Source organism: Bombyx mori, chromosome 18, assembly GCF_030269925.1.
Source record: "Bombyx mori chromosome 18, ASM3026992v2".
Classification (NCBI taxonomy): domain Eukaryota; kingdom Metazoa; phylum Arthropoda; class Insecta; order Lepidoptera; family Bombycidae; genus Bombyx; species Bombyx mori.
In genome coordinates, this window is record NC_085124.1 from 9,167,087 (window position 1) to 10,000,000 (window position 832,914).

General features: G+C 36.1%; 26 protein-coding genes, 5 long non-coding RNA genes and 1 other non-coding gene across 56 annotated transcripts in view; 16 read left to right on the forward strand and 16 right to left on the reverse strand.

Moving 5' to 3' along the window:
* Positions 1–22,857: 22,857 nt before the first annotated feature.
* Positions 22,858–26,303, forward strand: LOC101740147 (brachyurin). 2 transcript variants are annotated; one of them, XM_004928239.4, is made up of 5 exons: positions 22,858–23,247; positions 23,439–23,712; positions 23,806–23,904; positions 24,389–24,582; positions 25,637–26,303. In XM_004928239.4, the coding sequence occupies exons 1-5, from the start codon at positions 22,942–22,944 to the stop codon at positions 25,745–25,747; spliced, it is 984 nt and encodes a 327-aa protein (XP_004928296.2). In that variant the 5' UTR covers positions 22,858–22,941; the 3' UTR covers positions 25,748–26,303. The 2 variants fall into 2 exon arrangements, 1 of the variants encoding a protein (XP_004928296.2); XR_009975544.1 differs by having other exon boundaries at positions 22,955–23,247; positions 24,389–24,879; positions 25,180–26,303.
* Positions 26,304–28,412: 2,109 nt separating this feature from the next.
* LOC101735750 (uncharacterized) lies at positions 28,413–37,509 on the forward strand. Its single transcript, XM_021349312.3, is given in 11 exon segments — positions 28,413–28,679; positions 29,155–29,434; positions 29,896–29,994; positions 30,175–30,368; positions 30,919–30,934; positions 30,937–31,109; positions 32,606–32,836; positions 33,332–33,605; positions 34,805–34,903; positions 35,866–36,059; positions 37,357–37,509. Coding segments are annotated over 11 exon segments (1,875 nt in total). The 5' UTR covers positions 28,413–28,469; the 3' UTR covers positions 37,462–37,509.
* Positions 37,510–51,678: 14,169 nt separating this feature from the next.
* Positions 51,679–71,531, forward strand: LOC101740289 (histone acetyltransferase Tip60). Of its 7 annotated transcripts, none has more exons than XM_004928241.5 (13): positions 51,679–51,811; positions 51,884–52,010; positions 52,501–52,653; positions 53,079–53,213; positions 53,926–54,077; positions 54,540–54,743; positions 56,442–56,525; positions 58,116–58,317; positions 59,029–59,151; positions 60,085–60,247; positions 66,410–66,518; positions 67,230–67,333; positions 71,421–71,531. In XM_004928241.5, the coding sequence occupies exons 1-13, from the start codon at positions 51,767–51,769 to the stop codon at positions 71,422–71,424; spliced, it is 1,605 nt and encodes a 534-aa protein (XP_004928298.1). In that variant the 5' UTR covers positions 51,679–51,766; the 3' UTR covers positions 71,425–71,531. The 7 variants fall into 7 exon arrangements, with proteins under 7 accessions (XP_004928298.1, XP_021205022.1, XP_062529681.1 ...); XM_021349347.3 differs by having other exon boundaries at positions 67,242–67,333; XM_062673697.1 differs by lacking the exon at positions 71,421–71,531 and adding an exon at positions 67,644–67,702.
* Positions 71,532–72,414: 883 nt separating this feature from the next.
* LOC101740596 (activating transcription factor 3) lies at positions 72,415–140,265 on the reverse strand. 2 transcript variants are annotated; one of them, XM_004928243.5, is made up of 7 exons: positions 139,441–140,265; positions 85,740–86,212; positions 82,229–82,318; positions 79,123–79,281; positions 78,922–78,987; positions 76,404–76,562; positions 72,415–75,771 (listed from the first exon to the last, which is right to left on the reverse strand). In XM_004928243.5, the coding sequence occupies exons 2-7, from the start codon at positions 85,998–86,000 to the stop codon at positions 75,229–75,231; spliced, it is 1,278 nt and encodes a 425-aa protein (XP_004928300.1). In that variant the 5' UTR covers positions 86,001–86,212; positions 139,441–140,265; the 3' UTR covers positions 72,415–75,228. The 2 variants fall into 2 exon arrangements, with proteins under 2 accessions (XP_004928300.1, XP_012547602.1); XM_012692148.4 differs by lacking the exon at positions 78,922–78,987 and having other exon boundaries at positions 139,441–139,976.
* Positions 93,998–94,750, forward strand: LOC134200573 (uncharacterized). Its single transcript, XR_009975545.1, has 2 exons — positions 93,998–94,271; positions 94,568–94,750. It is a non-coding gene; the product is annotated as an uncharacterized LOC134200573 (long non-coding RNA).
* Positions 140,266–152,254: 11,989 nt separating the features above from the next.
* On the reverse strand, positions 152,255–152,596 carry LOC105841950 (uncharacterized). The gene has a single exon (XM_012692039.1). It carries the CDS (start codon positions 152,594–152,596, stop codon positions 152,255–152,257), a length of 342 nt encoding a protein of 113 aa, XP_012547493.1.
* A 16,718-nt stretch (positions 152,597–169,314) lies between these two features.
* On the forward strand, positions 169,315–199,750 carry LOC101740875 (actin-histidine N-methyltransferase). Of its 2 annotated transcripts, XM_012692197.3 has the most exons (10): positions 169,331–169,797; positions 170,849–171,070; positions 172,007–172,095; positions 172,745–172,884; positions 193,833–193,941; positions 195,097–195,224; positions 197,140–197,339; positions 198,178–198,364; positions 198,898–199,039; positions 199,255–199,750. In XM_012692197.3, exons 1-9 carry the CDS (start codon positions 169,494–169,496, stop codon positions 199,001–199,003), a joined length of 1,485 nt encoding a protein of 494 aa, XP_012547651.1. In that variant the 5' UTR covers positions 169,331–169,493; the 3' UTR covers positions 199,004–199,039; positions 199,255–199,750. The 2 variants fall into 2 exon arrangements, with proteins under 2 accessions (XP_004928302.1, XP_012547651.1); XM_004928245.4 differs by having other exon boundaries at positions 169,315–169,797; positions 198,898–199,750.
* LOC101740736 (uncharacterized) lies at positions 173,471–183,951 on the reverse strand. Its single transcript, XM_004928244.4, has 5 exons — positions 183,250–183,951; positions 176,352–177,095; positions 174,853–176,071; positions 174,209–174,772; positions 173,471–174,134 (listed from the first exon to the last, which is right to left on the reverse strand). Exons 1-5 carry the CDS (start codon positions 183,394–183,396, stop codon positions 173,638–173,640), a joined length of 3,171 nt encoding a protein of 1,056 aa, XP_004928301.2. The 5' UTR covers positions 183,397–183,951; the 3' UTR covers positions 173,471–173,637.
* Positions 199,368–230,047, reverse strand: LOC101736009 (uncharacterized). Its single transcript, XM_012692006.4, has 13 exons — positions 229,867–230,047; positions 217,248–217,284; positions 216,463–216,615; positions 216,185–216,232; positions 210,924–211,065; positions 210,408–210,491; positions 208,109–208,242; positions 207,431–207,567; positions 206,317–206,471; positions 204,098–204,176; positions 203,145–203,307; positions 202,373–202,541; positions 199,368–201,465 (listed from the first exon to the last, which is right to left on the reverse strand). Exons 1-13 carry the CDS (start codon positions 229,881–229,883, stop codon positions 201,290–201,292), a joined length of 1,494 nt encoding a protein of 497 aa, XP_012547460.1. The 5' UTR covers positions 229,884–230,047; the 3' UTR covers positions 199,368–201,289.
* On the forward strand, positions 200,216–203,899 carry LOC134200576 (uncharacterized). The gene is made up of 2 exons (XR_009975548.1): positions 200,216–200,273; positions 203,034–203,899. It is a non-coding gene; the product is annotated as an uncharacterized LOC134200576 (long non-coding RNA).
* Positions 230,048–231,648: 1,601 nt separating the features above from the next.
* LOC101741016 (uncharacterized) lies at positions 231,649–238,584 on the reverse strand. Its single transcript, XM_004928246.5, has 5 exons — positions 238,392–238,584; positions 237,900–238,171; positions 236,749–236,859; positions 232,767–232,927; positions 231,649–232,184 (listed from the first exon to the last, which is right to left on the reverse strand). Coding segments are annotated over exons 1-5 (642 nt in total). The 5' UTR covers positions 238,393–238,584; the 3' UTR covers positions 231,649–232,087.
* A 4,985-nt stretch (positions 238,585–243,569) lies between these two features.
* LOC101736144 (uncharacterized protein DDB_G0286591) lies at positions 243,570–250,911 on the reverse strand. 2 transcript variants are annotated; one of them, XM_038017252.2, is made up of 5 exons: positions 250,511–250,911; positions 249,887–250,059; positions 249,159–249,333; positions 248,471–248,554; positions 243,570–248,172 (listed from the first exon to the last, which is right to left on the reverse strand). In XM_038017252.2, exons 1-5 carry the CDS (start codon positions 250,541–250,543, stop codon positions 245,869–245,871), a joined length of 2,769 nt encoding a protein of 922 aa, XP_037873180.1. In that variant the 5' UTR covers positions 250,544–250,911; the 3' UTR covers positions 243,570–245,868. The 2 variants fall into 2 exon arrangements, with proteins under 2 accessions (XP_037873180.1, XP_037873181.1); XM_038017253.2 differs by having other exon boundaries at positions 250,711–250,898.
* Positions 250,912–256,112: 5,201 nt separating this feature from the next.
* LOC101741163 (myosin heavy chain, cardiac muscle isoform) lies at positions 256,113–261,336 on the forward strand. The gene is made up of 7 exons (XM_004928247.5): positions 256,113–256,513; positions 256,674–257,634; positions 258,278–258,495; positions 258,583–258,727; positions 258,804–259,062; positions 259,134–259,339; positions 259,571–261,336. Exons 2-7 carry the CDS (start codon positions 257,011–257,013, stop codon positions 261,239–261,241), a joined length of 3,123 nt encoding a protein of 1,040 aa, XP_004928304.1. The 5' UTR covers positions 256,113–256,513; positions 256,674–257,010; the 3' UTR covers positions 261,242–261,336.
* LOC101736279 (organic solute transporter alpha-like protein) lies at positions 261,337–279,599 on the reverse strand. Its single transcript, XM_004928370.3, has 7 exons — positions 279,263–279,599; positions 272,077–272,225; positions 265,963–266,111; positions 265,500–265,586; positions 262,900–262,996; positions 262,395–262,641; positions 261,337–261,785 (listed from the first exon to the last, which is right to left on the reverse strand). Exons 1-7 carry the CDS (start codon positions 279,417–279,419, stop codon positions 261,589–261,591), a joined length of 1,083 nt encoding a protein of 360 aa, XP_004928427.1. The 5' UTR covers positions 279,420–279,599; the 3' UTR covers positions 261,337–261,588.
* Positions 279,600–297,440: 17,841 nt separating this feature from the next.
* LOC101741579 (xaa-Pro dipeptidase) lies at positions 297,441–311,817 on the forward strand. Its single transcript, XM_021349440.3, has 12 exons — positions 297,441–298,400; positions 298,607–298,798; positions 299,013–299,060; positions 299,591–299,652; positions 299,784–299,828; positions 301,458–301,533; positions 301,621–301,814; positions 307,134–307,268; positions 308,547–308,661; positions 309,390–309,581; positions 310,368–310,519; positions 311,116–311,817. The coding sequence occupies exons 1-12, from the start codon at positions 297,993–297,995 to the stop codon at positions 311,183–311,185; spliced, it is 1,689 nt and encodes a 562-aa protein (XP_021205115.2). The 5' UTR covers positions 297,441–297,992; the 3' UTR covers positions 311,186–311,817.
* LOC134200577 (uncharacterized) lies at positions 303,943–785,486 on the reverse strand. 2 transcript variants are annotated; one of them, XR_009975550.1, is made up of 4 exons: positions 785,243–785,456; positions 784,815–785,061; positions 783,962–784,325; positions 303,943–304,764 (listed from the first exon to the last, which is right to left on the reverse strand). It is a non-coding gene; the product is annotated as an uncharacterized LOC134200577 (long non-coding RNA). The 2 variants fall into 2 exon arrangements; XR_009975549.1 differs by having other exon boundaries at positions 784,815–785,486.
* LOC101741439 (ankyrin repeat and SOCS box protein 3) lies at positions 311,424–315,474 on the reverse strand. Of its 3 annotated transcripts, XM_012692126.4 has the most exons (3): positions 313,939–315,459; positions 313,643–313,861; positions 311,424–313,480 (listed from the first exon to the last, which is right to left on the reverse strand). In XM_012692126.4, exons 1-3 carry the CDS (start codon positions 315,097–315,099, stop codon positions 313,262–313,264), a joined length of 1,599 nt encoding a protein of 532 aa, XP_012547580.2. In that variant the 5' UTR covers positions 315,100–315,459; the 3' UTR covers positions 311,424–313,261. The 3 variants fall into 3 exon arrangements, with proteins under 3 accessions (XP_012547580.2, XP_062529692.1, XP_062529691.1); XM_062673708.1 differs by lacking the exon at positions 311,424–313,480 and having other exon boundaries at positions 313,562–313,861; positions 314,469–315,474; XM_062673707.1 differs by lacking the exon at positions 311,424–313,480 and having other exon boundaries at positions 313,815–313,861; positions 314,091–315,474.
* LOC101741919 (proline-rich protein 11) lies at positions 316,890–325,985 on the reverse strand. 2 transcript variants are annotated; one of them, XM_004928252.5, is made up of 6 exons: positions 323,483–325,931; positions 322,206–322,297; positions 319,865–320,082; positions 317,891–318,113; positions 317,570–317,712; positions 316,890–317,464 (listed from the first exon to the last, which is right to left on the reverse strand). In XM_004928252.5, the coding sequence occupies exons 1-6, from the start codon at positions 324,252–324,254 to the stop codon at positions 317,248–317,250; spliced, it is 1,665 nt and encodes a 554-aa protein (XP_004928309.1). In that variant the 5' UTR covers positions 324,255–325,931; the 3' UTR covers positions 316,890–317,247. The 2 variants fall into 2 exon arrangements, with proteins under 2 accessions (XP_004928309.1, XP_062529690.1); XM_062673706.1 differs by having other exon boundaries at positions 322,206–325,985.
* Positions 326,752–329,448, forward strand: LOC101742217 (beta-1,4-N-acetylgalactosaminyltransferase bre-4). Of its 3 annotated transcripts, none has more exons than XM_021349397.3 (4): positions 326,752–327,086; positions 327,163–327,435; positions 327,576–327,791; positions 328,246–329,448. In XM_021349397.3, exons 1-4 carry the CDS (start codon positions 326,752–326,754, stop codon positions 328,373–328,375), a joined length of 954 nt encoding a protein of 317 aa, XP_021205072.2. In that variant the 3' UTR covers positions 328,376–329,448. The 3 variants fall into 3 exon arrangements, with proteins under 3 accessions (XP_021205072.2, XP_062529693.1, XP_021205074.2); XM_062673709.1 differs by having other exon boundaries at positions 327,169–327,435; XM_021349399.3 differs by lacking the exon at positions 327,163–327,435.
* LOC101736536 (GATOR complex protein NPRL3) lies at positions 333,345–346,293 on the reverse strand. Of its 2 annotated transcripts, none has more exons than XM_038017229.2 (11): positions 345,929–346,293; positions 343,919–344,131; positions 343,444–343,538; positions 342,475–342,691; positions 341,831–341,985; positions 341,353–341,484; positions 340,415–340,579; positions 339,704–339,881; positions 338,155–338,827; positions 337,187–337,380; positions 333,345–336,132 (listed from the first exon to the last, which is right to left on the reverse strand). In XM_038017229.2, the coding sequence occupies exons 1-11, from the start codon at positions 346,020–346,022 to the stop codon at positions 335,978–335,980; spliced, it is 2,271 nt and encodes a 756-aa protein (XP_037873157.1). In that variant the 5' UTR covers positions 346,023–346,293; the 3' UTR covers positions 333,345–335,977. The 2 variants fall into 2 exon arrangements, with proteins under 2 accessions (XP_037873157.1, XP_037873156.1); XM_038017228.2 differs by having other exon boundaries at positions 345,824–346,293.
* Positions 346,762–358,626, forward strand: LOC101742352 (Golgi resident protein GCP60). The gene is made up of 10 exons (XM_004928255.4): positions 346,762–347,284; positions 347,436–347,649; positions 348,749–348,817; positions 349,531–349,635; positions 350,127–350,411; positions 352,371–352,444; positions 353,302–353,490; positions 355,054–355,164; positions 355,325–355,446; positions 356,414–358,626. The coding sequence occupies exons 1-10, from the start codon at positions 347,140–347,142 to the stop codon at positions 356,528–356,530; spliced, it is 1,431 nt and encodes a 476-aa protein (XP_004928312.1). The 5' UTR covers positions 346,762–347,139; the 3' UTR covers positions 356,531–358,626.
* On the forward strand, positions 360,022–371,072 carry LOC101742503 (ATP-binding cassette sub-family B member 10, mitochondrial). Its single transcript, XM_012692168.4, has 10 exons — positions 360,022–360,480; positions 361,856–362,062; positions 362,260–362,462; positions 363,167–363,301; positions 363,704–363,850; positions 364,543–364,774; positions 365,364–365,641; positions 366,538–366,621; positions 369,266–369,421; positions 369,891–371,072. Exons 1-10 carry the CDS (start codon positions 360,129–360,131, stop codon positions 370,188–370,190), a joined length of 2,094 nt encoding a protein of 697 aa, XP_012547622.2. The 5' UTR covers positions 360,022–360,128; the 3' UTR covers positions 370,191–371,072.
* Positions 371,096–389,045, forward strand: LOC101736671 (uncharacterized). 2 transcript variants are annotated; one of them, XM_062673705.1, is made up of 9 exons: positions 371,096–371,116; positions 375,699–375,909; positions 380,580–380,726; positions 383,573–383,773; positions 384,528–384,636; positions 385,346–385,572; positions 386,509–386,687; positions 387,427–387,582; positions 388,572–389,045. In XM_062673705.1, the coding sequence occupies exons 1-9, from the start codon at positions 371,111–371,113 to the stop codon at positions 388,860–388,862; spliced, it is 1,527 nt and encodes a 508-aa protein (XP_062529689.1). In that variant the 5' UTR covers positions 371,096–371,110; the 3' UTR covers positions 388,863–389,045. The 2 variants fall into 2 exon arrangements, with proteins under 2 accessions (XP_062529689.1, XP_004928429.1); XM_004928372.5 differs by lacking the exon at positions 371,096–371,116 and adding an exon at positions 371,649–372,085.
* On the reverse strand, positions 389,648–391,880 carry LOC101742642 (serine/threonine-protein phosphatase 4 regulatory subunit 2). Its single transcript, XM_004928257.5, has 2 exons — positions 391,750–391,880; positions 389,648–391,660 (listed from the first exon to the last, which is right to left on the reverse strand). The coding sequence occupies exon 2, from the start codon at positions 391,654–391,656 to the stop codon at positions 390,229–390,231; it is 1,428 nt and encodes a 475-aa protein (XP_004928314.1). The 5' UTR covers positions 391,657–391,660; positions 391,750–391,880; the 3' UTR covers positions 389,648–390,228.
* On the forward strand, positions 394,519–396,685 carry LOC101743033 (uncharacterized monothiol glutaredoxin ycf64-like). The gene is made up of 2 exons (XM_004928260.5): positions 394,519–395,282; positions 396,206–396,685. Exons 1-2 carry the CDS (start codon positions 395,030–395,032, stop codon positions 396,391–396,393), a joined length of 441 nt encoding a protein of 146 aa, XP_004928317.1. The 5' UTR covers positions 394,519–395,029; the 3' UTR covers positions 396,394–396,685.
* On the reverse strand, positions 396,675–450,536 carry LOC101742794 (alpha-actinin, sarcomeric). Of its 4 annotated transcripts, XM_021349372.3 has the most exons (21): positions 442,819–443,144; positions 409,866–410,070; positions 408,927–409,057; positions 408,612–408,846; positions 408,421–408,506; positions 407,675–407,752; positions 407,142–407,234; positions 406,747–406,850; positions 406,542–406,668; positions 406,107–406,254; positions 405,533–405,683; positions 403,681–403,866; positions 402,217–402,343; positions 402,041–402,136; positions 401,553–401,741; positions 400,610–400,737; positions 399,923–400,101; positions 399,406–399,528; positions 399,212–399,318; positions 398,418–398,576; positions 396,675–397,580 (listed from the first exon to the last, which is right to left on the reverse strand). In XM_021349372.3, exons 1-20 carry the CDS (start codon positions 442,942–442,944, stop codon positions 398,418–398,420), a joined length of 2,778 nt encoding a protein of 925 aa, XP_021205047.1. In that variant the 5' UTR covers positions 442,945–443,144; the 3' UTR covers positions 396,675–397,580. The 4 variants fall into 4 exon arrangements, with proteins under 4 accessions (XP_021205047.1, XP_062529688.1, XP_004928315.1 ...); XM_062673704.1 differs by lacking the exons at positions 408,421–408,506; positions 442,819–443,144 and adding an exon at positions 450,462–450,536 and having other exon boundaries at positions 407,675–407,760; XM_004928258.5 differs by lacking the exon at positions 407,675–407,752 and having other exon boundaries at positions 442,819–443,346.
* Positions 447,025–564,138, reverse strand: LOC101743267 (uncharacterized). The gene is made up of 17 exons (XM_062673703.1): positions 563,638–564,138; positions 562,885–563,538; positions 553,165–553,253; positions 532,879–533,065; positions 516,499–516,645; positions 487,742–488,000; positions 474,343–474,523; positions 461,494–461,638; positions 460,779–461,036; positions 458,375–458,504; positions 457,791–457,954; positions 456,998–457,229; positions 456,303–456,464; positions 455,709–455,860; positions 454,610–454,722; positions 453,958–454,140; positions 447,025–452,014 (listed from the first exon to the last, which is right to left on the reverse strand). The coding sequence occupies exons 1-17, from the start codon at positions 564,065–564,067 to the stop codon at positions 451,499–451,501; spliced, it is 4,002 nt and encodes a 1,333-aa protein (XP_062529687.1). The 5' UTR covers positions 564,068–564,138; the 3' UTR covers positions 447,025–451,498.
* On the reverse strand, positions 764,912–778,355 carry LOC134200579 (uncharacterized). 3 transcript variants are annotated; one of them, XR_009975552.1, is made up of 3 exons: positions 777,582–778,355; positions 775,642–775,733; positions 764,912–765,141 (listed from the first exon to the last, which is right to left on the reverse strand). It is a non-coding gene; the product is annotated as an uncharacterized LOC134200579 (long non-coding RNA). The 3 variants fall into 3 exon arrangements; XR_009975554.1 differs by having other exon boundaries at positions 764,912–765,180; XR_009975553.1 differs by lacking the exon at positions 775,642–775,733.
* On the forward strand, positions 780,523–782,895 carry LOC134200578 (uncharacterized). Its single transcript, XR_009975551.1, has 2 exons — positions 780,523–780,783; positions 780,965–782,895. It is a non-coding gene; the product is annotated as an uncharacterized LOC134200578 (long non-coding RNA).
* Positions 785,487–786,756: 1,270 nt separating the features above from the next.
* Positions 786,757–802,378, forward strand: LOC101743406 (galactosylgalactosylxylosylprotein 3-beta-glucuronosyltransferase I). Its single transcript, XM_004928263.5, has 5 exons — positions 786,757–787,161; positions 787,930–788,083; positions 790,910–791,041; positions 795,498–795,719; positions 797,468–802,378. Exons 1-5 carry the CDS (start codon positions 786,974–786,976, stop codon positions 797,630–797,632), a joined length of 861 nt encoding a protein of 286 aa, XP_004928320.1. The 5' UTR covers positions 786,757–786,973; the 3' UTR covers positions 797,633–802,378.
* Positions 802,379–814,251: 11,873 nt separating this feature from the next.
* Positions 814,252–814,358, forward strand: LOC119629935 (U6 spliceosomal RNA). The gene has a single exon (XR_005245784.1). It is a non-coding gene; the product is annotated as a U6 spliceosomal RNA (small nuclear RNA).
* Positions 814,359–820,675: 6,317 nt separating this feature from the next.
* LOC101743546 (fasciclin-2) overlaps positions 820,676–832,914 on the reverse strand; it is a 31,390-nt gene continuing 19,151 nt past the window's right edge. For both annotated transcript variants that reach the window (XM_038017319.2, XM_038017321.1), the window contains 8 exons: positions 832,469–832,557; positions 831,691–831,838; positions 830,721–830,934; positions 829,488–829,765; positions 827,467–827,596; positions 825,099–825,264; positions 823,377–823,554; positions 820,676–822,276 (listed from right to left, as the gene is read on the reverse strand). In XM_038017319.2, coding sequence (XP_037873247.1) covers positions 822,147–822,276; positions 823,377–823,554; positions 825,099–825,264; positions 827,467–827,596; positions 829,488–829,765; positions 830,721–830,934; positions 831,691–831,838; positions 832,469–832,557 — 1,333 coding nt within the window. In that variant the 3' untranslated portion in view covers positions 820,676–822,146. The remainder of the gene's footprint in view (positions 822,277–823,376; positions 823,555–825,098; positions 825,265–827,466; positions 827,597–829,487; positions 829,766–830,720; positions 830,935–831,690; positions 831,839–832,468; positions 832,558–832,914) is intronic.

Sequence of the window (832,914 nt, forward strand, 5' to 3'; positions counted from 1 at the left end):
AATACAACTGCGCGGCGTGTTTGCCGCGAAATTGTCCTCTGTTATAATGAATACAGCTTATAAAGGGGACTGAATCGTAACGCCCAAGTTAAGTAAGTACAGATGATTAGGAGTTTTACTATAACCTAAACGATCTTTTAGTTGTATTCACTGTAGTTTGAGGTACGTTAATATTAATAGAAAACATATTTGATTACATACGACGTGATTTTCTTTTTTTATTGCCCTCGTAAAATGAAATAAAATGATTATCGTCCATAGATCAAATGTCTAAAATTGACGAGGTCGCAAACACTATTGCATTACAGTAATCAAAATCTATTTAATTATGTCTACCTATCGTTTTTTTTAAAGTAAAAATCTCTGTATTAAAAACAAACATTATGATAGGATAAACGATAAAGGACTTACCCATGGGAAAGTAGGAGTAGATTCTTGATTATATCTCTTCATCTTCCTAGGACTGATCACAACTATGGTGGTTACAGATGATACGCCTTTTTAGAGTTGTTAGGTCACCAATAAGGAAACACAAAAATTGGATTGGAACAGATTGTTGTCCTTTAAACCGGAAAGCATGATTGCTTAGCGCCCGAAAAAAAAAGAGGATCGTAATTACTTATGCGAGCTTATTATTATTATTACTCATATGCAATTCGCCAAGCCCGGTCCACTATGCGGACTGTAACTTGATTAGATTGGATTCGATCGCTACTAAGCTCACAGGATCACCCATTAGGCGAATCTGAGGATTTTCTGAATTCCTCCAGTCATTTCGGAGCCTATAGGTAACATACATATTACATACATACATATGCACATCGACTTTTATTTATCGTATCGTTTATATATATAAATATTTAAGTTTATGGATATATGTATATAGAATAGAATATACATATATACTAGCTGGCCCGGCAAACGTTGTTTTGCCATATAAATTATTTCCAGGAAAGATAAATAACCTAGGTACCCACTGCAGCGTCATCTGTCGGGCTGATTTATGAATCGAAACCAGCCAGGGTGCCACTCAAACGCATACAAAAAAAATCATTCAAATCGGTCCAGCCGTTTAGTAGGAGTTCAATGACAAACACACGCACAGAAGATATCTATATCTACCTATATATATATAAAAATGAATTGCTGTTCGTTAGTCTCGCTAAAACTCGAGAACGGCTGGACCGATTTGGCTAATTTTGATCTTGAATTATTTGTGGAAGTCCAGAGAAGGTTTAAAAGGTAGATAAATATGAAAATGCTCGGAATTAAATAAAATTAACAATTTTGTTTTTCCTTTGATGTGTCCTCCGTTGGATGGATTCCTTTTGTTTGTTTTAAGTTTATTTTAAACAAAAGTTTAGGTTTTTTATTTATCTATTGAGGCACTAAGTCGAAGTCTGCCGGGTCAGCTAGTATATAATATAAAGAATAATAATTTATTTTAATTTTAAATGTAAATATTAATTTAAATCATCTCTTCATAAATTCAGCTCTATAGTGAACCGCTGTGTTTTCGTCACACATGCATCGTAAATGAAATCCCAGCGTTGACAAGTTGGATACAGTTTGTCTTAGGAAACGACTTCAAGATTAGATTGCAGATTGCATCATAAACGAAGAAGAGGGAGCTAGATTTATCATATCGAAAGCATATATGTACTTGGGGTCGCTGTTTATCTTCATATAGACGTAATAAACATTACATTGTGTTTAAGTATATAATGAAAAATAGTAATTACGTAGCGTCCAGAAATATAGGACCAACATCAACTTTCTCTTATTTCATAAATTTTATCTGTAACTTCTTCAAATTATTATTTTCCTACTATGCTGATGGTCTAGGGGACCATATCAGCGTCACCGGGCTGTAGGTGAGCTCACGGGGCTCAAACCTGACGATGTCGCTAACACAAACCCTAGCAAGAGCCGTGCTTCGCAGAATCTACCACTGGATAGGAAACGCGACCCACTGAGAAGATCCGGCGAGAAACTCAGTGGGATCTACTTCAAAGCTTTTCTACAGTTTCCACATTCCAAATTCATCGTCTCGAATAATGAATCTCTCGTGAGGTTGGAATTTCAAAATTTCTCTTATACTGTATGTGCTAGATAGAAGGCCCTCTTACACATAGGAGTGAAAATAAACACACCCTAACCGAATGCCAAATTATTTTAGCAAAGGTATTGTTCGACCGTAAATCGAAGCAAGACTCCATATTGTAATATTGAATGCCACTAACTAATGAACACTAGTATATTATTTATAACAATCTATAACTGTATTTTATAAATTATATTATGGCCAGAAAAAAAGTTATATAATCATGACAATTACAAATTCCATGACTGCATTACTTCAAATTGGCTTCATATTTTGTCTATTATAGTAATAAATAGAAAAGAAATCGGTGATCAAAAGAAGATTTTTTTTAAACCAATGCCGCCTTCGGGAGGATCACTTCTAAAAACCCATTATAAATACAAAGCATTGGACTATATAACATCTTGTTATCAGGTGTTAGGAAGTTTTGTCTTACTAAAATTTATCTCTTAAATATTTAAATAATTCTAAAATTCATGTATTTAGTAAACCAGTTTTGTCGAAGCTTCAAATGAAAATTCAATCACAAGTTAATAATGATAATTAGTTCAATTACTATAATCGATTATTATTTATTAGTTAATGACAAAAATATATTGTGGACTTTAACAGTATTATTCAATAATTTTATTAATATTACTAAGTAACGTCTGTGAAACTAATAATATTTAAGCTTTAATATTTTCGATAGGGAAAATAAGAATGCTCTTTCGAATCAAGTTTCAAATGCGTCAGTGAAGCATGTTATTCGTTATTTCACGGGGGCTTGTGACGCGTGCACTCCGGATTTCATCTCCATTTATTAATTAACAGCCGAGCAGAAATTTTTCAAAAATTAGAAATATAATAGCGATGCTCCATTAATTTTTGTTTCATCACAAAAAAGGAACTTGGCAATTATTTTTTTCATAACTAGTCTTTAATTATAAATGACAACATGATTTCACCGAATACATTCACTGTTCAGGTCTCGAAATTAAAATGGAACTTACATTTGGCTTAATCAATAAGTAGCATAAGAAATTCTTCCTATACAAACAATATACCTATAAGTATATACAACACAATACAACATATATACAAATGTCACGCCGGGGCGAAGACAAGTAATCAGTTACGCTATTTAAATTAAATCTTCCGCGGTCTTAACCAACTACTTTCTCCATATTATAAATTACATAGTTTATATCTGGTTCTTTATTCCGAAATATATACAAAAGTACTGACTCTGTCTGAAAATCTAAGCCGGAGTTCGTAGCTTATTGAACAATCATCACCTGACTAATCAAACCATATTAATTTTTTTTCATCAACTAGAAGTACATCATGAGAAACTACTAGAAAGTGAAGTTATTAGAAAGTGTGAAAATTTAAAAAGCGTAGGTATGAAAAGTTAGGAAACAATTATTATTGCTAATCAAATAGTTCGAATTTATTACGTACCGTGAAATGTACTTAGAGACTTATCTCAACATCACACCCCTGTAACTTAAGCCTTTTTAGCAGCCCACAAGCTTTACAAAGCCCGAAGATGCGGCTAGGTCAGCAGGCAAGTAATCCGTTGTTACATCTGGGCGGTATGTGCGGTGGTGTCCCGCTCTCGTAAGCGCATTAGCCGAATTAACAATTAGTCATGCCTACGTCTGCCCGCGAAGTTTGCACAAATTTACATAACAATGATGCCCTTCCGCACAAAGTCGGTTGGCCACGGCGATTTTTTTAATTAATTGGTTCGGGAACCGTGGAAAATTTGTGAGGGTATTTTCACCCTTCAAAAATTTATTTGCGGTCAGCAAGTGGGAGCTCAGTGGGGTCTGAACTTAAAAGTTCCTTTTTTCGTAGGCGAAAAATAACATATTTCTAAGAGTCGTATCATTCTAGTGTGACTTTATAAGAATGAAATTTATAGAAAAGTTTTGGTGAAAAAGTTCGATAATTTTAAATAATGCACTTAAACCCCACTTGTGCCAATACCAAATACTGTAAAAAAACAATGGTAGCTTGTTTCTTGTGAATATCAAGATTTAAAAAAAAAAGATAGCGCAATTGACGACATGCTATTTTGAATACAGTTTCGAATAATAGCGTTCGTACTGTGTCGTCATTTTGCATATACTGGTAGACAGTTCATTTGCGATGACACTTAGTGTAGACACAGTGATTCAAACTACACGCATCAATGCATGTACCAGACATAAATCTACGAGTTAAGTTATTTCTCGAAATGGCCTAATGCTACAATTAAATTTAGTGAGAAGCTATAAAAAGTCCCAGTGAAGTGTGAATAGATTCGTTGTCACGTCCCTCTATTGAAATGGATAAAAGCGCAAATCTAAACCGAGATCTGAATGAACAAGAACAATGGCCGGCTTAAATTGTTGCATTGTGCGCGAACAACGTACCAACGCGACAACACATTCGCGAAGAATAGAGTAATTTGCCTTTAACAACATTAATGTCAGACTGACCCTCATACCATCAGTTTTTGTTTGTTAATCTACAGAAAAGGGCGTAACTCATTTTGTCAACATGTAATTTAATTTCAGTTGTACCCCAACAACTCAACGGCCGAACCTACGAACGCCGTAGGCGGCGCAGGACATGGGCGACAATAATCTGTTTAGTTAATTTATTGTCTGTTTATGTACAGATACCACGATAGTTGACAAAACATTGTTATTAAAACATGCCGGTCGGAATGTTCGCCTGTTCGGAATTGCCTCTCGACCTACGACGTTGGCTATTTTATAATGCGCAATAAATTTCCGACTTTACAATATCGCAATACGTGCAGTCCCGTCGTTATTCGGATATTTTAATGTCTCCCCCGCCAAAGCCTCTCGGCCAAAGGTGACGGCCGCGTTCAGAAATGCTTAAAATGCAATTTTACGTGAGCACATTTATTTATGGGCCCCCGAAAAAATGTAAAATGCAAACGTTTTACTGTCGAGCTTTATAAAAATACGAAGAACAAACAATGTGCTACCCCAAGACGAGGGATGGCATATTTGTTCAGTTAAGGGGATGTTTCCGAACGTCTTTAAGCAGTGCGTGGCGCAGGTAACGACTGAGGTTAAATAAATCCGTTTGTTTTTCAGTTGACATCAATATCAGAGACGATGTTATAAAAATTTCATTACCGTAATTGCGTCATACACAATGTAAACACTGAGAATTCAAATCGACGAGTCTGCTCGTAGAACGAACGGAAGATTAAAATGAACGATAAATTTGATTACTGCTCTTTACAAAGAGATTTAATTTTGATAAATCAACGCTCATTGTTGTCGAGATTTATTATATTCAAGGAAGCGATGTCAATTTCTTTGAAAGATCAAAATCGATAAAATGTTACAGACTTGTTCAGATATTTAGAGTGTAAAGATGTACTTGAAATATCTATTTATTTATTTGCCCATTTACCAAACCACAAAAAGACCTTTTTTCTTCCTACCTATGCTGATAGCCTTGAGAGGCTATTTCAGCCTCTCCTTGACGTATAGGTGAGCTCAGGGGGCTCAAACCGGCAGTGTTGTTAACACTGGCCCTAGCAAGAGCAGTGCTTCGCAAAATCTACCACCAGATCGGAAACGCGACCCACTGAGAAGATCCGGCGAGAAACTCAGTGGGCAAAAAGACCGTTTTTAGCGGCAAGTATACTACAAAAAAAAACCAAATATCATCAGATAACAAATAGTATCATATAATTTTACCAGTCATCAAATTAGACTATTCTTACAGAGTACCAGGAAAAATCCGTTCTCGAGGCTACTTTGTCTGAAGTAATAGCGGTATTACCCTCCAAAGCAACGAGGCTTCCTTGAAAAATGTTAAATATTTAGGATGCAAAATTTTATAATAAGAATCGCCGAGATTACACCTTGTTCTCATCTATTTTTAAAACTCCGGCAAGTGGGACATTTTTATTGCCCCCGAGCTCTAGATTAGTTTTGTTCTGTGAATTTGATGCATACACAATGAGCTCGATTATTCAACCCTGCATGGAACTCGTTTAGTGATGTACCTATCCAATATGAATTTAAAATTATCCCATATGACTTTTGCTGCTGCCTTTGTTATGAGATATCTTATGTTTTTACCATAGGTAGGGCCTACGATGTGTGTTCTTGCTATTTTCGTAAAAAAAATCTACATACATATAACTACATATATTGTATGTATCTCGTATTACGTATACGTTACGATTTTTTTTTGGATTCATTAGATGCTTACAATTGCTTACTTGAACTCTTTTTTTTACTGCTCTTATAGGCAGACGAATATACGGCCCACATGATGGTGAGTGGTTACCGTCGCCCATGGACTTCAGCAATGCCAGGGGCAGAGCCAAGCCGCTGTCTACCGGACTTTTTTGACCTTTTGATACCAAGGATTGTTGGTATTAAATATATCAAAATGATAATATGTAATTTAACTTACCATTTAGGAAAAGTGTTACATTTAACAATTTATTTCTCCGTAGCTCCGTACTTATTTTCAATGAGCTGTCGTGCTCTGCATTGACATTTTAATACAATAACAATAAATGCGACATGAGAATCTACAGCATTCTGTATCGAACCGGGAACAAAAGGAGCGAACTTGAACATGTGCAAAAAATATCTGGCGTATGCATTTGGGAATTTTGCGTGACAGAAAATTTAATACGAGGGGAGTCTAACATTAAACCTCGGGGACCCATCACTTTTAATATTTGGCCGTAGTCCTAGAGGGCTCCTAAATTATTTACCAAATGGAAAGGTAATGGTTGAGGAAGAGTGCGAATGAAGGTATGCAAATTTTATAAGCACATATTGTTGTCGGTAAAACACTCGACACACGCTTGGCCCGCACTTAAATCACCGTAATGAAGGATATGGAGACTGTAAAATATGTTCCCACACGACCATAACACCGAATAATGGAAATAATGTTACCGCAGAAAGTGAATTTGGTTGTAGTCGTAACACAGATTTACGGTATTATTATAATAAACATACACAACAAATTTTAATTTGCACGTTTCGCAGTTCACAATCATTTGTAAATAACATCAGGGAAATCATAAATGGCGTCGACGTATTGGGCATGCGAAACTTCCAAGCAAGTGTAATAACAGTAAGGTAATTTAAGCCTACTTCTAATAAAATATATGTTTGTTTATTTATCTCAGTTCTATGGATTACGTAGCGTTTTTTGGGTAAGCTTCTGACCTTTTGGAAGGGAATGTTTTTAATCTTCAATTTACGAGACATAAAGTTCGATTTTCAAGAAATTGCAGTTGATCTATTCAGCACAAATCAAAGCGAAGGCGTGGCCGGAATTCACTAGTCTAAACTGTAAAATATATCTGGATATATCTGTTTATTATATGTATATATTTTCTATAATAATGTATTGTCTATGGTACACCGCAACATACCTGCTATATTTTTATATTTTCCAGAATTTCTGTAAATTCTTCTCTTCTTTTCTGGAAGAGATCGCTTTTAGCGATAAGACCGCCTATTGTACAAATGTATCTACTTTTTGACTGTTTTTTTGAATGTAAATTATGTTGGCGTGCAATAAAGTGTATTCTCTCTCTCTCTCTCTCTCTCTAAACTGTAAAATAATTTGATACAACTGCAATGAAAACGAACAATCAGTTCGTTTCCGCTTCGGTCAGTGATTTATAGGCAAGGAGTGGGGATTAATTCGCACACGTGTCCGCGTTTAGGGCGAAGGGGCGAACGGGGTAAAGCAGTCACGGCCCGTAGCACACACAGAGTCACGCATCGAAGCAGCTCGTTAATGGCGCCCATACTACAATGAGAGACGCTACCACGAATTACATTTTATATTAAAATAATAATTAGAGACGCACATTCGATACGATAATTCAAAAACAGCAATTAGCGTATGCGAAGCATGCAGTTTATCATCATGATTATTTTCCGACTCGACTATATTTATGTTAATCGTAGGAGCGATTACAATTTTCAGGAAATCTTCAGGTAAATCTAGCTAATAATTCTGTTAAATTTGGTGCCGAGTTCAAATTTGAATCACACTATACACAGAGTAACCAATAATATAAATAATTTCAACGAATTGATATACTAAATCAAGTACCTCTAAAACAGAATAGAATTAAAATATGGTTTACTTATTAACATTGTAGAATACTGCGCAAAAAAATTCAAATTTCGAAAATACATTAAAACGAATAATATACTAGTATAATATAATACTACTCATAATATAATAATACATATAATACTTGACAGTGAAACACGTAGTAATACTGCGGTATACCCGATTCGCGACGACGGGGCCGCCTTGTACTAAAACTTCCGTGTTATTACACCGATACTCTTTTGTTTTCCTGCAACCTGCATTACGCTAATATTCCTTTGAGGGACTTTATTGCTGCAACACTATGCAATATGTATAACAGGTGCTGATCTATAGTAATTATTCGTTTTCGGATTATTACTTTCATTAAAATAGCGTGTACTTAAGGCCAAGATGATTTGCAACCTAAATATTCCTTAAGCAGACCACAGCGAATCTATATTTCTTCTTATCAATGATGTCCCTTTATCGTGAAAGTCTTTCTGAGACTATATGTTAGAAATACACTGGACGCCTTACACACTAATGCCCGAATAGCTTCGTCAAAATCGTCAGAATAAGCAACTTTTACTGATTCACTCATAATTTTAATTACACATTATAAAACATAATAACACATTATGATAGATAAATCTTTGAAGTAACTACATATTCAAAGAGTTCCGGTAACGGCAATTTTTTATAGTAAGCAGGCCGAATGCAGGCAACATTGGAGGATGCTGGTGCAAAAACTGGACGAAGGTGATCACGACCCTAAGTAATGAGGAAACGACAAAGAAAAAGAAGAAGAATCACGCTTTATGAAAAGTTCAATTGAGCGTAGACAAGACGTAATGAAACAATAATATCTAATAAAATCACTAACAAGACTAGTGTTCGCCCAGTGGCTCAAGATTGATAATTTATTGCTGCATTTTCTCCGTTGATTGGTTTTATTTAGCCTTTGTCTCGTTAAAGTGAGAAGAATACTGCTTTAATTTTTTACTGACCCCATTCAAGCACCTCAAAATATTCTAAAAAAAAATATCATCATAAACAAGATAATTTTCCATTCCACTTATCCATACTTATACATTATAGTATTTTTTGTTTGTGGCTATTTTTATTGCAATCGCTAACAAATGCCTTTGTAATGAACTAAAATTAACCTTGTCTACGTGCAATTGCAGTTTCAGTGGCGTGGAAGACAATTCATTAGACAGACATTAATTACACAAATTATGGTGGTATGCGTGTACAAGAGTCTGCGGCCGAGTGCGATGCTTAGTGGATGCGTCTATGGCAATAATCGGAAAACATCATTCATTTTGAGATGTGAAACATTTATAGCCGCGCGTAAAACCAATTGGTTGCGACCACGCGTCACCATGCGCAAGCGACTGTTTCTTAATATTAATATTCTTTTTTTCCATTATCGCCTATAAATTACCCGTCTTAAATTATCCTGTACGCATCTGTACATAAATAATATCATTGTTTTACATCTGCCAGCCGTCTGGCGATGGCTCATTTTTTTTCCTTCATCTTAGCTTGACGCGTGATGATTTCACGGTACGGTAAATACTATTGAGGTAAATACGGCAAGTAAGAACGAAATAATCTACAGAGTCATTAAAACAAAAACAAAAATAACAATAAAATTATATTTAAAACAATATTTTTATTATTATTATTTAACACCCTTAAAAGGCAAACGGCCTTGAGAGTGTTCAAATAAACACCATATTCTCCATACACATACCTACATATACACCATATTCTCCATTCAAGTTTTCTTCTAGTAAATATTCCATATCAAATTCGCAGAATTTAATCGGTACAGTAGAGAACGGCGTCAACACATACTCATACATACGTACGTCTTAGACGAAACCAAAGTTACACCATGCGTCTGTGGCTGGCTATAACCGTGCAGTTCCAGACAGGTGTCTGGTCACATTCGTGGTCGGTGAGCGATGCTCGGCTTTACGCTAGCATTCTGTTGGCCTGACATAGCGAATTCTGCATTTGCTTAAATGTGATTCTGTTGCACAACATTGGTTTCGAACACGGAGTGCTTTTCGAACAGAATCTAAGACTTATTTACATAATTATATAAGAATAATGCAGATAACATTACCACAAATGACAAACGCTAAACTTTAAATTACTTAATGAATATGGGGCTCAACAATGCAGTTATTATATATTTTTCACGAATCATTCCATTAGAAAATTTAGAAGTGCTGTTTTTTGAGTTGTTTTTTTAATTACAAAGAATAATTTTAAGACCAATGAAGAGAAAAAATTGTATAACAACGCATAGATACATAAAAATCTACATAAAACCATCACATATCTGAGGTGATCTTACAAGATGATTACTTAAGGAAATAAATAAAAAATTGGGATCAAATCACACACACACACACACACACACACACACACACACACACACTCAAATTTGCCTCCAAAGTTGGATTCCCAGCATCATGGGAACCTTTAAATTGCTTAAAATACTTAAATACAAATTATATTTTTATTATCATAGTACTTTCTGTTCGTTCGATCAATCGTGAATCATATTTACTGAAAAGATGTGTTTGAAGAATCTATTTCAGTGATAAAACTAATGCGTGTACCTACGCTTTATATTTTATCCGAAATATATTGGCCCTTGAAAAGTATTATAATATCTAAGTATGATACAATAATCAACTAACATAAGTTCAAACGGTAGGCAGCGGCTTGGCTCTGCCCCTGGCATTGCTGAAGTCCATGGGCGACGGTAACCACTCACCATCAGGTGGGCCGTATGCTCGTCTGCCTACAAGGGCAATAAAAAAAAAAAAAAAAAATTCTATTTTCATGAAAATTCATAAACAAAAAGCATTACGTATTAAAATAAACAATAAGTAAAGTCTAAAAGCCTCCGTACATAATTCGTTTTGTTGGAAAAGGTGAACGGTGGTATTTATTAAAAGGCATTTCGCAATGTTTGCTAATTCCTCGCCAGAAAAGAACAATCGCAGCGCGTGAGTGCTGTGTGTAGTGCATTACCGCGAAACCTGGCACAAGTTACAGAAAACGGGTATACAAGAAAAAAGAAAATAATTTAATATAATATAACCTTTTTTTTTTTTATAACCGAACCTAACCTAACCTAACAAATGTATTTACAAAAAATCACGAAGAAAAAAACAAGCTTGATTTATTTCGTCGGCTCTTCTCAGAGCTGTGCGTTTTTTCGTAGCTTGTAACGTATTCTGATATACAACGCGTTTCAAATTATGAAAAGATTTTTTTATTAAAAAAAAATATTCATATTTTTTTAAATTTAGCACCTCTTATGACTTGGACAACGGGCAACGAAACACTAGAGATTAGGTAAAAGAGACTAGTACCGACAAGAGGCGGGATTGCTTCTACACCTCTGTACATTAACTTCCTTTATACACTTGCATTTAAGACCGCAGATTATTTTATTTCTATCTGAAGGAAAACCGCGTTTGTACCGAAAAGGAACTCGTCAGTCGGAAACTCTTAGTGTAGCAGCTTAATTCCAGAACTTGCATTTTGTGTAAGGTATTTTGTTTTCCACTTTAATGTTTGTTTTTAATTCCTGCACTATTATCCTGTACTATTGCAGTTCGTGAGCACGCATTAAGTACTTCTTTAACTTTAAGTATTACGCATTAAATCATGAAGATTTTAAATCACATCCCATCTGAATAAATCATTGGGAAAAAGCAACAATAATAACTATGGAACGAAAGATCAAGAGAGAGAAAGAGAGTATTCTTTATTGTACATTAAAAAATAATGCGGTACATTAAATACAAAAAAAATAAAAAAATACAATTGGAGGTCTTGTGGCCGAGAGACAGAGATCCCTGTACATCGGATCCAATATCTTGAGAATACAGCTTCCAAAACTATATTTGTAGCTGAGAATCGAGCTAATATACAGAAAATAATCCGCAGGTAGATCCATAGAGATAACACAGTTCTCATTCGGTTATAGGTAATTACCATGCAAGAAAAACAAATAGGATAATAATTATATTCAAAAAGTATGTAATACGCAATACAGTTTGCGTTTGTATGGCCTACCCCATATACTTCACATATGTAGACACCTATGTTTCTATATTCTATTTATCTCAGCTATAAACAAGCTCGTGTATATCAAAATGGCCGCTTCATTTCCTTTTCTTAACGTTTCAATCTGCGTTGCGAAATGAGTGGGACGTCCCCTTACGAATTTCCCTCAGGATCTTGTCAGATCTGACGTGTCATCGCGTCATGTTTACAATAGGAGATAAGCGTGACTGATCTCGGCTGGACCCTATAGGATGGAGCCGGACAAGTACTGTTGAGTCGATGTATAGTAGTTTCCTTTTTTAATCTGAAAAATGCATACGAGTTCAAGGTACTTTTATTACGCGGTTAAATTCGTGGATATGAATGCCTTCGCCCACTTCGAAGACACTGACGACAGAGTTCTGATACTGAAAACCACAACCAATTAAATATTTTTTTAGTTACTTACTTGGAGAAAAATACTGAAGGAATCAAAGTCTCTTCGTAGACCCAGCAGCTCCAAAGATAATTCTCTGTAAAAAAACAGGACGGTGATCCTATGCAAAACAGGTCTCCAGGACAATTCAAGAGAAGAATCAAACTGAAGTTTCTAGTAGTTCTTAGGAGTAAAAGGGGGAGGAATAGCAAGTTCATGGGAATAAAAGGAGTATAAGACAAACTTTTTCTCTGAACGGAAGTTCACAGTTCACAGAGCTTACACTCCAAGTGACTTGGGTCTCAGTTTCATATATATACTCTCTGATAAATCCCCGTAAAGATTATAATTATTATCATAATATGATATCCCAGACAGAAATATTGTTTTGATAAAATTTCAAATCCTTCTTTAAATTTATTATCGGTTAAATAATGCGTTCAAAACTATTTTATCCAATATTTTGTTTAAGCGTGAACATTTTTATATCTCTTGCATTACAAATATGAAATTGTTGAATATAGACGTAAAATTATTTATTGGATGCAAAATTTGATGAACATAATTTATAATGCAGTCATTGACTAATGTTGAATCTCCAAATCTTTTCATATTTAACATATTAAAAACTTTAAGAATTGTAAACAAATTAAAATCGACTCTGTAGTTTTGTTTACGTTTGAAACGTCTCGTTCGAGTAATATTGACTCTGGTCAGTCAGTCCACTGCAGTCATTACTCATTGAAAATTATACTGAACTAAGTGGTGTTTCGGGTATACTCAGTCATGCGAAACTACCTCAGTGTGGAATAGCAACTTGTATCGATTTGTAGGCCCCTCGAGTCGAACGAAAATTGCTGATGCAGTTTCTTTTGTTAGCATGTTTTTTTTTTCAAAATATTTTTCTCTTCGAAATTTTCACTTGGTATATTTATATATTTATGTAAACTAAAATTCACTTTACTTTCTTCACTACTACTTCTTTAGCTTTCGCGAATCGTACCTATACATAATTAAAACTATTTTTACGACTGTCGGTGAATTGTCCGTGACCACGAAAACTATAATTAATTCAAAACGTTGGAAATAAACGAAGACAATAAAAACGCCAAACTAAACCGTAAAAGCAGTTTTAGCTACATAATTAAATTTTTAATAACATAATTTCCAAAAAAACATTGAAAAATGGCGATAATGTATGTAACAAGAACATTAAAGCATTAAAAAATACTCACATTGAAATACAACAACAAATCAACTTACGCACAGGGTTCTTACCTTCTCTTTGATGCAGAGACCACTATTTTTTCTTGCTTTAGATCGCGGGCTCAAAAACATGAACCTAATATCCATTATGTAATCTAATAGGTATCTATTAGGTATCTAAGTATTTTGTATTAAATTAGGAAATGGTTTTTTTTTGCTTGTACTTTCCTAGTACATTTTCCTTTTTCGTCTTCTTTTTTTTTCATAGATGGGTGGACAAGCTCACAGCCCACTTGGTGTTAAGTGGTTACTGGAGCCCATAGACATCTACAACGTAAATGCGCCACCCACCTTGAGATATAACTTCTAAGGTCTCAGTATAGTTATAACGGCTATCCCACCCTTCAAACCAAAACGCATTACTGCTTCACGGCAGAAATAGACAGGGTGGTGGTACCCGTGCGGACTCACAAGAGATCCTACCACCAGTAAAGGTTACTGTTACTTTAACCACCGGTAAAGGTCTTCTGTGAAGGTTACTTTCTAATTATTTAGCCCGAACTCAGAACTACACTAAATACTTTTTGTTTATCAAGACTTTATTCCAGACCAACTGAATTCCATCCAGCTCAATATATTTTTAGTAGACACGTACTTAATGAAAAATCATGAAATTCACCAAACTAGGCCATCGAATCAACTTTTCTTATAATTTTTTCTGCTTCCCTTGAACCCCTGTCAGCAGATCAACCAAAGTTATTTATCATCATTAATTAGCTGCCCTCGTGATGGACGAAGAGCAAAGTGTTGTCTCTTGCGGCCAGATTAGAGGAAGGGTTCAGACCAAGGGTTGAGGGATGTAAACTTTTACGAGCTTTAACTTAATTACCTCATAAAAGTGACGAAACGTGGTATAAGATAACTCCTGTGAAAACAATGCTATAGAATAGAAAAGGAAGGTCTTCAGCACATTAATACAAAAAAATAATATAAAAAACACAATTTAGAAAAGAAAACTTAATTTTCATCAACTTCAATCGAATGGATATAATTATAAAGTATATAAAACTTGTATACTATATAAGTAGTTAAGTAATTAATTTAAAGAAAAAGAACTTTTCAGTTTTATACCTAATTTTCCAATCTATTGTTTTCATTCCCGATCCTGCCGGCAGAATGGAAAGCAGTCGACGTCGCCGAAAACACGTCATCTCGGATCCTCCCGATCTACTAACGGTGCTTCTAGGTACTTCAAGCACCGGTCACCGTTCTCGTCGAACCCGTCGCTTGTGACGAAGGGCTCGACGAGTAAATTAACTCTCAGACACAGCCCACTGAGTTTCTCGCCGGATCTTCTCAGTGGGTCGCGTTTCCGATCCGGTGGTAGATTCTACTAGTAGTAGAACCTACTAGTTACGGTTACGCTGGAATAGCCGCTCCGGGCTACCAGCTTAGGTAGGAAAAAAAAAACTATAACTACGGTTTTAAAACGATGGCTTCATTACAACACCACTACTAGTATTTCAGTAAACACAAAGACACTTAGTATAACACAACAATTTCATAAATGAATACCTTGAAGTATGCTATTAAATAATGAAATAAAAAGAAAAACAAATTCCAAAAGTGTATTCCAAGATGAATCATTCGAACATAAACTTCGCAAGTACCTACAATACATATTATACCAATCGCTTTTCAGATTTATAGCAATACGATACATTATTTATTACTTATAGCTACTTATTCCATATTTTCCCAGGAGTGATTTACGCGGGTAAGTCGACAAACCTCGGGTTTAACTTCGCTAATGGTTCGGACAACTGCCTACCACAGTATAGAGTAGAGCTTAGTAATTCAACTTTAATAAACAACCAATAAAAATAATAAAAATTCATTGAAAATACTTGATGATCTTCAAATAAGGGAATTACAAAACTCTAATAATTCATTATTTATAAAACTGAATGCGTTTACTTTTTTTTTTAAATTGGATTTTACTGGAGGTTCGGGTAACAGTACAAGGATCACAGCTTTTTATGGAGATTGCGTCATTTTGTACAGTTAGTAGAAAGAGCGCTAAAATGCTTCGTTTTAGAACGAAATTACTAATTTACCTCCTATGTTACTGATACACTACATTTGAGCTATTATAGTCTGTCCATAAGAGCATTATTCCTCTGAGACTTTTGATCTGCGGGAAGAATAGCCAGGGGATTAGACGGCCTCATCCTTTCTCATACGAAACGGCTTATCATCGAAGTCTTTCAATGATTGAGAATTAAATAACGAAAATTCCTTTGTCGGTTTTGCACTTTAATCTATTATCGTGGTAACTTTTTTATGTTCATTCAATGTGGTGTTACGATTTCGGCACCATGTTTTTGAAAATACAATTTGAACTAAGCATAATGTAAACAGCAGAGACTAAATCGACCGGTGCTCATTTTGTGGAACAACCTAAACTAATTTGTAGAAACACCTGAAAATTAAATGATATCCTTCAAAACAGCCGTAAATATTACACGAGATAAATTACATCAGAATCAGAAAGAAAAATCATTTTATAGTTGAAAACTCCTGAGTACAAAGTCTAGTGACAGCAAAAAGCCTCCACGTCAAGTTAAACTTAGGTAATTGGGGGAAGTTAGGAAGATAGTGACCAAGTGATCTAACGTTCCTAAACTAGTGCAATATTCCGGTAACCACGAACCGCCCATCGTCCATCTAAGTCGGGCAAATTGTTTACGTCAACCTAGTTTTAAGGGGGAGCTATTTAATTCGGTGGCCATTCTACCTCCCTTGAAGTTTCCAGTTGGCGTATTCTAAACGGACTATTTTAAATTGTAAGTTTGCAATCGATGTCAAAAAGAGAAAACATCGAAACACTTTTTAATTTAAAAAAAAACAGCAAAAGTAAAGCTATTGCATAGCATTTTTTATCAACTTATTCAATTATAATTAGACAATAATAATTTAATATTAAAACAATAATAAAATAAGACCACGCTCCTTGTTATGAAACTGTTTCTTCTATGTTCACTTACCGGATTTTCTACCATCACTTCAAGCCGTTGGGTTACGAAAATCCTAACCGTCTTGCTTTCTTATAGGCAAATAAATCATTATAAAAAATCTTCATCTCTACCATGATTTAGATGTTTCGTATGTATTTTTTTTTGCTTAGATGGGTAGACGAGCTCACAGCCCACCTGGTGTTAAGTGTTTACTGGAGCCCATAGACATCTACGACGTAAAGGCGCCACCCACCTTGAGATATAAGTTCTAAGGTCTCAGTATACTTAAAACGGCTGCCCCACCCTTCAAGCCGAATTACTGCTTCACGGCAGAATGCAAGAGGTTCTACCACCAGTAAACAATTTAAAGTATTATATATTAAATATATATTAAAAGTATGTTATTAATGTTCATTATTGTAAGGCTATTTTTTATTTATTTACGCATAACACCTTAATCTCCTTTTAAGTGTCAGTAGTAGACATTTTTAATGTAACACAAATAAATAAATATGAAAATGGCTTTTTCATATTTACAGCCCGACTAAAGTAAACCACACAAACATACATTTATGTTAATGCAACTTATGTTAATAATCGTTAACGTTCGTTAATGATCAGATCATTAAAAATTTGCTTCGTCTTTTTTCAATGTTTTCACAAAGTACAGTTTTGCATTCATTTCAGTGAAACAGTTAATCACGTTTAAAATAATGCACAACCTGATTGACTCATTTATCCTCTGCCAATTTAAAGTATTTACCAGTATTTACACAGTGAAGCGACGTCAATTCGGCATTATAGTGTTGTGACGTAAACAATGACGGCGAATATCGTTCGGATTATAGAAAATGGACGTTAAAATTTCGCTCAAATAATATAAATGTGATGAGCTGAATTTTTTATTGAAAATGGGTGTACATTTATTAATACTTTTTACATATTATACATCTATATGTACAAAAATGAATTGCTGTTAGTTAGTCTCGCTAAAACTCGAGAACGGCTGGACCGATTTGGCTAATTTTGGTCTTGAATTATTTGTGGAAGTCTAGAGAAGGTTTAAAAGGTAGATAAATGAATGAAAATGCTCGGAATTAAATAAAAATAACAATTTTGTATTTCCTTTGATGTCCCCCCCCGTCGGACGGATTCCTTTTGTTTATTGACATGACAACGTCTTATAATTCGATGGAGCCGGCTGCGCGCACGAAAAAACATGACTCATGCGGCGTTACCTCACTATGAGGCGTTCCATTTAAGGCTTGAGGTGCAAGAGAGAGCGCGCAACGAGCGACAAAGAGGCACAATCGGCCTCCGCGTTCGGCAGCGTTCGACATCTGTCTCTCTCCTACTTGAGTGAGCGATGCATCTGCGTTTACAGCTGCTATACCGTAATATATTTATTTTTATTTATTTATTTTATTTATTTATTTATGTACACACAGAAAACAAGACACAGTACAGAGTAATAGGAAAATTATGTACAAAGGCACTGCTTATTTCTTTGAGAAATCTCTTCCAGCAGACCTGCGAGAGGATAATGAGAATAATAATAAAATGTGATAAGTGTGTGTAGAACAAATAACACATAACTAAAATAACAAATACAACATGAGAATTATAGCACATACACATAGCAAATATTATAAGTAACACAGTAACACTCGTATATGCGAAGAGTATAGAACCATGATCATTCGGTTGATGATAGATAAAATTGTTTGACCTTGTATTTAAAAACAGAAACAGACTTGCAAACTCGGATGTCAGCCGGCAACGAATTCCACAGTCTGACCGCGTGCACAGTAAAGGAGTGAGAATAGAAATTGGTTTTGTGGGAAGGGAATAACAAAACAGAACGTTGGTTGGACCTGCAGGGAGCATCAGGAGAACGAATGAAAGAGAATCGCTCACGTAAATATAAGGGAGAAGTGGGCTTATGTAGGATATTGAATAGGAGACATAATATTCGAGTATTCCTACGAAGGCGTATAGGGAGCCATTTAAGTTCTTTGCGAAAATGAGAAACATGATCGAATTTTCTGAGATTGTATATAAAACGGATACATAGATTTTGCATCCTCTCAAGCTTGTTTGAGAGCTCCTCAGTGGCATCCAAGTAGCAGGCATCGGCGTAATCAATTATGGGTAGAATGAGAGCTTGGACGAGAGATATTTTTGTATGCTGAGGTAAGAAGCCCTGCAGACATCTCAACGATGTACATGTTTTCGTCAAGTATGAAGTTCAGTGAAAAGTGAATTTGGTGTCAATTGTATATACAAAACATCTATCAAACAAATGAAATTAAAATTTTCTTTTGAAAAATTAAACCATTCCATCAGTATTTTCTTATGAAGTTGTCACGTTCAACTATAGTCAGTAAACCGACTTAGCAGACAACCGATTTTTTATAGAAAAGTTTAGGTCTTTTATTTATCGATTGAAGCACTACAAAGTCTGCTGGGTCCGCTAGTTAATAATAAAAGTCGTACTCTAATAAATTTCCAAGAATAAAACAATAAAATTTGAAGCTTGTAACGGCTAGTCTGATTGATCGTTTAAACTGTCGTGCGATGCGAACCTAAATCCAGATGAAAACTTTAAAATGAGCAGACATTTTAACCGGCCCACCGAGCGTAATTGCTGTAACAAGGGTGCTCTAACGTTATTTAGTCCGGTCGCATTAACGTCCCGCCGCTGTCACGTTGTGAACACTTCGCTTTTAATTATATTTATTTTTCAGTGTAAGTACATATTATATTATATTTATGTATATTTAACAGGTTATAAAGTGATTGTGACGTGCAAAGTAGAAGGAAAGAGACCCCGCGGCCGATGACCTAGCCGTTGGTTTGATCAAATAACCGCCCTAATTGGGCTGCCAGTCGCAACCGCCATTCGAGAAGCTGAGGACCGGACGAGATGGAAACAGCTCACGAGACAGGCCACGGTCAAATTTCAGGGACACGACCTTCAACAATGAAGAAAGCGACGAAGAAGAAGAACAGGTTATCGTCATATGATGAACATAACAAAAATTAATAGACAAATTGATAGTATACTCAGTCGAAGATTATTCACTTTTCAAAGAATAAATTATTGTTAAGAAGATTGTACATCGTCTCCGTTTCAAAGTGTGGAAGAGCCGTTATAATATGATACTTTGGCCCCTTGTCGTATGAGGGACGTGGACTTTTGCATAAATTTATACAATTAATACCAACAGCTCCGAAAAAATAATCCAACTTATTTTGCATCGATATTCCAATTTCTTTTAAAAGTCGAGAACACATTAAATTGATTGACACTAATTTGATAATACGTAAATTGATTTCATTATTTTAAGTGATAATAATAATAATGGAATTGAACAATGAGTCGTTCTGGCCTGTCCGTTCACGGGACGAGACGTTTAAATTACGCTCAAGCGTTTTGCATCGCAGCATATAATTTCCCCGATCGAGTCAGAAATGGCTGCGCAACCAGCTGTCTGGACCGGCACTGACGGTAGAATATTTGTCGACGCCCCTACCCTAGCTGTCAATCACGCAGATCGATTGGCGAGTTACGTGTAAATAATAGTTAGGCCTCGGATTACCGGTATGAGTAATCTTCGGGGCGACGTGGACATCACGCGTACGATTAGTCCCGTCTAAATTTAATTTTGGGGCAATCCTGTGGCTTTTCAAAACATGAAGAATTGACAAATATGAAACGTAATGTGGTTCAGTTAAATGATAATAACAATGCATTTATTAATTAGTTTTAAAAATCAAGACGATTGTTGTGTTTAATTAAACTTTCTGATTTCGAGCACCTGACAGTGGTAGACGATCCCACAGCTCTTAGAAGCCTCTATGTAGAAATGATGATACAAATGTGACCACATTTTTTATTTGTATACATATTTATGGATTTTTACTTCTCACTGATAGGCGAAATATAAAATTAAATTCTTTTGCAAATCTAAATAACCGTTACGTGAGTTGTGATTTTCAACGCTTCTAAGCGCAGATGCTATGTCAATCTATATTGAAGTCCGGTTCGGAGATTGAATTCAACCATTCAAACAGACCAGATATGCACTGACAATGAAGTGCTTTGCAGTCCTAGCGAAGAGCGAATAGGATTGCATCCGCCCTCCGTTAAGACTCCTCGACATCGTGCAATCACTCGTAGTAGACATCTCGGTATCGTATACCGAACACTCAAGTATCGAGCATTTCGAGAGGTCCCGTAATGCGAACTAACGCACGCTCGATCGTTTGCCCGTAGAAGACCGAAATTCGATTAATGTTTGAGGTTCCCGCCACTCACGACGTTTCGAATTCACCGCGATTAATCGAATCGTAATTCCGTACACGGCCTCCACGCTTTCACAGGTCTTTCAAAGATACCTATTTGCATGAGTTAATTTTCTTCGCAACTTTACTCTACATTAAAAATTGTAAATAGAAATCGAACGATATGGAACATAGAAACAACCAACATAAATTATCTTTATCTATATATGTATAGGTATATATAAATGAATTGCTGTTCGTTAGTCTCGCTAAAACTAGAGAACGGCTGAACCGATTTGGCTAATTTTGGTCTTGAATAATTTGTGGAAGTCCAGAGAAGGTTTAAAATGTAGATAAATATGAAAATGCTCGGAATTAAATAAAAATAACAATTTTGTTTTTCCTTTGATGTGTCCCCCGTCGGTCTTATATTTATCGATTGAGGCACTACGAAGTCTGCCGGGTCAGCTAGTTAATTAATAATTATTTAAAAAATCAAAACTTTATCATACGTTACGTATAATCCACTAGCTGTATTTTAAGTAAGATTGAACACAAAATTGTTAATATACTGAGATAGATATTTGTTACCATTAAACAATCATGTTCCCCAGACCAAAAATGAAAGATAATCCAACTGACACGTGCAACCGAATTGAATCTGAATACAATGTCAGCATAACTAAAGAGTTTGACTTTAGACAAAACAGAGCCCAGTTAATGTTGAACTCTTGGCAGCATGCAAAGCTCGTGGCCCATGATTAAAGGAGTGTAACTACTAGGGGATCTCAGATAAATGGTCGGTTAATATCATTGGCTTGTTCCGCGAGAATACTTGAGTGACAGTCCCCTGTGCGAGGCACAGACTGGAATTGTTTTGGAGAGAAGGATGGGTAAACCAAACTCACATCTACGAAGCAAACACAACAACCGTGTACTTTTCTTTGGAACTGTCAATCAAATCCTGTATATTGTTGTTTGTAGTTTGTGGATTTTTGTAGACGTTACTATTAAAACCAACATACGACAATAAAAGTATTTTGACATTAATATGTTATTGTCCTCTAAATTGAACTCAACTCCACTTTTATGAAAACCTGTGCAAAGTTTGATAGCGTGGCAAATCTACCTCTTTTAGTGCAGTACATACTCCAATATTACGGTTTTATTCTATGACAGTATGATGTTTATAGCTTGGGAAAACTAGAATGCAATCTCATGGAAGATTTTCTACTTTTCTATTGTTACGCGCTGGGGTTCGGGAAAAATTAAATTCTACCGAAGTACAAATTTAAAACTGTATTAGCACTTAGAACGCTTAAAACACTTCACAAACACTTTAAGATTCTCAATTCGTTTCTACCGCTTCACTTGGTGATTCGTTCGCTGTGTCGCTTCGAGTAGTTCCGATTACTAACTGACTGCGTGCCATCTCTGCAACGCTTTTATAGTCGAGACGAAATCCCTAGAATCGTCGAGAGTATTCCACACAAGTCGAGTATTGCGTTTCCGCTATCTGACAATAGATGGCGTTGAACATCTTGAGCGTTCTAGATGTTACTAGATCCTTCGTTAATCGTTCGACTAATCGGCGATAGATGGCATTTTTCTTACCGGCGTAACACTATCATATTGTACTTATTAAATATAAAGATGTATATAAGTGATTTACAAACTAAGCAAGGAATATCATCTTGACATTATTTCATCTAATGGATATATGCTATCGCTTCCTTATCTTAACTATATCACAAATTTATCTTATATTACAGATCGTATTTGAAAATATCTACTATAACTCATGGCTTATTTTCGAAATGAAGTTCATCATATTTCTCGGCTTAACAAATTTAGTCTGTGGTATAAATTTAAGTGAAACGTTTAGGAACAGCGCTTTCGGATATCATGCCAGGGTCGGAATTCCTTTAGCTGAAAGAATACAAAGAGATGAAAATAATTATTTCAATTCTAGAATTGTTGGAGGTGTACCAGCCGTCGCTGGACAATATCCTTTTAAAGTAAGTTCAAGATATTTTTCTTCCAATAAATTCTTTCATTAAGCAACATACAGAGGTGTAACGACAGTAATCGACCCACGTACCTCAACCCAGACATGAGAACTATTTGTAATCTTGACCACAACGATAGTTAGAATTTATATAAATGTAAACTAAATTTTTTTACAAAAATATTTTTTTATAAACTTTAGGCCGGACTAATTGGAGATATAATTGGATTTGATGGTGTTAGCGTGTGCGGTGGATCCCTTATCCATCCTTCAAAGGTTGCTACAGCTGCGCACTGCTGGAATGACGGTGAAAACCAAGCATGGCGTTTTACCGTCGTGCTTGGTTCTAGCTTATTGTTCAGCGGCGGAACGAGACTTGCTTCAAGCGTTGTTGTCGCTCATCCAGATTGGAACCCTAATTCGGTTCAGAATGATGTTGCTGTGATATATTTAACCTATGAAGTAGAAACATCAAGTGAGTACCGTTTTATAAATTGAAGGCTTATTTTTAAATAAGACAACAGTTGACTCGTTGAAAATCATCATAAATTTTCAATAAAATTTTCAGGTATCATTACACCTATCGCTTTACCATCCGGTCCTGAACTGTTTGAAAATTTTAAAGGAGAAGCGGCAATTGCCATTGGATTTGGTATCACGAGTAATGGTAGGCTTGAAATAGTAACACTTAATTGAAATCTAAATTTAATGAAATCAATAGTTAGATTTTTTTTATTGCTTAAATGGATGAACGAGCTCACAGCCCACCTGATGTTAAGCGGTTACAGGAGCCCATGGACATCTACAATGTAAATGCGCCACCTACCTTGAGATATAAGTTCTAAGATCTCAGTATAGTTACAACGGCTGCCCCACACTTCAAACCGAAACGCATCATTGCTTCACGGCAGAAATAGGCGGGGCGGTGGTACCTACCCGCGCGGACTCACAAGCGGTCCTACCACCAATAAATCTAAATTTAATTAAATCGATAGTTGGAATTATATCTATAAGTTAGTAAAAGGTTTAAAACCAGACTTTATTCATCTAGCTATCCATTTGCAACTAAGTATAAACACAGTCGCCTATAAAGTAACTAAATTGTGTTTTTTTTTTCAATAGCACCACAGTGAATTAATTGTTCATTACAGATAACGGCATTTCATCTAATCAGTTCTTAAGTCATGTGCGCTTGACTGTAATTTCGAATAATATTTGCAATTTGGTGTTCCCGTTTATTTTGCAAGCATCCAACATCTGTACCAGTGGTTTTGGATTTATTGGTACTTGCGGTGGAGACTCCGGTGGTCCTCTTATTACTTACAGGAATAATGAGCCTATATTAGTAAGTAGCCTTTGTTAAATGCTTATATCTAGGATTAGGAGTACTAGTGTATGCACTAGTACTTGTGTTTGTTGTTTTTTTAGATTTAATCTGTTGTAAATTGAATTGTTCATATTAGTTAAGTGGTTAGTGCACTTTTAACATGTTAAAGAATGATGCATATAAAATAATATATTATTAAAAATAATTCAGACTGATTAGTCAGAGATTAGTCAGGCGAGGCGTTATTTCATTTGTAAGAAATATATAACTTTTTTTTTATTGCTTTTATGGGTGGACGAGCTCACAGCCCAGCTGGTGCTAAGTGGTTACTGGAGCCAATAGACATCCACAACGTAAATGCGCCACCCACCTTGAGATATAAGTTCTAAGGTCTCAAGTATAGTTACAACGGCTGCCCCACCCTTCAAACCGAAACGCATTACTGCTTCACGGCAGAAATGGGCAGGGTGGTGGTACCCACCCGCGCGTACTCACAAGAGGTCATACCACCAGTAATTACGCAAATTATAATTTTGCGGGTTTCACCTTTATTACACGATGTTATTCCTTCACCGTGGAAATCAATCGTGAACATTTGAGTACGTATTTCATTAGAAAAATTGGTATCCGCCTGAGATTCGAACACCGATACATCGCTCAACACGAATGCACCGGACGTCTTATCCGTTAGGCCACGACGACTTCATATAACTTTGATACAACACCTGATTAAACAATTGCAATGGTTAGGTTGTCCAAATTTCCAAAGGAAGGCGTTTCTGTCGTTACCCTTCTTCAAACTTTAACAGAAGAGCTTGTGTTTGCCGTAGTGATTTAAATATTTACTGATATAATATTAGTTGCGTATTCAAACCTTTTAATCAATTGCATATAATAATAAAAATTTAAACTGTGTTTCTTAAAACACTTCAGTTTGTACAAAGTTTGAAGCAATTACATGTTAGTTATTCTAGCTTTTCTAGTTTTTTCAGTGCTCGTACGATAATTTTAAGTAGCTCGTCGCTATTGAGCTGTTTTGTTCAAAATACGTAACAGAGATTTATTTTCACAGATTGGCATTGCATCATTCGGTTCGGCCTTAGGTTGTGAAATCGGCCTCCCGTCTGCTTACTCCAGAGCAACATCATATGTGGACTTCTTCAACCAACACTTAAAACAATAATTTTAAATTTATAGTTTCCTAAAAAAACATACATTTGATATCATTTCACGTAAGATAAATCTAGAAGTAAATCATAAATATATACTAAAAAATAAGCATTTGTTATTTAAAATGTAAATGAAAATTATAGTTGTAGTTTTTTTGTTTTAAATGCATAATAATTAAAAAGAAGGTATAGTAATTACGTATTAAATTAAAATTGATATTTTTGAGGATTGGTGTTGTGTGTTTTTACTTTTTCAACCGAGTTGCAACTTTGTGCAGTTTTTGTTAGTACAATCAGCTAAATTTTTTGAGTATAATGACAATGTTATCCACTTTTTTTGCTTTTTATTGCCCTTTTAGGTAGACTAGCAAACGGCCCACCTGATGGTGAGTGCCAACCGTCGCAATGGACGACAGCAATACCAGGGGCATCGCCAATTTGCTGCCTGCCGTAAAGTACTGTCCACAAACCTCATTTGAAGCAGGACATATCCTAGCGCTGACACTTACAGAAAGTCGGATCAAAACATGTAACTAGTTAATAAAATAAAGTAATATGTGAAAAACAAAACATTTTTTTATTCGTATTCTATACTACTTTTAATCGATTGAGTTGAAATTATTAGCACTTCGGAGATAACTATCTGTATCTTACGATATACTGTTTATAAATTGCCAAGTGGTCTGAACAAAATGGTGAATGTCTTCTAGATACTTTGTGACAGAGAAACGTGGCCGGGATTCTCTAGTTTAAAAATATATATGATATTATGAGCCACTCATTCAAAAATTTAATAAAATCGATCGAGACGCTAACCTAAACACAATCTTTAACGTTTATCACCGTGTATGTTAAGATAATAAACGAAAGATAAAATTGTGAATGACGTTCTGTTGTTAGTTGAATTTTATTTTTTACTAGCGACCCGCCCTCGCTTCGCTTCGGAAACATTAAATTTTATTATTGAAGATAGTTGAGTCCTGCGATGTTACCCGCGGTTATTGTCGTACCGCGGGTGACGCCGCGGGGCGAAGCTAGTCTAAAAAAGTATCCTTTACTCTTTATATCATCAGCTACCTGTCAGTGAAAATCCCGTCAAAATCGGTCAAGCCGTTCCAGAGATTAGCCGGAACAAACAGACAGATAAAAATTGTAAAAAAAATTATTTTGGTGTATGTACCGTACTTAGTCTGGCCATAAAGATACTGTTACAATTAAAAATCCAAAAATTTCTATTGCAAATAACATTTATTACTTTTACAATGTGTTAGTTTAATACATAAATATAAAACAATTTAAAGTATAAAAAGCTTACTCGAAGTGGTCTCCATTGGCTGCAATGCAGTCCTTTAAACGTTGAGGCCAGATATCAATAGAAGCACGCACTCTTTCCTTGGGAAAAATGTTCACTGCCAGTCGTACGGGTTGTTTTAGAGACCCCAAATTATCATGGCGTTTAGAGCAAGCTGTACTCTCTAAAACTGAACCTAAATCATAATCCAACGGATTAAGATCGGGACTAGACGACGGCCAGTCTTCAGCTCTTATGAAGTCCGAAACGTTCGTTTCCAACCAAGACTGCGTAGACCGAGCTTTATGACCTGGCGCCGAGTCTTGCTGGAAGGACTATTCTTTATTATTAAACATGATGTTGTTAAGGGGCTTCACTACCTTCTCAAGAATAGTATCTTGATACACTTGTGCCGATGTTTTGATACCTTTTTCACAAAAGTATGGCTAATAAAAAGCGGTTATTTCAATATTACAAACAGACACTCCAATTTTACTTATATGTATAGATTGTATTCGCAATATTAATATGCCTATTAAACGAAATTACCGAATAGGAACAGAGATTGATAGTTTGTCTCCGAGTTATTTTTACAGGCCAAAAGAGAGAGAGTATTCACGGAATTTACTTTGAGATAAACATGACTTCTATGAGAAATTCTTGCAAAATCTATTTTATGCTAAGAATTATAAGCCTTATTTTGAACTGAAAAAAATAAAAGCTATCTCACTTTTTAATAATATAATGTTGCCATATTAGGTATATGCGATTTTAACCAAATGATTATAATCGTCTGTATGTCTCATCGATATGGTAATATATCGATGGTATGGTTTTATTCGACTACATTTTTCTTTACCAAAACTTAGAAAAAAATAACTGTAGAAATAAATTAACCTAATGTCAACTGATTTTTTATTACATCACCTAATTTCAGGTACATAATAACCATTAACGGCCGTCGGATGTAGTGGTAAGTGACATGGTCACTACACAAGGGGGTCGCGGGCTCGAATCCCGCCAAGGGAAGATATTTGTATGATAAATATAAATGTCTTTTCCAGGGTTATGGATGTATTTAAATATATGTATGTGTATTTGTATAATAAAAATCTTACATTTATTTCCGTTATCTGGTACCTGTAACACAAGTCCTTTACGAACTTATCACGGGACCAGTTAACGTGGCGTGATTGTTAGTAAATATTTATTTATTATTATTATTTATTTATTATTCTTTTCTCACTCAAGAACTTCAAATTAAACGCACACAGTTCATTCATATTTAATTTATTAAAACCCACGTCATTAGATGATAGAGATCAATTAGATAACGTAATTAGGGGTATAATCAATAAATACTCTTTATCTTAAATGCTTAACGTCAATGCGTGTTATCTTACCATATAAAGGTCATTAATTATAGCTGTCTGCACTATACAGTCATGATGAAGACATTCGTTGCGACCTGCCTGCTACTGGTGGCTTACGGCAGTGCTTTTACACTGCCTTTGCATGAAAATCCGGTATACGGTTACCTTACTAAGTATGGTGTACCAGAAGCAGAGAGGATTCGCAAGGCTGAAGAGGCAGGACTGAGTAATACCAGAATTGTAGGTGGCTCTCCTGCTACTCTCGGACAATTTCCTTATCAGGTCAGTTCCATTTAAATTCCATACCTCACTAGTTGAGATCTTAAGTTGCAACTGGTGCCCGTGATTACTTTGCGAATACCGCTTTTCTTGGAGATTTATTTAAACTTGTTTCTCAATTCTGTAACGTTTATACTAAAGTGATGTTTACTGGTGGCAGGACCTCTTGTGAGTCCGCGCGGGTAGGTACCACCACCCTGCCTAATTCTACCGTGAAGCAGTAATGCGTTTCGGTTTGAAGGGTGGGGCAGCCGTTGTAACTATACTGAGATCTTAAAAATCTCAAGGTGGGTGGCGCATTTACGATGTAGATGTCTATGGGCTCCTGTAACCACTTAACACCAGGTGGGCTGTGAGCTCGTTCACCCATCTAGCAATAAAAAAAAATGAAACATGTTGTTTGATGTCCAAATCTCATCTGAACCAATGGGCAAAAAATAGGGGCACCAAAAATTAAAATAAAAGTACACCGTTTAAGGGTGGTCTACTAATCACCATCGTCGTTAATGGACAACCACGCACGGGCGTCTGCGGAGCTTCGCTTGTTACCACTAACAGACTATTGACAGCTGCTCACTGCTGGTTCGATGGCACCAACCAAGGCACGAGCGTAACGGTCGTTCTTGGTTCCGTGACACTCTTCAGCGGTGGCACCAGAGTTGAGACCAGTTCGATTGTAATGCATCCGAATTGGTCTCCTGCTACCATTCGTAATGATGTGGCCGTCATTTACCTACCCAGTCCCGTTACTTTGTCTGGTAAGTTTATTACCTATTCTTCTTTTAATGTATTTTTACGTATAAAAGTCTTGAAAGTGGAGCATCGTCAGAACCACTGCTAACTTATTGTTTTTGGGCACTAGATCAATCAGCTCACAACTCGATTGGTATTGCCATTTAGTGCATTCGGGTTGAGCGATGCACCGGTGTTCGAATCCCAGGCGGGTACCAATTTTTCTAATAAAATACGTACTCAACAAATGTTCAAGATTGACTTCCACGGTGAAGGAATAACATTGTGTAATAAAATCCAAAACCCGCATCGGTCCAGTAGTTTCGGAGCCTATTCAATACAAACAAGCAAACAAATCTTTCCTGTTTATAATATTATATAATTATAAGTATAGATTACCGAAATTGTATTTTCACACTAAACGCCTTTTGTCGAAGTTTAAGTGTTTACTGTGCTACATTTGTAATAAATAAAAAATACATTTTAGATACAATCAATACGATCGCTCTTCCAAGTGGACAGGAATTACAAGAAAACTTTGTTGGATCCTCGGCAGTCGCTTCTGGCTTTGGTCTGACCAGCAGCTGTGAGTATATTTAACTAAAAAACTACAATGGATATACAAAATTTTAATATCACTTTAACAAATTACAAAACCGCAGTAGGATTTAACCAAAATTTAGTTATTTCTTTGACGGTCGTGTCGCACGACAAAAACATTAAGGTGTATTTTAAATTTTGATTCAGTTTATGTCTTGTTTTACAGCTGGATCTATAACGACAAACCAAGTCCTCAGTCACGTGAACCTCGACGTGATAAATAACTTTGTTTGCACATTTGCTTTCCCCTTCGTCTTGCAATCTTCAAACTTATGCACAAGTGGACGCGGTGGTGTCGGCACTTGCCGTGGTGACTCCGGTGGCCCTCTTGTTGTTACAAGAAACAACCGTCCTATCTTGGTGAGATTCGCACTTTCATAAGCGTAAGACGTGCCTAAAATAAAATATAACAATATTTTGAAAACAAAGCCCGAAGAAAAGCATTTAAAATAGGTAACGCGAGTACTGGCGTATTCCTCAAATGCTAAGATAGAATACGTTGTTTATATTTAAGAAATATATTATTTGTATCTTTATTTTGTTTTCGTAAATCGAAATGACTAATTTCTTAGATTAGTGAAAACGCCTCGTTCCCATAAGAATTCATTTATGGAAACAAAATAAAAACAAGGACATGTGGCTGCAATACATATATCATGAGTAATTATGATCGTATGATATAAATTATTGGCACTAGTATCATGACGGAGGCAAGAAACCGGGTAGTACTTTGGACGGATTGAACGCAGCCCAAATTTCCCCTCTCCATAACTTCTAATCGAATTGTAGTTTTATTCTTCTTCATCTAAACTATTAAGGTGCATTTTAATAAAGGCATAAAAATAATTATTGTGCGTATTAAATATGGTACGTATTTGGTCATAAACTTACTATGATTAATGTTTTTCAGATTGGTATTACATCATTTGGCTCTGGTCTCGGTTGCCAAGTGAACTTGCCTGCCGCATATGCCCGAGTTACATCGTTCATGAATTTCTTCAATCAACACCTTTAAATGTTATCGTTGAAATAAATAAAGTACTTAAACACGTTTTTATTTATTTATTGCTATTTATTGCATACCGCAACCTGCACAGATTCGTTATTAATCAATAATCAAGGAAAGAAACTAGAAAAACGTATAAGGATATTTTTTTTCTTACTTTCAAATGAGTTACTTACTCAAAAAAAACTTACAAAATCAAGTAAAGAATACATCTTCATTCAATCATACATCTTCTTCATTCAACACTATCTATTACCATTAAAACAAATTTCTTAACTATGTATTATAATACAAAATAAAACTAAATGTATTTAAAATTTGATTTGAAGATAATTTAGTTTTGAAAATCACAAGCATTTTTGATGAATTTTAGAATGTCCCGTTTCAACTAAGTAAAAATATTAATTACATTCAAATCAAAAGATTTGAATGTAATTAATTAATCCATTACTATCTTAATTCGTCGGGCATGAATAATTATAACAGCAAATAAATCACTGATATAAATTATCAACCTAGCAAATAAATATATTATTATATTCTTACCTGAGTTTAAGTAACTTACATCACTTATGATAAAAATTGTTATGATCATCAATTTTTAATTTTGAGAATTTTTTATTTGATTTTCATTTAGAAATACAGAAATACGGCCGATGAAGCTAAATTATTCTACTTTTTTGAAATGTTCTGGTTAAAAATGTCTCATAGAAGATTTTGGAAAAATCCATTGTGAACACTATCCATTGGACATTCCCCCGAGCCTGATCATCTAACTTCTTGAAGAGCAACCACACAGATGTTTAATCTTCGTAGTTCACCAAGTTTCAGGAGGACCACACTCTACTTTAGTCAGCAAGCCCATCCGGCTTAGCCGGCAGCTATCTAGGCTGACCGAACGTTCTCTCACCCACCACTCGAGGGACGCTCCTTATACACTGTGAAGGCCACTACAGGGCAATCTTTGTACTGGTCTATAGAATTGATATGCCGGAATAGTTATATCGATTTATGCAAATATAGCAGCTATTTTATTAAATATTATTTAAAGTAATTTAGCATGCATACTAACTCGAACGAAGCGGAGAGCAAAAAAAAACACAAAATCTTTGAAGTTGTTATTGTCTGTCTTGATATAATCCGTGAAAAAACATTAATAGAACAGTTTTTAAATAGTGCCTCGGAATTTTTTCAGGCCTACAAAGAAACGTATTTAAGGAAAATATTTCTCATAATAACGTAGTGCAATTATTATGAAATATATTTTGTGATACGTTTTACGAACGTATTTTAAATGACTTCTATAATATAATCGTTTGCTTGGGTCAGGACCTTTATTTCTATTTTTAATATATTATATTTTCCCACTCAAAACCTACAAATTAAAAACACACAGCTCTAGGATATAGAAAAACAATTGATTAAAATTATTTAATTGATAAAATCTATTTGAATCATTCAAATAGATTTTGATGATAGGTATCATATAATAACACGTATTATTATAAGCAGTATAGCTAGTGATTGCCTTTAATCGGGACTGTCCAACGTCAACAGCGTAACTTATCTTCCTTATAAAAGTGTGTAACGCTTTTCTATACTACACACAGTCATGATGAAGACATTCGGTGCGGGCTTCTTGTTTCTACTTGCATACGCTACTGTCGCGGCGCTACCTCTAGACGAAAATCCACTTTATGGATACCTCACTAAATATGGTGTACCAGAAGCAGAGAGGATTCGCACAGCTGAAGAAGCGGGTCTGAGGGATACCAGAATCGTTGGTGGCTCTCCTGCTAGTCTTGGAGAATTCCCTTACCAGGTCAGTGCGATTGAAACGTTATGCTAGATGCTATCATGAGCTACACGTTAAGCGGACAGTCCTTAGTCAAACAACTCTTCAATGAATATATGCGTCCATTTGAATTTGTGCTTTACTTCAATAAAAGGATCTAATTTAATATTCGTTCGTTCAAAAATCGTTTAAAATGTTTATTTATTTATTGCTAAGATGGTTGAACGAGCTCGCCGCCCACCTGGTCTAAATTGATCACCAAAGCCCATAGATATCAACAACGTTAATACCGCTACCCGCCTTGAGACATGAGTTCGATGTCTCAGTCTTCGATGTAACGGTTGCCCCACCCTTCAAACCGAAATGCATTACTGCTTCACGGCAGAAATAGGCAGAGCGGTGGCACCACTCCGTACGAGCTTATAAGATGCCCTAGTACCAAAAATTTCAAAAAAGTTCCATTGTCTAGAGTTTCTTAAGTGTCTGAAATATAAAGTGACAAATAAACAAATACTATTTAAGGCCGGTCTGATCGTCGCCATCGTCAATAATGTAAACGTGGGTGTCTGCGGAGCGACGCTTGTTACCCCTACCAGACTGTTGACAGCTGCTCACTGCTGGTTCGATGGTATCAATCAAGGTTGGCTCATAACGGTTGTTCTTGGATCGGTGACACTCTTTACCGGAGGCACCAGGGTTGACACTAGTTCTGTTATACTGCACCCCGACTGGTTCCCGGTTCTTTACCGCAACGATGTTGCTGTCATCCATCTGACGAGTCCTGTTGGTTTATCGAGTAAGTTTTTTCTTCCTTCTTTTAATACTCTTTAGGTATATTACCAAGATGATCAATCTCGTGGCCGTCACATTTTATTCTTTTTATTGCTCTAGTGCTCATTGCACGTATTGAGGAGCTGACTGTCCAGGTAGTATCAAGTGATTACCGGAGCCCGGATATTAAAAATATTGTGCCCATGTCAACGTCTCACTCATGAGGTCGAAGTCTCAATTTTATAACAATTGTATTACCGATAAAATGAGTCTCTGGTTCGGAGATGAAATAGATAGAATACCACCATCTATTCGTGCTAGTTGGTAATACACTCTGCCAGAAGTAAGAACAACATTAAGCAAAAGGATTATTTTTTCTTTCGTCTTTGCTACTATTTACACTTCCATAGCTTAATCTTCTTTTAAATATGGTGATTTGATTCCACAATGTGATTTAATGTAAATGTGAAATTGATAGTCAAATCAAGCATCTTTGGATAGATTTGTAACATATTTCAGCGTTTCAGTCCCATATTAACTGTGTGCTGTTCTATTTAAACATTTTTTAATAATATTATTGAAGTAATATATACATAATCACTAAAAAAAAATCGGTTGTGTGGAAAGTCGGTTTACTGACGATAGTTGAACGTGACAACGTCATAAGAAAATCCTGATGGGATGGTTTCATTTTTCAAAAGAATATTTTAATTTTATTTGTTTGATAGATATTTTGTATGGACAATTGACACCACATTCATTTTTCACTGAACTTCATACTTGACGAAAACATGTAAATGTATTATTGTATAGCAGCTGTCCACGCGGATGCATCGCTCACTCAAGTAGGAGAGAGACAGATGTCGAACGCTGCCGAACGCGGAGGCCGATTGTGCCTCTTTGTCGCTAGTTGCGCGCTCTCGCTTGCACTTCAAGCCTTAAATAGAACGCCTCAATGAGTCATGTTTTTTCGTGCGTGCAGCCGGCTCCATCAAATTATAAGACGTTGTCACGTCAAAACTGCATTTACAACATTGCACTTGAAGGGTGGGGCAGCCGTTGTAACTATACTGAGATCTTAAAACTTTTATCTCAAGGTGGGTGGCGCATTTTCGTCGTAGATGTCTATGGGCTCCAGTAACCACTTAACACCAGGTGGGCTGTGAGCTAGTTAAACCATCTAGCAATAAAAAAGAAAAAAACTTACCAATAAGTCAATTTTAGATATAATCGGCACAGCCAGTTTGCCAACTGGAGAGGAACTACAAGAAAACTTTGTTGGATATATTGCGGTCGCGTCCGGTTTTGGTGTCACTACCAACGGTGAGTTACATTTCTATCTTTCAAATCACACTCTTCCACTGCTGGACATAGGCCTCTCTCAAGCCTCACTACAACGACCAGCCCTGCGCTACCTGCATCCCGCGGATTCTTTCGACCTTGAACGGGCTATCAGTCCTTCTTGTTAAGCCTCTCCACGCTACATCCTCCAGTACACGGTCGCCAATCGGGTCTCACCTCATTCCTGATTTGACCTTGCAGCGAAATTCAAAGGAAAATTCCGCGAAATCCGAAAAAACTACGACACTCACGAAGATAGAAGGAAAGTGTTATTGTTTCTCGAAGTCAACAGCGAATCACAACCCTCAGACACAGCCCACTGAGTTTCTCGCCGGATCTTCTCAGTGGGTCGCGTTTCCGATCCGGTGGTAGATTCTGCGAAGCACGGCTCTTGCTAGGGTTCGTGTTAGCAACGTCGTCAGGTTTGAGCCCCGTTTTTTTTTTCCTTCCTATGCTGATAGCCTTGAGAGGCTATTTCAGCTTCGCCCTAACGTTTGTAGGTGAGCTCGCGGGGCTCAACCGGAGAGTTGCTAACACTGACCCTAGCAAGAGCAGTGCTTCGCAGAATCTACCACCGGATCGGAAAAGCGACCCACTGAGAAGATCCGGTGAGAAACTCAGTGGGCTCCTGAGCCCCGTGAGCTCACCTACTAGTTAAGGTTCCACTGAAATAGCCTCTCAAGGCTATCAGCTTAGGTAGGAAAAAAAAGAAGCGAATCACATTTATTGTTAAACAAAACCTTATAGGTATTCAATATCAATATTTCAACTGTAGTGTAATTAATTGTTCCACTTTTTGCCTCTTTAGTTAATATCTGTCAAACAATATTAATAATTTATCATCATCAGCCTTTAGTCCACTAAGGGACAAAGGCCTTCTGCAAAGCTCGTCATAATGAGCAGTCCTACGCATTCACGCTTTCAACGTATGTCTTGTTTTATAGCTGGATCTATCATGCCGAACCAATACCTTAGTCGCGTGAACCTGGAAGTGATAGATAACAGCATGTGCTCGTGGGCGTTCCCCGGCATCTTGCAGCCTACAAACTTATGTACGAGCGGAGTTGGTGGTGTCGGCACTTGTCGTGGTGACTCCGGTGGCCCTCTTGTTATTACAAGAAACAACCGTCGTATTTTGGTGAGATTTAATGTTGGATTAACATCATAAAAAAAATTTTTTTTTAAATATTCATGTTAAAGTTTAATGTTAAAGACGATTTCTCGGGCAATAACATAAGCAATAAGATCTAGTTAATAACAGCATCAAATGTCATGTTTGCTTATGTTTAATTATTCTTAAAGGTTTCATCTCTATAGACTTAGAAATAGTGAATATTATTGTCACGTGACCAATGCAAAATATCTAAAGTCAATAAATGATTGATTTCAAAATGACACACTTTGACAAAGGATAGACAGACATCTATAGTTTATTCTTTATTGTTTACTAGTTGAGCCGGCAGACTTCGTAGTGCCTCAATCTATAAATAAAAGACTTAAACTTTTGTATAAAATAAACTTAAAACAAACAAAATGAATCCGTCCGACGAATTCCGAGCGTTTTCATATTTATCTACTTTTTAAACCTTCTCTGGACTTTCACAAATAATTCAAGACCAAAATTAGCCAAATCGGTCCAGCCGTTCTCGAGTTTTAGCGAAACTAACGAACAGCAATTCATTTATATATATATATATATATAGATTGATTATTGTCATGGATAGCGGCTTAACATTAAATTTCATTTCATTTATTGTGCTTCAAATTCTGACGACGCGAGATATCTTGAAACTTCTTAAGTCATTCTGATTTAAATTACTTTAGGCACTTACTCAACACGAAAACATAAATACGAGCGGCCCAGGGCAATTCACGGGGAATACAACCTCTGATATAGATCTCATATATACATATATCGTAGATCTCGTATGTCATAAGATACGTCTAGTAAAAGCAGTCATATAAAATTCGTCAAAGTAAAAAGTCATTTAAAGTTCGCCCAATGTTCGAAATTCGACGAGAATCAATGCCAAATCAAGATTTAGATTAACTTTTGATATTTGATATTATGAAATAAAACCGACTAGTGCCTATTTTTTTTTTTATTTTATTGAAAAACTGAAGCTGTTCAATTACTAAACAAAATAAGAAAGATAAAAACGACTAACAAACCAAAGGAGAAAATGGTACTTAACCGTTTTGTCCTATGACTACTTAAATGTATAGATTATTTCTGTCTTATTCGTAAAGTTTCCGCACACAAAGCGCGAAAAGAGGCGACTAGATGTTGAATTAAAATACATTGTAGAGATGTACATATATCAGTCTGACTTTTTGTTGATAAGTCCTATTACGATTAGCTTTTATAATAAATCAGCAAAAAGTGGGTAGTTAACACTACCATAAATTTAGTATGATTATTGTGTTTTTTTCAGATTGGTATTACATCATTTGGCTCTGGTTTCGGTTGCGAAATAGGCTTCCCTGCTGCCTATGCCCGTGTGACTTCATTCATCGACTTCTTTAATAAGCATATTTAAATTTATAAGTATAATATTTTTAAATAAATAAAACATACATTCATTTTATATTTCTCTATTACCTCTAACAACCTACAGCAATGATGAAACCGTTCAAAAAAATTACTGTCACAGATTCACCGTTTACCGAAAATCCACAAAAATAACACGTTAAACAAGTTATTTTGAATATACTGGAACTCTATAGTAGCGTAGCGTAAGAGTAGTTTTTCGCTTTTTTTTATTTGTCATGCATCTTCTTGTTTTCAAAAGGGTTCCTCCAACACAAAGCAAAGAAGAGTATTCGGCATTATCTATCACCTGACCATTGATGAATATTATATTGAAATAGGCAAAATAAAAACCCTTGTATTAAAAAATGAGATGCCGCAAATGGATTTAGATTGGCTCCACTCTCAGAAGGCATAAAATCAGATAACAAGGACAATCTATAGACTGAAATCCTTAAGGAAGATGTATGGTCGTCTTCAGTAAAGCTGGCGTGAAATCACTCAAGCCATTGGAAAGACCAAGAACTATATGAAGAGTTCAAGTTCAAGACCGAAGGGCATAACACTGTGGACGCCCTTTGCCCCACCTAAGAGACACAGAATCTTTACAAATACATATTACTTCAACAAATACGAATTAGTATTACGGTAGCAGATAAAAATCACTGTTAAAAAATATTATCAAATGTACTACCACATAATCGTACTTTCGTACGTACAACTATCAAACTGTAATTTACCGCATCAATGATAAAAATTAATCTGTATTTACGATAAAAACGGTACTTAATTCTGATAGATGATGACCGTTTTTTTTTGTTGATACCGCCATCTTGTTGTGTCTTTAAAGCGATTAGTTGCCCTCAATTAAGAAAAAATAGTATTATTATTCGCCAATAGATGTCGGGAAGAGTTGATTATTGAAAACACGAATAAAACAACTTTTTCTGAAAATAAATCGTAGCTAGATCGATTTATCGCCCCCGAAATCCCCTGTAAGCTAAATTTTATGAAAATCGTTGGAGCCGTTTCCAAGGTTCAGATTATATATATATATATATACAAGAACTGCTCGCTTAAAGGTATAAGATCTTATATCTTAATCTTATAAGATTTCGGGGGCGATAAATCGATCTAGCTACGATTTATTTTCAGAAAATGTTGTTTTATTCGTGTTTTCAATAATCAACACTAGACACATGTTGAAGAAGAAATTTCTCAGTCATTCTTTCAGGGTTGAGGATAGTGATTCTTCTGTTATCTTCTCACTGTTTCTCTCCATCTATTCTTATGCTCTGCTTGGCTGCTAAAATCACACTCAATTTTCCAATAATCTTACTTTTCAATATTTAATATTTACACATTCAATTGTGCGACCTACACATATGTTATAAGTAAAAAATATCAAAATCGGCACCTATTATATAACATTATATTGACGACCATAGTGCATCGTCACTTATCGTATGTTCTACGTATAATAACGTAGTAATGTCATTGTCAAAATTATATTTATGCTAGGCTATGCTTGAATTAAAATGAAAACACTTGCATCGTCGTTCAGATTTGTATGAATATAACATCTACCTATTTAATTGGTCATCCGTGGTTATCGCACCATCTCTTTCGAGGCGGCGTGTGTACTGGCTGGGACGCCGCCTTGGGTCCTGGAAGCGGAGGCGCTCGCTGCTGACTATCAGTGGCGGGCTGACCTTCGTGCCCGGGGCGTGGCACGTCCCAGCCCCAGTGTGGTCAGAGCGCGGAGGGCCCAATCTCGGCGGTCCGTGCTGGAGTCATGGTCCAGATGGCTGGCCGATCCTTCGGCTGGTCGTAGGACCGTCGAGGCGATTCGCCCGGTTCTTGTGAATTGGGTGAATCGTGACAGAGGACGCCTCACTTTCCGGCTCACGCAGGTGCTCACTGGGAATGGTTGCTTCGGTAAGTTCCTGCACCGGATCGGAGCCGAGCCGACGGCAGAGTGCCACCATTGTGGTTGCGACTTGGACACGGCGGAGCACACGCTCGTCGCCTGCCCCGCATGGGAGGGGTGGCGCCGTGTCCTCGTCGCAAAAATAGGAAACGACTTGTCGTTGCCGAGTGTTGTGGTATCGATGCTCGGCGACGACTCGTCGTGGAAGACGATGCTCGACTTCTGCGAGTGCACCATCTCACAGAAGGAGGCGGCGGGGCGCGTGAGAGACGCGCAAGCCCGCCGCCGTCGAGCGGGGGCCAGGGAGGCGGATTTCGCCCAAGCCCAGGCCCTCTAAGTATTTCGGGTCCCCTTCATATGTTGGTCTGGGGACCGGCGAAGGGGGCCTAAGAAGACGGCGTGCAAGCTGCTCTGCACGCGTTTTACGCAAGAGCATCCGGGTGATGGAAGGCCGGCTATCCTCGACTCATGCTGGTTCTGACCCAGCGGGGTATTCCGTAGGATAACCCATTCTAACCGGCGCCATCTAGGCGGGCTCCGGATAGCCTGCCGACCGAGAGGGCTGGTGGTCGTGGCGCCGACGACCGCTGGTCTGGCGTCCCGACGGGGAGGGTGATGGGAGAGATGTGCTCCGCACTAAACGCTTCACTTTCCCCCCTTTGCCTTTTCATGGGTTCTGTCTCATGCGAGGTTCGGACGCGGGTTGTTGAGCGACAGGAGGTTTTAGTCAGTTCGACTCCGACATGCCCCGCCTTCCATCCCCAGGGGAGGGCGGAAGTCCGGCGATTTCCTCCTGACCAAAAAAAAAACCTATTTAATTAACAACGGGAGACGCATCGTTACAATGATCATTTTAAATCAACATTTTATTGTATTATGAGATAAAATTCGGTATCAATGCTATCAAATAATTTACGAAAATCAATTAATAACAGAATCAGCGTCATGATTTTATAATTGTTTTTAGTTGGATACCAATAATATTTTTAAAAGATAAGCCCGATAAACATTAAAATTTACACTTACGTGAAATAAAAACGCAAATCTACCAATGTATTTCAAAGTAAATGAAGTTAGAAAACTCCATTCCACTTTTTATTCTTGAAAAAATAGTTTTACATTGAAATGCTGTTGATGTAGCTTATAAAGGAAGGTTACTCTAGTAAACGACAGTAAAGCATTGACTTGGCAACTGCGTCTGGCAGTTTGGCATCCGTCAACCTGCAAAGTTCACCACCACATATAATCAAAAACTATTTTCAGAGATCTACATCTACATGCCGATTTCGTTTTAAATATTCCAAAACAAATCTTATTTTCTAAACAAAGAAGTTATGGTATATTATCGTGGACAAACTGATATCTGTTACAAACAAAAAGTTTAGCCCTCATTTGACAGGTTCGACGAGAACGGCGACCCGTACCTGGAATGCCTAAAACCACCGAGAGTGTATCGGGAGGATCCGAAATGACTAAGCACGAAATAGATAACCGACCAAAATAGAAAACCACCCTGGATAACCTCGCATCTCCGTATATAAAACAAGAGATGTACATATGTGAGACCATTTAATGACAAGGATATTGTTACGCGCTGGGGTTCGGGATAAATAAATGCTCCACCAAAGTACAACTAAAAACTGTATTCAACACTTAGAACACTTAAAACACTCAACAAACACTTTAAAACTCTCAATTCGCTTGTTCCGCTTCATTTCAGGTGACCCGTTCGCTGTTTCGCTTCGAGTAGTTCCAATTACTGACTGACTGTGTGCCATCTCTACAACGCTTTTATAGACGATACCTCATCCCTAGAATTATCGACAATATTCCACACATCTCTAGTAGTAGTTTCCTCTATAATAGATGGCGTTGTAATTCTCGAGCATTCTGGGTGCTACTAGATCCTTCTATATTCGTTCGACTATTCGGCGATAGATGGCGTTACTCTTACCGGCGTAACAATATTCTATGACGTCATAATAATATAAGCATATATTGTATACATAAAACTGTTCTTGAACTATCAACGACGATCATCGGGTCATTGATTCGATTTGTTTTTGAGGTACTTAGAAATAATAAATCTTCAAATAATAAAAGACGAAAAAGATCTGTGGTCTATTATATAAATAGAGAAAGACAAAACGGTTTTAAAAACCATCCAATCCTCTGATCGTCAACCGTTTCAATATGTCTAATTTTTTTTTTAAATTAAATTTAGATAAGAAGAGCATTAGTATTTTATGCTTTGACCACAAATAACGTTACTTATAACACAATTAAGGTAGTTCTAAACTAGTATAAAACCTATTTGAAAATCGAACTGAAAACGAATTTCAAGCCATCATTTCACGGCGAAAACTCGTAAACAAAACCCTCGTTTATACGTCAGCCGGGTGCGCCGTCAAGTCCACGAGAACGGCACACGGATTAACGCCACCGAACAGCGACGCCAATTAGAATCAACTATGACTGCACGTCATCACGCCATGGAATCCATAAAATGATGCTCGATAAATATATTTCGATGGAATTAAAAAAAATATTTCGGTTCTCAATATTTTTAATTCGTAGCTAGTGACACGGAAGCGCGCTTTCGACTATGAATATTACTGGTTTTGTGAAAAATATACATTTGTTTAAAAAATTCGCTTGCCACAGATCATATTATAATTATTAATATAGTAGGTATAATGAAAACGTTCTCTGAAGTGCACACAACCACGGCATAAAGTTACAACATAATCAGATCATAAACAACATAAACAAACAAATACCATACTTTAAATTTAAAATAAATAAAAATTTAAGAAAAAAGTTTTTTTTTTCTTTTTTCAAAGTCTATTTTGTAAGCTATTTAAGTTTGTGACCATTAATTCCATATTTCATTAGTTGAAATGCTTTACAATATATGAATAAGTTCTTATTATATAAGACGGCCCTTTCTCACTTGATATGTCTACAATTTGAACAAAATTAACAATGAAAGTATTCAAATATATCTTCAAGTAATTGTCTTTAAAAACACACACGCAAAGCAGCACGCTATGTGCCCAGCCCGTGAGGGTGTTGAGAGCATTTTGTTTTTAAATTAGTCATAACGCGGTATAAATTTAATTAGCGTGCTAATTGCTACGTCGGGCTCTACTCGCCAATTAATGCCAACTTTATCTTTACTGAAAATCGGTTCAGCGTAAGAACAGCGTTTGCGGAAGCGTTGAACCGCCTCCTTATATTATTATTTGAGGTGCTTTCTAATCACAAAATAAAGAAAACCTAGTATTTTGGGCGTGCACGACCAGTTATTGTAGCTTGGAGGAGGGCCAATATCCAGAAATGCACGTCTGTGGACTGAAAGAAGAAATAGAAGTATTTTCGACTTTTCTTAGGAGCAACGCGAAAAGATGACACATTTAATTTTCAAAAAATATACAGGCAATTGAGCAATAATAGCCGAATAAAATATAGAAAAACATTATTTTCTTGCAATTACAAAAATTAAAAACCTCAGTAACTCGCAAAATCTTTTGAACTTCAGAAAAAACATAAAAACAAATAATTAGATTAACAGCCTTCAAAGTTACGCTTTACGACTGATTTTACAATAGAATTATATTAATTCAACGAAACCCTTAAAATTATTTCTACTCTTGGCACACCGTTGATATGATTTTTGACCCAAATTAAGCGGGTGCGAAATTAATTTCACTTAACCGTTGAAGTTTTCGTGACCTTAAGCTTATGACGATAGGTGTTTTTTTTATTGCGTTTCTAAGCAGCCGTGGAGAATACGGCCCACCTGACGGTGAGTGATTACCACCGCTCATGGTCGTCAGCAATGCCAGGGATACAGCCAAAGCATTGCCTACCGTTGAGTACTCTCCACAGAACTCGTTTGAAACAGAGAAAAATTATATTTGCTTGTTTAAAAACTGAAATATTAATTCCAATCCATCATCAATCGGGGCGTATTACCACTTAGTTAACATGTTGGTTTTGACCCGACGGAATATCCCAGGGGTATGAGAGGGCAGAGCTGTCTAGGTGGGCCTACGATAGCTCCCTAGCCGAGAGACCTGGCCGTTGTAGCGCCAAAAATCACGCGCTGGGTGTGCAGTATGGGCAGGGCGGTGGAATTGCGCGTAGGGGAAAGTCCGGCTCTCCTTTCCTTTTGCCCGAAAAAATCAAGTTGATAGGAATGGCCTTATAATTTTAAATACCTACTAACATAATAAATTGAGATTTAAACCTAAGATGCATCAATGATATTCATAGTAAAGTGTAAATAGGCTTTGGGAATTATTTAACACCAAGCTGAATGAAGTCGCTCACTTGTATACGACAAAACATTCAATACAGATTTTTCGCAGGAAACAAATCGACAATTTTTTTTTTTGTGTATGATTCGACTATGGTAATGCAAAATAGATAGAACAGTATCCTTGACCGTTGTTAAATTCCAAAACATTCCTATGTTACTCCGGCAGTGCTGGCTCTGATTGATAGCAAATAACGACATCAATAAACATTTATGGTGTACTAATGATTTTTAGATTACACATAAGTGGGCTAATATAATATATATTATTATAAAAAAATTGTTTTCTTTGTTTATTTTTTTTTGTATATTAAATCCGTTTACGTGATGAGATTTAATCTAAATCCATTTAACGTTTTTCCCTAGATTCATGATTAAGTCAAAACTTATCACTTAATTAATTACACCTTGATAAACTATTATAGTAATCTATTTTAATACGCCTTTAAGAATACGATATGAGGTCTAGGTACCTATTAAGTTTATATATCATTTCCTCGATCGGCCTAAAACGAATATCTGTATTATTTTTTTTAAGTGATTTTATGACCTGGTAACTAAGACCTTTAAGTCATGTCTTATTTTAATTTATATTCTTATTTTTATGAAAAATTATAATATGGAGTGAAATGAAATGAAAATGATTAATTTGAGACGTTAATCAACTGGGATGAAATTAAATGAAATCAGATGATATGGAATGAAATACAATCTTAGTAAAATGGTGGTCATTTACTAAGATTTTTTCAGTGGACTTTTTGGAGGATCCCGAGAAGTTGCGTCCAGCGGTTTTGTTTCATTTTCCCACATTTGTGCACTTTCACAGATATTAAAGAGTTAATAAACCACCGTTATTACACATTTAAACCTGAAGAAACACTAAATAGACAAAATAAAACAAATCACACAACTTCACTCCTCGCGTTCCCGCCAAAAAGTCCCGAATATCTGTACTTAGGACAGTTGCCATAGATAAAAATAATTACAGTGCAGATAAAAGTACTTATTACCTTGGCAATAGCAAAATGCATATACGATGAAATTTTCATTGAAACGATGTAAAGAAGTCCGTGCTCAAAATAACATTAACTTATTCGTGCTCTCTTTAAAGTTTTTTTTTATCATAAGTAAACATTCCTGGTGCTAAACGGCCTAACTAATGACTTACCATTCTTCAGACTTTTAATCATGACTGAAGTATAAGTCGCCCGATATACTCGTGATAAAACAAACAACTGCCTGTGTTCAAATCCCGAGCTGGGCACCAATTTTTCTTAGGAAATACATACTTAATACATGTTGGTGAACGTCTTCCAAAATCAAATACACACTTTCCTTTTGACAATGGAAGTATTTCACGACCGCATGAGTTAGTATGGCTCCACTTATTTCTGTCGCGAGAAGGTATCCTTTCCGGTACAAAAGGTGGGACAGCAGTGATGCAATACAATGGAGACTTCCACCTCATGCCTTAAGTAAGGCTATGGTATTCGAGTTGTAACATCAGTGGACTCTGGTGACCGCTTAACAATAAGTTCTAAAAGGAACTTCGTAAGCTCGTACTCTTATTGAAGCAACAAAAAATAGACCGAAATGCGTAATTAATGTACGACATAAATGTTAGTAACAAACGATGACACAAAGATCGGTCAGGTTTACTAGAGTGGTTTGGATGCGATAGTAATTAAAAAACCCATATTGAACGGCCCCAAGCTATGATACGATATGTGGGACCAGAAACAAACAAATGAGACAAGAATAAGTTCTAAGACACCGAATACAAAATAGTTCCCAGTAAAACTATTCACAACGCACGGCTACTTTGAACAGATGATGGGAAAGTAGAAATAAATAGATTTTAGCTGAAAGAGATCGCAAACGAATAAATATTGTGATGATTATGTATTCGAAAAGCTATATAGAGAAAACCATGATCATTGCTTTTATTAATCTATACTAATATATAAATCTACAGTGGTTTTTACGGATGTTCCGTTATAACTACTGAACCATTGCGTCCGATTGACTTGAAACTTAGTATCCATGTAGAAAATACATTTATATAATGGATAGGCTAATATTTATATGAGTGTTGGACTCCCGACACCAGTTACGGGGGCGTTAATGATGAGAATCTTTGCGGGGGTGAGAAATAATTGTGTTAATTTTAAATGCCCAGCGAAGCGGACGGGTACAGCTAGTAATTTATAAAACTTCCTTCAAGCTGTAACACATTTCAGACTACAATTACTAATACATTAACATACCCCATATAATGCAGTAATAATGACACAGAATCTCGTATCTTAAAGGGGGAAGTACTCAAAAACGTATATCCTTAAACTTAATAATCCGTTGTGCAAGTTTATTAAACGTCACTAACATTCGGTGTGCTCGTGCCGTAATGGAAAATTGAAGAGAAAACACCGAACAGTTTGCACGAGCGCGACCGAGATAGAGCGTTTCCCAAACCCTTGCTTACTGTTTCATAAGGTCTATTTAGTTGCTGATAACTTCTAAGACATATTTCGTGTGTATTCCAAACATTATTTTCTCGTGTGAATAGAAATTCATGAGTTAATTTAATTCTTCGAATTTATGCTAAGCTATTAGTCGGTAAACAGGATAGAAAATAATTACGTACCGATTTTTTTTCTTTTGTAATAATTTTTTTTTTGCCGTATAGGCAGACGAGTATACGGTCCACCTGATGGTGAGTGGTCACTGTCAGTCATGGACGTCAGCAATGCCAGGAGCAGAGCCAAGCCGCTGCCTACCGTTAAATACTTCCCACAAGCCTCGTTTGAAGAAGGACATGTCATAGCGCTTGGGAAACACCGTAGAGGGGAAGCTCATTCCAAAGCCGGATGGTACGTGGTAAAAAAGATCTCTGAAAACGCACTGCGAATGAACGTAGTGGCTCCAGGTAGTATGGATGAACTCTACTCCGATGGCAGGCGGTGTGATGGTAAAAACGAGACGACGGTATCATCTCATCATCAACATCATTTCTTTTTATTGTGTTTTCGATGTTTCGTGATTCTCTTTTTAAACTGCTTTTATATTGAATAAGAGAGGACAGTTATATTATGTAACTTAGATACAAAATTCTATTACATTAATAATAACTCCAAAATAATAATATCTATTGAATAATAAATTTTCTTATCACAGTAAACAAGTACATATACCTTTTGAAAAGAACCGAGTTATTTATTTCGATCATTTTCGTGGTATCTTTTGATATTCTATTATTCTGTCAACGTCCCGACAACTCAATCACAATGGCTATTCCATTATATAAATCGACTACTTGTATGGAATCGCTTGCTCGGTCACAATAAGTTGAACTAAAACGTATGTAGTCTTATTTTGTAACACTTCTATTAGCTTGATCTGTATCTGTGTGAACGGAATCTATATAATATGTAATGTACACCAAACTTCAAGACATCCAATTAACTTCAAACTTTTCTTACTTATCAAGAATGATATAATAAGACTACGGGTATAATACTTTAACCTCTTATGGACGTTTTTTTTTAAGTACAAAAAACATGAACATAATTTATTATTTGTTGCGATAACATAAAGATAGTGAGTATTCATTAAAAAAAATTCACATACATACATAATAATAATATGTACGTAGAAATAAATAAAAATTAAAAAGAGAATGTGCCAATTTTCCTGAAGAGGTGTTTTTTTTTGGTCAGGAGGAAATCGCTGGACTTCCGCCCTCCACTGGGGAATGGAGGGCGGGGCATGTCGGAGTCGAACTGACTAAAGCCTCCTGTCGCTCAACAACCAACGTCCAAATCTCGCATAGGACAGAACTCATGAAAAGGCAAAGGGGGAAAGTGAAGCGCTTAGTGCGGAGCACATCTCTCCCATCACCCTCCCCCTCGGGACGCCGGACCGGCGGTCGTCGGTGCCACGACCACCAGCCCTCTCGGTCGGCAGGCTATCCGGAGCCCGCCTAGATGGCGCCGGCTAGAATGGGTTATCCTACGAAATACCCCGCTAGGTCAAAACCAGCGTGGGTCGAATTATAAAATGTTTTTGGACTTAAAACAATGTGTACTTACTATTATTATTATATCAGACGCTTGCAATGTAACTAATTAAACACATGAATATCTATACATATATGAAAAAAAACGGCTGGACCGATTAGGCTAATTTTTAAAAGGTTTAAAAGGTAAGTAAATATGAAAATTAATGCTCGGAATTAAATAAAAATGACAATTTTGTTTTTCCTTTGATGTGTTCCCCGTCGGACGGATTCCTTTTCTTTGTTTTAAGTTTATTTTATACAAAAGTATAGGTCTTTTATTTATCGATTGAGGCATTACGAAGTCTGCCGGGTCAGCTAGTAATGAAATAAATTTTAACCTCGTACACGTTGGGTCACTAATTTAAAATTCATGGCAGGTGATGCTCGAATTCTGCGAATCCACCATCTCGCAGAAGGAAGCAGCGGAACGGTAAAGAGCTCGTCATCCCCCTCCCGTTCCATGAAATAAAACATCATCCTGGAAAATCTTTGGATGTTTGATATTAAATGACCATTGCTTCAAATCAATAATTCTGTATTACTGGTGATGGGACATATTTTAAGCTGGCACAGAAGACAACCACTACCCTGCCTGTTTCTTCAGCGAAGCAGTCGTGCATTCGGATTTGAAAGGTGAAACATTATTTATAAAATAGAATTCAGACATCTTTAGATGGGTGGCAGAATTACGTTGTGATATATATGGAGCTCCGGTAATCATCTATCATCAAGTGGACTCTGAGCTCGTTCACCCATTTAAACGCTAGATCAAAGCTAGGTGTAGTATACAGTACGAAGTCAAGGTATACTTTTTATTATCGGACGCGAGAGCTTGGAACAATTGAATTTGGAACGTTTTTTCAAACTACCTGAACGGTGTCGTTAGCTTGACTATGCAATAAAACCCTTTCAAGACAGCTTCGACACAAAAACCCAATATCCTAAAAGATTAAAAACTGTAGCAGATTTTTAGAACTAACTTTTAAAATATATTGTTATACTCGTATTGTCTGAACCCAAATAAAAAAACAAAATTGAGGGTATCTTGTTTTGAATTAGGAATAACCTAAACGACATCATGTTTGTTTATCTTTTTGAAACGAACATAGCCTAGACCGATGGACTATGTCCTGCAAACAATGAGGTCTGATTGGGTAGCTCCCGGGCAGCAGGCACAACACGAACGTAGCCCGAGGGCTTGTGAATATCCGTCATCGAAATATGACGGCATATACGAAAATAGAATGTCTGGTGAGCCTTGTTTACTTATACCGGCGGACATATAGAACGGATTTCAATTAAAAGATGTTTGAACGGGGTCGTTCGTGTGTCGTCTATTAGGGTATTAAGTTTTTTACTTTTCTCGTTTTTTTCCTTTTTCCTGTCGTCTTCTTTAGTCTAGAAAAGTTCGTCAAGCGTCAAGTCTCCGCCTTAGTCTATGGCTTATAATCATTGTGGGTCATATGTCCAGTCAAAGAGGATGCACACCACGACAATGTTGTTTAGTTGACATCCATTTTGTTTAATAAGGCGGTTGGTTTTCGTTAAGCATTATAAATCTTTTGGGCATTGATTTTACGGCTGAAAGTAATAGTGCCTGAGACTTATGTTTCAGTCAGAGTGATTGACAATACATGTTGTATTCTGTCTAAATTCGGATTACAATAAGCCAATTACCTATAATTACTAATTAGAATGTTGATAATTTCATTAAGCGTTTCTTAAGATCAGGAACAACGAAGATTAAACGTGAACCTTGGTGTGACCTTTGGGTTAGGGATCTCAACTACTAATTATTTCAAAATGGTTCCATAGAACCCTTCAATTGCGTGATCGAAGATCAGAGTGTCTCGAACGGCTTATAGATGTTGTCATTGGCGACATGGGCACGTGGAGAAAGTCTAGGCTTCTATACTTATTCTACAGCGTCTTTCGTATAAGCTTTTCAAAGAACTAATAGAGCTGATCCTCCTAAAAAGGAGGATCCTCCTAAAAAAATTATTATTCCGTCATACCTTCTGATGCCGAAAAAAAATTCATAATCACGTTGCTTAATGTGTTTTTCCAAAAATTTTCCTTTCATTATTCGAGACGGCATAGATCAAGCCTAAATATGGTGGTACAACGTTATTGCCTAATTTCGTGACTGCAAAATACATACATAGATATTACATTGTAAAGTAGCATTTGGATGGAGCAACAAAGCCATTTTTCTAAAGCTCAACAAGAATCGACAGTATCCTTCTCCACAGACTTCATCCTACAATTCAATGAAATGCTGTCAACTGATAGCATAGGCAGTTAAATGAATATGAATTTACGGGCTATCATTATTTGTCTCTGTAACAGAGAGAAAATAGAGTAGTCTGATACTGAGCTGGTACTTATTTTTCAAGTGTTTGATTCACATGAAATGAAAGTTTTGAGTTCATCGTCTAAAGGATTTATCGCTCGGTACATGTGGTTATGAAGGTATTTGGTCAGGGTGATCATTGAGTTCCAGTAGATCCAAACACAGACTATAAAGAATGTGGACAGTTCTGCTCCTAACATTTTACCCGCAGTCTTCAGTCTACTCGTGATCAAGGCGCTTGCAACAGGACATACCTATCGGGAACTCATTAGGTAAATGTTCATTCTTGGTAAGAACACGTTAAATAATAATGTGTATAAAACAAGGTTAGTTTTTCCTTTGAAGTTAACTGAGTTAGCCTACGATCTCGACAGGGCTACCCAATCCACGGGCTACGGCTCACAGCCCAGCTAAACGTGCTTATTCCCACCTCTCCTGGCTGAACCTTTGCTCGCCCACGTGTCCTGGTGAAACTGGATAGACTTCCAACAGCTATTTCTCAAACATAAAAAAACGATTTTTGTTATTGGTGTCTATGGAGCGAGGAGTTAATGGAGCGAAAAGTCTATCTATAACTTATCCAAAGTTGCTCTCGACAACATCTTCAGAACAAAATAAAATAAAATTTGCTTCTAACACATGTTCATAAGCAACTTCTGCGTTAAAAGAATGACAACGTGTAAAAAATTAAATGGAACCCGCGAAAAGTTTACAAATGTAATTATTTCCTCTAGCGGGGTTCACCACAGACTGCTAGACAAAATTATTAGGGTTTTAATACTGCCTAGTAGAAAGCCTAGACTTTCTCCACGTGCCCATGTCGCCAATGACAACATCTATAAGCCATTCGAGACACTCTGATCTTCGATCACGCGATTGAAGGGTTCCATTACTCTATGGCTTAATTTCTATCTTATTCGTGTGTATTAAGATTTTTTGAGAATCAAATAAGATTTGATTCTCAAAAAATCATGTAATCCAGTTTTAGCGCACGAGGAAATTAACAAAACCTGCTTTTACTCAACAACCCAACGGCGCATCTCTTCTCGGTGCCTCACATCACGGCTCATCAGTTTGACGTTTGTCAAGACGACCAGCGGTTCTCTAATCCCTCCCGCTTGGATAGGGCCGTTAATACTCCCGAGATACTCCGCTAGGTCAAAACCAGCAAAACAGAATCACTTCTTTTACACAATGAGTAGTTCAACCTTTTGAGCCGAATGCGATACAAATGATCCAAAGCAAAGTAAGGAATTAGTGAATTGATATAATTTCATTTCGTTCCATTACACTTTTTACATTGCTATTATATATTTGTGTTCCGGTAACTATTTGAGACAAGGTAAGCTGTGACTCACGAGCACATTCGCCCATATATGCATTACGAAATAGCTAAAAAAACATATCAATGATTGGTATCTGCAGATTTACGTAAGCGCTAAATAATACATAATCGGTAGACGCTTGAACTCTCAATATTTATTACATTTCAATTTTCGTTACCTACTAGACTAATCACTTATGAATAATATTCCCTTTGCCTATTTAATGTCAGATTGACTGCAATCTGATTACTTTGATATTGACAGCAATGACAGCTAAGCATTCAAAGCAAATAGCTATTTTTGTGAAAAAATAATATTATTATTTTAAAATGAACGAAAATGATGATGAATTGACAACATTTTGTGATTCAACGGTGATTTCCGCTTATTTAGAATATATATGTGATATAATACCGTGAGATTAATTTATCATCTTTTTGTTTTAGTCATCGCTTGTTGAGGGATGCCGTCTTCCTGTTCGTATGCAAGGAGGAGACGACTGGCCACTCGCCGAAATTATAAGTATTAAAGAAGTTCAGGGCCAAAGAGGATTTTACGTGCATTATGTTGATTGTGAGTAAATAATGAACGGGTATGTTTGTTATTCATTTTGGAAAAATTGTGTGTAACATTGATAAGAAATTGACTGTGATGCTAGATTAGCAGCTAATTACCTATATCTATAAGCTTTAGTTTTGTTATATATATGGGAAATTTCTAAAATAAAGCTACTTACCTATGTTGAGACATTTTATAAATTTATAACTAATGTGAGCTTGTTATCATATGTGTAATTGATAAACAATCTAGTAGATTGAACTTAAAGGATACTTAAAAATGTTCTACAAAGGCACATGTCTAATTGAGATCTTAATTTAAAAAACCAAAGGGTGGTAAATGGACTAAAATCCAATTTAGTAGCAGAAAAAGCAAAGAACACTTGTGATAGGGTGTCTTGTAAGCTTGCATACGTATGTACTAACAGAATAAAAAGATTTTCTCCTGTTTTTCATGAAGTGCTTAATTTTTTTGAAATTAGACTTAAACATAAAAAATTTTTCAGTTAATAAACGTCTCGATGAATGGGTGGGTGAATCTTGGTTGGACACTCGTAAAGTCCAATTCCCTCGACGGGATGGAACAGCAACAGGTGGTACAACTACTCCAAAGAAAACACTCATTGGATCAGGAGGTGGCGTTATGCCTACTTTTATTAGTATGTGTCTTTGTTTTTAGAGCTTAATTAATTGTTATGGTCATTTCACTTAATTTTAAACAATTCAAAGTTCAACTTCACAGATAAAGAATGGGATTTGGTAATAAATTGCATGATTTATATTACTCTACTATTACTCTCTACTATTACTTGCTATTTTTCCTCCACCCGACAGTTCATGTTGGACTGGATAAAAGCAGTAAAACAAATAGAGTCCAAACTTTAATGTGTTATAATTCTAGCTTTAGTTGATGTTGTCTTGAATGCTATAATTAATATAGTAGAATATATTTGTACTTTTATTTTGTTACTGTATGATTCTTTGTTTTGCCCAGTACAATGTCTCGTGCCAAGTGTAGGTTAGTTTGTGTTACCAAACATCCATGATCAACCAATTGGCAATAAAAACAAAATTTTGTCTGCAGATGACACAGTCTGCAATGAGAATCAGAAGTCTAGTAATGCTAGAACTATAACAAATCAACTGACCCAACCCAAAACACATGAAAAGGCCCATTTTAGCAATGCACTCAATGGTTCCGCACAAAAAAATGCACTTGGTAATGTACCATAATAATTTATTTTGTGTAATATGCTTTTATTTAGGTAGATATGTCATGCTTTTATTCTTAAAACAATAAATTTATTTTTTGTACTTTTAAACAGTAGCAGTAGTAGCTACTGGTATGTATAATGTGAGCATCATTGATGTTATTCCAAATGATTGTTTAGTTACCAACATATTATTCAACATGTCAACAGCTTAGTAGCCATCAAGTTGTAAGCTTAGAAATAATAATAGTTTCTTGTTCCCTTATAAGCACGTTTGAAGCTCAGTTGTGAGAACCAGTAATACCATAGTCCATATATTGAATATGAATATTTTCTGTCATGGTAATATTTGATTAACATATAATGATCATGTTAGTAATTATTACCAATTAATGTGACAACTAAGCAATTTAGTATTTTCTTCGGTTTTCGCCAGTCGTAAATATAATTAAGGCTACTTTTATACCTTAATGTCTTAACTGTGTATGACGAGTCATCCGTGACATAGAAAACAGTAAATTATTCATAACTACAGTAAAAAACGACAGATTATACTTTAAAAATAGCAATTATAATGAAGCAATTGTTTAATTTTGGCGTTTATTTATTGAAAGAAATATTGTAATTCTATTGACGTGAAGCCCTATTAATGTGAAATGCTGCAGTATTGTGTCAAATCACTCTTAATTTAAAATACTACATTCCCGGTTTTCTGCACAGCTGTGGTTGAACCAAGACAGTTGGTGTCCCGACCCGCCAGTCCGACTCTGGTAAATGATTCTTCGTCACTGGTCAATGGAGGAGCTGTCCTCGCAGCAGCCTTACAGAAAAAGATGAACAGAAAACGCAAACCGCCCTCTTTGGATAATGACGTAAAATATCAATATTAATATTTTTTATTTATTTATTGCTTAGATGGGTGGACGAGCTCACAGCCCACCTGGTGTTAAGTGGTTACTGAAGCCAATAGACATCTACAACGTAAATGCGCCACCCACCTTGAAATATAAGTTCTAAGATCTCAGTATAGTTACAATGGCTGCACCACCCTACAAATTATAATTTTGCGGGTTTCACTTTTATTACACGATGTTATTCCTCCATCGTGGAAGTCAATCGTGAACATTTGTTGAGTACGAATTATCATCAGAAAAATTGGTACCCGCCTGCGGGATTCGAACACAGGTGCATCGCTCAACACGAATGCACCGGACGTCTTATAACCTTTAGGCCACGACGACTTCTTTGTCTATGTCTAGTCGTTGTAGGTCTTATGTCCTGTCAAAGAGGTTGCACGCCACGACACTATCAGAGGTAATGTTTGTCTCATATAGGTCAGTTTACATTCGGAGCCGTCACAAGAAGGTGAAGCGGACGCGACGGCCAGCGGCACGGCGACGCCGACGGCGCGCCCGCGACAGTCCGGCAGTCTGGTCGCGCACGGACACGACGATCTCGTCACGCGGATGAAGAACATCGAGATGATAGAACTGGGACGGCACAGGATACGACCTTGGTACTTCGCGCCATACCCCCAGGTGAAATGCATTGTTAATTAATCGCTATCGGCTTTAAATATTTGTTAATTAATCGCTATCGGTTTTAAATATTATGCATTTTATAGAGAAGTCTGTTTTTCACTGTTGACCTCTGTGGGCTTCAAGAAGACCAGGTGTGCCGTAATTGTCTGTTGGACTAGAGCAGCGGCTTTCAACCTTTTTTAGCACTTCACATATTTAAATGCATAGTTTTTTTTTTTTATTGCCCTTGTAGGCAGACGAGCACACGGCCCACATGATGGTGAGTGGTTACCGTCGCCCATGGACTTCAGCAATGCCAGGGGCAGAGCCGAGCCGCTGCCTATCGCTTAATACTCTCCACAAGCCTCGTTTGAAGGACATGTCATAGCGCTCGGAAAAAAAACCGTGGAAGGGAGCTCATTCCATAGCCATAAATAATAGTTGTAGGTATATTTATATATGTTAACGGAAATGTATGTAATCCGTCATTGTATACAATTCTTAGGAAATGTATGTAATTCCTAAAATCGCACGGAAATGTGTGAAATAAATTATATTATACTTACACATTACACATTTCCTAGGAAATCTATACATTTCCTAAATAGCAATCGGAAATGTAAAACATTTAAGATATTGGTGGGTATGCGGGGACAGCGGGACGAGTCTTGCACTACGGTCAGTTGCCAACTTGCAATCCACTGGAACCTTCCAGGGACTTAAGAAGTGCCTTTGCAAGAAAAACTGTGCTACATCAAGATGTCTGTGTTTTAAAAATAAAGTATTATGTACTTCCAAATGCCACTCGAGCTTACCCTGCAAAAATAAATAGCTATATGGACTGACAAAGTATTATCATATAAAGATTTACTTTTATACTTTGACATTTATAATTATTTAATTATCAGACTGATTACTTGCCAAATGAAAATTTGATTTTATAAGAATAAATATAAGTTGATTTTGTGATACGTTAAAAGTTAATAGATAGTTGATTTTAGAAGTTTTAATTAGTAAGATAATATGAACATATTATTATTATTTTACGGTATGACTGTTACCCGATTGTCTCAGTAAGTGTTATATTAAAAAAATATTATTAACAACGCGTTTTATTACAGAAAGCATTTACTTTATACATTTCCTAATACGATATTGGAATTATATACAATTCCGAGGAAATTTATACATTTCCTAGGATATCTATGCATTAAATAGTTTTTCAAACAATATTTTATACATTTCCTAAATAGTATCGGAATTGTACACATTTCCTAGGATTTGTATACAATTCCTTGATTTCATACATTTCCGGTAACATATACATATTTATTAAATTAAATATTAATAATCTACTAAACAAAGTTGTAAAGTTAATATGTAGTAGACAATTATATATCTCCGTCATATATACCGCAGAGATGCAATTCCTTTGGGTAACCTTAGATAAAATTGTCATATTTGTAAATCTTGCGACATACTTGGTACACCACGATCCGATGGTTGAGAACCACTGAACTGGAGCAATAAAAACTCTTTTCGAGCTTAGTCATCTTTAGATATAATAATATATTAAAGCAGCTCAAAATACTTTTATTAGTGCTATCGAATTCTCAATGACTATTTATTTTATCAGCGGTAATAAAACTATGTTAATAAATAGTGGCATTAAATTTAAACTAGACATTTAATAATGAATTAAAATTATACTTTCAGGAAATGGTGAATCTCCCTTGCATATACATCTGTGAGTTCTGTTTGAAATATAGGAAAAGCAAAAAATGCCTCGAAAGACACTTGGTAAGAAACTTGTGTGTCGTTTTAATAACGATTAATCATATTGTATATATTAAAGTGTATTACCGGCATCGGGCTTCTTAAGGAACTTTAAAGCCTTCGTCAAACAGAACGCGTACTAAACGTCGCGCTCTTTTCATGTCACACAAATTGACTAGATGAGTCCAACGCTCCTTGACGCAACGCATTCGCCAAATCATAGTGCCTTTCGATAGCAGTGAGAAAATTTAAAAGTATTAAGAAATCGAGTAATTCAGATGTGGCATTGTATAAGCATGGGTATTTTCTAACTATTTATATATTTTTTTCGGGCATTATCTAGTATTTTAATACACATTCACTCAGACGCCAAAATAAAATTTGTAAAAAATTACAATGCCTGACGTCAAACGTCCTAACGCCGCGACAGAGCGCTGCGTACTTATAGCGCTGGGGCTCTGTTTGACGGTATGTTACCATAGTAGTACAACACATCTCGGCGTCATAGCGCGGCGTCAGTTTAGCGCTCTGACGCGCGCTAATTACGCGTTTAGAGTTCTGTTTGACGAAGCCTTAAACTTTTAATTAAATAAGTCTTCTGAAGTCATCGTGGCCTAGAGGATAAAACGTCCAGTGCATTTTATATCGAACGATGCGACAGTACCGGTGTTCGAATCCCCCAGGCAGATAACAATTTTTCTATTTTTTATTTAAATAAATTAACAAATGTTCACAAATGCATGATGTTGCATGTTGCACGATGAAGGAATAACAGCGTGTAATATAAAAAAAAACAAACGCGCAAATAAATTATTTTCGCAATTACTGATGGAAGGGCGTGTTGTAAGTCCGCACGTAAATAGTTACCATCACCCTTGAAGGGCTTGAAGGGTGGGGTAGTTTATTGTACTATAGAAAGAACTGAGACTTGAAACTCGTGTTTCAAGACGAGCATTTAGCTACATTGTAAAAAAACTGAAAACTTACATTTTACGTACTTGTGAATATTAGTGGTAGTCGAAATTTCGACTATAATTAATTGAAATTGTATATTTAAACATTATTATGGTTCTATTGTCAAACACATTAAACTTCTATAATATAATCACATATTTCGCCAAAACTACACTATAGATAAATATTAAAGGCAAAGAATATTAATCTTTTTATTATTTTATTGCTTAGATGGGTGGACGAGCTCACAGCCCACCTGATGTTAAGTGGTTACTGGAGCCCATGGACATCTACAACGTAAATGCGCCACCCACCTTGAGATATAAGTTCTACGGTTTCAGTATAGTTATATATATATCTATTCTCAAGTTGACCACAGATTTTAAACATTAACAAAAGTTTGACAAATGACAATAAAACAGAGTATATATTTTATACGTATGTGTTGTGTCAAATGCATGGTAGTGTGTGTAACGTTTTTATTTATTGATTTAATGTATTATGCATAATTAAAAAAAAAAGTATTATTCTTCACTCCTACTCTATATTCTCTTATAAATGTGGAAAATTTCATACTCCTCCGTCCGCGCAATTTTCGTAAAAATGGGTATAAGGTTTTTGCTCCACGTATTAATATATAGATGTAATTCTTATTTCCAGATCAAATGCAAACTAAAACATCCGCCGGGCAACGAGATTTACCGCAAGGGAAGCATATCGTTCTTCGAGATAGACGGACGCAAGAACAAATGCTACGCGCAGAACTTGTGTCTCTTAGCTAAATTATTTCTGGACCACAAAACCTTGTACTACGATACAGACCCTTTCTTGTTTTACGTCATGACCGAATTCGATTCCAGAGGTAATTATTTTGTTATACACTTTTAATTAGTGTTTTTCGTTCTCGTCGAACCTGTCGACTAAGGGCTCGGCAAATAAATTAATCCACAGACACAGCCCACTGAGTTTCTCGCCGGATCGTCTCAGTGGGTCGCGTTTCCGATCCGGTGGTAGATTCTGCGAAGCACGGCTCTTGCTAGGGTTCGTGCTAGCAACATCGTCAGGTTTGAGCCTCATGAGCTCACCTACTTGTTAAGTTACGCTGACTTAACCTCTCAAGGCTATCAGCTTGGGTAGGAAAAAGAAAAGTCTTTTTTTATAAAGCTTGAAATCTAGTTGTCGTCATAAAAGGTAACAAAGAGATTCATCGACAAATGGCCGGTATGTCTGGTGTGAACTATACCGACGTATCGAAACTTACTGGTCATAGGGCGCATTGTAAGATTTTGGCTCTGGTGATAATAGCTCAACATCAAACTGCCCGCCAACTTGTCTATCGCAAATTCCTACAATTGAAATCAGAGCCAAACAAACGGTTGGATATTCTTAATTCATGGAAGTAAAGCGATATTATTGATACTATTTTTGCTTTGTAAATAAACTTTAAGAATCCCTCATGCTTTTATTTTCAGGATTAGACGAGTATACTTGTTAACTTAATTGATCGTAGTAATCAGTTACTTTGAAATAGTTCACAATTTTTTGACTCAAATGTTTTTTTTTGTCTTCTCAGGATTCCATATAGTGGGATATTTTTCGAAGGAAAAAGAAAGCACGGAAGACTACAACGTAGCATGTATACTGACACTGCCTCCGTACCAAAGAAAGGGCTATGGAAAATTACTCATAGAATTTAGTGAGTAATAATTTGCATAAAAAAATAATAATTTAATTAATAACGCATATGATATCTCATATACATAGTATAAAGACATCCAAATTAAAATGAAAATATCAACTCTAAATCTCCTAATATCGGTCCGTACGATAATAATTATTTTTTCTCCTACCTACGCCGAAAGATCGGTTTTCCTCCCGCTGTACACGGAAAAAAAAATTATCCTCCCTGGGTACAAGTGCGCATGCACGTTAGTGTCTACGTCTGCTCTCACGCACCTAAAATGCTCCACCATTTTGTGCTCGGGTAATATAATAAATTGCAATATTGTGTTTAGTGTAAAAGTGAAATAAACAAAAGGCAATAAAATTTAATAGCGAAGTATTAAACAAAGATGAGTTCATTAGACAGTTCTTATTCAATTAGTAGTAGTTTATTTAAAAATTAAAAAACAGTTAAATTGTTTTTTTATGAGTATGGGGGGGGCTCTACCCCCCTACCCCCGGCCAGGGCTTCCCCCCTGGACCCCGGCTCAATACTCCACGAACTTTCGACCTGGTAGGAGAAAAAATAGTATGTGCACCGTGCAATGTACTATATTATAATTGTAATCTCTATATATAAAAATGAATTGCTGTTCGTTAATCTTGCTAAAACTCGAGAACGACTGGACCGATTTGGCTAATTTTGGTCTTGAATTATTTGTGGAAGTCCACAGAAGGTTTAAAAGGTAGATAAATATGAAAATTCTCGGAATTAAATAAAGATAACAATTTTGTTTTTCCTGTGATGTGTCCGCCGTGGGACGGATTCCTTTTCGTTTGTTTTAAGTTCATTTCATACAAAAGTTTAGGTCTTGTATTTGTCGACTGAGGCATTAACGAAGTCTGCCGGATCAGTTAGTTATAAATATTTTGTTTACAAAATAATTAGCGAAGTGGTTTCTTTCAGGTTACGAATTGTCAAAGTTCGAAGGTAAAACGGGCTCTCCGGAGAAACCGCTGTCGGACCTAGGACTGTTATCATACAGAAGTTATTGGGCTCAAACCATACTCGATATATTATTGCACATCAAACCTGTAGGCGATAATGAAAAACCGGTAATTACCATAAAGTAAGTTTATAAATTCTCTTCTTCTTTTTCTCCACCTTACCTCACTAGGTGGGGTCGGCCACAGCTAATTTTTCACTTCTATTCTCTTCTATCAGCTGTCATCTCAACACTCACTCCTCTCTCTCTCATATCGTCATTCACACACTTCATCCATGTATTCTTCGGTCGACCTCTTCCTCCTCTACCTTGCACTACCATTTCCATACATCTCCTAGTTAGTTAAAAATGACTACACGTATTATTACTTCAGCAACAGTAAACTAAGATTTTTGGTTTAGTTATACAAGAAGTTAAAAAAAACGATTCGGACACCGGAATCCCCTTGTATAGTAACCCCTAATGATACAATCAAAGTTATCAAAAGTAGACAATACATACGAATTCGTCACGGTGATAATCAGTCGAAATTGTGACGTAATACCGTCAGATTAAAATCGCTAATAACTTCAAGATTAAAAATGCGTTAACAATAGCTGTAGTAGGTGTCATGAATCTATCTACACTAATATATAAATCTAAATTGTTTTTTACGGACGTTCCGTTATAACTACTGAACCATGCGTCCGATTGACTTGAAACTTGGTATCCATGTAGAAAATATATGTACTTAATGGATAGGCTAATATTTATATGAGTGTTCTGTTGAGTATATTTTAGGATTTGTGCACTACTCTGTGGCTATATATGTTAGTCTATAATTTAGTTTAGTTAGTCTATAATGTGTTATTACAAAATGAATCTATGTCACTTCACTTCCCTTCCGCTCTGCTAATAAAATGGTGCCCGTACTTTTGTGTAATAATTTGCCAAGAGAAATCCAATACGCTTCCACTGCGCAACGACCGCCACTTGGAGTTTAGAAGAATTGATTTAACGAAGAAGAAATATAATAGTAACAATAAAAGCGAAAAGTCGAGAGGAAGACAAAAAATACAAGAAAATTACCTGGAACTAAAATGGTGGACGACGCTTCAAGAAAATTACTTCCAGAGTTTACTGGAACTAATTTCAGCACGTGGATATTTCGAATATCATGCATCCTAGAGGAAAAGGAATGCAAAGAAGCAATTGAAGATGGCATAACAGAGGAAATATTGAAGTCAGAAAAATTCAAAAAGAAAGACGCAAAAGCTAGAAGTTTGATAGTCAACTGCCTCTCAGACAAACACTTGGAATACGTCAGAAGCGCTACGAGTGCAAAAGAGATGATCGAAAACTTACGAAAAATATTCAAAAGAAAAAGTACGTTATCTGCGTTATACGTCAGGAAGAAATTATTAACCTTAAAATGTGACCCCAGTGTCGAACTGAGCGACCACTTCAACAATTTTGATATGTTAATAAGACAATTAGAAGAAACTGGAAGCACAGTAAATGAACAAGACAAGGTGTGCCACTTACTACTGACTATGCCTGACAGCTACAATACTACAATTGCCGCCTTAGAAACTACTAATGTGGAACTTACAACAGAGTATGTCAAAAGCAAATTGTTAGATGCAGAACTAAAAAACCAAAATAATTCAATGGAATCACAGGATGCACACAGCTTCCTCAGTTGCTTTAAATGTGGTAAAACTGGTCACAAAGCTATACAGTGCAGAACTGGACACTTAATGAGAGGACAGCATCGAGGCAAAATGGGCAACGTCGGATATTTCAACGGAAGTAACACTAGAGACTTCTATCGAGGCAACGGCAGAGACTTCAATCCAGGTAACGGCAGAGGCTTTAACCGAAGCAATCCCAGAGGCAACGTGAGAGGACAATCGAGGGGATCATCAAGGGACACCATACTCCAACAAGGAAAAAGTGCTATAAGTGAGAGAAATCCATTTTCTTTTGTTGCCAGTGAAAAGGTACTATCTGTTGATGTGTATAATGAGGACATTAAGTTTATTATTGATTCAGGAGCATCTCAAAATTTAGTCATTGATAGTTATGAAAAGTACATGTCAAACATTGAATATTTAGAAACTAAAACTAAGATTTATGTTGCTAATGGTCAATATTTGTTTTCAAGTAAAAAAGGGATTTTAAATGTAAAATATAATAACTTACCTATTAAAATAGAAGCACTACTTGTCAAGGGGCTATCCCACAACTTATTATCTGTTAAAAAATTGTTAGAGAAGGGAAATTCTGTCAGATTTCATAAAAATTCTGTATCAATTGCTAAAGGAAATAACATAATTTATGGTACCATGCTTAATAGTCTGTATGCAATCAATCTTACATTAAACTTAGAAAAATGTTATTCGATAAATAATGATAAAGATCTATGGCACAAAAGGTTAGGACATGCTAATAGAAAACACTTAAAATTATTGAAATTACCTATCTCAGAAAAACCATGTGGAATATGTGTAGAAGGAAAATCAACAAGATTACCATTCTCTACAACACCCAGGCCGAGATCAAAGTATATAGGAGAACTCATACACACAGATATATCAGGACCAATAAATATTCCTACACTTACAAATGAGGTATATTTTCATACAATTATAGATGATTACACACATTTCTGTGAGGTATACTTATTACAAAGAAAAAGTGAGGCAACGGATAGGCTCATAGAATATGTTAATAGAATGGAAAGACAAATAGAATGTAAAGTCAAGAAAATCAGAAGTGATAATGGTGGTGAGTTTAAAAATGAAAAACTAAATAAATTTTGCAAAGATAAGGGAATTGTTCAACAGTTTACTTTGCCTTATAGCCCACAGTCAAACGGAGTTTCAGAACGCATGAACAGAAATATTTATAACAGAGCTCGGACTTTATTAATTGAATCTGGTTTACCAAAAACCTTATGGGGTGAAGCGGTGCGATGTGCTGTCTATCAAACCAACAGATGTCCATCATCTGCTATCAACTTTCAAACCCCAGCAGAGAAAATGTTTGGAAACAAAGACTTAACAAGACTTAGGATATTTGGATCAAAATCATGGGTTCATATCATACCAAAACAAGATAAACTTTTACAAAGAGCTAAAGAAATGAGACTCGTAGGATATCGCCCAAATGGATATCGTCTATGGGACCCTACAAGTAATAAAGTGATAGTGTCAAGAGATGTCAGAATTGATGAAACTCAATTAAACTACAAGGAAACTGAAGAAAAGCATAACATAAAAGGAGAAACATACTATGAAGATGAATTAATACAAAATGAAGATACTGAGAAGGACACAGAAGCTGACCAAGAGACAAGAATACCTAATGAGAATGATGAAAACATGCAACATGATAGAATACCTGATAAAACAAATAAAGAAGTATCAAAGAATAATCAAGATGATGAAGAAGAAAATGAAAAATTGAATAAAAAAGGTAGAATAAATATACAGAAATATATAACAAGATCAGGAAGAGAAATTCGCAAACCAAGAAACTTAGAAGAATATGATCTAAATATAGCATACTGTCTTTTATCGGGAGACCCACAAGAATTTGAAGATGCAATTCATGACAAAGACTGGGAAAAAGCAATAAAGACAGAATTAAATTCACAAGTGAAATTAGAGACATGGGAAGAAGCTACATTACCAATGGGAAGTAAAGCAATAGACACAAAATGGGTATTCAGAACAAAACAAAATGGAACCAAGAGAGCTCGATTAGTAGCGAAAGGTTTTCAGCAACAGAACAATGATAATCATTATGCTCCGGTAGCCAAATTGTCAACTATCAGATTAATGATGAGTTTAGCAGTTCAACTGGATTTGTCATTAAAGCAATTGGACGTACCAACAGCCTTCTTAAATGGAAAATTAAACGACAATGTCTATATAAAATGTCCCAAAGGAATGGAAATTAGTGAAGGAAAAGTTTTAAAACTGAAAAGGGCTTTGTATGGATTAAAAGAAGCACCTAAATGCGGGAACCAAAGATTTCATAATTTTGTCACTCAGAAAGGGTTTGTACAATCACAGCATGATTTATGTTTATATGGAAAAGGAAAAATTTGGATATTACTGTATGTGGATGATATTTTATACCTTGGAAATAGCAATGAGATGATAAAGGAATTAGAAAAGGAATTTAAAGTAAAAAACTTAGGAGAAGTACATCAATATTTAGGATTGGAAGTAACAAGAACAGAAGACAGCTTGGAAATAAGACAAACAGAAATAATTAAAAGACTTCTGGAGAAATATCACATGCAAGATTGCAAATCAAGCAAGACTCCAATGGAAATTAATTTTAATGTAAACATTCCATCACCATCAGATATAATTGAAGTACCCTTCAAGGAATTAATAGGATCTTTGTTGTACATTGCTGTGAATAGTCGACCGGATATTGCTTATGCTGTATCATTCTTAAGCAGATTCTTAGATAAACCCACACAAGAATTATGGACAGCAAGTAAGAGAGTGTTACGTTATCTTAAAGGAACCTCGCATCAGGGACTGATTTATAGGAAGACCGAAGAGTACACAAAACTTATAGCCTACTCAGACGCTGACTGGGCAGCAGATAGAACAGACCGTAAGAGCACAAGTGGCTGTGCTATATATCAAGGCCAGAACTTAATAACTTGGTTCTCTAGAAAGCAAACATGTACCGCCCTGTCAACAGCTGAAGCTGAGTATGTGGCTGGAGCACACTCAATGAGTGAACTTATTCACATCAAAGGAATACTTTCTGACATATTTAGTACTAGTATCATTTCAGCTCATTTATTGATTGACAATCAGAGTACAATAAAATTGATACAAAATCAGATGAATACTAAAGCTTCTATACATATTGAAATAAAATATCACTACATTAAAGATTTAATTTATAAGAAAATAGTGTCAATCTCATATGTGCCTACAAATGAAAATATCTCTGATATATTTACAAAATCTTTAACTATTCAAAAACATAATTATTTTTGTAGCAAGTTGAATTTAGTTTAAATATTGTATTAGAAAAGCTATGCATATGTTATACATATTTAATTGTTTAGCATTATTATTATCTTAAGAGAATTAACTAGATAACTGTTAATTTAGTAAATATTTTAATGTAACTAATATTGAAAGAAAAAGAAAAAAAGGGTATTTATGATAAATAGTGTTAGTAATGCACAGAGTGGACAGTTAACAAAATTTGTAATTCATTAAACTTATATTTTGTTTGAACAATTTAAGCAGTTGTAAACTTCTATAAATTGAGGGGGTGTGTTGAGTATAATTTAGGATTTGTGCACTACTCTGTGGCTATATATGTTAGTCTATAATTTAGTTTAGTTAGTCTATAATGTGTTATTACAAAATGAATCTATGTCACTTCACTTCCCTTCCGCTCTGCTAATAAAATGGTGCCCGTACTTTTGTGTAATAATTTGCCAAGAGAAATCCAATATGTTCGACTCCTTACACCAGTTGCGGCAGCGTTAATGATGAGAATCTTTGTGGGGGTGAGAAATAATAATGTTAATTTTAAATTCCCAGCGAAGCGGACGGGTACAGCTAGTAGTTTATATGTAATGTGTTTGTGCCGCTTTTTTATTGTTTCGGCGATGATGGCGTGATTGTATTGTTTCACAGTTAAAAACATTTAACTGTTGATGGTAATACCAAAATGAAACGCGTATGTCGCGTATTAAGCGAAATGTCGCTTAAACCAAATAGCCTTTCACCCGTCGGTATAATATATAAATAGAACAGTTTTTTTATTGCTTAGATGGGTGGACGAGCTCACTGCCAACCTGATTTTAAGTGGTTAGCGGAACCCTACATCTACAACGTAAACGCCGTCACCCACCTTGAGATATGAGTTCTAAGGTCTCAATATAGTTACAACAACTGCCCCATCCCTCAAACCTAAACGCATTACTGCTTCACGGCAGAAATAGGCAGGGTGGTAGTACCTACCCGTGCAGACTCACAAGAAGTCCTACCACCAGTAATTACGCAAATTATAATTTTGCGGGTTTGTTTTTATTATACGATGTTATTCCTTCACCATGGAAGTCAATCGCGTGAACATTTGTTAAGCACGTATTTCATTAGAAGAATTGGTACCCGCCTGCGGGATTGGAACACCGTTGCATCACTAGATACGTATGCATCATCGGACGTCTTATCATTTAGGCCACGACGTCTTGAAAATTAAACCACAAGAGAAATTTTATTTGCGTCTTACATAAAATGTTTGTTTTAGTGAAATTTGCGAACTGACTAGCATTAAGAAGGAGGACGTGATCAGTACATTGCAGAATTTGAACCTCATCAACTACTACAAGGGACAGTACATTATCTCGGTCAACCAGGTTATCTATACCGTTAATTGATAATTATTTATGACTCACTTAAATGGAAACAACGTTAAAATTTGATTTCAACTTAATGAAGAATCGAGTAGTTTATTTAATAATAATAAAAACACGTGTGGCACTCGGGGACTGCCGCGGTAAAGCTATTGCATAGCATTTTTTATCAACTTATGCAGTTATAATTAGACAATAATAATTTAATATTAAAACAATAATAAAATAAGAACACGCTATATTTATAAACATTAACAAAAGCAAAACATTAATTGTCCCCTTCACACTCATAAGCTAAACCGCGCGAGAGAGAGATGGGCAGACTTTTAATGATGCGCATCCAGTGCGACGTCACGCCGCGCGCTTATTCACAAATACTGCACAAGCGCAACGTGAATGTGTTGAACGCGAGCTACATGGCAGGCGGAGTGGGGAGTGTCAGGTTTTATTTTCGTTACGAAATTTCTTGATTCGGTCGCCGCGCTCAAAGCCCGCGATAAAAGCTATGCAATAGTTTAAAAATCACGTTAATTTTATCGTTATTATAACTCAACTTAATATCGGATATAGATTAGTTATTTAAAAAATATAAATATGTATACACATAATGGGAAAAAATATATTTTTCTTTATATTTCCGAAAGCAACGTTTTCTCCATTTAAGTGTAAAAAGAAAAGTACTCCCATGATCTGATATTTCTTATCAATAATTAGGAAACTCTTCAGCAACACGAGAAAGCAATGGAAAAACGTATGCTAAGAATCGATCCAAAATGTTTACACTGGACTCCAAAAGATTGGTCTAAACGGGCGAAATGGTAAGTTGATTTAAATAAAAAATAATATAACCAACCTTAGTAATTTCGGATCGTAGAAATAAATCTGTGAATGTGTGTTATTGTTTATCATTTGAATTATCTACTTATATATTCTTTATTATTTTATTTAACACACACAGTTATATTTTATATTTTTATATCCTCCAATTATATTTTAATATTTTCATTTAAATCGATGATTGCATAATTTTTGATAATCTTTGTAAATTATGTATCAATTATGGATTTATTATTCGCCATTCCTTTTTGACTATATATTCTGATGTTTATTTTTTTCTTTTTGTCACAGTGTTTGAAGTGATAATAATGGAGACGAGAGCTATCTAACTCAAGCTTCGACACGTATGCAACCCGTTCATTTTGTATCTAACTAATAATAATATTGTTTTTTTAATGGCTCGATACTAACATTGCTTGGGACTCTCATGACACATCTTAACATGTTTGCACGAATTTTTTTTTTTGTTTCACTTTGTCTTGTGTAGATTCGTAGTTCATTATGAGTTAATTTTTTTTTGTTTTTTGTTTTAGTAATAGGCTAGATGACTGATTTTTATAAATGTTTCGTATAAATCCAGCTTGTAACTAAGGAAATGATGTTTAGTAGTATAGTAGTGGTTGTAAGCTTTTTAATTGAATGCTAGACAGAGAGAGCACTATCGAAAGATATGACGTCACATGTGATATGGCGTTACATGTGTTCAACAGTCCGGTAGGTGGAATTCAGACTATCTCTCAACTGAAATAAATCTGTATGATCGGTTTTTTTTTTTTGTTCCTTATCTTAATTGCTTTTATTTAACCCTTAGAGGCATGTTGTTTTAAACAAATAAAACGAACAATAATGTAGGTTTTTTTTTAATCCGTCTAATTTTGTAGATTTCAATAACAATAATAATATACAATATAATAAGCGTAAGTAGTACAATAGCGTAAATAATATCAGTCCAATTTTTGGGTTTTTATTATAGCGTAGGATACAAATGGTTCCATAGTGCCAAGGAAGTTTTTTTTTTAAATGGTGATGCATTTCTTTTTCTCGATCTCCTTGCCGTGAACCGTTAACATACCTGACCCTGCGGACCAAACGGTAAACAGTCGCCGTCGCCGTAAACACGTCACTTCGGGTCATCCAAATCCACTTTTCGGCAGGCTAAGATCGGTGCCTTTAGGCATTTCAAGTACCGGTCACCGATATCGTTGAATCCGTCAAACACGACTAAGAGTTTAACCCACAGACAGCCCACTGAGTTTTACGCCGGACCTTTTCAGTGAGTCGCGATTTCGATCCGGTGGTAGATTCAGCGTATTACTGCCCTTGCTAGGACTAGTGTTAGAAAATTTGCCGGGCTGAGCCCCGTGAGTTCGTCTACCTTTTCTGCTGGTATAACCCCCGATCTTATCAGCATAGATAGGGAAAAAACCCGTTAATAAACAAAAGATCAGTCAACTACCCTATTGCATAGAACGTAAGGTGTAATTTTTAACGATCACAACGCTTAAAACAATCATTGACTTGTATCAAATGTTCGTTAATAATTAACAAAGGGAAGCATAATCTTTAAGTGTTATTTTGTCAAACATACTCTAAACTTATATGGGCTGGTGGATTTACGACGCAAAATACATAAATAAATAGAATATCGTTAAGATTTTTTTGATTTTGAAATCACAAAAATACGGGCGGTCAAATCCTAAAACTTTGTACACATACTTATTAATACTCAACGTTCGAATCGTGATTAATTAAATTGAATAATAAATAAATAAACTTAAGTATGTATTGAAAATAGAAATATAGTGGTGCAATGGGATAATAAAGTTTCTAAGGGAAGGTACATACATATATTAGGTACAACGAAGCGGTCTGAAACGGTTTCCGGGGTCAATAGACGTCAAAACCTCACAACACCGTTGCCGCCATCCACCTTGAGACAGAAGGCGAACTCTCAATTGTACCAATCGTACCCTAACTCTTTAAGTCTAAACGTAAGACGGTAGATAATATTTTTAATGCCATTATGGTTGCAGAACATACGACCCACTTGTTGGTTAATGGTTACTGTTGCTTATGGTCGTCTAAAATGCCAGCGAAACCGCTGTACTCTTTGCAAACGTCTTTTGACTCAGAAAGCACCTAGGAAGGAAGTACATGACAATCGGATGGTACGTGGCAGAAAAGATCTCTGTAAACGTACTGTGAATGACCGCAGCGGTTCTAGGTAGCGTGGATGTGCTCTGCTCCGGTGGCAGGCGGTGCTATGGTAAAAGTGAGATGATGAGATCAACTCAAACAGTTTCTCTGAGCACTCCCCATGGAACATACGGATTAAAACACACAGAACCGAAGTCCCTCCCTAGACCCAGAACTATGATATGTACGAGGGCTGCACTAAAAGTATCGGGAATGGAATATTTCCACTGTTCCTGTCATATTAAAAATTTTTTAATTGAAAACTCCTTGGTTTTAAAAATCGAATACCATTTATTTATTTAAAAAAAGATTCTCAGTTTTGTCACGAGGTTTTGTCAAACTTGTTTAGTCGTTGAGAAAATGGAATTGACTCGAGAAAATTCAAGGGCGATGATTTATTATGACTTTCGAAGTGGTTTAACACAAAAACAGTGTCTTGACCGGATGATTTCTGCATTTGGTGATGAAGCCCCATCCAAAACCACAATTTATCGCTGGTTTGCTGAGTTTCAACGTGGACGTATCAAGCTCAGTGATGATCCCCGTCAAGGTCGTCCAAAAACTGCACCCAAGAAAACGTTGAAGCTGTGCGTAAGCTGATTGAGGAAGATCGACATGTGACATACCGCGAAATTCAGGCAACTTTAGACATTGGCATGAGTCAAATACAAATAATCTTGCATGAACAATTAGGTGTAAAAAAGTTGTTTTCCCGATGGATACCGCATTCGCTCTGTGAAGAGCAAAAAGCGGCTCGCGTTACTTGGTGCGTCAGAACTCTCGAAAGATTCCACGCAGGATCCTCAAATGCCGTATACAACATTGTGTCAGGTGACGAATCCTGGATATACGCGTACGAACCCAAAACAAAAAACCAGTCACGAGTTTGGGTGTTCGAAAATTAGTTAAAGCCAACAAAAATTGTTCGTTCACAAAAAAAATGGTGGCCACGTTTGTCTCCATGTTACGGCCATGTTACGACTATTCCTCTTGAGGGACAATGAACGGTTAATGCAGAATGGTATGCTAGCATTTGTTTGCCACAGGTCGTTTCTGAACTCCGTAAAGAGAACTGCAATCGCTGCATCATCCTCCATCACGACAATGCGAGTTCTCACACCGCGCACAGAACAAAAGAGTTTTTAGCGCAAGAAAACATAGAATTATTAGACCATCCGCCGTACAGCCCCGACCTAAGCCCTAATGATTTCTATACTTTCCCTAAAATAAAGAATAAATTGCGTGGACAGAGATTTTTACCACCTGAAGAAGCTGTGGACGCCTACAAAACGGCCATTTTGGAGACCCCAACTTCCGAATGGAATGGTTGCTTCAATGATTGGTTCCATCGTATGGAAAGAAGTGCCAAATTTCGCGGAGAATACTTCGAAAAGCAATAAATACATTTTTAAATAGTAATGTTGTGTCACTTCGTTAATTCCCGAAATTTTCAGTGCCGCCTAGGTATATACTAGCTGTAGTCCCACAATTTCACTCAAGTGAATGTCGTAACGAAGGCATGTTGCTATCTATAGCTTTGTTCGAGACGTGGTGAAAGTATCGAATTTCGTAAATTATTCATCGACGCGCCTTTTTTATTATTACGAATATAAATTTTATATAATGTTTATGTTGTATTTGTTTAACATCGAATTATTCCAACTCCGCATTGATATAGAGGTTTGACAGAATAACACAGGCTACACGTAACGGCGGACGTAACCTAACTAATTTTCATATAAACAGCATAATCTGTACAGATCCAATCACATTTTATCATGACATTCTAATCTGACTGCTTCCTGGCACATAATGTTTGAAGATTAAACATAATTATGTTTACCATGCGATTAATTAACTGTTTTATTTTAGGTGAAGATACACACTTCAATCATCGGAATGTAACAGAAGATACTGAATTATTCAATTAATTGTATTTGTATCCGATAACTTTCTGTTTAATAAACAGGACCTTAATCTTCATGGATTTTTTTTTAAATAATTTCCAAAACGTCACTATATTTTCGTCAGTAAATATGCCTTTAATAAATATCAATTTCGTGATGGCATTTATGTAGTCCAGTTAATAAAATATATTTATCATAATAAATAAATCGAAAAAAGTTTTTTTTTTAAATAATATATACGTAATTTACGTTGGACATGCAACAAATAAAAAGCAGACATTGCCAACTAAAATGTAGCTTTCAAAATAAAAAACAACTAAAAATGTAGCTTTCAGAATAAAAAGCACGCTCTAGTAGCTAGCCAAACAAAAAAATGGTGGGCGTGCAGCAACTTGGTGCACGTGAATGAAGAGAAACTTGTTTTGCCGTATGTAATATTATGCTTCTCTTCATTTTTCATACTTAAATACAATTTATCTTGTACTAGGGAATGCTGTGTACAACAGAAACTAACTTGACCATTTATTTTTAAAGGGTTTTTCAATAGGGACGCTCGAACTTTGACAGCTCATAGCGGCCATCTTGGTAAAGTGATAGCTGTCACATTTGGCATGAACACATATTTAGTCTTAGTCGTCGGGTTAAGACGTCCGGTGCGTTGGTATCTAGCGATGCACCGGTGTTCGAATCCCACAGGCGGGTACCAATTTTTCTAATGAAATACGTACTTAACAAATGTTCACAATTGACTTCTACGGTGAAGGAATAACATCTTTTAATAAAAATCAAACCCGCAAAATTATAATTTGCGTATTTACTGGTGGTAGTAAACATTTTATCAGTAGCATTTGTCTTCCACCTTCAACCGCTAGTAAGCCTTTAGTAGTCCTACAACGTACCCATAACTATCAACATGTATTTAAACAGGTTCGCGAGATTCGGAAATCAAACATATTCAATATGGAATAATATGATTTATTCTCGATATATAAGCACAATAATTTTGCTTTGACTGTCAAAATATCTATATAATTAGGTAAGTATTCAAGAAGCAGGTACAAATAATGTTTACAACACTTACGTAAACTATCTTCCAACATTTTATGAAATTTAACGTTTATACCAATAACAGACAGCCGAATAAGTTAATACAGAAATCACTTTGTGACATAACATTTCAAAAAAATTTCGTAGTTACCTAAATTTATAAAAATCAAAGCGTAGTTAGTACAGCGTAGTAATAAAAAGACTTAACAACGTAATATAAGTTGAAGATTATAGATACAGAATGGTAAAATCTTAACTATTTAATAACAATCGTTAAATAAATGGTGGATAATACTAAATCTTTACTTCTTACAACCAAATTATAATGTATTTATGAAATTCCTCAAAAAATAGGAAAATTAAAAATACAGGGAACTTGTGATCGACATTCATATGAAACACATATTTCATTCAATAAGTCTTTAACAGTAATGAAATTAGGAAAAATAACACATTGATTTCAAGTTACGAACAATAGTGATGGATTAAAAAACAAAGTAACCATTCTTCATATTCCGAAACTATACCTTCTAAAGTTAATCTTAAACATAAGATTACTACGACGGTACAATCAAACAACAAAAGCTAATAACTTCTAGAAATTTCAATGGACATAGACAAATCAGTCCCTTACAAGTTTGCAACATAGACCGACAAAACAGTACAACTACAGAAGTGTAGAACGATAATACCGACACGATAATCCAATGACAATTTACGAAAAAAATGTCTAATATCTTAAGACACTTCATACTACGTGATGAGACTATATGCCTATTAATCGTTATCGTGTCGATTTTTGAAAGAAAAAGGCTATCTTAGGTTGATGTCTTAATATATGTCTGAATTACAGGCATGGTGATTTATACAAGTCAAAATTTAAATCCGATAACATAATATATCAGCGCCAAATTTTCGGTAGAACTATGTCTTAAAAGCGTCAACAAATGTCCTTATTATGTATGGATTCATGTTACATAAACATGGGAGACTCTGCAATCTTGTTGTACAAGAAATAACAAAGTTATTGTGCTCTGCGTTAATAAATAATGTATTTTTATCACAACAACAAGACCAACAGTACAAAAATAAATGCTAACGCGACTGACCGTACGCTACGATGGTAAGGCCGCATGGACTAGGATCACTGGTTGCAAAGGCACGTTTCAGGGATCGAATCCTGAATTCTCATTTTTTTTTAACTGACTTTTCGTCTTACTCATTTTTGTTCGTTTTATTATCTGCCCGAGGAAGACAACGTACAAACCCTTATTATTACGTCTACGACTTTATATTAGATTGCTATCTTTTGGGTTAAATCGTTAAACAAGTAACACGTAAACGTATTATCTTTCATAACAAAATATAAATTTTACAATGTTTTGCGGGATAATTCGATACTGCACATCGCAAGCTCGAAAAACTATATAAGTATCAACTGTACATATATGTATGAAGGCCATTAAATTCAGTCCTTTCTTTCTTTCACATTCACGATGTATAAGAATAACAATTGTTTCAATAATTCATAATCGAGTTTATTAAAATATGGAATCTTAAAAGTAATAATGGATACCGCCTCTATAAATTAGTAATCAACATTATAATGCTTAAAACAAATATTATATCACGATTTATCCTGAGTTAAAGCACCTTAATCTATAAACTATCTTACATGCAATAACGAATTTATATTCTGGAATTATAAAATATAAAATAATATGAATCTGTAACAAAACTATTACGATTTGGAATCTTAACAGGAGGTATTCAAAATGTTTTTGTACTAAACATTTAAACTATGTATATACAATATTTATGTGATGCTATTTTTATAAATGTATTCCTTGATTTGGGCGTTTCTTTTTTCTTTATTTTCCTTAGACTAGAACTACGTTATGCGTCTAAGATTTCAATAGAAGGCAGTAAATTTAATATTCCATAAATCGGTAGTGATAAAAAAAAAACACCAACTACTCGTACACTAAATTGCACCATACAAAAATAATCAGATCTTTCAAAAACCAAACATTTTAAAACGAATCAAAGCAAAATTATAGAACTTGAAAGAAATTAAAACAAACATGGTAATTGTTAGGTTTTAACATCTAAATAATATATTTTAATGGACCTACCTAAAGAACTGTTTCACAGTTCACATCTGAATGTTATAAGACAGTAAATGTGACTTCTCACAACGCTTTTTAACAATAAACAAATCTCATTTCAATGCTTTAGTGTTGAAATTAGAAGCACCTTGAATTTTACACAAAAACATCTTATTTCTTACGACAAAAAAATCGCAGTTATAACAGGCATCACACTAACTCTACATTGTTGCTCTACACAGTAGACATACGAATGCGTTTCGAAATAAATTCTCCGTCCATTTAACTTTTATGTTTTTGTTATTTACGAGATAAAACGGTTTTATTGACAACAATTTTAATGAACTATGTAATAGAACGTCTATTATGACTTATTTACGGCACATGACACACTGATGAATGGTAAATATAAATTTTACGATCAATTCACGTCACTACCAGATTATGTGATTTTTCGTGCGACACTTTTTAGTATATAAAAGAAGACAAGGCGAATTACAATTAAACGGTGATACTCTATTTCGAATTTTATATCCAAAGCTTAAAATATACGTATACGTGTCGAAAGAAATTTTGGACCCGACAAAAATGAACTGTGATCGACGGATGTGTCCGAAACTAAACGAGACACCCATCGTTCAGGCCGTTGTTGATTTTAGTCTGTGCATCTGCAGCCGATCCGGGATAAGTATGGCACTGTTGATTGCTCGCCAAGTTATAATTCACATCAGGATCGTAGTATTCCTGCTCTGCGTCAATCGGAATGAGGAGGTTCGTGGCTTTGGGCAGGAACCCGTCTGTGGTCACGAAATTGGGATCCGAGGTTGGAGTTAGGCTAAGGACGCTGTCGGGCCTGTTGTATTCTTGTTCAATCAACTGCTGCGCCGGGTAAATAGAGTCCAGCGATGAAATCGTGTCCACCGAAGAATCACCTATCGGCGTAGCGCAAGTGTAACTTGATGCGAGTATGTTCGCGGACTCGGGTCGGATGTATGGCGAGTGTGCTTCAAACGAAGAGGGGAATGTTGATGGAGAATCGTAAGAACGAATCATGTTGTACTGCATTGTAGGCGATTGCCTCGTTGTTGAATTGTTCTTGACACACGATGCGGCGTGCAGCGACAGCATGTCAATCAACTGCCGCTTCTGAACTTCCAAATCCTATAACAATATTTATTAACTGTCACACATCTGCTTGAATTTTATCAAGTGTCCTTATCGGGCTTTCTATAGCAAGCGCAATTAACATTAATGAGTGGTTACTTGACTTTACCGTTATCAGTGACTGCTAGCGTCACGGCTGATAAAATAATTCGATGCACCGAAATGTTTCCACCTAAATTACCTTGAGCGGATACGTGTTTGTAAAAAAATCATTTTGTCCGTTCTTCCTAGAGGAAATTAATGTGTTCGATGTGATTTGTTGTTGTTTTCTTTGCCTTTAGGCAGACGAGCATACAATCCATCTGATCGTAAATAGTCTTTGTCGCTTATGGACATCAGCAACGACAGGGGCACATCCAAGTCGCTGACCAAGCCAGTATTTGGGAGCTCTGACCCAGAAATGAAAGCAGTACTTTACAAACCAGAAGCCTTGTCCAAGCTTTAAGTACTGCTTTGCTTTTAAGTCGTAGAACGTAGAAGTTACAATATAAATACCGGATATTTCATACGACTGATTAGATTTAGATACATTTTATTTGAACATAAAAAAATATTCGACAAACAAAATATATTTGAAGTAGTGAGTAATAAGATGTATTATTAATATAATCTAAATAAAAAAGTAGTACCTTCAGTTGTGCTTTGAGATCAATATTCTGGTTTTCGAGGACCTCGCTCTCCGTGACCAAGTTGACGGTTCTCTCCCGTTTCTTCATTCTGCACTTTGTAGCCGCGATTTTATTCCGTTCTCTTCTACGCCGCCTCCGTTCTTCGTCTTCCGGTGTTAGCTATGAAAAAAAAAACGAGACCATGAGATATTTTTGAAAGAAGATCTATATGACAACTAAAATTGGTTTGGGGAAGATCGCTCTCTAACGACTTTTTATTTATTTTTATTGATTAGATGTGTGAACGAGCTCACAGCCCACCTGGTGTTAAGTGGTTACTGGAGCCCATAGACATCTACAGCGCAAATGCGCCACCCACCTTGAGATATAAGTTCTAAGGTCTCAGTATAGTTACAACGGCTACCCCACCCTTCTAATAGAGATAAACTGTCGATTCTATATAACAATTCCACTATCAAAACGCAATGGAAATGATCTTTAAGACAGTACTGGTTAAATTAAATTTGTAAAACCGAACGTATTCAAATAGACTCCTTGCAGCCTACCCACGTAATCGATATGCATATAATTTCTCAATGCCAAAGCCTTTCAAATTCAGGAAGTGAAGTGCCTGCCATGTCTACATTTGCGATGCCTTCTTCGTCGGCTCGTAAAACTTCAATCGAACCGTTGAATTATGAATGCAACAGTCCACCAGTATTAGCAATCATTCGTGCATAGTTAAAGGTTTTCCTTTAAACCATGGCACCTCATTTTGTGGACAGCAAAATGTACAATCTCACAGGATCGTATCGATAAAATCGATTCCTCATTCGAATCATTTAACACTGTCTTAAGTTAACGATGAATTCAAAAACCAAAATGAAAATCGATATTTAAAAATGTAAGTCATCACAAATGGCTGGTATATTATTAGCTGTTTAGTTTCCAAGATCGACTATTTATGACAAGGATTAAAAAATGTAGGCGTTGAGCTCTATAATATTAATATAAACATAGGATAATAAAACGTGATGCAATAAACGTTTTATTCACGTGCGTTTATGTATGCGGATAGAATATTGTTATAAATTAAATTAAATTTTAATGTGACACAATTGCGAACATGACTCCTAGGAACTAATAGTCATAGAACATCTTCAATGAAACAGAATTCTGCGGTTAATTAATATTACTCTTCGTTGTTTGATACGTGAATTAGTGGTAAAACTAAGAGGAATAGACAAATCGGAAAAAATACATAAGAATGAATTTATGTATTGGCTAAAATAGTTACTTTTAAGTTTTTAATATGTTGGAGACTTGCAAATGAATTACAGCCCGCCGGGTGTTGTATTCTACACAACAAACCATCTTACTGTCTGCGCTGATAAAAACGACTTTCTATTCAATTAACTGAGCTTATCATTATCAAGATTGTTTCTTGTTGCCCAGTTCGAAGATAGCTGACTTTAGAACTAGATTCAGTTAGCATTTCATTTGTGACGATCTAAAAACGCCAGTAGTTGACAATACTCGTATTGATTATGATTGATTTATGAATGGACTGTGACTGACAGCGCAATCCACCGCCTTAACGGGTACGAACCGTAGGTATTCAATGATTTTAAGTTTTTGTCGAGTGCAGACCTCAGCTGTACCGGTTTGAGTGTAGATAAGTAATGTTTCTAACATTTAAGGCACTAAGCACGTGTATCTTTATTTTTTTAATTTTTTAATTCGATACTAGTTTTTTTTGGAACAAGTTCCTTATGGGACTATGCGGAGGGGTACCCTAACCGGGAAAAAACGTCTGTAACGTAAGATTTTGTGTTTGTTACCTCATAACTTTTGACTAGGTGAATCGATTTTGATGATTCTTTTTTTATTAGAAAGCTGACGCTTTCCGTGTGATCTCAGTTTAGTCCAGTTCTGATAATAGTATCCATGAGAAAACCATATAAGCCTTAAATTTGCATTAAGTACGTGCGCGACAAATAGATAAATAACTCAATAACTCAATATCACACCAACCGATTTCGATGATTATTGTTTTGAGTGTATATTAATTTGTTTTGTAATCTCTTTTTTTATCAATAAAAAAATCATAATAAAAAATGTATACCCGAATAATTATTTTCTTTATACCTCGAATAGAACTTAAAATTAATATTTTTTATAATAAGGAACTTCGTTCCTATCCGGTGTCCCACGACACCACACATATTTTTATTTAATAACCATTCTATCTCTATTTACAAACAAACTTTCTCCATTAACACTGCTAAGAAAAATTATAGCCTTCAACTTCACTTTCATTTAAATCCTATATTATTCGTTTATAACTAAGTGTTTTTTTATATATAATTATCCAAATAACAATATTAACTGTTCAACAGTTTCACCTTGGATTAGTCAATATCATAGACTGGCGATTAGATTGCCAAGTCTTGTTTCTACGCGGCGCTTCTTAAAAACACATTTATAAATGATAAAAACAGTGTAAAGTCGGTCGACCGTCACTACGAATCATTCCTACCTTTCCCGTATACATTGAGTCAAGTAGATCACACAGTTCCTGATGGCTATCGGTCGTCCTGTTGTTCTGTAACCAAGGGTTGCTGCTTACAATAAATCCTCGTCCATCCGCCAGAGTTTCAAGGTATTTACAGTCGATCGACCGAAACTGCAAAGTTAGCGTTGGTCCTAATGCAACGGTAACTAAGAGTTTAATTCTTACCCCTTCATTTTTGGCTTGTTGCGTGTGACTGCTATCGTAATCTTCATCGCTTTCTTCCTTTTTGAGTCGTTTCACGCTGACGTCTGTATCGCTACCGGACATTTTGCGTTTCGATTCAATGGACAGTTTCAGGCCAGCCTTGATAAGTTCCGAGCACGTCTGAAAAATGCATGAAATACGTTTTAATGTTACAATTCAATTAGAAATGCCGCGAAAAACAGAACTACAATGAGGTACATATCTGGAACCACGTTTACTCTCCAAAAATAATATTCCGCTAGTATTTTCTGTTTTAATTAACTCAAATATGACATTTGAGTTATATTTTTTTAAGAAAATCTTACATAAGTCTCTGTTATGCTAAATAATAAATCGTCATACTAGTAATCTTCTTAACACCGCTCCGCTATAATAAAATCACGGATATAAATGTAATTTTGAAGGAGCCTCCACTGAATAATAATACATCCGAAGTTAATACCCATCGCTTCATAATAATTACATGTTTAAAGCGTTCAAATAAAACGTTGCAATAAATAAATCATCGACTACATAAAATCGGAGGTCCTCATAAACATTACGTAACATTGTAAACTATACCTGTTCCATTCTTGCATTATAAAAGCATAATGAGTGCGAATGCGTTCTATAAACTTTACAATTATATCCCGGTGAATTAATATGTGTGGGTCGTGCGTGTATTTTTTAATATCGTGATTCACGGTCACTTCACCTCGATGTGATGATTACATCAAGGTCGTATGGAAGATGTACTACATTGCAAGTGTAGCGTTAGCGTTAACCACATGAAATAAATAAACTGACATAATAAACACACAAAAAAATATTACAAACTCATTAAAAATTACGTATGACTGAAGTACAAGTAATAAATAAACTAAAATTTTATAACGAAGATATATCGTGGTAAACAAAATGCCACACTAAATTGTTGACGATTTAAAGACACTAATAAAACCCGTTATGTTTAAATAAGATTCTAAACTGAGTATTTTCATGTGTTTTGTTTTTTATTTATTTTATGTATTCAAGACAATATCAAGAATAAGTAGTTTTTTGTTGATAAACTATGAAAGACTTTAAAAGTAGTAATAGGACTAAGATTTAATGCTAAAGTATGGCGATACGAAAATGCATAATTGCATTTTATTCAACTTTATTATTGAGAATTACTATAATACAATTGTTCAATGGTAGAAAATATGTGTCGTTATTAAAATCACATTCAGACACTTTTTCATTATGAAACATTCAATTACGAATCACTCGAATGAATTATAAAACTACTTGGCGTATAGATTGTAATTACAGATTATTATTTCTGATAATTTGTAATTACTAACTTTGGTAATATTAATTACCTACACACGTCTAGCCTTACAATATCTTTTGCAGAACAGTGACGGTTCAGTTTAGTGTAAGGCATTTTAATTGAAAAGTCAACCTCTCATCATTATCTGGAAGCCATGCTTCATTGTGACAGTAAATGTAACACCCAGATTGCGTTAATGATACATGGCATCAACCCAAATACATGAAACCAATAGTATTTGATATAAATAATTGAACTTCTACTAGGATAATCTTTGTACCTATTGTATATATCAATTTTTCGATTACGTTCTCTCGGAGTTCGTCGATTTATAATGGGAACGTGACGAAGTATTGACTAAGTACCTAAATAGATAATTAAACCAGTAATTACCAAGTCTTGCCCCGTAGAACTCTTTCGCAGAAGATAAAAATTATTTCGTTCATCGATAAAACATTTTAATCTGATCAATATTATACTATAGCCAGTGTGGGTATAGAATTGAATGCCAAAATATTCGTTCTATTCAAAAGGCAGGTAGCTAATAATGCTAATTGAATGCGAGGTCACAGAAGCCTACTCATTAGATAGCTTTGCACGTTGAAAATATGTTTTGATTGCATGCGGCTTGCCAATTGTTGATCCGCAAATAATGCTAATCGTTTTAAAGAATGCAAAGATAGATCGAGGTTTACTCACGCAACTTAGTCTGGTATATTAGGTAAGACTACTAAAAAAAGACCAGCTTAGACTGCTGAAAAGTAATCATAAAAGTGGTTTGTAAAATGTGAATTTCAAATATTAAGTAACAAGAAATTGTTTTGACTTTAAATAAAGATATTTGACTGATATCTGTAAATATTTATAATAATTTTTAATTGTGGGGACCTCTTGTGAGTCCGCACGGGTACCACCATTCTGCCTATTTATGCCGTAGAGCAGTAATACCTTTCGGTTTGAAGGGTGGGGCAGCCGTTGGAACTACACTGAGACCTTAGAACTTATATCTCAAGGTGGGTGGCGTATTTACGCCGTAGATGTCTATGGGCTCCAATAACCACTTCACACCAGGTGGGCTGTGAGGTTGTCCACTCATCTAAGCAATAAAAAAATAAGGAATTATTCATATTATTATCTAAATTGTTTGTTCAATGCCACTGTGCTTAAATAGACCCAACAAAAGTATTTAATGTTTTGAAACTACCCTTAGTTGCATATTCTTTTAAACGCACCCAAAGTTAGTCAAGTCCGCACAATACCACAAACCACGGGCCTTCGTGCCACATAACACTTCACTGTCTATCAGACGAGGTACGAATTCATGTGTTCTATCTATTCTCAGACGTTTTTGAATGAAGATAATTAAATTAGGCGTCTACCATAACACAGAGCGAAATCAGAACGGCCGTGAAGTTGTTTTTTACGAAACGTCATACAGTTTTGAGCGATGTCTTAATTTTTTTGTATCCAAATACATCTATTGTTGCTTTCTGAACAATGTATTAAGAGAGCAGTATGAAAAAAAAAACACTAATAGACTAAGCCTCGAACGTTTTTTGTGAAGGCATTAAGTATATAACTTTTTATAATAAATTCTGACCTCGGGTGATTATCAATATTTTAAGAAAATATTATTATGATGGTAAAAAGGTAATTCTAAATATTATTTCAATGAATAAATAAACGAAGGCTTAATCTTAAAAGTTTATCGATTAATAAATTCATGTGTACCATGAATACTTTCAAAATGAGTTTGTCCTTATATTATTTTACCTTCTGTATGCTGGGCGGAGTGCTTGAAGACGGTGATGTGGCCGACGAGCCATTAGACATCGAAGAGTTGGAGTCATTTCCGCTTCCGTTCTGAAAAGACGTAGGGAAATGAGTTCGATTTGGCCAAACGCAACCGTCTACTTCGATTATATTATTTGTTACATAGCCTTCACATCATCACCATAAGCAATATTATGTTTTATCTTCTTATTTAAGACTAGCTGACCCGGCAGACTTCGTAGTGCCTCAATCGATAAATAAAAGACCTAAACTTTTGCATAAAATATACTTAAAACAAACAAAAGGAATCCGTCCGACGAGGGACACATCAAAGGAAAAACAAAATTGTTATTTTTATTTAATTCCGAACATTTTCATTAATTTATCTACCTTTTAAACCTTCTGTGAACTTCCACAAATAAGTCAAGACCAAAATTAGCCAAATCCGTCCAGCCGTTCTCGAGTTTTAGCGAGACTAACGAACAGTAATTCATTTTTATTTATATAAGAAGAGAGAAGATAAGAAGATGTATGTTAGACGAACTTACAGAGTCACCTGTTGATAAGCAAGTACTGAAGCCACGAACAAATTAAATTTATGTGTGATCATCTCAATCCTCAAAACCGATTTGATTTCTCAGGAAAGAGGCAAGAGGGTGGTACCTGTTTATACATTTTACAAGATCTGCTAATCACCAAGACAACGAAGCTCTAACCGGGCTAAGCTCTTTTGTTAATTCCACTTCACATATACGACAACCGAACTCACATGTCTCCGTATGTACCTTTTTTTAATTGTTTATTGCTTACATGAGTGGACGAGCTCACAGCCCACCTGGTGTTAAGTGGTTACTGGAGCCCATAGACATCTACAACGTAAATGCGCCACACGCCTTGAGATATAAGTTCTAAAGTCTCAATATAGTTACTACGGCTGCCCCACCCTTCAAACCGAAACGCATTACTGCTTCACGGCAGAAATAGGCAGTGCGGCAGGTACCTATCCGCGCGGACTCACAAGTGGTCCTACCACCAGTAAAATGTATGTAGTACCTCATAATATGCCAGTGCACTTTTACGTAGAGATGTCGAATAACTAACTGAGTATTAAAAGCGTTCAACTAAATTACTTCCCGTAACAGTCTGGTGATCACTAGCCGCATTGGGCTTTTCTAATTTATAGCACAATTATACAATTAGCCGTACATGGCCCATTGTTTTCTTTCCGCTCTGGATTGTTTAGTATGCAACAAATATATATATTCTAGTTAACAATAAAGGGCAATGACAAATTAACTTTTGCATGTGTGGGAATTCATTTTTCTCTTTTGATATATTAAATCGAGAAACTTTAACAGCGAATATAAATAAATTCCGTCAAATGCGCGAACATCTATCCTGCAATGTACAATTTTTATTTTTTGTTCAAACTTATTGACAGTAAAATAAAAAATATATTTAAAGTATTTTTTATTATTAAAATGTTAATTTCGAAAAGAAAATGAACTTGCCGAAGGAACTAGGAATCGATTAACTTCTAATTAGCAGATGCCGCACAATATTTCTAAAAGTGATCCAACACCTAAATTCAGCCTTGACGTTTTTCCTGAGAAAACTGGATTAAATCGTGTCTGTCCAGATCACTGTGTACGTGTAGGGCTACCCGCATAGACTGGTTACATAGAAGTGAAAAAAATTAAACAAAAATTAAAATTTACTACAGACCTAAAAGTACCAACCTTTCGCTTTTCATGTATTTCTACAGTAAATCACGAATCTAATCATAGTCAGTCCAGTATGCGTTAAACAAATACTTTAAGTGTGAAGTAATAATCTCATAAAATTAAATAAAACTATCAAAATATGATCACAAGGCAGGTACTTGGAAAATATAATATCTAACGCAAATACATTCTCAAAAGCTCAGTAGCTGACAGTCACGAATTGCGCGGGAGTATTTTAAACTAATATTCGGCAACCCTGTTTTTACTCATCAGCCGTCGATAAGACAGATAGTGTTGTAACTAAATATAGATAACCAGATATCAAGTGTTGCGGCGCCGACGAGTCTAGCTCTCTCGTGTAAATCGACTGCAATAGGTGCATGACCTCATGTTGCTTACCCATCGGCAGTACTAATTTAAAACTCAACAAACAGCTAACGCGTAATGTACAGGAATAATAAAAGAATCGAAGATTTTACTTTAAGATTCAAATCAAGAAATCATAATGATCGACGATATAAATTTATTCAGCTAGTAGTATTCTTTCGAAGAACAGCCAGGTCGTTGGAACGATCACAAAGGTTAAGCCTGATCTGGAAGTTAAGCAGTGCAAATACCCCAATTATTACAATTCACTGGGCGTGTTGTGAGCCCAGACGGGTAGGCACAACCACCCCGCCTATTTCTGTCGTGAAGCAATTAACGCGTTTCGATTCGAACAGTTGAGCAGCCGTTTTACTAAAAACTGGGACTTAGGACTCGTCCATCAAGGCCGCGTTTACGTTGTTGATATCTATGGGCTCCGGATTATAACACCAGGTGAGCCGTGAGCATGTCAGCACAACTAAACAAAAAAAATCAGTTATATTTTTTGCATACATTGTCCCAATTGTTAGTGATGACAGCAAAAGTATTATCCAATGGTTATATGGGGGAAGGGATCACGTGGTCGGGTTATGTGGTTTCAATGTTGGCAACAGCTCAAAATACCTGTAACGCTTATTTACATTCTAGACGAGGTTGGATGTGACCTAAGCGCGGGAAGGATGCACTGCATTGCGATTGCGTACTGTTCTAAGAATCGACAATGAGAAGCGATTGAAGTTATTTATTTACTGACCGATTAAATTATTAGTTAGCGTTTAGATTACCCTAAATCGATCTGTACAAAGAAAGACATACAAACATCATACATACATACAAATAAAATATACATTTTTACGCTACTGAAAGTTTTAAATTAAATGTTAAATTCTTAGTTCTATTTTTATTGTCACCGAAGGACAGGCTATCTTGATCAACTTAAACTAAATTTATTTTTGTCACTCATGAGCATCGACAATGTTACTACTGCATTACATTTTTAATTTGGTATGTGTACAAAAAAATATATTTATAACTTGGACTTAAAAAACGAAAATCTTTCACCACAGATAATTTAGTTATTATTTTGAAAAAATAATTTTAAACCCATACACTTTAATATCAATATAATTTTAATTAAGAAACTTTAGTCGCATTTTTTGTACTCTAATTTTTTAACGCTACTCTTCACTACATAGTATAAAACAAAGTCGCTTTCTCTGTCCCTACTATATCCCTATGTATGCTTAAATCTTTAAAACTACGCAACGGATTTTGATGTGTTTTTTTTAATAGATAGAGGAAAGTTTATATGTATAATAACATCCATTAAATAGTGGAGAAATCAATAATAAATTACAGTTTCCGAAGCGAAGCGAGGGCTGGTCGCTAGTTGCAAATAAATTTAATTACTAATTAATTACCTTGAAACTGGAATTCTTTTCGTAATTATACTGGTCCAGGGGGTTTGTCATGGTGATGACATCGTTTACAATCTCCGGCGTACGAAGCGTAGTATTTGTTCCCTCGGCGGTCAGCATGTTTATCATAGCAGCACTTAGATTCACATTAACACTCAAATTGTACGTTCCACTTTCTCCGTCAGATCCTAAAGCAACCGGCGATGGCGATGTATCCTCACATTTAATTGTCGGTATAGTAGAGCTCATGCTCGTTGCGTTCATTATATCCTTGTAAGGAGCCAGTTTTGTTGTTTTTTTATTTTATTTTATTTTGGTAACTTTTCAAACAAAATTATTGGTACTAACACTTTAGACTAAGTCTAAATATCACGGGTAAACACTATCACTAAATCACTGTCTGGTAAACTGGGTACGAATGGCACTTGAAAGTCTCCTCTAACAGAAGTCTTCACGGGTAACTTTTGTAATTAGACCTGTAACAAAAAAAAAACTATCATGAATCAAAATAATAAAACAGTTGTGGCGGTTTCGTTATTGTAGTAGCTAAAGGCAGTGGACGTCCCGTTGGCATCAGATGGATCTGAGACGCCCTACAGATTTACCGAAGCGACCAAATTTTTAATTATACCCGTCGAAAAATCCCGGCCCCACAGCCAGGATGCTGCTCCAATAAAACGCTTTTTACAGTTCCCAATTGAATGCTGGCCATAAAATTCAAACTACGCGCTTTTTTTGTTTACGGCTTAATTTTAACGCTCTTCCGTGTAACGCGTCTATTGTTCGCGGTTCGTGAACGGGCGCGGTATCGTCGGGAATTAACTCGACCGAATGCAAGGACGTACATGGATTAGTCAATTAACGTGCTCTCCGACATAGATGTAGATACTAGACAACATTATATGGAAATTGAAGTGTGAAGCCGCATAATTAGGCCATGCCTATGACAGCATTATATTCGAATTTCGAATCAAACAGGAGCCCATTGTGTCAGATCCGTGTAAACGGGCGGAGTCGAAAGCTGGTATGCGCCTTGACCTGGCCTCTATCTACGAGTGTATCTCATATCTGTCGCACGTAAACACAATAAAGCACGGAGCCTGTGTAACCTAGATACTGCGGTTTTACTCATTCTAGTCGCGAAGCCCGAGGAAAATGCGCCACGAAGTAATAAATATTTGTCAGAAATGAACAACAGCCAAGGTCAAATATATTGTGTTCTTCGTACGTATTTAATATATTGGGAAAATAATATGCACACAGACAGAGTGGGTAAACCGCAACATGTATTGTTTTCGAATACATAATTTTATCAGTAATAATAATAAGTAAATTACTTATGACGCCGCTTCGTTAGTATTAAGCAGAAACAGTTAATGATTCAAAATTTTGAGGAGCAAAATTCAATCACACTATTTTTTTTTTTTAAATAACGATAATAACTGTGATCCTAGGACACAAGAATACGTTTTCCTTTTTTCAATAACCTTTATAAAGCTTAAAACTATACATACATACATCTCCGACTTTGAATGTCATTAACTCATTAGTAATACACAAATAATTGTGTATGAATGATTATTCTTATTTTTTTAGGCGCACCGCACCCATTTCAAGCATCTTACCGCACATGTGAAATATTTTACGTAACGTTAAATCTCTGACACATCGGTAGACGGTTGCTTGAAGAACAAGTGAAACACATGTGGGCAAACACGCTGCGCCTTATTGACGATTTTCATATAATAAACATCAACATTTAAAGGTTAAAATAATGAAATCAACAAAATTACAAGCGGCAGGCAGTGGCTTGGCTCTGCCCCTGGCATTGCTGAAGTCCATGGGCGACGGTAACCACTCACCCCATCAGGTGGGCCGTATGCTCATCTGCCTACAAGGGCAATAAAAATATATATATATAGCGGTAGGTGCACTTTCTTGCAATAATATCTGTTCGGGATTTGTTTGAATGAAGCTATGACATTGTCGACGTGGGTTTAAATAGCTACGGAATTCCTTATATATTGAATATGCAAATTAAGTTTGGACATAATTATGCAAAGACATTTTAGTTAAGCAAGAACGTAAATGAAAATTATTACTATTTATTAATAGGACTAAAGAGCAGATCGCGTCCTTACAGGACAAGAGTTTAACAATAGTTAAATAGTTTTTATTCAGAGATTAACCTGATAACATTCCGAATAATCTGCTGCAAATTAATCCATGTGTCGATTTTTTTTGCTCTAAGATAAACAGTTTCGTGTATAGTAAAAGTACAGTACAAAAGTACATATTAAATTTTAACCAGCTAGATTTTTCCTGGCATTCTCTGATTTAACTGCAACCGTTTGATATTAGGACGTCCGCAAGTCGACCCAAAACGGGAAAATAAATATACCTACGTAGTATGTTGTATCCGCTGTGCCTTGCGTGGGATCTACCTTAGGTGTTGCCAAATTGAAATTTATAATAGCGTCGAACCAATTTATTTCGTTTTCATAAAAAGGCAAATATCGTAAATACCGAATACCCACGCTCATTTTTTTACTTAAAGGTTTGTCTTGAATATGTTTTTTGGATTTACTAGAGGTCCCGCAGTAGTCGAAATTCGACTATAATTAATTGGAATTGTAAGTTTGTACATTATTATGATTGTATTTTATACTTCTATAATCACAAATTTCCCCAAGACTACACTATAAAAAATATAAACCAAGACAAACAATATTTAATCTCATTTTGACAACAGACGTCAAGAACAAAAGTTTGACAATAAATAGTATGCATGCGTGTGTGCGTCAAATACATGGTATGTAGTGTGTATAATGTTTTTTTTATTGATTTAATGTATCTTTTATGCATTATTTTTAAAAAATATTAGCATTGTGCACTTCTTCTCTATATTCTCTATAAGTGTGGAAAATTTCATACTCCTCCGTCTGCTCAATTTTCGTAAAAAGGGATACAAAGTTTTTGTTTAACGTATTAATATATAGATTATCCAAAAAATATTTCGATGGCTCAACGTTCTATACAACTTCATACAAGTGCATATTTTCTTTTTTGACACAAAAACATGTATGTTAATATAAAAAAGCTGCACCTTTATGATGCTATAAAATATATGTACACACTTTATACTAAGGCAGAAACCCACATCTTAAATTCCTTAAACGCATTCATAAAGGAAATTTAATATGCACATTCATTGTGAAGTCGGAATTATGAATTGAGATGCTTTCTCGAAAGTTTTATTACGGTTTTTCCCTTTTCCTCAAATCATAAATGACGGAAGAGTGAAAGGGAAGGATGAAAAAAATGTTAAGCTGAGCACAAGGGGTCAAGTGACATAGAATTGAAGGGGTATACAAAGGCACACGAAAACCAGTCATTACGCCTTTTTGTTATTGAAGTGATGTGAAATGGGTGACCTAGTTTCGACCGCACCCGCTGTGTAATAACGTTTTATGTGCCTAGTTAATAGCGTTTTTCTAAGTAAATTTGTTCATGATTATCGTAATTTATATAACATTGCTTTAAACTTAACTACAGGCACAAAAAATTAGTATTTTTTTCATTTATTTATTCATAATAGCAATTTGGATTATTCAGGATTTAGCTGCTTACAAAACACACGACAGTCTACTTTTTGGTTTGCTGATCAATTTTAATCTCTGAAACGTATGAATTTAAGGTACATTCTAGGTATAGTGATGAATTCCCTGGAATTAATTAGTAAAAAACGCTCGAATCCGTAATCTTTTGATAATAAATTGTTATTTGGAATACTTAACCGTGCACTTGTGAAACCCACAAAATTGCTACATTGGTCCTAAAAAATAAGTCACATATTTATGACCTTGGTATTTTACAATTTTCAAACTTGAATTTTACGATAATATGTATAACTTGAGGATTCGTTAAAAACTATTTCTTATGTTTCAATTAATCATATTACTAGGTAGCTTCATTAAATTTTCCAAATGCATGTAAATATAGAAAAAATATTAAAAAACATAATATTAAATGTCAAGCCCGCTCACACTGTTTCGCCGGTTATCAAGGCTGACATTGTTTTATAAGAGTCGTCATGGCTTGGAATGTATTTGAACTTCAGTTTTTAAATATGGAACCAATATAGGAATCAATTGAAGGAACGAGGACCGACAAACAAAAAAACTTAAAAAAAAAATTGTAATAAAATTTGAACGTGTTAAGATATTTATAGATTAAAAAAATGTGTGCGTGTACTAGTGTACACACGTAAGAAGTGAAACTTCTTTATGGCCTTATTTTTCGAAAAATGATCTACATGCAACTTTCTAGAAATTGGTTAAATAAAGTTAAATTAGATAAAGTTTAAACAAAAGGATTTTATTATCATAGACATGAATACAAAAAAGTTAAATTAGATAAAGTTTAAACAAAAGGATTTTATTATCATAGACATGAATACAAAAAAGATGGCGCGTAACGGAAAAATGTGACGCGTAACCGAAAAATGTGACGGTAAATTTTTTTCCAACGCCGATAAGGAAGTTTCACTTCAAAAAGATAAAATAATAATATAGAATATATGAATAACGAAAAAAGCAAATTTTGTGAAACGAGGCAGATAATTTTCATATTTGAATTCAATAACAATAAATTATTTCATAATATTGATCGTGTACAAAACGCAACACGATCCGACGCAGAGATACGGAAACGCGGAAACAAAATGATTAATAGTCTATTCAGCGACGATACCAAGGAAGCAATCTATAAAATTATAATGTATATTAATACGTAAAGCAAAAACTTTGTATCCATTTTTACAAAAATTGCGCGGACGGAGGAGTATGAAATTTGCCACACTTATAGAGAATATAAAGAAGAAGTGCAAAACGCTAATATTTTCTTAAAATAAGGCATAAAAGATACATTAAATCAATAAAGAAAACATTACACACACTATCATGTATTTGACACACACACATATACTCTTTGCTTATTGTCAAACTTTTGTTATTGCTTAAAGTCTGTAGTCAAATTGAAAATAGGTTAGTATTGTTTATCTTTAATATTACGAGTATTTGTCTATAGTGTAGTCTTGGCGAAATTTGTAACAATAGGACCATAATGATGTTGAAACTTTTAATTTCAATTAATTATAGTCGAATTTCGACTACTGCGGGACCACTAGTAATGTACAAAAATTTGTGACAGATTAATGTTACGTGTACCTATGAACAGTTTTATAATAACGTAGGGGATACCGTGTACAATACAAGCCTCTCATTGTTATTCACGGAGCCGAGAAGGACGTAATTTTTAACACCGCCATGTTCGGAATTAAAAAAACAATGCAGCCAACGTTTATTTACGAACGGAAACAACAAATTTCAATTCAGATTACGTTGTTACGGAATCTTTTGACGGTCAAATTGTGTTTTTAGCGATTACGATTTTTTATTAGTGCTCTTTATTATTATTATTGTTTATTGTTCGATTCCCATTAAAGTTTTTTTTCATCGTTTATACATTGATCGACGGTAAAGCGCATTCCAAATCTGATTATATCCAGTGCTGTAATTTAAGCTCACAGACAATGTTAATGTCACGATCGTTCTTCAAGCCCACTGAGTTACTCGCCGGATCTTCTCAGTGGGTCGCGTTTCCGATCCGGTGGTAGATTCTGCAAAGCACTGCTCTTGCTAGGGTCAGTGTTAACTTCACTCCGGTTTGAGCCCCGAGAGCTCACCTACCAGTTAAGGTTACGCTGAAATAGCCACTCAAGGTTATCAGCTTAGGTAGGGAAAAAAAGACCTTGATATTCGACCCTACATCATTTGTCAAATGGTGGTAAATCTGGAATAAGGCAATATACGTTTCCAATACACCCTAGACTTTGCACACTGGGACTGATTGATTACTTTATCAATTAATTTTCAATAACCTCAATGTCTCACTCAACAATATAAAATAATCTCGTCTCTTGTAATGTTTTGACCAAACAAGTGCTTAGGAGAACCAAATCAAACTCGTTGAATGCGGTCGTTGTTGATGGCCAAAATGGAATATGAGATTGGAATATACCCAGTTTTGGATAAAGCCTGGGGTAAACTATAAAAATGTATATCACTTTTATATCTTGCTTAGATTTTATTTCAAATGAAAAAAAGGAGATTTACATTATTTAAATTCCTTCCTAATTATTGCTTAATTTTATTTGCTCGAAGCTCCCAATTTTTGTCAACATTTTCCTACTTCTATTATAAATCCCTTCCAACATTCGATTAAATAAATAAAATGAGTCAAGCTAAAACTTGCATTGTTCCGAGGCCTGATCTATAACTTATGCGTAACAATAGATGTAATTTTACTGTCACAGTCATTTTTAAATGCAACTCAGTTCATAATTTCATTGGAAATATAAATTTGTCACTTTATCCAGTGTCACAATTGTTCATTGTAAAATTAGCATTGAATATTTAGTTTTGAATATTACATAGAATTATGTAATATTCAAAAATTTTAATTTTTTTCAATACTTCAAAAGAAAGTTGAAGTATTTTAAGAATACTTCAACTTTCTTTTATTTTCATTTCAGAAGACACTGGCCTATATAATCTTAGACTTCAACCATCGGAATAGATTGGACAGATACATTGTCGTGTCTACATTTTCATTTTGTACATTGAATTGTTAAATAAATGGGATATTTATTTGCTGACGTATTTTTCATTAGAAGTTCCTTATGAATTCGTGAATCGAACTAATAACTTCATTCTGTAAAACCCACAGATTAGTCGAACAGTATCAAGTTCTATCTGAATCTGAAAAGGAAACCAAACATCATTAATTAAAATGTCAGAGCCGACCGCGTTACCGAATTTGTCATGTAGATAATTGCTTTGAGGCTTTTGTTTTGTACAATCAAACTCGCTAATGTTTTTTGAAATGAACAAAAACGTTCTGCATGTAAGTTTAAATTTAGTTTTAATAATACATTTAAAAAACCTATAAAGTAGTTTCTAATGCTTTTTTAAAGTTAAATTTAGATTTAAAACCATTTTGTTCGTCAAATATGCTTCAGTCTAGTTGTGTATTCGTCTGTTCATAGTTTATAATGGAAAAGTCATATTATCCAATTTAACCAGCCGTTTTTGATGCAATTTCAAATTCGAAGCAACCGTACCACATGAAGTCATTACGTTATTTACGACAAGTATTAATATCGACATTTTTATCATATTGATTCAATAAAAATCATGTTTGAAAAAAGGTCATATTAATTAATAAAAAATTGAAAGTGTACCAAATATTTATGAATTCGTTCCAGTCAATCAAATCAATATGCTAATTGATGAAATATTTTTTCTTATTTTAATTGCGAAGCTTAATTGCTACTTCCACTGAATAAGGTAAAATATATTTATTAAATGGTTTCGTTTCCAGTCTTATTTTTAGGTATAAGTATCCATTATCATTTTTGTTTTTAGAACTATTGCATATACTATTATGCATATAAACGATTTCATATATACAACTAATACATATAACCAATAGCATTTGTATTTTTTTCTTTTATTAAGCCTATTGATCGATGAATTTACTACATGAAAAAGCTTAATATTGCAAAACACGTACTATGTTTACAGTAGCTGGCAGTGTAAAAAGTCTCCTTTTACTAATTATTTATGGGTTTTGTACTATCCGAAAAGTTTAATTTTTACTAGCCATTAAATCCCGAAGGACACTGCACTGATTAGTGTTCCTAGTGTATAGAAGCAATGCCAGAGTAGAATAATTCGCTACCTACCGCTAAGCACTATTTTAAATTTTTATTCACAGTAGATATCATTGCCAGAGAGCTACTCTCTTCAAATACTGAAAAGAGTATTTAATTTCAGACCAGGACGATACATGTAAAGTGATACAACAACAACGAAGCAAAAACCAAGAAGGTGCATCATAATTTTGAAAGTTCTGCGCAATACACAAAGACAATCAATCTGTCCCTTAAACGCAGGGGTTCCAACAATTCTGTATGAGAAGTCTTAAACAATATTAATACGATTAGATTTCAATGTGATCGTTTTTGCGAACAAACTTGAACGGGACGCCTGATTCGTTTTTTCTTTTTTTCAAAAGTAATTTTAAAATTTCGTCTCGCGAACACGTTTGTGTCGTGCTCGCCTGTGGCGTTAGCAACAGAAGCGTGCGTCCTTGACACTCGACAGCGGGCAAAAACTATCGTTCGTAAATTCGGCGCGTCTCGGTGGGTGTGTTCGCGTTCGCAGAGTTCACTCACACAAACGTAAAGCTATCCCCGCATCCTTCGATCAACAATAGTAACTAGATTTCGGGTCGGTGCATAAAATCCGTCTCGTCAAATAACAGCGCACTTGAAATGTGAGCTCTTATTTTGTTTAGTTCACTTCAAACAGAGCCAATGTCAACCCGTCTCACAATACCGCAGTGTGTATTCAAAAGTTGCAAAAATAAGGCCCGAAAAAGCAATTTAACGGCCGGAGTATCTTACTTTCGGTAAGTACATGAAGTATAAACTATATTGTAAGCTTTAAACTTATAAATAATATTAAATTTTGAACAAAATTACCGATTTTTAACCACCGCTACAAATGTTGGCCAAGGCTCGGCCAACACATGGACAAACTTTTGCTTAACAGAACAGTAAATGCATGGAGTAGATTTGTGTTGTAATAATTTTTTTAAATTTGTTAGCAGCACTTCAAAATTAGTTGGTTAAAATTGGTTAATGCTGCTTTTGTGTCTGTTTGTTGGACTCTCATTAGATACTTAGCTTTCCATTTTTATTTTAGCTTTCCTAGCAATCACGTGTGCAGAATGGATCTCGATTGTCGCCAGAGAAACAAGAGATGACTTTTATAAGCCAGCTAAGAACTCCGCTTATTGACACTAGACATCTTTGCCTTCCGTGCTCACGGCTACTGAAATGTGGCCGAAACATTGTAATAAAAATACCACGCTTGAAACCGTTTAAACGTTGTTTTATTATGTGCACTGGTCGCGAAAACTTAAAAATATATATTACACAAAAACGTAACGCTAATAAAATAATAAGTAATGTATAGATACTAACAAACATACATTTCCAAAACATAAAAAGTAAACAACTAAACTTTTACTTTAATTCATTAATAAATTATTTTAGTGTTAGGCGCGACTCCCTTACCTCCTGTAGTAAATAGAAATCGGCATTTCAAGAAGCAAAAATAAATAAAGCAAAACGATGTTAGTTCTCAGAGCAATTAAGGGAAAAGTTACTTTATTTGTTGCACCTTAAGATTGATTTAACATTAAAAGTTGTTTAAAATATGTCTTTTTATTGGTAAGTGACAGGAGTAATTTATTGCTTTGCTCGTTTTATGTGACGAATGATCGTAAGTATTAGATAATGTTTTGGAGATTTGTGACTTTATTACTAGGTGCCATAGTTGTTATTAGTTTGAAAGTAAAAGTGTTTCAAAACTTTTTTCTCCGTTTGTTAGTAAACGAATGTAGCTATATAAGTATATATTCACGCGGACAGTTTTTGCTTTAATTTTGTACGTATCCCTTTATCTAGTTACTATTGTTGATCGAAGCCCGCATCAAAGATTAAACTATAGTTAATTAAGAATAAAAACTCACTATTTCTTGTTTTAAAAAGTGATAATAAAATTTATTCTTCGCAGGAATTTTATTACCTTAAGTTTCGAACGCGTAATATTGAAATCAATGCGAATTTGAAAATGTTAATAATCTGTTTACATAAAATCTCTGTATGACTGAAGCCTTGAATATTGTTATGAGACAATATTACACAAGTATTAAATATGGTAAACTGCCAGCATAACGTAAGCTGATTAATGAATGAATGATTTTCTTGTTTCACATGTAATTGAATAAAACAACAGACGCTAGTTCGCCATCAGATAATTCGATCGTTCTTGAACTACACAACTGATCACGAATTCACAATCGTGTTTACATTGAAAAGTAGATAATTTCATTATTGTTTTATGATTCTCAATATATATAATAGCAATTCATTAAAATGTTTTTCTCATACATAGTTTCTGAAACAACTTATAAGTATTGTAAACTTTACCGTGTAATATATCCAAAACTAAAATAGTTCAAATATCAGTCAAACCTCGATAAGCGAGAGTTCAAGGGAGCACAATCTCATTCTCGCTTATAGAGGTTTCTCACTAACCCGAGTTTCTCGCTAGTGCTCTCTTTGAATTTCATTTCGCGATTTTCCGGATTCAAACGCATTCACTATTTTAAGTTTATCACTTAATGGCAGTACTTTCATTTTCCGTTTTGACATGATGCAGATCCGAACTTTCCTTCGCAATTGATTAACGATAAACTGAGTAAGTCTGACAAACAGGACGGTACACAGGCGCACGTGTCCATTCGAAAATAATGCGATAAAATAATAACGTTATTTAATTTCACGAAATAGAATAGGTTCAATATTGACGAGAAAATACAAAAACAATGATAAGAAGTTCCACGAAAGTTAAGAATGAGTCATAAAATAGCAGATGCTAAATTTGTAATTTTTTTTGTCATTTGTTCCTCCTAAATAATATAAATGAATAAAGCTCGACTGTCGCTTATAGAGGTGTAGATAAGTAGCAGTCTCACTTATGGAGGTTAACTTTAGCATGAAATGTCACATCTGTAACTAAGCTTTGCCCTTTTTATATCGGCGCCACATTATATTATTTGCTTATACGTGCGCACGTACGTACAAGGAACAAAGGAAGTTTGGCAAGGCATTGTTCGTACACTCAATTTTCGTCTGCCGTGTAGAGAGACAGCAAATTTGCAATTCAAACATATGGACAATTTGACGCCCACATACTACAAAAATCGTGCTACGATATTTCTGATAGGTACATAATATTATTATTCTATTTACTTTTTTTATTATGAGCTGTAAGATAACGTTTCTAATTGCTTTGTATATACAGATAGTATTAAAATTTACTGAACATGAGAAAAAAAATGTCAATATGAAAAGTATGTTTCTTTTTTTGTAGGTCTTTTGACTACAATCTTACATGAAAGTAAACATTCTGTCTAGTAACAAAAAAAAACAATTAAATCTCGGCCTTGTTTAGAGATGCTACTTTTATTACATCATGAATTTAGTATTGACTCCAATTTTTCCAACTTAATTTCCTCAACTCTTTCCTTTTTTATTCATCAAAAGCACTGGTAGAGCATTGTCTGAGTCTGAACGAGTATATATACTAGATAGTATGTATACTATATTATAATGTCCTACTTATTTGTATCACGGAGCAATTTACTCGGAGGGTGGGATAGCCGTTATTCCAATGTGAATTCTATTAATGCGACCTTGGTGGGCAGCAAGCTCGTTTCTCCAGCCAAAAAATCGCGAAAAACAAATTACTAATTTGCCTTTGACCTTTCCCAGATACTTCGTATTAGCCATTATGGTGGAGCATCAACGTGTGAAAAAAGAAAAATAAACGACCGCATAATAACTATGTGCTTGCTTCACGAGAAACTGAAAACAATACCTATTCAATATGCATATAACGATGCTTTAAGGTAGTACTTGAAAAATACATAACTTTTATTACGTGAGTTTTAAAGCTATAACAAGATACGACTCGACCCATAAATAGGATTTATTATTTTTGCATAATACCTACTACGCGGTTCTGAAAACCTATTAATAAATTTTATGACGTTGTCTTTTTGCATTTTAAGATATGATAATAATTATGAAAATGAACTAACATAGCTATTTGTGTTGCGCGCTATGCAACATAAATGATCAGAAAACAGTTTAGTGTGCTCACAGCTGAAGTGTAGTTTGTGTTTAGACTGATGTGAAAACATAGTTGTACTCTGATAATAAAGAATCAACGTCTCTTTAACTCCGAAACATTTTTGCTACATCATTTAGGTAAATGGGAATCTTCTCTAATTTTTGTTTAATTTTAAAATAGAAAAAAAAAACCATTTACGCCATTCAATCTAACAGCAAAAACAGCAAAAGTATTTTAATTCTGTTCAGAAATAAATATATTAGAAACGTTTTAGTTCTGTTTGTGGAGGTCATTGTGAAGTACAGAAACAAGACTACACATAATGGTTCATGACGTCACACCCATTAAAGTGCGGGTGTGCAAAAGAGATATCCACATGTTTCTCATTACCACATCACTTTACAAATTATTTCGATGTTGTTTTTTTTAATGCTTAAGCGTGTACACCATTCGACGGCTCACCTGATGTTAATTTGATATCTTGAGACAGGTTGTATGACTGTTATCCCAATTTCGGCAGAAATAAGTGATCCATATAGGCTTATATGGCTATTTTTTTGATTTTTATTACACGATATTATTCTTTCATTGTGAATCGTTCGTGAACATGTGTTAAGTGCTTAATCCCTTAGAAAATATTGTACTGACATTTGTAAATTTTTGCTGCACTTGAAACCTGGGAATAGTCGCATAGCTTGATACAAATTTGCCAGATTCTTATCCAATAGTCAAAGACGAATTCGTTTTTGCAAAAAGTCTGTCTCTTTAAATAATATGTGTTTCTAAAATAACGTACCAAAGGGAGAAGAAGGGAACCACCGATACTGTTGCTGGGCGCGATAATTTAAAATTAATTTATATTTTGTCGGGAGGTACAAAGAGATTTTGTTTTGAAATAAAACAGATCGCTGTTCGCTTACGATGTATCAACTCATAATGGGCCTGATAAACCGTCGATACATTTTTAAAAGGGTTTCAGCGCAATCAACTAAAGTTAAACTGTACATGCCAGAAGAGTCTTTTAAATTAATTTTTATTCATATTATATTATAGTATTTAATTTCATTAGTATTATTACGTTTCGTAATCCCGCACCATCACGATTCAGTTTATTTTTGCCGAGAAGTACTCCTGTGTTCTCTGTGCTTAGTGTGGGCTTTTTAACTTTATCGATAGCGTAAAAGTTAACTCAAATTTGTATGGAGTTGGAACGTTTGCCTACGTTTGACGCTAGGGGCGCTGTTCCAACTCCATACAAATTTGAGTTAACGTTTACGCTATCGAGAACGTTACGAAAATCGCACTCAGCACACTGGTTTGAAAAGCTATATCACACACACAAGATTGAATGGTGACACGTAAGTTAAGTCTATGGACTACAATAGCCACTAGGTGGGTCTTGAGCTCGTTTTTACATCTCGACAACCAAAAATAATCGAATTTCTAAACAGTCATTAGTAATGTAACTTATGTCTTAAGAGTGAAAGCTATTTCAAATTGTGTCACTTCTGTGTGAGTGAAAAATGTTAGGACAAATTGTTATCTATCTATCTATCTATCTATCTATCTATCTATCTATATATATAAAAATGAATTGCTGTTCGTTAGTCTCGCTAAAACTCGAGAACGGCTGGACCGATTTGGCTAATTTTGAATTGAATTATTCGTGGAAGTCCAGAGAAGGTTTAAAAGGTAAAAGGTAAAAAAATATGAAAATGCTCGGAATTTAATAAAAATAATAATTTTGTTTTTCCTTTGATGTGTCCCCCGTCGGACGGATTCCTTTTGTTTATTGTAAGTTTATTTTATACAAAAGCTTAGGTCTTTTATTCATCGATTGAGGCACTACGAAGTCTGCCGGGTCAGCTAGTTATACATAAATATTAGATATAAATATAATATTTTTACATACATAAAGTAACAATTTTATTTTTACCATTTAAGCTTAATTAAAACTTGATCTGTACCATCATAAGATCGTAGATATCCATTTGAACACAAGTGGAATAGCTGTCAGAAGCTATCATTGCATAAACCATTAGTATGTGGGATTTAATATACAATTACAAAATATATATACCACACGGATATAAATAGCTTATTTTATATTTATGTACTCTGATATACAGCCATCATTTTCTAGATAAATTGACTCATCGTTTTACATAATATAAAATGCGTAAGATCTTCTTAAATAGTATATACACTACGATATTATAGTCGGCTACCACACTGATGGAAACTGTTATAGTTTTTCTTTTTTTTTATTGCTTAGATGGGTGAACGAGCCCACAGCCCACCTGGTTGTTAAGTGGTTAAGTACATAAGTATGTATATAACCTCTAGTTCACATGACATAGGGAATCCTAAATTGGATCCGGATGACCGTGCGTGATTCGTTCCCAGTTATTATTATTAGTTCCCACTTAAAATATGGGTATATCTTAGTTTTTTTATGTGGTTTTGTATTTTGCTTCTTGTGTTCGTTGAATTTATAACATAATCCAATATGTATTATAATTTAAAGAAAAATATATTGGACTTGTTTTTTTTATTACTAACTAGCTGACCCGACAGACTTCGTAGTGCCTCAATCGATAGATAAAAAACCTAAACTTTTGTATAAAATAAACTTAAAACAAACAAAAGGAATCCCGTCCGACGGGGAACACATCAAAGGAAAAACAAAATTGTTATTATTTTTATTGATTTGCGAGCATTTTCATATTTATCTACCTTTTAAACCTTCTCTGGACTTCCATAAATAATTCAAGACAAAAATTAGCCAAATCGGTCCAGGTGTTCTCGAATTTTAGTGAGACTAACGAACAGCAATTCATTTTTAGTAGTAGCTAGCATACACTGAAACGTTTTAAAGATCCTTAATTAAATTTTGTGTGGTTCCGGCCTAATGTAGCATTTTATACTATTCCATACTGCACACGGGAAAACTGCTCGTATTTTTATTTATTCATCGCAACACGTATTTTGTGATGTGCGCGACCTCGTGATTTACGATAGGAAACCAATAAAACGCAACGCCTAGATAGTCGCAAAGCCAATTACAAAAACCTGATCTTGTAAACACTGGACGTACCAATAAAACTGTTTATCAACGAACAATACATTGTGTTTTTTTTATTATTATTACTTAGATGAGTGAACGAGCTCACAGCCCATAGACATCTACAACGTATATTAATGCCGCCACTCACCTTGAGATATGAGTTCTAAGGTCTCAGTATAGTTACAACGGCTGCCCCAACCTTCAAGCCCAAACGCATTACTGCTTCACGGCAGAAATAGGCAGGACGGTGGTGCATACCCGTGCGGACTCACAAGAGGTCCTACCACCAGTAATAATGTTAATATGTTAATATCAGTAATTATGTTAAATTGGACTGCTCTTTGCTTATATTATCCGTATAACTTTGTTTAAATGGAAATCTAGCGGCTTACTAGAGATCGCGTACGGGAAATAGTAGTGAAAAAATAGCTTTTAAAAAAACCGACAACATATTTCGTACCGTGCATATAACTTTTGTGATATTAATAGCTTATCGCACTATGATGATTTATTTTTCTTATATTCCATTAAAATTTTACGAAGCCACACATTCGGTTTGGCACATTGTAGATCTGTTAATAAAAAATCTTAAACCACTAAATTTATCGCGGGATCTTGTCAGCAGGTTGCGATTTCGATCCGGTGGTAAATTCAGCGAAACATTGCTTTTATTTTTTTATTGCTTAGATGGGTGGACGAGCTCACAGCCCACCTGGTGTTAAGTAGTTACTGGAGCCCATAGACATCCATAACGTAAATGCGCCACCCACCTTGAGAATAAGTTCTAAGGTCTCAAGTATATTTACAACGGCTACCCCACCCTTCAAACCGAAACACATTACTGCTTCACGGCAGAAATAGGCAGAGTGGTGGTACCCACCCGCGCGGACTCAAAAGAGGTCCTACCACCAGTAATTACGCAAATTATAGTTTTGCAGGTTTCATTTTTATTACACGATGTTATTCCTTCACCGTGGAAGTCAATCGTGAACATTTGTTGAGTACGTATTTCATTAGGAAAATTGGTACCCGCCTGAGATTCGAACACCGGTGCATCGCTCAACATAAATGCATCGGACGTCTTATCCGTTAGGCCACGACGACTTCACAAAAACTTCTCTTGCTAGGGTCAGTGTTAGCAATTCTCTCTGGTTAAGCCCGTGAGTTTACCAACCGGTCCGCGCGTAGTTGAGCCCATAGGCTACCATCGATTAGGTAAGCAAAGAATCCAAAGCAAAATCGCTGAAGAGATATAGATATATTTATGATGATCCAACATACTGAACAAATTCAATCAACTGATGAATCCACACAATAACGTGTTATAATTCCTTGAAAAAACACCCAAAGTACTCAATCCAGTTGTTAGAATGATTAATTAGTGTCGCAAGTAAGTGCAAATGTTATTATACATGTTATATATATGTAGGAAAGCAAACACACGTTTTTACTTAAAAGGACGAGGATACAGTCTGTTATTTTCTCCTAAAATTGAGTCTTAGACCTCATGTCTCAAGGTAGGTATCGGCATTCGCGTTGTGATGTCTAGCTTGACGAGGCCATTAACTTGTTTTATCTAATAATATCACTAAAACGAACAATATTTCAACTGGGTATTACTGTTCAAAAATTATACATAACATTTGAAACGATAGCTTAAGCTGCATGAAGTTCGAATAAGCAATTAAATTTTAATAACAAATATTTAATAGATAGAGCGTTAATTATTTGTTTAATTTAGAATTATTATTTTTCATTATTATTATTGCCTATCAGCTGTGGGCGTTGCCTAATTAGAGCGTTTTCCTGTGAGGTATTTCCCAGAAAATTCAGATTTAGTTAAATCGTTTAAATGGTGGGGCATATTGTGAGCTGAAACAGGCAAGTAATTATTTTTGATTGAACAGTGAACACCAATGTATTTTGATTTAAAAGTGCGATACGATACGGGGACTTAGAACTCATGTAACCATATGGGCGGCGGTATTAATACTATGTTTGATGTCTATGGACTCCGATGCCCATTTAGCACCAAGTCGGGCATGTACTTGTCCACCCATCGTGCCATTAAAAATAACCACTCATTAGCAGCAGCGGTATTGACGCCATCATAACGATCAGTTCCTGTAGCAAATTAACGGAAGCGGTGAAAATATATGACTGATGCTTTCAAGTTTTATGCCTCGTATGAGATACTAGCTGTACCCGTCCGCTTCGCTGGGCATTTAAAATTAACATTATTATTTCTCACCCCCACAAAGGTTCTCATACGCCCCGCAACTGGTGTAGGGAGTCCAACACTCATATAAATATTAGCCTATCCATTAAGTACATTTATTTTCTACATGGACACCAAGTTTCAAGTCAATCGGATGCATGGTTCAATAGTTATAACGGAACATCCGTAAAAACCACTGCAGATTTATATATTAGTATAGAAGTATAGATGAGACAATGAGATTTAAAATGTCTCGGATCAAACAAGATCGTTTGGGAAAGTAGGTAAAGCATACAGAACGAACGTTTATAATAATAATATTTACATGTTAAGCTTCACGATTATTCAGAGTGCAATAAACTTAATAAAGTAACGACCTTTACGGAGCCCCGGCCCACGTTAGGGTACCATACATGTCCGCTCCGTTAAGATTATGCATCTCCATATGGATAAACATATTTAGAAACTTGTTTACATTGATCCGAGAGTAAGAAAGTCCGTTTTAGCATGAGAACGTGGGAAATTTTCACATCTAAAAAATTTAGATACACGAATATATCGTTTATTTCTCCGACAACTTAAGAATTAAAAGATAATATACCTAGCATCAGAATAATTTAAGACCATGGCTTGTCTGTTCGGGGATGCTTTTAGGTACCACAAACACCGGTCACCGTCCTCGTCGAACCCGTCGCTTGAAGGGCCCGACGAGTGAATTAACCCATAGACACAGCCAACTGAGTTTCTCGCCGGATTTTCTCAGTGGGTCGCGTTTCCAGTCCGGTGGTAGATTCTGCGAAGCACTGCTCTTGCTAGGGCCAGTGTCATCAACACTCCGGGCTTGAGCCCACACGCCAAGGAAAAGCTGAAATAGCATCTCAAGGCTATCAGCATAGGTACGATGTACCAATCTAAGATGTACAGCGTTACTTATAGGGATAAATATTGGCAAAGAAGTGAAGAAATATATTTTTAGTCTATTTGTATTATTAAGATAGGACAGCTTAGTTATTAAAATAATATTATGTACAGTAAGTAATGTAGCCTGTACAGTGCAGGGGGATAATGTGTTAAGTAACCGCAAAAACTAGTTTTTTTAAATAGTATTGTAATTTATATTAATAATATTGAACAAAGAAACCGCGTTGCTTGCGAGTTATTTGATTTCATGAATCATCTTCTACCAAAAATACTCTGATAATAGAGAAAATAATTTAAGAATATGACTACATTATATTATTTTACATTTAAGCCAACCATAATCTACATTATACCGAAAATGAATGGGTAGGGGAAAATAAAGAACTTCGACCGGGTATCCGTAAATGAATTCCAGCGTTAAAAAAAAAGGGGAAAATAAAGAACTAGAAATAAATGTTGAACTACATTGAAAAACTGTTTAATATAATAATATATTATAGCATTATCCGTCAATTGTGACTTTTATTTCTAGAACAAAATAGTTTCATTGTAAAATCACATAAACTTTAAAATATAAAATTCATTAAAGAAGGGATTTCTTATATAGAAAAAAAGCCATTTCAGTAATTATTTGAAATGTTATCCTTTCTTTAATACTTCTGCAATTGTAAAAAAATTATGCACCTATGTATAATAATATGTATATCGAAATGACAGTTCTCTGTTACTTCGATACAACAATAAAACTCTTAAAGCTTTCGCGAATTCTATAATCTCCCGAGAATTTTGTAGGTGTGAGACCGGTTCCGCGTACCTTGACCACAAAAACTTGTAATTACCGGCCATGGACCTAATATAATAATTTAAACGTCGCATTAATAATCTCTAACTTTTCTTTTCTGAATTAAATATAATTTCATCGACTATTTTCATGAAAATAAATAAACGTAATGATTTCTTATCTGTACCTATCTTCTGAAAACTGAGCTTGTCTGTTTGTAATAATCTGGTACTTCGTATTATCGAACGTCCATTCGTGAAACAACATAAAAATACAAGTCGCATTTAGACTCGTGTTATTACATTTACCGATAATGTAAATATTGTTTTAAGCCTATGATTTATGTATTATACAGCACGTAATGTTTATTTGCCGAACGAATTTCGAAACAACACGAGATACCTATCGGAATTTACTGGTGGTAGGACCTCTTGTGAATCTGCACGGGTAGGTACCACCACCCCGCCTATTTCTACCGTGAAGCAGCAATGCGTTTAGGTTTGAAGGGTGGGGTAGCCGTTGCAACTATACTGAGACCTTAGAACTTATATCTCAAGATGAGTGGCGCATTTACGTTGTGGATGTCTATGGGCTCCAGTAACCACTTAACACTAGGTGGGCTGTGAGCTCGTCCACCCATCTAAGCAATAAAAAATATATATTTGTATATATAATATATATATTTATTGCATAGGCATATGTAGTATGTAAGCTCCATAACATCTTCTGTCATCAAGCTGCCATGCGTTCTGATTTGAAAGACTGGATAATCGTCATTATAAAGAAATTATGGTCAAGAGTCTCAAGAGATGCGGCATTTATTTTGAAGAATATAAAATATTTTCTAACAGCTAAGACACGTTGGAAAGAAAAACTCCCTCTTCCATGAACCTCTGTTCAAGCACTGCACATTATTTATAATAATTTTAACAAATTTTTCAGTTTACGAATTTAGGATGTATGTTGTTTGTGAGTTAATTCTAGGTTTCATACTTCAGTGGTTAATTCGCATACTATTTTATAACTTTAATATTTCAGAATACTAGAGGTCCCACAGTAGTCGAAATTCGACTATAGTTAATTGGAATTGTAAGTTAAGTATGTACACATACTATAATCACAAATTTCGCCAAGGCAACACTATAAAAAAATATTAATAAAGACAAACAATATTTAATCTATTCTCAATTTGACCACAGACGTCAAGAACAAAAGTTTGACAATAAATAGTATGCATCCGTGTGTGCGTCAAATACATGGTATGTAGTGTGTGTAATATTTTCTTCATTGATTTAATGTATCTTTTATGTATTATTTTAAAAAAATATTAGCATTGCGCACTTCTTCTCTATATTCTGTATAAGTGTGGAAAATTTCATACTCCTCCGTCCGTGCAAGTTTCGTAAAAAGGGATACAAACTTTTTGCTTCACGTATTAATATATAGATGTAAATACAAAAGTCGTTTAACCGCAGTTTGATTTACTCATTTCCATAAAAGTAGATTTGCGGTCAGAACGTCGCTCTAGATATTCACGTAGAAGCACTAAACTGTGACCTATATAATAGACATCCTAATCTATGCAACCCACACCCGTACGTGCCCAACAAGCCAATGTCAATCGCACACAGATAAACTAGAGAGATATTATTACAACGGACACGTTTGCCTCAATTCGTACACGACAATTAAAAACGTTACATCGGGAAGGAAAATACTGTTGCATTGTACAATAGGTAGTAAATTAATGCAGTTTTTTTATAGAAGGATAGATGTTATATTGAATGTTTAATTTTTAAGTTGAATAATTGTCGTTTTTGAGCGAAAATTAATAGCTAGCTTTAGTATTCTTTTACATACAAACATATTAGGAAACTATGAAATATTGAAAAATTGATATTGAATGAATGACCAAATCGATTAAATTTGATGCCTCTTGACTATTTGTGGCTGAAACCAACACTTTTGACACAAAAAGGCAATTCACCCACGAATATAAGATACAGTAATTTAATAACTTTTATACATATGTATTCGCTTCCTTTGTTTCTCCTTGTAATAATAGGTATTTACCTGAGAGGCTGCCAATTTACAATACTGGCCATTTGAAACGTAATTTATGTATGGCTGACAATAAATTCTAAATTCAAATGAATTTTATTTCAAAAATATGAAAATCTATTTTCAATATCAGACAAACGTCTACTTTATTCAAAGTTTGGACAACTTCTTGGTAGAAAAAACAGTATATATACGAGAGGCTGTCAAAATTCCGTTGGCTTCTCGAAGAAGGCCACGGAAAAATTATAACTGCGCTGGCACCAATATATCGATACCGACGACCAAGGACTCGACGAGTAAATTAACCCACAGACATAGCCCACTGAGTTTCTCGCCGGATCTTCTCAGTGGGTCGCGTTTCCGATCCGGTGGTAGATTCTGCGAAGCACTGCCCTTGCCAGGGTTACTGTTAGCAACGTCGTCAGATTTCAGCCCAGCGAGCCCACCTACTAATTCGGTTAATCTAGAATAACTCTCCAAGGTTACTAGAATAGATAGGGATACTCATAAAATATCAATACCATGGTACATATTCTAATAGAAATAAAAAATACTTTTAAAAAAAAAATTTTAACACTCTGTATACTAAACGGTAATTTCGTAAGTAAACCTAATATTTTTGTTACCAAGTTATCTGTTTATCAATTGATATAATTAAAATATAATACATTTTAATATAATACCTACAGATAAACCCGAAAATGTTTATTTAATTCATTAAAAATAGGTTACGACGGTTTTGATATCAGTAAAATTATCAGCAAGATTGATTTTAAATTTTAATAAATTGAATTAGTAAATTCATAATGAGATAGAAATCACTAATATTACAGAACATATTTCCCAAATATAACTACTGTTCATAAAGCCTTGTGTAATACAGAGAAACATCAGTTAGGGCCATATTCTTAATACTGTCAAACGATTTCTTTGTTCACGGTAGCTTGTTTAGGCTGTACCATCTATAAATGATCGAGGTCACTAGTGGACGTATACACACATACTAACAGCACTGAAGCCCGCGGATTCGTTCCATAAATTCTAGTTTGATATTCCGAAATATTTATGCCACTTAATATGACTAGTGAAGATTAAAAGTTGTCGGAGTTGTAAGACTCGTATTGACTGATGCGACTTGCCAGGGTTCGAGTCCTGGCGGCGGCTATTAGCTACCACGATGAAAGTATAAAGTCGTGTAATAAAATCAAAATCGCAAAAATTGTAAAGTTGTGTAAATAGTGGTGGTGGCGTGTCCTATAAACTCGCACCAGTAGATAACACCATTCTGCCTATTCTCTGTGTGAAGAATAGGGTAGCTGTTATATTATAAGACAATTGGAACCTTTCATGTCTCAAGGGCGGTGACCGTGTTTACGTTTTTATGTCGATTGGTCTCGCCAACCATTTCATAAATAATAGCGAGTTCACTAATGTTTGCAACAAAAACCAATCCCACTAGATTGACACTAATTTAAGATTTTGTCTGGCAAACAGTTTTAGCTATACTGTATACAAAGTAGGATATTCCCGGCCTGACCTCGACTAAGACACAGTAATTGCACACTGATTAAGGCTAAGCTTTACGAGCGCGACAGTACACGTCGGCACTTTGTATTGAATTAGGTTAAAGCCGTACACCATACGACCAACTACAGATAGCGTAGCTAGTTTGAAGTCATTAGAATTCATAATGATTAACTAAAAGGAATTTGTTTGATAATGTTACAGTAACATTATAGTTTACTGAAATGTAATATTTATTGCATTATATAGAGATGAATATGTACATATTTATTAATATATTTTTAATTTCGATCAGGAATAATGTAGCTAAAGCACCCATTGATTACAAGTTGAAAGGCTAACGAAACACAGAATTTAATGGTTAATTAACTAACATTGAGTATTTTCCTATTAATTTAATTGCAACGATAACTTTGCAGATAATAATTTTTAATTAGATACTCTATCAAACACACGATAACAAAAACCAAAACAAGATAATTAATTTTTAGCGATTCGGATCAGATTTTAATTAAAATCTATTAATATGTAAAATACTTCAAGTCTGAACTTCAATTTTAATTATTGAAAACAAAAAGGCTTTTAAAAAAAACGCGAATTAATCAAGATACCGTTTAAAAACCTTTATGCGAATATTTGTGAGTCTATTGACTATATAAAGTCGCAGATAAGCGTGAGACATATCAAATGTCATGCAAGGATTAAGGATTAGCTCATGGCCTTCATCAATACCAGTAGCGCAGTTTTTTTCCCTACCAACTTCTAGTAACCTCAAACAGTTATACGAACCCTATTCTATCACATAAAACCTGCTTATAAATCGTATACACCCTATTTCTAATATATAGTTGAAGAACCTTAAATAGCAGAGCTACTTAGAATCTGATCTAATAAATAGTTCGAAATTTGCTTCACGCTTTCTATACTTAAAACCATAGATCCCAAATTCGGTTTAAAATATGATTTGTTTTCACTCAAAAGGACACAGCAGTTGTAATAAATTGCCGGGTCAACATATTTTAGCTGTTAATCCATTTAGTCGATAGTCCATTACGAGCGGAAGTTAACAAAAAACCAGTGGAACAAATTGAATATAGTCAATACAATCGAATAAACTGCTCATCTGACAAATTGAATATTAAAATCGGCCTTAATTTCTCTCTCAAATAGAAGTAACGTTTAGTAAAGTTTTGACGTATTTTATGTGCATTAAATTCACCTAATGAAATATATGTAAATGAAGCTCTCTTGGCCCTTCATTAATTACATTTAAATTTCCCGCGCATTAGCTTCGACTATCATAATAGTATTATCTGTGGTGGAAGCTATGTTCATTCCATAATTGGATTTGCTCTCTGGCTTCGGACATTCAAAAATATAACGTGCTTTCTTAAGAGATTAAAAAAACTTGCAGATTTAAAAAAGGGTGAAGCAATATCTTTCAATGTTGTTTCTCTTTGCAGAGCAACAACTTGGTTCTTTGTTTCATTACAAAACACATTACATATATATTTATATTTTTTAAGACTATGAAGAAGAGAATAGCATGAATTATCTGGTTGATTAAACTAAATTAGTTATCATCTTTCAGTGTGACATTGTACTTATGTTTAACGATGTCTGTACGCTGTAGGCACCCAACGCCGAGTCTCGACATGGGGCCCATAAAGATTTATAGCTAACTATATGCGTTAAAGTATTAAGTTTCGCACACAATTCCTTCTAAAAGCAATGTCAATTACTTTCTACTAGTATCACGTTATATACTATGTAGCTCATATTTTTTTGAAGCAAGTAGTTTTCCTAAGCTAAATATAACGATATGATACTATATTTCGTGCACAAACTACATTCTAGTCAGTTTTAAATACCATTATATAGGTGAAAGAGTTGAACAGTAGGGCAATAGACACTAATTAAAGTGGATAAAGTTATCTTAAATCTTCACAAGTTTTGGTCTTATTAAAAACGTGAAAACGTAGCGAAACTTAGGTGTTAATTACTTTAATAACTACACATTAAGTTCTTATATTACTTTATAGTAATATAGGAACTTAAGTACCTACTTGGGGCGCGAATGAATAGAGCGGAAATCGAAGATTATTCTGAGATTCGTATCATTAAGCGATATATGTATAATTTTATAATTAGACTAAAAAACTAAACTTAAAAATCGTTGAAATTAATAACTTTATATAGAATTTAACATTGTGATTGAAAAAAATAAAGAGCGGACGGTTAGCGTGGTATGGACATGTGATGGAGAGGAGATGCACGTGACTAGGAGATGTATGGAAATGGTAGTGCAAGGTAGAGGGGGAAGAGGTCGACCGAAGAAAACATGGGAGTGTGTATGTATGACGATTTGAGAGAGAGAGAGGAGTGAGTGTTGAAATGACGGCTGATAGAAGAGAATGAAATAGAAAAATTCGCTGTGGCAACCCCACCCAGTGGGATAAGGTTGAAGAAGAAGAAGATAGAATTTAACACTAAGAACTGTACTTTTAAAAATAATTAATGTAAGGTTTAATTCATATTATTATTTACATAAATCATTGTTAAATTTGTTGTGTTATTTCTATCTGAAATGTTTTCTCGACTTCACTTTAAAACGCTGGTTCTTTGTTGCAGAACGTTGCAAGTGAGATCTATTTATCGCTATGATACCTATCTGTTTATAACTTTTAGGCAAAGAACATAATCAATATTGTTTGTTTAATTCGATCGTATAAATCGGCTCGTGTGGAAACCGATCACAATTCTATTTGAAGTTTAATACACATAAATAACATGAAAATCAATGAAAACGTTAAATGGTACAACACGTTTCCTTTGCGCGTGCGCAGACAACGGTTTGTTTGTTATAGAGATTTCTCATAAAATCTGTGAAAAATGAACAGAGTTTATTTACTTGGTGTGTCTTACTTGCAATGAGAACTCGGCTTTTATTAGTTGTAATTTTTTGTGAAATAGAGTTTTTTTTTTTTTGTTATTGCATCGCCGGATATATAACAAGTTATCGTGATAATATAACACCCCTTTTTACGTCAACCAGAAACAGGTTAAATCCAACAAAGATTTACTTGTCTCTTAACAAAGAATTAAACATGAGAAAAAATGAAATAACAATTTTATTAACTGGCTGATTTGGGGTTAAGTATAATTATTACTCTAATCTTTGTAATCGTATTTAATACATTTAAACACAAGCTTAGCACCTATGTCTTGTATATATAGTTATATATATATATATATATATTTCCTGAACCTTACATTCATATGTACGTTTTAAAAGAATAAATCTCCTTAGATTATGTTAATGTACTACGCAAGCTAAAGTTATAGTCCACTTCATCGTCGGTAATCGAATTCTGATGAAGTACGAACGCGTAAATCCGTAATATTTATTCACCGTAATGGAAATCCATTAACTACGGTCGCCTACGTTTCCACGTTCTATGGGATGTAGGCCACGTAGCCGTCGAAGAAAATGGGTTAAGAGTTATATAAAATTACTGTGGATCTCCAACGTAAATGGCTACGGAATCTTTATAACGAATTTTTTTATCAAACCGCAATATGAACAATGGCGTATTTTTATATAATTTTCTCAAGACTACTCAAAGGTGGTCAAAGAATACCAGTGTTTATTGACATGAATAATGCAGCTCCTCAATTTGAGATGTGACCTTGGTCTGTTTGAAGTTTCAAACCAAAACGCATGAAGGCTCAACCGAAATAATAATATGTAGAAATGCAGGAAGCTTTTTTTTTTTTTTTTTTAACCTAAGCTGATAGCCCTAGGGGCTATGTCAGCGTAACCCTAACTTTAGTAGGTGAGCTCACGGGGCTCAAACCTGGTGACGTTGCTAACACGAACCCTAGCAAGAGCCGTGCTTCGCAGAATCTACCACCGGATCGGAAACGCGACCCACTGAGAAGATCCGGCGAGAAACTCAGTGGGCTGTGTCTGAGAGTTAATTTACTCGTCGAGCCCTTCGTCGCAAGCGACGGGTTCGACGAGAACGGTGACCGGTGCTTGAAGTACCTAAAAGCACCGTTAGTGGATCGGGAGGATCCGAGATGACGTGTTTTGGGCGACGTCGACTGCTTTCCATTCTGTCCGCAGGATCGGGAATGTAGTTACCGGCGGCCACGATGAGAGGGTTCTCGTATCGTGCGGCTTTATCGAAGTGGCGCATCGACGCCGACTGTAGATACTTACTGATGGACTCTAAGTCCAGGTCGTCATGGAGGTCGACGTTCCTGACGAACCACGGGGCTCCGACGGCTACCCTGTGCATGAAGCTATAACGTTGCCCAGTATTTAACTGTACTTTGAATAAGGAATTGCAAATCAGCCTGTTTGTAGTACAATTACAAATCTCAAAACAGCCGATTACTTTTGGATATCGACTATTATCGATTTTCTCCGTATGGGTCATAATAATGTCAAGTGCGGGTGTGACAACACAGAATAAATAAACTTTCAAAGTAAATGTTTTAAAAATATTGTTGGTTAGATAATGTTGTAAAATTGCTTATTAAATTGAAAATATAATGATAATACTTGTAGTTAATTTCGATGTTTACAAAACACTTCAAACATAAGAGTTTTGTATCAGTGTTTTTATTTATTTATTGAATAATAAATGAAATAAAAAACCAAGGTCAATACCCAGTCACCTTGCATGTAAGCTGATTAATGGGAATCTTAATATATTACTCACGACTGGTGAAAAATACATTTTGATTCAGACATTAATTAATTGATACATAGATAATGAAGGCTCATTTCAATTAGTGTTATAAAAATACCTTGTTGATCGTTGCCCGTCTCTACCGGGTTGACCGAAAGTAGTAAAAGTAAAAGTTAAATTTTAGATAGAAAGAAAACAATAGGAGCATTTAGTTACTGACAATAGAATTTTTAAAGTAATTTGGGCAGATCTCTCGATCTACGCGGTAGTAACCCATTACCTAAAAACACTACACCGCGAACGCTTATTTCCTACCTTTAGACAAAACTATACGGTCTAAATTCCATTGGTACCTAGATATAGTATCTTGTAATTTTTTTGACGAGCATTCAAATTCTCGGTTTACTGGTATCAAGCGGTAAACAAATATACTTGCTACTTTCATCTAATATCTCACCAAAAAGGGCCATGCGACTGTCGATAATCCTGATATATGTAGTTAAGAACATATATGTAGTGATAGGGCTTAAAGCGCTTTGAGATTTGAGATTATACCTTTTATCATAGCAAAACCGAGTAAGGAATGAGCTTCCCTCTTGGGGTTTGCAGAGCGCTATGACTGCCTACCTTTAAATTAAATTTGACAAAGACCTCCGCGACCGAGGACGGCTTGACTGTATCCCTGACGTGACGTCCATGAGCAAAGGATACAACCACTCATCATCAGATCCCCCGTATGCTCACCTACATTTCAACTTAAGAGTTCACATGAATTGTGTTAAATGCCAAAGATAAACAAATGTGTGGAAACGGTCGTCCCAGACTTCATGGCTGAATGTGCTACATTCGGATGCAGGTCAATGAAGAACAGGTATAAAATTATGAATGAAACGTCCATGCTTAATGAAAGTGAATGTAGTTTGCGTAATGTTCCAATGAATCAACGTTCGCTGGTTTTAAGCAAATAGATGAGCTCGAAACTCGCCTGTGCTGAACTGACTTGCCCGGCATTTAAAGGGTCAAGAATAGTTTCTTTTTTTGGGTATTATTTTCCAAATATTAAAGTCCACAAAGTGTCTTAAAGAGTTTCAAAATGGGGTCAGGATATAGGTTCTATTGCATGTGAACCCCTATCTCAAAGTGGCATAGGTATGTAGTTTTAGTTGCTGTTGAAGTGGTTGTGCACTGGATGATCAGGAGCATCGGGTACCATCAGATAGACTGTAAGATTTCCTGCCTTCGCGAGCAACAAAATATTTAATTCGTTTTTCGAACATTTTTTATTTATTTTTTATATTAGCATACTAAGTAAGTAATAGTCATTCTTCTTCTTCTTCATCGTTCCACAGAGTTCGGTCTAGACGACCACCAACCGCTTTCTCAACCATATCTGACTATCTGGCTGATGTTCTGCCCACATAATCATATAACACACTATAAGTTTTTTTTTTTCAAAAACGTACTAACTACTATGAGCTAAGACTGCACTACCTTTTTCAAGCGGTCGTCTTCTGGATCGTTCTACTTCCTAAAAGAAATAAAGCACCCCTCTGAAGTTACGCGATTCTCTTTTAAAAACGACTAGTCATATTGTGACGTGATATTAATTTATTTGAATTTTATCTATGTAACACATGGTAGTGTCTACTGAAGTAACCGTAAACATTAATCACACTATCATTTTACAATATTTTATTTTCTCAATATAATCTAGATTCATTTGTCTACGCACTCCGTAAATTCATTACTCATTCATAAGCTAACATGTGCAAAGGTCTTAGTATTTTTTTTTTAACTTTTAAAAAATATACACGATACTTAACAAAATAATTTTTTTTTTTCGTATTTTCTACTGTTTTCACGAATTGGAGACTTCATTAAAACTGCCTCTACCGTTTATTCTCACGTTTTTATCGCAAACGCGTACAGTTTTCGAGTTGAGTAGTCAATCCGTGACCACGAAAACTGTAAAGTATTTGAAACGTGAAAAACAATACAATGTCAAATAAAATGCGAGATTAAAAAAAAAAGTAAAAGCAGTTTGTTAAATGCTAACTACTTTTGTTGAAATTTTACTATAAACTCGAGTGGAATTCCAGGAAAATTCTATTTAAGAACAAAAGTTTAAAGTGCTCTAACCTCGTTTCGCAAATTTTAATTGTTTCTGTTCAAAATATAAAGCTCTAGTTCTGATTGATCGGTTTTGTAAGTATTATAAAGGCGACCTAAAGCCTCAAGGTCATTATTATTCACAGTCGTAAAGGCACTGCTGAGTGGACTGTCAATCCTTAATTGTACCCGCAAAAACATTTCAAAAGCTTATGTAATTCAATGTACAATTCCTAACAGGTTTCGTTAGCGCTCGCTGTGCTCTCGCTGTAATAACTGCATGTGGGCGGAGCCTAGCCAGCCTAGATCGGCGATTGGCGGATTACAAAAGGTTGTTGCATTTCACTGCGTACTTGATAAGCATGCTAATTTTCGGTCTAATTTTTACGCGTTTTGAAACCTGTATCTATGCTAGGAATTTTATTGCAAACAAATGCTTAAAGAGCGTTTTTAGCACGTACATACGTAAATGGAGTCGGTTCAAACAATAATAGTTTACGAAGTTTTATATATATAATGTTAGCATAAGTACGGGGTTTGGGCTCGACGAGCGAATTAACCCATAGACACAGACAGCCCACTGAATTTCTCGCCGGATCTTCTCAGTGAGTCGCGTTTCCGATCCGATGGTAGATTCTGCGAAGCACTGCTCTTGCTAGGGCCAGTGTTAGCATCACTCCGGTTTGAGCCCCGTGACCTACTAGTTAAGGTTACACTGAAATAACCTCTCAAGGCTATTAAATTTAGGTATGAAAAAAAAAACGGGCTTTTCAGATTTGTTTTACGTTCGAAATTCAGATATTTTTCCACAGTAAAAATCGCGTACATATTTATGCAACGAATAACTAAATCCACAGATAATAAAGTTGATTATCACAAAGATATAAACTATACATTTCCAAATAGTCATAAAACATTAACGAAATAGTTCCCATACGTTAAAGCAATAATAATAAAAGACCGTCCTCTTTGATCACATGTGCCGAAACTATTTCCTACGAGTATTTTAGTTCACACGATATTTTAAAATAATTCAATTAGTTTTTCAAGTATAAGACTAAAAGATAAATGGTTGACACGACAATGTATTACGTATTATCGCAAGAAAAAATACTTACAATAGTAAAACAGAGTAATTAAATACTGTTGGACAATATTCTCAATGACTTTGTTTTGCTTTTATTGCAGTCGATGAACAGATGCATTCAGAGTCTAGCAGATCTCAACTGGTATCTAAATAATACAGTAGACTAGTATATGGTAACATACATGAAACTCACGATCTCACGTTTTGTCAACATTAATATGGCGTTGATTGTACTCTTCAACGGAATGCGTCAATGCTTTTCATTAGAAATAGGTCATCGTTTTCATCAATCTGGGCTATGTACCAGAATGTACCTTTGTGCACGAAAATAATGTATTTTACAGATTAGTAATTTTGAAAGCCTAGGTCTACTACGTTTTTTATGCAAACAACGTCATCACCGTATCACTATACTGGCCACACAAAGCACTACATTACATAGACATACATTTTTCATAACATTACTAACTAAGCTCAAATTCACACTGAAAAAACTCACATCACAGAACAGAATGTACACAGACTGCATAAGCATATATATACCATATACACTACTACACTAACTACAATGTAAAGACGCACTATTTCAAAAGACGTTTTTAAAATATTAATTATCTTTATGAGTATAATTTTATGATCTCACATATATTTACCGCGTCTTGACGATAATATTGGATGGATTTTATATCATCCTGTTATTTTACACGCGCGTTGTAAATTTTCGTAATACGTTCAAAGTTTAGACGCTGGAAAAATACTCGGCTATTCCATAGATTAACATATGATAATTTTTGAGTATATTAGACCATAATATGTATAATACTTAAATATACTCCGTGTGATAGCGCTATATCGAAGCAGTGTTTTATTAAAAAATATATATCTATGTCAGCTTTGATAGAGGTATAGTCATTTACTCATTAGGTGACCTTAAAGTTAGAATTCCCATTCGACCGATAAAGTCTTGGGTCATGTGTGGGTCGGGATTTTTTTTAAATAATATACCGTTTTCACATACAGCTCCTACGTTATTTGCCTATTACAACAAACCAAGATATTGTTTATTGCAGAAGGGAAGTAATTATGCGTTGCAGTTTGAACGATAATTGCTATACGACCTTAACCACTTCAAACTAGATTTTTCCTGTACAACGGTCTCTCCCGTCTTGTCGGCCAGGAAGAAGCTCTAACTGCGGTTTAGTAAAAAGTGAGTGTCAATAGACCAACACGGAGATTATACCAATTCAATTGAAACTTCGGCATTCATTTCATTATACCGGTCAGGGTCCGGTGACCATTGAACCACATGCACAGTAATATAACCGTTAAAAATAATTTAAAAAAACCAATGGCGTGATAAAATATGGCTATAATTAAAGTACTTGTCAGTGTATAAAACAATAAACAATTTGAAGATCACCCGCCAGCAAAGGGACGAAAATACAAAAGACTTGTTTTCGATACTCACCAAGACGAATCAGAGACAAAAGAGTTTAACAAAGGGTTTGAATAGTGAATAGAATCAAAACAAACATCTCTATATGTACATATATTTATATACATGCGTGTCTAAACAACGTTCTTGGAAGTAACATCGGCAAACTATGATAATGTCAAAGGAACATTTTGATGGTAAAATATATTGAATCCTATACACCAAAGCTTCTCAGAGTATTTAGCACTATGACTATCTTCTATTTTAGAATAAAAAATATCCGTTGTCTGTTAAGTCGGTTTACTGACGATAGTTGAACGTGACAACATCATAAGAAAATACTGATGTAATGGTTTATTTTTCAAAAGAAAATTTTAATTTTATTTGTTTGGTAGATATTTTGTATGGACAATTGAAACCACATTCACTTTTCACTGAACTTCATACTTGACGAAAACATGTAAATTGTATGTATTATATAGCAGCTGTCCACACGGATGCATCGCTCACCCAAGTAGGAGAGAGATAGATGTCGAACGCTGCCGAACGTGGAGACCGATTGTGCCTCTTTGTCGCTCGTTTCACGCTCTCTATTGCACTTCAAGCCTTAAATGGAACGCCTCAGAGCGAGGTAACGTCGCATGAGTCATGTTTTATCGTGCGTGCAGCCGGCTCCATCGAATTATAAGACGTTGCCGCGTCAAAAAGTTTACTTCACCTACTTGAAATTTTACTCCGGCTTAATTCTGTACGAAATTTAATTTGGAATGTAGAATTTCGGTAAACTTTTGAACATGCACGCTATGTCGAATTTTCCGTTTAAAATATTCGACGTAGAAAACATAAAGCTATTTCTGCTACGGAAATCTTATCGAGCAAGCACTTGTGATAGAGACCATACGGGGGCGGCATCATCCTGCTGATTTCTTTCGCGAAGCAGTAATGCTTTCCGGTTCCGAAATGGCCGACAGCTGTTATACATTATTATGTAGTATGCAATTGAGATATCGACCTCGTGTCTCAAAGTGGGTGGCAGCATTCAGGTTGTGCTCGTTAGGCCGGCTATCCAACAAAAATAATTATTCGAAAAATGATACGCATTTTTTTTTCTCCTACCTATTCTAGTAACCTCGATGCGTTATTATTCTAGATTCACCAAACTAGTAGATGAGCTCACGAGGCTCAAACCGGGAGTGTTGCTAACAGTGGCCCTACCAAGAGCAGTGCTTTGCAGAATCTACCACCGGATCGGAAACGCGACTCACTGAGCAGATCAGGCGAGAAACTCAATAGGGCTGAGATAACCATGATTTTATTGTGTGGTATACAGATTTATGTCAGTACCTATTACTGAGAACTTTCTTGCGATGCGTCCACATTAGTATCTACCCAGTGACTTCTGATTTTACATGTCATGTTACGAGCCTTACAATTGGTATCACCATCCCGCCTCTTCTGTTACGAAATAATCTGATGCTCCGATTCGAAGGACAACAGTTTAATAACTGTGACTTCGATCTTTTACTCCAAGGTAGATAGTGCTATTCTCATTGTCCATTCACTCCGGTAACATGTGGCGTAGTGGTAAGCGCGTTTGCCCACTAATAAAAATGTCTAAATTTATATTTTTTCAATCACATCTTCACCTTGACTTTATATGCGCTGCATTCATAGAAATTATTTTAAAAAAATATTCAATTTTATATTAAAGCTATTCTAACACAAACTATTAAAAGCCGACCTTGCACAACGTAATCAATAAGTAATCGTGCATGCAACTATAATGGCTAATTGATGACCGCGCGCTAATTACAAAGAAATGCCGCTTCACGTATCCACCACGGTCACGGTTTTATTAATGTGAATTTTACACGGAAGCATTTGCAATGTTGATTCGACGCATTCTTCGTCGGCGGGACGCGACGCGGCGTCTGCTCGTAGTGTTTTGATTTAAACTGTTTTATTCATTCATTTGTTTCGTATGTAATTTTACTAATGTGCCATTCTTGAAAATAGTGCGTAGTAACGTAAGTAAAAAGTGATTACGTAAAGCCTATTAAAACTATTGAAGTATAGACTCACGTGAAAGACAGCTAAACATCCTTAGCTACTGTTTCAGGCCCACGCTTCTCAAAAAACATCCCATTGGACACATGGACATTTTCCAAACAAGATATATATTTTTAAAGCCCTAAAAAATCTATTTGTGAGGCTAACAGAATAATAGACCAATAACAGTAACTATTATACAAAATACTTTATTAGTACTACTAAAGATCTTTATATTTATAGATATACTCTAGCAATTAGACTTTTAGATGAAACAAAAATGATCTAATCAATCGACACAACTCCAGCATCCGTTACTCTAAGTGCTAGATGATTTCCGAAGATCACTTCAACAAACGCTCACATGAAATCCGAGAATCGCAGAAACATAAACAAAATATACAAGCTGTATATGGACACATTCTCTACATACAAAATGCTGACCACAGCATCGTACTGTATTTGAACAGTAGTCAGGGCATTCCCCTTAGAGCTGCCTTATCAAACGAATGTCACGTTTAATTAATGATTCAAACAAAGTTATGCACACTAAATTGAATACGTTAAAATTGTTCTGTTATTTAAAATAATTAGGATTGTTTTTAATACGCTTTTATTAGCTTCAGACGAATGTGTGTTGTGGTGAAATGGTAGTGCAAAGTAGAGGAGAAAGAGGTCGACCGAAGAAGACATGGATGGAGCGTGTGAATGACGATATAACAGAGAGAGGAGTGAGAGAGGAGTGAGTGTTAAGATGACGGCTGATAGAAGAGAATTGAAGTGAAAAATTAGCTGCGCCGATCCCACTTAGTGGGATAAGATGGAGAAAAAGAAGAAGAATGCCTATAATAAAAGAATTCGGAAAACCATTTACCGGTGTACATACATGTGAAAACTAATAAATTCAAACCTATCAGCGCGATCAGATGTAAAATTAGATCCAGAAATAAATAAAAAATAAGTCACAACATTAGCAGCGATATTTTAAATTTATTTGTAGTTTTCGTAGTTGGCAGAGCGCCCATGTGATTTTATGTTTTCAAAGGAAAACAGAAATTACGTTACTTTTAATGGCTGGAAAAATAACCTTGAAAAATCTCATTGAATACATAATACAATAGTATTTAGAAATATTATATAATGAAAACGTTTTAGAAGCAATTCAAACAATATTTTCTATTATGTGCGTAATTATGTTGAATAATATGGTTACATTGTCATTTTAATTTCTAGATGGACAAATGGGCTCACCATCCGACAACTTTGAAGCCGAAGGATGGCTTAAAGGATGTTTTATTCTGATGCACGCAAATCAAATCCTGCTACAATGCCGGTGCTTGCGGTTGGTTTCCGCAAACTATTATTATTATTATTTAAAAAAAAAAATACTAATTTATTGTTAAATTAGTATTTTGCGTTCATTAACAACTTTCACGATGAAGGAAAAACGTTGGGCAATCAATTTCTAAATTTCTAAATTTTCATAATTATAGGCTGCGTATTAGTGGCCCGAACAGGAATATACTAAGATTCCCCACCCTTCAAATCGGAACGCATTATTGCTACGCGGCAGAAATAGGCAGGGTGAGAGTATAAGACTGAGAGACCACCTCTGCCAATATTATAATCAAAACAGTTATCGAATCGATTTGTAAATAGGCTAACGAAAAATCAGACAGCACATATCAAAACAATAATGCATTTATCTATAAAATCAAATAATAATTGTCCAGATATTGACCTAGTTATTCTGGCAAAGAGCCCAAGATTTATAGCAAGACGTTAGGGAAGTATCTGCGATTTTCTCTGTTTTATCAAAGCTCATCTAATTTAATTTATTTAATCAAACCATCGTCTGTATTATAACACGAATTTTTATGTTTTTTTTTGCAATTCTTCATATTTTTATAACCAATAGATCGATTAATAATAGAAAATATCGAAAAGCAAATCTCGGTAGCTGGATACTAAGATGAACTGTGTTGTCTAAGAATTTGAGAATAGTAGCATAAACCTACGTACAGAACAAAGAAATCTATACGCCCTGTATAAAGAATGCTGCCATTTATCTTTTTAGTATTCTTAAGCTGTTATTTTCTTATATCTCCTCAATGACGGTCATGATTCCAGAAAAACGTGCCACACTATCAAAGCACTAAATCATTAATATCATTTTTCGTGTTTACTTCTAACAATACGACATTAACACAATTCCAAAGCGCACACGCTCACGACAAATAAATTATTTTTCAAAATTAAATAATTATAATTGATAATCTTCAAACATACGCTGAGTTGTACTGCGAATTTTGCGTATCAGCATACCTCTAGCCTAAATGTCTGTCATGATCTTAGACTATTAAACTTCTCTGCTTGTTTTACATACAAAATCATTTCGGGTTTCGTGCTGTGCCAAAAGTTGACGCATCGCTGTATTCTGAGGTCTGTATCGCATTTCCAAATCTTTATTGTTAAAATTAGGTGTAGTTGAAATCATTGCAACCGACTTTGATGTCATCTCGATCACGTAACTCCATAAAAGGTTTACCAGTAAGTTTAGTAAGTAGTTTTTTTTGATTCTCCACGTCAAGGACGATCATTGTGTTTCCACTGGTGTTATTTTTTAAATTTACTATATCTTTCATAGTGCTTTTTTCATTTATCTTCGTATTTGTCTTCTAGGCATAAAGTAAACTTCCGTCGTCATAGTTAACATTTTCTTCTGTCACATTTATTATAATCCTGATTTATAGCAGCGCTTGGAACAGTTACGTAAATCACCGTGACAGATTCAATTATCTTCACTATCATCATTCATCTATGATATTTGTTACATTACAGAATGTTTGAAAACGAAATGTTGCAGTACAAATGAGGCCGTCAGCGCAAAAGTGGCCTAAGCTTACCATAGTTAGTATGGTCATAATGAGGCAAATTTACCTTTACAATACATCGTAAGCAAAAAATACGCGCTAAAATGATGTTTACAAAGTCATCTGTTGTCTATGGATTGAAACTAGGGATAGGCCGAATTTGCATCAAAATTTATTATGTTTTAAATAAATAGCAATACATACGCATAAATATGAATTGTGGGTTGGGCCACTTTTGCGCTGACGGCCCCAAATGTACCTTAAATCGCAGCTTCACTAACTGGCGGTGGGCCAGAAAGTAGGCCACCCAAGCAAACAGCCGTTTTACGAATATTAAACGGTTAATAAAGTCGTTTCCAAGTTTTATGAATGGTATTCTTTTTTACGCCTAACTCCCGAAACTTTATGCCTTAAATTGAATCTTCAATAGAAAGTAGAGATTCGGTAACATGCGTGATGTAGTGTAGTGTACGTTGATATTTTTTATTAGTTGTATTCGAATTGTAATCTACATAACTTTAAAGATAATTTTCTATTTAAACTAATGTAAGTCACTACATAGCAATACTATAGCCACAAAACGTTCACGAAATCTCCTCAATGTAAATAAATCAAATGATTATAAACGCCAATTACGTTATGCTTTGTTACGAAAAAAAAAAGATTTTTTTTTAACAGTATTAGTTTGTTAGCCCTGGCCTAAAGCCAACTGGCGCTTTACCTACACTGTGAAAAGCCAAAAAGTCACAGCCAACATCTGAGGTTAATAGCTTTTCCAGGATCAATTAAATATATATTGCAGAACAATCAAATATAATTTTACGATTCGTAAATTATGACATGTCACACAATACCATAAGATTTCGATATTTTTTTTAACTATTTCAGAAGAATTAATTCAAAAACAATGAAACTTTAATGGCAATACCCGAAACTCAGCTGCCGAGCAGATTTCCAATTAATTTTAGAGCTATAAAATAGAAAAATTACAATTTCCTGTACTATCCGCGTGAACTGGCGAACGAATATCGTGTCATGCGAAACGCTAACAATTCACACCCGTTGTACACATTAAATTAAATAATAGCTCAAGGCTGCGTTATTCTTGTTTTAATACGACGGCAATTCCCGTCGCGTTTGTAAACAGATGATTTTTAGTTTGGACATGATAAAATTTTCACGTAAACGGGACTTAAAAGCATCTCATCAGAAAAAAAAAATTTGTGCAAACGCCCGTTTTAGAATTCGGTTTAGATATATATTATGTACATATGATTTTAAATTATCGAAAGAAAATACTACATTTCAATAATCTCAAGTGATAAATGAACACATTATTAATTCAGTTATATAATAATGTCTAAGCATCGTGCAAAAACTTTACGACGATATAAATTCGAAGGGTGAAATAGTGAAAGGAAGTTTATAATTTGATTTTCGCACGCTTGTGATTGTACTATTTAAATGGAGCTGATAATTACACAAACATCGTACAATAAAGTAAATATTATAAAGTGACATGTAAAATTGTTATCATTTTGTTCCCGTTACAGTTTAGCATTCTTCAATTCCAGGAACAGACAGAAGAAGTCTTGCTTTTCTATTGCAAAATAGAAAAACTGGAAGAATCATCTCCAAACTAATTTTATACATAGGTATATTAAATTGTAGTATGTTTATTTATGCATACAAAGTCATATGTAAGCTATATAAGTACCTATATTTAACATTATGTTTATTCTATATTATTGAGATTATTATTTTAAGGGAGATTTTTGTTTTGATTTTGTTCTTTTTTTTTGTTTTATTCTTGTTGTTTGTTATTCTTTTGTTAATGCACCTACCATGCAATATCTCTGCACCACCCTATGGTCGACTGGAAGAGAATGCCCATGGCATTAAGTCCGCCAGTGTATAAGTTTTGTTTTGTGCATAAAGTATAAATAAATAAAGAAATAAAACTTAATTTGGAATACCACAACTGTCAAATTTTTTGGCCACTTGCATTTTAGGAATAGCAAAACAAAAACGTTTGAACAACAAACGCTGACCTTCACTTAATTTCCAAATACAGCTTATTTTTAAGTTTAAGCGAATCACGAACTTATCACTAATTTTACTCACACCAAAGGCACAGCATTAAATACGATATCTGACTTTAAATTTTAAGTTAAAGCCGATTCTAACTTCATCAACGCAATCATATCGCGTTTACACAGCCCCTTAAGACTACTTCAATAGTTTACCGTTTTTATTGAATGAAATATTCGAACCCATTCTTAGGTATTTCACTAATTTTGGTCTTGAATTATTTGTGGAAGTCCAGTGAAGGTTTAAAAGGTAGATAAATATGAAAATGCTCGGAAATAAATAAAAATAACAATTTTGTTTTTCCTTTGATGTGTCCCCCGTCGGACCGATTCCTTTTGTTTGTTTTAAATTTATTTTATACAAAAGTTTAGGTACCTATTTTATTTATCGATTGAGGAATTACGAAGTCTGCCGGGTCAGCTAGTGTTAAATAAAAATATATTTTATTCTAGTTCATCTTTGTTTATTTCACATTTATTCGTTGTTCGTAGCGGGCCGTGACAACTAACTTAAGAATTTAAATGTTTTCGTATAGGAACCGATTTAACATATAAATGGTTCTTCGATAACATTTTATTTCTTCGGTGCAAATAATGTGTTTGTCGAAATGTGAGCATGTTTTGGTTAACCGCCGGTATTTTTTCCTCTTTCCCGCCTTACTCCTATGGAGATGAATTGCATGGGTCAGCTTATATGTATATGATAACGAAACGTATGATTTCCCAACTAATTCCTGTGTCATATGATTCTGACTCTAAATCTAAATCAAACAATAAATAAAATGATTGAGTATTTTAGTGACTTGATTAAAAAATATTTTTTTATTTTATCACCTAAGTTTTACCCTGCAAATCGGATTTACAAAAAATATTATTTTCATAATCATATGATTGAACTTTGTTAACATGAGTATGATAAAATTAAATATATCTTTGTTCTAATTAATGCTACAAAAGAAGTTAAAAATTGCGTGTCCGTTTGTCCTAATTCATTGGTCACTCCCATGAGATAGGAACGGCAATGAAATAGGCGCGTCGATGTTCATAACTCACCCGGTTAATGTCAAAATTTAATTTACCAGAAACAGATACAAATTTAATACGGAGTTAAAACGCTTTTAAAAATGTTGTACTAAAAGTGTTGGCTGACACACTGCTAGGTAAATATTAATAAACAATTTTTGGAACGAAGTTCCTTATGGGACGATGCGGAGGGGTACCCTAACCGAGAAAAAACGTCCGTAACGTAAGATTTTTTATGTAATGCACACAGTGTACGACTTAACTTTGTAATAACGTACAAAAAATAACATTTTTTATAAATCATTGTGAATAAAATAAAGTTGATAAATTTGTAAAATAGTTTTTTTTATCAATAAAAAAATCATAATAAAAAATAGAACTTAAAATTAATATTTATATAATAAGGAACTTCGTTCCTATCCGGTGTCTCACGACACCACACATCTTTTTTTTAGATGAAATTATTGCTTGCAGCCTGGAGGTCTTGCCGACGTCACCTTGGAACATGTGATTTCGACAGCCAAACTACTCTCAATAACCATTAAAAACCATGTTCAATAGAGATTTTATTATATATAATTTAAATAATTGTTTGAATCTAAATCAACGTATCCATAAACTCTATTCTAATCTTGATGAAATATAATTACGCTATAATTATAATATATTCATATTTTACGGTTTTTGGTTTTATTTATTTATGATTTTTTATTATTTTCCACAGAACGATAAAGGATTTATCAACAAAAATCCGACATAAAATCTATCTAAATACCTACACAGAAATACATTTATATCAATAGCAACTACAATGATTTTAATATGCAAAAGATTATTATCTATATAGTTTATTCGAGAACATTCATTCCTTTGAATTAGGGCGGGGCAAAAAAGTAAAAAACTAATATACTTTCATTATATAGGTAACTTTAACTATAATTTAGATAAATTGTTATTGTTTTTAGTAAAAACGCCATATTGTTTTATATTACGTCTAAATAATAAGGATATAATTTAAATTATGTAATAGGTTTTTAACATTGTATTATTGTATATACAATATATATACAAGCATTATATTACATTAATACTTTCCTGCTCTCTTAATTTAAAAATACCCATTAATATGTAAATCTAAAAATATAATTGTCGATCTAAACATTAAATTGCCTTCCAATAATGAATTGAAATAGGAAATTATTGCTTAAGATAAACTGTTGAGTAAGTCATAAAAAATATATCCGATTACCGTAAAATTAATTACATGTTTATGTCGAGTGTAGTATAGTACGATTTTCCTTATTTTGAAATATACATTAAGAATTTTACACACAGCTTACGAGCTGTAGTTTCTTTTGGTGATTAATTCAACTATGGCCGAATTTACATACACAACTTAACCACAACAGAAACATATTACCAACGCGTGCCATATCTAAAACTATGCTGGTAGCAATAATAAAATGCAGCACAAACTTCAAAACAACAACATACCAAGTCGTCAACATAAGAAGTCGTCGTGGTCTAAAGGATAAGACGTCGGGTGTATTCGTATCTAGCAACGATGCAACGGTGTTCGAATCCCGCGGGCGGGTACCAATTTTTCTAATGAAATACGTACTTAACAAATGTTCACGATTGACTTCCACGGTGAAGGAATAACATCGTGTAATAAAAATCAAATCCGCAAAAGTATAATTTGCGTAATTACTGGTGGGAGGACCTCTCGTGAGTCCGCACGGGTAGGTACCACCGCCCCGCCCATTCCTGCCGTGAAGCAGTAATGCGTTTCAGTTTGAAAGGCGGGGTAGCCATTGTAACTATACTGAGACCTTAGAACTTATATCTCAAGGTGGGTGGCGCATTTACGGCTCCAGTAACCACTTAACACCAGGTGGCTGTGAGCTCGTCCACCCTAAGCAATAAAAAAAAACACCGTCCCGCGCTAAGCCTTCGCCAAAATCGAAACCAAACTTTCAAATAGGCTAGATTCGTGTACGCAAAAACCTTCATACGAATTAGTTACGTCTGAAACTAAGCGCACGTCAAATATATCAGATGGTTGTCAGTTTTTTTTTTTTTATATATTATCATTAACACTTAAACGTGATTGGCCACACCTGTGCCATAGGTTGAGGACAGCAATCGAGTATTTTATAATTCCTAATGTATGTGCCTTTCGATGTTTTAGAATAACATAAATCATGACCTTTAAGCGAACAGTCGAGATGATTATGTACCGGCCGTCAATCTTATTTAAACGTTTTAGTCTTTATTCTGTTTTGAATGTGATAAAACAAATGACAGCAGCTGTGATTAAAAAAATTAAGAGTTTTTTTTTTTTAATTGCAGACGATGGCTTCCAAACCTGCGATCACCTGGCACAGTGTTATATTAAGCCAACTAAGGGTGGGTGTAGGTGCATTATTTTAGTGAAAAAAATATTATATACACATACATACCTACAGAAGATACAAACCATACATAAATACGCATAACCTAAAACGTCGTATGTATTATCTATATATTAATACGTGAAGCAGTATCTTTGTATCCCTTTTTACGAAAATTACGCGGACGGAGGAGTATGAAATTTTCCACATTTGTAGAGAATATAGAGAAGGAGTGCAGAATGCTAATATATTTTTTAATAATGCATAAATAATACATTAAACCAATAAAGAAAACATTACACACACCAACATGTATTTGACACACACACACGCATCTATACTCTTTTGTTAAAGTCTGGTCAAGTTGTGAATAGATTAATATTGTTTTTCTTTAATACTATTTGTCTTTATTGTAGCTTTAGCTAATTCTGTGATTTTAGAAGTATAGTCTTTGATAATAGAACCATAATAATGTTCAAATTTATAATTTAAATTATATAAATTATAGTCGAATTTCGAGTACCCGGCGACCACTACTAATACATACTTAAAAGTAATATACCTATAGATAAATAATATATCGATAAACTCATTTTCTACTATGTTCGGGTTTTGCCAAAAGAAAAACAAAGACATTAGCTACCCACCAGGAATCCAACTCGAGTCCTGGACTACAATACTCAGAGGCACTACACAACTAGACCAACGAAGCGAGCCACCTGAACAATTCATTACATGTCACATCTTTATCAACGAGGTTAACGTGTTCGCTGTTTCCTTCAAGAGCATCGCTCAAAGTTATCACGTGCATTCCAAGTACTAGCCAATTATTGTTGACCGGCGACCCGCTACCGATATCATATCGACCTCACGCCCGCTATAAAGAACATGTTATCTTCACTTTCCAATAATTAAAGTGAATAATTTACAATTCGTGGAACGTGGTAAAAAGTCACACTAGATTTATAAATATATACTAATATATAAATCTATAATGGTTTTTACGGATGTTCCGTTATAACTACTGAACCATGTATCCGATTGACTTGAAACTTGGTATCCATGTAGAAAATACATGTACTTAATGGATTGGCTAATATTTATATGAGTGTTGGACTCCCTACACCAGTTGCGGGGTCGTTAATGATGAGAATCTTTGCGGGGGTGAGAAAAAATAATGTTAATTTTAAATGCCCAGCGAAGCGGACGGGTACAGGTAGTCTTCTAATAAATTTATTTGTATCATAAACATATTTTATGCATGTAGTTTGAAAGCTAGAAAAATACAAGAACACGTTTAAATAGCGGCCAGGAAATTAGAGCGTAGTCATAAAATTATTCTTTTGTGATCGGATGCGGATGCAGATTGAAAATTTTAATTAATTTAAAAGGTTAATCGGAAATTATTCTTAAAGTCGATATTGAAATTGACTAACTGAAATATACTATATACACATATATGTCCTATGCGTTTCTATCAAATCGATTTGAAACTTTGTATAATTGTTCCCCTCATGGTTGAGCCTTTCTCGCCCACCTGTCCTGATAAAACTGAAAAGGTATCCGGGCCACCAGTAATCCTTCATAATCTTTCATAAAAAATAAAGATTTTTGGCCATTTAAAATTTCATCAAGTCTATACAATCATTAGTATTTTTAAAGTGCTAATAGTACTATATATGTACGTATATGTATAAGTACTATATATGTAGGTATATGTATAAGTACTATATACGTACGTATATGTATAAGCACTATATATGTGCGTGTATTTGTATGTTAATAGCTCTTAGAAATTTTACGAGGAGTCTAAACAGAGAAGCAAACAATTTCACTTGGCTAGCGTTGTTTTTATGTATTGTACAAATTTGTAGAGTCGACGCGCGGCTCCTTTGATCAGCCGACGGAGCGATAATTACTAAATTAATGGCCTGATACAAAGAACTTTTTATCACAATTAAGAGAGCGTTATCGATCGACCCAGTTGCGCTCTCGACAACGCGCGATGCACTCGTTCACAGCCCCCCGACCTTGGGCTCCGACGAAACTGTTCGTACTTAGATTTAGCGTGAAACGAATTAGCCAGCGGGGTCGCTACGCAAAAATAACATTGTACAAAACTCTTGAATACATTTTATAATTCGCTTTATAGCAACCTTGATTTCGTTTTACGGAATCAGACAATGGAATCAACGAGAGCACACAGATATTACCTAGGAGCGAACATCTAAACAGAACGCAAGGCTAATGGATCGCAGGACATTACAGGCGTCCGTGCGGCGCGCATTCTTACTGCGACCTGTGACCTGATTACGGACGAGTCGTCTCGGAAAATCACATCTAATAAGAAACGTTGCGAACATATTTAACGTCTGGATGTCGAACGTTTCAAAATATCGCATTTTTTTTATTGCTTAGATGGGTGGACGAGCTCACAGCCTGGTTGTTAAGTGGTTACTGGAGCCCATAGATATCTAAAACGTAAATGGGCCACCCACCTTGAGATATAAGTTCTAAGGTCTCAGAATAGTTACAACGGCTGCCCCACCCTTCAAGCCGAAACGCAATACTGCTTCACGGCAGAAATAGGCAAGGTGGTGGTACCCGAGCGGACTCACAAGAGGTTCTAGCACCACCATTCTCACTTGTGAATAAATTATGATGGAGTTAACAAAAGTCACGTCTAGCAGATGTTAAGCCGATTAAAACAATAAATCATTTGTTTTTTTTAGTATGAATTCGGAGGCAATTTTATTTTTGATACGAGAAGTATTTCCTATGTGAATGTCCACGTCACAACTTGATTTATGAACATAAATAATTGTAATACGACGCAGAGAAGATATTTAGAACTGTCATATTACGGGTACAAGTTTTTACACATTTCGCATTGATTTATAAAATAAACAGCGCGACCTAAATTTGAGAGTTGTTCGACCTAATTTCGAAATAATCCGTCAGCTATTGAGAGAGTAAAATTGATTTTATTGTGAACGCTTTAACTGTATACATATTCGGTTGAAATAAATAATGTACAATGTTTTTTGTTTTTAAGTTATGTTTAAAACTAACCTCATGTTACTTGCAAGTTAGATTCCCTATAAGCTTTTTTTTTTCATTGCTTATATGGGTGGACGAGATCACAGCCCACCTGGTTGTTAAATGGTTACTGGAGCCCATAGACATTTACAACGTAAATGCGCCACCCACCTTGAGATATAAGTTCTAAAGTCTCATTATAGTTACAACGGCTACCCCACCCTACAAACCGAAACGCATTACTGCTTTACGGCAGAAGTAGGCGGGGTGGTGGTACCTACCCGTGCGGACTCACATGAGGTCCTGCCACCAGTAAAAAACAGTAAAAAAGCTGGAACAGAACTGTAAGTTATTACTCGTATCTTATCGCTTGGTCGTTATTAAGCCCTCAAAGATTATTTTTATCTCAGGGAAATTTGCATTTGCGAATGGCCGCTCCGAACGTCTTCACATGACCCGCTTTGTGCTCTCAAATATTGGTTCGGCGCAAACAATCTTATCCAAGCGTCCGTTTGCGTCTCAGACGCAATTGCAACACTGGCTATTTATTAGTTAGCTTTTTGATGAATTAAGGTCAGATCTGAAACTTTTATAGCGATCGTTTATTAATTACGACTAGTAATATGATATTTGATTAGGTTTTTGTGCGAGTCCTCGCAGGAATTGTTCAATGTCCGATTGTTGGAGGAAGTGTGTCATTATTACCATCACTTCTCGAGGGACACTTTTTTGCCAATTCCCCTTGTCGTGCCTAAAATAAACTGAGCCTTTATTAGCACCGAAGAACTAACGAACCCACGGTCCACCTCATTTCAAACGTTCACCGTAGCTTGAAACCGTAAGTCAAAGGCGCCTCGCCTATCATTGTCTGGTTAGTTACTGTTTATTTATTTATTTAAACATTATTGTACATAAAGTATCAAGGAACACGAATTATTTTTTTTATGTCTTTTTTTGATATTTTACATTCGTTTTTCCTTCCCACGTATTAATTAATTCTTTGTTTTCATCGCGCATCCAAAACAATGTATCCTTTTTGGGTGATTTAATAAATGTATTTCTTTTTAGTATTTTTTAAGGTTTCCGTCAGTCGTAGACATAATTAAAGTGCCTTCTACGGTTTAATCTTCCGTTTTTATTGTCATCATACTTAATTATTTTCGTCGGAATGACAGCGAAATCTTTAAAGTATTCGAAATGTCCGAAATAATAGTATTATGACGATAAAAACTCGAGATGAAACCGTAAGAGTATTGTAGTTTTAATTAAGTCTTTCGTCTTTTATATTTCTTTTGAATTTAGTGAATATAGGTTATATAGCAAAATCGGCGTCATATATCTTTCTATGCAAATGAATAGTTTAAGAGATTTTTTTAATAGTGTAATAGCCTCTATTTTTGGGTCAGGAGGCGGAAATTTCACACTTCCACCTACACGTCAGAAGGGTACCTAGGGTATGTTGGAGCTATACCAATTAAAACCCAAATTTCAGATGAGTTAGAACCATTTTGATTTCATAAAATCGGACGCGGATTTCACGGACGCGATACGCCGAAAACATATACACGACGTGACAAGTAGCGTGAATTACGCTCAGACCCCGAAAACTGGTAATAGGGTGCATTGTTATCCAGAAAAGATAGTTATCACCTGGCCTAATTCTGCCGTGAAGCAGTCCCAACTTCAAGCTTAAAGGGTGACACTGAATCTTCGACCTGACTTTTCGAGGTGGATGATGGCATTCATGCTGTGATTTTGATTAGTTTTTATTAGAAGATGTCATTCCTTGACAATAAAAGTTTCGGGAATATGTACTAAAGATAAATTTCCTTAGAAAAATTTGTACTTGGAATTCAAACACCGGCACAGTCGCATCGCTTGATACGAATGTATCGAGCATGTTTTAATTTTAAATTACAATAATTTACATTTATTAAAATACATTTGACATGTTCATTGCGTTTATTATAATTTGTTTAAATTTTTTTTTGTCTATTAAAAGAAGTCTCACATATTTAAAGATATAATTAAATTATCACAATGTTCAATGTCATTTAAATCAAATGGAATCTGTCAAATATTAAATTATTCTTGCCAATGTTAGATTTAATCTACAATGCTTTCGGTTGGTTTTAAATCACGTTTTGATGTGATTTAAAAACCAATCAATTTGTATAACGGCCGTGGCCAGTTTTCAAATCATCGGTAACCAGTCAATTTAACTATTGTGAAAACACATAAAATGTATATTTTATCACGCTCACACGTATTATAATCCCACAAGCTTAATGTAGCCTATTTCTAAAGAAGACAAGCATTTCAGTTTGAAAGTTAGAACAGTTATTACAATAATAAATATAATAATTGATGCATTTACCGAATCTCAAAGTTTTCGTATTTCTATTAAATAGCACTGGATGATTGAACAAGTTCAAGGAATAATAGAAGTTAAATGGTTACCGAAGCAAACCCATAAAAACCCAAAACTCATAATAGGCCTAGTTACTAAGCCGAGTGACAGCATTCACGGTTTTGTACCCACGTCCTCTGAAAACGTCTTAGCACTAAGTATACTGTAAGCAATTAATATCACAAAGATCAAGTTTCCTATTGTACATAATTATCTAGGATCATCATTCTTAATAACCTACGCGTAAGAAATATTATTTTTTGAGTGATTTGTTTTCTATAGATAAATGTACAACCTTGACCAACCTTAAGTGGGTGTGTCGGTGGGATCTCTATAATAGATCCAACGTATTCTAAGCGATACATTACCATTTCTATAAAACGACTATCGTTCGGAGGTAATTTACGATGAAAAAAAATTTTTTTTTTTTTTGTTGCTTATTAGTGTAGACGAGCTCACAGCCCACGTGATGTTAAGTGGTTACTGGAGCCCATGGACATCTACAACGTAAATGCGCCACCCACCTTGAAATATAAGTTCTAAGATCTCAGTATAGTTACAACGGCTGCCCCACCCTTCAAACCGAAACGCATTACTGCTTCACGGCAGAAATAGGCGGGGTGGTGGTACCTGCCCGCGCGGACTCACAAGAGGTCCTACCACCCTCGTCTACAGAAACGTTAATTTAAAAAACGCGCGCGCTATCGAATGGTGATAGCCTCGTGTTATTCGTAAATCGCTATCTATTCTTATCTCAATGAAGCCTCGGTATTTACGTTTGTCCTCTTAAAACTACTCCAACTGATCGAGCACTTGAAAATTAATGAATACACAACGAATGTAAACAAAACTGCGGTTTATTCATTCTCGTGTCGCAACGGAGTCCCAAATGTATCTGCCTTGTTGACCTCTCATCAAGGACACCATAAAAATTAAAACAACTCTATATTTATGTAAAGTCCGCAAAACAAATGCATTAATTTACTTAATTCTCCAAACGCATGACTTCCGCCCTTTTGTGCTGTAGGAAGTGATTAGCTGGCGTTACAATAAAAAAACTTAAGTAACAAATGTTTGAGTGTTTTGTTCTCACGACGCGCTAACACCTACCCAATATATATGTGTGAAGGTAGAATGTTCATACGTTGCAATTGTTATGTTTCCTAGTTGTCCGAAATCCGCAAGAGACACGATATGGAATATGTACGCGCCCACGCACGTGTATTAAGTACGATATACAATTTTCAAGTCCTAAATTCAACCAATTTGTTTATGTATTTTTCAATCAACAACAGTTAAAAAATGAAGGTTCAGCTTACATCGGCATCCGTACGTACACGTGCCTATGTGTGCGAACGTGCGCGTGTTGAAGTGTTAAAACCAAACGTAACTAATTAACGTCGATTCAAATGTGTGGAGGCCGCTCCGATGTGTGCTTGCTACTTGAAGTTTCTTATCACGGATGTGTGCTCGCAGCGTTAAGTACAATATCGTATTCAACAAGTGACTGAGAGACTACTTAGAAATATGTATATCTTTGAAATTATACTCAACAGAATACTGTTTTATTTACGGATGTTGCATTGTCCTTGTCGGTGGCCGATTTTAATTTGATGGCGCCCTAAGGCTCTAAATATACCTTAGCTATCCCGAAATGCTGTCCCGAAAGTCATAAGTAATCTGAAACAAACTGACGAAGTTTGCTGTGAAATTCGGACTTTTGCACATTTTAACGCAAATAAAATAAGAAAGAAAACAAATATTTTGTAATCAGGTTCAAGGGTAATAAAATCAAAGCCTTTTTTGCTTATCCTTTTTAAACATGGACAACCATCACATATTGCTATCGTCCCTAATTTTTACGGCCGTTTTCGTTCCTTACAGACGATCATAGGGCTCACTAATGCTACGCGGCTATTGAAACCCAATGAAATACCTTCAGTTGTAAGAAAGATTTTTCTTTGCTCCAACGGCGTTCCATTGCGGCGCAGTAAAAGAGAAGCAAGCTCGCAACGTCGTAGGAACTAGTCATCTTTCATTCTTTAGTTAGAAAGATCATATAAATTCTGACGTCACAGCTCCTGATTAAAAGCCTGACAAACTATCATTGAAATCTCCTGACCAAAACGAACGAATAGATCAAGGATTATCTAGTAGTGCTTAAGGGTTTAGCTATAATATTAAAACAGCTGTTTCATATAAATGGCCTCTGTTATGAACGAGGACGCTTAGTGCACTGTTGAAACGATTATTTTCGTTGGCCGCGGGCTGGTACAAAAACGTTTGTTGTAGTGTAGGCGGCTGCCCATTCACGAGTGACCAGTTTTGTAATATTATGTACACTGTGTACACATACAGCTACGACATTTGTAAACATCGTTGAGTCTTACAATGCTAAATATATACATACATGCGATTTTATTGCACAACAGGTTGAAATATAAAACGGCATGCCGTAGATAATATTTTGTCCTAATAAATTTTTTTCGTGTAAAAAAAAGTCTCATAAAGAGTGGTAGGTACCACCACCCTGTCTATTTCTGCCGTGAAGCAGTAACGCGTTTCGGTTTGAAGGGCGGGGCAGCCGTTGTAACTATACTTGAAACCTTAGAACTTATATCTCAAGGTGGGTGGTACCTTTACGTCGTAGATGTCTACGGGCTCCAGTAACCACTTAACACCAGGTGGGCTGTGAGGTCGTCCACCTATCTAAGCAATAAAAAAAAGTCTCAGCGAAGTTCTCTCTAGGAGGAGCTCTAGGAACAGTATTAGTTTTCGCAAGAAATAATAAAAACTCACTAAGAAGGAAATAATTGTTGAAAAATATACGATGGTGCGTTTTAGAAAATAATTCCAGGAACATAAATCCTCTCGGAATACCTCACATAGCATTTGCATATGTGCTTATTTATTCAGCATGTGTTTAGTCTAATTAGCAACGGTGCCATATGTAATTCTTTTGTACTCGTAGAGCGAACCTTAGTTGCCACATTTAAATACCAGAATATGCATTCAAATAATTATTAGAAACAAAAGGTACAACAATATTATCCCACGTATTTTCCGAAAACGGTTATCAAAAATGTATACGACTGTTCTTAGAAGGGATTAATTTTTTAAATATTTTTCTGAGACGATTTCTTTGTAGCCCAAACAACTTGATGGAAAACACTAATAAAAAGTCGTTAAATTTCCCGTAATTGGAAAGTGACATTTTTAAAAGTATTTTACACCTCAAAAACTGGAAAGGAAAAGACGTTTGACAATAGGGGTTATTTAAGTTAGGATTATGTATAGCTAATCTCAAAAAAAGTACTTTTAGTTTACACAATTGATATTTATATAATTTACTATATAATTTCATTGTTACATTATTATATAAAAAGTAATATATTGATGCGGAAGGAAACATGTAATAGATTTTATGTTGCATAGATTGGTGAACTAGCTCATACCTGATGTAAAATGGTTGACCACTTTGAGTAATTATTTAATTGTAAGTAATTTTGATCAGTTATCACTAGATTTTATTATTATTATTTTTTTAACTCGCGGATAACGTAACGTGTAGGTTCCCCGCTTTAAAACATAAGATTGGATTCTTAATTGAATTGTTTAATCCCACCGATTAATCTGGGACGCGTAGCCGCTTCGTGGCAGTAATAAGGCAGAATGGTGGCAGCTGCCCGTGCGGGCTTGCAGTAGCCATACTACTTTTTTTTCCCTACCTATGCTGATAGCCTTGAGAGGCTATTTCAGCTTCTCCTTGACGTGTAAGTGAGCTCACGGGGCTCAAACCGGGAGTGTTGCTAACATTGGCCCTAGCAAGAGCAGTGCTTCGTAGAATCTACCACCGGATCGGTGCGATCGAAACAAGGAACAATCAACACGTAAATCTCACGGCTAAAGGTTTGTGATCTAAAGGTAGATCCGGGCTCATGCTGTAAAATTGGAAGAATAAAGACAAGATTTTTTTTTTTAAAACAGTGCTTTTCTAAAAAGTGATTTTCTTGTTACCGGGCAACAAAAACCTTTAAATAAAATAAATACGTCGCTCTGATATCGGAGGGCAGCAGGTCACACGTAACAAACAAACGCTAACCCGTCACGTGCTCTGAGATTGTATGTAAATATGCACATATTTTATGCATTAATAACAATAATTGCTTGCAACCCTACACATGAGATATTTCATAAATTTTCAGTTCATCTAACAAACTTGTAACCTGGAAAGCCTTCCGATGAAAAGCGTTTATGAGATCATTTATATCAAATTTAATTAATTTAATTTTTATCAAAATGAATTTAATGACTTACAAGAAAATAAAGTCAAATAACACGATTTAGTATGTTTAGTTCATGTATAACTGCTGTAGTTTCATTAAAGAATGAAATCTTGTATTACTGAAATAAAATCTGAAATGAATGAAAAGTTAACTTTTTTACAATTTCCTTGCAAATTTCACATTATGTAACTCTCTTTCTCTCTCTCTATGTAACATTTGACCTAAATGGATACTTCTCTATGGATACCGAAACAAACGATACGCATCTAAACAGTTCTGTGAAACTGATTGTCACTAAAACGTATTTGCAATTAATAGCTAATGAAAAATATCTGGTCACACTCATTTTTAACTAGCCATCGCAAGTAATTTAAGTATTCAAAAATATATTTTTTAATTAAACTTAAACAAAAGCGCTTTTTTATTGCCATCTAGATTCGGCACCGGATGCAAAGTGGTTACCATCGTTCAGAAACATCGGCAGTGCCAGGGCTGAAGCCCAGCCGCTGTCTAAGCCCACCTTGATATTGCCATGCACTTTGCCTATTAACACCTAAATAATAATGTATCCATTAATTAAGGAGAGCATAGAAAACAAGAGACAAATAACTATTGAATCGTGAAAAATTAACAAAAAAACTGTTGTAGATAAAATAAAATCTGCTAATTAAAATGTTAATATTCGATTTTTTTCCTATCCGTACAATACAATTGGAACAATAGATTAAAAACATTTCATATTTGTTGTATTGTTAGTGACATACAATTGTATTTTAAATAAACTGCGTTCTTCAATTGCTTTATTTTGCCGACGGTACTTGGCGGGCGCCGTTCGTCGCTCAACGCCATTTAATGGCACATTCTTTGGTTATTTAAGCACATTAACGCCTAAGCATGAATCCTGCTAACTTTTTAGATTTCTTCCATCTTCGTCTACCAGAAATATGCTTAAATTTTTAATTTTCGTTTACTTTGTGAACACACTCACACAAATCTATTTATTATTATTTATTTTGTATAATTGATCCGCAAAATATTTATGTAAAAAACATTAGAATTATAAATTTAATTTAGTTAAATCAAAAGGAAATTAATTTACAATAATCTTTGCACAAATCGAAATACATCTTAAACAGTACATATTTTTAAGAATCTCACAAGTGTTACAGAAAAAATAAAGTAAAATAGCTGCAATAGTTTGACTGGTTTATTTAAAACAGTCCTAACTACACTAAAAAAACAAAGTAATAAACATCTTTACTGTCCAAAGCATAGAATCGTTTTGTTTTAATCAAATCAGGTTTTAAGATTGTTTCAAATCCTCATAAGCGCATAAATTTACAAAATGTCTAGATCTACCATTTTATATCTCAAAATGCGAGGAATGTCAACTGACAGACCGTTATCAGTAACACTGGCATTATCTAAGATTACTTGTAAGTCCATAACCAAATAATAATAATAATAAAAATGCAATTAAAAGTCAGTTCTTGAATATTGTTCTGTAGCTGCATCAATGTTTTTTTTATGAAGAGTTATGTAATGTAATAAAAGGCGATCTTCTATTAAAATTCCGAAATCTCAAAGGAAACACGTATGTGTGTTTCAGAATGTAAACACACATATTATGTTATCGTATAGCAATCATGTGAGTAGAAAAATAAAATCGACTGAATTTTCATGGCACCCGATAATTGTGTTAACAATAAATTTAAGAAGCATGCTAAATCGTTTGATAGCAAACAATTATTATACAAGCCTTACGGGTTAAAAGCTAGTAAGCCAAGGTCAAAAGAACGAGTCGTACCTTAGCACGTGCTAAGCGCGGGGCTGACCGGAGACGCCGTGGCTGGACTCCAGGCCGCCTCCTTGTGGAAGACTCGGTCGAGCACCTCCCGAAAAAACCTTAATTTCACACAGATCAAGATAATCGCGAATCGTATCGCGTCCACACAACCCGGCACTTCCACTTCCAGCCGGCCGATCAAAACATTGCTCTCACGGACCTTTTCGACACACAAACTCGATTTGCAAAATTTATTCATCGCATCCGTCGAAAACACCGAATTTTTATGAGCCGCGCTGAAACTTCTCTATGGTACGCGATGTACGTTAGCCGACTGACGGTTTTCGGTATGTCTGTCACTTGTGACGATTGGTGAGTAGTGAGGAAAACACCAGATATGCTGATGCAGCTCGGAAGCCGTCAGGGAAATCGGTACCGCGCGATATAAACGAGTCGGATGCGTGCGCTTGCCGGCCACACCGCCGCGCTGTAAACAGAGTGCGCGCCTCGACAACACACGCACACGTCGATACCGCGTGTACCACACGCACACATGCGCAGGAACTTCTTTGCGCACACTCGGACCAGGAGTATAAATAGCTATCACGTCACCGACAGCCAATCGCGTGCGAGCTATATCACGTTATAACGAACCGCGATCAGTTGAGCCTCATTGATAGATTGGCTACCGCGAGGCGTTTCAATTTGCGATTAACTGAAAGTTTTTGATAAAACTTAACTGATATGGAATCTTAACAGATGGCAACATCGTTGTAATCCTTAGTGTAATTGCAGCTACAAGTGTTTGCAATAACTAGGCGCTTAACTGAGTTGACAGCTTTAACTAATAGTAATATTCTATGTCATAGAAATTGACTTTGGCGCGAATTGTAATCAACAACATTGTTGATGAGAAACATTATCATTAAAACATCGGCAGGAATAATAACGATAATTGTTATTAATGTTGCACAAAATTATTTAACGTTTGACTCTACAATAAGAGAGTTCATGGAATATTCTAGAGTTACTAGTTGTAGACAAGAGCTTAAATTTTTCCCATTTATGTCAAAAAGTCATCAAAACTAAATACATCTAGAAATATATATTTATGGCGCATCTAATCAAGCCACACATAAAAGTAGAAATAGCTCTTTGCCCATGAATAAAATTTAGGAGTTGACCATAACGTTTCATTGAATATACGAACGGTCATTTCAAAGTGAAAACGACTCTATGTGTGAAAACTAAAGCACATATTTCTACGTAATTATTCAATGTATTCATTCGAATAAAAGTTATGTAAGAGTGTAACGAATAGATTGAATAGATTACAGTTGCTGTGTGCAAGTGAATTAATTAAAGATTATTATTATCTTGGACTCTACATTTGGGATTGATAGAGCAATGTTTTTTACAAGTACGCTTTCGATGTCTTGAAGTGACAATTTTAGATTTATTTCTGCACGATAGCGCGACTAATAGTATGAAAAATTGCTTAATACGTGCGCAATGAGCTCTACACGCTAATCTATATATTAATACGTGAAGCAAAAAATTTGTAACCCTTTTTACGAAAATTGCGTGGACGGAGGATTATGAAACTTCCCACACTTATAGAGAATATAGAGAAGGAGTGCTGAATGATAATAGTTTTTTAAATTATGCATAAAAAATACATTAAATAAATAAATAAAACATTACAAACACGACCATGTATTTGACACACACACGTGTGCATACTATTGTTTATTGTCAAACTTTTCTCATTACTTATAGTCTGTGGTCAAATTGAGAATAGATTAAATATTATTTGTCTTTATAAATATTTGTCTAAAGTGTATTTTTGGCGAAGTCTATGATTATAGAAGTCTTTGAAAATAGAATCATAATAGTGTACAAACCTATAACTTTAATTAATTATAGTCCAATTTCGACTACCGGGGGACCACTAGTAAAATTAAAAAGCCCCAAGTAGACTTCTAATGTCCTTGATGTGACTTGTTAAGTTGCCTGTCTTTACAAGCATCTATCTAAATATTCATACATTTTTGCTTGTGGCCTTGCGATATCATGTGTGCTGGTATGATTACGAGTTCGAGATTAAGCACATATGTATATCTATTTCAGATTTACAGAATGCATTACGTGAAAAATGTTTATTAATACTTTTTTTTTATATAAAGATCCTGGCTTTACTGGGACGAATGGATGAACTGGTTGAGCACCAGAAGGGAAATGTTTTCTAATAACTGCCCGAGCTCTCCTCTCAGAGGCGATATAACATCCTAAGGGTCCTGTTTCGTGAATGCTGGATCGGAATTTCGACCCAGATGATCTGGCGAGAAACTCAGTAGGCTTATGTTACGGACTAAGGTACGGACGAATAATATTAACAGTCTTTCTTTCTGCTCTTCTCTATTTATCCAGTGTAGTTAAATGAGCTCATGGTCCTCTTGACATTAAATATTTACCGTTGCTCTTGAACATAGCAAATCGAATGCAGTCACTTAAGACATGAAATCGAAGTTCAATACTTCGCGACAGAAACATGGCGGTATGTATCCGTGCTCTACTACTAATCACACCTCTTAGAAAACTAACATTATTACTTGCATCATTGAGTCTAAGCTGCATTTGCAATTGTCACTTGTCGGCTATAGTTTTTTTTTTAATTTATTGCTTTAGTGAGTGGACGAGCTCACAGCCCACCTCGTGTGGAGTAGTTGCTGGAGCCCATAGACATCTACAACGTAAATGCGCCACCCACCTTGAGATATAAGTTCTAAGGTCTCAGTATAGTTACAACGGCTGCCCCACCCTTCAAACTGAAACGCATTACTGCTTCACGGCAGAAATAGGCAGGGTGGTGGTACCTACCCTTGGGGACTCACAAGGAGTCCTACCACCAGTCATTATGCAAATTATAATTTTGCTGGTTTGATTTTTATTACACGATTCTTTCACCGTGGAAGTCAATCGTGAACATAATTTATGAAGTACGTATTTCATTAGAAAAATTTGTACCCGCTTGCGAGATTCGAACACCGTTGCATCGCTCGATACGAATGCACCGGACGTCTTATCTTTTAGACCACGACGACTTAATAAAAATTAATCAAAATTAATAAAATCCAATAAAAATTATAATCAACACAGCTTAGCGTAGCAAATTACGAAAATTAATTAAAATAATAAAACAGTTTTGATTTGTTAGACAATTGCTATTAAATAATTTCAAATTAATACACTTGCATTCAACTCAACGTGACAAATGCCATGTACATTCAAGTCAATCAATCTTATCAATGTCTTACGCTTACCAAAATATTTTACGAGTTTAGTTTATCACTGTCCTTCAACATCGAATCCGTACTCAGTACGCACCTACAACATACATTAAATTTATATATGCTATTTAAAATTAAAGGTATATTTTAGCGTTTATGAGTATAGCAGCTGTCGAACCAAACGGTACTAAACGGTTACCAGACGATACACGATCTCTATCAAAATGAAAGAACGATTCTTTTCGTCATTCTGTACCACCGAAGGTTTCTCAGTCTTTAATACAACAATAAGTATATATCAAATGAGAGAGTTGAACAACTGGGTTATCGTTCTTAACTGAATGAAATGATCATTAATAATTTATATTGCTGTCTTCTGCGAATGGTGTGATTCCCACATCTCATGTTTGATCGCCATGTCTAATTATTAGAGACTCATATTTTAAATTAATCATTGTTAATACTAACTTGAATTGTAATCATCCTCATCAGATAGTCCGCATTATCCCAAACTAATGTTTCAAAAATGCTAACGGTAGGATATGCTGTCGGCTTTCGTCGGCCGCATTGGTTGGAATCATGATGATGATGACGACCTTGCGCCTATTATATGTGTGTATAACATTCACTACCACCTTAGCTTCAGTGTAAAGTAAATCAGCTCTCTGATGTTCCAAAGTATTTTGCTCTAATCTGCAACTTCATCAATTATCCTGGTGAAAGCGATTAGTGCCCCTGACTACCGAGCCGAGGGCTATGGATTCGACTCCTGCTTTGGACAAAAATACGCCTGACGAAGTTTTATTTGCTGCGTAAATGGGCGTCGTCATCATCATCACCCACAGCTGTGCACTGCTGGACATAGGTTTCTCCCAAATCCACACATGTAAGTGGTATTATATCTATATATGCTTATGTACAGATCATTTGCAAGTGAATTTAGTACTTGAAAACCAAGTTCGGGGCCAGGTGACCATATGTGATTTTTTTCCTATAAAAATAAACTCCAGACGTAAACTTCTGTCGTATCTTAAACTCTATATAGAGGTCTGCCAATCACATCCATAAAACACAGATTCTAGTTAAATAGAAAGTGACCGACCGACACCTGCCGCTTCTGTGAGCAAAAAGCCAATTTTTTTCCCTCCTACCTGTGCTGATAGCCTTGAGAGGCTATTTCAGCTTCACCCTAACGTGTGTAGGTGATCTCACGGGGCTCAAACCGGAGTGTTGCTAACACTGACCCTAGCAAGAGCAGTGCTTCGCAGAATCTACCACCGGATCGGAAACAAAAAATCAGGTTGATAACAAAAGATGAACATACTAGTTGTATTTGTGATAGGATCATGTAGCTTAGGATATCCAAACCCACACACGGGTCTTTGGATTTATGTGCGGTAAAACCATTGATTTAAATGTACAACTCTCTGGGTAAAACTAAGAATATTGTCCGACCGAAATCTATATATTCGAAAGGACCATTGCCGACAGAATTTGGCAAGAATCGTAATAACAGAAACATGATCGGCCGTGCCCTCTGAGCTATTAAGAGCACACATACAATGTTGATATTTGCCAGATTACACACAATTGAACATTACTGATTCAGTAGTTTTAGTCCGAAATACATCTGGTTTCTAAAATAAAGATTCTGTCACGACAGATAACAGTAAAGTCTATTTAAAATTTCGTTGTGCAAAATAATGCTTGCAGGAGAAAATATCGGCAGGTGCACGAAATAACATTGTAACTCAGTTTTAGCTAAATGTGACTTACAATGTTATTCTTTGCATGAGTCGATTTAGTATGTTCGTATACTTTTCCTATTTCGGCCGCAATGCAGTCATGAGTTTCGATTTGAAGCAAAACAATATTATTTACACTTGAACCTCATACCTTAAGATGGGCAACGGTATTCATATTGTTCTCAATAGGATCTCGTAACCACTTTACATTAGTATTTTATTATTTTTATTTTATTGCTTACCTGGGTAGACGAGCTCACGGCCCATCTGATGTTAGTAGTTACCGGAGCCCATAGACATCTACAACGCCACCCACCTTGAGACATAAGTTGTAATGTCTCACTTTTAATAATACAACGGCTGCCCCGCCCTTCAAACCGAAACGCATTACTGCTTCGCGGCAGAAATAGGCAAGGCGGTGGTACCTACCCGTGCCGACTCACAAGAGGTTCTACCACCAGTGGGCCGTAAGCTTGTCTACCCAGTTAGTATGATAAAAAATCAGGTAAGTACTGCCACTCCTTCCGTGCTCACTTTCAGAACCTGGTCCCTCGTTTGTTGGGGGTGGCCGGCGCGTTAAGCCGGCTTCTGCCCAACGTCGGGGGGCCTGACCAGGTGACGCGCCGTCTCTATACGGGGGTGGTGCGATCAATGGCCCTATACGGGGCGCCCGTGTGGGGCCAGTCCCTGGCCGTGGGGGTGGCGAAGCTGCTGCAACGGCCGCAACGCACCATCGCGGTCAGGGTCATCCGTGGTTATCGCACCATCTCCTTTGAGGCGGCGTGTGTACTGGCTGGGACGCCGCCTTGGGTTCTGGAAGCGGAGGCGCTCGCCGCTGACTATAAGTGGCGGGCTGACCTTTGTGCCCGGGGCGTGGCGCGTCCCAGCCCCAGTGTGGTCAGAGCGCGGAGGGGCCAATCTCGGCGGTCCGTGCTGGAGTCATGGTCCAGACGGCTGGCCGATCCTTCGGCTGGTCGTAGGACCGTCGAGGCGATTCGCCCGGTCCTTGTGGATTGGGTGAATCGTGACAGAGGACGCCTCACTTTCCGGCTCACGCAGGTGCTCACTGGGCATGGTTGTTTCGGTGAGTTCCTGCACCGGATCGGAGCCGAGCCGACGGCAGAGTGCCACCATTGTGGTTGCGACTTGGACACGGCAGAGCATACGCTCGTCGCCTGCCCCGCATGGGAGGGGTGGCGCCGTGTCCTCGTCGCAAAAATAGGAACCGACTTGTCGTTGCCGAGTGTTGTGGCATCGATGCTCGGCGACGACGAGTCGTGGAAGGCGATGCTCGACTTCTGCGAGTGCACCATCTCGCAGAAGGAGGCGGCGGGGCGCGTGAGAGACGCACAATCCCGCCGCCGTCGAGCGGGGGCCAGGGAGGCGGATCTCGCCCAAACCCTGGCCCTCTAAGTGTTTCGGGTCCCCCTCACATGTCGGTCTGGGGACCGGCGAGGGGGGCCTAAGAAGACGACGTGCAAGCTGCTCTGCACGCGTTTTACGCAAGAGCATCCGGGTGATGGAAGGCCGGCTATCCTCGACCCATGCTGGTTCTGGCCCAGCGGGGTATTCCGTAGGGTAACCCACTCTAACCGGCGCCATCTAGGCGGGCTTCGGACAGTCTGCCGACCGAGAGGGCTGGTGGTCGTGGCGCCGACGACCGCCAGTCCGGCGTCCCGAGGGGGAGGGTGATGGGAAAGATGTGCTCCGCACTAAACACTTCACTTTCCCCCCTTTGCCTTTTCATGAGTTCTGTCTCATGCGAGGTTTGGACGTTGGTTGTTGAGCGACAGGAGGTTTTAGTCAGTTCGACTCTGACATACCCCGCCCAGTATCCCCAGAAAAGGGCGGAAGTCCGGCGATTTCCTCCTGACCAAAAAAAAAAAAAAAAAGTACTGCCACTGGTGTCACTGCAATTACGATTAAAAATGTAAATATATATTTCATTAGATTTCTTGCAATCTAAGCGCGTTGCGTGCAACAGCTACATTCTTTTTACATTGGTTGTCGGGAAATCTGATTTTTTTAAATAAAATATATACATGATTAACGTAGCAATTGTTCTTTTCGCTAATGTAAGGCTTATATTTCATTTCTGCTTCGGCTCTTGGAGCAGACTTTATATAAACTGTGTACTCTTATAAAATAAACTCACTATAAAATATTACATTCTAATTACAACTATGCGGTTCTTAGTTCAGCTCTATACGAAGTTCAAGTATGATTGTCGGTGTGATCTATGCAGTTTGGTATGTTATTTTTATAAAACACGAATAGAATACGTAATATTTATGTAAAAAAAAATCTTTTTTTATAATAATAAACATGTGGATTCCGGTTTTTATGTTAAGTTTTATCATTATTCAATCAATGATGAATTTACAATGTATTAATTTAGAATGATGTTCAAATAACAGGTTAATTATGGTTTCTTTAATTGGATATTTTTGTTTCTCAATTCGCGTGGGCGTTACTTATATTACTTTATTAAACAAGAGTCATAACGATTTAAAAAAATAAAATATTTGAAATTTTCAATTTTGTGAAAGAGGTAGTTGTAGTGATGATAGAATTTTAATTAGAAAAAACAAGTCCGTTATAATACTACTACATGAAAATCATTGGTATTCAATGATATTATCTTTCTTTTATATACATATTTTTGCTCGATGTTATTAATTCTTCGGGGAAGACGTTGGAGAATTTATCTATTAGGTCCAAAGTTTATATTGAAAAATTGGTATCAACACAAGGATTTGAATCACGGCATCACTATTTCGCTCCAAACATATACAAAAGCGCTTTAATACTTAAGCTACGAACACTAAAAACCAATTCAAAATTAACAAAACCTAACAAAATAAACTTCCATTGTTATGTTCATCCAATAACTATACTAAGCCATAATAAACTTGAATGACCTTCAAAGGTGTATTATGCTTCGGTTTTGGGTGTTCAAACATTTGTTCTGCGACCGCGGAAATGTCAGCCGGGTAATACGATAATGTTCTGACTTAATCCGAGCTACTTAAAGTTTTTAAATTTACAAGACTATAGAATTTCTACAATGTTGTTCTTGCATAAAGTACTCATAGATGTACATTTTTTTACACTATAATACAGCTACTATATATACTATATATATTGTATTATATACTGTAATAAGCAAGTTAGAGCTTATATACCAATAAACAAGCCATAAAGTTGCTACACAGTCGAAATAGGAGAGACGACGGTGGCTGGTGAGCTTAACGAGTCCAAAAATATACAGAAAAGACAAATTGAATTACTTTAAGCCTACTATAATATTGTTATGCCGGTAAGAGTAACGCCGTCTATCGCCGAATAGTCGAACGAATATCGAAGGGCCTAGTAGCACCTAGGACGTTCGAAAAGTACAATGCCATCTATTGTCAGATAGCGGAACCTACTACTAGAGATGTGTGGAATATTTTCGATAATTCTAGGGATGAGGTATCGGCTATAAAAGCGTTGTAGAGGTAGAGATGGCACGCAGTCAGTCAGTAATCGGAACTACTCGAAGCGAAACAGCGAACGGATCACCTGAAGCGAAGCGGAACAAGCGAACTGAAAGTTTTAAAGTGTTTGTGAAGTGTTTAATTGTTATAAGTGTTGAATACAGTTTTTAATTGTAATTTGATGGAATTTTATTTATCCCAAGCCCCAGCACGTAACAATATTATCACTATAATATTGAACTATAGCACTGTAAAATAGCATTGAACATATTAACAAAACAAAAGGGTAACTGACTAAAAATCAAAACACTATTTTGTAATATACTCGTAGTAAGGATTTATCCAGCAATATTGCATTATGAATTCAGTGTTTATAGACTCCTTTTTTTTCAAGCAGGGGATGAACTTCATGCGAGGTTTCCGCGCTCAAGGATAATTTTAGGGCCCTACCTACCAAGCGACTCCCCTTACACTCTCTGATCCGACGTCCGATCGCCGCCTGGAATCAGAACCCGGGCAGAGTAGGAGGGTTTCCGCCGTCGACACTACAACTAAATTCGAGGCGCCATCCCGAGGATACCCGACCGCCGAGTCGTCGAAGCGATTGTCGGTGACCAACGGACGCTAGTCTCCAAGGTACAGCGACCCTGCAGCTAATCAGAACCATCGAGGTATACCGACGTCCGATGTCAGTTTTTTCCAACGACATCTACTGGAGCACTTCTTACTATGTATTACCATTCTATGCATGCGTTTCATTGTTTTTTTTTTTTTATTTTCATCAACATAGGAAAACTTATATTGTCTATAAGTAAATATTTCATACTTTCAGTCTTTTTAAATATGTATACATAATTTAAAAATTAGACTATTTTCTGGTTTTTAGCCTCAAACAAACGAAACTATTAAATTATTAAAAAACTGTTGTATAATTATCGCTAATTCACTAGCCTTGTGAATCATCAAGCTAGTATCAATCGGGTTTTGACCCCATAGGTCATCGGGGCTTTAAGGGTCGCATGGATATCATTTAAAATATTGATTATTGTACAATTGTGTTTCCCCACATTGATATGCAACCTTTGATTACTCAGTATGACGTATGTATTATATACTTACTTAGTAGACACAAATGCATAAGATAAAGTATATGCTAGCTCTTATTCTTGAACTAGTGCCGTATTATACTATTTTTACTTGTAGGGAAAATCTTTTCTACCATGCCAGTCTAGTAGAAAAATATTCAGACAAACAGATGGACAAATCTGAAAAACGATCACTGGCCGTAAAGTTTGTTTATCATCAATAGTAAAAAGAAAACTTGGTTCAGTTATTTCTGTGATAATTCCTTTTAAACTATGCAATACTGTGACATTTTTGAAATTTTAGCTCATTGGGAACAATATGAAAATCAGGTTCTATTACCAAAATAAATAACACTCCATGAAAAACGAAAAACATAAAAATTATTCGGAATGTTGAAAACGGTAGAATTTTATAAAATAAACGTGAAATATAATATTTTAGTGTGTATAATTAATTATAAGATAATATTAGTCACGAAATGCCAAATTGTAATTGAATACAATAAATCTGCATCAAGAAAAACAACAACAAAAATATGTGACCATAAATTACTATGTAATAATATTATTACATTGGATTACATACAAAATTAGTAGGTAGTTAAGACGTATCAATTAATACGTGTGTAGTACTATGATTATAATAGAAATCTACACAAATAGTAGAAAAACACTACTATGCAACTACAAAGAGCGGAATGCTATAGGAATAACACCAGGAAGAATTTGTTCAAAGGATGGTATTATGTCAGCATGAACCAGAAGTGAGGAGATACACACTTGACATATTGACGGGACAAAGAGATCGCATACATTCACAATTTATTTACCGCAACGCCTTTTGTACGCGGTAGTACGTTGGTCATAATATGGATATGATAGACGCTGTGTATGAAAATAATTTTTAACAACAAATTCATCGTATATGAACTTTATCGTGATTGCTTTTTATGAAAATAAATTAATTTTTCGTGTTTTTTTTATAGTTTATCTATTTAATAATAAAAGAACTTGAATGCTTAATGAATGGTAGTAAATTTAAATGTATATAATAATATATAATATATAGATAATAATATATAATATATATAATAATATGTAAGTCTCCATGGTCATGTTCTACAATCTTATTGCATATCGAACTTCAGGTTCAAGACGGGGAGTTGGCATTCATGGTCTGTAGTCTATTGACACCGATAGCTACTTGATACCAGGTTAAGCTATGAACTATCATTTTAGTTCTAAGAAATTATAGTAAGCTCATTTCCCTCTACGTCTATTATTCGAAGTCATTTACTCGTGTTTCTTAGGCGAGTGGTCTTGATTGGGATACAATGGCAAATAGTAAGCTCCAGTTCTTATTATATCAATTACATATCCACGTTAATCTTCCGCAGCACGTTCGACTGGCTTCACAAAGAAACATCAGCGTGTCCCCATAGTTCACATGTCACTAATAGAATTGATGTTCTTTGTTCTGGGCTGTAAATCTAACGTGGGGAGAATGAGACTATCGTTAATAACGACGCCCGGGATTTTTCACTGAAAGAATTACTTAATTATTCAGGAGGCGGATATACTTCTTATGTAAGCACCGTCAAGTGCTGTTGTCGATTTAAATATTAAATATTAGTGATAAAAAGGAGTGGACCGGTATTGCCTCCGTCGAACAGCTGTTCCGGCTGGCTGCTGACAAAAAGGAATACAGAAAGCTAACGGCCAACCTTCAGGATTGAAGAGGCACTGGAAGAAGAAGAAGAAGTAATAAAAAAATATTCTTCCGCTGTCCAATCAGAAAGTACCTAAAAGTAGCCATTAACGATAGTATAAATAACATTGTATATTTAACACACAATCAATTGCGAGCATTAGACACTTCCAGAAAAAACTGAAAAGAGTAAAACGCACTGAGTCGCTTGTGTCCAAAACTATGAGAGACATATAAGATACTGAGCCTTAACAACAACATCGACTGAACTCGTTTAGGTTAAAAAGACCCTCATATGGTTCGTGCACGTGCAATTAGCATATAGGAAAATGTTCAACAACGTAAAAGTTATATTTGTATTGCAAAAGAATTATAATTTTGTTACCACATCTACATTTAGATATAATTTATTAAAGGGACTGCAGATAAAAGCCGTATTGATACAAAGACACATTAACTAGGTTATATTATCATTAGTTTAGATGACCTATGCCAGTTTAGATTGTAGTAGGATCATCAAGAGACCTAAATTAAAAACTTCACTGATTATTTGTTGGGACATTATTTTAATTCGGTTGCAAAATAAAGTTTGACTATTACCACAGTCACATTTACAAAACAATAATATTTACCTCACTATGGTAATTGTAATTAAAAAGATTTGTTTAAATTACGTAATAAGAAGATTACTGGCTCTTTAACTAAAAACATATGCGACACCGTCGATAATCGGTAAACATTAAAAATATTTTTGGTCTTCAAAATATAAATTAGGAGCTGCCATCTTTGAGTAACGACACGCCGTAGTGTGAGATATATTAATGAAGCAATCAAGCTTTCAGTTTTTAACGAATGGGATCTGGGATATTATTGAGATCATTTTTAATTCATATTCAAAATATATAAAACAATATTTTATGCTAACGATAAATTTTTAGAACAATTGTTTCGTTATTGAATTTTTTTTTAATTATTGTTGTTGTTTTTTTATTGTGTATACCTTATTACCTTTGAAGGCATTCTTCTTTCTGGTCGTTCCCTCAATGCTGAGGATCGTGACTGTATGTCAATCTTCTCCACTCGGTCCGGTTCTGCACCATATGTACCGCTCCCCATATCTGGCCTCCAGTCACCTCCTTGAGTTGGTCAACCCATCTAGCTGGCGCTCTTCCTCTAGCGCGCTTCCCCTCCATCTGTCCGAGAATTGTGAGTTTCTCCAGGCTGTGCAATGAGGATCGCATTATGTGCCCAAAGAAACTCCGGATCCTTTCCTGGCACATAGTCAGCAGGCGCTTGGCGACCTTCAGCTCTTCGAGGATGGAGACATTGGTTCTCATAGCTGTCCAAGGAATGCGTAGCAGCTTTCTCCAGCAATACATTTCAAACGCCTCAATCTTTTTGCGTTCCTTTTTCCTGAGACACCAAGTCTCCACCCCGTACAGGAAGATAGAGAAGACCAACGTACGAACCAGACGCACCTTAGTTACTCGGCGAATATTACGGTCTTTCCAGATTTTATCGAGGCTAGTCATGGCACTTTTAGCCATCCCGATACGGTGTCCAATTTCTCGCAGTTACCACTGTTAGAGATCAGCGACCCCAAGTATATAAATTCCTCCACTTTCTCATAATCCTTGAGTGCGATTGATGGACTTAAAACTTGAGCTCTGTCCACGGTCATCACTTTGGTCTTAAAGCGGTTTATGTGCAGGCCAAATTCAAGGCTCACTCTCTCTATTCGCTCCAAGATCGCAGCCATCTCGGTCTCGCTGGCTGCAAGGATTGTTGTATCATCGGCATATCTTAGGTTCGTGATCTTCGTACCGCCCACCGTAACGCCGCCGTTCCAGCCATCAAGCGCCTTCCTCATAATAATTTGAAGGCATACATGTGGTTTAATGGTTAGTGGAGACTGATATTCACGGACAACAGTAATACTTAGGGCATTCAAATTCAACGACCGTCCAATGCTGGGAGTCTTTTTAAAACTCGTTTGAAGGAAAAAATCTATCTCATACAACTTAAAAAACAATGCGGTTAAGCGTTCATTCTAAAAGTATGATGCGTATTTGATAGACGCGATAGATATTCTTCGTAACATTCTATTTTAAAACATTTATTAAAATTTAAATAACTATTCGACTTATTGGACCAAATTTAGTTTCAACATTGTTACAACCCTCACTAAATAAACGATTATCGAAGCGTTGAAATCCATTGATAAAACTAATTACATTATTATTACTTTATCAATTACTAGAATCGATTCACTTTTATCAAATACAATTATTTTATAACACGGGTTATAATACTTTCGTAATATGAATTCGTTGCAATGGATTTTTGATTAATATAATCTTAGATTAGGTATGCAAAAGAAATAAAGCAAATAAAAGGTCACTAATTTCCTTTGCATTGACATATTTTACACGAAAAACTCTACAAGATAGATGCTTCCGTTGTTCCAAAATTCATTTCATTTATTAGATTATTATCGTTTTTAGTAAAGCAGGTACCGGACGTAAGAGACATCACCACCAGAAAAACAGACAGGACATGACAGGACAAGAACTAGGCAAGCAGAAAGGCCCAAAATATACCTTACGGCCATTACATTATTGCGGGTACTGTTACTCCTTCATCATAAAATCGTTTTTGAACACATGTATAAGAAAGGACAAAGAAGATCTTCCACTACTTATACTCTTGTAATATTGTTAGGCTGATGGACAATCAGGATGTTGCTGTTCGAATTTTTTTTATTTTAAAGATTATCTCGAAAGTGTCATTAGCGCGATTCATGTTTAAGTATATATGCAGGTTTTTGCCAGATTTTTTTGCTTTATAGTTGCTACTACTATAAACACATGTTAAGTGCGTATTAGAAAATTTGGTAGCAGCTGTAGGATCTAAACCCTATTACAACAGTCAACTCATTATGAATCGTAATGAATTTACTAAGTATTCTATCCATTAGGAAGGTTTTACTAACTTTATAACTCTAGTATTACCTTTCAAAAATACGAGATATAAAACATCCTTAAGAAATAACAGCGATGTTCTGACTACAAGAAAGTAAGCTAATCCGTCTCTTCGACTTTCCTCTGCGCAAAGTGAGAGAGAGTAAAAGTTGAAAGGGCTTTAGCCAGTTTTTTTATCATTAAGGACTATCCAATATTTAACTAAATCCAATTATATTGTAATGATTAAAGTTTAAAATAATCAACTTTATTTTTTTGAAATATTAATTCCAATATTTTTTTTTTTTTTTATTGCTTAGATGGGTGGACGAGCTCACAGCCCACCTGGTGTTAAGTGGTTACTGGAGCCCATAGACATCTACAATGTAAATGTGCCACCCACCTTGAGATATAAGTTCTAAGGTCTCAGTATAGTTACAACGGCTACTCCACCCGTCAAACCGAAACGCATTACTGCTTCACGGCAGAAATAGGCAGGGTGGTGGTACCCACCTGTGCGGACTCACAAGAGGTCCTACCACCAGTGATTACGCAAATTATAATTTTGCGGGTTTGATTTTTATTACACGATGTTATTCCTTCACTGTAGAAGTCAATCATTAACATTTGTTAAGTACGTATTAAGACAAATTTTAATAGGGGTGATGAAACTTAAAACTAACCTTCAATACACTAAAGAATGCTTTCCATACAATTTAAGCCTCTCAATGCCGCAATACGAACAAAGCTGCTAAAAAAATAATCTAAAATAGCTAAGAGAATCGGCAAAGCGAATAAAAATGAAGTTCTCCTTCGCAGTTAAAGGTGTTAATACTTCACCCATTAGCCAAGGCTCATTGTGTTTGATTGATGACTTTATACTGTGGAATTATTTTTAAGTAATAGTAAACAAATCATCAATTAGTCAGGTTTCGTTGCGACACAGCCGTTTCATTTGTACATTGGCCATTTATAAAGTATCAAGTTTCATATATTTATTAATGTTAATGTTTATATATTTTTATGAAACGCTATTGTGTGTGTCGAAATTATTGTCACGGCTAACCGCTATTAATTGAATACGTTACAAGCACATACGTTGCCGATTTCGATAATACAATAGGCCACCGAATTTAACAAGAATTTATAATAATAATATAAATCTCAATGCAAGCTGGTTTATTTTTATTTAATTAAATTTTTAGAAGTTGTCATTTTCGTAAGTTTTTTGTTTTTATTTGTTTTATCGGCGTATCGTCAAAAATGAATACCACAAACATGATATTTGTTAGATAATAGTCGCGGTAGAATTGGTGGTAGGCCTCTTGTGAACCCTCACGGGTAGATATGAACACTCCGACTATATCTATCGTAAAGCAGCCGCTATAATGATGTTGTGTTGTAATATAAAACAGTGATTTAGAACTCAGGTTTTTTTTTTTATTACTTAGATGGGTGGACGAGCTCACAGCCCACCTGGTGTTAAGTGGTTACTGGAGCCCATAGACATCCACAACGTAAATGCGCCACCCACCTTGAGATATATAAGTTCTAAGGTCTCAGGTATAGTTACAACGGCTGCCCCACCCTTCAAACCGAAACGCATTACTGCTTCACGGCAGAAATAGGCAGGGCCGTGGTACCCACCCGCGCGGACTCAAAATTTTACTCAAGATTACTCAAGATAAGATTACTCAATTTTACTCAAGATTACCACTTAAGGCCACGTGGACCACCTATGTAAGCAATAAAAAAATACAAAGTTAAATTACTAAAGAAAATACAGTAATTTAATATAACAATTTCCATGTTTGGATATATTTCTTGTCAAGATGACACAAAGGAATGAGACAATAAATTAACGATTATACTTGCACAATCAACGGATATCACCATATTAATTCAATTGACTACATAAAGTTCAATTAATCGCAATTACCACACACGGTCCATTATTATAATCAATTATAATTGGACCGTTTATTATCTGTAAACCTTTAAATGTCATTGTGCCTTAAGGCACACAAAAAACATCGGAAAATATTTTTTTGACATTCGTTGAAAACTCTAATAATAATCTATTCAATTGAAAACAATAAATCCTATTAATTTAATAAATTAAAATTAATCATTCAACACATCAAAACTTAAAAGTTAGACAAGAGGTATACTACATATGTACTACATTTTCTTCTTTATTTTTTAACTGATATTTTGATTTTAAAACTGTGTAATTTCATTTATCTTTTAATAATACTAAAGATCGCCAATAGCTACCAAATTAAACTAACAGTAAATCGATTAAGAATGACAGGAGAAGAAACCATTCTCTCGGTTTCCAAAAATTACGAAGTTTGGTCTTTGTCTAATTAAGTACAGATTAGGTTTATATCAAAGGACTTGTACGCTACCTAGACCACCTTGTGCTATCACTACTATTCCAATAGTTGTAGTAGTTTGAGTGATCTCTTAGCTGGTAAATCTTTAGTCATTCAGCCCAGTTAAATTCCAATACGAAGACCGACTTAATAATATCTAGTTTTCTCTTTGTGCCAGTAAAATTAGTAATTAATTCTTCTAAACTTTTGGCCACAAAAAAATTATGAAATGAAAAAAAGATAGATGTCAGCCAGGTAGCCAGTCGTTAAACGGTAAATCAGCTTTAAAGCTCTGGAATAAACTTCTTTCCACGATAGTTTCTGATAAGATATTTCCGTTTTTGAGCGAGGTGTCAAGATAATACTTCGTAGTAGGATCAGTTTGACCTTACTTATTTTTATCTTATGATTTAAAATGATTTTGACAAAAAGGCATAGATAATAAAGACTAAAGCCTCTATTATATAGAAATTCCCATTACTTTAAAGGTCTTATTTGGATGCAAACTATTGTTAAATACCAAAACATGAATCTCTCCTGCGCACCGTTAATAGTTCACACGCAATGGTTACCAAAATGTCTTTCACACAAATATACTAGTTCTAACTATGTAGTAAGAAGCTCGTAACAAACTGTTACTTTCAGTCACTTACTTACCTTGTAATCTTTGTTTTTTAGTTGAAGGACCTTGGCATTTAGCTGGAGGAAAAGACGACACATACGGCGGCTTGTGTACAATCTCGCATACAGGATTAAAGTGTGACTTAAAAGCATTAAGTATAATCCTAAAAGCTGTTCAAGAATTACGAAACATCAATAAAAATTGTAAAGTGATTTTGATGTGATCGTGATGACGTTAGAAAAAAATAGGAGGTAATTGCTCCTTTTTTTTGTGTTGTTATATTCAATGAGAAATATTTTTTTGTACTTTGCTTGCCATTGCTCTTTTTTTATACAGCCAGCTTTATTCTGAAATAAAAAAGTAGTAAATTCATAAAGTAAAAACTACAATTCAATTCAATGATTTTAAATAGTTTTTATTAAATTTTAAAATATTCATTTAACCGATTTTAACCCATATCTTCATCGTGTATTCAAATTTTAACAAATTTAACCTTTGATGATTCTAACCGATACTAATATGTAATATCCTACAACTCTGTCAACATTATGATACTAATTTGTAATGAAATAGTGGATGGACCGCTCAGTTTTAAGTCTTAAAACTGTTAATTTGTAGAATATGCAAACATTAACCTTGTGGGCAACGGAACACCGTTGATCGGCATATGCCGCTCCTTTTTTAAATAAAATATGAACGATGATAATGATGATAATAATATTCAACTGTTTGTCTTTTAGCCATGGTGCATACTTACTTTTTGTATTTATTCGGCAGGTCTCCATAGCATGTCGTGAATAATTTTTAAACATACATTTTTTTACATTAAACTAATTCAATATAAAACTTTATAAATTGTTTTTCTTCTATTGTCACTTAGATTAAAGTCAGATGATATTTACTGAATCCACCAAGCGTATAGCACAACATACATTGAAATCCAATCTACTCCTATACAATAAGATACTAAAATTGTTTTCATAAACACTAACACATCAACGGGAATATGACTGAATTTAAAATTAACAATCCAACCTTCGATTACGTCACGATTCAAATAAAATTATTTATATCCAAATTCGATATATCATATGTAACGTAATCTTTTTATCTTCGGTATATAACATAATATCGGCTTTACAAAATAATCCGGAAGCCGAAACGACAAAGATTTATATGCCAATAGTTAAAATAAATAAACGAACGAAGCGATGAATACGTGACAAAACACGAAAATTCATAAGACCATGTCAACAAAATAATTGTTTGGTAAATATGAATCTTTACTACGTAATATTGAATTATTTGGAACTTACTGTACGGCGTGAAAGATAGAGATGGTAGAGCTCTCGCCGAAAACTTACGTTAAACAGGGTTGCGAGATAATTAATGGGTTCCAAACTAAACGTGCCAAATTAAACCGCAACCTGCTTGGATATATGTAGTTATGTAATGTTGTACTTTGGGAGGTGTTAAAGGAAAACGTCTTCTTGCGTGTATTCCATGTTTAATAATCATCTTAATCCTAGTTTACAATTATGAAGAAGCCTATGTTTCTGGGTGGTCCGCCTTATTAGGGGGACATACCACATACCTATTAACTATGTTATATACTAAATGCTATGCTAATACTATACTATGCTATGCTATAATATATAAGTGTACACATTTCAGTTGTCTCTCTTCGGAAGTTTTCACGCAAGTTGCTGAGGAAAAGCTAGAGTAATTTGTAATATTCGCGGTATTTCCCAAGCGCTATGACATGTCTTTCTTCGAACGAGATTTGCGTAAAATAACACAGCGGTAGGCAGTGACTTGACTGTAACAACAACAACAACAGAGAAAAATTAGTTACAACCTCTATACTTTCAGTTGGATGTCAACTATTTTTCAAATGTTACTTAGTTTTTTTTCAGCCTGTTCTTTGAAAGTATTAAATGATTAAGTTGTATTTTTGATTAAAACGCAACTTTTTTCTTTGGAAATTCCTATTTTAAAATGTTCATTTTTATGCTACACACCTAAAAGTTCAACGGACGCTCTTTAATGAAAGTCACTTAAAATAAATAATATCTTCGTACAAGCGATAAATGAGAATTTGGTTGCAAAATATTAATAAAACACTAGCTATCGGCACGAAATAAAAACAAATAGTCCGATTCCCATACTAATGACCTCGTTTTCCTAATGATTACTGGCACTAACTAATACCTCATACCAGCTCCGGCATCAATTCCGAAGCGGACTCAGTATGTTTGTTTATCTATTAAAGACTAACTGACCTGGCAGACTTCGTAGTGCCTCAATCGACAAATAAAAGACCTAAACTTTTGTATAAAGTAAACTTAAAACAAACAAAAGGAATCGTTCCTACGGGGGACACATCAAAGGAAAAACAAAATTGTTATTTTTATTTAATTTCGAGCATTTTCATATTTATCTACCTTTTAAACCTTCTCTGGACTTCCAGAAATAATTCAAGACCAAAATTAGCCAAAACGGTTCAGCCGTTCTCGAGTTTTAGCGAGACTAACGAACAGCAATTCATTTTTATATATAGAGATATTTTGTATTGTCTCTTATTTTGGTTGGTTGTACGATAATTTGGAATGAGTATAATTTGAAACTATTTTTCACTATAATAATACATCGATACTATAAATCACACTATTACTCAACGTTCAGTGTATAAAAAAAATGCTACTATTCTCGGAATTTATATCTGAAAAAATTGTCTTTACTAATCTTAATGGACATAAAAATATGAGTAATGTATTTACTTGGAAAACAGTTCCGTAACTTGCTTGCAGTTAAACATGTACATTTATTAACGTACGTAGCCGTTTCAGATATATTAGTTACAGTAAATATTTTTCACAAAGATATGGAATATTTAACATGGAATATGAAACAAGTAGTAAAACAGTTCCAATAATTAAGTTTTAAACAACACAATTTTTTTATAGAATGTCAATCACAGAACTATACTTGAGACCTTAGAACTTATCTCAAGGTGGGTGGCGCATTTACGTCGTAGATGTCTATGGGCTCCAATAACCATTTAACACCAGGTGGGCGGTGAGCTCGTCCACCCATCAAAGCAAGAAAAAAAAAACAATTTCAAATTGTGACTGTTCCGAGATATGGACTTACAATATCATTGAAAAAGTAGTTATTAATTATAAAAACGATAAGAGTTTTCGATGTAATAATCGGTGAGGTCATTGGTAACTCGTGTCAATTTTATGTGCCTAATTTATAAGAAACAATAATTCGGTTTAAGCAAAACACATTTATTTACCTTTTTTAATTTAACTTGATCAGAAATTAAGAACCAGATAGATTACACATTTCATTATAGATTATTAAGTAAATAATGCTTCTTCCATAACGAGAATTCCAATCGTACAGCACCGCGATTTTTGTCTCATATTTGTGCTAAAGCAACCACATTATTTTCTCCTTAGGCTGCAATGACCAAATTAAGGTCTAAGGCAGCAAAAAAACGATGATTGAATGGACAAAAGATTTTTCTGTTAAATATTTAATTTTCATGCATCTTGTTTCTATTACGTCATCAAACGATCCAAAATAAATCGATTCCAAAAATATTGCATAAGCTCAAGTCATCAGCTGTGACATACAAATATGATAGACGAAATGAGTTCGCTGCATCCAGTGCATTACAATAGAATGTAAATTATTTATCATCATAAACGTCAGAGGCCGTTAACAAAATGATTGCTTAGAGTGCTGCGGTCGATGGTGACTTAGCCGGTATCGTGCGATGACTAAAACCAACCCAACCCACACGAGAGAAGGACTAAGCATCGGACAGATCGTGACCGTGACTCAATCCTTCGGTGATGTAATCATTCGTAATTGATTCGACGATCTGCTTACACATATTAGTAGAGATGGGATCCGGAAATTTTATCGACACGTGCTAATTACGCGTATTAGCAATACCGTCGAAAAACTATTTACAAGTGATAAACAGTTAATCCTACTTCCGTCTATTCATATTTATTGAATAAAAAATCTATTTCAATATGACATCAACCTAGATCCGTGTACCTTAAATCGCATGGACTGGCAAGTAGCAACCAAATAGTTGACTGATATGAACCTTGAGATCTGTTATCTCAGAAAACCGACTACTAAATACTTCGATCAATAGTACTATTATTGATCGAAGACTAAATATTTGAATTTTTGAATTTAAATTTCGATCCATAGCAATATTCGGTAATGTTACAAATATCCTAGTCTATCTCCAATTCCTCATATAATTTGTTTATAGAACATACGTATTACAATAATACATAAATTTATTTTACAGAAATTATTTTGTATATGATGAACTGCCATTTTAACGTAAAAAAATGTGATTAAAAATGTACAAAATCACTAGGACAACCAATTTTAATTTATTATCCCAGTTATTTAATATATTTGACTTTTTTTTGTTTAATACGTACTAAACTTAACAATTAGTTTTATCGCAAATTATCTGTATGTATAATCTGTGCCTGTATCTGAACTACGTAAAACCGTAAACGAACAATATATTCAAAAGAACAGAATTGATGGAATATTTTCGACACTTTTCAAAATAACTTAAGCTCGACATCGATATTTTGTTATGCATCACTTCATCGAAACCGCAATCATACGCGTCATACATTCGTGCGAAACGTCACAGGTGTGATGTCGCTACAGAGTGACTTAATAACGACTACGCATCTGAGAGGTTTTTTTTTTTTTTTTATATTGCTTAGATGTGTGGACGAGCTCACAGCCCACCTGGTGTTAAGTGGTTACTGGAGCCCATAGACATTCACAACGTAAATGCGCCACCCACCTTGAGATATAAGTTCTAAGGTCTCACATATAGTTACAACGGCTGCCTAACCATTCAAACCGAAACGCATTACTGCTCACGACAGAAATAGGCAGGGTGGTGGTACGCACCCGCGCGGACTCACAAGAGATCCTACCACCAGTAATTACGCAAATTATAATTTTGCGGGTTTCATTTTTATTACACGATGTTATTCCTTCACCGTGAACATTAGTTGAGTACGTATTTCATTAGAAAAATTATTTATTAGGTATTGTAATTATACACAAGCACATTCACAAATTAATCTATACGCTTGTGGAATTCTTATCTTCCTACTATGTCCTAGCTCTTCTAACTTTCAAGAGACCGACGAAGAAACTATTCCTGTCACTTAAATTTATAACATATTGTACATTTTTATTTATTTATCAGCTGCAAAGATGGGTGGACAAGTTTTACGTGGTTACAGAAGCTCGTATAGAGTACAATGTTTATTTGTCCCAATGTATCTTGTGTACATATTTAATATTCACTAAATTGTTTCATTTGGTTTATCACCTTCCCGCATATAATACAATTTTTACAAACATTACATTTTTACATACAATTTTTACATGACATTTTACGTACATCCCATTCTATTCTTTACTAGGGGATTGCTAAAAAACTTTAAATTTAATTGGTAAAGCTTGTAGACATTCCTTTACATCTGTTTTGGTGTGCATAAAATTATAAAATAATAGAATAAAAATCATATTCAAAAAGGCAATAAAAAAAAAAAACCCGGTGTTAAGTGGTTATCGGAGCCCATAGACATCAATAACGTAAATGCTGCGATCCACCTTGAGACATGAGTTCTGGTAGTACAACGGCTCTCCACCCTTCAAACTGAAGCGTATTACTGCTTCACGCCAGAAATAGATAGGACGATATAACTTACTCGTGCGGGCTCTCAACACGCCCTACCACTAGTAATTAGACCACGACGACATTCATTTCAATGCATTTTTATATCTTTTTCGGATCAATTGCATAATTTAAAAAGTTATTGTAGTAATTTTCTATCCGTAATGTTTTCGGAAGCATTTATTTCTCTTCTAAATTATTCGTGTTGAAATATATAGATATATGTACATTCTAATTTTCCGTTACTGTATTTTAATTGAAATTCTTTCTCTACTAACTTTAGGTGAAAATCTAATTATTAAGATGTTATTTAGATGGTTTTAGTTTGCTAATTTCGAAGATCCACAAATCTTGGTAAACAGACTTGATTGATTTCCTCCTGATCTTTATCTTATCTTAGCTAATAATTAGTTTTGTGTTTATTATAGGACAATTAGAAGTACTTTTTTTCGGATTTAATCTAAGTTTGTGTTATAATTCTAGCTTGTGCTTTAGCAGCCCTCCGCTGGATCGATTTACCAAATTTACCAGATTTACAAATATATATTTTTTTATTGTTAACCTTGTGTTAAGCGGTCACCGGAGCGCACAGACATCGAACACGTCAATGCCGCGGAACCTTATTTGGTTATCTTTGTTTTAAGCTATTGCATAGCTATTATCGCGGGCTTTGAGCGCGGCGACCGAATCAAGGAATTCCGTAACGAAAATAAAACCTAACACCCCCGACTCCGCCTACCATGTAGCTTGCGTTCAACACATTCACCCGTTGCGCTTGTGTAGTGTTTGTGAATAAGCGCGCGACGTAACGTCGCACTGCCTTCGCATCATGAAAAGCCTGCCCGTCTCTCTCGCGTGGTCTAGCTTATGAAGGGGACAGTGAATGTTTTGCTTTTCAAAAGCTATGCAAAAGCTTAAAAAAAATTGGTAAAAATCTGTTTCATGTTCTGTAATCACGAAGAAAGCAAATATATGCTAAGCGCTAATACATATATGTATTCATAATACGTAGTAACCAAATATAAGATTAAGCAGTGGAACTATGAAAGCCGCTTTTATTCTTTAATAACAAATAAATTGTGTAGATAATTCGGTATACCGCGTAAACAAAAGCATCTTATCCGTGCAATATTCTTAATCCAGTACATTAAATATTTAAGGCGTTTAAAATTCATTAGCAAGACCTCGGCTAGTGCGCAAGCGAACAAATATGTACCTGAAAGTCAATTTGCTTAGATAATAACAGCCCGATAACGTGAACATTGCGCTTAATTGAAAACAACACTATGTAAATTAAAGGCGTTGAGGCACCTTACAGCCTTAAACATTTCTAGCAAAGCTTTTGAATAAAGTTCACGCGTCAATAATGTATTCCATGCTTGGTGAGCTCATTGCCTATAATAGAATTCGCAATCAAGAACGCGTAGACGTTAGACAAGTTGGAGAAACTTCTAGCCTATGTGCTCGTTTTCATTGTAAATAGCTTTGCGGCATCGTTTTCCAAGTTTCAATTTATAAGCAATCGCATTTTTTTAACGAAGCAACAGACTTTGATTTTTTTTTATTCAAGATCTAAGGTTAAGGTATAAGTTCTAAGGTCTCAAGTATAGTTACATATATTAAGACTATAGTCGCTTTTTACTGTCTAATGATCATGAAGATCTAATTTCGTTATTGTGGTAATCCAAAAATCTACATTACACTCCTGCGTATCCAATAGAAAGGGCACCTTTGTGAAATTTCTAAAACCTTGAACATAGCTAATTTAAAGAATGTGAATCCGGGAACTAATTGAATTAAATTTCTAGGAATTTTTAAGTCAAAAAATTATGTGATTTGTAGAAAAAAGCATATGCGCTTTGATTAACAGTTTTATTGACATAGACTTCCTAATGAAAGGCGTGTCTCTTTGGAATTCAAATGGCATTTTGATGCCGTGTGCTGTTCGATTTGACTAATTAGTTTCAATACTATTTGTCATTTATTGTCCGTTATGTAGGTACGCGATTTGCTGTAAGGCATTTTTACTAGCCCCTAGTACTTTAGTAAAACCTGAATTTGTTTCACCGCGTTTTACCATAAATATTTATGGTACCAGGTATTGCACGCGGCAAAATTTTGGTAATTTTCAATATAAATAATAGAATAAAAAATTTAACAAACTGCAAAAAATTATAATGTAATGTAGTGTTGTATTTTGTTTAAAAATATTCTAAAACATTATGATCTTACATTTCGCTTAAAAAAATGATAAAATAGCTGAAGATCCAGATGTATGTGGTTAGCAGTAGCGAAAGACCTTAGTGCCAAAAGTCCTCTGAGTTTCTCGCCGAATCTTCTCAGTGGGTCGCGTTTCCGACCTCACCAGGTCGGCAACGCCGTAGATTCTGCGAAGAACTGCTCTTGCTAGGGCCAGTGTTAGCAAAACCTCCGGTTGGAACCTCGACAGCTCACCTACACGCTAGGGTACCTAAGGCTGATATAGCCTCTCAAGTCTATCAGCATAGGTAGGAAAAAAAGCGCCAATTTATTTATTTACACCAGAGCGCTAATGCTGCCAACATACAGCAAATATTTAAGTATCCATTGTATTGGATACAACATCTGTTTCGCCATTCAACCAAAAATAGGCTATACTTTGGTGGTTTCATATAAGCTTCATATAAACATTGAAACAAGACGGTATACGAAATAATATGAATGGTAGCCTCAACAAAACAATTTATAAAACATGTAACATGACATAATTATCTCAATGATGCTTAAGTCTATTCTTAATTTTTTGCTCTCAAAAAGGAGGATGTAGGCAAATAAGTATGACTAATATTAAACTAGACACTAAAATAAAAAATATATGTATATTATCGTTCAAAATTACAATATCTACTAATGCGTCATAATTTAAATATTACGTTTATTTAAATATTTATTGCGGAATTACATAATTTACGTATTGTACACAAATAGGACGATATTCTAAGCCATAGATACATGAGATATCGGAACACACATTTGCAATATACCGGTATCAGAAATCGATTCCAGGGACGACAAACAAACTTTATCAATGGAGTCATATTCCTCAGCAATTAGGGAACGAATGAAGAAGAAAATAAAAAAAAAAATTATGTATCATTTCCAGCAAATAATTTAATGGAGTCGGTACCACAATTCTGCTAGCTTGATCACAATCTGGTGTCTTAAACTATAGAGTTGATATTTATCTGTATGGCCTCCGTGCATCTAGTATTAATCTGCCCAATAATCACTCATTCGAGTCTGCAAATAGAAAAATTGTATAGGTTTGATTTGATTGCAGTTTATTACTCGTTTACCCTGGAAGTCGTTAAGGAAGTCTGGAACATGTGTGAAATACATATTTATTGAGTTAAAATGTAAATGATTTGAAATTCCGCTCATTTCAACTTCTATAACAAAATTAAAATCACAGTAAGATGATTCGTAACCATTATTTTTTGGTTTTTTAATGTGTATTTAAATAACATTGCAATACCTACCTACTTTAGTTTTGATAACCTTTCGCTATATTCTAATAAAATACAAATCTAACTTAATGCTGCCTAGTTTAGAAATTGCTGCAAACCTGTTCATTACAATATACAATTACAACATATTACAACAATTACAACATAATTCAAAACAAAATTTGTCTGCTTGCTCACATCTATCTATCTTTATCCGAAAATCCGATCGATTGAGTTTCAACTTGGCACAAGCTTTGGTAAGTCTTGCGAAGGTTTCTGACTCTATGTCTTAAATATTAAATATATTATCTATGGCACTATAAAAGTAGGACAAGGGGTACTGGAGTCGTTTCAATAAATGAATTTATTTGAATTTTTTTGATTTTACTGGTAGAGGGTAATTTGCCGTACCGCGTGCATTTATGTCGACTCTGTGTATTTGGGTATTTATCGCGGAAATGTCTTTAATACTGTGTTGTTTTAATTTTGATAATATTCGGGCATTTCCACTCTTCAAATATTATATTTATTATTACGGTTTGTTTAGATATATTATTTGTTAATGAGACATTTCGATAAGGAACCAAAGAGAGAGAGAGAGAGAATAAAGAACACTAGTTTTATTCATTAATCAAGACCAAGTTTATGCCTACTGCCTACGGGTAACCGGGTGTAGTCTTATCTAGAGCTATAAATCCATAAAACGTCGAATGATTAATTAATGTTGTACTGACATACGAGTATCGAAATCGTAATAAATGAATAAGTCAAGGTTAATCAGGTTATTATAGATCATAAATACACTTAATAGCGTTTTTCAAAACAAGCCTGGGAATATATTTGTTTAGCTTAATAATTGGCCTGAGAATTTGAAAAACACAGAGCAATGCGGATTTCATCATTTGACTTATTTTTTTAAATTTATTGATTACGATTTAAGATGCATTGTAATACCTACACATTTTTTCTGCTATAAATACCATTAAATAGAAAAAAACTCTTTGTTATTTTTAGTAGCAGAGATAGACGGAGGAGGTCACGGCCCTACCCTCCAAATCCCTACCAAATCATAGGCTATTGCTGACCTTGAGACCTAAAACCCAAGGCTTAAGCGCATGGCCGAGAGAATTATTCTTGTAAGACCATATTCTAGAGAAAGGTATACCCTAGTATTTTGATGTAGATTAATGTTCCCCATTAACTCAATCTTAGCTTGAAGACTTTAATTTTCTTCCAGAAAGCGTTTGTATGATTCCTTTATACTGTCCCACCAAACTTTCGAAGGATCTTCCGGTTTAAGTAAATACATAATTTCCCGAGTACCTACCTATTGTAAGATATACCTACAAACGGTGTTAAAAAATCTTTAGCAACAACTTATGGGGGCAACAACTCCTCTTGAGGCTACTGGTAATTAGGTTATAATATATTATTTAAAATTATACCAAGTTCCAATATTTATTTCGAACGGCCGTTTATTTAAATAGATTTGATAGAAGGAATACTGCTCTCTTTGACGGAATACGATCTAACGAATAATGAGTATTTTGTTTATTTTTTTATATTTTTATTTATTATTTTTATTTATTTATTATTTAGTATTTTGTTGTATTTTGTGTATTTTGTTACCTAGTTTAACAAAAATAAAAATATTATATAATTGCTTGTGTTGTCCAACCGATTGTTTGAATGATTCAGATAAACATTCAACCTCTTAACTAGCATACTTATGTAAATAAGCGTAATTAATTGAAATCCCTATTCTTTTGAGAACTAGGGCGGTTTCAAATAACTTTTCGGAGAATTAACTGCGTCGCTGCCAAGTGTACGCTGCACCACTGTCATTGCCAGACAACTTTTCATTCTCGATGTCTGAAACTGGTGTGACATTCAAGAAAAATATATTCTATAAAAAATGCTTTACGATTTTTCATTAACAAAAAAAAATTATTTCATAAAACCTTGTGATGATTAATACTCGTACATTTATAATCATAGATAAATAAATGGAATATGACAAACTCACATTCAGTATCATTCTAACAAATATTTTAATCTTTTTTTTTATTGCTTATATGTGCGGACGAGCTTACAGCCCACCTGGTGTTAAGTGGTTACTGGAGCCCATAGACATCTACAACGTAAATGCGCCACACACCTTGAGATATAGTTCTAAGGTCTCAACTCAGATATTGTCACAACGGCTGCCCCACCCTTCAAACCGAAACGCATTACTGCTTCACGGCAGAAATAGGCGGGGCGGTGGTACCTACCCGTGCGGACTCACAAGAGGTCCTACCACCAGTAATTACGCAAATTATAATTTTGCGGGTTTGATTTTTATTACACGATGTTATTCCTTCACCGTGGAAGTCAATCGTGAACGTTTGTTAAGTACGTATTTCATTAGAAAAATTGGTACCCGCCTGCGGGATTCGAACGCCGGTGCATCGCTCGATACGAATGCACCGGACTTCTTATCCTTTAGACCACGACGACTTCAAAATCACCGCCAACTCGCAAAACATACAGAAGGCGGGCCACTAGAAACGATTGTCTTTGAATAAACTTGCAACCAGTGATGCGGTGCAGTTGAAATCCTGAGGTTGTTACCAATATTTCCGAACTACGAGTAATACGTGCTCACGAAAGATTTCCACTATCATGTAAAAAAATTGACATCAGATTAAGTGTTTTTTTGAAAGTTACTGGTGTTTGTAGATAGGTGTTAAAACTCTCACTCTATTTTAATTTCAGAAATACACAAACGACTGAAGGTGATTCAGAGACACGTAGACTGTATCATGATGAACACATCCTAACAGCTAGTTTAATATATAGAACATCGTAGTATGATGGAAACTCTCACAAAAACAATCCCGGTAGGTAAATCTATCTTAGTCATGTGATACATGCCACTCCACACTTCCCAACAAACTTTTTTAACGTTGGGTAGAAGATCTGTAGTTCGAAATTATAGATCATCTCCTTCATACTAAATAGATCCAGCCCCAACGGATTACCAGCACCGAGTAAGTATGGATACACTGTACTATGACTGTATGACAAACTTTAGTTGAATCATTTAGATAAATTTTGTTAATACAAATTAACTTAATTTCTTAATACACATATACATTTCTATAAGTATTAATACAAAACAGCGTAGACCGGAACGTGTAGAAGACAAACTTATTGTTATTTTCAACTATAGTTGTTAGTATATATAGTTCCAAGTATATAGTTCCAACTTATAGTTTGTTGAACTCAAGTATATTTTAAAAAGTTACAGACAAAAATTTGGACCATAACAAATGTTTATTCTAAATTATTTAAGAATAGATCAAAGCATAAAATCTTTTTAAAAAAATCATTTTTTGACATTGACATTATTCTTTAGTTGACACTTGACATGTAATCTGACTAAACTCAACACTTTCCAATGAAAGTGATTTCAAAACTTTATTCCATTTAAACCTATTTTTAGCTATTTAATAATTCCACGTTTCTAATTCCCTTCACATAAGCCAGTAGCTTTCTCCTTTAATCTTAATTAGATAAATTAAAATAATGGGACGAAAATCGCAATCAAAACAAAACCAAAAGAAATCCACTGGAAAGGAAAATAATAAATTATACCTACAGAAAAGAAAAGAATTAGCTTTTCTTGTTGATAGAGTGCTAAGACTTACCAGTATATTTCAAGCGACTGGTAACGTAAGCAAAAGTTGGGAACATCATTTAGAAATCGAGAAATTAGTGAATGAAATTACTAACATAGAAGGAACGCAGTTAAGAAATACTCGAACTCTTCGGCAAACTCACATTGATAAATATTTGCAGTGGCTAAGAGAAAACGGTGTCCAATTCGATGGTAACTATTTTTAAATCAATGTAGCATTTACATTAATCAATAATAACACACCAAACATTCAGCACTACTTCAGTACATCAATCCAATTGGTTATTTCATAAGGTCAAATTTTGTCTCAGTTCTAAGTTTTTGACAATTTAACAATTAAAGTATAGCAAATTTTCAGTAAAAATATACTTAGTTAAGATTAAAATTATAAATATTACATATAATTTAATTGACTTCGTAGAATTTTAAATTTTTTGATTATTATTAGGAAATTTATAGAATATTTTAAATATATAATTAATAACCCTTTGAATTTTTAAAGGAAATGAAGTAGTTTTAAATGGCTTTTGCTTCGTTACTATGAATCATCAGTAAAAAGAGTGGTTTTTCATTAAAAAAATTAAAGATTTAGGTCTGCATTTAAAAAATTTTTTTTATGATCCTGCCTATTTGCTGGTGCCTAGAGGGCCATTCTAGCGATGCCCAGGCTACCAGCCTCTGGCTCACTGAGCTCACAAGCTCAACCTTAGGGAATTTGTTAATGATTTGAGAATGATTGTTGTAATAGGTCTGCCATCTCCAAAAATCGGCCAAAAACTCATACAATGTATAATATAATGTAATATTATTGTAACTCACAATTCAGTAGGCTAGCCTGCCATTAGTAGGATTGATGACCAGATGTAGGCCGCAGCAATCTGCTGAGTGCTAGGAAATTCAGGACTAGTAATTCTTGTGAGCTTTAAGGTAGGTTTAGTGGTTATCTCTAGGCTGATGATGATATTTTTAGCTATTGCAAACTTTGTTTGTAGATAGTCAACATCATTTATGGAAGTAGATTTAATTTAATTTAAATAATACATTAAAGCACAAATGTCTGTACTAAACAGTATGAGATATTGCCTAGAATAACTCGAATTTAAAGTAGTAGTTGTAATAGTTTGAATATTTATTAAAAGATTTCAAATACATATTTCAGTTAAACAATATTTATTTCTGCAAAAGTATCAAAAAGTAAATAAGTATATTATGAAATCATTAAAAAAAATCTTGTTATTTACAGGGATTGAAATAGCGGAATTCAAAGGATATGATCTTGGTCTTAAAGCTTTGAAAGATTTCACTGAAGGATCTCTGATTTTAACCATACCATCCAAAGTTATGATTACAGAGAAAAATGCCAAAGAATCTGAACTATCAGCATTTATTGCTGTCGATCCTCTTTTACAGAATATGCCAAATATTACTTTAGCCCTATTCCTATTACTTGAAAATAATAACCCAGGTAATTTGGTTAATTTAAAAAAAAACAATATTTCAGTTGACCTACCTTACACACCTTAAGTTCTCTGTTGGCTGTGGTTGGTCACTACGGGGCATCTGTCATCTGTAATATAACTCCGTAAGCTCTGCTGCAGAGCCAAATGTTTTTACACCTAATGCTATGAAACCGTCGGACTTGGCAATCAATATCTCTAGTTAAAACACGCTCAGTCTCTGTACTGTTACAATTAAGCCATTTTTTGGCCTTTTTCATGGTTAGCAACAGGGAGAAATATAACTATTATTATGAGAATTCAGAGTTGAGTGATAGTGAAGACCTATTTGATTTTCAAGTGTAAGTAAATGTAAATAAGGCAGCAGACAATGTTGATTATAATTCTCACACTTTAAGTAGTGTTTCTGAAATTATACTATCAAAGAGACAACAAATTCGCTGAATGATTTAGATGAATGGTGTGATGCCACGAAAGAATTAGATATTCCGTATAGAATACATTTTAGTGTATCCCCAAAGGTCCTTGAACTACAAATTCACAAGCATGTATAGTTCTTCTCACTCAAAATACCCATTGACCGTGAAAATGAGGTAGATATATTGGCAAGTAGTGGTACAAAAACATGCCGAATGCTAAGGTTTAAAGTAGACAATAGAGTAACTTATAGTTAAAACGGTAATCACTTATGGGAGTCCAAGTGAATACATCAGTTCATCTTTATGAGACAATAGAAATCCTGCTTTTAAACTATATCCCATGATCGCATTCCTTCAGAAATGGGTGAAATGTAACAAAACATTAATTTTGATTACTGAAAAAAATTTGTATTATTTGCATTATGCAAAATTTGTATTGCATTAGCATGATTCTAAGATAGCTGAATATTTGAAATATTACTATGGATGTTTCTTATTTCATAACTAAACAAAAAACATTTTCAGATTCATTCTGGAAGCCGTACATTGAGGTTTTGCCTGAAAAATATTCTACCATTTTATACTACACATCTGAAGAACTTGAACTATTGAAAGTAAGCATTACCTAATATGATATAAATTTGATTAATTTTTGAGAGCAACTTTTTTTGTATTTTTATTTTGCTACATATCCCGATAGCCTTGAGAAGCTATATCAGCGCTACCCTAGCGTGTAGGTGAGCTCTCGGGGCTCAAACCGGAGGTGTTGCTAACACTGGCCCTAGCAACAGGAGTGCTTCGCAGAATCTACCACCGGATCGGAAACGCGACCCACTGAGAAGATACTGCGAGAAACTCAGTGGGCTTAAGCGCAACATCCATTGTGTTTAATAATTATTAGTCTCAACGCAGTCTCAGTAATTACGCAAATTATAATTTTTACTGATTTGATTTATATGTATTAGACGATGTTATTCACCGTGGAAGTCAATTGCGAACATTTGTTAAGTACGTATCTCCTTCGAAAAATTGGTACCGCCCTGCGGCATTCGAACACCGGTGCATCGCGTGATGCGAATGCTCCAGGCGTCTTATCCTATAGGATAAACGATGACTTCAAATGCACTGATGTTTAAGATTGTAAATTTTGTCTTCTACAATGTATATTAATTGTCTTCTACAATATATATTATATTAATTGTCTTCTACAATGTATATTAATTGTCTTCTACAATGTCTATTAATATCGTTTCGTGGTTACAGCCATCGCCAGTGTTTGAATCATCACTAAAACTTTACAGAAGTATAGCCAGACAGTATGCATACTTTTATAAAAAGATTCACACACTCGATATACCAGTGCTGAAGAAACTTCAAGAAGTTTTCACTTTTGATAGTTACAGGTCAGTTGCAAGTATTTCAATAAAAAAAACTACCAATTGTACTTTCAGTATATTGAATAAGATATGTTTAAAAAAGTCTATCTGGGAAAAAGTATTTATTCTTTAACTGCATTTTCAACACAGACAAATATTTTTGGCATCAATAAGAAAAGGAAACATAGAACTTAAAAATATATATTAAATAGTAATAGTAGTGAGGGTGCTATATGCATGCATCAAAAAAGTAATGTTTTTTTTTAAATCTCTTAAATTTATTTCCATTTGCTTTCATTTAATTTTTTTAGAGTCTGGACATCTTGATTTTTATATTTAGATCAATAACATAAAGAAACCCAATTAACAATATTATAAAGAAACCTTAATATAAATATCTATAATATAGTATAGAATTTTCATTTTTGAATTGTTTAAAATTGAAATGATTCTGAACCTACTCATCTAATATAAATGACTAAAGGCCTGCTTCTCTATTTACTAAGTAATCCATTTACTATAGTACTAAGTTGTATTATTCCTATCCGTTTTATTTAAAAGACTTAAATAACTCCTAAGGTATATACTTCTCATAAATGAAAACACAAAAAACTAAACAATCCAAACATTTAATACTGAAAATTAAGATAACATGAACTACATTAATCTGAATACAAAATAAAAACATCATTTTCTTTGTTTATCAGATCTTTAAATAAATCAGGTCACTAGTTTTAAATTAAATATACTAACATAATATTTAATAGATTAAGAAATTAATTATTGAAAAGGCTTTCTCAGTGAATCCCACATGTACTCCGGAGATTCTTTTCCGTTACGAGAATCCAATGTATTCAATGTGTAAATATTTGATGAAAGCATTGGACTGACACTCCGGGTACTGCTCGAGTTTCTTTGAATTTTTCTGCATTCAAATACCGGTGTAGGTATCTTCTGATCGCAAACAGTAGAATTTCCATGATTCATACATTTTTGATGCTTCCATTTAAAAACAGCGTAAGTTAATAAAAATAATACTATCCCTAATCCTGCTATGCTTGCAGTAGCAACTGTCACAGATTTCGTTTGACTCGACATACTCTCATGCCCTCCATGCGACGATTCGGTTCTCTCAAAAGAACTGAAACTTTGGTAGTCGGGTGAAATATTGCCGGTCAGCTCACGTAGATGTTGCAAATCTTCTAGAACAATCAAACCATCGCCATCTACGTCTTCCTCTGAAACAGGTTTTAAACTAGGCTGTGCAGGTGATGTTTCTGTAAATTATGTAACAATTAGTACAATTATATTAAATTAACTTATTAAAAAATGTAATATTAAACGAGCCTACCTTCTTGCAAATGCTGTTCATTCGATTGATTTCCATAATTGTTTCTCATCATTGTAAATATTTGATTCCAATTCACTATATTATCTTCTTTGCTTTCAGTCAGGATCCGACCTTCTCTTACTGTCTCCCCAGTATCATTCAACTGTTTGATGCCTTCAGGGATCTTCTTAAATTGTTCATTTTTACTAATTAGGTTAGCATTTGTCAAATTTTGAAACAAAGACATTATACCCATATTTTCAGCGTTTTCGTTAACATTGTTACCGAAATCTAAAACGAGTGGAATGTTGGCGTGATTCGATGCTAAATTTGGATAGACTGTTGTCGTTTTTGCAGTTGCTTCATGTGAATTTGCTTCTAATATAGCTCTTAGAGGATAAGTCTCTTTAGAAATTGGTTCTATAAGAGATTTAGATAAAAATGGTTCTGGCGGATTTGGTTCTTTAGAAGCATTGTGGAAAATATCAGCTAAATGGACATGACTTGAACCTCTTTCTCGGTGTGCCACTAATTCATTTAAAGACATATTCCTTTCCATTAGTATTTTTGATAATCGTTCACTCGCTGAAAATATAAAATATGTTATTAATACAAAGAATTATGGTAAAATTAGACAACCAAACATAAAAAGATATTAAACACACTTTGAGTGTCGTTCAAAATTTCTTCGATTTCGACTTTGGCTGTTTCTTCCGTAAAACTTTCCGTAGTTTCTGGTGATAGTTCAGTCGTTGTTGAAAATATCGGTGACCTCATTCTATTACTTGAAGTTTTGGGACTTCGTGTTGTAATAAAATCTGCAAGCTCTATGTCTTTTTCTTTATATTCAGTCATTACAGCAGGGTTTGTTGTTTGTGTTCTCGTTGTAAATTCTGACGCAAAGGATACATTGCTCGTGGAAAATAAATGCTTTAAAAAGTCTTCTTCGGGTAGTTCAGTTGTGTTAATTTTTTGACGTAGCCGTTTTTTCTTTAGTCTATTGTTGAAAGATTGTCTTCGAGCCAAAGAAGAATTTTTAGAATATTTGTAAGATGGTGTAACTGTTGGACTTTCAGCTACCCGGACAATAACTTCAGATCCAATTTGATTGTCAAACAATGTATTTAACGGTATATTCATTTCTGTACTAGTACTTTCAGTTTGCGTAATGCTGTTTGTAGAATTTATGAAATGATTTTCGTACTTAGTAAATACTTGTTGCGTTGGTATTTCCTCAGTTGTCGATGCCAATGTAGTAGTTGGATGATCAATCTCAGTTGTAGGATCGGGTGAAACATGTGTATTTTTAGGAAGAATATGTTTAGATTCATTTGTTTTCGTAAAATTTCTTCTATGAAGAGCATATTTTCTTGCATTTAACGCTATCAAATCTTTGTTTACATGATTTTTAACGATTGTTGCATTTAACATAGGTCGCATTCGTAATTTTCTACGTATTAATGGTGAGAACCTACGAATCGTTACAGCTCTATGAGTAGTTACTGGCTGTGCTTCGGTAGTAATGGATATTTCGAGTTTTAGTTGCTGCTCTTCTTGATTTACTTCAGTGGTTGCAGTACTGTTTTCCACCACAATCTCTGTTGATTCATGTGTGCTAACTTGTGAGTTGGCTTCACTATTCTCGTTATCTTGTGTATTTTTAATCGCATCTTCATTGACTATGGTTTCATCGTTTTTATTTCCAGTTTGGATTTGTTGCTCGATTTCCGATGAGCTTTCTGTCTTCAATATGGCTAAGGCCTTCTCGTTCCCGCGAAGTAGATCAAGCAATGTCAAATTATGTTGTTGCAACACCTCACTTAAACTGGTTCCGTTTGATTGTTTTATAATTCTTTTCAATGTCATCGGATCTATTGAAGTCTCCTGTAAACAGCATAGCGAAATGTTGTGTTAGACCATTAACCTAAGAGGTTGTTCATTAAGTTATAAAAAATATTAAGTTATTCGAATAGTGAATGGATCTTGTTTTCATTATGAAAGGTAACATCAATTCTGAAACTGTTACTTTTACTTCTGAATTATGTCTCAAACTAGGCCTTGCCATTCATGTTGTCTTCTGTAGGTAACCACGTACAAACAGGGTCCATACTCACCTGTTTATCTAAGCCAGTAAAAACACAAAAAAAGAAAAAAATAGCTATACCTTATTTTTATTTTCAACTCCATGTGATTTGTTTCTAAGATGTCCACTTCTACTCAAAGTTTCTTCAACCGGTCGCGTTTTGATTTCTCTAGGTACCACTTCATATGAAAATTCTGATGAAAACTTATCTTCTATGTTTGGCTCGTTATCTCTTTTCTTATTTCTATCTATATGTTTTTCCTCTTCTATTTGGGGAACGAATTCGTTATTTTCTACGGCTGCTTCCTGTACAAAGTCTTCGTCGTTGACTTCACCTTTATCTTTTTTTACAAAACGATTTCGATGTTTATCCGATATAATTTTATCTTCCGAATGTAATGGTTCGTCTCGCTCAATGACCACTTCAACTGGTGCTTCTTCGGGTGGACCTGCATTGTATTCATTGAATTCAGGCCAAGTGCTCGAAGTTGGTCTTCTTCGTCTCAAACCTCGTCTTTTTGATAGCCTCTCCTCTGTGACCTCTTCTCTCCATTCGCTTGGCCTAGGATCAATTTTTTTACGTCTTCTCTTTGGTACATCTGTTGTAACGTACGACGATTGATCTAAATCGAAGTATGGTCTAGGTGGCTCTTCGGGGAACACGTATCTTTCTTCTGGAACTAAGTCGTCGGAAGGTGACGGTCGTCTTTTGCGTTTACGTCTTGGCCTTCGTCTTCTTGGTGTTTCCTCGTGCTGTTCATAGTTCCATACATGACTTTGTGTTGATTTTAAAATGCTTGGTTCTGTTTCGACAACTCTCCATGGCTGTAATAGAAAAGGAAAATGTTATTACGTATTAAAAACATTCAAAACATAAATGTATTAACCATAATAATAAAGAATATATTGATTAACTGAATGACTAATAAAACATTCTCTTATGCTTAAAAAATCCTCAGTAGCTTATAATCGTCTAGGTGCCGAAATTAAACGCTGGATAAGAGAAAGAGTATATCGTCATTATATAATTATGGATGCAGCAACAATAACTTTTGAATATGAATAAGATGTTACAAAACTGATCGATTTTGCATCTCTAGATAGGATAAGTAATACTTTTGTCACACCAATTATGTTATAAACATAGAAAATGTATTGTACTGTATTCGCAGCTTCGTTCACGTTATTGTAAATTTTGTCAAACAATTCAGGAATGGATCACGCATTATATTAAGACTTTGCTATACAATATAAATATTGTATGCCCTTCCATTTAACGATTAATATATACATGTTCATACATAGACACATGCGGACATGCCACGCATAGCTTTGGCCATGAGTAAAGCATGCTTTTTTTTTCCTACCTAAGCTGGTAGCCTAGAGAGGCTATTCCAGCGTAACCGTAACTAGTAGGTGAGCTCACGGGGCTCAAACCTGACGATGATGCTAACACGAACCCTAGCAAGAGCCGTGCTTCGTATCAACATAATATACAAATTATTACTCAAGCAGTGGAAATAATGTATAACAAACTTCTTTTTTTCATCTCTTGATGTGTTAACACAATCCGTAGGTTACGTAAAGCCAAAACGACACTTTCAGCTCAACACAACAATGGCGTATTCATAAAAAAAAATAAAAAAACATTCATGTGAATGTAATGTGGGAATGTTATAAATAGCAAACGTTTTAAATATACGACGATTCTTTAAATTATCATAGAGCCGGTTTACAATCGTAGAGTTGTTGATGACGTAATTTCATATTATATAGAATTTAATACGAAAGTGATTTGATTTAACGCCAGCATTTCCGTTCAAAAAAAAAAACACTGAATACAAATACAAATTTTTCGATTCAACTTTTATTATTACGTAGATAGAGCAAGGATGACCTTAAGTGCTAAAAGTTTGCCTGTGACTACCTATCTTAGGACTTAAGGTCGAAGTTTTAGTCTTAATACGCAACTTTTTTTTTCCTACCTAAGCTAATAGCCTTGAGAGGCTATTTCAGCGTAATCTTAACTGGTAGGTGAGCTCACGGGGCTCAAACCGGAGTGATGCTAACACTCACCCTAGCAAGAGCAGTGCTTCGCAGGATCTACCACCGGATCGGAAACGCGACCCGCTGAGAAGATCCGGCGAGAAACTCAGTGGGCTAGATGCAACTGCTGTCCAGTCCTTCATATCGGTAACGCATAACTGTTTCGCGGCTGAGGCCAGATGGTGGTTTTTTTTCCTACCTAAGCTGGCAGCCTTGAGAGAGTATTCCAGCGTACCGAGCGGTTAGGCGAGCTCACGAGGCTCTAACCAGAGGACGTTGCTAACACTAGCCCTAGCAGGAGCCGTACTTCGCAGAATCTACCACCGGATCAGAAATGCGACCCACTGAAAAGATCCGCCGAGAAACTCAGTGGGCTGTGTCTATGAGTTAATTTACTCGCCGAACCCTTTCGCGACGGGTTCGACGAAAACGGGGACCGGTACTTGAGGTACCTAAAAACACCGTTAGTGGATCGGGAGCCTCGGAAGGATCCGAAATGACGTGCGAAATTGTGGTAGTTACCCCTGCTCGCTCACGATACGCTTCTGCTACAAGTAATTATACTTTTTTTTATTCTATTTTTATTATACGATTTAATCACTTTATGGGGGGAGTCATAAAGATGTGTTATGTAAGTGTACTCGTAAGAAACTTGGTACTCGCTTGCGAGATTTGAAATACTAACATAGTCACAGCGCTCGCGATTATCAATTCCTCTCCTCTCCCCCTCATCTAAGACATGCTTATTTAAAAGCATTTATCCCATTCCATTTTAATTATCTTTACAAACGTATAAAATACTAGCGACCCGCCCTCGCTTCGCTTCGGAACATTAAAACACACATGAAACCAAAAAAAAAAAAAAAATAAAAAAAAAGTAGCCTATGTTCATCAGGGACAATGTCGGCTTCTAATAGAAAAAAAATTTTTCAAATCGGTCCAGTAGTTTCGGAGCCTATTCGAAACAAACAAACAATCAAATCTTTCCTCTTTATAATATTAGTATAGATTCCAAGCCAAAACTATCTTTTTTTTGCTGTTGGAGATTATAACCGAATAAAAAAATGCGAATTTGTCGTAAAGGAAATAGAAATTGTATCCTTATGTTAGTTCAGATTATCTATATAAATAAAAATGAATTGCTGTTCGTTAGTCTCGCTAAAACTCGAAAACGGCTGGACCGACTTGGCTAATTTTGGTCTTGAATTATTTGTGAAAGTCCAGAGAAGGCTTAAAAGGTAAATAAATATGAAAATGCTCGGAATTAAATAAAAATAACATTTTTGTTTTTCCTTTGATGTCCCCCCCGTCGGACGGATTCCTTTTGTTTGTTTTAAGTTTATTTTATACAAAAGTTTAGGTCTTTTATTTATCGATTGAAGCACTACGAAGTCTGCCGGGTCAGCTAGTAGTCACTAAAATAGTAGCGATGCGAATATAAGCTTTTAAATAGTATTATATCATAAGCATCGAAGATGAAAGGCATTACAAAACATACAGTACATGATATTATCGAGAGAAAAGTTGAAAGTGTTAACCGGTTTGCTTCGACCTTAAATTACAGTAAACATACGTGTAGGTACTGCACTGATATGCAAAAACATTTGCGGTTTCATTGTATCAATAACTTTAACAACAAATTTTGTCGTATAGTTGTGTACAAATTCAGCACTATGTCTTGTTTAGTCGTGCGCACATAGCTTATGTTGCAAGCCAGATTTTGTTTCTTTTTGTGTATCTCTTTAGCTTGTGACGTGTATTATGTGCCTAATAAATCAATAAATAAATAACGTTTAGTGACAATGTCAATTCACTATTCCAATTTTGCTTTTGGTTTTGTCTATAAAATCGAGTTTTATTGACCACTAATGAAACCAGGTCACGCTGTAACTATCGTTAATTACATGAGTAACATCGATTTCTTCTCCTCGTTCGCTATCTATCGTACTGTTATAATACCCTCTGGTTATTAGCTTTGCTTCCATCGTCACCTTTCCCGAATAGCATCAGCACTTATGATCCTTTATTAGAGAACAATCCCCTCCCTATCCAGTCAGTCCTATTCCTAATTCCACACGGCACGATTGCCGTCATTGTCGTCATAAATCTTTGTATGTTTATTTCATCAATAAAATATATTTTAAAAAGATCATTTCTCAATTCCGTATAACAGTACGTTGATGGTACTAAGACACAAACCTGCCTTAGAATGACAGCAGCAAATTTCATGACAATCGGATGAATGGTAGAAACGCATAGAGGTTTTCTATCCGGCCATAAATAGCCCCATAGAAGAGTGCTAGACATATTCCTAGTTAAAGATCCGCAGTGCCGTTCGTTAAAGAAATTTTATTATATAACTTAACAGCATGTGACCCGTTTGTTTAACTATCCACTTAGCGGCACAATTAATCTACAACAGTACTCTTTTGTGTATATTTTTTGTTCTAACAAATTAAAACAACAACAATATTAGTATGTTCTTAATCTTCTGTAAAGTGACTGCTCGGTTGAAGCTATTATACGAATCATCCATTATCAACGTTGGCATGAATCAATAACTCTGTAATTAGTAATAAAACCAGTGGAAACGAAGTCACCATTGTAAATTTTCACATAATACCACGGCCCGGCGACGCGTGCCTAACTCACCGGCGTAATTTACATTTAAACACCAGACATTGAACTCCGATGTAATTTCACTTCTTTATTAAATTCGTTTTAACTGAATGGTCAATGAGAAGCGACGAAGACATAAAATGAAAGTTTTTTTTAAATGGCTTTCATGAGTAAACGGGTTCACCATTCACCTAATGGTAAGTGATTACCAAAGCCTATAAATGTGACGACCTAAAAGCAGCCCCTCGCTTAGCGAGGGTAGGTTGAAGCCATTTTAATTTAAGCCGATATAAGCTTTCCTACCCTTCAAACCGAAACGCTTAAATAGCTTTGCGGTGAAAATAGGCAAGATGGTGACACCTAGCCATACGCGCTCACATTACCAAAAAATTGCAAAAATTTAAATATTACGTATTACTAATGTAATGTATTAGTAGTAATAGATCTAATATTTAATCGAGTACACGTAAAGTTGCGTATGAAATATACCTAAGCTGATAGCCTTAGGGGCTATTTCAGCGTAACCGTGGCTAGTAGGTGAGCTCACGGGGCTCAAACCTGATGACGTTGCTAACACGAACCCTAGCAAGAGCCGTGCTTCGCAGAATCTACCACCGGATCGGAAACGCGACCCACTGAGAAGATCCGGCGAGAAACTCAGTGGGCTGTGTCTGAGAATTAATTTACTCGTGGAGTCCTCGTCGCAAGCGACGGGTTCGACGAGAACGGTGACCGGTGCTTGAAGTACCTAAAAGAACCGTTAGTGGATCGGGAGGATCCGAGATGACGTGATAAATATGTATGAACTGAGTCGTCAATCATATTTTTAGAATAATAAAACCTTATATAAAATATTTATGAATTCCAATTTTCTTCCGCTCGCTGCCAGACAAAGGCCCAAAACTGGAAAGAACCTATGCGGGATCACAACATTTCCTACCTACGGAACCTAATTATAATTTAATTTAAAATGTTACATAGGTATTTATGTAAATTGTAATTTTTATTCATTTTTATGTGTAAATTATGTAGTAATATTATCATTACATATATTGTTGATATTTATGTATATGTGTTTTTTCAATCGATACGAATACCCCGATTAATATCTTTCCTGAGTTGGTTCTTGTTCACATGGCGATTGTCTGAAAGAACGATAAGATCGCCCATTGTATTTTTCTATGTAATGTTTTGCATTTGTGTATTCGTTTGTGTACAATGAAAGCATACTTTACTCTCTAACACTAGGAGTAGGCTTAGAGACCCCGGTAACTGCACTCGTCGAACTCGACAAAGAGTTCGACGTACAACCTAGCCCATGCATCAGTCCGCTGAGTTTCTCGCCGGATCTTCTCAGCGGGTCGCGATTCCGATCCGCTATTACATTCATTCGCGAAGCAGCTGCTCTTGAGTTGTTAGATTTCCTTCAGAGGCGCTCGGGCAGCTGTTAGCAAATCCCACCCCTCCTGGCTGAGCCTTTGCTCGCCCACCTGTCCTGGTGAAACTGGAAAGGCCTCTGGGACACCAGTAATAACTCATTGAAAAAAAAAAGAAGTTGTAACCAAATGTTGTACTTTTATAAATTCTAATTAAAACCCACTAGATGCTTTGTAGACAACATCAATTTCAATTTTTAATACTTGGAACTCCATTAAAGTTATAAATAAGATATCAAATATATATCGGAGAAAAATGGAACCATAAAACTATTTATAGCAAATAGAGATACCAATTGTGTTGCTTAAACTTTCGATAAAAATATACTTATGTAATTAGAACATCATCTAATAAAATTAGAATTGCAAAGAAGACCTAGTTCCACATTAAAATATTGTATTATAATATCAAATTGTGTTTCGTTACGCATACGAGGTGCGGTTTGTAAGCGTTTTTTTTAAAATCTAGGTTGATTTTCTAATTAGTACAATTAGGTACTACCGACAGCATGCTCTACTTACAACAAGAAACTCCCATATTTTCTAAGGCACACTAGTTTCTAACCCGACCAGATCTCGTATCCGTAACAAGTATCTATATACCTATTATACTACCTAATATATGTGCTATAGGTAACAAAATCTAAGTTTAATTACTTTAGACGTAATTCTATTATACAAATAAATAATAACGGGACTATTTAAATTAGCATCCGAATTGAAATCGGTCTTCTGTTATATTTGTTAAAAAACATACCACAAGACGATTGGGATTACTGAGAGAGAGAGAGGGTATTCTTTATTGTACACCAAAAAAGAAATAGACAGTGCGATACATTAAATACAAAAAAAGTACAATTGAAGAAGACAACAATTACCTTCTCGGAAATCGGGGTTCCGCTGTCCAAAATCAATGGTCGTAAATCCTGTCGGTACTCCAAGTCTTCCTCCGCGGAATGCACAATTATCACTAAAGCAGCCAGCGTGCTCAACAACGGCATGGTGTATCTCCATATAATACCCATATTATAATAAAGAAATTGTTTTTTAAATTTTTTACGCGCCCACGCAGCACGTTGAAATGGAAAAAGAAAAATCTACACACTGCACCAACTTTAAAATGCTCACTCTAAATCGTAATATTAAAATTTTTAATTGTTGTGGTTATCAAAATACAGAACGGAAAACACAAGTCACTGTATCGAAGAATTGAAGCGGGAAAAAGAAAACGTTAAAGCAAAAGCTGAAGCAGTGCTCCGTGAAAATTTTGTTTCTTTCTTTTTCAAATTATCGATTCGAATGGCCAACCATTCAATTGTTTTCACGTCATGTTTACAAACGTGCCGGCATTACGTTCGTAAATTGAATTTTTGAACAAGAATGTTTTGCGTTTTTTTTTTTCTTTCTTTCAATTTAATTTGAAAGTAGCGATTAGCCTGCGCACGTTAGTCCGCGGCGACTTTGCGCTTTCGACTCTTTCAAGCCAAGCAATATAGCATGCGACACGCCGAGTAATGATACACCTTTATTTTGTTTTTTTTTTTTCGAACGGATTGTGTACGTGTGGACGTATGCTTTTTATAATCGTGAACGATATACGTGATTTTCAATACGTAAATAGTATTGAAGCTTACATCTGCTATTTTATGGTGATTAGGAAATCAGGAATGTATACATGTAAAAATTCAAGAGATTTATTCGTTTCGTCTTTGAATATTTTTTTTTCATTTCTAAAACTTTTTAAATTATTTTGAATTATATTCTAAAAGTTTTAATACCTACCTATTTAACGCATAAATTGCTTTAGGTATGGCAGTGGTGAGAGCACTGAATATTTCGAGTCAGTGCCTCGATTTTCAAATTCTTTGCAAACCCTTTGACTGCTATGTAGATAACTGGTGCCCTACGTGTCGCATTGAAGTAATTTTGACGAATTCTTTTACTGAGGCGCCCGGAATATCTGGTAGACTTACAGAGAGATGATCCGAAGATACAGAGAATTCATCGATTTCTAACAGACCTAAAAGACTAAAACGTACATTAACAAACAGATAGAATTAGATGGGTGGACGAGCTGACAGCCCACCTGGTGTTAAATGGTTACTGGAGCCCATATACATCTAAAACATAAATGCACCAATCACCTTGAGATATAAGTTCTAAGGTCTCAGTATAGTTACAACAGCTGCCCCACCCTTCAAACCGAAACGCATTACTATCTCAGCAGAAATAGGCAGGTGGTACCTACCCGTGCGGACTCACCTAGAGGTCCTACCACCAGTAAAAAACAAGGCAAAGTTAAGCAATACAAACGCCATAGTAAGAGAAATCGATATAATTACTTCAGTACGCCGCGTAGGGTACCTTTGAGCTACACGGCAGTCAAATTGTTAAAAAACTCTTCTACTACTACTTCCAATACCTTCTCTACTTTGAAGACGATGGTATATCTCCGTATCATGTGAAACGGAATGCGCTTACGAGCCGCGTCGCCACCGACAAGGAATGTCGTTACACGCGCGTATTACCATTATCGCTTTACAAATCGATTGTATTTAATTAAGTAAAAAAGTTTTTGTCCCCTACTTCCTGTGTTGCTTGCACTCAGAACTGAAAGTTTTCGTCGTATCCCAATTCTCTTAATAAAACACGGATATCACCGTAAATACAGTGAAAATGTTGTTAAAAGCACAGATAACCTTATGAAAGGCCCTCTTTACTGAGCAAGATATGCATATGAGCTCACGGACCACCCGGTGTTAAGTGGTACCAAAAACCTCTGACATAACGTGAAACCCACTTTAACATATCTTTTGCGGCAAAGATATGCTCTATATTGGTACCTATACTGATACGGCTGTTCACTGTGTGGGAATAAAAATATATCCAGCTCCAAACTCAGTTGTTACCAATCGCTTTAGTTCAATAAATAGAACACAGAATCAATATCCGGTAAAATTCTTAATATTTTTCAACGTTGTTTAACATGAAATCACTTCCTGTTTTGCACAATCGTATCGATTAAACTCAGCTTGTTACAATTAAGAGAACATTCAATATATTAAACATCTGAATTAATGAATAATAAAATTGCATAACAACGAACGAAATATGTATGTTGTTTCCGTGTGTGCGACTGAATATCGAGTACAATGAAATACTTCAGCTCACCTATGTATGTATATGATGATGATTAAATTACGTGATATATTTTTATTGGCTTCAACAAAATAAACTTGATTGTAAAATAAAAACAGAAATTGACGTTAGATAACTAACCCAAATATGGATGACTTTTGACTTATTCAAGTTGGTGCGAGATGTTTAGTGTAATTTTTTTTCCTACCTATGCTGATACCATTGAGAGGTTATTTCAGCTTCTTGATGTGTAGGTGAGCTCACGGGTCCCTAGCAAGAGCAGTGCTTTGCAGAATCTACCACCGGGTCGGAAACGTGACCCACTGAGAAGATCCGGTGAGAAACTCAGTGGGCTGTGTCTATGAGTTAATTTACTCGTCGAGCCCTTCGTCGCAAGCGACGGGTTCGGCGAGGACGGTGATCGGTGCTTGAGGTACCTAAAAGCACCGTTAATGGATCGGGAGGATCCGTAATTACGTGTTAGTAGGGTTAATAGGCGTGGTTACGCGTTCGCGGCTCAGTAAGACCACGCGTGCCCATCATACAACAGATTGTAAACTCGACACTGATCCACAAACTACTGTCATTTGTTTTTTTTTCCGAACTTAGTATTCACGATGTCGTCATTGAAACTGAATAAAATACATGAATAACCTTGAACATTCGTGAACATACTTCCTATCATGTCCACGAAGATGCTTTAAAAACCATGCTGAATCAATCTCGGAACTCTTGATAGAGCGGGACGTAAGAATCATCCAAGCAATCACCCTTTTCAATCATTGCTTGCTTTTACCGTTCAACAATTTTAGATAAAAAAATTTATTGCCCTTGTAGGCAGACGAGCATACGGCCCACCTGATGGTGAGTGGTTACCGTCGCCCATGGACTTCAGCAATGCTAGGGGCAGAGCCAAGCCGCTGCCTACCGTTAAACGTTAGAATAAAGCAAACATACTTAAGAACATAAAATAATTAAAACTATTTTTACGTTTTATATAACGTTTCATAATTTGTATTTTATTATTCCTGATGGCTTTAGAACTATACTGTTCTAAATAATAACATATTAAATATGTTAACGACTTTTTAAGACCGTACAAAATAAAGCTAAGAATATAAAGTACATAGCCTGTTTTATAGCTAAAATCGGTTTTCCAGGCCACCAATAAACATTATTAGGTTGCAATAAATTTAGAATAGTTTTGCTTTAATATTGAGAAGTGGTCCCGCAGTAGTCGAAATTCGACTATAATTAATTGAAATTATAAGTTTGAACTTTATTATGGTTCTATTGTCAAAGACTTATATACTTCTATAATCACAGATTTCGCCAAGACTACACTATACACAAATAAACAATATTAACCTATTCTCAATTTGATCACAGACTAACAGAGCAACAAAAGTTTGACAATAAACATAGAGTATTCTTATGCGTGTGTGTCAAATACATGGTAGTGTGTGTAACGTTTTTTTTATTGATTTAATGTATTATTAATGCATAATTTAAAATAAAATACCATTCGGGACTCCTTCGCTATATTCTCTATAAGTGTAGGAAATTTTATACTCCTCCGTCCGCGCAATTTTCGTAAAAAGGGATACAAACTTTTTGCTTCACTTATTAATATATAGATACTAAATTTTCACTATAGATGGCGTATTAAGTGTCGTAATACAGACATGCTCCTGTCGTTTTGCACAATTAAATGACTAATGAATTTCTTTTATGCAAACAGTTGATGTTGCAAGTACGCACTTTTGAAAGGTTCTCTTTTTGATTATCATCGTGACGAATAATGAATCCACATTTTCACGCCTTCTTGCTCGTTCGCTTCTTACATACATGTTTTCTTATAGCCTTTTGTAAGAGCCATTGTGTAATCTCAAACAGAACGAATGTGTTATTTTTAATAGAGATTATGACGTTCGGTTTGCTCGCAGTTTCTGCTAGCCATCTTTCAATCTTGTAGTAGGTGGTTCTCTACTAGGGATGTTCGATGTTGGAAAAACTTGGCACCGATAATGACATCGATAGCAGAACATATCGATGTTTTATTAAGCACAAAATATCGATGTCAGCCAACATCGATATTTTTTGCATACATTGATCAATTAATAAAACAACCATAAAATCACAACGTTTTTATAATTCAACAAAATGTAAAATAAATTGAAGATATCAGGGCATAGGTACACGTTATAAGTTCCAATATTTTTTTGTTAATTGATTGTAAAAATAATAACTTGGAAAGCGCAGAACGTTATAACCTATTGCGCTGTTAATATAGGGTTGAACCAGCCAGCAGAATTTTGATATATGTCCGTGACATCGATGTTACGATATTTTATATAATGCAATATCGATGTCAAAACATCGATGTTTTATGTTTTAATATCGATGATCATCGAGCATCCCTATTCTCCACTATGTTTTTACTAGGGGCAGTACGTATTGTAGGTCCGCAGGGGCAGGTGCCGCCATTCTGTCTATAGACTATAATTAAGGCGACCTCATATCCCGAGGCCCACTTTCACGACGGCAATCACGTTATGACGACTATGAGCTCCCGTAACTTAACAACGGATGAACCATAAACTCTTTCACCCGCCAACGTAATAAAATTGTAAAAGAAAGTTGTAGTCATTGCAATTCAATAACGCTTATCTCTAACTAAATAATTGGCAAGAACTTTGATTCTAAATCAAGCGAGCTGGTGGTAGGACCTCTTGTGAGTCCGCGCGGGTGGATACCACCGCCCTGCCTATTTCTGCCGGGAAGCAGTAATGCGTTTCGGTTTGAAGGGTGGGGCAGCGGTTGTAACTATACTGAGACCTTAGAACTTACATCTCAAGGTGGGTGGCGCATTTACGTTGTGGATGTCTATGGGCTCCAGTAACCACTTAACACCAGGTGGGCTGTGAGCTCGTCCACCCATCTAAGCAATAAAAAAAGACCTATTACAATTGAAACGCGTTTAAAACAATGGTACATGTAAACGATTCGATCCCACCTCGTTTGTATAGTTTATTGTTGCATCTGAACTCTCACGGACTCTCGCTTTTATCTGTCATCTTAAACACGTAATATCATACGTGCAGGCTCATTTAATTAAACTCAAAACGAAGATACCTAGAATACAGCTTTTACTGTTGGTATGACGTGTTGTGAGACAATTGCTCAATTTAAAAAAACAAATGGCAATCGCAGTATATGTTTGGATTAGTATCCTAGAAAAATCAGATGTTCCTCTGTAAGCTTAAATAAGTCTTATTATTATTAAGAGTATTGTTTAAAATAAAAAATATTAAAGTACTAGCTAACCCGGCAGACCTCCTAGTGCCTTAATCTATAAATAAAAGACCTAAACTTTTGTATAAAATAAACTTAAAACAAACGAAAGGAATCCGTCCGACGTGGGACACATCAAAGGAAAAACAAATATGTTATTTTTATTTAATTTCGAGTATTTTCATATTTATCTACCTTTTAAACCTTCTCTGGTCTTCCACAAATAATTCCAGACCAAAATTAGCCAAATCGGTCCAGCCGTTCTCGAGTTTTTGCGAGACTAACGAACAGTAATTCATTTTTATTTATATAGATATACAAGATATTAGGGCATTTACGTTCGACGTCACGACATAAATAATAATCATTAAAAATACTACAAAGCTATTATAGTTATGATTTATTTTTGAGAAGTTACGTGAAATGAGTTCCTCGATTAGGATAATCTCGTTCAACAAATAATATTATGCATTCTCTAATTACATACGCAAATCCTTATAAGAGCCTTTTTTATCGTATAAATATGAATTTCGAAAGTTTATTAGGCAGACAAACTAATCTTATTATTGTGCAGTATTTTGTAATAACTTTCGTGTTTCTTGTGTATTTTCCAGTGATTAGGAAACCACAATCCGTCTTTGCGGTGTGGGTAATACTCGTTATAAGATATTTTACGTAATATAAAACATTTTTCTTGTGTTATTTCGTCATCTATCTAAAACAATGGTGTGACGAACAAATTTTAATATTAATTAAACAAAACACAAGCTAATTTATTATTGATATGATTTATGACATAAATCTTAAAAGAGGTTAATATAAAGGTGATATAAATTGTAATTTGAATATTAAAACATTATAAGAAGGAACATTAGAAACAATAGAAATATATAAAAACAACATAAAAACTGGTGAAGCAATAGCTTTAAATGTTGTTTCTCTTTATAGAGCAACTCAGTTTGTGCTATAGTTTTACTAGGCTAAACTTTATTTTGATGTGAATAAAATAATACATTATATATATATCTAATAAATATTTACGATCAAGCTGATAGTAATATTTATATAATAGATTCTCTGTAACTTATCACTATTATGTTATAACTGTATAATTGAATAATATAAAATTAAACTTAATATCAATGTTTATTATTTTGCATTTAAGTTATGTAAACCGGTAAAATGTTTATTGACGCAGTCGAACCATTCACTGCTAAATTGTGAAAGTGCGTATAGGCACGTCCGTAGTTGACAATTAGTGACAAACACGTCCTTCTCGTTAACAAAACATTTATAGTAACAATTGGCTGTTCGTAGTAATAGCAAACGTGGGCGTTTACGTAAATTATGAGAATGAATCTACGTCGTAATAGTCCAACTTTTGTTTTAAACTTGATTATACTACACGTGTTTGTTGCGATGATATTATTTACGTAACAAAATACGAACAGCTATTGTTTTCTTATTATTTAAAAGCATTTATCGTTTACGTGTTTAAGTATTTTTTAATATTTTTTTTTAATTTTTAACCACCGGTAGGCAGCGGCTTGAATATGTAACTGGTATTGCTGATGTCCGTGGACGACCGTAACCACTCACCACCAGATGGGCCGTTTGATCGACTGTCTGCAATCCACAATTACAGCGTAGAGCCCTTAAAGTTAAACATTCCTTTGCTAAATTATCGCACGTTTACTTTTAGAACATCTAATTTAAATATAACATCAAAACAAGAAATTATGTGTACATGTTTATTGATAGTTAGTTACTTACCCATGCGGGATCACAACGCTACCAGTTAAGGTAGGCTGGCGACGGAAGTATGTTTGTATTGTGCAAAAAATCTAAAGAACTCTTTTACCCATTCTCCGGTGACCTGTCCCCAGCCCACTGAGTTTCTCGCCGGATCTTCTCAGTGGGTGGCGTTTCCGATCCGATGGTAGATTCTGCGAAGTATTGCTCTTGCTAGGGCCAGTGTTAACGACACTTCCGATTTGAGCCCCGTGAGCTCACCTACACGCTAGGGTAACGCTGATATAGCCTCTCAAGGCTATCAGCAAAGGTAAGAAAAAAAGGTGACCTTCCCAACAAAAAATAATCTGTATAATTTTTGTAAATTGATTGCTTTTGAAGGTAGTCAAGTACACAATCTACCCGATGTTGGATGTCACCAACATTAACAAGCGTGAATCTATACTTCTATACTTCTATACTAATATTATAAAGAGGAAAGATTTGTTTGTTTGTTTGTTTCGAATAGGCTCCGAAACTACTGGACCGATTTGAAAAATTCTTTTTCCATTAGAAGCCGACATTGTCCCTGATGAACATAGGCTACTTTTTTAAAAAAAAAAAAATATTTTATTTTTTTGGTTTCATGTTTTTTTTTTTTTTTTTTTTCCTACCTAAGCTGATAGCCCTAGCGGCTATGTCAGCGTAACCCTAACTTTAGTAGGTGAGCTCACAGGGCTCAAACCTGACGATGTTGCTAACACGAACCCTAGCAAGAGCCGTGCTTCGCAGAATCTACCACTGGATCGGAAACGCGACCCACTGAGAAGATCCGGCGAGAAACTCAGTGGGCTATGTGTTTTAATGTTTCCGAAGCGAAGCAAGGGCGGGTCGCTAGTAATGTATATTTTTACAATTTTATTTTATTCATTTACTTTAATTTATCATTGTCCCTTTTTTTTCTTCTTTATCGCACATGTAAGATGTATTAACGACCTAACTACTTGTTATTAATTAAGTCCAACAAAAAAACTGATATATAACTTTTGTACAATGATAGTGCAAAGTTCGCAATTTCATCTCACAATACAATAGCGACAGTAGTTAAAGCGAAAACGACAATTACATAATAAGTAAAAGTGACAGCTACAGATTACCTTCAAAGTATTGTTGTGAAATTTGTTTAAATAGATGAGTTTCATAAAATGAACTGTCATACCGTGTCAAGAGATTGAAAAATTGACAAAAACAACGCGCAAGAGAATTATTTACGACTCAGAAACAAACCTTTAACTCTCTGAAACTAACTGATATGACATTTAACGGAATTAAAATTTACTTTTACGACTTAATTTTGCATTTTTTTCATTGTCATTATTTCCGTGAGCTGTGCAAATGTCGATGTATAACAAAAATATCAATATTCCTTGGCCACGAAAACTGTAAAATATTCGAAACCTCGAACTTATATGTTAATAACATTATATGTTAATAAAAAACACGAGATTAAAAGCAAATATAGGAAGTTGTGATTATGTCTACGACTCGCAAAATCCGAAGAAAATATAACAATAGAGCCCAAATTGTATTATATTATAAAAATATACATTTATCTTAAATTTACATCTATCTTTGTCTGGGTGTTTATCATCTATATATTGAAATATACATAAATATATTCTCAGTCTCTGGTACCCATAACACAGGGAATCCTAAATCGGACGACCTTGCGTGATTTGTTTCCAGTTATTATTATTAGTTATTAACCATCGATTAACAGATTTCAATAAAATAATATATGTCTGTATATGAAATATATAAAACAAAAAAAAGCTATTGTGAGCATTAATTTACGAAATATATGTTAAGAAATAACGTTTCTATTATGATTAGATTTAGATTTTATTTATTATAGATATGATATGTTGAGCAGAAATATATTTATTAGATTCTATTAGATTATGAACAGTGGTAGTAATAAAAGTCTGGTAGGAAATTACAAAAATAAAAAAAGTAAGATGACCATTGAAATCATCCAAAATTATATTTGATGAGTAAGTTATATGTAATTTTATTAATATATGTAGTTCAAATAAATTATCATTATTATGTTCATCATATAAAATTGCCACCTATTATAATCACCACAAGCGATGATGTATGGAGTGCGTACAAGAGAAATGCGTGCTCTTCCACACTTAACGAACAAAGCAACGTGATTACAAATGTACATAACGTTAAATCTTTCAATGAAGATTTATTGTGGCAATGCCCGCTCGCGTATTTGCGGGCTTTGTTGTTTTATTGCATTTCTTTTACTTCATACCGACGCTTGAAAGGCAAACGCGACTAAGCGACAATGCGTGAACTTTACAGTAGACTAATTTAAAGTTGAAATACCTGAAAAAAATTATATTTTAACGAACCTAGCTGTAGGATTGAAATGATTTTAATGGACCTAGAAATATATATTTTTTGCGCATCGCATTGCCTATCATTTATTGTATAAAGCAGTTATTGTCGCTTAGTCACGTTTGCCTTTCAAGCGTCGATACGTTTCCGTCGTGCCGCTTCGTGAGACGATGTCTTCTACGAATACCGTAACTTCATTATGAAACAATTATTACTTTAGATTCTTTGAAAATCCTATTCTTGAATATCTATGACACAAATGTAACTTTGTGTAGTGTAAACAATGTTGATTTTTATTTTTGAAAAGAAATGAGAATGAAAGAAATGAATTTATCATTTAAATCTTTTATACATTTATATGTGTAGATATGTATGTCCCTTTAAAGGTTTCGTTCAATACCAAAATCTTACCAACAAACCTTAAATCGTCCGAATGTATGTATGTATTAATTGAACGCTTAATGGAGAGTGGTGATTGACGTCAGCAATACCAGGTCTCTATAGCCGAACCCATAGACACAACGCACTGAGTTTCTCGCGAGATTTTCTCAGCGGGTCGTGATTCCGATCTTGTGGTAGATTTAGCGAAGCACTGCTCTTGATAGAATCAGTGTTAGCAAATTCCCTCAAGTTGAGCCTGTGAGCTCATCTATTGATCCATGAGTAGTTTTATAGCCATTTAGGTTAAAAAATAAAAGGTATAGCCAAATATCATTCATAAATTTAAAATACCGAAACAAATATTCTTTCCTTATCAGCTTGCGTTTGATTGCCTAAGGGTTTCATTTTTACGTTGCATCCTTTGCAAAGCAAACAAGACAAAGCTAATCATCGTTAATTTACAAACAAAGTTGTTGTTTTTTTAAGTAACAAATCATGATTACAGGTGGGCAGTCTCAACCGTGATGACAAGGCAAAACAATATAAGACTTTCGGAAGCTGACGTCACAGCGTTCATACCGCTATGGGATATGTGCAACCATGAACACGGCGAGGTAATGTAGTTCTTTGAATTAAGTAACTCTTCTCTCCGGTTGATCGGAAGTCCTGTTTCTGTATTACTGAGAATTAGGAAAAAAGTTTTCAAAATCATTTACCGTCCTCCCGAGACCAGTAACTAATTAACTAAAAAATATCATTAATCTATATATATAAAAATGAATTGATGTTCGTTAGTCTCGCTAAAACTCGAGAACGGCTGGACCTATTTGGTTAATTTTGGTCTTGAATTATTTGTGGAAGTCCAGAGAAGGTTTAAAAGGTAAATAAATATGAAAATGCTCGGAATCAAATAAAAATAGGAAGGATTCCTTTTGTTTGTTTTAAGTTTATTTTATACCAAAGTTTAGGTCTTTTATTTATCGATTGAGGCACTACAAAGTCTGCCGGGTCAGCTGGTAATTAATATTAATAAATACCGAAGCAGCTCACTGCGTTTCCCTACTTTATACCGGTTCGTGAACTTTGATAAGTCGAGGAACACAAGAAAGGGGAAAGTAATAATATAAAGTAATAACTTTGATATCTTGGAAATGAACGTGATGTTTCTTCGAAGGCGCTTTATGGCAGAATTGAATAGTTATATAATTACGGTCGTTGACGCTAGACTCACACGCATTAATGTTATTTATGCTTTCGCACAACTAGTTGGCTGAAACTAAATTTTTTCTACATTTAAATCTAAATTTAGAATTCTGAACTAAGTTTAAATCTAAATTAGAAATAAAAATATTGAGAAATGCCTGAAGAAAAAAAAATGATAACACATAAATACATAAACACAGTCTTAAAGAAAATTCACGTAAATTCTCTATCAATATTATTATAAATATTTTTTGTAGACCTACATAATTATTTAGGTTAATTTTAAATTTGAAATAAAATAAATTTACTTAAGGTAAATTAAGATAATTTTAAAGTACAATAATCACTTATTTACAACAATGATTTAATTAATTTATATCAATTACTAAAACGGTTGACCGCTTTGCTGTGACTGTGGATCAATTAAATAAACACTTTTTTGTTTAACTCTGTAGTTCCAACAACCCCTGTAGAGTTTCAACACATAAAGCATAAACCAAGACTTTTTTTTAAAAGTCCAATATTACGTATGTAATACAATAGAAATTTATTTTTTAAACCCTTAGATAAGAACGGACTACAACAACGAACTAAATAGAGGCGAATGCTACGCGCTCCGCGATTTTAAAACCGACGAACAAATCTTCATATTCTACGGAGCTCGTCCTAACGCAGACCTGTTTCTACACAATGGGTAATATGATAAAACTTTTTACAATAACATTTCTAGAACAACTTTCTAAGGCTTCTTTATTTAAAAAAAAAACTGTGCGTGCGTACAAAGTACCTACACATGTCAGAAGTGAAACCTCTTTGGTAAACTAATTTTTATAATTATAATTGTAGTAAAATCTCAGATGATAAATATTAAATAAAATTCCTCGTGATTTTTTGTAATTCGTAAAAATATCTAACCATAATTTAAATTTATACAAAATAATTATAAATTAATTAATATAGAAATTATATTTTTTTAACTATTACAAAACTTTAAAAAAGAGTATTTATGAAATATTTTCAATTTATATTTCATGAAAATAGTATATTAAATTCTCAAATGACGAGTGGCAAATTAAAATGCCACATCTTTTTTTAATTATTAAAATTTCCTAACCTTCAAACGAATTAATATAAAAAATTGTAAAATAACAAAAAGATAACAAATATATTACTTACTTTGATGTATAGGAAGCTTAGTATAGGACGATTTATAAATTCATCACAAAATGTTTATTTTTAAATTTAACTTACTGCTTACACACTGTATACATAATAATACTAATGTAAATAAATAAAAAAAGATTTACTGCGAAAAAGCGTTTACTGTAGCAAAAGACGTTATGACATATTCTTCAACCGAGGCTTTTAGAGAATACTTAACGGTAGGCAGCGGCTTGGCTCTGCCTCTGGCATTGCTGAAGTCCATGGGCGACGGTAACCACTCACCATCAGGTGGGCCGTATGCTCGTCTATATATAGCCATCTAAAGTTCTAGTATTTAACTAGGTACTAAACGAATATATCAACCAATAGCGTGTATTCTTTCTTGATCTCCCTTTCTCTCTCACTCTCTCAATCGGTCTCGATCGCTCTCTCCCTCTTCTTGGAGGACAAAAACCTTCCACATTTTCTTGTCACTAATATTATTATTATTGCGTTTCATCCGTAAAAAATGATTCTACTCCCAAGCGCACAAAAAAGTTTCACTTCATAAATATTGTTATTTATAAAAATACAAATATTCTTTACGCAGATAAAAAGAGTTCATAGTTAAACCTAATATCACTTATTAGGAAATTAAACTACATTTTGTCTTAGAACGAACACACAAATACCATAAATCGTATCCAGAAGCTCACATACATCTATGATGTAGTAAAAATGTTTAATTAACGGTGTTATGGTAATTTGTATAGGCCATTCCGACGTGTAGGTTACGACGACTTGTATACAAATTGTATAGGCTTATGATGGGTAATAAAAATAAATTGCGTAATTGAACACAATAAATATATGCTATGTTCCTTATGGGATATGCATAAAGTGACAATTATGATTTATCATGTAACATTTGCTTGTTATTCAACAGATTATGTCATAGTTTTATTTTATTTTAATATACATATGTATCTAGACCCATCTAGTGTTAAAAGCAGTCTGACGTTAACAATGTCAAATATTTTGCCTATTTCTGCCGTGAAGCAGTAGGTTTGAAGGGTGGGGCAGCCGTTGTAACTATACTTAGACCTTAGAACTTATATCTCAAGGTGGGTGGCGCATTTACGTTGTAGATGTCTATGGGCTCCAATAACCACTAAACACCAGATGGGTTGTGAGCTCTTCCACCCATCTAAGCAATAAAAAATATAAAAAGATTGTCGGTACCCTTTAAGCAACATCACTGTTTCGCGCGAAAATTGCGTTGGACGGTTAGTACTAAGCTAAGCGGACTTTCAATGCACCCTAACACCAAAAAAATCCGGTAATACACTGGTATTAGACTCGGAATACTGCTGTGCCTATTCTTCAATGAGAATCCCAGAGTCGGTTTTTACAGCACCAAAAGATGGAGTACCGTTCTAGGCTTCAAACTTTTAAATATATTTCAGTTTTGTTTACCCGAATAATCAGCACGACAGCCTATCTGTAACACTCGGCATTAGCTCGGGCGATCCTCTGCGAGAGATAAAAATGTCTCTGCTCACGAAGCTAGGGCTGGGCTGCGTCACGCACTACTCTCTGTTCAAACGACAGAATCCAATCGGACCAGAACTATTGGCGTTTATAAGGATCTTCAATATGAATCAGGGTACGTATTCGATAGTATTTATTATGAAATTGATGCTTCGACTTAATGTCTCGAAAGTGGATGGCGACATTCATGACACACTATTCTGGCTGCAAGCTGTGCTGCCAGAAATCGTCCGGCTTTCTTTCAAAAGTTATACCAATTTGATTCAAATAGTTGCTTAGATGGGTGGACGAGCCCACCAGGTCTTGAGTGGTTACCGGAGCCCATAGACATCTACAACGTAAATGCCGCCACCCACCTGGAGATAGGAGTTCTAAGGTCTCAATATAGTTACAGCGGCTGCCCCACCCTTCAAACCTAAACGCGTTACTGCTTCACGGCAGAAATAGGCAAGGTGGTGGTACCACCAGTAAATACGAAAATTGATTTTTATTACACGACTAGCTGACCCGGCAGACTTCGTAATGCCTCAATCGATAAATAAAATACCTTAACTTTTTTATAAAATAAACTTAAAACAAACAAAAGGAAACCGTCCGACGGGGGACACATTAAAGGGAAAACGAAATTGTTATTTTTATTTAATTCCGAACATTTTCATATTTATTTACCTTTTAAAGACACAAATAATTCAAGACCAAAATTAGCCAAATCGGTCCAGCCGTTCTCGAGTTTTAGCGAGACTAACGAACAGTAATTCATTTTTATATAAATAGATGTCATTCCTTCACCGTGGAACTCAATCGTGAATATCTATCAAGTTCGTATTTTATTAGAAAAAATTGGTACCCGCCTGTGGGATTCGAACACCGTTGATCGCTGCACGAATGCACCGGACGTCTTATCCTTTAGGCCCCGACGACTTCGAACTAACAGTGCGAGTGTTCTAATCCAGAGGAACTAACGAAATGGTCCAGTCAAAGTCTTCCAAGCGACCTTGTGTCGTCGGAGCCGAGCAGCGCTGAGGCGGTAGGCGCCGACATCGACCGTCGAGCCCACACGTATCTACTGACGCGGTGCAAACTGCTACTAGCTGCATACAAGAAAAACGACAACGAAAATCGCACAGAAACCGATCATGTGTGAGTAAAATTGCTTTTGTTAAAGACCGACACACGATCAAATGCGGTGTCTCAAACTGGGAGGACCGTGTAATTGTCGTCTCATAACAAACTAAAAAATCACCAAGACTTAAGATACGAAAAGTAACATACTGTTACACGCTGAGGTTCGGGATAAATAAAAATTATACCGAAGTACAAATTTAACCTGTATTAAACATTTTGCTTTCGTGCCATCTCTGCAACGCTTTTATAGTCGATACGACTTCCCTAGATTTATCGAGAACATTCTGGGCAAGTCGAGTAGCTTCGATGTGTGATGTGCTATCTGTCTGCTAATAGATGGCGTTGTACTTCTCGATTTTACTAGTACCTTCGATGTTCGCTTCTGCTATTCGGTGATAGATGGCGTTACTCTTTTACTTACTTATGAAACTGACTATACCATATTTCTATCAATTTGACAGAATTTTAAGACCGATAGTTTTATTTTAAGTCGGGTCTTTTTTTAAGTTTTTAAACTTTTCTTATTATTAGAGATAATATATTTTCAGTTCCAACGTGAAACTCTTGAAACAATGCGAAGTACAAATACTGGAAGCTACTGTTACGTACCTGGAAGAAACTATACGAACACTACCCACCGCGGTTAAACAATAAGTCGGATGTACTTATTAGCGAATTTATGAAAACGTGGTAATAAAAAATTCTATTTTGTATTTATTTTATATAATTATGTATAAGCTGCAATATTTATTTCTCAGGATATTTATGTTCACACATTTTGGCAACACAAACGACAGTAGGATTCGTGTTGATGTTGCCATTAATTACTTTGAAAAATCTACGCCGCTTATGGATTTTATTCTTTATCGTGAATAGATAGATAGATAGACCTTTTTTATTTCTAGAATGGTCTATCAAAGCCGCGCTTTCTCAACCTATGAACAAAATCATGACAGTATTCGAAGAATTATTTACATTTTTTTATTCTATTTTAAGTATTTAGTGATTAACACAGCGAATTTTTTATATATTTAAGTTTGTTATTTTTATTCGAGGTATGCGATGATTCAGTGTGAACTTTGTTTTTACTGATTTTGTTTACTATTAATAAGTTTTATGTCTTATGAATTTCAAACAATATGGCAACACTGTAAATTCTCCGAATGAATACCATTTGTTGTTCAATGGGTTACCCCATGGATTTAGAATTTTTTAAATTAAGAAATTATTTCTTTAATGAAACATTATTGAAATATTCACACTTGACCACTGTGTTCATCGCTTAGTTGAAATGAACCTACTACTATTGTGTTACATGTGTTTTTTTACTGTTTTTATTTGTACTTATGTTGGAAGGCAGTGCAATTTTTTATCGTAAATAAATGTTTTTCGTTGTAGAAATGCGTTTTATTTTTCCCTTAAAATGAACTACAAATATTTGCGTTTATAAATAAAAAGAAATCTTAACTATATTTACAATGTTTTCTTTACGATTTAAATATCAATACGCTAAATTGCTAAATTCTTAATTTATGAGTATTATCTATCTATATTTAAAAATAATAAGTATCTTATATAAAACTTCACTTAATACTTAATTTTTATCACAACTTTGATAAATATTATCATCGGTACATAAATACTGCAGACAAACGGAGGAGGCATATTTTATTCAAATGAAAAAATATAAGTCCTCACGATTTGTCATAACCTACAATAAAAACTAATACATAATTAGGATTCTGTTACTCAAACACAATAAGAATTAGTTCATCTCAAAAGGCTAAGTACCAGGTACGCATTTGAAATTAAACCAATAACAACGATCTTTATTGTCAAGATTATCTGACACTTCTAAATTTCAACTGTCAGTATAATAATTGTAAAGAAAGTCTCTGTTCTCTATCTTACTTCTTTTATTAAGGTAGTATATATTTGTTTCGATATGGGATACTTGTAATTTTAACTTTTAAATCTCATATCTAATATATTTGGGACTTATCATAAAACTCTTTAACAAAAACCTCCCTTTAATATTTAAATTGTAGCTTAGAATACATTTGCCAAAGGATTGTTATTAAAAATTTATCGTAATACCTAAAAAGTATACAATTCTGAACTCAGCGACAAACCGCACTGAATGCTTTGTCCATATTTAGTTCATATAAACTTAAAATATGTTCCATAGAGATGAAAACGAATCAGTGATAACACCATTATCGCTGCGGCCTGTAGTCAGTCAACGGGTTTGCAATTATATGTCTACACTATTTTAACTATAATTTAAAATATTATGAGTCAAATACATTAACTATACTTAAGAGTGGGATCACCGCGAGGTTATGTCCTATCAAACAAAAAAAAATCGATTTATCAATATTTGTCCACAAATGACGGAGAAATCCGTGCACATACACACAAAAAACATACATAGAACCTCATTCTTTTTGAAGTCGGTTTAATGAAAAAGAAAACGAAAGGGCAGCGAAATACTAATAAAAAAATATATCGTCGTTTCGCATTAAAAGTGTACAATATCCAAAAATATTCGAAACTGAGTTAATATGCGGAATCATTTGGTATCTATCACCAGTATTTTTCTCAAGAGAGCGTTTTAGTTTTAGTTTTTTTTTTTAGTTTACCTAAATTTTGACTACTATTAACAAAATTAATACATAATTTTATCTTACTTTTAAAGACAGATAATTAAACTGTTAAAAAATAAATGTTGCAAAGATGATTAATATTAAAAATATCACATGTTAAACCTTTAAAACACTCTCCTGTAAAATTAGTGAGTTTTGAGATTACACAGTTTTAACGCGAGAAGACGATATGTATGGTTCACAGCAAATGGCAACTATAATAAAATGCTGGAATGATAATTGTGATTTTCGTGTTAGGAAAATGTTTGATTCGATTCTAGAGTAAAAAAGGTTTTTATTTGATCCGTCCTTTATGAGGTACGTAGGCGTGATGGGGCGCGGTGTTTTCTCTTCTCCAACCTTTCGCTGCAACCAGAATAGCTCCGCATAGAGCAGCTATTATAACCCCACAGGAAACGATTACAGCGGAAAATGCTGAAGTCTTCATACACGTCTGCCCCTCTGGGGAACCTGTCAACGAGCGAAATGAAATAAATTCGATATTGATTATAGTTACAACAAAAACGTGCGCTTACGTATTTGTGCCTATATTTAGGTATAACAAAAGTAGCACGTCGTTTCAGGACTAATACAAACAACTATCATAATTTTATGGCTGAAGTGTCTTATATATACTGTTTCCATTGTCACATTGTCGAGCCAAAAAAAAGGTGAAATATTATGTCAAATGTCATTGGTCTATGGTCACGGGTGCACGGCACTGGTGTGAGCAATCATAATACCGAAGCATTCAACCATTAGAAGTCGAAGACTCCATTGCATTGGTGTAACTAATATAACTTTCGACATACGACGCGAATTCAGAGCGAAAGAAATATACACTGTGGTTACATACGTGCGATCATAAAGCGTCAGTAATATGTACCTATTTAACAATCATTCACTCAATGTTTTATCGTCTACTAAGAATTTTACAAATAGAAATTCTTCCGTATCATGAAATACATGTTGTATAAATAAAATACAGGCATGTAAAATGAACATTCGAGTTTATTCTAATTTTATTATAATTTAATTACAACATGCCATTTACGGGGCTAAAAGGTTGAAACGGAAGAGGGGGTTGCCATGAGCAAATCATAAAATTAGCAACTTAGTTCAGACTTAGGTGTTACCATTACAATATTACAATAAAATTCTAATGTTCACATTTTGATTGACCACATGTCTCGTTCCTAAAATGTATATTGTCGAGACGAGTCATTGGACTCCAGTACAAAAAAAAAAAGAACTACAAAGGTTACACAGATTTTCCGCTCCTAGCATCGCCGCTAGCCTACCCGCAGTCTTCAGTCTACTAGTGATCATGGCATTTGCAACAATAAGTTGACTATTACTGTGTGTGTGGTTAAAATACCTGTCCTGGGTAATGTATCAGCGTCGTCCTCGCCTTCCTGTAGGACCCGCAGGGATTGGAACAACGAGATGTTGTCTGACAGGCGAGGCGGGGCGATGGTGCCCGCTGATTTGTCATCAACTGAACGACGTTTCACGCTCTTCATGTTCCGCCAGTGACAAGGCTGCGACTGCAAATATCAATACATATTATAAACTAATTACGCCAGATTGAACGAGCTCACGACCCATCTACTTTTAAGTAATTACCACAGCATATTATGTAATTTCATGAATACAGACCCACGAGACGTGAGGTGAAACTTTATTGTTTAATGATATTCCCAACTTTTAAGACGGAGTGCATGTCAGCTTTGCGGTGGCAATAAGCCGAATAGTGGTAACTACCCGTGCGGGCTTACGAAGCGCTCCATCAATAGGAAAACTTTGTAATAATAAGTTCTTATCAAATTTTAAATTTTCAAATTTACAATCTAATCATCGTCTACGTATTAAATTTTTAAAAAAATCTACTGATATTTTTTGGTTATCCCTAGCATCAAATTATATATTTAGACAATAAATCTGTTTCTTCGTTAACATTAAATTTAACTATTCAAAGGTTTCACCTAAGCTATTTATAAAACCAACGATAATGATACTTATTTTTATTGCCCTTACAGGCAGACGAGCTTACGGCCCACATGATGCAAGCACTGATGGAGGTCAGCCATACCTTGGACTCAAACAAGCCAACATATATATTACTTTGTCTACCACATATATTAACGTACCGGACATCTCCCGTGACACATCCGGACATCGCACTCAATATAAAGCGTCTGCGAGCCGGTGAATCTGAACGTTTTCATGTACGCGTAAACTTGAGTTTCGAATACGCCCGTCTCCGACCAGGAGCCGCGAAAACGAGAAATCAACTTGTCATCAACCGGACATCTGGAAGAAAAAATAAAAATCATACCCCTAATTTTTAATAAGTATGTCTCTAGATGGGCAAGCAAGCTCGCAGCTCTGCTGTTAATGGTTACTGAAGTTTATTATGACGATTCTTAGGACTTATTGTATTGTAAGCCCGTACAGGTAGGCGCCACCAGTTCACTTTAGCAGCAGAGCAGTAATGCGTTCCCGTTTGAAGGGTTGAATATCCTATATACTACACAGTCAAGACTTAAATTTCATATCTCAATATAGTTGGGACAACCACGTTATGACGTCTATAGTATCCGGTACGCTACGCTGTGACTGGTAGGTGAGTTCACGGCGCTCAACCTGAGAGGAATTGCTAACATTGGCCTTAGCAAGAGCAGTGCTTCACAAAATCAGTCACTGGACGGAATCGCAACCCACTGAGAAGATCCAGCCAGAAACTCAGTGGGTAAAGTTCCACTTGAAGTGCTTCGCGGTATAGATAGACAGAATGGCAGTACTTATCCGTGCGAGCTAAAATTATGTGTATTTAAAATAAATATGTATTATTTGATCGAAGATATTGTCTTAGAACTATTCAATAACAATAGATAAGACATTTCTCATTGCTTTTGATTCGTAATGTTCTATCTACCTTTAAATATTATAAATTTCATAACCGTTTCCAAGTTAAACTGTTCAATTTCAAAAGTTGAAATCATGGATCTCCAACCTTATACCCCTAATTTTGAGATTTGTTTAAAAAACCATCACGAAATTATTTCAGTTTAATTCACATAATGATATAACGGATACTTACCCTAATTCGTCTATAAGTTTGATTCGTTTGCCTCCGCCATTATGAGCATAGCAATCGTTGACAACAATGTCAAAACCATCTGAAAATAAATAAATATACCGTAAAATGGGGCGATTAGGGACAAATTCCAACTTTATGAGCAATTTTAAGGTAGTTGTTGATGTATATAATGCTATATCAGGATCAAAATGATTGAGTCTTGGGGGCATCTTTGTTGTCTAATTTAAAATTATGCAACTAGCATTCCAGTTTAAGCAAAAAATGCAAAAATAGGTGTAATCCCTATTTACCCGAAAATTGCGGTTAATTGGGACGAAATGAGAAATTTGCTAGGGTTGGCACTACTTTTATTTTTATATATAGTTTTAATTAATTTATTTATTTAGTTGCACCAACAAAGTGATCATCAATAAAAAAAATTGAAAAACTGACAAAAGTACATGGCAGACATCACCTCAATTATAGGTGCAATCGACAGTGCTGATATTTCTATCTGGGTTAAGAGATTAGGTGTGTCGGTTATTCCATGGATTATCGATGGATAATCAGATGAATACCCCCACTCTGAACAAATATTAAATATTTTATTATGTATTACTTAGACATTTTTGTCCACCATCAGATTTCATTGATCTTGTTACATGTCTCTGCAAAATCGACTTACTTATATTAAATTGCTTATCTATTTCAACTAAAGACTTATTCCCAATTTCGCTTCGAATAAACCAGATTTTTACCAACAAATTTAAAAAGTATTGTTATAACTACATAGACAACCCTACAAACCTGTACCTATTTATACTTAGGTCGTTTCCATTTCACGTATTCTCATCCCAATTGACCCCTTTTTCGTTGTTATTTGTACCTAAGACGTCCCCAATATCCCCAAAAACAACAGATTTTTACATGTATTTTTATTTAATCAAATACATTAAAACCAATAACAACTGAGACTTACTTTTAATATATATGCTGGTTCAAACACTAAATAACGTTTATAAATCATAGTCGTCTTCTGTTATTATCAAATAAATAAAAGAGAGCAAAGTTTCTAGCACTAAAATAATTACCACCACAGGAAGTTAATTTGAAACGCGATTTTTTATAAGTTAGCAGCTATTATCATGCATATTCAGAGTTGTTTTGTGAACTTTCAACATTCTACTATTAAACTACAAAAAATGGAAGATTTTGCAACGAATATAAAACTTATATTGAGCGTCGAAAGATTTTCCCGGTTTTTTCCCGATTCGCCTCTCAATCCCTAATCGCCCCATTTTACCGGTATATGTATAATATATTCGTTAACATTCGACTGAGTTTCAATAATTTTAAATCACAAATAGACCCGTACAAATACAACCGACCTAGAATAACGTTAGAGTCAAGCACGAATATAACCATAATAATTGTAAGTTTAAAACAATTTAAAAAACACTTCGTAATTTTGAATTCACAAATAAAATATTTAAAAAAAAACTTCATAAAGCATCCGGTTATAATAGTCTCCGATGTCTTTAACCTTAATTATTCAAAAAGTAACGAGGAGTATTTACCAATAACAAAAACTACATGCTTCAAAGAGATTTTTCCGTTCTTACAACAACAATACGAAATCAGCCAGTACAATCATGTCTAAAAGATAGTCACATAATTTCTTAACGACAAAAGGCATAATAGAACATAATTCACTGACACACTTTATCGACGAACGGGATTGCTTCCAAATTTTATTTAAAAAAGGAAGATCAATGAACTTGATCGGATATCAAATCGAAATAATTCGGGAACTCTCATTGCAACGAAACACGCGAAATACCGTTAAGCAGACGCCCTTGCTCTTACGGTATTTAATTGTTATTGTAAATCGTTCATTCGAATTCTGTTACAAATTAGCAAAAGCAATATTCATTTTTTTTTATGTTACATAATAGTATCGTAAGCCTCCTGCGCCACATTTATAAAACCAAAAAGTTCACTGACGATTCACAAGTTAATTTCCATACGCTGTAAGAAATATTTCTTCAAAGATAAAAAAGTACTGAAATGTTGGACTAATTACATTAATTGGATTTTTCTTTAACAAAACCTTTAAAATTAGATTTTCTTCGTCACGGATGTTTTAAGTCGCGGCAGCATCGCGTCATCTTAACAAAATAAAAATAAAAACATTTTACTAAGTCGGATAAGGATAGGGAAGGATAAGGATAAGAACTCACCGTATGAACTTCTCATGTAAATAAGCAAGGTGAGTGGATCTCCAACGTGCACAGGGCCGGCGACCCGCGCGCCATTCGCTCCGTACCCCGATCTAATCTCCATGTAGCATTCCGGCGGCTGAAGTGTAAAAACGACTGGGTTGCCGGTCGCTACTCTGAAAACAAGCAGAAAAAATAAATATATATGTAACACATAATTTTTACGCTGCCGTAAAATCATAATAATTCGTTGCTTCGTTTATACGTGATAGAAGTACAAACAAGGATAAATACCATTTCGCATTTATAATATCAGAATTGGTATGGATATGATGGATATGATGATGAGTCCGCGCGGGTAGGTACCACCGCTCTGCCTATTTCTGCCGTGAAGCAGTAATGCGTTTCGGTCTGAAGGGCAGGGCAGCCGTTGTAACTATACTGAAATCTTAGAACTTATATCTCAAGGTGGGTGGCGCATTTACGTTGTAGATGTCTATGGACTCTAGTAATCACTTAACACCAGGTGAGCTCGCCCACCCATCTAAGCAATAAAAAAAACAATACAATTTTCTGTGTTTTCTTTCCACAGCGTGTCGATCTATAATCCTAAGTCAAAATCTATTGTTAACTTTATCAAGAAGCCGCCTCAAACAACCACGTGTTAACCTAATAACAATTGCAAGCGTTTGATAGATTATCTTCGTATTTATGATTCGTTTCGGTGTCACAGACTTCGTTAGAACCAGACGTGCGCGACGATTGAGCGACTATATTTTCTATTATAACGACAGCGCTTCGTGTGCCAATCAACTTCATTGTTTCCGATTCTCTAAAATAAAACGAACATTTAAGATGTTCTATATCTTTGTGCTTGCGGAGCAATTAGAGCTAGGTACTTATAGTTAATTCAATTGCCTTAGAGCTACTTATACTTAAATCAATTAAGTAGTTGCCTACTTACCTATTACTTATTTAACGCAATCGAATTTTGTTATATTTCTGTTACGATTTGAATAAAAGACGTATGAATTTTTTACGACAATTCTTTTGACTTTTGACTTTCTAATATAATGCATTTTTTTAACAAGCATTCTTTCAACATTGAAAATCAAATTTTAAGAACGTAACTCACTCAACATCGAGGAATGGAAATGTGACAGTCTTCCAAAAGTCATATCCGTACTCGCAGGTCACCTTGAAGTGTTCATCAAGCTCCTCTTCTATAAGTGGATTGTACTGGACCGTTATAGTGTTCCACATTAGGTTTTTCTGAAAAACGTAAATGATAACTCATCAAAATCTTGAAAACTATTTTTTTGTTTATACTTCACAACACTCAAGGGTTTGAACCACTACCGAGCTACCAATCTTAATAACGACGACAGTAATTAGCAGTATTGAATATCATCACCCTGCCCAATTCTGCCGTCAAGCAGTAATTCATTTATGTAGGATTTTTTTTTATTGCATACCTGGGTGGACGAGCTGACAGCCCACCTGGTGTTAAGTGTTCACTGGAGCCCAAAGACATCTACAATGTAAATGCGCCACCCACCTTGAGATATAAGCTCTAAGGTCTCAAGTATAGTTACAACGGCTGCCCTACCTTTCAAACCGAAACGCATTACTGCTTCACGGCAGAAATAGGCAGGGTGGTGGTAGCTACCCGTGCGGACTCACAAGAGGTCCTACCACCAGTAAGCGTATTTCGTACTTCACAACCAAAATATCTAAGTTAAATCCTGAAATGTGTGGTGTTATCGTGAAATAATGTGTACTTGAGAATTCTAGGACTCATGCTAGCACTTACTGTGGGGTGTTTTCTTGAGTCGTCGTGCTGGCTGTTCCTACCAAGGGTTCCACATCTATTCAACTGAATGTAGAACTCATAATAATCTCGGCCAGTTCCGTTCACATACATGCAATCCGTGTCGTAAGAATAGCCTGGAAAAAATAAATGCGTTACCGTGCTTTGTTACCACTACACATACATTAAGAGATAAATATTGAATTGATTGTACAGAATCAGTATACATGAGAGATAATAATAAAAAGTTTAACCTGTAATGCTATGATGACCTACTGCCTAATGTCAAGCGTCTTGAAAAAGGCCCGACATTGGCAAATTAAAATGGTACCTAATTTGGTGGTAGGTACCTAATTTTAGTGGTGGTAGGACCTCTTGTGAGTCCGCGCGGGGGTACCACCACCCTGCCTATTTCTGCCGTGAAACAGTAATGCGTTTCAGTTTGAAGGGTGGGGGAGCCGTTGTAACTATACTTGAGACCTTAAAACTTATATCTCAAGGTGGGTGGCGCATTAACATTGTGGATGTCTATGGGCTCCAGTAACTAATTAACACCAGGTAGGCTATGAGCACGTCCACCCATCTAAGTAATAAAAAAAAAATTGTAATGCTGAAAATAATAATTAAATACTAGTTTTTCATTAGCAACTTCAGCGACGCGGACTACACTTTTTTCCTTACCTAACCTTCATTTATCAGGGTTCAAACAATTCTATAGCAAATTTCGTCAAAATCGGTTCAGTAGCTTGGGCGTGAATTCTAAAAATCTGTTTTTATTGTTATCTAATCCTTATTCTCCTAGTTTATTATATGTATGAACATGGATGATAGTAATAATATTATTACGAATATATTCGATATTTACTATAGAGAAATAGTAAAAATAACCCGAGGTACTACGGAACCTGACTAACTTTTAATATAGATCAACCTCGGAACGATTTTAAACTAATATTAACTACTATAGTTTAAAGAAACATTTAAAATTTTTACTAATCAGAATCATTTTGTGAACAAACGCCTCAACCATCGGACCGTTTATGAACAATTCGGTCCGAGCTTTGAGCTTTATTTATATTTTTTTAAACGATCATTTTCCGCACCGACTTAACTAACGGTGCTTAGAATTGATTGTTTGTCTCACGAATCACCAGACAATGTCGGCAATAATCTCACACATAATTGTAATTAAACGGGAATTTCTTGTTTAGCATTTAATGTAAAATTTCAATAATAATAAGCTACTTTTCAATGTTTTCATTTAGTGTTACGAGTTCAACTCGACTATTACCACAACTTAATAAATGTAAAATCGAATTCGAGAAGGAACAACCGTTATACAATAAAATTCAGATTTCGAACTCTAAAACTCTCGAGATGGGTGACGGTGTTATTCATTGGCCCTACCCTTAAAACCCAAACGCATTACTCCTTCACGGCAGAAATAGGCAGGGTGGTGGTACCTACCCGCGCGGACTCACAAGACGTCCTAAAGATCTAAAGTAAAACCTACTAAAAAGATCCAGCGTGAAATTCAATAGACAAGAATCTACAAAATGCACGGCATTTACATATTATTTGTAAAGTTCTCATATAACAAAAAAAACAAATCTTACACGTTTTACTAGTCGCTACTAATAAATCAGATAGCCAACAGTCAACAGTCTGAGAGACGAGACAACAATGATAACGTTATGACACTTATCTAGTTACAAGTCTTAATTGTTCTGCGTGTTGCAAAGATGCTTGGCCGATTAGTCTGGGAAACGAAACCGACTGTGTTTGTATGGAGTTTGTTAGAAACCGTCACACTTTTATCATAGAACCTTTTTTTTTATTGCTTAGATGGCTGGACGAGCTCACAGCCCACCTGGTGCTAAGTGGTTACTGGAGCCCATAGACATCTTCAACTTAAATGCGTCACCCACCTTGAGATATAAGTTCTAAGGTTTCAGTATAGTTACAACGGCTACCCCACCCTTCAAATCGAAACGTATTACTGCTTTACGACAGAAATAGGCAGGGTGATGGAACCTACCCGTGCGAACTCATAAGGTCCTACCACCAGTAATACTACCAGTGTGCGTATACAGACTGATACTATACAGGGAGCTAGTTATCAACAACGGTTCTCGACTACAAAAGCGTAAAAAACGCTTTCACTAACCCTACGTTACGTTAAAACTAATCAAAATGCAACTTTAAATGTCAAATCAAAATGTACTGAGTAAGAAGATCAATATTAAATAAACGGAAATAAATCGAGAAGAAAGATCTGCTGGAGAAAATAGTTTAGGTATACCTGCGGAATACACCAATCCGTTGAAAGATCCATTGAAACCAACCCGAATCTTCATGAAGTCATCTTGACATTCAGCCTCAATATCTATGGAGCAAGCATTATATATCGTCCTTAGTTAATATTGTTATTATTTTAAATATTTATTACAAACTAGCTGACTCGGCAGACCTCGTAGTGCCTCAATCGATAAATAAAAGACCTAAACTTTTGTATAAAATAAACTTAAAACATACAAAAGGAATCCGTCCGACGGGGGACACATCAAAGGGAAAACAAAATTGTTATTTTTATTTAATTCCGAGCATTTTTATATGTATCTACCTTTTAAACCTTCTCTGGACTTCCACATATAATTCAAGACTAAAATTAGCCAAATCTGTCCAGCCGTTCTCGAGTTCTAGCGAGACTAACGAACAGCAATTCATTTTTGTATATATAGAGACTAGAACACAATTATGTTATAAGGCATTCCCTGCCTTTTTTTTTGGTATATAGGGATCGCTTTTGCCCACTCACATTGTACTCGGCTGCCGTTCGTACGATGTCTTCTGTACTCTCTTTCCCAGGCCGGGGGCTCCCTCCAACCCACATCAACTGCGGGTGACCGAGGCTTAATGCTCACCGGGATGTAGCCGTTTTTCTCCGATAAAAATACCACCTTAAAAGTAAATAAAAAACCAAAATTAGCTGTTTTGGATTCACAATGTTTTTTTTGTCGCATAGTTGGGTGAACGACCTCACAGCCCACCTGGTGTTAAGTGGTTACTGGAGCCCATAGACATTTACAACGTAAATACGCCACCCACCTTGGGATATAAGTTCTAAGGTCTCAGTATAGTTACAACGGCCCCACCCTTCAAACCGATATGCATTACTGCTTCACAGCAGAAATAGGCAGGGCGGTGGTACCTACCCGTGCAAACTCACAAGAGGTCCTACCACCATGGTGAGATTATTTTGTTGGCGTAGATGAACAGACGAATAATCAGTCAACCTGATGCTATGTAGTTGTTATAGCCCAGAACAACATTACGAACCCCAAAGTGAATGTCGCGATTCATGTTGAGCAGTAAGGTAAAGACTCAGTTCCATGTATTAAAATAGCATCTTTAAATTAAAAACGAATAAAGGACTCATAAAACTCCCTACCACTAGTATTCAAAGTCAGAAGGAGAGACAGAATAAACCGATGAAGCAGAAGACTAATTCAAGGAGGTCGTGCTTGCTCGTGTTATCTAATAAATCGCTTAATAACCTTATTATAATTAGCGGCAGCTATAGTAGAATAGAAGGTATTGGAAAAAAACATGAAGCGCGCTACTTTTCCTTTTATGTATTAGTCGATCCATAATCTGGATATCGCGAGATTTCAAAAATTCTAATATACTAAATAGGTATTTAACGTATGATATAAAGTAAGGCGAATCTACTTACTAACCAAGCTTATTCATTAATATCCCAACGTCCTCATCAATTATCCCTATCAGTCTAACAAAGACTGTGTTAATAAACATCCGTAGAGACTGATGAAGATCTAAGCATTTGCGAAGCAACATCATAACGTGCGGAGATTGGGCAACCGATGGCCCTGAGATAGCTAAGCGCATAACCACCACGTTCCGGCATCCATGGTTTATGACTGCTTCTATTACACATCACCTCCGCTAATTACTTGAATTATTTCAACTCGAACATTTTTTTTATTGCCCTTGTAAGCAGACGAACATACGGCCCACCTGATGGTGAGTGGTTACCGTCACCCTTGGACTTCAGCAACGCCAGGGGCAGAGCCAAGCCGCTGCCTACCGCTAAAATCTAATTCGTACTTTGCAACCACAACAAAAACAAAAAAGTTCGTTGAAGAATTCGAAATTGTTTCATCGGTTTGCATCCATTATCTTGGCTCGACAAAAGAAATGTAAAACAACCGAATTACGGTGAGTGGTAATGCACCATTTCACAGTCACGACCCCCTTGAAAGTTTTGCACAATTAATGGCAATCGTAACTGGGCCAGGGCGGTTCACACGCCGCCGCCCGCCGTCGCCTCGCCTCTCTACGCATTATAAAATTAGGTCAGTGGACTACTGTCGCCACAACACTTCCACAAATTGATTTCGATAGAAAGAAAAAAAAAACAACTAATAAACTTGAGAATGCATCGTGGTATGTCACGGTCCGTGGAACAAGCATGATAATAATGCTGAATCAGCTTGTTATCCACTCCGCGAAGTATTGTCATTAGAGCTTGTAATGCTAGTTAAATGATGGAATTCAAATATTTTTGAGAACGCAATTATATGTAGAAATGAAGCGTTTCTGTGTACGAAAGTTCTCACTTTCCTACTGACACTAAAATAATGACCTCTCAACGCCATATCGAATTTACCGCATTTTAAAAATAATTACTGTAGTCACAAAGCGTCGTGTGAAAATCGATCTCTTTACCATTATTAACATTTTGTAAATTACTATTTATATATTATTGTGTCCTTAATCATTTATTCATGATACATATAAATTAATGAATTAATACCAAGATCAGATGTTAGATTCTGGAAGAAAACGAGTACTAAACAGTACTTTTATGCAAATATTTATTAAGAATTAAAAGATGTGAGATTTTTATATCCAACCACTCTTAGAATTAAAACACTTTGAATTTACTGGTGATTTTTCTTTTACTGGTGGTAGGACCTCTTGTGAGTCCGCGCGGGTCGGTACCATCACCCTGCCTGTTTCTGCCGTGAAGCAGTAATGCGTTTCGGTTTGAAGGGCGGGGCAGCCGTTGTAACTATACTTGAGACCTTAGAACTTGTATCTCAAGGTGGGTGGCGCATTTACGTTGTGAATGTCTATGGGCTCCAGTAACCACTTAACACCAGGTGGGCTGTGAGCTCGTCCACTCATCTAAGCAATAAATTTTTTTTTTTTTTAAGAAATACAGTAAACCTCTTTCCAGTAGGTGACATTATCGTCTTTACAAAAATACAGTAATTTATTAAGAAAAGTAAGGGTTTGTGCAAACATTTAGGTCACACAATTGCCTGAGACCGCTATTCATGGTGCACGTACAAGTGAGCTAAACAACAGCTATTTCATCACACGCCGACGATGAGACAGGTCAGAGATTAAATCAATCCACACATCACAGCATTGTTGATATACGTTGACAGTGAACTTGACATTCTGCTGGGCAATTCTCACGAACTATTGTAACTCTTCAATGCGAACATATTTTTAATGTAATGAAATTAGGTAAGGGGTTTTACATATGAAAATTTAAATGTTTGTCATTAATACACATTTTTTCTGTGTAGGTTGGAAGATTAGAATTAAAACCACTTAAACAATGCATCGTTTAATTAATATGTTAACCTACCGGAGCCCCCTGATCCCAAATGTTCAGTTTGTGATGTAGTGGAAGATGCTTTTCACATTATGATGGAGTGTGCGCGGAATGATTATTTGAGACAACAATTCTTTGCAAAATATACAGATTTTCGACAAGTTGGAGGTGTAAATTGCGTATTAGACTTTCCGGAATCCGAAATGGCTAAGTCACTTTATAAAATAGTGTTGGTGGGCCTTCAGAGACGATAACAGTTTCCTTTATTTTTCTATATCATTTTTTGTTACATCTTTTGTTGCACAATGGAGTGACATATTCACTAGGTGAATAATCTCCATAAAAAAAACCTACCGGAGCCGTCTTTTAGTATACATCATTTAAAGATTATTTAAAATATTTCATGCCGAGCACCAAATTCACTTTCATAGAACCGACATTTGTGTTATAAAAGTTACGAAAACTAACAATAGGAGTATCATCAACGAACGAGAGAGTATCAAAGTAACATTGAAGCAAAGTACAAATGTTGCAAAATGTAGGGCAATCTTGACCTCCTCCATTCAGTAGCAGGGCAGCGAGACGGGTGTGGCAATAAGGTGGCACCTTGCCTTGATGGTGTGTGTGCTCGTCCGTTAACAAACAGAATATGAACAATGCTCATATTCGATATTGTTGAACACCCAAAAGTCAATTATCCTCATCATATCATTTCGAACTTTCACTGCCCAAAAATCGATTCAGTAATGTCACATTAGCAAAGTAAGCTGCTCTGCATTAAAGCTACCAATTGACCGTAAAACCAACACGAAAACAGAACTACTGCCAGCCACAAAAAAAAAACTGTAACCAATCATCTCATCGATTTCATTCAAAACTTCCAATGCAGTTGTGCTAAATAATGTGGATTGGCATCTTTTGTTGGAAACCTTTCACCCCGAGACTAAATATAATGACGGAGATTATCGCGTGCAATTCTTTAAATTGACTGCTTCGCCAATTTTAATAGTGCTACTTCGAGATGAACAAGCAAATTTGAACACGGAATGGAACAAGAATGATAAAAGATGCTTTGTCTTTTGTCTTTAAAGCTATTTGTACATTAAGATAAATACTCGAATAATGACTGCTACTCCTAGTCAACGTTTTTTAAAGTACTATATTGGTAATCCCAAGACCCACTTGAGTTAAGTGAATACCGGAGTCCTAGGCATCACAGCAAATATGCCACCACTCACTTTGATACAAAAGTCCGGAGTCTCAATTGTATTTTATAACTGTCTCACTTTTCGACCCACCCGCAATTAATGACTCGAGGATGTTATAGGCAGAATAGCGGTACCTACAAGTGTGTGCTCACAATATGCTCTAACCACTAATAATTTGAAATTTGTATACTATTTCGGTCTGATTTTGTGTTATCCGTTTTTTTCTTCCTACCAATGCTGGTAACATCGAGGGGTTATGCTAGCTTCATCGAAGTTCACGGAGCCCTAACCTGATGATGTTGCTAACACTAGCCCTAGCCAGAGCAGTGCTTCGTAAAATCTACCATCGAATCGGAAACGCAAATGTTTTCAACGAATTAGCATTAGCATTTGTTTACTTTGTTTATGAACTTAGCAATTCTAATAAACCCTAGCATGATTTAGAATTATTCTTTTTCTGTTAAATTATTCTACAGTTGTACACCTACTTAATACTGTCTCGATAAAAGTGAGAGTCGACAACATTAATGCACTTATCTGGCTTCATAACGAGGAAAGCGTTGTCTAGTATATGCAGTACCTCATAATGTCATGGATAGAAACACATTCTTTTTATGGCCACTTAGTAAATAGATTTCGATGTCACAGAACATTTTTTTTTTGTTTTTTTTCTAAGCAATTTTTTTGCTAGCCGCTGATTATAATCTGTCTTAACAATTTGTCTAAATAAAAACTACCAAACTTAAACTGTATTGGGGCTTTTGCGAAAAGTATTCTCCTTTAAGATAACCGACTTAGTTGTAAGCGATTAACTAAGTCCAAAGATACACATTGACTTTGGGGCGATACCTTAATTTTATTGAAAAAATCTACCCTTCTATTTGAATAGCTACGCGTGATTGCTTTGCAATAGAAATGGACAGGATTAAGGTATGTATTCAACTCGCGTATGAAGCCGCAATGCTACGACAACTGAAATACCAAGTAGATCGTTAATCTAGTGAAATAAAAAACGAGCCTGGAATCAATCAACACCGGATACGCCATGATCAAGTAATCTTATAACATTCGTAGGCATAGTTATCTTCTACGATTAGTCCAGAAGTTTCTTCGACATAATAACTTGTCAATTACTAATTCGATTTCAGGTACTAATCGACTAATTGGAATGGTTAAATTAAAACAAAGAGAACAGATGAGTAATATTTCATTGTAACTCACCGGGTCTTGTTCACTTCCATCCGTTTTCAGAGCTTCTCTTGTTTCATTCTGAAACAAAAATGATATTTCAATATATACTATTCCGATTTGAAATATCAGTTCGGAAATGACGGCTGGCTTGTGATTGTTAAATAATATAAGCTTGTTAAGTGTAGCTTGATACGCAGGACTGTTAACATAATGATATTTCTGGGGATCGAAAATCTCAATAAAAATTTGACTCTGCCAACAGACAGTATAATTATACATTTATAGCTACGTGGAAACGCTTTTGCTACCTTTGCCACAGAGGTAGGTACTGGGTCAGGCGCATCTTCTCCGGAGCCCTCGTGTAATTCAGATGATGCTGAACCCAAAGCCGAGTCAGTGAGGTCTTGTGATGAATCCGACTCCGCCGAGGACGTGTCCAGCTGAGGCACTGAGTTAACTTGCTGTAAAGACAGTAACAATAAATTAGCGAGCCAAGCCTAATCTTCTGTGTTGTGGTTACTGGAACACACATATGTATAAAACAAAAACAAAACATGATTTTTTTGTTCAATATTCAGTTATCATAATGTATAGAACTTCTTCTCCAATGACCTGAAGTGATAATTGATAAAGACGAAAACAATTCCATATAATGCTAGTAATTTGTCACACACATTGTCAATTTTAAAACTAAAAAAAATCAACACGCTGTCCGATCTCTAACCAGAAATCAGGCGGCATACTCGCCTATCCATGATTAAATAAAATTAAACATGTGATTAAACATTTCATCCCGAGGTCTACTCTGTTGTTTGATAATTGAAGTTAGTATTGTTTATGTGACACGCAATCAGTTACTGAGAGGCTTATGAATTCTCAATAGATGTCATAGTCTTATCTCCGTAGCGTTCGAATTTAACTATGTATACCCTTAACTAGACAAAATCTCCTGAAAATGTAAGCAACTGAACTTTTTTTTTATATCTGGAGTCTAATCATCAGCTTTTAATTTAACACCATTTTTTTTTATTAAGCCTCTTGTTTTATAACGGTCAAATTTAATAAAGACTGTTGAAATAAAATGAAAACATACCTCGAACAATGTAAGAAGACAGCAAACGATGAATACCCTGTAACAAAGAAAACTTATTTCAGAAATTGTAAAAAAATAATATAACATAAGCCAGATAATTTCATACGCGAGACCATAAAACTCGATTAAATGAAGAAATTTCTTCAATAACATGCTCTGTGCGTAACCAAATCGAATCGTGATACATTCTAATGATTGTTTTAAAATAATATCAGCAAACAAATTGAAACTAAACGTGTCTAAAATCGAGCCGCATAATGCAATGCTATTGTTCTGGTACGGCTCCTTAGTAATGTCGGGTCAAAAGACACGGCCCGCTAATAACAGGCCACGCGGCATCAATCCGGAGCATGCAATAACAATATCAATTACTGCTCACCGCACACAAACTATAACTATTGTTGCGTTATAGATTATCTACGGATAAACGTACGTTTTATTAATAAAATTCCAGTTTTAAGTACGGTCCAAATGATTCGGATATGATCGTTTTAAGAAAGCATTATTTGTCGAAACATGTACTCGAAGTAAAGTTACGAAGCTTAATGTTATAAGCTATGCCAATAAAGTTCTCAATTAATTAAATTTTGGAATTCTATTAATTGTTATTGAACAAGTCATAGATGAAACTATAAATATAAGTAATAAAGTCGTTATCTGTTTAACATAGCGATCGATACTAATCTATTGGATCGAGCGATATACGAAAGAAAAGGGTAACAAATTTATATTATTACGATTCCGTTGCGGTTTGTACATCTGCTCTCTTCGGGTAATATAGTTCGGCTGTCAGTGACCTTTGTGAGGCCGGCGACAGACCGTATCCCCTGTAAACCTTCATCCAATGAACCAATGAATTTACGAGCAACAAAATATATTTCTCAACCTCGATATTTTGTAATAATCATAAATAGAAGTAAACAGACTGCAAACTAAGTAGAAAGTGTAAAGTTTTGAAGCTAAAATAGATAAACAACCTATATATAGACTTTACAAGTATTAACTTATACTAAAAACGTTCAAGACTTTTTCTGAAACGTATCTAATTAATAAGTCATTTTTCAAGCACCCACAATTAAAATTCACCACCCAGCATATATTTAGCATATGTATATTTATACATATATTTTTATATTATATATTTATGCATTCGGCTCGGAATGACGAAATAGTCGTTGTTCAAATGAGAACTGGACGTAATATAATATGTATATTCGACTTATCAGTGTCTACGAGCTACGAGAGCCGTTTGACGTGAGTGAAATATTTAAGAAAAAAAAAACGAAACAAATTTAAATAAAATTATATAATATGATTCTGGTCCGGCTATTAGGTTGCAGTAATAAAATTAATATATTTTCATTGGTACTTGATATTTGTGTAAATTATTTTTCTTTTCTTCCCTACCTATACGCTGGTAGCTTGAGGCTATTTCTTATCCGACCTCTACGGGGCAACGCTAAGTCGCCGACACCCAAACATATATTGTCGGATCACCCGGATTCACTCTCGGTGCTTTTAGGCCTCTCAAGCACCGGTCACCGTCCTCGAGTGTTCGCCGAGCGAACTAATCCACAGAAACAGCCCACTGAGCCTCAATCTGAGAGAATTTACTAACACTAAGCCTATCAAGAGCAGTGCTTCGCAGAATCTAGCCACTGAGAAGATCCGGCGAGAAACTCAGTGTGCTGTGTTTATGGGCTAGTTCGCTCGTATAGCTCTTCGTCGTAATCGACAAATTTGACAAGGATGGTGATCAGCACTTGAAGAGCTTAAAAGTACCGAGAATAGATCCGGGGAAAGTCATGCTTCGAGCGACGGCGGTGTTCCGTTGCCCAGTCGCCTAGGTCGGATATGTAACTAGCGACAGCCACGATAATAGGGTAATCGTGTCGCGCCGCTATACCCAAGTAGCGTTCTGACACTACTTTAAGATACTTGTGCATTCTCAAGTTAATCGAAAGTCTTGAATTTAATAAAAATTATTGCAAGATTCCATTACACATACACATTTTAGTCTTATAGAAGCATGTTAGTGACATAAGATTTTGTAGCCTTAGTTACGCCAAACATTCCCTGATCATTTCGTGATTCGCTATCAATCAGTACCAGATCACGCCGGATCTGTCGTTAACTAAGTTATAATCGATATCAATCGTGATCGAAACATCGGCTCCGTTATCTCGAGAAACGCAATCGGCTTACAATTTGCGCCGGCGTGCATCTGCTGACCAAATGGAAGTGCATTTATTCGACGTCACATTTGTTAAATTAAAAATGTATTTTATAATACTTCTTAATACTTTAATTTACTATTACTTTACAATGCCTTACTTTTTGGTAGTCACATTGTGAATGCAAGCGAAATTTAGATATGAGATAGAAATTACTCTTCATCGAAATGATTTATACAACATTTTAAGTGAGAATTTTTTAGACGAACCCAGACAGGCTCAAAACTCGCCTTTTCTTCCTATTCGTACACTCTTGACAGAGTGGTCGTGGTCATGCATCAGTCGGATCCTGCGATACCGATGCTCTCGCGATGCGTCGCCATGTGGCACGATGTTTCGCAGAGTGAGAGCAAACATTTATGTTGGAGTGAGTAACAGATTTTATGAGGTCGGTCCATCGTGTTGGAGATCGTCCGCGAGATCTTACTATATTGCGCGCCTTTTACTATATTACTATTCAAGATAATAATTACGAGAATTAATAGAAATTACAAATACAACTACCACGTATGTCCACATGTTTCTACAATGCGAAAGTCTTTTTTTTTGCTTAGGTGGCTGGACGAGCTCAAGTTGCCAATAGCATAGGTACATGAATATAGTATTAGATATTGTCATCCATGAATCCACATATTATCAATCTATAGTCGAGAGAACCACGGTGCAATACAATTATGTGTTCGATCTTATTACAACGTCTACAGACTCTGAAAATTGCATTAAACTGGATGGTTCTTTAGTCATTCTATTTATAGCAATCACGCTCCTCGATCCTGTTATATTGGAACAGGCTGTTATTTTGGAACAGGCTACTGGAACTGTTCTTTCACTGGAACAGGAACAGGTGGAACAGGTCTCTAATTTTACATGTTGCAGACCATCCCTAAATAATAGACGAATAATATATCTTCACAATGGTGATATTTTCGGTATGAATTATGTAATTTTACATGTTAATGTCACGTCTCCAGAGCACCGTTAGTTCCACGAGAACACGCACAAATTTACAAGCGGTGCCGGAAACGAACGTCTGCGATTGGCACGTAATAACGAATGAACTAATAGAAGCTTAAAAACGTTTTCATAATTGCTTTCATATCTCACTAACACAGATCTCAAGCTATTGTCGGCCTGCGTAGACACTCGCCATCATTCACTCAACAGTAATTTGAAGATGGGCAGTAGAATAAGGTGAGAAATACACTAAGCTATATTACTATACCATTCGTATTCAAATTGACGCCGATCTCACAAATCAAAACGGCTGGCTTTTATTTATTTATTGCTTAGATGGGTGGATGAGTTCACAGCCCATCTGGTGTTAAGTGGTTACTGGAGCCCATAGACATCTACAACGTAAATGCGTCACCCACCTTGAGATATAAGTTCTAAGGTCTCAGTATAGTTACAACGGCTGCCCCACCCTTCAAACCGAAACGCATTACTGCTTCATGGCAGAAATAGGTAGAGTGGTGGTACCTACCCGTGCGGACTCACAAGAGGCCCTACCACCAGTGAATGAGAAAACTATAATAGTTGTGAATTCAATCAAAACTTACTTTCGGTTCAATCAAAAACTTTATAATATTCAAGAAGAAAATACTATAATTGTGATCATAACAAAAAACGCTTATCAAATATTTGTATCTTAGACATTATTTCCTTAAAATACGTATTTTTATTATTCCTTACGCCTATTAATGACTAAAGGCAGATTTAGAGGAAGACGCGTAAACCTATCGCTCGCGTTGATGTCTTTTCAATGCAAGAATCTACGCACGTGTGTTATCAATCTTTCCTCGACTGAAAGTTGATTTAATTCACGATAGCTTATTTTGTAGTTAGACAGTTAGCTAATAGTCCGTCTTACTGAAATCCCGACTATCTCTACCATAAAGTACCAGCAAGGTAAGAAATACCAACCCAACTGAAACTTCAAAGTTGTTTCTCTATTAAGATAAAGACATTCAAGCTGTGATGGCTATGTTTTTCGATAACTTAACATCCCTATACTGATGTCAACTTAAAAGATATACAAGTACCGGGTGCAAAAGTATGGGTACAACATGTTCTCTACTAATACCTGTATGCTATTGGACAGCACTACCTGTGGAAGATAGGATAGGGCCGACTGCATTTTGTCTGTACAACATTTTTATTGCCCTTGTAGGCAGACTAGCATACGGCCCACCTGATGGTAAGTGGTTACCGTCGCCCATGGGCTTCAGCAATGCCAGGGGCAGAGCCAAGCCGCTACCTAACGCTTAATACTCTCCACAAGCCACGTTTGAAGAAGAACATGTTATAGCGCTCGGGAAACACCGTGGAGGGGAGCTCATTCCATAGCCGGATGGTACGTGGCAAAAAAGACTTCTGGAAACGCACTGTGGATGACCGCAGTGGCTCCAGGTAGTAGTAGGCTATAATAGGTACAGGTATAGCTATGCCCCTGGTATTAGCGATGTCCAAGAACGACAGTGATTACTTACTATTAGCTTATTGTATACATTACCTATATCTCTGTATATAGGATAAACTTTTACTACCGATATGTTACTTTATTTTTGTTTTTTTTTTTTCAAAAAAACCTTTGAATTCGAAACCTATAATAATCGGCAATAAATATGCGTCAACAAAGTATTTTTCGCGGTTTCTGCGAGTCGCAGGCATAACTATCACTACTTTCACATTTTAATCTCAGATTTATTATTTTTGACGTTTTGAACGATTTTTACAATTTTCGTTATCTTCATTACAGTGTTGTTCTTACTGCCATCTAATTTTCCATAAAACAAACCCTTTTATTTATAAATACGTTTCTTTGTGCCCTATAAATCTAAAATGCGTTTTCTATAACCATAAAACCTATTTTTGGCAATTCTCAATCATAATTTCTCAGCTGCTTTTCGGCAATATTATTTCCGCCAACAAATAATATATATATAGCCTTAATCAAATACAACAGAAACACATTCACGGTCGCAAACAAGAAAATACGATTAGCTAACGAATTCAGTTACGGTCATTGTTTTAAATTAATTGAATTACGTAACGTAATCTCTGTAAACATTGCATAATAACTGACAAGGTTTTAGACGTCGCTTCCGTTCTGAACTTCCCTAAAATTGTTCATGAAATTATTATTTAATTTAATTAATATTCATTAAAGCATAATTGCTCGCCTTTGGACGAGGTCGAAATTTCAAATGCAATCTAGATCATCAATCCTTTGAGGAAGTCACCGAACCATTGTCATACTTATTGGCCCAGTGGGACGATGCCTATACATATATAGAGTACTAAAATTCCTCCTTCGCAAGGAATCCTAACGTCAATTATACCGACCGTGTCAGAGCTAAAAACAATAGCTACTAATTGCCCACCATCGTAATAATAAAAGCCACAGATTTCTTAACTATCCCTCCTAATAATATTAACTTTTTTTTTTTTTTTTTTTTTATTGCCTTTGTAGGCAGACGAGCATACGGCCCACCTGATGGTAAGTGGTCACCGTCGCTCATGGACGTCAGCAATGCCAGGGGCAGAGCCAAGCCGCTGCCTACCATAAAGAACTCTCCGCAAGCCTCGTTTGAAGAAGGACATGTCACAGCGCTCGGAAAACACCGTGGAGGGGAGTTCATTCCAAAGCCGGATGGTACGTGGCAAAAAAGATCTTTGGAAACGCACTGTCGATGAACGCAGCGGTTCCAGATAATATGGATGAACTCTGCTCCGATGGCGGGAGGTGCGATGATAAAAAGGAGATGAGGGAATCATCTCGAATAATTCCTCAGAGCATTCCCCATGGACCATGCGGTATAAAACACAGAGAGAACCGAAGTCCCTCCGTAGACCCAGAGGTTCCAAGCGATCCGCGAGAGCAGGACTATCGACCATCCGAACAGCCCGTTTCTGTATGGAGTCAAATGGAAGTAGCTGGTATTTGGGAGCCCCGGCCCAGAGGTGAGAGCAGTACTCCACGCGAGGTCGGACCTGCGCTTTATAATGCGCAAGTCTCTGTCCAGGCGTGAAATACCGCTTCGCTCTGTTGAGAACTCCCAACATTTTAGAGGCCAATTTGGCTTTACCTTCCAAATGACTCCGAAACTGGACATCGCTCGAAATATCGACCCCCAGAATCCCGATACTCGCGGAAAGCTGCAGGGATACTCCTTGAAATTCCGGCGCCATGACAAAAGGGTCCTTCTTCGCAGTGACTATGACTTGGATCACCTACTTACTGCTCCATAGCAAGTTGGACAGGTGAAGTCAACTAAGATATTTTTAGTATCATAAGAATGAGAAAAAATCCCAGTTAATCTTTAGGTAATATCCTCCAAAACTTACAAATTAGGTCCCAAAAAAAATCGAATTGACGTTAAGTGATAAAAGTTCAAACAAACAATTTTCATGATAGACTTTTATATAAGTTATACATATTATATTTAAAAGGTACTAACATTCGGAACTACGGATGCGACCTCCAACGATTTCCTAACTCAAGAACTATACACTAATTAATACTTCCTCTACAAACGTAAGCGAGTGTCTTAAATTCATTTTGATTCGTTGACTACTTGAATGTAGATTTTATAATTACGTGTCTTTAATAAGGAATAGATAGAAATGAGTTTCTAATTTTTATGGTCATGACATTAAAAATAAAATTTGGCCCTTAATTTAACATTTAACAACTGATTTAGGATTTTCAAAGTAAGATACTCGTATTGAACGATGCGACCATGCCTATATCCAAAATTCAATATGTAGATACATTTTTTTATAATTAAATACGTATTTCACACATATTCACGGATTACAATAAAGAAATAATATCATGTAATCAAATCGAATTGGCATAATGACTATACAAACTGGGATATAGACATCCACGTGCTTCAGTTACCACTTAATATCAAATCCTCATCGGGATGCGGGACGCAGAATCAAGCAAAGATAATTAAGAATATTGAAAATGTTCTGAATAAAATGTGTCTCAGATTGAGCGGTAGTCATTGTCCACAATCACCTTAAAGTAAATAGGTACTAGTGCCAATGTTAAGACGCGAAATTTAAATATAAAATACGGTTAAATCTAAAGATAATTACGTTTTACCCGTTAATTATGGGCGCCTATCTAAATCTAGACAAAAATGGAAAGGTGCGGTCTCTACAATCACATCAAATCTATAACAATACAGTTGATTAGAACAATGTTAATCTCAGCAATTGACTCCGTTATTGATTTGAATTCCTTGAATGTTTGTCCTCTAAGATCTAATTATCATGACGGTTTAAATACATGCTATTTTTGTTACAAAACAAATATACCACCCCATGTGACTTTCATATCATACATACTCATAACTCATGCTTGATTTCTACGAAATATATAGCATGCATGATGACGATGCAGATATAAGTTTACCGATACCCAACTTATTACCTTTACAAGAAGTAACCATTATTATACATATTATTATACCCAGTTATTACAGTAACCAGATGCTAATCTCTTTTGCAAAACTGGTAACGGACTTCACGCTTAACATCCGATAATAACAATAATCCCGGACGAACATATTCTCCGGGTATGTCACATCACACGGCCGATCGCCGCTAAGGGTGAAATTAAAGCAAGCGCGTTCGGATGCCGGAACGAACCGTTACCAGTCACGCCACGGCTCGTGTGACATCGCGGGCTGTTTGCACCTCGCATCTCGAGTTAATGCGACAATCATACAATGGTATGAAACGTTTTATTTTAATCCAGAACTCCCATTAAGCAGCTCACATCGATTTTTTTTTTATTGCTCGAACAGGCAGACGAGCATACCGCCCACCTGATGGTACCACCACCTCAACCAGTTTCGAAATTGCCAGTGAGGTCACACACTTTGCCGAGGTGTGGATCAGCGCCTCCGAGAATCGCTGGCCCTCGTCTCACTATTACACCACAGGATATAGCCAATGTGAAGTTAAGGAAAACTAAGGTACTTGAACTATCAGAGACTTTTGCGAATAGGTCCAATCGGGATAAAATTATTTTTGTCTTTATCACATATTTTATAAAAAAACTCAAAAACGGTTTGTATTGGCACACTAATTTCCTGTGTCTTTTTTTTATTGCCCTTGTAGGGGATACGATCATACAGCTCACCTAATGGTGAGTGGTTACCGTCGCTCGTGGACGTCAACAATGCCAGGGGCAGAGCCAAGCCGCTGCCTACCGCTAAATTAAGAGATACTACTTAGAGATACCGAATTTAAGAGATACTAATTTAAGAAATTAAGTTTAAGTTTACTAAGAGTTTAAGAAATACTATAATTATAAGAATGGTCAGCATTTTCAGGATGACAGTAACGCTTTTATAATCATCGATATATACTTCATATTGCTTATTAAATGGCTCTTTACTCTAGAACCTTTTCAGCACGGCCGCTCCCTCGCGTAGAAGGCAAGCCGGATTGAATAAAACACCAAACAGTTCAAAATGTAATCTTTTTCAGAACTTTTTAGTTATCGGTATAATAAAATAAACTCATGATCCCTTCTGTTATTAATGATTCTCGATGTCGGTAGAATACAAAACTGAGCCACCACCCGTACTACTAGACATCAGATCAAACTCCCAAACTTTATTATAAAACAGGAGTTCCCATCTTTCGAACCGGATTAGAGGACTATTTACTTGGCAATAGAAATAGATATAATAATGATTCCACCCGAGCAGACTCACGAACACGCCATATTAAAAGAGAGGTACCGAAATTGATAACTTCGTGAATTTTATTTTTATTATATGTCATTCCTTGGTTGTGGAAGATGTTCATTAATTAATACGTGTCAGATACGTATTCCCTTTTTTTTTTCCACAGGAGAAAATCGCCGGATCCCCACCCGCGCGGCAGGTGGGGTATGTGGGAGTTGAACCTCACTAAAAACTCCTGCCGCTCACAACCGACGCCCTACCTCGGACCGGGCCGGAGCCCAGTCGGGGCTATTGAAACGGCGGGACAGGGTTGACGCAGAGCACATTACATCCATCCCACCGTCCCACGGACGTCGGACCGGTGGCCGCCAGCGACACGACCACCGGTTCCCTCGTTCAGCGGGCCGAGAGCCCGCTTTGATGGCGCCGCGTTACACCTTCCCCCAGAGTGGTCGGGGGAACGCGGTCTGCCATCCCGGCTTCCTATTGCGGGTGAGCGTGCAAGCACGCCACCCCCCGTCTGGGTCTCTCCCCGCACAAAACGGGTGAGACCCCTAGCTCTTAGGGGGCCAGGTCACGGATACGACCCCGGTCCCGACCCCCTGCTCGGCGGCGGCGGGTTTCTGCGTAGTGAGGAGAGCTTTCCCTCACTCGCCCCGCCGCCTCCTTCTGCGAGATGGTGCACTCGCAGAAGTCGAGCATAGCCTTCCATGACTCATCGCTGCCAAGCATCGACGCCACGACGCCAGGCAGCGACAAGTCAGGTCCTATCTTTGCGACCAGGACACGGCGCTGCACCTCCCAAGCGGGGCAGACAGCGAGCGTATGCTCCGCCGTGTCCAGGTCGTGTCCACAATGGTAACACCTCGTCGTCGGCTCAGCCCCTATCCGGCGCAGGTACTTCCCGAAGCATCCGTGCCCGGTCAGCACCTGCACCAGACGAAAGGTGAGACGTCCCTCGCCACGATTCACCCAGTCATCAAAGACCGGGTAAACCGCCTCGACGGTCCGTAGCCCCCACGTGGGGTTGGCCAATCGCCTCGACCACGACTCGAGCACGGACCGCCGAGAATGGGCCTTCCGCGCCCGCAGCTCACTTTCGGGGACACGCGCCACGCCCCGAGCACGAAGCTCGCTGCGCCACCGATAGTCGGCAGCGAGCGACTCCGCCTCCAGCTCCCATGGCGGCGTCCCCGCCAAAACACACGCCGCCTCGAAGGAGACGGTGCGATATCCGCGGACCCTGATGGCAACGGTGCGCTGCGGCCGGCGCAGGAACCGAGCCATAGTGGCCCGGTTGCGCGGCTCAGCCCACACAGGTGCACCGTACAGGGCCATCGATCGCACCACCCCCGCGTAGAGGCGGCGCACAACCTGATCCGGTCCCCCAATATTCGGGAGCAGCCGGCTCAAAGAACCGGCCGTCCCCATCAATCGGGGGACCAGCTCCGCAAAGTGAGCACGAAAAGCCCACCGGCTGTCCAACACGAGGCCGAGGTACTTCAACTGCACCCCGACCCCTATCCGGACGCCTCCAACCACGATGTGGGTGTCAACGGGTGGCGCCCTCCGCGGCCCGTGAAACCACAGAGCCTCGGATTTACTGAGCGCCACGTCGAGACCCAGCCTCCTTATCCTTCCGACGACGAGGGCCACTCCCGCTGTGGCGAGACGGGCAGACTCCCTATAATCATCCCCCCGGGCCACGACCAACGTGTCGTCCGCGTAACAAATAACGCGGAGGCCCGGGAGGAGGGCGCCCCTCAGCACCCAGTCGTACCCGATATTCCACAAGAGGGGGCCGAGAACCGACCCCTGCGGAACACCACGCACGACCGGAAAACGATGAAGGGTCCCACCGTACCCGGTACATACGACCGACCTGGCCCCCAAATAGGACCCAACCAGCCGGCGGAGGTAGAGGGGCACTCCATGCCTCTCCAGTGCCCCCCCTATCACGGTCCAGGGCAGAGTGTTAAATACGTTGGCGATGTCAAGAGACACCGCCAGCGCCACCCCACCCCGAGAAACGGCCTCGTCCGAGAGGGACCGCACGCGAAGAATTGCATCCACGGTCGAACGGCCCTCCCGGAAGCCGTACTGCTCCGCCGACAGGTCAGGCCCCACCCCGACCAGGTGCCGAACGATGCGGGCAGCCAGAATACGTTCCAGCAACTTTCCCGCCTCGTCCAGCAGTACGATAGGACGATACCCGGCGGCTGTATCCACCGGGCGCCCCTCCTTCCTCAACAACACAAGTCTACCCGTCCGCCAGAGCGACGGAAACCGTCCCGACTCCAAGCAGCCATTATATAGCTCAAGGAGCCGGTCCCCCAGGGCACCGAGGGCCAAGGCCAATACCCGGCCGTGGACTCCGTCCGGGCCGGGGGCCGTGTCTTTCGCATTCATCTTGACAACGGCCACCCGGAGCTCTGCCTCGGTAAAGATACGTATTCCCTAAGGAATATTGGTAATGTAGTAACATCGCATCGCTTGATACACTGTGCGTCGTATCGTTTAAGTCACGACGGCTTAAATCGTTTTTTTTTTAAATTGTTTAAAAAAACTATAATAACAAAATACGCCTTTTTAACATTAAAACCATTTTTTCTTACACTATTTTTAATTAAAATTTATTAAAATTTATTATCTATTTTTTAGTTGGATTTTCTATAAAAGCGTATTTTGTTAGTTTTTTAAACTGTTCTTTATTTTTCATTTTTTAGTTGATTTCAATTTTTTCAATTTTTTTTAATATTGATTTGTCATCGGTCCTTAATAAGTATATCAAATTTCGAGTTAATCCGACGTTTTGAAGGGGTTCAAAATCATGTTCAAAGATTCCGTTACAAACATACATACGTCTGAAGTTAATAAAAGCGTATTAAAAATAAACTGAATCATGATTATCAAAAACATTTGCGTGTCTAATTTCAAAAATACTAGCGGAATGGCAAATCAAGGTTAGTTCAATACTTTAATAATAAATAATTTAACAAACAGTAATTGAGTATTTAGGTCCACAACAGCCGCAGAGTTTGGAGGCAGAGATGCGGATAAGACATGCCTTTTATTCCGTTCAACCGTAGCGGGGTCACAGAACTAGTACAAACATAATTTTCTTGTTGCGTCGCGAATTTATTTATTTTTATTGATTATATTGTTAAATTGCGAGTGTTTGGCTGGCCGATTTTCAACTTGTGTGACTCAGAAGCGTGGGAGCCACTACTTATCCTTGCGTCCAATGTTATATTGCTGTTCTTATAATGAAACGGTAGATTTGTGGTTTTCGTGTTAGTAAACTTATTAACAACTTGAATTCCCATTTATAATCCCATAATGGATAAATATATATTAATTACTCTTCGATATTACAACAAAAAAATGTTACGATACAAAATATGTTTCATAGTTTTCGAAACTTTTTTAATGAAGTTTCTAAAAAAGCAAATCCTTTAAAAAATAAAGTCTTTAAATTAAGTAATGAAAATAGGCAACGAATTTTTATATATATTTTTTTTTTTATTCTCATACGAACCCCGTATAAACTATACCAAATTATTTTTCATAATAATCTTAACAATGTTGTTTTAGCTTCAGAAACATTTAATGATTTTGTTTTTTTTTAAACTTAAAATTCCCTGTAAAATTAGCTTTTCAAAGCAGACTCACCTCAATACAAGCATCATTTTGCTGAAAACACTTCTACTGCACTGAAATAATAATTCAACACTGCACAATAAATTTATGTTAGATTTATGTAAATACAAAACTACACGATGCTTCGTGCGTGTTCGATAAACTTTGGTTGACGGAGAACGCGCGCGTCCCTCTCAACAACCGCCGGTGAAGTGGTGTTCGGAGGCCAGTACTGAACACTTCATGCGAAGAAAGGTTAATAACGATCACTCTAACGCCTTTACAAAACGTCGAAGTGAAAATTGTAATGGTAAAAGCATTTATTTTTTCTAACAAATTCAAAGTAATTTAAATTTTGTACAACACTTGATAGTACCCTATCTCATTAGAGTCGATGTTACGAGTACTTAATCGAATAATTTAAAACTTTCGGAAAGCTTTCAATTTCAATTTTTGTTTTCAGTTTTATTGTGCTCCTATTGTGTTGATATGTGTCAAATAAATAGAAAAAACATATGTTGTTTAATTTTATATGACGGTGAGCAGGTTTGCGTGTCTGCATCCCTAAGGTTCACAGTCCTGCCTATTTGTGCCGAGAATCAATCAAGCGTGCCGGTTTAGACAGTCAGACAGACGTTTTATAATACAACTGAGATTTCAAGAGATTTGAAATACTTTGAGTCTACGCTAACCATCTGTAAGACAGGTCGTAAGTCACTTTAAGAACACCCTTCAATAGCAAGCAGAACTAAATAATAAAATGATTTGCTTATCCTGGTGATCCTGCTCAGGATATTAAGCCAAAATCATAAATTCATTCTACCATCATTGATCCAAGTTCCTTAAAATTACATTCGGATAGTAAGTTACACCGTGGCCAGGAATAGTAGAGTAGCTGACGGGTACTAGGGGCCGTAGCATTCTGTGTCCTGTCACTGAGAAGTTTGTGCCCTGAAGTCACCACGCTGGGCATGCGGGTTGGCGACTAGGAAGTTTTACGTCGTAGCCAAGCCAGGTACCAGAAGCGTGGAGCGTCCTCCAACCAGGTGGACCTACGACTCAGTGCGCGCGGCGGGAAGTCGTTGGATGCGGTAGGCGGAGGACCGCATTCTATGGAAGGCATTGGGGTAGTAGGCCTATGTCCAGCAGTGGGCAGATAAAGGCTGATGATGATGATGATGATGATGAATAAGTTACAAATATAGTTACAAATAAAGTTCAAGCTAATAAAAGCTAAAACCAGTGGTCAATAGGTAGTTGTTAGTCATTCGTTCTGTTAATTGCTTAAAATTGACAATATAATATAGTCAGACAATATGAAAGACACTGGTTAAATGTCAAAATGATGAGAAACGATTTCTCGAAAAAACTAGTAAAACAGACGCCTCAGCCTGCGTAACCCAGCGGGTTGGGTAAAGGTAAACCATAAAATGTCATAATTTCTTTGAGTACCAAGTTTTATATAGCGTTCATATTTACAATCTATCAACATAATTAAATATATTTATAATGTGATAATTATGATATGAGCTGAAACGTTTGCCATATTTTTTTGTCTTAATCGTAACAAATTTCTTACATCAGTCGTGTTCTTGAACTTTAAAAATTAGACCCCCACCGAGGGAAATAACTAGTTATGTAACTGACGAACAATGTCGATCCTTTTATTTTAATGTTTTGCTTCAATGCGCCGCAAATGACAATTCAATTTATTAGGAACTAATTGGATTTAATTGGATTCAGCTTAAGCCACTTGAGTTTCATTAATTAATTAACAATAATACTTAGTAATTTGGGATAAAGAGAAAAGGCAACTTCGTATATAATGCAATACTTTCATTTATTTCCTCAAATGATTTTCATAATAATTTAATAAATTGATTTAATTACATTTTGATTTTAGCAAGGCCCACAAAAATAATAATTTCAATAAAATAATAAAAATGTACTTTAACAATTTAGTGCTTAATTTAATGTGAACTCGATATGTTTTCGGATTCCTTTTTTTTCACAAACATCAAACTTTCGACATTCTGGTGTAATTTAGCATAACAAAAAAGTAAATGAATTATAATTGAAATAGAATACCTAACAATAAAATTTGCATTCAGAAGAAATAAATTCAAAAACGCTTTCATTATGAACAACGACACGTAACGGAACATTAGACCCCGAATCTTGCCCAAATATCTGTATAGCATGCCACAATTCATATAGTTCCGCTTGTTAGAATGAAGTGTTGTATTAATTTTCATCACAATATTCCGATCAGTCTCTCCATTCGAATAATCAGATTGAAACCAACGAGAAGTGATGTAAAAGTCACAACTGCTATTGTAACCTTCATGGCTCTGAAAAAATACAAACTCTCGAACCACCTTAAGGCGTATAATATTAGAAGCCTATTTCCCATTAGTATTACGGTTGCCGTATTGTAAAAACCGAAAATCTTAACTACTTCGTACAAATATGAACGACAAATTGTTATAGATGTTTCAAACCATACCTAAATAAATACTTGTCGATTATTTATAAAACAATGAAACACAAGAATATTGTAAATTAACATGGTCTTTCGAAAAGACCCGGCATTATAAGAGAGTAAAACTTTAATTAAAATTTTGACCAAACTTTTTTTCATTGCTTATTTGGGTAGACGAGCACACAGCCCACCTGGTGTTAAGTGGTAACTGGAGCCCATATATATCTACAACGTAAATGCGCCACCCACCTTGAGATATAAGTTCTACGGTCTCAGTATAGTTACAACGGCTGCCCCACCCTTCAAACCGAAAAACATTACTGCTTCACGGCGGATATAGGCAAGGTGGTGGTACCTACCCGTGCGGACTCACAAGAGGTCCTGCCACCAGTAAGATTAGACTGGACTTAACAGGAGCTTTTGTAGTGTCATATAAATTGAAAATTCTTACCCATCAGCGTTATGGAAATACAGTGCGCTTCTCAAAGTATAGTATATTAATTGCATATAGCAATAGATAACATAGTAAAACGCGAGAGCCGTCGCCGTTACAGATAACTGCAAAATTTGTACCAGCTCTGTCATTAATTGCCAAGACCTGTGCATCGCCGGCTGAAAAAAACAAATATGACAGTCAAGGCCACGAGATTATTACTAGCCATCCACTAATCTAAGAAACTATATCTCTATACTCTAACACTAATATGAGAATCTATCTGTTGAAAACATCACTCAATGAAACACCACTAAAGTGCCGATTTAATGTTGAAAAAGATGTGTGGTGTCATGGGACACCGGACAGGAACGAATTTCCTTATTATAAAAATATTAATTTTAAGTTATATTCGAGGTATAAAGAAAATAATTATTCGGGTATACATTTTTTATTGATAACAATAAAAAAACTACATTATCAACTTCATTTTATTCACAATGATTTATCAAAAATAAATATAAATAATATACAAAGAAACAGCTATTTATGTGAATAATAATAATGACCGTCAGCATGTAGACTATACATTAGACACTATAGCCATTAATTATACTAAGACTATACATAAATAATAAAAATCTTCTGCTGTTCGTTCCAACAAGGATTGCTGCCTGATTTTTTTAATTGCAAACAAAATCTTTGTACGCCGACCAAATGATTTCAATGCTGTTTTTTTGTGGCTCACCAAATTTTATAATTGCTAAACATTTCATTACTTCTCTATTATTATTGTGTGACATTCATATTATAATATAATACAGATGTTAGATGCGTTAGTAACTGTTGCACTCATTCCATAATTTCAACAGTCTAAGTTGTTCCCATAAAAATTGATAGTTGACAGTAATATCTCTAAAAGTAAAAAGTGTCGTGACAACTTTTCGTAAGAATTTTTTCCGTCTAGCCCCCTTCAACAACGCGCGATAAGGAACTTCGTTCCGAAAATTACTAAAATGTTAATAAAATAAAAAATGTTTTTGAATCACAGTTCTCTAGATATATTATGTAACTACAGAAAACCCAATGGGTATACGATAATTTAATATTTTAAATATTTAAGAGAAGAAGAAGTTAAATATACGCTAAATTGGTCTTAGTTTGTTTTAGCAGGCATTATGAGTATCAAGAAACCAAAATATGAAAAAACTTTGTCAGTAAAACAAAATTATCATAATTTTTTTACTGAATATCTAAAGCTAGTACTTTACCCGCGTTTTAAGTGCAATATATTAACCTAGAGAGATAAAAATCTCAATAAAATAATTATGTTAATATAAACATTAACATCTTCATAACGTGCCACTACCACATTCGTGTAAGTTAAGGATTTATTTTAGCAAAGTAAACATAAAGTAAATATAATTAATTACAGTTTCCTTCCTACACGAATTCCTCCTTTGATTGAGTGAATCTTCTTCCGAATTCATTAAAGTGAATAACACACACGGAAAATATTGAAAACACCGCAAGGTGAAAACCTTCTAATATATACATATATGTATAAACAATTTCGGCAAAAATATAGACGAGGCTATATACTTTAATTGTTAAATGTTCTTGATTTAGAAACAATAAATCAATCTCATCAAATCGACTTAGTATAAAAATTATCATCCAAAAAAGCCCACATAAATTCTTAAAAACATACACGGTCAATTTAGCAATAATCAAATTAACATTATTTCTTAAACAGTGCCCTTGTCAAAGCTATTGGATGTACCTATAAGTATAAAGAAAAAACATTAATTACATTTTTTTCCCTACCTATCCTGATAGCCTTGAGAGGCTATATCAGCGTTACCCTAGCGTGTAGGTGAGGTCTCGGGGCTCAAACCGTAGGTGTTGCTAAAACTGGCCTTAGCAAGAGCAGTGCTTTGCAGAATCTACCACCGGATCGGAAACGTGACCCACTGAGAAGATCCGGAAACTAACTCAGTGGGCATTAATTACCACGATATAGTTGATCAATTAATTTAAGCATACATTTTCAAGTCACTTTGCCGATATCCGACATTTTGAAATATTATTTTCAGTATTCCAGTATTATTTGCAGAAGCGTACATGTTAAATGCGTAAAAGTTATTTAGATATACGAGTAAATAGGCAAAGACAAAGCCATTCACTACGTTTTTTTTTTCCTATTTGTTCACAGTTTCTATTTTTTTAATTAAATTCATATTGACAGCACTGTGCTTATCAATTAAAAGATTTTGGAATAATTAATTTTCCCACCTTACAAGAAAAAATATCATCGACAAAACATAATACATTTATAAAATAAATCTAAATCTTGAGGTGTCACTGATTATGGCCTAATCGAAAACTAGTATTTATAAAGTACTCGCAGACCCGGCCACATGTTGTTGTGGCTAAGGTTTTTGTTTCTAAATAACACGTGGCCGGCTATGCTAACACCAAAAATTTACAAAGTAAGAACAATTGATTTCACTGTATTGCGTTTACTACGAAATAAATTTCACTTATACTAGCCTCAGCAACACGTGGTGTTTATGCCATTAAATTGTAGCTTTTGTGAAACGTTGGTTTTTTTAACACAGCGCATCCAATGTCGGACATCCATCCACCGCGGACAAACAACATGACACGTAATTTAATATTAAGATTTCACGATAATTAGCACAAACTTTAAATTTCGATGGAATTCATTTTAATTTTTTTAAAGCCACAAAAACTGTTACCTCTTTAAAAAGTCGAAACTTATAAAACGCATTTATTAAAAGTGAGATTTAACGACCAAAGACAATCTAAATGTGTCTGTCGTCTCCTGGACTCCGAAGAAAATATGAGATTATTATGTCATAAAAATAACATTAATTCCAGTCTGGGAACAGTTCGGTCTCCAGTCGGGTCCAACGTCACGATCCTAACTATGATCGTATCTAGATTCACGAGCTGCCATTACCGCACCGTTTAACTCCTACGCCGGGACGAAGCCGGCGAATCGGCACGTTTATGTATTGTTATCGCAACATCCAAGGCAATATGATAATCATGGAACGCCTCATAAAAATTCTAAAGGAGGAAATGGATGAAAGGACTTCGGTCGTAAAATAGTCCTTTAATGTAATATAACCGTTGCAGAATCGGAGTAAGCAAGTTCATCTTAAATCACAAATTATACGCGCTTACACCGAAAATACTTTAGTTAGCGATACAGGACTTTGTTAAGGTCATGAACGATAGTTGTGTCTGACACAAACGTCTGTCTACAACACTGAAGTATGAAACCTAGGTCTATGGTCTACAAGCGCAAAAAACAGTATCGCAATTTGGAGGTGTTTCCCGAGCGCTATAACATGTCCTTCTTTAAAAGAGGGGTGTGGAGAGTACTAAGCGGTAGGCAGTGGCTTGGCTCTAGCGTTGCTGAAGTCCATGGACGACGGTAACCACTCACCATCAGGTGGGCCGTATGCTCGTCTGCCTACAAGGGCAATATAAAAATATAAAAAAAAATATTGAAAAAAATATTAAGAACAAATTCTGGGGTAAAATCATTTAAAATAAAAAAAAATATGCGTGTACTAAATTCGAACGGTAGCACAAATACTCTCGCAAAGGCATTTTGAAGCAAAACCTTATCAATGTGGCGCCGGGGTACAAGCTATAAACTCACCTGGAGTAGATAAAGTACAAAGCAATTTCATGTTTCGACCACTTGCCTAATGTTGACGAGTCGGGCAATTCGCCAAAAAAAAATAATCTACATTCGGGATATTCACTAGCTTGGCCCGAACTAACTGAATGTTACGTACCACAAACCGATTTAGGTATAGTTTGTAAGCATCGAACGAATTACATTTATATATATTTTGAGGAACAATATCTCTGAGTACAGCCCTAACAGTTCTCTAATAATATGCTAAATAATACACGATAATACTTTTAAATTATCCATCTATTAGATGAAATAACTTACTTTCTTCTCTGGTGTATCCATATCCATATCAGGTTTTATTGGCAACGGGCTCGTACGTTGCAAGGGCGGATGTGTTTGCGTACAATAAGCGGAAATACATGTGTTTTCGAACTGAAAATTTACTTTATTTTGTTTTATTGATATTTTTGCAATCTCAAAGAAATCCACAAATAATTCAATTTAACATGTACCTACGGATTAGTTCAAATTTCTTGAAGGTAACAGAACAAATAAATGATATTATCGAATCAATCTAGTACGCAACTATTGAGAATTAGCTATGAGAAAAATACTATATAAAGCCTTATTTTAGCAACTAAAGCGTACACCTATAATAGTAATTAACCGAAAATAAATCATTATGGAGTGCAGATGAGGAATGTAAAAGTGCACTCAGATTATTTTTTTATCCCTACTTAATCAGCTACGATCGGACAAGACTAAAATTTCGCATGGACGAAGTTAATGTTTACTACGACTTTCTGTGTTAAATAGCTCAGAATGTCGCTGTTTGCTTCGAATTTTATGAATTTATGATTGCATACTTAATGCGTATGGTTGGAAACTTTAAATTCATGAATTATTAGAGTTGAACCTTTAACTGAATTATTTCTGGACTGATTGTTATTTCTAAAACGCTTCAGTACCAACTCATAATACAAGGGCTTGATAGGAAAGATGCGCAACCGTTTGAAGGCGGTTCGTCCGCCGACTGCCTCAAATGCAAGTTAAAATAAGATAATAAGAAGTAAATTACAACTGGGTTTTTTTTCGATAGAATAGTACCAGTTAGAGCCAAAACAGCTAAAACGCATTTTAATTCAAAACATCTATATTTAGAAATTAGTAATAAAAGAAAATCTGAAGGTATCAGCTGATTTCGTCTAGTCTTTTTCCCACACAATTAAACCTGCTGTTATTAATATACTTTACTACTATATACCAAAGATCTACGAGACATTTACGCAAAGACCACATCGCAACGGGGACGACTCCTTCATTGACTTACCAAAACTATGACAATAATGATCGCTTGTAATTGTGATAATAGTCAAACTTCAGGTGTTGGGGTACTAAATTAAAACAGAAATGTACGGAAATCACAAATAATGGATCAATTCATAAGTAGAATCACAAATAATAACATTTACCCCAGTATTTTGGGTTACAACAGGCGTAGGAGGAGGCGGTGCAGGAAACGAATTTAATATTAACTTCAACTTTTCACTTGTCCTCAAACATCCGCACTGTCTTCTCCAATCACAGAGACCTTCAGCCTTTTCAGAATCTTTGGCAGATTCGTTAATTTTTCCGGCAAGATCTTTTGTCAGCTGAGCATGCATAGTTTGATATTTCTTATATTCGGTATAGAGATGCGAAGTTCCCTCACCAAGCGAAGTGTTCGAATCAGTTTTATCAACCACTTGTAAAAAAAAACGTTTTAAGAATACATACTTTAGACATTATAATCAGATTTGAAGTTGCTTTACAATATTAATATATCTGGATGTTCAAATTATTAAATCGTCTGAAAAATAAGAACTTCGGTCGATATTTTAACTTATTTGTAGGTATGTGATACGGCCTTATTTATGAAGTAATTTCTAGTTCTTGAATCGTGGTATGCAGCTGTTAATACTTACTTCCAAATTAAAATTTAACGTCCGTAACTTCACTCGTACAATTTAAAATTAAAACTGGCTAGGTTATATCGAAACTCTAATTAACCACTTTTCACAATAATTTAGCAGATATAATTTACTGATAAATTATATTATTATCTAATAATACATGTAATAAAATATAGGTTCACTGAGGAATAATAAAAATGACATTTTCACAATGACAATTCCCGCCAAATAGAATAAAAGTATATCATGTAATTAAAACTACTTTTATGTTTTAATCTCATGTTTTAATTGTCATTACCTATATAATTTTCAAAGTGTCGAGTACTTTACAGTTCTCGTCGTCACGGACGATTAAGTTGTAAATCGTCGACATTCAAATATTTTGCTGAATAAAAGGAAATTATATAGGATAAAAATGAAGATGAAATAATAAGCCAGTACTAGCTGCTAGCCAAAACTGAAACAATAAAATATTTATCACATCCACGAAGAATCTTAGATTCGGTAGGCAATATTTATTCCCGTAAATAGTTCGTGACTTCAAACTCAGATAATATAGCATTATTGTATTGTATTCCTTCTTACTGTTATTTCTATCATATCTATTTGCGGTTTACGAATTATCCGACCCGCTCTAGATTAAGACACATTCATAGCCAAATGACAAAGTATTTAGGACAAAGAAAATGCCTACTTGTTGTCCAAAACGGCGCGCTTCAATACCAGTAATTACTTTCGGCTTTATTGTTATCGCATTATGATGGATTTAATAGTATTTTAAGTGCCGATAAACGGTTAACTTGTGACATTCTAACCAACTTCCGAGTAAATTCTAAAATATTAGATTTGAGACTACGCAAAGAAATAAACCGTGTCGGCGCTATAACGTAGGTTCATATTTGTTAACTTCACTTATATTTATTTTATTTCATAAGAAAAAAGTTAAAAGGCTTTGTTCTGGCGCAACGGTATATTTTATTTTAAACGAAGTTTTTCTGAATGCAACATAATTTATCACACAAGCACATTAATTTAATAATATGTACCCGGTAACCGTACTCGTCGAACTCGACAAAGAGGTCGTCGTGCAACCTAATCCATGCATCAGCCCGCTGAGTTTCTCGCCGGATCTTCTCAGTCGGTCGCGATTCCGACCCGTTAGTAGATTCGTTCGCGAAGCTAATGCTCCTGAGCTGTTAGGTCTCCTTCGGAGGCGCTCGGGCAGTTGTTAGCAAATCCCACCCCTCCTGGCTGAGCCTTTGCTCGCCCAACTGTCCTGGTGAAACTGGAAAGGCCTTCGGGCCACCAGTAATCCTTCAATCATAAAAAAAAATAAAATAATAATAATAATATGTAAATGTGGATTTGCTCTTGTCGACCGTAAAAAGTACGATGCATAGATTACACATATTAGGCAGTTGGTATTAAAAAATATTTTGCAGATAATATATCAACTTAATTACTGTACTGACATATAATTTCTGGATAGAATATTAAGTCATATCAAAAAAGTGCTTTAACAGTTAGTGCTAAGACACGCAAGTAATGTAGTCAAAATATTTTAGTACAGTGTGCTTAGTGAGTCTTTTAACGCTCTCGATAGCGTAAAAGTTAACTCATATTTGTATGGAGTTGAAACGTTTGTCTACGTTTGCCGCTAGGGGCGCTGTTCCAACTGCAAAAAAGATAACTTTTACGCGATCGAGAAAGTTAAAAAACTCGGACTAAGCACACAGAACGATACCCCCGCGTCTAATAGGGAACCGACCCAGAAATGTATATGTAATACACCTATAAACGTTAAAAGAAAGGTGAATTTGTCACGACACATAACAATCGGAATGTTTTATTTTTTGTATTCGTGCAAAATTCATGAATATTATCCTCGGTACATTCAACGTTCGTTACAAGCGCCCATTACATCATCGTCGTTACGTGCTCTTAGAATCAATCTCTTCATGCAACATTAAATAACTCAATGCAGCAGCGACTGATTAACGGTCTGCTACCGTTGTAATATTTCGTTTGACCTAAACACACCGGTACAGTTAGATTTGCATGAAAACTAATTATATTACTAAAACGTTGGTTTTTCCGTATCGGTGTTTTAATCAATGCAAAAAGTACATTTTCTACTTTACTAATTTAGAATTTTCTAGCACAAATACTTTTATCAGTATTTAAGAACGTCATTACGGATCTTCCCGATCCATTAACGGTGCTTTTCGGTGCCACAAGCACCGGTCACCGTCCTCGTCGAACCGGTCGATTGCGACGAAGGGCTCTACGAGCGAATTAACCCATAGACACAGCCCACTGAGTTTCTCGCCGGATTTTCTCAGTGGGTCGCGTTTCCGATCCGGTGGTAGATTCTGCGAAGCACTGCTCTTGCTAGGGTCAGTGTTAGCATCACTCCGGTTTGAGCCCCGTGAGCTCACCTACTAATTAAGGTTACGCTGAAATATCCTCTCAAGGCTATCAGATTAGGTAGGGAAAAAAATCAAAAAGTATTTAAGCTAATGAAATAATAATTACTTTATTAATCCTGTTGTCTTAACAGAAGAGTTCAGAGTATCTAAAATGATAATAATCTAAATAACAATAATTAATCAAAGACCCCATGTTTTAAGATGAACCAATCTCATGCTGAGCAAAACCTTTCTATGACAGTCATAGCAATCTTTACTCTTACCATATTCTGTAACTTGAATCTACGCTAATTCTTATTCTGTTTCTTTCGAACCTGAAGCAAACCCAAGAAGGTAAACAGCCCGACGTAACTATCATCTAGCATTCGATTGGAATTACCCAGATCTCGTCAAAGGTGACCTGTCCGGTGAACCCACCAGGTCAAGTCGGCTGTAAGCGGACCCTCAGAAGATTATACCAGAATGGCCTCGAGTTTTCGGCCAGATTGACCTGATGAATGACGTAACAATCATTCGGCGATCAATATTTGCACCTGATAGCACTAACAGTTACTGACGAAACTCTTCAATCTCGGACAAGAACAAGACTAAATAACTATATCCATGCATTAACATCTCATTACAATTTTCAAAGATTCATAGTTCAAATCATCGTTTTTCTTCCAATTCTAGTATGAATTCGAAGTCAAAACATAATCAATTATCCTAATAATCAATTGTAATAAATGTTAAATTAAAATTGTTTCAAATATTTATAGCTCATTCCAAAGTGCTTTCTATAAATAATAAATAATTTAATAAATATTGTTTTTTTTTAAGTATACTTTCTTACGTCAATGAACTTTATAAAGCTATTTTAGACCTCAACAAGGTTCCCCTTTCTTGTTGATGTCTGATGCATCTGCTGTTTCATACGAATTATCGATCGACTACCACGGTTCACTTCACGCACACCGTAAAATTTTTAGCTTTCGCTGGCAGATGCAACATTTAAAGCCAACTTCTTCTCTATACTATCTATAATAAACTAATGTTCTGTTCTGAAACGACTGTTCGTAGATTAAAAATAGCTGAAGTTCAATGTGAAAGTTACGTTTGATTCGGTCATTAACGCGTAAAAGCGCTAAAATTTTCATACTAGCGAATATTTTTATCACCAATGCTATGAAACTAAATTAAAACTTCCCCGAAGACACTACCTATATTTATGTTCGGTCTCATAAAAATACGTTAATCCCGCAACTGGGTCGCTCTTACATAAAAAAAAAAATTGTACGCGTGTAAGATAAAAATAACACAATTAAGAATGTTAATCATTCAAGGTGAAATTTCATGTTTTGAAGACACCGTGAACAATGGTCTGTACAAGGCCACGCGCACAATGGACTTGGTAGTTGATTTTGGAAATGCGAAGGTCAGCACTGTCGTTCCGATCCATGATAAGCCCTTCCTCCTTGTTAGCTGCGATAAGCTATTTCACGCGGGGTGAGCACGCTCTTACAGGCGATGCTTGTCGAACAAAACTAAATTAATGTTGTTAATCGTTCGGTCTCATGAAGTTGAAATGTTATAATCAATTTCTAACTAGGAAAGGCACACGTTTTTTTTCTAAATCGAAACGACAAGTATTACTGTGATATATGGTCAAATAATAAAAAAGATAAATTTTATTTCTAAAAACATTTTCGAACATGCGAGAGACATGGCTCACAAGTTTTATAATGTAATTTTACCTAACAATCGTTGTCTCAGTGAGGCAACGAATACCTTGCCATGCCATTGTTACAAGCATCAAGCTTAGTGTTTAATGATTATTAAATATATTCATGTACTTTATTAGACGAAAATTCAAATGGAAATTAAATTAAATTTATTTTTCTGAAACTGTAAGCAATTGGGATGAAATGGAATGAAACAAGATCAGATTGAATGAAAAATGTCCAAGTAAAATGTTTGAAGTTTACAGAGACTTCAGTGAACTTGGAAGAATCCAAGGAGCTGGATCGACTTCATTTCATTTTCCTGCATCTATATACTCAAATAATTATAAACAATTACTAAGCCAACATTATTATTCATTTAACTTAAAAAAGCACTAAATTGACAAAATTAAAAAATTCAAGCGACAACCACGTCCGCCAAAAGGTCCTATTTCATATACATATTTAGCCTAGTACCTTTTTTTTTTATTGCTTAGATAGATGTACGAGCTCAGAGCCCACCTGGTGTTAAGTGGTTACTGGAGCCCATAGACATCTACAAACTAAATGCGCCACCCACCTTGCGATATAAGTTCTAAGGTCTCAAGTATAGTTACAACGACTGCTCCACCCTTCAAACCGAAACGCATTGCTGCTTCACGGCCGAAATAGACAGGGTGGTGGTGGTACCTACCTGTGCGGACTCACAAGAGGTCCTGCCACCAGTACCTATGTACTAGTAGTCCACTCTAAAGTAATCTAGACAATCAAGCGTAGCCGAAGACAAAGAATATTAAAACAGGTTTTACGGTTGAAAATATATTATGAAATAGAATTAATTTAACACCAGCACACTATATTAGCAACTTGTTTTCTAGCTGTTAAAAATCTAATTGGAATTCTTGATTAAGAATATTCAGTTTCTTTTTTTAATTTGAATTTGGTTCAAAATGTACTACTTCATACTGTAAAAAAAAATACAAAAATGTATGCTGGATCATTTTATATAACAAAACATAATACATGTTGATGGTATTAAGAAAAGGGAGAGTAAAAAAACATTTTATCGTCACAAATATTTAATAAATTACAATTACATCAAAATATTGCTCAAGCTACATAAGTGGCCGGTTTTATTTGTTTACCAAAAAGCGCTTACGAATAATTGATTTTGTGAATTTCGATATTTAATCTTACATGTTTTTTGTATAGATATTTAACATATTTCCGATAAATAAGAAAGCACACAAGTCACTGTTGAATGCTTCAAATATAACCTACATTCTTAAATGGTTCACAAAGCACATTTGGATTTATTTTTTGGAAAAAAAACTCTTATATATTACAACGAACTTTCACATTTTACAAATATATTTTTTGTTATAATTTTTCATACAATTAATGAGAAAAAATTAAATAGAAATGCATTTCAGTCTATATTACAAAATAATTATCGTCCGCTACGACATTAATATAATAGCACAGCTAAAGAAATTGCCAATTTTGAGCAGATGCAGACGACATAGAAGTAACACACATTTAACTTACAAACAAAACTTTACTACGCATGTACTGGCAAATAAAATTTTCGATATTCCGATATCATCACATAATTTAACAAAACCATTGTTCAAAACATTTATAATTCCATTACAATAAACATACAATCAATTTAAAGTAAAACAAAAAGAAGATAATCAAAAAAAAAAATCAATATATGAGTCGACTATTATCAAAGCCGGCAATCTGACTTTTGGACAATGATTGGTAAATCAGAAAAACGAATTATTGACTTTGTACTCCATTAGCAGTCACAAAACTCTTCGGAACGACATCTTAGATAAATAACAGGTTAACTATTAACCTTTATTTAATGCAGGTTTTGAACCGTATTCTTTGAAGGAGACGATTATATTCAAATCAATCTGTATTGACATAATAATATCAATAACATTTTTTTGTCCAAATGCACAGATTGCCACCTTTGATAATAGACGACTCATATATCGTTTTTTGAGTATAATTTCATCAAAACAAAACTCCACTTATACACAGTGAAGCTTAGTTAATATATTCACAATAATCACAACACAACTACAAAATCATAAAAGACTTATTCTAAAATTACAGAGTATAAAAATGTTGCCATAAAATAAATGCGTCCATGTTTTAAACAATCGAAGATAATGCCATCAATTCTTAATGTGGTTAAATTAAGAAAATTATAGTATGTAATGAAAGTAAAATAATGAAAGTTTTATGATTGATATAACTTGTATCTTCATACATAAAAAAGTTTTATAATAAAAAAACTGTTTTTAAGTCAGACTTTTATTGTGCGACGTATAGAGTCCGAAACACAATTCTCATCATTTAAGACGCTAAGCAGTCATGCGTTTTTAAAGAATCCAGCGGTTATACACTGGGCGCACACGATTTGATTGATATCTAATATATAAACTAGTGATTACTTAAAACCAGGTGAGCCCGTTTTTGAGCACTTAAAACAACATCGTAATTGTAAAACAGGCTCTTAATAAACAAATCGGAATAATATCTTATTCAGCTAGCTATAAACGCTACAAATACATCAAAAATATTCCATTATATCAATCCCAGCAGTGTTTATCTAAATTTCAAAATTCAGATCTGAACAAATCCAAGATTACCGTAACCGTCTCATAAAGCATCGATCCTAGAATACTGACTACTCTAAACGAGCTTTTAAACACCAATTAAACACGCAAACAATGCTAATTAATCAATAGTACATTAAAATTAGTAAGCTACAAAATTTTGTGCTTTACAATTTCTGCGTTACAATATTTACTGTACGTCAAATACATAATATATTATATATCTATCAATCTAAACCTGAACTGAAATCGTACTTAAATCTAACAATAGCACACACGGTTGGATAAATACTTATAAATTAAACCACAGCAAAGACTAGTATCATTAAATCCATTTTAAAATATCATTTGCAAACATTCACGTTTAGGAACTAGTATCGGAAATAATTTGATCTCGATTTTATTATGAAATCGGGATCCGAGGTGGTCGATCGTGGGGCACGTGTGTGTCACAGCAACTGATAAATGGAATGCGTTGTAATGGCCTCTCCCACTTTCGCGACAGAGAAGCCAATTAAAAGTAGCCTAAATGTATCAAAACTGCCCCAAGCTATTGTATTTCCTGTTAAACATACCGAAATACAACATACAAGACAATAAGGGGAATCCCAATTAAAAGTATGATGTCTCAAAGATCCCCTCCGCCTGAGAATCATACTACCAGGTGCCCTTCTAATCAGATAAGCGTGGAGCCGCCATAATATCGCATCTAACTACAGCAGAATTATACATCAGTCTCAGTTTTGCTACTTGTGCGCCGGCTCCTAGCGTCTGAAGCCGGATTCACCCAGTGAGGGCCGCTCAATAAAAATTTCTTGACGTTATACTCCATCCTCGCCAAATCTTCGGGTGAAATATCTTTATTGACTTCCTTTTTGAAACTGCGTTTAAGTTCTTTGGCGTATTCGTCAACGTTGGTTTTGTTTTTCGAATTGTCTTTACAAATTTCGGTGGTGGGACCCCCAATCTCAACTGGGAAGATTGTCTCTTTAACGATGTTGCTTACGATGACAGTGTTTGGAGATGTAGTCTTTTTTATTTTCTCATTGGTCGATAATTTGTTATGTACCATTGCTTTTTGAGATTCTTTGAGGAATGCTTTGGAATATTTGCTGACTGGATGTGGCATGTTCAACGCAAGTTCATTAAGAGTTTCCGTCAGTCTACTTAGATTGGTTTCCCGCTTTCCTGAGCGGTTGCTAGTAGCACCATCCTCTTCCAAGGGATCATTGAAATTGTTATGTTGTTCTAGATTTTTCTCCACCCATTCCGCCACTCTCAATAGCTGCTGCTTCTGAAGCAGGGCCGCGCTGTCGTCACTGGACAGCGAGCTTGTACTGTGTTCGTTCGTAAAAGCCTTCCTAGTTTCATTCGCTTTCAAATGTGTTTGTGTTAAGTTCGGATACACATTGACTATCGGTGGAAGGGCTGCCTTCTTGGTTTCTGGTTTCTTTTCCACCTCAGAAGCATCACCTTGAGGTGGCAAATCTTTAGATATCTTCGTATTCTCTAGTGAATGAAGCTGAGACATGTCGATTTTTCGAAGCGATTTATTGAACTGATTCGATAACTTTTTCTGTTCGTATCGATCAAAATTGAATATTTTCACATCATGAGTGTCACTCGGAGTAATTTCGTCTGAATTTTTGTCTTTATCATCAGTTTCATGAATATCGTTTTGCGTATTGTTCACATCAACATTGAAGTCATTGAGCAAGTTATTTATTTCCGCAATATTTTGCTGACTACTTTGGGATTGATTGTTATTGTTTTCCGAGGTGCTCGAAAAATTATGAGTTTTCATTGGCTGTAGTGGCGAAGATGATACGTTTAATAAAATAGGATTAATTGTTGTATTTTTCGTGATAATATTTTCTTTGTTATTGTTATCAACATGAACATCAATGAGAGTGCTCTCCACAACTAGGTTGTCAATTTTTTGATTTTCCTTGCCATTGTTTTTGTTTAAATCTATAAAGTTATCTGCATCATCATGAAGGTCTTTAAACAAAGAGTTTTCATTGCATTTGCTTTGACGCGTGTAAAGTATGGGGGGAACATCCGGTTCTACATTATCCAGAAGAATATTTTTCGATCCTGCCTGCATCCGCAAATGGCAGAACCTGGGACCTGGTCCTACTTGAGTGTTCAATTTTTGCGCACTTACTGTGGATTTAGCAATCGAAGAAGTTCTACTGATAGCACCCATTGAACTGTGAGAGTTCTTTCGGATATTGGCATTATCTAAGGATTTATTCTCAGTTTTCGAAGGTATCTCTATATTAAGTGGAATGTTATCTTTGATAACAAGCAAATCTTCATGACCTGCGCTATGAATGCTGCTTTTCTTACTGGATATCGATTTTGTGCGATCACAAAGTTTGTGGTGCACTGCAGGCTCTATGTGCATTTCGTTGTTATTTTTTATAACTTTCACATCATCAACACAGATTGACACTTCTTTTTGAGCAATTACTTCAGTCATACTAGTCACACTTTTACCATCTATTTTAAATTTGTCACTATCAACACTGTTGCCTCTGGTTTCTTCAATAATGACTGCATCATTATGTGTATACATGTCTGGATTCTGAGGTAGTACATATAAAGGAACATTTAGGTTATGTTTTGTCGATTCTTCAGTAACAACTTTGTATGGAATAGACGAAGTACTTTTAATACTCAAGTTCGAATGTAAAGATTTCACATCTCCATTGCAATTCAAACAGGATTTAGTCATTTCACCGCTCAATACAGTCTGAGTGGAAACAGTGTAATGACTATCATTGTAACAAAATGGTTTATTCTTAGTTTTGTTACAAGTGCAGGTGTCACAATGTTTGGTGACAGTATCTTGAATGCTGTCTTCCAAAATTTTAGTCATCAATGATGCCGATATATTGAATTCATACTCACTAGCGTCAAACGTTTCGGCTTCATTACCAGTTCTTGACTGCGTTGAGCTTGATGGCTTTGATGTTTTGGACATTACATATTGTGAGACTCGGGCTTGAGTGTCAACGGGTAACTGCAAATGAAAATAATTTACAAAGTCAAATATATCTACGAATAAATGTGATTTTCAACACATTTAATGCCATAAAAATAATTGATATTGTAAGTTTTAGAAACTTAAGACTATGTTAATTTCATTATTCTTCTTCTTTGTCGTTCTCTCATTACTGAGGTTCGCGACCGCACCTATGCAAGTACTTCCATGAATGTCAGTCTGCTGCAAGGTGGAACGCCTGTTGAATGCTGCCTCCAACCAATTGAATCAAAATATATCAGAAATATAACCAAATTGAAAAATAGATATAACTTACATTATCCAATTTATGTGAAACAAAATTATCAGGTTTACACTGCAACAGCTGGATGGCTAGATTCATATCATTTTTATACCTTTCCTGAAAAAATAATAATTTGTACATGAGATAAAACAAAAGTCGTTGTAAAAGCTCATTTGTAATTTTCTCTTAAAATTACTAAACTTTATATAATTAGAACACATTACACTCTGAAGATTTACATACAAATCTTAAGCCCTGGTATGGTAGGCAACAGCTTGGCTTTACCTCTGGCATTGCTGATGTCCGTGAGCGACGGTAACCACTAACCATCAGGCGGAACTTGTGACACCTACAAGAGCATTAAAAAAAATTGTGGGATTTGTTGTTAAATGTACATAATCATGACGTCACCATCATCAAAGTGCAAATCACTTGGGAGAGCTAGCAAGATATTCTGACTATGTAAAAACTATTAATTTTACAAGAATTTTGATATGGTTTTACAAATCAGTTTCTTTGAAAAAAGATCATACAATCAAATATAAAATCTCTATTTATTTAGAGCCCAATAGCCCTGCAATTTATCCAAATTATTTCTTTACTTGATTAAAAATGTAAAATACATCTCCATACATCTACATTGAACACTTTAGGGACAAAGTTCTACATCCATACACACAAACCAAATAGACCACTTTTACAGTAACAAACACATACGTACATTCTCCTTGTGAAGCATACTGTAATTATGCTTGGATTCAGCTAATCTCACAGATAAAGTAGCAATATCTTTTGTCAGCTGACTCTTTTCACTTTTCATTTTGTCTACCATCTGCAGAAGTTTATCCTCTAAGACTTGATTCAATTTTTGTACCCTTTTGTGCGAATCATACAATCTGTAGAAATATATTAATTGTATAATTAATTATTTAAATAGCATTCAGGTTCCAGATTTTATTCATTATGCAACATTGAAATATTGAAAAAATAAAATTTATTTATTTATATTCTTACTTATACTTGCTAAAGGTATGAAATTACCAGCTAGTTCAGAAGCAATATTTTCATTTAAGTAAGTAATTCCAAGTATTTAAGCATTTAGAAAAATCCTTTTATAAATGTTTTATAAATTATTTTTAATAATTAATATTTTAAGTATTTAATTTATTCAAAAATTTAATATGCAATTTCGAAAAGGGCACATCTCTGAAAATGTAAAATGTTCAGGAAATAAAAAAAAAATGATTATTTTCTAAGGCAGTGTAAAATTTAAAATATTAACTTTTGAGATATATTTTAGTGTTAATTAGCAATTGAAAATTACTGGAATTATTATAAAATGGGTGTAGTTAAGCCTCAAAACTACATGAAAAAAACGTATTTGACAAAATATGCGACATGTGCCCTTTTCAAAATTATTTTTAATACTATTTTTGTGTGCTCAAATACCTTTCATATTTTTCCCTCCAAGTATTGAGTTGTTCTTCAAAATTATTAGCTCTTGCTGTGCACTTGATGAATTCTCCCTCGAGTGCTACAATGTGTGCATCTCGTTCAGAAAGGTGTTGCCGCAGATGCTCCACTTCTGCATGAAGCTGCAGGCCCTCTCCATCATTGCACTCCTTATAATTATAGTGCAAAGTGAAATCATTTAACTATTGTGGTAAGTGCAAAGTTGATAAGTAAGAAAAGAAAATTGCAACATAATAAAGAGAAGCAGTGCACTTGTGTGATTTATGTTGCTATATTCCAAACTATAATCAATAGATATTTGAAAATTAAAATTCCAAAAGAATACAAAATATCTTATGTAACTATAGCTTGTGATAATGTTTTCCTATCGCTTTTTTTTTAAGAGTTGATGTAAAAAGGTTTATTTACTTGTCATGAAAAACTTAACTACACTATATTACTACAGTATTCTAAATCAAACATTACAGATATGAAAAATCTATTTGTGTATTATTTTTAAAAATATTTTATGCACTCTACTATGTATGCCATAAGTAGAAGGAATTAATTTAGGCCTACGATTGAAAAAGGTAAAGTAACAAAACATCGCTAAAATTTTACCTTACAAGGGGAGTTCTTAATACTCTCATCCATTGCTCAAAAACTTTTCTAATTCACTTTCACATTATGGCATATCCAATTTGTAGATTTTGTGGAACTGCGTCACACTCAAAGTGATTATAAGCTATTGTTATCAAAAAGCCACTGATTTAAAATGAAATAAAATCAATTTTGCTTAGCACACAACATAAAATATTTACTTTATCAAAACGTTTTGATGCTTTCCCGTGGATAATGAGTCACGGAACAAACTGTTAAACAAACAAACTGTTAAACAAACAAACTGTGTGAACGGATGGAAAATACGGAAGGGAAATTGGATTTTCCCAAAAAACACCTTATAAAGATGAAAAATTGATGTGGCCGAATGACGTTTTCTTGAAGGAGTTACCAGAGTTATAAAGATAAACGATATCCAAAGTACTCTGTGAGTGTGACTTGTTCACTAGCTTACATACCTATTTGATTTGATGTTATCGAAACTGTGGTTCATGTCACGCATGCATGTTACACGAAAGGGATGCTCATTGCGACTTATGGAAGTGGGAAAGAAAGCTAGATATTCCGGCGTAGTATCCACTGTTCTACAAAAGATACAAGCGGATATGTAAAGCGTACGCTCAAATACGGCTCAATGAATTTGGCCCCCTTTTTTTTGAATTTTGGATTTTTTTTATTGGAGTTTACTCCTTAAGAATCGATTTACATATATAGGCCCGGGGTATGAAAATTATGGGGACCAAAATCGTACTAGCATGTCACACGAAATGCGTTATGCGCCTGATTGGCTCCTGATTGCGTGATGCGTGCGCGCGCCAATCAGGAGCCAACGCGCGGCCGCGTTATCGCAGGTGACGCCGGGCTGCTGCGCCGGCAGTCCGCCACAAAGCCTCGTACTGATCGCGCGTTTCTCTCATTATTGTATTTTCATATATTTGTTAGTCGTTTGTTTTGTGTCTCGTTAATTTGTTAATAATCTGTAGTGTATCGTGTTGTCGTAATATAGAACTATTTCTCGTATTGTTTCGTTTAATTTTTTATATCCAGTAAACTCCAGTCGTGCGTCGGAGCGGACACACACACTTTTTTTTTAATTATTTTTTCGTCATTTGTTGATTAATATCATTTTAACACGAAAGTTGTACTCCTAAAATATTCTTAAAATAATTAGAAATCACTGAAATTTCTATGTGCTTGCTATTATTCAATATCATTAAAAATAACTGAATTTATTAAAACCGCGCTAATTGTACTTTAACGACTAATTGGCCGTCTTCACTGACATTTTTTTGTTAAAGTATTGTTGAAGTTTGTTGAAGTTTTCAATATTTTTTTGATCTACATAAGAAATAATTAGACAGTATAAACGCACTTGTTAACAAAGCGCTAGTAAATACGGCCATTGCCAGCTAACTGACAAAACCGGCGCATGCGCAATCAAATCAAATCAAATAAAAAATAATTAATTATAAATAAATAAAAGACGAACAAACTATTTTTACATTCGAACATTAACGAATAAACGACGAACAAATAATTAAAAATAAAAAAAAGTGTGTGTGTCCGCTCCGACGCACGACTGGAGTTTACTGGATATAAATATAAATTTGTGTCAGTTGAATACAGTAAAATATGGAAGTTACGTATTCTAGTGAGAATGATCCGGGAGTTGCGGAACACGTGGATGCGGTAATTAAGTAAGTCTATATAATTCACTTTTACAATTAATATATAAGTTGTCCATTCACTGATAGAAGGAATTGTTTATATTTAATAAGCTTTATTAATAAATGATTTGTAGCGGGTTATATTCGGGTATCAACCCACTAACAGTTGATACGTTCAGGAATCGAACCCGAACGGCGTCCGGCCACAAGCAAAACGATGTCGGTAAATTAAACGAAACAATACGAGAAATAGTTCTATATTACGACAACACGATACACTACAGATTATTAACAAATTAACGAGACACAAAACAAACGACTAACAAATATATGAAAATACAATAATGAGAGAAACGCGCGATCAGTACGAGGCTTTGTGGCGGACTGCCGGCGCAGCAGCCCGGCGTCACCTGCGATAACGCGGCCGCGCGTTGGCTCCTGATTGGCCAATCAGGAGCCAATCAGGCGCATAACGCATTTCGTGTGACATGCTATACTCTCTAGTACGATTTTGGTCCCCATAATTTTCATACCCCGGGCCTATATATGTAAATCGATTCTTAAGGAGTAAACTCCAATAAAAAAATCCGAAAATCAAAAAAGGGGCGCCAAATTCAGTGAGCCCTCAAATACGCTGCCTAATTGTATGAACACCGTATAATTAAATTATATTACGCTATTCTCATAAACATATTATATAATATTAATATACAGATGAACATATATTTCATTCTGTTATTATTATTTTTTTGCTTAGATGGGTGGACGAGCTCACAGCCCACCTGGTGTTAAGTGGTTACTGAAGCCCATGGACATCTACAACGTAAATGCGCCACCCACCCTGAGATATACTTTCTAAGATCTCAGTATAGTTTATTTGCGATATTTCAAATGCTTTATTTACACTTTTCTTGATTACGGATGACTCAGGTGCTATGTGTCGAAATTTCATAGACCTACTTAATGTGCAACCTATTTTCTTACATTCTCTATAAGAATCATTTTCGTTAATTACTTCCATTTCTATGATTTAGATATTAGTCCATATAATAAAAACAATACGATCTTGAGGTCTGGAATTTGGTTTAACTTCGAGTTTCATCTTCACGATAAGAAGGTCCCAGGAATTGAATAAGCCGAAGTCATCTTCTCTATTCAAGTTAAAGAGTTGTTTTTAAACGTTTTCGCCTGTCGTACATCGTGGAATTAAATAAATTTATTTGTCGAGTAGGTACATGAATTTTGCGAAATCTTTAAAATAACTGTCATCAATAACCAGAGTAATACTTACCTACCAAATCTGCAGAGTTCAGGACCCGACTATTCTTGATATTTGCAATGATCAAAGCGCGTTTTGTATTCCAGTGATCTCAAATTCAAATTAAGATCAATTTTTCAAAAACTTTATCTATGCATCGGGAAAGGCTACATACATACCTATATATATTACATTATATTGTAAAATGTAAAATTTTGCGGAAAAGATTTGAATGTCCCATCTTAATCTCCACCAAAACTAATTCACGTATGATGTTTAATTACCTACACTTATTAAAGCTTAATAGATCTAATGACCACAAGTACTCAACTTTCAACTTACTTAGATTTCTTAATTTGTTCTAATTTAGTTCGATAGCGTTGAGAAGAATAACAACTAAGTTCTACAATATTTCATTCGTCAATTAAGTACTATATGATAATACTTTCAATTCGTATTACATACCCACTCAAGCGGCTACCATTATTCTACTAGCAGAATGGAGTGAAAACTGTTTTTTAATCTCTCACTATTTTCAATTTCAACAGAAAAAGCAATTTTAATTAATAGCTAATGTTGGGTTGTAATTAAGCTTTTACTTTGAATTACTTATGACAACTATCGCCTAAGTAATGTCAGATAGGTACATTATAATACTTACACTATAGCAAGCGAAGCTGCTGACAATGAAATATGTAGAAAGTCCCTGGTGTTTTTTGTAGCAAGAATTTTAAGTTCGAAATTCCGCTAAATATGTGCTGCTAAAAACATACATATTATGTACTAGGATCACGCAATAATAATTACTTTTAATATTACGTTGTATTCATACCGACAACGCGTTTGTATAATGAGAAACTGTATATACTTTTAATAGGTAATAGAATAGGTTTTTTGGTACGTCATTTCGGATCCTCCCGATCCACTTTTAGGCACTCCGAGCACCTGTCACCCTTCTCATCGAATGCGACGAAGGGTTCGGCGAGCAAATTAGACTTCAGACACAGTCCACTGAGTTTCTCGCCGGATCTTCTCAGTGGGTCGCGATTTCGATCCGGTGGTAGTTTCAGCGAAGCACTACCCTGCATTGCTAGTGTTAGCAAATTTGCCAGGCTGAGCCGTGTAAGCGCGCCTACTCTGACACTACCAGCATAAGTAGGGGAAAAGTTTCCTTCGCTATATTAGTAGAAACATACGACATAGGCTAACTCTATGAATTCACAAAAATGACAACTATTTGTGAGAATATTCCCGGTGGTAGCGCGCTTTGTGTGCTTGCACGCGTAAGTAACTACCACACTGCCTATTTAAGGCCGCGAAGCAGTAACCGGTTTGAACGGTTGTACTATAGAATTGAGACTTAGAGCCCATAAGTGAGTGGCGAGCGTTGTTCAGGTCTATGAGCTCCGGTAGCCACTTGCGTTGCCAGCGGCAGCTTCTTAGTACCACGCACACGTGTACGCAGCACACCGGTAACTCTCCGACACATCACGCTGTCTCGCTACTCAATGGCTTGCTAGCGTACGCCCCCGAAATGAATATACATATTCCATGATGGTTTGCAACGATTTATAACTGTTGCTAGAAATTACATAAGCTAATATTATTAATACCTTGCAAATTTTTTGGTTATACTGTTAATTTGTAAGAAGACTAAAAAAAAGAATAAGAAATATAAAAAAAATTAACACCAGATGAGCCGTAGTTTGTTAAGCCGTCTAAGCAATAAAAAACCAAACATGTTTTTCATAACCTTAGGTTCACCATTTCGCTATTTCGAAAGTTGCTCCGAACATTCAATATATGCCGGTCTTTTTCATAACACATGAAAGGCACAATTTCTTTGTTAACCACTAAATTGTGAATGAAATTGAATACAGTTCTTGTTTTGTTCAATAATACTGTTCGAAAGTCGTAATTGTAGAGATAATATTAATTCCTATAAATATTAGCAATACATAGCAAAACGTTACAGTCAATTGAAAACAATCTTTTACGCCTTCGATCACTGAAGCTGTAGCAAATTAAATTCATACTGTGCCGATTGACCTATTGACGTGGGTTAGAGATAGTAAGGTAGCTAAGCAGTTGGCAAAGTCACAGCTTCTGTAGGAGGTGGTGTCCGCCGGTAAGTGTCACCGCACACGGGCCACCAGCCACAACCACAAAACGCAGCCACCGACCTATTTCCTATTGTTAATCGACTTCAAAAAAGGAGAAGGTCCGACTTTTTTTTCCCTACCTAAGGTGAGAGCCTTGAGAGGCTATATCAGCATAACCTTAACTAGTAGGAAAGGAGTAGGTTATCAATTCGACTTTAAGTCTGTTTTGTTTTTTCATGTTTGTTACCTCATAACTTTTGACTGGGTGAATCGATTTTGATGATAATTTTTTTAATTAGAAAGCTGACGCTTCCCGTGTGGTCACATTTCAATTTAGTCCAGTTCTGATAATGATATCCAAGACAAACAGATGAATAACTCAATATCACGCCAACCGACTTCGATGATTATTGTTTTTAGTGCATATTAATTTGTTTTGGAATATCTTTTTTTTTGTCTACTTGAAGTTGGTTTTTGTTAAAGCATGTCTATTTACAATTATTTTCATACATTTTATATGGACTCGCCGCACACGGTTGACGCCGATGGCCGCCACGCGCTACATATAAAATGTATGAAAATTACAGGAAATATGCCAGTGGCGGCATTTTGTGGTTGTGGCCGGTGACCTGTGTGCGGCGACCCTAACGGGGCGACCGGAGGGGTTGAGTCTACCATCATACACGCCGTGTTGACATCAAACACAAAGAGTGAGAATCGGGCTAGAGTTCAGAGAAATTGTTTATTGGGTAGCTACGGCATCGCGTTGGCTCAATGTAAGAATCAGGATCCCAGCCCAAAAACGTGAAGTTTTCAACATGCTTCAACACACCTCGAGGCATTTGTTTTTGCTTAGAATAAACAAGCTCACGGCCCAGTGGTTAAGTGTAATCAGAGCCCATAGATATCAAAAACGTAAATGCCGCCACCCATCTTGAGATACGAGTGTTAAATTAATTATTTCGTCGCTGCAGAAGTAAGTATAAAGTATAATTCTATCAACCCGTATGGGCTTATAGCACGGGAAAAACAACAAAATCAGTAAAATTGAAATGTGAAAATAGAAATCCAACTGATTAATATAGTTTTATATGTAATTGTTTTGCTTTGTGATTTCAAGAAAAGTATATTTTCAGTGAACACATGGGTAGTTCTAGGAAATTGTATCCGATTGCTATTCCAAATCATGCGAGAAATTACGGGAGATAAAAATAAAATATTGACAGCGTATCGTCGGAAAAGCAGGTACGTCTCGGAGCCGACATACAGTAAATATGCGCGCGCGCACGTCTGGAGCTGACGAGGGTTCTATTTCGAGACACAGTAGCTTCATCGAGCATTCGCACGATCGGGCAGTCGGCAATCCTTTGTGTTTATCAAAAACGTATTTCTCAGTACCTATTTTAAAAACGTGCATCTTCATTTTAATTCGGCGCTAATGTAAGTGCGTTTTCTTTATAAAAGTCTTCCAAAATGGGAATCGCATTCAGTAGTACTCAATCGGGAAGACGCGACGCTGTAAGTGTTACCAGTGAAAGTGAAACAATAAGTGACGCTAAACTCTTGAGAACGATGGAGGACAAAGAAACTGAGTTGGATGAAGAAGAGATCGAGGATGATGTCCGAGTAAAAGCTAGAGAAGATGAAATGAATGAATTCAAAAAACAGTTGAATATAAAAAGAGAGCAAAGAAAAGAAATATTATCACGACATAGAACTGAAAAAGAAAATTTAGAAAAATCTTTGCATGACGAAAGGGTGTATACAATTGAATTGTGTGAATGCAATAAGCAGTTGCGTGAACTACTTATTAGGAACAATATCGAGATACCTGAAAATCTTCGCCAACCCGATGATACTCACGACATCAGCCTCGCGGTTGTGCAACTAAAAGATGAATTCGAAAAATTGAAATCATTAAATAATAAACTGAGGCAAGACTTAGCAGATTCGAACAAGTCTCTTCAGGATGCCAATTCTGATATAGCAGATCTCCATGCACAAAACAGAGAATCGATGAAGCAAATAAGTGCGTTAAAAGAAGTGGTGACAGCCAGTAAAACAATGATTAATCTCCGCGAAGATCAGCTTAATGGAGTAAGTGTTGTTTAATAATAATACAATTATATTATATATACCATACAATTATAATTATTATATATACCTTATAATTATATTATATATCCGGATTACTTATTAGATATAAGGTATATATCAGTGTAAATTTCAATCAATATTATACTTTGTTATACTTAATTGATTTTTGGAAATGTTTGAAATATTACAATTTATAATTCTTCCTAACACACATCCAATGTGTGATATCTTTCAAAATATTTTCAAAACAGATTATGTCTGTTTTGTTTCAGTAGTAATCATAATTATCTATATGTCCTAAGGCAACGACCTGTAAGTACATGTGACTTACCGGTCAGGGACCGCATTCGGCATGCGCTTAAAGCGCATCGTACACTCTGGCACTAAACATCTTGAACTTAAGCCAAACAATGTTATAGTACATATTCGTAATAATAACTATTCAAAAACAGCCCGCTGTGCTGGCCTGATTTTCGATTTAAAACAAACCCTACCAAGCTTACAATCCCATATTGTCTTATTTATATATAGATGAAAACTTAATAAATGAATACTGTAGTTATATAATTTGTTTTAAGACCAAGGAGGCTTAAACAATATAACCCCGTGAAAAAATTGGACCCTACATTAAATTCTATTTCAGCTGAAAAACAAATTACAAGAAATAGAAAAGACTCTAGCTGACAGAGAAACGAACCTACTATCTGCTGATCTTAGACAAGAATATGAGAAACAATTACAAAACATACGCACCTTACGCGGACTTTACGAAGAGAGGGCGAGGTTAGCTGAGCTTAAGCGACTGGGACTGGTACGAGATTTGGAAGAACAAAAACGGTTACACCAAACAGAAATGGACAAGTAACGAAATCTTACCAACAAACACCATAAATTAACCGAAACAAATACAGAATTATAAATTTTTGATTATTTTTTACGACTTTTCAGATCTAAGGAATTAAAACTAAGAATAGACGAACTAGAAACAAAAGTGGACACATTACATGATATTATTGAAAATAAAAATAACCAGATATCGTCATGCCAGGACGAGATGAATGAAATGAAAGCTGAAATGGCTGTTATACATAAGGTGAGTTTCTAAAAGAAAAATTACAATCGAAAATTCGAGACATTGTTCGGTGATAACACGATTTTCATCTTTGCAGCTTTTCTCACAAGTTTTATTAGGCTATAAATCCAAACAAGACTTAGACAAATTAGTTCATAGGCTTGAAGAAAATCATGGGCTACTGACCCACATGGCTGAAAAAGAAAATGGATCAGAATTATCTACAGCTTTACCTAAGCTTTTGTTAGAACTTGTTAGTCAAGTTGAGGATAACGAGGAAACTAATAATAATGAAGAAAATCTTGATGATGAATGCAAAAGTTCTCAAGAAAATCACCATGTTACTGAAGAAGCAGGTTAGTTTAAAAAAAACGTGTACTTAATTTTCACAGAAAAAAAATATTTATAGTTTTTACCATATTTTCAGAAAGCCATATTGGTCAAAACACAACAGCTGAAGAAATCGTAGAAAATCTACCCAAAGTCTGGAAAGTCTTAATGGAACTTTTAAGTCATCAAACTATTGCTGAGCCTAATATTTCGGAAAAAGTGACCACATGCTATAAGTCGGTTGAAACAAAATCAGGACCTGTACTAGTGCCAAGCGTTAGTCAGACTTACATCAGATTAAAGGTAAAATTGTTAGTCACATCTGGAATTATACAATTAATGCAAATATTTTCTGAATCATGGTCAGTACTTGTCTGTGAATAAAAACGTTCGTGATCAGTTCTCGAAGCATAAAAATTCATAGTCACAGTGTAAATTGGAACCAAGCCAATGTATTTGTGGAATTTGCATGCACAATAGCAATGTATCTCTAAAATCACTAGTCTTATGTAAAATAATTATTCTCTTTTTCAGGATCTTATAATAGAAAAATTGGGTTTAGTTAAAGAAGTAAATCGAATGAAGCAATTAAACTCACATTTGGAGACTCGGTTGCAAGAACAAGAGAAAAGACTTTGTCTTGTTACAACTGAACTAAGTAAAACGTGGCACGTAGTAAGCAGATTGCGTAAACATCATCACCAATTACATACTCATGAAAAAATACTCAAATACGAGTTACAACAGAAACGAAAATTGTTAAATGAACTGAAAGAAGAATTGGAGTACTGCCGCGAGAAATGGGAACAAGCTCGTGAAAAAAATACTCAGTCTGAGAGAGATTGGAAAAAGCTGCGGGCTGAATTTTCTAGCCGGAAAACAAAAACAAACTCTCTTTCACTGAACAACTCTGCTGAGAGTGGTTATAGTGATGAACGACCTTCTGATGAGTCGTCTGAATCGAATGATGAAAGCGAATATGTGACCGAACCTCTAGTGCGATGTAAGAAAAAAATGAAGAAATCATTTGAAAATATATTAGATTCTAGTACAGATTTTAATCTAGCAGCAGAAAGAGAAGATCCAGTTAGTGATATGATCGATGTGGCTGATCTACCACTAGACAACCATGATGTTGATAATGATCAAGAAGATGTTTCTGAAATTAGTAAAAGTGAAATGGTGCTGAAAAGTGACAAAACATGCGATGAAACTGAAGACGAATTATGTGACATTGCCCATGATGACTCACCTATTGAAGAAACAGCAATTGAACCAGGCTGCAGTGAAGAAAGAGATAAAGCTAATACAACGATAATTTCTATTGATCCAGCAGAAATTTTAAGAAACATTAGAAACCAAAACGAAAGACTCGCTCGAAAAGATGAAAAATTGGAACAGTTAGAAAAATCTAGCATTTCTTTATTAAAAAAGACCCAAGCTACAATAAAACTAGGCGATGAAATAAATAGCACATTGGACCACCTTCTTAATCGACCAACGTCTAGCGGAAGCCCGATCGGTCATAGTTCAATTGAAAAATCTCTTCCGATATCTATCGAATTAGATAACGAAATCTCAAAGGAAGAATATGGTTCGGATTGTTCAACTTTAGAGAGTAAGCGATTCGTTACATCCGAAAGTCTAGTTAGGAATGATGATGATTATAGTGCTGTTGATAATTTGCAGGCCAGTGATAGTATTCAATCCGAAACTGATTTGAAAACTATTTTAGAAAATGTTACAAAACAAAATGAAAGATTGTCAAAAAAAAACGAACGTCTAAAACAACTCGAATCGGGATGCGCTAAAGTTATAGAAGACTTGTCTAATACTATGACGGTTGGTGAAAATATCAGTAAAAATTTAGATTCTCTTCTTATAGAACACAAAGGTCAAGATGAAACCGCTGAAGACGAAGCAAAAGATACTACCGATTGTCAAATATCTGAGCCTTCCACATCAACTGAAATTGATCATGAAGCTCGTTTTGCTGCCCGTGATCTCCGTTTAAAGAGATTAGAAGAACAAACGAAATCTCTTGTAACTAAAGTCAACAAGACAACGTCAAAAGGTGTTAAAATACATTATAAATTGCAAGAGTTACATAACATTTACGGGTCTGATAATTCCAGAGCCGGTACACCTTCAGAAGAAAATGACGACAAAAGTACTGAAGACGACGCTAGTATTGAAACAGAATGATCGAAAGTGGCTGAAATATTGTATATAATCTGATAAATTTATAATTTATGTAACTATTAAAAGTAGTTGTAAATGAAATAAAAAACGTAAAAGTATTTCTATTTTTATAAGTATTTATTTACAAGAATCGTTTATTTCGATGTCTTAAAGTATATAAACGACATTTACGTAATCTATTCTTAATTAAGTATTACAGATTTGTCTCCAGCCCCAACTATATCTTAAGTAGATACAGATTTGTTGAATTTAGCCTCGGTAAGATCATATTATAAAGTGTAAATAATTTACGTTAAATTAAAGCTGAATACAGATTGGTGATGATTTCACAGTTTGTAGTGAAATCTTGTTTATTTGTATCGTTCGTTGAATGACTTGTTCTCCAGGCCAATCATAGTCTTAGGATCGACAGGTTTAATACTATCGTCCAATACTGCGACAACAACTTGTGGTCTGTCCAAGTTCTTGCCGGGCGCGACCCGGTACAGTCGCCAAGCCCAGATAGATAATAACAGCATCTCAAGCAACATGACGCCGTTTTGTATCACTGAAAAAAATATTCGATTAATAAAACCTAGGTACTTAGGTGATATAGTCGATCCGAACTTTTTTATTTATTTATTGCCTAGGCAGACGAGCACACGGCCCACCTGATGATAAGTGATTACCGTCGCTCATGGACGTCAGCAATGCGATGGGGCAAAGCCAAGTCGCTGCTTGCCTGCTACTTAAAAATACTACCATAAAAAATGTGCTGATCATCATTTTTCAACATAATTCCTGTTGACAACAGGATTTATGTATTATTCGTATGTGGCAAAACAAAATAATTAATTTAATTTTAAGTAAATAGCTGAATCCTAATTTAAAAATTTAATAGTATATTATTATGCTACTATTTATTAGGGGATATGTGGGTACCTATCCTCAGCTGCATTTAGCTACTGCTGCTAATGAGACTTCTACCTCATGCTTATGGAGTGCTGACAGAATTCACTCTTCAACTATTTTAATGACAAAACAAAATGATTAATTTATTTTTAAGTAAAGGGTAAGTAAGCACTTAACGTCAGCTGAAGAGTGAATTATGCTAGCTATAAAGTAGGATTCTGTCAACGATGTAGGTCTAGTTTTATGTAAGATATTGGTGACTCACTGTTGATAAACACCGAAGGATTTATGCTTGACACGCATGGAATCTCAATAAGTTCTGGTAAGAACTTCGCAAAGCCACTTTGCACTTTCACGATTATGAGTGCCAGCTGGATTGCCAAAAACCTGGGCCTGACTCTATGGCCTGCCGTTTCCGCCATGCGGACGCACATTATCACTCCCCACACGCCGGTCAGAATAGACGCAGCGATAAATGGTTGAAAGTATATGGAGCTTTCGTGGTATATCATCTAAAATAAAGAGGAATTATTGTAAGAGGCAAGTAGATCTTTTGATGACTGATTTGTATATGATCCAATAATAATCACTTATTTCATATATTTTAAGTAAGTAAACTGGACTGCTAAATTTATTTTGTGCCTACTGTTAGAACCATAGAGTTAGGTGCTCCCACGCTTAACGGAATAACAGTCCTAAACAAAATATTAAAGATTTTCTCCGGATGTTACTACGGCCAATAAATAAATTAGTGTCGTGAGTATAATTACCATATCTTCGGCCAATAGAGCGAGTAATACGACATAAATGAGGGCTTGAATAACAGGCATTTGCATAACCAGGCATTTCATGAATACCAGGCTTCGTCTGAAAAAAAAACACGATGATTTAATAAAGATCCTTAAAATTATTATTTTATTGGTTTGTTGACTGACACCAAGGTTTGAGATCGCTGATGTACGAATATATCAGATAACTTTTGCAAAAATTACATTCTAATAGATCCGTGTGTGGCTTTCGTAATTTTTCTTCGGGTCAAGTTTGATCTTGGTCCCACGGATACTTCGTTAGATAAGTACATTATAATTTATTAGGCTTCAATGTAGAAAACTTTTTTTTTTATTATTGAAGTATTGGTGGCCCGGAGTCCTTTCCAGTTTTGCCAGGACAGGTGGGCAAAGGCTCAGCCAGGAGGAGTGGGATTTTCTAACAGCTGCCCGAGCGCCACCGAAGGAGACCTAACAACTCAAGAGCAACTTCTTCGCGAATGAATCTACTACCGGATCGGAATCGCGACTCGCTGGGAAAATCCGGCCAGAAACTCAGCGGGCTGATGCATGAATTAGGGGTAGAAAACTATTATCCCATCATAACCTTCCAACAACTTTCAAATCGGAACGCCATTGCGGTTAGTTTACAACGGTTTTATAACCCACAATCTACCTCAATTAAATATGATTTTAAATTTACGCTCATATCAAAACCTCGCGGACCTCGCTTGATCGCGGGATCAAGCTGTTAAGCCATACTATGAAACTGTATGAAAGAGTGATTGACAGCCGCCTAAGATCAGAGTGTTCACTATCTAAAAATCACTATGGTTTTGTACAGGGCTTATCTACCACCGACCCTATGTTTGCTCTAAATACGATCGCTGAGGAGTATCGTGAGAAACTTCGGCCATTGTATGTCGCATTCCTAGACATGGAAAAGGCATTTGACCGTGTGCCAAGAGATACGATCTGGTGGAGCCTTCGCAAGAAGAATGTACCCGAACATTATGTTAACGTCATAATTGACATGTACAGGGATGCGAGGTCGATGGTACGGACAGTAGTGGGTCAGACAAAACCAATAGCAGCGTGGCTAAAATGGCGAGAAGTAAGTGGTGTCACCTGCGATAGGAGGATGCCCGTTAAGCTCAAGGGTATGATCTATAAGACTATAATAAGGCCTGTTCTTATGTATGGCAGCGAAACATGGGCGGCAACCAAAAGGAACGTACATACCATTCAAGTTGCTGAAATGAAAATGCTGAGGTGGATGTGCGGCGTGACTAGGCTCGATAAAATCCGCAACGAGTACGTGCGTGGAAGTCTAGGTGTACGGGACATCGCCGACAAGATGCAGGAGAGTAGGCTGAGATGGTATGGTCACGTGAAAAGGAAGCCACCTGACTACGTCGGAAATTTGGCGCTACTGCTCGACCTCCCCGGTCGGAGACCTAGAGGCAGACCCAAGACAAGGTGGAGGGACGTAGTGCTGAAGGACAAGAGAGAATGCAATGTTGCTGACGAGGATGTCGAAGACAGAGCGAAGTGGAGGAGTAAAGTCAGGAAAGCTGACCCCACCACCATGTGGGATAAATAGCTGGGAAGAGAGAGAGCTCATATCAAAACCTATCTCGTACTTTTGTCGGTTCAGAAAAAACAAAACAATAATGAAAAAGGAAAACAATACAAAATACTCAAATTGGATTCAATAATGAAACAACTTGAATGTTAAAAACAACATTGAAATCGAACAACAATACTAAATTAATACCGTAAGTAAATGCTATTAACATGAAATTCAGGTTCAATATGGTAAATTAATAGCACACTATAATTAAATACGTTTTCAAAATTCATTAGTCATTCGCATCGTCACACCTTCAGCAATTGTTGATCAAAAAGTCAAACAATAATTTATATAAACTACATTAATAAATAAAAAAGCTACAAATATGAAATAACTACGATTCATATATTTTAAGGTACGTTGACAAAACAAAATAAAAACGTATGTTGAAAATTGCAATATCCAAATATTGGACCTTTGTGATGAAGTTTAATATAATTACATTTGTATAAGTAGTGATAATACATGTAATTATCTAGAGCATAGCACAATAAAACGATTAAAAACCAAATAAACATAATATCTACGAGTTAATTTACGTGCATTATCTCTCCCAACCCCTCGAGCTTACTAGAACAGGTAGCAAAAAAAAATCTCTTGATACGAATACACCGGGAGTTTTATCCTTTAGGTAACGACGTCTTTTTTATGGATTACATTGATCACGTCATTTGAATTAAGAACTCTTATCTGCTAACGAATACCGGCCGTCTAGGGCACATCAAATCTAACTTAATATAAAAAAATAACAATTAGTCAAATTCACACATGAAACGAGTACATCGGTGTTGGTCTATGTGTATAATGCACGGAATAGATAAATAAAATTATTTACCTAGTTACCTTATTTATCTATTCCGTGGTATAATGGATATTCGCACGTTGTCTAAAACAAAAAGGTCACACATCACACTCATAACTTTTTTTAAAGAAATTGAACCTTAATCAACAATGTAAAATATTTACTTACTTTTGAAGTTTAGGTCTTGGTATCAGACAGCAAGGCCAGCAACAACACGGCAAAACTCTGGTCTCGAGTCTGGCATCAGAGCTTCGCCTGTAATATCATATTTTGCTGCTAATATAGTTTACATACTAGTGGAATTTACTAGAATATAAGAATCAGCCTGAAAATTCTGACATATTATATAAGTGAATGAAACAACTGAACATCCGTTGGCCAGCCTGACAAGCAAAGCGATAAATACCTTTATATACTTTTATTATGGTTACCCATTCATAAAAACAGCAAGCACAATGCCGTGAATTATAGTCAGAATTAGCTTAAGTTGATATATTTAATACTTAAATTATTATTTTATGTAAACAGTAGAACATATATTTTTGTTAATATTTAAAAACAATATATTATTATAATTTTCTTTCATCAAAATGTCCTAACCATTTGCGAAATACTTTTGAAATTTAAGTACCTGATAAGCTGGTCGGGCCCTCCACATTCCGTGATTATCATGCTGTAGAGGTGGCACATGGCTATCATCACGGCCTCTTGAGCTATAGCTTCGGCCAAAATCCGGCACCTAGGGAGGACTATAGCTAAGAATGCCGACGATGCCACAATCTGAAAGAACACAAACTTTGTGTTAATTTTCATTCTGTGAACGTTCTTTTAAACCTTTTTAACTATTATGAAGTCGTCGTGGCCTAAAGGATAAGACGTCCGGAGTATTCGGATCTAGTGATGCACCGATGTTCGAATCCCGCAGGCGGGTACCAATTTTTCTAATGAAATACGTACTTAACAATTGTTCACGATTGACTTCCACGGTGAAGGAATAACATCGTGTGATAAAAATCAAACCCGCAAAATTATAATTTGCATAATTACTGGTGGTAGGACCTCTTGTGAGTCCGCACGGGTAGGTACCACCGCCCCGCCTATTTCTGCCGTGAAGCAGTAATGCGTTTCGGTCTGAAGGGTGGGGCAGCCGTTGTAGATGTCTATGGGCTCCAGTAACCACTTAATATCAGGTGGGCTGTGAGCTCGTCCACCGATCTAAGCAAAAAAAAAATTTTTTTCGACTACCGTTAAATATGTATATTTACAATATTATGTCTAGTACTACATACAAGACTTGTCCTGAAGTGTACATATAACTGCAAATGTACACACAACTCGAACATGACAATTCACTACGACGATTGTATGTGTCTTGCCTGTCGTGCGACTTATAAAATTGGCAACAAATTACTATTTATCATATTTTCCTAGTTTGAGCTTTTTATGGGTTAATAAGAAGAAAAGTAGAAGTTTGGTCTTTCTCGACAGCAACAATATAAATCTTCAATATTTACATAATTAATTATAACGTAGGAACTTTGTCACATAAATCGTAAAGTAATATCGTAATCTAAACTTAGCCAAGAATGTGTTCTTGACCGAATTGAAAGCAAACACCGTGGGATTTATTTGTATTGAAAGTTAATGAATGAAGTTAATTGCGCTTATTCTCCGTGGTTTGCAAAAAAGTAGGCATATTTAAAGTTTCTAGAATGTTTTGGTACACCTGTATTTAAAATAGCACTTGATTCAGTGTGTGTATCTATGTTTGATTAACTTGACATGATTTATCAACTTGAAGATAACGAGACGGAAATAGTGCCGACTTTTCAATGGAAAATGTCCATTGGCATTAATAATTAATATTCAATCTTCGGTCAATTTAAACCTTAGTGCAACTGTAATTCGTAGTGCACATGTAATATGGCCGTAATTTATCAATACTACAATTCCATTCCTAAAGATGAAATAGTATTTATATAGTATTTAGATGAAACTATGATTTACATACACTGTACGCATGAGTTACTTTAGAATCTTTATTGCGCTCTTTAATGTTGACGTCATAGTACAAAAGAGAGCGCTTTTTGTGTGGCAGCACTTTTCAATCAACATGCGAATTAATAGAATAAAAATACTATTGAAGGAGAGGTACTATTACAATTATAATCTATATACCTACTAGCTGACCCGGCAAACGTTGTGTTGCCTTAAATAAGATTTCTAGGGAAATTCTAGTCTAATATATAAAATTCTCAAAAACCTCATTCAACCACATAATATAGTAAGCGGCACGTAAGTTGGCAAGGTTTTGGTGTAGTGGGGGTAATGTCGCGCATAGTGCATATTACAACAAAAAAATGGTCACTTTTATTGCCCGCATATATGTTAATTTTATTTTATTAAATTTTTTATTTGCCATAATTTATTTTTAAGCCTGTGTGTTTAGAAGAAAGTTAAAGAAAAGAGAGGAATTCGTGAAGTGTGTTAGGTGTTATAAATGAAATACAATTAAAAGTTAAAAAGTTTATTTAAAAAAATATACTTAATATTAAAAATTATGTGTCGCCGTCGTCACTATCATTTTCTAATAGTGCTACCCCTTGGATTAAATTTATGGTAGCACCTGAGCTGGTGGAAGGAGTTGGCTCCTCATCGTCGACATAACGAAGAGTCGCTGTCGTCACTGGCGTAAATAATAAAACGCTCAGTGACTGAATCGATTATAATTATGGTCATTGGTATTTGGTCCTACCATTGCAAACAAATTTTAAACAAAAATGAAAATGTGGTGTCGTGGGACACCAGGTAGGAACGAAGTTCCTTCGGCTAATGTAGAATCGACACAATTTGCAAAAAAAAAAATCGTGCTCAATTTTATGTTGGTTTTCTTGATTTTTCTCTTAAATTTTGCTAATTAGTTTTTATTAAAGTATAGGAAAGTATTTAGGAAATTCAGTATTTTAGGAAATAATAAATTACGTAAAATAGAAAAAGAATGGATGAGAGAACGAAAAGAAAGAGGGAGAAAGAGAAAGGTATTATACACTACTCGCTTGTGTATGCGACTGTCGCGCCTGCGCACGTCTCATTTAACGGTTTTATTTCACGCACTTTTTTCCATTGATTTTTTCCATTGATTTTTTCCACGGATTTTTTCTTACGGTTTTACTATCACATTTTTTTCAGTTCGGTCGCGCAGCAAAATCCCTATCCCCTCCAAGCCTGCCGTAAGGAACTTCGTTCCAATAACATTCGTAACAAAAACTAAATTTAAAACAATAATAACAACTCGTAACAAAAACTCAATATAAACAAAGGGTTCCTACAACTTTAGTAGGCGCATGTGTAACCGTGAGCGAACGGAACGTGGACGCGGTGCGGGAGGGGAGGGTCGACTGACTCACCAATCGCGCGCTCGGAACGGTGCTACGTCTTTCCCCGCGTCCCGCTTGACAACCAAAGAGACCTAAAAAAGGACTTCTACGCATCTAGCGACTCTTGCCAAGTTGCGTGCCGGGGACTATACCTCATACCTCATTATAACCAAAAAAATAAAATAAAATAAAAATATGTTTGGGGTGGACAACCCTTATCACTTAGGGATATGAAATATAGATAGTAGCCGATTCTCAGACCTACTGAACATGATTGATACACAAATAAAACCAAAAAAACATGGCTGGCAAGCTACGATTGATACACAAATAAAACCAAAGAAACATGACTGAAAAATGTATAGTGAGTAAGACAGGAGACCGGCTTCGTCCTCATCCCTACTACGTGATGTTTGCTGGATGAATGGTGACTCCTGGCGGGGATAACTGATCGATTGATAGTTGATCAGTAGTCGACCGGCGAGGGCAGGAGATCAAATTGAATTTAAAAAAAAATCATAATTAAAGGAACTTGAAATTATAAACTCTGAATAAGAATTTATCGTACTACAATTATAATATTTGATTGGCATCTTGCAACCTTATTGCGGATCTGTGCATAGAATAAAAAAATAAAAATCGGGATGGAAAAATAGGGGTTGATCCTATAAGAGTGAAAATTGAGAGTAATATTTATTTTTTATTTCAAGTCATGACAAAATAAAAAATAAAATCTTGCCAAAAAATTTAAAATTTATAATTAACAAATAAAAAATAGGGGTTGATCGTAGAGGGGTGAAAATTTAGGGTTGTATGTATTTTTGTATGTTGTATCATAAAAAAATAGAAATTAAAAATTTTGTCTAAAAAATAAAAAAAATTATTTAGGGGTGGACTACCCCTAACATTTAGGGGGATGAAAAATAGATGTTAGCCGATTCTCATAGATATCGGATAATCACAAAAAATTTCATCAAAATCGGTCAAGCCGTTTCGGAGGAGTATGGCAACGAAAACTGTGACACGAGAATTTTATATATTAGATATATCAAAATGAATTGCTGTTCGTTAGTCTCGCTAAAACTCGAGAACGGCTGGACCGATTTGGCTAATTTAGGTCTTGAATTATTTGTAGAAGTCCAGAGAAGGTTTAAAAGGTAGATAAATATGATAATGCTCGGAATTAAATAAAAATAACAATTTTGTTTTTCCTTTGATGTGTCCCCCATCGGACGGATTCCTTTTGTTTGTTTTATGTTTATTTTATACAAAAGTTTAGGTCTTTCATTTATAGATTGAGGCACTACGAAGTCTGCCGGGTTAGCTAATATACTAATAGAATATTTTGGCGATTTTTTGTATTTACTATCGAGAAAGTATTCTATAAAAATATACATATAGGTATACAGTTATGCACGTAATGAATTTAAGTCTTTAAAACTATATAAATTACCAAAACTTCATGTACTCATGAAATCTAGTAACAATTTGTGATTTTTTATTTCCAAATATGTAAATGTGAGGCGCCGTGGCCAAGTCGTCCGTCATAATAACCGCCGTTGCAAAACGTTGTGTGACTTCTGTGCCTGTGCTCTCTTACGCAATGCGGCGTTGTAGTGTTGTGTAAAATACAAATCAATTATATAATATTGTCGATAATTTAATTTCACAAAGCATATTCAAAAGTAACAAACAAACATTATATAGATTTATATGATATGTATTATATTTGTATATTTTACTTGACTTTTTCTAAGGAGGGGTAGTTTGGCGCACAACATTATTCTAAGCCGCATGAATTGGTTCTAAGTTAAATTATTAGAAAGTATCAAAGTTGACAATCGACATTCCGGTATTTCGTTCCAATAGTAAGTTGTAGCTTCATCATTACTAGTTTTATATTGACAATAGTCTCACTCCAGATATTAATAAGAAAATGCGGGTCTGCAACTTTTTTCCCATCCTATTCGTAAATAGCCTAGGAGCCTATTCCAGCTACGCCCGGGCAGGTAGGTGAGTTCACGGATTCAACCTCAAAAAATTTGCTAACACTAGCCCTAGCAAAAGCAATGCTTCGCAGAATCTACCACCGGATGGATCGGAATCGCGATCCATTGAGAAGATCTGGCGAGAAACTCAATGAAGATATGCAACCCCATCGTTTTCTAACTACTATAATTACCTCCCTTTAGTCAGTCCTTAGTAACAGTATCACCACCTATTTTTCTAACGTCTACCTAATTCTAATCTTAAGCAGTTTTCGTTGGTCCCGTTAAACGCCACCTGAGCATGCTGCTTAACAATACTGCCAAATTGTGTATACAATTTTGAAAAAATGTCATATAGTTGATTTGAAAGTTATAGGTCTCCCGATAACCCCTTTGAGAATTTAGCTCCGATAGTATTTTATTGAATTTGTTTATTAATTTTAAAACGAGATGGACCTATCGAGTGTACAAAAAGAGCTTATATGAATTTTCATCCATAAATAAAAAATATGCACTTAAATGAGTGTATTATCAAATGTTAACTATCAAATTTCAAATGATTCCGATAAAGTGCAGGCCCCAATCTTTTAAAATTAATTGAATAAAAATATTAAAAAGGACAACGAAATCCTGATAAAATTATAAGGGATCAATTTTCGCCATTTTGCTACGAACCCCTCAAACAAACTTAACACGTGCCTACGCTGCATTTAATGATGATTGATATTACGAAAATTTCAATTTTATTTCAAATTCATTCAAGATTCATAGCTGTGTGTATATGTATAAAGTTAGTTCGAGTTCAAAAGATAGTTATTTATAAACAAGAAACTTTGTAATATTTTACATATTATAATTATAATTCAATATTATTGAAATTAGCCTCGCAAATAGCAATGTCATACTTTCACTTCAATTTTGTAATAACGTTTATTAATTGGCTAATGAAATTCTTAGATATTTCTTAAGTTTATAATTTTATGAACCGTGAATATAAATATCCATTGTATCAAGTTGTTCTTTTGTCTTAGAGAATTGATTGAAATAGGTTAGACATATTATGTAGTCTTTGTTTTAAGAAGAAATTCTAGGTGTATTTTCGCTTGAATTTAATTCTTATATTGCTTAATTCATTTGTTTTTTAAATTACCGACGTTTGAAATTTTACAAAGGTATTCGTTGCTTGCAATTATAAAATAATGTTATCAAATATCAAGCCACCGCTAAATTAAGGTAATATTCGAAGAAAAAAAATTACATTTCATTGATATAGAAGTATACCAGGTACTATAGCCGACTCTCGAAATCTTCTGGATATCTCTCGTGCCGCTCAATAAAATACTGTCAGAAATATCTCCAAATTATTGAAATGGTACTTACGGGGTAGACAGCCAAAACCACAGTGACGTTTGTTGAACTCTGTCTCCAGTGCTGCCACGCTGCACGTATTGTTACAACAAACAAAATGCATGTGGCCATCAACACCGCCAGTCCACATATCCATAACACCCAGATGTATGGGCTCAGTGCTGAAAAAACAAATATTTATTGTTTTTAGCAAATTGAAACAATCGATTTCGGCTTAATAGATTTTTTTTACTAAAAAGTGGAGCCCATAAAAATAACAATAATAATAATGTTTTTATTGCAAGTAACCATGACTCATACAAATTGTTAGTAAGACTTACACTTATGTTAGCAGTTATATTTACATCACAATGAATTACTGTCGTAACATCCCATGGAAGATGGCACCACAACGACCCATGTATACACAGTCCAGCCTGCTTGCGATCATGCTCAGGATAAATAAATAAATAAATGGCGCCACTCAATATACTCGTATTATCGCAATATTTAATTAAATTCTGTAACAGCAAACCAACCATCCAAACCAGAATGAATGAGTCATTTTCCACAAGATTAGGGAGGAAGTACCTACAAGCTCACGGATCACCCAACACCAATAAACGTATTCTGCATTCATATTGAGGCTCCAGCAACAGCAACATGACGGCTCAGACAACATGGCGACGAATCCATTAAAGTAATATACACTTTCATAGAGCGAACATAAAGTTGAGACACTTGAATTAGAATTAATTATTCGAATTAGAGAATTATAAAGTTGAGTAAACAGTATAAAAGACAACGCTTTATCGGTTAGAAAAAGGAGAAGGCTAAAACTCGTTTATCTCAAATTTGAAATTCCAATTTTAAACAAACACTAATTTATCAAGAGTTCACTTTGTTAGAAACATGTAATGTAAATTTAAAAGAAACATTCAATAATAATGCTCAAGTTTTGTTCACTTACTAGTTGCTTACTAGAGCTTGAAAATCCTTCCGCAATAGAAATGTAATAAGTTCATGCGTAGATTAATCAAACAATCATGTAACTCATCAAATATGTATGAGCGTGTAAAAGCATTTTTTCCTATCGATGGTAGAGATCTCATTGCCGGTTACTTAATACCGTGTTGGTATTGTGCTTCTTTTTTTTTCTACCTATGCTGATAGCCTTGAGAGGTTATATCAGCTTCTCCTTGACGTGTAGGTGAGCTCACGGGACTCAAACCGGGTGTGTTGCTAACACTGGCCCTAGCAAGAGCAGTGCTTCGCAGAATCTAACAGCGGATCGGAAACGCGACCCACTGAGAAGATCCGGCGAGAAACTCAGTGGGCTGTGTCTATGGTTTAAGATATTGTGCAGTTAGTAAGTAATCTACCATATTTTCTTCATAGTTTGAAGAGAAAAATATTATTATACAAAGTTTCAACATTTTTCAAATAAAAAAGTTGGACCGGTGTTTTTTATCTGATGTGAATCACTGAGATGAAATTAGTATATACTAAGATCTTGATAAGATACGACCAAGACTTAAAATAGTGTGAAAGTAAAAGAAACATGAGATGTTTTGCTTTCTCGTCGCTTGAAGATAAATCGAATTAAAATATAGTAATTTTGTTCATTTTCATAGTACATTATTATTTTTTACAAATGCTTCATATTGGGAATTTTCCCCATAAAGTAAAGTCTGATAACTAACAGCATGACTCATTAACCACTTTCGATAATGTTCAGATTAAATAGATATTGGGTTTTTCATCGGACGTTTATGATTTGTATAGGTGTCTGCAGATTGTATATTGCAATAATATAATACATATATACATACATATGTATACTTGTACATTTATAGCTCAAATTTCTTTATACATACAACAGTGGCTACAAAAGTCGTCGTGGCCTAAAGGATAAGAGGTCCGGTGCATTAGTTTCGAACGATGCAGCGGTGTTCGAATCCCGCCGGCAGGTACCAATTTTTTTAATAAAATACGTACCTGCCTAACAAATGTTCACGATTGACTTCCACATTGAAGAAATAACATCGTGTAATAAAAATCAAACCCGCAAAATTATAATTTACGTATTTACTGGTTGTAAGACCTCTTGTGAGTCCTCACGGGTAGGTACCACCACCCTGCCTATTTCTGCCGTCAAGCAGTAATGCACATCGGTTTGAAGGGTGGGGCAGCCATTGTAACTATACAGAGATCTAAGAACTCATATTTCAAGGTAGGTGACGGCATTTACGTTATAGCTGTCTATGAGCTCCGGTAACCACTTAACGCCAGGTGGGCTGTGAGCTCGTCTACCGATCTATGAAAAAAAAATTACTATGCATATGAAATATAAACTTAAAGAAACTTAATAAAAATATTTAACACAAAAATATACACACGATTTTACTAATTGATAAGATGTCAGTCTAAACAAAAGTAAACAATTTTCGTTGAAAGTTGTTCATGTGTATAATTTATTATATGATATGAGCTTCATTTCGTCAGGGGAGACCAAACCTATCTAAGTCTAATGAATATAACTAAAAAAAGGCCAATCATATCCAAAGATTATCATATGAATGCCATTACCCAATGAATTTCTCATCGGATCTTTTAATAGGGTCGAGATTCCGATCCGGTGGTAGATTCGGCAAAGCACTGCTCTTACTCAAATCAAAATCAAATCATTTTTTTTTTATTCAATATAAATGAAAGTACATACTTGTTGAACGTCAAAAGAACTACCGCCAATTCACAAGAACTAGCCTCCGTCCTGAGAAGAATTGGCAAGAAACTCAGCGGGCATGCCTTTTTTTTTTTAAATATGAAATTATTATTTATTTATTTTTAATATTAGATTATTATTATTTTAAATATGAATTTTTTACAATGAGTATTATAACGTAACAATTACTACAATATTGAAATGCCCGGAGCGAGCAACTCATTCCCACTTTGTGCAATCTTCTAGATAATCATTGACTTTATAGTAAGCTTTATTGCACAGATGTTCTTTAATAGTTTTTTTAAACCTCTGTATATGTAGGTTCTGAACATCTTGTGGGATTTTGTTGTACAAGCGCACAGACAAACACCCGAATGAATTTCGTATCTTATGTAACCTACTCATCGGCACAACAAGCTTGTGTTTGTTCCTACTAGATCAAATAAACCCTCTTAGGCTGTGAAGCCTGTGAGCTCGCCACCGGTCACGGTGTAGCCAAAATAGCAATGCTGGAGTACTAGCAGATAGGTAGGCAAAAAAAGGATACCATATACAAAATAGTTTTGTTGGAAAATAACAGGGCACAGATGGCTTACTCAACACTGAAATCACTGAAAAACATTTAGCTGAACGTTATCTTTACTAAGGTAAGAAAAGATCAGGAATAAATTAATATTCAAGAGTGTGAGTGCTTATCATATTCTTTCTTTAGCTAACAAAATTGCATAAGTAAGCCATAAGTATTCATAAAAATAGTAATGGCGGAACAGGGCATAAAAATGTTCATTGCATAAGTTTGTAGGCAATTAAACATCAAGGCTCGAGATTTTAAGCACGATTCTAACAATACGTACAATCAAAGTAACCATGAATGTTATGAAACTAACTAAGATTGTTATTAATTTTATGGGTAACAAAAATTCTTAGTTCATGCAAGTAATGTTTCAAGTTATTCGATCAAATGGTGTACCTACACTACCGAATATTTGAAGTATAGATAGTATTACAAAGACTATAAATAATATTATCATCAATTTATCATATTATTTACACTTTTCGAGGCATTGGAAAGTAACTCTTTCGTCCATTTTATCTTCTTCTTGTCTTTTTCCTATTTCTAATTGAGATCGACTCTCCTGTCGTCCAAAAGTATTTTTACTCGGTTTTTTTTATTGCTTAGAATGATGGACGAGCTCACAGCCCACCTGGTGTTAAATGGTTACTGGAGCCCATAGACATCTACAACGTAAATGCGCCACCCACCTAAGTTTTAAAGTCTCAGCATAGTTACAACAGCTGACCCACCCTTCAAAACGAAACGCATTATTGCTTCACGGCAAAAATAGGCAGGGCGGTGGTACCTACCCGTCCGGACTCACAAGAGGTCCTACCACCAATAATTACACATATTATAATTTTGCAGGTTTGGTTTTTATTACACGATCTTATTCCTTCACCGCGGTAGTCAATCGTGAACATTTGTGAAGTACGTTGTGTAAAAATGTGCGTCAGAGATAGGTACTTTTAACCTTTTGAACGCCATAGTCACATATTTGCGACAAACGAAGGCTTGCAAAGCTAATTTATTAGAGTAGATTATAGAGTCGGTTGTCATACTGTTAAAATTATTGTGATCTGCAGTGCTGCCATTACTATTATTTAGTTATTTAATTATGTACTAATTGTAACAAAGGGTAATTAATATTATTATTTATCATTTTAAATACTTTATGAAAATATTTATCAAAAAATACTGGTTTTTGTGGCAGTATAGTAATAGTATTAATGCCATCCTTTACAAATGTATTAAACCGAAGTACACAAAAATCGAATTAAAAGCTTATCGAATTAACATTTTTTCGTGGCTTTGCCACGTAAATCTAACATCGTATAAAAAACGAGCAAATAAAATTATGAAGTTTCGTTTATGTCTTAATCTAAGACGCCTTTTAAAACATTCAGGTAAAAAATTGCCATTGTTCTTTGGTACCCGCCTACGGGATTCGAACACCGTTGCAACGCTAGATGCGAATGCACCGGACGTCTTATCCCTTAGGCCACGACGACTACAATTTAATTCCTCTGACGGCACTGTGAATAAATGAATAAATGTTCTATGATTTGTATTTCAGAAAGAAGATGAACGATTTATTTCTATGTCCAATATAGATAAAGTGAGTATATTATATAAATGACAATTCGTGGCCCTTTTTTTATTAATTTGTGCGTGTTTTATGATTTCGTAAGTTAATGCACTTGAATTTTATTCAAATTCAGAACTCGATTCAACAAATGGATGTAAATCACACACATAACGAAAGCTCTAGAAAAGCACGACTAGCGTGAGTAGGAACTAGAATTAAATTTAACGTTGAAATCAACGAATAAACCAACAATTTTATGGTATAGGTACTACGCCCATTTATTCAAAATACCCGCAATACATTATTACAGGAAGTAAAGTCTTAAATACTTATATATAACGTGTAGAACTTTAATTACCAATGAATCATAAATGGTGTTCATAGTTTATGTTACCAATAGGGTAAAATTTAATGTGTTTTCGTGCGTCAAGAAAACCAATTTTAAAATACGCACACGTGGTGCAAGATAATATTCAACTAAGGAAACAACTTTAATAATTATTCAGAAAATGTATATAATATAAACACACATTGTTTGTTAATTAATGGAACATTTTCCTAGTCATTTTATTTGTTGCTACCACTGTTCTTATTTCTGCCCCAAAACAATCATGCGTTCCATTTTGAATGTCAGGAAAATTAACTAAGACCTCACTTTTTGGTGACTATTGGCCTCGCTCACTTTAGGGAGCCCGTCTGCCGTCTATGTTTAAAAAATAACCCAAACTCATTTTGCCTGAATCAGATAATTATGCGGCCATTCTCCAGTAACTAAAGAAGATGTTTAAAAATCGTCTGTCTGTTAATCAGAGGAGAAAGATATGCCCCTCCGGGCAAATAGGACCACTACTACTAAAACTTCCTCAAGAAGCATTAGGTTCTACTATCATTAGCTTCTTTTTTATGGTCTAATAATTCCTACTTTTCTAACGACTCCACCTAGTGGCCACACAAAGTACAGTAGACAAAGAGGGAGTCTTCTACTCCTTTGATATGTTTTTATTCATTTTGTTAATTTTTATTTTATCGACTAGATTTTTAACGAATGACCCAACTACCCAACTGACTTTTTCAACGTGTGGCAACGAAGGCTAAGTAACTAACAAAGGTGAACAGGGTCGCTTCGACTCAAAGACATCAACAAAATATTTTAAATTTTATTTCTTTCGTAAGCTACTTTAAGCGATAATAATTTGGTTTTTTTTTTAATTGCCCTTGACACACGGCCCACCCGATGGTGACTGGTTACCGTCGCCCATGGACTTCAGCAATGCCAGGGGCAGAGCCAAGCCGCTGCCTACTGCTTAATACTCTCCATAAGCCTCGTTTGAAGAAGGAGATGTCATAGCGCTCGGGAAACACCGTGGAGGGGAGCTCGTTCCATAGCCGGATGGTACGTGACAAAAAAGACTACTGGAAACGCAATGTAGATGACCGCAGCGGCTCCAGGTAGTGTGGATCAACTCTACTCTGGTGGCGGGCAGTGCGATGGTAAAAACGAGATGACGGTATCATCTCGAACAATTCCTCAGAGCATTGCTGATGAAATAATCAAAGAAATTTGGTATCTGGTAGTTTCGCCTATACCTAAACTGCAATAACTTTTGTTTGTTATCCTTATCCCGCATGATATGGGGTACCTAGGTTGTAATATTCTCTTGTACTACTGAATAGGAATTTGGAATAGGTTTTACGACCAGCCTGACGTCAACCCTCCATTGCAACGTGCTATGGAATGAACTTTTTCTGGTTCTTCTTCGGTTGTTTTTTTACTTCATCCGTTTTTATTTTATGCATTTTTTTATTATAAACATTTACACTACAATTTTAATTTTCAAATATCACAAGGATAAAAATATTACATATTTGATTCGTTTTTCTAAACCATAAGAACGTGTGAACAATAATAGGTAGAATAAGGGACGTAGCATTAAGGCTCACTAACTAGACGTATAACGACGATTTTGCTTAAGATGGAGACATGAAATCAAAGTTTTTAACTGCACTAGAATAACAGTTATAGATTTAAAAAAAATAAAGCTTAATTGCTTAGCCTCTGATATTGGCATGGTCATAAGTAAACCCATGCGGACTATATGGCTCACAACACTCAGCTAATTTTTAACTGATTGAAATTTAAAAAGATAGTTTGAAATTGAATTTTTAATGTCTAGATGATAAAATAAAAAAGCACATAAAATTAAGCAGTATAGTGTAATACATGTAACATGTAACGTGTTTGTTTTCTTAAAGACAATCAATATTAAATATCTAGAATTGTGGGAGTGGCTATTGCTGGCTTTAATTCAAGGTTTAATATTAAGACGATAAAATGAAACATTGATCATACCTATAAAATAAGATTCAAAATCAGGCTGATGGCTGTAGCTATAGCAGAGGGCTGTTCTGTTTATAGCATTATGAGCCACTGGAAAAGTCTTATCGGCACTTATGTGACGTGCAACCACTACTTTATTAAGACCACTAACTTCGCGTAACAAATCCATTTTAATTTATTTATTAAACACGATTCATTATATTATTATAACGCAAGTAGTTGGTGTGTTTATAACGGCAAGACGAGCGCGCGTTGTCTTGTCCCGATGAATATGAACTGGCGGAGTGGCGACCACAACTTGGTCGCTTCGTGCCCTCCTGAGACCAGCGCAGCGTTCACTTTCTTTCGACATTTCGGATGGCGGCGCAACTATACTAGTGTTGTACTGTTTGATTGTCGATGACCTTCATATCACAAATTCGAACTGTGTCAACTGGCCATCATAATCAGTCAGATTACCAAGAGTAAGGCCGAGAGATTAGCTAGTGCCAATCTATAGGTCTACTGCTGATAGCAACGCGATATATAGTTTGACAACAGATCCAAATAATCTTCAATATTTTATTTAGGTATTAGATACTCAATACTCAAAATGTGTAATAATTTATAGATCTAGAATATATTATAATCTAAAATGAGATGGTTTCTCTTCATATAAATGCATGCACAATGCATATTATGTTAGTTATAGTGCATAGTAGTAAGTACTATGTAATAATAAAATTTAGTATTAATAATTTTTTTTTAAACTCTAGGAACTAATATTATCAAGGCGGTATTTTTAAATTCTTTAGAGATAGAGAATGGGCAATTCAAAAGATTCTAAAATTAATCGATTGACTTACCTATATCATGTTATCATCAAATTTTTTTTACTTGTTTTTATTATATAATGTCACGTCAATTATTTGCTCATAGAAACTACAACGGCTCCAATTTTATAAGAATATCGACAAATAATTATCGACTTTGGTTTCCCTTCATTGAGAGTACCTATGAGGCAATAACTCAGCATTCAGTGTAACAGCTCACTGTTGAGTGCCCATTTTACTCTACCTAATGCTTCGGTAATAACAGGTTTGTTTCTACATAATAACATTATTACAAAATTGTATTGAAATTTTCTTCGTAAACACGCCCTTACATGGGTAGGTAATTTATTGGATCCAGTAATTAATGTAATATCAAATCCTTAAGGAATGGACATAGATAATTCTTGAAAATGTTAAGGCTATATCATTACTAAGGTTATATCATTACTTACGTAAAAACTAAGCATAATACCGTGTGTACTAGTCAAATGTTCAATAAATGCAGTGTTTTTAGAGATTATTTTCTTATTCACATATTATAATGATGTGGCTACCATTTTTAACTTAACCGTTGCAAGGACTCAACGTTTTACCCAAGTTTTTTTTTCTTTTAAGTTCCCGTTCAGAAATCAAGAAGTTACAAATGTTTGAAATCTGACGTAGTTAGTTGTAATTATATTAAAAAAGATATGATAATAATAATAATAATTTATTTATTAACCTTGGAAACATTTACACATAACAGTTTCCTAAAAACTCTCGACTGCGGTCATCCACAGTGCGTTTCCAGAGGTCTTTTTTGCCACAGATCATCCGGCTATGGAATGAGCTCCCCTCCACGGTGTTTCCCGAGCGCTATGACATGTCCTTCTTCAAGCGAGGCTTGTTAAGCGGTAGGCAGCGGCTTGGCTCTGCCCCTGGCATTGCTGAAGTCCATGGGCGACGGTAACCACTCACCAACAGGTGGGCCGTACGCTCGTCTACCTACAAGGACAATAAAAAAAAAACTATTGATGTACTGGGTTCCGAAAACTATGAACTGATCACGAAATATGCATAACTATTGTTTTAAATGTACGAGCATGAATATCTCAAAAATTAGAGTGATTTTCGAATAAGAGTTTCAAGTAAGTAGGTTCGTTGTACACTTCGCAGGTAGGTTGCACACTTCGCAATATAAATTGTTGTTTCAGCACCTGATCAATTCACCGAGCAATTCATTGAAATATAATTTCAGTAATATTTAAGTAGGAATTTTAATTATTGTACTTGAAACTTAATTGTAATAGTGAATTGAGGGTCAAAACACATACTGAAGTTTCGCTTTCTAGACTAGATTTCGTAATTTTAATACCTTTCTTTTTTATGAATGAAGCATTACTCGTGGCTCGGAGGCTTTTTTATTTATTATTTATTTATTTATTTATTTATTTATTTATGTACACACAAAAAAGAAGACATAGTACCTACAGAGTAATAGGAAAATGATGTACAAAGGTACTACTTATTTCTTTAAGAAATCTCTTCCAGCAGACCTGCGAGAGGATTATGAGAATAATAATTAAAAGTGATGAGTGTGTGTAGAACAGCTAAAATAACAAATACAACATGATTATTGTAATGCACATACACATAGCAAACATTGTTAAACTTGAATACAAAATATTATAAGTAACACAGTATAGGTATACGAAGAGTATAGAACAATGATCAGATAGAATTGTTTGACCTTGTATTTAAAAACAGAAACAGACTTGCAAACTCGGATGTCAGCCGGCAACGAATTCCACAGTCTGACCGCGTGCACAGTAAAGGAGTGAGAATAGAAATTAGTTTTGTGGGAAGGGAATAACAAGACAGAACGTTAGTTGGATCTGCAGGGAGCATCAGGAGAACGAATAAAAGAGAATCGCTCACGTAAATATAAGGGAGAAGTGGGCTTATGCAGGATATTGAATAGGAGACATAATATTCGAGTATTCCTACGAAGGCGTATAGGGAGCCATTTAAGTTCTTTGCGAAAAAGAGAAACATGATCGAATTTTCTGAGATTGTATATAAAACGGATACATAGATTTTGCAACCTCTCAAGTTTATTTGAGAGCTCCTCAGTGGCATCCAAGTAGCAAGCATCGGCGTAATCAATTATGGGTAGAATGAGAGCTTGGACGAGAGATATTTTTGTATGCTGAGGTAAGAAGCCCTGCAGACATCTCAACGAATGCAAGGCGAAGTGCACCTTCCTAATAATCTCAGCAACGTGAGAACTCCACGAAAGATGTCGATCTACAATAAGACCCAGGTTTTTAACTGAATCGGTTAAAGTTATTTGAGTCCCATCCAAATAAATTGGGGGGAGTATAGGATCGCTGAGTCTACTACGCAATTGTTTACCCCCTATCATGATAGCCTGTGATTTTCCCAGATTAATATGCAGACCGTAGGCTTTTTGCGCTTGGATTAGAGGTTGTAGACGAATTCGTGTATCTCGGGTCCTGCATCAGCAACAAAGGCTCATGTGAAACTGACGTGCGCCGACGTATCGGAATGGCTAAAAGTGCGATGTCTCAGCTACAGAAGATCTGGAAGAATAGAGGGATAGGCCTGAAAACTAAAACCAGACTGGTGCGGACTCTTGTTTTCTCTATCTTCTTGTATGGAGCTGAGACATGAACGTTGAAAGCAGCAGACCGAATGCGCATCGATGCTTTCGAAATGTGGTGTTGGAGACGCATGCTAAGAATTCCGTGGACAGCCTTCCGGACTAACGTGTCGATATTGAAGCAACTGGGCATCAAAATCAGACTGTCTACTGTATGTCTGAAGCGGATCCTCGAATATTTTGGTCACATTGCGAGGAAAGACGGCGATAACCTGGAAAAACTTATGATCACAGGGAAAGTTGAAGGCAACAGATCTAGAGGCCGCAACCCGACTCGTTGGTCCGATCAGATCCGCACCGCTTTGGACAGTACAGTGTACAGCGCGCTGCATGACGCCGTGGACAGGGGAAAGTGGAAAAACATCTTAAGATTGAAGCTCATGGGTGATGGTGGTCACGACCCTCAGACATGAGGAACACGATTCGAGGAGGAGGAGGCTTTTTGCCCATTTACTGATAGACTTCAGGTCACTGTTCATCGCAGCAATAGCCGATTCAACGTCAGGCTCCGAGAAGTGGCGATATAGATGGGATCGTCTGCGTCGAGGTGGAATTTAGAAGATATAAGCTTGGTGACAGAGTTTATAAGCACAGAAAAAAGAAGAGGAGAAAGAACACCACCTTGGGGAACGCCCGCACTGACGTTCTGCCAATCCGAGAAAGTCTCGTCAAGACGGACACACTGCGAGCGCCCCCGAAGGTAACTATCAGACCAAGCTTTTTCTGTTTCACCAGGGCAGGTGAGCGAGCATGGCCTCAGCCAGGAAGGGTGGGGCTTGCTAACAGCTACCCGAATGGCTCCAAAGAAGACGTAACAACTCAAGAACAACTGATTCGCAAATAAATCTACTACCGGATCGGAATCGCGGCCTACTGAGAAGAACCTAAGTTGTGTCAATGAGGCAAAATGAAATTTATTTGTGTGTTTGACACGAAAAGAATGAAATGGTTTATTTATTTTAGCGCCAACTCTTAATCCATTTTAATGTTACTTTTTGACACTAGATGGCACTAGTGACAGGATTTCTTGAAACAAAAAATTTCAACGTGACTTTCACGAATTTTTATCAAGACAACCAATTGATTTAAAAATTTAAAGACGTAACTATTAAGAACTTTTCCAGACTGAAAAGTAAATATTAATATAACGCCGCAAGGAACATCACTATTCGTCTGCTATGTATTATGTACGACTAATAAATTAGCCAAATTAAGACGGCTTATTAAAGTAAAGTTGTAAAGAACTCCGACACCAAGCGGCCAGCAACAATCGTCCACCCAAAAAATAAATAAACAAGGGAATCGGAAAGTCCTCAATTTCCTTGAGAATCTCCGGTTTGGAGGCGAGAATTTGGCCATCCCTTGTGGTCAGTTTTGTAAGGTGGCTTCTACCAAGACGGTGCACAAACACCTTGGCTCCTCGGTTTTGCTCGATTGCGTCACTAATCCGCAGTATTGTACCGTCGGAGATCGCGTCGTATAAACGTCCTGTTTTTCTTATTAAGAGCCACCTTCTCTTATTGTGTGGCCTGTGTATTTTCTCGCCTTTCTTCCATTAGCCGGAGAGTCTCGGATGATAATTTTGATGTTCTGTCTGTACGACACAGTCTCTGTCCCTCCTGTCTCAGTGTCCTAACCACGCCATCTAAGGCCTCGTCTACGTCTGTAGTGGTTTCCAAGGCAGCGAATCGGTTGTGGAGATCTAGCTGGAATTGCTCCAGATTTACAGCCATGTGATGTAGGCTGGGTCGAAGCGTAGACTTTATTAGATGGGTGCGTTCTAACTTGAAGTCCATATTCAGGGTGCCCCTGACAAGCCGGTGATCACTACCGATATTGAACTTGCTGATCACAGAGACATCCCTGAATATATGCCTCTTGTCTGTCATAATAAAGTCTATCTCGTTTTTCGTCACAGTGTCGGGGCTTAGCCAAGTCTACTTCCTTTGTGGCTTATTTTCAAAGAACGAGTTCATTAGAAAGAGCCTCTCGCGCTGGAGGAAGTTGACTAACATTTGCCCCCTGTGGTTCCTACAGCCATAACCGAAGGATCTTAGCACCGATTCGTCGCAAGTCTGTACTCCCACTTTAGCGTTAAAATCCCCCATGACAACATTGAAGTGGGCTTTTGTGGTGTTGTGCAGAGCCCTGGTGATATCGTCGTACACAACCTCCACATCGTCATCCGAGTATGATGAAGTCGGTGCGTATACTTGCACCACCTTTAGGGAATACCTTTCGGTGAGCTTAATTATGAGATACGCTACCCGTGTCGACACACTGGATACCTCTACACTCCGTAAGGATTTTATTGACGAGAAAGCCAACTCCACCTTGTCCAGGTTGGTCTCATTCCCGAAAGTAAAATAGGTGGCCTGAGTCTAGAGTTATGACGTCCTCCCCCTGTCTTCGGACTTCGCACAACCCTAGGACGTGCCGTCGTACCCTTCCTAATTCCACTTCCAGTTCCTCAATATGCTCGTCAAGCCGCAGGGTCCGGATATTGAGAGTCGCCAAGGTCATTTAGTGGTAGCTATCCGTAGCCCGGAGATTCTTCGCACCCCCTGCCTTACCGTTACCATGGCTGCTACCGTAACCAGAGATAGTAAGGCTGCCGGAAACTGGGGGCCGTTTTTTATTTGTGGCTGCCATAAGGGGGGGTTATGCCGTAATCGCCACGCTTGGCAGGCGGGTTGGAGATCGCAATACTCGGTGCCTTGCACCTGTAATACTGCTGCCCATTACCGGCACAGGAATTTCCGCACCGAGCGGTTTTTGTTGATGGTTATTCCGCCATCTATCGATCGCCAAGGCCCTGTTCGTCAATCAGCAAGATGTACCACGTGCAGGTAGGGTTGGCACTTGAGACAGTGTGGTGTTAATTTGCCCCTTTACATCCCCATACATTTAATAACATATAGGTAGCTTAAATTAAAATATTATATTAAATAAATATGTGTGTATGTTTATATGTTCGTGAAGTGTGAAACAACATTACAAACACTAATATGCTGTCTTCAAACGTTTAAACTAAAATTTATGAGTCATTGACTTATGTACTCCCCACGAACGCTTATATAAATACAGATTAAATATAAAACACGTTTTTATTAATTATCATACTAAGAACAATAAAGAATTTTAAATAGTGCGTAGAGCCGGGACAAGCAGTTTAATACCACGCGAAATTATCACGTGGCAATTTGCTCTTTATTATCTTTTGATCACGTGTAATAAAATTAACGCTAACGAAGCTATTAAGTTCAATATATAAATAGGATATTAAAAATTTTATTAGTTTTTATTAAATTAAATATTTTTTTATCTAGTTTATCTCACTGAAGTGTGTAGGTATTTATTTTATCGTTTATCAAGGTTATAAATTATACAGATAAACATAATAACACGACTTCCTTAAAATTTACAAATGAAATCACTATAATGCTGGTTTTCAACTTGCTAGTGTTTAATGTGGAAAAAACCTCAGGGCAATGCCCGTATTTAGTTTTGGTTCAACGAAACCGACGGACTAAATTTAGCAATGTTTCGTTTTGAAAGACACGTTGAAAAATAAATGTCATATTCAAATTTGAATACGGTAGACACTAATCAGATCTTTAAAATGTATCTTTCTTTCCTTTAAATTTAAATTATATACCAGTATAATATATATACAATCAGTCAATTTTCTACTTTGGCCACTTTTATCACGTTTCTTGCCATTTTTTATGAGTAAAGTCGACCCACTGTCGGTCTTCACACACACACAGAAGCATAGATACTTTAATTGTGTGTATAAGTTCGTCTCGTGTTTATTTACGTCCGTTGTATTGTTTGTATACAGTCCGGCACGACTGCGCATCTGTGTACGTCACAACCCCTCCCTTCACTTTCCCCCGCATAGACCTGTCTTTCCTACACTTGGGTCGGCTGCTCATTCATTCGGTATTCGCAAACGTAACGCGCCGCCCACATTACCGGTGAGCCTTCTAGTCTCGTGTGAAACAAACTTTAAAATTAAGACTTTTACCACTATGCTGAGAGAGAAATCCAGCTGTGAAAATCGCCATAGTACAGAGCAAGACAGGAGGCAATTGCCTTCTAATAGATTACCTCCTATCGAGGAACTCACCCTTGGTCTGAAACAAAAGCTTCACCTGCAGGCTAGAGCTCGAGCTGCACCTTACTACATTAGAAAGCAGGAACCAGTTGATCTCGTGGAAAGGTTATTGGAGCAACGTGCCCTTGTTGCTGAAGCTGTTCGAAGATTAAAAGAAAAGAAACAACCGTGTCATGAAATATCTGTAGATTCTTAATTTATAAACAAAACATTCTATCTGTGAAAGTGTGGAACATGTTGTGAAATCGCTTGTGTGTATGAAACGTGTCGGATTACAATGGTGCTATATGCGGAGAGCGTGCGAGAAAAGGATGGCTATCTGTGACGTGTCTTGCGCGACACGAGTCACGAGAACGAACTAAAATGGCCGCACGTACTCTACAATCTACAATCATAATATTTATTCTTCGTTTATAGTGACCTTAACTGATCATGATCAAAGTACTGAATGACGTAACTAGCCTTTAATGTTAAATTACACTACGTGGAATACTTTTGTTTTACTGATTGCACTAGATTAACGCGTTAGATATTAATTCCTCATAGGTAGTTACTAAATAAAACTCAACTATATTGATAAATCCAGAGCTTTAACTATTGTTTATTTACGTTTTAATTAATTTTAAAATGCTCTTGAAGGTCAAATTCCAATAACATTTAAAATTGTGTTGTGTGTTTCATCAGTTTACTGTAACGTTTAGAACCATTAAATTAACTATACATTAATTTAACACCTAATAGTAGTTGACCTTCAATTTGTTTTATAAAACAGGAATTTTAATTTACATTATGTAGATTAATTGGTTTATTCTTGCAAATTTAAAAAAACATAGGTAGCCACTACACGATTTCGTATTACTCTTGTCAAATCTGACTCAGTTTATGATTCATTGAAGAACTTTCAAAAGTGATTGTAGAGATAACAGTACATGTAATTTACAAACACTAGTATCAACTACAGTTAGTTACTGTTACTTCCTCGCATGTAGTTGTTAGGGAAAATTGAATTACGTGTACAATGCGATTTCCGAAACTAGTTACATACTTTTTGATATTGCAAAATATAAATGTAACCTAGACAAATTTTTAGTTTATAGTAATTTATAGAATTCCTACGTTTCTAATACTTTTAACATCATAATTATTATTATTAATATTAATAGAAAATTGTACCAATCCAATAAGGTATAAAAATATAATTGCATATGTGCATGTTTTAGTGCATTTTGTGATTTTAGGTAGGTAGTTTAATTTATCGTCGATCTTGTGATTTAGATAAGATTTAGCATAAAATAAAGGATTACATAAAAATTTGAATGAATTTCTAAGAAATTGTTCTTTTGGAAACATTCTCATTATTAGCCTTAAGCTTGTACAAACGTTTCAAGAAAAATAGTGTCCTGTCCTGTTAGAGCTATTTTTCTTTGATTAAAGTTAAATGATATGAAAATCTGTTTTTCATTTCCCTATTTCTAACTGTAATATATTTTAGAATGTGTAACTAATCCAAGGTAACGGCTGCTCAATTAGTAATTCCCTTTTAAATGGCTTTACATAAGCCCTTAATATTTCTCTTAACTGCTGACTATATTGACTTGACTAGAAAAAAAATATCCCAATTTGTGAAATAGTGGGGGTACAGTTTAGCTAGTTTTATACTATGTTAATAGTGCACTTTTAAACAATTGTTACCCATTAAGATATTATATACATAATTACAACACAACACATGCAACACAATATACAAACTTCTAATATATAAAATTCTCGTGTCACAATGTTCGTTCCCATACTCCTCCGAAACCGCTTGACCGATTCTCATGAAATTTTTTATGCATATTCAGTAAGCCTGAGAATCGGCTACTATCTATTTTTCATACCCCTAAGTGATTAGGGTTGTCCACCCCTAAATTTTTTTTTTTATTTGGACTTTTTTTTTGTTATAATGAGGTATTAAGTGGTTGAATGAGGTTTTTTTTTTTCATTATATATTCCCTCATCGTTCACAGCACTACATACCTCTTTCACTCATTTACCACATCCTTACACACTTACAATAAGTTAGTTTTTTTTTTCTACACTAGAAATTCCCTAGAAATCTTATATATGGCAAAACAATGTTTGCCGGGTCAACTAGTATTCAAATAAATTTCTCTTCAATTTTTCATTGCATTGTAGTGTATTTTATAGTAGGTAAATTTAGAAATACAGGACTTTTTAACTATTCATTGGTAGCCTAAGTGGCTATTCCAAATAAGTGCGACCGGAAATATAGTACCTACATAAATGTAAAAAAGCAAAAGCTGCGATACGTTTTCGTATTATCTCTTTGTGGAGTACACAAGGGCGGATCCAGCTTTGGCGCCAGGAGGGGGTCACATAGTCAAATTTAGATGCGTTCGTTCCCAAACGTTTGCCATTATACAAAGTTATTATATTATATTAAATTAATTAAATATTGAAGGTATGTAGTTACATAAAATCTGTATGGTGACAAAGAATATAAATAAAATCATTATATTCAATTAGTGGTCCACCTAAGTCCTGGAACCAGCTCAGGGGGTGGTCATGACCCCCATGACCCCCCCCCCCTGGATCTGCCATTGGGAGTACATACTTTTATTTTTTATTATTAGCTATTTAGCTGTAGCTTATATTTAGCCGTTTCACAGAACAGCTAACCGCCACTGCAGCATTGTAATGTATAGTAATATATAGTGGATTACAAATCTGTGGTCATAAATATCCATCTTTAAAATCCTAATTACCGATCTACATGGGTTCCGCCGTCATGACCGACGGTAACCACTGAGCTAGGTACATGCTTGCCTTATTACATGCTTATTACAATGGAAATAAAAAACGGCGGAGTTAGCTTAAATATTTTAAGTACTGGTAATATTGATCACGCCAAAAAAATACGGTCTCTCTAGTGTAATAAAATCCTAGTAATAACACTTTATTTCCGAAAAAATCTGTACTTTTTAGCGGGAGCGCGACCTGAACAAACGTGTGTATTGCTTTTTTTTTTTGTTAATTCAGTATTTATTCAATTTTATTCCTGTAATAAGTAGGTAACTAAATAATAATAATAATAATAATAATATAGCTTTATTTAATTCCATGCATAGTACACATTAAACGATAACAATCAAGAATTTATTAACCTATAATTCAATTACATTTATTACACTTAGATGAATTTTTTATGTTTAATTATTAATTTTTGGTGATTAATTATTATTTATTTTACCTAATTATTCAATGTATCATGGACCCCTTTCGGGTAAAAACCGGTAAAAGTAGGTAAGTAGTGTAAGTACCTATTGTTTAATATTTGTGAAAATTATGTAGCGTGAGGAAATAAAAAAAAAGTGATCGATGTAACTTCTCGAAGCTACTTCATTTAACCTCATCGAACATTTGGTTTTTTGTGGCTTAGATTAAGTACCGTAACATCTCATTTTAGTTTAATTATTATTAAACCTTATTAAATTATATTTCAGTACGCTCCATTTCATTTTCGTACAGCATACATGGTTTCAACTTCAACCTTTTGTTGCCAAAGTTTTTGAAGTATGGGCTTTTGTCCCTGTGCCTAACCAACAAACAACAAAATTTAACCATAAACAATTCACAAAAGAATATTATGGCCATGTTCCAATTTAAACTATTAGTTGCACAGTCTATCTACTATACTATGTTGGTATCTGCTATACTGGTTACTGTTTAAAAGGGGACGCAGTATAGTATACTGTCTTCTAGAGGCAGCCGTTTTGTTTTGGGTTATTTTCACTTCAACGTGAAATTGTTTTTTAAATTTAATTATATTTAAAAATTAGTTATCCAAGTTATTCTGAGTTGGATTAATCGTATCATAAAACTAATGATACTTTTTGGTAAAAGATATTATTGATTTTCAGGCAATTTAATGTATCATAACATAATTGCACGGGAATAATAATATGGTATGTCACTGGGTAACAGAGGATGGTACGGATGATTGTGATATAGATAGGGAGCGTAGGGCGTTGATAGTAAGATGCAATATGCTGGCCCGCAGATTTACTGGTGGCGATAGCTATGTCAAACTTACAATTTTTAAAGCTTATTGCCAGAATTTTTACGCCAGTAGTCTGTGGACCACATACACGCGGAGAGCTTACAATGCCCTACGTGTCCAATATAATAATGCGTTTAGGATGATGTTGTCACTGCCGCGCTTTTGTAGTGCATCCACAATGTTTGCGACATCTCACACCGATGACTTCTTTGCAATAATGCGGAAGAGAAGTGCATCGTTATTGCGTCGAGTTCGTGACAGTGGCAACAGTCTTTTGAGAATCATATCGAGCAAGATCGAGGGACTGCTGATCAATAGCCTTTGCAGTAGGCACTTGGAAGGAGAAAAAATATATATAATGGTATAAAATGTATATAATGATAGTTATGTGTTAGATTTTTTAAGTTATTAACATAGATTATAAGTAATTATTACTAAGAAAATGTTATGGTATTAAAAAAAAAAAAATGAAATAAAGCATTAATAATAATAATAAAAAAACCGAAATCTTGAAATGAAATGAAAACACCTGTGTTCACAGTGGAAAAATGGCAACGACTTATGACGCTATATATTTCCTTTGGATATTTTGACTGTATACTGTCAGTCCTTAACGGAACGAATTTCTTCCCTGTAAGAACACTGAACAGTGCTCGCAGTGCAAATCGGAACGTAGCCACGTAAAAAAGGTGCTAATTTTTTTTATTTCTTAGATGGTTGGACGGGTTCACAGCCCACCTAGTGTTAAGTGGTTACTGGAGCCCATAGACGTCTACAACGTAAATGCGTCACACACCTTGAGATATAGTTCTAAGGTCTCAGTATAGTTATAACGGCGGCCCCACCCTTCAAACCGAAACGCATTATTGCTTCACGGCAGAAATAGGCGAGGGGGTGGTACCTACTCGTGCGGACTTACAAGAGATCCTACCACCAGTTATTACGCAATTATAATTTGCGGGTTTGATTTTTATTACCCAATGTTATTCCTTCACCATGGAAATCAATCTTGAACATTTGTTAAGTACGTATTTCATTAGAAAAATTGGTACTCGTCGTGGCGTCGGCGGGATTCGAACACTGTTGCATCGCTCGATACCAATACATCGGACGTCTTATCCTTTAGGCCACGACGACTTTTCCAAAAAGTTCACGGCACTCTCAGTAGGTAAAATAACCACCAGTTTACTGACACTTTATCTCATCCGAGCTCATCTCGTTTTATTTAATTTCATCCCACTTAGTCTCAAATAAACTCAATTTCATTCCATTTTGCTAAATATTTTAATTATAAAACTGTATAAATAATAGCTTAAGCTGCATGGTGTGATACCTTCGCTTTGCCTGTTAGACGAATAAAACTTGATCATGACATTTGACAACATTGACAACAACAACAAAACAATTGTTAAAAACATGATAAATATGTAAATATTAAGTTGAAAATAAACAAAGAACAGCGTTAAAACTTTAATATAAAGTGATAAATCACAGTACGAAAAAGCGCGGGAAGTGTTGAATTAAGCGGGCGTCTTTTTTTTGGCTAAACTTTTGAAAATTAAATTAATTTAATATTACAGGATCAGTTAAGTTGTAAAGTGTATATATATTAGTAGTATTGATTATTTATAGTTTTAGTTTGTTTTCTTCGCCTGGTAAGTCATCTTATTGTATTATATGTAAATAGTATTTTTTTCTTGGCCTCCATGTTGGAGCCCGAAGACCCTGGAGGGACATCCCTCCAGGTGTCTCATGTAGTTACAATAGATGCTTCGGGAATGGAAACGGAAGGTTCCATTATAGATACAGACTGTTCGGAAAACATTAAATCCGTTAAAAGAAAGAGAATATCAACTAGAAACCAAAAAAAGAGAAGGAATCACAAACATACAGATCTACCAGATTGCCAACTTTCCCCTAATGATATAAAGGATAATGTTATACCTAAAGTACTTGAGTCAGATGATAAAATCACTGAAATCCATCATAATGAGGTTGCTAACTCTAAAAACATTACGAGTAACCCTCGCACTGCTAGGCTGCTTTACCAGGCGTCAGACCCTGCGCCTTATGATGTACATATTCAAAAAATTTTACAACCTAATCAAACTGGATCTATACATCCAGTACAATTTGGATTCTTTCTAAAAAAAAATTCAATAAAAAGCATTGTAGAGGGAAGCATAAAAAAAATTGGAAGGAATAGGTTGTCATTTCAATTTAAAACATTTCAGGAGGCTAACTCATTTCTAAATCACAAATCTCTTGATGATAATAAATATAAAGCTTTTATTCCGGCCTTCACTATCACCCGCATGGGAATAGTGAGAGGTGTTCCATGTGACTGGGACGAGAAAGATGTTATAGAAAATATAGAGCTTCCGCAGAACTGTGGAAGCATTCTGAAAGTTAGGAGACTAAACAGAAAGGTTTATGACGGCGAGACACCCAAGTTTGTTCCAACTGAGACCGTAGTTTTGACCTTTGATGGGAAGGTGTTACCTCCCAGGGTCTTTATGTGTTTTAACTCCCTACCTGTAGAGCTTTATATTTACCCCACGCTGCAATGCTTTAATTGCTGCCGTTTTGGTCACACCAAAATGCAATGCAGAGGCACTCCAAGGTGTTACAAATGTGGTGACAATCATTCAGGTATAAGTTGCGAGACGGAAAGAGATGATGCTGTGTGTATTTTATGTTCTGGTTCCCATTTCGCAACAGACAAAAAATGCCCGGAGTATGCTAGGCAGAAAGCTATAAAAGAAACAATGGCTAGAAACTCTATATCCTATTCAGAAGCAAGTAAAGTCTATCCACCAGTTTCAAAATCTTATGCTGACATTGTTGCTTCTGCTTCATCAGCCCCTTCGGGTCCAACTATGACTTATTCAAGCCCCTATAATTTAACAAGCCCTTTTAAGAGTCCGACTCAATCATATAAGAAAACAGTATTCTTGAAACCCAAAGCTCGTCCCAGAAATTCTAGTAAGGGATATGATCAAAAAGCGCATGCAGAGCTTATCCAAGATTACAGCAACATTCCTTCCTTTTCTACAGGTTGTCTCAAAAATTACAATGATTTGTCAGAAATAATAACAAAGGATCTCATCATTTCTATAATTCAGTACCTTTCACAATCGAACATAATTAAAATACCGTCCAACGATGCCGTTTCTTCAAAAACTTTTTTAACTAATGGACAGTCAGGACCATCCACGAAACCAGTCTCTGGTGATTCAATGGAATTGCCGGAGTATTAATAGTAAAAAAAGTGACTTAATTTTTTTATTGAATAGTTACAAACCATTTGCAGTCTCTCTTCAAGAGACTTGGCTTCGTCCTGGATTCAATTTTAGAATTCCAGGACATGTCTGTCTTAGAGAAGACAGAACAGATGGGTATGGTGGAGTGGCACTAATTCTTAGGGGAGGTGTGCCCTTTGTCCACTTACCCATCCCTAATCACAGTGATAAATTTTCTATTATTGCTGCTAGTGTAAATAATATCTGTTTTGTAAATATGTATATACCTCACCCTTCCAATGAAGTCTTTGACGATATTCGTAGCATCCTATCTTCCCTCCCGCGCCCTATTTTGGTTATGGGAGATTTCAATGCACAACATTCTATGTGGGGAAGTTCTAAGTCTGATCATTATGGGGCTAGAATCTTAGACATCTTAGATGATAATAATTTATGTCTTTTAAACTCTGGTTGTCCTACTAGAAGAACACAGCCCCATGAGGGTATTAGTGCACCAGATCTTACCCTTTGTAGTCCCTCACTTGCTCCTACATTAAACTGGTGGCCTCTATCGTCTTCATATGGAAGCGATCACTTTCCACTAATGGTATCATTTCCTCAAAAAATTTGTGAAAAGACATCAAAGGCCCCTCCCCGGCTAAAATATAGACTTAAGGATGCCAACTGGTCATTATTTGGAGATAAAGTTCAACAAAATTTATCAACCATACCTCCACTAAATGACAGCAGTAATCATCTTTGTGCTGAAGCTTTTACACGGGCCCTACTACAAGCTGCTGAGGAAGTTTTTCCTATAAAAAACAATAGTGGAAATGGGTATATTCCATCACCTCCTTGGTGGGACAGTGAGTGTTCTGCTGCGATAGCTGAGAGAAAGATAGCTGAAGAAAATTACAGAGAAAATTCTACAACACAAAATTTTAATATTCTTAGTAATCTTATAACTAAAACTCGTAAATTATTAAAACAAAAAAGATTCAATAGCTGGAAATCTTTTTGTGCCTCAATTTCACCAGAAATTTCTCCATCTCAAGTTTGGCAAAATATTCGTAGATTCAGATCCGCTTTCAAACCTCCAAGGTCTCCTTTCATGGATAGTAGTACAGTTGATTTGTTTCTTGACAAATTAGCTCCACCATTTGTCCCGTCTATAGATAATATTTCTTCTGACTCACAGCCTTCTCTCCTCTCCCAGCATGATAGTAGCGATTCATTCATTTCCTTTAGCCTTTCAGAACTCAAAGGGGTTCTTTCAAGGCTTAGGGACTCAGCCCCGGGTTGTGATGGAATTCCATATTCTTTTCTTCAAAACCTGAACGACTCCTGCCTTTCTTATTTTCTCAGTTTAATTAATTCAATCTTAACATCAGGTAATATTCCTCCATCATGGAAAATCCATGAAGTTATCCCAATACATAAGCCCAACAAACCCATTAATGATCCATCATCATACAGACCAATTGCATTAGCTTCAGTGATTTCCAAAATTTGCGAACATCTAGTTAAAAATAGACTAGAATGGTTTATTGAGAGTAAAGGGTTACTATCTCCTAACCAGTTTGGATTTAGGAAAGGTAGGAGTACGATGGATAGTCTCAGCATTTTTATGACAGACATAAGATTGGCATTTTCATACAATAAGTCTGTGTTAGCAGCATTCTTAGATGTGTCTGCAGCCTATGATAATGTCAACCTTTCGGTTCTGAAACAAAAAATGATTAATTTGAATATCCCACAAATTTTCATAAGTTTCATAATCAATCTTCTCTCTGGTAGAATGCTTAAAGTAATATCAGAAGACTCTTATCAATCCCGTATTGTCTGGAAAGGTTTACCCCAGGGCTCCGTTTTAAGTCCCTTACTTTACAATATATATTCTCATGATCTGGAAGCCTCCCTTAGGGGTAAAGTTAACACACTCCAATATGCAGATGATTTACTCCTCTATGTCTCTGGTGATTCTATTGACAACATGTCTGATACTGTCACATATTCTCTTAAGTTGCTAAAAGTTTGGCTTGACAATAACTCTCTAAGCCTTTCAGTTCCTAAAAGTATTATAGTCTTATTTTCACGTATGAGGCTTCCTCCATCAGTGTCTGTATTTTATAATAACATTAGAGTTCCTGTTAAAAGTGAAGCAACATTTCTTGGGGTAATTTTAGACTCAAGACTTACAGGAAGCCCTCATTGCTACTATATAAGTGATAAATGTGAGAAGATTCTAAATATATTGCGTTGCCTCTCTGGAGTTTGGTGGGGAGCCCACCCTTTCTCTCTAAAGCTTTTGTATAATGCCCTAATAAGGAGTATTTTGGACTATGGAACATTTATACTTGAACCCTGTAATGCAGTAGCTCTCCATAAGTTAGACATTATCCAGTCTAAGGCTCTGAGAATAATTGCTGGGGCTATGCGTTCGAGCCCTATTAACGCTTTGCAGGTCGAATGTTCTGAAGCCCCCCTGCACCTCAGACGACAATTTCTTTGTGACCGGTTTCTATTTAGAGCATTCCAAGTTTATAATCATCCTCTTTACACTAAGTTACGGTCTCTGCTGGAATGTATGGATTATCCGTACTGGGCTCATAAATCGCCGCCATGCCTTATTGTTAGTCTCCAAAAGTACTTAGCTCTTCAAGCTCCTACACATAGATCACAATTCCTTCCAATATTTTGTGTTAACTATGATGCCCTAACTTTAAATCCATCTATTATGTTTGATTTCGGCCTAAGTAAACAAGATCTTTCTATCAATGCCAAATTTGTTGATATTATTGACAGTGACAGCCGATGGAAAAATTGTCATTTAATTTTTAGCGATTCCTCCAAACCCGGTCCCGAGGAGTGTGTGGGGGTCGGCATTTTCCATCAACAGTTTGGCATTGTTCAGAAAATAAAATTGCCTCCAGAGACTTCAGTATTTACTGGAGAATGTTTTGGTCTTCTGAAGTCTCTGGAGTACATTTTAATGATGAAGCTTAAAAAGTCAATAATTTTAACTGACGCTAAAAGTGCCCTCCAAGCCTTGGAACGTTTTCCTTTTAACAGTAACCGAAATAATCATCCTGTGATTATTGCATGTCGTGATTTATTGTATCAATGTTGCATCAAAAATTACACAGTTTCCTTTGCTTGGATTCCGGGGCACTCGGGTATCTTTGGCAATGCCAAGGCCGATAGCCTTGCCAAAGCTGCGGTCAATGATGGAGATTTGGTTCCGTCCAAAAACTTTTGTTGTGATTTAGCTCTGCTTCCTAAATTCCAGTTATTGAATTCTTGGACTCACATTTGGCGTTCTTCAAGACAGACTAAAGGTCGATATTACAGCACGATCCAAGTGGATATACCTCCTAAACCGTGGTTTTCAAATCTGACGTTTGGTAAAGCTATCACATCGACCCTTATTCGCATGAGGCTGGGCCATGCATGCATTCCCTTGCATTTGGCAAGGCTTAACCTTTTGCCTAGCGATATATGTGAGTGTGGCAATGACGTTGGGGATTTTAATCATATATTCTTTGCCTGTCCTCGAAATGACCGTTCCGCTTTTATTTCCTCACTTTTGTCCATTAAAATTCCTTTTCCTACTTCAATTTCTATCCTTTTATCTAATATCAATATTGATGTATATAGAATATTAGCTAGTTTCATTTTTCATAATAATATAAAATTGTAACCATTTATGTACTTAGTTTATATAATATATATACCTGATCCTTTTTCCAAATTCCGTTCCAAATTCAAATCCAAAAAATAAATCCATTAACACACTTCCTAACCTTTTTGCGTGGCTGACGCACAAACCGTGCAGGCCAAGAAATGGGAGAAAAAAAAAAAAAAAAAAATATTAAGTTACTTATTGATCATTTAATTACCTCCACCTTAATGCTTAAGATTAGAAACGTGATAAGGAGAAGGTGCTTATTTAGTGTAAGATATTTTAGGCCATATCAAAACTCATGTAATCTGTCTTATATCCCCACCACAGTTTTATCACGTATTGATATTTTTTCAAACCATTCAAAGATAAAATTGCCTTTCATTATATCATCGAACATGGCAGCGACGTGGTCTATGGGCCCTGGCACTCTTGAAGTGCCGTTATCTTTGTTCGCAACAAACCGACGAAGATTAGCAAATAAACTCAAAAGTGGACAAATAGTGGTTTTGCAAGGAGGTGAAGATGTGAACCACTATGATACTGATGTACAATATGTATTTAGACAGGTAAGCAAGCAGCATAATAAATTATATTACTACAATCTGGGAATTGTAATTAACAAATTGTACACTTAAAAACGGAAATGAAATATCAACATATAAGAATAAGCTATATCTACTATCAAAATTATCTAGCCTGGGCTGACCCAGCTCCGAAGCAACGTATATTATCAGCTAGTTTGCTTCTTTAAAAGAACATCAACTTTTTTCAGGAAGCCTATTTTACATGGGTTTGTGGCGTTAGAGAACCCGGTTGTTATTTTGCCCTAGATGTTAGTACAGGCAAGTCTTACCTCTTTGTGCCCAGACTTCCTGAGGAGTATGAAGTCTGGATGGGCAAACTCCATGCCTGTAGTGACTTCAAAAACATATATGCAGTTGATGAAGTCTATTATGTTGATGAGGTGAGAAAAAATATTTTATATCTGAAATCAGCATGCTGTATTCTATATGCTCTAAAACAATAAGTAATTTATGATTATACATTTCATAGATACATTTTATGATGATATGACTTTCGTTAAACAAATTATAATAAACCATTAAATACCTTACAATTAAATAAAAATAATTCCATCTAAACTGTAATACAAATTAAAGGAAGAATTAACATTACAGATAAAAGATGTACTCAAAAGTTTGATGCCGGAAACATTGCTGACATTGGTAAGTTGCTGTCAAAATATTCATAAAAATAATAGGGAATAACTTAATTCTGAATTTTAATGAAACTTTGTGAATCACAGGTAGGTTCAACTCAAGAAATCAAACATTAACCTGTAATTCTCTTGATTCTGCATCTTTTGCTAATCGTACTTGAAGCACATGTAAACCAACCTGCACAGCATCATATCTTCAATATGTGTGTACTTTCAAAATGTTTAGTCATCTCAATGGGGACAGTCTAATATAATATGGTTAATTGCAATGAGGTCAGCCAAACCAATGTACAACAATTATCTTCACTTCAGCTTTAGCAGGGTCATTATTTTCTTTTAGTGTGTACAAGAATACCTATCTATTCTTATTGTGTACATGATTTATTATTTGTGGGGTCTGAAATAAACATTTTATAAATAAAGGTTTTTGTCGAAAAGAACCAAACCAACATCACATTGAAAGTGATTCAAGTTTCTTATTTCTATCAACTTTAATAATTAACTTGTTTCTTAGAAAGTGTGTATTTTGTTTTACAGTCTGGCCCAAACACAGACAGTGGCTTGACGGCCCGAGAAGCCATTTTTAATGGAATTGATGAGTAAGTAATCAACTTTTAACTAAGGACAATAATAGGCTTAAGATAGAAGTTAACAACCATTATTATTCTCAAAAGGAATAGGACCAAACATATTCTCTACTTTCTCAATTGCTCATCTGCTTTTTTTTCAGGTTCAATGTGGATAATGAATCCTTATTTCCCATTATCGCAGAATTGTAAGTTGATAAATATAAAATTATAATAGTTTTAAGTTTTAATTTCGAGTTTTTTTTAATTGTCATTATCATATTTCTGACGTTTCAAATACTTTTATCATACTATGGACGCCATCAGTCGCGCAATAACCGCGAGATTAAGCTTTAAAAGTAGTTTTAATTATGGTTAGGGCTGACGGAAGTGGAACATATACACACTCTTTAGCAATGTCTTTATTTCGACATTTTAACACAATCAAATTACTGCTATGTCCAAATTGCACATCTAGTAATGATAATTTACCCAGTAATTTCTTTACGATAATTTGATGATTATTTGCACAACAATTTGTTTTGTTGCTTGCAGCAGCTTGGCTCTTGGCATTACTGACGTCCATGGGCGATGGTAACCACTTACCATCAGGTTGGACCGTATGCTCGACTGCCTACAAGGGCAATATTTTTTTTTAATATATTTATCATGGTATTAACATTGATAAGAATTTATCAAAGATTATCTACTTAACTTAATCATGGTCATTGTCAAAGATAGATGCAGATACAAATTGTAATGATGTTATTTGTTCTGACATTATCATTTTTAATCATGTAGATGTTCATTTGTTTGCTATGACGTTGTTACTCCTCTAAATCTCTATCACAGGAAAGACTTGAATTGTGAATAGGTTATAGCCTAATTATGAACCAATAGCAGCAGACAAGCAACAAAAATGTGGTTTTTATCAATATAAGTCACTTTAGAGTTATTTTTAAATACCAACACAATGATGTGGTTTTGAAATAAAACACTTTGTGCAATATTACTTTTTAAGCGAAATGAGCGATATGAAAAAATCGCGAATTAAATTGTTTGTTAAAGCTATTTAATTATATTTAATTCTTGTATGCGTTTGTATGTAATAGAACTTCTCCTTTAGGAGAAAATTTACTTTTCACACAAGAAATAAATATAATAGACATATAAAATTTTGAAGACCTGGCCTAAAGAATAGAAGCTCAGTGTGCTCGTATCAAGCGACGTAGCTATGTCGGTGTTTACATCCCGAGGGCAGACTAAATAAATGGCCTCAAAATAAGTACAGTATGCGCGCGTGTTCATGTCCATCAGGGCCAGAGGCGACGCGCGGTGGACAGCTCGCCCCGCCTTCGCCCGCCTCCACGCATTTGTCTGACGTCGAGTGTTGTCCTTGACGGTTGTGACGTGCGCTTATCGATATCGAAAACTTACGCTAACGCTATTGTGTTATTTCATTGTGAATAAACCATGACTACTCCGCTTCCAATAAGTTCAGGTAGAAAAAAAACCTACTGAAAAAATATACCTACTGATTCCCACTCTGATCTGTCGGTAGCCTTTTCATCTGATAATTGAATAAGAAAAAAAAATATTTTTCTCTATTAGAAATAAATAAGTAATTACTTATCATATTTATTTTATTCCATAATTTGCAAAATTACTTGACATGAACTCGGGCGCCTACTGTAGGTAATCAAGAAACTATAAAAAAGATGTTACATTGTTCAACAGCTTATAACCTTAACCGAATGACATATAAAGCCATAGCTTACACTTAATATTTGAGATTTATAGTATTTTATAGCTGTACAATCGTATTAACATTTTTGCAGGCGCGTTATCAAAACGCCAGAGGAAATTGCTGTAATGCGATATGTATGCAAAGTCTCATCTGACGCACACAAACAGGTACATTAACAAACTATTGATTGTTTGTTATTAATGCTCATTTATTTTAATATTTTTGAGGAAATTACAAGAGCTGTTATATTCCAGGTGATGTTGTACGCGAAGCCAGGTCGAATGGAATACCAATGCGAGTCTATATTTCTGGATCATTGTTACCGTGTTGGCGGGTGCCGACATGTTTCGTACACTTGCATATGCGGATCGGGGCACAACGCCGCGACACTTCACTACGGCCACGCCGGGACTCCTAACAGCAAGATTATCGTAGACGGCGACATATGGTGAGAGGAATCCTTTTTTTAAACCACTTTCGGCAGTCGGTGTTACATGAAAAACGTTCAAAAACAATTGCACCCAAACTCAATTACAAAATATTTTTAAGAAAGAATCTGATTTCATACTAGAACCCAAACCAATCCACATAGCACAATAGGATCCTTTCGCTAGGTAACACAAGTCCAACGATGTGTTTCTTTTTTTAAAGTCTACAGTTTTTGCTGCTTACCCCAAAACTCTTTGAGTACACACAATAGCGATTTAAAATAAAAATCTGACTAAGAAACAGTCTGGTATAAAGGCACGAACGTGGCACAGTGTCTATACAATAAAATAGAAACTATAATCTCATGTCTGACAGTGGAGTTGAATACCTGAGCTTCTGTAATTTAAAGTCAAAGAAATAAAAAAACACACAAATACGCGCGGCCGCACGCATGCACGCATACACCCGCACACACCCCCCCACACACACACACACACACACACACACACACCCGCACACACACACACACCCCCGCACACACACACACACACCCCCGCACACACACACACACCCCCCCGCACACACACACACACCCCCGCACACACACACACCCCCGCACACACACACACACCCGCACACACACACACACCCGCACACACACACACACACCCGCACACACACACACACCCGCACACACACACACACACACACACACCCGCACACACACACCCACACACACACACACACACACACACACACACACACACACACACACACACACCCGCACACACACACACCCACACACACCCGCACACACACACACCCGCACACACACACACCCGCCCACACACACACCCGCACGCGCATTCGCGCGCAGACTCGAAAATTCTGCTATCGCCTCTGTAAGTAAAGGGAGCGTCTTCCACTGAACAGTAGGCTTAGTGCGAGTTTCAAAAATCGAATCGAATGACTCGCATCGAGTGTACGCTCTTCACGGTGAAACGTGCGGAGCTCTGAGTGCGAGTTACTCGATTTGCAGGACGTTTATCCATCTTGAGAAGCGATATTTTTTTCTTTTATATTGGTAGCACGCAAGGTTTTTTTTAAGGCGTTTAATTGAAATGCCAAGCTTTCTAACGATATTTATAATTAGTCGGGTAATGGGTAATGTACCTGTGCTTAGTGCGAGTTTTTTTAATTACTCAGTCGATGTTAATGTTATGCTTAATTTGTGTGAGGTTGTGTCAGTGCCACCTAGTGGTCAGCTTATGAATCTCATTTTGTGGGAGAGAGAAGGTTTGTTTATGTTGCTGTCTCATGTATCGAATAGCTTTACCGAAGTGAGCCTCTCCATTATTGTATGTGCGAGTGCGAGTTGCAAATTAATGGATTTTGAGAGTATTTCTTCACTTTCAAGCAAGTTAAGTAGTCACTAAAAATTTTGCCGTGAAACCAATACAATATCAAGATTTTTTTCTTTCCTTTTTAATAATAATGTTGTTTTTTAAGGTTTTATCTATTCTAATGGTTTATACACATATATTTTTTCGGTTAGAAAATTTTATAGACGTCTAGCTAGTTGTAAATACATATTAATTATTTGCTTTTTCATTTAATTCTTATTAATTCATTGCTTTTTTTAGAGAGTTGTTTGATGAGAGAGAGAGAGAGTGAGATAGAGTATTCTTTATTGTACACAAAATGAATAAATATTGCGAAAAATATTAATAAAAAAAAAGAGTACAATTCTTGGTGGCTAAGAGTGATCTCTTCCAGACAACCATTAGATGGGCTAGAATAATTTCGAAATGAATTGCACCTGTGTATCTATTGAAATATATATATGAAATATATATGAAATATACACACACAAACACACGCGCACACACACACACACACACACACACACACACACACACACACACACATATATTTACACTACATACGTACAGATATATGTTTATAAATTATATAGAAATTTTAACAATGTAATAATAATTTTGCTTTTTTACACATTTATAAATAAGGATGGATGCTCGTAATAATTTTAGTATATTTGGGCCACCTAATGAAGATCATCAACACTATTATATACCGTAAATACAATCATTTTATAAACGTTCAACGGGTAAATGATTAAACCTATATAAAACATAATTTCTTTAATTAAAAAAAAGCTGAAATAATTACCTATTCCAAGATTAATTATGTTAAGTACCTATGTCTAAATATGTAATTACAATTAAATAAATTCTATAATAAACTTCTAATTCTAATACTTCTATTAAAGTTACTAAAAAATTATGTTTATGCTGGGCAGTTTTCGTGTATTTTAAAGGTTACGCCATTACGGCAAAGTTTGTTTACGAAATAGCACCTTTAGAATGGAAGTGGTATAACTAAAAAATTTAAGATTAGTTATATTTCAAAACACTTATGTATTATTATTAAGAACCTACATTTTAAATAATACGTGAAGCAAAAATGTTGTACCCCTTTTTACGAAAATTGCGCGGACGGAGAAATATGAAATTTCCCACACTTATAGAGAATATAGAGAAGTAGTGCAGATTGCTAATATATTTTTTTTAATAGTGCATAAACAATAAAAAAATAAACTAAATCAATAAAAAAACCTTACACACAATACCATATATTTGACACACACACACACACACACATGCATTTATACTTTTTTTGTTTATTGATTTATCAATCTGTGGTCAAATTGAGAATAGATTAATATTTTTTGTCTTTAATATTATTTTTCTATAATGTAGCCTTAGTGACATAGAGCAATGATTATTATAGAAATGATGATAATAGAAAGGTGACAATAGAACTATAATAATGTTCAAACTTAAAATTTAAATAAATTATGGTCTAATTTCGACCACTGGACTACCATTGGTAGATAATAATAAAATCATTTATTGCCTTTCACACAGATTTAGATTATTACAGGCAGCCTACAAGGAAACAACAAAAAAACAAAACACTATTATATCATTTCTGGCAAGCAGCTCAACATTTGCACTTGTATATTATTAATAGGAATTTTATTAAGAATATTGACAATTTATGAGGATTTTGACAAGTACGGATTGGTATAGATTAGTTACATATTATTATTGTAAATTAAATTAGTTTTATAAGTGCAATAAAAAATAATTTAAATGATAAAATGATAAAGCCATACCTTTTTCCAATGTGACGATTAGATGGTATCCTATTATTCTATTCTATATTATTCTATCAGCTTATAAAATTAAACAGTCTCTTTTAGTCTAGAAAAGGACAAAGTACTCTTTCTGCCTTTTTCAAATAAAATGGCATGTCTTAAAGTGTTTAAACCGAAAAACTAAAAAAATACAATTATTGTATTACAATATTGAAGTTTACCAGAAAATAAGAATTTTGGGTTGAGCCACTTTAATTCTAAAGGTACAAAATAGTATTGAACACGTGACATTACCCGAATAATTTTGAAAGTAGTCGGTTCCCATTAAAATACTGTTAAAATACATTGTATTTCATTTAGACGGTCTAATGCCAAAACACCACGTGCTACCAATATACGAGAAATAATATTATTGCTGCTCTCGGTGAATAAACGCCCTGCGAAACGAGTAGCATATCTCAACTCACACTCACAATTCTTCATTTTTCACCGTATAGAACGTAAACTCGATTTGATTTTGATTTATTTATTTACAATTGAACAACTAGGAAAAAAAGATGAAAAGACAATTTGGAGGGACCGCGAGGAGCTAAATTGTGTGAATTGTTTTATTTTGCCTATTTAATGTTTCTTAGTTAATGCGTATTTAATATTTCTTTGTGTATAAGTGTAATTTTGAGATCGTCCAGGCCTAAAGGTTAAGGCGTCCGGTGTATTCGTAACTTGCGATGCACCGGTGTTCTAATCCCGCCGGCGGGTATCAATTTTTCTAATGAAATACGTACTTATCAAATGTTTACGATTGACTTTCACTGTAAAGGAATAGCATCATGTAATAAAAATCAAACCCGCAAAATTAATTTGCGTAATTACTGGTGGTAGGACGTCTTGTGAGTCCGCACGGGTAGGTATCACCACCCTGCCTATTTTTGCCGTGAAGCAGTAATGTGTTTCGGTTTGAAGGGTGGGACAACCGTTGTAACTATACTGAGACCTTAGAACTAATATCTCAAGGTGGGAGGCGGCATTTGCGTTGTAGATGTCTATGGGCTCCGGTAACCACTTAAGATTAGGTGGGCCGGGAGCTCGTCCACCCATCTATGCAATAACAAAATAACGTTGGTTTATTAACTGTTAAGTATCTGTGAAAGTGCGAAAATGTAAAAAAATTAAACAAAACCGCTGGACGTAGCTTCTCGAAGTCTTCGAAAAAGTCCACTGAAATAAATCTCAGTAAATAATCAGCATTTTACAGAGATTATATTTTATCCCATATCATCTGATCTCATTGCATTTCATTCCATGCCAATCGATTAATCAAATCCATTTCACTCCATATTATCATTTTTCATAAAAAAAGATTAGGGTCTATGGCATGATACTTTTGCCTCTGTAGTTGGAAAAATAGAACTACTAAAGAAATACTCGATCGAAACGTTAAAATCCACTAATTTGTAACACGCACTCGCACAAATGTCATTCGTGGTACTCATTTCGGTAAAATTACTCGGTTACGAGATCACAACGTTAATATGAACTCGCACTCACAAAATAACACCGGGTACGTTTGCCGCTAGGGGCGCTGTTCCAATTGCATACAAATTTGAGCAAACTGGCTCGCTATCGAGAACGTTACAAAACTCGCACTAAGCACACAGGCGTGTTAAGATATTGTCGCTAATATTCTTCAAATTCACGTAATCGCCATTCATATTTTACCGAATTTCTTAAGATTCGATAACATTGCCGTATCGCTACGAGTAATTCGGATAACAATACCAATAAAAATATATTTGATAATAAAACTGGAATGCACCAGCAGGCACTCTTTAATAGCTTTAATATATTTTTACTGGTAGTAGGACATCTTGTAAGTCCGCACGGGTAGATACCACCGCCCTGCCTATTTCTGCCGTTAAGCAATAATGCGTTTCGGTTTGAAGGGTGGGGCAGCTGTTGTAACCATGCTGAGACCTTAGAACTCATATCTCAGGGTGGGTGGCAGCATTTGCGTTGTAGATGTCTATGGGCTCAAGTAAGCACTTAACACCAGGTAGGCTGTGAGCTCGTCCACCCATCATAGCAATAAAAACATAAAAAAGCTACTCTTAAAGGTTTTGAGTTTGGAGTGATTAGTTCTCTTTTTTAAATGCGCAGTTTATTCGACATGGGCGGCAACTACGCCGGCTACGCCGCCGACATCACCTGCTCTTTCCCGGCTAACGGGAAATTTACGGAGGATCAAAAATTGATCTATGAAGCTGTGCTCTTTGCCAGAGATGCCGTTATAAGGTAATCTATGACAATAGTTTTTTTTATGACTGAAAGATTACTAGTGGCCCGGAGGCCTTTCCAGTTTCACCAGGACAGGTGGGCAAGCAAAGGCTCAGCCAGGAGGGGTGGGATATGCTAACAGTTGCCCGAGCGCCTCCGAAGGAGACTTAACAACTCAAGAGCAATTGCTTCGCAAATGAATCTACTACCGGATCGGAATCGCGACCCGCTGAGCAGATCCGGCGAGGAACTCAGCGGACTGATGCATGATTTGTCGAGTTCGACTATTAGGTACGGTTACCTAGGCCTGCTCCTAGTGTTAGAGCTGAAGACGTCTAATGCAAAGGTTATTAGATCTGATGGATCCGTAAGGACGTGTCTAGGGCGTCGACGGTGACTGGCTCCTGCATGATCAGGATTCGGGAAGTAATCAGCGGCGATTATCATGACGCATAGCCTTATCGAAGTACCGTTCCGCCGCTGACTTCATGTATTTCCGGATTGATTCGAGGCCCAGGTCGTCGTGTAGGTCAACGTTCCTTACCAACCACGGAGCCCCGACGGCTAACCTGCACAAGCGGGATTGTAGGGATTGGAGGGTGTCTATGACTGTGCGGGTCGCGTGAGCGAGCACTACACTCGCGTAAGTCATGACGGGCCTTATACAAGTTTTGTAAAGTGTCACCTCGTTCCGAAGGGACATTTTACTCCGCTTACAGATCATGCGATAGAGTCTGCCGAGAATAAATGCGGCACGGTCGCGCACTGTTTTTATATGCAGGCGGAATGTCATGGATGCATCCAGAGTAACTCCCAGGTACTTGACCCTCCTGGCCCAGGGTATAGGTTGGTCGAAGAGGGTGATCGGGGTGTGATATTTCTCCTCCTATTGCGGAAGGAAATAAGCTGTGTTTTTCCTCGTTGAAATAACACTGCTCTGCTTTTCGCTGGGTCTATGCGCCATTTTCGGAACCCCTGTCCGAGGGTTAATGCTGCGCTCTGGAATTTACTCGCGATTAGGGACTTGTTTCTACTAGCAATAGTGTATTATTGACCTAGAGCGGAAAGCATGACTGTTGATGTATATGGTCTCCGGTTACTGCTTATCGTCAGGTGAGCCATGAGTTCGTTCACCCATGTAGGCAATTAAAAACAAGAGTACGGATGTAATCGTCACGGATGATTTTAATCATGTTTATGGAATCGCGAAATTCTTGGAAAATTTAAGTACATTCGTATCAGTAATTTAGTGGTTTCCAGGTTAATTAACCTCAAATTATGTTTAATATTTTACAGAGAAGCGAAACCCGGTGTGTTTTGGCACGAAATGCACCTGACTGCCAACCGCGCTATGCTCGCCCATCTAAAGAGGGGAGGCCTACTGCAAGGAGATATTGAAGAAATGATTCGGGTATACCTTTATCTAAAATATTAACAGAACAATAACTACTAATTCAGTTAGTTTTTACATTTCGTATATTCTTACCTAAATTATCGCCTCGAATTTCATATGTAATAATAATAATAAAATAAAATTTATCGTATTACTATAATTACGAAATTTCTCTCGTAACTCACGTAAACTAGGCTTCACAATACGAATGGTGCTCTGTATGGTTGTTGTCTCATAAGTATTACGAAGACATGATTTTAGATCCCGCAGATACGACTCGCTCGAATTCTCTGGCAACAGTGACGTCATTAAACATTGCAAAACAGAGGGTTTAGTGTGTGGATTGCCATTTATTTAATGTATATGAGAAATTGAATTATTAGATTGAATTGTTGTATCCAAACAAGTAATCCGTAATTGTTTTCACGCCACCTATTGTACGTAGTTAGTACTATTTATGAAACTTTTACGTGCGAGCAACTGTATACAGAGTGCTTAGTGCGAGTTTCTTAACGTTCTCGATAGCGTAAAAGTTAACCCAATTGTGTATACGGTTCGAACAGCGCCCCTAGCGGCAAACGTACGCAAACGATCCCATTCCATACAAATATGAGCTAACTTTTACGCTATCGAGAACGTTAAAAAATTCGCACTAAGCACACAGATGAATTGATTGACGCACAAACGCATATAGTACTGGATCGAAGTAATATTTATTTAAAAAAAACCTTACTGTATTCTTTCAGAACGGAGTTAATGGTATCCTACAACCTCACGGTTTAGGCCATTTGTTAGGACTGGACGTGCACGATGTGGGAGGATATCTGCCTAACTGTCCTCCGAGGATGACTGGCCCTCTGGCCAAACTACGCACAGCCAGACAACTCTTAGCTGGAATGGTACTGACTGTCGAGCCGGGCTGCTATTTTATACCAAGAGTGCGTATGCTTTCCCTATTTAGGGCGGATTCGACCAAACTTAAATTTAAACTCGAGTAACTATACGAGGAATAACCTATTCCATGATTTTAATCTCGAGTAAATTCATAGTCGTTTTTCCACGTATACTTGCGCTAGGAATAACAATACGCGAATAGCAGAGTGAATGGTGAACAAAAATAAAATCCGGCAAATAAATGTTGTTGTTCAACGGCATAGTGTAAGAGCATACAAATCGTCAACTCGATTTTGCCGTATTTTAGTGTGAAAAAGTAGCTGTTGTGTAAGATATCCAGCTGTCAAACGTATTATTTTTATTTCTTGTTTGTTTGAGGGAATTGTCAAGTTTTGTCGTGTGGTTTTATCTTTTTTCGTTTAAACGTTGCATTCAATCATTTAGTGCATTGCGTTGACTTGAAATTAAAACAGAATAAATATTTATGAAATGACAGAAATCAGATGTTGGACTGACAGACGCCATTACTTTATACTAGGAATAGCTCCGTTATTCCGTGCGAAACGGCGGTATAGTAACAATTCCCGAATAGGCCCACTATTCTTAGAATTGTAGTTGGTAAAACGTAAAATTGATTTACTCTCGATTAACTGACGAGTTATTCTAAGAATAAGATTTACTCTTGTTTGGTCGAATCGACCCTTAAAGTAGTAGTTTCATAATTTGAAACCACTGTAGATTTATATATTAGTATAAATATAAATAAAGGCATGATTTATTAAACGAATTGAAATGTATAAGAATATTATGGTTTAAATTTTCGGTTACAGTTATTGGATTCGGCCCGAAACAACCCGGAGCAGTCTCGTTTCTTCAACTGGCACAGAGTAGAACGTTTCATTGGCTTCGGCGGAGTACGGATTGAAGACGATGTTCTTATAACGGACGACGGCGTTGAGAATTTGACGTTTGTTCCTCGCACGTGAGTACATACCTTTAGAGAATTTTATATTTGTAGACTTTGGCTAGTTACATTGTATGTGTTTGTGTTGTAAAATATGATCCGTACTACGCTAGATCAAAATAAAAAGATTTTTTTATGTGAATTTTGTTTAGATGGATAGACGAGCTCACAGCCCACCCGATGTTAAGTGGTTACTGGAGCCCATAGACATATACAACGTAAATGCACCACCCACCTCGGGATTCGAACACCGGTGGATCGCTATATACGATTGCACCGGACGTTTTATCCTTTAGGCCACGACGACTTCAAACATTGTGTTGTCAAACAGTTTGTGACAGTAATATCAGAATTGGATTTATGGTTTGATAAAAACATGAAATCAAGTCATGTTTTTCTTTACACTGGGACAAGATAAAAACATGAGATAGCCGAACTTCCATGCCCTTCTGTGTTCCGTGATAACATTAACACCAATCATTAGGTTTTCCCAATAAATATTCAAGATACCTTGCTTCTTTTTTTAATAAACGCTTTCCTTTTAATTTGAATCTTTTCGTAACGGATGTAAAATTATTATTTTTCTATAAATAAATTTTATGTTTTCATTTCAGCGTTCAAGAAATTGAAGAATTTATGTCCAACGGATCCAATTTTAATAAAGAACTTAAATTCAATGTTTAAAAGGACCAAAATTGCATAATTTCATTTGTTTTTCCATTACGATATTTTCTCAAACATAAATACAGAACTATCAAAACTGTACTTTTTACTCTGATAAAGTTGGCAGAACGGAATCCAAGAAACTAAGTATAACAAGAACGGACTTTAGTTGAAAAATAACGCTACGAAAATAAAACTTACTGTTGAGTCTGGCACCAAAGCGCTCTAAGGTTACCTTATGGTATATAATAAATAACTATTTATTTAAATTAATATTTTATTTGAATATTATATACTTTATTTGCTAATAAGGAAAAAGCCAATCCATTGTTTTTTCTCTATATATTCACTAAAAAAGTGTATATTTTTCATGTACTTTTAAGCTACTGTATTACAACAATATTTCTCTATAAAGAAAAAAAAGCCGCAATCAAACATTAAGACTTACGTTACCACGACCACTCCGCCAGGAGTGAACGACTGAGAAGAAGAAGAATTACAACAATAAATAATATTTTATATAACTTATACATTTTTCATACTTAATATTTAAACTAAAGTTTTTAAAAAGTGTGGACTAGACCCAAGTATTTTGTTTACAAACTAATATCATTAGGTGAAAATTATAACTAAATAAACAAATATTTCAGCAACACCGTTTTTTATTTACAAAATACAATAAAAGCCACGTTCGTAATTTAAAAATTACGTCTCAGTTCCAGTTTTCACGAATCAATATTTCTCTGTTCGTGGATCCAGTGGATATATTGATTAAGATTCAGTGCCCCCCGTGCAGAAATTCAAACATTGTTCAAACTGCGAATGGAATAGGACGCATACGCATTCCATTAAAAGGCTAATAACCAGCCCTGAAAAACTGAGTTTCAAGAGTTAAAAAAGGGTTTCACATGACTAATGAGCTTCGTGCTTTTCTCTTGAAAGTCGACCCATTCATGGTAACGCTACAGCTGGTTATCAATCTCAAAAGAATTACCATTTAAATGCGACAAAAAAGAAGAGTAACATCTTTAAACCCTTGCCTAAACTTGACAAAAATAGTTTACTTTTATTGCTTAGACAGGTAAACGAGCTGACGCCCAACCTGGAGTTAACTGGTTAGCGGAGCCCATAAATATCAATTAAATCAACGTAAATGCTGACATCCACCTTCAGACACGAATTCTCTACAGTGAGACATTGACTGAGCGACCCTTAAAACCGGAATACAATACTGCTTCACGACAAAAATAGGCACTTGCCAGCACGTGGTCACAAAACCCCCTACCACTAGTGATTACCGAAATTATATTTATTGGGGTTTAATTTTTAATAACGATGTTACTTCTTCATCATGGAAGTAATTCATGTTGTTATGTACATATTAGTAAAATTGGTACCTCCCTGCGGCTTTCGATCACTAGCACAATCGCATCACTCAATATGACTCCCAATGGACTTGTTATCCTTATCCTTTAGGCCACGACAACTACCTCCTATCCCCTACATACTCCCATATAAATTATAAATCACCATTCTATATTCACGGTTCAGTATTCACGTCATATTTAAGGGAACATATTTCCCATAAATATGAAGTTTTTACTGTTATACATTTCAAAGTTAAATGAAAAGAAATTGCTTTAAGTATGCTTTTACATTATTTGCAAAAAGAGAAGCTAACAAACCATTGAAAGGGACATCGTTATTAACAGTGGTACGGCAACAAGTCTGTCTAATATATACAAAACCATTAAAAAATATTAACATTATTTAAAAATTGCGTCATGTCCGCTATCTAATTAATAATTGTCTATCACTGTACTCATATTCGCTCATTATTGCTGAAGTGATATTAAGAAAAGCATTCAGTTTTTGGCCAATATTTTACAAAAAAATACCAGTTTTTTTGGGGAAATATATAAATACAGAACATTTATAACGACGTAAACTTTTACCCAAGTAATAAAATCCAAAAGAAATTACACTGTGATAAGCACGTCAGCTTTTCTGTGACATAAATCTACTAAAGATGTTGAGAATAGTAATTTACAAACATTGTAATAAATAAAAAATTAAATAAATGTCATAAGTGATACATTAATGATAGCTTAAATAGTTTTTCATTGATGTAGGTAAAGGCATAGCTTCTAAAATCTTAAAAAACTCTTTCGTTGACTTTACACCACCTTTCCTATTTCTAATCAGACTGCGAATTCTGCATCTAGTTATGTGCTTTAATGGTGCAACATGGAAGGCCAAAGTTTCTGATGTTACACTGGGATCATAGCCTGCCATGGTAACTAATGTTATTTGCACCTGAAAATTTAATATATTTGTATTATAGTTAATGTTGGATAGTGCAGAATTATGATTGAAATGAAATACATATCTTTGGTAAAAAAAACGTTTGTCTTTCTTTAAATCTTAATATTGGTAAATGAAATATCTGAATTATATTGAATTATACTAATATCTCACTTGTGAGTTAATCCGTCCTGAAACACCACTGTCTTCTGCAAACTGTAATATACTGTCAGGATCAACATGTAGACTATAAGGAATCATATATGGAAGTGTTAGAGCATCAGATGTCAATGATGCAATAAAAGCATCAGGTATACACTTATCTTTGTAATAACATTCTGGAACACTGCAGTAATCAACATTACAGCCATGGTCAATCATTATTTGGAATGCCTGAAATAAATTTTTAATATTGACTTCCACAAAACTTAATTTCTACATAATAACTATACTTTAATTGTAAAACTTACTTCACTAAAAGAATTAATATGTAAACAGTAGTGTATGTAAACAAGGGGAGGACACTCATAAAATTCTAATGCATTTACTGATACTCCACGCATTAAAAACAAGTAGAAGAACTCATAAAATTTCTCTCGAGATCTATTATAGATGTACTCACATATGTTCAAATATGAGTTCAGTACTGCATTCGTGCGATAATATGGTCTTATGTCACCTATTTTTTCTAACATTACATGAAATATTTCAATAAAGTCAAAGTATTCTGGACCAAGATCGCTACTCAGTAAAATTTCTAATATATCCATTTTACAATAATGTGGTTTGCAAGCTTTTAATATAGTATTGAGACTAATTTGATGCAGTTTTGTAACATTAAATATTTTTTTGTAATGTGCGTGGTAACCATCAGTTAATGCAATATCTAATGCCAAGTCTCCATTTATGTCCCGTATGTGAGGATCTATACCATTTTCTAATAAGAAGTCAACTATTTCTTCATTCGCCCCTGTCAGTGCCAACATTAATGCAGTCTTACCAGATGATGTCACTTGATTAATATCAGTGACAAAAGGATATATTGCTTTCATCGTTTCAAAACAACCTTTAGAACAAGCTAAATGGAATGGTGTGAATGATCCTGGTTCATTTGGTATTTCAGGACTAGCACCTGCATGTAATAACAGAGATACAGCCTCAAATTTTGTTTCTAATACAGCATCATGCAATGGTGTATCTCCATCATAATCTTGCACATCAATTAGTGCCCCATGTTCAATAAGCAACTGCATTATTTCAAGATTTCCTTGACCGCTGACAACGTGCAATGGAGTCACAGACTCTGTACTTCCATAATTAGCTATATCTTCAACATTTTCTAACAGATACTTCACTGTTTGTGGGGAGGCTTGATTGCGGCAAGCTAAGTAAAGGGCAGTGTGGCCTTCATGGGTTTCGATAAGAGGACGACACTCTGGGTTTTTAAGAATAACCTGTAAGCTTTCATAGCAATCATGAAAAGCAGCTTCATGCAAACAAGTCCATCCTCTGTTGTCGGCAATGTTCGGATTAATTTTTTTCAAAAGCTGTTGCACTAATAGTGCGTCGTTATTCCTTGCGGCTAAGTTTAATGGATTAGACGTTTCCGGATTATGAGAACTGAAATCCATTTCGCTTAATCTAGCCGCGTTTGTTATTTATGTAAATATATTTCTAAAGTTTTATCAGAGTAAAGAAAGTATATGCATTTTAACATTTCGATGTGATGATCAGAATTTACTAATTTAAAATACGATTAATATATTCTTTCCTTTGTATCAAATCATTTTGAAAAGTCTATAACAGCCACAAATTACTTTACAATAAGATACAAGATACTATGCACTAATCAGTTGCGAAATAGGAGTAATATTTGTAACTTAACTAATAATATCATTTGAATTTGTAATCTCCTCACTTTTAATTTTGACATATAGCTCACTAGGTGATAATTTATTTATTGGTCCATGCAAATGCACAAGGAACTTAGTCCGTGCAACTTAATCTTTTGTAATAATGATTGTAGCCATATCTGTTGTGTAAAAATGACCTTAATTGATATGAAGTTTATTATACAGAAAAACGGAGCTAAACGAAGTGGGGACAATGCTGCATGTGTCGGAATCATCTACAATATAGGTCTATGGAATCATATTCGGTTGCTCTTGGCAGAGCAGTCGTGGTTACGTGGAATGTGTCGGAATAGATAACATGAAATGACCTTTCATTGAAGTTTTGGGAATTTAGTGCGAGAAGTCACGATTTTGGTTCACTTTCGGCTATTACTGCACTTTCATAGATGCTAAGCGACCATTAAATCGCCATTATTAACCGTTCAAACTTGAAGAAATCCTACATAAGCAAATAAAGCGATTCATAAAAAAACATAAATCACGTTCCCGCCAAAAAGTCCTAGCTAATATCTATTGATTTTTTGTTGTTTTTGAAATTCAATAGGCATCCCAGGCATAATATGTACTACTTTTAAAGCTTTGTGAGAAAAGATCGAATTTTTTATTACATTTCCTGCATACTTCATCAACTTTATAAAACTTATAATCACATTTGACCTCTATGCGTTTCCAAACCATTCACCCGAACGGAATGAAACTTGATACAATTATTATTGGCTGGTTTCTGTCTTAAACAGTATATCTACGATGCTCATCCGACCGCGACGGGGCAACGCAAAGCCGCCGTCGCCGCGTCGCCCGAAACATCTCTTGTTCGGATCGACGAATTAGGATTACGAAGAGTTTGACGAGCGTACTAACTCATAGACACAGCCCACTGAGCTTCTCGCGGATCTTCTCAATGTGTCGCGATTCCGATCCGGTGGTAGATTCTGCGAAGCACTGCTCTTGCTAGGGCTAGTGTTAACAAATTCTCTCAGGTTGAGTCCGTGATCTCACCCACCCGTCCAGACGTAGCTGGAATAGCTTCTTAGGCTACCAGCCGGGGTCGCGCCGACCCCCGGCAGCGCCTGTGTGCGAAACCCATGAAGCGCCTCCTAATTTTACGAATCTTCATTTTCAATGTATTTTTTTAATTATTTGTTAATTTTTGACTTATTGTTTTGACGTAAATCTTGGAATGCTTGTACTATTAATGAATTATGTATATGTTTTGTTATTTACAAGTTATATGTTGTGCCTATTGTACCTACTTATTTATCGATACTCCACTACAAAGAATTTGTTGTTGTGTAAGTGTAACGTACCTAAATAATTTCAATGGCAGCGCCCTTAATGTCTTGGCACCTGTGTGCACACCGCACACTTCGCACATAGAGGTGGCGCGGCGGCGCGGCCCTGCTACCAGCGAATAGGTAGGGGAAAAAACTACGATAACTAGTGCGCGTGGAGTTTCAAGAAATTAATTCTCTTCAGTTTTATAGAAATAATAAGCTACAACACCAAAATTATATCAAAAAAGATTTATTTTCAATTGAATGCAAAAATATTCGCACAATTGACATGTTTTAGTTAATTCTAGTTGGAAAAGCAAGATACACTACAAATTATGATTAAAGGTGATACACAATCACCAGAAAAACAATTCTGTCGATCACTGAAAAAGGAGCTTGAAACGAACTTACATTCTACTCTTAGCACAATATTGCTACAGACTTCATTACCTAGTTAGTCGCGTATAAATAAGTTTACATTCGTACTTTTTAACGGAGTTTATTTCAAGCCTCTTTTTGTAAGGTATCGCGTAACCGTAATCCAGCAGTAAAGTCATATTACAAACGTATTAATGTTACTGTAAATAAAAAGTCATTCTTTTGACAAACATCCATTTGTGAATTTCATCGGTGGCAAAAGCGGTACACGAGGTAAAGAATTTGAACGCGGCGATCGTGGTTCACGGGGAGACCGAGGACATCTCGACGTCGGGTAAGGTCGGACGCGTAGTTCTTCGGTACTCCGAAAATTGTTACGAAGTACGCGACCTCTATAAAGCGACGTCACCGACGTTTCTTGCAACAGGCATCTAAAATTTACAATGAACTTATCATGTCTGTAATATTTAAATCCTTACTCTAAGGCGTATTGGACTAGACCCATTTTCTATTGGACTACGCTACTGAAGACTCACTTCTCTAATTCTGAAAGTTGCTGTTTTGGAGTAGATGCAGCGACAGGTCTTGCCCTTCCAAGCTTAGCGCGCGTCGTTTGCAGCATCTGTTGCGTCACCAAGGGTTGCGAATTATCTTTTGGCTTTGCTCGAACAGGATTATCCTGCAATACGTTAAATTTTCTTCATATTGAAATTTGAAATTTTATTACAGCCCACCCATCTTATATAAAATCTGAAAATTCCTCCTAATTAAAATAAAATAACCCCCCAACTTGTACAAAAATAATTTTATCCCGATTGGACCTATTCGCAAAAGTCTCTGATAGTTCAAGTAGGTACCTTAGTTTTCCTTAACTTCACATTGGCTATATCCTGTGGTGTAATAGTGAGACGAGGGCCAGCGATTCTCGGAGGCGCTGATCCACACCTCGGCAAAGTGTGTGACCTCACTGGCAATTTCGAAACTGGTTGAGGTGGTGGTGGCGGAGGCGGCGGCGGCGGTGGCGGTGGAGGCGGAGGCGGAGGTGGCGGTCCTTGTGGCCCCGGCTGTTTCCTATCTTCTCTAGATTATTTCATTTAGTTAGTATAAAGTTCAAAGTTCTTGACAGTCCACCGGTGGCGATTAAGCTTATACCTATATACGATGTTTGTATTTACGAATGTCCCACTCTTTAAACCAAAATGAACAAAAGGGTATGTGTATATACTATGGTTGCAGCAACCAGTAAGAAAGATAAAATTACAATTTCTCGTAGGTACGAGAAAGTTAGCCACGGAAGAAAAAGTTAATAACAACAATGCTACTACATAACAATAATGCTACTAGCTTTTTCTACCGGATTCGCTCGCAATACAATCAAACCTAAAATTAATGGAGGATATAAAAATTATAAAGAGTGGGCTAAAGTAAATACCTGCACACTGATACTATTAATAAAACGAATTTTAATGAGAACGGCAGTTCAACTATAGATGAATAAACATACCTTCATGCGCCCTTATACTCTACAAAATGTAGTGTGAATTTGAAGTCGATCATACACTTTTATGTTAATTCGAAAATGGAGTAAGTTTTGTTTAAAATGTATATGCTAAACTTTAGCACCCTATTATTTAAATCTTATATAGGCAATGTGGTAGAGCGTATTTTATTGCGAGGTTTGGGTAAGAACATTTTACCTGTTTACCTACCCCAGGTCTTGGGATGGCCATTATACCATACAACTGAGATTTCGACCTAAAGTTTACGTTTGGATGCTACACTTTCTGATAACCACTTGGCACTAGGTATTTTTTATTTTTTATTTCTTAGATGGGTAGACAAGCCCACCTGGTGTTAAGTGGTTACTGGAGCCCGTAGACATCTAGAACGTAAATGCGCTACCCACCTTGAGATATAAGTTCTGCGGTCTCAGTATGGTTACAATGGCTGCCCCACCCTTCAAACCGAAACGCATTACTGCTTCACGGCAGAAATAGGCGGGGCGGTGGTACCTATCCGTGCGGACTCACAAGATCTCCTACCACCAGTAATAACGCCAATTATAATTTTGCGGGTTTGATTTTTATTACACGACGTTATTCCTTCACCGTGGAAATCAATCGTGAACATTTGTTTATAAGTACGTATTTCATTAGAAAAATTGGTACCCGCCTAGCCTGCGGGATTCGAATACCGTTGCATCGCTAGATACGAATGCCACGACGAACTTAAAGAGGGCGCGAGCAATAAATAAAACAAAAGATAAAGCTGTGCAATTGAAGTATTACATTTCCGTCTTTACGTCAACAGTTTTGAAGATATAGTTGACGTTTTGATTGTTAGCCTGCCTACTGCCAGTAACCTCGAGGGGTTATTCTGGCTTCACCTTGTGTAATTATGATACAAAAGTCTATACCCCTTGAGGTGAATTAAAAAACGAACACTCGTTTTGTTATTGTTAGTATAGCCGGTAGAGGCAAAGAGACCTGTCTTAAAGAGGGTACAAATTTAAAAAGTGTGTAGTTTTTTTAATTGCCTTTTTTTAATTACCTTGTAAACCGAAAATAACCCCTAAGGTTATGGAAGTAGTAGTTGCAAAAGAAGCGAAGTTTATTTAGTGGAAACAATTATTTAAAGTAATAACTTTTGGCGATATCTTTGAAATTATACCACTTTCTATGATGGCGTCACCCTAAGCGGTCGCTTTTCGACAGACACTTTTTCATACAGAGAGTGCTGCTGACCTTTAGTCTCCATATTTGGTATACTCAAAATTTCATATTAAATATGTTGGTATATAAGATAACGAACGGCACACATTTAATATTTACCTAAGCTTATTCTCGAGTTCTTCAATTTTCGACATCATCTTCGTCATTCCTTCCCTGAGCATTTCATTTTCCTTAGCAAGCCGTGTCTGTTTCATGTCTACTTCTTCAAGGAACTTTCTCAATTCCTTCATTTCTTCTGTTGATTTTTCGTTGCATTCTCTCTGAGATATCGGAGCTCGATGAACGTCGTTGTAAAGACCGGTCAGTGACTCGAAGCCCTGAAAACGTAAATTCCCCAATAACATTTTATTATCTCTCAGCCATTTTCCTCCAATCTCTATTCATAAATAAGTACTTTGGTTTTGTATGTTTATGAAAGTATCGTTTCGTATGTGTATGTTTATTAAAACATGCTTATTTTAAAGCAAAAATAATTGTAGTCACTTTTTATGCAAAAATATTGTAGTCACTTTAGACTACAATATTTTTACATACAAGAAACTTTTGCATTTATGCGCTTGTACCTATTTATTTTTAGCTGTTGTACCTATGACTTTTATGCAAACTACGGTTCAATGAATAAAAAAAATCGGATCTGAAATATCATTTAAAAATTTAAAGATTGATTTTATTCTAGAAAGAGAGTGCAGTATTTTGTACAATGACGTCAATGTTCAAGAGAGCGATTCAAGTATTTGGGGGAACGTTTCTCATGAATAACCAAAGATGCATAGCCTTAAGGACCTCAGAACAGTGTTAGCCGATGTCGATGGTAAATAAAAAAATTAGAACACGCATATTCATAGATTATAAACTTAATATATTGCATATTCATAAGCATTAGGTTGAATAAAAATGACATAAGTACCCAATTCCAAGAAAGAAATTTTGGTCACTCAGACAAATTTTAAAAGGAGACTACTCAATAAACCTTAAGAAAACTGTATTAGACACCTGTATACTGCCTTGTCTACTGTATGGCTGCCAAACTTGGGTATACACGACAAGAGCAAAACAAAGAATCACAACAACACAAAGAGCTATGGAGAGAAGTATACTAAACATAAGAAAAATTCAAAAAGTCAGGAGCAAAGTAATAAGACAGAAAACAAAGATGACAGATGCCCTCACACAAGCTCTAAAATTGAAATGGCAGTGGGCAGGTCACGTATTGAGATACACAGACACCAGGTGGACAGTCAACACTACAATCTGGAAAGGGCCAATCGGCAAAAGAAGGGTAGGGAGACCGAAAAGACGATGGGCTGACGACATAACCGAAATAATAGGAAAAGACTGGCAAACGATCGGCAAGGACAGAGATCAGTGGAAAGGACTGGAGGAGGCCTTCACCCGAGGAGGGGTCCATATCCAATAACAAAAATTAACTCGTACTAACATTTAGACAATAAGCATTAATAACTAACTAAACACTAACAAATAAATACCACATTGCAAATGAAAGTTCAGGATAAGGAAATACAGGCTTTTTTATTTTTATTTTTTATTTTATTTTTATTTATTAAGTACCCAATTATAATTAAAACTGATGCCCGAAAAGCCCACCCACGGTTTCACCTGTGATAACAATCTTCGCTTTAGATCGCGGTTTTGCGAAATATGAACATAACAAAAATGCTTAGCCTAATACTTTAATGAATATATATTTTTTACTATGCCGAGATGACTTATAACGTTTCTAATTTACGATCACACTGCTTTCATAATTAAGGCTCCTACCGAAGAAGAATCTACACCGAAACATTCCAATTCATAACGAAAAATGATATGGCACATAATACAATTTTCACCCCAGCAGCTCAAACATGCCGCTTTTGCTGCAAGACAACAGTGAACAAAACACGATTTTGATTCGAGCGTGGGTCAAAGTAGCTTTTTAATTTTTCAATCTTCAGTGCCACAAATTGACATTGTTCAGCCATAAATTTGAAACATTTGAATTTTACTGTGCTCTGTCTCTTTCACATGCATATAAAAAGCGAGTGAAAAAAAATAAACCCCTTCGAAATTCGATTTTGGAATTCGACCTCAAAGAAAACACGTTCGGAAACGCGTAATACTACCTTAAAATTTAAAGATATTTGTAATAAAGAAATTACACTTTTTTTTAATAGTTATTTCAATCTATTCCTTTCTATGTTTCCTAAGTAATATGTTTTCTCACTGCAGAGGTGAAAATTTATGTGTGCTACACTGGGGCAAAGTTTTTTGCATCTCGTGGCGTTGAGTCCCTCACTACGCTCAGGATTCTAGCATGGAATCACTCGCTACGCTCGTGAATCAATCATAGCATCCTTCACTTGCTCGGGATTCAAAATCAGCACTCGAAACAAAGAACAACTTTGCTCCTTATTGCACAAATAACTATTAATCAACTAACCTTTTTTCCAATCCAAGTACAGAGGTCAACGATCTTCCACGATTTGGCCTTAACATTGCGCCGGTTGTTCCTCTCCTTCCGAGGTGTACCACCTGACAACGTGAACCATTCCATCTCACTTAACAGATTTGAATCTAACGCACATTCAAACTCCAATTCTAGTTTGACACTAGTATCTTCTTTATATCCACTCATTTTTAATTAAACTTTTAAACACTAACGCTACAATAGTTCAATACAGTTAAACTCTTTATTTAGCTCGTTTTAATAATATGTACGTAAATTAATTTAGATTAAAACAATAAAAACTCAAAATATTATTCAGGCAATTGACTCGAGTCTCATCCGTTAGTCTCAAACTCGTATTGATAATTAAGATCAGAATGATGATGTCAACGCTATATACGTGAGCAGGCAAGGCTGACTGATGTTTATAAAATTAAAAAAATATCATCTGAGATAACTCCGTTAAATTCTTGTGACTCGTGGATAGCATATTATTATGATGTAGTTTATCTGTTTCAATGTGTTTTTAAAGGTATGTTGTTTATCGTAGGTCAAAAGTCAAAACGAAACAACAACTACTGGAAAGAATTACGTAAAAGTTGAATTTTGTACCTAATTGTATCGAATACATAGGCACTGTTCGTAATGCAATTCAGATAACGTGAATAAGATAATAGGTGAATAATTAAAAAATCTACATATTTAAGTACCTAAGCGTACAATGTGCGAACGTTACTCTAATATAAGAACAAAGAAATCAATCTCTATATACTTTTTATAAATAGAAAAAAAGTTAATATTTTCAAAACGTTTGCTAAACATTTATGTTAATAATATAAGTTTGGTATTACGTTGCCTGGGAATGACAGAACATAAAATACGAATACGATCTCAATGTAACCGAATTATTTTCATGCTAAGAGGCCGGCTGAACATTATTTCGCGCACCTGACGGTAAGTGCTGATGTCTTAACAATCGGGCAAATTTAAAACAGGAAGAATCCACTTTATTTCCTATTACACTTATTTTAAATTAAATGTACCTAGGAAGACTCAATAGTGACACTAAGAGGTGTGAAAAATAGTATTTATAATATTTATACTTAAAAAGTATTTATAACAACGTTTAAGTTAAGTTATTTATTGGGTAGGTAGTGTAAGTTTTGAACTCTATTACAAATGAAGTTTAATACAAAATGTAATATCTTAAATTGAAAAAAAAAATCGAGGCTCAAAAAGGAACGTTTTAAAACTTAAATCGATTTTATTACCTGGAGAGCTATTTTGAGAATGATTGAGTCTGGATATATTCATAGGCTTTCTTGATCTCTGAATAGCGTCTCTAAATAAGTTAGTTTCGGATTTCAATCGTCTTTTCCGTACTTTATAAGAATGGCTACTGTTAACTGATTTAAATGAAACATCAGAAGTACTGGATAATTGACAAGATGAAACCGATTGGGTAACAGAGTTCTTGTGATCAGTCAAATCTGATGAGCTCGATGTACAAGATTCTGTACACTTCGTCTTTTTCCATGGCCTCGAATCCTTTTCATCTCCATCGCTGGAGTTTCGTCGATAACGCTTGCTCGCCAATGATTGTTGAAAGTTTTCATTGCCATTAGATAATAAATCGTTTATATTAAAGTCTTTACTGAACGACAAACTCGCGTCATTGACACTGCCGTTGTACGGTAGCGTTACATATGTTTCTGTTTGTGTCGAACTATCCGTCAAGTTCCCAGAAGTTGAACTTGCTTCGTCACCGAGCACGATACTTACGAAAGGCGGCGTATCGTTGTTTTCTTTACATATCTCATGCAGGGATGAATAATAGCTGCGATCCCAAGAAACAATCGATTCCTGCTGAGAGCTTTTACGCATCACTTCAATAGAACTGTTGTGAAAAATCCCAACGTCTTCAGTTATGTCCATGACATTTGATTTAAAAAAAAATTCAGTCTCTAATGCCATGATTTTGTCAGAAACGTAACTTATCTTAAAACAGGTTTGTTTACTGATTCGTGTTGGGTTTTTTTTCATTTATTTAGAGATCGCTGTATAATCTTAAACTTAGTGTAATGAAAATTTACACAACAGTTGATTTGATGGTTACTTGGTCACCTGTTGTCAGAAATTTATGACTACTATTCTTACTACCTTCATATGGAAATAATTTAACCACAGAGAGGTTTTCGTGGTTCTATTAGTCCTATTAATCTGTTTAATTGTTAAAAGCTACTGGTTTTTCATCTGGATTACGTTGAAGTTTAAATTGCTTGCCCGTATCCATGTCCACGAGATAAGTTGAAAAAATATGGCATTCTTATTAAAAATACAAAAACTGCCATTTTTTTAAATGTTTTTAATTTTTATGATGCATATTTTGTAATTATTGATATGTGAAATCCAGCCACGCTTTCTTATGACCCGAAAAATAATAATATGAAAATAATACTAAAAAAATATGAAAACATGTCCTCAATCTGTTGTCTCGAGGTGGGTGCATAGATTATTGTATGGTGGGTGGCGGTATTAACGTTATGTTAAGGGTCCGGCATGCAATCCCTTAACATCTGATGATCCGTGTCTTGTATAGCGATTGTCCTATCTCTCAAACTCGGACACATGATTGCTTCGCGTGAAATATAGACCGTTACATACGAGACGTGAAACCTAGCCCATAGACACAATCCACTGAGTTTCTCGCCGAATCTTCTCAGTGGGTCAATATTCCAATCCGATAGTAGATTCAGCGAGCGATTGCTCTTGCTAGGGCTAATTTTAGCAAATTCTCTCAGGTTGAACCCGTGAGCTCACCTACCTGACCGAGCGTAGGTAGGTAGGGGAAAACAGGTTATCGTACACATGCGAGCTCCAAACATGCTCTACTACCAGCAAATGCTCTTTTGGATTTTATTTTATTATTTTTTTGCTGCTTCGTCTATTCGCACATTACATCGAGTCGTATTTACTCTTTATTACAATTCGTGTTCGACCTAAGCCTATAAATTTATAAAATCTCAAGACCGGACAGCCAAGCTTAGACCAGTGTCGATAATTTTTAAAACCAAAAAAAATTATAGTAGAATGAAACCCATTAGAAAAGGAGGGGAATATTATAAAAATGATAGGAAAAATTATTTACGGGCGATCTAAGGTCGGGAAGGGGATCGGGGGGGGGGGGGGGTGCGTTTAAGGGTAAAAAACGGTTTTTCTCGATTTCCGGCAAAACTAAAAGTCCTATGGAAAAAAGTCAAATGGCAAAGTTGTAGGTAATAAAAAGATCTAACACTTTTGTATTTACACTTTTTTCACATAACCTCAAAATTTATGTGAAAAATTCAAAAACCAAGTTTTTGGTTTTTTATTTTTATCCTTTTCAAAAAAAAACTTTTTTCACGAATATTGGTGAAAACTTACCTTTTTATGTCCCAAATACGCTGTAATTTATTTGATTAGAAATATTTATTTTTTCACCTTATTTTGTATTAATATCGAAAAAGTACCCTAATTTTCAATCAAAAATTCACCCGTCAAAATATCAGCTTTTAAAAAATAATATTAGAATTGGAGTTTTTTTTGGATTTTTTGCATTTTCTGAGAAGATTTACTGTAGTAACATATTTTTTTTTTTACCATCGGAAAGGAGAGATTTCAACGAACAGAAAACACACCAACTTTTTAAAAAAAGCTTTAAAGCTAAAAATTATCGACACTGGTCTATCCCCCCCCCATCCCTCAGATCGCCGGTAAATTATTTTTCCTTCCATTTTTATAATATTATAATTTTTTTCTCTTTTTATTATTTTTAAAGGCTTCTACCCTGGTCTAGTTGCCTAAAGTAAAGAGGTAAGCCCATCATCACACAACACACCACAGCCTTCATCGATGTTAAGTACAGCTCTTATATTGTCAAACGTGAGTGGGTCCATGTAAATTTTGTATAGGTCCTTCTGTAAAAGGGCATTGTTTTGCTAACAAAGTAATTTTAATGTCATTTTCGTGATATGTGAAGATGCTAATTTAAAAGAAAGTTTGAAAGCCTTTGATTAGGTATAAAATACAATTTAGGCCAGGGGTGGGCAAAAGCCGGCCCGCGGGCCGGATCCGGCCCTTTTGCTAATTTTATCCGGCCCGTTGAAAAATTCCGCACATAAATTTTTTTAAACTCTTTTATGAGATTTTGTTGACATCAGCATTAAAAAAGCATATGCGGTAAAAAAGCATATGCGGTATAGTCCTCCGGCCCGGGAGACATTTTGAAAATTTCATTTTGGCCCGCGCTTTAAAGTATTTGCCCACCCCTGATTTAGGCCCATTATTCACTTTAACTAAAACTACACCTCGCAAAAAAAATACTGTCAACTTATTTATATTATGGGTCTTAAGTACCATAATATTATCTATGGTTAAATTTGACATGCCAAATGACATGAACTTGAAATTACCGATCGTTAATATTGTAAACAATAAGAACGAGTTTGATTTTGTTTTTTTTAGAATAATGCATAGTATTACTTTTAGATGAAATAGAAAAATGCGCTGTTCTTACAGGAAAAAAATAATATATGGAGTTATAACAATACTAATTTTTATAATATTTTCTCATCCTGGTTTGTATGGTAGAAGTTCATATGAATTCATTGAAAAACACAATATACTCAAATATTTACACGAAGAAGTTAATGTGAACTTAACTAGCAATGCATTTACAAATTGTGATTATCACGATATTATAAATGACGAAACAACTTTATCACCAAACTTAATAGAAGGAGATTTAGTAGAGGGTCATGGCATCAGAGACGGGGGTGAATATATACCACAAGACTGCAGACCAAAATTTAGTACAGCAATCATCGTACCTTATCGGTGAGAAAAGTTTCGTGGATAATTACATAAAATGGATTTTCATATTTCAAATTAATTCATAATATCGCTTTTAAAGTGACAGGGCAGAACAACTTCGTGGGTTCCTGGTATACATGCACACGTTCTTTCGCCGCCAACGGATACACTATCGAATATTCATAATAGAACAAGTAGATTCCCGTCCATTCAACAGAGCAAAGCTGTTGAATATTGGAGCTGCGGCAGCAATTAATGCAGGGTTCCCTTGCATTGTTCTTCATGATGTTGACCTATTACCACTGAGGCCATCCAATCTATATGCGTGTACAAAACAACCAAGGCACATGTCCTCTAGCATCAACAAATTTAGGTTTACTTATGTTTACTAATTATTTGCCTAATATATCTTTGAATATCTAGTTTCTAGTAGTCAATTGCTTCCTATAGACAATTCATTATATTTTCGCTTTACAGTACAACAAACTATAAGCACTTCGACATTTATTGCAGATTTGTGCTTCCATATTTGACTCTTTTTGGTGGGGTGATATCGATAAGAACTAGTCAATACAAAATGGTAAACGGAATGAGTAACGAGTACTTTGGTTGGGGTGCTGAGGATGATGATTTATACAGCCGCCTTCGAGCTTGTAATTTTAAAATTTGCAGGTTTGGACCTGAGATTAGTCAGTACCATATGTTTAGCCACAAGTTACAAAGGAAAGGGTAAGTTCCACATACATAACTAAATTTAGATTATATGAGTCGACTAGTATCAAAGCCGGCAATGTGACTTTTGGACAATTACTGGTAAATCAGAAAAACGAATTATTGACTTTGTATTTCATTGGCAGTCACAAAACTCTTCGGAACGACATCTTAGATAAATAACAGGTTAAGTATTAACCTTTATTTAATGCAGGTTTTGAACCGTATTCTTTGAAGGAGACAATTATATTCAAATCAATCTGTATTGACATATCAATAACATTTTTTTGTCCAAATGCACACATTGCCACCTTTGATAATAGACGACTCATATATCTGATCTTAAATCAACGTCTAAAAATGAAAAAAAAAAAATTATAGAATGTTTACTACAAGAAACTTCAAACAATGTAGTACTGCTTTTAACAGCATGTCTACTGTTCATTGTATGTAATGATAAAAAAAATTACAGAAAATTAAGAAGTGATCTGTTAAGTTTTGCAAGAAAAAGGATGGCAGCAGATGGATTAAGTTCTTTACACTATTTAGAAGTGGCCACAGTATTGCATCCATTATTTACACATATCATGGTTGATTTGTAATATATATCAAAAATTCATATCACAATATGTCTAGCTTTATGAAACTATTGTACCTGGATATAGTGACTTATGATTATTTTAAGGTAATTTTATTTAGAATAATGCATGCATGCATTGCATGTTTACTTAAAAAAACCTGAATTATTTAATATGTTGTGTTTAGTAAGTTTCTGATATTAAAATAATTGTTTGAAGCTGTTGGAATATTAGTAAATATTGAATTAGTGAAATTTTAGACTGTGTTAAACGGCACATGATAATGTAATTGATTCTTCAAGGACATGCTCAACAAAAACTCTTGAGGTATATTAGGACTATAAAGTTTAATTTAAATTAGATAGAAGAAAAGTTCAAACATAATCAACTAGTACATTAAGCACCTATCATAATATTGGTTATATAGATCTAAGTATTGTTGATACAAAAATAATCTATGGTTGTGTTCACAGCACAATATTCATATTTCAATATTTCAGTAGATGTCATGACAATAACAAAAAATATCATACTGTACTTTATGTGTTGTATTTTTGAATAAATTAAAATATTACTATTTATTCTGTGCATATGAGAAGTTGTCTTTGTCAAATTTTCAAAATTAATTTTAGAACCATTTTGAACAAAATACTTCAATACCTAATGTCAATTTGAAACAATTTGAAAGCTTTATGAAATAACTTTAGACAATAAATTACTATTAGAGTACATTTGAGTAATTAATTACGTGTACATTATATAATTCATTCACTAAAATTAATAATGTAATAAAAAAACTAAATAATAATTAGATTATTATTTAAGATTTAATTTTTATCACTAAATAAAATTATTTTAAAGAGCACTGCTGTGAAACAAACTTTAAAATAATTTAGACATATCATAGTGGGTCAGAAGGTATTATTCTCATATTTATTTTATTTATTTACTCATAAAAAAATTGGCATGACAAATATGTTTAGTCACATAAAACTGTTTTCAGTTTTTTTATATATTCTAATTTTGTCACTAAGAATTGAACAGTGCAATGAAGGTAAATGTTAACCAAATAATAAACTGATTTCTTGTTTTACAAATTTATTTGGCATCAATGTTTGCACAGCTAATGGTCCCAAATCACAGAAAAAAATTAAACTTAGTTAAACTAAAATTTGTGCTGCAAACTACACAGTGTAGTAATGGTTTGACTTGATGAAATGCATAGGATTTTTTCATTAAATGCAAAAAATATATAATGCATATTAAGATTTAGTAGCTGCAATATATCTTTGATTTATTGTTATTAAAATATCCACACCGTTGAATTCTATTACACTTCTAGCACCATTTTTATTTAAATATTAAATTGCACCACAACCAAATTATTAATGAAGCAGCACTCAATCATCAAAGGATAAAATAGTAAAAATTAACTTAAAACTAACATAGTTTAAGTCATAAAATATTTACAAACCAATTGTCTAATTATATCCATTTACCCTGTAATTTTATTACATTTATAAACATGTTTATTTTGCTTGAAAATATACCATTATGATATTAAGAAGGAAAACAAAGTTAATATAAATCAGATACGAATAATTAAAAATAATAATATTTTAGGTTACAAAAAGGTAGATGAAAGAAACTATGAAAGAACATTATGTGAAAAGGATAATCAAAGAATATCTTATTTCTGTCATGTACGTTACATAATTAATAATATGCCATTTATGCCATGAAAGTATAACTATACATGTGCTTTAAGGTACATTGTGTACTAAAACTAATTGTAGTCCATTATTATGTATAAAATATGACATAGTGTAATTTACGAAACTAATTTTGACTCAAAGTTTACCATTCAATAAATTCATTTAAATTAAATGAATGGAGTCTGTCACTATCACCAAAAAGTTTATAACTATTCAATATTCAAGTCTATTTCTGTATAACCCCTATTTTTAAGGCTGTAATTTGAATCTATGGTCTCAAAACAAGCATGCTCACAAGGCCGAGCACAAATGAGAAGACTAGCTTAAGATTGGCACCAATATGAAGCCAGTCAGGCCACTGTGACTTTACCGCTTGTTCCGGTTGTGTTGGTAATAGCAATGCAGCTATACAACATATACTCACTGCTACTGCTACCATGTTTGTTGGTTGATGCTCCCTGAAATAAATTTATTACAGAAAAGTTTATTTTGTTGTTTAAAATTTTGTTTACAACTTGTAAACATTAAAACAGTGAGTAAACTAATATAGTACTATACAATGTAGATTATTTCTTTAATGGCATTGTCTTCTGTAATAGGTTATTTTTTTCTTTTAACTGACTGCTGAAGGAGGTGATGTTTTTAATTAAATGTTAAAAACCTAACAATTTAATATGGTCAAAAAACTTGTTTACCTGTGGTGTCCTGTATGATTACATGAGATTTTTGTATGATCCTCAGTAGGTCTAATTGGTGCAGCTCTGGATGCTATTGGATGAAAGTTTTCACCAAAACTTTCTTGGTTCGTACTTGATGGTTCACCTTCAATAAGTTTGGTTGGAATGTCTCTTTTTCCCAGAGCCTGAACAGAGTATATAAAATACCTATTTATTTGTTGGAAAATGGTTATAAGTTAATTGTATATTCAATTTAGAAATAATAGTAACAACTGATATGGTTTCTATAGTCTAGTTATGTCCTTGTATTAAATTTCAAATTTTATAATAAATTGTGGTTAATTGATATAGCCAGAATTCCAACCCAACAATACGAAATAATATAATCTCCAACTAAAGTAAAAATTTAAGTGAACTTCCCTGGTTTTTATAAATGATATATTGGATGCTTAAATGTGCAGTTTGTAAATTTATAAATGTCTTTCAATTGTGGTACTGAATGCTGAAGGAAACTTATATGTCACGCAGATTGTAAAAATGTTACGTGTCTGTCCTTGAAATCAAAATTTGAATTCCCCAGTAACCTAGTTTAATAAGCTATGCAACAGCCTACCTATACAAATTATCACAGAAAAGTCAAAAGTACAGGCTATAAAAGAGAAGGCTCAATCAGCTGAAGACCAAATATTTGTTGCTGGTCAATACACAAGCTCCAACTTACTGTTCAAATGTATGTACAACCAATTATTAATTTCTACTGTAAAATTTGATGTGATATGTTATAAACAGTAAAACAGCCATTCATAAATTAGTTATTGAGACTTTAATTTTGTATTTCCTCTGTATTATACTACCTACTGGTAGTAGAATTCTTATTCTATGATTTTTATACCGCCCAAAGGGCTGTTTATGTATTTATATTAATAAAAAATACTTTAGATAAAATAACATTAATATTGGGATGAATAATTTTGTTACTAATTACCTGCTGAGTATTTCTGTCAAACATAGTTATTCTGAATTTTTCTATTGTGTCGCAATGTGAAACAGATGGTTGTGTGTAACGTACGACAATATCAATACAGCTTTGTGGAGCGATCACACCCTCTGGGTCGATGACTGTAAACTTGTTTGGTGACGTACATAATACTGAAATTAAAAAGAACCACGTTACGATAAAAAGCTATTCAAAGAATCCGCACAAAAAATATACGAATTTCTCACCTTTGAAATTTACAGAGAAATCATAAGGATTGTAAACAGTTAACAACTGTTTATGAGTGTGTCTGGCGTTAAGGTAAAATTCTAAGGAAACAGGAAATACAAACACTGGAAAATTTTTCATATTTCATAGAAAGTTTACTTTTCTATTTTCTCAGGAAAACAATAAGCCAATATGTATTATGTACGTAATATCAACAATAACAAATTTCGTCGACTCGTAAAATTGCACAGATTTTGACAGTTACGTTTACGTATTTGACGTTTGTCATTTTAGTTGTTTGATTCGTCCATTGGGTAAGCAAAGGCAATTTATAGCGCAAACAATTTTTTTTTTTTAACAAAAGCCTTTTGTACGAAATGGGGAATGGAATGGAATTTAATGAGGTTAGTTAGTACAAAACTGTAGGTGCTATATGAAATGAAATAATGGAAACTTTCAAGCTCAATGAACTCAATCGTGTTTTTAGACCTCGACGTCCGACCTGTTCATATTTCCTCACTAGAGCAGTTTTATGGGTGGTAAATAATCAATAAGCCACCAATTGCTCGTGTGAACCAGAAGTAATATGAAATTAACAAAAAAATAAAAATATAAAGAGGCTTAACCGTCAAAAAGCACTTGGTTATTTTAGATAGTAGTATTGGTTACATTTATGCTGTGCACGAAAACCAAAAGTTAAACAGGTTGTATAATTAAGTAAACTTGTTACATAGTTTATGTAGTAGTGGTAAGTAAAATTAAACTTTACAACAATCGTCCGTAACCACGAAAACTGTTCGAACATTAAGATGAAAATAAAAACGCGAGATAAGATCATAGTTTTAATTATTTCCACGACTGGTGAAAACCGAAGAAAATATTAAATCTGTTACCAACGAACGAGATTGGTAGTGCTTTCGCCAAAATACGTATCACTTTGATCCTCTGTGAAAAGCACAGCTGTTCTTTCAAAGCGAAAGATCTCCTTTTACAGACGCAGGAACATATGAAGCCTTCACTCTGATTACTTTTTTTGGCCAATTTTCGTTTAGGGTAGGAAGGTCGAGTATCAGGGAGTCATCCTAGGTATCTCCATAGTCTTCAGAGCTCACTCTGTATGAGACCGCCATAGCACCACATTCCTCCTCGCCAGACTACCCAGTAATCTACAAGTGCAGTAAATTGTCCTTTCTAAAGTGACATTTTGCAAAACTTACCTCAGGTTGAGCCTGTGAGCTCACCTACCGGTCTGTGAGTAGTCGGAATAGCCTCTTATACTATCAGCGATTGGGAAAAAACTTGCATTCCCCCTGAATATAACGCGATCTGTGCTGATTGATTCAAGTGATCCACTTTTACTTTCAGAAATGAAATATGGACTAACAAAAAAAAACAAATTTACAAAGTATGTAATTGTTTATTTTATAAATATATTTGTTTCAGAACATTTTTTAGATTAGCTGAATAACTTAGATGGGATAATGGAGTAGCTCGATATAAGGTTAATGTAAGTTATGGTACAGAAAGTAGTAATGTAGGTTATGGTACAGAAATTCAACTTGACTGGTGCCTATTAAAACGTATCTGGCATATTATATACAGGCTATTATACACAACTATACTCGCGTTTGAAGACAAATGTACCGTTAGGGAACAATACATTTTCTGGATAACAAATATTCTTTTATCGGGGGTAGGGAATACGTACAAAATGTCATTACGATCGGTTGAGTAGTTAAAGACTTGAAAGTGACTCGAACGAAACCTCAATTTTTAACATCAGTTAATTTACACGTTTCAATCTACCAATCACAAAACGCTTCTAACACAGAAGAGTTTGCTGTAACTGATTTTCAAATTTTTATTTAATTATGAATAATGAGATTTTACTTCTGAATGATTCAAAATTTTCATCTTACAAAGATAAGATTGGTAAAGTAAGGTTTTTATAGAGTACAGTGGGTAAGTACAAATAATAATCATCATTGAGTTGGATAATGTATTCGAAACGAAAATTTCACTCGTAGGCATTTACTGTTTTGAAATATATCTTTAATACAGTATAAATAATTTACATTTTATTAGGAACTGGAAACTAAGACTAAAACATAAAACGGTACAGCCTCGGTTTTTCAAAAACACCTAAGTTGGTGTCACTAGACATCCACTTTTTTTAAACATGGTGTTGTCAACCCGAGTTCTCGAACGAGATTGCACAATTTTAATAAATAAAAAATATATGTATAATTTAACGTAAATTCTATTGAGCTAAAGTTCATAAAACACAATAAATAAGATTAGGATGAGTTTTGATTGACGCATTATTAGGATGATATAATTTTATTTAAAAAAAAAAATAAGAATTTATGGCCAGCATATCAATATTTTATGAAGAACAAACAGAACATTTCACTTTCATCATCATCATCATTTCAGCCTATCGCCGTCCACTGCTGAACATAGGCCTCTCCAATAGATTTCCAGTGCGACCGGCCCATTGCCACCTGCATCCAACGAGACCCAGCGCTTTTTACTAGGTCGTCGGTCCATCTAGTAGGTGGCCGTCCCACACTGCGCTTGCCAGTACGTGGTCGCCACTCCAGGATCTTTCTGCCCCATCGACCGTCCTCTCTTCGTGCTATGTGGCCGGCCCATTGCCACTTCAGTTCACTAATTCTACGGGCTATGTCAGCAACCTTCGTTCTTCTACGGATCTCCTCATTTCGGATTTGATCACGTAGAGAAATGCCGAGCATAGCCCTCTCCATAGCTCGCTGCGCGACTTTGAGCCTTCTAAAAAGATCCCTAGTGAAGCACCACGTCTCCGAGCCGTAAGTCATCACTGGTAACACACATTGGTTGTACACCTTTGTCTTAAGGCACTGAGGTATTTTGGACGAGAAGACGTTGTGCAGTTTACCGAACGCTGCCCAGCCGAGTTGGATCCGTCTACTGACCTCTCTCTCAAAGTTGGACCTACCTAATCGGACTGCCTGTCCTAGGTATATATATTCGTCAACAACTTCACTTTACATAAATAGAATTTTACTAAACGGTGAGAAACCGGCCTACAAACATAGTTCACCTTGGTCAGTACTGTAGCAGCCCTCAATGTGTTCTAATGGACAGACTGACAGATATATTTTTTTGCACGTAGAACATTTTAAAAAAAAAACAAACTGGAATCTTATTGTCTTCGAAGGCAACTAACAGGGGATTGCAACTAAAGTATGTTGGATTGCTTTACATTGCATCAATAAAAAAATAGATTTTAAAGATCGAGAAACGAGAAAGAACTCTTTGAATAAATAACATTTTTAGCATGGTGATTATAAACGAAATTTCTTTTGGAGATCAGAGGCTATGATCGCTTTAGTACCTTTGGGGCATTAAATTCATAAATAATCGACGACCAGTAAAAATTAAAAACACAAGCGTTCGTACTGTTTCTTCTCATTGTCTATGTCTTCGTACGTCTTAGATTCGATCGATCGAGTCGAACCATGGTACAACTTATTGGGAGTTCACGGAATGTTTATGTCATGGTATCATCAACGTGGAACAGCTGACGTGACTAGTGGCTCTACACAAATGACTTTGTTGTTCATCATGAAAAGTAATCAGTCAACTCAGTATCGACAGTGTGTAAACTACATAATCATTTATTAGTCTTTCATCATTCTTGGAACTCGGTAGAAGCATTACTTTGTACTGTTTCTTGTTGTAAATTGAGCATGATTGACATATTAGGTTTAATCAAAGTTTAATGGGTATATCCATTATTTTATATTCCCACATGCACTGGCATCATCTACAGAGGGCAATATGTAAGGTCTAATTATATATTGTATACGTCACTGATTACAAGACTGAAGATAACGTATGACCGTGAAGTAGAGACTGGCAGCTCAATGTTTTCGACTTGTCATTTTATCATATTGAGCTATACGATTACAAATAAAAATTTACATTTTCGCAATTATGCTCAAAGGCTTTAGAATACAATCACTTTGCTTGCTTCGGCGTACGCCTATTGATATGGATAGAGCATAGCCACAGCGGGATCTTCTGTTTCAAAGGTGATGAGTACATCTTTGAATTTGTCTAGAAGCTGCATTAGCTGTGAACGACTGACGTTCTCCATAAACATGATCTCTTCTAAATGCTGCTCGCCGCGGAAATAGCCTGAAAACAAAATATTATACTAATAAATTTAAAAATGTAATAAAATATTAAATAGCAGATGCAATGAACACTATTACATTCCAAATGAAGGTAGATAAAGCTCGTTTATGATTTTTTTTTAATTGGGCATCCTAAATTTGATATTCTAATCTATTTTATTTTATTATCCTCCTCCTCGCGTCGTTTCCTCACTGCTGAGAGTCGTGACCATTATAATTCGACATGACTTTACTCCTTGTGATGTCCCGCCAGCGCCTCCGATCATTGGCCGCATGAAGGGCGTCGTGGAATTTTATTATAACTATACGAAATAAATCATAATATGATAATGTTTACATTTGATTATTTGCGTAATTACAGATTGTAGGAAGTACTTCCCACATAGGTCAGTACTCCCATTGTGCCTGTTTCAGTAGCGAAGCAGTAATGCGTTCCGGTTTGAAGGGTGAGAAACCGTTATACTATACAAATTTAGATTTAGACCTATATTGTCTCGACATCTGCTCGGCTGTGAGTTCTTAAATTCTATGTAATAAATAAAACTGATTCGGCTGTTATAGTTGTTTCACACTATCTGTGTTGCACGTCGGTTATTTTATGCCAGGAACTTTTATTAGAGGTTTCAACTTTATCGGTACTCGCTAGGCAATGGCTGACGTCCATGGGCGACGATAACCACTCACCGTCAGGTGGGCCGTATGTTTGCTTACATGGGCAGAAAAAAAAATGAATTAGCGAAAATAGGAAAGCACTTTTTTTATTTTTATTGCTTTGATGGGTGGACGAGCTCACAACCCACCTGGTGTTAAGTGGTTACTGGAGCTCATAGCCATCTTCAATGTAAATGCGTCACCCACCTTGAGATATAAGTTCTAAGGTCTCAGTATAGTTACAACGGCTGCCCCGCCCTTCAAACCAAAACGCATTACTGCTTCACGGCAGAAATAGGCAGGGTGGTGGTACCTACCCGTGCGGACTCACAAGTGTTCCTACCACCAGTAAATAAACCATATAACGTTAAGCGTCACTAAGGTTTCTGAAATGTTATGATAACCTTTCTTATGTAGCTGGGCTAGCAGCAGTAAGTCGTCAGTGTTGTTCGAGGCGGGAATGTGGGACAATACGGTTCGCTCCTCTGCCGTGAACGTGTGCAGTAGGGACTCGGTGGACTCCGGCTCGGCGGGCGCTCGGCACGCGTCGGTGACGTCACAGCTGGCCGACCCGCCCCACACCGTCGGCGGCTGGAAACTGGGAAACATCGGTCTTATTTCTATACTGAGCCGGTACGGGAAGCTCACAGTTCATCTAGTGTTAAGTGGTTACCGTGACGCATAAAGATCAAGAAAGTAAATACCGTCACTTGAGACATAAGTTTTAAGTCTCAGTTTTATAGTACAACTTCGTTCCACCTGTCAGGCGGGCTTACAAGACGCCCTACAACCAGCAACAGAGAATCTACACAAAACCATAAGATTGTTTGGCATGTAAGCCTCTTACGTTGCGCTCAAGGGCCTTGTTAACCATTCAATGAAGTCGTCGTGGCCTAAAGGATAAGACGTCCGGTGCATTCGTGTTGAGCGATGCACCGGTGTTCGAATCTCAGGCGGATACTAATTTTTGTAATGAAACACGTACTCAACAAAAGTTCACGGTTGACTTCCACGGTTAAGGAATAACATCGTGTAATAAAAATGAAACCGCAAAATTATAATGTGCGTAATTATGGGTGGTAGGACCTCTTGTGAGTCCGCGCGGGTAGGTACCTTCACCTCGCCTATTTCTGCCATGAAGCAGTAATGCGTTTCGATTTGAAGGGTGGAGCAGCCGTTGTAACTATACTTGAGACCTTAGAACTTAGATCTCAAGGTGGGTGGCGCATTTACGTCGTAGATGTCTATGGGATCCAGTAACCACTTAACACCAGATGGGCTGTGAGTTCGTCCACCCATCTAAGCTATATAAAAAAACGTAGGTAATAAAGTCGGCTATTAATCTAAGATCTAATAATTAAAGTTAGCTAACCTCATTTCGCTTTGCAGTTTCAAATTTAAAGAAACCCCGTTCTTCTTTTCCGATCCGTTCGTCAAGCCGTTCGTTTTGGTGCGCGGCGAGACGTCCTGGTCGCTCTCGAACCGGTCCTCGTCGCTGCTCGTGTTGTTGGCGGCGTTGTCGTTGTCCTTCAGCGACAAATCCGACAGCCTCGAAGGTAGGCCTTTCGATTTATCATCCGAGGTCAAGGTTTCGCCATTGGAGAGTTCAGCGTGACTAGCGTCGTTGCCGTTCGCCTCTATACTATTACCGGCCGTGCCGTTTATGTTGTTAGAGATGCCGCTGTCCACAGAGTTGCCGTGTTTCTTTTGTTTATCAATTTGATTATCGTAATCGCAACCGTTCGTTTTGATTCCGTCGACAACGTCGATGCCGTCGTCGAACGAATGATTCGCCGAATCATTTTCGTGAAATTTCTCGTGTTTCTTTCGATCCGAATCGATTATTATTGGTCTGGTGTGAGAGAAATCCGTTTGATTGAGATTGTTTTCGGTGGGGTAGTCTTCGTCCGAATCGGGGAATATGGTGTTGTCCCTGGGCTCGACGGGCTCAGGTACGTTGAGTTGCATTTGGTTCAGCGAGGAGAACGACACGCTGCACGATCTGTTGTATATGTCGTGCTTTTCGCAGTAATACTCTTTGCCGTCTGAAAAGTAAAGTGTAAAGTTTTAAATTTACTATCTGTATATTTTTTTTAAAACACCATAAAAAACGTATGTATGTGTTTTTGTAAAGGATTGTTTATTGTTACATTATATAACAGTATTGTATTTCAAAAATCCTAAGATAGCACTTAGCTTTGTGTATTGAATATATTAGGAAAGGAAAAAAAATTACATTATGTTTAAGTTTACCACCGCACTGACTGAAATCATTGACTTAACTTTCTGCAAAACTGTTCATTCAAAAGCCATTAGATTTTGATGAAATTATATGTTTTAAACATAGCTTGTTGTTACTATGCCAGATGCCACATATAACATATAAGGCGAGGACCTATTTCAATGGTAATCAAATGATCTATTTTTAATTTAATTAGCAATCACTATTCTTCTTAAATAGTTGGATTTTGTACTTTAAATTACTAAGTAAAATCTAAGTCTAACTTTTTCACTTCAAGATATCACACGCATGATATCAGTAACTAATCATTGTTTTATGGCTACCTAAATGTCACACCTAATAAAGATGCTTTCAGTCTGATCCCCACAAATGTTTCTGGCAAAGTTTTTTTTATTGCTTAGATGGGTGGGCGAGCTCACAGCCCACCTGGTGTTAAGTGGTTACTGGATCCCATAGACATTTACAACGTAAATGCGCCACCCAACTTGAGATATAAGTTCTAACGTCTCAAACCGAAACGCATTACTGCTTCACGGCCACAATAGGCGGGGTGGTGGTACCTACCCGCGCGGACTCACAAGAGGTCCTACCACCAGGAACTTAATTTAACGTTCAATTAAATTTTTAATATTGGTTGTTGGCTACAAGGTTCAATTTAAGGCATATAAAAATTGTTGACCTGCATCACGTCCCCAATGCGGCGAATTGAACTGCACGTACGTATGGAGCTGCAGCAAGAGTCTGCGTTGCAACAGCCACGCCACGCAGCGGGCCAGCCGCGCCGAGCCCCCGCACCCGCCGCCCGCGCTCCGCGATATGTACCACAGCGGAGCCGGCAGAGAGAACTCACTGAGCATCTGCAAATACAGAAATAACGTAAATAAAATGACTAAACACAGATATTTTTTTAAATGTAATAATAATAGTAGGTAATTAATTGGTAGGCAGCGGCTTGGCTCTGTCCCTGACATTGCTAAAGTTCATGGGCGACGTTAACCACTCACAATCAAACAGACAAAGAGCCAACAACTTGTTCATCACACAATGTTTGCCCGATGTGGGAATAGAACCCACGACCCTCAGCGCAACAGTCAGGACCACTAACCACTGCACCACCGAGTCAGTCAGTTAAACTTTCTTTCGTTTTAGTAGCAATTGTCGAGGTTTATTGTCATTATTTTTTGGGATATTCAGTTTTTAAAATTCCGTTTAAAAATTAAAATCGAAATCTAAAATCGATAATCGAAAATCTTGTCTGTGATTATTGTCAATTTTCATCATTATAGGGTGAGCGAGCATAAGTAAGTTTCTATTGAACAATTATATTTTTGTGATACTTTAATTCCTTTATAAATTATAGTGCGTAAAGAAAATAATGAATGTCTCATACTTGCAATAAACATAGCCCAGGAAACTCCTTGGCGAATTCATCGACAAGAGGTGAATGTATGTGAATATTCGCGCCGGGGGCCACAACGTATACATTCCCTTCGCACAATGGATAGATCACCGTCGCTTTAGCCCAATACACTAAATGTCCAGTTAGTTGAGAGACCTAGAATAATTCGAAAAACATTTTACACAATTAAACCTGAAACGAAATATTATTGTCGCTCATAGAGCTAGCTTAGTTTGGTTTACTTTTTTATTTAAAGATTGGTATTCATTGTCCCTTTAAATACTACGCAAATATTATTTTAGGGTACAGAACAGTTTAAAAAATTTAATTTAAAGTTTTAATATGTAAGTGATAGAAATTGAAGTGAAGGGTTGTAAAAGGTAATTAATTTTGGTTTTTATTTTTGTACAGGTATGAACGGCATCGATTTTATGACCCACTTGATACTGAGTAGTCACCATTGTCGTTCATGGACATCAGCAACGGTACAGACACCACCAAGCCATTACCGACCAGCCATGTTTATATTTAAGCCTTGAAGAAGGCCGTATCATATCACTATGTGATTATCATTTTTTACCAATCACTTTGCTTTTAAGTACTCAAAACACGAACCGCTAATTGTGCTTATGCATCCTTTTATATCAATTATAATTATTTTATTCCGAGAGTATTCATTGAAACATACAAATGACATGTACACAATATGTATGTTAATTACTAGATAAGACTAGTTTAGTTAGAGTAAATAGTCACAGAACCCTGTTATATGTATACATTATTGATTTGATTATTGATTATAAAATAATGAGAAATTTAGCTCATATTGAATTTCTTAAACCAACTTGCTTTTTAGACTTCCTTTTAATCTAAAAGAACCTTAAAAATAATAAAATTTTGACTTATTTATGGATTTATACTGTTTATACCTGTTTGAATGTCAGATCCGCTTCTATGGCCAGTGTTTGAAGACTTTTTAGAGGGCTATATAGTTTAATAAGTCGCAGCAATGCAGAGCTGCCATCCAGTGGTATCGACGCCAACAAATCATTTGGATTCACCTTAAAGTAAATTAACAAAACAATTCACTAGTACAAGGATACAGTTCTTATATTAGAAACGTCAAATGTAGTAACGGAAAACATTATTGAGAAGAGTATTAAGCAGTAGGCAGCGGCTTGGCTCTGCCCCTGGCATTACTAAATTCCATGGGCGACGGTAGCCACTCACCATCAGGTGGTCTGTATGCCCGTCTGCCTACAAGGGCAATAAAATAAATAAAAAACTTGTGTTCTACTATTTTGATAATATTCTCATTTTAATTTGTTGAAGTCACTTTTCTTTTATGTTTAAAATTTTCAATATTCATAAACACTAAAAAAGTTGTATGTATATTTGATTACTTACAAGTAGTAGCATGCCGTGGTATGGCCTCAGTTTTTGCAAACATTTGTCTATTGTTTCCGGTTCTATTATCAATCCTCTGTTGTGAATTTGATGGGCTTTGTGGGGCAAACAGAAGGATAGAAGCACCCATTTATTTACACGTACTTGAACTATGCCTGAAAATTAAAGCAAAAGCTAATTTCATATCTAAATTGTTTTTGTATTTAAACCAAGTTATCAGAATCACTTGTTACTAATTAGGTATGATGTTGTCGTGACTTAAATGGAAAGGGCGTCTGGTGTACTTATATAGTGCGACTTGACCATTATGGTGTGCAAATTACACAGACAGATATTAATCGTTGCAATACGCACATAACATGTTCTGATGAGTCTGTGCGGTTACCAGCACCCTGCTTTTATTTGCTGCAAAGCCATAATTAATTTCGGTTCGAAGAGAAGACCAGCTGTTATACTATACATATAGTCGAGACATGTCTCATATCATAAAAGCGAGGGTATTTCAAGGGCAACATTCAGACTGTGAAGTTTTTCAATTCCAGTAACCACTTAATACCATGTAGGCCTAGTACAAAAGTTTATTGTACTAGGCCCACCAGTAAAATTTAGTCTAGATATGTTATATTTTAAGAAAAGTGTTTAACCTGTGCTACTTAGTTCCTCAAAGACAGATTTCATGGACCTAGCTAATGAACTCCTTTGTAATATTAAGTGGTAGGCAGACATTGGGCCTCCCTCAAGGCCATTATCTACACTATATGTTGTAGAACTAACAGAATGTCGGAGATTCTCTTCCTCTTCTTCATTATCACCATTAATTTCACTGTCGTTCCTCTCATTCACTTCATCATGAGCAGCTAGCTGTAAAAATATGAAAAAAAAAATTTTTATAGCTTCAGTTGGTGGACGAGCCCACGGTCCACCTGGTGTTAAGAGGTTACCGGAGCTCATAGACATCTACAACGTAAATAAAGCCATATATTGAGTACGAAAGGTCTGATTTTACAGTACAATAGCTACCCCACCCTTCAAACCGAAATGCATTACTGCTTCACGGTAAAAATAGGCAGGGTGGTGATACCTACCCGTGCGGACTCACAAGACGTCCTACCACCAGTAATTACGCAAGTTATAATATTTGGGGTTTGATTTTTATTACACAATGTTATTCCTTCACTGTAGTAGTCAATCGTAAAGATTTGTTAAGTACGTATATCATTAGAAAAATTGGTACTTGCCTGCGGTATTCGAAGACCTTCTTATCCTTTAGGCCACGACAACTTCAAAAATGCAACAACGAAACAAAATCTTTTTTGTCTCCACAACGCTGGGTCGGCAAAGAGAATGGTTCTATTCAATTCTCTTCTATCAGTCCTCATCTCAACACTCACTCCGTTCCTCTCTCTCTCTCTCTCTCTCATATCTTCCATTCACACACTCCATTCATGTCTTCTTCGTTCGACCTCTTCCCCCACACCATTTCCATACATCTCCTAGTCACTTGCATCTCCTCTCTACGCACCAAAACAACAAAACAAAATATTCAAAACACATTTTCCTGTTTTACTTTATACTACTTTTGATTCCTAAAAAGTACATTTATAATTATTTACCATAATTTTCATTTCTTCTGTTAAATATGAACACCTTTCTTCTTCATGTCTCAGTGCTTTACCCAGCCTTTTACTCAAATCATAATAACATTTTACTGTAATTTAAATTAAACATACAATTAATGCGTTACGGAAATATTTTAAGTGTTTTATGAAATGATATCTATTATTACTCAAAAAAAGTTGATTCGATCATAAACTGTCTCTATAAGCTAATTTAAAGAGAAGTGTGATGAAATCTACATTCTATTCTGTTTTTATATTAATAATTACTCTGCAAGATTAATAGATGTACATTTTCTGGCAACATTCTGGCCATGCAATTCTTACAATAAGCATATTTAGAAGTCTGGTTACAGTAATATTAAAGTAGAATTAAAATTTAGGGCCAATAGCCAGAATGCTTACTTTCCATAGTTATGACTAACTAATTTCATTCAATTATTTGCATTAAAAAATCTTAAACCGTACTTACCTATAGAATGACTGGCAGAGGCTTGTAAAGCAAAAACTATATTTATGAGAATCATAGCAGCAGTATCATCTTTATTTGCTCGGTAGGGCAGCAATGTTGGATGACCAACAAACCTCACATCATTGACTTTTAATTCAAATTTCTTGTTACATAATTCTGCTTTTACAGCAAACAGTGTTGAAAGCATTTCATCAGTAAAACCACTTAGTTGACCTGTTAAATCATATTTTGCTTGAATGGATTTGAAAGAATAATAAAACCAACCCAATACCTTTTATTGTGATTGCCTCCCTGATAAAGACCATGTTGTTTCAATGGTTATTAACCCTTGTTGCCATACCACATGGTACACCAGGAGTTGATTCCCAAACAACCTTCTTTAGTGTTCCAACCTAGGTATAATTGATTTTCCAAAAACCATGACTCAGAATAAAACTTTCGTACACTTTGTTTCTACATTTGCACTTAGTTTAAAAAAAATTGAGAGTATATAATTGTATGACTATATACATCATCCTTATATACTTATTTAATACCAATGTTTATTTATGTAAACTAGCCGTACTCATCTGCTTCGCTGGGCATTTAAAATTAACATTATTATTTATTGTCATTATGTATTTTCTACATGGATACCAAGTTTCAAGTCAATGCATGTCGGATGCATGGTTCAGTAGTTATAATGGAAAATCCATAAAAACCACTGTAGATTTATATATGTATTTTATATAATATTATTATTTTATGATTTATATAAGTATAGATATCTTTATTACCTTTCTATTTCCCTTTTGTTTCCTTTTTGTTAATGTTAATCAATTTTGCAATACATGTTAATTGAAGTCTTCTTATATTCACATAATGTATTAGTTAGGGTACTTGTTCTCTTTTTAATATTATTGCTAATTGCACGTTGTATAAAAACAGACACACAGTGAACTGACGTGTTACCCAACATGTGACCTTATGTTCATAATAAAATTATAAAACATATTAATTACTAACTATATTGTGGTGTATTTGTACTATTTGCATTTACAGAGTTGTTACTTAAAAAGATGTAGTAATCATACATTTCTCAATTGAAATCAATACAAAATATGCATGTCGTAATTAGATAAAACAGCAATACTTATCCATTACCTTACCTGTTTCAAGTTAAAATCACAAACAAGGTTATGATCCAAATGAAAACGACAAGAAATCAAAAGCAATGAAAACGCTTACTACTAGTTACACAATCCCATAAGCAAATTAATATGAACAGAGGCAGGTGGTGTAGCAAACTCATTAAAATCACATGTTTATTACTCAACAACGTAATAAGTGCAAAGGTGTCAGTATGCAAAACCAATTCAATATTTCACTGATTGTGAGGGACATTATTAGTCATTACACAATGTGACAAGCAATAGCTAATCTATTTTACAAAATATATTTTGTTATGGGTATATACAATAAAATCATTTTCTGATGTAAAATAATTATTATAGAAAAGTAACTAATGAACAATTATCTATGTACTGTGCATAATATTGCAGAAGGCAACGGGAAACCACTGCACTTATTTCCCACGAGAGTCATGAGCAGGTCGCATCCGACTGATGCATGACCACTCTGTCAAGAGTGTACGAATAGGAAGAAGTGCTTAATAATATACAGCTGTCTTTGGTGCAGTATGACTGCTGGTGTTTAAACAACAAATATCTTCAACATAATTGTAAACATAACAAGTTCTACTTTTATGTTTACATTCAATTGAGGTCATGATAAATTAAGCAAAATTATTGATGTAAAAATGAAAAATGGTTAATTAGAAGAGAGTGAAGAGAAAGAAGCTTGTAACAGTTACAGATATTGATGCTGTAGATGGATATTTTATTCATGTATTTGGAAGGACCTCACCTTTGCAAATATTCGACGTTTGAGATTGTGAATTCTGGAGTAAATCCTCTGTTGAAGTAATTGCGTAAGGGTTGTGCCTGCCACATCTCTTCTGTTTATTCTCACCTTTATGTTCTATCGTATATGGATATCTAAACAAAAGCCTATCGCCCTTGCTGTCAGATTTCACAAAAAATATGTTTAATGGATTAACTTCCATGATTTTAGTATTGCGTCAAACCCAAATACACGTTTTCAATCTGCTTTAAATGATTACTTTATTTCATTGTGCTGTGAATAGTAACAATTAAAAGTGTATGAAATAGTTTCACGGCAGTCATTGTTACTTTTCTTTAGCACACAGCGACAAAGAGTAAAGAATTTCTTAATTAATATTTTGCTATAAATTAATGGTAAATAACACAGTATCGTATATAAACACTAAGTCTAATTTACTAATTTCGGTAAACAGATAAGTACTAGGCATAGACTACAATACTCTTTGTTTTTTAAAGACTTTATGGCCTGGTATTAAGACCTTTAAGTTCAAATTCTTATTTTCTCTTATTTATACTAAAAATAAAATAAAGCGAAATGGGATAAATTTTATTAATTTCAGATTTTTATCAAATGGGATGAATTTAAATGAAACGAGATGAGATGACTGAGACTTTTGAAAGAGCCTGAGAAGTTACGTTCGAAGACTTTGTTTAATTTTCCCACATTTGTGCATTTTCTCAGATGATAACAGTTAATAAACTACGATTATTACATATCTAAACCCGAGGAAACACTAAATTTACAAAATAAAACAATTCAACCAACTTCACTCCGCGTGTTCCCACCAAAAAATCCGCAGATACATTACAGTTTTCTGTGGTTAGTGTTGGACGGTTAAATTTGAGGGGATTGGGTTTTGTAGGTTTATGAGGGTCTATTTAAAAACACACTGCTTCATTATAATTATATTGAACACTGTTACACCATTATAAAATTATTATCTTTATAATACTCTTAGATGCTGCTCTGACCGTGTCTAGATGAGAAGTCCTTGACTTCACTTACGAGAAGACAATCATCTGCTTTTTTAAATATTTAAAATAATTCCAATATTCGAAATCTGCAATGATGTGTCATGTGTTGCCTGCTATTATATTTTCAAACTCCAACAGTTAGTGAACAGTTCATAAAACAGAATATACTAAAAATTAGGCTGTACGGTGTGATACCTTCGTCTTTCCGTTTGGAAAAATGAAACTGCGCTGTAAAAGCAGAGATTGTGGTTTATTTTGGTCTATGATTTTAATGCGTACAGCAGTCTGTCAGAAAAACATAAGATGGCTAGTAAAATCGATAGTAATATAAAAGTTAATCCAGAAAAAGTATTGCTAGAGACAGATCAAGGCATTGTCGACAGTGAAGAAAGGAAGTGGGGAATGCCCCTAAAAGAAGTATATAAACATGGAGTCTTTTTCTATAAAGGTAATGGGCATACAACTTACCGCTACACACATTTATCAAAACAATGATTCTGATATGATGTTCTTAGAAATTAGAGAAGGAAAACAAAGGTATGGATAGATAACCTAATATAAAAATGTCAAGAAGCTAAAATTAAATTTTATTCTTTTAGAAAAGGAAGGAAAAGCAATACATCTTAGCTATGAAGACAGGCTGAAACTGGTCGCCTATACACAACAAACCGCGCACGGTCCATTTGATCCCAATTCTGTACCACCTCTGGGTGTCTTGGATGTGATAGGGAGAGATAGGCATGCAGCTTGGCAAGCATTAGGTCAAATGTCTCAAATACAGGCTATGGCTGGCTTTGTCCATGCTTTAGACAGGTGAGAATTATAATATGTTTTATATTCCTAATATTGCTGGACAAGCTCGTAGCACATTCTTTGTTAAGTTATTGTACTCTATAGACATCAAAATGTAAATGTCACTCACATTGAAAATGTGCCCTGCCATCAGTAATTATGCAAATCATGCCTTTTAGCTAGACTAATTACATGATATCTATCTTTTATTGTGAGGGTTATTTCTGAACCTGTAGACAATTTAATACGTCAATTAATTAATAGTGCCTGAAGGATTTACATTCTGCCATGCCCAAATACACACTAGATGTGTCAAGCCACAAGAACTTTAAATTGCATTTAATACTTAATCGTTAAAGTAACAGTTTCCAAAATTAAAAAGTGTGTATTGATTTAAACCACTTAACACCAGGTGAGCTGAGAAGTCATCCACCTGTCTAAGCAATAAAAAAATTTAAAAAAACAGTAAATTAGCAGGAGGATGATTGTGTACACTGATAACCTGGAGAAAATTAGTTTCATTCATAACCTATCTGTGAATAATCAAAAATAATATAGCTCACGCAATATATTTAACCCATATTTTTAAGTGTATTTTTCTTATCTGTAAAATGAGTTAAAGTATCAGCAATGTATGTCAGTATCAGCTGTTTTATCACTTATTTACTAGACTGACTATCTTTGTGAATTCTATGTAGCCATATAACAAAAAAATCATACAGTCAAAGATAAAATATACAATGATGTGGACTTACAGGTTTAATACCTTTAACTTAATAAAACAGATAGATTCCTAGTTTTGCTTAGAATATTTTTGTTGTTATTTGGATTGACTGTAAATTTAAATTAACATATATCTACTCTATTAGTTAAGTCTATTATATCTAAAAATTACAGTTGAATTTATATAAATTGTGTTAGACAAGAGCTTGTCCAATAGAGCTTTGAAATCAGTTCAGTGTCCTACCAGAGTTTTAGATAATGAGAATATTTATTCTGTTCATTATTATTTATTCTATTTATTCATTTATTTTACTCATATATTTTATGTCGGCCTAAAATGTGAATCATTTGTAAACTTACTAGTCGTAAATTGAGAATGATGTTTTATTATCAACAGACTTTGTCCATTGTTCAAGCCATATTTGGAAGCTATACAGAAGGACAAGGAACAAAAGATGCAACAAGAGTAAGTTTAAAAAATTAACCATTTTTTACTACATTTGATGTCTTTGTTTCTTCTTGGTTTTTGGGGCACATTACAAAATCTTCCCTTCAAAAATAGTTTGCCTTAAAAAACTGACATTGGCAAGGTTTTGTTTTTAATTTAAACTTTTTCTTTTCTTCCATAGACTGTTGAAAGAGTCCACAACCTCACTTTTTTATTGTTTATATGGGTGCACAAGCTCGGGGCCCACATGATGTGTAGAGGTTACCGGAGGCCATAGGCATGAATGTCACCATTCACCTTGAGACATGAGGTCCAAACCACAATTACTTATTATAATCCAATTTACGGACACCAAAAAGCCTACCTCCTGTTTCATTACCTGTTTGTTTGAAGCTGGTAGATTGGAACTGATAGATTCCTTCAAGTAAATGCTGTATAGAGATATGAGATCGATAACAGAATTACATTGAAGACTTACCTAACAACGAAATTTAAACTTTATTGACCAAATTCTGTGCCTATCTATATGGCTAAAAAAAAAAGCTCGCTTTAAAGCTAAAAGAAATTTCCAGATCCTATTTTATGTATTTTACACACAATTTGAATTTGTGACTGCAATTTCGTAAATAATATTGCTTGAAAGATAAAAACAATATATTTTATAAATATATTTTGGAGGCACATTACAGCCATTGGCCAGTCTACTTGATTTATTAGGTAATAATTTTAAGGTTGAAACGAGAAGAAGAAGAAAGATCTCGAATCGAACTTCAAAATAGAGTCATGCTAGAGAAACAGAAGCAGCAAAGTAATAAAATAACGGAAGAACAACAAGTGTAAGTATGTTTGATTTAACTCCAAAATCAAAAAAGAAAAAAAGTGTAAATAAATTTTACAAGTAAACAATTTTCCTTAATTACAGAAAATTTTATAAGTAAGTATCAGCATGCTTAGTATTTTTACTACCCCCAATATAGCATAGGAATATGGGCAATATTTAAGTACAGTTAAAATATAATCAGAAAATTTCACATTGGAATGATTCAACAGATACTTCATTAAATAATGCTGGCAAATTTAGTCATACAAGTTCTAAATGAGAATACACTTTACTGGAAAGAGAATATAATTATATAAAAATTAAATTAAAATAGAATACGTTAAAAACATGCTTTCTGGTAATTTCAAGTTTTTTTAAGTACAGCAAAGATAGTGCTCGTATTGCAGACAGATAACTCTATATAGCCAGATATATTCTCTTCTTATTAATTCTTCTGTCAATAAGATCTATATTTCATTTAAATTTCATATTACTTTTTCATTTTAGGCAAAGGATAAAGGATGCCTTAAACGCTCAAACGTATGATCAGTTCCTACAATATGCCCAACAACAGTTTCCTGGTAATTTCGACCAGCAAGCCATTTTGATTAGGCAACTACAAGATCAACACTATCAACAATATATAAAGCAGCTAGCTGTAGATCAGAGATTAGCAAATTCTACCATACTCAACGAAAGTGATGACACAGAGAGTGAAAATGTTAAAAAAGAGGAAATGGTGAAAGACTGCAACTTAAACGAAACTGATATTGTCGCTGTTGTGGACAACAAGTAAGTACCACTGATTCCATACATGCTATAATAATATATTCTTCTTCTTAGTCGCATACTTCATTGCTGAAGGTCGTGTCCCTGAAAGCCCTTCGTGGCTCTTTGTACCATCAGCTTCCATTTCCTTCGGTCTTCGGCTTCTCTCAGGGCGGTCGCAACAGAGAGTGCAGTGAGCGCAGTTATCTGATCCGACCAACGGTTTGGTGGCCGGCCGGCGTGTCTTTTCCCTTCTACCTTGCCCACCACAGTAAATTTTTCAAGGTTGTCTCGTGGCCGCCGATATATTATTATACACTATTATTGTATTTTCACTAGTTACAGACTTGATTAAAATAGTTTAACAGGTTAATATGATGAATGTTATGGCTAATTGAGTTCTTCAATCGTTTTTGACCACGAAATATCTTAATAATAAGAATATTGTCTTGCTTAATACCTACATAGTATAGTAACCGGCAAACATCGTGAGCAAATGACCTTGACTGCGCAGAACCGAATTTTAGATCACTTTGGTGGTGAGGGTGAGGCGCGACGGCAGGGGAAATCGTATCGAGCGCGTTATTGGTAGATCAGTCGAACCTTGCGTCCCGCACCGCGCCTTCGTTCCGCTTGCTCCCAAAAGTACGCTTGCGTACAGTGAAAAGTCTATCGTTATTAATCGTTAAGTTATATTTTGTTATAATTGCTTGTTGAATTTGTTGCCATTGCTATTTGTTGAGTGTTTGTTGATTTTTTATAAAAAATACACTGCCGCGACAAACTGGTGTAGTATTCAAAAGAAAGGGTAGAAAAATTGTGTACGACGTATATTGCTTCATTATAAAACAGGGGAAGAATGATATTATGGAAAAAGTAAAACAGACTTCGGAAGCAACAAAAACATCAGTGAGTACTGTTAGGTGCATTATTAACGAAGCTAAAGGCTCTGGCTTGCTCATCGTGCTTGGGACTCCGGATAAGAAAAGACCAGGGAAGAAGAAAGTTACCGGAATGGATAGTTTCGTTCAATCTGTAATAAAAAGATGTAATCATAATAACTACATAACAAGCAGCGAAACTCCGTACCGTAGAAAGGCTTCGAAAATTTTAAAGAAGATATACATTTTAATGGCTCGGAATGAAGTTTACGACGAATTATGAAAGAGCTAGGCTTCAGATGGAAAAAAAAACAGAAAATAATCGGAAGCTGGTAATTGAAAAAAGTAACATTCGATTACTACGAATCGAATATCTTCAAAAAATAATTAATTATAGACAAAAAAGAAGATCGAACCGACCGAGTCGTAAACTACACCGATGAGCCCTATGTCGACTTATCACGATGATGGCGACTCGGGTGATGAAAACAGTGATGATGATAATGGTCAAGATTATGATAACGAAAAAAAATTACAAATACCAGCTTCGCTTCAACTGAACGAAGACCTGGCAACAGCTCTAGTTTTGACTTAATAGAAGGATTATCTATTTTACCCCAAGATTAAATTATTATAATTATTAACCTATATTTTTTGTTGATGTTCTAATAAATATATAAATAAATACATATGTTGATTTTAATAATTTAATTGTATTATGACGCAGAGTAAATAATGTTTTTGCACGTGAGTGTACCATGCGCAAACTTACCCCCACTACGTCAACAAATGCTCAAGAAGTTTGCCGGCTATTATACATACCAATAAAAATTATATTAAGTCACTGTTTTAACATTGTTAAAAATTAGTTTGATCTGCAAAATTTTGTTGACTGCTGCTCACCTAATTGTGGATGGTCATCATCGCTTATATTTATAGAAATAATAATGGACAAATATTGCATTATGTATTACATAGAATCGTCATTATCATTCAGTTATCTTGTCAACCTTTACAGATGATGTAGTACAAAAATCGAAGTTTTTTTTAATAAATTTCTACATTTTCTCGAGTAACTCTATCTTTAAATATTTTGTTTTAGGTCAATGCAGACTTTAGAAAAAACGGATCCAAACGATTACACCGAAGTCTATAAAGAAGACGAATCTGAAGATGGTAATAACAAATTTCTTGTTAAACATTAAATACTTTAATGTCGATGATTAATCAGGAGGCATTGTTTGCAATACCACATATTACTATGTATTACAGTTAGCAAATAACATTTTTGCTAACTATATAATATTTTTTTTCGTCTTCCTGTGCTGATAGTCTTCAGAGGCTATATCATCGTTACCCTAGCCGGTCATCGTTCTAGTCGAATCCGTCGCTTGCGACGAAGGGCTCGACGTGTAAATTGACCCACAGACACAGCCCACTGAGTTTCTCGCTGGATCTTCTCAGTGGGTCGCGTTTCCGATCCGGTTGTAAATTCTACGAAGCACTGCTCTTGCTAGGGCCAGTGTTAGCAATACCTCCGGCTTAAGCTCCGTGAGCTCACCGAGGGTTCGACGAGGACGGTGACCGGTGCTTGTGGTACCTAAAAGCACCGTTAATGGTTGGGGAGGATCCGTAATGACATGCTTAGGGCACATTTTCTGTTATTTATCTCTAACACTATAAGCAGACTTCGGAACTCTGGTAACCGTACTCGTCGAACTCTGTAAAGAGTTCGAGGTGCAACCCAATCCGTACATAGATGCATTCGCGAAGCAGCTGTCCTTGAGCAGTTAGGTATCTCTCGGAGGTGCTCTGGCAACTGTTAGCAAATCCCACTTCTCCTGGATGAGCCGTTGCTGCCCACCTGTCCTGGTGAAGCTGGAAAAGCATCCAGGCCACAAGTAAATCTTCTTTAAAAAATAAAAAATTAAGTTATAAAATGAACAAAAATACGTGGATGCAAATATTGCAGTATATTAGGGCATTTTTTTAAATCATTTCTGTCACTTAACTTTCAATAATATAATATTCAGATGGTCTACCAGCGGTAGAGGATGCGCGCATGTGGACTCGTGATGAAATAGTTCAATTCAAAGACTCTGCTCGGTCAAGTGGAGGAATGTTGACTGTGGGACACGGAGAAACTGTAACTATAAGGGTTCCTACGCATCATCGCGCCAGGTGTATCTGTTGGGAGTTTGCCACGGACAAATACGATATTGGTAAGCATCTATATTATCTAAAACCGCTGCGTTCATCGACAGTGCGTTTCCAAAGATCTTTTCTGCCATGAACTCCCTTCCACGGTGTTTCCCGAGCGCTATAACATGTCCTTCTTAAAACGAGGCTTGCAGAGAGTACTTAATGGTAGACAGCGGCTTGGCTCTGCCCCATGGCATTGCAGACGTCCATGAGCGACGGTAACCACTTACCATCAGATGAGCCATATGTTCGTCTGCCTACAAAGGCAATAAAAAAAACATTTCTAACTTCCTATAGCTTAGATGATTGAACATAGACACAGCCCACTGAGTTTCTCGTCGGTTATTCTCAGTGCATCGCGTTTCCGATCCGGTGGTAGATTCTGCGAAGCACTGCTCTTGCTAGGGCCAGTGTTAGCAACACTTCCGGTTTGAGCCCCGTGAGCTAACCCACATGTTAGGGTGAAGCTGAAATAGCCTCTCAAGGCTACCAGCATAGGTTGAACAAAAAAAATAAAGCCTTGCTATTAAGTATGTACCAGAATTCATACATATCACAATGTTAATGTCACCATCCATGTTTAAAGTTTAAACATATCTTATTGTATAACGAGTTTCCATACCAGTCAAAATGCAACGTGTAAATTCTCCACGATAGAAACAAGCAGGCTATTGGGACCGACCCATGTGGGCTTATAGCGGCCATAGATATGCTGTACTTGAATTTTTATTTTCTTTTAGACTTGAGTGAGTGAGTGAGTGAAATTAAAAGTTTTTTTTTTAAATATCATTTGACGTGCTTATTCTGAATTAGCAATCGAACAGTTTTATAAGATAGTGGGGTCAGGGAACAGTATTCTTATCCAATAGCAACCGCACACGTTTCTAGCGTCACACACAGCTCGATTCTAATTGGTCGCGAAAATTTACACAATAATACCAATATAATAATACAAATAACAAAATACAGATACAATAATTTGATGAATCGACATCCTCAGCATTCCAGATGCGTGAACAGAGTTTACAATACACTACTGGTGGTCGCATTTATTTTAACACATCGCCCTATTTGTGATCACTTCGTTTATTAATAAATAAGACTTTCATACCAGGGATCGACTACATTTCCTATCGGAGTCCGCATGTTGAGTATTGGAGCTGTGTGTGCTATAGTGTACCTACATGTTCTTGTTTCGTAAATGTTTCTGATCCTTATAACTTATAACACAGTTACACACTAGGATGGAGTCGCTTAATGTGGAACATTGTTTTTTTTTTTCATTTACAATCCCAGTCTAAATGGTCCTTGTATACAACTTTAGTGTCTTTTGATGACGATTGAAGCAGTCTAGAAGACAATGTAACTCATATTATTATAGTGCATGAAGTTTACATACATACATGAATTACACTGATTAGGCTTAGCAGAAAATGTTATTAGCTATTACGTTCAAAGTGCAATCAAACCGTTCTCAAGTCGACATACTAGCAACAATATAAGCATTTAAAAAAAATGTAATTTAGGTCATAGCTGTTTTATGAGACAAAAAATAATCAATTAAAACTGTTTACTTTTTTCAGGTTTCGGTCTTTATTTTGAATGGAGCAAATCTCCGACTTCAGAAGTGACGGTTCACGTGTCAGAAAGCGACGAAGAAGATGAAGCAGAAGAGGAAGTCTACGGTGAAGAAGGTAATGTTAATTTAATACAATAATTCTGTTGTACAGTGGTATTAATAAAGTTATTTATTTTATTTATTCACTGGTCATTTTCAGTGCGTTCACAGATCGGATAGAATGAATAGGTAATTAATGATCATACCGCTTAATAGAAATCTTTATTTGTTTCCAGAACTTACAGTACAGGATTCGAACTCTGATCCTGAGTTGGGCAGCGATAGGCGAGTGCTAAGTGCGGTGAGGCCGCCCGTCAGCCTCGTGGTTCCGGTCTTCCGACGCGACTGTCACACAGAGGTTTGTATTTTTTATTTATTTTTATTGCTTAGATGGGTGGACGAGCTCACAGCCCACCTGATGTTAAGTGGTTACTGGAGCCCATAGACATCTACAACGTAAATGCGCCAACCACCTTGAGATATAAGTTCTAAGGTCTCAAGTATAGTTACAACAGCTGCCCCACCCTTCAAACCGAAACGCATTACTGATTCACGACAGAAATAGGCAGGATGGTGGTACCTACCCGTGCGGACTCACAAGAGAGGTCCTACCATCAGTGAAACTATACGAGCCACCATACCATACCACCAGTGTATACTATGTTTGTATGTGAACTAGACTAGATATAAGGGGACCGTTACTAAGATAATCGGATATTACATAATGTGAAAAAAATAAAAAAAGTTGCGGTTCTGTTTACCGGAGGACAGCTGGCGGACTATTACTATTTCCATTACATTGCCAAACATAACGAAACGTATGGTCGACCCATACTAGTGCTGAGTTTTATATATTAACTAGCTGTACCCGTCTGCTTCGCTGGGCATTTAAAGTTTTCTCACCCCCACAAAGATTCTCATCATTAACGCCCCCGCAACTGATGCAGGAAGTCCAACACTCATATAAATATTAGCCTATCCATTAAGTCCTATCCATTAAGTATTTTCTACTAGATATCAAGCTTCAAATCAATTGGATGCATGGTTCAGTAGTTATAACGGAACATCCGTAAAAACCACTGTAGATTTATATATTAGTGTAGATTTAGACATGCCCTTGATTATTTTAAAACGTAATCGAAATAGAATCAGAACTTGAATATAGGCCAAGAGCTGCCAAGGTTTTCTAAATGGACAATATGATAATATACATATATAATTTTTTTTTTTACCGTATAGTCCGTGTCGTAAATTGCTATATTTTGATGTGTTCACAATTTTGTATTCACTATTAAATACAATAAATTCAACTATTTATTTTCCAGGTATACGCGGGCTCCCATACTTATCCCGGTGAAGGAGTATATTTACTTAAGTTCGATAATACGTACAGTCTTTGGCGATCGAAAACATTGTATTACAAAGTATATTACACCCAATAGATTTACTTAAAATGTATTAGAAATATTATAACCATGACACGCGAAAGTAGTTGTGTTAACGTCGAAAAGTAATGAAGTTTACCTCTAAATATAATATTATTTAATGCGATGGGTTTATAGACAATATGAATAATGTTTTCTATAATTATACGCAGCTACTGTCAATTTTCCAAGAGAAGAAATGATGACACCAAACAATGTGCAATAAATTAAATATATACTATTATTGTTTTATTGTATGTAATGAAACTAAAATTAATCAAGTATTAATGAAAATTAAATATATTTTTTAACGAAACCTTTGAACTGCTTGATGTTAATGACGTTTCAGAGGAAAATATACATTTATAAACGCAATGTATCAAAATAGCGTGTAAATTTTATATATTATGTGCCATTATGTGGTTTTAATATTTAATTACTGTTAAATATTTATATTCTATTCAATTATTTTAATTAATTTAATTACTTTCTATAATCTATTAAGTCGACTATATTTTAATATAAGCAAAATGAAACAAAAAAAAACTATTGTTCGTAAAAGCGTCTATCATTATTTAAAAAGATATAGTTTAAAAAAACACGCATTGATATAATTTGCATTGTAAAGTTTTAACTAGACAAATTCTACATTTTATTGCTGTAGTTGGGTGGACATGCTCACGCTCCACATTGTGTAAGTGCCCATTGCATCAAATATTGTGACATCAAAATATTTGCTCCACGGTAAAAGTAAAAGTCGTGAGATCGTGCCCTCTATATTTTTTTTTTTTATTGCTTAGATGGATGGATGAGCTCACAGCCCACCTGGTGTTAAGTAGTTACTGGAGCCCGTAGACATCTGCAATGTAAATGCGCCACCCACCTAGAGATATAAGTTCTAAGATCTCAGTATAGTTACAACGGCTACCCCACCCTTCGAACCGAAACGCATTACTGCTTCACGGCGGAAATACGCGGGGTGGTGGTACCTACCCGTGCGGACTCCCAAGAGGTCCTACCACCAGTGAATAATAATATGAAGAATATAATATGATATAAAAAAGTTGGATTTTGGATGGTAGTACCGCGCTTGCGGTCTAACAATAATTTAACTATACATCATATCTGCCTGGTCCTATTTTTAATACCGTCGAATGTAGAAATGAGCATCGGGCTCACGTGATGGTAAGTGGTTACTGCTGTTCTCGGGGAACAGCAATATCAGGGACATAGTTCACCCCCGCTTAGGGAGCGCATTTCATATTTTTGAACTGACTATGAATGAGCACAGTATGATCGATGGGTGATTGGATGATACAGGATGCGGTTGTCAGCGGCTTAATGATGAATTACAGATCGTGGGTTTATTTCAAAATATCTTTGGAGCATGTCCCGTGGAACATATAAAATGTATTAGTGTTCACCTGTGCTGATCGAAATACGACCGTGATCACTGACACATCAAAATTTATTAATTTAATGTATTGCAACTTATGTATGTATTACTTACTTTCATTTTGGAATCAACCTTCATATAATTATATAACTATAATTTCTCTGGAACTACTAAATAAAAAGAGAGTGTATTGAAAAAAGAAAAAAAAGTCCTGAACTGTACTTTTCCTACCTATACATTGATGTATGTCACACAACGTATTCAAAGTATTATTGTTAGCATTTAAAAAAATATAGTGATGTTATTTATAAACACATTTTTGTATAGGTGTTTGTTTTGTATATGTAAACCCAAATTGACGAGTGTAATAATTAGTAGGTATATAGTGAAATATATTGGTGGGAGTAATTGACAAAGAAAGAGATACACGATGCTTCAGAATATCTAAATTATTGTGTTGGGCGAGTCTGAGAAAAACATCTTGGTACTTGAGTGGTTAAGAACGAGAACATCCCGAACTCGATTGTAATTTTGAATCGATTGCGATTCGTTCGATTAATTAAACGTGTCCGATTCGCCCTACCGTTAATTTGTTGTAAAATGACCAGTAAAAAATTTATTAATTCAAAGCTATTTAAAAAGTACTCATTAAATTTGTCGTGTTTACGATAGGTCCGTTTCCTCACCTAATTATGCTAGAATAAAAAAAATGTATTTATTTAACTGCGTTTTTCTTAACTCGAATATGTAATATCTCGATATTATAAGTATAGTATCGTCGTTTCGAGATATTACATATTCGATTTCCTAACTATACGCTGGTAGTCTTAAAGGGGCTATTCCAACTTCGCGCGAACAGGCAGTTGGGTTCAACCTGACAATTTGCTAACACCAGCACTAGCGAGAGCTATGCTTCGCAGAATCTACCATTGGGTCGTAATCGCGACCCCCTGAAAAGATTTGATGAAATTGATGATCTGAAAAGATTCAGCGGGCTGTGTTTATGGCTTATTGGTTTATGTGAAGTGCATTCTAACTTGAGTAACATAACATTTGCATTAAGCATTTCGTGCTAAAGGGAGTTTAAACAAGAAACTAGTTTTTTACGAGGCTTCATATCCGAAAATACTAACTTTCCGTGCGATTTAATTATTAAAAAAATATTTCTTAAGCAATTTAAAAACTCACTAAATTCAAACTATTTCAAATGAAACTAACTACATACATGGGTAAGCGTATTACGGGTTTATGGGGTTAATGCATTCTAACTTGAGTAACATAACATTTGCATTAAGCATTTCGTGCTAAAGGGAGTTTAAACAAGAAACTAGTTTTTTACGAGGCTTCATATCCGAAAATACTAACTTTCCGTGCGATTAAATTATTAAAAAAATATTTCTTAAGCAAATTAAAAACTCACTAAATTCAAACTATTTCAAATGAAACTAACTACATACATGGATAAGCGTATTACGGGTTTATGGGGTTAAGTTTTTACCAAGATCCATAGACATTCCAATGTGAATGCCGCCATGCGCCACCCACCTCGAGACATGAACTGGCAAATTAAAGATTCTATTGTTTAATAAGTGTCAAAAAAATGCCTCGATATTATCTACCACCAGGAATTACACAAAATTGATTTTGTGGATTTGATTTGTGCTACAAGGTTTAATTTCCTCGTTGTTGAAGTCGTCCGTTATGTTCCGTAACATGTTTTCCGTTACGTACCTACATATATACTTAAAAATGTTGTCTATCAGCCCGACTCCAATACCAGCATTAGTAAACTGGGCAATCTTATCTCTGCAGCCACGATGAAGTATGTGTAATTTGACCCTTTTTTCTACAGCTAATAAAAGCCAAATTAATTAATCGGTAAAATTATATATTATATTTCATAAAATAAAAAAGATGCCACAAAATATATATTTTTTGTATTTGGTTGGTTGTGTTTGTGAGATTGTTACTATTTCTGGAATTAATAGATTCATTTTAAAACAATACAATAATAATATTATGTTATGTTGATCATAGACTAATGAGAAATACTTTTTACCTAAAATCCTGAGCGGCTGAGCTATCGCACTATTTCTATTTTGAAATGTCATTGTCAAAATTGATTGTCAAAAACCAAGTCAAAAACACAACAACAGCAGTTAATCACTGTCAAATTGGGTTATTATTTTTGTACACACTATAAAATTTCGTAAAATTATAATGTTACGACTTCTTCAAAATTTGGAACTGAAAATATCTAGTAGGCATACAAATTTATGGCACAAAATTCAATACAAAAAATATTTATGTTATCAGTGTGGTGTCAGGTTTTATAGTCACAAACCGAAAACACAAAATTGTGATAGGACTTTTCTTAATAAAAATAGGGCATTTCATTTTAAATTAAGGTATTACACTAGCCAGATAGATGCACAAAAAAATGAAGAACCCATTGAAAATTTGAAAAATAAAACCACATTAGTCACGGGCAAGAAAATTAATGTAAAATTAAAAACTTCAGAACTAAAACGATTACTTGGACTGGCCGAACCTGAAAAATGGACATTAACTGGTAAGTAATAAGTTTTATTTCTTCTATTAGACTATATGGACGTCTTAAATACTATCTATGCATCAAGTAATGCAGAGTCTATTCATTTATTTAAAGAAATTAGATGTTTCATGGTTCTGTTAAGAAATAAGTAAAAGTCCTTATTTTCGTAGGTCTGTTCACAAATAGGGCAATAAGATGAACTTGAAAATTATTCAGTCACAGTTGATTTGAATTGGGTACACTAAAAAAAGCTTAAGATAAAGCAGGAAATGTATTAATTCATTAATTAAGATCAGATCATCTTTTTTAGTAACAATTAAACGATTTTTTTTTTATTTTCATTATTAGTTTAAATGAAAGACATTTATTAAAAATGCTCTAGAGCTCATACTTTTTCTGGCATGATTTGATAACTATTCTAGTTACCAAACTTGAATTTAATGTGTTAATATTGTTAACATTAAGTTTATTAAATATTAATTTTATTAATAATGAAAGAATTTCATTCGAGCTCTACACCCCAGCAGAGGGTAATAGGAAAAAAAGAAGAAGAAGTGGCCATTTCTCCCTTTGAACCAGATCACATGACCATTTTAAGAAATAAGCAAAATTTGCCTTTGTGTGATAATGAAGAAATCTTTTATGTTTTAATTATATGATATGGTGGCTGTCCTGTCACTGGATGCGTAAATATCACATTTTGAATTCAGCCATATATGTAAATATACCTTGAGATATAATGTTGAAATCTCAATTTTAGTGAAGTAACAATTAAGACTACTTTTGGCCAGATATATCCAAAATGGTGTTACCTACCTGTGTACACCCAAATAACACTCTTCTCTCCTAAAACAAATAGTATATATGAGTCGACTATTATCCAAGCCGGCAATGTGACTTTTGGATAATTATTGGTAAATCAGAAAAACGAATTATTGACTTTGTATTCCATTGGCAGTCACAAAACTCTTCTGAACGACATTTTAGATAAATAACAGGTTAAGTATTAACCTTTATTTAATGCAGTTTTTGAACTGTATTCTTTGAAGAAAACGATTATATTCAAATCAATCTGTATTGACATATCAATAATTTTTTTTGTCCAAATGCACAGATTGCCACCTTTGATAATAGACGACTCAAGTATAAGATAATAAGATGATTTTAAACACACTTAAAACACTTTAAACCACACACAAAACTTGATGCTGTTGTAACTTATCACTTTCAGCTATTCAGGTAGACTCTTTTGGTTTTTTAAAAATAATTATTTTTTATCTGAAATAATGATTTTAGCTTGTGTCCTTAACATAGTGGTCAAGTATGCAAATAATTTTCTAAAAGGACAGTCATGATATTTATTCACTATTTTAGCTTTCAATTTTAATTTCAGGTGCCATTGGTTTCCTAATAGTGTCATCAAGTGTGACGATGGCCGTACCATTTTCCCTTGGCAAAGTACTTGATATAATATACAATAGTACAAGTGACTTAGCTGCTGCTAGAGAAAAGCTCGATGCATTATGTCTGATGCTCTGTGGGGTATTCTTAATAGGAGGCCTGTGTAACTTTGGAAGAGTTTACCTGATGTCCATATCTGGTGAGAATAGATTTAATCAAATGATAATAAATAGATAGTAAATAAAAGTTTGAAGATTCAAAATAGGACATTAGAAAAGATAGTAATAAACAAATCGGGTATAAATGTAAGTATCTCAGTTAATTAACCAAAATAAGTGTACATATTTATTGGCGGTATTTTATAAATATAGATAAAATATAGATGTTACTTTTTAGGGCAAAGAATGACTCAGGCTCTCCGGAAACAAGTTTATGGTGCGATTTTAAAACAAGAAACGGCGTGGTTTGGAAGAACATCAACAGGGGAATTAGTTAACAGATTATCTGCAGATACACAGCTTGTGGGCCGTAATCTCAGTCAAAATGTTAGCGACGGCCTTAGGTCTTTGTTTATGGTTGGAGCTGGAACAGGAATGATGGTAAGATTTGAAAATATTATTTGTATTTTAAGAAAATCTGATTGCTGCATATTATATACGTAAATCGTATGTATTATTATTTAAAACTGAAAGTAGATGATCATTATAAAATCAACGGAAATTATATAGTATTGATTTAGTTTTCGGCAGCTGTAATACATTAAAATTGTCACTTTGAATTGCTCAAGTGTTAATTAAATGTAAATGAATTATAATTTACAACTGCGCAGCTTATGTAATCACTATCGGCTAGTAATCAGAAGGTACATAATAGATTTCGGGCATTCACGAAATTTCACTAATTTTAAATTTATCGCCCTTTGTTTTTATTCGTATTAATTTTGTGGCCTTTTGACGAGATCGACTCGAAACATTCGAAAATAATCGCGATTGTTTAATTAGGAAGTGAGAAAATCGTGTATTCAATTGTAATTAATTGTGCACCTTTTTTTCATTTCTAAGATACCAGTAGCCTCGAGCGGCAATTCTAGTTTCACCCTCATTGGTAGGTGAGCTCACAGGGCTCTGAAAGACGTTGCTAACATCTTTCATAGTAGTGCTTCGCGGAATCTACCACCCGATCCGATTTGCCACTCATGGACAAGACCCCGCAAGAAACTCAGTGGGCTATGTCTATGGGTTAAGTTCTTTTCATTATCTTAACGCCTCGGATTCGTCTATAGCTTATTCATAATTTGTTCCAGTTCTACATGTCGCCTTCATTGGCTTTGATCGGACTGTGTGTGGTACCGCCTGTTTCAATGTTGGCTGCCATATATGGACGGTTCGTCCGTGGGATCACAAGGGAGTTGCAAGATTCACTTGCGGAAACGAGCGAAGTATGCTACCACAAATATCAATAAATATCATTTTAGTTTCGTAATGGTATTAGTGCAGTTTTCTAAAAGAGTTTTAACGTTTTATATCAGGGTAGATGCATAGATTACCTCATAATAAACCGTGAGTAAAGTCGATACACACCTCCACTCGAATACCGTCATTCGATTTGAGACACCTAAAATATTTAAAATTAACATTAAAAAAACAAAACAAATATATAAATATGTAAATTCAGTGAAACTAATTTCACAAAGAACAGTCGTATGTAACGAAGGAAAGAATAAGTAATTAGTGAAATGTAAATTTTATTTGTCAAAAATAAAAGGAAGCCAACGTCTGTTTTAAACAGTGGAATGTATTTTACTAAATACGCTATTGTATATGTTAATTTTAATTTGTAGCTTGCTGAAGAAAAAATATCAAACATAAAGACTGTGAAAGCATTTAGCAAGGAGCCTAAGGAATGCGAATCTTATGCAAAGAGGATTGAAAATTTACTAAATTTGGCTTACAAGGAGTCATTAGCGGTCGGCAGTTTCTACGGTTTGGTGAGAAATGAACTATTAATTTATTGTGAAACAAACTTACTGGTGGTAGGACCTCTTGAGCGTCTGCGCGGATAGGTACCCACCACCTTGCCTATTTCTACCGTAAAGCAGTAATGCGTTTCGGTTTGAAGGGTGGGGTAGCCGTTGTAACTATACTTGAGACCTTAGAACTTATATCTCAAGGTGGGTGGCGCATTTACGTTGTAGATGTCCATGAGCTCCAGTAACCACTTAACTAATCTAAGCCATAAAAAAAAACATCAACTTAATACATATTTAAATTTAAAACATCAAATTTTATTGAACATCTCTATATTACATTGTAATGAAAACCGCGATGATCTAGTGATTATTTTTCGACACAGAATCGGCTTAATTCTCCGATGGAAAAATTCTCTTGTGAAAGGTATTTGGTATCTGGTCTATGGGTGCACTTAATTTTAATAATGTGTTTTGTGCACGCATAATACAGATGAAACTCTTTGCTCGGGACTGATGGATGTGGAATGCTTTTAATATACAACGATTTCCAGAAAGTTCGCGATTTTTTTGTTAAACCGTAGAGCAACATAGTTTTTATTTATATAATTTTAGGGTACAAATTATGATGAAAAAAAAATTCGTAAACGAATAACTTATTATTTGTATTTCGTTAATGTTTTAGATTAATTCAAATAAAAACATATTTTTAGACTGGCCTCGCGGGAAACACTATAATAATATTAGTTTTATATTACGGAGGAGGCATGGTGGCGACAGAGCAACTCACAGTCGGTAACTTGACATCGTTCCTACTGTACGCTGCGTATGTGGGGATCAGTATTGGTGGACTGAGTAGTTTCTACACGGAACTAAATAAGGGCATGGGAGCCGCGACCAGACTGTGGGAGATCATTGATAGGGAGCCCAAAATTCCTGTCACAGGTTAGTTAAGCAGTTCATTCATTCATTCATTCGGTCGTTCATTCATTTTTTTTCCCTATCAATGCTGATAGCCTTGAAAGGCTACTTCAGTTTCACCCTAACGTGTAGGTGAGCTCGCGGGGCTCAAACCGGAGGTGCTGCTAATACTGGCCCTAGCCAGAGCAGTGTTTCGCAGAATCTACGACCGGAAAGGGAACGCGACCCACTGAGAAGATCCGGCGAGAAACTCAGTGGGCTGAGTCTGTGGGTTTTTTACTCGTTGAGCCCTTCGTCGCAAACGACGGGTTCGTTAGGGACGGTGACCTTGAGGTATCTAGGTAGGCAGCGGCTTGGCTCTGCCTCTGGCATTGCTGAAGTCCATGGGCGACGGTAACCACTCACCATCAGGTGGGCCGTATGCTCGTCTGCTTACAAGGGCAATAAAAAAAAACCTAAAGCACCGGGATGGATCGGGAGGATCCGTAATGACGTGTGATACATTTTGCAAATTCTGTCAAACATAAAGAAATATTACGCATTGAAAATTCTTAATACAGTACGAATCTTTTGATCATCGTGAATTCTACACAGAATGAATTCATTTTTTCAGGAGGCTTAATACCGAAAGAGAAACCGAACGGCGAAATAATATTAGAAAAAGTACATTTCTCCTACAACGATGCGCCTCTAATACGAGGACTGGATCTTCATTTGAGACCCGGGAAGTCAGTTGCGCTTGTCGGTAGATCTGGCTGCGGGAAGAGCACCATAGCATCGCTTATATTGAGACTCTACGACCCGGATAAGGGTAGAGTTTTACTCGATGGAGTCGACATAAGGGAATTAGATCCGATGTGGTTGAGAAGTCTGATCGGCTACGTTGGTCAAGTACGTAAACTTTCCCGATTATCTACGCACAAAAAAAAACGATTTAACGGGTCCTATTTTTTTTTATTGCTTAGATTGGTGGAAGACCTCACAGCCCACCTGGTGTTAAGTGGTTACTGGAGCCCATAGACATCCATAACGTAAATGCGCCACCCACCTTGAGATAGCCGCGCGGACTCACAAGAGGTTCTACCACCAGTAGAAATCATGATTATATAATAATAGTGATGTTATGACTTCCACGGTGAAGGAATAGCATTGTATAATAAAAATGAAGCTCGCAGTAATGCGTTTCGGTTTAAAGGCCGGAGCTGCCATTGTATCTGACTAATAAAAACAAAAAAAAAAACACGTGTAGCGCTCGGGGACTGCCGCGGTAAAGCTATTGCATAGCATTTTTTTTCAACTTATGCAATTATAATTATTAGACAATAATAATTTAATATTAAAACAATAATATAATAAGACCACGCTATATTTATAAACTTTAACAAAAGCAAAACATTAACTGTTCCCTTCACACTCATAAGCTAGACCGCGCGAGAGAGAGAGAGAGATGGGCAGACTTTTCATGATGCCGCAGACTTTTCATGATGACGTCGCACTGCATGCGAATGCAAGTCTGCCGCGCGCTTATTTACAAACAGTACATAAGCGCAACGTGTGAATTTGTTGAATGCGGTGCGAGCTACATGGTAGGCGGAGTGGGAGGTGTTTGGTTTTATTTTCGTTACGGAATTTCTTGATTCGGTCGCCGCGCTCAAAGCCCGCGATAAAAGCTATGCAATAGCTTAAAAATATTGTGCTTTAACAAATAAATCTGTTTGTTACGCCTTAACGGTAGTTCTTAATGATTTTCAATTTATCGCACTAACCGTAACGTTATACGTTTTAAGGAACCGGTGTTGTTCAGTGGAACAGTCAAGGAAAATATTTTGTACGGAGCTTTAGATGAAAACGAAGAAGTACAAAATGAAAAGGTAATTATAAAAAAGATTTATGTATTTTAGTGATATTGAGAAAAAATATAAATTAGATAACGGATTCTAGCTTGACGTAAAATTATCTACAATACAAGCAGAGCTAAGATGCTACTTTTAAGTGTCTGTATTCTAATAGGTAAGATATTTTTTTTATTTTTTTTATTGTTTAGGTCGGTGGACGAGCCCATGGCCCGTCTGGTGTTTAGTGGTTACCGGAGCCCATAGACATCTACAACGTAAATGCCGCCACCTACCTTGAGATATGAGTTCTAAGGTCTCAGTATAGTTACAACGGCTGCCCCACCCTTCAAACCGAAACGCATTACTGCTTCACGGCAGAAATAGATAGGGTGGTGGTACCTACCCGCGTAGACTCACAAGAGGTCCTACCACCAGTAAGACTGCATGCTCGCGTTCGAACCATGCCTCGAGGGTAACGTCACTCACATTATAATGTTTATATGATCTCCGGTTGCCACTTAAAAAATCTTAACTTAACAACAAAGCTTAAAAAATGCATAGAGACGCTGCAGCTCTCTGGTTATGCGATTTGACCACAAAAAAATGGTTTGAAACAACCTTCATTTAAAAAAAAAGAGTAAATATTCAAAGAGGTATTGTTAACTTTTTTTCATAGCTACTTTAAAATCGAGAATTTTTCGATTTTCCGATTCGATTGTCGTATTCAATTTTAACGATCGTTTAATCGTAAGTGATTATCGTCTCCTGCTCGAGAGAAAATCGAACATTTCAGAGTTGTACGTAACGTGCAGATTAATTTACCTACTACGGTATTTTCGGTGAGCCTCATGTCTTTTATGTAAACGAAACTTACGGAAAGTTTTACAGCATGGCAGGCAGCGTCTATGTAAATAAAAACGAAATGCTGTTCGTTGGTAATCGCAGCACTTGAGAACGCCCGGATTTATTTCGATAATTTTATCTTCACAATAGTTCAAGTGAGGTTCTGGACTGTACAAATCATGTGAACTAGTTAAGCTGCTTTCATACTACGCTATACTATAGTACCATATAGTAAAGCAGCGTATACTTAGCCAATAATATATAGTACAGTACAGTGTGAACGTGTCCATAACAGTGTATGGTGCGCGATAGTGTTGTGCTATGAGCTATATACTGTTACGCGCTGGGGTTCGGGATAAGTAAAATTCCACCAAAGTACAACTAAAAACTGTATTCAACACTTAGAACACTTAAAACACTCAACAAACACTTTAAAACTCTCAATTCGTTTCTTCCGCTTCGCTTCAGGTAATCCGTTCGCTGTTTCGCTTCGACTAGTTCTGATTACTAACTGACTGCGTGCCATCTCTACAACGCTTTTATTGCCGATTTCACATCCCTAGAATTACCGAGTATATTCCACACATTTCGAGTATTGTGTTTCCGCTATCTGACAATAGATGGCGTTGTACTTCTCGAGCGCTCTAGATGCTACTAGATCCTTCGTTCGGCTATTCGGCGATAGATGGCGTTACTCTTACAGGTGTAACAATACTATATGCTATTATATTATAGCGTAGTCTCAAAGCAGCTTAAAGGGCTATTCATTACGCAAGAGTCCTCCTAGGGAGGGGCGTGGATATTACGTCATATTTTTCAAGTTCGAGTCTTCCATTTAAACGTCAACATTTCCGAATAAAGCGCTTAGTAAAACTACTATTATTATTTGTCTTATTTCTAATGCTACAGTTTTAGAATAATACAAAAATCATAATTGCAATATCCCTAAAAAAAGGTATATTTTTATCAAATTAGGTGTATTAATTATCTTCAGCTCTTTGATATAAAATCTCAAAAGTCATTAGAAAAGGACCAGGCTTTTTTTAATGACTTTAAAATTTTACATAAGGAACCGCGGTGAGATTTATATCAAAGGGCTGAAGATAAGTAAATAAAAATAGGCATTAAAAGTCGTCGTGGCCTAAAGGATAAGAAGTATCTTGCGGTGCACCAGTGTTCGAATCCCGCAGGCGGGTACCAATTTTTCCAATGAAATACGTACTTAACAAATGTTCTCTCTCCATTTACTTCCATGGTGAAGGAATAACATCGTGTAATAAAAAATTAAACAATTGCACTTGAAATTTTACTTGTGGTTGGACCTCTTGAGGGTCCGCGCAGGTAGGTACCACCACCCCGCCTATTTCTGTCGTGAAGCAGTAATGCGTTTCGGTTTGAAGGATGGGGCAGCCGTTGTAACTATACTGAGACCTTAAAACTTATATCTCAAGGTATGTGGGGGAATTTACGTTGTAAATGTCTATGGACTTTGGTAACCGCTTAACATAAGGTGGGCCATGAGTTCGTCCACCCCAGTAAGCAATAAAAAAATATTGAAAAATTTGCATAAGATGAAACTGATTTTATTTGTAACTAGCGACCCACCCTCGCTTCGCTTCGGAAACTGTAATTTATTATTGATTTCTCCATTATTTAATGGATATTATTATACATATAAACCTTCCTCTTCAATCACTCTATCTATTAAAAAAAATCGCATCTAAATCCGTTGCGTAGTTTGAAAGATTTAAGCATATATATTATTATACATAGGGGTAAAGGGACAGAAAGCAACTTTGTTTTATACTATGTAGTGCAGTGTTTGTTTCTTACCAAGGACGAGCCAGCGTGGATGGTGGCAGCTCGCACTGCTCATCTGCACGAGCTAGTGACCGGCACCCGCCAAGGCTGGGACAGAGAGGTAGGCGCCGGCGGTAGTCAGCTGAGCGGGGGACAGAAACAAAGGGTGGCCATTGCACGGGCCATTGTTAAGGTAATTTATCAGCTATTGTTAACGGTAGGCAGCGGCTTGGCTCTGCCTCTGGCATTGCTGAAGTCCATGGGTGAAGGTAACCACTCACCATCAGGTGGGCCGTATGCTCGTCTGCTACAAGGGCAGTAAAAATAAAGCCACGATTAAAAATAAACTTGATTTTTTTAAATCTTTTTATTCTGTTATCATAATGGTTCCCAAAAAGGAAGATACGACAGATTCTTTGGTTAATTTATACTGAGAAAATAAAACATTGAAAATTTAGTCGCAATTTAGAACTAATAAAAATATAATATGTTGATAAAAAATTAAATTAATGTAATGTAAAAAAAATTACATATATAAAATTAGAATGAGTTGGAATCACACTTAGAGCCTTTTTGAATGAAATACTTTTAATCAATAAAACTCCGAAAACAGTTTCGAAACCAAATTATATCTTGTATTAAACTATGGTATTCTTTTTTAGAATCCGAAAATCTTGATCCTCGACGAAGCCACATCAGCGCTAGATACGTATTCGGAGTACTTAGTTGATAAAGCTTTAAAAGAGATCAGTAAGTCTAGAACGGTTCTGACCATAGCGCACAGGTTGAGCACGATACAGTCCGCGGACGAGGTCGCTGTGCTCGAGAATGGAGTTGTAGTTGAGACGGGACCTTACGCCGAGCTAGTAGCCAAACCGGACGGCCTCTTTAGGGAGTTGATAACGCATCAAACGTTTACCGCGAAATCGAGAGACAAAAAGGATATGCAGAAAAGTCAATGAGTTTTATGTACCTCATCACAAAAACGTCCAAGCAAGGATCAAAATCTGTTGACGGCTACTAAATCGGTTCCCGGCATATTGTTGTTGCAAATTTAAAATCTCTTAAGTGACATTTTTAGCCAAAATGATGTTTTCATATATTATTGATGAAAGTTATTTTGAATACCTATACTCAGAAAAAAATCTCATCTGCATATCTTTATTAGGCGTCAATCTTAAAAAATTCTAAGTGTCGCGGTTTGTATTTTATTGTAGATCAAAGTATACTGTGTGCTCAAAAAAATATTTGCATATTTTTTTCTTTTTCAGGAGATAGTTTTATTAGATTTTCTCGAAAACTACATTTATACACATAGGAGATCTCAAATTTGCATCGACGACATGTTAGTTTTTAAATTATTTACGTAATGTTACTTGTTAATTGTGGCAATGTGTGTAAACATGTAACTCGTTAATTGTGGCAGTGTGTGTAACATCATAATGTTCTTTTTTCACGGTCCGACCGTGCCCGTATTTTTAGTTTTCAAGTGTATATTTAATTCGAAACGTCTTATTTACTTGGCTTAGCTGTACGCTTGGGCTATTTTCAAATTAAACGTTCGGTTATTATGTGGACCAAATTGTTTTAACGTGGATAAGATGGATTGCTTATTATAAATTGTCCATTTTGTTTTTCGATAAGTTAGTAGTACGTCATGTTGAAAAATTTGAAAAGGAAAACTTTGTATATTAGCGGAATGTGTTTGTTGTTTAATTGTTGAATTTATTGTAATTTTATTTAAAATAAATATATATTATATATTATTTAACTGTCGAGTGACAAGGGTTATGGATAAATTTACGCATGGAACAAATAAATGGTTGTTGTTTTCGGAAAGTGAATCGTCATTTTAATTAATTTGATAAATAACTATATAAATATGAAGGTAAGTGCTCACTACAAATTGAATATAAATTAAGATATGTGTATCCATCCTGCCTACTTTTGCCGCGAAATGGTAATGAGCTCTTGTGTCAAGAATGAGACAGTCTTTGTAATATACAAAGTCAGACTTAGACCTAATGTTTCTAGTTTCTAGGACATTCACCTTATCGAGAATTGAAAGGCTATTTGGTTTAAGCGACATTTCACTTAATATGCAACATTTATCTTTGTAATTGAAGGTGTGTTTTATTTGGTATAATAGTTCGATGTTTTTAATTGAATTTCAATTAAGTTTATTCCATTCAAATAGCTGTAGAAGTTTTTTTGTTATGATATCTTTTTTTCAAAATTTAAACTTTAAATGGCTCTCCTATAAAGTTGCAAAAATGTCGGTTAAAACAAAACACCTACCATGAAATTTAAGTTTTATTGACAAAATTAATGTTGCGAAATAAACACTGGCCTTTGATATATGTACACTATTGGCGGCATAATACATACTTTGAGGAACTACTACCGTGATGAACAACTAAAACGAAACTACGCTAATTTGCAACACGTAAAGCGTTTGTTGTTACTACATCATAATCATAACAAACAGTATAAATATGTAAATGGACCTTGCCCTGAGCGGGTGTATAAACCTCGCCAAAGTCTCCGCTAGACTCGCGTCCGTACACTTGCGCTCAGACGGTACGCGTGAGAACATCGCAACATGGCGTCTCATTTGAAAGCGGTACGCGGGAATTTTGCGCGCCAAATCTTGAACTGCGCCAGAAATGAAAAAAAAATTAAAAGCAATCGCGTAATTCCTCAAGGCGTTTTGAGGAGGGACTTTGCTACACGTACCGCAACTGTGTCGGACAGTAAGTGCTTGAGTTCTCCGTGGGGTGAAATTCAAATTGGAAAAGAAACACTCACGGATCACGTCTTCGGTGAGGTGGAGTCATGGGCGGACAAACCATCTGTGGTGAGTTTTTTTTTTAAGCTTAATACTAATTTTGGTAGCGTTAAAAGTTGTTGAAAAAGTGTTCGTAGTACATAATTACAGAAAATTGAAAGTGTTGTTAAAAAATTGAAAGCTGCAGGAAAATTAATGATAATACTGATTATTTATTTTCTTTAGTACTATAATGTTCACTCATAATTTATCTCTTCCACTGAAAGCTCGCGTAAATCGCCTCAATATAAGATATTACCAAACACATGAATGAATCAACAAGTAGATGTAAAGAATGTAGTAGCTACAGCAAAGAGCATTTAACAATTCAAAAGAATTACACAAAATGTTTAATTTATTATTTAGTACAACATCTTTCAGCTGTTTAAACAAATCATTAAAACGCATTACCAACTTTAGGAATGTAGTTCAATGTAATTCAATGATTACCTAAAACTCTTACTTCACTCCTCATAAAATAATTTACTGTTCATTTTAATGAAGGAAGTGAGCGTATAAGTAAATCGAAAGCATATAATCAATTAAACATCATTAAAATAGTGCAGTTACAATTATCCAGAGTACAAAGTTCACTGTTCTTTAATGTATACGGATGTAAGAAGAATATGATATGGTATAAATAGTGTGCGTTTGAAGGTTGAGGTTACATGACAGATGCTTGGCATCGAACACGCAACGCTGAAAATGGGGAAATGAAATGAATCGAAATTCATTGGCATAACGGTAGATAAATTACTAAGGACATAAGTTTATAAATACGTTTCTAAGAAGAAGGTGCCGTAAAATACATTTCGATGTTTTAATGGCCCTGATAAATACTAGGGAAAGTATGCAATCCCTCCCTTCGTGCTTTTTATTAATTTTTCTGTTTTTAAAAGACACTAACATTATAAACTTAGGCATCGGCTTGACTGTGCTATTGGAATTGCCAATATCCATGAGCAACGGTAACCTCATGCAATCTCTGCTTGAATGCTTGATTAGAATAAAAAACCTTTGTCGGTCAATAAACCTGGTAGTCAATTTTAAATAACTGAATTTTCACTACTAGATATCGCGCTATGTCCGCGTGTTTTCGATATTGGGCTTCCAACAAAACTTAATACACGGGTTTTCTAATGTAAAATTTTTTTTTCAAATTCCGATGATACCGTAAGTAATCTCCAGATTTTCATAACAGTTCAACGTCTGTTCGCCCGATATATTTTTTTAATTTGAAATGCTTACAGAGGTCCTAAGTGTCATTTTCGTTACCTGCCTAAGCATTTTTTTGTTTGTTGCTTAGATGGGTGGACGAGCTTACAGCCCACCTGGTGTTAAGTGGTTACTGGAGCCCATAGACATCCACAACGTAAATGCGCCACCCACCTTGAGATATAAGTTCTAAAGTCTCAAGTATAGTTACAACGGCTGCCCCACCCTTCAAACCGAAACGCATTACTTCTTCACGGCAGAAATATGCAGGGTGGTGGTACCCACCCGCGAGGACTCACAAGAGGTCCTACCACCAGTAAGACAAGAGGTCCTACCACCGGTAATCGCATTTTTGCGATTTTAAGTAAAAAATAAACAGTTCTTGTTGATTATGTGTGCTTGATCAGCGTTATTGAATTAGATAGTCAGCCTGGAAATGTTATAATATTATGTATTTGTTTATGCACTAGGTGTAGTTTACCTACCAATTGCCTTATTTGCAAACATGACACTTTTATGTTGATACGATGTTAAATGTAATCTATAAAAACGATTATAAATATATTTTTGTTACAGTGCAGTGTTTACTGCTTACTTCATGAAATATATAAGTATATGAAATAGTTTAATATAGTAACTTTCGTGTATACACAAATTTTTACCTAACATGTTGAAATCTTACTTCATTTCGTACGCGTATCTATGGGCATAATTTAGTACATTGTGTACGATGCATTTGATGAAATATTTCCACTCGATAATAAAGTAATTCAAATTTTACACTATTTATTCTAAATATCAATTAAAAATCTTACTGGTGGTAGGAGCTCTTGTGAGCCCGCGCGGGTAGGTACCACCACCCTGCCTATTTCTGCCGTGAACCAGTAATGCGTTTCGGTTTGAAGGGTGGCGCAGCCGTTGTAACTATAATTGAGACCTTAGAACTTATATCTCAGGGTGGGTGGCGCATTTACGTTGTAGATGTCTATGGGCTCCAGTAACCACTTAAAACAAGGTGGGCTGTAAAAAAATATATATATATTATATAAAAAAAATATAATGCAACTTTATAACACTAAAAAGAAAAATGTGTTCCGATTCAGCATTTTTTATTTCACGACTATGTAAATTGGCCTGCATATTTAAATATTAAAATTATATTAATCTTAAATACCTAAACAAAGTACCTAAAAAAAAACCTGTTCGTCATATGAATACTTGCCCGTAGTGGGATCTCAAGAAACTCGGCTCAACATCCAGGGAACGCTGACTATTGCGACATCGAGTCAGGCCGAGGATTTCAAGAAAACACCGAAGATAAAATAATATAAGATCCTTTGCACACAGTTTTAATTACTTTTACGAATTAAATATAGTCTATGTTACCATATTGGCATGTTTTAGAAATAATCTCTAATACTCTTTAAAAGTGGTATTTACACCAAACACTGGTCATTTTTATGAAGCATCGTGTATGACGATGTTGTCCTTTCAGCAAGGTTAAATCGGCACTCGTATATAAAATAATTACGTCAATCTTCACTCTTAGAATGGCATGCCGTACATTGGCCATTAGATTCTTATAAGGATGTATGTATCACGTGCTCACAAGCGACTTCCACGAAGAAAGAAAAACACTGTGTCATAAAAATCGCTAATTAGTCGTATTAAGTCTACCCAAGTGGTTAATGAAGACCATAGACATCACAACGTAAAAGCCACCATCCTCCTTCATACGTATTACCTATATACATCGTTGGAATAAAAGTTTTGTGGATTTAAACACGATTTTCCAACATACAATGTAAAGGGCGGCCAGCGTCTACGGTACAAAGCGATTAAAATATTGCAACACAAGAGACGGTATCTCGTGCCAAAATACTTTATCTTGCACCAGTTTCTATGTTATTCCAATAACAAACTGAACTTTGAACGGAGTTTTTAATAAATAAAGGCCGCCGGTTGCTCTAAAGTAAATATAAAACCAGAGTGTATTGACCGACACGTTAAAGATTATTTTGTCGGTTGATCTGAATTACAATTTTTTTTTTATTTTTTTTTTATTGCTTAGATGGATCGGCGAATTCCCAACCCACCTGGAATTAAGTGGTTACTGGAGCCCATAGACATCTACAACGTAAATGCGCCACCCACCTCGAGATATAAGTTCTAAGGTCTCAAGTATAGTTACAACGGCTGCCCCATCCTTCAAACCGAAACGCATTACTGCTTCACGGTAGAAATAGGCAGGGTGGTGGTACCCACCCGCGCGGACTCACAAGAGGTCCTACCTCCAGTAATTACGCAAATTATAATTTTGCGGGTTTCATTTTTATTACACGATGTTATTCCTTCACCGTGGAAGTCAATCGTGAAGAAAATATATAGGAAGTTCTCAAAAGCAACGTAATGTTATGTTATTTTGCAGACTTGCGGCTCATCGGGTCGTTCATACGACTACGGTATGATGCGGATGATGGTGGAACGTTGCGCCAATGCTCTCGTCGGTCATCTGAAAATGAAGCCAGGCGAGAAAATAGGCCTTATCCTGCCGAACATTCCCGAATTTGTCGTCCTCATCCATGGTGCTATGAAGGCGGGACTTGTGGTGACATTTGCGAATCCTCTGTACACTGCAGGTTACTACTATGTCCCTATTATATGACGTAAATTGATGTACATCAAAGCTTCTCATCTATGAAGTGCTTTTGACATGGTCGAAATGTATGCGGTGAAAGCTTTCCCATCAAATGGATCGCACGCTTTTCGGTGTATCCGAGTAATAAAATTACGAAGTAAAATTATACTATTCAAATCCTATATATGTACATATGTCTATATATTTATTACATGAATTTTAAAATGGAAAAAGGTAGGTATGACCCCACTGATCAGAATGGTTATGGAAATGGCATGACTAAATGTATGTATGTATTTTAGTAACCTGAGACGGCCGTTATATAATTCAATTGACACTTTAAATTATTTTCTCAAATTGGATGGTTTCATTCATATGGGTTCCAGTAACAACTTAACATCAAGAGGGCCGTAAACTTGTCTAGTAAGTCAATATAAAACAGCAGAAATAGCTATTTTAAAAGTAAATTGAGCATATTGTACTTCTCATATTCATAAAACGTGAAATCAATAGAGAAATATATCATGTAACTACCAAATTCATTTGAAACTTTCGTTGCTACCCTCGCATACTGCATGTAAAACAAATGCACATGCATAAACAACAAACACATACAAACGTAATGTGCAAATTAATCATATAAGTAATTATTCATTGTGTTAATCTGTTGTCAGGCGAATGTAATTAATTATGCACTAATATAAATAGTTTATTTAGTTTAAAAACGCTGATCAGAATTTTGATCCAACTCATATTTACAAATTCATCGTAAAATAATCTGCCTATCTATGTATAAGTAGGTACTAAAAGCTGTAATAAGCGTCCGTGTAATGAAGATATTTGATCGTTTCAACAAGAAAAGTGTTTGGTTACATTGTAGTACCTACATTTATTATTAACTAGCTGACCCGGCAGACTTCGTAGTGCCTCAATCGATAAATAAAAGACCTAAACTTTTGTATAAACAAACAAAAAGAATTTGTCCTACGGGGCACACATCAAAGGAAAAAAAATTATTATTTTTATTTAATTCCGAGCATTTTCATACTTTTTACCTTTTAAACCTTCTCTGGACTTCCACAAATAATTCAAGACCAAATTAGCCAAATCGGTCCAGCCGCTCTCGAGTTTTAGCGAGACAAACAAACTGCAATTCATTTATATATATATATATAGATAGATTATACCTGATTTCCATGAGAACATGAACCAAAAAGCAGTAAATGCGATTTTAATGAAACATTTTTAATTGCTTACCAAAAGTATATATTGGCGTTTTCACCTACAAGTACTAAGTCCATCCATGTAAAATTAATTACCGAATGTGTTATGCCCGTAAAGTAAAAAAGTACACAAACTGCATTTCCGCAACGCTATTGAAGGTCTCATAATGTAGTGTAAAAATGTTACAGTTATTTCATTCTTGAAACGACATCCTACCCGGATGAGTGGTTACCGTCGCCCATGGACTTCAGCAATGCCAGGGGCAGAGCCAAGCCGGTGCCTACCGCTTAATACTCTCCACAAGCCTCGTTTGAAGAAGGACATGTCATAGCGCTCGGGAAACACCGTAGAGGGGAGCTCATTCCATAGCCGGATGGTACATGGCAAAAAAGATCTCTGGAAACGCACTGTGGATGACCGCAGTGGCTCCAGGTAGTATAGATGTGGATAACATCATTATGCGTAATTTTTGTTACATTGCAATCATAAGTTTCGGTTTATATAACAATATTGCGGTTATACCAATGCAGTTGGAATCCTTACTCATCCTATTGTCTGGAACTTAAACTTAATCTTAAAGTTTAACTTTGCGGTAGGCAGCGGCTTGGCTGTGCCCCTAGTATTGGTTACGTCCATAAGCGATGGTAATCATTTAATATCTGGTGGGCCGTATGATCGTCTGCCTACGAGGGCAATAAAAAAAACTGGTGTATATTCACGTTGTCTATTCATGGGCTCTTGTAACACCTCAAAACCAAGCAATTCTAACTCGTCCATTGACTTACGATTTAAGATATGTTATAACAATGAACAAAAAAAACTCCGAAAGCTATTTTTTTTATTGCATTGGTGGGTGGACGAGCTCACGGCCCACCTGGTGTTAAGTGGTTACTGGAGCCCATAGACATCTACAACGTAAACCAAAAATTACGCGAACGTAAACCACTCACCTTGAGATATAAGTTTCAAGGTCTCAGTAACGGCTGCCCCGCGGTTCAAACCGAAACGAATTACTGCTTCACGGTAGAAATAGGCAGAGCGGTGGTACCTACCCGTGCGGACTCACAAGAGGTCCTACCACCAGTAAATAACTACAAAAACTTTATAGGTAATTTTTGTAATTGATGCCTTATACGTAGCTACAGCTTAAACTGTTAGAGAACAAAGTTGGGTTTGTTGAATTTTTATTCGCACACACCTCACATATTGGTGTTTTTTTTTCAATGTTCTTGAATCAATCTACAAAACCTATGTAGCCTGCATAAACTAAAAACTTCAGTATATTTACTAAGTAACTATTTATTTATCTATTTATTATCATAATAGCACTAATAATGCTTTGATTAGTCTATAAACATTAATACTTTCTTCTTATTCCTAGTCGTACACTCTTGATAGAGTGGTCGTGGTCATGCATCAGTTGAATCCTGCGACACTGATGCTCTCACAATGCGACGCCATGTGGCACGGTGTTTCGGTGTAATGTAATTATAAATGATGTAATTATTTATGATAAATTTACAATCAGCCAACACATATGGCCTTTTAAATAAGAATATAATTATATTAAGTTTAAAAACTAATAAATTATTTTGTCTAACCACTTCATCAGGTCAGGACAAAGTACGTAATAAAATTATTCTATTGACAAATACGTGTGAAAATATTCGGATCTATCGAAAGACTTAAACAAAATTACGTTCAGAGACTTTAAAACAGCAACAGGTCAAGTTATTAAAACGTGCTAAAACGTTATTGAATGACTGGTTTTCATTTACGCTAGATAAATAAGATGAATGATCGATGTTACACAGCAGACCGCGTTATCTCTTCGATTATAAATAAAGTTATAAAACTCGACTAGTAGTTTTGTTATCGCCACGTGTAAAATCATGTGCTTATTAATTATAATACTTATTGATAAGAACTCGTCTAGTTGAACCATGTTAGTCATCGATTTTCGAAAAACATATTAGTGATTTGAAAAACTACAAGAACGTGAAAAAGTTCTTGTAAATTAATTTATTCACTGTCAACAGTGGCAGACACATCTAAACCCATCTGATAGATAGTCGACGCAGGTCACGAGCATCGAAAAATCTATTATACTATTTAGTTTCTAGAACAATATTTTTTATACGCCTAACTATTAAACAAATTTTCGTTATTATCGTAAAAGTATCGTGATAGTTCTAATGAATACTTGCCCTTTGCATTTTGAATCTTACAATGTTGAATACAATAAGGAGAATGAACGTTAAAATTAGGCCACGAACACAACTCTCATTGATTTAATTGTTGCTATCGATGTAAATGCTTGGTAAACTTTGAGCCCAAGTAAAGTTCAAATTAATTTATCGAAGCGACCTTGAACATTAAATAGATTCAAGAAGTATCTACTAGTAATCGAAATAGTCTGAAAACTATATACGGTTGCTTCAATTATTCATGCATGTACATAAATGTAGATAACGTGCTTGCTATGATGATCCGCAACGTTGAAATGCTAATAGCAATATTCATGTAAAGATAAATACTTGTAGTAATAATAATTTTAAGTTTCGTGAACACGAAAGCGTAATACAAGGCCTATATTCTAACCCGGTAACCATACTCATAGTGCAACCTAACCCATGTATCAGCCCGCTGAGTTTTTCGCCGGATCTTCTCACCGGGTCGCGATTCCGATCCGGTAGTAGATTCATCCGCGAAGCTGCTGCTCTCGAGTTGTTAGGTCTCCTTCTGAGGCACTCGGGCAGCTATTAGCGAATCCCACCCCTCCTGGCTGAGCCTTTGCTCGCCCACCTGTCCTGGTGAAACTGGAAAGGCCCCAGGGCCACCAGTATTCATTCAATCATAAAAACGACCTATGTTCTCTCGAGAACGTGAATCCTCTGAGTCGGTCTTTTTGGATATATGTAGTTACAGTGCACGTATTGCGATAAATTTAGCAAATAAGCATTTCCATTTAAATTTTTTAGGAATTATTTATTACGCGGTTTGCGATCGGAGTTGACTGATACAAAACGTAATGGAGGGAAAAAGCGCTATGACTCCTCCATGCGAATTTCGCTCTCTCTTGCGAGAGCTCTCTGTCTCTCTTTCTATGATATATATCTATTAAGTTTGTATGTTCGTATTTATAACTATTAATATTTCATCTAAAACATTAATATTTTTTTAGTAAAGATACATTTTCTTAATAAGGAAATCCGTTCCTTTTCGTTTTTCGTTCGCATTGGTTTTTTAGTGTTATTATGTCAGGAATCACCAGCATTTCAGCATCAACTGTTGCAATCATCATGTAGCTTTTCTACAAATAGTGTCAATGTCAATAGTTATCAAGCCAACAACTATTAAGTAAATTGCTAAACGATAATTCAGAAGATGCCTTTCGCATTCTACACGAATTATTTTGGGTCGTATACGTTTTTTAATTAATTGCAGTTGAAATACAACGGCAGTTCAATGACTGTGGCGTGAAAGCAATAGCCACTATTGAGATGTTCATGCCGGTGGCCCAGGAAGTCAGCAAGTCACTGAAAGATTACAAGGGAACCATTTGGGTTGGTGGCGAAGATGATAAAGCAAAAGGTAAGAGTTGTATCTTATCTTAGTTTGTATCTTACTTTATTTCATCGTCTTGATATGCTTATTCTTGGTACTGCTAATAGGTTTGTTTCTAAATCTATACGGATTCACGGTCCTACTTATTTTTATTGGAAAAGACTTATTAAAGTAGTGGGTTGATGGGTTAAAATTTTCAGTAAGGTTCATCGATTTTTGGGGCGGGGAGGAGGTAGGGGATGGGAGAGGGGCTTATTCCTTGTATCATCCCCGCGAAACCCCATGTTTATGAATGGTCATGGCTAATGTTTTCTGGTTAGAATAGCGCTATTTAGTCAAACCGGATGGGAGAGGACGGGCTCCCTCTACCATACCCCCTCCCAGTTTTACTCCGCTTTATCTCTGGCGCTGCGGGAAAAGTAGCCTTTCTCTTGAGTACCGAAGCACTGTCACTCATGCTCGATTCCCGCGCTTCGTCACAGCGAGCGAGGGCTAGTCTCCCTCCGCGCCTCAGGCTTTTTATATACACTCTCTCACTCACACACTCAGGGGTAGGCCAGACAAGACCACGTGGAAAGTGGGATGCTCTGATTCGGTTTTAAGTCACTTCATGTTCCATTTCACAGTATAAACAATAATTCGTTATTTTTTGTGTAAAACAAGTCAATGCAATTGCATAATACAGCAACAATTATTGTGCATATTAATTACAAACCAAATGTAATATGTGAAAATAATAAAATTTATTTAGGTAAAAACATGAAAAAATTTAGTAACATACAGTTCAAACGTTAACGGAACGTGAAATGTCAGTTTTGACGTCTAATATGACAATTTTTCCAATTTTTATGGAAACTTAAATATTTATATATATGAGTCGTCTATTATCAAAGGTGGCAATCTGTACATTTGGACAAAAAATTTTTATTGATATGTCAATACAGATTTATTTGAATATAATCGTCACCTTCAAAGAATACGGTTCAAAACCTGCATTAAATAAAGGTTAATAGTTAACCTGTTATTTATCTAAGATGTCGTTCCGAAGAGTTTTGTGACTGCCAATGGAATACAAAGTCAATAATTCGTTTTTCTGATTTACCAATCATTGTCCAAAAGTCAGATTGCCGCCTTTGATAATAGTCGACTCATATATCGTAAACCGTAACTTCTCGCAAATTGAACATTTGTAAAAAGCTTTCTATTTATGAGTATTATCCACAAAAATAATGTGAACTTCTAAATTGATGGAGCATAACAGAAATTTTTGCCAAATTTATCTACAACGGCTATAACACATTGATAATTTTAATCGGCTAGGTTACGCTGACGTCTTCAATTATACTCTAGGAATGCACTACATACAGTTCACCGGCTTGACTGTAGTAGTCACATACTAGATACATACATATAGATATAGAACACATACACATTAAGAGGTTGGAATGTTGCGCACTTTTGGATTTGAAGTCAAAGCTTCAATTTTATTCCTAGAAAACAGTAGTGCGTTTGAGATTGTTCATTATATGTAAGAATGTACATCCGTAAATTAACAAAAAGATCTGAAATATGTTTTGCTTTTTAAGCAATTGCTCGAACAATCAGTTATGACGTATTAATGAAATTGAATTTTAATTGACTAGTAAACGTTCTATTACTGGCTGTTACAATTTTCGATAAGTACATAATTGTTCTAGTTTCCGTCGGCTAATGAAACGTACTTAATTAGTTGCAACAGAAACAGTTGATACAAGTGAGTCGTCTATTATCAAAGGTGGCAATCTGTGCATTTGGACAAATTTTTTTTATTGATATGTCAATACAGATTGATTAGAATATAATCGTCTCCTTCAAAGAATACGGTTCAAAACCTGCATTAAATAAAGGTTAATACTTAACCTGTTATTTATCTAAGATGTCGTTCAGAAGAGTTTTGTGACTGCCAATGGAATACAAAGTCAATAATTCGTTTTTCTGATTTACCAATAATTGTCCAAAAGTCACATTGCCGGCTTTGATAATAGTCGACTCAAGTGTAGGTACGAGTTACGGCATTCAATGAGAATTTGGTTGGACCCTAAACAAAAGAATAACTCTTACTTAACAAAAATACGTCTAACCTAACTACGGCATGTTACGCTATTCATATCATGTTTTATTGATTACTATATATTTGTGAAATTAATAATATATTAGTGCCTATGACGTACATAGTTCAGTTCACTTAATGCTGCTTTTATTTGAGAATATTATGCATCCTGCATTACATTTTATTTGTGCCAGTAGTAGGTATATTGTGTTTGTTATTCTTACGCACAATCGATTTGATAGGAAACAAACACTTGCGTGCGCAACTTTAAACTGAAAACAATTAGTACAGTTTCAAAATGAACGTCGAAACAATATTTGATAATATATTTTAGGCCATGATGACTTATATTAGGTACGCTAAAATGCACAGAATTCAATGCTACATTTCTAAACAAACTTACGCAGCATTAGAATACTGGTGGTAGGACCTCTTGTGAGTTCGCACGGGTAGGTTCCACCACCCTACCTATTTCTGCCGTGAAGCCGTAATGCGTTTCGGTTTGAAGGGTGGGGCAGCCGTTGTAACTATACTTGAGACCTTAGAACTTATATCTCAAGGTGGATAGCGCATTTACGTTGTAGATGTCTATGGGCTCCAGTAATTACTTAACATCATGTGGGCTGTGAGCTCGTCCATCCATCTAAGCAATAAAAAAAATACTAGGTGAGCATATATACATCGCTGCTGTCGTTTAAATAGAGACATCATTATCCACAGCGCTTAATGAGCCATTTTGTGTGTCGAACAAGAGAATAAATCATTACCAGTAAATTATTTTCAGGTATCCACGGCCTAAGGTCATTGTTAATGGCGGATCACAAAGCGGATCTTCCCACATTGAACTGCGACGATGTGTGTTTGATACCGTACTCCAGCGGTACGACTGGAATGCCCAAAGGCGTCATGCTCACTCATAAGAACCTCGTGTGCAACTTAAAACAAGTCAAGTGCCCTGAAATGATGAAGGATGGTGTTGTGAAAGGTAATTAACATGTAATTTAAGAGCTGTGTATTCTTATTGTTGTTACTGGTGGTACGATCTCTTGTGAGTCCGCACGGGTAGGTACCACCACCCCGCCCATTTCTGTAGTGAAGCAGTAATGCGTTTCGGTTTGAAGGGTGGGGCAGCCGTTGTAATTATATTGAGACCTTAGAACTTATATCTCAAGGTGGGTGGCGCAGTTACATTGTATATGTCTATAGGCTCCAGTAACCACTTAACACCAGGTGGGCTGTGAGCTCGTCCATCCATCAAAGCAACAAAAAAATAATAGAGTTTAAATATATCATAACTGAATTTTCATGTTAGTTTTTCTCGCCAGCGACAGATCGCCGAGTCAAGACCCTTATATCTGACCGTTGCCCATACCCAGAAATAGGAGCAGTATGGACACATTTTCAGCCTCGAATCTGTGACATCTATGAGTGTATATGGATTCTCTGGGCTGCGGACACGTTTTAAATTTGAATTAATTGTTCTTCCCTGAGCTTATATATTGATAAAATTTCGAAAATTACGTTACTTTGTTTGTGTGACCCAAAAAAAAAAACATACCTAAATAACAATTAATGGTTTGTGATTAATTTTTCGCATTTTTTTTTATTATTTCTTCTACAATTTAATTCTTACGTTTCCAATATACATATATGATATAGCTTGGATCGTCCGTGACCATGTATAAGTATAGTTTTCATGTTATCGAATCATCTCTACATTTTTGAACGCGCTATTTCAGGTAAAGATGAGGTTGTTCTAACTGTTCCCCCGTTCTTCCATATTTACGGTTTCAACGGTATACTGAACTACAATCTTAGTCTTGGTTACCACATCGTTACTATGCCTAAGTGAGTATTCTCAAACACTAAAAAGCCTATGTTCCCCGGGCCTCCTTATAAGTAAATAACGTTAATTGTAAGGTAGGTATTTCATTAATTTCTTAAAGAAAGATTTTACGTACGGAGCTCACATTATGAATTCCACTGGATCAGTTCCGCAATTTTGCTAGCGTTAAATTGTATATTTGAAAACTTATAAAATATGCGTTAAATACCCTACATAAATATTTTTTACGGGATGAAGGGGAAAGAAAGACTTACAAACACATTGGCATTCATAATCAACTAATAAATTTTATAATTATTACAGTCCGCCTTGGAAGTCTCAGTTTAGTACCTAAATAAAATGTTTCAAATTTCGCCGATAACTACCGGAAATATTTACCTAATTCTGATAAGGCCAACTATCAAATGAATTATAAAAGAATTAAATTACATTATATTGTTATTACAGAACGTTAAATGAGAGCTTTGGCATAGTGACAATAAAAAAAAAAACTATGTTCTATTGATTGTTTTTATTTTTTTAAACATACATATTTCTCATTCGATAAAAGTCATGAATTGTTTAAAAAATATTTATTATTAACTTTGCTCTGCGTCGTTATAATTGACAGACAAAATGAAATATCTAGTAGTTGTAGAGTAGTTGTTATTCGTTGGAAAGTATTCTCGAATGTTCTTGTTTTAAAAACTGAAAATTTCTTATGCGCCGCAGATTTACTCCGGACGATTACATCAAGTGCTTAGTGGAACACGAACCGACCACACTGTTCGTGGTGCCATCGCTGTTGGCGTTCCTCGCGACTCATCCACTGGTGAAGAAGAGTCACCTTCAGTCCATTAAGATTATTATGGTCGGAGCGGCTCCCACCACAGACGCCATGATGGAGAAATTCTTGCTTAAGTGCGAGAAAACTAAAGATGATATCCGACTTTTGCAAGGTACAATCAATTGAAATAGAATTTGTTACATTGAAATACACTTTTCAAAACACCTCAAAGTCGCTTTCTAACCGGCGGTATAATTATAATTGAATATGCAATTTCGAAAAGGGCACATCTCTGAAAATGTAAAATGTTCAGGAAATGAAAAAAATCTGATTATTTTCTAAAGCAGTGTAAAATTTAAAATATAAACTTTTGAGATATATTTTAGTGTTAATTATCAATTGAAAATTACTGGAATTATTATAAAATGGGTGTAGGTAAGCCTCAAAAGTACATGTATATGAAAAAACGTATTTGACAAAATATGCGACATGTGCCCTTTTCGAAATTGCATATTCAGTTGTAAATAAGTCTGGTGCCTTCAAAGTCCAAACTAGGTAGGTATACACAGCGCTAAATAGCGCGAGCTATGTGATAGCATGAGCGACATTCATAAAATGTGATTTTAAAAATAGATTAATAAAAATTATAGACCTTGTTTCAAGATGGGTTGCAATATGTTGTTTATGATGTGCGGAAACTACTTAAAAATAGGTAGACCGTGAGCTCGTTCCTCAGTCTAGCGCGATACACAAAGCGACAGTGGTCACTAGTGGGTATGCTTAGTGCGAGTTTTTTAACGTTCTCGATAGCGTAAAAGTTAACCCAAACTTGTATGCAGTTGGAACAGCGCCCCTAGCGGCAAATGTAGGCCATCATAGAACACAATATATTTGACAGATGCTTGAATCACGCTTACGACATTTTCAAGATATGCATGCGCTTAAACAAGTTCCGAATAACAACATTCGGACTATCGGTCTACCGAGCAATTTCACCAGCCGGGCGGAAGATCTTTCCTGTCGTTAAACCTCCCATAATGCTAAAAACACAGGTCGTGATGTGCATAGTTACTATGAATTTATGTTTGTATTTTAATTAACGTTTTAGGGTACGGAATGACAGAGAGTTCTCCCGTGACTCTATTGACTCCGTTCGACTACCCTTACGGTAAGGTCGGCTCGGTCGGTCAACTAGTCCCCAGCACTCAGGCTAAAATCGTATCGCTGACCGATGGCGAAATGTTGGGGTCTCACAAGTCTGGAGAGTTATGGCTCAAAGGGCCTCAGGTAATATCATTATATTTTAGTAAATTAATCTGTTAAAATAGTACTACCTACTTTATGTTCTGTTTCCGAACTTTAGTGTGAGTAGCTACCAGCTTGCTTTGCTTGTTTCCGCCTCGTACAAATAGCTTTACTTAATGCCCAAACGAACAAAGAAACGGCGACTTGTTTTAGTACCTAACCTAAGTAGTCCCTACTAAACTCAATAAAATATATTTTTTGAAATAATATACTTTTTTAAATGTATTTGTGTTGTAATTGTACCCACCGAACATTTTGTTACATATTTTATACTTAGAATAATTACACACATTTATAATAACAAAATATGTACTTATTCTATAAAATTTGTCGTGGGGCGTGTTGTGAACTCACTCGAATAAGTACCACGGCCCTGCTTATTTTTGCTGTGTTACAGCAATGCGTTCCGGTTTGAAGGATTGGGCAGCCGTTGTTATACAGAACTCATGTCTCAAGAAGGGGGCAGCATTTACGCCGTTGTGACTTTTGGTTCCGGTAACCACTTAACGTTAGGTGGGCCGTGAAATCGTACAGCCATCTATATAGTTAAAAAATTGGGTGTTTAGCCCCACTCATCATGTACTTCATATATTATAATAAAATTAGTGTCCGTTTCCGGGATGCTGTATGGACGTTATTGTCTTATGACCTCTCGCCTATTAGGTAACGAGAGTCAACAATTTAAGACATCAAATTATTCATGCGATATTTCTAAAATTAGGTGATGAAAGGCTATTGGAACAATGAAGCAGCGACCAAAGAGACTGTGGACAGCGACGGGTGGCTACACACCGGCGACGTTGCTTATTATGATGAGGATTATTATTTCTACATTGTTGACCGCACGAAAGAACTCATAAAAGTCAAAGGCAATCAGGTATGTATTCATAATAATAACAGCATAATTATATACTACTAGCTGACCCGGTAGACTTCGTAGTGCCTCAATCGATAAATAGAAGACCTAAACGTTTATGTAAAATAAACTTAAAACAAAAAAAGAATCCGTCCGACGGGGGACACATCGAAGGGAAAACAAAATTGTTATTTTTATTTAATTCCGAGCATTTTCATATTTATCTACCTTTTAAACCTTCTCTGGACTTCCACAAATAATTCAAGACCAAAATTAGCCAAATCGGTATAGCCGTTCTCGAGTTTTAGCGAGACTAACGAACAGCAAATTATTTATATATATAGAGATTAGTGCTTGAAGATTCCTTTCACGCAAACAGCTGTGCACTCATATAGTATATTATAAAGTATCTTAGTTAAATATAGCATCAATATTTTTCTTGTTCTAATTAATTAACATACAAATGCTGAAACGTTGAACATACTATTTGTTTGCCTTGTTCGAGAAGATGGCTTTCTCAGGTGTAGTGACGTGTATACTTTTGCAATAGAATTAACAAGGAAATCAATAAAGATAAAAAAAAAATGTTTGGATCTGCTTTTTTTATACAATTGATTAGGAGATAAAAAGTAACATTAATTAACCTAATTTCACGAATAAGTTATATGGTTTCAAGTTTTCTTGCACATTTTTTAGGTAAATTCCACTTGACATTTTTTTTTTTGCTTTTTGCGCTTAGATGGGTGGATGAGCTCACAGCCCACCTGGTGTTAAGTGGTTACTGGAGCCCATAGACATCTACATCGTAAATGCGCCACCCACCTTGAGATATAGGTTCTAAGGTCTCAGTATAGTTATAACGGCTACCCCACCCTTCAAACCGAAACGCATTACTGCTTCACGGCAGAAACAGGCAGGGTGGTGGCACCTACCCGCGCGGACTCACAAGAGGTCCTACCACCAGTCAAATTTTGATTAGTATCTAACAATAAGTAAATCACTATTTGCAGGTGTCACCAACTGAAGTGGAAAATGTTATATTGGAACGGCCCGAAGTAGCAGATGTGGCAGTCGTTGGCATTCCAGACCCTCTTGCTGGAGAACTACCTAAAGCCTTTGTAGTCTTGAAATCAAATCACAAACTAACAGAGAAAGAGGTTTATGATACAGTAGCACAAAAACTCACAAAGTACAAGCATCTCGAGGGTGGTGTAGTGTTTATGGATGCCATCCCAAGGAATGCTGCCGGAAAAATAATGAGAAACGAACTAAAAGTTTTAGGAGGAAAATCGAAACATTAATATAAAGTGTTAATATGTATTTTAAAATATTGTAAATAGTGAAGTGTGATAGTTTTGTGATATATTTAATTAATTATGTAGTGTAAATAGGAATGATCCCTATCTAATTTTGAGAAAATTATTTTTGTTATTATAATTAGTAAATGAATTAAAGTATTTTGTTACTTGATTTTTATTACAAAACATTTTTTTTATTTTATGTGCACCAACTGCACAAATCATACTGCAATCATCAGATAATGTCTTCACAGTCTATCTGGTCTAAAACAGTAATTACCACTGCCACAACAAATTGTATACCTCTGTCTTTATTGAGACATACTTGGCTTAGGACTTTTTTTTTATTGCCCTTGTAGGCAGACGAGCATACGGCCCACCTAATGGTGGGTGGTTACCGTCGCCCATGGACTTCAGCAATGCCAGGGGCAGAGCCATCCCGCTGGCTGGCTACCTTGATATAGTAAAACTGTGGTACCCAAATAAATTTATATGAGCTACCTAGTAAATAATATAATACCTAATTAAATTTACCTAAACCATTTATCAGGAATACATTATGAATACTTAAAGGTAGGCATGGAAATGATTTTTGATTAATGATGTTTTTAATTAATTTTTATTGGATGATATTAAAAAAAAATCACAAACATTTCACATGTGAAATGTCGTTGGCAGTGATTTTTCATGGTTAAAATTACCACAGCATCACACATTCTTTATGATATTAGAAATGAAATATGAATTATAATATAAAATCACTACTGCTCCTTTAAGCAAAAACTACATTAAATAAATGCATTTATTTTTAAGCAATGAACTTGAAACTATGTACTGATGTGCCTTCTCAATCTGAGTAAATCACAAGATACAAACTTACAAGTAGCATTCTATTTTTGAATCAAATGACTGACCTACAATAACAAAGGAATTTCATTTCATTTCCGAAACAAGTGATTTTGAGATTACTTATTTCAAGAAAAATAATACTTTACGAACCTTAATTTAAAATCTATTTTTTAATACTCTCAATACTCTTTCTTTCTATCACGCTCGCTCTCTTACGTGTGACATTTCACAGACCAAATGAAGAGAGGTAGCAGATACGATGTATGAAAATGCATTTCATATGAAATTTCATAATAATATGCTACTTGTGAAATATTCCATGCCTACTTAACAGTAAAAAAAATTTCTATCACATTTTGCAGCTTGAATTGGCATTGGGAATCTACACTTAAAATATATTCAGATTTCCAGGATATACATTTTGAATTTTATTATAAAATAGAAAGAAACTTAGGTACTTAATAATAACTACTTATGAAGTCACAGTCACAATTTCAAATGATTAAATTAAATTATTCATTTAGGATTCTGTTTTACTGTTCCCCTCAGGATCTTCAGTTGCCTTCCTTTCAATTTCCTTGGATGTTGGGTCATCTTTTTTCTCAATTTCTGGCTCTTCATTTGCATTCAGAACTTTGGGTTGTGGTAATTCAGAGTTCACATCAGATATTGAATAATTATCAGATTCCAGAGAAACCTGGTTTGTTGCTTTTTCTGGTTCCATGCTTGGTTTTATATCTAGTGCTTGCTCTTGAGAATCTTCTTTGTTACTGTCCGATTGGTTTGATTCCTCCTGTATATCAATCTGACAATCTGGTTTAGGTGAATTGCTGTTACCATCAGTATTATCACTTGATGATGAGCTCTCCTCACTAGATGTTAAAACTTCAGATAAATGCTTAGAGACAGGCTCATCTTTTGAGTCTGAACTGCTATCGTCTGTAGAAGTTATAGATGGTGACTCAATCTCAGTTTTGTTTTCAGTTTCTGATGAGTCTCCTTGAGTTTCTTCTTTAATAGTAATCATCGACTGTTCATCAAGTTTTTGTTCAATCATTTCTGTATCATCAACTTTAATTTCTGGTATTACCAAGGTGATATTAGAGGTGTCTTCCACTTTTCTATCAGATTCAGTTTTATCAACTGCTGCCGGCACAGTGACAATTTCCATTTTTTGTTCACTATCAATTTTTGTTTTAACCTCTGATGGTGCTTCCTCAAGTTTTATTTCTGCAGTTTTATTCGTACCTGTTTTGAAGTCAGATGGTGTGGCAGACTCTAATTGTTTTGCATTATTGTCTTGCACTTCCATTGGAGTATCTCTTTTAGTTATCAACCTGGTTTCCACATCATCTACAGAAATGTGAGCATCTGATGAGCAGGGTTGTGGTTCTGAATTTCTTTGCTCTGTAGCCTCTTTCCATGATACATCTTCCATTTCAACATCTACATTATATTCTGAATTGTTGTCTGAGCCGTTAACGAGATGTTCCGCATTGTCGCCATTTTCTGGTTCTGGCTGACGCACAATTCCTGGCTCTCTGGTACTTACAACCAAAATGTTCTTTTCAATTGCCCTCATAAACTTGTCAACGCGGTTGTATTGCTTACGAGGATATGTAAGTAATTCACAAATCCTTTGTACCGTAAACGGGGCCGATGTAAAAGATTCCAAACGTTCTATCAAACTATTCTTCATTGTATCGTAATTAAAAGGGTCCACGTTAGGATATGGAGGAATATCTGTATTTGGAGTAGTGTCGTAAAAGTCTGTGATGACGTTTAACAATTTTTCTTTGAATAAACTTTTTACTAGAGGCCATTGGTACACAGGATCACCGGTTCGCGCTACATACGCCAAGTATTCGTTTAACTCTTGTGGTATAGATTTAGGTTTGCGTTTGGAAAATTCTTCCAAATAACCATATATATCATCAGCATTTTCCATGTTTCTGTTTGAAAATCAATGCTAAATGAGTAAGAAATATTGAATCCCAAATGATCCCAATATTGAATATAAAATAAAATATAAAATAAGTACCTTAATGTTAATTTAATGGTAGCTGAAAATTGAAATCGGGAAGACGTCAAAAATGTCAAAATGCTTAAGTTCGTTTGAATTTTTCAGTTGAACAGGCATAGGGTATCCGATATATAGATTTAATCTTTTTGTTGTTGAGCTTAGGCCATTTTTTGTAGATCAGATAATAGTGAAATGAAATAGAATAAAATGAAACAGACTGAAATTAAATAAGTTTAATGAAAGTAAATAAACAGCTTCGTAAAGTTGAACAAAGTTATTGAGACTTCAATCTCTGTATGAAATTTTTCTTGAAAGTTATTTGAAATCAGTCTTCTGTTTTTTAATTGTTATGAATAGTTTTATACTAATTTGATGACGAAGTAAGTTTTCAATTTTAGGCTGAGCACTTAATGCATAAATAAGTATTATGTTACATTAATTTTGTTGTGGCCTAAAGGATAAGACGTCTAGTGCATTCGTATCTTGCGATGCATCGGTCTTCGAATCCCGCTGGCAGGTAGGTACCAATTTTTCTAATGAAATATGTACATACTTGATAGATGAAGGGTTGGGTAGCCGTTGTAACTATACTGAGACCTTAAAACTTATATCTCGATGGGTTTCGGCAGTAGTGAATTTACACTAGGGGCAGTCGGGGCAAATGCCCAGGGCGGCAAATTTTTTAGGGTGGCAAAATTATGAGTGATTTTTTTTTCTTGTCAAGATTGCTCTCTACGTAAGTAATTAATTCTATAAATAATAATTTTCTGCATAATTGATAATTCAAGAAATTAAATTCATCCATTATTTGTGAATTATAATTTTTGCACTTTTGCTAAAGTTTATAATCAAAATGATTTAATCAATTTATTTCCTTGGAGATTTAAAATAATAATCGATTTTTTATTTACCTTAATTAAAGAAATTCAATTATTTTTTTCATGTCTAATTATGAGTCAGCCTTAGTTCCAAATTTATAATTGTTAAAAAAAACATATATCTTTATTTATGTTTTTGGAACCTCATCATTAAATTATGTGTAAAATAATAAATGGTTTTAATTGAACTCTTTGTGCACATTTTAAGGAATCACACTGTATAACATACATAAAGTTTCTAGTAAAGTTGAAGAAGAAAATATATAAACTATAATTAGTTTACATAAAATTTCAGTATTGGGGTGGATTTTTTTCCGGTGCCGAGGAGCGGCATTAAGTTTAAATCCAGCCCTAGGTGGCGGCATTTACGTTGTAGATGTCTATGGGCTCCGGTAACCATTAACACCAGGTAGGTAGGTATTTCATTTCATTTCATACCATGTTTCATAATATTAATCAACTTCATTTCATTTAACTTCATAATATAATTTGCTGAGTTCATTAGTACATTAATCAAATTACTTTCTCAACCTAATTTATCTATACCATCCCACGCTGCTAATTTAATTCATACTTACACTGATATTAATAATGGCCAACATGGACAGTTTCGTTCGTTTTTTATTATTCATAAACTGTAAATAGTTCAAACGGTAAAAAAAATCTTATTACTTGACACTGGCTAATGCACAAACCCGCACGGTTTAGCCACAATAAAAAAAGGTACCTATTATAATGTTAGTGATGTAAAGATGGAATAATACCGATATTTGTCAATATTACCTAATACGAATATATTCATGATGTAATATTATAATACCTTAACTAATACGTGAATATATCCTGATATCTTAATATACTTCGATAAAACGGGTAAACGAGTTAAACCTAGTACGGTATTCATGAAATGAGTTAATAATCATAGATAATACACATAAATTAGTTATTAAATTAATATAAATAGTATATTGTATGTAGGAATTTGACTTCATACTAAATATTTTACAAGTAATATTATGTACATTAATAGCCACGCTTGAAAGGCAAACGTGACTAAGCGTGAACTTTACAGTAGACTAATTTAAAGTTGAAATACCTGAAGAAAATAAAATATTTTAACGAATCTAGCTGTAATAGAATCTAGCTAGTAGCTGTAGGATTGAAATGATTTTAATAGACCTACAAATATACATTTTTTGCGCATCGAATATTGTTATTGCCTATCATTTATGTATAAAGCAGTTATTGTCGCTTAGTCACGTTTGCCTTTCAAGCGTCGATATGAATATTATTATTAAATCAGAATTTGGTCAACATTGTACATTAATATAAACAACAATTTAGTAATATTATTTATTTCTTATTGGTGCATAAAAACATCAGCTTTTTTACTTTTTCTACCGAAAGACTGGTACGACGCCGCGTCGGTCAGAAATGAGTATTCTAGAATTCGGAAAAACCTTTGACACGGTATTGAGGCTAGTAGGTACACAACAGTTATAATATTATTATTATAATCCATGAATCGTTTGGTTAGAAAGTCATTTCGATTCAAAAATCAAACTTTTATTTATATTTTGAGAAGTTCTTAGAATATAATTAAATACCACCACAAAAATATATTGTTATCCTAATTTATTACGTAAAAACAGTTGTGGCGGTATTACATTTTGTGTAAAAATATTTTAATTTATGAAATTGTTAAACAATGTCAACTACATACTTACTTTCGTTTTTCAAATTATCCTTTTAAAACCAACTAATTCGAAGGAAACAGAAAATTAAATTAAAATAATGGAAATAAAGCTCACCAATTTTATTCCAATAAATGTGAAAATGCACTATTTTGTCTTGAGTTAGAATCTTTAGTATGAATGAAATGAAGTTTCAAACATAAAAAAGTAATGCATTTGGAAATTCCCACTAGCATCTTTGACATGTAAAAAGTGCAATACAAAATAGTCCTTAAAGTCATAGCGAAATGTACTTATTTTCATTGCTCAGTATATAAACGTATAGATTATCGCACTTACTCTACGCGCATGCAGTATTGATATGAATGTGATAGACAGATATCCGCGAGACACGTACGGCGTATGCCAGTATATTTTCTTGTGATAGATACTTCGCTAGAAGTAACAGTGTTCTGTGAATAGATACAACCCGACCGATGTGAGTTGGCTAATATTATGAATAAGTGAATACGGAATATTAGCATATCAGAATTCGGCGGATTACCGATACACGAATGCAAGCTGTAGAATATCTTAGTGAATACTAACATATCGGTATCACCCTTAGTGAGGATATTGGTCATTCTGTCAATGAAATTTTAGTCTGAAATTTTTGCTTTATAAAATTCGTCAAAGAAAAACTGCGTTCATATCTAATATTAAAAACTAGAATATATCTGTGTTAACATGAACACCTTAGTCAGAAGAAGTTTTCAAGCATTTAATACCACATTGAAGATATCCTGTCGCGCATTTTCAGAAGCTGGAATAAATGACAAAATTGAAAAAATAGTAAAAAATAACAAAGTCGTGGTGTTTATGAAAGGCGTACCGGACGCGCCAAGATGCGGTTTCAGTAATGCTGTTGTGCAGATTATGAGGATGCATGCAGTTCCGTACGAGAGCCATGATGTGTTGAGTGATGAAAATCTTAGACAAGGTGAGTTCGATGCAAAGTAACCTATACAATAGTAGTGACTAGAATTACGTAAATTTTTGTAGTAGCAATAATTTCTTTTATTCAATGCTAATAACAAATATTTTAAGGTGCACTTATGTTGCAATAAACAATTCACATAGTCACTTACTGTCAAGATGTTATTTTCATAAAAATTGGTTTGATTACATGAAAACGAAACTTTCTTCATCCATACTACATGGAGCCACTGCGGTTATCCACAGTGCGTTTCCAGAGATCTTTTTTGCCATGTACCATCCGGCTATGGAATGAGCTTCCCTCCACGGTGTTTCCCGAGCACTATGACATGTCCTTCTTCAAACGAGACTTGTGGAGAGTATTAAGCGGTAGGCAGCGGCTTGGCTCTGTCCCTGGCATTGCTGAAGTCCATGGGCGACGGTAACCACTCACCATCAGGTGGGCCATATGCTCGTCTGCCTACAAGGGCAATAAAAAATAAAAATTTAATTGTTGTTGCATAAAATTTTGACTAGTGCATTACCTACGAGGCCTTTATTACAATTTGAAAAAGTGAAGTTTTTGACTAATGTGCCCTGCTGCCTACTTTGAGTATCATTTAAAAGAAAACGAATGTCATAAGATGATAGACTAATTATTTTACCCACTAGTTTGTGCTTTTAAATGTGATTGTCATTGAAATTACAATAGGCAAACGGAAAATGTATCTCTTATGGTACCGAAATTACAACACATTGAATGCCATAATGGACATCATGTGTCCGACAACATACTATTCCTTGGGGCTGTACTAATGTGTACTAATGTGTAACTCTAAAAATATGAATGAATCTCTACAAAAGCAATTTTTGTAAAAAGTAGATATTATCTCTGATATTGGAAATTGTTTGAATGTATGAAGTTACAATTATAACAATATTTTGCAGGTATAAAAGATTATTCGAATTGGCCTACAATACCTCAAGTCTTTATCAATGGTGAATTTGTTGGTGGTTGTGACATAATGCTGCAGATGCACCAATCTGGTGAACTCATTGAGGAACTGAAGAAAGTGGGTATAAAAAGTGCACTTTTAACAGCTGAAGAGGCAAAGCAAGGGGAGAAGAAAAATTAAAATACCCATCTCAGGTATTATGTATTTAATTTTGTAGTTTTCTATTTGTATTAGAAATTATTGTTTTAATTCATTTTAAGTGGTGGTACTGTATAGAAACAAAGACATAATTGTTAAAATTAAAGTATTTATGAAGAAATCTCTGATGTAATAAGAATTTGTTAAAGTGTGACGATTTTTTGTTTTTGAAAGCCCAAGTCCATATATTATTTGTGTTGTTTTAATAATTTTGTTGTAATAGTTATTGCTTAGTTTTAGGTAGTTATTGTGAAATAAAGTAATGCAAGTTTAAGAGCTCTTTATTTAATAATTAGCTGTACATTCGAGTTAGTATACTTTTTGGGCACATAATAATTTTTTCTTAATCTAAGTACCATACTCCATGTAAAATAAATTGGTTGGATTAACAATGTAGTCAATATTAAAAGACGAAAATATGGCAGATCATTTATTTACGAGTACTCATTCAAAAATACTCTCACAAACGACAATAAATATATAAAAAAAAAGATAAATAAATTGATGCAGGCAAGTTATGGCAATCTATGATATAAATAATTTGTGTGACACTTCCCTGCACTTAAGAATTTAGTAAATTTTAGTTTTGCTACCTTTGAAATAAAACATATTTTTAATGGTAGTTATAAAAATGAAACTTGTATAAATAAACTTAAAATAAAATAACAAAAACATTCTCACAATGTGAATGAGTCTTCATTTGGTGTCACACATTAGTCAAGCCTAACATTAGCACCATTTTATCTTACAAATAATTTTGTGACTTTGCTGAGAATTTCATATAAAAGTTAAAAAATATCTAATGCTATGATATAAATAGAGAGATTTAAACAATATAAATGATTTCTCCAATTTGAGCCAAAGGTTAACATTACTGAACAAAAATGAATGGCATTTTTGGTTTGTACATTGCACATGATATTTAAAGAACTGCATGGTTACTTTAAAAACATTTTTACTCTGCATTGACCATAGTATTTAGGGCGTGAATAGGTCTGGTCAGTGTAGGAAAAAGTTTTTAATTTATTTTATTTCGCCATTGTCACTTCTCTGGCCCTCTTTAATATATTTGAATGACTATGTGACTTGGGTCTTCTCATTTTATGCCTTCTCTGATTGATGACACGGCTGAAGATGATATCCTTTGATATGGCCCCTTCTCTCTGCATCTGTATTAAGCACGTCAGTCTATAAATCAGGACTCCCTATATGTAATTGTTTAACAAAAATAAAAATCTTACATACTTTGGTAATTTAATTGGTAAATGAAATAGAAGTAGAGTATTGCAGATTTAATTACCGTCTGTATCAGTGCAGACTTGTCTGATGCTGCACAGTGTATTTACTTATTTGGGAAGTTAAAATTAACATTATTTAACTTAAAGTTAAAGACACAAGGCGATTGTGAGTTTGATGTTTTAATTGCAATGGAATTATAATAATTTAAATAGAAAAACAAAAATAGGCAGGACAGGCCTCTTGTGTGCCCTAACATAACCATTAAAATACAATAATAACATTTATTTTATTCTGTAATGATTGAAGACATTGAAGTGCTTGATAGAACAAATGAGAAATGTTGTTTAAAAAAATGTAATTGGCTGCATATTGTACCGCGATTTACTCGCACGACGCTAACTAAGTATGTTCGGTATGTTATCTATATGGCCTCAGTTACAAAATATTGATACGGTTTGCATCCCCTTAGTCATACCCGATCCTATGGACCGAATGGTAAACAGTCGACGTCGCCTTTCGCAAGAGAAATACGAGAACGTCTATCAACTGTGTAACATCTCGTGATCGCGATTCAGGAATTGTTGAAATTACGTGCAGCGACGTCTGTTGATAACAAACTAAATAGAAATAATTGTAAATCATCTTTTATAGTATGAGGTAGCGTCCTCTGTGAATTGATATTTTAACTTCACGTTTCATTTTTTCGTTTCATCGAGTTTGAAATCACATCACAACGATTCTAAAGAAGTTTCACTTCAAAAAGTTACCTAGAGGTCGGTTTCGCCGTAGAGTGCGGTGGAGAAGGCCATGTAGTCGAGTGAGCCGGGCGGCGCGCCGGGCCCGCGGTACGGCGGCATGCGCGCCACGCAGTACTCCGCCTGGTCGGGCGGCAGCTCGCGGCGCAACTCCTCCGCCGTTATGTACGGCTGGAGCACGTAATGGATTTCGTGAACATTGGGTTACAAGTGGACGCGGAAAAATCTTTGCTATTATAATATAACTAGCTGTACCCGTCCGTTTCGCTGGGCATTTAAAATTAACATTATTATTTCTCACCCCCACAAAGATTCTCAGCATTAACGCCCCTGCAACTGGTGTATGGAGTCGAAGACTCATATAAATATTAGCCTATCCATTAAGTACATGTATTTTCTACATGGATACCAAGTTTCAAGTCAATCGGATGCATGGTTCAGTAGTTATAACGGAACATCCTTAAAAACCACTGTAGATTTATATATTAGTATAGAGTATAGATTAAAAAGAAAAACATTAATGTGATCTGGTAAAAATGAAAACTTAATATTTTTTTATCTATACTAATATTATAAAGAGGAAAGATTTGTTTGTTTGTTTGTTTCGAATAGGCTCCGAAACTACTGGACCGATTTGAAAAATTCTTTTTCTATTAGAAGCCGACATTATCCCTGATGAACATAAGCTACTATTTTTTATTTATTTTTTTATTTTTGTTTTTTTGGTTTCATGTGTGTTTTAATGTTTCCGAAGCGAAGCGAGGGCGGGTCGCTAGTTTAAAATAAATGTAACGAATTCAGTATACCTTGTCACCAGCTAAGATCCTGAAGCTGTCAATGACTTGTTCGGCGGTGTCGGTATCTGTCGACTCTCTGGTCATAAAGTCCAGGAACGAATCGAATGACACGTAGCCTGGGAAGGAATAATCATAAGATTATATCAAAATCCACAATAGCAAAAATATATATTAAGAAAAGTAGTCATTGCCAAAGCACTTACCGGTATTGTTGGGATCGACAACAGCAAGAATACGTTGGAAGTCGAGTTCTCCTTGCCTGTCCTTGCCGATGCTGTAACCCAGGGAGACTAAGCACGATTTCAACTCCTCTGGCAGCAGACGGCCTACAAAAATTATAAAATTTATAATATTAGACTGTACCTAAGGTGAGTAAATTTTTGGTTTAGAAAGAAAGGTCAGGTATAATCGTATTCTATATCAAAACAAACGGATATGTAGTGCATAAAATGAATATAAACCTTGATATTTGATTATAAAGTGTGTGAATACATAAAGTGACGTAAAGGTTACAAAAATGTACATAATATATTTAATTTCTAATCTAATTTTATTAATCATTGTGTTCGTTAGTTTTCAAATTTCGGTCAAGCTGTTTGTTCTGAGCGTTTTTCTTGTACACGAGAATGAGTCGTAAGAAAATCTCGCTAATTTAAATTTTGTGTGAAAAATTGAATCGGTCATTAGTTTCGGGAAATTGGAGTTATTAAGTTTCGTTACCTGTGCGGTTCTTGTCGAAGTGGTTGAATGAGGCGCGGAACTCTGTCAGTTGCTCCTGAGTGATACCCTTTGAGTCGCGGGTGAGGATCTGGTTCTCCACTTCGTTGATGGTGCGGTTGATCGAGGTCAGGAGCTGTTCCCAGCCGACGCGCAGAGTCTCCATTGTGTATTGTGAATATCTGTAAGGATAATCGTTATTAATGTCTGGCAACTAATACAGAGGCGATTTCATGATGAAATGATATCTTAAAAAAAAAGAACTCTTAATGTCCTCTTAACTCCTTGATCAATGGCATTAAAAAGCGTTAGGTTAAAACTTTATCTTCACGGTGGGCTAACGATCTGACCATGATCGTGGAAATGCGACATAAAGAAGCTAATTTAAACCAGCCTCATCGGCAGTCTTTGACTGGTGGTAGGACCTTTTGTGAGTCCGCACGGGTAGATCCCACCACTCTGCCTATTTCTGCCGTGAAGCAGTAATGCGTTTCGGTTTGTAGGGTGGGGCAGCCGTTGTAACTATACTGAGACTTTAAAACTCATATCTCAAGGTGGGTGACAGCATTTACGTTGTAATGTCTATGGGCTCCGGTAACCACTTAACACCAGGTGGGCTGTGAGCTCGTCCACCCATCTATGCAATAAATAAATAAAGCTTCTTACTTATTGCATTTCAAATGCATTCACCTGTTTTCGAAGATCATGCCTTCCTGGACAGCCTGGTGGATGCGTTCGAGTTCCTCAATGTGTGGCTTGTAAGCGTACACTCCAGCTTCGTATTCTTTAAGTCTGCGCAGCTGGTCTTCCAGAGAGCCCTGTATTGTTACATATGTCATATTTAGTTTGAATGATAATTTAAAACCAACTTTAATCATTGATACCACTGTTTGGTGACAAATGTTAAAAAAGCAGTAGTATACGTGTATACTTTTGATAGAGATAAAGATAAGAGGACACGTCCTTACGGATCCATCAGATCCAATAACCTTTGCATTAGACGCCTTCAGCTCTAACACTAGGAGCAGGCTTAGGGACCCCGGTAACTGTACTCGTCGAACTCGACAAAGAGGTCGACGGCAGGCTTAGGGACCCCGGTAACTGTACTCGTCGAACTCGACAAAGAGGTCGACGGCAGGCTTAGGGACCCCGGTAACTGTACTCGTCGAACTCGACAAAGAGGTCGACGTGCAACCTAACCCATGCATCAGCTCGCTGAGTTTCTCGCCGGATCTTCTCAGCGGGTCGCGATTAAGATCCGGTAGTAGATTCATTCGCGAAGCAATTGCTCTTGAGTTGTTAGGTCTCCTTCGGAGGCGCTCGGGCAGTTGTTAGGAAATCCCACCTCTCCTGGCTGAGCCTTTGCTCGCCCACCTGTCCTGGTGAAAGTGGAAAGGCCTTCGGGCTACCAGTAATCTTTCAATCATAAAACAAGTCGGGGAGGCGAGACCGTGTGGAGCGCTTCGTGATTTGTCGGCGCCGCTCGGAGCCGCTTCGGCAAGCCAATCGCGGCACACTTATTTTCGTTTCGTTTCATTTCGTTTCATTTAGTTTGAAATCACACCCAACGATTCTGAAGAAGTTTCACTTCAAAAAAAAAAATAAGAGGAGTAGTGTTATTTCATGTGTTTACCTGCAGGCCCATTCCGATAGCGGTGACGGCGTCCATCTGCCTCTCGATCCAAGGTCCGACTGCGTTGGCCTTTTCTGCGAACTGCCTTCGCAGGTTCTCGTTGTTCTGTTGCTTGCGAAGCTCTGCGGCCAGCGTCGCGTCGCGCTGCGGCACCAGCTGCCTCACGTCCGACCACTTGCGGTTCAACTCCTGTTCCAAAATAACAATCAAATTTACTAATTAATTCAAAATGGCCTCACGAATTCGTTTAGTACTGATTGAAAAAAAACTATAGATATTACTTTTTTTGCGATTCGGGTGTAGTTTACTTGGGATTTCGTACTCTAGACTGTAATTAGTCATATAGAATTGCTTTTTTTAAATATGGTTATCTAATTATCAACAATAGGCATTAGAACATGTTACAATTTAAAATTGCGAAATTTGAAAAGTTCATACGATTTTAGATGCTATTATTAAAGATTATTTCAATTTGATCGATGTCTTACATGAGCTGTGAGAGTGGTGTATGGGTTCTCCAAACCGCCGGGGATCTGGTGCTGCTTGACAATAGATTCGACTTGATGTACCAGGTTGACGATAGCCTGAAAAAAAGTTGGATCAAAAGTAAATCAAGTGTTCCTCAAAATGTGACCGGCTTCGTCTCTTAGTTTTCGTGACCTACCTGGTATTCTTTGTCAGCCTCGCCGAGGGTTGCCTTGAAGCGAGCGTGAGCGTCCATGAGACCTGAGATTTCTTCGATGGTATGAACGATGAACATATCCACGAGATCTTCGCGAGTTCCGTCCAACCTAAAACATGGTAATCAATATAAGGCACGTTTCAATATTCTTTTTTTTTTTTTTCTAAGATTACTCATGAGTCGTGTATTGAAATGTTAGTTTCATTATAGAGAAAAAAATAGCTCCTCCTCCAAATATATACCTGATTTTGAAACTTTTGAAATCAGATCTAAAGAGAATTTTTTGTTTATGTCATACAAATTTAATGTTGATAACTTAAGGATTCAAACTCAAAGAATTATTGTTAAATTATTCTCTCATAAAAACTCGTTTGTCCTTGTTTACAATAATGAATTCCAATATTTCACGTTTTCAATTAAGCCCAATTATCACTTAGGTCATGAGACTTACTTTTGTTTCAATATCTTATGACGTCAGAAGGAACCGACATGCATACAACGTTGTGATATTTCAAAAGTAAATAGAGTTATGGAAGATTTAATTTAAAAGTACAAATTTCGACTTTTATTTTAAATACAATGTTAAGTTATAGTGAAATCTTGAGCCCACAATAAACTATTTAATTTACTAAATTTTAATGATTTGCGTGTGGACTTGAATAGTATTTATTGTTAGTCTGAGTAGTGCAACAGCAACAGTACTAGTAGTGTTAGTGGTGAAAATAAAGAGTTGGTATCATCAGTAGTGGTAAAGCAGTGACACGTACTTTTTTTTTCCTACCCATTCTAGTAACCTCGAGGGGTTATTCTAGATTCACTGAACTAGTAGGTGAGCTCTCGGGGCTCAAACGCTGAGTGTTGCTAACACTGGCCCTAGCAAGAGCAGTGCTTCGCAGAATCTACCACCGGATCGGAAACGCGACTCACTGAGAAGATCCGGCGAGAAACTCAGGAGGCTGTGTTTATGGGTTAGTTTACTCGTCGAGCCCTTCGTCGCATGCGACGGGTTCGGCGAGGACGGTGACTGGTGCTTGAGGTACCTAAAAGCACCGTTAATGGATCGGGAGGATCCGTAATGACGTATTTTGGGCGACGTCAACTGTTTACCATTTGGTCCACAGGATCGGGTATGTAATTACCTGGTGGTAGGACCTCTTGTGAGTCCGCACGTGTAGGTACCACCACCTCGCCTATTTCTGCCGTGAAGCAGTAATGCGTTTCGGTTTGAAGGGCGGAGTAACGGTTGTTACTATATTAAGACTTTACAGCTTATATCTCAAGGTGGGTGGCGCGTTTACGTTGTAGATATCTATAGGCTCCAGTAACCACTTAACACCAGATGGGCTGTCAGGTCGTCCACCCATCTACGTAATAAAAATAAAAAAAACCGGCGGCCACAACATGAGGGTTTTCATGTCGTGCCGCCTTCTCAAAGTGGGCACGTACCAGTTGTTGAATGGTGCAGCGCGTTTGGCGAATTCGAGATGCAGCAGGTCGATCTGCTCGAGCACGCGCTCGGCGTCGTCGAGTGCGTGCCGGCGGCGCTGCGTGAGCGCGCCGAGCCGGTCCCACTGCGAGCAGATGCGCTGGCAACGCGCGTTCACGCTCGCAACCTCGTGGTACTCCAGGGTGCTGTTAAACAAGTGCCAATACTTATCACTACATAGTATAAAACAAAGTCGCTTTCTCTGTCCCTATATTCCTATGTATGCTTAAATCTTTAAAACTACGCAACGGATTTTGATGCCGTTTTTTTAAATATATACAGTGATTGAAGAGGAAGGTTTACATGTATAATAACATCCATTAAATCGTGGAGAAATAAATAATAAATTACAGTTTCCGAAGCGAAGCGAGGACGGGTCGCTAGTTTTGTATAATTAAAATCCGGCCGCTGTGACTGTGCCCAAATGTGCCAAAAATGACTATTGGTTACGGTAAACTGCAGCGACCTATCTTGTGTTGGTATCATGGCAAATCGTAATGACATTGAGTCTTTGCGAATTGAAACTCAGTGCGAATCTTAGATAAACACCATATTTCGTAATCGTTTTTCTGGTAAAAGTGTTGTGTAATTATAAAACGCATCTCTAAGGAAGTTTTTGCGCATTATCTGGAGTCGGTATTGTATTTCAACAAGTTTTATTGGCTTGGTATATGTATATGTACATAATATTTATTTGTATGTAACCAAATTTTCGGACGTCATTTTCACAGACTCTCAATAGACTTCCAAAATCTCGAATTACCTTGAAAATTTACGCACACTTCAAGGACCGATGACAACACAATAAATATATAACTTCACTCTAGCATCCTGACCGGTATCAACAGGATAAATAAATATGTAGATGAAATTAATTATTGTTAGTTCAGTTTGCTCTTTAGGCCTTTTTTTTTACTAGATATATTTATTACTGTTAAAAATATTCCAGCAGGGCAGTATGATTAATTAGCCCATATTTGATAAGACCACATCCGTCGAAAATTGCTTATCATGAGAATATTTTTGTTTAGAATAAAGTTTTGCAAACGAGCTCATAAAATATATATTTAAATAGGTATGAATAACATATAATTAGAAAGATTTATGTTGTAATTTAATTATGTTACTAGTAATAATTTTTGCGCAGCACTGTCTGATCACTAAAATCAATCAAGTGGGGTATTATGTTTTACTTAAATCGGCATCTTATGTATGATGTATACATATAAATAATTACATAAATTGTAAAAATAATGCAGAAGAATATTAATAAACTAATAATACGAAAAGTATTTGGTTATTTTTAATATAAGTATGATATATACTTAAAAGTCTGATTTCTGAGCATTTTACAATTTCAGTGACAGACGAATGTATGTACATATTATTATAATATTTGCGTCGAATCAGCTGTGTAGCAAAAATGTCGGCCATCATACCGTTCTAATTGTTACTAGCTGACCCGGCAGACCTCGTATTGCCTCAATCGATAAATAAAATACTTTAACTTTTGTATAAAATAAACTTAAAACAAACAAAAGGAATCTGTCCGACGGGGAACACATCAAAGGGAAAACAAAATTGTTATTTTTATTTAATTCCGAGCATTTTCATATTTATTTACCTTTTAAATCTTCTCTGGACTTTAGCAAATAATTCAAGACCAAAATTAGCCAAATCGGTCCAGCCGTTCTCGACTTTTAGCGAGACTAACGAACAGCAATTCATTTTTATATATATAGATTGTTTTTTGGGATACGATGACACTCTCATGACACCCTGTTTAAGTAAGGTAAGTACTTATTGACGTACTTGAGTTCCTGGGCGATGGCCGCGATTTGCTCGACACGATCTTGGTGGGCGGCCAGGTCGGATTCGAAGGCCTCGTGCTTCTTCTTGAGAGCTTTGATGTCGTTGAGCTTACATTGACGGAAGTCCTGGGACTGTAGCATCTCTTCCTTGCCTAAAAGTGCATCAAAATATTAATCAGACTTCAGCATCTTTTTGTTTTAAGCAGCTTACCAATTTTAAACTCATTGTGTTAATGACGGATTTATGTTTAATGCGATAGAATTTGGGTGATAGAACCAGTTTTGGAAAATATCGTCGCTGTCAAACCAAAATCGAAAATCGTAAAAAAAACATTTTCGTGTAAAATGTTATATGAAGGTGAATTTTTAAGAACTATATCAAATGAAAGCTATAGATAAATATTAAAGCTATAGACACATAACAGTTTTTTTTATACGGTAGATAGGGCTGTGAACTATACGAAAAGGTCAAAAAGTAAAAATCTCAAAAAGTACACATAGTAGATTTTGGTTTGACAACGACGTTATATTAATGTATGGCAAAAAAAAATGTTAGCAGTTTAAAGAAAACTCGCCTCTAGTCCAGTCTTCGTGGATGTCGGCCTTGTGCTTGAACTTCTGAGCGAGGTATTCGAGTCGCTCGAGACGCATCATTTCACTGAGAAGCCACTCTTCGAATGCCTTCTCGGCGATCTCTAGGCCCTTCCATGCTTGAGCGATGTCCTAATAAATAAACAAAATATTTTAGTTTACAAGTGACTTGAGACTTGGTCCGCCTGTCAAACATATTGGTACATGAGATTTGGGGCGTGTAAGACCAACAGACACCACGATATTCACCAAACATTTACGCGAAAAGGGGTATTAAGATAACTCGTCTATCGCCAAACCAGACAAGCACAAATACACGAGTGTTGGCTAATCGAACACCCATCGAGTTTGTCGAATTAACTCGAATGCAGGTTGCGAGAGTGAAACTATACTATGAATGTTTCCAACTAGATACTCACAGAAACCATTTTGCCTTCGGTGGGCATGTACGCAGGACGGTTGCTCAACCTAAGCTTGGTCTGAAGGGTGTTGAAGTTGGTCTCCAGTTTGGCCTTCTGTTCTACACGTGGTGGCTTGTGCTTACGCCTGAAATTATTTGATGTATTGTAATATTAAGACAACGAGTAAGATTCTTAATGAAAGTTTGTGTAGTTATTTTTTTACCTGTAAGTACGGTAGTCTTCCAGTTTTTTTTGGCACCCGGCAAGAGAGTTGTCGGTCTGACGGCTGTTCAGCCATGGCATGGTGCGACGGATCCAGTCCAAGAGCTGAAATTGGATAAAAACAGGATAAAAATCCATAGGATAAAATTCTGTATAAGGCGTGAATAAGTTGACAAGCCAACGATGAACACGTTTATATGCCATTATTTTTATTTTTAATAGAATAATTTATTAACTTCCTCAAATTATGAACAAATAGTATTAATTAACTTGAATTAGGGCTTACAGCTAAAATTGAAACTTTAAAATGGCAGCCCTGTAAAGTCTACATTTGTGACATATCAACTTACACCTTGTACCTAATTTACACTTAACACCAATGCTGTGGATACTCACGTCACTGGCAAGACGTTCGTACTCTTCCATTAGGCGTTCGTTCTCCTGGTTGACTTTGAGAACTTTGCAAATACGGTTCGCGGCCGTTTCAGCCTGAAAAAATGTAAAATCACGCATAACCGTTAAAGTTTAAGTTAACAAATTGTTTGACAGAGAATATGATTCGTTGACTATTCGACACAAAATTATATACATGAATTTTATTCGGGTAATCTTTATATATAAAAATGAATTGCTGTTAGTTAATCTCGCTAAAACTCGAGAATGGCTGAACCGATTTGTCTAATTTTGGTCTTGAATTATTTGTGGAAGTCCAGAGAAGGTTTAAAAGGTAGATAAATATGAAAATGCTCGGAATTAAATAAAAAGAACAATTTGGTTTTTTCTTTGATATCCCCTCCGTCGGACCGATTCCTTTTGTTTGTTTTAAGTTTATTTTATACAAAAGTTTAGGTCTTTTATTTATCGATTTAGGCACTACGAAGTCTGCCGGGTCAGCTAGTTCTTAAATATTATCATTTCTATATACAAACCTTTTGCGCCCCAGAGAAGCAATGGTAGTACGAGGAGACGTAAGTCATGACGGCTCTCTCGTCCGGCATCGCCGTGTTCTGCAGATCTGATAAGCGGCACGCAAGCGACACGTTGTTAGTTCTCATGCGATGGAGTTGTTTTTAAAGAATGCTTGTGTTATCATAGGCCACACTTTCACGTTTAGTATAAATTATAAATATAAAGAAAAACGACATTTAAATAATCCCAAAATTGAGTGTTACTCGATTCTTTACTTATTCGCTCATCTTTCATTAATTATTATTGATCTTGATAAAGATGATTTAAGAAACGAGAGTGTTACCAAATTGAAAGCTTATTTAAAACCTTGGTACACAAGCATTCTGAATTGCATTTATTATCAATACAGATAGATATAATGAAAAATGTTAACAACATAAAGCTAATTCTAAAGTTATTATAAACATAAAATACGTTGCTGGTTTTCAGAATATCGATAGGTTATCAACATATACATATACTATATTATGTATATATCGAAGTTCATTGATTGATATCTGCGGTTGCCACTAATTTACGAAGAAGAAATTCACCTATTTCGGAAAAGGTTCTCCTTAAGAGGCAAATCTGTATAAGCTTTAATGTACCTATAGATAACTTCTACACTCGTTTCATGCTATGAGTTTTCACACAAAAGGCGGTTAGGGTTCCGAGTATCAAACGCTGTATTTTGCGTTGGTACTGCATACAGCAGCCATGTTTATACCTGTTGCGCGCCTTGGAAGGCGTGGTAGTAACACGACACATAGGTCATAATGGCGCGCTCGTCCGGCTTGGGCGTGTTTATTAGGTCTGCAATGTTTACGTATTATTTATTTTTACCTTCATAAGAAATGTAACTTTGGTCAGATAATTTATTTATAATTCAAGTTTAATAAGTCGTGTGGAAGTTCTTACCGTCAGGGTCTAACATGCGGGGGATGTCGAGATATTTCTCGGCTACGTCGAAAGCGGTGTTCAAGTTCTCGAGGGGATTGTCCTTGGAGAGTTTACTGTAGTCGATGAGGTCTGGCCTGTGCCTGTGAATGAGGGCACAGAAGGCCAGACCGTCCTTGAACGACAGGTGGAAGTTCTGGACATTGACATTCTTGTACGGCGCTGTCTTACGTTGACACCAGAGCAACAGACCTTCCTGAGAACGATTTTTCATTTAATTAGATTAATGTTCAATTACATACATTTGTAATTTAATTGATTAGAGATTAGATTTACCTTTGCGGTCATTTCTTCAACTGAGATGTCTTGGATGGCGAAACGGAGAATAATGGTCCAAATCATACCAAGAGTCATCTTAAGGTTACCATCGACGATTTCTTCGGCACCAATTGACACAAGCTTCACACCTAAAATTTCATTAAAATACATTCTACTAATGCGAATAGCCGCTGTGCTAAGGATAATTTATTAATAGGAATGGACAGTGAAGCATATTGAGGAAAAGCACTCTTACTATAGATCCAATATATTATTTATTTAGCTTAGGACATAGGAAACGTGTCCATAGTTATTATAAGTTCAAATATTAAAAGTTTACGTATGTTAAGTTTTAACTTTGCGTAGGTACCTACGTGTGTATAAACAAATATGGATTTATTTCCCATATCGCGAGTATTTTGGAATGATCAATTCTTAGTATTGATATTAATGAATAGCTTAATCCAGGTATCAGTATTGAAATTCATCTTTTTTATTTTGTAAACTTTTCAATACGGCTGCTAAAAATTATTGTGTGTTAGTACTTATGTAATTATGTGTGTGTATATAGTGTAAATAGTTACTAACTAGTCAAGAACAATTTTTTTATATTCCCCATACCTAGTCGCTGGTAGCTTAAGGGGCTATTGCAGCTACGCCCGGACTGGGTGGGAGAGCTCACGGGCTCGACCTGAGAGAATTTGCTAACACTAGCAAGAGTAGTGCTTCGCAGAATTCTTAGAGGTAGATTTACGACCGGATCGGAATCGCGACTCACTAAGAAGATCCAGCGAGAAACTCAGTGGGCTAAGAACTATAGAAACTATATAGATACACATAAAACTGAGATTAATACGTAAAGGTATATTTACATCTCGGTTATTCTCTATCACTCTTATTATCTTATCTTTAGTAGCTCATGATAATTGTTGAAAGGATGGTATTGAAAGCACTTACCTTTGGAGGCGATGAAGTCGAGTGCCTTGTTGACGTTAGCGATTTTGTGGAATCGCATTTTGCCACGGTCGGGCTTGGGCAGAGTCTCGCCGGAGATGACCTCCAGCAGCAGCATGAGCTTTAAGCCATTGCGGAAGTCGTCCTCGATGTTCTCGATGCCGGTGCCAGCTTTTCTGAGGTGACTGTTGCACCATGCCGTGAATGTCTGTAATACGTAAACAATTCAAATTTAATGTCGTGTATTACTCGTGACTCCTCAACGAGCTAAAAGTTGACCAGAGGCTATCCGCCAAATGCCTATATAGAGTGCTCCAATATTTTGGTCATATAGCAAGAAAACCCTCTGACAATCTGGAGAGACTCATAGTGACGGGTAAAATGGATGAAAGACGTTCCAGAGGTCGGAGCCGAAAAAGATGGAGTGACCAAGCATCTGAGTGTCTGGACATGAGACTGAGCCAAGCACTTCACTGTGCCACTGACCGACAAAAGTGGCTACAAATTACAAAAAAAGGTCACAAGCGGGCGCATTATGATGCTCAGCAATGAGCGATCGACTGAAGGAAGAGGATTACTCGAGAAATTCTACTTCTCGCATTAAAACTGTATAATCTCAAAACTTACTAATTTTACAGAAGAGCGTTTTAAAGGTTTAACATGTGATATTTTTAATATTAATCATCTTTGCAACATTTATTTTTTATTTTTTACCAGTTACATTATCTGTCTTTTAAAGTAAGATAAAATTATGTATTAATTTTGTTAATAGTAGTCAAAATATAGGTGAACTAAAAAAAATAAAACTAAACTACGCTCTTTTGTCAGTATTTATGAGAAAAATACTGGTGATTCCGCATATTACCTCAGTTTCGAATATTTTTGGAAATTGTACACTCTTAATGCGGAAAGACGATATATGCCATGATACGATGGTTGATATTTGATTTAATACGTTTTTTTTAATAGTTATAACTTTAAATAGTTGACTAAGTCTTTCGTCAGTTACATATTTGTAAATGGTCAATATGGTTGCAGTTTGAAGAACAGTTTGTTAGTAAAATAAATAAATCGGGACGACCTTTCTAAATATGTTTCGTCTTAAATTGTTTGTTGCAATATCATAGTTTTAAAGAATATAAAGTAAAATACGAGCTGCAGATGTGATGTTAATCAATACTGCAGTCGCGTTGGAGGAGGGGTGTACAGATAGGGGTTCGACCCTTCCCGCCGAATTCGCTTAAATACTTAGGTACATGTACGTGTGCCGCTCGACAGATATCCGAGTTATTGCAAATTTTTCCTATTTTAAATTATTCGAAACTTTTTTCGAGTTCTATGTCGATTATCGTTCAAGAATGCAGTTTGTGATGTGAATATTGTGAAAAATATACTATTAAGAGACCGTTGATTCGTCGTTTGACCTATACGTTCACATCGGTTCTTGGCGTCTGATTGCATTATCATGCATGATTGCAGATTATGCGATAAAATCTTTTGGTTAATCCAAATCTAATCGCGTTGAGAACAACCGCAAACATTTGTTAGATCACGATTGTTATTTCTTGGAGAGATCGTTTCATCATGATCACATTTAGGCGGCATTTCGAACGGCACGAGAATTTGTAAAATTGTAATATAAATAAAAACGAAATTTATCTAAATTATTTGACTCTGTTCTATTGTACTTTCGTAACATATTGATCGTATGTCATTTTAAAGGAACCGTTTGAATGGTGCTGCCTTAACAATCCATTGTACATTGTTGACTATACATGTAATGTATTGAGCTATTTGAGAACGGTAATCCTTATTGTAAACATGACTGGTTCAGCTAGCGTAGTCAAGGCCGTTGTGGATAAAAATAATATTTAGTCTACACAATAGTCTGCGTGATCATGTTCAATACAAGCCAAATAAAATTGTTACCTATACTATTAGGTTGCATAATACCATTTCACCATGGTATTAACTTATTATATTCCCTCGGTTTTATGGAGATGTTATAACGGTTCATCGTTTGTCTAATTGGTATCAACGATCTATTGTTCGGTGTTTCGCAGGCTGCGTAGGTATAAATGTGACATGTGATGTGAGACATTAGCAAAGAAATCTATCGACAAGCATTTTTATTAAAACGTAATGGATTATCGTCCTAATGTCAACAGCAGTAAATTGATTTTGCCGTTGAAAGAATTTAAAATTTATAGTGATGTCCTATAAATTATAGGAAGTAAGATGCGATGATGTGATTATTGCGGAACATAAAGTGATGTGAGAAATCTATATACATATATAAAAATGAATTGCTGTTCGTTAGTCTCACTAGAACTCGAGAACGGCTGGACCGATTTGGCTAATTTTGGTCTTGAATTATTTGTGGAAGTCCAGAGAAGGTTTAAAAGGTTTAGATAAATATGAATTAAATAAAAATAACAATTTTGTTTTTCCTTTGATGTGTCCCCCGTCGGACGAATTTCTTTTGTTTGTTTTAAGTTTATTTTATACAAAAGTTTGTCTTTTATTTATCGATTGAGGCACTACGAAGTCTGTCGGGTCAGCTAGTTAGCTATAATTATTAATCGGCAGGCATTTTGAAAACAATTTAATCGAGTTCAAAATCGATTTCAAAAGCAGTAAACTGATTTTGCCAATAAAAAAACCTTTGAATGTATTGATCTAGGCTACAGATAATTGTGTAGAAGGTGAGGTGAGCAGATATTTGGTTGCTGCGGAACATAAAGTGACCAAACTACATTCTGAGATCGTGACGAATGAATCATCTTGGGAACTCGTCTTGGCACGGGACTGCGTTAATAATACCACATGACCTACAGTTTACAAACTAATGAGTAAAGGGATGAATTAATATATTTTATTTGTGTAGATATACTATGCATTTATCTATAGTTTTATGCTATCAACGATGGAATAGTTATTTTGTATTCGCACCTTGAAATTTGTGATGTAACACTAAAGAGAAACTTAATTAAAATTCACTTCAATTACACCCAGTATTTTAAATTGAATAAGTGACATAATAAATATTACATAAATATGCTTAATCTCTCATGAGAATTGATAGTAACGTCCCTGAGACAAAACACACGTCGTGACCCAGAATTGAAAATAATCTAGAATCACCTTGCGGGTGCCATCACGGTCAGTGTGTATTTAAAATAAATAGCGCAGGTGTGGACTGCGTCGAGTAGTTTGGAAGGATTGCGGCTGTAAAGATATCTCGTCTTCACTCGAACGAAGATAATGCTGTCAACACTTCTCATTCTACTTGAATGTCGGTCGTACATTTAATGCTTGCCAAAGTTTTGAAAGCTTCGAAACTAGCCTTGGGAATACAAGATTTTTGCTGACGATATTATACAAAATATCTAGTCTAGTTATATTATGTAGTGAAAGTTAGCGTGTAAGTTTTTTTTATAGGATCCGAATTATGATAAAAACAAATTAAAAGAATTTGTGTTTTAACAGCTAGCTGTGTGTTAGCTAAAATTGTAAATCATAAGTTTTTCATTTGAAAGTTAGTCCCGAGTCACAATTGAGGAGTAAATTTTATGTACATAACGTAGCTAGTGAGTATGCCATGATGAAAGTAAGAAATGACAAAAAATTATAACCGCAAACCTAGTTAAATATTTTGTGTTAATTCACTGTATCGAATAAGCCATTTCAATTTAAATTACTGGTGGTAGGATCTCTTTTGAGTCCGCACGGGTAGGTACCACCACCCCGCCTACTTCTGCCGTAAAGCAGTAATGCGTTTCGGTTTGAAGGGTGGGGCAGCCATTGTAATTATACTGAGACCCTAGAACTTATATCTTAAGGTGGGTGGCGCATTTACGTTGTAGATGTCTATGGGCTCCAGTAGCCACTTAATACCAGGTGGGCTGTCAGCTCGTCCACCCATCTAAGCAATAAAAAAACGCTGAATAAATGGGACGGAATAAACTAATTAAATCGTGGTCCATGCTATTAATAAGAAGCTAGGTATTGTCGTATTCGCGTTGCGTTATACCTTGGTCCCTGGGTTGGTATTATTTTTTTTAAATCGGCTGAACATCTCTTACTAAAAATTGACTCCTTAATATGATAAAATTGGCGTAATTAATCGTTTATTTGATACCTATTATTTGTCACGTGCCTCAAGGTCAGTAAAATTAATTGCTACTTTAAGTGTACGTTTTTAGTGTTGTTTTCAAACATTTCAGAACGTGCTCGGTCTAGTCTTTAGAACGGACACGGCGTAAAAGGCACGCATAATAAATACCGCTGGGCGAAAAACACCTTTCTTGAAGGTTAGTCTACAATCTAAACGGGATTCGCTGTATTCTATCAATGAGTCCTAAATACGAAAATGTATACTAGTACGTATTTAGATTATAAATATCCTTAGTGATTTATAATCTAGTCAGTAGACTCATTTTCAACATACTTAATAAGTACACAGAAGAACTGCATTCTAAAAGTTATCTTACTATCGTAGTGGGTTGTACAATACTGTGTCATTCTATCAATGAATCCTAAATACAAAAATGTATACTAACTAGTACGGATTTAGATTATAAATAACCTTAGTGATTTATAATCTAGTCGGTAGAGTCATTTTCAACATTCTTAATAAGTTCACAGAAGAACTGCATTCTAAAATTTATCTATCGTAGTGGGTTGTACAATACTGTGTCATTCTATCAATGAATCCTAAATACGAAAATGTATGTATACTAACTAGTACGGATTTAGATTATAAATACCCTTAGTGATTTATAATCTAGTCACTAGAGTCATTTTCAACATTCTTAATAAGTACACAGAAGAACTGTATTCTAAAAGCTATCTTACTATCGTAGTTCGTACAATACTGTATCAATGGCTGAGAGCGAATCGGATAGCGGTCAGACGTTATTGAGTTCATTGGAAATGCTTAAGGCAATCATCTCGTGATAGTTCATAATGAATGTTTTACGGCGACCTATCGAATTGCAAGATAATAGTGTTATACAAAGATCCATGATAGAAAAGGTTGAGGTTTATTTATTAATATTTATTTCCCATATTTGAAACGTATCTATTTTAAATTATTTATGTTTGTTTATGTGAAGGGTAACATTTAATGCATAGATTAGCAGATCAGCTCACAATCCATCTGGTGTTAACTGGTTTCCGGAGTCCATGGACACTACAATAGGTTTAGAGTTGAGTAGAAATCTCAATGGTATTGAATAATTGCCAAGTCAGTCAGTTCCTAAACCTGGACGTAGAACAATTTCGCAACAGAAATTCTATCTCACAATAGAGAGAACAAACAATTTTTTTTTGCAGTTTTAATGACCTTGTAATGTCTATGTACTCGGGTTACTATTAAACTCTAAGTAGATCGTGACTCGCTCGTTTGTCTATGCCATAAATAAAAATGGTAAGTAACTTTTAATTATTACTTATATGTTTTCCAATATGTTATACATAATGACGCGTTCGGTTTGACATTATTATGTTAATCTCGTCCGAATTCTAATCGCATTCTACCTTTACTATTAATTTGATGTATGTAGTATATTTTCGGTGCCCTCTATGTGTCTCGGCTAAATTACGATCATGTCCACCGCTTATTATTTATGAAATATGCATATTCAATGCCAAAATGCATTTTACGATGCGTTTATTGCCAGATAAAGCTGATTAAAATTTGGCAGGAGACTTGCGAAGGTCCAATTACCTGTTATGACACACAAGCTCACGTGTTTGTTAGATACTTCTAGAAATACGTAAATTCTAAATTCTATATTCGATTTTTTTTAAATATAGATTTTGTAGTTATTGCCGTAAAATATAATAAAAATCCCATTTACGATTTCGTGGTTAACGGAGTACGTAGAGTGGTACAGTGTAGTCTCAATTAAGGCTATTCCACCCTTCAAATCGGAACGTATATCTGCTTCGCAGTCGAAAGATGCCAGATGGTGGTAGCCACCCGTGCGGGTTTACATTACGCCCTACCACCAGTAAATTACAATACACATTTCAAAAGGCAATCTACTTTGGATGAATGGATCGCTAGGGAGTAATTAAGCCGTGCTTAATAACATCGGGTTTTGGTGCAGCTGTTAATTTATGACAACAAAATACAAGCCAAAACATGTATAACTTTACTTAGTGCGACCGATGTTAAACGCCTTTACGACTTATTACACGTATAACAGTTAATTCTATAATATGTTACCATTATTTCTGTATTTCGGAAATCATTAATTATTCTCACTTTCGCCGCGTGTTCATATTATGATAAGAATATATTAAAATTAATATCGCAGAGTTATAATTTATTATGTAATTGAAAAACAGTCTCGTAAGAACACAATGGCACAAGTAGTGTCAGCGTAAACAAAACTTATAAAGCTGACTATTGATATTGTGAATGTAAGATTTTATTCCCACTGGAAACTGTAAGCCTTTGAAACCTTGCTTAGAGTTGAAAGTGTAATTCAATATTTAAAGTTTCATTTTTCAACAGACGTTAAATAAATATGTGTTTCATCGCTAGTGGCGATTTATTTCTGCTGTTGAGAGATAGTTAATGTCTGTATGTATAGCCTAACCTTTCCTTTCCATCGAGTCCTTGTTTAGGATTACGAAATATGTATATAGAAATTATAGGAGAATAATATTTTGTTCGGAATTACGTTTTTGTTCTTCGGCTTACCGCGAAAATTGTTTTCAGTTGAAATATTTGCAACCTGTACAGTTTGTAAATGTAAATCAACTTTGTTTTTTTTTTTGCTATTACAAAATGTTATTTTGGGTGGCTGCTATACAGTTAACACCGTTTCTGTCCATGAACAACGATAGCATCGTATGGTTATCTCTTTTAAGACAATAAAGCTATCTATATATTAATACGTGAAGCAAAAATGTTGTACCCGTTTTTACGAAAATGCGCGGACGGGGGATTATGATATTTCTCACACTTATAGAGATTATGGAGGAGTACAGAATCCTTTTTTTAAGTTATGCGTATAAAGTACATAAAATCACTACTAAAACATTACGAACACTACCATGTATTTGACACACACACAAGCATATATACTCTTTTATTTATTGTCAAAGTCTGCGGTTAAATTGAAAATAGATTAATATTATTTCTCTATTGTGTAGTAGTGTGTGAAATCTGTGATCATAGAAGTAATAAGGTCTTTGATTATAGAATCATATTAATGTTCAAACTTATAATTTACATAATAATGGTCGTATTTCGACCGCTGGGCGACCACTAATTATTATAACACGTTTGATTATAATATATAAAATACTTGTAATACTTGTAAACACACTCATTGAAATTAAGAATAAAAATGAATTCATCTTAATACGCCCAATGAAGCAGCAACGTAAAAAGACTCGCATTGTTCTTTATAAACAGTCCAATGACAATACAATCGGTGATTGCTTTGATTGATGATGACATTCATAGGACTTTAGTGGGCGACGTTTATTGACCGGTGATTAATGTAGGACTGTTAATTTTTGAAATATACGTATATCAGCGTAAGAAAAATGTTATTCGAAATATGCGTGTATTCACAATGTTACATGTTTACCGAGACCTGAGTTTTAACTCACGCGTGTGCTCAACGTACGATTCACAAGAAACAACAATACGTTCAATCTCTGCCTGTTTATAGATTAAACAAATCTGTTAAAGAATCGTTTTGAAGTAAACATAATAGGCATGGGTTCGGTCAACCAGATGATTGAGGTTTGGTGTTCGTGGCACGCCGGCCGCTTGGTCGGTGTTGAGTGTGGGCAGGGCAGGGTTGGGGAGACTAGTTCGCGTGGGTTCTGTCTGATCCGAGGCTCTGATGGGTACTTAACTGATGGAGGATTATTTGCCGTAGGTGGAAATTCGACAATATTTTTAATTTTTTATTTCTTAGATGGGTGGACGAGCTCATAGCCCATCTGGTGTTAAGTGGTTACTGGAGCCCATAGACATCTACAGCGTAAATGCGCCACCCACCTTGAGATATAAGTTCTAAGGTATAGTCTCAAGTATAGTTACAATGGCTGCCCCACCCTTCAAACCGAAACGCATTACTGCTTCACGGCAGAAATAAGCAGGGTGGTGGTACCTACCCGCGCGGACTCACAAGAGGTCCTACCACCAGTAACGCTCCGTAAAAGAGGTAGGTATGAATAAAACGGTCCCTCCAGAATTGTTATTAATGAGAGGCAGAAACAGCTTACGATCGTTTAAATTTTCCAAGATTTTTACGATCTTGAGAAATCGATTGAAAATGTTAATTAAAATGTAACTGAAAATGTTAATTAAAGATTATTTAAAAAGATTCATGTTCGCATTAATTTGTTTTACATTGTTTTAGTTAGATTTATAATACTCAAACAAGAATGTCTACGTTTAGGCACATGTCGTAATTCGAATTTAGGTTATTGATTTAACACATTCAGCGGTTAATTCTCATAACACAAATTCTTTACAATGTGTTTCATTTAAAACACATTTAATTTTAGTATTTGAGAATTTTATTAATTTCAAGGATTCCTTATTCGGAGCGTATTTAATTTTGTCATTCATAAGTTAATATTGCTCAATGCCAAAACCTGTTTAGTTCAAACAAGCAAGTGAATGTAAACAAAGGGGAGTGGCATATTATTTATACAATTGAGAAACAATTATTAAGCCGATTCAATTAGGAAATTAGCATATTTTATACGTTTTAGATTATTTATTTTTTTGCAAACAGGAATTTCGGTCACGATTGGTTTGAATATTGAAAGTTGTCCGTTTTGCATAAACCCTTGTCTAACATTTGCCTTTGACGTAGGGGAACAGCATTAGACACACCTGCGTGATTGTTAATTCAGGACCGCTGCCAAATCGCCCACTATCTTTTAAATAAACAGTAACCTAACATAAACCGTTAAATGGCTAAAATGTTAACATTCTGTAAACTCAGGCAAACGTGTTCGATCTCAAACAGCCCATGGATCTAAGACGTTATCTAGAATATTTTTAGAACTCTGTTTCTTAAAAGGAAAAAAAAAACAGTTATATAATCATTTTGTGTCCGTTTGTCTGTCCGACACACCGTTTTTCATAGGGACACGAGTAGAGAACGAGAGTATCAAGTTGAAATTAATACCATATTAAAATGTTCAAGTCTACGCCAGCAAGATTCTCAAGTTTTTCAATCAAAATTTTATGAATATCATATAAAAATGCATTTCTCAGCAACCTATAGACGAAGTAGCGGGCATATCTAGTCTTTAATGAAGGATACTGCCATCATAATGCGTCTGTACGTATTGTTCTAATTTTTTGGGATTTTTGATAATATACAATCCATCACCTTTATTCTCAACACAAAATTGAGCACAGCAAGGCAATCTTTTGATAAAACTAAAAATATTCCAATCCATATCTATTCCTTTGTAATGTATGTACAAAATACATTTATGATATAGTTTTTTGGTTTCTAATGAGTCCGTCTACATTTCGACGAACATGTATATTTACAGTAAGTAAATCTGATTTATTAAATAAGCCGTTTATGTTATTATTGCATAATAAACCAGTTGTATTATACACGAAATAAATCAATATCGTATGGATTTAAACTGCTATTATTTGCATTAAGAGCTTTAATTGAATTTAAAGTCAGTGTTAGCAGTATTGATTTTTGTATGTCTTATACTTTTATTTAAGGTTTTTTGAAGGTGAAATTTTGATTTTAATATAAACGATCGAGTTTAATTGTGAAATATTTAAAAAATCTATTACTTTGATGTAGAATGTGTCCGATTATGTATATTCAAGGTACACATAATTCACGAATACTGCACATAAATCTTAGTTCATAATTTAGTTTGTGTTCATTAAGTACCAAACATGGTACGAGGTAATTATGAAATCATTACACTGGTTTTCAAGTTTCTTTTGGTCAGCTATTTGATCTAAATGTGAAGTTTTATACATTCTTGTCATCAATACCTAGTATTAATGCAATCATATCGGTTTTGCTTAATTCTTTGGTGGTCATAAAATAAACAACAATAAAATAAGAGACAAAGCAAATGCATGATTCACACTAATATTAATATTACTTAATACTTGTGCTACCTTCATGTTGAAACGAAGCGATGGATTGACAATTTACTACTATCTACTACTATTACTTCTAGGTCTAATTCTATCCCGAAAACTTATTGCAATCTCACGGGATTTACAGAACTATACTGACACTTTTCTTTCACCAAACAGGCAAAGTCGCGGGCAACAGGTAATGCTGTATAAAATAAATTTCTTGTTTAAACCTACAATCCATTTTGTTGTGTAAAAAATGTACAAGGACATTGATGTTATTTTATTGTAGTAAAAGCGTTCTATGTGCATAATGGGATATTTGACGTTATTGATTTGATTGTTGATTTGACTTTTTTTTGCGTGAGGGTAGTCTAAGTGTCAATACCAAAAATTTGTGTTCTAAGATTTATTTTAATTTAAATATAATACAGCTTATATTGTTATGATTTATTGATACCAGGTTGATCACTGACCTCCAATACTCTCATTTCAACAATTATTTCTCCTCTGAACTCACTCAAACTAAAAACTTAATTATCATCACCATGGATATTTACTCCAAACTATTTGCACAACTGGAAGACTTGTCTACAACACTGAACTTAAGAATGGCACAACACGAAGAAGATTTGAAAAATGCAGCTACCACAGATCTCCCACATAAAACCATAGCGAGTTTATCCCGTGAGTTTGCTGAATTTAAATCCTTTGTGTGTAATGCACTAAGTGCTTTGAAAACTCAAATCGAGTTGCTTACTTTGGGCCTGGACAGACACGAAATGATGTCTCGTCGGAAAGTACTGTTGCTTCATGGGGTCAACAATAATAAAGACCCTTCAGCTACTGTTTTGGATATTTTAAAAGGTCCCATGAAATTGAGTCATATAATTTCAACTGACATAGTAACCTGTCATCATCTTGGAGCTAATAAAAGCAAGCCTCGTCCAGTTTTAATAAGGTTCAAATGCCATAGCCATCGAAGTGAAGTTTGGAAGAATAAGGTGTTGCTGAAGGGTTCTGGGTTGACGTTGTCTGAATTCTTGACGAAGTCCCGCCATGATGCATTTCTGGGTGCTCGCAAACATTTTGGCCTTAAGCAGTGCTGGACATCAGAAGGCAAGATAGTAATCCAGCTGTCTGATAAAACACGTCGGAAGATAGAGACTGTCGCTGAGCTCCGTCTGTTGATAAATCAGTACCCTGTGGCACCAGCGCCTAGTGATGAGTCTGTTGAAGCCGTGAAAACCACAAAGTCGCAGGTCAAGAATACGTCGGACAAGAGGATCCGTAAACCGCCTAAACAATAATGTTTCACTTTATTTATTTTAAGGAAAGTATAGCATAATATTTATTTTTAATTATTTTACTTTGTTAAAATTCTTTGATGTATTCCATACTCATTTTTATGTCTATCTTTCTGTTTTACTTTATTTCTTAGTTTGGCGTTTGTTAATTTTGATACATAAGTTAATATTATAGTTTATGTTTGTTGGTTAAACTTAGTTATGTATTATGTATAACCATGTATTTCAACATAATAACATAACATTGATATGACTTTGACAAGTTTGACACAATGACATGCATTGGTATGTTACCTACCTCCTTTACAATAGAACTTTGGCTCTGTGGCTTTTGGCCATCAATTTTAGTTGTAGGTATACCAAATCATTGATGATTTAAAATAATTGTCTGTAATTTGTTTTTCTTGGAGGTTAGTTTGATAATATTATATTTTGTATTCTTAGAAGTTATTAACGATTTTAGGTGTAATTTTTACTTTTATTTTTATTTTTTTTTGTTTTGTTAGTCTTTGTTTATTATTTTATTGGTATTATTGATTTTTATTACTTATTTAAAGCATTTCATGTACAGTGACACTGATGATAATTTTTTGTCATGTTCTTCTTCTGTTTCCTCTGATAGAAGCTTTACTAGTGCGTTTGATAATGACGATTCCACTCATCTACGCGATCAACTTGCTTATTCCCTTTCGTCTTCTTCTAAATGTTTCAACGTCGTTCATATCAATGCTCAAAGTGTTCACGCACATTTTCCTGATCTATTATCTTCCTTTGACTCAGACCATGTTCACGCTGTGCTTATCTCTGAGACTTTTCTTAAGCCTTCACTCCCATCCTCGCAATATGCACTCCCCGGATACAAACTTTTGCGAAATGACAGGACGGGTCGCGGATGTGGTGGTGTTGCAATCTACCTCCGTGCTGATCTGAAGCATGCAGTCGTTGATCAGTCACCAAGCGAATATACTCAATCTGCTGAGCACCTCTTTATAGAGGTAACTATCCAGCACACCAAGATACTTCTTGGTGTTTTTTATAGTCCTTCAAGTCACATTGATTATTTCTCATCTTTTGAAAGTATGTTAGAAAATGTATGTTCTATATATGACCATGTCTTGATCCTTGGAGACTTCAACACTTGCTTGATCAGGGATGACGCACGGTCTCAGCGATTCCTCTCTCTAGTCTCTTCTGTAAACATGCACCCTCTTCCCTTGGGGGCGACTCATCGTGCTCCTCACTCTACTCCTTCTCTCTTAGATCTTATTATTGTCTCTGACCCTTCCAAAGTTTCAACGCATGGACAGTTATCAGCTTCGTTCTCTTATCACGACCTTATTTACCTTTCTTACAAAGTTCGTTGTCCTCGACGCAAATCGAAATTTCTCCTTCTACGCAGTTTCAAAGATATTCCTCTCGAGCGTTTGAGGATTGATGCTGGTAATCTGGACTGGTCGTCTGTTTACAATTGCAATGACATCGACAGTAAAGTTGCTGCCTTTAACAACCTACTATTAGATCTCTACAACAACCATGCACCTCTCAAGAGAATCAGGGTTAGGCACTTGCCTGCACCATGGCTCTCTGATGAAATTAAGTTGTTCATGAGTAGGCGCAATAAAGCGAAATTGAGGTATAGGAAGAACTCGTCTGAGGAAAACTGGGCAGTCTACAAAAAACTTCGCAACCGTTGCAGTCGCCTGTGTAGGGATGCAAAGAGACGCCACATTCACAATTCCGTAACTAATCTCGATTCTACACAAGTATGGCGATTTCTCAAGTCTCTTGGTATCGGTAAGGCTGTTGAGGAGAATACCGTAAGTGCGAATATTGACGCACTCAATGCGCATTTTGCCAAGCCTCCAGTCACGCTCGATGCCACCATCAAACTTTCTACTCTTAATCATCTCTCAAATCTTTCTAAGCCATTAAATACTTCCTTTTCCTTTACACCAATTGCTAAGCGGGATATTAAAAAATCCTTTCAATCCATTTCCACTAAGGCAGTAGGATGTGATAATCTGCAGCTTCAAATGTTCACACTTATCATGGAGGAACTTGCTCCTATCCTTTGCCACATAATAAATTTTTCTCTTGAGTCCAGTTCCTTTCCGTCACTTTGGAAAAAGGCTCATGTCCTACCCTTGCCTAAAATTGCAAAACCTTCATCTTTATCCCATTACCGTCCTATCTCTATTCTCCCGATCTTTTCCAAAGTCCTCGAGAGCATTGTTCAAAAACAACTTTCTTTTTACCTCTCTTCGAATAACCTACTGAGTCCGTATCAATCTGGATTCCGTCCAGGTCACAGCACTGTCACCGCGTTGGTGAAAATCACCGATGATATTCGCTTGGCCATGGAGCGGAAATCAATTACTATTTTGGTTTTACTGGACTTCAGCAATGCTTTTAATTCAGTTGATTTTGACATTCTTCTCGGTATCCTATCCTCTCTTAATGTCTCGTCTTCGGTAATTCAGTGGTTTAATTCTTACCTCCGTGGACGCTCGCAGTCGGTTCGCTACGAAGAGTCTTTCTCTGAGTGGTGTGACCTCACTGCGGGTGTTCCACAGGGTGGCGTACTTTCTCCTCTCCTCTTCTCTGTGTTTATAAACACAATTTCTCAATCTATATCTTCACACTTCCATCTCTATGCAGACGACTTGCAGCTATATCGCCATACGAGGGTTGCTGACGTTGGGGCTGCCATTTCGGCAATCAACGTGGATCTCTCTGCGATTTACAACTGGGCAAAGTCCTTTGGTCTTTTGGTGAATCCTTCGAAATCGCAAGCTCTCATTGTTGGTGGTAGGTACATGTGCGGCCTTCTCGATTACAGCTCGTTAGCGCCCATCCTCTACGACAACGTTCCGATAGCGTATTCGAAATGTGTAAAAAATCTAGGTTTATACATCGACAGTCACCTCTCGTGGATTAATCACGTTTCCGAAGTAAGCAGAAAAACTGTTTACTCCTTTCAGTCTCTGAAACGCCTTCAAAAATTCTTGCCTCTTCGCACTAAAATTTCTCTTGCCCAAACGCTTTTACTTCCTCTTCTCGATTATGCTGATATCTGTTTTCTAGATGCTTCTGAATTGCTTTTAGATAAACTCGAACGTCTGCAGAATTTGTGCATCCGCTTCATTTTTGGTCTCCGGAAGTATGACCATGTGTCTGATTTCCGGGCTGAGCTGGGGTGGCTGCCGATTAGGCGACGTCGTGATTGCCACATTCTCTCTTTTCTCTATTCTATTCTTCACAATCCCGATGCCCCTATCTATCTCCGTGAACGCTTTGAATACCTGATTCCTGACGGCAAAGTTAGTCGACAAGCCACATCTCTTCTTTTAAAAACTCCCATTCACAGCTCTAGTCGCTATAGTGGCTCTTTCACAATACAAGCAGTGCGATTATGGAATTCTCTCCCTCAACCTATTCGTGCTAGTTCCTCTCTAGAAGTTTTTAAGAGTCAAATGAAGAAACATTTCCTGTCACTGTAATTGTATTTAAGTTATTGTTTTATGTATGTTTATTTATATGTATTTTTCATTTTATATTAGTTTTTTTTTTTTTTAAGCTTATTTTAAAAATCATGCTTTAATAGCTTTTATATTGTACACTATTCCCCTCTTATACATCGTATTTCACTCTGCTATTGGTTTGCTGGAAGAAAACTCATGAATGAGTTAAGCTCGCCTTTGTACATTGATTTAGACATTCTTTAAATCTGTTTTTTTATTGTATTTTCTTTGTGTGTACAATAAGTATAAATTATTGTACTTGAGGTTATGCGATTATAACTGAATCTTGTGTAACGTATTTATCTTGATAAACTATATAGTACATACCTACGTAAAGATCAACGACCTGTCACGTATTATCATTGAAAAAATGTTTGCTCATGTAATATGTTGAACTAGGAATGACTGACTACATTCGAGTTTTGAAATGAGCACATTCGCGAAACGGTGTTAAGCTGACAATTCAGACTAACTAACTCACGTGTTGCGTGAAGAATCGAATTGCGGAAGAAATCGAACGATTCCCGGTAAGCGTTTTGTCATGGTTCGATTACCTGTAAATACAAAATTATATTGGTCAGTTAAAATCGAAATATTTTATCTAGCTACTAGTTTTAGTCGGCGATATAGTTTTATTTAGGTACGTGCACACGTTGCTGATGACTTCTTAAAAAAAATCAAATTATAATCGGGATCGCGAACGTCAGAATCCAAATATTCGCTGCAGAATCGTAATTTTCAAGAATCTAATATTAAATGATGATCCCGATGTTTTATAACTGCCATGGGAACAGATTGAGTACAATTATAACGAAACGGTTGAAACGTAACATCGTACGTACGCGACGTGGCCGCGTGGGTGTGAAAATCCGGAGTTAAGAGTATTTCCATCTCTTCAAGGTTTCTATAGGATGATGTCTAGAACACTTCTCTAAATCTTATTTGATATTACGTTTTGTTTCTTAACCAAGTCGATGGAGATTTCAACGTTTTGTTGGAAACCGCAGCATATCAGGCAAGCACACGAACATGATGAAATTTTGCGGTAAGAAAAACCAAAAACGCGTTGACCTAAAAACTCAGTTTTTTTTTTAAATCCATTTGAATATCGAATAGCCACAAAAACGTTTTCGTCGCTGCAGCGTTTTTAAAATACCAACAATAATAAACCTAGTTACTCATGCACCATGGCTTACCTATAAATAACAAACGTGTTAAGTCACGTATTTCGCAAGCCCCGCGTCGCATTCTATCTGTATACTTCCCTTTGTAAATACTGACGTAACACCGGCATCGTTCAGAAAATTTAAACTGTAATTTTAACTATATAGATATTTCCATTTGCGGCAGAGATGCGAATGTTGAGATGGATGTGTGGAGTAACAAGAATGGACAAGATAAATAATGAGTATATCAGAGGAAGTGTGAAAGTAGCCCCGGTAATCAACAAATTAAAGAGCGGACGGTTAGCGTGGTATGGACATGTGATGCGTAGAGAGAAGATGCATGTGACTAGGAGATGTATGGAAAAGGTAGAGGGGGAAGAGGTCGACAAAAGAAGACATGGATGGAGTGTGTGAATGACGATATGAGAGAGAGAGGAGTGAGCGTTGAGATGACGGCTGATAGAAGAGAATGGAAGAGAAAAATTAGCTGTGCCGACCCTGCCTAGTGGGATAAGGTGGAGAAAAAGAAGAAGAAGAGATATTTCCATTTCAGATTACTTGTGATTTTGTGCAATTAGATATTGTGGGTGGATGTTTTTTTTATTGTCTCATATTGTATTATTTTTCACCCAAAATCGGTGAACTACACTTAATATAGAAAATAAGTGGAATTCTTACTTTGATACAGTTAATACCGACCGCGCGTAGCTGGAATGGCTCCTTAAATTACCAGCGAAAAGGTAACGAAAGAAAAAACAATTAATGCAATAGTGATTGAACGAAACAGTATTGTTAAATATGACAATATAATTAAACTAAATTCGTATATGTCGACGAGTCAATTTTAATTCATTTCAATAATAGCTTGAACTATACCCAACGATTAACTGGATCAACAAACCAATAGATCAGATTCGATATGCTATTTGACCCAGATGTTAAAGTAAACGATTTCATGTCGGCTGGCAACATAAATGCAGATTACACAGTCATAACTTCCTGATGGTTTACACATACTTTCTTCTGAAAATACGATTCTCTAAACTGTCAGACGATCATTTTGATTGAAATATAACGCATTCCTATGATCTGGCAGCTTTGCCTTTTTTTTTAGAACACTAATGATTGCGTAGCTCTATATCTGTATTAATTATATTTTCAAATATAAACTATTTTAAATGTATTTATTGTGCTTAAAATAATTCAAATTTGAAACATTGCTCACATTAACAATTTTAAAATATTGTTTTTGCCCATGTTAGCAGATCAGCATACGGCCCACCTGATGGTGAGTATTTACTGTCACTCATGGACGTCAGCAAAGCGAGCGGCAGAGCCAAGCCGTTACCGTTAGGTTTTTTTTATTTTTTATTTGCTTAGATGGGTGGTCGAGTTCACAGCCCACTTGGTGTTAAGTAGTTACTGGAGCCCATAGACATTTACAACGTAAATGCGCCACCCATCTTGAGATATAAGTTCTAAGGTCTCAAGTATAGTTACAACGGCTGCTCTGCCCTTCAAACCGAAACGCATTACTGCTTCACGGCAGATATAGGTAGGGTGGTGGTACCTACCCGCGCGAACTCAGAAGAGGTCGTACCACCGGTAATTATGTTGAGATGGTTCTTTTGTTTTCTTACTTAAAAACTTCGTTTTAAATTAGGTACTCTCGCAAATCGCTTCCATCTGATCTTCCATTTACAAATCGCCGAGGACAGTTGTTGCGATCAAGTTCCAATTATTTTTTTCGACGAATATTATAGATTTACAAGGTGTGCCATTTAGCTATGCTAGTGTTAAAACATTATGTGAAGAATGTTTTTTTTTAAATTAAATTCACACTGACGATAAAAGTGTATTAGAGTCCCCGGTCCTCGAAAAGAGAACACGAAACTCTTTAGAACAACAATTTTTTTCTATCTGTGCGATACTTGAGATCCTTTTCACAGGAATGGGTGTATGGAAGTACCCAGTGAAATTAGTACGAAATTTACAATAACAATTTGACAATAGTTTTTGATTCACAAATTTACCTTTGCTGGTAATAATTCATTGGCTCTTACTTAGGAAATGTATTGGAAATAACAAAAGCGACCGCAACATACAGTTTGTAGTCGTAAAGTGCAAATAAGAATGTCCGAATTGCTTGCAATGTTGTATTTAATTTTTTTCTGTTACGTTGTTTTTGTTCGTCTAACTGAATAGGTAATAGGAACATAGACCATAAAGGCAAGCCTTTTCATATTTCACTAAATTAAGTATATTTTTGGTGTTGCACTTTTGTGTATGCTGTGACACACGTATGGTACATGAACTACTTTAGCTGTGGAGTGTTGTGTAGGAGCATGGTACTGGTGGTAGCACATCCTGTGAGTCCGCACGGGTATATACCACCACCCCGCCTATTTCTGCCGTGAAGCAATAATGCGTTTCCGTTTGAAGGGTGGGGCAGCCGTTGTAACTAGAGACCTTAGAACTTATCTCAAGGTGGGTGGCGCATTTTCGTTGTAGATGTCTATGGGCTCCAGTAACCACTTAACACTAGGTGGACTGTGAGATCGTCCACCCATCGAACAAAATAGAAATTTACATACGAAGAGCTTGTATCCGGAACACTCAGGGTGCAATTACTCGCAATTGTCCACTCTGTTATTTTCGGTTCACGACATTTTATATAGAGGTTTGAATTTTAAGTATATTAAGTTTTAGCTGTAGCTTTTATATGTAAAACAGTAATGTAGACAATAAATAGCAACGTCAATTCCGGTTCTTTGTCACTGTTTTTTAGTTTCGCTATGCAGATCTTGATATTTTGAATGTTAAATCGCTTGATATTACTTCTAATTAGCAATGTAGCTTTAATATTATAATTTTATTCTATTTTGTTTTAGAAAATACTTCTAGATCTAGAAACTTCGAAATATGGACATGTTTAGTACGAAAGTTTAGGGCAGTTGCGGTAAGCGTCATACCTGACTCCCATCTCTCTCAATCATCTACATGGTGTGTATTCGGGCCAATGATCGTCAACTTTAGATTTGATTCAGTGCATCTAGAATGATCGCCCAGTTGTTCTTGCGGCTGCTACTCTGCGCTGCACAGGTGCTCTATAGACTTTTCTCGATACGCATTCGAATGATTTACGGTTTTCTTTCGACGATTCATATCCAATAATTTGATTATTTTAAATGAAAAACAGGAACGGGATAGCCGCATAATAGTGACCACGTTAACAATAGAAGTCACCGTAGTGTAATAATGACGGGAATCTGATACCGCCAGTAACGTTTCATGTTACAATAGCAGTGAAATAAAAAGCTTTCATTTGTACAAACAAGATAACGTAACGTTTTGAGCTGCTTTCAAAATGTATATTTTTGTCGCGATCGTTAAGAACAAAATGGGTCCTAACAAAAAGCATTGTGTCAAGTCATCGACACTAAGGATTCAAACGAATGCGTTTTACGTCTATTGTTTGCATTAACTCCTTCTTAGTTTTGCATAGCGACTGTTACGAATCAAGGTGAGGACTGGAGCTATCGAACTTAGGTATGTGTATGGCGTAATTCAGACTCGCTCAATCGACCCGTGTTCGACAGCTGTTTCCAGACAGATATTTCTGTCTAGGATGTTATTCTAAATATAATCTTCAGAGATTATGCGTTTGATTCGACTTTGCTTAAATTTTTTAGCGATAGTATTTTTTTATTGGCGTAGATATGTTTATGAGTTTATGGCATACCTAGTCTAAAGAGGTTCCGGTCCTTTTTTTTTCCTACCAAATCTGGTAGCCTTGAGAGGCTATTCCAGTGTAACCTTAACTAGTAGGTGAGCTCATGGGGCTCAAACCTAACGACGTTGCTAACACGAACCCTAGCAAGAGCCGTGCTTCGCAGAATCTACCACCGGATCGGAAACGCGACCCACTGAGAAGATCCGGCGAGAAAGTCAGTGGGCTATGTCTGAGGGTATCCCGGTCCATAAAGACATCATGGTACTGGTCTTCTTGAGACTCGAAAGTGAAAGATTGTTTTATTTGTAATGTGAAGAAAATTGATGTTAAAGACTCAAATGAATTGGAATGATGGCTACTTTACCCTTCGGCTTTGGAATAATGGCGAGCTTGTGAGATAAATAAATAAGCGATGGTACCAATTCGACTTTGCGCAAGTCGAATTGGTACCATCGCTTATTTATTATTATTATTAATCAGAACAAATGTTGGTAACGATTGAAACTGACGGTAAACATGTTTAAGAAATAGTTTTCCTCGTTCGATTTACTGGTTTGATGTTAAATTACAAAGTTTTTTTGGTCAAATCATTAAAATAGGCCTTTACATCAGCACATTATTACGTTCAATCTTGAATAAATATTGAGATCACCGGCGGCTGCGCAAATATTTATAGTTTTTTTCGGTAATGGCACATATGTACATACAACTAATTACGGATGGACGTGATTTGGAGAGTGCTCTGAGGAATTGTTGTTATCTACTTTATATCACCGCGTCCGCTACATGAGTACAGTCACATGTTTTTATTTGTGTATTTTTTAATTCTTAGATGTTTGGACGAGCTCACGGCTCACCTGATGATAAGTGGTTACTGGATCCCATAACCATCTGCAACGCAAATACCGCCACCCAACTTGAGACATGAGTTCTAAGGCCTTAGTTTTTACAGTGCAACCGCTGCCCCACCCTTCAAACCAAATTGTATAACTGTCTACCCGTGCGGACAAGATATCCTACTATACCAGTTCTACTAATTAAAACTACTGCGCTCATCTACAGTACGTTTCCAAATACCAAAGCCATGTACCATCCGATTTTACCAACTTTACCATCCAACTTACCAACGACTCCCGTGTTATTTACCGATTGCTCTTCTTGCGGTATACAGTATACACCGACTTGGAAATACTGATGTCCATGAGCGATAGTAACCACTCCCACGAGTCGTATACCACTTGTCGGCATAAAATGGCAATAAACAAAATTGGAATTCGAATCTCGATTAATTAGAAAGATGTGTTCGTTATCGTGTAACCTAAAAATGCATTCTTTGCATCGCAATATCCTACTATTTCCTAACATATTATTACAAGCTTTAGGTCTTTGACCAGACTATATAAGAGAAATACAAAATAAACCACTTAAGCGTAGTAGGCATTTGGATACTGACGTAAATAGTTGCATAGTCTTATCTTTTAATACTTACATAGTTGCATATCGAATATAAGTGGACGTGGATAGTTATTAACTAAATATAGCAGAAGATAATAATGGTGTTTGCAAAATGAAAACCAGATACTTTGAATTATTGTTACTGTTTTTTTTCCCTACCTAAGCTGAAATAGCCTCCCAAGGCTATCCCATGGGGGCTATTTCAGCGTTACCTTAACTAGTAGGTGAGCTTACGGGGCTCAAACTGGAGTAATGCTAAAACTGACCCTAGCAAGAGCAGTGCTTCGCAGAATCTACCGCCGGATCGGAAACGCGACCCACTGAGAAGATCCGGCGAGAAACGGCTGTGTATATGGGTTAATTCGCTCGTCGAGCCCTTCGTCGGGTCGAGGACTGGTTATCGCGGTTCGAAGTGTAGGATAGTGGGCAGCCATTATTATAACTCAACTGAGACTCGGACGTTATGTTTCACTTTTAATGGTAACAGCGTAAAGTCTATGACCTTGGTATCACTAAATTTAACTGGAAATTATGCAAATAGTATTGATATGTTTATACGCTGTCTAACTTTGTTAAAATTGGTACAGTAAAAGTCTCCATACACGAGGCTCGCTCTATTGCCTTTGTTATTTGAACTAAACCGTTTGGTCAGCCATTCACACCAGCAGCGACATAACAATGAGGTCGGGTATTGTGTCGTGCGGTTCGAACGCACGCGCTGTCCGTCCACTCTCGTTTGGAAGCAGACGTGTATGTGTTGGTATGTGATTGTGTTGTTTAGGTGTCGTTCGTACAATGTAGGAGTGCATTTAAACGTATGACTTTTACGTAAGAGAGTCAAATTTCCTCACAATTTGGACTTTGAACTACATAGATCTTTTATCTTGTAAATAGTTTTATATTTTAAACTAGCTGACTTCAGATTTCGTAGTGCCTCAATCGATAAATAAACGAAAGATTTTCAAATTTATCTACCTTTTAAACCTTCTCTGGACTTCCACAAAAGATTCAAGACCAAAATTAGCCATATCGGTCCAGCCGTTATCGAGTTTTAGCGAGACTAACGAACAGCAATTCATTTTTGTATATATAGATTTTTGTACTTGTGTTTGTGCCAAACTGGTCAAGCACCGAATTTCGCTTTCTTTAAGATTCACAGCTACGTGATAATAATTAACAGATTGTTTTTAATAAACTAAGATCATTAGCCGAACTGGTCCGCCCGCTTTATCTTTTACTCGAACATTTGGCAGGCCTCGTACGTTTAAAGTGTTATTTATAGAAAGTCTTCATTTAGATACAATGCAAAATACAGGTCACAATAATACAATACTATTTAATGATTCGAGAACATCATTGATGGGTTGTATAAGAAGAATTGTTTCGATAAATGAATGGATGGTTGTGCGTCCTTTTGATATTCTATATTAGTATGGATGGAATTTTATCTGTGAGCATTTTACCACTAATTAAACATTCATAAAACAAGGGCAAGGTAGGTAGTGCAATTTTTTGTTTAACGTTTATTCGAATGCCACCCGTATATGGATAATTCATTACAAAAAACGGATCACTACCCGCGTGCGTTCAACGATATCTATCTTATCGGTCATGGGACTGATCAAAGATAAGAATTGGTATAAATAATGAACAGCACAATTTTATTCTTTAATCAAACTCGCCAACTATGTGACCTCTGGGATTTTAGACGACATTTGCAAGATAAGTGTGTTTAAATTCAAACCAGTCATCGTTAAATAATTGTAATACGTAACATATGTGACCGCCTTTTTTTTGTTTTTATAACATACGCGAGTGATTTCTTTTCATTCTTTCATTCTTCAGTCATTCAGTGATTCTATTTCATTCTTTCATCATTTCTTCTGGCACTCCTTGCAAGTGTAACCAACGGTCTCTTGGATGCAATGATCGATGGTTGGAGAATTTTCGGGTTTGATTTTTATTACATTGTTTTTCCTTAATAGTGGAAGTATTTCTTGAACATCTGTTAAGTACGTAATTCATTAAAAAAATTGGTACCTTCTGCGTTATTCGAGCACTGACACAGTCTCATCAACCACAACTATTTCATAAATGACTTACCTATTTGTTACCTATGTATATCTTTGTATTCCAGTAGGTTAAATTTTAATAACATTTGTTGTGTAATTTTAATATGTCATTAAATTTGGCACATAATACTATGTGCTACGAGTATTTTACTTTGAATAGAATTTTTATTTTTATTTTTTTCTTCTACCTATGCTGATAGCCTTGAGAGGCTATTTCAGATTCGCCCTAACATGTAGGTGAGCTCATGGGACTCAAACCGGAGTGTTGCCTACACTGGCCCTAGCAAGAGCAGCGCTTCGCAGAGTCTACCACCGGATCGGAAACGCGACCCACTGAGAAGATCAGGAGAGAAATTCAGTGGGCTTTGTCTATGGTTTAATTCGCTCGTCGAGCCCTTCGTTGCAAGCGACGGGTTCGACGAGGACGGTGACCGATGCTTGTGGTACCTAAAAGCACCGTTAATGGATCGTTTGAATTGATATGACACTCTCATAGTTTCTGATTTAACATAGTCCTCGCACTTGTAAGCCGGGATATTTGAATGAAGAAGAAAAAACAGAGCAGACTATTTCATTTGCATGTTACACCGCATAAGCATTAAGTACATATTTTTTTGTATTTAAATGAAAAATAAATGTAGACTTATTTGTGCTTCTTATGGATGAAGTGGCACGAACGTGTTTTAAATTACTTTATAGAGGGGTCTTCATATGGTACGCATCCTGTGAAGGACGTGGTTTAATAAATTACTTGTCCACAATAGGCACACAATGAATTGAGTGTGTACAGGATTCAATTACCAGCATGTTGTGGCATAAAACTTGAAACCTGAGTCATTTGCTATGGATTCACTGATTCTCAGAAATGCATCCTAATAAGTAATATTATAATATCGTATACTTGCTACACCTATTCAATTCAAATTCTCGTAGCTCATAACTATTCCAGTAAAATGTGCTTTTATATATTTTTGTTATTTTCTTGTTTAAAATACCACGAGACTACGGTTGCGACCAACTGTGATTCAAAATAGCAATTAAGAAAAATTTCAAGGCCTCCGGGCAGAAACTAATGAAAATTAAAAAGTAACGCATACTTAGTAATAGCTATTTAGTTTGACTTATTGTTTAGTTTAGAATTTAGGCAATGGAACAAAAGCCTCAGTATCCATGACAAATCGTATCAGCTTCGGCTGCCACTATCAACTGTCATTAATTTTTTAATTTTGTTGAATTTTCGCTAATTGCTCGTTGACGCGATATCATTTCCGGAGTCTTCCCACGCTTGTTTTGTTCCGTTTATTTTGAATTTATGAATTTAGCCAGGAACAATTGCAGTATCTGAGGGTAGCGTTCAATTTTACTATGCCAAAAATACGTCAATATAACATTGTTATGTTGTTTCACTTTGTTATTTATGAAGGTTTGTTCAATTTGAATATGGCAACACAATCATGACAACAACATCTTAAATTTATACAGATAATTAACTTTTATTTAGGTTTTTTTTTAACTAAATAGTTTTGTTTAAAAATGAGATCGCATGCAACTTTGAATTGAGGCCATCTAATTCTCTTGCCGTTGATAATAGAACTCACATAATAATATGAGTAGGGGGCTTCAACAATTGAATGTCGTTATCTATATTTTACTGACAGCTGTTGGATTCTCTAAAGAGATAATCGGCATCCATTTTTGTTTAGTATATTGTGTTTTGTTCTGTGTATGGAGGCGAAATATACCGACAGCAAAGAAGACATTGAAGCACAAACCGATGTGTTTATTGATTTACACTGATTTTGTAGGTGCCTAGCAGAAAAATTGCTTTAAAGAAATAAATTATAAAACAAGTACAAATATCAAATATACTTTAAAGAAAGGAATGTAAAATTGTGTATTAATGTGCTGATTTATATATGCTAAATATTTTTTAATTAATATTAATTACTTCCATTTGTATTTACCCCAAAAAATAATGCCTTTTTAATTTAATTTTTTTACTTATACCTCAAAATAAAGGCTTTAACGTATTTGTTATTCTTAAGCTGTTCAACTGAAGTACAACAGTGATTGTTATACATGGTATTCATAGGAGAACCAAGGTAATTGAAGTAACACGATAGATTTGCTAAGCTCAAGAGGGTAGGCCACTTTGTTCGTATTATAAATCGGCGGTGAGGCTCAAGAATTCTTCAGTGGTGCTCAGAGTTCAGTTCAAAGCATAGTGTGCCCATAATCCCAGAAGTTGGACCAGCGACATAGCGATGGTCGCAAAAATCCGCTAAATGCGGACAGGCAAACCTTGGAATGGCTCGCGTCTTGCGTCGACTTTTAGCACATTATTATGATAAAATTTGCTCAATATTTTATTTTCAAGTTGAGTATTCTTGTCATACTTTTCTTTCTGTATTTAATAAATATTTTTCGACTCGGTCGCAGCCATTTCTTTGAACGAGTTAACCCCGATTAGTTGTAGGAATAGCGACGGACGTGACAAATTTATTAAGAACTGTTTATTGTTCCACTTAAAAAATGCACATTACATTTTTCCTTAATAAAAACTTAAAAGATTCATTGCACATTAATCCAATTAAAATTATTTTTAATTTTTTTAAAGTATAGTAATACATGCAGAATATTATTTAAATAATACCTACTGCGCTTTAGATTGTAAACTCTCTGATTTAATAGTTAGATCTAAATGTGCATTAGGTACCAAGTAAAAAAGAGTTATTTATATTTTTAATAGCTTGACCGGTAGCATTTAGATTTATAAAGGATATAAAAAGCCTATTCATATGCTGAAAATATACTTAAATAGCTTTTCTAATTATAATGGCAGTGGCTGGAAGCATTTCGCGTGGGTGCGAGACCAGTGGCGAGAATAGAATGTCGCTGGCACGTTCGTCTGTTCGTGGGCATCATCGTAATACTAGGCTTCAGAGCTGTCTGTCACTTTTGATAAACACGTTGTCATTTTACGAGTTTAACGAATGACGGAAACATAATGCGGGCGTTAACATAAATAAACTATTTCCATAATTTGCTATATCACATGCCACGACGAAGTGGAGAGATTATTTTTTTCGTATATTGTTGTTCTAAAAAAAAAGATAAAAATACCAATTTAAAAGGAGCCTCGATGCAAGTAATGGAAGATTTTATTCTTTTTTTTTGAAAATGTCATAGAATCCTCCTTGTTAATTTTTTTATCAAGTTACAGCCTCAAACGCGGGTAGAATTGACAACTATCGGGTTGTATTAATAAACAGTGAATCCCGATTAAGTAGCACGGTGATTTTCTCGAGTTTTATGAAATACATCGATTTTTTAAACGAATCGGACTCATATTGTATCTTGAGCTCTTATGTTATCCGTATTGTGCCAAAAACCTAGCCTGAACGACAAAAACAAGTGTCAAATTTTAATATCTTAATACCAAATGAATGAACAAAAGCAAAAATAATGAATTTTCAATTTAGTTTTTTCGTTTCTTTTATGTGTAGCTATGTAATTATGACTAAAAGAAAATAGTCGATAATAAAACATATTTGTTTTATAGCCAACCGCTACCTTTACATTACTTTCTTACAACCGTTTTAAAAGTATTGTATATGAATTTACTTTGATTAAAAAGCAACTTTATAAATATTATTTTTAATATATAAAAATGAACTGCTGTTCATTAGTCTCGCTAAAGCTCGAGAACAGCTGGACCGATTTGGGTAATTTTGGTCTTAAATTATTTGTGGAAGTCCAGAGAAGGTTTAAAAGGTAGATAAATATGAAAATGTTCGGAATTACATAAAAATAACAATTTTGTTTTTCCCTTGATGTGTCCCCCGTCGGAACGATTCCTTTTGTTTGTTTTAAGTTTATTTTATACAAAAGTTTAGGTCTTTTATTTATCGATTGAGGCACTACGAAGTCTGCCGGGTCAGCTAGTTTTTAATAGACAATTATAAAACAAAATATACTTTTTGAATTCTATTATTAAACTTAGCTTTAGAAAACTGTATGGGTATAGGCTATTAAAAATAATGTCTGTGTTACATTGTAAACAAAATAGGGACAAGACCGGCTTGAAATAGAACGTGGATCATTACGAGCCAGGTCTGAGCACCTGGATGGAGTGGGCGGACCCGACGCCTACTTATCTCAACCATAATGTTTTGAAACGCACGACAAAGCAAGAGGGCAAATAGACACGCCACAATACGAATAGATTCTATAATGGTATTTAATACTTTTTTATTTTATTTTTATTGTTTATGTTGGTGGACGATCTCACGGCCCACCTGGTATTAAGCGGTTGCCGGAGCCCATAGACATAGATATAAGTTCTAAGGTCTCAGTATAGTTACAACGGTTGCCCCACCCGTCAAACCGAAACGCATTACAGCTTCACGGCAGAAATAGGCAGGGTAGTGGTACCTACCCTTGCGGACTCACACGAGGTCCTACCACCAGTAAAAGTAGTACATATATCTTTATAACATAGTATAGGTATTTAATTAAGAAAATAAATCGGCAACGAAATTGTTTTTTTTTAAATCATTACATCTATGTATATAAAATAGGTAAGGACACAAAAGTATAGTACCGTTTTTTCTTCTGTTTGTCAACGATTTTTTTAGTAGCTTTCGGTGAGCATTACGCTGGCGAGCGGTCAATAAAATAATAAAAAAAGACAGTGTTTTAATACATTAAAATCTAAATTTTGAGATAAATATTCAATTTCAACCACAGGATAAACCTAATAATAGTCGGATATATCTAATAACATCATAGTTGGATAGATCTAATAACTATTGGGCGAACACCGAAAATTAAAGTATAATGAAACTGAATACTTCGAAATCATAAGTACTAAACCTAATTATGTAACGAAAACGTAATTTTGGTATATTTTTTCCAAATGAAACACTATTGCGGTCACATGTGAATATAAGTGGCTTTTAATGTATATTAAATCAAATTAAAGAAGCGATATACATACATACATGGATGCGTATAAGGGTCTATAATTATAATGCGTCTCCCTCTTAGCAGAATTGTTAGGATTGGAACCGGTTCACTTCGGATCATATTATAGTTGAGCATGAATTTCGACTTGACGTTCTTGTGGTTTTACCTATGAGTAATTTTCTCGGTGACATTGTGATTAAAGTTCAATTTTAAGTACAAACTTTCACTAGGATATGAGTCAAGCTTCAAGCATTTATTGTTTTTTCCGTATTATGTTCATTTGGTTGAGCCGATGAAGAAAATAATACGATGTGGAATATGGTTAATGTTTCGAATGCTATTGTTCGGAAGCTAAAATGACACGACTGACAATCAAATAAATTGTGATTGACGGATCGTGGTTAACTCATTATTGAGTTAATATTGTCTTATATGTTTATATCTTTGCTTTACAATTGTAAGACACAGTATGATCGATATGTTATTTAGTTTTAAATGGTACATTCAGAAATATTAACTTGGTGAGCTACTTAAGTGAGACTGCTTTCTCAAAACACGTTTAATTTCTCTATTAAATAATAAGTAAATTAATTAATTTGTTACCGAATCATCTCCAGCCGGTAGGTTTCGTAGTTATTCTGTCGGTGTTATACGATAAGCCTTAGAAAGTTACATTTCTCCGGGCATTAAGTGAATGTAAATTTACTCTTTGCAGCCGTTATCGTGTCGTAGTTCAATATCCAAGGTCGTTTACTTTGGTTCCGCTAGGTTTCATTTCATTTTATTGTCTTTAAAATTCAATTTCATATTATTTTATATTGTTTTTTTTTTTTTTTATATCTTATCGCGAATAATTGCGTAAATCTAACCTATAAGTTTATTAATGTCACCGTTATAGTTATCATAGGTTTTTTAAAGATTTTAATAGTTTCTATTTATATTCCTGGTAAAAGGGTTTTTTTTTATCTAAATTGTATGTTACCGGATTTTTTTATTATTGTAAAAAGGTAATAATAATCCAAACATATTCACCAGACTCGGTTATGAAAAGAAAAACGATATCTACAACAGAACGTTTAACACCTAGTTTTACATTTTGAAGACTAAAGTTTTATGCTTAAAGCTTCACGAATTATGAAGACTTTCTTAGAAATGTGATAGCATCTTTGTTCGAGTCGTTTGAATCACGAAGACAAAGGTTGTGAGGAAGTTCTCGGAGGTTTCCATGTGTAGGCGGGCTTTAGTGAGTATTTGACACCGTGCTCGTGGTTTTATTACTCTAACATGTCGTTGAACTTTGCATAGGGAAATTTACCAAATATTATTTTTGTAAATTCCATCATATCTTGAAACGGCAGCTGCAGGATTTTTTGACAGAGTGCCAAAAGAGAAGCAACGGAGACAAGGAAAAAATAAACATTTCTAAATTACGCAAATGATACCGCAACGTCAACTTAAATAATAAATTTTTAACAGAAATCTCCAAACGCTTGAAGGAGGTTACACGTGATGCTAAGGCTGGCTGGTACTTTGCACAGAGAGTGAGTCTGGCTGTCCAACGAGGCAACGTAGCCAGTATCTTGGGAACTATGCCTCCTTCAAGCGCATTGGATGATTTGTTCTACTGTGTGAGTTGATTTATGTTAAATTATTTTGATTTGTTATATTGTAAAATTTATTTAGTTAGAAATTAAAAAACTTAAATAATTATTGTTAAGAAAATGATCATAATTATTTATTAAATTGCACTACAGCACTATTAGCGATTTGAATTTTGTGTCTAACCTTACAGTTAAATGAATCAGACGAATCTTTCTCATTAAAAATACAAATATCACTATCGAATAACACGATTGCCGTGTTAAAAAAAACTCCTGCCTATAACTTGGCTTCATATGTTAAATCCTTAGGAACGGTATTTGGTTATTATAATGAAACATAGCATTACATCATTTAAAAATTGTTTCTCAATGCAAATTCATCATCTGTATATAGATGACAAGTCATAAAACTCTAATGAGTATTGTAGGTACCTAATTACATAGCATATCTGCCATATATAGGACATTATAGAATTGGTAAGGACATATATTTTTAAATACTTTGGATAAATATAGTGCAGCGTGTTAATTTTATTCCAAACCTACTAAATGCGAAGGAAAAGTGAAATTTGTGTTATCGTGAATTATTTAAATAAGACAGAAAAACATTGGAGGCTATGCCTTTACATTGGGGACAGTATTCGCCTCAATGGCTTATCGCTAGTCAGCGACCTCGTTTACGCTTAGGAGTTATTCGAAAGGTATGCCAAGGTGATAAAGTGCTAATGACAAGTTTCAAAAACATTTTCCGAACGGGATACAAATTATCTACTTTTATTTTAGTTTTATTGCTTAGATGGGTGAACGAGCTCACAGCCCACCTGGTGTTAAGTGGTTACTGGAGTGGTTACATCTAAAACGTAAATGCGCCACCCACCTTTAGATATAAGTTCTAAGGTCTCAGTATAGTTACAAAGGCTGCCCCACCCTTCAAAGTGAAACGCATTACTGCTTCATTGCAACTTATATTATAATGTTCTAAATGCTAAGTTCTGCATCAATTTCTTATCTAAAGAACACCGTTGTTGTCGATTCATTATTCTTATAAATAAAAGATGTATTCCATTGATTTGCTTAAATACGCTTTGTGCTCGTTTTTATATCGCGTTTTTAATGGGTTCGTTTCGCGAATAATAATCAAAAATTGAATCAAATTAATTCTAAGCTAAATTTATGAATACCGCTATAGGGTATTAGAAGTTTTGCGTATTCCGTTTTAATAACCAGTTTCGACAGATCTTCCCCACTTTCACGTATACGATTTCTAACGTATAAAAATTGACAAATCAATATCGATGTAACAAAATTCGTGAGATTGCTTGTTACCGTACTGTACCTACTGCAGTTGTAAAATTTATACGTGGAAAGTTATACGTCCATGACTATTAGTTGCATAATCTGATCAATTGTTAGTAATAATAAAAGTGAAGCGACACATACGGATTGTGTAAGGAGAAAAGTGTCTTTAGTATGTGTGCTAGTGACCTTCTTGCGGAAGAACGATTCCTATATGTCCGAGTGTGTGTGCGACTGGTTCGGCGACTTTTCCGTGGACGCCGCATCTCAGATCATTCGGCCGCGACATTGACCCGCTATGTATGCACGGGCAATGCTCCGTATCGCGCAGCCTCTTTGTTTATATCCTGTGGGGCTTGCGGCGAGCCTTGCGTTCATCGTCCTTACTCGAAGCCAACAGGCTTATCCGATATTATTGATAGATCAATAGCTTCTGCGTCGGCTGTGTAAAACGGGCGCAAAAATCCAGACGTAAATAAACTAATTCAAGAGTGCTTAGCATCAAAATAACTTCATGAGGTAAACGTTTTCCTTGAAGCCGCGATTATAGATTTATTTATGTTTCGATATTTTAAACGTTCAATAGATCTCTCATATATAATAAGTTTTTTTTTAATAATATTATTATTATAATAAAAATAATAATAATAATTAATAAGTAATTCCGTAAATCGTAAGCCCAAGTAAAGTAGATAATAAATAAGTAAAAATATTTTTTTTAAATGTACGTAACTTTTATTGCCCATTATAAAAATAATTTTTTGATATTCTTTTACAATAAAGTGCAAATTATTGAAGTGGTTTTCTTGAAGATCGATCATGCAGTTTAATGAGGAGGAAAAATAAAAATAAAAAACAGCAAGAGGTTACTATTAATTGTCTTTATAGATTTGTATTGTTACTTATTGTCCGGTGCATTGAATTAAAATCATTGGTCAGTATGCGGAGAGGACTGCGATGTCGTAAGTCGTTAATGACATTCCGCAGGTGCGTCAGAGCATTCGTCACGGACCTACGGGCCACTGAGCGGATTCTGCAGCTTGCATATACATCATTAGCGGAGTAATTTCCTGAAATGCGGGTTTCAGGGTGACGCAAAGACGGACGGACGCCCGCGCTTTCAGCGGCGCCTACGTTGGACCCATTTTAGGACATGACTAAACGGAAATTCGACTCCTCTCGCTCTGGCCCGCTCCCTCCCGTGGGACGCGGCGTGCGCGTGTCTCGCTCGCACGAAAAGCTTCGTGAAATCTTTTAATAGTGTCCACGGCCGCGATCCACTTTCAACTAGCGGCGGGAAATGTGTAATACAAGGTTCAAAATTTAAAAAATCGCGTATGTACCCTCGCTTTTGCAATAATCCGTTTTAAGTGCTAATTATACGTTTTTTTTTCGGAATGTAATAATACTTTCCTGCCAGCTGACAGTTTAAAAATAGAATTTTCTGTCATTAAATACTATTTTATGGGGCAGCTGAAATTTTGTTCGATTTTTTTTCTTACAAACACTAAATACGTACTACTCTTTAATTCCGGTATACTTTATTTTTATTTAAGCAGTACACAAACATGAGTCACAAACGAGATAATAAAATGTTGCTGACACAAAATTTTAGTACGCATACATCACTATTAGCGTGTTACAATAATCGATTCTTTTTTGTTTTTTTTTTTAATTCTGTTATTCCCGATGCTCAAAATCAATTTTCGATCGGAGCACTAACCTTTTTCTGTTGTTTCTCCCAGGCCGGGTCTAGGAGACCCTCACGCTCCCATTCCTCCTCTTGTTCCATGTAACCGTCCGGGTACAACCCGTCATAGTTGTTTATCACCCCGTTGTCCATCATCATGGTCACCGCACTGACCGTCGATTCGATGTTCGTTCGAGCCTATGACCGCGAACTCGCGTGTGTTGATTCGTACCGCGCACTGCAACAGGCAGCCGGCCGCTCGCCCGCTGCAAGAAGACTGGCGCACGAGCGCTACTAGCGGCCGCACCGAGAACCTTCGGAGCACGTTCCGTTTCACGTACTCAACTTTTAAATATGGGTACAACTATTTCGGATCTTAAGGAAAACGGATCGGATAACTTGGTCGGTGCAAAGTCGTTATAACTTTGCGGCCAAAAAAGTAATGATTTCATGAATTTAAACCTTCTCTAACTTTCCATTTTTTTTTGTATTTACGCATGTTCAGAATAAAAAATGCTTCATCACAATCAAGTCAATTCCTCATTTTTATTGATAACTAGTGGTCCTGCAGTAGTCGAAATTCGATTATAATTAATTGAAATTATAAGTTTGAACATTATTATGGTTCTATTGTTAAAGACTTTTATAGTCAGAGATTTCGCGAAGACTACACTATAGACAAATAATATTAAAGATAAACAATATTACTCTTTTCTCAATTTGACCACAGACTTTAAACAAAAACAAAAGTTTGACAATAAATAAATATGTGTGTAATAATATATTGTGTAGTGTCAAATACATAGTAGTGTGTTAAATGATTTTTGTTTTTTTTTTTATGCAAAATAAATTTGTGAAATTTCATATTCCTCCGTACGCGCAATTTTCGTAAAAAGGGATACAAAGTTTTTGCTTCACGTATTAATATATAGATATTATATAATTGTTAATATTATAAAATATGTATTCATTTATATTTTTCATTTTACGCATTTGATAAGGCCAACACGGATGACAATTTAAATAGGAATTTTTTAAAAGCTTAGAAATCGTACTTCTTTTGTTTTTAATAATGTTCTAATATTCAGTTAGTTTTCCTTTATTATTGTATCATAATACTGATTAAATAAAATTGCCGAATTTCAACACGCATTACTAGAAAAATAGCAAACAAGTTAGAATATGAATTTCGAACCAGTTATACGAATGAGATTTGGAGTAGTATATAGTTATATAGATACGAGCTGACCCGGCAAACGTTGTTTTGCCACATTATATAAGATTTCTAGGGAATTTCTAGTGTAGAAAAAAAAGTAACTTATTGTGTGTAAGGATGTGGTAAATGAGTGAAAGAGGCATGTAGCGCTGTGAACGATTAGTAAATGTCCAAAAATAAAAATAAATGTTAGGGGTGGACAACCCTTATCACTTAGGGGTATGAAATATAGATTGTAGCCGATTCTCAGACCTACTGAATACGCATATAAAATTTCATAAAAATCGGTCAAACCGTTTCAGAGGAGTATGGTAACTAACATTGTGACATGAGAATTTTATTAAGATTGTAAATAAATAATTATTGCACGGGAAATTACTGATAATTTTACGATGACAGTAAAATTAACATGAGAGTTGCACAGAAAAATTAAAATAACATGACCACAAATAAAACCAAAAAAACATGGCTGAAAAATGTATAGTATAGACAGGAGACCGGCTTCGTCCCCATCCCTACTACGTGATGTTTGCTGGATGAGTGGTGACACCTGGCGGGGATAACTGATCGATTGATAGTTGATCAGTGACCGGCGAGGGTGGGAGATCAAATACAATTAAAAAAAATCATAATTAAAGGGACTTGAAATTTTAAACTCTGAATAAGAATATATCGTACTACAATTATTTAATAATATTTGATTGCCATCTTGCAACCTTATTGCGGATCTGTGCATAGAATAAAAAAAAACAGGATGGAAAAACAGGGGTTGATCGTATAAGAGTGAAAATTAGAGTAATATGAATTTTTTTACTTTAAGTAATGACAAAATAAAAAAAAATCTTGCCAAAGAAATTAAAGTTTATAATTAACAAATGAAAAATAGGGGTTGATCATAGAGGGATTAAAAATTGAGAGTAACATCAGATTTTTTATTTTAATTCATGACAAAATAAAAATAAAAACAAAATTCTTGCAAAAAAATTAAAGTTTTTAATTATCAAATAAAAAATAAGGGTTGATCGTAGAGAGATGAAAATTTAGGGTTGTATGTATTTTTGTATGCTGTATCATAAAAAAATAAAAACAAAAATTTATGTCTAAAAAATAAAATAAAAAGTTTAGGGGGATGAAAAATAAATGTTGTCCGATTCTCCACCCTGGCCGATACGCACGCTAAGATTCACGAAAATCGGTCGAGCCGTTTCGGAGGAGTTCAACCACGCACGTGACATGAGAATTTTATACATTAGATAGGAAGGGCCACGTGCCTGTTGTCATGACAACAAATTTATTGTACCTACTTAAAATTACGGTAACATTAAGGTTATTCGAATTAAATCCAATAACTCGGTTTTGGCCCCAAATTTGAAAACAACTCTTCTAATATCGATTATACATTTCATGATTTAAGTAAGTATTTTGTCGAGTAAAGGTATATTGATACTAACTTGTGTTTCTGTCTGATGACTATTGAGCTAACGCTGCTCGTTTATTAATCTGCCTTTCAAATACAAAAGGGAATTATTACCATTTTAAATTATTTACATTTAATGAGATTTTTTTGCCTTTAAGAATGATGTTATCTGCGAAATTTCACGATCTATGATTTTTATTTCACGGTTGGATTTTTGCCAGAAATGCACACCCACGCATAGCTATCATCTACCGATTTTGTTCCAGTCAATGAACTTTCCCCCGCAATTTGATCAAACTTGGAACTGACAATGTAGAATTAAATGTGTCTTGAAACGTAAATGCACAGTTATGAAAATAACTGAAATAGCTTTATGAAATACTAGCAGCCCGCTCCGGCTCCGCTCGGGTCCTTAACAAAAATTTCAACGATATTTGACGTTGTTTTATTTTTTAAAATAAAAGAACACTTATTGCGGCATAACTATAATAGTTAGACATATGTTGTCGTGACAATTTTTGTAAATAATAATGTGTTCTACAAACTCGTAGTAGGTACATTATTTTATTCTATCATCAATAGTTTTCGCAGGGCACGCAATGTAAAGAATATTTTGGGTAATTTTTTCACACCTTGGGTTACATTATTGGAGCTTTAGTAAGAATCCCTTTTTTTGGAAAAGATTATAGCCTATGTCACTCGGGAATAGTGTAGCTTCCAAACAGTGAAAGAATTTTTCACATCGGTTCAGTAGTTTCGAAGCCTATTCAATACAAACAAACAAACAAATCTTTCTTCTTTATAATATTATAGAAGTATAGATAAAAATATAATATTAGTATAGATTGTAACCTAGTAGTTACTACTAGCGGCGTCCCAAGCTGTACAAGTACATACCGAGAAATATCATTGTTGCAGAATATGCACATACTAAGTAGCCCAACGTAACTATGTGTATGTACGCATTATTCGTACGTAGTATTTACAATTAACAATAATGTTTTTAATCCAATACCAGACAAATAAAAATTTACCGGAACATTTAGGAAAGTCGTACACCGCCATCTATCCAGCGCTGATGTAAACTTCCGAACTTTTTTCTTACGAACTTGAATATAGGTACTCTTTAGCAAATCTAAAAATTATATATTTGGAATCATTTGAGAGAGTAACTATCAATTAGTAGTTCACGCCAGCTTTATTGGTTGGAGAATGGATGCTACAAATATTGCACGCAGACGTTAAAGCTTCATTCGTTGTTAGTGTATTTTCAAGGTTTCTAGATAGTAGACAAGTCTGGCATTGTCCGGGTAATGTAATGATCCAGTTACTAAGCTATCTTTGTGCGAAGTTTTCATGCAAATTCGTTCAGTTATTTTACGTAATTGAGTAATAATAATATGAAACATACAAACTTTAAAATTAATAGTTTAAGTAAGTATTAAATGAGGTGAGTTATGGGCGGCCGATTAGTTTTGTACTAACACTTAGGGTTCGCGCTTGGGAGAATCAAAAATTTTGGTCTGTTTATAGAAACAGTGTTTCAGTGTAAGGAAGTTATTTCTTCTTGTAAGGAAATATGAATGGTAAAATAATATTTAAATAATTTCAACAATAAATACACAAAAAATTTATTGACCACATAATATATTTTTTTGGATATTAATCTTGCTCATGCAAAATAACAGTTATAGTTAGATATATATCTCAAGATTCCACGTATTAACATACTTATAGCAACACTCACGATCACAGGAAGGTTAAAATTTTGGAATAGAAAACTTATTTGAACTTCATAGAGCTTTTCACGTCTATTAATAATTTTGGTGTTACTACAAATTAAACCTAAACACACAGCATACGTATGAGTATTATTATATAAGTAAACTCATAACGTGACACAAAATATTCGCATGCAATACATTTTTTTGGAACGAAGTTCCTTATGGGACGATGCGGAGGGGTACCCTAACCGGGAAAAAACGTCCGTAACGTATTTTTATTAGTAATTTTTATTAGTAATGCGCACAGTGTACGACTTAATTTTGTAATAACGTACAAAAAATAACATATTTTTTTAACATTCATTGACCACGATCTCAGAGCGTTTGTTTGCGCAATACACTAACTCTTATGCAAACAACCGTGAATGAAGTGTACCACAATAAGTTCGCACGTTACCGAATGACCGTGGGTTGTTGCGAAACCTCCAGTTTTATTTTCTTTATACCTCGAATAGAACTTAAAATTAATATTTTTATAATAAGAAACTTCGTTCCTATCCGGTGTCCCACGACACCATACATTTATTTTTTATGTGACACCCAATTTCGTATTAATTTTCATTTATAGAATTTTACAAGCTTTGAGCAAAACATGGCGAACGAAACGATTTCACTTTGAAAATTTTAATAACCTCTTTGTATAGTTTCAAAAGTGTAAAAATTACGAACAATTCAACGTTTGCTTGTTTCATTTTTCAGTGTTATAAACATTATAATTTTTAGGCTACGTAATTTTTTCAACACCTAAATGTAAATGATCCATGTAAGTTTAAAGACCCGCTTCACATTCACAAGAGCTTTCATCCAATATTAATGTTTTATTTTATTTGAATAAACATTGTAAGTATTAATAATTATTTAATACAATAAACATATCGAAAGGTGTTGGTTTGGTATATTGTTGTGTGCAGAAAAATATTATTGACCTACAATAAACAACAAATAAATTGGTATACTGCTACATAGAGCTTGATATTATTAAGTAACTAACCTAGCTTTCATGACGTCTAATTTAACAGATAAGGGTCAAATTTTGAAGTAACTACCATTATTTACATCGACTCGGAAGTGATACAAAGAATGATTATATCCACAACAATTAATCATCACGTCAATTACATTTAAAATTCATAGCATATATTTCGGTGAAACAGGTCTTTGTTTGGGCAAACTCGACTAAATACTTAGATCTTAACCATCCTAAAACATTTGGTTCAGAAAATGTTCACATTAATAACATTACATATTTCACGTTCAATACAAAGTAAACATTTACCTATCAAGAGGTCGACTCAACAATTCTAAATTACATATAAGTATAATAATAATAATATATAATAAACTATAGCTATGCAGTCTGTACGTCCATCATCATAAGTTAGGTTAAAATTTATCCTAGAAACAGACTGCACAATAGACTCTTATAAAGTACCTCTGATGCACGCTAAAAGTGTTATAAGATATTGAAATTTTTTGTACCTACAAATCAGTATATGGCGATATTAAGATTTTTTTAAATAATAAATAATTATAAGCTTAGTACGGCACAGATCTGTATTAGATTATAATATTCAATGGACAACACACATATTCGGGTGTGGTGGATTAAACACACACATTTGATTAACCAAAGACAAATATAAAAGATACGTGGCTCGGGCCGTCGCTCAATCACCATATCCGTTGTAATATTATTTATAGTTTATAATTTTACCACAGTCGTCGAGTGTATGACCAAATCTCAGGCTAACCGGGTGTGCAATGGCCACGAGAGCTCATAGACACGAGAACATAAGGCCTAGCTTAGCCCTCATAAATTTATTATAGTAAATTAATATTTATTAATTGCCGTTTAAATACCCATTAATTTGGGAGCGCGTTACTGTTTAGCGGTAGATATGGGAAGGTCGTTTATATGTTATAAAGATAGTAGGTGTCGATTGACCAAAATTTTAAAACACGAGTTGTAATCACTATTTTTATACTGCATTACGGAAGCCATTCGTGTGTTTGTGTGTATGTTTGATACATAATTAATAAAAAAAATTGTACCGACTTCGAAACATTATAATCGTACGACTTTGAACCGTCAGGAGATATGTTTATAGATTTCTATGGGCTCCGGTAACGGCTGAGCAACATGCAAATTGCTAAATGATAAAAGCAATAAAAAACATTATCGTGGTTCAAGTAATCACACACAAATGAATATTTTCACCAAATTATCCGGAGTTCTATCGTTTGTCAAAAACAACATACTGAATACAAGGTGGAATGATATCGCTACATCATAAGAACAAAAAAAGAAGTCAAACCGCGGTTAAATTTGAACTTTTGATCAAACAGCGAGAATACGCCCCCGTTCGTACGCGTTTCTCATAGATACGATACGATATTGTTTAAATACTGAAACTATGTAGTGACAGTATGTTTTCGAGCATTGCAATTTAAGCGGCAATTGCACGTACCACCCGGCTTTGGAATGAGCTCCCCTCCACGGTGTTTCCCGAGCGCTATGACATATCCTTCTTCAAACGAGGCCTGTGGAGAGTACTTAACGGTAGGCAGCGGTTTGGCTCTGCCCCTAGCATTACAGAAGTCCATGGGTGACGGTAACCACTCACCATCAGGTGGGCCGTATGCTCGTTTGCCTACAAGAGCAATAAAAAAAGCATTACGCCTCATATAATCGTATTGTATATTATGGCTTAAATCACATAAGGGCGCGGCGTTGCCTTGTGTCGCGTGGATGTGGTCAGACCCTAATAGATTATCTTCATATCATTGATTAAATTTTGATAGTATTTAATGAGAACGATCGATTGTGACGTAGTTAGGACCGAAAGGAATGTAGTTCAATGAATAGTTCGATTTTATTGTTCGATTTGAAATATCTCGGAAATTAGTGGCCCGTATTTCTAGCGTATATCATTGGTACATAATGTGATACAACACAATATTTAAAGCGTTTTGATTATACACATTAGTTATTAAGTGCAGAATATATGAAAGATCGTTTTTATAAACAATAAATTTAGTTGGGAATATAGTGATAAATAAAATAAGAGATCAACGGATATCAGATGCTTAGACTTTAATAATATTGAGGCAGCTTTGTGTTTCCAAATATTCTTATTCGTTATTTTAGCTAGTAAGTAAGTTATTTTAAATTTAGTGCTCCGGCGAGCTTCTTCAACAATATAGATTTAACTTTTCATTAATTTTAGTACTATGGTTGCAATTTTAGAACAGTACTTACACGTTTCTCTCTCATTAGCTGGTTGGTTCACGTTTCTTACACATACAAAAGTGGACTGCAACGATCGATAAGTCATGATAAGATATTGTAGTGCTGTTCGAGAAATTGTTTCCATCACAAAAAAAAAAACACGAATAAAGTGTTTTAATCGATTATTTTTATAAACGTTTTCATTTTAATTAGGTATAAATACTTCAAAATCTTATTTAGAAAGGTTTATACAGTTTTTAACCATATGCGACAGTTACCGACAGTGTCGTGTTAACGTAATGTAATATATATATGTATGTATATATATATAAAGATTTTAAGTGTACTAAATAATACTTACTAATTTAAAAGTTAGAAAATATACCTACTTAGCGGATCACAGAGAGGGACACACGTTTAATAGATACATCGACATATACAACATTTAGTTACATAATAGATTACACATAGTTTTGGCTGAATATTACGATGCAAATTTTTTGTACCAAAAATATAGATGATTATGCTGAACACATCTAGCTAGATGTAAAAAATATATAGGTATCAATGAATAACAACAAGGAATACGTTTACGAGAAGTGTACAAATATTTCTCGCATATCTACTAGTATTTTAGTAGGTACATCTACAACAGCGGTCGGGGAACTTTTTGAATTATTACCCGAAAATATTTTTGTGTAAGTTGATATTACCTCATGACGAAGAACAAAAAAAGCGAAATCGCTTTTTTTAGCATCTTTCATAGACTCCATGATAATTTTGAAAAAAAAAAGATTATTTTTTCGTTTCATTTCATTTCGTTTCATCGAGTTTGAAATCACAACGATTCTAAAGAAGTTTCACTTCAATATATACTTTTTACTCACAAAAGTTTCATTTTTATTCCCCAAAATTTCATTTTACCCCATTTGGGGTAATTCACCCCGGTTCCCGACCGCTGATCTACAACAATAATACTTTAGAAGGCGTCAACGTACCATATAGAGAAGGGCTCGGCGTGATCGCTCATATCTACCTAATACACTGATATGCCTCACAGCTCCAAGTTAAATGCCGTAGTCGAAACTCTCAAACTCCGAGAACCTCGAGTCCTGCTTCTGCAAGCGTTGCTGGCAGGCCTCGATGTAGCTGTCCTGGATCCGGTACATCCCGGAGTTGGCCTGGTACATCAGCGTCTCGAGGATTTGTTCGTTCTTTATAGCCTTCGATGGGAGCACCACTTTGATCAGCTCTTGTGGTGAAATCCTGTACAGCTTCAAGTCTCGTGCCAGCCTCTCCATTATGCATTTAAATTCATTTTTGGCGTCAGTCTTGTTGGCGGACTTTGCTTTGATTTTGTTTTTGGCCCAGCCGAGCATGGCTTCGAATTTCCTTACTTCGGGCACTTCTAGGTTGCGGCACATGATCATTTGCACCATAGACTCGGAGAGATTGAGGAACTCTGATGTCTGGAAAAGAGCGTACGCTCGCTGCTCGATGAAAGCAAGGATCATGTTTACCAATTCAGAGGCTGAAGTGTATCGCCAATAATAATTTTCTAAAGATATCAGCATAGTGCACACCTGTAAAATAAATACATCTATATATTAATACGTGAAGCAAAAACTTTGTATCCCTTTTTACGAAAATTGCGTGGACGGAGGAGTATGAAATTTTCCACACTTATAGAGAATATAGAGAAGAAGTGCACAATGCTAATATTTTTTAAAAATAATGCATAAAAGATATATTAAATCAATAAAGAAAACATTACACACACTACATACCATGTATTTGACGCACACACGCATGCATACTATTTATTGTCAAACTTTTGTTTTTTGACGTCTGTGGTCAAATTGAGAATAGATTAAATATTGTTTGTCTTTATTAATATTTTTTTATAGTGTAGCCTTGGCGAAATTTGTGATTATAGAAGTAAAAAATACCATCATAATAGTGGACAAACTTACAATTCCAATTAATTATAATCGAATTTCGACTACTGCGGGACCTCTAGTCTTATTAAATACCCCAAAGTTAATGTCGTTACTTAAACACCAGATACACCAGGAGACCTTAACATTAGATACACCAGGTCATAGCTATATGTATAATTATATGTATAATTTAAAACCAACAGTCTTGGATGGGGTTTCAACAATAGTTATATATGCGATAATAGATGCGATTTTTTTCCTAATAAAATGTACGAGCTTCATAAAATTCGTCTTTTCGCATTAAAAGGGTACAATTTCCAAAAATATTCGAAATTGAGTTAATATGCGGAATCATTTGGTATCAGTATTTTTCTCATAAATACTGTCAAAAGAGCGTAGTTTAGTTTTTTTTTTAGTTTACCTATATTTTGACTACTATTAACAATATTACTCCATAATTTTATCTTACTTTAATAGACAGATAATGTAACTGGTAAAAAAAAAAAATGTTGCAAAGATAATTAACAATATTAAAAATATCACATGTAAAAAAAATTTAAAACACTCTCCTCTAAAATTAGTAAGTTTTGAGATTATACAGTTTTAATGCGAGAAGACGAAATGTTAACGAACGATTACTACTTTTTATTCTACCTACGCTGGTACCCTTGAGAGGCAATGTCAGCGCAACCGAGCGAGCAGGTGAGCTCACGGGGCTCTAACCTGAGGACGTTGCTAACACTAGCCCTACCAAGAGCAGTGCTTCGCAGAATCTACCACCGGATAAGAAACGCGACTCACTGAAAAGATCCGGTGAGAAACTCAGTGGGCTATGTCTATGGGTTAAATTACTTGCCGAACTCGTCGCAAGTGACGGTTTCAATGAGCACGGTGACCGGTGCTTGAGGTACCTAAAAGCACCGTTAGTGGATCGGGAGGAACCGAAATGACGTGTTTAGGGCGACATCGACTGTTTACCATTCGGTTCGGAGGATCGAGTGTGAGGCATGCCCCATATCATGATTACCACGGTGAAGAAATAACATCGTGTAATAAAAATCGAACCCGCAAATTTAATAACTTTTAGTAAATACCGGTGCTATGGTATTGTAAGCCCGCGTGCTTAGGTTACCAAAAGCGGTACGGCTTGGACAGCCATCAAGCAATAGGTAATTGAGAGTTCGACATCATCTCTCAAGGGGCGTGGCGGCATTTACGTTGTAAAGTCTACGGAGTACTGTAATTACCTAATATTCCAGAATCATCATACCTAACAAAAAACCTTATCACAGATTATTATTGTAAATGGCATAACGTAGTCACATTTTTTTTTTATTACTTTGATGTGTGTACGAGTTCACAGTACACCTGGTGTTAAATGGTTACTGGAGCTCATAGACATCTACAACGTAAATGCGCCACCCACCTTGAGATATAAGTTCTAAGGTCTCAAGTATAGTTACAACGGCTGCTCCACTCTTCAAACCGAAACGCATTACTGATTCACGGCAGAAACAGGCAGGGTGGTGGTACCTACCCGTGCGAACTCACTAGAGGTCCTACCACCAGTAAAAAATTAAACTGACCACTTCTATCCTGAGGAATTGCTTCGCGTGATGGAAGCAGGCCTGCAGCAGTTCAGGAAGGTCGTAGTGTTCCGCAGCGCAGATCAGTCCCGGGATCGACGCGCAGGTTAGAGGACAACTGCCCGTGTGCAAGTAGTCCAGGAGAATGCGAAATGTATCCGGATCGAACTCGATAATAGAGAACTGAAATTTAAGAGAGATGTATGCAGTTGATTAATAGAGTTTTATGATTATACAAAGCTGATTTCAAAGAATCTTTGTTGAAGGGCATTGATTTGGCTAGTAGTGTATGCCTACACTAATTGTATAATAGTAATAATAATTATAACGTTAATTATATTGAGTTTTGTCGTGAAGCAGTAATGCGTTTCGGTTTGAAGGGTGGGGCAGCCGTTGTAACTATATTGAGATCTTAGAACTTATATCAAGATGGGTGGCGCATTTACGTTGTAGATGTCTATGGGCTCCAGTAACCACTTAACACCAGGTGGGCTGTGAGCTCGTCCACACATCTAAGCAATAAAAATAAAATAAAAAAAGAATCGAATATACTTTCATTAATATAATGCAAGACCAGATGGGCTCGTATGCCCATCAGATGTTATCGTTAAAAATACAATAAAACACTAGCAGCTTAATTTACTTATTTTACCTCAGTTTGTGCTAATTTCGCTCGGTCCACTTTTTGCGCGTCCGCGCATACAGATAGCCTGGGTACTGCTAGAGCTGCATTCTTCTCTTTTTCCTTTTCTTTTCCTTCTTTATCTGGAACATAGCATTGCGAAGGTATTACCATCATAATATTTTAATTTATTTATTTGTTTAATGTGCCCCAGTATAATTTACAGTAAATTAGAATTACGGTACGTTCTTTTCTTTTATTGCCCTTGTAGTATTGTTATAGTAGTGTTGTATTGTTCAAACATTTGTTACTGTAACTCTAAAGACAGGCATGTATGTGAACATCAAATTTTGTACCTTGTATTGGATTAAAATTAGGAATAAATACAGTAGTTTAATAAACAAAAATAGTAATATCTATATATAAAAATGAATTGCTGTTCGTTAGTCTCGCTAAAACTCGAGAACGGCTGGATCGATTTGGCTAATTTTGATCTTGTATGATTTGTGGAAGTCCAGAGAAGGTTTAAAAGGTTTAAAATAAATATGAAAATGCTCGGAATTAAATAAATATAACAAATTTTTTTCCTATGATGTCCCCCCCATCGGACGGATTCCTTTTATTTTAGGTCTTTTATTTATCGATTGAGGCACTACGAAGTCTGCCGGGTCAGCTAGTAAAAAATAAAATTCTATGTGAACATTATTATAGATTTAAACATTCTTATTTTAATTTATTGACATTCAAATATCGTATTTCATTGTGTGAATAAATTAGAGATTAATAATCTCAATATATGTGTATTTTTAACTATGAGGAGTTAATACAATAGTTTGAAAATATTCATTCATAAAAAAAATTTAAATTAAAATTTCGATTTTTAATTTACTGAATTTTATCAGTGTAGGTTCGTATCTGCAAGTATTTATCGCTAACATTCGCACAAAACTTTGATTGGGCCCAATTAATGCACGTTTGTGGGCGATAACTAAGTATAGTAATGCCCCACTGTGAATTAATTATTAATGTTTCGGTAAAAAAATCATACAATAAATAAACATAGAAGATAAATACAGCTGTTACAGAAGTTATATTCTCTAGATAAACTAATTAAACAAAATATAATTACTGGAGCAATCTTGGGAACTGGCCCATCTTTTCTTGTCATCAGCATTTAGTTGCGAGTGTTGTTTCCTGATGGATCGTCCCCAGCCCGCCGTGATGGTACCGAGGCGGGAGAACGCGCGCTTCACCATCGGGGAACTTGGCACGCTTTTTGGCCTGAAATATTAAATATTACTGTAAAAATAATAATTTATATTAGCAACTATTAATTATTTTGAAGTCGTCCTGGCCTAAAGGATAAGTCGTCCGGTACATTCGTGCTGAAGCGATGCACCGGTGTTCGAATTCCAGGCGGGTACCAATTTTTCTAATGAAATATGTACTCAACAAATGTTCACGATTGACTTCCATGGTGAAGGAATAACATCGTGTAATAAAAATGAAACCTGCAAAATCGTAATTTACGTAATTACTGGTGGTAGGACCTCTTGTGAGTCCGCACGGGTAGGTACCACCACCCTTTTAAAACATTTGTCAATGAACCAAACACGATAGTCTTTGTATAAAAAAAACAATGGATTCAAAGCTGTTTACCACGAGAATCAATAATATAGATAAGATATAGATTCTTCTATTAATAAATTTCTGCAAACTATACCTTGGTGATTCGATGTCCGGAACTTGCAAGAAGTTGCTGCTCTTCTGCCTCGCAGGAGTTGGAGACAAAAGTGTAGGCGCTGGCCGAGCTAGTAACTCGGCAACGGGAACTTGAGGAGACCCGAAGCCTGTCTGAATGCCGTACAGCATCTCTTGGAAAACCCTGTGAATTTATGAAAAAATCAATAGCTAACTTATTGATTCAGAATAGATTCACTTGGAGATAGTTAATAGCCCATCACAGTAAAAAAAAAATACGTGTGGCACTCGGAGACTGCCGCGGTAAAGCTATTGCATAGCATTTTTTATCAACTTATGCAATTATAAATCGACAATAATAATTTAATATTAAAACAACAATAGAATAAGACCACGCTATATTTATAAACATTAACAAAAGCAAAACATTAACTGTCCCCTTCACACTCATAACCTAGACCGCGCGAGGGAGAGATGGGCAGACTTTTCATGATGTGCATGCGGCAGTGCGACGTCACGCCGCGCTTATTCACAAACACTACACAAGCGCAACGTGTGAATGTGTTGAATACGAGCTCCATAGTAGGCGCAGTGGGGGTGTCAAGTTATTTTCGTTACGGAATTTCTTGATTCAGTCGCCGCGCTCAAGGCCCGCGATAGAAGCTATGCTATAATATCTTAAATACTGTTAAGCTGTTACTTTAAAAAAAATCTAACCTGCTTCTTACGCCAAGGATGGCCCGTACTCCAATAAATTTGGTTTTCTGTTTTGATTGCCCCACAAGAAAAACGACGTCGAAAAGTTGTGCGTTTGTTGCCGTGTTCAATTCATTATTCAGGAAAACTCGGGTGAAGTCTCTAGCAAGTTGATCATAATCTTCGAATTGATCTCTCACGGAATCTAGAAGAGGCGAAGAGGGTCTCATATGCCCTATTGGCCGCCAAGAACCTGAAATTGAGATTAATCTCCATGTATTAGTGGTGCCGATAAACGTTTTCAACTATAGATAAACTGTTTTCTTTGGGTTTGTTAAGTAGATAGTTAAACACAATTGTTTATTAATCACATCGGTAGGGCGGTTTGTGAGTTGGGTAGGTACGGATTCTGAAATAAAGTAATGCGTAAAGCGGTAATGCATTTAAGTTTGAAGGATAGCGCAGCCGTTGTATTAAAAAAATGAAATTGCTTAGATGGGTGGACGAGTTCACAGCCCAACTGGTGTTAAGTGGCAAAAAGAGCCCATAGACATTTACAACGTAAATACCGCCACCCACCTTGAGATATGAGTTCTAAGGTCTCAGAATAGTTACCTCAAGTTAGTTATCTCAACTTGGGTTGACGTTTTTACGCTTTTAATGTCTATGGGCTTCGGTAACCACTTAACACCAGGAAAGACGTGAGTTGTACACCCATCTAAGCGATAAAAAGTAAAGTATTTGATACTTTGTTCACCTTAAAAATCCAGTTACAGCTTTGGCTATTTGATGAGTAATTAATTTAAACTCTTACCTCTTCGATAAGGCTTCGGTATTTGCCCCGTTTCTGCGTGATTCTGTAGATTAGCGACAATGTCTTCCAGCATCTGACTGCGTGTTCTTTCTTGCATTCTTGCAAATTTCGGTGCCGAGTACGACGCTCTTTCGCCATTCACAATTTTTGTTAGTAACCATTCTCTGAAATCAGTTTTGGTGTAAAAAGTTAAAAGCAAAATGCGATATTCGATGATGCGTATCTAAATAAAAGTTTCCATCGATTCCACAAATAGGTCTTATTTTTTTTTTTTTTGGGGGCCTTTGATTTTTATTACACGATGTTATTCCTTCACCGTGGAAGTCAATCGTGAACATTTGTTAAGTACGTATTTCATTAGAAAAATTGGTACCCGCCTGCGGGATTCGAACACCGGTGCATCGCTACATACGAATGCACCGGACGTCTTATCCTTTAGGCCATGACGACTTTTATCACACAACCTTTCCTGACTTTCAGACTATACATTCTAATTATTTGTTGTCCAGAGTATGTCAAAAGCTGTTTTGGATGTTTTAAGTTGCACACGGTTCTAGTTGTACGAGAAATAGTTTTGAATTTACCTGAACATGGGACCTTTATCAAAGACGCTTTGTTCCCAAAGGTATGGCTTGTAGGCACCCACTTCGTCCCGCGTCACTACAGATACTTCGTACCTTGTCGGTCGACGTTTAATCTTGGCCGACACTCGAACTGGAAATATTAATAGCAAAATTTGTTTTTACTAACCTAGTATTGGTGCAACGTACCAAATGGGCGAAACCCAAAGTTTTTAAGGTCTGTTTAATTGGGTGGATGGTTTTTTAAAACAAATGCTATTGAATAAAGACAAAATCGTATTATAAATTACAAATTTAATTTTTTTTTATTGCTTAGATGGGTGGACGAGCTCACAGCCCACCTGGTGTTAAGTGATCACTGGAGCCCATAGACATCCACAACGTAAATGCACCACCCACCTTGAGATATAAGTTCTAAGGTCTCAAGTATAGTTACAACGGCTGCCCCACCCTTCAAACCGAACGCATTACTGCTTCACGGCAGAAATAGGCAGGGTGGTGGTATCCACCCGCGCGGACTCACAAGAGGTCCTTTTTTTTTTTTTTTTTAACGCTGGGGAATCCATTTACGGATACCCGGTCGAGGGGGGTAACGGACCGGGTTATGTCGGACTCCGGCGCCTCCTGAGAGGAAGAAGGGGAGAAGAGAAGGACCGAGGTCCTTCACCTCCCCCAATTTCTCACAGGAGACTACGCCTTGAAAAAGGCGCGCGAAGCACTTGCCCCGCAGAACGACTACCGACTAAACCCCATCGAGCTCCACCACACCGACTACACGAAACTTACGGTACCGCGATGCGCGCCGAAAGTCTCGCCTTAGGCGGTACCCGTACTGATGTTAAGACGGGATTTCATCCCCGGGAAAATCCCGTAGAACCTCGTCTCGGGAGACACACCGTGAGCGGCGCACAGGAGCCACCTTGCACCGCTTCACCACCGGACCAACAGTCGAGTGCCGGGCGCCCCCGCACCCGGCACTCGATAGTCCCTACGAGGGCTGAGCGGCGGCCTCTCGCACGCGCCGTCCACCCCGCCTTCTGCGCTGAGGAGCCGAAGAGGGATCCCATTCCCTTTCGCGCTCCTCAGCCTCACGAAGCGCCATGACCAAGTCACAGAACCCAGCCATGGCCTCCCACGAACTCCGGTCCTCTACCATACGGGCGACGATAGCCCTCAAGGAGAGGTCCTGCCCCAACACCGCGACGAGGTTTCGCCGCGGGTGCTCCCACCGTGGGCACGCTTCTAGCGCGTGCTGGGCGTCATCGTTCGGGTGCCCGCACTGGTGGCAGCCCGGATGTGGCTCCCTTTCGCAGTCTCTCCACAGATACCTCCCGAAGCATCCATGCCCCGAAAGGACCTGGGTGAGGCGAAAGGAGAGCTCACCGTGTCGCCGGTCCGACCATGCCTCCAGCACAGGCACCAGTGCCTCGAGCGTGCGCTGACGAGTGGCCGAAGTTCGGCCGAGCTCCTCCAGCAAGCGCTCTCTCCATTTGGCATACGCCAGACCACGCGCAGCACGCCTCCATCGATCGACAACCGACGGGCCGGGTGTCCGTTCCCGAGTCGAGGATTGTGTTCTCCGTCGGTATGTCGCGGCCAAGATTTCGGCCTCGAGGTCCCACGGTAAGGATCCGGCGAGGGCATAGGCCACATCCTGAGAGATGGTACGGTACCCCCTGATGACCCTCACCGCGAGCGCCCGCTGAGCTCTGAGCAGCAGAGCCGCGTTTCGCGCGGTAAGTGCGGGCGACCACACGGGAGCACCGTACAGGGCCATACTGCGCACCACCCCCAGGTACAGTCGCCGGATACCGGCGCTGCATCCACCGGTGTTGGGAAGAAGACGGGTCAGCGCACCCGCCGTCCCCATCAGCCTTGGAACCAGCATTTTGAAATGGTGGTCGAATCTCCATTTGCTGTCCAACACAAGGCCCAAATACTTGAGCTTCGGCTGGACAGCAATGGTGACACCCCCGACTACGAGATTCGCGCCTTGAGGCGGCCCCTCCCGAGCCGAGTGGAAGCATACTGCTTCGGATTTATGAAGGGCCACCTCGAGGCCGAGTCTCTTTATTCGACTCACCACAGTCGCTACACCTGCTACAGCCAGGATGGCTGCTGACCGGTAGTCGTCTCCGCGGGCCGTCACCAGCGTGTCGTCAGCGTAGCAAACCAACTCACAAGAGGTCCTACCCCCAGTAATTACGCAAATTATAATTTTGCGGGTTTCATTTTTATAACACGATGTTATTCCTTCACCGTGGAAGTCAATCGTGAACATTTGTTGAGTACATAATGAATTAGAAAAATTGGTACCCGCCTGAGATTCGACGTCTTATCCGTTGTTAGGCCACGACGACTTCAAATACCCATTGAAATTTGAATTTCGAAAAAGTCAACCACTTACCCAAAATGAATGTATGTAAGAAGTGGCTCTTGATACATGCCGGTGAGAAGGATGTATTATCCGCTTCAAGGAAGACGACACATACGATATCATTGCCTATATGGCGTTTCCTTTGCAGCTTCTGAGGATCATGTCTCTCATAAGGCAGGAGAGTGGAGACGTGAAACATTATCTCGATACTCCTCCAGTTGGTGTAGACTGAATACAAGCCAGTCAAGTCGTGTACTGTGTCGAGGCCGCCTTTGTATTTATCGAATCCTAATAAAAGAAAAGTGATATAAAGCACGAAATTTTAGAGCAAATGGGAGAACCGTCGCTCCTGACGTCAGTAATGCTAGGGGCACAGTCAAGCTGCTGCCTACAGCAACTATGGCCCGTTTTGTAATTATACAACCAGAGTTTCATAATCGTAGTAGCGGTTAAAACTCTTTAAATAAAGATTCAAAGATATAGTTAAGCAAGTTATTTTCCTAGGACTTAACTGACAGCGTTATTTATTTTCAGCACCACAGCATAATTAAAACCACCCGCCACGAGAAAATTGCGAAACGTATTGTACAATGGCTGCCCACTCTTCCAATCCGGACGTATAATTGCTTCGTGACAGAAATAGCCAGGATGTAGATACATACATATTCATGCGTGCTTGGGTGGACGATAATCACTTACAATCACGAGATTGTCTTTTACAGTAAAATATGGCAGTGCATCATACCTTTAAGCCGTACTTTCTCTCCCATGACCTGTAAGAATTCTTCGAATAAAGGAGAATTCTCGTTGTTGTCCAGTATTTCTTCTTCCGTGTACTGATTTTCTTTTACGTAGATAACTCCTACTTTCAATTCCGACTTTATGAACACCTATAAATAATATTTTCTTGTAAAAAAAAGTAATATGAACACTATTAGTTAAGAAATTTGTGAGTCGTATGCATGAAAAATCAAGTCTGCAGTGGAAGGTCTCTGAAATGAGTGCTATAGGATGGGCTCGAACAGACAATTTGGGGGACTTGAGGTGCATTAAACTTACTCTCACCATTGCCCCAATGATGATCATGACAATTCTGTCAAGTGTTTAACATCTAAGAAGAAGCAACACATGATTGAAATTAGGTCGGAAAATAAAATTGAAACGTACGCAAGAACGTAGCGGAAAATAATCTGTCATCAAAATGAAACTAATTGATTGAGAAGAATAATTAGTAAATTCGCTGAAAAAGGTTCAGTACTATAAAATAATAATTGAAATGTTTGAGTAGGTATTCCTTTTTCAATAAATTGCTGCTTAACGACTCAGTATACCTCAATATAAGGATGGTAAACAATAATTATTTTTCCCAAATCTGTCTTCCTTCGTATTCCTCCCCTTATTAGTCAATTGTGTCAATGAGGAAGCAATCTATTACTTGGCGGCGTCTTTGATCTGTCCGCGTACCGTTCGATCTTATATAAGCCAGGCTTAGGGCTTTGGGGACTACTCTCATTATTTCCCCATTTCGGCTTTTGTCTATGGCTTCCAATCCTCGAAAATGTGTAATTTCTTGATGAATTCCGTTAATGGAAAAAGTTGTATCGTGTTACCGAATTCGTTCTGTTGTATACTACGGTTAGCAAGTTGAGTTCAATTTAAAACTAGCGAACTATTTCATTTACAGAGGTAATGATAACAAATGTAATATTCATTTAAAATATTTGATGTATTTGATGATATGCATAATTTATATATAACTGTTATGACACTGTGAATAAATGTAATTTATTACTAAGATTCCTAAATTATACATTAACGAGCTAAACAAAAATAAATTAATAAAATGATAAAGTAAATAATAAATTGAAATATACAAAAAAAGTTCGTATTTGCTATTGTATAAATGAACTAATTTGCGATCAGTTCTTTATGCCAATAAAAAGTAATAAAATTTTCTTTATAATTAATTACAGACCAAGCCCGTCAATTTATCATTCTATCATAATAAAGTTGAATATGAAGCGTTTGTAGAATCGCATCCAATTAAGGTAAGCACAGCGACACCTGTCCGCAGATTTATGTTACAAAAGTACAAGAATCCAATAAAAAAATGTTAATGCTCTGTGAGTTATATCAAAATTTTCGTCGAACAGATTACGAGTCGGTAGTCCGTGACCTATATAAAATACGGATTTCTTGCTGATTGTATTTCGAACTCAACTTTGTTGACGAGGGTACCCAAATTATACATTTCGAATTCTAGAAATTACGGTCGCTATGAATGTTTAATAATTTAATTGCTCGTTTTATGTTCGTTGCGTCAGAAGATTGTGTCTCGATATTTATAGCTCGATATAAATTCTGTTCTGTTATATTGACAGCGTGTCAAAAACAAAAACAGAGTGGTAGATAAACATTTATAATAATATCGTACTCAATTTCGGACACTCTCGTACCTATTTCAAAGTCAATGTATGATATCTGTCTATTCAATTTGTTATTGACATTATGTAATTCAATTGTAGAGGTGTACGCGTTGATATTTAAACAATTTAGTAAGTCGAAAAATAAAACAATACTAGTGGCCCCGCAGTAGTCGAAATTCGACTATAATTAATTGAAAAATTATAAGTTTAAACATTATTATGGTTCTGTTGTAAAACACTATTATAATTCGATAATATAATCACAGTATTCGCCAAAACTGCATTATAGATCAATAATATTAAAGACAAACAATATTAATCTATTTTCAATTCGACCACAGACTTTAAACAATAACAAAAGTTTCCCAATTGACAGTAAACAAAGAGTATATTTTTATGTATGTGTTGTGTCAAATAGATGGTAGTGTGTGTAATGTTTTCTTTATTGATTTAAAGTATCTTTTATGCATTATTTAAAATAAAAAATATTAGCATTGTGCACTCCTTCTCTATATTCTCTATAATAGTGAGAAATTTCATACTTCCCCGTCCGCGCAATTTTCGTAAAAAGGAATACAAAGTTTTTGCTTCACGTATTAATATATAGATTATCTATTTCATGGTTATTATTTCTACATTTATCTTGAGATGAATATTTTGATCGCAAGCAAGACTTATAATTAGACGATCTTAATTGACATTATTAAAATTATAAAATATTCAAATGGGTTCTTTATTACCTTTAAAGGCTCACCTGATATTGGTGGCCATGAACATTAACAATGCCAAGGGCATAACCAAGCCGCTGTATATTAATAAATATCCTTTTCAAAACTTGTTTGAAATGGACCTTATTGAAATGAGGACTCAGCGTAGATAGATTCACATTTGTGTGGTTCGTGGGGCAATATGTTGTGTTATGATCAAAGATGATGAAATCAACTCAAATTAATCCACAAAACATTTTTCATCGAATATATTGTAGAAAATATAGATAGCACCAAAGTATCTTCGGAGATCCAGAGGGTTCAAACGAACCGTTCGATTTGTGTTATCGAAAATCGACAAAAGAGCTCTCTTTTGTTTGAGAGTTCGATTGAAGAAGCGGGTGCTCGTCTATTTGTCATTAGTATGTATTATTGTATTAGTATGTATGTATGTATTAGTAGTATGAAGTATATAACAGATTAAATAAAATTTGCTCCCGTCTAAGCCACTGCTATTATTGAATGGTGTTAAATGTAATAGAGAATTTAAAGATTGACCAAACTATAGAATGATCTTTATCCATACTTACAGCTAAATATAATAAAAAAAAAAAAACGGAGAAAATCTTATTAAACAAAGTTATATTCATTACTATTCTTGTTTTGGACCATCGCATTTCTCTAGTCGTAAAGTACGTTTTATTATTCTTGCCATCTCAGTTTCATGATAATTACTTAACTTGTTTGTGCTGGTAACAGGTTCTGTCGAAAACATACGTGACTTCACTTATTCTACGGGCTACGTAGGGAATATCTGATACACCTTGTATTATACATATCACGAAAACAGCAATGACTATACTACAAGAGTTACGTTCATACATCCTGTATTGTATCACGAAAATGTCAACTAGTATACCACTGCTGATTCATGTGACGCCTATATTATTCCGTTTTTTTTTGTAGATGTAATAATGTATTAAAAAAATTACCGAAGCGCACCATCTAGGGTCTCAACTCTCAATATACTGCAGTCTTTTTTTTCTGAGAGGGGGCTAAACCTCCCAGGAAGTCCCGCGCCCAGCGGATGCGCGGGCTATGTGGGGCTGGACGATCCGTAGATTTTGGGAGCGGACCGCGGGCCTATGGATGGTATTTAGGGCCCTACCCACTAAAAACTCCCCTGAATTCTCGCCCGAGTGTCCGATTTCCCCGAGTTCAGATCCCGGGCGGTCATGTTGGCACCAAGGACGTTCGGTTCGGCTCACACTGGGCGCTCTTATGATATCACTCCTTAAGCGGCGCGCTAGAGCGCTGGTAGCGCGCCGCGCGACCTCGAACGCTCAGGCCGTCACGTAACCTTCAGCGAACGGAGACCATCTTCTACAGGGGCCGGAAGGAGCCTACTGTCTTTTCCAGCCTTTGAATACTGCAGATTCACGAGTCGAATTTCTTATAGTATTTACTGGATTGATAAAGGATGGCAATGTTTCCAAACGTATGTATGTATGTCTAATTCTTTGGATTCAACTTGTGTGAGCGATTTTGTCAAGATTTAAACTACGAAAAAAATAAGACTCATGATAATCAAATAATAAAAAGCATTTGAAATAAAATAAATTATTATAAAAAAAACACGGTAGGTAAAGCGTTTTAAAGGGTATTTCCTATTTTTCCTGTGTTTATCTACTAACTACCAACTTGGAATATTGTGTAAAAAAATAAGGGCTTAACGGACATTTTGTCTGATGAGAATCTTGTTACTGCCTTTCTACAGCCTAATAAAGGGGACATAAAGTGTTGTATGTTGTATGGACAGACTACACTGGACCGCCTCAGGAATACTTTACGCTCCTCCCTCCCTGAGTAAGTAGCGTCGCGTTATTCTACTGAAATGTTAAGAAGAGGAGTCTGAATTAATAACGGCTTAGTAAATTTATAGTATATTTAAGTATATTGGGGGTAGCTTTATTTGTACGTAGGTTTTTCTATATCTAATATATTTACAGCTGGTAAAACCTGTTTGGGTTTTAGATTATTTTTTTATTGCTTAGATGGGTGGCCGAGCTTACAGCCCACCTGGTGTTAAGTAGACATCTACAACGTAAATGCGCCACCCACCTTGAGATATAACTTCTAAGGTCTCAGTATAGTTACAACGGCTGCCCCACCCTTCAAACCGAAACACATTATTACTTCACGGCAGAAATAGGCAGGGTGGTGGTACCTACCCGTGCGGACTCACTTGAGGTCCTACCACCAGTAAAAAAATGTAGTCTTCAAAAGACGTTATCGAATTTTCTACATTGATTTCTTAAATAATACAACCGATTAAGTCAAAGCAATCGGCACTAGTTCAGATTTACACGACTTCATAATTGAGATGTTGTTCAGTTGTTTATTTTTAATTGAATTACAGCTACGATATTTCGCTCGTTCCATCTCACTTACTCATAAACTCGCGACTTGAAAATTGTTCTTAATTTCATCGTGAGCCTTAAATATTATGGTTTTAGGATAGAAATTATATTTTTTTATACATAAGACTTATCCATTTCTAGATAGAAGAATTCATGAACAATAATTGTGGCGCTTATTGTAAGACCACATAAGTGGTCAAGAAAAGTGTATAGTATAGTGCAGTAGAAAAGCTAGTATAGTTTCCAATGGGAATGATATGTGTTGCTTCGTTTCGACGTAAAAGAAAGACAAACAAACACACTTTCACACTTACAATAAATATGGACAACATAAGTAATGTAGTGTTTTATAAGTAATGTCGCAGAAACTCCACTGATTTTCTCACCGGACCTTCTCAGTGGGTCTCGATTCCGATCCGATCCTCACGAGAGCGAAGCACTGCTCTGCTCTAGGGTTAGTGCTAATAATTCTCTCAGATTGAGCCCTGTGAGCTCACCTACCCGACCGAGCGTATCTGGAATAGCCCCTTAGACTACCTACTACTACTACTAGCGAATAGGTAGGAAAAAAATTTGAGCAGAATCATTAAATTTAACTTACGCGCGGGGTCCCTGGTTTTTAGTAAATGCGGGTATATTCGGCATTTTGCATAGGGTTTTTACGAAATGAATAGAGCATGAATTAGAAAATCAAATAAATAGGCAAAGTCAAAGCAATTTAGTATCTTTTTTACCTCGGTTTGTCAACTTCATTTTATTATAATAATAGATGATTAAATGTAATAAAATTGAAAACAGTTGGTTTTTTCCAACTTTTAACAGAAAAAATATCGACGACAAGACAAAAGAAAAAAACAGTATATAATAAAATAAATCGAAAAATTAATATAATGGTTGATTTATATCAGTAGGTATTCCTCACTGTTTGTATATTAATATTGTTTTCTTTGTGTTAAAGGTAGAACATATTTTATTGCCGTTCCAATTCTTGAGGAAGGGAGTGCCCTTACAACCCTAAAGCAAAATAACGTATCATAAATTCAAGGAAACGGGAAAGTTTATTTTTTTCTATAAAATGCTAAAGTTACACCTGTGCAGGATACGATTTGAAATGGTGGACGAGTGTTTATGAAGGTTTTTACAACAGCTGCGAGTGGCAATTATAAAAAAAGGGATTCTCCTTTTATTACGTCATTAACTGTTAAAGGAAGGGGGGAGTTTGCGATAGGGCAAACTCGACTACCAGATAATGCATCTCTTGTGCAGGCTTGTGTTTTTCATGAAAAAATACTCGACATCAATGTAGTAAAGTAGGTAAGTTTAAATATAGTAGTTTAGTGACAAAAGTTGTAGTAACAATATTTTATATTTTTAGTATAATAATAATAATAATAATAATGTTGATTCAACCATCATTGTTCCAATAGTTGTGTCGGTACACGGCTTGATAGCGAAAAGTTTCGATTGCAAACTCGACTACCAGATAATGCATCTCTTGTGCAGGCTTATGTTTTTCATGAAAACATACTCGAAATCAATGTAGTAAAGTAGGTAAGTTTAAATATAGTAGTTTAGTTACAAAAGTTATAGTAACAATATTTTATATTTTTAGTATAATAATAATAATAATAATAATGTTGATTCAATAATCATTGTTCCAATAGTTGTGTCGGTACACGGCTTGATAGCGAAAAGTTTCGATCAACATCTTAAGAAACTTTAGTTATCCAGCTGGGTTAATAGCTGGGCCTAATACAGAAAGCAGTTATCCTCGATACTGCACGCATTGTGAGGAGGTTTCTCACTCTGGAGTCCTAACCACTGGTGGCTTGTGTCGTAGACACCGCCATCAGCTGCAATTTATTTTTATATAGTGTTTTTAAAAAATTGTATTTTTAATATCTTTTTAAAAAAATATTACGTAATTAAAATATTTTAAATAAATATAAATAAATAATAATAATAATAATAATTATTATTATTATACTAATAATTATTGTATATTTTTAGTATATATACAATGTTTTCAGGCACTCCTGGTATGGTATGGGATATCTTTTTTTACTTAAGCATTTACTTAGCATCCTCACTAACGCTTAATAAAAATCAAACCTGCAAATTTTACAGTTTAGGTTAGGGGCGGATCTTACGGAATTCACGTAGCGCGGCTCCTCGCGTGCCTTTCCCAAGGCGTAGCCGCCTAAGAGGAGTTGGAAGGAGAAGAGGACCTCGGTCTGTTACTTTCTGTGGAAGCGACGGAGTCCGACGTAACCAGATCTTTTATTTTTTATATATTTTTTAATGCTTAGATGGGTGGACGAGCTCACAGCCCACCTGGTGTTAAGTGATTACTGGAGCCCATAGACGTCTACAACGCAAATGCGCCACAAACCTTGAGATATAAGTTCTAAGGTCTCAGTATAGTTACAACGGCTGCCCCACCTTTCAAACCGAAACGCATTACTGCTTCACGGCAGAAACAGGCAGGGCGGTGGTACTCACCCGCGCGGACTCACAAGAGGTCCTACCACCAGTAATTACGCAAATTATAATTTTGCGGGTTTCATTTTTTATTACACGATGTTATTCCTTCATCGTGGAAGTCAATCGTGAACATTTGTTGAGTACGTAAATCATCAGAAAAATTGGTACCCGCCTGGGATTCGAATACCGTTGCATCGCTCACGAATGCACCAGACGTCTTACCCCTTAGGCCACGACGACTTCAAACATCGATCGACGATCTACAGTACCCTCCCTGGACCGGGTATCCGTAACCAGATTTACCACAGTTATAACGACATAACCCGATCTGTAACTCTTCCTGAAAAGGTCGGGTTGTGACTGGTTCTGATCCAGTGAGGTATCTCGCAATAAAAGCGGCACCAACCGGACGGTCTAACAGGTCGCCGTATCGCGGAAACCGGCATTAGTTGTCGACGATCGCCTCGAAGACACGTTGATCAGGCGCCCTCGGGTTGACTGCGTGAACCCCCCAACTCTGCCTAGGTTTTGTCCGCGGGTGGAGATCGAACGGGGGGTGGGAGGGGAACACCTGCAGATCGTCAAGTCTCAATACCCCAATAGGCGCGAACACCTGGTATGAGGTTCGAGCCATGCTCGAAAAAAAAGGTGGTGTTGTGAACTCGTATGGGTCTATAACACAACCTTGCTTATTTCTACCGCAATGCATCTCAAGCATTCCATTTAAAAAGGCAATCGTTTTATTTCAAATCAATTGATTTAACCTCATTTCTCAAGATGGCCGTCGTTATACACGTTGATATATCTATCGGCTACGTTAGTTGCTCATCACTTAATGGACTTGCTTAGGCTTGTTACGACAAAAATACTACGTTGAATATACATTTACAAACGTATTTTATTTAAAATAATACATATATTAAGAATAGTTCGCGATGGATCGAAATATAACTGGATTCGATAAAGGCAATATACAGACAAACAAAAACATCGTTGGCACCTAAAGTGTAGTAAAATGGATCCGTAACCGTTTGCCCAAAGTCGTCAATAATATTGGGGCCGCAGAATATTGAAGGTACTGAGAATAGTCGAGTTTTTTTGTCAAACATACTCGTATATGTCAAGTCGTGTTACCAGAGTAGGTACATTTTCCATCGCGCGACGTTTGAGGTGAACAAGGAAAATGTATTAAAAGCACTTTCATTTACAGATATTTATTTATAAAAGGAATCGTGGTGAACGGGCATCGATCTCAGGGGATCGGAAACGAGACCTAGATCAATCCCGCGTACGTATTGTCTGTTTTATTGGCATGTGTCTGCGAAGTTTTTTTTTTTTGTGCGGTCTATGATTACTAGTTGTAAGTTTTTCGATTTTATATGTAAAAATATTTTTTTCTTATATTTATTTGTAGTCTGAAAGGTTTATTTTTTATGTAGCTTTTATAGCGTTTCGATTGTATTAATTACTAGTAAGTATTAGTAGTTCTTTACTGGTGGTAGGATGTTTTTGAGTCCGCTCAGGTAAGTATCACCATCCTGCCAACGACGAGGGCAGCCAGTGTGCAAAAAAAACTGTGATTTAGAAATCATGTCTCAAGTTAACTTCTATGGGCTTAAGAACCACTTAGCACCAGGTGGACTGTGAGTTCGTTAACCCATCTAAGTAATAAAAAAATTTACATAAATGAATTAAAGAGTTGACACGAAATGTAATAATACATTACATGTTAAATCATATTCATACCACAATCAACGTGTACATCAATGAAGAACGTAAGTGCGTGATTGAATTCATCAAATTCAAAAACATTTTTTCATTATAAATCCACTATTTTCAAGACGCATCCGAAAGGTTGATGTGAAATCTGCAAGCCCATTTTTTTCATAAAAAAGATTATGCTGCTGAATGTTTTAATATTTTATTTAATACGTACTTCATTTGTGCGGTCTTAACGATGATACAATTTCTACTTCCATTCCATTTCCACGGATTAATTCGCATATGTGAGTCCGCGCTGTTATATTCATGAAATCCGACGTTTTAGTGAATTCGAAATGCAAAGGATGGCGTGGGACGTGCCCGTTCAACAAAGTTCCGACTTGTAAGCGTACCTCTGACAGTACCTAATGAAAATTGGCAGCCCACTGGATCGAACCGACTCTCCTTCAACGCGGCAAGCTGAATTGTTCGCGTCTGACTCGCAGACTCGCTTTCTGTTTTACTTTTTGTGGGATTTGTTTTAGACTTACATTTTATATACCCGTCTAACCTAAATGCATTTAAAATTTTTGCGTGGTTTCTAGTCATGAACCTGTTTATACCTTTATTAATTTGGAATAAACAATTCCAAGTTCACTTTCAGAAAACTTTAATTTAATTCCGTTTAATGGATGAACGATGTTCCTTATGGGACGATGCGGAGGAGTACCCTAACCGGGAAAAAACGTCCGTAACGTAAGATTATTATTAGTAATGCACACAATGCACGACTTAATTTTGTAATAACGTACAAAAAATAAGATATTTTGTATCATTCATTGACCACGATCTCAGAGCGTTCGTTTGCGCAGTACACTAACTCTTATGCAAACAACCGTGAATGAAGTGTACCACAATAAGTTCGCACGTTACCGAATAATCGTGGGTTGTTGCGAAACATCCAGTTTAATTTTTTTTATACCTCGAATAGAACTTAAAATTAATATTTTTATAATAAGGAACTTTTTCCTATCCGGTGTCCCACGACACCACACATCTTTTTTTCTATTTTACTTTAACGCTTACACTAACAAGTGCGTGACTCAATTAATTAATCGAAGCAGCAAAGTTATTGAATTAACGCTGAGAATTTGATTACGTATTCCATAATTATTTTATCTCTGTCATTAAAATGACAGCACAAGATTTCACGTGAGAGTCGAGTTTACACACGAGTTGCGCTTCGGAGTAGTTTGCCATCTAACTTGTCATTAGTCCATTACCGTGATTAGTCGTAAGCGAAGGGGTGGCGTCGTGGAGACTTGCCGTGACTCAGGATTTGACCGTGTTTTCGGTTATTCGCACTGGAAGATTTGAAACAGCGATGCACCATTTCGAAATGCGTCGAATAAAATTAGATATTTAATGTTTAAATTCGATGGACATATTTGGAACGACGGCATTCTTGAAAGCTTATGAGTGCTAGATTAAATGGCAAAAGAATTTTTGAAACTTGCGTTGTATTTTTTTCTGCGTTTGTTTTTCAACTTGCTTAGTTTTATATTATCTTCCTCTGGATACTTTGCTTTACTCTTTTTTTTTTCCTATTATGAAGTCGTCGTGGCCTAACGGAGAAGACGTCCGGTGCATTCGTGTTGAGCGATGCATCGGTGTTCGAATCTCAGTCGGGTACCCATTTTTCTAATGAAATATGTACTCAACAAATGTTCACGATTGACTTCCACGGTGAAGGAATAACATCTATACTATAATCTATACTAATATTATAAAGAGGAAAGATTTGTTTGTTTGTTTGTTTCGAATAGGCTCCGAAACTACTGGACCGATTGGAAAAATTCTTTTTCCATTAGAAGCCGACATTGTCCCTGATGAACATAGGCTACTTTTTTTTAATTTTTTTTATTTTTTTTTTTGGTTTCATTTGTGTTTTAATGTTTCCGAAGCGAAGCGAGGGCGGGTCGCTCGTAATATTATAAAGAGGAAAGATTTGTTTGTTTGTTTGTTTCGAATAGGCTCCGAAACTACTGGACCGATTTGAAAAATTGTTTTTCCATTAGAAGCCGACATTGTCCCTGATGAACATAGGCTACTTTTTTTAATTTTTTTTTTTTGTTTTTTGTTTCATGTGTGTTATAATGTTTCCGAAGCGAAGCGAGGGCGGCTCGCTAGTCGTGTAATAAAAATGAAACCCGCAAAATTATAATTTGCGTAATTACTGGTGGTAGGACCTCTTGTGAGTCCGCGCGGGTGGGTACCACCACCCTGCCTATTTCTGCCGTGAAGCAGTAATGCGTTTCGGTTTGAAGGGTGGGGCAGCCGTGGTAACTATACTTGAGACCTGAGAACTTATATCTCAAGGTGGGTGGCGCATTTACGTTGTGGATGTCTATGGGCTCCAGTAACTACTTAACACCAGGTGGGCTGTGAGTTCGTCATCTAAGCAATAAATAAAAAAAAACCTAAGCTTGCCTACCTTGCCTTGAGAGGCTATATCAGCGTAACCTTAACTAGTAGGTGAGCTCACGGCGCTCAAACCTGACGACGTTGCTAACACGAACCCTGGCAAGAGCCGTGCCTCGCAGAATCTACCACCAGATCGGAAACGCGACCCACAGAGAAGATCCGGCAAGAAACTCAGTAGGCTAGTGCTTTATTCTTTGAATCTTCTATACTTCAATTTATCTTACGGAAAACTTTTATTTGCCATTATCGTTTTTGGTGGCACTTCTGCGATATAATACTGCGTTTGCACTGTATTTTTAAAATTCAGGTCATGCTGGTTATAATGAATGAAAAAAAAAATCGTGATTGAAAAACTCTGTTCCCTGTGGGGCGTAAGGGAGCACCTGCCCACGACTAACGGCCTCATCAATGTTTCAGACGAGTAAGTGAAGGCAACGCTTACACGTAATTGGGAACTGAAAAAACAATCGGTGCGACGAGAAAAGGTTTTACTGCTAATTTACTTCTTCGGAGCTCTCTCCCGGCTGAATGCTAAATGAGATGAGACTTTGTAGCCGATATTCTTCGTTTTTGATTTTAAGACTTCGATACAAAATGTCGATACGCGCGAATGCCCTTAGGATTGTACATGCATTATAAAGCGCTTGAAAGGCTTTTAAATTAAGCCTTGGGCCATGTTTATATTATAAGGTTTTACTTGGAAGGTTTTACCAAAATAGAAAAAAAAATCAGGATTATTTGATAGAACTAGTGGTCCCGCAGTAGTCGAAATTCGACTTTAGTTAATTGAAATTATAAGTTTTTACACTATTATAATTCTATTGTCAAATACTAATATACTTCTATAACCACAGACTTTGTCAAGACTACACTTTAGAAATATTAATAAAAACAAACAATATTTAATCTATTCTCAATTTGACCACAGACTATAAGTAATAAAAAAAGTTTAACAGTAAACAAAGCATGCGTTTGTGTTTCAAATACATAGTAGTGTGTCTAATGTTTTTATTTATTGATTGAATGTATTTTTATGCATAATTTAAAAAAAATATTTACATTCTGCACTTCTTTATATTCTCTATAAGTGTGGGACATTTCATACACCTCCGTCCGCGCAATTTTCGTAAAAAGGGTACAAACTTTTTGCTTCACGTATTAATATATAGATAGATAGGTCACTGTTTCTTTGAAAAATGAAAATATAGTACAGCATATATTAATTTGGTAGACACATATATGCTAAAAGGCGTTTCAGGGAAAACATTGTCGGACGAAAAATGCATTATACTCGTATTTTCAGCAAACTTTCCTTCTTTCCCTCAAGTGAATTTAAATGAAGAGGCAATTTTGTTTTTGCGTTTTTTCTCACCTGATCAAGTTTCAGTAATTCTTCGGGAGTATCAGGCAGCTGTCCCAACATGAGTGGTGGGTTGATGTTGACTTCCTTGCCAAGAGAGCGGACCACTTCTTCACGATTGTAACGGTCAGCGAAGACGCACGATGCGGGAATTAGTCCATGAACTGTGTAGCTAATCGCTCGGACCAGGATCCTGAGTGAAAAATAAAACAGTTCACAAATTGCCGGCAGTAATAAAATTATTAAATCACGAATACGTTGTTTTGTTATATTTGAGAAAGAGTTTTTTTTAATTTATTGCTTAAATGGGTGGACGAGCTCACAGCCCACCTAGTCTTAAGTGGTTACTCGAGCCCATAGACATCTACGACGTAAATGCGCCACCCACCTTGAGATATAAGTTCTAAGGTCTCAGTATAGTTACAACGGCTGCCTCACCCTTCAAACCGAAACGCATTACTGATTCACGGTAGAAATAGGCGGTGTGGTGGTACTTACCCGTGCGGACTCACAAGAGGTCCTACCACCAGTAAAACAGTTACGATTGCTAAATATATTTTAACAGCAATCAATACTGAGTTAATGAACAATTCATTGACGGCTTCAAATCAACAATACAACGGGTATACGAGAAAAACAAACAATTGCTGCTTCAGTTGATGCTGTTCGCTTCTGATAATGGAGTTGTGGGAATTAAACGAGAAATGAACATTAAGTTAGTTTCGTATTGCCTCGCGGTTCTGTTTAATGCTAATAGACTTAATGTTGTGAGTGTCTTGGAGCGTTACAGCAGATTCTGTCTGTTTTCGATTGGTTATTCAAGTCAATATCTTATGTACAACACGTATTGTTGTTTGCTGCTTTGTTTATCTTCTATATATATAAAAATGAATTGCTGTTCGTTAGTCTCTCGCTAAAACTCGAGAACGGCTGGACCGATTTGGCTAATTTTGGTTTTGAATTATTCGTGGAAGTCCAGAGAAGGCTTAAAAGGTGAATAAATATGAAAATGCTCGGAATTATATTATAAGAACAAACAATTTTGTTTTTTCTTTGATGTGTCCCCCGTTAGACAGATTCCTTTTGTTTGTTTTAAGTTTATTTTATACAATAGTTTAGGTCTTTTATTTATCGATTGAGGCACTACGAAGTCTGCCGGGTCAGCTAGTTTCAAATAAATGTACAATATTTTGACTGCAATTAGAATTGAACAACATTGACTTTGTATCTTCCTTAGATTGCATGGAAATTAATATAACGAAGTTTTACCTAAAGTAAAAAAAAGTGATGTATCAAATTATGTAGTGTGTGGTACAATTTTGTTTAGAAAAAAAAAAATTGTTTTCATTGTGTCGATTCCTGAACGTGTAAATTACACTTAATCGGTTTAAAAATACGTTGAGAATTTTTAATTAAATCCTCAGGATGTTCAAGGGCACGTGTGTTTTCTGTAACGTCGAATAATGAAAACGACGGAATTTACGACAAACATCCCCGGTATTTCTTCCACAACGGTTTTTACGTAAAAAGGGACATTTGAACGGCGTGTATTGATTCTGTACGATGTTTTAATCTCTTGTTGGGTTTTGTATTATTTCCGTAACGGACCCCGCTTAGGTGACTTCAGATACAAAATGAAGCGTGTTTTTTATTATTTTTTATTGCTTAGATGAGTGGCCGAGCTCACAGCCCACCTGGTGTCAAGTGGTTACTGGATCCCATAGTCATCAACAACGTAAATGCGACACCCACCTTGAGATATAAGTTCTAAGGTCTCAAGTATAGTTACAACGGCTGCCCCACCATTCAAACCGAAACGCATTATGGCAGAAATAGTCAGGGTGGTGGTACCCACCCGCGCGGACTCACAAGAGGTCCTACCACCAGTAAAAAATTTGAGGAGTCTGCTTTTCCTGTTTTATCCATTGCTGTTGATGGTGCAATAGAAAACGCCCCATCTGGTGGAGAGTGAGTAGTAGTAGTAGTAGCCGGCTACTATGGTAATTAAATCTAAGCTGGCTATAGCAAAATAAATTACCGAAGTATGTCTTCTGCTGTTCCTTTTTTTTGTAAATAAAGCATTGAATTTATATTCTGATGAGAACACTTTAGAAATACTTAACAGTGTAGCTAAATATCTTGATTTGACGCCATAACGCGTCATTTGTGTGGAAATACAGCTTTGTTATAAGCAGAATTTCGTAAAAAACACGTGCCTAAACAAATCGATTGGAACCGTTATTTTCGATGGAAAGGTACCGTTCTATTTAGTTCTTACGCATTTTTCTTTGTTAGATTTTGATGGATAAAGAAGTGTGTTAGTGTAACAGTGGAATTCTGTATTTTTAGGGTTTTTTTTTAATTTCTTCAGTCACATGTTTTGTTGACCTGTTGGTATATTCATTCTCAATATCATAATTAAACGATTTCGAAATTTTCTAAAATTACCAGTTTTTCATCACTCGACCCGCATAGCATTGATAATGAAATTGATTGCTTGACTTTTAAAACGAGGTAAATATCCTGTTCTTGTTACGTGTATAAACTATGAATATTGAGTTTGTTAAAGATATATGAGACGAAAATGAAATGTTTCCAAATTTCACGGGATATAAATTCGTGAACGATGTATATATTATTTGGAGGCATTCAAACGAAAATACATCGAGGTTGAACTGGGTACAATTTGAAGGGAATGTGTCAATTTGACAAGGCTCTACAAGTATCGCTTCTATTTTACTTAGCAAGCTCACAGCCCACCTGGTGTAAAGTGGTTACTGGAGCCCATAGACATTCACAACGTAAATGCGCCACCCGCCTTGAGATATAAGTTCTAAGATCTCAAGTATAGTTACAGTTACAACGGCTGCCCCACCCTTCAAACCGAAACGCACTACTGCTTCACGGCAGAAATAGGCAGAGTGGCGGTACCCACCCGCGCGGACTCACAAGAGGTCCTACCACCAGTAATAATATATATATATATAGTAAATAATATATTCACTTTTAATCTAAGATGGATATGACCGTCTTCATTTTGAATTGGAAACATTTTCTAGCTCCACAATAATTACGTTCTCTCACTGATAAAGGGTTACGCGCATGGGTAACAGAATTTCGGGTAATTTCGTTATTGGATATTAATAACGGGATGTTGTAGCGCAACGACTTGTAATTTAATTACAAAGTGCTGATCGTGTTTATCTCGTCATTAATCCAGAGCTTCGTATTATTATTTAATATGAGTATAACTTGTAATTATTGGAAGGACATTGTGAGCGCTGGTACTGGTTCGTACCACGTGCGGCTTTTTTCTCTTCTTCTATATCGTTTCCTCACTACTGAGGATTGCGACCACATGTGACGTTCTTCCATTATGTTAGATCATGGGTGCTGATCGTGTTTATCTCGTCATTAATCCAGAGCTTCGTATTATTATGTAATATGAGTATAACTTGTAATTATTGGAAGGACATTGTGAGCGCTGGTACTGGTTCGTACCACGTGCTGCCTTTTTCTCTTCTTCTATATCGTTCCCTCACTGTTGAGGATCGCGACCACATGTGACGTTCTTCCACTGTATTCGATAATGGGTGGCATGGACTGCATGGTACAGATTACCACCAAGTGCTTCTCTTACTAGATCTGACCATCTGGCTGGTGTTCTGCCCACGGCACGCTTGCCCTCTATGCGACCCGCAATTCACCTCGGAGTAATTGCGCCGTTAGTTAATTGAAATGAATTAACAGAATCGGATTGAGCATCGAGACCATATTATTATTTTGAAATAATTGGCATTCTATTTCAGCTCTATGTTGCGGTCCTTTCATAAATTCGCTTAGCTTTTGAAGTACATACACGACATAACTTTCAAGGTACACTACTGTCAAGGCCCTGTCCAAACGGTCCTCAAACACGCAATATCCTCATTGTTACAGAAACTTTTTTCTTTTCTTTATTGCATGAATGGGTGGACGAGCTCACAGATCACTTGGTGTGAAATGGTTACCGGAGCCCATAAATGTCTACAACGTAAATGTTGTCATCCACTTTGAGGTATGAGTACTAAGGTCTCAGTATAGTTACAACGGCTGCCCCGCCCTTCAAACCGAAACGCATTACTGCTTCACGGTAAAAATAGGCAGGGTGGTATACTGGTCAAAGATTCATTATTACCGAGATGATGACCAAGGATTAATTCAATGAAAGCCTTGCCTAAGTCTTATCTTATAAACCGCGACACATTACTGTATTCGGGGTAAAACCGGTAAAATGAAGCCAACATTATGATTCCATATACGGTCTACGTGGTGCTCTCCATTATAGGAGAATCCGTTCACATCAAAGGGAAAACAAAATTGTTATAATATTTTTATTTAATTCCGAGAATTTTCATATTTATGTACCTTTTAAACCTTATCTGGACTTTCACAAACAATTCAAGACCAAAATTAGCCAAATCGGTCCAGCAGTTCTCGAGTTTTAGCGAGACTAACGAACAGCGATTCATTTTTATATATATAGATAGATAGATATAAGTCAAGTCGCAATGTTGATGACACACTTGTAAAAATAGGTCACTCCGATAATCCAATAGTTTTCTCACATTTTCTTCGTATCTAATCACTAAAGCAATGCTTACTGCACATGGTATGAAGGCTGAATGATGTATTAGGGTTGTGATGTAGGTGTGTGGTTTTGATCGAGTGTTGATTCCGAAAGCATGTGCAGATAAAGGAAGTAAAATTATTTGTATTATTTTTTGTGTTTCTAAATTGGTTTGGAGGAGAATTGCACTCATGATAACGTTGTCTTCCGAATGTTTGTCGTATTAGTGACAAACGAAAAAAACACATAGTGAAAATGTTCAACATAAATTTTCATTATTCAATGTAAAATGCCGAAATAAATATTTATAGAAATTATACTTCTTATTGTAAGTAATGGCTGTGGCCTATCGCTATACGGTCCATACGATCTGAAGTGATCACCATCGTCTACGGGCATCGGAAATTCTAGTCTCCATCTGGCGTCTCTCTGCTAGTGAGGGCTGTTTTCACACATCGCTTAAAGAAGTCATGTTATAGCCTTATGTCGTCGTCGTGGCCTAAAGGATAATACGTCCGGTGCATTCGTGTTGAGCGATGCACCGAATTCCAGGCGGGTACTAATTTTTCTAATGAAGTATATACTCAACAAATGTTCACAATTGACTTCCACGGTGAAGGAATAACATCATGTAATAAAAATCAAACCCGCAAAATTGTAATTTGCATAATTACTAGTGGCAGGACCTCTTGTGAGCCCGCACGGGTAGGTACCACCGCCCTGGCTATTTCTGCCGTGAAACAGTAATGCGTTTCGGTTCGAAGGGTGAGGCAGCCGTTGTAACAATACTTGAAACCTTTTAGAACTTATGTCTCAAGGTGGGTGGCGCAATTACGCTGTGGTGGGCTGTGAGCTCGTCCACCTATACAAGCAATAAAAAAAAACCGGACTATGAATAAATAAAAACAAAGCGATGACATTTATGTTTCTGAAAGTTTCTTAATAACTTACTTAAAACAGATTAAGGAATATTAGAGAGAGGCGAAGCAAAAATATGTAAAATATAGATATGAAGAATGTCGGTTGAAACCTCGGGTTTCGGACTGAATAATGAGGTCTCGGTCTGTCCCTAATATTATTTAAAATTATGGAACCGACCTCATATTTCAAAGTTAAGAATGCGATTATAAATCTTTGTAGAAATTGCTTTGTTCGAGAGGCGGGTTGTAACAGAAATATTTGTTCACGAAAATGCTTTCCTCGCATTTTTGAAGTGTTGTGTTGCCTTTGCAAAATTTGCGAGTTGAATTTAGTTTGAAATAACACATTTTATTGGTGAAGTTCATTTTACAATATAACTAGCGACCCGCCCTCGCTTCGCTTCGGAAACATTAAAAGACACATGAAACAAAAAAAAAAAAAAATTGTAAAAAAAATTGCCTATGTTCATCAGGGACAATGTCGGCTTCTAATGGAAAAATAATTTTTCAAATCGGTCCAGTAGTTTCGGAGCCTATTCGAAACAAACAAACAAACAAATCTTTCCTCTTTATAATATTAGTATAGATAATATTAGTATAGATAAGGATTGCTTGGAACGAGAACTTTTGAATATCTCTTGTGCGTTTCTTATTTCGCAGTCACACTAATATTATTATATACGAAAATAAATCTGTTTTTTTTTTACGTTTTCACGCCCAAATAAACTACTGAATTGATTTTGTAGAAATTTAATATGGAAATAGTTTGAATTTTCGGAAATAATATAGACTAAATTCTTCCCACTGCTGAGCGCGCTATATAAAGTGTAGTCCATGCGGGTGGAAAGCTGGTTGATGTATAAGATTCAAATAAAATTACATTAATACATGACTTTAAAAGTATTTGTCCCACAGTTACTATCAAAAGTACTGGTTGAGCAAGTTGAAAGCCCACACGCGTTCCGCGTTGAACGGAGAACAGTCATTGTTCCAAAGTAATTAAGGCTTCAATCTTGTGATTCAAGCTGGTCAACGACATTCGCATCGTGGTATCTTTCGACTTGGCAACCACTCAATATTATGTAGGCTGTCTTATCTTAGCTATAAAACCACATTCACCACTTTCGTACCACTTTCATCAAATAAATTTAAAGTAATAGTAATATTTATAGAATTATTATCTGAGAAAAATGCCTTAAGTAAAGTGCGTGTCAACTTCGAAACGCGACTGGAGTTTACTCTTTAAGTGCAATTTTTTTTATTGCCTAGATTGGTTGACGAGCTCACAGCACACCTGGTGTTAAGTGGTTACCATGGAGTGGAGCCCGTAGAGATCTACAACGTAAACGCGCCACCCACCTTAAGATATAATTTCTAAGGTCTCAGTATAGTTACAACGGCTGCCCCGCCCTTCAAACCGAAACGCATTACTGCTTCACGGCAGAAATAGGCGGGGTGGTACCTTTAAAGGAGTTAAGCATTATACTTCTTAAATTATTCAAATCATGTATACTTTATTCATAGGTGGCTGTATTCAATAGATAGTCTTTTATATATAAAATGATATATGGGGACATCAAAAGTGCTAACTCTCATCAAGCGTCTGTCTATTACCAAGGACCTATCAGGTGCTACGGAAATTCTGAATGATAAATGAAAAACAATCAGAAAATAGTATTTTATTTGGCTTCCGCGAGTCATAGGCATAATTAATACTAAAAGGCTTATTACATTTGGCTGAATTTAGTCGACTGAATTCAGAAGCAAATTTAGAAGCTTCTGATTATACTGTTCTAAATTCAGTTACTGAATCAATTTTCAGTTTAAGCGCGACGAAGTAAGACGTATCGTGTGCGTAAGAGGATGGCCCCATTATTGTCTAGACAACAACAAACATTTTGTTTTTTTTTGTTTCTTGTTTCAATTTATCAAAAAAAAAAAAGAATATCGGCGAAGATATATTTATTGCTGTGCGGAATGTTAGCAAATATGAACATTATGAGTGATTTAGAACCAGCAGACTTCAAAAATTATCTATAAATGGATTCGATCTCGTTTGACCTAATATTAAACCTTGTGACACCGTTTATTCAAAAGCAGGATACTATCCTACGATAGTCTATTATATATCTATTATATAACTATTACATATATCCTACGATAGTATAAGTCCAAAAGAAAGATTGGTTGTAACATTAAGATTTCTTGCAACAGGAAATTCGTATCAAGATTTAAAATTTAGTTCTTCAATATCCCAACCCCTGATGACTAAAACTATCCCTGAAACATGTGGGGCTATTTATAAATGTCTGGCACATTAAATAAAGGCGACCGAAATTAATACTTTTTATTCGGAAGCAAAAAACAAACTAAATCGTCCTTACGCACGGAGAGCTATGGGACGACTGAATGAAGCCATTCAGTAACTAAATGCGATTACACGATTCTAAATGCGTTTCTAATTAGGCTTCTAAAATATTCAGTCAGTCAGAAACCATCCTTGCTACTGAATTCAGTAGATTAACTTACTTAATGCTATTACACTTAACTGTATTCAGTAGCTACTGAATTCAGTCGTCTGAATTCAGCCAAGTGTAATAAGCCTATAAGGCGAATAATAAACACTAGTCGTTTTAATTATAATGGGATATTAATTGTGATTCCGATAATTCCAAAAATGAAATTCATTCAAACAGATTAAAAAATAATAGAGACTCTCTCTATTATTTGATGAAGCAAAAATATGTTAAATAAAGATATGAATAATGTGGATTGCCGTGAATTATTATCGTTTCTTTTTCTTATTATTACTGCAAAGTTATGAATATTTATTTTAATTTTAGTGCTAGCAGAATTAATTTATCGCAATACAATAAATTCTACATCCACACATACTTAGCACAAATTGCACTAAAATAATATTTTAAGCCCTAGATCGGTCACATGTATCGGACACGGTGGGATCGTGCACCGGTTCCCGGTCGTGCGCGGTGTTCCACAGGGGTCGGTGCTCGGCCCTCTTTTGTGGAATATCGGGTATGACTGGGTGCTGAGGGGTGCCCTCCTCCCGGGCCTGAGCGTAATCTGTTACGCAGACGACACGTTGGTCGTGGCCCGGGGAGTGAGTTTTGCTGAGTCTGCCCGTCTTGCCACCGCTGGGGTGGCGCATGTCGTCGGCAAAATCAGGAGCTTGGGCCTCGACGTGGCGCTCAGTAAATCCGAGGCCATGTGGTTTTACAGGCCCCGGAGAGTGCCACCTGTCGATGCCCATATCGTGGTTGGAGGCGTCCGTATCGGGGTCGGGGTGCAGCTGAAGTATCTCGGCCTCATTCTGGACAGTCGTTGGACCTTCCGTGCTCACTTTCAGAACCTGGTCCCTCGTTTGTTGGGGGTGGCCGGCGCGTTAAGCCGGCTTCTGCCCAACATCGGGGGGCCTGACCAGGTGACGCGCCGTCTCTATACAGGAGTGGTGCGATCAATGGCCCTATACGGGGCGCCCGTGTGGGGCCAGTCCCTGGCCGTGGGGGTGGCGAGGCTGCTGCAACAGCCGCAACGCACCATCGCGGTCAGGGTCATTCGTGGTTATCGCACCATCTCCTTCGAGGCGGCGTGTGTACTGGCTGGGACGCCGCCTTGGGTTCTGGAAGCGGAGGCGCTCGCCGCTGACTATCAGTGGCGGGCTGACCTTCGTGCCCGGGGCGTGGCGCGTCCCAGCCCCAGTGTGGTCAGAGCGCGGAGGGCCCAATCTCGGCGATCCGTGCTGGAATCATGGTCCAGGCGGCTGGCCGATCCTTCGGCTGGTCGTAGGACCGTCGAGGCGATTCGCCCAGTCCTTGTGGATTGGGTGAATCGTGACAGAGGACGCCTCACTTTCCGGCTCACGCAGGTTCTCACTGGGCATGGTTGCTTCGGTGAGTTCCTGCACCGGATCAGAGCCGAGCCGACGGCAGAGTGCCACCATTGTGGTTGCGACCTGGACGCGGCGGAGCACACGCTCGTCGCCTGCCCCGCATGGGAGGGGTGGCGCCGTGTCCTCGTCGCAAAAATAGGAAACGACTTGTCGTTGCCGAGTGTTGTGGCATCGATGCTCGGCGACGACGAGTCGTGGAAGGCGATGCTCGACTTCTGCGAGTGCACCATCTCGCAGAAGGAGGCGGCGGGGCGCATTAGAGACGCACAAGCCCACCACCGTCGAGTGGGGGCCAGGGAGGCGGATCTCGCCCAAGCCCTGGCCCTCTAAGTGTTTCGGGTCCCCCTCATATGTCGGTCTGGGGACCGGCGAGAGGGACCTAAGAAGACGTCGTGCAAGCTGCTCTGCACGCGTTTTACGCAAGAGCATCCGGGTGATGGAAGGCCGGCTATCCTCGACCCACGCTGGTTCTGACCCAGCGGGGTATTCCGTAGGATAGCTCACTCTAACCGGCGCCATCTAGGCGGGCTCCGGATAGCCTGCCGACCGAGAGGGCTGGTGGTCGTGGCGCCGACGACCGCCAGTCCGGCGTCCCGAGGGGGAGGGTGATGGGAGAGATGTGCTCCGCACTAAACACTTCACTTTCCCCCCTTTGCCTTTTCATGAGTTCTGTCTCATGTGAGGTTTGGACGTTGGTTGTTGAGCGACAGGAGGTTTTAGTCGGTTCGACTCCGACATGCTCCGCTCTCCGTCCCCAGTGTAGGGCGGGAAGTCCGGCGATATCCTCCTGACCAATAAAAAAAAAAAAAATTAAAAAAAAAAACCCTATATCAATTGCATATGCAATTTCGAAAAGGGCACATGTCGCATATTTTGTCAAATACGTTTTTTCATATACCTACATGTAGTTTTGAGGTTTACCTACACCCATTTTATAATAATTCCAGTAATTTTCAATTGCTGATTAACACTAAAATCTATCTCAAAAGTTTATATTTTAAATTTTACACTGCTTTAGAAAATAATCAGTTTTTTTTCATTTCCTGAACATTTTACATTTTCAGAGATGTGCCCTTTTCGAAATTGCATATTCAATTATATATTTGATTAATATAATGGGTAATGTATTCATTTCGTGTTAAATTTTGCTGCACTAACTCAGTTTGTAGTAAAATATGAATTTTAAGTACATATTTACTAAAATAATCACTAGGTGGAGTGTAACAGTTCAGTACAATACAGTTTGATAATTAGTCTTACGTGATGATGTCGAAGTAAAGTGAAGATTCTATTTAAATAAAAGCAAAAAGCTTTTTTGTGAACGGTCGATATTACTGCCCATCAAGATTTAAATGAAATGAGTAAATCCCAAAAATCATGTTACTTATTAATTTCAAACATGGAGGGAGGACAGGGATGAATCGAGTTGTAGGTAATAATGAATGTTTTTAGGCTGCTTATTTCCTCAAATCAATATATCAATAGATTACTGGTGTTAGGACCTCTTGTGAGTCCGCACGGGTAGGTACCATCACTCCGCCTATTTCTGCCGTGAAGCAGTAATGCGTTTCGGTTTGAAGGGTGGGGCAGCCGTTGTAACTATGCTGAGACCTTAGCCTTAGAACTAATATCTCAAGGTGTGTGGCGCATTTTCGTTGTAGATGTCTATGGGCTCCAGTAACCACTTAACACCAGGTGGGCCGTGAGCTTGTCCACATATCTAAACAATAAAAAAAATTAACTTTACCAAGCATCTTCAGAATTAGAAAAATAATCCGAAATAAATTGACCTGAACATGTTGTATACTTCGTTTTGATAAATTACAAATTAGGTTTAATGCTATGTTTCTGTTCCGACTCGACCGAAATTATGAAAATTTACATGAAATTTTGCAATAACGCTTTTAGGAGTTACTACGTTATGTTAATACTATTCTTAGTTTACGATAGGGTCGCGAAGGTAAACAGTACGAGGTCGCAGAGGCCCGTAACTGGCCAGTTAATTATAGAACCTACTAACGCTTCACAAAGGCCCATTCTGTTTTACAATGGCTTGCCGTTTTTAATTAAAATGCACCCCGCGAAGAGATAACACTGTTGTCCCAATTAAACGCGGACGTCGAAAGTGTCGTTAATTTTAATTTTGTTGCTTGTAATGCGACTGACATCTGAGCTCAGTCCTGGTTTGTTCGTTTTAACTGATAGAGGAGTGAATTAAAAAATTTTTTTTTGGAACGAACTTCCTTATCGGACGATGCGGAGGGTTACCCTAACCGGGAAAAACGTCCGTAACGTAAGATTTTTATTATTTATGTATAGTCTTAGTATAATGGCTATACAGTGTCTAATTGATGACGGCTATTATTATTATTATTCATATAAGTAGCTGTTTCTTTGTATATTATTATTATATATTTTTTATAAATCATTGTGAATAAAATAAAGTTGATAACTTTGTTAAGTAGTTTTTTATTATTAATAAAAAATCGTATACCTGAATGATTATTTTCTTTATACCTCGAATAGAACTTAAAATTAATATTTTTATAATAAGGAACTTCGTTCCTATCCGGTGTCCCACGACACCACATATTTTTTTTTTATAAAACTTCAAGTTATCTCTTCTTCTTCTTCTTCACCTTATCCCATTAGCTAATTTTTCTCTTCCATTCTCTTCTATCAGCAGTCATCTCAACACTCACTCCTCTCTCTCTCTCATATCGTCATTCACACACTCCATCCATGTCTTCTTCAGTCGACCTCTTCCTCCTCTACTTTGTACTACATATCCTGGTCACATGCATCTCATCAAAACTTCAAATTATCAATTCTGTATATAAGAGGAATAAGCAAGAGTTTTAAAAAACTGAAATATCAGCAGATGTCCTGATTAATGTAAATTGAAAAAAAAATCTATATATTTCGCAGTTTTGTATTGATTATTCTATTTATTGTTTTATTTTTAAATCTAGCAAATTCCTAGTATGAATAAAAATTTCGATTTGTGTATTAATAATGCTTCGGCTCCACCAAGCGATATAAGAATGCCTTTTGACGTCTTTTCTAGATTAAAATAACTCTCCCTATAAACTTAGCACGGACGTTGAGTTATTCGAATCGGAATTTCATATTTTACTTGAACTAGCCCGGGTGCAATATCGTCAGTTTCACAATATTTTACTTGATTAAATTCCATTGCTGACTGTTTGGCTAGACAGGTGACGGATTTTATTAAGTTGGTTGCTGACGTATTCTGATTAGTAATTGGAAAATTTGAAATTAAATATATACCGCAAAACAGCCGCCGCTTCGATAATTAGTTTTCTTAAAATTTTAACTACGAACATTTCTTTGACTTTTTGGTTTTCGGATAAACATCAAACTAATTATGATGAAATTCGATATGAGTTCATCTATATATTAATACGTGAAGCAAAAACCTTTTTACCTTTAAAACATTACACACATTACCATCTATTTGACACAGACGCGCATATGTATATACTCTTTTGTTCATTGTTAAATTCTGTGGTCAAATTGAGAATAGATTAATATTGTTTGTCTTAAATATTTTTCTAAGGTGTAGCCTTGGCGAAATCTGGGATTATAGAAGTGTTTTTGACAATCGAACAATAATAATGTTCAAATTTGAAGGGTGAGGCGTGTAATAAAAATCAAACCCGTAAAATTATAATTTGCGTAATTACTGGTGGTTAGGACCTCTTGTGAGTCGGCATGGGTAGCTACCACCGTCCTGCCTATTTCTGCCACAAAGTAGTAATGCGTTTCGGTTTGAAGGGTGGGGCAGCCGTTATAACTATACTGAGACCTTAGAACTCATATCTCAAGGTGGGTGGCGGCATTTACGTAGTAGATGTGTATGGGCTCTGGTAACCACTTAACACCAAGTGGTCTGTGAGCTCGCTCACCCATCTATGCAATAAATAAATAAAAATTAGATTTAAGTCTTACCTGAACTGATCTCTAGAGTTGAGTGTCTCCTGTTTAATAGAAAGTATGACGGGTCCGAGATCCTCGTCATTAGTAAAATAGTTCCAATGTTCTGTGCCGTAGAAGTACTTTTCGTATGTTTCCTGCTCGACTGAGGTAAGTTCGAAGCCTCCCGATCTTTCCCATTGTTCTTCAATAACAGTTTTCTTCTTGGGCGTGCTGCCTCCGTTGCTGCTGTCTTCAGCTGCTTCATCCAAAGAGCCAGACCTTCCGTGGCGATCTATAAACAAATTACAAAAATCAGAAATACTACGTTTCCCTACTAATCGATTCTCGAAACTCATGTACGCATTTTATGAAAAAAAAAGATGTGTGGTGTCGTGGGACACCGGATAGGAACGAAGTTCTTATTTTAAAAATATTAATTTTAAGTTCTATTCGAGGTATAAAGAAAATAAAACTGGAGGTTTCGTAACAACCCACGGTTATTCGGTAACACTTCATTCACGGTTGTTTGCATAAGAGTTAGTATATTGCGCAAACGAACGCTCCGAGATCGTGGTCAATGAATGATAAAAAAATATGTTATTTTTTGTACGTTATTACAAAGTTAAGTCGTACACTGTGCGCATTACTAATAAAAATCTTACGTTACGGACGTTTTTTCCAGGTTAGGGTACCCCTCCGCATCGTCCCATAAGGAACTTCGTTCCAAAAATAATCTACTTCTGTAAAAATCTAATAAAATGCATGAAATGTATTCTTGTGTGAAATAGTAGCTTCTTGCTGGAAAATTTTCAATCATCAAGTCCCAACTCCAACACTGTCAACAATGAAACGCCGATCAAAGTGTACAGAAGCAAACAAAAAAAAAACAAAAAAAAACTAAAATTACATTCGTATTTCAATACGGAGTGCAATTCCGATGAATATTTTACTTTGAGCATCTCGCACTTGATAAAAGCAGTTTCGTGTTTTTCACTCTTTTACCTTTTTGAATAAGCAACAGAACGGGAAACGGGCGAATACGAAAACGGGAACATAATGTGTGCGAGATACATAATTTGACGAAACAATATTTCTGTATGAACTTTTATTATTTTCTTGGAGGCAGCACGAAAATTCTCATTGTTAATTCAAAACCGTCGGAGCTGCGACAATTGGATTATTTGATACGTTCCTGTGAGACGACAGGTGATGTGATGTTGTATATTGTAATAAATGTACGTAGGCATACGACTGCGTTATGCTTCTTAGGAGATTGTCGGTTTATTTTCAGTTTTACTTTCGCTTGACGACGTCAATTATCCGCGCAAATTTAATATTAAGGATTTTTTTTTCAAATGGAACTGTCAGATTAAAGACGCAACTTGTAAGAATTATGGATACTGTATCCGCGACTGTAACGAATGAATGTTGTATTCATTTTTTACACATTATTAAATGCACGGTCATGAATAGTACATCTTGAAAATGTTTAAGAGTTGTCCAAATTAGCTCAGTAACTATAGCGGGCTGGGTTTTTGGTATCTAAAATATGGAATTTACTTTTTCAAAAAAATCTAGACATTTTAAACAAGGTGATCTATTAGGTAAATTTCAATATGGCGTATGCGATTTCTTTTTTTAATAAATAAAAAACTAAAAGGGTGAAATAAATTCGATTATTAAACCTAAAACAAAACCAGACCGAATTAAAATAAATAAACTAAAAAGCGAAAAATATAAATATACCTTTGATGTTAGTAATGTCATTGCAGACGTGACTTTTAAATTAAACGCAAATATCTATATATTAATACGTGAAGCAAAAACTTTGTATCCCTTTTTACGAAAATTGCGCGGACGGAGGAGTATGAAATTTTCCACACTTATAGAGAATATAGAGAAGAAGTGCACAATGCTAATATTTTTTTTAAATAATGCATAAAAGATACATTAAATCAATAAAGAAAACATTACACACACTACATACCATGTATTTGACGCACACACGCATGCATACATTTATTGTCAAACTTTTGTTCTTGACGTCTGTTGTCAAATTGAGAATAGATTAAATATTGTTTGTCTTTGTTGATATTTTTTATAGTGTAGTCTTGGCGAAATTCGTGATTATAGAAGTATAAAATACAATCATAATAATGAACAATCTTACAAATCCAATTAATTATAGTCGAATTTCGACTACTGCGGGTCTTTAGTACTTTTAATTACATGTTTGCTTGCTTTTTTCTCACAAATAATAAAATACAATGACAGTACAACAGTACGACAATTAAGTTGCAGACGCGGTAAACGTTTCTGAAAGCGCTGAGCCGATGTCGTTATCGCCTCCACTCATATCGGGCCGCGTCACAGACCAAAGCCTCCAGCTTTGCATGTCAACTGCGCGTCACTACACTCGTTCGCATTATCTTCATTTCTTTTCATAAAATATTATACATGTCCTTTGAATATTATGAAACGAATGATCGAATAAAAGTTTCTTAGGAGTTTATTTCCTATTACAATAGCGGTACATTGTTAACGGGCTCCCAATTATCGTTAACAAAGCACAAGATATTTTTTTTAAACTTAGGAAGGCTCTTTCGTTTATTTCATAACAAAAGCCTTGTCTTGTTGCAAAACGTACGCTAAAACGACCCTAATGAAATTAAAATAAAATTCCATGAAAAATTAATGGTACAACTCTTACAGAAAACATGATAAGACCGTCTTAAAACGTTTCTATTGTTTACATATTGTATGTGAATTGTGAGTATACGTCTGCAAGGCGCGCCAGATTGCTATGAAACATGATCCTATGCAAACAATTTATATACATCTAATGGATTTACGGTGCCTCCTATTTATTATTCGTCTTGCCGACGACAGGTTGTATAGACAATTCTCATAGATTAGATAATATGATACGTACGTGGTTATTATGCGTATATCAACTGAGTGCGTTATCGTATTTGTAATGAGTATTTATAAGTGATGGGCGTGTCTAATTAATTTTGTTATCTGTTAGCGTAGATTCGGAAAAAGTCACAAGTATGTTAAATTAAGCCATGACATTCAAATAGTGACGTCTATTATAACTGGACTCAAAAATTCCACTGAAGTATGAAACCTAGGTCTATGAAAAATGCCAAAAAAATATAATCGAATCCAAGATAGAGATATCGTGAGGAATAAAGGTATTTTGCGAAAGGTGTCCACAATGTTCTTCACAATGTGGAGCACTGTGAGGAACGATGCATGTTTGTTAGCTTCAACGTAAAAAGTACTTGCGGAACTTTACAATCAATAGTTTATACATCAGAATAGTAAATAGGCTAAAATATGGTCCGAACAACGCATGACAAGTTAGTTGTGTGATTAAATAAAGGTAAGATCTTCGCTGAGCGGGTGAAATAGCTCGATACACCGACGGTCCACATGCTATTGTTCGGAACTTGATATGCAAACTTTTCTTGAAAATGACCTCGCTCGGTTACACTGGCATATCCTCTCAAGGCTACCAGCTTAATGAAAAAAAAAAGAAGATGATGCTAGAGCAATTCAGGCATCTGTCAAATATTTTTTGTTTTATGACAGCCAACGCTACAATTTCAGGAGATTGATTTTCCTCATACAATTAGCGATAGTCACAACGGGTTTTCCTTCTATTATTTGGTTAAGTTGTAAAATCTGCGCCAATGATTCAGAAACATTCAAATATTAGGTCTTTATTTAAATGTGTTCTAAGTATGATTCAAGCTGCCTTAATAATGATTTTCTTTACAAGATGGCATCCGATGAAAAAGAAGACACTATTACGACGATTGACGTAAAATTTTACATTTGATAAAATGTATTAATTTTACAAATTAACAGAACTTAATTGTCACTTGCTTAATATTTTGACTGGTAAAAAAGGGTTTTGTGTGCGCGGGATTTGTTTATTTTTTTAACTGATGACTTACCTATTTCTAGAGTGAAGCGATCAAATTTTAAGCGTGATGTACGGTATAACCGTAAAACCTATTTTCTTAAGGTGGGCGGAAGAATTCACGTGTTTGTGGAGTTCGGTAATGAGGTAAAACTATAGTTGACTTCGTCGGTTGTTTAATAACAATTAATTTCACAAATTCAGCTTTAACGATATTGTGGGCATACAGCATCTCTTGGAAAACCCTGTGAATTTATGAAAAAAAAAAAACAATAGCTTTCTTATTGATTCAGATTAAATTCACTTGGAGATAGTTAATAGTCCATCACAGTAATCAACTCTTATGCTGGTACTTTTGTCTTGATGGGAGCACAGAGCTGGGATGCAGTTGTTTGTTTTCCAATGATTAGTCTGGATTTTACTAACTCACTTTAATACACACACTCACTTACAAATGTTCTATGTTTTAAACGTTATTGTTATATTTTATATGTTAATTTTGTCTATACTAATATTATAAAGAGGAAAGATTTGTTTGTTTGTTTGTATTGAATAGGCTCCGAAACTACTGAACCGATTTGAAAAATTCCTTCACTGTTTGGAAGCTACACTATCCCCGAGTGACATAGGCTATATTCTTTTTTTTTTAATAGGAATCTTTGCTAAAACTCCTATAACGTAACCCAAGATTATTCAAAACAATCTTTATAATTTTCTTTTTTTAGTAAGCTGACGCAAGTAGAATGGTTGATGTGTGTGTTGTTAATTTGGAAATTTTTATTAAAGTCTCGAGCGAAGCTGGAGCGGGCCGCTAGTAATTAATAAATGTTAATGTTAAAGGTTACGGTCACGAGGACCGGATCCGACTTCCGCGGAACCAGGTTTGTTATACGACTGTTCTTACTGTTCAATTGCAACTTATATTATATTATAAAGTTAAGGATTATTTACTAGATGGCACTACGTGGGAATGAGGCGTTCGCTCCTGGCCTTTTCATTTTTATTATTATTATTATTTTAATTGTATTTTTTGACTTGTTTTTTCCTTAATTGTAAATATTTTTATTTATTTAAAAAAAAGAAGGAAATATTTGAGAAAAAAGAAAAAAAAAAGAAAAAGCCTGCTGAGTTTGTTTTGTTTTTTTCAGGACTGTGGCTTTTTTCGGAACCGGTGGTAGAGTTAATATAGTTATTTTTATTTTGACATTCAACAAGTGTGTCATACTGACATCTAAGTTGAAATAAATGATTTTGAATTTGAATTTGAATTTGAATTTGACTTTAAATAAACGTGCAGTGTGGCGTTATTGCTTACTAAGATGTTCGGCCGTATTACACCGAACAGATATAAATCTCATGGACGCGGAATATGTAGTCAACCAAATGATCGCTATAAAATCACATTCGCAATAACGTTGTTGTGTTCTTGTAGCCCCGATTTAATCGCTGGTAGCGAATTCCTCCTAAACAACGTAAACTCTGTTTTATTTGTTTTATTCAAACACACCTGTTCACGTCTGAAGTTATTACACGTCGAACTATTTTTTTTTATTTTTTTTTTATTGCTTAGATGGGTGGACGAGCTCACAGCCCACCTGTTGTTAAGTGGTTACTGGAGCCCATAGACATCTACAACGTAAATGCGCCACCCACCTTGAGATATAAGTTGTAAGGTCTCAGTATAGTTACAACGGCTGCCCCACCCTTCAAACCGAAACGCATTACTGCTTCACGGCAGAAATAGGCAGGGCGGTGGTACCTGCCCGTGCGGACTCACAAGAGGTCCTACCACCAGTAATTACACCAGAAAACTCGTAATAGTCAAAACGAGTCACTTGATAGTAAAAAACTATAGAATAAGGTAGTTTTAATCAAAATTCAATGTCACTTCTTGTTAAATAAAGCGTGAATCCAAGCGAATCCATTTAAAAATTATTTTTAGCTGTTACATAAGGACTTAAAATCCATTTCCATTATTTCGTTTTAATCCTCGGTTGATACTCAGTCAGTCGGCTTTGGCCCCTCGGTTCGTGGACGTACCGGGATTATATATTTGCAGCTGCCTTTACACCTGGATGATTTGAGGAGTGTGCCTTAGTGAGTCAGATGTCGTCGGGAGTTCAAGTGTCTTATACTACTTGTCTTCAATTGAATTCGAAGATGACGTAGACAAAAATGTATTTGTAAAAGAATTGTTAACAAAAGTGTGAACTCAAGTGTATCGAATATTTTTGAATTTATTTCGTAATCGATCGTGGATGCGAGTGTAAATAATAATAATGTGTTTAAATAGGGACAAGGGAATGTTAAAAAAATCTTAATTGGAATTTTACTTTGCCATTATTGTTATTAATAAAAATGATGTAGACATAAATATTCACATAATTTGATTATGTCAACATCGTTTATAAGTTTGTGGACCACGGCGCGGACAATGTCCGAATAGATTAAGAAAAAATGACATTTTCCTCAAGAAGCTGGTTATATATTTAACTAGTGTGTGAGTTATGTCTTGTTAAAAGTAATATTAATTGGATTTAAATCTGTAGGTACTAGAAATATATTCGTTCAAAGTTCGGATATATATTATATCAGAGTTGTTAGCTTAATTTACTATAGTAAATTAAGCTAACAACTCTGAAGTTATATATAACTGATTTTTATTAACCAAAATTCATGAGATACAATTATCTTATATCTTTAAACGAGCAATTCTTGTATATCAATATATATACCTATATATAGTCTGAATCTCAGAAACGGCTCCAACGATTTTCATAAAATTTAAAATATAGGGGATTTCGGGGGCGATAAATCGATTTAGCTACTATTTATTTTCAGAAAATGTTGTTTTATTCGTGTTTTCAATAATCAAATTTATCGATAATTTTGATTTTTTCTTTAAATAACCAGCTCGTATTTTTTTATTCGTCTGTCGATAAGATCGAAAAATATTACATATTCATATTTCATCATTTTATCAATAATTATTTATCAATCATTTTATCAATTTTATCAGTGATTCGTATTAAAAAATAAAAAATACCGATCAAAGCTCGGTCATTAACTTGTAAGACACACACATATTTTTTTCACTCATCCCTTGAAGTACAAATATAAGGTGAACACTGATTTCAAATACCTTGTTAATATTAAGATGCATAGCCATTTATTTCACATTTGACGCTAATGGGAGACGCCGAGAGAAAATATAACAGGTATTGCCTGGATTATGCTGAGCGATATTATTATTTAACGAGAGCTATTTCATACATACACTGGTGGTAGGACCTCTTGGGAGTCCGCACGGGTAGGTACCACCACCCCGCCTATTTCCGCCGTGTAGCAGTAATGCGTTTCGGTTCGAAGGGTGGGGTATAGCCGTTCTAACTATACTGAGATCTTAGAACTTATATCTCGAGGTGGGTGGCGCATTTACGTTGTAGATGTCTATGGGCTCCAGTAACCACTTAGCACCAGGTGGGCTGTGAGCTCGTCCATCCATCTAAGCAATAAAAAAAAATACAAATATCATTGCCTTAAACTTACTACCTAGTCAGGTCATAAATTCTGTCACATGTTTAATGTAAAATAATTGAAACAAGTTTATTCATTATGTAACCATTCATATACCAAAATGAACTTAACAAAACATAGATTCTTATGACACTAAAGTTTATTCAAAATGACCTCCGTGATTTTGAATACAGGCCTTCAATCTGCGCGACCAGTCGTCTATCGCAGCACGAACGAGGTCCATGTCAATATCGGCGGCTGCCTTAATCAAGGATGTCTTGAGTGACTCTAAATTGGGATGAGGCTTTGAGCACGCCTTTTCCTCCAAGTGTTTCCATATCTTGTAATCTAACGGATTCAAATCTGGACTGGAGGAGGGCCAGTCTTCGTGCCGGATGAAGTCGATTTCACGCGCCGCCAGCCAGTCTTGTGTGCTCTTCGCTCTATGAGCTGGCGCAGAATCTTGTTGGAATACCCAGTGCCTGTTATTGAACATGGTATGAGAAACAGGTTCCATAAGGTTCGTCAGGACTGTATTTTGATACACAACTGCATTCGTTTTTACACCTTTCTCACAAAAATGTACCTCTGTTAAGCCCCAATAAGAAACTCCCAACCATACCATGAGCGAGGATGGAAAATGACCTCGTTGGACACGCGGAATACGGTTGCTCGCTTCTTCACTACTGTGTGCGTACACCTTATCATTTTGTTTGTTGTAGCTCTCTTCTACGGTAAAAATTTTTTCATCCGAAAAAAGAATTTCCCGATATTTTTTTCCCGCGTACCGCTTCAACAAAGCACGGCATTTCTTCAGTCTCAGGTCCATTAGACGAGCATTCAAACGATGTCCTGTTTTTCTTCGATATGCCCGAAGCCCTAAGTCTTCATTTAACACCCTTTTTACCCTGGTTCTGCTTAACCCCATCTGAAGGGCCAACAGTTTCTGCTTACGTTTGGGATTTCTTTGAATTTGCGCCTTCACAGCTTTTATCACTGCTGGAGTCCTAACAGACCGAGGGCGCCCACTTCTTGACCTGTCATCTACACTAGAGTCTTCATTGTATCGTTTGATGGTACGATAAACGAATCTTTCGACGAAATTTTTCAGTATGTTAAAAATTTGAATTGGCGCGTAACCGCAACGATGCAACGCAATAACTGCAACACGGTCTTCTTTAAGCGTCCACTCCATATTTGAGTAAAATTCTAAAAGTATACATTTTTATTTTCATGAACAATTCGGAATTCGAATTCAATAAACTTTTTTGTGGCCAGCATTCTAAAAGAAAAGTTTTTACTGTGTGACAATACTTATGACCTGACTAGTTATTTATCCAAGAACAGCATAGTATTGATAGTATGAAATATAGTAAAGTGGAGTATGGTAAAGTACAGTTGTATGAGTAATAGTTTAATTCACGTAATCAACAAGATCTTGTATGAACTGTTATATACATATATATACAAATACAAAGTGTGATTTGCCGCTGATTTGCTAGGTTGTGTTCGTAAACGTGGCAATTGTAGGTAAATTAAGATGAACTCGGTTGAAGCCGGATTGTGGTAAGTTATTATAATATGAATATGTGGATTTAGGTATAAGTTCGCACGGAGCTTATGAGGTTACACGTATTAAGTATTATGAGCTTCATGTGGTTCTGTGTGTCACTGTTTTGAATAAATTTGAGAATATATGAAGGTTCTAGACTTCTAATCAAAACAAATCAAATCAAATAAAATAAAAAATTCAACATAAATGAAAGTACATATTTGTTGAACGTCAAAAGAACTACCGCCAATTCACAAAAACTAGCCTCTGTCCTGAGAAGAATTGGCATGAAACTCAGCGGGCATGTCTTTTTTTTTAAAATAAATATTCATTCTTACAATGAGTATTATAATCGAATTATATAAGGCTGAACATAAATAATTTCATCTTGTTTGTTTGTCCGTAAGCCATAATGGTTTCAAGCGAAGATTATGGCTGGATAGATGAAACTGGAAACGCAGATACCTCAATTAATCTAAAAAAAAAATCAAAACTAAATTCGTCTGAAGGTTTGTATTGAGTTTTATAATCTCATTTTTTTCTTTCTAATTTTAGAAGAGATAGAAGGAGTGCGAGCATAGTTTAGACGTCTTTGACGTATATTTCTGACGTTTATTGAACTGAAACTGATTATCTATATATTAATTCGTGAAGCAAAAACTTTGTATCCTTTTTTACGAAAATTGCGCGGACGGAGGAGTATAGAATTTCCCACACTTATAGAGAATACAGAGAAGGAGTGCAGAATGTTAATTTTTTTTTAAATTATGCATAAAAATACATGAAATCAATAAAGAAAACATTACACACACTACCATGTATTTGACACACACACACATACTCTTTGTTTATTGTCAAACTTTTGTTATTGCTTAAAAGTCTATAGTCAAATTTACTACTGGTGGTAGGACCTCTTGTAAAAAAAGGTCTTGATATCCGACTAGAGTTGTCCAATAAAATAAAAGTTGCTTATAAGTTTTCTTTGTCCGTACAAGTATGCAGCGCAGCGATACATCAAATCACTTAATTTAAGGAACCCCATGCCGCGAAATGGAGTGATCGATGGCTTTCTTAAGAATGCAGATCAACTACGGAAAAAGCTGAGATTTAGAACTCTTGTTTTGAGGTGGATATTGGCACTGATGTTCTTGATGTCTATGGACTCCTATAATCACTTAGCACCAGGTGGCCCGTGAGGTCGTCCATCCATGTAAGTTGCAAAATATCGGGAATTGTGTTTTTTAAAAGTCATACTTTTTAAATTTTATTTATTACGAAGTCTATTATAACTTTCTTAAGAGCACTTAAGATTATCTATACTAATATTATAAAGAGGAAAGATTTGTTTGTTTGTTTGTTTCGAATAGGCTCCGAAACTACTGGACCGATCTGAAAAATTCTTTTTCCATTAGAAGCCGACATTGTCCCTGATGAACATAGGCTACTTTTTTTATTTTATTTTTTTGGTTTCATGTGTGTTTTAATGTTTCCGAAGCGAAGCGAGGGCGGGTCGCTAGTTAGTTATAAATTAGTGAGTATTAAGTAGCATTTTCTCTATGCGCATTGGATGTGTTTCGACTAATGTTCAATTAAATTTGACACGTTAAATTTCTTAAGAAATGTCCGTAAAGTCTCGTGATCATTGAAATCCTTTAATCATTCGAATCAATTGAACTTTTTTTTTTTTTTTTATTGCCTTTGTAGGCAGACGAGCATAGGGCCCACCTGATGGTGAGTGGTTACCGTCGCCCATGGACTTCAGCAATGCCAGGGGCAGAGCCAAGCCGCTACCTGCCGCTTAATACTCTCCACAAGCCTTGTAAAATTGTATCGAGAAATCAATAAAAAACAACACTGAAAATCACTTTATTTCAGGTACGTAATCGTTACTAAGCACAAAACAGCGTAGTTATACATTCAAGTTGATCGCTGTGAATTATTAATTCGATCCGAAACTAGTACATTCGTAAACAAATATCGATAGTATTGATTTAAGTCGGTATATTTATCACGGCACCGAACCAAGTTCGGATTTGGTCGACAAGGAATATCCATTTTGTGTATAATGCTTGACTAATATCTGTTTACTTGAGTTAAATACTACGCAGTTTCAATTTGAATGTTAATATGTAGTCGATTTAGGGCAATTTTACTGTTTACTGCTGATGTCGATGCAAATAGGCATTTTATAGTGAAAAAGAAATATCTCAGAACAAAAAATATCAAACAAGGTTGCAGACATATCAGTGAATTGGCTTTTTACTAACATTTGGGTTCTTCAATAAAATATTGATGACATATTAGGCTTTTATTGGACACTTTGCTTAGGGGGCGGTATTATTTTATCTACACAACAGCTTTAAACTTAGCCGTCACATGTAACTTGGGCCATACGTTTTTTATTTTTATTTAGAAGACATAAGTCTATATATAGTATATATAGTAGTAATAATAATAAAGAGCGATTTGAATCTTTGACATTACAATATGCTAATTGTAAATGCCACTGCTCTATAGCGGGTTCTCCAGTACCAGACTGTTCCAATAGTCAAAATCAATTTTCTGGTTCTACCTCTAAGCCCGTTGTAAACAACATAATGAAACCTGTGCTTACTAAAAACATTATTAAAATATTCAGTGATGAACTAGGAAAAAATATGGGTGTAGTGCTGAATGATCTGTGTTTGGGACAATCTGTCATAAATTATTGTATGCCTGGGGCTTCATGTACCCACATACTTAATAAAATTTTAAATGTGACTCATTGCCCTAACACAACAATAATTATAATGATTGGGAGAAGGGGAAATGCAGATATAAGAGATATAAAATATCAAATAAATCAATTATTAACACTACAGGTGAAAAAGATCATCATGTTTGCATTTCCATTTATTCAGAGTATGCCAGCAGAAAATAAAATAAGACATAGCATTAATGATTTCATGCAGACAATTTCTAATGTTAATAATTATTATGTCATGACACCATGCAAATCAGAAAATACATTCTATACTATTGACATTAATTGCATGATAAAAAATAAATGTATTATTATGACAAAACCTAACAAATACTATTTAGGTAGCTACAATTTTAGACAAGTAGCAAACTCGCTACATTATTTTTTACATATTTATCTAGCCATGAATTTGGCTAATCAACCTACTGCTTCTTTTGAGCAGGAAAAAAATATGACATTTATTAATTTGGAATCCGTTCCAAGTCATTTAAATTAAATCCTAAGACAACAGAGTTTACCTCTTGCAGTAAACGTGATTTATTTGGACACAACCCATCAACAAATAATGTTTCTTTGAAAACAACTGTGATCAACCTGGTGCATCAGAACTTACAAGGCTTGATGGGTAAAGAACTTGAAATTGATTTGTTCCTAGATTTTAATAAAGTCAATGTTCTATGTGTAACTGAACATTGGCTTAAAAAATATGAATTAAATTGTAATTTTAAAAATCACCAGGTTGTGAGTTCCTTCTGCAGAGAGAATGCTATACGAGGTGGCTCACTGATCATTGTTAATAAAGATTATAAATGTAAGGAACGTAGAGACATTGTGAGCCTCTCTGTGGAACGGATTATTGAAATGGCCTGTGTAGAGCTTGAGCGATTCATTGTTGTAAGTGTGTACAGACCTCCTGATGCGTTATATGATTCTTTTGAAAATATTTTGGAAAATGTATTGCTAAAGCTTTCTGTCTCTAATAAACAAATTTTTGTATGTGGTGATTATAATATCAATCTTTTAGAAAACACAAATACCACTATTAGATTCAGAACATTGTTAAAGTCATATAACCTCCCAAACTTATTTCTAGAGCCTACTAGGACAACGACCACATCGGCAACATGTTTAGATAACATATTTACAAATGTAACACCGATTAACAAAAAAATTATTAATCAATTAACATCAGACCATAGTTGACAATTTGTGTCTTTTGAATCTATTATGAATTCTAAAGATAAAAATACTCTTGTGATTGTTCCTATTAATAAAAAACGAATTGAGAAGTTTAGAAATAATATTAAGCAAGAACATTCAGAAATTATTTATAACAAAAACCCAAATTTATCATACCAAAATATGTTTGAGAGAATTAATATGGTCTTTACTGATGTATTTATTCCTAAAACTGTAACATTAAAAAACAAAACGGTGTTCAGCGAGTGGGCCACCACCGGAGTGTACAAAAGTAGAAAAAAATTGTATGATCTGTATTCTGAAAAAGCTTATAATAATGATGAAACATTTCATCAATATGTCAGGAACTATTCCAAACTATTTAGAAAAGTTTGTTTAGCGGCAAAATCTTTACATTTAAGTGATTTAATCAAAAATGCCCCTGACAAGATAAAGATGACTTGGAACATCATTGGTAGAGAAAGTGGAAAAGTCAGAAATAGCCATCAAGAATTCTCGTTAAAAATAGACGATAAATTGGTAACTAGTCATGAAGATGTGGCTAATGCTTTTGAAAAGTTTTTCTTTGACATTCCAGTTTCAACTACCACATCTCTAAATTCATCCCCCACAGCAGCTGAAATATTATTGCATAACCATGTCAAGAAATGCAATGAAATTTTTAAATTTAAGAAAATTAATTCAAACAATATAATAAAAAGCTTTAATAGCCTTAATGTAAAAAATACAGCTGACTTGTGGGGAATATCAGTAAAGGTTTTGAAGTCTGTAATAGACATTATTGCTTCTCATCTTGTTAGTATTTTTAATGATTGTATTAAGTGTGGTGTATTTCCTGACTTAATGAAACATAGTAAAGTGATTCCTCTTTTTAAATCTGGTAGTACTGATGACCCCTCTAACTATAGACCTATTTCAGTACTTCCTACGTTGAGTAAAATCTTTGAAAAAATTATTTTGACACAACTTTTAGAACATTTTAAATCAAATAACCTGCTTCATAATAAACAATTCGGGTTTACAAGGGGTCGCTCTACAACTGATGCAGGTGCTTATCTAATCAAAAATATATTTCAATCTTGGGAGGAATCGCATGATTGTCTTGGAATTTTCTGTGACTTATCCAAAGCATTTGACTGTGTTGAACATGAAACATTGGTGAGGAAACTACATCACTATGGTATTAGGGATGGTGCATTGGAACTTATTACTTCCTATTTATCAGGAAGGATACAAACAGTAGATGTGAAAGGAAATAGATCTTCAGGCACCACGTTGAAAATGGGTGTACCTCAGGGTTCCATTTTGGGTCCTTTTTTATTTCTAATATATATAAACGATTTGCCTAGTTTTATTGAGTCCCGACTCGAGGTCGTATTATTCGCAGATGATACATCTTTATTATTTAAAATTAAACGACAATTACAAGTCTATGACGAAGTGAATGATGCGATTTCGTGTGTGGTTCATGGGTTCCGTATCAATAACCTATTATTGAATAGTAAGAAAACGAAATGTATTAAATTTACTTTAAAATGTATTAAATCATCTTTAAATGTGAGACAAGTAGATAGTAATGTAATTGTTTCTGAGGAATCATTGGAGCTTGTTGAGTCAACCGTATTTCTTGGTATAACAGTGGACTCCAAACTGCAGTGGGGACCTCATATTCATAAATTGGCGAGTAAGCTTAGCTCTGCAGCATACGCAGTAAAAAAAATTAGAATGTTAACAAATGCGGACACGGCCCGTTTAGTTTACTTTAGTTACTTCCACAGTGTCATGTCCTATGGCATTTTGCTATGGGGCAATGCGGCCGATGTAGAAATGATATTTATTCTGCAGAAAAGAGCTATACGTGCTATTTATAACATGCACTCAAGGGAATCCCTGAGGGAAAAATTTAAAGAAATTAAAGTTCTCACTATGCCATCCCAGTACATCTTTGAAAATTTGATGTATGTTCGTAAACATATTGAGGAGTTTCCTAAGATGTCGGACATACATAATAGAAATACTAGGAACAAACACAAGCTTGTTGTGCCGATGAGTAGGTTACATAAGATACGAAATTCATTCGGGTGTTTGTCTGTGCGCCTGTTCAACAAAATCCCACAAGATGTTCAGAACCTACATATACATAGGTTTAAGAAAACTATTAAAGAACATCTGTGCAATAAAGCTTACTATAAAGTCAATGATTATCTAGAAGATTGCACAAAGTGGGAATGAGTTGCTCGCTCCGGGAATTTCAATATTGTAAAATTGTTATGTTATAATTACTTATTGTAATATGAATATTTAAAAAAAAAAAAAAAATTTTTAAAATAAAAATAAAAATCTAATATTAAAAAAAAAAAAAAAACATGCCCGCTGAGTTTCTTGCCAATTCTTCTCAGGACGGAGGCTAATTCTTGTGAATTGGCGGTAATTCTTTTGACGTTCAATAAGTATGTACTTTCATTTATGTTGAATAAAACTTTTTTGATTTGATTTGATTTGATTTGATTTGATTTGATATAGTCTACGTGATATTGAGAGAAACTAGTGCATTGGCAATGTCATGGGCAAACAAGTTGCTACCGACCATTGACAATGAGACTTTTGTTGCTCTAATGCAATTGAGAATTTGATTTCGTGTTTTACTGAAGACTTATTACTTATCAAAAATTGAAATCCTGTTAAATGAGAATAAATTCCCCAATTATTTACACTTTGAGAGATGAGATTGTGTTTGCTATCTCATGAAGACAATCTTCCATTACGGGGATTGAACTAGGGAGCCTAGGCGACCCTTTGTTACAAATTACTGTAACTGACACGCTATTATGCACACATCTGATATCCAGGAGATATCTGTATCTTGTACAGAACAATGTATGACGTTCGTACCTTTGTAGTATGTCAAAGATAGAAATAGATAGATAGCATTGTTCCTGATTGTAAATAGGTGTTTAGATGTTAGCAATTTAGGCTATAATGTAAATATGTTTTGCCGACTGCCTGACGGAATAACGAATGATGGTAAGTTTTGTTCGGTCGCAAAGTAGTCAGTTCTCTTGTTTGAAGGATGCCCCATATTAGAATGAGCCTTCGCCTGGTAGTTGTGTATGGTGGTATTTTGGTGTCACGTGGACGGACGAATTATAACACGCCTTACCGCTACTGCCTAAATAAATAATAATGCTTAATTAATAAAATAAATAAATTTAAATTAATATATTAAAATAAATAAATAATAATAAATTGATATAAAATAAATTTCAAAATTAATGAAATACGTAATGCTTAACTAAATAATTTATACGTTGCTATTCCTTCATCTTGTACATTTTTTTGGCACAAGCATATATTTTATTTGGAAAAGCCTTCTCCTAAACATTCTTGCCTAATTTTAGTCAGAGCTTAGTCTCTTCGCTCAGTACATTACACCCGATGTCTTATTCATTAGGCCACGATTTATGTGACAATGTGGGCAGTGATATCAAACGTAGCTATGTAATACAACATCATAAGCCTTGAAACGCTTACGTAATTTTACAAATTTTAAAATCAATCGGTTTAGAGACACACGAACAAATCTAAAAATTTACACTAGTGAAGCCCGACCACAATTCGCTACGACTATCGCGAAATGGAATTAAATATCCATGTATTTATAAAAAAAAAACTTAGCAAAAGGCCTAACATACGGGAGGAAAAATAGAGTCATAAACAATTAGGGAAATTAAAAGAAGAAAAGCAAACAATACAATGCTATGTTTAGTTTTAGATTAAGATGGATTCGGTGAACGCTAATTGAAATATTCGTCTGTGCACGAAAGCCTTTTTCGGTGCACCGAGAACAAAACAGCTTGCACAGTGATCTAAAAACAATAAGCATCGTTTCTTTTTATTTAATCTGTTTCGAAGGCTCGAATAGACGATGCTGTAGTGAAGATTCCGTGTAATTAAAACCAGGTAAATAGGGCCCCGGTACGGGCACTCAAAGAAAGCTAATTAAATGTTAATTGCGAATCTTTTGTGTTTGTGCGTCTTTAGCGTAAAGCGAAAGGCTTATCTGGTTTATTCAAAGTGCTCATTTAATTTAGGATCTTTTCCAACGTGTTTTTTTTAAAATACAATACAAGTATAAATTACAATTTTTAATTTTTACATTTTGATATGTATAGCACAATGTATATGTCACCTCCCACTTTAAAAAGTAAGGTCGAAGTCCAAATTCTATTGTCCCATTCTTTAAACCGGAACGCATCAAGGCTTCGTGACTAAAATTTGGCAGGATGTTTGAACCTGACCATGTGGGCTCACAATACGCCCAACCGCCAGTAAGAGCAAATTCGCGTGAAGAGTGACGTCGTGACATCGTGCTTTGTGATTATTATCGCCTTAATGTACCTATCTTTTGAGTTCAAAAATTCAAATTGTGTTGTGGCATGCGGTAGAAAGTCTGAATTGTAAAGTACAACTGCCACCTCAACCTCCATTAAGGGAATGCATAAAGGCTTCGCAACTGAAATTTCTAAGACAGTAAGTAGTACCTATCCATGCGGACTCACAATACGTCCTACCAGCTGTCGAAGTTAAAGTTGCAGCTGTTCAGAACGAACCTCGTGATTGCTTTGAATTAAATAAATAGCATAGTGATATCAATCTAATCACGAGCGCACAAGATTGATATTAGAGGGGCGGGTAGAGGAAGACAAAAGACAAGAATATGTCGTGAGGATGAAACTGCTATGAATAATTCTTGGTAAAGTAGTAGAAATATCCGGAGCTTCCAACTGTGTAACTCTATATTCTGATCAATAATCTTAAAGTGATAAATATCTGTTAAGATTTTGATAAAGTCTTGAATTATCTTTTTTTTCATCTATTCGTCAACTAATTGGTTTTGTGGCGGTAGCCATCGTAGAACACAAGATATTTGACAGATGCCTGAATCTCGCTTACGACATTTTCAAGATTAGCTTGCATATATACAAGTTCCGAAGATAAACATTCGGACCTTGTTTGTAATATAGGGAAATTAAATAGCTTACAGAGAATTACAGCTTTTTATTTTAAAAAACTGTTTTCTCTCTGTATGAAAAGATCTTATCGATTAGAATGCTGAACAATATAGCATTCTTTAATATCTCATAAGTACTACCGGGAATTTCAGCGATTCTAAACGATAAGATTTTTTCATAGAGTTATTAAAAATATTAAAATTACTAAAAAAGCCACCTGGTGGGGGGTAGGGAGACTAATAATCGACCGTAGCGACGCCTGCTGGACCGGACTTTAACTGAAGCAAAAATAAAAATGAGAGTTGCGCATCTATCTCGAATATATTAAGTGTATAATCTATGATTCGGACCGTCGGACTACCGAGCAATATCACCCGCTCGGTGGAAGATCTTCCCTTTGTCGTATATGTACAGTTTTGCTTAGTAGCTATTGATGTGCTTTTGTATAGTCAATAAGAAATTGGAAACAGCGTTTTCTTCGGTTTTCACGAGTCATAAACATAATTAAAACAGCATTTACGATTTGATATAGCACTTTTTATTGTCACTATAATATTTCTGACAGTTTGAATACAGTTTCAGTCATAAACGAGTAATAAAATGGCGGAAAAAATATAATGTCAGTAAAAAAAACGAGGACGTTGAAGTAGTTTAATTATGGAAACGGTTTTAAAAAGTAAAATAGGCAAGAACAAAACAAAGGAGGAAATTCATTACAATCATAATTTTTTTTTATTACTTAGATGGGTGGACGAGCTCACAGCCCACCTGTTGTAAAGTTGTTACTGGAGCCCATAGACATCTACAACGTAAATGCGCCACCGACCTTGAGATATAAGTTCTAAGGTCTCAAGTACAGTTACAACGGCTGCCCCACCCTTCAAACCGAAACGCATCACTGCTTCACGGCAGAAATAGGCAGGGTGGCGGAACCCACCCGCGCGGACTCTCAAGAGGTCCTACCACCAGTAAACTTAATCTAAATCTTGATCTGTCGGTGATCGAATTTCGAACACTGAACGAACACTAATAATTGTAAATTATCTGAAATGTTTGCTTCTGGGAAGAACAATGAAAATTAAAAAATACTAACTAGGAAACCGATACTACGTATTGAACAACTTAAATAACAGGAGAGAAGCGTGTAATTAAATATTATTTACTCGGGAGAGAAACAAAAGCGGTAAATTGCTCTGAAACTTTTAATACGTGCTCGTGATACTCCGTGTTATTAATATGTTATTAGATTTTAGTGTACACACACACACACTTGGGCTACTTTAATTACTTTTTTGGTGTTGCTTTGATCGTTGAGCGAACTCATGGTCTACGTTTTGTTAGTTTAGCGAAACCTACAGACGTCATACCGTGAATGCCACTGATATCGATTGATACATGAGATCGAAGTACTGTATTGTGCATCAGCTGTTACGCCTCTACAAATCGAAACGAATGACTGGCGGCTGAAATAGAAAGTAAGGTTGTACCTACCTACGCGTGTGGGCTCAAAATACGCCCTTCCAGTAATTACGCAAATAAATTATGGCATTCAGAATGTAAACAATTTGAAGAGCTATTTCATTCCACGTTCTCGTGTGTTTAAAAATAATAAAAGTTACTAAACTAATTTTTAAGTTATTGCATAGATTTTATTGCGGGCCTTGAGCGCGGTGACCGAATCATGAAATTCCGTAACGAAAAAACCTTATACCCCTCATTCCGCCTACCTTGTAGCTCGCGTTCAACACATTCTCACATAGATGGGTGAACGAGCTCACGGCCCACCCGATGTTAAGTGGTTACTGGAGCCCAGATACATTTACAATTTTTTAATGTTTAATATAGCGTGGTCTTGTTTTATTATTGTTTTAATATTAAATTATCATTGTCTAATTATAGTTGCATAAGTTGATAAAAAATGCTATGCAATAGCTTTACCGCGGCAGTTCCCGAGTGCCACACGTTTTTTTTTGTTATATTGTTTGTTATGTTGGTTGGTTTTGCTGTAAGCAAAATATTATTTGAGGTCAACAGCGATTTGGCTGTGCTCTCTGGTATTCCTTTTAGCCATGAGCGATGGTGACTGTTCACCACGATAACCTCCTCAAACTCGTCTACGTTATACGGCTATAAAATGTACGGTTTGAGTATTCGGTCATTCAAATACTTATTTTCGTACAATATAAGCATTGATGAATGTAATTCTAAAATTAAGATGTTACGATTTAAATGAAGAATTACGTTGAAAACATATGCTGGTATAACGTTTTACTGGTCTTGTGAGGCCGCGCGGGTAGGTACCACCATCCTGCCTATTTCTGCCGTGAAGCAGTAATGCGTTTCGGTGTGAAGGGTGGGGCAGCCGTTGTAACTATACTGAGATCTTAGAACTTATATCTACACATATGTACACATATGGACTTATTGTTGTCTGAAATAAAATAAATCATTCATTCATTCATATCTCAAGGTGGGTGGCGCATTTACGCTGTAGATGTCTATGGGTTCCAGCAACCACATAGCACCAGGTGGGCTGTGAGCTCGTCCACCCATCTAAGCAATAAAAAAAATGCTATGTAGAAAAAATATGTTTTGTGTCAATGTTATCCATTTCATTATTTGACGGTATGGTAGCTGATACAGATACAATCAATTCTACGTTCCGTGGTACGAAGATACTAGGTCGATTTTAGTTGTATGATAATAGAAGTAGCCAGGTCACCGTATGATGAAGCAAATGCTACATTATCATATGAGATGACTTTTGAATAGGGCCGTCGGAGGAGGCGAGACGGCGGGCGCCTGTTATAGACAATATGAGGCGAGCCGATAAATTGAAAACGTGTGTTGAATGAGATATAGCCGATGGACTCGGCCCCCGTTTGCTCAGGCCGACCCGTCCGAGCAAACTTTTTAACTGGAATAATGGACAAACAGTCGTTATTGCCTGGAGATGGCTGGATTCTGAAGTGCAGAAGTGGGTTAAATCAATCGTGTAAAGAGACGGAAAAGTAAAGCTTCAAGCGGATTTCTTTTTGAAGAGTGAATTAGGATAGTGTTCTTTAATTTTTTGAAACGAAGTTCTTTATGGGACGATGCGGAGGGGTATGCTAACCGGGAAACAACGTCCGTAACGTAAGATTTTTATTAGTAATGCACACAGTGTACGACTTAACTTTGTAATAACGTACCAAAAATAACATATTTTTTTATCATTCATTGATCACGATCTCAGAGCGTTCGTTTGCGCAATACACTAACTCTTATGCAAACAACCGTGAATGAAGTGTACCATAATAAGTTCGCACGTTACCGAATGACCGTGGGTTGTTGCGAAACCTCCACTTTTATTTGCTTTTATACCTCGAATAGAACTTAAAATTAATATTTTTATAATAAGGAACTTCATTCCTATCCGGTGTCCCACGAAACCACACATCATTTTTTAATTATTACCTACGCACTTTCTGAAAGAGGCGTCGACTAATTATATTCGCAGCTGAATTACGAGTGTAGTAAATAAACTGCTAGTCCGTAAGTCATCAAGGCCATTTTGAGTTTGCTCACACCAATCGCTTGCAAAGTTTAGTTCCGTTTGAGGTTTCACTCGAAAAAGCCGCTGAAGGAGCAAGTCAACCAATGAGACGATGTCTCGCTGGTGCCGTGTACTCTAAATAATCCGCTTTGCATAACCAATGTTCTACGAAGTTCGTCGTCTTCGTCGAGTCTCAGTTTAAGTTCTACTACTCCGTGCTAACACTCATTATGCTTTATTTATATTGGAGCTCGTGTGCACCAGCTTACTTGGAGCAGTTTTGAATTTTTAAAACATGATATTGGACTACGTTTATTGAGCTTACGTTAGGACCGGTTTTAGTTTTGCTTTTAAGTTAGTTAATCTATATATATCAAAATGAATTGCTGTTCGTTAGTCTCGCTAAAACTCGAGAACGGCTGGACCGATTTGGCTAATTTTGGTCTTGAATTATTTGTAGAAATCCAGAGAAGGTTTAAAAGCTCGGAATTATATAAAAACAAACAATTTTTTTTTTCCTTTCATGTGTCCCCTTTATGTGTCTTTTATTTATCGATTGACGCACTACGAAGTCTGCCGGGTCAGCTAGTAAACAATATTATTAGAACGTCGGATTCGAGATTTTCGGATTTTTTTGTTAAATTTTAAGTGTGTGTTGTGATTTTATGATTTCAATCATAAAACGATAAATTGTATTCATATTAAACCACAAATTGTTGTTTATTCAACCGCAATTATTACAACGCTTCATCGGAGTGAGGAATGTGAAACAGTTTTTGCTGTTTCGATTTAAGTTCCAAAATTGTATTCGAAAAAGGAATTAATTTGTTTATTCATATTTACATTCATCTGTTTGTTTTTTGAGTCAAATACCGCAATTAACTTCGTAATTGCAATTTCAAATAAGTTGATCTCAAATGAATCGAGTAATTACAATCGAACCAAATAAATTATGCAGGTTTTCGTTTGTCTCATGTGTATATTATGTCTGTGTCACGAGACAGGAATAATGACAGCCGAATTTGAATGCACAATTAGTTTAACAAAGAGGCTGATTCCGTTCGGAAATCGAAAATGGGGGATAGTAATCAAAGCCACTAAACATTTTTTTATGTGTAAAGAGCTTCGAAATTTGAAAGCTCTAAGCACACTTCAAATGCAGCAATGTAAACCTTTAAAAAAAAGATGTGTGATATCGTGGGACAACGGATAGGAAATTCCTTATTATAAAAATATTAATTTAAAGTTCTATTCGATGTATAAAGAAAATAAAACTGGAGGTTTCGCAACAACCCACGGTCATTCGGTAACGTGCGAACTTATTGTGGTACACTTCATTCACGGTTGTTTGCATAAGAGTTAGTGTTTTTTTTTTTATGATGAAAGATTACTGGTGGCCCGGAGGCCTTTCCAGTTTCACCAGGACAGAGAGTTAGTGTATCGCGCAAACGAACGCTCTGAGATCGTGGTCAATGAATGATAAAAAAATATGTTATTTTTTGTACGTTATTACAAAGTTAAGTCGTACACTGTATGCATTACTAATTTGTACGTTATTACAAAGTTAAGTCGTACACTGTGTGCATAACTATTAAAAATCTTACGTTACGGACGTTTTTCCCTGTTAGGGTACCCCTCCGCATCGTCCCATAAGCAACTTCATTCCAAAAAAGGAAAGTTTTTGGATGTATGTGCTAACCTCAGACCTGAGATCTATCGCAGCAAATGATAATAGCTTTAAGCCAAAATACGCAGTAGAAATTGATTTGTTTAGAACTCCATGACGAGCACATGGTCCGAGTGATAATAAGTAATCACAGTTGGTCATTAGCAATGTTAGAGACACAGCCAAGCTGATGTCTACCTTATGTGAATAGACTAACATGACAATAAACTAGCATAATAAAGTAGGCTTTCACAGTTTCTTTGTATTTTATATGAAGTTTTGAATCGAGATACTTTCAGAATATCATTAGGGCCGTCACAATGCTATTAAATCTGTACATGTAAAAGTACTGACTAAACTGAACTTGAACATTCATTATAAAATCAAGCGACCTTATATTTATTTAACGGTAGGCAGCGGCTTGGCTCTGCCCCTGGCATTGCTGAAGTCCATGGGCGACGGTAACCACTCACCATCAGGTGGGCCGTATGCTCGTCTGCCTACAAGGGCAATAAAAAAATATTTATAAAGTCGCTTGATTTTATAATGAATTTATTTCCAAAAGGTATCTTTTTATTTTGCACATTACTTAAATTCATTGTTCAGTAATGTACGTAAAGGTTTGATTTATATTGATAGACCACTATAATTATTGATAAATAATAGGAAATCTCAACATGCTCATTTTTTTTTATATAAACGGTTTTCTGGAAGACACTTCTTTTTGCGACAAGACCGCTTGTTGTACAATTATATCTACATGTTGACTGTTTTTGAATGTTAATTGGTTTCGTTGTGCAATTAAGTATCTCTCTCTCTTTCTCTATCTTTCTCTCTCTTTCTCTCTCTTTATCTCTCTCTCTCTTTCTCTCTCTTTATCTCTCTCTCTCTCTTTCTCTCTCTTTATCTCTCTCTCTCCCTCTCTCTCTCTCTTAAATATAAAAAATAAAAGAACTAAATTATTGTGGACGAACAAGTATCTAAATATCATCTCGCATTTTTAGTTAAGTAAGTAACTGAAGAGAGTTGCAAAGAAGTGGAATGAAAATAAGTACCTCACCCAATTAAATATTTGTTAAGAAATCAAGTAATGACTAAAGTTTTTAAGATTTATTTTCGATAAAATGAGTACTGCTTAAACTTTGGCAAACACACTTACGTTTATGCCAATTAAAAAGCTTTCGTGTATTGCGAATCGTTCCTTATTAGACTACTAGAAGGTTTTTTCTTCGAACAGTTATTTTGGCTGATTACACTTATTTATTTTTTCATTTATTTATAACTTTACAACTATATTTTCTCGGATCACTCAATACAGTGGTTTTAATCATAATTAATGATTTATTATGATATTATGTGTGATACAGATTAGCACTATCCCATCTCTTTCATCCAAGCCTTGGGCGGGACTCGATTGCTCTCAGTTAGATTTCGTTGCTCTAACACTCTTACACAGCACTGTAACAATAACGTATCCCAGGTTGTGCGGTTGCTATTAGAAATATATTTGTCGGTAACGGTCATTAGTTTGGTAGCTAAACGAAACGCAGCACGATTCCCGAGAGATGGCAGCACGATTGCGGTATCGTCGGAACTCGGCTAACTTCGTGCTACGACAGAGTCTAGCCGATGGAGGCGCGTAGACGCCATTACACACTGAACAACCAGCCTTCTTGAAGAGCGGTGTCTCCGTCCTAAGAACTGTCATTCGTTTACGTTTGCTAACGTCAAGAGAAGATTTCTAAATTGTTCTAAGACAACAAACGTGATTCGTGTACTCAATAATATCTCTTAGCTCGATCGCCCTATTCGCCCATACGATGTCTGACGATGGTGTTAATAATTGTGGTCTCCGACATATTTATTCTACGTAATCCCACAGTTATTAAAAAAATGAAATAAATATCGACAATCAGAGTATATCATTTAATGTAACCTTTTAAAATTACACAGATCACAAACAAAAACGTTCATGACTAAAATTCCAATTGTTTCATGAATTTGAAATACGATTCAACGTTTTCAGTTACCTTTTAATTAAATTCAAAGTTCACTGAATAAAATGCACTCCAACAGGAATTCTGTTTTTAGCAGTTATTTTGTAGCGTAAAAGTATATTGATTATTTTATTTTTGATTCAAAATAGCTTCTGCGATAGCCTTCAAATCGGAAAGCAGGATTACACTGTGACAGAAATACTTAGTAGGTATCTGAATATTAACGAACTAATGGTATATTTTTTAGAGCTTACAAATAAGGTACGCAATAGTGCGTAGGAAAATAAAATAAACTACAGTTTTTTATGATTGATGCATTTTTAGGACTTTACAAACCGATTCTTAGCGCAGTTCAATTTTTTTCTATCTAGTGCTTGTAGCGTCGAGGGGCTGTTTTAGCTTGACCGGGTATGTAGACGTACTCACGGGGCTCAGCCTGAGCAATTTGGCATTTAGCAAGAGTAGTGCTACGCTGAATCTACCACTGCATTGGATTCGCGTCTCTATTGAGTAGTGATAAGAAACTGAAAACTTGGTTCTGACAAAATATTTGTGTGCATATATATTTTTAAATGTACGTATAAAACATAAAAAATTAGTACTAATGTACGCGATTACGTAGAAGAAAACATGTTGTCATCGCTAGACCTTTAACAAAGAACTGTTCAGCAGTGGCTATGTAGAATTAAGTAGTTTTTTCATTTAAAATTAGGAGATAAATGATAAATAAAATTAAACTATAATACAATGATGTATAGTAACAACTAGCAATGGAAACGAAGCTTAAAAAAAATATCAGAAAACGCGCGTGATTACCAGCGCAGATAATATTGAAAAGAAAATATAGAGGAAACAAAAAACGGGGAATAAAATGCAAAAGGCATGCGAGTATATTGTGTCACAGGCTTTTGTTCCCTATTTCGTATACCTTTGTACTCGACAGAGCTTTTACAGTCTGTAGCGTTATCATTTTACGTACGAATAAAATAGATGACAAGAAGAATTTTGGAATCGAATTTTTCATAACTCAATAGGTCCTATTTGTGCATAAGATCTGCTTCTTTTTGGTGTTAGACAAAATTCAAATAAAGTCGAATATTATTGATTCGTGTAACATAAAAAAATTTGATTTAATAATGGTTATTCACTGATGGTAGGGCATCACCACCCTGCCTGTTTCTGCCGTGAAACAATTATGCTTTTCGGTTTGAATGTGTGGCAGCCAGGTACTGTAAAAACTTAAGACTTAAAACTCATGGCTCGAGGTGAGTAGCGGCATTTACGCTGTTGAAATCTACGGGCACCGGTGACCACTTAACACCGGTTGGGCCGTGAGCTCGTCCTCGCATCTTAGGAAAAAATAATTGATAGTCAATTCAATATAATCTGCTTAATTTAAGCTACTATTACGGTTTGATATCGCGTTTTTTACTGTTATCCTACCTATTACTTCCGACAAATCGAAAAATCGTAAAATTTTGAATAAATACATGTACGTTGGCTCGTCCACCCATCCGATAAAAAGAATAAATACGGATTCAATCTTCTGGTTTCAAAAACACTGACGCAATAGCCAGAGTCGTCGAAATATAATCCTCGTTTCAATTAATTAAAGACTTTTCAACGGAATTAAATCTAAGTGCTCACGTCGGGCCAGTAAAGGACCTTACATATTGTATAAGGTGTTCCGGAGTACGAAAAAGGGAGGGGAAAATTTAATTTTCATCTCGACTCGCGGTTAATGTGACAGGGGGAGAATAATCCCCCTTCAATTCTCATTCGCGTTATCTGAGACGCTAACTTTAGGGCCGTGTGCTTGCTGTATACAAAACTTTTGATAGATTTCCGAATGTTTTTTTTTTGTATTGTGTTTTTCTGTTCCATTATTCAATTCGCATTCGTATCGTGTTCGATAAATTTACGTCCATTTTTATTATGACAGTCTGTCTAAATTATGTAAATGGATTAACTGAATATCTATTTTCTGTTTTATGAAAAAAATATTTTCTAGAGTGAACTGATAAAAAAAAACTGCATGATTTGGTAGCTTCGAATTTTTTTAGCAAAACATTATTAAATGGCGAATCGTGCTATTCTCGTTCTTATCTAAAAAATTATGTTTGAAAGGTAAGTTTGTATGCAAGCGTAAAATGTGCTGAATAAAGTAGAAGTTATTTGTATTGAAAATCTCATTTTTAGCAATTCTAGCAAACAGGACACGTATTCACACTGTCTAGGTACGAATCTTTTTATGGCTCCGTTACAAATAACAACTTATGCGTATTACGTGTCCAAATTTTGTATTTGTAAAATATTTGATATATAAAGCAGTTCTTAGCTCAACCAGCACGATTCTAGCACCTACCGGTGTTTCATCGGTTAGTGTTCAAGATCATTGCTACTGTAGTAAGCGCGACTTTCTTTTCATTTTGTTAAATGGAATCTTTCTAATATTAAATGATTTAACGAAACCATATAATAGTTTACAAGGCTCTCCTGATATTTATTGGCTATCGGATTTTATGAATATCACAAAGTAAATATCGCTAACTACCTTGAGATAATATGTTTAAGTCTAAGAACTTCGGTTTCTGCTTATTTTTAAATGGACAGTGGATTGTCCACTTATTAAGTAAAAAAAAAAAAAATACGCCGGTAAGAGTAACGCCATCTATCGCCGAATAGTCTAACGAATATAAAAGGATCTAGTAGTATCTAGAGCGCTCGAGAAGTACAACGCCATCTATTGTTAGATAGCGGAAACACAATACTCGACTTATGTGGAATATTCTCGATAATTCTAGGGTTCAAAGATTCCGTTACATACTATTACAAAATTCCTTACACACATACGTCTGAAAAGCGTATTAAAAAACACAACAGAATAAAACTTCATCGATCGTATGTTCGTATAAAGACAAATGAAAAACATAACTCTAAAAACTCTGCCACTTAAAGCGAAGTTAATAACATTTGGCGTACGTTGTCAAAGACGTCTTTGTTATTTTTTTATTCGTTGATGTACGTTGTGTACGCTTTGGATGCACGTTAAAAATGAGTTTTTACGTAGACTTTATTAAATTGTAAACAAAAAGATTCATTCTTGATTGTGATATGAAAGGAGCCGCTCTCTTGAGTTTGACACACGAGGTAGTGATATTGGTTGTATTGCCATAATGAGTATTTGATAGCGACATGACTGTAATATTGACCTTATATGTTCCGACTCTTACGGAGCGAGGCTCAATGCCAATTATTACAATAAGTCCATCATCTAGCCTACATCTAGCCTACATGTAGATATTCTATTATCGAGGATATTTCAGATGTAAAACAGTAATGTGGTTTGTTTGAAAAAATGCGTTTTTGAAAAAAATCGAGAATTCTATCTCATCTTTAAAAGTGGAGAGTGGTATTCACGTTGGGATGTCTACGTGGTTCGCCAGCCATTTAACACTAGAGAGATTCGTGAGTCTGTCTACTAATATAATTTATTTAATATGTACCTATTGCCATAAAAATTGCAAAATGAATTTGTCGATTTATAAACAAAAAATTGCGCGCCTTCTACTTTTAATTGTCACGGAAATCAGCAGATTTCTTATTAATTTAGATTTTACATAACGTTATCAACTTACCTTCTGCATTTTCACGATCGGGTCCACTGTCATGTTCGGATTCAGACTCGTCCCAAATAGTATCGCTCGCTATCTTCTGACGCGAGCACTCGATCCAGTAGCCGGGTGTCGGTATCAGATTGTGAGGGTACTCCTCGCAAAATTCATCTGTAATTAATTATACATTTTAGGTCTATATTGATTTCACATTTAGCTTGGACTTAGGTTAAACTTGTCGATTGTAATTCTCATTCTTATTTCATTACTAAAAATGGGTTAAAGAGAATTTATATCTTCATATTCTCTTGTCTTTAGTGTTAAATGTAATTTTTTTCCTTTTTTATTCCTTCGAAACACAAATGATTAGAAACTCCATATTTTGTGGATGGTCCAAAACTGTTAGCGCGTTGGCTCTATTAGACGATAAAATTAACAACATAAATACTGATATTAACTAGGTGTGAAGTCTCAGGTAGACGTGATTTTCATATGATCAGATAAGATCCGGGAACAGCGGCCGAGGTAATTATAGAAGTTGCCAGAGAAAAATCTAAGCTAACAAAATAGCCTAAGGGAGCCTTTTCGAAACCTTTTTGTGGACATTACCAAGCAGGATTAGGGTGGATCGAACGGGTTCCAGACAAATAATCCGACCAGAGTTTGTCCGGATTTTTAGTAAGCTCTAATTGAAAATGTTAACTCATACAAAAATACAAAAGGTTTTTTCATGAATTCAGGATCTAATTTGTTTGGTGGTTACAGTATCCAACATTGTCCTACTTTTATTCAATTTAGACGAGAAAGTGTTCCATATTCCATATTTCATATTTGTAACCTTTTTTTTCCCTACCTATGCTGATAGCCTTGAGAGGCTATTTCAGCTTGACCCTAACGTGTGTAGGTGAGTTCACGGGGTTCAAGCCGGAGTGTTGCTAACACTGACCCTAGCAAGAGCAGTGTTTCGCAGAATTTGCAACCAGTATTCCATATTTGTAAAGAATTAACAGATATTTCTATAAAACCGTAAGTTACTTTTACCACCACCCTGCCTATTTCTGCCGTGAAGCAGTAATGCGTTTCGGTTTGAAGGGTGGGGCAGCCGTTATAAACTATACTGAGATCTTAGAACTTATATCTCAAGGTGGGTGGCGCATTTACGTTGTAGATGTCCATGGGCTCCAGTAACCGCTTAACACCAGGTGGGCTGTGAGCTCGTCCACCCATCTAAGCAATAAAAAAAAAATTAACAAAGTTAGTTCAGTATAGAGACGGATATGCAACATCAGAGTGATATAAGTCGAGGTTATAACTACGAGTAAGTACAACGTCCCCTTAATCTCTCGGTAATAGTAGCTTCATTATTCCTCCCCCTAATTCCTATCTTGAATACGTGCTGTTCAAACACAATTGACACTCGAACTTATGTTTCAAGGTGAGTGTCAGAATTCGCTTTATGGCATCAGTGGGCTTTGGTGAGTTTCTCATCATTATCAAGTGAGTTTCTCATCATTATTAAGCTAATCGCGATTAATGAGAATTAATTCAATTTTGCTTGCGAAGGTAAACATATTGAGAAAAGTTCAACTATGACTGGTGATACGATGTTTTTGTCAACTAGCATGATTGGTTACCATCATCCGTAGCATTTATGTTTTGCGGTATGAACGGTAAGATAGCCATAAGGTAGGATATGACTTGCACTTTCTGTCTCAAGACAGGATACAGCAATTGCTTTGCGGTATCTTTGCATCGTGTAGCATGTGTATAGTGAGCACACTTCTGTGTAATAAAAAAAAAGATGTGTGGTGTCGTGGGAAATCGGACAGGAACGAAGTTCCTTATTATAAAAATATTAATTTTAAGTTCTATTCGAGGTATAAAGAAGATAAAACTGGAGGTTTCGCAACAACCCACGGTCATTCGGTAACGTGCGAACTTATTGTGGTACACTTCATTCACGGTTGTTTGCATAAGAGTTAGTGTATTGCGCAAATGAACGCTCTGAGATCGTGATCAATGAATGGTAAAAAAATATGTTATTTTTGGTACGTTATTACAAAGTTACTGTGTGCATTACTAATAAAAATCTTACGTTACGGACGTTTTTTCTCGGTTATGGTACCCCTCCGCATCGTCCCATAAGGAACTTCGTTCCGAAACAGTTCATAATTTAATTATACGAATAGTATATGAATGAAATTCTTTCGTAAGAGAGTCAGAAATTCCTGAGTTTCAATATAAATTCATATTCGCTCAAAGGTAAATTAATCTGAGAACAAAGCACCACATATTCTTTTAAACAAAAATGCCGAAAATAAACCCAGGTAGGCGACTTTCAATAAACTTTTCATGCAGAAAGCGCGGCCTCAGGAATTCATGTGTCATGAATTTTGAATAAACAAAACGAGGGCCTTTCGTTTTTATTAATATTTTCCCACTTACCCCTGTGTGGAAATCTGTTCCTAGTAATACCGTTACCGGACCTATGGTAAATAAATTATTTAAATGATTTGAATATTGAAATAGAAATAAAAGAAGTTTTTAGAGAGCGGCGTGCCATGCAAGAATGCGATAATGCAGATAATAGTTGGTAATTATATTCCTGTTTGGAATTAGGGTACCTTTATAATTACTTAGGTACTTAGTTTTTAAATGAATTTACAAAATTATTCATATTCATTAAGGTCAGGTTACCTTTATTCAAAAGGTACCTTTATTCAGTAAGGTCACTAACACAATATGAGACTGATGTCTTGAAATAAAAGGTTTTTATTTTATTTTTATTTATTAATAAATCTCTGTACTCTTTGTTGATATGCTGAAAACGGAAAAACTCAAAAGAGTTGACTTTTGCAAATAAGTTTGATACTTTTCAACGTAGATGGTCTTAAATCGTACCAAACGGTCTCCGTAGTGTCACATCTTCATCCCAACAACTAAATATTCTGCCATCAGTGAGGATCTTTATTGAATATTTTATGCGGATACCCAAAGTTCTTTGGGGGAATGATAGAAAATTCTATTAAATGTTTTTATCTAAATAAATTCATGTTAATATTTGTGCACATAGAGTATCTATTAAAGGTTAAATTTTAGCTTAAAATGCACTCTCTCCTTCCTTGTGATTACTGCTACTGAGCTTTCCACAAATGTACTATGCTATATTTAAGCAGACAAAGGTAGGCTTAATTTTGTTTTGTTTAAGGAGGATTGATTATTAACGAGTTTAGTTATACCACCAATTTTTCTTGCAAATAGTCAGGTTTTTTTTAAATTGCAAAATACAGCTAACTGCTAAAATATCAAATGAATTTACATCTTGAAGTGTCAGTGATTAGGGTTGAATTTCAATCATCGGGCGAAGCTTACATTAAATACCGTGTTGAAGATAACTTAACATAGAAAACATCTTGTGGATCAAATGATTTTGTTTGACAAATAAAAAAATTGTATTAAAGATACAAAATATACGTACATATTATTATTATTATGTACATTTTTTTGATTTGCTGCATTTCTTTTTAAAACAACATAATCATATTGTAAAGAAAAGAAAATTTTACATGATTCTTAGAAAATAAATATAGTCTAGGGTATTATTTATTAGTAAACTCTAACTAAGTCTTCAGTTTTGTAGTTCTGTCGGATCCCAAGCTGTGAGAGAATGAGTTCATTTCACTGTAAGGTAGAACACCAAACTCTATGAAAATACGCTTGGTGTTCATACTTAGAGTGAAGCGCATCTCATTAAGAAACAATCTTCTTTAAATCTTCAGTCTTGATACTTCGCAGACTTAGCTTGCAGATGTCATAGCGCTGATAATGACATAGTTGATATTCAAGAGCCTACATAAAATTAAGATAACTTTAAAGTTTTATATTGTTTCTTTAAAACCGTAAAGTTATTTTAATCATATCTATTCTCTGTGCGATGTATTGTTACTGTTATGTTGATTGGAAAATTACCGAAAAGTTTTAATGCAAATATTTAGATTTAACATATCTTGTTGTTCCGTAATGCGAATAGAACTAGTGGGTGAGATATATCAACAGTTTCTCATTTCAAAAAGTCTGCGTGATATTGGTTTGGACTTTAAACCCAAGGTTTATTTAAAACCCTAACTTATATCGTTTGCATATTAAGCTTAACTTATGTTTAATTTACGAGACCAATTCTACATCCGTATGTTTGGAATGCTAATTAAAATAGTTCGAAGATTTTTTTAATTAAATTTCTTTAAAATATAAATAAACGTAGTTACATTTAAACATTAAAATTATAATTTGCGTAATTACTGGTGATAGGACCTCTTGTGAGTCCGCACGGGCAGGTACCACCACCCTGCCTGTTTCTGTCGTGAAGCAGTAATGCGTTTCGGTTTGAAGGGTGGGGCAGCCGTTGTAACTAACTATATAGACTTGAAAACTTAGAACTCATATCTCAAGGTGGGTGGCGCATTTACGTTGTAGATGTCTATGGGCTCCAGTAACCACTTAACAGCAGGTGGGTTGTGAGCTCGTCCACCCACCTAAGCAATAATTTTTTTTAATAATAAATGTTCACAATTTGCAATTAAAATTTTTATATGTATATAAATTAAAAACTACGGCTAATTCGTGGTAAAGAGCTGACACAAGTCATAAAACCGACGTCGACACCGAATTAACATAATTATGACGAACAAGAGCGAATTTACCTTTTTCTTATTTTATGATACATGAGTGAAGCGAGCGCACGACACACCAGGTGTAAAGTGTTTATCGGAGCCCATATATGTACATACATGTCACGTAACAGGAATACTGCTACACACCTTGAGACATGAGGTCGATTTCTCAATTGTACTGCATAACGGCTGCCTACAAGTCGGATTTCTGCTTTTCGGTCATAAAAGGTAGAATAGTGGTACATGCCCGTATGGGCTTACCAGTAATTTTTTTTTGATTTTTTTTATTGCCCTTGTTGGCAGACGAGCATACGGCCCACCTGATGGTGAGTGGTTACCGTCAACCATGGACTTCGGCAACGCCAGGGGCAGAGCCAAGCCACTGCCTACCGCTAAAAATATTTGGTAAATTCATGCAATTTTTGAAATTTCAGGCGTGCTTAATTAATTTTTTATAAGGTCGATTCCATGCGCTATATGAATACCAATGTTTAGAGATGGGGCGTTTACTAATCTGTCAGTCGGCGCAGGTAGGTTTTTACAAACATCGTGCTGTATCACCGCGTGAAGGTTTAATTAATACCTCAATGTTTGTTTCGGTACACCGAGGGTAAGGGATGCACTCTCGCAAACACCCACCGTCGGTACTGATTGCCGACACGATAATATTTATTAAAAATCGCACCCGAAAAAAAAAAAGTGTGTCTTTGTAACAATTTTGTAGTACATACATCGGATATAAATTTAAAAATTATTGTATGATTAAAGGATCCCGTCCCGGTTCAATTTTGATTTTTACTCTATTGACTTTGTAAAACGCTTTTATTATTAAAGTTTTTCCTGTCTATATAATTATTTACCTATCTAAATTTGTGATGGAATTTGACGCCCGATTAGCTTTGAAATTTGCACACTAATCAAGGATTGATCACACTACAACAAATTCATTATTTTGTCTCGTTATTTTGACTAAGGTATAAATGAAAAAAAAAAAAAATGTTTAGTGCTAACATTATCTATTAAGTCGTCGTGGCCTAAAGGATAAGACGTCCGGTGCATTCGTTGTTGCGATGCACCGGTGTTCGAATCCTGCAGGCGGGTACCAATTTTTCTAATGAAATACGTACTTAACAAATGTTCATGATTGACTTCCACGGTGAAGGAATAACATCGTGTAATAAAAATCAAACCCGCAAAATTATAATTTGCGTAATTACTGGTAGGACCTCTTGTGAGTCCGCACGGGTAGGTACCACCGCCCCGCCTATTTCTGCTGTGAAGCAGTAATGCGTTTCGGTTTGAAGGGTGGGGCAGCCGTTGTGACAATACTGAGACCTTAGAACTATATCTCAAGGTGTGTGGCGCATTTACGTTGTAGATGTCTATGGGCTCCAGTAACCACTTGACACCAGGTGGGCTGTGAGCTCGTCCACACAACTAAGCCATAAAAAAAAAAAAACTTCAAGCGTGTTTTTATAGTTATTAAATTATACATTGCTCTTGAGACGAGCTAACTAAAGCCCATAACCATTACAAAGATAATGCCACTGCTTAACTTGAGATTTGACGTGGAAGTATCAGTAGTATTCAAATGCGACCGTCCCTTCCTTCAGACTTATGTAGATCTGCAGACGACTCGGTAATTCAGGTGATGTTAAGTATTTAATGAGATTTAAATACATCTTGACTTCCACTCACCTTAATTTTATTGCATTCTTTTTGTATTTATCCTAGTTTACAAAATGGAAAAGGTCTCGTAACTTCGCACTGGAAATAGGTCTATTAAACCGATTGAAATTTTGTAAAAAAATATATTTACTTATCATTTTTACACAGTTGCTTATTAATTAACTGGTAAAGCTATTTAGTATTTTTTAAATTAAAGCCTACCTTTTTTATTTTTTTATTTTTTTTTATTGCTTAGATGGGTGGACGAGCTCACAGCCCAGCTGGTGTTAAGTGGTTACTGGAGCCCATAGACATCCACAACGTAAATGCGCCACCCCCCTTAAGGTATAAGTTCTAAGGTCTCAAGTATAGTTACAACGGCTGCCCCACCCTTCAAACCGAAACGCATTACTGCTTCACGGCAGAAATAGGCAAGGTGGTGGTACCCACCCGTGTGGACTCACAAGAGGTCCTACCACCAGTAATTATCTTATCCAACCTATTTTACTACTTAGCTAAACTAAAGAATTATGTTAAAATAATGTACTAATAATTATTTACTTAGGATAAAGTTAATGTTTACTTATTACGTTAACGCAAGAATGTTTCCTAAACAGTGAAAAACTCATTCAATATATAATCTAGCTTTCGCTATATAAAGGTTTTCGATGAAGCAAAAACCTTCCGTGTCGGATTCCGTTGTAAGCTAGCCGACGCAAGTCGTGGGGTCTGAAGTTTGCAAATATATTAGAATCGGTCGGCACAAACACAATTTGGCGCTGTCAAGTCGGAACTTTCCTATGTGTTCATTGGCAGTTACGTTGCGTGACCGATATACCTTTAATGGGTATTCGGTTGCCTTATCCCCTTATATGCAGGTCGCACGTGTTAATAAAACGCCTTCTGTTTACCATATTATTCGTGTTGAATGCGTATTTTGACGAATAGTCTGTTATTTATACTAACGAATTTTTATTACTTCAATTGACTGTTTTGATATTTTAATTTTATTGAATAAGCCAATTAAACCCCGTTACCCTTCGTCTTGACTTAAAATAATAAATAAATAAATATTTACTAACAATCACGCCACGTTAACTGGTCCCGTGATAAGTTCGTAAAGAGCTTGTGTTACAAGTACCAGATAATCATACAAATATCTTCCCTTGGCGGGATTCGAACCCGCGCCCCCCTTGTGTAGTGACCATGTCACTTACCACTACATCAGACGGCCGTTAAATGCATGGTAATAATAGATTATTCATTAAAAAAAAAAACGAGAAAATGCCGTAGTTTTATTTCGCGAGTTTTCCTCGGAAACGTCGCTTTCATAAGAATCAGTATTGGTAATTATTTCGACTATTTTCAATAACTGTGTTTTTCTGGAAAAAACAAATAAATGATTTTCTAAATTAATTATCATATTTAATGACATTCGTTTGTTGCAACTATTCGCTACCTGCGACTACGTTCTTTTGTTTTGTTACGGTAACAACAACCCAACTAATGTCACAAGCTCCCTACCACCGAAAATATTGGCAACACGCAAGCTTTAAGTCCGACAACAAATGTATAAAGTTACAAGTCATTCGGATGAACGAGGACATGTTATTTTTACATAGCCTATTTCTGCTGTGAAGCTATTGAACCGTAAAAACGGAGATCTTAGAACTCAGGTCTCAGGGTGGATGGCGGCATTTACGTTGTAGATGTCAATGGGTACCGGTAACTACTTAACACCAGGTGGGCCCTTTTCGCCCAAAACACGTCATTACGGATCCTCCCGATATATTAACGGTGCTTTTAGGTACCACAAGCACCGGTCACCGTCCTCGTCGAACTCGTCGCTTCGACACATCCCCCTGAGTTTCCCGCCGGATCTTCTCAGTGGGTCGCGTTTCCGATCCGGTGGTAGACTCTGCGAAGCATTGTTTTTGCTAGGGCCAGTGTTAGCAGCACTCCGGTTTGAGCCCCGTGAGCTCACCTACACGTTAGAGCGAAGCTGAAATAACCTCTCAAGGCTATTAGCATAGGCAAGAAAAAAAAGAGCTCGTCCACTCATCTAAGTAATAAAAAAAAATGCTTCATAAGCTGTCAAATCAATATTGTAAGTATCTACTGTTTTTGGTATCTACGTTTTATTTAAGACCCTTGTCCATCGTATCGCCAGACGTAACCTATCGAATATTTACGAGCGAGGTTTTCGTGCATCCATAAAAATGATCCTAAAAAGTTAGGTTTATGTAACGTGAAAAATTCTTGATCATTTGTCACGGCTACTTAAGTTTAACGCGGGTCGTCCTAGCAGTAGTAATATGTAGTAACTAAACTGGTTCCTCTCAGAATGTTCTGACGCTTCATTTTATTAAAGTCCTCTACGTGTCGGTAAGTAAGCAATGACCTCCCGATCCTTTAACGATGCTTTTAGGTACCTCAAGAACCGGTCACCGTTGTCATCGAACCCGTCGCTTGCGACGAAGGGCTTGGCAAGTAAACTAACCCATAGACACGGCCCACTGAGTTTCTCGCTGAATCTTCTTAGTGAGTCGCGTTTCCGATCCGGTGGTCGATCCTGCGCAGTACTGCTCTTGTTAGAGCCAGTGTTAGCAACGCTTCCGGTTTGAGCCCCGAGTGCTCACCTACACGCTAGGGTAACGCTGATATAGCCTCTCAAGGCTATCAGCAGAGGTAGGGGAAAAGAAAGCAATAACACATGTAGGTACACGCTTAGCTCTGAAATATTGCTGTCACAAACTATGTGCGGTTCCTGCAGTCTCTAAAAGATACTGACTTCAAAAACATCCAACGAAAGTACAGGCCAAGGTCGGTTTTGGCTTGAACAAAGGTATTCAAGATGGTGGGTAGTTAAAATATATTCATGTAGGTCGCAGTGGAAAGTTCAAAGGGCAACCGCCCCTTGATTTCTATGATAACAATCTTGACTGCGCCTCGTTACGCACACGTGCTTTATGTTGAGTCAGCTTTTCAAAACTCCATCCTACCTGTTTTTATCGCAAACCATTGTATTCTGAAGAGTGGGATGAGACTAAAACGTAGAATGAAGTGTTAATGTTACGGCTATTAAAAAAATCATCAATGTTCATAGGCGCCGTTTGCGATTTTGATACGGTGGTACATTCAGAGAAACACTGCTCTTGCTAGTGTTAGTGTCAGCAAATTCTTCCCGTTTGAGCCCCGTTAGCTCACGTGCGCAGCTGGAATACTCCTTTGAGGCTGCCAGTGATTAGGCAGCGATAAAAAAACAAACAAAAAAACAATAATCATTATCGATAAAGCTAAAGTTAATAAGTTCATAATAGTAGTTTTCTTAAAGTGATCCATTAGTTTTTTGTGTATTTAATATGCCTAAAAATTTATCCTGTTTTTGTGATAGATGATCGTGCTTATTATGGCTCATCTGGTGTTAAGCTGTCCTTGGTATCTACCACAACGTCCCACCCTTCAAACTGGGCCACATTATTGAATATAATAGTGAATGGATTATTTCATTTAACAACGATGCACCTATTGAGATGTTTTTAGCATCACCTTTGCTCATAGATAATACTGTATGCTAATGATATATAAATATGTATATGTAGTTGAAAAGCTAAAAAACACCCTCCAATATTAAATCGAACTAACAATTAGCTTCATCTTTTTAATCCTATTGATACTGATCAGAATATTAGAGCGAAGTTATAAATTTTTTGTATTATCAGAGTGTTTTAGATGCGTGTTGAATTTTTTAAGTTAATCGGACATCTTGAAGTCCGTGAAAATGACTTTCAAAGATAACCTTAGAAACAAACAACCAAAAACAAATATCAAGCTAATAAAATCGTGTCAAAAACAAAAACAAAAAAAAAAAACTTAATTAAACTAGCGAATCTATGCGAAAGGGCAAATGTTGTCATACATTTTGTACCTTTGATGAAAAGAGACTGCCGAAATAATGAGGCTTAAATATTTTAGAGGCTTTTGTTTACGCGGACCCTTCCTCCCGGGAACATAGTATATTATTAAGAAAGTTTTACCTTCCTGTGGTCTCGGAAATTTTGATCTGAACAGGCCGCGGCGTCGAGGAAATTGAGTTTCTTTGCATTTCATTTCATGGTCCGTGGAAAAGGGATCCGCCATTGTCAAATCGTTCAGACAAACCCTCTCTAGTGATGGACGCTCACGATACACAATAAATATGTATTTTTTATGTATTCTAATGATATTCTGAAGGAATACCCCTTCTTTATACCGATTTACCTAAATCGTATATTCCGAAAAACATAGGTGAATAGACAGCTGTGATATTGTAATGTTTGAAATAGGCCCTTTCGATATTTATAGCTCATAGTTATGGGTGGTCAATAAGCGCTTCTAAAATATATCAATTATTAATAAAACCCAAGTATGCATGGGATTAAAATAATATGTTTAATGAAAATGAAATGCGTTTAATGAAATGTTTTTACTGGTGGTAGGACCTCTTGTGAGTCCGCGCGGGTGGGTACCACCAACCTGCCTATTTCTACCGTGAAGCAGTAATGCGTTTCGGTTTGAAGGGTGGGGCAGCCGTTGTAACTATACGTGAGACCTTAGAACTTATATCTCAAGGTGGGTGGCGCATTTACGTTGTGGATGTCTATGGGCTCCAGTCACCACTTAACACCAGGTGGGCTGTGAGATCGTCCAACCATCTAAGCAATAAAAAAATAAAAAAAAACCACGTAAATAAGTAAATCAAGTGTTCGCCTATTTTTTCTTGCAGAGTACTCGACCTATGAAAACTTGGGTTGTATTATTGTAAACCGAAATTATTAATATTAAAGCATTCGAAACGAAATCTTCAGGAATAAAACGTTCTAATTATTCAATATTCAGTAACGTAATGAATAATTTCGTCATTGTTCATGTACAATTTTTTTATTATGCTTTTCTTTTCGATCGTCAAATCTTTGAACGATTTTATCTTCCAAAGTTTAATAGTCTACTATTATTCTATCAATATATGTTAAGTATTATTTTAAATCATATACTTCATCAAGATTTGTTTTTATAAAAATGACATCAGTCAGCAACCTAATTAATATATAAATACGAAAGTAACTATATTTTCATGTTCAAGCCTCAGAACCGATTTTGACGAAATGCCCTGGGAAAGAGCTATGTTTCATTCCCTTGCTGTGCGCGGCACACGCGATATAAAGCATACTTCACACTGGCATAGCTGAGGCTGAAAATCTGGTTGAATATACATAATATAAATTCCATAGTTTCCATCTGTACAGTGTCAATTTACGGTCTTCTATTATATCACCATCCCGTCTTTAACCCACAGACACAGCCCACTGAGTTTCTCACCGGATCTTCTCAGTGGGTCGCGTTTCCGATCCGGTGGTAAATTCTGCGAAGCATTGCTCTTGAAAGGGCCAGTGTTAGCACCACATAGGTTTGAGCCCCGCGAACTCACCTACATGTAAGGGCAAAGCTGATATAGCCTCTCAAGGCTATCAGCATAGGTAGGAAAAACATAATCTCATATCTCTTTCTGTGTCTGTGGGAGCATGCAACTAAGGAATTTACCAGAGAACGATCTGTAGCGTTCTTTGAATGCTATACCAGTGATAAACTTCCATCACAAATCAGTATTTACATGTGTTTGTCTACACGGGCAAGTACTACCATCCTGCCTACAGCTGCCAAGAAATATTCATGCGTTTGAGGTGCCGGACAGCAACCATGCGATATTAACGAGACCTCGATCCCATGCGTGAGGGTTGATGGCGGCATTCACTTTCTTGTTCATCTAGATGAGCTCCGGTAACCATGTCATACCAGGTGAGCTCGTCTTATCATCTACAGCAATAAAAAAAAGCATGGATGGTGTCGTGGAACACCGGATAGGAACGAAGTTACTTATTATAAAAATATTAATTTTGAGTTCTATTCGAGGTATAAAGAAAATAAAATTGGAGGTTTCGAAACAACCGACGGTCATTCGGTAACTTGCGAACTTATTGTGATACACTTCATTCACGGTTGTTTGCATAAGAGTTAGTGTATTGCGCAAACAAACGTTCTGAGATCGTGGTCAATGAATGATAAAAAAATATGTTATTTTTTTGTACGTTATTACAATCACGTACGTTCTCATCATACACTAAAAACACACTCTTAAAATATACCGAGAAAATGTTTAATACTTCCACCAGATATTTCCATTGCCCTGTTCATATTACAAAGGAAATGGCATTTTCGCGGCGGCAGTGACTTGAGAAAAAGCGTTCCATTGAGAAAGCCTTTGAAAATGTACTCATTTGCATAAAACTCTACTTTTCGTTGCCTCTTGAACTTAAATGATTTAAATGATTTAGTCCGAGATTTATTATCACATAATCAAACAAAATGTATGAATTCGTGCCTAAAAAAATACCACACCAAACGAAAAACATTTGAAATTTCGAAAAGTGTCATTATTATTGAACTGGGTATGATAAGATACGAAGGCAGTCGGGAAACTATAGTCATGTAATCTCATCACAATAAACTTGTGGAATCGGTTCACGCTTATCACGACTAAGTAACAGTTTGTATAATGTTATGATGGAACATAACAGGGGGCTTTCCTGTAAAAGCGTAGTCAGGTAACATGCATTCTCCATTTCATGCCGACAGTTATTGACTAGGAGGCGGTCACCCGACCCGTCCTGTCGCACTGACGAGGGCTGCCCACAACCCTCTCTGCACTGAATAAGGGAAATCTGAGCTTTTAATAGTTTACACGGATTATACACGTAGTAAAATTATTTTGCAAGGCAGGCATTACGGACAATGACCATTATGCAGAATTAGGACGTCGATAAAAATAGCATGAAAGTCAAGATACTTTAAATGAAGGAAAATAAAATTAACATCTTCTTTATCGTATAATCAAATATTTTAAATTTAAATGGCGATATGACGGAGCAAATTTGGTAAAGTAAAACTAAAGTAAAAATTAAAGTAAAACTGAACGTAATTGCTTTGCTCCGTGAGTTTAGGAACAGTTGAAAGGAGTAGCGAATGGTTGCTGCGTTTAATTTTGTTAATTATTCAGAAAATTGAAAAGGGGACCTGTTAATACAAAGTGTTGCCAAAGATTTATTGGCTTCATGAGTCCTCGTCTTTGGACTTATATTAGGTAGTTTGAGGCTTTGCATCGCATGTAGGGGCTTAGGTGATACGAATTATAGAGAGATCGATGTTGATGTGTCCAGAATAATAATAATAATAGATAACTGACGCACGGTTATCCGGCCCCAATTTAGGATTCCCTGTATTATGGGACCAGAGACTGATACCTATATGATTAAATATCTACATAAATAGATAATAAGCACCCAGACAAATAGCAAATAAAACTGGTCTTCGCACAATGTTTGCCCGATGCGGGAATCGAACCCACGACCCTCAGCGACCATCAGTCAGGACCGCTAACTACTGCACCACTGAGTCAGAGATTAAGGAGGTAATATATTCCGGAGGTATGCGTCTTGACCCATAATAGATTCGAGGCCTGCATATAAATGAAAAATTATTACGAATTAAATCAAAGGCTTGTTACAATTCTTATAGCAATAGCTGTCTTAATCGAAAGTTGACGTCTCTTAATGAGTATGTACAGGTTTTGGTAATCAGTCGTACTCAATTTTAAATTGGGTCACAGAAATAGCATTTCAGTATTTAAAAAAAATATAAAGGTGTACAAATAAGTTTCCGCCGTTTTGAGAAAGATGGTGTGGCACGAGGCTTACGTTCGAATTCACAGATGATAATCGGCTTGAAAATTAAGTTGATCATTTAAGAACAACTTAGCCCTATCATATCATTAACTCCGTATTAGCGTAATTTTTTTTTTATCCAAAAATGTTAAAATTTGAAGCAAATTAGCGTCATTTGCGGGAAATTTAATTTACTTTTTTAATTTAAAAAATCTGCAGCCGAGGCGCATCGATTGCTCGTAAAAGCATATAATGAGGCTGCCTTGAGTGAGAGAACATGTCGTGAGTGGTTTAAAAAGTTTAAAAACGGTGATTTTGACGTAGAAGACAAAGATCGCAGTGGAAGGCCAAAAATTTATGAGGATGCAGAATTGACGGAACTATTGGAGGAATATTCGTCTCAAACACAAAAAGAACTTGCACTTACTTTAGAAGTCACTCAGCAAGCAGTCTCACATCGTTTAAAATCGTTAGGAATTATTCATAAACAAGGTAATTGGGTTCCATACGAATTAAAGCCGACAGATATTAAACGCAGCTTATGTATGAGTGAAATGCTGCTAGCTAGGCACAAAAAAAAAAAGTTTTTTACATCGAATCGTCACTGGTGATGAAAAGTGGATACATTATGATAATCCAAAAAGAAGAAAATTATGGGAACTACCTGGCCACGCGTCAACATCCACAGCAAAACCGAATATTCATGGAAAAAACTCATGCTGTCTATTTGGTGGGATCAGCTGGGTGATTAAGCAACTCGTAATACACCACATTACGAGTTGCTTAATCCAGGCGAAACAAACACTGGAGCTCTCTACCGAACGCAATTTATGAGATTGAGTAGAGCTCTGAAGGAAAAACGCCCTCAATACTACTCCAGACATGACAAAATTATTCTGCTCCATGATAATGCTCGTCCGCATGTAGCGGTACCGGTAACAATTATTTAAAAACACTTAATTGGGAAGTATTACCTCACCCGCCGTATTCACCAGACATTGCCCCGTCTGACTATCATCTGTTCCGGTCAATGGCACATGCTCTGTCGGAGCAGCGGCTTAAATCATATGAAGATACCGAAAATTGGGTTGATTCGTGGATAGCGTCAAAAGACGAGGAGTTCTTCAGACGTGGAATCCGAACTCTGCCTGAGAGATGGGAAAAAGTAGCTGCTAGTGATGTACAATACTTCGATTAAATTTAAATTACCGTTCTTTCATAATAAATATTATTTTTTGGACAAAAAACGGCGGAAACTTATTTGTACTCCTAATAATTATTTATTAGCCGAAGAGTAGATTCACTAGAAGATATATTTCGTCGATATTCGACATTCCAGTTTTAATTGCTATTCAAAGATATTATTATTTTCATTTCTTAACTTCTAATTCAGTTGAGTTAGGACTAACAGTTAATTTTGCGGGAATAAAGCTGTTGATTTCAGACGTTCCTGTTTGAAATTTTCTACGTTTAATTCGTCTATATATTATTATAATTTACAATTCCCAATTCCAATAAACGCCTAGTTGAGTTGAAGTATTCACCGAGACCATACTTAGAAACATAAACTATGACAGAATCGAGACACGGATTCGAAGTTCTGATTTAAAAAGTTAATGTATTAGATTCCGACCTGTAATATATAATCACTTCCTAGAAGAAAAACTGTGGTACTAGTCATTGTGGTTTCACAACACACGCCTCCACTGCAGAGCTTAATAAGCCAAATCATATAAGCATTTGCTTTTGGACAGTACTTTCCTTTATTATGCTTCTAGAGCACTATGATAAGTTCTGAAGGAGGTTTGAAATGGTCTACTGTAGTAGGTGTCTGGCCTGTATGTCTAGCAATGCTGATGTCCATGAGCCACAGTGATCCTGAAATTACAGTCACATCTATATCCATACTAATATTATAAAGAGGAAAGATTTGTTTGTCTGTATTGAATAGGCTCCGAAACTATTGAACCGATTTGAAAAAATCTTTCACTGTTTGGAAGCTACACTATCCCCGAGTGACATAGGCTATATTCTTTTTTAAAAAAATTTAGGGAGCATTACTAAACTCCAATAATGTTACGAAAATTAGACTAATAATGATATAAAAATAATAATAAAATAGATAAAATAAATATTATTTAAATGAAAATAAAAGTTCATTAAAATAATAATAATTATTTAAACTACCTTTATAATTTTCTATTTTTAGAAACCTGACGCAAATATAAGGGTTGATGTGTGTGTATTATAATTTTTTAGAAGCCGGAGCGGGCCACTAGTACAATATACAATTATAGAAAGCTACGTACCTGAACAGGCCTGAGGTGGCAACGGGAATATGAGGGTAGTTGAAGACTTGCGCCTAGCGACGGCGCAGCCCAGCGATTGTGGTTTGAAGCTGCGTAGTTGCTGCATGAAATCGCTGCACTCCATCAGCGCTACGTCGGCGAAGTGCAGGTCGCACAGAATATGATTTTTGAAACGGCGTGCGCGCTTCTGTATACGCAAAAAGATTCAAATTAATTCTCTTCCTATTCGTACACTCTTGACAGAGTGGTCGTGGTCATGCATCAGTCGGATCCTGCGATACTGATGCTCTCGCGATGCGACGCCATGTGGCACTATGTTTCGCAGAGTGAGAGCAATCATTTATGTTGGAGTGAGTCACCGATTTTATGAGGTCGGTCCATCGTGTTGGAGATCGTCCGAGAGATCTTTTGCCCTCGACTTTCCCTTGCACCACCAACCCGTTCAATGGAGTACTCATTACGAATTACAAATTCATTAATTGTTATAATTGTATATTGGTGGTAAGACCACTTATGAATCCGCACGGGTAGGTACCACCGCCCTGCCTATTTCTGTCGTGAAGCAGTAATGCGTTTCGGTTTGAAGGGCGGGGCAGCCGTTGTAACTATACTGAGATCTTCGAACTTATATCTCAAGGTGGGTGGCGCATTTACGTTGTAGATTTCCATGGGCTCCAGTAACCACTTAACACCAGGTGGGCTGTGAGCTCGTCCAACCATCTAAGCAATAAAAACAAAATTGCCATGAGAACAAACGAGTCCATTCTAAGGGAGCTCAACATCCGAAAAAGGCTCTCTTCCATCTGCCGGGAACGTGTTATGAGCTTCTTCGGACACATCATGCGATCTCCCAGACATGAATTAAAGAAACTCATAATTACGGGTCGCATAGAGGACAAGCGCGACGTGGGCAGAACACCAGCCAGATGGTCAGATCTAGCAAGAGAAGCACTTGGTGGTAGTCTGTACCATGCGGTCCATGCCACCCATGATCGAGCACATTGGAAGTACGTCGCACGTGGTCGCGATCCTCAGTAGTGAGGGAACGATATAGAAGAAGTTATTAATTGATTAATTATATTTTATGAAATTCTAATTTCGTACACTCAGAAAGAAATTTGTCGAATAGTAGTAACCTGTTCGTAACATAAGTCTACACTTCCTTTACCTTTCTAGCGATTAAACCGCTTTCTGATATCCCATGATTTTGTGATGAGGTTTATATAATATTATATGGAACCATTTTATAATTATAGTTTTTATAATCTATAATTCTATACTAATATATAATAAATGTACAGTGGTTTTTACGGATGTTCCATTATAACTACTGAACCATGCATCCGATTGCCGTGAAACTTGGTATCCATGTAAAAATATATGTACTTAATGGATAGGCTAATATTTATATGAGTGTTGGATTCCCTACACCAGTTGCAGGGGCGTTAATGATGAGAATCTTTGTGGGGGTGAGAAATAACAATGTTAATTTTAAATGTCTAGCGAAGCGGACGGGTACAGCTAGTGGTTTATAAATCAATCCAAGTTCTTACTTCCTAAAAATGTTTTTGGGTTATTTATTTGGTTAACCAAATTGTCAAGCGGGTCCTTGACCTCTAAGAGCTACTAGAATTGTAAATAAGTGAGCATAAGTTGGTACTTTTTTCTCCAGCAAAAGTAAGAAGTTAGTTAAGAGTTGCTTAGAAAACTCTATTTTTTTAAATATTTATTTACAGATTTGCACATTCTTATGTCCACTCGAATTTTGGTCATGTTGCACGTAGGGATACCAGCAATTTGGAACGCCTTGTGGTGACCGGTAACATAGAGGGAAAAAGGCCTAGGGGTAGAGGTCCCAAACGATGGTCGGACCAAATAGCGGAGGAACTGGGGATACCTATCAGCGACGCACTCCACCGGGCTGCAGGGCGGGATCGCTGGAGACAGTTGGTTGACGAAATCGGACGGAGTCACGATCCTCAGCAGTGAGGAACCGATCGAAGAGAGAGAGAGAGAGATGTCCACTCGAAAACCACACAAGACTGAACTATGTGACTACCGATCTCTAGGATTGATTAAATAAAAAACTATATTAACGCATTCAATCAAAGTGCAAAATTTCGTCGCAATTTTAATTAATGACGCTCAGCACACATTACCCCGAAGAACATAACAATTTCTTTTTCAAATATCAAAAAAATTACTGTCTTAGCAATTCTCATTTTATCGGTCTCATCTACAAATTATAATTGAAGTGTATAATAAGTTGTTTATTATCTTTAATTGAGTTTTGGAGATCGGTCTCAATCTTACCATGATTATTACTTTTACGTTTATCAAAACTTTTTTCATTAACTTTGTACAGTAGCGATTCACAAATGAAAAGTTTGTCTCTGAAGTTTTTACAAAAAAAATATTCGCTGATCAAAATGAAATATTATATAATTTAGCATGTTCGATCTTATATTATTAGACTATATATAGTATTTACGATAGTTAGAAATGCTTTAGGAAATTGTATATTTAAAGTAATTTTAAATTGTGTATTTTTATTACTGGTAGCGCGGGTAGGTACCACCACCCTGCCTATTTCTGCCGTGAAGCAGTAATGCGTTTTGGTTTGAAGGGTAGGGCAGCCGTTGTAACTATACTGAGGCCTTAGAACTTATATCTCAAGGTGGGTGGCGCATTTACGTTGTAGATGTCTATGGGCTCCAGTAACCACTTAACACCAGGTGGGCTGTGAGCTCGTCCACATATCTAAGGAATAAAAAAAAAAAATTGTGTTATGAAAATGGCGTTCAAAGCGGTTGACTTCCGAGAACATATACATAAATGTTTTTTTTTTTAGTCACGAAGCTTAGTCTAGAAATCTAGATGTACGGCTCGATGATTCAAACAAATACCACAATGAAAGTGACGAATCAACATCCCGTACCTAATCTTATTATTACGTCATAAATGTAAATAAAATATATTTTCATCTGTCTTCGGTGAACATTTCTGTTATCGAGGCCGGGCCGATTGTGTTCGAAAAAACAATTTCCTAAAGATATAATAGGAACGGGTAAATCAACGTGCGTAATGTGGGCCTATTCAGTATAGGTACTTTTAGTGGTTAGGGAACCCCTAAAATAAGCTTTGTCGAGCATTCGTGTTTTTCGCCGGGCGGAGGTTTGCGGTAAATGTACTTTTTGTAAAACGCGTTCTAATGTACTTTGGTTCGTATGTGGCTTTATATAATTGTATTCGTCGAGTTTTTTTTTTTAATTGTAATGAATTTTAGGTGTACCCTTTCTTTGTCGTTTATTTCATACTGGCTTTTTTGCAACGATGAAACTGCATTCCAAATCGATGGATAAGAAAATTATGATAGTAAATTTATTAACTATTTTTACATGTATGTAATAATGTTAATTAGAAAATTACTATTACTAGAGGTCCCGCAGTAGTCGAAATTAAGTTTGTACACTATTATGATTGTATTTTATACTTATATAATCACAAATTTCGCCAAGACTACACTATAAAAAAATATTAAAAAAGACAAACAATATTTAATCTCAATTTGACAACAAACGTCAAGAACAAAAGTTTCACAATAAATAGTATGCATGCGTGTGTGCGTCAAATACATGGTATGTAGTGTGTGTAATGTTTTCTTTATTGATATAATGTATCTTTTATGCATTATTTAAAAAAAAAATTAGCATTGTGCACTTCTTCTCTATGTTCTCTATAAGTGTGGAAAATTTCATAGTCCTCCGTCCGCGCAATTTTCGTAAAAAGGGATACAAAGTTTTTGCTTCACGTATTAATATATAGATATAGAGCGTAAAAATTACTAAGAACTTTTTGATTTCTGTTATAAAGAATATCACATAGAAAAATACACTTGAATGTTGTTCTGACGAGTTTTGAATGATACTCCATTGTGAAGATCGATACATAAAATCTCTCAAATAGCTCACTTTTGGGTGACGTATTTGATAATATTTTGTTTAGTTAATTGTAATATTTTCAGTAGTTGAAACTCTTGTAATGCATTGTGTTATTGTTATATTGTTATTTTTTACGGATGGTGGGCTGATCCCGCACGGATAGGCACCACCATTCTGCCTATTTCTATACCAAGGCGTTCTGTTCGACTCCCACGTCTCAATATGAACGGTGACATTCTTGTTTTGATGCACACCCATATGTAAGCTCTGTTAGCCGCTATGTACAATGGCCTGTGAGTCGGTGCACCAATTTAAAGCAATCAATTCTTATTATTAATACTTTAATGTGTATTTACAAATATGGATCATTTTAAGATCGACTATAATAATAATCTTTAAAAATATTAGACATAGCAGAGAACACGTACATGACCATGCAAAAAGCCGCAATATTAAACACATGCCGTATAGTCCGTCAATTCTTGCAGGAAGACTTAAATACTAGGCTGCACTAAAAGTATCGGGAATGGAATATTTCCACTGTTCCTGTCATATTAAAATCCTTTTAATTGAAAACTCCTTGGTTTTAAAAATCGAATACCATTTATTTATTTTAAAAAAGATTCTCGGTCTTGTCACGAGTTTTTGTCAAACTTGTTTAGTCGTTGAGAAAATGGAATTGACTCGAGAAAATTCAAGAGCGATGGTTTATTATGACTTTCGAAGTGGTTTAACACAAAAACAGTGTGTTGACCGGATGATTTCTGCATTTGGTGATGAAGCCCCATCCAAAACCACAATTTAGCGCTGGTTTGCTGAGTTTCAACGTGGACGTGTCAAGCTCAGTGATGATCCCCGTCAAGGTCGTCCAAAAACTGCAGTCACCCAAGAAAACGTTGATGCTGTGCGTAAGCTGATTGAGGAAGATCGACATGTGACATACCGCGAAATTCAGGCAACTTTAGACATTGGTATGAGTCAAATACAAATAATCTTGCATGAACAATTAGGTGTAAAAAAGTTGTTTTTCCGATGGATACCGCATTCGCTCTGTGAAGAGCAAAAAGCGGCTCGCGTTACTTGGTGCGTCAGAACTCTCGAAAGATTCCACGCAGGATCCTCAAATGCTGTATACAACATTGTATCAGGTGACGAATCCTGGATATACGCGTACGAACCCGAAACAAAAAACCAGTCACGAGTTTGGGTGTTCGAAAATGAGTTAAAGCCAACAAAGATTGTTCGTTCACGGAGTGTTGCAAAAAAATATGGTGGCCACGTTTGTCTCCAAAACCGGCCATGTTACGACTATTCCTCTTGAGGGACAAAGAACGGTTAATGCAGAATGGTATGCTAGCATTTGTTTGCCACAGGTCGTTTCTGAACTCCGTAAAGAGAACTGCAACCGGCGCATCATCCTCCATCACGACAATGCGAGTTCTCACACCGCGCACAGAACAAAAGAGTTTTTAGAGCAAGAAAACATAGAATTATTAGACCATCCGCCGTACAGCCCCGACCTAAGCCCTAATGATTTCTATACTTTCCCTAAAATAAAGAATAAATTGCGTGGACAGAGATTTTCATCACCTGAAGAAGCTGTGGACGCCTACAAAACGGCCATTTTGGAGACCCCAACTTCCGAATGGAATGGTTGCTTCAATGATTGGTTCCATCGTATGGAAAAATGTGTCAAATTTCGCGGAGAATAGCAATAAATACTGTTTTAAATAGTAATGTTGTGTCACTTCGTTAATTCCCGAACTTTTTAGTGCCGCCCACGTACTATATTCTGCAAGTAGAAAATGAAGCTCACTTGGCATAGGCCCGTGATCTTCATTATACCGAAATATCTTAAGTATTTCGAGAAACACAATACAAATAGTAATAATGCCTTCATTTTTCGAACATTTTACATTTTAAACTAAAAATTTTAGGTAGACTAATAAAACAAAAAACAAAACAGATTAAATGAAAACAAAGTACCTATAAGAGTAAAATCAACACTTCTATTACAAAAGTTTAATGTCTCTCGTCTCGGTGTGCCTTTCGGTAAAGGCCTCCTCCAAGTCTTTCCACTGCTTTTTGTCTGCTGATACTTTTTAATCCAAAGGAGTCCAGAAGTAATTTTTAGTTCGTCTTCCCACCTTCTTGGTTTGCGATCTCGGCCCTTCGCACCGTCCCTTAGGTACAATACTGTCACCTGTTTGCTCCATTTTCCAAGACCGACTATAACCGAACTTTTTAAATTTTAATCAAGTGAATTTATGATGTTTCTTAACTTTGAGGTAAGATTTGGCTAGCTATTAATCGGGTTGTGCGAGCACGCGACCTGGTTGACTCTGAAACTAATTTCCCTGAATTCATCTGTAGTAGTAATATCCTTAATGTCGTATCGTTCAGCTCTTTCGCAGATTATTTCAGCCGTCTAACCCTTATTTAATGGTGGTAGGGCGTATTGTAAGCCCACACGGATTTTTACTGTTATCATAACTTATTTTTGCTACGAATCTATCGTAATTCATTTCATTATTATTGATACGTCTATTTTAAATATCAATGGTAGCGGCATTAAGTTTTTGATTTTCGGGATGTCTGTGCGTTCGGAGAATAGAAAAAACAAAGCCTTAAGTATTTAATTTAATCTTACGTCCGACGGTACGGTAGCGTATTTTTTTGTAACTAGTATATTTATTTTTGAAGACTCGGAATTTGATAGCGAGCTGTTGATTAGTTTCGTAGCGGTCGACAAATCTTGATTTATTCGCGTCCGAGATGCTCCGATAGTAACAAGGCATTCTCGAGACAGCTCCCCCCGGGGAATTGGCTTCGAAAGAATTGATAACAGTGATTAAAAAACTTTGGTTAGGCTAAGACCTGAATAAATCAATGAGCGACGTTTCGTTTGAGTTCGAAATGAAAATTCAAAAGGTAGCGTTCTCGGAAAATTCGCGACGTAGTTAAAACATAGTCGCAGTTGAGACGCATTTCGTTCTTGAATATCTTATACCTTTAAACGAGCAATTCTTGTATATATATAATCTGAATCTCGGAAACGGCTCCAACTATTTTCATAAAATGTAGTATACACGGGATTTCGGGGGCCATAAATCGATCTAGCTACGATTTATTTTCAGAAAATGTTGTTTTGTTCGGGTTTTCAATAATCAACTTTATCGATAATCAACTTTATGACTCTTCCCGGCATCTATTGGCGAATATTAATACTATTTTTCTTAATCGAGAGCATCTAACTGCTTTAAAGACACAACAAGATGGCGTTATCAAAAAAAAAACGAGCAAAGCTCCGTCATCATCTAGTGATAACTAAAATAACTAAAAATGAAGAAAACAATCTCCAACTTAATTCCTTTGGTAGAATATCATCTCAGTAAGTTTAAACCAACTTAAACTTAGTTTTAGTCACCACCTCATAATAATTGTATTCAGCTCACCGTTGCAATTGAGCTGAGGAGTTAAGGGTACTCCGTTCATCGCCTCGAGTAACGCTTTAAGCTCCACTTCATTTTGATAGATTAAATCTACGTTGAATTGAGGGCTTTATAAACAGATTTTCCGCCAAAGCTACTGATAAATTTCTGTTACGCTTCACAAAATACGAAAGAAGCTAATTTTGAGAGACTAATTTAATTAAGATCGAAGATTATATTTACTGTTCAGCATTGTGAGATATTTTAGATTTTAGTTAATGTGTTGTTCTTAATTCAGTTATTACTTTTTATTAGACAACTAGCGGCTCGCCCCGGCTTCGCTTGGGAAGTAGCGCACGCGATGTAAAGAATTTTAAGGGATATTTTTACACATTGGGTGGATTTTTAGTAAGGATCCCTAATTTTTTTTTAAAATATAATAAATATAGCCTACGCCACCCGGGGATAGCTTAGCTTTCCAGCAGTCAAAGAATTTTTTAAATCGTTTCAGTAGTTTCGGAGCCTATTCAATACAAACAAACAAACAAATCTTTCCTCTTTATAATATTATATAGTATAGATTCAATACCTCAGTTCGAAAGAGTATCAATTAAACAATATTGCGTTATGCCATATTTACAAAGTTAAACGACTCATGGTAGTTTAAGCAGTGTATTGTTAAGTAATGAAATAATAGTAAAGAAATATTAATTATTATTTACTTTTGAATTTTTCTCTTAAAGCTGTGGTTATTTCTCTCACGTAATTAAGTGTTATGATGAAACTGAACCTTTTATTTTCATTTTTTTTACGTTGAAGTTATCATTGCATTATCCATGGAATAGAGTAGAGCTATATTTGTACTATTTCGCTGAAATTCAGACTTTGCTGTCTACCATACGTAGGTACGTAGTTAGGTTGAATCGTAATGTTTTACTAATTGGCTTATGGAGAAGTTAAAGAAGTATGACAAACTTGACTCACACTAAATACTATAAATAATAAATACAACAAGTGCTTAACGATTTATACTCACGAAGATACTTTATTGTACTAATATCTATTATATCTATTATAATCTATATATTATATCTAATATCTATTATAATACATACTGTAATCTGACGAAGCATGTTGCGGATAATAACATGTACTTTAAGGTTAGGAATATTGTGTTTTTTTTTTATAAAAAAAATAATTGTGTGAAAATAAAAAAATAAAATATTAAATTTTTTTTTTATCAATTCTGTATTGATTTTCATTGTAAATAAAACAAAAACTTCATTTAAGTTTATACATATATTGTGTATACAGTAACCAGTCGTGCTTCAGCTGTTCCATGAATTGCTACTGCGTTTTGGAAATAGGCTGTTTATATCGATCCCCTTGAATTCACTTGAATACATCTCAAAACCAAAGTTCTATATAAAATTATGATCAAACTGCATTATCATTGAAACTCGAAACAAATTGAAAATTGTTTTAAAGCTACATTCACGGTAGTCAATTATGTACAAAGTAAAGGGGACATGAAGGAATATGAGATCAAAAACTCATTAAATTAAGTTCCAAAATGGTTACCTTATATCCATTATAGTGCACATAGTCTAGCGATATGACACATGCGTTTCTTACGGGAGATTGAATAATGTGTTTGTAAAATGAGACGAGTTATTGAATTTTTTTATTTTTATTTTTTTTATTTCTTAGTTGGATGGACGAGCTCACAGCCCATCTGATGTTAAGTTATTACTGGAGCCCATGGACATCTACAACGTAAATGCGCCACCCACCTTGAGATATAAGTTCTAAGATCTCAGTATAGTTACAACGGCTGCCCCGCCCTTCAAAACCGAAACGCATTACTGCTTCACGGCAGAAATAGGCAAGGGCGGTGGTACATACCCGCGCGGACTCACAAGATGTCCTACCACCAGTAACTGCGCGAAACGCGTAAAATTATTGATGTAAGAGAAAATCTAAATGTAAATTTATTACATCCAGCATTATATACATTGTTCGATACGGCATATCGTATGCGTCTAAGCGTTTTCACATGTGAAATTACGTACAGCAAATTGTCGTTCATTACAAACTACCCGTTTTTTGTTCATTTCCACAAAATATACCATTTTTGATGATAGCATTATTATTGCGGTCAATGGATCGACCATCTATCCACCGCCCACCTGGTGTTAAATGGATATTACACTCCATTCTTCTTTCTTCGTGGAAATCGTTGGTGAACAAATGTTAAGTAGGTATTTTCGTCAGAAAGGCTGTATCGATTGGCATCGCCTCATACGATTACATTGGACATGTAAAGCCGCGACGACTTGATTATTGTCTCGAGTAACTCATAAAATGATCATGATATTTTGGAACGAAGTTCCTTATGGGACGATGCGGAGGGGTACCCTAACCGGAAAAAAACGTCCGTAACGTAAGATTATTATTAGTAATGCACACAGTGTACGACTTAACTTTGTAATAACGTAAAAAAATTACAATATTTTTTTATCATTCATTGACCACGATCTTGGAGCGAAGTGTACCACAATAAGTTCGCACGTTACCGAGTGACCGTGGGTTGTTGCGAAACCTCCAGTTTTATTTTCTTTATATCTCGAATAGAACTTAACATTAATATTTTTATAATAAGGAACTACGTTCCTATCCGGTGTCCCACGACACCACACATCTTTTTTTATCTTAAAACGACGTACGCAAGTATTTCGTAAATTTACTTAACTTACATTAATTTTATTATAAAATTAGGAATAAATAATTTAGTAATTGAGTCGCGATTGCCTCGTAAATTGACTACGTTTACATAAATATGAGCAGTTATTGAAAAGCGTCTGTTTACTCAGGTACGTGTGTAGCCATGATCATTGATTCCGAATAAATTTTCCAATAAACTCGCCAGCAACCGAATAAATATTGATATTGGGTAATGTTGCCACAAACATGTCATTCTCGGTTTTTCTCATTTCAATGGCAAAATAACGTGTTTCACTTTGAGTTGCCGCATCGATGAATTCAAATATCGAACCATAGCTCTTTTTTCTTACTTTTGATGTTTTGAAACGTGTGAAAAAATGCGTAACTAAATAAAATCAGCTCAGTGCGACTATTAGACATTCTATAACTTTTTTTTAGGTTTTCTACGTCACGTTTACATAAGAAGGTGATTTTTTCGAATTTCAAACTACGAGGAATACAGAAAGAAGCTGAAAGAAGTCACGGATTAGGTTTAATACAAATTAATCTAATTTTAATGTTTTTATCGGAATAATAAAATTGTTCTGCTTTTAAATTTAAGTTAACCCTTCTATGCCATTTTACATATTATAATTTTAGGGTTTGATCTTCGAGATAATAGATTTCTAAATGTTAGACAATCGCCACATATAATTTCTCATGCCTTAGTCGACTGTGTCAACGAAAATCGTAAAGCAATTGGGATTGTCAGATTTTCTTATTTTTATTTTTTTCATTTCTTAGATGGGTGAACGAGCTCACAGCCCACCTGGTGTGGAGTGGTTACTGAAGCCCATAGACATCTACGATGTAAGTGCGCCACCCACCTTGAGTTATAAGTTCTAAGGTTTCGAGTATAGTTACAACGGCTGCCCCACCCTTCAAACCGAAACGCATTACTGCTTCACGGTAGAAAGAGGCAAAGGCGGTGGTACCTACCCGCGCGGACTCACAAGGTGTCCTACCACCAGTAACTGCGCGAAACGCGTAAAACTATTCATGTAAGAGAAAATCTAAATGTAAATTTATTACATCCAGCATTATATACATTGTTCGATACGGCATATCGTATGCTTCTAAACTGATTGTCGTTCATTACAAACTACCCGTTTTTGTTCATTTCCACAAAATATACCATTTTTGATGATAGCATTATTATTGCAGGCACCACGCCTAACCGCGCGGATTCACAAGAGGTCCTACCACTAGTAATTACGCAAATTATAAATTTGCGGGTTTGATTTTTATTACACGATGTTATCCCTTCACCATGGAAGTCAATCGTGAACATTTTGTTGAGTAGGTACGTATTTCATTATTGATATACCAGAAAGTAAAATAAAATTTGTTAACGAAGGTGATTTTTAACAAAATAATTATGAAACGACGAGAATAAAGTCATCATTCACAAAATCACGCTTCGAGCTTTAATAGTTGGTTGGCCGCATCGTGCGGTTCCATGTCTCCTACTATTGTTTATTTTAAAAATATGTTTTATATGTAAATTGCTTATTCTTATTTATGTGTAAAGAAGCAAATTTTTTAATAATTATTATTATATTACAGTGTGTATTTGTATGTATATTTATGAATATGCGTATGTATGTAGGTATATATATATATATGTATATTTCACTGGATTGTTACACCGCGTGTAATTCGTTTCCAAATGATTCTTGTCCACCTGATGGTTGTCTGGAAGGGATCGCTCTTAGCGATAAGACCGCCAATTGTACTTTTTGTACTTAATGTATTGCATTGTTTATTTATTTTTTAGTGTACAATAAAGAATACTTTCTCTCTCTCTCTCTCTCTCTCTCTCTCTCTCTCTCTCTCTCTCTCTCTCTCTCTCTCTCTCTCTCTCTATAATTGACAGTTTCGACGTATTAGCTATTGTTTTAGATATGACATTTTCCTGTGTTACGCCGACAGAGAATCGATCGGACATCGTGCTGTAATCAGGACAAGAGACATATAAACCACTGAACTTACGAGACGATTATTATAATATAATATGAAGGTAGGACGTCTTGTGAGTCCGCACGGGTATGTACCAACATCCTGCCTATTTCTCCCGTGAAGCAGTTATGCGTTTCGGTTTGAAGGGTGGGGCTGCCGTTGTACTGTAAACACTGAGATTTAGAACTCATGTCTCAAGGTAGGTGTCGGCATTTATGATGTAGATGTCTATGGGCTCCGGTAACCACTTAACATTAGTTGGGCCGTGAACGCATCTTTCATCATCTTCGCCCATCGAAACAATAACAAAAAAATTCAACCGGACATCAATAGTAAGACTTAAACTGTATGCATATAAAAAGGCAAAGAAAAAAAATTAAAAGGCTTCTTTCCTCTGGTTGTTAACCGATTTTCCTGTTTATGTATTAAAAAAAAAAATACACAACATAATTAATGAAATCAGCCGGCTATGCGCTACTTAAAACTTGTGAGGGTGATGTCATAAGTAACTAGGTTCTCTAGCCTTGGACCTATTATTGTCACTAAACAATCATGTTTTTCTTTTTGAGGGTTAGAACAAACATCCTAGAGTCGGTTGCTTGTACTTACGGAGACTATTATTCATATTATTATATTGAATTCAAATATCAAAAGTAAGCATTGTTTATTAGTGCATGATCTATGGTCAGTTTGTCGATTCCTTTACCCCATATGGCGTCACAGAGGTAACAAAACTGTTCAAGTTCATGTTTTGATGAAGTTTAAATGATAATAACTTTTCCTATTGGTCTAATTTTAATATTTTTTTAATCAGTTAGCAATTACAAGTTTGTTAGTTTATAAAAAAATGTCCCATGATAAATTGTTAGAAACAAATAAAAATTTCCGATTTTTTGTTACAGCCTATAAGGCAGACGAAGCCCACGATATTTAACGCTCATAAGTGTTAAAAGAAATAAGATTGTGGATGCTGCCAACCCACCTTGAAACATTAAGTCGAAGTTTAAATTGTATTGTCGGAACAGTTAATCTACATTTAAAACCACAAAGTATTACTGGTGGTGGGACCTCATGTGAGTCCGCACAGCTAGGTACCACCACCCCGCCTATTTCTGCTGTGAAGCAGTAATGCGTTTCGGCTTGAAAGGTGGGGCAGCCGTCGTAACTATACTGAGACCTTAGAACTTATGTCTCAAGGTGGGTGGCGCATTTGTGTTGTAAATGTCTATGGACTACAGTAACCACTTAACACCAGGTGGGCTGTGAGCTCGTCCACCCACCTAAACAATAAAAAAAAAGTATCAACTGCAGAGATAGAATAGTGGTAGTCTTGTGCACTTCAAAATAAAAATGCATTATTTAAAATTACAAAAACCAATATTTTTTTTAATTAACGTCATCATTTTATGGTAGGGCTCGACGGCCGGAAACGTAGGTTGTATCACGTCGACTGTATATTATCGAGCTGTCAATCAAATAAACTGCTACTCTTTGTACCGAAACATTGAGTAGGGTGAACGCGGACTGAGTCGCGGCACAACGTGATGAAATAATTATAATATAAGACTGGTTAGTTTGGATGGCCATTCCAAAACCATCCGATGTTCACCATCATCCAAAGCTATCCACCCAGCATAAAAAATGGCGGCAAATCAAACCAGAAACGTTTTATGATAATAATATTATTATAATCGATATTTGATTCAGTCGAATTGTCTAGAGTGGTTTGGACGATGAATAGTAAGTACTGGGCGCGCCCCGTTATTTCAATCACGGTAAACGAGTGATAGCACTGTTTCGTTTTTCCTATGTTGTGTTAATTTTAAGGGGAAACCCGCTCATTACTTTAATGCAACTTTTTTTTTTTTACTACATGGGTGGAACGAGCTCACTGCCCACCTGGTGTTAAGTGGTTACTGGAGCCCATAGACATCTACGACGCAAATGCGCCACCCACCTTGAGATATAAGTTCTAAGGTCTCAGTATAGTTACAACGGCTGCCCCGCCCTTCAAACCGAAACGCATTACTGCTTCACGGCAGAAATAGGCAGGGTGGTGGTACCTAACCGCGCGGACTCACAAGAGGTCCTACCACCAGTAAAACAAAGCAACTCAGTAATCATAATAATCCACGTAGGTAATTATTAGAAACCAGAATTGATGTTTCGATTTTTCAAAGATACCTAGTATTATATATTCGCAGGACATATTTATTATGTGTTATAATATTTTCGCAGAAATACATCTAATTTTGCATATTATCTAATCTCCGCCCAACCAACTATATAAACGATTTGTTTAGTATAAATAAAGAGTTTTCGAAGTGTGTCTAGTACCTAATTGTATAAGTAATATTGTTGGTTGATTGATTTGCTTTCAGTTGGGTAATCAGTTCGCGACGGGCTTCCTCTGCGATTTGATTAATTTCAATCAATGCCCGCCGGTATTGTTCTGTGTCGGACTTTGTTTTATTCGTGTATGTGTATGCAGGGCGTACCCTTTCCAGGGATAGTTTGGCTTCACAAAACATCACCTGTATTGACAGTCTTTGAGCTTCAGGTCAGAAACAGACTGAGATATTTTTAAAAATTATTAACAAAAACAAAGAAATCAGGCAATTCAGCAATTCAGCAATTTAGCAATTCAGCAATCCGGCAATCAGCAAAATTAACGGCCGTCTGGTGTAGTGGTAAGAGACATGGACACTACACAAGGGGGTCGCGGGTTCGAGTCCCGCCAAGGGAAGATATTTGTAAGATAAATATAAATGTCTTTTCCAGGGTTATGGATGTATATTAAATATATGTATGTGTATAATAAAAATCTTACATTTATATCCGTTATCTGGTACCTGTAACACAAGTTCTTTACGAACTTATCACGGGACCAGTTAACGTGGCGTGATTGTTAGTAAATATTTATTTATTTAATCCTGACAGAATCAAAGCATCGAATTTTAAAATATATAAAAGTACGTCCATTGATAGTCAACATTGCTAAACAAAACTTTACGCTAAATTTCCTCCAATTTCGTGCTAAATTACGTTTTTGCCTTAATTTTAATGATTTTTATACCAAAAATGTTAAAAAAAATTATCAGTATAACTAGTACAATGTTAATACGGCATACAGATACGGCATATCTATAGATTTTCACCACATCACACTGTCTGTTACCTAAACATTATCAGATGTCTTTCTATAATAATTAAAGGCTGTGAGACCTATCAAAAAGTCGTAGGTACTTTGTTTGTGAGCTTACCGTTGCTACCAATTTGCTATAAATTCTACCTTGGCTGGCAAAGAAAAGACTTTATTTCTTTTTGAACTGTTACTTACATTATACTGTGGCATAAGTACGTGCAGTTAATATACCAAGCGACGTGATGATTACCCAAATACACCCCTCTTTCATATTTGGTCTGTAATTTTTCCGGAAAGAAACGTTGACATTGAATGAAGTATTTAATATCCGGCCGATGCCGAACATTGAATGAATATGGATCTGTATTTATTCCAGAGTCATATTTAAGAGCAACCACTGTATGTTTTTATCCAGAATACGAAGTTTAAAGAGTTTATTTAAGAAGTTGAAATCTTTTTTTAATTATTCGTTAATAAGCCACAGCGATCACGGAAACAAACAATAAAAATTCAATAACAAATAATTTCATTTCTCGATATTATTATAGTTGGAGCGAAAAAAAAGAGTTGAAATTGTTGAAATGAGTTCCAATTTTGTTACTACAAAACCGCCACAAAGCCGAATGCTTTAAATAAACAAAAAAAAGTTTGGGATGCTTTTGAAAAAAAAAAAGAAGATTTAAAAATAAATTCAATATTTTCCAGGTACATTTTCAATAGCGGACAAAGCGAAGTTCAGGAACAGAAACCATTTTTTGTCCCGGGGCAACTTTTATTGGCACGTCACAAATAGAGCACAATAAAATTTCATCCATTAATGAATTAGAAAACGCACTCAGCATGATAAATAAAGGGAAGCATTTCCTGAACATTTCATATCACACGTTAAAATTCAGGTTAACGTGTTTGTGAAATAAACGAAAGGTTTTTGTCGAAAAATGTAAAGAAATTATCAAGCAAAATTTTCAAATGATCAAGTTCGATCTTGCGTGAAATTGACAAACGATAATTTAATCGTATTTATGTTAATTCTCGAGGTATTTCAATATTTTTACTAAAAGGAGAAAAGGAGGCAGTTCATCTTACAATAGTTTGTTTGGTTTTCCACAAGAAGATTTAACTTACTTTTATATAAAACTATCAGTTCCTTCGTCTATTTATCTTTTTCTAAGTCTTTCCTTAAGACGAATGACGAATTTAAGCCCAATAAAATAAAATAAAAACGTAATAATGTGTACATATTTAAAAATTCAATTAGGAAATATCATACATTTGATTAAAAATCAAAGTAACTCATCAGGCATATGAATAAACATCTCTAGGAATGGCAGAGAGGAACTTTGCTCTCACGGTGGACTGTACGATACTAGAAATAAGGGCAGCTTTTAGCTTTACATTGATACTCTTAAAACACGATTCAGCATTAAAAAAACCACGATAAGTACAAGGAAATAGTAGGTAATTGGAAACCTGATTTATAGAAGAAAGCAGTACTACGCGAGGTCGTAAACCTATGGTAATGTCTACGTCTTTGTGTAATGTATGTATATATATATATATATATATATATATATATATATATATATATATATATATATATATATATATATATATATATATATATATATATATATATATATATATATATATATATATATATATATATATGTTTGCACTAAGTTTGTGTTCCTAATTCTTCTTTCCTTTTGCGGGCCTACTGGAAGAGATTTCAACATGAAATAAGTAGTGCCCTTGTACTCTGTATCCTTATTGTCGTGTTTCTTCTAACAGCTGTGTGTACAAAATATATTAAATAAATAAAATACTGCTCTGCTCTGCTGTAGTAATTCAACATAAAACTTCTAAAAAGAAGCCATGGCTTTATCTTCCAATAGACTTCTCGGTATGATTCCAAGGCTTCCTAAATTTTTATAAGAACTTAGACTGAAAATTGATAGTTGACTAATGGTGTCGTAACCCACCTGATATACATAAGTGGTAACTAGAGTGTATTTAGAAACAATGGATGAACACATAATTAACGGCCGTCTGGTGTAGTGGTAAGTGACATAGTCACTACCCAAGGGGGTCGCGGGTTCGAATCCCGCCAAGGGAAGATATTTGTATGATAAATATAAAGTGTCTTTTCCAGGGTTATGGATGTATATTAAATATATGTATGTGTATAATAAAAATCTTACATTTATTTCCGTTATCTGGTACCTGTAACACAAGTTCTTTACGAACTTATCACGCGACCAGTTAACGTGGCGTGATTGTTAATAAATATTTATTATTTATTTATTTACATAAATACCGCTGCAAATTAAGTTAAAATCTTAATTGAAGGCACGGATAGTTTCGGATGGTCCACCCTTCAAAATTTAACACACAATCGCTTTGAGGCAAGAATAGGTAGCCCGCCGCCGGTTAATTGAATCGATGGATCCCAAAGATAGATCCGCATTAACCCACGTGTTGGAACTCCGATCACAGCCCATGTAAAATATCATCGATTTTTGGCAACTTACAAAACTATCGAATTCAATTGGTTGATACGAACCGCAAACGTCATACGATAGTACTTCAAGAGTACTTTTACTGGTAAGCGGATTACTTACCAGACGCCTTTAACTAAGTATTATAATACAAAATATATTCCTTTGATAGGACTAAAGTTAGAGGAAGCCACTTTATTTTGATCTAAAATAGATAAAATTGATCGCAAAAGATTAAGCCGCTCGTCTGATCTGGTTTGATTTTTTTTCTTGCTGTAAGCAGCTTTCGATGCGGAAGAAAAAGTACAAGATTATATTTTTCAAAGGACGTACGTCGGTGTATTTTGGTTTCGAATTGAAAAAGGCTTCTTTTGCGCGCCTTGTCCTTTTAATGTGGCTTCAAAACGAAACTTATCGATGATATCCATGATTTCCATGAAGGTATATTTATTAATTTTACTTATTTTCTAATATATAAAATTCTCGTGTCACAATGTTCGTTCCCATACTCCTCCGAAACCGCTTGACCGATTCTCATGAAATTTTTTATGCATATTCAGTAAGCCTGAGAATCGGCTACTATCTATTTTTTATACCCCTAAGTGATTAGGGTTGTCCACCCCTAACATATTTTTTTTATTTGGACATATTTTTTTTGTTATAATGAGGTATTATGTGGTTGAATTAGGTTTTGTTATTTTTATTATATATTCATCCCTCATCGTTCACAGCACTACATACCTCTTTCACTCATTTACCACATCCTTACACACTTACAATAAGTTAGTTTTTTTTTCTACACTAGAAATACCCTAGAAATCTTATATATGGCAAAACAATGTTTGCCGGGTCAGCTAGTTTAAAATAATTTTGTATTCAGTTTCATGTTTCATCGGTATTACATTATAGATATATGTATCACAAATCCTTATTGGCTTTAGTTATTATTACAATAATATCAGGAGCAACGAGACAGGCAGACAATTTCCTAATGTTGAGATGGTATGGGACCTCAAAGATACCTAAATGTTGTTCAATCATGCATGGCGCTTATCTACGCGGCGTCATGGAACAAACAAGAAAACAAAGGCTTCTTTGAAAACTAGTCTTAATTATTAAAACTACTTATATATTTATCGATTATAATACCATCACATTTAATAAAGAGTAGTTCTTATAGTTGCTATTTCAACAATATCTGCGTTTTATTAGTGTATGCAGGCAAAATTACATCTACTTGTAACAATGTGCAGATTGCTACATTGTTGCCATTGGTAAATTTCTCTAACATTTCGATTCGTATTCAATGAACACGCCGCCTGTTGAATAAAATATGCTGAAGCCCTGATATATAACAGTGCCGTGCGATCGAGGTTACGGTTGCATTAGTAAAACAATTATCTATATATTAGTACGTGAAGCAAAAACTTTGTACCCCTTTTTACGAAAATTGCGCGGACGGAGGAGTATGAAATTTCCCACCCTTATAGAGAATATAGAGAAGGAGTGCAGAATATTAATATTTTTTTCATTTATGCATAAAAATACATTAGACCATTAAAAAAACATCACGCATCAAACTTTTCTTATTGCTTATAGTCTGTGGTCAAATTGAGAATAGATTAAATATTATTTGTCTTTATTAATAACTAGCTGTACCCGTCCGCTTCGTTGGGCATTTAAAAATAACATTATTATTTCTCACCCTCACAAAGATTCTCATCATTAACGCCCCCGCAACTGGTGTAGGGAGTCCAACACTCATATACCATGGATACCATGTTTGAAGTCAATCGGATGCATGGTTCAGTAGTTATAACGGAACATCCGTAAAAACCACTGTAGATTTATATATTAGTGTAGATATAGATTGCCTAAAGTGTAGTCTTGGCGAAATCTGTGACTATAGAAGTATTATAGTTGAATTTCGACTACCGCGGCACCACTAGTAATTCAAATTGAATGAGTGACTAGTTCAAAGCTCCAATAGGTAAAAAGATGGTGCAGCACTATTACTGAATATAATACCGAATTGGAAATTGCATTACGAATATAATTACGGTATTTTGAAAGTTGTACAAACTAGAATCCGAAGTACTTGAGAAGACGCGGCATACAGATTGTAATCTTAGTAGTACTTCGGGCATGTGGCCTGACGAAATCCTGACAGCTTGGAAAAACTAATAGTTATAGGTCACGTGGAAGGAAAGAGAAGTCGAGGAAGATCGCCAACCAGGTGGACGGGCATTGTAAAGGAGGCCACAAATACCAGCGTCCCAGGTGCCATTAAGCGGGCCGAATGCAGGCAACGTTGGAGGAAGCTGGTGCAGAAACTAGACCAAGGTGGTCATGACCCTCAGTAATGAGGCAGCGACGAAGAAGAAGAAACTAGAGTAGGATTTCAGGGTTTGTAACCATGAAACAATGAGCCACATCGCCACAATTTTTAAGTCACTTTGTCGTTCATAGACGAGATTCGAAGTTTTATATATGAGTAAATTTATTTACTTACTATTAAAAATGTATGCAGAAAATATTTTACTACTAACCTGATTGGGTCCAGTAAGATTCAGTCCGCAGGAGTTGCAACGGAGACATTCCTCATGATAGTGGTTGTTGTCATACAGCGGAGACGGTTCTGAAAATTGTCTCAGATTAGGTAGTGTAATTCTCAATTTATATAAACTATTACATTGGTTTTTAAGATATTCCTGATATATATAGAATTAAGATCTTGTAGAGATTTATTTGTGCCTTTGTTCGTGTTGTATGCGTGCCTTGTTACATCAGTTGGTCAAAAACACAACTGCTCTCAGTAGTACAGTGAACATTTCTGGAGCAGTGTCGGGATTCAAACATAGCGTATAACAATGCTAACATTCTATCAAGGGAGATTCAGATACTCAAGTGATTTTAGTGTATGGATAATAATATGTTTGCCAAATTACATCTAGATCGAATCAATATTCAATTGATTTACAACTACTTTTATTACGAGGCTGTAAGAGGTTCTTTATTACTCTCAATAAACATTTAACGGCGTCTATTAACCGAAGTTCTTACGTACAAACGGGGGAAGTACTTAAAAGTTTTCTATATCTGTGTAACAATGTAGGTACTTAAATTTACCTCGGATGTAATAAGGGTTCGTAGTTAAACAGTGCGTTGACTTAGTATTATTTTCTAATGACGGTAATCACAGCGTGGATATACTATGAGTAATATATCTTTATATAAAAAAGTTTGCATTGCTTAATATGTTATTGTATGATAAGTTAGTTAGTAAAGTCGTCGTGGCCTAAAGGATAAGAAGTCCGGTGCATTCGTATCAAGCGATGCACCGGTGTTCAAATCCCGCAGGCGGGTACCAATTTTACTAACGAAATACGTACTTAACAAATGTTCACGATTGACTTCCACGGTGAAGGAATAACATCGTGCAATAAAAATCAAACCCGCAAAATTATAATTTGCGTAATTACTGGTGGTAGGACCTTTTGTGAGTCCGCACGGGTAGGTACCACCGCCCCGCCTATTTCTGCCGTGAAGCAGTAATGCGTTTCGGTTTGAAGGGCGGGACAGCCGTTGTGACTATACTGAGACCTTAGAACTATATCTCAAGGTGTGTGGCGCATTTACGTTGTAGATGTCTATGGGCTCCAGTAACCACTTAACACTAGGTGGGCTGTGAGCTCGTCCACACATCTAAGCAATAAAAAAAAAATTATTAAGAAATACGTTTTTAATCTCTTTCGAAGCGGGTTATCGAGTAAAAATATTATATTATTGCGTATTCCTAATAAGTTAGGTTCACTAGTTTGACCGGAAAGGTTTTTAGTAATGTATTGATTTTTTAACCCAAAGACGGAAGAACGACTTCACGGTCCACGTGGTGTTAAGTGGTTACTGGAGCTCGTGGACATCACAGCGTGTATGACGCAAGCCACCTCGAGACATGAAGACTAAGTCTGAATTGTGTACTACAATAGTTGTCTCACTCTTCAAGCTAGAATACGGCTTCGCAGCAGAAAAAGGCGGAATGGTAGTACCTACCTAACCACTAATTTCTATTCTATCAGCCCACAGACGTCCACTGCTGGAGATCGACCTCCCCCAAGCCTCGCCACAAAGACCGATCCTACGCTGCCTACATGCAGCGGATCCTCGCAATCCTCAATAGGACGTTGGTCCATCTTGTTTGAGGCCTACCTACGCTACGTCTCCGGAAGACGCAGTCGCCACTCAAGACCATTCTGGCCCCAACGGCCATCCGTTTTAAGAGCAATGTGCTCTGCCCACAGCCACTTCAACATCGCAATCCTTTGGTTTACGGTATGGTTTTCCAGCGAATCTCCTCATTTCAGATTTGATCTCCTAGGGAAATTCCGAGTATAGCCCGCTCTATTACTATTTTGGTGACCTTGAGCCTTATCTTAAGGCCCACTGTGAGCGACCACGTCTCAGTGCCATAAATCATCACTGGCAATACCCACAGGCCACAGACTTTCGTCTTGAGACACTGTGATATTTTTGATGAGAAGATTTTACGCAGATTTTACGTACCTACTAAAACCAGTTAGAAAAGTAGAATCTTGTTTATTAAACACAGTTTATATGTGAATAAGTACACTGAACCAGAATTTGTATGTGGTTGGTAAAAAGCGAAAGCGAATTTCACCTCTGGCATTATGCCAAAGGGTAAAGTAGTGTAGCTCGGAAAGTTGCCAAAAGTGGAGGCTTAAAATTTTAAGTCTCCGTTACAAATGGCTGGTGTCGTAGCAAGTCATAACTTTCGATCTAATATAGTTCAGAAATACGTTCTCCAGGGAATACTTGTTCAAAAAAGTAAGCAGTGAAAATAAATCAAGCCGAAAGAACTGGAAAGTTTGAAACTTCATCTATTTTCTGTCCTTTTCGCAGTCTTTCAAAATTTTATGAACTAGTTCGAACAGAAACAGCTATCAGAAATAGCATTGAAGCCAATTCCATATCTCAGGGAATGGACTGAAAAAATTACTCCAGTCATCTGTCGACCTTGTATGTAGGAGCTGGAATTTTATTTTGAGTGGGATGACCTAGCAAGTAAAAGAATGCACACATTATACAATGCTTTCCCGAACTAAGATGTCCATAGGTTCTTATGTCCAAATGCTATTGCACGATTTAAGCGAACGTTTTGAACTTGAGGAGTACAGAACATGGGAATGATAAAAACTATTCCAAGGATTTTTACTGGTGGTAGGACCTCTTGTGAGTCCGCACGGGTAGGTACCACCGCCCCGTCTATTTCTACCGTGAAGCAGTAATGCGTTTCGATTTGAAGGGTGGGGCAGCCGTTGTAACTATACTGAGACCTTAGAACTTATATCTCAAGGTGTGTGGCGCATTTACGCTGTAGATGTCTATGGGTTCCAGTAACCAGTTAAGACCAGGTGGGCTGTGAGTTCGTCCACACATCTAGGCAATAAAAAATATAAAAAATAAAAAGGATCGTCTGTTCGTTCTCTCTGCCTCATTTTAGGTACAGAAGGTAGTTTTGATTTAATTACATAATCTTCACTCGCACCGAACTTGCAAATTCAGGATAGCAAATTTCAAAAAAAGCAAGTTCCCAAAAAGCAATTTTAACAAAGCAAGCAAGCAAAAGGAAGCAAATTTAAAAAAAAAACTTTGAAACTTGAACTTCTATCACCACATTTTGTTGCATTGCCTGATGGTTTTGAGCTCTATTAATATCTATTTAAAATATAAATTCTTTATCTCATCAGGGTTCAAGAAGAGACTTGAAAGACAGTTTCACAATTGTACTGGAAAAACATAGAAGTTAGCGAGGTACTAAAAACTTGTTAAATCATTATTAGAATCTAAGTAATATTACTATGAAGAATTTACAGAGTATTTTCTTAGTTGATTTGTTTTTTATTTATTAAATAACTTCTCTGATCCAGCCTCCAACCTCTTATGACGTTTAATTTGTAATTAGCACAGGTTCTAACAACTTTCCTCGGGGTGGCGCCGCGTGTCTGGTTGTAGTGTTGACCGCGGGAACCCCCCTACTCTGAACGGGTTCTGACCCCGGACGAAGATCGGACGTCGGGTGTAAGAGTGCAGGGGAGTCGTTTAGTGGGTGGGCCCTAAAATCCTTGGGCCCGCGATCTGCTCTCAACACCTGCAGATCGTTGAGTCTCACATACCCCGCGCGCCCCCTAGGCGCGGGGACATCGTAGGAGGTTCGGCCCCCGGCCCGAAAAAAAAAAAGGTTCTAACAACTTTTTTTTCATTCAACCTAAGGTTAATCTACGAGGTAAAAATCTGTCAATGTGCATACATCTTTGAGATATTATTGTCGAAATTTAAAATTGCGATTTGTGCGCTGTATATTATTATAAAATATCTTCGTTCAAAATTTTAATAAATTGCCTCGGGCCAAGATAATAGAACTTGTGTAAATTTTAACCTCGCACTTAAAGTCAATTAGAATCGCGATTCCCATTGTAATTGTATGTAAATTTATTACGGTTGAGTTAGAGTTTCATTTTAGTTAGATTTTAAAAAGCAATATTGGATCTGTTTTGGGTTTTGTGTCGAAAAGTGATGTAGATTTTAAGGTTTGAGAGGATTTTATTATTGCTTTGGTGAGCAGACGAGCATGCAGACCAGACAAAAACTGGTCATTGTCGCAAAGTAAGGTTACGAACAACGTCGCGCCACTTCTACCTATGTATATTTTTCAGAATTAGATTTGTATTACCAGTGTAAAATGGCAGATAAACATTGAGAACCTCATTGGAAAATGTGATAGCGTTCGTTGAAAGTATAATAGTTACAGAAAAAAAAAGTTGCAGAGTATTATTAGCTTCGGCTTTTAGCACGAAGAGATAAAAGAATTTGGTAGTTTGGTAGTTTTTTGTCCCTACCTAAGCTGATAACTTTCGAGGACTATGTCAGGGTAACCTGATGAGTAGGTTAGTTCACGGAGCTCTAACCTGGGAACGTTGCTAATACTAGCCCTAGCAAGAGCAGTGCTTCGCAGAATCTACCACCGGATCGGAAAAGCGACCCACTGAGAAGATCCCGCGAGAGCCTCTGTGGGATATGTCTGTGGGTTAATTTACTCGTCGAACTCTTTATCGTAAGCGACGGGTTGGACGAGAACGGTGACCAGTATGGTAGGAATGTTCTTTGCTATTATGATATCGTATTCGGTGACAGCAGGGCATTGGTATCACTATTGAACGTGTGAAACTATATCCATGTTCTGTTTTTTTATCGACAGTCAATCTACAGCACGTTACGAAGTAGGATTATAGACACATTTTTTTTAATAACGCTGTGTCTCTCAGTGTTTAAATATGCCCATTTTAACATCACTCCTTGTTAAGCAGTGATGTAAAACGTAAACTTTCGTGAAACACATTATTATTTCAATTTCGTTAGTATTGGTATTTTAGTCCATATTTGATTGGGAACTCCTGAAACAACTACTAACATTTACATAATTTTAATAACACAGTCGTTTAAATTATTTTGATACAGACGAGGTATTTTGAAGCCCTAAATGAAACTAAATAATTGGAACAGATATTGAAATACGAACGAATTTGATTGAAAACAGGGCGTAATTAATATCACGCTAGAGCGGTAAAATGGATCGTAAATAAAGCATTTGCTTTTTATAGCGAAGGTATAATCAAAGATGATATTGTTACGGGCCGTGGGAGTTATATTGTTTCAATATTCAGTTGGTTTATCGTTCTTGTATATGCAAGTTATTGTTAATAAAAATGAGTAGGTAATGAATGATATGAAATTTTCCGCGAGAAATTTCTGGGAGAAGCCGAAATTTTATGCCTTTGTTTGTCTTCCTCGTAATATCTTACATTATCATGTATTAAATCGATACTTTCTAATATTACTTTTTTGATCGTCTATAGTCATTTAACATGTAAAATATGATGCTGTATTTATTTATTTGTTCGAGACTCATTAAGTTAAGCCTCTGTAGAGTTGTTGTTGGTGGTTTAAGGAGGGTTTCTATTATAGTTTCAACGAACGGACTTATAAAAAAAGCACGTCTGTTAGCAACACCCTTCATAAGCAAGCAACATTTTAAAATGTAATCTTTAGTTTCTTGGAAGGATCTTAACTTTTTCTCTCTATTTTATTTGTTAAAATTGTTGATTCGTTAAAAATAAAATAATTATTTCCTCAATTTTTTTTTTCTGAAGATCAAACTGTTTTACTTTTTCATTTCTTTTATTTGTTTCCTTATATGCTTCATTCACTTTAATTGTAAACACAATAAGTAACGGCAATATAATTCCTAATACATTTTTAACTTTTCAAGCGGAAACACCGTAATATCCCTTTAAAAATTATGTTATGATACTTCAGAACAAAGTATCCGAGTTCGTTATAAATCAGGCATTAATTAAATTAAGCGAAGAGAAAATGACACGGCAGGTTGATAAATTTTGATTGCTCTAACTTCGAAATGTACTCGTACTGTTGGGAATTTGATGAGTCAGGAGTACCAAGATTTATTCAAACAAACAGGGACTGTTTTGTGAAAAGAGGAATGCAGTAAATGAAAAAATAATTTTATATTACAAAAAAATGTGGTTTTCGAGACTCGTAGATATAATAAAAAAAAGGGTGCGTGTACTTATGTACGCGCGTAAGAAGTTATACTTTATTTTTATTAAATTTATTTATTTATTTTTTATTTAAATTTTAATCAATTTGAAAAAAAAATCGATTAAACAACATCCTCAGACACGCATATTGGACATACCTTTTCTTGACATCGTATAAATTCGGTAATTCTCGGTACGGTACGGAAAGTTCACCTGCGTCTATATTCAGACTCGCCAAGATACGTCGGTCGTATTGTAATGAGCGATTTAGTGGACAACTTCATTCTGTTAATTTTGTGTCACGGTGCGCGCGCATCGTAAAATTTCACTCTCATCAATTTTTCATAACGCGCCTAAAGAAGTACAACTTCAAAAATTAATGCAATATGTGAATATCGCTTTTATTGTCTTGAGTTTATTATCAAATAACTCGTATGCACTCTGGTGAAACACCCAGTCGAACAAATACTAGATTCTACAATTTCACCACAAGACACGACCAAAAACTTTAATGACAATTTTTTTATAATTAGACGGTAGTTAGTATCACCAGAGTTCTATCGCAAAGGCATAAATGACCTTCCTATTAGATGGCAGCAACGTATAGATAATAATGGTAGGTATTTTGATTAAATAAATATGTTAAATGAAAAAGAATTTCAATTTTTCAATAAAAAATTTGCAATTACTTTATTTATCATACTTTATCAACTCTGCCAATGCCGTCTGCCAAGCCCGGATGAGAAAAGAGGAGGGTTGAGTTGAAGTTTGACGGCAGAAATAGGCAGGGTGGTGGTACCTACCCGCGCGGACTCACAAGAGGTCCTACCACCAGTAAAAAAACCTTGAAGAAGTTCTCTTTCAACTCTTCCACTGCCGTGGAAGGACGCGGGGAGTATTTTCCCAAGAAAGCCTCACGAGGCCACGACCCTCAGGATTGAGGATTATCGACGCAAGGAGGAGGATCATACTTTAACCCCTAATACTTTTTGCACGCCATGTGACAATAAAAGATTGACATCCTAAAATAAATGGAATACTGGAATTTTATGAATTTTGAGTGTCTGGTTTCATGTATAAGTAACCAATGCTCTGTCTGACCCAAAGCAGTCTCGCAGTCCAGTTTCATGAGACTATTTTTTACAAAACGAAACTTCCTTCGGACCTCATGTCTCAAAAAGAGTGTTCAAGCTGTCTCAGTAGCAGCGGATGGGTGGCGAGCTAAATATGTACAAGTGATTATTCTATTTCATACGCATTAAGGTGGTGGTATATTTTAGTTACGAGTTTGGAAAAGGTCTGCTCACATCCTGTATATTGTGTAAATCTGTAACTATTTACCTTTTGAGTTATATTAAGAGCTTAGTACATATAATTTCATTCATTAGCTAATAATAATAATAATAATAAACGTATAATATAATAATAATAAAAATTGTTTTACTATAATATATAGCTCTTGCGCCACTCGTAGTCAAACAATCAAACATGTGATGTGTAGACCTCTACGAAGGAGCTACGAAGCTACGGAATCGATGTAGCGAAAAGTTCAATGAAAAAGCGAATATTAAGATTAGTTGAAGGTAAACTCACGGTTCGTATCGCATGCGGTGTTGGAAAGTGCAGAGGCGAGTGATCGCTTACCGTCAGGTGGACTGCTTGTCTGTTTTGGTAAGATTACGATTATAAAATAATTTGCATGAAGTTTTCATGGAATGTTTAGTTATGTAAAAAGAATAAAAATGAATTTAAAATGTTATTAGATTTTAAAATGTCGTCAATGTAAAATATCAAGTTTCACTCACCATCGCTATGGCTTACAATGCGGGTCACACCTATCGACGTTTTTTTCCTTAATTTAAATGTTACTAATCTAAATCCGCTCTTAAAACTATAAAATAGTCATATTTTTTGCAAAAATCCAATAAATTGTATCAACTTAAATATAATTGGTGTTTTGTTTAATACACTTGGAGGCAATCAGTTCAAAAGTTCATAAAGTTATTTAAACATCACTAGTAGTATTTTCGATACGCGAGTTAATTTACGATAAAAATAAACAATATCAGCACAACACCTTCATAATAGTTTATTTAAATTTATATACTTTCAGATCGGAATTATCGCATAAGAAAAACCGAATGACCGCATTTTTATCAAGAATAAATTTGATTTACAAAAAAAAAAAACAATAGATTCGTTGTAACTTCTACGTTGAACGGTTGATTTTTAGTATATATTTTTTTATCACGCTTTTAAGCTATCAGATATATTGTTGTTGAGGTTATCCGTTGTCTACGGTACGTCACTTTCGTTCTAGTAAACATGGCAGTGGTCGCAACAGATGAGAAGGCGCGGGCGAGCGGGCCTGCGCCACGAGTTCACGTTCATCTCATCTCGATATGATCCGCGCGATCGCGCTGTTACTTGTGCCATTCCGAAATGACAGCTAGCTACATCAGGACTCCACTGTGGCGCTACTGAGCATACCTCTCTCTCACAAAAGAGAGTCCCTCTCACTTTTGCCTCCTTGTCGACAAAACAGCTCGTAGACAGAGAGACGAGAGCTACCGACGAATCGATTGGCTGACGAAAATGGGCGGGGGTCGAGCACGTGGCTAGGCCGTGGTTAGTGAGTAGGGCTCGTATCGCAAGTGAGTTTACTGTTGTAATTTGCTTCACGTACCGCGAAAGCTGTTCAGCTCGTGTTGGAATGAAAGTTCGCGCCACTCGTTTATCTTTGAACACGTTTTAAATTTGTATGCAACTTGTGCAACTTAAGTTAAGATTTAGTGTATTAGGATTGCAATATTTATCCGTATGGCTATTTTAAATAAAATTTGAACGATGTCGTGTTATTTTGTTTTGTTTCTAATAAATAAATTCAATCGCATCGACATATCGACTAACTTAATTGCTAGATTTTTAAAGGCTAGAATTATGTTTGTATGAAAGATACTCAATGAGTCTAGAAACGATTTTTGTATTTTAAATGGCACCTTGCCTAATATCTTTACCTAAAGATCGTTTTGAGACACGCACACTCTGAAGATAGTATCAAAGAATTCTTCACATTGTAACCGATAGACAGATCGATGCTGTGTGAGACAACGTAGTTGTGTTGACCCTCTTGTGCTTGGGACGCTGTGACATTGAAAATTTCAATGCATAATAAATGCTCATTAAATAGGGTACGGCAGAATTCTTTTATCGTAGAATCACTATGAATTCATGTGTGTTAGTAATAAATTTGTTCACAAGCTACCTTGTACCACAAAAAACCTTGCCCCAGATTCGCTTCGCCGTCTACTTCAGTCATGCGATTGTAACATGTGCTTTATCTGTTCGAACACATTCGTGCTTACCAATGAAAGTGAAAACCTAAATAAAATATTGACTTAGTTAAACCAGAATATAAATATTGTATATTGAACCGAGAAGCAACGTGTAGAGTTGTTTGATTTATATAGATATGGTGTCGTGTATGAGCAACATGTTTATGTAGACCAACTAAAGTAAGTTAGCGATTTGGTTATGCTCTTGCATTGTCGATGCCTGTGAGTGACAGAAACATGTGTCTTTCAGACTGTCAGAATCACATCTGGCTTAGAAGAGAGTATAAAATTAGCTTACCTGTTTGCGTGCTGGAATCGAAGAATGTGCTTGTTGTCTCAACAGTCATAGTTCCTATCGTTCCGTCCAATATTTGTGTTGATGAATCGCGTCGACCGCGTGCTCGCATGCAAGCGTCATCGCTTTGTGAGCTTTGTCGTCTAAAGTTTCGGCACCTTATCATCTCTTCGGTTGTAGATTGTCGTCGAAAACCGCGAGCAATTAATATTTCTTCTGTTGTCGATTGCCTCCGGATCATAGTGCGCTCCGGAGGACGTGCACACGGGCTTGGATCCCGGCTGGAGCATGAACTGGATTCTGGGCTTCTAGCCCTACCCATTCTTGCACAAGAAGCTTGACGCCGTAATCTGCTTCGGCGACGGGCTGCCGAAGGACTCAATTCCCCACCACCTGCCCGGTCGGGACTTAATTGTGAACGGTCACGTCTTGGACGAGCAGCAGAATCAGGACTAAGAGAATCTCTTCTAACTCTTCCTTCATCATCGGGACCTAAGGATGGACCAGAGTCCCTTCGCCTGGCTCCAGGAGGACCAGTCGGATCATCGAATGCTGTAGCTTGTCTTTGTAGTCTGCCCAGTCGGCGTTCCGGGCTTGCAGCTGCACGAGAATCTCGTCTCGCCCGACCACACTGTGTAGTCGAGTCTCGGCGACCTCCCAAATTTAACGGAGCTTTTCCAACGGGAGTGGTCGCTTGATTAGTCTGTGCAGCTTGAGTGCCTTGGCTTGTTTGAACTGACTGCGATGTGCTGGTCGTCGGTACTGTTGGTGAGGTCGGTGATGGTGTCACAGCCGACGTTATAATCGTAGGCATAGTCATAGGGTGGCATTCTCCGTCAGATCGGCTTGGTTCGTGGACAGTGACTACGGTTACCGATGGTGGTTGAGTCGAAGGACCCGGATCGGAAGATACTTCTACGAAAGATGGTGCAGCAGGTGGAGGTGGAGAGCTGCGTCGCTTCCTGTGTGTTGCTACAATGCGTGGTGGCTGAGCAATTATGGAATCACGTCTATGTCTAGTACCATCAACTGAATCTCTACGTTCCTTTTCTTCAGAACTACGACGTTTCATACGTTTATCTTTTGTTGGTATAATAATAGTTGAATCCCTTCGTTCAAAATAATTCGAAAATTCCGCTCGGAAATCTGGCTGAGCCGATTTCGAATCACGACGCTTGGAAGCCATGGACTTAATTCCAGAATCAGCTGATGAATCACGCCGTCGACGTGGTGGGGGTTCGGATCGTGTCCACGGCAGGGATCGAGCTAGGTCGGCAAGTGTTTCTCTTCTAGAGAGTGGGGCTCTCTGTCTTCTGGGAGCACCGCCGCCTCCCCATTCACGGAGAATGTCAGTCAGCTGGGCCAGGGATGAACGACGACGACGAGGTCCACCTGCCATAAGCAAATCGTTATTAATCTAATCTGATCTTAATGTTAAGCGGAAAATATTCACAACGATTATTTGTTATTATTTAATCAATATATTAATACGTGAAGCAAAAACTTTGTATCCCTTTTTACGAAAATTGCGCGGACGGAGAAGTATGAAATTTTTCACACTTATAGAGAATATAGAGAAGAAGTGCACAATGCTAATATGTTTTTAAAATTATGCATAAAAAATACATTAAATCAATAAAGAAAACATTACACACACTATCATGTATTTGACACACACTCACACACATATACTCTTTGTTTATTGTCAAACTTTTGTTATTGCTTAAAGTCTGTAGTCAAATTGAGAATAAGTTAGTATTGTTTATCTTTAATATTACGAGTATTTGTCTATAGTGTAGTCTTGGCGAAATCTGTAACAATAGGACCATAATAATGTTGAAACTTATAATTTCAATTAATTATAGTCGAATTTCGACTACTGCGGGACCACTAGTATATTAAAATTTATCAAATTTAGAATTATCTTAAAAAATTAGCCTTACCTCTGGGTTGATCTGAGACGTCGGGCTCTGGCGGCGATAGACAGGATACTTGCGCCGCAGAATCTCTTCGGCTGCCGAGTCTTTGCCTTAGTGTGGACTCTTCTAGCGTGGAACGGGTCAGCTCGTCCCAGCCGTTGCCGCCGGCCCACACAAGCCCCACTTGGTGGGACAGTATCGGGAGGTTGCAAACGAAACATATTGCGGTCATTGTCCTGTCAAAAGATGGGGCAGTGTTAAGATTACAACGTTATAAATGTAAAAAATAATAATGTGGTGAGTGAGAGAACGAGCCAAGGACAATTACTTACGATTTGTTTTTATGAAAATTAGTGTCTCTACACATGTAGACAGTGATACGTGGTTTACTAGGGACACGGAGCGAACAAGCGTGAAGTCTCATATCGCGCCCTTGTGTTCGCATCAACGGCCTGATAAAACTGAACTACCGATATTAAGTAATAACCACTCCTATGCCTGTCGACACGTATTATCAACAAACAATTGGCGATAAGTGCACCATTCCTATGGGAGACCTACGCCGCCTCTGTCTGTAATTGACAATGTATTTTTGGCACCATAATACGCGATACATAAATAAGTATTTTCAATCATTCAATTTCCAGAATCGGCGTAGTTTTAGAGATAGACGATTGAATGAATTGTTGATATTAGATAAAATGTATGTAGTATATAGGTTTTGTTATATAGTTTCGTGCTTATAACGATGATAGATAAAGGCGCATTTGATTACTTAGCGGTGTTATTGTGTCAGTCGTGATAAGCCGTATCTCCTCGGTATACAGATGAGCGACTACCCTCTGTGACTCTGAAGACGTACTGTTCAGCGGCCTCTATTATATTTGCCGGAGTGGAAATTGCGTGATTATTCAGATTGAAATCCTTTAAACGCGAACCTATTTAGTCGTAAACTTCCTATCTGCTTACGCCTTGTTTTGAGCGAACAATGTGGAAACCGTGATAAGCCATTGTATCAGCTTGTTTCAACTCTTCCGACTCGATAACATTAATTTAATTTTAAAACAATACATCTAAAACTAGATTGTAATGAAATTGCTATTTTATGGCAGAGTGCGTATTTGCGAAACAATATGTGTGATATGATTCAAACTGTTATAATTAAGCGCTAACGTTCGCGTGAGATTTTAATTTGAATGTGCCACTTTCAATTTGTTTTCAAAACTACGGAGTGATCGATTTTACTACAAGTACCTAATAAACCCTATAAGCGATTTAGATGATTTACTCGTGTTTATTCGCCGTGTGATATGCCGTCAATGATTCTCAATAAACTAGTTTTGTACTAGCCCTGTTTGTATTATATTAAGCTGGATAATGTACTACACTAAGTGAATTCCGTTGTTAATGTATTGTGGGTGATTTGATTAAGAGAATGGCTCCTATATATTTCGTTAAAGGAAAATGTGACATAATCAAATGATAAATATACCGAAAGCGTCATGCATATTAGGTGTTCGTGCATTGAATTATAATACAAGGTACTATTTTCATGCTCGGATTGTTGAGGGGACCTGTAATGACGCAGACGAGGTGAAGGGGACTGAGGCATGTCGAAAGCCGGTTCATTGGGGTCGGGACGCTAACTGAGGCTACGTTCCATACACAATATCACATCAAACACTTTGTACATCTGAAACAAATCGGTAAATACAGGATTAATCGGTTATGAAGTCGTCGTGGCCTAAAGGTTAAGGCGTTCGGTGCATATCTTGCGATGCAACTGAGTTCGAATCCCGCAGGCGGGTATCAATTTTTCTAATGAAATACTTAACAAATGTTCACGATCGACTTCCACAGTGAAGGAATAACATCGTGTAGTAAAAATCAAACCCGCAAAATTATAATTTGCGTAATTACTGGTGATAGGACCTCTTGTGAGTCCGCACGGGTAGGTACCACCATCCAGCCTATTTCTGCCGTGAAGCAGTAATGCGTTTCGGTTTGAAGTGTGGGGCAGCCGTTGTAACTATACTGAGACCTTAGAACTCATATCTGAAGGTGGGTGGCGGCATTTGCATTGTAGAAGTCTATGGGCTCCGGTAACCACTTAACATCAGGTGGGCCGTGAGATCGTCTACACAACTATGCAATTAAAAAAAATTTAGGAGGTCAAGCACGAAGCGGTCGTGAATTTCGGTTTGAAGGTCACTTGATCTCGTATCTGAAGTTGGATCGTGATGTCTCTGCGCTAAGTTAGTCGTTAACGGGTCGTGAAGTCTTCAGTCATCTCGACAGTTTGACTATCGGCGGTCCCTCACCGGTAATTACGGTTTTTAATTTTCACGAATCGACTTTACTCAATCAGTAACTAGTTTATTAAACTACTGCCAGTTTTATTAAACAAATATTTATGCTACTCAGTCGTTAACCACAGCTTTGTCTGAGAACATAGCAATTAATAAAATGAAAAGCTCAGACTCGTTACACATTATAATTAAATTAAACTAATGCATGCATCACACACATAACAACATCGACTGGAACGTGTTAGAAAATAATTCATCGGGGTTAAGCAACTTTTAAGGTAATAACGAAATAATATTATTAAAACAATGTAATTCTGTATGTAGTGTATTGTTTCGATATAACATTTTTATTAGAAGACGAAAAGGTAAAAGTCGCGGTTGTGCTGCGACTTTTTTATGTAAAAACTGTTAAGGGATGTTTCGAGGTTTTCATTTAGTTCACTGTAATTCTTATAGATGGCGGTATTAAAGCACAGTCCAGTGTCTTCAAAGTGTATGTTTACAAGTTTTCTATAATTTTGTACTAGATGGCGCTAATAACAACTCCAGAGCATTAACGATATTGAGCAACCTATTAAATAAATGATGTTTGATTGTTTATTAATAAATGCAAATGTACGTGTTTGTTTGTTACGCTTTCATTTCTGAAATGTGAAATTTCCTGAAATTTTGCATACAAATGGATAGGAAATGAAAAGGATTTGGAGTAGGTATTTCAATGCAAAAGCATTAGGCAACGACTTGGCTTTGCCCCTGGCATTGCTAAAGTCTATGGGCGACGGTAACCATTTACCATCGGAAAAGCCGTATGCTCGTTCGCTTAAAAGGGCAATAAAAAAAGAAAAAGAAAAAAAAAACTGATTAGGGAGTTAACTTAAAACCTACAATTTCCATTTCATTCTGTAAGTAGTGTATGAAAACAGTTCATTTGTAATAATTAATAAAAAAAACTAGTATTTAGTTGACAAACCAAAATTAAAATACATATCATACGTACAAACTACAAATGGAGGATTGACTAATAATGAGTATAACTAAAAAAAAAAAAGATTTCCAACTACACAAAATCTTGACTGATCTCTTTTTTTTATTTTTTGTTGCTATTCGCTAGACCGAGGTTTAAAGCCGTCCGCCTCTGCCTAAAGCGAATTGAATCATTTCATGCAAGCCTCCTATAAAGTCGGTTTGGTTTTGATATTTTTTGTGATATATACTTTTGTCTTTCCGAACATTTCGAGAACGTTTTAAATAAAATTCGATATTGGAAATTAAAAAAAATCTTGTGTCTGCATGTGTTTGTGTGTTTTGACTGCTTTAGATATTTAGTGCAAAACCGTAAAGCCTATTCGTAATTCTAACTGTTATCGTAAAATTTACCGTATTTTTTAAATATTGATTATATTTAAAGCACCTTATTTAAATCGGATATACTGGAGCCCAGAGATACCAAAGTAAACATTAGCCCGCTGAGTTTCTCGCCGGGTCTTCTCAGCGGGTCGCGATTCCGATCCAGTAGTAGATTCATCCACGAAGCAGCTGCTCTTGAGCTGTTAGGTCTCCTTTGGAGGACGCTCGGGCAGCTGTTAGCAAATCCCACCCCTCCTGGCTGAGCCTTTGCTCGCTTACCTATCCTGGTGATACTGGAAAGGCCTCAGGGCCACCAGTAATCCTTCAATCACAAAAAGTCACCCCAATGTACATACGGCCACCCACCATAAGGCATTATAAAATCACAATTTGGGTAGCAGCAGGTGCTAAGAAGTCTCGTGAGCCCGTACGGGCAGGTGCCACGCCCTGCCCATTTTTGCCGCAAATCAATAATGTTATCTAGTTTAAAGGCGGGCCAACCGTTATACAATTAAGACTTAGACTTCAGGTTACAATTAAGACTTAGACTACAGGTGGGTGGAAACATTTACGTAACATAAGTTGCACTGGGTTTTTTTTTTAGGACTGAGGGATTACTGACGGCCTGGAGGCCCGGAGGCCGGGATGCCCCACGAGAGGTACGATTTGCTAACAGCTGACCGAACGCTTTCGAAAGAGTTCTAACAGCTCAAGGGCAGAAGAATCTTTAGAACCGGGTGGACCGCCATTTCGGTCACCCGTCTATCCAATAAAAAATGTAGACTATATTAAGATAGGATATTTTTATTATGATCAATGATAGAATCTGATGAAATCGGGTTTATCTGTTATAACAAACACAATAGTGTGTTCATACGAATAAACACCTGATTTTCCGTACCAAAAGATCTAAAAATCGTCTGGTAGTTTTTAGGGCGAATGAGATAAAAGCAACGATTTATCGTGAAGAAATGTAACGTTTTTATTTTTTCTGAATTACAAATTGGACACGGGCGAGAATAAGAGCGAGATACGTTTCTAAATAAGAGACTTCACGTCTGCCTTGATAAGAGATTTCATGTGTATAATATATAGTTAATAAATAAGGTACAATCATAGAATATCACATTGACAGCTTACTGGGTACCTTCGGCTTTGTACCATGGGATCGCGGCTTAATTTCCGGATATTTGGTGATCAGAACCTGGTTGTACTCTCTACACTAAATACATATAAAGACATACTTTTGTTTTCGTATAACAGTATTCTTATAGAGTGAAATTATGATTGTTTTCTGTTGTACAATAGAATTAAGCCCTTTAACTTGCAAAATGCAACTTATTCACTCAACTTCACATGAAATGTGGGTATTCAGCGAAATTCTATCCAACGCAACCAATTAGGTATCTCTACTTCAAGTTGCTTTGTTCAGGTATTTGTTCATGTACATAGTCAGTTTCCGGGAATCCTTTGGGAAAATTCAGAACAATTTCGCAAATCAACTGAAAACAATTCTGTATTAAATTTATGCATTTACTTTGTACATGTTTTTTAAATTTCAATTTAGAAATTATTTATAATTATTTAAAAAAAAAAATATTTTATGGTTTAAATGGGTGGAAGAGCTCACAGCCCACCTGGTGTTAAGTGGTTATTGGAGCCCATAGACATCTACAAAGTAAATGCGCCACCCCCCTTAAGATATAAGTTCTAATGTTTCAAGTATAGTTACAACGTCTGCCCCACCCTTCAAACCGAAACGCATTACTGCTTCACGGCAGAAATAGGCATGGTTGTGGTACCTACCCGCGCGGACTCACAAGAGGTCCTACCAGTAAAGTAAGTAGTTACCGGAACCCACAGAGGTTTGAATGACGTCACCAATTTTGGGTATTGTACGTTTTGTTATGTCAAACAAAATGTTCCTTAAAAGCTGCCAGCGAAGATAAATCCTAATTTTTTTTTTCACAGAGTATCCCATGAACAAACGGGAATGTTGTCCAATTTAGATTCGGTTTTGATTGATGGGGGTAGGTAAAGTTTGAAATGAATTCCGTGCGTGCGTTCGTTGTCCCGCGGGCCTGCTCTGCTCTCTCGATAGAAACATTCAATTACACTTCGAAATCGTCTTTTTGTTTCCGTTGACAGCTTTCAAAACTCTTAGTAGTTCAAACGAGTCTCACAAATGTGAGATTGACATAGGTAATACTCGTATACGCTCTTAAGTTTTCGGGATCCGTAGACATATTTTCAAAAAGAATTTTACCGTTTAAAATCGGGTTTGTTTTTTATAATTATTAATATATTATTGCCGACGCTTCAAAGAGCTTAGAGCAAGGGTTGGCAAATATTTTGATAGTCGGGCCACAGACCTCGGGTCAAACAGTTTTTTTTTCTAATTTTATATTGTGCGACTATTATACATACTGTAATTGTTCAATTAACACAATTATATTTCGAATAGGAGGCGCTGAAAAGAGCAGTTGTCCGGGAGAAAATTTTGGCTCCGACCGGCCCTGATAATATGTATCAGTATTGCTTAATATACTATATTTATATTTACTATATATATATAATTTTATGCAACAATGTATGTTAGACAAAAACTAATATTTGTGTTTTTAATAATAATATATACCATGCTTCACGGGCCAGACAAAATTCTACCGGGCCGCCATTTGCCCAGGCCTGGTTTAAAGGTTTATTATTATGGGATTATTCATCGACAGTAATTGAGTATTAACTACCATCTGTTTTTCTATAAAACTATTTCTTGGCGTTTACGTTTCATTTTACGCAGAAAGTTTTTGCTTGGGTTTTCGTTTTCGCGTATTCATTACCGAAAAAAACGTAATGACAATAATAAAAGAGACATTAAGCCGTTAAAGTAGTTTTCAAAATGAGATTGAGAGTTTTGTATTAAGCATATTTTAGCATATTTGTATTAAGTTTGTATCATTTGTATTAAGCATATTTTAGCATATTTCTATAAAGTCTGTATTATTTGTATTCAGCATAATTATTTTAGTTGATGTAAATACATAAGTGTCTAGCTGCATTTATTTTGATACCCTTTTTGTCTATATATACTGGTTTTTTTAAGACAAAAGGATCTTACGGCAGCACCTGCTGTGTGTGTTTGCTAACGTTTGTCCATGTTTAGTATCACTTAACAATGTTACCGATGACATTGTAGTGTGTAATCTAACTTGTAGATCGATCGAGAAAATAATTTATTTGTGTTTTTTTTTTATTGCCTTTGTAGGCAGACGAGCATACGGCCCACCTGATGGTAAGTGATCACCGTCGCTCATGGACGTCAGCAATGCCAGGGGCAGAGCTAGGCCGCTGCCTACCACAAAGTACTCTCCGCAAGCCTCGTTTGAAGAAGGACATGTCATAGTGCTCGGAAAACACTGCGGAGGGGAGTTCATTCCAAAGCCAGATGGCTTCTTCTTCAATTCTCGACATCGCCTAAAGTCGTCGTGGTCTAAAGGATAAAGACGTCCGGTGCATTCGTATTGAGCGATGCACCGGTGTTCGAATCCCAGGCGGGTACTATTCTAATGAAATACGTACTCGACAAATGTGCACGATAGACTTCCACGGTGAAGGAATAACATCATGTGATAAAAATAAAACCCACAAAATTATAATTTGTTATATTTATATATATTTCTGCCGTGTAGCAGTAATGCGTTTTGATTTGAAGGGCGGGACAGCCGTTGTAACTATACTTGAGACCTTAGAACTGATATCTCAAGGTGGGTGGCGCATTTACGTCGTAGATGTCCATGGGATCCAGTAACCACTTAACACCAGATGGGTTGTGAGCTCGTCCACCCATAAAAAGCAATAAAAAAAAAAGTTCCTATACAATGTAATTCAGAATATTTTTGTTGTTTATTTATTATTCTATTCAAGTGAATAAGTTCACGGCTCACTTGGTATTTATATCGTTAACGCATGAATGTTTTGTGGCAGAAATAAGCTGGTGGGCGGTAGCTACTCGTGCGGGTTAACTATAAGAGTAAGTAAATTGCGAGGATCTACAAGGGTCTATAATCTAGTAGAAACAGTTTACGGTCCGATAGCAGACTAGGGTCGCAGATCAGGGTTTTTTTTTATTAACAGAGAAGACTAATACGACGAGTATCTTCCGAGTTTTTTGTATTAGTAATCCCAATTTCCCATTTATATAAAGGAAGGAATTTTTGCTATAAATAATTACTAGATGATGACGTTTTTTTTTTTGATAACGACATCTTGATTAGTTGCCCTCAATTAAGAAAAATAGTATTATTATTCGCCAATAGATGTCGGGAAGAGTTGATTATTGAAAACACGAATAAAACAACATTTTCTGAAAATAAATCGTAGCTAGATCGATTTATCGCCCCCGAAATCCCCTGTATACTAAATTTTATGAAAATCGTTGGAGCCGATTCAGATTATATACGTATATAATATATTATTATACAAGAATTGCTCGTTTAAAGGTATAAGATTCTCACGCATTTTAATCTATTGGATTACTAGATTCTATTAGTTTTCAATCACACACGACAAAAGTAGCAATCGTCTACTGAAACTTATCAGAAATGTTACCGTATTAATTACAAAGGATATTTCAATGCTGAAGATTCATTTGTTTCAAAACGGAATCCTCTCGAATGAACCTAGCTTTACATTGTAATCATTTTTTCGTGCATTGTTTGCTCTAGAGAATTACGGTTTCACATCAAATTGTGAATGAAATGCGGTAAATTTAATGATATTATTAACAATAACTCTTTAATTTTATTTGAAAATCAAGATGATAGCACCGGTCTCTCTGTATCACGCATTATTTTAGTTATTAAATTGCTCGATGCATTTTAGGTTACCGATATTTATTTTATAGAACGTTCTAGCGTCGGTATGTGTAAAAAAAATTACTATCTCCGTACTTTAGATAAAAGGAAACTTCATTTAAAATTGACTCCAATGTTTAAACGTTTGACGCCAGCCCAAAGTACAATGGTGATGTTAACTTTTAAAATTAAGTAGCTACGTGAAGTATACTAAAGTTCATTTACACTATGTTAAAACAGAAGCCCACTTTCATTCGGCATTTGAATAGCAAAAACGCTTTATTTGTAGAAGATTCGTGATATTGTAATCATTAGACGGTATATAGAAAAACTGAAGGAATCTTAGAACTTATATGAAGTTACTGAAGTCGTCGTGGCCTAAAGGATAAGACGTCCGGTGCATTTGTATGTAGCGATGCACCGGTGTTCGAATCCCGCAGGCGGGTACCAATTTTTCTAATGAAATACGTACTCAACAAATGTTCACGATTGACTTCCACGGTGAAGGAATAACATCGTGTAATAAAAACGAAACCCGCAAAATTATAATTTGCGTAATCACTAGTGGTAGGACCTCTTGTGAGTCCGCACGGGTAGGTACCACTACCCCGCCTATTTCCGCCGTGAAGCAGTAATGCGTTTCGGTTCGAAGGGTGGGGTAGCCGTTGTAACTATACTGAGACCTTAGAACTTATATCTCGAGGTGGGTGGCGCATTTACGTTGTAGATGTCTATGGGCTCCAGTAACTACTTAACACCAGGTGGGCTGTGAGCTCGTCCATCCATCTAAGCAATAAAAAAAAAATAAAAAAAATTATATCTCAAGGTGGGTGGCGCAGTTACGTTGTTGATGTCTATGGGCTCCAGTAACCACTTAACACCAGGTGGGTTATTAGCTCATTCACACATCTAAGCAATAAAAAAAAAGAATGTTACGATTAAATCACTAATTCAACACGGGAAAGCTAGTATAATTATTTAACAGTATTAACGATGTAACTTTATCGATTAGATACTTAGAAGCTCAAAATCGGATAATTAGATTCCAATAACGAATAAAGGGAGATTCGAGAGATATTTTAAATTGCTGTGATTTTTTTTGTCCTTGTAGGCAGACGATCATATAGATCATCCGTTGATGAGTGGTTACCGTCGCTCATGGACGTCAGCAATGCCAGGGGCGAAGCCAAGCCGTTGGCATACGCTCCATGTAACCGATCACCATAGTTGACCATGACTATTGTCAAGAGCACCAGACTGAATAAAAAACCCATGTGCATAGTAGAAGACATATATTATGTTACCCTTAATAATCTATCTTAACAAGGAGGTCCTTTTTTATTTTTATGTTATTATATATTATTTATGCTTTGGATTTCGGGATTCTTTGGAGGAGACTTTAACCCTGAGGGGGTCCACATTAGAAGGAGATAAAATTGCACGAGTAGTAGATTTATTATGGTTACTTAGCAATATAATTATTAAATACTAAATTAATTACACTCTATCTAAATTTTTTGTGGAATCAAATAAAGCTATTTTATGATTACTATTATTTATTATTATTTATTACTTTACTGCAATCTTAGAACTCACACCTTAAGGTAGGTTGCGGCAATTACGTTGTAGATAGGTAACTATGGGCTCCGGTAACTATTTAAGACCAGGTAGGCCGTGAGCTCGATAACTCATCTAAGCATTAAAAGAATAGATAAATTTTCCTGATATTAACATTGTAATCGGAGTCGATGAACAATATGGATATTTTCATACGCATATTTGTACATACATATATATACTCGTATGAGCCGATATATCCTAGTGGTAAATGGAGAGATAAAATAAATTTTACTTTTGTCTCGATCAGTTTTTTTTCCTTCATATTACCTACTAGCTTATGCCCGCGACTTCGTCCGCGTGGAATAGTTACTTGAGGATAACGCTAAATTTTACTTGCGACTTCATTTGCGTAGATAGAAAAAAAAACCCGATTTTGAAACATTCTTTATTGGTGCTCCGTTTGTATTAGTCTTAGCGTTATGTTAAATAGCCTATAGCCTTCCTCAATAAGTGAGCTATCTAACACTGAAAGAATTTTTCAAATCGGACCAGCTGTTCCTGAGATTGGCGCGTTCAAACAAACAAACTCTTCAGCTTTATAATAAGTTGCATTAAACTTTTATCGAAAATTCATTAGGCAAATACTAATGACCGTAATGTTTTGAAAGCGTTCAACGTGTTTCAATGAACACAAACAAGTTGAGAAAATCATAATTTGTACCACCGAAATTGGTAAAGTTAATTTAACTTTCCCACCCGTAGGTACATCGGCCGGGAGATATTACCTTAACATTTTAATATTTGTTCAATAGTTATTAACGTTAGGGATCGGTTCGGTGTCGTCAGTCGATATACCTTGTTAAAACTTGCTTGTTAGCTGTACTGGAGTTTCAGGTTTCCCATTTCGGTTCTAGTTTTAGCTTCAACTAAATATTCAGAGCGGTAAACCGAGATATCGGCTGAAGACGACGAGCATTGTTGTTAAGATTTTGAAATCTGAATTCTGGAAGGTATATTATTAGAGAGAGAGAGAGATAGATAGAGTATGCTTTATTATTATTTATGTATTGTGTTTCTCGAAATACTTAAGATATTTCGTTATAATGAAGATCACGAGCCTAAGCCAAGTGAGCTTCATTTTCTACTTGCAGAATATTTAAGTCTTCCTGCAAGGATTGACGGACTCTACGGCATGTGTTTAATATTGCGGCTTTTTGCATGGTCATGTACGTGTTCTCTGCTATGTCTAATATTTTTTAAGATTGGAGTAGGTGTTTAGGTATAACGCCTCTACTGGATAGCACCAGTGGTACAATGTTATTATTATTATTATTGTTTTCCCCTAACTATTTGCTGGTAGCCTAAGGGGCTATTTCAGCTACGCTCGGACGGGTAGATTAGCTCACGGGTTCAATCTGAGAAAATTTGCTAACACTAGCTTTAGCAAGAGCAGTGCTTCGCAGAGTCCACCATTGGATTGGAATCGTGACCCACTCAGAAGATCCGGCAAGAAACTCAGTGGGCTGTGTCTATGGGTTAGTTCGCTCGTCGAGCTCTTCGTCGTAATCGACGAGTTCTAGGAGGACAGTGACCGTTGGTTGAGAGGCCTAAAAGCATCTGAATCCGGGGGATCCGACAAGACATGTTTCGGGTGTTATGTTTGTAAGTAAGTATTCACTTCAGTGTGTCAATAAACGGTGAACGCAACGTACGTGTCTATTATTTACTAGTGGCGAACGCGGAAAAAAAAATCAATTTGTGGCTTGTTTGTTTCTTGTTTGAACTAATTAAAATTATATGAACATAATGTCGGTCGGGCAGTTGAAAGAATTCGCGGTAAACAGTGGAAATTGGTCCTCATATGTTGAGAGATTAGAAATGTACTTCTTGGTGAATAAAGTGACTGACGATTTAAAATTACCCACATTAATTTCCGTTATGGGTGAGGAAGCGTACGATTTATTATCGACATTAGCCAGCCCTTCGAAGCCGTCACAGTTAACTTATGCTAATGCCGTGGCGATGTTGGCAGCTCACCTGCAACCGAAGCCCTCAATCTTGGCGGAAAGATACAAGTTTCGACAACGTCGGCAGCTGAATGAGTCAATAGCTGACTACCTCACAGAATTAAAAAAATTATCAAAAAATTGTGAATTCGGCTCGTCGCTGGATGAAAATCTGCGTGATCAAATGGTTTGTGGATTAAAGAGCGAAATCATACGGCAAAGGTTATTTGCCGAGGAGAAATTAGAATATAAGCGAGCAGTTACGTTAGCTTTGTCTTTAGAAGCTGCGGAGAGGGATGCGATTGCAGTGGAACGTACGCCAATTGAGGAGGTTAACAAAATTAACTTCAATGAATGTTCAAGATGTGGAGACAGGAGACACCAAGCAAAGGATTGCATATACAAAGACTACGTGTGCAGTTCATGTCATGAAACCGGCCATCTACGAAGAATGTGCCCCAAAAAAGGGCTTAAGAACCAGGCGGAGGCAGCCGGGGGTTCACCATGCACCGGGCGCCGGGGGAACCGGGGTGCAGGCGGCAACAGGCGATCGTGGCGCGGGCAGCGCGGTGCGGGACGAAGAGGCCGAGAGCGGGCTCCTTTGCACTTAGTCTTATTATACGATCAAAACAACGATGACACATACAACAACTTCAATAATGAACAGGACGGGTGTGGAGAAGAAAATGAGCCTATGTACCAAATGACATTGAGTAATTATAAACCGGTGTGTATTAAAGTTAAAGTCCAAAATTGCTTGCTCAAGATGGAGGTCGATACTGGATCGGCGTTATCTTGTATTAGCAAGAATGTTTATGATAAATATTTTTCTAAGGAGAAGTTACAGGCATGCTTATTAAATTTAAAATTTTACGATGGCTCAATCATTCGGCCTCTACCCCATGATCTGTAAGCGGAGTAAAATGTCCCTTCGGAACAAGGTGACACTTTACAAAACTTGCATAAGGCCCGTCATGACTTACGCGAGTGTGGTGTTCGCTCACGCGGCCCGCACACACATAGACACCCTCCAATCCCTACAATCCCGCTTTTGCAGGTTAGCTGTCGGGGCTCCGTGGTTCGTGAGGAACGTTGACCTACACGACGACCTGGGCCTCGAATCAATTCGGAAATATATGAAGTCAGCGTCGGAACGATACTTCGATAAGGCTATGCGTCATGATAATCGCCTTATCGTTGCCGCCGCTGACTACTCCCCGAATCCTGATCATGCAGGAGCCAGTCACCGTCGACGCCCTAGACACGTCCTTACGGATCCATCAGATCCAATAACCTTTGCATTAGATGCCTTCAGCTCTAATACTAGGGGCAGGCTTAGGGACCCCGGTAACCGTACTCGTCGAACTCGACAAAGAGGTCGACGTGCAACCTAACCCATGCATCAGCCCGCTGAGTTTCTCGCCGGATCTTCTCAGCGGGTCGCGATTCCGATCCGGTAGTAGATTCATTCGCGAAACAATTGCTCTTGAGTTGTTAGGTCTCCTTCGGAGGCGCTCGGGCAGTTGTTAGCAAATCCCACCCCTCTTGGCTGAGCCTTTGCTCGCCCACCTGTCCTGGTGAAACTGGAAAGGCCTTCGGGCCACCAGTAAACTTTCAATCATAAAAAAAAAAAAAAAAAAAAAAACATTCGGCCTTTAGGGTTTATAAACACTATAGTGAAGTACCAAGGTGTTTCAAAAATGTTAGACTTGTATGTCATAGACAAAGGAACGACTAATCTATTGGGCCGACAATGGTTAGCTGAATTGAATATTCCTATAAAAATATCAAAACCTACGAGTTTTAAAATACAACACAGTAACTTTGTAACCGAACACGCACGAGACTATAATAAATTAATTAATGAAATTGTTTCTAGACATAAATCCTTGTTCGACGGCACATTGGGTAAATATACGGGGGGCACAGCAGAGTTAATCGTGCGGCCGGATGCGGTGCCTATCTACTGCCGCGCGCGACCGCTGCCGTAGGTATGCGCTGCGCGAGCGCGTCGATGCCGAGCTCGACGCGATGCTGGCCGCCGGCGTCATCAAACCGGTGGACCACTCCGACTGGGCCACGCCACTTGTCGTAGTACGCAAAGCGGACGGCGGTCTGAGAATATGTGCGGACTATAAGGTAACCCTTAACAAAGTATTAGCAATCGACAGATTTCCGGTTCCAAAAATGGAGGACTTATTCAGTAATCTCAGCGGAAATAAATTTTTTACTAAGCTTGATTTATCTCAAGCTTATAATCAGCCCGGGACACCAGGCTAAGTGGCCCCTTGCTGTGTTGTGCTGTGCAGTCAGTGTGTGCCCAAAGTGCGAGTGTTCTATCTAGCGGTGTTGTTTCGGCGCGGAGACGTTCCGAGCAACGTAACGCAGGACCCGGGACCAGGTGAGTTGTTCGACACTTTCTTTCCTAACATTGGTTAATTGCGGGTAGTTGTCGTTCAGCCTGGAAAAGCTGCGTACTCATTTTATTCTAAGAATAAAAACCGAGTTACGTTAGCGCCTTCGAGTCTGGCCATCTGTGTCCGTTCCCAGTCCTCCCCTACCCTTCGGGGTTAGGAGGGGCTGTTACTAAACCCGCGTAAGCCGATTTACGGTGGTGGACCTCGGCAACGTCGGGAACCCCGTATACAGTTTGTTTGTAGATATAGTAGTAGTTCATAGTAGTTTTCTTTATTCTTGCTTTATTGTCTTTAAATTGTTATTATTTCTATTACTAATTATTTAAACTAATTTTGAGATATTAATTATAATTCCTATTTTGTAATCACCCACTAGCGCCACTGTGGCAGATCTATTTACTATAATTAAGTTTTTTCAAATATACCCTCCATAGTTTTAATATTTTAAATTCATGTAAATATAAATTTAATTTTTACGTTCCAATATTGGCGAACCGACCGACCCTTGTAAGTGGTCATTTCAATTTTTCTTTTAGTAATTAGTACGAAACACGCTGTAGGTTTCCCCGTCGTTGCCGACTTACAGTAGTTTGTTTTCTTTGTAGATTGTAGATTAAATTTATGTGTCTGTTGGAATTCTATCCCCACCTTACTACAAGCTGGGGTGGAATCCTGCAGGTCCATCGGTATCGTGTCGGGGCGATTGAACGCTCGACGCATACATATACATAATTGTTAATAGTCTCCTTATTTCTTTATTTTACACCAAATTATTATAGTATATTATTTACTAGGTTGAATATTTTACAACATTTAGATGCACATAAATAGGAACTCGAGTCTTCAATAGTAAGTACATTGTTAATTTTGTAGATTTTTATTATTTTATGTTAATTTTCCTACGCACACTACAAGTGGCCGGCTGCGGCGGATGCCTGCAGGGTGGACCGTTGCAGATTAATTTTAGTGTATGTTCATTTCTTGTTTTCTCTATTAGTTTAATCCAATTCATTATTAATTTATAAGTCTTTTCAAGTAGTTTAAATTATGGCATTATTGACCAGTTAATTAGTTTAGTTCAGTTCATTATAAGCACCTATTGTTAGTTAAAGCCAACAAATACATCGGTCGGTTAGCGGAAGTATATAGTTATATAGTAACTATTACGGATGTACCGACAGTCGTGGGGACCCGTTAAAATAATCGGCTAAAACATGTCTGGGGGGACATCACCCCCCATTATCAGCACCCCCGGCCCGTCCCGCAAGGGACGTCAAGTTATGTCGAGTCTAAGATTCAGACCAGCACCAGCAACCCGTACAGTCTCGATGGGACTCGGGACAGACAGCCGGCCCGGGCCTCCGGTCGCGGCCCAGAGGACTCCGAGGATCGAACCGGAGGAAGATGTCCTTCCCCCGTTGACCGATCCCTCTGGGCCCCCTCGGCCGCGGAAGAAGGCCAGGTCCGAGTCTGACCGAGGCTCATCGAGCGAAAAGGACAAGCGTCCTAGAATAGGCCCCTCATCTAGATCGGAAGGAGAGGAAAGTGCGACCACATCCTCTGCACACTCCTCAACCGAATCGGTCACTCCTTCCTCAACTAGGTCTTCGTCCCCCTCTGGGAGTCCAATCCCAGCCCAACCAATTCCGAAGCCTAGGGCTCCCGCCAGGACAGGGATAGCCCCAAGGCAAGTAAGATCCCCTCCTCGCTCTCCTTCCCCAACGCTGTCTCCAATCCCGGTAGACTCAACTCGAGGTGCCCCCGCCCTAAGCGGCACGGCGGGCAACCTGGACTCGACCAGGTACATGGACCTCGAGTCTACCAGACCTCAACAAGTCACTAAGCCCAACCCCACTCCCTCCACCTCCTATGCTGCCATGGCAGCTAGGCCAGGTATCCCTACCGCCCAGAGGACTTCCCAATCCTCACGAGTCCCTCCCCCGAGGCCGAAGGGTCGCGCCCAGGAGGAACTGCGCCGACACCCGCCAATTATGGTGGAGGCCCTTCCAAATTGGTCCCGCCACATGGCGGCCATAAGGGAGCGCCTAGGCCGCGCCCCCTCGGCGCGACCCTTCGGCGCCGGCTTTAGATTTCTGCCGACGTCGGCTGAGGAGTATAGGGCGGTCCAGGCCTACCTGTCGGAGGCCTCTGCCAGGGACGGTACCATTAAATGGTACTGTTACGCCCTGGCGGAGGAGATGCCTTCGAAGGTGGCAGTCCGGGGCCTCCCTGCCGACACCGACGAGGCAGAAATAGTCAATGCCCTGAAGGAGCTGGGATTCCCGGCTCGATACGCCAGGTGCATTAGGTCCCGGAGAGGGCGTCCGGGCTGCGTTTTTCACGTAGCCCTGGACCACCTCTCGAAGGACGACCTCGCCCGCTTGTACGCAGTCAACGAACTGCTGTACCTGCCGGGGGTGACGGTCGAAGGATGGCGTCCAATCCGAGGGCCTGCGCAGTGTCATCGCTGCCAGGCCTTCGGACACGCCTCCTACAACTGTCATCGCGCGGTCCGTTGCGTAAGGTGTGCCGGGGAGCACATCGTAGCGGACTGCCCGAGGCCGAGGGACGGCCCGTTCTCCTGTGCCAACTGCGGGAAGGACCACGCCGCCGTCGACAGACGGTGTGCGGTCTTCCGCAAACGGGCCAGGATGATGGGAGTAACCGTCCCCCCTCCTGCACCACTGGCGACTCGAGCCGGGAGTGCAGCTCTTCCGGCTTCAATACCTGTAGCAAAGGGGAAGGGGAAGGGGAAAGGGAAAACTTCCCAGCCCCCTCCCCCATCCCACTCCGCTCCGTCTGCTGTGGTGGTGGAGGCACTGCCATCGGCGCCTACGCTGATGGCACAGGCCAACCCACCACGGCAGATAAATAAACCCAAACCCACTCCTGCTCCCCGTGGTCGTACATCTGCTGGTATATCAGTGCCTAAACCACTCCCGACTAGCGGCCCTACGTCCACTAAAAGGGAGAAGAACAAGAGGAAAAAGGCCAAAAGGAAAACAAGAAAAAGGGAAGAAAGTGAGAGACTAAGGGGTACATCTGAGCCCACAGTGCCAGAACCCCAACAAACCAACATAGAAACTATGGAGGTCTCCGAGGCCCCCCTTACTGCCCAACAACCGACATCAAGCCAACCACTGCCTACAGCCCATCCGGCCGAAGGCAAGCACGACTTGAACAACCAGCCCCCCCTCCCCCCCCGCCCTCAGCGCGAGCGCCGCAGCGGTCGACAGGCCTCCCAGCCTGCCGGCTTTGCTGCATGGCTGCTCGCACTGTGGGAGAAATTGTCCGAGGTGATCTCCGGAGTAATCCGTGAGATCGCCTCGGGAGCCAGTCCCTTCGGGGCGCTCCTGTCGGGGTTCTACCGAATGATTGCGCAGTTCAATGGCTAGCCAGGAGCTGCGCATCATTTATTGGAACCCCGACGGGATAAAGTCCCGAAAGAACGACCTGCTTGTTCTCGCCCGGGAGTATAACCCAGAGGTTGTGCTCCTGGGCGAGACCAAGCTACGTCCTCAGGATGCGTTCAGGATTCCAAACTACTTCATGTACCGACGTGACGAGCTTACCCCTGCCGGGCGGCCGTTCAGGGGCACTGCGGCCCTCGTCAGGCGGGACGTGGTGCATGATCAGTTGGAGTTGCTGTCCTTCACATCGACAAGGTCAGTCGGTGTGAGGGTACACACCTCGGGGGGAGATATGCGGATTTATGCCGCGTATAGACCCCCGGGGCCTGAATTTCACCCTGAGGACATAAGACGGGCCCTGAATCACGACAGCCGCCCAGCTCTGCTGGTCGGGGACCTCAACGCGAAGCACGTCGCGTGGGGCTCCCGACTTAACTCAGCAGTGGGCAGGCGGCTGTTAGAAGATGCCGATAGGGGCGACTACTCCGTGGTCGGCCCCGACGAACCCACACACATCCCGACCGCCGCGCGCTATCAGCCCGATGTGCTGGACGTGTGTGTGCACAAGGGGCTACGGTGCCCCGTAACGATCGAGGCACTGTACGACCTGGGTACCCCACATCTCCCTATCCTGGTGACACTGGGAATGGGGCTCACCCGGGTTGCGACCTCGCCCCTACGACCGAAGGTCGACTGGGAGCTCTTTAAGAGACGACTAGTCGACCTTCCCGTGATTCAGGACCCCAACACCCCTGATGGGGTCGACGATGCGGCAACCCGCCTTGTTGACTCCATCAGGGGAGCGATCGACCAGGCGACGACTCTTGTGCCCAGCGGCGGGCCCAGAGGTATACTCCCGGCCCATCTGAAGGCGATTATTCGCCGGAAGAGGGGCTTGAGGAGGCTCTGGGCGACAACTCGTTGTCCCAGGATAAAGCGCGAGCTTAATGAACTGGAAGCGGAGCTGGCGACAAAGATTAGCACCTTCCGGGGCTATGCCTGGCAGGAGAGGATCGAGGAGGCCCGCGAGGACCCCTCCTCAGTATCCCTTCACCGGCTTTGTCGCCAGCTCTCAAATCGGCCTGCCCCGACTTGTCCACTCGTGGACGAGAGGGGCAACCGATGCTTCTCGGCTCAGGCCCGCGCCGATGTCCTGGCCGAAATGCTGGAGCGGCAGTTCGCTCCTAATGACTCTGCACCCTCAGAGGCCGCATTCCACCAATCGGTGGAAGAGAGCGTAGCAAGCCTACTCTCCTCCCCGGTGCCACCGTTGGGAGATGGTGATCTCATCACTCCCAGCGAATTGCGCCTCATCATCAAGCGGATGAAGAGGCGCAAGGCGCCGGGCGAGGACGGTATTCCCTCCCTCGCTTTTTTCCACTTCCCTGAAACGGTCGTGTCATATATGACACGGCTGTTCAACTCCATTCTGTCCACAGGACACTTCCCGGGAATTTGGAAATTGGGCAAGGTTATCGCCTTGCCCAAAACCGGCAAGGACAGGAGAAATCCCTCCAGTTACCGTCCGATCACGCTGCTGTCGCACGTGGGCAAGTTGTTCGAGCGGCTGCTGCTGAGAAGGATGTCGCCGCACATCCTTCTCAGACCCGAGCAATTCGGGTTTCGTAGCGGTCACTCGACAACGCTGCAATTGGTCCGCGTCATGCATCACTTGGCGGATCGGACCAACGCGCGCCAGTACACGGCCGCAGTCTTTCTCGACATCGAGAAGGCCTTCGACCGTGTCTGGCATGCGGGACTGATCCACAAGCTGTTGCAGAACACGGACCTCCAGCACGCCTACGTGCGACTGCTGGGGTCGTACCTGGAGGGAAGATCCTTCCTTGTCGCGGTCGAGGGCGCAAAGTCGTCGGTGCGCCCAGTCACGGCCGGAGTTCCGCAGGGGAGCGTCCTGGCACCATTCCTCTACGCTCTCTACACCAACGACATTCCCACGCTCGAGGGCAACCTCGAAGCGTGGGAAGCCGACGTGAAGTTGGCGCTGTTTGCCGACGACAGCGCCTACTTCGCGTCATCCAACTTCCCCTCTGCGGCCATTTCGAGGATGCAGAGGTTATTGGACTTACTGCCCCAGTGGCTGGACCGATGGAGGGTCGCGGTCAACGTGGGGAAGACCGCGGCTATTCTCTTCGGTCCGGTCCGCACAAGAGTCGTCCCGGGACAGCTCAGTCTCCGTGGCGCTAATGTCGAGTTTAGATCCAGCGTCCGGTACTTGGGGGTCGATATCGACCGGAGTTTGAGGATGACCGCCCACGCCAAATTGGCGTTGGCGGCCGCTCGCTACGCGAGATTCCTCCTCCGGCCTGTGTTGGCCTCCAGGTTGCCGGTCAGGACTAAGCTCGGCATTTATAAGACGTATGTCCGTTCCCGTATCACGTACGCAGCTGCGGCCTGGTATCACCTCATCCCGCAGGCCATGCGGGTGAAGTTACAGGCCCAGCAGAATCTGGCTCTTCGCACGATAGTCGGAGCAGGGCGTTACGTCAGTAATGCCGTAATCGCCCGGGATCTGGATGTGGAGTCGCTCGAGGAGTTCATCCGGAGGCTAGCTCGTAATCTTTACGAGCGGGCTGACGGTGGACCCCACGAGCATCTCCACAATTTAGCTCCCTTGCACGCTAGACCACCTGATGGTCTGGCGCTACCAAGGGAGCTACTGGAACCCCCGGCTATGGTAAGATAGTCGGCTTAATCGGAGTGATATGGGAGTGCTCATAATGAGTGCCCCCATGGGACTGAGCTGTCCACACTCGTCACTTCCCCCCACATTGTTGGGGTGCCCCCCTATGGGGACCCATTTTCCACCCCCGAGGGTGGACCACTCCCCCGTTTGGGGAGTGTTTTAAGTCGGCCCCTCCCCGTGACGGACTTCCCCTTCTGGGGAGCCCGGAGCGGGTGAGCGCCTTACTAGTGCCGCGGCTCCCCCTCTGACTTGTAGAGGCGGGGCCGCGGCATGGGGCCGGTGGCGGGCCCCTCGTATCCGCTGACTGTTGTCCTGTGCTGTTGTAAATAGTAGTGTAGTTTAGTTTTAGTTAGCTTGTAGTTAGTCAGTAAGGAAAAAAAAAAAAAAAAAAAAAAAAAAAAAAAAAAAAAAAAAAAAAAAAAAAAAAAAAAAAAAAAAAAAAAATATATATATTTTTAGCTTTAGGAAGCAGAGGACAACACGACGCCGGAGGATCCTGCTGCCGGGCGTCATCCCTGGAGCCATTCAAGCCCATCGTATTATATTTAAGTATTTCTTTATTTTGTCGATGTAGTGCGCCGAGACGCGCATAACGAACAGCCCCCCCCCTAGTATAACATCTTGCATCCACATCACCCCTGCCCTGTGTGGCAGGGAGCTTCGTCCCGGGCAGTGGGGATTGCCCCGAGGCCCGTTCCGTACCCCCGAAAGGGGGTACGACGACCCTTCTTGCTTTCTTGCTTATAATCAAATAGTCTTATCAGAACATTCTAGCGAGTACACGGTTATCAATACACATAGAGGATTATTTAAATATTCCCGCCTCGTCTACGGGTTAGCTTCGAGCCCAGGCATTTTTCAAAAACTAATGGTAAATATGTTTAAAAATGTCCCAAATGTAGTAGTTTTCTATGATGACATATTGATTAGAAATCAGGACCTAGACAGTCATTTAAAGTCTATAAAAGAAGTATTAGATATATTAGAAAGGTATGGCTTAAAAATTAAAAGGAGTAAGTGCGAGTTCATGGTAACAGAAGTGAGGTATTTAGGGTTCATAATAGATCAAAATGGGGTTCGTGTAGACCCAGAGAAAGTCAAATCAATAGCAACAATGCCACACCCAAATAACGTGACAGAATTAAAATCTTTCATCGGTATGGTAAACTTCTATTCGAAGTTCATACAAGATTTGAGTGCACATTTATCACCTTTATATGCCCTTTTAAAAAAAGGTAAGCACTGGATGTGGGGAAATGAACAGAATGCTGCTTTCCTGAATGTTAAAAAGTTTTTGTGTAGTACAAAAGCACTTGCACATTTTGATATGTCTTTGGAGTCGGTGTTGACTGTGGATGCGAGCGCGCGTGGTCTGGGTGCCGTGTTGGCGCAGCGCGGGCCAGGATGTCAGGAGCGCGTCGTTGCATACGCTTCACGCGCACTCACCACTCATGAATTACATTACAGTCAGATTCATAAGGAAGCATTGGCGATTGTTTTCGCGGTGGAAAAATTCCATCAATACTTATATGGGAGAAAGTTCATACTACGGACCGACCACAAACCTCTGGTGAGCATTTTCGGGCCTAACATAGGTATCCCGAGCGCGGCAGCTAGCCCCTTGCAGCGCTGGGCTATCAAACTATCAGCATATGACTTTGAAATCGAGTACGTTAGGACAGATAAAAATGTAGCCGATGCACTTTCACGGTTAATCGAGTCTCAAAAAAATGACGTAGCTTCCGAGGAAACAGACTTACCCGAGCAAACCTACTTACACTTCTCAACAGAAGCTCTGTTAATAGATTATAATGTTCTTAAAAAACAAACTAGTAGTGATCCAATCTTAAGTCGCGTGTTAAGTTATATAAGGGACGGATGGCCCTTAGACATAGAAATTAATGAATTAAAACCATATTATAATAGGAAAAACGAACTTTATATTGAATTAGGATGTATAATGTGGGGTCATCGTGTGGTTATACCCTCTTCATGCAGAAACAAAATAATAACGGAGCTTCATGATCCGCATTTGGGCATAGTGAAAACAAAATCGCTAGCACGTAGTTACGTTTGGTGGCCGGGAATCGACGAAGCGCTCGAGACGGAATGTCGCGCTTGCACCGTGTGTGCTGCCGTCGCAGACGCACCTTCTACACACGCGCCCCGCTCGTGGCCCTGGCCCTCACGCCCCTGGTCCAGGTTACACTTAGACTTCTTAGGCCCCATAGGTGGAGTCACTTATCTAGTTGTAGTGGATTCATGCTCCAAATGGATAGAGGCAATTAAAATGCAGAGGACAACGGCACAAGCGGTTATATCGGTACTGCGGGACTTGTGGTCAAAATTCGGCCTGCCAAAGCAAACGGTCAGTGACAATGGACCGCCTTTCTCGAGCTCTGATTTTCAGAAGTTTCTGATTCATAATGGCATAAAACATATTTATTCAGCTCCCTATCATCCCGCCTCTAATTGGGCCGCTGAAAATGCAGTTAAAATTTGTAAACGTGCGATTAAAAAGGCATTAAAACAGAATTTAAACGTAGATACAGCTCTGTGTAGATTTTTATTAGCCTACAGAAATACAGAACATGCAACTACCGGCGATAGTCCAGCCAATATATTACAGGGTCGAAGTCTCCGTATGAGATTAGATAATTTAAAACCAGAAAGGCAATCTCGAGTTATCGCGCAACAAGAGCGGAGCGAGCAAAACGCAGGGGGTGTGCAGCGACAACTCGAGCCGGGCACTAAGGTGTGGTATCGGGATTATCGAGGTCTGGATAAATGGGTACCTGGGACGATCCTCAAGCAATTAGGTAGTCGTGATTACTGTGTACGATCTAGTTTTGGAACCGAGAATCATAGGCACGTCGATCAGCTAAAATTAAGGGTTACAAAAAATATAGATAAAGTTGATACCTTTGCGTCGATTCGTAAAAATATAAGTCCCGAACTGATCGCGCAAAATTTAGACTTAAGAACACAATCACGTAAGTCGCTATCATTTCCCATGACAAGTGGCGAGGAACCAGTGGCGGTGGTCAACGATTCGGGGAAGAGTAGTTCACCACCAAAAAATAGCACACCGGCACAGGATGCTGTATCGCCTATTCGTGGCAGCCCTATGAGACCCGCTGTGCCGATAGACAAGGCAGCATGTAGTACTGGTGGTAAGAGTATCAATGAAAATGTGACACCCAAACGTGAACGTCCTGTAAGAATACGCAAGCCACCAGTTAGATATGGATTCGAGGAAATAGATTAAGTTTATAGTTTTTTTTTACTTTAGTTTGTTATGTACGCTTAGTTAAGATATATATATATATATTAATTGTGCTTATAATGTGTAGTAAATAAGGGTGGAGGTGTTATGTTTGTAAGTAAGTATTCACTTCAGTGTGTCGATAAACGGTGAACGCAACGTACGTGTCTATTATTTACTATCGGGTGACGATGGCTTTGCGTTGCCCCGTCGCGGTTATTGTGAACAAAATAAACAAAAGATGCGAAACCTTAAATATAAAAAAGTACAATTGGCGGTATTATCGCTAAGAGCAGACAACCTTTAGGTGGACAAGAATCATAAGGAGACAAATTACATGCGGTGTACCTATAGATTGATACATACATCATACACATACACAAATACCTACACGTACATCATATATATGTATATAAATATAGACAATGTAATAATAATTATTATCATGTATATGAACGGAACGGATTTGACGACCTATATATTTTTTGGAAACTTATCTTTTAAAATTAACTTCTGCCTGACGGTTGACAGTGTATAATTGTTTGTAACACCAGTTAAAGTACAAAACCTCTAAATTTGATCAATTAAAATATTGCAAAGTAATATATTGGATTGAACAATGAGCATAATGGAAAACATTAACAATTTGGGAGAGCAAATTTTGCGGTTTCATTGGGTATTTCATTATTTGGAAACGCTAATTGTTTTTCCGTCTGCTTTGTGAAACAAATAGCCATAAACAAATGGTTGAGATTTGCTTAATGTTTCTGAATGATATACTTTAATATCATTTTATATGATATACACTATACTTTGACTTATTAGATTTCAATTTTATTTAGGAAACGTTTTATTTAGGAAATTTATTACGTGGTACCTACTAGATTTTATGAAATTAAGTTTATGTTATAATTAAAAAGATTATTGCACAAAAGTTTTTCAAAATAACATTACATATGTAAGACTCCACTTCCAACAGTCAGGAAATAATACACAGATTGCAGTAGTTTACTTAATTCTGTATTGCTTTATTTGAAACTCCACTTTTACAATCTTTAGACATCTGCTCACTACCGAATACACTGATTTCTCCTTTCGTTTCTCAGACTACCGCCTTTTTTATTATCTCACAACCCCACCACTGGCATTGCTACCACCAACAGTGTTGCTATTTGGCAATACAAAAATTGCCTTAACTTTAACATGACCAATTTTATTTTAATTATTTTACAACAAACCTTACACATACTGGTAACGCCATTTTGTTAAGATATTGAAGAAGGTTACCAACCTATAAATCCTTATTTGAGATATAACGCATCGGTTAGAGATGTATTTAATCTGTGACATTATTAAAAGCACCGCCAAAAGATCAAGAATTTAAAAAAGTGTAACCGAATTAATTATTGCATAAATATGAAATTAATCCGCAAATAAGTTGTATCGCCATCTTTAAAAGCTACATAATCGCCTACTAGGTGTGGTTCGTAATCACCCCCGTCGCGAAGAATTGTCAAGTGATGAACACGGCGACTGCCCTCGCTTTGAGAATGGTTACTTATTTATACATTAAATATATTACTATAATAAATAATAATTTTATAAAGTACCTATGGTGTAAGTGTTTTATTCATGATGTATTTAAGTATATAGGAATGAAAGAGTTGAATGATTCAAGTGGAGGCTGACAAGACGCCTCCATCACCAGTAAGTAACATTACTAAATATCACATAAAGCTGTGAGCTCATATGACAAGTGTAGTTTAGTAACACCTCTCGGAAAGTGTGGGAATACCCTTTTAAAGAACTTTTCAAACACACAAGGAAATATACTTAAATTACATTTCGTGTATTATCACATTATAAATTCAACTGCATTCTATAGGTAATAAGGTTGCTTATGCAATTACTCATGGTATTTAATGTATAAAATTTTCAGGAATAAAAAAAAATCGTATCACGTAATCTACCGTCGTTAAAGAAAAAAAAAAAAAAAAAAAAAAAAAAAAGACTTTTAAACGAGACTTTTAATAGCCTTTTGTTCTAACGAAGGGTAGAACCAAAGACTCGGATTAACATAATTATCTAATCTGAATGAAAATAAAAAAGGCGTGTAACAAACTAATTAAACGGACAAAGTAATTTGAAAAACGTTAGGGGATCCGATCACTGATGGCCGTGCACGTAATATGCAACCTCCTGCATAATATGTGTGTCATGCACAGCCCAATACAGTTTATTTACATTTAAATAATAATAGATTGTCACGGTTACAAAACTTGGTTAATGCAAATAAAAGCATATACCTAGAAAACTTGGATAGAATGAATTTAAATTCCTGAGGTGTCTGCAATTAAAATAATCATCGGGAACATGTTACATAATTATGATCATTTGGTCCCAAATTAGAATTCCCTATACAATTGGTCTTTTAAAAACAAAGCGGCCTCTCTAACCGATAAATTCTATCAAAAGAAGTAGCCGTTCTCACTTTGTCTCCTTGGAAATTTGTAAGAGGAGAGTCCGAGAAAACACAATAATGCTTTGAGACACGTCTTATTTTTAGTACACACAAGAGTAGTACTGTCATTAATTTTAGTTCTTCCAAAATACTTTGATGTGGAACGTGTTATTACTGTTCGCAAAAATCTGACGAGGTAACCATTTTTTTTTATTCTTCATGTGACGTCAGATATGTCATATTGTATACCTACTGTATCACCGCTGTTGAAGTTTATTACATTTCTTTTTATTCCAGAGGCTCTATGAGTAATTAGTATTATTGAATTCGGGGAGCATGGGACTATATTAGCCGATTCGACCAATAGGGGTGATCTTAAGGTGCTCAATATCTTTGTAAATTATCTTTACAAATCAAGCATGAACTGTATTACTTTCTTTCAACATATTGTTAATATATTTTTATTTTTGTTATACTTTTAATATTCGTACTGCTCAACTAAGAAGCATGTCCATTTTTCAAATCATATTTATGAGTTCCGTATGAATTAATTTTATGTTAATCAATATATTATGTATTTATAATATATACATATACTTGAAAAACCCAATAATGTACCAAGCATGAACTCAATTTACGTAATTGTCGAAATTAGGCCTATTCTTGGCCTGTTTTTGGCCTATTCTTCAGGCAGATTACTATTTAGACAACAAAACATTTTAGCGATGATGTGTTTTAAAAGCTAATTTGAAATACTAAGTATCATCAGTTTACTATGTTTAAAATATAATGTGGAAACAAAGGTGTTGGAAATTCAAGCTACTATAGTTATCGTATGTATCGTTAGTAAAATTGGAAAAAAAAGTTTTTCAAAAAAAGAAGTTTAAATATGAAAAATAAAATAAAATGGAAATGTATACTTACATTTTGTTCAAAAAATATCACCGTATTTCTTTATAAGCGTATTGTCTACAGCGGTATCTGTAACAAAGAAACAAAGTATTTATTTACGCAACTCAAAGGAAAGGCAACGGGTTAAAAAAATTCTAGAAACAATTTCTTCCGAGCTTCTATTTTCAGAAATTCAACAACGAATTCCTCAGGAAACTTAAGTTAATTTTCTTAAGTTGAAAAGTTAGAGTCGATGTTCCAGTGTAATATTACGCTCATTACCGTTTAGATTGATTAAAATACAATATGGTTCTCTGACGTATAAGTACATAATACAAAATTTTAACACACAAAAGACATTTCAACAAAGTAAAATAAAAATATCATCAAACTAGCAGAGGTTTTTTTTTTTTTTTTTTATTGCTTAGATGTGTGGACGAGCTCACAGCCCACCTGGTGTTAAGTGGTTACTGGAGCCCATAGACATCTACAACGTAAATGCGCCACCCACCTTGAGATATAAGTTGTAAGGTCTCAGTATAGTTACAACGGCTGCCCCACCCTTCAAACCGAAACGCATTACTGCTTCACGGCAGAAATAGACAGGGCGGTGGTACCTACCCGCGCGGACTCACAACAGGTCCTACCACCAGTAATTACGCAAATTATAATTTTGCGGGTTTCACTTTTATTACACGATGTTATTCCTTCACCGTGGAAGTCAATCGTGAACATTTGTTGAGTACGTATTTCATTAGAAAAATTGGTACCCGCCTGCGGGATTCGAACACTGGTGCATCGCGTTCAACGCGAATGCACCAGACGTCTTATCCGTTAGACCACGACGACTTCGTAAAATTGAAGGTCAATTGAATTTGAATTATTAAGCTTATGATAAAAATTAGTGGTCTGAATTTGAAAAAAATTAAATGATACTAAAGCACCAGCTTCTACATAAAGAAGAATCAAGAACTGTCATCGTCATCATTTCATCAAGAAAAACTTTCTTTTTTACACATAAAAAAAGGAGGCCAATTGAGATCTTCCCCTTTTTTTTTTTTTTGAGGTAGGTTAAAAAGTAGAATGCGATTTATAAAAAATATCCTTCAACTATATGACAATTTAATTTTTGAAAATACCAAGAAATACAGTATCTATTTCTTAGTAGACAAAAACAGTGAAGTTACATTTTCGCCTCTATTTGATAACTGTAATCTAAATCTTGAGGTGGTTGCGAGTCATTATGGTCGGATTTCGAATTTGTGCATTTTTTTTTATTGTTTAGGTGGGTGGACGAGCTAACGGCCCCCATGGTGTTAAGTGGTTACCGGCACCCATAGACATCTACAACGTAAATGCCGCTACCCACTTACTAGTGGTAGGACCTCTTGTGAGTCCGCGCGGGTGGGTACCTATTTCTGCCGTGAAGCAGTAATGCGTTTCGGTTTGAAGGGTGGGGCGGCCGTTGTAACTTGCTTGAGACCTTAGAACTTATACCTCAAGGTGGGTGGCGCATTTACGTTGTGGATGTCTATGGGCTCCAGTAACCACTTAACACCAAGGGTCAAAGAAGCAGCGATGCTGTATGAGACAAAGAGGGGGCACTCCCAGGCTGTGGTAGGGGATCGAGGGATGGAGCGTCCTATGGCTTTTACCAACCTGGATCATCCGGCTCGGCGGAAGCGCTGGGAGTACAGTAGCCTGACAGATGGTGCAGAGCTCGAGAGTCACATCCGTGAGTGCCCTAGCATATTCACGGATGGAAGCAAATTTGAGGGCAAAGTCGGAGCGGCGCTCTCCATATGGGAGGGAACCGGCGAGATCAAAACAAAAAACTGAAGCTGGGGTCGTACTGCACCGTCTACCAGGCGGAACTACTGGCGCTCCTTAAAGCCACTGAGGAGGTATTGAGCGGTGGGGCTGCTACATATAACATTTTCTGCGACGCAAGATCCGCCCTTGATGTCATCGCCAGTGGCGAATCTCTCCACCCATTAGCGTTCAAAATCATAAAAAATTTAAAGACCATAACAGAACGCAACCAAGAAATTAGACTTTTTTGGATTAAAGCGCACATTGGGTTGGAAGGAAATGAAAGGGCGGATGTACTTGCAAAGGAAGCGGCTCTATCCTTAAAATGCAAGCCGCATTATGATCGCTGCCCGGTCTCGTTCGCCAAGAGAACCATCCGACAGGGGTCTGTCGACGAATGGGACTTACGTTACACAACCGAAAGTACGGCATCGGTCACAAAGATTTTCTTTCCGAATGTAAAAAGCTCCTATAGCATAATAAGAAGGCTTGAGGTAGACTCCACACTCACACAGGTTTTCACGGGACACGGCGGGCTCTCACAGTATCTACATCGATTTAAGTGCAAGGAGAGCCCGGCGTGTGTTTGTGATCCTGTAAACCAAGAAAGCATTGTGCATGTGCTGATAGAATGTCCAGTGCATGCAAAAGAAAGATTTGACACCGAACGACATATAGATTTAAATATAGAAGTAAGAAACCTACCATTGATATTAGCAGATAAGAAAAATAGAAGCAAATTTATCGAATATTGTAAAAAAGTAATTAGAATAGTAATAAATAGAAATAAGCAGTAAATGATAAAAACGTAAGATGTGCAAAAAGAACAAGAAAACATGTAATAGATATAAGTAGGTTAATGAAATAGTAAGAGAAATAAGGATATGGCAACAATGGACATAGATTAATAATAAAATATATATAAGACAGGTGGGGTTTATTAGAATAAGATGAAATATTGTTAGTAGTCAGTAACGAAATATTAATAAAGATAAAATAAATAATAGTAGGCCAAAGTAGGATCTCCCAAAGAAGGAGTAAAATGGATAGGGTGTAAGTTAAAATCTAAATACGAATCGGGTGTAAAAAGACTCTGACCTATGTTAGGGGAAACAGTAACGCCCTGTGATGACGGGTGTCTATATTATTAAAAAAAAAAAAAACCACTTAACACCAGGTGGGCTGTGAGCTCGTCCACCCATCAAGGCAATAAAAAAAAAAAAGAAAAAATTTGGACGGTTCATTTTGCCGGTTTTAATGGTTCATCTTTCTCATCTGAATCCATGTCAGATATACTTAATTATGTGTGCAGATCACCGGGATGAGAAATCAAAATGAGATTCGATGACTTAAGGGTTTACTTCTCAGGAGACCGAATGGCGAAAACAACCACCTTTCGTTGGTGTTCCATAACGCTTTTGGGGGTAGCAATAAAGCTCCAATACAGTAAGTAAGTTCATCCTTTAACACCTTTCACCTCAACGTTGGCTATCAATAGAGAGTGAGACTTTAACTTGCCTACTAAAATAATTAGCGGCATTCTAACTTGTAACTATATTGAGACCTTAGAACTTATATCTCAAGGTGGTTGGTGCATTTACGTTGTAGATGTCTATGGGCTCCAGTAACCATTTAAAACTAGGTGTGTTGTAAGCTCGCCCACCTATCTAAGCAATAAAAAAAAATTCACATTGTGATGTCTATGAAACCACTTAATATCAATAGGATTTTAACTTCGTTAGCCTATATAAAGAACTAATCACTAAACTCTTAAATTTGACTAGAATGGATAAGTCAGCGATATCGATTGATTTTAATTTGTCGAAAAAAGTAATCGAACATCGTTCAAATAATAATAAAACAATATTCATGGTACTCAGAGAGCAGTTTGGTAATTCTTTCTTAGTTGTACACACAATGTTCAATTGCTTGACCTACGCGAAATAGGCCACAGTGGCCGACCCACAATCAATACCATGTAACGGCAGCCTCCAATAATAGCAGACCACTTTAAATAAAATTGATGCTTGCTCTAACTATGTCACCTCGCATATATTTACAGGTCAGCTTAGCGCCAAATCGATATCGAAATTCAAATCTTACTACGATTTGAAAATGAAATTTCGCGCTTCATAAGATCACGTGATAGAAATCGAAAGATCTCGAATTTAGCGCGGAGACCTTCGATGCAAACATCGCAGGTACTACGTTCGTCTTCATAATTTCCCGGCAAAGTTAATTTCGAGAGTACGCACAAATACCTCAGGAGCGTAATTACTTTTTCAAAGAAAACACAAGTTTGCTTTGAAAACTGATTTGGAGTTGCGAGACTCGGTCAAGTTGCTCGGGTTGCCTTGTTCAAGGGAATTGTCCCGGCGCTGTTCAAGACGGTGTTGACTAACAAAGTAGACTGGTAGCCCTGTGCTAATTGTAGCCGCCCGAAGGCGAAATTATAAGACCTCTTCAAGATTACACGTTCGTCCTTTGTCGTTCGTTCTTTCGGAAATATTTCAAAAAATCTATATGACGGAAAGTCAATTTTCGTTTTAATTGGTTTGTTAGAAATTCTCGGCGAGTTCATAAGCGAGGGCCAAATTCAAATAAAGTTTTTCAAGTTATTCTCACTTCTTTCAGGAAAAAATAATAATTAAATTTCATGAGTTTCTTTTCTAAGAAAGCAATCAAGCAAGCGTTAAATGGAAGACACGACAAATGAACAACAACAACAACAAGGATTTAGAAGATGAAACTTTTCTATGAAGAAATTGTAATGAAGATTGAGGTCATGATAACGTTACGAAAATCCATTTTACTAGAAGATCGTTAAATTTCGTTTGTCTGGTTTTAAAAATGTACGCTGCGATGTATATTTAAATAAAAAGCCATTTTCACAGTATGGCTAGTTCGTTTTGGAGTGTATTTCGGAAAGAATGACAATTCATCTTGGAATTGACCATAGAAAAATACAGAGTGGCCCATAAGTCCTTTGATATGAAAAAAAAATTATTAAAATAAAACTAATTACATTATGAATAAAATTTTTATTTACATAAAAAGCTTAAAAAACGGGAATTATTTTTTGAAAATAACATCTCCTAAATGTAATCCGTTGCGATCACGGCACTCTTGCAAACGACGTCTAAAATTGTCGATGACTGCGCGGCACGTCACTGCTGAAATGCTTGTCATTTCTCTGCGGATGTTTTCTTTTAGGGCCTCAATTGACCGCGGGTTTGTGTCGTATACTTTAGCCTTAAGGTAGCCCCACAAAAAAAAATCCATCGGGGTCAGATCTGGACTACGTGTAGGCCAGGAAATGTCTCCTCTCTTAGAGATAACTTTGCCAGGAAAAAGTTGACGGATAACGGGCATAGCAGTGTTAGAGGTGTGAGAAGTGGCCCCATCCTGTTGAAACCACGTCCTGGCATTAAAGCCTGAAAAGTTTTGCAATTCTGGTATGAAAAACTCTTCGATCATAGCCACATATCGCTCCGACGTAACAGTAACTGCGCGCCCTCTGCCATCCTCAAAGAAGTAAGGCCCTAGGATACCACGGGCTGACATAGCGGCCCAAACAGTCACTTTCGGACTATGTAAGGGCTTCTGATGCTTAAGTTTTGGATTGATGGGGCTCCAATAGCGGCAATTTTGTTTACTAACATGCCCGTTAAGATGGAAATGAGCCTCGTCAGAGAACATTATGTTATTGAAGGAAGTAAACCGATTCAACATTTCATTCGCATAATTTTGTCTTTGAATACCGTCAGTTTCCTTTAATTCTTGAACCAACTGAATTTTGTAAGGGTGCATATGTAAATCTTTCTTCAAAATCCGTTGTAACGATGTCCTGGATACGTTTAATGCTCTGGCGCGCTTACGAGTTGACTGTGTCGGATTTTCGCGAATAGACTGTGTCACTGTGTCTATGTTTTGTTCCGTACGTGACGTCCTTGGGCGACCCAACCGCGGTTTATCTAACGTCGAACCGGTCTCCTCGAACTTAGCAACCCAGTTCTTAATCGTTTGAAGAGTTGGAGTGTCGTCAAAGTTGTGTAAACCTTTGTGTTCTCGAAATTTACGCCGCGCAACGGTTGCCGAATTGTCGTTTTTATAAAACTCGCGCACACAAAACGCACGGTCCGCTCCGGTAAAACGCTCCATCGCGACTAAATTCCCAGAAACCGAAGTTACTCCCCCCGCTTCCCCTGCACCGCTCACGCGCGCCCTGTTCGTTTTATTCAAATTTTACTTTTCAAAGGACTTATGGGCCACCCTGTACTAAAAGGTGATTGAGACCATACCAAAATTTTTACTGATGATTGGGCATAATGCCAGCAAGTTTTCTATCGCAAGCTGCCACTGCAAATGAGCAAACGTGATACCTACCTCCTGGTAGGGCGTCGTGTTAGCCTGCGCGGGTAGGAGTCTAAAGACATCAGATCGTAAATAATAACTAATAACAACAATACCTGGGAACAAATCATGCACAATCATTCGAACCCATATTAGCATTCACTGTGTTATGGGTACTACCGACATTATATACGTTTAAATATATACATAACTTTATAAAGATAAGGAATGAATCTTGAGACAGAATTTCGAAGTCTGAATGGTATTTTATAAAGGGTACCCGATTTTCCAAACCCCTTTAACAGGCAGAATGGTAATACCAAGTCGTCTTGGCTTAATTACTCATATCTCTGTTATGTAAATGTTTTCATATTGTAGGTATACATGTAATAATATAACGGAAAAGAAATTCAGTGTTCCAGCTAAGAGCAAGTCTTTTAGTAAGAGTTTAAGTGAAATCTAATTGTAGCGCCAAGATTTGTACCTCCAGATATGTACCCCTCGACTCCGTAAGATTCTTCGCGCCAGATGATTTCTGCTTTGTTTCACATGTCTGGTTTCACGGAGCCGCTTTTTGTTTAAAGGGTGGGGCAGCCGTTGTAACTATAATTGAGACCTTAGAACTTATATCTCAAGGTGGGTGGCGCATTTACGTTGTAGATGTCTATGGCCAGTAACCAATAAACACCCGGTGGGCTGTAAGTAACCTAGCCACCTATCTAACCAATAAAAAAAAAATATATTCGAGCGTGATTACGAATTGTGAAATTTATTAAAGTCAGTTGAGTTAAGTGTCGACCTTGTTTCGTTTCCACTTTACCGTTTCGAGAACGAATGAAAATGAGATCGGTCAAGTCAGTTAACATAATTCAATATTGTTTTCATTTCAATTTCAAGGATCGTTCTGGTTCTGAAGCTTTATTAAAACCTGGTCGAATTCGGTCTCTGTGTTTATTTTTTGTTTAATTTATAATCGAATTGATGGCTGTTTGAGCTGACACGTTACCGGAATGCATGGATATGAGGTTGAAATCTCAATAACCATTGACACACCATTCAAACCCGAACGAATTACTGCTTAGTCGCAAAAAATACGCGGAACAGTGATACCTATCCTGGCGACTTTATCGTATGGCATACCAATTAATAGTGCTTATGAAAATTTTTAAGATTTTTTATTTTCATGATACTATTTTATTTATTTATTTTTTATTGCCTTTGTAGACGAGCATACCAGGACGAAGCCCACTTGATGGTGAGTGGTTACCGTCGCTCATGGACTTCAGCAATGCCAGGGGCAGAGCCAAGCCGCTGCCTACCGCCGCAAAACGTACGTATTTTATTGTGGCAGTCATTCATGAACATCTGTTAAGTATACGATATTTAAACACTGGCCCAGTTCTATTCTCGATACGAGCAATACTTGAATCTCCTTAAAACTACGGATGATTCTATCGGTGATCAACAATTTTCTTCAGAAGAAACAAGACAAAAGATTATAAAGATATTTCTAAATTGTTATTAGCTACATATAAAACATACTTTATTCACCGAATAACGATCTATTATCACGGTACAGTTGACAGAAGTAACGAGATGTTAATGTCGGTGTTTCAATGTACCTATTTTGTTACTTAGAAATTATATTAGGTATTTACTTGTGAGCTGATAAATTGTTATTTATGATAGTTTTGTGCGAAAGAAATTCTAGAATTCGACACTACTTAGTATCTGAGTATTTAGTACATGAGTACTAGTTGTAGGGCGTAACCAATAGATTGGTAATATATTTAGATAATGTATGTAATGTAAAGTGTATAGTTGTTAATATATGTACGATTCTAATGTATTTAGGAATCCAAAATCAATGAAAACTGTGTGCTCTTTTTATTTACACATAAACAAACCAGCTAGATTTATGACGCGAGATTTATTCCTATAATAAATCCAATGAAGTCGTCGTGGCTTAAAGGATAAGAATAATACCGTGTAATAAAAATCAAACCCGCAAAATTATAATTTGCGTAATTACTGGTGGTAGGACCTCTTGTGAGTCCGCACGGGTAGGTACCACCGCCCTGCCTATTTCTGCCGTGAAGCAGTGATGCGTTTCGGTTTGAAGGGTGGGGCAGCCGTTGTAACTATACTTGAAGCCTTAGAACTTATATCTCAAGGTGGGTGGCGCATTTACAGCTTAGTTGTCAATGGGCTCCAGTAACCACTTCACACCACCCATCTAAGCAATAAAAAAATTTAATACAAAATCACTTTATTTTGTCTAATGGAGTTTTTAAATTTCGCAGAAATGTAATCGTGTGTGCAGAGAGCTGGTCGAATAGTGCCATGATTCATTCTGTAACAAAATTAGAACAGTGTGGTGGAGTAAGTCTCATCCGGCGTTCTGTGACACCTCGCTTCGTCGTCTGAACAATTGAAATAGGCTTTCCAATTTCCTGCAAATTCAGTCGCCGGAAATAAAAGCTTTTAACATGTATTTTTAGAGCTCCCGCACCGTGTATGTCTCGATAACTCATGAGCTTGACCTTAATTATTTGAATATTAATCGGGTTTGAACGCTCTTGTGGTCCGAAGATTTGTGGATTTTTTCGTATAATTAATTCCTTTTGAAATTAATGCCTGTCGGTAAATTTACATACCTATCATCCAAACTGTACTATAAATTTTAAAATTTTCTATCAGAATCTGTTATAGTGAAATAACCTATCTTCTATATATATAAAAATGAATTGCTGTTCGTTAATCTCGCTAAAACTTGAGAACGGCTGGACCGATTTGGCTAATTTTGGTCTTGAATTATTTGTGGAAGTCCTGAGAAGGTTTAAAAGGTAGATAAATATAAAAATGCTCGGAATTAAATAAAAATAACAGTTTTGTTTTCCCTTTGATGTGTCCCCTGTCGGACGGATTCCTTTTGTTTGTTTTAAGTTTACTTTATACAAAAGTTTACGTCTTTTATTTATTGATTGAGGCACTAAGAAGTCAGCTAGTGTTGTATAAAATTCAATTCACGAAAATATCGTGTATGATATTGAAATCAATATAGATTTTTTACAGTTTTTCAATTTAGATTATATTTTACCCGCATAATTTATGAATTCAAAAATGAATACTGGTGGATTGTTAAATAGAAAAATATATATATACAATGACGCTTATAGCTTGAAAAGCTCTGGTCTACCTATAATTACTACCACTAAGAAACGGTGTCAAGGTGACGATGTTCCAGTTAAGAGAAAAATTGTATATAAATTTATGCTTTACTTTATTTTATCTTGCTATTAGAAAGTCTACGTTAAGGCTTTGTTTGTTTTTTTAACGCAGTAACGTTGTGTAAGCATTATCACTTTAAAATGATGTCGTTTTAAACAATCATCCAGCTTTCCTTGAAAAGGAAAAAGCTGAAGAATTAATAAATACATTTACTGTGTTTCTGCTTTTAAACTGTTTTTCTTTTTGGTCAGGAGGAAATCACCGGACTTCCGCCCTCCACTGGAGATGGAGGGCGGGGCATGTCAGAGTCGAACTGACTAAAACCTCCTGTCACTCAACAACCAACGTCCAAACCTCGCATGAGACAGAACTCATGAAAAGGCAAAGGGGGGAAAGTGAAGCGTTTAGTGCGGAGCACATCTCTCCCATCACCCTCCCCCTCGGGACGCCGGACCGGCGGTCGTCCGCGCCACGACCACCTCTTGGTCGGCAGGCTATCCGAAGCCCGCCTAGATGGCGCCAGTAAGAGTGAGCTATCCTATGGAATACCCCGCTGGACCAGAACCAGCGCGGGTCGAGGATAGCCGGCCTTCCATCACCGGGATGCTCTTGCGTAAAACGCGTGCAGAGCAGCTTGCACGTCGTCTTCTTAGGCCTCCCTCGCCGGTCCCCAGACCGACATGTGAGGGGGACTCGAAACACTTAGAGGGCCAGGGCTTGGGCGACATCCGCCTTCCTGGCCCCCGCTCGACGGCGGCGGGATTGTGCGTTTCTCACGCACCCCTCGCCTCCTTCTGCGAGATGGTGGCACTCTGCCGTCGGCTCGGCTGTGATCCGGTGCAGGAACTCACCGAAACAACCATGCTCAGTGAGCACCTGCGTGAGCCGGAATGTGAGGCGTCCTCTGTCACGATTCAACCCAATCTACAAGGACCGGGCGAATCGCCTCGACGGTCCTACGATCAGCCGAAGGATCAGCCAGCTGTCTGGACCATGACTCCAGGCTGTTTTCAAACTACATTAAGTAATGTTATAAAACCAACTTTATGTTCAATTTTGAATTTGAATATTAAAAACATTTATTATTAAATCTCATTTATATCTCATCAAGAACTATAAAACAATTTAATAGTCTCAAAAGCTTTAATCTCCTCAAAAGTCTGAATGTTCTTAAACAATAAACTAAAACAAAAATTTCATGGAATGTGTATTCAAATTCAAATTCAAAATCATTTATTTCAACTTAGATGTCAGTATGACACACTTGTTGAATGTCAAAATACAAATAACAATGTTAACTCTACCACCGGTTCCAAAAAAAAGCCACAGTCCTGAGAAGAACCGGCGAAACAAACTCAGCGGGCTTTTTTTTTATTTTTTCTCAAATATTTTCTTTTTTTTTAAATAAATAGAAATATTCACAATAAAAGAAAAAACAAGTCAAAAAAATACAATTAAAAAAAATTTAATAATAATGAAAAATGAAAAGGCCAGGAGCGAGCGCCTCATTCCCACGTAGTGCCATCTAGTAAATAATCCTTAACTTTATAATACGCCTTGTTGCACAAACGTTCCTTAACAGTTTTCTTAAATCTATGAACAGGTAGTAGTTGAACGTTTAGTGGGATCTTGTTGAAAAGCTGTACACCCAGCCCCCTAAAAGAGTTGCTTATTTTCTTAATTCGAGCCGCCGGCAACGCAAGCCTATGTTTGTTCCTAGTGTTCACATTGTGCAAATCGCAGTCTCTGGGGAATTCTTCAATGTTTTTACGCACGTACAATAAATTTTCAAAAATGTATTGGGACGCTAAAGTTAGAATTTTGATTTCCTTAAACTTGTCCCTCAAGGATTCCCTCGGGTGCATATTATAAATAGCACGAATAGCCCTCTTCTGCAGGATGAAAATCGTTTCGACATCGGCAGCATTGCCCCATAGCAAAATGCCATAGGACATAACACTATGAAAATAACTAAAATAAACCAGGCGTGCCGTATCTTCATTAATATACATTCGTATTTTTTTTACCGCAAACGCTGCAGAACTAAGCCTACTCGCTAACTTGCATATGTGAGGACCCCACTGCAGCTTGGAATCAACTGTTATACCAAGAAAAACTGTCGAATCCACAAGCTCCAGTGTCTCTCCACTTACAGTAATATTAGTGTCAACTTGTCTAACATTAGGTGTGGTAAATTTTATACATTTTGTTTTTTTGTTATTTAATAACAGATTATTAACACTAAACCAATGTACCACGCGCGAGATAGCATCATTCACATCGTCATAATCTTCCAAATGTCGTTTAATTTTAAACAATAATGATGTATCATCAGCGAATAATACGACCTCGTGACGGGTTTCAATAAACTTAGGTAAATCATTGATATATACAAGAAATAGGAAGGGACCCAATATGGAACCCTGAGGAACACCCATATTAAGTAAGACACCGGAAGATCTGGTTCCTTTAACGTCTACCTTTTGGATTCTTCCGGATAAATAAGATTTAATAAGTTCTAATGAAAGGTCCCTAATACCATAATGGTGTAATTTCCTCAACAATGTATTATGCTCAACACAATCAAAAGCTTTAGATAAGTCGCAGAAAACCCCAAGGGCATTATGCGACTCTTCCCAAGCCTGAAAAATATTTTTAATGAGATCTACACCTGCATCAATAGTTGACCGACCTCTAGTGAATCCATATTGTTTGTTATGAAGCAGGTTATTGGAATTGAAGTGGTTCAAAAGTTGTTCCAGAATAATTTTTTCAAAAATTTTACTCAATGTAGGTAGTACTGAAATGGGCCTAAAGTTAGAGGGGTCAAAAGTACTACCAGATTTAAATAAAGGTATTATTTTACTATATTTCATTAGATCAGGAAACACACCACCATCAATACAGTCATTAAATATTGTAGCAAGGTAAGGTGCAATTATATCAATAATGGATTTTATAACATTAATTGAAATTCCCCATAAATCACCAGTTTTCTTAATATTAATGAACTTGAAATTATCAATTATGTCCTTTATATCAATATTTGTGAACTTAAAGTTAACACTGCATTTATCAACATGATTTTGCAGTAATGATTCGGCGACGGTAGGAGATGAAATTAAAGATTTTGTGGTAGAAGCTGGGATATCAGCAAAGTAGTGCTCAAAGGCACTGGCCACTTCTTGATGAGAAGTTATTATTCGATTATTGATTTTTAAAGTTAATTCAGCATTGCTGTTTCTGACATAATATCTTACTGTAATATCTTAAGCCTAGTTAATATCGATTATTTTAAAATCATAAATCACAAAGCTCCATATTATATTCCCATATTTCAAGTTATTTTTGTTTTGATACGACATTATACGACATTTATATTTTAGTAAAACTAATTAAATTGCATTTTTTTAGGACAATTTTAAATTTTATTTTAAACAAACGTTTCGAGGCACTCATAAAATACGACTTTCATTTAAGTGAGCATTCATATTATTCAAGTTTCTTTTTAATAGAATCGTATTTTACTGATTGTACTAATTGAATCCTTTTAAAGGGTACAAGCCGGTGATTGTTATACAAATTGAAACACGAAATGTCTTTTATTGCGGTTAAAAGGTTTCTAATGTTTTTTTTTTCTGTCCGTTTCTATGCTAACTTTAAAGTACCTATCGTTACTAGCACTTTCCTTGTATTAGATTAGCCACTTATTTAAGTAAGTTTTAAGAAATCGCAGTTAAATTTGTGATCGAGGAAGAGGTGAATGAATATTTGAGGTGGGCAGATGATCTAACAGTTTGCCTTAAGTACAATATGGATATAGACACCCGCCTATGGATCAAATCGCTCTTAGTTTGATTGTATCTGCCCTACCATTTAAACTCAAACGCATGACTACTTCTAGCAGTAATAGGCAGCAGTACCTACTCGTGCAGGCTCACAATACATTACCGAATTTTATTATAATAAAAAAAAAATCGGTAGTCTGTAAAGTCGGTTTACTGACGATAGTTGAACGTGACAACGTCATAAGAAAATACTGATGGAATGGCTTCATTTTTCAAAAAAAAAAATTAATTTTATTTGTTTGATAGATATTTTGTATGGATAATAATTGACACCACATTCACTTTTCACTGAACTTTATACTTGACGAAAACATGTAAATGTATTATTGTATAGCAGCTATCCACGCGGATGCATCGCTCACTCAAGTAGGAGAGAGACAGATTTCGAACGCAGGAACGCTGCCGAACGCGGAGGCTGATTGTGCCTCTTTGTCGGTCGTTGCGCGCTCTCGCTTGCACTTCAAGCCTTAAATGAAACGCCTCAGAGCGAGGTAACGCCGCATGAGTCATGTTTTTTCGTGCGTGCAGCCGGCTCCATCGAATTATAAGACGTTGTCACGTCAAAATAGAAATTGTTAATGTCAGCAATGTATAACAATACTCATTAACAACGCAAAACCTAAAATTTGCTGATAAAAAAGTAACGCATCAAGCTTAATTTACGCAAATAAAACTCGTTAAATTAAGCACGTCAATGCTAATTAGGGCTCCACTCAAGAGAAACTTGAACCTTTGCACAATTATCGCACAACATTCCAGCGGCTCTCAACCGAACTTCGTCTTGTTAGGAACGAGGTCGCGTTAAGTTTTGAAGGTGAAACCCTCGGCATGAATATAGAAAAAAGCTGACACAACGATGTGTCATCCGGAGACCTTTTTTGGACGAAACAAATTCAAAGGAAAATAATATAATGTAGAAAGTTTCCAGGCATAACGTATCGTGTAAATAACAAAGTTTTTGTCATATATTATTGGATTAATGTATTCTTGTTTTTTATGCTTTTTATGTGGGAGTCGAGTGAAGATGGGTGACGATTCTCAGTGTGACAGGTCCAAAATCACTCAGAGAAGGTCTGAAAGAAGATCATCTATATACAATCTAAAATGCTTATACATAGACACTTATTTATCTAGATTTTAACTGAAAAAAATATCTTGAAGTTACTTGTAACAGTGAACAAGTATTTTTAAATAATCATGATAATTCTGTTTATTATATGTATATATTTTCTATAATAATGTATTGTATATGGTACACCGCAACATACCTGCTATATTTTTTATATTTTACAGAATTTCTGTAAATTAAACGGTTGCCTGGAAGAGATCGCTTTTAGCGATAAGACCGCCTATTGTACATATGTGCTTTTTGACTGTTTTTGTTTTTGAATGTAAATTGTGTTGGTGTGCAATAAAGTGTATTCTCTCTCTCTCTCTCTCTCTCTCTCTCTAATTCTGATGGTACCGTTCACGACACCTAATTTAATTAGCGTCTGGGACCAACTATGTGACACTTTGAGACGACTTTGTTGACATGTTGGCAATTATCCCAACATCAAATGAATTCCATTATAAACGAGACAAAATTCAATTTAGTGCCTATCCGACTATATTAAATTTGTTTGTACAAGTACTTTGATAAAATATCTTTGTATGAGCTTGAATCTTGTATTCGAGATCTTCTAAAAATCATGTTGTTTTTTGAAATGATGACATCATCTACTAAGATTACGTATGACATTAATGGTTTACGTAATGTATTAGATTTTGACGTCAGCTTTGTATTTATATATTACCATTAAAAATTTTAAACTAAATTTAGCATTAGCGACAGTTTTTTTTTCTCGCTGCTTTGACGCAATAAAAATGGTAATTCATTAAAAATATTACATAAATAGCATTTAATTTGAACTATAAGAAATAGAGCTGCCGCATGAACCTTAATTCTTTGTCGATAATGTTCATTTACACATTTCGAACTGGTGGTAGGACTTCTTGTGAGTCCGCACGGGTAGGTACCACCACCCTACCTATTTCTGCCGTGAAGCAGTAATGCGTTTCGGTTTGAAGGATAGGGCAGTCGTTGTAACTATACTGAGACCTTAGAACTTATTATATCTCAAGGTGGGTGGCGCATTTACGTAGTAGATGTCTATGGGCTCCAGTAACCACTTAACACCAGGTGGGCTGTGAGCTCGTCCAACTAGATAAGCAATAAATAAAAAACCTGTCTCACGCCAATGTTATAATATGACGGGAATATTCTCTCTCATATTAGATGGATATTTGTGTGTTCGTGTAAAGTTGAGTAGGCCGTGAATGCCTCGAGCGAAACTCACCCAGCTAGCTAATGTGTAACGGGAGAATCGATAACTTATATACATATTTACGGTCGGGCTGTTTATCAAAATAATAGCCTGTGAGTGCCAAGAGATGTTTAAAGTAAATTTATGTTAAGGATACATAAATAATCTTATTTGTTTTCAAGATTTCTTATGAATGTGTATTTTGCTTCAGGAAAACATATGTGGTACTGTCGTTGTTAAAGTAACAACGGTAAAAAAAGGTCGTGGTAAGGTTAGGTTTCAGGAATGGCCTGTTAGTTTTGTTAGTTTTGAGAGTATTATGAAAATAAAGAAAAGTAAATAAAATAAAAAGGTTATATTTAGTCGTTTTGGTATTTGAAAAACCAAATATTCAGTGTGAATATCTATTATATATTATTTATATTACCATGTAACTCATAGAACCAAATCCGGATGATGTAAAAGAGACACCAAAAATTTAGAAACAGAAATATTTCGTCCCTAAAGTACATTGCTATAACTCAAGGGTGGCTGACGACAGGTATGCCGCCGGTCGTAAAACTCATGCCAAATCCCTATACAGCTTGATAAGAGGACATGTTGCGCTGACCCCAAATAAGCACAGGGGCAAGACGAAGAAGCCTCATGGTGGATTGAAGTTTCTATATCTTTGATAATCATTTATATTCAGTTTTAGAAAAAGTTTAAAAATTATTCTTTTGCATTCCTAAGACTAATGTAAGACTAAAATATACGTCCAATACGTGTGGACTATGGACCTCAAGGGATTAAAATTGAATTGACGGTAGGAGCTTGGCGTTGCGACGTCGCAGCAAGCGATTGCGGTCAGGGCGGTTCGCGGGTACCGCACCGTCTCGTGCGAGGAGGCGTGTGTGCTCACGCATCACGTGCGAGGATCACGCGTGATGATGCGATCTCCGCTCCAGGAGGGAGCTGCTTCTGTGCGCGGGGGCTCCAATCTCGGCGGGCCGTGCTCAAGGTGTAGTCTCGTCGCCTGGCGGACGCAGACCCCACCTGCGGGTGACGGACCATCGTGGCGATCCGCCTGGTCCTCTGGGACTGGGTGAATTACGAACAAGGATTTGTCACCTTCCGGGCACCGCAGGTGCTCACACAGGGCGGAGATGTGCAGGTTTCGGCCGCTACCTGCACCTCTTCGCCCGGAGGGAGCCGACGCTGAAGTGCCACCTATGCAGTGGTTGTGACGAGGACACGGCAGAGCACACGCACTTATACTGCACTGCTTTCGCAGAGCAGTGCCATGTTCTCGTCACGAAGATAGGACTGAACCTGTCGCTGCGGACGTTCGTGGCTACGATGCTCGGGAGCGATGAGTTCTGGCAAGCGATACTTGGTTTCTGCGAGTCCGCCATCTCTCGGAAGGAAGACTTTCTACTCTGACCGGTTCTGACCATTGGCGGAGATCGGACGTCGGGTGAAAGAGTGCAGGGGAGTCGTTTAGTGGGTAGGGTCCTAAACTCCATCCCTTGGGCTCGGGGTCCACTCACAGCATTTGAGCACCGTCCAGTCCCACATACCTCGCGCGCCTACCAGGCGTGGGAACTTTGTAAGAGTTTCGGCCTCCAGCTCAAAAAAGGGCATGAGAAGCTTAAGAAAACTTAACTGAACTCAAAACTGTTTTGGTACAGCACCTTCATATTATAGAGCTTAATTGAGAGGTACAATAATTCTACAATTTCTAGAGTTAGCCTTTTACGCACATTAGTGTTAAAACTTTAAGGTTCTTGTGGTTAAAATAGTAGTAGCGCCTGTTGAGCTGGTACCAATTTTTAAAAGTAAACAACAATAGGTTATACGATTTCTGCCTTCCGGTTTAAAGTTACAGCTGCCATAAAAAAAGTTGAGACTTTAACCTCATTTTTCAAAGCCGAGAACGGTTCGATTCCATTATCGCTTACAACCTATCCCTAACCTAATTATTATTAAAATTAATGTACTTAGCTCTTCATTCTATGTACAAATACGTTTAACATAACAAACACAGCAAGTACAACATTATCGGATGTATTTAGCACATCTTATGGACGACAGAACTAGAGGCACAATTTTTATTTTTTTTATGCCCATATAGGCAGACGAGCATACGGCCCACCTGATGGTGAGTGGTTACCGTCGCCCATGGACTTCAGCAATGCCAGGGGCAGAGCCAAGCCGCTGTCTACAATCCAATACGGAAAGAAACGCAAAAGAATCTATTCTTAAATAAATAGATTTAAGTAATGTACTGTTTTGTTGTTATTGTTCGTTGTTTTAGCGACTTCGAAGCGAAGGATCTGAATTCGAGTCCTATGCTTCTTTTATTTGTTTCAGTGTTTATTTATTTCCCCATTAAAATTATGTCTAATGTAAAAAGAACTGTTTGTTATACCTTCAGAAGTGAAATTATAATTTGCGTAATTACTGGTGGTAGGACCTCTTGTGAGTCCGCGCGGGTAGGTACCACCACCTCGCCTATTTCTGCCGTGAAGCAGTAATGCGTTTCGGTTTGAAGGGTGGGGCAGCCGTTGTAACTATACTTGAGACCTTAGAACTTATATCTCAAGGTGGGTGGCGCATTTACGTCGTGGATGTCTATGGGTTCCAGTAACCACTTAACATCAGGTGGGCTGTGAGCTCGTCCACCCACCTAAGCAATATAAAAAATATAAAAAATAAAAATATTGTGATAACTATGACTATGACTGACAAGATTTTTCGCCTACTCGTCGGCACCGTTTATTTAAATTAAAAAAGTATAATGAAGCCGGAGGCAGTGTTGTTTTAAAAAAGTTGATGATTGCAGAGCTATTCGTCACGAGGCAATAACTCAGTTCAATATTAACGTGTAATTTATGAATAATGTTACACTTTTATTTTACTTCTTCATCTATATCGTTCTCTCACTACTGAGGATCGCGACCACATGCGACGTACTTCCAATGTGCTCGATCATGGGTGGCATAGACCGCATGGTACAGACTACCACCAAGTGCTTCTCTTGCTAGATCTGACCATCTGGCTGATATTCTGCCCACGGCGCGCTTGCCCTCTTTGCGACCCGTAATTATGAGCTTCTCTAATTCGCGTCTGGGAGACCGCATGATGTGTCCGAAGAAGCCCATAACACGTTTCCGGCAGATGGAACAGAGCCTTTATCGGATGTTTAGCTGCCTTAAAATGGAGTCGTTTGTTCTCATTGCAGTCCACGGTATTCGTAGCATCCTCCGCCACACCCACATTTCAAAGGCATCGATCTTTTTGGTTTTACTTACTAAAAGAAAATTCACTGGTAGATACAAAAATCGCTTTATTCTGCATTCAATATTTAGAGCATATTTAGGTATTCTTCATCTTCTTCTTCTTCCAGTGCCTCTTCAATCCTGAAGGTTGGCCTTAGCTTTCTATATTCGTTTTTATCTGCAGCCAGCCGGAACAGCTGTTCGACGGAGGCAATACCGGTCCACTCCCGGATATTCCGGAGCCATGATTTCTTTCTTCGCCCAGCACGTCTCTTTCCGTCCACTTTGCCCATAATTTAGGTAATGAGTATTAAATTTTACTTTTGTTTTTTTAAATTAATCTAGGTGCACATTCTCCTTGGAAGTAGTGAGAGTTTTGTAGGTAGGTGATAGTACTTGGTTTTTTAACATTGGAAGTAGGTTTTTACCATCGCGTCGCCCGCCACCGGAGTAGAGTTCATCTATACTACTTGGAGCCACTGTGGTAATCCACAGTGCGTTTCCAGAGATATTTTTTGCCACGTACTATCCGGCTTTCGAATGAGCTCCCCTCCACGGTGTTTTCCGAGTCCTATGACATGTCCTTCTTCAAACGAGGCTTCTGGAGAGTATTAAGCGGTAGGCAGCTGTCTGGCTCTACCCATGGTATTGCTAAAGTCTATGGGCCATATGCTAGTCTGCCTACAAGAGCAATAAAACAGAAGTACATGGACATCACTAGGGTTACGGGTGAAGCTCCCTATGGATCCAAAGAAATATAAGCAGACATATATAGGCTCAAAATTAGTTACAATGTTAACAAGTAAAAGACACGAATTCAGCTCTGACAATGGGGGTGACGTGTTAAAAATGATATCAATTTACGAAAGTGCTCTTCATTGTCCATAGGGTTTAAAATATTTCTTTAATTTTTAAACTAAATAAATTTGATTCTATCCTTAATTACTATTAGTAAATATTTGAATGTGTGTATAATAGGTATATCTCGAAATACTTTTTATTTCATTAGACGGCTGGACAATTTAACCAATCCAAGTGGACAACAAACGCCATGAATAGCACAATATAAATGCGGTCAACCACCTTTAAATATCAGATCGAAGTCTCTTTTATTTCCACAGGAGAAAATCGCCGTATGTGTGTTCAACTTCACTAAAAATTCCTGCCTCTGACAGCCAGCGCCCTACCCCGGACCGGGCCGGAGCCCAGTTGGAGCTATTGAGACAACGGGACAGGGTTTACGCAGAGCATATTATTATTACATCCATCCCGCCGTAAGATCAAAGTTTCAATTATTTTTTGTCAAATTATATCAAAATCGAAGGCAAAATGTACAATGGCTGTTGGCGAACCAAGTTGGCTACTGACAAAATTATTATTGTAGTGATGCTATACTATAGACAAACAAGATTCTTATTACGTAAAGGGTCGAAACACGTTGATTGAAACGTTGATCAAACATTGCTTGATAAGCATCTTATACTTAATAGATTTAGTAGCTAATACAGATTTTTCTATACATTTTAATTTTAGATCGGATAAGTTACGAAAAGGCCCCATGATTGAAATGGGAGTGCGCGGATCCATATAATTCTAATAACGTAATCCTAAGTACGTCTAAAAGAGTCCTGTGGACGACAACTTGATCGATGTTCACGTAACTACAATCATTCCTCGTGAACTGGTAAATAATCACAACATTATTATTTACTTCTTTCGACGATTCGATGAACAAGGAAAATTTCTCAAGCAATAACGCGATTGTACAGGCCTTTGAATCCTAATAACGACTTTTGTATACGTATGTAGTTGTTATGTAATAACAATGGTATTGTAAAACGTGACGCATCATAAGTATGTATTTATTCTGTTTTTAAGCTATTGCATAGATTTTATCGCGGGCTTTGAGCGCGGCGACTGAATCAAGAAATTCCGTAACGAAAATAACCTGACACCTCCACTACGCCTACTATGTAGCTCGCGTTCAACACATTCACACGTTGCGCTTGTGTAGTGTTTGTGAATAAGCGCGTGGCGTGACGTCACACTGCATGCGCATCATGAAAAGTCTGCCCATCTCTCTCTGGCGCGGTCTAGCTTATTTATGAAAGGGACAGTTAATATTTTGCTTTTATTAATGTTTAATATAGCGTGATCTTGATTTATTATTGTTTTAATATTCAATTATCATTGTCTAATTATAATTGCATAAGTTGATAAAAAATGCTATGCAATAGCTTTACCGCGGCAGTTCCCGAGTGCCACACGTTTGTTTTTTACTGTTGTAAATCTATATCGTTGCCGCCCTGCCCATTTCTGCCGCAGTAATGCGTTTCGGTTTGAAGGGTAGGGCAGCCGTGGTAACTATACTGAAATCTTAGAACTTATATCTCAAGGTGGGTGGCGCATTTACGTTGTAAAAGTGTATGGGCTCCAGTAACCACTTAACACCAGGTGGGCTGCGAGCTCGTCCACCCATCTAAGCTATAAACAAGAAAAAAAAACAACAACAAAAAAAAAAGGACAAAGCGATTTATAAGCATCTGTCGCGTATGTCATTAATATTGTAAACAAAACGCTAACAGGCCAGTGTAATCGCAGAGATAAAGTGTAGTCGTTTTAAAACTTATAAATTATATCTATACTAGCGGACCCAACATACGTTGTTCTGTGAATACGTACACAAAAATTTATTCAAGTCGATCCAGCCGCTTAGTTGCGGTATAGATAAATAACCTAGATACCGACTACAGTGCCATCTGCTGGACTGATTTGTGAATCTAAACCAACCATCCAGGGCACCAACCTAAACCAATACCTAAAGATAAACAAGACTTTTTGAAATAATTTATTATAATATACGACGATAAAGTTACATAAATTTTGCAATTACTCCGATATTAATCTAACCTACATTATTAAAACAGGCTACGATAATGCAACTTCGAATTGAATACAGATTGGTATTGTAATTAGCGTCATGAGACCGACGAAGTGCCAAATTGATATTTCAGCTGAAGTCGTATCCTCATATTTGAGAGTCATGATTACTATTTTCATCCTCTTAGGTATATGTCTTATAATAAATCCTTAGAAGTCGTTAGAAGATAGGTCATGCCACAACAATTCCGTTCGCTTAACTTTCAATCGTCTCCAGCACGAAAGGAGCTAAATTTGCGTCATTATTAAGTGATTAATCTTATGAACTTGGCAACTTTAAAATGAAAAACGCAACAAAAGCGACGTAATGTTTTTTTTTGGTGCGAGTATTCATGAGAGTTAAATTTATTTTTTTACGTTAAACAGGTACCGTGCCAAATTATTATTATTATTATTGTTGTTTTTTAAGTCTATCGGTGTGGCACATTAATTTGGAGAATTATTCTTGATTTTTTTGTCTTATTTACTTGTCAGTTAACGGCCGTCTGGTGTAGTGGTAAGTGACATTGTCACTACACAAGAGGGTCGCGGGTTCGAATCCCGCCAAGGGAAGATATTTGTATGATAAATATAAAATGTCTTTTTCAAGGTTATGGATGTTTATTAAATATATGTATGTGTATAACAAAAATCTTACATTTATTTCCGTTATCTGGTACCTGTAACACAAGTTCTTCTCGAACTTAGCACGGGACCAGTTAACGTGGCTTCATTTGCTAAAAAAAACTCTAATCTTTATTAATTTCGTCTGATTGTATGTATCCATGGATTAATAAGTAAAAATAATCGTAATAATTTTAACTTATTTTTTGAATCTAGCAATGAACTATTTGTAAAGTTTCATATGAGAAATGGAATGATGGAGTAAATGAAAAAATAAAGCTTCCATTATATTTAAAAGACTCTGTCGTAAGGACAATATCCGCTGTGGTTTTCGGAGTACCGAATAAAGAACAGCAATAATTATTCGGCATAAATTTAAAGCACTCTCGGAGGGAAACGTTTTGACATTAATTTTACGAGCATTTTGTACAAATATTTACGGGAACGAACCGGGCATATTTTATTACTATACCAGTGACTTGCATCATTCTGTATTCATTGTGTTTGCGTAATGTACACATATGGTCCAATTTATTTCCTAGGTTTTATGAAATAAACTTTGATTAAAAATAAATAAGTAATGTGAATTAAAGCAGGCAACATGAGTTGTTTTTTTTAAGATGGTAAGTGCTCCTGAGGTTTTTCAGGCTTCTGTAGAACAGGTGGGAGAGCACAGTCAGGAGAAGTGGGATTTGCTAACAGTTATCTCCAAGCGCCGATATTCGATGGATATTCGAAGGAGATCTCACAGCCCAAGGACAACTGATTTGCATATGCATTTACTACTGGATCGGAATTGAGCAGATTCAGCGAGAAACTTCAACGGGCTTTTGAACTCTTCGAAGATTTCTATGAGTACAGTTATCAGAGTCACTATGCTTTTTTAGAGCTACAAGCGTCTAACAAAAACTTAGTCGGTCGGATAGGTCCGTAAGGACCGTGTCTAGGGCGTCAACGGTGACTGGCTCTTTCGTGATCCAGATCGGGGCTGTAATTTCCTGTGGTCACTATAAGAAGGTTAATGTGTCGCATTGTCGTATCAAAGTAGCGTTCCAATGCTCACTTAAGACGTTGTCAGATGATTTCGATTTTGGGTGGCGCATTTACGTTGTGGATGTCTATGGGCTCCAGTAACCACTTAACACCAGGTGGGCTGTGAGCTCGTCTACCCATCTAAGCAATAAATAAATAAATAAATCGTTACAAAGATAATATGTACATAGCATAGTATTGGAAACATACGAAACGAATCAGCTATTGATCAGGTAGGTAAATTTGATAATAAGGTTAAAAAAGTTAAATTTAGATTTCTATTGATAGTAATAAGAATAATATCGTAGTTTTTAATAGAGTTTCGTTGAAAACTACTGAATATTAAGATTCGAAAAGCCGGAAGTTTAAAAAAACAATTATTAATTCAAGATTTGATCGTAATAGTAATTTCCATTTCAACAAGACTATAAGAATAATACAAATACAGTGACGTAAGTTTGTCCTAAGTTAACAAAAACACCCTTTGCTAATCCTTGTTTACTTTCAATTGGACATCTAATGGGTTTCAAACACACAACGTATTGAGGCACTTAGACCTCATTCAGAGTAATTTACCGAGCTTCCTCTGCATAGAGAATCTTTGATATGTTGGCTTTTAGTCGAATGCTTATCGAAGATTATACTAAATGGGAACTAGATTTCTTGATTAAACAATCATAATAGCATAAACTATTGCAAGTTCGAGAAGAATCAAAAGCGGATTGTCTCCCAAAAATTTCACTTTCTTTATAACATGAAATATTGAATGAAGTAAGAGCCACTGAGAAGCGAAAAGCATGATAATAAAATATTTAAATGATTCTTAAAGGCATGTACAGCTAGTCACAATATTAATGGCGAAAAAATGACAGCTGTTTTCAACGACACAATCACTCAACATGAGGCGGGCTGTGGACTTGTTTCGTCGTCTTAGTATTTTTGTTTATGATATGCCCAATGGCAATAAAAATGTACATTACCATATGTGTTTAATAATTACGAAAGTGCGCGAGCAACAAGTGACATTGTAAATCAACACACCTAATAATTCAAATGTCGAGTTGCATGACTTTCATTTGAAAGCCAATTTGTTTTAGCCACCTGAGCCTCACGTAAGTATAAACGTACATTTGTTGGGAGTCAGTTTTACTGGTGGAAAGATATACTGTGAGCCCGTAATTGGGTGTGTCACAATCTTGAAAACAATCTTACGCAAAGCGGTCACGTTTCAAGAGTGAGACAGCAATACTTGTAATTTGTTTTGTGCATCAATAAAGGAAAAAAAAACTATTACCTACATTATATTTACGTATTGAGATTTTTGCTCTGTCACTCAGTTGTTCTGTTACTTTATACTAGGGCTCATCAGATAATCGGCACATCTACAGAAACAAAAAGTTTGTGTCCACGACTCTGTACATTATTTTAATGGATATCGCTTAAGTAATATACATATCTGTGTGTGGATCTATTGTCGATTCGGTGACGTCACTTTCAGCCTGCATATTTCACTCGTCGAAGTAAAAACGTGATAGGACTTCTACCTCATCTGAAGATAGTTCAAAATTAGATGCATTTATTTAAGGTCAATGGGTCAACGCTATCTAAGTTATTATTTGTTTAATCTCTCATCATGTTTTACGCTACATTTTTATGATACATTTAAATTCGTTATGTTGGAGACAAACGTCTCCAGATAAACGGTCTAAAAATTTATTATGTGTAGGTAATATGTAAGAGGTCTACTACATCACTTGATAATGATGATTCTATCGAGACTTGATCTCAGATAGGAAGATTTTGAAGTCGTCGTGGCCTAAAGGATAAGGCGTCCGGTTCATTCGTATGTAGCGATGCACCGGTGTTCGAATCCCGCCGGCAGGTGCCAATTTTTCTAATGAAATACGTACTTAACAAATTTTCACGATTGACTTCCACGGTGAAAGAAAAATAACATCGTATAATAAAAATCAAACCCGCAAAAATATAATTTGCGTAATTACTGGTGGTAGGACCTCTTGTGAGTCCGCGCAGGTACGTACCACCACCCTGCCTATTTCTGCTGTGAAGCAGTAATGCGTTTCGGTTTGAAGGGTGGGGCAGCTGTTGTAACTATACTGATTCCTTAGAACTCATATCCTAAGGTGGGTGGCGCATTTACGTTGTAAATGTCTATCGGATACAGTAACCACTTAAACACCAGGTGGACTGTGAGCTCGTCCACGTACCTAAGCAATAAAAAAAAAGATAGCTCGTGCTACCATTCAACATCATCATGAACCTTCAATAACGGTAGTCTCATCATCTTGTTTACTATCTTTACCCTATCCATTTTTAACAATAAGTTGAATAAAACTCACATAATATTGTCAGTTCCTGTAGCATTTTTTAAAACACATCACACAATGACATGTATACATCAATAACATAACCTAACATCGATGTAAGTTAGATTTCTTATCTTAGTTCATTATTTTTGGTGTAGAAACACTAAAAGTCTATTTTTGTAATCGCTGCTTATTTAAAGATACTTTTTAGATATACGAGAAAATGTTGAATATAGCTCTAATAAAATGAAAACAATTGAACGATATTCTAAATTCAGAAACTGATATTATTTCTAGTTTTTTCCATCCAATATAGAAAGTACACAAAAGGGACGAATGGTATTTAATTTTCATTATCTTCAAAATACAAAGTGAAGGGTCGGAACATTAAATAAGTAAAAATGAACCTAAACATCGTCCTCGAAGGCTCAATAAGAGTGTAATATTTCTTGACTATTGTCGAAGATAAATGTTCAAAATGATTTATAACTAAACGCTTACCAATAATATTTTGATGGTGCTTATTTCTGAAACAAAGCAAGGATTTTATAAATTATTACACTAACTTTGATTAATGTTTCGTTTGAAAAATGATACGAAAATGGTTAGAAAATACAACAGTCGTGAGGCCATTTCACGCTTCTGTGGTACCTATTTGTTTGTATTTGAAATTAGTTTGTCGAATCAATAAGCTTGACAAACTTATTTATTTTTATTCATCTAGCTGGGTTAACCAGCTCACATCACGAGGTGGCGCCACCCACCTGGAGATTTGAGGCTGAAGTGCTATGACATTCTGTCCCAACATAAAGTGTGACCGAGCCACGTTTTTGCTCGGTCGCCTCTCATCCATGATCTGCAAGCGTAAATTTACCAAGGAAATTTTGTCTTCATAATAAGCTACAATCTACAAAACTTGCATACGTATGATTATGACTTATGCAAGTGCAGAATTCGTTCAGGCGACCCGCAATCGTCACAAATACCTTCCATGCTATTCGATCCTCTTATTTGAGGATTGCCGTCGGAGCACCGTGGTACGTGAGGAATCTAGATCTTCACGACAACATAAAATTAGAATGATTAGTAAATATTCGAAAATAGCGTTAGAATGCTTTTTCGAAAAAGCGGCGACGCAAGAAAACCTTCTTATCGTGGATGGGGCAACGCATAGGCACCGTCGACATGTCTTATCGGATATTCCCGATCCACCCTCGATTCTTTTAGGCATTTCATCACCGGTCAACTTTCTCGTAGAACTGTTTGGCGTGCAACATAACCCATAGACAGATACCGCTGATTTTCTTTTCAGTGGATCGCAATTTCGATCCATTGGTAGATTCAGCGAATCGCTGCTATTTTGCTACAGCAAGTATTAGCATATTATCTCAGGCTGAGTCCCGTCAGCTCGTTTACCAAATCCATGAAACTTGGAATAGGCTGTCAAGGCTAGAGATCGGTGATTAACCAGGGAAAAGTCAGGGTTGTGGTAATTACCCAAGCCCGCTTAAAATACGCCCTGCCAGCAGTAAATTTTTGTTGACGATAGAGGTATGCTAGTTTAATTATCAGAGAAAACGGATCGGCTATTACGACAGGCCCACTAGAAGGAATAGTGTTGTACTATGACTAAAATATAGGCCAATACCATACCACTAAGAATATATAGAAGCTTCTAATATTTCTTATTATTCATATAATGATAATATTCAGTAAATTAAAATACAATAGTTTACAAAGAGATAACCAAAGCTTAATACCTAAATATGCAAATTAACACATACGATGAAAACTGACCCTTAAAGTCGACCTTGCCTGTAGCTGGTCACTGGTGGTAGGACCTCTTGTGAGTCCGCACGGGTAGGTACCACCGCCCTGCCTATTTCTGCCGTGAAGCAGTAATGCGTTTTGGTTTGAAGGGTGGGGTAGCCGTTGTAACTATACTGAGACCTTAGAACTTATATCTCAAGGTGGGTGGCGCATTTACGTTGTAGATGTCTATGGGCTCCAGTAACCACTTAATACCAGGTGGGCTGTGAGCTCGTCCCCCATCTAAGCAATAAAAAAAAAGCTAAGCTATATACCTAAATACGTATGTATTTATGTTTTGTTAGAATAAGTACGTTTTAAAAATTAGCACATGGTTCAGGAGCGTCCACGAGTTATTTGGCTAATAATTTTACGAATTAAGTAATCTTGCATCACGACTTAAAGAGTAAAAAACAACTATTGATAATACGTTTAACACTGCTACCTGACATTTCAAGGAATCCTCTATGGCTACTATAGACCAGCTGTGTCGTGTGAAAATTCATTCAAATTAGTTGTAGACGTAATCGATAAAGTCCATGAAAAAGACGAAATGTAAAACTATGTTTAAATGTGACCTTATTATTTTTCTTTTCAGAAACTGTGCGAGTTAAAGCAAAAAATTACGAATGTTTTACAGAAAATCGGCTTTTAGGACGCACTCTGAATGGGCAGTCAGAGTGCATCCTCCCGCAGAACGTCTCGAGCCACCTCAAGAGGCACAAATGGAACTCTTGTGATGCAGTGCCAGTCTGTTGCAGCTGTATTTAATTTTTATCGGAAACATTACTTGTTTGAAATTTTATATCATACTGTTGAGAACTAACACTGCTCCATAGTGACACTTGTAAAATTACACATACTAGTGGTCCCCTGGTAGTCGAAATTCGACTATAACTAATGGAAATTATAAGTTTGTACACTATTATGATTCTATTGTCAAAGACTATTAAATACTTCCTTCATTACAGATTTCGTCTAAACTACCCTTTAGACAAATACTAGTAAAGAGAAAACAATATTTAATTTATTCTCAATTTGACAGACTATAACTGACAGACTGCAAATAAACGTTTGACAATATAGTTTTCATACTTCAGTGCAATAAACAAATAGTATGCATGCGTGTGTGTGTCAAATACATGGTAGTGTGTGTAATGTTTTCTTTATTGATTTAATGTATCTTTTATGCATTATTTAAAAAAAATATTAGCATTGTGCACTTCTTCTCTATATTCTCTATGAGTGTGGAAAATTTCATACTCCTCCGTTCGCGCAATTTTCGTAAAAAGGGATACAAAGTTTTTTCTTCACGTATTAGTATATAGATGTTAATTTATTAAAAATCGTGCGTCACTTATCGTGTTTGTATCGCTATACAAAGTTTCAACTCATTACAATAAAAAACATAATGAATTGAAACTTTACAGATACAAAATATAAGCATAACTTTTTTGTTATTTTTTTTTTTATTGTTTAGATGGGTGGACGAGCTCACAGCCCACCTGGTGTTAAGTGGTTACTGGAGCCCATAGATATCTACAACCTAAATGCGCCACCCACCTTGAGACATAAGTTCTAAGGTCTCAGGTATAGTTACAACGGCTGCCCCACCCTTCAAGCCGAAACGCATTACTGCGTCACGGCAGAAATAAGCAGGGCGGTGGTACCTACCCGCGCGGACTCTCAAAAGGTCCAACCACCACAAATATTGAAAGTCATCAAAAATTTCGCTCTTTATGTGTGAGTAATGAATATAGCTATGAATATAGTAATTGATATTGTAAACTTTAGACTACAAGAAAGAGGAGAGTACGCTTCGATTAAACAAAGTGTGAATGAAAAATTGGTCTATTAAAATTATTCTTTTTGTATATCTGTTAATATATTAGGGTGTGTGGTGTAGTGGCTATTTTTTTTTTTATTGCCCTTGTAGGCAGATGAACATACGGCCCACCTGATGGTGATTGAGTGGTTACCGTCGCCCATGGACCTCAGCAATGCCAGGGGCAGAGCCAAGCCGCTGTCTACCGTTTAATACTCTGCACAAGCCTCTTTTAAAGAAGGACATGTCATAGTGCTCAGGAAACACCGTGGAGGGGAGTTCATTCCATAGCCAGATGGTACGTGGCAAAAAAGATCTCTGGAAACGCACTGTCGAAGAACGCAGCGGTTCCAGGTGATATGGATGAACTCTGCTCCGATGACGGGAGGTTATTTGCGCTTTAGGTTTCAGTAGGAACGTAGCCCTTTCTTGTAACTTTAAAATTGATTGTGTTTACAATTGTTAACTCAGGTAATAATTGTACATAAAAAAATATTTATAGTTCATCTGCAAGCAAAGTACCGATGCTTTCTAGGAAACTCTACTAAAAACCATCAGAATATTTTTATTACTTAGTAAGTACTTAACTAAGGATTTTGTTTTTTGTCAACGCCGCCCATAGTCGTCTGCAATACTATTGTGTGTGTATATTATTATGTATGTCATTTTGAACTAAATATGTCGGTGTGCATTACATAATAAACGTAGTCGCTACGTACTATTTGTAATTGCCTTTAAAATTTTTATTTGAAAATATAACCATTTTTTAGGAAAAATGTAATATTTCATGTTTTAGATAGTGCCAAAAAATCGATTTTCAGTGATTTAAAGAATAAAAACATTTTATTTCCAATAAACTTAAATTTCGATATCTATCCCTTAATGATGTAAAGATTGCAAACGAGCAAAGTTAGTATTTTGATTTACAAATGATTTAATTAAATCAGAATGCTCGTATTAGCCAATAATCACAATAACGTGCGTCCAGCTCTACCTAGACATATCACTTCTCATTTAATGAGGCATCGATATATCCAATCCCATAATTCTCGGTATTTGGTACATTGAATATGCTCATCAAATAGATGACCATTACCTTTGTGATGTGGCTTAATACCGCTTCTATACCGTTTCGCTTCAACTAATTAGTGGCCAGTGTGACTGAATGCTCATACTGTGGAATTGCGGATTACATTACAGTACTACGTTCATTATAGGGACTGCCTCCAAAACTGAATTGATCGGCGAAACCCCCAATTAAAATCATCGAAAATTGGTGTTGTGGTATTTTCAGTCGAATGGAACACTTGTAAATGTTCGATTTAATAGTAATTAATGAAAATTTATATTCGTTCTCATTTTCGAATGAATTTCTTATAATTCGAATATAGATTAGTATAGACGTATAATAATTAAAGTAAATAGAATCTTAATAATGAATACATAATAAAATACATAAGTATAATAAGAGTCCTACTTATTCAATAATGTTTGGGCAAATGAGCGTTTTTATTTATTTATTATTTAGGTATCTTCATTTTATATTTCTTATAATCTTGGTGACCGTAGCAAAATTGTTGAGCCGCTATGGAGACGGAGAATTCATAAAATTCCACTAATCTACCGTAAGTAATTTTGGCATAACAAACAAGATTATAATAATGGAAAATGTAACTGCAATTTCAATAAATAAGCTAGTGAATTCATTTTACAGTTCATAGGGATGCCGACAATCGTCACTAGACATGTCATCCAAGCTATAGTAAAGTTTATCATGGTAGAGATTTAAAAAAAAAATACAAAAATTTCAATCCGATACCGAATAGATTTAGTCAATTTTTTTTGTTAAGTAGTTATTTAGTTATGAAAATGGCAGAAAACCTGATAAATTTCGATATAAAACAAAAACAGATCAAATTGTTAACTCAATTTTCCATAATGAAAACATTCATTTTGGGTAAACATTATACCTACCTGGTGCTCTCAAAAGAAAGTATGAATGTCTTATAATTCTTTTATGTCAGACGAGAAAATACGGGTGGGTGATGCAAAACGTACAAAACTGTTTGAACGAGCCCCGTGTCACACAAGAGCGAAAACACAAAAAAGTATTTTATCTGAGCCCCTCTTTGAAGATAGCGAGCCAGAAATAAACAGAGCCTGTTTGAAGTAGTGAAAAGAAAATAGGTTTATTAAGTATGTTTTCTCTTGCAATAGTACCGTTTTAATTTCTAAGTGTTTTATGTTTGTGTTTGTGTTACAAAATTGATACCTAAATACTACACGAAAATTTAATAAGCATGTTGATTTTATTAAAGACTAACTAAGCTCAGATGTGCTTTACTTTGATTTTAATATTAAAAGCTCTTTTTGCTTTTGATATCGTGTATATATATTTTATTTTTTCAAAAATAAAAGTAGTCTTGTATCTGCCAATATTGATGTATTCGTTGAAACTAAACAAATAAAACTTCATTCTGATAGTTTGAATCGGTCTCGTAATTAAATAGTATAAACTTATTTTCACAGTCATGGAGTAAAATAAATTATAAAAAAAAGTGTGTGTGTCCGCTCCGACGCACGACTGGAGTTTACTGGATATAAATATAAATTTGTGTCAGTTGAATACAGTAAAATATGGAAGTTACGTATTCTAGTGAGAATGATCCGGGAGTTGCGGAACACGTGGATGCGGTAATTAAGTAAGTCTATATAATTCACTTTTACAATTAATATATAAGTTGTCCATTCACTGATAGAAGGAATTGTTTATATTTAATAAGCTTTATTAATAAATGATTTGTAGCGGGTTATATTCGGGTATCAACCCACTAACAGTTGATACGTTCAGGAATCGAACCCGAACGGCGTCCGGCCACAAGCAAAACGATGTCGGTAAATTAAACGAAACAATACGAGAAATAGTTCTATATTACGACAACACGATACACTACAGATTATTAACAAATTAACGAGACACAAAACAAACGACTAACAAATATATGAAAATACAATAATGAGAGAAACGCGCGATCAGTACGAGGCTTTGTGGCGGACTGCCGGCGCAGCAGCCCGGCGTCACCTGCGATAACGCGGCCGCGCGTTGGCTCCTGATTGGCGCGCGCACGCATCACCATGGCCAATCAGGCGCATAACGCATTTCGTGTGACATGCTATACTCTCTAGTACGATTTTGGTCCCCATAATTTTCATACCCCGGGCCTATATATGTAAATCGATTCTTAAGGAGTAAACTCCAATAAACGCTGATGTACAAGCTTGGCACGAAGAATTGATCAAACCAAAAGACCAAGCCGTATTTTCAATGAAACCGAAGTTGAAACATCATTAAAAAGTACAAAAGATCTTATTAAAAATAAAATGCCCGGAGTGATAACGTTTAGCATTGTTTTCCTAGGATCCATCTCAATAACAGTCAAAATTGATAGCGTTCAAACTGTGTTGTATTGTTCAATGATAATTGAAATATTTGTATGATGTTTTTGTATTCGTCCTTGGAAAGTTACAGCTATGACGGTATTTTTTTATTTTTTTTATTGCTTAGATGAGTGGACGAGCTCACAGCCCACCTGGTGTTAAGTGGTTACTGGAGTGCATGGATACATCTACAACGTAAATGCGCCATCCAACTTGAGATATAAGTTCTAAGGTCTCATGTTTTAGTTACAACGGCTACCCTTGAAACCGAAACGCATTACTGCTTCACGGCAGAAATAGGCAGGGCGGTGGTACCCACCCGCGCGGACTCACAAGAGGTCCTACCACCAGTAATTACGCAAATTATAATTTTGCGGATTTGATTTTTATTACACGATGTTATTCCTCCACCGTGGAAGTCAATCGTGAACATTTGTTGAGTACGTATTTCATTAGAAAAATTGGTACCCGCCTGAGATTCGAACACCGGTGCATCGCTCAGCACGAATGCATCGTACGTCTTATCTGTTAGGCCACGAAGACTTAAGGTAACCTATCACGGAAAAAAAGGCATTTGGCAATCCATAACTGTTAACCTTTCGATGTATCTAACAAAGCAAAAGAAAACCTAACATCGGATATACCTCGAAGCCCGAAAGGCAAAAAACTTGTCTAGTAAATACAAAACACCAAAATTCTGTGTGCCGTATTGTTATTCAAGTCACTTACACTCAAGCCGCTTACCCAACTTAAAATTCTGGGCCGTCATACACCATTAAAACTTGCTTTAGTTCGGGGTAAACTTCACGTATTACAACTCGAATAGAATTACAGGATTATCTGAAGGAAAACTGCGCAAACGACATATTTCCATTCATGAACTATTTTAAGGGTTCTTTTTACCGAAATTTATTTAAATTCCAAGGATATTTGGAGTCGTCGTGGCTTAAAGGATAAGACGTCCGGTGCATTCGTTGTTGCGATGCACCGGTGTTCGAACCCCACAGGTGGGTACAAATTTTTGTAATGAAATACGTACTTAACAAATGTTCACGATTGACTTCCACGGTGAAAAAATAGCATCGTGTAATAAAAGTCAAACCCGCAAAATTATAATTTGCGTAATCACTGGTAAAAAAAACCCAATTTTAGAATAATATTATGGTAAGTAAGCAATACCCTTTGTTACTAAAAAAAGAAACCAACTTATACTTAAGATGTTAGAGTAAGAAATGCAATGAACGAAGATTAATTGTGACTGTGGTTCTGATAGTATTTTGTTTCTTAAGCTTATGTTGACAATGCGGGAGATAAGCGAATAGATCATGCTATGCCATTTTATTAATTAGCACTAACGAGCACCCGTGAGCGCGTTTTTGTCATTGATTCATGCGCGAACAGAAAGCCGCGAGCGCACTTAAACAAGAAGTTCCTATTTGTTATATTAAGTGAAAAATAAATGTTATAATCTAGGTTACATCGACGCTAGCTAGGGTTGTGTGCAGAATAATGTGTGCAAAGCGCGCAGTGACCTGTCGCTCGCAATTTCACGGCGCTCCAAGTCTAAAACAACGATCCCTATCGGATCCGAGCGGTACGCACGGTATCGCTCACAACGCACACTCAAAACGCTACACATCAAAGGAAACAAGCGGTTTCGGACACACTCGGATTTTGTTTGTAACACGAAAATAATTTAAAATACTTGGTACATTTTGCTGTAATATACGATACATCTGGGATAGTGAGTCTGTTGTATGCACTACCGCAAAACACAGACGCTTTAGAGCTTAAGATAACAATGTGCATAGCGCGAGTTTTTTAACGTTCTCGATAGCGTAAAAGTTAACTCAAATTTCTATGGAGTTGGAACGTTTGCCTACGTTTGCCGCTAGGGGCGCTGTTCTAAATACATATAAATTTAAGTTAACTTTTACGCTATCGAGAACGTTAAAAAAATCAGTTGTCTGTAAAGTCGGTTTACTGACGATAGTTGAACGTGACAACGTTATAAGAAAATACTGATGGAATGGTTTCATTTTTCAAAAGAAAATTTTAATTTTATTTGTTTGATAGATATTTTGCATGGACAATTGACACCACATTCACTTTTCACTGAACTTAATACTTGACGACAACATGTAAATGTATTATTGTATAGCAGGTGTCCACGCGGATGCATCGCTCACTGAAGTAGGAGAGAGACAGATGTCGAACGCTGCCGAACGCAGAGGCTGATTGTGCCTCTTTGTCGCTCGTTGAGCGCTCTCGCTTGCACTTCAAGCCTTAAATGGAACGCCTCAATGAGTCATGTTTTTTCGTGCGTGCAGCCGGCTCCATCGAATTATAAGACGTTGTCACGTCAAAAACTCGCACTAAGCACACAGAGGGTGAGACAGCCGTTCTATAAAACAAATGTGACATGTCTCATGACTGTATTCACGCTGTGATATCTACGGGCCCGTTAACTTTTTTAAATGCTAGATTTATATATTTTTTCACAAAAGCATTTAATTTTTTCTCGGTGACTACTAAATTGGAGATGATATTGTTACTGTTGTTAATTGTGTTTAAATTTACAATTAAATAATGTCGCGTTTGCTCATGCGTGGTGTTCGTTTCCATTGTGTGTGTAGAGTAGTGTAGACCATGACTTTTGTTCAGGTTTTTGGAACGAAGTTCCTTATGGGACGATGCGGAGGGGTACCCTAACCGGGAAAAACGTCCATAACGTAAGATTTTTATTAGTAATGCACACAGTGTACGACTTAACTTTGTAATAACGTACAAATTAGTAATGCACACAGTGTACGTCTTAAATTTGTAATAACGTACAAAAAATAACATTTTTTTATCATTCATTGACCACGATCTCAGAGCGTTCGTTTGCGCAATACACTAACTCTTATGCAAACAACCGTGAATGAAGTGTACCACAATAAGTTCGCACATTACCGAATGACCGTGGGTTGTTGCGAAACTTCCACTTTTATTTTTTTTATACCTCGAATAGAACTCAAAATTAATATTTTTATGATAAGGAACTTCGTTCCTATCCGGTGTCCCACGACACTACACATCTATTTTTTACTTGTAAATTTATTTCGGCGTCGCGTATCTATCTACGATGCTCCAAGTTTCAGCGCGTTTCGGATTGAAACGTGTGGACCTTGATGTAGCTCGTGTACGCTCAAGAACACTAAACATCAAAACTCTTTTAATGGTTTAGCTATTCATGTTTTTGAAGAACTATAAAACTTCGTCTAGCTTCGCTCACTGTTGAATTCTACTCAAGTCGGAAACGTAAATTTATGACATTATCACGAAGTTTAGAAGATAGCGTTTTGAATCACGATGACACTGTAACTGCAAATAAATTTTAATAAATTTGAATTAAAAATAGTGTAAGAAAAAATGATTTTATTGTAAAGAAGCGTGGGGTGCTTTTCAGGATATTATCAAAATAGCCCTTCTACTCATATCTGTTCATAAAATATTTATAACTACTGATACCTTGCATTCTAGGTTTTTTTTTAAATAAAATAATTTTCTTACACTATTTTTAATTCAAGTTTATTAAAATTTATTTTCTATTTTTTAGTTGAATTTTCTATAAACGGATATTTTGTTAGTTTTATTAAACTATTATTTATTTTTCATTTTTTAGTTGAATTTCAATTATTTCAATATTTTTTTATGTTGTATTGTCATCGGTCCTTATTAAGTATAACAAATTTCGAGTTAATCCAACGTTTTGAAGGGGGTCAAAATCATATTCAAAGATTCCGTTACAAACATACATACATACGTCTGAAGCTAATAAAAGCGTATTAAAATAGATATTTAAGACGATATGTTACACTGTGTTTCTCGCCGGATCTTCTTAGATGGGTCGCGATTCCGATCCGGTGGCATATTCAGTGAAGCGCTGCTCTTGCTAAGGCAGATGTTAACAAAGTCTCTCAGTTAGAATCGTGTGAGCTCGCCTAGTCACCCGGAGAAGCCAGAATAGCCCCTTGAGGCCACAGACAGTCGATAGACAAAAAAAGGTTGAACGATAGCTAGTGTTTTCAATTCAATAATGGCGAAATTATCATATGCATCCTACAGTTTACTGTTGGAACTAACGTATTGAAAAAATCGGTTGTCTGTAAAGTCGGTTTACTGACGATAGCTGAACGTGACAACGCCATAAGAAAATACTGATGGAATGGTTTCATTTTTCAAAAGAAAATTTTAATTTTATTAGTTTGTTAGATATTTTGTATGGATATAGAGAAGGAGGTAAATGGAAATCACTATTGAATTGATCAAGTTACATTTATTTGTACGCATATATACAATTACGTCAAATTTTTTTTACAATGTACCTAGTTTTTTTACAAGTATGAATGTGCTTTGAATTATATTATTGTATAGCAGCTGTCCACGCGGATGCATAGCACATTCAAGCAGGAGAGAGACAGATGTCGAACGCTGCCGAACGCGGAGGCCAATTGTGCCTCTTTGTCGCTCGTTGCGCGCTCTCGTTTGCACTTCAAGCCTTAAATGGAACGCGCCTCAGAGCGAGGTAACGCCGCATGAGTCATGTTTTTTCGTGCGTGCAGCCGGCTCCATCGAATTATAAGACGTTGTCACTACAAAATCCTTTAAATCTTTAGATAAGTCAATTTGGCTGAAATTTACAATGGTGTGTTGAGGTGTGATTTTTAAATAATGTAAATTACACATCGCATTGCATGCACATAATAACATTGATTACATTAAGTACACTCATCAAACTGAAGGGCGGTGTGTATTAAATTAAATCAACTCAACCAGCATTTACTGAAAAAATATTTTTTTCCTACACATACTTTTCAATCCAAATTGACTTCCGAAAGATTTTTGTTTATTTATCGAAACACCATTCGTTATAGTGAGATTAAGCCGTAAAAACAGTTTTAATTATTCTTACAACCCGCGAAAACCGATGAAGAAATTAATATAATTTAATTAAAAACATCATTTGTAGCATACGTTGTAGCATTTGGGAAATTTAATCGTTTTTCGGTACGGTTCGTGCAATTTGTAAGAATTCATCAGATATATTATGTACATCTGAATTTGTTCATACTAGACGAAATTTTTCAGTCGAAAATATAATACTAATCACAGTAATATCTAATATATAAAATTCTCGTGTCACAGTTTTCGTAGCCATACTCCTCCGAAACGGCTTGACCGATTTTGATGAAATTTTTTGTGCTTATCTGGTATCTATGAGAATCGGCCAACATCTATTTTTCATCCCCCTAAATGTTAGGGGTAGTCCACCCCTAAATTTTTTTTTTTAATTTTTAGACAAAATTTTTAATTTCTATTTTTTTATGATACAACATACAAAAATACATACAATCCTCAATTTTCACCCTTCTACGATCAACCCTTATTTTTTATTTGCTAATTAAAAACTTTAAAATTTTTGGGCAAGATTCTCATTTTTATTTTAATTTTATCATGAATTAAAATAAAAAATCTGATGTTACTCTCAATTTTTCATCCCTCTATGATCAACCCCTATTTTTTATTTGTTAATTATAAACTTTAATTTTTGTGGCAAGATTTTCATTTTTATTTTTATTTCGTCATGAATTAAAATAAAAAATCTGATGTTACTCTCAATTTTTCATCCCTCTATGATCAACCGCTATTTTTTATTTGTTAATTATAAACTTTAATTTTTTTGGCAAGTTTTTTATTTTATTTTGTTATGACTTAAAATAAAAAAAATCATATTACTCTCAATTTTCACTCTTATAATATGATCAACCCCTATTTTTCCACCCCGTTTTTTTTTTTTTTTTCTATGCACAGATCTGCAATAAGGTTGCAAGATGGCAATCAAATTTTATAATTGTAGTACGATAAATTCTTATTCAGAGTTTATAATTTCAAGTTCCTTTAATTATGATTTTTTTTAAATTGAATTTGATCTCCTGCCCTCGCCGGTCGACTACTGATCAACCATCAATTGATCACCTATCCCCGCCAGATGTCACCACTCATCCAGCAAACATCACGTAGTAGGGATGAGGACGAAGCCGGTCTCCTGTCTTACTTACTCACTTATACATCATAGATTATACACTTAATATATAATTTGAGAGCTATACAATACTATACATTTTTCAGCCATGTTTTTTTGGTTTTATTTGTGTATCCATAGTATGTTCAGTAGGTCTGAGAATCGGCTACTATCTATTTTTCATACCCCTAAGTGAAAAGGGTTGTCCACCCCAAACATTTATTTTTTATTTTAATTTTTTGGATATAATGAGGTATTATGTGGTTAAATGAGGTTTTTTTTCTACAGTAGAATTTCCCTAGAAATCTTATTTAAGGCAACACAACGTTTGCCGGGTCAGCTAGTAATAATATATATCCAATGTATTCACTCATCTTGACAGTACGAAAAATAAATAAAAATCACACATTTTCCATATTTGAATTTGGAATTATCTTCTTTAAAATTTAAACTTTTAATTATACCAAACCCAGCCAGATACAAATAGTATAGCCAAAGAGATTTTATTACAAGTTAATACATACTATAATGCGAAAAGACTTTTTCCGAAACCTATTATAATATAATTTGTACCTATTATAATAAAAAAGAATAAAATAATAGAAAGACACGTATTTTTAATTTTAGAATTATAAGCTTCTGTCCCCTCCGGCGTGTGATTCAGAAATTACCGAGCAAAGCCTCGGCTTGGCCGCAAGCTGACCTACTTTATATTGTTCATGCAACCTTGAAAATAGATCGGCTGTGGAACTTGTTGCGCTGATATTACAAGACTTAGTAACGATCTTAAAGAAATATTCCATTTTCTTTATAAAATATTTCATTTTATCTTTACTTAAAGAACTAGTTTATTTTACATCGACAATTAGATAGTAACAACGTCTATCTGAAGCCATTAGGTCTTCTTTGGAAGCACTCGGCCAGCTACTAGCAAATTCCACCCCTTCTGGCTGAGCCTATGCCCACCCACCTGTCTTAGTCCCGTTCTGGCTAATATCAATGATTGCTTCCAGAAAAACCGATTTGTGGTGACGCGCTAAACATACATTTTTCAAGTAGATGAGCATACGACTGATATAGCTTAGCCACTGCCAGCCGCTTAATTTAATAGGAAAACAGTTTTAAATAATAGTTCAAATGTAATTAAGATCCCTTACAGTTCGTAACGTACTTTTATTATCGATTTCCGAATGTTTATTTTCGGTGATATTCATTAAGATACACTGTAAAATGTTTCTAAATCACAATCAAATTAACATAACTGCTTAGCAATTCATTAGCTTATCCAGATTCATTTTTAAATTGGTCGAAGGGAGAAACTTAAGGAGGTTTTCATTTTCTTCGTATTTGTAATGAGAGATTATTCACTGTATCTTTAAAATCCTTATTTTTCTTCGCTTGTTTAAGTAAAGTTGTAGGTTTACATTTAGATTACTCATAAATAAACATGAATTTTTATTTTAAGGTCACGCAAGCTATGTATATGTATTTGATCGAGATTATTCAGCCTTTAATCTACTGTTTCTTTTTTTCCAATAAGTAAAGTCTAAATATGCATTTTTCTAGATAGATTTACAGTTTTTTGACAGAGAGCAAAATGTTATCACCATTTCTTATTCACGGCATCCCGAATACGAAAAACTTATTAAACAACTTTAATTAGGGAGATTAAATTTCTTAACGTTTAAATAGTCGTATTAATTTGATCGTAATCATTAAAAGAGTTTATAAAGTTTTCGTCTTCAAAGTTTGTTTGAAGAGAGTCCTCAGTGGTGGGGACGACTTAGCGGATGGATTACTATTCACTTTTTCAGTTTCACTAAGATCGGTAAGCGAGCATCGGCTCAGACAGGAGGGGTGAGATTTACTAATAGCTGTCCGAGCGCCTCCGAAATAGACTTAATAGCTAAAGAGCAGCTGCTTTGCAAATGTATCTACTACCGGACTGGAATCGCGGATCCGCTCATAACATTCCGCGAGAAACTGGGCTTATGTTACGGATTAGGTTTTCTCGTCGAACTATTCAACGAATTCGACCAGAGTCCCTATGCTTGTTTCTAGTGTTAGAATTGCTAATGTATATATGAGTGGATCGGGTGCAGCTGTAAAGACGTGATTAAGGCTTTGACGCAGCCTGGTTCCTCGTGAGCCAACTGTGGAAATGCCTAACGTAAAAGGACTCTGCCACGGCCTAGTAACTAGTTCATACTGGCTGCATTAATCTCATCTACCTATCCAATACAAAAAAATTTTTTTTTTTCGAATATTGTAGAATTTAGATTGTAGAGATTAGTAGAATTTTCCAATTTTATCATGATGAGAAACAATTGAATTATTACACCACAGACAACATAGACAGACTCAAAGGCTCAGTCGTAATCAGATTTTCGCTCATTTTGATCCCAGATGACGTCACGTGTATTGAAATTGTATTTAAGAGACGTTGTGTAAAGATCATAGAGTAAAAGATCAAAAGATCAAAGATATCAAAATAATGTAATCACTATAATGGAAACATATTGTACTTGTTTTTTTGTTTATGAGAATATCAGTAAACAGTTTTTTTTATTATTTATAAAAAGGAACATTGACTTTCATAAACACAAAATATGGACGTAAGCAAATAATAAAATTTAATTCTGTTCGTTCTCTTTGAAGTTGTACGGCGGTGTGCGTTTTAAGGAGAAAATTATGTTGACTCCATTTCAAGTAATAAGCTTTAACATTATTTATTCGCTTAGGTTGATTGAGAACGAATCACAGTTTTTTTACGAAAATCTCAGGAGACATACCGGGTATCGTTTGGCAATGAAAAATAAATAGTCTGTATTTACTGTCTCAGCTGTGTTTACTTATCTTGAAATGTAAAACGTAGGCTATTAAAACGATTTTATTAGTTTCAAACGTATGTAACGGAATCTTTGAACATGATTTTGACCCCCTTCAAAACGTCTGATTAACTCGAAATTCGGCATCATTACGGGCCGATGATAATTCAATATTTTAAAAAATATATTGAAAAAATTGAAATTCGATTAAAAAATGAAAAATAAATAATGATTTAAAAAAAATACAAAAATACACCTTTATAGAGTTTAAATATTTTATGAACAGATATGAGTAGAAAGGCTATTTTGATAATACCCTGAAAAGAACCCCACGCTTTTTTACAATAAAATCATTTTTTCTTACACTACATATTTTTAATTCAAATTCATTAAAATTATATTCTATATTTTAGTTGGATTTTCTATAAAAACGTTTTTTTTTAACTATTATTTATTTTATAATTACCAGTAGTAGTAGGTTAGTAGTAGCACAGGTAATACCATCTAAATCTAATAAAATCTAGTAAATCTGCGACACAGTCGTCACGCTTCATGATATAAATAATAGTACTCTTACACAATTACGAGTGAGATATTGATGTCGTATCTCAACATCACTTGTTACATTCACGTTGTATTCCTTTTGAGAAGCAACAATACGACCCCCTGGATGTGAGTGGTCATTGACGTTGTCGAATCATCAGATAGAGCATAAAAAATATAATACAAATATACTTCCATCGTTATCGTCGAATGACGATATTTATTTGTGAATTTTTTTCGCTTTACCAACGTGCACAAGTTATTTTTATTCACTCTGAAACTGAAAACGTATGCTACGGAGGAATGATGGAAACGAAACCATTTACTAGTGATATCTTCAGGCAAGATAATGCAATAACATCGCGCCTTTAAACTAGTTTCAAAAAAGGCTTTAAACGATAAAAAATTAAGGTTGTTCCGTCGAAGCAGCCACGACGCGACCTCTCGGCCGTAAAAATCACTGTCCTCGTCGCAAACGAGGGCGTTACAGCCCTTGAAATAACAGTTAATCCGACCTATACTACACGATAACGACCCGGCGGTGAAGTAACGATTTCATTAACATATCCTATTCTTATTGTTCCGTAAATAAAAACTTAAAGCATCTTAATATAAAAGTAATTTTATTAATTTATATGCCGAATTGTGCTGTGTAATTGTGTCCGTACAAAAACAATGTTAGGGGTTAGTAATTGTAAATTCATCTTAATAATATGTACCCACAAAATTAGTAAACACAATTATGATCCAACAATAAATTGGATCTAATTCGTTTGATAATAATTAAAAACAAAAAAGAAATGGAATAGTGTGGTTAAAAAAAGAAATAAGACCTGAAACTGTGTACGGATAATAGACATGACGATATAGTGGTATAACTACAAGTGGCGAATTATGAACACGCAGGGATAGAGATCGTATCTATTTTTTTATTAATAACGCTTTGAAAGACGAATCAGTTGTTATAATATGACACTTCAATCTCATATCTCAAGTTTGATTGCGGCATTCGTATTGTAATGTCCACGGGTTCCGATACCTAATTAATACTAGTTGGCTCGTGACATTTTTCACCCATAAAATATATATTTGTAGCTTCATTTGAAGTTGATTAATGATAATAAACGCAAAATGAATATTAATACACGTTCATAGCATTGTTTATTATTAATCTAGTTCAAAACTTTGATTATAAACTTAGATCTCATAATAGTAGTGCCATAAAAGCCTTCGTATTTATCTAAGAGGTACTTATAAACTTATAACTGAACAACCTGTCCTCTTAGGGAAACTTCTCGAAAACAAACCACGGTCGAACAATAGATGTGGTTTCAGGCAATGAATTATTATCTTAATAGGACCACAGCAAACTATTGAAGGCGCTGACCGTTCTAAATTATATTCTGAAATTTCAACGGACCCTTGCGGCTAACCCTTAATATGGAAATGCGTTGAGAATTTTCGAAGAAAGTTCATCTATATTATATTCAACTTACTTCTTATTTTACGCACGAAGTCAAGAAAACTTTTAAATTTGTTTCGTTTTCTATGTAAATGGATAATATAGGTAGACAAAGATAGAAAAGATAAAGCAGTTAAGTACAATTTTCTTTTTTGTTTAACAGAAAATTTCTTGTTTTTTTTTTTTTTTTATAGCTAGAGCTATTTACGAATATTAAAAAAATATTATTCTTCTGGATAATTTTTTTCTATCAAAAATTATTCAAATTCTTTAAAAACCATTTTTTCTTCAGTTGGTCTGAAGGTATTCTTGTTTATTTGGTAATCGAGATTATTATCACGAGTTTATTATCTTTTATTTTAAACGGCAATTAAAAAATATTGTAAATTGTTTAAATAAAATTTATCTATAATAAATCAATGATAGGGTTCGTAATTCGACGAGTGAGCCAACACTAATTAAAACAAATTACACTTTGAAGTAAGGTTTAATTTTGGGCCGAAATCTCGGAAAGTGACAGGGAATAGAATCGAAAAATTGTTTTTTAATTAAAAGTAAAAATAAATGTATACTACATTTTTGTTTTTTTTTTAGTTATTCAGAAGCTATTTCCAGCGACGTCCCTTAATGATTTTTTTTTTTGGTATGAGGAAATCGCCTTACTTCCGCTCTCCACTGGGGATGCAGGGCGGGCCATGTCAGAGTCGAACTGACTAAAACCTCCTGTCGCTCAACAACCAACGTCCAAACCTCGCATGAGGCTGAACTCATGAAAAGGCAAAGAGGAGAAAGTGAAGCGTTTAGTGCAGAGCACATCTCTCCCATCACCCTACCCCTCGGGATGCCGGACCGGCGGTCGTCAGCGTCACGACCAGCAGCCCTCTAGGTTGGCAGGCTATCCGAAGCCCGCCGAAGCCGAAGCGTAGGTCGAGGATAGCTGGACTTCCATCAACCAGATGCTCTTGCGTAAAACGCGTGCAGAGTATCTTGCACGTCGTCTTCTTAGGCCCCCTCGCCGGTCCCCAGACCGACATGTGAGGGGGACCCGAAACACTTAGAGGGCCAGGGCTTGGGCGAAATCCGCCTCCCTGGCCCTCGCTCGACGGCGGCGGGATTGTGCGTCTCTCACACGCACCGCCGCCTCCTTCTGCGAGATGGTGCACTCGCAGAAGTCGAGCATCGCTTTCCACGACTCGTCGTCGCTGAGCATCGATGCCACAACACTCGGCAACGACAAGTCGTTTCCTATTTTTGCGACGAGGACACCGTGCCACCCCTCTTATGCGGGGCAGGCGACGAGCGTGCCTGCCGTCTGCCGTCGGCTTGGCTGTGATTCGGTGCAGGAACTCACCGAAACAACCATACCCAGTGAGCACCTGCGTGAGCCGGAAAGTGAGGTATCCTCTGTCATGATTCACCCAATCCACAAGGACCGGGCGAATCGCCTCGACGGTCCTACGACCAGCCGAAGGATCGGCCAGCCGTCTGGACCATGACTCCAGCGTCCCTTAATGATGGTATTCATTCTAATATTTGGTGTGAATACGAGTCACCTATATCATATGTGTAGTCTATGCATTTAACTATAATCTCTTAAGGCATTAGAATCGAAGCAAATTAAAGGACTGACCGTCCTATCTAATAAATGGACGACATTACTGTTGACCCTCGCTACTAAGCTATCAATATGTAAATTCAGTTACGAATTTTCATTTAAATGTGTACGCACGACGTATTTTCTAACTTGTTTTGAGGTCATTAACGATCATTTTTAGTTTTGTGCATTGAAAGAATTCAACAAGTTTATACCCGTGTATAATTTGATTGTTTTTTGAATGTAAATTGTGTTTTGGAGTGCAATAAAGTGTATTCTCTCTCTCTCTATAATTTTAAAAATTTTGAAAGTTCGCACTCCTCCTTTATGACTTTGACAGTTTTTTTTTATTAAAGCCATCTTACAATAAAATCTAGTGAATGTTATCAATATTAGACAAATTGATTCAGTCATTCTCGAGTTTTAGCGAGACAAATGAACAGCAATTAATTTATATTTAAATATATAGATTTACTAGCTGACCCGGCAAACGTTGTGTTGCCTTAAATAAGATTTCTAGGGAAATTCTACTGTAGAAAAAAAACCTCATTTAACCACATAATACCTCATTATATCCAAAAAATTAAAATAAAAAATAAATGTTTGGGGTGGACAACCCTTTTCACTTAGGGGTATGAAAAATAGATAGTAGCCGATTCTCAGACCTACTGAACATACTATGGATACACAAATAAAACCAAAAAAACATGGCTGAAAAATGTATAGTATTGTATAGCTCTCAAATTATATATTAAGTGTATAATCTATGATGTATAAGTGAGTAAGTAAGACAGGAGACCGGCTTCGTCCTCATCCCTACTACGTGATGTTTGCTGGATGAGTGGTGACATCTGGCGGGGATAGGTGATCAATTGATAGTTGATCAGTAGTCGACCGGCGAGGGCAGGAGATCAAATTCAATTTAAAAAAAATCATAATTAAAGGAACTTGAAATTATAAACTCTGAATAAGAATTTATCGTACTACAATTATAAAATTTGATTGCCATCTTGCAACCTTATTGCAGATCTGTGCATAGAAAAAAAAAAAAAAACGGGGTGGAAAAATAGGGGTTGATCATATTATAAGAGTGAAAATTGAGAGTAATATGATTTTTTTTATTTTAAGTCATAACAAAATAAAATAAAAAACTTGCCAAAAAAATTAAAGTTTATAATTAACAAATAAAAAATAGCGGTTGATCATAGAGGGATGAAAAATTGAGAGTAACATCAGATTTTTTATTTTAATTCATGACGAAATAAAAATAAAAATGAAAATCTTGCCACAAAAATTAAAGTTTATAATTAACAAATAAAAAATAGGGGTTGATCATAGAGGGATGAAAAATTGAGAGTAACATCAGATTTTTTATTTTAATTCATGATAAAATTAAAATAAAAATGAGAATCTTGCCCAAAAATTTTAAAGTTTTTAATTAGCAAATAAAAAATAAGGGTTGATCGTAGAAGGGTGAAAATTGAGGATTGTATGTATTTTTGTATGTTGTATCATAAAAAAATAGAAATTAAAAATTTTGTCTAAAAATTAAAAAAAAAAATTTAGGGGTGGACTACCCCTAACATTTAGGGGGATGAAAAATAGATGTTGGCCGATTCTCATAGATACCAGATAAGCACAAAAAATTTCATCAAAATCGGTCAAGCCGTTTCGGAGGAGTATGGCTACGAAAACTGTGACACGAGAATTTTATATATTAGATGAAAGTTTCTGAGTTTTAATAAAGATCCCTAATTTTTTTCAAAAAAGCCTATGTTGGCCTATTTTCAGCCTATGTCCTCGGGAATAGCAGCAGCAGGATTGGCAGCTTCCAAACAGTGAAAGAATTTTTCAAATCGGTTCAGTAGTTTCGGAGCCTATTCAATAAAAACAAACAAACAAATCTTTCCTCTTTATAATATTAGTATAGAAGTATAGATATTCAATATATTATAGTTCAATCAAGATTTAGATTATTTAAATAATAACCGGGAGCAAATCACACGGCGTCCGGTTTCAATTTAGGATTTCCTGTACTATGTGTATACCTTCAAATATGAACATATATAGATAATAAATAGCCAGACAAACAGCAAACAAACCTGTTTATCATACGAATGCTTGCTGCCTGATATGGGAATCGATCCTCGGCACAAAGGTGATAAGTACTAGCTGCTATATCACCGAGTAAGACTGGAAGTCTGTGAGTCAATATGGAAGCAAAAAGAAATATTCTTACATACCTTTGAATTTCGAATCAAATTCGTTTCGAATCAAAAACAGTAAAAAGTTAGAGCCTTACTCATCTAAGAGAGCGCTTAGGTTCGCTCGATAGCAGGTCGGAAGTACTTGTCATTTTCTTTTACGTCGACCAGGTCGCGGCGCTCTTTTAAAAAAGTTTTTTTGAACATAATTTTTTACTTGAACATTATTTTTCACTTAAGTATTACGAAGAATTATTCTCATTTAAAATAATTGTTCTATACATCGTGATATCGTATACTGAGACCTTAGAGTTTAAATCTCAAGGTAAGTGGCGCATTTACGTTGTAGATGTCTATGGGCTCCAGTAACCACTTAACACCAGGTGGGCTGTGAGCTCGTCCACCCATCATAGCTATAAAAAAAATGCGAACCTAGAATTTCGATACTTGAAGTTTTATTCATGCTATCTATTTTATCTATCTAATTTATAATACATATTATGTAGTTACATTTTTATTTCAATTTGATTTATATTTAGTTATATTTATATTGTTTTAATATTATAATCTAATAATATAAATATACTTACATATTATGATTACATTTATGTTTTTATCATCACGAAAAACCGGTTATTACTGGCAAAGTAGAAGGACACAGATTGCGGGGGCGCAATGCGTTGCGTTGGTCTGACTAAGTCCATACCGCCCTCAATTACACCATCTACGATGGTTTCAGAGTAACCGAAGCCAGGACAAGATGGCACAGCATTGTGAGGAAGAAGCTCATAGATGAATGTGGTCACGCCTCTCAGACATGAAGAGCACGACTAAAGGAAGCATTTTATTATCATATCGCAGGTTATTTTTTTTTTATTGCTTAGCTGGCTGGACGAGCTCACAGCCCACCTAGTGTTCAGTGATTACTAGAGCCCATAGATATTTACAATGTAACGGCGCCACCCACCTTGAGATATACGTTCTAAAATCTCAGTATACCTATAGTTACATCGGCTGCCCTACCCTTCAGACCGAAACGCATTACTGCTTCACGGCATATATTTAATAGCGTATGTGTATTATGTTTTATGGATAGTGTATTTAATGTCTCTTTGATTGTTTGTTACAGTTTATAAATTACGTGGAACTACTTTTTATGCTTCTAAAATTAACTGTCTATGATGTGCAACTGATGGTGTAATTTCATGGTTCGTGAAGATCAGCAATGCCTGGATCTCTGCCAAGCGGCCGCGTAGTCCATTTTGACCTTTTTTTAAAAAGAATATGGCACGGCGCTTACACATGCAAAAACAAAATTAAGTTTTTTTATATTTAACTGGGTCGTTGAAATTATCCACTAAACGCAATTGAGTCTTTAATCTAAGTGGATAGTTATCTTTATTTGTTTGTGTTTATGGCCTTTGTCCATCGAAACTAATAAAAAAATTATAACAATTATGTTATTATGCTTGTAGTAGAACAGTGGTCAATTCAAAGGTCAGCTTTTCGTTTTGTTGCCTATTTATGTTAATTTACCACCGAATTAGAAAGACTTTCTCTGTCAAATAACCCATGTGCATATACATATTATTGAGTGTATAAAAATTATAGACTCATTACGCTTGAAAGATCTAACAAAAGAGTCGTTATAGTTGATGATGCCGTTATGAGATAATCGTCCCAGTAATTATTCTACGTCATTGTTACTTGTTATGCGTCAGCATTATGTACCGTTGAATATAATTCACAAAAACATTAGAGTCACTCTTGAATATCCTTCACGTAATGATAATGAATATTTTCGCTCAAAGAAGATAACCACGAAAGGTATTATTTACGAAATTGTTTGTTCGTATCTTATAGGTTCACAGGGTTCGGTCCGCTTTTATGTTTGGCGTAAAGAATAACATGAATACATTTGAAACTATTAATGACCGTGTCTTGAAAGTAATTATAATCGCGAAAACAAAATGGCCTATTGTTAATCCCGCTCACGTCAATGTAGTAAGGTAAATAAAATGTATATAAATGTTCAATTTTCACATATGCATTCAGATGCGTTTCGGTTTGAAGGGTGGGGCAGCCGTTATAACCATACTGAGACCTTAAGACTTATATCTCAAGGTGGATGGCGCATTTACGTTGTAGATGTCTATGGACTCCAGTAACCACTTAACACCAGGTTGGCTGTGAGCGCGTCCACCCATCTAAGCAATAAAAAAAAGTATGGCATGGTTTAGTTGTTTTAGCGTGATGTTCCAATGACCAAATCATCAGAAAAAACAGAAAATAAAATTTGAGTAGGTTGGGTATATAGTTAAACAGTGTCGCTCTGCTACTGGGTCAGCGGCAGGAGTAGTTTTCCTACTTCGGCTCCTATACCCACGAGTGCTTCGGGTCCTCCAGAAATCAACGAGTATTAATGGTATGCGTATTGTACAGTCTTGAAGTGGCATTGGAGAGAGAAGAAGGGTCATCGTACCCCCTTTCGGGGGCACGGAACGGGCCTCGGGGCAAACCCCACTGCACGGGACGAAGCTCCCTGGCACATAGGGCAGGGGTGAAATAATGCAGGGAGGTTTTGGGGATAGGTACGCTGTTCGCTGCGTGTTCGGCGGCAATTTACATCTATATATACTTATATATAATACGATGGGCAGTCTGGTGACGGCTCGATGCCCGCGGCGGTGACACCCCGGCGCCGGCTGCTGTCCTCTGCTTCCTTACAGCAATTTTTTTTTTCCCTTACTCACTAACTACGCGCTAACTAAAACTAAACTACACTACTATTTACATAAGCCAGGACAACAGTCAGTCAACCGTGGGGCCCGCACCGGCCCCATGCCGCGGCCCCACCTCTACAAACCAGAGGAGGAGCCGCGGCACTAGTTTGGCGCTCACCCGTTCTGGGCTCCCCAAAAGGGGAAGACCATCGCGGGGAGGGACCGATTTAAACACTCCCCAGACGGGGGAGTAGTCCACCCAACGGGGGTGGGAAATGGGTCCCCATAAGGGGGCACCCCAACGATGTGGGGGGAATGACGAGTGTGGACAGCTCAGTCCCATGGGGGCACTCATTATGAGCACTCCCATATCACTCCGATTAAGCCGACTATCTTACCATAGCCGGGGGTTCCAGTAGCTCCCTTGGTAGCGCCAGACCATCAGGTGGTCTAGCGTGCAAGGGAGCTAAGTTGTGGAGATGCTCGTGGGGTCCACCGTCAGCCCGCTCGTAAAGATTACGAGCTAGCCTCCGGATGAACTCCTCGAGCGACTCCACATCCAGATCCCGGGCGATTACGGCATTACTGACGTAACGCCCTGCTCCGACTATCGTGCGAAGAGCCAGATTCTGCTGGGCCTGTAACTTCACCCGCGTGACCTGCGGGATGAGGTGATACCAGGCCGCAGCTGCGTACGTGATACGGGAACGGACATACGTCTTATAAATGCCGAGCTTAGTCCTGACCGGCAACCTGGAGGCCAACACCGGCCGGAGGAGGAATCTCGCGTAGCGAGCGGCCGCCAACGCCGACATGGCGTGGGCGGTCATCCTCAAACTCCGGTCGATATCGACCCCCAAGTACCGGACGCTGGATCTAAACTCGACATTAGCGCCACGGAGACTGAGCTGTCCCGGGACGACTGTTGTGCGGACCGGACCGAAGAGAATAGCCGCAGTCTTCCCCACGTTGACCGCGACCCTCCATCGGTCCAGCCACTGGGGCAGTAAGTCCAATAACCTCTGCATCCTCGAAATGGCCGCAGAGGGGAAGTTGGATGACGCGAAGTAGGCGCTGTCGTCGGCAAACAGCGCCAACTTCACGTCGGCTTCCCACGCTTGGAGGTTGCCCTCGAGCGTGGGAATGTCGTTGGTATAGAGAGCGTAGAGGAATGGAGCCAGGACGCTCCCCTGCGGAACTCCGGCCGTGACTGGGCGCACCGACGACTTGGCGCCCTCGACCGCGACAAGGAAGGATCTTCCCTCCAGGTACGACCCCAGCAGTCGCACGTAGGCGTGCTGGAGGTCCGTGTTCTGCAACAGCTTGTGGATCGGTCCCGCATGCCAGACACGGTCGAAGGCCTTCTCGATGTCGAGAAAGACTGCGGCCGTGTACTGGCGCGCGTTGGACCGATCCGCCAAGTGATGCATAACGCGGACCAATTGCAGCGTTGTCGAGTGACCGCTACGAAACCCGAATTGCTCGGGTCTGAGAAGGATGTGTGGCGACACCCTTCTCAGCAGCAGCTGCTCGAACAACTTGCCCACGTGCGACAGCAACGTGATCGGACGATAACTGGAGGGATTTCTCCTGTCCTTGCCGGCCGTGTCATATATGACACGACCGTTTCAGGGAAGTGGAAAAAAGCGAGGGAGGGAATACCGTCCTCGCCCGGCGCCTTGCGCCTCTTCATCCGCTTGATGATGAGGCGCAATTCGCTGGGAGTGATGAGATCACCATCTCCCAACGGTGGCACCGGGGAGGAGAGTAGGCTTGCTACGCTCTCTTCCACCGATTGGTGGAATGCGGCCTCTGAAGGTGCAGAGTCATTTGGAGTGAACTGCCGCTCCAGCATTTTTGCCAGGATATCGGCGCGGGCCTGAGCCGAGAAGCATCGGTTGCCCCTCTCGTCCACGAGTGGACAAGTCGGGGCAGGCCGATTTGAGAGCTGGCGACAAAGCCGGTGGAGGGATACTGAGGAGGGGTCCTCGCGGGCCTCCTCGATCCTCTCCTGCCAGGCATAGCCCCGGAAGGTGCTAATCTTTGTCGCCAGCTCCGCTTCCAGCTCATTAAGCTCGCGCTTTATCCTGGGACAACGAGTTGTCGCCCAGAGCCTCCTCAAGCCCCTCTTCCGGCGAATAATCGCCTTCAGATGGGCCGGGAGTATACCTCTGGACCCGCCGCTGGGCACAAGAGTCGTCGCCTGGTCGATCGCTCCCCTGATGGAGTCAACAAGGCGGGTTGCCGCATCGTCGACCCCATCAGGGGTGTTGGGGTCCTGAATCACGGGAAGGTCGGCTAGTCGTCTCTTAAAGAGCTCCCAGTCGACCTTCGGTCGTAGGGGCGAGGTCGCAACCCGGGTGAGCCCCATTCCCAGTGTCACCAGGATAGGGAGATGTGGGGTACCCAGGTCGTACAGTGCCTCGATCGTTACGGGGCACCGTAGCCCCTTGTGCACACACACATCCAGCACATCGGGCTGATAGCGCGCGGCGGTCGGGATGTGTGTGGGTTCGTCGGGGCCGACCACAGAGTAGTCACCCTTGTGGCATTGGATTGGTTACATATTGAGAAAGCCCGATACCCACCTATCAAAGAGAGCACTGACCTGGAAAGTGTCTGGCAAAAGGAAGAGGGGCCGCCCCAGAACAACTTGGAGTCGCTCGGTTGAGCAGGAGTTAGATGTCTTAGGCATGTCGTGGGAGGAGCTAGAACAGACTGCCTAAGACCGATGTAATGGAAGAATATGTTTCGAGCCCTACACCCCAGTAGAGGGTAATAAGAAAGAATGATAATGATGATGTACCGTCTTGGGATCCAAAGGCCGTTGATCAAAAAAGAAGAAGGCCTTTGGGCGTTTCGCCGACGACCGTCGGTCCGGTGTTCGGGCGATTTATCGATTTTGTAGCTCAATCGATTTAGTATTCGTTTAAGCCAAGTATGTTGGGGTTTCGTTACGTCAACACGTTTTTTTTTAAATGAAAAGAAATAAGATATGAAAATCCGGAAATAATTGTAAAGTTAAAATTTTGGTTAATATACGAGTTTGTAGTTTTTTGGAAAATTAAATGGTCCACTGTAATGTCTACATATAATATCAACTAAGAATTTTACGAATGTCAATAAGCTTCTGCAATGAATTTTTATGTAATTTAAATATGTATGATGATGAATTCTTCGTAGTTTCCAGCTACTCAATTTCTTGTTATATTCTACATTATGGGACTGCCAGCTTGAAAGACCAAACCCCATCTCGAAAATGCTGGAGACGCAAAGAATAACTGAGTGGTGTTTCATTAAAAATTATAATATTCAGATTTTTTCTGATGAAATTAATTTTTCAGTAAAACACAACAAAAATATTCCCTATGTTAGTATAAATTGACGCGCATCCGATTATTTTAGCATTAAAAGTACACTGTATTATTTATTAGTATTATTTAATATGTGTATCACTGCAGCGATATAGCTAGTACAGTTGAGAAGCTGATTTCGTCTTCGGTCGATGAACTCAGCAGTGGGAATAGCACAGCTTCATAATAAAACTGTTTTACATCGGCTTCCGGAACGACTCAGACAAAGTGCAATAATGAGAGAAATATTCGAAATGTTTGAAAGAATTCCGCTATGAAAACTCAAAGCAGCAGTTTAACGAGTTTGTTTTACAACACGGGTTGGGTTAATTAAAAATATTTGAGCCTTGATCATTTGTAAATAATTCTTAATTAATGCAAACGTCTTTCTTTATATTTTTATTTTTTTATTGATTTGATGGTTGGACGAACTCACAGCCCACCTGGTGTTAAGTGGTTACTGGAGCCCATAGACATCTACAAAGTAAATGCGCCACCCACCTTGAGATATAAGTTGTAAGGTCTCAGTATAGTTATAACGGCTGCCCCACCCTTCAAACCGAAACGCATTACTGCTTCACGGCAGAAATAGGCAGGGCGGTGGTACCTACCCGCGCGGACTCACAACAGGTCCTACCACCAGTAATTACGCAAATTATAATTTTGCGGGTTTCACTTTTATTACACGATGTTATTCCTTCACCGTGGAAGTCAATCGTGAACATTTGCTGAGTACGTATTTCATTAGAAAAATTGGTACCCGCCTGCGGGATTCGAACACCGGTGCATCGCTTCAACACGAATGCACCGGATGTCTTATCCTTTAGGCCACGACGACTTCGAAAACGGTTTGCTGTTTTATTTTTAAACTAAAAACTGAGTGACAATAATTCGTATACTTGAATTTCGCTATTGAATGCAAAGTACATTGACACAGCCCCGAACACCTGAATCGAAAGAAATCCGAAGATTATTGAAAAATGATCTCCCTCCCTTTCTGGAAACGGTTTCCAATTCGTTGGAAATACCTCGTAAATCTCTTAAGGAGGGATTTGAAACGAAATACTTCTTTCAAATATTATCAAAATTACGTTTCTCAAGAATATTTCTCGACACGCGACGAAAGGATAAATGCACGATTTCAACAACAGCTTCAAAATAAATATGTAAAGGTTTGTGATCGAATACATTCATAGGACTGTGTGATAGGTATGAACCGTTTATGTGACGAATAGAATCAGCTACAGATTGTACGCAGAACAAAGAATGTAATTATCTTATACCTTTAAACGAGAAATTCTTGTATAATAATATAATATATAAGTATATAATCTGAATCTCGGAAACGGCTCCAACAATTTTCATAAAGTTTAGTATACAGGGGATTTCGGGGGCGATAAATCGATCTAGCTACGATGTATTTTCAGAAAATGTTGTTTTATTCGTGTTTTCAATAATCAACTCTTCCCGACATCTATTGGCGAATAATAATACTATTTTTTCTTAATTGAGGGCAACTAGCCGCTTTAAAGACACAACAAGATGGCGTTATAAAAAAAAAACCGAACAAAGCTCGGTCATCATCTGGTTTTAATAATTATGACTGACTCGGTTGACGCCCCTGAATGGTGCGACGAGGGTCGTGGGTTCGATTCCCACATTGGGCATACACAGTGTGATGAACATGTTTGTTTATTTTTTGTCTGGGTCTATATTTTAAGTACATATATATTTAAACCTATGTAAGTATTTTTGAGTCTCGGATGATCTTATTAAATACCCCAAAGTTAATGTCGTTACTTAAATGGATACGCCAGGTCATAGCTGAGTGCAATGTGACTGTCCCGTTCTCAGACCGGAACGCATAATTGTGTCACGAGAGAAATCAGTAGAACAATGGTAACAAACGAAGGTTTACAATCAGCCACAATAATAATTAAGATGGGACTTAGAGATAAGAGAATATTAAGTTAGGTTTGGGTAAGAGGATACGTTGCACCGACTCCGGATGGTGGGGTGAGGCTAAGAATAAGAAGAAGGAGAGGTTTTTATTGTCATTATATGCCTACAATTTACCCGATAATGAGTGGTAACTGTCTTTCAAGGATGTCAGTAATGCCAGGGGTGAACCAAGCCACTGCCTACTGTCACGAAAGAAGGCGAAGGAGGTTATACTTATCTCAACGATGATTATTGACAGAGTATTATTATGAATATCATTTGATCGAATTAAAATGTATATCAGGGTCCAAGAATTTACCAATATATTTTATTGAGGCTGGTATGTTTTTCTTTGCAGGCATGCTTCAATGCAAATTAGCCTTAAACTGAACTCTCGATAACGTAATCAACATGCAAATATGTTGTACGATCCTGAATATTTAAGTAACAGTTATATTTATGAAGAGTTACAAACTAAATTATCCTCATACAGAATTGAGCCAAATATTATTTATGATAATACTAGCTGACCCGGCAGACTTCGTAGTGCCTCAATCGATAAATAAAAGACCTAAACATTTGTATAAAATAAACTTAAAACAAACAAAAGGAATACGTCAGACGGGGGATACATCAAAGGAAAAACAAAATTGTTATTTTTATTTAATTCCGAGAATTTTCATATTTATCTAACTTTTAAGCCTCTCTGGACTTCCACGGGTAATTCAAGACCAAAATTAGCCAAATCGGTCCAGCCGTTCTCGAGTTTTAGCGGACTAACGAACACCAGGGGAGTGCTCTGAGGAATTATTCGAGATGATACCGGCATCTCGTTTTTACCACCGCACCGCCCACCACCGGAGTAGAGTTCATCCATAGTACCTGGAGCCACTGCGGTCATCTACAGTGCCCTTCCAGAGATCTTTTTTGCCACGCACCATTCGGCTATGGAATGAGCTCCCCTCCACGGTGTTTCCCGAGCGCTATGACATGTCCTTCTTCAAACGAGGCTTATGGAGAGTATTAAGCGGTAGGCAGCGGCTTGGCTCTGCTCTTGGCATTGCTGAAGTCCATGGGCGACGGTAACCACTCATCATCAGGTGGTCCTTATGCTCGTCTGCCTACAAGGGCAAGATAAAAAAAAAAAAAACACCAATGCATTTATATATATATAAAGATTGTCTCAGTAGCCACTCAACATCCGATGGACTGTTATTTTCGTCTACACACACTTTCTACTATTCCACATGTCTGATATAAAGTAGCAATGTATTCCGGTTTGAAGAGTGAGATATCCATAATTGAAAAACGAGGCTTAGACCTCACGTCTCAAGGTGGGTAGCGGTATTCTTGTAGTGATGTCTATGGGCACTAGTAACCAATCAGCGTCAATTAAGCCGTGAGCTCATTCATTCATCTACGAAATAAAGATTCTAAAGACTGATATACTTTATCTATTTAAACGGGCTGGCGTTTCCACAATGACATTAGGAAGGAAGTGCATTAGTTTCCAATAATTAATTTAGGTCTCCATACCTTGACCTAGTTCCCTTGTTCTAGTTTATACACTGTAAGAGCATTGTATGGAAATTGAGTTGGCAGATAACTAAGTTATAATGGAATGTTTGCAATCACAACTCTGTCTGGTTTGTAATTTTGATTTTACAAATACTATTTTTTATTTAAATTTAGATTGGGAGCGGGTTGTGGCAAGCTGCGAAAGCGCGTTGAGTCAAAAGCTATATTTTTGAGTTCAACAAGTTTTTGGAATGGAACGTCAGAAAGTTTATTTGTTTCTTTTGAAGATTTTATGGCCAGCTGACGAAACTTCCACGGTGAAGGAATAACATCGTGTAATAAAAATCAAACCCGCAAACTTATAATTTGCGTAATTACTGGTGGTAGGACCTCTTGTGAGTCTGCACGGGTAGGTACCACCGCCCCGCCTATTTCTGCCGTAAAGCAGTAATGCGTTTCGGTTTGAAGGGTGGGGCAGCCGTTGTAACTATACTGAGACCTTAGAACTTATATCTCAAAGTGTGTGGCGCATTTACGTTGTAGATGTCTATGGGTTCCAGTAACCACTTAACACTAGGTGGGCTGTGAGCTAGTCCACACAACTAGGCAATAAAAAAAACCTTTAAGTCAAAAAAGTTAATTTTAATAAATTCATAATCATGATTTTAAAAAATAGTTTTACGTTCCGAATTCAAAATTCCCTCACTGATGGTAGATAAATATAATAAAACACTTAACAAAAATAAAACACTTAACAAAAATAAAACACTCTTTTTCACGAATGTGTATTTCGAAAATGTATTTGCTTGACATACCTTTTCTCAAACGGCCTAGAATAAGGGATTACAAGACGTGTTAAATATTGATAGAAATAAATATCATATCTATTCTCGACTTTTTACCATCCATTGTGTATAGTATATTTGATTGATTTTATTATACGATGCTGTTTCATCATGAATACATTTCATTTAAACATGCAGGGTTCTTAATTAGAACCCTAAATTTCAATAACAGCATAACAACGAGGGTACCTCACTTTTAGTCCCCGCATTCATATAGTGTCTGTATATTTCCAAATATTTCCGGTCACCGTCCTCGTCGAACTCGACGCTTGTGACGAAGGGCTCGACGAGCGAATTAACTCATAGACACAGCCCACTGAGTTTCTCGCCGGATCTTCTCAGTAAGTCGCGTTTCCGATCCGGTGGTAGATTCTGCGAAGCACTGCTCTTGCTAGGGTCAGTCTTAGCAACACTCCGGTTTGACAGGGTAGAGCGAAGCTGAAATAGCCTCTAAAGGCTATCAGCATAGGTAGGAAAAAAAAAAACTTATATTTTTTAAGTACCTATTCTGGAACTGAATTATTGCGTGTATTTCTATTTACTCGGAGATACATAAGCTCAGTGTCTTTCTGATATTTGGTAGGCATAAGCGGAACTCATAGATCACAAAATGAATATCACTCCCCATTTTAAGGCAGGAGTCCAAAATTTCAATATTATTATATATCTAAGGCTTAGATCGGATAATTGAGGTTATTGTGGCTACAGATAACTTAAAGGAATGTAGTGGCAGCTATTGGAGATGGTAGGGGTTGTATTCCCGAATTCCCTAATAAATAGCCGAAAAAGATTACTATATCGGGACGTCGGAAGTGCGGGCTATCGCAATTGTTACTTTGTGAACACGTCAGCACAAAAATCCTTCGAGGGTGTTGCAATATATAGATACTGTAGTGACTTAGTAGTTTTTTTTTTTTTTTTGTTATTGCTCAGATGTGCGGACGAGCTCACAGCCCACCTGGTGTTAAGTGGTTACTGGAGCCCATAGACATCTACAACGTAAATGCGCCACACACCTTAAGATATAGTTCTAAGGTCTCAGTATAGTCACAACGGCTGCCCCACCCTTCAAACCGAAACGCATTACTGCTTCACGGCAGAAATAGGCGGGGCGGTGGTACCTACCCGTGCGGACTCACAAGAGGTCCTACCACCAGTAATTACTTAGTTATCTTAGTTATACAGACGGCTCCTCCTCCTCCTCGTGTCGTTTCCTCACTGCTGAGGGTCGTGACCATTATAATTCGACATGATTTTACTCCTTGTGATGTCCCGCCAGCGCCTCCAATCATTGGCCGCATGAAGGGCGGCTAAACATACAGACAAACATAATACAGACGGCTAAACTTCTTAAAATACTAGGATTACAATTTGAATTATTTATTAGGATCGAATGACCACAATGTGCGACCGCTGTCAACAAAAGAATAGTATGACTTGAGGTTCATTCGCCATGACACACGTAACTCAATTTTTTTTTATTGCTTAGATGGGTGGACTAGTTCACAGGCCACCTGATGTTAAGTGGTTACTGGAGCACATAGACATCTACAACGTAAATGCGCCACTCACCTTGAGATATAAGTTCTAAGGTCTCAAGTATAGTTACAACGGCTGCCTCACCCTTCAAGCCGAAACGCATTACTGCTTCATGGCAGAATTAGGCGGGGTGGTGGTACCTACCCGTGCAGACTTACAAGAGGTCCTACCACCAGTAAGTACGCAAATTATAATTTTTCGAGTTTGACTTATATTACACGATGTTATTCCTTCACCGTGGAAGTCAATCGTGAACATTTGTTAAGTACGTAATTCATTAGAAAAATTGGAACCCGCCTGCGGGATTCGAACATCGTTGCATCGCTAGATACGAATGCACCGGACGTGTTATCCTTTAAACTACGACTACTTGAATTCAATTTATAATTTTAATACCAGTTGACGTTTAAATGATATATTGTTAATATCTAATACTAGATAGTTGAAACATGATCATGATCACAAAATAAGAACAGGGTATTCCACTTAAAAAATATGATCAAAACAAAGACCTGCTCGCTTTGCCTTCACGGTAACTTTGTCTGGCATCCCGAAAGTTATTACGGGATAACATTATTTGCGATCCGACCGGAGGGTCAATTATTTGAGCGATTCACCTTCAATATATTTACCGAATATTTGGTTTGAACTAACATTTTGATACGGTATATCCGTATCAAGATAGCTACATGAACGAAAATTACAAAATATTAATGTTGCTCATCGTATAAATACATAAAGCCTTTAAAACTAAAATGCTACAAAACAAAAAAATTCACAGAAGTCATCGTGGCCTAAAAGAAAAAACCCGATGTTCTCTCTGTTATGATGATTATCTTGTGGTAATAACGATAGATGATTATCTTGTGGTAATAACTTTATTTTTGTTTACCAGTAACTAGTGATCGCAATATTTTTACATACTTGCTAAGCTAGTGGTAAACCTGATTATTTCTGTGCACTTAAATGGGACTTTAATCTCATTGGTGGCTTCGGTAGCCGCTTACTCTCGAGTAGGCCGTTAACCCAATTACCTACCTACATTTTGGGTAATAGTATGATTATTTCTGATATTTAATACCATGCTAACAGTTAATAGTTGGCTGTATTAGCATAATTTTGTTGCATCTCTTCACTATTCGGATGTGAGTTTAGGGGAAAAACTAATAATTATTATTATAGTCAGCGTGTACACGAGTGTTGTACGAAATAACAGTACCTTTAAAATTATAATAACAGTTTATTTATGGTGGAAAACAAAAACATTAAAAGTATCAGGTGGGTATATTATTTGTTTAGGTTCAGCTTAGGATGGATGGTTACGAAGTTTCTACGTCTGTGATGTAAAGACTCCGACCCGATTCTGTGGTTGAAAGCCCTTTGTATCGACTTTTTAGTTTGAAAATATATTGATAATGCTCTTTACGTTGAAATTAAAAAAAGACGTGTGGCACTCGGGGACTGCCGCGGTAAAGCTATTGCAAAGTATTTTTTATCAACTTATGCAATTACAATTAGACAATAACAATTTAATATTAAAACAATAATAAAAATAAGACCACGCTATATTTATAAACATTAACAAAAGCAAAACATTAACTGTCCCCTTCACACTCATAAGCTAGACCGCGTGAGAGAGAGATGGGCAGACATTTCAGTGCGACGTCACGCCGCGCGCTTATTCACAAACCACTACACCACTGCAACGTGTGAATGTGTTGAACGCGAGCTACATAATAGGCGTAGTGGGGTGTCAGGTTATTTTCGTTACGGAATTTCTTGATTCAGTCGCCGCGCTCAAGGCCCGCGATAGAAGCTTTTCAATAGCTTAAAAATATAATAGTATATGTATTTTTTTTCATTGTACAGCTTTTTTTGGGTTAGTAGTAAATTGTCGCAGTTACGAGTTTATTTAAACATTGGAAATTGCCATACCGCAGACACAAAAATTACAAAAATTTAAAAATATTTTACACTGTCGATTCCATTGTTTCGTCATTTGTCAAAAATAACACTTGATGATGAGTTGACTTCATTCATCATTAACTAATTCACTACGAAAAGCACTCCCCTCGAAACGTACTGTATTAAAAGCGAGCATTTTATGAAGTCCAATGCGAAAAATTCCCTTGCTAAAAAGGATAATGTAAATACGAGCCTGTAAAGTAGCTATAAAACATTTAACGACAAATTGCAGAGCCATGACATTTTAAGAGAGGCCTTGATTCTGAAAGACGTCTCTTTAAAAATGTAAATAATTTCTCTCTAAGGCCGGCTGCGACTTAACGTTCATTCTGAATAAAACAACGTTAATTTTTCGTGCTGGCCTACAAGTGAGATTGTTTATACCCACCTACACAGAACCATGTTTTGGAACGAAGTTCCTTATGGGACGATGCCCCTCTACCATCACGTACCCTAACCGGGAAAAAACGTCCGTAACGTAAGATTTTATTAGTAAAAGTGTACGACTTAACTTTGTAATAACGTACAAAAAATAACATATTTTTTTATCATTCATTGACCACGATCTCAGAGCGTTCGTTTGCGTGATACACTAACTCTTATGCAAACAACCGTGAATGAAGTGTACTACAATAAGTTCGCACGTTACCGAATGACCATGGGTTGTTGCGAAACCTCCAGTTTTATTTTCTTTATACCTGGAATAGAACTTAAAATGACTATTTTTGTAATAAAGAACTTCGTTCCTATCCAGTGCCCCACGACACCACACATCGTTTTTTTTTTTTATTACTTAGATGAGTGGACGAGCTCACAGCCCACCTGGTTAAATGGTTACTAGAGCCCGTAGACATCTACTACGTAAATGCGCCACCCACCTTGAGATACAAGTACTAAGGTCTCAGTTTAGTTACAACGGCTTCCCCACCCTTCAAACCGAAACGCATTACTGCATCACAGCAAAAAAAGGCAGGGTAGTGGTACCTACCCGTGCGGACTCACAAGAGGTCCTATCACCAGCAATTAAGTAAATTATAATTTTTCGGGTTTAATTTTTATTATGCGATCCTTCACCATGAAAGTCAATCATGAAAATTTGTGGAGTACGTATTTCATTAGAGAAATCGGTACTCGGCTTCGGATTCGATCGGCGGATTCGATCACCGGTGCATCGCTCAACACGAATGCACCGGACGTCTTATCCTTTAGGCCACGACGACTTTCAAAATGCTTTACTGTATGTTTTTTTAAACTACAAAAGGACAGTGTTGTTGAAGATACTTACCTCAATTAGCTTCAGTAATGACACCTGAAATATCTACTTACACATAAATATATGAGAACAAACTCATATAACAAAGAAACTACTCGTTATGTAATAAATGTATGATAAACAGAATAATATAATAATAATAATAGTGGTTTAACGTAGGATAAAACAAAACATGTTACTCATGAAGTTTATTGTTTTGTTTTACGTAAGCAAGGGATCATCTTTACCCAAGAGCCGTAATAATAATTGGTCTCATGTTTGCCTCTGTGACAAGGCAAAGAAATAAACATTAGATATTATTACATTATGTTATTTCTGAAAAAGTCCATATTATGAAAATTTGATATTACATTACAAAAAGAAAACAATAGTATTTAGTATTAGTAAGAAAATAGTAAAACAGAAGTATAATTATAATTTCTTTTTTATACTCTTAAGCGTGCTTAAAGAACAGGGTGAAAAATCATTTTTTAGATTAGAAATTTTTTAACAATCTATAATATTTGTGTAATTTTTGTTTGATTTGTTTAAGAAAGCTCGTGCTAGTTCAGCTTAGTTTTGTATATACCATTTCGATTGTACCCTTTTTGTAAAATTAATATTTTAAAACTAAATTATAATACTTTCCCAGTTTTACATTTTTTAGAATATACCTGTAATTTGACTGGGAATCGAACATGAAATCAAAGGTAATGCGCACGAATATTAAGCACATATTAGGCTGATTAAAAAGGAATGCTTCTCCTTAAATTCCTAATTAAATTTTCGTGTCAAATTATATAACTAATATTTCAATTTTCTGTCACGTCACAGTGTCGAATTAGAGAAAAACAAAATTCATAACTGCGATAAAAAAAAAAACCATCAAAAGTTAAAAGTGAATAAGTAACCACGAAATTAGAATTTCATCAAAAGTTTTCTTCTCAGAAAAATCTATTAAACCCTAAATAAATAATTTTCACTCGATCGCGAACATCAATTTTAAGGCAGGGCGCCCATTTGCAGCCGTTTCGAGGCATGAATAAAATATTCACCGACGTTAACTTTCAATTTTTCGATGGGCAATTGAGAAACCTTTCGTGGTGCTTCGGTAGTGTATGTAGGTGCCGCAAAATCTATACAAATAAATAAAAATGAAGTGTCTGTTTGTTATAATAAAATAACCACTTTTTACTAAATGCGTAAGTATTAATACCACAGTAAAAATATAATTTTTTTTTGTCTGTTTGTCTGTGTGTTTGTTCCGGCTAATCTCTGGAACGTCTGGACCGATTTTGACGAGACTTTCACTGATAGGTAGCTGATAATATAAGGAGTAACTTAGGCTTTTTTAGACTAGCTTCGCCTCCCGGCGGCGCCACTCACCTATCAATAATAAAATTTAATGTTTCCGAAGCGAAGCGAGGGCGGGTCGCTAGTAATAAATAAATCTTTTAATACTTTTGCTTTAGGTAGGCCCTCTTTTGCGATCGAACGTGTAGGTAACAAACAGCATGTCTATTTCTACCTCGAAGCAGTAATACGCTTCGGCTTGCAGGGTGAGGCGTCGTTGTAGCTATTTAATTTAGACATACATACATATATCCCATTTTTAAAGGTCAATGGCGGCATTCACTTGAATGAACTAAGGCAACCATCTACCGTCAGATAGGCAGTGAGCTCGTTCTTATCTATCTATTTAGGAACATATAAACAATGTCCATGTATATAAATATATACAGGTGTCTATTTGAAAATTAAAAATTTTATCTGAGGTCAAGGAAAGCTTTTAATTATAATGAATTATTTTGTCAATTGCGTTTTAAGCGTGTTATTGCTTGCGATGATACCTCAGTAACTATGTAGTGCCACTAATTAGTTACGTACATTTATAAATTGTTTGTGCTTAATTTTTATAATATGAACTGAATCACGTTGCAGCTGTTCGTGAATACGTGAATCTATACTTAGAATAGTTGGTACCTGAGTGACGCCGGCATGGTCGATAATGCAATATGAATACAGCGAGTATCTTGCTTCTTCGAACTAGGGATGCTTCAAATCGATTGAGAGATATGTGATTTTAAAATAAAAGCTTATTTAAAATAATAAAAAATCGTAGACCAATGCTACAATCGCTACGAGTTATCTTGCTACGTCCTAGAGGCTACGAGTTTTGTTATGTATGTCAAGTTTGTTTGTGCATTCTGCTCCTCACCTTCAATAATTTTTGCCTTAAAATTGGCCGTTATGAATATTTTCATACTCTAATTATTATTATTTTTTATTGCTTAGGTGGGTGGATGAGCTCACAGCCCACCTGGTGTTAAGTGGTTACTGGAACCCATAAACATTCACAACGTTAATGCGCCACCCACCTTGAGACATAAGTTGTAAGGTCTCAAGTATAGTTACAACAGCTGTCCCACCCTTCAAACCGAAACGCATTACTGCTTCACGGCAGAAATAGGCAGGGTGGTGGTACCCGGTAGGTACCCGGGTAGGTACCCGCGCAGACTCACAAGAGGTCCTACCACCATTACAGTTCATATATTTCATAAAAAAAATTAACAGACTTTTGGAACAGGCATATATCGTTTGGCATTAACACAAACACACGTAGAAAATGCTTCTCCCTTCAAATCGAGGAATAGGATAATAGCCTGGCTTATATGCATTATATTTGTTAGCCCAAAACACTAATAGAAAAAAGGTCCCATCCAGCAGTATTTTTCCACCATATAATAATGCGAAAATTGAAACTTCAAGAGCGCTGCTCAAACAGCTGCTCCAGGTCTCACGTTCAGGCAAATCTTCAAAGAATCTTTCAAAAGAAAAATATTTTCTGAATAGACAGCTAAAAGTCGTGATTTACGTAGGTATAAGGAAAACTCATGCGGCGACATATTTTTTCAAGTTTTCAAGGGAGAGATAACTTTTTACACTGTCATTTATTGCTTTTTACGGATAAAATACTCGACTCGATACATTTAAATTCTGTATTCAAAAACTTGTGTTCATTTTGCAGGTTAAGAAAATTATCTTTCAGCATCTTAATATATGCTTATTCGTCTTAGAATGAAATAGTCGCTACGTATTAAAATTATGCAAAAGAAAAAAAAATATCTTGAAAGACATCTCATCGAGCCAGTGGGTACCGAAGCATAGTTTATAGCTATTATGGAAAGTTTTGGAATATATCCACGGTGCATTACAAGGTATCGATTTTACCTCGTGCATCTGGCACTGTGAAAACCTCTTCTCAGTACCTTACGACATTAATTTTTTAAATGATATTTGAGAAGTCTTTTGGCAAATCCACGCAACTCTATATGAGTGTGAGAGTATATGAGTGACTCTTGAAAATTTGAAAATTTGATATTTGTAATATCAAATTTTCATAATATGGAGTTTTTCATATGAGATTTGCCTCTGATAATATTCACGAGCGACACTAATTACTTATCAGAAGATGAATCGTAAACAAAGCTTAAATTAGTTGAACTATGCAATTTTTACTCAAACAACACTAATTTTATTTCATTTACTGTTAAATAACGAAAAGTGGTTTACTGTTTTTATGATAAAACTAGCTGGCCCGTAGTGCCTCAATCGATAAAATTAAATAATAGACGAAAAAAAAAGAAATTTTTATTTTTATTTAATTCGGAGCATTTACATATTTTCCTAGCTTTTAAACCTTCTCTGGCCTACCATAAATAATTCAGGACCAAAATTAGCCAAATCGGTCCAGCTGTTCTCGAGTTTTAGCGAGACTAATGAACAGCAATTCATTTTATAATATTTTAAACAAACGACACTGTGCGACAATGTATAAAAATAGCATTATCAATAATTTTCTTAGCCTACTTGATCAGCTACGCACCGCTCATCCGGAGTTGTAAGTTTCCTTAACTTGTTTTTGAGCTTAGGTACCGCCTAAATAAATAAAAACATCTATCCTGGTTTGCTAAGCTCGGGCCAAACATATTTCTAGGAAGAGTTCATCTCTCCTGAGAGATCAAATCAAATTAAAACGTGTTCAATTTATCCTTATTTGTCGAGCTGAGGACAACATGATAAGTAGATCAATTTAATTTTAATTTAACATTAATTGTCCGTTATGTAATAACATAGGTACTGCACGTATTAAATTTGAGTTAAACAGATTCGTTTGAACGCAATCAACATTCGTATAAATTTAGTGTACATGTGCCCTAATTATTTATCTCGTGGGTAGGTTATATCACGAATTTATGAAAAATTCAATCAACCTCTGGATTTATTGGTGGTTCAAGAGCACTTCAGCCGAATGTCCATTCAGACCCACATCAAAACCATTGTTAGTAGCCTTTTAGGAGAAAATTCAATATCGTTCGACAAACTTCCATTGATCTTTCAGCGGCCATTTCTTTTTGTTGCGAAATACATTTATGGCCGAACCCTGTTTGTTCCTAAAACAGCACAATAGGAGTTCGTTATAGGCTTCTTGTGGTTTTATTCTGCAGATTTTGTAGACTATCATATTGTAAAAGCAATTTTATTATCAACTTCTAACGTTGCTAATATTTTTCTGGTATCGTTTTATTTTCACAGTACCTAGCTTATTCCTGTATCTTATCTCATGTTATTATGTAATAAAATCTATATTACATTTCAAAATGAGACATGACACTGAGGATTTTTAAACCGTGCCTCAGTAAAGTTTATTTAAATGTTTCATTGATCTAATATAATATGTTTGTGTAATCAATCTCTCCTTAAGATCCGAATATCGTATCTCAAACAGATTTGTATCCCAGAGAGGACTTCAAAGCGTAAACACAAGATTCATTTGGTCGAATCTTACCGTTAGATAGGATTGATCCCGGAGCTTAACAGAAATAAGGGGCTAGCTATGAATGCTTTGTTGTTTATAACAAGGTTTATGTTTGTGCCTAAGAAACAACGCTTGTGATAATAGAATATACAATCTTAATTTAAAACAGAATTTATTGTTACTTCAACGAGTACTTATTGAACATGCTGTTTCATTATCCTCTGTACCCAGTTTTTGAAGACGAGAATCTACAACGATAGTCAATACATGGACATTTACTGGTGGTAGGACCTCTTGTGAGTCCGCGCGGGTTGGTGCCACCTTCTTACCTATTTCTGCCGTGAAGCAGTAATGTGTTTCGGTCTGAAGGGTAGGGCAGCCGTTGTAATTATACTGAGATCATTGAAAATTATACTGAGATCATTGAACTTATATCTATATATATAAAGTGGGTGGCGCATTTACGTTGTTGATGTATGTAACTACTCCAGTAACCACTCCAGTAACCCCTTAACACAAGGTGGGCTGTGAGATCTTCCACCCATCTATTAAGCATGTCTTAGATGTATATTGCTGCAATAAAAAAAAAAGTCAGTTGGAGAGGCCTGTGTTCAACAGTGGACAGTGGACAGGCTGAGATGATGTTGGTCAATATAATGTGGACTCGAATTGGGAGATTAAACGAACGTTCAGTGACTTAAATTGGACAATGAGAAGAGTTATGACACTTGGGGTTTTTTTTAATCGCCCAACACTAGATATGTCAGCACAGACTGTGAGGAACGGATAATCTTTTTAAGAGTACCGGCATAGTTTCTGGATGTACGGAGTCGCTAAATAATGCTGTAAATCGCCATTTCTTAAAAGTTAAAATAATTAATATAAAAACACAAATAGATTAACAGAAAACAGCTAACTAATATTCTCTGCTCCGTTTGTCGAACGATTTCCTTTTTTGTTTTTGTTTAAGGGCAATTGACATATTTTAGTGCAGGCAATTAAAAAAAAAGTAGTATTTCTCAGTTTTCTTTCTTTAAAGTACAAGCAAGATACAACATCGCGTTTCCGATCCGGTGGTAGATTCTGCGAAGCACTGCTCTTGCTAGGGCCAGTGTTAGCAACACCTCCAGTTTGAGCCCCGAGAGCTTACCTACACGCTTGGGTAACGCTGATATAGCCTCAGCTATCAGCGCAGGTAGGCAAAAAAAAAGATACAAATCAGGTAATGCAATGCCCTATGATGGGTGTAATTATCATAAATCATAAGTCTTCAGTGATTGTGATCGAATTTGAAAGATTGCGCGAACACTAGTAACTATTTATTTGCTTATTTAATATAGAACAAAATACAGCTGATTCAAAATGTTTCAATTATGTACATTTTAATTAAGAAAAATATTATTTCACTGTTCGCAGAATCAGTTTAACTTAAGCCCTTTCAACGATATTCTAAGACGATCAAATCGCCAGCTTAGAATTCCCAAGGCGAAATTCCTGAAGATTATTCTATAATATTGATCAGGCATACGGGAATCCCAGAGCACGGAGCCGTGGAAACCACAAACATGGACTTAATTCTCTGAACTATTCTCATACTGTGCCAATATACCACACATGCTCCAATAATTGTCGGATACTCGAAGCTGTGTATTCGAGTTTGTATCGGGTCGACGAAAATCCCTAATACTCTGTTCTAAATCGTTGTATTGTAAGATATATAGCAATAAGATTATTCTTGCTGTTTGTCACATTATCTATTGTTATATTAAACAGCAAAAAGAATTTTGTTAACACTACGTGTAAAACTTATGTTTTGCAATAGTATTACTAAAATTTACTATGTTTTTTATTTTGCGTTCGTTTTTTTAATTTATGCAAAAATAGAGTAACGAATTAGGTCTTTTTTTTTTTGAAAGAATTGTTTTGGTGTGGTTAGTGGTTTTATTGAAAATACTTTTACTTTTAAATTCAATCTTGTTGTATTTTTTGGGATGACTTACTTGTGGATTGGAGGCATTTACAGCTTTGCCAGGACAGGTACGCCAGCACAGGTTCAGTCAGGGAGGGGTGGGAACTGCTAACAGCCGCATGATGATAATAGCTTAAGGGTAGCTGCTTCGCGAAAACATCTGGACATAATATGAAGTCGTCGTGGCCTAAAGGATAAGGCGTCCGGTGCATTCGTGTTGAGCGAAGCACCGGTGTTCGAATCTCAGGCGGGTACCATTTTTTCTAATTAAATACGCACTCAACAAATGTTCATGATTTACTTCCCGGTGAAGGAATAACATCGTGTAATAAAAATCAAACCCGCAAAATTATAATTCGCGTAATTACTGGTGGTAGGACCTCTTGTGAGTTCGCACGGATAGGTACCACCATACTGCCTATTTCTGCCGTGAAGCAGTAGTGCGTTTCAGTTTGAAGGGTGGGGCAGCCCTTGTAACTCTACTGAGACCTTAGAACTCATATCTCAAGGTAGGTGGTGGCATTTACGTTGTAGATGTCTATGGGCTCCGGTAACCACTGAACACCAGGTGGGCTGTGAGCTCGTCTACCTATCTATGCAATAAAAAAAATAAAAAAAGTTTCAGTGGATCCGTTGGATCCGTAAGGCCGTGTCAAAGGAGACTGGCTCTTGCATGAGTCAACTTCGAAGAGAAATCAGCAGTGGCCATGAGGTGTTTCTTCTTTATTTAGATTATTCGCTTAGCTTTATTAGCATTCCGACTATGATGACACTAGGTGTTATCAAAGCTTGGATTAAAATATGTTGTGTCAGTTTTAGGGCTTTCATTATCTAAATAACCGAGATATTAAATAATTATAGAATATTATATATGTCGTGGATAACGACTTTTAGTTGTCGTGGATAACGACTTTTAGTTGTCGTGGATAACGACTTTTAGTAAAAGACGGTGGTTTTGATTATTATTTTAAATGATGAGATGTTGTTTTGATAAATATCACAAAATGAAGGGTAGACTACGTAACGCCACAGTATAAAATGGCGGTACGTGGACAGAGTCGTGGCATTCCGTGTCAGACAGTTATTCTGTCCGTCTCAGTCAGTGAGTCTCAGTCAGTCAGTCAGTCGGTCTGTCGGTATGTGCAACGAAACTGTCGGTTTATCCTGTCATTGTGAAAGTTGTGTGTTGAGTTTCAATAATTGTTATTCAAAAAGTTTTATTAACTAAACTGAGTTCAATCGAATACGAGTGATGACGAAACTACCGCTCAGCCATACCTGGCGTGCGCCGACATCAGAAGTGAGATCAGGACTCTACTCTCACTGGCGTGACGTGTTTGAACATGTTCGAAGTACAGCAAAAAAAAAAACATGATGCAGATCAGAATACTAGTAGTGGTACGCCACAAGAGCGTGAATGCAGCATACGTAAGTCGTGTAATAACGTCTCTGTTACCTCGATGGAAGACCTGAGCCACGAAGAAATCGTCACATCTTACGTTCTGGCTCATGTTACCCAGTTTGACTGTCGACTTCATCACATGGCATTTACTAGCGGAAATACAACACGTAACAAGCTATTGCAAGAAATTAAGGCAAGTGCAAATCTCAAGTGAAACTTCGATCGCAATAATGGATCTGTCATGACGAGTGGGTAGTTCCGACAAGAATTATTTTAAGCGGCTGACTTCTGCTAGAGTTACATGGCACTAGTGCAGTAAACCAGGACATGAGACTGTGAATTGTCGCTGAAATTTTAGAATCTACTAGATTCAATACCAATAACATTACACGTTCGATGACTTCGGGCTCCAGCAAGCAAGCAAACAAGAAAGCAAGCAAGTTTCCGTGGGGAAGAAAAATTGACACATCTGAAGTCGTCGTGACCTGTGAGATAAGACGTCCGGTGCGTTCGTGTCTGGCGATGCGGCGGTGTTCGGGGTTCCGCTGGCGGATGCAGGTTTTTCCGGTGAAATGCGTGCTTGTGCGTGCTTGACAAGTGTTCGCGGTTGGCTTCCTCAGTGTGGGAGTAACATCGTGTAGGAGAGGTGGAACCCGTAAAATTGTAGTTTGCGTGGCGGCTGGTAAGATTTGTTGCGGTAAGAAGTTTGCATGGTGGTAAAATGTCTTGTGAGTCTGCACAGGTAGCCGGAGGTGAGACTTCCGCGGTCGCGGCCCACCCAGTCCGCGAGAACCGGGCAGATCGCCTCGACGGTATGGAGGCCGGCCGACGGGTCCGCCAAACGACGAGACCACGCCTCCAGCACGGACTGCCGAGATTGGAGCCTCCGCGCTCCGGCTGCACTTGCGCTAGGGCACGCCGCCTCGTAGGAGACTGTGAGGTATCCTTGAATAACTATGACTGCGATCGCGCGCTGCCGGCGTCACAGCGCGGCGACGTTCTCGTGGGTAAGGACGTGGCACCAGACGGGTGCTCCGTATAGTGCCTGCGACCGCACGGGTACCCATCACCCTGCCTGTTTCTGCCGTGAAGCAGTGGTGTATTTCGGTTTGAAGGGTGGGGCAGCGGTTGTAACTATACTGAGACCTTAGAACTTCTATCTCAAGGTGTGTGGTGCGTTTGCGCTGTGGATGTCCATGGGTTCCAGTAACCACTTAACACAAGGTGGGCTGTGAGCTCGTCCACACATTAAATCGAAGAGCGTAATCAAACGAAATTAGATACGAAGTTTAAAAGGCCGTTTAAAGTAGTTGAAGTATTGGATGGTGACCGTTACACATTGAAAGCTTTAAATTCAAAACGTACTTACAAATACCCACATGATAGGCTAAGAAAAATGTCAGCATGACACATACCAGTCGAGGTTGATGTAAATGATGATGAAGAGCAAGCTTAAATTGTGGTGAAAACTCGAGTAAGGATAGTCTATCGGCCGTATTGTGTTCGACCGTACCAGTAGCTATTACGTAGTCGTAGCCCGGTAGAAATCGGTGTCTCTTGAGGCAACTCAAGTAGTCCGTGGGTGCGCGGTGCGCGTTTGGCTCTGGCGGAGGTCGGGGTCTGTAAAGACCATCGTGTGTAGTCAGCGGGTGATGCACACAGGCGATCCACGCGGTGGATGCGCATCATGAGGGCAATTGCGATGGCTGGTCGGCTGGAGAGCCGTGGCGTTAGATATTTTTACTCGGAAGTTTTGTTTGATCTGAGTTCCTGTAAGCTATGCCTGATTTGTACAGAGTAAATTTGAAGTTTGATGAACGACTGTGGTACGTGCTCTGGCTGCTGAATAGTGAACTTTGTATACCCTATTGTTTGATTTGGTTAAAATGGTATTAAAACAGTTTAAAGCTTAGTGTAGTCAGGAGTGATCGAGCGGAACAAGTGTTCTCGTGGATGTTTTTGATTGTAGGTTAACCATCACACGAGGACGTGTACAATCAGGAAGACCATGTCGCAATCAACACGTGATTGCTGCAGCCAATACGAGATATGGGACGCAAGCACAGTCTGTCGGCGCTCGATGGGTCAACTATTCACCGGCCGAGCGGAGCGACGTGCCGGTAGCTGCGTAATATCGGTATTTTTGGTTAATAAGAACAATCTGGTGAGTCGTATTATTTTTATTTGGATTCTGGTGCCGAATGCTCTCTTGTCAAGAAATCTATTAGTAGTAGCTTCATAATTCAGCAATTTTATACGATGGTTCTCATAAAAGGTTTCTGTTATTTTGAGTCAAAACTGTACGGAACAAATCCTATGCGATGGTTTATTGCTTACCTATTGTATGTCATGTACTACCTGATAGTTGTTTTAATCGGTTCAGTGAGATTGAGCATTCAGCGAAATAAAACTCTTAAATCTAGTGTCCTTATTCGAAGCCCAGACTTGCGTTATTGATGACCAAGCTCGCGATGAGCTCATGGAATTGTTCTTGACAAGAAGTGCTAGAAGCCGTACATCTTTTGAAGTGAAAACTTCTTTAGAATCGTTGTGATTTCAAACCGGATGCAACGAAAAAAAAAAAAAACGACAGGTAAGAGACACAAATACAAAAATGTGTAGGATGAAGCCAGCAAAGAATGAGACAGAAATATACAACATACTATTTAATACAGCGCCATCTGTGAGATTTTTTAATACTAACGTGTGTATGAAAGCTCTTGTAGTGAATTTTAATTTAGGATTATACGTGAAATTAAAATATCAATTCACAGAGGGCGCTACCTTACAATTATTTACTAATGAAAAAATTTTACATTTACTTAAGACGTTTAGGATAATTGTATTTTAATTTTGGAAGGTTTCACTTCTACCACGTGTGAATTGCACACATTTTGTTTTTTTTTTTAAATTGTTCTACCATAAGAATAACAAAGGCGAGCCCCTTCGAATTCTTTATAGTTCGCGTGCCATATCCCAAATTTAGTAAAATTCGATGTTGAATTTTGTTGAAATGAAGACAGATTGCTTTAACTGGTAATAGAACCTATGATTACATAAGGTTGCCTCTAAGTAGTGCTACTGACGAGACTGATCAGTGAGGTGAGAGTATGTCCATCGATTGGTACAGCGGAGACCTGGGTCTCAATGGAGACTATTGTTGTGTTGGTCTAGTAATGACTTTGACTCTATATTGTGAAATGATGTGTATTGGTTTTATCATTTGTTTTAATGATAATGTGGGTGGCAATGTCACTAGCTGCGCCGGCAGCCAGGCCAGGAGCGTTCTATACGATTTTGTTGAAACTAGTGATGTAGAAGATGTAGGATCAAATGACCACGATACAACTGACTGATTAAAGTAAGGATTTTGTTGTCCTATTTTGTGTGATTAGTAAAGAACAGTATTCGGTGTCATTTATGACTGGTAATTGAACACATCGCTCGATTTAGGTGATGTGTTCGTTTTATTGTCGGATGGAGGCATTGTGATGTGTTTTATGGTTGAAGTGGGTACTGGATGGAAGTTCCACTTGCGTGCCGGATGGAGGCATTAGTGTTTTGTGTTGAAGTTGGGTACCAGATGGAGGTCCCACTTATTTGCCGGATGGAGGCAATAAGTAGTCAAGAGCTACTTGATGGAGGTGGCACTTGAATTGGTTTATCGTCACTCGATATAGGTGGCATGAGTTCCTCTCACTAGATGGAAGTAATTGTAACGATAGTTTGTGGTTGATACAGAATACTGATGAAATACTGCTTAGATTGAGTTGTTTTGTAATAACTCGGGTTTCTAATGCTTATTGAGCATTAATGAAATTTTTCAGTTGTATAGTGTATCACTAATAATTGGGTAATTAAGTTATCTACTCACACAGGTTAACATGGTCTGTTAAAGATCTTGTTGAGAGCTAACGTTATGGTTTGTAATGAAAGGAATCCCAATCCTCAATCGTGAATGTATCAGGATTGGCCGAGACGAAACCTGTTTGATATTGCAAAAGGTTGTTTTTCTTGCAGGAGCGTCACACAGGGACGTGTGACATGTCAGAATGGCCGTGTCGTGGATAACGACTTTTAGTTGTCGTGGATAACGACTTTTAGTTGTCGTGGATAACGACTTTTAGTAAAAGACGGTGGTTTTGATTATTATTTTAAATGATGAGATGTTGTTTTGATAAATATCACAAAATGAAGGGTAGACTACGTAACGCCACAGTATAAAATGGCGGTACGTGGACAGAGTCGTGGCATTCCGTGTCAGACAGTTATTCTGTCCGTCTCAGTCAGTGAGTCTCAGTCAGTCAGTCAGTCGGTCTGTCGGTATGTGCAACGAAACTGTCGGTTTATCCTGTCATTGTGAAAGTTGTGTGTTGAGTTTCAATAATTGTTATTCAAAAAGTTTTATTAACTAAACTGAGTTCAATCGAATACGAGTGATGACGAAACTACCGCTCAGCCATACCTGGCGTGCGCCGACATATATATTTATATTTTCAGTATTTTACTAATAAGTTTTCTGTTCGTGAAGCTTTAATTACAATTCATTGGCTATTCTAGAGAAGCAGTTAGTTTGTTTTGACTTGAGAGAGAATCAAACTTTGAAGTTTGAACAACTATTGATGCTTAGGATTGAAATGTATAAAATTTTAAAGTTATTAATTAATTGAAACATAATACCTGTCAATTAGTAAATACTGATATTGTATGAATTCAAAGGTATATTTACAATGGACAAAGATAACAATGGATTGATTTTGGTTTTGAAATTCGTAGGCAATCATTTCGTGGGAAATACCGCAATTGCGCAATTTTTTGACAATTTTCGTGCGTATTATCAGACAGTATGGTTATGGACTACCATCCTGCCTATTTCTTGTGCTGTCTAGTCGTTATAAATAATAATAACATTCCATATTTATAAGGGGGAGACCACATTCATCTTTTGACGTTTGTGGACTTACCACCACTTAACACCCTTTGGGAAGAGCTTGTCGATTTATCAAAGTGAAACAAAAAATGTGGTTTTGAGAAATGCAAAACAAAATTCTATGTTTTGATTTTTGAAAAGCATAATGTTATGATATATGTATGATGGCCGTTTTTTAATTGCTTTCTTTTGATATGATCAAAGTTCGGAGACGTGCTAGGCCAACCAAAAGACATATCATCTACCGTTGTTAATACAAGTGCAAATGATCAACATAAATTTGATTACCTAAAATTACATGTAGCACGTGTTCATGAAGCTAATACGCTGGGAATTTTACTTTGTCGAACCACGGAAAATACTTGAGAAAAAAAGATTGAATTAAATTTCATAAGCAATAAAATAAAAACAAGCGTTAAAAAATATAATATGCCAAGAAATATTAGTAAAAATGAATTAAAACATTGATTAAGAAACTTTCAAAAAAATACAAAAGAAAATAACTCACTTAAGACTTGATATGACTATTCATAGGAAATGGAAAGAAAATGCGGGGTTTTTTCGATATTGGTCATTATCGGGTTTGATTTACAGTGAATACTAGAGAGTGCCAAATACCCGAACTGCCTGTTTTTATTACCCATTACCACAAAAATTTTATCAATTACTGCCCAAAAAATTTTACCAGTGGCTAGCTCAACAATTTCAACATAACGCAAGCATTTTAAGGAGCTATTTGCTGACATGTACATTTGTACATATGTACTATGACTGTTTTTATAAGTATACTGTTTTTTATAAGATAAAATTGACCTTTAATGAAATTGCACTATATTTCGAATTGCCTATTTTTGACCTACGTCGACAATAATTTAAGCGAATGAAGGACATTTTATTCAAATTTATATAAAAGTCTTTCAAACCGAATCGTCACCGAATTAGTTCATTGACATCCAAATAGCGTTATAAAATTAATATTGCGTAAATATTATTCTAATTCACTTTCATGGGTTTATTTACAACCTGATAACTTACGATTTATGAAGAACCGAAACACTTGGAGCGTTTCGTGGATTGAGATTCGCGATTCTAAAGAATGCTTTATCAAGATTGTACTTCTTTTGATGAATGTCTTTACATCACAAATATCAAATGATGCGGTCAAATCGTTTGAATCCAAGAATCAAGATATTTCTTCAACCTATTATCAAATTTCCGTGAATTTTAACAGGAAACCAAAATGGACGCAAATATAGAAAACATTCGTACGCGTATTATGACGGTTCCTATAAAAAAAAAAAACACGAAATAAAATTTGTCATAGAAAACTAGATAACAGAAGACAGTGGAAACAGATTTTGTTTGGTCTCAGAAATAATACTACGTACATTTGTAAGCTACATACAAACATTATGTTGTAAATTAGGCTGGTACTCCGCTATAGTGTTTCCCCGTGGCGGTTTCTCGCGAGTGGATCACGTACACACCTCAAACAGGGTCCACAGATAATATTTGTGCTGCCACTAATTTCTAAGTTCCCCAGTCTTCGTTTCACAAACAATTTGAACTTCCGACGAAACGCCTAAGATAAATACTGTGTAGAAACACCAGTGGGCTGATTTACACGACTACAATTTAGTGTCTACGAACAATTATGTATGTGGTTTATGATTATATGTTTACATTATTTATTACAGTACATTACTCATTCTCACATTCTTACTTACTATTAGGTGGTTACTGGAGTCCATAGAGATTATATCAGTGCGTGCCCTCACGGCGTCGGGATTTCGTTCGAATTTCGGTCCATGCCCAAAAAACGTAGTTTCAAACAAAGCACAGATGACAATATCTGCGCCATTTAAGTGATAAGTCAATCAACAGTTGTTCAATTGTGGTTCGTTACTTTAAGTGTAAAAATCCTTGGTTATTTCCTTTGGTCGAATTTTTTTTTGCGATCATGTGAGGAATACCCGGCGACGCCATCTCTCAATGTTTTTTGAACAAAAAGTGCTGCGACTTTTAAATAAGCTGGCAGTATTGGCGATCATTTCTTATCTATATCTATAAAAATTAATTGCTGTTCGTTAGTCTTGCTAAAACTCGAGAATGGCTGGAGCGATTTGGCTAATTTTGGTCTTGAATTATTTGTGGAAGTCCAGACAAGGTTTAAAAGGCATATAAATATGAAAATGCTTGGAATTAATATAAAAATAACAATTTTGTTTTTCCTTTCATGTGTCCCCCGTCGGACGGATTCCTTTTGTTTGTATTAAGCTTATTTTATACAAAAGTTTAGGTCTTTTATTTATCGATTGAGGCACTGCGAAGTCTGCCGGGTCATCAAGTATAGTATTGTTGTTAATTAGCCTTTAGTAATGCTGATTGCCGCGCACAAGAGACGAATATATACGTAGTGCTATAGTGAATTGAAGAAAGATAGATAAATAATAATAATACATATATTACAAAGAATTGTTTTCCCGATGATACGGGCTAGGTACTTTAATGCCTTGGCCTAATGTCGCCGCGGGAGCAATGAGCTGGCGTGTGCGACTCAATTTGGTTTAAATATATTATATTACACGTTCTTACAGATTGAATAAAAATGATACGAAATATAATAAACAATTTTATAATCTAACTATATGAAAATATGTCAGCTAAAAAATTTGAAATATGTGATGTAACAAACATGTAACTAGTTGATGGCAACTCAAGTAAAAAAAATGTTGTTATTTATTCGGAAAAAGAGAGTTAGAAGATATACGTAAGCCAGTTTGATATTTGGTATGTAATAATAAGAATACGAATTAGAAATAATTCTATAATATAATACGCACGTTTTGGGTGTTTTTTCTCATCGGGAAGTTTTTGCATATTCAGTATTTAAAATAAAAAATAATATAAATATGTGGTATTGTTGATCGAAGATAAATATACATAAAGAAGCTGAACTGAAAATGATATGATATGATATAATAAGATATACTTTATTTGTTTCACATCACAGGAAACCAACTGGGATTCTTTTTAGTGTTTATTAAAGTTAAATTTACTTTTAAGTATTATTCATTAGTGGTCACTTAATACTGAAGAATTACTTGAAAATTTTCTAGAAAGTTCCATTCTGAGAAGTTCTATTTGAATGGCGCTTTATTGTGAGTGTTTCCTGGATAAAAGAGATCACTTTTATGCGAAGGTTTATTATGTTTGTGAGAAAACGGAAGACATTTAAAAAAAAAATATTCAAATTTTTGATTAATCTCCGGAAATAAACAGAAGAAGAAAAATGAAATTAAATAGAATTTATTCAAAGGCAATGTTTTAATTTGCAAATTTTGAGATAGTAAGTGCCTTCTTTGACTTAAGTGTTAATTTTCTGAACCAATGAATTTATCGTATCAATCGTTTACGCTAAGTTGAAGAAATGTGTCAATATGCAAAGTTAATTATTGAAATGACATTACTTTGAATACAATTTCGTTCTCTGAAATCTTTCTTAAGCATTATCTTGTACTCGGTAGTTAAAATACTTTTCATGAAATACTGCTGCTACGGCATCTTGTGAGTGCGCATGGGTGGTAAGCCCTGCCTACTTCTGTCATGAAGCAGTAAGACTTGAAGTCTTGAAGTCGGTATTGAAGTCGTTGTACTGTAAAGCTGAGATGTAGAATTCATGTCTCAAGGTGGGTGGCGGCATCAACGCGGATGGTGTCTATGGGCTCCAGTGACCACTTAATACGAGATGAGCTGTCCATCAATCTCATCAATAAAAGAAAAACAATATAAAAAACTGATTACCTTCAATATAGTGTATGAAGAAGAAAAAACTGATTTACATCAATGTCATGAAAAACTGTATTACGGTCTTGTCGTTTGTGAAAGTTATATTATAAGTTATGATAAAATTCTTTGTTTCATCTTGTCACAAAGAGTGAATAGAGTGTTTTGAGAAAATACGAGTTTTTTCTTTTTATTTAAGTAAATTTTTCGCGCTTTTAGAGATGTGATAATACAATAATTCAGGTTCGCGAACACGCTTCGCATTGCAAAATGACAGGAATATTTTTATATTATGGTGAACTTAATATGTATTTCCTTAGATACAATTTTTCTTCCCTATATTATATTTTGTTTACTAACAAAACAATTGATAGACCGAGAGCACGTACCTTATTAGTAGAGTACTGTTGTTTTAGCATGCTTTAGACATATTATCTGGATTTAAAAAAAACTGATTTCCATCTCACTTTCAATCCCGGTGTGGATTACACATTTACTTATAAATAAAATGCACCTCGTATCATTTTATTGGTGTCATCATTCTCTCATGAAATCTCACAACGAATGGTACACAAAACAAAATTAAAATTCCGGTTTTCAAAACATTGACCAACGAAATGTTGTTCATAAATTTTTTTGTGATACAATTATCTTAAACTCTATCTAAATCAACTATTTTAAAAAGATACATTTTGATGACGGTATTAATTTTGTTCATAGACTGAGATTTGGCACATACGCAATATGGGTGTAACGAAATCTTGTTTCCTTATAACAAAAGAAGGGGAGATTCAGATTTAGCAGTTAACAAAAACGGACATGTATGATAGATTGATTTAATACTGAAAATGAAACAATGTATTCTATTTTTGGTTTATACAGTAGCAGTAGTAACATGTTCGCGGGACATTAACCTGTCTGAAAGCAATTACGGATATGGACGAAGGACGTGTGCTTACTTAAGTTATCCTTCATCCATGAAGGCTAATGGACATGGATCCAAACATATGTTTGCATTGGGACTGTTTCGAAAATACCTCTTTTACATTCAGTATACTGATTTTGAATTAGAAAATAAACAATATACGTTAAATTAGGTCTTAAATACAGAGGAACATTTATACTAACAAGTGGTCCCACGGTAGTCGAAATTCGACCATAATTAATTGAAATGATAAGTTTGACAATTATTATGGTTCTATTATCAAAGATTATACTTCTTTAATCACAGATTTGGCCAAGGCTACACTATAGAGCAACAACATTAAAGACAAACAATAATAATTTAGCGATAAACAAAAGAGTATATAATAATATGAGTGTGTGTGTCAAATACATGGCAGTGTGTGTAATGTTTTTATTATTGATTTAATGTAACTTTTGAAACATAATTTAAAAAAAAAATTAGCATTCTGCACTCCTTCTCTATATTCTGTATAAGTGTGGGAAATTTAATTCTCCTCCGTCGGCGCAATTTTCGTAAAAAGGGGTACAAAGTTTTTGCTTCGCGTATTAATATATTATAGATTCTGTTAAACTTCTTCTCACAATGTAAATACTGATGAACGCCCAGCTAGAGTTTATTTTATCATCGCTTTAGGTGAATTCCGATTGACGAATATTTTTGTAAGACACGACCTCACTCTATGCTCGTTTCGTCGTATTTGCACTCAGGGATGAACCTCGACACGTCCCGACCTCTATTACAAAAACGTGGAGCAACTGGTGGCTTCTTCGTTTAAGAGATAGTTGTTTTTAGCGGACCTACAACTTATATTCTTGAGCTATAATTGTATTTCTAATTGATATTTTTGGTGTACAATAAATATACTATGCTTAAATCATCTTTGATACTAAAAAATATAATAAAAGATAAATTCATAAGTGAAGTATATTAATTCAAGATAACAATAGGAAAATAGGAGGTACAGGTATATGTATATGTATGTGCATATGTAAAGGTATATTATATGCAGGCACTGTTGCATCTGAGTGAATGCTACGCAGGCTGTTAGAGCTAGCTCCCTTAAATAGTATGTTAGTTAGTTGAATGAATAATTCAGATGTACTTTTCGCTATATGAGATATTTCTACAGTTGAATCTCGTTATTAAAAGTTATTTGAATAATATTTCAATTATAACACAGATCAAAATAAATTTGTCAAAGCCAATAAATATTGAAAATAAAGCTATACAGTTAAAACGCTGATTCAATAGAAAAAGTAAATTAACTCAACCACATAAAATCGCCCCATAGTAAAAAATTATTGAAACATTTAAACGTAATTGCGTAGTAAATATTTTAATTCAATTAAATTGAATGGATTTGCGCAATCAGGATTGGCACGTTGCGGTCGACATTCGCAAGGATATGGAGGTCCCACTAGGATTCCACTGTGTCGCTAATATGACTTTATTGTTATTTATGTTCAAACGTCCTACAAATAATATTAAACTTAGCAATAAAGGACATTTAGGGGGCATTTTTGCTTCTTAGAATGTCATTAAAATTTAGGTTTGACTCTGAAGAATTAAGGTCCTTACTCACATTTTTGTTAGGATATTTTTGTCGTCACGACTTTAGATCGAATTAATTTCAAAATTAATACTGGAAGCTATAGAAAAATATCATTTAATTTTCACTAATTTATAAGTGTTCACGTATTCTTGTTGTTATCTTACGTTGTTGTTACGTTACCTTAAGTTTTTGGTTTAAATTATGAAAACTTAAATAGTTTTGATTTAAAAGCGTTCCTCGACTAGTCCGATTTTGAACTGAGAATTAAAATAATAAAAAAAACATTAAGTGAAAATTATCAAATTATGCAAATTCACTTCGTTAATATTTTTAAAATATTCATTTGACTAAATCGTAAACCAAAACAAACATCAAACAAAACGTTTTGAAGATCCGTTTCCGTCCGCGTCCGTGAAACTCAAATAAAAGCTTTTGGTACCGAGATACACAATAGTACAAGCGTCAACGAGATGCTGTTTTAATTAACAGTGAATGGAGGCGAAACATCTACAGAAGTCTACCATTTCAATGCGATTTCCGAGTGCTCTTAAGAGAAAAGATAAATTTTATTTTGATAAACTTCACTAAATATCAGGCTGTTTGATTGTGTGCAAAAGTTTCCGAGTATCGTTTAACGACTTTTAAATGAAGCTTGTGAGCTTTAAATACGGTTCAGTAACTTTGCGAAGATATGTAATAAATATCGAAGTTCACGCATTTGTGCCCATTAACACACGAGAGAAGTTGACACATTTGCAATGTTAAACTAAAATATGTTTTTAATCGGCGTAGGTACCTATCTAATTGTGTTTTATCATTCCTAATTCGCTATTTGTTTCTTAATATTAAAATGTTTTGACCTTGTTAGGCAGATCAAATTCTTTCTTCTTTTTCTCCACTTTATCCCACTAGGTGGGGTCGGCACAGCTAATTTTTCTCTTCCATTCTCTTCTATCAGCCGTCATCTCAACATTCACTCCTCTCTCTCTCATAATATCGTCATTGACACACTCCATCCATGTCTTCTTCGGTCGACCTCTTCCCCTTCTACCTTGCACTACCATTATCATCAGATATCAAATTTTCGAGTTTGAAATGGAAAGTATGAATGTCTTTTAAAATGCTATTCAGCTTACTTGTTTTTTTTAATACCTCAGTAAGCAAAATAATTTTCGACAGGTGAAAAGTGGATATTATCATTCATGAGCCACCGCAATGCTCTAGAGTGACAATTCTGAGAAAAATGACAAAAAAAAACAACTAGTCCGAAAAAGCGCAATTTAACAAAAACACTAAAAAGAGAGATTAGAATTTGACACCAAAAATATATCTTGAGATGATTTGAAAACTTTCTAAAGTACGCATTCATAAAACGAAAAAGTTGAGATTCCACTTTCATAAACATGATGTACAACATAACTTCGCAGCACAAACATTTCAAGTAATCTTTGAATAAAACAAAAAAAAAAAATTGTCACCGTTTCAAAGCAAAGTCAAGGTATTTGCAATACGTCGGTGCCCAATTTTGATTTGCTCTATTAACGGAACCCGGTCGTAATAATTGTTTTTTTTTTTAGGTATTTTATGACCTGGTAACGAAGACGTTTAAGTCTTATTTTTATTTATATTCTTATATTTAAGAAAAATTATAATATGGAGTGAAATAGAATGAAAATGATTAATTTGCGACATTAATCAACTGGGATCAAATGAAATGAGATGAGATGAAATGATATGGGATGAAATAATATAATCTTAGTAAAATGGTGGTCATTTACTGAGATCTTTTAGTGGACTTTTTGGAGGATCCCGAGAAGTTACGTCCAGCGGCTTTGTTTCATTCTCCCACATTTGTGCACTTTCACAGATATTAAACAGTTAATAAACTACCATTATTACACATTTAAACCTGAAGAAACACTAAATAGACAAAATAAAACAAATCACACATCTTCACTCCTCGGGTTCCCGCCAAAAAGTCCGTAATAATTGTCACTAAGTTAATGAACGTACATACCACACCTATTTGTTGGTACAAATATGCGCTCTACTTATCGGTAATTAACTGAAACTATGTGAGAAATCTGCCGTGATGTGTCAAGGACACTTGTACCAAGATTTACCATTATTGGATGAATTGTTGAATTGTCCACAACTCGAACGCACATAAACTTTATTAATAACTAGCTGACCCGGCAGACTTCGTAGTGCTTCAATCGATAAATAAAAGACCTAAACTTTTGTATAAAATAAACTTAAAACAAACAAAAGGAATCCGTCCGACGGGGGATTTCTTCCGACAAAATTGTTATTTTTATTTAATTTCGAGCACTTTCATATTTATCTACCTTTCAAACCTTCTCTAGACTTCCACAAATAATTCAAGACCAAAATTAGCCAAATCGGTCAAGCCGTTCTCGAATTTTAGCGAGACTAACGAACAGTTGTAGGCAGCGGCTTGGCTCTGCCCCTGGCATTGCTGAAGTCCATGGGCGACGGTAACCACTCACCATCAGGTGGGCCGTATGCTCGTCTGCCTACAAGGGCAATAAAAAAAAAAAAAAAAACAGTTTTGAAGTCGTCGTGTCCTAAAGTGGGATAAGACGTCTGGTGCGTACGTGTTGAGGCGATGCACCGATGTTCGAATCTCAGGCGGATACCAATTTTTCTAATGAAATACGTACTCAACAATTGTTCACGATTGACTTCCATGGTGAAGGAATAACATCGTGTAATAAAAATCAAACCCGCAAAATTATAATTTGCGTAATTACTGGTGGTAGGACCACTTGTGAGTCCGCGCGGATAGGTACCACCGCCCTGCCTATTTCTGCCGTGAAGCAGTAATGCGTTTCGGTTTGAAGGGTGGGGCAGCCATTGTAACTATACTGAGACAAATCAAATCAAATCAAAATCAATCAATTCATTTTTATTTATACTAGAGGTCCCGCAGTAGTCGAAATTCGACTATAATTAATTGGAATTGTATGTTTGTATACCATTATGACTGTATTTTATACTTCTTTAATCACAAATTTCGCCAAGTCTACACTATAAAAAATATTAACAAAGACAAACAACATTTAATCTATTCTCAATTTGACAACGAACGTCAAGAACAAAAGTTTGACAATAAATAGTATACATGCGTGCATAGATTATACACTTAATATATTCGAGACATGCGTGTGTGCATCAAATACATGGTATGTAGTGTGTGTAATGTTTTCTTTATTGATTTAATGTATCTTTAATGCATTATTTAAAAAATATTAGCATTGTGCACTTCTTCTCTATATTCTGTATAAGTGTGGAAAATTTCATAGTCCTCCGTCCGCGCAATTTTCAACAAAGTTTTTACTCACTATATATTGAAGATTTTTATGTAGAAATAAAACCATTTTCATATTCGTATTTGATTATAATTGAACGTCTGTTTGATTGTTAATTCAAATGTCAAATTCTGAGCCTTAGTTGCGTTAAAAAAAACCTTATGGCAAAACCTTAGAGTTCTTTTTTCTTTCTATGAACTGTTTTTTCTGTTTCAACGAGCGAAGATAAATCCATGTTAGTATTGCAATTAAATACAACAAAAATACTGGTGGTAGGTTGTCTTGTGAATCCGTACGGGTACCACCACACTGCCTATTTCTGCCGTGAAGCAGTAATGCCTTTTGGTTTGAAGGTTGGGACAGCCGTTGTACTGTACCATGTACTGAGACCTTGGAACTTATATCTCATGGTGGGTGGCGGCATTTATGTTGTAGACGTCTGTGTCATCTATGGGCCCCGGTAGCCACTTAACATCAGGTGGCCCGTGAGCTCGTTCATACATCTAAGCAATAAAAAGGCTAGGTGGTAGGCAGCGGCTCCGTTCTGCCCCTGGCATTACTGAAGTCCATGGGCGACGGTAATCACTCACCGTGGTGGGCCGTATGCTCGTCTGCCTACAAGGGCAATAAAAAATAAAACAAAGTATCAATGACAAAAAAAAAAACATTAATTATCTCATAAACAGAAAGCTGATTAGTTTGAAACAGTAACCGGCTTGAACGAAGCCCTCGGCTATTGTTTGAGAATATTGACTGAGGCTGTATACGGGATTACCATCCGTGGGCCTCTGATGTTGGTTTTAGGTTTTTGTTTCATGATTTAAATGAGACAAAGATCAATACTTCTTTTAGTATTGTATAAGAAACAGATTATTACGATTGAGAAAATAAAAATAAAAATGGTGCGCGTGAATGAAGTGAAACTTCTTTTTCGATGTTGTGGTTTTTTTCATTTTTCAACCTTAAATCAGATTGGTCTTGTAATAGGGAATGCTGTGTATAAGAGGTGCGACATCTTCAACATTTATACATATTATATATATATATATATATTTTATATCATAGATAAAAAAATATATATTTTACTTTAAATAAGTCATTAAAATCTTGGACGCTACTCGTTGCTAACGCTCGCGCTGGCCTGTAACAAGTATATTACACGGATATGTTCGAGTGTCACGCATTCACTCTCGCTCTGTCTCTTTCTATTCCATGGTAGCGCTAAAGGTTTAACGCAACCTTATTGGAAGTTGCATTAGAAGTTTCACTTCAATAAAAAGCTAAATAAATTCTATTTCACCTTTTTACTGGTTAATGCATTTACGATCCGGTGGTAGTTTCAATGAAGCACTCTTGCTAGGACGGGTAGGTAGGATACTAGGACTTGCTAGTATCCTACCTACCCGTCTGTGTGTAGTTGATATAGCCTCATTAGCTACAAAAGATTGGGTAGGGAAAAAATACTGGTAAATGTTAAACAGAACAGCCTAAATTAAAAAGCAATTAACGACTAGTAGAACAGGCGAGGTTTATTGTTATTATTGCACAACTTATAAATTAATTTCCGAAACACATTAGCAGTTTTCGCTGTATGTATTTCAAAGCTTTGAGATTTGCCATTAAAACTTCTCCTTAAACAGTTAAAACTAATTATTACTGACGTTTTGATTTTCCTAGATTAAGTACCAAAGAGATTTAAGGTATAGTTTCGCAAATACTAGTTGTTATTAAAATTTAAAGGGTTTCATTAGCCTTTGAGGATGTTGTCGCTAATAAATTCCTTCTATTTCTATGCTGTTCAACTGTCTTCATACCCAGACCTTTATTATAAAGATATAAATTTACTTATATATTCTAAGTTGTATGTAATATAATGCGTTCTAGGGCACTATAGGCAGCCGAATTACTAAGTAGCGATCTAATAGAATAGTTATTATTTAATTACTCCATAGGATTTACTTAGACAATAATTACGTATTCAAATTTATTACAAAATATGAATGTATTATTTGTGAAAATAAAAATTCGTCTATCCAGTCTAATACAAATTGTCTTTGCCTACTATTCAATAGTAATTCGTGCGGTTTGCGGTAAGAAATAGCTAAGTAGTCGCATTAGTGTTACAAATGTAGATGAGCAAATGTAACTTTTGGGTTAACTCTGTTATGTTGCAAGCTTAAATACGACTGTGTGTAAATTATAAAAGAACAATTGATCGAATAAGGGAGATAAAAATCAGTTTGTGTACTTCCTTTTTTTCCTTCTTAAGCCCTCTAAGTTTCTTGCCGGATCTTCTCAGCGGGTCCCTCTTCCGATCCGGTGGTAGATTCTGCGAAGCACTACTCTTGCTAGAGCTAGTGTTACCAAATTCTCTCAGGTTGAGCCCGTGAGCTTACCTACCCGCCCGGGCGTAGCTGGAATAGCCTCTTAGGCTACCAGCGAGTAGGTAGGAATTATTAAAAAAAAACATTTTTTTCTTCTTTCGGTTATAAAGCGCTTCGATCTTGCAATAAATATATTTTTGTCTCATCACCAGTACCGCGTCTTACGCTTAATTCATAGGGCGCTCTCTCGCAAACGTCATCAAACGTCGAACGTTCAAAGGGCTTCGTAATCTCTTTTTCGTTTACTGATTGCTAACAAGAGGCTAGAAAAAAGTCGGTAAATATGAAATCGCATTATCAGTCCGCAATCAATAGAAACATGGAAAGCTCCGTTACATTGAATGAGACCTGAAAATATGAAATGAAACATTACTATATGAATCAATTACGGTCATGAAAAATAGCTAACAATATTATAAAAGTATTATTACTAGTTATCAGTCCGCACGGATACCTACCACCGCCCTGCCTAATTCTACCATGAAGCAGTAATGAGTTTCGGTTCGAAGGGTGGGATAGCCCTTAACTGTTAAAATTGAGATCGTAGAACTCTTGTCTTGTCTTAATTTACGTTGTAGATGTCTATGGGCTCCAGTAACCACTAGTTAGTCGATCCACCTAACAAAAAAAAGGTTGTATTTATTTTTGCAAAGGCTGACAACCACCCCCATTCCTTATTCCAATTGTACTGCCTATAATAACCAATACTAAATTATTATTATTTTTTATTGCCTTTGTAGGCAGACGAGCATACGGCCCACCTGATGGTAAGTGGTCACCGTCGCTCATGGACGTCAGCAATGCCAGGGGCAGAGCCAAGCCGCTGCCTACCATAACTTAAGAATGACTTAAGAACTTTATGACTTAAGAATCTTAATAAAAGTTGTGTGTGACTGATTTAAGTTCATATAAATACACCGGCTAAGTGACCTGCAGCGGAATTTAATAAAACGAGAAAAATGCAAATGTAAACGCTTTATGATCTAAACTTTAACTTGCAGTGTTACCGGGAGGCAGATCGTAAAGAGATGTCAACTTTAGTCATTTTTCGTAACTTTTGATTCCGAGACATTACGCCTCTTACAGTACCGTATGCTTTTATTAAAACTTATTTTGCTCAAAGTTTACTACCCTTTTTCCTAGTCGCATTTCTTAGACCTTTGCCTTTCTCTTCATATATCATAAGTGATTTGTTAATATTTTTAATAATTTGTTAATAATTTGTCTTATTCATTTTTCTTCTCGACACTGAAGACAAGAATTTGAAGGAGCGCTAGATACCAAATATGCTACTACTGAGTATTTTGTGGTGACGAAAAATTAACTCCAAATTGTTGTAGTCGCTTACTTATATAGTCTGGACTTCTATCTGGAATAACCTAAGTAATATTGTATTAGTGAAGTTTAGTTCGAAGTTAGGAAGCCATTGATGAATTCCATCCAGTAAATACATCTATTCACGAGCTAGGGGAGTAATGTATGTATGTACATTCGAAAATTGTGGGCACCGTCTATGAATAGAACGGGCCCTGGTTCTATTCAGTCTTATTTCAGTACCTACCTACCTGATGGATTTTGCTTTGAAGTAGATATTCACGCACACTTCCTGCATAGCTACGTATATGAATGAAGCATAGTACATATTGATTCCATGCACATGATTTTCGGTAATACCGTTCTCATCGATTATTTGGAACCTATGATCCCACGAAGAAGCTTTGGCTGTTTCTGTGTTTTTTACCGCGTATTCCATGGATAATGCTCTGAAGATTTACTTAACCTGACCCCGTCATATCTTTTTTACACTGGCACCGTTCGCCATGGAAGCAGAGCTTAATCATCTTCAGCTCTAACTCTAGGAGTAGGCTTAGGGACCCCGGTAACCGTACACATCGGTGCTTCTCAGTGGGTCGTGATTCTGATCCGGTAGTAGATTCATTCGCGAAGCGGCTGCTCTTGAGTCGTTAGGTCTCCTTCGGAGGCGCTCGGGCAGCTATTAGCTAATCCCACCCCTCCTGGCTGAGCCTTTGCTCGCCCGCCTCTCCTGGTGAAACTGGAAAGGCCTCCAGGCCACCAGTATATTTCCAAAAATAAAAATAAGTTTATATTACCTAAAACTTCTGCGTTGATCCACAATGCGTTTCTAGAGACTTTTTTGGCACGCACTAACCGTTTTTGGAATTAACTTCTATCTACGATGTTTCCTAACGCGATGTACTTTTTCGAAACAATGTTTGAAAAATCTTCAGCGGTAGGCAATAGCTGGGCTGAAACTAGTATTTCCTAAGCCCGTGAGCAATGGTGGCTACTCACCCTGAGGTGGGCTGATGCTTTTCAGTTCATATATGCAATTAGAAAACCTAATTTCTGTTGCTTTTAAATTAGTTTTTTTAGTTTCGATAACATCATTTTTGTAGTTCAGTTATTGCGAGAGAAGTTGATGCCTGAAGGTTGCCGCACTTAGATACAGTATTCAAATCCTGAAAAGTAACTTGTTTTATTGGTGAGCTATTTATAATTTTATTCATTCGATCAGGGTTAACATTGCATCGAGTTCATAAATGAAAAAAGTATTTTAGGTGGTTTTTAGGCGGTGTTTTAATATGATCTCACATAACATTCAATTCCACCAAATCCAAGAGGCATTTAGACAGCATAGCCTATTACAAAATAAAAGAACATTCGTGGATATCGCAACAAGTGGGACTGAAAATTTCTGAAATTGAAATTGAATTTTGTAACCTCTGAGTTTATATATTCGAGTCTGTCTGTATTTTAATGACCAAAGGCTTAGTAAAAAAACAGGCAACGAGTATGTACATAGATGGTCAAAGCTCAAAATCTTCTTAAATAGGCAAGTTGGTGATACCAAACTGTACACAGTAAGTCTACGACACGACATTTGCGGGATTGATCTAAGAATAACATATAGTAATTCAAATCCGTATTGTAGGTAGGTATCTGTAATTTCAATTACTGTCAATCGATATATAGATATTAGAATAAGTGTGATAGTTATTTAAATCAGCAGTAATATGGAATTGTGTTACCTATTACGAAAGATATTAATGTCAGTTGGAAATAGAATCTAATTTCGGAGCGATTTTTTCTCAATATTGGAATCGATTTGTATGAGTATCTCTCTAATATCAATTGAACCTTAATATTATATTTATTATGACGTCAATTCACTTTTACTGTCAATTTATACTGAAGTTAATTAATTAATTATTAATTTATTTATTATTCGAGTATACTAGAGTTAAGTAATAGTTTTAAATTTATTAGATTATATTGACTTCAGGTTTTTTTTTCCTACCTAAGCTAATGGTCTAGAGCAGAGTTCCCCTTTTGTGTCATAGACCCCTTGCCATGTTTTTCCGTGTTAGGTAGACCCCCTACTTACCTGATATTGATTTCCTGTAAATTTCTAACTGTAGTAAGGTTTAGTGTTAAAAAGTTAAAGTAAAAACACATGTTAATTTATACATTTATTAATTGAATTTAAATTAAAACTACTCAAAATAAAATTTTGTATCTGTTATGTAAAATATACGTAACATAAAATAAACATAAAATAAACTATAAATAAAATAACATAAGCAATAAGTCAATATTTTTAGTGAGAAGGATGAACCTGATGCTTTAATAATAAATTATCAACATTTGGCGTCAATTTTGTAAGGGTTAATCTTAAATCTCCTCGGCTAATGATGCCTTGATATTATAAGCTAGTATGATGTAAGTAAATAGGTACTATCAGTGTATGTGTTGAGATCCACTATCGTGGACCCCCAAATTTTTTTTCGCTGACGTAGACCCCTTGCAGGTTGTCATAGACCCCTAGGGGTCGATATAGACCACTTTGGGAATCACTGGTCTAGAGAGACCATATCAAGAAACCGTAACTAGTAGGTGAGTTCACGGGGCTCAAACTGGAGGTGTTGCTAACACGAACTCTAGCAAGAGCCATGCTTCGCAGAATCTACCACCGGATCGAAAACGCGACCCACTGAGAAGATCCGTCGAGAAACTCAGTGCGCTGTGTCTGTGGGTTAATTTACTCGCCGAGCCCTTCGTCGCAAGCGCCGGGTTCGACGAAAACGATGACCGGTGCTTGGGGTATCTAAAAGCACCGTTAGTGGATCGGGAGGACCCGAAATGACGTGTGACTTTAGGTCTTTACATAATGTCATTGTAAATACAATGTCTTTCTTTGTAACTCGGACAGTTATGTTACGCCACGTAGCTCTAATTGAGTTTGTAGTTTTATTGATATTTGCTGTTACGAATACTAAAACAAACACTACTTGTGCTCCATGTACTTCTGTACTCACAAAATAGGACAAACCTCAGTAATCTAAATAATAGCGTGTAAACATACCTCAAAGCTCTAACGGATTATAGCCACTGCCCAAAAATGTGAGAAGCATTTTTTTAATAGAATCTTTTTCTAAAAAATCTAATTGGTATTTGAATGATAAATGGAAAAGTTGAAATTATTAAACTAAAAGCTCATGGAATACGTCCTTTCAAAAATACCGCAGCCCAGTTAATATTCTGATGTCTATGGGCTCCGATGATCCCTGGATACCTAGAGATGTGAGCTCATCTATCCATGAATGCCAATAGAAACAGGCAGTGGTGTATTAAAAAATCCTGTAAAGTATATTTAATAATCTTATATTTAAATACGAAAATACACATTAGAAATATACTCATATTTAAATTTGACATTTTACTATCTGTTTTAACTAAACAGTATGTCAGTTGATGAAGTACCTTGTATGCATGCAAACGATCTAGGTCACGACTTAAAAGTCCTTAAAAGCTATTTAGATGCAGTAGTTGAATGAAACAGATGCAGTGGTTTTTCTTTGAAAATACTTCGTGAGTGAGCAGAATATCTCTGAAATGCTCTCGCAATTTTGCTTAGGATAAAAATACAAAGCAGATGCTAACTTTGTTTTTGTGCACCAGAGTCCAAACTGACTACGCAGCGTTGAGAATGAAAACGGGATTGTGACGTGAAAAAATGGTGGAGGTGATTTATGCAAGACCCGTACAATCTGAGATCGATGCTTTTTCAGGCCAACGGAATAAATAAAATTTTTATCCAGAGTTATCTGTTTCGATTTGTTTGCTTTGCGAGTTTACCTTTGGGCTTTAGTTCTTTTTCGTAAATTAAGATTGTATTTTAATGAAGCCCAAAGTTTCTTAATTAATCGTATTATTTTTTAATAAGAATTTTTATTGTTAACGCTCTAGAAAGATTGGGATTTTCGGCAATAGATAGGAAAAAGTAAGATGAGACAAACAGTTTTGGGAGGCCGTATATACCAGTATGAAATATCCCTACATACTTTAGTAGCCACTAGCCTAAAGATTCTATTTATTTTTTTAAATAGTAGTCTTTATTTTTATTTGATACAAATCTACAAAGATACTTTCTGATGCATTTGTAATCGTCTAAATGAAAGTGTACAAAAAATATATCAACATTAAATTTTCAGAAGAACAGAAGACATTCCTAAATTGTTCAATGCATTTGAAAATGTATGAATTTATTACCTAGATCCAACTACTAAGATCATTTTTCGTTTAAAATCTTGAATAGCATTCGTAATTGTTTAACTTCTTCAGTCACTCAGAAGTTGAAGAGAAACTCTACTAACTATATTTAAATAAAACGACCGAGACACTTCTCTTGATAACTTAGTCATGCAATATTTTTCATAAAGAATTTGTTATTGGATTTAGAAATAATTGTTGTTTACCTCATACAAATAAAGATATACAATTGTTTTTTTATTTATCTTGTGACGTTTCTCCAGCTTGATTGATGCGATAACTTCCGAAGCGTACATCTTAACGTTTTATATCATATGATTAAATATATTGGGTAGGTATGCTGGCAGCCACGACCGCGAGCGCCACGTTTTTTTTCGACGCTCCGCAACTTAAAATTACGAAAAATGGTTTTTTCGCGCGAAGATACAAGTGTGTAGTATCAAAATACGCGTCTCAGTGAGAGGAACAAAACCGTGAAAACCGTTCGGAAATAAGTGAAAGTGAGAGAAAGTTGTGGTTCAAAAACTAAATTTTTTGTATGTTTTTGTGATACGCTGACAAAACCAGATCGACGACCCCCCACTTTTTTGGGGTCTAAATAATCGTCTCGTCGAGCCCTACCTTCTGGATTCTATTCGGGATTTTTCCCACCGGAAAAATTCCACCGAAAACAGCCCGTGTAATCCCGAATTTCTGAAAACCACGTGCTACCGAGATCGACTCCCAGAACATCTGGACAGGCGTGTGGCACACCAATAGAAGCGTCTTAGCAAGGCGAGTCTTTTGACACCTGGATCATCGATGTGTGACAACCCGGGACAAAACAGTGACGCATTAAAGGTCGGAAAAATTTTGAAAATCTTTGGTGTCATTTTCCAGCTAAAGTAAATCGACAGCCCCCCTTTTTTATTTTGGTACTATAAAGTAGACCCTTTAAACTCAAATTCCTCAAATTTTAGATTTTTTGGCTGTGTAGTTTATTAAAAAATTAATTTGGAATAGTGTACTAAATAATTAGCTTAATATATATGGAGTTACAACCCCCTATCGATAATATTTTAAAACCTAATTTTGTTAAAAGTGTTCAAAAACAGACCTCTGAAGAGAGTCTAAATTTATTTTTCTAATTAATCTAGTTATTTTATATAAACAAGGCTTTTTGCGGTTGGGCTGGAAAGTGACACTAAAGCAAACCCCATTGAAGAGGGTGAAAAAACCACGGCGCGCAGATTACAATATAAGAATAGTATAGTTTAGGTAATAAGGAACATATTACTTTTTAAATTGTGAAATTTGGACAATTTTTCGAATCGCGATCTTCGTTAGCATCTTTGTTTGCATCAGAGTTCAGCCGCAAATTGAAGCTGTCGCGGAGATCGCGATCTGAAAATCTACTTTTTAAATAACAAGAAATCCGAGTTTTTTTTTGTAAGGAGTGGATAGAGCATGGTTAAAAACCACCCTCCACGTTTTTAAATTTTTTGAAAAGCTCCGTTTTTAGTAGAAAAATAGACCTAAACTCAAAAATTTAATAAACAATTTTACCCGATACATCTGGCAGTGTTGTTGTTATTGAATAGACTACGATTTACGTTACGATTTAAAACGGGTAAGGTACAATACAAAATTGTAATATAGACTTAGGTAGATTTAGAAATCTACCTAGACCTTGACTAAAAATATTTTCTTTTATTATTTCTTATATTAATCTTAGTTGTACTGTATTTACACTTTGACACTGACCCCCCTATACAGGGCCAGACAGACATTCTATATACTTGACAACTTTCCCCGTTACTCGCACTACATCGCACTCTCTCTCTCTCTCTCTCTCTCTCACACACACACACACACACACACACACACACACACACACACACACACACACACACACACACACACACACACACACACACACACACACACACACAATGTTTCGTACACCAACAACAACTGGCGCTGTCAAAAAATCCACTACTCCCAGCCCCGCTACTTCACCTGCGGCAGTATCGGAAGCTGCCAGGACTTTTATCAAGAGACCGGAAACGAAAAGAAGGTCGCTTGATAATATGGACCTGTACAGAAGGCAGCAGCAGAACTACGCGGAGATACCGAGCGAAAAACTACTCCTGGAAGTAATGAAGACATTTGAGGATATACCCTCAAAGGTTCAGCAGTACCCTCAGATGAGACGGGACATCAAGTCCTTCCTGGAGGTACAATCGGACAGATGTATCCGCATGCTTTTTGAGTTGAGTAAGCGGATGAAGACTCTGGAAGCAGCAGCGCCCGAAACTAGTACACAGACAGCAGCTTTATTTTCTGACAAAGAACAAAAACTGCTGGAAAAACTGGCAGAGATGGAAAACGTAATAACCACGCGGATTAGTCAAACGGAAGCCAACCTGAAGAAAGAAGTAGCGGAGCTTAACTCAACAAACGACGATCGAGGCGCTAACATCGTGGAATACGTTTACAACAGATTTGAGGAGGCCAAGGTTGCAATAGGCAAATCGACCGAGGGGGTCGTGGGACGGACGCAAGCTCGTCTCGAAGATCTGGTTGGCACTGTCGCTGGAGATGTTGCCGAAGCCAAAATGCAAATAAGCGATATTGCAAAAGGGTTGATATCTGAGAGTAGCACGATCCCCAAAACGTATGCCAACGCCGCAGCAGCTAAGCCCGGGCGTCGTCCGGCGCTTTATTCGATGGCGGTAACCTTTGAAGACGATCAAGAGACTGCGGAAGAGGTACTCGCGAGAGTAAAGAAGGCGGTTGACGCTGGGGGTACTGGCCTCAAGGTAAATAAAGTAAGAAAGGCCAAGAATAGCGCAGTCATACTAGGCTGCGACACGGAAATTGAACTGGAAAAGGTGAGAGAGAGGATAGAAAGCCACGGCGAGGGGTTAATCGTAAAGCCCATGAAGAACAAGGACCCACTCGTCGTCCTTAAAGACGTATTTATAGATAACGACGACGATGAAATGATAAAGGCCCTTTACGCCCAAAACACCGATATCTTCATGGGCCTATCACAAGAGGAGATGGACCTGATAATCAAATATAAAAAGAGGACCAGAAATCCTAAGACCTCCCACGTTGTCATCCAGGTACGGCCGAAGGTATGGCAGAGGATGACGGAGGCTGGCGCCCTCTATCTGGACCTGCAAAGAGTCAGGGTAGAGGACCAGTCTCCGCTCATTCAGTGCACGAAGTGCCTCGCTTTCGGACATGGCCGCAAATTATGCACCGAGAGTGTGGACAAGTGCAGTCACTGTGGAGGCCCACACCTACGCGAGAAATGCGCCGATTATGCCGCGGGAATCGAACCTCAGTGCTGCAATTGTCTACACTCCAAGTTGCGGAGTACGGATCACAACGCTTTCAGTGTCGAGTGTCCAATCCGCAAAAAGTGGGACTACCTGGCAAGATCAAACACGGCATACATATGACCCATCCACTCAGTGGAACGCACACACATGAAACATAAACACATGCACACACACATACACACACCGATATAAAAGTATATAATAAATATATATGGATATATCAACACAGGCAAACAAACACTGAACACGTATACAAATGACTAAATAGAAAACAGCTAAAGAAATTATTTCGCAACAAGAAATGACAATAAGTATATATACTAGAGTATATATATACTATTGACAAAGAAACAATGGAAATCATAGATACACTGAGTCAAAATGTCACTATTCCAAAGTTCAAATAAAGACATTTTTATAAATAATTAATACCGGAAGGAACCATAGAAATAAGCTAAAAACATATTGTTGAATAGAATAAGAAACAAAAATTGTACAGAACTAGATTTTAAGAATTAAGTAAGAGTGAGTACAGTAAACGGTGAATAGAATAAGAAATAGAAGTAAGCTCTAGACACAACAACATAATACTGTACTGTAAGAAAATAAATTTAAACATATTATTAAATAGAGTAAGAAACAAATATTTGTAAAAAACTAGATATAAAATTGTGAATAAAATAAGAAATAGATAGTAAGCTATAGACATAACAATTTAATACTGTAAGAAAATAGAAGTTGAAAAATATTGTAGCTATATTGTATTGGACAATGTTGTAAAGCTGTTAAACAAAAAAAAAAAAAAAAAAAAAAATTAATGTACTAACACCACGGTTACAATAAACGGTCACATACGTAGTTAAATTATTCCCCCAAGAGATAAAAATAAAAGATAGTCAAAGTAGCGGGAGTCCCACCCGGCTAAGAAAGTAAGGTGATGGATGAAAGAAAGAAATAGTATGAGGCATGTCAGTGCGAGAAGCATACAAGCGAGAAATGGTATGAATGTGTTACTTAGAATAATAAGGTCCTGCCGAGCCTATGGGCGGGGAAAGGCGAGAAAAAAAAAAAAAAAAAAAAAAAAAAAAAAAAAAAAAAAAAAAAAAAAAAAAAAAAAAATATATTGGGTAATTATATGAAAATTAAACTTAATTTTTTTTTTTTTATTTTTTTTTTTTTATTGCTTAGATGGGTGGACGAGCTCACAGCCCACCTGGTATTAAGTGGTTACTGGAGCCCATAGACATCTACAACGTAAATGCGCCACCCACCTTGAGATATAAGTTCTAAGGTCTCAGTATAGTTACAACGGCTACCCCACCCTTCGAACCGAAACGCATTACTGCTTCTTAATGGGTTAGGTTAAATAACGCATATCTTGGCTTAAATAAATTTTTTTAATAGATGGCTCCAACGCCTTAGGCATTGATTTTGCTAATGTCACAATATAAAAAAAATAACCGGTACTTAGAGAAAAAAAAATCTAATTAAAAAAATGTTTGATCACTTTTTAGCTACTTGAATTTGGGATAAGCATTGAGTTATTTAAATCAGTTCACAAAGCCACTGTTTTTGCTGATACTGCCCTCGAATATGACACAGCTTATGTAAATCACGTCGTACAGTGCTAAGGATTGTAAGTTTAACACTATATGTAAAACGATATGTAACACTATACTAGGCATATTATTTATACATCCGTTTAAAAAATTAAATTTATTTGTTTTTATTGCTTAGATGGATGGACGAACTCACGGCCCATCTGGTGTTAAGTGGTTACCGGAGCCCGTAGACATCTACAACGTAAATGTCACCATCCGCCTTAAGATATGCGTTCTAAGGTCCATATCTCAAGTATATAAGTATAATTACAACAGTTACTGTATACTTTCTAACATTGCTTAAAAAACTTTTACAGTAATAACATATAAAATAAATAAGCACATAATTTGGAGGCTTCTGTTAATCAAAATTATGAATACCTCGCGAAAATCACACAGAAAATATAAACAACGTTCAATTCACATGGCGAACACAATAGAACAGCAATTACTAGCATCGCGCTGTAATCTTTCACGGTTGTGTTGGAGATAATTGAACACAGAGCTGCTATGGACAGGTCGAAATGTTATTATTTCGGGTACTTCAACTACAATGTTTTTAATTAATTCTGTCCAACTACCTATATTTATAATACAAAGTGACGAAACGCGATAAATTTTAACTCCTGAACTAAATATCAGCAAACTTCTTATTGCTGTAGGAGAGTAGGTATATAAAATATTATATGAAATTATAAATAGTAAATGAGCTCCAGAAATAGGTGTTGTCACATTTTAATAGCTTCTGATGACCAGCCGGACAAACATAGAGGTTGTAGGCCTTCGAATCACGCTTAAAAATAATGAAAATTGTAGATAAAATCTTTCTAAAAGTTTTTTTTTTCGATTAAATGGGTGGACGTGCTCACGGCCCTCCTGGTGTGCTTACCGGAGCCCATAGACATCTACAACGTAAATGCCACTATCTACCTTAATATATGAGTTCTAAGGTTTCAGTTTTTACAGTACAACGCCTGCCCTACCCTTCAACGCGAAACACATTACTGCTTCACAAAACGTTCTACCACCAGTAATTACGCAAATTACAATTTGCGGCCTTACTTTTTGTTACACGATGCTATTTCTTCACCGTGGAAGTCAATCGTGAACATTTTTTTTTTTTTAATTTATTTATTTAAGGTCGCTTTTTAACAACTAGGGTCATTAACGACCACAGTTTACAGTATCATTTTAAGTTACATTGACTTCGACATCATACTAAATTATACAAACCAGTGATCTTTAAAAAACTAAGGGTCTGCTTATACCCATCTTGAGTCAGACAGTCTGTTAAATTATCAGGGAGTTTACAAAATTGTCTTTCTATGTCATATGCTTTACATTCAATTAACAAGTGTACCACAGTTTGATCCAAACCACACTTACATTTGTTTTTATCTGTTTTGGTAATAAGATGTATGTGAGTTAAATTTGTGTGTCCAATCCGCAATCTTGTAAGAACCACTTGGTCTTTTCTTTTAGTTAAGGAAAAGGAAAGCTTATCAAAAATTGAATTTCTAATTTTAAATAAAAATGATGTGTTCTCAAATTTCCAGTGATGATCCCAAAGAGTTTTAATTTTGAACTTGAGATATTTTTGAACATCTGATGCAGTGGAAATGATTAGCTGTACCTCTTCAAAATCACTTGTTGCATTTTTGGCTTCCTGGTCAGCCTTTTCATTACCGGCTATTCCTTGGTGACTTGGAATCCATATAATTTCAAATTTGTAACCATCTTTTAATAGATCTACCATTTTTTGTTTAATTTCTAAAATAAGATTATTTAAGTTGTTTAGGTTTTTTAACGCTGTCAAACATGATTTCGAATCAGTGTATATTATGTATTTGTCTGTATTAGGTTGACTGTGTATTAATTCTAAGGCCTTAAGGATAGCTATTCCCTCACAACTAAATATAGAATTAAAATTTACTAGTCTATACCTGTAGTAATTATTAGCAGATACTACTGAACAACCTGAATGTCCATCTTTTACAGAACCATCTGTGTAATAAATTTTGTAACCTCTATATCTATCATTAATTTCACAAAATAAGTTTTTATATATACACTGAGGGGTATCACCTTTTTTATAGTTGGCTAATTCAAGGTTAACTGGCAATTCTAAGTTTTCCCATGGACCAGAAGTAAGTAGTTTTTTTGTAAATAATTTTGGAATTTTAAGATTCAATTCATCTAAGTATTTGACTGCTCTGATTCGTAAGGGTTGAGGTAAATTAGGTTTGAGTTCATATTCAGTGTCAACTGCTGTTACTTTAGTGTAATAATGGTAGGTGGGATTTTCAGGTTGAGTTAATATATTTGTTACATATGTAAGTATAAGTTGTTTCCTTCTAAATTCTAATGGCATTTCACCAGCTTCAACTAGGATACATTTAATGGGGCTTGTTCTAAAACCACCAATACTTAGACGAAGAGCAGTATTTTGGATACTTTCTAAGGAATTTAGTGTTCGTTTTTTGGCGGAATCATAAATAATGCAGCCATAATCTATTTTCTGCCTGATCAGAGTACGATATATATTAATTAAGCAACTTTTTTCTGACCCCCATCCAGTGGATGATAAGGACTTTATTATGTTTAGTCTTTTATAACATTCTGATTTAAGGTTATTTATGTGTGTATTCCATGACAGTTTTTTATCAAATATCAAACCTAAAATTTTTAAATTGCTTACTTCTTTAATACTATGATTATTTAAGGTTAATTGTGTGTTTCTAAATACTTTTCTTTTATTTGTAAATATCATAAATTCCGTTTTTGTTTTAGAAAATTTAAATCCAACTCTTTCTGACCATTCCTGTAAATTATTAAGTGTATTTTGAATAAGCTTCAAGGTAGGGCATAATGTTCCGCCACTACAAATTATTGTAAGGTCATCGGCAAATAGGAAACCCTTCACTGGTTTTTCAATATTATTAAGAACGTCATTTATGGCCACTAAAAATAAAATAACACTTAGTACTGAACCTTGGGGTAGTCCATTTTCTATAGGGATAGGATCAGACATGTAGTCGTTAATTCTGACTTTCATCGTTCTACTTGAAAGAAAGTTCCTGATAAAAGCTAAAGTATTGCCAACAATGTTAATATTCTGTAATAACTTCAGAACTCTGTGCTTCCACACCATTTCATATGCCTTTTCGATATCTAAGGCTACTACCACTGAATAATTACTATTTGCAAAACTATCGAGTATTTCACTTTCAATATTGATCAAATAGTCAGTTGTTGATCTGTATTGCCGAAAACCATACTGAAACGCTGAAAGATATTTATTGGTTTCCACATACCACCTAATTCTTTTGCTGATTATTTTTTCCAGTATTTTACACATATTGCATGTCAAAGATATGGGTCTATAGCTGGATTGCAAACTTGGTATTTTGCCTGGTTTTAAAATTGGAATAACCAAAGCTTCTCTCCAACTGTCTGGGAATACTTGTTTTTTATATACAAAATTATAAAGTTGAAGTAAATATTCTAATGCCCTCGCAGGTAAATGCTTAATTATAATGTTTGGTATATTATCTGGTCCAGGGCTGGAGTTTTTGGATTGAGTAATTACTTGTATCAATTCATGTAACGTTATGTCATCATTAATTGGGTTAGAGTTTTCAGTAATATTAAAGTTTGAATATGTCTCTTGATAGTTTTTGTTATCAAGGAATTTTGGATCATAATTTTCAGAGCTAGAATTTGTAGCAAATGTTTTCGCCAATAAGTTAGAAATTTCCACAGGATTAGATGTAAATGATCCATTATTTTTTTTCTAGAACTATATTATTAAATTTAGTGTTTCGATGACTAAGTTTTTGTATCTTTTTCCATATATCACCCACAAGAGTATTATTATTTATAGATGAGACCCAATTTTCCCAATATTTTTTTCTATTTTCTTTAACTAGTCTTCTGCAATAAGCTCGTTTTTTTTTATAATCAATTTTGTAATTTGAATTAGGTTCATTTCTGGCATATCGCTTAAACAGTTTAAATGCTTTTTTAGTTTCTTTAGTTGCAGTTTTACATTCATCTGTCCACCAAGGTAAGTTATTTTTTCTTAATATCCCGAACGTTTTAGGTATAGAATTTTGTGCTGCTTTAAGAATAACTTCAGTAAATTTTTCAAGGTATTCATTGACAGAATATTTAGGCGTATCTATATTTAAAGCAGGTAATTCTGTAATATATTTATTAATCTCTTCACTAAACATAATCCAATTGGCTTTATCAGTCTTCCATTTTTGTGGTACTTTAATATTTTCTGGGACATTATCATTAGAGATTTGAGATTTAATTAAAATTGGAAAATGGTCACTATCATATAAATCATCTAAGGCATTCCATTCAAAATATGACATTATATTTTGTGAAGCCATTGAGAGGTCTATATTACTAGTGCGACCAGTATTACTATCAAAATGGGTGGGTTGTCCATTATTTAATAAAGCAACATTATCATTTTCATCGAGCCATTCTGCTATTATTTTACCTCTACTATCACATTTGTTCGAGCCCCAATAAAAATGATGGCTGTTAAAATCACCTAAAATTATATAGGGTTTTGGTAGTTGCTCAATGAGCTTATTAAATTCTTGTTTATCTAATCGATGACTATTCGGTATATATATGTTGCACATTGTAATTGAAAATGGAAATTTAATTTTTATTGCTATTGCTTCAAGGTTTGTGTTTAATTTTATTTCCTCAGGAATTGTATGAGGTTTAATATAAATGACTACTCCACCACTAGCCCTACCACTCTGTGTTCGATTTCTATAAAACTTTTCATATCCTGACATAAAAGCGCAATAGTTGGAGCTAAAATTAGTTTCTTGAAAACAGATACATGTTGGCCATGTATGATTTACCAATAATTTAATATTTTCAAGTCTCTTGAAATAGCCATTGATATTCCACTGCAAAATATCCATTCTAATCAGATATAGAAATTTATATTAATTATTTTAGTATATAGTTTGTTATAGTGTGTATAAATAAATAAATTATTTCCTATTTGTGTGAAAATAAAGTTTCTTATTCGTCTCTGTCTGACATCAAGATAGGGTTAGGGTTTAGCAATTCATGTAGTTTCCTAGATAGGCGTGAACATCTATTTTTCAAACTTTTGTTCATTTTACTATGTAGTTTGTTGCACATTTTTATGAGATCTTTAACATTATCTGTATATGAAAATACTAATTCTCTAACATTTTGTTTTCCACTTGAGTTTTCTAATAAACTGATAAATTGGTCTAAATTGATAGGGAAGGAATTTTCTTTAATTAAATCTGTCATATTTTCACGAATATTGTCCCAAATTTCCTCATTAGTCCGGGTGTCAGTTTTCTTTAATTTTTTTTGTGTTTTCTTGTTTATGTCAACATTATCTTCTATTGAGATATTGCTTCCTGTTTCATCAGTCTCCAATTCCATCTTATCTGATTCATCATTTTGTAGTTCTTCATTGATTCCAGTTTTTGAAGATTCGGTTATGGTAGGTGAGTGAATTCGTTTTTTTCCTTTTAATGGGGTCGGTAAGGAGAAACCTTGTAACTCATTGAAAGATTCAGTTATTTCATTGTCAGTTTCTTTTTCTAAGTTTTGTTCATTTTGTGTGCAATTCTTGGCTAAATGACCTAATGAATTACAAGAAAAACATTTCAAAGCATCGGTAGAAGTATAAATCCAATAGTTGGTTCCTTCGAATGTTACTTGAAAAGATTCTGGCAGGTGAATTTCGTCCTCGGGACTAATAAAAAGTTGTCGCCTAAAACTCAAAATGTGTGAGAAGCCTGGGTCACTCACACCAATTTTCATGAAGGTTATAGGTGACATAATCTTTATGCGTAGTTCTTCAAATTTTTGTTCTATAATATGATTAGGGATGACTGGACAGACGTTAGATAGGACGATTCTTTTATTTCTTGTAATTAACGGTTTTATTTCGAGTGCGTTGGATTTTATGTTAACTTTTCTTTTTTATCGATTAAGTTGTCGGCCGTTTTCTTAGAGTCTAAATAAATGCATATTCTAGCATTCGATATGCGTGATATAAAACGAATGTTTGCGGCTGGTGTTATAGCTGATAAGGCAACAAGATACTCTTTAAGGGTTATTCCGTCAATAGAATCCAATATTATGGCTTGATCTTTTTTTGGAAAACATGTTGAAGACGTTACGTTGGCATAACTTGATGGTTTGGGTGTTGATGGCATCATTGTGGGTTGTGACGTTGTTGGTTTTTGGGACGTTGGGTGACTAAACATTATTTTTGTAGGGGCTCCTGTTTCCAGGAGTAGCCCTATTTAAATACACTATGATCACAATTAATGTAGGGTACTTCACTAACTCGTAAGTAGACAAAACACGACTCCGACTGAACGACGTGCGGCACGCGCATCCACTGTGACTACTCGAATGAGACTGCGTGAACATTTGTTAAGTATGTATTTCATTAGAAAAATTGGTACCCACCTACGGGATTCGAAAACCGTTGCCTTGCTAGATACGAATGCATCGGATGTCTTATGCTTTAGGCCACGACGACTATTTAGTGGTAAAAGTTTATTTTAAGCTTAAGATTGAGAGTTTGATACAATAGATCGATTATCTGATATTGATAACTCCGAAAGACAGTACATTGTCCCTAACAACGCACTCGTGTGTAGGATTGAAGATAACATCGTTATGGGGTATATTAAACTTATACAGTACTCATAAAGAGGCAGGTTTATGAGCAGAGCAGTCCTCGATAAATATAGCTCGGACATTTAATGATTCCATCAAATTATGTACATTTGTACATAATATGTGCTAAATGACTCGTGTAAAATTTAAGACCAAGTTACATATCCTAAAATTTTAAACTTTATTTTGCGGAAGAGTAAGAAATTTTAAGTTTGATTAAAATTTGTATAAATAAATGAAAATAAATGAAACCCTTATTTTGCATCTTGTATTTTTACAAATCCGTTTAATGTATTCGCAACGAGAGTCAGTATTCAGTTTTTCAATTATTTTAAGTGGACACGATACATGTGACACGTTTTGTTGCTTGAAATACCGTAGTTTATCAATCACCTACATAATAGAAAACACAGAATTTTCAATATGAGACACGAGATTTAGCAGCACCTCTTTGTGAATTTGTAGTAATCATACTACTACAGCCTTATACCATGAAGGGTAGGACTAACAACCGACAACTTTTTTTTCTTTAGCTTCTAAATGATTAGCTAAAAACCCTACGTAATTATAGGTATGTTAAGGATCATTTTTCAACAAGAAAAAAGTTGTTTTATTGAATACACCATCACAAAGGCGTCAAAATTCATAGAGACAACCAGAACCTGTGGCTTTTTTATAATAAAACCAAATTTGGCGTCGAAGTCACAGACAAATGGCACGAAAATATAGTGTGGATCTAGAAGATGGTTACTTAAAATATTTTAGATTTTGCCGGAGTAAATTCCTGGATTTTGTACAAAAAATCAAATGGGAAAGAAGAATATTTCAAGAAAGGAATTTTCTTTCGTTTGGCAGAAGAACTTACTTTTGACTATCAGTCATTAAGGCAACAGATAGTAGGTAAAGATGACCGTCCAACAATCGATCTTCCAAAAATACCCCGTTCAATAAGTAAGTGGTGCCAAATAGGATTTTATCAACGGAACTACATACAACTAACTATTTTGAATAAAAACTAAAATACAGGTCCTGAGTTTTTGTTGATTTTATACATATTTTATCAATACTATTTGTTAATTACTTATTTTATTTTTCAATTCCTCTTATTTTTCAATTCCAGTCAAAACGACTGGTGTCGGTATAAATACATATAATAATTTATTGGTAAATCTAGTGTTAATATAATAGTTTTTGGATACGTATCCATAAAACGTATGATTAAAAAATAATAGTTATCGGAAAAAGTTTTATAAATTTATACCGAAAATGTTTGTAACACAGTCAATGCAAACGAACGCACCGCAAAACAAATGTTTAGACAAGAACGAATCCATTTTACCTGAAAAAACTCCCAATGAATTTTTCATAACGTTTTCAATATCCATCACACTGTGCAAATAATAAATTTGCTAACGGACTTTTGTCTATGCGTTTGAACACGCCAAACTCCACTACCGTTGAATTAATTTGTATGTGGTTTTCAGTACTGCATTCGAAGTAAGTCTACCTACACATTTATAGCCATTTGGTAAATGTGGTGTAAATCTGTGCTTGCATTGTATTTTTTCTCTTTCGATCGTGTTTCGTACCGAATGTACATACGTAAGTGAAGTATATATACCTATATATTATATTGAGTTTCAATTATTTCGTTTTGGAAAAAAAATATATAATGCGATAAAATTATTTCAGTTTTTGTGTAATTTGTAATGACAAATCACCTGAAAAATCGATTAGCGTGATTCATGTTTATTAGATTAAAATTAGGTGGCGATTTCTTTAATGAAATGTAATGTAATAAATTTTATATAATCAAACGTAAATATATAAATTTTTTTCTTTGATGGGTGGACGAGCTCACAGCCCACCTGGTGTTAAGTGGTTACTGGAGCCCATAGACATCCTCAACGTAAATGAGATCCAAAACGAGATATAAGTTCTAAGGTCTTAAGTATAGTTACAACGGCTGCCCCACCCTTCAAACCGAAACGCATTACTGCTTCACGGCAGAAATAGGTAAGGTGGTGGCACTCACCCGCGCGGACTCACAAGAGGTCCTACCACCAGTAAAAATAAATCAAGATTTTAATTTGATCTTAAAACAACGCTACATTTATTAGATCGTACAGATAACAATTTAATAAACGTTCCAATGTAACAACATCGGGTATAGGGCGGAATCCACAACGTCTCGGCAGCAAATAAAATGTGAAATAACAATCCTAATAACGCAGACACAGGGGGAAGCAACAGATTGCTTCTCTCAAACAATAGGAGCTTAGGACTATAAATGTTCCGGGATATCCGAGGCGATCGCAAGGCGAACAATATTGTCTGCAGTAGCTTTAGTGGCCTTGTAGATAGCTCATGATGACACAGTACAATATTGATTAATGCTGAAGTTGATTAAAAAAATCAGCGAAAGGACAGAAAAAATTAATTTGCTTGTAAAATCTATATAACTTAAATCTCATCTGTATCATCTAATATATATATAAATACATACATGCATAAGTCGATGTGTGTATGTATTGTGTCTATGTTTGCGGCTGAGCCGACTTCGATGAAGTTGTCCGAAAATCTTCAGATTGGCCCAACGCGAGATTATTTTTGGTAGCGATGAGATCAAATTAAACATCGGCTAGAAAAACAGGCCGAGTTTAATAGTTTTAAAAAGAATATGGGCACCGCATATTTATTTAAAAAAAATTACTGTCTTTTATTGTTACAATTTCAATTGATCAACTTAAATAAAAGGACTAACACGGTGTAATTTATTTGCTTCGCTTTTTTTTTAATAATAGGACAATTTTGTTCTTTGAAGTTCTTTTAAGAATACGTCGCTAAATTAACACAGTGCAAGCCTTCCTTAAATTTACTGATAATATTTAACAATATCACGTAAGATTAGTAAATTTACTAATGGTAGGATGTTTTGTAAGTTTTCGGGGATAGGTTGACTGCCGACTAACAAACTAACGACTCGAGTGACCACTTGACACCAGATCAATCGAGCGTTCGTCACTCATCTATCCAAAAATAAAAAATTGATAATCCAGTAAAGTCACAAAGAAAGATAGCAGAGTTCGCTTATTGGATTATATCCTATCCACAACCTAAGCCATAGCTTATGATCTATTATACTTCAGGCGTTTTATAGAATTTTACGTAGTTTTTAAATTAATTAAAATAAACCTCAAAGGATTATGACGATGTTTAAGTTAAGGTGTATTTACGGCTTTGATATATGTATATAGACTGTTGTAAAACCTTTTTCATTAGGGTAAATGCGTATTCACTAAGTACCACAAAGTGAATACCGCTCTTCATTGTGAAAGATTAGGTCGTAATCCCAATAACATTAAAATAATAGTTACCCTACCCTTGAAACGGGATTTCAAAGATTCGCATCAAAAATTCCTACCTAACTACTTGTGACTTACAGCACTGCCTTACAGATTGGTGGTACTTCTTAATGTGGGCTTACCCTTTTCTTTATCATAAGTAAATGGCAGTTGGATCGTAGTACACTGGTCAGAAAGCGCTGAAGCCCCATTTCCAGTATGGCCACTTTTCCGAAATCTACGAGAAGAAATGGGGTGTTGTTCTTTTAGGACTTTGGACGTTTGATAAGACACAGTTTAAGTAGTAGCTGAAGCATTTTACAAAATATGCTTTGGTTTTGATTTCCATATTATTATATACCTATAATTTCATGAATACAAAATTGAACACTGCTGAAACTGTGGCACATGTCTATTATACGATAAACTCTGTGTTAAGCACATCTTCAAATAATAAACTCAAGTTCATTGAACTAAACGACGTAGTACTAAATATCGTAGTAATTTATAACGGCTCAACAATAATTTACGAGGGAACATCTAATTGCGATTTTCAACCTTAGCCGACTGTCTTTAAAAGATGGAATCGATAGAACCGCACGATAATCGCGGCCATAAAACTTAGATCAGCCCACCCTGCCATCCTTCCAACCTAGTTTTATGGTCCTCGTTTATCTTTACAAGATGAGGGGCGACAATCATGACCGAGCAATATACCGTGTAACAGGAAAAATTCTGACACGATACGGTGAAAATTTTCTTAGGTAGATTTGATTTATTATTTGCTTTTATGATATTGAGGAGATACTTTTGATTTATCATTTTAATCAAATCTGGTTTTGTAGGGTTCATAATAATTTAGAATAATCGTAATGTGCTATAATAGGCTACGTTTTTTTCTTTAAATCGTAGACAGAACTCATTGCTTACCCGATGCTAAATTATTCAACGTTCTAATATAATTAAAAAATGTTAAGTTTTTAGAAGAAGTTTAGTGTTTATAATGTACAACGACCGTTTCTAAGATTATAATAATTTAAGAACGAAATACAACTCAAACAAAATACCAAGAAATTTAAAATTCAGTAGTAACTCCGGGGGGCAAATTTTTTATAAATATTTGAAGCTAAGTTTGTAATAGTTGTAATGTGTAATGTGTTTGTAAGGATAAAAAAGCTGTCAGTTCTGAATATCCTAGAAAGAAATAAGTAGCGTAGGTAAACATTAATTGACACGTGTAATCTAAAATCCCGAAAGTAAGCGCATCAGAGATTGATTTAAAAAATATATTTTTGTCATTACATTACGCGTTCACGAAATTCAAACTATCTATATATTAATACGTGAAGCAAAAACTTTGTATCCCTTTTTACGAACATTGCGCGGACGGAGGAGTATGAAATTTTCCACACTTGTAGAGAATATAGAGAAGAAGTGCACCATGCTAATTTTCTTTTAAATAATGCATAAAAGATACATTAAATCAATAAAGAAAACATTACACACACAACATACCATGTATGTGACGCACACACGCATGCATACTATTTGTTGTCAAGCTTTTGTTCTTGACGTCTGTTGTCAAATTGAGAATAGATTAAATATTGTTTGTCTTTGTTAATATTTTCATAGTGTAGTCTTGGCGAAATTTGTGAAAGTATAAAATGTAATCATAATAGTGTACAAACTTACAATTCCAATTAATTATTGACTACTGCGGGACCTCTAGTAATGATAAGTATGCTTAGGTTAGTAAATGAGTTTTCCATTTTTGTTAATTTAATAGCTTCTTGCTATTTTCCCTTCGGGCATAGTCTCCGTAGACCATGTATAATTACAATTCTAAAGTAATCGGAATAAGGTTTATTATTTATCTTCAAACCAGAGCGCGTGATTGTTTCGTGGTGGAAGTACGATGTTGATAATCCGTATTAACTCTCACCACACCTTCACTTAATCGGCTTAACGTATGCTGTTCGTTTTAAAATACAAACTGTTGCTTTTAATGTATTCTGGATGGAGACTCACAGTCCTGTAGACTTTTATTTTTAGATCAATTATTTGAATTAATGAAGTCCCAATAGTGTTCGCATTGTATACGCCAATACACATAGTTCATAATTTTAGATTATGAATTACTTTTTCTTTTTTTATTGCTTAGACGGGTAGATGAGCTCACTGTCCACCTGGTGTTAAGTTGTTACCGGAGTCCATAGACATCTACAACGTAATTGCACCACCCACCTTGAGATATAAGTTCTAAGGTCTCAGTATAGTTAGAACGGCTGCCCCACCCTTCAAACTGAAACGCTTTACGGCAGAAATAGGCAGGGTGGTTGTACCTACTGGTATGGACTCACAAAAGGTCCTACCACAAGTAATTACGCAAATTACAATTTTGCGGGTTTGATTTTTATTACACGATGTTATTCCTTCACCGTGAAAGTCAATTGTGAACATTGGTTAAGTACGTATTTCATTAGAAAAATTGGTACCCGCCTGCGGGATTCGAACTTCATTGCATCGCTAGATACGAATGCACCGGACGTCTTATCTCTTAGACCACGAAGATCACATTTACTATGTATCACGTACTATGATTTTCTCATAGACTTTTTGAAAAAACCTAATTCAAATTTTTTGGTTGCGCCAAAGCTTTTAAGTGGCTACTAAATAAAAAAATCGGTCAATTTTGCCTTTACCTTTTTATAATTATAGTTGTATTCCTGGCATTGGCATCGTTCAATTGTCATTCAGTACTAGGTGGGTTATTTGACTGCCATCCACGACAGTGACTTTTTAACTTAATAACTTATATCACGAATCCAATTTTCGATCAAGATCGGATTGGAAAACCTAATAAGATATGTTTTCTACTTTGTAGTAAATAAAGGCTTTTAAAAAAGTCAAGTATCTGAATTAAGAATTTTGATTTAATTGGACAAATAGAACGGATCAAAATTTTAATGAACGTGCAAGACTTTACAGTACATAATTTTCATCGTAAACATAATTGAATTTACCGCTTAGCTATTTATTCAGATATTAATTAAAATGCCAGTTAAAAACAATATTGTGTAGCCGTCAAAATTTAATCCGAGCAAATAAAAGCTTAAATGATTTCACGAACGCGTGTAATAACTGAATGAAAATTTCCATGAAAATAAACCCTTCCCCAATAGCGATTTTTCGTAGCAATCTACGTGTGAAATTCACTGAATAATTATTAGGATTCTGGCTGTAGGGAGTTTATAAAAACAAAGCTGCTATAACACCATACAATTTACTGGCTAACGCGCTACCATTTAAGAATTCACATGTGTATTAATAATATCAGTAGCGTTTATGATGTCGGTTTATTACACTCACTGGTATGCATGCGCGTGTGTGTCAAGTGCATGGTAGTGTGTGTATTTTTTATTTATTTATTGATTTAATGTATTTTTTATGCATAATAAAAAAAATTTTTAACATTCTGCACTCCTTCTCTATATTCTCTATAAGTGTGAGGAATTTCATATTCCTCCGTCCGCGCAATTTTCGTAAAAAGGGGTACAAAGTTTTTTCTTCACGTTTTAATTAATAGATAACTCAAAATCATTTACTAATTATTAATTTTACTTTTTATTGGTAAATTGAATTTTCTTCCACTAAGTCCGATAAAGTTTTCTTGTTTTTTTAAGTAGTTCGTTGTTATTGGCGTCAAATTTATACTTTTGTTTGCTCTCTTCAGTTGTTACTTAAAAAACCATGACGAAACGATGCGATCTAATTTCAATGCAGAAAAGCCGTTGTATTAGATTTTAAAGGGCGAAGTATTGGGGGCAGCCGGCTGGAAATTTGCATGTAAATGAATGTCGGTGATTGCGTTATCGAAGGCACGGTGCTTAACCGTATTTCGATTACCCGTAACGTTAACAAAAAAAAACATTTTAAATGTGAAACTTAACATCGACTTGATTTACATTTCATTTTTAGCTACAGTACTTGGTACATAGCACGCGGCTTAGTTACGTGGTGACCGGAGCCCTATTTGGACAGTATGACTGTTCCGTGACAAAAATATGCTTGATGGTACCAGCCGTTAAATGCTTACAAATGTCTCTAACACCAATAGTACTGATACACTTTAAATTACAACCAAACACTTAAAAGATTATTTAAGAGAAAAAAATAACATAAAAAGGCTTTGAACTGCTTAAAATAATGTTATTGAGAAGAGTTTTCTTATTTGCTCAAGCACACGGACCTACTGATGGCGAGTGGTCCAATGCGCGAGCCAATGGTTCCTTCCTAAATGTAATTTTAGCCAGAATCGTATCTGTTAAGCAATATGTTTTTTGTCTGGTGAACTACTTTTATTTGTTAATTAATTTTTATTAATGATTCGAGTATTGTCTTGTCATTTACGCCAAGAAGTATAAGTAATTAACTGCCAACTCAATAAATTTTCTTGTAAAAATTTGTTAAACAACACATGCGACGCTCGCGCGTTTTAATATCACCCTTAAAACCTATTTTCCAACAAGTATACTAATTTTGTCATAATTGTCATAATTGGATGGTATGGACATATTGTGATGAGACAAAATGAAAATTAGGTTGGTAAGAGAGTGTTAAATGTGAATGTGGAAGGACATAGAAGAAGCGGTAGACCTAAGAAGAAATGGATGGATTGCGTGAAAGACAATATGTGTAAGAGGGGAGTGAGCGAAGAAATGGTATATGATAGAGGAGTATGGAGGGAGAAAACATGTTGCGCCGACCCCAGGTGACTGGGAGAAGGGCAGGAGAATGATGATTCGTATATTTCAAGACATTAACGGATTCCATTGCTCTTAGTACAAATATAGCTTTGCACGCATGTCGTTTCGCACCGTATTAACTCCAAATTTAATTATAGACTTGAATAACACGACAATAATTCAATACTTATCAGCATTCGGTCTCAGACCGGTCATTAAAAATTAAGTTAACATCGTATTTACGGGAACAAACTTGCTGAGTCAGTTCGAGCGGTGTCCTATTGATTTTCCGGTTTAATTCTGTAGAACGAGGTCTTCCTTGGAGAATTTTGTCTGTTTACATTGCGAATAAACGTTTTTGTGTAAGACGTGAACTGTAAACAGTTTCAAGATCAGGAAACTCATTTTAGCACCCACATTGCTGGGGGCTCCTAAGCTGTGAAAGATTATTCAAATAATTGTTTATGGTCAGATTAATTCCGATTGTTATATTTTAAAGTCTCTCTAACAAGTAGTACTTGTATATCCCTCTGCTTAAAGCGGTTTGAAGAAGCAAATAAACAATAATATCAGTGAAATAGATGGAGGAAATATATCGAAAGAAAAATATGGCAAAAAAAATATCTCACCAACATGTCTACAATGCCTTCCATCAATTAGTGACCGCTCGAAAAAAAAAGAAAGTTTATGTGAAATTACCTATATATAGTTATATATACTTAATATACCTTTCAAATAACAAACTGTACATTAATTATTAGCATCATTGAAGGATCTGAAAGAAAAATTGTATATTCCAGTAGAAGTTTGTTTGAGAACAAATCGATAGAACATCCACCCTTTAAAGTCACAACAAATGTAACGTTAATTTACTTTATAGTTCTCACTTCCAAACATTGTGTAATTGTGAAAGTCCACAATGTTTTGAAACCAACGTCCCACGTGAATTCCGACTGATTCTCTCCGACTGATCCTTTAATTGCAACAGCTCATTTAAAGAGTAATTTAGATCAGTGCTTCATTTATTAAAGGCTTTATTTATTTGGTACGTGACGAAGTGTGAAAACTAGAATATACTCGTAATTCAAAAGAAAATTTAAAGTTATCACTGTATCAGTTTGAAGTCGTCGTGGTCTAACGGATAAGATGGCCGGTGCATTCGCATGTTGAGCGATGCACCGGTGTTCGAATCTCAGGCGGGTACCAATTTTTCTAATGAAATACGTACTCAACAAATGTTCACGATTGATTTCCACGGTGAAGGAATAACATCGTGTAATAAAAATGAAACCCGCAAAATTATAATTTGCGTAATTACTGGTGGTAGCACCTCTTGTGAGTCCGCACGGTTGGGTACCACCACCCTGCCTATTTCTGCCGTGAAGCAGTAATGCGTTTCGGTATGAAGGGTGGGGCAGCCGTTGTAACTATACGTGAGACCTTAGAACTTATATCTCAAGGTGGGTGGCGCATTTACGTTGTGGATGTCCATGGGCTCCAGTAACCACTTAACACCAGGTGGGCTGTGAGCTCGTCCAACCATCTAACCAATAAAAAAAAAAGGCGTAGCAGTCTATGAGAATATTTATTGAGGATGGGTTTTCATTCATTCTAAAGCTAAATTAATATTCTGCTGTTGGTTTTTCTTTAAATTTCATCTCATTTTTCACGTCAATTCTTAAAATGTGTATGAAAAAATCGATACAACCTTAAGAGTGCAAACCACGTATGCCATTCTAAGCCGTCGTCACACTATTAGGGACCGTAAATATTTACGATTATGGCATAAAGTCATTTTCCTTTTCCTGCCGTCTCACGAGTTATGGGTGAAACAAGGCAAAAATAAATCACATTACGTGGTGGGTAACCATTTAAGTAAGAAGGCGGCTCTCAATCATGGTGTCTCTCCTTCTATACTCAAAGGAGACCAATTTTTACCAATTTATGAATAATGTTTTAGCGATAATTGGATAAAAAAATTACGGCATTAATTAGTTTTATTAGCAATAGAACTAACGATCCGGGTGATGTTACTTACTGGTTTATGGACCCAATCGTATTTGTATTTTTTACTGATGGTAGGACGCTTTGTGAGTCCGCACGTCAGGTGCCACCACCCTGCCTATGTCTGCCGTGAAGCAGTAATGCATTCCGGTTTGAAGGGTGGGGCAGCCGTTGTACTGTTAAAACTGAGACCGCAGAACTATTGTGTTATCATCATCATCATCATCATCATGTCGTCGCTTAGAAGACGGGACACGTGTTATGAAGTATAAGTGAGTTTTTTATCTCGCGTCTTAAGGAAAGGTCATTATTAGCTTTGTATTGTCTGAGTTGGAACTTGCCTAAATACAGAATAAGCTCGAAAAGGCTGAAAAGGTCGAATAATAGCATGTTCTGATGAGCTATCATGTAAGATCCACTGGTCGGAGTATCCTGTATTGGCTTTCAGTTTTTTTACAAAGATGAATGTTATTCATGCCGTATTTTTAATGATTTCCGATGTTGAAAATAATTTTTCAGTGTTTTGTGAGCATCATTTCAAAAGCTTTTATACATTACTAGCTGACCCGGCAAACGTTGTGTTGCCTTAAATAAGATTTTTAGGGAAATTCTACTGTAGAAAAAAAAAACCTCATTTAACCACATAATACCTCATTATAAACAAAAAAAAATATCCAAAATATTAAAATAAAAAATAAATGTTTGGGGTGGATAACCCTTTTCACTTAGGGGTATGAAAAATAGATAGTAGCCGATTCTCAGACCTACTGAACATACTATTGATACACAAATAAAACCAAAAAAACATGGCTGAAAAATGTACAGTATTGTATAGCTCTCAAATATATTGAGTGTATAATCTATGATGTATAGTGAGTAAGTAAGACAGGAGACCGGCTTCGTCCTCATCCCTACTACGTGATGTTTGCTGGATGAGTGGTGACACCTGGCGGGGATAGCTGATCGATTGATACTATTGATAGTTGATCAGTAGTCGGCCGGCGAGGGCGGGAGATCAAATTCAATTAAAAAAAAAAACATAATTAAAGGAACTTGAAAATATAAACTTTGAATAAGAATTTATCGTCCTACAATTATAATATTTGATTGCCATCTTGTAACCTTATTGCGGATCTGTGCATAGAATAAAAAAAATATTAATCGGGATGGAAAAATAGGGGTTGATCGTATAAGAGTGAAAATTGAGAGTAATATGATTTTTTTTACTTTAAGTCATGACAAAACAAAATAAAAAACTTGCCAAAAAAATTAAAGTTTATAATTAACAAATAAAAAATAGGGGTTGATCATAGAGGGATGAAAATTTCAGAGTAATATGAATTTTTTTATTCTACGTCATGACAAAATAAAAACAAAATTCTCGCAAAAAATTTTAAAGTTTTTAATTAGCAAATAAAGAATAAGGGTTGGTCGTAGAGGGGTGAAAATTGAGGATTGTATGTATTTTTGTATGTTGTATCATAAAAAAATAGAAATTAAAAATTTTGTCTAAAAAATAAATAAAATAATTTAGGGGTGGACTATCCCTAACATTTAGGGGGATGAAAAATAGATGTTGGCCGATTCTCATAGATACCGGATAAGCACAAAAAATTTCATCAAAATCGGTCAAGCCGTTTCGGAGGAGTATGGCAACGAAAACTGTGACACGAGAATTTTATATATTAGATTATTTCGTATTACAATTTCCCATATTTCGTTCCAAATTATGCCAGTTTATAAATCCGAAATTTAAACGCAAAATTTGTACAAACTACTTAATTAAAATACAAATTTTTAAACTCGTAATATGGTTTACACTACGTAATTTTTTTTTAGCTACTTTGATTCTAGAAAACTTTTGATGAGCTAACGACTATCTTGAATTTTTTTTTATTGCTTAGATCTCATCTACCCGATGAGCTCACAGCCCACCTGGTGTTAAGTGGTTACTGGAGCCCATAGACATCTACAACGTAAATACGCCACACACCTTGAGACATAAGTTCTAAGGTCTCAGGTATAGTTACAACGGCTGCCCCACCCTTCAAACCGAAACGCATTACTGCTTCACGGCAGAAATAAGCAGGATGGTGGTACCTACCCGCGCGGACTCACAAGAAGTCCTACCACCAGTATAGACAACAGTTTAAACAACAGTACCACTTGATCGAAGTAAAGCAAATAGGCGATTATTAATGTATTATATATACCCCTAAAGGGTCGGTCCGATAAACAATGAGTCAACGTTTTGTATCCAGGCGCGTGTGTTTTCTGTATTTTTCCGATAAACTAATCCTGTAAACGAAGCGCCTATGTTGGCGGAGTATATTAACATACATGCGGTTTTAAGCCCACGCATAGTACAATGCCTGTGTTTAACGTACGACATTGTACGGGCTAATGTTTATCCATAAAATATTTGGTTAATAGTTTAATTATTTAAAACTAGCTGACCCGGCAGTCTTCGTAGTGCCACCATCGATAAATAAAAGACCTAAACTTTTGTATAAAATAAACTTAAAACAAACAAAAGGAATCCGTCCGACGGGAGACACATCAAAGGAAAAACAAAATTGTTATTTTTATTTAATTCCGAGCATTTTCATATTGATTTACCTTTTAAACCTTATTTGGACTTCCACAAATCATTGAAGACCAAAATTAGTTAAATCGGTCCAGCCGTTCTCGAGTTTTAGCGAAACTAACGAACAGCAATTCATTTTTAAATATATAGATTATATTTCGAGATAGTAGACCCTACTTTGTTATAAATTAATAAAATATACAATTGTATGACGAAGCACGTACATTCGCGTAATCTGTTTTAATACTAAGGTAGCATTATTTACAAACATCTCTTTGTATGGACTGACTGGTGTAGTCTTATATAAAGCTTTACTTGTAAGTATGTGTCTGTAAACTTTTTGTACGAGGGCTTATAGTGAAATCAATGCTTACGTAGTAAGTTCATAGACATAGACAAAAATGTTTCAGAATTTAAAATATAATCATTATGATTAAAACTTAAAAAGATGCAATTAAATTAGTACAAACTTTTTCGATTTAAATTCAATCCCACTCAGCATAATGCTGGTTGGTAAATAGAGTAAAAAAAAATATTTTAATGCCTTTACAGACTTTAATTTTGTTTACCTTGGAATGAGTAAAAATTATGTTTCTATCGTCTTTGATGGGTGATATAGTAACATGACGATTATAGATTTACACAAAAAAAGCCTTAATGTGATATAACATAATGTATGGAATGACATTACAGTTATAGAAAAATGAAATTCACAGACTTATTTGAAATGTACATTTTTTTATACATAATATAGGACAGAGGCGCGTTTGGTAATTTTCGGATAGAGTTCGAATTCGAGCTATGCCGTGTAAAATTCTCGATTAGACCAAACGATAATCCTGCGATTACTAATGGCCTGAATAATTGTTTTTAAAAGAGTAAGCTTACTGAAGGATTTCTTATCCAGTAGCTCTAATAAAGCATTATTTCGGATCCTGTTTGCTTATTTTCATGATAAAATATTTTTATTTAGCTCCATATTTTCTTCGTCGTAGCGTTTTGCTGAATCAGGCGGCGTGTTTACTTTAGTGGGAAATCCGGTGTGATCCGGCGTAAAATGGATTTACTTGATTGCCTATAATTTTGTCTAGCTTAACTATACTTAAAATTCTGTGTTGTCGACTTATGGTTTTATTCATAACGTGTTAGTGGAACTTTATGAGCCCTTTACAAAAAGATCGTGAAGAAGCGTTCTGGGCTTTTAGTTTTATCGAACGATTATGAGTGACACATTTTGACTACTACGCAAGCTGTTTTGGAATTAAAAAAAAGTTATGTTGTATTATCTCTTTTTTTATTGGTTAGATGGATGAACGAGCTTACAACCCACCTGGTGTTAATGGGTTACTGGAGCCCATAGACATCTACAACGTAAATGTGTCACCCACCTTGAGATATAAGTTCTGAAGTCTCAGTATAGTTAGAACGGCTGCCCCACCCTTCAAACCGAAACGCATTACTGATTCACGGCAGAAATAGGCAGGGTGGTCGTACTTATCGGCGCGGATTAACAAAACGTCCTATCACCAGTAAAAATATATTATCTTTGTTAATCCAATAAATAATAAATAGATTACACATTGAATGCTTCCTTTAAAGTATTGACAATGAAAGTTTAAATCTGTAATTCAAAACGAACTGTCGTACATGATTTATAGAATGAACTTTTCAAATTATAACTCAAGTTTCATATAAATAATAAATAAATAAATATTTACTAACGATCACGCCACGTTAACTGGTCCCGTGATAAGTTCGTAAAGAACTTATGTTACAGGTACCAGATAACGGATATAAATGTAAGATTTTTATTATACACATACATATATTTAATATACATCCATAACCCTGGAAAAGACATTTATATTTATCATACAAATATCTTCCCTTGGCGGGATCCGAACCCGCGACCCCCTTATGTAGTGACCATGTCACTTACCACTACACCAGACAGCCGTTATACCGTATATGACAGTTTTGTAAAGTATCCGAAGATATGTGCATCTTTAAATGAACTTTGACAACGAATGTAGATACTTCGGTATACAGCGAGCTGGAAACCTGCTTTTGTGACAGTATGTTTAATGACCGGATCTTCATATCCCGTTTTTTTATTTGGAAAATAGTTTCACTACGGTCGATTATGGTTACGTGAATGATAATAGCATAACTGGAACATACATGTAACGGATGATTACTATAAATGATTGCGTAATCATTATTATCATTATCATATAGTTGTATTTACTATCATCTTGCTCGACTGTTAAACAATTAACTTGATATCTCGATCTCATGTCTCGAAGTAGTTCGCGCGTTAACATTGTGATGTACATTGTCTTTATTACCTATATAAGGTTCGATTGTCAGTGAGCTCATCACTTCACTTTTTTTATTTTATTTTTGGAACGAAGTTCCTTATCGCGCGTTGTGAAAGGGGGCTAGACGGAAAAAATTCTTACGAAAAGTTATAGTTATATTATATAACTTAAAATTAATATTTTTATAATAAGGAAATTCGTTCCTGTCCGGTGTCCCATGACACCACACATCTTTTTTTTTATTATTTCTTAGATGGGTGGACGAACTCACAGCCCACCTGGTGTTAAGTGGTTACTGGAGCCCATAGACATCTACAAAGTAAATGCGCCACCCACGTTGAGATATAAGTTCTAAGGTCTCAGTATAGTTACAACGGCTGCCCAACCCTTCAAACCGAAACGCATTACTGCTTCGCGGCAGAAATGGGCAGGGTGGTGGTACCTACCCGCGCGGACTCACAAGAGGTCCTACCACCAGTAATAATGCAAATTATAATTTTGCGGTAGATCGATAATAAAACCTTTTACTACTTTTTAATTGCTGGTCGAAGAAAAATGTAATAATACCTCCGGGCTGCGGAACAGCTTGACGTATGAAAGTGAGTCTATACTTAATACTTAATATACTTAATAATATTATAAAGAGGAAAGATTTGTTTGTTTGTTTGTTTCGAATAGGCTCCGAAACTACTGGACCGATTTGAAAAATTCTTTTTCCATTGAAAGCTGACATTGTCCCTGATGAACATAGGCTACTTTTTTTTATATTTTTTTTATAATTTTTTTTTGGTTTCATGTGTGTTTTAATGTTTCCGAAGCGAAGCGAGGGCGGGTCGCTAGTATCAAATAAAAACGATAAACAAATGCGTAGAATGTTCTGTTATCGTTTTAATGAAAGTTTTATAATTTTATTCACGATACGTAATATTGTTATGAAATTATGAAATAATATATTAGCTCTGTACAATGTTTTTTCATTAATTTGTAATATAGACTGTTCTAACAGTGGTACATTTAAAAATTAAAACACGTATTTTTTGTGTGAGTAGCGATATTTTATTGCGTTCTAAAGTGGATAAGTACCGATCACGTATGGAATGCTTTGACAATATCCAGCAAACAGCCTTCCCAGCTCCGATGATTGCCTATTCTTCTTTCCATAACATTTTCGTGTTGGACGCGTTGGATAATTTTTGCACTTACTCGCCTAAGCCCAAGATTTCAGCACGCCCTCAAAAGAAAAAAAAGTTGGGCGTTAAATCGCATTGTCTTGCTTGCAGTTGACACCAGATTCCGTAAGACGAGAGTTCTAGAAGTCGTTGTTACATTGATTGAAACGTACACCGTTTCTTGTTACTGCAATTTGTGCGTTATCATTCAAAAGGTAAGGATCAATCATGCGACCCGAGCAAAATGTTCACCAGACAGTTTCTCGTAGTGGATGTATTTTCTCGTGAGAATCTACAATACGTATCTTTTCTGCCATGTACTGTCTGTCCGGCTTTGGAAATAACTTCTATCCTCATTGTTTTCCGAGCACTATGACATGTTCTTCTTCAAACGAGGTTTTTGGAGAGCTTTCAGCGGTAGGCAGCCACTTGACTTTGCCCCTGGCATTGCTGATTATCCGCGAACGAGGGTACTCACCATCAGGCTAGTCTTAAATTAGTCTGCCTATAAGGGCGCCAAAAATAATTATTTTCTGAGCCCCAATTCAACAATTTTGTTTTCACAAAACTATCTTGAAATAGGTAGCATCAATGGAGAAGACTTTTTTTTCTTCGAAAAAATCGACATTGATATCGCTTTATCCAGTATCTATGGAATGACTTCCTGGTGCTTTGCATAATCTGCTGGTTTCAACTCACGAGTGAGCTGAATCTTCTACGGGTGCAATGGAGGTATTTTCTCAAAGTTTGCTGCATAGTGCTTGGTGAAATATGAACTAGGTGCGAACGATGCCGAGTTGATGTTTTCGATAACACTCCCTCGTTTAGGTACTCCTGTTATAGTTTCATGAAACGGACCGGTACATCGAGGCAAAGTTTAGTTATTGCCCACAATGGTACCAGTTTATTTAATAAAAATTGTGGCGGGTAGCCATCATACTTATATTTGACAGATGCCTGAATCTCGCTTATGACATTTTCAAGATAAGTTTGCATATATACAAGTTCCGAACAAGAACACTTGGACCGTCGGTCTACCGGGAAATATCACCCGCTCGGTGGAAGATCTTTCCTTGTTAAGTATCCCAAACTGGTGACCTGCAACGGAACAATTGCAGCCTTCACACTCATCGTCATCAGCGCATCAAGAACTTCGGCTACCACCATTCTTGAATTCTCGCAGATAAAAACAAAGTCATTGACAGTCGTCCCACAGTAAACCAGCATCGCAGCCTCAACAGGACCATCGCAGCCGACTCACCGCGCTTTCTGGTTCTACGGCACGCAACTTCACTGCCTCATCACGACACTATAGTTCATCGCAGCCCACGACCGGATCGTCAACGTTTGGGGTCACACATCTCCGGCGTGGCAGCTCTGCACACATGGACTATTCACGATACACGCACAGCATTCAAGCTCATTTTCGACTCACCGCAGACGTCGAGCAACACTGGCGACACTCACGCAGCACTTAATCTCAGTTTCAACTCACCGCACGCTTCGAGCAGCACTGGCGACAATCACGCAGTACTTAAGCTCAGTTTCGACTCACCGCAAACTTCGAACAGCACTGGCGACACTCACGCAGTACTTAAGCTCAGTTTCGACTCACCGCAAACTTCGAACAGCACTGGCGACACTCACGCAGTACTTAAGCTCAGTTTCGACTCACCGCAAACTTCGAACAGCACTGGCGACACTCACGCAGCATTCAAGCTCAGCCTCGACTCGCCGCAGGCTTCAGCAGCACTGGCCCTTGCAAGCTAATCTCAGCGCGGACAACGCTCACCAAATGACACGACCTCCAGTCTCGGAGGGGAGTGATGTGGCGGGTAGCCATCATACAATGCAAGATATTTGACAGATGCCTGAATCTCGCTTACGATATTTTCAAGATAAGCTTGCTTAAATACAAGTTCCGAACAACAACATTTGGACCGTTGGTCTACCGAGCAATATCAACCGCTCAGTGGAATATCTTCCTTTCGTCGTTTAAGCCTCCCACAAAATCATCACTCTTCGAACTGTTGACACATTAGGTGCATTTCTCGATCGAAAATTCCGCTAAGTTTCCGACAAGTTACAACGTAACTTTCCCCATTTGCGTAATGTGTTTTCATAATGATAGCATTGTTGGTTTGAGTAGTGTTCAATTTTTTTAAATCTAAGTAATCATTGGTGACAGCTGTCAAAATTTGGACGGAATAAAAATTACACAAAATTGAAAACTTGTACTCGATCCATTTTGGCGGCTTATTCTTGCGTATATTTATTTTAATATTAAAATTTCCGACTCGTTCAATACATTACTGCAACAGTCCTAGCAGGAATCTTCATTTCTCGCGATAAGATTTTTTGCTTCCTAATGGGGTTTCGACGAGTTCTGGCTTTAAAGGCATTAATAGCCTTTGTAGTTCTAACAGCACGCGGCTGCCCCGATCTTTTTTGGTTTTCGACAGACGAAGGGTTGTTGTATCTGTTGACAGTACGATATAAGAACATATGGCTGATACAAAGCTTGGAATGTCTTGAATATGACAGACGGCTACATACCCACTTTGTGCAAGGCGATGACTGCAATCCTATTTTCTTTAACACCCCGTCCCATATTGTAATTTGATTATGAACATGATAAAATACGTGAAATGGCGCAAAATAGAAAGAAGTTTTTAAAATAATATACGTGTTCCAATATCAAAATAATTAAAAAGTTTTTATGTAACAGTTCATAAGGGTTGACTAGTTAATTAAAACGTAGAATGTACAATTAATGACGGTTTTCCTGTCGGTATTTCTATTATTAGAAACGATTCAAATACTGCACGCTAGTGCAGTGAAACCACTAATGAAATGAATGCGCCGGTACTTTCGGAAATACATTATCGAAATTTGTATTTGAAATGCTATTAAATTTTGATTTGAATTTTAAACTTTATTTCATGTACACTTGGATGCTATTCGGTTTTTAGTGATACATTTAAATTTAGAAAAAAATCGTTTAACTTTTTTTATTAAAAGTCTTACATGTGACATCTTGAATCGATGTCAATCGGTATAGTCTATGAAGTAGAGATAAATCTAATTCTGTAGATTTATTGATGATGAGTTGAAGAGCTCACAGCCCACTTTGTGTTATATCGTTACTGGAGCCCATAGACATCTACAACGTAAATGCACCACCCATCTTCAGGTATAAGTTCTAAGGTTTCAGTATAGTTACAACGGCTGCCCCACCCTTCAAACCGAAACGCATTGCTGCTTCACGGCAGAAATAAGCGGGGTGGTGGTACTTACCCGTGCGGACTCACAAGAGGTCCTCCCACCAGTAAGAGATGTAAGAGAAGTAAGATGTGGGACAACGAGTTCATGATCCACTTGGTGAATTTCAGTATTCTATTGATATGTATAACGAAAATCAGTTAACTGAAATAATTAACTAGGTAAATGTGCGATATGAATATATAATTTGTATAGCTAAATTAGTTCTCACTTTCGGAACCTGGTCCCTCGTTTGTTGGGGGTGGCCGGCGCGTTAAGCCGGCTTCTGCCCAACATCGGGGGGCCTGACCAGGTGACGCGCCGTCTCTATACAGGAGTGGTGCGATCAATGGCCCTATACGGGGCGCCCGTGTGGGGCCAGTCCCTGGCCGTGGGGGTGGCGAAGCTGCTGCAACAGCCGCAACGCACCATCGCGGTCAGGGTCATTCGTGGTTATCGCAGGCGGCTGGCCGATCCTTCGGCTGGTCGTAGGACCGTCGAGGCGATTCGCCCAGTCCTTGTGGATTGGGTGAATCGTGACAGGACGCCTCACTTTCCGGCTCACGCAGGTCCTCACTGGGCATGGTTGCTTCGGTGAATTCCTGCACCGGATCAAAGCCGAGCCGACGGCAGAGTGCCACCATTGTGATTGCGACTTGGACACGGCAGAGCATACGCTCGTCGCCTGCCCCGCATGGGAGGGGTGGCGCCGTGTCCTCGTCGCAAAAATAGGAAACGACTTGTCGTTGCCGAGTGTTGTGGCATCGATGCTCGGCGACGACGAGTCGTGGAAGGCGATGCTCGACTTCTGAGAGTGCACCATCTCGCAGAAGGAGGCGGCGGGGCGCATTAGAGACGCGCAAGCCCGCCGCCGTCGAGCGGGGGCCAGGGAGGCGGATCTCGCCCAAGCCCTGGCCCTCTAAGTGTTTCGGGTCCCCCTCATATGTCGGTCTGGGGACCGGCGAGGGGGACCTAAGAAGACGTCGTGCAAGCTGCTCTGCACGCGTTTTACGCAAGAGCATCCGGGTGATGGAAGGCCGGCTATCCTCGACCCACGCTGGTTCTTACCCAGCGGGGTATTCCGTAGGATAGCTCACTCTAACCGGCGCCATCTAGGCGGGCTCCGGACAGCCTGCCGACCGAGAGGGCTGGTGGTCGTGGCGCCGACGACCGCCAATCCGGCGTCCCGAGGGGGAGGGTGATGGGAGAGATGTGCTCCGCACTAAACACTTCACTTTCCCCCTTTGCCTTTTCATGAGTTCTGTCTCATGTGAGGTTTGGACGTTGGTTGTTGAGCGACAGGAGGTTTTAGTCGGTTCGACTCTGACATGCTCCGCCCACCGTCCCCAGAGGAGGGCGGAAGTCCGGCGATTTCCTCCTGACCAAAAAAAAAAAAAAGCTAAATTAGTTATGTATGAAATCAAAGCGAATAATCAAGCCAAATTTATTTACGAACGTAATTTTGAAATTTCTACTATTCTATCCACATATGTATATATTTATATTTTAATATTATCCATAAGACACTTTAAATAAATTAAATTTATTAACATAGATGAATCTCTCTGGAAAAAAACGACTTTTAAAAAAAAACAGGATAAATGTTAAACTTCGCACTGTAAATAAGATTTACCTCATACTTAATATTAATATATTTGTTTGTCACATTTGTACTCAGAGTTTACATCAAAAGAAACAAAAACATTACCTGGTATCCGAGCCTCTTTGTATGAGCTAAATAATATTAGCAAACCAAGCATGAAAGCACACGTCGGGGCCCTAAGGCTACATACACATGCTTCTCATAAATGATTTAAGAAAATTGAATAGTATTACACAACGTGTATCGCTCTCAGAATTTTAGCATAGTCTTCAAATTCGAAACATTATTTTATATTTATTGTATGGAAATTATTTTCGCTTCTGCGCGTACCACATTCATAGTCCATACGACAGGCCAATTCCTCCGCCCGTCAGCAAACAGGCCAGAGGATAGGACTCTCGTTTTTTTTTTTATTGCTTAGATGGGTGGACGAGCTCACAGCCCACCTGGTGCTAAGTGGTTACTGGATCCCATAGATATCTACAACGTAAATGCGCCACCCAGCTTGAGATATAAGTTCTAAGGTCTCAGTATAGTTACAACGGCTGCCCTGCCCTTCAAACCGAAACGCATTATTGCTTCACAGCAGAATTAAGCAGGGTAGTAGTACCTACCCAAGCGGACTCACAAGAGGTCCTACCACGACTAAATGAATCTCGTGGACTAAGTAAATCATGATCGTGGATGTCTCATCTTTCAGCTACGCTAATTACCTGCATCATATCAAAAAAGCATTGACGATATATTACCGCCCATAATTTGACGAAGCCATGCTCAATAAGCGTGATAAAGAGCTCTTCTTACTCTCAACGATGCACGGTCTCCCGTATTTCGGTTCCCCTTAAAGATATGTTTGGGAACTTCCGAATAGTGTCAACAATGTGTTTTCATTCTGTGTGCTGTCATGATATTAAAGTAACATAGGTCGTGAGGGTAGACAGCGCTTCTCGATCTAAGCTGGCGTTGAAGCGGCTTTGTATTTAAAACCATTTTTTTTTCTTATATGGGTGGACGAGCTCACAGCCCACCTGGTGTTAAGTGGTTACTGGATCCCATAGATATCTACAACGTAAATGCGCCACCCAGCTTGAGATATAAGTTCTAAGGTCTCAGTATAGTTACAACGGCTGCCCTGCCCTTCAAACCGAAACGCATTATTGCTTCACAGCAGAATTAAGCAGGGTAGTAGTACCTACCCAAGCGGACTCACAAGAGGTCCTACCACGACTAAATGAATCTCGTGGACTAAGTAAATCATGATCGTGGATGTCTCATCTTTCAGCTACGCTAATTACCTGCATCATATCAAAAAAGCATTGACGATATATTACCGCCCATAATTTGACGAAGCCATGCTCAATAAGCGTGATAAAGAGCTCTTCTTACTCTCAACGATGCACGGTCTCCCGTATTTCGGTTCCCCTTAAAGATATGTTTGGGAACTTCCGAATAGTGTCAACAATGTGTTTTCATTCTGTGTGCTGTCATGATATTAAAGTAACATAGGTCGTGAGGGTAGACAGCGCTTCTCGATCTAAGCTGGCGTTGAAGCGGCTTTGTATTTAAAACCATTTTTTTTTCTTATATGGGTGGACGAGCTCACAGCCCACCTGGTGTTAAGTGGTTACTGGAGCCCATAGACATCCACAACGTAAATGCGCCACCCACCTTGAGATATTAGTTCTAAGGTCTCAAGTATAGTTGCTGCCCCACCCTTCAAACCGAAACGCATTACTGCTTCACGGCAGAAATAGGCAGGGTAGTAGTACCTACCCGTGCGGACTCACAAGAGGTTCTACCACCACAAAATGAATCTCGTGGACTAAGTAAATCATGATCAAGGATGCCTCATCCTTCAGCTGACGCAGAAGCTGCATATGATTGTTACGCTAAACACCTGCATCATATCAAAAAAGCATCGACGATATGTTGCTGGCCATAATTTGATGAAGGCATGCTCATGCACCCGCGCGGACTTACAAGAGGTCCTACCACCAGTATCATAAGAGGTCCTACCACCAGTAAAAGGAGTTAGAAGTCAGTTCGTCCTGCTATCCGAGAAGGTATCCGAAGACTTATGGAGCGGTGCCGCTATTATCGGGAGCAAAGGAACTAACAGAGACGAAGGATTCATTGGTCGGCAACCTTGTCAACCAAAAATGCCAGATATAGATAGCACACAATTGAAATTTATTTAATGAGTTATTTTTTAGCGTGTATTTTTATGGCCTTGTTTACTCGTCAAAAATGTTTACTCGTCTCTTACAAGGTAAGATAATAAGTAACTAGACGATGACTGAGCTTTGCTCGGTATTTTTTTTTATAACGCCATCTTGTTTTGTCTATAAAGCAGTTAGTTGCTCTCAATTAAGAAAAATAGTATTATTATTCACCAATAGATGTCGGGAAGGGTCATAAAGTTCATGATCGATGAAGTTGATTATTGAAAAAACGAACAAAACAAAATTTTCTGAAAATAAATCGTAGCTAGATCGATTTATCGCCCCCGAAATCCCCTGTATACTAAATTTTATGAATCTTTGGAGCCGTTTCAGAGATTCAGATTATATATACATACAAGAATTGCTCGTTTATACGGAAAATAAGATATTCCATACCTGAACTAAACATTTCGCGGAAGAGTCGTAATTGAGGAGTAAAAGAGCCGGGGATTGCCATTTGCGGATGACCATTGGTTTAGTGGACACGTTCAATACACAAAACGGTCCCAGCGCTCGGCGTATTTCTACCACGAGTATTCGTCCACGATATCCGATACGTATATACCTAATATATATAATGTCTCAATACATTGAGCAATCGACCTCATATCTAAAGGCAATCGTCAACTGACCATAAAACTAACAATTAATTTGCCTAAAGCATACCTGGATACAATTTACCTGAATCAAATGCAATTAGCTTGATATTGCTTTTACTAATTGAATAGAGACCGATAATTGCGCAGCTTAATCTAATGACCTGGTGAGTATTGATTTTACACTATTGCTATTAAGGAAATTGGAAATATATGGTTGTGTATAAGTAAACAATGCCTTAATATTACTTTGATTTCTCAATACATTATTTATCTCGGTCTATCTTTTGTTCTTAGTTCGAACTGTTATGGACTTTTATTAGAAAACTTCCGATTTCACTACGGATCGTTCCAATCTTCGACGATTTCGGTTCTTCGGATTGTTTGGAAGCTTTGTATTAGCAGCAAGATATTGTGTAAATACTCGCAAACCTTAAACTGCACAATGAGACTTCGGCCTCATGTCTTGAGACCCTGAAGTGGATGGTGATATACTCGACGTGAGGTCTATAGACTCTTTAAGTGACTACTTAGTATGAATCTTGAACTTCAAGTATCAACGCAATAAAAAAAGGGTGGTGATGTCATCTTCATTATCCGTGCAATACACAAAATCAAAGCTCAGCATGAATTGTTATTTAAAATTGTATTAGAAAATACAGAGAATAAATCTTCCACTCCTCTCTCTTATGTTCCCAATACAGTGAACCGCTTTTTCACTGATTCACCCTCAGACACAGCCCACTGAGTTTCTCGCCGGATCTTCTCAGTGGGTTGCGTTTCCAATCTGATGGTAGATTTTGCGAAGCACGGCTCTTGCTAGGGTTCGTGCTAGCAACGTTATCAGGTTTGAGCCTCGTGAGCTCACCTACTAGTTAAGGCGACGCTGATATAGACTCTCAAAGCTATCAGCTTAGGTAGAAAAAAATTTATCGCTGATTTCAATGATGTTATTTAGGTATAAAGTCTCGTCTGACCTTCGATTAGATGACATTCGGTGGCATTACTTATAAGCTACACGTAGTTTTATTTATGCTCTAGTTCGGTAGATGATTTCAGGACCAATTTCGTGCCAAATGGTAACAGACGGAAAATATCACCTATTTTCTTTACGGGAAACATTTCTGTTTGCCCGTTTGTCTTATGACTGGATTTTGCTGACAGCTGTCGGTGCGCCTCTGATAACGACCTCAGAGATCAAGGACAGCTGCTTTACGAGTGCATCTATAATACTTGTAGGGTGCAGTGTGAGTTTGTTATTCAAAGATTATGTTGCTTAAAAATGTTTATTGTTAAAATATTAAGTAAATCAATGAAATGTTAAAGTTGTGAATGCACGCGGGTGACGCGGCTGTTGATCGTGCACTAACGATTTTTGGAAATAAAGTTAAAAAGTTAAATGCTGACAAAGGTGTTCGGTAATATATCACCGAACAATACTACTGGATTGCGCATCGCTGAGAACCTACCTAACGCGAAACTTAGCAAGATGATGCTGTAGGGCTATGTGGGAGTACCTGTAATGTATAATTTAACTAGAAGCGTCCAACATCACTGAGAATGGATCGGGTGGACAACTCTAAGGCGTCGACGGCAATAGGATGGGTGAACAGTGCAATTAGCGTAGCTTACATGCCTCCAGATTGGTTCGAGACCTAGATCGTCATGAAGGTATAGGGAAGGTAATTTTATTCTGTAATGCAGTCCGGTGGACGCATCAACTAAAAAAAACACTGTAATCCCAACTTTAGATCTCCACTTTTACCTACACGAGTCCGTATGCGGTTTTATTTTACGAATGTGTGTGGGAACCGCGCGAATGACGTCATAAGGTTGTTATCACAGGTGTAACGAGAAGGTTGGTACTCAAAAATTAATCTCAAAGTAAACTGTGGGGAAACGAACAGCGCGAGTACTTGGTAAAATCGGTAGCGGAAATTATACTCCAGGAATACTTCAGTTGTAATTTTCAATAATTCTTCACGAATATTAGTCTTTTCGTTGGAAAGTGTACTTCAGCGATAAATTTCAAGTCTGAATGTTTGAGAACACAGCGTTCTTCGAAATTATATTCTGTTTAAACTGTTGTAATAATAATAATAATAAATAAATAGAATCAATTGTCATTTCGTTCCTAAGATTTATTTTACGTTGTGTTCATTTTAAAATTTGATTGCCTGGCCCATTTTCGATGTCAAAAAAAATTAATCAAAATTGCATCGTTTCAGTTGAGTTAAATTTTCTTTGTAATGCGTTAATAACTTCTTTTATCGTATTTTCGTCGACCGCAGTAAAGAAAAAAGAACCTTTCCGAAAATTTCGTGTTCGCTGACTGTAGCAAGGTATTACAATTTAATTTACCGAATAAATCCTCTTACGTTTCCGGTTGATGCTGCAAATCGTGGCTCGTACCTTAACAAACACATTTTGTATTCCGCTTGAAGATAGTAAGAACTAACTGCTTTAATATAACATAGCATATTAAATATTTACATTTAATAAAATGCGTTTTTTTTATATATTTTATAAAACTAAGGTGGAGTGGCAGGTAGGTAAAGTAAGGAGCGGTTGAAGCCTAAAATGTAGGTTTTTTTAAGGGATTTTATGACCTGGTAACTTTAGGTCAAGTCTAATTTTAATGATAACTTTTTTGTATGAAAAATGATATTATGAAATGAAATGAGATGATATGGGATGAACTATAATCTCAGTAAAGTGGTGGTCATTTATTGAGACTTTTTCAGTGGACTTTTTGGAGGATCCCGAGAAGTTACGTTCAGCGGCTTTGTTTCATTTTGCCACATTTGTGCACTTTCACAGATGCTAAAAAGTTAATAAACCACCGTTATTACACATTTAAACCTGAAGAATCACTAATTAGACAAAATAAAACAAATCACACAACTTTACTCCTCGCGTTCCCGCCAAAAAAGTCTAAAATGTAGGTTTGATGTGAGGTGCTGTCACAGCAAGCGTTGCAATTTAAAAAAAAAAACAAGTTTTGAACAACGTTGCCATTACACAAAACATATGGACCACAAAATTTATAAATTACTATTTTAGAATTAACAAAATATGTTTTGATGTATTGAACGGTATTTTTTAACAAAAATATAGTCGATTTACAGACTTGTACAATATAAAACTTTTCAAAATATGAAATCCGTTTCATTTTAGTGATTTATTTCTTACCCAGAAAAGGTCCATGTTACGCCAAAATTAAAGACACCGTTAATCTGTGTAATCATAACATAATATTTCACTGGAGTGTACAAGGAAAGAAAAGCGAATGCATTAGTCACTCTGATACAAATCTAAAAGAAGATCAGCCAGTTCAAATTCAAATTCAAATTCAAAATCATTTATTTCAACTTGGATGTCATCAAAAACACACTTGTTGAATGTCAAAATGTAAAAGAAAATGTAAACTCTACCACCGGTTCCAAAAAAAGCCACAGTCCTGAGAAGAACCGGCGAAACAAACTCAGCGGGCTTTTTTTTTTTTTTGGATTTTCTCAAATATTTCCTTTTTTTTTTAAATTAGAAAACATATTTACAGTATACGAAAAAACAAGTCAAAAAAATACAATTCAAATAAATAATAATAATAATGAAAAACGAAGAAAAATGAAAAGGCCAGGAGCGAACGCCTCATTCCCACGTAGTGCCATCTAATAAAAAATCCTTAACTTTATAATATGCCTTGTTGCACAAACGTTCCTTGACAGTTTTCTTAAATCTATGAACAGGTAGTAGTTGAACGTTTTGTGGGATCTTGTTGAAAAGTTGTACACCCAGCCCCCTGAAAGAGTTGCAACATCAAACAATAGTTTAACGCCTTAGTTTAGTAAATATTCCATTTTATTCACTAAGGGTAACAAGATTGTGAAGTCTACGAGTTTTTCCACTGTAACTATTTTGACGTACAAAAGCGGCGAAATGTTTACGTGTGCTTACAAAGGAATGAAACATATCATGTAGTTAATGTGGATTCCGAGCACAAAGGTCCGTGTGTTCCTGAGCGAATGTAATTAATATTTCAGTTTTAAGGTTTTGTTCGGGTATGTGCGCTGTGAGTTATATTGTTTTTTTGATGCATATTTTTGCAATTAAGCTGTTTTTTATTTTATTTAAAATAAACGAAATATGTTTTTGTCATTATGCAAAAAGAACGATAAGTAGTTTTCGTTTATGAAATATATAACTATATATCTTGACGGGTATGTAACATTGTATTCGTCCAACTTTATGTCGTCGTCGTGGCCTAAAGGATAAGATGTACGGTGAATTCGTATTTAGCGATGCACCGGTATTCGAATCCCGCAGGCGAGTACCAATTTGTCTAATGAAATACGTATTTAACAAATTTTCACGATTGACTTCCACGGTGAATGAATAACATCGTGTAATAAAAATCAAACCCGCAACATTACAATTTGCGTAATTACTGGTAGTAGGACCTCTTGTGAGTCCGCACGGGTAGGTACCACCACTCCTCCTATTTCTGCCGTGAAGCAATAATGCGTTTCGGTTTGAAGGGTGAGGTAGCCGTTGTAACTATACTGAGACCTTAGAACTTATACTTCAAGATGGGTGGTGCATTTACGTTGTAGATGTCTATGGCCTCCCATATCCACTTAACATCAGGTGAGCTGTGAGCTCGTCCACCCATCAAAGCAATAAAAAAGTCTAACTTCTGTTAAGTATAATTACTTAACAGAAGTTAGACTTTTTTTATGAGTCCATAGATATTACAGCGTAAACACCGTTTAATGTCATTACGGATCCTCCCGATAGACTAACGGTGCTTTTACCGGTACCTCAAGCACCGGTCATCGTTCTCGTCGAACCCATCGCTTGAGACGAAGGGCTTGACTAACCCACAGACACAGCCCACTGAGTTTCTCGCCGGATCTTCTCAGTGGGTCACGTTTCCGATCCGGTGGTAGATTCTCCGAAGCACTGTTCTTGGTTCTAGGGTTAGTGTTAGCAACGTCGTCAGGTTTGAGCCCCGTGAGCTCATCTACTAATTCGGTGTATCTAGAATAACCACTCGACGGTACTAGAATCGGTAGAAAAAAATTATAAAAAGAAGGAAATATCGCCATTCACCCTGAGATTTGAGGTTTTAGTCTCAATTGCTTTGTACAATAGCTATGCCCTGCCTCAAAACGGAATGGATACTACGTCGCGGCAGATATAGTGGTAGGAGCTAGGACGGTACCTATCCTTGCCTGACTATTCTACCAGTACTACCCACCATTACTAATTACACTTTAGAAAATTTGTGGGCTTAATTTTTATTACACGATGCGATTTTATGGCCATGGAAGTCACTCGTAAACACATATTAAATATATATTACTTTAAATAAAAACAGTACCTGACTGCGGGATTTGATCGATAAGTCCGCGACGAATCGAGATTAAAAATTAAAAAATTTTTTTGTTTACCCGTCTATGAACCAGTAAAAACCTGCAGAGCTTTATTTTAATCCCAGCTATCTTTGAGCAAAAAAAAAAAACGTGAAAACCTATCAAAATTTATTTACCAGTAAATATAAAAATCGCCAACGCCGAGTTGTAAAATAAATTGACACGGCATGTCGATTCCACGTGATTTTACGACAAAACGCCAACGTAACATTTTATGAAGCGTAGTTTCTCAGTAAATGATAATTTCGCTTCGAGCGTTATACATATTTATTTTATTCTTATTTTTGAAGTGAAAACTTCTTTAGAATCGTTGTGATTTCAAACCGGATGCAACGGAAAAAGCGACAGTAGAAAGAGACGGACACATACATTTATTTTATAAGATTTAACGTGGGAGAAAATGAGATAGGAAGCATTACAGTGTTTTTTTAATACAGCGCCATCTATGAGGTGGTTTATTAATAATGTTTATGAAATCTATTGTTATTATTGAAGTGAAAACTTCTTTAGAATCGTTGTGATTTCAAACCGGATGCAACGGAAAAAACGACAGGTAAGAGACACAAATACAAAAATGTGTAGGATGAAGCCAGCAAAGAATGAGACAGAAATATATATACTATTTAATACAGCGCCATCTGTGAGATTTTTTAAAACTAACGTGTGTATGAAAGCTCTTGTAGTGAATTATAATTTAGGATTATACGTGAAATTAAAATATCAATTCACAGAGGGCGCTACCTTACAATTATTTACTAATGACAAAATTTTACTTATACTTAAGACGTTTAGGATAATTGTATTTTAATTTTGGAAGGTTTCACTTCTACCATGTGTGAATTGCACACACGTAATTTTTTTTGTTTTCATAAATAATGGAACTGATAAAGAAAGCAATCGAAACTTACTTTAATCTGTAGTGTTTGTTATCATAATTTAATTATAATATTGTTGCTATGTCATTTAATATTTTATATCCATCAGATTCTCATTGATTCGCTGACCGAATTCTTGTGATGTTAATCAATTTCCACTTATTCGTAGAAGTAGAAAGAAGTTTTTTTTCGATGCGATCCCTGTTCTAAAATACAAGCAAATAATTATACTTAGCATGGGTATTCTTAACCATCTCGTAAATTCCATGATATTGTGATGACCGTAAACCAGGATTGATGAGGAGAATGTGTTCTGTGTTCGAGTTAGAACAATAACCACCGATCACGATCTTCAGTCATGATGAACCGAACTAAGAATAAGAATATTGCTTGAAAAACTGATAACTTACTAGTTAATCACATACTAGGTTGTAAGACGTCTTATGACTCCGAACCTATTCTGCCGTAAAGCACTAAACTCATGTCTCGAGGTGGGTGGCGGCATTTACGTTGTAGATGTATATTGGCTTCGGTAACCACTTAACAGCTTTGCTTAATCGTAAAGTTTACCTAAATAACCCAAGATATATTAGCTACACTATTAATTGTCGAAGGTTATGAAAAACTAAAACCAAATGCAAATTTACTTTAAGAGCATTTCGTTTATTTGATTTTTTAAACGCCTAGATGGGCAGATGATTTAAGGGCTCAGCTAATATATAGCGGCTATTGGAGCCTAAAGATACCACAACAAGACCTTTTCCACTTCTAGCAAGGGCTATTCGTGAGTTTCAGGGCTATATATTATTTTAGGATTGTAATCTATTTAGTTTTTAGACGAAAATTAGTAGATGCAAAATATTGTTTTGAAATATTATTTTGTAGTACACAAAAAAAAACAATATTAAGATACTATCCGAGAAATTTTATAGTGCCTATCATAACATGAGTAGGGAGCATTGCTTAAAAAAGCAGCATTTCTTCACAGTTAACACCGGTCATCGTTCTTGTCGAACCCGTCTGCAAAGAACGGCTCTTGCTAGGGTTCGTGTTAGCAACGTCGTCAGGTTTGAGCCCCGTGAGCTCACCTACTAGTTAAGGTACTAGCCTCTCATGGCTATCAGCTTAGGTAGGAAAAAAAAATCAGTTATCATGTTCAAAGAAACTGGATAACTATGTGAAATTGGAAACCGTGTTCCAGATAAGGTATTTGATGAAAAAAAAAACCTAATATTTTACTTACCTTAATTTAAAAAAAAAAACTTAGTATAAGTTATATGTATATCTTCAATTCATTCCGTTGAAGCCACCGTCCTTTTGAATACAAAAGGCCCATCTGGGATCAATATACATCAACTAAATGAGACCCTGAGTTGTGACGAGACTGTCGTTTTTCTGTTGAATGCAAGGTCGGAAAGAATTTTTATTGTAATATCTTTGGATGAACTCGCCCGTGGCGTAATGTAATGATGTGCCGGCTTCACCTTTGTGACCTTTTTGATTACTTGTTCACTTAGTATCACTCTTCGGATGGGTTTCAGTATTTTCGTGGTGCTATTTTTTATTACTTTTACGAGAACGTTACTTACTGAGTCCAGAGCTCGACTTACAAGTGCTATTTTAAATATCAAAATGAATTGGTCGCAATAAACAAAATCATGCATTCTTTTTATTTATTTATTGCTTAGATGGGTGGACGAGCTCACAGCCCACCTGGTGTTAAGTGGTTACTGGAGCCCATAGACATCTACAACTTACAGGCGCCACCCACCTTGAGATATAAGTTCTAAGATCTCAGTATAGTTACAACGGCTGCCCTATCCTTCAGACCGAAACGCATTACTGCTTCACGACAGAAATGGGCAAGGCGGTGGTACCTACCCGCGCGGACCCCGTAGAAGTCCTACCAGTAAAAATACATTTACTAAAATACATTTGAACGTCTTAAAAGTGTCGTCTTTTAAGCCAACGTAGACAAATTTTGTCATTTGCAAATAATATAGTTTCGTTCTTTCTCCCCTTCTTTACAAGTTACAGGAAGTCGAATAGCGATCTACTTAAGTGTTCCCGGAGGACATGTTACGATCCTTGATAGGGTTAAAATATATGTACCTGTTTTCTATTGGAATCGTATCTAACATTGTCTGTAACTTCGTAGCTCGTATTTAAAATTAAAGAGAAAATGCAAATTTTTAATTATGAGTATTTATTATAGGACCTCTTGTGAGCCCGCACGGGTAGGTACCACCACCCAGCCTATTTCTGCCGTGAAGCAGTAATGTGTTTCGATTTGAAGGGTGGGGCAGCCGTTGTAACTATACTGAGACCTTGTAACTATACTTGAGATAGAACTTATATCTCAAGGTGGGTGGCGCATTTACGTTGTAGATATCTATGGGCTCCAGTAACCACTTAACACCAGGTGGGCTGTGAGCTCGTCCACCCATCTAAGCAATAAAAAAAATCAATAACAATTTGCAAGATTCCAAAAATATAAGCCGCTCAATTGTGGTTTTCTAGGGCAATAAAAACTTACTTAGTCGTCTATAATTGCAGAAGGGCAACCAAGGTTTAGCTTATCGGCAAACAATGCCAAAGAAATTGTCACAGTCATGTACATTTTTAGTCAATATATAATCGCTAGATGACCGCCCTAGATACAACAGGCGATGGGTTAGTATGTGGAAAGTGAATGAGACTAAAAACTCTATGTTACTCGAAAACCGATATTTGTGGAGATTACAATAAAAAATGACACGATAAAGCAAGTCGTTCTCGTGAACCGATCATGAATATGCCGTCACCTACCCTGAAATATGAATTTAAAGACTAAACTACATTATTAAACAAGAATAAAGGCAGGTTAGGTTATGGTACTTATCTATGTAAGCTCATGGTAAGTTTGCAATACCACTCGATCGACGTCGCCCAAGGCACGTCATTACGGATCCTCCCGATCCATTAACGCTGGTTTTAAGTACCACAAGCACCGGTCACCGTCCTAGTTGAACCCGTCGCTTGCGACGAAGGGTCGACGAGCGAATTAACTCATAAACACAGCCCACTGAATTTCTCGCCGGATCTTCTCAGTGGGTCGCGTTTCCGATCCGGTAGTAGATTCTGCGAAGCACTGCTCTTGCTAGGGTCAGTGCATCACTCCGGTTTGAGCCCCGTGAGCTCACCTACTAGCTAAGGCTACGCTGAAATAGCCTATTAAGGCTATCAACTTAGGTAGGATAAAAAAAAACTAACAACACAAATTTGTAAATTTAACATTTTTTATTATGATCCGGGGATATAATTTGATCAAGAAGTCATTCGTAAGCACTTGTTTCCTAATTATATTTGTTGACAACAGTACATTCTAAATAAGATAGAGATAAAAAACAAAAATTTATGTTTTCAAAACATTTACAAATCAACTGAAAGCTTCGAGCTCTGGCGCAGTAATAAAGCCCTTGCCTGGTCCTCGGAGAATTCCCTACGGTATTCTATTCCTAATGAGTAAAAGTTTATCTTCACTAATTGATTGTTTTATTGTTTTCGCTGTACATAATTACTGTTCTGTTATTCCGATACTTGATGGTACCAGCTGTATTTTGTTTTTCTCGAAAATAACGTTTTCGTAGCGTTCTGAAAGCTTAATGGAAAGGGGGAATTCAATACTGTTGCAAATTTTATGGAGTTCGCTTATTCAGTGAATAGATACTATTATATTATTTGGAAGCGAATGTGTCTATTTTGAAAGCATTCCAAGCATCGCTTATTATGTAGATAGGCAGATAATTAGGCAGTAGAGTATGCAGTGAAATTCCTTCCTACCTGATGAGACAAAGGTTGGTCTCCACCGCGGTAAAGAATACTTCTTATAAATTAGATAAATTAAGATTTACAGGACATTTTCGGTATCGTCTTGTCGGTAGGTTTGTTATAATTAATATCGGTTACTAAAAAATCCTAAATGAATTAGTTTTCGACTTAAAATTGCTATTAGCAGGTACAATAGTCACAGCACTTTAGATTATATATAAAAAAATATAATCCTCTTATCGAAACTTATCTAAAAAAATTAAAGGAAGGTATGTACAATACCGAATGAAATATTTATCAACTAACTTTTGCTCGCGACTTCGTCCGCGTAGAATAGGTACTTTGACATAACACAAAATTTTACCCGCCTCTTCATTTACGTAGAAAGTGAAAATATTTTTGAGTAATAGAATGTCAAGGAGCTATTTAAGATACCAAAATCATGCTTTTTAACCGACTTCAAAAGAGGAGGTTATCAATTCGACCATAATTTTTTAATCTACGTATCGTCACCGATTCTCTTCGTTCTCGAGAACGCTTGAAGCGATCCTTATTTTTTTTTTCTTTTTTTTTTGTTCGAAAGTGTATAATACTTCCCGAATGGTTCTGTAATCATCAAGATGTGATGATGGGATCCTGGAGAAATCCAGTAAAATCTATAATTTTTGAAACCAATTTTGAAGTGATTTGGCTGTTTCAATGTTCTAATGAATAACGTATTGATTTGGATGGGGATTATTAATATCATCTTTATAAAAACACCTTCATAAATAACGCTTTATTTTAGTACAAACTTGGTTAGCATAAAAAACGTTATAGTGAGTCAACCTTAAAATATAGACATATGCTGTCGCGGACTTTTTTTAGGACTTTAAATTGGAACAGTTTTGTCATACATTACTTTAGCGAAACTTTAACCATTTCCGCAGCGCACGCAGCGGAAGCTCTCAAAGGGGAAAATACCCCGATTTTGAAATATTCTTTATTGGTGCTCCGATTGTATTGGTCTTAGCGAGATGCTATATAGCCTATAGCCTTCCTAAGTAAATGAGCTATCCGATTATGAAAGAATTTTCAAATCTGACTAGTAGTTCCTGAGATTAGCTCGTTCAGACAAACAAACAAACTCTTCAGCTTTATAATATTAAGTATAGATGATAATTTGTTTACTCAAAATCACAAAAAATTGCAAACAAATCAAACCATTCAGCATAAAAGTACAACGCTCGGTCTTATCAGTAAGAGCGATCTCATCCAAATAACTATTGGATGGTACGGTATACTTTGTTGGGACTTCCTTTTCCTTATTCCTTCCTCAATCCCCTATCCACGCCATCTGTTGACACTACAAGAAAAACTACGCGCGTATGAAAATGGCGCGAAGAGTGTAAAAAAAAACAAAAACATGGTGCCGGTGCAAAAACGATAAAATTGTGATTTGTTGATCAATCAGCACATATAAATCTAGCCAGTGAGAAAATTGAATAGTGCATCAACGAAATACAGAGTGAGTCCTAAAACTTATCCTTTTCTCAGTCCCAAACATATTATTATCTAAATTCAAAACATACTTAACGTTTGTAAAATCATCATATACGTTGAATCTACCATCGCACACCTATTACAAACGGCAGCTACCCTGAACACTTACAGATTTGTCGAGAACTTTCGTCAAAATGAACAACAAATAAATACGTATCCACAATTTACGTCACACAATAGAAGAGCCACAAATAACGGAACCCAACACTCAATAGATATTAACTCGCCACCGATGATCACTTGGCTTAGGCTCGTACTATAAGACTTTCAGCCTAGTTATGTGACCGAGATGATAATAGGATATAAAATAAGAATATTATAACTATTAGGTATTATTCCGGAGTAAAAGGTATTAATGTTCACACGATTATTACTAACAGTATTTTTGCTAAAAGGAACTTGTAGCTTCACAAATAACTATTTATTTATCACGCCCGCTTACAGATAAATTACATTATGAAGTACTCAAAGCCACATATCAACAAACCAATCTTGCAAGTGCTCTTTCAACAAAGTTTATGTACCTTTCTCAATCATAATATCCCATGTCAATCGGGGAGTTGCTACGATCAAACTGATTGACGCATAGTAATATCTCTACAAAATCAACTATCAACTAAATTAGACCTTCCAAAACTCTGAACAACCTTGTAAGCATGTACACGGAAAAGCACTTTAAACATTAAATATGAAAGGAGCGCATGACCGTCAGATCATATGAGGCAGTGGTTCAGTCAAATATTGAAAAGGGACTTCTAAAAGTTTATTGTCTTGATATAGTCAACAAACTGTACCATGTATTCTCTCAGGCTACTATGTGACCGACAATGTACTAAAATTTTATATTAGTTCACAACTCGATTCATTACTGGACTGAACAAATAATACATTGTGCGATGTCCAACTGGAGTTTCATAATGATTTGTTCACTTCGTCAAGTATACGCCCCGGGGAAACGCACTGAATGGGCTTAGTTGGCTTTAACTTGCCAACAAGATACTCGAAAGTCGATAAAACCGTACCCTTTTAAACAAATTTAAGGCACTTTGTTTAAACAAAAGGCATGAGATTTAACTTTCTACCGTTTATCTTATTCGTTAAATAAATTTTCGTTTTATCAAGAACATCTATATATTAATACGTGAAGCAAAAACTTTGTATCCCTTTTTACGAAAATTGCGCGGACGGAGGAGTATGAAATTTTCCACACTTATAGAGAATATAGAGAAGAAGTGCACAATGCTAATTTTTTTTTTAAATAATGCATAAAAGATACATTAAATCATAAAGCAAACATTACACACACTACATACCGTGTATTAGACGCACACACGCATGCATACTATTTATTGTCAAACTTTTGTTCTTGACGTCTGTTGTCAGATTGAGAATATATTAAATATTGTTTGTCTTTGTTAATATTTTTTATAGTGTAGTCTTGGCGAAATTTGTGATTATAGAAGTATAAAATACAATCATAATAGTGTACAAACTTACAATTCCAATTAATTATAGTCGAATTTCGACTACTGTGGGACCTCTAGTAATGTATAAAATTATGGATCCATTAGTGTACGTAAGTTATGTGTTTCACGTATGTTGCCTCTTTTCGAATTCAAGATCCGGATTACAAAGGAAAGCACTCCGTGGAAATTTCAGGAGACGTGGTGCTATTCATGTTTTTCATAACAAACTAAGCTAAGTAGGCTAAGTTTATTGTGGACTCGTAATCTTTTGTAATGCTTAAACTCTGTCTCTATAAAAGAAACGTTTGAAAACGCATTTATTTTATTTCGGCAAATCTTTGGATAGGACTGACCTTTATTCGGATTTTGAAGGAAGCTTACAAGTCGTGTAGTCATTTGGGTGATATCCAAAAAGAAACAATATATAATGTACAAGTTACTTTGTGTGTAAATATTTAAAGTAAAAGCAATATTGTGAAAATAACATGTAACTGTTACGTTGGTGGACGAGCTCACAGCCCATCTGGTGTTAAGTGGTTACTGGAGCCCATAGACATTTACAATGCAAAAGCGCCACCCACCTTGAGATATAAGTTCTAAGGTCTCAGTATAGTTACAACGGCTGCCCCACCCTTCAAGCCGAAACGCATTACTGCTTCACGGCAGAAATAGGCGGGATGGTGGTACCTGCCCGTGCGGTCTCACATGAGGTCCTACCATCACCACGAATACTGCTAGAATTTTATTACAGTAAAATATTTTAAATATTTTAAAGTTGAATAATCAGATCTTCTAGCTCTATTAACTGTACCTAGCTGCTGATGCTGTATATAAAGATACACTACCGAGCATTTTAATCTTGCGTCTGATAGATAATCTACCAACACACCCTTTTTGGATCTTTATATCAGAGCTCGCCCCATCTGTCTATTCTCACAGAGCGACACATGGCCGTGTCAGTACATGCCGCCTTTATCATTCAACGCTAATTTTGGTAACGATATTTTTCCGTTTTTTTGGGGTTAAGTGTTTTTATTAAGCTTGTTAACACATTCCTAATCAACTGTAGCATACCAGTAATACATCATATTAATGTAAAGTTTTAACAATGGATTCAAGGTAGGAGGTACTTGCCATGTTTCGATCCTGCGACTTCTTGACTAAATGACACGGATGATCTCACTCGTTCATAATCTATCTTAAAAGACGTGATGGATCGTCGATCTATCTAAGGACAGTAAAAAAGAAAGTCTACTGACTCAGAAGATTCAATTAGTAGAAAAATGAAACAACTGAACTGTGGGCTTATCCCACATTCCATGCACATACACATTTACTCTTCACAATATAAAACTTATATAATATATTTATTTAATATAATTATTAATACACACAGAGTATACATTCACACATATAACATATCTATTAATATATTATTACTACATTACATATAAAACAGACATACACACACGACAATTTATCGTGCCGCGTCAATCAGCTGGTCGCCCGTTCGTTCGCGCTGTGGACACGAGCGCTTGAACGGAATGTCGCGGGTAGCTGGAAAATATACTCTTGCGCAGCTGATCGCGGCTAGCCAGCCCCAGTCGAAACTTACCTCGTACTGAACGCACGTCGCTTCTGCTAATTATATACTGTTGTATTGTTTTCGAAGCTTTTGCATCTCTTGTGATAACGCGCTTTCTTTGTGTTTAGCGTTACTGTACTGTCGTGTAAAGTGTCTTCTGTGTACTACCTATAAACTATATCTCTCTGTGCTCGTAACCTTCTATTCTTCATTATTATAATAATAATTATAGACTGTGTTGTATTTTCGTGTGGACTAAGTGTTAATTGTAATAAACATTCCATTAGTGTGCAAGGTGTCGATTTTAATTTATTATCCGAACACCGACGGCGCCTACTCAGGTACCTACTTACCTTTACCTCAATTACGCTACAAGTCCGGACGACCCGTACATACTCCAACCACACCTATACGGGAGACAACAAGACTCGTCTATACTGGTGACCCCTGAAGAACACCATAATGAGCAGCAGTGATTCTGTCGAGACCGCTGGTTCTCATGGAGGTAGCAGTGTAAAACCCCGACGAACGAAAAAAATGCGCGTTTCCACGATACACGACAACGACATTCGGAAGTTTAATTTGAAGGTGCCTCCGTTTTCTCCAGAGGACCCAGAAATTTGGTTTGCACTTCTAGAAGGCCAATTTGAAAACTATGGTATTACAGAGGACCACATCAAGTTCAACAATGTTATCACTAACCTTGACATTCCTCACGCGAAGGCGGTAAAGGATATTATCGTGCATCCTCCGACCAGCAATCGCTATGATAAAATTAAGAGCGAGCTCATCAGACGTCTTTCCGCCTCCCATGAAAAGAAGGTCAAGCAATTGCTAACTCATGAAGAGTTAGGTGACCGAAAACCGTCGCAGTTTTTGAGACATCTTATGGACCTGGCCGGTCCGTCCGTGCCACATGAGTTTATTCGAACTATCTGGAGTAACCGCCTGCCGAACAGTATCCAGACGGTACTAGCATCGCAGCCTACCCATTCACTAGAACAGCTGTCGGACCTTGCTGACCGAATACAAGAAATAACTTCTCCATGCAACGTCGCAGCCACTTCGACATGCGGGACGAGTAGTGCCAGCCAGTCCAGTGAAATCGTGGAGTTGAGGAAAATGGTGGAACGCCTCGCATTAAAGCTCGAAGACCAGACTCGCGCCACAAACTGCTCTCAGAACCGTTCGAACCGAACTCGACCTCGGTGGCGTTCGACATCCCGCAGCAGAACACGATCTGCTTCCAACTATCGACGGTACCCCGTTTGTTGGTACCACGCGAAGTTCGGGGCTAAGGCAAGCAAATGCCAGAAGCCGTGCGATTACAACGAGTCGGGAAATGCCACAGGCAGTCGATAATGGCGACAGACGACTGCCTCAACTCTCCAGGTCGCCTCTTCGTAACTGACCGCACCACGAAAACCCAGTTTTTGGTCGACACCGGTAGCGACCTCTGCGTTTTCCCACGGACCCAGCTACGAGAGCGTCGTGCACCTACCAGTTACAAACTGACAGCAGCCAATGGATCAACCATTGACACGTATGGGTACTCGCAGCTCAACCTGGACCTTGGACTCCGACGCAACTACCCATGGAGATTTATAGTGGCTGATGTGACGAAACCCATTATAGGTGTAGATTTTTTGTGTCACTATAACTTGATTGTAGATTGTAAGAATCGAAAATTAATTGACGACACCACTACTCTGTCTGCTCCAGCTTCACTGGCCTGTAATACTAATGATATTCTTTCTGTGAAGGTTCTGACTGGCGATTCCCACTACCATGCTTTGCTTTCGCGCGATTTTCCTGAAATTACGCGACCAGCTGGTACACAACGTACGGTAAGCCACAATACACAACACCACATTAGGACTACACCAGGGCCTCCAGTCGCTTGTGCACCTAGGCGTTTAGCACCCGAGAAACTGAAGGTGGCAAAAGCAGAATTTGAGTCCATGCTAGCTGATGGTACAGCTAGACCGTCTGATAGCCCATGGTCATCACCATTACACCTGGCACCGAAAAAAGACAACGGTTGGCGCCCTTGTGGTGACTATAGGCAACTCAACGCCCGGACCATCCCAGATAGGTATCCAGTGCGTCATATACACGACTTTGCGCACAATATCACTGGTTGTAGTACGTTTAGCACCATCGACCTTGTGAAAGCCTACAACCAAATACCAGTCTGTGCCGACGATATACCAAAAACCGCGATCACCACCCCCTTTGGAATGTATGAATTTCCTTTCATGACATTTGGGCTACGAAATGCTAGCCAAACATTTCAAAGATTTGTAGATGAGATGATGCGCGGGCTAGATTTCGTTTACTGTTATTTGGACGATTTTCTCATATTTAGCAGGGACAGCATTCAGCATGAGCAGCATCTGCGCCAAGTATTTACCAGACTTAGGGACTACGGCATGGTAATCAACTTGTCTAAGTGTGTTTTTGGGGCTCCCGAGGTAACTTTTCTAGGTTACCGTATCTCGGAGAGCGGAACCAAACCACTGGACGAAAAGGTACAAGCCATTAACAACTTTCCCCCACCCAAAGACGTTAGGACGCTTAGACGGTTTTTAGGTATGGCCAATTTTTATAGGCGTTTCCTGCCTAATGCCGCGCAAACACAAGCTCCTCTTAACGCCCTACTTATGGGTTCAGTCAAAGGCTCCACTCCCATTATCCTCAATGACGTTGCTCTGAAAGCTTTCGCAGAGACTAAGGAAAGCCTCTCCAACGCGGCACTTCTGGCACACCCAGATTGTCAGGCTAAGCTGTCGTTGGTTATAGACGCATCAGATTTGGCTATAGGGGCTGTTTTGCAACAGCTCAAAAATGACACGTGGGAGCCTCTAGGCTTTTTCTCCCGTAAGCTGAGTCCATCGCAGAACAAGTACTCCCCGTATGATCGCGAACTTCTTGCAATCTACGAGGCGATCAAGTACTTTCGACATATGCTTGAAGCGAGACACTTCACGATTTATACGGATCATAAGCCAATCAGTTTTGCCTTCCACGAAAGGAAGCAAAATTGTTCGCCCAGGCAATTCCGTCACTTGGACTTTATATCCCAGTTCACGACCGATATAAGGCACATCTCCGGCAAAAATAACGTTGTGGCCGACACCTTATCTCGCGTCGATGAATTGGAGGCTCCAATTTGTCTCGCCGACCTCGCAAACGCTCAAAACTGCGATCCCGAACTGGCTCAATATTTAACGGACAGCTTATCTCTCCGTCTCAAAAAGATGGAATATCCTGGATGCCGTAATCCCTTGTACTGTGATATCAGTACACCGACACCCAGGCCATTCATCACAAAGGATTACCGCAAACAGGTATTCCAAAGTCTCCACTCGTTAAGTCACCCCGGCGCTTCCGCGACTGCCAAGTTGGTAGCCGATCGATTTGTTTGGCCTGGGGTCCGAAAAGACTGTCGAAACTGGGCTAGGTCATGTTTATCATGCCAACGCGCGAAGGTTAGTCGACACGTGTCTGCACCATTGGGCACTTTCGACGCACCAACTGCACGTTTCAGGTATGTCCACATAGACCTGATAGGCCCACTCCCGGTATCACAGGGATACAGGTATTGTCTCACGGCTATAGACCGGTTCACTCGATGGCCGGAAGTCATGCCCATACCCGATATTACCGCAGAAACGGTGGCTAAGGCACTGATTTCAGGCTGGATATCCCGATTCGGTTGCCCGAAAGATATTGTTACAGACCGCGGCCGTCAATTCGAGTCCGCGCTGTTTCAGTATCTGGCAAAAACCACTGGATTCCAGCAAAAACGCACAACTGCCTACCATCCCGCGTGTAACGGTCTTGTGGAACGCTTCCACAGGCAGCTAAAAGCTTCCATCGTATGCCACGCTAACGACAATTGGTCAGAGATTCTACCTTTTGTACTACTTGGTATCCGTAGCGCATTCAAGGAGGACTTACAGACTTCGTCCGCTGAGTTGCTTTACGGCGAGCCGTTAAGACTTCCCGGCGAATTTTTCGAGCCGAGCATAGCCTGTACTACTGATATATCAGATTTTACGGCTCGTCTACGCTCATTCGCCGAGAAATTAAAACCGGTTCCCGCCTCTCGCCATAACAAGGAAAAGATTTTTATTTTCAAAGAGCTCAAGAACGCGGAGTACGTCTTCCTACGTGAAGATGCTTCGCGCCCTCCTCTTACGCCAGCATATACAGGCCCTCATAAAGTACTAGAACGACGTGACAAGACGTTCAAACTTCTGATCAAAGGTAACTCTGTCACCGTCTCTATTGACCGCTTAAAACCTGCGTATTACCTTACCGTTCATGAAGGCCTGTTAGATAATACACTTTCACCTGTCATACCTGAACCTGATGTTTCGGTAGCTCCACCACCTGACAGAACTGCACCTACAACTACACGTTCCGGTCGACATGTCAGATTCCCGGATTTTTATCGCCCCTAACCAGGTCTCTGGGGGGGAGTGATGTGGGCTTATCCCACATTCCATGCACATACACATTTACTCTTCACAATATAAAACTTATATAATATATTTATTTAATATAATTATTAATACACACAGAGTATACATTCACACATATAACATATCTATTAATATATTATTACTACATTACATATAAAACAGACATACACACACGACAATTTATCGTGCCGCGTCAATCAGCTGGTCGCCCGTTCGTTCGCGCTGTGGACACGAGCGCTTGAACGGAATGTCGCGGGTAGCTGGAAAATATACTCTTGCGCAGCTGATCGCGGCTAGCCAGCCCCAGTCGAAACTTACCTCGTACTGAACGCACGTCGCTTCTGCTAATTATATACTGTTGTATTGTTTTCGAAGCTTTTGCATCTCTTGTGATAACGCGCTTTCTTTGTGTTTAGCGTTACTGTACTGTCGTGTAAAGTGTCTTCTGTGTACTACCTATAAACTATATCTCTCTGTGCTCGTAACCTTCTATTCTTCATTATTATAATAATAATTATAGACTGTGTTGTATTTTCGTGTGGACTAAGTGTTAATTGTAATAAACATTCCATTAGTGTGCAAGGTGTCGATTTTAATTTATTATCCGAACACCGACGGCGCCTACTCAGGTACCTACTTACCTTTACCTCAATTACGCTACAAGTCCGGACGACCCGTACATACTCCAACCACACCTATACGGGAGACAACAACTCTCGTCTATAGAACTAAATGAAACGTAATAAAATAAACAATAAACTCAGACTAAATCAGATCATCTCTGGATCAAATTGGTGTATCGTAGTCACGTACAGTAAGACAATTTTCGTGACATTACGTGCTCGCTTTGTACGTACTAATATCATAATAAATCCACTTGAAGCTTGACTTCGAGTTTGAAAATGTTCATTCATGATCCTTTTGCACTTTGTAGGCAATGTTACAAATCACTATACGTTCCAAATAAAAAATAGCCATTATTTAAATGCAATGTAGGACAGCCTGTGAGTCGCAATACTAATTACGCAAAATTATAATTGGCGTAATTAGTGGTAGTAGGGCGTCTTGTGAGTTCGCACGGTTACGTACTACCGCCCTGCCTATATCTGCCGTGAAGCAGTAATGTGTTTCCTTTTGAAGGGTAGGCAGCCGTTGTACTGTAAAATCTGAGAGCTTAAAACTTATATCTCAAGATAGGTGGCGGCATTTGCGTTGTAGATGTCTATGGACTCCAGTAAACTTTTAAGACCAGGTGGGCCATGAGCTCATCCATCCACCTAAGCATTTAAATAATTAAAAAAGAGAGCAAAAAAGACTGGTTTCCGTTAAAACATAAATTTTATGGGTCCTATAACAAGAGTCATACGACTAGATGAAGTAATATAAAATTGCTATAAGAGTTACGAAATTAAGTTAAGATACATTTAATGGAAACTTAATGTATTTAAATTTGCAACGACTGTACCTTCCGGAGCATAAATACAGTAACAAATATTTGTTCATTAATTTCCATTGAACGATGAGCCGTGACAGTTTTTTTTTGCGATCAGAAATTCCGAATAATGGGAACAGCGGATCTGGTTTCAATTACGATGTTGCGCTGTTTCAACGTCAATATAAAATTCGACTAATGGATGTAGACGAACCGTAGACAAGGAAACATTTTGTGTTATGAAAAAAACACAGCAAAATGGATAAAAACCATGGAATCGAGTTTTGGGGGGATGCTTAAACGACAAAGGGAAGATCTTCAAGCGAGCAGGTGATATTTGCTCGGTAGACCGACGGTCCAGATGTTGCTGTTCAAAACTTGTATATTGCAAGCTTATCTTGAAAACTTCGTAAGCGAGATTCAGGCATCTGTCAAATATCTTGCGTTGTATGATGGCTACTCGCCACAGAGTGAGATAATCTAGCTAAAGCTCTTTTTTTAGGAATGAAGGATTACGTGTAGCTCAGAGGCCTTTTCGGTTTCGTCAGGAGGGGTAGGATTTGCTAACATCCGCTCGAGCGCCTCCGAAGGAGACCATTCAGCTCCAGGACAGCTGATTGCTATTGTATCTACTACTGGTACGAAATCACGGCCCGCTGAGTAGATCCAGCGATAAACTCAGTGGGCTTATGTAAGAGTTAGGTTGCACGTCGAACTCTTCGGCGGATTCAATGAGAACGGCTGGTAGGGTGTTTAAGCCTGTTCCTCAGCTAGAGCTGCAGGCGTCTAATAATAGAATTAGTTGATCGGATTGATCTGTAAGGACGTTTTTTACTAAGTAGGACCTCGTGTGAGTCCGCGCGGTTAGGTACCACCACCCTGCCTATTTCTGCCGTGAAGCAGTACTGCGTCTCGGTTTGAAGAGTGGGGCAGCCGTTGTAACTATACTTGAGACCTTAGAACTTATATCTCAAGGTGGGTGGTGCATTTACGTTGTAGATGTCAATAGGCTCCAGTAACCACTTAACACCAGGTGGGCTGTGAGCTCGTCCACCCAACTAAGCAATAAAAAAAAAATTTCAATAAATAGCAATTACTATAATGCCTTCTATCCGGGTACCTAAAATTTTACATGTAAAATCATCTCTCGTGTTACGTGATATGCGTCAAAATTTAGCGGAATTACAAGCACTCACCTTAGCGAGGCTCTATCCTTACACGTGTATAATGATCTCGCTTAAGCATCGAGGGCGTAAAACTACATTTATTATAACACGGTAATTTAGAAAAGCGAGCTCGAGTTTCTGTTTACAGCTACAGATTACCGTCAGAAAGACGGCGTTCAAAAACTGTATTATACTTATGATATTTATTTTCGTACAATCTTCAAAATGTGTAAATATTAATTATTGAAATTTTTGTTACAGCTTAAGCTTTTCAATGGCACGTGCAAAGATTTTTCCGTGTTATAATAGGTGTAAATATTAATTATTAATTTTTTTGTTACAGCTTAAGCTTTTCAATGGCACGTGCAAAGATTTTTCCGTGTTATAATAGGTCGTAGACGTAATTGTGTCTTAAAATGTACACCAGGGGCTAGTAACCAAGAAAACCGTGATTACTGCTGGTAGGACCTCTCGTGAGTCTACACTGGTAGGTACCACCACCCCGCCTATTTCTGCCGTGAAGCAGCGATGCGTTTCGGTTTGAAGGGTGGGGTAGCCGTTGTAATTATAGTGAGATCTTAGAACTTGTATCTCAAGATGGGTGGCGCATTTACTTTGTAGATGTTTATGGACTCCGGTGACCATTTAACACCAGGTGAGCTGTGAGCTCGTCCACCCATCTAAGCAATAAAAAAAAAAGTAGTTATTGCTCTTGGATTTTAAATTTGAATATTTTTTTGAAACAAAATGTTTTTCCGAAATCCTTATCTTAACCAATCTATTTTATATCCAACGTAAAAACTTAGGTAACATTGGTGCCTTTCTCTTAAAATATAATCTATGTTGTAAATTGGCCGCTTAGGGTTGCTAGTTACAATTGCTATTTCGGTCACGGAGCCGTCGTGTGTTCGGCGCTGCTATTTCGTTAATGGCCCAAAATATATGATTGAATCTGGCCACACCACGATTTGCGCTTTCACTTATGTTTTAACTGCGTGGGGCGTTCTTTAATTCAAGACGTTACTTTTGACGCCCCAGATTCGTTATTTTTGTTAACATTATTTCTTGTGCTTCATTATCATAAAGTCAATTCAACTTATTTACTACAATAGCAATAAGTAATACAATTTGATACGTTCATATCGTTGATCTTACGGCTGTAGAAGTTGAAAGAGTTTTAAAATGAAGAATAAAATATAACAACGCACTGTGTGGTGGACCAAACAAAAACACAATGAGAGATCGCAATATTATAAAAATCATTAAACCTAGTAAGAACAATTTCTAACATCCAGATAAAAATTGGTTTCAAACACTAAATGGTACAATACCATGCTGTGAGTGAGATATGAGTGATCTTCCAAGCAATAGGCCTAAAACTACAGTTATTTATTCATATATGTATCTGTATATAGACAATTAGTACAGGTCTGCCTATTGCTGAATGATTACTGGAGCCCATAGAAAACACTATGGATATTGCGCCTATCTAAAATTTACGGTCAAAGTCATAATTGTCACCATTCACCGCTTAAGAAAAACTAGAAAGCATTATTTTGTTGCAGAAATAGCGGGTCGGATAGTGGGTCGTGTTGGCTCAAGCAAGCTCCTTCACAAGAAATTTCCATTTTTTAAACTATCCAATATAAACAAATGTATTAATAACAATAACAAGTATGCTAGTTCGTTTCATCAACATTAGCGGAATTAAATGTTCATAATGACAGATAGCGGTATTTAATCAGAACGCCGCAGAACAAACCCAGTGAGATAGACAAATTACTGGGGCAAAGTAAAATTTGTTAGTCCCTGAGCTCTGCGTAATGATAACTTATGTTACTTGGTTATTAACAGACCGTCGTGGAAATTTTAGTTCTGAAATCTTCGAGACAGCGGACATCGCCGAAATATCGTACATAATAAATTACTGTTTTTTTTTCACTCAAACTTAAAAATAGAAGTAATAAAGGGGATGGCCCATTTTAGGCCCAAAGCGGACAATAGATTATAGAAAAAATACTTAGTGCATTAATTTTGTCATAAATAAATATGCATTTACTTTCTTGCAAATAAGCGCCACTATAGTTTACAATAAGTAGTTTAAAAAAAGTAACTCTATTGAAAAAACAAGGATTTTTATTTTTGCGGGAAAAATATTGCCAGCTTCAAATCCTTTTACGTATGAAGTAAATATTTTGAGTATATAAATAAAACATATAAATAAATCATTTTAAGTATTATCATTAATCAAACGATTTTAATGGATTTTATGCACATAAAATAACATCGAAGACATACCCATTGGACTTTAACTTGTAACTATACTTGAGACCTTAGAACTTATATCTCAAGGTGGGTGGCGCATTTACGTTGTAGATGTATGTGGGCTCGAGTAACCACTTAGCAACACCAGGGTGGCTGTGAGCTCGCCCACCCATCTAAGCAATAAAAAAAACTTTACTAGTATTGTTATTTAAATATGTACAACTAAAACAAAAACATAAAAAATTATGTGTACTCGTAAAAAAAAGATTAAGATATAAATCAATTATCGGTTATTTAAAAAAATAATCGATATATGAATTTCATGTAATTATTTTTCTTTATACTGACAACACTGAATTTAATCTGACTGACTGATACTTCGCTCGCTTGCTGCTTGTGGTGTTGTGCTTGCGTACAAAATGGATGTGTTTTGATTTTTCTTCGATTTATTTTACTTTTATCAATAACGTTTCATACTACGACTAAAAAACATTGTGTGAATTGTGGTTTTACCCTGACCGAGATTTAAAACCGTGTATATGCTCTCCTTTGCTATTTTTAGATGATACTAATTGTGTATGAAGATGAAGAAAATATAGATATTTAAAGAATTAAGTGTGTTTTTATACCCTATTGGATAAAAATACATTAGGAACATCTTAAACATTAAGAAAAGAAAAGTTCTTGAAGTATCTCACAATCCGACACTTATTTATATAGAAAATTAACCTCAAAACGAGTTTTTATTTTTATTATATTTTTTATAATAGTGGCGTCAATTTCAATATATTTTTTAGATATCCAATACATTTAAGAATTTGAATAAGTACATTTTTATAGTAATATTTGATGTCCATCTTGGGCCTAGCACACTATGGAGAGTGGGCAATCCCCTTTCTAAATAATATAATATAGAAATGTTTTTATTGAAATATACCATTTACAGGTTCAAAGCTTGGTTTTTTCACAAATAAGACGTATCCTATACAACTTTAAAATTAACGTTGTTTCTATTATTCTGTAAAATATGAGTATAATTGGAATATTTCAAATCCTGTCTCGTACTTTAAGCGAGGTAAGGCTACACAAGTCGCATTCGATCGTAATCCAAAAGCCAGATTTGATTAATGTCAGTATACGATAGAATCTCGGGAAGCCCTCGGAAAATTGATGTTTTTCTTCATTTTCGACCCCGTCAGGGAGAGGAAAAACAAGACATCTCACTTTACTTTTCGTACATTTTGCATTAGTTTTAAATTTTGTATCTCATGGGTCGCAACTGTTCTTATTAATATTTTAAAGGAAATTGAGGAAGACGTTTTCGTAAAATCATCCAGTTTTTGGTATCGTGAAATGGCTTATTATTATACGCTTAGTATGAAATGATGATCATAAATTTAGTACATTACACAATTAAATACATATTTTTTTGTTTAATTGGATGCACGAGGAGATCATGGAACACCTTGTGTTAAATGGTTACCGGGGTCCATAGATATCAACATTCACTCATGACGCCACCCACATGAGTTCTAAGCCTTTGCAACAATATTAGTAATTATTGTTACCTATCACTAAAGCGAGCATCATGTGCCTTCAATATAGTCTTACTTTATCCTAATTACACATTAAATCTGAAACTGTAACAATAGACAATATACGATATTCCTGGACTTTCTCTCATTTTTTAATTCTGCTTAAAACGAAATTAGAATTCGTAAATTGATCTTATCATAGTCAAAACAAACTTCACGAAAGCGTTACCCATTAGGTAAGTAGTAACTTGGAAATTTACAAATCAGATTACGTATAAACAAAGTTACGTGGAAGAAGTTATAATTGTACCTACTGAGTTGGTGCTACGATGCGACAAGAATTATTTGGAACGCGGTCGAAATCGGATGTTACGTGCCGTGTTGTGAGAATCTTCCAAACCCTACCTTGAGGCCCCCTCTACGTTCTGATTTGAGAATTAGATCAGTCGATATTATAATATCACGTACGCCAAGAGCTTGCCGACACAGTTAAAACAATTATACACAGGTCACTGCCCTCACAACAATGAATAATTACTTGTATCCCTTGGAAAATAACTTGTATATGAGCGTGGAATCTATTATCCACTTCAACTTAAGATTAATGCGAAAAATCTTTTGAAGTCGTCGGGGCCTAAAGAATAAGACCCCCGGTGCATTTGTATCAAACGATGCAACTGTGCCGGTGTTCTAATCCATTAGACAGGTACCTACCTATTATAACATATTTAAATTAAATTTTCACGATTGACTTCTACGGTGAAGGAATAACCTCGTGTAATAAAAATCAAACTCGCAAAGTTATAATTTGCGTAATTACTGGTGATGGGACCTCTTGTGAGCCCGCACGGATAGGTATCACCACCCCGCATATTTCTGTCGTGAAGCAGTAATGCGTTTTGGTTTGGAGGGTGGGGCAGCTGTTGTAAGTATACTGAGACCTTAGAACTTATATCTCAAGGTGGGTGGCGGTATTTACGTTGTAGATGGCTATGAGCTCCGGTAACCATTTAACACCAGGTGGGCCGTGAATTCTTCCACCCATCTTAGGAACAAAAAAATTTGTATGACTACTATGTGGCCGGAGATAAATAAGAAGATATCGATCCTTGTGAACTTAGTCATATCAGTAACAGTAATAGTACATATTTTGTCGGTAATACTGCGAGTATTATCAATCAAGTTGTTCAAAACCATTGTCGTATTATGATTATTAGAGGTCCCGCAGTAGTCGAAATTCCACTATAATTAATTGGAATTGTAAGTTTGTACACTATTATGATTGTATTTTATACTTCTATAATCACAAATTTCGCCAAGACTACACTATAAAAAATATTAACAAAGACAAACCATATTCTATTTTCAATTTGACAACAGACGTCAAGAACAAAAGTTTGACAATAAATAGTATGCATGCGTGTGTGCGTCAAATACATGGTATGTAGTGTGTGTAACGTTTTCTTTATTGATTTAATGTATCTTTTAAGCTTTATTTAAAAAAAAAAATTAGCACTGTGCACTTCTTCTCTATATTCTCTATAAGTGTGGAAAATTTCATACTCCTCCGTCCGCGCAATTTTCGTAAAAAGGGATACAAAGTTTTTGCTTCACGTATTAATATATAGATAACATACCAAATTCCAGTTTGACAGGTAGAGCCGGCCAATAGAAAATTAAAATTAAAATTTGATAGGCACGAAGATGGAATAAATTAAACTGAACGAAAATACACTTCTTTACTTTAGCGTTAGTTGACTCCTAATTTTGAGATTGTCGTTTAATGAACGGATGCCTTTCTTCTTTGATGTGTAATGGATTCATTTTGTTGGTATTATTAAACTTATCTCGATAGCTCGGAACCTGGCTTTATTGTAATCAATAGTTATGTATTTAATAATGTTTACTGCCTCAATTAAACATTAGTATCATTATTTTCTGTGGAATGGATTTTTTAAACGAAGACTGACAGAAAACCTTTTTTTTATGATTGAGAGATTACTGATGGCCCGAAGGCCTGGTGGTATGGATGTATATACTTAGTCTGGCCATAAATACTGTTACAAAGGAAAACAAAAAAAAAACCTATGGCAAATAACATTTATTTATTTTACAGTGTGTTAGTTTAATACATAAATATAAAACAATTTAAAGTATAAAAAGCTTATTCGAAGTGGTCTCCATTGGCTGCAATACAGTCCTTTAAACGTTGAGGCCAGTTATCAATAGAAGCACGCACTCTTTCCATGGGAAAATTTTTCACTGCCAATCGTACGGATTATTTTAGGGACTCCAAATTATCATGGCGTTTAGAGCAAGCCGTATTCTCTAAAACTGACCATAAATCATAATCCAGCGGATTAAGATCGGGACTAGACGACGGCCAGTCTTCAGCTCTGATGAAGTCCGAAACGTTCGTTACCAGTACGTCTCTTATAGGCTGCAAGTCCTAAGTCATCTTTTAAAATACGCGACATGGTTCTAGGCTATCTTCATCTCCCGAGAAAAAATCTTTTGCTTTCGGACAGGATTTCTTCGAATTCTTTCCTTTACTACTTTGACCACCTTTTTCGTACGAGCACTACGTGGACGGCCAGATCTTTTTCTGTCACAAACAGAGGAGATCGCACCTATTAATAGCCCGGTACACAAACATTTTACTAATACCAAGCGTATGGAGAGTTTTAAAAATTGCATTTGTCTCTATACCTAGTTTGTGTAATGCAATCACAGCGATTCGGTTCTCTACATCACCCCACTCCATTTTAATACCGCAAAATATTGTACAATGTATTGGCGCCAAAATGAGAAAATTCAATGAGCAATCATATAAAAATGACAGATTCCAAATTCAAATGTAATATTTTGTTTATTTTTAATTGTACCAGTATTTATGACCAGACTAAGTATAAAGCCAGATTAAAATACGCCTTGCCACCAGTTTTGATAATTAAACACATTTTACGGGTATTCCGTGATTTTATTCGTTCATTGTGAATGTGGAACAATAAAACGTGTTAAGTACGGATTTGATTAAAAAAATTGGTACTCGCCTGCGGGATTTTAACACCGGCACACTCCCAATGCTCGATACCAGTGGACCTATATTTAGGCCACGATGACTTTTAAACTCTCTACTAAGAGTTTTGTTACCTTTTAAGCAGAAATGTATGATTATTTGGCAACATAAAAATGCAGCAGTGTAGTTAGTTCCCTGTTTGTTGTGTGACTTTCGGAACTAGGCAGGCTATAAATGGCATGCATGAACTAAAAATACGAATAGGACGACTAGGAATTATTGACACAAGTTTGAACCGACGCATTGAAAGAATCGTAACAACTTGAAGAAAAGAAAAATTAATTCAGTTCACTTCGATTATCTTAATAAACATCTCTCATAATATAGCCTTATGAAGTCGTCGTGGCCTAAAGGATAAGACGTCCGGTGCATTCGTATCTAGCGATGCACCGGTGTTCGAATCCCGCAGGCGGGTACCAATTTTTCTAATGAAATACGTACTTAACAAATGTTCACGATTGACTTCCACGGTGAAGGAATAACATCGTGTAATAAAAATTAAACTCGCAAAATTATAATTTGCGTAATTACTGGTGGCAAAGGTCACCCAAAGAGCAATGGAGAGGGCTATGCTCGGAGTTTCCCTGCGAGACCAAATCAGAAATGAGGAGATTCGCAGGAAAACCATGGTAACCAACATAGCCCAAAGGATTGCGACACTGAAGTGACAGTGGGCAGGACACGTTGCTCGCGGAACAGATGGCCGTTGGGGCCAGAAGGTTCTTGAGTGGCGACCGCGTACTGGGAGACGTAGCGTGGGTAGGCCTCCCACAAGGTGGGCCGACGACCTATTGAGGTTCGCGGGGATCCACTGGATGCAGGCAGCGCAGGACCGGTCCTTGTAGCGAGGCTTGGGGGAGGCCTATGTCCAGCAGTGGACGTCCATGGGCTGATAGAATAGAATAGAAAAATTACTAGTGGTAGGACCTTTTGTGAGTCCGCACGGGTAGGTACCACCGCCCCGCCTATTTCTGCCGTGAAACAGTAATGCGTTTCGGTTTGAAGGGTGGGGCAGTCGTTGTAACTATACTGAGACCTTAGAACTTATATCTCAAGGTGTGTGGCGCATTTACGCTGTAGATGTCTATGGGCTCCAGTAACCACTTAACACCAGGTGGGCTGTGAGCTCGTCCACACATCTAATAAAAAAAAATAAAAAAAGCCTGCTTTGTTTAGAAATTTAACTTTCTTTTTATGTCATCTATTTCGTATTTACAAAACTCGACTGCTATAAATTAATCAGCGTGTTTTGGTAGTTTACTGATTGAGCGAATGGTCGAAGTACCTTTTCATTTTCCCTGGAAAATTTCAGAAAGTTGGCAAATAGTAATCAATACATCAAACAAAATCGAGGTAGTGCGCCTACCAATTGTTTTCTATTGTTTGCCTTGCTCCGAAATTGTTTCATTACAATTGTATGGTTCAAAGTCATAAAATGTGGTTGTTAATGTCATTTGAAAGTCGAACATTTTATTTCGCTTTTTTTTTTATTACTATCGCCGATTTTAAACTGACATCGATTGGTACCATCATACTGCCTTTTCTAAGTTTTTGTAAGGCTTAAAGGCTGGACAAAGTCGTAATATAATGCAGCTGTGACCTCGCCCTAAGTTTCAGGATGGATAACAGCATTCTTCACGGTGATGTCTATAGGCCCCCGTGACTACTTAACACCAAGTGGGTTTATACGCTAAAAATGAAAAGATAAAAATTGAAGTTACTATAATTGTTACTTTACGTGGATTTTCAAGTAACTTCTGCCTATAAATGCAATAAAAATATAGAACTTGAAGTTTTGTTCACGGTCGCCCAGGATTGGCAGCCTGTTGGCACTTTATAAATTTGAAGTTTTGTTCACGGTCGCCCAGGATTGGCAGCCTGTTGGCACTTTATAAATTTCAAACATTAAAAATATAATTCGGCTATATCTTATACCTTGAAACGAGCAATTCTTGTATATTAATATATTTATATAATCTGAATCTCGGAAACGGCTCCAACGATTTTCATAAATTTTAGTATACAGGGGATTTCTGGGGTGATAAATCGATCTAGCTACGATTTATTTTCAGAAAATTTTGTTTTATTCGTGTTTTCAATAATCAACTCTCCCCGACATCTATTGGCGAATAATAATACTATTTTTCTTAATTGAGGGCAACTAGCCGCTTTAAAGACACAACAAGATGGCGTTATCAAAAAAAACCGAGCAAAGCTCATCGTCTAGTGCTAATTTAAACTGCCAAATAATCGTATTGTAAAGTGAAAAAACAAATTGTTTTGGAATTTCGTGAACGTTTTAGCTAACGAAAACAACGGGTATTGAAATAATATCGCCGAAAAGCCAGATTTTATCTGAGATAAAGAAAACTACATCTTCGACTCTGATATTTTCATAGACAGTGCTCGTAAGCAATACATACTATACATGCTATATTGTGGGGAAATATGAAAATAGGTGAGTCTTATAACATACATTATTGGATTATTATATGAAACGTATTCGTTATTTTCTGAAATATGTGTAGTTTACTGGTTGTTATTAGTTGTTAGTTTTTTTACTGGTGGTAGGACCTCTTGTGAGTCCGCGCGGGTGGGTACCACCACCCTGCCTATTTCTGCCGTGAAGCAGTAATGCGTTTCGGTTTGAAGGGTGATACTTGAGACCTTAGAACTTATACCTTAAAGTGGGTGTCGCATTTACGTTCTAGATGTCTATGGGCTCCAGTAACCACTTATCACCAGGTGGGCTGTGAGCTCGTCCACACATTAAAGTAATAAAAAAAAAAAGTTCAGAGATATATGTATATCAGAACTCCATTATCTTCGGGCTTCATTCTTTGATGTGGTAAAATGATGTCAGTTGATTTCAAAGACGGCAATGGAAAGTTAGACAGTTTTTTATTGTTTCTATTCTTCATCTAAATGTATTCGTTATCAATTCATGTAGATGTATGGAACTTCTTAGTTCAGCTTACAGAAGAGAATCCTCGACTTATTGTTTATTTATTGTTTCAAAATATGATCTCAAAGATTTAAAATGCTTTTATGTGTAGTACCACACACTTCACCGCCATTAACTTTTCCGGATAAAAAGTCAGACGAAAGTACGCCGAAATATCAACAATATCGTCTACATTTACCTATATTTCTACTAGAGATTACCCATTCTTAAATATTTACATGCGTCGTAATAGGATCTGAGACTTATTGCTAGCCGGTATAATCGGCAAGCCAGTGTTATTGTTCATATTGCGTATTATCGTAGACAATTAAAATTATTGTTAAGGTATAATTTCACGTTAATTATTTTCATTTTCTCCGACGCTTCGAATAATTTACAGGCTTTGTAGCCACTAAATACTAAGCTTCGATATTTGAATATTTTTAAGTCCCAAAGAAGAACTCGTCAGAAACACATGACAGCCACGGCTACTCTGACAGAAGTGTAGAGACAGAAAAGTAAAATAAGAACTATTAATTCTATTAGGCACATAAGTACCTCGTATCGATAAAGGAATAATGTGTCCTTAATGTGTTTAAAATTAAGATAGAAAAAAATAAAATAGAAAAGTCGCCTTATGTGTTTTTTTCGGATTGGGCGATTCGTGAACTTTCGGATACTATACGATTTTCGTGCTTTTGTGTTTTAGTACATAATAGAGCTAAAAGCCAAATAGTTCAGGCAACGTCAAAGGCAAGAACTGTTTGACACAAAATGAGAGTTACAAGTTTTAGTCTGAATACCTGATCAAAATATTTTACGTAAAGTAACTGTAACTTATCGTAAAATAAACTGTATAAACCGTAAAAGAAGTTCAAATTAAGCCCTACATAAATTATTAAAAATGCCGTGCTTAAAAGTAGCCATCAATTAATCTTTTTCTATATTGCAGAAACCTTTTGACTTCAGGCAAATCTTCCGGTAAAAATGTGTTTATTTACAACAGGTAAACGGTAATATCTACCTGAACTGTATACGGCTTATTAAATTCGTGAAGCGAAAGTAGTACGTGAACATGGAAGTTGATTCAAGCGATTCGTCACGAGGATCTGACTTTTTGACTGCCTTCGTAGGTAGATGCTAGTAATTTTAATTAATGTTCACTCTCTGCTCGTTTTATGTTTAACTAGAGGTCCCGCAGTAGTCAAAATTCGACTATAATTATAATTAAATAAATATAATTATAGTCTTAATATAATAATTATAATTGAATAAAAATATATTAATAAAGACAATATTTAATCTATTCTCAATTTGACCACAAACGTCAAGAACAAAAGTTTAATAATAAATAGTATGCATGCCTGTGTGCGTCAAATACATGGTATGTATTGTGTGTAATGTTTTCTTTATTGATTTCATGTATCTTTTATGCATTATTTAAAAAAAAAATTAGCATTGTGCACTTCTTCTCTATATTCTCTATAAGTGTAGAATTTTTCATACTCCTCCGTCCGCGCAATTTACGTAAAAAGGGATACAAAGATTTTGCTTCACGTATTAATATATAGATAGAGGAAACTTGTTGGGTTTTGTTGAACGTATGTACGGTTTACGTGACAGCAAATGACTACGTTTATGGACAATGACAAAGCAAGGAGCGTCGCCAAGCGTTTATCTCCAGTTAATGACGTTTTACAAATATAACGAGTTATGTCGCTTGGAGAAGTTCAAGGAATATATTCCAGAGCATGTGATAAAAAATTCAGAGGTGACCGGAAGCTGGTAGACCGGCAGTGACAATTTTCTATTTATTACTTGTATGATCTCAGTTGTACTGATAATTTTGTTAATGATAAACAATAAATAGTTAATGCTGCTCTAAAGTGCTTTGAAGAGTTGATTGAGATGATCCCGTTGCCTCATTTTTACCATCGCAAAGTAAACATTTGTTACAAATGATTATAATAGATCATAATAAAAATGCTGTTAATGGAGCAAGTAATTAATTTGTTTTTTGGAGTTTACTCCTTTAGAATCGATTTACATATATAGGCCCGGGGTATGAAAATTATGGGGACCAAAATCGTACTAGCATGTCACACGAAATGCGTTATGCGCCTGATTGCGCATGTCACACGAAATGCGTTATCGCAGGTGACGCCGGGCTGCTGCGCCGGCAGTCCGCCACAAAGCCTCGTACTGATCGCGCGTTTCTCTCATTATTGTATTTTCATATATTTGTTAGTCGTTTGTTTTGTGTCTCGTTAATTTGTTAATAATCTGTAGTGTATCGTGTTGTCGTAATATAGAACTATTTCTCGTATTGTTTCGTTTAATTTTTTATATCCAGTAAACTCCAGTCGTGCGTCGGAGCGGACACACACACTTTTTTTTTATTTTGTTTTTTGTTTTTTATTTTTCCTATAAACATCAACTTTAGCATCATTTCTAACATAGTTGATGTTCATAAGCAATCAAGTGACTTATATAAACATGACTGTATGTTACATTGCTTAAACTATTCCAGATTTAATCGGACTTTAAGTTAAATAATGAAACGCCGACAGCTGACTACCCTTTTCAAATCCAGCATAAGTTTTATTAATGATACAAACTCGAGTCAAATCCAGTCTGAATTTATTCCATGGTTACATAAATAGGCCGAAATACTCGGATTTCTAACGAGGGGAAAATTAGCTCGGAAAAGATTTGGCATCCTGGCGTGGGAGCGACTCTGATTGCCAAACTCGTATGAAAGAAACATTCTCGAGATCCGAGCGACGATAATTATTTACCTTTTGCGGTTACAATTATGTGCGTTACGAATTTTACGTTTCCAATGAGAGTTTTAAAAAGAAGCTGAAGATTTTGCTGTGATGGGGCTTTCTTCTAAAAAAATATGAAATGGTATAAAAGATTTTTGGGAGGTACTCTACTCTTCGATACTTTGTATGAGTGTTATTGAATTTTGTTGTTGTTAGCTTTTGAATAAAAACTAGCTTCTTCTACTATTATTTCTCACTCCCACAAAGATTCTCATCATTAACGCCCCCGCAACTGGTGTAGGGAGTCCAACACTCATATAAATATTAGCCTATCCATTAAGTACATGTATTTTCTACATGGATACCAAGTTTTAAGTCAATCGGATGCATGGTTCAGTAGTTATAACGGAACATCCGTAAAAACCACTGTAGATTTATATATTAGTATATAGATAGTTTGTAAGCTTTTGTGGTTAACAGCATCATAAATATTACATAATAATATATATTATTAAATGGATTCATATCACTGTTTAAAAAAATAATCATGGAACACGATGATTTTTTGATCAGTGTATTTAATGCATCCGTAACATTAACATTCTTGATAACGTAAGGAGAACTTAAAAAAACTCGCATTAAGCACAGAACAATACAACTTCTCACTACATTTTCATACGTTTTTGGGGAAATTTGACAAAGAGAATCTACGTTTACCAAAAAGAGAACTTGCCCTCGTACTATCTCATTAATAAACAGACGGATTAATACGTATTAGTAAATATAAAACATTATCTTAGTTGGGATAAGATAACAACATCAGGACAACTAAAAAAGCAAACAAGAATCATTACTAGAACGTAAGTATTAATTTAATGGGTACTGAAAAATATAAAGAAGCAATAGTATTTGAATTATAGTAGAGTATATATTGTAGTATAGTATTAGAATTAATAGTATTTGTACAAAATCGTTATTTTATTGTAATAAAAACAATTAAATCGCACACGGACCTCGATCCCGATGAGAAACATACAAATTTTCAACAAAAGACATCTGCGTTTCTTTTTACCATTAAATTCCGTTGTATTCTGTAGTGGTTTTCATAATTTATATTCTTATTCAGCCTTCCGTTACACATAATATGCGTAATGTGTCCAGCAGGGCGTGCCTTCCAAATGTGGGACATTAGAATGACCTTTTTTACATGCACGGCTTATATATGATACAAAAGAAGGGTTCTCGTATAATCCGTTGAGAAAATATTGATAGAATGCCTTCGGGCTTGACACGTGAAAACCCATTTCGACGTTTAAAAATAACCTTGGCATTAAAAACTTTAGACTTGTTGGCGTGATTTTGCGAGAATGCGTCACTCTGAGGAATATCACTGAGGTATAAATATCAATAAAAATTAATTCCCATTTATTATTAACATGTTTTTTTGTTAACAAACCGTCATCAACGCTAACCGTATCAAAAAGTTAATCTCAGCACAGACAACGCTAACTTAATGACGCGACCTCTGGTCTCGGAGGGGTGTGATGTATCGAGTAGCCATCATAGAACACAAGACTTTTGACCGATGCCCGAATCTCGTTAACGACATTAATAAGATTAGGTTAGTTTTTTTAACTGCTTATCTGGGTGAACGATCCTATGGCCCCCCTGGTGCTAAAGACATTTATAACGTAAAATTAAATATCGTCTCTCACCTTAAAAAATGATAGAACATGAGTTCTGAGGTCACCGTTTTTGTAGTACAACGGCTGCCCCACCCTTTAAACTGAAACGTATTACTGCTTTACTGTAGCAATAGGCGGGTGGTGGTACCGCGGTGCGGACCCACAAGTTGTCATACCATCATATCATACAAGTTTCAAACAATAAAATTTGGACTGTTGGTCTACGAAGAAAAATCACCTACTCGGTAGAAGATCTTGCTTTGTAAGATTACCTTTCATAAGCTATAGTCACATTTGATGTTGACAGTTTTTAGTAAAGTGAACAAGCTTTTCCATGGAATTTGAGGAAACAGCATGGTATTTAAAAACAGCCTCAGGACGTTTTTGTGAGAAAGCGACGCGTCACGATAACCCTCTTATCGTAGCCATCGTAATTTACGTTCTCGACAAAGATGGAGTTTTTTTTTTTTTTTTATTGCTTAGATGGGTGGACGAGCTCACAGCCCACCTGGTGTTAAGTGGTTACTGGAGCCCATGGACATCTACAACGTAAATGCGCCACCCACCTTGACAACATTCAGCCGTCATCGCCCTAGACATGTTATTTCGGATCCTCCCGATACACTTTCGACATTCCAAACACCGTTTACTGTGGTAGACTTAGCGAAGCACTGCTCTTATTAGGGCAGATGCTGCTGAAACCCTCGTGCTGAGCCTCGTGAGTTCGTCACAAGTCACGGCAAAGCTAGAATAGCCCCTCAAGGCTACTGGTAGATAGGTAAACAAAAAATAAAAACCAACAAGCCTGGATAACAAGATCATTGATTAACACAGAAATCTTTTATACACTATACCTATATCCAATTAAGTAGGTATCTGTGAATGGTAATTTAATAGACGCAACATCAAAAATTGTTTGACCTTTAACATCAAAGTTCGTTAGTACATTCCCAGATTAATTAACAGAATAAAGGCTCACCGCAATACTTCTTGCGTATATAGAAATAGGAGCACAAAGGGCTCTTGGGGATTAATGTATTTAATTATTGCTGTGAAAATTGTGGAAATCGCTTAAATACACCTTGGTAAAAGTTACATTAGCTTTTAATGAGAACGATGATTTACGTTTTTAATTGTTATGTTTGTATTTCAATTTTTAATGTTTATACTTACGCTTCAAACACAAAGTACAATACATTATGGATCCGAATAATTTTTGGCAAGCTAAAATTAGCATAGTTTTTTATAATAACAAAAAAATTTTTGGAGAAACAAAAACCTTAAACGTATAGCTGGTAGTAAGTAAGCAACTAAAATATTTTGACTTATTATGTACATATGTATATGTTTTAAAAATATGCATATTTTATAAGTACTGACCAACGTTCAAGCAAACGAAAGCTTTGACATGGTTTTTCTGTTACTCTCTAGGGAACATTAAATTGTAGCCTTCACAGCAAATAAAATTTATTGGTTCGGTAATCGTGAACGCACGTACATAAATATCAGTAGGCATATTGGAAATTTAGTGTTTGTTGAGGAGATAAGAAAAAGTAAAACCGCTTTAAAAAATAGTGGCCGTAATTCACAAACAACATACTTGTACTTAAGGCATCCGACCTTTCTACTGATACAAGAGCTCACAGGTCACAGATGCTTCGGCCGTTAGCTGCACATCACAGTGAGGGAGCCGAGCATGCTGCAACCCTCCTCACCTAGGAAGGACAGTGTCGTGATCTCATCACGCAATTCAGACCCGACTTGTCGCTGCCGACGGTCGTGCCTACAATGCTCGGCAGCGACGCCGTTCCTACGCAGTTCAACTGGTAGTTTTTGCCCAACTCTGGCCCCTGTAGGAGACAGCCTATTCTAGTGACTGTTAAGGGACACCACAGAGTCGGGGGCGCGCTCTACCAGCACTCCAGCGTGCTTCCCAGTTCATACTAAAGTAACCCGATGGTGGTATCTCACGTTCCGATGCATCCTTCTAGTCCAGTGGGGATCCTAGAATACCAACGTCACTGTTTGGATGGACTGACGGACCGCCGACCAGTCACCAGTCGGTGTTTGCCGCTTTTTACTTCTCGGGCAGGTATTGGCCGTTCGAACGAGTGTGTAAGAGAATGGATTAATGGAAAAAACTCAACCCCTCCATCGATAATTCTTCAAGAGAAGACCGAGTTTCCCTTTGGCCCTTAAGGCCAAAAAAATTAATTTTACAAGTGCCCGTAATCTCACGAACGGCATCCAAATCAAGGTTCAAACACCCGACGACCATAGGGCTCTCTCTTCTTACCTCCGTAAGGAGCGTTTAAGTTTCCATACGTATACGCTCCAGGAGGAGCGCTAACTCCATGCCGTCATACGTGGCATCCCTAAGGAGTTGGACGCCAAGCTTGTCTAGGCTGATCTTCTAGAATAAGGCCTATCGGTCAACTCCGTGCACCGCATGCACACAAGCCGCGGAAAGGAGCCATATAACATAGTTCTCGTCACCCTCCAGCCTACCTAGGGCCCCCGGGCCAATACATTGCAAAACCAACGCACGCCCAGCACTCAATCCACGGACCATTTTTATATAAAAATAGTAGACAGTGAGGTCGAGCGTAGAACCTTCTTGCCATCCTCGGACGCCTTACCACCCGTAACCCCGATGGAAGTTAAAGACCTAATCAAAGACCTACGTCCTCGCAAGGCTCCGTGTTGAGACGGCATATCTAATTGCGTTATTAAACTTCTACCCGCTCAACGTATGCGTCATGATAATCGCTTTGTCGTTGCCGCCGCTGACTATTCCCCGAATCCTGATCACACAAGAGCCACTCACCGTCGACGCACTAGACACGTCCTTACGGATCCATCAGATCCAATAACTTTTGCATTCGACGCCTTCAACTCTAACACTAGGAGCAGGCTTAGGGAACCCAGTAACCGTACTCGTCGAACTCGACAAAGAGTCGGACGTGCAACCTAACCCATGAATCAGCTCGCTGAGTTTCTCACCGGATCTTCTCAGCGGGTCGCGATTCCGATCCGGTAGTAGGTTTATTCGCGAAGCAGTTGCTCTTCAGTTGCTAGGTATCCTTCGGAGGCGCTCGGGCAGCTGTTAGCAAATCCCACACTTCTTGGCTGAGCGCTTGCTCGTCCACCTGTCCTGGTGAAACTGGAAAAGCCTCCGGGTCCCCAGTAATCCCTCAATACAAAAATAATAATAAAAAGCATTAGTGGATGGCTACAGCACTCTCACACATAACGCATATCTCCTCGGCGCGAGGATCTTGTCATCCCTGCTTGCGCTTTACTAATATTGCTCTAGGGCATTTTTATCTGAATGAGAGCTTTAATCATAATTTAGCAAAGTTCTAATGTCTATATAATTTGGTTATTAGTTTAATTTTCTACAACTGTTAAATTTGTCTTTGAAATTGAGCTTTGCTTATAATCTCTTTGAGACATACGTATATATACTCGATTAGTATAATTTTAATGCAGTGTTGAGTTGCCAGATTTTTTCTCATTTATGATTAAATAAAATATGGTTGTTTTTTTATCAAGAATTAATTAGAATTAGAAATTTTTTTTTGAAAAATGCCTTCCTGCCTTCGGTTTTCGAACACCGACACAGTTACATCGCTCGATACGAATGTGCCGGGCGCCTTATCATTTTGGGCACGACAACTTCAAAACTATCTTCTTCTTTTTTTCTTTTTCTCCACCTTATCCCACTAGGTGGGGACAGCACAGCAAATTTTTCTCTTTCATTCTCTTCTATCAGCCGTCATCTCAACAGTCACTCCTCTCTCTCTCTCATATCGTGATTCACACACTCCATCCATGTCTTCTTTGGTCGACCTCTTCCCCCCTACCTTGCACTACCATTTCCATACATCTCCTTCAAAATTAAAATTATCATTGTCCAAAATTAAAATTAACATTCCTCCATAATTTGCAGAGTAAATATCACGACAGAGAACGGTCACGATCTTCCTCTACAACTTAACTTCCATGAATACCATTATGTAGCGGATAATATTATTCATTTTTCCCATGGCCCGAATTGCTAGTACGAAGCTAATAAAATTCCATAACGAATACCACTCGCACACACGAGACTCCGAAGATAATTAAATTCTGACTGGATTCATTCGGCGCATGTGTTTCAAATGCTCTTAATTGTTTCGATTTTTTGAAATTTCAACGAATCTGCTTTTATTAAACTTTTTTTTTATCAGATTATCTTTTTTGTGTTGTTAGCGTTGTTATTTATAAAATAATATTCCTTGATTACTTTCATTGATAAAAAATTAAATAGCTGGTTGAAAGTAATATTTAAAATTAAAATTCATTTTATTAAAATACATATGATGTTTAGGTGATTTTCTGACACTTCCGTGATTCTAGTAATGACAATTATCTACCGTTATCCAGTATTCGATAAAAGGAAGCTAGCAACAAGAAAAAAAAATGTGTTTTTGAATACATCTTCTAGTTTGTGTTCTACTATCTTCTAATATGTCGAAAAAAAAAACACGACAAAATTCTTTGAAAATCACATGTAGAATATTAATAAAAATAAAATAAGTAACTTATAATTTTTCAATTAACATCTTTCCATTACATTTCAGCTAAACTAAAGTAAACTAAGCATAATTAACAAAAAATATTATGTTACACATCATGCTGTGTCTAAGTGTAAGCCACAAAAAAAGAGAATATTCATATCAATGAGAAAATCGGTAGCAACATACATATTTAAGCTATGGCAGTATAGATAATGATTGATAGTAAATGAATATAAAAATACAATTTTTTGTTAGATACTACTAATAAATCCGGCAGTATAATTCACTGCTTAGTTATTCTAACTAACTGATAAATTTAACATTGCTGATTTTGGTTTTTAGCATCACACTTTTCTATTGAAAGTGTTTTTTTCCTACATAAGCTGATAGCCTTGAGAGGCTATATCAGGGTTACCAAACGAGTCGGTGAGCTCACGGGGCTCAAACCAGGCGAAGTTGCTAACACTGACCTTAGCAAGAGCAGTGCTCCGCAGAATCTACCACCGGATCGGAAACGCGACCCACTGAGAAATTCCTACGAGAAACTCAGTGGGCTGTATCTGTGGTTCGTTGCAAGCGACGGGTTCGAAGATGACCGGTTTAAAAGTGTATTCCGCCAACAACGGTTGCAATTTTGTCATCAAGACATTAATATTTTGTTCTGAATTCGAACTGCCAGTTACACAAACCTCTGTTAATTCTAAATTTTCTAAATTCAAAATAAACAGATTCCGATGTATCTTCCTACATCATGACGCACATAATGTAAGTTGCTCAACTGTATTGTCTCTAAAGTTCGAACATCGATTTCCTTCATACTCGTACATTCCCTCGCGTACATGTTGTACATACATTATAAGTATCTTACAGAATGAAGAACATTTTGATTTCGATAATTTTGACTTGTAATTTAAATACCTTAAAAGAGTACTACTAAAATTATTAAAAATAAATTATTTCGATGAACTTTCTTAGAATCCAATAGATGTTTTGTAAGCATGGGGTGCAACCGTCTGTCTCCTTGTTACGATTGAGTATCCCTTACAGAAACAAGAATATGAACATGAATTTTATGATAGCACGAAAATCACCACTCGCTTTCCCCTCCACAGATTTTTTAAATATTTTCGCTCATACAATTTCCAGTTGAAAGTAGTTGAAATATTTGTAGATTCGCTATATAGCTGGAGCAATTTTAATTATATGATTGGAGTGTTTTTTGTACCTGAATTAGACTGGATTTTGATCGTAGAACAAAAGGACTACATTTCTTAAATTTGAAATGACAGTTTTGTGTCCGATTTCAATTAGAACAAAAACAACTTTTTTTATGAATTATTTCCACTGATACAAACATACAAGTCCCACTAAATAATTCCGTTCAAGGTTTACTTGACACAAAGAAAAATAAAATGCTTTTGGGCCGCACACAGAATAGATAATAATACCCTTCAAGGGATGTCGAAGGTTATGAAAAAAAACTCTTACGATTTTTTCCTTTATCCATGCAGTAGAATACTAAATAGCTTTATTCGTGTTTATTAGTCTGGCTTTTTTTGAAAATACTTTCTTGTTAGAAAACGCTTTGAATGAAACCACACGAAAGATTGTGTACAAGAAGTTCGCTCTAAGCGATTACGTTTCGGATCAACTGCTTCAAATTATAAAAACTAGAGGTCCCGCAGTAGTCGATATTAGACTATATTTAATTGGAATTGTAAGTTTTTTTTTTTTCGTAAAAAATTTCGTAAAAAAGGATGCAAAGTTTTTGCTTCACGTATTAATATATAGATAAACGTGAGGTATTGTGAAAACTTAATTGTGCGAGATTGAAAGTTAATAAAATTATAAAATTATAATTTATTAATATGGCCGGCGGTCGCTTACAAGTTCATTCTTACCCGAACCTTCCGGAATTTATTTTTTATTGCCCGTGTAGGCAGACGAGCACCTGATGCTGAGTGGTTACCGTCGCTTATAGCCGACAGCAATGCCAGAGCTAAGCCGCATCTAAAAAAACAGCTTTATACACCGAGTCTGTAATTAAACAACTTGGCACTTTTAACTTTTTCTCTGTTGTACCATGTTATCGATAATAACGGAAGGGACTCTGCATGAGCTAACAGGAGGCATTGAAATTATCTCGCAGAAATGTAAGCGTCGTTTAGAGTAGTTTTATTAAACACATTTTTGATGTGAAACATCTATAGCCGCACGTAAAACCGATTTATGGCGTGGCGACGCATTCCGTGGCGACGCGTCGCCATGCGCAATCGACTGTACGATTCTCTCCCACTCGATCCGGCGTTAAGCCATCTCTCTCGCTACACTGAGCTCGGATACCTATAGTGTATACTCCGTAGTGTATACAGTGTTGTTTACTACAGTACACATAACCTGTGTTTTACTTGAAAACAAATTATTTTTTCGTAATATTTTATTTTATCATTATGACGACATATTTAGTTCCTATCACAATCTATTCTTTTGTGCATATTACTTTTACAAAATATTGTCGATGTTTCACATCTGCCAGGTGTCCCGTGACGGCTCACATTTTTTTTAAAAGTTTTTAATGTTTAGAGCATAAATTTATAAGGTTTCTAAACGGTGCAATTTGAGTACAACTCTAACCATTTCTCAGTGCACCTTATGAAATTCGAAACACCAGACTTTCTGGACTTAGATATAGGCTCCCAATATCGAATAGTCGCGAACACAGTGATCATAGATTACAAAAGCAACATACAAAAATGTACTTGTCACTTAAAACGTAACACGAAACTTGTCACTAACATGTACATAGGTAGCAACAGTACTCCGTTTATGAACTGTATTCTGGAGTACTACTATTTACCCCGTAACGTGTGTCGAATATCGTCTTTCCTAACATTCTCAAGCCTCACTAGATGTCACAGACGTCAAGAGTTTCCATATTCGAATATCACAAAGGCATTGGATTTTCCAAACTTGCGTAATACGGATGCAAGTCACTCGAATGCAACTCTTGGCTCTGTTCGAACAAAATGAATGCTATTAAAAGTTTTCGGAGACATTGTTTGATACTGTATTAAGGTTTGTATTCTCTTTCAAAGGTTTGTTCGAGTTAATGTCTCGTCTCTTTGATACAAAGTTATACAGAATATGTTTTAGTTTTAAATAATTCACTATCATAACACGACTGGGTCTCACAGAAGGTTCGTTGCACCAGAATTAGCAATTTAGTCTGCAGAGGTATCAGGGGTATAAATAAAGTATGAACAAACTATTAAATTATTCTTGTTGCATCCAAATTATTCTACTTAAGATGTTAAGATAGTTGAACTGTATTTGCATCAAATACTTATTACTTAGTTAATTGGAATATGTAACGGGTGTCTCAGAATGTTTTTCGTTTTTAGGTGTTAAATAAAAAACAACAATGTTTATTAAAACTCGTTTTATTTATTGTTGTAATTGATTTGATTTCTTCTTCTTTGATTGTAAATTTTACTTTTTAGGTAGCCGCATAGGAAAAAAATCAGCTGGCGTTAAATCAGGGCTCCTCGGTGGCCAGTTGATGTCTCCTCGGCGACTTATTGCGTTCTTCTAGGGAATAAATCTTGAAGAGCAGCTAATGTGTCATTTGTAACATGAGAAGTGGCTCCATCTTGCTGGAAAAAGGTGTTGCGGTTGTAGCCATATTTGCATTTCTGTAGCCAACAAAGTCCGGATTATATGGCTGTATCGAGTAGTCAATTCAAAAACAAAAAACATTCTGAAACACCCTATACTTAGTCATGGTACAGAATAGTAGGAGAGATAGAATCCATTGATGGATTTTTCTGAATGTCATTTGTACGTAATCTACAAAATTTGTTCAAAGTTAGTATAAAACTAAAATAGTTCTATTAATATTTTAAATAGTGTGTGTGTGGCTATGCTTACGACCAGACTGTTTTATTAGTCTGTAATAAAATGTCATTTTAAGGCAAACCCAAGTTTTGTTTATTATATGCAGTATTCCATTAAATAAATCAATACAAACTTTACCTTCTAACATTTAATTACTATATTAGGTTCGATCTTACTTAATACATATTCCCTAATGTAATTAAATGATTTTTTTTCAATCGAAATATTTTTTAAATCGAAAACAAAATAAGTTTTTATTATATCGTTCTACAAACAAAGCCCCGATTAATTACAGCTTCTTTCTTTTCCTCTCGGTAAAATGATTCCAAGATAAAATTAACCTTGAATTTCCTTTTATCCACTTTAACGTAATTGATGGAATTTGAATTAATTATTTTTGACAAACTCCGTGATAATTCAGTTATGATAATTCGTTCCAATAATTAACTTGTTGAAGACTTTTTCGTTTCATGAACATAATATTTTATTTAAGAAATTAAGGAAACAAGTAACTTTAAACTTCATGAAAATCATGCGTTTATCGTTACTTACCCTAAATTTATTAGAAATTTATTATGAATTCCTTTAAAAATTCTATTAGAATTATAGCATTTAGATATTCATTCTAAGTTCATCGGCTATTGCTATATTATTACGAACTTTTATATAACAACTAGCCTTCGCTTTGAGAAAAATAAGCTGATTACCTGGTAATTTTAATTTAATCTATTCTTAATATACTATTTGATATTTTATTAAGTTAAATTTATTGATAATTGGCAAACTATTTCATAAATATGATTATACATTTATCTATCACTAGCCGTACTCGCTCGCTTCGCTGGGCATTTAAAATTAACATTATTATTATTATTAGGGAGTCCAACACTCACACAAATATTAGCCTATCCATTAAGTACATGGATTTTCTACACGGATACCAAGTTTCAAGTCAATCGGATGCATGGTTCAGTAGTTATAACGGAACCTCCGTAAAAACCACTGTAGATTTATAACATTAGTATAGATTATTTATATTCTATCTTTTCAATAAAGATTTTCAATTTTTGATACGATTTTTTTTTATATCAAACGTCATTTTTTGAACATCGTCATAATTTATTCTCGAACTAGCGACCCGACCTCGCTTCGCTTCGGAAATTGTAATTTATTATTGATTTCTCCACTATTTAATGGATATTATTATACATATAAACCTTCCTCTTCAATCACTCTATCTATAAAAAAAACCGCATCAAAATCCGTTGCGTAGTTTTAAAGATTCAAGCATACATAGGGACGGACAGATATAGGGACAGAGAAAGCGACTTTGTTTTATACTATGTAGTGATAATCGTTCAACGATCTTTTTCAGTCATCATTTCGATTCGTTAAAACGTTCACTCAATATAGAAACAGTCAAGTGAAACGTACCTGCTCCGATCAGATTAACTTGGCAAGACATTTAACTGTAATTTCAAGGGATTTACTCAGAGCTATCCGGTTAGAAAATTGTCTTAAAAGCGAACTAGATGTGAAGTTAATTTCTCACCGCAATTAGATTCCTTGAATCGTTTATTCCTTTGATACGACACGTTAAGTAATCATTTAAGATCATATTTGACTGCTAGTGTAGAAATAGTTGGACGTGGTAAATTACTGGGTATAGTTCCGAGTTTCATTAGCAAAATTAATACTCAATGCTTATGGGACGTATGTATTATACATACATATCAACCCTGACGCGGAATATATTTAAAGCATGGAGTATTTTTTAAACCAGTATGATATTTTGATATTAATTTATTTCTATAAAATCCGATAGTCCAATAGGATAGTTTCATTTCAATATGGTTTTTTGCGCGCATTCTAAAAAGACCCTCCAATTATTGACGGCTCGAATTATGCTTCCAATACATTTGGCCGTGGATCTTGTAGGGTACATGATATTAAATCCTCCTATGTTGACCTCTTTTATTTATCACTTGAAGTATATAAATGCAATTTTGGAATATTTTTTGTAAGGTGAGTTAAGTTTCACGTGTAGTCTTAAGTAATATATTATAGGTAATATTGTTATGTTTTGTTACTTTCTTGTAAACTTTCATTTTTTAAATTACGTCTCTAGAAAATTATGTATTTAGTTATGTATAGTATGTCAAATTTCTTTGCTCAATTTTAACTCATGATAATGGTAGTAACTTGTTTTTTTTTTTACATTTTTTCTGCCCGCGTAGGCAAATGAGCATATGTAGACAAATGAGCATCAGTAATGTCAGGGACAAAGCCAAGCCGCTGCCTACCGTTTAATACTCTCCATCATTACCTATCATTAATAAATAAGAACAATCGTTAAAATTCATTTTGATGGGCTAACACCTCTTGTCTATGCAACGGGGTCAATACTCATCTCGTAGATGCATAAATTGGTTCCGTCCTATGTGCTACGTTTATCAACGCATAAAAGACAATTAAAAAAAAAAAACCTTTATACCTGACCGGTTTACAATCGTGAAATTTGAATTCGAACCGTGAGTAAGCACACGATCCTCTCATTTCGTACATAACCTGAACGCATCACTGAATATCTAATAAGTATTAATGATCCTGTCCTATACACGATCACAGAATGGCACGGACTTTTATGGACGAGGAAAACACTTTTTTCCAAATTGAAATTGATTATAGCAGTGATTTTAGAGTTGACCTTCTTAATTTATTGTCTATGCCATTTAATTCTAATTCATAGTAAAAGTACTGTTTTTTTAAGAGCTATGACAACGAGGTTTACATCAAGGGGCCTTCAAGCTGAGTGTATTTTCAAAGATAATAAAATAAGTGATTAATTTTTAATTTTTAATACCGCATTTAAATTAACAATATAAGATACAAGCGAAACAGGTAAGTTGCTTAAAATAACCTAAATCTAAATTAAACTGCTAAAATTTGAGATAATTTTTGTTTTTTTATTGCTTAGATGGATGGGCGATGGATCACGGCCGACCTGATGTAAAGTAACCTCTTAACATCCACACTCCCGTAACCGCCAGAGCACATACATAACAAAGTAAATGCCGCCACCCACATTGAGCCATGACTTGTAAGTCTCACTAAAAAAATATAAGCGTTCCATTATTTGTGGTTATACAACTGAATTCTAAAAACCTCGAATATCGGAGCTTATAACTTTGGTGCTTAAGTAAAAGGGCTGCGTATTAAAGTTGAAGCAAATGTTTAATGGAATACTTTAAGGGTTGTTATTTTTTGCGGTCCTTCCAGGCTACCGTAGATTGCAAGTTTGGGTTTCATTTAATTTTGCGCTTAGTTTCGTAATGTATTTGCTGAGTTATGTGATACTTTAAATACAAAAATAATTTAAGATTCAAGGGAATTTCAATGTGGATTTGCAAGTTGTATGATCATTAAGTAATGACGTCCTATATTAGAAAAAAATAAAACCAAATTTATTTATTAAGTATTAAGCTTCGTAGTGTATTGAATAATTATTAAAGTTTCTATTTGTTTTTGGGCAAACACTGACCAGTGGCAACATTCCATACTGGCCACAAAGCCATTTTGTTTTTCATTTCATAATTTATAAGTACTGCGCTTATTGAATACATAATATTTGTGAAATGTCCGTGGACTTCGAATGATACTCCCAAACCACTGTCGGTGCTTTTAAGGCTTCCAAGCACCGGTCACCGTTCGCGTCTTCGGACTCGTTAATGGCGAAAAGCTTAACGTGCAACTTCAACCACAGACAAAACTCACTTAGTTTCTCGTCGGATCCGCTTAGTGGATTTCGATTCTGATTTGGTGGTAGATTCGGCGAAGCACTGTGCTCTTGGTAAGACAGATACTGGCAAACCCTGTCAGGTTACTGGTGGTAGGATCTCTCGTGAGTCCGCACGGGTAGGTACCACCACCCCGCTTATTTCTGCCATGAAGCAGTAATGCGTTTCGGTTTGAAAGGTGGGGCAGCCGCTGTAATTATACTTTGACCTTAGAACTAATATCTCAAGGTTGGTGCGGCATTTGCGTTGTTGATATCTGTGGGCTCCGGTGACCACTTAACAAGAGGTGGGCTGTGAGTTCGTCCACCAATCTATGCAATAAAAAAAAAACTGATGCCCTGGTGAGCTCGTCAGCAGTCACGGCGAAGCTACACACGCCGTATGCTCCTCGTGTGCTTATTTGATTATTATACACATCTGTCTCCAAAATTTTATCAAATAATGATAATAGTTGGTCTATTCTTGTCGCAACATCTCATACACACAAATCTTTGGATGTCAAAATACTAATGAAGCGTATATCACTCCTTTAGGGACCTCTATTTATCCTTTGTAAGGGCAAGGGACTTCAAATCTCTAAAGGACTCTGACAATTGTTAACTGTTAAGTACGTAATGCTCAGAATATATGAGATGTTTTGAAAAGCGTAACTTTTACCATCTGATCCCTTGAGTTCGATTAAAAACTAAAATAATTGTGGATTTGAGTGTATCCCATAATTTTCTGATTTGGCTATTTGGAATAGAACTACTATAATGGAATTAAACGAAGGACAGCAAATATAAATTTTCTCGCATTCAAACTTGTAATCGCTTTTCTTCAAAGATTTCCGAAAATTACTTCCGATGTCAATTTATAATTGAAAAAAAAAAGATCTTAAGAAAAGGGTCTTTGAAAACGAAGCCGAAAAATGAACCAGTTAATTACTCATTGGTTTTAGGAACAGATTTTTTTATCCGAGAAACGATTTTGAAGGCTTCCTTTTCCTTTGGACGTAATAATATAATAAAACAATAGAAAATACTGCTTCGGCGTACAAATCAGAAAATTTAAGGAAAATACAGACCGTAACTTAATTAATTTACGTATTCTTGTTTAATTAAAATGACAAAATTTCCTACGTTTGGTGGACTTCTTCAAAGGTCTTTACTTTTTAATTCCTAAATTGTTCAGTAATTACCGAAGCCCGTTTATTTGCCATGAAATCTGACGTCAAAGTTTACTTCGACAATTTCATTAGAAAACTGCTTCGAACAAGAAACAATAACGCTTAAAGAACCAATTTAGATTCGCTACTACTACCGGCAACATGCAAATCTAGATTGATGACGTATTTCATTTTTGATACGCTTTTATTAGCTTCAGGCGTATGTATGTTAATATGTAACGGAATCTTTGAACATGATTTTGACACCCTCCAAAACTTCGGATTAACTCGAAATTTGGTATAATTATTAAGAACCGATGACAATTCAATATTAAAAAATATTGAAAGAATTGAAATTATACTAAAAAATGAAAAATAAATAATGGTTTAAAAAAACTAACAAAATACGTTTTTATAGAAAATTCAATAAAAAAATAGAAAACAAATTTGAATTAAAAATCATCATCATCATCATGCTTTCCTATTACCCTCTGCTGGGGTGTAGGGCTCGAATCAAATTTTTCCATTTGTATCGGTCTTGGGCAGTCTGCTCTAGCTCCTCCCACGTCATGCCCAAGACCCCTAGCTCCTGCTCCACCGAGCGACGCCAAGTTGTTCTGGGGCAGCCTCTCTTCCTTTTACCAGACACTTTCCAGGTCAGTGCTCTCTTTGATAGGTGTGTATCAAAATTAGTCATTTGAATTAAAAATAGTGTAATTTTTTTTTTTATTGCTAAATAAGCGTGGGGTGCATGATATCAGTAGATATAAATATTTTATGAAGAGATATGAGTAGAAGGGTTATTCTGATAATATCCTGAAAAACACCCCACGCTTTTTTGCAATAATTTTTTTTTTCTTACACTATTTTTAATTCAAATTTATTTTCTATTTTTTAGTTGAATTTTCTAGAAAAGCGTATTTTGTTAGTTTTTTTAAACTATTATTTACTATACACACGGACACAGCATTCGTTTGAATCTTTTTTGAACATACTAATTTAGAGTCCACATATTCCAAGTTCCACGAGTTCCAGGCTACGAACGTTTCAACTCTTCAGCTGAGATTAAAGTTTAACTAGCTTTCAGAGTCTGGCGTTTTACATAATTGAGAACATTATTGTAGACAATGTTTGAGTTGAGCTATTATAAAATAGATACTAAAGCTATTGTATTGTGTTCGTGCATCTTGCATTCGATACATTTCATACGTATAGTTATTGTTAATTGTGAAATTTCTGATCTAGATACCATAAAGTGCCCTAGCAGCTTAATGAAAATTTTACTAAAGTACACAAGTTTTCTCGTATTGCACAAAAATCTAAGTGTGTAAGTTAAGCAATCAATCAGGACCGATCAGGCTGACGCTTGGTGTAAATACAATCGAAGTGCTTTGAATGTCATAACATATCTGACTCCATGTTTTTGATTCCTCTTTTCCTCGAGTGGAAGGTTGCCTATGTGATAAGCCAACCAAGTCAAGTCGGCAGCTGGCGGTTGTTTACATGAGTGTACCAGGCTCACAACAAACCTGGAGAAGTGGCGATTACTCGTGAAGCGTATAACATCTGCTCACAGCAATGATACTGAATGACGGCCACAACCGCTCTGAAAAGAGTGATACGTCAAAGGATGAAAAAAAATACAAATATTTAATCAGCCTTGTGAAACTTTTCATTTATTAAACTTGGATTTTGAATAACAGTATTTTTAAGACAATCCTGCAAACCTCTACGCAACCCTTAAAAATGTTAGCATATTGAAATATTCAACCAAAATGTTTTCACGTTAACGTTTTGGTCTACAGTTTTAAAAATGGTACTCTGCCCAACGTCAACGCTTCTAAGATAAGAATAAGTGTACATAAGTTAGAAAATAAAATGTAGATATTAGTAGGTACAACGGACAGATGTTACGGCAGCCATTAAATAGATATTTGTCAGCATTTTATAATTGATAGCCTTACCAACTAATGCTATGTAGGTTTCTATTTACAGTGTTCTATTTTAATAAAAACGACTTTCAAAATATATAATTTCGATTGGAATCCAACACAAAAAGTCAGGTGGAATCGTGTTCAAAGCTTTTTTTTTATCACGAAATTCCGAGCATTATTAACCTTTGTCATTCTTGACGCTCTTTGCCTGTTTAGGATTTTTAAATTAATCAGTCATATTATTAGTCACGTCAACACGGAATGACCGATGGTACTCTCGCCTTAATTGAAGAGAGGCATCGAAAGAAAGCTGAAGGCATAAACACGAACGAACTGAATACCAGCCGCAGACAAGATCATAACTCTTACCTTCGTAACATTTGTGAAGAGATCATAAAACATTCATTGAAGCATGGATCTAGAGATCTTTACCACAAAATACGGTTCCAAATTATTGTCATATAAAACCTAGGTTATTGAAAGTGCCAAAAACTAAGTGATAACAGAGTTGGAATAAATCTCTGAAACATGCAAGAGCTACTTCTCCTACTACAACTATATACTACTAGTACTACTACAATCGTTATTTAAAGATCCACGGTCTCGGCAATTCACAAGTACAGATCCAAACAATGAGGATTTGGAGCCGAGCATTCTCGTGTCTGAGGTTAGAGCTGCTATAAAATACCTCAAAAACAGAAAAGCCACTGGTAGAAATTTAATTTCTATTGAAACAGTAAAAGCCTTAGGAGGAGATCACACATTTATTAACTTATGCAACAGGGTATGGCAGACAAGAGTCTGGCCGTCGGAACTGGCATAAAAAAGGCTCTACGAAGAAACATGTATTACAATTATCTCCTAATTGCTCTTATATCACTCTAGCAAAATTGCGAATATAATACATATTCGAAATGAGCGATTGCAGACCTATCTGTCCAAATAGATTGCTCCGGAACAGGCTGATTTTGTGAGGGAAAAGGGTACTTGGGAATAAATGTTCATGGTGCGTCAAATCGTTCAGAAAGCAAGAAAATTCAACTTAACGTAGATGCTTACGGGACAGGGCTGCTTTAGCCGCTACCTGCACATCGTTGCCCGAAGGTATCTGACGCTGGAGTACCACCACTGGAGTGGCTATGACGAGAACATGGCAGAGCACACGCTCCCGTACTGCCCTTTCGCGGAGCAGTGCCGCGTCCTTGTCTCGCAAATAGTACCAGACTTGTCGCTGCTGACCGTCGTAACTACAGTGCTCAGCAGCGATGTATCTTGGAAGGCTATGCTCAACTTCTACGAGTCCACCATCTCGGAGAAGAAAGCTGCAGAACGAGAGAAGGAGAGCTCTTCCCTCTTCACACTGATCCGTCGCCGCCAAGCCGGGGCCGCGAAAGGCTTTTCGCCCGGTACCGACCCTGAGCCCCCGTGCGAGCGACCGCATCGATGAAGGTTACGGGATGCCCAGGGGGGCGAGGCCATGCGGCTTACTACTTGCGGTCAGCGTGCTGCATGGAAGCAGTTCTACGGTATCTAGATCTATCGGCGGTATATCGAGTTCGGGCCTGGCAGGCTGGTGTTAGTTCAGCGGGGTATTCCGGGATACCAGCGGCACCACCTAGTATGGCTAGATGGGCTGCTGTACAGAGACCGCCGATATGAAGTTGTCGTGCGACGTCGGGTGTCCTGGGGCGGCGCCGCGAGTCTGGTTGTAGTGTTGACCGCGAGAACCCCCTTACTTAGACCGGTCTCTGACCCAGCCGGAGATCGGACGTCAGGTGAGAGAGTGCAAGGAGGTGTGACATTTACCTTGTTGATGTCTATGGGATTCGGTAACTAGGAAATCAGGTAGGCCGTGAACTTATCCACTAATAAACAATAAAAAAAAGATTTTTTACAATATGCAGTTATGAGTTCCGATTTTAAATGTAAGATACCTATTGTAACAATACAGAAAAACGACTGTCCCAAGCCTAAATTTTGCGAGTGTGAATAAAATTCAATTTTAATAAAAATATGTACATTCTAAACATTTGTCTGGTCCGCACATTCATCACGTAATAACCGATAAGACAGCGCTGAATTAAGGCCCTTAATTTATGCATGAACAATGTTTACGCAATACTGGATGGAACCTTTTTAAAATTAATTTTCATAGCAGTTAAACAATCTACGCGTGCGTGCGACGCGAGAGGGCTACGTTATTATTTTAAGTGATTTTAAGTATGATGTAGTTGTTGACCTGAAAATTATGTGATGCTACTTTAATTTTACTAGAGCAATTTTGGTTTTAAGCTTCTGTAGCTCAAATTTCAGGAAAAAGAGATGAAAGAATCTTGTACTAATAGGTTTGGCTGAAAATGTAGTAGGGTTTTCGGGTAATCAGGCTCGGCCACTGTAATTATCTTAACTTATCTTAGCAGCAGGGACCTCTTTCGAAATTCTTATATCCTTCGCGCCCCTGGTAATTTTATTTGAATTTGGGTGGGCTGTGAGCTCGTCCACACATCTAAGCAATAAAAAAATAAAAATAAAAATTAAATTGGTGATACAGTATTTCCTGTATTATAAAGCGGCAACTACTGCTAGCACCTATTATTTTCATGTGGTATTTATTCAAACGGGGCTGAAAGTTAGTGTCACCGTATTATCGACCGTAAATTTGCTTGTATATACCATATTGAATCAAGATGGGCGTCGGTACTCAATGAATGATATCTTCAGGGTCTTTCTCCTTAACACCGAATAGATAGTCAACGTGTCTATTTGATAAAATCAATAAAAATATCAGTAGTGGCTAAACGACGAATAACTTTCGTTTTATACCTTAACCTAAAAAAAGTGAATTATACTATCATTAAAATGATATAAAAATGAATTGCTGTTCCTTAGTCTCGCTAAAACTCGAGAGCGGCTGGACCGATTTGGCTAATTTTGGTCTAGGATTATTTGTGCAAGTCGAGTGAAGGTTTAAAAGGTTAGATAAATATGAAAATGCTCGGAATTAAATAAAAATAACAGTTTTGTGTTTCCTTTGATGTATCCCCCGTCGGACGGATTTCTTTTGTTTGTTTTAAGTTTATTTTATACAAAAGTTTAGGTCTTTTATTTATCGATTGAGGCACTACAAAGTCTGTCGGGTCAGCTAGTACAATTATAAAAGCAAATGCCCAATAAGTAACACATAAAGGAAATTATTTCTATTAGTCTCGGCTTCGTCACACTAAAGTGCTTCAGTGATTGTGTGTCGTAAAACCAATGGAAAAGTTGTGTTCTACAGAAGACCGTGGGTTTATTATTGTGGAACATAACAATTAACCGAATCACCCGTCGATGCGACATTGGCTACTTAGTCTAGTGAAAATACATTGGTATTGATCTAACCTGAGAAGTAAGGGACTACATCGTCATAAATCGCGGCATTACCCGACGAATATACATACTTCTAGAACGGCTAATGGAAATTCGTATCTTACCTGAAAGAAAGAGACAATTTTGTAATCTCAATTCGGTTTTTATTCATCAATAATGATATATTTTCCGTTCTAGTATTAATTCCAATGTTAGAAATCATGCAAGCTGATATTATGATTGATGATTTCGTAACAAATTAACATGTTGCAAGTTGTAAATGTGATTTACGTTTTTTAGGTAATTTTGAATGAAATTAACAAAATGCTTTTACTTAAAGAAATTCACAATGACGAACGTTAAATTGTCATACTCGTTGCGTAAATATTGTGATTATAAGTTAAATACCAAATAAATGAAACTAACATTAAGAAAAATCAAGTAAACTTACCTTTTCGGGAGCTTTTCAGGACACCACAGTGTTACCGCGACGTAAAAATTATTTCAATTGGAGATTGCTTTTACATTTAATATTTAACAGTTAACACAGCTATGAGTATTCAACAACGATTCTAAACATTTAAAATTTACAACAAGATAACCGTTATGATTTCACGTTAATGCGCGTAAAGACAACCTTAGTAACAACACCGAGGGGAAGACTAAATAATGTGTATAGAATAATTAAAGGATAACAAGGCAAAGTGGAAGCGAAGTATAGGCATCACAGGTCGAGAAGAGTTCGAACATATTAAAAATAAGAACTTAGGGTGGTTTTAGATTGCGCGCGAGGGAACTTGAACGAACTGAACGGTTTGGGAAAGTGTATGATTCAACAAGTGGTTTGCGATGGCGGGCGATGCGGACCAGGCTGAGAGGTCCTCTCGGCGGGAAAGTTCGCCCGCCTGTGTCCCGAGCTCACGTCTCTATCCCCAACTGCGCCTGTGTGCTCCGAGGCCTCGCGCTGTAGCCTTCATCGTAGACCTTGTTAGTGTGCGTCAGTGTTTCTATTGTGTAGTGTGCGAGGGTGATAATGTGTGCGTCCATGACGCGCCTACGGGTCTGGCGCACAGGTGAGCCCGGGACGGCCCCAGCCAGCTTGTCCCTGTCCTATCTATATCGCTTTTACAATCGGCTCGGTGGACACAAGCTACCTGCGTGCTACTTCAGTAGACGCATAGGGATTGCGGCCGGGCTTATTCATACTCTTTTGTTGAATGCATCGCATTGTTGTGCGCGCTTGTTGTAAGCTGTTACACATAAGAGGCCGCCGCTAGCACTCAAAGAACGTCCCAACAAGGACTTTTAGCTGAGATTGTGTGCCTTATTTATTTGGTTACCCTACTCGAATTTCACGCATAGTTCCCGTTTTGCGGTGTAGCAAATAATTTTATATTAATTTAGCTTGTTTAATTAAACAAGTGCCGGGTTAATTACGTTGTTAAGAGTCTGTCGGTGGATATGAGGCTTTTGTTACACGAATATTGAAAATTTAATTAATTTAACAGTGGTTTAGTTCTGGATTATCATTTTCTATTTTATTAAATTGTCGTAAGTGTATAAAAAAACTCAATTGAATAGTATTAAATAATTATTAAGCAGTACGTACAGAAATGTCTACAGATTGTCAAGTGGTAGAGCGTACTCTACGACAATTCGTAGCAGTGTAGCCTCATTTTTGCTACGCTCTAGTTTCAGCACAGTATATAATAATAAAATTGACTTTTAACTTGTAGTGCCTACATGGCTTATTGCGATAATTTGTTTTTCAATTACAATCTTTTTTTTTCGTCCGCTAAAGTTAGTCTGTCCTACGACTCGTTCGATCGTTGATAAGTAGTTGCTGTAATGGTCGTGATCTTACCAATATAAATACCCAGTATTTATAGCAAATGTTGGAAGTTTACCACGATTCATATTCTAAAAGCAGATTACAATTGCCTTTAGAGTATGAACAGTGATGAAATACGTACCTTTTTTTCGGAGGGGTCCGAACCTCATACGTGAGGTAGGGGATTTGTAGATTTAACGGTAAGTAGATGTAGGAAGCGGACCGCGGGCCCAATGATGTTTTCAGGGCCCCACCCTCAAAACTATTCCCTTTGCTGTCTTTCATCCGACGCCAGATTTTCGCCCGGTGTCAGAAACTTGGTAGAATAGGGAGGTTCCACGGTCATCACTATATCCAGACTCACGGCGACACCACAAGGACGTCTCGCTCATATTATGCATCACCGCGTCAATGGTCAAGCGAACTGAATCCAAACTGCTGTACTGACAGTTCGGGACCAATACCGTTAAGTCCGGGACGATGCAGGCGGCCACGACCAGGTCGAGCAGTTTTCTCGCCTTGTCCAGCAGCAAAAGGCCTCGGTAATACCCCTCCTTCTGCAGCAGCACAAATCCGTCTTCCACTGCTGCAGACCATTCCGACTCGAAGCAGGGTTCGAAGAGCTGCACGAGTCGGTTCCCGAGGACATCGAAGGCCAAATCCCAGACCCGGCCACGATCGCCATCAGTGCCGTGTCCTTTCTCCGCATCCTCGACATGACCACCTAGGCAGGGGCATCGCCGTCGGCGTCATCGGGTGTAGTCTCAATTTTACTATAACATAGCTACCGTCATCCTTCAATTTAAGTACCTGTTTATCGTGAATTTACAAAATTTCTCCATCGCACTCACCCAATCTTTGACATCGTTGGTCGCGGTGCTAATATTATTGTGTTACATACTTAAACTATTTAAGAAAAAAAGTAAGTGTCATTTAACTTTCACTTTTTGTTATTATGTCAAGTCGAAACATCTAAAACTAGGTTTTATACTTCAGTGTCTAAAACTTACTAGAACTTTTTTTTTGTTCATGGACGCTGTTTACTTTTATTTGTATCTTGATTAAAAGTAGGGTGCAATTGCATTAGGTTTTTTTTTTTTTTATTGCTTAGGTGGGTGGACGAGCTCACAGCCCACCTGATATTAAGTGGTTACTGGAGCCCATAGACATCTACGACGTAAATGCGCCACCCACCTTGAGATGTAAGTTCTAAGGTCTCAGTATAGTTACAACGGCTGCCCCACCCTTCAAACCGAAACACATTACTGCTTCACGGCAGAAATAGGCGGGGCGGTGGTACCTACCCGTGCGGACTCACAAGAGGTCCTAGTTACAAACCTATGCTTACCTTAACAGTCTGAAATGTTCTTCCAAAACTCGTTGTGGTCATTGGAAGTATTTACTGAGCAATTTGGTTAATGCAGTGTATCAAATTAATCTATAATTAATTTTATAGTAAATCTTTTTTTAGGTCAGTGCATTTAAAAATCTGTGATTCATATTTTGTTTATAGAACAATATTCACGTACCTAATAGTGTTGCTCAGTATCCATTATAAAAGTGGCGCTCTTGTGCAAGGATTATACTATAATGAACAATGAGCGAAATCGAATGAGCGAAATTTTACGATAGGCAGCAGCTTGGCTCTGCCCCTGGCATTGCTAACGTCCATGAACGAAGGTGGGCCGGAAGGAAGGTATGCTCGTCTGCATATACGGCAATAAAAAAAAACAGACCACTATAGCTGATAATTAAATGATGACATTTTTTATCGATTTCGGTGAGCCTTTGATTAAGTTTATTCGGTATTTTTGTTGATTAAAGACTAATCTGGGATCATAACGAAGTATTCTAGGAATTGTGTAAGATCGTCTAGGCGCGATTTTGGAGGCCACTGACCAAAAGGACCGTCTGTCACAGCGACGACCGCCTGTCAGCCGTCTCATGTGTTCAGGTGGCGAAATTAGGGTAAAATGGCTCTAATCCTTTCTTACCTTTTTCAAATTAGGTATATCTCGAAAACTTGGTTGAACTAAAAACGGACTATTTTGGAATATCATGAGATACACAATAATTGTTTACTAATACACATATTTTCAATATATTTTCTGTCACGGTAACTCTGTTTGCGATTTTCTTATGTTGCTAAAAAACACGCTGAGGTCTTGAAGAGTCTCACTTTATATATAATACTTACAAATATATAATAGGTATCACCCATCACTGGATTTAGAGTTGATTTCAAAGCTTCCAAACACACAACCACTGTGCTTTAAATTTGCTTAGTCTTAGACAATTTAAAAAGGACTGAAGTGAAAAGCCCATTGAAAAGCTTATGCTTTGCATGATTTGTTTTAATTTATATCTAGATAATTTGTAAATTTGTGAGGTAGGTAAACGATGTCTATTAATATATTTTAATCTGAATCATATTGCCATCTAGCCTAAAATGAATTAAGCAGTTACGTGAATTGCTTATGGGAATAATCATATTTTACAGATAGATAGATAGATGGCGCTAAATTACATTATCGTCATAAAATTTTCATTCACAGTCCACGTACATAAAAAGAATTCGAAAAACATTCTCAACACAGATTGTAAAAATTATGTATCAAATAACAATGCATAGTAGAGGGTAGAGGTTAAGAGCCCACTCTCTGTTCATGAAAAGTGTCCGCAGAAAACACTGAAGTATGGCAGAAAAGAAACCAGGTGAATGAAGTTAGCCCATCAAAAATATTTTTTTTTCCTTTTTTCTACTTATTTTCTATTAATTCGTTTGTTCATCATTTGTTCTTGATTGTTCACTGTTAATAATTGTTTGTTCCCCATTTATTTATTTTAAAAAATATATTAAAAATATATCTACAAGTTAGCCCCTCGATTGCAATTTTTAATATTTTTTCGTCCTTAATTACTCGTAAATATTCATTTTCGATTGTTCTTATATAAAATACGTTTGTTCTCTTTCGAAATTACTCATTTTTTGTTTAATTAACTATTTGTATTAGTTGAATAAATGTATACAAAATATGTGTACTGCGCATGCCATAAGTGTATAATCTATGGCGCATGCGTCAACTAATAATCTCAAATATATTAAGTGTATAATCTATGCTAATAATGCCTAAACTTTCTACGCGGTTTTAATCGTGAAAAAAAAAACAATTATAAATCCTGAAGGATCAATTAATTGGTATACAGTTTAATTCAAAAAATTAAAAAATAAATAAATAAAATAATGTGCATTCGCGTAAAGTTAGACCAAATACATTTTTTCCATCCTCCTATATACCTATCGCTATGAAGGTATAAAAAAGATAGGTTAAGAGTTCACATAGGTAATATAAACAAATAAGTAAATATGTTCATTATTTATCTTTCAAGAGATAATGTAGGTATACATTATAATAACATTTTGACACAGTCGAAATTATATTCCTAACATTAGTAAAATAACATTTTAATAATTTTTTTATAGGTTATGTATTGAAATTGTTGGAAAATTATTTCATGTTTTAGCTGGAAAACGACATGGAGAATTATATGCAATACAAGATAATGAGCTCCGTCAAATGAATTCGAATGAAACCAAACTGTTTACCATCCAAATTCGATTGTCGGGCAGATAGAAAACGAAAATTCACTCATAGTGAACATCGGCCTGCATTTGTGAAACGGCAAAGACTCACTATTATCAAGGAAATTGAAGAGACGACTAAAAATGAGATGTGTCGTATTATTATACCTTATCAATAATTAGTTACACTCACAGATCTCCTAATCAAATAACAATATCAGAAAAAATGAGAATAGTTAGTTAGTTAGTGGAAGTAGCCAAAATGGGCAAGTGGACCTCAGCTCCTATTACATAAGGTACTAGGAAGTTTGTGAAAATGAAAATTTATCACAGTGTAATATCACTTACTTACTTTAACAGTGAAGGAAAACATTGTGATGAAACCTGCACACCTAAATGTTCTTAGGATTTTCTTAGGTGTTTAATCCACCAACCAGCACTAGGCCAGCGTGGTGGACTAAGGCCTAAAAACCCTCTCAATGGTAGTGAAGGCCAGTGTCCAGCAAGGGGATATATTATATGGGCTGATGATGATGACTAGGAAGTTAAATACTACTACTACTACTACGACAGTACACATATAATCCTATATATTTACAAACTATACGTTTGTTGGAAATTGCTAACATTATTTCATATTTCCAGATGTCCAGCCACTTGAAAATAGGTGTAGTAATGACAAAGCTATCCAAGTAGCTCCAGCACAGGAACACAAAGGCAAGGCAAGTGTGTATTGCCACATCACCCCTTAATATATCTGAAGCAAGTATAAGTAAACAATCAGAACCAGCAAAAAAAAAACTGTTGTTCCTGAGGACAAATTTGACAGTGATGAGTCAAATGCACCAGCAACAGAAGGATCAACTGTTGACTATGAGTTATCTCTCTATATCTCCACTCCATCAAAGACTTGTGCACTTCAGACTATAGCTCTCAAGAAGACTGAAAAAGTTGAAAAAATGAATGTGTTAACAACTTTATCTAAAGTGAAAAATAAACAACGTTTATATATTGGTCTTCCACAAGAATTATATTTCATAATAGGCTTGATTGAGAAACATGCAAATGTTTCTGAACAAAATATTATATTATGTTTGATGAGAATAACATTATATAGAACATTCTCTCAATTGGCTGATGATTTCGATTTATCTGTAAGTCAAGCAAGCAATATATTTTTCAACAAACTCCCAGAAATTGCAAATGTAATATCACCCCTTGTTAGACTATAAAAAAAACAATACAATAAATATATATGCAGGAAGGATAATTGATGTCAACTTGGTGGAAAATAGAAAGTTTTTAGATAGTTTGCCACCTACAAAACTCTTTAATTAAATAAGTAATCCTTACTTATAAATAGGAAGTTTTGTAAGTATTTTCACTCTTCATTCAAAAAGTACTGAACAGATTTTAATAAGACTTTTATGCTGGTCTTCTATGGCTAGCAACTCATTATTATTTTGATTCTGTTTTCCACAAATGTGCTAAATATGGGCTTATATATGAGTCGTCTATTATCAAAGATGGCAATCTGTGCATTTGGACAAAATATTTTTATTGATATGTCAATACAGATTGATTTGAATATAATCGTCTCCTTCAAAGAATACGGTTCAAAACCTTCACTAAATAAAGGTTAATAGTTAACCTGTTATTTATCTAAGATTTCGTTCTGAAGAGTTTTGTGACTGCCAATGGAATACAAAGTCAATAATTCGTTTTTCTGATTTACCAATCATTGTCCATAAGTCAGATTGCCGGCTTTGATAATAGTCGACTCATATATGAAAAGGAATAAATATTAATGTTATGTAACCTTTGTACCTGTATGTTAAGAATAATTTTTAATAAAACATAATTTAAATTGAAATATTATTTTTATTAAATCACATTCACTTTGTACACATCAATATTTTGTACTCCCTAAAAGGAAAATAGGTATGAAGTTTTTTTTAAATATTTAACATTACATTTTTGTGTAAGATTAGAAAAATGTTATTCTTCCAAAAAGAAACTACATTATCTAACAACTGTGCAACTTACTCGGAATCAAAATCAATACCTACTAATTATAGTGACCTGATTATTTTTTTCAAAGTTGCTGGATGCTACACAAATGTAGCAAGTTTTACTTTTAGCACAATACATATGCATTTGAACTTGTGCATAATATCTTTCTTTAATTTTTTTTTGCCTTTTTATTTTTGGAAACAGCATTACTCACTTGCTTGTTTGTAGATCTATCAAAAAAACATAATTTGTTTTTTTTAGCACAGTGGGCAATACCCTATTATTCATATTAATTAGATGCGAAAATTCATTACTGAATTATTTAAGAATGATAGGCATAATATAATATTTTAATTCGCTATCTTTGTTTATAATTTTTAAAATATGATTTAAAAATAAGTTATCTTTAATATTTTTAATTTTGTGATTTATGGGGTGGTCACAGTCATTATTATAAAAATAGAAATTTTGAGAAATATAAATGTTTAATACAAATTATTTTGATAATCGAAATAAATTCATATCAATCCAAATTCATATTTGAACTATGAAAACTGTATGGTATGTAAACAGAAATATATTTTATAATTATAATGACAATTTATTCCATGCTGCTTGCACAGCTTCTCTAACCGACACTGCAACTAGAAAAAAGTCTAATAAAGAATAAGAATAAACTTTTCTTCGAAGCTCAATTCTACAAGGGTATTCAATCAGATAGCTATCTATCTGTCGTTCCTGTATGAAATTTTGGTATGTCGAAATCTTGGATAAATCCAGCAAAGCTAAATAAAGTATTTACCTAAAAAATATGTTTAAGCTTAAAGTCACGTGTTTATGTTATTCGAAAGTATTAAGCTCCAAGCAGCATTTAGCTCCAACTAAATTCATTAAGAACCAATTTTTCAATCGATGATTAAAACAACATTAATACTGAGAATGAATATTTATTTATAAATACACATATGTTTTGACCACGAATTTTGCACGATAATTTAAATTAATATTCATTAATATTAATTTAAATAAATATGAATTAATCTTCTTCTTCTATAACTCATAGTCAACAGTTGATCCTTCTGTTGCTGGTGCATTTGACTCATCACTGTCAAATTTGTCCTCAGGAACAACAGTTTTTTTTTTTGCTGGTTCTGATTGTTTACTTATACTTGCTTCAGATATATTAAGGGGTGATGTGGCAATACACACTTGCCTTGCCTTTGTGTTCCTGTGCTGGAGCTACTTGGATAGCTTTGTCATTACTACACCTATTTTCAAGTGGCTGGACATCTGGAAATATGAAATAATGTTAGCAATTTCCAACAAACGTATAGTTTGTAAATATATAGGATTATATGTGTACTGTCGTAGTAGTAGTAGTAGTAGTATTTAACTTCCTAGTCATCATCATCAGCCCATATAATATATCCCCTTGCTGGACACTGGCCTTCACTACCATTGAGAGGGTTTTTAGGCCTTAGTCCACCACGCTGGCCTAGTGCTGGTTGGTGGATTACACACCTAAGAAAATCCTAAGAACATTTAGGTGTGCAGGTTTCATCACAATGTTTTCCTTCACTGTTAAAGTAAGTAAGTGATATTACACTGTGATAAATTTTCATTTTCACAAACTTCCTAGTACCTTATGTAATAGGAGCTGAGGTCCACTTGCCCATTTTGGCTACTTCCACTAACTAACTAACTATTCTCATTTTTTCTGATATTGTTATTTGATTAGGAGATCTGTGAGTGTAACTAATTATTGACAGTTACACCTACCTTGACTACAAGATGGCAAAGGTATAATAATACGACACATCTCATTTTTAGTCGTCTCTTCAATTTCCTTGATAATAGTGAGTCTTTGCCGTTTCACAAATGCAGGCCGATGTTCACTATGAGTGAATTTTCGTTTTCTATCTGCCCGACAATCGAATTTGGATGGTAAACAGTTTGGTTTCATTCGAATTCATTTGATGGAGCTCATTATCTTGTATTGCATATAATTCTCCATGTCGTTTTCCAGCTAAAACATGAAATAATTTTCCAACAATTTCAATACATAACCTATAAAAAAATTATTAAAATGTTATTTTACTAATGTTAGGAATATAATTTCGACTGTGTCAAAATGTTATTATAATGTATACCTACATTATCTCTTGAAAGATAAATAATGAACATATTTACTTATTTGTTTATATTACCTATGTGATCTCTTAACCTATCTTTTTTATACCTTCATAGCGATAGGTATATAGGAGGATGGAAAAAATGTATTTGGTCTAACTTTACGCGAATGCACATTATTTTATTTATTTGTTTTTTAATTTTTTTAATTAAACTGTATACCAATTAATTGATCCTTCAGGATTTATAATTGTTTTTTTTTTCACGATTAAAACCGCGTAGAAAGTTTAGGCATTATTAGTTGAAGCATGCGCCATAGATTATACACTTATGGCATGCGCAGTACACATATTTTGTATACATTTATTCAACTGATACAAATAGTTAATTAAACAAAAAATGAGTAATTTCGAAAGAGAACAAACGTATTTTATATAAGAACAATCGAAAATGAATATTTACGAGTAATTAAGGACGAAAAAATATTAAAAATTGCAATCGAGGGGCTAACTTGTAGATATATTTTTAATATATTTTTTAAAATAAATAAATGGGGAACAAACAATTATTAACAGTGAACAATCAAGAACAAATGATGAACAAACGGATTAATAGAAAATAAGTAGAAAACAGGAAAAAAAAATTTTTTTGAGGGGCTAACTTCATTCACCTAAAGAAACCATTTATGATGGCGCCACAGATTATTAAAATTGTTACTACGGAAGATGGCGCCGTCTTAATAAGTCATGTAATTTCAAAGGTAGCGCAAAATGTTTTGTATTACAAATTTCAACACAGCACACTTCATTCCCTTTAGAACTTGCTACATTCATGTCATACCACTACTTCACTAGCGTTATTTTTGGGCATTATATTTTACTTCTGATTTGCTGTTCACAGCTGGATAGTTTTTTAGGTTGTCCCCATTTAAGACAGCTCTCTTTACCTCCCTTGATGTTGCAACAATCAAGTACAGTCATAGACCTTTACTTCAGTGAGTATAGTACCGTACGGTACGCACTAAGTAACGCATTAATCTCATAGACCTATATTACTTCAGTGATTAATCTTTATTTAGTCTGTGATTCATTGTTCTTTCAAAGCTGTCAGTTGTCAAAGTTGTTTTTTTTTTAAAGGATTTTATGACCTGGTAACTAAGACCTTTAAGTAATGTCTTATTTTAATCTATATTCTTATTTTTATGAAAAATAATAATATGGATTGAAATGAAATGAAGATGATTAATTTGAGACATTAATCAACTGGGATGAAATTAAATGAAATGAGATGAGATGAAATATAATCTCAGTAAAATGGTGGCCAGTTACTAAGATTTTTCCAGTGGACTTTTTGGAGGATCCCGAGAAGTTACGTTCAGCGGCTTTGTTTCATTTTCCCACATTTGTGCACTTTCACAGATATTAAACAGTTAATTAACCACCGTTATTACACATTTAAACCTGAAGAAACATTAAATTGATAGACAAAATAACACAAATCACAAACTTCACTCCTCGCGCTCCCGCCAAAAAGTCTGTCAAAGTTGTCAGTGGTTTCACCGCATAGACCTTTAAGTAGGTAAGGGATCTATAAGTAGTCTGTGTTTGGCAGTTGGCACTAGTTAGTTACGTTGGCTGACGTTGTGGTTTACGCGATATTGACTTAATTTTAGTTCAAATTTTAAAATTTTAAATTAAAGTGATGGTGTTTTATTCATGATGGATCTGCATTTACTACATTGCATTTAAGATCTTAATTATATCTTTAATAGATAAAATTACGTTTACATTTCGTAATTTGACAATAAAATGCCTTTTGTAAACATTAAGAAGCATTATATAGCATTCGGGATGTTACTTTTTGTTTTGTTATTCTTATTTAATAGCAAGCCGGCGTTTCAGTGTCAGTTTAGCCAAGAGCCCCCTGCGTACTTGCCCACGATTTATGGGATCACACCGACATACTCAAGATTAGCCCAAAAAGCTGATCTCACAAGGTAAATAAAACTCTCGAACGTGATCTTTTCGCCCTTCAATGTAATTTATTATATCTTTAAACTAATACGTTTGGCAATGAACATCAATTAGTAGACTATAAGCGTGCTAATAAAACATTTGCATTTAAGTAGTTATTTTGAGACAAAAGTACATTTAATTAAAAACATTAATTAGCAAAGTTTAATTTTAGTAATATTATATTATAAAGTATTAATTTCATTACTTTTCCATAAGCATGAGTTTTCAGCAAAACTAAAACTTATGATTTGATTCTCTTATCAAAAAGTATGGTAGCAATAAAGTGGTTTTTTTCTCATGAAAAATGGTTTTAGTCAAATAGTCATTAAATTGGACATTTGGTGTATATTTTTATCAAATGATACAACAATGTCTTTGTTCTTTTTGTCCAAACCAATATGAAAACCAATTATGATAAGCAAAAATTCACCTAATTTGTTACAAATTAATTTCACAGTAAAGGAATGTGTTAATATTATTGAAAGTGAAATAAGCTCTAAAATTGCACTTTTAGTGGTGATAATGCATATCATGTTTTGAAGCTTGGAATGGAAAGAGCTGTGATCCTGTAACTCTTACCTGGTTTTTAGACAAGTTGTATTGCCTGTGGCCATGATTAGATGAAGCAATTTTCAAAAAAATACAAGCTCGTAGCGTTCTACCCTGATAATATTAAGCTCTCAATTAGATTAACTAATCACTAAATTATCATAAAAATCCATTCAATAATTGTTTCAAATTTTGTCCAGGCTGTCACAAACATTGATGCTCGTAAAGAATTTCCATTGGATCATCATAGAGGATTCAGAAACAAAAACTAAATTGGTTGAGAATTTATTGAAAGAATCAGGTCTGAAATACACTCATTTAAATGTGAAAACCCATAAGGCAAAACATTCAACAGTAAGTACAATTTATTAATCAAACAAGTTCTAGTTTTAAGTATTTTACCACAATTACGAGTATTAAGCGGTAGGCAGCGGCTTGGCTCTGCCCCTGGCATTGCTGAAGTCCATGGGCGACGGTAACCACTCACCGTCAGGTGGGCCATATGCTCGTCTGCCTACAAGGGCAATAAAAAAAATATATATATAAAAAAAAAAAATTACCATACTTCACAGTAATGTGCAATACCTGCAAATAGGGCACACCTTGAATAATCAAAGAAAATTATTAATTTATATTCTAACTATGCTTACCATATTATTTGCTAGGTTTGAGAATCAGTGTGATGTATTAGGAAATAGTAAGATCCTGAGAATAATGTCCACATTGTTTCATCTTTAATTATTTTACAGTTACTTAAGTTCCCTGATAACGGGATCTAGGTACGCTTTCTAATTTGAAAGATAACAAAGTGAAAACTATCCATAATACACAAATTGATTATGTCTCGATTTCAAAATATGGCAAGTGTGCTGTTTTGGACAACCGTAATGATCATTAAAAATAAGTGTATACACAAAAAAAGTTGTAAAACTAAAAAACAATAATATTTTGCAGGTTATGGATATAAATATTTGCATATTTAAAACGGACAGATACAACACAACTTGGTATTGTGTATGTAGTAAATATACTTTTGCCATAATTAAGACTTTGATTATGAATGTAAAAAAATTAACACTATATAATTTGTGTACTACTTCACTGTACTTGATGGAATCGTTTTAATTTGGTTTTTTTTTAAGTAACGATGAATTAGTATTTGTAACAGGGGTAACTAAATAACCTTTTGGAATTTCAAACTAATCAAAATAACATACTTCAGTGAAATTCAAAATCCATAACCCAAAGAGAATTAATGTATTTACAGAACTTTATTGTTGCTAATTAGTAAAGTACTTATTTCAATTTTGAGTTCATACAAATATTGTTTTACCTAATCCTTGCGTTTTTTTTGTACAATAATATTTTTTTTATAATCTTTTTTTTACTATCTTTACTTTTCTATCTAAAGGGTATTTGTTTTTTGTTTTAAAAAAAAGGTTTAATATCAGAAGCTCTGTCATCGGCGTCACTTCGAATCCACCCAATCCATTAGCTTTTAGACATTCCAAGCACCGCTCACCATTCTCGGCGAATCCGTCGAATGCGGCGAAGAGTTCGTCGTGAAAATTAACTCACAGACACAGCCCACTGAGTTTCATGTCGGATATTCTCAGTGGGTCACGATTCCAATCCAGCGGTAGATTCAACGAAGCACTGACCTTACTAGGGCTTAGTGTTGGCAAATTCATCAGGTTGAGCCCAGTAACTTTGCCTACACGTTAGAGTTCCTAATACAACCGTCCGAGGCTACTAGAATAAGCCGGCAAAAACAATATTCACAACAAACAGTACTGTGGCTGTGGATTTCAGTGAGCAACTACGACTGCTACCACGAGTAGGGCCTTTTTTGCATAGACGGGTCCCAATGGCCCAATGGCCCAATTCACGGTTCATCTAATGCTATGTAGTAACTAGAGCGTATAGATATCACTAGGTGAATGCCGCGACCCACCCCAAGACATGAATCTCAGTTGTATAGCGTAACCACAGTTCCACCCTTCAAACAGGTAAGCGTTAATGCTTCGCGTTATAAATAGGTAAGATGGTGGCATCTAACTGTGCCGACTCGCAAGTAAATAAAGACAAATAAACATTTGCCTATAATAACAAAAAATTAAGTACTAAAAGTGTAAAGTGTGGCGATTATTATCATGGCCAACCATCATGAATATAGTTATGCATAATATCTTTAAAGAACCCTAAAAAATTATCCAAATTTACGTACATACTTACCTTCATTAGAGTAGCCAATACGTTAAACTGTACTGAGATTTTTATTATCATTTCAGTATAATACATAATAAATAGTCCAACTGATTTTGGCCATAGAATACCTCTTTTTATGTTACCTGTCAATTGGCCTCTCGTTTGATTTAACTTCTGGGAATCGACGATAGATAGGTAGCCAGTTTATTCTGGTATCTCTGCAAAAATTATTCGCCTTGGAACTTAAAATTGTTCGTGTTGTTTAAAAGTTTGTGTTTATCGTCTGCTGTATCCTAAAAGTACCTTAATATTGGACATAAATTATTCTTCACCATCGACCACCTTCGCCGTAGACTAGCGGAGTAGGTTACGTGAACTGGTGGTAGGACCTCTTGTGAGTCCACATGGGTAGGTACCACCGCCTCGCCTATTTCTGCCGTGAAGCAGTAATGCGTTTCGGTTTGAAGGGTCGGGCAGCCGTTGTGACTAATACTGAGACCTTAGAACTATATCTCAAGGTGTGTGGCGCATTTACGTTGTAGATGTCTATGGGCTCCAGTAACCACTTAAAACCAGGTGGGCTGTGAGCTCGTCCACACATCTAAGCAATAAAAAAAATATAAAAAAAACGTGATAACACAAGCTTCTATTTAAAATATATATCTACGTTTGAATTTCTGACATAATTGATAATTTTATGTTTTTAGAATATAAAATTCCTTGACTTAAATAAACACCCTTTATAGTGCTACCCAAATTAATGATCGTAATTATAATATTTCCAATAATGGATTATTAATTAGAAGAAGAAGAAGAAAAAAAAACGTGTAGATCATTTTGCAAATTACTTAAGTACCGGAATAACAATTATGGGATGTTTTTAAATATTTGTTTTAATTTGCATTGTGCTTGAAATTATGTTTTGATCGAAAGCAATAAAGCTCATTACGGTTTGTCAACTTTAATTTGCAGGCGAGCGGCGTTGAGCAGAGAAACGCTGCGTTGGACTGGTTGAAGGGGCATTTAAATCAAATTGAAGACAAAAAAGGCGTAGTTTACTTCATGGATGACGACAATACATATTCATTGAAAGTTTTTGATGAGGTAAGTGTTTCAACTGATTCGGTAGTGGTGATTGGACTGAAGATCTATGAAATTTCAAGTCTTTAGATATTTGGTAACTTGATTTGCCAGCATCGAGCCCACAAACTATTAGCTTTTGAAGCTCTTCACACACGGGTTTGCCACGACCCATTGTTATTTGAAAACTAATGAAAATAACTGAAATTTTCAGAATTATTACTTACACTTGACAAACGACACAGAATTACTTTTATAAATTTAAATTATGCTACATAAGTCGTCGTGGCCTAACGGATAAGACGTCCGGTGCATTCGTGTTGAGCGATGCGCCGGTGTTCGAATCCCGCTGGCGGGTACCAATTTTTCTAATGAAATACGTACTCAACAAATGTTCACGATTGATTTCCACGGTGAAGGAATAACATCGTGTAATAAAAATCAAACCCGCAAAATTATAATTTGCGTAATTACTGGTGGTAGGACCTCTTGTGAGTCCGCACGGGTAGGTACCACCACCCTGCCTATTTCTGCCGTGAAGCAGTAATGCGTTTCGGTTTGAAGGGTGGGACAGCCGTTGTAACTATAATTGAGACCTTAGAACTTATATCTCAAGGTGGGTGGCGCTTTTACGTTGTAGATGTCTATGGGCTCCAGTAACCACTTAACAGCAGGTGGGCTGTGAGCTCGTCCACTCATCTAAGCAATAAAAAAAAATGCTACATAATTATACAAAGAAAGAATAATCTTATGATAGACGAACTATTTTGCATCGATTAACAATTTAACGAACTGTTTTGCCTATAACTTCTTCGAATTTAAAACAGGATATCTATAAATTTAAAAAGCTAAAATAGTTTATTGATTCATAATTAAAAAGGGCATAAGTAACGCGATATGGGATAGTAGGAACAGCTTAATATTTTATATAGATATACAAAAATAATGAAGTTAGAAAAAAACCTCACATAGAAAATTTCACACTATATAGACGAACTATTTTAGCCATAACATAGGGAATGTCGGATGAATAGAATTTGAGGCCGGGTGACCGTGCGTAATTTGTCCCCGGTTAATATTATTCCTTATTAAACGTATTACAATCGTAAATAAACCATCGTAAGTAAACCACATCGTCCAATGATTAATTATTATTAATTAATTTGTAAATCTATACTAATATTAAAAGAGGAAAGAGTTGTTTGTTTGTATTGAATAGGCTCCGAAACTCCTGAACCGATTTTAAAAATTCTTTCACTGTTTGGAAGCTACACTATCCTCGAGTGACATAGGCTATATTCTTTTTTTTTTTTAATTAAGGATCCTTACTAAAAATCCAATAGTGTAATCCAAGATGTAAAAAAATACCTAAAATGTTCTTTGATTGAAAACTATTGATGATAGAATAAAATAATGTACTAGAACTTTGTAGAACACATTATTATTTAAAAAAAGTGTCGCGACAGCATATGTCTAACTATTATAGTTATGCCACAATAAGTGTTATTTATATTTAAAAAAATGAAACAACGTCAAAGAAGCTCTGACTCAATAAACTCAATGGCTTTTGTTTTGTATGTATATCCTTTTTACGAAAATTAGAAAAATAATAATAAAATAGATAAAGAATATATCATTCAAATTCAAATAATAATATTCAAACTATCTTTATAATTTTCTTTTTTTTAGTAACCTGACGAAAAATAGAATGGTTATAAATGGTGAAGGGTGTGCATATTATATATTTTTTTATTTTGAAATATTTGTTAAGACCCGAGCGAAGCCGGAGCGGACCGCTAGTATTTTATATACATTACGAATCGAAATGATATATAACAATATCATTGGAAGAATCATTAAAAGAAAATGTGTATACACTCGAAGTGAATACAGACTTGAAATTTGTTTACAACATCCGAGCCGCGTATAAGTAAACAACGATAATACAAACTTCCTGTTATTGTTCTGACGCATTTATGTTTGGTTTGAAGATGCAGTTATAAAAATATGATATATACTTCCATTATGGCATCACGTTGAACAAATGAAGTGTTTAAAAACATTAAAATAAGCCGTCGCTCGTATGTGCATTGCTATAGTTTTACTGAAAAAATTCCCGGTCATTGTTCTCGTCGAAACCGTCGCGTGCGACGAAGAGCTCGGCGAGTAAATTATCCCACAGACACAGCCCACTGAGTTTCTCGCCGGATCTTCTCAGTGGGTCGCGTATCCGATCCGGTGGTAGATTCTGCGAATCACGGTTCTTGCTAGGGTTCGTGTCAGCAACAACGTCAGGTTTGAGCCCCGTGAGCTCACCTACTACTAGCCCGGTGACGCTGATATGGCCTTCAAAACCATCAACTTAGGTAGGAAAAAAAACTGAAAATTTTCATTGAACAAAAAACACCGCTTTCACATTATGTATCGCTATTTTTACAAACATATCTGACGCTGATATGGTCTTTCAAGACCATCAACTTAGCTAGGAAAAAAAACTGAAAATTTTCATTGAACAAAAAACACCGCTTTCACATTATGTATCGCTAATTTTACAAACATATCTGACGTTGATATGGTCTTTCAAGACCATCAACTTAGGTAGGAAAAAAAACTGAAAATTTTCATTGAACAAAAAACACCGCTTTCACATTATGTATCGCTATTTTTACAAACACATCTGACGCTGATATGGTCTTTCAAGACCATCAACTTAGGTAGGAAAAAAAAAACTGAAAATCTTCATTGAACAAAAAACACCGCTTTCACATTATGTATCGCTATTTTTACAAACATATCTGACGCTGATATGGTCTTTCAAGACCATCAACTTAGGTAGGAAAAAAAAAACTGAAAATCTTCATTGAACAAAAAACACCGCTTTCACATTATGTATCGCTATTTTTACAAACATATCTGACGCTGATATGGTCTTTCAAGACCATCAACTTAGGTAGGAAAAAAAAAACTGAAAATTTTCATTGAACAAAAAACACCGCTCTCACATTATGTATCGCTATTTTTACAAACATATCTGACGCTGATATGGTCTTTCAAGACCATCAACTTAGGTAGGAAAAAAAAACTGAAAATTTTCATTGAACAAAAAACACCGCTTTCACATTATGCATAGCTATTTTTACAAACATATCCTAAACTAAGTCCATGCGTTTAAAGTTATCATCGTTCTTTAAACTATTAATAATTATTTCGAAACTGTATTGTGTTTGCGGTTATGTAATCGTGTTTCGTGTGATAAAAAAATTAAATTGTAACTTTTTTAATGTTTTATAAGCACATACATATTTGGAGCATGGAACATAAATAATTTTAAAATTATGTACATATTTTTCTAAAACACAATTACACTTAATCGAAAAAAGCGAAATAAAATGTAAGAATGTTGCATTGAAATTTTTTATTATACAGTTTATTATTATCAGATAAACGAAATTTTAATTCGTGAACAAAGTATAAAGATGTCGATAAAAAAGGCCATCGGGACACAAATACTAAAAATTAAATGAAATAAAACAATTATTTTTCGTTCATTCAATTTTTCAGTAAATAAAGTCTTACTATTCTGAAATGTTAACGCGTATTGAAGTTGCGTTCAGTGGGATATCGTAAATATGAACGGGCAATTTCTGAAAAGAAAAAAAAAACCGCTTCGTTCTAATCCTCTTTGTACAAATATGACGGGAACGTACAAACTAAAGTCAACAACGCCACGTGTATCTGAAACAGTGATAAAGCAGTTAAATGTAGTAGTTTCATAATCGAACGAACTATTGTGATAAGAAATATAAACATATCGAAAACTTTAAACCAAAACTTTAGCATTGAACGTATAGTGCTCAACAGGGTCATCGACATCTTATCGTAAATAATTTTATTCCTACACTAATCCAAATATTTACATAAATAAGACTTAATTATAAATATATATATATATATATATATATACATACATAAGTAGTTTGTTGTATTCATCGTTTTAATTTCTTTTGTATACCCAATAATTTACTTATTTATAAACTTGAATTAAAAATAGTGTAAGAAAAAATGATTTTATTGTAAAAAAGCGTATTAAAATTTATTTTTAATTTTTTAGTTGGATTTTCTATAAAAGCGTATTTTTTTAGTTTTTAAACTTTTTTTTTTGTTTTTATTTACTTTAACATTTTTATCTCGTTTATTAACAAAAAGTCATCGTCGTCGTCGTTTTTAAACTATAATTTCTTTTTCATTTTTCAGTTGAATTTCATTTTTTCAACTTATGTTTTAAATTTTTTTTGATATTGAATTGTCATCGGTCCTTAATAAGTATACCAAATTTCGAGTTAATCCGACGTTTTGAAGGTCGTCAAAATCATGTTCAAAGATTCCGTTACAAACATACATACGTCTGAAGCTAATAAAAGTGTATTAAAAAATAAGGTTTGTCTGATTGTTAAATTTCCTGCTTATTTTCGTAAAACAGATGCGAAAGATAAAAAGAGTTGGCGTATGGCCGGTCGGCATCGTGGGTGGGATGAGAGTGGAGATGCCCCTAGTCACAGATGGAAAGATAAGCGGCTTCAACGCGGTCTGGAAACCGTTCAGACCTTTCCCTATCGATATGGCAGGATTCGCCATCAACTCAACTCTGTTCCTGGATTATCCAGAAGCTAAGTTCTCGAGGAAGGTTCAGTCTGGATTTCAGGTATGTATAGCTTTATTTATTTTTAAAATAGGCTTGAAAGCTTCAAAAAAAAACAAACAAACAAAGTCATATCTAACATAAAGATAATTTCAATTGATAACATTTGGTCACATATGAAACGAATTGACCGCAATTACGAACTGACGTGTTCGTTCGTTTATGGTTATTAGAGAAACGCATATAAATTGTGAGCAAATGTTCAGGGAATGTTTTTTTTTTATTGCTAGATGGGTGGATGAGCTCACAGCCCAACTGGTGTTAAGTAGTTACTGGAGCCCATAGACATTTACGACGTAAATGCGCCACCCACCTTGAGATATAAGTTCTAAGGTCTCAAGTATAGTTACAAAGGCTGCCCCACCCTTCAAACCGAAATGCATTACTGCTTCACGGCAGAAATAGGCAGGGTGGTGGTACCACAAGAGGTCCTACCACCAGTATAAGTTGTTATACAAACTCTCAACATAAAAGTATCCGTGAACTGAACTATAGAAATTATGCATTCGAATTTCTAATTAAGCCTCTTATGTTCGTTGTAGGCGTGATTAATTTTTTTTAATACCAAACCCGAAACGAAATACTGCTAGAACAGTTTTAAGTAGAACAGTAGCTGCAGCTCTATAGCGATACTAAGAGTATATGTCAACTTTGTACGTGCACAAATAAAATAATTATAAGAATTGTGCAAAACGCGTGCCCTTTCGTGATGTACACGCAGAGACTTCGACCATTTAAATTTGATGGTCGCATTCACGTTGTATAGATATAGTGAGAAAAGATTTTCCCTCGTATTTTCTCGGAAAAGTTCGTATTGATCGTGCTCTCTCGAATAATTTCAGTACAATGACATTATAAATTTTGACATTTGACACTAAACAATAAAGTTCCATATTAATGGATATGAAAATGCTACTCATTTAATACGATCATTCATTGACAGTTCGGGTGTTATCGTATTCCGATAAAGATCCGAGTTTTCCCGAAGGAAAATTAATTTCTCACTACATCTATGAATGAATACCAGTAACCAATGACCACAAGTCCGGCCATAAAACCGGTCTATTCGTCCATAGTATTTAAAAAAAACCAACCTTATCGGTTGTATCTGATTAATAAATTTCAAAAATTCCTTGGGAACGGGATGTGAGAGATATTGAACGATAGAAAAAAACGTTTATTTTTCATTTTTTAGTTGAATTTCAATTATTATTTTTCAATTTTTATTTAAATAATCGGTCCTTAATAAGTATACCAAATTTCGAGTTAATCCGACGCTTTGAAGGGGATCAAAATCATGTTCAAAGATTTCGTTACATACTAACATACATAATACGTCTGAAGCTAATAAAAGCGTATTAAAAAGCCAACTTTAGTTAAAAATTAATTTACACATTTAGACATAGTAGTAGTCGTTGGCATCGCAATATTAATAGCGTGACTAAAGGCGGGTCTGAAATCTTTAAATCTTCATCACAATAGACGCATGTACAGTAGGTACGTTGCGAATAAAATTAATTCGTGGAATTATACAATCAAACCGGAAATTGTAATAGGCGATATTGTGGTTATCAAAACCTATGCGGTGAGCTAATTACTGGAATAGGAATACGCAACGACGGGATGACCTTGAATCCAGCCAACGCGTCATCACGATAAGTCTGGGTATCAAAAATTTTAACACCACAAGGTTGTGTGTGCTGTTAAAATTCTCAGTGTTAAAATTTTAATTCGATTATTGTTTATTACAGGAAAGCGAGATATTAAAGTATTTTACGACGAAAGAAGCAATGGAGCCGCTAGCCGAGTTCTGTACTAAAGTTTACGTTTGGCACACGAGAACGCAGCACCCATCAATACTCAACGTTAAGAAATTAAAACATCCACCGGTACCAGACGATCATATTGAAGTTTGATTTGTATGTAGTATTAATTTTTAGGTTTGAAAACTTTTACAACAATGTTCTTTTTTTTGGAGTTTATGGCCTGTTATCTAGACCTTTAGGCCAACAACAATGTTCTTAGAATTTCCGGTGTTGCCAATATACTTATACTATTTTGCTGCTATTTTAAGAGTCGAATGAAAGTTCTCAAGGTACTAGCCACATTTCTAAAGACTTTTATTACCAAAATATTTGTAACTCATCTAACATTTGATAATATTTCGTAAACTGTCGTCCCTCTAATTAGCCCACTGAAGTTGCTATATAGACGAAAATAATATCCTGTTGAGAAAATCTGAAGATTGCCAAAAAAATATCTGTAATAGTTACCAGAACATCACTCTGTATAAAGCGTACATCCATAGATTTATAGGTAATTGAAATAGCAAATATAAAGTTTAATAATCGTACGTAATTTACAACCAAAAATTGGTTATCGCATTGAATCTTAAGTAGAGGCAATAAATTGAATTTGATAAAAGAATATTTCCCACACTTGTTTGAAAAAAAATCGTGTCATCTTTTTGAGTTTTAAAAACATAAAGTTATAAGACACTTAATAATGATAAATTAATGAATTCAAAGAGTAAATGGTTTTAGTAGGTTTTGTAAGGTAACGTCATCGCCTAAGAAATGTATTTGTGTAAATAAAATTCAAGAAAATATGAAACTGCGAATGTTTCTTATATAGTAAGGTTTCTAATATTTTTTACAAAGCCATTTTAAGACTTTCGAATAAATTCAATTTACATTCTCAATAATTGGATATACGAAAAATATTATTATTATTAAACTATCAATATATTGAATTGATAAACTGCTAATTTTTTAAAAAAAAAAATTCATTTTGTCTAGAATTTAGAAATAATATATTTTTTTTATAAATTTGCTTTAAATTATAATAATTATGTTAGAACAATCTTTTTCAAATTTTTTATATGTAGTTTTATATGTATCATACAACTTTTAAGAATATTTTATTTTAACTATTTTAATGTCCAATGCGTGCATTATACGATGACTCATTGTATTATTTATAAATATTTTTGTATATTGATTATATCCTAGATTGCGTTGTATTAATTTTTAAACAAACAATTTTATTATTATTTTGTTTTAAGAATTCTCGTCTTACATAACAGATGTTATTTTAAATAAGTTTCAAACGATTTACAACAATATTAAACACTACTTAAAAATTATAACCACTAGTGCTCGCCCAGTGGGCAAAAATCTACATTGTCTCTTTCGCCGTATTTTAGTTAACCATTTTTTTTAATTTGCCCATCAGCACCTGAGAAAAAAGTAAAGTCGATATACACAAAAAAAAACATTATTTTTTCTTTAAAATAAATAACTCAATAGATTTATAACGCCGATAAATAGATTATCTTTGTATCTGTTGGTAACACGGAACGACAATTAGAATTACAATTCAAAATATCAAATGTAATCGGTTTATACAGGGTGTGAGAGAACCATTTGTAACCTTTTTTTATTATTGAAAGATTACTGGTGGCCCGGAGGCCTTTCCAGTTTCACCAGGACAGGTGGGCAAGCAAAGGCTCAGCCAGGAGGGGTGGGATTTGCTAACAGCTGCCTGAGCGCCTCCAAAAGAGACCTAACAACTCAAGTTTGTAACCTACTAGACTTCACAGTGGAAAGCTAAGTCATATTTTTACTAAAGACATTTTCTTTATTACCGCCTACTTTTCAAAATTGCTTCTTCATTACCCATTTACGATAGTAGAAAATTGTAGTTTTTTTTTTCTTTGAAATTAGCATCGGGCTCCGACTAAAATATATTAAATTTTGATTGAGAGCAATCGATAAATAATTTATCAAATACTCGAATAAATATTATATTATGTATAAATTTATTGGAAAAAAAATACGTGTAAGTTTTAACGTAATGATATTTCAGTGAAATCGTTAATCTACTCATTAATTGTGTTTCAATGAGTTCAATATTAAATTATAAAAAGTGTAATAATAATAATAGTTATCATTATTGTTAAATAGATTGCAGAACGGAGATAGCGTGATTATTTTAATCGCTCTGAGATTATTAATGAGATTATTCGCTCGCCTTAATGTATTTATATATCTAGATATAATTGCGTTTAGTTTGTGTAGAATACTTCAATACTCTACGTTAAAATTTAAATCGCCATAAAATCATTCAAGTTCGATAAGATTTTTCGGAATTTTCTTGATTTCAATTTTGATCTTTATCTTTAAGTTTTTTTTTATCTTTAAGTGAATCTTGACTTACTTGTTTATTTTGATTATCGTATATTTAAAATGGACAATTAAGCGAGTTGAAGAATAAATACGAGATTATACATTTATTTTAATTAGTCACATAAAAATACTACATTTTAAATGTCGAATAAGACATTTTTTTTCTAGATATTTTTTCTAGATAGATATTAGAGAGGCTTAAATTTTCATTTCAACATTTCGGTTTTAAAATATTATTCCTTATCCTTCAGTTTATTTTTATTCCATAAATAAATCGATCTAGAAATCGTATCTTTGGCTTTTAGACTCCAAGACGATCACCAAAAAGGCTGAATACGAATTCGCCTTAAAGCAGTATTAACAATAATACCAGAGCTTATGGTTCTAATGTATTCGATTACCGGTAATTAATTGATCAAAATCCGATAGAATATCAGAAACTTTTTTTTTGTCCAATGACTTAACATATTTTTATCCTTAACGTAAATAGAACAATGTATTGAGCATAATTTTAGGCATGTCAATCTCTGTCATGAGAAAAAAAACCTAAAAAAATATGTAATGTCTTTGGTACTTGTCGATCAAATTTATTATAATTAATATTCCTTCTTAACTTGATAACTTTTAGTTAGTCAATACTTTGCATAATAATCTAGTTCATATTTTGAATGCTCAAATAAACCGATTCGGTCTAACAAATTGTATTCCTTTTAGTCTAAGTGAATTGTACTTATAAAATGTACATAGAATGTATAGAAAAATATATTGTATCAATGCGTATTAAATGTAATGTATGTAGTTTATGTAACACATTCATTCTAGAAGATTCGGATCATTTTGTTTCCATTATAATATTTATTTCACTGTCTTATTTATAGTTTAATTGAATTTAGTAACTGACTTTTATTTGTAATTGGGTTATCGATGCTTCACAAGCCTTTTATGGAAAGACTGTCGAGGAATATTATTATTAGTACGATCATTAGTCATTATTATATCACGCCCCGCTGTCACTATGATTGTGTAAAAGCACCGGTGGAAGCTAAGAAGCTACACGTGCGCCATCTATCGCAAGTTGATGGTACTGTGACTAAACTTTCCTGGTTTTCCAAGTTTACGTTTTTATCCTACCTAAGCTGATAGCCTTGAGAGGCTATGTCAGCGTAACCTTAACGTGTAGGTGAGCCTTCGGTGGTCTGCCAACAACAACTGTACTGCGCTTCACCGCGATCGAATGAATTGCTTAGGAATGCGAATAGGACCAACATATTCAAGGTGGGTGGCGCATTTATGTTGTGGATGTCTATGGGCTCCAGTAACCACTTAACACCAGGTGGGCTGTGAGCTCGTGCACCTATCAAAGCAATAAAAAGAAATTCATTTTCACTTAAAACGCAAACAGTTTTTCATAATTTATTAATGTCGTGCTTATAAGGAAATCTTCGATAACTCATTACAAATACTACCATTGCACGCGGTCTTTATGGCTTAAAACACATTTTTGTTGTAAAAATTTGAAGAAAATGTGTTCGGGCGTTATTAATTTATTGATTTCAAAAAAAGAGCCGATCAATATTTTTGATTATTTTCTCTTAGCACATGATTGGGTCCTAGAACCTGTTGTAAGTTTTTGTATGTGTGTGTGTGTGTGTGTTTTACAGACTTAGAGGAATAGTGAACTATCTGATTTAGATTAAGATTAAACAGTGAAAGAAGTAAAGTGCGCTGCACGATACTATTTTTAATATATTTAAGAAAGATATTATGGTACAGGTGATAATAATTTTGTTGAGATTTCGTCTTTCGTATTTGTTTATACTTCAACATTTTCATTCCGAAATTAAATATACATTTAATAAAGCTATGTCTACGATTTAAGCTTGCGTTCAATACTTGCAATTTATTATTTCCGATATTTTGAATGTTTTACGGTTCTTGTGTCGACAGACTACTGTTATTATTAATTATACATTTTCAGTTTACTAATAATTAGCTCGGCTTTCTGTTTTAAACGCTAGTTTTAAATGGAGTAATAACTCAAAAATAAAAAAGCCTATCAACTTCGTAATCAAATTAGTACGTAAAATAGGTACTTACTAATTTAGTATTTTTATTACAGTACTAAAATAAGTAATGTACACATAACAAAATAATAAATGGCAAGTATAAGTATTCAGTAATCTTAATTTTCTCGTTTTTATTTTCAGTAGATAATTAATAAATTAATTTATTTTAATCGAAAAGTCAGATTTCTTTTTTATTATTTGATACGGTATAAAATGTATGTAAAAATATACATACATAGTTTTATTATTTTTCTAATAATTATATTATAAAATACGAAATCTTTCAATGCAACAAATTGTATAGGCCGGTAGGTAGCGAAAGCCGCAGTAACAATAAAAGTAAATTTAGATGACGAAATAAAAACTTTGTAATTTTGGAAAAATTAAAATTAAAATCTTCCAAGCTGAATAGTTTTTTAATATATACCCTGTAAATGCTTACATAAACATACACCAGACGATGACCGAGCTTTGCTCTGTATTTTTTTTTTGATAACGCCATCTTGTGTCTTTAAAGCGGTTAGTTGCCCTCAGTTAAGAAAAATAGTTTTATTATTCGCCAATAGATGTCGGGAAGAGTTGATTATTGAAAACACAAATAAAACAACATTTTCTGAAAATAAATCGTAGCTAGATCGATCTATCGCCCCCGAAACCCCCTGTATACTAAATTTTATGAAAATCGTTGGAGCCGTTTCCAAGATTCAGATTATATACATATATATTAATATACAAGAATTACTCGTTTAAAGGTATAAGATACTTACATACATAATCTGATATTAATAGCCTATGGAATGCACTGGAAATTGCTCTTAGGTAGATATGCTAAGTGCTATACCACAGAAAAGGCTTTTATAAATGTACATGCAACATACGGCAGGCGGCGCGCGAATCTTGTTATTGCTTGTATTTCAAATGCTTTCGAGTCACAGTGTAACTTGACCAGGACTAACTATGTTGTATGATTAAAAATAAAAATGTAGTGGATCGAATAGACACTGGTGGTAGGACCTATTATGAGTCCGTGCGGGTAGGTACCACCCCGCCTATTTCTGCCGTGAAGCAGTAATGCGTTTCAGCTTGAAGGGTGGGGCCGCCATTGTAACTATACTGAGACCTTATATCTCAAAGTGGGTGGTGCATTTAAGTTGTAAATTTATATGGGCTCCAGTAATCACTTCACACCAGGTGGGCTGTGAACTCGTCCACCCATCTAAGCAATAAAAAATGAATTCACAAAAATTGTTATGGTATTCAGTAAAATTGTTGAGTTTTTGCACACGCGGGTTTCAGTGTTTTTTCCCTACCTAAGCTGATGGGAGTTGAGAGACCATTTTAGCGTAACCTTAACGAGTAGGTGAGCTCACGGGGCTCAAACCTGACGACGTTTCTAATACTAACCCTAGCAAGAGCAGTGCTCCGCAGAATCTACCACCGGATCGGAAACGCGACCCACTGAGAAGATTCCGCGAGAAACTCAGTGGGCTATGTCTATGGGTTAATTTACTCGCCGAACCCTTCATCACAAGCGACGGGTTCGACGAGAACGATGACCGGAGAGTTTCATTCTCAGATATGATCACGTCAAAATTTTACTCTCAATGTTTTGTTTGTAAAGTTATTCGTAATTCACGTGGGTATGAGGGGTGAATATTTTAGCCAAACTTAATTTTAGTAGGTAAGTATTGTCGAACACCAATGGAATTTCGTATTTGGTTCGTTTGACACCAGAAGCGTGGTATGCATACGTAATAGCGATTTTTAGAACAAGAATCAAAAGGGTATAATAATCTTAAATATTAGTCTTAAATATTAATGGTATGGGTCTGACTAGTAAGATTCACAATTTTTATGATTATGATCACTTACCCCTGCTGTCGGACTGCCGGTAGTAAGTTTTATTTTTATTGCCCGTGTAGCATACGGCCCACCTGATGGTGAGTAGTTACCGTCGCCCATGGACTTCAGCAATGCCAGGCGCATAGCCAAGCTGCTGCCTGGAAAGTACGCGAATTAAAAAAAATTCTGAGTTTGTTTTCTATAACGCGACGTTGTTCCTTTGTGGAATTCGAGTACGCTTACTCTACTTATTTTGAACTGTTTTGTTTGTGATATTTCAGTCATTACGTTCATAAGTTATGAATTCAGGCCATGTTTCTCCGTGATTATCACTATATATTTGTCGAATCCGGGTCAAGAATAAAATTCTTAGGCGAGTCTAACATTGTAAACGTATACAGAATTTAGGTCTGGTAGAATAAAAAAAACGTGGTAAGCAGACTGTTCTGTCTTTTTGTGATTTAGTTGAATGTACCGTTAAGTTCCACATACCCCGCGTGCCCCTTAGGCGCTGCTCGGTCACCGTCCTCGCCGAACCCGTCGCTTGCGACGAAGGGCTCGACGAGTAAATTAACCCATATACATACCATACCATAACTAATAAGCCTACTGAGTTTCTCGCCGGATCTTCTCAGTGGGTCGCGTTTCCGATCCGGTGGTAGATTCTGCGAAGCACTGCCCTTGCTAGGGCCAGTCTTAGAAACACTCCCGGCTTAAGCCCCGTGAGCTCACCTTCTAGTTCGGTGAATCTAGAATAACCCCCCGAGGTTACTAGAATGGGTTCCGAAAAAAAAGGTGCTGATACTCCGTAGGAGGTTCGGCCCCAAGTCTGAAAAAATTTAAAAAAAAAGGAGCCCTGTCATGTACTGTGATCGTTTGTAATACACTAAATAACAAGAACATTACTTTCATGAATTTCTGCATTGAGTCCACAGTGAATGGAGCCGAGTGTGTTAAATTTGTCGGTCATTCCGACATATAAGCAACAAAACCATCTGTTGAAAGCACTCCTGCATCACCTTTCCACCTTTCTTAGTTTTATGGTACAACGCCAAATACTCAAATTAAGAAACTTATCCTACTTTTCTTTAAATTAGATAATAAACCGGCTAAATGATTAAACAGTTATACATTTTTATCAACTTTGTGCATAAATATGCTTGCCTCGGAAAGTTTAAGTAATTTATGCTTCGCGCCTGACTCCTGAAGGATGTTATATAAAATCACGAAAGTTACGAGACTTGCAAAAAATTTCCAAGAAAATATGAATGTACTCCTAAAACTTTCGCAATACCTACGGTGGAAGTGTACGTGTACTAAAATGCCGATGATCTGTGAATGTGTGCAGAGTTCAAGACAGATTTGATGTATATTTTATCTAAACCTTGAATTCACAGGGAAAAAATACAGTCTGTAAAACCAAGAGCAAAGTCGATTCCACGAAATCGCTTAAATTATACTTACAATTCGTTTTAAATAAAATCATATTTACTAAGTAGGTATGTAGTTTGTAGGATCTCTAAGATTTATCACGTAATTCATTTATAGTATTTCCTGCTGAGCGTTAAAAGTATTTGTAGAAATACTTACCTACTGCCAGTAGCCTCATGGGGCTGATCTGGCTTCAACGAATGTGTAGGTGACAGCACGGGGCTCAGCCTCAAAGACTCCTAACACCATCACCAACAAGAGCAGTGCTTCGCTGAACCTATAATCGGATCGAAATCGCAATATACTGAGAAGATTTGACGAGAATCTAACTAGATTGGTTGTCTCTAAGTTAAGTTGCACGTCAAACCTTTCATCGCCTTCGACTAGAATACTGACCAGAGCTTGGAATGACTAAAAGCACCGAAGATGGATCGAAAGGATCTGAAATGACGTGTTATAAATGTCCGAGATATTGCTAAGCGAAGTTCTTTGCATTTCGGTTGTGAGCAATGTCCCATTAGCGAAAAGCGCGTGTGTAAAACGGCATAATTGTAGTATATAGCTAATACCAGCTGATGCATACTAACATAGTATGGATTTTTTTTATTGCTTAGATGGGTGGACGAGCGTACTGCCCACTTGATGTTATGTGGTTACTGGAGCCCATAGACATCCACAACGTAAATGCGCCACCCACCGTGAGATATAAGTTCTAAGTTCTCAAGTTTTTAGTTACAACGGCTGCCCCACCCTTCAAATCGAAACGCATTACTGCTTCACGGCAGAAATAGGCAGAGTGGTGGTACCCACCCGCGCGGACTCACAAGAGGTCCTACCACCAGTAATTACGCAAATTATAATTTTGCGGGTTTCATTTTTATTACACGATGTTATTCCTTCACCGTGGAAGTCAATCGTGAACATTTGTTTAGTACGTATTTCATTAGAAAAATTTATACCCGCCTGAGATTCGAACACCGGTGCATCGCGCTCAACACGAATGCAACGGTCGTCTTAGCCGTTAGGCCACGACGACTTCATGGATATGAAAATATCACTCATTTAATACGATCATTCATTGACAGTTCGGGTGTCATCGTATTCCGTTAAGATCCGAGTTTTCCCGAAGGAAAATAATTTCTCACTACATCTATAATACTTTACCTTGTAACTGTAAGTCATTCCAAATTCAAATAAAATTAATAGCGACACTTTTTGAAATACCAAGATAAATGCAGTAATTTATGCAGTAAATTACCCCCGACTAAGTTCTAACAGCACAAACGTTTTGAAATTAAAGTGAAACAAGGCGTGAGTGTTAATATTCTATGCTATTAATGTCTGCGGTTCTAACTTTAATTACTGATTGTAGTAAATACTACTTCTAAATATCAACTTCAGTTAGGTTGCTGTCGTATTTTATGAAATATCATGACACAGACTTTATGACTTTGATAAAATTAATGATGGTAGAATCCCGAGAACCTGTTTTAGCCCGAGGCAGTTTTTAAAGTTCCCACAAAAGCTAATTATAACGGTACAATTTAACAGAATAATAACCGAGAATTTTGTACGCTTGGCTTTAGACAATTCGCGAGCTATTTGATTAATTAAGGATACTTACATTAACACGACAAATTCAATTCATGAATGATAAAGTTTTTTGGTTTACTTTTGTTCCTATAATTTCCTTGTCACGAGGGCGCGTGTGGGTAATTTTTCATAACACGTAATCCACGAGTTTTTCATCTTTTTTTATCTTTAATAGGGTTTTGTTTTTTGTTTATTATGGATGATCGAGCTTATGGGCAATCCGGTGTTGAATGGTAACCTGAACCCATAGAATATCAACATAAATGCCGTCACCATCCTTTGAAATTTAAATTCACACACGAAATTCACTTGACTTCAATAACAAATGATGGACGTTTAAGTTGATAGGAGACCGCACGGGTAGGTACCACCACCCTGCCTATTTCGGGCGTGAAGCAGTAATGCTTCGGTTTCGGTTGCTTTCGGTTTGAAGGGTGGGGCAGCCGTTGTAACTATACTAAGACCTTAGAATTTATCTCAAGGTGGGTGGCGCATTTACGTTTTTAGATGTCTATGGGCTCCAGTAACCACTTAACACCAGATGGGTTGTGAGCTCATCCATCCATCTAAGCAATAAAATAAATATGTATAAATAATGTTTTAGCTTTAACATCATGGTAGAATGCATTTGAATGATTCACGTTTCATTTATGTCAAAAAGATGTCGCGTGTTGATTGATTCAAAATTAATGTGACGAACTTTCGATCGAGAATCGAGAACATTCCAGAACTATTAGAGCTAGAGGTCCCGCAGTAGTCGAAATTCGACTATAATTAATTGAAATTGTAAGTTTGTACACTATTACGATTGTATTTTATACTTATATAATCACAAATTTCGCCAAGACTACACTATATAAAATATTAACAAAGACAAACAATATTTAATCTCATTTTGACAACAGACGTGAAGAACAAAAGATTGACAATAAATAGTATGCATGCGTGTGTGCGTCAAATACATGGTATGTAGTGTGTGTAATGTTTTCTTTATTGATTTAATGTATCTTTTATGCAATATTTAAAAAAAATATTAGCATTGTGCACTTCTTCTCTATATATTTTTTTTTAATTTATACTTATTGTACACAAAAGAAAATACAATAAAAACAGGTTTAAAGAATGTCTAAATACTATGTACAAAGGCGAGCTTAACTCATTCATGAGTTTTCTTCCAGCAAATCTATATTCTCTATAAGTGTGGAAAATTTCATACTCCTCCGTCCGCGCAAATTTCGTAAAAAGGTATACAAAGTTTTTGCTTCACGTATTAATATATAGATATACATAAATAAATGTCCAATAATGACATAACTAAGTATGTTCATTAATATTTACTTTACCAAAAAATACACTGAGATTCAAGGCTGTTTCTAAAAACATGGATACAAGTGGTCGTCTTTAACATCATGGTAGGATTTTTTTAGATGTCGTCTATTCGATTAATTATTTAGCTAATAACGTTATTGCCTCACGTGAATGAGCTGATTGCATTCTATGCACGAACTACCCCCTTAGAGATTAAGCTAATAATTTGGGTATCGATTCAGGTGGGTATCTGAAATTAGCATATGGAGTGCCTGTCCATTAACGATTTCACGCGGGTATAAAATGTTATGTTATGAGTTATAGATTTCACTCATCCGTTACCTAGTGGCTATCAATTTGTCCATTCTGTTTTGTTACTCGTTTTTTATATTTATTGTCATGTAGATATATCACAACTGTACAATAGCAATTTACATAAAACAAATCGTAATACCCCTCGGCGTCGAATCGTGAATCCGTATAAATCTGACGCCACTTGCCCCAGTGATATTCCTGAGCCCACTCAATATTGATATTCGATGATGCGGTTCAATGCATTTCGTATGCAAGGCACACGAAGGGACCCAGGATGCGGCTCCCTAATCATATCTCTTGTCCCGCAAATAACACAATTCATTCGTTAGTTGCGATTTGGAGACGTAATTACGGTTGTAATTGACGTGTCTCTTGGACGTTTCAGTCTAGTTATTCAAACGTAATTATGTGGGCTTTTCGATAGAGTAATTAATCTGAATAAATAAATTCCAGGAACACACATTTAAGACAGAATCGCATTATTTTTAGAAAATCTTGTTACGTTTTTCTTTTAATTTGAAAACTTTGTCGTTTATTTTTTTTTACCCATTTTTTTTGTCAAAAGAAATAAACAATTAATCTATATACGTTAACAGATTCAACATATTTATTATTATTATTAAATAATAACCTAAATAAAACACTGATTTTCTAACGAAGTTATTTTGTTTCAATTGACTATTCAATTTTGTTAAACTATACTATAGCTGTCTTAAGATAGGAGCGTAATTTTTTCGCACCCTAGTTTTCATCACAAGAAGCCAACTTGGTTGATCGATTTTGTAAGCTTAATCCAATCTCAAGTCGACATAGCGAGGGCCTGTCATGATACATGTGGTTGCAATCAATCAATGAACTACAAGTGGATAGTTTGGCACCACAGCTTGAGCTGTTGAAAATTTGTTTTGCCCCAGGGAAATCCTGATATTTTAGCGTGAATAGGCTAAATATTTGATGATTGATGTCGATGGTATTAGTAAAACAAGATCTGGAGAGTATGAGAATTTATTTAATAGAGTAATCGCACTAATTTTAAAAACAGGTTTAAACAGGCAGGTTTGAACAATTAAAAAAACAATAAAAAAGATGTGTGGTGTCGTGGGACACCGGACAGGAACGAAGTTCCTTATGATAAAAATATTAATTTTAAGTTCTATTCGAGGTATAAAGAAAATAAAACTGGAGGTTTCGCAACAACCCACGGTCATTCGGTAACGTGCGAACTTATTGTGGTACACTTCATTCACGGTTGTTTGACGAACGCTCCGAGATCGTGGTCAATGAATGATAAAAAAATATGTTATTTTTTGTACGTTATTACAAAGTTAAGTCGTACACTGTGTGCATTACTAATAAAAATCTTACGTTACGGACGTTTTTTCCCTGTTAGGGTACCCCTCCGCATCGTCAAATAAGGAACTTCGTTTCGAAATTCGAAATAGATTCTTTAAAAAAATGTTAGGTACTTCTGTTTTATTAATTTTGGTCCTAGTGGGACTAGCAGTTAGTGGTCCATGGCTATAGGTTTGGAATTCAGACTGCAATCATTCTCTTTGTTTGTTTTATTTGAAACTCGAAGTCTCTCGAATGTCTCGAAGTGGGTGCGGCATTTACGTTGTAGATGTCTATGGGCTCCGATAACTACTTAACACCAGGTGGGCCGTGAGATCGTCCAACCAAAAAATCTATAAAAAAAAAAGTAGTTAGATTAATAAATAACAACCTATTTATCCCGCGTAACGTATATCCATCGTACATAAGAACATTCTAGAAAGCATGCGGAATGCGTTGTATGTGAAAGCTTAATAATAACTAGTGGTCCCCTGGTAGTCGAAATTCGACTATAACTAATGGAAATTATAAGTTTGTACACTATTATGATTCTATTGTCAAGGACTATTATACTTCTTTAATCACAGATTTCGTCAAAACTACACTTTAGACAAATATTAATAAAGAGAAAACAATATTTAATCTATTCTCAATTTGACAGACTATAACTGACAGACTGCAAAGAAAAATTTGACAATAAGCAAATAGTATGCATGCGTGTGTGTGTTAAATACATGGTAGTGTGTGTAATGTTTTCTTTATTGATTTAATGTATCTATTATGCATTATTTTAAAAAAATATTAGCATTGTGCACTTCTTCTCTATAATCTCTATAAGTGTGGAAAATTTGATACTCCTCCGTCAGCGCAATTTTCGTAAAAAAGGATACAAAGTTTTTGCTTCACGTATTAATATATAGATAGCGTGACGTCACTCCTGAGTCTAACTTTGACAACGAAAAACACCTTTGACTCTTTAACGTAGAACAGCAACAAAAGCCTTTTATAATTCAAAACATAGCATGAACTTTACGAGTCTCCGAACTCGGATGTGATCGAAATAAAACGCGCTTTACAACTCCGTGTACGTAAGTCTATGAAATATTCAGTCAAGATAAGGGTTGGGACTCCGAGGCGTCGTAATTTAAATAAATATTATTTCGTCACACACTTTATAAGCGGACTACGAAACTCCGGGTCGCTTCATGAACGTGTGTGTTTGGTATTAGTAAGAGATGTGCTATTTCGTATTTACTTTGTGGTTTACACCAAATAGAGTGTTTCAAATTAATTTTGGATTTTCGTTTTCAGATTTCGTTTCAAAACACGGCTTCAGGATTCTAATATTTCTCAAATCGACGTCATTTTGTATAAAATATATCTTCACATGTGTCGAGCCTCGTAACTGCAGTATTAAATTACACATGTTTATGAATCCTTTAGTAATTATTACATGACGAAGAAGAAGAAGAAGAAGAAGAAGAAAATCTTTATTCGCCAGAAATATAGCTTACAAGATATTATGGATATAGGACATAGTTTCATATATTTCGCCTGTTTAGGCATGCGAAAATTTAACTTATTTTTATTTTAATTCTAACACAAAATTTACTAAATCTATCTATTTTTACATTCCATCACTTCTTATTCTAATATTTTATCGATATCTATATCGACGTTTGCACGTGTCGATTTTATTTTGTAGATTTCTATTATTTCTCACTTCTAATGTTTTCCTATAATCCATCTGTATTAGTGTACTACTAATGTGTAAAATACGTGATAAATTATAGAAGTTTAATTAAACCTCACCATTTTTTTTATATCTGTACTTTGTTGACCCTAGACCACTAAGAAGAGTTGTGACGTCAGTCCGACAATCGAACTATTGCAAGCTTATGGTTGAACACATATACATTCACACACATACATAAATGTACCTACGGCACCTGTTTCTGTCACATTATCTTTATGTAAAATAATTTAACTATAGTTTCGTGGCCCCACTTTTCATTAATCCAATTTGAATGATACAGCAGTATTATAGTACAAAGAGACTATGAGGCATTCACTATGGGCTCAGACAATCAATGAACACCACCACCACCAATTAATGATAGTGATCAGCCAAACGAGAAAAAATAATGACCACTGGAACAGCGGAAAGAAAGGAACGAAACTTATTCCACCACCAGTACTAATTGTAGTGGACTGTAGGATTAGGATGGGCAAGGAACTTGATAAATAAACTCGCGAGGATTGCACGTTTAAATTTTTTTTTTTTTTTACATTTTATAATTCGAGTACAATAGCACGAAAAAAAGAGAATGACAAATCTAAGACATTCCATAATTCAAAATTCAAAAGTAATGTCAAAAACCACAACCACAACAATAAAAAAGGTTTTATACCAATTTGTTGGGTTGCCAAAACTAATATAACCGACATAAAAATTCGTTATTAATTCTAAGACTTAGTAGTTTTTCTAGAAGAATCTAATATCAAATTATATACTTTATTTTACACGAGTGCATAAGTGAAAAAATCCTTTATTTTTAATCCGATCCCGGGAATTTCAATTGAAATCGAATAAACTGCCAACATCGGAGGAATTAATAAGTTGTTGAGGATATATGATCGAGCACGTACGCTTCCAGGCCATTAGTGAGCTGGCGCGAGTCTCGACTAATGTTCAATACGTGATTTGGCCGCATCCTGCAGTCTGACGTAATGCATTCTATTACAAATTACATTTTCACATACAAGTTTCCAGTAATAAAGTTTTTGTTTCCTCAGTGAAATCTAAGACTAAATAAACTACTATTACTGGTGGTAGGACCTCTTGTGAGTCCGGACGGGTAGGTACCACTACCCCACCTATTTCTGCCGTGAAGCAGTAATGCGTTTCGGCTTGAAGTGGGGCAGCCGTTGTAACAATATTTGAAACCTTAGAATTTATATCTCAAGGTGGGTGACGCTGTAAGCTCATCCAACCATTTAAGCAATAAAAATAAATAAAAAGTGAATCTATATTATGATTTGTCAATGGATTGTTGAATAGAATATTAGGTTAACTTAGATTTTTTTCTTTTTTATGCTTAAAAGAGCTCACGGCCCACCCGGTGTTCATTGGTTACGGGAGCCCATTTTACATTTTACTAGATGGGTATTCCTATCTACTCGATGAAATCAATCTGAATAGTGTTGAAATTTCCGGTTGCGTATTTTGTTCATGGATTTATCGTCTGATAAAAAAACATTATATTTCAATTAACTTTCTTATCTGTAAACGGTAATGTGGAATAATTGATCAGATACGCTAAAAATGTAGAAAAAAATCAAGCGATTTATACGTTCGTAACAATAAAATCATCAATAATTACTAAGATCTATAAGATAGTTAAATATAGTATGAAGTTTTAGAATTATTCTCGATAAAATCTATGTTAATTGGATTACAGTATTGTAATTTACAATCATGATTATCAACTACAAAATTAACTATAAGGAATACGAGCATTTATGGTTTTAAAATGGAAAACATTTTTCTATTTCAAATTGTAGAAAATCAGCTAGTTTTTCACATGATAACAAAACATTTAAAAGGTAAGTTAACCGAAAAATCAAATAACAATAAACAATGCGAATTTGAAAAGTTGAAAAATTCCACTATCAGAACATAAATTCACAGTTAACAATTTATATTTACCATCCATATGAGAAATAAATCATTTAAGCACTGTTATAACCATTCTGAATGAATATGTAGAATGGCCTCGAGCAGGGAGAGATGGCGCGACATTGTGAGACGCATCAAGTCTGCCCCTTCCAACACTACATGACGATCACGACCACTCTGTCAAAAGTGACACGACTGAGAAGAATAACCATTCTGTATTATTATATTATATATTATATTACTAGTAGGTATTATTTACTAGCTGAAATATGTTAATTAACCAACAGAATAAAAACGAGAAATCCAAATGAAAAGCATCGAGTAAAACGTAAATCGCATTTTAAGCAAACTCCAGTTGAGTTGGAAGTTGTGCTTGCCAATAGCGTATAAAGTTAGTGAATTGGTTCATCCTTAGCACTAGTTAGAAGCGGCACCACACTTTACGAAAACCCAGGTCCCACTTATAATTTATACTAACAACTTTTGTTTCATAATGTCTTTTAATTAAAAACGTTTTATACAATGCGTATATTAATGAATTTTGATTTAGCTCTAATTTGGTTTTGTAAAGATCCAATTTAACGACAATCCGTATTTCTGATCCAAATAAAGCCATAGCACCAAAACAAACGTACGGGTGCTTTCGGTTAGTGAGAAATTTATTGATGCTGTCATTGACATAGATGCAAATAACGTTAAGCCTTTTGTAATCCTCCGCTAAAATATTAAATCTCAATAATATATTTGCTAATTTGGTCTTAAATGCCGTAAAAAACTCACTTGTACTTGCTTCGGCAGTACATATACTAAAATTGGAACGATACAGAGAAGATTAGCATAGCCCCTGCGCAAAGATGACACGCAAAATCGTGAAGCGTTCCACTTTTTTTTTTTACTGGTGGTAGGACCTCTTGTGATTCCGCACGGGTAGGTACCACCACCCCGCTTATTTCTGCCGTGAAGCAGTAATGCGTTTCGGTTTGAAGGGTGGGGCAGCCGTTGTGACTATACTGAGACCTTAGAATTTATATCTCAAGGTGTGTGGCGCATTTACGTTGTAGATGTCTATGGGCTTCAGTAACCACTTAACACCAGGTGGGTTGTGAGCTCGTCCACGCGTCTAGCAACAAAAAAAAAATTAGAAGACTGTAGGAGGATAGAGATAGAGGCGTAGGAATATAAAATCCGGCTTTCCACCGTCGCAAAGATGGAGTCAATAAGACCTGAATTGGCGCTTAGCCAGAAACAGAAGGGCAGCTGTCGAGAAAAGCTGAATTATCATACACCATAGACCATTTGTGAATGTAGAATAGGATCTATATTACGAATTGCTATGTTGTTTATGGTGGTAATAATAATTACAGCAAAATCTTCTGAATGCACGAAAAATTCCTACGATGCTCTGGTTCAAATTGGCCGCTGGGCAATTTAGAATTTCAGCCTTTTTTATTATAGTCTCCATATGTGGTGTCTGTTGTAGTTTTGACATTTTAATTTGCGTGACACTGTTAAAGAGAGAATACAGTCTACTTAATACTCCCATATTTTCTCCGAGGATAATGACAGCAACAAGAAAAGCCAAAGAACAAGACAGCAAAAATTATAGCAATAATTATAAGGAATTAGGTACTTTTATACCATGCGACCTATAAAAACAACATAAGGTATAGTATAGGTATTTCTAACCTCATGAAATTTTCGAAAGGAAATGTTCTACAAATGCCAAAGACGGTAAGTAAATTTAATTCCATTTTCATTCCTGAATTTTACGCAATAAAAAAAAACTAAAAACGTTTTCTATTAATATATGGCTGTCGTAGGTACTAAAAGATCTACTTGTGTATTTTCTGGAGATTTTTGAAGCAAGCAAAAATCCTCTACATAGTGATTGTTTTGGAGGACATTTTTGTATGTAGGTTGTAGGATCTCTTGTGAGACCGCTTGTGGTAGATATGTCCACCCTGCCTATTTCTGCCGTGAAGCAATAATTAGTTTCGATTTGAAGAGTGGGGCAACCGTTGTAACTCTACTGAGGAAGGTCTCAGTATAGTTACAATGGCTGCCCCACCCTCAGCTCAGTTCTAAGGAGAACTTCATATCTCAGGGTGGGTGGCGCATTTACGTTGTAGATGTCTATGAGCTCCGGTAACCACTTAACACCAGGTGGGCTGTGAGCTCGGTAACCCATCTACGCATTAAAAAATAAATAAATCAAAAGTACTATAAATAACTCAAAGTTATACTTTTTCGACACAGCCGCTATTAGTTTAACAATGAGACATTTTCTGCCATGTCTGAATATATTGAACTGTACATTTGATTAAATTCCTCAATTGAAACTCAGAAAGCCTGTGAAATTAATAGTGATTAGAATATTTTACTCGACTTCGTTAAATTCGTCTAAGCATTGCTTAGTGAATTAAATATGATTGTAATGAAGGGCTGTATATTATGTATATATCGTGAATAGCTAGTATCGTATAAAATAATACATCGTCTATCTTTTTGTTTTTATTGCTTAGATGGGTGGACGAGCTCACAGCCTACCTGGTGTTAAGTGGTTACTGGGGCCCATAGACATCTACAACGTAAATGCGCCACCCACCTTGAGATTTAAGTTCTAAGATATCAGTATAGTTACAACGGCTGCCCCACCCTTCAAAGCGAAACGCATTGCTGATTCACGGCAGAAATAGGCGGGGTGGTGTAACCTACCCGTGCGGATTCATATAGGTCCTGCCACCAGTAAAAAGTAAGTAAGAAGTATATTTAATAATGTATCTTTTTTGATAGTCATGAAGTAAAATGACTTTACCTTTATTTGTCCAGTTACAGTTAGAACAAAATTAATTTGATTCATCAAATCAGACAATAAGCATTTTAACTAAAAGGGGTTTAAACTTAACATTTTCACATGGTCTAAAATTGAAACAAAGTAAAATGTCAAACGCATCTCGTGAATAATAAATTCCATAAAACATAATGAAATTTTCAGAATGAAGATGAGATTTTCCCCGACACATTGTATTCATTGTAACGCTATTTGTGCGATAATGAAACAACGGCTATTCCACGATTTGTTGAATTCCAACAATGCGAATACTCGTGTTGTCTGTTAATTAATGTGCCTTTTCAATGCCGAATGCATTTCGTATTTTGATTGTATTATGCAATACCTTCATGCTTGCGGCTGTCGAATATTGTCTGACGCACGGAATAGATAAATAAGGTTGGAAAGGACTTTGCTCTAATTTTGTATTAGAACCAGTGTCGCCGCTTCATCCCCACTATTCTAATTTCTACACATACACATACTGTGATTACAAGTATTTCGCACACAACAAAAACACCCACACATTATTTATCTATTCTGTGGTCTGACGGCAACATATTCTAACGCTTTCAAAAATGTCTAATATTTCGACTTTCATGAAGTCTTACGACTTTCAGGGAACCATTGAGAAGGGAGAAATAGTATGCCTGTAGTATTATTTTTTATTGCCCTTTAGGCAGACGAGCATACGGACTATGCTCGTCGGACGGATACTCATGGACGTCAACAATGCCAGGAGCAGAGCCAAGCCGCTGCCTCCCGTTAATACTTTCCACAAGGCTCAGTTGAAGAAGGACATGTCATAGCGCTCGGGAAAGACCGTAAAAGGAAGATCATTCCAAAGCCGGATGGTACGTGGCAAAAATAAAAATAAAAATAAATGTAGTATAAAATAAATAAATGGTAATCTGTGTTCACGAATAACTTCGAAGTCGTGACTTGAAAGATAGGATATTCAGTGCATTCCTATCGAGCGATGCTTGAAGCCCGAAAGCAGGTACTAATTTCTCTAACGAATTACGTCCTTAACAAATGCTCACAAATGACTTTCATAGTGAAGGAAGGATAGCATCGTGTAATAAAAATCAAAACTATACTATCATGTCAGTGTAGCACCTTCTGTTCAGAAACTATCACAAAGATACGACAAACAGGAATAAGTAAAAAAATCGGTTGTCTGTAAAGTCGGTTTACTGACGATAGTTGAACGTGACAACGTCATAAGAAAATACTGATGGAATGGTTTCATTTTTCAAAATAAGTTTTTAATTTTGTTTGTTTGATAAATATTTTGTATGGACAATTGACACCGCATTCACTTTTCACTGAACTTCATACTTGACGAAAACATGTAAATGTATTGTATAGCAGCTGTCCACGCGGATGCATCGCTCACTCAAGTAGGCGAGAAACAGATGTCGAACGCTGCCGAACGCGGAGGCCGAATGTGTCTCTTTGTCGCTCGTTGAGCGCTCTCGCTTGCACTTCAAGCCTTAAATGGAACGCCTCAGAGCGAGGTAACGCCGCAGGAGTCATGTTTTTTCGTGCGTGCAGCCGGCTCCATGGAATTATAAGACGTTGTCACGTCAAAAAGTAACATCATTTTCAGATACTAAACTAGAATTTTGAACCAAGATTTTAAATGAAGTTCCCCAATATATATCCAATTCACCGAAAATAGAATTACAGCAACAGATTACAACAACCTGCAGCAAACATTTTAATTTTTGAGCGTGTTTTATTACCACCTGTAAAGCTATTATTGACACCTGGTGGCCACCATTTCGTTAGAAAGCCCATAAATTCGACCAGAATAGCCCTGTTATGTGTGGGAAATGGCAGTTGCCCGATTAGAGGGAAACCTTAGATTTTCCCGCTCCGAAAATAGTATTCAAACAAATGAGGGTAGTTTTGTTTAGTTATTTGTTTTTAATATATTATCGAATTTTGTTTATTAAATTAGGCCAATAAATACTTATTACAATTTGTAAATAAATACGTATAAATAAATGAATGTACCGATTAGCAATATTGTAGTTTAATTTGATCATTTGCTTCTGTAAGTAGGTATATTGAACGGGAATCTTTTTATTCCGAATAAAAAAAAGGTGATTTGGAATGTATTAATACTAAACATTCTTAATGTTGTCTTAAGCAGATGAGGTTATCATTTATGAACTACATTCATGCCAGGATAAACTAATTTCTATAAAGTACTTTACCACAATGTAGCTGAAAATAAAATAAAATTCAAACTAAAGTTTATGGAAAAATGGAATTTAATTTTTTTTTCAAGTAATATCACGGAGTTATTCGCCAAATTTTAATAATTGTGCTAAACGATGCTGTTGTACAGATTATCTAAAAAAATCGTAACAGTTCAGTTTGTTGCACACATAATGAGCTAACAGTATCTTAAGATCGGACAATTACTTTAACTAGGGATAGAATAGGATTTGAAGAATAAGATTCGAGATGTTACAAGCCGTCTTCTTTTATAGCATGATCCGAGGTATTAGATATATGTATAGGTACTTTTCTCACCTACAAAAGGAGCGTGATAAACGAATATAAATTTTCCAAGATATGGACTCGATCAAAGTTGTTTCACTTTCAATCCGATAAACAGTCAGGATCGGAAACTGTATTCTATAACGTGTCATGAAAAATTTCACTCCAGTTTTGTGACTTAGTCGAATGTAACTTAAAAGGTATCATAAATATCATAAATTATAATATTATAAATACCTTGCGCTTCTGTTTTGCACTGCAAATGCTTAATATAAATTGTGCAGAGGTTTGGGGTTTGGTCCAAATAACACGTGAGATAATTAAGAAATTTTAATGAAACTGCTAATATAGTATTATGCTAATTTTTATTTATTTATTGCTTGGATGGGTGGACAAGCTCACAGCTCACCTGGTGTTAAGTGGTTTCTGAAGCCCATAGAAATCTACAACGTTATTGCGCCACCCACCTTGAGATATAAGTTCTAAGGTCTCAACTCAAGTATAGTTAGTTACAGCGGCTGCCCCACCTTTCAAACCGAAACGTATTACTGCTTCACGACAAAAATAGGCAGGGTGGTACTATCTACCCGCGCGGACTCACAAGAGGTCCTACCACCAGTATTTAATTAAAGATTACTTTATGCCAATATCTATCTTATGCATTTTTAGATCAAATTTGCGCATAGAGATTAGAAAGATCCAAATATCCTAGGGCGACAAAAGTTACGTCCTTTATTTCTAATTCTTTTCTCTTTATTTACCTGTTTTTCCTTTTTCATGTAATGTAATTGTTGGGTAAAAAATACGTATTTGTCATTAATATGTAAGTATTTTTATTAAATGAAATACTTATAAAATACTAATAATCGGTTGGTTCTTTAAATTAGAAGGAAGAAGAGCATACAGCCCGTAGATAACACGTGATCATATTTTTGCTGGAGCTCAACATTAATGTCAGAGTATAGCTAAGCGGTTGGTTACCATTTAAGACTCATTTGAAGAATCATAAGCGAAAGCGAACAATATGAATATTTTGCTGATGTCGTTCAAAAGAGTTTCAATAGTATTAATAGAAAACTCAATTAAGCTCAATAATTATTTAAGCTCGCCTGGTCTTCTTTAACTTGGGATCGCTACATAATAGATTCGCTTGGTCCAAAGTATTAATTTTCAATGACAGATGCGCTTTAGATTTTCGAATCGAATTCATCACGGTTCGTAAATTATTCAGGAAGAGCAGTGAGCTTTTTGCATTCAGGAATTCTATAGCGAATTGTAATTTCTCATGCGGTATTCATGAAAATTTAAAAAAAACTTTATTTTATTTTCATTCAATTTATGTTATAATATTTAGTAGTATATTAGTTTTGTGTGTAATTTATCTTTTACGATCCTATTAAAACCCAAACATCATTTCGCTGTGAATATTGCCATATTTTTTTTGGCACACGTGTTTAAAAAACACGCCTTTGTTCAATATCCACTACTTCTATGCCACTCAAAATATAATCCAATAGTTCAAGTTCAATTTAAAATATTCATTAGAAGATTTACAGTATTGTATGGTAATTTGCAGGTGTATCATTTTAGTCAACTGTGTACGCTTGTGTATTGCTTGTGTGTCCAATAACTTCGTAAGTAATACTGGTATTACACGGTTGTTGTGTGTTGATGTTGTGAAAGATTTATTTGATAGAAAATCGTATTAACAAATCTATTCTTTTTAACAAGGTGGTGTATTTCATGTATTTAATCGATATTCATATTAATAGCAAAATGTGGCGTAGCTTAATATTTATTTATTTGCTTAAGGCTCAGACAAGTATTTCATTTTATTAATTCAGGACGAGAATTAAAACACATTTTTCATAGAAATTTTATTACAACATAAATAGACTAAGAAGGCATCTTTGGTAGAAAGCGTAACACTATTTTAATGTCTAAAACATTTGATTGACAATTGAAAACATTTTAATATATTCTATTAATGATATAACATTCTAAAACATTCCTCTCTAGCAAAATAATTGCACTAATCGCAAATTGTCATGATATAGGTTCAATATAAAAATCATCCAAAATTTACCAAAAAAACATGGTTACTGTCTAACCAGACATCTTTAATTTAGAAAAAAAAAAAACAATGCTGTATCTCAGTTCCTTTCCCAGACCAGAGTTTCAATCAAAATGAATTAGTTTATGCTTTAATTGAAGTTTTATTTTTTAAAAGCAGATAGTATTAATTTATAAACCGGTACAAAAAAAATGCAACTAAAATCGAAAAAAGAAAATGATGCGCGCGCAACTTAGTGCACGTGAAAGAGGTGAAATTTCTTTTGTGTAGTATTACGGTTTTCTTCATCTTTTATTCTTAAATCAATTTCCCTTGTAATAGAGAACGCTGTGTATAAGAGAAACGACCTATATAGTTCGCTTTGTCCTTTCGATCTTTCCACGGTAGAGTGGTTCGCGAGACGCTCTGTCTATTTTCTCACTCTCGCTCTTTCTAAGCTGTATCTTTTCTCTCTATCCGTAACGAATCTGTCGCGAGCTAAATTTCACTCTCATTGCGCTCAAAGAAATTTCACTTCAAAAATATATAAAGTATGTACTAAATTAGTTGAATTTCTTAAAAATAGTTATATTAGATTTACAGCATTACTTTAAATTATTTCATATTTGTGTAATATTTCTTAATGACAAATTAAATAGTATCATCTTTAATAAAAAAATATGTACATTAAATTAACTTAACTCATATTTGGAATAACCGAAGATTACTATTTCATTTGGTCTTTCCTTGTACATTCAACTTAAAATATAATTTGTATTCATTTCTTAAGGATTGTCACAATACATACATTGATTAATATTTAATGATGCAATTATGAACACTATTTCGAGTTAGTATACATGCGTACACGTTAGAATACATGCATTCGGTAGCCGAGTTTCTGCCCACGCATCGATCATTATTATACTTTTAATGGCTTTTTAATTAACGCTAAGAGCTCGTGAAAATATTTTTAAAATATTTGTAGCGTACATGAGAGTCAATACTGGGAAATTATGTAATATGATTGTTAATTAATATGTAAAATTGCTCTCATGCAAAAATACCCATAAATTGAAAACGAATTCGATTCCCTTTGATATGTACGAATGAATTCGAGCATGCGTTCATCATCGTAATGTGAAGGTAATATTCATTTTTTTTGGCATGTTATTTATTTCTTATTGAACTCAGAAATATTTAAATGACTATGGAATTTTACTCGATCAATTCAGACATTACATTAATTAACTCCAACTGTATATTATATATGGAATAAATTAAACAGCGGAATGCTTCCCGGTGATAATCCCCGTGGTCTTATTGTACTCGTATTCCTTGTGACCTTTGTCTGGCCTCTTGTGACAGTCCTCTAAATCACCGTTGTCTCTCAAAAGACCTTTTTCATCGCTGTAAATCAATGTCTACTTCATAATATGACACTTGTCATCGTGACACATGTCAAGTGACATTGAAAGAGTTTGTGTCATTGTATTTCATTGTTGATGAGTTCAGAGTACCGGTTGTTAAAGTGTGCTGTAAGTTATGTTTTGTTTTTTGTGAAGTCGTTAACTTGCGGATAATAATATCTCAAAGTTAGAGGCATAAGGTCGGATATCCACGGTCCACTAGACTGAGAACGGATTTATGTAAATTAATAGATGGTTAAAATTACAAAATATTACATACAACACTACATTGTTTTGTGTAAAATGAAAAGTAAACAAATTATGACAATGACAATTTAAGCAATCACGCCACGTTACCTGGTCCCGTGTTAAGCTCGTAAAGAACTTGTGTTATAGTTACCAGATAACGGAAATAAATGTAAGATTTTTTTATTATACACATACATATATTTAATATACATCCATAACCCTGGAAAAGACATTTTTTTTTTTATATTTATTAAACAAACATCTTCCCTTGGCGGGATTCGAACCCGCGACCCCTTGTGTAGTGATCATGTCACTTACTTAAAATAATTAAATATAATTATTAATATTATTAACAATTATGTATAAATAATTAAATATAATTATTATAAAATAATTAAAAATAATAAAATAAATAAATAAAATAATTGTTATTTGATCGTTTTGGATTTGTTTCATTAATTCTTTATATGGTGAAAATCGGTGTTGCCTTACGGTTTCGTGTTCTATAGTGTGCTTCTGAAATTTGTAAATTGTATTTTTATTGGAGATACTCTGATAATGAATATGTACACCATTTAACTGCATCCTGAGATTATGTCTTATTTACTAACTTCAACTTTATAAGATCGTTTTCATTATGTTTCGACCTATAACTTTAAGTGGAAACTAAATGAGCAATTAGTGTCATAGCTTGTGTGTGTGGTATTGTGTGTAAAATATCCTACAAATACTCTTTGTTTCTCAATAAAGTAAATTAACAAGTGATTGTTCTATGAAAATACTATTTTAGAATATCAATACTTTAATTATGTACACAACAAACTAAAAATATCTTTAGAAAACTGATCTTACCGTGACTTCAACTCGTCGTCTTTGGTTTTCTTCGAGCAACATGTCGCAATGATACCCTGCTTCCTCCAAGCACAAAGCACTAAGTCTAGTAAAACTAAACATATGACAACTACAACTACAGCTATGCCTATTATAGCTCCGGCCGACAATAAGCCCAAAGTATTGTGTGTCGATAGCGCTGTAACAAATATTTGGGTTTTAAATTTGACCTAGAGTGATGTCAAGGAGCAAGCGCAAGACAGAGTAAAGTGGAGACAACTTGTGAGGGCCCTATGTATCAGCGGGGTACCCTAGGACTACAACAACAGCAACAACAACAAAATTCCTTGTGAGCTATTTCTAAATTGCCGTTACCAATAGAGGCCTATAAAATAAAAGGCAGCTAAATCCAATCTGTCAAATATTCAGGTAAACTACAAAAATCGGCCCTAAACACGTCATTACGGATCCTCTCGATCCATCGAAGTACTGCTCTTGCTAGGGCCAGTGTTAGCAACATTCCCGGTTTGAGAAGCTGAAATAACTTTGTTCGGATAGCTACGATATTCTTTATTTTAAAGCAGATTTATAAAGAATGAGAATATTACTAATAATCTGAATGTTAAATGATAAAACTTCGTTTATTAGTACTTAGTACAGAGTAAAAATAATTTTTTTGAACTGAATTGGTTAGAGATTTAGCTGCATTTGCATAGCTGCATAACATGAAAACACTAAAGCGTGTCCAACTAACTAAACAAGATAGCGCCATTATTAATCCATTTTACGACATTAAGGCGTTTAGCTGCCTTTGATTTTATAGGCCTCAATTCTTCGATACTGCTGTCATGTTTAGTTCCGATATGGAGTTACCGTGTACCTAATTTAATTGCCTTTATGGGCAAAGGATTCATGTATGTGGTCATCTTCAGCAGCTTCACACCGCTGAGGATTCTCTTCAAAGTTCTTTTGAAGAAGGACGTAGCGTTCAAGAAACACTATGCAGGGGAATGAATTCCAAAGTGGCAAGGTATGTGCCAAAAAAGATTTCTAGAAACGCTCTGTAGAGAAACGCAGCGGTTCCATATAGTATTGGTGACTTTGCTGCGGTGGCGGGCGATAGTATCGTAAAAATTGAGATGCCGAGATTTTAGTTAACACTTCCTCATATCACTCCTAAGAGGACATACGCGAAAACTGGATTATTGACAATTCGAACGGCATTCTTCCGAAAGTAGCTGGTATTTGTGAGCCTCAGAGAACCACTCCACATTAGGCAGAGTCTGCGATTGGTAAATCAAGTCTTTATACAGGCGCATGGTACCTCTTCCAACTATCGAAGCCCATGGGCATCTTAGAAGCCAACTTAGTGTCTCTTCACCTCAACCTTCGAAATAAGTCCCATACTGATGACCGCTTGAAATATCGACCCAAAAAATCGAATTTCTTGAAAAGTTGCAGAGATACTCTTTGAATTTTCGGCACTAGTCAATATTTATATTAAACTTTGCTTTGTATAACAAAACGTACCTATGTTTACGTAATTTACGTACGTAACCGCTCACCATCAGGTGGGCCGTACACTCGTCTTCTTACAAAGGCAATAAAAAAAAATTAAAAAAATTGGCCAACACACAATATTTTAACCAACATTTTTTAGATTAGATGTTTTTAGAAAGCAAAAAATTGACCAAACATTTGGCCAACATTTGTAATAATACTAAATGAAATTGCAAAAAATACCTGCAGTTATTAGTGTGATATTTGAGGGCGTGGAGTTTCCTTGTGCATTATGCGCTATGATCTCAACGAAGTAAGTCGTGTTGTGTTCCAAACTACTCAAATTGAATTCAGTGTTTTCTCCAATACGTTCTTCTCCGCACAGCTCACCGTCTGAATCATCGTCCACCTAAAATTCAATTGTAACCAACTTTAAAACGGTAATTTTAATCATTTTTTTGTCTTCATTAGTCAAGAGTCGTCAATATTTTTGTCAGATTTTATGTTATTCTATGTATTTAAATAGGTAGGTGAGTAGATTTTAACAGCGCAGGTAAGCCCTCCGTAAGATGAACCGATGCTCTACTGCATACAGTGGCGAGAATCTCCTTGACGGACCACAGTATCAGTCAATCGAACTTTGGAGGATACTTATGTCCAGCAATACACATCTTTTTGACGATAATAATGAATTTCGATATGTGTAGTACATATCTTATATTACATATTAATTCGTACTAGTATTCGTTTCTTATGGAAGTGATTCATGATAACAGTAACACGTGTAGCTTCAGGATCGATTATAATGACATGGCTCGATACTAGAGAATTCTCTCGCTTTGAAGTAGTAGTGGTCTAAAGGAGAAGACGTCTGGTGCATTCGTAGCGAGCGATGTAACTGTACTAGTGTTGGAATCCTGCAGGCAGATAGGTACCTATTTTTGTAATGAAATATGTAGTTAAACACATGTTTACGAATGACGACTTCCACGATGAATTAATAAGATAATGTAATCATAATATAATCAAGCGGTACCACCAGCCTACTTATTCCGGCCGCGAAACAGTAATGCGTTTCGATTTGAAGCTTTGAAACCCCACCATAAGTCCAACCATGGCAATATTCACTGTCTATTGTCTATTGCCTAAATTACAATAACTGCTTAGCAACATGTGTGTCCTGTTTTCACCTGCAGATTTATCTCATTTAAAACGAAAAAGAACACATCACCGGTACACTAACTTGAGAAAGAAAAGCTCGTGCATTTTCACTGTCATCTATATATAATGACTAGCGACCCGCCCTCGCTTCGCTTCGGAAACATTAAAACACATATGAAACCAAAAAAAAAAAGTAGCCTATGTTCATCAGAGACAATGTCGGCTTCTAATGGAAAAATAATTTTTCAAATCGGTCCAGTAGTTTCGGAGCCTATTCGAAACAAACAAACAAACAAATATTTCCTCTTTATAATATTAGTATAGATAATACAACATTGAAATTTTGAAAAATCCGATTCAATTGATGACACAAAATTGTCTACGAATTACGTATGCTAAAAATACAGTTTTGTTACGGTGAAATCACGGAACAAAAGTGCAGCGGAGATAAAAGAAACAGATGGAACTCGTAATAAAATGCAAATTGTTTCTGTAAAGCAAAATTGGAATTCAACGAACAACAGAACTCGTTCATTGCACAAATGATGAAATATTAATGTACTTTCTTACAAAGTTCCAACGGTACTTTTGTTAGGAAAAAAAAAACATGAATAGAGAAGAATTTTTACACTACTGTGTTTTGTTATCAACTTTTGTCGACATTATTGTGGGATTTTATTTAAATTGATTTTTCTTTAGTGCATACTTCTTTATCGTATCTTTAATTTGAAAGTCGATGAAATAATAAAGCGACAAAAGAGATCTACATAATACACCTCCGAAAGATTTAGCTTGGAAGAGAATATAATTAAATAAGTCTGAATGTTACACGCCTACGACATGTGAATTGTACACATATTTTTTTACTTAAATACATACGCCAGTTAGATTACGGCTGTTGTATATGTACATGAAAGCTGAAGCCATACAAAGCTGAATGTGAGAATACTTCACACCAGAAATATGTAAGCAAAATGGCTTAGCCGTTCATATAGTTCCGAAAACAAGGTCGTCAGAATATATCTAATGAAATACGTACTTAACAAATGGTGACTCTAAAATCTCTCGCTCTCAATTTAAAATTAATATCCACTTTACTGGTGGTAGGACCTCTTGTGAGTCCGCACGGGTAGGTACCACAACCTTGCCTATTTCTGCCGTGAAGCAGTAATGCGTTTCGGTTTTAACGTTGTAACTATACTGAGGCCTTAGAACTCTATCTCAAGGTGGGTGGTCAGGATCGTCAGTTTGCGTATTTCTGCCACGTAACAGTAATGCGTATCTGTTCGAAGACAATCAATGTCCTGTAAGCCTGAAACTCTGAACTCATGTCTGATTACGAGTGGTGGCCTTTACGTTGTTGTTGTCCATGGGCGCCGGTAACCACTTAACGTCAGTTGGGCCGTGAGTTCGTCCAGCAATTTAGGAAATAAAAAAGCGCGTTACTTACCGGACAATATCGTACGGCGTAATAGTCGATTGAATCTCCATTGTCTGCGGGCGCTTTCCATTTCAGTACGTTGTCCGGGCTCTCAATTTGCACGTAATCCGAGTCTAGGACCGGAGGCTCTGGTACTGATCTATTTCATTTTTATCTATTTATTAGTTACAGGGAGTAAAGAAAATGGCCTAGAAGCCAAAAAACGAAAAAACCACTGGCCTAAATAATATTTATTTACTAAAAACGAAAATGTAGGGCAAAGCTAGTCCCATTTTTTCAGGAAAGGCTTAATATATTTTTATGGTCCTATTCAAAATGAGTTATCGGAGTTTCAGAAGTCCGTTATGAGAAACATGTTATGAAGTGTTATTCATTTTTATTATGAATAGCTGAGTCCCGCGATTCTACCCGCGGCTATTTTCGTACCGCGGGTGACGCCGCGGGGCAAAGCTTCTCTAAAAAAGTAGCATAAGTTACTCCTTGTATCATCAGCTACCTATCAATTAAAGTCCCGTCAAAATCGGTCAAGCCGTTCCAGAGATAAGTCGGAACAAACAGGCAGGCAGACAGACAGACAGACAAAAATTGTAAAAAATGTTATTGAAGTGAAACTTCCTTATCGGCGTTGGAAAAAAATTTACCGTCACATTTTTCGGTTACGCGTCACTTTTTTCCGTTACGCGCCATCTGTTTTGTATTCATGTCTATGATAATAAAATCCTTTTGTTTAAACTTTATCTAATTTAACTTTTTTGTATTCATGTCTATGATAATAAAATCCTTTTGTTTAAACTTTATCTAATTTAACTTTATTTAACCAATTTCTAGAAAGTTGCATGTAGATCATTTTTCGAAAAATAAGGCCATAAACAAGTTTCACTTCTTACGTGTGTACACTAGTACACGCACACATTTTTTTTTGTGTATTTACTGCATGTATATATATGAATAATATATTCATATGCATGTAGTAAAAAGCGGTTATTTCAATATTACAAATAGACACTCCAATTTTATTTATATTATGTAGGGTATAGATAACACTTTTTACGGTGTTCTTATAACGGGACTATAAAGCTCCCATAATTGATTATGAATAAGATAATTAGAGTTTAATCATATCAAAAGAATATTAGATTTTAGTACTGCGCACACTAATCCGACAGGAGTCACACAAGACATGGGATAAAATAGTTCCGTTCCACCCTTATTAACGATTGGTTCTAAACAAAACAAATGCTTGAATCATCGAATTATTTCTTTTAACTAGTGGTCCCTCTGTAGTCGAAATTCGACTATAATTGATTGAAATTATAAGCTTAGACATTATTATGGTTCTATTGTCAAAGGCTATACTTCAAGTTTTAATCATATTAATCTATTCTCAATTTCAGCACAGGCTTTATCAATAAATATGTAGGTATGCGTGTGTGTGTCAAATACATGGTAGTATGTGTAATGTTTTCTCTATTGATTTAATGATTTTTTTATGCATAATTAAAAAAAATATTAGCATTCTGCACTTTTTCTCTATATTCTCCATAAGTGTGAGAAATTTTATACTCCTCCATCCGCTCAATTTTCGTAAAAAGGAATACAAAATTTCTGCTTTACCTATTAATTTAGAGATAATCATTAATTCCTTGAGATTTGGCCTTAAAAACAAAATTTAAGATATATTTTTAAACAAAAACATGAATGTATTCGAAATTAATTCAAATAAGTATGTTGATAAATGTGAAGAGATCTTATTCATTTACTGGTAGTAGGACCTCTTGTGAGTCCGCGCGGGTAGATACCACCACCCTGCCTATTTCTGCCGTGAAGCAGTAATGCGTTTCGGTTTAAAGCGTGGGGTAGCGGTTGTAACTATACTTGAGACCTTAGAACTTTTAACTTAAGGTGGGTGGCGCATTTACGTTGTAGATGTCTATGGGCTCCAGTAACCGCTTAACACCAGGTAGGCTATGAGCTTGTTCACCCATCTAAGCAATTAAAAAAAATATTATTTAATCTCAATAAATCTTTACCTTTCAAGGGTTTCAAAAACTAGTGTTTCACTCCAAGGTCCGGTGCCCGCTTCATTTATAGCAGCGAATTTCACGTGATGCGTTGTATTCGGCTTCAGTTTTTCTAATTTGAACGGTCTATTTATAGCCCAAGTTCTGTTTAGATGTATGTGAGTTATTTCATAGTTGGCCGCCTGGTCGTATTCCGCGGTGTACCCGATTACCTCGGGACCTTCGTAATCACTTGGCTCTTGTATGGAAAAGGTTACTGATGTTGCCGCTTGTTGTTCGATTGTAATCTAAAATGAGAGGTGTTTTTTACACATTTCAAAACTGAATTGTTTGAAACGTTTGAAGGGCGCTAGAACTCACAAAAGAAGGAGAGCACGGAACGAGCTATTAGTAAATTAATTTATTTCAGATAAAATATCAATCCATATGGGAATCGACATTCGTAATTTTAAAATATTCATAACAGGCTGCAATAAGTGAACACCCGTTACACGACATTAAAATAAAGACTTAGAACGACTTAGTCGTGTTCAGTTTTCTGGACTGAGACTTTCCAGTTCAGAAACACGCATGATGCCACAGGACTAATCTACATGCTTCTAGAATAAAAATAGCATAGCATATCATAAAGTATCAGAATGCATGCATAAATATTTTCAAGGACTTGTTTTCATTTGAATACCGTATTTCTATAACTATTGTTTTTTTCCACTACCTCTTCGCTGGTAGCCTAAGAGGCTATTCCGTACTCAGCCTAAGAGAATTTTCTAACACTAAACCTAGCGAGAGCAGTGCTTAGTAGAATCTACCACTAGATCGGAATCGCGATCCACTGAGAAGATAAGAAACTCAGTGTGCTGTGTCTGTGGCTTAGTTCGCTCATCGAACTCTTCGTCGTACTCTCCGACAAGTTTGACGAGGAAGGTGACCGATACTTGAAGAACCTAAAAAAACCTAGAGTAGATTCGGGGATACGACAAGACATGTTTCGGATGACGGCAGCTTTGCGTTGCCCCGTCGCGGTCGGATAAGAAACTATTGTATCAATTTGTTATTGAAAAAAGAAAGGTATTACGAAAAGTCCAAAAGTCTTTTAAATAATCTTAATATTTTGAATCTCATTTTTAGGAATGCCTACAGTTGGCTGGCTGTGTGTAATATTTTTATTGTCACGAGCATCAATTGCGTTAAAGTCATTAGAATTATCAAAAGGAAATAAAAGTTCAAAAACAAGTTCCTCACGTTGTTTACGACGGAAGGTACAAAGCCTTTCTTCAAAGTGATCGTCTTCGTTGCTTCACCGTAAGCGTTTTTAGCAACACATTCGTAAACTCCGTATAAAAAGTTTTCGTCAATATTTACAGGAAGGTATTGTTCCTGAGCATTGTTTAGTTTCTCTATTAGCTGTTTGTTTAACTCGACTTGTTCTGCTGTCGGTATCTCGTTACCTTGAAATCTAAAATACAATTAAAAAAAATCTTAATAATTATTACTATTTGTAATACAATATGTGATACATATTTAATTTTAATTTAATTCTGCCACCTGCCTAATGTCATGGTCTAGGATTTAAAAAAAACATTTAGCTATTATAATTCGAAATCTTGTTCGAAGATTTCCATGTTTTCTAGAATATTCTGTAGATTTTCACAAATTGTATTAGGTACGCTATTATACTTGGTATTTATAGAAAAATGAATGGCAAATATTTGTTCGATGCGCCTACAGTGACGTTAAATGCCGATTTTTGTAGATAATTTGCTAGTAAGTAATTAATAGTAAAGTTGTACTTGATATATAATTTTTTGTTACTAATTTTCGTATCACATTGTGTAAGGTTTTATACATTTTTAATAGAGAAATTTATATACAACATTTTTTTAAGTATTTGTAATATAAGTTGGTCAAAAACACTTTGAACAAAATTATATGATGAATACGAGTATAAAATAAACTGTTCAAATTAATACGTCATTATTTTAAATACCATGTATTGATAAATAAAAAACCTAAACCTAACTCTCTAAAGGGTCAAGATACATGTTTAGAAATCTTCTGAGGTCAAAATGTGAATCCAATCCTAACTAGAACTAGATTTTACACACTGTCTCTTATTTTAGGCCTATGACTTGTAGACTGAAAAGCACATATGATACCGCATGATTCTTAATCTATGATAAAATGAAATACATAAAAACTGTTTTAAGCATACCTCCAAGATATAACAGAAGGAGGTTCGCTTTCGTGGGAGCAACTCAAATTGAAAACTTTACCGTTCCAACCCCAGAGATCTTCGGTAGGATACTCAAAGTACGGTTTATGTAAAACTGTCAAGTACATTGTCTTCGATGCATTACCAACTGAAATTTTGATTAGTGACGTTGAGTTAAACAGTACCATTAGTATATTCAACCATCTTGCTTATTTCTAGAGCGAAATAAGTTCCAATTTTAAAGGTGGGACCAACGGTTAAGAAATTTCATTAAAACTTCGAGCTCGTATTTCATAAAGTAGGTAGTGGCTAAATATGTCCAACAAGACTAGCTCCTACTAGGCAAATTAGAAAATAGACGGATTCTCAGAGGCCCAGAAATCTGTTGAAGTTAATTGTAATAGATCTAACAAAAAGCAAAAAAATGATTGTATGTATATATTTTTATTTCGATCGTCTAAGAAACTTTTAGGTTTTTCAAGTTTACTAACAATGTAACTGTTGTCTGCAAAAAAAAAACGTGATTTTACACGAAAAATAATACTGGCGTTGTTTCTATTGGATGTGCTAGACTAAATCGTATATCCCTCAAAACTCTATGAGATGATGTCACAAATTGTAAGCTACATACCATGAGAGAAAATTAAAGATGGGAATTAATATATATCATAAGCAATCAATAGAACCCGGTGAGGATCCGTTATCCAGAAAGTCAATGATAATAAATTGGAAACATTATAGACACTCGTAATTATTGTCTTTGAAAGTTGAAGCTTACCTTCATTAATCGCATTACAATAGTAAACTCCTTTATGATATCGCTCAACAACAAATGACCAATCTAACGGTAGTTCAGTATTTTTTTCTCTGAAAATTTGTAAAACTTGTAAAAAAAACTAAAATTTGTAAAACACATGTACCAAAAATGTTACCGTTCAAACATCTGCTAGTGGTGGCAGCTTTACTGGTGGTAGGACCTCTTGTGAATCCGCACGGGTAGGTACCACCGCCCCGCCTATTTCTGCCGTGAAGCAGTAATGCGTTTCGGTTTTAAGGGTGGGGCAGCCGTTTTAACTATACTTGAGACCTTAGAACTTATATCTCAAGGTAGGTGGCGCATTTACGTTGTGGATGTCTATGGGCTCCAGTAACCACTTAACACCAGGTGGGCTGTGAGCTCGTCCATCTAAGCAATAAAAAAAAGCTGCATTATACAAACTATGT

What these genes read in the sequence shown, in the direction of transcription:
- LOC101740147 (XM_004928239.4), top strand. Translation starts at nt 22,942, where the DNA reads ATGGATATATGCTATCGCTTCCTTATCTTAACTATATCACAAATTTAT. An exon ending in CTATGAAGTAGAAACATCAA is followed by an intron (nt 23,713 to 23,805) that starts GTGAGTACCGTT and finishes TAAAATTTTCAG; the next exon opens with GTATCATTACACCTATCGCT. An exon ending in GGAATAATGAGCCTATATTA is followed by an intron (nt 24,583 to 25,636) that starts GTAAGTAGCCTT and finishes TTATTTTCACAG; the next exon opens with ATTGGCATTGCATCATTCGG.
- LOC101740289 (XM_062673697.1), top strand. Translation starts at nt 51,767, where the DNA reads ATGAACGAAAATGATGATGAATTGACAACATTTTGTGATTCAACG. An exon ending in CAACATTTTGTGATTCAACG is followed by an intron (nt 51,812 to 51,883) that starts GTGATTTCCGCT and finishes TTTTTGTTTTAG; the next exon opens with TCATCGCTTGTTGAGGGATG. An exon ending in CGCCCTCTTTGGATAATGAC is followed by an intron (nt 54,078 to 54,539) that starts GTAAAATATCAA and finishes TGTCTCATATAG; the next exon opens with GTCAGTTTACATTCGGAGCC.
- LOC101740596 (XM_004928243.5), bottom strand. Translation starts at nt 86,000, where the DNA reads ATGAACGCAACGAGCATGAGCTCTACTATACCGACAATTAAATGTGAG. An exon ending in AACAAGCCAAAAATGAAGGG is followed by an intron (nt 78,988 to 79,122) that starts GTAAGAATTAAA and finishes CCTTGGTTACAG; the next exon opens with AACAACAGGACGACCGATAG. An exon ending in ACTCAATGTATACGGGAAAG is followed by an intron (nt 76,563 to 78,921) that starts GTAGGAATGATT and finishes TTTTTTTCATAG; the next exon opens with CTAACACCGGAAGACGAAGA.
- LOC105841950 (XM_012692039.1), bottom strand. Translation starts at nt 152,596, where the DNA reads ATGAGGAAGGCGCTTGATGGCTGGAACGGCGGCGTTACGGTGGGCGGT.
- LOC101740875 (XM_004928245.4), top strand. Translation starts at nt 169,494, where the DNA reads ATGGGACGAAAATCGCAATCAAAACAAAACCAAAAGAAATCCACTGGA. An exon ending in TTCACTTTTGATAGTTACAG is followed by an intron (nt 172,885 to 193,832) that starts GTCAGTTGCAAG and finishes TCATGATTACAG; the next exon opens with GTGGGCAGTCTCAACCGTGA. An exon ending in GACCTGTTTCTACACAATGG is followed by an intron (nt 195,225 to 197,139) that starts GTAATATGATAA and finishes AATATATTTCAG; the next exon opens with TTTTGTTTACCCGAATAATC.
- LOC101740736 (XM_004928244.4), bottom strand. Translation starts at nt 183,396, where the DNA reads ATGGGTATTATATGGAGATACACCATGCCGTTGTTGAGCACGCTGGCT. An exon ending in GAGTTGAAAATAAAAATAAG is followed by an intron (nt 176,072 to 176,351) that starts GTATAGCTATTT and finishes TGCTGTTTACAG; the next exon opens with GAGACTTCAATAGATCCGAT. An exon ending in AATTTTGAACGACACTCAAA is followed by an intron (nt 174,773 to 174,852) that starts GTGTGTTTAATA and finishes TTATATTTTCAG; the next exon opens with CGAGTGAACGATTATCAAAA.
- LOC101736009 (XM_012692006.4), bottom strand. An exon ending in ACTCAAGAAAACACCCCACA is followed by an intron (nt 207,568 to 208,108) that starts GTAAGTGCTAGC and finishes TACGTTTTTCAG; the next exon opens with AAAAACCTAATGTGGAACAC. An exon ending in TGTGTCACGGGAGATGTCCG is followed by an intron (nt 202,542 to 203,144) that starts GTACGTTAATAT and finishes TGATATTTGCAG; the next exon opens with TCGCAGCCTTGTCACTGGCG.
- LOC101741016 (XM_004928246.5), bottom strand. An exon ending in TGGATACACCAGAGAAGAAA is followed by an intron (nt 232,928 to 236,748) that starts GTAAGTTATTTC and finishes TGTTTTTTTCAG; the next exon opens with CCGGCGATGCACAGGTCTTG. An exon ending in TATTTCCATAACGCTGATGG is followed by an intron (nt 232,185 to 232,766) that starts GTAAGAATTTTC and finishes GTATTTTTTCAG; the next exon opens with AGCCATGAAGGTTACAATAG.
- LOC101736144 (XM_038017252.2), bottom strand. Translation starts at nt 250,543, where the DNA reads ATGGATGAGAGTATTAAGAACTCCCCTTGTAAG. An exon ending in TTAAGAACTCCCCTTGTAAG is followed by an intron (nt 250,060 to 250,510) that starts GTAAAATTTTAG and finishes TATAATTATAAG; the next exon opens with GAGTGCAATGATGGAGAGGG. An exon ending in TTTCACATAAATTGGATAAT is followed by an intron (nt 248,173 to 248,470) that starts GTAAGTTATATC and finishes TTTCATTTGCAG; the next exon opens with TTACCCGTTGACACTCAAGC.
- LOC101741163 (XM_004928247.5), top strand. Translation starts at nt 257,011, where the DNA reads ATGGGAATCGCATTCAGTAGTACTCAATCGGGAAGACGCGACGCTGTA. An exon ending in GCGAAGATCAGCTTAATGGA is followed by an intron (nt 257,635 to 258,277) that starts GTAAGTGTTGTT and finishes ATTCTATTTCAG; the next exon opens with CTGAAAAACAAATTACAAGA. An exon ending in CACCAAACAGAAATGGACAA is followed by an intron (nt 258,496 to 258,582) that starts GTAACGAAATCT and finishes ACGACTTTTCAG; the next exon opens with ATCTAAGGAATTAAAACTAA.
- LOC101736279 (XM_004928370.3), bottom strand. Translation starts at nt 279,419, where the DNA reads ATGGATTTGTTACGCGAAGTTAGTGGTCTTAATAAAGTAGTGGTTGCA. An exon ending in GGGCCCGACCAGCTTATCAG is followed by an intron (nt 265,587 to 265,962) that starts GTACTTAAATTT and finishes ATGATATTACAG; the next exon opens with GCGAAGCTCTGATGCCAGAC. An exon ending in CTCTATTGGCCGAAGATATG is followed by an intron (nt 262,642 to 262,899) that starts GTAATTATACTC and finishes TCTTTATTTTAG; the next exon opens with ATGATATACCACGAAAGCTC.
- LOC101741579 (XM_021349440.3), top strand. Translation starts at nt 297,993, where the DNA reads ATGGGAGAAAAAAAAAAAAAAAAAAATATTAAGTTACTTATTGATCAT. An exon ending in CGGAAACATTGCTGACATTG is followed by an intron (nt 299,061 to 299,590) that starts GTAAGTTGCTGT and finishes TTTGTTTTACAG; the next exon opens with TCTGGCCCAAACACAGACAG. An exon ending in CATCTGACGCACACAAACAG is followed by an intron (nt 301,534 to 301,620) that starts GTACATTAACAA and finishes GTTATATTCCAG; the next exon opens with GTGATGTTGTACGCGAAGCC.
- LOC101741439 (XM_012692126.4), bottom strand. Translation starts at nt 315,099, where the DNA reads ATGGATTTCAGTTCTCATAATCCGGAAACGTCTAATCCATTAAACTTA. An exon ending in ATATTAATTCTTTTAGTGAA is followed by an intron (nt 313,862 to 313,938) that starts GTAAGTTTTACA and finishes AATTTATTTCAG; the next exon opens with GCATTCCAAATAATGATTGA. An exon ending in CAGGACGGATTAACTCACAA is followed by an intron (nt 313,481 to 313,642) that starts GTGAGATATTAG and finishes TTAAATTTTCAG; the next exon opens with GTGCAAATAACATTAGTTAC.
- LOC101741919 (XM_004928252.5), bottom strand. Translation starts at nt 324,254, where the DNA reads ATGAAAAAAAACCCAACACGAATCAGTAAACAAACCTGTTTTAAGATA. An exon ending in TTCTCAAAATAGCTCTCCAG is followed by an intron (nt 322,298 to 323,482) that starts GTAATAAAATCG and finishes TCACGTTGTCAG; the next exon opens with GTGGTACACCTCGGAAGGAG. An exon ending in GTACTTGGATTGGAAAAAAG is followed by an intron (nt 320,083 to 322,205) that starts GTTAGTTGATTA and finishes TTACGTTTTCAG; the next exon opens with GGCTTCGAGTCACTGACCGG.
- LOC101742217 (XM_021349397.3), top strand. Translation starts at nt 326,752, where the DNA reads ATGCGCTGTTCTTACAGGAAAAAAATAATATATGGAGTTATAACAATA. An exon ending in GCAATCATCGTACCTTATCG is followed by an intron (nt 327,087 to 327,162) that starts GTGAGAAAAGTT and finishes TCGCTTTTAAAG; the next exon opens with TGACAGGGCAGAACAACTTC. An exon ending in CACAAGTTACAAAGGAAAGG is followed by an intron (nt 327,792 to 328,245) that starts GTAAGTTCCACA and finishes AAAAAATTACAG; the next exon opens with AAAATTAAGAAGTGATCTGT.
- LOC101736536 (XM_038017228.2), bottom strand. Translation starts at nt 346,022, where the DNA reads ATGGAAGTTAATCCATTAAACATATTTTTTGTGAAATCTGACAGCAAG. An exon ending in TGAGGAACTAAGTAGCACAG is followed by an intron (nt 341,986 to 342,474) that starts GTTAAACACTTT and finishes TTTAATTTTCAG; the next exon opens with GCATAGTTCAAGTACGTGTA. An exon ending in GCATTGGGGACGTGATGCAG is followed by an intron (nt 338,828 to 339,703) that starts GTCAACAATTTT and finishes TTTACTTTTCAG; the next exon opens with ACGGCAAAGAGTATTACTGC.
- LOC101742352 (XM_004928255.4), top strand. Translation starts at nt 347,140, where the DNA reads ATGGCTAGTAAAATCGATAGTAATATAAAAGTTAATCCAGAAAAAGTA. An exon ending in TGGAGTCTTTTTCTATAAAG is followed by an intron (nt 347,285 to 347,435) that starts GTAATGGGCATA and finishes TTATTCTTTTAG; the next exon opens with AAAAGGAAGGAAAAGCAATA. An exon ending in GACGCGACTGTCACACAGAG is followed by an intron (nt 355,447 to 356,413) that starts GTTTGTATTTTT and finishes TTTATTTTCCAG; the next exon opens with GTATACGCGGGCTCCCATAC.
- LOC101742503 (XM_012692168.4), top strand. Translation starts at nt 360,129, where the DNA reads ATGTTACGACTTCTTCAAAATTTGGAACTGAAAATATCTAGTAGGCAT. An exon ending in TCGGCAGTTTCTACGGTTTG is followed by an intron (nt 363,851 to 364,542) that starts GTGAGAAATGAA and finishes ACATATTTTTAG; the next exon opens with ACTGGCCTCGCGGGAAACAC. An exon ending in TTGCACGGGCCATTGTTAAG is followed by an intron (nt 369,422 to 369,890) that starts GTAATTTATCAG and finishes ATTCTTTTTTAG; the next exon opens with AATCCGAAAATCTTGATCCT.
- LOC101736671 (XM_004928372.5), top strand. Translation starts at nt 371,831, where the DNA reads ATGGCGTCTCATTTGAAAGCGGTACGCGGGAATTTTGCGCGCCAAATC. An exon ending in GAAGGATGGTGTTGTGAAAG is followed by an intron (nt 383,774 to 384,527) that starts GTAATTAACATG and finishes GCGCTATTTCAG; the next exon opens with GTAAAGATGAGGTTGTTCTA. An exon ending in CACATCGTTACTATGCCTAA is followed by an intron (nt 384,637 to 385,345) that starts GTGAGTATTCTC and finishes TATGCGCCGCAG; the next exon opens with ATTTACTCCGGACGATTACA.
- LOC101742642 (XM_004928257.5), bottom strand. Translation starts at nt 391,656, where the DNA reads ATGGAAAATGCTGATGATATATATGGTTATTTGGAAGAATTTTCCAAA.
- LOC101743033 (XM_004928260.5), top strand. Translation starts at nt 395,030, where the DNA reads ATGAACACCTTAGTCAGAAGAAGTTTTCAAGCATTTAATACCACATTG. An exon ending in TGATGAAAATCTTAGACAAG is followed by an intron (nt 395,283 to 396,205) that starts GTGAGTTCGATG and finishes AATATTTTGCAG; the next exon opens with GTATAAAAGATTATTCGAAT.
- LOC101742794 (XM_021349372.3), bottom strand. Translation starts at nt 442,944, where the DNA reads ATGATGATGGACAACGGGGTGATAAACAACTATGACGGGTTGTACCCG. An exon ending in CGACTTCATCGCCTCCAAAG is followed by an intron (nt 409,058 to 409,865) that starts GTAAGTGCTTTC and finishes ATGAAATTTTAG; the next exon opens with GTGTGAAGCTTGTGTCAATT. An exon ending in TTGAAGAAATGACCGCAAAG is followed by an intron (nt 408,847 to 408,926) that starts GTAAATCTAATC and finishes AATCGTTCTCAG; the next exon opens with GAAGGTCTGTTGCTCTGGTG.
- LOC101743267 (XM_062673703.1), bottom strand. Translation starts at nt 564,067, where the DNA reads ATGGCTTCCAAGCGTCGTGATTCGAAATCGGCTCAGCCAGATTTCCGA. An exon ending in GATAAAGGTCCCATGTTCAG is followed by an intron (nt 457,955 to 458,374) that starts GTAAATTCAAAA and finishes AACTGATTTCAG; the next exon opens with AGAATGGTTACTAACAAAAA. An exon ending in CCGGACATCGAATCACCAAG is followed by an intron (nt 455,861 to 456,302) that starts GTATAGTTTGCA and finishes TTAATATTTCAG; the next exon opens with GCCAAAAAGCGTGCCAAGTT.
- LOC101743406 (XM_004928263.5), top strand. Translation starts at nt 786,974, where the DNA reads ATGCCTTTTGTAAACATTAAGAAGCATTATATAGCATTCGGGATGTTA. An exon ending in CAAAAAGCTGATCTCACAAG is followed by an intron (nt 787,162 to 787,929) that starts GTAAATAAAACT and finishes AATTTTGTCCAG; the next exon opens with GCTGTCACAAACATTGATGC. An exon ending in AGGTTCAGTCTGGATTTCAG is followed by an intron (nt 795,720 to 797,467) that starts GTATGTATAGCT and finishes TGTTTATTACAG; the next exon opens with GAAAGCGAGATATTAAAGTA.